This window comes from Lonchura striata, chromosome 14 (assembly GCF_050655825.1).
Source record: "Lonchura striata isolate lonStrDom1 chromosome 14, ASM5065582v1, whole genome shotgun sequence".
NCBI lineage: Eukaryota > Metazoa > Chordata > Aves > Passeriformes > Estrildidae > Lonchura > Lonchura striata.
The window spans coordinates 13,925,889-14,877,831 of NC_140716.1; the positions used below are offsets into that span (position 1 = coordinate 13,925,889).

Sequence of the window (951,943 nt, forward strand, 5' to 3'; positions counted from 1 at the left end):
GAGGACAAAGGCAGGAGGACAGAAGTTGTGCCACTTTCCCTTCCCGCCGCCTCCCTTCAAACACGGGCTGCTTTCTCCTGCTCAGCGATAAATTTGGCTCCGGGCGGCGTTCCCACCACCGGCACCACCGGCAGCCGGGCGCCCCATCAGCGGCACGGAGAGCAAACTCACAGATGGTAAAATAAGAGAGTCATGTAGGGTTCAAAGAGACCTTCAATGTCAATTGTTATATTATTAGGTAAACTCCAAGAAGAAAATCTTTTAATCCACTGTGGCTAATCCAGTCCACTTTTGTTGGCCAGGACATATTCAGCATCAACAAAAGGCTCTGGCCGACGGACACCGGCATACATAATGTATTGATAACTGCGGGAGCCGGCTCGGCGGCAGAAAGAGCCACTGCTCGGGCCAGCAGCAGGGGCCAGCAGGAGGATTTGCCCGACTTTCATCAGTTTTATTTTCATTTCAAAGAACACGGCTGATATTTGCACTGCGCTGCTTACCAGGGGAGCACAAAGAGGGCAGGGATGTTCCCAGCTCCAGCCAGCCCTGAAACCTCACCGGGATCCTGCCAGGACCTCAGTGGGACCCTCACCCCTCACTGCCTCCCCAGGGCAGTGGTGGCACAGAGGGCTGCAAGGCCAGGTTGGTTCCGGGCCTGGTTTTGGGGTGGTGGTTCCCATGGGGAGTTGGCAGCTGGGGTGGCTCCCCTTAAATTAGCTATTCCCTGGGACTTACCCTGGGATGGTGCTGTTGCCCTGGGATGGGGGAATCACCTTCCTTTAAGGACATGGGATACAACTGATGTGGAAATAGAAGTGTCCACGTTGTGATGAACCGGCGCCGCTGGGGAGGAGAAGTGGAGATCACACCTGGACTCACCTTGTCTTCCCAACACGGCGCAGCAGAGACCAGAGCCGAGGAACCTGGAGAGGAAATAAAACCAGCAGCAGCAAAGGGCAGGTGGGACATGAGTGGGGCCCATGTGGCCACAGCCTGGCTGATGGGGGTGTTTGGGCAGGAGGAGGTGGGAGCGGGTGGGAATGAGCTGAAACGGGGTGAGGTGGCAGCTGTGGGTGCTGGAGGTGAGCAGGGCACCCCAGCCCCCCCAGGCCCTGGGTATGGCCTGTCCTGAGCAGTGGGCTCCCCTAGGGCAGTTCTGGGTGAGCGTGGACACCTGGTCCACAGCAGGGCAGGAGGGCATGGACAGCCAGGCTGGGTCCTGGGCTGATTGAAAACAGCTCTGAACGACATGGCTGGACAGGCATTAGTGGCCGTGGGATGAGGATGGGGCTGAGCCAGCAGGGAACTCTGCACAGCAAGGGTCTCTGGTGGGTGTGACCTCACTCAGGAGCCCCTGGCCCTCCCAGGATGCCACTGAGCCCAAAATGTCCTTATCCCTACTGTGGGTAGCTCAGTGCCATCCAAGGCCGGTGGCTCATGTGTAGTCATGAGGATCTTCAGTAAGAACATGGAAAGGAAAGAGCAATGGAGAAACCAAAAGGACTCATTTCAAGGAGCCCAGAGGGCTTGCCCAGGGTTTTGTCCTCATGACAAGGGACAGCAGAGGAAGGCCTCTCCAGAGGGCGGGGGGCTCACTGCACCCCCAGATGCTCTCTGAGGTGGGCACAACCATTCATCTATTGGGACAGTGCTTACAAGGCACTGACAGGCACAAGTGACCCAGGGAGGAAACAGCCTCACAGGGATTTGGTTGTTACTGTAAGCCTCAGACCAAAGCTGTTCTGCCCTTGCTGCACTCACAGATACTGGGAATCCTCCAGAACCACAGTCCCCCTCCAGTGGGGTTAAAATGGCCAATGCCAGAAGCTCCTGCAGGGAATGGATGCACAAACAGTGATTAAGCTGAGAAAGCTGTGAGTCACCAGCCCTGGACAGTCCATCCTGAGATCCACCAAGGGATCCAAGGGACAGGATGCAGGGCTGTGGATGCCACCCTGAAGCAGAGGCTCTTTGGAAGGCTGAAGCGCAGTGGGGGCTCACTGAGCCTTGCTGCCCAACCCAGACAATTGCTCTGATCATCACCAAGGCATTTCCAAAACTCCCAACTGCTCCACATGGTCCATCGAGAGGTCTGCCCAACACAGAAGCTACCAGGCCACATTGACACATGAGGAGCACAAACCACCTGGGAATTCAGATGAATTCAATGAGAATTCAGGCTGAATAATTCATTTCCATCAGGCACAATTTTCATGGTGGGGAGCTCTGGGCAGCAGTTGAATGCCAGACTAAGATAAACAGGCTGAGCTAAAGGTGTTCAGCTTTGGAGACTTGAAAATACCCCTCTGTTGGGAAGAGACATGAACCTCCTGGGCAGACACCTCTGCTCCATGTCCCACTACAGGCCAAAGCTCAGGTGGGCTGGGATAGTTTCTGGCATTGACTGGTGTCTCGTGGGTGGTCACCCAAGACCATGGGCACTCACCTCACAGCCCTGGGAGAGTCACAGCAGTGTGGGAAGAGGAACCAAAGTCGTCTGTGACACATGTTCTCCATGACATGGCCTTGGCACACTGGGGAAGATGCTGCCAATAGGAAGAGTCTAAGGTCTGGAAATTCTACAAGGTCTACAATGTCTATAAGTCCAAGATTTGGAGTTGTACATCTGCTTCCAGATGTGTTTTCTCCTGTTTTGAGGCACCGTAACTATAAAGAATTAGGATGAAATACAATACAAGGTTAGATTTGCTCACATTTGCCAGCTGTGGGTCCTCTGGAGGCTGGTCACTGTGCCAGCCAGCGTGTGTCCGTGGAAGGACTTCTGACACGAGGTGCACTGGTAAGAGAATGCCCAGCAGGACAATCAAAGTGGGAATCTGTTCTCTGGGAGAACACCAGGAGAGGCCTGAGGTGAGATGGCCAAGGCAGCAGGGGTCTGGCTGCTGTCAGCCCCCAGGGTGGGGAAGAGGAGCTGCCCAGGCTGAGGGACACAGCATGAGCACGAGGAGTGTAAGATTTGGACATGAGATGCTTGGACACGACATGGTTGGACATCAGGTGGTGTCTCCAGCCCTGCAGGGCAAGGGAGTGGCAGGAGCCTCCATGTCCCAATGGAGACAGGGGACAAAGTGCTGGGAAGCAGCTTCTATGGAAAACAGCCCAAGGCTTGGCTTCTGGAGGAGATGGGGCACTCAAAGCTGCTTGGCCTGATGCTCACATCTCCAAGGAGCAGTTCTGGTAATCTCTTCCCCAGGGAAGTGGGATGCCATGGGATGCTCATGATCACAATTCCACAACTCCCCCTGCTCCCAGACATTCTGTCCTGGAGAGCATTGGTTCTGCTGTGGTTCACCTGCCTGGCACAGGAAGGGGAGATTTTAGGAGAGAGGCAGCCAGGCAGAGAGTTGCCAAGTGGTGAGCATGGGTGACAGGCCCAGAAGCGCTGGCAGAAGGGGACAGGGATCCCATGGTTGACATCCAGTGCCAGTTTGCCTTGGCTGTGGAGCAAGTCTTGAATCCCTCCAAATACAGAGATGCCCCCCTTCTCTGAGCTTCCTCACACAGTAAATGATTTTGTGAGCAATTTCTCCAGTTTCTGTCAGGATAAGACTAACACTTTCCATATCTGTCCACCTCATGCTGGAAAGCCTCGAGATGAGTCCATGCCAAGTCCTGGGCTGGGCTTGTGCGAGGGCAGTTAAAGCAGCAGAAGAGTTTGGACACTCTCCCCTAAGTGTTTGGATAAATGGCACCCTCAGCTCATCAGCCAGGACTGTTCCCTGTAGGGGGAAGCAGATCAGCCCCAGGCACTGCTGGCTGTGTCCAGCATTTTGGCTGGTCAGGGCCTCAGCTGGTGTCCATCAGTGCCGAGCCTTTCCTGCCCCACTCACTCCCAGCATGGAGGAGGAACCCTCCAGGGAAACCTCCAGTGACCCTTGGGCAGGTCACCGGGGGTGGAGGGGCTCCAGGGCTTGCTGGTGCTGAGTCCTGGCCACCTTCACTGGGTGCTGGTGACACACCAGTGTGGGGATCCCATCCCCCAGGGGTGGCCCTTGCTGGGGAGGTGGCACAGGATGGTTTCTCTGAGGAAGGGCCACCTCAGAGGGAAGATGGCCAAGGAGGGCAGCCCCGCCTGCAGCTGGGTATTTCCAAGGTGCTGCTGGGAAGCAGGAGGTTGGGAAAGGTGTGATGGAGGCTGGAGTCTCTTTGTGGGTAGAGAAAGATCCTGTGGCTATCCTACCAGAGAGCTGAAAGAGAAGAAGCTCTCAGAAGTGCCCCACCAGGACTCTGGGTCCCCCAGCTGGGGCTGGCCAGTCCCCCTGGCCTGGGATACAGGGGATGCTGCAGCACACACAGAAGGGCCCAGCATGGCAGACTGTGACCTCCTGCCAGCACAGCTGTCCTGCCTGGCACGGACAGCCACCAGGAGCCTGGAAATAACCTTGGCAATAAGCTGCCAGTGGCAACTAGATTCTGGCAATTGGGCTGCCTGGTCACCCAGAGCCAATGCTTGCCCAGGGCATGGGATCACTCAGAGGAGCGTCTGGGGCATCTCCTGCCCTGTCTGAGGAGCTCGAGGCTGAGGAAGTCATTCTGCAGGCGAATTAAGGAGTGGAAAGGCTGTAGGGCTTCCCTCAGCAGTGCCCCATGTGATCACAGGAACCCTTTGCCCAGGGGTGGCTGGGGTTTGGACCTCAGCAAACCACCACAACCTCAGCTGTGGCCACTTCATGGGCTCAGATCTCTCCCGGTGAGGGACAACGGTGAGTTGGACCTAAACTGTATTGTCAGGCACAGTGCAGAGGTAAAAGTATTTCTAGAGCTTGCCCTGGATGCATGAGCGTTTCTGAGATGTCCTCACAATTCTCCCTGCACGCAGCAAAGCCGACCATAAAGCCGTGGGCCACTAGGTGGACTCACAACAAACCAGAATTGCGGGACAGAGCAGCTCCCTGACCGCCTGCCCCATCTCCGGGGAAAGCCTCGTCAGAGCAGAGGCACCGCCAGCGAGAGTCGTGCCAGGAGAGAGCAGAGAGACAGCAGCGTGTGTCCAACTGGCCACTGCCTGGTCACCGGAGGTGGAAAATTAGCCAAAACATAGTCACCAGGCTTTACTCGTCACAAAAATTTTGCCATCTCCCTGGGGGAGCTGACCCCCCAGGAGGAGTGAGCCAGGAACGTGGGGACCAGCTCTCCAAGCTGCGCTGCTGATGGAGACCGTGTCCAAGGGTCACACTGGAGATCCTGGGGCTGCAGGACACACACCGAGGCACCACCGAGCGCTGAGGTGGCTCTTGCCAGTCGAGCTGGTGGCCACAGCTAAGCCAGAAGATCTTGCCCAGCGTTACAAAACAGGTCTGTGAGAGCGGAGCAGCCGATATTTCCGCACTGACCAGTCTTTCCCCAGCTTCCAGTAGCTCAGGTCACAGTCACTGATGGCTGGGTAAAGGAAATCCATCTTTTCCAACATAATCAAGCAGGTTGAATTATCATATGCTGCTCTGGGACAACCCTGCTGCAGGATCCAGATGTTTCCACACAGCTGTTCCTCGTGTTTTTCTCATCCCATCCCACTGTGGGCACACTAGAGCAGAGGGCAAGCAGTGGCCTGGGCAGGTGGGTGGGCCCTGGCTCTGCAGTGGGGCTTGGGAACCAGGGGCAGGGTTGTCCCCTGACACTGCTGCTCCCTCCTGCCTCAGCTCTGGAGGCTGGGACCATTCCAGCAGGAATAACCACTCCAGAGGCCCCGTGCCCAAGACAGAGCACACCCTGCCCCAGACATCTCCCTCTCACAGAGAGGCAAGATGTGAAGTGTGTCCTTCAGGACCATGGGAACAGCTTCCACTCCTGAGAGTGGGGAGCACAGGGTGTCCCTGCCTGGCCCAGCTCTCCTGGAAACATCTCCTGGGTAGGGTGGTCCCAGCAGGGACGAGCTGACATCTCCTCTTTCTGCAGAGCGGCATTTCTGGGATGTGTGTGGACAGCATCCCACCCCTGGCACCCCAAGAGGAGCAGCGAGCCTGGTGGTCTGGAGCATGGAGAGGCAGGAGTGCAGGGCACAGGCCCGGGCTGGACCCCAAAGGTGGGTGCAGGAAGGTGTGTGGGGTGTCCCTGGGGGTGCTCACCTTCACTGGCTGGGGATGAAGAGCACTGGGAATTGGTGGTGCTGGCTGAGCTCCTGTGCCATTGCTTTTGGCAGAGGAGGCTGATCAAACCAGGGGAGCTGCAGGCTCTGGGATGTGGCAGGGTCTCAGATCTAGCAGGGGCCTGTGAGGGTCTCTTTGCTCTGCCAGATACAGAAAGCTCGCCCCAAAAGCAGCACAGAGGCTGGGTGGGGAGGGTTGGGGGACACACCAAGGCCCTGGCACCCCTATCAGTTCATACACTTCCATGCCACAGCCCTGAGCTGGGATGGGAGCCCAGGGCTTATCTGGGGTGGGACAGGAGTGAGAAGAGAAGCCCATGTGAACAAACTGGGCTTTGCCCAGCCAGGGCAGAGGAACTTTAGCTGATATGGTCACTGGGGTTATGAACGGTGCAAACCAAGCAGAGGAGAGTGGCCATGAGCTGCTGTGACTCTCCTTGGGCTGGTTGGAATGGAAGAGAAGGAGTATGGGGAAAGCTTTGCCCAAAACTCCAGTCCTGAGCCCAAAACATGAGGCTAGAGGTGGCTGACAGTCAGAAATGAGCTGTGGTGGTCTGTGAGCTGGTGGCAGGAGTGTCACAGAAGCGTGGGAAGACAAAGAAAAGTTCATGTCAAGCTCCTTTGTGAGGAGGGTGCTGGGTGAACAGCACATCCACAGCTTCCCAAGGCACAGCATGAGCTTGTCCATAATCTTCGTGGTTTTTTTGTGGTTTTTGTTGTTGTTGTTGTTGTTGTTGTTGTTGTTTGGTTGTTTGGGTTTTTTTTGAGGAAACATCAGGTTTGAGGGCTCTGTAATCCAGCAGGAAGGGCAAAGCAGAGCTGGGGGAAAGAGGTTGATGCCAGGGCAGGCACAAAGACAAACACCTGGAGATAAAGGTAGAGCAGACCCCTGGGAGAACAGGCTAGGGTGCTGGGACACTGCAGGGGCTCAGGGTTATGTACTGGGGCTTCCATCTGCCATTTGGGCATCTGCACCACCATGGGCAAACACTGGCAGCTGTAAAACCCAGTCCAGAGAGCTGCTTTAGCTGGTCCAGGCCCTTCTCCCCCTACATTCCTGGAAGAAGGTCACCCTGGCTACAGTTTTTGTTATTTTTGATGTGAGCAGTAAAGGTTTTTTTCCCATCTACCCACTCCAGGCCTTTACCCCAGCATAAACAGGGGATTTGCAAGCAAGCACCCATGTGGGAACAGGAGTGAAGAGGGAAACTGGGATGATTTTTCTGGAGTGGAAGGATCTGAATGCCCAGAGTAGCCAAGCCCTGTAACCTTCCCCCTGCCTAGAACAGGCTCCACCATGGGCTTTATGAAAGAGGAGGATCTGAGTGAAAAGGCATAAACCTGGTATTCAAACAGTGCTTTGTCCTTTTTACCCAGCATTAGAAGCAATGTGTTTCTCTCCTTGGGGAATCCATAGAAGCAGGCACACCCAGGATCCCTGTGGGACCTGCACCCAAAGCTCCATGGATGCTTTTCCAGGCTGGCATGGCCAGGGTGGGCAGATATCTTTAGGCCCTGCAAAAAGGGATGCTGTGGTGGTAGAAATCAGCACTCACTTCCACCCTTGCCCCCAGCCCTGGCACAGCTGTTTGTGGGCATCCTCACTGCCCCCTCTGAGATCTGCTCCATCCATCCCTCCCAGTGAGGGAGGTGCTCTCATCCAGCCCCCAGCCCCATCCATGGCCACTTCTCTGCTTTGTTCTCCTGCCAGCCATATCCTGTGGCTCTGCTTGCTTGTCCCCTCAGTGGCAGTGCTACTGGGCTGTTGGTGCCTCATCCCAGCTGGGCTTTTTGGGATACTCCAACTTCCTGGTGCCACAACACCAATACTTCTATCTAGAATGCTAATACATTTTCTTCCTCCTATTCTGTAAGCATCATCTTGCCAGTGGTCCAAGAGAGAGCTGTCAGTCACCTCTTGCTACTCAGGACATCATTTTCTTGGCATAATTTTTTTTCTTTAAATCATTCTTTTCTTCAGCCATCATTGGTCACATAGTCAAACCCCGGATGAGGTTTGACTACCCTGAGGGTGCTGCAGGCCCGAGGTGGGAGGCAGCACATGCCCTTTGCCTCTGTCAGTGATCAATGTAGGACCTCATATTTCAGAGTATTTCTATTTATCCCTTAGTTCCAAAAAGGTTTTTGAATAAAACCACCGAATTTCGGCATCGCTGATGACCTTGCAGGAGCCTTTTAAACGGCAGCCAAAGGTTGAACAGCACCATCTAGTGCACTGCCTCCCGAATCCGGCAGCGCCAGAGGGACGCCGGCTCACCCCCGCACATCCCTGCCTGGAGGGGAGCGCTGCGCGCTGGCAGCCCCCGGGCATCCCCCCGGCACCGGCTCGGGCACACCTTGCTCTAGGAGAGCCACAATTCATTTGGGGGGACTCCAGTCAGTGCCGAAGCCGATCCAGGCGGTTTCAGGCTCTGCAGATGGGATGTTGGAGAGCTTGCGAGTCCCTGCCTTGGCAGGAGGGAGGTTGCTACAGAACACATCCCTTTGCAAGGAGGCTCTGGAATTGCACTGCACCAGCGCTGCCTGCATGTTGCACAGACTCTTCCGAGCAAAGGCTGAGAGCAGCTCCTTTTCTCCAGTGTTTGCTGTTTGTTTCTTCCAGGCAGAAAGGAATGTGTGCATTGGGAGCTGGGAAGTGTCCAGCACCCCAGGTTCACATGGGGACAGCTTCAGTGCCAGGGTGACACCAGGGGTACACAAAACACCACTACCTTTCGGTGGTGTCAGCTTTGGTGTAAGGGTGATATTTGGGGTGAAAGGCAGAGCTTCGTGGTCAGCTGATGAAGAGGGAAAAATAACCAGGTTTGGTTCACTGGCTTCAAATCTGAGATCTGCAGTCTGATTCCTCCAGCACACAGCCAGGAATGCTCAGTGTGGTTTATCACCTGTTTGATGTTATCAGATAAATCTGGAAGTGATTTTGGCCCCTGGTAGAGTGCCGACGTACGCCTCCTTGTCATGAGCCACCTGAGGGGTAAAATGCAGGGAAAGGGCTCCAGAGGGAGCCCATGGCTCTCTCAGCCCCAAGCATCCCTGCTAGAAGACCAGAAAATAATGAGGCACCGTGAGGGCTTGGCATTGATCTGTGGAATTTGCTTCTTGTGGCCTAGGAAGGGGCAGCTGCCTGGCTGCCTTTGCTGGAGCAGAGCAGTGCTGGCTCTGCTTTCCCTGGGAGCATGCACAGTGATCCTGCACTGCTGGAAGGGACGTGCTTGTCTGCAGGTCCCCTGCCTCTCTCTGTGCCTTGGGGGTGGGATGGGGGCTGGTCTTCACTCTGGGCTGTGACCCCTGAGCTGGGGGAATGTGCCAGGAGCTGGTGGGAGCAAGATGAGCCTTCAGCACTTCTCCCACATCCCCAGGTTCAGCCCAACCCAAGGAGCAGTAAAGAAGGTCAGGGAAGGATGGCAGCATGAGGGAGGACATGTCAAGCCCCAGCACTTCAACCACCTGCATCCTGCTGCACCCAGAGTCGTTGCCCACCACCTCAGGCTCTCCCCTGCCACGGAGAAATCTTGCTCTAGTTTCTCAAATGAACTCAGTTCAAGCCATGAATCCTGCTGGGCCTTCCTCTGGGAGATGAAAAGCTCTCTAACACCTGATCGTCTCTCACCCATGAAGTGGCTGAAGTGCTATAATGGAGATGCCTCTGGGGCTCCTTTGAACTTGCTGGGGAGGCTGCAGGCCTCAGCTACCCCCCCCCTGCAAAGCAGGACTCATTTTTAACTCTCCTCCACCTCCCGATTTCTCAGCATCCTTTCCAAAACACAGATGCTGGAACCCTCCTGCTGTAGCACTCAGCCCCATCCCAGCTGGACGTCCCCCACGGGGAGCCTGCTGCTCCCACATTATCCCTCCTGCCTCCTAAACTGTGGTAAACACTAAACTCCCCCCGATGTGGTTTTGCCAGATCCCGGGTTTCCAGCAGAAGGGCCCTGTGTTCAGTGGACAGACCCTTTCACAGCTGCTCGCATTCAAGCACGTTTTATTTGCCAGGCACTCGGCTTGTGAAGTTTTCTACAGCTGTCTTGACCTCGTCCATGTCTCCTGCCCCTCTCATTTCCCTCACCCCAGCGTTTTTCTCAGCAGGGCTTTTTAATCTATTTCTAGACCATTGATGGAAACATTGAATAGCACTGGGCTTCCCATCCAAGCCTGGACACCCACTGAGCGCGCTCCCATTCTGCAGGGATTCCCCATTGATGGCTGTCGGTTTGCCAGCTCCCAGCCCCTTTAAGGTGTCCCTCTTGATGTTGTATTGTGCTAATTTTTAATCAGAATAGTATATGGATTAAGTCACATGCCTCAACAGAGCCCAGGTCTTTTATTTCTATGCCATAACCTTTATCAGCCAAACTTGTAATCTCTTCAAAGGATGACATCAGAGTTTGACAAGAGCTATTTTCTGGAAACTAGGCTGATTGCATTAATTATATTCCCATCCTTTAATTCTTTACCAGCTGAATCCCACATCAGCTTTGCTATTATTACGCCTGAGATCAGCATTGCACTGCTACGTGTAAATCAGCTCCGAGCATCGTTCACATGAGAGACTGCAAGGAGCCACATCATCCTGCCAGACTCTGTGCTGGGGTGGGATGGGGAGTGTCACTGCCAGAGTGGATATTTGGGAACTTCATAAAACTGGAAAAAGAAATGTTACATTTCCAAAAGTTTTCTCTAAATGCACTGAGGCAGTCAACTGTGGCAGCATCATCACATAAGAAAGGAGAAACAGTCCCTATTGGAAACTATTTTGTTATTTCTGATTTTCAGAGGACTGTCTAGTGTCTTGTTTGTATGTTCAGCCTGGCTCGGAGTCTATCACTGCTTTCCAGGGAAGACACGCTTTTGCACTTCCCTGTCACGCTACTCTCATTTGATCTCTGCATCTGGCAATTCACTTCTTCTCCCTTCAGTGTCCCCATCACTGCAGCCTCAGAGCTGGTGCACCCTGCTGCACAGAACCCAGCATCGCCTTGGGAGTCTCCAGGCGGTGTGACCCTTCCAGTCCATGCAGTGCCACCTCTTGGCCAGCCCCTGCTTTCCCCCAGCGGCAGTTGCCCAGCTCAGAGAAGCAGGACACACACTGCAGGTTCCAAAGCAGCTCTAGTTGTTGTTGGAGGCAAGAGCAGCTGGTGCACCGGTGCCCCTACATCCCCAGGCCCACGGTGCGTGGTCCAAAAGTGACAAAACTCGGGTGTGTCATGGTGTTCAACGCGGACAGCACCGTGGAGCCTGGTGGTGTTTGAGGGTTGATGCCTTCCCTGGGCAGAGCCCTTCCACGAGACCCCGGAGGTCTCCCAAGTTTCTCTGGGCCGTCTCTGCCCGGGATGCTCACGGGCTGCCCTCATCCAGGGCCGGACGAAGCCCTGGAGCCTCTCAGCCCCTGAGGCGCCTGCCCAGCCGGGGCTCTGCGGGAAGCCGAGCCCGAAGCCTCGGCCATGTGCCGGAGCTGTCCGGGGAGCTCAGCCCGTGCGCTCGGCAGCGTGCTGCGGCTCCCGGGGCTCGGTGCCTCCCCCAGCCGGCACCCCCGCGCTTCCCGGGCCGGCCCCGCAGCGGGTGCGGGGCCTGCGGCCGCGCCGGGCCCGCGTGCGGCCGCGCCGCCTCCCCGGGCCGGGCCGGGCCGGGCCCGCTCCGCCCCGCTCCGTCCCGGTCCCGCAGTACCGGGCGGGGGCGCGGGGGGCGCGGCTGAGCCGCCGTGCCGGGCTGGGAGGCAGCGGCGCAGGCGGAGCGGAGCGGAGCGGGGCTCGGCTCGCTGCTGCTGCTGCTGCTGCTGCTCTCGCTCCCCGCCGCCGCCAGCCGCCTGCGGCCGCGGCCATGGGCGTCCCGGGCCGCCCGCTTTGTGCCGCCGCTGCCCCTCCGGGCCGCCGCCGCCGCTGAGCCGCATGGGCCGGGCCCCGCGCCGCCCCGGGCCGCCGCCGCCGCTCCGCGCGGGTGAGTGAGGCGGCCCCGGCCCAGGCCCTGCGCCGAGGCCGCGCCGAGGCCGCCGCGGGCGGGAGCGCGGGGCCGCGCCGGGGCCGCCGAGCCGGGCTAGGCCGCCCCGGGCGCGGGGGGAGGCCGGGCGGGCCGGGAGGGGAGCGGGGCCGGGGGCGGCGGCGGGGGGGCGGCGCGGGCCGGGTCCCGCGAAGTTGCCCGGGGGGCGGCGGGGGCCCCGCGCGGTGCCCTGTCAGCGGCGGGGCCGCCCCGGAGCCCACCCGGCCCCGCGCCCGCCGCGGGTCCCCTCCGGAGCCGGCCGGGCGGCTCGGCCGGGCGCCTCGCGTGTCCTCCGGGAGCTTCCTGGGGCTGCCCCGGCCGGGGCGAGGAGCCAGCGCCGCTCCGCCGCAACAATGCCCGGCGTGGCTTTGGGGCTGCGGTGCCGCTGCCCCGGGGGTCCCCTTCACCCGGCCGGGGGTCACCGAGGACCTGCACCGCACACGGGGGGCGAGTCCCGCTCTCGCTTTCCAGGAGCGGGGTGAAAACCACCCAGAACCGCCCCGTGGTGCCAAAGCCCAGCCCCGTCCCGCGGTGCCGGGACAGGGGCTGCGTGCCGGGGGCTCGGGCCGGGCGTGAGCGCGGCGCTGGCTCCTGCCGCGCTCCTCGCGGGGCCCCGCCACCCTCGCTGGCCGCTCCTGGGCTCGCTGGGTTGTTTCACGATGCACAGGTGGGCTGTAAGGACAGGCACGGCATCGGCGGCGGTTCTTGGTTTAGCCAGGATCAGGAAATGGGGGGTCAATGGTGAAGCGTCCCAAAGATGTTCGTTGTTGTGGGGTTTGTTTTGAGAGGGAGGGCGAGCTAAAATGTGTCTTTCTTGATGTGTTTTTACGTGCAATTGAGTTAACCCAGTGCAAGGAGTAATTTATGAGGCTGCTGGTGCTCTGCAGTACTTGGGGCTTAGAGGCTGAGGCTGTTCTGTAACACAGGGCTTTTGCTACTTGCTTTAAACGATGAGGTTAATTTGTTGAGCAGCAGAAGTAGCAACCCAGGGATTGCCCTTTTCTTCCTTCCCTGCCTTCCCCATGCCTTCCATCCTCCATATTGACTCATTGCTCTTCTTTAAAAACACCGTACTTGATCAGGTTTCCTTGTCAAGGTGGTTTTCTCATCTTCCTTTGGTGACCTGAAATTTTCCCAGGCTCGTAGCATGCAATTCTCTTAGCGTAAATGAACCTTTTCTCAACGGCTTGCCTACAAAAAGCAGTGCTAGAACTGAGCTCCTGTACTAACATGCCCATCTGAAGCAAGAATGCAGTCCAGATGCCCAAAATATTAGGGTCAACGATGCATCTGGATTCCCCTAGAGCTAGACGAGGCGACGCGGCTTATTTCTGAAACGCAGAGATTTGTGAGGAATGTGGCGCTGGTATGTCACTTGAGCTACGAAAGCCACCTGTGTTTGATTAAGGTGCAGCCCTGCTTTCAGGACTAACTGGATGTTTTTTAATAATAATTTTCACAAGCCTTAAATTCCTGTTTAAGGGTAAGAATTTCCTAGATCCATAGCCAGATAAAAACATGTTGCCTTAGTGTGATCTGGTATACGTCCTGTCCAGGTAGGCAGTGCAGAAGAGCTGGTGGCAGTGCAGAAGGTGGCATGTGTCCTGTAGTACCTGAGTATGGATCTTTTGGATGTGGGCTGCCACATACCAGGGTCATGTATAAACCACCGTTGTTGGGAAATCTGCTGGTGTTTTAGCATAGCATCAGTTGTATCAGTGATGCTGAATTCTGGATATAAAATTTTGGGATGTTCTGTAAATGTGCTTGTTAGCCTCTGTCTGATTTGAGCTCAGTTCTGTGCTCTCAGAAGTTACCAAGCCATTGATCCTGTTGAAAAAGAGGTGTTAGTACATTAAAGGTGCAGAGCATAACCTCTAGTTTGTTGTCTTAGAGCGTTTATTTCCAGTGATACTCGCTTATTTTTTCCTTATTTGTTTCAGCCAAACAAACCTGTTTACCTTGGAGCTACAGATATTGATGACTTGAGATTAGCGCTCATCTCCCACTGTTCCCACGCAAGCAAGGACCAGAAAAATGAATATCCAGGGGAAAGGCTTCCCCTTGGACCTCGGAGGAAGCTTCACTGAAGATGCTCCAAGGCCACCGGTTCCTGGTGAGGAGGGGGAGCTCGTGTCCACAGACCCAAGGCCAGTTAGCCATGGTTTCTACTCTGGTAAAAGTGATGTGGTCAGAAATGAGACGTCCACGGCAACACCGAGGCGCTCCGATTTGGATTTGGGGTACGAGCCCGAGGGGAGTGCTTCGCCAACTCCACCCTACCTGAAGTGGGCTGAATCACTGCACTCCTTGCTGGATGACCAAGATGGCATCAACCTCTTCAGGACTTTCCTGAAACAGGAGGACTGTGCGGATCTGTTGGACTTTTGGTTTGCCTGCAGTGGCTTCAGGAAGCTGGAGCCATGCGTGTCTAATGAAGAAAAAAGACTCAAGCTGGCAAAAGCCATTTACAAAAAATACATCCTCGACAACAATGGCATTGTGTCCCGGCAGATCAAACCGGCCACAAAAAGCTTCATCAAAGACTGTGTCATGAAACTGCAGATTGACCCTGACATGTTTGACCAGGCCCAAACAGAGATTCAGTGCATGATAGAAGACAATACCTACCCTTTGTTCCTTAAGTCGGATATTTATTTGGAATACACAAGGACAGGTGGGGAAAGCCCAAAAATTTACAGCGATCCGAGCTCAGGGTCTGGGACAGGTAAAGGGCTACCTGGTTATCTGCCAACTCTGAACGAGGATGAGGAGTGGAAGTGTGACCAAGAGGCCGAGCCCGAGGCCAGCAGGGACTCGGCGCCTTCCAGCAGGCTCACGCAGAAGCTGCTCCTGGAGACGGCCACGCAGCGCGCGGCCTCAGCCCGGCGCTACAGCGAGGGCAGGGAGTTCAGGTAGGTGGGGAGTGGCCCGGGGGGCTCCCGTGGGCGTGGGGGTCATGGTTGCTTGGAAGACTATGGTTGCTGGGGAGCATCCACATTGGTACAGGATGGCATCGCCGAGTGGTTTGATGGAGTGCAAAGCTTTGTTTGAAACTAATCGCAGGTTGTTTTAAAGGTGTCTTTGGCTGTTCCTGTCTGATAGTGCCAGATCATTCCTGCAGCATGTATTTCACCTGGAGAAACTGCTGCTGGAGGTGTTTTGGAGGCAGGTAGGGCTTGGTGGGTAGTGCAGGGCCATGGGTACCCCTCGTGTACATGCAGGTGGCTGGGCAAGCTGCAGTGCCAGGTTTGCCATACCCTGCACCAGCAGGAGGTCAGTGTTCAGGTACTGTAATGTGGGCAGGTACAGCTGGTGGTGACACTTCCTGTGTAGAAATTGTCATGAGCCACAATTGGGAGCTCAGAGGAGATAGATACCTCACCTTGGTGATGTGAGTAGGAGTGAAACAGCATTGATGCTGCTCCCTGATGATGCTACTGCTTTGCATATGAGATTTCCAGCATTGAATTCTAACGGTGTCAGTCAGAATCCCCAAATCCAGTTAAAAATATGCCCTGCTGAAGCTCTTCCCTTCATGAAAGTAATTGCTGGGTTTTTTTTAACTGAAGGACTTGTACAGTTCTGCAGCCTGTTTTTTTTCTGGGTCCCCCACCCACTTCCAGCCAACATGGATTTTGAAACTTGCTGAGAGCTCAGTTAAAATTCCAGACAATTAACTTAGCAGGGAGCTCTCTGGGATCAATAAGCATGTGTGTGTCTAACCCTTGCTGAATCAACAGAACCCAGCCAGAACACATTCCTACTTTCCCCCCCCCTTTTTAAAATAAAATCTCCTTGTTTTAAGACCTGCTTAGGCTAAAATCTGACACTTTGTGAAGATTACGAAATGAAGTAGCTGAACTGTCCTCTTCAAAGCCTCCTGCCTTATGAAAAGCATTTCTGTGTTTAATCTCCCTGAGCCGTCCCTTTAGGCTGGCAGCTGGAAGCGCATCCCGCCCCACGCAAGGTCTCGGCGCCTTTCAGCTGGCAAAATGTTCTCGGTTTGATTCTTGTTTTCTTACAGATTTTGAGGAGGGGATGTTGCATGTGAAACTCATGGGGAGGGGGGAAAAAAAGGGAATTCATGTGGGCTCCTGCTGTTTTAATCAGGAGTCAGAAAAAAAAATCCCAGTGTCTTGGGACTTTCCCATGGAATTAATAAAAACCTTGAATGTGTCTTGAAGTGCATTTCACTGAGCAGTTGGGTGCTCACCATAAATGAAGGATTAGAAAAGTCTCTGATTTAAGTATCTTTTTATTTAAGCATTAATGGTGTTAAGATTGAAAATAACTTACTTGAGGGTCAGCTGTGTTTAGTTTCCTTACCAGACCAGGTAGTAAATCCTGTGTGTTATACTGAGTTGTTTAGCTCCAGCTTCAAGAACAAGGTGCACTTCACCCATTTTCTGAATATATCTGTGCCAGGTTGTAAAATGGTTTAAGAAATGTGCTGTGAAATAGAAGTGTTTTGAAGAAGAGTTCATCAGTCCTGGGCGTTTTCACAGGAGGTTGGAACACCGTGAAATAAATCTTTACCTGGAGGATGGAGATCAGAGAAAACGTGTGGCTATTAATTTGTAATGTCCAACAGCCTGTCATTGTGGCTGCTGACACTCTGCTGACCTGTGGGGTAGGGAGGCAAGGAAATGTTTGCCCTTCTCACCAGAGCAGGAGTCACTTCTCAGCCTGGAGTAGCTAAAGATAAGGGATTTATTTTATTTTTTAAATGCTGGTCTGTCAGCTTCTATGGTGTCCAGAGCATTGCCATGGAAGATGCTGCTCAACTGCATACACTCTGCATTTTTTAATTGTAAAGAACTGCTCAGATACTAATTTATGAGGTGATTGTTCCTCTTTGAGCAAGATCTTGTGGTTGAATTAACTTTCTTCCTGGATGTTGTAAAGCAATAGCTGTCTTGAACAAGCTGGTTTTTAGGGACTTCTGGTTCATTTACTTTCTCATCTGAGGAAGTGTGCTGGAAGATGGGGAAGCTGCTTGCAGCAGGAAGCAATGGCTGTGTGCAGCATTTGAAAAGCTGGGTCCCAATTTATTTTGAAAATTTCCACAAACGTCTTTTTTTTTTTGGCGTATGTGTGGAAGAATTTCTCATTTCTCTTCTTTGGGGAATGTTGAAATAAGCTGTTTTGCATTATATCTCAGGGCCTGTTTAATCTTCCCAAGATTTAACTTCTATTCCTTGGCTTCCATGGAAACCCTAAATAAAGAGGAATCTAAGCAAATGCAAGAGAAGCATTTCTCTGTTAGCAAATGAGCATCTTGAATCAGCTTCAGGTTTTTTTCAGCAGAAAGTTCATAAATCTTGATGCAGTAGCTCTGCTCTCAGGAGAGCAAATCTAAAAAATTCCTCAAATGGCAGAAGACAACCCGTTATTAGCGCTGGGTATTTTTGAAGGTGTGCAAATGTGCAGGGAGATTTGAGAATACCCTGAAGCCAAAAGCATCGCTGTTACCCACTGTGTTTTTGTATGCATCGGAAAAGGCCAATAGTCATTATCGTTAGGCTCCTGCAAATTAATTGGACATTGGTTATGGATCAGTGAACTTCAAAGAGGGTAACCCCCGAAGATCTCGGGCATTAACTCGCAGCTTCCGAAAGTGACACTAACGTGGTTGTGAGGGTGGCTAAATCGTTCATTAACCTTCTTCCGACACGCCGGGACAGCGTTCCTCGGAGCTGGAGAGCAGAAATTAAACCTGTGCCTGCAGCCTGCTCCTCGAGTGCTCCAGCAAAACACAGCCCCTGAATCTGTTGGAAATGTGGTGCTTGGTGCTTTGCTCGTGTCTTGTGCTGGGGTGAGATTCTTGCGCTCTCTCTTCAGCTCTGTGTGGGAAGGGGCTCCCATTCTCAAAGCATCGGGGAGCAGCGCTCTCCCAGGCCTTGCCTTTGCTTTCTTCTGTGGTGGGAAGTGAGAATAGCATGTGGTGCTACCTGCCAGCAGCTCTGCTGTCGTCTCTCCTGAAAAGCAGGCAGAGATTTGTGTTAGTTCTGCTGATTGTTTTGGGTTTTGACCCGTTCCATGAAGTGTACAGTATTGAAGAGGAAACCTGGATGATGGTGATTAGTGAACACGTGGTGGTGGGTGAAGTCTCCAGTTGTTGTTGGATTTTGAGGAGTGGTGGTGGTGGAGCTGCTGGACACAGATGGAGAAATTTCTCAGCATGGGATATACACAGGGGGTTGTTTATTTTTTTAAAGGAGCTGGCTTCAAGCTTTAATTTCCACAGTGCTGAGCTGACTAAGCTCACCGCGTTTCACAAGTGTTGGTGGTTCAAATGAAAAGGGTGGGTGATGTGGTTCTCCAGGCTGGTAGGAATCACCAGGAGAGTCCTTGTGCCTGTGCCCACATGCTGGCAGCCTCTCTGGACACGTGGGAGAGCAGCTCTCCCCAAAACACACAGCCAGCACTTCACGATGGGGTGTGCAGAGGAGGCAAGTGGAGAAAAGCTGAAGAAGCTTTAGAGGGATGTGACAACCTCTGGTGTGGGATAATGTGACAAACTAACGTGTAGAGGCTGGTTCAGGGAAAGCACAGGATCTCTCTGTGGCTTAGGGAGCATAAACGGTCCAGCGGTCAGAAGCTGGGGCTGCACCAGGAAGGAGCTGGCTGAAGTCTAGCTGGCAGCCCTAATTTTGAGGTTGCCTGCTTTGTTCATAATTAAATATTAAATTGCACACCTCTGACTCAAGACTGTGTGGTGTTGAAGGAATTGGTGTTAATTGTACTGACCAGTTGGAAAACTGAGGATGCAAAATCACAAACACTGGTGCAGGAGCAGTCGTATTTAGAAACTGTAAAGATGTGTTACCCTCTTACTGACATTTCTTTTAGCTGGAGAGGCAGCACATGCGTCTTGGAGTTGGGCTGTTGGAGCTTGTTTGCAGGAAGAAATCAGCTACTCAATGTTAGGCCCGTATGTAAAGTTGGGAATGCTTGTCTTGAATTAAAATTGCTGGGCCCGCGGTATCATCTGTAATCAGTACAACCCTGTTTGGAATCCTTGTAGAGCAAGGATTGCTTTAAAACTGGCTATTTCCACTTTTAAAGAAAATAAGTTGCAGAAGAATAGTTTGGGCTCTTCACTGTTCTTGAGAGAAATCGGTGATTCCAACAAGGCAGTGAGTCTGGTGCTAAGAGCTCTAAGTGGTAATTTAGTGGCTGAAGCACTCTAAGATATACAGGACAGAGACTGATGGTGTTTTTGCACAGAAGTTAACGCCAGCTTTTTAAAATATATTGTTAAGCTGATGAAACTTCTGCATGGAAATGCTTACATTACATTAGCAGTGTAAAGTATTTATTCTAGTGGTTGCCAAGTTTTAAAACAGATTTTATTTGAAGAATACCTTTTGTGCCCATAGCTTTGCCTCCACACAAATCAAGATGAAGAAGTGGTGTGTTTGTGTTTGGTTATAGATCAGTGCTTTGGCTTCTTTTTAAAGACAGGTAGTTAAGCTTTTAGCACTCTAATTTGATACATGAGTAGTGTTTTCTTCCCTCTTCCAGCAAACAAAGCTTTGTTTTGTTGTGATTGAGTTTTATTTGGGTTACAGAATATTTTCTCTTAAAAGCCCAAGAGGGAAGTTATGTCCTCCTTTTTGGTCCTGGGGAGATTCAGGTTGGACATGGTGAAAAAAAATCTTGGGAGCATGAGGGCTGGGAATCTTTGTCCTCGGAGGGCCTCGTAGCTGGGTTAGACAGAGCTGTGGCCTGACTGGTCCAGTCTGGTGATGATCATGTTTTGTTGTGTGCTTACAATGATGGCACATATAATGAAATTCTATATTTTGAGAAGACTGGTTTGAGTTCTGCCTGGTTTCAGAAAGAATGGGGTGCTAAAAGGCTGAGTGGGAGCTGAACCAATGCCAGGATGCTGAGAATTGCACCCAGGAGGTGGCCACAGGGTGGGAACACCTTGGTTTTGATCTGCCGTTCAACTTGGCTTTATGTTTTAAGAGTTTCTTTGTTGTTACTATAATGGACTAATCCCTTGAATAATTAGTTGCCATTGGACATTTAAAAAATGACTGCCTCTTGGATGTTTTTCTTTAATAGTCTGTTAGATTCTGGATTTATTAACTATTGAGACAGACTGTGAAATCCTGTTAGGGCAGACTTTCTTGGTGGAAAAGGGACAGAGAGTGGTGTGGGGGTGCTGGGGGAACACACGCTGGCCCCATTTTAGGTTTGAGCTGTTGACTTCCCACCTTCCCAAGAAGTCCTGGCTGTCTGCTGGGCTGGGTCAGTGGCTGCTGGAACACATGATGGTCCTGGGTTATCCCTAGATTTGGGGTTTCAGAAGGTGCTACAGCACTGTAGCTGCCTGGTGCAAAGCCAGTCATGCAGTCACCACCCATTTAAAATAAGTCATGGACCTGGTTTTATTACTATTGGTGGAAAAATCTGGTTTCAGAAGTGACCATGTGTAATGCAGAAAATTGCTGTGTTTAAAAAAAAAATCAGAACAGAGGTGCTGATACTCTAAATCAGTTCCTGGATATATCATTGGATTATTAGGCTCATCCTTAAATCCATTAAGCAAATTACAGTTAATCAGTCAAATAAAAGAAGAAAGATCTTTTGCGAGGCACTGTCTTTTGAGCCATGCAGAAGCTGTAGTAATATTTTAATTTTCCATCTGTCAGTGAATGTATTCAGTCACTTTGCTTCCTTATGTGGAGGATTTGAAATTAGAAACTGAGGTTAATTATCTGCATTAAATGAAATATGTGAAGACCACAAAAGCAAAAACCTTCACAATTTGGTATGGTCTGTTAAGCTAGGCAGGCTGCTTCAGAAGAAGAGGGTTTTTTTTCCCTGGTTTTGTTCTGTTTGAAGGGTTTTAGTCACAGTAATTGAATGATTAAAAAGTCAAATTGCTGGTGAATATAATTCTGAGCATCTCTCTGAAAAGATGTGACACTTGGTTGAGAGCAGGGGTTTGCTCAGCCTGGCCTGGCAGTGTGGAACAGCCCATATTGTGCCACCCCAACGTGAGTGAGGCTGATTGTCCTTGGTGCCACTTTATCCACCTCTTCCATGGCAATGGGATGTTGGAGCTCTGCTGCAGGGTTAGTAGAGATGATTTGGAAGTGGAACAATACCAGATCAAAACTACACTTTTGAACTTACCAGATACAAAGTATATCTGACACCATCTATCCTAATGCTATAAATTAGATAATTAATGCATGCTTCACTTGGAAGTGCAGCTTTGGACTCTACAAAGATCATGCTCCTGGAAATACACATTCCCACAGCAGTCAGCTGGGTTTGAGGTGATTTGTTTGTGAAAAGGCTCATTTTATTCCTCATTTGCAGTACACACATGGCTCAGGTTTGAGTTCCTCTGGGGGACTGCAGTATCCATCTCTGTTCATCAGGTGCAAAGCTGCCCCTTCTTTCACTGGTGCAGTCCTGAATGCCCAGCTTGGGGAACTTTAGGAAAGATCTGACTCTTCTAGAGACACAGATCTTGTTCCCCTCCTGTGTACCAGAGTGAGCTGCTTTGCCTGAAGTCACACTCAGAAATTAAATTGTTGCAGGTCACGCTTGTGTGTAAAAGCAAAGCCATCATTCCTCACAGCCCTGGTCTGGATCCTCACTGTTGTAAGCCAGTAATGAATTTAAGTAGAACCGTTGCAGTTTTAAGTCAGATTATCCGAATTCTATAAAACCCGCATGGAAATTGGATTTTACCTTTGAAGACTCCAGATTACACTTTTGTGGTAAGACCTGGAATTTCTTGGTCCCCTGGCTCCCAAGATACAACCTGTCCTCGAAATACCAGTTTTTTTGAAGGTTTTCATCTGATCTAAATAGCTAATAGACTAAGAGCTTTAATCTACCCTGATGATAAGCAGTGGAGGAAGGCAAAGCTATAGCTAGAGGAAAAAAGCTTTTTGAAATACCTGAGTGAGACCTACTGGTTAGCAGCACAGCCTCATGTTAGTTTCTGGATCTACCTCCAGAGCTAATGACCAGCGACTACTGGGTTTTATCCTTCACCCCTCCCACCCCCACATATTCCCTGCCCTGTTGTAGACTGGAGAGTCAGTCCTCTCCCTCTCGCCATCTTCATTTTCCTTCTTTTCTGGAGGTTCAGTTTTCTGTCCTTTATCTCCAGCATATGTTTGGAGGAATGCTGGTGCTGGAATGAGAAGAGCAGTATGACTGGGCAGGTAGGATTGCCTGTTTTCCAGCACTCCATGATTAGGTTGGGTTAGGTCTGCTGGAAAACCATGTCTTTAGTGTTTAACAGATTTGCCCTTTTCAGTCATAAATTTTGGTTGTTTTCTTGTCTGGCAGTCAGCCTCTTGGACTGGGGGAGATTTATCTGGAAGAGGAGCTTCCTTGTTCTGCCATTGCTGCCAGCCTGGTCCAGGCTGTAGCTTTGGGACCTCTGTGGGATTGATTGCTTGCACAGCCAAGGACCAGGCAAGCTGTGGCTGCCCCATCCCTGGAAATGTTCAAGGCCAAGTTGGACAGGGCTTGGAGCAACCTGGGATAGTGCAAGGTGTCCCTGCCCATGGCAGGACGTAAAACGAGATGAGCTTTACAGTTCTTTCCAACCCAAACCATTCTGTGATTCTATCACCTCTCCAAGATTTCACAAGCAAAGTATGAATCAGAGCCAAGTCACTGGAGAGCTCCTAGGAAATACAGGTAGGATCCATGGAGAGAGGTGTGGGGACTCAGGATCCAGCTGTAGCTACTGCATTTGATCAACTTTGTCCTGGCTCTGCTCCACAGAAGTAAGAGCAGTAAAACCATTTGGCACTAGACATGCAAATGAGAGCTGGGAGGAAGCTACTGTTACCCTCGAGGATCCCAAAAGAGAAATCAGCAAATAGAAATTATTCTATTAGCAGGGGCAAAGTTCACAGGTTAACCATCGTGTCAAATCAGTGAAATACAGCCTTGATCTCCTGCACAAGGCCCTTATTGTGTACAAATAAAGACTGCCTGAGCAAAGACAGCAAGTTCTTGCACTGTAACATTTGCAGTATGTTGGAGAAAGGGAAGCTCTGTACAGATGGCAGCACGAAATGTCTCCGTCGGACATTGGCTTCATTCCTGCTTCAAAAGATTGTAAAACATGACCCTGGACCCTTCTTACTCTCCTTATGGCCCTACTCAGATTGGATTTCCAAGGGCATGTACTTTTTAATTTTTTTTCATAAAATTTGGGGTCTCTGGCTAAGGGGTCTGGCCTTTGTACTTTTAATTCAGTCCATGTGACTGTCGTAACATTTATTTCTTAGGAAATGAAAAGTGTTCCTTCTTGAGCAAAGCCACAGACAGAAGCTGTTGGGTAGGCTGGCAGCCTCAGGTATGTGCAGCATGTGTCTCCTGCTCATAGTGCTAAACGAAGACCATCACCACGAGTCCTTTGTTGCTTGGTCCATGACTCTACCAGGAAAAACAATGATAGAAAAGCTGCCTTCTTTGTTGTGGAAATACTGAGATTTCATGTGTCTCTGAACATCTGCACATTCGGTGGAATTTGGCTTTCTTCTCTTGGGAAAAACTACTTAGAAAAGGCTCCTTGAACTTAAGACAGACCAATGCTGGCAAAACGAGATGGAAATGGGTAGCAAAGGATGTGTGGATGTGTCACTGCAGCAAAGGGTTTGTCACGTTGTAAAACATCTGTGCTGATCTTCCCCTCTGGATATGTGCAGTGAAGTTTGTGACCCGGGGGGGTTTGAGTGCTGCCGGCTGGGGAAATTAGCCCAACCCGAGAATTTAGGAAGGCAGAGCACCCCACTGTCCCCAAGCATTGATCTGTCTTCGGGCCTTCCCCAGCCAGGGCTGGCAGAGCCTGTAAAATTGATCCATATAAACCTTCCTCTTTCTGAAGAGGGAAAGCTTTCCAAATGGGCATGGGAAAAACTTTCCTTTGGTAATCGTGGAGATAACAGGTCATGCAGCTTCACCCAGTGATCCTTGCACAATAACTTGCGGTCAGGCTGAAGTGTCTATTTTAGAAAGGCATCCAAGTGATGGGAGGGAGGTCATGCAGCATTTTTGTTATCTCTTCCCGTGGTTAGTTACTCAGTGTTCCCAGTGTGTTCCTTATTGCTCACTTCAGTTTTTTCCAGCTTCAGATCTAGCTGCTCTGTTTTGGTGTTCTGTGTTCTCTTTGGGAGCTCCAAAAACCTCTGCACGTTTGAAAAAAGCCCTGCTGAATGGGTGTGAATGTTCTCCTTAAGTGGCAGCAGCTTTGTTATGGAAGGCCTTTTGGTTTTATTAGACTTTTCAACACTGTTCAAGACTGTTAAACAAGCTGGAGCATGTCATGGTTGACAAACCTTCGCTCTGGTCTCAGACCTAACCTACCAGTTTAAAGGCAGTATTCTTTTGTGTGCAGGTTTCTGGGTGGGGACCATCGGGCTTCTAAGGGAAATTAACTTGTGGCCTCTCTTTATCCCCCCACCCCCCTGCCCTCCACCTCAAATAAAGTGTTGTGCTAACTGTTCTGTCACTTCCAAAGGCCGGAAAGAAACGTCAGCCTTTAGGCTTTCGGCTACCTGAAGTACTCTGCTGCACACTGAGAGTGCAAGTAGGTGGGAATGTGTAATTACATTATAAACAAAACAGCTGCACGATCAGTGTCAGCAACTGAAGATAAAATGTAGGAAGTTTTTTCAAGTGATTCATCCATAATTATTTAAAAACATGTTGAATTTATTCTTAAGCTTTGGAGGAGAATTCTTGCAAGGCTGGCATTTGCTGCCCGTGATGTTTATACACCTGAGTAAATGCCTGTCTCAGCAGTTTGTCCATGTTGAGTGCTCCAGATCTAAATCCTTTCAGAGGTAAGCCCAGCACACCTTTGTCTCTGCTGGCCTTGCCGTCTCCAGGCTTTTCACTGGTGAGGTGCAATCTGTTGTAGCAGTGGCTGGCACTAGGATGGGCAGAGAGACAAGGCTCACACCATTTTAATATTTGTTGTAGGTTTGTTGTCTGTAGGTTTAGGTGATGACAAAGGCTGGATGGCACAAACACACTGATGGGCTAGTGCAGAGGTGGTGGGGGAGCAGCTTTGTGTGCCCACAGCCACGACAGCCAAGCTGCATCTACTTTCCTCTTTCTTCATTCTTCCAGCAGTATCTGTTTTGTGAATTGTAGGGGTCTGGGGGAGAAGGGAGGGAAGTTCCTCTGGATGATCCCTCTCAGATGCAGCAGTCTCATTTTAGAGGTGCTGGAAGTCATGGTGCTTTTCTTCTGATAATGTCATTGCAGGTGCTGGTGGTTTCTGCCCAGCTGGGGAAAACTGAGTATTTTAATTTTCATCCCCGTGTTATTGAGTAGAGGAGTATTTGTCACATGCTTCTCTCTCTGTGACTGCCAAGAAGTCGGAAGTACGCTGCACTGAACTGAAAGCAGCTGGGGGTTGTTGTTGTTGTTTTTGTGCTAACCCAGCACTCTGCCCGGCTCACCGGCCCAGATAACATCCACCAGGGCAGGGCCCGTGCCCGCGCGGCCGGGAGGGCAGCTGGCACCGCAGTGGGTGGCACTGCCGAGCGACAACGCCTTGCAGTTTCATCAGGTTCAGGGTGCGTTTTCCTCCAGCCAGAGGCGCGGCACGGGCGCTGCTCCGCCGCAGCAGAGCTGGGAGAGGAGGGGAAGGGTCTCCATGACGGGCACCTCGAGTTGTGTCTCTGCCCCAGAGATCAGAGGGCACCCCTGGTCCCTGGGACACTTCACCAGTCCCTGGGACAAGTCACCAATGAAGCTCCACTGCTCCGTCATGCTGCGTGCTTGCTGGAATAGATGAGCAAATCTGAGGAAGGCAGAGACTCCAATGCTTGTTCTAGCCCCTGTCCTGCCAAACCCTACTGCTAGCAGCTCCAGCTTTAGTCAAGAACTCAAGGAGGCTTTTTAGTCTCCTGTGGCAGCCTAGGCAGAAAGATCAACTGGCCCCACCTTGGTCTGTTTTCATTTCTAGATGCAATGCTGAGCCTCTTTCCTCTAGACCTGACTACCCTTTCCAAACACCATTGACTTGGGTGCTTCCCACCTGAATGCTCCTGTGCTTGCTGGAGCTCTGGAGAGTGAGCTGATACCCCACTGGTTTTATTATAGTGAGGGTGCTGCCCACAGCTCTTCCACATGCTGAGGAGTAGATGCATCCTGCAGCTCACTGGATTTGCCTCCCCAGCAGTAGGATGTGCTTGACAGGCAGTAGTTGCTTGGCCTCAGCAAGGTCACCTGGGTTTTGGTCTCTGGTGGTGACGCCCTGAGTCAGCTCCACATGAATTGCTGTGTTTCTCACCCTGTGTAGGTTCTTCTGTCCAGAGCCATCAACCACACTGCCAGCGGTCAAGCTACAAGCAACTCTTTTCCTGTGTTAATTGCTGCCTGTGGCTTGGCACCAGCAGTGTCAGAAACCCTCCCAGGTAGCCCATCTTGGGATGTGGACTTGGGTGTAGTATGTTGCCTCGGGTGGTACAGAGTAGCATCATCTTCTCACTTCCCAGCTTTTGAAATGCTCCTGGAAGCTTGAGCTGAAGAAAGAGGGCGGGACTGGAGCCAAACCTCTCCTGCCAGATGGGACAGTAGTGGCAGGAGCACCTATTGTCCACAAAAACATTGCTAAGCCACAGGAGGCAATTAGCAGGGGAGAAAAATGTTGTTCCTTTAAAATTTGAATTTTAAAAATAGTTATTATTTTTAATTTAATGAATGCACATTGATATGCCAAGTAAAAAAAATTGAGGTTTTAAGAGCAAGCATCTGAAATCATCTAACCAGTGTAGTTACTGACTTAATAAAACAGGTGGGTTTGTCAAACAGGAGTGTATTCAGTCCTGAGCAATAGCTGAGTGTGAACAGGGTGTAGAACATTGAGTTGCTCTGCCTTTGGCACAGAGGACAAGGAAAACAGTTCTGCAGAAGGGCTGAGGGATCTCGTCCTAACCACATTTTTACCAATGCAGTTACGGTAGAGATAGAGTTTGAGAATACCTTTTTCCTTCTTTTAGGGTCTCCTGTTAGTGTTGCAGATCTAAACTTTATATTAAGCTGTCAACCCCTTCATGCCTTCACAAGGTGTTCATGAGGTTTCCCTTTGATACGGGGGACCCTTCTGCACCAAGCCTCCTCTCCAGCTGACTTTGCAGCCATGTTTTATATTCGTGTCAGGTTGCTGCCTGTCCCAGGCTCTTTCAAATGCATTGATAGCTTTCCTGGAGTTAATCCTTCCTCCTTGCTCTTCCCATGGCCTCTATGATGCAAGATCACAAAAGGCTGTTTCAGTATCTGGCCCTAGCTAATCAGGGTTTTACCCCTCTCACCACATTTCTCAAAATATTCATGTTCTCAGTAAGAAGATCAGCAGTGGTCACCTTACCTGGTATAGACAGTAGTCCTACTTCAGACTGGAGGTTAGACTACTCTGCTCCTCCAAACCTCCTTTTCAATGAATACCTCTATGATTTTAGTCCTTTATTGACTGCCAAGGAGATCCTGAGAGACTTCCAACAGTTTTTATGCAGCAACAAGCCCTGCAGAAATTCATATGCTTCTGTGGTTAAGTAATGGCATTAACAGCTGAATTGGTGGCCAGGAGACAGGGATCCATCACTGCAGAGAACCTTGAAATACTATATGAGAGCCTTGCTCTGAGGTAAAACTCCAGTTCCAAAAACCCATATGAGCAAGGAAAACCATTCCCCTCCCCCCAAAAATATGCATTGAAAGTGAGGGATGAAATCACTGTACTAAATCAACCTATCTACATTAGGTTTCATCCTTATTTGTCTCTCCTGCTCTGTTCCTCTTGGGATGCTTTTTAGATATCCTGTCTAAAAAGTTGTAAATGAAAAAGGCATGTTTCTTTTCCTCTCTATCATTTATTGGTTTTTAATTTGTTGTTTGATCCTGGTTCTCCTGCCTTGACTCTGTGCACTATTAAAATCAAGCAATTTTTCAAATAACATAAATAAAAGGAATAGATATTTCTTATTGTTGCTTAGACTTGGTATGTATGTTATGATCCTCGCATTCTTTAAATGAGCTAAAATGTGTTCTGATAGTTAATTTGTCTTTGCACTATGGTGACCAGAGTCCTACATCTCACCTTCGAGGCCAGTGAAGGTAGAAATAGGTAATGAACTATTTTTAGCAATCAGCAGTGCTGCATTCTGGGAATTCCTGCAGTATTTTTCAGAACCAAGTTTGCAGGTTTTGAGCACAGATAGGGAAATATGTCATCTGTGTAAATTGCTCTAAATTACCTGCAATTTGTTGGGAGTTGCCATTTCTAAGTACTTATTGCAACTCTAGATATTTGAGGAAGCTTTTGATTATCCTGCACTTGTAAAATGTAATTGGCGATTTCTTAATTGTTGTTCTCTGTGAAGTGTAATTACCTGTAATGTAGAGCTTTTTATTTGTCAATGCCGCAAACAGGAAATCAAGAGTGTCTGATTGAGATAAGTTTGGGGACTCCACCACAACTTGTAATTGCATCAGATGACCTGTTTGCTATGGGACTGGTCTCTCCTGTAAAGTTCTGGAGGCCTTCAAAGAAACCTTAAATACCATCTTTATGTATTGTGCAAAAGTCTGGCTTGTACTTTTCTAAAACGTTCTTCAGAGAGCTGCTGTCTTCTTAGCAGGGTAGTGGCATCTCTTTATTCAGTCATATTGCATGAAGTTTCAGGAGGAATAGACTGATTTAGAATTAATTTCTTAATGCAGTTAATCAGATGTTGTAGAGCTTGCTGATGTTCCTGCATGCCTTAGAGAAGTCAGAGTTTAGCAGCCTGAAGGAAGATGATAGAGAATCCCAATCCTTGTTGGTATGTGATGGTACCTGGATGTAGAGAATGGGGTTGTACTGAACCTTGGTGTGCTGCAGGTTAAAGGCATGTCTGATCCCAGCTGGACATCTCTGCTCAGGGATCTGGTCCTTGTGTCCCATCTGCTGCTTGGCTGCTCTTGACCCAACTGTGCCAGTATTCCTCTAGGACAAGGGCATGTGTGGGAATGTCTTGGATCCTGGGGTGACCTGGGGTTGGGGGGTATGTTGCATGACCAAGGTCTAAACTCTTGTCTCACTGGATCTGAGTTATGCGCAATCGTGCTGAAGCTCTTGTTGTCATCTTCCCAAGCTGCATCTGTCCTGGCAGGGACATTAAACTTTATTACTTAATTGAACTTAAATGAGGCTGGGAACTTACTGGGAAATTTTTTGAAGTTCTGGGTGGGTTTTGTGTTTTACAGCAGGAATAGAACCATCAGACCAGGTGTGTTCACCTCTCCTTTATCTCCACAGGCTTGGCTGTGTTGACCCAGTGCAGTGCTGGGGAGCAACATGGGGAGATGTAACATAGACTGACACATCCAGGCTGGGGCTCTACCTTCTCTATAAGGGGTTGCTGAGACAAAAAGGGAAATTAGGAACCCTCTCATTGCCCACTGCAGGCCTGGGAGGTGCTGTGCCAAGGCAGGCTGGTTTATGAACAGCTCTGCTTCTCTACCTGGGGTTCCCAGAGCTTTTGTGTATGTGTGTTTTCCTTACATGCAGTTTGTGGGTTTCAATATCCTCCTCACTGTGCCTTTAGAGCATGACTGAGAAGTGAAAGCCACTTGAGTGTGCCCTCCAGGAGTTCCTGGACAATTCTGCCACGCAAAAGCAGCAGCATAAGCTTTCTTTGGAGGAACCTCCTGAAAACAAAACCTTAAAATAAAATCCATCTTCTTGCTAAATTAACTGTCTGCAAACACAGAATTATTTAATTTTAGTTTTGCTCTTTTGATGGTGATCTGGTGCCGAACAGTTCTCAGGGAAGGCAGTGAGTCAGCTTGCCCAACAGTGACTCTATTGATAGATGGAAGGAGTGGCCCTCAAGTCTGTCTAGTCATTGTTGGTGCTTGGCTGGAGCGCCAGGGGCTCTGAGGGCAGGCTCAAACACCTCGCCAGCCTTGGGAGATCAAATGCTATGAGTCAGGCCACAGAAAATCATGATAGGGCCCAAACTAATTAAACCTCTTTTTTTTTTTTTCCTTTTTTTTTTTTTCAAACTCTGTTTTGGGAATGGGAAGGAAAGGACACACACGCACTGGGGTGTGTGGGACCTGCCAGTTCATGTGTCCTTGCAAGGTGACTTTTCTTGGGCCTTTCAAGTGTTCTAATGGAAACTCTGCCTAGTCCCTTCTCTGCTCTGGAGTGATGGGATCTGCCAGCTTTCTCCTCTCTTGATATTCTCTCATTTCTCAACCCTCTTTTGTAAGGGCATTGAAGCAGACCTGGGAAATAAATGCTTAGCAGCAACACACCACTTTTATGTATCCCAGCTTCTGGTTATTTTTTGATTCAAAATGCACATGAGCCCAAAAAATGTTTTAAGAGAGGTTTTAATTATTTTGATTTTTTTTTTTTTTTATCATTTTGATCAAGATGGGAGAGGCAGGAAGTAGCCAGATGGTGAGAAGTGCAGCTGTGCTTCAGCCACACCAACAACCTTTCCTTTGGGTTTTCCCATCTCCTTTCCCAAGACAAGGCTTGCTGTTAAACATGAGGAACCACATCCATGAAGCCCACAACTTCCAAGAGAACTTTGACTATAAACCAAACCTTAGAGGTTATGGATGTGAAAGACCATATCCTATTAATGTCACAGGTCTTCATGCTTGCAGTGCTGTCCCATGCCATTCCTTGAGTTGGTACTGTGCTCTGAGCAAGAGAGGGTTACAAGAGCCTCAAACTTCACTTTGGGCTACTAAATGCAAGTGCCACACACTTCAATACCTCAGGCCATACTGCCCCAAGCTTTCTTCAGGTGCTCTGAACATGTGGTGTTCGCCTCCCATCTCCCAGGCACCAGGAGCAGGCCAATTTTCAGCATAACGCACAATCTCAACTATTTTATTGCTTAATTTAGGCCATAAAGTCCCTTTGATGTGTTGTGTAATGCAACGTTCATTCTGAAAAAGTGGGTGGAGTAGCTTTATGGTATTATAAAAATAAATAAAATGCCTGGCAGGATTTTGAAACCACATGGTCATTCCTCCTCTCTCTGCAGATAAGTTGATTGTTGAGAGAGAAATCTTGCTTAATATCTAACTTTGGGTGATTTATTTCTCCAGAGTCCTTTCATCTACAGCATGTATTGGGTTATCTGTGCCTTCTAATCTGGTTGTTTTAAGTGTGATCAAAGAAACCAAGAGAATGCACTTTATTTTCCCACTGTATGAACAGAATGCTGTTTGTACAGTGCATTACATCACCTGTTCCTGCTGCTCCTGAATCCTGCACCAAATGGCTGCGGTATAAATAGAAAACAGAATGGACTTGTAGGGGGTGATGAAATTTGTTCCACTTGCTGAGTAAAATAGAGTTAACTCAATGAATGCTTTCTTCACACCCAGCTCTACCTCAGCACACAACAACAGGGGATGAAAATGCTTGGAATAACTCACTCATGTAGTGTATGGAGCTGGCATTTGGCAGCCTCAAGAGCTGTGCTGAAAATCCATGGGAGATGGCAGGCAGGGAGACTGCCCTGTCGTTGAAATTGCTGGGATTCTTTCCAGGCTATGCAAAGGAAGTTTGGGTTTGCATCAGCACCATCATATTGTTGTAGCTGCAATGGTCCACAGGCAGGGTCTGTTGGCAGAGGTGGTTGCCATCCTTGCTCAGGCTTGGTGCTGCAGGATCCCTGCACACGTGGAGGGTTTTGCCATCCCAAACAAACCTCTCTGTCTAAAGCAGCTCACTTTTGGAAGGTCTGAAGGAAGCAGAGCACAGAGACCCACCTGGCTGTTGCAAATTGTTTATTTCTGGGGGATAAGCAGCAAGGAGCAAGTTTTGATTCTCGTGGGGGCTCAGGTGATGGCTCTGATGTTAAGCCTGGAAGCTGCATTTCTCTACTTGATTGTAAAAATGCCAAATTGAAGAAAGAATATTTATTTTCTGACATGTCTTAATGCTTCACCACCACGTAACCTCAGTTATGTCAATGGAAGACAGCTCTCCTCTCTGCAGCTTTGCCATGTCTCCCCTTGCTAATGTCTCCTGGCCTTTTCAGGGGCACTGAGCAGGATTTTCACTCCAATTATCTAATTGATTAACGTATTTAACTTGGAACATTTGCTCTCAGCCTGTGTTTGACTTTCTGTTTCTGACTTCTCTTGTAGACCAGGAGGGTAATCTGAGGGCCTGGATGTTTCCTTGCTAGCTTTTCCAAGCAGTAGCTGTTGGCCTTAAAAATTTTTTTTTAAATCCTCTCTCCTTACTGACCTTGCCTTGACACACCTACAGCCCTCATGAAAATCCCACCCTGAGTAAATAGTTCACGTTTTTATTCAGAGGAGAACTGCCATGCATCAAAAGGTCAGGGAAATCATTTGGGAGATAAGGTGTTTTTATCTTAAGCAATTAGTCCTTAGTGTTTGGTTGGGTTTTTTCATTTTCTAATTGGATTGGAAGTTGTTTGTGTGCAGCACGTGGTTGCAGTAGGAATACTGAACTAAAAAAAGACCTCAAACCTGTGCTCCCCTACCCCATCCTACCCGTGCCGCCCTGTTTGCTGGGAAGCAGAATGCCAGGGCATTTCTGACGTGCCATTCCAGCAGGATGAGCTTGGGGCCACTATCTGTCCATCAGCCTCCGGGTGCTGATCATCTGATACCCATCAAAGTTTTGCCCATCCATCCCTGGGCTGCTGGTGGTTTTCTTTGTAGTCCCCAGGTTGGAGGAGCAGGAAGGAACTGGGGAGAGGACAGAAGCATTGAGTTTTCCCTTTGGATGTTGTCACAGTGTGGGTTAGGCAGGACTAACCTGGACTGCTCAGGCATGGCTGGGTCTCCTCCTAGCTCAGCCATCACGCTGTGCACTGGGGAATTCTCTGAGCAAACCAAGCCACTCTGCAGTTTCATTCTAGTGAATTATAGGGAAATTACACTGTCCTTGCACCAGTGTAAGATTGACCAAGGCTTTCCAAGTGTCCCTGTGCTGTAGGAGCAACGATGGAGTTAGCTACACACAGGTCTGTCAGCTCTGGGTGCAGTGAGACGCCGAGCTGGCTCTCACAGACTCACCAGCAGCGCTGTGTTCTTCACCTCAAGGTCATACTGAAAAGATTGCTACAGCCAAAACACTTCTGTGTTTTTTGCACAGTGCTGGTGTTTGGAGGCCCCTGCTCACTCAGCTGAGGAGGGGAGACTCTGGGACGTGTGTTAGGGTGGGGGATTTTCCAGCCCCTGAGGAACAGCATCTTCCTTGGTGAAGGTTCAGCTTTCCTTTGGTGTGATTGCATGGTGGTCAGGGACATCCCTCAGCAGTGGCTGGGAAGCTCCTGTGTCTCTGAGCCCTCATGTGTGACAGGGACTGATTTCTGGGCTACACACTGATGATGATGATGAGCTGAGCTCTCTTTATGGTTGTATTATTGCTGCTGTTTCAGATCTCAGAGGTGTCTGGTTGAACTCTGCAAGCTGATGGACACAGTCCTGCACTGAAATAAACTGTGGCTGCTTGAATTCACCTGTTGGGGTATAAACCCTAACCCATGCTGTGCTCCTTCCATAACAAAAATCTATACTTCAGTGTGATACACTGCTAGATTTTTTTCCCCCAAACTGCCTTATGAAAAAACACTTAACAAACACATCCAGAGGTGTGAATTACAGCTGATGTAATTAATTTGCATTTTTGGGCCTGGCCCCCCGCAGTCTAGCCATCAGTTAAGAAGAACAAAAATCTAATCTCGGAGAAGATTAGGAATTCTTTGACAAAGGTTGAGCCAGGATGATGCTGCCTTATCATTTGTTCCAGTGTCCTGTGGCAAATCTGTAATTTAAGTAGGCAGGTTGTTCCTAAACCAGCAGCATATCTAGTCACCTACCTCGTTTTTTTTTTTTGCAAAACACAAGTCTTAAAAATGGGCATAAAACAAGACTGAGACAACTAGATGCTTGTCACTGCAGAGTGCCCATCACAGGACAGTTAGAGCCAGAGCCTGGTGTCACTTCTGAAGTCTGTCCTTCCCAAGCCCATCTCCAGGCTTGTCCCAGCCCTTCTCATCCCTCCCACCCTGGGGTGAGTGAGCAGCACAAATACTGTACACTGGAGCAGAGCTGGAGAGGAAGCAGGCAGGGAGCAGGCAGGCCAGATCCAGCAGCCAGCCTTGCCTTCCCTGCGGGCTGCCTTGGTGTGCTCAGCCCCAGCCCGGCTACAGCAGGATTTAGTCCCAGCACACTTCCAGCCAGCATGTCATGGCAAGCTTCCCCAAGCAACAGTTCCCACTTTTCCTCTTTGGTGTCTATTGTTTTCTTATTTGGGGAACTGGAATCCATGGTCGAATTGGAGATGTGGTAGCATCAGCCTCTGAAGCAACGGGGTCGGCTTTTTCCTTTCAGATTGGTCTGAGCCTGAGCACATCTTCCCCGTGCACAACTCAAAGGCTGCACAGCTCTCCTGTGACCCACACACTTGGGCAGTGATGCAGCACTCACTGTCTTCACTGCTGAAAGACCATCCCATTCAGTCTCAGGAGAGCTGCAAAGTGCTGGCTTGGGCTAAATCAGGCAAATAGTCCCTTGGTCACAAAGTGAATTTCCAAAATGAGGAGGTTGCCTGAGTGCTAATGGTTTAAATTTAGTTATTTAATGCATCAGGAATAGGCTACATTCTGAATTATTTTTATTTCAGTCTAATGTCTTAATAACGTGAGTCTCTTTGAATGAAAATGTATTTCCAAGTTGATTTAAGTATTTGCTAGCGCAGTAAGTTGAACACATATGTGAAAGAAAGGGCCATCTGATGAACTGCTATTGTTCTCTTAATTCAACCCACCCCATTTGGGCCAGTCGGCATGAATGGCTTTGTGTTTGCTAATAAAATCATGCTATGTTCCCTGCAACATATGTTCTGCATGTCCCAGCTAGTCAGCAGCAGTAAACCCTTATTTTTATAGGTTTATAATGTTGCCTTCTCAACTGTGGCTTCTTTTAGATACAGCAGTGCTTCCAGGTTTGGCTTTGGCACACTGGAGCACACAGGGGTGGCCATAAGCCCGTGTTTCTGGCTCATCTCCCCCCTTTCCCCTGGCACCTCAGGGCCTTGCTCCCTGCCTGGCTCACCAGTGAGTGTGTGCACCTCCTCACCTACAGGGTGCTGTGTCAGCAGCCACTGGAAGAGAAATAGGAGTGTTCTCCTTGGACTGCATCCTCCTCTCCCCAGAATGTTTGGATGAGGCCAGGTTGCTTCTTGGACTGTCACAGAGAGTGGCTGTGGGCTCCACAGCCCTTTTACCTGCTAGGCTTAGGAGACACAAAGATGGGAAGTGCTCTGCTGCTGCACAATCCCAGGAGAGCTGCAGCCATCCTAACAGTCTCTTTGGGCAGTCCCTAAGACAGAGGGATGAAAATCCCCCTCTGTCTTAGCACAGTATCTCAGAGAGGGCTGCTCTCAGCAGTTGGCTGGCAGTGGTCCTCCACAAGCTATGTCCAAGCTGCAGGGAATCAGTATGCAGAGCAGTTGCTCCCTTTTCTTGGCACATTGTTTTTTACGGACTCTAGGGTAGAGGGGATTAGACCAAGTTCTTGGGGGAGGAGAATAGCCAGCAGGGGATGGCTGGTCATTTTTGTTCCCTTTGTAGCACAAACAATCTCTCCCTTACTACTCATAGGGCTCATGAGTCTTTGTGATATTTATTTGGCTGAAAGATTTGGAGACCTCTGGTCTAGATAGCTCTCCAGCTGAGGAGGGGAATTTAGGCACTTGTGATAGTGTGGCCAAAGAAATTGCAATAAATATTTGGGAGATTTTAGTGTTGGCATTCATCAAGAATGGTTTAGCAGAACAAAATCTTTAGTGGAAAGGATGGAAGTCCAGCTGAAATGACAAAGATGTGCCTGGGCTGGCGTTGGCACATCTTCCACACTTCAGGGATTAGAAGGAATTGTGTAATAGCAACATAATGATCTGCAGAATTGGCTCATTTAAACTTCAGCTGCTTTTGTTTAGGAGATGGACTTAAAATCTGAAACTGGGTCAAAATCTTTTCTTGCTCTAGAACTAAAAGTTCTACACGTTTTAGACTTAAGTTCGAAGAGCCCTCTCTCTTACTGCTGTTCAGCCAGCCCTCCTGGGCTGAATTTCAGCCAGACAGGTGACCTTGCCCTGCTAGTTCTTGTCACTTGGGGAAGTGTTGTTGATCTGGATCAGATTTTCTAGGGTCTGATGATCTCCAGCACATCCTCTCCTGGTGATGGAATCATGGTCCTTGGTTCCTCTTTAGGACTGATAGAAATGTGTTCTCTCTAAGGTGAAGAGCTGAGCAGGCACAGTTCTGGGGGTATATTCAGTCTCCTGGATTCTTAACCACGTTTTCACAGAGTTTTGTCACTTTGTGAACTTGCCCTAAACTACCAGCAGGACAGAAGTCTTCCTCAGCATTGGCATTCTCCCCAAAAACAAAGCCTAAGTTGTTGAGAGCTGTTGTAGCCCTGTTTCTCCTCTGTTTGCAGCAGAAAACAAAATCCCCAATACTTTTTTTTTTTTTTGAGTGCAACTGCATTCCCAGCAGTAGAAGAGGATTATTATTGAACATTCCAGGGTCAGCTTCTTGCAGACATGCATGACCTTCTCATCTCCTGGGGTTGGCCCCAGTCAAGGAATTGTGCAGATATTTCTTTGCTCCAAAGTTCCCTAGCTTTTCCCAGATAATAAAGCCTGCAGGGAGAAGGAGGGTTTGCAAGGTTAGTGTCAGGAAATAGGTGCTTGGGGAAGTCCTTTTCTTTATTCTGGATAAAGCAGTGTGATAAATTACTCTGTCTGCTCACCTGGACTGGGGTAGGCAGTCCCACCAGGCAGTCACCCTGCTGCTCACAGGAAAGGAACAAAGTGATCCTGCACATGAAGAATCCACGGCTCCAAGTCACCAACAGTAGAATTCATAAATTCCTTTATTATTTGCTACAAGCTGCAAATGCATCTGCAGAATACACAGATATCTGTTATCATCTCGAGCAAGGAGATTATGCCATTGAGTGTTAACAGCACACACACAGACACACACAGCTGCCTTACAGTGTGTTTTACATCACCCTCTGGATGTACACATAGCCCAGAAAGGTCACTACTAGAATAAAAACCACTGGCAAATACTGTCCTCTCTTCCCTGGATGTGACAAAGTACGAGCAGCAAAGGTTGGCAGCAGTGTCACTTTGCTGTCACATCGTGTGACACAGGAGTCCTACTGCTGCAGCTGCAGATGTGCAGGCTCAGGGAGACACTGGTGTCACAAGCTCTTGCATGCTGTGATTAATTCATCTAGAGTTTTCATACATGGGTTCAGGGACGGCTGCTTTCATCAACTTTGTGATCAAAATGCGTGCCAAGGATATTACGAGTCATACTCCAGACTCACTCATAGTTTTAGAGAGGGGATTAATGGGGATGTTATAATATTGCTCATTGATGCTATAGGCAGAGCTGGCAGCAGTGGCTGTAGTCATGGTTGCCCAACATTCCCCATTATATAGAACTTTGTTGTAGTTGCTCATATCTTTATCAGACTGTGTTGTTTGGTGTTCTTCCATGCTGAGACTCTGCCTCAGGCTGAATTATTTTGGCAAATTTTAGTAAAAACAGAGAGGGAGGAAATTACATTGTTTTGTTCCTGTCAGAGTCTTACAATTTACTTTACATTGATAACCTTCCAGTTTTCCCACTTTGAAGCCAGGGTTTGGCAAGTGGGTTGCTGGAGGTGGGAGGGATGCTGGCAGCTTGAACATGTATTTTACCATCCATGTGAGAATTTATTCAATATGACTGAATTATAAGCTTGTGAAATGGCACAAGCTCTATAGAAGATGGTTTAAAATTTTGGCAGTCAGAGTATCCAAAAAGTGTATTTACTGTGACGATGCTCATGGCTAAGACTTCAGAGACAGGAAACTGCAGTTCCTGCTGCTGCTGATCATGGAGCCTTCAGCACTCATTGTTAGGTGAGCCAGCTCTCTTCTCACAGCCACCAGAAAAGGAACTCACAAAAAAAAAAAAGGCTTTTTATGCAGTGGTGGGGAGGGGGTGAAGAGGGGGAGTGCCTCCAGCAGTAAGCAGGTGGTGTTGGGAGCTAGCAAGAGACAAACTGTACAGGGTGTTGGAACTGGAAAGGGATTTTCCAATGCCTCCCAGAGCTTTTGGGTGCTGTAGCTGAAACTGCCTGTACTTCAGCCTTCTTGCTTTTTCCATGCATGGAGTGGCTTGAGCCAGAGGAGCCAACAGAGCAGGTAGGAAGAAAAGTGCACAGGGCATCTGCATTGCCTCTTGTGTCATTGAAAAGCCCTGGAGTAGCAGAGACAGAAGATGCAAGCAGCAAAACAGAGGTACTTCTGTGCTGGCTTTTGCCAGAGCAGTGCTGGGAGTCAGCTCTTCTCCCTGGGAGAGAGTCACTGTGTGTGCCTCAGCTTTCTGTCTGCTACTTGAGACCCAGATCAGACTTGCTGATATGCTGAGCATGCATCAAAGCAGAAGTCTTTAAAAACACTGTGTGTTAAGCCCAGAGCATTTCAAATTGAGGACCCACGTCTTGAGAAAGTTGTGACAATTTCAGTGTTGCAGTTGGCTTTTTGTGCATTAGAGAAAAATGGGTTTTCCTCCCTCCAGAACAGCAGCACAAATGAATACACTTGTGGAAATTGCCAAGAGGAATCTCCAGCAAAGTGAGTAATGCTGCACTCAGTATAAGATTTGGGTGATGTTAAAGTGCAAAGAGGGGGGAAAATAAGGATATGAATCAATTTACCCTACGCCCTGAGCAGATGAAGTTCTACAGAGAGGAGATGGTGATACATGAGCAGAAGAGATACGTTTTGAGCAGAAGATATATTTTTTTCCTACTCACAGATTGTTTTTCCCTGCTGTCTTAAGGAGAAAACATCTAGAGCAATGATGCATTCCTGTAGTACCTACCTGGTCAGTGAAATTCTGTCTGGTGTGGCCCACATGCACTCAGTAACAGATGGTGGGTTTGTGTCACACAGATGGGCTCCACTGTTTCACAGCTCTTGTGCTCCAGGCCATACACAGAAAACAGCCTTTCCCTTCATCTGTGGAATTTCATTTCTGGTTATGACACGTGGGATGATTGCAATGTGGCAGTGGGTCAGACGAGCTCCAGTGCTCTACTTCTGCTATAGAAGAAGAAAATGGTGTCAGCGACATGTCATGTCAACTGAGGGTGACTGTAGGCCCACACACTGCCATCCAAAATGCAGAATTAAACCAGGTCTCACCTCTAGAGCTACAAAAATGTGACTTTTGCAATGGTCCTGTGCTGTATTCAGTGTCTGGAGAGTTGTCAGCTGGAGCTGGAGCATTTGAAGTGATTGTAAGATCTTCTTTCCTTGCAGCTTTTCTGCTGAGATCAGTTATTCAGAACACTTAAGAGTCCCTCCACACTGCCCCATTTTCACTAATTATCGGTGTCTCTGGGGCCTCCCTCCCCTGTTGAATTTGGTTGGGTGTCAGCAAGTACCTTGTACTCAGATTTTCTGGAGGGATTAAAAAGGCATCAATGGAACACACAGAATTTGCTCATCTAACCTTGTGTCTTTAAGAAACTGAGGTAAAAACCAAATACAGTCATCTTTTATCTGAACAGTGGTTAATTTGTTTAGAACAAAAAGCACATTGCTTGCATTGTCACTCTTCTTGAGTAAGTGTGGAGCTGTCAACTGGTTTTAATTGTAGAAAGATAAGCAGGAATGGTACAAGGCTTCAAACAGTTATTTTATAGCACTTGGAGTGGACATGGTACTTCATCTATATACCACAATAATGCATACCAGATGAAAAGATATTGTGGAATTTGTGCAATAAAGGTAAAAGCCCATATATCTGCCTGTTCCAATGGATGAGAACCAAAACAGAAAAAATCTTGAAGGCAAAAATAACAACAAACCCCAGCACAGTTCTTGAAGCCAAGTTTTGCTTGCTGTGAAGTGCCCCCGGGGAAAACAAGCACAGGATTTGCCCGAGCAGTGGCCAAACCTCTTAAGGGGATGGACCACAAGTATCAACCTCCCAAAGATTTAAAGGTGTTTCACCTCCCCCCAGGTCTAGAGTTTAGCTGGACCCTTTGGTATTGCTGTGTCCCAGGAATGACCCTGTGAGCTCCTGTGCAATTTTCCTATGAGCAACTCTTTTATTTTTAATTTTTCCCCCTCCCTTCCTCCTTCAGCTGATTTTCTCAACGTTTTAATGCATGTTTCAATGAGGTGAACTGGTTCTTGCACCTTGGATTATATAGAAGGCCTGTGGAGACGTGTCACCCTCAGCAGCAGAGCATATCCAGCACACAACCTTGGAATTACAGTCAAGGAATTCCCAGTAAACAGATCACTGACCCACCTGCCCTGGCTCCCTTTGGATTCAGGTCTCCTCCATCTTTCTCACTGCTCTGAAATTCTTTGCTCTTGGATTGCCAGTCAGACACGAAATTTAGATCCATTTGTTAAAGAACAGCCATGAGAAATGGGAAACTGAGTCCACTGACTTCATTCTTCCTTTTTAGATATGCAGCGATTGATGGTTTGGCTTCCAGGTCTGGCTGGAGATGCAAGGTTTGGTGACTGTCCCAAAACTAGGACTGTGAAAGAATACTTCATGCTCACCATCTAAGGAAAAGTTACTTTAATCTTTGTTTTAAAGGAGGGCTGTTTGTAGCAGCTTCACAAGACTTTCTTCGTTCTCTATGTCTATTTTCCAGGAACAACAGCAAGTTGTTTCCTCCTAGTCTGCTAAACTCTTAAAAAAGAAATAAAATAAGTATCTCTAGAAAAGGAAATACCCTTTTTAACAGCATGTGTCTCCCTTAGACACAGTTTCTGTGTTTTACAGTCCTTCTGGTGGTTGTTATTACAGGTCTTTAGAGGACTTGTCATTGCTGTCAACCTCTAATAGACCATGTCAGAAGGACAACATGACTTGTCCACCCTCCTCTTGCCCCAGCCCCTGCATTATATTGGCCAGGTCGGCTTGAGCTGTGAAGGGAAAGTCAGATTACGAGCTCCCAGTAGTGACCAGGAGACTGAGTTAGGATTTATACTTTTGTTGTGATCTTTTCAGAGCTGAGCAATAAATAATAGAGCAAGTTTTAAAGCTTTTTGCAGCTTGCCAGTATGTTGTTGTTGATTCAGCCTGCCGTTTGTTAACATCCAACAAGTATCCTTTAATGACCCCATTTGGGGAGCCTGTGTGACTCCAGAGCACTGCTAGAGAAGCTCTGTTTCGTGGTGTTGTGCTTCTGAGACCTGCTTATCTGTCATGGTTGCAGTCAGCTGTTGCTTATGAACTCTTGCTCATTATAAAGTACTGATTGGAGGCAGAAGTCTTCTGCAGGGGTACTTATTTTCTGTCCCAATCTAATGGTCTCTTGACTTTAAGCTTGAATGCGTTTCTTAGAGGGAAGTAAAGTTAAATAAGATGTTGCAGGAATTTTTAATGTGAAGGTATGAAACGTCTTTGTGAAGGTCTTTTGCTTGACTGACTTGTTTTTTCATGTGCTGCCAATATCTGATCCCACTTCTTGACCTTTAATATACACTGAGAGGGAAGATTAGGATGCTTCTAATCAGCTGAATCTCCCCTCTGGGAGCACTATTAAATCTTGACTCTCAGCTTTATCTCTGCCAGGTCTTGCCAGCCCTCCGTGGTTTTGGTTTTGTTAACAGCTGAGGTCAGAGTTCATTCACCTCAAAGGTTCTTGTTCAATGGGAGAACTTTCTTGGATCATTTCTGTAGGAGTCAAGACACCAGTGAGCAGCTCTGCTTGGAGGCAGACCCCTTCTCTTCATGTGCCTTGTGAGCCAGACCTTAATCAGTGAAATAAAGTCTTTTATTTTGTGCAGGATTACTGCTAATTCTGCCCACCTCATCATTAGTAGGGCTTCCTCAAAGGTCTTCATGAGCAAAGCTGAGTGTTTTTGAGGTGCTAAGTTAGGTGCCTCATAGGCATTCAAAATACTGCCTCAGCTGGTTTCCTCTGCCATCCAAATTTGTAATTTCATTAAAATTCCAAGTTTGTTGGCAATGAATTGGTAATGAGTATTGAGTTTCATACCATTGTTTTGAGGGGAATTCAAGTGAGGCTGGCAAGTCTGTGGTTGTGCAGCTCAGCTTATGTTACACAGCCCAGTGGTACAGGCAAATGGTTTAATGTCAAAGCTGCAAGTAGTCCTTGTAAAACAGAGCCCCCCTGAGCTGCATATCTTCCCCTTTCATTTCAGCCATCTGCAATACCACTGTTGTGATTGAAGTATTGGGAAATTTATCCCTGAAAGCAACACAACAATGAATAGCAGTGCTGGGATTGATGCCCTCCTGAAAAACTTTGGTGGTCCAAGGAAGGACTGAGCACCCATGGTCTTATTTAGCCCTTGGATTCCAGTGGCTCCCATTCCCCAGTGTGGTCCGTGTACCTGTGGATGTCTCTGCCCTGTTGTACCTTTTTGAGCACTCCAGAGGCTCTGTAGGTATGTAGGAAGGCAGAGAATGATCTGGAGTCATTGGCCAAAGCTGCATGCTTTGTTTCCGTCCAGAAACTTACTCATTCTACAGACCTTGGTCTTAAGTTACTGAACTTGCAGAGAAATCTGCTCATAATTTCTTTCTTGTAAGCCCTTTCTTGTTGAGCAGAAATTTTGGCAGAGAAGAGTCAAGTCACTGGAGAATCCCCAGTTCTGCCTGGTTATACCAGGCCTCCTCAGATCTTTCCTTGGAACAAGCAGGCGAGAGGAAATACTTTCCATTTCAGAGAAGCGTGGACAAACAACATTGCTTCAGACAGAGAAGAAAAGTGGCAGACAGAGTTAGAGTGCTGAATCCTGCTGGCCAAAAGCATGCTCTTGCCTTTATTCAGTCATTCCTGGAACACAGTGTTCTTATTGTATTCCTCCTCACCCCGCTCAGTGCCTCTCCTTGGGCTCAGGGCTCAAAGATGCCCCGACCACGGTGCTGGCAGGTTTGAGGGAGTTAAAAAAAGCATCAAACACATCTCAGCAATGGAACCTCTCCCTCCTTGCCTGACGTTGGGTAAGCGTGTGTTCTGAAAACCTGGATCCCGTTAGAAACGTTCCTGCTGTCTGGAAAACAAAGTACTCGCTCGCCTGGTTTAGTCATTAAGTAAATTTGTGGTTTGGTTGAGACAAAAAATAATGAAGAAAAGCTGTCGAAATCCTGGGATTAATTTGATAGTTTGCAGGCAGTGGTGTTTTTAAGTGGAGCTGCTGCCTTCTTTATGTTGTGAGCAGACCCAGGTACAAACCTGGGCTTCCCTCTTTCCCTGTGCCTCAGAGCCAGGCATTTGGAAGTAATTTGTTCCACGAAGGCCCTCGGTGCGAGCAGGGGGCTGCTCTGGGCCCGGAGCCGCCGTGCGTGGGTGTCGGCACAGCCGGGCCGGGCTGGAATGCCGGGAGACGCTTTGGGCTGCCTGTTCCATCTGCCGAGGGAGCAGACCCGGGCTGCAGGCAGGGACGGGTGGTCGCTGGCTTGGCATGACATGGGAGGCTCTGAACTGTCGGGAGGTTCACTGCTGTTATTCCATCTGTGACATGGTGGCCCCTTCTGGGAAGAATTGTTTCCTCTGGACCTCCTTTACATCTCCCGGCTGCCCTGCCAGCCTTCCCAGGGAAGCAAAACCATGGGGCTAAAAGCAGAGAGGCCCATGCAAAGACCCCCACAGCACTTTGCAAAGTGTTTCCCCTCTCCAGCAGCTCCAATTTACCTGGGACAGTCACCAAGGAAAGCAGAGAGCAGGGAGCTGGCGCTGAAACGCTGTCTGAAATGCCTGCTCTGTGTGTTCATCCACTTAACCACACATATATACGTATATATATGAAATCACTTGTGTTAAACATAGATGTCATTTCAGTCTGAGAAGCCAATTAGCAGAGTGGAGAGCTCTTGCCAATCACCCTCTTGCTGAATTTTGCCCAGCTCTCAGTTTAAGCAGGGAAAAGGAGACTGCATTACGAACCCTCTCTACCTGTGTCCGTGCTAGTGATCCTGGTGCCCCAGGGACAGCACGTTTGGAGGGTCAGAAAATCAGGGAGGAGGACTCAGGTCCCACGAGTTTCAGGGGTTAACATGCTCAGATGTTCAGAACATCCCTGCACGAGCTTGATTCTGTCCCTTCCAATAAAATACTAAAAAACAGTTCTCCTGTGATGTGTTTTCTGGCAGAGGCCAGGACGTGGAGGTGAGTGTGGCTCATGGGTGGCAGCAGTGTACCATGGATATCCAAAATGCACACACACTGCTGGGTCTGCCCTTCTTTTGTAGCTTCTGAAGTCACTACAGCAGCTTTTGGATAGCTGATGCAGCCTGGCTGCTCTAAAGCAGTGAGGTTCTTGTTCAGTTACAATTAATACAGCCAAATATCCTGTATATTTTGTAGAAAATGTTACTAATGTCAGCCTTTCATGGCAGATAAGGATTCATATGAATCATGTCATCATTTAAAAAACCAAACAAAACTACTATGTTATGGTATAAGATCAGGCTAATATATTGAAATTAATCTAGGAAGATACCTGTTATTGTTAGATATGGAACAGAATGTTCTGCAACATTTGCTTTATTTCAGGAAGATGATCCAATTGTTCTGTTAATTGTTGTGCAGACATTGTGTTGCCCATTTTTTTTTCTTTTTCATTTTAATGATTATCTTGTGCTTTGAGCTATTAAATAAATGAGGTTTGTGGTCTTATTCTAGGGAAGACATGCATTGTTTTTAGGAAGGATTTGCTTTTATTGTTTATCACACTCAGATTTTTGCAGTTTTGATTTTAAACCTGTAACTAGAGGACAAAATCCTTTATTACATTGGGCTGATGAATGAGCACAGCCTCACCCTCCCCTGGGAAGGAGGAGCTGGGAGGGCTGGTTTGGAGATGCAGTTAGATGAAATCTTGAGGGACTTGTTCTGCAGTTTCCTTGGAACACAGTGGTTTCATCCTGTTGTCTGAAAGCCTTTCCTAAGAAGGTTAGGGTGGCTATAGGGCAATACAGCCACAATATTTAGCCTATCTAGTCCTTATTTGCCTCCTAAGGCAAATATTTTATTTCCTGTATTTCAACTTCCTTCCTAGAACCTCTCCCCCACCTTGCTGTATCCTATGATCTAAATTACTGGTTGCAATTAATGCATCCTCTGTACATTAGTCCTGCCTGAGAAGTAGCATGTCCTTGGTAAATGCAAAGGAGTTAGAAACTGGAAACTCAGTCCGTTAATCTTGGATTTAGCTTTTGTAACTGTGCTTTAATGCTTCACAATAATTGCTGAAGCTCCCCATAAAATAATCTCCATGTAGTCCTAAAATGGAATTGAGTGCCTTAGAATAAAAGAGAAGAAGAGCCCTTATCTGTACTTTTAGTTACATTTTTATTTATTTCCCTTCTTCCTCTGGTGTGGGAGGATGAATACACAGGGAAGAAGATACAGATTTGCAATGCAAGGAGTGCTAAAGAGCGTCGTTTTTTTCATCAGCTTTTAAAAGCCAGACTGTAATCATAAATTCCCTGATAGCTGGAGCATGCAGAAGTCGTCTTTAAGCCTACAAGTGACAGGCTGCTGTTGCTTTTCAAACTTCAGATTTCATTTTTTTGTAAGACACAACTTTGATCTGGTTCCTTTGTAATGCTCTGCAGAGCGCTGGGGCTGCTGCGCTCGCCGGCTGCAGAGCTGGAAGTGAACTTTCTTGGCAAGAGCCATCTGGAGACCTCAAAGAACAGATTAACTTGTCCAGAATTGATGTGATCTTTGAAGAAGCTGCCCTTGCCTGGAACACATGTGATTATCACTGACATTGGCAGTGATAAAGTTGAGATGCACAGCAGTGTCTGAGTACCCAGAGTAATTGGGAAGAGTGTTAAGTGGAGCAACCCCAACAATCTGCTATCAGATTATCAGGTAAATCCCCAATTTTAACCTCTTGAGCCAACTTTGCATCTTTAGCATAGATCAAATCCAGTCAGGAGTGAAGGTTTTCAGCTTTGCATCTTCATAGACATTTTGTTCTTAGCTCCAAAATGTTCCCGTGATCATGGTTTGGGAGAAGCTGTACAATGCTACTTCTGTGATTGTTGTTGGTACCATGGACTGGAAACAGACTTTTCTGTTCAGGTGGTGGATTAATGTAATCTTGTAAATCAGAGTCTGTGGTGGATGCTGTTGTAATCCCTTGTTTAAAGGTGATCCTGATGCTGGGACACTCTTGTCAGCACATGTTGTTTAGACATGCTGAAGGGATTTGCTTCAGCTCGGGCAACATAAACCAAGATGTGCAGCTTTTAATTTGATTGACTGGTTGTGATATTGAAATGTGGAACTGCATGAAGGATATGACAATCACCTGCTTGTTTGGAGATGTAAGTTTTGGAAGTAAGTGGCCAGCTGGAGACTCAGCAACCTGTGATTCTAGAAGGAGTTTTTGTTTCTTGGATGGAAGCAAGTAACTTTTTTAATTACTTTTTTTTTTCCCCACGCTGAATAAATGGAACACGTCAAAATAACCAACTGGAAGGATGTCACAGCGTCCTCCCAGTCACAAATGCAAAATGACCAGAGACAGCAAATCAGAGTAATGCTTAGTGCTGGTTTCCTAGAAATAGTCATCTTCAGAAACACAGGACTGCAAAAGTTTGAGCTAATTTTTCAGAAGTTGGTGTGAAAAAGCAGGGTGGGAGCACAGAATGAGTAGCTGGGTCCCACTGAGTTGCAGCCCTGATCTGTGGTCTCAGGGCACCATCCTTCAGCCCAAACAGCACTCGCCAGAAGAGGAAAGGAGGAGTTGTGTCCTGCTGTGAGGTTGCTCACCACAGTGCAGGAGGGAGGGCGTCTCAGCTCCTCCACCTGCCATCAGCTGTGGTGAGACATCTGGAGCTTCTGCAGAGCCCGTGTTGGAGTGTCCTTCTGTGGGACTTGCCAACATCCCCAGAACTCCTGCAACTCAGAACTTTCCAAGGTGATTCATAAAGTTGGGGTGGTTTTGGCATCTGGAAAATGGGATTTCTCCCATGTTGAAAATGAGCTGCTCACCAAAGTTGTGGTGACCAAAGCTTCGGACTATGGCATGGGAGGAAAACTTCTGCAAGAGCTGTTTAGAGAGAGTGCATTGGAATTTTATGGTTGTCAGCTTCATGAGTTTTTATCTCTTTGATTTGCTAATACTGTGTCTCAAACAGCTGCTTCCTTGGTAGTGCAGGGGTTTGGAGGAGCTCCTTGTGCCACCAGGGATTTTGGAGTTTTTGGGTCAGGGAGGTGCGGCACCCTTACAAGAGGAGGCCTGCCTGGATTCTATCACAGCTTCAATTCTTTTGAGGAAAAATTTTCTTCCAGAAAATGTCAGTGCCATAAAAATTTAGTGCTGGAGCTGGAGAAGGTGGTAGCAATGAAAACTTCAGATTGATCAGCTTCCCTGTTAAACTGGGAGCTGTTCCAGCTATGCTGGAACTGCTAGCTGGCTTGGAAGGACCATGTCTCTCAGACCTGCCAGTAGAGCATTGTGCAACTTATTCCCTCCAGTGGAAATTTAAATTCTACAGAAATTAGTTGCCTAGAGGCCTTTCATCTTCAAGGAAGTTTTCTTCTTGCCTTAGTGGTTTTTTTTTCCCATGCATGATGAAGAATATCAGTGAAGGAGGTACATAACTGGTGAAAACCAAAGGGAGTGCCACTCAGATTTGGGTTTGGAGGTGGGATCAAGTGAGCTCTTCCTCCCACTGTGGGTGCTGAAGATGATGCAATTCTTCCCCAGAGCACACCAACCCTGGGATTTTTGCATAGAGCAGAGTAGCATGTTTGGCAAAGTTTGGGGACTTTGCATCTTTGATTTAAAATTTAAATAGCCATTGGGGGAAGTTGTGTGAGGGAGACTGGGGTTCCCAGGCTGGAAGGAAAAGGATGCCCTTAGGGACTCAGGATGCAGTGAGAACTCCACATAGAGCAACAGTACTGAAGAGGACCTCACCTCTCTGCTCACTTGACACTCCAAGATCTGATGGTGCTGAGGTCCCAAGTGCTGCGTGCTTAGAGGAGTGAGAAATCTGGGGATGGATGGGATGCAGCCAAGATAACACACCAAATAAACCCAGAACAGGTAGAAAGAAGCCTTAAAGAGATTCTTGATATGTTTCTGCAGCAGTTTAGGCCCTTGTCAGCATTGCCAGAATGTGCAGAGATCAGCAGAGGGCTACATGCAAAGAAAAGGCTGCTGGTCAGGCTGACTTACTCAGGTCGCTGTAATCTCTGTTATAATTGTTCCCTATGTGATTATTTTGAGGGCTGAGCAACTAAGAACTGCAGAAGAGACATGCAGCTTTATTTCTGCAATGTATGAAATGTTCTGTGTTCATTTCAAAAATGCTCATTGCTCTTTCTGTCTTAAAAAACGAAATAAAATTCTGGAAGGCTGCAGGAATTTTTGTGAAGTCTAACTTTAAATGTTCACCTTTCCTTTTATCGCCCTTATCAGTGCATAGAGCTCGGTATGTGAGGTTTTTAGCTGACACTTCAAATCGCTCTGAGGGTGCCTGAATCCCTTTTAAAGCAGCCTCCCCTCCCAGATCAGAAGTGACCAGTTTTTTTTCTTAGACTCCATGTTCCTTTAATGTTTTCCTCCTAATAGATGTTGAAAGCGTTCTTCAGAGGCACGGCACAAAACATTCAAATAGTGATATGAGCCAGCTGAAGAGAGTTGTCAGGGAGAGAGAACATTAGGAGAAGGATTGAATACAGATGGATTCCTCAAAAGTAATGTAACCTGTTATGATTGCTTTGAAATCCTATACCCTTTCCATCTCCTTACGCTTACCAAAAGTTTACATTTGCATTGATGTATTAGAGGCAGAGCTAAAATGGAAGTAATCCCTGTTGTATTCATGCTTAAGTGTGTAATTTTAGCTAAATACAACAGTTGTGACCAAACCTGCATCCTCAGTGAGGAGACCACAGCCAGGGAGTGTTGTGGGAGAACCCAGCCATTCCAGCTCCTCCAGAGGTGTCAGGGACCTCCCAGGACACATCTGCTCGGTTTTGGTTCCTTCAGCCATCACAGCTGCACACCCAGCAACTTCTTCAGGTGCTCTCTGCTGCTCTGTCTTTGTATCAATGGATATAAAGGAGAAATTGATTGCCCTGTGCATTTATTCTGTATATCTGAGTGCTTCCTTAGTATACTGCTAGAATAATCCATGCCTCTTGCAGAGAGTCCTGGCGAAAGGTCCACTAGATGGTGGTGCTATATTTTAATTGGATTGTCCAAAAATCATCCTTGTCTTTGCCCTCAGGGAAGGCCTGAGCTATCCATCATTCCTGCCTCAATTTAAGAGGTTGTCTCAGCCTCCATCACACCACTGTCATGTTGGATTTGACAGGAGGGTTGCACTGCACAGCACTCCTTTAATGTTCAGAACTGACCGTTCTGCACAGGGAGAATGGCTGAAGGGGGCTGGTAAAGTTTTCACTTATTATCCCTTGCTTTTTAGGGTGAACTTGTTCCAATTATTTCCAGTACTTGCCCTAGAAAGCTGTTCTGAAATCTGATGGAATATAGAAATGAGTTTGCTCCAGTGCACATCTGCAGTGACTGACAGAAAGTTTGCATGCTAGAAGGTGTCTGTGGTGACTTAGCATCCCAAGGCATCCCTGTGCTCATTCCCAACTAACTCTGTATTGTACCTGAGCATGGAGAAACCTCACAAAGCTCCCTGCTGTCAAACAGTAATGAAAAGCCTCAGCTGACTCAAGTTTGAATGCTCTTTGCACCATTCTGCAACTATGCTAAGCTTCATCATCCAAGAAGAAATAGTTTGGAGTTTTGTTTGGTTTGTGGCAGAAAGAATAGTTTTCTCTATCTGAGAGTAGGAGTGTAATTTGTTTCTAACTGACCCCATAATGGACCTGAAACAATATGATTTTTCCTAGTGACCAGTGAATATCCATGACTCCTTGAATTACAAGGAAATTAGTTTGTATGCTGAGGACCCAAACAGCTGGTAAATAGGAGCTGGGTGAGCAATGCATTAGCTGAAGGTTGTAACCCTGTCCAGTTCAGGTTTTAAAATACTTTGGTAATGCTTCTGTCCTGGTACACCATGTACCATATTTTACATAACAGCATCCAAAAACCTCTGCCTTAAATGCGCTCTCTGCCACTCCCAGTTCATGCAGTGCCTGTCCTGCATTTATACTCCGTACAGATATACAGAAACTGCCAGCTTTACCCTTTGCTAGTGTCTTCCTCACCTCTGGTTCCTCCATCTGTGTGTTTCTCATGGGTTTCCTTGTCTTGTCTAAATGTAAACTCATTGGGGCAGGGGCTGTTTTCTCTTGTCTGTAGGACTTCAACCACTGCAGCAGAACCAGAATCCCTTTTCTTGGCAGAACAGGGAAGCACACATTGCATGATGTGCCTTCCATGGAGGTGTTTGCAGAGGGCCCATTGCAAATCACATCCACCAGGTGCCGATTACTGAGTTGCTAAATAAAGAATGATGCTGATGAACTTTGTGATCTGAACTGAAGCAGGACTCTGATTTTCAGAGTTTTAAGGTACAGTGCTATGTGCAATAGTTGTTTCTTGCTTCTCCTCCTTCCCTCTGCAAACACGTTGGAGGAATGTTAAAGTAAGCATAGAATGTGTGAGCTCTGCTACACATCCCTCCCTGATAGAAGAGCAGAATCCTATTTTGACTAATAAAAATGCTGTCTTACTGTCTAGGTATTGCTTTTAGAGGCTCATAGAATGACAGCGCTAAGCAGCTAGCCCATGGACTCCATAAACCCTGATGGAAACAGGACTTCTTCCATACAGTCTCATTCCCTCCCTGATCTCTAACAGTGTCATCTTCATTACTCCATGAATTCCCTTCTTCTTCCAGTTATGAGTCAAATTGTTCATGGCTCTCAGTGCAACTTAGTGTGAGCACAGCTTATTCTGTGTTCATTCAGTGTGGACAGATTTGAGAACAGAGAATTGAGGCTGGGGCTCCAGGCAGAGTCCTTCTGCCTGGTGATGCAGAGCATGGTCAAGGTTGTGTCCTTCTAACTTGACTCATTTTTCTCTCACAGGCATGGGTCGTGGAGAGAGCCTGTTAACCCCTACTATGTCAACACGGGCTATGCTTTGGCACCAGCCACCAGTGCCAATGACAGCGAGCAGCAGAGCATGTCCAGTGATGCCGACACCATGTCCCTGACAGACAGCAGCGTGTAAGTAACTCCTGGGGGCCAGCTTCTTGTGTCCTCAGCACTGCTTCTCTTGCCTTGTTCTGGGAGAGAAGCTTGGCCACAGCTGGGGTGGGGGGGAAATGTCTGAATAGACCATAGTCAAGATCATTCTCACTTTATTTTCAGTTACTTTGTCACTGTGTAGGATACTCAGCCTTGCCAGTTCTGTGAACATTTGCAGCATAAAATATTATTGAGCAATCTAAAATAAATGGTATTTGGTCAGAGTTTCTGCAGTGTTTTTTAAGCCAGGTGCAAGAATTGGTATTGTTGGATGACTTTGTAGTAACTGATTTTAGATACATTATCTTCTGAGTGTTAGACAGAGCCTTCTAGTTACCTGGGTATTTCACTTGAGATTTTATATTTCCAAATTCTCAGAATCACAGAATGGGTCAGGTTGGAAGAGACAACAGTGCGTTATCTGGTCCAACCTCCCTCCTCAAGCAGGGTAATAATCCTAGAGCAGATTTCACAGAATTGTGTCCAGATGTTTCTGAAACACCTCCAGTGAGAGAGACTCCACAGCCTCTCTGGACAATCTCTTGCAGTGCTCAGTCACTGCAGAGGGAAGAAGTTCTTCCTCATGTTCAGGTGGAACTTCATGGGCATCAGTTTCTGCCCATTGCCTCTTGTCCTGTTGCTGGGCACCACAGAACAGCCTGATCCATCCTCTGAAACCTCCCTGCAGATTATGGCCATTGATGAGGTCTCTTCTGAGCCATCTCTTCTTGAGGCTAAACAGGCCCAGTTCCCTCAGCCTGTCCTCATAAGAGATGCTCCAGTCCCTTTGTTGCTCTCCTCTGGATTCACTCCAGGAGCCCTGTGTCTCTCTTGTCCTAAGGAGCTCAGAAGTGGACACAGCACAGCAGATGGAGTTACAGCTCAGTCTGTGATTGCTCTGCAGTAGGATTGGTGGCTGACCAGTTCTAGTTTGTCTGGTGACCACTGCACTTTAACACAACTTGTGCTGATAAGCCCCAGCCAAATATATTTTCCCTTTCTGTCTCTCATGACAGCACCATGTATCTCACCCACGAGATGCCTTCCTTAAAGATGGTTTGCAAAGAAAGAAAAAAGGGGTTACAAGATTTTGTTGTGACTGCATCTCTGTGATAGAAAAAAAAAGGATTTGGGAAAAAATATTCACTGTTTGGTCTGGTTTTAAGTAGTGCAAATGCAAAGTGTCTTTCTGTAGAGTAGAAACCCTTTGATTCTTCAGGCGAGAGATGACAGGTTTACAGAATTAGGAGAAGATTTTATTAATGGCAGTGCTGTAAACACAGAGTCCTCCAAGAGGCTCGTTTAGTGTCACTGAGAGTGTCAGCAGCTGTCAGACCTTGTTGGAGAAACTTTCCAGCCTGTGCCATGGATGCTGTTAATGGGTGCTGCCACAGTTCCCCACCTGCCCAGAGTTCATCCAGCGACACAGGGAGTGTGCAGCCTGGCCAGGGGTTTCTGTGTCTGTGGTGGTTGCCCTGCCTGAGCCAGTAGCTTGCTCATCTCTGGCTCCACGGAGGCTTGGGGCCATGTAGGAGCAGCTGTGAGTTCATTCTGCACCCTGACACCAGCTCCTCACACATTATGCTCCAGTCCTGTTGTAAAACTGAGGAGGCAGACCTTGGCCAAAGGGGCCTGGGAGGAGGAGGATGCCCCAGGACAGAACCCTGTAGACAGCCACTAATTAAAGGCTCCATTTGATACAAATCCAGCTACTCTGCCACATCCTTCTGCAATTCTTCATATGCATCAATTTATATGGAGCTAATCTGAAGCTAGCAGGAGTCTTGTAACTTCTTGTTATCAGGAGAGACAGATGTAAGAACTCTTCAAAATTAATTAGCTTTTAGCACTTCCTCTCCCACTGGTCCAGTGGGCTCGTGAGACTGCGCTGATGGTTATACCTGTGATATGTTGTGATCATTTATGCCAGAGTTCTTCACCCTCCTAATTTTTATTTCGCTAGCCACAGTTTGTTTTTTTCACAGGCAGAATAATTTCTTACTGGCCATCCTGTGCTCCTTTTTCCTTTAGGCATTTTAGCCCTCCTCTGCCCACCATAGGTCGCTTCTAGGACTTTAATTACCACCAGTATGTGCACTGCCTTCTGCTAATAACTCACCCAATCCTAGTGGTTCATTTTAAGTAAGTTTTGAACTTCATAAAGGGTGAACCATTCTTTCTATGCCTCTCAGACTGGATCCATGCAGAATCCAAAATTGGGATTCTGGATGTACAGCCTTGACCTTTGGCTTACACAGATTCTGGCTGTTTCCAGCACTTGCTCTTCATTACATGCTTTAAAATTCCAGCACCAGATTTTACTCGGATTTTACATGGCACTGCTGAACCTATCTGCCTCCTGAGTTTCAAAGGAATTTTTGCAGAATTGCTCAAGGCAGCAAAAATGAAGAACAACCAGATGAAGTTAAAGAAGGGACTCCTGCTGCTTGACAAGACTTACATGTCTCAGTGCTTTGAATTTAGGCCTTCTCTGAGGAAAATGGCAATAAAGGCCTCGTTTGCTGATGAGCAAGGTTCTTCCCTCTGTGTGCTGTTTACACAAAGCAGTCACACTCAATAATGAAGAAATCTGGCTTCTGCTCCAAGGCAGCACATGAATGAGGGTTGATCCAAGGCACAAACCTCCATCAGACCCTCCATCAGAGGAAAATCTGTCTGGACAATCAGGATGCAAACACTGGCTAACAGAAATGCTAATAAACCAGGAGAGCAAAGCATGATCTTCAGTGCTGGCCAGCTGTGGCCAGTGGAGAAATCAAGCACAGAGCATTTGCTACACACACCAGTTCCCTCCCAAGCTTTAATGTTGGAGTGATCCCAGCAACATGGAGGGTTTGGAAATGGCTGCATGCAAAGCCTCTAGCACAGACCTGAGCGATGCTCTGCCTGTCTCAGCTCCTGAGCTGGGACAATTTTTTGGGAGCAGCCAGCTCACCAAACAGATTGTAAAACTGTGATTTACAAGCACACTTTCCTAAAAGGCCAGCTTTCAACAGGATGTCTTTCCAAGCACTGTTAAATATTATTGTAATGGGTTGAATTTATATAATGAGTATGTTATCAGTCCCTGTTGTTTGAGTAATTTGCGTTTTGAGTGGCTTAAAAAACATTGCTCTTAAATGCCTGCACTCCACTGATTATTTTTCAGTCTTCCTGTGTCATAGGAATTCCTCTGCCCTTGTAGGCGAAACAGCTCTGGTCCTCTCTGCTGAAACCTGTTTTTATAATCAGCAGGGCAGCTGTGTTGTTTTAGCTGGTGTGTGTGGAGGCAAGGTCTGGGGAGGACACTGAGAGGCTCTGGTGAGCACTGGCCCAGCAGTGCCGTGGCCACAGGTGGGGTCGAGTCACTCACCGCTGATGTTCGGTGCAGGGTCAGTGGTAAGTCAGGGATCTGGGGCTCTGCCTGCCCCGTGGGCTGCTCAGAGCCTGCCCCAGACTTGCAGCAGCATTTCCAGCATGGTCCTAAGCTGCTCTTGGCTGTCTCAGATAACCCTTCTTGAGCAGAGCATCTTCCCAAGTGGAGGAGGTGAGTCTGCAGGTGGGAGGGGTTGTCACAACAGAGATGCTTGAGGAGAGTTAAGGCAACTGTAGGTAGGAAGGCAGCAGCTGAAGCCATTAAATCTCCATGTGATGCTCCAATTCAGATGCAGAAACACATTAGGTCCATATCTATCTTGATTTCTTCAAGAGCTTACATGGTAAACAGGAGATAGTGCCTCCTCTTTAGCCCCATGTTGTGCTCCAGCTGAACAATACTCCTTCCTCTTCTTATCAGGTGTCCTGGCTTATCTTAGTTGGGAGACAGCTTTGCCTTCCCCCAGGCACTTGGGAAGCCCTTGGTGCCTGTAGGCTTGGCCAGAGGGATGCTCCTTCTTCCCCAATTCCAGTCAAACCTGCTCCAGAGTAGTGATGGCCAATTCCCCAAACAAAGGAGTTTAGGACGGTGGTTATTCCTTCAAAAAGTCTTGCAGATTAAATGCTATTCCTTGGAGGACTGGCCTTTAACCAAAATTCCTGGTGATTTTCCTATCATGCTTCTTTATGTGAGAAAAGTCTCTTGTGACAGAGATGCTTTGATAAGAGTAATTGGTAGAAAATAGCAGTCTGGCTGTGCATTTGTTTCCTGTCTTTCTTAAGGCTAATGATCCAGAATTACTCCAAGTTTTCTTATATTTAAATAAGTTTATCAGCTTTTTAATTTAAAAGATCCCAAACAATGATTTCTAATGCATTAGACATAATGGTTGGGTTTGAAGCCTGTCTAGAGGAGTAAAGACATCTCTTGTCAGGAGAGTCCAACATGCAGAGCCACAGCCAAGCCATTGCTCACCAGAGGCTCTTGCAGGTCAGTTTGGAGAGGGGAGGAAACCTCCACATTTCCCCAATAGTAAACTCATTGCATTGTCATTAAATAAGCAATTGAAATACTCTTCTTCCCTCGTTGCATTTCAGTGCTGGGCTTTCTGGTGCTAAAGAAAATCACATGATGAAACAAGGAAAAACAGTTTGGGAAAGTTTTATTTTAAAAGTAGATGTGCTGTAAAAAAAAGTTTAATTTTTTCCCCTATATATATATTATTTCTCTATCTATTGAAAATATCTCAAAGCAAGCTACCTGACAAAAGGAAAACAAAAGTATGGTATTGGTTTTCCTTGCTTTCCCCCCATCTATTGAATAAGGTTTTGTTGGGATAAAATTAAAGTGCTTATCTTTGAATTTGCTTCCTCTGGTTGAGTTGGCACAGTACATTGAACGAAGGAATGTTCCAAGTTCAGAGGTGGCATTGGGGAATCTAGTTAAAATGACATCAAAGGCAGCACAGCGGGGCTGAACATGTGTTTGAAGCCGGATAGATTAGAGGCCATTATCAGCCTTTCGCTACTGTGCTGGGAACAAAAGTCGCTCTTTCCGCTGGGACTGCTGCTGGGGAGAATTAAAAAAAAAGAGAGAGAGAGAGAAAGAAAGAAAAATTGCACTTTCTAACATAATGCCGCGTTCCCTGTGTTCCCTGCGAATGGCCGTGTGGCTTTAGTGTGCGAGTTGTGTTCTGGCACCCGGTTTTTGTGCACTGGTTAAGCTGAAATGTTGACTATTGATGCCGACCAGCAATGGCTAAAATAATCCCCCAGTTTTTTTATTTTTCCCTCTGAAAACTTGCAGTTGTTTTGTTACCATCCAGCCTAGAAAAGGCCACGTCACAATGCGGTGAAACTCTTTAACCGTTGTGATTCTCATCATTAAAGAAAATTAAGCCACCTAATGAACATTCTCATGATGCCTATACAGCAACATGGGGAAGTTGTCCTGCTCCCAGGCCGGGTCACTGCAGGCAAAGCAGAGATGATGCTCCCAGCACACTCTTCCTCCTCCTCCTGCATTACCTGCAGCCACTCACCAGAGCTGTAATTAGCCTGGCTCATTTTCTGTTCCCTCATTTCTCTTCGTGCTAAAAAGCACTTGTTAATCATGGGGTTTGTTTTATTTTATTTTAATGGTGTTGCATTTTGAATGCCTGGATTGTTGCATGAAATTAGGTTCTTCTGCTATAGGTTGGTGGTGATTCTGCCTGCACCTGAATTTCCAGGGAGCCAGCAGGGCAGCCAGCATGATGGGAATGGGAATGAAAGCTGGTGGGGCCATCCTCAAACAGACTGCTGCTTGAAATTCAGGAGGTTTGCAGGCAAAACACCACAGTAAATTGTGTTTTTCTTGCCAAATGGCACCTTGACTTAAAAAATCTGTGGGTGAGACTGTTTGGTTTATGTTCTGGAGAAACAGCTGGCGGGGGGAGGGGGGGGATAGGTGTTAAGGACATTTGGCCTGTGCAAACATCTCGTGTTGTGAGATGTGTCAGAACTGGCTCATTTTCACAGCTCAGAGGGGTGCAGGGCTGGTAGATGTGCCTAGGAATTACATGGTAACTGGGAAAACCCAAATCCCTCCATCCATCCACCTCTGTGGCATTGCATGATCCTCCCAAGCAGTTACCTCTGCTGAATCAGGGAAATTTGTAAAATGAAAAAGCTCCAAATTGCCAAGTTCCAAGCTGGCATTTGTTTTTGAATTTGTTGATTTTCACCAATTAATACAAGGTTACCAGGAGATGGGTCTGTGTACTTTCATAACTGGGCTCCACTCACTCATCTTCTGGTCTTTGGGTGTGAGCAGGTGGTGACAATGGTGAGAATGAAAATGCATTTCCTTTCTTTGCCTGAAGTCACACTTAGGCAGTGATGTTTTGCCGTTTGGGGTGCGTAGCAAAGCCTGGTGCCTCTGACCCACTGACCCCTGTGTACCAAGCTGGTACAGAGGGTGGTGGCTTGTGGCCACCACTGTCTCCTTCCTCGGCAGAGACCTCTGTCACCACATCTCTCAGCACAGGCACAAGGCCAAGCAGAGCTGGTTCACTTGGATGTGACTGCCCATGACAACCCTTCCTAACCTCATCCAGCCTCCTCTGGGGAGGGGGCTGGTTCTTCCTTCCACCAACTCCAGTATCAAGCCCATCATTTCAGACTGAACTAGAGATCGCCTTCAGGAGCAGTGGAGCCTATACGTCCTTTGATAAGCCATTCAAGCAGTTGTCAGGCTCTTATATATACCTTGTTCCCTGGCTGAGCTCCCCTTGGAGTATATGCTCACTGAGCTCCCACTCCTCCTTCTCCCCCCTCTCTTAGCCTGCCCTGTGGTTTAATGTGTACAGTACGCACTCTTTATAGAAAGCAACCAACTATAAAAGGTACCAGGATGCAGTCCAAGTCCTTCTCCCTGCCCTCTGCCTTGAGCAGCACTGGAAGGAGCCGTGCCTCACTCTGCTCCTGGTGGATGCTGTGTAAGTCCTCCTGGCCCCCATGCCCGAGCTTTTTTTGGTTTGGGGACCTGCGTGAGCATCATTGCTGCATGGGTCCCTCTTACTCTGGGCATGCAAGTGTGAAGGGGTTTCCTACCAGCCACTCTGTGTCAGCAAGGCTTGAATGAGCATAACGTGTCAGAGAAAGGCACTAAAGCAGGGTGTGTTGTTGTTCTATTCCTGCAGAGATGGGATCCCACCGTACAGACTCCGAAAGCAGCATCGCAGAGAGATGCAAGAAAGTGCCAAAGCAAATGGACGTGTGCCACTACCTCACATTCCTGTAAGTAGCACTATCTCCTTCCCAGGGGTAAATATGCAAAATATGTGAGATCTCTAGCAGCCAGTTGCTCTGCTGGTGCTTGAATTTAATCCCCCTTAGTGCTGTATTCGCTTTGGGGGTGCTTCAAGATGACATACATTGTGCTAAGAAAAGGCTTGGAGCCTTCTGCCATCCCGGGCTGCCCAAAACACAGAATTTTCTTTAACCATTCAGTCAGTAGCTGATTGTTTCTCTTGGATGAGAATGGAAGTGATGGCTGGCATTTATCTGCAAGCAGTTCCATGCCCTCGGGTGAGCAGGAGGTGTTTGTGGGAGGTGTAGGAGGCTGTTGGACATGGAGGCTGATGCAGCTCTCAGCCAAGGTCATCTGGGGAGAAGTGCAACCGTCTGCACTGAGCAGCCAAAGGACCTGTGACCTGTTCCCAAGAACTCAGCAAAGCTCACCTGGGGACACAAGGCAGGAGAAAAAGGAAAGGTGCAGGAGTAAATATTTCATTTATCTGACACTGTCTCTTTGGTTGCTCCAGGTAAGCAAATAGCCTTTGGAAGATGAGCACAACTGCTAGGGGTTTGCATCACCATCTGCAGCTCTGCTTTTTATTGTTTTCTTTTTCTGAGAAGTTACAGGTGACATTTAATATCTACTAGGGAATAAAGGTGCTTCTTTCCCCTTTGGGCAGCTGGACTCCAGCACAAATCAAATAGTGAGAGAAAAAGCCTCCATCTGTTTTTTTCCAGAAGTGCCTTCAAACTTGACGCAGCTGTTCCCATCCTGCCTGCTCAAAGCAGCACAATACCAGCAGAAATACACCCTTGTTTTAATCTGATTTAAAAGAAAAAAAACTCACACCAAAACCACCACTCTTTGTTTTGCCTTTTAAATTAGATTATTTTCCTCAGATTTAAGAGGGTCTCCTGTGCTTTGATCACTGGATTGACAATAAAAGCCCTGGCTGCAGACGCTCATAGCCATCCTAGCTCAGTCACCTCTCTTTTCACACAGTTGCTTTCACAGTGTGGTTGCTGTTGAAAAGGCTGGCTGGGTGCCTTTTTATTTCACTTGATGCCGTTTTTACTGTAAGCATGGCTTTGTTAGAGTTGAAGTTTGAAAGCTTGGCCTTTATTTTTTGTTGTTATTGTTGTTGCTGTTCCCCAACAGTGGGAACTACTGACTGAATATTCTCTGACTTCAAAGCTTGTCAGTGGCTTTACCTTTTGGATAAAAATAATAGTGGCTTTCTGTTGATGGTGTGCACTGGCAATGCCTCGATGAACTGCAGGTTATAAACTCAGAGTATGGAGCATTAAATATGTATAGTGAGCTCTACTTTAACGAACTTCCATCTGCCAAACATTTCTTTTGTTGAACTGAATAAGTGTCATTCCAGCAGCAGTTCCTTGCAGGCTAATTAGTTTTACTTAGCCTTAAATTTTACCGACCCTTTTGGAAACCAGCTTTAAAAACGGGGTAAAAAACAAAGTTTAAATTGCCCATCTGCTGCTTATAAATTTTTATATTATCCTACTTACCTACACAGTCTTTTAGAATTACATATTCCTCCTAAACTATACACAGATGCTTCACAAGGATTTTTTTGGTGAAACATCCACTCTTCCCATTAGGTTCTGCACTGTAATTTTAAGCCAGGGGGAAAGGCATCTTGACACATATTTATATGGGAACTAAGGATTGAGAAGTTGAGTTAGTTCTAGTCTTTCTCCAGGGAATAAAAATTTAGTTCAGACACTCTGGCACCTCCTGCCAGCCAATTACTGACACAGAATTGGCATCAACTTCAGAGAGGCACTGTTCTGCCCTCTCTTATCAATCAGCCAAGAAAGGAGAAGGTAATTAGACAATGTGTTTTGACAACACCAGTGTGAAATGTTACAAAGTTACTCTTTCAAATTCAGCTCTAACTGCACACTCTTTGAATTAAAGAGCATAAATTAGCAAGGAGCCATGCAAATGTCTCTTCAAGTGTTGCTTTCCAAAGCCCGTGGTTGGGCTATCCCACAGCCCGTGGCTGAATCAAGCTGGACCTGGGGTTAACTGCTTCCAAAAGTGTGGCAGTGATGAAATCACAACCTTTGAGTGAAGGTCTTTATGGACTCCTATCTGCAGCATAGCCAGAGTCCATGCTGATAGTGCCTGCAGAATGCACAGCAAGTTTTCCTACTGATAGTGGGGAACCTCCTACTTCCGAAAGTCATTTCAGAAGTCCTTTATAGACCTTCCCCTGACAAATGAGTTATAGGGCTATTATGCAAAATTCTGAAAGGACTAATACTGCTTTTAATAGCAGCACTTGCAGTTAAGTCCAGAAGCTATAAACTGCAGTGATTATATGTTCAGAGGAGGCTGCCCGCTGGTCCCAGCAGCTGTGCTGCCTCCAAGTAGTGACAGCCAGCATGTGCTAGCTATGTGGAACACCCTTTTCAGCTGCAGGACATGTGTGGATGGCCCTGATCTGCATCTTCCACACTTAGCAGCTCACATCTTCCACACTTAGCCAGTCACCAATGCTCTAAGTTTGGAAAAGTTGAGTTCTGTGAAGTGGCGCTCTGCCCAAGAATGCAGTGGGGGAGGATCTCCAGCAAGCAGTGAGACCTCTGGTTTGTGCCTCTGGCAGGAACACATTGCACAGAGAGTGAGTGTTGCTTTCATGTGGTTTTCCATCTCTCTCTTGGATTTGAGCAGAGTCTTGGAGCACCAAGGAAGGAAAGAGCAAGCAAGTTCCCAAAGAAAGGGAGGAAGCCCAGAGCACACAGGGCTGTACCTGGCTCTGGCATTCATCCATTCCCAGAAGAGGATGGGAGATCCTCCTTTTCCACAACAAGTTCAGAAAAATCCAACCTCAAGCATTAAGACCTGATGTATGGTTGGTTTGTTTAGCTGCATAAAGAATCCATTTTGATGTTTTGCTGTAGCTTGGTCATGGGGTGGGAGCTCTCTTGTCCTGACTCACAGTCAAGGATGCTGCAGGGTGGCTTCCGTGGTGTTCCTGAGTGGAACAGAAGGTTGTGAGTGACCACTGTGCTGTGCTGTACAAGTGAGGAGTGCACAGGAGGAGCCTGGTCTCGTGCTGCCTGGATAACTGCAGCTAAATGAGCTTTATGCTCCTGTGAGTTGGGAACCTGCTCGGAATTCCCACCGGCTGTTTTATGCATTTTTCCTCAAATGTTTTGCTGCAGCAGGACTCCTTGCTAATCCCTGAATGCTGCTAGACTGGATGCTGAAATCCAGCTATCTGTGAGCTCTGCCACTAGTGTTTCTAGTATGGAAACACCATTTATCAGTTAAAAATTTATGTCACAGAGGAATGCATTAATCTAAGAAACATGGAGGTTCAGAAGTTCTTTTCTCTTGGCTTCTCTAGCCTGTCATCTTCCTTTCATTTCTAAGACTGACTTGTGATCTAACAACAGCCCCTCAGGCATCATGGAGGCATCAAACCTCTTGTAGAAGAGAGAGATTTACCAACACAGAATTCTTTGGCCCAGTCACATCTGTCAGCTCAGCCCAAACCACAGATCCCTGGAGCTGCTTAGCGAACCTCTACCCAGTGTAATGTTGAAAAACTTCCTGTTTCATCTTAGAGCAGTTAAGGCTGATGCTTCCCAAGGGGAACCTGCAAACTGCAGTGAGATTCTTCCCTTTCAGCCTTCTCACATTTTGGATGCTGGTGTGTTCTGATGTGCAGCTTGGTCCTTTAAACCTCTGTTTCTCAGGGAAGGTGAAATCCATCAAAACCCAAAAGCTGCCTCATGGAGCAAAATCCATGGAACTCCCACTCCATCAGTTCCAAGAAAAGGGGAAGATGTGAGAGGAGCTGCCTAGTGGAGCTACTGGAGCTCTTGTGTGTCTCCCATGTTCTTAGCAGGCTGCTTCTTCACAAAGCTACGAGAGCTTCAGACACTTCATGTGTCAAGACCAATGTTCTAGTGATAGGTACCCCAAGAAATCCTTCTTCAGAGCTGTCACAAGGAAAGATTGCTCCATCTAGACCAGGTCAAGCAATTTCTATTTTTCCCAATTGACCAGGCATTCAGCCTCCTGTCTGTTGTCCTCTGCAGCCTCCCCAGCTCCATATTGTTTGGTTCTGGACAGACCTATCTAACTAGTGCCATCAAGTAAAAGTAGATAGGTAATTAAATCAAACATTAGACTAAACAGTACTTTGAAATGAAGCACTTCCTTTCTAAATTGTTGATGTAGAATGTCCAGAGACCTCATTCTGGTCCAGGCTGAAGGGCTGGATCCTCAAAAACCAGCAAGCTCTTGGGTAGTGCTGAACCCTTTACTTGGAACAAAGGCATTTGGAGCCTCTCTGATTTCAGAACAATAAGCAGATTATTTACAAATCCCTTGGCAGGATGTTGTATGCTCATGGGAAGCTGGGGGCAGGTTCAAAATCCTGAAGCCCTGAAGGCTCCTGCTCTGGATACAGGCTCAGCCTGGCTGGTCTTTGATGGAGCATATTTCCCCTGTCTCTCTTCTGAAGTCAGGCCCATCATTTGATAAAGGCTTCAAACACTTTGTTGTCTTAAGTCTTTTGAACCAGGTCAGTGCAATCCATGTTTGCTGACTAGGGAGGCAGAGAGAGTCCTCAGCAGTTATCTGTACTGTTTCAGCACAGGGAATTTGCATTCGTTATTCTGCAGTACTGTTAGTTTGGGGGAAGTCTGTGTAGCTCATCCTTTGAGCTAGGAATAAAGTCAGACCATGGTGATGTTCAGGACATTGTCCTGCTCACCAGCTCTCTGAGTTACCCTTACAGGTACCCACGAGGAGAGCAGGGGGTGTGTGCAGCTGGTATCCATGGGGTGAAGTGAGGTTTATTTCAGTTGCACTGATCTTGGATGCTCAGTGACACCCTTGCAGAGGGAGCTGCATCTTGCACCCTCATGCAGGCTCCTGAGGCCCTCTGCAAGCTGTTGTGCTGAGTGGGAAGCTCCAAGGCCAGGGCAGTGGGTTTTGCAGATGCAGCAGTTTTTCAAAGAGAGAAGAAAACACGTTAATCCTAAAGATTCTTGGATTCCATTATTGTGGTTTCTGTAGCTGACCTTCAGTCACCTCCAGAGTATGAGAGACTGTGGATAAACATGCTGAGGTATTAGTTGTAAAAGACCCAAAATCACCTTATTTTGAGTTCCTTCAATGCAGCAGTGATTCCAAATATCTTCAGATCCTCAGCATTGTTTGGCCTGCAGGGAACCACCTCATGGTGACAGGACTCAGACGCTCCAGCCCTTGTACCCACTGCTAGCACAGGTTCAGGAGAGACTTTGGTTTGGGATGCTGCCCTGCAGCAAAGGCTAAGGAAACAAAAGGCAGTTCTTTCCCAGTTGTGCTTGTCTGTGGTAGCTGCACCAGGGAGACCCAAGACTGTAAGTGCTGAGCTCTGAGCTGCCTCTCATTAGGCTCATTAAGTGTCTAACGGAGCAGGGCTTGGTGGTGCCATCCACAAACAACCGCAGGGAGAGTTGGCATCTGAGGTGGCAGGAGGGAGGGAACACGTCACCCAGCAGGCTGGGACTTGTCAGGCAAGGGAGAGAATTCCCTCCTTGGGAATTACTGCCGTGGCCCCATGAGGAAGGGTGGTGGTGGTGGTCACAGGATTGGGGTTTCTGAAGGAAACAGGATCCCTTAGCCAGAGGTGCTTCCCAGGGCTATGCAGGGGAACAGGGAGACATCCTGAGGCTCCTCAGGGAGTAACAGAGCAGGAACCAGCTCTGCTACATCTTCCCCTGTGCTGGAGCACATCTGGAGCCCATTTCTGCACTACACAAAGGTGAAACATGCTACTTTGGCCCCTCTGCCAATACTTCAAGACTGAACATTGTTTTTGTTGGTAATTTGTGATACAGACCTTTGCTTTGCAGGACTGGAGGTCCTGGTGGCACTAAAGACATCATCCCAGGGTGGTGACATCACCTCCCTCATGTTGTGCCCTCTCCAGTGGCTGCAAGGATGAAGGGAATGGTTGGGGGTGTTCCCAGTTCAGATGGATCAGTGGGATTGAGATTTGCTGGCACGCTCAGGAAGACCCATCCCTCTTGACAAACAAAACAAGCAGTGCTTTTACTGGGACCTCTGCAACCCGGCTGGGGTGTCATGAAAAAGTCTTCAGCTCCTCGGTGCCATCAGTGGGTTCTTGCTGCCTCTGCTTTTCTTCCCTGCCTTCCAGCTGGCAGAGACAGAAAAGCCAATGTGATTTGCATACTTTTGTCAGGTTTTGAGGCAAAGCAGCATTTTAGTGTTCTGCTTTGATCTTCTGTCTGGCCTGGGATAAATTCGGGTGGTCTCTCATCCTCCTTTAAAATTTTCAAGCTCAATGTCTGCTTCTGATGCTGCGTTTGTTCTTTTGCTATGAATTATCTCACATCTTCACATTTAATTTTGTCTCTGGTCCTATAGAGTGTATATTTCTCTCATGTTAGTATTGAAATATTTGAATGCAGAGTTTTATGCTGTTGAATTTCCAACTATTTTCCCTCCAAATTAAATTTTTATCTCTGGTGCGTCATTTAACTTTTTCTACTATTTAAAAAAATAATACAGAAAGGATAAAAATGAGGGGGATAATGCAGCAGCTGATAGCTTCATACTTCACTACACAAACTTCTTATCCCAGAACCCAGGAATTTAGGGACAAAGTAACTCAGCATAAGGAATCAAGAATGTCCTTGAACTGCCATAAATATTCATTTATCCACCCAGAGCAGGCAAAAAATGGCACCTCTGTGCTTGTAAGGATGCTGTATTGATAAAGCAAGCAGGGAATCATTGCACAACTCTGAAAAGCTGAGATGCATCCTGTAGGATCCTCCAGCAGGAGAGAATGCTTTGTGGGAATTGGGACCTTGGGCTGTAGGCTAGATTTGCACACTGAGCCTCCTGCAATAAGCTAAGTAAGTGTGCACCAGAGTCCTCCCTTCTGCAAATGAAAGCATAACTGCTACAAACAGGAGGTTTGAGAGGTTGAAGGGTCTGTACATTCTTTTGCCACCCTTTGAGACCAGGGTATTCCTGTTGACCGTGTGTCCATTGGGAGAAAAACAAGCACATGTTGCTTGTTCCCCGAGTGGAATTTGGTGCCAAAACAGCTTTTTGAATTGCAGCTCCAGAAAACCTTTCCCTTAGATGGGTGATGTGTGGAGCTGGTGCCAGCTGAGGAACTCATGGGGGTGGTGGCTCAGCTCCCAAGCCCCCAGGTCCTGAGCTGCACCTGAGTGCCTGCCAGCCTGTCCTCCCCCAGCTCCCAGCGGAGCGACCGGCATTTCCAGTTATCAAAGGCTCCCAGAGAAACGTGGGGGTTTTCATTCATCCTTTGCTAAGCCATGCTGTGTTCTCCCTGCAGCGTACCTACCGAATGCCAAAGGATATCCACGTGGAGCCAGAGAAGTTTGCTGCAGAGCTGATCAACCGTTTGGAGGAAGTACAGAAGGAACGTGAAGCAGAGGAGAAGTTAGAGGAGCGCCTTAAACGCGTTCGAGCGGTCAGTGATCTTCTTATCTCCTCTGCCAGCCTGGCACTCTGCTTGCCCTGTGGCACAGGGAGCTTTCAGCTGCTGTGCAAACAACTGAGGTGGCCAATTCCCTGCTCCACTGCCGTGGGCATCAGTGGCACAGGGCTGCTGGAGGCTCCTCTAGTCCCTGCAACTTCCACGATGCTGTTCTCTCATCCATGAAGGGCTCTGTGAGCTCCAGTGCTCCCTCCCTGTGTAAAATACCAACTGTGGCACAGCAGTGCCCACTTCTGCCATCACTCAGGAGCTGTGGATGCTCTCCATCACTTTCTTTAGTACCTTGGCTGTCTTGAGTTTGTGAGCAATCCCACTGTGTAAGAGGGGTTCACCTTCCCATAGGAGGTTTTGTGTGATCTGTTTCCCCTACAAACAGTAACCAGGTGATGTTACACTTGGGGGTGTTTGTGTCTGCTATCAGGCCATTTCTACCACAACCAAAAAGTCGTAGAAATTTTGAAAGTGGTCAAGTGTGGCATTGAAAAACTCTCCTGGGCAGAATAAACACACTGACTCCACTGGGATACCTAACCAGTGGCACTGAGTGCTGGGAGCCCTGCTACTGCTGGGGCCCCAGACCCTGAGGATTTGTTAGATGAACCATGGGAAATGTGCAAGGCCTTTAGCTCCACAACAAGCTCCAGGAGAAAGAGAGTGAGGTCCTGTTCATCTGGAATTACCTGTGTGAGACCCCTGTTCAGCAGTGTTCACACCATCGCTTTTCTTCTGAGGCACTGCATCTTATGGGTACCTGCACATCTTGTGGTGGGGATAGAGGAGAGATCCCAGTGGACACCATGGTGTTACTGAACATCACTAGTTCAGTGTAACCTGCTCTGTGACCTGCAGCCCTCCCTTAAAGCAGAGGTGTGCTTTCAGGGAGGTTGAGCTTCTGGGGCTCCAGGAAAGAACATTCAGCCCTGTTGGAGTATTTTAAAATGCTCATCTAGTAGCTCTTTGAACAGGAAAAAGCTGTAGTGTTGGCTTTAAACTGCATCTGCATTTCAAATGCAGAGAACAGAGAAAAACAGATCTTTAAGGTCCCATCCCTCTCCAGGTGTTTTCCTGCAAACTCCCTACACCTCTGCATCCAGCCAGAAAAGGCCAGCCAGGTGCTATTTTGGGATTAGATTCCTGTTCTTCTGGAATTGCACTGTTCTCCTGTCTGGTGACTATTGCTTTCTAGACAAAAGCAGTGCAATCAGCAGCATTTTCTGCTAACACAGTCCTAGAGCACACTTCCTTCTCCTCCTCCTCCTCCCATGGCTCCATTGCAGTCCCCACCTGTACTAAATTACATTATCCCAACCCTCTACCTCCTTGAAGAAGCTGCCAGTAGCAATACCATAAAATCAGCAAATACCTATGTGCCAGAGAATATATTTAAGTCTGTTTAAACACATTTTTGTGTGACTTAATCTATTTTTAAACGTAGGACTCCCACTAATGCTATATATTAAACCTCTTTGCTGTCTCCAGAATGTATTTCATTGACTGGCTGGCATCTGGCATTAGCCATTCAGGAAAAATTCAGAGTAAGCAATTGTAGCTTTTTTAGGTCAGCACTCAAGGTGCAGGAGCTGCTGGTATCAGCAAGAGGGAGAGCTGGAATCCTGATAGATCACAGGGCTATTTTCTGTGACCTGAACACCAGGACTGCAGGGCAACCTCTTCCCAGGTCTGCATGGCTCACTGCACAGCAGCACAGGGAAAACCAGGAGCATTAGTCACACTGGGCAGTTACCAGCCAGAGAAGCTGGAAATATTTTGCAAAAGCCAGGGGAAAAGAATTTTTTTCCCCCATAATGAGCAGCCTGCAGGTTCCCTTTCAAAGCCACATCATGCAGTAACATGGAGAGGGGGCATCTGATTTGAAGCCAAATGCCTTTTACTGAAAAGACTGTCAGGTTTCTGCTTTACAAAAGAGCAAATGCTGAATTCACTAATTATTCTGAGAAACGTGGCAGAGGATTAGAGGATATGCATGTTCCCATGTTAGTTTTTGAGACACTTCAGCCTTATGTCCATGAATGGAATCTGCTGTCACAGAGATCAGTATTGGATCGTACAGATCACTCTGAACTGAACAAATGGAAAATAAGCCCGGGGGAAGCAAAGACAAAAAAAGAAAAAAAAAAATCTCACCAGTGAGATTCTCAGTATTTGAATATGAAACATTGCCTGACAAGAGAGGGAAATCATTTGCATGATGATCGAAGAGGCTCTCGTGCTTAGCAGAGCTGTTTTCCCTTCCCAACCAGCAGCAGCCTGATGGGTGGGACAGGGGGAGCAGAGGAGGAGGTTTCCAGCGAGGCATCGCCTGCCTGTGGCTCAGCAGTGCAGCTCGCAGCTCCTGTTCAAAGGGAAGGACACCCCCAGCCCTGCTGGGGAGTAAAAATAGCTCAGCAGTCAGCAAAGTTGGAGCTGCAGCTCCGGCTGCGGCTGCCAGTGGGAGCTGGTGGAGGAGCTCTGTGACAATAATAATAGTGTGTCAGCAAAGCACCATCTAGTGGTGCTGGCAGCGGGCTCCTGCCCGCCCGAGTGTCACCTGCCCGACTGAACACTGCCCAACCTGCCAGGGTCACTGCCCAGCCTGCCAGGGTCACTGCCTGGGTGTGCCAGGGTCACTGCCCAGCTGTGCCAGGGTCACTGCCTGACGTGCCAGGGTCACTGCCTGGGTGTGCCAGGGTCACTGCCCAGCTGTGCCAGGGTCACTGTCTGACCTGCCAGGGTCACTGCCCAGCTGTGCCAGGGTCACTGCCCAGCCTGCCAGGGTCACTGCCTGGGTGTGCCAGGGTCACTGCCCAGCTGTGCCAGGGTCACTGCCTGACCTGCCAGGGTCACTGCCTGGGTGTGCCAGGGTCACTGCCCAGCTGTGCCGGGTCACTGCCTGACCTGCCAGGGTCACTGCCTGGGTGTGCCAGGGTCACTGCCCAGCCTGCCAGGGTCACTGCCTGGGTGTGCCAGGGTCACTGCCCAGCTGTGCCAGGGTCACTGCCTGACGTGCCAGGGTCACTGCCTGGGTGTGCCAGGGTCACTGCCTGGGTGTGCCAGGGTCACTGCCCAGCTGTGCCAGGGTCACTGCCTGATGTGCCAGGGTCACTGCCTGGGTGTGCCAGGGTCACTGCCTGGGTGTGCCAGGGTCACTGCCCAGCTGTGCCAGGGTCACTGCCTGACCTGCCAGGGTCACTGCCCAGCTGTGCCAGGGTCACTGCCCGACCTGCCAGGGTCACTGCCCAGCCTGCCAGGGTCACTGCCCAGCTGTGCTAGAGTCACTGCCCGGCTGTGCCAGCACCACTGCCAGGCTGTGCCAACATCACTGCCAGGCTGTGCCAGCACCACTGCCAGGCTGTGCCCAGCTCCCTGCCAAGATCTTCCCAGCTTCTTGCCAGGCCTTGCCCAACTCCCTGCCAAGCTTTGCTCATTGCCAGGTCTTGCGCAGCTCACTGTCAAGCCATGCCCAGATCTCCACCAGTCTCATTTCTAGGCTTTGCCCAGATCTCCACCAAGCTTTGCCCAGCTCATTGCCAGGCCTTGCCAGACCACAGCAAGGTCCCAGAACACAGCTCCAGAGCCCACACAATATGTTGTTTTATTCACTGCAGTGTGAGCACAGTGAAAAGATTCAGCAGAACTGGTTCCTACAACCCTCACTCAAACCATTGCCCTGCTCGAGGAAAGGCAGCAGGTTGGGATAAGCACCCCAATTCCTTCATTCACTGCTGTTGTGTCACTGTTGGGGTGTTCCTACTTGATGTGACGTTGAGGCCAGTGCTGTGGGTAGTGAGGCAGGTCCCCATAGACCCACCCCAGGAGCTCCTGCCTGTGGTTCTGCTTGGGGTCCGGATCTGCTCAGTGACACAGATGAGCTGAGCTGACATGAACTGAGAGAGCCTTTTCTCCCCTTAGCCCATCCTGATCCCAGTCTTGAAGTAAAAGTCCACATTACCTGCAGAATGGAGTTCTAGGCAGCCAGAGGATTTCCCAAATCCCAGGCACCCATTTGGGTGGACCAGCCTAATTCTCACTCTCATACCACCCTGCTCAGGTGTGATGGCACTGCCAGAGTTCTGGGCTGAGCAGAAAGGACATGTTGCCATTCCTCCGGGATCTGTGCCAGGGTCAGGTCCTGCTGTGCACATCAGTTGATGTTTAAACCTGGGAGGTACCAACTCCTAAAGCTTCACAAGTGCTGAGGGTATCACTGGGTATCACAAACTGCTAATAAATGCTCTCCTCAGTGGCAGGGATGTAGTCAGCACATCCCTCACCATGCCTTGTCCCTGAGCTTGGTGCCCAGGACTGGTGGCTGGCGAGCTGTGACCTGTGGCTGTAAATGAAAGGTGCCTCTGAAGTTCTTCAGAGTGATCTGTAAGTGCTGTGTCCCCTCCAGACACCAGCATCATGTCACATCCCCAGGCTTACAGCGCCCGTGCCTTTGGCACTTTGAAAGCCTGGCATTGTCCCTGCTTCAGGCCTGAACCCCCAGGTGTGACACTGGGAGGAAGTCTGTTATTTGCTTTCTTGCTGTGTGGTTGGCAGCTGAGACTTGGAAGCTGGTTAGCAAGTGGTGGATGATGGCATCTGACAGGCAAAGCTGATGGGAGTCAGTGTTTTCCAATAGATGCATTTATCTGGCAGGGCAGAGATAACCCTATGCTGCAACTGATTTCTTTACTGTGCCAAAGGAGGAAAAGAGAAGGATTAAAGGACTCACTGGAATCCTGCTTATGTAATTAAAACAAATAGGAATCCTGACTTCCAATAAAGAAACTTCATAAATACCTGAGTTTATGTTGGAGCGTAAAGTAGTTCGTCAGCATCAAAACTGTGGCTGTCAGCATGGAGGAGTTTAATTCTTCCTGGCAAGGACTTAAGAGTCACTAACAGCATGTCCTAGACCAGTGTGAACTGCAAGAACAAGCTGTTAGTTCCAACCCATTTCTTTATCTGCACGAAGTGTTTCACTCCAGCCTTAGCATGCCCGGGAGAAATCAATGTTTGATTTCCAAAACCATTCATGCAGCTGTCGACCTTCACTTGCTCCCTCCTGTTACAAGCCTTCTCTTGGCTTTGCCTTGTGAAACAGTCATTTGGGTGAGAAAACCCCCCAGTCTCATCTGACTCAGAACTGATTTGCTGCATATCCTGTAGCTCTGGGCTTTATCTGATGGGCTTTGAAGCAGTGCCTTACCAAAGGCACGTAGGAAGCTGAAGGTACACTGTGGTAAGTTATGTTTCTGCTGCTGGTTGTTGCAGAACCACCTTCAAGGGACTTAGAGTAAGGCTGTGCCTGCTCCAGTTGAGTTGTTAGGCTTGTCGGCTGTGTTTGTAAACGTGGTTGTGATGTGTGGGCTGCCTGGCAGAGCTCCTTGCGTGGTGTGAGGAGAACATTGCTAATGGTGGCTCAAGAAGCAGATACAGAGAGACATGAGCAGCTCTGCTTGGTGGCACCCAGACTGCACAGGCTTGGCTTGAGCATTAGGAACTTCCTGTCAGTCTGGGACAGGTCTGCAGAGGGGTGGTGGATCTCCATCATCTTAAAGGTTTTCAAGATCTGACTGGACTAAACCAGGCCTGGCCTAAGGATTAACAGCAGTCCTGCTGCAAGGAGAAGGTGGGACTAGGGACCCCTTGCACCACTCTTCTCATTCTCTGATTGTGCCTGTGTTTCTTGCAGGAAGAAGAAGGTGAGGACGCAGATATCTCTTCAGGTCCCTCAGTCATGAGCCACAAGATGCCTTCTGCCCAAGCCTTCCATCACTTTGCTCCTCGTTACGCTGAGATGGGCTGTGCTGGGATGCAGATGAGAGATGCCCATGAAGAAAACCCCGAAAGTATCCTGGATGAACACGTGCAGCGTGTGATGAAAACTCCAGGCTGCCAATCTCCAGGACCTGGCCGTCACTCTCCTAAGCCACGGTCCCCAGAAAGTGGCCACTTAGGAAAGCTGTCAGGGACACTAGGAACAATTCCTCCAGGGCATGGCAAGCACACAGCAAAATCAGGAATGAAACTGGATGCAGCTAACTTACACCACCATAAACATGTCTACCACCACATCCATCACCACAGCATGATGAAACCAAAAGAGCAGATCGAGGCTGAGGCCACGCAGCGAGTGCAGAACAGCTTTGCTTGGAATGTAGATTCACATAACTATGCAACAAAGTCCCGAAACTACAGTGAAAACTTGGGCATGGCCCCTGTCCCCATGGACTCTTTAGGCTACAGGTGAGTCTAGGAACACCCAGATTCCCAAAGCCATAACTTCTGTAGGAAGCTCTTCCAGAAATAGGCTGCAGCATCTCAGGGAAACAGCAGTTGAACCTTTTCCTGTGTGAGCTTATGCTGGGATGTTGTTTGAGGGCTCTCCCTTTCAGAAATTGATATGCCCTGATAACCCTTATAGAGTCCTTTTTATCTCTGTGATCAGGTTCTGAAAGACACCCTCTAACCAGAATTTTTATTGGCCTTGGTAATAAAATAGATTTTCTACTCCTTAAAGCAGTAGAGATGCTTAGTAATTGCAGGTGCTGGTCTACTTCTCCATGCACCAGGAGCTGGATGTTGGGGCTGTGTCTTGAGGTCTGGGTAATAGAAACAGGTCTCTTAAGGTGTTTATGAGGGGACAGATGCCCTCAATTTATTTGTTCCAAAGCTGAACCCGTTCATCAGAAGGGCTCCTTTTTCTTCCTAACAGAGCAATGGACACTGCAGTGCTGCCCTTGCAGCCAGTCCCAAGGGGATGTTCTCCAGGGTAGGGCATCCTCTGCCCAGAAAAGCCATTTGGCTGCATTGCAGGCTGTTGTCCATCTTTCCTTGGCCATTTGAATTCCTCCATCCCTTCCATGCTGCAGGGAGAGAGGGGAGCTCAGTTTCTGTGGCAGGTTTTGCTGGTCCTGTTGCTGGGTGACTGCAAAGGTGGGAGTGCAGCTCAGGGCTGACCATGGTGAGGGATGGGGATGGAGCAGCCACAGGGGAAAGCTGTACTGACCCTGAGTGTGTCTGGCTCCCCAGGGCTGAGGCTTTGGGATGTTTCTTTGCAGGGTACCAGGGGTGGGACAGTTAGTGAAGGCAGGTTGGCTGGGTCTGCAGCAGTCAGGATCAGCTTCCTGGGGTGGCAGGAGGGAGACAGAGTGCAGAGGGAGACAAAGCAAACTGCCCTTCAGGAGAGAGAGGCACTTAAATCCACCATGTTTGTATGGGGAAAGGGTTGTTGCTTCAACAGAGACGAGCATGGCCATACTGGGCCAACCCAAAGCCCCATCTAGACACAAGATTTCCTTCTAACAACAGCTACAGTGTATATTTAATGAGATTTTTAAAGGACACACTCAGACCTGTCCTTCCTCTGTCACAAACTTCCAGTTCCTGGCAGTCCCTGAATTAGAAGCTTCACAAGACAAGGATTTGCATTCAAATGGTCTTGTTTGGTAGCCAGCAGTCTCTTGTGGTGGCTTCTCTGACTCTTTGTTGAACCCAGCTGGTGTGCTGTTCCCCCAGCCTCCCATGACTGTGTCTGTGGGTCAGTGCAGAAAACAGCATTATTTTGCATGCAGTGGTGCTGCAGAGCTGCATCATCCCATGTTGGGAGAAGCAGAGACATTGTCAGCTTGCCCTGCCTTTGTAGATCTGCAGCAATTCCTCCCCAGGCTTTTTCCAAAAAAAAAAAATCCTGCAAAGCTACCCTGAGGGACTGCTGCTCCTCTGTGGTGTTCAGGTTGTTTTTCCTGTGTGTTAGTGAACATGCAGGAGCAAGGTCCTGTGCAGTAGAGCAAGTGGATGATTAGGACAGTGGGAGTCTGATGGAGTGACAGGCCAGCACAGGGGAATTCTGCATGGCCTCCCGAGCATGGGGCTGCTTGGCTGAGCATGTGGCTGTGTGTGCCATGGTGTTCCTGCAGGAGCCTTTGCTGCAGCCACGGGTGTAGCCAGAGTGTTGGCTACTGCCTGGCATCCCTCTGGCTGTGGTGGTTGAGGTGGCTGGGCTTTCCCTGGGAGGCAGCCCACCCTGCTAGGATGTGATCTTCCACCATGAGGTGAAGCTCATTCATCTGAGGATGAGAAGCAAACTCTGGGCATGGCAAGTCAGGGTGTGGGGTATCAGTGAATCTCAGGGTGATAGGAAGGACTTGGGTTTCAAGCAATGGTCAGGCATGGAGAGGCAGACAATGAATAACCTAATGCTCTGAGCAACGAGCTGGGGATTTAACACAACCCTTCTCATGGCAGGAGACCTTGCCATGGCTCGTTTGGCCAGAGGAGACCTTCCCTCTCCCCACAGGTTGTTGGGCAGAGAAGCTGCTTTGCTCAGGTCTAGGTAGTCTTACTCTTAGCCTGAACTGTGGCTTGGGTGGTTTGAGCTTTGGTAGAGCAGGGAGCTGTGGAAAATGTTGGGAGATAGATGTGTCTATCCTCTGGTTGGCATAAGCAGAGCACTAATGTCCCAAGCTTTGTTCTTGCAGTGGGAAAGCAAGTCTGCTCTCAAAAAGGAATGTTAAGAAGACTGATTCAGGGAAAAGTGATGGTGCCAACTATGAGATGCCAGGATCTCCTGAAGACGTGGAGAAAAACCAGAAGATCCTTCAGTGGATCATAGAAGGAGAGAAGGAGATCAGCAGGCATAAGAAAACAAACCATGGGTAAGGGCTGGCAGAGCAAGGGGTAACCACAGTGTTGTGTTGCATCCCCTGCCCCAGGGAGATGTGTCAACAGGCTGCCTTCCTCCCAGGCATCTTGGGAAGGCAAGAATCCACCACAGAAGGGTTTAGACCCTTAGGAGACTGAGGATTACTTGGGGGCTGTGAGGGCTGTTGTTTCTGAAGGATAACTTGTGGCCATGGCAGGAGGTTGCAGCCCCAGGGGAATCTTAGAAATTGCTGCTGTGGTTCCAAGGTGGATAACACGGCACACGGTAGGCAGGGGAGGTAATCCTGTGGGAGAATGCCACAAAAGATTGATCTTCCTTTTCCTGAGTTCATTTTTATGTGTGGGATTGATAAGAGCCCTCACATTAATCTGTGGGGTTTGTTTCAGAGTTGGGCTGCTCACCCTGATGTCTCAGGACTTGCTCAAAATCTTTAGATTTTGATGTTGCACCCCTCTTCTCCCATGAAAGCTGTGCTGTGAGGAACTTCCCAGTGGTGCCTGTGTCCAGCAGCAGGTCCATCTGGGAATGGCTGTGTGCCTGTGCAGAGCATCTCAGTGCTCCATGTGAAACCTCTGTGTTTGTGTGCAGCTCTTCAGGTGCTAAGAAGCCGCAGTCCCACGACGTGGTGCGGTCCCTGTCCATCGAGCGGCCGGTGGCGGTGCACCCCTGGGTCAGCGCCCAGCTCCGCAACGTCGTCCAGCCTTCCCACCCCTTCATTCAGGATCCCACCATGCCACCCAACCCGGCCCCCAACCCTCTCACCCAGCTGGAGGAAGCTCGCAGGAGGTTGGAAGAGGAGGAAAAAAGGGCTGGAAAACTCCCCCTTAAGCAAAGGTATGATATGGTCTGATTCTGTGTGGGAGGGCCGGGAGAGACTGCTCTGAGGGATGTCCATGTCCTCTGCTCTGGTCTCCAGCATGCAGAGGGGTCAGAGAAATCTGCCTCAGTCTTTCTGACATGATGGTGCAAATGCCAAAACCCACCTGGAGGCCATGGGCTTGTGATCTGTGCATGGAGAGGCTGGAAGTGCTGCTGGCAGGATGGGAAGGAGCCGGGCAGAGGGAGCACATCTAGAAGGACATGGCTGGAAGAGCTCTCTGCCCTGGTGCTCACTGGCTCTGCACTCATTCACAGTCACACAATGGCTTCAGAGCTCGGTGCAGGAGCAGAATTCATCAGGATGCAGCAGAATTAAGTGCAGAAAACAAATCTGTCTTTGCTCTTTATCTCCATCTCGCACAAGCTTCCAGCAAAGGCTGTTGGTGGCCTCTGGATGAGAGCTCTGTGCTGGAGCAGCTCTGACTCTGCATGACCATATCCAAGTCACTGCATCGTTCTGTGACTCAGCTTAATGGCTGTTGCAGAGCTCATTTTCCTGCTCTGTTATCTTTCAGGAGACATCATTTGCAATGCACATGGAGCTCTCTGGTGAAAAGCGTTTTGGAAGTGTTAGATAATTACTGTTAACAGCTAAAAGCACTTTGTCCATTAAAAACCTTTCACAGCTCTCCAGCTGTCCTCAGAAAACTTGACACTTTGCAGTCTGACTCGTAGAAACACAAATATAATTTTAAAAAGAAGCTCTTAATTGACAGGCTCCAGTTATTTTCACTTGTAGTGACCACGTAGCAGATTTCTGTGTATTCATGTCAGAGCATTGATTGAAAGCCAGGTAATTAGAGGGCTTTCCCAAGCCAGGTTAAGCCAAGTTTATGTGATCTACCTTTAGTGTGTACAATTGGATAGGGTTTATTAGTAGAGTCATTTTTAGTTGTACTAAATTCATGCACCTTCCCCAGAAATGTCTGTACACACTTTGAAAACAGCAGCCTGGGCTCTGCAGCTGATATTCTGACACGAATTTGGCCTGTATTTTGAGTGGCTTACAAGGGAAGCCCATGGTGTGTGGTAAATGCCAGCCATGCCAGCAGCAGGATGGGCTGAGCAGTCCCAGTGCTGGGCTGCTCTGGTTCCACTGCCTCTCCATGAGGTTTGGCTCTTCTCCCAAGGATGCAGCAATCCCCCAGCCTGTCCCATGCCTGGAAAACCAGAGTGACATTCACCAGTGGGGAACTCCTTATGAAAAGTAGATGTGCCTGTGTCCAGTAGCAAGCAGAAATGGATGCAGTGGTCTCCAGGGAGCCAAAGATTTCTGGATGTTGAAATCTCTCTGCTGGATTTTGATAGAATGGCTGCCACAACTGAAGCACACCTGATCTGGCAGTTTTTAGAAAGCTCCTGCTCTGGTTGGCCCAGGAGCTCACCTGGAAATAGATCCCACAGCTCAGTGAGAACAAAGTTGAAACTGAGAGAGGAGCTCCCATGAAAACACCATTTATTTCAGTCAGGAGCTTTGAAGAGCTCTGGGAAATTGGAGCCAGTGTCCCAGGTTTGTCAATAGCCTTGGGGAAGCACAGAGAGGTGGAGGTGAGCCCGGAGGTGTCCTTGAGGCTCCAGTTGAGCTGGCTGTGGGTGGAGAGCATGCTGTGCCAGCTTTCTACAGCCAGACTGGCCTTGCCAGCACGGTTACCCTGCTCTGCAGCCACTCCCCTCTGGCACAGCCCTCCAGCGTGGCCTTCCCCACCAAACTGCCCCCTGCCAGCAACCTGCTCCCACTGCGCTGCCCTAAATCAGCGAGGCACCTGCAGTGACCATGCTGGAATTGTAAATATTCTTCCAGAAAAAGCATTTCTGTCCATTTTTCACAGCATTTGGAATAACTCTGATCTCTGAGATAGCAACCTGGCTGCTGCTGGCAAGCAATTCAGGATTGACCATCCGGTGCTAATGACCTGCAGATCCAGCAGCACGCCAGTGCCCAGCATGGGTGTCCCAGTGACCATCAGGTTTTCCCATGGACAGACAGGTTTTGAACCATTTCCTGTAGCCCAGTCTCACATTTCACAGCTGGATTGAAGTAATTAATACCAGCTCCTCAGAGAAAGGATTTTTTGCAGGCAGGGAGAACATTTAGCATGAGATCACTTTGGAATCAATTGTGTTGGCCCAAGACTGGAAGAGGGGCAGAGCCTGTGGCTGGGACACCTGCTGAGGTAACATGTCTTGGGTGCATTTTGGGCTTTCCAAAGCTCTCCAGCCCCAGGGCTGAGTTGGAGCAAGCTGGACACCTTTGCAGCACAGCAAGGTTGGATTGGTGCTGCAAACCAGACATGGGCTCCCTGTCCCAGCAGTGGTGGGATGCACAGCTGTGGGACAGGACTGGGATGCAGTTGCAGTGAGGGGGATGAGTGCTGTTGTTTCCCTGCTGGATGGTATTTTGTGCTCGTGACAAACACAGCAATGGGAGGTGATCTCAGAAGGGGCAGGGCGTGGTACCTGGCAGTATTTCTGGGTCACACTGACACCCAGGAGATGGGTGCAGGTGGCAGATTTAATGAGGCAGGGCTCAGAGTCGGTCTGATGGCCTTTATGTGCAAGCCAAAGTCTCGGGAGATCTCTTGGCAGTGACGAAAGTGGAGACAGTTGTGTTGTTTCATTCTCCTTAGGGGAGCTCTTGGAAAATTACATTGTCAGTGATTCCATATTCATCAGCTCTGCTTCAGCCTGCTAGAGGTCTGTGGCTGCAGTTTGGGGTGTGTGTGAGCTCTGCTGATAGAATTAAAGCAACAGGAAAATCTTCTCTTGGTACATTGGTGATAAAAGGAAGACTGGGGAAAATGTGGGCCCTGTGTGGGAGGAAATGGGAGAGCTGGTTACCTGGGCCATGCACAAGGCTGAGGTACTCAATGGCTTTTCTGCTTTGGTCTTCACCAGTGAGTGCCCCAACCACAGCACCCGAGTCACAGACAAAGGCAGGGACTGGGAGAAAAAAGAACCACCCACAGTAGGAGAGATGAGGTTTGAGACCATGTAAAGAACCTGAAGGTGCACAAGTCCATGGGACCTGGTGAAATCCATCCACAGGGCCTGAGGGCACTGGTGGACGAAGTGTCTGAGCCACTATCCATCGTATTTGAGAAGCCATGGCAATCTGGACAAGTTCCCACTGAGTGGAAAAGGGAAAGCACAGCCCCCATTTTCAAAAAGGGAAAAAAGGAAGGCTTAGGGAACTAAAGGCTGGTCAGTCTCCCCTCTTTATCTGTCAAGATCATTTTTGGGTACTGCTTCAGGCGTCATTTTCAGGGCACATCTCACTGGAGCCAGGCTGAGCATGTTCAAGAACGGCCTTTCAGATGTGAAGTGCACAGCAGGAGGAAGGACACCCCCAGCCACTGGCACAGTTTCCCCCTTGCTTCTGCCACAGCAGAGCTCAGGGATGTCCTGTCCTCTCCATCTCCCCAGGCAAAGGAGAACAGCAGCCCTGAGGAAGCAGCTCTGCTCCTGTGCCAGGCTCCTCTCTGTGTCCCCAGGCACACAGCAGCCCTCTCTTAGTTGTGACTTGTCTCTAGAAGGATTAAGAGAAGCTTAGGGACTTGAGGTTTTCCAAACCCCTTCAATTAACTTCTGGCTCGCAGAATTCACAGAATTTGCCTGAATTTATGACCCATTTTTCCTTTAAATGCCTTATATTTTTGTTTCCAAGGATGACTCAATTCCTTAATGTTTCCCTAGCTAAAGGGCATCCTGTATTTTGATACAGGGATGGGAGAGGCTCTGAGAGCTCTGCTGGCACCAGGAGCAGACCCTTGCCTCTCAGAATGCTCCATCTTCTCCAAAGGTCACACAGGCAGAGCAGGCACCCAGAAGATTGTTCAGCTGAACTTTGGACCTCTCATGCCTGTAGGGAGAGGTGGAAAGGCTGTGTCTGGTGTTGGTTTGCAGTGCCAGTGTTTATGTGGGCACACCATGAAAAGGTGCTCTGCCCGCCAGCCACTGTTTAAAGGTTAAGGTCAGAGTCATTTCCAAAACTGCGATTACCTCATGTGCTTGGCAGATTCTATGGCTTTTACAGCAACTTTCCAGTCATGTAAATACAAAATCATCTTTTTTTATCCAATGTGCTTTTAAAATAATTTTTTTAAACCTGCCAAATGTGTTTTATGTGACTTTGAAAGGGAAGGCTGCCTCTGGCTCAGACCATGCATGCCAAGGTACCAATTTGTGTAGGCTGCTCCAATGTTTGTGCAGCGTTTTCGGCACCCCAGATGAAAGGCTCTGCAGAAGGGCAAAGTACCCTGAGCTGAATTACTGTTGCTTTTGTTTGTCTCTGAAAATGGGGTGAGGGCTGGGCTGACAGTTTCAGCCTAGTGATGGCACCACATAGCTGAACCTGGTGTGTGGGCTGGAAGCAAAGACCAGACCAACATTTTGAGAGCTGGGAAAACACAGGAGGTGTAAAGTCACTGAGGTTTTGGGGATGGCAGCTGCCTTGGCACCCTGCATGGACAGGGCAGGCAGCAGAGTCTCCAGAACATGCCATGCTGGAAGCTCCATCCCCTCAGACCTCCACGTACTCTGGGAGAGGTGTCCAGGGGAGCTGTGGGGTGCAGGAACATCCTGCCTGCAGGTGTGGGCCACTGCAAAGTCCTGCTGGGCTGCTCTGGCCATGGTGACAGTGATCCCAAGCAGTCTGGGCACTGTCTGCAGGATCATGCCTTGTGGGATGGTGCTCCAGCCCTGTGTGCACCAGGAGCATGGTGAGATGGTAATGGAGATGATGCTGACCTGGCTCTGCTGCCTTGGCCTGGGGTGCTCTGCCGGTGACTCCCCAAACCATGCTGTGAGGAGGGCCGTACTCTCAAAGCCTGGAGAGCACAAAGGAGCTGAGTTAGATCCTGCACCCTCCTTGTGTCTGTGTCCTGGCCTCATTCAGCCTTTCCAAGTGCTCCTTGACCACTCTTGGTGTGTGTCTGCATGCCCAGAGAGCTGTTGGTGGGAGCAGGCGATGCTCAGGGGACTGCTCTGCATTTCCACCAGCCCATCTGGGGGGCCCTGACCTGCTCCTCTCAGCCAGCAGCCCCGAGCCCTGCCAGGTACCCAGCAGGATGGTTCTGAGCCCCTGGGCTGGCGCTGAGCAGGTGCCTGGTGTCTGTCCCAGCAGGTTGAAGCCCCAGAAGAGGCCGGGCGGCGGCGCGGCGCAGCCCTGCGAGAACATCGTGGTGGCCTATTACTTCTGCGGGGAGCCCATCCCCTACCGCACCCTCGTCAAGGGCCGAGTGGTGACGCTGGGACAGTTCAAGGAGCTGCTGACCAAGAAAGGGAACTACAGGTAAGGGCTGCTCCCCACTGTGAGAACCCCAGGCTTGGTCAGGGGTCTCGTGTGGTGGTAAAGTCTCTCTTCTAACCTGTGTTTCCAAAGAAAAACCCCACAGCCTCTTGTTGTTCGGTCTCAAGGCAGTTTATTGCGAGTTATCTAAAAGGTTGTATTCACTGTTTGCTCAGCAGCTCAGGCAGAGGCACACACACACCCTGACATCCTCTCTGTCTGCTGTCTTCTTCTTCTCCCTCCCTGCCCAGGGCTGCTGCTCTCTTTTATATGGTACATTACATGTTATATGTTTACAGTTTTTCCTCAATACCTACTACCTATGTTACAAGGTGCTTTTCTACTCTAAACAAATCCATAAGTGCCAACATCACCAAGAACATGGAGGCAAGGAAGAAAAAGGAGGAAAAACAGGATCAGTCCACTTTCCTCCATCTTAGAACTTCTGACCACCATGTACAAAGTAAAACCCCCCCTGTACAGGTGCTAAAACCCCCCTGTACAATACTAAAAAATTTTCCCCTCTGTTTTTTAACTACTTCTACTATACTATCTAACTCTTTGTAACTGTTTGTTCCACCTTCAAAGTTAATAACTCATTCCGTGACTCAAACTCAAAATCACAGCTGTTTGCAGCTGCCTACCAGGGTTTCAAATGCTTCTAACCAAAGCCTAAAACCTCTAAAAATGTCTGAGAGACATTTTGAGTTCCAACACCCACCTGTAGGAAGCTGCCAGCAGCTGTTGGTGACCCCTGGCAGATGGCACTGCCAGGACACAGCAGCATTGCCCCACAAAGGGGAGGGTGGGTGGAGGTGGGTCAGGAGGGCTTCCCCAGGGCTGTGCTGTGCTGGGGATGTGGCAGCATGGCCAGGGCACCTGGGCTGGTGAAGAGGCAGGTTAGCAGGGGGGAGAGGTTGGGTTTTGTAGCAGAAATGTCCTGAATCATGGCTTGCACCTCCAACAGGAACTGCTCCTGTTCCTGGACAGGTGCACTCAGTGTTCAGTGATGCTGGAGGGACCCTCTAAATTCAGAGCTGGTTTTGCTCCTCTCAAAGTTCCCTTTAGTGAGGACAGGGAGGTTGGGTCCTCCCAGAGTCCCAAAGCAGTCAGACATGGGGCATGGATCTCTCCAAGTTCCCACTTCCAAGTAGGAGCTGCCATGGGAAAGCCTACCTAGAAATGCTCCACCAACACAAGGGCCTCTGCTGCTGCTTTTGGGCTTTGAGTGGGCTTGGATTCAGGGCTGGAGCTGCTGACCATGCTGACATGGATCCTGACCACTTTCTGTGGTCACTGTTGAGGGCAGGGGCAGGAGTGTGACCTCAGTCCCCTCCATGTCTGGGAGAGTAGCCTCCTGTGCTCCGTGAGCTCAGAGCCTGGGTACAGAGAAGGGCTGTACCCACGTTTGGGGATCATGGTGCCCTGTGACCATTCACATGGGTTTTTTTCCCTTCTCCCCCTTCCACATTTCTGTTTTTTTCAGGTATTATTTTAAGAAAGTGAGCGACGAGTTCGACTGTGGTGTGGTCTTCGAGGAGGTGCGGGAGGATGACACCATCCTGCCCATCTTCGAGGAGAAGATCATCGGGAAGGTGGAGAAGATTGATTAAGCTCCAGGGCAGCGAGGACAGGACTGTGAAGGACTCTGGGACTGGAGGAGAAGGCCTGGGGCAGATGCTGGCAGTGCTGCCACCACGGGCACCAGGCAAGCCCAGGGCAGAGGGTGGCAGCTCCGCTTTCCAGCACGGATCTGGGCAAGCTCCAGGATGCCAGTGGATGCCCTTTCACCCCACAAACCTGCCAGTGGGAGCCTGGCCTCCCTCTCCATACCGAATATAAGTGTAATGTAGCATTGTACAGTGCATTAGAAAGTGTAATATGACCTTGTTTACTAAAGCTGCATATTTTTGATATATTGTAATAAAAGGAAAATATTTCCAATGTCACAGTGCTCTTATGTAAATGTAAAACCTACAGGTACTGCAGAACTCACCCAAAGTGTACAGCCATCAATCAGATCCGGCTGCTCCGCGCTTTCCCGGCACCCTGCCCCGTTCTCCCAGCATGGATGGCTCTGGAGCACCATGGGGTAGAGCTGCCCTCACCCCACCAGTGGGGAAGGGGCACAACCCCACTCCAAAGGGGCTGTGAAGATCCTTGAGCCATTTGGAAGGAGTCACCTGTGGCCTCCTCGGCAGGCTCAGCTGCTGGACGTGGTAGGATGGGTCTTTTCTTCTCCTCCTGAGCTTCCTTGCAACTGAGTAAACCCCCAAGGGATAGAAGGGTCAGTGCCTGTTGGGACTGGGGGCTTCCCGCAGAACAAGGACCAGCTCAGAGCCAGGGTGGCAGGCTGGGTGCTGGCATCCCACAGCCTGCACCTCCTCTGTGTCCCCTGTGTCCCCGTGGAGAAGGGATTGCTTCCGAGGATGGTGCTGCAGTTCTGCTCCTGTGTGCCTGGTGCAGACATGCCCAGACCCCTGGGCCAAACTCTGGCTTTAGGCAGGGCTCTCTTTAGGAGAGCCATAATGGGGAAGCAGACATGAAAACTGAAGACAAAATACGTCTTTTTATGAGTCCTGCATCTTTGTCAGCTTCTGTGTCTCCGGGGAAGCAGCAGGAGGGCACTGCACCAGGGGCTCATTGATGCCTTTTGTGGCTCATGTAGGGCCAGCAGCAGCCCTGGGAAGCCTCCTGGGCTTACTCAGCTGCAAGGAAGCCGGGGATGTGCCGGTGCTGCCCTCATCCTGTCCTCGCCAGCCCAAGCCCTGCTGCTCCAGCACAGCCACGGCTCTGTGCCAGCTCCCTCTGAGAGCCCTTGCCCACCCACCCAGGGGTGGCCCCAAAGAGTCCACGGTGGCGCTGGCCCTGCCCAGAGCCATCCCCAGCCCCAGCAGTGGTGGAGCTGCCGGACCCCGTGGCACCAGGCCGGGATGGCTGTGCCTGTTGTACATGTCACCGAGTGCCTTTAATCACAGTTCTGGACTTGCCTGATACACTCTGTGAAGTCCAGCAAAATCTGCTAATGTTTTCAGCCCGGGAACAGTGTCAAAGAGGGGTTTTACTCCGTTTTTTGAAGTTCTGATGGTGGTGTGTCTGGTGAGGTTTGTTGGCGTGCCCGGGATTTCCGTCCCCCTCTTTTTTTCGGGGGTCCCTGTAAATATGTACAGTGGCCATGCAGCCCCGGCATTTCCTCTGCATTCTCATGTGCTGACTTGTACAATGATCTTTTCAAAGGTACTTGGATAAAATGAAATAAAACCCCACATCCCACTGCCTGCTGCTTTTTTTCCTTCCCTGTGGAGCCGGCCCAGGCCCTCAGCAGCCTCTGGGATGGACAGAGGATGAGGCAGGATTGGCGAAGGGCAGAGGGTGGGACTGGGGCTGCTCTGGGTTCCCTGGAGGGGTGGCTGAGCACATCCTGGCCCCACAGGACCAACATATTGCCCCTGAAGGAATGGGCCAGCAGAGAGGACAATGCTGGAGTTGCCAGAGGCTACAAGCCAGGCTTATGTGCAGGTAGAACCCCGTGTTGCCTGCCTTGACTGTGACAGCAGCTCCTGGGTCTTGTGTGTCATGAAGGAGAGACCCCAGCTGGTCTCCCATCAGCTGAACGGCACCAGTGCAGCACGAGGGCCAGCACGGAGAGCTCCTTGGCTCCCTGGTGCCATTGCAGGGTTGCCAGGATCAGTGCTGTGGCACAGCTGCCCAGGGGGACAGAGGCCCTGCTGTGTCCCCTAGACAGGTGAGTGCCCCCAGCACATGGACACAGACACAGACCAGAGCCCACATTGTTTCCAGGTGGTTTATAGCACATGCATGAGTAGGACATGGCTCACAGCTCATCCCGGGATTCATCTGTCTGCGGTGTACTTGGACCCTCCTTGCCCGTGCTGTTCCCAGGGGCCTTGGTCACCTGGAGAAGGCAGCAATGAGGCATGGATGGGCACACAGTCCCTGCCTGGCCCTGTCCCCATCCTGCAGGATCCATCCCCTCGCCCAGCAGGGGCTGGGGACAGCCCTGGGTAGGGGGCTGTCCCCTGACCTCACTCACCGGAGGCTCCTCAGGCAGTGTCCCCCCATTTTCCAGGAACTTGGAGAAGGTCTCCACATCACGGCTGCTCTTGTACTCAACCATCTGGAGCCATGGGAGCGGAGGGCGCTGAGGGTGCCACCGGCCCCCAGGTGCTGGTGACCCCACAAGTGCCCACACCTACCTTCCTGCCCGGCCCCGCGGGGAAGTAGTACAGGGTGGGGTAGCCGTGGATGGTGATGTTCTCCAGCTCGTTGGCCGTGGAGTCCATCTTGGCGATGACGATGTCCTCGTGGTCCTTGTAGCGCTCGGCCAGCTCCTCCCAGGCGGCCTCCATGGCCTGGCAGTGGGGGCACCACGGTGCGTCTGCGGGGCGGGCGCATTGACCAGGGCTCTGGGACAGGGCTGGGGCTGTCCTGGGGGGGCTGAGCCCCACGGAGGAGCTCAGGGAGGGACATGCGTGGCCCTGGCACTTACAGAACTTGACAAAGACGTTCTTGGTCTCATCGAAAGCCACCTGCTCAAAGGTCTTCCCCACCAGGACTTTAAGAGGCTGTGTGTCCCAGTCCTCAGGGGGCTCTGCACTCAGCAGGTGAGGCTGTGGGGACAGTCAGGCTGGGGCAGGGGTACGTTCCTGTGCTGCCTTTTGGAACACATCTTGCCCTCTGCTGCCATCCCAGCTCTGTGTGTCTCCATGGCAGCAGTCTCCTGCCCCCCTTCCCCAGATCCCCAAGCCTGGCAGCAGGACTATCAGCATTATCTGGTGTTCACCACACAACAATCATCCTTAAGCTTCTGAGCCAACAGCCCGTCTCTCACCACAGGGCAGAACCCATGGGGTGCTGGCGGGCGCCGTGCTGCAGCCCTCATGCAGCCCTCACCTTCACCTTGCCGTCCAGCACCGCGCGGACGAAGCTGCGAACGGCCGAGTCCGAGAAGTCGTCCTGCTCCATCTGGTACTTGCGATTGTTCTTCATCCTGACCAGGCGCAGGGTGGGGGCATCAGCAGCGGTCATGCCAAAGAAGGGCAGGACACTGGCGCCGTGGCCGGCTACGTCCACCACCACGAAGAGCACCTGGGCAGGGAACGGGGACACTGAGGCTGGGGAGTCCCAGAGCCACCCCATGTCCCTTCCATGGCGCCGCCTCACCTCGCCCCGGAAGTCACCGGCAGCTGCCCTGAAGCCGTCCCGCAGCGACAGCTGCTCCGGTGAGGACTTGTTGAGGAAAAGCAGCATGTGATGGGGGATCTTGGCCCCGAAGATCTGGTCAGACGTCTGGGGAGGAGGAGGAGAATGAGGGCAGCCATGGCCCTCAGGGGACAGTGGCAGGGCTGGGGACGGGCTGTACCTCCTTGGTGAACTCCATCACCAGCTGCAGGCTGTGGGCGCGGAGCAGCCGGGTGATCTCAGCCGTGTCCAGCCCCCGTGCCGGGTCCACAGGGAAGTTTGTCTGTCTCTCATCAAACTGCCAGGGCAGGGGCCTGTGAGGGCTGAGGGGAGGACAGGATGGCCCCACCACTCCCCTGCCACCCCCTCACCTTCTTGAACAGGCAGACGGTGTCGGCTGACAGCCCGTAGGCCTGGAAGAGCTCAGCTGCCTCTGCCACGCCGAACGTCAGGTCCACCATCTCGACAGCCACCTCGAAGAACGCCTGGGCTGCCTCACCCCTCAGGTCCTGCACAGCCACCCATGAGTGCCACGGCACAGCCACGGCCCTGGTCCAGCCCCAGCCCGCCCCAGCCCACCTTGAAGAAGCCGATGACCACCAGGTCCTGGGAGTTGATGAAGGCTGCGATGGTGTCGGTGTCCTGCAGCAGCGTGGCGCTGGGGCCAGCCCGGCGCTGCATCCAGCGCACGATGCCCTGGCTGTCCATGCGGCCTGGCACACAGATGTCACCTGACACCCCTCTCCAGCCTGCCACCCCTCCCTGTGCCACCAACCTCAGCCACCCACCACCAGCACCGTGGCACTGCCCGCCATCATCACCTCATACATGACACTGTCACCTGTCCGTTATCACCACCAGGACATTGCCACCCCTCTCACCATCACCATCCTGTGACCTCCACAAGGACAGTGCCACCCTGGACCATCAGCCCCTGCCACCCACCCCAGCCTCATGGGGTGCCAGTGTCCCCCTGGACAGGTGCCAGGGACACTCTGTGGTGCCACAGCCCTACCGGTGTATTCCAGGGGGTGAGTGCGGTTGCCATCACGGAAGAGCTTGAGCGTGGGGTAGGAGGTGATGCCAAACTCAGTGGCCAGGGCTGTCTGTGCCGTGGCATCCACCTTGCCCAGCCAGGCTGGGCTGGACTCATTCCTCAGCTCAGTGGCTGCCTGGGCATAGGCAGGAGCCAGCCGCTGGCAGTGCCCACACCACGGCGCGTCTGTGGGTAGGGGACAGCATTGATAACGGGGACAGGTGTGGGGACAGCCCAATGGCTGTGTGAGCCCACTGGGCCCCAGCTTGTGCCCCTGTGCCACACCCACACCACGTGTCCGTGTCCTGTGTCCCACAGCCGTGCTGCACACCCCTCACCCCATGCTCTGCCTGTGTCCCTGCTCTGCATGTCCATCCCCATCCCATGCCCTGTCACATTGCCTGTGCTCCTGCCCCTCTGTCCTACAGCCTTGCCCCTGCCCACCCCACGTACCATCCCTCCTGTCCTGTACCCTCCTGTGCCTGTGTCCATGCACGTGTTCTGCCCACACACAGCCACAGCCAGTCCCTCCTGCCAATATTCCCTACCCCACATCTGCCCCTGCCCACACCCCTGCCCGCGGTGGGGCACTCACAGAACTCCACCAGCAGCAGCTGGTGCTCACTCAGGGCACGGGCAAAGTTGTGCTCATGGAGCACCAGGACATTGTCCTCCTCCTTGATCTCATCTGTGAGCACTTCATCCTCTTTCTCCTCCTTTTCCTCCTCTTCTATCACCTCTTCATCCTCATCCTCGCCCCCCAAAGCCGGGCCCAGCCAGGCCAGCGACAGCACCAGCAGCCAAACCAGGCGGGACCCGCAGCCGCGCATGGTGCCGGCGCTGAAGATGTTGTCCAGGGAGGAGGCCGAAGATAAGGGACCTGGGGGCGGGTTGTGCCGGGCCCCGGGGCTCGTGGCCCTCCGCTACTGGCTGCCCGGCCCGCGATAAGGCAGCGGGACCAGGTGGCCGCTTTCCAGACGCTCCAGGGAGACCTGGCCCCGCCAGGGGGATGGGGACAGGGAGCAGGGGGACAGGCGGTGGGGACACAGACACACCAGTAAGAGACCAGTCTGTAGGGTTTAATGGCGATGGAAGAGCACAGCCTGCGGCCGGGCGGGCACCGGACACGGCACCACCGCGGCAGGACCACAGCCCCGGCCCCAGCCATGGGGACGCCGTGAGGACCAGGCGGGCGTCGATATTTTAAAAAAAAAGAGCAATTAAAAATAACTTTGGTTGCGAAGACCACGACCACGGGCTCTCACTCGCTAAGGGACCCCCCTGAACCCTTCACGCGACTGGGGCAAGCGCGGCGGTGCCGGCGGGGGCTCCCCGGGACGGCGGCGCCTCGTCCCCGGGCTGGCGGGGGGAGCCGCGGTGCGGGGCGGGCTCAGTCCTCCCAAGCCTTCTTTATGCAGAGGCCCCACTCCCAGGAGAGGTGCTCCGTCTTGTCGTCGTCGGTGACGAGGGAGCGGACGCGGTAGGAGCCCCGCGCCAGCCATCCCCGCGGCGCCTCCTCCGCCGGCGTCACCACCTCGTACTCCTCGGCCCGCGGCGCGTAGCTGCCCACCATGAACACGTCGCGATCCACTGGGCCAGGAGGGGACAGGAGGGACGGGTGAGTGCGGCCAGGGGAGCCTGGGGGCCCCCCAGCCCCGGCCCCCAGCCCCCAGCCCCACTCACCGGGCCGGCCCCGGCGGTAGGTGAGGTGCAGGCACCGCAGCCCGCAGACGATCTCCCTGTTCACCTGCGGGCAGAAGGCAGGGGGGACTCGGGGACTGCCCCATGGCATGGGGACCCCTGGCATCCTGACATCCAACTCTTCCAGGATCCAGCCCCTTGCCAGAATTCAGCATCATCAAAGGTGGCAGGGACTCGGAGATGACAGGGATCCCCCTCAGGAGGAGCAGGGACCTCTAAGAATCCCTTGGATAGGCAGCATTGCTGGGATCTCTGGGAGAAGCAAGGATTCTGGGGTGGCAGGAACCATGGGGTGGCAGTCATGCTGGGGACAGCAAGGACCCCCAGGGTGGCAGGGACCCAGGAGACTGGGAAACTCAGGGTGGGCAGAGACCCCCAGAGGGGCACGGACCCCAGGGGTAAAGGGCAGAAGCAGATGTGCCAAGGCAGGAACCCTGGGACAGGCAGGCACCCATGGGTGGCAAGAGGGATTCTGCAGGACAGGGTCCCAGGGTAACAAGAATCCCTTGGGGTAGGGAGCCCGTGGTGTGAGGGCAGCAGGGCCATGCCCAGCCAGTGGGCACAGGGCACCACGCACCTTGAAGGACACCTTCACTCTGTAGTCCACCCCTTCCTTCAGCACAAAGGCCTGGCCTCTCAGCTCTTCCAGATCTCCTGCACAGGTAGATAGATGGTCCATCAGCCCAGTAGCCCTTCCTCCGCCTCCTCCTCCTCCTCCTCCCCCAGTGTCCCCAGGGCTCACCTGTCAGGTCCATGGTGATGGGCCCCGGCGCCTGCTCGCACATCAATGTCAGCTTTGTCACCTGCACGTTGGGCACGCTGGCATCTAGGGACAAGCAGCAGGGCCCAGACCTTACCTACCATGCCCAGTCCACCATCACCTCCATCCCAGCGAGCCAAGGGGTCGCCCCTGGCCCTGTAAGGGAGGGAAGGGCCGCGGTGTCTGTGGTGGGGGTGTTAAAGCAAGTGAGTGCCAGGCAGCCAGGCAGGGTGCCGGAGAGCAGGTGCATCTCAGGTCACTCCACCACTGGCACAGTGCCTTTTGGGGTAAAAATCACATTTAAAGGACCCAGACACTGGTGTTTCCCAGGGTGTACCATTCCCTGGCTCAGGAGCAGAACAAGGGGAAGCAGAGGAGGCGGATGCAGCGTGCACAGCCAAGGCATCCCTTGAGGTGGGCCCTGGTCTCATTCACCCCACCAGCCCAACCTGCACGGCCCCCAGCTTTCACACATACCACGGTGCATCCCTCATGCACCCCACTGCTTTGCAAGCCCTCCCTCCCTCCCAGTTTGCACCCTCCTATTTGCATTCATGGATGGACACCGGGGTGCTGGGCCCGCGGAGCCCCCCGGGGACCCCCAGTGCAGACCAGCAGCAGCCTGGGGTGGGGGAACCCGTGGGGGCCCTTACCCCGTGTTCCGCCCCCCCGCCCCCGCCGTTCGCTCCTCTCAGTCATCCCCATGAATTTCCCGGTTCCCTGTAGCCGTTCCTATGGAAACTGCGGCGGTGATCCCGTAACCACGGCAACTGGGGTCCCCGGGCACCGGCGCTCTGTCGGCAGGGAATGCCGGGGTCTCTGCGCGGGTGGGGGGCACAGGCGACACCCACGCGAGATTCCAGCCGGGATGCGCCCTCCCTGCGGGGATGCCCCACGGGACGCTCCCTGCTCGAGCACGCCCGAGCTCCCCGAGCCCGCTGAGGCTGCATCCCCCGGCTGGGCTGCCGGGGTGCCGCGGTGCCCAAACCCGCCTGCAGCCCCAGCCTTACCCACGGCAGCAGGGATGGCGCCCAGCAGTGCCTGCTTGTACTTCCGCAGGCTCTCATCCCCTGGGTCCAGCTCCTGGATCTCCTGCAGGCTCTTCTTCTCCGGCGTCTTGTACGCCAGGGCCACGTCGGCATCCTCCTCCTCCTCCAGCGATAGCGTCACCCCCTCCTTGTCAGCCATGATGTCTGCGGGGGACAGGCGGTGGCAGCTCCGGGGACACCCCGGGGGACACCCCCTGCCCTCAGCACGAAGGCACTGGTGGGCAGGGGGTGGCTGGGCTGTGACATGGGAAATCCCCGTGGGGAGGCCAAGCTGGTCCCGGCTCGGAGCCGTGGGAAGGCTGCCAGGCTCGGTGTCCCCGGGGCCTGGTGGCACAGCGGAGACCAGAGGTGTTGCCGCCGGCTGCATTTCCGCACGGTCATGGAGCAAGGCGAGCTGGTGCCTACGCGGTGTGCTCGGTCTGGGGGGTGCTTGCAGACCCCTCCAGCCCCCAGGGCCCCTTCGTGTCACCCACAGAAGTCCTTGTCACTGCCCTGCAGCCCCCTCCAACCCCACTGGGCAACCTCCAGCCCCGTCTCCCACCCCAAATCCAAACCACCAGCAGCTGCAGGGCAAAGAGGCATCACTGGGATGGTGGCTCCGGTGGCTCCGGTGCTGCCAGACTGCCGGGGGGCACAAATGTGGGTGATGTCCCCACAGTCCCTGGCTCTCCCTGCCCATTGCATCACCACCCCGCTCTTGTGACTGCAAGCACCGAGCTCCCCAGAGCCCCTGGAACTCCATCCCTGGGGACATGCTGGGAATACAGCATGGGGCAGAGGACGCTGCCTGCGCTCAGCCCCGGGGCCGCAGGGCCAAAAGTCTGTGTCAGTCTGGCCATGATGTGGGCCCCTCGGGGCAGTGGCAGTGACGGGGACACAGCAGTGGCCCTGCTGCCCCTCTGGCCCCCCACCAAGGCCCTGCCCCTCGTCTGTCACGGCAGCATGCGGGCACTCCCAGCCCAGGGATGCACCCACTCGGGACTCGCCAGCTGCCCACGGGCGGCAGGGCAGGGCGGCATGCGCCAGGTGCCACAGGCTGCGAGGTGGCAGGGGGACAGCGGGGATCTCCCCCGTGGGGATCTCTCCCCGGGGATCTCCCCCGCGTCCCCCTGCCACCTCGGGCCCGGGGTGCTGCTCACTCACGGATGCACCGGGCGCCCGGGGAATGCTCACTTACTGGGGACTCGGAGTGATGCTCACCCTCCCTCCCCGGGGCAAAGCCCCCCGCCGCCCCCGGGCGCTGCCCCCCGGCCGCCGCCGCTCACCTCGGTAGCACAGCGCCAGCCAGAGCAGCTCCAGCAGCTGCCCGCCGGCCTCGCACACGTCCAGGCCGAGCATGGCCGGGCCGTGCCGGGCCCGCCGCCCCCGGGGCCGGGCGGGGCGGCCGCTGGCGGGGCCCGGGGCGCGGCTCTGCCGGTGCCGGCGGCTCCTCCCGCCCGCTGCCGCCGCGCTCGGCGGTGCCGGCTGCTCCCGAGCGCTCCCCGCTGCGCTTCCCGGCGCTGCCCGGCGCGGCCCGGCGGGGCGGCGGCGGCTCCCGCAGACGCGGCGGCTCCGCTGCCCGCCCCCGCCCGCCCCCGCCCCTCGCGGCTCCAGCCCCGCCGCTCGTGGGCGGCGAGACTGCAGTGAGCTCATCGCCGGGCGCGCCCGCCCCGCGCTGCCCGCACCCCGCGAGCCTCCTGCCTGTACCCTCAGTGCACTGCGCGCCTCCCAGGAGCATCCTACCTGTACCCTCAGGGCACTGCCCGCATCCCGCGAGCATCCTCTGTGTACCATCAGGCACTGCCCGCATCCCGCGAGCATCCTCTGTGTATCCTCAGGGCACTGCCTGCATCCCGCGAGCATCCTCTGTGTAACATCAGAGCACTGCCTGCATCCCGCGAGCATCCTCTGTGTAGCCTCAGGCACTGCCTGCATCCCGCGAGCATCCTCTGTGTATCCTCATGGCACTGCCTGCATCCCGCGAGCATCCTCTGTGTATCCTCATGGCACTGCCCGCATCCCAGGAGCATCCTCTCTGTACCCTCATGGCACTGCCCGCATCCCAGGAGCATCCTCTGTGTATCCTCAGGCACTGCCCACGCCATGGCCGCACCGCCCGCATCCTGGCCAGCACCTTGTCCACAGTGCCCGCACCATGACCGCGCCGCCCGCAGCCCCGCACGCTGCCGGCGCGTTGTTCACCCTGCCCGCATCCCTCGGGCATCCTTTCCGCACCCTCAGCGCACCGCCCGCACCCTGCCCGCGCCGCCATCCAGCAGCCACAGCGGGGTGGTTCCCCCCCGGGCACCGGCTCAGCCAGGGCACCCCCCGGCCCCGGGGGGCTGAGCGGGGCGGGGGGGACCGAGGGGTGCCGGGGGTCCCGCGGGCAGATTGACCCCGGGGGTCGGGGCCGGGGTTTGGGGCACCCGGTGGGGACAGCGGAGCCGCGGGGGGGGCAGCGGGGCGGGACCGGGCGGGACCGGGCGGGACCGGGCGGGACCGGGCGGGACCGGGCGGGACCGGGGCGGGGCCGGGCAGCGGGGCGCGCACCGCGATGACCATCGGCGGCCCCCGCGGCCGGCACCCCCGCCTCCAGATGCCGTGCCTGCGCAAGGTGAGCGACACCGGCACCGGCAGCCGCCCCGCGGGGAGGGGGCACCGCGCCGGGGCCGGGCACTAGCACGGCGGAAACGGGGCACCGCCAACCTGGGGAGCGGCACCGCTGGCGCCCGGTGCCGGGACCGTGGGGGTCGGGCACCGGCATCGCGGGGTGGGGGTACCGAGCGCACCGAGCACCGGCGCCGTGTGGATCGAGGACCGGGCGCTGGGACTGTGCAGACCGGGCACCGGCACCGTGGGGACCGGGGACGGGGCGCTGGGACCGTGGGGACCGGACACTGACACTGCGTTGGGTTTCGTGGACATCGGGGGCCGCCGCGGCGCGGGCGTGGGATCGCCGGGGACCAGCTCCGCCCAGCGTACGCGGGACAGCGGCACCACCCCGGCCCCGGCGCCGCCACGGGGCACCGGGAACCTCCCCACGAGGGAATACCCACGGGCAGCGCCCCGGAGCTGCGTGCTCGGCTCCCCCACGCCGCGCTGGGGTGCTGCCAGAGCCGCGGCAGAGCTCACTCCCCAAAACCGGGGTTCCCCGGGCCAGGGATGCCCGGAGGATAAGTGTCTGCAGCTCCAGCATCGCTCGCTCGCCCGGCTGTTGGGTGCCTCGGTCAGGCTGTGGCATGCCAGGCTGTCCCTAGGCTGGACACAGGCTGCCCTGGGGCACTGCGGAGTTCCAGGCTGTCCCCAGGCTGGGCACTGGGTGCCTCTGTCGGGTTGCAGGGACCCAGGTCACAGGGTGCCCGGGGTCACAGTGAGGGGACCCAGACTCTGTCCGGGCTCGGTGCCGCTGTCGCGGGGCTGAGCACGGCGGCTCCTTGCCCGGCAGATGGAGCGGATGATCGTCAGCATGCAGGACCCCGACATGGGCATCAAGATGAGGAACCAGCGCTTGCTCATCACCGTCATCCCCCACGCCATGACAGGTGGGTCCCCCGATGGGGTCCCCCCGAGGCGCGTGGGGACTCCCCGGGTGTCCCCAGCCCTGCAGCAGCGGCCGCCGCCGGCCCCGCGCCGCTCCTCTGCCCGCACCCCGGGTGCTCGGCGCTGCAGCTGGGATCAATTATGCATCGGCTGCGCGGGGCGGGCAGTCCTTGGCAGGGCCCCCGTCACCCTGCGTGACCCCTGGCACTGCCATGCTGTGCCAGGTGCCCCAACCCAGAATCCCCCCATGTCCAATCTGGGGAACCCCACTGCCCCCCACTAACGCAGCCTCCGTCCCTAGGGAACGACATCGTGGAGTGGCTCATCCAGAAGTACGGCATCTCCGAGGAGGGTGAGTGCCCTGGCACAGGCAGCTGGCACCGAGGGGACAACTGGGGCTGCCGAGCCCCCACGCAGGCCCCAATCCCATTTCGCAGAGTCGCTGCACCTCGGCAACCTGATCGTGAAGCACGGCTACATCTACCCGCTCAGGGACCCGCGCAGCCTGGTGCTGCGGGCCGATGAGTCGCCCTACCGCTTCCAGGTACAGCCCAAGCGCCGGGGCTGTCCCCGCTGGGCACCGTGGCACCCCATGGCACCCCATGGCACCCCATGGCACCCCATGGCAGGTTCCTCAGCCTCCTCCTCCCCCACAGACCCCCTATTTCTGGACCAGCACCAAGTGGCCGGCCACGGAGCTGGACTACGGTAGGTGCCGCCGTGCCGCTGGCACCAACACGGGCTGCGACCACTTCGCGGCCCCCCTGAGCCCCGCCGCTCCTCTTGCAGCCATTTACCTGGCCAAGAAGAACATCCGCAGGCAGGGTGATCTGATCGAGCACGAGAAGGTGAGGGTGCCCTCCCCACCCCTGCGGTGAGCCCGGGGAGTCTGGGCTCACACGGGAGCGGGTGCTCACCCGTGGCGGGGACACCGGCTGTCCCTGTGCCGCAGTGGCAGCAGGAGCCGGGCAAGGGGACAGGTGCCGCACCGCGCCTACCTGTCGCTCCCCAGGACAACTACAACCTCCTGCACAAGCGGATCAACCACACGTGGGACTTCGTGGTGATGCAGGCACGGGAGCAGCTCCGGTGAGTGCGGGCACGGCCGGCACCGCTGCGCCCCGGGGAGCGGCCGGGATGGAGCCCCCCTGGGTGCCGGGCAGGCAGGGTGCCAGCACCTCCCCGCTGCCTCTGCACGGCCAGGGCAGCCAAGCAGCGGCGCAAGGGCGACCGCATCGTCATCGACTGCCAGGAACAGGCGTACTGGCTCGTCAACCGGCCCCCGGTGAGCGCAGGGCGGGGGGTCGGGCTGGAGGGTGCGGCCCTGGCACCACGCACGGCCCCGGCCTGGGCAGCGGGGCTGAGGGGCGCAGGGGGTCCCCCCAGCCCCCAGCATGATGCTGTCGTTGCAGCCAGGAGCCCCTAACGTGCTGGAGCAGGGTCCCGAGCGCAGGAACTGCCACACCACCCGTGTCCAGCTGGTGAGTGGGGCTGTCCGGGCACCCCCGGGGCTGTCGGCGGGCACAGGGCACACCCAGTGCCTGTGCCGGGGTGTAGAGCTGCCCCGGTGGGTGCCCATCCGTCTCACCCCAGGCTGTGCCCACACTTTGGGGTGAGGGGTGAGCCCCAGCTCTGCTAACACCCGTGTGTCCCCCACCCTGAGCATGGGGGGTCTGTGTGTTTGTCCTGGCACCCAGCACCCCTCTGTGCCAGCGCCTCTGATCCCTGCAGGGCAGCTGTGCTGCAGGGAGCCCTGGCACCCTGAGGTGCCAGCAGCAGCCACCAAGCCTTTCCTTGTGTTGTGACCCCACTAATGCTGCCCCAGCACCCCCAGGCTGTCCTCACTAACCACCCACTTTCTCTTCTCTGCGCCGTGTGCCGTGTCCTCTGCCACGTAAGTGTCACTAACCTAGGACTGGTGTCACACTGGGGTGGGAAGGGGGGAAGCACGGGCTGTGCTGGCTGAGCCAGGAGGGCTGGGGGAATGAGGCTGGAGGCCACAGGGATGGGATGCAGAGTCCTGGGGTCGGGGACTGGGTGCCTGCATTGTCCAGGGTGGTGGTGGCAGGACAATGTCCCGGCCTTACCGTGCCCTCACCCAGCCCCGTGCATCTCTTGCAGACCAAGAACATGGATTACTACAAGCGAGAGGTGAGTGGGGCGAGGGGTGGGGGCAGCTCCTGGGGGGCACGAGCTGCCAGGCACCCCAACATGTCCCCTGCGCCTGGCCCCAGATCGAGTACTGCAAGAAGGCCATGGCCAGGACCAGGGTGAAGTCCTCCATCTGCCTTGAGGGGTGAGTGGCAGCAGCTGCCCCAGCCACGGGCTGGGTCCCCGTCAGGGTGACAGGGGCACCCACATGCCAGCAGCTGGTGCTGGCACCCCCGCCCTCAGCAGGAAGTGGAGCTGAGGCTCTGCACAGCTCGGGCACAGCCCCACCATGTCCCATCATGTTCCCATGGTGGCTGGGGTTGGTGGCCCTGGTCTCCTCCAGCCACCACTCCTGGCAGGTACATCAAGTTCAACGAGCAGTATGTGCCCCATGACCCCATCATGTCCGGCTGCCTGCCCAGCAACCCCTGGATCACGGATGACACCACGTACTGGGCCATGAATGCCCCCACGTAAGTGCCCCAGCCCCAGGCCCCCAGAACCCCAATCTGCAGGACAGGGCTGTGGGGTCTGTGGGGTCATGCAGGCCGCCATGTGCTGCCAGCCCCAGTGCCACTGTCACCCACAGAGTGACGATCCCCACGAAGCTGCGCGTGGAGCGCTGGGGCTTCAACTTCAGTGAGCTCATCAACGACCCCCTGGGCCGGACACAGCTCCTGGAATTCCTCAAGAAGGAGTTCAGTGGTGAGTGGCCCCAGCCCCAGCCCCAAAACACCTGTCTTGGCACCCCAGACCCACCACTCTGACCGAGCACTGCCAAACCCAGCATGTCCCAGTAGTGCCAATCCCAGTAGTGCCGATCCCAACACCACCAAACCAACTCATTGATGTGTCCTGCCATTCCTCAGCCCACCACCACATCCCCCTACCTCCCAGCTAATCTGCCCCAGTTTCCCTGGTTCCACTGCCCCTGCTGGCTCTGTCCCACGGGGACACACGCCCAGCCATGGTGGCCTTTGGGGGTTGCCCATGAGGGGTGCCCAGTGCCGTGTCCCCCTCCCCAGCTGAGAACCTGAGCTTCTGGGAGGCGTGTGAGGAGCTGCGCTACGGGGAGCAGTCCCGCATCGCCGAGATCGTGGACTCCATCTACCAGTGAGTGCCGGTGGGTTCGGGAGGGAGGCTTTGGGGTGGCCAGGCCACCACGGTGCTCTGTCCCAGGCCAGGGCCGGGCTCAGCGCTGTCTGCGACTCCCCAGGCAGTTCCTGGCTCCCGGGGCCACGCGCTGGGTGAACATCGACAGCAAGACGATGGAGCGAACGCTGGAGGGCATCAAGACGCCCCATCGCTACGTGATGGACGATGCCCAGATGCACATCTACATGCTGATGAAGAAGGTGGGTGAGGGCGGGGCTGGGCAGTGCAGGGCTGGGCAGGATCCTGACGTCTCTGCTGGCCCAGGACTCCTACCCACGGTTCCTCAAGTCGGACCTCTACAAGAACCTCCTGGCCGAGGCCATCATTCCCCCGGAGACCAAGAAGCGGTGAGGGCAGGGGCCGAACCCTGGGGCCCACCAGGGGTGGTCCCCGCCGGTTCTGACCCCGTTCTGCCCGCAGGGTCTTCCCCTTCATGCGCAAACAGCGGCACTCCAGCCCCAGCCCGGCCCTGCTGCTGCCCGCGGGCGATGCCGAGGAGAGGAGCAGGAGCCCTTCCACCGCCCCCGTGCCCGAGGAGGAGAGCTGAGAGCCCCCCGGCAGAACGGAGCGCCCCGACCCAGCACACGCAGCCCCGCCGCAGGACCCTGCCGGCAGTAGCACTGAAGGACAGAAGCCATATCCCCCCCAGGCCCCCCGGAGCCCCCCGCTGACATCCCCACAGCCTCCTCTCCCTCGGGGGAGCCGCACCCAGCCGGCCTGGTGCGGGGTCACCCCCTCCTCCCACCCCCACCTGGGCACGAGACAGTAAAACCCCACGGGAAACACCGGTGGCTCCCGTGGTTTTTGGGGAGAGGGTCAGGGAAGCATCGGCAGGGTGGGAGGTGCACAAAGTGCTGTCCCCTTCTCCGGGCTGGACTGTGAGCTGGAAGCGATGGCCTCCCATGGCAGCCAGCAAGGTGCAGAGCCGGGAGGGGACAGCCATGGCACAGCCAGCACCCACGATCTGCTCGCTCCGAGGGGCAGCACCAGCCTGGCATGGCTGAGCTGGCACTCAGGTCTCACTGGTGTGCCACCCACACCCTGGGAGGGACAAAAAGGCCTCTGGAATGGGGCTGGCCCTGTGGGCTGGCAGGGGCACCGGGAGCAGGGCTGGCAGCTGAGCCACTCTCCTGTCCGTGCACTGTTAATCTGAGCAAGGCTGAGGATCACTGGGCAGGATTATTCCCTTCCCGGGAGCACAGCCCCAGCTGCAGAGGATTATCACCGATGGTTACATAAAGGAGAGGGGGGCTGATGCCCAGCAGTGCTCAGCCCTGGAGCCCAGCCTGCTCCACACGTACCCACGCAGCAGAGCTGGGCACAGCTCCAGCCCCAGATGGACAAAGAGGTGCCATCCTGTATCCTGGCTAACAAACACGGGATGCTGGGGATGACCCCGCCCTGCCACAGAGCCTGGCACAGAGCGAGGGGCATTCTCAGCTCCGTGCTGGGCAGACAGAGCACCCGGGGCAGGGGAAGCTGCTGGAGCCCTGGTGACAGGATGGAGTGACCCTCGGTGCTGGCAGCCACGGGGCAGTGACAGATGGTCCCGGTGCAGGAGACAGCGCCCGCCACGCATCTCTCTCCAGCTTGATCCAAATCCAAACCCCGGCATGAGATTTTCGTGCTGATGGACTGCAGAGGGAATCTGGGGTGTAAAAGCAGGTCACAGCCCCAGGCAGGGGGTAGGGATGGGCTGGCCCAGCCTTGTTATCTAACTCCAGCCTCTCTCCACACGCTGCCTTCTCCCTTTCCCATCACCTGCCCGCAGCAGGCAGCACCTCAGCCATCAAAGCATCACCAGCACTCCTGATCCCTCCAAGGACAGGGGTTCTGCCTTGGGCAGGTCACTCAAGGGCCTGTCAAAAAATCTCCAAGTCTTGTGTAACAAGCAGGGCACCATTTACAAACAATGCAAAAGAGGATTTATTGAAACCATTCTGGTTAGAGCAAGTCCTGTACGGCACAATTTGCAATAAGTTAAAGAACCAAACCAAACAGTCTCAGTGTTAAAAACCACACTAACACATAACACAGTGATATAGCCATTGCCACCCAGTTGAGTTATTGAATCAAGGCACAAAGTCATTCATTAAACACTGCAAAAAAAACAATTACACAGGAAATAAGCTGGAAACAGACTGGTTTTGTTAAGAAGGTGCTGGTTTGGCACTGATGCATTTCATTGAGCTGCCATGGCAAAATCTGCATTTCCAAACTGTCCAGAAACATTACTGGACAACTTAAAGCCAGGAAAGCTCCAGAGCTGAAAATCCAGCTCCCCTCAAGGAACATTCAGTGTGCCTATGGGAGGGTCAGGTCTGGGTAGGGATCAGAGGAGGGAGAGCACAGTGAGAGTGCAGCCCCGGCTGTACCCCAGGCACTCCCCTTGCTCCTGGCCACGGGAATCTCAGCAGGAAACAATCCACATCCAGCACTCAGGCTGGACTACAGTGCAAGCCTGAGGGTCCCCTGCCCTGTGCCCTGCCCCAGCTGGCTGAAGGGCAGCCTCAATCCAGCCCTCTTATGGCTGCAACACTGGCACAGAGACCTGGGGGAGCTGTCAGGCCTAAGGTGCTGAGCAGAGAGGAAACCCAAGCTGGGGGACACAGCTGGGGAACCTCCCTGCACTCTACATTCCCTCAGAAAACAGCTGGGAAGAGAGGCAGAGGGGCAACCGAATCATTTTGAGCCCAGGGTGCTTTGAAGGTTGGGGAGCACTCTGCAGAGAGCATCCCTGGCTTCCTGCACAGCTGGACACCCCAGACTGGCTCCCTTGACTACCCAGGATATGGGGCAGAGGGAGACAAGGCACCCTTCAGGCAGCCACAGCTGGAAGCAGGAGGTGTCCAGGCAGCCCAGCTCCCTGTGCTGCCAGCCTGGGAGGGCTGGGGCTGTGCTGTGAGCTGGTGACAGCAGCTGCCACGGGCACCTTCGGGCTCAGCAGTGGCTGAAGAGCTGATGCCTGATGCTGCACATTCCCATCCTACAGTGTTTCTACACATCCCCCATTGTCAGAGTCAGAAGGGAGGGAGGCACTGGCCAAACCCCCTCTAGCACTGCAGAGCCTGAGAGAAGTTATTATTTTTAGGCCTATTTTTATTTTCAGGACTGAGTAGCTGGTTCAAACTCTTTTCAAGGCTCTGCACCTTGTTTCTACAGCCTGCACTGGCACCCAGCAGGACAGGGCAGAGCAAACACCTCACGGTGCTACACAGATCTCCAGGACAAACATGTCATCTTCACACAGCAACCAGTCCCATTCCCTCGGGATACCAGGTGGGGCAGAGAGAAGAGAGCTCAAGGATCCTCACCCAGCATCACTTCAATTCCAAGGGCAGGGAGGAGCACAGAGCTCCTGCTCACCTCCTGGCAGCAGGAACAGTGCTTGGAGAAGGCTCCTCAGCAGCTGCAAAGCTGAAGGAGCAGGGTGCTGGCACTGCCACTTGGGGACAGGGCTTCCCAGAGCAGCAATCCCAAATCCCAGAAAAGGTTAAAGTGCTATTCTACTCAAGCCAGATCCTCTGGAGAGGTGGTGGTGCTACCTCCAAGGACCAGCCAGCCTGGGCTCAGGGTGGATCTCTCACCACCTATAAGCAGACTGAGGGAAGGGAGGAACATTGATGCATCCATCAGGTGGAAGACCAGCTCCCTCTCAGTGCCACCAACACTGCACAGCCTGGCTGAGAAAGAAGCAGCAGAGGACACAGACACAAGTAGGCTGGTGACTGCAGAGTAGGACACATGGGGCTGTTCTTGGGAGAAAAGGCCATTTGCTGAGTAGAATGACACTTTAACCTGTGCTTTGCTGGCCCAAGTGGCACCAGACACACCACAGCCATGGCTGGGGTCACCACACACCCCCTCCACTACTGAAGCACAGCTCAAATCCAGGAGAGGGTAATTGCAAATCAACTTGCAGCCAAGCACCCCTCCCCAGCCAGGACAGCTGACTCAGAAAGGAAATCTAACAGCAAACAGCACACAGCAAACTCCAATTCCCAGACATCCAACTCCACTTCTCAGACATCCCAGAAATCATCAATTCTGGCACCTCAGCAAGTACATGTTTTCCTCCAGACACACTCCTGAGTCAGCGCAGTTCTGCAGGCACAGAGGGATGGAGGGGAAAGCCCCCCTTCCTGAGCTGATGACACTTGAGTGGTGGCCAAGCACTGAAGTCCCATCAGCTCTGAGGATGGACACTCTGGCAGCTGCCCCCACAGCAACACTGGGAGTGCTTCCCTGCCAGCCACGCTTTGGTTTGCAGATGAAGAAAGGCAGCTTCCCATGGGAATGCAGGCTCTGGGCTTGTTGAGAGCACGGCTGCAGAGCAGGGCAGCCTCTCCCCGTTCCCCGCCCCTCGGCCAGCTCAGTCTCGGCTCTGGAATCGCATCCTGTAGAGGCGGTCCCGGACGTGCTGCTCCTCGTCCCCCGTGGGGCGCAGCCAGACCACCCTGCTCACTGCCACATCCTCCTTCAGGTTCCTCTTCATCAGGGACACGGGGCCTGGCCCCTGGCCGGGCCGGGGGCCCCGCAGCAGCACGTAGCAGGCGTGGCGGCTCCGCTCGAACAGCGCCGCTGCAACGCGGAGCACACGGAAACCCAGGCTCAGCCTTCCCTGCCTGCACAGCCCCCAAAGGGGCCAGGAGGGACCAGTGTCCTCCTGCAGCTCCTCACTGAGGGCTGCAAGGAGGGGACTTACCAGTGAAAGCAATGATTTGGTCGGTGCTGTTGCGGAGCTCCAACAGGACAGTAGTGTAGGAAGGATGGAAAAGGTACAGCTTCTGGAGAGGAGCTCTGTGTCTCTGCAAACAACAGGACACTGTCAGGACACGGACAACACCAGTACCAGGCTCAGCTATTACTACACCTGACAGGATACACCCAGCCAGACACTCGTCCGTGCCCAGCTCATCCTGACCGATGCCATTAGGACAAGTGCTGGGATTTTGCTTACTGCTCTCCTTCCCACCCCAGGCTTCCTGCAAATAGCTGGCCTGCCTGCTGCAGGCAGGAGGCAGATTTTTGCCTCAGGGCTGGCAGAGCAAGCAAGGAAAGCAGAGGAAGCTCAGCTGGTGCTTCAGCAGCCTCTGAGACACAAAGTGTCACCAGTGCTGCCTGTCACTGCCCCGAGGGCCCTGCAAGCAGCTGAGCTGTGCACTGAGGCTGCCTGGGGCACAGAGAGGACATTCACACGGCCACAGAGATCACTGCATGCAATGCTGCCATGGGAGGCTCCCAGGGAAACAGCAGCAACTCCAGAGGTGCCAGGCCAGAAGCCTCCCACCTCACCTACAGTGCCACACCAAGGCAGGGCAGTGACTTTGCTCACAGAGTCACCAATTCCATTTTCTCTACGCAACCAGGCTGAGGATGACAAAAGCTGCCGGTGCCACCACCTGCAGGGACACAGCTGTGGACACTGACCCCACACCCAGTGCCCGAGGCTGCAGTGTCAGTGGCACAGAGAGATGGAATTACCAACGCTGTGAGAAGGGGTAACTCCAGCCAATTCTGGCCCAAAGCCTGGAGAAGAGCAGCCCTCAGCTGCAGCACTCACTGTCTCATTGCCTGGCTCCTGGAAGTCTCCCCACATGAGGAAGGCAGAGCGGTGATCTGCAGTGGAAAGCGTGGCTGGGCCAGGGCTCCCTGGTCCCGAGTTCAGCTTCAGCTCCCATTGGACTGCTCCAGATTCACTCTCAACAATCATAACCTAGCAGGGAAGAAAGACAAGGAACTCATGACAAAGGCATCTCACGAGCCATGAGAGAGAAGTCAGGTCAGCTGTCTCTCCTCACACTGTCTATGGGAAGAAGTATGTGACACATGGGAAGATGAGGAAATATGTGAAGCAGAGCATCACAGAGCTGTGAGACCTGGGGTTGGCCATGTTAGAGTAAAATCACAAGTTTTGCAGCTACTTCAAGGGGTTCAGAGTTCTGTCATTGAAGCCTCTTGCTGAGAAGAGAATTAAAGTGCCTGAGCTGGCTTCAATAACCTGTTGAAAGAGATCCTTTCACAGCTTAAAGCTTCCTAAAATCAGCCAGAGGGAACACATCCCACCAGCTGTCCTTGGCTCAATTCCTGCTTGAGCTGTGACATAAAGAGAAATGGGAAGTTAAAAGGAAGGAATCCCAAACCTTCTTCCTGTTGGGTCCAATTTCACTCTCCAGGACTACAACATGGGCATCAGGTTTGTAGTAACCGAGCAGCGGCTCACTGGGGGAGAGAAAGAGCAGGGACACATCTGAACCCACCCTGATGGTTGAGCACACTTTGCCTTCCCAGTTTCCTCTATCCTCCCACACCTGCCCTGGTAAGAGACTTGACTGCCACAACATTGAGTTGGCCTGGTACCACCCCACCTCTGAGCCCAGCTACACCACAGCAGGCACAAAATGAGGAAGCAAAGTTCCTCCCTCCTGAAGCAGCTCCCAACACAGCAAGCAAGATCAAGATATGACCCAGGCCAAAAAAAAATTGCATCTGCCAGGACACTGCTGTTGCTGGGAATCTGGAAATGCCACATCTAGCCCACACTGAGAACACTACCTCAAAAGATGGGACACATTGAGGGTCCACATAGTGTGGAGATCTTTTGTGTTGATCAGTGTAGCCATCTCCGAGTCCACAACCAAGATGTTGTCCCTTGAGTGCCCAGGAACTTTTGCCAGGTAGTGAATGTTTTCAAATCTGAACAAGGACAGAGAAATGATTAAGCTTAAATCCAAATAGGAAACCTCAACGTGCTTTCTCTGCTTTTCTGTGAAACCCTGATGAAGCCATTAACACCAACCCTTGTCCTGAACTCTGGATGTGCTCCTAGTCCAAAATTCACACAGCCAGGAGAGAACAAAGTCCCACCAAGCCATCCTGTCAGGAACACCAGCACCCCCCACTCCACCAGCCTCCAAGACAACCTCACACCTGAGAGGGGATAAGCGGTGCGTGGTGTGGTCAACGTGCTTCTCCCAGTGAGAATCTGGCTGGAAGTTGAGGTGCTTAACCTCCACCCCAACTACTGTTCTGCACAGATCTTCCAGGGAATATGCATAGAGAGAGTTCTCTGTGTAAAAATAATAAATAAAAAAGAAGCAAGAATGAGAGATATAAGTTATACTGCCCTTGCTCTGAACTCTATGATTTTCCAGATCTGTCAGATCAACTTTATTTTTAGGGCTTGCATCATAGAGTTGTAGTGGTATTTTGAGGCTCAAGCTTGCTATTGAATGCTTTTAACATTTTATCTGTTCATAATCCAAGTGTTCCACAGTAATCATTTGCTATAAATGACTGCCTAATCCTTTCATGCTTGACATTTGTTAAATAAAATCACTACAGTAGATAACAAACTGCAGTTTAAGCAGAAGGCCCCCCCTTCTCCCAGTCCCGAACAGCTCTTTGACGAGGTGAAAGCTCCACACAGCTTGTAAGAATGCAAAACACACTCTCAGATGATGTTTACTACCCCTGCTCTCAGCTACAATCACTCTTGCAGACTGAGTTCCCAAGCAGAGCTGTACCTGTGTAGAAAAGGAAGTAGGAGGAGGAGCGCAGCTGCAGCCTGACGTAGCGAGCGATGCCATCCACCCTGAGGCTGCCCACGGAGCCAATCTGCTGGCCAGTTTTTCCTGAATGGATGGAGACCTTCACCTGCACAGGGAAGGGATTAAAGACAACCAACAAGCTTAAAGCTGGTGCTGAACAGCAACTGACTGGGAGCAGCACAGGCTAGGATGGGAAGTCTCTCCCTGATTTTGGAGGAGTGAGCATGAGTTTGGTGACAGCTCTGCTCTGAATTCTTCTGGAAGTTTGAAAACCATTTCCAGCACAGCCACCTGCTCGGAGAATTTGCTACCTCTGTCACTCACCCTCCTCCTTACAGACTGAGACTGTGGCACAGCAGCCCCAGAAAAGATCCATTCAAGACTAAGATGGAGATGACTTAATGTCAGTAACAATGCAGCATATGGACATGGGAAACCTGGCTTCAAATGGCAGCTCCACTAAATGTTTTAAATGCCCTAATCTACTCCTCCTTAGACTCCGAGAAGAGAAAAGAGCTGATAGGTTTTTTCCTATTCTTTCTTAAGGGTAAAAAAAAAAAATCCACTAAAAACCTTTCACCCAGGAGAATAAAGGTTGAAGTCAGGATCAGATTTTAATGTCTGAGCAACAGAGTCTGGGGAGTGCATGGACTTTAGGAACAAACAAAACATCAGACCAAGAGAAACAGCATCTATCAGACATGCTAAGTCAGGCAGGAACCCTTCCCTCTACCTTGAGAGGGAGGGACTGGGAAAGCAAAGGAAATCTGCTGCTCCCAAAGCAAACCTGGAGTCTGGCAGGTGACAAAGGGACAATGAGAACACAACTGGAGAGGGAGAAGAGCACATCCACCAGCTATTCCCAGCCTCCCGCACTGGGAGGAGACACACACCAGCTCTGGTAGATCAGCTGCACCTTCACTGGTCCAGTGGCTGCCCCAGGACAGTGACAGCCAGGGGTATTTACAGAGGGAGTGAGAAAACACAACATTTTCCTTGCTGCACTGCCAACCCCTCTGGGCTGCCACAGGAATGGATCCCGAAACTGGCACATATTCTGGGATGTGTTTGTGCTGAAGCTTGAAGCAGGTAGGGGTCAGTGGGACTCTCTGGAAATGCTGCATCTAACCCCCTGCACACAGACCCTGACCCTTCAACTGCAGCCCTTGATAGCAACAAAGCTCCTCTACTTGAGTGCTGAATCTCCCTTCTGACCAGTCCTTCCCAAGCTGCAGAGCTCCACTCCAGCTCCTACATTTGCGTGATTTCTCAAAAGAGAACATACTTTCCTTAAGTTGGCAGAGTGCTTGCCAAATCCAGAGGGAGGAAGGGATTTCATACCAAGATAGCAAGAGAGCTTAAATGGAAAACAGATCAAAAGGAAGTCTTGCAGAACAGAGGCTACATTCAAACTTTTCTTGGCTGCCTAACATTAAAAAAACAAAAGTCTTGAGATAACTGGGATAGCAAAAGCAAGGAGGAAAGAAAACAGAGAGAACTGTAGGAGGTGGAGAAGATAGAATTTCTGATGACTCTGGCAACAACAATGCCTTGGACATAAAAACCTTATTTTCTTATGGAAGACATTGGCCAAGAATGGCATTTGGCTTGTACCAGCCATAGGGTGGCCAAGGAAGTGCTTCTGCCTTTGTACTGGGCACTGGTGAGGCCACACCTCAACTGCTGTGCCCAGTTCTGGGCCCCTCAATTCCAAAAGGACACTGAGGTGCTGGAGCAGGTCCAGGGAAGGGAACAGAGCTGAGGAAGGGTCTGGAGCACATGTCCTGTGAGGTGGAATTGAGGGAGCTGTGGGGGGCTCAGTCTGGAGAAAAGGAGACTCAGTGGGGACCTTCTCAGTCTCCATAACTCCCTGACAGGGGGGCAGCCAGGTGGGATCAGGCTCTGCTCCCAGGGGACAGGGATAGGACGAAGCAAAATGGCCTCAAGCTGTGCCAGGGGAGGTTCAGGTTGGACATCAGGAGGAATTTATTCCCAGAAAGGGTTGTGGAAGAGGCAGCCCAGTGAGGTTGTGGAGTCACCATTGTGGGAGGTGTCCAAGGAAAGCCTGGAGGTGGCACTCAGTGCTCTGGGCTGGGTGACACGGCGGGGATGGGTCACAGGTTGGACTTGATGACCTCAGAGGGCTCTTCCAACCTCAATGACTCCATGGCTCTGGTATGAGGACATGGGGCTCCCACTGCTCCCATCACACCCAGAGGGAGCTGTAACTTGTGTGCTCTGGACAGGACAGACTGGGCATGCAGACAATGCTGTCCCTCCATCATGGAAGTAGCTGTTTTAGCAGAAAAACTGTTCTAGCTACATGACTTTCCTCCTCTCAGAAATGGGAAAAGCAGTATTTGGAGGGAGATAATACCACCAGCAGCTGTTTCACTAAATGAACTCGGATCACAATAACCAGCACAGTGACACTGGGAAGAGCAGTGCAAAGCAGACCACAGGCAGAGAGAGAGAAGGGATCAGAAAAGGGTAGTGCTGGTACAAAAGCACTGACTGTCAGCTGTGCTTTGATCTAAGAGCCAAAGCTGTCAAGGTTTGTTCCCTTCCACTTCTCTAAGCAGAGAAACAGAAAACTGCAAGCTCATCTTGCCCCAGCTCACTCCCCAGACAGCACAGGAACATGCAGTGAGGAGAGCACACTGAAAAGGGGGAGGGATTACTGCCCAGCTCTTTGATTTATCTCATTTTTTTAAACCATAAAACACTTGTACTGATTTGGGAGTACATCTCTGGAGGGTGGGAAAGAACCCACCCCAAACCCAGAGAAACCAGAGGCCTCTAGACACTCCTCTGAGACTACAAGGTGGAAATAAACAGCATTCCTGCCATCCTCTTTGGCAGCCATTGGGCTTATCAGAGCTTCAGGATGACATACCTGGCCTTCTTTAGTAATAAAGATTATCAGGTCCTGAACTTGATCATTATCCACATCTGGAATCACTGATAAAGGAGTCAGCACAGTATAATTAGCTCCAAAGTCACGGGATTGCCTCCACAGAACTTCCCCTGGAACACAGTGGGAAACAGTCATTAAAAGGCATCTTAGGTTGAAAGGTTATTAATGCTCCTGTTCCAGCCCAACAGCACCACAGACCAGCCACATTTATGCTGATCATGTGGTACTTCCCTGCTTTTCTGCATTCCCAATGAATCCCAGTATCCACAGTTTCATCTTACATTGGAAAGCAATCCTAGCTGCCTGCAGGAATGCACCCAAACACCCTGGCACAAAGAACAGCTTGCTTCCCTTGTGCCTTTGGTTAACAAGCTTCCCAGCAAGTTCATGGCATGGAGAAGCCTTTGCTGTGATCTAAATCCCTACTGCTGTGCACTTAAATCTGCACAGACATTTTGAGACCATAAAGCAGCTGAATTCTGACCAGTGCTGCTGCAACTCCTGACAGAACCTTCTTTGCTGCAACTTGCCTCCTGCAGATGTTCCTGCAGATGTTTCCCCACTGACATGACTAGCCACAACTCAGGCCACATCCCACCTCTCCCTTGTTTGAAGAACACACACACTCAAACTTGCTTGTAAACTGAGGTAACAAATTTTGCTTTTTGAAAAAACAGGGGGTGGCTGGTGTGGGTTTCCCTTCAACAGCTCCAGCCCAGTTGAGTGGATCAATCTATCCACTGTCCATGGCTGTGGGCCACTTTCCAGTCACTGACCAGTGGAATTTGCAGTGGAATCTGGCAGGGAGGACATTGCTGGGTTTTTTTTTCTACTAATGAACACTTCAGTGCCTGATTAGGTGCTCCCAGGGCAAATGTTTACCCTCCCCTTTACCCAGCATCACACACAGCAATTATCATTTCAGGAATGCAAAGTAATCATCTGTTCTTTGTCAGGAAGGCAGCTGGACTGAAAGCCAAGGAATTACTACTTGATGCTGTCTGCAATAATTTAAGGCAGGCTGTATTTCTAGTAGGACTGCTCCAAAGCTTTTACTGCAACACTGCAAAAACCACATGGATTTGTTACTATGACAACAGATGTGAAGTGAAGAGAGCAGATTTCCTATTTCCTAGCTTCCTTAGGAAATCATGGGAAGGCAAAGAATTTTGCCCTCGAAGAAAATAAGCAGGCAGAGGAAGAAGAGAAGTTTTAAATTACCACATTCTAGCTTCAGGACTGTCTGAAGGTACAAGAGTAAGACCAGGCTAATGAAATTCACTTGTCAGTGCAGAAGGCTCTAATCTTTGGTGGTTAGACAGCAGAGTTTGGGAGAAAATATCTTATTCTCTTAAAAGAACAGTCGGAGTTAAGAGAAACAGGTGACACTGAGCTGGATTCAACACCAAGCGCTTGAGAAGTTTTCCACACTCTAACCCAGCCCACAGAGAGCACAGAAAGCAGCTCCCTCCTGCTCCATCAGCAGGAGATGGGGCTGCCACGTGTGACATCTGCAGTGCCACGGCGCTTCCCCAGAGCCCGGGGTCACCGCACCAGCACGGCAAGAGGAGCCAAGATGGAAATCAGGCCAGTGCCTAGACTGCAAATCTAACCTGGGTGAAAGGGCTGGGTTTTTTTGGTCTGGAAGGAATAATAAAATCAGAACTCAGAAGACTGAGCTCAGCTCTCGCTTATTCAAGCTCTCACTTATTCAAGCAGATACAGACTTTTCTCCCTGACAGACGCTCTCCAGGTTGGAGTTCTGTTTTATTTCTTTAGTGATTTCTCACACAGAAGCAGTTCCATCACCTGATCATCACGGTGCCCTTTCTGCCCAACCCCTCAGGAGACCAGAACCACCCACAGGGCTCACTGTTCAGGCTGCTGGAGGATCAGGTGAAGAGAGAAGGTGGAACAGAACTTTTACTCCTGTCCTCTTTCTTGAGACTCTGCCTCAGGCTATGGCAGAGATGGAACAATACACAGCTACAAAGACTTTTGCTTTGACCTGGAACAGCTAATCTTAAGCTCCTATGTGTCCCAGTTTGCTGGTAAGATAAACAAGCAGGAATGTTAGATGTCCCACACAAACAGGAGCATGCACTCCTACACTTCCCTTCCTGCCCACTCTGGTCACTCCTTGTGGCAATGAAGAAAGCAGGACTTAACACAACTTCTACTGATAAAAAAACCACTAACTTTATCAGCATTTAAAGATCAAAACCACATCAGACACATTCAGATGATAATCTGCCTATCTCTCCTTCAATCTTCCTACAGGCAGGGGCTAGACAGCCTGAGAGCCCTGGAATCTCACCAAATCCTCTCGATGATGAATCATTAACAGCTAAAGATTGTGCTGGCTACTGTTTTTAGCACACTGTGATGTAAGTTAAGACTTCACCTCTTTGAATACATTTAGCCTATTTAAATACATTTTATTCTGCTCTGCCCTCCTAACCCCCAGTCAGCAAAGCTCAGAAACCATTTTTAACCTACTTAATAGCAAAAAGGCATTAAATACATAAATTCCTGGGTTATTCACGTTTCTATCTGATGCATTTTTTCCTCTCTTGCTTTGAAGTTATCTATGGAATGTTTTCTTTGCTGTATTACTGTGACTTGTAGCTTAGCCTAGCTCCTTCTCCCCACACTTGCCTTTATGGCTGTCTTTAGTTACAAGCCTTTGGCTCCACAGCCAACTTTCTACACTTTGACCTGAAAGTAACTACTTCATTAATAGTCTAAAAATAACCTGTGCTAAAGCATGAGGGAAATGCTGATAAGATGTCTCTGTTGGTACAGAAACTTTCTAGCTCAATGTGTATCTACACTTCCATCTATACACTGGAAATTAAAAGCTACAGCAGATTCTCCTCGGATTTCTTAGAGCTGTACCTCTTGCTATTTATTTTTTCCAATTTTTGGAAAACAGGGTGTGAGGGGTTTAATATCAGATACAAAGGATGGGATCCTAGGGAGAACATATATTGTTTAGACCTTTGAAACAGTGGCCTCCAAAATGGAAATGTATTTTAGGCTTCATCAGCAAGGAGGGCTCAAGGTGCACCAGATGATCACTGTTCCTAAAGTAGTACAGGCATTCTGTACTACTTTAGTACACCCACATTAGGCAAGATGATGATGATGAATTCTCCACCTCTAAGTTTAGAAAGGAAGAAACCTTTCCAGAGGAGCTAGAATTGTAGACTACTGAAACAGACTGGCAAGCACTTATCCCAAGTGCTCTCCTTGACAACTTCAAAATCATAAATGCCTAGAACTCCCACTCCTCCTGCCACAGCAGGCACTCCTGGCAGGCACACACAAATAACTGGGAAACGTTGCAGGTGCAGGTTTGTGTCTAACCCTGGAGAGTATAAAATAACACTCACAGCTAGTGACTGCTCCTCCTGTTTCAAAAGCTGTTGGAACACTGCTCTTATGAAACAGGGGCTGGCACAAACCCCCACCAAACCCCTGGAACAGCGAGGCTGAGGGCACGTGCTCCCCCATGCCCAGCAAGCAGCTCTGGCAAGGCTTCCAAGATCATAAATACCCATTGTTCATGTACCAGGCAGCCATGCCACGCTGACATCCCCCCTGCAGGTGAGGAAATCAAGTGGCCCATCCCCTGCTGGCCCTCACCTGTGTGCAGGCTGAGTGCTGTGAGGAACAGAGGCTTCTCCACCGCGAGGCAGCCCGGGGCCGCTGCCGTGCCCAGCTGCTGCATGCCACACTGCAGCCACTGCAGGTCCTGTGCAGCAGGGCTCTCCCAGAGCACGCTGCCGTTCGTGCCAGACACCGCAGCAACGACGGCACAGGGAGATGGCAGCCCTGGGGACAAGAGGCATCACAGGGAGCTGCTCCTGCTCCCACCTTCTGCCCTGCACCACCCAGGAGCCGGCACTCACCCAGCTCCTCTCCCCACCCAGTTTTCTCTCCCAGTCACTAACTGGGACTAGAAGAGAAAGGACAGCCCTCACTAGAAGGCATTTTTGGATCAGGTACCTTCATCTAGACAGGACATGTTGAATCTGCTGCTGCCACTGCTGGATTTGAAAGCAAAGAGCACATCTTGGACTTTGTCTTCATTCACATCATCCATAGCAAGGAACGGATAGGGCACTGCAAGAGAAAACAAGCCAGGCTCTGGTGAGGATTTTCTTAGCCCACAGCACAGAAAGTTGAAGCAAAACATAAATTCCTAGAGACCTACTCACTGCCTCCATCCTGGACAGTGTAACATCAGGACAAATTGGCTTTTATTAAAAAAAAAAAATGTACACAAGTACCAAGAACAGGAAGTTAGTGCCAAACAATTTTTTCAATTTGCTATCCCCCAGAGGATGTCTTTTTTAAGAGGCAAGCAGCCAGAATTTGAACTATGCTGAACAAAGAACAGCTGTGATCTTGGAGTGGGGCTGTTATTCTCAAAGTATAAAGAAGCCCCACCCAAGCCCCACAAAACCCAGATACTCCATCCTTCTATCAGCTAAAAGCAGCTTTCCTGAGCTCAGAGTAGCAGCACCTGGCATGTCTGCAGCACCACACGCAGCTGAGTCCCTGCTGTGAGCACTATCTCTGCAGTTACAGCACATCCAGCACAACCTACTGCACACAAGATTAAAGAAAAGCTCTCCCAGAAGCGACTGCAGAGCCACTGGGGAGCAGGACCCAGGCTGAAGAGCCAAGTAAAGCAACCAGAATAAAAATAGCTATAATAACTACAGGGCAATTTATTAAAAAAACAAGATGGAATTATTCTTCTCCCCTTCCTGTTGGCCATGGGGAAAAGGGAGAAAATCAAAGAGACAGAGGGAAAAATGTCTAATTGCCTCCAACCTCAGGTCAAACTCTAAGGGAACATTTTAAAGAGCAAACTTCAACAAAGGTCTATTCCCAGATACCCTTTTTTTTTTTTTTTTTTTTTTTTTTGGTGATTGAGGCCAGCCTGCTACCTTGTTACCACTTCAGAGCAGTATCTAATTTCTCCACTAGATCCTGTAAACACCTCTTGGAAGGCCACTCCAATTATGATGGGCCATTGCTTATCCAGGTCAGGTATTCACAGCTCTGGCTCCCAGGGGCTGCATCCCTGCAGGTGTGGCTCCACGTCGTGCTTAGGTAGAGGCCCACAACCCAAATCCATGGCACAGAAAGGAAAAGGACTCTTGGTAAATATTTATTCTGCTGCAGCAAGCTCACCTGCGTTGTTGTAGTACTGGAACCATGTTCTTTCTGAAACTGGCCTCTCTGGGCAGGGAATGATGAAGGAGAAAGCAAAGACAATGATCAGGCAGAGGAACAGGGAGATGAAGAAGGCAGCAGTACGCCACCGGGACAGCCGGGACAGCCCTGAGGACTTGACAATCCTCCTCTCCACGTAGTGCTCATGGTTCTCCTGAGCTTTTACATCCTCAGTCTTCAGAGGGTGGATCTCAGCTTCTGAGTCCTTGTTATCCATCACAGCTCATTCATCGGTATTCAGACACCCTTCTCCCCCTTCAACTGCAACAATGGAAAAAGAAGTTAAAATATATTTTAAAATATATTTTTAAAACACCAATTAAAGGATTCTGTTACTACCTGATATTCACACTGGAAACATTTAATGGGAGGTGAGCAAACCAATGTAGTGTCACAGAGCTGGATACAACACACTGCTGGTGCTGGAGGTCTCCCACACAGAGCAATGGAGAGCGTTCGTGGAATGCAGGAACAGCACCAATTCTTCTCCAGAGGAGGAAATCAACTCTGCTAGAGCTGGACAAAGAAGGCTACAGACCCCACACTGAAAGGACTGACTGGTCTGCAGGTCTCCCTCAAGAAAAACATCCCAAAAGCTCCTCCTGTTGCAAAGACTAGTTGACACCTCCCATGTATGTCAGCCTGACTCTGAGCTGGAGAGGTGCAAGGAAACACTTGTGGCCTTTATTTCCCAACATAAGGCTGTTCTCTACTGTAATGTGCACTTGAGCTTCCCCAGGAGAGAGAGAAACAAACACCAGAGTATTCTGTATAGGAGCAAACCAAAGCTCTTCAACACCTTCTTACATGAGAAACCACTGGGTAAGTTCAGCAGCCCAGCCCTGCAGGAGGCAAAAGAGTGATGACTTCCCTCCCCAGAGGAAAAACAAGGCAGGAACTGAGACTGAAATCAGGCAAATCTGATTTCATCAGACTGGAAGAGTTAACAACTGCTATTTTAGCTTCTCCTGCTAAAAATCATATCCTTCGGCTACAACGACAATAAACAGAGGGGTTCTATGCTAATTTGCTAAAAAAAAAGAGGGGGGGTGGGGAAGAGCCCTAGTCAGTTAGAGGAGCCTGTAAGTCATTACCCACAACAACAGTAAAAATCCATGTTTTATACAGATTCTCTGATAGGGCTTCTTTAAAAAATACCACAAGGGAAGAAATAAAGAATAACACATTCCAGTAGGCTTGGAAAAAGCTGCTTGACAGTGTTATGAAAAGTTATATCAGAGTAAATAACCACGACAACCAAGCCAATTTTCCATGACTGTGTCCCAGCAGTCACATGTCTGGGTTGTCCCCTGCAGCCATTTACTTCCCCAGCAGAAAAAAGCTTAAAGTCAGCACCAACACAGTACAGAGCATAGGATTTCAACTCCAGCAGCAACAGGGCTCGCTGTGTCTCATGTTTCTACCCAAGCTCATTTACAGGTCCTGTGAAACACAAGATGAGTCACCCTGGGAGGCTCAGATCCTTCAAGCAGCTCCCCAGGCTGTGCCTGTCCCACTGCAGAGGCTTCTTCTCTTCTGGGTACAAATCACAAGGGGACAGATCCACGGCAAGGCAAGCCTGAGGCACAGAATCAGCAGGTCAGCCTGGCACTGTCAACCCTTTCACCTCAGAGCCTGCTGGACTTACAAGCACTTCCTCCAGCCTAAGCACTGTGGCATTTGTTCTGCATTAAGTACAGGATCTCACTCCAGATAATTTAATTCAACCTGCACAACACCATGCAAACGAATCAATAATGCAGAAGTTGCATGTTATTCCAAAGGATTTAATCTGTCCTTCTCATCAGCCCACCAGCCACACCAGGGACACCTACACAAGCCTGGCTGTTCCCAGACCAACAGCAGGCACCTGATGGGTAGGAAGGCTCCAGATGGAAAGTGGAACAACAGATCAAGTGATGCTTTCAGCCTCTGCCCCGAGCTGAGCGTTGCTCTTTTACCGCACCAGGCTTTGAGCAGGTTCAAGGTATGAGGCTCCAGCAAATGATTTACTGGTGTGGAGCAGCCACAGTGATGGGGACAGTGGCAGGAGTGAGTTATGTGGCCTCCCCTGTGTCAGGGCAGGTGGCTCGTGTGTCCCTGGAGGGTCCATCTCCAGCAGCACAGAGAGGGGGATCTTCTCAAAACCAGCACCCACAGCATGGGCTGCAACAGGGCTCCAGCACAACCCCACCAGCCTCTCCAGCAGAACCTCTACAGCCTCCCAGTACAGAGCTGGGAAAGATCCAGGGCATACCAGCACCTATGGGACTTCCCAAAAGGAACCAAACCCAGGTTTCTCCTCTCTCTGTCCAAAAGGGACACCACCTAACACAGCATTGATGGCATATTCTTATGACTCACTACAAATCTCAGCACTGTCATCTAGACTGGGATGAGAACAATAAAAAAGCTGTAATTATCCTGCCAACCCCAGTAATTCCCCTCTTTTTTGCAGCGATGACCCTACGGAGCCACCGAGCACAAAGAGCTCTCAATGCCTTTAAAGCAATTCTCTCTCTTTTCTTTCAGGGTTTGAATAATGCCCTTTGCACCCCTGCCAGAGCAGAGGAGGTGCCAGAACGAGGACCACAAAGGTCAATGGCCAAGGCTCAAACAATGCAGGAAATCCCAGTGCCTGCTGCTGCCAAAGTACATGCTGGCAGCATGTGGAATGGCCCGAGCTCAACAACAAAGAGGGCTGGTAATCAGTTTAATTGAAGACAAGCAGAAAATTATAGTGTGCATCTGAGATGGTTTTACTGTCCTTTAGCAGCTGACATCTTGTCTCCTGCTGGAAGAGGACACAGAATAACTCAGCTGGGAAGTTCAACCCATCCAGGCACCTTTCAGGGGAGCAGAAGTGACAGGATTCTGTGTTGCTGCAGTGTAACACACACTACATGCAGTAGATCTGGGGACAAGAGAAAACATGGGAGAAAGACCTTGTAGAATGAGAAATAATTAGAAAACACATGTGACAAACCCAAAGTGAACCCACACAGGCCAGGGAGTGTGGCAGCACAGCCAGGATCTGCACCTCAGACTCCAGGGTTCCCAAGCTTTAAAAGTTGCTTCCCCCAGCCATGGGATGAGCTGGGAGCAGTCCCCAGCCCAAGCAGAGGGGGAACAAACACCCCTTCCTGTACCACAGTAACAACAGGGACAGGACAAACACAGCTTTACTCACCTTCACTGTCCTGTTTCCTGAAGCCACAGTGCAGATTTACAGATCTGATCTGCCTCAAACCAGAGAGACTTGCACAGCTAAACCCAAGGGACAAACCATCAGCAGCAGTCAGACAGAACTGCCTGACAAGCACAGAGAACCTCAGTCAGTCAGGTGGATGAAGACTGGTGACAGAAACCATTTAAGGATCCTTGCACTGGAAAGGTTTAACTCATTTTCCACTCATAAAACACCAAACCACATCACCTGGAATGCCAGCAGGCACCAATTCTTCACAGAAAATTTCTAGCAATATACTGTAACTTAGATTTGATGTTCAATGTGTTTTTATCTTCCACAGAATGATGAAATCAGGTTCTGAATGGACATTTTAGGAACACAAACACGTCATTTGGCTGGTTTGGTTCTGTTTGGTTGGTTAGTTCAAGTACCTCCGAGATTTCCTTCCTGTGAGCCAGAAATTGTTGAAGCCCCAAGCTGCAATCAATAAAAATAAAACAGCCAGGTTTTGCTCTGAATAAGATGCAACATTCCCATCACAGCTATTTTCCATGAGCAGACTGTTGGGTTTTGATCCCATGCATTCTGTGACACTGCAGCAAGCTCGCTGGGCAGTCACCTGCTGTGACATTCAGTCTCGGGTCATTTGTTCCTTTTTCTGCAGTCCCACTTACATCAGGACAAGAAGAAATAGCATGTAAGATTTCCCACAATGAGCTTTGCTCCTCCAAGACATTCAGGCTGCACGCTGCACTCAAGCTTGTTATTTTGCTGGGTCATCTGCAGCTCACAGGTCCTCCCTGACGTCAGGTCACAGCCAAGGGCTGGCTGGGGACACTGACCTGAGGAGACCATCCCTGTCTGACACTGGGCACCTCTGCTCCTGGCATGTCCCCAAGGCCTTTCTAAGGACACAGCCTATAATCCAAACCCCACCAATGAGACTGGTGTGGCCATGGCACAGGATTCCCAGAGAATCTGTGGCTGCCCCACCCCTGGAAGTTTACAGGGTTGGGCAGGACTTGGAGTAACCTGGGATAGTGGAGGGTGTCCCTGCCCATGGCATGGGGTGCAATGAAATGAGCCTTAAGGTCCCTTCTAAATCAAACCATTCTGGGATTCTCCTGCTGGAGCTGTCCTCAGGTGCTTCTGAAATGACATTTAACCCTGCAGTGCAGACACAGCACGTGCCACAGAGCACTCACAGCACGGGAATTAGAAACTCCTCCAGAGCACAACCACCTTGCACTGTGATACATCTGTCATTTGTAGGAGAAAACTCTTACCCAGGGCAGTTTTCACTACAGACAGGAGTTCAAATACAGAAACTTGAACTGTTTAGGGAAGAGCAAAACAAAACCCAGTATTATTTCCATGAGAGCAATGGGAAGATCAAAACTCTAAGAGGAGAACAGCATTAAAGCTGTGTGGAACTGATTACAGGTCAGGCCAGCAATAACTGGGCTGCAGAAACACCAATCATTTATCATCCCTGGGCTTACAAGCTCCACAGCACCCAAGCCACTCCTCTCACCAACTGCTGCACATCCCTTGTGCCAACTCCAAGGGCAGCTGTCAGCAGGGTGCTTGAACCTCCCACATCTCAGATACCCCCACCTCACCCACAGGGTTCCCCTCTTGCCTCAGAAGCACAGTGACATCCCTCACTGCCAGAGACTGGGTGCACAAGGGACATTGGAGAGATCTATGTGCATAAAAACCCCCTGGAAAAGGCTGTGGTCATTTCACGTGGGTTTAGTCAAAAGACAGAAAAAGTTTATCTTTTAGGTGAGGCACTCACTCCACAGGTCAGAATTCCATGCTGCCTCCTGCACAGCCTAGAGAGATTTATGGCAGCATGGAAAGAATGTTGAAAGGCCAGGCTGGATGGGGCTTAGAGCAACCTGGTCCAATAGAAGTGTCTCTGCCCATGGAGCAAGATAATCTTTATGGTCCCATCTAACCAAAACCATTCCATGATTCTGTGAAACAACAGCCTTCCTCCAGATGCTGTAGTCCTTCACAGCCACCTTCAAGAGAAACTACTTTGGTCCCCCCAGAAATGGAATTTTTCTTTCTGTCACACACACACACACACAGAGCAAAGCTCCCCCATCACACATCCATCCCAGGGGAGCCTCTCAGCTCCACTGGCAGTCCAATCCTGCCCAGGAAGGGCTGGCTCCAGTCCCTCCCTGCAGGACAGACTGCCCCTCTTGCTCCCAGCCGTTACACAAGAGGTTTCTGCCTTACAAAATCAGGAGAAAAGGCTGGGAGTGAGGTTGGAGTTGAACCCATCGCAGTATTTTCCTTTCGGCAAGAAGCCCTGTGCTTGTGGGCTCCCGAGGGCAAGAGCAGCAGGATTTCACCCTGTCCAGAAGAGCGCTGGGGCTGTGGGCGTGTGAGCTCTGCAGAGGCGAGGGGCTCGCTCTGCCTGCAGCACAGACCGTGAGCAACTGCCCGGCCTCGGGATAAAGGAGCTCGGGTCCAAGGCAGCAACGGGGCTTTGGAGAAAAGGATTAAATTCTCTCCCGGGCTTCCCGCTATGGTCCGGGGACACTTCTTGAGCCCCTCCGTCCCGGCAGGGAAGGCCGCGGGGCTGGGCTGGAGCGCTGACAGCCGCGGGCTCTCTCCGGGCCGCCAACAGCCCCGCTCCCGGAGCCGGTTCCGCCGCCGAGCGCCCGGCGACAGCGCGGGGACAAGGCCGGGGCCGCGGCCGGGCTCTCGGTGCGCACCCACGGAGGCGTGAGGAGCCATGGTGCGCCGGGAGCGGCCCAGGCCACCCGCGGGTCCCCCCGCCCGCCCCGCTCCGCACTCACCCCGCGCCGCCGCCGCCGCCGTCACTTCCGCCTCCATCCCGCCTCCGCCCGCCGGAAGTGACGTCAGGCGGCGGGAGCGCGCTTCCGCCGGTGCGGCGGGGCCCGTCCGGTGTGGGCGGCGGCGCGGGCGGAGAGCCCGCAAGAACGAGTCCGGGCAGCAGCGGGAGCCACAAACACAGATCTTTAATGCGCTCAGACCGCGGGAGAACAGCACGGGCGCGTACGGGCACCCCGAGCGCGCGCCCGCCGCCCCCCGCGCCCCACACGGAGCTTACAAAAACAACACGTGAAACCGCGGGCTTGTCGTAAAAACGGACAGGGAAGGGGGCATGCACTAGGGACTGACACCGGGGAGCCGCGTTCGGGGGAACGGGGAGGGATGGAGGGAGCGGGCCCGGGAACGGCAATTACCGGCGGCGGTTCGCCGCCCCACCGGCGAGCGAGCGGCTCGGGCCTGGCGGTGACGGGTGCCGAGCCCGGGGGCCGCGGCCGGGGCTGGCACAGCCTCCCCGCCCTCGCGGGAAACAAACCGAGGCACAAGCCAGCGAGTGGCGACAGGCAGCGGCTCCCAGCGCCCGGGACACGGCCGGTGCCGCCCTCCCGGGAGCGGCACGGGCTCCATCCCGAGTCGCCTCCGCGCCTCGGCACGTTCTGCCCGACTGGCCTGGAAAACAACAACGCTTTGTCTGCAGGTCAGAGAGCCCCGCGGGAAGCTCTGACTGCAGAGCGCACAGTACATAGGCAGAGCTGTGGCTGTGCTTCTCGGGAGAAAGCAGCCGGCTTTCCCACTGCTTTGCTCACACCAACTCATCTATCTGAACTGTAAAGGTACTAAAACCAGACTTGAGCCCAGCTTAGAAACATGTTTCAGCTCATCTGGTCATACTCAATGACAAACAGCTTTCAGAATAGATCAGGGCCAAATTTTATCTTTTTTGCCTTAGCTGGGCAAGTGAGGCAACTCTCAAGTACTGGAGACATAAAAATGAGGTGGCTAAGTACTAAAAGGAATAATAAAAAAAAAATCTGATTTTTTTTTTTTAACATACATAAACTGAAGGAAAAAAAAATAATTGAGAACCAGTGCTACTGGTGTGCTCACAAAGGGTCAGGTGGGTTTTTTGGAAAGGGCTGAAGCATTACAAAGGTCAGGGCAGCTCAGGGCTCCAGGCACAGCGTGGCCCCGACCGCTGCGCTCGCTGTGTCAGGACAAACGTGGGGTGTCCACGCTGGCCTGGACTGAAAACCATCCATCCAGATTTATTTATTCCTACTAAAACAAAATCCTGTTAAACAGTACGTAACTCCTGTGTCTCTACAAACTCACAGCTATCTGCCAAACAATAAAAATCCCAAACTACAAAAGATGAGTTGTATTCAGTAAATATAAATGGGAAATTTAGGCTTTGTGTAGAATGTTTATCAGACTATTTACAGTGCAACACAGATCGTTTGAGTTCAGATCTCGCCAGCTTCTCTCTCTTCTGACCTCTTGGAACGAGATTTGCCATTTGTGCTCTCGTGCCGCCTCTCAGAAGAGCTCTTCTCTTTCCTCTCTCTGTCTCGGGACTTTTCTCTTGAAGATCGATCTCTAGAAGATCTGGAGTACAAAGTAAACCATTGCTATCAGCTTCACAACTAAAAATTGTCAAATACCCACCGAGCAACATCTTTCCCTAGCAGGGCTGTGGATGCAAGTTCCCTACAGGAATGTGCCTGGGTACTGCGCCACGGGGAGTGGGTCCCCCATGACAGCAGCTCTGGGCCCTCTGCGAGGTTTCTGTGCACAGCACAGCCTTTGTTCCTCCTTCCTCTGAGTGATCCTTCCAAATTGTTGCCTACAGGGGCTCTCTCAGGTGTTTCCTGTGCCCCTTATTATTTTTCTGGGCATCCTGAAGTGCCTACAATTTCTTCCTCATCTCTGACTCAGCTCAGTTCATGGCTTCCAGAGCAGTTTTTCATTACGCCCTAAGCTAGTGGCTTTCTGCTCAACTGCTTTAAATACCAACTGGATTCTTTGCTGGCTCAGCCCTGGGCTTCTCACTTTGCATCCTGACAAATGCTGGCTTTGGCTGCATCCCGGGTTCAAAGTCAGGATGATACAGATTTATATTCAGGCACATCTTTTCACAGCCACAGATTTTCAGCAGCGCTTCCCTGTGTCAGCCCACGCAGAATTAAACAGGAGGCTCCACATTAGGTCTAATCTGAAAGGCTGTTTCTTGTGTGATTCCTGCCAGCTTAGGGAATAGCAGGATTCAAAAGGAGCTGACCCTGAGGGAGCTCAGAAGAGGCTCTTAGATTTTACTTCAAAGCTCAGTACACAGGGTTTTTTTACAGTCACAACAGAAGGTACCTTAGAGGTTCCACTTTCGTTATTGTTGATTTTAAGGCTTGAAAATACTGCAGAACTGATACACCAAAACCCAACAGCCATTTCATTTTCATTAAACTGTGTCATTCAACATCAGTTTGTCTGATGACATTAACTCTCTACCTTTTCCACAACAATGCCTGCTGCCTGCAGACCTCCTGCCCTGAGCTCTCCAGATCCTGTGACACTCACCATAGTTCTTTCAGCAAATGAAACCTCAGCCCAGCAGAACCTGAGGGCAGGTTTCATTAACTTTCGAGGTGAAAACAGAAGCTACTCTCTTTCAAGAAATAGGGTTTTGCTGTTTGTTCTCTTGTTTTGGTTATGTTTTCTTAAGCTGATCCTGGCCTGTCCCCGGCTCTCAGCAATTTTGTGCAGGTGTGTCAGCTGGCCAATCCCCCTGCAATCTCAATGGGCTGTTTTGGATGTGTTCAAGGGTTCCGAAGTAATCCCTTACCTGCTCTTTAGTAATAGTTATTACAGGATCTTCCTCACTTCCTAATTGTCCAAACTTCTTTTCTTTATTTTTCATGTTCAAGACAGATTTAAAAAAGCACTTTAGTATCTCAGCCATTGGAGAATCAACAGTATTTACACCCCCCCTCAATTATTAACAGACTTTTTTTTCAGACCATTATTTCCCTCCCCTTCACCAGGTATCTTTAAAAGAAAAGCTTTTCTTATCCCTTAGCCAAGCTGACACAAGACACACAACAAAAGGTTTGTTTCTAGCATTGTACTTGAGTGCTGGTGCCTTATCAGGTGACAGTGCTAAAGCACTCCCCTATTAACCAGGAGGCTTTAAAAGAATCCAGATCTAACCTCAGCAAGCACCTGGAGGCAGACTTACTCCTGGGCTTAGAAGGGCTGTAAGGGAACACAGTGATTCCAGTCAATTTTTCTAATACCCTACACACACTTGCCTCATCCTTCCTCCAACACAGAGGCTGTTTTGCTGAATTTCAGAAAAAACTTTAAGCCCTTCTTTGGACTACAGTGCTTCTCCTCAGAGACAGAAGAATGGTATACTCCTCCTGTATTTCTTTTTCAGGAGGAAAAAGCGCTGATTCCTAAAGAATTCTCTCTCTCAAGCAGCCTTCTAACAGAAGACTCTCCCCAGATCTCAAATCACAGACTCCTTCCCAATGCCAGCACTGAGAGAAGGAATCTGGGAAGCAGAAAATAACTACAGAAGTGTAACATTCAAACTGCCTCTCAGGCACTTGGCTTTTACAGGCCCAGGGAAGCTCAGTTAGCTCAGGGAGGCTTCGTGCTGCTCGAAGCTCAGCACTGCAAATCAGAGAACCTGTTCTATCTCCTAGACTCTCCTCTCAGCTGGGATCTTGCTGTACAGTTTCTGCCTTCATGTGAGGCCACTGGGGAATCCTGCTTTGGCCCAGGAGCTGGCACAGGCCAGCACAGCTGCTCTGGAAAACCCTGCTCACTCTATGGGCCAGGGAGATCACTGTGAGCCAAGGACTCCCCTTTCCAAAGCACTCCTGGTGGGAATACATACTTGTGTTTTGAACTCCTGTCTCTGGAGCCCCGGCGGTGACCTCTGCTGTGGCTGCGGGAGCGGCTCCGGTGGCGCCTGTGTCGGTCCCGGGAGCGCGAGCGAGACTTCCGCCGCTCCCGGGAGGCTGATCTGGAGCGTCTCCGCCTCCGCTCCCGAGACCGTGATCTGCAGGGAACACAGACTGCCTCAGTGCCTCACATCTGCACCCTGAGCTGCCCCTCAGCCTCTCCTGAGTAACAAACACCCAGAGCATCAACACAGCCCAGCCCCTGCCCCCACATCCCTGCCCACACCCTGGGCTGATCCCCCACACCCTCAGAGTGGGCGGCTGCCTCCTCCTCCTCCCGGGCCTTGTGCTACCAACAAAACTCCAGTGGGTTATTCAGTTTGCTGGAGAGCTTATAGAAAAAGCTCCCAACGTTATTGTAAGCATGTGGCAAGGGCCAGAGCAGAGCTTACAACCCTGCATTGCTCACAAGTGAGGCCCATGTAAGTAGAAGACAGGCAAAAGGAAGTGCCCTGTGAAATTACCATAACCCTAAGAGAATCTTCCATGTGAAAGTCTGGCACTTTAGAAGCAGATTTATTTCATCCTGCTCTAAAAATAAGAAAGATGCCAAAGAAAGCAGTAGGCAGGAAGATCTCCAGATCCATTATCATAGAGAATGATGCCATAGCATTAAGGCAAGCTCTTCCCAGAGATGTGGGGGTTTTAATCTCAAATCTCTGTATTTTCACATCTGAGGTATTATATAGATAGCAGATACTCCAATCATGGAAATGATCAGGTATTTATTGAAAGAGGCCTTGGGGACATCCATGGGCTCACCCTGGACTACACAGAGCCCATCCTGGCCAAGCTGCTCAGCACCTGCTCTACAGCCCCATGAGCCACACCAAGCTGAACAGCACCACTGAAGTGCCCATACTGCACTTCCCATCTTGTTCAGGGAGCAAAACAGACACTGAGGCACTGAGTGAACTCCATTGGTGAGACCCAGGAAAAACCTCAGAGGCTAGAGAGAAACAAAAACAGGCATTTGGGAGAAGTGCAGAACTGGGCACTCACCTTCGACGATCTCTATTTCTTGATCCAGACCTAGAAAGGAGAGGAGAGTTAAGTGAGAGAAGTTATGATACAGCCAGTGGGTTTTCAATAGGAAAATTCATCCACCCTGGCAGCTCTTCACAAGAATAACCAATACCTCAAATGATATATTACTTAAAAAAAAAAAAAAATTTGGAAATGAAACATTTAGTTAGTGTCAGTTTTAGGAGTGAGAATTTGTCAAAAACTGGGAAACCTGAATTTCTGCACACTGAGCTTCCTGTCACTACAGAAAATGTCTACAAACCAGACACTATTAATAAAACACCTCAATGAACCTTTCCAACTAATCTTCTGTGCATATTTGTTACATATCTTTTTACTCCCTGCAGTCTAACACCAACTGGATCAACTAACATTTTCAAGAAGTGCCACTCTCCAATCAGAAAGACATCTGCCAGTTTTCTGATTCTGGCTCCTCTGAGGCAGTTGCATGCTAAAGGGGTTTTAATAAAGAAAGAACAGCCTTTTTTCACTCCTTGTATTTGTTTACCCAACATTAGAAAGAAATTTGTATCAAATTTTTTTCCCTTTTGGGAAAGATAACTAGGAAAAAACAGGCAACAAAGCCACAAGAGAAGAACTATTACTGACATGTGACAGAGATAAACTGAAAATCCTTAGAAAGCACTAGAGAAGAATAATCCAGGCCTTGCTATCCTTTCTCACATTCCAGGAGCCTCAGAGCTCCTGTGTGGCAATCTGAGCTTACTGCTGTCAGCATTAGCTCCTGACAGCTTGTAAATAACAACGGCAGAATTCTTTCAACTTCAGCAGCACCATTACTCAGCACCACTTAAAATACCTCTGCACATGGAAGCTGCACCCTCCCTCTTCCTCCGTGGCCACATTTCAGAGCCAGCTGAACATCACACACCATCTGAACAGTCTTGTTTTGCTTTAATTAAGAAGTGGCTCCTCTCCCTGTTTAGTGACTTAGAGACTCACTCCTGTAACTGCTCCCCACTGCACACAGACTCACACACAGGTTTCATTTACATCCCACAGAGCTGTTCTGGCACCCTGACATGAAAGCTACACACAGACAAGAATTTAAGAAGCAATAGAGAAGCATCTGTTTTAATAACATTATTTAAAACCATGCCTGGGTAAGACAAGATTAAGAAAATCTACATGCACTGACATTTCTTCAGTGAAACGAGATTGTTCAGCCATGGTAGAAAGCTAAAAAAGCTCCCAAAATTAGAAAGGAATTCAGGTAAGGACTGTAAACAAAGTGGAGGTGAACTTGGAGTCTGCAAATGAAATATGCACTGTGGCAACACACATGACCAGCTGAAGGAAAAGCTGATAAACCAGGAGAGCAAGGCAGTAACCACACACCTCCATTCCCACGTAACAGAACCTGACAGAGCTGCAGGACCTCCTGGAGATACCTGGCAGGCAACTGGATTTTTCTGATAGTTGTAATTACTCCAAGTTCTTACTGTTCTTTTTCCTCCTGATCACTTTGTTCTGAACCGCCAGTGCACACATCCACAAAAGCCTCTCCACATCCCCTGAAAAGCCTGGCTGCCCTTCCATGCCTATCATCCAAGCAGGGGGATGCACAAAAAACATCTGATAACCACTCCCTAGAACCAAACTTCAGAATTTAGGAAGTATCCAACAAAACAGTATTGTCCTTAGTAGCCTGAATCATTGTACAGCAGGAGACAAAGAAGTCTGCTCTCCATAGGAGCAAGAGGACTGAGCAAGTCTATTTTATCTTTCCTCCTTTTTTATCCCTCTATCGCAGAGACTTTCTGCTCAGTTTCATAACCTGTCTTTTGTCCAGCTGGACACAAAGGAAATCCATTTGGCACCTCCACCAGACTTGTTTGCTGGTGTACTCTGGAAGCAAACACTGAGGTCTGCACTTCCCAGCAGGCCACTTCTCCACAGAATTCCAGTCTCAAGAGATTACTGGGTACCCAACAGCCACCAGCAACATCCCACAAGACTTGTGTTTATTACCACTAGGGCGGTAATCCAGTTCACTCATTCCTATGTGGAATCCCAGTTTATTGACAAATTAATTACAGCCGTGAGAGGCAGAGTTTCACAAGGGAATCCACAGGTTTGCAGGGATATCACAGTGCCTGTCAGTCACTAAAGACTCCCAAAGTCAAGCCATACTCTCTCTCTTAACTAAAGTAACACCATGAAGGTGCTGTATAGAAGGATATGACAAGAAGAGCTCTGAAGGGAACATGTTTCTTGTGGTTCCTAAAAGTACCAAGCTCTGGATAAGAGAGGCTGGCTGGAAGGTGGCAGACATCACCAATTAATTTTTGATGGAAAAATGCCTCTGTGAACATGGTGTGCACAGCTCCCAGCAGATAAGTGACTGAGAAATGTGGTCTCTAACCTCAGTTCTGACACTGAGTGTCCACTGGGATCCTCTCTCAGGTCAAGTTCTCATTTTGGAGAGACAACTCATGTATGGCACTCCTGACTCCATAACACCTTCCTGTGGAGCACACAGGTGCCTCTGCACAGAGCCAGAGCAAAGGCCAGCCACAGTCCCTAAGTACTGTCTTATGGAAACAGCAAGAACTCAGACTTTAGGCCAGCTCCATGCAGTTCTTAAAGAAGCTTTCCTATTTTAAGCCTTAAATAAACATTCAAAAGCAGCTTTCAAACCCCCTCATCAGATGCATCCACATATGGACTACCTATGAACACAAGAGGCTCTTTAGCTCTCAAGAATTGAGGGTTTGAGGTTGTTTTTTTTTTTAACCACTAAAACAAAACGACAGGCACACCACAGGAGGAAGAAAACCAGCATTTTGAGAAGATGTGGATCAACAAAAAGATCCAGAGGGTTCTTCCTGAACAACTCTGTTGACAAATTTTTACAGAGAAGTGACCTCCGGGAAGAAGATGCTCCATGGAGACAAGCTGAGTCCATGTTAGGCAGGGTCCTGCTGTGGGTCTGCCATGAAGCAGCTGCATAAGAAGACACTTCCCATTTCACTTCCACATCTCTGACCACAGCAGCAGCAACAGCAGTCCCTTTTGATTAACTCCTGCACTGGAAAGCTACTTCCAGATCCTGCAGCTCCCAAACTCAACTGCATTACAGTTGCACGGATAACAAAGTTGTGAGGCTCTCCATGAAGTGCTACAATTCCACAGAAAGCTGTAGCATGAACTGCTCCTCCATATCACACCAGGCAATCCCCAGAAAAAAACCCACATTAAACACCCTAACTGGAGTTATACATAACATTCATAAGGCAATATGGATAATTAACAGTTTGGGGCTCAAATCCTCATAATACACTAAAATCACCATGCTGCTTCATTTGCCAGCAATTCCAGCAATGTATAGCCAGAGCCAGCACCATCTTAGAGTACACTGCAGTTATAAATCTCATATTCCCCAGACAAAGTCACTCTTCAGCTGACTCTTGAGTTTCAAAAATAGCTCTGCACAGGCAGCAAGGATGGGGTCTTTTTGATGCAAGATGTACATGAGGAGAAACACACTAGGTAACCAGGGAGATGCTGTGACAATCAGAACAGCATTCCTATCCAGCCACTTCCTCTGCCTGACCCCTGCAAATAACCACACCAGGCTGCCTAACTGAACTGTTGTTACATACAAGATGCCTCTTCAGCTTAAGTACAGAAGAAATTTTTTTTTCAGTTCAGCTAGCAAGATGCAGAAGAGCTTGTCCTGAGAAAACCAATGTTCCAGCCCCTCCCACTGCTCAGGAATTAGACATCTGACCAGAAAGTGACACACATAACTACAACAACCAGAAACAGCCACTCCTTGGGATCCCTCAGCTTCCTTAGGAAATGCTTGCCAAAACACCTCACTTATTGTAGAAAAGTTACATGCAGTCCACTATTGGCACAGGGACACCAGCCCATTTGTCACCTCCAAGACTCCAAGCAGTGAGGAGGGCTGTCCAGGGAATTTCTGCATCACTACTGCCTTTTGAGCAAGCCTAATCCTCACTCATCTTAAACTTTCCCACTCAGGTGCTCTGGATGAGGGTATTTTATTCAGATTCCCTAAAACAGGGATTAGACCAATATAAACATGAAGACTACAGGGAACTCCCACCTGTCAGACACACAGTGAAGGTCAAAATACATGTACAATCACTCTAAGGTGGAGGAGTGGAGGATTTGTGAATCCCAAGATGCTCACACAGCATCTGGAGCACATCCAACAGCCACTCCAGAAGCAGATGCTGAACTCCTGCAGTGCTCACGTACAAGGAATCAGATACTTCTAAACTTCACAGACCAGTTCCCAGGTCTCACTCACCGTCTGCCCATCCTCTCCTCTCGTTCTCTCTCCTCTCTCCGTCTCAAACGATCCTGGTTTCTCTTCTCTTGCTTTTCTGCCACTGTTTTCTAGGGGAAAAAAGAAATCCACATCATATTTCAGCAATACAGTAACAGCCATTATTTACAGTCATACAGTAACAGGTCAGATCTGCAGGAAGACCATTCCAATAGCAAGACAAAGAACCATTGCACTGCATTTTATGTGCTGAGTTAAGATCTCTATCAGGGTCCTCATTTTTCTCAGTTGAGGCACTGACCTCAATGCACTGTGAGTGAGGCACAGGAATCACAACTCTTACTCAGCTAAAGGTCTCTGTTTGCAAGTAAGGTCAGTACCACAACCCATTTCAAACCATTTCAGAAAACTCCTAATGGCTTCAGCCTGTCAAGATCTTTTCACTGACAGAACCAAGTGAAACTTCAGTTCTAACATTTCATTAAAAGGTTTCAAAGTCAAAAAAAACCCAGAGTAACAAATTTTCATGTTAATGAGAATGACTGTACCAAAGCTCCAAGGAATAAATTATAGCAGTGCTCTGGTTTGGCTGATTCTGAGGGTACATATTTAGTTACCCAGAAAAGACAGAAGAGAACCCAAGACGAGGTTAAACAAAGCTCTGTTTGATGCTTTAGGAATTCTGCAGTTGGAAATTTCTGAGCTTTTACAAGCCCTCTGCAAAGAATTCTGTATTAATTTAATAGAAGTGTTCAAGGTCTTCAGAACTACAAAGAGAAGGTTTAAAACAGAGAGAATTACCCTCAGCTGATCCAGTTTCTCACGAATCTGAATGAAACCCAAGTGTAATTTGCCTCCAAAGTGGTCAGCAAGACGCCGGTCGTTGTCATGGAGACCCAGATATGCGGAACAGACTTCACACACACGCAGCTTTTGCTGCTGGAAACTGGATGCAGGCATTGAATTTCGGTATTCTTCCTACAGGAAGGCAAGAAAGCCCACACAAATGTCAGGGAACTCTTACACAGACACAACCCTCCAGGGAAACCCCTGCGAAGAATTGCTTTGAAGAATCAAAGCCCACCCTCACACAAAGGAGGTGCCACACAAATGTTTTGTGGGCACAGCTAACCCAACAGTTTATCCCTGCAAGGGACTGGTAACCAAATATTTCAGAGGACGAAGCCCTCCCCACCCCAGGCAGCTCCCTACACTAGATAAAAGTTTCTAAAAATCTTTTCATCCACCTGTTTGCTGGCACATGGCTGGAAATGCAAAAGGAGGTGCTGGCACACAGGAAGAGACAGAAACCACCCAGCCTAGTCCAGGCTCCTGTGACAACCCAGAGGAGAGCCAACACTGTACCTCTGCCTCTTTCTTTTTCGCTCGGACTTTCTCCACTTCCATCAGGATCTTTTGAGACTCATCAACATTTCCTTCAGCTCCCAGCTGTTCAGCTTTAGCTAGGAGTTTTCCAATATCTTCATTCAGCTCATGGACTTTCTCTGCCTGAAGAGAATAGTTAGTTTTTAGTAAGACAAAAATGTGATAAAGCTTGGAGGACAACTTTTCGTTTTTTTAAAGAAATACTGTGTAATGAAATCTGTTGTTGGAAGATGGCCATGAATCTCCAAAGGGACTGGTGGACCAACATCAACACAGTCAGACATGTGGCAAAGAGAGAAACTGGATGTAGAGAGATCATGATCTGCCAGTCATTTCTGGCTTACAGGTCAGCACAGAGGCCACAAAATCTGCTTCAGAAATGTCTTGTATTGGCCCAATTAGGCAAGTTCCCAAAAAGGAAACTCCACGAGCATTTGTTAAATGAAACAAAAATCATGGGATGATGGACTTACTATCCTAAAATATTATGGTAACATTTCATAGCATGGGGAAGAAACCAATATGCTTTACTTCCATGCTAAAGGCCAATACCTTTGCAGACACTTCAGCACTGATCTCTTCCTGTGTCTCAGCCAGGCGTTTCTTGGCCAGTTCTGTTCTCCTGTCACACTCTGCAATGAAGGATTCCAGGTGATCCATCGCCTGCATGATCAGACAAAGAATTGTGAAATGAAGCTGCTCTCCATGCCAGATGCAGCTGTGACAGTCATAGCTGCAATCCTGTATAATGCAAAACAGCCTCAAGAAGAGATGCTTTGAGAAAAAACCCAAATGACACTTTTGCAGAACAACTTATATTTGACCCCTGCCCTGTAAGCCTGACCCAGTTCCTTTACTCTTGACACATCAACACAGCTTTGCACTACAACTTCCTTCCTATGCAGGAGCAACAGGCACAAAGACAAAAGCACTGAAGTAACATGAAAAGGAAAGACAGAATTGTGCTTCCCCTTGATATGTTCCATCACAGAAAAAAATGAAAGCTAAATCTGACAAAAGTTAAACTACTGAGCAGAAGGCTTTTAATGTTAAATCTTTCTGGGACAGTGCACCAGGTTACAAGAACCTGCAGCAGGTGTGGGATCCAAGGAATGCCAGGGAGCCTCCCAACTAGCTGGGCTAATGGGGTGGCAAAGGCCATAATTACTTCTGCATTCTCCAGTCAGCAGTCAGGCTGACATTCAGGAAGGGGCTGCATTCTGGACAGGTAACACATCAAGCAATATGATGAGCCGAAATGGCCACTGAGTTTTACTGTTCAGCCCAGTAACTTCAAGAAGCAGTTTCCCCAAAAGTAAAATTTCTCCATACTTACATCCAGCTCAAAAAACAGGTCTCTCTCTTTACTTGCAATCTCATAATCTGCTCGCAGAGCCAAGTCATGGATCTTTGTACATTCTCCCAGGTCCATTCGCTGTTAGAAGAAAAAGGAGAACCCACATAAGAACCCTCCATTACAGCAACAAGCAGCAGATGTCTCTTGCCAACTGCATCATATCAAAATAAAGTATTTTCATGAAAAGCAGCTTTCTCTTAACCTCTCAGTACCAGAACCAGCCAGAAGAACCACATGCTTGTCAGAACTCGTTTTGTAGATGTCCTGGGAACATTAAAACAGCCCAAATGCTTTAAGTCCAGTCCTACCCCTGCTTCAAGTCCCAAGACAGCCTCAGAAATGGTTGGGAGGGAGGTGGGTCCCCTTCAATAGGCACCAACTGCAAATGCCTCCTATCCTAGAGCCACAGCCCAGGAAAATATACCTGTTTAAATCTCCTCTGGAAATGCACATCTGTGTCAGGATGAGCCCAAATAACATATGACATACCAAATTGTAGGATACACACAGAATACTTCCTATCAACAACAAAAGGACTTAAAAGGATTAAGGGCTACAGCCAGCTGAAATGCACAACCCCACACTCAGCAACAACAGACAGACTGTGTTATTAATTCCACAGACAGACCCTTCCCACATCCAGCTGCAGCCTGGAATTTGAAAACCTGGCCAGCAAAGCAAAGTCCTACACATAAGCCCATTTGATGAGAGACTTAAGAGCATCTCTCTCCCCAGAAAGCTGCCCTTCCCTCCCATTGCACTCCAAATTATTTGAATTTGTTATTTTTTCTCCCACCTAGTAGTTAACAGCCACATGAATCCAAGTCAATTATGCTCTCAAGACATGGAAGCTGCATTTCAACATTATCAACTTGTAACAAAGAACCTTTATCTTATTCTAAGAGTAGAAGAAGAAAATGACATTTTGAAAGCCAAAATAATAAAAGCCCTAATTGTGAGCCACTGGAGGAATGGCAGGGTACATGTCATTGAATGAGGGAACACCCCAACCCACCACTTCTCTCACTCTCACCACCAGTCCCCAGGAGCCCAAACCTCAATGTGCACAACAGGTGTCAACTCAGTGAACTGCAGAGAAAGCTGAACTGGGATAACTCTCAATCCCTGCGGAATATCACAAACTAAAGCTGGGGATGCTTACATGAAACAATGCACTCAGCAGTGTTTAGAATGAAGCAAAGCAACTAAAGCAAACTCTACCAGTTTATGCTCAGGTTTTCAGCAGGTGCCCATTACTGGATTTTCTCTTCTAAAAAAGGAAAAAAAAAAATCCAAACTATTTGCCACTATTTAGCCTTCCTCATTTTGCTCGTATTTACCAGAACCAGGAGGCCAGAGGCAGCAGGCTACAGAAACAGACACTGCATCCAGAATGCTCCTGCTGAGCTCTCTAATGATACAAATGTAATGCCTACAAAAAAAAAGCACGTTGGTACTTTTAGAGCTTGATCATGTTCAACTTCAGGCAAGCCACTTCAAAGAATGCTAGAGAGCTACTGTTATTTTACCACAAAAATAACTTCCTGTGATGTGACACATCTTTCATTTTTCTGGTCATTCTACTGAGATCATTTCCCAAGATAGGGAGAAAATAATGGTATTGGATGTGATTGTCACACATTGTAAATATTCTTATCTGAGCTCTCCCTTCAAGCTGAGCCACTAACCCCAGTTCAGAGAAGGGGCTCTCACCACTTTAGAACAGCCAACAATGCTTGTTCTGAAGTTCCCTATTCCTCTTCCTGCTTGTTAACAGACAACAAATCCCTTGACCTTCCACAGGGAAGAACATTCAGTTCTCACTAGCTTATAAACCTCAAATCTTCCCCCATGTCCTTTGAGATGTTCAAGAGCAAGGAGAGACTTCCACAGGTATTGCTCACTCGGGGTAAAACCACCAGCCCTTCTGCCTCAAAGCCTCCTCTCATCCCAAGGAGGGCTGTCATAGAACACTCACCCTTTACACAGAGATCATGACCTGCTCCAGCCAACACTGGCTGGTTTACAACACAGGTATGTGAGACAGGCAACCAGCAGAGCCTGAGCAAAGATTTAACTCCACACACACACAAAGACTGAAGACATTTAGATGTCACTGATAATTAGTCCTGCTCCCATTTGCTGAGAAATCCACATTCTGAAGTACCTCTTATGATCTCCACTCAACTGGCAACTCACCACAAAATGAAATTTCCACAAAGATGCTTTAACAGTGATCAGAGATGCAGAGTTTCATCCAAGTGAAAAAGGAAAGCACAAACCCCCCCTCTCAACCCACAAAAAACCAATTCTAGAACCTACAGATTTCAACTTATTTTCCCCAGCAGGGGACACAATTAATTCTCTGGATGTAATTTCCAAGGTATGTTCGATCTGGGCAGCTTTGAGGCTCATTTGTCCACCTCTTACTGGAGCTGATGCCACCTCAAATGTGCTACAATACTTTCCCTGACAGAAATACGTTTACCATGAGCTGCAAAGAGAGCTCAGCACTCACCACAAACGATGTGGATGACAAGGGCCCTGGTAACAGCCCACAATCTCACTAAACCAACTCCTGTTCTCCCAGAATGTTCCTCCTTACCCACAGAGACCAAAGAGAACCACTGTAGGTTATTTAGTGGCAAGTTTAGATAAGTTTCTGGGGCCAAAAACAGAATAACCACCAACTTAAAATGACAGCTCTTACAATCAGGAACACTTATGCACCTCAACAAAGCAAACATCAACAGGTCTCCTGCAGGTCTCAGGAATATTCCAGAGCTTTGCCTACAGTCTGGACTCCTTTTCTTACTCTGCTCCTGAAGGTCAGTGAGTGGGACTCCATCACATTTCACTGAGCACAGCTCCCCAAGGGATCAGCTTCCTGCTTGCCTTCAATCAGCTTCCCGCTAAGGAATAGCTGCACACATTAAGGATGCAGCAGTAACAATGCCTTAGGGGAGGACACAACACAGCAAGCACCAAAAGGCTTGGAGCATCTGTTGGAGGTTTCCAAGAGGTCCAAGATCCTGATTTCTGCGGAAATACACCCAGAGATCGATTATACCCCACCCAGCTGAGACAGATCCACCTATACAGCTCTTCCTCAGCAGAGCACTGTAAAGTGCCAGTGAAGCTGGCTGAGAACACGAGGGAAGACTGCACATTCCAACTAGGTTTCACTCTGTACTGGCAGCAGTGACAGCTGAAATGCTCTTCCTGTTCTGGACATCACATGTTCTTTCAACACAGATCTGCAGCACCAACACTTGCTCTGGCCCCAGTAACCTGCTGACAGAGGTGTAGAACTGCACACCCACTTCCAGGCTACCACACAATCATGTGAGTGAGCCACAAGATCACTTGTGCAGGAGCAGTCTTTCTTCCTGCTCCTGCAGTTTCTGAGCACAACTTCCACAGTGAGAGGGAAAGGATAACTCAATCAAGACAAGTAAAAACAGAAGAAATAAATTCCTCAAGGTGCTTCTCTGGCCCTGTAGACTCACAACCCACCTGAAACACTTCAGACTTCCTCCAACTTTGGCAACAGCTCACACACATCACTTCTGCTGAACTACCGCTTAAACTCACCATTTACTCTCTTTCTGAAAACCTGCCAGAAGAGGTAGAAGGCAGCCTTCATCTTCAAACAATGCTTTGGGCTCCAAAAAACTGTTCTAGAATCTTGTGCCAAAAAACACACCCTGACCACAGTGACTTATACAAAGGATTGTAAGTTTAAAATTCTGAAATGGAGGTGAAGTCATATGGAGGCTGATGGAACAAGCACTGCAAAACACATCTGAGCTTCAAATTAATTTCAAAAAACAGAGGTACAGAGATTGGTATTCAGCTTTTCCAATCTTATATGCAAAGGCAGCCACTGAGCAGCTTAAGTCTGAGTGCTCAGAGCAGAGGCAGCTTTTGCTACAGCTCTTTCTACCAGTGCTGCCACACTGCTGCTGTGGCAGTGACACAAGCAGGGGCAGCAGTGCCAGCCCTCCCTTTGCTGAAGATCCACTGTGCCAGCCAGCTCCCTAACGAGCAGCAGGAAGGGCTATAAATAACCACAGCATCTTTCAACAATCTGGTTAAGTGGACAGACACTGAATTGCCACAGTATTTCATGCAAACAGCAAGGGCCAAGATGGATTTCAAACATCCACATTCACCTCCATCCTGTGACTGCTGCACAACGATGGTGACGAGAAACACAGTTTTCTTTCCACAGCCAGGCTGCAGCTTTCATCTGGGAGCCTCAAATGAACACTTCCTCCACAAGAGCTCGCTGTTAAAGCCCACATCACCTTCTGCTCTCTGAGGCAGCACGTGAGCCAAACCTTTGAACACTGGCCAGCTCTGTTCCCACAGGGAGCAGCAAAGGAGCTGAGACAAGTGTCTGAAACCAGTCAGGCACGGTGACACAAACAACCAAGCAGCTCAAACAACCAACACTCAGCCAGAGATGTAACCTGCCACCATCACCACAATAACAATACAAAAGCTGCTCTTCCATCAGGGCTGGGGCAAGGAGACTACAAATCTCCAAGGATTAGTGCAGCTGCTAAGAAAACACTTGCTAACCTGAACATGCAGCAGTGAACCAGGGCAGCAGCCTAGCTACAGGCTTGGAACCACCACAGGACAAGTTGCAAGCTCTGACTTATCTCAAAATGTTAAGACAAATAATTTTGCAACTTCCCACAGGATTGTGAAAGAAAAAGCTTCTCAGGTGAATTCTGAGAGCTCTTAGTTTGGTTCTTTGTTTGGTTGGTTTTGGTGGGTTTTTTTTGAGAAGTGAGAGCAGTTCCATACATGGGTCACAGGAAGTGGAATTAGGTTTGTGACTGCTCTCTGAGCACAGAAAGATCTCTCCTAGAAGTCACCCACCCTGCAGAGACAAGAGCTGTACCAACACCCTCCTCACCAGAATCCCTTATTCCAGATGCCACACTTACTGTTCCAGCCAGGATATCATGGGGACAGCAATCCAGCAGGTGACTCTTGCACACACGATCGTCTGTAAACTTCACCCTTTGTCTGGTTTCATCTCCTGAAATTCATGTGTGGTTTAAATAAGGAGACATTAGAACACCAAGAGAACATAGGCATCAGCATGAACATTTCACCTCAAAATGCAGATTAAAATATTTGGTGCTCCTGCTCCCCAAAATTACTCCAAAAAAAAAAAAAAAAAAAAAATAGCTTAGAGGGCAAGAGGATATTCTGGAACACTTATAATTGGCAACAAACACTATTTTAGCATTTATTCATCCAGGACACCATGTTAAACACAGTGCTGGCGAGCCAAGCAATGTCCAAGGCCTGTCATCCACATAAAGAAGCAGCACAGCCAGAGGAGAAAAGGAGACAGACAGGCTGGCTCCCAGCCAAAACCTGTTATTTTTTTTTTTCCACCCTTTCTTTTTCTTACTGTGAAGAAGGGGCAGGAGATACCAAACCCCATACTATCAGATCATAAAAGAGGGCTGTGCTGGGAAAAATTTATAGACAACTGCTCTTTGCTCAGGCACTAATTGAACCATAAGTCCATTTGGTCTGGAACCCAACTATGCAAGGTGTGCTCTCCCAGGCCCTGCAAGGAAGGAGCTGGCAGGTCCTGGCCTGGAACACACCATGTGCTCCCACCCACAGCCCACCCTCAGAGGACATTTTACACTCAGGAGCCACTTAAACGAGACAATATCAGAAAAGCAAAAAAATAAATAATAAAAAAAGAAACAAAGTTAGTCAATACACACTGCGAGCTCCAACACATACTATACCCATCTGCATTCTTCAAGACCTCAGCTGCAGAATTTTATGCCCATTGTTGAAAAGTTTTAAAGGAAAAGCTTTCTTGCCCACACCTGCAGTAAGGAAGTCAGGGGAATGATACATAAAAGTAAAGGCAAAGTGGTAATGGTATGTGACAATTTTAAAGCTCATCTGTGCATATGACACAGGTATGTGTAATACTAAAGTATGAATATAGTTTAGGATTCACAAGCATCCAGGAATAATGTTGTGTCTACTGAAATTTTTTTTAAATTTTTTTTTTCTTTCTAAGCTACACTTTTAAAGTTACTTGTGAAAAAAAGCAAACACTTTTTTTTTTTGTTATAACAGCTTTAAAAATTGGTTGTGACTCACGGCTCGATGAACATGAGGCTTTTCTGCAACTCCCTTGCAGATTGATGTAGGCAGGCAAAGATACACTGAACCTTTATAAATAAAATAGAGGGGCCACAATTGTTCAGTTTGTATGAAATAAAAATATGGGAAGCAATTCAATAGCAACTCAATACACAGAGAAAGAAAAGCACTTATTCACTTACGAAACAAAGTGCAAAGTGCCTGGACAGCCCTGTTAACGTGCCAAAGGGAATTTAAGTACCCAACGAGTCGCAGAAGGGAGACACAAACCGCAGCGGGACCGTACTTTGCACGGGCTGTCACATTTCTCGTCTCGGACAGCACCCGGCGCTGCGGGCACACCTACCTACGCGCCGCTGGACGTGCGGGCACGGAGCCGGCCCCGCGCCTGCCGGCGGCCCGGAGCGGCGGGGGGCGCCGGGCGCTCTGCGGGGCCGGGGCGCGGCGGGATCCCCGCCGGCCGGGCGCGGGCCCTCCCGGGCTCCCTCCGCCCCGAGCGCCGCCAGGCCCGGGCCCGGGCCCGCTCCGCCGCGCCGAGGCTGGAGCCGGGCGGGCGGGGCCGGATCGCGCCGCGGGTCCGGAGCGGCGGCGGTGGCCGGGCCGGGCCTCGCGCGGTGAGGTGGCCGCCAGGCCGCGGCGTTTCCTGCAGGCCCCGCCCGCCCCTACTCACCGTCCCGGGCCGTGCCCATCAGCTGGTCCAGCAGGGCCCGCATCTGTGCCTGGGCCGACATGGCGGGGCCGGTCCGGAGGCGGCGGCTCCGACCGAGACCGGGAGCGGGGCCTGGGGCGGCGGCGGCTCAGCGGCCTCAGCGGCGGCGACGCGCGGCGAGCGCTGAGCGGAAGCGGCCCCGCCCTGCGCCGCGCGGCATGACGGGAAGGGTAGTCCGCCAGGGGCGGGCCCAGAGGGGCGGGGCTGAGGGTGGGGCGAGCCTGGAGGGCGTGGTCTGAGCGGAGCGGCGGTGATGTCAGAGGGGCGTGGCTGCGGTGAGGGGCGTGGTCTGATTGGGCAGTGATGTCAGGGGGCGTGGCTGGGCTGTGGCGGGGGCGTGGGCTGATTGGGCAGTGATGTCAGGGGGCGTGGCTGGGCTGTGGCAGGGGCGTGGGCTGATTGGGCAGTGATGTCGGGGGCGTGGCTCTGTCGGGGGCGTGGTCTGTTCGGGCAGTGGTGTCGGAGGGGCGCGGTGGCGCCGAGGGGCGGTCGGGGATCGTTCCGGCCCCGCCGCGGTGGAACCGGACCCCGACACCGCCCTGGTGCCGCCCCGGGGCTCGCCGGGCGTGGGCACGGTAGCCAGACCGCAGCGGCGCCGGGACCGGCTGGTGCCCGGAGCAGGCCCGTCCCCGCCGCGCTGTGGCAGCTCGCGGCCGCCGTGGGGAAGGTGGGGCGGGGAAGGTGGGGCAGGGAAAGCCCCTGCCGGGATCGGGGTGATGGGACACACGGCCGGAGCAGGCGGAAGCAGCAGTAGGCAGGGTGGGCGCACGGACAAGGGGACGAACCCCCCTGCACCCGGGTACAGCCCGGAGAGACCGAGGACGCGGCAGGACAGGAGCGGACGGCCCGTGGCTGCTGCTGCTCTCCCAGCTGCTGGGAGGAAGATGAGGCCGTGGTTTCGCAGGAGCTTGGGCTGTTGCGGAGCTTTGCCGAGTGCTGCGTTCCCTGCCTGGCTTTCTGAGCTCCAGCTCGCACCACCCCCATGAGTTTTACCTCTTGTCTCTTCACCTTGAGCTCCCCGCCCCGGCTGCTCTCTGGATGCTCCCCTTGCCGGAGAAATCCCACCCGCTCTCTTTGCTGCCGCAGGGCTCCAAAGGCAGCGAGGTTAGAGCCCGAGCGCTGCTGCAGGATGCTCCTTTGCCACAGCCATGCCTGGCTTTCCCGCAGCTTTGAAGCTCCGCTGGCTTCCCGGGAAAGGCACCGTGAGCCAGCCCCGGCAGGGCCCCGCTCCGCTGCAGCATCCCGGCTCAGCAGAATCAGCCTCACCTCCGAGTGGGGTCTGCGACCTCCCTGCTTGTCTGCGGGACTCTCTGCAAACAGGAGACCCCTTCCCTGTGGGACAGGAGCTCCTCATGCCCGGCCCTGGCAAAGTCTGGAGCAGGGATAACCACCCTGGGCACTCGAATGGTGCAAATGCTGCAGGAGCAGTGGCGTTGCCTCTCCCTGCTGCCCGCCCTTGGTCCTGCCGAGCCCTGGGTGTTCCTTAAGTGCGTGACTCCTTCCCACAGAGGACGGACACCTCATCACTCCCAATTCTGTGAGCCAGCAGCCAAGACATGTGCTACCCACACCTTGTCCCACACCCGGCCCTGCTCGCCAGCACGGCCAGACCCTTCCCACCTGGCCAAAGGGTCAGGGCAGCCCTTTCCTCCGGCCGGACTGCCCCCGAGGCTGTGTGCCCATCTCCTGCACTGCGGGAACAGGGCCTGGGACACAGGTGGCTGCGGGCTGGGGATCAGGGTGGCTGGCCGGTAGCTGTGCCTAGCTGTGCCATGCCGGGCCGTGCCGGGCGGGTGGGTGGCAGGGAGCAGACCGAAGGGTGCCCGTGGCTAATCAGCTCCCATCCGTCCACCGTGTTTGCCCGGCAGTGCCCGGGTGGCTGCTGCTCCCGCCGCGCTGCGCCGCTGGGTGTTCGGAGAGAGGAGAGGGAGCTCAGCAGAGCCGGTGCTCAGCCCTGCCCCTGCAGGGAGCCCCAGGGCTGCCGGCCCGGGGAGCGGGCGGCCGACAGCCCGGCCAGGCTGGGACACTGCCCTCGCCAGTGCTGCACCCTGCCCGGAGCTGGGAGCCCCATCTCAGCACTGCAGACACCTCAGAACACGGTGCTCAGGGAGGGCTCCGAGGGAGAAACTAGGAGCTGTGGTTACCCCAAAAACAGGAGAGCAGGGCAGCTCTGGAGCAGGACTGTGGCTGTCCCCAAGCCCAGTGGCTGGTGTCCCACTCCCTGAGTGTCCCCAACACATGACAGGGTCTGGTGCTGCGTCAGGCTCCTGCCATCCCTTCAGTTCTCAGGGGCAGGCTGTCCTGTGCCCTCTGGCCATCCTGTGTCCCCAGTCACTGTGTCCCCTGGCCCTGTTCTGTGCTGACCCCACTGGCACTTCCTGCTGCCAGGGCAGAGATGGCACCTCCAGCACAGCCTGTCTGGGACCTGAGCTGATTGCCATTGTCCCTGTCCTCACAGGGGAGCCACGGGCCATAGAATGGGGTGAAAATGCTGTCATCCAGGTCTGTCCCCACTGGCCCAGACACTCTCCACATGGTATATCCACCTTTGCATCCACAGGTTCCAAAACCCTCCCAGGCCTGGCTGGGAAGCCCAACATCCATCTCGAAGGGGCACAAGGCTGGAGATGGGTGGTCTGAACCTGCATGAGGGTGGTGGAGTAGCAGCTGGGGGTACCCACAGAAGGGCTTTGCCCACTGCAGCGGCAGCCCCTGTTTGCAGAGGCATGGCTCGATAAGCAGTATGTTCTTCAGAAGATCCCTACTCCAGGAGTCAAAATAGCATGAAATTTAATTTTACGCCTATTTGACAAAGCTTGATTTCACCTCCAATCAGCAGGGAGATAAGAGCCCTCGGCACAAGTGTGCGGGCAGTTCGGCAGCTGGGGCTGCCGATTTAATAGGTGAATTTACAGGGACAACACTTGAAAATCCCCTGGCGAGTGAACCATTAAGGTGAGCCCTGCCTTCCATCCCCGCGTCCCTCCCCGCGCCGCTCTCCCGTTGCTGGGTGCTAAAGCAAACCCCGGCTCTGTTTACCGAGTCTACTATTACAATACGGCTACCAAATATTTGCCAGCCGTCAGCTCGCTGCTCCGCTATAAATACTTCAGGCCCAGGTGGAGGGACGGGCAGGGGGAGCGGCGCGGGAGCCTATGCATGGCCGGGCGGCAGCGCCAAGGTGAGTGCGGAACCGCGGCCGGGCGATGCCCACCTGGCTCGGGGGTCTCTCTGGCTGAGGGGGGCTCCAGGGCAGGCTGTGGTGGCCCTGCTCCCCCCTCCCCGCAGCCCAGAGGTGAGGCTGAGCCCCCCGGGGCAGCACCGGGGGTACCGCGGTGGGGATGGCACAAAGAGGGACACGGAGAGATGGAAAGGATGATCTTAGGCTGGGTGCAGGTCCTGGCACCATGCTGGTGTGCCAGGGGCAGGATTGGTTCCCCAGGATTTGGTCGTGCCCTGAGACCCTCGCAGTATGGCCAGGGGTGTTCTGCAGCAAGGCTGGGGACCCTTCAGCAAGGGAGCATGAGCTAGAAAGGGGCCAGGTCCACCTCAGCAAAACCCAGATGTGGTCAGAGCCCACCCAGGCAGGGCAGGGAGGTGGTGGGCTCACTCTGTCACTGGGAAACCCAAGGGCCCATGGTGTGGGCAGGGCATGGGGCTCTGTGGCACTGAGCTGCAGGGTGGGTGCTGAGCCCCCATTGACCCCCATGCACAGCCCTGGGGTGAAGGGGAACATCCCTCTGCCCCACAGCTCTGGAAAACATCCCCACTGCCCTGCATCTCATGACTTGGTGTGGACACCCATGTCAAACAGCCTTGCTGCCCCACATCCCATGATTTAGGGACACATTCCCATTGTCCCACACCACATGGCTTGATGGGGACATCCCTGTTGCTCGATGTCCCAGGGCTCAGTTAGAACACCCCCACTGTCCCATGTCCTGTTGCTTGTAGGGGAATGGCATCTCTGCTACTCCATGTCCCACGACTCAGGGTTATGCTTCTGCTGCCCCAGATCCCATGTTTTGGTGGGGGCACCCCTGGTGCCTGCTGTCCCAGGGCTGAGTGGGGATGTCCCAGGGGGAATACCCCCACTGCCTTCTTCCCCACAGCTTGGTGGGTACATCCCACACCCCATTATTTATGGGGAACATCCCTGCTGCCCTGTGGCCCCACCTTGGCCACGGCATGGCACAACATGGTCCCTTGCCCTCTCAGGGTTGCTGGGCAGTGGGTCAGGGTTGGTGCCAGGGTTGGTGTCACCCTGACCCCGCTGTCCCTGCCCACAGGGTGACTCCTGGGGGTGCCTCTGAGCGCTGACATGGCTGCAGGAGTCATCCAGCCCCTGGCCGAGCTGCGGCTGCCCTCGCCCTTCCCACACGGCCTCCTGCTGCCCACGCACCCTGAGCCTGACTTCCCTGACCTCTCCGAGGAGGAAGAAGAAGAGGAGGAAGAGGAGGAGGACGTGGACGCAGTGGAGGAGAGCGTGAGGCCAGAGCTGGCCGGCGTCTCCAGCACTGCTGAGACCACGCTGCGTCTCCTCAGGTTTTCGGAGCTCATCAGCTGCGACATCCAGCGCTACTTCGGGCGGCGGGGCCGGGAGGAGGCCGCCAGCAGCCGGCCCGTGCCCCAGGACTGCGGCTCGCCCCCGAGCGCCGAGGCTGTGCCCGAGGCCCCGCGGGGCAGCCCGGGGGCCACGCACAGGCTGGGGCCGCTGGCCGAGCTCTTCGAGTACGGCGTGCACCGCTGCCTGCCCACGCGGGCGGCCGGCGGCAAGACACAGCGGCTGGAGAGGAAGTACGGCCACATCACCCCCATGCACCGCAGGAAGCTGCCGCCCTCCTTCTGGAAAGAGCCAGGCCCAGGCCCCGCCAGCCTCCTCCACTCTGGCACCCCTGACTTCAGCGACCTCCTGGCCAACTGGACAGTGGAGCCAGGCCCAGAGCTGCCAGGCGCTGGGCGGGAGCTGCTGGGCCGCCCGGGGCTGGAGGCAGAGCCCTTTGCTGGGCTGTGACCCCGCTGTGGCCCCGGGGGCTCTGGTCCTGCCACGTGCCACCCAGTTAATGATAAACCCGGTGGCCCCGGTGCCAGCATGGGGCACTCAGAGCTGCCGGGCCGAAGCCGGTGATGGGACGAGTGAATAAATGACTCCCTCCCGCCAGGCAGCAGCGTGTGCGGTGTCCTTCGCCACCCGCCACCATGGTGTCCCTGCTGCCAGAGACAAAGGGCACGGCTTGGCACGACCCTCGGGGGCTGCTGGCAGCAGCGGGAGGAGCAGGGAAGCGGTGCGGGCAGGAGCCAGCAGCCAGCAGCCGTGTTTACTCTGCGGCCCAAGTCGGAGGATCCCATCCCCTTATCTCGGCCGCGCCGGGGCAAAGGGCGACGCGGGGCCTCATAAAGCACCCGGCTGTCAGCACGCAGGGGGACCCAGCACTGCCCTGGGGACCCACTGTGCCCTACAGCTCCCCTGCCCCAGGGTAGGACCCACACAGGAGAGCAGGGCTGGCTTTTCCTCCCCACAGCTGGACCTGGCTGTTACCAGGGCATAGCCGAGGCATCCTCTGCTTTGTGGTGGCTTTGTGTTGGTGTTGAAAGGGAAAAGAACGCGGGAAGGGGCGGCCACCCCCTGCCTTGAGCCCAGGGTGCAGCTGCCCCCCACCCCCCAGCCTGTGCCCTCCCAGCAGCAGGAGTGGGGACAGGGCTCGGTTCAGCCCCAAGGGAAGAAGGGAAGCAAGAGACAGGCAGCACCACAATAAAAGTACAAACAGACTTTATTTCAGCACAGATCCTGCAGTCAAAAGCCTCTCCAGGCACCAGGTGAGGAAGGGGCAGTCCCAGGGCAGGGCACAGGGCAATGCCAAAGAGAGGAGCAAGGATGGGGGAAGATGGGAGAAGGGAGGTGCCAGGGATGGCTTTGCTCCCACCCCCAAGCAAATCCAGGACTGGTGGTGGGGTTTGGGGTGCCTGGAAGGCCCAGGCTGCTGGAAAGGGCCAGAACATGGCCCAGGAGTGACTCTGTACCCCAGTGTGGGAGCAGCAGTGCTGAGAGGACTGCAGGAGTGGCAGAGGGGCACAGGCTGCAGGACCAACATCTCCCCAGTACAGGCAGCTCTCCCTTCCCCATCCCTGCCCCAAATCCCAGGGGTGTTTCCCCACACATGGTTTGGGGTCAGAGTGCCTGAGGGAGCCAAGAAAGAGCCAGAGGCGGCAGCTGCAGAACCAGGGGAGCCCTTTTATTGCACAGCCAAGCAGGGCACATCCCCCTCCTCAGTCCCAAGGAGCAGGGAGGCAACCCCAGAGCTCAGCCCAACCCAGCAAGCAGGACCACAGGGCACGAGGGAACAGGGGCCTGGGGGCAGGAGGGAGCCCCATGGTGTCCCTCTGCTCTTCTCACAGGCCCTGCAGCCAAAGTCAGGGCAGGGCCAAGTCCCAGACAGCCCAGACTGGGTGGATGAGGCAACAGAGGCCACGTATGGTGTCAGAGAACTGTGCCCAGCTCACTAGGGCAATCCTGCTCCCCATGGAACACTCCAGCCTTCACCCAACCTTCAAGGAGAGCCTATTCCAGGAGCTAACAGAGCCAAGGGTGACTTTTGATCCCTCAGGGAAGCAAAGGAAGGGGTGACAAAGGGAGGCAGTAGACGTGGGAAGGCAGCAGCAGGCAGGAGGGCCAGGGCAGCACGGCCATGCCAGTGCTCCAGGCACTGTGACGCCTGCAGGGGCTGGCCCAGTCCTCTCCCCACCTCCTGCAAAAGGGGGTCCCCAGCTCCGAGGGGCCGGGGCACATCTCTGCTGGGCCACACTGCCTCACGTCTGTGCCAGCGACAGCTCCTCCAGGCCCTCCTTGCCCAGCCGGTACCTGGCGAGGTCCTTGCGGGTCACCATTCCCACCACCTGCCAGAACAGGACAGGGTACAGCCCGACGTGGGCACACAGCCTGGGGACAGCGTGTCCCTGTCCCCCGGGGAGCCCAGGATGCTTGGACACAGCCAGCAGGGACTCACCTCGTTGCGATTGTCCACGACCACCAAGTGCCGCAGGCCCAGGGCTCGGAAGAGCTTGAACACCCGTGGCAGAGACGCCTCCTGCGAGGCAGAACGGGGCTGGGGGGCTGCAGCACCCCCAGCCAGCCCCCACTGCCCTCCCTGGTCCCCAGGGAGCTGTGCAGAGGGGCCCTGGCCATTACCTGGGGCACGGTGTAGGGCGAGGGGTTCATGAACTCGCTGAGGTCAATCATGCACTCGCGCTCGTCCTGGGAGACGTGAATGGACTGGATGGGGGGGAAGCGGGGGTAGGCGTCCCGAAAATCCTTCAGCTTCAGCCGCCGCTGCACCAGGCTCCTGTTGGCCCTTTCCACAAAAACCTGGGGAGGAAAGAGATGCTTGGGGACTATCCCACAGAGCTCACAGGCACCAGGACAATGCACAGGGCCAGGGAGGGAAAAGGGCAGAAGGGTGGGACAGATGGAGCATCTGCAGAAGCACAGCCTGCTTCCCGCTCACTCAGGGCTTGTGAGCCCAGTGGGGTGCAGGATGGTGCTGGGGTAACCCCACCACCAAAAGGCAGCACCCATCCCCTGGGTGAGCTGAGGGAAATGACAGGGACACTCTGCCAGCTGAGCAAGGCAGGCAGCAAGGGGCCTGAGACAGGGACAGCAGACACAACCCAGTCTCCAGGCAGCATCACCCACCTTGTGCTTCAGCAGGACGATGAGCTGGGAACGCAGGATCAGGCCCCGCAGCCCGGCAACCTGCAAAGGGCACCGTGTGAGAGGGTCCCACGCTGCAGCCAGCCCTTGGTGGCCACCCCAGCTGCACCCCCGCCCCAGGGCCACCCAGGCTACCTGCGTGGTGTCAGGGTTGCTCTCCACCACGGGGAAACCGTTGTGGTTGGAGGAGGTGTCACTGAGGATGTCCACGACCGTGCCCACGCGCTCGATCCTCCGCAGGCAGGTGACAGGAGTGCTCATCACCTCCCTGCAGGGACAGCTCTGGGTGAAACACAGCCCACATAGAATCCTGCAATCACACTGGTTTGGTGGGAAGGGACCTATAAACTCATCTCGTTCCAAACCCTTTCCACGGGCAGGGACACCTTCCACTATCCCAGGTGGCTCCAAGCCCTGAGCAGCCTGGCCTTAGACACTTCCAGGGATGGGGCAGCCACAACTTCTCTGGGCACACTGTGCCAGGGCCTCAGCACCCTCACACCCTAAATATGCCCCAACACACACAGCTCTTCAGTGCTGATGCCTCCTCTATCCCCAAAAGCTGCCAGACAGAAAGGAAGGAACACACTGCAGATCACAGCCCTGCTGGGGAAGAAGCTGAGCTGTGGTACCAGGGTACAGCAGGCTCCTGCAACCAAAAGGTCACCACCTCCACTCCCAGCTCAGGCTAACAGCATGGTCCAAAGGCTGCTGCCACAGCAATGCCCAGCCCACCTACCTGGCTGTGAGGGAGTGGGATGTCACTGGGGCCTCCCAGTGCAGGAATGGGACACTTTGCAGCTGGATGTGCATGTCATACAGTCCCTGCAACAAGAGCCAAGACATCAGGAGAAGCCTGGTGAGGTGGCAAATGCCACAGCCAGGCAGCAGCTCATCCCTTACAGCGAGCACATGCCTGTCCTGGCCCCCCATGGCCCCACAGTCCTGGGGAGCACACCAGCCCTCACCTCCACAAAGTAGTCTCCCACAATCTTTGCTGTCATCAGCACCAGCATGATAGGGAAGCCATAGGTGACGTTGCCTGTTGCCTCCATCATGATGACTGTGAGACTCAGCGTCATCCGCACGATCCCACCTGCCAGAGGCACCCAGGGGGTTTGGAAGGGCAAGGAAACGCAGAGTGAGGGCATCACAGAACACCTGAGAGCCCTGGATCTCTCAGTGATCCAGGACTGCCCACCCAGGGGTGCCCTGGCTGAGCCCAGCCCTCACTGTGCTTGGCAGGGTGATTGGGAAGTTGACAGCCAGGCTGGGCTTCAGCTGGGAAGGAAGCTGTCAGGGAAGCAGGGGGTGTTTTCCCACGACATCTTTACCCCAACCAACACTGTGCCATGGGGAACTCACCCAGCTGTGCAGCAGCTCCCATCAGGGCATACTTCCCAGGATCAGCCCAGATCTGAGCACAGGAAAGAAAAGGAGCAAGTCACCTGCTGGCTCCAGGGCATTCAGAGATAGTCAGCAGAGTCCTGGCCCCCAAACCCTCCTCCAAAGTGTACAGAGGTGCTTGAGGCTGCCTGAACAACCCAGCTGCTGGCAGGGCTCCACTGGGATGTGGGGAGGCCCAGATGCAGCTCACAGAGACATCAAGCAAGGAGCCAGCCCACTTCAGAGTTTTCAGGCAGCTCCAGGCACGCTGTCTGAACATGCCACCAGCCCAGCAGTGAGGAAGGAGGGCTGGGTGCCAGGGCTTCCCAGGCAGGACTCACCGAGCCCCTGGTCAGGTAGGACAGGGAGATGCCGAAGAGCCTCCCCCAGGCTGCCCCGATCAGCAGGGAGGGGATGAAGACCCCTGCAGACACTGTCAGGCCATAGGTCCAGCAGGCCAGGAAGAAATACATCAGTGTGAACATGCCCAGTGTCATGGGGTTGTAGGAACCTGGCGTGGGGACAGAACAGAGTCTGTGATGGGCAGCAGCCACAGATCAGGCAGCAGCAGCCCCACAGTACACCGCCAGCAGCGAGAGCCCCTCTTCTTGGGCTCTACCTCCTGCTCTGGCTGCACAGGTACAGCCTTTCAAACTGGCTCTTCAGGATATTTCTGCCCCCTCCAGCACCGCCTACCCAGCCAGTGCCATCCCAAGCCCTTACATCCCATTCCTCCATCTTGTGACTCGTCCCCTTCCCAGCTCTGTGCTTCCCAGACTCCCACAATGAAAGCCCCAAGGGAGGGACTGCCAGGGCTGAAGGATAAGGCTGGGAGGACAGAGGTCCCACTGGCAGCTTTGGGATCAGCATGCTTTGCAGAGCATGTCCTACAAAGTCCCTCCCATCTTGCAGCTCCCACAGCTGCTCCAGCCAGTGCCATGCTGTCCCACAGCACAGGCTGTGCCATCCCACAGAGACCCTGCTGACCCCACAACCCAGCTAAGTGCTAGTTTGGGATTGCTGAGCAGCCCAGTCTAGTTTAAACAAGTACTTTGCAACCCCTCCTTCAGCCTTGAGTCAGGGAGGACCCAGCACTGCAGAGAGCAGCCCCAAGACAAAGGATGGTCATCTCTTGGCTGCAGGTGGCCAAGCTGCACCCTCTGGGCTGAGGATCCCTCTGTTCCCCACCCATGTGCAGCTGAGCACAGAACTCAGATTCCAGAGAACACAGATTCCATCCAAGAGATGCTGGGGTTACACCAGGTCCAAGGAAAATGGAGCTGGAACCTGGGAACCAAGTTGCATTTCTCAAGCAAATCCAAACCCCAAGATCCACCTCCACAGCCTGCCCAGAAGGTAAAGTCATTATGGGGCAAGTGGCCCTGCTAATTAAGAAAACATCCTAGTGACATTTCCAGAACAGACTTCAGACAGACAGCAAGGGTCAGACACACTCTCACACAACTCAGCAGCAACACAGCCTGCAAATGTGCACAAACAAAACCAGGTCCTTAGCCCCACAGCCTCCCAACAGCACAGCCCTTTGGCCGAGCTCAGAGGTGTCACCAGGCACAGCACCCATCCTCCTTCCACCACTGCAGCAGTGTTTTGTGAAGCCCTCTTGGGCTGATCACCCTCTGCCTTGTCCCAGCAGTGGCCAAGGACCACGTGGACCCTTCTCTGCTACGTTCAAGGCTTCACTGCTGCCTGCACTGACCTGGAGGGTCATGGAAGAGGTTGACAACGCTCTTCTCAGGTGTGTTGAAGAAGGCAGTGGCCATGGAGTTGTACTCTCCATCAGCACAGAAAAGCTGAAAAGGCAAGATAAGAAAGGGCTAGAAGTGGCAGGGAAGGCTGGGGGATGTGTGCCAGTGAGGAGGCAGCTCTGAGCACGGAGGACACCTACAGCATTCTTGGGTCTCCAGCTCTGCCTGCGCCGGAGGGCATCAACTGTGAAGGTCCAGTGTCCCAAACCCAGCAGGGTCCTGTCTCCCTGCTGAGCCCCCCAGGCTCAGGGTGCCCCCCACCCTGAATGCTGCTCTGCAGCACATCCTACCTGCAGGGGATATGCCACGGAGCTGCCCTGGATGGGCTGGCAATCTCTTGAGCAGTAAATCATGACAAACCCCACGGTCGCCGTCACTGCTGCCACCAGCATGGCCTCAACCACCTGGAGGCAGGGCCGATGGATGTACCTGTCAAGAGAACAGGGGAATGACAGTGGCACCCAGAGGTGTGGGCAGCATCAGCCCAGCCTGCTTGGGCATGTCACATCAGGCACATGACAGTCTGGCTGCCTCTACTCCCTGCCCAGACCCTGCCAGGCTGTCCCGCTGCTTGAAAAGCTGGTGACAGGTATTGGCTGGGCCACATTGGTCTCAGTTGGCTTTAGCAGCTTTCTCCCTTCTCTTAGTCCTCTCAGAGCACATGACAGTCATGTCTGCAGTGTCTGCATCTCTCTGGGCCCTCCAGTCACTGGAGGGAAATATTTGGCACGATCAGAGCAGTGCTGGGATGCTGTGGGTCACAGCCACAGGCAGTGAGAGGCACGTGGCATCTTTGAGGAACTGCTGCTGCTCACATTAAATAAGAGATTAAATGGAGCCTTGCTCCATGTGGGAATGCCACTTTGAGGGCATGCAGAAGGCACCAGCCAACCCACATCAATCCCCTTCATTACCTTTGGGCTCTTACCTGATCCGGAACATTGTCAGCCAGTAATTGAGGGCATTGAACAGGGCTCCGAGGATCCCACCTGCAAATGTGAGAGAGGAAAAGCTCAGCACGCAGGTCCCAGGCTGCCCACAACACAAGGAACCTCAGAAGATCATCCACAATTCATCCAGAGTGACCAACAGCCCTGGGACAAGTGGATGCTGTCCCTGCAGCCAGCCAGGACCTGTCACCTGTCTGGTACCAGATGCAGGTGGCCAGGGGCCAATGTCACAGTGCTGGCACCAGGCAGGCAAAGGACAGGCCAAATCCATGGGGATAAGGACAGCTCACATGGCAGCAAGGGACTGCCCAGGACTGCAACACATCCTGCTCATGGGTTAAAGGGGCTTGACTTTGCTACTAGAGCTGGGACAGGATCCAGCTCTCATCCCTGCATAAGCCCCACAAGCAGGCGCTGCTCCAGAATTTAATGGATTCCCCATTTTCCCCAGGAAACTGGACACCAAAGCTTTTTAGACGCAGACAGAGAACAGAGGAAATTATTCAGACTAATCAAATGGAAACAGCAGCGTTCTCTTACCAACCACTCCCATAAAGATGAAGATAGGAATTTCCTGGATTGTGTATCCCATTTTCTGCAAGCAAGAAAGATGTGGGTTTCAGATCTCCTGGCCCATCTGCAGTCCCACAGTCAGTCACTGACTGCTGGGACAGCACAACTCTGCGCTGGCACGAGAGCTGGCCCAAAGTCTCCCCTGAACAGCCCACAGCCTCCAGAAATTCCTTCTGCTGGGGCTGGTGGAGCTGAGATCTGGCCAGACCCCACAGCCTGCTAAGGCAGAGTCTGCCTCAGCCTCTGGCCGAGGTTATAGACAAATTGATGTCCCCAAAGCTGCTAAGGGCTGTTTCTAACCCCTCCCCAGAGCCCTACATGGGGAATACCTGTGCCTACCTCGCTGTCAAATCTGCCGAAGTTGATAAGCCCAGGGCTGGAGAGATCCCAGGCATTGCCGTGGTAAACGCTCAGGACAGAGTTCAGCGTGAAGGTGGAGATCATGGAGGCAAAGAACTGGAAGGAGATGCAGCCCAGAGTCACTGCTAAGTGCCTCCAGCCCCATTTCCTCACCACATTCCCTGTGCACTACCCCAAACCATCCCCAAGGCCCTTGGGCAGGGCTTGGTGCCCATGGTGTGGTGGGGACAGGAGGTCACATTCCCTGTGGTGGCACTTTGGGTGCACTTTTGGGCAGCTTACACTGACCAGGGTCTCACTTCTCCTTTTGCCCCTCTGTTGCCCTGGGGCACAGCTCAAGGCAGATGCCTTGGAAAGGAGCTGGCAGCAGGATGGAGCTCAGCCAGACCCAAATTCAGCCCCTGAGGAGCAGGGCACGGGAGGGGAGCTGGGATGCTGCTCCCTGGGATGGGTCCTCACTGGAGCAGGGCTGTCAGGAGCCCTGGGGCCATGGGGCACCCAGAAAAGGCAATGCCTCACAGCAGAACCAGCAGCTCCCCACTGCTTTCCAACACTTACGATTCTCCATGTCAGGAACTGGTTCCAGAAGGAAGCCCCTTCCTCCAAGCTGAACAGGACACCCCCTGCAACACAAGATACATCTACACAAGTGGCACATGCCACAGCCCCAAGACTGACCCCAGGCCATGTGCCCACACTGCCCAGACCCTCTCACAGGCAAGCCCACCAAGCCATCAGTGATGTACTGAGCACAGCAAAGCCCCCCACTGCCATTCTCCATCCCAGGGAGGCAACATCTGGGAGGCAGATGAGCCCTTTGCCCTTGGGCAGGGCCAACATGTGCATGGCATGGCAGGAAAACTTGGAAGGCCCCTGCAGTGCCCTGTGCAGATCCCAAGAGCTGCCTCCAAGCAGGCAGGAGCAACCTCCTGAGGAAATCCATGTCCAGGCACTGCTCAGTGCCAGAGAGCACCAACTCAGAATGAAATAGAACAGACTCAAGACAACGTTGTCACTGAAGTTCAAAATACTAGACTAGAAATTTCAACATCAAAAATACAGGAAATCTCACCCTAAAATATCTAAAATAAAAGATGACATAACAAACAATCAAACCACAAAAAACACAACTTCAAAGCAAAGTCAACGCCTTACAAAATTTACAGCAGCTTTTAAAAGAGATCAATTAAGTTCAATCTGTTTTAAGAATTGCAAATGATCAACTTACTCCACTTTTTAACCTACTAAGTATAACATCAAATCTTGGAGAACTTTGACCTTTAAAACTCAAAACCCCTTTAAAAATCATAAACTCTTAAAAAAAAACCAAACACATTGTTGTACTCCAAAAGAAACCATTTTCCTCACAGAAAAAAAATACAACTTTATAATCTCCTATTTCAGTAAGACTCTTCTGAAAAAACTCCTTTCTAATAATAAAATAAGACACACACCCACGGGAGCACCAAAAGCAGCCGAGACGCCGGCAGCAGCTCCGGCCGACACAAAATCCCTCTTTTCTGTGTCTCTGCGGAAGTACTCGAAGATCTGAAACAGGAGTGAAGGCAGCTTCAGGGCTGGCCACGGGCTTGATTTTAGGCAAGGCTCAGGGTATGGACAAGGATGATGCCCAGCCACCAGTGGGACAGCCTGGGCTGGCACAGAAGGGCACCGGCAGCACGGCCCCTCGGACCCCAACACCAACCTTGAAGTCTCGCTTTAAGGACGTGGATCTTCCCTGGGAGATCCCAGCAGCAATCACGGATCCAGAGTGAATCATGGGTCCTTCCTAGAGGCCAGAGAGCACAGTCAGGTCGAGGAAGGAAGAACAGGCATGGCTGAATGCTGCTCACCCAGCTTGCAGTCCTGAAGCTGGGTGTATTTCCCTCAGGGAAATACAGACCCTGACATTTCCCCCTTCCCATCCCAGAGGTGTTCAAGACCAGGTTGGACAAAACTCTGAGTAACCTGCTCTAATGAAAGGTGTTTCTGCCCATCTCATTTGGAATGAGATGATCTTTAGAATCTCTTCCAGCCCAAACCATTCCATGGTTTTATGAAATCCTTATCCTAGCATATGCCTCCCTTGCCCACCTCCTGTTCCCACTAGCTGAGGAAACAAGTGTTTCCCTTGCCTGCCTTCAATCCCAGCAAGCCAGTAAGATCCCAGTGGGGTACCCAACTCTCTCCCATCTACTGTTTGTAGGGACAGCCACTGATGGACAGGGGCTGCTGCTCTCTGCCCTCAGCCAAGCCACACACAGGCTGGCACGGTGGCACCACTGGGGCTCCCCAAGCTTGGCAGTGCCAGTCACCTTGGCCAGCAGACACCAGGAATAACACTGGGAGGTCACCGTGGGGCCCCCAGCACCCTGTCCCCAGCACAGGACCGGTGACAGGCTGTGACAAGTGCCAGCAGCAGGGACCAACACGTCAGCAGCGCTTTGTGCACATCACCTTCCCAACAGCCAGGCCGCCGACCACCGAGAGGATGACCCCGCAGACTTTGATCACCAGGGTCTGCACAAGAGAAGGGCACAGCACGTCACAGGGGCGGCATGAGGAACACGAGCATGGCAGCCACAGGGGGCACAGAGCCAGAGGGCCCCAAGGCACGAGAGGAGCCAATGACCCCAGGGAATTCATGATTCTCAGCCCCAAAATTGTGGCAACAGGGTTGGTCAATTTTCTTCTTGGCCAGAGCAAAAGTCTACCCAAAGCTGCTGTTCCCAGGGCCAGCTGCTGCTCCCAGGGCAGGAGATTTAACCTCTGGGCACTGGGGGAGAAACAGCTATGGAGCTGGGAGTTCATGCCACCTCCTGCTGTGCCACACTGTGGGCAGGGACTACTCCAGTATGCCCAGGCCATCCCACCACCTTCTGCTTCCTACCTTGAGCCGGACAACGTGTGGAATCTTCACGCCATTGAGGTAACATTTGATCTGGGGAATGCCACTGCCAGCTGCCACAGGCTGCAGGGAGCAGGGAGAGCTGTCACACACAGGATGGGGACACACCAGCCACCTTAGCCCTGTCTCTCAGCACCAGGGCACACAGAGCACACCCTCAGGGTGGCTCTGAGATGAGGCCAAAGCTTATCAACAGGCTCTAGAGATGGGCTTGAGGGAACACCAACTTCCTAAGGGCAAATGTGCCAAGGAAAAAGGAGTTGGATGGGTTCTTGGGGACACTCAGGTGTTCCCCTACCCTGCCACAGGTACAGAAGGGGGAGCCAGGGAGAACAAAGGCAAAGCCACAAGGAAGACACTGGGGATTAGAGTGATCCATGAGGACTCCCAGACTCTGGTTTGTCCTCCAGAGGCTGTAGCTGAGGCACCCCGCCAGACTGGTCTCTGCTGGTACTTGGGTGCACCCAACACACCTTGGCCCTGATCTAGGGCCAAGGCTTGGGAGAGCTGCACCCCTGCCCAAGGCAGGAGCACAACCTCAGCCCCAGGCTGGCAGCACAGCTCCTGGCAGTCTGCCAGCCCCACAGAAACCCCACAGCACAGATGGAACCAACGCCGAGGAGCTCGTGCTACCAGGAGCCAAACTGGCAGAAACACATTCACTGCTCAAAAATTTTGCACATTTTCTGGAAACATGACCCTGCTTTGCCCGTTTGAAGAACCCATAAGAGTTTCAAACTCTTACCTCTATGAAGGCAACGATCAGAGAGCCCACCATCACCACGCTGGCATTCAGGGTGGCCCAGAGTAACAGGGAAAAAGAGAGGCCCCCTTTGGCTGTGAACTTGTCAATGTCTGGGGCAGCAGCTCAAGGAAAAGCCAGTATTGCTTGGGTACCATCCTCCCCACCACAGCACCTCACAGAATCACAGGGGGGTTTGGGTTGGATGCCACCTTAAAAACCATCTAGCTCCAACTCCCCATGGGCAGGGATGCCATTCACTAGACCGGGTTGCTCCAAGCCCCCTGTCACTCAGAGCATCCAGGGCAGCTGAAATGAGCCTCCTGTGCTACAGCCAGGCACAGCTCAGCCCTGCAGAGCAGCAGAGTCTGTGCCACCAAACCGGAGCGAGGAATCGCTGCCCTCTTCCCCCATGACCCCTCTCTGACAGCTCCCAGAAGATCCCAGAGGTCCCAGCTGGCCAGCAGCCCGTGCCCTGTGAGGATACTGTCCTTCACCACCCGGTACTTGAGCCCAGCCAGGTTCTCCACCACGATGTCGATGAAGCAGGCGACGAGGCCGGTGAGGATGCCGATCATGGCGCAGATCACCCAGCGCTTGATCTCCACCGTGCGGAAAGCCTGAGGGGCAGACAGCACTCACCCCCTGCTGCCATCCAGCCTGGCTTCGAGGGGACCCCAACACACCTGCCACAGTCCCAAGCCTGGGAAGCTCTGTGGAGAGCCAAGGAGCACCAGTGCTGGCTGACCCAGCCAAGCCTGAACACAATTTACTGATTTTAAGCAGTGTTCTTGCTCCTCTGTGGGATCCCTAAGGTGCTTTTCCAGCTTGCCTGCCTCCATTAGGCCCATCCTGCTGGGATTCTTGTGTGGAACTGATTCCCAAAGCCCCCAGGGCAGATGTTTCACATGACTCCAGAAGTCCCTCTGCTCAAGGACCTGCTCCATACTCCCAGGCAATGCCACCATGTGCACCCAGATTAGCTCCCATTCCAACCACCTCACGCTGGGTCCTTGATCCTGTGGTTTCACAGCTTGTCACAAGCTGGTCAGTGCCCAAAAATCCACGCCAGCTCAACCTAGGCTTTAAGCACAACCTCCTCTGGCACAGGGGAGCCCTCAGCAGCCAGGCAGGGGGAACAGCTTCCCTTACCCACCCCAGCTGAGATGATCTGTGGGCAGCCCAGCAAGACTCACCGCATGGTTTATCCTCCTCTCCTCCTCCAGGAATAGCTGGTTTTCACTGTTGTCATAGTCCAAGCTCTAGTTTGGGAAAGGGAGATGCTGTTATTGTGTACCACCAGGTGAAGAAACCCCCATGCTGGGGAGTGCTACCCTCAGCCCTTCACCCTGCTCCTGTTATTGTTTTCCTTCCTCCATTCCACTCCTTCCACACTGAAACCACCTGTGAGCCCTGGCCCCTCATGCCTCACCTGCTGCATCCCAGAGGGCAGACCCAAGAAGAGGCAGATGGGCACATACCTCGTACTTGAGTGACAGCAGCTTCTCGTTGTGGGGGATCTCGTTGGGACGCTGCCGAGGCACCTCTGTCTCCTGTGGGATTGATGCACAGCTTAGGATGGCCAGGTCGGAGTCCAGCCCTCCCACCCACGTGCAACTGTTGGCTTAACACCTTTTGATGCTCAAGAGATGCACAGAGGACTGCAGGTGCCAGCTGCCTGGCAGGCAGGGATCTGGGATGATTTTCCACCACTTGGTGGATGTGTGGGATTTAAGGCAGCTGGACCAGCTGTCAGGGGTGCACCCTCACCAAGCACCCCTCCACCCGCAGGCAGGATGTCCCCAGTGGAGGGTTTGCCCAGCTGGGTACCACACTGCCACGTTGACCTGGCACTGAATCCATGTCCTGATGGAGGGCAACCTTTCAGCTCAGCAGGAAATTCCTTAGGCCAAAAGCAAGGAGCTATTTCAAGCAAACCCACGTTTTTAGGCAGAAACCAAATTTAGTTTCCCAAACGCCTTCGACCGTGCAAGCTGTTCCCAGAACCGAATTAGGGCATTTACTGAGGATCCCAGAGGGGCCCCTGGGGCAGCAGCAGCAGCAGCTGCCCACGCCACAGAGGTCACCCAGCCCAGGAAGAAGGGCTGGAGTCCTCATGGAACAAGGGGAATGTGAAGGAGGGAACAGCAGCAGCTGTTAGTGGAAGAAGGGAAGGGGTCTCAGTAACTGTGGGCTCCTCTCTGCCACTCACCAGCTCATGGATGTCCTCATTGAGGTCCACATTGCTCAGCTGCCCGATGCGCAGGAAGGAGGAAGGAGTGAGCTGAGGATAGAAGGGGAAATCAGTTCAACTCCTGAATGCACTTCAAATCTCTCAGGAGGATGGAGCAGGCGTGCAAGATGCTCGTGCTCTGCCTCTCTCACAGAGCTCTGCCCGCCTGCCACCGCCAGAGCCCCCCAGAATGCCCCCCTGCTCTCAGAGGACACACCAAGGAGGTGGGATCCAACACCCTGGAGGGAACCCAAGGCAGCAGCAGCCTGCCAGGATTTGGGTGAGCTGCTCCAACCTGCCAGCTGGCAGAGCCAGCTCACCAGGGGAGGTGCCATCCAGCAGCGGCTCATGGGCACTGGCCACCACCAGCCCCTGGCACGGAGCGCCGTGCCGACAAACCTGTGCCGAGCAGCACGTTCCACACCCCCCTGAGGCTGGGGAGGGACAGAGCCCCTGCACAACGTGCCACCTGCACAGCCACAAGCTCACCACGACGTGCCCTCAGCTGCCAGGCCCAGCCAGCAGCCAGGGACAGCTGAGGGCACGTCTGGCTCTGCCATCTGCTCCATGGCAGTGGCTCCCAGCTGGGAGCAGCACATCACATCAGCGTGTTTGTCACCCCCAAGGCAGCTGACAGCCAGGCTGGCTGCCAGCCAGGAGACACAGGAGGAAGTGGGCACACTGCTCCTGCACAGCCCTGGGGACTCTGATGTCTCTCTCAGCCTGCCCTGGTGTGATGCTGGGAAGCAGCATTTGCATCTCCCTCTGGGGAGCAGCTTCTCCTCTTCTTTCACTGGTGATCACTTGGGGGTTTTAGTGGCAGAGCAGTTGCATAGCACAGGAGTTTTTTTACTTTTTGGGCACCTCTGTCTCCTGGATGAGGCAAGGAGGGGCTTGGGCTGCAGCTGAGCAGTGCCACAGGGGGACCCAGCTGGAGCAGGTGTGCTGCTGTCACCCCTCCATCGCTGCAAAACACAGGGATGCACAAGGATGTGAGCACTGTCCCCAAGAACAGCCCAAACATCATTCCTCAGCATTAAGATCTTCCCCTCCAGAGCCTCACCCCTGCCCATATGCCAGGTTAAAGAACTGGAGGGCAAAAGAGGGATGGTGAGCAGCAGCAGGGCTCTGGCACGTTGGTCTCTCTCTGCTGGCAGGTCCCAGGTCGAGCCCCTCACTGCTTTAATCCCACAATCCTGTCTGGAACATGCAGGACAGAGCTGCTGGGAGCCCTGCACGTCACTGCAGAGGAAGAATATCCCTTTGTGTTTGCAGCCTGACCTATTTTCCCATTTTTCCCTCTGCTCCACACTCTCCTTCACTCCCTGACCTGCAGATGGGTTCTGCCCCAGCTTCTCAAACCCTCTCTGGTGCCCTTCAGCCCCCAGCAGCTCCAGCCCACAGTGCTCCATGCTAACATTTCCAGACACTGGTTTGGCAAAGACAGCCTGGGCTTTGCTTCTGGTCCATGATGGCTCCACAATCCCAGTGGGAAGGATCCAGGTGGAGCCTTTTCCCAGCAGCCAGAGCAGACCACAGTGGACTTCTAAGAGCTGGGTACACACAAAGCTGTCACCTCCCTGACCTTAGGGGCATGAGTTGGATACAGGAACTGTTCCAGTGCCTGCCAGTGCCCAGCTGCTCTGCTGGCAGGCTGAGGTCCCAGCCAGGCCCCCACCATCCCAGGGAAGGGCAAGGACACATTCCTTGCCCTGAAGCCTGGGGGGACAAAGCTGACACCTTGCAAAGGAACACACCCGCACCAGGACTGAAGAAGCACAAGGATTTAAGGCTCCCGTTAGGTGCCACATATCCAGGGCAAGATCAAGGCAAAGAGATGGAAAATGTCACTCATGCTGTCCTTTGTGCAAGACCTCAGGCAGGACCAGCCCTTCATGGAAAATTCTCCTTCTGTTAGCAATGGGGTCTGCAGACAGACCAAACGTGGCTGAACCAGTGACACCCCACCCTCTTCCCTCCTTCCCAGGAGAAAGCAGCCAGGGCACAGCAGCTCAACTCCCCATTGACTGAGCACCAGCAGGACACAAGCACAAATGAAGGGAAGGGAGGTGCAGTGGAGCCTGAAGCTGAACTTCCTTAGACAAGCAGCATATTTTTAATATCCTCCCCCTGAGTCCTGGCACCCCTCTGGCATCTGCAAGCAGAGGCCTGGCTTCTGTCTCACCACCACAGGCATCACATGCCAGGAGGGCAGGAAAAAGCTACTTCCAGCAGCACCCAAAAATGATAAGAGAAAAAGGAGAGATTCAGGAAGCCTGGAGCCAAGAGAAAAGGTTATTTGTGCACAGCTCAAAGACTCCCTAAGCAATGTCCTCCTTGGGATGTTTTCAAACTCAGCCAAGGCAGCTGCTGATCCTGGGTACGTGTGATGTTGGTGTGACTGTGCTGTGATTATCTCCACATAAAAACATGCACTGCTGCCAAAACCCAGAGGGCACAGATGGGTTAACAGCTCTCCTGCCCCAGGAGAGGCTCTGGGACACGCTGAGCCTCACTCTGCCAGTGGCACATGAGCACCCAGCCCTCAGCTCATTTGGGTGATAATTTCAAAGAGATAATTGCAAAGAGATGTCTGGAGCCTTGGTCTGAATCAAAATAAGTTATCATCAGTGTTAGTGGGCAAGAATGTTGGCAGGCAGGGTTGCTCCTCCAAGGAACTTCACCAGGCTGCAGGGAAGTCCCCAAATTCAACAGAGCCAAATCCAAAGCCCTGCACCTGGGATGGATGAGTCCCAGTGGTCAGAAAGTAGCTCAGAACAGAAAGTCCTGCAGCAGCCTGGTGGGTGAGTGTAGAGGTGTCAGTGGTACAGACCTGGAGTGGAGGTGGTCAACCCCCTCCTGGGTGGTGCAAGAGCACTGCCAGAAGGTCTGGGGAGGGAATTCCACACCTCCACCTGCAACAGTTTGGGCTTCCTGAGACAGAAAAGGTACAGAAAGTGAGAGCAGCAAGAGAATTAGGGGCTGGAGCACATGACAAGATATACAAGGAGGAGCTGGTGCTCCTCAGGGAGTTCTTCATGCCATCCCCAGACACCCAATAAGAGGTTACAGACAGCACAAAGCCAGACTTCCCTTGAAGCTTTGCATTGATGGGACAAGGAGAAGTGGAAAACTGCAGTAAGGGAATTTCTGCTTAGATATCAGAGCTAAATGCTCACCCTGTGGCTGGTGACACACTGAACTTGAGATCAAACAGGGTGCAGAGTAGTTACCCAAAGCTCCTCTGGATGTGTCCCTCAGGGATCTGCTCTTGGCAGGGGTTGGACTAGAGCCCCTAGCTCTAGCCCCCTCAGGGACTCCTGAGGTCCCTTTCCCCTTTGTCATGCTGGCACCCACTCTGAGAGCAGCAAGAGCATATTGAAGATCAACCTCAACATGAAAAAAATCTAGCAGATCTCAACCACCACCTTCCACTCCTGGCCTGGATGCATGATCTCCATGATCCAACCCAGGCTGTGTGCACAGCCACCAAGCCCCAAACATTGCTCTGAAGAACCATCAACAGGGAGTGTCTGCCTCTGCTCCACAGCCCATTTCCACAGGGATGAGCCAGTGAGGCTCCTCCCTGCAGGACATGACCCAGCATGAGGAGACTCCCCTAGACACTGCCCCTTGTCACCATCCTGTGCTCAGTAACGAGCTGGCAGCACGTGACTTTCCATTATCTGTGAGATGAAGCCCAGCACAGACCACAGAAGGAGCCCACAGAAGCTGTGGGAGGGAAGGAGGAGGATTTCCAGCCCCCAGGGCCCCCTTGGCTGCAGAACACTCTGCCCCTCATACCAGCCTGGGTGGAAGACTCCAGGCTGTGTCACCGGTGTGTCACCAACATGAGAACCCTGTCACCAGCTCTGCCAGTGAATGGGAGAGATGAGCTGCAGGGCTTTTGAAACCTCCCCCCTCTGACACACAGCCACAGCTGAGAGAGGCTTCAAACCCACCCAGCATCATCCCCAAAATGCTTCACAGCAGGAGAGAACAGGGCTCCTCACCTCCAGGCTCATGACAGGGGAGAAAGCACCTGGACTCTCCCCAAGGTGTCACCACTTGGCTTTTGCTTCCAGGTTCCTGCTGCCACTGCCAGGGCACAGCTGCTGCTTGACCCTCACCTCCAGGAGGATGGGAAATGCTGTCCTTGCCCTGGCCTTTCCCTTGGCATAGGAGCAGCACAAGGATGGAGCTGCCACAGTCCCCCATGGCTTGAGCAACCTGCAGAACATTTCCTGGGGTTCCAGTGTTCGGGGGCAATGGCTCTCCAGGGCAATCACCTCCAGCCTCACAAGCAGCCTCTCTGCCAGTAACTTGGGGTGTGCAATCTGCAGCCCATCTGCCAGGAATCAGGGTTCACCCAGCACTCATACTTCCCTTTTTCTGCCTCCTCCCACCAAGATTTCTTGATTGCAGCCTGGCTGCTTTCGTGCACCTTGTTACTTGAGATTCAAGGAAACGAGACCAGCAACATCCAGAATAAACACACAGGGGCTCAGAAGCACAGCCTGCCCAGCAGCAGCCTGGCCTTCATGATGGTGACCCCTTGTTGCAGGCACCCTTTGAAGCAGGAGCATTAAACCAATCCCAAAATCAAGACACTTCAGCACAAATGTCTCACAGCACATCCTTGATGGTAGCAAAGGAGAAACGTTTTTCCACAAAAAATGGTTCATGATGGAAATTGGCTGCTCTTACTAACATTTTCCACCCACTTCCCAGCCTGAGAACCAACACACGTGGCTCAAGAACACAGGGAAGGAACAGCCCACAGCAGGCAGGATGCTCAGACACCCAGGCTGCCTCTCACTCCTTGGGGTGCTCCAGGAACCAGAAAGTCCTGGTGAGAGGATGAAGTCAGCTCAGCTGGCCCCAAAACAGAGCAGATCTCAGGGACAGGCCTCTCACACCCCCTCCACAGCCACAGGCGAGTTTAGCCAGCCTCTCCTCACCTCCTGCCCACCAGAACTCGATCTCAGTCCCTTCAGCTGAGGAGCTACAGATCTGTGTTTCCTCTGGTCACCTTAAGATCACTTTCATTTCCATTAAACAAGCACATGACTAAGGGAAGAAGTGATGTTAGGGGACATTTTTATTGTATTGCCACAACCCAGGTTTAAATCCCCCCTGAGCTAAGCAGCCCAGGCCTCTCTTTATTTCTCTCCCAAAGCTATCCTGCCTTCCTGCTTCAATCCACACAACTGAAAGGCATCTGGGGCAAAGGCAGAGGCAGCTGCCTGACACCAAAATACAACCCCAGCCCTAAAGAGACAACCCAGCTGCCACTGCCAGGGGCACGTGTGGTCTGGAGCCCCAGCAAGGGACTCCCCCTCCTCCCTTGCCAAGGAAAATGCCACGTAGTACCATGTCACCAGCTGGGACCTGCCTGCACTGTGCAGAGACACAGTGACAATAAATCACATTGGTAGGGCTGGGTGTCCACCTCCAGCTGCCCCTGCTGCAGCAGGCCTCAGGCACTTCTTCCAAACCTCAAGGAAAACCCTCTCCTAATGACCCCCAGCCATGAGATCTGGTCAATCTCGACTCTAACACCCTTCAAACCCCCAGAACTCCCTATGTGCTGTAAAGATACAGGGTCCTGTTGCACTGCCTGGGAAGATTACTTTTATTTTCACCCCAGAACAGCTGCCACAGCACAGCTGCCCCCTTCCAGCTGCCATTCCCTGCTCCCAGAGCACTACACAAGGCTCTTCCAGCCTAACGAGCCCTGCATTTCCCTCTAATTAGCCTGCTGTCCTGACTTGCCCAGGAGCAGGCAGCACAGAATCGTGCTGGGCCAGACATCCCTGCTAACAGCTGCCAGAACCTGGCACCGCTCCTCCCTATCTAAGCTCAGGTCTCCAAGAAAACTCTCCACAAGAAATTCCAGGATGACACCTAGAAGCACTGCCTGTCCCACCTGGTGCTGGCACAAAAGTGCTCCATGGTCCTGTCCTGACATCCCACCCACACCACAGCCCACCCACCCTCAACTGAGTGCCTCAGCTCTCTTCACTGAGCTGCATCAGGAACAGCCTGAGGGCACACTGGAGAGAAGTTCTCCTCACTTAATTACCCCAAATTACCTTACCAGAAGGAACTGGCCTCCCTCTGTGACATGGCCCACCTTGTTCCTGCTTTCTGTCCCACAGGACACCCTGCACCACTCCAGTGTCACAGGCTCTTGTGTCTGAGCCCTACCTGGTGATCAGCAGCAGCAGGTCAGGCTCTCACAGAAAAACATTTTTAGCAGAAATTCATTTAGCACAAATTAATTTTATATGGACAGGTACAGACAAAACAAAGGAGAATGGCTTCAAACTAAACAAAATGAGACTAGAGTAGATGTCAGTAGGAAACGAGGGTGGTGAGACCCTGGCAAAGGTTTCCCAGAGCTGGTGGCAGGAATTGCTCCAAGCTGGGCTGGACAGGGCTTGGAGCAACCTGGTCTAGTGGAAAGTGTCCTTGGGTAGAACAGGATGAGCTTTAGGGCTCTTCCAACCCGATCCACGCCGCGATTCTCCGGATGAGCAGCGCAGCCCCAGCGGGCAGGAGCAGGGCCCTGCTCAGCACAGGGTGCTGCTGGCAGGGACCGTCCCGCGGCGGAGGAGCAGCGGCCGAGGCAGCGGCAGGGCCGGAGCCGCTGGGCCCTGCCTCAGTCCCGCTCACATTTTCCCCCACGAGTGCCCCGTGCCCGGCCGTGGCTGCCCCGGCCCTCGTCCCGACAGCTTCTTCTTTCCCAGCCCGGAGCGACCCCGGCCGCCCCCGCCCAGCCCGGGACAACCAAGGCGGTGCGGCACGGCCGGGGAGGGAGCGGGGCGCACACGGCCCCGGCCCTCTCCGCGCTCCCGCCGGCGGTACCTACCTGCCGGCCGCTGCCCGCCGCACCCGGGCCGGTACCGTTGAGCAGCGGGGTGGTTTCGCCCGCACGCCCGTCCTCGTCGTCGTCGCGGTCGCGGCCGGACCAGGACACCTTCTTGGCGACGTTGGCCATGCGGGGCGGCGGCGGCAGCTGCTCCGCCGGGCCTGCCCCGCCGCGCCGTCATGTGACCGCCGTCACGTGCCCGCCGGGGCGGCGGGGGCGCCCCGAGGCACCATGGGAGTTGTAGTTCCGGCGGGGGCGGCGGGACGGGACAGTGATCTAAATGGTTATAATTTGCGCCTCTGAAATATTGTTATATTAAATGTGGCTCACTATATGAAATGATTAGTTTAATGTAAAAACACACGCCGATGCTGAAGCCAGCCACCCCACCCCCCCATATTCGTGTTCAGCCTAAGCCAAACAATGTCTCATTTACAATCTAATACATGCGGCTCGCCCGGAGATGGGCTGTTCCAGGAACTGATACCGGGACCCTGGAAGCTGATCATCCCGGTAACGACTCAGATCGAAACCTCTGGAGACCTCCGGGCTGATACATCTGAAAGCCGCAGTTCCTGTAACTTCATCAGCAAGATCATCCACACCTGGACTTGGATTGTTTGGACTTCGCCTGGAGAAAATAACTTTGTGAATATGGGGAACTCTGAATGGAAGAATAGGCAGATGGCAGAAAATTTCCTATAAGAACCACGGGATCCGAGAGTGGTGTGGGTGTCTAGAGGAACCTCTGCTGTGAGGTGTCCTGTCGGTCACTCACCCAGCGCCGAACCCGGGCTCGGCCCTGCCTTTTTCCTTGTGGCTGGCGAGATAGACTTTAATCATAACTAAAATTATTTTTATTTCATTTTTAATTTGGCTGGGAAAAAATTCATTTATAACAACAGGATTAGGATAGGATAGGATAGGATTAGGATAGGATAGGATAGGATAGGATAGGATAGGATAGGATAGGATAGGATAGGATAGGATAGGATAGGATAGGATAGGATAGGATAGGATAGGATAGGATAGGATAGGATAGGATAGGATAGGATAGGACGGGCTGAGCAGGACCCCGGGGGCGGCGGCCCGAGAGGTTGCGAGGCTTTTCCCCACGCACACCCAGCCGGCAGCACGGCCCCGCCGTCCCCGGGAACACGGGGCATAGCCGGAGCTGCTCCAGCTCTCCAGGCACAGAATTCCTCAGAGCAGACGCTCGGGAGCGAGTGTGCTTCGCCTTACGGAGCAGCACAGCTCGGGCCAAAGCCTGTTCCGCCGAGGAGCCCCACGGGCGGGGGCAGCGCACGGCTCCGGCGGCGCTGGCTCGCCCCGGTCGCGGCTGTCCCGTGTTCCGCTTCCCCTGCTCTGACTCGGGGCAGGGAAGGAGCAGCGTCACCCGCTCCGGCTGCCCGTGCTGAGCAGCTCCTGCCCGGCTGTGAGCGGCGCCGAGTGAATGAGCAGGACAGAGATAAATTTGGTTTCTCTCACGTTAGGAGCATTTTAATCGGAACGATGGGCAGGCGACCTCTGGCTTTGGTCCCACCTCTGCCGTACTGGCTGCCAAGACCCCTTTCCCTTTTTCCCTCCGCCGGTGGTGCTGGTTCTGAGACGCTCTCCCTGCTGGGTGTCCCATCGCCTTGGGAGGATTCAGCTCGTGTCGGGAGCGGCACCACGAGCCAGCCGTGACCGCTGGTAGCCGGCACCATTCCTGCCGTCAGCCTCGTCAAAGACAGCGCTGGAGGCAGGGACACGCCACCCTCCGCACCCCGCCCTGCAAGGAGGCATCGGCCAGCGTGAGGAGGGGGCCGCGGGGCAGCCCCCGCCCGGTCGCCATCCTGGCCACCTCCCCGGGCAGGAGAGCCCTTCTCCAGAGAGCGAAGCCAGCCAGGTGACCCACAAAAACTTCCCCAGTGCCCAAGTCCATGTTAGGGCCGTCCTGCCCCCAGCCGAGCACCAGCGAGCCACCAGTGGGAATTTCATAGCCCTGCTGGAAGCCGGAGCCGGCAGCCAGCAGCCTCCTGTCCACGTAGAAGCGGTACTGGCCCTGGCCGGAGGACCAGGTGAGGCACAGGTGGTGCCATTTGCCATCCAGGAGCGGCGCCACCGGCAGCTCCCGAAATTGCCCGTCCCCCACGGCGAAACGTGCGGAGCCAGGGCGGTCCCCACCGTGGCCGTGCACGGCCAGCTCGCTGTGCCCTTCCCCGGTGGCGTAGGAGAGGAGAGCCCCGAGGCGAGGGGCTGGGGTGGCCAGCCAGGCACAGAGTGACATCGCCCGCAGGCCCCGGTGTGGCCCCAGCCCCAGGACGGCCCCGTGCTCAGCGGAGGTGTTGGGGAAGAGCAGAACGGCGCCGGTGCGACAGGCGGGGGAGGTGGGCACCGGGGCGGGGGGGCCGTACCTGGCCTCTCCTGGCTGCCGGGGGGCTGCGGGCTGCTCCTGGGGAGCCGTGGTTACGGTGGGGAGCACCGCTGCCATGCTCTGGGGTGCTGGTGCTGCATCCCGAGGGCTCTCCTCATCCTCCCCCGGCGCTCCACCGGGCCCGGCATCAGCCGGCAGCCACTGCCCTTCCTCCTGCCGGTGCTGCTGCCACCGCCTCGCCTTGGGGCGGCGAGGGCTGGGGGTGCTGGGGGCAGCCTGGCCCGGCGGCCGCTGCTCCAGCTGGCCGCCCCGGCTCCGGGCAGCGTCTGGCAGACCCTGCGGTTTGGTGCCAGCCTCCAGTGCGGCCGGTGGGTGGGTGAGCTGGCCGTGTGGTGGGCTCAGGGCACCCACTGTCTCCTCCAGCCTCTTCAGCCTGCGGCGTAGCCGCCGGCCAGCAGTGGCCAGGCGGGCCAGCTCGGCACCCAGGGCGGCCCGGGCAGCGTCGGCCGCTTCCGCCTGCTCCGCCAGTGCCTGGAATCGTCCGTCGATGTTGTAGGAGATGTTGTAGTTGCTGGCGATGCTCTGGAGATGGTTCAGTGTCACCTCCTGGAGCCGGAGAAACTGCAAGGGAGTGGGATGAGTGCGATGAACCCACGTCCCCATGCCGGGTCCCTGCCCAACCCAAAATGCTGAGTGTCCCCCTGGCACAGGCTGGGCAGCACCCACTCCCCGCCCCGGGCACCCACCTGCTCCTCCAGGCGCCGCAGCCGCAGGAGCAGCGGGCCGGGGCGGGCCGGGGGCCCCGGTGCCCGGGCCAGGCCGGGCTGCAGGGCAGCAGCGAGGATCAGGCACAGGGGCAGGGCCATCCCCGCCATCCCGCTGCCGGACGCTTTCTGTCCGCACGGCAAGGCCGGCCCTGGCCCCCGTGCTGTCCCCTCGGGCAGCCTTCGCCGCTGATGAGATCCGCAGCCGCCCTGGCGCGGTCCAGCCCCGGGGCTCCCAGCGCCGAGGCCCCGGGCCAGCGCTCCGCGGGGGCGGCTGGCCCCGGGCCAGAGCTCCCGGGGCTCCCGGGCAGGGGCCGGGCCCGGGTATTCGGCTGTGAGTGGGGAAAGGTGTGGGGGGATCCTGGGCATGTGGCTGGATGCAGGGCAAAGGGGAGGCCGGGCAGTGACGGCAGGACAGCACAGGACAGGGCAGGGCAGGACAGGACAGCACGGGGCAGGGCAGGGCAGGACAGGGCAGGACAGGACAGGACAGGACAGGACAGGGCAGGGCCGGTTGGATGGAACTGTCAGTGCCGGCAGGACATCACAGCACAGGACAGGTCAGACGGAGTGGTCAGTGCTGGCAGGACGACACAGCACAGGACAGCACAGGACAGCAGACCACAGCACAGGACGGCACAGGTCGGATGGAGTGGTCAGTGCCGACAGGACAGGACAGCACAACACAGCACAGGGCAGCACAGCACAGGGCAGTACAGCACAGCACAGGACAGGTCAGATGGAGTGGTCAGTGCCAGCAGGCAGTGCCAGTGCAGGACAGGGCAGCACAGCACAGCACAGCAGAGGGCAGGGCCGGTCGGACGGAGCGGTCAGTGCTGGCAGGACAGCACAGCACATGACAGCACAGCACAGGGCAGGACAGGGCAGCACAGGGCAGCACAGGGCAGCACAAGGCAGGACAGGGCAGAACAGGACAGCACAGCACAGGGCAGGACAGGGCAGCACAGGACAGGGCAGGACAGGGCAGCACAGCACAGCACAGGGCAGGACAGGACAGGACGGGACAGCACAGGGCAGGACAAGACAGCACAGGGCAGCACAGGGCAGGACAGGACAGCACAGGGCAGCACAGGGCAGGACAGGACAGCACAGGGCAGGACAGGGCAGAACAGGACAGCACAGCACAGGGCAGGACAGGGCAGCACAGGACAGCACAGTACAGCACAGCACAGCACAGGACAGGACGGGTCGGGCGGAGCGGTCAGTGCCGGAGCGGTCAGTGCCGGAGCGGTCAGTGCCGGAGCGGTCAGCGCCGGCAGGACCGGGCGGTGCCGCAGGGCCACCACGAGGGGGCAGCAGGTGCGCGCAGCAGCGCGGCCGTGGGCGGGGCTCGGAGCCGGCCCCCGTTCCCGCCCCGTACCCTTGGGCCCGGCACAAGATGGCGGCCGCGACCCTCGCCCGCCGCATCGGCCGCTCAGGTGCGCCCCGACCCCGCCCCGGCCGCTCCCTGCGGCGGGCTCGGCGTGTCCCCGAGCCCCCGCTGCCTCTCTGTGTCCCGCCCTTACCGTCCAGGTGCTCCACGTGTCCCTCTGCCGTGGGTTGGGGTGTCCTGTATCCTCTCTGAGCGGGTCGGGGTGTCCCCGTGTCCCGCCCTGTCTGTGCAGAGCGGTTTTGGGGAGCCACCCCACGCTTGTGTGGGCTGTGCTCCGCCCGTCCTTACCTGTCCGTGTCCCCCAGGTGTGCTGCCCCTGTGCTGCCGCCTCCCAGCGTGGGACAGGGCCGCCCGGCCGCCCCCCGGCCCCGCGCAGCCCCCGGGCCTCCCGCTCGCCCCGTGCCGCTCCTTCAGCAACAACAAGATCCAGGTGGAGCTGGACGAGAGCTCAGGTACGGCCGGCGGCACCTCCGCAGTGTCACCTCATCCCACGGGCACTGTGGGGCACAGGCAGGGTCCCTTGCGCCCCTGTGCCGTGGCATGTGTGGCTCTGGGCGCAGAAAGTCACCAAAGCTCCGGGTGTTACAGCTACAGCTGCTCAGGAGCCTTGGGGAGGAGTGTTGGGGTTGGGAGTCCCACCAGTTGTGGGCACTTCTGGTGGTTGGTGCTACAGACAAGTCCTGGTTGTCATTGTCCCCTCTTTGGGGGTCGCTGGTTTGGGCACCTGGTAGAGTGGCAGTGCTCCGTCAAGGAAGAGCTGTTGGGAATTTCTGTGACTTGGCTACCAGGAATATCTGTCACAGAGCCATGTCCCTGCACCGAACAAAGGCACCTGTTCTTGTGGCTTCCCAGTCCTGCTTTCAGGTGCCTGGGTGCATCCTCGTGCTGTTCCCAGCTGGGCATGGCTGCAGCACTCAGGGAGAACCTTCTGGGTAGGGCAGTGTAGTTTGGGCAGGGACAAGGGTTCAGAGCCCTTCCCGTGGTGCTGACAGGCTCACGAGGATGTGTGACCCCCTGGACACAGCTGTTTGCTGTGACAGAAGCTACAGGCTCGACCTTCCCCACCGAGCTCAGAGAGAAGGGAACAGCTGGGCTTTGGGACATGGGGTGTGCACCACACATGACCTGGTCTGTGCTCCAGTCCACCACCTGCTGAGTGACCCTGCCTGTGGGTGGATCTGGGCAAAGACAGGACCTTGCTCTTGGCTCTGCTGCTCTGGAAGCTTCAGCCAGGAGTGCTGTTGAATGGGAGTGGGAAGACACAGTTTGGTGAGGGAAACAGGGAGGTGGGTGAAGCTCCTCTGGGCAGGGTGGTGTGAGCTGCTGTTGGGGGTGGTCTGATGTCCCTGTGCTTACCCTGCACAGGCGTTGCCATGATGAAGTTCAAGAGTCCCCCGGTCAACAGCCTCAGCCTGGAGTTCCTCACAGAGTTTTCCATAAGCCTGGAGAAGCTGGAGAACAACAAGGCCTGCCGGGGTGTGATCATCACCTCTGTAAGGGTTTGCTCCTGTTTGGGTCACTGGTCACTGGCAAGGGAGGGCCCTCAGGCACCTTGGACTGGCTCATGGAGGAGGGGAGGGGGCTCTTAGAAGGGCCATGATCTTTCTTCTGTGCCCTTTTCTAGCAGAAGAATGACAACCAAGTGCTGTGCTTTGTCATGAAAATCAGATCTGCTTATCTGCCAACCTGATACATCCTGTGTCTCCTGGCTCACCCACAGGGAGCTGCTGGGAGATGCCAGTGCTGATTTTCTGATGTGGTGTGGGGACAAGGTGACAATGGGGCAGGACAGGTTTTGTGCTGTGTGGCTGATGTACTCACACAGGGACCCTGACCCTGTCCTGCTTATGTTGCAAGGAGAGGCCCAGCACTGCATGCTATGGCAATAGCATGTGGGGGCACTGGGGAGATATTTTCAGAACCCCAAAAGACCCTGATTTATATCACATATTCATCACTTTCCCTTCCTCCAGCTGTCAGGCTGAGAGCTGAAGGGTCCTTCCTTGACTGTGACTCTCAGTGACCTCTGCCTTTTCCCAATTCCAGGCTCTCCCCAAAATATTCTCATCTGGCCTGGACATCACTGAGATGTGTGGGAAGAGCATAGAGCACTACACCGAGTTCTGGAGAGCCGTGCAGGAGATGTGGCTCCGGCTCTACGGCTCCAACATGGTGACAGTGGCTGCAGTCAATGTACGTCCCTTGGGCCCACCTTCCTCAGGCTGGGATTGTCACCTGCTGTGGCTGCTCTGGGCTGTGTGGGCAGGGACAACTGAAAAACCAGGCTGAAATTCACCCAGGGATGTATCTTGCCGGGGTGTTCAGACAAAACTCGTGTCTGTCAGCTCTGTGGGGTGTGGGAAGGTATGGGAGCGTGGGATGCTGCAGGCTCTGTGTAAGCTGCAGGCACTGCTGGGTTACATTTCAGCATTTTCCAGCAGGTTTTGCTCCTCCAGCTGGGGTTCTTGGCCAGCAGGGAAGTGCTGCTGGAGTCTCTGTGTCCATGGCCAGGTCATTACATTTTTGGTGTCTTGTTTTCGTTTTCCAGGGTGGTGCTGCCCTGGCAGCTCACAGTGGTGTCTGTCCACAGCCCCCCGTTGAAGGCACTTGGGTTTTCTCTCAGGCATCCTGTGCAGGGCTGAGCAGCACTGAGACATGGAAAAGATGGTCACAAATGGAAGGGAAATCTTCCCTGTGAGGGGGGTGAGGCCCTAGAACATGTTGCCCAGAGAAGCTGTGGCTGCTCCATCCCTGGAAGTGTCCAAGGCCGGGCTGGATGGAGTTCTGAGCAACCTGATCTAGTGGAATACGTCCCTGCCTGCAGCAGGGGGCTGGGAATGAAATGGGCTTTAAGGTGCCTTCCTACCCAAACCCTCCTGTGGTTCTATGAAACCCTGATAAAGATCAGAAATCTTTAGGAATCAAATCGGGTGATCAGAAACTTGGGGCACATCTGCTCTGTCTTCCTGGTGTCTTCTGTGCTCTGGAGTGATCAGCAGGGCTGGGGGGTGTTTGTAACCATGTCCTGGACTCACTCTGTCCTTCTCTCTGCCAGGGGTCCAGCCCGGCTGGGGGCTGCCTTGTTGCCCTGTCTTGTGACTACAGGATCATGGCAGAGAACCCCAAATTCAGCATCGGCCTGAACGAAGCCCAGCTGGGCATTGTGGCTCCCTTCTGGTAGGCCAGTGCCTCCCACTTCTAGTATCATGCGTAAATCTCTAGAAAGAATTCATCTTCAAGGAGTTAATTTGTCAGTTCAACTGGTCATGGCGGTGTGGTTTGTGTGTCAGGGATCAGGTATTTACAGCTGCAGGAGATGACACCTGATGTCTGTCCTGTCCTGCAGGTATCTGAGAAGCTTTCAGGCTCTAGAATGTCCTCACGTCCTTCACCAACAAGGACCTCAGTTCTGGCTCTGCAATTAACTCCAGAACTAATGCTGGGGGATCTCATGGCTCAGTCTGAGAGTAGGCATTTTCTGGGTACACACAGTGTACCTGCAAAATCCCGTGGTGTGGAGATGTCTGAAAGTACGGGGGCACTAAGACACTGACACATAGGCCCTTGTTTGCCCTAGGAATGTATAAATGTACTGTTGGGAAGGAGCTTTCAGTCACAGCCAGTGAGTACCCACAGGCACTGAGAGTAAAAAGAGCAGTTTTCTTACAGAGGAGGGGGAACTCTCTTGGGATACTGCAAAAAATGGCTCTTCTCACACATTTTCACGTAGTGACTGAACCTGAGGAGTGGGACCAGGATGCTCTCAGAGCCCTGAGCCTGGGGAGTGGGACCAGGGTGCTGTCAGCTCTTGATGTCTGGGTGAGCTGCCCCTGAGCGTGGCTTTCCCTCCCATCTCTTGCAGGTTTAAGGACACGTTTGTGAATGTTGTGGGACACCGAATTGCTGAACGCTCCCTCCAGCTGGGCTCCCTGCACCCTGCACCTGAGGCCCTCAAGTTGGGCCTGGTGGACGAGCTGGTGCCAGAGGAGAAGCTCATGGAGAAGGCTGCAGCTGTCATGGCACAGTGGCTGGCCCTTCCTGGTAAACCTGTGGCAGGAGAGGCAGGGACCTGGTCTGAGTGGGAAGCACAGATGCCAGGGCTGGTGTCTGGGAGCTGTGTAACAGCTTCCATGGAAAGGGGAGGTCTGGATTGGCTGGGAGGTAGGAAAGCTCAGCGCAGCAGTCCCAGCAGCCTTGGGCTAATGGAAAGGGACACTGTACTAATGTTCAGGGCACATGGCTCCAGCTCAGCTCATCCTGTCAGCCCTGCTAAGTCAGTCTGGAGGTGTCTGAGCTCCAGAGACAAAGCCAATCTCTGTCTGTGAGTGGAGGTGTTAGTCCAGGAAAGCTGCCATGAAGCTGAGTGAAGAGGCTGGGTGAGAGCTCCTGGGTGGCTGCCAGGCTGCTTTCGTGGTCTGAATCAACTCTTGGCACTCTGGAGGCAGTGATGGGGGTGGGGATGAGGACAGGCACAGCACAGGCATCGTGTGTTTGGGCTGCTCCATGCAGCATGAGGTTCCTGGGCTGGGAAAGGGCTCGCCACAGGTCTGAGCTGTCCCAGCCCATGTCACCTCTCATCCCTGCTCTCCTGGTGTTAGAGTGACACCTCACCTGCCAGAACAGGGAGCATATCTCAGCTGTGCCCTCTCCTGACTTCCAGGGGGTCCTGTGAAGATCCTTCCCCTAAATCAGAACTGTGTCTGGGTGGAGGTGGCTTCAGCACCCAGGTGCTGGAGCAATTCAGCGTTCCCAGTGTGTGGATGGAGGGGGTCAGTCCTCATTTCATTGTCACTAAGTGCATGAATAAAACATCTGTGCAGCTGATGTGCTGCCACATCACTGCACCTGGCTCTGTGAGGGTGTGAGCAGATTTGTGCTCAAGGCCTTAGTCAGCTCCACCAGCCCCTGCTGCTCCAGCAGCATCCACATATCCGTGTGGAATGGCACAGGCCCAGGGATGAGCTCAAGGGAAGTGTTGCTGGCTTTTGTACAGCATGGTTGGCAGGAGCAGACTGTCTTGCAGGGATTGAGTGAATTGGTTCAGGGGAGCTTAGAGCCACAGCAGTTTCAAATAAGAAGGAATTTTGTTTGGTTACTGGTATGTATTGGAGGTGGATATTGGGCTCTAGAGGGCAGAGAGAAGGAGGTACACAGCTTTCTGTCATCTTTGTCAGTAGATCAGTCATTTCCCAATTGAGCAGTACAACCATAATTTATTGTATGAGAATTTATCCAGTTCAGCTCCCAGCTGGTGGATTTTTCTTACCCCTTTCTGTGCCACTTTCAAGAGTACTTTGCAGTGTGAACTGTCCCATTAGACCTGCATTTGGTGGCATTGAGAGCTGGTCAGGGGTGAGAACAGGGCGTGTTCCTCACCCTTGCTGTCCTCTCTGCAGACCATGCCCGTCAGCTCACCAAGACCATGATGAGGAAGGCAGTGCTGGACCGCCTGGTGGCTCACCGGGAGGAAGACATCAAGAACTTCATCAGCTTTGTCTCAAAAGAGTCCATCCAGAAGTCCCTTCGCATGTACATGGAGATGCTGAAGAAGAGGAAGAGCTGAGGATCCAGCTGATCCCTGGGAGGTCGAGTCACCCTCTGAAATGCTGCAGTAGCTGTTGGTCTGACAGCGAAGCCACCTGCAGTGCCAGCAGTCGGTGACGTGCCACCTGCTCCCATGGCTGCCCAGCTGCCCCTTCCCTTTGAGCCTGTAGAGTGCCTGACACCACTGCTGCCTTCCCCAAGGGCAGGGAGAGCCCACCCAGCCCCCCAAGGAATGGACAGGGACATGGTCTCAACACGCTGTGGCCTGAGCCTGACGGTCCTTGGATGTCCTCCCTCCTGTCCAGCAGTTAATCGTGAAGTGAGGTTTGTCAATAAATCTTCAATGAGGTAGGAGATGGATGCTTTGTTCATGGCTTGTCTCTGGTCGCAGTGTCCTGGCTGGTGGCCTGTCCCCAGGCTCTGGTTCATGGTGGGCTGGGGGTCTGGGCACAGCCAGCTGCCATCCTTCTCCAGACCAGGATCTGGGGCAGCCCATGCACACAATTTGTGGATGGGGCTGAGTGGAACGCCTTTGTGGGGATTGGTGGTGGGAGCTGGAGCTGGATCCTGGTCTGTGGCTGCAGGAGGAGCTCAGGCTGCCAGCTTCACCTCGACTGGGTAGTGGTCACTGACTGCCAGGGCCTGGAGGAGGGCAAGAGGTGGGAGATGTTCAGTCAGCTGCTCACCCCTTGCTGTGCTGCTGGGGCTTGCAGGGCAGTCAATTGCCCTGCCAGAACCTTCTGCCTGCTGGAGGGGGCACACTGTGCCCAGCCCCAAGACACAACACACAAGGCTCTCAGGGAGAGATGCCTAGTTGTGGCTTGGGGTGGGCACTGGCAGGGGGCCACCTCCCCTCCAAGGCCCCATGTCTCATCTGGGGCCTCTGTGCCAGTGATGGGTTGTTGAAGGTTGGCTTGGGTTACCCCATACTTTTGGTCCTGCCCATGGAAGACAGTAAAAAGCCCTGTACATCTCTTCTCTTCCCAATGGGGACAGGCAGGAACCCCAAATCCCCTGTCCTGTTTCCACCCTTGGGTCCCTTGTCACCCTGAGCCCCTTGAAGAGACAAGGACAGCCCTGCAGCCTGGGCCAGCTCAGCTTTGGTGCCTGCTAGACCCCCAAAAGTGGCTCACCTCCTCCTGGTCCAGCTGCAAAGCACGCTGGAAATTGTAGATACCAGCTGAGTTGGACAGGATGCTTCTCTTCAGCTTGTTGCCACATACCACGATCCTGCAGGGGAGATGGTGGATGGTGGGTGCCAGCCCTGCCCCTGCTGGCAGTGCAGGGCAGGCAGGGGGCCACCAGGGTGCCAGGGAAGGGGACAGGGGTGCCGTGGTGGCAGCGCTGACCTGTCATAGGCACAGTCAGACTTGCCCACCGTGGTGTCGGCGCTGTCGGGGATCAGCCACTTGAAGATGTCGCTGGTGCGCAGGCGGATGGATGACCAGTCGCCCGGCTGGACGTAGGAGCAGTCAGCATTGAAGTCCCCCAGGAACATCAGGTTCTGCAGGGGAGATGGGAGATGTGGGTGTGAGCTGTTCCCGCCACCAGCCGTCCCACGGTGGTGGCAGGGACCACCCTGTCACAGGGCAGGAGCAGGGTTCTCACCCCACCACTCCTGCACCAGCTGTGCTCACCTTGAAGCACAGCCTCAATGTGTGCCCAACCTCTGTGTCCCCCCCAGAGCTGGTGACACTCACATCAGTCCCCCACTTGTTGATGATGGCCAGGTAGACGTCGTAGAGCGCATCAATCTCGGCGACAGCATCATGTGGGGCCGAGTGCAGGGGCACCAGCACAAACTCCTTCACCTCTGCCAGGGGAGAGGGATGTCAGCCCCACGGCCACCCCATGCCACAACCCATACTTGTTCCCCCACTTACTGGTGCTGGGTGCTGAGACTCTCAGGATGAATGGCTCCCGGCTGAAGACATCCTGGGGGTCCTCATATTGGTAGGTGTCCACCACAGACACCACATCTGTCCTGTGGCAACAAAAGGATGGTGACCCGGGGACTTGGCACAGCCCCTGTGTCCCCTTCATGGTGCTGGTGGCCCTGCAGTGCCATGGCACAGGGAGCAGCACTGCCAGCCCCATTACCTGTAGATAAACAGGTACATCTCCTTGTAGTTCTCCCGTCCCAGGGGGCCACTGATCTTGTAGTCATATGGGGATGTGGATGCGCTGCAGAGACACAAAGGCGGGACAGTGACATGGCTGGGACCGTCTGGATTTGCTTTGGCATGCCCAGGAGCTGGGTGGCCCCAGAGTTTGCACCAGCTGGTCCTGCTCCAGAGTCCCTGTGGGTCACTGTGCCCTGGTTGTGGGGTGACATGAGGCATAGCAGCTCTGAAGCCCCCAGTGCCTCTCCCTGGTGGCTCCTTGGGCACAGTGTGACATGGGGTGGCTCCTGCCACGCTTTCTCTTCAGGGACATTCCTCACCTTCATTTGCAGCAGAGCTAAATTAGGTCAGTGAGCAGCCTGGGGCTTTGAAGCACCCAGCGTCACCCTCCCTGCCCTGGCTGCTTTATGGCCTTGCTGGAGGGGACGTGGAAGGGGTGAGGACATGGGCTGGGCACACCTGCTCAGGAGCACCAGCTGCCTTTCAACACTGCAGCAGCTTCCGCATGGTCCCGAGCCGTGCCCTCTCCCAAAACTGGGTCAGCACCCAGTTGGTGGAGGGGCTGCCACCCTGCTGTGGCCAGTTTTAGCCCACTTCAGCAGCCCCTTTTCCTCCTAGGGTGCCAGAACCACCCCGTTCAAAGCACCATCCACTGCTGGGCCCATCCTGGGGTCCCCATGCCATTCACAGGGTCTTGGGGTGCAAGGTCTGCCTGTCCCTTCTTCCCCCTCTGCCCTGTCCTGTTGGATTTTGGAGACAGAGCTTGCCAGAGCTGTAGTTCCTGCATGCTCTGGTGAGCTTACAGCTTTCAAAAGAGATTTGTATCAATTGTATCTCCATTCCCTTCACTGGGTTATTCCCAGTATTGTTTTCAGTGCCTCCTCCTTGCCCCAGCACGTTTCTCCTATTCTTCTTTCCAAAAATAAACTCTGTTGATGGATGGACAGCTTTGTTTTGCCTCTTACTGCTCAGGCAGCCGGGCTTTCCCTGCTGGTGCTTTATCCCCATCCCAGCCCCTCTTGTACCTGTTGAGCTGCTCCATGAGCTCGGTGACGGCGCTGAGGTCGGAGTCGCGCACCTCCTGCACCAGCACCACGTCGTAGCGGCGCAGGACCTGCGGGGCCAACGGGGACAGCTCAGGGTGAGTCTCCCACCCATCTCCCAGCCAGGGACATAGTTCCAGCTTCAGCACCATGGGGACTTGCATGTCTCTTGGGGCCACGGCAGATGTCCCCAGGGAGGGCTCAGAGGGACTGTGGGTTGTGCCTGACACCCGCCACATCCACCCAGGCTGTCCCCAGCACTGTGATGCCATCCTATCCTCAGCCACATCCCCACGTCTCTGGCACAGGAGCCCCGTTGGGGTCTGTCCCAGCACACAGCCCATCCCCATGGTGCACTGGCTGCACTCACGTTGATGATGATCTCTGCCACTTCCTTGTTGGACATCTTGGTGTCACCGAAGGCCTGGATGTTGAAAGCACCGATGCGCAGCGTGGCAGTGGCTGGGCACAAGAGAGCCACAGCCAGCAGGGACAATCCCAGTGTCACAGTCCCCATTCTTCCAGGATCGATGCTGGGTCACAGAGGTGCAGGGATGGGAGATGAACTCGGAGCACTATTTTGGATTTGGAGTAGAGGAAGAAACATGTAGATCCTTCCAAAGTCCTGGTGTGTGACAGTGTGTCATGGTGGGCATTGCCCAGAGCAGGCTGCAGAGCTGGTGTGGGCAGTCTGCCAGCTCACCAGTCCCAGAAGATAAATCCTGTCTCACTGCTATGAGTCTGCCTCTTCCAGCTCCAGGGATCACCCAGCTCCACTCCCCCACCAGGATGTCTTCTCTGCCCACAAGCCCCATCCACCACTGCCAGCATTCCAGGCACCCCAGGTTGTTCCACATCCTTAAACTTCACCACAGCCCCCACTGCTGGGGCAAGGGGTGACTCCTCATCCCAATTTATCCCAGTTCATCCCAGTCACACCTGGTTGGCAGTCGAAGGAGCTGAGCCCAAACCCATCCTTACCTCACTGAATGTGCAGCACCTCTGCCCTGCCGGCAGCAGGATGGGCGGCTTTATTCCCAGCGGAGGTGCCGGCAAAGCAGGATGAGTCGGACACCCCCGTGGGGGTTTTGACATAACTTTGAGCTCCTTCCCACATTGGGAAACCAAAAATCCCACAGGGCGACAGGGTGGGGCCAGCCCAGCCATCCCTGTGCTGACACAGCAAAGGACAGACAGGGAGACATGGAAATGCTGGGGCATCCCTGTGGGACTGGATGGGTATGTGGGACTTGGGGGGCTGCCATCTGGGGTAGCACCTGGACCACAGAGTGGGCATGGTGGCCAGGCAGGAGGTGAAGGGCGCTGGCTTTAATTGGGTGATTCAGGCAGTGTAATTAGAGGGAAGAGAAGGAAATGGCCAGTGTCTGGGTCAGACAGGTGAGCACCACCAGCCACGGCAAGAGGGGATGGCTGCGAACCCCTGCAGCAGCCATAGTATCACCCAGAACAGCCCCATTGGTGACCCAAAGTAGCCCCAGGAAGGCTGGCATTCTGGCATTCCCTAATGCCAGTTCATGGCATCACCATGACCCGTGACATCACCCCAGGATGACAACGGAGCAGCTGGCTCTGGTGGCTGTTCGTGCCAGGACTTGCCAGGCTCTCATGTGCACTGCCAGGTTTTGTATCCTCACACCCAGTCTCGGGATGAGTTCCGTGTCCCTCGGTGTTGTGTCGGCACCGAAACCCCCTGGGAAGCACCAAGCCCCCTGGGAACTGACTCACATCCTCCCTGCACCCTGTCAGCACCCTGTCAGCAGCCCTGCAGCCAGGCAGGCTCTGTCAGGATGTGGCCCTGTGAGCTGGCAGAAGAGCGTCCTGCACCCTGGAAAGCCTGGAGCCCCCCAGCCCCTTCCCAGAGTCCTGGATTTCGCCATCATCAGCTGAGAGGGAAGCAGTGCTCACTACCCCATGTGTCCAGGTCTCTTGATGGCAGGAGGTCCCCAGCCCTGGGGCTCTCTGGCAGGGGGGCTGAGGAGCCAGCGGCTGCTGGGGATACTGAAGGGACCTCCCCAGAGTTGCAGAGGCAGGAAAAGGCTCATTTTTAATGGAAGCAGAAAGCAAAACACTTCCACAAGGGCCCAAGGACTCCTTGCAGAGACAGTGGGCAGCTTGGCTGGCACCAGTGGCATGTGGGCTCCCATGAGGGATGCAGGTGTGTGCTGAGGTGTCCTGGTAGCCACTGTATGGGGACAGGCTCAGTGGGCTTTCAGGGTCACCTCCACTGGGAAATGGTCGCTGACAGCCAAAGCCTGCATTTGAGGGAGAGCAGAGTCAACCTGACCACAGTCAACTCATAAACCCTGAGCTCATCTGGACCCACTGCCACTGTCATGGCTGACTGGGACCCCAACACTCCACTCCAATCCTCAAAATTTAGACCATACCCCAAAATGCTCAATCTGGAGGGTTGATTTGGTACAACAGCTGGGCTCAGGCTGCCCTTAGGTGCCCCCTTGGGAACAGAGAGCCCTCCCATGCTCCCAGGAGCTATGGTGGGGAAATCCCAATGCTGGTGGGCTCATGCCCCACCCAGCCCCTCACTCACATCCTTCATCTGGAGGTGGAATTTCTGCTGGAAGTTGTTGACAGCAGCAGAGCCAGGCTCAGTGCCTTGGCGCAGCGCGGTGCCGCAGGCGACGATGCTGCCGAGGCATCACGGGGGTGTTAGTGCCCGTCAGTCCTCCCCATGCCAGCCCCCCGTGCCAGCCCTGGCCGCGGCACCCACCGGTCATAGGCACAGTCGGTGTCGGCCACGGTGGTGTCGGCGCTGTCGGGGATGAGCCACTCGCAGGCGTGGAGGGAGCGCAGGCGGATGGACGGCCACTGGGAGCTGGTCACGTAGGAGCAGTCAGCGTTGAAGTCCCCCAGGAAGATCATGTCCTGCAGGGCAGAGCACTGAGTCCCTGCCCACACACCTTACAGGGCAGCAAGGGCCTCCCTGAAATCTTAAGAGAGATTTCTTAATCTACAAACCCCCCTGAGGTGACCCGGTGTGCAGGGATAAGCCCTCAGGAATGGCAGGAGAGCCATCCAGCAGCTCCCTGCCTGGAGACTGCTGGGGTGGCACCTGCTCTGATGGGTACAGGAGGCCTCCCATGGGACATGTTCATCCCACCTGGCTGCCCTGGGGAGGAGCCAAGTTCCCCAACGCTGCTTACGTTAGTCCCCCACTTGTTGATGACATCGGTGTAGACATTGTAGAGCGCATCGATCTCCTGTGCTGCATGGCTGGGCTCGGAATGCAGAGGCACCAACACGAACTCCTGTACCTCTGCTGGACAGCTGACCATCAGCCCCTGGGGTGCAGCCCCTGAGCCAGGAATGGGAACCCCAGGAATCCACCCCAGGGCAAAGCCCAGCTACTGGCCAGGAAAAGCAGTTGAAGGGAAAGGATGTGTTGAGTTTGGTGCTCTGCCTGTCCCTCAGACTGGAAGTTCCACTGGGGAGCTTCATGCTTTTGTGCACTGTTTGGGGTTTGCTGCTTGTTTCCCATTAGCATTTGCAAGCCAGGATGGTTTTGGGCAGGAGGTGGGATGGTGTGTGTGCCCTGAGGAGGTTCTCAGGAGGTGGAGGTGATAGCACAGGGTCAGCAGTGGAACAAAGTGGGAAATGGGACATGATGGGAGATTGAAAGGATGGGGGATGACAGGTGATGGGAGGTGGTACATGACGGGAGATGGCACCCAGCCAGAGGAAGCAGACAGTGGGATACAGCACAAGATGGGAGGTAGCAAATAATGGGATGTAGGACAGGATGGGAAGCAGCTGGAGATGTGAGATGGCACACAACTGGAGAGAACTCATGGTGGGAGATGACAGGTGATTGGTAGGAGATGGCACATCCTGGGAAACAGCAGGCGTTGCTGGCCATGCTGGGCAGGGACATAGGACCCCTGGGCATCCATGGGTGGGACCCTGGTGGAGGGTTGCAACCCCCTCTGTGCTCAGGAGGCACAGCTCTGGGCTCAGCCCTGCGTGGAGGGGACCCTGTGCCAGGTCTGGGCATCCCCCAACATTGGCTCTGCTCACGTGTGGTGGGTGAGGAGAACTTCACAATGAAGGGCTCCCTGCTGAAGGTGTCGCTCCCGCAGGATTCGCAACCATCATCGTAGTAGTAACTTCCCAGCACGGAGACTATGTCTGACCTGAGGGAGGAGAGCAGGGCAGCCCCCAGCACTGCTCCTGCCACAGCCAGGACCCCCAGAAGTACCCATCCCCTTTGGGGGCTGCTGGGGAGGGCAGCAGGTGACGCCTGGCAGAGCCCTACCTGTAGATGAAGAGGTACTGCTCCTTGTAGCTGGCCCGACCCAGGGGCACGCTGACCAAAGAGCTGTATGGGTGCTTCCCAGCACTGGGAGCAAGTTGTGGAGAGAGTGAGAGGAGGCTCCTGGTGCTTCCCAGCATCCACCAGGCTCTCTCCAGCTGAGCCAGAGGTGCCCTGGCGTGGCTGGAATCCATCCCAGAATCCCCTCTGCAGTCACTCCCACACCAAGCCGTGGGGTCACCTGTTGAGCTGGTCCATGAGGTCATTCACGGCACTCAGGTCGGCATCCCGGACCTCCTGCACCAGAGCGATGTCGTACTCCGACAGGACCTGGGGGACAAGCTCAGAGCTGCTCTGCCCTGGCCAGGAGCTGCTCTGGGGGCACCTCTGGTTGCCTGTTCTGGGCTGCAAAGGCTCCCAGGCTGGCAATGGGAGGGCAGCAGCAACCTCAGGGCGAGGGAGGAGACCCCTGTGTTGGTGTGCTCTGGCTTGGAAGGGCCCTGTATGTCCACCACCCACCCACCCAGCAGCTGCTCCAAGGGAGGAGCCTGGGCAACATCAAATTCACCCAGCTTTGGCTGGGATCAGCAAGGGTGGAGATGGCCTGAGGTGGGAGATGGTGGTTGGGGAAGAGCAGATGGGTGGGTAGATGAAGGGATGGATGGATGGATGGATGGATGGATGGATGGATGGATGGATGGATGGATGGATGAAGCAGGTGTCCCACTGCCCAAGCTGGCTGCATCCCAAAGAGCAGAGCATGTCCAGGCCTGCTCCTCCCCCCACCACTCACAGAGGTGATGATATTTGCGATGGTCTGGTTGGACATCTTGGTGTCCCCAAACGCTTTGATGTTGAAGGCACCAATCTTCAGTGTGGTGGCCACGTGGAGCAGGAGGGCTGCGACCAGCAGCGACAACACCAGCCTTGAGGTTGCCATCCTGTGCAGAGGTGCAGGAGAGGCTCAGCCCACCTGGTCAGAAGAGGGATTTGGGACAGCCAACAGGGGTGACCAGGGATTCCCACTGGCCATACTGGTTTCACTGGGAGGTATCTGTTTTCTAAAGGGACCACCAGGATGAAGGGATTGTACCTCTGTTGCATGGGGCCTCATCCTACCTGTTCCTCCTGGAAGGAGGCCAGATCACTCACAGGGTTGGAGCGGAAAATTCCCAGCAAATAAATGCCACTTCATGGTGACACAGAGAAGTCACTTCCTCATTCCTCATGAGGAAGAGCTCAGCCTGGACACCTCTAATGGCCTGGGATTGGTGGCAGTGGCCGGGGACCCCAAAATCCCTTTGGCTTGTGCCTCTCCCACCTTTCTCTGAATCATTGCTAGAGACCCCAAAGACCCTAGAGCAGCTGTGCTGGGACAGAACAAGGGATCGATCCTCTCTGACACCCCTCCCCACCTTCCTCACTGCCTGGAGCATCCTCACCTGGGGTAACCTGCCCCCCATCCCCCAGCAGTGCCCCTGCCCCATCCTCACCCAGGCTGGCTCCTGCAGAACCCTCTGCACAGGCAGTGCTGCAGCTCCCACCCACGGGGAAGGCGTTTGGGAAGTATTTCCCGTGGCACTTCACTGCCTGGGGTAATATTTCACCAGCATATGGGATCTGAGCCCTGAGCCCTGCCCAAGCCTGGGTTCCTGAGTGCCTGAACTCACCCAGAGCCTGATAAACAGGCTGAGAGGACAGGCAAATGCTCCAGATTTTGGCACACCAAATCTCAGCCTGAGGAAGGATTTGCTGGTCTCAGGCTCACTTTTCCTTCTGGGGCAGCTGCTCTAGTTAAAGCCTCACTTTTCCCACTTGCACTCCTGCTCCAAACTCTTCCCTCTAACACCACAGTTGATAACGCAGTGATTTGGCAATGCCATGATTTGGTCATACCAAAAACTGCCCATAGCCCCATAAATCCTCCCCACTCCTGGTGAGCACAGCAGCCTCTGAACCTCCCAGGCAGAGGCACATACAAGGGGCATATTCATCCCTGAGCTACACCCAGGCTTGGCCCAGCAGAGCATTGCAGTAAAATTGAGCTGGAGGAGGTCAAGGGAAGCTTGTCAAGGGAAGCTCCTACAGGTGCAGGAAGAGAGGAATGCAGGACCTACCTTTGATGTCGTCCAAGGACTCTGGAAGGGGAAGGATCTGCACCTGCATTTATGGAGAGGGACACTCTCTCCTTGCCAGGTGGTTGTCCAGCCAAGGATCATGTGAGGCCGCAGGCTCCATATGGCATTTTCCACAGAAGCAAAGGTCTGCTCAGTGAAAAAAGAACTCTTTCAACCTCTGCCAATGCCTCCCACCACAGGTAAGGCCGAGAAGGGATTAAAATGCCAACAAGAGCTCTACAAGGTGAAATGAATGCCAGAGATCTCTTGTGGGGATCAGCAGCTTCCCAATACGTGGCATGGGCAGCTCTCACTCATCACCAGATAAAAGTTCTCTTAAAAAGTGTTTATTTCACCAACACAAATCATTCCCATCCAGTGCCCCACATTTCCAACAAGCTGTGAGTGTGCTGGGGCCAGCAGGAGCCATCCCAGTGTGGTCTTTGGGTGTGAGGCCAAAAGTCCCAAAAAAATCACAAATCCCTGCCATGGTGTCCATCCCCAGACCCTCCCCAGGAGGTCACCTGGCTCGGGCCCTGGTCCTGGGAGGGCCATGCAGTGCTGAGGGGTGGCAGCTCTCCACTCCAGCCGCTCCCACAGCTCCCACAGCGCTTTCCCAGTGGCCTTGGCTGATGTCCCTGCCTTTAGAGGCAGCTGCCGTGTTTCCCAGGAGAGCCCCTGCAGCAGGCAGTGATCCTTAGGGGCTGGGGGCCCTGGCAGCCTCTCCCTGGCGCCAGGCACCCTCCAGAAGGGGTGCTCCCCGCAGCGGGATCAGGGCTGGACCTAGACCCCCCAACAGGCTCCCCAGGCTGGACCCAGGGCCAGGTTTCCCCAGCCAAGACCCTCCATCGCCAATCCCTCTTCGGGTCAGGAACCCCTCCAGGGGCCAGATGCAGGACTAAGACCCTCCTGAGCCAAAGTCCCCCAGATCCCGTCTCACCCAGGCTAAGAGCCCCTCAAAGCAGAATCCCAGGGCTTAACAACACTCCTGGGCCAAGACCCCACAAAGATCAGACCCTTTCACGCCAAGCGCTCCAGGGCTGGAGCACCCTCGGGGCCAATACTGCCCCCAGGGCTAAGCCCCAGGGCAATACCCACCCAGGGCGCTGAGTGAGCGCAAGGAGCGGGCCCAGGGCCGACATCCCCTCACACCCACACCCTGCATGCTGAGACCCCTGCACTCAACCCGAGCACCAGCCCAGGGCCAAGCCCCGCTCAGGGCGAGGCTCCTGCCGGGCTGGCACGGCCTGTCCCGGTCCCGGGGCGAGCTGTCGCCATGTCCAGGGCCAAGCCCCGCTCAGGGCGAGGCTCCTGCCGGGCTGGCACGGCCTGTCCCGGTCCCGGGGCGAGCTGTCGCCATGTCCAGGGCCAAGCCCCGCTCAGGGCGAGGCTCCTGCCGGGCTGGCACGGCCTGTCCCGGTCCCGGGGCGAGCTGTCCCCATGTCCAGGGCCAAGCCCCGCTCAGGGCGAGGCTCCTGCCGGGCTGGCACGGCCTGTCCCGGTCCCGGGGCGAGCTGTCCCCATGTCCAGGGCCAAGCCCCGCTCAGGGCGAGGCTCCTGCCGGGCTGGCACGGCCTGTCCCGGTCCCGGGGCGAGCTGTCGCCATGTCCGGTGACCCCGTTCCCCCGCGGGCGGGCCCGCCAGGGGGCGCTGCCGGCGGCGGCGCCGCGCGGCCGCGTTTGTCCCGGGCGGGCCGCCGTACGGCCGCGCCGCCGGGGGGAGGCCGCGGCAGCGGGGCCGGAGCGGGGCCGGAGCGGAGCCGGGAGCGGAGCCGGGAGCGAGCCCGGAGCGGAGCCGGAGCGGGGCCATGAGCGACATCCGGCACTCGCTGCTGCGGCGGGACGCGCTCAGCGCCGCCAAGGAGGTGCTCTACCACCTCGACATCTACTTCAGCAGCCAGCTGCAGAACTCGCCGCTGCCGCTCGTGGACAAGGGCCCCACCGACCTGCTGGAGGAGTTCCTCTTCCAGGTCCCCAAGGAGCGCGGCGCGCCGCCCAAGGTGCGACACGGACGGGCCGGGCGGGGCGGCACGGGCCCGGCAGCCGCGGGGACGCGGCCCCGGGCAGCGGGGATGGAGCGCAGGCCGCAGGAGCCAGGACAGGATCCCCGCTGGAACCTGAGGCCTCAGATCGGCACAGGCTCCCCCCGGCGCGGGCTGCTGCTGGAGCCCGAGGGCTTGGATGGGCAAGATTGGGTCCCTGAGCCTCTGCTGCTGGAGGCTGAGGGCTTGGATGGGCAGGATTGGGTCCCAGAGCCTCTACTGCTGGAGGCTGAGGGCTTGGATGGGCAGGATTGGGTCTCTGAGGCTCTGATTCTGGAGGCTGAGGGCTTGGATGGGCAGGATTGGGTCTCTGAGGCTCTGATTCTGGAGGCTGAGGGCTTGGATGGGCAGGATTGGGTCCCTGAGGCTCTGATTCTGGAGGCTGAGGGCTTGGATGGGCAGGATTGGGTCCCAGAGCCTCTGCTGCTGGAGCCCGAGGGCTTGGATGGCCAGGATTGGGTCCCTGAGGCTCTCCTGCTGGAGCCCGAGGGCTTGGATGGGCAGGATTGGGTCCCAGAGCCTCTGATTCTGGAGGCTGAGGGATTGGATGGGCAGGATTGGGTCCCTGAGCCTCTCCTGCTGGAGGCTGAGGGCTTGGATGGGCAGGATTGGGTCCCAGAACCTCTCCTGCTGGAGCCCGAGGGCTTGGATGGGCAGGATTGGGTCCCTGAGCCTCTCCTGCTGGAGCCCGAGGGCTTGGATGGGCAGGATTGGGTCCCAGAACCTCTCCTGCTGGAGCCCGAGGCCCCAACACACAGCACAGGGTCCCTGGGGTGCTGGTGACTGAGGTTTTTTGGCGGGGGGGGGGGGCTGGTGGCCAGTCCCTGATGACTTGGGCAGAATTCCAAGCCCCGAGTTGCTGTGGTGGGGGCTCTGGGGACTGCCCACAGCCCCTGAGTGCTGCAGCTGGGCCTGGCAGGGTTTTGGGATGGAGCTGGGATGGGGGGCTCAGAGATGAGCACTGAGAAGCCACAACTGCTGGGGTAGAGGGCCCTCAGTACTGCCGAGTCCAGCTCTGCCCCCAGCTGCCCAGCAGTGTCCTCACTGCTGTTATTTGCAGAGGGAGGAAATATTTCCCCCTCAGCAGTGTCTCACTTGGTGGGCAGCCCTTGCAGGTGCAGCAAGCACCAGCTTTGGATATCCGGGTGTTCAGATGAAACCTGGAGCTCTTCAGTGTCACCAGATAAATACACTGGTGGTTCAAGAAGCTTGGATGTGTGTGCTGTGCATAAAGATTAAATCCCTCAGCCCAAAGGGAAGCTCTCAGCCTTTACTGTTCCTGTCTTTTCACTTGGTTTGTGGTCCTTCAAGAGGCTCAGTGTATGTTACAGCTTTGCTTTTGTTTTCTTTCAGAGGCTGACCCCACTCCAGGAACTTCAGCTCCTTGAGATCATGTGCAATTATTTCCAAGAGCAGACCAAGGATTCAGTCCGGCAGGTCATCTTTTCATCTCTCTTCAGCCCCCAGGGGAACAAAGCAGATGACAGCAGGATGGCTTTGCTGGGGAAGCTGGTGTCCATGGCAGTGGCTATCTGCAGGGTTCCTGTGCTGGAGTGTGCTGCCTTCTGGCTGCAGGTACAGCTCCTGGGCAGGCAGGGATGCCTTGGGGAGGGGATCAGGGCGTGCTCCAGAGTGGGCACAGTGAGCTGGAGCACAGCTGGTCACAGTCAGCTGCTCCTCCCTGGCAGTTTCAGCTGCCCCCATGTCTGTGCTCATGCCCATTCCTGTGCTCTGGCATCAGGGAGAGCTTTGCCAATCCATTCATGTGCTGCGATGGAAGAAAAAAATTGTTTGGGTGGGCTTTTTACTGTCAGTGAAAGTTTTAATAATCTCCCCCAAACCCTGCATATTGAAAGGGCTCAGTGGAGGGTTTGACCAAAGCAGGGAACAAACCTTGGCAGTTATGGTCACGTTGCCTGAAGAAGCTGACTCTGGAGTTTGGGAAATGCACCCTTCCTGATGTGCAGGTTTGTGTGTGGAAGAGGCAAACCCTGTCCTGAAATTGGGGCACAAAATACCCATATCTCTCTTCTGTGAATGCAATAGGTTGGAGATCTCCTCTGTCTTTTCCTTTCCCACTGAGATTCCTGGCTGTGGGCTTTGGGAAGAGCACCTTTGTTCCTGCTGCCCTGGGATGTGCAGAAGTCACAGCTGACACGGGGCAAGAGCAGGAAGGCTGTGCTGGGAGGGAAGGTGGGAGGAGGCAGATCTCCTGTTTCCTTGGGGTCCTTTTTCTCCCCCATGGTGAACCTTTGGGAGGGCAGGATGGGATACAGCCTGGATAGCAGGAGAAGGTGTATTTTTATTTCAGATGGCAACTTTTAAGTGATGTTAGGATTGCACAGATTATTTTCCACATTAAAAAAATCAGGCATGGCAACTGAACCAATTGCTCTGGGACTGAACCGGTTGAAACTACAGAATGGTTTGTGATGGAAGGGACCTTAAAGCTCATCCCATTCCACGCTCTGCAAAGACACTTTCCACTATCCCAGGTTGCTTCAAGCCCTGTCCAGTGTGGCCTTGAACACTTCCAGGCTGGGTTGGAGAGGCCACAGCTTCCCTGGGCAACTTGTGCCAGGGTCTCACCGCCCTCACAAGGAAGAAATATTGCAGAAGTAGTAAAAAAAAAAATCTCCAAGTCAAAATATTGATCTAAAAGGTTTCAGTTTTAAGCCAGCGATACAGTAAACTCAAGATATCACCATCTATTTTGATATTGCAGTACAATGGTTTTATTTCTGTGAGAGTGGGTGTTTGATGTGCTGAGAGAGAGCAACCACAGCAGCGCAATGGCACGGGGGGAAGGTGGGGACACAGCTGCTGGAGCAGCCTGTGCCAGGGTGTGATCTGTGTCCCCGTGTGCTGTCCCTGCAGCGGACCCCAGCTGTGTTCTGTGTGAGGCTGGCCCGAGCCCTGGTCGATGACTACTGCAACCTGGTGCCAGGCTCCATCCAGACCCTGAAGCAGATCTTCACTGCCAGCCCTCGCTTCTGCTGCCAGTTCATCACATCAGTCACAGCTCTCTACGACCTCTCTTCAGGTAAAAGTGCATCTTTTTGAGTGAGAGGTGCAGTGTAATGCACCATGAATTAACTGTTGCGAGATGCAGCTCGAAAAGAGGTGTTACCATGTAACTATTGCCAGAGGAAGCTCAGAGGTGTGGCTGTTGCTTCATCTGGCTCTGGGGTGAGGATAAAAATAACCAGTCTTTGTCTGACTTAGAATTCCAGCCTGGTTTGGGTTGGAATGGACTTAAAGCTCATCTTGGTCTACTCCTGCCATGGGCAGGGTCACCTTCCACTAGACCAGGCTGCTCCTGTCCAACCTGGCCTTGGGCACTTGCAGGGATTTGGAGTCCACCGCCTCTTTGGGAAACAAGGGAAAGTCTTTGCTGGAGAAGCAGCCAGGAACATCTGACACAAAGGGCATTGTCCTCCCCAGAGGGCAAAGGACAGGGGACCTTGTTGACTGAGCAGCTCTGGGAGGGAAAGTTGATCTGTCTGGGCTCTGTCAGCCCTGAGAGGGACTCAAGGCTGCCTGTCAGTCTAATCCCTTCCAAAAAGGGGAGAAACAAGTTCTGAATGTTGGCAGACTGGAGCAGTGATGAGAAACACAATCAACAACATAACTCCAGTGCACTCTTTAACTGTGTGTGTGACCTGCTAGTGGTACAGCCTGTTTCAGGGTGTTGCTCAGACACGTGTGGGTGTCTAAAGTAAGATTGATTTAGCTCTACTCAGTCACAGAAAGCTCAGGGTAGACAAGAGAACAGCCATACACCAAATACCAACACCACCCATAATCCAGAAAAGCAAATGCTGTTATTGATAAAGGAAATGCTTGGCACACTCTTCTCCAGATAAGCAGCTTGGCATTACTGAGAATAAAAGAGAGGTTCAGGCTCAGCCTTTATGTTGTTTTTATAAAGTATTTGGTAGAGCTCAGACCATATTTTATATCCCATCATCATGTCAGAAAGGAAATAACTTGAGTCATAAGAAGTAATTTTTAATTCCTTATTTTATTAGAGATGTTTTTGGTGACACAAGAAAAGGGAGCTTGCTCTTCCAATGCAGCATTCCCCCTGTGAGAGGATGATGTGTCAGGGTTTCTGTTGTCTGTAGTCAAGTTCGTGACCATCTTTCACTTCTCACCTGAAGCTTTATGTGATCTTATAATCCTTTATATGTCATGTAATTGTGTTGTTGCATTGTGTTTTTCCACAAGACATGTTTGTTTAGGTAAGTAAGTATTAAAAGAAATGAGTTATCGGCACTTCCTTCTCTTCACCCAATAAGCTTTTCCTATTTCCCTTGCCCATTGTACTTCCTGTGGCAAGGGATAAATGGAGATTTAAATTATGGAAAAAATGAGCAGATGATGGGTGGCAGAGAAGAAAATGACAAAAGAATTTTGCTGGGAAAGGAGATAAATATCAGTGTTTGGTGGTGTCTTTGGAATAGGTGGGGAAGGTGACAAGAATATGGTTGTGTGTTCCCTGGAACAAACTACCTTTGGTGTCTTGGGAAAACCAGCAGAACTGGGGAGGTTCAGAAATTGTAATTGGGACAGCATAGGACGGGTGTGTGCGAGAGACTCATTAGAGCCTAAATGAAAGTCCTGTGCTTCAGTGCAAGGCTCAGCTCACCCAACATTAACTCTCCTGTCTCCAGATGATCTCATCCCTCCCTCGGATCTGCTGGAGCTGATTGTCTCCTGGATCTTTGAGGACCCTCGCTTGATCCTCATCACCTTCCTGAACACTCCCATAGCAGCCAACCTGCCCATTGGCTTTCTGGAGCTCACCCCGCTGACCGGGCTCATCCGCTGGTGCGTCAAGGCTCCCCTGGCCTACAAAAGGAAGAAGAAAGCCTCACTCTCCAATGGACACGCTCCCGACAAAATTGCCAAGGACTCGGCTTCAGGAGAAGATAGGGATTGCCACCAGCTGTATTCCAAGCTGCATCTGAGTGTCCTGCAGGTCCTCATGATGCTCCAGGGGCATCTAACAGAGAAAAACCTTTATGGGCGCCTGGGGCTGGTACCCTTTGACCACGTGGTTCCTCTGGTGGAGGACATTAACAGACTGTCTGATGAACTCAATCCTCTCAATGCATCCAAAGAGATTGAACTTGCTCTGGACAGGCTGGCTCAGGCTTTGCAAGTGGCCATGGCATCAGGAGCTCTGCTGTGCACCAGAGGTGAGTTGTCTGTGGGGCTGGCAGAGACCTGGCATGGGATTCTTCTCTTCCAGAGTGAACTTGTAAGAGGCAGTTTTGGGGTGAGGGAAGTAAAGATCAAGGTGTTTACAGCATAATTAATAATTTGCCCTTGTTAGAAAGTGATAGTGGACAAAATAATTCAGGAAAAATAGCTGGATGGAGAGTAAGAAAGGAGAGATCACTGCTGTGGGTGAGTCAGGCATGGCTTTGCAGAGCTGGGGACTGATCCACAGCCCTGCAGTGTGCACCAGGGGCTGTATCTGGGTGTCTGCCATGGGGACACTTTGTTCTCCTCAGAATTGCCTGTAGCTATTTAAAAAGCACTGTTTGATTTTGCTTCAGTTTAAGTTCTCCGAGTTTGCCTGCCGGAGGAGAGGCCATGAAGCACATAAAACCCTGGGTGGGTGTGCTAGACAAAGAATTTGAAAAGCAAATAATACCTCTTCAACTGAAACTTCTGGGACTTCAGCTCACCTATAATGAGACCCCATTACAGGCTGTCCAAATTTAGTTTTAACTCAGTAAAAATGGTCTGCTAACGTGGCTTTTGTCTGGCTTTCCTGTCTCCAAAGCCAGTTCTTCCCAAAAGACATGCAGAGAGATAAAAGGGAAGTGACCCAACAGAGGGCAGGGTCAGTCACACAGGCTCTTTTCCTGTGATATTCTCTTGAAAACAGACAATTTTAGGTTACACCAGAGGGCTTGAAGCTCTCCAACACCTGGAACATTAAGTGCAGACCACAGCTGCAGAGAGTGGCCTCTGCATAAGCAGGGATCTGATGCTTTTGTCCTGGCTGAACCAGTGCTGCTGGTCAAATTTCACTGTTCTTCGTCCTCATCTTTTATAAAGTAACTCTTAGTGTTATAAGAACAAACAGAAATCAGAGGTTTTTGATCTGAGGGCTGATTTCAGCTGTATTTGGTCTTAGCTGGAACATTCTGAGCAGTTGCTCTTTCTGTGGAAGGTAATTCAGTGTAAGGGGCTGCTGAAATACCAGATATTTCAGTGTTTTGGGGTTGTGTTTGTCTACAAAGGCAGGAGTTTGTTCTCAAGCCATTCCTGAAAACACTTTATCGAATGGGATATTCCTTGGTTCTAGCTATTCTGCTTTAGCAGAAGTTTGGAGGTGGTAGAAAGGTGCAATTTCTAGTTGATAGATACCAGCAAGAAAACCCCAACCCATTCTTTACAGAAGCAGTGGTTAAAAAAACCCAAACCAATACAAAACAGGCACTGGGCAGAGTCACACCTTGTACTTCCTATGTCTCAGTTACTTTTTGTTCATGTGTTGGTATTGCAAAATCCATCCTAAGGCTTATCTGTCTTAAATGTCAAACATATATAACAATAAAGGGGCTGGTGGGGAAAGTTAGTGAAATGGAGAAACATTTTATCTCCTATGAAGGTTTTGGGCCTGAGAGAGGTTCCGGATCTCTTGCTGACTGATGGTGATGACAGATTATTGACAGATTTAGTAATCAGTAATTATTCAGTACGATTAATGATTATTCAGTAATCTGACCTTCTTAGAAAAGACAGCAGAGAGGAAAACCACTGTAATTTCTGCTTTATCCTTATTATTAATCTTGTGTCCTCTTTCAGATGACTTGAGGACTGTATGCTCCAGGCTACCACATAACAAGTAAGAGACTTTTTGCAGCTGTGTTGGCTTTGATGCATGTTCCAAGACACTCAAGGGCTGCTGAGACAAAAATCTCCTCTAAAAGTTTGTCTTTGTGGAATTTGGCCTTTATTCACATGCACTTTAGCATGAGGATGAAGGTGACACAGTGCTGACTTCTTCCCTGAATTCCTGACAGAAAGGGGCTTCAGTGCTCCCACCTGTGGGTGATCTTTCCCAGTCTGTGTTAGAACAAAGGCACAAGAAATGGAAATGGAATTCCAGCCAGAAACTTGCCCCTAAATTGTCCCATCTCTAATTCCCCACTGGTTTTACCTGCCTCTAAGCTCAATTGCTTCTTACCTTTTTGCAAAAAGAGCAAAAAAAGGGGGAAAATGATAAAAAATCTGGAAGCTGTAAAGAACAGAACTGTGTCGCTGTTCTCCTGGCTCTCAGCAGCGCTGTGAGTTGGATGTGAGTTATCCTTAGAACCACGACAAAAGCTCCTCTAATAATCTCCTGTCTGAATTTCTTTCCACAGCCTGCTCCAGCTGGTGATTTCAGGCCCAGTTCAGCAGCCGACCCACGGGGCTCTGCCCCCGGGGTTCTACCCGCACATCCACACCCCTCCGCTGGGGTACCCCGCGCACCCCGCGCTGCCCGCGCTGCCCGCGCACCCCGTGCAGAGCTTCATCCCGGGCATGACCTTCCCCTACCGCCCCCTCCGCTAGCCCGCGGCCGGCCCGGCTTCCCCGGGTCCCGGGAAGCCTCCGAGACAAAAAGCGAACGCCCGGAACCGCGTTTTCCTCTTCGGAGCTTGGCTGGGCTCCGCCCGCGCCCTGGGGCAGCGCTGGGGCTGGGTGCGGGATGCAGATACCGAGGCAGATCCCAGGGACAAAAGGAGGGGATGGCAACAGGCAACATCAATTCCAAACCTCTGCAGTGTGTGGAAGTTTGTTGGATGTCCCTCAATGGTGTTTTGCAGCAGGCCCGAGCTGTTTACGGCTGCTCTGGCTGTGGGAGGGCCAGAAGGGAAGGCCTTGTGTGATTTTTTTTCCAAGCTATTCCACTCCAGCCTGCTTGTTTCTTTGTAAATGTTTGTATCTATAGCTACAGAGTATGTGTACACTGTATATTTTTGGAAGGCAAACGTTTGTTTCTGAAGCACAAGGTAGAGTAAAGCAGCACTTCCTATTAAAGGAAACAATTTAAGAAGCATAAAAGACATCTGCTGCTTTCTTCTTCGAACAACTAGAAGAATTAGAACAATTTCAGACAATTGGATTCTTTTTCCAGTGATTAGAAGGTCCAGCTTGTCAGGCCTGTGCTGGGGTGGGGACAAAACCCATCTGGAGCTGCAGTGACCCATCGACTTCCCTGCTGAGGAAATGCCCAGTACACACCTCACTCAGTGCTTCCTGAGAATTTGGGGTGAGATCTGGGGTGTTTTGTTAATGCTGGCTGCAAAACTGGCCAAAGGCTAGCAGTGCTGTGCTGGCCAGCTCTGAGTGCAGCAGGGGAATGCATGGAATCATCCTGGGAAGGACAGCAGAGCTCACCAAAGGTGGTGTCCAGCCCTTCTGTGGTCCTGCTGGGCCTCTCTGAGCCCCCTCTGCAGGATGAAAAAGCAGGAAAATAGGAGCTCTTCCTACACATCAGAGGTGGTGACAAAGACCTCTGCTGCTGCTGCTGTCCTGTGTGAGATGTGGCATCTGTGGTTCCACACTGGCTGCAAAAAATGTGCAAATTAGCTGGAAGGTGGGAAAATCTGACTTGAATGGAACAGCTGGCAAGGAGACTGTGGAAGTGGGAGGTTAATAATAATCGTGGAGTAGCTGGGCTTGGGAGGCACCTCTGGGGATCACCTAGTCCAACCTGCAGGTCAGCTGAACCCACAATAAAAATAGGATCTTTAACTTTTGGTCAGGCAGTTGGACTAAGCAATCTTAGGTACTTTCTGACTGAAATATCCTGCCTCGTCTCACTTTTTAGAACTTCAACAAGGAAAAACCCTTAAGAACTTCTAATTTCAGGATTAGAACCATGAACGGCATCAAGCCCTTACACTGTACGACAGTTCTGCTTGCTGTCCCTTTGAAGGACTGAGGGAAACTTCCGGCCAGTTGACCCAGGGGCGTGACCAGCCCCGCCTCCTGCTTCCCAAGCGCCTGCGCTCAAGGACGCTCCTTTAATTACCCCTCCCTTGATTACCCCTCCCTTAATTACCGCCCGCTCGGCACCGCCCACGTGGCCTCAGGGGACGGGCGCGCCTCTGTGCGCATGCGCGGCGCCGGCGGTCACGTGCCCGGCGGCAGCCAATGGGGCGGCGCGTTGCTGCGCCGTGCCCGGTTGCGGAAGCGCCGCCGCCGCCCGTGCCCGGCGCTCCCCGTCCGGTTCCGCCGCCCGGGATGTGCTGAGGGCGCGTCCGCCGCCCCCCCCAGGTGAGCGGGCGACAGTTCGGGAGGGTCTCCGTGGTGGGGAAGGGCGCTGGTGTTGTCATGGCGATGTGGCCCGGGACGGGCCTAGGCCCGGCGCGGTCGCCATGGCAACCGCGGCCCCCCCGGCCGTAGGTCACGGTGGGCCCGGGGGATGCGCTCCCGTCCCTCCCGTTAACGAGAGTTCGGTGCTATTGCCGTGCCTGTGTCCGGCTCCATCTCCTCCTCCTACGCAGCCGGATTTCCGCGGAAGGCCGGGAATGTCGCGTCCGGCCGGATCCGGCGTCCCCGCGGGCAGAGCGGAGCTGCCCGGCTTAGCCCGCCTGTGCCCAGCTTTGCCCGCCTGTGCCCGGCTTTGCCCGCCTGTGCCCAGCTTTGCCCGCCTTTGCCCGGCTTTGCCCGCCTGTGCCCAGCTTTGCCCGCCTGTGCCCAGCTTTGCCCGCCTGTGCCCAGCTTTGCCCGCCTGTGCCCGCCTTTCTTTGTTGCCGGCTGGCTGTTTTGGAGGGGTGTGTTGAGGCCACCCAGCAGCTGAAAGGTGTCGCGGACAATCCACTCGTGGTTACCGGCACCAGATTATTTCCGTGTCCTGCTGGGAGCTGTCTCAGTATTTAATTGCGTGGTGAGTTTGAGCTCGGCCTGCTCCGTCCCTGCTGGTTTATCCCGATTTTGTTGTGCCAGGGCAGCTCCCAGCCCGTTGTGGGTGATCTGCTGAGCTCCTGAGCCCTGGCCACGCGTCCTTCCCCTCTGGTGTTCGATTCACAGACGCACTGAACGTCCGTACCTGCCTCAGACCAGACTCTCTGAGATGGGTCTCGCCCCTCTCTGACAATTCCCAGTGTCCTCCTTTGCTGCTGGGCCACAGATGTTCTCACTGAGCCTGGGTGCCTTTTCCCCTTGCAGTGCTCAACACGAATTTTGCATTCCTTCCAGCTCCATTCCTTTTTTTTTTACCTACCAGCTTACAGTTTTACTTGTTTTTTGGCATTGTGGGAGCTTTCTGCAGCTGCTTTAGATTTTACCATCCTGGAGATCTGTGCCCTGTCCCAAAGGATCATCAGCCACTTTTGCATTTCTCTTCCTCTTCTTCCATCTAGTTGTTATGAACCTGCTGCATGGACTCTCTTTTCACTCGGGATTCATCCTAAATTATTTTAATCTAATTAATTCTTGTAATTAATTTATTTTAATCTGCCATAGACTCTCCTTATTCCAGGTTAGTATCCTCAAAAGTCTTTATGGGGGACACTTGTGGGAGCATTTTGGGAGCACTAGAGCATGGTGTGTTTTCAGATTATCCAGATCTCTGTTGGCAATAAACTCTAGCGGTGTCTCACAAGTGAGGTGAAAAAGAAATCAAACCAAAAATAACCCCAGAACCCCAACTGGTGGGTCTGTCCCAGTGTGTGATAATTAATTTCCAGAGATAAACCTGAGCTGCCTCGCCCCCCTCAGAGGCAGTGATGGGGACCAGGCTTTTAAAGCAGAAGGTTTTCTCTGGCAGGTTAAAAAGAAGTTTTGTTACATCTGGTAAACTGCCCTAATTAGTGTTTCCACACCTGGTGGCAAAGAAAGAAACATTTTTTAGTGGTGCTGAGACAATATTTGCTCTTTGAAGCTGCTGCTGTTTCTCTCAGCAGATTGTTTGAGGTGCTTAAGGCAAATTGGCCTCTCGTGTCTGACTCGTTGGGAAGTGCCTGTCCTGTGAATGCCTCTTTAAACCTGTGGCATTCTTAATTTTCACTTCTTTTCTCGAACCAGTGTCAATCATCCTGACTCCTGCTATCCAGACTGGAGTTGAATGTGATGAAACATTGTGGGAACTGCCAGTGGAATTCAGAAAATGCTCTTTAGCCAAACAGCCTTTAACACAGAGCACGTGCATTTATTTTTATTGACAAAGCCTGGTGCTTCTCTCATGTCCGGTGTTATTTCTTTCCCAGTAAGATGATCTTTATTTGCATATGGGGCTGGGGTTTTTCTCCTGGTGGAGGGTTTTTTGGGGGGTGTTCTGAGAACAGGGGTTGGGCCAGTGTGGTCTGTGAGTCAGTGCTGGGCTCAGAGCCTGTCAGCTGATTTGAGCTGGTCCTGCCACCCCAAAAGCCATTCTGTCATTTCCTGCCTCTTTCCCACCTCTCTGTTCCCCACCCCGGGCGCTCCCAGTGCAATTCCTGGGGTGAGAGGTGGAGCTGTGCCTGCAGAGGCTGCCCCAGGTGCTCTGCTGTGAATACCTGAGGAATGGCTGGTGCACACTCAGGGACTTCCTGGCAGGGCTGACTCAGAAATCCTGCAGCTCTGCTTCCTGCTGGGGCCAGGCTGCTGGGCTCATGGGCAGGGATTTCCTTCTCTGACGTGTTCAGGTGCTTTTAAAGAGCAAATTGCTGTCCAGAGTGACAGCAGAAAAAGATCTGCCTAGATCTCCACCTTGTCTACAAACTGGGAGGCCAAGTGCTATCCAAAACCGTTCTCAGTGGGATCACTCCCTCCTCCCTGGTTTTTAACCTGTCACAGCCTGTCTGCTGGCTTCAATGCAGAGACTTGCAAAAAGACTTTGAGCTTCATGTTTCACTCTGCCTCCCCCCATCCACTTTCCTCCCTGCAGAGGTAGGAACAGGAGCTGCTCACTTTTTCAACATTGGCTTTTAATTAAGTTTTACATTTCTGTTTCTCAATTTATTGCTGTGACTGTCAGAGCAGACACCTATACCAGGATCCCTTTTAAATGTTATTAGTTTAAAACAGCAGCAGTGGGGTTTTTGAGTTGAACCTGAGTGTCTCATACTTGGAAAACTGCTGAAGAAGGGAAAGGAAAGGAAGTGAAGCCATTTTGGCTCAAATTTTAAAGCCAGGATCTCGGAGACATGTTGAGTTTGGGGCACTTGTCTGACAGCTGAGGAAGGAATGTTCTTTCCAAGCTTTTTCAAATTGTATTTTATTTGAAAGCCTCTTGTTTGCACTAACCTCTGGACAGTTGTGTTGGTGTCTCCTGTGGGGGTGTAGGTTTTGTTAATTCTGCTCCATAATGAGGACAGTGTGTAGGAAATGGAGGCAACCTCAAATTCCCTTCCCCAGGGGTTTGTAGCCTGCATTTCTGGCTGTTTTTTCAGCCACTACACACATTTTCTGTGTGGCTGTTTATTCTACTTCAGAAAGGGCAGCGGGCCTGCAAGTACAATGGATTTTTTTGGGATTTTAAAATTTGTTTTCTGGAGGAAGAGGCGCCTATTGGAAACTTGCTGTGATTAAATCTCCCCTCCAGCTAGGAGCTTGTTGCCAGTGTGTCTCTTTTGTGACCCTTGGGTTTGAACTCTCCACAGTGCCACTGTCACAAAGCAGATTTTCCTTTCCTCATCTTAACAAGAAAAGATTTAACAGCAAAACCCTCTTAGAGATTCTTGTTTGCCATTCCCAGAGGAATTGCTGTATCTGGGGCAGCAGGAAGCCAGGCCTTGTGCAGTGTGCTTTAGAGACACTTCATTTGGGGGCTGGCTGCTGTGAAATCCATGGCTCCAGAAATGTTTCCAGAGCTGTAAGGTGAAAGAACAGCCCAGAAAGTGACCCACATGCAGAACATTAATGTTTCCTGCTGCTGGAAGTCTGACAAGTCCAGCTGCGAGTGTGCAGAAGATCAGGGCTACGAGTATTAAAGGATTTTCACTAACAGTAAGTGTTCTTCATTTCTAATAAATAACCACTGCTTCCTACACAGGTAAAACTACATTTTGCCTTCTCACTTTTTAATATCCTTTTGGGGACTGTTTCAAATCCTGATCCTTCATGGCAGGAAGCCAAATTGTTAATGACAGTGATTCTGGGGGTTTGGCTTGGAGGCTTTCAGTGCTGTGGTCTGCACACCTCGATGAGGGCAGAGTGGAAAATTGTGTGGAGCTCTAGACAAGGCACAAATCTGTGTTTTCAGCATTTCAGTGCTGAGGAAAAATAGTCTGAGCCATCTGGGGTGAGTGTTAAGAGGAGGGCTGATTGCCAGGATGGTTTTCCCAGGCTGTGTGTGACAGTGCTGCCTTCCTGGCTGTCAGAGTTCAACGTGCTCTGGCCAAGCTCGTGTAGCTGTTCCACAGGAGGAGGGTGTAAAATCCAATTGACTTATTTGGTGTATTTGGTGTTAGGTGGGAGTCTGATTGAGCAGGGTGATTGATACAGCAACATGCTGAAATCACAGCAGAAGCTGAACACAGTGATGGCAGTGTATGGTTGGATCCAAATCCAGGTGCCTGTTCTAGTCTCTGTGTGCTCAGGAAGGAGTACACAGCTTGAAGCCTGCTTTGCTTCCTTCAAAATTTACTTTTTTAAAATAAATTTTTAAAGCAAAATTGTCCAGTTTTTATACTTTGGGCTCAGTTGTGTGTCTGTTCCTTCCACGTTGGTCTGGCTCTCTCAGGGAGATGTGATTCTTTATGAATTGGCTCAGGACACCTGACAATTCACTGCTACAGATGTCTTATCTCAACCCTAGGTTACTCTGCAGCCTCTCTGGGGCTGAGGTAAATTCAGCTTTCCTTCCAACATGTTCTTCCCTGAGCTCACTGGGTGTTGCCCTCCTCCACTGTGGGGTGCTACTCAAGCACACTGCCCTGGATGGATTTACTGGACAAGAAAGTCCAGGCACTGACAAACTCCCTTCTCCAGAGTGATGTCCCCAAGAGAATCCCATGAGTGCTTGGGGGCAGATGGGATCCACATGGCAGGGCTGGGTTAACCTGGTGTGTTCCTCCTGTGGCAGCCTGGGGAGCTGTGCCAGGGCAGGTGGTTGGCAGGGCAGTTTTCTGCACAGAAAAAAAGCTGCTATTCAAGGAATTTAAATATTGAGGAGCTCCAAGTCTTGAGCTAGTGCACACCCCTGAGTGACCTGGAGCCCATGGGGGGCTTTGAGGCTCAGTGCTTTTGATTCTGGTAGAAAAGGCAAAAAAAAACATGGATCAAAAGGTGTTGTGAAGTCACATAATCAGCGCCTGCTTCCACCCACAGTACTGTATTTTTTTCAGACCAAGACACAGAATCAGTCATTTTGTACCAGATTTCTCATTAAGAATCTCACTCATTCCAAGCTTCTGCTAGGGTAGGGAATGAGGTGCTGGCAGTTTTGGGCAGTGCTGCTGTGGGATGTGCTGAGTGTCCAGGGATGGAGGAGAAACCGTCAGCGTTCAGTGTGTGACTGAGCTCCAGGCTCAATGAGGTGGGAATGAGGGGAGCTGTACCCTGTGGGGTTTGTGTGCTGCCTGTCCCAAATGAACCCCTGTGGCATTCCTAGAAGGAGCAGGAGCATTAAATGGATAAGCAGAGTGTAACAAATGCCCTGTCAGGTGTGCTTGCATTGCACACTGTGAGTGGTGATGCAGGCAGCATATTTGATGCCCCAGCTTCCAGTTGTGCCTTTAGATCCAAAGGGACTGGTCTGATTCCAGGCAGAGTGAAGAGATTTGCTCCTCACTGACATTATGTGGGCCTAAGCAACCTGATTTAAGTTGGGTTAAACCCCAAAGGGTCTTTCCAACCTATGTTTTTTTATTCTATGACCATACTTGAAGTAGTACTGTGAAGCTGTCAAGCCAAGTATTTAAATATCTTTAAAAATTTGGCTCCTGTTGCTTGGATAATGTTGCCCTAAGTCCTGGAAATGCCTCTTTGAGATTCTTAGCAATAAATCCTTGATGTTTTGAAATTCAGTTGCACTTTTATTGTAATAAATGAAAGGAGCTTGGTGACAGAGGTGTCTGTGTGGAACATTCCCTGCGAGACCAGTAACCTAAAAACACAGTAAGCTGAAAATGAAATGCAGCAGGGAAGTCTGTACTGCTTTGTGGAATTAGACTGGTTCAGACTGAATGGTTTAATGTAAATCAAATCCCCAGTGCCAGACAACACAAGGTAGAGAGACTTAGAGCTGTGAAAAATGCTGCTTGTGCTCTGGAAGATAACAGCAGACTTTGTGGCTGTTTGGGGTACTGTGGTGCTCAGTCACAGCTAAAATCCTGCACTTTGGTAGCTTTAAGATTCTCTCTGGGCTTTGATCCTATTTACTTACAAGCGAGTGAGGATGCCAAATGTTATTAATTTTTCTTTCCTGGAAATCTTGTGTTAGTGGGATCTGAAGACCATCCAGATGGCGACTGGAGTTGCAAACAAGGATTTGGTGGTGACACTGCAGCAGACCTGTGGTGTGAGGGAACCAGGCACAAGGAAATCCATTTCTGTCCCTGTGTGCAGATCTCCCAGGGAGTGTCTGTAAAATGAAAGAGGCACTGTGACATGTCCTGCAGTGCTGGGCAGGAGCTGACAGGACGGGACAGCCCCTTCGTGGTGTGTCCTCCCAAGTCATCTGCAGGACCTTAATCATTTCCTTCTGCGGAAGGACAGCAGATAATCCTTAATAATCCATCAGGAGTGTGCACAAAGTGAATTCTTTGAATTCCTGAAGGTGGAAATCTTCATCCTGAGCCTTGGTGGAGGATCTGCAGTGTTGGATGTTGGAGGTGCTGGGACACTGGGCTGCCTGGCTGTGCCTGTAGGGACAACGCTGCCTGAATTATGGAGTCTCTTTATAACCACCCACAGCCTGCTAGGGCTTCTCTTTATTCTTCCCTGCAGCTCTGCTGTTTTCTGTGGGATGAATTGATCTCAAATAGCTTTTAAGTAAAGTAAAAGGTATCGATGATCTTTGATCCAGCTTTGTTTCTGCAAGTGAAGAAGATTCCTTCACTTTGGTTTTTGTGTGAACAGTAAATTTAAAGTCAATACATCCCTAACTGGGAATTAGAGTTGTAAACAATCCTAGTTGGTATTTGTTTGACTTTAGTCAAACTAAGATTACCTGGCTTTTATTCTGCTAAGAAATTCAGTGATATTTGTTGCTAGATGATAAATTTTTTATTTGGGAATTTCATGAGTTTATCTGCTTGGAAGCTGAAGTCAAAATAAAAATTAATTAAACTAGCGTCTTGTTCACTGCTGAAATCCAGCTCATTTTTGCAGGATGCACGAGGCAGAAACATTGTTAAAACATGTCTAACAGTGCTAAACAAGGGAAATCTCAACTTGTAGAATCACTTGGCCAGGTTTTCGTAGGTATGGAAGTGCTGAAGGGATTTTCAAACACGTTTAAGCAGCTGTCTGCCAAAGCATCAGGCTTTATCTTTCATTTGAACACCCTGCTGGATTCAGAGTACTGGTTCTGTGTGGCTGCCTTTCTCTCTAGAAATGTGATCCTATGAAGATTTTATTATGATTATTTTTTTTTAAATACAGGATCTCTAAGAGGGAATGAAAACATCCTGCTCTTGAGAAAAGCTGGAGCTGAGGTGTCTTAGCTGTGAAGCATCTGGTCCATGTAAATAAACTGTTCCTGCAGCTGGCTCTAAACAAGAGCTGCTCCTTCTCAGTAGGATCTGGCAGTGCCTGTGCTTGGCTGCGCCGTGCTGAGTGAGCAGGGACAAGTCCTGGAGGCCCAGCCAAGGCTTGGGCCAGTGCTGGAGCCAGAGGCTCTGCTGCCTTTTAGGCAGAACTGTGAAACACTGTTCTTTAGCTCATTATACCTAGAACTGAACGATGCCAAAGATTTATGACATCATTTTTTAAATAGCAAGTTCAGGCCTCACAATGCACTTTAATTTAAAATTATATGTCAAGTTGGCTTATTTAGTAATGTATTTGCTATTTCTTTTCATCCAACTTCCATTACTGCTAAATATTTGTTATAAGAATTTCACAGGTTCCTTAGAGCTACTCAATTCACTTGAGGCCAGACTGTTTTGCTAAATTTGTTTCAATAGACCAAGGCAGAAAACTAGTAAAAATGCATAAAACTTTCATGCTTTCCTGTATTTTTGAAATGAATTTGTTATGCATTAATATCTGCAAGTCTTATGTAAGAAAAGGAACTAAATGCTCAGTTTCTAGTTCTACTTGCTCCTGGCTGCAGTATTTTGTAAGAGGGTGTTCTCAGAGCTTTTCCAAGTGTTTATCTGCACTATCCCTTTGTAAGCATGAAATGTTAAATAAAATATGAAATGTTGGCTCATTTTCTAATCCTCCTGAACAAGTGCTTCCTGTTTGGACAGAAGGGTGAGGTCACTGTGCCCCCAGGAGGGGAAGACAGTGGGTGATGTTGGCCATCATGTGAACCAAAGGCTGACACCTGAGAAAAAGATATTAAAATAAATAACTTCACTTTGGTTTTCCAAAGTGGCTGTGGACACCCTTGAATTTTCCACATGCCCCTGGAGCCTGCATTTGGCTTCAGAGCAGCCACCATTTGGTCTCAAAGGTCACAACTTGTGTTGTCAGTGTTGCTGCCTCTAAACCCCTAAAAGCCCTTTTAACTTATGGGGTTTTGTTTTACACTGATACAGTTTTTTGTTTTATTTTGTGCTTTCAAACATGTATTTTGTCCTCTTTAAGTTGACTCTAAAGGTGATACTTAGGTCACTGTGTTGGCTGAGACTTGAGTTCAGGACTTTGGGTGTGCTAAGGACAGCATTGCCACAGGCTGTGCTCAGGGTCAGGACCTGCTCTTGGTTTTTCCAGGTATCCCAGAAGACCCAGAGGCTGTCACCTGGCTATGAAGGGAATTGATTTGCCTGGAATTTCTCCTCTCTTGCTCATAGCAGCCACTTCCCACAGCTCCTCCAGCAGCAGCGACACCTGGCCAGGAGGAAGGGGCAGAGCTCTGCTCTCCTGAACCCCAGTGGCAGGACACGGTGCCAGATGGGTGTCCCAAATGTCCTTTAAATGTGCTGGAGCATCTGGATTGAGTCCCTGCAAACACAACCAGCCATGGGTGTCTGAATTTGAGGGGAGGGGATTATCCTGTTCAACAAAACAGTCATGGATTACTTGATGGAGCCTGGCTTCAGCTCCAGGATAATGCATAATGCTTGCCCAGCTCTTTGAGCACATGGTGTTAAATACACATGGACTAATCCTCATAGGAATGTGTCCTGTGCTGCCCTGTCTTTTCTACTCATTAGCAAAACCATGGCCCTGGCATGGTGGTTTTATTTCTCTCTGACTTATTAATGCTGAGAAGGGGTGTTCCCTTACAGGAGCACTGAAACTTTGCAAGGAAAACGATCCCGTGGTGTGTCACAGCTCTGAAATGGCTCAGCAGGGGTGTGGGGGGTGAAAATGGGGTCCACAACATCCAGAACCAGTGGTTGTGGATCAGATGAACCTCAGCAGCAAATGTTTGTCCTCCTTTCTTCAGGGTCCCATGGGGTGAAGCTGAGGCTTCTTAAAAGGTCACCAGAGGCTGGGGGTGGGGAGTGTGTGCACCACTGTGACAGGACACAGATTCCAAGTCTGGCCTCTGAGGGCTTCAGCCCATTATGGGAGTGTAAAAGAAATTTTAAAGGCAACAAAGAGCCTAGGTTTTGTAGGGGCTTATGTTGTTTTGAAACTGGCACCTGGACCTGGACTGCTCAGTAAACAGGCAGCCAGAGTCCTAGAACAGGCTGGAAAATAGCTGTGATGCTTTTTAAGGAATTCTTTGGAGAGGAACAAGTGATCCATTTCTGTACAGAATGACTGTAACTGCCAGAGTAGAATCATAGAATATGCTGAAGGGAGGGGACCCATCAGGATCACTGAGTCCAGCTCCTGGCCCTGCACAGGACAACCAGAGAATCCCAGCATGTGCTGGAAAGCTTGTCCAAGTAAGTTTAGTAACTTAATAATTTATAATTAATTGCTAAATTGTGATTTTGGCAACCTAAAATTGCCCAAACGGGCGATTGTAACTTTGCCAGTTACAATATTTGTGTTGAAGCTGCTCAAATGGCATATGCAGTCCAATGGGGAGTGTGTTTAAATTGGTTCTTCCTTGAGCTCTGAGCTGTAAATCAAGAACACTGGAGAGCTGAGCATCCCTTTTCCAGGAAGGCATAGACAAACATTGCTCTGAGCAACTTTTCCCTTAAAACTTGGCACTTTGAAACCAAGCCTTGAGACTCTTATAATTAGGAAAAGAAAGTAGAAACTCTTAAGTAATTTATTTTTGTTGAGGGCAGTGGCTTTGGTTTTTGAAATTTGCATCCTGGTCTGGTTCTTTTACCTGGGAGGGTCGGAGTGAGAGAAATAAGGAAACGACTCCTCCTGTCCCCACTCATCTTGTCTGTCTCATGTGAGGCTTTGTCATGCCTAAAATGGGTTCTCCAGGCACCCATCAGTGCTACAAATGCTTCAACAACCACTTTAGCTATCACTTTCTTCTTTCCCTCTGGTGTTGTTAAAAAAGGCCGAAGACACTGCAGCAAGTGTTGTTGGTGCTCAGCAGCTCGTGGCAGGGCTGTGCAGAAAACGTGTCCTGGGATTTCTGTATCTGAGCGCCCTGAGCTGGGCTGGGAGGAGCTGTGGCACACAGGAACGAGGGGAAGTGAAACTAGATCTCATTTCACCAGCACAGGTTAAACAAAATGAACATTTTAAAGGGTTGGAATCCTCTGCATATGTACTCACTGGAGATGGCAGGGTTGTGCAAGAGGACTTTCTAAATGTTCCTCTAGCAGTGCTTCCTTTTTAAGCTGTTTCTTCAGTTTTGTTTTAACAAAATGTTGGTGCTGCACAGACATTTGAAAAGCTCCATGCAACATAAGGTACACTTGGCACGCTGTTGCCTCATTTAATACTCTTTTTGGAAGGGCTGTGGCCACGTGCTCCTCGCACACAGAGACACCAGACTGCTCCCAGGGATTGGGATGGGGCTGGATATGGGGATGGATATGGGGCTGCAGGGATGGGCAGGCTCAGCTGCAAGCTGGGCTTGCCCCATGGCCAGCACAGCTGTGAGTTCCTTCTCAGGTCAATGTTGCCGTGTTTTGTTTCATCTCCCCTGAAAATCACTTTCCTGGGAAATTCCTTTATCCATAAGAAGCCCCTCGTGGTGCTGTTGGATCAGACCCTGTGTTCCATCTCTGCTCTGGTGCTTCCTTCCCCTGCAGGCGTGAATGACAGAGGAGGTGCCCCCGAGTGCACTGTCGGATGTGAACCTGCGCCTGCTCTGCCACGATGACATAGACACCGTGAAACAGCTCTGTGGAGACTGGTTCCCAATCGAGTATGTGCCTGCTCTGGGGGCAGCTGGGACAACTGGGGGGAACCTGTACTGCTCCAGCTCTCTGTAGCCTCAGGGCTGTTGCCAGGGCAGCAGCAGGTTGGGAACCTTCTGTGCACTGTGGTGGTGTTAAAGGTCCTTTGCTGCCTGGCCCGCAGCGTACCGTAGCCATCAGAAACTTCCTGCGTGCAGATTTTGGCAGGAAAATGGGCTTTGCCATTAAAGGGGTGGATCAGCTTCTTGAGAAAGACTGAATGAGGTGGGGAAGGGCAGCACCTCCAGGAAAAAGGACAGCATCCCTGTGCTTGTGAAAGGAAGTTGTGTCCTGGAGCCTGGGGCTGGGACAGCAGCCTCAGAGCCAAACCGAACTGACAGGGAGCTGTTCCCAGGGGCTGCTCTGCTGTCCCCAGGAACTGAGCACTGCATCCCTTGGATCACTGCTCCTCCATAAAGCTGATCTCAGCCTGGCCCAGGCCAGCTCCCAGACCCACATTTGGTCAATGCCCATGACTGCACAAGAACAGGAACTTCTCTGGAGGACACTGACAGATTTCTGGCCTAAAGCATCCAGGGAAACCACAGCTGTAGACTTCATGGATTTTTAACTTTAGCTTCATGGAGAAGGTTTATAGAGGATTCTAGCAGATTATAATTAAGATTGAATAAAATGTAACAAATCAGCAAAAGCATTCATAATATTTTGAGTTTGTACATTTCTTATAAAGGCAAGATGTGCTGAACTCTCACTTGGAAATAAATGAACATACAGTAGTTTCCCTTTAGTAGCTGCAGAAGGAGGAGGAGAACTGAAGGCTGGTGGTGTGATTTTTTTTTTTTTCTATCAGTATGAAGCATTTTTTTTACATGTGTATCAAATAATGAGATCCTTACACTCTTAGATGAGGGCAGATGGATCTTGCATTTAAAAATGACTTGCTAAAGATGGATGTGAAAGCTCTGGGCAAAGACTGTAAGATGAAAATGTGATTCTCTTAGCAAGGCAGGAGGCCATTACATGATGAAAGAATCCATGGCACTAAATAGGATGCAACAGGTGTTTCCAATTGAGGAGCATCTAATGCCTGTTCCCGTGGGCTTTGCATCCCCTGACATTGCTGTTTCTGGTTCCTCCCCAGGTACCCTGACTCATGGTACCGAGATATCACTTCCAACAAGAAGTTCTTTTCCCTCGCAGCCACGTACAGAGGCTCCATCGTGGGGATGATCGTGGCAGAGATCAAGAGCAGGACCAAGGTGCACAAAGAGGTATGGGACTGCCCTGGGCTTCAGCAGGACACAATCCAACCCCTGCTGTGGGGAACGGGGATGGGACCTGTTTGGGGTGGGGTTTTTCCCTCCCCTATTCAGACACTTGTTCTGAGTTTACCTAAGGAAGGAAGCACATGCTGATTTCCAGCTGATGGAGCGGGGTGGGTGAGGGGCTGTGTGGTGCCACAGAGGCTCTTCCTGCTGGAGCATGGCCCCATGGAGAGCTGAGGGATCAGATCCTGCTGGCTAATCCCTGGTCATGGCTGGTGTAGCTGTGGGAGCACAAAACTCTTTTTTTTTTCATTAGAGCTTCCTTAGCTGTACTGGGTGAGTCACTCTGGTGACTTCCTGCAGAAACTCCTCCCTTTACACAGTCCCTGTCCTGAGCCCTGGGGGAGCTAACCCGTCTGCAGAGAGCTGGGACTTCAGAGATAACAGAGCCTGGAGGCCAGGACAGACAGTCCAGTGCAGCAGAGAGGGATAGAAGAGATGGTCAGTGAAGACAGCATGGGAGAAGAGCACAAAAAAAAGCAAGGGCAGTGCAGGAAGTGTCTGACTCCTGGAAGGCCCTCAGTGATGTGGTTAAACAATAATCCCAGCAGAGTAGCACATGGGTCTCTTCACCTCAGCTCTCTGGCTTCATCTCAAAGCTCATCCAAGTCAGAAGCTGCATCTTCAGCAACTTCTACAAATGGCTCTTGTTCCAACCAAGCTGAAAGCCAAGGGCTTATTCAGGCACTGCTCTGGGCAGTTGGGCCTGTGGAATGTGCTCCTTGTCCTCCCCAGCAGTGCAGAGATCTCTGGCTGACACAGCTCAGGTGCAGCTTGCAGGCCACGAGGACTTGCTGGGTTGATCTAAACACTGCTGGGTAGCTCCAGAACTGGCACTTTGGATCCTTCTGGTAAAGAAAGCAAGCCTGTTCTGCCCCTAAACCCACAAATAATGTACATATGTAGGAAATAGTGTGGTTTGTGTTTGCCTCTGGGAGGATCATGTGAAAATGGGAATAACTCCATGCTTGGATATGTTAACTTCCATCCCAAAAGCTTCAGCTAAGACTGTTCAGTTAAGAGAAGTTTTCTGCTTCAGCCTTTTTCAGGTGTTCCAGTACAGGGTTCATGCTTTCTCCTGTGCCTCCCCAGGTACCCTATTAAAAAACCTGTCCTATCTCTATGCAGGATGGAGATATCCTAGCTTCCAATTTTCCTGTGGACACTCAAGTTGCTTACATCCTGAGTCTTGGAGTGGTGAAGGAGTTCAGGAAACATGGAATAGGTAAGCTGCTGCTCAGTGCCAGTTGTTGCTGTATTTGCCAGGTATGACTGGAGGAGCTGCAGTATCCCCCTGCAGCATCCCTGTGGGAATGGGGAAGGGTTACCTGTGGCTGGTACCAGCAGGGGCACAGTGCAGGTGCACTGGGAGGTTTTTACTGGTGTGGGCACAACACAATGTGCAAATATTTCCAAAGAGCATAGGCCTTTGTCAGTCTTGTTCCCAGGGGCCAGCTGAGCACACCAAAAACTCACACTGGTGCTCCTGAGGCTGTCTGAAAGTGTAAGAACTTCACCCAGAAGGAGAGTTTGAAATTATTTTCTTTCTGGGTATCAGCAGACTGATCCCTGAGACAGAAAACAGAACTGCTTTTAATCTTTCATCTTCAACAGATACAACAAACTGTGAAAAAACCACAAAGGGAACTGGAAAATAATGTTACTTGTGCCTGATTAGATCTTGAATGTACAAGTCAGCTCTGAATGTCTGCTGCCACGTGCAGCATTCCTGCAGCCATTTGAAATGCTGGAGTCAGGAAGGCTGTCTCTGTTCAGAGCAGCTGTGCTGTCCCCAGTGCTGCCCTTCAGGCAGGACGTGGATCTCTGATCTGCAGAAGGGAATGGGCCAGGTTTGGCAGCGTGACCCAGGGGTGCACCCCTGGAGTCTCCTCAGTGGATAGGGGTGTAACTCAGCACCTCCAAGTCCTCCCTTCTCCTCCAGGCGTGTTTGGAGAGGTATAAACCTAGAGGATACATAAAGAAATGACCACAGAGTCCTTGGTGAGAGCAGTGTTTAAACCTTCCATTAAAATGCCACTGGAGAGAATTTTCCAGTACAAAGAAGAAAGTGGTAGCACAGAATGATCACAGAGGCTGGTAAAGAGATCTTTCTGTAAAATTATGGTGGTTTTCAGTCTCGTCCTAATTTCCAAATCCTATTTTTCCCCCAGTCTTACCTTGCTGGAATTTTCTCTTTTCAGAGTCAGTATTTCCTGTATCTATTCCAGCTGCACAGCATGTTGCTGTCCTCTCTCAAAAACTTAGAGCTTGCACCTGTAGCAACACAACCTAAAAAAAGCTGCTGCTGCTTTTCCTGAGACCTTTCTTTTGAGTTTTTCTAGTGGTATTTGAAGCTGTAGCCTTTCATGCAGGAGGCTCTTCGCTCCAGCCATGCTTCTAAGCACTAAAGCTCTGATTTGCTCTGATTTTTGTTAAAGGGTTTGTTTTCTAGTTCTCTGCTGTTCTTAAACCATAGGACAGATGGATTTCTGTGAGGTGTAAGTCTGGAATATCTCATAAGAAAATTGAACTGCTCTGCTGTTGATATCTCAGTGTTTTTTTGGTCTTGGCTGATATAGATTCTCACTAAGTATCAAGAAAACGTGAAGTCAGTGCTGTTGACTTCTGCTCTGAAATCCTGTGGGTCCTCCAGAGAGTCCCCCAGGCCCTGGGGATTGTGAAACAGCAGCAGCCTGTGTGTTAGTCAGGCTGATTCTTCAGCCTGGTGTTACCACACCTGCTGGAAGAAGTTCCCCTGCAGGTTCTGCTGGGTCCTTCATGCCATGCTGAGGTGGTGTGGATGAACCCCAGGTCTTGTCCCTTGGGGCTGGAGTATCCTCTGTACCCTTCTCTGGCTTTTCCTGCTGCAGCAAATCCAGGTTGGATGAGGCTGTCTCCACTCTTCCTTAGAAGGTATTTTAAAATCCCAACAGTTCTTAGATTTTGATTCAAGTTCAGCAGACACAATAATCTCCTTTTGAAGTCCTGTTTTGACACTCTGCTGTCTCAAATGGTTTTAAAATAAATACATGTATGGGGTGAAACTGATACCATTGAAAATGAAACTGATCTTCCCCAAAGCCAGGAGTGGCTCTGCTGGGGTGGGCAGTATTGTCAAAGTTCTGCCTCATCCTTGTGGTTATTGAGTCAGAGGTTTGTGTCTTCAAAATCTCTGGGTTTTGAAGCTGTGCTCATAGGTGAGACCACGTATAGAAACCGTGTAGGAGGTCCTGTGAGAACTGGGTGGGATTTGGGGTCTCCAGGTGTGTGCAGCAATCCCTGGTGCACACACCCTCACACTGTGATCCTGCTGCCTTCCCTTCAACAGGTTCCCTCTTGCTTGAGAGTCTGAAAGATCACATCTCCACCACTGCCCAGGACCATTGCAAAGCCATCTACCTGCACGTGCTCACCACCAACAACACAGCAATAAACTTCTATGAAAACAGAGACTTTAAACAGCACCACTATCTCCCCTATTACTACTCCATCCGAGGGGTCCTCAAAGATGGCTTCACCTACGTCCTGTACATCAACGGCGGGCACCCACCCTGGACAATCTTATATCCTTTCCCTGCAGGCTGCTGAGCAGAGGCCAAGCCCTGTTTTGGGTTAACAGCAGCAGAGTGGGTAGATGTGGGAACTGAAACCTGCTCAGATGTGGGTTTAATCTGAAGCTGGAAGGGGGAGATGTTAGAGTTACTTGATGTAGGATGGTTGGAGCAAGTTGGATGCCAGTGAGAGCGAGTGCTGGTGTTAGACCAAAGTTCTGGGCGTGCTTTGGCTTGTAGGGTGCAAGATTTAGCCATGAACAGGGCAGAGAAACACTTGGTTTTGTTTCCTGTGACCTGGGATCTCCTGTGAGCCTGGGCTGGCCTGGATCTCAGCAGGCTGCTCCCACACTGACTTAGAGGGTTTGTTTCAGGTCAACAGATCATGGAGAAGAAACTTGATCCTTCCTGGGTGTAGCTGGTCAGTTCCAAGCTCCCTGGGCAGGGGGATGGATTGCTATCCTCACAGGATCTTCTGTGGAGTGCAAAGGGAACTGCTTAGAGGAAGTATTTCCTACACCAGCTGGAGCTTCCATTCCCAAATTGCTGTTCTTTACAGGGCAGAGCAGACCCGCTTTTGATAGAAAGGTGGAGGCAGAGATTGGAAGGAGTAGATGTGACTGAGCTGAGCATCTTCCACTGTGTTGGGGTCCCTGCAGGCAGGGCAGGCCCAGGAGTGATTTTTGTTCTTTGCTAAGTTACAGTGTAAGCGTTGCTGTCCTTAACTGGTGGCCACTGACTACCTACAGCACATTGGCTCCACACTAGCCAGTCTGAGCCCGTGCTCCATTCCCCAGAGGATATACAGACAAGCCCAGAGCCTCCTGTGCAGCCTCCTGCCCTGGTCTGGCATTTCTGCCAAGAGCAGCATCGAGTACAGCCGGACCATGTGACGGACGGGGGAGCACAGGGAGCGCAGGTGGGTGCTGGGGCAGCTCCCTTCCCTTCCCTGCCACGGCCACTGGGCAGATCTCTCTTCTGGGAGAGGTCCTGGAGTGAGCTCATCTGCTGCCGTGGAAGGTGTCTGGGCATGGCTGTGCTCCAGCCAGCAGCTGAACTCCTGCAGGTTTCATTTGAAGGGAAATAAAATTCTGACCTTGTTTACTGGAGCCCAAGCCCCAACAGCGGGGGGAACCTGCTGTCCCTTTCCTTTTCCCAGCTGCTGGAGCAGAGTGCAGGAGTGCCTGAGCCCTCAGAGTCCCAGCACAGTAACTGGAGGCCCCAGTGCTGCCAGTGTCTGACGTTTCCAGGCCAGTGGCTCCCAGCACACCTTCCCTAAGTGTTTCCCTAAAACATCTGCCCTCTTTTCTTTCCATAGGGTTGTTTCTCCTTCCACCTGACACCCGGCTCTGGTTCCAGCGATGACAGCTCTTGGGCGGTGACCCGGCCCCCGGATGGGGCTCCCTGTTCCACGGGGACTGACCTTTGGTAGAACCCCCGGGGCTGCAGCCCCGGCTCCCCCCGGGCTGGGCGGGCCCTCGGCACCGCTCCGTGTGCATGTTGCACTGTCCCCGCCACCTCCCTCCCTCCGGTTTGCTCCTCCCCATACCCGGCATGTCCAGGGGTTCAGCTGCTGCTCCCGCTCCATCCACAGCTGCTGAGAGCAGCTGAGGGAGGTGCACGGATCTGCAGTGAGGAACCACTGAAATGGACTGGGAGAGCCCTGGCTGCTGGGGCAGAGACTGCCCTTGTTGCTGGGGAAGGGGGCAGCTGGGGCAGGGGAAAGGGAGGAATGGGAATTATGTTTAGGTCCTGCCACATCAGCTGCTGGTGCGTCCTGTGGGTGACTTCAGGGAGAGCAACTGCCTCGCATGAGAAACTACCCAGCCCCAGCAGCCCTCTGGAGTGATGTAAAAAGAAGCATATAATTTAGGATGCATTCAGGAAGTAGAAGGCAGGGAATGAAATTGCTATTTCATAGTGAAATATATATGTATTATACTGTATAGATCTTTCTGCCTTTGTCCAGGATGGAATGTAGCAGGGGATGGGAGCTGGCAGTGTACAGTCAGGTCCAGAGCCCTTCTCCCCTTCCTTGGCACCAGGCTGGACTTTGCAGGATCCCGAGGGATGGGATGTGTGCACAGATCACAGCTTTCCCTTGCTGAGGAGTGCCCCAGCTGCTCAGTGTGGTGCTTTGGGCTGTGCTCTGTGCACCTCTGGGCTGTGCTGGGCAGTCTCTCCTTGGCTGCCCTGTCCTGTCCGGGAGCCTCTGGCTGGACTGAGGAGCTCATGTGCAGCCTGTGTGGAGGCCCTGGAGCTGCAGCCAGGCCAGGGGCCCTGCCATATTCCCATGGCAAACCCCCCTTCCCCAGCTCAGCACCACGTTCCTTATTCCAGCTTCATTTTTTAACTGGGACTGGAGCAGGGGGATCCATGCCGGCGCAGGGCCTGGATGGGCTGGCACTGCCAGCTGTGGCAGGGGCTGGGCAGGCCCTGGGGGTCACACAGGGCTCAGGCTGGGCCTTAGGAGAGCCAACAAGCACAGGATGACCCTGCAGCCTGGATGGGCACAGAAAGCCCTGCCAGTGACCAGCCCCTGGGGGGAGTTCACTAACAAAGGATGCAGGTGAGCTGCTGTGATTGGTGCCAGGCTGGAGAGCAGGCAGCCTCAGGGCCCGGCCCGTTTGGTGTCTGAGAGCAGCACCAGGCTGTTCTGGGAGGTGCTGCTCCTTCTGGGACTCAAGACAAGGTAAAGAGGTGTTTATGAGGAGTCAAACAGGGCACTCAGAAAGCCCCAGCCTTTGAGACCGTCAAGCCCCAAGGTGCCAGGGCCTCTTCCACCCCATGTCACCTCTGGCTCCCCTGTAGTTCAGCAGTGCCAGTGGCACTGGGCAGCAGCTCCTCCCCCAGCCCCAGTGCCTCCTCAGGGCCCCTGACACCCTCCCACTCAGTTGTTTCCAGTTTAGGGTATTTTTGCTTATCCAAAATAAGCAAAAATGCAAAAAATAAGCAAAAATATGTTTTACTTAACACATCTGTTGGTTGAGAGTTTCTTCAGCAGCCCAAGCCCGTTTTTTCTCAGCACTTGCTTTCTCTGGACCAGAATGAAGCTCTTCTATCCTGATTGCCTGGGGCTGATGTGTGTCTGTGTCTCCAGTTTCTCTCCTGTCCCCTACACAACCCAACTCCACTATTCGGGCACATCCCAAAGGAGCTGTGACTGGTCTGTGTGTCCTCCTACCACCCTGTCCTGAGGTGTCAGCCCTGTCCCCATCTTAGCCCATTATTTATTGAAGAACCTCTCGCTAAATATCTTCAATTAAACCAAACCTCTTTTTGGAGTTGTCTGTCCCTGCAGAGAATCCACCTCTGACCAGCTGCTTGTGCCTGCCCCACAGGGGTGACCACAGGCCCTTTTCTGTGGGGTTGGGGGGATCCTGGGGGAGCTGCTGCTGCTCCAAACCAGGGAGAGGGGGAACAGGGAACGGGGAGCAGCTCCACAAGCGCTGAGCCTGCCCTTCCAACAGGACTGCAGGATGGGTGGGTGGGTTTTCCTAAGGCTCAGCTGCAGTGCTGGGCTCCTCACAGGCTGTGCCCCCTTCAGCCAGGACTGAGGCCCCTCAGGCACAGCCAGTGCTTGGGCAGTGCTGCTGCACCTGGGACAAGCTGCTCCAGCCCCTGTCTGGAGCCCTGGGGAGCACAAGCCATTCTGGAGCACCCCAAACTCTCAAGTGCAGCACCTGAGCCAGCCCACAGCTCTCCTGCCACCTCAGCTCCAGCCCTTCACCTCTGGCCTCTGCTCCCCCATCCTGCACCGCCCTGGCTCTGGGTCACCACCAGCTCTGCACCAGCCTCAAGAACGAGCCCAAGCGTTAAACTTTCAGCAAAGCCATTTATTCCACTTTCCTGCTCCCACAGATCTCCAGGTAGGGACCCACATGAGCATCCCCAACGCCCCAGAGGGAATTCATGGCATGGCTGCCCCGTTGTGCCAGCACTCCGAGCAGGAGCCCGGCCACTAACATGGGCAGAGGTGCTTGACCAGAAGCCCCAGGCCTCAGCTGTGTCCATACCAACACAACCACGTCCAAGTCGAGATGGGGCATTTAAAAAACTGGATGTTTTGTTCCTTACAAATAAAAGGGGGACCTGACAGCAGCAGTGTGTCCCTGAAATCAAAAGCATTATTCTAAGGCTCTGGCACCCTCACGTAAGCACATGAACTCTCTGCAGGGGCTGTGCAGGTTGATCTGGGAAGCTCGCTAAGAGTTTAATGGCCATAAAAATAAAATCGCTTTTCCCTGCTTTAGACAAACCCAACCCCTCCCGGCTGGGCAGTGGGATCGCGTGGGCAGCCATTGCAGCAGCCACGGGTCAGAAAGTTACAAGTCTCTCAGCTCACCCACTTTTAATTGAGCGCCAACACGGCGGCGTCACTCCATCCCTTCAGCCACCGCCTGCTCTGCCATAGCATCAGCGCCCAGCCCCACGTGCTGCTCCAGCGCCTCGGCCTCCCCCAGGCCCTGGCCCTCCAGCCCCACCAGATGCTGCTCGGCCCCCACGTGCACCATGCCCGGGTGCTCTGCCCTCTCTCCCAGCTCGTTGCCCGCTCTACCCAGCTCGTTGCCCGCCTTGTGGTGGTGGTGTCCTGCTGCCCCCCCGCTGTGGTCGATGGCCGCCTTCTTCGGCCTCTGCGTGGCAGCCACCGCCTCGGCCAGCTTCTCCTCCGGCACCATGTTCAGGATCTTCAGGGCAAACAGGAGCTGGAACTTGGCGGTTCCTACGAAGGAGTTGGCCAGGAAGTTGGGCAGCCCGCCCATGCGATCCTTCTGGGTGTAGAGGGGGACACGGACCATGCCCATCACCTGCAACAGTACGGGCACAGCTCAGCAGGGGCCACAGCAGCACCAGCCCCCCGCCCCACACCCCCTCAGCCCCACACCCTCACCCAGTGCCCGCCAGCCCTTGTCCCAGGCTCTCCCTGCCCCCGTGCCAGGTCCTGCCCCTCCCTCCGACACCAGCCCCTGCCCTTGCTCCCCTCAGCCCCACTGAGCCCCTTCAGTGCCCCTGCCCAAATGCCCCCACAGGGCCCTGCTCTCCCTGCCCAGCCCCTCAGCCCAGCCCTGGCTCTGCTCCCCCTTCTGCCCCATCGGAGGGATCCCGCTGCCCCAGGACACTATGGGGAGTCCCGCTTTCCCCGCCAGCCCTGCCCTGCGTGGGGACACCACGGCTGACCCACGAGTCCCCTCGAGCAGGTCACAACCCAGCGCCCGCTGCCTCTGCTCGGAGGGCTGTTGGCACCCACCGAGCGCCCCGTGGGCACGCGGGAGGCCCTGGCTCTCACGCTCTGCCCCGGCCATCAGCCGGGCTCGGCTGCCCGGGGGCAGGAAGGTGCCCCCCGCACGGGAGGAACTCGGGTCACAGCAACATCACCACACCGAGGTCACGGTCCAGTCCGGGGCACTCGGCCCAGGGCAGGGGGAGATCCCCCCCAGCTGCAAACGGCCCTCGCCCGCATCCTGAGGCTGAGCGGCAACACGGGGATCATCCCTGCGTGGGACAGCGGGAAAAGCTGGAGCTCAAGCTCGCTAAGGTCTGGAGGCTGCGGCACGACCCCGGCCACAGTCCCTAACGCCGATGCCACGGGCGGTGCGGGCACCTGCCGCCGGCAGCTCTACCTGCGGTGCATTCCCCGGCCGGGCTGGCCAGGGCAGCCCGGCAGACCCAGGAGGGAAGCGGTGCCTCCCTGGGCTAACTGAGAGCTCGCACACCCCTCCCGGGTGTCCCACCTCCATCCCGTGGTCTCGGGAATGCACCGCGCTGATCTCGATGGTGTGCAGCTCCTCCAGGGTGAGCTGCCTGGCGTAGAAGTGTGCCACCACGCGATGTGGCCCCTCTGTCAGGTGCGAGCACAGATAGTCAGCTTCCGTCAGGCGCACACAGCCTAAACCCAAGCCCAGCACCCGATTCAGACCGTCCTCCAGGGACCAGTAACGGCGATCCACGAACCCCCCGGGAAAGCCCAGCAGTCCGTCAAATCGCATCTGCATCTGCAATAGAGGCGCAGGGTGTTAATGGGGCACGGCGCGGCCCCCGGCGGGGGGCGAGGGGGCGGCACGGAGGCCTCCGGAGGAGCCGGAGGGGCGCGGGAGGCGTCGCGGCCGCTCCGTCGCGGCACTACCAGCTCCGGCGCATCCAGGACCATCCACCGACAGCGGCCCGGCCGTCGGGGCTCTGCGCCCCGGCCGCACGGACCCGCGGGCCCGGGGGCTCCCCCTCGGGCTCGGGCCCAGCCTGATACTACCGCCCTGAACGGGAACTAGCGCGGAGCCACCGCCCCTCAGCCCGCCGCCCCCGGAGCCCGCGGCCCGACCCAGCCCCGTCCGCCCCGACCCAGCCCGAGGCCCGCCCGCCGCCGCCCTGGTCCCGGCCCCGGCCCGGCGCGGCCTCGCCCCCCCTCACCAGCACGGCGTAGCGCAGCGGGATGCGGCCGAACAGCATGCCCGGGTTGGGCGCGTACAGCATGGCGTGGCACGAGTGGCTCCAGCCCGGGCCGAGCCGCATCGCCTCGTACCGCGTGAGCGGCTTCAGCTCGGGCACGCCGGGCACGCCGAGCGTGGGCAGAGGCGGCAGCGCGCCCATGGCGGGCAGCGGGCCCATGGCCGCCATCGTCCCCACCGCCGCCATCGCCTCGCGCCACCGCCGTCCGCTCCGCGCACGCGCCGCGCCCACGACGCCGCGGGGGCGGGACCGCCGCCCGCCTCGGCCAATGGGAGCGCGCCGCGCGCCGCAGGGCCAATGGGCTCTCGGCAGCGCCCGCCAATCGCCGCGCGGCAGAGGCGGGGCGGCCGGCGGGCGGTCAATGAGGGGCGGGCGGGCTGCGCGCGCCGCTCGCCTTATTAGGGCAGCGCGCGCGGCCAATCCCGGCCAAGCGCGGGGGGAAGGCGGGGCGCCGAAGGGCATGCCGGGAAGGAGGCGGGGGCGGGAACGAGCGAGGCCCCCGGGCCTTGGCCACGCCCACGCACCAATCCCCGCCCCGCCCATTGGCCCCGCCCATTGGCCCCGCCCATTGGCCCCGCCCATTGGCCCCGCCCATTGGCCCCGCCCATGCCCAGCGCCCGCCCCCCTGCACACGGACTCGCGTGGCTGCTCCACGGGTTTATTACTACAAACATAGACCGGGAGGTGGGGGGATGTGCCCCGGGACCCCCCGCAGAAGCAGAACAAGGCACACGGCGTGGGCAGCGCCGGGCTCTGCGGGACCGGGGGCGCGGGGGTCACCCCGGGCGGGCTGGGACGGGGCTGACCCCCGCGTCCCCCCGTGACGGGCTCGGCGTGGGCCGGGGCTGACCCCCGCACTCCCCCGCTCCCGCGGAGCCCCGCGCCCCGGCAAGGCAGGGAGGGCCACAGTTATGTACAGGGGCAGTGACAGCAAAGGGCTGTGCTCGGTAAGTACAAAATATACATCGGTAGTGTCCTTCATCTGCCGACTCGAACCTCGAAGCCCCGCCCCGGCCCCACAGACATCTCCCACGGAAAAACACGACACCAGCCCCTACCCGCCGCCAGCCAACATGCACAGGCTGTGCCGAAACCGCGTCGGTGCGACACCCCGCGCTGCGTCCCCGGGAGAGCCCGGCGGGCTCCGGCGGCACGGGCGGGGCCGGCCCCGCTCACGAAAGGCTCTGCTCGTCCTCCAGGTGCAGACGGGTCTGCTCGAAGAGAAGGGGCTGCGTGGGGCTGCCGGTGCCGCGGACGGGGAGCGTCTTGGCGAAGTCGGACGAGCCTGCGTGAGGAGAGGGAGTTCAGGCTCAGTAAAGGCAGCCCCGGCGGGTGCTCAGCCATCCCTCCCGCCCCGGACGGACCACAGGAGATGGGGCCGCAGCCGACCACTCATGTCCTCAGAGGGAGGCTGAGTGAAAGGGTGGGACACAGGACACTGAGCGGGGACACTGTCTGCCACAGCCTGGGAGAAGCCAGCAGGGGCCTGGATGTTCGTGGTGCCCCGGAGGCAGCAGAGCCCACGCGCAGCAGAAGCCAGTGGGGAGGGGTTTCTGCTGCCCGGCCTGGCGTCCTGGCACTCAGGGGCAGCAGGAATTCTGTGCCAGGAATAGGAAGGGAGCAAGGACAGAGCCAGCAGGGCAGCCCGGCTGGTTTGCTGCCCCTCCTTCCCTGCCCCGGTGGCCAGGACCAGCCCCATCCCCACTCTCTGCCAGCATTCCCAGGAGGGCCCTGCTGCCCCACACAACAGGGATGCATAAGAAGAACGAGAAGACGTACCAGCTTACTCCTCTATACCAACAGAGCAGGAATCAGGACCAAGTGCTGCCCAAGACAGGAGGGAGGAAGGCAGACAGAGAGGGAAGGAGACATTAGAGAGGTAACTCAGAACAGACTGCGACTCTACGGAAGAAAACAGGCTGCAACGACAACAGTCAGAGGTGAGGACAGCAGTGTCCCACGGGTGTGCTCAGAGCATGGCGCACTGGGACCCTCCTGCCGTGACAACACTGCCCCAGTCCCCAGCTGCTGGCCCAGATCGCTCCCCTCCCTCACCCAGAAGCAGGAGCACACTTGGGAGCACACAGGAGGCCTTTGTCACACAGAACTGTGCTGGGAGGGGCCGTGGCCCAAAGAGAAGAAAGGAGGGGAAGGACAGAGACACGAGGGTGACGGAGGAGGAGAGAGAAGGGGCCATTACCTCTGTATAAGGCCCCCTTGCCCACCGCTCACCCTGCCCACGGGAAGTGGGAGCCCGTGCACCGGGCAGGAGCGCTCCAGTCCCACCCCGGGGCTGTGGGACACAGCTCCACGCGCCCCCCGGCCCTGGAGCCACGGTGGCGGCTCCGGCCCCAGCGGCACGGCCATTACCTGGCAGGAAGATGTCGACCGGGGGGTCACTCTCGGACCGCGTCAGGCTCCGGCTCTCGCCGCAGCCGCCGTCCTGCAGCACGTCCTCGACCGAGGGCGGGCGGCTACCTGGAACCAGCCGAGAGCGCGGCCCCTCAGCCCCAGCATGGACCGCGGGCGCTCACAGCCAGGGTGGGTCGAGGTCTTCATGTGGGGAAGCTGCCCCGGCCCCCCCAGCCCCACTGAGGTTCCAGGAGTGCCGGTCACATTGGCCCGGGTCACAGTGCCAAAGGGCCACCTCTTCACCTGCAGCCTCGTGGCCCAAAGCGTGCCCATCACTCCTCTCTCACACCCCATCCTTGTCCCCTCTGGGTGCTCACTGAGCACCAGAGACCCATCCCAAGGACCCAGAGGCCCATTCTGTGTGCCCAGTACAGTGGATGTGCTCTCACCAGGACCCCAGTGGTGTCCTCACTGGTGCAAGGAGAGCTCATGGCATGGAAAGCTCTACCTGAGTAAAGCTCAAAGCAAGGCGAGAGGCCTGGCAAATAAGCCAGGGAGACCTATGGATTTTGCTCCCTCACCTCCAATAAAAGACCCTGGCACATTTCCCTGGTGAAGAACAGTGCCTCAGAGATGGGTTTAGGGGGCTGGATGTTTCTGAGCTCAAGTTGTTCATTCCCCAATGGTCCCTGTCCCACACAACAGCACTGAACATCGAGCAGAGGTCTGGCTGCACCCACACCTACCCTGCTGCACCGATGAGGCCTCCTCCATCTCTTCCCCTGCCACGCTCTGTAAGGAGGGACAGCATAGGTTACTTCTTCAGCTGGAGGCTTTGCTGTGCCATTCTCCTGCTCTGGCTTTCTCCAGGGAGCTGTGCTCAGGGCCAGGGCTTGTTCCAGGGCAGGAGCAGGGGGCTACCCCAGTGCTGTAGCACCACAGGCTGGGATACAGGGGTCTTACCAGCACTGGAAGCTCCTAATGCCCAGCTCCCACCCCTGCCCCAAACACTGCTGGACTTGGCCAGGATGCTGGGGAAGGTCAGCTCTGCCATTGCTCCAGCTAAGTGGTTTTCCACTTCCAAAGAGATGTCAGGAGCACAGGGAGTGGCTACATCCTTCCCCATGGAGCCCTAGGGGTAAACAAAGCAGCCAAGACTCTTGGCTCTGGGCAATGGCCCCCCAGCAGGCACTTGCCATGTCCCAGAAGCCCCCCCAGAAGAGCTCTGGTTCAGAAGCCCCCCTAGCAAGCACACACTTACCTCTGGAGAGCTGGTCTCCCTCAGGACCAGCTCACCCCCGCTCAGCACCGCCTGCGAGTCCGAGTCCTCAGAGAGCTTCTCCTCATCCTCCTCATGGATCGGGGATGAGGGAGACCGTAGTGCGCTGCAGCAAGAGAAACTCCATTTGCAGGGAGCTGCCAGCACCCTGGGGCTTGGAGGACTTGGGGGCATCACAAGCCAACTCTCATGAGCAGGAGCTCAGACTGGGGAGCTGAATCCACAAGGCCTCCAGTATTGGCCACATGGAAACAGCAGCAGCAGGGTGGGACAGAGCCAAGTGCTGCCAAACTCCAGCACAGCAACAAGAGGCCCAGGTCCTGTGCTGCTCCTCACACTTTCAGGGCTCCCTTCTCAGGTGAAAATCTGGGCTGGAGCACAGTGAGGAGTGCCAGAAACAGACCAAGTCTGATCTGATCTGAACAGCCCCATATCCTCACCTAACCCCTCCATCACAGGGCCAACAGAGGAGCCCTCAGACAAGAACTACAGGATCTCAATTCAGCACTTTGTGCTCTGAAATCCAGGTCACTCCTCTCCCCATTCCTTTGCTCCTGAGGAGCTCCATGGAAAGCTGAAGTCCAATAAGGTTTGGACATAAAATGTAAATTTTAGGACTAAGGAAGGAGGCATTTCCAGCCAAAGTCTTTACTATGGGGGTGGTGAGGCCCTGGTACAGGTTGCCCAGAGAAGCTGTGGGTGCTCCATCCCTGGAAGTGTCCAAGGCCAGGTTGGAGAGAGCTTGGAGCCACCTGGGATAGTGAAAGTTGGCCGTCCACAGTGGGGAGTTGCAATGAGATGAGCTTTATGGCCCTTTCCAACACAAACCATTTTGTGATTCTATGACCACATTCTCCTTGTTAAAAATCCTCTTTCTTTTGGTGACAGAGCCAGCCCTTAGGAGACACAAGCTGTAACCTCAGGTTGAACACAGGGACAATGTCCCAGTTCCCTCCCTGGCACAAGCACCTGCTGGCCTCCTAAAATTCTGAGTTAGCTGTGCTAGCAGTGATGGGACCAGCCCGAGCCCTCTCCTGGCTCCCAGTGCGTGTGGCCACCAAGCCTCAGGGCTTGCAAGAGGAGCAGACCCCGTGCCCTGCTGACCTGTCTGGAGACTTGCTGCGCTTGCCCTTTTGGTGGCCGCCCTCCAGGGCTCTGTCCATGGCCACGAGCGGGCGGCTGGCGGGAGGAACCCCGTCCACCACCCCCGAGTAGGTGATCTCGTCGTAGAGAGGGGCCGAGGGCAGCGAGGGGGACACGGAGCGCAGGCCGTTCAGCGCTTCCAGCAGGGAGATGGGCTCGTAGCCCGGGGGGATGTTGTCAGAGCTCTGCGGGTCAGAAAGAGGGGGGAAGTCAGGAAGATACCCCAGGCTGGAAGCCCCCTGCCCCCCAGGCAGCCCATCCCCACAGCCACCTCTCCTTCCCTGGCAACAGACACACATTCCCCTCAGGGCTGCAACGCTGGTGTGACACTCCCAGCAAGTTCCCAGAGCAGTGCTTGAGAGATTGGGCACTCCCCTGATGTGCTTTCAAGAGCCGGGCAAGAAGGGTGACAAGGCAGGCTCCTAAAAAGCTGCGACAAAATATGTTTGGATTTTTTTTCCCCTGAAAGCTCTTCCAATGGCTCAGAGACCCTTCCAGCTCAATGAACATCCCACTTGTGTTCCCAGCCATGAACAGGCAGCTTTTCACAGCACCACCAGTGTCACAGAGGCAGAGCTGAAGGAGGGAAGCATGTGTGCACCAGCTGAGAGATGGTTCTTGAGGCCTACCCCAGTTCCACTTCTCCCATGTCCTCTTGGCTGTTAACACAGGCTCCATGCACAGTCACCTCTGCTAAAAGGCAGGAAAGGGATCACAGAGCCACTGACCTCATAAGGAAGAAGGAAAGCCACACCAATCCCCATCCCTCTGTAAACCACAAAGCTGCCAGGCAAAGGGGACCCTTGCAAAGCCATTAAATTAACACTGGTTTAACTCGAAAAATCCTTCTGATCATAAAGACCCTGTGGACACAGACAAATGGGGTTTATGCTGCACCCTGAGAGGCCACGGACATCTCAGCACAGCCTGATGCAAATCAAGAGGTGACACTCCCACAGTTCAGGCTGCATTAAATTGAGATGTTTCAGCCCTGTGTCCTCAAGGAGATGGTTCTAAGTTGTACAGAGGATGGCACCGTGCTGCTAAGCCTGGCCATGAACCTCCACAGCTTCTGTGTGTCTCATGTCCCAGTCACACCTGCAGAAGAACCTGCCCAACACAGCCCCTAATTTGGTGAGAGCTGAGTGCTGAACTGACTCACCTGTGGTCACAGCAGGAGTTAGGTCTGATGGGGAGTGAGGAATGAGTGGCATCTGGGGTCAATCACCAGCCCACATCCCAATATTGGTCCCGTGAGGGTTATGAGCTTTGAAGACAAACAGCTCAGCTAAACAAGGAATGAGTTTCCAGCTGCTGCCAGCTGCAGGTGGTGGGGCCAAAAGCCATCTCCAAAAAACTTTTAATCTGCAGACAGCAGCCCAACTGTGCTAGTCTGTGTACAGAAAAGTCAGGGAGACAAACCCCCTTGGATTCCTGTTTGGGGCTTTTTCTCCTGGCTGTGCAGAGGAGAACCCTGAGGGTTCAAAGGCTGCCTTTTGCTGTGGTGAAAGCTCAGGCTGCATGGCACAGCACAGAGCCTGGAGGAGGATTTCCCAGCCAAACACCCTCACTGGGACACCTTTCCCTTCTGGGACATTCACACCACACCCTCAGGAACACTGCCAGTCCCTGTGGGAGCCTTGCAGAGAGCCAGGTCATGCCAGAATGGGTTCAAACCTGAACCAGCACCAGGTTTTATCCAGACCTTCAAAGCCCAGCAAGCCGTGCTCCTACAAGGCCAAGCATCTGAGCTGGCTTGAGCAAAAGAAAACTGCAACTTCCTTGATAGAGATGACAGCCATGGCTGCATTTGATGGAAGTACACAAAGAGGGCACAAACAGCCTTCTTGGCCTGGAGGCTCCCTCAGGTTTCCCCTTGTCAGCTCCTGGACCCCTATAATTGCCAGTCAAGCTGTCCCCAGCACAGCACTCCAGTTACACACTGCCACACCCACTCAGAGGGTCCCCAGCCACAACAAGCTCCATCCTTCCTGCTCCTGTAAAAGCAAACCAGTCTGTCACAGCTGGTGTTCCTGAATGCAAGACCAGCTCCAGCTGCACCTCTACATGCCAGCACCACAAACCACACCAAGATGTGCCCACACCAAACTGCCAAGGGGATGAGGTAAGTGCAAGGAAGCTTTTGGGTGAGCTGTGGGGACTGCAGCTTGCCCACAGTCCTATGCAGCTATGCAAACATCTTGGCCAGGAGCCATAAATCAGCCAGGGGACAGTCGCTGAGAGTCAGCATCAGCCCCCTGTGCCAAGCTGCTTCCTTCTTGCTTGTTCCTCCACAGGCAAACCAGGGATGTCAGTGATCATCTGTGCAGGGTGTGAGCATCTCAGTGCCAGTGTGAAGGATGTGGAGTGTCACAGCCTGGCAGGGGCACAGGCCAAACCCAGCGTGTCAGCAAGCCCTCGTGTGTGACACTGCCACGTGCAGGTGACACTGCTGGCAGAGAGCTGCCAAGTGCAACCAGCCGAGTCCACTTACTGTTCTTACTTCCCTCCTAGGCTTCCTGCTGGGCAGGGAGACAGAGCTCACCTTAAGGGGTTTAAAGGGGCGCTGTCAAGAGAAAACCAATTTTAAAGAAGTTGTTTCTTGAGGTTAAGTGACAGGAAGAGACATACAGCATCTCCTCACCTCGCTGGAGGTGACAGCACCCCTGTCCTACACACATCACACTCTGCTTCACAACCCTTGGGCATTCAGCCCCAGCTGAAGGCAGCAGAGGGCAGATGCATAAACTCAACCTTTTTCTGTGACAGTATCTGTTCCCATGAAAGCCTGTAGGATGATCTAGATGCACTTGTCCTTCTCTTCATTGTAATCTCAGTGTCTCACCAGAGCCAGCTGTGCAACAGTGCTGCTCAGGCAAAGAACTGCTGCCCGTACCACACTGGGGACATGCAACTGGGCCCTGAGGCCACCAGCACTGACACTTCTCATCCCACATCCCATCAGATGCATGCCAAGACATCCAGGGAAGCTGCCACAAGGAGGCCTTTCTACTCCCATGCTAGGAACCCCAATGCCAAGGGCATTTCATCCATGTACTGCCACAGAGATGTGTGTGCAAGTCAAACTGGAACCCCTCTGCCCTGTTTTCACAGCTCCCACCCTGTCATGCCCAGAGACTGCCACTTTTCTGTTGGGCCAGGCAACAGGAAGCCTTCTCATCCTGAGATCTCTGTGGATTTGTTTCCTCTAATCCAGTTGTGTTACTAATCCAGCAGGTTGATAAGAAAAGGCAGCACTGCTTGGGAAGGCCTCCTGAGGTCCCAGCCATCAGTCCAAGCAACTCATGCACCCCCAGCTGCTTGCTCAGGCTGAGACCAGCGGCCAGGCTTTGCACAGGGGCCAGCAGGTACTTACAGAGTGCTCATCGTGGTCCACACTCTGTGCCAGGACGGGGCTGAACGACACCGGCGACAGAGCCCCCGGCTTCTTCCTCACCGCGCGGATCTGCAGCAGGGCACGGAAGGCTGGGAGAGAACAGGAGGTGGTGACTGCACAGCCCAGCAGGGCCAGGCCGTGCCAGAGCTCCTGGCCTTGCCACAGACACGTTTTGGGCATGGGGGAGCTCCCCTGAGCACGAGGAGCGGGGCCATGGAGCCATTAGATCTTGCTTTTGGTTACTGCTCTTTGCCATGTTTGGACTGTTCGGACTTAATTTCTCAGGCCAAATATCTGTCTTAGGCTCTTTATTTCCTTCCCTGAGAATTGTCAGATAGAAACAATCAAATACCTCAGACACCAGGCAGTAAAACACACACTCTGCCCCTTCCAGCAGAAACACAAAATTCTGAAGGGCCTCCTGTGCCTCTGTGCTTTTGAGAAAAAACACAGAATTCAGCAAATGCTGCCCGAGTGTCAAAACACGTATTTAAGTTTTTCCATCTTTTGTGAGCTGGGCAATGCAGGGGTTAAGCAAATCCTCCTGATTCCTGGCAGAGCAAAAGACTCCAAAGTGACTGTTACCTCATCCCTGCCTCCTGATGAAATCGGGGTAAGGTTGTCAGAAGATAAAAAGAAATCATGCTATGTACTTGGACATCCCTCCAGTGGTGCTGGCTGCTCTCTCAGCCAGATGCCCGCAGGATAAAGCTTCTCCATCCCTTCCTTTAGGGGATTTTCCAACATCTTCACCAAAACACAAGAACTGCTGAGATGGCATAGCCCAGAGCACCTGCACCTTCAAATCCACCCCAGGGAGAGGGTGAGCAGCCAGGCAGGCACTGGACAGAGCCATTCTCCTCTCCTGTCTGAGGACATTTATTCTAGATGCCAGTGAGAGCAGCAGCACATGCTGAGCCTGGGGCTGGGGTGCTGAAAAGAGGTTCCTCTTCCCAGCCTGCACTGCTTTATCAGGAGCTGGGCAGGGGCCAGGTGTCCTAGGTTGGAAATGGGTGTGTGTATTCTATTCCTATCTGATGGGGCAGTTCTCTTCTGTTCATTGGGCAGTTTTCTTTATCTCTTGCACAACCCATCCTCCCTCCAGGAGATCTCTTCTGTTCATGGCCAGTGAGTGTCCCTGCATGGCTGAGAAAATTCCATCATCCATGGGGAGATGCTCTGCCCAGGAGCCAAGCATTCCTACCTGGATCCAATCTGACCTGGGAACCCCACAGCAGCCTTTGCCCCCTGCATTCCCAGAGGAGCAGCTTTCTGCCCCCTGCATTCCCAGAGGAGCAGCTTTCTCCCCACTGCATTCCCAGAGGAGCAGCTTTCTCCCCACTGCATTCCCAGAGGAGCAGCTTTCTTCCCACTGCATTCCCAGAGGAAGACCAGGCCCAGCCCTGGAGCTTCAGAGGAAAACTCCCCCCTTGTCCAGGATCCCTGCTCAGCAGAAGCACAGCTGGCACTGCAGGAGGGCTGAGCCACCCTGGGATGGGGCTGCTGCCACCTCCCTGACCCACAGGCTGCCAGGGCTTGCTCTGACTCTGTCAGTGTTGTTTTGTATTACTGCATTGATGCTTTTTGTTTTTTTAAATTTTCTTCCCTAATAAAGAACTGTTATTCCTGCTCCCATATCTTTGCCTGAGAGCCCCTGGCTGGGCTGGTGGCCGGGGCAGTGACAGGCCTGGTGGCCGGGCAGTGACAGGCCTGGTGGCCGGGGCAGTGACAGGCCTGGTGGCCGGGCAGTGACAGGCCTGGTGGCCGGGGCACTCACGCAGCCTGCAGATGGGGCAGTTGTTGGCCTGGTAGCGCAGGGTGTCGGCACAGGAGTTGCAGAGGCAGAGGTGGCGGCAGGGCAGGATCAAGGTGTCCCGCAGGTCCGACAGGCAAACCACGCACTCGTTGCTGTTGTCGCTGTTCTCGTCGTCTGCAGGCTGCAAGGAGAGGAAAAGGGTTGGCATGGCAGTGGTGGAGGCTATGCCAAGCTGCCAAGAGATAGGAGCCTGGGAGAATTTCCCACCCAAAAGTCTGGAAATGATCTTTTTGCAGCTCTCAGCAGGGGTTCCTCAAGGAGAGCAAACTGTAGCCCACACAGCCCTGCTCATGCTCCTTCCCCTCAGGGCACTGCAATTGGAATTCATGGCAGAGTTGTCCTTCCCCAGAGCCATGTTCTGTTCAGAGGGGACCCATTTTGGGCCAAGGATCCCTTTGACTGAGGCTGACCAGGAGCAAGCTCCTGCCTCCCATCCTGGTGGCTCCAGGGTCAACAGGGAAGTGAACTCTCTGGCACTCTGGCCTTTCTTCCTCACAGACAGAGCAGCCCCAAAAATGTGCTGCCTGTCATTCCAGCCACATCTAGCCCAGCTTCCACAGGTCCCCTGAGCAAGTGAGTGATTCTCCTGCATCCCCTGTGCTGGCACAAGCCCTGATGCAGCTGCAGGAGAACCAGCCCAGGGCACTCAGCTGCCCTCAGCTACCCTGCTGAAAGGCTCATTAGTGTGCACCCATTCAACATGAACATGCTTCACACCATATTTCTCAGAGCCCCACAAATTGGACCACAGCCACTGATCAAGCTGGGAGAGAAACTCCCTCTCCAACTACAAGACTGACACCAGAAAACTCCACAGGCTCCCCACTGATGTCACAGAAGTGCCAGGCCCACCACAATGGCCCAGGATGGGGTACCCTCCACCTTCACCTGGGGCCCCTTTGGTCACCAGGACTAACACATGCCAGACCATGGGCAACCTCGGTGTAACCAGCATTTATGCTGCTGCCACATCCTCAGCCAGCCTCTTTTTGAAAGGAGAGCAGGCTCTTTGCTGTCCCACTCTCATGGTTTGCTGAATAAGGAAGAACAAAAATGCCCCCAGGCCACTTGTCTGATGGGCAGGAACATGGGATTGCTGGATCACGAGAATCATCACAAGACCCTGGAAGGCCCGAAAAGAAGCCCTCAATCCTGTTAATTCCATCCATCAATCCTGTGCAAGAAAAATCTTGGAAAATATTTTTGCCTCCTGCCTCTTCAGGTGCTACCTGCTGGCACAGGCAGACAGGGATCACAGGATGCTCTGGGCAGGGCACTGGAGAGGAAACCTTGCTTGTCTTACTCAGTGGCTACTCCACTGTGTGCAATGTGATCCCAAGGCCAGCACTGGGCACACTCCAGAGCCCAGGTGGCAGCAAAGGGCAGCTCTACAAAGGCTAAAGGAAGAACAAAGTAGTCACACAACCTGTGCAGGGCTGTGCAGCAGGCTGGGATCCAGCAGCAGCTCCTGCCTCAAGATGGGAAGTTTCTGGTAATGGCATTTGCATATACATCCCTTAGGGGTGCTGTGCTCCCTCCTGCTGGGGAATGCAAGAGGAATGTCTCTGGGCACTGGCAAGCCCCAGAGAGCTTAGTTCTCTGAAACACTACAAGAACATGCAGAACCCCCAACCAGAACATGAAGGAGCCACAAAAGCAAAGCACAGACACCAGGCATGACTGCCTTGACTGCAGAGAGACAGCAACACTGGCTCTCTACAAGCCCTAAAAATCAGTGCTCTGACACACCCCTGGGGCATTGATGCCCTTCTCTCCTATCAATCCAAGCCACAGGGAACATCCTCAAGAACCTCATGCTGCCTAAAATTACCTCAGCACAATTCCACTGACTGTTATCCTGACACCAAGGATGATCTGTCATGCCTGGGCTTCTCAGGTGCCTGCAGGAATCACACAGACTGAGCTCTGGGAAGCACTTCCACCCTGCCCTGCCCCATCATTAAGCTCAAAAGCAGAAAGTGCAGGCTGGAAACTCCCAGCTGAGGGAGCCTCCTGGGCACCTTTACCTTGGTCTCCTGGTTGTTTTTGTTCTCGATGCCGTAGATCTCCTGAAGCAGGTAGCTCACCCGGTCAACCTAGGGAAGAACACCACAGCTGGAGTGACAGCTGCTCTGTCCTTTACTGGTTTATGACCACCTTCCCTCCCTCCCTGTGTCAAATGTTCATGTTACACCCAGAGCTCCCCTATAGTGACACGAAAAAGGTAACAGAAACAAATATTGCAAAGGACAGCTGGGAGAATGAGCCTCTCCTTGCTCAAAAAGTAGAGTCCATCCTGCCTGGTCTGAGAGAGAGTAACAGAAATGGCTAGCTGGGCTATCAAGATAATCTAAAAACAAGCACTCTGCTTGTTCCAGACATTGGGAATACACACCCACAGCTCAAATAACCAGAGGCAATCAGCCTTCTACAGTCCTCTCCTCTGTGAAGTCCGGCTTAACTTTAACCAAGATTAGCTTCCACCCATTTCTGCAACCTCAGAGGACGGGCTGTGCCAACAGCTCCTTCCTGGCACACCAGTGGCAGCACATCACCCCCCTGCTCATCCTCTGGGGGCATAAGGTTAACTTACTGAGGACAGACAGTGCCCCTTAGCATGAGAAGCACTCGAGGAATAATTCTATCTTAGTGCAATGTAATTTATTGCCATCCCCAGGCCCTCGGTGGCCTCTCTAAATTAGGGGTGTGGGGGCAGAAGGTGCTTGAGGCACAGGAGGAAGTTGCTCAGAGTCCCAGCCTGGGACAACTCCAAGTCATTACTTCTGCAAACTGGCAGCTGCCTGCAAACCCCACTGAGCAGCTGAACTTCAGCACTGAGGCTGATTCAGTCAAGATTCAGTCAAGATTCAGTCTTGATAAACATCTTCATTGATGATCTGGATGAAGGGATCAGAGGTACCCTCAGTAAGTCCACAGACAGCACAAAGTTTGATGGGAGTGTTTGTCTGCTGGATGGTAGGAAGGCTCTGCAGAAGGATCTGTAACACCAGGGGAGGACACCAGGTTGGACACCAGGAGGAATTTCTTTACAGAAAGGGTTGTTAAACATTGGAAGGGGCTGCCCGGGGAGGTGGTGGAGTCAGCATCCCTGGAGGTGTTCAAGGGCTGGGTGGCATGGTGGTGACCAGTCACAGATTGGACTCGATGACCTTGCAGCTCTTCCCCAACCCTAAATGACTCTGTGATTCTGTGACCTGGACCTATACAGAGATTCCCCAGAGCAGGATGTGTTCCTTCACTGAAACCTTCACGACAGGTAAAAGGGTGAGGGGGTTGCAAGGTACCAAACAGGCAGATCTCCCAAAAATGGGGAGGAAACACTTTCCTGCCATCTCCAGTAGCTGCCCAGCTCCGAGCATGCAGTGAAGCCAAGCCACCAGCCAGCACTTCATGTTAAAAAGAGCTGGTCAATCCCAGGGCCTCTGTAATTTCCATGTCAAACTGGACTCTCTCCTTTCCTCTTGTCACCGCTCAGAAGAGGAGTGGCTTTGCCACAGCATTCCTGTGCTGCAGAAGAAGACACATGGCAAGGTGGGGGCAGGAGCTGGGTAGTGGTAACAAACTAATTCCAGAGTGTCCCTGTGTAACTCAGTGTGCAGCTCACAGACAATCTGTTCTAGGCCTGCATTTCATGGCAATGAGATCAACTGTTGGACTGCTGAGCAAAACGCTCTGCAGCAGCTCACAACTCACCCAGGAAGTTTGGGAACAATTATGTGGGAGATGTTCTTTTGGAACTTGGCATTTCAAAGAGAGCCTTGTTCCAGCATCCTGACTCCTCAGAGGATCATGATGAGCAACTGTAAGTGCAGAAGTCATCAGCTCAAAGCACAGAAGAGGTCAGGAAGAAAGAGGCCTAAGTCTCTGCAGGAATCTGGGTTTGTTTTGACCTCTTCCCTCTAAAAATCCTGAGGAGCTTCTGTCCCAGTAGGGAAAGGTGAGCAGTGCAACAAAGCTCTTCCTGGGAAGATCTCTAGGTTTCCAGAGTGGGAGTAATTCAGAAGGAGCAGGTGGTTGTAGACAATTCTCCACCTCCATGCTTCTCCAACCCATCCCACACCATGTCATCCTTCCAAAGGCTTCTGCTGCTATTTACAGCCTCAGCAGATGCACATGGAGCCAATGGCCAAGTCCAGGTCATGGTTTTCTGCTGATCCAACTGTTTGTATTCATCCATGCTGACTTTCTTCAGGCAGGTTGGTGCTTACACTACAACTGATCTCAGCACAGAGCAGTTCAGCTCATGCACTGCTGCTTCCTGATCAATGCCCACAAAAGGTACCCACAACTCGAGCAATGGCAGGGAGGGGAAGGCAAAAGAAAAGCAGGGATGGCAAAGCATGTACAATGTTATACAGATGGTTTACTCCAGACATAGATTAACACCTCTGCTCTGTTCTCCTAAGGCTGCAGATGCTATCTCAGTTTCAGTGGTGCTGTGTGTTTTTCCAAATGCCATCTTGAGCTATGATTACTGATTGTGCTTGTAGTTCTTTTCTGACCCAGGGATTGAAATGAACATCTTGGAGCAAAGAGTGTCTTATTAAGGCACTTAATTACCTTCTTGGTAGCAAGTAGTAGTACTTAATTCAAATCAGAAATCCCTAGCTATCAAGTAAGCATATGAAGTGAAACTCGTTTAAAGCTAAAACACAGCACACAGCTAAAGCTGAAAGGATCAACCACCAAATTCTCATCTCTTTCTTGAAGACATTTCAAACTGATCCTTGAATCACTACCAGATTTCTTTTCAGAAGCTGAAATTCTTGACAATCTTACCAGCTGCTTATGTATTTCTGGCTATGCAGAACTGGATGCAACCTCAATCTTGATAAGACACTAACCAGCTTCTGCACATCACACCACACCAGGATGGGGGACAAAATGATAAAATGAAGGGTTCCAGCACCTTGCTGAGCTAAGGAGGTGAGATCTCAGGCTCTCAGTGAACACCAAACCCTCCCTCTGGGTACAGCCAGGCAGCTGTGGGAGACCAGCAAGTCTTTAAGAGTAGACAGGAAACAGGTACTTACAATCTGCTTCTGTTTTAGTGGTTTCACGGAAAAACTGCCATCAACGTGCTAGCAGGGAATAAAAAGACATTAAAGCATTAAATAGCTGCAGTGTACAAATCAGAACAGGCTCTTTTCAGAGATGGTGTCTGCTAGCTAACGGGAGAGTGGGGTGTGTATCAGCAGGACAGCTTGGAGGGCAGCAGTCCCTCCCAGCAGAGTTAGTGGAACAGGGTATTGGAGAGCTACTGCTCCAGTGCAGAGCCAGGTGGACTTGGCTCAAGTTAAACCTGGCTGAAGTGGGTCAGAGCCCACACAAAACTCCCCTGGCACACTGGATGCTTTAAGGTTGCAAGCAGTCCAACTGGGTGCAGACACTTCTTCAGCCAGTCCAGCAAGACCTGGTGGGGAAAATCATTAACACCCCAAATAACACCAAGAGACAGTCACTCGAGCCCTGACAGAGCAAGGGGCTGCCATGAGGCTGAGAACAAAGTTTGTCCACTGGATGGAGTCAGAAACAAGTCCCATGTGCTCCACATCAGCATTTGCTCAGTGGTAGCAGGCACAGCTGGAACAATTCTGTGCACGCCTGGTGCCAGAATTCGTGATGGGAGCAGTGTGCCAGTTCTACTTTCCCCATCACCCACAAGGGCCACTAAACTGAAAGAAACCAAGTCCCCTGCCACAGCCTGGAGAGCAGCAAAGGAGACTCAGGGGATGCTCCAGCAGGTCCTGTGAACAGCTGCAGGTCTGCAGAAGGGGTCTCAGTAGGAAGAGACAACAACATCGCACCACAGACAAAACAGTCCTGTTTTCAGGCAAACAAGTTTCTGCCTTTGGAGGAGCTGCAAGGTCAGGCTGCACAGGATCAAGGTTATTCTTTTGATCTTAAAGATACATACAAATAGCAAGTTACCAAGTCCTGCTGGTCTGTTTTTCCTCTGAACGAGCTCCGGGGATCAGCAGGGCTCATTTATCAAGGACCTCCCCTGGATTTATGGACCTACACTTCAAAAGCTGCAATTACTTTAAGGATGGGGAATATATTTTAACCAAACAGGGATGTTGAGGAACTCAACATGTACTTTGCCTTGTGACTTTTTATTAAAAGGGAGATTTTAATCTTGTTTTAAGCATTAAGTGGAAGATGAGAGATAAGAAGCGGCTGATCAACGACTGAAGGATTCCAGTATGTTTTTTTTTTTTTTTTTAAATATCAGCCAGAGGAAACTACAATAACATCCCTGCCCTGGTCCTAGGGGTGCTGCAGCTGACTCCATCTCATTTCTGTCAGATGTCCAACTGGCAGGAGTAAAACTACCTACAAAACCAGTGCTCAGAGCAGCCTTTCTTAACAGGGAAAACTCACTTTCTTCACAGATCAAGTCCAACAAAAAAAGCAACCTAGAACACTTAGAGCATCTTCCAGCCATATGTTTCCTTAGCACTGACTGTGCTTGCTATGCCCTCTGACTCAGCTTGTCACCATCCACATTATCCACCTCAGAGGAACAGAATTAGGACCTGGCAGGGACTAGGCACACTGAAATACACAAGTCAGCCACCTGCCAGCTGGAAAGTGGGGAATTTCCAACAGTACAGCACTGATGCTGCTCCCATCTACATTTCCAGCTCTGCTCCAGCAGCTCTTGCCTCACCTCAGTGTGTCACTGCAAGTATCACCTGCCCAGAAAATGTGTCTGCAGTATTACCACAACCAGACACAACAGGGTTGTGCTATGGTTATGCAGTTATCGATATTGCAACTGTTTTCAGGGTCCAGTTACCAAGGGAAGAGAATTTGTTATCAAGGCTTGTGGACACAGCTTGGCCTTACCACGTAGGCAGGGTCAGTTATATCAAACACACCACTGGAACTCAGCCTTTTCATAAGATGCATCCCAGTCCTTCCAACAGGGCTTGGTCCTGTGTGTAAACTCAGGCCTAACAATAGAGCAACAGGGTCTGGACACAGCAGATCCAGTTCTGCAAAAAGCATGAAGCCCTGGAAAACTGCATGGCAGCAGCCATGGCCAACACCTTCCACCCTCCATGGGAACACAGGAAACACCCCTGCTGTTCCCTGAATGACCAGCTCGGGTACAAATGATAATTACAGGATGCACAGGAGCTTCTGCAAATGATTCTTTGTACTACAGCAGCACCCAGGAACCCCAGGCACAGGCCAGCACGCTGCTGTGCCAAGTGTTATATAAATACAAAACTAATGACCCATGGAAATGTTTACATACACAAGAACAGGGACAGAGGGATAAAAATACCCTCATTTACCTTTTCAAATGCAGCCAGAAGAACATGGGCATGACCAGTGACCTCAACCACCACTGCAAAAAGAGAAAGGGCAGAACTGGTTAAACCTCTCAAGCAGCACCAGCATAAAAGTATCCTGAGCTGAATTTTAGTCCACTTAAAATTTCTGAGCTTCCATCTGTTCTATTTTCACCTTCTCCTGCATTTAGAACTTTTCTTATATTGTCATCATGTTGGCTCAGAACAGAGCAAGAACAAAACTCTGCTGGGCTCTGTGGTGGGTCCTATACAACCATGCCTTCATCATTCTGGGTGCTCTAAACTATTCCACTTTGTTAGCAGAGGTTGAAAAGGGACAGTAAAAGAAAGCATTCAGTGGGAGTCTCCTGTCCCCTGAAATTCCTGGGCTTAATTACCTGAATTTATCACAGATCTATCTGGTTTAACACCAATTGGCAGCACTTCCAGCCCTGTTACTTATTACTCTATTTCCATCTAGTCAGATATGCTTATAAAACATTTATTTCTCATACTAATTTCAGACACTGAAACATCTCTGACCAGCTTTCACCAAAGACAAGCATTTTCCCTCTTCTAAACTTGAGGGTTCTCTCTTAATCCCACAGCAATGGGAAGGGGCTGTCAGAGGTTTCAGTACTGCATTCCTGGCTACTTCAGCAAATAGAGAGGAGAGGAGATGAGGTACAATCCCAGTCTCTCTCACTCTGACTCTGAGGTTCTGTTCAGCTCCAGCTGGTTGGATCCTTTTCCTGAATCCTGTTCAGACTGATCACATGGAAATGGGAGACAGAGTTTGTGAGGGAGTCACAGAGGGAAGGAAGGCATGGAAGCATTCATGCTGCTTGGAGTGTGAGGGCTGTGCTCAGCACAGGCAGGAGAGCTCTGCCTGGAAGGTGCAGCTCAAGGAAGCAACTCCTGCTCTGTCTAAAAGGGAAAAGGGCTCCACAGCTTCCTCTGAGCTCCCAGAACAGCAGAGACGACAGAGGAACAATTCCCTGGGCTATGGCACACAGACCATGTTTGGAAACAGCCATATGAGAGAGAGGGGAGATTTGCCTGCAGATTTGCCGGGTAACTGAGGCTGGTCATGGTAATTTGGGTGGAATCAGGAACACAACAAAATGCAGAAAAGGGGGTTAAAACTGGGAATTCATCTGCTTGCTCCTCTCACTGCCAGCCAAGAGCAAGGCTGCTCTATCTCTCAGAGTAAACAAAATTCAGGTCCTTTCTCTCAGTCTGAATGGCCAAGGAAGAGGTAACAATTCAGAGAGGTGTGACCTGCTCTGTGCAGCACCTTTCCTTCCTGTTCTCTGCCTCTCCCTGGGAACAATCCCACTGGCAGCAACGGGGCAGGGCTAACACTGCAAGCCATGGCAGAGTTCAGCCCAAACCAGCATCTCCCTGACTGCTATTTTAATTTACCACTCAATCTTATTTAACAGCTGTAATTTTCCAGGTGCTCCAAACAGACCACACCAGCTCCTTCCAGTCCCATCAGTTAAAAAAAGAACCAAAATACACAATTTCCTCAAATCTCACTCAGATGTCACACATTTTTGTGCTGATATTCTTTCCAGGAGGGGATTTAAAAGCAGTTGGTTTTCTAGGTTATTAAAATAGATGGGAGTACATTATTGGCTAAGAATGGGCATGGTATGTGCATAAATGTATGCTTCCCATACTGCCTCCTGTTCTATTTTTGATCCTTCTAGACATGCCCAACATTATAGAGTATAAACACCTTGCCTAAAGTTCCATAAACAGAGGAAGCTGTTTTATATTTATGGCCAATAAATACACATATATGTCGATTTTACTAACGGTGCCTGAAATCACTAAAAATAGATGCACTTTAGAAATAATTTCCTTTATGTTGCACTGTGCTTTGTTAGTCACACTTCAAATTGGCTTATTCAGTTCTATTTCTGTCTGCTTGGAAGACTGTAAAACAATGTAATGAGTTTTTGGGCTTTTTCACATTTACAACATAAAAAACTGAGCAAGTGACTGACCTAACAATGTGATCAACATGGGATTTTTTTCTTTTCTAATTATCTTAAATTTTGTACAAAATGTTACAGAAGTGAAATGCTAGTCCTGCTGACCATGAGAGCCCCCAGTTTCAAGGAAAATGTGACTTCCTTGTACCCTGTTCATTGCTGACACTCCAGATGAGCCCAAAAGCACAAATCCCCTAAGGGAAATACCATGTATGGTGAGTAATAATCTAAAAGTAATAATCTAAATATTCACTGGACTACCCTCTCCTAAACATGATTACAAATTATGATTAGTTATTAATTATTTTTACATTTTAATCAACAATTCTTTCTCCTGAAAGGTTAGGCTCTTTTATTATAACCATTCAACATCCTCAGAAAAAGCATAATTTCAAACTGCTGAATAAAGCTGCATTTGGTTGAAGTGACCTGAGTATTTTAAAGCCATTTCCTTTTCTCTGCCCATTTCCAGGTTTTTAAGAAGACAACTGAACCCTCCAAGAGGGAGAAAAGATCAGCTCCACCCTCCTTGACCTATAAACTGCAAAAGCAAAACCCAGCAAGCAAGGATGTCATTTGATCTAATTTGTGTGCCTGACACTGGTGGCAGAGCCAGAAGCTCTCTTAAACACTATTCCAACACTAAATACCTGGCCATTTATCCTGTAAAAAAAAGAAATTTTTTTAATGTGGTTAGCTTGGCCCTTTTAATAAAGGGGAGTTATGGTGAACTCCTGAAATATTTTTATTCTGGAAAAGCTCTCCAAGAAGGCAGTCCTGAAAGGGGTCACATAACCTCAGAAAGAGCCAGGAAAAGACCATGGGAACAGAACATCAATTCTTACCATCCCCTTCATCCACCACTGCTCGGATGACCACAGGGAACACACCACGGTCCAAGTCAAAGTTCAGCTGAGGGAAAGAAATGAGCTGAGGTTACACAATTCACACCAGACCTGCCTGAAGACAACACTGGAGATCAAGTTAGCTCAGTGAAGGGCCCTTCTGACAGACCCCCAGCTCCTGATCTCAAAAGGACACGACAGAGCAGGAGGCCTTAAAATTCCAGGCACCAACTTTAAAAAGGGAGTCAACTCCAACATACACACATTGATGTGGCACTAAACAGCAGCAAAGCAAGGCAGAAGATCTCTGTTGGGATTTCAAATAGTATTTAATTCTCATTAATGCATGGATCCTAAAAGTCTTCCGAGTGATTTGTAGTAGGACAAGTTTCTCAAAATATATCCAGTGCCACAATTTTGCCTCCATACAACAGCATATATTTGCCTCAGCACAGCAGCACTTTGTACTCCCAACACCACAAAGAGACCCTGGCTCTGGTATGGAGCTCCTGAAGACATAAGAGGAAAATCTGCAAAGCTTCAAACTCACACAACACTTTAAGGAAACACAGGACTGATTTTCATCTCTTGGCATGTTGTGAAATGCAGGTCCTTGAGCCTCTAATTGGTGAGAGTGAAAATCTGAGTGCAAGGGAAACAGTCTCAGTTTCTCCCTTTGCCTACACTTCATTAAAGCACATCAAAAGCTCTGTATCATCTTAGATATACCAGGAAAAGGCAACCTTACAAACACTGTCCTAAGCCAGGAAAGGAAGTGGCTCAGAGACTGGATTTCTGTTGTTTTTGTTAATTACTGACTTGGATGGTTTTGTCTCATCTCTTGCCAAGACTGAAAAATAGATGTAATTTCACCCTGATGCTCCAGGTAATCTGTTTCCAGTTTCTCCATGAAAACTGAGACCAAATTCCAGGTGCTGCAACACTGTTCAGACAGTGTTTTGGGGTTTCCATCACTTTGCCACAGCCCCAACATCATTTGCAGCCTGATTTACTCCAGTTCCTCAAAAGATAAGCCATTTGAAGGGAAAGTCACATCACAGAACTGAGGTTGCTTGACCATATAAATTCCAGTGTTCTTGAACAAAAAGCCTCTTTAAGGAGCCCTTTAACATTCATTTTTAGGACCCTGAACAAAACTCACTCCACACAAGCCATACTCTATAATTTCCAAGCAAATCAGTAAATGAAGAAGATAAACTTTTATAAAGTTTTTCACAGAACAACCCAACATAACAAACATCACTCTCCCTTCTTCCCCAGCCAAGATCTACGTCATATCCGAGTATAACAGTTAGCAAAAATATGAAATAAATCTGGGGGTTTTGAATAACACCAATAACAAAGCTGGAAAGAAATCTGAAATGTCAATTGCACACAGCTAAGACACTGCCAGCTGTCTCAGATAGAAGTGCTGCATTTTGGTGGCCAGGTTTAGAAGATTTAGGACAAGGATCAATATGTAACACAGAGCTGACATGGGAGGGGAAACTCTTTGGAATCACAGTGCTTGTTCCACATTTTTTCCAGCTCCCAGTAACACCAATGAAAAAAGAAGAAACAAAGGATGCATCAGAACAAGCAAAGAGAGCTGGAAACTCACATTTCCTTTAAGCTGTCAAAGGGATATGACTTTAGTACTTGAGTTAAAACCTTGCTGACAGGAACAAAAGTAAAAATTAAGCTTCTCAATTCTTTAAGAAGAAAGGGAACTGAGCTCTCTCAGACAACAGAAGGGATTGAAAAGCAGCTCTTCAAGGCTTTTTTAGGCTGAACTTGTGAAATCATCTATTGGCAGAGAAGCCAAGACATCAGGAGACCAGACACTGCAGGCTCTTGGTAACCACCACGGCATTTAAGGCACGGGACTGATTATAGTTGTAACTGTAACTTCAGGACAATAGCTATTCAATCTTTCAAATACATGAAAGATTACTCTTTTTTCTTTTTTTTTTCTTTTTTCTTTTTTATTATTTTTTTAATAGGTAGATTATCTAGCAAGTTTCACATACACAATACACTTGCACAGGCTTGGGTCAGAAATGACCACCATTATCAGTGTGCACTACCTGGGAGAGGGGTCCACAGGAACAAATATATTAGCAGTAGCTACAGAACAACTACTCTACCTTTGAAATCTCTTACCACAATTCTGCACAGAGCAGGGGAAAGACCAAGGCTTTCCTTCCCTATGCCATGTGCAGGGGAAGCCCTTGGGTGAAAGTTTTAAGGCTCAGAAACAAGAAGCTTACTGCCCATGTTGGAATTTTGCAGATACCAAATATACCAAAATTAACAGGACTCTGCAAATCTTGGTATGCAGAAAAACCACAAACCTTAATTAAAACCAAGTCCTGGTCTGTTTGCAGTTATGGGTTAAATTAAGAAGAGGAAAACATTCCCTTATTCAGCATTGATGCACCAGTGTAAATCTGCCCCAGAAGGAGAATATCCCCTCACAACACTGTACTGTTACAGATAACAGTGCAGGATGTGGCCCTTTAACAGAACAGAACTCTTGCAGAGCAGTGGTCTCCAAATTATTCTGACTATTCATCCCATCAGTAATGTGTTTTGAGCACATATTCCCAATATATGTGTGCTTATCATCTGTGGTTATATACACATGGTTCTGAAGTCCTTGCCACACCCCAATGAATTGTATTGCATGCACCTCACTTTGGAGACCACTGTTCTAGAGGACCACCCAAAAAACCCCAAAATCTTACAACTAAAACCCACAAAAACCGAGATCATGACAGACATTTGCTCCCACAAGCTCTTTGGCTAGCAGGGAGAAGAAGGCCAAGGAAAGCAGGTTTTCCAGAACAAGCTCCAGTGGCAATCTCTGCAGCCTCCCTCATAAATCAGCTGATCAGTGATATCAAAAGTCACTTCTCTGGATTTCCTCCCAGTTGGCCTGATCTGCCAAGTTCCCATACTGCTCCTCCCAGGGCAGTATCCACAAAACACACTGGAGGAGCTGGGAGAAAGGGTCTTCCAGCCATAACTGCATGGCACTAAACAGAGGCCAGTGCTTCGGGGACAACAGGGTGTGGAAAGAAGGGGACACTGAGAAGACACTTACCTCATCATCCTTCCACTCTGAGAAATCAATCTTGAAGGAAGGCAGGGAGAATTGCTGGCTTACCCCTCTCTTGTAATGAACTGTCTCGGACTGCAGAGAGGGATTCTTTGTGCTGTATCTGAAGGAAGGGGAGAAAGAAAATTCGCTGTAACAAACGACTGCTCCCTGCCTGGCTATCGCTCGCTCCCGCCCTTTCAGGGATCACAAGTGGCAGCTCTAAGGGCAGAGCTGGCAGGGGCTGGCAGCCATTCAGTGGGGACACAAAGAGGGAAGGGAAAGGTCAAAGCAAGAAGGTGAGCACAGGAAAGAGAAAGCAGCGCAGACAGGCAAGGTCTGATTGTGTCCATACTGACCTGCCTGGGTGTTGGAGTACAGGGGGGTGCAGCAGCTTGGCAAAGGCCTGCTCCCTAAGTCCATGGCCTAGGCAATGCTGGCTTTAAGCCCAGTACAGTCCTGTTTTCTGCAGGAAACCCAGCAAGAACGAGCTATGACCTAACACTGGGAACAGACAACCCAGCTCGGTGCTGAAAGCTCTCCTGTGCCTCTGTGGGATAGCCCAACAGTGGGAAATGCTGCTTGGCTTCCACCATCCTGCTAAGCCATTCCAATCCACTCCTCCATCCCTCCTGTGCTTCCCCAGGGGTGTTGCAGGGCTACCAACACCACCTGAGAGTCACCAACCATCCTCCACCCCAGCCACCCAGAGAAGAGTCACAATTCTTCCACTGTCTCATAGCTTGTCACTGAAACACCAGCACTGCCTGGCTGGCATAAACATCTGGAATGGGACCACAGCTGCTATCCACCATCTTCTGCACCCTGAGCCCACCTGGTGCTGTCCTCCCTGCCCACTCCCCCTTTCTGGAGGGTGATGTCTTAAGCTGGATGTGCAGAGCCTCTCCCAGTTCTGTCACAGGACAGGAGGAAGTGAACCCCAAAGCAGGGTGGGAACAGCTGAAGCTGCCTTTACCACCAATTTCTTTCAAATTACCAACTGTGTGCTCAGAGCACACTGACAAACTGGAGAGAAGGTGAGAGATCTCCTGCCCAAGAGACACTGCAGCAACATCCTCCCTCAGCACAGTGACAAGACAGGCTCCAGCTCTACAAGAAAATCCTCTGCTTTTCTCTGGAAAGCTACAACAGTTCTGGCACCCTCTGAGGATCCAGAAGGTCAAGTGTCACAAGATCCACGTTAAATGCTCGAAGGTCGTGACAAAAGGCAGGTCCATCACATGCACTCTGCTCCTCCTGCCAAGGCAGGTGCATTAAGTTATTTATGACTATACCCTCAGAGCCCATTCTGTACTATCTGAAATTGTGCTGCTTTACTAGAAGGTCTGACTCCATCCTTTGCATTTCAAGCATGGTGTGGGGGAGATCAGAGTGACAGGTCTTTTATATGTGAATTACAGAGCGAGCAATTGAGTGAAGTTTTATTTACTGAGTTGTCAAGCACAATGAATAGAGCAAGCCTGTATCTAGCTCCTTTTGTGGTACTCTCAAAGCCTCCCAGCTCTGCAGAGAGGCACAATTCTCCCTCCACAGCTGGGAAAGCAGGAGATGGAAGAGTGACTTATCTAAGGTGACAGCAAGTCAGGAACTTACTGGGAATAAAGTGCAGAGGAGAGAGTGGAGGTGGGAAAGGGGTGTAAACATGATGCTGCTGAGTGCCAGGAATGCTGGAGGACCTGCATTTACAGCATCAGAAACCCAAACTAGGCTGCAACAGAAAAACAAATAACACTCTTCCAGGGAGGACAGGGCAGAATAATACTCACATTGACTTGCTGCTCTCACCATCCCTGGGAAAAGAAATAAATGAGGAATATAGATTTTCTGAGCTGAAGAGCAGGACAAAATTATTAAGGAGGGTTCTCCAAGTGAGCTTTATGCCTCAGACTGTGTGACTGCCTGGCCCCCATTGCCAAAACACATCAGACTTGGATCTGAACACCCAGGTAACTCTGAACAGCTGCAGCCAGCAGCAAGTCTGATGGCCCCTGACTGACAGAAATGGATCATCCTTCCAATGGGGCGCAAAGATTCTCTGCACAAGACAACACTCAACACTCCCTGTGTTACACAGGAGGGAAACTTGATAAGCTGTTTCAAAGCAGATATCCTGCATATCAGGGTCTAAGGGGCCTCTACCCATCCCCTGTCCCTCTGGGTGGCATCTGCTGTATTCACAGTCATCTATTCCCTGCCTGTGCTGCTGGGGGCTCACAGCAAACAACAGCAGGGAAGCTCTGTAGAGCTGGGCAGATGTGTTACAGAAAAAGAGAGCATGTTTCAAAGAATAAAGCACAGCAGAGAAGCAACACGCTGCCTCTCTCTGCATGAGGTATGAAAGCTGAATGTTTGGGCTGCTGTTGCTCAGACTGCACTGGGCCTGGTCTCCATCCAGAGGAGGACAGTGTGACCACTGGCAGCTCAGGACAGTGGAGAAGTGAGGGGAGTCTGTCCTATAAGGTCGGGACAAAGCAGAAATCCTTGGTGACATTATTTTAAACCTGTTTGTTTGCTCAGGTACCCCTGGCAGCACGAGAATCACAAGCAACCTGAGGTACCCCACTGCTGGCTGCAGCAGCAGCCCCCAGCTCTGACCTCAGGGTTCATGCAGCCCATCTCCTCCTGTGAGCTCTGTGACACACCTTTACTCACAAAAAGCAAACTACACTCTTCACTGACTCCTTCCCTCCTGTCAAACCCTCTAAATCCAGCTGTGAATCAGAGAACCAGCAGATGAGAGGCCCTGTGACTATATCCCAGTGATTTCTGAGAGAACTGGTACAAACTAAAATTATTTCCCAGTCTCACTCTTCCTCTGTCAGCTAAGAGAAACTCAGCCTGCACAGAGAAACTCAGTCTGTGGCACCTGCAGCTCCTAAGCAGCTCCCTCATCAAAAGTGCCATGCTAGAGTTTGGCTAAGCAGAATTAAACTCCTGTTGCTACATGCTCACTGAGGTGTTTCCCCCTTCCCTCATCCCTGGTCTGTGCCTGGGGAAGTTCTCAGCAGGGCATCAGTCCCAGCTCCTGCAGATTTCTTCACTGCTGTGCTCCCACTCAGCTGTGCCAGGCACTGGGGCTGTCTTGGGCAGACAAAGGGCAGCTCCTGTTCCCACAAGCACACTGGAGCCCTGACTGAGAAGTGCCACACAAGGATCTTTGCCAGGCTGCCTGACTTACACAGAACACTGTCCAGACCCCATTCCTCAGGAAAAGCAGGATGCATGGAGCAGTGTTGCCCCTAAGTAACACTTTTGACTAGAAATGGCTGAGAGAATCTGTGCTTTGAAGAGGCTGTAGACAAGAGTCCTTCTTTAGTAGCAGGTAAATGTGTTTCATGGCAATCTGTAATGAACCAAGGACAAGGAGAGAGCTTCAGAGGGTACTCAGGAAACAATTCTGCCACTGCCAAAGGCTGTGGCTACCTGGCAGGCTCTGTGTCCTCCTATAGGTGATGAGGAAAGTCAGTCAAGTTCTGCTGCTGTTCAAAGGGGACAGGAGGTGATGTGGAACAAGTATCCTCTCCTCCTCTCTCTCCCACCTGCTCATTCCCCTTTCATTCTGAGGCAGGATCCCACAGGTCAGTTTTTGGGGAAGAGAGAAGTTGAACAAATGCTTCAACTCTCAGTGACTTTTACTGATAATAGAAACACTACCAAACTCCCAGTCAGAATCAGACAAGATCCCCCCCCACAGAGGCTGCCACAAGGACTTTGGAGGTTAAGCAGGTGCTAAGGCATTGCACTTGAAATCTCTGAGACTCTTCTCCCCTCCTGCTTCCTTCAGGACCAAGTTTCCACTCCAAGCCAGGCAAAGACAGCCCCCCCTCGTGCAGCTGATACCCCAGTGCCCACATTCCCCTTCAGCCCCTGCAGAGCTCTGTCTCCAGCTGCTGGGAGCACCATGCTCCCAGCTCCAGCCAGGCTTCAAAGCTCACACAACAGCTACACAGAGAGACAAAGGCCACAGCTCTTAAGACAGACAGAGGGTTTGTCTGCTTGCTGCAATCTATAGAATTTGGCTCTCCAGCCTGTGAACTCTGCACACTCCAGTGTTCCCTTGGGGACTGGTGTGTGCCTGGATCAAAGCCATAAGGGTTTGTTCCTAGCAAAACCCAGCACTCACCTCTGATTTCATCACACAGAAGAACCCTCTGCACAAAGAATTCATATTAATCACCACAGCCAAAAGCAGCAAGAGCACCTTTCAAAGGCCTGAACAGACAGAGGCCACTAAATAACCAAAGGAATATGAGTGCCTCTGTCTCCTATGCAAGCTTGAATGAAAACAGCCGTGTACTGAGCCACCCGTTGGATTTCATTTTGGGACCCAACTCTTCCAACTTCCACACACAGGCAGAGCAGGGAATCACTGCAGTGTCATGTCCCCCATCAGCTCAGAAGACTGTGGGAGGAGGTTTGGGATCAGTGCAGCGGGCATTGCAAAACAAACAAGGAAATGGGGTTTATTTTTTTAATAAATCCATTTGCACATCAGCAACACAAACAGCACAGCCTGGAAAGGGCAAGGATTGCAGAGCTAGACTGACCTATTTTCATTCTGTTTTCTCTTTATATTGAGAAAATAGAACTTGGCAACCGCACTGGGATATGGGAGAGAATCTTTTCTGTCCAAAAAGGAAGATCTTTCTCATAAGAATGGGCTGCAAGACTCAAAGCTCTCACGTCATATTTATCATGAGTTCCTGATTGCTGGATTGCTCATGCTTTCAGAACTGGCTCTTTTAAGTGCTTCCAGTTCCAGGCTTGGTTTGACTTCTTCCCCTGAGGAAAGAACCGCTGCTGTCATGTTTGAACTGCATAATCCTTCCTGCTAGTCAGCAGGACACCTACAGCTGGAACAGTCCCAGGGGCCCTCCCAGGAGCAGGCTAATGGTGTGCACATCCAGGATTTTGCCAGACAAGGCAGGGATACACTCATAAAAAGAGAATACAAATATCTCTGCAGCCTGATCCAAAACGCACTTGTCTCCCAAACCAAGGGTATCTAAGGTACAAACACATGAACCAGTTACTGCAGGAGAAGACAGGCTGCAACTGGGAGTCTTTTAACTATTCACTATGAGCTGCTGCCAGCCCCACAATGGAAATGCAATGCAGAGTACCCTCTCCTTTATCTGGAGGGAAATTACATTATGGGCAACCACTAGTGAGTAGTTGAGGCACACTCACACACCTCCAAGTTCCTCCTGATTTCCAAAACTAGAGAAAATGGACACAGCCAGAAAAAGAAATAAAACTGAAGATACTGGGTGGGGAGAGTCTTGAGCTTCAGAGGCAGGTCAGTGCTAATTCCTTACCACTGAAGAGACTTGGACATAGGTATATCTGTTACCCTTGGGGTGGTGCACTAGCTCATCCTCTGAGAACTGATGTGTTTCATATTTAGACTGAGTTCTCACCACAAAGTAACCAAGCAAAAGGCACTTCAAAGGTGAGAGAAGCAGTCCTCCCAGATTTAAACTAATTTATGTTTCATCCAAAAGGCTTCTACACATATCTGCACTAGTACCAAAAAGTGCAGGGTACCTTCCCCTGGGTATGGTGCTGCAGAGGTGAACACATCTTTATAATCACCAATACAATCACATTCACCAGACCTTGCTGGTCATCTGTGGTCCCACAAAAGTGATGACACAGTTCCCTGTGAGTTCAGCACTTCAGGACAAGAAGCATGCAGCTGTTGGCAGCTATGTGTTCCCAGGATCTTGGCTAGGAAATACTACAGTTGAGTGTATCTCCCAGTACAATTATCTGGGAAAGTCTGCTGAACATACTTTGAGACAGGTTAGGATAGGACTGACAAAGCCACCAGCTTTCAAATGAAGCCCAAACTCCAGGAGGAAGCTCCCTGGCTTGCAGAAAGCCTTTCCCTTGGTCATGAAAACCAGCTAATCCCAAAGCCAGGCCCACGACACAGTGCTGTGGCTCTCAGGTGAGCAGAGGCTCCACAACAAGCAAAGCCACTGCTCAGGGAGAGCCACCTTCCCTTCTCTTCCCTCCCCTCCCTCCTCTCACCCCAAACTGCATGACCACAACCACCTGGCAGGAGTTTTGCAGGAGTGCTGATACTATCAGGATCAGTGGCTGTTCCAGCAGGGAAGCAGGAATAACTTGTTTAGCATTTCTAAAGAGCCATGCTGCGGGCTGAGAGCTGGGAGAAAATTCCTGCTTTTCACAGGAGGCCAGAAAGTTTCTCCCATTTTAGGATTCAGCATTAATTTAGGAGAGTGGAAAAAAAAAAAAAAAAAAGGTGTTTTGTTTTAAAGAGCATCTTCATCCCAATCAAGTGCAATAGAAGAAGTGTTGAATTTACACACAGGACAGCTTTTGCACATGCTTGTTCCATGAATGCAGCTGTTAGCACCAAAAGAGATTGAGGAGAAGGAAAATCCACCAGCCCAGGCAGGGGAAAGCTGCATTCCTGTCAGTGCACTGAAATGCACTCGCTCCACTCAGAGCTCTAAGAATGCAGCCCAGATTTTTTTTTCCACTAGAATTTGAAAAGAATAACTCAAAGTAATTACAGCACTGCCCTTACAGAATTGCTTTGCAAAGCTGAAATCAGAGCTTCAAAAGGTTTTTACTAGCAGCCAGCAAATCCAGAGAAGCAGAGATGCCTACTTGGGCAGCTGCACTGGCCCCAAGACGTGCTTCAGGAGCCACTTCCACATGGAAAAATAGCCTGGGTTGAATTAAAGCAGCTTATAAAGTCTATATTTGTTTCTGACTTCCCCCCTACACATCTGCACGAAATCAGGATCATGCCTTCCAAAAAGTTTCCTGGCTTCTGGTGCAGCCCCTGCACCCACATTTACATAACATTTATTGTTCAAGCACCCCAGAGCAGACACAGGCAGTTCATCATTCCTGTACTATGGAGAATGAAAGTATGATTTATTAAATGAAAAAGTGGAAGAAAGAGCTGAATGTGGGTGCTTTGACCTTTTAGAAGGTTTAGTGCACCAGGGACTGTTCCCCCCAGCAGGACAGCACAGACCCATTGGCTGGATTTCCATTAGTGGGGAAATCACTGTTGATCCTGGTTTCATGCAGAGGGCTCAGGAACACAGGCTTCAGCTCTGCCATCTAACAGACATCCCTCTCTCACTCAACCATGGACAGGGTGGATTAAAAAAATTCACATTTAAAAACAAAATTCTTTGAAGTCAACAGCTCTGTTTATGTACAGAAACTCTATCTACGAATTGCTCAAATTTAATTTAAAAGCCATTGGGTAGTTCATGTTTGCTGCACAAGTTGTAAAGGACAGATAACAGCACTGGTGACAGTCACTAGCTTGGTGCATGGCACTAAATTTCAGGAAAAAAGTGTTCTTAAGTGAACCAAAACCTCTTTTCTTCCTCCAACCAACCACCAAAAGGAGAGCTACTAGTTACAGAGGACTGAAAACACTCTTTGTCCAGAAACAGTTGGTTATATTTGGTAACTAAAACAATTCTATTAAGCAATTATTCTTCAAGGCACAACTTGACAAGAGAGTCTCTTAAGAGTGCAGCATGAGTAGTTTAACCAACAAGAACAAACACTGTTGGTCTTGGGTCACCTCAGGTACAATTCCAGCCCAACACAGCCTGGTTCAAGACGTGGGCTTTAAAAAAATAATTTAAATATTTATTTTTAGAATAACTTTGGGTTATTGCCATTTTGGCATAAAATACAAAAGCGGGAGTCTGAAAAATAGATTTTAAACTATATGGATATTCTTTACAGACTGTGGCATAAAAAATACAGCACAAGGTTTGATATGAAGCTCACTGTGCTGTAGATGTTTCATTGCTACTGACCAATGCCAATGAAATTCTCCTTCAGGATAAACTAACAGGGGAAAACAAGATCAAAATCAATGATTTAAACCAAGCCTTACTGATTTGAGCCATGGCTTAAGTCTAGCAATGTACATACATCCACCCTGGCCACAGAGGCCCTCAGTTCTCCCCATCAGCCCATGGTTGGTTTCCTTCTTAGGTCAAAAACCAAGGAACACTGCAGGGCAGCACCAGGGACACTGGCCACCTCTCCACGTTGTACCTGTGTTAGGGAAAGAGGACTTCAATCTCCAAGGCTGCCATTCCAACACCTTCACTAGCACTAAATTCACAGGAAACCTAAGGACCTAAGAGACAGAACATGGAAACTTTATCAGGATTTCTAAGGCTGTATTCAGCTCTGCTCTGGAAAAGCTGGATCTAAACATAAAGTATATTCAGAGTTTGTTGAGAGATAATTTTCACACACTTTAAAAAGGAGCTCACTTATTACCTCCCCAGAATAAAGGCAGCCATTGGCTTCAGTAGATGAAGGGAAATGGGCCTAAACAAAAATTCTGGATCAGGGTATCCTCCAGTTTGAAGGAATGCATATCTGGACTGGAGAATTGAGCTACTCTCATTTCTAAAAATACACTATTCAGTGATCATTAGTGGGATGTTTATACTTCGCATAAAACAAAGAAGCCCTTTTATGGTTTGCCATAGATATTTCTACCTGCTGAAGCCTCTGCAGGTCCCTTCAACCAAGGCAAAGTTTAGCCCCAGCTCCAGAGCATCACTGCAGAAGCCATCAGCACTATGTCCAGGAGCCTCTGGTCAGCCAAAAGCCTCTACTAGAGGAAGCCAAGAGCTTCTGCAGCCTGAATCTTCCTTTACCCTTGGAGCCAAAGGAATTCTTTGTCCCATGGCCATTGGAAATGCACCACACCATATCAGCAGCTCACACCAGGCAGAGCACATCCCAGCCACCTTTGCTCTAACATAGAGAGGAAATTTTTCATAGTCTTGTGGGATACAGTGCTGACTGGAATGGTTTAAATGTGCTGATTTAGATAAAAAGGTTTTAAATTCTGGAGAGATGTACTATCAGGATATGAGAAGGTTCCCACAATAGACATTTTGGTCATTCTTTCCACAGCTAAACAAAGACTAATATCAGGAAAGATGGCATGGAAACACATACAGACAGGGCTTCAGGAAGTAAATCCTCTCCATCTCCTAACACCCAGTGTTGAGCTGGGCATTTATCCCAAAGTGGGCTTTGGGTGGGCCTCAGTGCCACAGACTTTCCCTGTTAATGTCAGACTGAACTTTACTTTGGTGGCCCAGATGCTCCTGTCACAGGGAACACAGATAGACAGTGAATTGGGTGATCTAGGGAAAAAAAATAGGTAGTATTTGAAGGGAAGGGTGGTTGGTTTTTTAATGTCACAGAACACTTCATTGACAAAACATACAGCTGTGAGTTCCTCTCCTTTGTTGCACACAGAATGGTTTCCCTATACCCTTAAACCAAACCTAAAAGGGAACAAGAGAAGATATTGACTATGTGAGGGAGTTGAAAACAATATTCAAAGTTATCTGAAAAAAAAAAGAAATTTCCCACTCTACCATGTGTGGCAACCCTGCCTCAGGGATGATTAATGAGAGATGTGTGATAGCTCATCATCCCAGCTCCTGTGCCACTCCATGTGCCCACTAGCCCAGGACTTACACGGCCATGCCACCAACAAACTCCTCTGTAGCCTGGCAGTAGATTGTGATGGCAACACGGGCATCTGCATCAAAGGTGAACTCCAGGCTGTACAAGACCTTCTGCTTCCCATTCTCCTCAGTAGGGCTGTCAACATCATCTTTATACCTGAAAGACAATGCCAGAGGATTAGAACACATCTTTATGAGGTATCAACAGGATCATTCTGGAAATAAAGACAAAACTACTCCAGCCTTGGTGTCCCGGGCAGGCAAAGCAGCCTGGGCTTCCATCTTGCCCTTCCCAGATTTCCATTCTTTCCCCTGAAGAAGTTTCTTCCAAGATATGACTGAAGTTATTAAAGTGAACTAACTATGGTGTTGAGAGATCTAACCGAGCCTTACAGTGTCAGGACACAGAATGAGACAAGAAAGGGAAATCCTGAATGTCAAATACTGAGGAGAAGAAACATTCTCCTTCCTTTTAAATCTTCACATTAGGCTCAGTATTTGGCCTAACGAAATCCTACATGGACTTGAGAAATCTTAAGTGTAATTCTTTTAACTCTGCAATGAAATGGTGTGAGACAGGCAAAACAATCAAAGTTTCTGTAATACAAAGAACTCCTGAAGCTTGACAAAAAGTACCTCCAGTATCACCCAGAAGATGATATTTAGCTCAGAAAGCATCCAGATATAGGAACTTCAAACACCTTTAAATGTACAAATGATCAACTAAACCTCTGGTGCTGTGAAGGACTGGCTGGAGCTTGCACACATTTCCTGTATGAACAAATTAACACATCCAGCTGCAAACAAACACATGATAATCAATAGAATAAGGTTAAAGTTATTTCAATTAACATAAAATTGAGACCTAATTTGGCTACAGGGTCCTGCATAGCTGGATCCCACTGTGTGATCACCACTGCCAGGGTTACTCCTTTTCCCTACTGCAGGAAGAAGCACAAATCCATTGAAGAGGAGGACTGAAGCCAGCTCTGGGGCAGTGAGATATTGCCATGGGCCAGGGGGACTTACAGAGTGCCAGGAGTGGCCAGAGAAACCAGCAGGCCTTGGAACAAGCAGCCAACACAACACACCACAAGAAAATCACAGAATGATGGAATATCCTGAGTGGGAAGGCACCCCCAAGGATCATCCAGTCCAAGCCCTGCTCCTGTAGAGACACCCCAACAATCCCACCCTGTACTGTCCAAACCCTCCTGGAGCTCTGGCAGCCTCGGGGCTGTGCCCATTTCTGGGAGCCTGGGCAGTGCCCAGCACCCTCTGCCTGCCCTCCAGCCTGACCCTGTCCTGGCCCTGCTCCAGCCCTTCCCTGACCCTGTCCCAGGGAGCAGAGATTGGAGCTGCCCCTGGGGAGGAGCTGCAGCCCACCCTGAGCTCTGCCCTCAGTGTCCTCTTCTCCTGAACTGACCAAGCTCCCCCTGCCTCGAAGAGCAAAGTGACAGAAAAATGGATGTGATTTACTGGTAGGGCAGCAGCAGCTTCTCCAGAAATTCAAATTCCATTACCACAGGTAGCACTGTGAGCTCAAGTGCTGTGTGGGAATGGTGAGGGCAGCAAGGCTGCTTTTGAGAGGTGTAACAGCACTGACTTGTCATCCAGCTCCAGCCTCATTTTTTTATCAGTAATACTTTTATTGCCATGATGGCTGGGTCATAGCCAAGCAGCTGAACTATTCAGGAAAAGCTTGGCATCCTCTGTCTTCACAGTATCAGCCTCTCCCCTCATTAAACAGCCCTGATGAATACACTGTACTGTCAAAAATGCCCAGAAATGGGTCAGACATACCTCCATAATTCAATCTAAAATTGTCAAGGGAATCCTTATTTACCAAGTTCACTGACAGCAACTGCTGACTAATTAATAGGGTACCAGGTTGAATTTTATTTAACACCACACCGAACAAGAATGAAATTTTCAGTTTCAGTAATTTAATACAGAAAGTGCAAAATAAAATTTAAGAGTAGTAATCAAATACTCAACACACGTATTTGTACTAATGTAACCCCAGTGAGCCACTACAGCACACACACACATTCCTGTCTGAAGGACTTGGAGAGGCTTTTGACAGAGGTTCACCTAGGTCAGAGCAGCAAATCAAGCTAAAAACACCCAAGATGCCAGTATAAAAAAAAAAAAAAAAACAAATCCCAAGAACTGGAGTCTTAACATCTGCAGAAACCTAGACACAATATACAGTACAGAGAAAGATGGTATTTTCACACAAGCTAGTTGCATTTTGTAAAAGTGAAAAATTTGCAAAGTGAAAATCATGGCATTTGAAGGCTGTAAAGAAGAAACACTGGGCAGAAGGGCAGATTTGCCTAAAGAACACAGGAACCATCAACATTTTGTGCTGGACTGACCCAAGAACACAGGCAACAATCCACTCGCAAGTGTTGTGTGTGAGAGCAGCAGCACAAGTCACCTCTTGCTGTGCTGCACTCTGTGGATTCGAGGCTGGAGACGAAGGATCCAGGCTATGACAGACTTGCCACTTTTTCCAGAAGCAGCAGGGTGGGAGAACCAGCACCTCTTGCAGGCAGAGGCTCCTTCAGACTCATGCACAGGTAGGTATTAAATAGAGATAGCCAGCACATGCGAGAGCTACAGCACAGACTGAGATCCCTGTGACAGTACCAAGTAACAATGGGGACACCTGGGCGTGGGCAGCTCACACACAAACATGTCCTTGGCACAAGCACTGCCTGCTTTGTCTTCTCAGGGAAGACACAAAAAGCACCCCAGATCACCCTCCTGCTCCCAGCCTCACCCTGCACCTCTCTGCCAGCACTCAGAATGTGCTTCCATCCTTCTAGGGAGATAAGGGGTTAAAGCTAGACTAGACTAGATCTGTTGCCCTGGGAAACCACTGAGGGGCCACTGCAGTGCCTGGAGGGAAGGTTTCTGAAGGATGGGAGGGAAAAGAGGCTGAGCCTTGTCTGTCTGGAACAGCACCACTGGAGCAGAGGGCAAGGTACCAGTGCCTAAATGGTGACAGTCACAGCAAGGCTGTGCCCTCCTGTTGTAACATCCCTGCTGCTGGAGGCACAGAAAATAATTCACAACCTTCCAGTACCTGAACAGGACAGAAAGATGCAGATAGACTATTTACAAGGGCGTGGAGTGATAAGACAAGGGGGAATGGATTCACACTGACATAAAGCAGGGTTAGATTAGATGTAAGGAAGAAATTCTTCCCAGTGAGGGTGCTGAGTCCCTGGCACAGGGTGCCCAGAGAAGCTGTGGCTGCCCCTGGATCCAAGGCCAGGTTGGACAGGGCATGGAGCAGCCTTTTCTAGTGGAGGGTGTCCCTGCCCATGGCAGGGGGTGGAAGGAGACGAGCTTTGAGCTTCCTTCCAACCCAAACCAGTCTGGGATTCTATGATCTGCCACAGAGCAAAGAGTTCAGGTGAGAAAAGACTGCACACATGGTAGCTGGCCTGAGGAACAAGCAAAGACTACTTTGGTGCATACTTTGAGAGGCAGAGACATCTCATGTGCCACCTTAAGGTGCAGGAATGGTGGGATGTAACATCAGGGAAGTAACAAGACAAAAATCACTCATTTTGCATTCCTCTTTCTTTGAAGGGGATGTGGCATAAGGAGGTGGTCCAGGTGCTTCAAGAGCTCGTCTATCTCAACCTGCACTTGAATTTTATGGTGCCCATTTAGCCAAGCCCTACAGACAGTGTCCATGTGTGGTGGTCACAGATGCATGCACAGATTTGGGAACCAGTGACATTGCTGGGTGTGCCTTTGGGTCATGCACAGAGGTGCATCACAGAGCCTTCACAACCACAGGTACAGAGGAAAGAGACTGACCACCTTTGAGAACAAATAGCTGATCCAATGTTTTGATGCAAAAGGCAAAGCAGGATGACCAGGGGAGCTGAGGCCACCTGGTCTGACATCACTCCTGGATAAAACAATGGAAAGGCTGGAGCTTTTTATTGTCTGTTAAAGAATTAACAGATAAAAATATAATTAACAGCAGCCATGGCAGTTTTATAGAACTAGGTTGAGCCAAACCCAATTTCATCCTTTGAGGAGATTCAGAAGTCTGACCAACACATAGACATGAAGGATAAATGTTAAGTACATCCCTTGACTGAGTGCTGTGAGATCTGCATTTACCCAGTGTTTGAGCAGGCAAAAAGTGAGAGCAGAATTAGTGACACCTCTGTCAGCACTGACTTTCACAGGGGAACAGGAGAGAGCATCACCAAACACAGGGGTTCTCCTATTTGGGGCTTCTGCAAAGATCTGTTCAGTTTAACACCATCCAGGGCTGCAGAGCAGGCAGTCCCAGCCCCTCACCACCTCCACCACAGGATGAACAGATCCAAGGACCAAGGTCAGCCCCTCTGTACTGCAGAGGGAAGAGATTTCCTTTCTCTCACTCCCTGCAACTCATCTGTCTCCCCTCAGCCCCCACCATCCACCTCTCTCAGGTCCTTATCCAAAACACTCCATGACTATTCTCCATGATACTCCTGATGTTTCAGACACATTTCCAAACCACTACAGTTGCTGATTCCTTCAAAGCTTTTGTTCCATGATGCTATCCAAAGCCCAGAAGCTGAAGCAGAGAAGCTGCCCCAGGGTGCAACAACAGACATTGTCTCCTGAGCTGGTCTTCCTCCTGCTGCTGGAAGTGCTTTCAGGAGAAGAAGGAACAGCCAGTACCAGCACAACAGGTACTGGGGCTCCAAAACAAAGTTTCTAATCCAAGGCGAAATGTGAGACACAAGAAAAATAGAAGGAAGTCTTTCTTTTTTAATGGTTAACAGTAAAATTCCTGCTGCCCTGCTCTGAGGTTCACAGTCTCCTCCTGCCAGAAATCAAACACTCACAGGTGACATTGAAGACTCAGAACTTTAACACCTATATCCACAGGTTAATTGTTTATCCTGTAAAAATTCAGGATCTGGCAAAGCTCAGAATTTTGTCTGGTCAGAGCTGGGCAAGAAGGCCAGAGTGGACATTTCCCTATATTCCTCCATGGCACCTCTCCTGTGAGGACAAGCTGTGAGAGTTGGTGTTCTTCAGTCTGGAGAAGAGAAGGCTCCAGGGAGAACTCAGAGCCCTTCCAGTGCCTAAAGGGGCTCCAGGAGAGCTCAAGAGGGACTTTCAACAGGGGCCTGGAGTAATAGGACAAGGGGCAATGGCTTCCCACTGCCAGAGGGCAAGGATAGATGGGATATTGGGAAGGAATTGTTCCCTGGGAGGGTGGTGAGGCACAGGGTGCCCAGAGCAGCTGTGGCTGCCCCTGGATCCCTGAAGTGTCCAAGGCCAGGCTGGACAGGGCTTGGAGCAGCCTGGGACAGTGGAAGGTGTCCCCATGGCAGGGGGTGGAACGAGATGGTCTTTAAGATCCCTTCCAACCCAAACCGGTCTGGGATTCTATGAAAAAGCTGATGGGGATGTTACCACCAGAACATACACTTAGAACTTTACACCTGGACACTTGGCTCAATATCACTATATTTGGTGGAGGATGTGGTAAATTCTGCTCTGGAAAGAATGTGCAAACCTCAATGACTGGTTGTGAATAAGCCAGGCTGGAGAGGGCACAAAGTGTCCTTTACGAGTACAGAGGGAGGAAGACAAAGCCTGTGGGGCCAGAAGAGTAGAAAAGCACAAGACAGAATGTACCCTTGGGGACTGCCAATTAAAACCTCATTTTGGGCCTACATCAGTGCAAAATTCAATAGAGTCATGTTGGCAGTGTTGTCGTCAGCACTGACACAGCAGCAGCACAAGAGCCTGTGAGAGCTCATGAGGCAGAAAAAGAACTGATAGTACCAGGAATTAGATGGATGAAAACCTAGATACTGTCAAGGTGCATGGACACTACATTCCAAATAGTCCAGAGCTGCAACTCTGCTCGGGGAAATGGGACGTGCAACCACAGAAAGCAGAATGACAGAACTATATGTACTAAATCACAGCAACTGCTCCATTCACAGCCAGGCCTCTCTCAGGGAAAAAGCCACTTCCCATTTGGCTTATGTTCCTCCTCTTTTTTCCTAGAGAAGTACTTCACCCTCATGATGAAAAACCAAAGAGCTTTCAGAGCAGTTTACCAATGGTCACTTATTTGGAAGCTCAATCAGCTTTGAAACCACAGGTTTTACTCATTTTAAAACAAAACAAAACAAAAAAAACCCACATCTGTTTTCACATAAAAACAAACAGGGATTTTGGTTATGACTCAAAGTGCTCATATTACACCACGCTCTCAGAGCCACCTTGGCTGGGAGCTGCAGCTGGAGCCCTGCCAGCCCCAAGATGCACAATCCAGAGCGACTCCAGCCAGGATGGTTGGGAAAAGCTCTGCCTGGACATCTGCCCAGTGCTCAGACCCAAACAAAACACTGAATGCTGGGCCCTGTACCTCAGCCATCTGTTGGAAAGGGGACAGCTGCAGGTCTGAGTGCAAGCCAGTGCTTTAATCCAGCTCTGCTGGTTCAGATCTCAGCGTGGAGCAGTGACAGCTACCATGCCCATGGTTGTCCTTCCCCCATGCAGGGGACACAAGCCATCTAAACAAATGCATAACACTAGGACCAAACTTCATCTTGGCAGCAGGAGAAACCTGAGGAAGTTTCACTCAAGACCTATCAGTCTTCCTGGCCTGTGACTCGCACCAGAATCAGCTCCCCTCTGGCTTCTCCTTGCACAGGAATGCAGGAAGGAATCTGTCTGTAAAGTTTATTGACCTGACTAATATCTTCCGCTCGTGCTAATGATTTCATGACTTTGTTTACCACTCCAGTCTGTCCTGCAGAAACAGACACATCATTGGTTCTGTTTGGAAACACAGATTGTTTGGATAAGGAGCATATAAACCACTTGAAAGCTCAAAAGGGAACAAAGAAACCTCTGGACATATCTAGCAACAAGGATCTGGATATCAGCCATTCTCCAAAACCTTACCAGTACAGCTTGGCTGTGGCTGACAGATCTCTGGATTGAGTAAAATGAAAGGGTCAGGTAATGGCAGTACCTCACAAGTCGGAGAGAGTCCTTGCGGATGTTCACCAAACTCCTCAGTGTCTTCACTGGCTCATGTGGGGCTGGAGTTATATAGGGAAACTGGAACAGAGGCAAATCATTCTGCTGTTATTACATTATAAAAGGTAGCAGCATGTTACCTAGCATGTAATTTACCCAAATCAAGAAGCATGTAGCTTTCAGGGTATTCAGTACAGCAGCCACAAGGAACAGCAATAGCATATTTTATTTACAGATAAATCAAGTGTGTTTCAGGGTGAAAATCCTGCCCTAGCCCAGCAACAGCTCATACTGAAAATACACACTTCAAGAAAGGGCATTTTCATGAGGTCCTTCTCTCCACCCTGAATTCTCAGTCAGGAAAGCCTTGTTCTCCTAAGCTTTTATTTCCATTAAAGAACCCACCTCCAGCTTGAGCAGAAGAAATGCAGCTCTTTCATGTGTATTACAGCATGCAAGCAGTGATCTGACTGCTAATCAGCATGCTGAAACCCCGGATTATTGGGGGAAACTCTTTTTATTCTGAAACAATGGGGCAAATGTTCTGGAAAAGAAAGAGACAGGGATAGGGGGCCTCATTCTATTCTACAGTTAAGAAACCTTCTCTCACAGATTGTCCTTTAAATAGGGACAATAATGCTTCAGACTGTAATTCTCCTTAGTGAGAACAGATCTCCAGTGAGAAATGCAAAGGAAACTGCTTACTGTGGTGATCACAACCTATACAGCTTCAGATCTGCCTGCTGGGCACCAGGGACCACCAACACATTTCCTTAGAAATGAGGCAAAGCCTCAGTTACTCCAAAGCAATAACTGGGCCCATGTCCAGAAAACAGTGCTGCTGTTCTGTGTTTGAGTGTTTTGTGTTTTTTTCCCTTGAAAATTAATCAGAGCTGCCAAAGGGCTTTAACTTTACATAGGCAAACTATATTCCATAACAGCCTCCTTCTCCTAAACCCACTTGGCAAAAGTCCCATGGTGTTAATGGCCTCTCACCCACTCCCCTCTGGAGAAATGATGATACCCAGTGCTGGGGTGTCAGCAAGGAAAGCCAGGCTGAGACGTGCAGGTGATTTAACTCTGCCAGGTCAGCTCCTGCAGGGAGGGGCCTGTGTGCAGACGTGGCACAGGGGATGTGGAGAGCACCCCCAGGAATGTCCAGCACTAATACAACCACAGAGATCCAGCTCAAGTCCCTCCTTCCTAATTCTGTTGCCCAACTGCACTTCCTGCTTAAACAAAGACTTTCTAGATTCCTCCTTGTCCGTCCTGTGAACTGAGTGTGGTTCCAAAATGACCAGTGGCACAGCCTGAGGAGAAGCTCAGAAAACAGAATGTGCTTGTAACTGTTCCAATTCCAACTTGCCTCAGTTTCCCTGTAAAACCAGGGTGATCCCAAACTGCCACCAAGAATTACAAACGTGTCTTAATTAATAGTCACAGCTTTTCTGATGAGGAGAACCGTGACTTCTAGTTTTCATTTTCATGTTTGGAAGCTGCAGAAACAACTAGGAAAATAGAGAACAAAGAAAGCAGCTCTTCCCTGTCCTCTCCAGCACTCAAAAAGATCTCCAAATGGCTCTGACTCTGTTACCTTGTGGCTCATTTTAAGGAGTTCTGAGATGCAAGAGAAATCCAAAACAACACTTCGCATAAAATTCCTGTCTTTCCCTCAGAACAACATTATTCCCTTTTCAAGAACAAGCCAATCACTTGAGCAAGTAGCTTTTCACAGTCTCGCAGACATCTGTGGGCCCAAAATTACATTTATGTTCCAGCTAGGATAAGAGGAGGGACATTCTGAGCAGGTAGGTATACCACTTAGGTATAAAATTCACAAAATGCTAAGGTCTGTCTTAACACTGCCCTACACCCAGTCAGGCCATTCATACACAGAAAACAACACATGTTGAACACCCAACATGCCCAGGAGCCTTGGGAATTTCAGGCTCTGCTTCCCAGTCTTCTCTGCAGTGTGTTTTACACTTGCTCAGGCAGGCAGACAGAATTAGTCCCAAATTCTGTGCTCCCAAGTCCCTGTTATTCTTCCCCCACCACCAATTCCTTCTGTCCGGAGTGAAAATAAGCCTCCAAGGCGAATTCAGCTTCTCAGGAAAACTCAGTTTGCATCTGAAGAGACTGGAATGACATTCCCCAGCAGTGAGGACCTCTTAGGTCTGTGTCACTCTCCTCTGCATACCCTACACAAGATTTTCCAAAACAAGCAGGAAACAAAAAAGAGTAAAGCAGACAGAACATAGGAACTTGCCTGAACTGGTCTATTTCCAAGGAAGTTTAAGTCCATGTTCTCACCAAAAAGGTAACCCTCAGGGTGAGGGGTGTCAAACTTCTCACCTCCCATAAAGAAGTGACTTGCAAAGTAGTTTCCTAGAAACAAAAAACACAAGAGAATGGGAAAAAAAACCTCTAAATGAGTGCTTCCTGGGGAAGTCTAGCCAGTTTTAAATTCACAAGTACAAAAGAGCTACAAGACACAGAAAATACTCGCTTATTCACCCTTTCTCCATAGTACTCAGGGCCACTGCCAACAGTAGGAGAAGAGAGGAAGAAACCAAACAAACAAAACAAAAACCTAGAATAAATATTACAGTGGAGATAATTCCATTTCAACTTGTTTTCCAGAGAAGGGACAGGAAGAAGGAAAAGTCAGTTCTTTCCAATATTGCTCCAATCTGGTAAATTCTTCCTGTTTTCTCCACTTCCCACTGTGAAGCTCAGTCCCACAAACACCATGGGCCTGCTCAGAGAAGGATGAGGCTTCCTGCCAGTGCAAAGTTCAGCACAGCCACAGAGTCTCCTGTTAGGCAAAGTTTGCCTTTCACTCCCATATCCCACACAAGAACCACTCCAAACCTTTACTGGGAGTGCCAGAGACTGTACACCCTGATGCTGATTTCATTAATAATGCTGACAGTTCTAAATGCAGAAATATGGATATCTGGGAGAGAAAACAGGGACTGACTAAAGTGAAAGTCAGCTCTGAAAGTTTCACCACATATTTGTCTCATTCATCTTTAAGGTGATGCACTACAGTGGAAATTTCAGGACACAAAGCATGTGCAAGGTCACTGGGATTCTGGAGCATGGAACTGACTGTAAAATTAACATAATTAATTCAAGTGTGTCAGAGCACCACAAAAGTAGCTCCCTCCCAGAAAGATTTCAGGAAAACACTCTCAAATGTGAACTTCACAGAGTTAGTTTCAGATAAATAAGTATCAGGAGAGAACTGAAATAAAAGGCTCCATCCAAACCACTTCCCTTCAAGTTTCAGAGTGGGGAATGAGAGGACTGAGCCAAATGTGTATTTGCTTTCCTGGGTGCAATGCATAGACAGCATAAATTTGTGTTTAAATGAGTCATTCCAGAAGCAGTAACTAATCATCTGAATGGCTGTGGAGGCATTCTGGAGGGATCTGCAGTCCCTCTAGCTAGGAGCAAGCAGGATTTACTCTGAAATGGATGGGTTTTCATGAATGGCTCTGTTTTTTCCATTAAGGCTTTCTCCCTTTATGCTTCAAGAAAGGCTCTTTTCACTCTGCACAGATGGCAGTACCTTAATGATGACGGGAGGGCTCAGCTATTGCTGAGCTCAGCTAACAAGCACCCAGATGTTTGTAGTACTGAAACACATCCTTCTTTCCAGATACAACAATCAAGCTCAGCACAGGTCCAGCAGCTACTTAGAACCTGTCCTACAGAATCAGAATAACAAAATCACAGAATCATTTAGGTTGGAAAAGCCTTCCAAGATCATCAAGTCCAACCTATGACCTATCATCACCTTGTCAACCAGATCAGAGCACTGAGTGCCACATCCAGTCATTTCCTGGACACAAATGTAGGTGCCCCAAATGACAGGGAGCCTTTTCCCACTCCTCCCAGAAGCAACAAATTAAAAAACTAATCTGTATATAATCTCCAAGAACAGCCAGCCTGACACTGCCTCTCCACCAAAGATACACCACCGTGGTTTGTGTATGCACTGAGGTTTGGAAAACTACATTGAAGGCTGGAGTTCTGGAATAGATTTCGCATTTTATGTGGGTCAAGCAGGATTATGTTTTGGAACATTTTACTCCATCATCTGAGAAGACAATGCTTGTGCAGGATGTCTCAGTACCACAGCAGCTGGCTACCTGGGATCAGAGTTAGAGAACTCCCTCTTATTCAGTGAGTGAGACAGAATTACAGAATCATAGAACTGCCTGGGCTGGAAGGGACTTTAAAGATCACACACTTCCAACTCCCTCCCATGGACACCTTCCATGACACCAGGCTGTTCCAAGCTCTGTCCAGCCTGGCCTTGGACACTTCCAGGGATGCTGAAGGCACAGCTTCTTTAGGCAACCTCTGCCAGGGCCTCTTCATCCTTGCAGGGAAGAATTTCTTCCTAATATCCAATCTAACCCTGCTCTCTGCCAGTTTGAAGCCATTCCCCCTTGTCCTGTCACTCCAGTCCCTTGTAGATAATCTTGCCCCATTTTTTTCTCTAAGCTCCCTCCAGATACTGGAAGGCCACAATGAGCTCACCCCAAAGCTTCTCTTTTCCAGGCTGAACAATCCCAACTCTCCCAACCTTTCTTCCCAGCAGAGCCGCTCCATTGCTGGGATCATCCTGGTGCCTCCTCTGGACTCTCTCCAGCAGCTCCACATCCTTCCTGAGCTGGGCCCTGGGGCTGGAGGCAGCTCTGCAGGTGGGGTCTCACCTGATAGGGGCAGAATCCCCCCCCTCCTGCTGCCCACGCTGCAGGATCAGCCCAGGACATGGTTTGAGAGTATCTCCAGAGGTGAAAAGGTCTATCTTGCTCCACTGGAACAACACCCAGACACAAAACCAGCACGTTCAAGGCACCTGCCACACTGTCACTGCTCCACTAAGAACTACTTTTGACATCTCTACCAAATTGTTGGGATTTCTCACAAATACACACAGTAGCTGGAATCACAGCTTCAGTTCCACATGCAGACTGAACTCTCTTCACCTTCCTGCTAAGTGACCTCCTGCAATGTGAAGGACAGGCTTTTTTTTTTTTTTTCTCCCCAAGGCACTTCCTTCACAAGCAAACAAGAAACACAGTGCCAGGCACGAGGAGCACAGGGAAAACCACTCTGAGGTGCTCGGAGGGGAACACACTGGTGAGAACAACCCCGAGGCTCTGCCACTGCTGCTGCACACACAAAAGCAGCCACACACGCGAGCTCTCAACAAACAAACCAGAATGGCAGCAAACTGTCTCCACAAATTTGTAACACGCTTTTCAGCAGCTAAAAAAAGATATTCTGTTGCAAGCTTTCAGAAAGCACTTGCTACAATGACACCCAAAGTTCAGAGCTCTCAAGGTAAGACCAAAGTTATGCATTAATCCTCTCAACCACCATCACAATCACCTCGGAGTTTGCCCAAGTTGGAGGCAGAACATTTTAAGAAACTATTTTTTAAATATCACACCAAGGACTAAAATGAAAAGGAAACTTCCAGATGGAAAATATGAGACATCCTCTTTTGCAGTCACTGTGACATTTAGGATTTTTAGTGGCTCTAACAGGCCTGCATATATCTTCTATGCATTAGAATCCTAGGTTCCATTTCCAAATCCAGTACAAAGACAGCTTTAGAACTTTAGCCAAGCTATCATGCCTCTGGAACCTTGTTCCCATATGTTCCCCCAGGCTATAAAACCACCTTAAGCAGGTGTTCCAAGGCCAGCTTCACACACAGCTCTGTTGCTATGGGCAGAAGGAGAATGCTAAGTACCATCCTCTTTGGCAGGAAAAAGAAAAAGCAAAAAATCCTTGGACTGATCCTCCACAGAACTGCTACAAACAGAAACCCTTCAGGAAAATGCAGTGACACGCTGACCAGGAAAGAATCACACATAAATAAAAAAGGATGAAATAGGACAAAAATGCCAGAACAAAGAAAAACTATGGCTTTACTTCCCCAGAGTAAATCAGCACAAAGCATAGAGCAGCATGAGATAAAAGAGAACATGACCAAGTGAGGTAGATGAAGCCCAAGCAGTGGCTGTAAGAGAAACAGCTGTGGTGGAAAACTTTACAGTGGCTGGAAAAACTGGGACCACTGGGACATCCACAACAGCCAAGTCTGACTCACCCATTTATCCCATGCAAAACCAAACTGGAACCCAAGGCTCCTCCAAGGCACCAAATGACATCAAAATACTTTGTATTTAGTACAACACAGTAATGGAGGTTTATTATCATAATTGCACCAGCATTAAGCACCAGACTGCTCCAGTCATAATTACCTCTCCCTAAGGCAGCATCCTAATTCCATATCCATGGATATGATGCACAAGAGACAAGCTGGGAAGGGACACAACCTACAGCAGGCAGGAGCACCACTGTAATCCCATCACAGCACAGGCTGTGTTGTACAACGTTCATTAACAGAAAGCATTTAGGTGTCCACTTAGGCTTCTCACAATTAATGCAATTAACAGTGAAGTGACAGAAATTGAGTTCTCTTTAATTACTCAGCCAGACAGTCACCACCATGGCAGACTGACAGCACAGCCTGAATCAGCAGCAGTGTGTGAAGTACAGGGACAGTGACACTGTCATGGTACACAGCAACACAGAGACGGACTGGGTGCGACTCTGGATACTCTTCTCCTATTTACAACTGCTCTTTCTTTGATTAAAACCCCATCCCCAAACAACAAAGCAGTTCAGCTTCAGAGAGGAGCAATCAACTTCCTTTTTTTGCTTCCAGAAATCTCCAGGGAATCCTCTTCCAAGAGCTACTCCAGAGGAGAAAAGCCATCTCAAGGGCACGTGTTCCACGCTGCAGAGGAGCTCATGGAACAGGAGCAGAGCTGTGGGAAGCACTGGGGCATTGCTACTGTTCCAAAGCAACAGGGGCATGGGAGATCCTTTCACTGCTCCAAGCACTGAAGCACCACTGAGATCACAACTGTTCCCTGCTAAATGGGGGAAAAAATACCCATTTTTAGTCTGTTTCACAGAGGCATTTGCTCTTCTGTACAAACCAGGCCTTCCTCCCAACCCATCAGGCAGCCACAATGCCAGCACGGGCCCCAAAAAGCAAGAAATTTTGGTTAAAAGGTACCAGCAAAGAGGGGTCAGAGAAGGAAATTGGGTATCACCTTACAGCAGCCTCAGTCACAAAGGAAAAATGTAGATGATGCCCACACAGAGTCTTGGAGGAATAAGCTGGGCATTTTGAGAGGATTTCTGTTTACAAAACTGCACACAATTTCCAACAAAGCTGTTAAACAACCTGCTTCACTGAGGACTGGCTCACACAGACCAAGGTGAATTCCACAGCAATCTGCTCCATCCTCCCCAGGGCTCGTGACTGACCCAGCAACAACCACATCAAAAGCCAATAAAGGAGAAGTGAATATTCACCTCTGCCTTTGCAACCAGCTGTGACTCAACAAGGCACAGCCACCGTGTCCCTCTCCACAGGCAGGCTGACATGCAGCTAAAATCACAGCCAGAATCCCTGTATTTAGGGTTTATTTCCTTGCACAGTGCATCTTTGGGGGAGGGTATTTGCTCCCTCATCAAACACAAACCCTCATCCTTCCAACTGATGCCAACCATGGACAGCAGCTGAGCAGACATTTGTGGTAAGCCAAGATCTGCTGAAACCAGAGACAAGGAGGGATAGCATGGAAAAGGAGGACAGCCCTCAGTGCTGCACCCAGGATGGGTGACCTCAGGTCATGCTCCCTCAGCACTCATGCCAGCCTTTCAGGGGTAATCTCAGAGCCAGGAGTGTGTGTCAGGCTCAGTCTCCAGCACACACACCCAACACAGCCCATGGAAAACCAGCTTCTTCCAGACAGGGCTCACAGCAGCAGTGCCCAGTCAGAAATAATTAGCAAACATTTAGCCCAAGCACGTTTTGTACTACTTCCAGCTTGCTTCCTGAAATCCAAACCCTACTCACTCACTTCCAGTCATCCTCACTGCCAGGTTTGGTACCAAACTTCCATCTCCAAGACAATCATCCTGGAGATGGCAGGACCTCAAAGGACACTGTCCCTCTAAATGCTCCACGTGAAGAGAGGAGCTGCCATCCTAACAGCCCTCACTGTTCTGGGCTTTGAACCTCCACCTCACAGGTGTTCACCACCTCTTCTCTGCCTAGAGCTTGAATAGCTCTTCTCTCTCCCCAAAGTCAAGAGGATCTTTGTTAGATAAACCCAAAGAATGTGAAGAGAAAGCCCTGGCTTAACACCAGCTGTCAAAAAGAACACAATAAAGTACCACAGAAAATTAATCTAGAGCCTCTGTAGGAAATACAAATATTTTTATTTAACCAGCTGCTTGAAAGCATTGGCTGTTCAGCTCTACAAGGGAGGTATCACACAGAGAACACTCTTTGGTAGCATTACAGTCCACAGATCCCCTTCCAGGGAGCATGGCAACACGCAAACCCAACCTTGGGTGTGTGATGGGGTTACCCCGACAAGCCCAAAACCCAACACACCATTAACTGTGGGAACCCAGCACATCCCTCTGGCTGCCCTGGCTGTCTCCAGACCCTGGCAGGGGGCTCAGAGACCTTGGCACAAAGTCAAAAACAGCTGTGGCTTCGATTTTAGCCCATGGAAAAAATTGCCAGTTTTGTATGAGGAATTACAAGCCACAAGAGTTTGAGTAGTATGGTAGTTGGATTAACACAGGGTGAAAAAGTAGAATTTTAAGGTTTTAAAATAAGGGATTCAAAGGGGCAAACTAGAGGAATTTGGGCGTGTCTTTGACCTTCTCCTTCTTGCCCTCCATGTCTTGCTGTGATGGTGACACTTTATTGGCTTAAGGTAGAAATACACTGTCCAACATAAATAATAGATATTGGCACATTATTGTAAACACAGTACAGGTAGTTTTTTGTGTAAAATGGTGACACCAGCCCAAGGGGGTGGGAGTCTGTTGCAGACTGATCTGCTTATCTATAATCTGCTTTCTCCTTGAGAAAGCAGGTTTTAGACAAGAGAAAATAAACAACCTTGAGAAGCTGACCCTAATTCAGGCATTCTGACTTATTCTTTGGCTGCCCACAAAAACTAGCTCCTAACCCCCTAAAAAAGCAGGTTATACTTTCTAAGAGAGCTAACACAGCTGTTGGACTTTTCTAGGCAGGCTTCCTCCACACCACCATTCCTGCTGAAGGCCAACCTGCAACAAGACAAGGTGTAATGATGACAGGACTCTATTTGAGATGATCCTGCACCCCCTCCAACAAGGGTCCTGGCCCCCTCTGAGGATGTCACAGCCAGCAGGTCATGGACACACACAGGACTTGAATCTCTGAATGAAAAGTCTTTGTATCTGAGAGTGAGGGGACCCAAACTGCTGCTCTGCAAATTATTCAGCCTGCCTGGAAAAGCCCTAAGAGAACTGAAACCTAGAAAAAATTGTAGGCAAATGGATATTTCTCTGAATTTCTCTGAACACTTGCTTTCTGAGAAGAATAAGTAAAACTCTTTAAACAAGTTAAACCTGGTCAATCTCAAAAGCCAGCCCAAGACAAGGTGAGTCATGGGCTCATCCCAACTGTCCACAAGCGGCACCGACAGATTTCCAAGCCTTCAGGACAATTCTCTGTGGAAAACAGACACTCAGTAGGCTGTGTCAGCCCAACAGCTCCTAGGTGAGCGCCACTACCATTTTAAGGAGTTAAAGGGAGTTGTCATGCGGGAATTTGGCCATCCTATATTCAGCCAGACCCAATCCTGTTCCGTGTCCCCACCGAAGTCTGCTGTCACCTGCCCTTTAGCAGCCACAGGCCAGCGACCAAGAGCTCGCTGCGGCCGCATTTCCACGGCGGGGAGCGGTCCCTGTGGTCCCTCAGTGACCCCCGGCAGCACGGGCGGCGCCGGCGGGCGGGACAGCCGAGCCCGGCACGCAGGGCACGGAGACGCCCTCACGCCCGAGCCCCCGAGCCCCGGCCCGGTGCCACCGCCGTGCCCACGGACATCCATCCACACACGGCCGCCCTGCCAGCGGGGCGGGCTGGGCCGCGGCACAGCCGGAGCCAGCCCAGGCCGGTGACGGGCGCTCCCGCACTCCTTCCTCGGCCTCCCCGCTCGGCCCGGGGGACACCGGGCCCGGCACGGCCCGTCCCTCTCCCCGGTCCCCGCGGCCCTCACCGGACTTGGGCGGGTAGCGGTAGGCCGAGTTGGCCTGGATGTCGATGTCCTCCACTCCCGCGATGCGCCGGCTGAGCAGGGAGCCCATGGCGGCCGCGGACAGGGCGGGCGGCCCGGGGGCGCAGAGCGGCGGCGGCGGCACCGGCACCGGGACCCGCACCCACGGCGGCGGCGCGGGGCACGCCGGGACAGCGAGTCCTCCCGCCCCGGGACTACAGCTCCCGGCAGACACCGCGGCGGCGCCTACCACCGGCGGGGCGGGGAGGCAGCGGCATTTACCAATGGCGGTGGGGGGGGGGCCGTGAGCTCCGCCGGCAGAAGGCGCTGCGGCGGGAACGGGGATGGAATGGGAATGGGGACAGGGACAGGAACAAGGATGGGCATGGGGCACTCTGCATAGGAGGGACCCGGGCATGGAGATCACCAGGGGCACCTCAGATGAAGAAGCCCTTGGGAGCTCAGGCAGGGATGCACAGGGAGGATGGCCGAGGACACATCCTGTACCGGGAAGCACAGGGAGGATGGTCACACCTTGCACAGGGATGCAGAGGGACAAAGCCCAAGGTCATGCTCTGCACAGGGATGTGCAGGGGGGATTCCCAGGGACACATCTGGCGCAGGGAAGCACAGGGAAGATGCCCAGAGAGACAGAGCCTGCACAGGGATACCCAGGGCTGTCCAGGGACACACCACACACAAGGATGCCCAGGGACAATTATCGAGGGTACTTCCCAGATGTGGGATCTGCTACTGGCTGAGGCTCAAAGCCAGCAGGAAAGGAGGTGATCAACCTCCCAGGGAGAAGGACATGGAAATGAAAGGAAATAGAGATGCCTGAGGTTTGAATGCGAGGACAGGGAATGGCTGTGGGCTGCCTTGCATGTGGGACAAAAGAGTAGGGAGGAACATGGCATGGAGCAAGAGGCATGAAAAAGCCATCAATGTCCCAGGACTGAGCCCTGTCCCCTCTGCACCAAGGAACAGAGAAAAATCGCTCCCTGTGATGGGAAGTACCTCCCTGCCCATAATGCCACAAAGGAACTGGGGACCCAAATTCCCAGCAGTGGAGCTGGGAATCACTGGGAGACATAAAGGAGCTGATGTGGCACATGTGAAACCCCTTAAATTAGCCTTGGGAGCAAGGAAGAGGGCTGGGATTTAGGGAAATGGGATGGAGCAGTGAGCAGAGCCTGACAGCACAGAAGGATTTTGTGATAGCAAGTGAGCAGGCAGTGGGTGGAATTTGCTGGCTGTAAACACAAACTAAAACACGCCCAGCAGGAATGAGCAAACAATCCCGAGGTGAAACGTGCTTCCGGACAGTTATTATCCTTGCAGCTGTTGTGGCCACATGAACACAGCCAGAGAGGCTGCAAGAGGCATGGGATGCAGGGGAACACATGCTGGGGGTGAGGACAGAGCAGGAGCAGACCTTGCTCTTCTGCATCTCATTGTGCAGCAGGGCTGGGAAGGAGGACAGGGAAAAAATATGGAATGAGCAACAAGTCTTGCTGGCCAACCACGAGAGTTGAGTACCCTGCGCCTGGCACGAGGGAGCCCCAGGCTCTGGCTGTGCCCTGGCAGTAACTGTGCCTGGGAACTTTCTGCTGTGTCCCCCAGGATCATCCTGGCACCTGGAGTGCCAGTGCCAGTGCCAAGCAGCCTCTCCGTGCAAGGGTTTCTCACAGCAAGACCAGGGAGAGATGGAGTCTGCTGACCATCACAGGGACACGTGTGCTGGCCCAGAGCATGTCCAGGGCTCCCTGCCTGCACAGCCATAGGAACAAGCTCTGGGCAGTGCCCTGGCAGCAGCGGGGTAATGTGAACAGCTCATGTGCCACCAGTAGCCCCAAACTGAGCAGGGTGAATCCACAACCCCCAAGGCCTCACTCTGCAGCCCACCAGCCAGTTTGGGGCTCAGTCCTGGAGCAGACTGGGCACTGCAAGGATCACTGGGTCCATCTCCCTCTTCTATCCTGAGAACTGGTGGCCAGCTGGCCACGGCCTGGGGGCCAAAGGAGAGTAGTGTTTGCACCATGAAGCAAGCAAGGAGGGGAATTTGCATATGGACAGAAGATGAGAGTCCCTCTTCCTTTCCTCCCACAGCCTGAGCACCGAAAGCATCCTGCTCTTCTCCAGCTCAAAGAAGCATCCAGAGGCAGCTGCCCCAGAGCTGTTCCCTGAGCTTTTTTTGGGACAGAATCATGGGATTCTAGAATGGCTTGGGTTGGAAGGGACCTTAAAGATGATCTCGCTGCAAAGCCACATTCCCTGAGCAGCTGCCCCCGCTGCTCACCAGGAGCTCGGTGCCACGTGGGGAGAGCCAGGTCCCACAGCCGCAGGGTGTTGGCTCTGCCCGGGAAGCTGCAGCAGGAGATCTTTTGTTTGTGCAAAACCTCCACCAGCGGGAAGGTCCCTCCCGGCCGCCCCGCTCTCCGGAGCGCTCAGAGGAAGCCATCGGGCCCCGTGGGGGTTGCTGCCATGTGGGAGGGCAGGGGCTTTTTCTGGAGAATCCGTCCCTCCCAGGCCCTGCTCCGCGACACAGCGACAACAGCAGCGGCGTGCCAGGGCCGGGCTCAGCCCTTCCGCCCCAAATCCCAGGGCCCGAGTGAGCGGAGCTGAAGGGCAGCAGCTCCTCTGCCCCCGCCCAGCCTGTGGGACGAAGGCGCTGGCACACACAAAGGCAGGACATTGCACCACGGCCTCCTCCAGCCCATCAAGGACCACTGCCAGCAGCATGGGCGAGGAGAGTGGCTGGCTTGGGGCAGGGAGCAGGGCTGCCCTGCCAGCCCACGCCGGGGTCCCACAGCTCCTCAGGTGGGTCCCATGGGCTGGAGGAGCAGCAATAGCCCCACACACCCTGGTGGTGCCACCCGAGTGGGTTTTGCGCCTCCTGAGATGTGTTTGCCCCCATTTTGGTGCTGCCAGCCCCAGCGGCTGCTTGCAGCATGAGGGAAGAAAGCCACGAGGATGGGAAGTCCTCTGTGAGAAAGGATGAAAACACTTTCACAAGGTTCAAGGGACCTGAGACCCTGAGTGCCATCATGGTGTGGGGTGAGGGTGGTCAAACTGGGAAGGACCAGGGTGAAATTGGGCCATGGCTCCTGCCACCAGGAGCCTGCAGAGCCCCAGGGGTGGTGAGGAGACCTCAGCTCCTGCACTGCCTTCCAGCTCAGCAAATCCCATCCAGGAAAAGATGAGGGATCCTTTGAACCCCAGGAAGAAGAATCCACAAAGCTGCAGCCTGGAAGAGTCAGATGGGCCAGAGGGACACCCACCCTCCCATTGCCACATTTCCCTAGCTGCCCTTCAGGAGTCTCCTTGGATGTGTCTGCTGGGGAGGCAGCTATGAGCACACCCATGTAAACAAGGAAATATGTTTCCCTGCAAAGCTCCCGGTCACCAGAGCAGCCCATCCAAAGTCCAGCTGCTTGGGGTTTATTACCCAGTGCTTTGTCTCTGTTGTTCCCACTGCCACTCGCTGTGTTTGTCAGGTACGTGTAGAACAACAAGGTCCAGGAACCCTGGAGACACCACATGGAATTACAGCTCACCAGAAGGAGTGCTGTGCCCATGAACTTTGCCTCCCTAAACACTGCCCTGCTATACAGGGCTTATGACCCTTCCCTAAAGCCCTGCCGGGCCAGGCCCAACCCTTCTCCCTCCAAACACCAAACTCCAAGGTTTCTAAACATGCCTGACTCCTTCTGATTAAAATAATCATTCAGCAGATTTGTTTTTCCTGGTGTATTTACCCCATGATGGCTACAAACCTGCCTGTGCCACCTCTCCCTGGGGGTTGTCTTGACCTTGTAAGAAAAGAGCAGTCACCTCTTGATAGGTCCCACCGCCACGTACAGCTGTGCTCTCACTTGGATTTAGGCAGTGAGACACACAGAACAAGAAGGAAATCCCCTTGGCCCTGAAATCCTCCAAGGCTTGGACAGGCTGAATGGTTGTGCAACTCTATAATGGTTACTAAAGAACACGTGGAAAATCCTGAGTAGCTTTGGACACTACCGGAGCAATTCCTGTCCAGGCAGCTGAGGTTGCAAACCCCACTCATCAAGTGCATCACCTGCCTGAGCTTCAGGCATTTACTCCTCAAGGCTCAGAAACACCAGCAAAATGCCAGCCAGGGTCAGAGGTGTTACTGAACAATCCACTCGCAGCCAGGCTCAGCCTCTCCAAACTGCAGGAAACAGCCCAGAACCTCCTCTCAGGAAAGGTGGAGGCGGCTGGAGCCGGCAGTTCCCTTCATCTTTTCCCTGGTGTTATTACCCTGGCACTGAACGGTGTGTGTGTGTCTGCTTACCCTTAGCTACAGCACTGTCCGCTCTGCCGGGCCCTGCAGCGCCCGCCTGGCTGCGAGCTTTACCTGCTGTGACAATGTTTGCTTCATCTGCCGTGGCAAGGCCGCGCTCTCAAAGGAGCCCCCGGCACCTTCCAGAACCTTCCCTCGCCGCCACCTCTCCCTTCAGCTCCCGCCAGCCGCCTCAGCGATGCACGGACACGCTGCGGCTGAGGGAAATCCGGGACTAGGAGGGGGTGGGCGACCCGCCCATAGTTTATAAGCGCGGCTGGAGGGCGCGGGGGCCAAGGGGCTGCTGCTGCTCCCCCGCCTCTCGGGCCGCGGAGCCGCACGGCAGCTACAAGCCAAGGGGTCTCCGCCAGAGCTCCGCACGCTGCAGGAGGGGGGCGGCGGGGCCTGCAGGGGGTCTCGGTGCCGAAGGGCAGCGGCGCCGCTGCCCCGGGCCCAGCGCGGCCCCGCCGCTCCCTCACGTCAACAGGAAACCGCACGCGGCCGGCCGTAAACACCGCCCGCGCCCACGTGACCGCGCGGGCCCGCCCCGGCCCCGCCCCGCCCGCGGCCCGCCCCCGCCGCCCTCCCATTGGGCGCCGCGCCGTTGTTGACCATATACGGTCAGGTACTACCAAGCCGCGGGCGGCGGTTGGCCGGCCCCGCGCGTCACTCAACGCGCGCCGAGCGCTCCGCAAACAAAGCGGGGCCTGCTGGGAATTGTGGTCCGGGCTGTGGCAAGGCGGTGGGACGGCGCGGTGAGCGGAAACTACAAGTCCCAGGGCGCCGCGCGGGCCGGGCCGCGCCGCCCCGCCCCGGGCGGCCGTGGGCGGGGCTGGGCGGGCGCCGTGAGTCAGTGCCCGGTAAACATTGGCGTGAGCCGCCGGCCCCGCCGTGCTGGCGGCGCCCTGAGGGCGGCGGGGGCCGGGGCCGGGGCCATGGACGAGCTCAAGCACCAGGTGATGATCAACCAGTTCGTGCTGGCGGCCGGATGCGCCGCCGACCAGGCCAAGCAGCTGCTGCAGGCGGCCCACTGGCAGTTCGAGGTGAGGCCGCCGCCCCGGTACCGGCCCCGGGCGGGTCCCCGCGTGGGGGCATCGCGGGGGGTTCGCGCAGCGTGGATGGGCGCTCGGCCTTGCGGACACGCCGCTGCCCCCCCGCCCGCCCACGGGCGCGGCGGCGGCGGCGGGGCGCGGGCCGGGCCCCCGGGGTGCCCGAGGGAGCGTGGGCGCCACGCGGGGCGGGGGATCGGGAGCCACGTTGCGCGGGGGGTGCGCAGAGAGGGGCTCGCAGCCTACCGGGGCCCCACGCCGGGCCGCGGCCGCGAATCCGCCGAACCTTCATCCTGTTCCCCCCCGCCCCCGCCCTCCCGCGTGGCCGTGGGCTGGAAAACCCCAGCGCAGCCTTTCCCACGGCCCTGCCCCGGGGAGTTTGAGATCTCGGGCAGCCGTGGGAGAGGAGACTTTGTAGGTCAGAGCTTATGTGGCTCCAGACGCCTTTTCCTCTCGCTCGCGGGCGGGATACTCCGTGACATTGACAGGGGTTAACGCCGCGCGTGGGGCGGGGGGCGCCGGGGGAGCTCCCCGTTGCTTTTCGGGGTGCTCAGCTCCTGCGGAGATCCCCGGACCTGAAGTGCGGGGAGCAAAGAGCAGTGCGGTGGCTGTCGCCAATAAATTGCATTCTAAATAGGATTTTTCCTTGTCTTCTGCAGCTCCCTAGGTTGGAGCTGATGGATTTGACGCTAATGGCACCTCGGTAATTGAAGTGTCTGTGCTGAGCTGCGGGAGCAGGTCTGAGTCAGGCTGGGAGCAGGAGGCTCCGTTTGTTCCTCCTGCGTGGCTGGAGCACCTCTGCTCCCTGCCGGGGCCGGGCGCTGCTCCCCCGGGCCCGTTCGGTAACGGAGCAGCGGCCGGGTGGCCCCGGCACGGACCCGTCCGTCGCCGTGCGGGCACAGCGTTCCCACATGCTCTGTCACCGGCCAGGAGGCATCCCAAAGCGTGGCCAGGGAGCGCGGGCTGGGCTCGCAGGGATGTGCGGAGGAACGGGCCGGCGATCCCCACCGCCGTGCCCGGTGAACGGGAGCACGGCTGGCGTGGGATGTGTTGCATGTGTAACGTGCTCGGCGTTTGTTTACTAACACAGCCTGACAGTGGCCCTCTGGGACAGGCGGGATCCTCTTCCAGCACCTCCGTGCGTGTCGCAAAAGAGCCGGGGACGGATGACATAAGTTGTAACGGGTCTTTCAAAAGGCTTTTTTGCAGAACTTTGCCACCGTTTGGCGAGTTGCACAAGTACAGACAGCCGTCTCCTGCCGGCTGGGCACTCACATGACTCAGAGGAAGCTGGGCTGTAAACAAACGCTGCCGTTACCATGTTCCCACTCACTTTTGGTGCAACGGTCAGATAATTCCCTTTGCAAAATGGCCGCTGGGCACGGCTCCTTCTGGGAGCCACGCTGGGGAGGGATCACCTCCCGACCAGTCCAGCCTGCTCTCACCTCTTCCCTGGGATACTCCCGAGGCTTTTGTTATTCCAGCGCAGCACCCGTTTGCTGACTGGTCTGCATCTGCAGTGAGTATAAATCGGGGGAGTTCAGGCAAGTTCAGTACGAGGGAAGGCAGCATAAATTAACCATCTCCTTGGAGTCAAAGCGCTCCTCCAGGGGCACGCGTGAACGCGATCAGCCTGCTTGTACCTGAGCTCTCTGCTCCTGCCTGTAAGGCCACCACGGGGAGAGAGAGGTGTTCTGCACAGGGGAGCCTGGCTAGCTCAGTGACACACAGCAGGAGCTGGGTTATCCCAGCTCTGTGCCTCTGTCCTGGCCAGAGCACTCCTAGCATCCACCCAGGACCTTTCCTTTTTGGGCAAGTGTCCCACTTGCTGCCTGTGACAGCCCCTGGGTGTTCATCACCAGCAGGAGGGAGAGGGAGGCTGCTGTGAAACACGGACAGCTTTGGGATGCTGGTGTTTTGGGACCACTTCCCTGGGCTTGGGCTGCTTTTGAGGCTGGCTGCTCAGGGGCCATTGTGTGTAGGAAGGTGAAGTGAGGGCTGCAAAGCGGATTTGCCCTGTGTGTGTCTTTCCAGCCCTGGTAGACCCCAAGTGTTTCCAGGGCGAAAGGAACATGATCCAGGACAGTGAGCAGGATGGAAAGTCAGGAAAACATTTAGGATACAGTCACCTTTGGCTGTAGTGTGAGCTGATTGAGTCTGTCCCATACTCCAGAAGGTTGACTAAGGAGCCTTTTTTTTTTTTTTTTCATCCCATCTCTCCCTGGGGAACAGTTAATTGGTAGGGTGTGGATCGCCTCTCTCACTGGCTGTGACTCCTCTTCTGTTTCCTAGGGACCCTGAGCAGGCTTTCTCCTGTTGTGCCCAGTTTAATTTGCAGCTCTGTGGGCCCTTCCATGCCTTCAGGGATGGCTGCTGTGGGTGCCAGCCGAAATGGCACTGCCAGCCCAGCCCTCCAGCAGCTGGAGCAGTGCCATGGCTGATCCCAGGGGGAGGTTTACAGGCCCAAGAAAGCAACTTGGAGTGTCTCTGGGTGAAGGCTGGCTCTCAGCCTCCAGGGCCTGGCTTTTTGGGAGAAGCCAGGGAGCGCAGCTCCTTTGTGGCTGGAACCCAGCAGGTTACCAGGCAGACATGTCAGAGTTTGCAGACTCTCACATGGGGTTGGGCAGTGAATCAGGCTCCTTCATTGGTAGAAAGATATTATTTGGCTTTATGTGCTCATTGCCCTTGGGGCTGTTTGGGAAGGATAAGAAGAAACTACTTCTAAAAAAACCCACCCATTCCTTCCTTTTCCTGGTGCTAAGAGCCTCCATTCAGTGTAGGGAGGTTGTGTGTGGGGAACAAGAGGAGGAGCAGGTGTCTGGCTTCACTCACTGTGTGCATGGCTAGATTTCACTTCCTCTTATGTATTTACATTTCATGAAGCCCCTTCCTTGGTGGTTCAAGGACAGGGTGCCCCAGGGCTGCCCCTGCTGCTGGGTGCCCCATGCGGGCAGGGCTCACACCTCCAGCCACCCTCTCTTTGACTGAGTCACTGCAGGTGCCCCTTGGCATCCCTGTGTGATCCCTCTCCTGTGAAGCTCTTGGTTTTGCATCCTGGGAGGGGGCACAGTGGCCTGGTCACCTGCAGAGCGTGGCCAGGCCGTGGCTGTGGGGCTGCCCAGCTCCCATGCATGCCAGGGTGACACAGGCAGTGGGGCCTTTGGTCTGGGCTCAGAGCTGAGCTGGGCTCGGGCTCCTGCTCCAGCAGAGGAGCCTTAATTGGCTTTGCTGTTGCACCAGTCACAGTGGCACTTGTGACGCTGTCTGGAGACCAGGTGGCATCAGTAGCTTTGGTTACGTGTGTCCCTGGCCCCCCGTGGCACCTCGGGGAGTGTGGGGCCCTTGCTTGCCGGGCTGGGGCTCTGCAGGTCCCTTGGGAGCTGACTGGGGCTGGTGGGTTTTGTGCTGGGCACAGGGGCTGTTTCTGCTGTGCTTGGGAAGGGGCACATGGAGGGGAAGAGACACTGTGTTAGGCAGAGGGGCCTGCAGTGGCAGAGTGCTTCCTCTGCCCAGTCACAGCCTTCATCCCAGCACTGGCAGGGATTGGTGGGCAGCTCAGGGGCAGCAGGGACTTCTCTGCCACTGTCTGCCAGTGGCACAGTCCCAGATAGGAGGCCATTTGCAAAACAGGAGCACAGAGCAGATTGAATCAGTTTATGGTATCTGGCTGTGCCCACACCTCTGCCTGTGTTTCCCATTTGGTGTTACCCCCTCTCTTATCACGATCTGTCAGTGATAGGGCCTGTGGGTGTTGACTTCCGACCTCACCCAGGACAAAGGGTAGTGTGACAGGGGGTGTCACTGCCTCAGAAGTGTTTGTGTGTGACATTTCCTTAATTCAGAGCTGTGTGCTGTCCTATCCAGAGCTCTCTCCAGGGCCACAGACCCTATTCCTGCTGCGTGGCCATCTCTGGGATCCCATGGGTCCTGCCTGCAGGAGCTGAGGCTCTGAGCTCGCAGTGTGGCCAGGTGCAGAGTTCAGGTGCCGTGTTATTAAATGTAGCTATTGCAGGGAAGAGCCTTGCCAGCCCAACTATTGCACACTCCCCCCGTGGTCTGGGAGCTGCCAGACTCTGCAGCAGGAATTGCTTCCCCCACCCAGGTCTGGATCATTGTTTGCAGACATTGCTCTGGCTGCCACCTGGTCGTACCAATAGTTTTCTGCTGTTTAGCCAGGAAATCATAAACCCCTTTTCCTTCCCAGGCCTTCCAGCCTGGATTTTTGGGGCAAAATTCGTTTTCCCATTGGATCAATGAGCTGACCTGACTTGCTGTCATTCATCCTGGCCCTGGGAATGACACAAGAGCATGTGGACACTGGGATGAGGAGCATGGGTGGTGGCAGGACTGTGGCTGCTGCAATTGAACAGGGTTTGGTACAACCTTCCTGTGCTTTTTCCAGGCTTTTCTGCCTTTCTTTCCCCAGCAGCTTGGGTAACCCCAGTTCCTGGCTTTAGGAAGGGAGCAGAGTCTCGGGTAGTGTGGCAGCAGCCGGCCACAGTCCTGGACCTCACACCCCAGAGTGGAGACCTGAAGGCCCTGGGGAGAGGCCTGAATGGAACGGAAGGGGATTCAGTTCAACCAGAACTGAATCAAAACCAGTTCTCTTACATTTCCATCAAGTCTCATCTACAACTGAATCAAAACATTGTTTTCTAGTCCTGACTCAGTTGAAGCCTGGCACAGAACAGGACTCACCATCATGGAATCACAGAATGGTTTGGGTTGGAAGGGACCTTGAAGGTCACTGCCCTGCCATGGGTAGTGACACTTTCAACTACCCCAGGTTGCTCTAAGCCCCATCTAACCTGGCCTTGGACACTTCAGGGATGGGGCAGCCACAGCTTCTCTGGGCAACCTGTGCCAGGGCCTCCCCACCCTATGAATAAAAGAATTTCACCATTCCTACATCAGCTCAGTGCTGTGCACCCCCAAATCTCCTGCTGCCTCTGCTCCTCCCAGACCTGGGCTGGATGTCTGCCCTCCTGACCATCTTCTTCCCCTGGTCTTCCCTACCTGCAGCCCTTATTACATGTGACATGTTTACCAGACTATTACTGGTTTTAACTGGAAGCTACAAAACAATGTCAGTCCCCATCATGCTGTCTGCAACTCAGTTGGAAATATTCTGTCATATGGGGTGGGCACCTGCTGCAGCCCCTGCCCTGGGGGTCTCCTGGTGGGAATATGGGGACTGTGATCATGTCCTGTTGAAGACATGCCTTTAACTGGTTCCTGCTGGGGTTGGATTTAGTTTCCTTTGTTTCCCAGCACATGGTGGTTGCAGAGCATTATTGTGAGTTGTGAAACACCCAGCAGTAGCTGCTTCTTGCAAGGATGGTGGTCCCAAATACGCATGGTTACCACCTGCCCTGGTGTGAGCAGATGGCAGGCGCAGGTCCCTGCTTGGGGACAGGGAGCAGCTGTGCCCTCAAGGCCCCCCAGGGCCTGTTTTGGCTCATCTTTGGGATCTAGTAATGTGCAGGGGTGAGGTGGGTGCCTAGTTTGGATGCGGGTAGTAACATCATCTTTCCCTTTTTTCCCCCTTTCCTTTCAGACTGCTCTCAGTGCTTTTTTCCAAGAAACAAACATCCCCTACAGCCACCACCATCAGATGGTAAGTGCTTTCCCAGCTCTCTCCCAGGGCAGAGCACCAGCTGGCGGGTGCTTCAGGCTGGTGCTCATGTCCAGCTTGCTGCTTCCCAACTCCAGGAGTGCAGGCAGGGGGGTCTGACTGGGCACTGCCAGAGCTGCCTGCCAAGGAAAGTTTTCCTGGAGAGCAGCTGGTGGCATAGCCTGCTCTATCCAGTGGGACAGCAGAACCCTGCAGATGGTTTGGGGCTGCTCTTCCAAAAGGGATTGTTTGCGAGAGGATGTTCTGGGCAAAACCAGTGGTCCACACCAGCCCAGCGTGGCAGAGAGAGCCTGGAGGAGCCTGAAGCACTGACCTGTGTAAACACACTCACAGATATGTGGTGCTTCCCATCCTGCAGCAGCCACACACGCAGGTCCTTGTGCGCTCACTGGAGCGAGCAAATTCCTGGAGCGTTGCCGGAGCGTGGCTCTGGTGTGGCGTGTGGAGCGTCTGGAGGTGTGTAAACACCCACACGTGGGTGCTGCCTGCCTCTGCTCTCTCCCAGCTGTCCCCAGGCTCGATCCCATAGCTCTCATGCCCCGGCAGCCCATAATCTGCTTGGGCAGATGTGTCTTAAGGATTTACTGGCTGCAGCAGCCTTGTTTGACTCTCTGGGACAATTGGGGATTTGGAGCATGCAAAGCAAGTGCCCAGCAGGGCTGGAGCATGCCCAGTCTCCTGGGGGATGGGAGCTGAGCCTTGTGCCCACAGAGACAGAAAGCTGCAGGCCCAGGGTGGCACCAGTGGGTTGTGGAGCAGAGGGGTCCCCGACTTGGCTGAGCAGAGGGGTTCTCCCTATTTGGGCCCTCTGCCAGGAGCTCTTAGCACAGCACGAGCCTGCAGACCCTGAAATAGAGCTGCTCACGGGCAGCACAGTCAGCAGAGCGCAGGTCTGGGGGCTTCGTATGCCGCAGCACGGGGCCAGAGGGGTCTCGTGCCACGCCCTGGTGGGAGGCAGAAGGTCGGGACTCCCCTGACCCCGTGTCTCCTTCCCACAGATGTGCACTCCTGCCAACACGCCGGCCACGCCGCCCAACTTCCCCGATGCCCTCACCATGTTCTCCCGCCTCAAGGCTTCCGAAAGCTTCAACAGCAGTAGCCCCGTGGCCTCCATGGCGACTTCCCCGCCGCCCCCGGCCCCGCCGCTGCCGCAGCACGGGGCCTTCAACCCCGCCTGGCCCACGGCCTCGCCGCCCGGGCAGCAGCAGAGCATGTGGACTCCGGCCGCGCCGGCGCAGCCCGCGGGCTGGCCAGCCGCCGTCTCCCAGCAGGCCAGCGCTGAACAGAAGGCCAACGTGACCATGGAGGCAGAGAGATGAGGCCGCGGCGGAGAGCGGACGCGGCGGGGAGCCCTGCGTATAAATATATATATTTTTTTTCTCCCCCCTCCCCAAAGAGGAGAGGAACTCCGCTGCCAGGGCGTCTGGCAGCCGCCGAGACACATGAGCAAATAGCTGCCTTGCATGGGTTTGGTTTGAAGTAGTTTTTACTTGTTCTCGAGCTGAATGGAGCTCCCCAGAGACAGCGGGAGGCTGCGTGGGACCGGTGCTGGCCTCTGCCTGGGACCCTGACGCTGCCAGACTCTTGGGGAGGGAGCACCCCCTCCTCTCGTGGGACACCGGAGTTTGCATGCCAGTGACATTTATGGAGGAGGTCCCTTCCTCAGGGTCCCCTGGGCCACCCCACCAGGCAGAGTGGGTTGTGCCTGAGTGCTTCCCCCCATCCCTTGTCCCCGATCAACCGGGTGGGGGGCAGACACCCTGTGAGGCTTGATTTTGTAAGGGGTGGAGAGAGCAAGGGCTGTTCCTGCACCACCACAGCCTCCACCCCGCACACACCGTCCTCGCTGGTGAGCAGGGCTGGGGACACCGGCTCTTGGGGAGGCGTCTGGCCCCTCGCCCAGCCCCGGATGGGGAGCAGGGGGTGAGCCCTGGTGGTCCGGCTGGGCCAGCACACCCTCCCCTCAACCTCCCAGGATGGGGTTTGCCCCAGGGCTGTTTTGCATGACACAGTGTAACCCTAGAGACGGGGATCGTTTTTAACCCCTCTGTTCTTTTCTCGGCGGCTGGAAGTCTCTCCGGATGCGCCGCAGCCGCTTGCAATACACGCTCTTCTGCTTTGAACCCCGTGTCTTTGCTTGGTTTGCAGCAGTGGCAGGACGCAGGCAAAGCTGTCCTGAGCCTGCAGTGTTTCAGAATTCCCTCTCCCAGTGGCTCAGTGCATCCCAGGAGGGCTGGCTGCGTCTCCAGCTGCTCCAAACAGCCTGTTCCAGCCATGCAGTGGCTGCCAGCTGCTTTTGGGCAGGTGCATCCAGGGCTCAGCCCCAGAAGCTCAGTTTTTCCACATCAGCTGTGGTCTGAGACCCCAGCAGGCAGGGCTGTGCTGAGTCCTCAGGATCCCCTGTGACATCCACAGGTCGTGGGTGTTCCGCTGTGACCTGGCTCCTGTCCCCTCTTCCCCAAGTCCCATGGAGGTTGCTGTCCTTGCCAGACCCTTTCCCAGCAAGGTTGTGCCCCTGCATTCCCCAGTCAATAATTAATTTCAGTCTCTTATTTGTGTTGCTAAAATAAACAATGTAGGAGGGATGGTTTCACTCGGGGTGCCTCTTGGACAGCCTGGGCAGGGCCCGAGAGCAAGAGCTGGGGCTGGCCCTTGTGAGCTTCCCTGCATGGAGTTCTGCTGGAGCTGCCACCCTCAGTCCTGCCCCACTGAGATGAAATGGGCCAAGCTGGTGGGCCCTGGAGCAAACCAGGGCTGTGCACCTTCTGTCCCAGCTGTGGTGGGCACATCCAGGCCAGTGTGGAGTCTTGCTGGGAGTGGGGGTGGTCTCTGAGATGGGGGGTGCAGCACAGAGCCACCCAGGGCACACAGAGAAGGGATTTGTCCCCAGCCTTGAAGAGAGACAACTGCCTGAGAAACAGGTGAAGCCACAGGGAGACCTGGGTGGTGAGGAGGGGAACGTGCCTGTGACTGTCTCAGGGCCACCAGGAACCACAGGATTGGAAAATCATGTGCCAGACCACAGACCTGGTCATCTGACTGGTCAGAAAGCTGATGGGGACTTGGCACAGCCCAAAAGAGGCAGACTCTGGATGCCCTGTGTGTCCCCAGGAGCTCAGGGAGGCAACAGAGGAGGGAGCATCTCTGGCCTGTGGTGTTACCCCACTGCAATGAGTGAGTGCCAGGGCAATATGACCCCACCTCCACCGGTCCCCCAAGGCCAGGCAGCAAAGCCTTGGTGCACATGCCCCTCCCCAGCCCTGCATGCCATTTCACAGCCCCATGGTCAGCCTGGACACTTGTGAGCTTGTCACCAGCCCCCAGGAGCCTGGGTTTGTCACCTGCACCTGCAATGCACAAGAACAAACGTGGGGCAGGACACCCTCAGCAGCTCCCAGGGGAGTGCTCAGCAGCAGCTCTGCCCATCTGGCAGGGCTGGTGGCCCTGGGGACACTCAGGACAGCCACCTGTGTGAGTACTGTGGGATGCAGCACATCCCCGTGGTGTGCCAGGAGCAGAGCTGGGAGGATCTTCATTACTGGAGGGGGAGAAGCAGAAACAGTACAGGGGGACAGCCATCCCCTGCTGACCCCTGCCCTGCCACCGCTCCAGTGCCAGTTCTTGTTCACAACAGCCCAGCCCTGCTCCTGGGTGGCCACTACAAAAGATCACAGCAAGCTGCAGAGTGAAGACTACAATCAGCTTCAGTGCTCCCAGACAAAGTCCTTTGAGGTACAGAAATAACTGTGGTGCTTCACCATCCCACCATCCCCTAACCTCCCCTCATCCTCCTCAGAGCCACCCACCATTGTGTGTCCCCAGCTCCACCAGCATGGCACAGTGACAAAATCCTGTCCCTCTGAGCTGCTTCTGAGTGGAGATGTGCCAGGTCTGGGCAATCCTGTACCCAGCCTGGTTCAGGCACCAGCTGTGGCACGAGTGGCTACTGAGCTGTGCCTGGAGACTGTCCTCACCTGGGTGTCCTTGGTGTCTCCTCACAGCTGCTCTGCAGCTTCCTGCAGCCTCATGCACTGCTCCTGCAGCTGGCCCAGCACCTCCCTGCCAAAGCCCAGCCCCTGGGAGGACATGTGGCCCTGAGTGAACCTGGGTGGCTGCAGAACCTAGGCAAGGCAGGGAGGTAGCCCCAGAGGGTGGCTAGCGAGAACATCCTGACAGATGCCCCAATGTGTTCCTGGCGAGTGGGGTGTGGGGTTGCAGCCCCCCTTTGGCCTTTGGGCAGCACCTCCTGAGACCATGGGCAGTTGGGCACCTTCTCTACATCCTGCAGCTGCACCCAGCACCTTCTCCACACAGGCAGCCACGTCCTCTAGGTCTCTGATCTGGCTGAAAGCAGACACCAAAGCTTTGCTCTGGGCAGCGCCAGCTCCTGCAGGCCCCCAGCAAAGCAACATCCCAAACCTGGGTGGGCTTACAGTGGAGAGCCCCTGGTCCTGCTGCCAGGCCCTGGGTATGGCCAGCACTGGGGTGCCACAGAGGACAGTGACCACATCCCCCCAGCCATGTCAGTGCACAAGGCAGATAAAGAAGGGGGCTGCCAGTGGCCTGGGGACTCAGGTGGGCCGAGTGTGTCCCTGCCATTCACCTGGCAAAGGTCTGGTGGCACAACCTGGCACAAGTGGCCTGGCATGACAGAGATGTCAGTGCCAGCAGAACTCTCATGTGGCTGACAGGTCCCTATGGCCTCGTGCTGCTCCAGCAGTCAGCTCAGCCTGTGTGGGGTTTTGTGGGCCAGCACTGCAAGGCCTCAGGACTGAGCTCCCAGCTTTCTGAAACCAAACAGCCCCTGCAGTTTTAGGGAGAGAGAAGAGCCCCAGCCATGCTGGAGCCAAGGGGCATTGCCAGCAAAGGAGCCTGGCACCTGAGAGGCTGCAGCACCTCAGCAGTGAGCACCTGACAGGGAGAGCTCTGGTACAGCTCCTGAGACAGCTCCACTGGGACCAGGAGAGAAATCAGTCCTTCCACCCTGCTCCAGGAGGGAGAGCTGGGCAGCCCCTGGGATGGGGCAGGAGACTCCAAACCTTGACACCACCTCCAGTGCCATCCCACCCCAAGCCCTGTACATCTCCCAGGACCTCAAAATTTTAGAGGGTAAAATCCTGTGCTGCAGGAGGGACAAGAGAAGTGGAGGTGGCCAGGACACTGGGATACCAGGAGTGGGTGGCTGCTCCAGCGGCTGTGAGGGTGACATGGACCCCGCAGGTCACTGCAGCCAGAGTAGCCTTTTAGGAGGCTTCAGTGCATTTTCCACAAGGATTCGTGAAAGATTGTCATCCCAGTCACCTCATGCACTTGTGCCATCCATGCAGGTCTCTGGGGAGCCCAACCTCTCTGCAAAGAGCTCTCCAGTAACTGGCTCAGCTCTGCTGCATGCATCTCCTGGAAATTTGTTGCAGCTGGGAGCCCTCAGCAGTGGTTTTCAAGGAGCAGAGGGTGGGGATCATTTGCAACATGTCTGTGACCTGAGGAACATGGGTTTGACTGCTGGTACCAGCTTCCCCCACAGGCATGGGGACATGGAAAGAAGGGAGATAAGAACTGTGTGGAGAACACCAGGACTTGGGAATGTTTCTCTGGTACCTACAGCATCAACCACATCTGGCCAGCCCATAGTGGTGCCCATGGAGTTTCCCCAAACTGAAGTGAAAGATGTCCAAAGGGGACAAATGTCTCAGCTTCAGCTTTGTCATGCTGGCAAAATGCTCAAAGCCAAGGTCACAACATGTGAGGTGGGACTGGCCTGGGGCTGCCAAGTCCCACATGGGATGAAATGCTGAAATTGCTGTGGGCCAGTCCCATGCTGCTGGTGGAGAAGACAGGAGGCCACCACAATACATTCTTGTGCTGCAAGGTGTGAGCGAGGCAGATATTTCTGATCTTAAATATGGCATCTCCCACTCGGAGTCTAAACTTTAACTTGGTGCTGTGGCAATGTCTCCCACTAGATTGTGTCTTGATGTGGGGACAGCCTGCCTGTCTTGTTGTCACCTGCGGCTTGGCCACTCACTGTGACACAGGGAAGAGAGAAGAGGAGCCTGCAAGGCGTATGGCTGTTCCTGCCTGGGGAGTGGGAGCCGTGTTCTCCAGCCCAGAGTGACCCCAGGCAGAGCTGTCAGGGCAGGATGGGACCCAGCACACCTAAATCTCAGAGTAAGTATCTCTGGAGCCCTAGGGGCAGGTGAGAAGTGACTGAAACCACCCGTGTCTGTGTTAGAATGCTGCTCTTTTAACTAGTCCCTGCAGTGCAGCTAAGACCACAGGAGCTAGATAGGTGCCTTCATGGTTCCACAGGCTCCCGGGTCATGGGGCAGCCAGACTCCGTGGCATGGGTATGTCATGTGTGGGACAGGACGGCGGCCAGAGCAGGGCATCATGTGGGGCATCAGCTGGGACATCCAGGGAGAGCTCAGAGCCCCTGCCAGGGCCTAAAGGGGCTCCAGGAGAGCTGGAGAGGGACTGGGGACAAGGGATGGAGGGACAGGACACAGGGAATGGCTCCCACTGCCAGAGGGCAGGGATGGATGGGATATTGGGAATTAGGAATTGTTCCCTGTGAGGGTGGGCAGCCCTGGCACAGGGTGCCCAGAGCAGCTGTGGCTGCCCCTGGATCCCTGGCAGTGCCCAAGGCCAGGCTGGACAGGGCTTGGAGCAGCCTGGGACAGTGGGAGGCGTTCCTGCCCTGGCAGGGGTGGGGCGGGATGACCTTTCCGATCCCCTCCAGCCCGAGCCGTGCGGTGCCTCCCTCAGCCCGCGGCCCGGGCCCGCCCCGCCGCGGCACCGCCCGCCGCCCCGCCCGCGCCGGGGCCGGAGCGCCGCGAGCCGGTAGGTGCCCGTGGGTGCCCGTGGGTGCCCGTGGGTGCCCGTGGGCGCCCGTGGGTGCCCGTGGGCGGTGGGGATCGGTGCGGGACCCGCGGGACCCGCGGGGCCGCGGCGGGAGGGCGGCCCGGGCCCCCTCAGCCCCGGACAGGCCGCGGCGGCCTCCGGGCAGCGGGGCCGGCTGGACGTACCGGGGGGACACCGAGCACCGGCGGGGACACCGAGAACCGGGGGCACTCGGCACTGGGGGGACGCAGGCAGGAGAAGACCAGCAGTACGCTGTCGGGAAGGAAAGCGGTGGAAATGAAGCCCCGGTGAACTCCGTGAGGAGAACCAGGCCGAGGGAAGGGCTCGGCGCTCGCTGCGGGGCCGGGGAGGTTCGGCTGGGCGCGGATGTGGGCCCGGAGAGGAGCCGAGGCAGCCCCGGCTCCTGTGGACGCTGACCGAGTGTGGCAGGGCGCTGCCGAAATCGTACAGAGCTTCAGCTCTGTGCCCTCAGCAGGGCCGGGAAGGGCTGGGATGAAATTTAATCGGGTGGAAAGCGAGGTCGTGTGCTTGGGAAAAGACTTCCCGGTGTAAGGCGAGCGCTGCCGCCCGGCCGAGGTCGGGAGCTGGCGGGGCTGCAGGGAGGGCACAGCGGGGCAGGAGCCAAGGGGATCCAGGCGGCCCCGGGAGAGCAGGGAAGCAGGCCTGGGAACGAATGTGATTCCAGGTATCCCTGCTCGGGAGGGACTAGCTCGCCCAGTGGTCAGGGATGATGAGCCCGTTTTAGTGGAGCTGAAAAATACTGAGATGTCTTGACGACCAGGAAGAGAAATGATGATGGTAAGGATGATATTGGCACATTGGCAGTGTGAAATGAAGAGAGGTCGTTCCGTGAAGGCATAGTGTGGCACAGCAACAAACACCAAGGAATAAGCATTAGTGGGAAGGGTTGTCAGATCTGGGTCCTCCCTCCCAAGGGGACTGGAAAGGCAGAGGGTAGCACCTGTAAGGCAGTGTTTGGTTGCTTTAGGAAAAGTACAGGGTGTGGTGGTGGTTGTTGCTAAACAGAGGAATGAGGTTGGGATCCTGAGGAGAGCTCCAGGGCTGTGTAGAGGAGTGGAAACACGCAGGCTGGGATGGATGCTGCCATGGCAGTGTCTTCTGGATCATCCACATGAGCCATGCTCAAGGTTAAACTTCTCCAGGTCCCTGCAAGTGTAGGTTTGTGCCCCTTGGCCTGAAAACTGCTCTGAGGTGGTCTCCTTGCTCCAGTGAGAACTGGGCAGGGGACAGGCAGTTGTCACATTCTAGGCTAAGCCTAAAATATCAGGTGGTAGAGATGAGGTCAGGCACAATGGTTTTAAGTACAGATGTTTTAAATTATAATTATAGGGGATTTGGGCTGTATGTAGAACTCTCTGAGAAACTCTTTGGGAATATGCACAAGAGCCTCCTGTTTGTTCTCTTCACTCAAAGTACTTAAAAAGGGGCTTTAATTTCAGCAGGGGCCCTGCTGATTTCAGAGTGTGACCAGAGTAGGCAGCAGGAAAAACTACAGTGAGTATTACACAGACATAGCGTGGTATATAAGCACAGTATGTCATTCATTCATCTTCAGGAGCTAAACAAACTCATGTGGAAGCTGCAAACTTCCCTCTCCCAAAGGCTTCTCTGTCTCAACGTTGTGGTGACATCCATGTGCCCCAGGAAATCCCTGGAAGTGTTGAGCCAGGTACCTGCTCTGTTCTCCTCAGATGTTACATGAGGAGCTAATTCCTCCTTGGAGGCAAGCAGGCGGTGACTTCATGGCTGTGACAAGGCTGGGGGGATGGAGCAGTGTCCCCAGATGTCCCTGAGCAATGGCAAGTGGAGCAAACGTGGTCAGGCCTGCCCAGCTGCTCTTGCAGGGCTGGTGGAGCCGTGTGTGCTCAGGCTGGTGCTGGGAGTGGGACGTGTGTGTTCCTGCCGAGTACCAAAACATCCTGCCACAGGTGTGACAGGGACAGGTCACACTCAGGGAGCTTCTCTGGTTTCAGAGCCCTTCCTCATAGGATGGAAGACTGTACTTAGCTTCTTGTGTTCCCTCAACAGGTCTTTCACCTCAAATTCAGTTCTGAAACTCACTTCCTTGTGTTCCTGTTCTGCTCTGTCTCAGCTGCAGTTAACAAGGGAGAGAGAATATCTCCCTCAGCACCTGGTGTTGGTTTGTGAGAATGGTTGTGAAGGTCACTTCCAAATCAGCTCTTTCTGTGCCTCGGAAGACACAATGGGCACTGTTTTCCTTCTGGATGAAGCACAGGTGGCAAACACGTCCTGGGAGCACAGCTAGGGTGCTTCTGTAGCTGAGGGATGTTCAGGCAGTGCCTAGACTAAAGCCTGTCCACAACATCTGTATGTTTTGGGGGGAGTTTGGATCGTTGTCACAGTGTTGGCACCTGCAGAAATGTTGCCATTGCCAGTCTTACTCACTAACACAGCCAAAGAAGGGATGAAAGTAATTTTATCATGTAAAAAAAAAAATTTTTTTCTTTTCAATTGTGAATTTAGCAGATAAATGCATGTATTTAAAGGATGGTGTCGATCTTCCAGTATGAGGATGAGTGGTTTTGGAAGGACATACACAAACTAGTTAGTATCTGCTCTGATCCAAGACTTACTTTCTGCTTGTGAATAGTATGAAATTCAGTGTTCTATGTCTGTTTGTGGTACATTGTAAAGCCCTACCTTTAATTTCTTGTGATCGCTGTAATCAGGGGCAGCCATATTGGATTGAAATAAACTAAATTTTTTTAAATAGTGGGTTTTGTGGGGTCTACAGTGGGGCTGGTGCTTCACTCCTGCCACTCTTAGCAGGGCTCTGTGCCATGTGATAGTTTTCCTGTACCTTTCCAGGAAAGGCTGGTGGATGCCAGGTGAGCCAGAGAGGCAATAAATAGTATTTGCATAATCTGGGGATTAAAATAATGACAAAGGCAGCAGGATGGAGCTTCTAGACAGGTGTGCCAGCTTCTCGGGTGTTCTCCCAGAGTGGGCCACGGAAAGGTGCTGAACACAAGGTGTGCAGGGAATCAGGAAACAACAAATAGATGCTGATATGCCTGGTGGATCTTAGCAGCAGTCAGTGATGTCTTAAAAGGACTTGAATTGTGCACTACTCTTCCCTTTTCCCTGATACAAGAACAGTAAGGGTTTGTAGTGGGAACTTTAGTAGTTCTGCTGATGCTGGAGGTTTTTGGTTGGTTTTTCCTTTCACAACCTGATTTTGCAGCTCTTATACAGGCAAAGGGCTCCAGCCTGGAGCCAATCAACTCTCCTGAAGGTTTCAGAGGAAGGCATCTGAGCACACAAGTGTGCAAACACAGAGGTCTGTGCACACCTTTTCCTTCAAAAAACACACAGTGAGCAACTTCTGCCTTGGGATGTGATGTTCACTTGGTGTTTTCCCACTGTTCCCAAACAGCACTGGGTACCCATCTCACAGCTGGAGAGAAGCACCTTCATGAGCAGTGTCAGATCTGTACATGCTCTGCATAGAACCTGTCTCCTTCTCTGATCAAAGGGAATGCAATTGGAGCAGCTGCCATAGGAAACCACAATCAATTTTCTTACCATAATGAAGTCTCTGAGGCAGGGAGAGCTCAGATTTTATTTCTGTTTTGAAATGCTCAGGGAGATTCTGGGCATTCAGTTTTGCTTGGTTCTGAGCTGCCTTGTGGCTTCAGTCTTAAATTTGTGTATTCGTGGTGAGAGAAACAGCTCTTTGAGAGCAGCCCTGTTCTGGTCGTTGATCTGGGTGGAGGATGGAGGCAGGAGCAAAGTGCTGCATGCTGCACATCTCCACATGAGGCACTTCATTGCAGCTGTCTTTAATCTGGGCCCTCTTACCAGGCCTGCATTTAGGGTAAGAAAACAAAATAAATAGCTCCAAAAGATGACAATGTGATTAACATCTTAGGAACTGTGCAGAACAGCTGCTGGCAGTGCATCTTTGTACCACTTGGCATGATGGAACCTGAGATCATCAGAGAATGAAGAGCTGACCTGGGGCTTTCTGTGCAAATTAAGTAATACATTTCATTTTTACTGTGATTATTAAGGTTACTGTGCATTAGTAATAGTTCTATCCTTTGCCTTCTTTATACATAAGAAAATTGAATATTACAAAGTTCTCCAAAGATTTTAGTGATGCCTTGTGAAGGCTGATCTAGAACAGAGGCTGGACAGAGCTAAAGAATAAAGTAGGGATTTGTTAGGAGGCCTCAGTGGATCCACCTTGGGCAGCACCAGAGCCCTACTAGGGCTACACCCAAGATGAGCCAAAATGGTCACAAAATGCACAACTGCTCATGGGGTCTCTCACTTTTATAAGTTCTGGTCAATTTGTTTATTGGAGTTAATTGTCCAATTCCAGCTTTAGCTTATGAAGTCCCATCCTCCTTGTTTTTCTGTCTTCAGACCATGTTGTTTGTGCTCTTGGGCCTGAGATTTGGATCATTTGTCCTTGATCCCAAGCTAGCAAAGGAATTGTTTTGTCTCCTTACTCTGTGTAGAGAGCTCACCATCCTCTAATTTGAAGCTCAGAAGTACACACTAAAGCAGCACAGAATCTGAAAAATATAAAAGCTAAAACTTGAGACATCATTAGGATAAAACATTTGTGCTGAGCTGGGGGTCCCACTGCCCTGGACTGTCTCTCCTGTACATGTTCCTGAACCTTCTTTGATACCCAGTCTCTGCATTTAGAAGGAAAAATCTTCCCTACCTTGCAATGACAGCCTGGGTCCCTGTTAACAGCTCTGGAAGATGTTTTTGGAAGAAATATTCTGCTTTAAGCTTACACATTTACTGTTCCATCCTGCATTCTGTCTTGCAGTCCTAAATTCCATCCATCACACCTTACTGTGATTCATGCACACCAGCCCATGCTGTAGCTGTGTTTCATCTTTCTTTGCTCCTTGCATTTTGCAGAGAAATGAATTTCACTCACAGTTTGAACCATGAGAGCCTGTTTGCTTTGGGACAGTTTCCTTGAGCTGTCATTCTGGAGTTCCTGTCAAGGTTGGGCCTACATCTGAAGGGCTTGTGGTTTTCCCAGCTATTCCCAGAGCTGGGAAGAGGTGTGCAGTTACACCTGAGCACAGGCTGGGGACAGCAGGCTTTGTCCTGTGGGGACCCACTTCCCACAGGCAGCAGCTCTGAGGGGTTTCCCACTTCCTACCTTTGCAACTTCAATATGACAGTACCTCACAGGGCAAGATAAAATTAATTAAAAGGTGTTTTCCAGATATGTTTTGAAGCATAGCTGCTTGATTGAAAAGATAAATGCCCCCTTTCCCTGATTTGTGAGGGATCATCAAGGAATTGTATAAAAAATAAACCCCTCATTGCTCAGAAATCTCTTCCTCCCAGAGCCCCACAGCTGGAGAGCACGTGTAATCTCTCAGATGATGGGTGAGTGAGGAAGATTACTATCCTGGGGAGAATTATTGTACAATTGATTTGATTTAAGTCACAGAACAAAAATTGTCGTGTGGGAAGACTTTTGCTGGGGGCCAGACAGGCTGTGCTGGGGCTGGATGTGAGATGGGAGCACTTGGCTTTGGCTCATCTGTTCAGAGTTGTGGGAAGCCCATCCAAGTCATGTTTTACCTCGTGCCCTTCCACTGTGGGGAAGGGAAATGGCTCCTCACCCTCTGCTAATAGCATCCCTGAGATGGATGTGCTTTTCCAAAGGGAAAGCACTTGCCCAGCCTGTAAATCTTTTGGATGCTAATGCTGCAGAGGAACAAAAATCAAGGCACAAACTGGGAGCAATTTATGTCCTGGCAGCCAGGGGCTGGTGCTGGGAAGCACCAGGAGCTTTTCCTGGTACAACAATTTGCTTCCCACGAGCCGAGGGAGGGTCAACTGCATTTTATGGCAGTGCCATTTGTTTGCAGAGCTTTTGAAAATAAAGATTGACTAATATGTTCTGGATTGACTTGTTCATATCTCCAAGATCCAGAACAACTGCTGTCCCATGATTTTTCTCCTTCCTTTTTGGGTTGGTTTGTTGTGGGTTGTTTCTTTTTTTTCCAAATGGCCATGACTCAGCCCTTCCCTGGTGCTCTCTGAGTTTCCTGGTTTCTGAATAGGCTATTCTTGGGACAGCAATTCCTGACAGATAGGAACAAGGCAAGTGTTTGTGTTGTTTTCTTCTCTATTTCTTCTGTGGCCTGCATAAATGTTCTGCTTCCTTCTGATGTTTGCCTTTTTCCCACATTACTGAATTGTCCTAAATTGTTGGATGTCATCTGGGGCACGTTTTTGCCCTTGTAGCAGAGGAGCCTCTCAGACATGACCCAGGCTTGCACAGCAGCAGCTTTTCTTTCCCAGCAGGATGGTGGTGACAATCCTGAGCATGGAGAGTTGCACTGCTACAGCTCTGTCTATTGTAAAGCTTTAATCTGCCTTGGTGTAGCCCCTCTGACTCCCAGGAGCTGTGCTTGGCTCTCCAGGGTTCTCCTGAGCAAGGGGTAGATCCAGGTGAGGACCAGCACGTGGTGCCACGTCCATGGAGGGTCAGGTGGCTCAGCCTGGCTGTGGGTACATGGTGCCTTTGTACTGTCACAAGTAAAGGGAAAACACCACCTAGAATTTAAAAACAATGAAAAAAAAAAACTTTCTGATGGCTTATTTATTGCCACCCTGCAGATGGCAGAGGTGAAGAAGCTAAAGGATGTTCTTTCTGAAACACTTCATGGAGCAGTTATCCAGCCTTTTTAAACAAAAAGCTTTTGGATTTTTTTCTGAAGTTTCTTCCTCTGCAGTGTGGGCTGGGGAAAGTCACCTGCTGTGGCAGGGAGCACCCGTGTTCCAGGTGTGCTGGCTGCTGCTCTTGATGTGCAGTTGGAAGTGAGTGAGTTGTCTAATATTGAACTTTGCTGGGTTTTACTTTTATTAAGAGCCCAGCTCCTTCTGTCAAAACACAGTTGTATGTGAGGGGGAAATAGCCTAAACTGGTGTATATTTGCCTTGAAAATACAGTTGGCGTTTTGAAAAACCAGAAGGACTCTATGTTTTCTCAAAGCCTGTAGTTACCAAGAGAATTTTCTCAGACTAGAGGGCTCAGACACAGGGGCAGTGTTCTTCCTTAGCATCCCTCCACGTTTTTGGATATGCTGTATTGTTGTTAAGCCAACCAACAGAAAAGCTGCTCTGTGTGAGGAGGCTTTGAGAACATTCGCTGCCAGATTAAATTAGCCTTTCTGAGAATAAATTAGTCGTTGTGATGCAGGCAGCCCCACTCTGTACAGCTGTAAAATCTGCGTGTGCTGGTCCCTGCAGCAGATAAATGATGTGTTCAGGGCTGTGCTGTTAACAGGAGATTACATTTCTGGCTGGGGATGAATGAAAAGCAGCCTGTTAGATTTTATTGATTATTTCTCCAAATGAGAAGCATTTCCTTCTAAAGCATTTAATTTTAAAGCATTTCCTTTTAAAAGGAGGGAAAGGAACCTGTGGGATTCAGTGCAGCTCCATCTTGGGAGGAACTCGTGAACTCCAGCCAAAGCTGTAGCCCTGCTGCAGTGACTCCAACCTGGGATGCTTTGGAGGTCCTCTGGGTGCCAGTCACCAGCTCAGGGCAGAAGAGATCCGTGTGTTGGAGGGGAGGATAAAGCCTGGAATATGGAGTAGAGGAGTGCAGTGGGGATGGGATTTCGGCTGCTGCCCACTCTTTGGGATTGTGTTTTTAGCTGAGCACTGGATAAAAAGCTGCTGCTGGTGTGTGCATGCTGCCCGTTTCTTAGAGGCATCTTTGGTTTGTCTCCTAATTAACTAAATGCCTTTATTCTGCTTTGTGCTGTATCAGGAAGTGCTGGCAGGAGGCTGGGCCTGTGCTGAAGCATCAGCTTGTCCTTCCCACCTGCACTGCTGGGACCACTCAGCTCCTCCAAAATCTTCACGTAGTCTTTGAGCAAGCAGGGACTTGAGACCTTTTCCTGGTGTTAAATATCAGCTCTTTCTTGTTGCAGGTCTTCCACAGGGATGTCATCTGAAGCATATTTGTGTTTTGGGAGCAGAGGTTTCCCCCAGAGTTCGTGGCTGCCACAGGGGGTGTTAATTTAGCCTTTCAGACTCTTTGCCATGATTCAGGATGGTTTAGCATGGTGGGAGCTCAGTTTGGAGCTGCCTGCTGGGCTGTTCTGATGTGAGAAAATAGTTCCCAGCCAGTTTAGTGTTGTAACTGTGGCAGCTGCTCTGTCTTCCTGAGGCTCAGGAGAGGATTTGAGCAGCTGAGCTGTTTGCCTGCCCTGAGGGCATCCTGCTATTATGAGCTTGGATCTTCCCTGTCCCATCCTCTGCTGTGGGAGCAGTGACCCTGCCTCAGGACTGTTCCAAACCCTCTGACCAGTGATGCTTTTCTTGGAGCAGCAAGGCAGTGAGATGGTGAGATGTTGCTGTGACAGAGAAAGGGTTTGGAAGAGCCCAGAGCAGGGACCTGGGGAGGGGTGTTCTGTGTGTTAGAGCTGCTTGGAGTCCAGCTCTGTCCTGGATTTTCAGTAGGAGCTTTGGGGAAGGGGTTATGAAGGAGTTGGCAGGACCTGGTGCTGCAAATTGAAAACACAGTCATGGAGGAGTGAAAATTACTTTACTGGACCTGGAAGTCAATGTGGACTAGCCAAGTCTGGTGGGAACTGGAGGAAGAATTGGGGATGGCAGGAGCTCTGTGTAGCTTGGGGATGCCCAGCACTGGGCACACTCAGTGGCTGTTGATTAATCCAAGGGTTTTCCCCTCTGGGACATTGTAATCTGTCTTTGAGCAGTCCAAATGAGTTGGGCTTGGGAGCAGGGCAGTGCCAGGTACCCTCCTCCTGTCCAAGTGCCATGGCACTATCCAGCCCCATGCTGGTGACCCTGGGCAGCTCCAGGAGAGGTCCCAGTCTGGAACTGGGAAGTTCTGTAGGAACAAGGAAGTGAATGTGGTAACACAGCCTCAGCATGGAAGAGTTTCTCCAGTGCACATCTTGGGATGTGTGTGGATGCTCCTGGCTGGCAGTGGGACTCTGGAGAGATCTCAGACCTTACACACACGATCCTGCTGGACCCCAAACCACACTGCTTTGCAAAGAGTGAGCCTTGGCCTTACGTAAAATCGAGTGACACAGAGCACTTCGCACTAGTCCTCAAAAAAAGTGCAAGGTGACATTGTACCAGTTAAATCTGAATGTCAGCAGCTTCTCTGCTGCCAAGGCAGGGGGATCTGTGAGCCTGGGAAATGCTCATGCTGGAGACTGGAGTCAGTGCTGCAGCAAGCTGCTGCTCTCCTCGGGAAGGAAACATCAGTGCCATGGCATATGTTTTGTACAGCACTTGAAAATGGATCTGGAATCACCACCAGTGTATTCAAAATTATTTTGTTGTGTTGCGAAATCTGCAAGGGAATTCTGAATATGCTCTTGGGCTCTGATTAAGTCTGAAACTGAAATGCAAAACTGCTGATCATCTCTGATTTTAATTTCCTCCTCCCTTGGAGCTCTCTGTGTCATTTAATGGACGTCACACGTACTCAGTTTGATTCAGCAATGATGTAGCTGTGTTATTTGACTTGCTCTCAAAAAATTCTATAGAAGGAGGGAGAAATAAAAGAGTGAGTGTTTAAAGAAATAAAACATTTCTAATTTGATATTGGAAAGGGAATCTATAAAACCCTGGGGTTTGCTGTGACACATAGTGGGTACCCATTGTACCTTCTCTGTGCTGGTCTCCCCCAGATGGGAGGCAGCAGATGCTGACAGCAGGAGATGCTTTTTTGTGTAGGTAACTGAAGAGCAGTACTTGGTGACTGGGAATGACCTGGGAACCTCCAGGCTGCCCATTCTCCAAATCCATGAGTGCTGGGAGTGGGAGGGACTGACACTTCTGCCTTTGATCCCTTCCTAACTCATCCTTAAGCCTCTGTTCTGGGCTGCCCTCAGAGGTGAGCTCGGATCTGTGACTGTGCTTAAGAGCTGTGGATCTTCTCCCGACCTCCTGAGACTTCTGCTTGCTGTTAAGCTTCTTGAGCTGGGGTATTTTTGTTTGCTTGTTTAAATGAACAGCTATTCTTGTTGGCACAGTCGTGTTTCATGCTACATTAAAACACTGTTGGAGTAGATGTTGCTTGAGATTCTGACAGGTTGTGTTATCACCATTATTAACAGATATCAAAGGGATGATGTAATGCAGGATGTATCCTCTCAGGGGGGAAATTAAGTAGATACAGAGGACTGGAGGCAACAGCTGCTGCTATCACTGGATGCTTTCCCATGGATGTTATCGAGTGTTAGCTTGGATTCTTTGTGAACTGCAGTGAAAGTCTCATGGAAAAGCTCTCTGCTTCCCCAGGGATTTGGCTTGCAGCACCCTCCTTTACTCATCTCTGTGGAGCACATTGGTAGGACGAAGAGGAGCTCAGATTTATCTTTAAGCACATCCATCCATGAGCACACCTGGTGTTTTGCAGCCTGTCTTCTCCTGTGCAGCCAGGACACCTGCTGGAAGGGTCTGAACAGTGAGCACCTCCTGGCTGGGACAGTGGCAGCCTGTGGGGCAGCCTCCCTGCCCTGTGCTCCCTGCTTGCTCTGTGTTCACAAAACTGGCTTTTGGGGGCCAAATTCAGCTGTCCTGGTGGTGCAGAGTGCTCTGTCCACACCTCAGCTTTCCCCAGTGTCCTGACACTGGAAGGGCCGGGGTCCAGTTTTGAAGTGTGGGGTTGTGACCCCTCTTCTCTTGCAGCCCCTCCTGGCTCCTGGATGTCACTGTGAGCTCTTGCCAGTGTGATGCTTCCCACAGCCGTGTGCCACGTCTTGGGAGCCAACAGCAGAGAGAACGAGCTACCCCAGTTAGTTCTTTTCATTTTGCCTGGTTTTTCTTTAAATATTCAGGTTGAGCAGGTCCTGGCAAGGCTGTTTCTGCAGCCCCAGTGTGACAGCCAAGAGCGCTTGGTCAGCCGATCTGGAGGCGAACAGCACTGGAGAGAATCCCAGAGGCGGCAGCAGGTCCTGCAGGCACTCCTCCCGCACGTAACCCTTTGTGGGAGTTGCAGATGAAGCCTCCTTGTCTTAAGCAGGGAGGATTTTGTGTCTGGTTTCCTGATACCCGTGCAGAGGAGCTGCTGGAAGTGGTAATTTGAATCTCTGGCCAAGGACAGCTGAGCCGGGGCTGCGCTGTGGAGATTATCTGCTTGTGCTTTGGATTTAATGCCCTGAGAAATCTTGCTTTGGATACAGCACCTGGCTGCCAGCGAGGATCCTGCTCTGAGGTGATTTGTCTGCTGGGTGATGGTGGCACACAGAAGGTCAAACAATACGTGCAAGGTCCTCAGGTAAACAACTGCAATGGGAAAGCTCCTCCAGAGATTTGTGTACTGGAGAGCAGAGCAGGGAGCTTTGGCTGTCTGACATACCTGGTTCACATGATGAAAAACCTGCAGTATTCCTTTGTTTTAAAGGAGAGCTGCTGGCCTGCCTTGCCAGCTGACCTTTCTGTGCCTGCACTGAAGGAGCAGCCTGACCCTCCTGGAAGAAGCAGTTTTCTGCAGCTGAAATCTTAGTGCAGAAGTGTGGAAGGAATCTGCTGTTCTGGGAGCAGCCTGGCTGTTCCCAAACAGTGGGTTTGTGCTCCCTGGCAGTGACTTGGACTTGGGAAAAAGCAGCTGAGTTGCTCAGAAAAAGAACAGACCTTTCCTTCATCCTTCACTCGGGTTTCCGTTTCCATCGGCGCCTTGCAGAGCACTGCAGGCATGCGCCCTCTTCTGCCTTGGCTGAGACCAGGATGAGGAGTTGAGGAAGTGCTGCCAAGGTTAACAGCGGGTAAAGGAGCCGGTACATGGTCAGGGATTGCCAGGACATCCTTCTCTCTGAAGGGGGCTGAAGCACTCTGTGCTGTTCAGTCCTCCCCTCCTGGTTCTGGGGAGGTGGTGTGCAGGCTGGGGGCAGCAAATGCGCATGGGAAGAGGCAAAGCTGAGGGGGAGCTTTGGCTTGTTTGCATGGAAAACATCTTTTTGTTGTTCTGCATAAAAACCAGGCAGAAATAACCACTGCTAGTGCTTGTTCAGCAGAGATTTGTGCTGTCTTTCCTTTGGAGGTAAGAGCTGTCCGGTGGGATTGCGCGTGGTGGGAGCTGAGCCACGTCCCTGCACACTGTGCCAGCGGGCACAGCACGGGCAGGGGCAAAGCCCTGTGAGCTCTGGGCACAGCACGGGCAGAGGGAAGCATCCCTGTGAGCTCCAGGCACAGGTGTAACACAGGGAACGGGCAGCTCTAGGCTGGGTTTGGAGGTGCTGTTCCGAAATGCCATTGTGGAGGAGGGCGACTGGGATTTGGGATTGGGATTGCCACGGTCAGGGTATGGCTCTGTCCCCCTCAGCACACCCTGCTTGGTTCTCCCTCCTTGCTGCCCTTAAAGCTCCTGTTGAAGAGTAACAGACTTTGGTTCAAATGACATTTTGCCAGCATCTGATTGGCCTTTTGTGCCTTCCTCGTCTCAGTATTTCCTAGTTTCTGAAGCACATAACCTGTGGCACACAGGTATCTTTCCCAGGGCGAGGAAGACTGGGATGGTTTTGGCCACAGTGATGTTCTTATCTCTAAAGGAAGGGTGCTGAGCTCAGTGGGGGCCCAGCATCTTCAGGACTCTTGACTTTTTAAGCTGTATTTCCAAAAGCCTGGAAGCTGGAATCTGCATCTCTTTGATGTGCAGTGAAGCTGAAAGTGCTCATATATTTTCCTCTTATTTATTAATTGAATTTTAGTGTGTTTTTTTTATTTTTTCAAATATCAGAAGTTTTTTTTTTATGGAGGAAGAGCTCCAAAAATGTGCAGCAGCAGCTTTTCAAGTGTCAGCGTCACCGAACGTGGCTGAGTATGAACAAATGCTGCTTCATGTCTCAGTGGCTGGAGCCACTGCTCCCATGGAGGAAGCACAGCTGAATTGCTGTGCATCTCAGTTACAAGTGCAGCAGGAGCAAGGACAGCACAGGCTGTTTCAGCTGGATCTCAGTGGTGCTGTGAGGCTGACTCAGAGCTCCTGGGGCCAGTGCTGCACCATCAGGGCTCACACGTGAGTTGGACCTGCATGCATCTGCTCTGCCCTTGCCAGGTTTGTCTCACTCGTGGAGATTGCATCTGTGAGGAGGCAGCTTGAAGCACAAACAGCTGCTGCTGGGGAAGAATGGCATGAGCAGACCAAATCTGAATTATCTGTGTCCATCCTTTTTGTGGCATTATCTGTTTTATGGTGTTAGGACCTGTTCTGGTGGCACAATATTCCCTGGTCCCACTGCACACCAGTTGTTTTGATGAGTGATGCTCACTTTGTCTGTTTGGAAAGCAGGTGGGATGTGCAGACCTTTCCTCTTGCCATGTTTGAATCCCAAACTGTTTCTGCAGTGATGTAACAGGGAAATACAGCCAGTATGGGACACTGGGCCCTGACACATCAGCTCCTCTCATCACTGCTGGAAGTTGCTTTGTGTCAGTTTTGAACATGTCAGTAATGGGAACCAGGGGCTTTGGAGTATTGATTGATGCCCTCTGGACAAGGGCCTGGAATGACAGGGCAAGGGGGAATGGCTTCACCCTGACAAAGGGCAGGGTTAGATTGGAAGAAATTCTTCTTTGTGAGGGTGGGCAGGTCCTGGTACAGGTTGTCCAGAGAAGCTGTGGCTGCCCCTGGATCCCTGGCAGTGTCCAAGGCCAGGTTGCACAGGGCTTGGAGCAGCCTGGGACAGTGGAAGGTCCCTGCCCATGGCTTTAAGGTCCTTTCAAACCAAACCGTTCTGGAATTCTACAATCCCTCATTTAGGGGGGTAGGGGGCTGCTGAGCACAGGAAGGAGTGGATTAAAAGCATTGTGTTTCCACAGGCAGGGCTGGGTGCTGCCCCACGGCACTTTGGCTGTGTGAGAAGCCTCAGACAGACCTCTTGGGGCTGAGAGTTACCCTCTGATTTCTAGGGGCCATCTTTTCACCCAAAAGCTGCCTGGAATGAGATCAGGGAGCACAAAGCCTGGGGAGGACACATGGATTGAGGCCATAGCCAGTGTGGGCCAAGCCCTTTCTGCTTGATGTGGAGGCTGTGATGGAGCTGTGCTGTCCTGGTTGTGTCTGTCACAGTGCTGTGCCCCAGCAGGTTAATGGGAATATTTTATTTTTCATTTTCTTTAGCAAGTATCAATTCCCTGGGGGACATGGGGGTCCTTTGCCTGTCTTCTGTGTTTAACTGATTGTGATGATTCTGGTTCCATAGTGGATTTATCCTCTGTAGTTAATTTGCAGAGGAAACCAGTAAAAGCTGTTCTTCCAGTTGAGAAGAGCTAATCTGCATTTGTAGCTGGAAATAGCATCTCCTCTCTCCATCCTGCTATGATAACCAGCTCCTTTTGAGTCTCAGGAGCTTGCAGTGTGTCCTTGCTCCAAAGGACCTGCACAAGACATTGGTGATTCCATCAGATCTTCACCTTAAACAGGGTATTTTTGGAATATTGCAGGGTTGTCAGTGCCAGGGTGGTGAGGGATGCTCTGGGGTAGCTCCTGCCCAGTGCCAAGGGGAAGCCAAGTGCCCTCTGGTATCCCACGGAGCTCTCCATCAGAAATGGGCTGAGTTTTGTGCTGCTCACATTAAGATGAAAGAAAGCACAGGAGAGAAACAGCTTCTAAGAGGCTTAAAAGCAACAGGCTTTATTTTCCTCCTGGGAAGGGCACACGGCCAACATCTTGCTCTTTACAGATCTCTCTTAATAAGCAGAATATTGCATTAGGAGCAACTGAGCCTGCCAAGTACGAGCAGAAGGGCCCTGCGTCCCACAGCTTCCTTCATCCCAGGGCACGTGTGGCTCTGGGACCCAGGGCTGGCACCCTGGTGGCTGCCAGTCCCTCCTGGGCAGGGTGGCAGCATTAATTAATGGCTGCCTCACCCTGGGGCTGTTGCTTCATCTGATGGGTGTTGGTGGAGGACTCCTCCTCTCCTGCCTTTTCTTGCCAGCTGCTTTGATGGGGGGAGTGAGGCTGGGGAGTGTTGAAAGATTATTATGGGAAAGCAGCATCTGAGCGGGAATGGGAGGAGAACTTTTATGTTAGGAAAGCTGTGGGCACAGGAAAACTCCCTGGCAGGCTGGTGTCCACATGTAAGGACTCTGGGATGCTCTGGTTGGGCTGGGCTTATCCAGAACCCCTGCAGGCATGGGGACAGGAAGGTCTGAGGCTCCTGGATGCACAGGGTTGGCTACTTTGAGAATAATAAATCCTCCTTTTCTTCACATCCCCACTGAGCTAAAAGGAGCACGGCCCAGTTTGAGCTTTGTAGGTCACTGAAGGAGAAGGCAGGCTCTGCAGTGTGCCTGGAAATGCTCTGTGCCATGGCAACTCTGCTTGCCTGGGTTCTTAAGGAAGAAACTGGAGTGAGAAGCAGGAGGAAGATGACCCCCAGCTGCCCCAGTGTTACTCTTTGAAGCTGTGTGGCTGCAGCTGCAGACCTCGGGGGAGAAATTCTAGTCAGGAAATATGGACATCCTGGGGGAGACCCTGTGCCTGTCAGGAATCTGCTCAGCTCCTGGGGGGGATCAGTGTGCTCCTTTGTGAGCAGCAAGCAGTGATGGTGCTCCTCCAGGGACTGATTAAATTTCCTGCTCCCTTGCAGGAGGCTGTTAGTGGCAGGGAGCGTGAAGTAGGAAAACAGGAGTAGAATAAAGCAAAGCCATGCAGGTGAGGGAGGATGGGTCTTCCTGCCTTGCTTTCCGAGTCTTTGGCTCTGCTTGACCCTTCAGCTGCAGGTGGCTGAGCCCCATGGGCACCTCTGTGGGCACACCTGCAATGCAGGGCTGGGGCAGCACTGGCTGCCTGGCCTGGTGCCTGTGCCATGCTGGGGAGGTTGGTGTGCTCTGGGCTGGCTGCCCAGCACGTGGCACTGGACAAGCAGGGTCACATTTGCTCCTGGCCTGTTGGGGTGAAGGATGGAGCTCCCAGCACTGCTCCCTGGGCTCTGACAGCAATGTCACCCTGTCCCATACCTGATGGCAGCTGTCCCAAGCACCGAATGAGCAGCCTCTCACTTGTATTTCCCAATTTAGTCACATCCTACCAGCTATAACTGAGCCCCTGGAGATGGGGAAATCATGTTTCTTGATGTTGTTGCACTTCCTTGGATCTCAGAGCATGTCAGTGGGGCTTTGCCACGTGCCAAGGACACAGAGTCTCATGCCTGCTATTGAGGGGGCACATGGGGAGGCTCCTGCCTGGGGAGAGAAGGGGTTTGGTGTGGCAGCCAGGACAATGCTGCAGCTGTGCCTCCATCTCTATTATTCACTTGCTGTCTCCTTTTACACAGACCCAGTGGAAGAAGCTGCCTTCCAAACTACGCTGCTCAGAGGAGCTGCTTCTCTCAGCCATCAAGGCCTCTGAGCTGTTGCTGCAGGGAACAGGACAGGTAAATTCTGCCCCATGTAAAATAACAGCTCCAGCTGTTAAATATGGTCTTACCTTATCTCACTGGATTTATTTAGGAATGCTCTGTGGGTTTGCACCCTCCATCCCAGAGTTTGCACTTCAGGCTCAGGGCAGGGGTCCTGCCATCCCTCAGGGCGCAGCATTGTGTCACTGAGGGTGGAGGTGGGGGGCTTTGGGCAGCTCTTCCCCACCTTTGGTACCCCAGGGATGCAGCCAAGTCTTGGCACTGCAAATTCCAGCCCAGCACTGCCCTGGAGTGCTCACACAGTCCAGAGGTGCCCTGATGAGCTGCTGTGCACCTGGTGGGCTTTGCAGGGAAGCCCCATGGAGCCAGCAGGAAGATTTTACACCATGGAGTTGCTGCCTGGCCAGAGCCTGCCCAGCTTTGGGGCCATACCCCTGGTTCTGCCTGGGAGGGGAAGCTGAGGCTGCTGCAGTGGTGGCACCAGTCCCAGCCTCCTCCGTTGCCTGTCACCTCCATCGCAAGCACCACGCCAGCTCCGTGTGCCTGTGGCACCAAGGGCTGCTGTCACCTAAAGGCTTCTGTCCCTGCAGGGCTGCCTGGAGCGATGTCCAACGACCCACCCCCACCCTACCCGGGGGGCCCCTCGGCACCGCTGATAGAAGAGAAGCACGGCCCCCCCTCGGCACCAGGTACTGGGGGACAGCACCCAAGGAGCTGCGGGTTCCCTGCCCTGGCTGTGGCCTCTCCTCAGCACGCCGGGAAGGGTGCTGCAATGCCTGGCTCCCTCTGTCCCCATGTCACCCTTGGGGGAAGCAGGAGGGGTCCTAGGGGCAATGACACGAGCAGGAAGCGCTCCCAGCTCAAAGCCTGGCACTGCTCCCCGCTGTGGGGTGAATTTGGGTTTCTTATGGCCCAGAGGAGGATGCGGCTTAAGGGGTTGTCCCCCACCTCTTGCTACCTCTTGTCTTCCTTCCCTGCCTTCTTGGCTGCTGACTGTGTTTCCTTTCAGAGGGTGTCACCCCAGTGGTGGGACAGCCCCAGGGGGTTCCTATCCCCCCTCCTGAGTTCGGACCCCCCCCATATGAGCCACCCTCACAGCCGGGGTTCATGCCTCCCCACATGCCCACGGATGGCTCTGGGCCCTACGTGCCACCAGGTGAGTCCTGCAAGGGGGTGGGGATCAGCAACAGCACGTGTTTCCTGGTGCCCTGGGGAGTGGGGGGACACAAGAGGGGGTTTGAGCTGCCATTTGGAGCTTGCAGCAAGGTTCCTAGGGATGGGGTGGGGGGCACAGTGCCTGTAGCAGGGCTGGCCCCAAGTCTGTACTCACAGGGTGGTGTTGTAGCAGGGTGAGGATCTCCCCAAAAAGGATCTGGCCTCTCCTGCCATGTACGAAAGTGCTCACTTGTGTTTCTCATTCACAGCAGGATACTACCCACCCCCAGGCCCTCACCCCCCCATGGGCTACTACCCTGCCCCAGGCCCCTACCCGTCTCCTGGTGGCCACACAGCCACAGTGCTCGTCCCTCCGGGAGCTGCCACCACCACAGTCACAGTGCTGCAGGGAGAGATCTTCCAGGGTGCCCCCGTGCAGACAGTGTGTCCCCACTGCCAGCAAGCCATCACCACCAAGATCTCCTATGAGATTGGGCTCATGAGCTTCCTTCTTGGCTTCTTCTGCTGCTTCGTGGGGTAGGTGCTGCAAGCAAAGCTGGGACTTCGTGTTGAGTGCTCAGCCTGGTCCTGGTGGCCTTGGCTGAGCTGTTTGGCACGGTGGGGATCTTGGCACAGAGGTGGCATTGGAGCAGCAGAGGGGTTCCTGGGGTGACAGCCCCCTACAATTACATCTCTTGCCCATGGCCCAGAGAGAACCCCATGCCCAGGGGCTGCCCTAGCTCAGCATTTCTGCCTGTCCCTGTGCTCCAGGTGTGATCTCTGCTGCTGCCTGATCCCCTGCCTGTTCGATGACTTCAAGGACGTGACACACACGTGTCCCAACTGCAAGGCCTACATCTACACGTACAAGCGCATGTGCTAACGGCACCCGGGAGCCACTGGAACGCCGCCGGCCCGTCCCGCTGCCGTCCGTCTGTCCGTCCGTCCCCGCGTGTGCATCGCCCCTCGCTTCCTGCCGGTGGTGTGTATGTGTTATCCCCGGCTCCCTCCCGCGGGGCTGCCAGCACTGCCCCAGCTCTGCTCCTCACTGGGAATAGTGGGATTGGTGACACTGGTGCACAGGGGAGGCGTGTGGGAGCTGCCCTGCAGTGCACAGGAGAGGGAGGCATTCCTCTGCACCCCACTGTGCTTCAGGCTGTGAGCAGCCCTGGGGAGAGCAGCAGCTGCTGGAGGTGCCCACCCAGTCCCACAGTGCAGAGGGTGCCTGGCTGCAGGGATGTGCTGGGATGAGCTCAGGAGGGGACCCAGGCAGACCATGGTGCCCTCAGGGGATGCAGCACAGCCTTGGTAGCACTTTCAGGAAGGGGCTCAGTGACAAGGAGAAGGACGGTACCACGCACCAGGTTTCCATGTGGTTCACGGCCCCCTCCAGTCCCATGTCAAAGCCCCTTCCCGAGGGGAGGCAGAGCTGCCTCCAAGAACGAGAGGCCCGGCAGCAGCACTGCACCCTTACCAGCACCTCCGTCCTGCCCGGTGGCCACTCCAGCTGCATGCGCCTCCTCCCAGCCCTGCCGCGGCTCTGGGGGCAGGGACTGCCCCAAGCAGCCCTGGCCCCCTCGGCAACCTGAGAGCCAAAACCACACCCGGCATGTCCCGGCTGCCCGGCACGTAGAGTAGAGGAGTTTGTTACCAGGCTGCAGCTCCAGAGCCGTCCTGGGCCTGGCAGGGTCTGTAGGATCCTCCTTGCATGTGGTGTAGGGGGTATTTTTAGCTCACTCACCTGAGGCAGAAGGCAGGGGCAAGCAGGCAGCGACAGGAGCTGCCAGCAGCGGAGCCAAGATCAGCCTCTCAGGGCTGCTTCTCCCTCCCCTGTCCTGCAGCTCCCAGAGCAAAGTGGGGGGGTCTCTCACTACACAGGTCTGCAAACACAGCCTGACCAGCACAGGCAGCTGCTGTTTGCTCAGGGGTGGAACTGTGGCACTAGTCGGTGTTTTTATGTAAATAAATAACAGACCCTGAACTTGCATGCATCTTGTCTTCTTTCCTGCTCAAAATTCACAGCAGATCTGCCTGCAGGGGAGCTGAGGATGAGGGCAGGGTGGGAGTACAGTAGTACAAGGCATGGTAGGAAGAGCAGCAGCTTCACTACTCTACCAGGAACCTCCTCAACATGGAAAAGCACCAAGCCCTGACAGCACCTGGTTGTGTCCTCTGAGCAGGGCAATGGAAACCACATGGAAATCCCAAGGGAAATAGCAGGGACAGTGGGGTGCTAGGGCAGGAGTTTATCAGGGACTGCATGAGTCAGAGACAAGAGTCAGCGTGGGAAGGCACTCCCCTTTCTCCCCCTTAACTCCCTCCCCAGCCTCCCCATTCTCACAATGAGGTGCTTTTGGCTTCCCCCAGCTACAACATTGCAACTTTTTATTCCAGTCAAGGCTTGTGGAAAAGTAACCGACAACCAACCCTCAACCCCGAAGTTGCACAATACACATTTGTCACCTCCATACCCCACCATGGTCCTGCCCCCATCCCCAGGGAGCTCTCTCCAACAGGAGTCAGACTTGGTTCCTAGGACATTGCACCAAACAGGACACTCCTTTGAGCTAACAGCCCCAGCTTCTCAGGGCAGGAAAGCAACTGCTCGTTGTTTGAAAGGCTGATGACACATTCTGCAGATGCAACCCAGGGCAGGAAACCCCCTCCAAACACTGCTTCAGGGATGGAGACGAAAAGCCAAGCATGTGAAGCCTTTGTCAGGACAGGACAGGACATCTGTAGCCTTAAATGCTGCCCCAGCCTGGGCAGAGCAGTGCTGCAGTGGAGTCCTCACCCCCTGGCACTGACCAGTCCCATGCACTAGTCAGCTACAGACGTTGTGTTACAGCAGAGTGCAAGGAGGCTTGGACAGTCCCACAGGATTCCTGTTTATTTCCTTACTCCACTCTGCAGCCAACTCACCACCAGCAAGGGAAGGGTCGGAAAGCAGGCAGGGCACATCTCTCCCCTTGTCCCCAAGCAGAGCCTCACCGTGCCTGTCACAGGATGTACCAGGCTGCAGCTCCTGCTGCCACGGCCATGCAGGCTGCCAGCACCAGCTGCACCAGGGGCTGCCTGGCCAGGCCCACGGCAGCGTGGAAGGGGCAGCCGGGGCTTGCCATGCCTGCAGGACACAGAAAGCACTGTTAGCACTGCCAGTCCTGTGCCACATGCCCGTGGCAGCCCCTCAGTGCCACCACCTACCCACTTTGTCTGCATAGTAAGGGCATTTGCGGACGTCTCCTTTTCCGTCGTGGACTGGAAATCCTCCGTCTTGGGCTTCTTCTGCCAGCGACCTGCCGATCTTGTCCAGCTCATCAAACACCTGCAAGTGGTCACAGTGAGCACATGAAGCAGGCAGAGCCAGGCAGCTCTCAGCCAGACCCCTGCAATCACCTGGGGAACAGGCAAGCACCACTCCTGCTTCCCTGTCCCCAAACACCTTTCGGGGCATCCACTGCAGGGAAGGGGTGGCACCTGGCACATGTTGCAGCTCCAGGAAGGCACAGCCCATCCCAAGAGCATTCAGTCAGAGCCAAGAGCAAGGCAGCACCACCCTGCTGCTCACTTCCCAGCCTGCTGTGGGTGGGAGTGTGGGGCAACATGCTCTCCCCTCCCTGCTGCAGACCCTCGGAGGATCCCAGGTCCTGCAGTGGTCAGGCAGCCCCTCCCGCTGCCATGGGATTCCATAAGGATCCTGCCAAAGGAGCCAACCACAAAGGACCTCAACATGTTTCTGGCCAGTTTAAATCACACTGACCTGCTACAAGCACAAGATTAAAACTTCCATCCAGTAGCTAAATCTGTGTTCATCCCCTGGGGCAAACAGCAGCTCAGTCAGGTTTGATGAGAGGCAAATGCTACGGGAGGAACAGGAGGCTCCAGACAATTTTGACCATAGGGCAACAAGTCAGACCTGAGACGGGAGATGAATTGTCACCAGGGTGGTGCAGCACACTCAAACTGTTTGAAGCTGTCTTGGCACAAGAGCTCTCTCCCCTCACTCTCACAGCCACACAGCCTGTGGGAATCTTCAAGTCATATTCATTTTGCCTTAATCAAAGCACTTGGCTGGAGTGTTGGAGCATGGGAGGAATTCCAGCCTGAAGCTAGTGAAAGAGCTAGTTCAACTGGAATCCAAACCCCTCAAGGAGGGACCTGTGGTGGTCTCAGCCCCAGACCACTGGCTGGCTGAGTGATGTGACTGAATTAACCTGGGCCACACCTAAAAGCAGCAGCACCTACCCACAGGAGATCAAGGGATTTGTTTAGTACCTGCATGTTAAATCTGAAGGCTTTGTTGGCCTCTTCCACAATCCTTTCCTTGGTGTTCTTGTCCAAGTCCAAAGCATTCATTCGTGCTCTGTAAAGCTGCTTGAACTTCTGTGCGTTGGAAATGTTGTCAAACGTGTAGAATTGGATCCCCTCCTCAGTACTGGGCAACTTCAGGGCTCTCTGGGCTACCTTCTTCAGCACCTGGCCACCCGAGAGGTCCCCCATGTAGCGAGTGTAAGCATGAGCCACCAGCAGCTCTGGCTCGTGTTGTCCCACATGATGGATTCTGTCCACATATTGCTGAGTTGCCTCTGAACACTGGATCTTCCCTTTCCAGTCTTCCCCATAGAAATATTTGAGGTCTTTGGCCAAAGCTTCTCTCCGGTGGAGCTCTACGGGGAAATACAGAGGAGCAAAGACTGGGTTGTCCTTGTTGCGATCCATCTCCTCTTCCAGAGCAGAGTAGGTGAAGTAAAGGGCCACGGTGGCCAGCTATGGACAGAGCACAGCTCATGTGAGAAGCTACTCACTAGATGGGCATAACTCATCCTCGTGACTACTCCTGCCTACGTGGAATTGGGGTAAACGAGAGCAAACCCCCAGGCCTAGCACAAACCCAGCCTGGAGAGCCTGTACAAAGCAGGCACTGCTTGATGAAGGAGCAAAGGCACTGCTCTACCCACCACCATAGCACTCCCAAGGCTGTGGGGCTCTGCCTTGGAGTCTGCATCAGTCACTGGGTGCATCAAAGAGATGAGGAGCAGAGCAACACCCACCTTGAAGAGCTCCTTCTTGATGCGGCCCTTGAGGAAGTCCTTGACAAACTGAGTGTTCTCTGCACGGTCGTGCGATTCCTTCGTCCCCTCCTTCAGCAGCTCTGAAAGGTCCATGGGGCTGCGGGCAGACAGGAGAGCTCCTTTCACCCCTGCCTCTCACAGCAATGAGTTTATCCCTTCTGTGTTTGGAGGGATCCCCCACCATCTACCATCCCAGTTTAGACCCTCAGGCCACCCCGTGGGTTGAGCTGGCAGCTGCTGGAGGAGGCAGCAGGGTGGCAGCAGCCCATGTGCAGCCAGACTTGCCACTCCAGCAGGACTGGGGCTTACCAGGGGCTCTGGCCAAGGATGCTGAGGCAACTGCCAAGGACCTGCTGATCCCTGCACACCCTGACTTTTGCTTCTCATCCACGTGAGCCCAACAACACTACACAAAGAAGCCTTAAGTATATGGGCAGGGTAAAGGGCATGGGGGCCTTGGTGGTATCTTCTGCCAGAGAAGAAAAAAGGCTCAGGTTTCCCAACTTGGATATCAACTGTTGGTGAACAGATGAGAGCTGAATAGCAAAACAGGGCAAGAACATCCTTAAAAAGTTTATTTCTGCTACATTACACTGGTTTTTCAAGTTTCCATAAGGTGTCTTGTTCTAAAAAAAGACCCAAAACATTAACATCTATGATTTTAGAGTACAGGCACTGCACCTACCTGGACACAGAATGAACTGGGTTAGAAAAGGCCTTTGAGATCACCAAGTCCAACCTATGACCTAACACCTCCTCATCAACCAAACCATTGCACTGAGTGCCACATCCAGGCTGTTCTCAAACACATCCAGGGACAGTGACCCCACCACCTCCTGGGCAGACAATTCCAGTGCCCAGTCTCTCTTTCAGTGAGGAATTTTCTGTCATCTAATCTAAACTTCCCCTGGTGCAGCTTAAGGCTGTGTCCTCTCATCCATTCTGTCAGTGGTTGCCTGGGAGAAGAGACTGACCCCCACCTGGCTGAGCCACCTTTCAGGTACAGAATCAGGACACTGGTACAGTATCAACACACACTCACTCAAATCATGCTAAAATGCACCTGACAGTTTTTATCACTAGTTTGCTACAGCTACCACACTGGTGTTAGCTCTAAGAGAGACTTTGAACACTCCAGACCCACTGAGTGTGCCAGCAAAGCCAGCAAACATTGACTTCTCGTGAAGCTGAGCCTATCAAGCCAAACAAGTTGACCAGCCTGTCTAGGTCTTCTAGGAAGCACCCCAGTCACACTTCCTGTTTTCCAAGTCTGAAGCTGTAGCTTTTAGAACATGTATGTTAATTTGTTTTTTAAAGTAACCTCCTAGAAAATGTCCTTGCCTAGACCTGGGTATTCTGTAAAGGCAAGAGCTCAGCAGAGCAGACTTCACTTCTAGAGTCAGTTTTCAAAACAAGAAGCCTGCCCAGAAAGCCATGGAAAACTGTCTCCCCTTGGTCAGGAAGACACAAACACAGCTGCCAAATAGTCAAAGTGTTTCTGAAATGTGACTTTCATAGTAGAGACTAAAAAAACAACTGTTGTCACCCCTGCCAGATCATTCTTTCCCATCCCTTCCACCCTTACAGTACAGTTTGACTAAAGATTTCACAGCACATGTATTTGATTGATCACTTATTGGGATCCCTCACTTCTTTCAGATGAGAAGAATCACTCCTTTACCTGGAACATCTCTTGCCTTGCCCAAGGCTGTGTCAGTGCCATTGTGTAGGACAGAACTCACCTGACAGCACCATCTTCTATTTCCTCATAGTGCAAAATGTCTTCCTCTGCCCCCTCCGGGCTCTCCAGGGCTGATGGCATTGTGGTGACTGCTGGGGATCAGTCTGAAAAGCAAAATCAGAGGGGGGTTTTCAGGGGAAGCTGCCTTAGCAAAGGGATGGGTGTGAAATGCTGAATAGTCCAACCAGGAGTTCTCTGAGCAGCCCCACTAGGCAGGGCAGTGAGGAGCAGCCTCTGGCTGTTTCCACCTCACACCAGGCACTTCCAAGGATGCAGATTTGCCTGTTCAGTTCAGCCACTTCAGGTGAACCTCAACACTGACACCCAATTAAAAACACTCAACACAGCAGCCTGCATTCTGTTCCCCCCTTCAGGATGGCTCCTGGCTGCAGATGAGACCTCCATGCTGGGAATCTGCACTGGACTTGTGAGCAGGCTGCTTTCCCCTGGTGCTACCAAATATTTTCCCCAATGTCACACTCTGAGCAGAGTTACTGGAAGACCCTCTCCTTCACTCAAGAAGAAGAAGAAGCAACATTTCCACACCAGTACAAAGCTTCCCTGGAAGTAAGCAATAGTGAATTAGGCCAACTGAGCTCTGAGGTCAGGCAGCTCACAGGAGAAACAAGAACATTCCCTGTGACAGAATAGGGCAAGATGAACTTCCAAAGCAGGGGCAGATTTCACTGCTCTGCCTTTCCTGGGCCACTCTCCAAGCAGAGTGAGCTGCAGACAGCTCCTGCTCCCACTCACACCCTCCTCTCCTGTCCATCAGAATTTACTTCAAATCCCATAAGTAATTGGGTTTCCCCTCATTTGCAAAAGGAAATAAAATCTCCTTGGATGTAACAGGACACACAAGCCTTACCCAGGAGCAGGAACAAGACACACCTGGATTACATTGGCTGGGCACAGAAATTCAAGCACCTCATTTATAAAATGGACCAGTAATCAGCTTTGTGCAGAGCAACACACCACCACCTTTCAGGCAGCCTTGGGAGAGGAGCAAGGAGCCAAGCTGATGCTGGCTCACTCACCAAGCCACTCACCAAGGGAACAATCCTGGTGCTTCCCACTGCAGTTCAGCCCTCCTTGTTGGGCTGCATCCATGGACTCACTGCTCAGCCCACAGCTGGGGACTGGGAGAGCCAACAAGCAGCTGCCTGGAGCTGGTCAGCACAGGGCCAGCATTGGCACAGCAGCTCACACAAGGACACCAGTTAGAAATTAATTGCTCTCCAGTTTCTCACCCCAGAGTTTCTAAGCCCTGCTTCACAGCCACCCTCAGTGCTCTCCAACAAGGATCCAGGGCTGAGCCCCATCCTCAGGTGCAGCACCTGGTCTGGGGAATCATCACCAGGTGAAGGTTTCCCCTGATCACAGAATCTTTATGTTTCCTGGGACAGAAGACTGACCAAGTGCATTGTTTTGTGATGCCAGGAGCCCAGGCTGGGACAGAAGTAATTCAGGGTTGTATGGGGTGGCAGCCCTACAATCTCACCCCCCTCCCCTGACATGGCACCGAGCAGCCTGCCCACCCCAGGATAAAGGGCAGGCCAGAAACCAGCTTCGGGTGCTGTGCTGTGCTGTGCTGTCTGTGTGATCACTCACCAGGCAGCTCAACTCAGGGACCCATCTTCACTCCTCATACAGCTTTGGAGTGGGGAAATGCCCACTGTGGGCAAGGGAACCAAAGCACAAAGGCAGATGAGCCAGCTGAGCTCAGCCAGGAGCCTGTCGTGGGCACAGGAGGAACAGCACACTCGCCACCTGCCAATGTCACCAGGTATGTGACACCCTGCCTGCTCTGCTCATGGCAACCCAGGACCTTCTCAGGGCATGGAGATCCCAAAATGAAACTAGACAAACTAGTTCCAATTTATCTTATATTCCCAGAAAGCCAGAGCCCTGGAGGTGAGGTGTGCTGTCTCCACATGCTTGAAACAGCCACCTGTACAAAGCAGCAGGTGAGAGCAGAGCTGCAGAGCACTTGAGCCACACTCATCCCTTGGGAGAGGCCTGAAGGCTGACATCAAATCCAGCCCAAGGGAACGCACCAGGTCAGATCTCAAAATCAGTGGTTAACAGCAGGTTCCCCATGGCCAAAGATGGCCCTGAGCTCATCACACTGCTCACTCACCAGAGCCTCCACTCCCACAGCCTGAGCATGCTCGTGTTCACACAGGAACCTAGAGGGGGTCTCAGAAGCCTCCACCCAACCCTGTTACTGGTGTTATGGAAGCACAGCTAATGAGAATGGTGAATGACTGTCCCAGGAGCACAGTCTGCTGCTGGGAGCAGGGGTTACCATGCAAAAAGTCACTGAAGGCCCTGGGTGCATTCTCAGACTTGTGTTTCCTCTGGCATGTTTTACAGGGCTCAGCCTACGTTCTTCTCTGTGGCACTGATAACACCAGTCCCTGTAGCCCCAGGTGAGGGCAGAACTCGTGCAGGAAAATGTGGAAGCTGGAATTTTTCCCAATATAGTCTCTAGCACAGACACATCCCCAACAAGACAAGCCAGCACAAAGCCTGTCCTTCCCTGTGCTGGGTTACTGCACAACTGGGAGGAAATGCAGGCAGAGCCACTGTGTCTCATACCACCACACAATGTTGCTTTTACTCAAAAACTGGCAACTGCAAGCCCCAGTTTGTGGTCACAGCCTTGGTTTCTCTGCTCCTCTGAAAGGGGGCACGTCCCACACGCCAAGGAGGAGGCTCAGGCAGTGCCACCTCCTCTGCAGAGGCTGGAACACCACCTCATTTGCTGCAGGGAGCTCTGCTCACCCAGGACCTGGCTGATGTTCAGGGTACCTCCCAGTGCCCAGACAGAGCCTGCCTGGGAGCAATCCAACAGCTACCACTTGGGATAGCAGGGCTGGAAAGTGGGGAGGAGGTGTGCTACAGGACACCTCATCATTCCAAACATTTCTTTCCCAATGACAGTGTTCTAATCCCCTAAGAAAACAACTCCACCTCATCCTGATGCATGCAGTTTGTCCCTACACACATCTCCTCACCAAGCTGCACACCCCAGATGCACAGCTGTTCTTCTCAGGGTAGGAAAACATTTAATCCAAATAATCCCAAGCCTCTTGAAGGAAGAAGACACTGCTGCTGCAGGGAAGGAGGAGTGGAAGCCCTAGATTTGCTTGGGTACTCTGGGAGAAGTCTGGTAACCCACAGGCAGTACAGAGTTCATATCTGCTGTTTAATTTGCATGCAACTGCAAGGCATTTCCCCACACACAGAGCTCAGAGTGTGGTTGGACCTACCATCACTGCAGTGGGAACAAACCTCAGAACCTCAGGCCTAAAGGCTTGAAGAATCATCCCAGAGGTTACCTGGCAATCCCAGCAGGAGAGATTCTCATCTCCATTTCCTTCTGGGGAAGCATTTGGCATGGCTAATGCTAGAAATGGAGCCTCATAAACTAAATTGCCATATTACTCAATCCCAAGTAAGTTAAAGATTTCACCTGAACATAGCCTAAATTTAGGCAGTAATTCAAGTCCCAGACACTTCTAATATGTCAACACAAATACTACACCTGTCTTCTAGAGCTGCAGCCCAGCACCTCAACAAACCAAGCAAAGGAAGCTGCTGGTGACCTCAAAGACCTTGTCGAAGTCTGCACTGTGGTGGTGGCACTTGTGCCAGGCAGCCCATCAAGAACCTATTTTCTCACCCTGGCTATAGGAACAGACAAGGGGTAAGTCAGGGCTGGATGTGGGCTGAGAAAGAAAACATTGTGACAGACATTCACGATTATAGCATACAGCCTTTGTTCAGCAGAGAGCCAGTGCTTGCCCTGGCGGTCATGTCAGCTGTGCCTGGGACGGGCCAAGCCGGGCCAGTGACAGGCACTTGGGGCTGCAATGTGCAATGCAGAGCTGCGTGTAGGTGCTGAGGCACGAACAGGACGACGGCCAATAATGGAAGAGGAGGAATAGCAAGAGGCCTTCGTTCTCCAAGGGCCTCCTGAGCCATGCAGGACTAAGGAAATCCAAGCGGCCCCCGGCAGCACACAGCTCCGGTCCCGGCAGCCCCAGGCGTCGCTCTCGAGCAGCCGTGCCAAGTCACTGCGGGCTCCGAGCACCAGCGCCGGCCGGCGCTCGCTCGTGGGGACCCACGGCAGGAGCAGGGCGGGCTGAGAACGGCCGGCCCGGCGGGCGGGCAGCGCCCGGCCCCGCGCGGCACTCGGCTCGCGGCCGGGGGCTGCGGGCCCGAGCGGCGCGGCCCGCACAGCCCCGGGCCCCGGCGGGCAGCGGCGCGGAAACCGGCTCCGAGGCGGTCCGGGAGGGCTTCCGGCGCAGCCGCCGCCGGGAGCGGGCGGAGCCGCGCGGCGCGAGCCCCGAGGGAGGGGAGGCCCGCGGGCCCGGCCGCTGCCGTGGGGACGCGCCGCGCACTCACCGCTGCTGCTGCCGCCCTCGGCCCCGGCGAGAGACAAAGGCCCGGCCCGGCGCGGCCGCGCGGCTTTATGGCCGAGGGGGCTCCGAGCGGCCAATCGGGAGCCGCGCACGGCGCGCGCCGGCGATTGGCGACGGCGGCCGAGGCGCCGCGCGAGGATCGGCCCCGCTCCGGAGGCGGTTGGGGCGCGAGGCCGCGCACGCGCAGAAACCGCCGGTGGGTGGGGGGGGCGGGTGGGGAGTCACGTGCCGGCCCGACCCCGCCCCCCACGCTCACCTGGCCAGCCCCGCCCAAGGTGGGCGGCCGGAGCGCGAACGCGCGCATGCGCAAGCGACGCCGCGCCCTGGCAACCGGAACCGGCGGCCGAGGAGGGAAGATGGCGGCAGCGCTGCGGCACCGGCGGCTTTGTTGGCGGCTGCAGCCGCGGCACCCAGCGCAGCTGCCGCCTGCAGGGCCGCGGGGACACACGGACAGACAGCGAGGGGGCCGAGGGCACCAGGCCTTGGACTTCTTTGGGCTGCGGCTCCAGTCCGTGAGCTGAAGGAGGGAGCTCAGCGCCTCTGAACACAGATCAGGAGCTTTTGTTGACTTTTTTGTTGCAGGCTGTGAGATGGTCCGTGTGCTTCACTTTAGTAATTGTCCACATGTGGGCAGAGAGTCATGTGCCTTCCTCTGAAATGCACGAAGCACATTCCAGCCATCTCAAAGCAGTCCTTTCTCTCCCAAGAGCTTTCCCTATGAACACCACCAACTGCCCGTGTTGTGTCCACGCTCCTCTGCGCACCTGCAGCTCTGCGCGCTGCCTCTCCCCTCTCTGCGCCTCTCTCCTGTAGGACTCGTTCTCATCAAAGAAAGCCTCCCCGCTCCGTGAGTGATGCAGGAGGGGCAATGGCAGCGGCAGAGGGCTCAGCCCCCAGGGCCGGTGCCCCTTCCATGGGCTCCCTGAGCTGGGCTGCAGAAGAGCCAGAGCGCCTCTGGCTCTGCCCGGCCCTGCTGCCGGAGCTGCTGCGGGAGAACCGGGCCCTGGCGAGGCGCTGCCGCCACAGCTCCCGGCAGAGCCGGGGAAGAGCCGAAGGCAGCCTGGCACTCAGAAGAGGAGCAGACTCCGCTTCTCGCCTCTCCTCTGACTCTCCAGCTCATCTCTGGGCTTGCTGGACATGGCAGGGAATGTATGACCAGTGCTGAGCCCAGGCACTGTGATATTCCCACCCATAGGTGCTAGGAACCCCTTTGTTATTCCTAATAACAAAGAGGTTTCCCTGAAGTCTTCTCCACCCACAGTTGAAGTTTTTCAGGCATAGACTTCCCAGTCATGTTCTCACCCCGTAGTAGAAGCTGGGAAGAGTAGTCTAGTTCAATAAAGCTCATGTTTTCTATACAATCCTGTGTTTACTGTTCCATATGAGACAGGATTTAAATTGTTTATTGTATATAATGTAAATCAAAAGCAACTTCTCTATAAAAAAAAATTATGTCCGACATATACACAGATATCAAGAATTCTGCCCTCTTTTTGTGTTGTGTCCCTGTTTTTCAGTGAGCCTTTGCACACTCAGAACTGCCAGAACAGACAGAAGTCAGAAGTTGTTATGAAGGTCAATATATAATACGACAATTTAGGGTCCAAGACTTCTCCAGGAGTCCCAGACACTTTACAACTGGGACCAGTCCACTTTGGCAATGGAACTGCTCCAAGCAGTAGGTTTAGCTCAAGCTGTGAGAAGTGCTGAAAAGTTCCAGTGCTCACTTAAATATTTTCTTAAAGACATCTCTGCTGGGGGATTTCCCACGACACAGGGTATCAGGGGCACTTTTGGGAGGTGTCACAAAGGGAACAGAACAAACCTCTGCCCTGTTCTGCAGCCATTTCAGAAACACAGATTTAGGAGTTTTAGTAGAGATTGCCAAGTGAAGCAAGAAAAAAAAGCCTTTTATGTATTTCCACAGCATTATTCCCTGCCTTAAAAATCAGCAGTGCAAACTGTGCTGAAGAAGTGGAGATGGAAGTCACAGGAGTGTAAACAGGCAGCACTTGACAGAGTGGACTGAATCCTGGAACGTGAAGAGTGAGGCATTTCACTGCCCAAATCCAGGGAATAGGTCCTGGAACTGAGGGAAGCACCAGCACAAAGAGAAGTGGGGGATGTAAGATCTATTAGAAAAATAGAAAGAAAAGGCACAAAAGTCAAACTGGGTGAAAAGAGGCTGCTGTGAGCTGTGTGCTGAAGGCAGGGCAGCCATGGGGTGTTTGTGCAATCAGAGCAGGCAGCCTGCAACGGGACAGGGGCTCAGGCCCGTTCCCCGGGATGTCACCTGGATCAGGCCACGAGGAGCAGCAGTGCTCCTCCCATCGCCTGCGGCTGGGAATGGGCTTTCCAGCTGGGCAGCAAGGCCTCCACACACTGGATTTTCAGCGGGAAGGGGTGGGCTTCACTCGGTATCGCCTTCTCTGTTTTCTGTTCTCCTTCCTTTTCTGTACCTGCTCTTTCCGGGCTCTGGCCATGGTAGATGTGATGCACTGAGAATCCAGAAAGTCCAGCAGCTTTGTCTTGGAAATTTTAATACCGTTCTGTTTGAGCTCTGCATGCAGATCAGCCAGCTCGATGGGCTCATAGAAGAGAATCCTGTTGTACAGGGCCGTGTTTGAGCGGATGTAGCACCTGATTGCCTCCAGCTTTTCCTCTTCCCGAGCTGCTGCTTGAGATGCTGGAAATTCCTCTTCCTCCTCCTCAGATGTAAAAGCACGGGTTTCAAATCCATTCACAAAGGAACTAAAAGCAGGACAAAATAGACCAGAGATCAAGGAAAGAACAGGCCAACAAGGACAGGACCAGAGCTCCCCACATCCCTGATGGTGAAGTGTTATGACTTCCCTCTGGGATCACAGACCCTGCACTACCAGCACCCACAAAATTAATGAGGCAGAACATGGCAGGGCTTCTGCAAACTTCCCATCCCAGCCATGACACCACCGGTCCAACTCACCCAGCTAGAGCTGTATGGAATTTCTGGCTCCTGGCCTTTCCCTCCTGGCAGGTTCTGCCAAGGGGTGCTGTGCTGTCCTCTCCCAACTCCAGCTGCAGGCTCTCAGGCAGCATGGAGTGCTCCCTGTCACTGATCTGCAGACCAAACATACCAGATTTGGGCCTTGCTCATAAGCAGCCCTTTTATGCTCTGAGAATAGTTCAGTGGGAATTAGACTGAAATTAGACGTGACACACTCAAGGAGGTGGCAGAGCAACTATAGGCCACAAGGACAGTCACCTCTGTTTGCCTCATTCCTACCTCATCTCTGTCCTGCACCCCTGAGTGTTTTGTCTTGGATTTCACTGCCTCACCTCTGTGAACCAAAGGAGATGTCACTTCCATCCACTGAAGAACACGCCGATTCCTGGGATGCCGGGAGCTCGTCGCCATCAGCTGCCAGGGACACAGATGGCCTTTCCTGCTCTTTGGCTCCCTCTGGGTGATGTGTCGCTTTAGTTCTGTCCTTGGGTGCGGCACAGCGTGTTCCATGGGATGCACCATCAGCCTCACCCCTAGGGAGCACTGCAGAAGCCTTGGCAAGCTGCTTCCCCTTGCCCCCAACCCTGAGGGCGCCGGCGCGATTCCTGCCTGCAGCCCGGCCCTTCGGCTGCCTCGGCCGTCTGGCTGGGGACTTCTGTGGGAGGGGCTGGGAATAGGAGATTGCATCCTCAAAGTCAGAGTCCCCATCCTGGTGAGTGTACTGGAATATCTCCTTCAGCTTCAACACCATCTGGCGTTTTGGGAGAGCACGGACACCGAATCTGAAAGAGAAGGAGAAGGTGGGAGTTTAGGTTACAGAAACACGGCACCTTCCTTTGTCAGCTCAGCAAAAGGTTCAGGCCAGGAAGTGCAGCTGGAAAAGTCTGACATGACCTCAGAAAGCCCTGGCTGAAGCTCACCATGGCTCCCCTTCTTTCACACTGCCTGCCAGCAGGTACCTCTTGTAAAGAGCCATCCTGGGGGAGGTAATGCTTACTTGCTCAGCTCCTTCTTCAGCTGCGGGGTCTCCATGATGGAATAAGCTGGCATGGGTGTCATTGGAGTGCTGGGGGACCTGTTGTTCTCCTGACAGGAAGATTCTGCAGCAGAATGAAATTACTGTGATGAGAATCAGTACAGAAGGGACTTTAAACGGCTAGCACTTCTCCTCTTAGTGGCAGAAATCTAGTATTACCTAATAATTGTTTAATACTTCCTTATCAGATGCTTTAGTTATTACTCGGTTTCATATTGGATAGAATAGTCAGCACTTTCCCCCCCCTTAATCAGGATACTTGGTTTTCATTGACTTTACATCAGAAAACAGTCTAAACTGGGACATATGTCACATCTGAAAATGAGGCCATTCAGGGCTTTGTTAGAACAGGCAATATCTAGAAAGCAGTCAAAACCATGTTTAACAACTGTGCAGTGGTCCTTCTCCCAGGAAGCAAATTTCATAACAGAGACTTGATGCATTAAAAAATTGAGCAGATCAAGCTACTGGGGTCTGGAGTTAGATACTGATTTAATGATGTCAGTTTACTGATACTGTGAAGCACAGCCAGTCTCACACATCGTGTTCTAATCACCCCTTAAACTAATAATTTAGTATGGCATAATTATTTAATTAGAGACTTCAATATCAGTTACATCAATCCACTGGCAAGCAGGCCTGTGTTTTGTTCTGCTTTGGTTGTTTTTTCTCTATCCATGAATCCACAGCTTCTGCAAGCAGTACTGTCACTACCAAAGGACTCGTGACAACGAAACACTCCAGAAATCCCACATTTAGACAGGCTCTTTCCCTGTCTAAAGCAAATGCCTGCACCTTCTTTGTGCCTGGCTCTGCCAACTGCTTTGCATCAAAAAGCCCAAAGACCCTTTCAGTGTGTCAAGTGCATCGCAAGTAAGATAATCACTAAAAGCAGTTTAACCTAGCCCAATAAATCTAGTATCAATACAAGCTCTCACCAGGAGTCTTGACAGGGTGTGTCGGACTGGCCCGTGCTGCAGCTGCCAGCCTCTGAGACAGAGGAAGAATCTCTGGAAGTTCATCTTCCTTCTCTTCTCCATTCCAGTCATCCCAGATTTTGGAGTCCAAGTAACTGGCTCTGCTGCCCACTGATGAACATGGCTCAATAGGGCTCTTCTCAGGGCAGTGCAAAGTTGTTCTCCTGCCAGCAGGACTTCCTTGGAGAGGGGTGCTGCCCTTAATTCCCTGCACCTGGACTGGGCTCTCCCCCAGCTCCTGCCAAGAGCCAGGGCTGGGGCTGCTGGCCATGCTGGTCTTTGCATGGCCAACCTGGCTGGAGTCATGGCAGTCACCTCTGGCTGGTGACAGATACCCAATGTGCCAGCAGTCATCAACAGGGATTGGGGGCTCCTCACACAGCAGGACACTGCTACCCAGAGAAGGCAGACTTACTTCCCTGTCACTGTCCTCCAGCTCAACCACACTGATGTTGATTTTATCCTCCAGTGGCTGCTCCTGGCACAGAGGCACCAGTGTGGGTAAACCTGAGTTATTGGCACATTTGCTTTCCTTGTTGGTGTGGCCAGGGGAGAGGAGAACTGGATCTACTGGAGAAACTGGAAAGGGGTTTTTGGAAAAGGATTCTGCTGCCGGGCTGCTGGGTGGGCTCCTTCCACTGGCCAAGTTCTCCACAGGCAAATGTTTGTCTGACGTTTTGAGAACTTTTATTAAATTTCCAGCCATTTCATGGTTACTATTACCTGCTGCTAAATTCTTTGTGCTGAGTTTAGATCCTGCACCCTTTAAAGAATTAACACTTGTGACCTCAGTCTGTGTTGAGAAGCTTCTGCTTTTCCTCAGAACTGGTGTTCCTGGCACAAGCCAGGAGCTGTCTGTGCCTGGAGACATTTCACTACTGAGCCTTTTCCCAGGGCTCGGGTTTGGACTCTGTTTGATCTCTGTACAAGCACCTGTTTGTCTGCTGAGAGGAAATTCAGGACACACCTTTACATCATGACTTACACACACTGTGTCTGTATTGCTACATGAGACCTGGACTGATCTCTGCTCTGTTTCGGGGACTGATGAATTATGGTCAGGTTTTGGTATCTCAGGACCTTTTTCCATGTCTGTACACTTCAGGTGCGCAGGGACTTCCATTTTCTTCAGAGCAGAGTCAGACTCTGGCAACTTCTTGCCTTGTTGTAACTCCATTTCATCATCAGAAGAAGATAAAACAATAACATCACCCTCCTTGATCCCCTGAGCTGCAGCATCCTGAGTCTTGCCTGGTGATGACAACACTGGGACATGTGTATGCTTGTTTGATTCACTGTGAGGAAGCTCTGCTGGAGAAACTGTGATCTCATTTTTTGAAGCAGCACTCAGCTCCTTGGCTTTCTGGGAGTGTATTTTATCAGATGGGGATGATTTTTCCTTTTTGTTTTGCTTTGGTGTTGACACATGTTCTCTGGCAAACTTTCCCTCTGATTTTGGAGATGCAGGTGAAGAGCCAAGAGCAGGAAAAAGGGACACATAAGGCTGAGGAATTGGACTCCTACAAAATCCATTCTTACATGGAGAGCAGTCTTTTTGTGACTTGCTGAACAGAATTGAATCATTAAGACCAACACGTTTTTCACTAAGGGGCTTTCCTGATTCTTTGGTAACTTCTGTCACTGGGGAAGGCTCACAGTGATACCTCTGAGAGGCAGAAAACAAAAGTTCATAGCTGTCATTTAGACCAGTATCACCCTGGAAGCCAGGAAACTGGTCTTCACAGTGATCTGCCTTGTCACGTGAGACCTGAGGTGACCTGGAATCCTTCACATCCTCACATCTCCCAGCAGCTCTTCCTTCCTTAGCACCATGGGATGTTCCATCCCATTTCTGAGGTTCACTGTGGCGAGGCACAATAGTGGTCTGTGGATCATTCATGCTCTTGCACCTCTTTATATTCTGCATCTTCTCTTCTTGTGCAGACAAGTCACAATCAGATCTTTCCACACTGTTGCCGTCCCTCAGATCTTTGAGGCTGTAGCTTACTGAAGCAGATTCAGGTCTCTTTACCTCTTCCTGCTCCGTTTGCTGGTTTGTATCTAGGGCTGCCTCAGTGTCACTGCAGATGCTGCAGTGTGTTCCCCTGCTCACCTCTCTTTCATCCTGAGCCATCTTTCTCTGAGTTGCAGCAAACTCATAGATTTCCTCCAGCTCTTGTTCTCCCACCTCACTGTCATCCTCCTTCTGGCACTCGGGGCTCAGCATAGCTACTTCTTCCTCATCTTCACCCACCCACACTGACTTCAAGAGGTCTTGGAAGTTCTCAGCTCTGTCCTCACAATCTTCATCATCCCTCACAGAGATAAGATCATCTTCTGAATCTACTCCAGAAGACACCTGGCTCTCTCCAGTGCTGCTTTCACGCTCTGCCATCAGTTCCCTCACACCAAACCTGCAAGGGTACAACAGTAAATTAGTATTTCCTCCTCTAGTATTTCTTCACTATTTGGCTGTCAGATCACTTTCGTAAGCATTGTAAGGAATTTACATGAGGATGTTGAGTTTCCTAAGATGTACAAGATCCAGTGTACTCCTAAAATTCCAAATACCCTTTTCCAGGTCACTCACATGAAAGTATCAGGCAAATTCTTCCTTTTCTGTGTTTGAGACTGACTACACTAAATCCCCTTGGCAATGGGAATGTCCCATGGAATGGCTGGGGCTGGACAATATCTACTATGTGCAAGATTCCTGGCTTTTTTGAGTGACAGGATACCTCTCTATATACATTTGGAAAGACCCAACCATGTCCCACCCATATCTCAGCAACTGCTCCTGTTTCAAGCCCTCAGTGCACACCTAGGACCACGACAGAGCATGGCTGACAAAACACATTAAAGCCTGAGCATCCAATACATTCTACAAGTGTTGTTCAGATGAAGGGAGAATCACATAACAGAAGTTGTGGTCATCATCTTCAACATCAGCTGCCAACAGACATCCTGAGACAAAACTCAGCCAAAGTCTGCAGAGCATATACTGAACACAGAAACTCTCATACAGTTTTTCGACTGAGAGCAGGATGTCCTTATGGGCAAATTCTATTTAAGATGTAGCAAAGCACTATGGAATTTATAAGTCCCTAAAACTGCAATGAAAGATCTCAAACTGGCGTCTGCATGGCCAAAAGCCTTGAGGGGGTCCAAAACATGCTCAGGGTACACACCTGGCAGCCAGAGCCTGCAGCTGGGGCCGCAGCCCAGCAGGGAAGCTGGTGTCAGCAGCATAGAGGTACCGCAGGAAGGCAGCCACAGCCTGGGCTGACACATCGCTCAGCAGCACCCGGCGCGTCGGCGCGGCCCCGTCCTCCTCCACCACCAACCCCTCGCTGTGCACCTGGGGCACAGAAAGCAAAGTCTGTTTGCTAATAAAGCAACACAACACCTACATTCATCCTTGTTCCCATCAGCTCCTGCCATTCACTCCTGCCCAGCCCTGGACCAAGATGCCAGGGCGGGGCAGTTACACAGAGCTGCCTATGGAACAGGTCATGTCCCTCCTGACCCTATGGCTGTTAATTTTGTTTAACTACTTGCCTTAGGCACATGTATAAAAGGTGGTCTTAGAGTTCTCCACTTAGTTTTGCAATCAAATTACTTCCCAGCCCAATTTCCATCCACACCTCTCTGTATGAGCTTAATCTCTGGTCTGTTTTGAATTTACCTGGAAACTGCATAGAAGCAGGCTGGGAGCTATTAATCTTAAAATGCCCTGGGAACATAAGAACAACTTCACTAGCCTTGCAAAAAGCACAGTCACTGCAGGTACCTTCAAAGCAAGAGTGACAAAACCTCGGTGTAGATGATTTTAAAGTAATTCCCAGAAGCTTCCTGTTCTCTGCTCACACTTCCCAGCCTGGGTGACAGGCAGGACACACCAAGAGAGACAGGCAGTCTGTGCTTGCACAGGGACAAAAATTCAAGGGCAAGAAGCACTTTGAAAGCTTCCTTCATTGCTCATGGGTGGAATGCAAGGATCCTTGACCCCCCCCATAGCCTCCATGAATAGGATAAAGCAGCACATCTTTCACCACTTTGTCAGGATTTATTCAGGTTTCCTAAGCTGAAACACCACTGCAGGTCCCGAGGCCTTGCCATTAAGGCCAGCAGTGCTGTGTGCTGGTTTGGGGCACTGGCTGGCTGTGGGAAGGGGCAGTCTGGGCTCTCCAAAGCAGGAGCAGAAGGAATGCCAGCAGCACTCACAGCCTGAGCCGCCGCCGGACACCGCGCGTACAACACGAACAGGTGGGCGTAGAGGACGTCCCCGCTGTCCACCTGGAACTGGACATCACTCAGGTGGGGGTTGTTGACCATGGCACCAAAATCTTGAGCTAGCAGCCCAAGAGAGGTCTAGGACACAAAAGGAACACAAAGACAGGGGTTAAGTTACAGATGTCAAACATTTTCTCAGAAAACTAAGAAGGGAGTAACCCAGTTTATCAGCACTGCTGTGCTGTGGGCCCAGCCTGGACATACCACCTCTGCCTCCTGAAGACAATCATCAGCTTTATGGACATCAGGTCTTCCACAGGACAAGCTGAGAGGTTTAACAAACATTCCTGCTTTGTTTTCCCTCTACTTTTTCACAGCCAACCCGTTGTGGAGAAAGGGCAGCTGTGTTGTATTCTGCTGTACTTGTGTCACAGCATATTATCACCCTCAGATCTCACCACATGTTTCCTGCTGTGGTCTAGCCACAGCCTATAGCTGGCCTCCTGATCTACTGCCTCCCACCACAGTTTTAGGAAACTGCAACTTCCACTTCAACAGAATTGAACTCAATTCACTATAATCAGGGTAAGAGGAAAGAGAATGACTCAGGAAGGGGTAATGAGCTTTCCTTCTCTCTTTTTACTGTCTAGCAGTGACAGTTGAGAAGAGCAGCTCTGCAACAAGACAGAATAAAACTAATGTAGGCATCCAGTTCAAAGGAATTTGTGAGCATCCTACTGAAACCTCTTTTGTAAATTCCACTCCATTTTAAAAAAGAAACACAACTTTTTATTATCATTCCAGAACCCTTGGCTAGAATTTTGGGGAGAGCTGAGTTACCTGTGGCTGTTTATGGTGATAGCAAGGTCAGGCCTGGAGTATGCTACCAAAGACATCAAGCATGGCAAGACAGCTCCTCTGGAGCTGCTCCCAGGCAATCTCCTGAAGACTCAAATCCCTCCTAGTGTTGCAGCTCTGGAGGTGGACCTGGAGTGCTTCAGGCAAGAGTGAAACACTCTCAGATCACAACTGGGTTGAGAAACTGCCTAACTGTACGTGAAAACCAGTTTATGGCTGACACCCTAATCAATGACCTTGCACTTTTCAAACCTATTGCAGAGCTGAGGAACTGCAAGTTTTATTCCAGGGAACATCTGCAGGACATGCAGTTCCACCTGGAACAACACAGCTTTTAATTTTCTTAGCAGCTTTCTACATTAGCAGTGGGCTGTTGAGAGCCAACCTTTGGACTTGCTCCATCCAGCAGGAATTAGCAGCACACACTGGAACACTTCTCCCAGCCTTTACAGGGAACATTCTGCATGTTGTGGCAGTGCTGTGGACTGATCTCCAAAGGGAAGACAGGAAACTCAGTTTGGAAACTAATTTGACTCCTCTTTTCTTATCCTTGGCAGGTGGGATACCTGTGGGGCTGCTCTGGGGCCGCCAGCAAACACAGGCTCCAGATGTGACATTCCAGGCAGCGAGCCCAGAGCAGCTTTCCTGATGATGCTAAAATTATCAATCAGGAATGGGGAAATTAAACAAGGCCAGAAACCTCCTGGCTGCTCCATCCTCTGTGCAAGGCAAAGAAACTGGCCAGAAGACAGCTCTGAGCAGGTATGAGCTGTGTGTTGGAGAACACACCAGAACATTCTCTCCTGCTGAGGAGGCCTCTGAGACTGGACCCCACTGATGTGACCAAGGGTCTTCAGCATGGGGTCATGTTACCAATGCAATGGGTGCATTTGCTCTGCATGGTTACACTGTGCACATATAAAGCACAAATCTCTCCCACTGGCAATCCAGCTCTTCAACAACACTTCATTTGCTCAGGAAAACTATAATGGAAACAAACAGACTCTGAAAAAACAAGAATACTTGTTTTACTGGGAGCAACTGAGTTTCAACAACAGTGTGAAAACAGTTTCTGTATTTTAGAGACCTGGTCTCTGGTTTAACAGAAAAGCAAAACAAGGCCTTTTCCTACTAAGGACAATTTCTTTTTAATACTCCCAAAGAATATTTAGTGTTTCTGTACCACATAGCTGAGATCCTCAAGATGAATACCAATTCTCACCTCAAGGAATTGTCTCCTTTTAGAAATATCTTAATCCTTTAAGCACAATATGAAAGTATGTTCTCAGAGTATCAAAATTTATCCAGCACCAAAATGTACTTCCTTTCAGGGCATGATTATTTATTATCAAACAAAAGATAGTAAGTTTCATCGGATAAAGTGGATGACCTTGGTAAGAAAATGAATTCATTTTACTTTGTATGAACTTAAATTGAATAAAACTGATTATAGATCCATGGAAAATTACACATCCCCTGGTGCATGTGGGATAAGATGACATCTACAGAACACCACAGGCTTGATAAAAAAATCATCTCTGACTTACTAGGCTGTGTTTCTCACTCAGCCACCATAGATCACACACTGATTTTCAAGCTAGATCCTCTGTGTTCCCACAGTTGAGGGGTTTCTACACAAAACTACACAAAACTCTTTAAAAGCTCAGTTAGCAGCAAAACACACTCATCTTCCATGGCCCTCACATTCCACCATCTATCAGGCTTTTATGCCAGGATTTAGTACAGCTCAACCAGTCCTTGCAAGAATTCCCCCTCCCACTGCAGGACACGGCGTGGGGAGGAAGGTGCCAGAGGAAGGAGCTCCATTCAGAACCAGCCAGAGCTGGGTGTGTGAGCTCAGGGAGAGCAGCAGCAGCTCTGTCTCTCCTGGGCTGCTGCCAGTTTTCTCCTGGATAACCTGGGCATTAAAGCAGTGTACTGCATAACATTCTGCAGCTGCATCCCTGCTTCCTACCCCTACTCTCAGTGCTACAGCTTCCTAACCTGCACAGCCTGGCCTTCTGTTTCCTTGGCGTTTAAATTATCTCTCATCAGGTAGGACAAGTACTGAAAAATCCCCAGGCTCTCATGGACATGGATGGAACACTCAGCTGTGCTGATCTCACCTGTGCCCATGAGGAATCCTCAAGTCACTGTTTCCACAGAAAGGAATGGGAAATATTCCACACTTCTTTGAATTGCATAAATGCAACAGTTTTTAATTGTTATAGATAAATATATAAAGAGTGGAAAATTTGGTTATCCTTACTCTTTTAGCGCTGCTCCTGAGGAGTTTCTTCTTCTTGGATGGGGGCACAAAGCCACTAAGTGGAAGATCACCGGAAGGCAGTTCTTCTCCTCAGGGAAGAAAATGCACATCACAAATCACATACAACTTCCTTGTGAGACAGAATGATCTAAGAACTCCTACAAGGATCCTTCCTGTGACAGCTGCTGTGACCAGGCTAGCTGGGCTGAAGGCTCAGCCTCTCCCTCATGCCTTTTTGCAGAGTTTGGCTCTGGCTTGTGACAGGCTGAGGGTACCTAAGCACCATTTTACTGTTATTTATATGCATTAAAGGGCCAGGGACCATTTGCTGCAGCTTAGCAGGGGAAGAGAGGAGTATTATATCCAAGTGCAAATGCAGACAGGTGAGCTTAGGACCCATGTTCTCTTTCACAGATGAACAGGAGACACAATTCTGCTGAAGAGCCAGAGCTCTTTAAGGGGTACCACTGCCCTTGAAATGTGCAGTTGTGCACCACATGCAACTGTAACAGGGGACATTAGAGAGTTACCCACAGAGGAATTCCAGGTGTTGTATTTTTTCAACCCTGAGTGGGCACAGATAAACTTCAGGTTTGTGTAATCAATGTCCAATACAAAACCAAGCCTCTTGTGCATCTCTCACCCAACTGTCTCAAGACCTGAAAAGACAGTGCACAGAACAGAAAGGCTGTCCAGGTACAATCATGGAACCACAGATTGGTTTGGGTTGGAAGGGACTTTAAAGCCCATCCATTACCACCCCTGCCATGGCAGGAACACCTTCCACTATCCCAAGCTGCTCCAAGCTCTGCCCAACCTGGCCTTGATCACGTCCAGGGATTCAGGGGCAGCCAGAGCTGCTCTGGGCAACCTGTGCCAGGGCCTCAGCACCCTCACAGGGAACAATTTCTTCCCAGTATCTAATCTAGATATAACCTACTTCAGTTTGAAGCCAATATCCCATGTCCTATATGTATTTGTGAAAAGTCCCTCTCCAGCTCTCTTGTGTGCCCAAGATAAAGGAATGAAGATTTCGTTCCAGCTGTTGAACACATCCAGGCTCCCTCCTGGCAGAAAATACTTTGATTTCTTTATTTTTAAAATAAAATTTAGTATCTGCTGTCCAGGAATTCTCTTAAAAGTTGGAATTTATGAATAATTTCAGAAATATCAGCTTGATTGTATCTACATCTCACTGCAGGAAAATGTGCCCCCACAGTATCACCTCTTGGATCAACACCAACAACTGTGGGTGCTGCTGTGGCTCTCTGAGTCAGCCCAGCCACAGCCTGGCACTGTGTAGCTGAAGGAACCTGGGGCAGGGCTCACAAAGCTGCCAGAACTCACCTGCCTGCCCTGCTGCCTGAACATGGCCAGAGTCAAGGTTCCACTGAGTAAGGGTGAGTCCTTCCCTGGCCAACTCCACCAGGTCCTGCAGGGTCTGAATGTCCTTCTGGCTCGGGGATAAAAGCTGCCCATCTCCTTCAGGGCCTGGCTTGGCTTCAACAGAAGTTTGGCCTCCAACCTTCGTGCAAGTGGGCTCCTGAGAACTGAGGTCAGGCTGAGTTTGCTGGGATACTTTTGGCTGATGAGATCCCACCGATGACTGAAGGTTTTCTGGCTTATTCTGACCAAGTGAGGAGGAAAAAAAGACACCAATAAATTAGGTCTTGTTTTATGTGTTTGCAAAGCTCAGAGTACAGTGTCTGCTTCATACTCCTGAAACATCTAAGAAGGATCACAGAGCATTTGTCCAGGTACAGGGGATTCTGACAAACTGCTCTCTGCAGTTCTATGAAGAACTATGGTCTAGCTCCAGAGATAAGAGATCTCTGAACAGAAGAAAGAAAACTACAATGGAAAATGCAGAAAAGTTGGTTTCTCCAAGAGCATGTCTGTGCAGGCAACTGCCAAGCAGAGAGAAAGAATGGGGGAAATGCTCCCAATTCAACATCTAAATATTTCATTATAGCTGGAGTTCCTGGCAAAAGTCACAGCTGAAACTCTCCAAGTGCTTCTGTTCTGAGTTCTGAAATGTTTTTGCAGTTACATGTAACTAAATCAAACTTACACCTTGAGTGGGCATTTTCCAGGTTTGGTCCTCATTTCTCAAAAAAATTTGCTTGTTTATTTCTAAGTAAAAATAGTTCAGACATTTCTGTGAATGGAATGAATCAGAGGAAAAACACACTCTTGCCATGATTTTAAAGACCTTCCTGCTTTTTATTTTTAAACTTCTTTGGCAGTTTCTGGCTTGAATGAAAGGTCAAAACTTCCTAGAATGGAGTTCCTCCTCTCCAGCCTCAACCTGCAATAAGTCAGAGAAACATCGGGCTTTGACTAGGGAAGAAGTATTAAATAAAGCACCTAAATATGCACAGTCGGTTTTGAACACAAGTACCAAACACTTCTTCAAGAGAAGAGGGAAGAAAGAGAAGTGATATTTTTCTTGGAGAGACTGAAAGTGATTCCTCTGTATCTGTGGGCATTTTTTATAAAAATACAGAGCACTGGAAGAGGCAGATCCAGGTGGAACCAAAATGAAAGAATGGAACTGAGACCTGGATCAAAGCTCACATGCACCAGGAGGCAGTAGGATGCAGAGGGAAACCCTGAGTGCAAATGCTTTGCTGTACAACTCCAGGCACCCCAACCTTCTCTGTGCTAACAAATATCAGGTTTCAGTTTAAATTTTTCTCCTCAGTCCTTTTTGAGTGCAACATGGGCAAAGTTCACACTAAAAATGACCAGAAAGAAGTGTCAAGTACAAAAATAAGAGCCAAGCTGCTGTAAATATGGACAAACTAATGGCACAATGAGCAGGATGGAATCCCTTTACTCAGTACTCTTTATTCCCATCCCTTTTACTTTATGAAAGCACAAAAACAATGGTAACATGAAGCTTGTTCTCCTCTCCAAAAGGCAGAAATGAAAATTCAAGATCTTCAAACCTTACTGTGTAAGACCAGGGGAGAACAGGTCACAGGCAGTGAGTGTGCAGAGAGAGGGGATCACTGGTTTACATTCCCAATCAGGAAACAAGAACTAGGGTACACACATATCAGAGCAAGGACCCACCTGCACAGGCTTCCAGGGTACAATTGGAGGGGTTAAGGCTGCAGTGTAGAATGATTCAGGGTCACAGGGTCCTGTCAGAGCACTGATGTTCCATAAAAAGCATTTCTTGGCCTTGGAGAATGGCATGAGCCAGGCTGCTTTTCCAGATTCATCCTCCAGAATCCTACTAATGGGCAGCTGAGGGGTGGGAGGGAATTCCACCTCTTCTGTCAGCATCATAGCTACTCTCTCCTGGATCCTCTTGTGGACCTTCTCTGGGTCCTGGAGCAGCAGAGGTGGAGGGGCACTGGTGCCTTTTCTACGCCTTTTTTTCTCTTTAAAAAGAAAAGGAACCCAAGTAAGTAAACAGCTGAATACACAGGGCACAGGAGATCAACACAGCAGCTTCTTCAGCGCTGTAATCAGTGACAACCAAAAGGCACAGAACACAACTCTGAAGATTGTGCAGGTAGTCCAAAACCTCACATGGCCCTTTATGGGAGAAATGAACTCCACCAGCACACCCATGAAGGACTCCTTTTCTTGTTGCTCTGGTCATGGGTGATATCAAACCACAGCTCACACAAACACTGGGCAGATTTCATTTGGAAATGCTGTGTCTTACTACCTTTGCCTTACTAATGCCCAGCCCCAAATCCAGCTGGGAGCACCTATGGGCAGGAGTAGGGTTGTGAAGAGTGAAGTGTCCCCTCTGTACAGTTCTCAACCCTCTCCCTTCTCCCCAAAGACAGTTGTCTGCCTTTCTAAACCCTTCTGCACTCTGAAATGGTGAGGCTCTGCTCAGCAGCATGTAGTGGTCATACATGGCACTGCAGAACATACAAAACAACACCAAAAAAGCTGCACCAATCCAGGCTGCAGCAGGAGGAACGGGAATATAATCTACTACAGGAGAAATAATCATATTTTCATGTTATTTTTCCTTACTTACACAATAAACAACAGCTTAAGACTATCTTACAAATTCAAAACAACAAATCAGTGAAAAAAAGCACAGGATTCCTGAAACCTATGGACATCCTGCCATGCATCTGGATACTGCATATTGTTGAAGCTCTGACAACTTGAACAAACCAGAAATAGGGCTGTCATTGCTCCTGTATCCAACAAGGAAATTTTGATGGAGAGCAGCTTTACTGCAGCAGTAACACAGCCTCAGACAGCAACTTGCTGTAACACATACCTGATCCCGGCTTCCATTTGATTGGGAAAGCAGCCACTGCTTTCACATTTGTAACTGATTTTGCTTGTTCCTGCTTTTCTTGCTCCAACAGAGAGCGTGACATTGCCATGGCAACCTGCAAATCTTCATCCTTAGGCTCCATTTTGGCCCTCTTCTGTGTTTTCCTCAAGTCCTCGCTGGAGGGGCCTTTCCGCTTTGCCCTGCTGGGCTGATTGCTGAAATCAAAGAATGCAGCAGGAGCCCCAGTTAATGTGGCTGGATCAGAGACAACAATCACTGAGTACTCCAGAGCAGCTGTTCCATTTGCTCAGAGAGACTCCCATGTCAAGCATAATAAAAACCATTCAGCACTTTCTTTCCTAGCAGAGAGCAAAGGATTTCTTATAATTCATAGAATTTAGAGCAATTTAGAGAAGTCTTATTTTGGGATGTAAGCATCTGCTATCTCTACTTTGAATTATTTTTTCTACCAAAGGGGAACAAGTTGAAGCAGGGAGAAAACCAGATCACCAGAAAATGTTTTTCCCACCCACCTGCTTCCACAGGGAACAGACAAAGGTCCTTCCTTGGACTTATGAGCCCCTCCACAAATTCACTCAGGCACCACTTGGTGCACTCTGAAGACTCTGCTCAAATTCAAGAGAGCAGATCTGTACAAGCACATTCCAAAACATCACATCTGCTTCCTCTTTGGCTCAGGGTGAAAGGATGTTCCCAGGACAGCCATGAAATGAGGAGCTGAGGCACTGGCACCACAGATCTCAGGAAATGCTCCACACTCATACTCTGTGGTTTACTCAATAAGCTCAAACACACCCATTCAGCTTTACTGAGCAATTGCTTCACAGAGCACAAATCATTCTGACAAACCACTGCCAGGTTATTTACTCCCCATTTTGCTCCTGCCTGCTGGCTTTTAAAGTCATCCACCACCTGACCTCTTCTGAGGGAAATTCAGATGATTTCTTCAACTCACTGCCACATCCTCCTCACCTGGTACTGGGTCATGGCTCTACTTAACCTGCTCTGGGCTCAGTGTTCACCCAGTGTGTGAGTCAGCCTTGCATTTACTGTTCTTTCTGACTTCCAATACCTCTCAGGCCAAAGCAACCAGCATTTTTTTTTCTTCCCTACCAGCTTACCTGGTAGGACACTGCAGAGCTGCATCACCAAGCGTGGCCACCTGCAACTGCACTGCCTGAAGCAGCAGATTAGGAGGCACATCCATCTCCACAGCACAGCGTTTCAGGTGACTGACTCGGCTCTGGAGCGTTTGGAACTGCTTCCCACAGATGGGACACTCAGGGACCACTGGTTTGCTGGAGGATGACATCTGTGCTTCTTCCATCTCATCCAGACACCTGGGAGACAATGGCAAAGCTTATCTACGGAGACTTTGAAGGGTCCGTGCTAAGACTGAAGCCATTAAGATATTAATACATTAATACTAATGCATTATTAATATAAATACATTATACAGTATTAATACATTAATAATATATTTATATTAATATATTGATATATTAATATTAATTGATAGTATTAATAGAAAGTACAATCACTTCTACTATCACTAACAGCCATGAACATCCACTAAAGAAACAAGAACTATGTGCCCACTGCTGTGAGGAACATGACATGGAACAGTTACATGGAGACAACGGTCTCAGAGGCATATTAAAAACATACTGTTCAAAGGCAAGTGCAGTGAATAACTTTAGAATCATAAAATCCCACATAGTTTGGGGTGGAAGGGACCTTAAAGGACATCATCATCCATGGCCCTGCCATAGGCAGGGACACCTTCCACTAAAACAGGTTACTCCAGTCTTGCCTTGAACATCTCTTGGAATAAGGAGTCCATAGCCTCTCCAAACAGCACATTTCATGTGTGTCCATCACCCAATCCCTCTCCCTGCACTCATTCTAACCTTCCAGCTCATTTATAAACCCCTGTTAACAGAAAAGAGAGCAGCTGAATTGACACCATGCTCCAGAGTGCAGCATGATGAACTTCAAATAACTTCTGGCAGGTCAAAACTATGTAAAAATTCGTACTTGTTCTTTTCTGGTTTTTCCCAAGAGATTCAGGGTATGAAATTCTGGATCTGCTGTGCTAAGAGACCATTCAGCACTGGTGATTACTGGTGTGTCAGTGCATCTGCCCATCTACAGCTTCACTCTTGGAATGAAGGCTGCTATCAAAAAATCCCTGCCTAATGTAACCTGGTAATCTCAACACATGATTACATGTGAATAGTTCAGAAAGCCTGACTTTCCAAAAAACACACCTAGCAGTGTCGCTGTTTTATAGCTTTTTCAAGCAGCACAAATTGTCTGCAAACAGAAACAACAGTACCACCTAGAAAGCTGCAGGTGCAAACAAGCCTGATCAGTGGGAGACAGTCAGTAGCCTGATGTAGGACTGGATAATTTACATCACTCCTGCTTTCTGGAAGTGTTTGAACTAAGAATTTACAATCATTCAAATGTGTTGTTTCTGATCCTTTGTCAACAGAAAAGCACAGATTCGATTTCCAGAGAGTTGTCTGTCCATAATAAATTGTGTTTGATTTTTATCACTTAGGAAATTGTTCAGTGAAGGGCAGTAATTTCAACTGAGTCATCTCTCTGAGTAACATCACATTTCCCTCAGCAAACAGCTCAGATACAGTGACATACCAGATGTCCTTAGATGAATTTTAGCAAAACAGAGCAAACAACTTTGTTGGCTGAAATCAGTAGATCTCAAAACTGACATTAAGGAGTCATCACTAAGGAAATCATTAAGGTTGGAAAAGAGCTTTAAGACCACCAAGTTCCTTTACAATGGCAGCTTCTCTGCCAACCTGCTAATGAAAGCAGATTTGGCCTGGCCACACCAATGCAGAAATCCTGCAGGGCAAGGCAATCAGCCTCTGCTTTCACACCAAACTGACTCGCTAATTCAAGCCACAAAGGCAAAGACCCCATTGCAGAATCCCTTCTCCTGTTCTTCCATGGCTGGGCTGAGTGAGGAGTCTGTGGGGCTGGATGGAAAGGACAGGTCCTGCTGGTGTTTGACCTGTTGACGTGCTGCTCTCGCCGCAGGGTGTTCATGGCTGTGAGATCCTTCTGGCAGATCTGACAGAAGAACAAGCCTGCATCCTCCAGGCTTGCCAGGGCTTCCTCCTTGGATTCCTGCTGAAGAGCCAAAGCCAGAGCACTGTCGTGTTCCACGGATGGGGGATGGTGGGTATCTGGCAAAGAAGGCAGGGATGATGTAAAATGGAAAACTAAATCCTGTGTGGAAGGTGAGAAACTGGTACACTAGTCATTATTAGCTTTTTAAATTAGACACACAAAAATTCATTGCAATCTTCCTCTTGTATCTACACACCTGATCTCCACCAGGAAAGGTACAACCTGCTCCTTTCCAACAGGAGCAAGAGGTGACAATTTGCTCACAGCACATCACATGTCAGAAGGGACAGTTTTGGCTGAAGTTTCTGGAGAAATTATGGAATTTTATACATCAAATGTACAACACAGCAGACTTTCATGCCCATACAGAACCAACAGGGACTTGATCTATAAAGAATCAACCAGAGTAAATTTGCTGTGATTTCAGTTTATCAACACAGAACGTAACACCTTAGATAGTGCCTGGAGAGGTACCAAAGATGGGGCTACCTAAGAGCTGCTTAACACTGTCCCAAGGGAAGGATGACCAAGTTCACTGGTCCTGCTAGAATTTCAGTCTGTTTCCAGAGAGACAATTATTCCTCTAGAATTTACATGAGATTAATTCAGCCTTAGAGAAGAGCTGGGAAAAAGGTATGGATAATCCTTTAATGAAGTTTTCTCAGGGATCTGGAGTGATTTGCACAGCAAGCCACTAGGCTAGCCAGGAATAAAGCCCTGGGATCCAGGACTGCTCCTCAGGCAACCACTCTCACCAGCCACTCATTCTGCAAACACCAGAGCCAAGAGGAGACACGTACCATCCTCAGGAGGGTTCTGCTCCTGGCTCCTGGCAGGGAAATCCCTGCTGGCTGCAGCCTTTGGCATGCTCCCATCCGAGCTGTGTTTCAGCTGTTCAGGTGCCACCCTCTTGAACTGCTGCATTCTCTCCACCACCAGCTCTGCCACCCGCACCTTGGGGGTGGGTGAGGAGCAGGTTCCTGGAGGAGTAGCAGGAAGGAAGGGCAGAGTAGTCTGGGAACAGCCACTTGCTGGATTTACTAGAGGGGGAGAAAACACCAGTTTTACCAGGCAGTTTTAAACACACACTGAGAGCAGCTGGAAGGTCCCTCCCTCCCTGAGAGCAGCCTGGGCCAGGCTCAGTTCTACAACAGCCATTCTTGGAGAAGGGAACAATTTGTGTAGCCACAGTAACAACACTGGGGTTCTGTGCTACAGGGGCATTTAGAGACTTCTGTATCCCTTTTATAGGCAGTAATATAAAGAAAGCCCTTGCAGGAAGGTCTCCAGCAGGGACATGGAAGGCAGTCCCACAGCCCTGCTCTCCCAGCATTCCCACTACACAATGTCCTATTCCTGACTGACCTAATTTATCAGTTTAAGGACTTCCATCATTGGTGACTGCATTCTGGCCATCATGTTTAACAGCTAATGAAGGACTAATCCTTTACTAATTAATCCAACACCCTTCTTAACTCATTCATGTTTTTGCCCTTGAAAACATCCAGTCACCATACATTGAAAACAATATGTCACCATACATTGAAGCATTGAGTGAAAAAGCACCACAATATGCTCTGAGCTTGCTTCTAGATGATCTGAGAGTACTTTTCTCAGTTCTGACACTGCAAAAAACAGTGTATAATGACTGGCCAGCAAATCACTTTGTACCAAGGCTTCACCTTACTGAGGGACATCTGCCTGCAGCACAGAACACACTCCCAGGTTAAACCCATGTAAGGCATAAGCCTGCTTTCAACAGTGCTACTGTGTCCCCTCTGGGTGGACTTCTCAAAACCTTCACTGAGATACAGAGTCCTTCCAGTCCTTGTCTATCTCCTGTGTGAACTGTTTCAGGTCACTTACCTGTCAGAGGCCTCTGGCTACACTCAGTGGTCCCTGTGCTTGGCTGGCTGGCAGGGAGAGGGCTTCTTGCTCCATTCCCCTCTGCAGTCGCACCACTACAGGCTGCAGCATCACCATCTTCTTCGTGCACCAATGCTTGCTCCTCTGGACCCAAATTTTGAAGTAAATTTGTCTCCTTCACTGCTGGTAAGTGATGATGGGTTTGGCTCTTAGCAGCAGCTTTGCCTCTTCTTAATCTGTTTTGTGTTGTGGTGCTCTTTGGCCTGTTCTGAACCCTCTTTGTTGCCCCAGCATCCCCAGCCTTTTTCTTTGCCCTACTCAAAATATTTGCCCACAACTCTTTAAAATCATTGTCCTGTTCATCCATTGGCTTTCCAGTAACACTGTGAGGACTGGAGGGCAGGGGGAAGCACCAGAATCAGTTCAGATTTGTATCAGCCCTTCCAGCACCTCAGAGATGTCCATTCTCCAGACTCCAATAAGATCATCAGACAGAGTGGGCACTTCCAGTAGTTCATTCTTCCACGCTTAATTCACATTCAGTAGAGCATGCTTTCTCTCCAAGAACCTCGTCTGCTTTCACAAGCTGGTTCTTCAGAAGACTCTGGACCACAGGTTAGGCACCTCAGTTTGTGAGAGCACACGTAGGATCATCATGGTAAGCTACAGAGCTTCAGAAAGAAACTTATGAAAGCCCTTAAACAAAGAAACAAAGGCAGGTAGTCACACAAGATGGTACAGGCAGATGCACTGTGGGACAAGGTGTAAACTGCTGAAGGAGAAGAGGATTTGCATGAAATACTAAGATTAGAAACAGCACATATTGACCCCAAACAGTGTCCCTATAATTGTACTACAGACATGCCCAAGCCACATTAGCAAAGGAGAGGAGAGATATTAAAACACGTATCTGATATGGTTAGGTTTTTTCTTAGAGCTCTGGATTCAGACAGTCCTTCTGTTATACACATTCCTACTTATATTTATATAGCACAAAATCAGTGAATGCAGCAGGAAAAAACTCCATCCTTCAGCTCATGCAGTGATTCTGGAGTATTAAACTCTGCTTTGAGACACTACAGTTTCACAGAAGAGATCCCAGCCTCATTTGGAAAAGTAAATAAATGGAGTTTCTGGTACTTCAGAAGGGGTTTTAGGACAAGTCAGAGAACAATTCCATTAAATATGTTCACCTTTTCTCTCCTCTTACTTCCACTATTGCTCACTCAGGATTAGCTCTCCTGCTCCTGCTCAATTCTTCCCCTGAGTACTCAATAAACCACAGCACTGATCCTGTTTCCCAAACTGCTGACACATATGTATTAGACAGGGATTACCTGGAACAGCACTGGGTACAGTGTCCAGATGGAAATGCCATCAACTCCCAGGCAACATTAAGACTAGAGCTCTATTCTTACACATGTTTTCATTGTCCCCTTCTTCGTAGTCCTGAGTTCATTATGGTTCTGGCTATTTTACCAGGAGTTTTTATTGCTCCCAAAACCTACTTCTTTCAAACCTAAACCAGAATGTTTCACTTGGAATGGCAGCAGCTGTGGTCCAGTTACTCCGGTAAAGCTCTGGGCAGAGAAAGACTCAAAAAGCAGGAAAAACACATGGGGGACTGTTTTCTCAAATGGCTTGGCTGCAGACATGAGAGGCTGAGGAATGCTGGTTACACACTTCCATGGATCAGCCTTTTCTATAAGCAATTACAGATGCTAATGGATTTATTTATTTTAAACTCAGGCTCCCAGACCTGCAGAGGATTTTGCTGTGAATCTTGGAGTAATTTTCTGTTAGAGGGAAACAAAAGTTTCATGTAGCTGGTTCATAAATTTACTTCTTCTGGACAGAACTCTGGGGTAGTTACAACTGTAAATTGACCATTTTCTTCTAAGGAGGAGACAGCATGTCAAGAAGTCCCAAATCTCACATCCTACACCGCTTTAAATACCTCAGACACATCTGTACTGCCAGATTATTTATGGTGAGTTCCTGATATTAAACTTTGAAACAGAGCAGCATATTTGGCTATCAATATTCAGTGTCCCAGGCAGATCAGATCAGAAACACCTATGATGCAAAACTAAGACTTTATCTGTATTACTCCTCCCTTTCCAGACCTGCATTTACAGATTCCTGCTCTGTTCAACATCTCAATATTTCTGAAGCTGCTGCTACTGCTGCCCCTAACAACCAGCTTTGGCACCAGTTTATTGAGCTCAAAAAGTAACAGTTTTGAAAGTAATTTCTTTCACTATAATGTTCAATTAATTTTGGAAGATTTTAGGACTCAACAAATCACAAAATAATCAGCAGCACTTACCTGTTCACTGAGATGCCAAATCTACAGCCCAGCTGTGCCCTTCAAGTAAACATGGATCAGCAAAATGGTACAAAGCAGGACCAGTAAGAATGAAAGACAGAACCTAGAAAATGGAGGGAAAAGGATGGATTTAATGTATTTTGAAATGACTGCTCTCGATGATCCTTTGCACCCTTTCAATAGGTACCTGATGGGAGCCTACAAAAAAAGATGGAGAGGGAGTTTGGACAAGGGCCTGGAGTGACAGGACAAGGGGCAATGGCTTCCCACTGCCAGGGAGTAGGATTATATGGAATATGGGGAAGAAAATCTTCCCTGTGAGGGTGCTGAGGCCCTGGCATAGGTTACCCCATCCCTAGAAGTGTTCCAGGCTAGGCTGGACAGGGCTTGGAGCAACGTGGAATAGTGGAAGGTGTTCCTATCCAGAGCAGGAACTGGATGATCTTTAAAGTCCTTTCCAACTCAAATTATTCCGTAATTCTATGATTTAAAAGTATGCACCTACTACGTGCCTTCAATTTACTGCCTTGTAATTACTTAGTTAAATCATAAACCACTTAAAAAACCCCAAACAGCTAAAACATCTGTTGCTCTCCCACTTTTCAGAGCAGCCTCTCTTTTAACCCCTGAAAACATTTTTCCACCAGCTATCTGACTTACATGCTCTCAAACACACAACATTTGGGCCTGCTCACTTGCTGCTTTACACTCTGTCTGCTCCAGGAACAATTCTCCTGCCATTTCAGCCTCCAAGAATATGTCATCACCGTGGCTACAACAGCCCATCAGTGCTAGCAGGCCTCCACAAGTTGCACACAGCAGATACCTTCTCCCCTCCTGAGCACCACAGTGGTGCTTCAGGACATCTCCTCCTCAATTCCTCATCTTGAAAGAAAAATTCACTTTATACTTCCAAAACCAGGAAAACACCTTGGAAGCAATCTCTTGTATTCCACAGGAAATGCTAAGGGAAATGGGATTAATTAACATTAGAAAGCAAGGCAACAACAAAACCTGAATTATTATCTGGGGTCCCCAGCACAGGAAGGACATGGAGCTGCTGGAGTGAGTGCAAAGGAAGCCACATTTGTACCCCACCCCTCCCTCCAGCTTCACCTCAGGCTTCAGAAATCAACTAATTGCCAGGACCTGGATGACCCTGGGCTACTAATTACAGAGTGCTGGCAGCAGCAGGATGATGGGATGCACCACTTGGCTTGGCACTGGAAGTTTCATTACCTTCTCCTCCTTTTGTGGAAGCTGCAGCCAAAGATCTGAGGGTTAGTGATAAAATTTCCAGTCAAGTCAGACCAAATACTGCGAAAGGGAAGAATTTCTGTAGTGTTTTTCCTGGCAGCTACACTGGAAGGAGGTCTCTAGGGATTCCTCCAAACCAAATCTTGTAACAAAAAATCTCCCTACTGGTTCCTGATGGAGAAGAACCTACATGTCAATGGTGTGACTTCTGAAAAAGCACATTATCCTCCAGCCTTTTATGGATTCTTCATTAGAGCCTGATCTCTGCACTAACCAACACCTTTATCACTACTTTATAAAGACATGACACTACATCTGTACAGTGCAGGGTCTCTGTGGTTGAAAAGCACAAAAAATTTAACACTGAGGACAACAAGGCTTGTTCTGTGAGAACAAATGTAAGTGCAAAACACAAATCCAAAGTAGGTACGACTCTCTTGTCCTGGTCTATGCCAGCTTCCCTGTGCCAGAAAAGGGTAACAAAACCAGATGAGGAAAATAGGAAATGAGAAATTAATTCAAATCTCTATAAACAAGGGAATGCTAGGTAGGAAAATCATACTGAGATTCCAAGGAGCAATCTTAGCAGGGATCAGCATCAGTGTCCATCTGGCACCACCCACTTCCATATCTGATATCCCATCAGTCCTCACATTTCTGTTCAGGGCTACACCTCCCCCTGCCAGCACCCTGTTCATATGGCAAAGCATTTCACAGTCACTAAAAAATCTATCACATTCTAGACAGAATTTTAAATCATTACTTACACAACAAAGTGTCCTTCTACCAACACATCCCCAGAATGGAAAATTCACTTTATACCTCCTCTGGAAGGGTGAAGAGGAAGTGAAGAGAAAAATAAAAACTAACGGTCGTTCAGGTGCAAATGCTGCTGGTTGTATGCAAACACAGCAGCACATAAATCACAAGGAGAAGCAGCTGGTGATGCAAAAATCAAATTAGTTTGACTGAAAACAGTAAGTTATTAATTTAAAGAGAATAATACAATTGATTTTAAGGACAGAATAAAAACATTTTGGTAGATGCCCCAAAAATCAATAAAGAGAAGAATACTGGATAAAAATTCACTTGGTTTTCAGAGAAGGAAAAGTAATCAGGGTGATAATAACAATAAAGATGTAATATAATATCATGGGGATGGAACTGGATTCTGAATATAAACAAATAGTATAAACAATACAATGTATTAAATGTAGGAGGTAAAATTACCTTGTCAGAAAAAGGTAAGGACTCCCAAAAAAGATCTTTTTTTGGTGTACATGAAACCAAGGAGAAAAACCTGAAGAGGCCACTACATCAAGCTGTGGAACTGTTAATCCTGAAAATACTAAATGTTTCCATAATATCCATCCCCTGATGGTGCTGAAGGCAGCCTATTTTAAGAGCAATCCAAAGCACACTGAAAAGCAGCTGCTGAAGGTGTTTTTGTCAACAGAATCAGATCATTTGCAAGCAGAAGTCACTGTGATTTTTCAAAAAGGACAATTAGGGAAGTAAACACCCATCTTGCAGACTGAGCTCAACACCAGGCTGATAAAGGGCTTATATGGGAATTGATGAATAAAGAGGGATAATAAAATTAAGGTAAATCAACACAGTTTATAAAAACCCAGACCTACATTCAGATAATAACAAGAGCTCTCTGAGTCATTAGAGGGGTAATTCTTCTATAAACCACTAAAGGAGTATCAAGGGACAAAATTATTAATTAAAACCCAACAAAACCAATACAAGGCATTTAAAATTATTAAAATGCAGCTAGATAAGTTTTCAAATGCAGCTGCCATTGAGCACTCAAGTTTCTAGTGCCACGCCACAGAGATTAACTCTCTGCCTGTCCTGTTTTTCTGCTCTTTACCTTAGGAACTGAGCTGAGAGAGACCCCAACCACCAGGATCAAGCTGACAAGAAAGGGAACCACTGGACAGCCCATCATTCTTCCAAACCACAGTGTGACCTCGTCCAGCTGCCTGACTCCACTCCAATGGGGATAACTGTGACCGTGTCAACCAGTTCTGCTGTTCTGTAGACCAAGAATGGAGCAGTGATATTTGTGCCAAGAAGGTGAACTGAATAATTAATGAAAAAGTGAAAATAAAGAGAAGTAAGAACACTCTCATGTTAAATATGCAAGCTGTTCATTTCCAAGAAGGCAGTGTTATTGTGAAGTGCACATTCACTTAAACAAGGGCAGTTCTACTGATTTTTTACCCAAAATGTCTTCTGATTTGTGATTACATTGAAGCCAAATATTGAGTGAAATTTAACAAAGTATCTTGATTTTTCTAAAACATGAAGATGCTCTCTTTGAAAAGGTGACCAAACTCATAATGGATTTCTTCAGGTGACTTGATAATGCATCTTTCACACTAACACTTCATCAATTCATAGCAACGAATAACTTGCTCTCTTCGCAGCTGAAATCCCACACAAGATCTACACTGAACCCCTCAACACTCTGCATCTAATGGTAATTGACCCAGTGGGAAAAGCAAAGAGTCAAAAGAACTTGAGGTCCAATTGCTTCCAAATGTAAAGCTCATGGTAACAATTCTGTTTCCAGTTTGCCTCTGACACACCTTTACTGGTGTCCAGATAATTGTTCTAATCCAAGCACCAAAATCAAAGGGCAAAGAAGGCACAAGGGCAGGAAGAACAGTATTTTAAAGAGATGCAAAAGCCAAGCACATAAGGGCCTTTTTTTGTAGATAAAACCCAGTCTGTGATTGTTGAGAGTTCTTACAGAGCCAACAGACTGAGCAACACCCAATGTCACTGCCTTTACGCTTTACTGGAGTCAAACTGTTTTTCCCAACTGTAATTTTGGCTTTATCTGAAATCTGCCTAGTTAAAATAAACACCTGTGTGTCTGCAGGTTCAGGGACCAAGTGCTGTCAGTAAAGCAGCTGACACTGCCTCCCTTCAAGGCAGGCCCACATCACAGAACCATGAAATGGCTGGGGCTGGAAGACACCTTAAGGCTCACTCCATTCTCATCCCGTTCCACTGTCCCCGGCTGCTCCAAGCCCTGTCCAGCCTGGCCTTGGACACTGCCAGGGATCCAGGGGCAGCCACAGCTTCTCTGGGCACCCTGTGCCAGGGCCTCAGCACCCTCACAGGGAGCAATTTCTCCTCAATATCCCAACTAACTCTGCCCTCAGGCAGGGTGAGCCATCCCCCCTTGTGCTGTGGCTCCAGGCTCTTGTCCAGTCCCTCTTCTCCCTTCTGAATATGCTGTTCTGTGTGCGCCTGAGCCTGGAAACAACTGATAAAACTCCACGTTGCTTCACCAAGCAGCAACGCCTCAGGACTGCTTTCCCTGGTAACCCTGCTAGGAAGAAACTTTGAAGCTGGACCCGTTAAACGTTTCCAACGAGTCCTACCGGCTGTCAGTGGAACACCTGTAGGGGACGCTGACCCCTCGCCTGCTAACCCTGAAGCGATCTGCCTCTGCTTTGGGCCCGCATTTCTGCCTTTGATCCAACAGCGAGGATGGAGCTCCATCCTCCAGCACCGTCTGTCCCCGAGCTGAGCCCGCGGCCCGGGCTCCCCTCAGCCCCTCACAGGGACCGCCCGTGCGCCCCGTGATGACGTAAAAGTGACGTCACAGTGTGACGCCATACCAGTGACGTAACGCCTGAGATGAGGCCTGCCCCGGCTCCAACACCGCCCCCTCCCCGCCACCAGATGGCGCCGCGCCGCGCTGAAAGCGCCGGCGTCATGACGTCACTCTCTCATTCCCGCCCTCCCGCCGCCGTTGGGAGCGTTTCCCCCCCGCCCGCCCGCCCGCCGGTCCCAGCCCGGGCAGTGCCCGCCGCCGCCTCGGCCCTGCCGCCCACCCACCTGTCCGCCGCACCCGGGCCGGCGGCGCTGCCCGCGCCCCGCCGCCACGGCGGCCAGCCCCGGTGCGCGGCCGGAGCGCATGCGCGGAGCGCCAGCCGGGTTGCTCGGCTCGCTGCGAGCGCGGTGCGCATGCGCAGGCCCGGCCGGCGGGACGTTGACAGGGCCCGCACGCGATCCGCGCATGCGCACGGGCTTCCCGCCATCGGCTGTCACAGAGGCGTTCCCGCCCCCCCCATCCATTCCCCTCATGGGGCCGGGCAGCGCCTCCCGAACCGGCGGCGGGGCTGAGGGGCCGCCGCGCTGCCTCTCCTCGCCCAGGAGAGCAGCCTCAGCCTCTCTCCGACGGGGCGGCGGCGTCTGCTGATGCGAACCTAGCACGAAGCGGGCGGGTCGCGCCCACCGGCGGCGGCCCGGCTACCACGTCCCGCCTCACGGCCCCAACGAGCCCAGCCCGGCCGCGGTGGGACGTAAAGAACGTTTGATCAAGTCCGTGGCACCGCCTGTCACCGAGGTGAATTGTCAGAGCACCACCGAAAGAGGAGAGCATATGGTACAGCGCAGCTCGTCTGTATTTTTAAGGAGTTCCAATATATAGAAATCAATCTGTATGTAAAAATATAAATTTTAACTAGGAGAAATACACACCACTTGCTTATGAGCACGAAATTACCATTTAAAATCACTCGTTAACCACCTTAAGACCTCAGGCACACTTGTGCCGGCTGTACAGCTGCAGCTGAAGTCCATTACAATTCTAATGTTTTGGGGTTGTAATCAATGCTGTGCTGCTCATGTGGAAATTGATGGAAACACTGAAATTTCACGGTGAGCACTGGCATAGCTCAAGCTGTTCTGTGAAAAGAGCATTGCCTTTTTTATTTTGGTACTTTTTTCTGCCTGGAGTGGAGCAGGAAAACAAGTGCTCTTCTCACTACATTTAGGTCTGGCTCATGGTCCTTAATGAGTATCACCCTGGAGTCAGGATCAGCAATAATTTCTTCCAAACCATTAGCTAATTGTGGCCAGAGGTTTGCAGGTGTAAAATCACCTGAGATGGGTGGGAGGGTTCATATGCTGGATATGCATTTTGAATTGAAATCACAATTTCAGTGTTGAAATCCAAACTTCTTTCTCAATGCTTAGTCTGGCTGTGGCAAGAACCAAAATCACTCCTGAGCAGCACTTCATTACAGGCCAAGAGGCAAAGGAAGAGGTTTAATGGTACACAGAACACGCTGGAGCTTTGAAAACACCAAGGCAGGCACTTCATTAATAACTGCAAATCAGTTCCAGTGGTGAGCAATGTGATGTCTCCTTTACACGTAACATTATCCCATTATTACATCTCACTCTGTAATTTGACATTACCAAAAGAACCTGAGGCTGTTCTAGCATTGCCTGTTTGGAAACCTTAAGAAAAAAGAATCAACTAGAACTTTTAGAATTAAATAAGCTCTTGAAACACTGTGAGTTTTCACTTCCAGCAAAGCAACTTAATCTGTTCAAACCATTTTAGTTGGAAAGCCTTGAATTTTAAGCAAAGAATGGTTATTTTGGCAGAACTGAGAGGTGTATTTTCTGCAGTGAACCTCTCCTGGAGATGCAACATGCCCCTGTCAGTGCAAAACTGATGAGAAGAAATTCTTTGGTTTGTGTCTTTCAACACTTCTGCTGGTTTATTCAAGTTCTTGCTCAAGTTACTGCACTGATGGGAATTAGGAGCCCTCAGAAGAAAATCCTGCAACAACTTGCAAGTGCCCATTGCACAAACAGACTGAAAATACTCCAGTTTTGAACCAAGACACAGGAACTACACCAAAGCACAAGAACATCTCATTGCACAATGGCCTAAACTGAACTCAGCACTCGAAAGCCAGATGAATATTCCCAGTGAAGATGCATCTAAAAGCACTGGCACTTAATGGTCCATCCTGGTTACCAAATGGCCATCAATTTCACAGGACATTTCAAGGCCATTCTTAAAAGCAACAAGGTCGTGGTTCTCTGATCACTATTTTAGCCAGCATCAGCTGGAGGATGCAGCAACAGTGACAGGTGCAGCAAGGAGAAGCAGCCCTCCCAAAATCAGGCTGCTCATCTGATTTGCCCTCCCCATTTTTTAATAATTCACTTTTCCTCACCCAGGGAACTGCTCTGTATCAGATATGACTCAGGGCTCCAGTGGTTTAGGTTCCAGAATCACAATTTTGGCTTAATTTAACGTGTAATCACCCCTGAATTACAACTGTGTAGGTGGAGGCAGGTCCCTGAAACAGCAGCTCTTGGGACACACTGTGAGAGGCAGGGTATTTACTGTCACACTGGGCCTTTGGGTTGTCTCTGCAGAAAACAACGACTATGGGACTTGTGAACATTATTGTTGACATGAAAAGGTTTTCAAAATAACTGCTAGAATTCGCTGTGCAATGGGATTTATAGTAAATATTATCTACATATCTATAAGTACACAAATTACATATTATACAGACTGTACATATTCAGCCCCAGTGTGCTGCAGTCAGCTTTGCTCAACATTTCTGTTTCACTTTCTGCTCAGTTTAAGAGAAGATCCCCTGCTGTTGTGGTGTGTTTTGCTTTGAATCCACGTTTGCTCCCTGGTCTCCCTAGTCCCTTTTCTTGCTGAGTTGCTAAATTTCCCAAGCCCTTCCCTAACCTCCTCCCTTCCAAGCTGTCAATCCTCCCTATCCCTGCCCCTTTCTCCAGAGAGTTCTGTGTCTGTCTTGTTGCCCTCGACACCCCATTTGTTACTTCGTATTATTCCCCCCGTTTTCCCTGATAGGCTCATAAGCTGTTTACCCCACCTTATACTCCTCTCCTACCATATCCTCATCGGTTCACTTTCCTACACCCCTACTCCTGAGCTGCTGTATAAAAACTTCTGTTCACCCCCTCAGTCCTGTCTGGGAGCGCAGGAATAAATCCGTGTTGTTGCAGCCCAAGCCCCGTGCCATGGCTGTGTGTCCCTGCTCTGTCCCTGCCGATAACTGGGACTGCAGCTCGCAGGGAACGGTCGCGGCCCCGCCGCAGCCGCCCCGCACTGCAACACCCTGCTTTCTGTTAAGACTTGTAACACTGGTGGCTCTTTGGCATCTTCAGATTAACTTTTTTTAGCTTTTCATACAAATTGATTCAATTCAGGTCAGCAGTGATCAGAGAAGCAGCCACTGAGGCCAGTTCCAATGAGGAAGGTTTGGGTTTGTGTCAGTTTATTGCGTTACTCTCCCTTCTGGATGACAGAGCTCAGCATAAACTCAGCACAGAGACTTGAAAGGGCCAAACAAAGAAAAAAACCTAGCATTTTCCAGAAGAGCAGCTTGGTTTGTTTTTCTCTCAAGTGTGAATTTTGGGATGGTACAAGCCACTATATCCATCTCCTCCTGTAAGCCTGCCATGAAAACAAGCATGTTTCCATTCAGTAACTCACATGGCATGAGTTTGAGTGGTATAAACCAAAATTCATCTGGCCCTCCTGGGAAGTGCAATGAATTATCATTTCCAAGAAGAATCACCATCATTCACCCAGGACACTGGGCATTAAAGGATCTCTAAACATATTAAAAATACACTTCCCATCTAAAACCACTAAACCCTGTCCTTTGATTTCCTGAAGCATGTTGCAAGATAACTTTGAGCACGTTTATTAAAATACCTGCTGAACTACTTGGGGCAAAACAAGTCCAGGGATTGAGAAACAAAGCTGCAACTGAATCTCCCTCTGCCTCCTGCCACAGCTCTGACTTCTGGGTTTCAAAGGATTTAATGTGGCACAGTTCCATGAAGAACTGGTTTATTGATCTAGTTCTGGACTGGGTTTTAACCCCAGTTATTCCTCGTTTACTTGGGCTGCAGAAGGAGAGCAAGCTCTGCTGAGCTCCTCAGTCTGCTTCTGGATCAACTGACCCCAAATCCCCTGCAGATCCTATCATGACATTTGGAATAACACTGGATGGATGTTTAATGGACAACTCATTACAATACCTTTTGCCATGTGGATTTAAAAAGACAAGGAAACTACTTCTTTCCCTAATTTTTCATCTTTCCAGCTGCTGTAAATAGATTTAACAATGAGACCATCAGGAGTCTTTACAAATTTAAATACTTACTGAAGCTTTTGCTCCCTGTGCTCCTGCCAGCTCTTCCATTTCAGCCGGGACTTAATGGCAGACTGGCAGACTTTACTTATTCCCACTTGTTTGCACGTCCAACCAGTTCCAGGAGGGATGTGATGGGAAGGATTTTGTGATTTTAGATGAAAATCTTACTAGAAGGAGCTCCAGCACCAAGGAACACCACTTATCCTGGGAGAATGAGGAAATGAGTGTCCAGGCAGAGAAAATCCTCTCCTGGCCTGGGCTGCATCAAACCACAGCATCAGCCATGGAGTGCCCCAGGGAAGATGAAGTGTAAGGAGGGTGGTAAGAGAGAAACAAAAGATGACTCTGAGAACAGAGTGAGAACAACTGACTTTTTTTTTTCCTCTCTCTTTTCTGGAAGAAAACCTTCCTGCTCATGAAAGAAGAGGAAAGCCCATTATTTCACTCACTCCAGAAGCATCAGGAGGTGAGCAGTTCTGGGTAGAGAGCAAGACAGATTTTAGCATCCTTTTCTTCCCAACCAATAGGGGAGAAAACCAGCTGGAAAGGACTTGGTACAGGATAATTCCAATAAGCAGCCAAGCTTCCACAGATTCTCTGAAATACCAGGAATTTTTGAACCCAGGAATTACTGAGAAACAACATGATTTCAATAGGTAAGGTTTGAGCAGACCTAGAACTGCCCTGGGAAGAACTTTCAACTGAGAAAGGTGTTGGGCAGAGCCTCTTGAAGGTGCTGTAAGTTTGTGTTTACTGCCTCATCCAAATCCAGCAGGTACTTTTTTCATGCCTCTGGATCCTGGAGGGGTCTGTTTCACTTAGTGCTGGGATTCTGGAGTGCTGTGCTGTGTCCTTAATGCAGATTGACTGTGTCTCTTAAGGAAATCCATTTAAGCTCCATGCAGACCTTATCTGTACAGTAAGAGTAATTCTGACTCATTTCACAACAAGAGTAGGAGGATTAATTAATAACTGTAGAAGTGCTAAACATTATTAATGGCTCCCAAGTTTTCTTCTCTTGGAAACAGTGGCCATTTCTTTCCATAATGTTTTAAACAGTTGCTGCTCAAGGAGCTTAGAGTGCAGATTCCTGGCTTGTGGTTTGTCCATAAATCACAGACCTGGAGCCTGCCCAAGACACTCTCGATGGTCTCAGCAGGAAATTTGGACAAGAGAAAGCTGTTTTCAGTCTGGCCCCCTGAACTACTTTATGGCCAGTCCAGTTTCAACATCCCACGCCAGACGTGTGAGGGATTCTATTCAAATTTGAAAGCATGAGTTTCCAGAATGTCCTTTCAAACTGGATTTTACTCCCCATTAAATATTTTCCATCTTCTGCCCTGGAGAATACAGGTTTGACTTCACAGCTGATGAGCCTGTGCAGGGCAGGAGAGGAAGCCATGCTGTTTATCACCAATGGCTTTTCAGCACACAAAGTTTAACTTGTAGTGAAAAATGAAAAAAACCCCAGGAACCTAATACAAGATAAGGCCAGGCAGCTGTAAATAAGATCCCAGAAAAAAAAAAATCAAATCCAATAGATCAGTTTTCTGCACAAAGCAGCATTGCTTACAGGAAGCTATTTACCAAAGAGACTCTGTTGCCTTTCAGACAAGGAATCATTATCCAGACTCCAGCTTTAGAGCAACTTGCCTGTGTTCCTATCAGCATTTCAGTTTGTGTTCATCAACATACATACCATACATCCACCTTTTCCCACTAGGATCTGCTCTCTTTGCCAGGAATATCATCCTCACACACCAGCATTCCCTGCAGGTGTTTGCTAAACAAAAGGGAAAGCTGAGTCCCAGAGGTGAGGAGGATCCAGTGGCTCAGACAAAGCAGTGTGATAGAATGTGTGAGATTTGGGCCAAAGCACCTTCCTGATCCTGCTGCTGTGGCTCCTTCCTGCATCCCAGAACCATCACCATCTCTCACCACGTTTGATGGGCACAGGGACATAGGGCAGGTGTGCACTCGAGATATCTTATTTGGCATTTTAGGCACAAATCCCTCATGGCAAAAAATGAGCACCTGAAGGGCTGCTGGGATTCCTGGAGGATTCACAGGATGGGGAGGTTAAAGATGTGTCAGGTAGTTCATGGCCAGCTCTAAGCACGCTCTGCTTTGCAGTGCAGGACAGGTTACAAGCCAGCATTCAGCCTCAGCTCATTGTATCAACACTCCCATTTTTAGGCACTTTGTCAAGTGTGCAGTTTGCAGGATACCACACTCACCTGCTGTGCTGCTCACAGCACAAATCACCAAAGGTTTTAATTGCTTCAGTCTGTGCTGCAATCACAGAATCATGCCCCAAGTGCCTCTTCCACATGTCTCTTGAATCTCTCCAGGGATGGTGACTCCACCACTGCCCTGGGCAGCTGTGCCAGTGCCTGACCACACTTCCAGTGAAGAATTTTTTCCTATATCTGATCTGAACCTGTCTTGCATAACTTGAGGCTGTTTTGTCTCATCCTGTCCCTGTTCCCTGGGAGCAGAGCCCGACCCCCCTGGCTGTCCCCTCCTGTCAGGAGTTGTGCAGAGCCACAAGGTCCCCCCGAGCCTCCTTTTCTCCAGGCTGAGCCCCCCCAGCTCCCTCAGCTGCTCCTGGTGCTCCAGTCCCTTCCCAGCTCTGTTCCCTTCTGTGAACATGCTCTAGCCCCTCAATGTCTTTCTTTTTGGGAGGTTACTAGGACTGCCCCCAGGACTGGAGGTGCCTCAGCAATGCCCAGGGGGACAGTCACTGCCCTGGTCCTGCTGGCCACAATGTTCCTGACAGGATGTATCACCAGCTGTAGGATGGAGAAGGTGACTCCTTGACTGACTCAGCATCCCCTAAACTATCACTATTTTTCTCCTCTTCCACATCTGAATAAAAGTGAAATCTTAGGTGATGTTAATAAAACTTCTCAAATGGTCCCCCAAGCAGCAGGAATTTTTCACTCCTCTGTGCACAGCCAGGCTTCCTGTAACTTAAAGAGCTGGAGGTTGTCCTGCCCAGCACAGCACTCAGAGTTAACCAAACCCAGTCCCAGCATCTTAATCTGGCAATTTAAAGATAAACTAAACAAAGACCAGGGCTGCTCTGAGCCCTACTGAGCAAGAGAAAGGATTCTTATAAACCATTTGCATGGTGTAAAGCAGACACAGAGGGAATCTAGCATGGCATTTCTGTCTGAACAGCCACTGCTCCTTGAGTTAAACCAAGGGCTGCATCCCATTTTCAGAGACAGGGTTCATAGCTACAGATTCTCCTGCCTTCCCTCTATGCCCTTGTTTTCACAGCCTTCTCCTGCCACCATGTCCAGTGCTTGATGCCCTGAAGAACCAAATAGCATCTGAAGAAAGACCAACCAACATCATCAGCTGGGAGACATAAAGACCAACAAAGTAAAGAGGAGAGTGATGTGGGGGACATCTGGAAAATAAGAGCAGTTTACTTATCATAAATACAGATCAGCAAGGTGTGCAGTTTATTCCAGACTCTCCAGAAAGCCACACAGTGGAAAGCTGCCTCCCAGTTTCTTCCCTTTTTCCACCAGACCAGGGTGAGCTCACTTATCCAGCAGCTCAGTGATCTTTTCTGGCATGGGATTGCACTGACATGTTCCACCAAGAGTATCTGGGTCTGCCAAAGGCAGCAAGGTGTCTCCATGCCAGCAAACTCCTCGTGCCTGGTCAGACCTGAAGATTTCTTGACTAAGTAATTGATTTTTCCCGTGCTTATTCAGAGCACAGAGGCAAGCAGGGATTTTGTGTATGGGGAAGGGGGGGTGTATTCACAGACCTAACTGGGAATCTTACTGTCAACATCTGTTTTGAGAAAGGTCATTTTTAGAAACAGCATGAAATTAGGCTCTTCAGGCTCATGTCAGAAATTTGGGTGCATTATTTAAAGCAACAACCTCTGGATTTTGTCCCCACTAAGAGCACTGCACTTTGAACAAGCTGATGACATGGGATCTGGTAATTACAGCTGGCTCCTCCCTGTGCAGGGAAACCTGGATGTCCCCAGCATTGTCCCTGCCCTCTGCCCATGAACTTGTGCTGGACTGTGCCTGCAAGCAGCTGTTGAGAGTGGCTGTGCCTGAGGCAAGAGATCAGCACAGAGCTCATCCTTCAGTCCTTGGGGCTCAGTTCTTCTCCAGGATTCTGGTGAGGAGTTCATTCAGCCGGTTCACCATTGGCCTGGGATCCTCATTCAGTCCTGCTGCAATCATGGCATTCTCATATATCTGAAAAAGAGAAGAAAGCACTAAATAAGCACTAAAGCAACCTGCCTGAGGGAGGATGGGAATGGCCCTCCCAGGACCTGCATGTTGAAACCAAGAATGTCTTCTAGGGCACCTGCTAGGACAACATCAAGCACAAGTCCCAGAAATACCCAGGGACCACAGAAGAATGTGACTCCTGCCCACTGTACTGGTTCACCCTGTTCCCACCCATGCATGGTCTGCAAGCTGGCTCTGGGAAGGATGGTGCTGCTTCTGGAGGAGGTCTGGCTCTCACCTGGTCGAGCAACATCTGAGCCAGATCAGGCTGACTGTCCTTCAGCTCACTGAGCTTCTTAATCAGAGCATGCCTGTAAGAGAGAGATCAACACTGAGACTTGCTGATATAGGACACGGTGAGAAATTTATTTCCAGAATGAGCAGCTAAATCACAGCGGATCACCAAAGTCAACCTCCTTGCTTCTGTTCTGGGGGCTTCTCTCTTCCATCTGTCCCTACAACCACCATGGTCCCCAAAGGGCTGCACACTGCGTGTGGGGGGCTCACGTTGAAGATGCCTCACAGATTAAGGTTCTGTGGCACTGACTGCACTTAATGGGGAGGACTCTGCTAATTGGCAGCCTTACACTGCCTCCTCTCTGCCTCCACTTCCGAGGGGCTGCTGTGTCCCAGGCCTAGTGCTGGTGCTGTCCCTCCTTACCCTGTGTTGATCTCCAGGGTGGGCTGCAGGAGCTGGGCTCGCTCCTCCTGGGTCTTGGCCAGCTGCTGCATGCGCAGGAAGTGGCGGGCAGCGCCCATCTCCAGCACGGTGATCATGGCAGGGTGGGTGTCCAGCCGCGTGGTCACCTGTGCACAAGCACCAGTCAGGGCTGCCACGGACAATGCATGTCCAGCATGCAAAAAGATCACCTGAGGCTTGCAAGATCCCAATCCTGCCTTGCCTCAAACGATAGAGGCCTGCAGTAAAATTGGCAGCCCTCAACACATAGCTACCATTCAAGCAAATACTCTGGGAGAGAGACTTGAAAAAGCTTTCACAAATCAAGCATAAGCGAAGGATGACAAACTTGCAAAAACCCTTGAAGTCCTCAACTCAACACTTCAGCAGAACAATAAGGCATTGTAAAATGAGACTTCCAAAAGATTGTTATCCATGTGGACAGCCTGCATATGTGAGGGAAGTCTGAGGACTTGGAGTCTCCTCAGGACAGATCCACACCAAGCCTCCACATGATTCATTCCCATCCCACAGGAGACTGTCTAAACCAGCAGGAAAGATGGGGGCCCAAATGGCCCCACAGTTCACAGGCAGTGGGCTGCAGCTGGACCCAAAGCATTCCTTGCCAATACACCTCTCTAGTCCACAAGAAAGGAAAGTCCCCAGCCTGTTCTGGTAACCTGAGCATCGACTGCAATATGGGCTTTGCTCAATACACATTGAGATGTGGTTCTTCTGCTGCTACCCTGACCATTCAATGACAAATGCCAGCATCCACACCATTTACACACAGGAGGCACAGAGAAAAATGTCTTCCCACAGGGTCCAAAGAAAAATCTGTGGCAGCAGATCCCCAACTACCTGTCATCTTTTTTCCCTAGATTGTTACCTCCGTGGATCTCCTGTACTCAGTTACCCAGACACAGAATACCCACCTTCACTCCAGTGACTCGAGAGCCTAAGGCATTCCTCATCCAGGCCATCAGATCCTCAGCCTCCTTCTCTGTCAGACGTTCTGCAGCTGGCAGGGAAAGAGGGCACATCTGAGTGTGCATCTATAGTGTGCAATGGACAATGAGCTGAGTTTCCACACTTCCATTTGTCAGTTCTCTTGTGGGAGTGGGAATGCAGCTCCACTCAGCACACTCATCCCAGAGCATGCCATACCTGTACCTAAGGTACATGCCATACATGAACCTGAGGGCAGGCTCATACCTTGCCAGGGGCTGCCTCCCTCTGTCTGGGCACCAGATGTATGCATGGGGTTGAAATAAAATCATGGCAACTCCACACATGACATTGCATTTAACTTTGATCATGTAAGATGAAAGCAGTCTCCAAAAACTCTAAGCTGCCACAGACCTTGAGAGTGGAAGCCATGAGAACGGTGGAAGGCTCCTGCTTGGGAGCAGCAAGAGCAGAGGAGGAAAGTGTCCCCTCACTGGTTGCTCAGGGTAGCAGGACAGTGTTCAGCATGAGGGGACAGGGAAGCCTCATGGTACCTGGGCGGCTCTCCTCAAACTTCTCTTCCTTATAGTGATCAACAACAATGTCTGTCTCCACAGAGATCAGCTTCTTCTTGTCAAACTCCCGGAGGTGCAAGAGTGTCAGCTCATCAAACTGCTCATAGCAGAACAGCACCTGTGCCAACAAAAGGACAGTAACACATTGTTTGGGATGTAACAGCAATCCCTCCTTCCCAATGCAGCTCTGTACCAAACAGCAGGAACATCACACAGGAAATTCACAGGTGTTTCAACCTCAACCCCACAGTGACTGTCACTCAGGGCCTGACAGGAAAGCCAGCCCTTGGAGGGATTTGTCACCATGGGTGGCAGGTCTGCAAGTGAAAAAGTCCTGTTGCCCAGGAAAATGAGAACCAGCACTGACTCCAGTCCTGAGAGGGCCACCTGCTCACAGAGGACAACTGCAACACAATTACAGCCCTGCACAGCAGCTCCCACGCTCCTGCTGTGGGATCCAGCAAAGGTAGGAAACAGATATAAGAACCAAGTATTTGTACAAGTACTAAATCACAGAATATGCTGAGTTGTAGGGGTCCCATCAGGATCCTTGTCCCAACTCTTTTCCCTGTGCAGCACACCCCAGGAATCAGTGTCTGAGAGCATTGTCCAAATGCTTCTTGAACTCAGACAGGTGTGGTGCTGTGAGAACTTCCCTGGGGAGCCTGTCCCAGTGCCTAACATCTCTGGATGAAAACTTTCTCCTGATACCCTACCTAAACCTACCAGTTCAGCTCCAGCCATTCCCTTGGGTCCTGCACACCAGGACATGTGAGTGAAGGTCATGAGAGTGAAGAGATTGACACCTGCCCCTCTGCTACCCCTTGTGAGAATGTTGAAGGCCATGGTGAGGTCTCCCCTCAGTCTCCTTTTCTCAAGCTGAACAGACCAAGTGCCCCCAGCTGCTCCTGATACGGCTTCTCCTCCATGCCCTTCACCATTCTCACGGCCCTCCTTTGGATACTCCTAACAGCTGAAAGGATTTTTTGTAATGTTGTGGTTAAGAATGTTTGACAAGTTCCTCCTGGCCTTGTGCCACAGTCTGAGCAGAGGCAGAGGGGGCCAGGCAAAGGCACCGCGCTGGCAGGGCTCTGTCACAGGCCTCACTGCGCTGCTCAGCTCTGAGAGCCAGCCCTGAGACCCACTGCTGCAGCAGCTCAGGGTGCTCCCCTGGCTGTGGCACCACTGCTCACCCACCTCCATGTCCTTCTTCTTCATGGCCTCGAAGTAGGGCGAGTGCTCGGCCAGGTGCCGGTTGGGGGCACACAGGTAGTAGATGTTCCTGCTGCCGGCCTTCATGCGCGAGCTGTAGTCGGTCAGGCTGGTCAGCTGCCCCGCGGGCAGCGCCGACGACTCGTAACGCAGCAGCTTTGCTATGTCCTCCTGCAAGAAACGTGCTCCTGTGAGCTCGGCTGGGTCACTGAGCTCCACCCGACCCCTCCCAGCCCCAAGGATTCCTGTGCCTCTTGGCAGCCCTACAAAAAGGCTCAGGGGATTCCAAATCCCTCCTTTCCTGCTCTAGATATTAAAGAGGCAGAAAAGTGATCTACAGAGGATGTAGGTCAAGCTCTCCTGGAAATGGCAATTAGACAGAAGACAACAAGAGGGGAAGGCCCATCTTTATTGCCTGTTGTAGTTGACATTGCACTAGGGAGGGCTGACAACAGTGTGGGTACAGAGACTCTGCAGGGTCTCAAAATAAATAAGAAGCAGCACCAGTCAGAAAGAGTGAAAGTTTAGGCACTAGAGAATCCATAGGTCTAGGAACACAAGTTATGGGTGTGCAAGTTCCATGGGAAGTAGCAGTCTACCTCATCCCAGCTCATGGTGATTTCTCCCATCAGCTGTAGTGTTTCAAGACTCGTACCTTGACATCCTGCTCTGCTATTGTGACAATCCCCTCTCTCATGAATACCCCATACTCCTCAAAGAATTTGGCATATTTCTCAGGGTCCTTCTTGCTCTGGTCAATGAAGAACTTGATCAGCCTCTTCTGCAAAACATCACGGAGCTTCCTGCAGGAGGAACAAGCCTTTTTCAAGACAGCTGCTAGAGCCAGACAAGATGTTTTAGGTAAATGTCTCTCTGTGCAGGGTTGTAGTGAGTCCACTGCTCCCTTTCCCTCATGGCTTTACATCTTTTCCTTGTATCTCAGTCCAGAGATACTCTCACTCACCTGATCAGGGCACTCTCCTGCAGAAGCTCCCTGCTGAGATTCAGGGGTATATCCTCACTGTCCACAACACCTGGAACACAAAGCAACCCTTAACAATGATGCAAACACAAGTGCCAGGTTCAGGAGGGCAGCCCTTGCCTCATTCCTGTGGAAGCCATCATCCACAACCTGCTATTCCTGGTCCCACACACACCTCTAAGGAAGCGCAGCCACTTAGGCAGGATGTCTGCAGCTTTGGTTTGGATGAGGATTTTGCGGCTGTAGAGGGCAACACTGGAGCCCATTTCCCTGCTGATGTCAAACATGGATGGCTTCTGCAGGAAAAGAGACAGGAGGTAACACCAGCACTGTGCAGGGTGCCCACATCACACTGTGGTCTTCCCTGCAGTGCTGAACCCAATAAGAGCAGAAATACCAGCTCTTTTCCTTAGGGACCTACCTCAGCCATCCCCCTGCTCCTCCCATGGCTCAGTATCCCAACTACCCTGCAGCACCCAGCCCACTGCAGAGATGCCACACTGCATATTCCTCCCTGCAGCTGTATCTGCCTCCTTTCCCTAAGGAGCTCTCCCATTCTCCCCTTTCAGAGCAGCTGGGCAGAAGTCCCACATCCCAGGACAGCACACGTACTTGCTCGGGCACGTAGAAGATGCTGCGGATGTTGAGGGGAGCGTCGGTCTTGTAGTGCAGGACATAGCGGGGCTTGTCGTAAGCCTGCGCTATGAAGCGGTAAAACTCCTCGTGCTGCCACTCACCAATGTCCTTGGGGTCCAGCATCCACAGAGCCTGTGCAGGAGCAGGGAGAACAGTTCCCATCAGCTCTGTGGCCTCCAGGATGCCAGAGCAGGGAAACAGAACCTGTCAAACAGACTCTTCTGCACACCGTGGGAGTGAGATGTGGCTCAGGCACATTATCAATGAATGAACTACTGCCTCTCATCTGGCCTCGGGCCACCTCTCAGAGGTAACTCTTGCCCTGCAACATATATAGGGCAGTTTTGTTTAGCCCAAAACAAAAGGGATTTGGCTAACCTCCTTTGCCTCGCACTTGCCAATGGCCATCCTGGGGAGATCCCACAGCTCAACTGACTGGCAGTACTAGTCAAGTTCTCAAGGCCTAACCAGCAAAGGAAAAGCAAAAGTTTAAGTCAGCCTTTTGCAACCGACTTGCCTCTCTGATGGAGGTCACTGTCTCAGCTAAGAGCTTGTGAAGTAGCTCCTGCACTGTTTTCTGCTGATTTGTTCAGCATCTTGGGAGCTACTTTGTGAACCACTGCAGGGTCACTGCTCCAGCACTGTTCCCCACATGAACACATGCACTAAAGCCATGAGCTCTAGCTTCCACCTGCTGCTGCTCTAACCCCCCAGTGCTTTCTGAAGCACTCAGCCCATGCTCACAGCACGTCTCAGTTTCCAGTACCTCAGCAAAGACCCACACCTAGCAAAGATGTGGGACTCAATGCAGAACTGTGTGTTTCCAGCTGGGTGCAGCCCTTCTCAGCCACTGCCTCTCTTTGCCACTCAAGCCCAAATGAGTGACAGGAGTGATTTCTGGGGACAACACCAACATCCAGCCCACCCTCAGAGCCTAAGGATTTCAGGTCTCTGGCAGCCCCGAAATCCTCAAGGATTCTTGGTCTCTGGCAGCCCTGAAATCCTCAAGGATTCCTCTGCCTCAGAGCCTTGATCCATAAGTGGTTTCCCCTCATTTCCAGCACACACAAGGGTCCTGGAGGGTTTGCAGGATCACAGGTAGGATTATGGACTCACTGGGAGCTAAGGTGTACTACAGTAGCTGTGTTAGGGAAAGTGCTGCAGTCTCAGGGGCTCACTTGTAGCTAACAGTTATCCCAGTTAGACCAGAGAAGCCCCCAGCTCCATGCTGTGAGCATTCAGGAGCTCACCAGGGAACCAACTGTGGCTCTGTTTGCAGTGAACTGATGCTGATGTGTGGAAAAACACAAAGCCAAGATCCTGGATAAAGAAAAGGCATTAAATGGGAGCATAATGAGAATCAAGCTGTTGCTGTAACCCAAGGGAAGACAGACTTTCTGATAAGAAGATAGAAGTCCATGACTCTATTAAGGGCATTTCACCCCTTGCTCTACTACTGCTCTTCTCCAGGGAGCCTGTTCTATTGATTGTCAGGCAGAGAGAGCAAACAGCTGTCTAAAGCTATTTCTGGTTTTGTAATTTAAGGGGCACAGCTAGAAAGCCTTTGGAACAGAAACACTATTATACAGTAATCCAAATAAATAATCAGTGACTAATAACACCAATTACAGAATCTTAGCTAAATTAACATAGTAAAATGTTTAAATACAGTCTTGAAAGTCTGTGCAGTCAGTGCCACATTCCAGGAAACAAAAAAGCCACACACATGCTATCTGCTCTTTTAGGTGAGAAAGCTTTAAACAATCGGAAGAGGAGATGCTGGAGGAAAATGATTAATTGATTTATGTTTTAAAGGTAATAAATTTCTACCAAGTGATGCCTGCAATTGGGCCAAGAACATCTAAGCAAAATGGATCTGGCTACAGTATATTGCCAATGGTCAGAAAATGCCAGCATCAAGCAGTGCTCAGCTAGAAGCTGGGAATAAATCAGGCTGTGGGCTGAGCTGCTGAAAAACCCCAACCACCCCCTGGCAGTGGCTATTTCATGTAAAAGACAGAAAGAACTGCAGTGAGAGGTGTCAGCACACCAGCAATATGAGCAATCCCTACAGCATTAACATGTCACATGGCTTGAACAGAATAAGCATTATAAAGCACTGAAATAGTAATTCAGGATAAGGGAAGATACAGATCTTGCTGATCTCCACGACTTCCACAATAAATGCAAAGAAGCTGTTGCAGGTATGACTGGATTGTCTCCTTTTGTTCTAATAACTGATCACTGCAAGCTCTGTCATATCCTGGACAATCTTCCCCTGATTTCCAGGGACAGCAGCAGCTTTATGCTGTTTCCTGTCTCCAGTGGAGCATTACAGTGGTTCATCTCTATGAGTGACCTGGCTGTGGCCTCCACCTCACCTGTAATGTGTTAATTCTTCTCCCATTGAGGTACAGAGGGAAGCTGATGAAGTTGCTGTATTTTGTCACCACCTCTGGAATGGAAAGAAGACATAGAAGGGTCACCTTTGTGGAAACAACACAGCAGGAATTCCCTCAGTAAAAGCAGGTGAAAGGAGTTGAGAAGAGGAAAAAACCTGTAAATTCACCTCCCATCTGTGGGCACCAACAGACTTCACAGAGCCTCAGGGGTAACAGCATTCCCCTCCTCTACTCACCCTTGACTCGGTCTTCATTTGCAAACTCTTTGCAGTCTTCTTTGAGGTGTATAATAATCTTAGTCCCAGCTCTGACCCCAGATGCTTCTGCAATCTCAAACATCCCTGAACTAGGATTAGAAATAAATGCTATGTCAGTTTGTGCCTCAGATACACTCATGATAGCACAGAGAAATTGTTCAATTGCATGCACAACACTTCAAGGCCAAGAGGAAAAGGCAAAAAAGTCTTGAATGCCTGAACACTCCCTGTGCCTCTGAGAAACCCCAAAAACCATGTAGCTGTTATCCCCACAGACAGGACACACTGCTCTGCAAAGACACTAGCTACTGAAAACCCAAACCAGTCTGCTGTCTCAGCTTTCTCAAGAATTTAAATAATGCAGTAAATTCTTTATTCTGAGGAAATTTTAAGGAGATGCTGAGCTTGTCACCCTCAGAAGCACCAATTTCAACATGTCCAGCAGCCCACAGCTTTGCCATCACAGATGTTTGCAACTTCAAGCAAAAAGCAAAAGATGAGCATACAGCTGTGACCCACAGGGAGACCCCAGTGCTGCAAGCTCTGCTCTCTGTGGGTGTCTCGAGCCAAACCTCAGAGGATGATGAGATCAACGAGGTTCAGTTTGTCCCCGTGGGTTCAGCCCCTGAGCTGACTGCCTGCCAGCAGGGATGGAACAGGAGAGGCAGGTACTCTGCCAACAGCATGCCTGCTCTGACAAACCAACTCTGTCCTTGCAATTTCCACACTGCCACATTTGGCCATGCTTTGGTACTGTATATAATGTGAGCAGGACCTAAATCAGTCAGCCAGGTCCTGAAAGAACTCACAAGCTCTGTCTTTGCAGAGGTTTCAGGCCATGCCTGGTCTGGACACAGCCCCCCATGCTGCCACCCCTCTCTGCAGCCTCACCCATCAGATGACCAGTGGTAGCCCGGGCTGCCCGGCTCTGCTGACTGTGAGAACACCTCCACTTTATCAGCCACCATGAAGGCTGAATAGAAGCCCACTCCAAACTGGCCGATGATTTTACTGCTGGCTTCAGCTTGGCTCTGCAGAGCTTCTAGGAAAGCCTGCAGGAATAAAGGAGACACAAACCAGCACACAGTGACTTCAGGTATTGCTGGAGGTTGTGATCAATCCCCAGCTGGGCTCCTCAGGCACTGCAGCCTGGCAGGCCAGCACCCTCAGCCCGTGCTCCTGCATCAGTGCTCTGAGGAAGGTTCCCAAGGAAAAGGGAAACCTCTGCAAAAAGGAAGCACTGCTTAGAGCAGTAAAAGGAAAACAAGTGAGAGCTTGGTCAATCAGGAGCAGGAAACCTTAAAATGGTGCCTCCAGAGATGAAAACAAAAATCAGCTACACATGTACAGCACCTTGCTGTGGGGACAGAGCTGCTGCTCCCCTGGACGTGGGGTAAATGCCAAGTGGGTGGGTGCCCCTCTGTAAGGATGGCTGGGCAGGAGGGTGTTTGGAGTGAGGGCAGTGGGTGCAGCAGTGCTACACACAGGGCCCATCAGCACTGCCTGGGCTCCCTGGGCCTCCCACAGCACAGCAGGGATAATTGAAAGACAGAAGACTCCACAGGCAGGTTTCACCTTCCAAAAGAGGTGTAATTTCACAGCTGGGCTGAGGACCAAGGGACAAAACAGAATGAAAAATTACTGGGAGAACAAAAGTGGTTGTAACTGGAGAAGAGTTTTCTAAGGGAGGGAGAAGGCTCCTCATCCCTAGTTACCTTTGAGCCTGATCGAGCAATGGTACCAAGGTTAGAAACCAGCTCTTCCTGGGTCATCCCAATACCTGTGTCCTGAAAAGAAACAGCAACTGCAGCTCAAATATCAGCAGAAAATCACTGCTCCAGCAAACAGCACCCAAGCAACTTGTGCCTCCAACTCCCACTCTCTCCTTCCCCTCTGAATACTAAATCCAACACCAGACTTCCAGTTGTGACTCCATCTGCCCATGGCCAGGAACAGACTCAGAGGGCACAGAGCTCCAGGGGCAGCCACAGCTGCCTACAAACCACCAGGAAGCTCAGAGACTCTGGCCATTTCTCAAGGAAAGACAAAACCATGCCAGGACAGGCTGGATTCTACATCCCTCTAAAAAGCACAGGATGGCAGTGCAGGAAAGAAATGCCAACTCAGCCATGGCCCCACACTGCCAGATGTCATGCACTGAGACACCCTCCATTCCTGAACTGGTCTGAGGGGGAGCTGAGGAGCAGTGAGAAGCAGCTTGTTTACAATCTGCAGATGTGGAACTGATGCACTCACACTGGGAATCAGCAGCAGAGCAGCAAATCCCTTAACTTCAGGTAATGCAGACCCTTGAATGCAAGTAACTCATGAACTGATATACATCTGCTCTGCCTTTTCCCCCCTTCTTATCCCCCTCACCCTGTGCTCCACGATGTGAGTATGAAGATGTCAACATCCAGGAGAACTGGGTATTGCATTCCCATGGGAACAGCCTGACCCCAGCCAAAATACAATGCACCAGCTACACTTTGTGATGCTCTGCCCAAACTTCAGAGGCACACAGCTCCTTGTCATCCCCAGCTTATTCCAGAATTGCACTGCTGCATGCAGATAAACATCTCCCTGCAGCTCACACATCTAAGGCAGCAGAGCCTGTGGCAGCACCACCCAAAAAAAGCTGCAGAAAGTCTCAAAACTAGCTGCAACTTCGATTTGCATGACACCCCAAGGCAACAAAGGTAACAGCAAACCCCAGCTAGAAATGGCTCACACAGGACCCCAGCAAAAATCTTTCCTTTTCTGTTGTCCAATGTGTTTTCAGACTTTCTCTACATGCATTTGCCACTGCAAAGGGGAGGCTACTGCCCTCCAGGATGCCACTCCTAAGAAAAAAGTGCCATTTCTCTTTCCAAATCCCAGCAGCTTCTCTACTTGACACAAGCACCCCAAGAACCCAATGCTACATGTTCTCTGAGCCGCTGAGGTGAAAAGCAGCCAAATGAGATGTGATTCTCATTCCCATGAGGGATTCAGCTCTACCTGAGTACCTGTGAGCATGATTATCACAGCTGACAGCAGCTGGCACATCCAGAGTGGGCTCACAGATTCCCAGTGCCTTAGCAGGGGTGGGATTTGGTGTGCAGGGATAGCAAAATCAGCTGCAACAGAGCTGGCAGCTGCTAGGTGGCTTGGAGGTGAGGTGCTAGAGTGACCTCTGCCACCCATGAAGCATTTACTGGGCTTATTTCCACCAAAGTAAGTTAATGTCAGTATGTATTTCTTAATGTAATGTCTAACTGCACTGAAGGATTGAACTGTTCAGCTTGTGAGGTGCCATGTGGGTAAGACATTTTCCTGCACCCCCACAAGTCACGGCACAGCAATCCCTTTCCCTTGGTTAAATACAGTAAGGCCAGTCAGCCCACTTGGCTGAGAAAAGGGATGATGCCCAGTAAGATCTCAACAGCAAGAGATCAAAAGCCAAGGAAAACAAACAGCATATGGCAAAATCTCAGGAATCTGACATGGTCCCTTCCCCCAGGGAAGAAAAAGCCAGAAAGAACAGCTTTCAGCATCTGGTTCAGTTTTTCTTATGCCAGACCCTGAAGAGAACTCTGATCCACTTCTATTTATAGCACAGCATGTCATTCCCAAATTCCAGTGTATTAAAAAAAAAATACATCCTTTCCACATTAATTTATTGGCTATTGAATTCCTAATGCCCTGCCAAACTTACTGCAGAATGCTTAATGACAATTCCTGGAGACTGCTTTGATGAGGGTGAATCTCATGAACAAAGAAAGCAGGTCTCAGACAGCCAGGATGCTGACAGGGGAAGCAGAAAGCAAAGATCCTGGAAAAGCAGACATTTCCTACTGCAGGAAAACACCTGGGTGGATTAGGATGAACACACCATCAAGATTCAACCCACCCTTGCCATATCCACGTTTCCTGCAGCTGCCCTTTGGCTTCCTTCACCACATGGAGCTGCTCAAGGGAATGGGAATAAAGCAGCAGCGGAGGAGAGATGGGAGCTGAGCTCTGCAGAGCAGGAACTCTGCAGCCATGGGAAGCAACTGAACCTGCCTATGAGCAGCCCACCTCAGGCTGGGTCCACATAAGTGCTGGCAGCTCCAGCACCATGAAATCCAAGGAAGCAGCTGGTGGAACTTCTACTGCCCTTCTCACACTGCTCTGTCCTGCACCAGCTGCTGCTTGGCTGCTGGGTGTCTTCACCAGGAACCACCATGGCCTCACCCAACCCCTGCAAACACCTTCTATCCACCACCTTTGCTCCACCATCAGCATTACAACTTCTCTTCCCCTGCACACAGTTCTAGCCCTCCATTCAGCCTGCAAGAAAAGCTTTATCAGGCTGACCACAGCCACAAAAGAGCTATTTGTAACAGCACAAAGCAAATTGGATGTGGGGCTTCTCAAATTACAAAATGTAAGGGATATGCTCAGAGTTCCATGTGCCAAGTGTTTCTCTACAGCTTGGACAGACCAAGACACAGAGTTCTATGTGCTGACCCTTCATTAGCTGAATGTTGATTACAGAAGACCTGCTGTTACCAAGCAGAACCACCACCTCTTCACCTGGGTGAATTTCTCCTCTGGTATTTCTCAGGGTACAGAGTAAAAATCCTCCCCAAACCATCCCCTATAAAAGACAACAAAGAGGCTGCAGACCTTCAGACTATGAAGGGCTGGTGGCCACAAGTGTTGAACTAAATGCAGTAACATTTACCCCAAAGAGAACATCAGCTGAACTTTGTTTCTAGCACCTTTTTATATGTGGAGACCTCCAAGGTACCAAAGCTGCTGCTGACCTGCACCTTTGTGCCTTCTGAGCCATTTATTCTAACCCTGTGGTGAGGGTGGATGTTTGCAGAGACCTGCTGTGCAAGATTAGTTTAGCTTTGCTCATTACCTGAGTCCAATTTAAAGTACTGCAGAGCTTCCTTACACCTAATAACCCATTAAGCAGCCATTAACTACTGCCTCTGCCATGACTGCATTGGAAGGAATGCTCCCAGTTAGAGGTACCTGGCTGAACTATTGTGCTTTTCACTTTGCTTTGTTGCAAAACAAACACCTGAAACATTTATTTCAGTGAAAACATCAATGGGGCATCAGAAGAACACTGACTATGTTGTAAAGACATGCTGCTTTCACCAGTTGATAAGGTAATAAAATCCCAAAATGTCTGATTAGCAAATGTGCCCACTGTTATTTAAATACCTTGATTAAAGACTTCAAGTTCACAAGACCAGGACAGCAGCTGCACTAGAGCAACGTTCTGGTTTAGAATCATTAAAGCATCTGCAGCAGCAACCAGCAGACAAAAAGCCAGAGTAAAACTGATGCCTGTGAACACGAGGTAATCTTGGCCTAGTACATGGAAGTTGTCCAAAGCAGAGAGCCTGAGCTTTCCTTTGCAAAACCACAGGCTCGGCCTCCACCCATCCAGGTCTAAATACCCACTGTGCAGAAAAGTACTGCTTTTCATCCACTTTGAACTTCCCATTTTTATACAGGATATGCTCTTATTCTGCTGTGAAGAGAACTAAAAGATCGTGCACTTCCTTTCTTGGGCCACAGGTTATTTGAGATGTGTTTGTATTTCTGGGTCCCGGGCTTATTTGTTAAAGATGATGCAACCACTGGAAGCTGCAGCCCATCCCTACAATCTGTGGCATATTTCTGTAGATTTAATTCCACCTAAGAGTTGCTAAAGTACAGCCACGTTTACCCCTCTATCTCCACCTGTCCATCTCCTGCTTCCTCAAGCCCAAGTGACACAGATGCTGCAGTGCAGGTCACCCTCTCTGCTGCAGCCTGGTCCCACAAGGGAGGGGGACCTGCTCCCCACCTGCCCCAAGCTTTGTGGGACACAAGGGTGCATCTGCACTGACCTGCTGCAGCCCAAACAGCCCAATCCTTACAGGAGCTCCAGCACAGCCCAGTCCTTGTTACAGGCCGTTTGTAACTGGTGAGGCAGGAGAGATCTGCTCAGCAATACAGGGAGCTGTTGCAGGGAGGAGTGGTGTTTGCAGTCATTTTAACTCCTCCCAACACAGCAAACTGGTGATTTTGTGGCTTCACAGACACTGATTTTGGATGATGGCAACAGAAACATGAAAGCCCAACAAAGGGAACGAGCAGCCCAAGCTCTGGCAGCGACCACGCTGCTTTCCCATGCTAGAACAGCAAGCACACTCCCTCCCCCAGCAGAAGCAGCCATCAGCTCTGTAAACATTTCAAACCATTTCCTCTAAACTGTCCTAGCCTTAAATTAAACACCAGCAAGGAGCGAGGCTGCAGCCCTGAGCTCACACATCACCACCAGGCACAGCAGCACGGCAGAACTGCACAGCTCCAACACCACCACCGCACAGCCAAGTGCCTGTCACCTGCCTGTCACCTCGTGTAGGTGCTCAAGGTGAGCTCTGTGCTCACAGAGCCTTGGGGTCTGCCACAGGCCCTCTGTTCCCACCTCAAAGGGTCCAAAACCACGTCAATAAAGCCTCAGCACGGGGAACTGCAGAGCTCTGCAGAGCTGTTCTCATTGGAAACACACCCCTCACATTTTCAAATGGATTTTCTTAAGCACTCTGACCTTGCAGACTGTGGCTGCTACAGATGGAGCTGTCCTAGAAACACGAGGCAGTTTTCAAAGGGATGGAGGAAATGGTGGAATTTGCTAAAACAACAGGACTTTGGTGAAGGAAGCTAGGTGGTGGAATTCAGTCAACACACCCCTCTTAGCAGATACTACACTGCAATGCTTAGGTGGAATATTCCTGAATGAGGACATCCATCAGAATTCTGAGTCTTGCTGTGCTTATGACTGGAATTCAGTCCTGGCAGAGAACAAGGAGAACTGCAGTCACTGAACAGAGATGTGTGCAGTCCTGTACCAGATCTACATAATCCCCCAGGAATGTGCCTGTAATGGCCATCACATGTTACAGACCTGCCATTTCTCAGCTCAATGAGATGCAAAGAGATGCTACAGGGCTTGGAAGAGGAGGGGAGAGATTCAGCAGATCCAGAGGCAAAGAGCAGCATGAAGATCTGAGAAAGATCCAGGGATCAGAGACAATGGGACCTTTCTAGGAATAAAAAAGGGGTGACTGTTGCTACAGGTCATATATGAGGGACCTGCTGCCTCTTTTTTGGTTGGTTCTAGTGGGCACAGAAAACAAAACAGTGGCAAAGGGAAGATCCATCTCTGCCTCAATCACTGCAGCAAGCTTTCTTTCACCTTTGCATTCCTGAAAGGCAGAGAAATGTTCTGAATGATGCTTGTTCACAGTAATCATTATATGCAGTTTGCTTCTTCAAGAAGTTATAAATAACCCCCTGACTGGAGGTAAGGAGCTTTCGGCACTCTGGAGAAGGCAAAGCTATTAAAGAGATTGGAGCAGCGTTGTTCTTGCTGCTCCCCACAGCCCAGGACTGCTGCAGTTAAAAGCTTCCTAGTTAAGACTCATTTAATGGCATTAGAGAGGCACTGGCAGCCAGGCAGGGGGTTATAAAAAGCCCAATCCCTAACCCATCTAACTGGGATGGCATCTGAGGCACCCTGCAAGGTGGGCAAGCAGCTCTCCAAGCAAACTGCCAAACAAGGGGAGAGCTTCCACAGGGACACAGCGTGAGACGTATCAATGTCTTGATGGAGTCAGATGCTTCAGGTCCACTAGGATCATAAAACGGAAAGATGAGAGGCAGGAATGACCCCCTGCTTGGGGCTAAGCAGGGCTCCTTAAGCAATTGGTGTTACACGGGAGTCAGAAAACTGCAAGAGTGTGACAGGAATAGCAAAGCCCCTGCCACCATGGTTTGAGAATCCCTGCTTGGTGATTGTGTTGCCCACTGACAAGCACTAACTTCCCCATGGCAACTGCAGCACTTGCTCTGCAGAGGAACAGAAATACAAAATAACTGTGCAGCCTCCAACAGCCCCCTGTGCTTTTGTCCCACGTGAAAAATATCAGCCTGTGTGCTCTGTCTGTGCCACATCTCCCCTGGACCTGCCATGGTCACTCAGGGCTGCCTGCTTCATCTTCCTCCTTCCCCTCTGCTCTCCTAGGAATGTGCACAGCTGACACAGCTCCACAAGGAAAATTACCAGTTTGCCTCTTAATGTTAAGAACTCTGCCAAGAAAACACCAAAACTGAGGCTCAGCCTCCCACCCTGGACAAGAGCCACAGGCAAGATCAAAGTACAGAGAGAAGGCCCAACTCCACTTCCCTCCCCATGCTGAGGCCCACAGGTGATTGTTCTTACAGACTGACTCCCTCCCAGTCAGCATTTTGTCACCAGCAGGGACAACCAAAACCTGGGCACAGGGGAGTGCTGTGCTACTGCCCAAATCTACAGTCCCAACTGTGCCTGAGGGCAGAACCTCAGCATCAACTGGACTCAGCCTGTCCTGGAGCAGGAAGAGAGACATGCAGGAAGGGAAAGCTCTTCTCACACCCCTGGCATTTATTTTCCCTCTCCCCCAAGGGAGAGAGAAGGTCTGCAAGTAACACCTCAGACTTCAGGACGTACATGAAAACCTCCCCAAAGGTCAGGACGAAACCAGACTCACAACTTATCCACTGGTGAGAAACTCACACAACCTGGGAAGTGCACCAGGCAGGGGTATTGGCAGAAAAGCTACTGGAACTTCCCAATAGGTAAAGAAAGAGCTGCAAATTTTCCTATGGCTACAAGTGGGGAGCAGATAACATTGCTGGTTTCTCATCAAGTCCTGAGGTTACAGCCTCATGAACCCAGCTGAGGACAGAATATTTGGGCAGGCCTGGGGACTGTGCTGCTGCTCAGCTTCCAGTGACTCTTCACAGGACAAAGACCAGTGATGAGAGCAGCAGGGAATAACACCCTGCTGTTACCAAAGGGAGCTACCTGGATGGTGATGGTTCCCTTCCCACTGTCTGTCTGCAGGTGGATCTCCAGCTCTGGCAAGGCCTTCCCTTCCGTCATCAGCCGGTGGCGCAGCTTCTCCAGCGCATCGCTGCCATTGGAGATCAGCTCCCGGATGAACACCTGGGGACGAGGCACAGCCTGACCCTGCAGCCTGGCCCTCCCCCTGCACAGCCCTCCCAGGGACCTGGGAGCTCAATGGCTCCCACAAACTCCAGCTCCCCAAACCGTGTTTGCCCATTATCTGCCAGGAGAACAGTTTGTCCAAACTCAGTGTGAACCTGCAGAGGCTCAAGGCTCAGAGTCACTCGGCTATACCTACAAATTGTTTCAAACAGACATTTTCAAGGTGTCTTAAGAAAACATCATTCAAGAAAGGCTGACATGAAAGCTCAGGACTCACTGGGAACTGAACAGTTATTCTCCCAGCTTGACCATTTTGGATGTATCCCTTGACAGAGATAGGCTTTGCCAACAGAAAATCTCACAGCAAGTTATGGGTGTCTTACCTCTTTCTCTGAGTACAGGGAACGGGCAACAATGTCCAGCAGTTTCTTTGTTTCAGCCTGGAACTCATGTTTAGAGGCTGCACCTGGAATGAAGATTAGGGTTGGGGTTGTTCAGCTTGGAGAAGAGAAAGCTCAGGGAGCACTTAGAACCCCTTCCAATGCCTAAAGGGGCTCCAGGAGAGCTGGAGAGAGACTTTGGACAGGGCTTGAAGTGATAGGACAAGGGGCAATGGCTTTACACTGCCAGAGGGCAGGGATAGATGGGATATTGGGAAGAAATTCTTCCCTGTGAAGGTGGTGAGGCCCTGGCAGGGTGCTCAGAGCAGCTATGGCTGCCCCCAGATCCCTGGAAGTGTCCAAGGCCAAGCTGGATGAACACATCCATACAGGTACCTCTGCAGAGTGCCCAGGAAGGGAAACCTCCTCAGAAAAAAACATAAAACATCTCAGCTGAAAGACCATCCTTGGCCTTTTAAAAATAGCAAGAGGCATTAGAGAACTCGTTTCTCCTGCAAGAGGCATTAGAAAACTCTGGGAAAACACAGGATAAAGCCACAAATCCCACATCACCTCTGCCATGCCTTGCTGGTGAGGACGTACATCCCTGAGGGATGGGGTGAAGCTGGAGTGAGGGCAGCCAGTACATCAACCCCACTGGGGACTTCACAGCCTGGCAGTCTCAAAAGTCTCAAAGGTACCTCCAGGAAAACCACAGAGGCACAGAGTTCAGATGTTATTTTTGTGCTGGAATAACTCATTGCTCAGACTGCTTTAGAGCACCTGTCCCTGAAGATGTGCAAAGCAATTCGTTCTAGCTAAAGGGCTGACACCAGGACTCTCATCACACCTCCACGATCCACAGCAATGACCTGGGCAGGCACAGTTGCTTCTGGGACAGAAAATTCCTTTCAGCCAATTCCAGTGCCTGTGGACCCTCCACACATGACCATCAGCTGGCTAAGCCCGTGGATGCAGTCTTGATGTCCTTGTTTCTTAGACAAAGGCCATGCTGACCTCCACAGCCCGGTTTTGGGAGGTAATGGAGCAACACAGATGGAAAGATGTGGTGAGCAGTACCTGCACTTCCTCCAGAGGCAGCAGCACTGCTGAGGAGGGCTCACCTGCAGCACACCTTGGCCCAGGTGCACCCCAAGAGCATCCCCACAAGGCACGTGTACCAGGCCCACCTTTGACGTTCTCTGTGTTGCTGATGATGGTGTGCAGGGGCTCCTCCTCCTTGCTCTCTGCTGTCTGTGTGCTGTACATCCGGACAGCAGGAATGCTGGAGGCAGCAACTTTGTGCTGGAGGCTCCAGGGCTGGAGTATTTGTCTTTGCAGACATGCTGCTCCTTTTGCTAAAGACACAAGTGAAGATATTTCAATACACATCACAAATCCAGCACCAAGAGGAGCACTCAGAGGTCCCACCTGGGTAATCCCATGGGAGTTACACTGTCTGAGCAGCCCCCTCCCAATCCAACACGCACCATTCCCCTCCAGAATTGCCTTCACTGCATGAAACAGGCAAGTTGCTACTTTGGCTCTTCTGAATTAAAATTTTATCCAGAAGATGACAATTAGCAGCTTTCCCACTGAATTAACCAGTCAGGAAGAGGCAGTCTGCAGCTTCCACTGCTGCTACCTGGCTAAGCCGATGACAACTCCCACATCACTGCCTGTGAAAATATAAATTGGCAAAAAATATTTGGCCTTTAACTGTGCAAGCACAGGGATTACATCCCCCAACAAAGCAGCACCAGGGCAAGCAGCACATGCAGCAGCAGCAGCAAGGCCACCAGTCACAAAATCAATGGGGAAAATGAGACCAGTCAGGAAATGGCACAAACCCCCTTAAGGTCAGGGATTCTAAATTCTCCTCCTTTGATTATGCCCAGGTGAACCCAAAAGTCTTCTCTCTGTTGGGGGATGAATCAAACCAAATCTGGTCACAAAAAGACCATTGCAGCACCACAGACCTCTGTCCAAAGGCTGTTTCTTGGAGTGATTTCTGAATTGCTGGGAGAATGGCAGAGCAGGATCCCAGAGCGTGAGGATCTGACCCTGCAGCTGCCCTGGGGAAAGCAGCATCTTGGCCTCCCCCAGTCCTACAATGAACATGAACAGGCTGGACTCATCTGGGAAGCAGAGGAGGGACCAGAACAGTCTGGGCAGAGCCAGGAGAATGTGGATAAGCAGCAGAAGTGGCTGGAAGCAATGACAAGCGCAGGTTTTCCTTACAGCTCGCTCTGTGCCTGGTGGCTGTTTCATCCAGCAAGGGAAGGAGGCAAACCCTATACCTGACATTTTCAAGGGGTCCTTTCTTTGAATAACTGGGTCCAAAACCAGCCAAAGGCCAAACCAAACCTCTTTAGTATGGTGAGAGTCCCAAAGCACATCTGTGACCTCCTTGGAAACAGCTTCCAAGGCCATCCCCTGCCCTCGAGGCCCGCTGACATGCTGAGGGAGCTCAGCTCCCTCCTGCACCTTCCTCCACCTTGCCACAGCCCTCCAGTGAACTCTGCATTCCAGTCTTTTCACCAACATCCCTAAACCTCACTTCACAAGTGCTCTGCACACCTCCTGCTCCCCACAGCAGGTCCTACAGTCAGCGTGGTCATCAAGAACAGGTCTTGTTGCTCCAGACCATCATGCTGGTCTCTTACGTGCTCCAGACCAGGTGGACATGAACCCCTGAGCTTTAACAGCACTTCTGTCTCCTGCACCTCATCCTCAAGAGCTGACAGAGGAGCTGTCAGTCCTTGTTCTTCCTCCTCCTCACAGAAAGCTTTGAATCAAGATCCACTTCTCCAGCCAGAAGCTTGAATGACTCCCCAGTCATTCTGCCCTTAAAGAAAAGAGCCCACAAATAGTTCTAAATGCATCTGAACACCTCCCACACGCATAACTGCGCTCTGCGTCACGAACAGCTCTGCCGCATGATCGCAGGACACGCTCCGGAACTCCCGTTCCTGTGCTGGGATCGCCTGGCAAAGCAGCAAGGAAAACAACCCTGGCTGGGGTGGAAAGTAGCAGAGCACTCACTGTCCAGCCCCTCAAGCTTCAGAGGGCAAGGGCCTGCAGCTCAGGGTTTATATATATTTTATTTAGGTATTTACATCTTTTATACTCATTTTATGCTGGGTGCTGTAGGATACTGCATTGTACGTAAGCACACACACACAAACATCTCCAAAACAGCAGAAATAAAAGAGAGAATTTTGCTCCCTCCCTCACTCTAGGATCCAAAAAAGACACAGATCAGCAGCAACTTAAAACCTTAAGTTCACTTCTATCATCAGATGTCCAGGAAGCAAAACCCCAGAGCCCCCACACAGATCACCCCCCAGCCCATGAACACCAGCTCTAAAAACTACAGCTACTTATAATTTTATTTCTGGCTATTTATAATTGTTGATGTATTCACATTTTTTGCCTCCCTACCTCCAAAGCACAATAATAAATCACCACCCATCAGTTCGGAAGTTACTGTCAGATTTGTGCAATGTTTGGTCTTACCACCCTTAATTAACAGCCTGTCCCATGCCAGGCAGAGACACAGCTCATTAAACACAAGCTGCAGCATCTTCAGCCCTTTTGCCTCTCGAGAGTCCTTGCCTGGAGCAAGGGAGCAGAAAAGGCTCCTGGCTATTCTGGGTATAAAACCACAATTATCAGCACACAAGAGCTATTGAGAAGCACCTGCTGAGGTAACAGGTTATGTGCTACTCATAATGAGCCTCAGAAACAAATTCCTAAGCCCAGGCAACAAAGAAGGAATGGCTCTTGCCCTAGATAAGCACTGTGATGTGTTGGGGCAAATCAGGACTTTTGATACTGAGTTAATCAAATGTGGAGCTTTACCACAGCCCACACCCCTTCCTGTTCCTATCACTGCACTGTGAGGGATGCAGAAACTCACATTACACCTCAAATTCCACCTCTCTGTGATCCCAAGTGATCCCAGTGTGCCCACAGCCACAGCCACTCACAAGGACCCTCAGGGGCTCCTTTCAATCCAGACACCTCAGTGATCCCCCAGCCAGCCCCCCAGGAAGCACAGCCCAGCCTCTTCTGGAAAAACCACTGCAGTGAGCAGAGCCCAGCACCAGCCAGAGAATTAGGGTGGGAAACCCTGCACAAAGCAGTTTGTGCCTCAAAACAAAAGAGAAGAATTTGGGTCAGCAGGAGCCCAGGGAAGCTCGTGCAGGGAAGAGCTCCAGCAATTAACACTCCCAGCTGAGATCTCCTTACACAAAAGGGCTCCTAGCTGGGCACCAGATCCCCGGAAATCTGGGGAGATTCCCTGACTGACCCACTCACACCAACACATCTCCTGAAAAGCTCTGCAGCAGCTCCAGCCTCTGAAGTGCTGAGAGCAAACACTGCCAGCTCTGCCCGGTGAGGGAAGGGACCCGGCCCAAAGGAGAACATCTCCTGCCCCTCCCTCTTTATCCCCACCCCACACACCTTCTGCTCTCGGCTTTTTCCCTCAGGGCCTTTGAATGACAGGTTAAGAGATAAAAATCTGCTCTGCTGGAGTATGTCTAACCCACCAGAGGCAGCAGCTTTGTTCCCAGACACGAATGCTAACAAGCCTCTGGGGATTTCTGCAGAGGCAGAGCTGGATTGCCCAGAAACACCCAAGTGGCACTCTGTGACACAATAAATCTGACAGCCCGACCCTTAAAGTGACCCTATTTGTCACACAATTTCCTCTGTCACATTTTCTCTTCGTAACCTGCAGTGAAACCACAGACAACACCAACAACATGCAGATCTGTCAATTAGGGGCCACACAACACACAAGGAAACATGGAGCACAGCACGGGCTGCTGACAGGCAGGACACTGCTCACCATGCTCTGGTTAATGGCAGCTCACAGGCACATTTCCAGCCCACAAGAGCCTTGATAATGGAGCACATCCCATAACTGAGGCCTCAGAGTTTGGATTTTCTTAGTACTCACTCCTGCCAGCTGCCTGAGGTGAAACTTCAAGTGCACCCCTGGGAAATGCAAACCCTTCAGGCTCATCTGTAAAGACCCCTGGTACTGACACGACCAGAGAACAGCAACGCTGCTGCCTTCTGCTCTCATGCACGTCCTTCTCTCTCTGCCTTTCTTCTCTCAGCCCAGGTACCTGGGCTGTGCACCCTGTGTGAGCTGGGACACGCACTGGGACATGAGACATGATGTGAATATGCTGTGCAGCCCAGATGAGCCAGCAGGTACCGCTGGATGTCCTTATAAAGGCCAGGAGACGAACTGGGAGTGCTGTATGAACCAGGATATAAACACGGCTGTGTTATATACCCCTACAGGAGCCAGGACATGAACCTCACCATGCTACGCGACCTGAGCGTGCTGCACACCCTGTACGAGGTGTACCCGGCCCTGGAGCCGCGGGCTGCCCTGAGCGCGCTCCCTGCCCGACACGAGCCCGCGCCATTCCCTGTACAGCCCCAGAGGAACTCGCCGCAGCCCAGGAAGGAGCGCGGGGCGGTCTCGGGTCAGTTCATGGGGCGCTGTGCGCTCTGCCAGACCCGTTCCGGCCCTGCCGAGCGGCCGCGGCCGAGAGCGACGGGGCGCTGCCTGCGGAACACGCACCCTGCGCACCTCCAGAGGACGCGCAAGGCCGAGCGCAACTGCGGGCAGGCGCGGCCGTCCCACCGAGCCATGGAGGTGCGGCCGCCCCCTCAGCCCGGGGCCCGCGCCCCTGACGCCGCCCGTCCCCCTCACCTGCGGGCGGGCGCGGCCGGGGCGCGGCCCCGGGGCGCCGCAGGGCCGCGAGCAGACACCGCCCGCCGCGCGCCGCCGCCATGCCCGCCTGCCCGCCCGCGGCGCGCGCCGATGGCGTCACGGGGCGGGGGCGCGCCGGGTCCCCCGCGCGCGGGCTGTGCGTGACGCGCGCGCGGTGACGTCACGCTGCCCCTCGGCCCGCGCGCGCTGCTCCCCTCAGGGCTCCCCCCGGGTCCGCTCCCCGCCCCGACCGACGTCTGCAGGACACCGGGCTCTGTCCCCTGCAGGACACCGGGCTCTGTCCGCTGCAGGACACCGGGCTCTGTCCCGGCCGTCTGCAGGACACCGGGCTCTGTCCCCTCCCGGACACCGGGCTCTGTCCCGGCCGTCTGCAGGACACCGGGCTCTGTCCCGGCCGTCTGCAGGACACCGGGCTCTGTCCCCTCCCGGGCACCGGGCTCTGTCCCCTGCAGGACACCGGGCTCTGTCCCCTCCCGGACACCGGGCTCTGTCCCCTCCCGGCCCCGCCTGGGTTCCCTCACGGGGACGTTTCCAGGGTTCTGCCTGGCGGTCCAACCTCCAAGCCCAGGGTGCCGTTTCCCAACCTGTCCCGTTCGTGTGTCTGAGGGCTGTTGGGAAGGGGAGTCAGACGCAGGTGAGGAGCGCACCCTGCTCTTCCCTCACGGCCCCGGAGCCCGTTGGGGCGGGCTGCGGCGGAGCTCGGCAGCCGCGGTGGCAGAGCTCGCTGCACCGCGGCTCTCGTGTGCCCCGCGGAGGGGGCTGAGGGCCGAGGAAAGGCTGCGCCAGGCTGGGGCAGCCCTCGGGAAGCCCCTGTGTGCCACGCCTTTGCTGGGCACCCTGCTCGACTCTGAGCCAATTGCTTAACATCTCGTTTTTCCATTTCTGCCGAGCTCCTCATCTCCCGGAGTTGTTTTAGTGTACATCATCGAGATGCAAGGGGCTGAGGTACTGCAGAAAGGATTTGGAGGATGCGGGTGAGTGAGGAAATGAACCACTGGCGAGAGGCGAATTTGGAACGTGCGTGAGAGCAGAGCCTGGCCTCAATGAACACCACAGCCAAAAATAAAAGGTGGAGCAAGTCTCTTTCGGTGAGCACTAACCACTTCCAGACCGAGGAGCTTTCAGGAGGGAACCGTGCCCACTGAACAGAGCCAGCTTTGTAATCCCAGGCCCGGGGGAGCTCGCTGGAAAGCTCCGTGTGCAATTCACTCATGCTCGCAGCTGATCTTTTGGGACTACGCCGAGCCCAGTGTTGTTTTGGAGGTTCATATCTAAGAAACAGCCTCACGGAGTGGGGTTTGTGGGGCACTCAGCGTTATGGATTAGGTGCAACAAAACCAGCACTCTGACACCCTTCTGCTGGCTGCATTTCCACCTGGAACCTACTCCAGCCCTTCATCGAGATTCCTTGTGCTGCAGCCAAAACCAAAATGACTTCTGAGCTGGTTGCAAACCAGCTTCCCTCCTCTCGCAGCGCTCACTGCTACCGCCCACTGACCCCACGGCACTCCCGAGAGCGACGCTGTACCAGAGCTCTTGTACCTGCTGTGAAACACCCGAATCCTCCTCCTGCCTCACCCTGGGTCTGCTTTCACCGTTACCCATGGAATGTGCTCCTGCAGGGATCACAGGGGATCTGATCCAGACCCTCCCCTCTGTCCAGGCTCGTTTCAGTTATCCTGGGGTTGGCTCCAGGCAGCCCTGGCAGCGTCCTGCCCTGCATTTTAAATTCCTGACTGTGGAGAAGCTCAGGGAAGCACAGGGTGCCCTGCACAGCAGCCTCTGCGGTGCTCCCCCAGCTCCAGGGTGGCTGCTCCGTCTTCTCTGCGCTGGAAGAACCATGGGCTCAAATTTGCTTCGGGAGGAGCAGCAGACACATCTCCCGATCGCCCTGTAAGCCACGAACTGCTGTCACTTACTGCTGTCCACTGCCACCGGCTACAAGGGACGACACCTACTGCTGCCCTTTAACAGTGACCGAGGGGGACTGTCCCAGCCTGTTTGGCAAGAGGGCTTCTCTTCCTTCCTGCTTTGCTCTCAGCCGTCCGGGAGGCAGACAGAGCAGGGAGCACTCAAGTGCCGTGGGCAGATCTGTCTCCTGGTGGGACAGGGATGAGCCAGGAGGGGAAGCCCAGCTGTGGGGGCAGCGGGAGGGAAAGCTCCCAGCCTGCGGCAGCAGCATCGGCGGCAGGAGGCAGAGCAGAGCAGAGCAGGGTGGGCAGCCCAGGAAAAGAGCAGAGAACCATCGCTGCAGCTCTATGTTCGAATTTAAGAACCTTCTTCTACTCCAAAACTCAGTGAGGGGAAGGCATTACCCTCTTTGGTGGTAAAGCTCCTGCACCAAGCTCCAGTGCGCTCTTGCCTTATAAATGCGCATGTTTCTAGGATGCTGCTCCTTACTTGACTGTACCTCCCCATCAAACAGACACCACTTGGAAAAGCCATGCCCATCCAGGCTTCAGATATGCTGAATTTCCTATCAACACTCACAGGAGACTGGAGTGAAGCCTCCCCGAGGCTGCAGGGACTGCACCCCCAGCCCCTCCTCATTGGTTTCAGCTCTGCATTTCCCTTCTTTTCCTTGTGAAACATCTGCTCTTACCTAACACACCTGGGTATGGGATCTACATCGATCCCTTGGCACTGTGATCTCGCCACACTTCGGGCTGTACTTAAAAATTATTCCAGCATTTGCTTCCCATCCGTTGTTTTTTTCCACTCTTCCCCGGGAATGGGCACCCAAGCGAGCTGCACCTGGGCCACAGCAGCTCTGTGCTCCAAAGAGGACTCAGCTCATCCAAATCCGGAAGCGGTGCCGATGCCTTTAAAATGGAGGCTACTTAGAGGACTTAGTGAGACTGAGCAGTTATCTTAACCTCGGGCGTCAGGCTCCGCTGATCCTCGCGGCCACCAGCCAAGTGGAACCATCCTTCAATCCAAGCAGTTTTACCAGCTTTTATTAGAAACACCAGCACATTTCAAGTTTCCTCTTTTTGATCACAAATATAGTGTTTTTCCTCTTTTTAAGTACACAGCATGAGACACAGCATCAGGGCTTTCCATCTTTTTTTTTTTTTTTCTGTTTGTTTGTTTTACAGCAATTTCTTTTGGACAAGCTTTGGGTTTAGTGTTCACTGACCTCACCCCAGCCCCAAATTTTGACATCTTGAATTGCTGAAGACAATTGTGTGGGCAGATGAATCCGATGGTAGTGAAAAAGGTACAAGAGTTAAAAGTTTGCAAGTAAAAGTTGAAGCAGAGACCCTCTCCAGTTAAAAAGGATGAAGCGGCGCCGCAGCGCACGATTTTCACAGTACGGGGACAAAAGCTGAGATAAAGATTTGCTCTTTTCCCCCCGTTTTCCCCCACCAGTGTCCCGATAAAAACGTTAAGGCTGGAGGAAGCGCTGCCTGGATGTGAAAAGCCGCGCGTGCCCGGCGCCGCCAGGACAGCGCCCTGGGCTCGCTGCACAGCCCGGCCGGGCACACGGAGCCCTCGGGTTTGAGCCCACACCTACGCTGGGAAATCTTCCCTGGACTTTTTAACTCCGAGAAAGCAATTCACTGAGGGGAGGGAGGAGTGAGTATAACAGGGCATGGTGACAGGATATTAAAGGGAACATGTACATGATTTGTTATTTTTTATTCCACAGAAAACCCTCAAATCTAGACTCAGAGTTAACAGCAGAAAAATAGTGTTAAAGTCAATAGGTTCATATTTTACTGTAGACTAAATAAATTAGCCTAGAATTAACTCAATACTCTCTATTTTCCTTTCATTGGTGATCCTTCTCTAAATTAATGCAGTTTTTAAAAAGCAACGGCTATTAATAATTTATTCCAGTTTACCCTTATGGATGAACGCCTGCGAAGAGTCGATGTCTGGGAACCATTCCCCTCTCCTCTCCCTCCCCGAAAAGGAAACAATCGCTAAGGGTGTTGTAAAACAGACATGCTAGCTACAATATCCATGGATCGTGCCTCTCCTACCGCTGCCTCTGGCTGCTCCGGGTCATGAGTGAATCGTCATAGCTATGTCTTACAAAGAACATGATCAAAAAAATATATAAATAAATAAAAACCTTAAACATTCTTACATGGATTTTAAAGAACAGAATACATGTTAAAAACTTCAGTAATTTATATCAATTTTAAGCAATACTTTATATACAATGGAAAAAAGACATGCATAGTCCAAATACAATGTTGAAAACAGCATTTTCATAACAAAAAACCCAAACACTAAGTGTTAATACCATGTACATGGATTCAAGAAGGACCACCCTTTTTGTCTGTTGCACACAGTTTATTTAACAATATGATATTATAAGTAAGAAATGAGTTTTTTTTCTTTTTACCATTCTATACAGTGATTGAATCTTCTTGGATTTTCTTATTTATAGTAATTATAGCGCTTGCATGATTTACACTAGAATTGCTTTCCTCGTTTCAAGTTTCACACAGAAGAAAGAAAGAAAAGAATGTTTCTTCTCTATCCAGATCAGCACGGCCTAAGAGTGATCATCCCTATTTTCATCTAAGACCAGTTTTATCAGAGAAACAAAGCAACAATTTCTACATCTGCAAGACAAGGATTTTGGCGTTGGCCAATGTGTGCAAGAGTCAATTCCTATCTTCCCAGGGGTAATACTTCAAACGCCTGCAGAGTTCACTATAGAAAACAAAAATCTTCCCGCCATGTGTCAAAGTTACCGGGATACGCTATAATGTTGCATTATTTCAGGAAACAGTTTCTGAATATTATTTTTTTTCTTCTTTTAAACTCAAATGTTTAAAGTCTTGAAAATACAAATAAAAAATATGAATATAATGAACTTGTTTTCCCCGTTAAAAAAAAGGTATGAGTCAACAGCAACAAAAAAAATAAAAACCAAAAAAACCCACAAAAGAGACCAGATATTTTAACCGCCTGGCTTTAACAAAAAAATATATTCTTTGTATTGTTTTTTTTTTCTTTTTATTTTTAAACAGCAATTAATTCTTCCATCTGTAGGAAGCAGCAGTTCCATCTAGGATTCAAAACAACCCAGATGTCTGAATTTTTCAGTACAAAATATCCAAGAACACGAAAGGAAAGAAGAAACAAAAGTGATGCTCCCATAATGCTACAAACCCTCCACAAATTTCTCTAATGTGTCCCCGGTGGTGTCACCAACCAGAGACAATTCGTTAGACAACGCGCTGCGGTTGGGGGTGTTTAGTTGGGGAAGCATTGCACTCTGTTCTGGGTTGCCCAAGTGTCCCTGATCCATGGAGCTAGCCATAGTGACTGCGAGTCCTGGGTGGGGGGAACCAGTCTGGGGAGAGACGTGGTGCGGTGACGGTTGGGGCTGTATCCTGGGTGACGGGCTGGAATGTGGTGGCTGGGACTGGGGACGGGGAGACTGAACGGGCGCTGGGGACCGCACCTGGTTGCTGAGGGAGGTGGCGATCTGCTGGCCAGGGAGATGAGACGCCTGCGGTTGTCCTGAGAGCATGTGCTGCTGTGGGCTCATGGGGTTGGGCTGCCCGGGGGACCCTATCTGCTGCTTCATCTGCTGCTGCTGCAGGATGCGCTGCTGCAGGGCCTGCTGGATGTTGGGAGCGCCGTCCGCCCCCAGGCCGGGCTGGCCCATCTGGTTCAGCTGTCCCATCTGAGCCATCTGTCCCATGGAACTCCCCTGTATGGATAGGTGCTGCTGCATCCGCTGCTGCTGCATGGCTTGGGGGTAACCTCCCGGGCCTTGGGGCTGCTGGAACTGGTTGTGAGCTGCCATCCCTCCTGCCATGCCGGCCCCTCCCTGCTGCTGCTGCTGCTGCTGTTGCTGCAGGAGCTGCCTCCTCAGGATCTCGCGGTACTGCGGGCTCATGTTGGCCATGCTGGGGTTGTGGCTGGGGTTCATGATGTTGATCGCCTGTCCCTGGGGGTTCATAGCTCCGATCCCTTGCTGCTGCGGGGGGACGCTCGGTCTCTGCACTCCGGCTTGCATCGCGTTCATGTTCTGCAGTCCCGCCTGCGCGTGCATGCCTGGCTGTTGCATGCCGGTCTGCGGCTGCTGCATCCCGGGCTGGGGCTGTATCCCTGCTTGCGGCTGCATCCCAGGCTGGTTCGCCACGTATTTGGCTGTTCTTTGCTTTATAAAAGCTGCCATAAGCTGAGGGTTGGATTTAAGGATGTTAAGAACCTGCTGCTGCTGCTGCGGAGAACTCGGCGATTTCAAGGTCCTCAGCAAGTCCTGAAGTGCATTGGGGGTGATGCTCCGCGGCGGCTGCTGCACGCCCGGCATCCTGGGCCCGGCCACGGCTTGCGGCGTCGCCATCGGCATCACCGGTCTGGCCATTCCCGGCTGCATCGGCTGCTGCTGCGGCATCGGCGGCGACTGCCACTGCCCGGGCTGCATGTTGGACATCACGGGGCCGCTCACGGGGTTGGGCCGGGGTACATTCATGCTGACTTGCGGCATCTGGTTCACCGAGCCCACCGCGGGGTTCACGAGTCCCGGGCGGCCGGGAGGCAAACCATTGTTCATGTTGTTGACCCTGTAGAGCTGCTGCTGCTGCTGCTGCGCAGCCTCTCTCTCGATCTGCCGAGCCGCTTCCACGGCGGCCGGCGGCGGCTGAGCCGGAGGCGGCGGCGCGGAAACCGGGTTCGCGGGTTTTCCTGTCGAGACGGTGGTGGGGGGCTGGGTTCTGGACACGCTGGGAAAGCCGGCCGGTGACATACTTACAGGGGAGGGCTGGGGCTGGGGAGCAGGCTGCGGTGTCTGCGGTGTACTTGGCTGCTGCGTAGGGGTACCAGGCGTTGCTGAGGTAGGAGAAGGCAAACTTTGCTGAGGCACGTTTCGGGTGTTCATGGTAGCCATCCTTCTGCGCATGAGCTGAGCCTGCTGCAGGCGGTGCTGGATCTGCTGCTGTCGGAGCTTGTGTTTGATATTGAGACAGAATGGCACGGGGCATTTGTTCTCTTGGCAGTGTTTGGCATGGTAGCAGCAAAGAGCTATGAGCTGTTTGCACACCGGACAGCCGCCGTTGGTCTTGCGCTTGCAGCCCTTGGTGTGCTGGACAACCCGTTTCATCTTCTGGCAGGATGGCAGAGAGCAGTTTGCGTTGCGGCACTGGCAGGCGTGGACGAGGGACTGGATGCAGCGCTGGATGCTCAGCCGTCGCGACTCCTGGGGGCTCTTGGACTGCTGCTCTCCTTGGTTGTTGCTCTCATCATCCAGGCCCAGGCCCCACTTAACCATCTTGTGGTCATGGCTCTTAGTGTTGTAGCAGTTGATGCAGAGATCGTAGTCCTGCAAGAAAAGAAAACCCAGAGCTCAGGTGCTGACAAGGCACGAACCACAGGGTGCCAGGGGAGCAGCACCAGCCCCTGTGCAGGCTTGTGCTTGTGGTACAACCACACAGAGCACAAGCAGGATGACAGTCACACACTGTCAACAGCTGCCACTTCACCTCACACCTGTACTCAGCCAGGGAAGTGGCTACACAGCCTGTCCAGGCAGCCTGCAATCACAGCTCTTCGCTGTGGCAGGTAACAATGCAACTGGGGCCATCATTGTGTCATCTTGTTACATGAAAAAGTCTTGCAGAAATGTTATTCTTTTCAATTTTTCCCTTTTGATGACATTCACTGTTTATTTTTGTGATGCCTACTGGGGTGCCAACACCTCGAACTAGTAAGATAAATTTATGGTCACTCCTAAAAAGTAGGGTCTGACCTTCCATTTATCCTTAGTGTAATTACTGACTAATAATTACTACCCTTAAATATGTACTTTTAAAAATCTCTCAACAAGAGGAAGTTTCATGCACAGACAGTCACTTACCCCAAACCCCCCACCTTTTTGCTGCCCTGTCCCTTTTTTGGCTGGAGGAAAGGCACTCCCTTACACAGAGGTACCAGAGGCAGCCTAAAGGCCCTACCTCCTTCCACCACCTAATTCCCTGTGTGTGTCCAACCCATGTCCTGCAGCCTCGCCTCAAGAAGCTCTGCTCAGTGCTTTCCTCAAAGGGATTAATTAAGACTCTTCCCCCACAAGCCTGGCAATAACTTGTGGTGTAAAAACAAGGCTGCAGTTATTCAAATGCCTTTTGTTCAGCTACAGCCAGAGGTGAACACAAGTCCTCCAAAAAGCCTCAAGCACACCAGTACAGCCCCATGGATAACCTGTCTCTAAGACAGGTCCTGAAATTTGAGCAGTCTGGGCTAGTGGAAGGTGTCTCTGCCCATGGCAGAGGGGTGGAACAAGATCGTTTTTGAGGCCCCTTCCAACCTAAACCATTCTAAGATCCATAATTCTTTAAAATGAAATAAAGAACTTGTCTGTGCAGACAAGCAGTAGCATAATAAACAATGCAGCAGGAGTTGTTCTAGAGCATGGGTGCTTTCCATGTCAAGCAACTAAAGTCACTTATTCTGCAAGAAAAGGCACCCATTTCTTCTACCCTCTAAGGGGAGGTGAAGACTGTCACCTCCCCCTAAGGCTTCACAGCCCTTTACCAGGATGGGCTTAATTTGGAGGAGCTTTGGGCAATATTCAAAAAAACCCCATCAAACCCAGCTGTAGGACAAGAGAGGGCTGAGTTCTGAGGTGCCCCACATGTATGTCAGTCAGCATACATGACTGACAATGCATCTCTCACAGCCAGTGCAATGCCACCATCCCTCAGTCAGTGCAATGCCACCATCCCTCAGTCAGTGCAATGCCACCATCCCTCACAGACAGTGCAATGCCACCATCCCTCAGTCAGTGCAATGCCACCATCCCTCAGTCAGTGCAATGCCACCACCCCTCAGTCAGTGCAATGCCACCATCCCTCACAGACAGTGCAATGCCACCATCCCTCACAGACAGTGCAATGCCACCATCCCTCAGTCAGTGCAATGCCACCACCCCTCACAGACAGTGCAATGCCACCATCCCTCAGTCAGTGCAATGCCACCATCCCTCAGTCAGTGCAATGCCACCACCCCTCAGCCAGTGCAATGCCACCATCCCTCACAGACAGTGCAATGCCACCATCCCTCAGTCAGTGCAATGCCACCACCCCTCACAGACAGTGCAATGCCACCACCCCTCAGTCAGTGCAATGCCACCACCCCTCAGTCAGTGCAATGCCACCATCCCTCAGCCAGTGCAATGCCACCACCCCTCAGCCAGTGCAATGCCACCATCCCTCAGTCGGTGCAATGCCACCATCCCTCACAGACAGTGCAATGCCACCATCCCTCACAGACAGTGCAATGCCACCATCCCTCACAGACAGTGCAATGCCACCACCCCTCAGCCAGTGCAATGCCACCATCCCTCAGTCAGTGCAATGCCACCATCCCTCACAGACAGTGCAATGCCACCATCCCTCACAGACAGTGCAATGCCACCATCCCTCAGTCAGTGCAATGCCACCACCCCTCACAGACAGTGCAATGCCACCATCCCTCAGTCAGTGCAATGCCACCATCCCTCAGTCAGTGCAATGCCACCACCCCTCAGCCAGTGCAATGCCACCATCCCTCACAGACAGTGCAATGCCACCATCCCTCAGTCAGTGCAATGCCACCATCCCTCAGCCAGTGCAATGCCACCACCCCTCAGCCAGTGCAATGCCACCATCCCTCAGTCGGTGCAATGCCACCATCCCTCACAGACAGTGCAATGCCACCATCCCTCACAGACAGTGCAATGCCACCATCCCTCACAGACAGTGCAATGCCACCACCCCTCAGCCAGTGCAATGCCACCATCCCTCAGTCAGTGCAATGCCACCACCCCTCAGTCAGTGCAATGCCACCACCCCTGTCAGTGCAATGCCACCATCCCTCAGCCAGTGCAGTGCCACCGTCCCACACATACCTCGCAGACAGTGCAGTGCCACCTGGTCTCCACGTGGTGCTTGCACTCGTTGCAGGTGTAGACGAAGCGATCCTGGCCCTGGGTGTGCAGCTCCACCAGCATGCACAGCGTGGACCACTTGGAGCGGCGCAGGGAGGAGAACTCCCAGTGCTTATCCCTGGCCAAGGTGAGGAAGGCGTCTCGCCCGTCCATCAGGTCACAGCTCAGCAGAGGATCCGGGTCCACAATGGGGTGCAGAGTGTTAATCACAGGCCCGGCATGTAAATGAATCACAAAAAACACCTGCAGGGAAATGGGGAAGAAATAAACGGCAAAGAGGTCAGGTAATGTTACAGCAAGGAGCTGGGGTTCTCTGCAGTGAGATTACCTAATTAACTGAGTTTAGCCTAATCTCTTCCAATATGTTGTTATGCAACAGAAACATTCCTAGCCCAACCGCAGGGTTTATTCCTCCTGATTTTTCAGTTCTGAATATCGCTGTGCCTGCACTTACAGGAATAAACCCCTCTCTTCAGATTCCCACAGTACCTCTTTATGCTTCTCCATGGTGGCGTAGAGCTTCTGAGACAGGTCATTGGACACGTTTGGCATGCTGGGCTTCTTCTTGTTAGCTCTGCTGATGCTGCTCTTATTCTTGTTGGTTTTTTTGTTGTTCTTTTTCTTGGCATTCTTGCTGTCGCCCTGGCTCCCCTGCAATAAAGGCACAGGGAAGATGTTACACTTTGGAGAGCTCTCTCCCATTCACTGGGCTCACGGTGACACACTTCTGCTGTCAGGAATAGAACTTTGTTCCAATGCCTGCAAATCAGCCCTCCTATGTTAAATATACCCCATCTTCCAGGAAAAATCAAAAGCCAAACTGGCAGGAAAACAAATCCAAACACTGTTTAAAAATAAACCTTTAAAGTAAATTTTAAAAATTCCATTTTACACTGATTATTTTTCCTTCTCCATCATACTTCAGCTTCCACTGCTTTAGATCTTGCAGCTGATGATAAAATGACACACATAATATGGACCTAAAATTCCAAGAGTGCAGTACTTTGCTTTGCTGTGCATTTGGTGTGTCATATACTTGCTTGAGCTCTGATTTAATGCTTGTTTTTACTGAACAGATTTAGGGCTAGGACACAGATAAGAACATGCAGGATTTGAATCAAAACCAACAAAACACATTATTCTTCATCCTGCTGACTTCCAGCTGCGTGTGCAGCTCCCAAAAAAATAATCTCCAAAACCTCCACTTGTGCCCAAATTACAACACAGACCACAGTGGCCATACACTGAATGTTAGATGTAAGTAAAGAGAGTGAAAAATAGCAGATGATGCTATTTAGATGACTTGGGAAAACAGAAATAACTTTTAGAGTTCTCATGTCCTTAAAAAATCAAACCCCAAGACCTTGGCAGGGAGGGCTCAGAAAAAACCCCTCTCCAACTTCTAGAATTTTGGTCATCATAAAATTAAAAATAAGCTACTGAAATACTTGGATATATATAAATATAAATATATACACATACACAAGCAAGTTCCATGAACAGTATGTACAAGCAAACACAGCGTTTGTCCACAGGCATATTTATTCCAGGAAAACAAAAATATTCCAACTGCAGAAAGCAATTCTATTTATAGACTGCTGCCATCCTTCCATTCCATTAATTAGGCTTGGACAGGAATTCCCTGTCCACTCCTGGGTTCTCTCTAACTAATTTTGTGGATTTTCTGACCAAACCTGTTTGGAAATTAAAATGAGGCTATTTTATGGGAAACCAGACAGAGCTCTAAATGACTTGCAGGGACTGAGAAGTGACCTGCTTTATGTTCCCACCTTGACTGCCCCCAAGTTTCCTTCCAGTGATGGAACTGGAGCCTGCCCTCCTTTGCCTCCACGTCCTAAAGCCCCAACTGAGATCTTAAAGTTTAAACACCAAAAGGAGAACAGACTAAAACTTATCAAACAAGCCAAGTCTAAGTTTTCTTTCTACTCCACCTTTAGCAAGTTTATATTTGGCAAACTGTACAAAGTATTCCAAGCTGTTTTAAGAAGTTGTAGGGTTGTGTTTGTACCATTTCATTCTGACATTCAGCCAGATCAGCCAGAGATGCTGATGGAGCCAGTTCCTGGGGGAGCCTCACCCCTTCAGAACCTTTGCCAAGAATTCTGAATATTTGCCACCTCTTTACTCTCCCTTTGATACCTGCAGCACATGTTCACTTGCAGGAAGCTTTCTCTTCACATACACAACATTTAGGACAAAGAATTTAAGACAGATTCTGTGCCACTTCAGTCACAAGATCCATGTGGTGCTTGTACCCATGGAGATCCCCATAGCTGGGCAGTTTTCTCCATGAAGTGACCCAGTTTAAGTGTCTGCATGGGGGAAGCTGTCATACTTTTAAATTTTCTCCTTTTCCTGAGTCAAGAGGCAAAGACTCCACTGTGCCATGCTTGGATGACACCTCAGACACCTGGGTGCAGGTTGTGTCCCCTGCTGCTGCCCCAGGCATTAAGGGGAGCACAGGGATGTTTCCATCCAAGGCTGCATCGTCTCTTTTTAGGCCACAACCTGTCTGAGCTCACAGTGAATTGTTCTGGGCTTTTTCAAACACCTTTTTCCCCCTCTTAGATACAGAGTAAATGTTCACATCACTGTTTTTTCCCTGATTTACTGGAAGTGATCCTGTTAGCAACAGAGGGCTGCTGCCTAATTCCAAGCCTTGCCTTCCACTTATTTTTATACAGCAGTGCTTGCTGAACTATCTCAACATTCAAAGTCACATTCAGAAGAAACAAAGTGGAAGCTGTTAAACTTTGTGGTTCCATTAAAACAGGGCCACAAACTGAATTAATTTTGACAAGCTGCTACGGTTTAACAGAGGGAACCTTCTGACATCACAAAATTGATGGATTAAGGTCCACCCCTCCACATCCATCCCATGTAACACAGACTGAAGGCAGTCACAGCATCTAAGCTTCAAGGGGGCCTTCCCCAGGTAAAGCTTTTGGTTCTACTTCAATCTCTTAGACTTCAGATTTTCCTACAACATTTATTTTCAAAATGTCTTGCTGCAAATCTCAAGTGAAAGGGACAGTATAAAAGTGCTGAGACCATTTGGTTGCAGATAAAATCAAGATGGAAATAAAAATGAATGATGACATTCTGTCCAGGGCCCTGGAAAACTTTGTTGGTTTTTTTGTGGGTTTTTTTGGCTTGGTTGGTTTTTATAGACAAAGAGAAAATGTTGGTGAAGGAACAGCACCATCAGGATCAACTTTTCCCACCAACGCAAAGCCTGCAATAAACACTTTCAAATTTCAGCCCTTTACTGTTGCAAATGACTACAAGTACCTGTGCTTAAATAACAGCCACATTTCATTCAGCTTTGAAAAATCCAGCACCTTTCAAATCACAAATGCTGGAGGTGCTTTGCAAAGGTGTGAATCAAAAGCTCAGCCAAATGACTGCAAGCAAATGTAGCGTGGCAAAAGCAGCTTAACACATTTCTTTGAGAAGAGAGGTGCTGAACTGACATAAGTGACTTCTGAGCATGTTAAAAACACCCAAACCAAGCCATCAGTAGATTTGTTAACCAAGAAGAAAAACAGAAATGCAGTTAAAGGGACCCCCGATTTCATGTCTGTTGTAAAGGATCTTTTCTAGTTTATCTGATGTGACGTCTCTACATTAAAGCATTAATTACCAGCTTTGTAAGCTAAGGGAGAATATGGCACATAAAGCTAACCCACCTCTGTTGTTTCACTAGCTGCAGTGCTCTCTTCCTTCTTCCTCTCCTCCTCCTCCTGCTCCAGCTCCTTAATGCTTTCCTCTAGCACATTAGGCCAGAAATCACCTTCAAAGTAAGGCAGCTCCTTGGCACTGGTCAGCCTGTCCTCAGTCGCTTGTTTGAAGATGTCCTGTTGAACACATCACAGCACAGCAGGAATAAATAAATGAAGATCACTTAGCAGAGAGAGAGGAGAACCACACAGCCCAGAGTATCTGGGCCTCACCCACAGCCAGGAGCTGCTCCTGCCAGGGGCTCCTTTTCTGGGACAGCTCCAGACACAGCCTGGCAATCCTGGCACAGCCCCACTCCCTGTTCCATTTGAGGATCAGTGCTGAGGTTTTCCTGACCCCATCATCCATCACTTCATGCTCCTGACATGGTGGGAGATACCAAGATACCCCTGGAAAATGCAACTGACCCCTCCCTGGTTTTTTATCAGGAGGCCCAGATTTCCCAGCTCTTTGCCACCTGATGACAAGGCTTGTTAGAGGCTGTTCCTACTCCACACATTTAGGAACTGTCACTTGCCATCAAAACATCCATTTTTTTCCAGCACTGTCATTACCATTAAGGAATTCTTGTACACTTTAGCATGAAATGAGTAGCAAGTACTCCCTTTGCCACCTTCTACTTATTTCCTTGGGTACATGTATGATATTCTGCAGTTATGAAAATCATTCTTGTCATAAGGAGCTCTTTTATTTCACACTAGTGGGGTCCACCATTTCATGCGCTCCTCCAGAATCACCAGAAAGAAACAGCTTCCATAAACCTTGACAAACTCCTTACTTCCTTGCCTATAAAATCCAGTGAAAGAAAAATACACTAAGGCAGGTTCTTGCAGATTTCCCTTCAGGCAGACATCAAACCTAAGGAATTCTCAGCCTGAAAGGCAGAACCTCAAGAAAAATCTAAGAAAATGAAGACACTGGTTGAAAATAAACTCCTTGCCCAACATTACTCCACTTTTCAGGTGTTATGAAACAACAGTAGCTCCCTTCAAATGAGAACACTATAAAATTGAATCAGAAATTAAACAGTAACAAACCTTGTAGTCGTGAATGATTCTCTCAGCAAATGCCTTGTCCAGCATCTTCTTATACCATTCTTGCAAGCGTTTGGGTTTGGGTATTTTCTGGTCAGGTGGGTGGCAATGAAAAATGTAATCATCTCCTTCACTGGGGGGACAGGCCCAGATGTGCCCTGTCACATACCTGTGTCACACACAACAAACAACATCTGTGACTCCCACCAGAAAACTTACTCAAACCTAGTTATAAATTCAGACCTCTGGCTTTATTTTGTAAATTTTTAAGACTTTTTTCTTTGTAGCAAAGATGCTGAGGCAATAACCCGTATTTTGACAAGGGATAAGGTCAGGAATATAATAATGAAGCTTGAACATCAAGTGAACCTCTGACCAAATGAATGATGAGTTTAGGAATCCCAACAATAAAAACCACCTTAGTGACAAAAACCCAGTTTTTCTCTCCACTATGGAAGAGACTCTTGCTCCACAGATCTCAGAGAGGTAAGACGGTGTTGGAACTCAAAATATCCCTCAGACATTTTTGGAGGTTCCAGGCCCTGGTCAGAAGCATTTGAGACCCTGGCAGGCAGCTGGAAACAGCTGTGATTTTGGGTTTGAACCATGGAATGAGTTACTAACTTTGCAGGTAGAACAAGAAGTCACAAAAGTTTAGATGTTATAGTAGAAGTAGTTACAAAGTAGAGGGAAGAATTTTTTAGTATTGTAGAAGGGGGTTTTAACACCTGTCCAGGGGGGGTTTTACTTTGTACATGGGGGTCAGAGGTTTTAAGATGGAGGAATGGAGGCCAGTCCTGTTCTTCCTCTTCCTTCTTCCTTGCCTCCATGTTCTTGATGATGCTGGCACTTATGGATTGGTTTAGAGTAGAAAAGCACCATTTAATATAGGTAATAGGCACTGGGGAAAAACTGTACCCATGTAACACGTAATGTCCCATGTAAAAGAGAGCAGCAGCCCTGGGCAGAGAGGGAGAAGAAGAAGACAGCAGACAGAGAGGATGTCAGGGTGTGTGTGTGCCTCTGCCTGAGCTGCTGAGCAAACTGCTGTAGCCAGAGAAGAAAATCTTTTAGATAACTTGCAATAAACTGCCTTGAGACCGAACAAGAGGCTGCAAAGTTTTCTTTGGAAGCTCGGGTTGGAGGAGAGACTTTTCCACCACACGGAGCCCCTGAACCAGGCTGGGGGTTCCGACAAGAAGGAAACAGAGACCACCCCAAGTGAAAAACCACTCAAGCCCCAGATTTCCTTCCTTGCCAAGCTCTCACTCACCCCAGTTTCTTCACATACTCCAGGTAGCCGATGAGGATCTCGTGGTACACGGCGGTGCGGAGGCAGCGGGGCCGGAAGAAGTGAATACTGTCAAGGTAGGAGATGTACACACGCCTGCAGGGACAGAGGGACACACTCAGGGCTGCTCTGCCTACTGACAGCTGACTTCTGCACTAGGCAAACATGCAGAAAGACAAATAAATGCTGCTGATGTTTTAATGCATATTCAAGCATCTTAACGTGGTGTAAACAGTCCTCAAAGCAAAAGAAGGGCTGTATTTCTTTAGACAGCAAGAATATACATTGAGAGGCAAAATAAAAAGCAGAATCCAAAAAATGTAATGTTTTTGTTTGTTATAACTGTAGGCTTTGTAATTTTTTTGGATTTATTGTTTTGGTGGATATAGGAGGTTGTGTGAGTTGATAATTAGGATAAGTATTTATCCTAATAAATGACTTTTTTGGATATTTGTCTGTCCCTTCAAAGTCATCTGCAGTCCTACAGCAGGACAGATTTGTGGGCCAGAACTGAAATGCACGTCCCAAATGTCTGTGTGTGCAGTGTCTGTGCAGGGGTCTGGGAGGATGCCCAAGGAGGGTACCTGGTGTTGGGAGGGGGGCAATCCGAGCCGTACTCCTGCACGTGCATCCCAAAGAAACACACGTCCACCCCGTCGATCTCCTCAAACGCAAACAGAGCTTTGGTACGGTAAGGGAAGGATTCTGACATCTCACCAGAGTCCACAAATCTGCAGGAAAGGGCAGCAGGAGGAAAAAAAACCCAAAAAAAGCCAATTATTAAAGTAGTGTCTACCAGAATGAGGGGATTATTGTCAATCTTATTTTTAACTCCTTAGGAGCGTTTTTAGGCAGGAGTTAAATGGGGTCAGATCAGAGCTAGACAGGAACAGGGAGTCCTGTTCCTGTAAATTCATGGAAAGACTGTTTCCATATAGGACACAGGGCTGAACAGGCCAGCATTGAGTACATGAATATCCTCAGAGACCACAAGCCTTTAAATAGGCTACAGAGCAGAAAATGTGATGCATTAGTATGAAGTGACGTCACATAAACACAGTTTTTATGAATTTAACCCAGAATACTTCACAGACTAAATCTTTTAAGCTTTTAATTTTTAATGAAACAAATTAAAAATTACTCCTGAAAGCTGAAGTGTTTCTAAAAACACAACAAAATGAAGGAAGAGTAAGTAACAAAATCTCAGCAACTGCTCCAAACTAAACTATGAATTCTGTAACCAAAATGTGGTCACCCTCAAGATGTAGTGACAAGTCCCACTATTATAAGCAAGGATGTTCCCACTGCCTCCAAAACAGTCACTTCCTCTACATTTTTTAACCTTTCCTAATCCTAAACATGCCCAAATTTCAAAAATGTGTAAAGGCATTAAGGTGCAAATTGCCACAATTTCACAATAGCCCTGCAAGGAGGTTTCAAAACAAAATAAATAAAAAGGAGTGCATTCATTGTAATTCATAGGACTAACCTGGATTTCATTCCTGGTTTGACTTCTACTGTCTTATCTGAACTTGCTACCACTCTGACAAAGACCTCTCCAGCCTCAGGATGGTTCTGACGCCGCAGGAATTTGTTCACTCTGTCTTCCAAATGGTTCCCCAAACGTGTGGTCTGCAGCCCTGCAGGGAAGGGGAGAACACCACCATGGAAATGTTAACATTGGAGCTGCTCAGCTCAGGCTGCTGCTGTGCTCGAGAGCTCTTTCAGCTTCCTCCTCTGGATGGAACTAGGTTTTTTTCCCCTTTTGTTTTCCCTCCATATGAAAATTAGATGGTTTGATTTATACAGTTGAAATAAAAAGATGCAAACCCATCCCTGCTTTTCCCCAAAAGCAAACCCCCCCGTTTTCCACACCCCACCAGGGCAGCTGAACCCACTGGAGTGGCACAATTACCCTGCAAGTGAACTAACAAAGGCAGCTTTACGTAGCATTTTTCAATTTCAGCCTTATTTTACGAACCCTGCAAATGTTTTCTCCTCCCAGCCCCAGTCTGGCTGCTTGACAGAGATTACATCACTTCACAGATCTGGCTCCATGCCACACCTTTTCAAGCGAAGCAAAGCAAATCAACAGAAATGAAAAGCCTTTTGACTTCAATGGAGATTTCATTGCTTTTGCTTTTCTTTTCAAGAGAGCTTTTGGACTGCAGTTGCAGCAATCTGCACATCAAGGTTAAATAGTTCCTGCCCAGAGATGGAGGTCTTGGGGGGTTCAAACCCACAGATTGTCCAGATGCCCTCACTCCATCTTTACATTCACAGCTGGCTTTTGTGGGGAGAGCTGGGTTTGTGGTCGTACAGGATGTGATGGTTTTCAAATAAATCCACAACAAATTACAGAAATCACGATGACTTTGGGTTAAATTAAGAAAGCAGAAGGACCCCACTGTTTTGACATGAAGATTTATGACTATTTCCTGCTGTACTTATTTTATCACTCATATTTCTACTTCACTTTATGGTCAATCTGCTATCTTTTCCAAAGTGATGGTGTAATCTACAGATGATCATTTTAATAAAGTATTTTTAATTTTTGCTCTCTGTTACTTGATTTTTCAGTTGATATTTGGCTCCTGACACAATGCTCTTGGTTCCTCCCTGACTCTGAGCCTGCACACAGAATTCTGCAGTGAAATATCTGTGCTAAATTTCCTTCAGGCTCCAATAGTGGGGAAAAATCACACATATACTCAAAGGACTGTCTCACTTTCTAAGGGACTTATACACTTAAAATTTTATTTTATAGAATCATGGAATGGTTTGGATTGGAAGGGACCTTAAAGCCCATCCAGTGCCACCCCTGCCATGGCCAGGGGCACCTCTCAGACTGCTCCAAGCTCTGTCCAGCCTGACCTTGGACACTTCCAGGGATCCAGGGGCAGCCACAGCTGCTCTGGGCACCCTGTGCCAGGGCCTGCCCACCCTGACAGGGTAGGATTTCTTCCCAATAGCCTCAGAAAAACTGCCCTCTGGCAGTTTAATTACAATCAGGTTTTTTAATTACAATCAGTCCCCTTGTCCAGTGAGATTCTGTGGTCATAACCAGCACAACACAGTCTAAACATAATTTTCTAAATATAATTTTTAATCTAAATATAATATAATTTGGTAAATATAATTTACCAAATTCATCATTTGAATTAAAAAAAGAAATTTAAAGGCAGGTTGAAGTACAAACACCATGCCCTTTACCAATTACAGCACACTGAGCCTTTCCCAGGACTTCCCACTCCAATACACTGTATTGGTCTTTCCATATGTAACAGCAGGGGGATGACTCTAAAGGCAATTCACAATATACTTTGAGGGAATTGTTTTGTTCTGCTGATTTCTCGGAAGACAAACAGAAAAAGAAGAAAGGGCATCATTTCAGCTGATGAGTGGGAACATTTTCAGAAAGCCACTGGAGTTAACTCTACTGTCTTCTTGTGTTTTCATCTTTTCATCTTCCCAATGCTAAGCAACCTTATGCTGCAGTGCATTAAAGCTTGGAAACCAACAAACCCAAAAAGACCAGATAAGGAGATAAAAGAAATAGGCAGCATTAAAATTACATGTACTGTAAGAAAAGGATCTAAAAGTTGCATATTTTGATCTTCTAGAATGTGAGTGAAAGCTGTTTTAGAAAGCAGTTGGATTTTGGTTCCTGGACAGTTCTCACATATGCACCTCCAATAAAAGCTCAAAGCCAGTGAAAACTGCAGTGCAAACCAGAGTGCTGAGGAGAAACCTCCAGCACAGGTCTGTGACAGCAGCAACAGGCAGACCTCTGTTAGTGGATGAGGAACTGGACAGAGAGGAAGAAACTCCAACTCCTGGCCTACTGTGACTTCTTGTCAGGAAACTACCTTGGGTGACTTGTCAGGATATCTTTTGTCTTTGAACCTCTCTGCACTGGCTACTGTGAAATAATATTTGTAGATTATCTTAGCAAAACAAATACTTCAAAAGTTCAGGGTTTTCCAGCAGAACTCAGCTGCACAGTGATTATATCTGGCAGGCTATCAGTTAAGATAACCAATTTTACTCACTATACATTAGGAACATGAATGCTCCACAAGAGCTGAGGGATGTACTGTCTTGGTTATCAGCACTTGTGCCATCATGCTTGAAAGAGTGGAGAAATCTTGATGGCAACTTGGGCAGTAAATGTTTTTTTTAAGAAGAGAGAGCATGTTCATGTTTCATGTTTCAAACTTGCACTGCTTAAGCTTGTTTTCAGGTCAGCAGCCAGACCAAGGTTTTGATGACAAGAACAGACTTTCCTTTCCCTTTCCTGCTCTTGCATTCCCACCAGAGCATTGCTGAAGAAAGCTGATCTCCAGAGCTGAGCCCACCAGTGGGTTACAGCAGCAGCAGGACTCAGATGTCCAGACAGCCAAACAGCAGGGAAAGGAGAGGGACAGGGAGGAAAGGAACAAAAGCACCATTTCCCTGTCCAGAACAGAATAATTACCTTGAACTACATGGCTGGTTACTCAAACTTTAACCAGAGCCACAGAACAACTGCAGATATCCAGGGAATCACACACTTATTTTAAGGAAATTTATATCAATACTTGCTGTAAAGTCAGCATAGAACAGACATCCATTTAAAATGGATGTCTACCACTACAGTTGTATTTCATCATTTTATTAATGTTCTTCTCCAATTTTAATCTGTCTTTAATGAGACTAATTTAGGCCTCTTCAACAAAACTCTCTTGAGTGCATCAGGTTACTCCAGAGACTGTTCTGATTGCTGGAACCCACCATGCCTCACACAACATCATCATCTGCAAATTACCCCCTTCACATCTCCTGTTACACAATCAACCACACAGCAAGTTCTCAAGAAGTCACATTTTTAATACAAAACCTTGCCTTTATCCCAGCTTGGAAGTTTCAGGCTTGTGGAGGCACAACATCACCCAGTAATGCTCAGAACATTGAAGGATTAAGGAAGGGATCAAAGGATCAAGGGAAGAATGAAATGTCCCTGCAAGTTCTGCTTGCTCAAGTGCCTGAATCACCCCCTTGGTGTCTATATTCACTTTATTTTTCTGCCCTCTGCACTGACTCTGCATTTCCAACACCAGCCCCTCCTCTTGCCCCACCTGATCTGCATGAACAAAAATGTCCCAGTTATGCTCCCTGATGCCAGATGCCTGCAGAGAACCCTGTGTAAGGATTCTGGAGACTCAGACAACCTGACCTGGCATCCCCTGGCCCTCTCTTCAGTGCCCATTTCTACAAGACCATGACAATGATTACTGCCAAGAGCACTCAGTGCAATGAGTGACTCAGTTCTTACCCCACCACTGTTCTGGAGGCAAGAAAAGCTTTTCCCACACTTTGGTGCTTGGCAGCAGCACCTGCACTGCAGCACAATTGGTTCCTACAGGTTATGGGAAGGGCACAGAGGTGACAATCATGTCACTACAGCTCCAACATGACATGCAAACCTGGCTGAATGCAGCCAGTGAAGCACCCACAGCCCTGTGCTCCTTCTGTTCTATTTGTCCCTTTTTGCTTTTTAACCCTAGAAAACAATGACAAAGATGTCAAACGCACCAAGCAGCAACAAGACTGACCACAAACACATGAACAGCAGGGCTTTCAAATGTTGATTAAAATTCTGACAGCCTCGGGCTATGCTGCTCCCCATTTTACAAATGTTCCTGTGCTGTCTGTCATGACAACACAAAGTCTCAATCAAAAACCCATTAGGGGTGGCAGAGAGAAGATGAGGATAAAACCAGAAACACTAAACTCACTTTTAGCACTGAATTTGTTTTCTTTGCGTGTTCTACCAGTTTTCTTCAGACAATTATCACAGACAAACCTATTGAGGAAAAAAAGACAAGCCAAAAATTTAGCATAAACCCATTATTGGTGAGCTTAAACCCAATGTTTGAACATGTAATTTAAATGTCAAAGTACAATATATTTTTCTCTGGCTTTGAACAGATTATTTCACTCAATTTTTGAGGGATTTAAAGATTTTATGAGCTGGTTTAACTCTGACAAGCAGTTACACCTGCATTTGTGTTCTGTGCACACAAATGCCCCTCCAGCCAGCTGCCCTTAGTTAAGAGTTAGAAAGAAACCACACAAATCTGTATGGATGAATATATACATTTTCATCTGAATATACTGAAATAAGACCCCAAACACACACATAAAAAATTTTATTTAGAAACGCTTGGTCCCCAGTTCTTTAAAAGGCTGCACCCACATATTAAAGAACAAAGGTAGAAAGTCTTTAATTACATAAACTACATTGGTCTCATTATACAAGAGGTAAAAAACTAACAAACATCTCTTACCCTGAAGGCCAAATAATATCATAATGTAACACACAAATCTGGTGCATCTTCCGACCACATTCTTTGCAGTCAACAAACCTGAAGAGAAAAAAACAGCAGCAAATTACCTTTGGTAAGTAATTTTCCAGAATTCAGAATGAAAGAAGGAGTTGCCAATCCTCTGCTAAGAACTGAATCAATTTCATCAGGTCCAATTTACATCTAAGTTTAAAAGAAATACTCAGAATAGATTCAGATGTACATCTATCAATTCACATGCAAGTTATACATATATATCTATACCTAGATATAAATTGCAAAATGTGCTGGTTTAATTTAAAAATCTGAAATGGGCTGTCATGCACAACTTTTTCTGGATCTTTTCTATCCTCTTCTAAGCAGAATCCCAGTTTCACAGAATCCTCAACAATACCTCCACAGATTTAATTCTGAATTGCTGCAACAACCACAAGCTGAATAAATGGTTGCTCAACTTACTGTAAATGTAAGAACTAGTCATTCATGAACCACCCTGGCAAAAAAACATGTATTAACTTGTCTTTGCCTGAATGGCTCTGCTGTAGTCTTGTTTTTGTCTTTTGTTCTCTGGTCAAAAAATTGTATGTCAGAATTCTTTTTTTGGATGGGAAAACTGTTAGAGGTTTTCCCAGTCCAGAGTTAAGAAGCCAAATGCACTGGGGTCAGTCTCAGTCCAGCCTTCCAGGCCTGGGGAGGAGCTCTATTCAGAATTTGTAAAGATAAGCAAAGCAACCAAAATGCATTGTGCCTCACACTGCCAGAGAACATGGAGCAGGATGATAAAATCCCACTGCAGGAAAAGCAACCCCGTGTTCAGCTGGGCATCCCCTGAACATCCCAAGGTAACACAGGGTACCTTGGCCTTTGGGTGGGCTCAGCACCCAGGGAAGAGAAAAATGTGGTTTAGAACCACAAGGGGAAAATGCAGAAGTGCCCCAGGAAGGCAGAGCCCGGGGTGAAAGGCTCTGGAGGAGGGAGGGCTATTCCCAGGCCTGGCACACCCTTGGAATTACCCAAATTACAGAACCAGGAACTGTCTGTGGAACAGGCTCTCATGTTCCTCTGGGGTATCAAACCAGACATCAATTTTGGGTGCTGTGCCATGAATTTTAGGGAAAGATTCTGCAGTCTGTTTGAGCAGACTCCCTATCCCATTTCTGCCCTGCTGGCTCAGGGACAAGTGGAAGCAGTGAGATTTTGGGAAGGAAAACAACAGCCTGGTACTTACGGCTCTGGATCCAGGGTGTCGTTTTTCTTCTTTTCAAACTGATCCTTAGAGATGGTTCTAGGGACAAAGAGTTAATATGAAAACTCAGTAGCACCCTCACATCAGAGGCTCAGACAATATCATGCTTTGCTGAATTGCAGCAAACCTCAAGTCTGAAGAAAGCACCTCAGTATTTATTTTCTGGTCAGGGCAAGCAATTCAGTTCATTGTATTTTAAGCTACAGAAAGTATTTTTCCCATTTCACTTTCTGTGTAAATTAAAAGCAAGAGATATCCAAGTCTACACATAAATTAAAATCATAAAGAACAAGGGAAGCTATTGTCAGTAAAGTAACCACCTTTCAAACCAGCTTGTAAGCCTCAAATCTGATTTTTCTGGCCAGGTTACAGGCAAGCCTTTGATTTCAGAAACATGAGCTCTGCTTTGAAAGGTGAGGTATCAGAATTAGACAGAAGTTTTCCATTAGAAAAGGTGATAGATTAGTGGCATTTATTGACACAGCTTCCACTGCTCCCCTCCAAACACATTATCCAGGGTCTGCCACCCCAGGAATGGGCAGCAGTGCTGGGCAGAGTAACAGACCCAACAGACCAACAGCTCTTAATCCTGTCCCTAGAAATCTCCTGCTAGGAAAGAATAATTCATTTCCCCCCAGATACCACCCATGGGTTTGGGTTTTACTCCCAAACCAGGACACCCTCCCCCTGCCCCATTCCAAAATTCAGGATGCAGAGGAAAGGAAGAAACTTACGTTTGAGGCTGGGAAGGGTCATCACCCAGGGTGACATTCTCCCCCTGGATTTCAGTGAAACACTTCTCACAGAAGTGATACCTGTCAGCAAGAAGGCCATATTTGGGTGAGCTGGTCCAGCACAAACACAGCCACCCAAGCACGGAGCCACCAACCAGGGCAGGGCAGATCACCAGGAGCACGACGGAAGGGGGGACGTTGTTGGTTGATTGATGGGTCAGTGTGGACAATGAGGAGGCACAGAGGGAGGGGAGGGCAGGATTAGAGAACAGGGGAGGGAACAAACAGCACAGACGTAAGAGGTAAGACGCAAACACCAAGACAACACAGAGCAGAAAGCCAAGGCAAAGCACAGATTAGCATTCGGTCTCATTTCACACATCGTAACAAGTGCTGGGCCTCACTTCCCAAATCTGGGCAGGATTTGTGGAGTAGCCACCAAGAGCTACGTTTGTACAGGCTTCAAATTTAAGAATTTGGATTTGATTTGCATTGCTCAGGGGAAAAAAAAAAAAAATACTCTTTGATTCCAGGCTTGCGACTGATCGAGTTTCCTTTGGGTAAAAAGAAGCCTGTCAACAAGCTTTAAGGACACATTTATTACAGATTTAAGTAATTAGGAAATATGCTTGAAAGCATTTACTGATTGTGAGTCAAGACTCCAAAAGCAGAAACACTTGATATTGAAAAAAATCTATAAAACCAATAAATTCCAAATTTGACTGTAAGATTAAATGTGACCAATTGCTCAGCTAACATTCTTTCATATAAATGAAACCAAATCCATACTCTAGACAAACATTTAACAGAAATGCAATTATGGGTCAGAGTTTCCAGCCATTTATATATATAAATACAATATATGTATATATGTGAACAACATGAAATATTGTACATACATACAATATATTTATCAGGTACATTAAAGATGTGGAATTAATTAAACTTTACAAATTGAACATAAGGCTAGGTACAATTTTTGGTCACCAGACCAAGAGCCAATCCAAGTCATACTCAGCAAAAACAATTCTGCAGTTTACCAAACCAAGCTGAGTAAATTGGAGTAAAACTCTATGAAAATACAATCTGCATTTGAAAAATAATAAAGTAGTAAAATCACATAAAAGTTACATAGATTTGGGGGAGGGGGGGGTATTTGGTGGGGTTTTTGTTTTGTTTGGTTTTGGGGGTTTTTTTTGGTTGTTTGTTTCAGATGAACTGGAACCTAAGTTGTCAGGGTCACTAAAACAAAACAAAACAAAACAAAACCAAAAAAAAAAAAAAAAAAAAAAAAGAAAAAAGAAGAGGCTAAATGAATTCACACATGAACAAAGGTAACAGAGAGGCCACAGCTGTAAAATGCAGGAAGGCCACAAAGGATCATCAAAATAAAGGAGCTTTATGGAGAGTGAGAGAGTGGAAGCAGCGATGGCAGCACAGAACGAGGCAGGTTTAGTACTCAGACACCAGAGCCGTGGGGATGGGAGTGCCAGAAGCACCAAAGGGACTCAGTGTCACAATGAACCAACAACTCCAGCATGGAGCCTGAGCCATGGGGCAGCTCTGACCCCTCACCCCACCCCAGACACCTCAACTGCTGCAGCCCCAGAGAGCTCCCGGGCTGGCTGCCCTGGAGACAGCAACAGGCACTGGCAGCACTGCTGGCATGGCATGGATCAGAATTCCTGCTGGGACACACCTGGGCAGGGGAGATGCTCCACGAGGCACCCCTGAGCACAGCTCAGGAGCTGCTGTGGCAGGAGGAGCTCAGTGGGGCTGGCTCCCAGGGGAAGGGCTGGTTCCAGTTAACCCAACCCCACTGGCACTGCCGTGCAGTCACCTGGCAGGACTGCCAGCCTAACCCCCCTACGCTGCACCCAGCTCCTCCTAGGGCAGCTCCACTGGCATTAAACACGTGGCCCTCCCAGGGAAAACCAGGCTTTGGGAGCTGAGAATGCAACAGAGCGAGGCCAGGAGAAAAACAAATGTATTTCACTCGTTTGTTATCACTGGGGATGATAAATACATTGTGGTTATTAGAGAGGAGGGATTCAGGAGTGGGTACAGACACAGCACATCTCATTTCCACTGATTTCCTTTGCCCCTCACACCCAATCCCTAAACTGATAACACAGTATCTAATAATTTTTTAAAATATCCAAACATAAGAGGTTCAGAAGTTTATATCCTTTCACACATCGTTAATTTCTCTTTTTCCTATAATGTGCTTCTTTAAATTTTCCTTAAATTAAAAACTCCCATCACTATTTTCCTTACTAACACAGTTGCTCATCATTTTAAAAGTCAGACTGGGAAGGACTGAAAGTCAGGAGGACCCAAATACAAGAGAGTGAAGCCAGAAAAATCCATGGCCAAGGCTCCTATTAATAATTTGCTACATTTAAACAGTCCCAGAAAAGGTTAAGTCTGATCCATTTTCAGAACAACTTATGGGTTTTCAAAGCACTCTAAGCTTTAATCCATGATATTAAAATGAGGAAATAAAAACTGAAGTACAGTGAAAATGAATCACCTAAAGATCATGAACATTTGTCCATAAAATAACCAAGATGAAGCAATAGCTATAACTTATTGTGGATATGGACCCTTAGGAACAGAGACCTGCCTTTTGCATGTCACCACAAATATTCAGCAAAACCCATAAAAAACATTCTATATTGTAGTTACAGCAGCCATAGAAACCCCAAATAATGTACTTATTGCAAGACATCAAACATGAAAAGCTTTTCAAATGCAGACTGTTCAGGTGACTCCTGTTTATTAAAGAGCAACATTATGGTTCAACACCAAAGTCCAGAAAATGCTCAATCTCACATGAACAGGTGAATTCCCAATTGTAATTAAGTGCAAAGGCAATTCTAAATTCATAACTGGATGGCAGTACTAACCTGAAACACCACTGGATATTCACACATTTAGCATATTTTCTGAACACTTCAAGCTAAATGTCTGTCTTATTAAGGAATCTGAACAGTTCTATACCAAATAATTAATTAAGTGATTGAACTGTGGTGCCTGAGCTCGTTTATTCAATGGTGCCTAAATATTCTTAGTTGCAATTTAGTCATGTGATACACTGGACTTTAAGTGCATACTATATTGCCTGTTCTGTACGTGGAAAATTCAAGAACATTTGACCAACTAAAAGCATGGAATTTGTTTTACAAATTTTTTTTTGATTACTTGTTTAAGAACACTTAAGATTTGAAGATCACTGTTCCAGGAAATTTGAGTGGTTTAGAGCTGATGAACAGGGGCTTTCTATGAAAAATGAATTATTACTTAACAATATGGTGATTAAGCTTTCGAAATACCTTTTGAAAAGCCCCAATCATTCATCAGTGCATTTAGTGGGCCTGAAACAGAAAACCTCACACTCCTCCTGAACACAACCCCACCACAAAGCACCTACCCCCTTCTCAAGGCAACTGGATGAGCAGAAAAATAGGACTTAAATGGACCTTCATGTTTATAATGGGCAGAAAAGTGCAATATTACAGCCCCCAGTGCAGAGGAACCTTCTGCTCCACTCACCCTGGACTTCTTGCTAGTGACCAACATTGCCTTCCATGGAATAATCCACATGATTTAACACAAACTTAAACTAAGAAGGCAGTTTTGAAAGAAGAATGAGCTCTTCTTTAATTCAACATGAAGTTATTATTTTTTCCAAATACAGAATGCATAACACGAAAAGTATTTTAAATTTTACCAGCATTTAAGGGAACGGATTATTTTTCCCCACTGAAAGTACTGTAGTGTCTCTTTAAATAAATTTTAATTGCTTTACTTCTCTTCAGCCTGACTTTTCAGAGTCCACAGTGGCTGTATAAAACCTTTTATGAGAGCTCATGAATTTGTTCCTGCCTGTCAATACTTTCTGCCTCTCAAAGGCCACCCAAGGCCCCCCACACAAGGTGGGATGACACATTTTCCTCTCCCACATTGTGCTGCTCCAGCTCAATAGGCTGAGAGCTTCCCAAGAGCATGTTTGGAGAGAAGGGATGGCCCAAAAAGATAAAATACAAGTGCTGGAAGTCTGAATTGGTTCTGTGACTTCACAGCTGGCAAGGCTTTGAGGCTGCCAAGCCTCTGGAAAGCAATTCATAACTTCCTTTTCCCTATTTAAAATGAAGCTTTTGTCTCAGCCCATTGGTATTGTGTGTTTTATATGGGGGGGAAGACACACATCATCTAAGAAACCAAAATTAAAGCTAAGTTTTGAGTTTGCTTTGTGATTTTAACACTGGTGATTTAAACATTAAATGGAAAATTAATCTAACAATTGTTTATTAAGAATAATAGAAACACCAAGTCTGAATATTAATTAAAAAATAAGAAAAATTTTAATTTTCACAGCTTCTCACGGAGTGTCTGTGTAGTTTTTAATACTATTTCCAAGCTAATTTAAATGTAACTAAGCACTGACTAGGAAGGGGAAATATAAGTCTTGCAATCAATCACTGCACCCTTTACTTGGCAGATTCTGGCACTAAGTTGCAAATAAACCTGTATATTTTCACAATTCTCCTAGAATAAGGTATTTCCCAGTGCCTTTTTGCAGTCCTGCCCTTCTCCCTCCAGCAAGCCCTGCTCCTTATTTTATGGAAAACATGGACAAGTTGACCTGCACTGAAGCATTGCATGGGACAGCCTGGCTAAGAGCAAGCACTGAGGAACAGAGTGCCTCACACTGCAGCACAGAAAAACAAAGAGTCACCTGCAAAAGGACAGCGTGGAAAGAGAAAAAAAAGAACTTTTCCCTGACTTAGCTGACAAAGGGAAGTAAAAGTTAAAAATCTTCCTCATCCTCTGTATGTGCAGAGAACTCAAAAGAACTCTCAATTTCCTGATTAAGGGGAAAATCCTGGATTCAAGGACTTACCTGTTCTGGTAGCTGTAGTAGGCAGCGTCCCGGGGAATAGTACACAGCTGCTTGCCATAGCAGCACAAGGTCTGGGGAGAGAACTCATACTGCAAAACAAGGGAGAAAAGCAGCTTTACAATGGGGGATTTTGTTCAGCAGGGATCTATAAAGCAAACCTGATGTTTGTGGGTATCAGAGGACACTGCTATGGCCACCACACTTTTCCAGCTATTGCCAATGTACCAGCACAGCCCTCTCAATCTGGTGACAATCATTAACTCTAAAAGCAGCTGACCCTTTCACCTCTGCTTTATGGATATGGGAAACCAGGGAAGTATTTTAACATTACTTATGACTAAAGAAGGTGTCCTCTGAGGGAGAAAAACACAACAATAATAACAGAAGGGCAGAGCTGCTATCAACCTTTCTAGCTCTGACCATATTTATAACAAAGCCAAACTTTTTGCAGCCTTTCCATTGGGTATTTCTATTTTAAAAACAAAGTCCCCCAAGCTGGAGCTTTGTGTGCTGACTGCAGCTGGGCTGTTGGGAAGAACAGCCCCGGGGACTCTGGGACACCCACCTTGCGCCCGCAGCAGTAGCCCAGGGACTGCATGACAGGGTCAATCTCCTGCTCAAACACCTCTGCCAGCTTAGTGCAAAACTTGTAGACGCGGGAAGTCTTGCGGTTGTAGAGCCAGGCGTTGTTGAACATCAGCCACACATCATCCACGTACTGCCAGGGCTCCTGGTACTGCCCCGTGTCCAGCTTGCGCTTGATGGTCGACAGATCCATGGGATTCTTCACAATGTCAAAATAATCCTGTAAAAACACCAAAAGCTTTCATTTTTAAGAGGTTTTCAAGATGTTGAAAAAAAGGTAAAGTGTTTATCTGAGCAAAGATAAAAGAGGAGAATTGTTAAAAATAAATAAATAAATAGAATATTTTTATAGGGTTTTTTTTTAACGCCAACTCACCGGAATCCCTAAAAGCTGGGGATCCACAGGCTGCCTGAAAGGAAGGGACTCTGGGTCCTGCCTGTACAAGGCTTCCAGGGTGGGCATGAGAGCCTGGCGCAGCTCCTCGGGCTTGAAAACTGGAAATGGAAGTCAGAAAGTTTAGAAAATTGCCCCCTTGTCTCCTAGTCTTTTGACTCTCCCCAAAAAACCCCAAAGAAATGCATTAACTAAAATTCTGCAACAGGCTTTCCTGATCAGAGGCAATACCTCTCTTACTACAGGAGTCAAACAAAGCCTTGTATTTACTCAGATCACAGCAGGTGATATTCCCAAAATAGGGATATGGGAACAACTCTAGCCCGTGATGATAAATATTGTGGAGCATTAAAAAACCCTCTAAACTTACACAGAATCAAATTCAATCAATTGTTTCAACATGGAATGAATCTTTTCTCCTCAAAGGAGAGGCTGAGTGTAATTTTCCCTCCCTCCCTTCTAACCTTGCTCGCTGTTTCCAAGCAGGATTCCTCCAGCAAACCCCACTGCACTGGGCAGGGGTGAGGAGCCAGCTCTACAGAGAGTGACCAGATGCCCTGAGAGCTGGCACAGGAATTTTCCTGGCCACGGTGTACAAACAGTCCTGGTCTGATGGATTGTTAATTGATTTTGAAAGTGTTAATACTTCCAAATTTCTATGCCACCACTTGGCAACAGTGGCATGGCAACAGCCATGATTCTTACAGGAGTGGCTGACAAGGACAAAAAAAGGCAATACATTTTCTGAAAAATAATGATAACTTGGAGAGCTCTTTGAAGATCTCAGCAGTGTAATTACATTTATTTCCTTAGGAACAGTGTCTTTAAATAGGGAAGAATGCCTATCATTAAGAAAAAAAGAAAACTAAGGAAAGCAGGATGGCATCTCATATTTATCTACCTGGATGAAATGAGAACAATACCAATAAAATGGAGCAATTAATTCTGCTAAAAGCACTTGAATCAAGAGGGTTCAGTGACCCTTTTGAGGCTGATCATTGCTTTTCTCACTCAGATGGTATTTTGGAATGATATAAACTGCTTTTTGGGACATCTAGATCAAAATCTATGATTTTAAAGCATACGCCCAAATAAAAAGGGAACACAAATTAAGCTGACACTACTCCATTGGTTGTATGATCATTTCAGCTGTTGCCACAAACTCACTCCCAACAAAATGGCAATTCTATTCCATATTCATCAATACCATACATGCAGGCATTTTTTCATACTATATACTTCCAAAGTTTTATAAACAACTCTTGCGTATTATATTATGGGATCCTCAAGTATAGAAATAAATATTCAATTCCATTAATGAGGAACAGTATTCCCTACTGCTCTGATTCAGATAGTTCATAACGTGATAATCTGAATTATTTCATTTAATGAAATGTAAAGGTCAAAAAGTACCTTTTAATAAGCTATTCTGACTACCTGCTTGACACTGCTTTTAGAATTTTCTCCTATAATAACCCACCATTAAGCTACAGTATCTTTCAAATAAATCCAATCTTATTTTAAACTCAAACTAGATCCAGTGTGACTTTTGACAAGTTCCTTAAAGCCTAATTATCTTTACTGATGAAGTTTATTACCCACTTTCATTTTGAAGTTTGAAAAAAAATCAAAATTAAAATCCAGTTGTTATTTCAATTTATTACTTTACCTAAAGACATAAAGAAAAGTTGCCTTTATCTTCAGCTGTTCTGCCTCTATGGACTATGACTAATACCAGCACATTTGATCATAGCATCTCCCTGTACATGGATTTTACAAGAAGTTTTGTTTTTCCCACTCTCCTTTTTCCAAAATTAAATGCTCTCAGCTCTCCTCCAGTAGCTTGAAGACCTTTGCAAGGAGCTGGCATCCAGTTATCCCATTTTGTCTTGGATGTGTGGGTGGTAAAAAGAAAATGGGATCTTTGCCTGACTCACGATGACGTATAACCTACCAAAGAACAGTACAATGCTACCTTTTTAATTTTTTTGCTTCTTTCAGAAGCAAGTCTGCTTATGATTACTAAGGAGAAAATTCATAAAGGAAGAGAAGACATTTTCAAAATTACAAGGACAACATACACGAATACACCTCAAACCCCAGCTCCTGCAAGTTTTCCATTATGCCTCACAAAGAAGTGAGGAAACCAGTAAAACTCATCTTCAAGGTCAAACTAAAGCTGCCACCAACAAGGAGACAGGAGCTGCCCAAATGATATAGTGGGTTTTCTGAGATTGAAAGGCAAGGAACCATGAACTCCCTTTCTTGCTCATGTTAGATGTGAAAAAAAAAGGCAAAATAAGGCTCTGCTTGCTAACTTATAGACACAGTCCATGGCACTTCCCCTCACTGCCTGCCATGTCCCAGCTTACTGTGGGATGGCCGTCAGGAATCTGCCTGCATGGAAAGGAGGAAGAATTCCCAATACTTCTGCAATTCATGCAAAACTCCTGATCAGCCTCTTCAGAAGTTTTAAAATACCACCTATCCCTTCAGCACACTTGCCAGTAATTACTCTTCAATACCTCTTGGTTTATTCAGCATTTTAATGCCAATGCTCAATTAGCATTGAACAAACTCCTTGGTGAGAAAATGCCACCCTTTAAACTCATGTCTGTGGTTGTACCTGCCCACACAGCACGTGTTTTGCACTACACAGTTACTGGGTGACAAAGCTTCCAAGATAAAATTGTGTCACCAAAGGAAGAATTGGAATACGTGGTGACCCAGCCTGAACTGACTCTGCAAGAACCTTCCCTGTGCAAGCACATTCCTACCAGGCAGCAGAGATTCCTTCCACTGGGAATATCACTGGCTCAGAAATGCTAATAAGCTTTTTTCTTTCCACTCCCTGTGTTACATTTGGGTTGGAAAAGGCTCTGCCAGTTGGTTCTGCAGTGGGCTCTCATTTGGGTGCCCCACTCTCCTGCCAGCTGAAAACATCAATCTGCAGGGAAATGTGTTTTATAGTGATTTATTACAAAAAGATTATGGTTAGTAACCAAATGCAACCCAAAGCACATCAAGGAGATGTAGATTATTTAGACATTCGCATAATGTTGAAAGCTTCCCTTTGGTTGAAAACTAAAAACTAACCACAGAAAACATCATCTCAATAAAGCAGATGCCAAAAGACAGAGGTCTCAAAACTGCTAAGGTTTTTGAGTCTGAAAACTTATCTTGCAGCCTGCCACAAAGCTTGCTCTACAAACAGAGAAATATATTTCTATTTTTATAATCTTATTTATTTCTTACTAACACAAGGCACCCAAACATTTATATAACCTGCAACACCATGAAGTTTCCTTGATGCAGTCACACCTCAATCTGTGCTGACACTGCAGCTTAATTTAAGAGACTGCTGAGCAAATGAACACTACACTAAAAACTTTCAAGTCCTGAAAACACAGGACTCTACAATAAATGTTAAGCCTCTTGCAGCAGTCCAGCCTAGGAGGAACAAAGGTTCAGGAGAGTTCAAGTGCCAGATTCTCAGAAAAGTGACTGACAAAACTCAGGATAAAGGTGGTGCCTACAGCCTCTTAACAGGAGAAGAAAAGCGATGGATACCCTTGGTTACTGAAAGTACTCTTATCTACACTGAGCTCTTCCTCAAAGAGCACCAAGATGTACAGGGAGGGATTTATGCATTTAATTCCTCCAGCAATCACTGCCTTACTGCCTTGGTCCTTCTGGGCAGGCACTGCTGAGATCAAGGGCACAGTGACTTGCTTTTCTCACCTGATTCATGTAACATTAAAGGAATCCTACTTTCAAAATTAAGTTACAGAGTATTGATCTCCCAGAGCTCCACGTGCTGGAAACACAAGTGTAAAACAAACCTCCCAGCAGGAGTTGAGACTGTGGAAAACAAATGTTAGTGAAAGCAAAGCACACAAGGGAACTCGGTGTTCATACACGTACTTTTCTTGCGGGGCTGAGAGGGTGATGTGGATTGTGAAGTGGTTCCATTAGTGCCACTCTCTTCTTCCTCTTTAACCTCTGTTTTAATTTCAGGCTTCTTTTCTTCAATCTCCATTGGCTCCTGCTTCAGTTCTGTTCCATCTGTTTCTTCTTTTATTTGTGAAGATCCTTGTAAATCCTCCTCCACCTTAAGAAAGGATGCAACAAGAGGTACTGTTACATCTACAACGCAAACTTCAGCCATCAAAATATTAGTTTGAGACTGTTGAAGCACTTTCCATCCATGGCTTTCCTCAGGAGTTACTTTGCAGTAACGACCCTCCTCTCGCCCCTTAGCTCACCGAGTCAGACACATCATTAAGTGCTTTTATATCTATCACTGCTTTCAGTTAAGCTGTAGAGAATCTCATTTACCTCAGTCTTAGCTTCCACTTGTGTCTCACTAGTCTCTGGCTCAGTTTCTTCAGTTTTAACTTCTGATTTGCTTTCTAGCATTGGTGCATCTGGTCCTAGTTGCTGGGAATTCGTATCAGCACTAGCAACTGAGGCAGGGGTGGGGACCCTGTTATCAATACTAGCTGCTGCCTGGGATAGCTGTTGTAAAAACAGTACAAAAGAAAGACACTGCATATATAGAAATATTTTCCTTTACTAAAAATGAACAGCACAAAAGAGACATGAGATGATATTCTAAAACAGTGCAGAACATGGATACAGGTCACTGTAGCCAAGTTTTGATAGTATACATTTAATAACTCTGCTTTACAGAGGAGAAGCCAAGGAAAAATTCTGCCCCAAAGAGGCTTCTTTTACAGAGAAAACACCTGCCCAGTAAAACACTGTACATTCCTTGAAACGTGCATTTGCCCTGGCTGTATCTTAAAAGGAAAAAAACTATGCAAATCTCAGGATCAGAAAGGATTCTGATTATGGCCAAATAGAACATTAGGCCTGTTACACCTCATCTTTCTGCACACTGCTGCCAATTTTACTTTGAGCAGTCCAGCCATTCAACCCGCCCTCCTTCACACAATGCTGAGAACATCTGAACACACAATTTTACACATCTCGAACCAACCCCCTAGTCTAAAGCAGAGGTTTCTATGGACAGCTATGGGCTCTACATACTCAGGACATGGTGCTACAGACAGGGACACTCGTGGGATGTCACGACACGAGGCAGAGGGGACTGGCTGGTACTTACTGGAGTGCCGGGTGGCTGTGCCTGCACAGATGTTGGCTGCTGCTGGGCTGGCTGTGGGGTTGGCACAGACTGGGGCTGGGCAGGGGTCTGTGGCTGCGGTGTCACCTGGGCCTGGGCCGCAGTCTGCCCCGTGGGGGTGCTCTGGGTCTGCGTGGCCGTGGGAACAGAGCCCGGCGTCGGGGTCGGAGTTTGTCCCGAGGACGAGACCGGTGTCGATGGCTGGGTGGGCGCTGCTGGCTGGGGAGGAGTCATTCCCGGGGGGGTCGGGTGCTGCAGCGGTGGCATCCCGGCAGCAGAGGACACGGGAGGTGTGGTCTGGTGCAGGGGGGGCTGCGTCACCGGGGGACACGGCAGCTGCCCGCTCTGCGGCCCCAGCATGTTCATGGAGTTGGGAAGAGCAGCACTGGGAACCTGCCCCTGCTAGGGAGAGAGAGAGAGAGTCTTACAGAGCCTGGAATCACACTTATCCCTTCAATCACAGCCCTGAAGCCTTGTCTGACAGGATACTGTCAGTGCAAGCAGATCAGCCACAAATGCTGCTGCTGCAAGTGACTGCTCTGATTTCTGACATCGCTGCCATCAGCTCTCAAGGACCTTCCTCCCAGATCTAGTGGTGCCATGCAGGTCCTGCATTAATTCCACTGGCATAGAAAGGGAACCCAGTAACACAAAAGCCCACAGGCAGCCTCTAAATCGTGCCATTAGCTGGGCAAAGGTCAGGCTTTGACACAAAACGGTTTTGAGCAAATACCCATTTTAGGCCAGGACTCTGAGGCACCCTGCTTTAGAGGGCAGGTCAACATATTTAATGCTACTGTTGCACAGAGCAAGACTTAAGAAGTCTTTTTGTTTTCTCTTTAATTCTAATTAAACTTAGCTCAAGATGCTTCAGAAAATCTGTTTTTCAGAGCAGCAACAATAAAGTACCCTGGATATACTTAAACCTTTAAGTGATACATTTTACTGAAGATTGCATCAGATGACTGGTGATAAAAAAGAATACTCCATCCTCAAATGTAACTGTTACTCTTAGAAATACAAATCAGTTAATTTCCTGTAGATGAGGTTTCAAATTTAAAACACACTTCTACATTGTCTCTACAGAGGCAGTTTTATGGAACTAAATGCGTTGGGAAAAAAATGTTCACCACAAAGGCAGTCAAACAACTGAGCCACAGGCCCATGAAACTGTAGATACTCCATCCTGAACATATTCCACACTTGACTCGACAGAGCCCTTCATAACCTGATCTATGTAATCTCTCAGAATTCTGGAGGTTTTAACTAGCCTAAATTACTTGGGCTCTGAGTTAAACAAGCCTTTCCCTCTGGAGAAGCAGATACTTCAGCATCATAAGCATAACTGCTACTTCACTGACCACTACTGCAACAGAAAAATGTTACAGGAAAAACCCAACAATCTTTTCTCCAGAATCAAAGAAGTTAAAGCAAATTTTAGAAGATCTTGCCCAACCACTTTATTATAATCCTGGATTTAAAGTTAGCTACTCTGGTTCACACAGAGAGAAAACATATGTTCACAGGCATCCCATAAACTGATTTCTGATATTTCCCCAAAAATCTCACCAGCATGCATTTTGAAGGGATTTAAATCAGGAATTGCAGGGCGTTGCGCCCCCATTAACAGATGTCCATAAATTATGTAAGAGCTTCTGAAGAAGGCAGATGTAACCCAGGATCCCCCAAAGTTGGGGTGACTACATCAAACAATGGATATAGAAACACAAATAAACAAATATAAATAAATAAATCAGAGAAAAATAATTAAGAGCAAATAAATCTTAGAGAATCCATCTCACCTGTGCCACCCCTGCCTGGGCTGTTGACTGTCCCATGCCCACATTGTTCACATTCATAGCTCCAGTGGATGCTGGGAACTGGTTTTGGGGCAGGAATTGGTTCTGGGTAGGAGCCTGACCCATCATGTTGTTGGAATGAGCTCCCATCATGTTCTGTGGCTGAGGCATTCGGGAAGGAGACATTGCCATCTGAAAATTAACACCCAGATTAACTAATTACCATTTAGTACTATGGAGCAGGGCAAAGGAAAATACACTGAAATCAATCAAAAGGTAGGACAAAAAAAAAAAAAAAAAGGAAAACTGGCTTAATAACACTAACTGGTAGTGGGCATATGGCCATAACTTCAGCATTTGCTCCACAGCATTCATTATTTTTAGCAGGTAATATTCAGAGTGTTAACTCTGGTTTTTTTTCTCTGGGTTGACAGAGAGAATCCAGGGAAACTAAAAATATTTTTGTTTTTCTAAAGAATAAAAACATGTTTTCATGTAGGAACAAAGAAGATTTATATACTGCAAAGACAGTAGATGCTCTTCCACAGATTGCTGGGGATTACTGCACCTGTGGCACGTGCCCCTCTTAGGGTCTGCTTGGTGTTTTTGGAGCACGTAAACATTGCAAACAAACGCCTCCATAAAAGCCTGTCACAATTGCTGCGTTCCCATGAAATGATCCCCCAGTTTGCAGCACTGCTCTGTGGCCTGGCCTTGGCAGAGGGGATGAGGTGGGGGTGGGCTGGGGCTGCGCTGGGCAGGGGTGGGTACGAACCGCGGGCACGGCGCCCATGCTGTTCATCTGCACCGGGTGGTTCATCGGAGACGCCGCCCGCGGGCCCAGCGGTGCTTGGGGCATCTGTACATTCCCTATGGACATGGGGTTAAACTGATTCATTCCTGCAAATGCACCCCCAAAACAACTCATTAGGAACAAGTCAGCAGAATTGATGGATCTATATTCTACTAGAAAATTAACAGTTATTATGACTGCGATTCAACCGCCTTGCGCTTTATCTTTTAGTTCCCTGACTTAACAGACAAATCAGGATGCAAGAAGTATTTAGAATAATGCTAGTTAGGGTGAAATACAATTTTTGGTGTCTTAAAAAAAAATTAAATGCAAAAGATGAAGAGTAGATGCTGGATGATCTGCAGAGACCAGATGCTATTTGTAAGTAATACCTTAGGATGGTTTCTTAAAATCAGGCATTTGCTTTGAAACAGCAATGTCTTATTCAGGACTCACTGAAATGGTTGAAGTAAATATGATAAAAATACATATGGGATGTATGAAGGCAACTCCAAGCTTCAAATCAGGACAAAAGCTGCCAAAATGCTTTAACAGGGGTTGTGCTTTTCATATAAAACTTTGAATCCCTCCAAAAAACTTGTCTAAAGCTGTAATTATGGAGCTATACTTGTTACCAACTTGTTCTTCTATTCAAATGAATTTTAAAAGTATTTTATTTCCTAAGGACATTTCAAACAAATTTTGACTTATTACTAACTCTGAACCAAGAAATAAAATAGCTGAGGACACTTTTTTGAAGGAAGTTGGAGCACCTAAAAGACATGGGTTTATTTTTTAGAAAAAAAAACACCCATGAGTTCACAGCAGCCTCAGTGAGTAATGACAAGTGCTGTGAACAAGTTCCAAGGATTTTTTAGCTGCACTTTCCATCAGAAACCAAGAAAGGCTATCATTAGCTACACAGATGTTAGGACTAATGTGCTGTGTTTCCAGCTACAGGTGTATTTTTGGCTAATGAACTGATGAAAACATGCCAACATCCTTCCCCCTTTACAGTGTTTTAAATGAGATTATCCACACTATTCTTGCTTGAGCTGTCCTCTCTTTGGAAGCACTGAATTAATTCCCAATCCCCAGCAAAGTGCTGGATCCATACTGTCAACACTGCACTGACACACAGAGCAACACCAAAGAATGGTGCTGAAAAAAGGCAGCCCCTGTGGTTCCTCCCTCCCAACACCAAAAAACCCCAACATAAGATCAGCTTTCCCCCTGCAACAATTATTTTGAACCCACAAATAGCAATTAGAGAGGAAAACAGGTACCTTGAGAAACCTGCATACGACTGATAGGCACGGTTGGCATGGACATAGGCCCATCTGCAACACAACACAAGAATGGTCAGTAAAACTAGTTTTAAACACAACCTCAGGATTAATTTGAGTCCAAAGACTCCTGAGAAGCAGAGGCAGCTCCAGCAGCACTTACTGGGTGGCCTGACGGGCTGTGCCTGGCCCATGGCAGCAGCCACCTGGGGAATCCCTGGGGGCTGGGGCCCGGGGGTCTGTAAGGCTGCTTGGTTCCCCAGCATCCCTTGTTTATGGAGACGAGACCTCCTCTTCTCTTCTAGCTCCTTTTGTATCTTATAGATTTTCTCTGCTAATAAATGATAGTATTCATCCTAAAAGGGAAAAACAAAGAGTAATCAGCAGCAGTGAGACTCATTCAGTCTAACTAAATACCATCACCTGGTTTTGGGTTGGGTTTTTTTTTTGTTTTTTAATGTATACACCTGCCTAATTGAAAAATAAATACTTATTTTCAGAATCCTGTAAATTAAGACAGTCTTTCCTGCTTTAATGCAGAACAGGAAAAAAAAAAGCTTCCAGAAATTACACTTGTTTATGGCTACCCTGCAAACCTACTCTGAGTAAATTAGCAGACAAAGGAGAGGGCTGGAGGTTCTCTGTTGCTTTGGCAAAATCCAGGAAGCTGTGATTTAATTTCTAGGTGTTAATGATTTTTAAATGTTATTTTCATAATAAACATTTCCACTAATCCAAAGACAAAGGAAAATTATATTCCCAGCACAATGTTACACTGAAGAAACTTTCAGGAGACAGATGTTAAGGATAGATCAATTTTTACATAAAGAAAGAAACTACTCTTTTCCTAAAGAGTCTATCAACAATCATGGCAAGGAATAAACAAAACTAGACAAAACCTCAAAGGAATGGAGAAAATTCAGTGAAAAATAGTCCACAGGCAGAGACAAGTAAACACTACATCTGTACAAGATGAAAAATCCATTTTACTCAACCCACAGTGACAAGAGATCCAATAAGACAGTCACAGTGCACACCACATAGACAATTTTGCTTGTCAGGAATTGCTGGACACACATCTGCCAAGTGCATGAAATTATGCACCTGTTAAAGGCAAAAAACCCCACAAATCCTCAAGGCTACATTTTATTTGTTGGACCACGATTCTCTTAGAACCCAGGGTTACACAGAGCACAGATTGAGTGATGCTTGCCCACAAACATTTTGGTTTTGTTCAATATTAATCAAAATATTTTTTTTTTATTACAGGAGGATTTAATTAATTTCCAAAAACTTAATATGAGATACGTATTTCTCGGTAGCCTTGGTAAGGAAGTCCAGTCATGCAATATAAACCTTTGTTTTTCAGGTCACTTCTCAGAGCTTCTCAAAAATCAGAAAACACTTTCTGCTGTCCAGTTTAAAAGCTTTACAGCCCCTACCCTTCTCAAGCCACTTCAGTTATAAGCTCCTATTTGTAAATTTAATATTGTGCTACTTTCCCACTACAAAGGTTTCCTGCAAAGCCTATGCTCACAAGGAGCACACACTCCTAGAACAGCATTAAACTCCTTACAATGATGCTTCTTACCAATATGTTTTTCAATGTCAAAATAGCACAGGAACTCCTCAAAAAGAAGGATATAATTCCTCATGGCATCATTAACACATTCTGAATTACTCCCTTCTTCCAAGTTTGCTGTTTGGACCCAAATACATTAGACGAATTCCACTAACAGAAACTTCTGGCCATGAGGCTCTGACAGCTGTTTTGCAGGGTGAGGAGATGAGACTTCTGGGTGTTTGTCTGTCAGAAGGGGTTTAATTTTACAATCAGGAGTTTGCTATGCTCATCCTTACTGAGAAGGTATTTAAACACCCAAGTGTGACCATGAAATCCTCCTTCTATCTAAAACTGGTCTCTAAAACTGCCAGGGTAACCACGGTTAAGAACCTCCCATGTCTTCCTTGTAAACAACCTCTTGGTAGCTACAAGCAGGATACAATGTGGTTACTGACCAGCACCACTGTAAGAATGGCCACTGCTTATCTGCCTCTAGGAAATAAAACCTGCAATTCCATCTCCAGCTCTTCTGGCAGGTGAGCTGAGAGGGGAGAAGTGTCTGACTAGATCACCAGAAATGCCACTAACTACTCTCTTTAAATGCTCCTCCCTTGTTTAAGAAAGGATCTCGAGTTTCTGATCAGGTAGGATCTTGTTGTTACTAATATTGTTGTCTTTTCCCAATGAAAACTTCCAGGGAGAGGTTCCTTTAGAGTAGAATTACCACCATGTCATATCCTCAGCTTGTCAATCAACAGGGGTTTGCTCCCTTCAAGTAAGAGAGATTTGAGCTGTCTCTGTGCAGACAGCAAAAATCATGAACTGCAACAGGAATTCTGGGTTTTTTTCCCATCCACAAAGAAGCCAAACTGACTTCTTATGTCTTAGCCCAACTACTTCTGGTGCTGCAGAGTAGAAGAGAATTATTTCCATCAGTACAGGTGGAAGGTAAGCAGTGGAACAGCACTGGGTCCTAGAGAAAACCTCCAGTGGTAAAGAGGCATTAAGAACAAAGTGAGGAATTCAGTAAGTGAAACATCAAGAACTGCAAGCTGTGCTCCAAGCTTCTTGCATTTCAGGAGGATGCAAGTAGGGATGGATGTGGTGTCTAGAGCCGAGAGGTGAATTAGCTTGGAGTGACATCAATCACATGGCTTGGGACTACACAAACATTGACACAGACCAAAACCACGACTTTCCTCATGAAGAGGGCAGGGAAATGATTTTCTGTGGTTTTTTACACTTCTAAGATTTGTGGTGCTACTGTTCTTTCACATGTTGGACTGAAGCAACATACCCTACTATTAGCAGATTCATACATATCTCCTTCCACTTTCCTGGCATAAGCCACCAAGTTCTCCATTCGGCGATCCTTCAGTGCTGCTGGATCAGGAGTGGGGAAGATGGCTTGGACACTGCAAGGACAGAGCAACAATAACAGAAAATGATCTTCAGAAAAAAACCCAAAATCAATATAGCTTTATGATAATCACCCTGGATGTTTCTCTCTACACCAGATATGTAAAAGCATATAAAAATCGTTAAAAAATAATATTTTACTATTTCTCACAAGATTAAAACAAATCAAATGATGAATATAAAGTGAGGTTTAACAGTCTGGAGTCTAAATATCTGTTCACCACAGCAGAGCAGATTTACTAGTAATATAAACTAATTCTATGACCACTCCTTAATGAGCATGAAGAACAAACTGAAGAGGAGGATTAAAGGTAACAACTCATCCTGAGTGGCCCAGCACCACTGATAACTTTCTTTTCAGCTTAATAGCAGAACTACTGTATTGAAATTCTTTAAAAACATTGAGGAAAAAGGCAGCCTTGGTGAATACTTACAGTTTATGCACTAAATGATTGCGCAGGTCCTGAGTGACATGTTCATGCCATGCTTTCCTTACCCCGGTACTCGAAGGAGGTGCAGCCGTTGGCATTGAGCTGAGGTTTCCAACATTGCCAGAGTTTGTGCCATCATTCATTAGTGGGCTAAAATAAAAAGAAAAGGGACTGTTAGAGTACCAGAATGCAGAGTTTTTTTCATAGGTTTGATGCCTGAAGCAATTTTTGACTTGTTGCTTTCATCACTTTTAGCTATTGCATCAAACATTCTCTTAAGTGATATTTTGGCAGCAGCAAACAGCAACCCCTGAGCAGCAAAACTCAGGAGTTTACAAGGCACATTCACAGCGTGAATGGTAAAGAATCACAACTATGAACTTAAAAATACAAAATATTGTTCCTTTGAGACTTCATTTAAAAGCAGTAAATATTGTGGGGCTCTCAGGAGGCACAAAGTGGCAGCTCTGGAACTGAAACAGGAAAGAGAGCAGAGCTGTACACGTGACTGACCATCTCCATGCCAATACAATCAGTTTTTAAAGCATGCTCTTTATTTATGTTCATAAGCAAGGAAATAAATGTTTAATTGAGCAAGAATGAAAATGTGTGCATTACTTATTTGTCCCAAGGGGTGTTGGAAGAGCAGTTTCAGAAATTAGACCCGGTTGCTGGTCTGTTGTTATTCCTCCTGTGGGAAGGTTCATCTGGTTGGCTCCTTTGGGACAAAATTAAACATCATTGGTACACAGTTCACAATTTTGACAATAATATGACAAAACTGCACTTTACTGACCCATCTGGCTAACAAAAGAAGCCATTTATCAGGTTAAGTATTTTTATAACAATACCTGCTGTGCTGCACATACATGGCTATTTATGGAACCAAGTTACTTTCTGAGCTACAGAAATGAGTCCATTAAAATTTTAAATTCATAAACTCTTAGGATAAGATCAATAAGCTATAAAGAAGGTAATATTAGCAATTAAGATACAAAAACAAATATTTGAGACAGAATTGTCTGTTAGAACAGGGAACAATTGTTAAACCAAAATTCTTCAGAAATTCTGTCTCATCACCTCAGAGAATGAGCTATGGGCTATATTTGAAAAGAAACTAAAACCCCTGCTATTTGTCAAAAGCACTACGTTCAAAACTTTCTAATATTCAAATCTAAATTAATGGTAGTGCATACAAATAGTGTATTTTTAACTTACTAAACAACATGAACAGACAGTCACTACTCTGACCAAACAAAATGCCAGACTACCAAAAAAATTCAACATCAGTTATTTTAACTTTATTTTTTTCTTGGTCTTTTCTCCACCTACCCAGTGCATTAATGGTCCTCATTTGCTGGTGAGCCTGAGGCTGTGCTGGCTGCTGGCCTTGGACCTGGGGCTGCAGCTGTGTTTGGGGCTGGTTGCCATATGGCAGCCCCAGGGCAGCGTAGGCTCGTTGCATGGAGCTGGGGTCAATTGGGTTGGGATTGCTCAGTGATGGAGTGTTCTGTTGGCCCGTGCCAACAGAACCGATGGAATTCTGGATCCCACCAGCTGGAGACCCTAAAAGGGCTACAGAGAAGAGAAAGGATAAGAGAAAATTAAAACTCGATGAGGATAAGGAGTAAAACCAGTCATGCCAAGAGTCACCAGAACATGCACATGTTCTATGATACAGATCTTTTTCTGCTAGAGGACAGAACAACACCCGAGATGCCAAGTGGGAAAACTCAGCCTTTGATTCTACAGGACAGAACCCACCCTGGCTATTAATCCATGCAGTCTAAAGAGAAGTGCTGTAAATTTCAGGCAGATAAGCCCATAATCACTCGTAATAGATATATAGTACAGGCTCCTATATATGGCTAAATAGGATTTTCATGCTTGGGGACAGTAAACTAAGGGGGAAAAACATTTAATTCCTCTACTTCCCTCTTTCCCATCAATCCCATTTTAGGTCAAAATATTTGGCTCCAGAACAGAGATCCTGAGTTCAGCAGAAACACTGTGTCCTTGGACACAAAGGTAATACTGAAGATCTGTTGGTAGAAATTTTCATTGCGAGCAGTCACCACATGAATCCTCTGAGGGCCAAATCACCGTAAACCCCAAGTTACTCGGAGATATAAAAACCCCTGATGAGTCTCAGATTGTACTGGCTAAATCTAAAATAAGTTGGAGAGCAAGGGGTTGAACTCTGGTAAATAATTTAGATGATGTTTAGGTATTCATTAACCTATATGGCTACCACAACCAACCAACCTCTCCCACCATACAGATGTATGGAAGAGCCATTTTCCTTGTAGATAGGAAATTGAAACAACATGGAAAAGTAGCATTTACTTGATGCAGAAGAGAGCAAAATTTTGCTTTCTGGTTCTCATTTTAGCTGCCATTCTAATACCATGTTCCCTAGTGAATGACCCATGGAGTACAACCCTCAGCACAGAGACACTGCATTTTGATAATCAGAACTCTGGTAGGAGTAACACTTTCTTCACATTTTCTCTCTCAAGTAATTAAATATGTAATGTGCATTATAAATGTGTGAACTAAACTTAGCAACAGTAATGGCTCTTAATATAGGCAACAATAACTGTTTTATTGAAATATTAGTAGGGGCACGTGGTTAGATAAAAAAGTCATGAAAACAAGCCTTCTGAGACATTAACAGCATTATCCAGGATTTCTTAAATCCTTACCCACTATGGAAACTGAATCACTGAAAGAGATACACAGGCTTCCAGCTTCCACCCAAGAGAAAACAACACACATTGCAGAGTCCAGACTTTTCCCTCTCCAGATGAGAAATCAATTTGATCTCATTTGCCAAAGAACTACAAATAAATATACTCAGATATCTCCCCCTCCTGAATAGGCAGCCCTACAAAAAACATCCTTTTTTCCCCCCAAAGGACAATGTACAGTATTTTAAATGCTGGGATTATCACAGAAATTAAGGCTTATGTATATTTACACTCTGTGGACACACTTACAATAACTTTTGAACTCACTGATCACTTCCAAGAGAATTTAAAAACAAAGACAGAAGCTGATTAAGATCCTATCAGCTTAATTAAAAAAAAAAAAAAAAGGACATATTAAAGAGCAGCTATATGAATTCCTCACTGGACTTGCATGTAGTACTCTGGAATCACACAATCTAGGAGAAAAGATGCCTTTACACTACTGCAGGCCAATAGGAAGGTTAACTAGCACGAAAGTTGTGGCATTCACAACTGGAATTCAAAAGGCTTCAGAGGCTGCTGTGACAGTTGATTCAGGAGCTAATAAGAATTCCAGCTTGTTAGAGGATGATATTCCACCAGAAAAAGTAGGACAACCCCCAGCCAGTGCTGGAAGTGTGGAGATGGCAGAACGCCCACAGGTGATGCCAATGTTTGGGAAGCAGGAAAAGGTTCTGGCCACCCCTTTGAGGAGAGCCCAGCCTTCCACCACCCCTCACGTTCTCCTGGGGAAAAGCTTGGCTTAAAGCTCACTTGGACAAGTTCAGCACCTCCAGCCCACAGCTCTGGGCTGAGATTTGGCAGCAGCATCAGTCACTACAAAGCACAAGTTCAGCCCTTGTGTTAGAACACTTTTAGACTATTTGGCCTCAGCTTTTCTACCAATTCACAGCTCAACAGGATCCTGTTCTGAGTACTTCCCAACATCAGGAATCTGTTTTTGAAGAAGTTTTTTTTGGTCTGATTGTTCACTGGTTTTATATGAAGGCATGATATTATCTGTCAAACAAGAAGATGGAGGCAGAGAGTATTCAATTTCCACTCTGGACAGACCCAAGTGCAAATGCTGTTCCTTCTGTTGCAGATACTGCAGGAAATAAAGTCAACTAAAATAAATACAGCCCTGGAACAAACACATTAGGGCACTGCTACATGAAGCCATGTCTACTGCAATTTATTTTTCTTAACTGATGCTTCAGATGTTGAGGAGCCCATGACAGAAGTTACAAGTGTGAAGTGAGCTCTGTAATTCACATTCCAAATGTAAAGATAACTGGCTCTGTGTGTCCCAGTGTCACTTGTGTTTATGTACCTGAGGAGGGAAGGTTCAAACAAGCACAAGTTAAGCAATCCCAGAACTTCCTGGGCAGCCCCAGTGACATCCCAATGCCCCAGAAGGCATCAAAACCATCAAACAGCAGCTCACCTGCAGGACTCCTGTCTCAAGTAGTGCTGTTTAATGACACTGCACTCATGTCTTCTAGAAGGGAACCCCTCCAGCTAATTAAAGTTTATTTTAAGCACAGATCCCTAATGCTATTTTAAATACAAATGCCCAGCACTTCTCTAACCTGACCACTCCAGTGACCATGTAAAACCATTTTTGAGAATTTTTAATTCCGAAACTCTGAATATTAGATTAATAAGATAGAAAGAAGGTAATACTAACAATTCAGATGCAGAAAGAAAGCAGCATTTGAGACAGAGTTGTCTGTTAGAACAGCTGGCAATTGTTCAACCAAAATCTGTCAGCAGTTCTGTCTCATCACCTCAGACAACAAGCTATGAGCTGATTCAAATTTAGCCATGCTGGTTTAAATGCTTGATTTTGCTTCTGAATTCTTTAATTGAGACTTGTTCTGTCCTGTTCCTCACTCTGCTCGTCTTGCAGTGGTTGAAGCAAAATTAGTTCTGGTGCCCTTGACTCACCTCAGCACAAGCCTGTCCTGCCCTCAGAATTAGGCAGGTACATGAAGGTAAATGCACAAAATAATTTAATTAAAGGCTGTATCTTGAATCAAATCATGGAGTAAAGATTTTATGAGGAATTTAAAGCAGGAGAGTCAGTTTTAAACTTCCCTGCCAATGCCATTTTAATTTTTATTTAAGTTGAGCACTAAATCATAAGCCTTCAGTACAGCATTGGATCAGTCAATCAGAGGAACTCCTTAAGCCATGGACTATCATCCACCATGTGGCTCCATGGGATAACTGATGGGTCACCATTTTATGATTTTCAGCAATTGAAAAAACAAGAGACATGCTTTTTTGTAGATCTTACAGTCACAGTCAGTCAGTCTTGAACAAGCTGGATTTCATTTTGTTTTCACAGAAAAAGGACTCCACTGAAGAAGCTGCTGCCTCCTCCTTCTGGACACACTTCCCTGTGCAGGAATGCACTCACTCCTTCCTCCTCTGCAAAGGACTGGTTCCCAAAAGCTCCACATCCAGGTTCTCTTCCATGTTCTGCCTGTACTCAATAATCTGCTACATCAGCCAGCTAGATCATGGTCTCTGCTTCCCTTTCCCTTATCAGGTTCCTGCTCTTTCATCCCTGAGTTCACATACACCAGGATTTCTGGTATTTTCTCTAAAATCTCACTTTTAGGTGAAGATTAGTTATCTTGAGTTTTATCTTTCTTAATCCAGCTTTCTCCTTGCTACATTTTATTTAAAATTTTCCAACAAGGTAAGTTCCAGGGGAGACCAGCTCCAAGTTCACAACTCCACTTTCCAGTCTCACTCATCTGAGTGTAGATCCCAGGGATTTTCCAGGGTCCCCTGACCCTGGAGTGATGCACACCAAGTGCTGCACATGGGGATGGCCCAGGACATAACAAATGGGAGCAGACCCAGGAGCTGTGGCACAACACATCTGCCCAAGCCAGGAATGGAAGAATTAAGGAGCTCAAATACCAACGACTGTTTGCAAAAGTTTGTAACTCATACCGTGTTCGGCCCAGCAGGGAGCAAGAAGAATTTCCTAACAAAAGCAAGGCTTCAGCTTCAAAATATTTCAACCAAATTTCAAGCCATTACTTCAAGACACAGGATTCACTTGCTTATTCAAAAGAAAAGCTTAATGTTTTACCATGTGCAAAATAGTATTTGTTTTCCAGTTTCCCCTGTCCCCTCAGAGGTACATGGGACACACAATAAGAACCATGTGGAACAAAAAGAATTTTTAATTTGTCCCAAAATGTCCTATTAACAAGTCAGGTCACTATCAATCATTATAGTAAAATATAGTTCAAGAGTGTTTTAAAATTAATAAAAAAGGCAATACAAAGGAAACCTGGCACAATGTTCTTTGCAAAAAATCCCAACACTAAAAGACCTGTACAGAAAGTGCTTCATGGCAATAACCTAAACCCCAGGACTTTCCATGACTTGCAGATCCCCAAGGAGCAGGAAGGGAAAGCTACAAAAGCATAGGAATGACTGTGCATGGAAGTGAGGCACCACCTTGCAATGGCTCAGTAGTGCTCAGCTGCAGAATGTTCTACAAGGTGGGCACCCTTTGAAGCAGCTCCTTGAAAGCCCAGCATGGCCACAGCAGGGCTGAAATAACAACAGGAAAACAGGGGTGGGCACAGGAAGGAGGGTTCTGGACTCTCTGTAAGGAAGGCAGCCTGGCAATAGGAGGAGGAACACTACACTTCTCATTCCTTTTTCCCTTTCTGAATGTTCTCTGTATTCTGCCAAATGAAAACTCCCTCCTCCTCCTAGTTTAGTAGAAGCTACTATGATTTATTCTTAAGAAAGACAACATTTTCTTCAGTCTAAAACAAATCCAACTCTGGTTAGTATCCACCTGATCAGGCACCACATTTTAAAATGCACATACCAATGTAAATAATTTCACAAACCTTCCTGAATGCCCAAAAAGGGGTACCTTCTATAATACAGCTAAACAAGTACTTTTACTGTTCTCTTTCACCTCCCAATAAACCATGAGGTGTTATCTGTATGACTCAGAGGCATAATCCAGGACAAAGAACCCTGCACCACTGGATTATTGATTAACTGAATAGGAGATTTCATATTTATCTCCCTCCATATGCAACAAGAGAGACAAATTCTACACGTATCCACTATAATTCTGTTGCAGTCAGAAAATATCGTATTTGATCCCATAGCAAAATTATTTTTAAGGATTGTTTATGCTCCAGTTTTTGTTCTCTTATGATCAGCTGTATGAGCAATCAAACAAATAGTGCATAAACTACTTTTCACCAGCAGCTTGTATTGATAAACACAATTCTGTTCTGGTAGATGTTGTTAGCACTTTGATAACAACTGTGTAATAAGGATGTTAAGCACAAATGGACCATGTCATATTAAAAAGCAAAGCTTTCAACATATTTTTCAAGGGTCAAACAGGTAATCACTTGCAACAAATTACTACTTTCAAAGCATATCTTGTTTACCAAGAAGTTTGGTAAAATGGAAACAAAATCATGACCTCCAAGTAGCTCTATGGCTGTAATTTTTTCAGTTTTGGAGGAGGAAAACCCCTACTTAAAACCATAAAGAGACCATGCTCAATGGATAATTTTGGTAGTTTTAGAAGCTACTCTCCCCACTAACCTAGGAGCAATTCTCCATCCTCTAAGGTTTACTGGTGCTCCCCACTGCAGTCTCAGCTTAGCTGGAAATCAGCAGAATGTTTCCAATCCAATTCCAATGTTTCCAATCCAATTCCAATGTACAAGTTTTGCGAGTCCTGCAGCTATTTTCCACTTCTTAGCCCTTATTTAAATATACTTAGGCATAACATTACTTAAGACTTCTAGAACTTTACATCGATGCTGTAAAATGTTCCACCCTGGCATATTTTCAAAGGACTTGATGAGAAGCAAACCTACCAATATAAGTTCAGTTTTTTTTTTTTTCAGAGCAAGAAGGAAGAAGAAATAAACTACAAATGGACTGGCCCCAAGGATCAGTAACAGCTCAACTATTATAAAAACCAGGCATGATTTGCAGAACTACAGCTAATCTATACCAGTGTTAAATGCACTTAATGATTAAGACACCCAGACCTTTTCACATGAGAGAATTATTTTTTCAAACATTTTTGATTATTTTAAATCATTAGCATTTTGATTTGTTTCTAGCAGCAAGAAACACAATCAAGTAGCTTATCTGCTTGCCAAGCCCCTACCTACATCCAAAACTGCTTCATAACTGGAATCCATTAACCTGCCTCACAATGGAACACCAGTTAGAAGTTGCCACACCCTTTAGAAAAGATGTGTGTTTGAGCTCAGACTTTCCCAATTATTGTGTATTTAAGTAATAAATTGCATTCAATGATCAGAAATGGAAATTCACTGGTATACTGAGCCTTGTACAAGATTGTTAACAGCTACTAAGTTTGCTGAGACACTGTCAACAGCTTATTCCTCCATTGCACAGGTGATCAACTTTGGTTTAAGAGTTTTAATGGTGACAAAGTAAGACAAATACTCACGTTGTTGGTTTCTTTTGTCACTGGCATTTTTCAGAGGAAGGCACACGGGACAGTCGTGCCGAGTACAATTCTTCCAGTGGGAGATGATTTGTCTCGAAGATGCACAATGAGCAACTGCAGCAAGGGAAAGCAAGAGTTAAGAGTCGCTCCTTGGTTAATTGGTTTTGAATTATTTCATTTTTTAGAGCAATTCTATTCTTCAACTGGTTTTGAACTATTTCATTTTTTAGAGTAACTCTATTCCTTCTTCTTTGTAAGGAATACTAAAACTGCAAACAAGTACATTTTTTTGTGATCCACCAGCAAATGAAGGAAACTAGTCCTAAAATTTAAGACAAAGACATGGTGGATATCACACTTAATACAACAGAGGAGATGAAGATGATGTTTGCAAGGCTATACTGGTACCACCCTACTTGAGGAGAGCAAACGTTGCATTCTGTTCTCTAAACTGGGAAGAGCTGGGAGCAGCTCAACCACAGAGCCAGCGCTGACACTCCTCTGTGCCAGGCAGAAGAAGCAAGCAGAGAGCTGGGGACAGGGAGAGCAGGGAGGGCTCACCTTGGCAGGCCTTGCCAGCCTGGCAGTGCGTCATGTGGTTGAGGACGTTCTTCATGGTGCGGCAGTGCGGGAGGGCGCAGGCGCGCACCTCGCCGTTGGCCTGCTCGCGCCGCTGACACTTGTGAGCGTGGAGCAGCAAGACCAGCTGCTGCTGGATCAGCTTGCGCTTCTCGGGGTCTGCCGTGGGCCCGGTGGCCATGGCCTGCGTCGGGACAATTCCCACTTGCTGGACTTGGGTTTGCATCTGGGACTGAATGGGGGAAAAAGGAGAGGTCAGCGTTGTGCCCGTGAGCCGAGGATTTGAGTATCACAGAAGTGTTCACTTAGCTACAAGGGTTATTGCACCACTCCCTGTAGCGTTCTCGGACATTTCTAATGCTGAAACAACATCAGTGTATTGAGAGCTTCCTCTGTTAAAACACTTACACAAACAAGAGTTTAAATATTCAAAATACTGTTTATTAGAAGACCATAATTCCAACAGCAATGAGCTCTTATCACACTCAGAGGTGGAACTCTTTAAGGTCCCTTCCAACCCACACCATTGTGTGAATTTAAGCTTGTTTAGACTATATTTTCATCCTAAAGGTCAGATTTTCATATCATATGTTTTATACACATCAATCCTAGTTCCTTGTCCCTAACAAAAAGAGAAGTCCAATGGGAGAAGACAGTCAAAATTCTATTACTGTCTCAATGTATTACTGTAAAAGGCAGGGTTGATTTTCCAAGCCTAAGTTAATCCTTTTTCTCTCCAAGTGACATTCCTTCCACAGAGAAAATTCCTAGGGCAAGCTGTATGTAGTCTTCACCAAGGAAGGGCCACCTAAATCTGGGTCGCATTATGGCTACTGAAGAGAACTAGAGTTACCATAGGGTGACACTGGGTTCTATCAGCTTTAAAATCCAATATTTTACTTCCAGCATCCATTCTTTATGGACACACTTTTGCACCAAGGCCTGAGCTCTGCCTGACAGCTGCAAATCCAAAGAGATCTTCAGTTTAAGGCACAGCTCGTAACAGTGCAGAAGAGAAACAGCCTCTTTAACATGTCAATTAGCACAGATCAGGCAGCTTTTTTACCTTCCCAGACAAACATAGAAACTTAGCTTTCAAAATTAAACATATCTGTTTAATGCAGTGACTCCTCTAGCAGGAACAGATATGGGACTGCAAAAGTGCTGCAATCCCTGTGATTAGCACCCTGAATTAATCTTATGGACAAACAAGCAACTGTCCCAAGAATCACTTTGAGTATGCACTGTGAAAACAGGTTACTACAGGAAAGCTCACCAAATTCCAAGCTACCTAAGGAAAACCAGCCCTGAAAAACACTTTTAAACAAAATATAGGAACATTAGGATTATGCTGGGGAGGTAATGGAGGAAATAGTTCAGTACTGCTTGCAGAACTACTAACCTACAGCGACTACAGCCTATGTACCACATTTAAAGAAAAGCAGTTTTAAGTGTCAGCATACAGCATGTGAGCCCATTCTGCTTCTGACCTTTGAGAAGGATTCCCCAGGAAATTCCACAGCCTACAAAATCCTAATTTTCTTAGATCAACAAAAAATTCCTTGCACAAGTTCTTCCTACTCCAGCAGCAAGCTTTGTCCCTGCACATCAGGTTTTGGAGCTTGCTTTCTTCTGGGGAATGAAGCACACAAGACCTAGTAGAAAACACCATGTCTGGTATTTGATAGAAAAAGTGGAGACTCTGCCACTTGATAATGATTGTAAGCCTTAGACAAAGAGGAATTGCCGAATCTGTCTTGAACTTCCAAGAGAAAGAACAACAAAAGGAATAAAGAATGAAGGAAACCAGTGAACATCTGCTCCTACTGCATGCAACTGAAATTCAGTCTTTCATTTCTCCTGTGAGCAAATCCATAGAGCAGAGAGGTTTTGCTGAAACAATTCTTGGGTCACAAATAGGAAACAATTAGTTCAGCTAATCTGCAGAAAAATACAGGGATCATGCCAAAGAAAATCTTGTTGGAAGCGATGCTTTCATCCCAGTCGAAGAATTGTTTCCCAAGCCAAGTCCTCCTTTTGTTACTACCCTTCCAGTTAACAGACACAACTGCAGCTGTATCAGCACAGATGCCCTGAGCCAGGAGGGATACTTGAAGACTGAGTAACAAAAAAAGCAGAACTCCAGAATATCAGTGGTTTGAGGAACAAGGCAGTCTCACTCCAGATCAGGGTGCTGCTGGTAGGCACAAAAACCCCTCAGAATATAAAGCTTCTTCAGGTTGCTTCACCTGACTCACAATGTTCTTGCTGAAGCAGGGTGTTCAGGCACTCCTGGACCCACAATTAAAATAAATAATTCAACAGTCAGATAAACAAGGCAAAAAAATATTTTTGTTTCCCTTGCCACTTGCTCTACCATCAACAGAACAAATGGATCAGGGGTTGGAAATCTGCTAAAACCTCTGACAAGATGGGAGTGTCAAGAGTTGGTTTTCTAGACCCTGAGTTATACATACTTCTACAGGGTAAGGCAGCTATTAATACCCTTTAAAATTATGGAAACTCATTCACAGAGGAAGATGGTTCTGCCCTGTCCCTGTCTTGAAGGGCAAAAGCTTCCTCCATGTCTGGGCAGCACAGATGCACAAGTTTCTTGTTTTTGTGGACTTGGATGGACTCAAAGTTCCCTGGTGGTTTTACTTTACTCAAGTGACCAGCAAATCTCGATGTTTTTATGTATTTATATTCAAAAACACTCAACATTGTCAGGATGGAACACTATGTACCTTCTCTTAGAAAAGTAGGCAGCAATTTCAGCAGCAGTGGCAATCTTACAGCAGGTAAACAATGCAATACAGAACTCTGCCTCAGCTCCACTCTACAGAGCATTATGGTTTTAAAATACTTTTCTTCTGTAATTTCTGTTTATTTCCATGTTTTTTCCATCCCCCTGATAGAAGAAGAATGTGACTTTCACTGTATGAGGACAAATCCTGTGTTTAAAAAATGTCTTTTAGTTCTGTAAAAGAGGTTTGTAATCAACAGCAGATCTTATTGAGGTTATTAAGAATCTACTGCCACAAATCCCACACATGGTTACATTAAGGTGAAACACTCCCAAACTTCTTTAGTTTCCTTCCAGCCACAAGCTTAAAGTGTGATCCTGAAGGTCCCTTCCACAGAAGGCATAGCAGGCACAAAGTGGATATACACATGAACTGTAAATCTTTCAATCAGCAATACATATAAACCTATATATATAATATATATAATATTATTATTATTATTATTTTATGTATATAGGATTATATATCCAATATTATATGTATGTAACTTTCAATTAGCAATATTTCTATCTGGATTAATTGTTCATAGTTGACCAACTCCAATAATGAGTATCCCAAGACTTTTCCAGTAAGATTCAAAAGTCTTTCCTGCCCACAGGATTTGCAGGAATGCTCTAGGAAGTGCTGAACCAGCTCTGCAGAACCCAGGGAGCATCATTCTGTCCCAAAACTGAAGGAGAGCTCAAGCAGCAGCTATTGGGTGGCATCAAGGCCAAAGGCATTCCCCAGGGCAATCACTTGATGACCAGAGCTTCGCTGGGCAAGTGACACAGAACCAGTTCACAGTTCTTGCAATTCATGTGGAATTCATGTGGATGGTGGTTTCCCTGGTTCCACCAGTCATTCTCAACAGGCATGGAATGAGCAGCCTGGTCCTATCCAAACAGGAAGGATCCTTGTGACACCAGGAACACCAGGGTCTGCTTTGGTCCCAGAGGTTGGAGGCTCACACATGCACAAATAGGCAGAGACCAGCATTACATGCACAAGCATTTGCATTGGTGCCTCAAAACCCTGCAGTGCTGCATTTCCCCACCCAAGGAGCAGGAGAAATCACGATCTGAGTCTGAATGTTGAGCAGAAGGCTCCACAGGACAGGCAAAGAGACTTCCTGAACTGGACACAGCCTCAGAAGGCCATCCTGCTGTCTGGAGGGACATAAGTGATGTCAGCCTATAGCACCAACCTGAGCACTGGCAGTGCTCTAGGAAATGAGGAGAGGTGGGAAGATATTCAGCTCCTGAACACAAAACCAACAGAATCCCAGAACCATTTAGGTTGGAAGAGCCCTCTGACATCATCAAGGCCAACCTATGACCAATTCCTACCTTGTCACCAGTCCAGAGCACTGAGTGCCACCTCCAGGCTTTCCTTGAACACCTCCAGGGGTGGGGATCCAACACCTCCCTGGGCAGCAGATTCCAGTGCCTGACAAACCTCTCTGGGAAGAAATCCTTCCTGACATCCAACCTAAACCTCTCCTGGAGAAGCTTTAGGCTGTGGTGTTAACATGAAGAATGTGTTTAGAGCTCAGGATTTATCTCAAAGCTTTGGCACTGACATGGATAAAGGCAGAGTTTTCATGTCAAGGGTAAACAGGAATATTTTCAACTTTCAGCTTCCACCTCTGAGGGTGGCAGTGGCAAATGAACTCACAAGCCCATGACAAGCTCAAAGGTGAGAAGGTCAGGCCACAGAAAGAACCTGAATAGTTGGTCAGTCACTTAGCTTTTACTTGCAAATGGAATTTTGTTTTGAAACCAGCTAAAGTCTCAGTTCAATGCCACTGAGTCTGCTAGGCATCAAGGCTGGATAAGCATCTTTCTTAAGGATACACTTGTGGAGTTTTATCTCCTCATCTTTCTGATTTGCAGGACCAGCAAATGCCAAGAAATGTACACTGAAGAAGTGTTTCAAAGTAGAAAAAATGGACAAAATACAGGAAAGTGTAGACAGATTCCAGCTCTCACATATAGGAAATTGCCTGAGCAAAATATTGAGAGGTTATATACCCTACATAAACCTCAGTATTTTAGTGGGGGATAAAACAGACTGAGGAATGAGGAGCATTAAAAATCCCAGACAGCAAATCCTGAATAGAAAAAAGGGTAAAGTACAAATGAGAAATTCCTAAGGGAAGGAGAGCCATGCTGTTGGAGTGCTGGCTATGGAGCACCTCAGCTGCTGGAATAGGGTAGGACACAGCAATAGATACTCTCCACTGCTTATATTTGCATATGGGGGAGGGGAGAGTGGAACACAGGCCAGAGCATCGGGAAAAGATTAATTCCTCTTTGTCATCTTTTGCCAGCCTGGCACTGTATTTACAGATGATGCAAAAGCTAAAATATCCCACCATTCAAAGCAATCCACATCCCCAGGATGAAGTCCTGCACTAAGGCAAGACAGAGATGCTCTGCTCCCAACAAAACAACGTCCTTTCCCTGGCACTGAACACTATCTGCAGGATTTGTTTCCAGGTTATTAAGATCTTCTCCTCTAGACCTAAGCAGAGCCTTTTCCCAGCTGTCCTCTGCTGTAAATCAGGTGGGATTTTCTTGAGGAAGGAGTGAACTTGCCTGTGAACAAGAAACTGAATTTCAGAGTGGAGGTCAGGGCAGGCACAGGGAAGGTGAGCACAACCGACAGCAAGCCCAGCTGAGATGGGGAGAATTCTGCAGAGAGCAGCAAGCAGACACTCAGCATGCTGCCAGTGCAACAGCCACAGAGATAGAGGAGAGTGGCTGTGCTGCAAGAGAGGAAAAATCACAGGAAGGGTCAGGACATAGGCCTTCCTCCCTGGAAGGGCAAAAGAGTTAAGTGATTCTTCATAAAGCCTTTTCTTTCTGGTCTGTAGAATAAAATAGCGGTTGTCTATTTTAAGTAGCTACAGTTCTACTTGCTCTAATTAAACCTGGCCTCCCAGTTTAAAAGCTTTCTTCCTCTCCCTCAGAGGTCTGCAGCAAGACACACCTCAGATATCCTCACCCCCCAGTCACTTCTCTGTCTTCTGATCACAATCTGTTATTACAGAAATCCATAGGACATAAAAAGAAACAAAGAAGGGCAAAACAGAGAGCTCCTGATGCAGTTTAGCAAGAGATTGGGGGGGTGGGGGGAAGGGAAGCACAGGAGAAGATATGCTGATCCAATTCTAAGTCAAGAATTGAAGAAAAATTATTTCCTTCACTTCCAAAAAGCAATATTCTCTCAACTCCATCTGCTGGTCATAGGGATAACTGTGAAACCATGCTGGTGTCTGGAAGCCAAACTTCCCCCATTGTGTTCCTAAGCCATGCAGAAATACCAGATTGACTGGTATGCCCACGAAGGAACCATCCACCACCACCCTTGGAACGGGCAGCACTGCAGGGAGTGCAAAGCTTCAGCAGCCTTGATGGAAAAGACTCACAGGGCTCCCCCCAGCAGCTCCTCCCAGAGCCTGCACACTCCAAAACCAGAGGCTGCTGGCTCCCAAACTGGCTGCTGGCTCCCAAACCGGCTGCACACCACGCTGAGAGCCCGAGAGCAGAGCGTGGCTGGCGTCCACAGCCCAGGGATCGTGCATGATCTCACCAGCACAGCACTGCCAGTCCTGCATCACAACCATTTCAGCAGCACTGAGGCTCAGTAATATGTCACCAAAACTTCCAACATCAGAAGCAATGTTTCTCTTTTGGAAACAAGCCTTTCACTCCAGTTTTCAAGCTGTCCATTCTGTAAAGGGAACTGATTCTGCAGTAGCCCCACAAAGCAAGAGCTAATATGCTGTTTGGATCACCATTAAAACAAAACAAACAAACAAAATCAATCCATCCTGCTGGCACTGAAAATTAATACCTTAATGCTGACCTCTTAATCATTTTAATAGCATAAGGTTTGTTCTTCTTTTCTAATTAAAGAGATTAATCCAGACATGCTTCTCAGGGTGTAGTGTAAGGTCATGCCTGGAACATGCTTGCAGTGAACACTTCAGAGAGCCACTTTACTGGGCAGGCAGGGGGGGTGGGAGAGTGCTGCTTTCAGGAGAGTGGTAGCCTGAATTTGGATCAAAAATCCAAATCTACAGCCACAGCACATTTGTCCTGGCTGCCAGGGTTATGCCTGGCAGTGGGAGAAGTCCTGGTTACTGTTGGGGACAGGGGTATCACACAGTAATGATTAGAATAATGTGGGTTAAGAAACTGAATAATCTTTTACTTTTGCAGCACACATACAAGGTGTAAGGCTAAAGACTGAAAGGAGTATTTAAAAATATTTTGGTTTTCAGGACTTAGTAGTCCTCGGACAATGGCTGCACTTTTCTGCTTCCTCTTCTCTTGTTTAAATATCCCTTGTGGTAACCACAGTGCTCAGTGCCATGCTGCAATCTGATTTCCTGCCTCAGACAGGCCACACACCACCAGTGTTTTCATTCACGTGGTTTGTCTCTCATATGGAATAGTACTTTGGGGGCCCTTTAAGATAAGGATAGTATAGAGGGCTGGTTTAGCAAGATATGTGGTTACACTCATCCCACAAAGGACCCTGAACAGGGCTTTTTGGTTTTTTAAGTACGCAGTTGTCTTTCAAATTGCTGTAGTGGATGGAGTCTGAACTGACCCTCCACAGGTTCATTTTTGACTGATGTTAACATAACACAATAGCCTTTTCCACATCACTGCTGCCTCCCTCAGGGAACAACTCAGGCCGTGTCTCCAGGCCAAGCACATTAAATAAACCATCATCTCCAGGGACTAAAACATCTCAGGACACAGAAATAGCAGCAGGATTGCAGCAAGAACACAGGGCAGGATTGCAGGTCTGCTCTGGGGACCTGCCTCTGTCACCAGCTACTTTTCACAAGAGCCATTTGGGTCACATTTTGGTTGCCCAATGTGAGTGACAGATGTCACTTAGATGTGTATTTCTGTAACTCATGGAACTGCTCTGGATCTTATTTTACCCTTAGGTAATGCCTTAACATATCAAATAAGGTTTAGCAAGCCAGAGCCTACAAACCTCAAGTTCTGAGTCAGCAGATTCTGCCAGTCTTACTCTCCTCGTACCTCTGTGCTTAAAACTGGGGCAACACATCTTTATATCTTTATCTCAGAGAGGTGCTGTGAAAATCAACTAATCCAAAAAAAAAACCTGCTCCAGTGCTGACTGCCACAGAAAAGAGCATCTGGAAGTGACCAAGTGAGATATATTACAACATTCAGCCAGCAATGCCCACAGCTACACACCGAGCTGCAAAAATAGAACTAAATGTTGACTGTGTGCTCTTTCCAGGGGCTCTATTCATATTGTTCACTGAATAAAGCAAAGTCCCTGTGGAAGGAATAACATATGGCCATGGATGTGCTATTACCAAATAATTACATTGCCTTGCCCACTGTTGCCAAATAAAGGTTAAATTCTAACAAGTGTGACATTTCTTTTTAAGTTCTTGGCTTTGCAGTAAAAATGTTTAGATAGAAATTCAGTTTTTGAAGTTACACCCCTGTCAGGATCACCATGCCTCTAACCCCCACGTGAGCTGAGACCTTTGGGTTCCACAGTGCCAGTGTCTGTAGGCTGAAATGCCCATTACTCTCGGTGTTGGTGTGAGGGAAAAGAAGATATATTGGTCATGCTAAGCTTTTGACACCTGAGAAACAAAGACAGATGGTTCTGATTGTTCTCTCAGTTGGTATTTTTGACATTTTAAACTTGCAATTGATACTACTGGGAAAGTTTCCCTCACTTGCCTTTCTCTTGGACAAGAAAGAAAACAGTTTTTGATTTTATTTCTCTCCCATCACCTGATAAGTCTTGATGGCAAATGCATTTTTTATTCCACCTGAATATTGACCACTACATTCTATACTGGTGGGTATATTAAGACAGACTTTTCCAAACCTGATTTTTAAATGAGCACAAAATTAGGCTTCAAGATCCCCCAGTCCCTGACATGAATACAGCATTCTGGGGAGACCTGCAGGTTTTCTGCTGCATCAGGACAAAAATTCACTTGCTTTACACCTGGATCCAAACACTTAAAACAATTAGAGTAGCCATGCAGCAAATTGTCTATTACAAATATTCTGTATGAGTGCAAGTGGTGTTCTGCACATGGTATTAATCCAGGCACAAGCTCCTTTCCTAATCATAAACAGTAAATGACAGATAATATTAAAGATTTCACAGCATAACTAGAGGAAAATTAGGAAGTGATTCTCTAAAATCAGGAGAAAAGAGGAAGTTTATTGCATCCTCTTGCCTCTCATACAGAGCTTATTAGTGACAGGCAGGTAGCAAACAGTGATGGAAGATCAGGCATTGGTTGTGCCAAAAAATAGGTTTTTTTTTAATTTAAATTAAAAAATAAGCAATTTGCAGGTCTTACAAGTTTCTATAGTAACTGCTATCATGTATAAGAATCTAAAATGCAACAAGCTGGGGTTTCCATAGAAACAACACAAGCAGTTTGATTAATACGCAACATCCCGAGACCAATGGGAATATTTAATTTAACTTTATAAAGAGAACTCTGGTAAACATTATACTATAAACTTGTAAGGTGTCCTAGTAAGAACTGTTCTTGCAAGTTCGTGACCTGCAAGTCAGCCACAGTATAAAGTGAGAAGCACGTGGGGTGTTTACCACATCAGTTTCAAAGGATATGAGGTACTATTTAGTTTCAGGAAGGTGGTGAACACATTCACCAACACATTCTAATTGACCCAACACATTCTAATTGACCCACATAACTTGAAGACACATTTTTATCAGGTTTGAAACTAAATATACCAGCCAAAATGAAAAGATACAATGCAGTTTTTATACTTGTGCTCCTTGAGAAGGTATAACCACTGCATAAAAACAGACAGAAGTTTTATATACACACTGCAGAGTGGAAATGAGGAACCACGGGACAACTCTGATGCTTAAATGACCGTGGAGAAGCAATTTGAAAATGTTGCAGAAGCTGAATCACCCAAGAACTTAGAAAGCACTAGGAAAAGGTGCAGAATACTGGAAGCAGCAGGTCCAACTCACCATGTTTGGCACACTGGTGACGGGAGTACTCTTGATGTCGGCAGGGAAGGGAGACAGGCTGTTGGCCATGCCTGGCTTGTTCGGCAACTGAGGATTCACTCCTGCAGCTCCCATCTGCTGCCCTCCAGTTTGACTGAAAGGTTGCCCAAAGGGAGTAGTGTTACCTGTCATTCCCAGCTGGAAAAGAATGAATGAATGAAATGATTAGAATTTTCGTGATTCCAAAGGGAGATTTAAAAAAAAAACCCAAACATATGTCAAATATCTATCTTTGCATTCGCACAGACCAAATTCCAGTATAAGTTTCTCAATATTAAATTCTCAGTATTAAATTCACAATTTCACAACTTTTACCAAGCAAAAATATATCCTAAAAAGGTGTTTTACAAATATATATGCTGTGTGGGGCTGAAGTCTTGCAATTCAACTTACAAAATCAAAGGAAAAACAAGCTCATCCTTCTCAATCCACATGAATAGAATTACTTTTTCCAACACTACAGGAACTTTGGAAGAGCAAGCAAACTTCAAATCCTGTGATACTTTGTGCATTCTGAGCACAAAGCATGACTTTGCACACAGACAGATGGGAAGGGAGGGGAATATATAGAGGCATCGAGCAAATGGTTATCAACTTATGTTTTGGTACTCCAGGAGAAGTGTCTAAGCAAAAAGATGTCTAAGACTGACAGCCTTGATAAATGACACCCTGAGAACTCCCCAAGACTAGAAAACAGAAACACAACTCCCCCTGAATGACTGGAGAGAACACTGTACATCCAAAGAGCCACTTGGCCTGCAGGAGTCTCTTCCATGGTGAAATCTCCTCCACTGGAACCACAGAATCACTGAGGTTGGAAAAGACCTCCAAGAGTCCAACCCTGAGACCCATCACACCTTGTCACCCAGCCCAGAGCCCTGCGTGCCACATCCAGGCTTTCCTTGGACTCCTCCAGGTATGGGGATTCCACCACCTCCCTGGGTGCTGCCTTACAATGCCTGACCACCCTTTCCATGGAGAAATTCCTCCTGATGTCCAACCTGGACCTCCCCTGGCGCAGCTTGAGGCTGTTCCCTCCCATTCTGTCCCTTGTTCTGTGGGAACAGAGCCTGTGCCCACCCTCCTGTCAGGGAGTTGAAGAGTCCCTCCCATAGGACCTACTCAACGGATCACATTTGTTCACCCCCTTGCCTCACTGGGATGATTTCTAGCTGACTTTACGACCTGGTCCTAAATGAATCCAACCACTGAGAAAAGTCTTTATTTGAAATAGTAAATCCTATTTTCCTCTTCCTTTTACTTCTCCAGCATTTCCTCCCTCATAGAACACTATGGTCCTGGTCTCTTCTCCTCCCTTGCCAGCAGGGACTCAGGGACTATTCCCATAGCTGGAAGAAGGCCTGCTCACATCAGCTTATCACTGGAACAGCCTCATAATGAAGGATTACTCAGAGGTTGTTTTTTATGCTTACAGGAATCGGGCTAAACGAGCAGTTGAGGAAGCACCAGTTATAAGCAGCAAATTACACTGGGGCAGAGTCCAATAAACACAATTTGACTGGGCCTTGTCCTCTTTGTCCCTGTACTTTGTACCCTCTGGTTTCAGACAGCTGGCCCTTCCACTCTCCAAGTAGCTTTTTGTTAGAAATGCTGCCTTTCCCTGCATCCTGCCCAGTGACTGTTGCCAGATTTGGGCCTTTCTTCACTGTACAAGACGTTCTATCTTTACACATTAAAAAAATCCCAAAAGCTGTTACTTTGCAATATATGAGGTTACCAAATATGTGCTGTGTCCCAGAGTAGAGCTGAATAATTCAAATAGCAAGTAAGACCAAAAATTAGCATCCAAAGTTTAGCCCCAAGACTGCCTTTAAAGAGAAGTGGCATTAGCTACTATCACATTGCACAAATATCAAGAATTTAATTTTCTGTATTTCTGTGTTTGTTTGCAGACTGCATGTTCAGATAAATTAGTTTAATTATTATTTATTACACCACAGATTTTGGCAGCTTTCTCTGAAGAATTAATAGCAAAGTATTTAATAAAATTACCCACTCAACCCCCTATTTCAGACAAGGTATGAGAAAGTGTCATCTGATAATGACAGCTGTTCATTAATGCTGTAGGGGTCTATCAGATCAACAGTGAAGAAAATTTCTGAAATTAAAGTGAGATCCTGAGAAAGCTTAAGAGAACTACTGAAACCTTTCAGAAGCCAGAAATAGGAACATTAACTCTGGGGCTGTTAGTCCCCTCATGTCTAATTCCTAACTACAAACTTCGTTGTTGGAAGGACTTTGCCCTTCCAGTCTTCTTTGAACTTGTTTGAAAGTTTGGAGGAGTTTTTTGAATGGCATAATATACAAACTTCTCTGACAACCACCATTACACTTCCTGCAAATCTTTACAGTCACCCCAGCAGTGGGAAAGCCGTGGGGAATTCAAAGTGGGAGACAGGAATGCTGCTCAAACCTCTTGCCATGGTTCCATGGGCCACCCCATGGCAAGCAGAGCCCTCCCTGGGCCTGGCAGCTCATGGATGGAGCAGGCTCGGGCACCAGTGAGGAGATGGAAAAGGCTCAGTGCAGGCAATGAATGCCCCATGGATGTGCTGAGCTTGGAAGCCTGGTGTTAAAAGCTTCTGGCAGAATCTTATACAGCTGCATTTTCAAAGAGCAGAAGAGAGATTTTCTTCAGGCAGTGAGAACGCTCATCAAATTTTACATCAAATTTAAGTTCTTACTCCAAAAGAAACAAAGAGGTGTTCTCATCTTGTTATCAAGGAATATTAATGCTTTTTAATTAAAGGAAGAATGTTTAAAAATGGATTTTTAGGAAAAATATTAGAAATATTTTGGTCTCGAAAGACAGTTTCAAGTTTGTTAAAACTCTAAATGACTCGAAGATCCCCAAAGCACTGAGGCTCTGCGATCCTAACAGATACCACCACATGGCTCTTTCATTTTATTTTAACATTTCCTTTTCAATAGATCTTGTTATTAGACAGATCATAACTCTGTACAACAACAAAGCAACCTTTTAAATCTTCCAAGCTGAGTGCTTAATAGGATGAGGATAATTCTTCCTACTCTAGGTGGTCATTAAGTAATAAATACTTGATTGAAATTTTAAGAAATGCTTTGCTGTTCTCTGAAATCCAGCTGGAAGCAGAGTAGCTTCCATTTGAAACCTTGTATTTTGGTTAACTCGCTCTCTACCACATTGTATTTCAGTGTCCAAAGCTGTGCTTTCATAAGGGAAAGGAACCTACAGCTGAAGCATTATATCAGTCTGTAACTTTCAAAAACTAGCAATATTTGATAACATTGTAAAACATCAGACATGCCTTTTAACCTACACTTCACTTTTGTAAATTACTGACAGTTAAAAAAAGTACTAAAGACTTATTTTTTGTTTGAAGTTAATCTTCTAAAAAAATAGTCTGAGTAAGTGGAAAAACCTTTCTTAGGTAGCAATCCCTGGAGTAAATATGGAGACAAAAATTAGGAGGGACCATCCACAAGATGAGTTTATAAAAACTGATATTTGTGGTTTTAGGGGGGTTTAAATTCAGTTTTTCCTAGGAAGAATTCAAATTAACAGGACTATGATTTCCAGAGACTAGGAATGCACAATACAATGTGAAACCTGCTTGAATCAATTCTTATCCATTTTTAACAGCTTCCAACCAAGTCTGGGATCAGCAAGGAGTTTCAGTGGCAGAACAACCTGCTGACAAACAGCACTGAGATCCACAGCGTTCCAGAGCTGTTCCTGGTACCCTGAGGAGCAGCTGGGAATTGATTCCAAACACAGCCAGGTAGTGACTCCAGCAAAGCAAACCAGCCAGCTCCTCCCTGGTGGGAAGGCAGCAAACAGGAGGGGGAAGGAGAGGAAGAATCAGGCAGAGACGCCCAACAACACGAGACACAAACTGCAATTCCTGGTTAATTATCTGAATGCTGAGCCCAGTGACTGCTGTGGAACTTTAAGCCATGGCTGACCGAAATCTCAAAAAACAACTGGTAAATAAATATATGGAGAAGATTGAGCCTACACATAGTAAGGAGTTTATCCTGCTTGTTTATTCTGCAAATGGAAACTGGCAGCTCCAAGCAAAGGACTCGGAAGGCTCAAACAGCGTAACTCCTACCTCTGCTTCCAGGTTTTTTCCAAGCAGGTAAGGAAAAGCAGATACGCAGAAGACCTTTGTTTTTATATTTCTGAAACAGAGCTCTGATCCCAAAATAGGTAGTTCAGGGGAAAATTACCAGGTAATTAAAGGTCACCAGCAAGAACACTGGAGTTTACAACCAGGTAAGAATGGTCATTTTAATGGGGAACTCTGAGCCATCACAAAGATTTGTATTTGGCTTAAAGCTTGTTAAATTTACTTTTCTAAAAGGAAGGGAAGCAAAGAGCAATCCAGTGTGAGTTGTTTCTTTTTCCACCTGCATGAAGCAGGCATGGATGTGCATCACAGGGCTACTCCACCTTCCATCCAGCGCATCTCCATTACACCAAAAGCTGAAAGCTTCTCTCTGACAACTCGGGTTATGTCGTTCACTCCCATTTTGTTCTAAGCTCCTGGATGTTCCCTACACGTGCCTTTGCTCCCCTCCATGATTTCATCTCCTTTCTCTTCCTGCCACCACTTTCAGCCCTGTTCCCTGCACTCCATCCCATGGTGGCTCCTTTCATCCCACCTCATCCTCTGCAACTCATGTCTTACATTTCCGTTTCTGCGCTGCAATTTTGGGAAAATCTTGCTTCTTTTGCCCAGCTCTTTGTGGTCACAGCTGCATGAATTCTGATGGAGTGGAGCAGACTTTCCCAAGAAAGGTGTTGTTCTGTTCCACCAGCTGCAGTGGGGGAGATAAAGGGGTGTATCCCAAGTGCAAGTTAAGGCAAGAGATGCCTCAAGAAGGAACACGATTAATGCAGGACACCACCTTAAACACATTACTTCTGCTCTAAAACAGTTTTCAAAAATATGATAATGACACTCTCCTTTAATGGAAAAGAGTATTTAATTTAATAATTCTGCTATCCCAGGAAGACAAGTAGATTCTGTTCCCTTTTTTATCACTATGGCAACTCTCTAAGATACTGGAATCTATTAGCAAGTGTGGATAGGAAACAGGGTATTTCACTCTACTCTCATAAGCCATGGAATGTACAAACTTCCAAGCTAAAAAAACCCCCAGCACTTAAAACCTTTGTTCAGCTGCCTTGGACTACAGGAGCCATCACACTGCAGTGCTCTGAGCAGCAGCTGTGGGAGGTGCTTCTCCTGCTTTGCTTCTTAGTGCTCTTCAAAGCAGAAGAGCAATTCCATTTCCTCTAGTTCCTAGAGTTTCATAGATTTTATAGAGGAAGCCTGTGACCAAACCTACAAAACCTCATCTGAGGGTGCAGCTCACAGGTGATATGACAAGTGAGAAGTTCACCAATTTAATTCTGAAGATAATTTTCAGAGCAGACTAGATCTCCACACTGTGTTGTTCCTTCTGCTTTTCAATCTTCCTTTTCCCCTCTCTTCTTTAGCAACACTGACACACCACAGTACTTCCTCCTCTAGCCCAGCATCAAGGAGATGGGTAATGCTCCCTCTTGTACACCAAGTGTTCAGGCTGCAAATAAACTCTGCCCTTCCCTCCTCCTTTAAATTTTTATCAACTGTCTCCTCACCTCCACCACCACAGCTCTCATTCCTGCAATCCGGGGTACTCCACCACCACATTCCTCTGGGGCTCCCAGGACATGCAACCAACACAACGGGCTGCAAACTCCACTCCCTGTTACAAGCACATAATTTCCTACTCTGTTTTTAGCTTTCTCTCCAACACACTGCCAGAAACCTCACAACTACATGCAGCTATGCTCCTTGCAATGCCTTTTCCTTTGGGAAATTCTGCTCTCCTCTGCTGCCTCAGCTCACTTTTCACTCCAGGGTTTTCAAATTTAATAAAAGGTCTGGCAGGACAGACCGAGTTCAGCCTCAATTTTCCTGTGAGAGAGGAAAGCACCTGCATTTGTAGTCACGTGCCAAGGAGCAGCACCCACCTCTGATAATGCTCCTGGGTTTGTATCTACTACCACTATCTACCTAAAGTTAATGCCATAATTACATTTTTTCTAATTAGCTGGTCCAGACCGATTAGTTAAAAAAACAAACAACCCAAAACTACCCAAACCAAACACACAAAGCAACAAACTTATCTCCAAGTTAAATGTTGATTTTCATTAAATTTTGAAGCACTGACTCTGTACAAAAATGGAAGAAGGTTATTCTGGGCAAGTATTTAAAACCAAAACAATACAATGAGATTTGGACTGAGCTGACAACAGAAAAAATACTGAAAGGTTGATATAAGAATCAGAGAACTCAAAGCAGCATGGGCTCAGTGGAAAATAAGCCTGGCTAAAGTAATCTGATTATGATCTAATCCTATAAAATAAAAATAGTTATCATTAATATTCAATTTTCTATCTGCTGGATTTTTTGGCTAGAAAACAGCCTGGAAAGAAAGGAAGCAAACAAGACAAGCTTGGCCAGACTTTGAAAGCCATGAATCTGCAAAATGCTTGAAGAAGAACAAATGTGAGCTCTCAATATGCCAGCAGGAGGGATGACAAGACAATAGGATAAGGGGAAAGTGCCATTTTATGTGTCTGGAGTGATGGGAATTCTGCTGCAACAATGACCAACTCACTGTCATAGTTCAGGAATGACAGGTAAAAATTACAGAATCCAGAGAGGCCTCAAGTAGTGTTCAAAGGACTAATGGGCATGGCCAAAGACAGGCTAATTGTAATCTAATAGCCTAATTAATTTAGCTTACTATTTAAGCTTATTAATTTGCTTATGTTATTAAGGCAAGGGCTGATGTGATTCTAAAGTACTGATTTTGAGAATAAAAAGGTGATAACAGAAATATTTTATATTTAGCAAAGACAGAGCAACAGGTAGGAGCTGAAGCTCTGTAGCTTAAGAGCCAAAATTAGAAAAAATGGAAGTGACTAAATACCACTGAAATTGTTAAGATTATATTAATGTTTTATTTAAATAGTGTGTCCTTCTACTCATCAACAGGAGTTAGTTCACAAAAATCATAAGGCTTCTAATAAGAGATATCCTGTCTTTGTATCACTGTCATTTCCATATTTCTCTAGTCTTTATAAAATGGAATCTTGTAATAGAAAGGTAATTACAAATACTCTTCTGCTTTTCCAGAGACAACACCAAAAGATGAGAAGAAAAAATTATCTCTGGAAGCAAAAATAATTTGAGACTATGACTAGAGTCCATTAACAAAACCAGGAGACCAAAGTCCAGGAAGGCAGAGGTGTAGAACAGAAGCCAAAAAATGAATCAAACGATTGCAACCTCCTGTGTACCCCAGAACTGTGTTCCTGAACATGGCTGAGTGCAGCTCCAGGTGATGGCTCTTGTCAAGACATGAGATCACAGAGAGGATGGACTCCAGCACAGAATTCCATCCTTTCACTCAATCCTGCAGCAATTAAGTTGCCTCTTCAGAATGACATTGATTGCAGGATCACAAACCAGTTATACGCTTTGTTAGGCATCCTAGGGAAACTGCACATCTCCTCCCCCTCCCTCAGATCAATTTTTCTCTAATCACTTTGGAAATCACTGGTCAATTTGACCCATTTTTCTTAATGGCCTCACAGATAATTAAGTTTCCAAGATTACCGAGCAGAGAGATGGACAGGTAGATTATGATACAGTCCTGGACCAGGACAGATTTATTCCTCGCAGTAGCTGGGAGGGGGCATGTCCAGGACACAGAGGTTATTCTGTACAATCTACCATCACTGCTGAGGGCAGGGGAAAGGGAGTCTCTTCCAGGGAGAAGGGGTTTTCTGAGCATTTTGTATGTAAATCATTCACCTCTCTTTGTTTTCTTATCTCACTGCTGTTTCTTGCTGTTATCTGAACCCGTGATCTTTGCCTTTTGTGCCTCTCTCCTCTTAGCCCACCGCAGAGGGAGGGGGTCATGGGGAGTCTCAGTTTCGAGCACTAAATTGGGGAATACCATTCTTAAACCACAACAGTCTTATCTGGAGCCCAGTGTGAGGCTCCAAGGGTTGAGATAACAACAGATCTGCCGAAGGGAGCTGGAAACAAATTTATCTGAGCGTTTGCTGTATTAGGTATGGAGCCGCTGGTCACAGTGCTGCTTTGTCTGCTCGTGTGGGTGTGGTACTTAAGTTAACAGGTTAAGCACCCTTCCTCAGAGCAGGGAGAGGGAACAGGATGGCTTCCTTGCTGTACTGTGGGGTATCAGTTTATGGCATGATAACATCGAGAGCAATGAGGGTCATTTGGGATGGGTGTTCAGTGCTGCTCTCCCGCCCTCACCTCGCCACTACCTTTGGGAGTCCATTAATAATCATACACAGTCTGTGGGGGAATAGGAGAGAATCGTTTTCCCCAGCTTTACACCCCAATTTCCTCCTTCAGGACTGTCACAAGAGTTTTTGAGGGTTTTTAATCTCCCTCGGATGTTAAGCACACAATCCACGTGGCAAAGTTTGCATGGAGTGTGCCATGGCCATAGGCCAATGCACTGGCAATGATGTCAGTGAAACGAGAACAGGGCTTCAGGTGACTCCTTAACTCTGCAATATGAAGATCATATTTTTTCCTCCCTACCAATCTGTGGAAGGACTAACCAAGACTGGACAGATCAGATGGAGCAAACTAGAAAGTAAAAGTCCCACGTGGACTCCTGTATGGACCAGAATCTCTGCTACTGCGAGCAAGTTGCCCCCAGCTTGACAGGGGACACACCACAAGGTAACCTCTGGTTCTACCTGCATGGTAACAGAGGACATGAAGAAGAGAGATGAAAATCCCATCTCTGCCCTGTCAGCATGAGCATGAGCTGAGAGGAAGAACAACCACCACAGGAAATTCTTCAAGGATAGATGCCCCTCCAGTTTCCTGTGGGCACAACCTCAGACAGAATGAAGGGGCTGATGTTATTTCACATCCTCTTGAAGAGACCTCTGGTTCATATTTGCCAGAAGAGAGAAATAAGTACTATGATGAGAACTAGAGGGGCCCTGCCCCCCAGCCAGGTGGAAAAAAGGGAGTGTTGAGTCTCGTAAGCTGTGTGGGTCCATGGGCTAGCACATTAGACACACAAGAATATCAGGCTTTAGTTGATAACAGCACACAATGTCCCCTGATGCCACTGAGATCCATGGAGGCAAAATCAATCTCTATGTTTGGGGTGGCAGGGGGATCCCAACAGCTGATTGTACTGAAAGCTGAAGTGAGCCTGACTGGGAATAAATGGCAAAACACTCCATTGTGACTGGTCCTGAAGCACAGCTTCTCCTATAACCCTGACTACCAGAGCTGGGCTGGATGTTCACAGGGAAAGTGCCTTTCCTACATCATGCCATATGAGCTCCTGATGCAGTTTGCAGCTAGCCAACAGCACACCAGCCCTCCTGCCCTGGAAGACATCTAGGACTGATAGAACCCACAGCCATGGACTAAATGAACTCAACAGACATCTTGAAGGGACGGCCACTGACTACAGAAGTTATATCTGTGCTTGTGGGAGATAAATATATACACACAAATGTATGTAGCTAGTTGGAAGGTATAGGAATTTGGACATGAGTACATGGTATGGAATAAGGGGTAATGTCCTGGTTCCAGCCAGGACAGGGTTAATTTTTTTGCAGTAATCTGGACAGGGCAGGGCCAGGATACTGAGATTATTCTGTACCACTTCATACCATTGCCAAAAAAAGGGACTCTCTTCAGGGGAGAAGGGATTCCCCTCCTGAGAGCCCTGTAAGCCAGGAGGAGGGAGAGGGGGTTATGCTGTTCTGTGCATTTTTCATGTGAATCACTTGCCTCTCTCATATACTTTCGTTATTAATACCATTGCTGTTCCTATTTCTTATCTCATTGCTGCTTCCAGTAAATTGTCTTTATCTCAGCCTGTGATCTCTGCCATTTCTGCCTCCAATTCTCCTCTCCATCCCACTGCAGGGAAAGGGGGAGCGAGTGAGTGGCAGCGCGGGTTGGAGAAGCTCAGTAGCAGCACTAAATTCGGGACACGATAGACTCACAGATTGACATCTCCATGAAGGAAGGCACAGAGACCTCCGCCATCACTCACTGCATTTAGCAGCAGACACTACCCAGGGCTCCTGAGAAGCCACCACCATTGCCAGCATTGTCCTGTCAGCACCTCAGAGATTATCTGAGGACAGAGGAGGGAGCTGAAAGCTTGACAGGAAACAGTTTAGAGGACCCCCGTGGTGGGGGTGCTGTAAAGAACTGCAGCTTTGACAGTGGCAGTGTGAGGACACACAGCCCCAACTTACTGGGTGTGCTACTCTGATCTGTTCTGACAATAGAAAAGCACGAAGGTCAGAACCACCTTTCTTTCCTCTCCAAACTCTTTCCACACCTCTTGACAAAATAATTGTAGGAGGAAGTAAAGTCAGCCTTTTAGTGAGCCACCACAATCCCTGTATTATTCTGGACTTAGTCTATGGTATAACAGCTAAACACCAATTAATGTCCCAGATTAATAATTTAAATTATTTCAGAGAACAGAACATGCCTGTCATAGTTAAAGATGAGAGAGAGCAGAGGCATCCTAGATCTGATCTGTTTTGATAAGAGGCCAAATCTTCACAAACTAACAGCAGTGTTGAAGAGTTGCATACGTGAGAGCTTGGCTGTTCAACAGTGTAAAATCGCTCTAGTAAAACACATCTGCCACTCACTACTGCTTTCTTCTAAATCCCTGGATTTGCAAGGAAGGACATTCTTCCCAATTTCCTCCTGCTGTATCATTGACACAACTGTGTGTGATACAAAACACTAAAGGCTGAGGAGACAGTAACTATTCCCACCCTTCAAGAGCTGCTGTAAAATAAACTCTGATGCTGTTTTCTGAATGCCTGAGCTGGAACTTCAAGGTTCCACTTCATCAACAGCCTTAGGCTGAGAGCAGCTATGCACAAACACCCCAACCCCTACAGAGCCACAGCTACTCAGCACCTCTCATGCTTCACCCAAAACCCCCAGTTACATCACTGAGATGTTAGGGACACTTTTCTTCTCCCTCTATTTTGTTTTTATTTTAGAAAATAGAGCAAGCTGGCACAAAATGGAAATTCTGCACTTCCCACTATGACCTATACATCCTTTGGGTTCAGCATGAAGAGAATGACTGGGTACAGACCCAGTTACCTGCTCCTGCCTCCAAGCAGTCGCCATCCACTTCACTACAGGACAGGGATGACTCAGAATTTCTGAACATGCACCCTTTACTTCCTTCTTTTATGTGCCTCACCAAAATCAGCCACTTCATACTCCATTATTAGATTAAGCCTTTAAATCCCTTGCCATCAAATTACCACACCTACCTCAAATCTGGGCTTTCAACACACAAGTTGGTTACAACACTCAGCATTTTGTTCCATTTTTTTCTCTTCCCATCCACTGAAATGTTTTTATAAGCAGCACGTCACCTTGCTTGGCTTAAACAGTCTTAACTTTCTTCCTCTGGATGTTTATTCTCTCTCTCAAGACAAAGAAATGAAACAGTTGGGTGTCTCAGATGCTCAGAAGTTACAAACTGAAGTCTACAAAGTACTGTGAATGAAGGAGTCAATCTTCTCTAGGTAATGGAAGACCTAAGAAATTCAGACTGACAGGCAATTCAGCTGCTTTTAATGCAGTTAGTGACAGTGAAAGAAGACAGGACTGCTTCCATAATGCTGACTTCTGCTTCCCAGAGAGGTAACACACAGAGACAGGGACCTGTGCCTTGCCACCTGCACACTTCACCACCAGATCCCAGCTGAGCAGAACACACACAAGCTCCAGAGCTGCTACGATCTGGCATCAACCATCTGGAGTTAATCCCTCCTCAGCCCCTGGGTGCTGCTGCCCCAACTCCCAGCAGTGCTTTGCTCACGAACTCGATACCAAAGAGCAGCTTTCCACCAAGCACAGGCTGAGGACTTTGCTCTTTGGACTCTTATCTCCCTCTGGAACGAGGCCCAAACCTCCAGCACGAAGCAAGGTCCACCTCACCGATTAGGGCTCCCAGAGAAGCGCAGAAGACAGGTCCATTAGGAATTCATGCTCATTTGTGAAGGGGAAAGACAGGTTTTCTTTACTACACTGGCATCATCTTGCATCTGTTTACTGACAAAAAAAAAGTAAGTCTCTACTAATTGCTATTTCATCCTATAGTAATGTGTTCCAAAAGAAAGTCACCACGGCGCTTGGAATGTATATGCCAGAGGGACAGATGGAGAGGCAAGGAAAAGATTAATCATTTTATGGCAGAAAGCCAGTGGTGTTACCAAAAAAAAAAAAAAAAGTTAATTCAGTCCCAGTGCAAGAATGGTGGCAATGATATTATCTGAGCTGAGGTGAGAGCATTCACCTAAACCAACCTGCAGGTTTGGCAGTTTGACAAAACATTCAGTTAAAAATACTCACTTTAAAGACAGTAACAAGAAAGCCTTAAAATGTAACATTTAAAGAATCACATTTGATAATTAAATCATGATCTGGCTACCACTGTTCAGAGGAAGCCAAGCTCCAAGTCTCCCATCACTTTAAGCTAATTGCTATAACCAAGGCCTACCACAACAGATTCATGAAGCAATTACTGTCTTGTTCTTCAGCAGTAAATTAACTCAAATTAAAATACTCAAATGTCCAGGAATAACTGTAATTTACTTCATCCTTTATTATTAAAGTTTGTTAAAACTAGAAATAAAATTTTTAAAATCCCATTAAAAAGAAGCCAGGTGTTTTATCACCACTAATAATAGGATGTGAAATTCTCTTCCAAGCATTTCACAGTGGCCAAAGAACTTCAGTATTCCAAGGCCTTTTAAAAAAATGAACCTATGTTTCCCCACAATTAATGAAATACGAAAGACTAAATTTCATGGGAAAACCTTCTTTATGACTGAATATACAGAGAACAGATTCTTAATATACGTAACTGGAAATCAATTTTCCCAGGAAAAAAAAAATCAAATGCTCATATGCCTAAACTGTATATATGCCTGAAGCAAGAAAATGTCTCCAAAATTCTGCACAAGCCTGAGTAGAAACACAATGGAATCTACTACAATTTCTGCACTCAGTATCACTGTTGTACTTATGAAGCAAAATAAAGCTGAGAAGGTTTACTTTGTAATGAGTGTCACCTCTGCAAACAACAACTTCAAAGCTCTAATGAATAATTAGCCACAATTGATCAATGCATTCCAATTGCTTCAAGAGCTTTTATAAGTGCCAAGCAGAGCAAGTGGCTTTCTTCAGATAAACAAGAATTACTCTTAGTATACAAGAACAGGAACTTAACAAGCCTCACAAAATTAACTATAAATGTTTCAAAGGTTTGTTTCATCACGAAAATCTAGTTTGGACATGAAGAATAATTCAACAATACTTAAGAAGAGAATTTTGAAAGGCTGAAATTCAGTGAAGATATGCCTCAACAGATACTCAATTGTATAGTCACAGGCCAAAATTTTTTTGAGTTAATTCCAGGAGAAGCTTCAACGTGTACTAAAACACATTTATGGTCATAGCAAAACACAGTTTTCTAACACAGGTTCCCAACTGAGTATCCTTGCCCTCCCCCAGTTCCTGCACTTAATCATCATTAAGCTGAATCAAAGTTTAGGAACAGTAGTGATAGGGGGCAATGTCTTCAAACTGAAAGAGGGGAACTTGACATCAGATAACTCCTCCCTGGCAGGGTGGGCAGCCCTGGCACAGGGTGCCCAGAGCAGCTGTGGCTGCCCCTGGATCCCTGGCAGTGCCCAAGGCCAGGCTGGACAGGGCTTGGAGCAGCCTGGGACAGTGGAAGGTGTCCCTGCCATGGCAGGGGTGGCACTGGATGGGCTTTAAGGTCCTTCCAATCCAAACCATTCCATGATTCTGTGATTCTATAAATGCAGATTTCTATATCAAATTCAACCCAAAGTCCGCACGCCTTCCTTTATTTCCTGTACTGTGGATATCAGCCTTGCAGCCTGTACCCAACAGAATTGCCAGCTGTGTCTGCCAGCACCTCAGCAGCTCAGAAGTGCCTATAGTTGGCTGGAGACAGCCAAGGAAAGGGAGAGCAAGTTATGCTCCAAAAATTTAGTATTACAAGGAATAAGCTGTTTTGGTAAGAGAAAACAGTAGCACTATTTAAGAGGTTCTTTCCCCATTTATCTCCCAGCAGCTGGCCATGGATACATTATCAGGCAAGCCATGGAATGTAACATCTACAGAGGTGGCAGAAAGACAACAGTAGCTCTGGGGAGGAACAGCAACAGGAAAAGTATCTCCAAAATATAATGAAAAGAGATATTGTGTCCTTCCTTTACAGTGTATACTCTCCTTGACAGACATGAAGAGGCGTGACTCTAAAAGTAACTATACTTTTCAAATGCAGACAAGAAACAAACTTACACTACAGGTTACATTAAATACATTAAAAGAAACAAAAATCAATATTGCTTACTCCAAACAACTACTTAGTGCAAATACCACAGCCTGATATTAACTATGGAGAAATGTAATTATAAATAATTTACAGCGTTAAAATAATTTTAAAATAACTTTAAGAGCCAAATATGTTTGTTTTGAAACATCACAGTGACTTCAAGAGCTACTGTGACATTTCCAGCCCTTCTATAAAACATGTTCTCCTTGAAGATTTAACAACACCCATGAAGCTATTGAGACAGTTCTGAACAGGCTTTTAAACAAGGCAAGGTCTGATGGTTGTCTTTAAACAGGATTAAAATCGAACAGTTTAACAAACCAGGCCCGTACACACATTCCTCACTGACAGCAGCTGCACAGGGGATGATCCAGAAATGCTTTTTAACCCAAGATGCCCCATATCAGACTAAGGCAGCCACCACTGTTTGTTCCAAAAGAGAAATCTCATCTTCAACTGGTGGTGTTCCAACACTTGTCCATTACCAGGGTACAAAGATCCTCCCGTCCTAAAGACAGTTATTTAATTAAGTCAATTTGCCCAACGCTTCAAAGAGCATTTGTTTTGTTTCCAAAACTCCCCTGACAAGCAGAGCAGCCATACAGCCAGGGCAGCATTGTGCTGCAGTCACTTGGAAAACACAAATCCTTTCCATCCAAAACAGCAGCAGAGTGCTAAATAATCTATTTACCACTCTTCAAAAAAATCTATTTCATTTCTTTTGGCAATGATGGTCCTATATTTAACATGCTGTATTTTCATTATGATTCATTCTAAAACAAAGGCACTGTTGAACCTTTTTTAGAGCACAGCACACTGTTATTTCCCAAACTTAAACAGGATTTGTACATAGATACCAAAGAACACATCCATCATTTTGGGATTTGGGAATCTTCAGAACACGTAAGCACATTTTCAGGTGCTACTTACAGGTAGTTTTTGTAGCACCAGGAGTCCAAAATAATCTCAAGTCCTTATTAATCTAAATCTCAATTATGCAAAGCATTCCTGGCCTTAGAATTAAAGCCATTGCTTGGATTACACACAAACAGTTAAAACACAAGCAAGCTTAGTGTGCCACTTCACAGTCACAGAAATTTCTGTAGCAAAGAAAAATACTCTTTACTGTAATAGCAAGAAGGAGGAGGATGAGGAGGAGAAACGAGGAGGAGAAACATACTATTTACAGAATGGACACAGTTACAGCAAATTGATGTCACATACAAATGGAATTCAGCTTCCAAACAAAAACCAACAGGTGTTTCCTCCAGACATTCACAAGAATAAAAGAAAATACCATTATATTCTGCCATTCCTTATTCTCAGCCCTGTAGAGTAAACTAGCAATTGTGCCAGTAAGAATTCAGAATTATTTTTTTACATATAGAGGGAAAATGTGTACTGAAACACCTTTTCTAGTTTAATGTTAATCAAGGTGAACAATAATCTGGCCACTACAAAGCAGATTTAGGCATGCTTTGTGTAACCTCTTTTATTTTAACCCCTATGGAAATGAGTGGATTTCAAAATTCTGAAGTGCAATTTTCCAACATAATCTTTTTTTTTTTTTGCCTGATGGTTGAAGTGCCCTGTTTTCCTTGAACAAAGTGTTTTTCACTTGTGGAAGCTGCAAAAGGAGAATCTCCTCTCACTGTTTCCACTCCTGATCCATTTCTCACAAAGGCTGTCACAATTATCAAACTCTATGTAATCTTCCACGTTTCCTGCACTGCCTTTTTTCTAAAGAAACAGACCACCAGCATTTAGTTTCCAGACTACAGCACTGCTGGCTTTAACACATTTTTTTCTGTATGTCCTTCCAATTACAGGATTCCCAATATAATCATAGCTCACTGTCTAGTATAAACATTAAGTTTATCTTTTAAGTAAGGGCAAGATTTGAGACCTGCTAAAAGGATTTTTCATCAGAAAGGCTCCTGTGAAATCATATCTACATGTGTGATTAGAGTCTATTAAGAAAATTACTGTGACACAGATTTCTTTCTGACTGAAGGAACCAGGCATTTCATAACTTCTACACACCAATGTTTCAGTTGGCAGTTTTTCTCCCTCCCAACATCTGAGTCATTTTCTACCTGGGTATTAAAACCCCCAAACTACAAACAGCAGCAGGAAGATATGTGAAAGCAGTCTGAAATCTAGAAAGATGTCATCTCAGTTACATCTATCAGTAAGGACCTGGGAGTTTCTGTCATTTTGACTAACCTGACAACACTGTAAATCTTACTTTTAACCAATGGCTTCCAAAGGAACTAGTGGATCTGTTAGTTTCAGTCCCAAAACCTTCTTTCAGATAAACTTCTTATAAATAAACCCCACTCTAACAACAAAAAACTGAAGAATTACAAGACATAACTGATGGTTAGTGACAAAAACCTTAATGTTTGTGGTGTGTTATCACAGTAGAAAATAATGGCACAATTCTGCTCTGAAGAGATCCCATAACAATTTTTGTCAGCTGGCTGATAAGCCAGTGCAAGTGCACAGAGAGGCTTTTGGGTGTGAAGCAGGAGGAGAGGAAACTGAGCTCTGGTTTGTCCCCACCAAGGCTGAGTGCTCTGTTTCTTGCAGCCCTGGAGCCAAACTGAACCTTGATACCTGCAAAAGCCCCAGCCAGGTGCCTATCGCTTCAAAGATCTTCAATTACATTGCACAACTGAAAACAAGACTTAACTCATGTACTAGAAACAGGAAACAACTGAATTTTGGGTGCCAGGAGTAAGAGTTGTGGGAAGTGAGCTTTTTAAGTCACTAAATCTCTTTGACGTATCAGCAAGCTCATCTGTGGAGTAGCACTTTCCACGGTCATGTTTCAAAACAAAACTGCCTTGGAGACTTTCATTTTACTACGAGTCAGTGAGTTTTGCTATTATGTGTTTCTCTGTATTTATAGCTTTCTTCTGTTGTATTATTACACAAACACATATGTCTCACCTCAGTAAAAGTGCTGTTTTGGTGCTCTTTACTCATCAGAGAATGGAGCAGCTACGGTGGAGTCTGTAGCATTATTAGGAGTGCCCTGGAACTGGGAACCAGCAATGTTTGGAATATGATTTGGACTGGCTACTGGTGTTTGCCAGAGGCATGGTCTGCTAGGAGACAGGCAGCTTGGCAGCCGAGCATGGACAACTCCGTGGATGAGAAGCAAATTAACTGCAAGTCATGTTAAAACAATTCAGGCAGAATTCAGACAGATTGAGAGCCACCACAGAAACAAACAGCACCAGCAGTTTGCTAAAACACACAGAGCTGCAAAGGAATGAGAACATCTTCAGCTGACTTAATTCACAATCAGCAAGCGTATCTAAATCTGGTACTCAGCAAGAGCAACTGGGGGATCTGTTTAAATAAATAGCTGACTTCATTTTTTCTCATCACAAATTTTCCTTACCACAGTTTCCCCACCACACCGAGACAAGTAACGTAACCACATACACAGCTCTTTAACATGGCTCATTATCATAATTAATTTACTCAAGATTAATTTCCAGCATCAAAACACAACCCAGTGAGCAGCACAGGGAGCAAAACTGTGAATGTGCTTGTCCAAGGCACATGTATTAGACAGACACCCTGCCTGGAAACAACAACAGAATTCACTTCTTTTATAGCTCAACATTAAAAAGCCCCAAGACAACAGGCTATTCTTTCGGTGGAAGTAAAAAGTGCTTTTACTGGTTTCTGAAGTTTACTTCTGGTAAGAGTTCCTCCTCCTCTTTAGGCAACCTACTCTTACTGAAGCATACACTGCCATGTGGCTATTCCGACTGAAATCAAGTTGAAAACATGGACTGTCCAAACAAATTAGGCCAATACCATTTAGAGGAAAAAACTGTTCTGCGCTCATAGGCAAAAACCCAGCAGACCAGATCTAGTTTTGCACAGTCAGTGATTGTTTTGAGTCTGTTCAGGTTTTGATGCCAATCCCACTGCTGGTACCAGCTTCCAGTAGAGCTTAAAAACATACACAGAGGTAAGGAAAACTCATCTCTTGCACAAAGCACTAAGAACTCTGTATTTAAACTCCCTGCTACCTCCTGGAATACTACACTGGAAGATCTGCCAACCAGATCAGCTTTTCCATCAGTTTCTCTCTGCACAAAGGTTCTATTTCATTTCAATATAAGTATTTTCCTTCAGAGTTTTCAAAACAGGTAGATTGAAGTTACTCAAAATCTTCAATCTTCAAAAAGGTATCCTCAAAAAAACCCCAAACAACCATTAATGTTGTAAACCTCATAACTAGGTATGAAAATAAACAACCATTTTCTTTTCATCTCTTTACAGATTCAGTCTGACCAAACAATTTAATCTTTTTTATTGGCATACAGAGCCCAATAATGTTTGATTAAATGTGCCTGCCTTTTGGAAGGAAAGCTAAACTTTGGGTAGGCTTAATGGTCCTATAAAGAAAAATACTTTGAAAGGAGCCCCCAGAAAGCTGTATCTTCACTGCGCTTTAACAGCAATACCTTCTGCAGATTATCAGCCATGCACAACTCCAGATTTTTTCCTTAATTTCTGCTGCTGGGTACCAGAATATCCTTGTTGGAGTGACAGGACTCTGAAGTCACTGAAGAAAACGGGGACTCCTTTTACAGAATTGTATGAGGAGGCATTATAGCTTAGAAACACATGGAAAAGAAAACACTCAAGAGTTCTCTCATCTGAATAGGACTTCACCACTTCTTCAGGGAAAGAGCAGAAGCAATAGGTAGGGGAATCACAGTCCAAAACCAACACAGGACTAAAAGGAAGCCTGAGAACCATACAGAATAAATGGGAACTTCCCAACATCTTTTTCTAACTTTTCACAGGCTCTGACAGGTGTACTAGACATGGGGAATGCATCTCAGCAAGAGACTCTCTAACAACTCATCAGAAGAAACACAACTTCAAGCCCTTGCCAGCCATAAAGAACAGGAAGGTTTCATCTCCTTCACTCGGAAAAGATGAGCTCCCACAGCAACAGGAGAGTGTCAGGCACGAGCATGTCTCCAATGAAGTGCTCATTCCTATGGAAGCAATGACCATCTGCTGAGTTTTGCTACTGCTTATCACATCCAACCACCAGCAATCTTAAAAAAACACCTCTAACAAGATGTTCTAGATGGTTTGAAAGTGTTTTCTGGACTTAATGGACTCAACAAAAAATATGGTACACTACAAAAGGGCAATTCATTACTGCTGGAAATGACTGTGACAAGATGATCTGTTCCTCCACTCCTATCAAGTAATAATTGTTCAAAGACAAATCCTTTCCTCTTTAAAGCTGATTTCCTAAGGAACTTCAACACAGTCCAATAAAAATTCTGCTTGTACTGTCATCCAAGAAAACAGGGCCACAACGCCACAATTACAAGCAAAATTGTTACAGCAAAGACTGCCAGTGAAGAGAGCAGAGACCGACACAGTATCATGGAAGAGATAGTTCCTCAGAGGCTTCCAGGTATCTCAGAAAGAAAAAAATCACCCATTTTTGGAGTATCATGTGAAATCTTTGCTCATATCTCTATAGATTGATGAAGTATTGTACTTTAATTTCTCCTTGCCAATGGAAGAATAATTGTCTTGATATCAGCACCTTCTTGCCCTCTGACACTGAGAATTAGTTATTTTCCACTCCTGTTTGAAGAAGTTAGAGGTAAGGTTTATCTCCACCTTTGGCTCATGCAAGCACAAGAACATAAGCCTCAGTCACCCTGCTCAGTTCTGCCTTAAAACAGCAAGTCCAGACCAAAATTAACAACCATGGTGATGATGATCCAGATGAAATGAATCCTTGCAATTTACGAGATCAGGTGAAGGCACCAGATTCTGGATATTTTTCCTTCTTTTCCTCTTAATAGAAAGAATGCTTATATAAACACAGCACAACAAACAAAACCAGAAAAAGGAATGGATTGATTAGTCACACACTAAAAAAGGATTAGAACCAACCACCACAGAAGCAAGGTCTTGCCCAACAAAACTGGTCCCAAACCATAAAGGGTCACGAGTTCCCCACACTGCATATAAACATACTGAATTGAGAAAAATGGGCTACTGAGCTGTACTTGAACAACAAGGCTGGTCAAGAGATACACATCAATTATGTTTAATGTAATTAGAAGATCTTGCTTTGTAAAGTTATTTTAGGTATTTTTTTGCATTTGTACTTCATTGCTCATTCTTTCCCTCAGGATATTGCTACAGTCATCACCTAGAGAATTTCCATCCAGCCTTGACACAGATACAGCATGATGGCAGCTACATTTTAAGCCCTTCAGTCAAGTTGGGCACGTTCACTATTAGGTAGATCAGCTGCCTCAACACTTTTATTACAGCTCTTTCAATCTTTTAAGCTGTATACATTAAGTGGTAAACACCAGGGAATCAGGAGGTGAAAAAACAAACTAACCCAAATTTTCCTTCAGTAGAAATTTCAGTTTCAGAAGAACAGACAAACTCACTGAAGTGTTTCTTTGCTTTTCTTAAAAGCTTTCCTGAAGCATCAATAAGAAAAAGCTAACACACAATCATGGCTGATAATCCTATTAGGACAACAAACTGGGGGATGGGGAGAGACTGGAAAAAGATACCAATCCTCAAATGCCAACTAAGAAAATGGCAAAAATAGAGAACACTGCTGCTTGGCACAAGAAAATTCAGGGAGCAAGTATTTGTTCCAAAATGGAAACAACAAAATCTTTGTGTAAAACACTGAGCTCACATGCTCTCTTTACTAAGAGAAAAATAAGATGTATATAAAGTAAATTTTTTTACAGAAACACAACACTTTTAAGCTTCATCTTATTCAACAAGAGATGGAGATCTGGAAGACATCAGTTTTCCTGTTTTACTTGGCCAGGTTTTGAAAATTATTTTCTTTTAAGTGCACCTTCAAAGAAGCACCATTTTATCACTCATGCTGTCTTGAAACAGTCCTTTCACTACTCTTTTCCAGTGTACTCCTTGCTCAAGTCAACTTCACTTTGCTTCCTGCACATGTGTAACTGAGGCAGTCTGGGTCCCTCTCCAAGCTGGTGAATCCATTTGCAGCTGGCAACAGGCTAAGCCTGAAGTCTTTGAAATCTGGAATTTGTCTGAGTTCTGGCCTTTACTAGAGGTGGGTTTGTTTAAAGTAAATCAAGGCCTCACAGAACCTCCCCCATCAGACTCACACAGACTATGTCAGCAAGTCCTTTGCTTTGGGGTAATTCTGCTTCAGTTGGTTCACACAAAACTGAGTAGTGACTAGGAAAAATCTACTCCTAAGAACTTAGGTATCTGTAAGTTCACAGAAATAAGCCAGATAAATAGAATTCCTCACTCTTCCCACAAATTTCAAAGGAAAACAAAAGAAGATAAGCTGACTCTCTTTCAGTGCAAACCAATCATTTTCCACACAACAAAATTAGCTGTCTCCAGCCTCCAAACAGTTATGTCAACTTTCAGCTGCTCTGACCTTCACTCGTAACATAAGGATCTCTTCCTTAAAGTAGAAGCATCTCTTCACTTCAGAGATTGCTTTTTATGGGTTTTATTTTTTAAAGATTAAAATTAACTATACAGTACTCCACAGTGATGTGAGCATCTCTTCAGAGTACAGGACAAACACTTTCATGTCAGACAATGCAATTTTTTTCCACAATTACTAACACATCAATGAATTAACATTTACATGTTGATAAACTACAGTGACAACAGCTACTGATGTATGAATAGATAAAATATCAGAGATAAAAATTGACCTTTTTCTACATATCAGAACATGGTGGGTTTGCCATCAAAATTTCATGAAGGAACTGTACCAAAATAACCCAGATGAGAGATAAGGCACAGGGCAGGAGGAGCAGCAGTCAAAACACTGCTCTAAGCTCACACCTGGAAAACAAAGAACTAAAAAGCAATAACTGTATCAAACAGGGACACAAAGCCCTGCCCCAGGACAGAAGCAGATATTTCCAGGTATATATATTCCCTGCCCTGATTTGCAATGGCCACCAACTTAGGCTCTTGCCCTTCCCTTTCACAGCTTGCATTAGCTTGGCAATCTATGTGAAATTTATTGTTTCCAGATTAGTTCCTCCGTATTTAAAAAACATTCGCTGCACGGCTGCTGACAGTGGTCCTTGACAAAAGGAGCAATTGCTACACCTCCCTTCAATTTCCAAGTGTTCACATTGCTTTAGAAGATGGCGTTGTCTGGCAGCTAAATTGAGATCCTGCACACGAGAAATCATCTGCTTCCTTTCTGCAGGATTATGCTACTCTTTTCTAATTCACTCTGCTAAGATACTTTCCAACTTTTCGCTTCGAGGATGTCTTTTTCAACAATTGCTTTCATTTTTGATTACATGAGAAGAACTGCTTCAATTATCTCCTTTTCACAATATCACTGGTTACTGAAATGGGTAACTACAGACTCAAGAAAGTATATCCTTTAGTTCTGTCCCAGAAAAGGATCTACTGTGTTTCCTAAATACCTGTATGGAAAAAAAAACAAGTGCAATAAATAGAATACAGTAAATGGCATGTACATACTTTAGTAATTGCTCCTGTCTGTGCTGTGTTCAGCCCGGTGTGCCCAGCCATCTGTGGAGATACTTGGGTTAAAGTCTCTGCCAGCACACTGCCTGCATTCCCCTGCATGGCAGGGGCAGAATATTGCATTCCTGCTCCCCTTCCTCTTCCAGCTGCCCCAAGAGATCCATTCATTACCTGCCCTTGTCCTTGCTGAGGCTGATTCATTAAACTGTGACCAGAATTACTGTTGAGAAGACTCTGGTGTGTCTGACTGAAATTAGTATTCATACATATCCCAGGTCCAGTCTGCGATGTCGCAGGGCTGCTCGTCACCATTCCCACTTGTTTTTGTGCTTGAGAGTTCAGAGTTTGGGATGCAGGTGTGGTAGGTCCAGAGGTGCTGGCTGCTTGCTTGGCCAGGCCCGGAGCAGAGGAGTCCCCTGGGTTCAGCGGGCTCTTACCCATGGCACCCAGATTGCCGATGTTCGCGCTGTTCGGCTGCCCTTGCACCTGAGCACCGACTCCCTGCTGCACGGGGCTGCTCGAGTTCACATTGCCAATTCCTGGGTTTAAGGAAGAGCCGCTGCTTCCCCTCAGAAGTTCAGAAAGTTGTTTGTGTTTGGAAGCTGCATCTGGAACGAGGTTCCCACTGCTATTTAAAAGGCCCAACTCGCCATTGGGGATCAGCTCATCAGGAAGATCATTTTCCAAATCAAACAAAGATCCGAAATCTACAAGTTAAAACAGAAACACGGGTGAGAAAACATGACAAATGAGTAGCTAAAATATTTATCTTTGCTACTTTGTACCAGGGTTAACAGTGACAGGCATTTAGGATGCTTTTACCCGAGACTAAGAAGTGAGTGAGGGTCCCTGTGACACAAACTCCAGAGCCTTTCAGAGCACAGTCATCACACACTGTGCACACACAACCATGCAGGGCACAGCACTGGCCAATAAACAGGTTTTCTGGCATGAATTTTGACAAAATGAAGCTTAAGAAAACTAAGGTGGCGTGAATACAATTATCTAATCTAATGCTTAAATTTCCCTTGTTTTGGCTAAAAGATGAAGGCAGAAATAACAACAGATTTTTTTCCTATTGATTTACTCTCCCAAAAGAGCAATTACATCACTTTTCCAACCTCCTCTGTAATCCCAAGCCACCGCATCTCACCCAGCAATTCCACCTCAACCCTGTCATTTATGTCTGCACAGGGCCAAAGAACATCTTCCAGCACTGCTTCAAAACTTCACCAAAGAACAACAATGATTTTCTCAGCAGTTTGATCCCAGTCTCACATATAAAGACATTTAAGATCAGCTTCTAGTCATTGATTTGTACCATGATCTGCTACCTCAGAAGATCCCGAAAGGGACTCAGCATTTTCTCCTTGTAATGCCTCTTGAATCGAGTCACTGCTCGATTCCTGAACAGCTCAAATAATTCAAATTGCTCTGTAAGTGCCCAGCCTTCATTTATCATGCCCAATATTGACAGAGGTAATCCACACACTTTCCAGATGAGCAAAATAAATCAATCAAATCTTCATTAAGCCACTTGAAGGAACAGCTCTGCCTGGCTGCAACATCCAGACTAATAAAAAAGTGGCGGGGCTTTTTTTTTTTTCCCTTTAAAGGACCAACTCAGATTCACTAAAATATTTATTGCACATTATAAGTAGCATCTGCGTAACAAGGTTATTTTAATATGTAACTAAACAATAGAATGTTACTTCACTGTATATGGGTACTTCCATGTGAAAATAAAAGTTACATATTTGAAGACATAAGGACAGGCACATATTTATAAACACCTAAGCAGACCAGCCTCAATATAACCAGAGTAGCTGCTCAAACATGCAACACATCTTGGAATAATTTTCCAATTCAAGGATGTGAACTAAAACCACCACTTCTCACTGTAACATAAATGCATGAAAACATTATTTTGCCCCCCAGGCCAACCCTGACAAACCCCAGTCCTTCACACTGAGCAACAAAACACATTTTTTCCAGGTTAGAGCAAAGAAGAGTTATTTACTTAAAAACGACATTCCAAAGGCTTCATTGTTTTAAAGTTTAATTCACTCTTCAACCACAAAAAGTTGGTACAAGATCCAGGCTGCAAAAATTATGTAAGATGGTACACTGGAAAGAAGCAACAAACCTCAAGCAACACAAACTGTATCACAAAGCACAGATGCATCACCAAGGCATCTCAGCACACTTTAGTGTGATGCATTTTATCAGCATGTGCATTTCCAATTTAACCTAACTGAAGAAAAATTAATAAAAATGGTCAGACTTGCAAAGCCTAGTGAATTACATAAACAGGCACAGTAAACAAAGACAAAAATATGGCTAATTCTGGCTAATAATTCTGGCTGTTTTGAGGTGCTCAAAGCACCACATCCTTCAGGGACCAACATCACCTACTGGAGTCAATAATCCTTCCAGGACTGCATGATGTCGGCTGTGACAAATACACCCTGCTCAGAACAGAGCCCCTGTCCCTTCCAAGCAGGCAAGGAACAAGCCAACATTTCATTTAGCAAGATTCATTAAAGTATTTTTAATTTCTCTTACTTGCTGCCTTTCCTTTCAGGTCTTTAGTTCATCTTTCCTGCTTGTCTTCTAGAAAAATTCCTGCTGTACCTTTGACTCCATGATTGCTTCATCCCTTCTCCACTTTCCCACACAACATCTTGACACTGACCATGCTGCAGTCTGCCACTTCCTATACATTTTGGTTCTACTTTCCCTCTTCCAAGATTTCCCTATTTCAGCTGGAATGCTGGGAGCCTCTGCCACTGGCAGTGGCTGCAGCTGAAGCCTGACCAAAGCAATCTGCCCGTGCATCACCAGGGGTGGCACATGGAACCGGGGCTGAGGCTTCGCCTCAAACGCCTCTCACCACCCCAGCTCTCCCCAAGTTCAAGGTTTACAGTGCTCATTACCCCCAACTTCTGTAAATCCCACAAAAAGGTGTTCTTCCAAGCTTCTGCACCAAAATTGTTTCTATTTTATGGACAATAGATGTGTGGGTGCAGGGATAAGGGCACAGAAGAAGAGACAAAATGTGAAGGGGGAAGATGTTGCTGTGGCTTAAAGAGTAGTTTTTTCCAGCTGTATTTCAAAATTGGATGCTGGAGTATAAATGCTTGATTTGTTTTTTTGCTTGGCTAGCTGGACTCTCTCAGTCTTGCCAGTGCCAAGAACTGGAAATGTTTTTGCAGTTTACAAAAAAGAGTGAAGAAAGCATTTGGGAATATTGCCACTTAAAACCTGAAATAATCTACCACTCCTAAGCTCCTGTAAGAAGGCCGTACATTAAGGTTAGACATGGAAAATGTACTGCTCTGCCAGCAGGAAAATAAAAAACAGGTAAACAACTTAACACAATGGTCCTGTAAAAATTCACCAAGAATTCAATTGTTCAGGCAATGATTAATCATCTTCTTTTATATTTCATCAGAGTCATGCACATTAAAACCAGCAACACAAGACACATTTTACAACGGTTATAAAATACAACAGAAAACAAAAATCTACTTGAGCATGTCTGCAACAAATTCATAAAGATAAGAGATTGTCTTGGCAGTTATAAAAAGAATAAGTATATTTACACACATATAAAAATCTGCCATAATAAGAACATGGCCCATTTCTACTGACAGAGAAATGAAAAGCAACTGCAGTCCCTCCATCCTCACAAGAAGAACAGAATTGATCCCATTCTCAATGCTTCAACTGTTTCTCAAAGGCAGCTACCAGGAGGCTAAAAACCAAGGGATGCCTTTGCTGTTTCATGCAGTTACCTGAAGCAATGGTCAGAGAACACCTTTGCTGAGAAGTCCCACCAAGCTTTAACCTGCTCCATCCTCAAAGCTGCCATGCACCCAGCACACATCAGAGCAGGAAAAGTGGTTTGGATTTTAAAGGAAAACAGATTCCCTAAACCCAAAAGGCACATACCTCTAACTCAGTGCTCATGAAGCAGCAGAACTGACTAAGGCTGCAGAGATTCACCTCTCGTGTCTTGTCTCCAACACAGCACTTCTGATCCTCATACTTTTCATTACCTCTGTCACATAAACCCAAACGTCCTCTTAACAGCAGAGCACCAAAAAACCAGAGATTACATTTTCTGGAAGGCACAGAAAAGCACTAGGCAAGTACCACACCCCCACTCTTTCCAAAAGGCTCCTTCTCCAATTTGAGCATTCTGTGTTCCTCAAGCAGCTATTTTCACACATAGAAGATAACCACACTTAAGACAGTTTCTCTCCTAATTTCAGTCTTATGAGCTTAAATGTCACAGTTTTCTGCCTTCCTGGACAGCACTTTCAGCAACCAGAATTAAAAAAAAAAACATGTTCTGTTTCCTTCAAGGCCTTCTCAAAAGAAACTGCTGCAAAACTCTGCTGCATCCTGAAGGCAGAACATTCTCAGCTGTACAACTGCTTGCGACTGTTACTGGGAGACTTTCCTAATATACATATTCAATCAATTAACTTGTTTCAATGTCACCATTTTTTCCCCTTTAGCTCATCCTGGAGAGGTGACAAACATTCTAAGGTGTTTCATTATGTGTCTTATTATCTCAAATGTATCTCACAGCAAGCAGGAGAAGAACTATCAAATTCAGTTTTATTTTTTACTGCATAATCTTTGCTTGAGATGTGACTGGGAGTTTCTCCTGTCACAAACTGACTGCTCGTGGCACAGAGCAGACACTGAAGTCCAGCACACAAGCAGTATTTTCACCATGCCTTTCATGCCAACATAGCTGTTACATTTCAGTGAGCCCAATTTTGTTTTGTAAGACTTCTTTCAATCACGTCAGACCCCAGCAGACAAAGCCTCAACAGTTCAGAGCTCCAGCCATTCCCTAAAATTCACTGTCAGGTAGCTCCCCCTCAATAGCCACACTGTGTGGCACAGTCAGCAATTACCACATCCATTCCAACTTCCTATTGAGGTTTGAGGATTCTGTAATTTATTGTTTCACAAAAGAAAATTATTGTATTTAATGTTTTAGAATAATTAAACAACCCGTTCATGGAAAATCTAGAATTTCCAGAAAGGAAACTTTAGATTTGTGTCTTTCCCTAAAAAGACACGGAAAGCTTGGGAACTGACATGCATCTGACCTTGATTTCAGCAGAGCAGCATTTTTTCTTCTGAACACCGTGTTTAACAACCAGGTTGAGAATGATGGTGACAAGGGACCTGGCTGGGTCAAGGAAACACTGCTGGCTGGGGGGAGGGTGATGAGAAGGAGTAAGAGATCCAACATGGAGGATGTAGATGAGTCTCAACAAATTATGGCTTGAATAATAAGAGATTTGAATATTTAACTAAATTTCTATCTGCCTGATTGTTTAAACTACTTGCACTTGGGATGAGAAAGGAATACAGTCTGGGTCACTCATTCCTAAGTCACTGGAGTGGTCGAAACGCAAATGTGTTGATATGAACCTCACCTTTTGGAATCCTTGGGGATCCTTGGAATTCTGGGACTTATCTTAGAAAATTCACTGGAATCATCATCACAGCTCTCTCTTGTTGACAGGCCTAAAGTCACTCAGGTTGGAAGGGACATCAGGTCTGACTGCAGCCCAGCCCTTCACCTCCCCTCAAAGGGCACATGCTCCAGCCCCCAAACTCCTGAGCAGTCCTTTCCTGAACTCACTCCAGCTCCTCCATGTGATGGAGAGAAGGCTGAACAGTCTGTAGCTGACTATATTGTCTTTTAACCCTCTTTGAAAATGGATTTAACACTTGCCTTCACTTACTTTCCTGTGGCTAGGATTTTAGAGACAGCTCCTAATACCATCCCCAGTCCACTTCAGCAACTAAGTGACTTTTCAAAACTGAAGCTTACATGTTATAGAAACAAATAATGAAACTAATGAAAAAAAAAAAAATCAGTTCTCTTCTAACCTCTACTGCAGTACTACCTGTATTCCTGACTCAGCTCCTGACACCAGCTCCACCAGCAGACACATGAGACAGGATGGGGAAAATGCACATATTCATATTCTTTGTACCACCACTAAGGTGTGATAACAACTACCACCTGACACAGGAAAAGCCACCTGTTCTGTCCCTGTCCTTCTGCTCACCTCCATGAAAAGAAAGTAGTATAAACTGAGATCCTTCCTTGGTCACAACCAGGTTTAGTCCCCAGCCTCTCTTTCCACTTCCATGTTTTGTATCACAATGTCATAACCTCAAGGTTCTCTCTGCTCTACTTGTCAAAGTTGGCTCCACCATCTATCTCTCTTTTGCTGTGCTCATAGTGACAACACAACCTGTGTTAAAAATCTAGAAAAACCTGAGACACTCGTTTATTTCAGAAATAATTGGTGGGTTTAGGGATTATTCTACCCTTTCATAAAAATAAATCACATATTACTTGAATGTCTCCCTGTCAATTACAAAGTAGTATATGAGAGGACGTTAAATGGCCCTTGCACCTGGCATTAAGTCTTATATAAAGAAGCAAATGGGAAAAATATCCAGATAAGAAGTTTGTCTCTAATCTCCTCCTGAAGGCCAGAGGGGAATAATGCCAGGGTAACCCCAAAATGCATGGCAGAAGCAACCCAACAAGAGTGCTCACTCTGGTCTGCTCTTAGAAGCATCAGATGGCAAATGATGGATTGCCTTTGCCTTCCTCTGCCCTTCTCAAAAAACATTCTTCCTCTTAATTGTTTCCCAAGGTATCTTCACTATTTTGACACAGTTGCCATGTCTGCTCTTGTGAATAAGTCTAAAGCCCACCCAGCAGCATCCATAAGACACGTGGCTACTGTCCCAGTGCACATGGCTACCAGGCAAACCCTCTTACAGACCAGAAGGCTTCAGTAAATTTATTTACCACAAGAAGAGAAACTCGGACAGAAGGAAGAGGGGGCGATCTGCCTATGGGCTGTGAGACACCACACTGGGAACATCAGCTTCTCATTCACAAGATCATCCTGATGAAGATTAAATACTTTAAGGTTCTTGGAGCATATTAACGTTAACGAATGCGAGACTGCTTTCTCATCCTATCACAAACACACACATCGTGCCTCTTGCCCAAATTTAACGCCTGACAGAACATTTAAGTTCTGAATGACCCTTTTAAAAGGAATCATCTGAGAGTCTGGTAATTGATACTGGGCACTTGCTTAAGTCAGCATGAGATGCACAGTCTGTACCGAGCCAATGTCTGCTTGTGCCTGCCTTGAGCTGGTTCCCACAGCTGCCAGACCCACAGCTTCCCTTAAGGCTGTGCCACCTTCACTGCCCACCTGGAAAGGGAATTAGCACATAACACACAAGGACATGAATTATCTTGACAAACTTTAGCTGTGACATTTTCTGGCCAGAGAGTTCTTAGTGAATATATTGTCAGCACAGGTGGTTCAGGTAGTTTGAAGTGTTCAGTTCCTCATGCTCCCCACAATGACTGACAGTGTCAGTGGTAAAAACTCAACCTCAGTTCTGGTTCAGGAGCTCCCTTCAGCTACACAAGTCCTTCTGTGAAAATTCCCATGTTAACACAGCTTCTCCAACAGAACCACAGAACTCTGAGAAGAGTGAAATATATAAATACATACTTGAAGTAATATTATGAAACAAGGAAAAAAACCTAAGCAACATTACTATAAAACAGGCAAGTCTGGGGTCTCCTCTGTGATGTACAGAAGCTGTGTTAACGTGGGAATCAGACTCATACTCAGTACTTAACTCAAGCCATTTGGTAATTTCCCCATATCTTTTCTCCTTGAGATGACACACTACACAAGAGATGACACAGAAGTGATGTCATCCACACCCACTAACCTGGCTACCGAGGTACCCGTGGTGGCAAAGCTGGGCAGAGCAAGAGAGCATCTCGTGCTCTCCTGGTGACACACACACAGACAGGGGCTGCAATCCAATATCCCATTTTACTTCTCACTCTGCAGAAAGTCTCCAGCTCTGATTCCTCTCTCTGCCATGTCCAACTGCAGCAGGAAAATGACTTGTGCCCAGGAGATTGGGAGGAACAGTCATCGAGGGAAGAACAACTCCTTTTCCTAATGCTGTCTTCCAAGGAAGCTTCCACAGCACTAAAGATGACCAGCAGGGAAGCTGGGGATTATTTTACAGACTTACAGATGTATAAATAAAAATATATCCACATACAAACTGCAAACCAAAGATACTGCATTAATCCAGTGTCACAAATAACATATATATAACAAATAGCAAATAAGAAAGCAGGAAAGGAAAAATGTGTTAAGAGATTTTGATTACGAGTTATAATTACTACTGCTAATAGAAGTTGCAGTTTTCTTTTAATTCACACTTATGATTCTGCAAAATACTTAATACTATTTGTTGAAGCATCTTTATTAAAGAGTTTTCCAAATAAACAGTTTAGGTTCTCTCTGCATCTTAGACATCTGAGAAGACAGATGGAAAACATAACATATGTTAAAAAGAAGATTTACAAAGCAAAAATTCTTGAAAGTGTAAACCAAATTAGGGTGGAATTGTCAGATTTCTAAGTTATCACTCATGTTTTTTCACTGTATAAGAACAAACCCTAGAATTTTTCAAATTCAGTTTTTCAACTACCCCTTCCATCCTGATTTCATATTAACCTGCAGTATTTTGTTAATAGGGTGAGGGTTTTTTTTCATGTTCTTCTCTCTTAGCAGGTAGCAACAGTAAGTAAAATATCTAATAAAGACAAACATTAAGAATTAGTGGGTTTTTTTTAATGTAAAGCTGCAGGTATAATAAAAAAGCACAGCATGTTGCTGTAGAATAATTAATAGCACTGGACAACCACTCCAAGGAAATGTCCAGCCAAAATAGAAAGTGAATAATCTGCAGCAGAAAACTGGGAATCATTTCACAAGCTACCAAGAGATCTCTGGAGTACAGCAAAGACACAGCTTCTCTTCCTGCTGGCTGGGCTTATCCAGGAGCTCTATGGCACAGCACAAGACAGCACTTTCCTAAACTTTAAGTCACTGGAGGGGGAATAAGTTTGAAGTCCCCAGTACATGTGCAATTATCAAAGTATGAATTTCAAAAAACACAGGAAGGGGCAAAATTGTAGGACTGTGCACTGTCGCATATGATCAGGCCAGCAGATCAGCTGCTCAACTTTTCATCTCACACAGACATGAGTGTCAAACTCCTTGGAAAAACCTGTAAAAGCCCACAAACATTGAGAGAGTACACTATACTCTGTTATCAGCAGTGCCTCAGGAACTGGCAAGAATTAGCTGAGCTAGACTCTCTAAATGAGCCCATTTCTAATCTCACGAATCTCCTCTCCCAGATGACAAACACTGGCTTCAAGTTATGCGGGTCAGTCACTTCAGGTGAAAAAAACCTAAGATTTTGTATCAAACTTCTAGCTCAAAGTAAACATCTTGCTTGGCATCATCATCTCCCATCCACCACCCCCACGGTTCCATGAGTCTTAAACAATATAACCATGAAGTATTCCACAAGAAACAATATAGCCATTAAATATCCCACCTCATTTTCCCACCCCAGATAGTAAGGGCACAAATATCACAAAACAAACAAAAAAGACATTCCTGTGGAATAATTACAACTATGCACACTCCTTCACCTACAGCTTTTCAGAAAATGAACTTCTTCCCTAAATTTTCTGCCTATAAATGAGAGTATGTTCACTTAATGTAATTATCCTTTTCCTTGTTTCAGGGAGAGAATAAGGAAGCACGTGTGTAACTGCTATTCTTACTGCCACAGCACACAGGACACTCAAGTTTTGCAGATATCACACAAAACAAGAGCAGACAGATTACACAGGCTTCCATGAAGCTTTTTAGCCACGAAGGAATAAACTTTTTAAGACATCCATACTAATGCTTTCACGTGCCCAAACAAAATCTGGGTTTAGATCACTGAGACGTCACTCCATCTGAAGTCTCTGCTAAGAATGTGAACACAAGCTCAGAAAACCTTGCTGTCTTTCCTTAAGCTACTTTGCTTCTGTCCACCTCTTTTCAAACTAAAACCTAAATCCACTGCAATACACCTATCTGGTTTTTGGCAGGAGAGCAGGATCAAATCAGGCTGAGCATCGACACGAACTCCCTTCTGCAAAGTTCTGTGGCTTCTCTGGGAGTCAGCCAGAGATCTACTTATCTCGGCACGTAGGGAGGCACGTGCAACAGGGCCAGCCTTTCCCCAGTGTAAAATCCGGGCCCTGGATGCCAACACACGGGCCAGGAAGAGAACAGGAGTTATTGGGGGAGCTTGGCCCACAGCTTTTGCAGCAGCAGCCATGCGGCTTAATCTGTGCAGGATCAGAAGTTACGGAAGAAACAAGAATTAAAAATCAACAAAACCCCCTTCACAAGGAAGTGTGAAGTGAAAACCTAGCTCTAATGGACTTTGAAAGCTGCTCATCTCACCTTCTTCCCAACTTCACCTGCTTTAGGAATTTTTAACTCCTGATGCCATCAGGGACACCCTCTGCTCTGGCCCAGATTACGCTGTGTTGTTTCTGGAACTGGCGCAGCACCACAGCAGCAGAAGCTGCAGGGAACACAACGAACGCAGACAGAAGCATGACTTTAGTGAAACCCAGACGCTCACCGAGCTACCTGCAGAAGGGACCACAGTCCAGGGGCCCGTGAACACCTCCAGCTGTGCTGCTGCTCCATTCAGGCACATTCTTCCCAACCAGCCCCAGACCAGCTCAAGAATGCTGCCAGGTCTCTGTATATTCTGCTAAAGGACCAATGCCAGCAATGTACAAAACAATCACAACGCTCAGCATTGAAATAACACACTGCCATAAGCAAACTTACTGTAATTCTACTTTTTGTAGGAGTCCCTTGTTTATTCTGCGGCACTGGATGAGAACATCTCACAACAGCCACAGAAGAGACAAATGTTTAGGTATGAAAACGCCTGTGTATCCAATAAAGCAGTAATTAGACAAAAGCACTACTCCTACCTGGCTAGACAAGGAAAAATCTTTCCCACGGACATTTTACCACAGGAGTCTTCTCATTCAATACAGCACAGCAATGGCAAGTGAAGTTAAGAGCCAGGAGTCTTAACCTTCCTTATTGATACAAAGAGCAGCACGGCAACTGCGAAATGAGACTATCATGAAACTTAACGATGGTCACAGCACCCATTTCTGTTATCCTTTCATCTCTGCACCCTTCTGCAAGACCAGACACTGAATTTAACCACTGAGGTTTAACAGAAAAGGCTGTATTTTCAGAAGGTAAGCAGACCAATTTCAATGGCACAAACTTTGCCCCGGTAAGCTGAGGAGCTATTTTTATCAGAAAGATTAAAGGCAGCTAAAACTTACCCTGACAAAAGGAGTTGCTTAACATCACCGCATCAAAGCATCAAGAAAATATAAACAAGGAGGAGAGCAGTTGCTTTCTGCCCAACGTTCAGGTCTGCCATCAGAGCCTCGGGTGTGAGCATTCGCAGGCTTGAGCAGAACTGTTCAGCCGGGCCCAATGCAGAGGCTGTGAAAGCACGTCCCCCTCATCCCCCTCACGGCAGCCACAGCACCCACCAGTGTGGGGCTACCGCTGCAATTACAATAATTCTGTTCAACTCACTGCTCAGCCAGGGCAAAAGCCTCAGACCCATTTCCCCAGGCTCCCTCGATCACAAAGGCCACTTTCCAGGTTGCAACAGAACTTTTCTATTTAAGCCCCAGCAGCAGGGAGCAGCCTGGTTTAGTTCCAGGAGCAGGCATTTGACAGCAATCACTACTCAAACTATTTGTATCGCCTGCCACAATGCACGGAAACCTTCAGCAATCCTTCAACAAGCAGCATTAACTGCTGGCAACAAACCTAGAAGTGCTTTTCCTAAAAACAAGCCTCTCTTTAAGTGCACAAACATCACCCACATCCTTGGCAGAGAGGTACTTTTGCCTATGGAACACCAGGATGATGACAGAACTCCTTGGACACACTTGTCCAGAATACAACTTGGGGTTTGCCATCCCAGTGCCCCCAGGCCCCCTGAGCCCTGCAGAACTTTCTGCAGATGCTGGAGTTCACACATCCAGCGCCACACAGAGCTCCCCGAGACACACGAGAACTTGCTGAACAGGACGTAATTAAGACTGAAGCATTCCAGAACAGCCCAAGTGAACTTCAAAAAAGAACGAAGGAAGAAAAAAAAAACCAAGCCAAGACACTGGCTACCAGGAGAGTCTAAAATTTCTCACTGAAGTATTAAAGAACTATAAACTGTATTTGTCCTGAGTTACAAAGAGCATTTCGCAGCAACTTGTGTATCAGCCTTCCATATATTCCAGTGCTTCCACACAAGGGGGTAAGATCACAAGACCTCACCTAGATATTCCCTGACAATTCTAATTCGATACTGTTTCTTTCTCGCTTGTTTAATTTATTTGCAGGCTGAGAAAAAAGGTTTCCATAAAAAAACCCTAAAGGACCAAAGCATCTGTAAAGTGTTGCCAAATATAGATGGAGCAAGACGAAAAAACCCACAGAATTTATCAGCTCAATTATAGTAGTATTTTTTTTCAGTCTATGAAAACACAGCAGGCACAGCATGATTAACTTATCACTATCCCTTCCACAAGATTCATTAATCTCTGAAAGCAGAAATTAAAGTGCAACAGACTTCAAGTTCTTCTGAAACCACTCTTTCAGGGATTGAAACAGTCGGAACACCGGTAGAGGCCGGTCGGTCCAGGCACACATGCTCTTATGCACACGTGTGTATTTACAACGGGCACACACTGGCTGGAAACAAGACATTTTTATCTGTTTTATTATCTACAAATCCATCACATTTGAAGAAAAAGGCACGCCAGAGACACTACACACGACACAGGCAAGTCGCAATGACTGCCACGCTGCTGGGCATTTCGGCATACGAGCAACCCCACAACTTCAATTATTATCGGCAAATCGTTTGGGGTTTAAAGGAAAAATGCTTGAAACAGTTTAAGCCAAATGCCCGAAAACCTCGGTCACAGGCTGGGAGGTAAAAAAAAGCACAAAGTATTAACTGGAGGATAGAATTAGATGTTCTTCAAGGTTCTTTCCAACCCATATCATTCTATGACTAAGAAGCTATTAAGGAGTTTTTATTCCGTAGTGTGTCACACACAGGGGCACAGTGAAAAAGCCTGTATAGGGCTATTAGCTGTGGGTAATCTGTGGGGTTTAAGGAGTAGACAGAAACTTAACTACCCTTCCAAGCTGAAGAAGGGTAGATTTAGATTCCGTATCGGGAAGAAATTCCTTCCTTTGACGACAGTGAGGCCCTCCGCACAGGCTGCTAAGAGAAACTGCATCTGCCCCAACCCTAGAAGTGTCCAAGGCCAGGCTGGACGGAGCTAGGAGCAACCTGGGATAGTGGAAGGTGTCCCTGCCCATGGCAGAAGATAGAACAAGACGGGCTTTAATGTCCCCTCCTACCCGAACCATTCCACGATCGTACAACAAGCAGGACGGTCGCTTCCCTACCCGCACTCCGCTCACCTGTCCACCCCCATCACCCAAACCGAGGCACTAAAAACGAAGATGATGGAGGAAAAGATGGGAAACCTAACTCGAAAAACGTCTCTTTCCAACCGCTATTTATAGCCGGGACGGTACTTGGCGTACGGGTCCCGCCCGGTAACTTCGACTGCAGGAGGCCCAACCCACCCCCGCCAGGAACCGCGGCAGGGCGGGCGGTCCCGCAGGCCCCCCCTCCGGCGGGGCGGCGGGGGCGGGGGGGTGTGTGGGGGAGAACCGGCGTAGAGCCCCACCCGAGCCACCCCCGCGGCCTTACCTGTGCTATCGCTGGCGGAGAAGCCCGGCGAGTTGAGCTTGGCTCGCTTGGGGTTGGGCGGCCCGTCGAGTAAGTTCTCCGCCATGGTGGCCGGAGCGGCGGAGCCGGCGATCGTTGTCGGGGGGTGCCCGGGGGGGGCCGAGCTCGCTGTCCCCGCTCCTCCGCCGCACGGGAACCCAACAGCGCCGCTCAGTGCCCGGCCGGCCGCCCCCGCTCCCCCATGCCGGGCCGCCGCAGGCCGCAGGGAGGAGGGCTCGGGGCGGGGAGCGAAGGGCCCAGCGCCCCCTCCCTGCCGGCCGCGCTCCTCCCGGGCGCTCCCCCCGCCGCGGTGCCCGGATGGCGGCTCAGGCCGTCACTCGGGGCGCATTCCGCCCCCCCACACGCTCCCCTCGCCTCGCCCCGTCCCCTCCCCTCCGCGGCGGCGGCTTCGCCCCGGCCCCCGCCCGCCGCCCGCCCGCGGCTGAGGTAGGGGAGGGAGGAGGGGGGGGGAGGAGAAGAGAAGGGAGCGGGGGGGGGGGGGGGGGGGCAAAAATTAAAAAAAAGGAAAAAAAATCACCAAAAAGCGGAAAACCGCGCCGACCCCCCAAAAACGCCCCAAAACAATGAGCGCGGCGCGGCGGCGGCGGCGGCTCCCGGTGGCGGCGGCGGCGGTCGGTTGGCTCCGGGCGGCTGCGCCCCGCTGGCTCGAGCCCCCTGTGCGCGTCGGCGGCGCTCGGCGCGGCTGCCCCGTGCGGCGGCGGGGCGGCCCCGCTGCCCCGGCCCGGCCCGGCCCGGCCCGCTCCGCCCGCGCCGCGCTCCGGCTCCGCGACAAGATGGCGGCTGTTGATTCCTCAATTAAAAAAAAAAGTTTTTTTTTCTCTTCTCTTTTCCAGAGCCCTCGGGGGCGGGGCGGGGGCGGGGCCTGCGCTCTGCGTCACCGCGCTCGCGGCGCGGCCCCGCCCTGCCGGAAAGGCGCGCGCGGCGCCGGAAGCGGCCGGCGCCGTCCTCAGTTGCTCCGCTGAGGGGCTCGGGCGCGGCGGGAGGGTCGGGCGGCGACCCCGCCCCGCACGCCGTGCCGGCGGTGCCGTGCGCTCGCTCTCCGCCGCCCTGCCCCGCCTCGGTGCGCCCCGCTACCGCCTCGGTCTGCCCTGTTTGCTTCAGTCGGGGCTTCCCCCCGCAGCACCCCCTCACAGCGTCCCCTCTCCGTTTGCCCTCAGATGTCTCAGGTGCCTGCTCCCGGTGCCCCCTCATAATCTCCCTTCAGTCCCCTCAGAGTGCATTTCTCTCCCTCCCACCCACAAAGTCCTCGCCTGGTCTTTCCTGTTTGCTCCCCCTCAGGACCCAGAGCTGTCCCCTCACAGTGTTCCGACTCCCCTCAGATGTCTGTTCCACCCTCACAGCGTCCCCCGCAGTCTCCCCTCAGTCCCACCAGAGATGTCTCAGTGCTCCGCTCACGGCGACCCCTCCATGCCTCCCCACAGTCCCCGTTTCTCCTCAGTCCCCTCGTAGGGACCCCCACAATCTCCCCTCGCAGTCCCACCATGGATGGCTCATTGGCCCTTCAGAGTCTCCCTTCAGTCCCTCAGATCCCTCACTTCAGTCGTTTGCCAGTCTCCCCCCACATCCCCTCTCTGACTCCCCTCGGATGTCGCAGTGCCCCCGCACAGTGTCCCCTCCATGTCTGCCCATGATCCCCCCTTCCCCTCTCAGTCCTTTCAGAGTCACCCACACAATCTCCCCTTTCAGTCCCACCACGGATGGCTCAATGCCTCCTCATAGTCTTTCCTCCCCACATACTCCTAAGAGCCCTCACCCCTGTCTCTCCTCTCAATCCCACCATGGATGTCCCCTCTCATCTCTCCCTGAATCGTCCTCAATTTTCCCTCTCAGACACCTATCAGTCTCTCACAGTTGTATTTCCAGTTTGCCTTCTCAGTCTCACCATAGATGTCCCCTCTCAATGCCCCCTTCACAGCCATCCCCCTCACAGTCTCCCTTCTCAGTTTCCCCTCAGTCACCTCTCAACTTCCCTTCTCAGTCCACAGACACGATCTCTCTCAATGTCCCCCTCAGCATGTCCCCTCTCAGTTACCCCCTGCAGTTCCCCCTCTCAATTCTACTGTGGACATTCCCTCTCAATGCGCCCATCACAACATCCCCTCCCAAGCTCCCCCTCAGTGCCCCCATTTTTCCCCGTGCCCCCATTTTTCCCCGTGCCCCCATTTTTCCCCATGCCCTCAGAGCAGCCACACACAAGGGCAAGTGTCCCATCGGAGCTGACCCACTCTCAGGCACCAGCATCAAACCCCAGCCTCACTTTACAAACACTTTCTGCTCTGTCTAGACAGACTTCCCCAGCCCAAAACAGGTTTAGAAGACTGGAGCTCATATACTTCCATAGATTTCCATACTGGTTCCCAACCTGAGAATCAGGTCATATAAGCCCCGGTGACGTGTGTGGCAGCAGAGCTCCTTGTACCCAAACTGGTTGCTTGGGGCTGTTTTCATCATCTTCATGTTGGAATGTCCTCCAAAGGTAGCCACAATGGGAGGAGAGGCTGGAGAAGATCTGGACACAATTCTGAGGATTTGTTGACAAGCTCCATAAGCTGAGATGGATTCAACAGCAATAATTTATTGGTTTAAAGGAGATCTATAATGACAGATTCCTTTGCAAAGAGTAAGTCTGCGTTTTGTTTACTGCAAAACTCGAATTCATTACATTTACTTCTACATTTACATGAATTTCATTACATTTACTTGCAAATTCTGTATTTATTTACATGGTGCCTGTCCTTGCTGAGGTCTGGCTGTAATCACGTGGAGGTCTGTCAGGCCTCTGTTTCTATCACTGCACTACTCATTAGCTACACAAGTAAGTGCTCTCTGGTTGTGCCTGCTTTAATTTCCTTCAAAAGCAATGAGTTCCCATCTGTTTCAGGATGTTTCAGTGTGGGACAGGGTTTGGTGTCTCACAGTGCCTCTAGATGTAAAAGCAGCAGCTCCTGTCCAGCAGCATTTTACTGTGGTATAAAGCATTTATTCCAGTTTAGGTTAAAGGAAAATGTTTTGCTGTTGGAGGTGAGGGGTGGGAGTCACATCAGATTCTAAGTCACAGCCGAGGACAACAGGGTCTTTTTCTGGCTCCTGCTTGAACTTTTTAACAAGTTTAGTTGGTGTATTTTGAACTGTGTCTTGGATCACTCTTTGTGCTTGCCTTGGTCATTACAGCCTGGGCAACCTGAGCTAGTGGAAGGTGTCCCTGCCCATGGCAGGAAGGTGGAACGAGCTGCTGTTTAAAGCCCCTCAAACCCAAAGGAAGCTGTGGTTTTTCAATTACATCATTTAAGGATATGCTGGAGTGGCTGACACCAGGAGCCCTCCATAGCACTTCCTCATCACCCCCTTCCCTGCTGCTGCACTAACTCTGCAGCTCTGGGATAAAGTCAGGATGGAGATTTACCACTGGGGACAGATCCTGAGTGGTCCCACGGCTACTGCCACTCTCCAGAGTGGCATGCTGCCTGGTGCTGGGCAGCACACCCATGTTACAGCAGTACTGCAGCCCTGAGCACACAGCTGCTGAGGCGCTGACAGCCCCAGTGCTGTGACAGGAGCTGCTGTGTCGGTGCCTCTGAGGGAAATGCTGTGTACCCGCTGTTGGGAGAAAAGCAGAGGATGTATGGAGGCCATGATGAGCTGGGAGAGCTCCTCTGTCTTTACAGCAAGTGCCAGGCTTGCCACACCAGTGAAGTCAAAGCGGGGCTGCAAGTCCCAGGAGCAGAGTGGGAGGGAAAGGAGGTGCTTTGGAGGGAGGGAATCCTTCACCCCAGGCAGCAGGGGCAGAGGAGGAGGATCCTACTGCTGCTGTGTCCTGCAGCTTCTCTGTGCTGCAATGTCCCCTTAGGATGGCCCCTAAGGGGATCAGATCCCCTGCCATGGGATCAGAACAGCGCTGGGTTAATGGCAGGAGGGAGAGGAAGACCTCGGCTGTTACCAGCTGCCCCTTGGAAAGAGGGCTATGATTAAATACCCTGAAGGCCTAAGAGTACCCTGGGTATCACAGCCCTTTGGTGTCAGTACTGCAAGACTTGGATGGCCTCACTCACTAGTAATGCCAAACATGCAACAAACTCAAAGAGAGCAGGAGGATTTAATAATGAAGAGAAACTCTTTGAAAGACACTATATGTCAAATACACCAATATTCTCAGTCTGGACTCCAGTGCATGGCTCCCTGCTCCCCCACTGATGGGTAAGCCCTTGAAAGGATTCCTGAGGCCTTCATTTGTGATGCTCAGGAGGGAGGGTGAAGCAGGTACTTAATGGATAACTCCTTTATTCGGGGACTAGTTCCAAGAGAAATTGCATAATAAAATCTGCACTGCTGCAGCCCATCGCCAGACTTCCTGTCTCCAGGACTAAGCTGCTTAAAGACACAGTTCCTGAGATCCTACCTTCCTTCCCCACCCAAAACATGGAAGTATCATTTCTATAGCTTATGACCTCAAAACCTTACAGCCAAACAATTAGCAGTGTTTGAAATAACTTCTGAGGAGCTCTGCCCTGTAACTTGTAGTCACTGTGGCACCATCACAGGAGTTCTCGTTGGGATTGGGAGTCTGTTTTTCCTGGTAACGTTATGTCCCAGCACCTGGTGGATTTACCATCCCCATGTGCTGCCAAAGCTGTTCTAGGACAGAAGAAAAGCCCAGAGCCTGTTGCCTCCTCTCCTCCCAGCTGCTGCAGAAGGTGCTGCTATTCTTTCTCCAGGCAAATCTGGTTACACACACCCTGCACTCATGGGATTGTGGAGCAATTTTATGTGAAATAACTGTTGTTTCTGGCTTCTGATTTTCATTGTGTGTGTGAATTCCGTGGTGTTCAGGAAGTGGTGGTAACCCAGGGACCGCAATCACAGCACTGTTTTGTGTTTAGCTGTGTGTCTGTGAACTTCTGCAAAGCCTTGTCTCCTTGGGTTACAGAGATTGACACACATCCTAAAGGGTTTCCTTGCTTCATTTCATGCAGAAAGAGTATTTGCAGGTGGCTAAACATGTTCTGTGGGTGATATCCCACAAGCACCAATCAGATCTGATTCTGCTCTCCTTTTCATTAATGTAAAGCCATTTCCTACCTACTTGTTGAATAGAGTCTAATGGGGACTGGATGCAGACTTGGACTTTTCTGCGAATTGCTCAAAATCCTGCCCATCATCTGTCAGGACCATCTAACTCTGATGTGGAGGAATCCCCGAGGTAATGGGTAAGGCTATCTTACCAAAGTGAGAGTATCAGTTCAGGAAAAAACAGTCTTCTGTCATCAGCATAATTGAATCTGTCACTCTGAGGGGGTCCTTCTTTCTTAAGCCTTTTGGCTGAAGTTGCCTGTAACTTTGCCATGCCTGAAAAACTATTAAGAAAAATCTGTATAAATCTTTGTGCTCTCACTCAGGCTTGTTGCTTGACGAATCTCAGACTTTGTCTGAGACACAACAGTCCATTTATTTTATTTCTAAAGTAAACTGCTACAAAAAATGCCTGAGCTCTGCAACATTATGGTTTCTCATCTCTCTGACACCAGCTTGCAACCTGCCCCACAGTCAGTTCAAAAATCATATTTCTACACATAAAATAGTAATCTGGGTAATCTGGGCAAATTTAATGTCTGCCAGCTCCCTTTTAGCAGTGGCAATTAGTGGTTTATGGGTGTTTTCAGCCAACACGGGCCAAAAAAAAAAGACACAGAACATTTTTTTTTTTTCTGCACAGAGAAAGGCAGGATGCCCATAGATACACTCTGGCTACTTGAGATGGGAAGATTTCAGTGTTTCCCACCTCCTTGTCTTGTCCCCTGGTTAAAGATGTGGCCTTCCCATTGCACCATCAGTAGGAGAGAGCATTCACAAGCTCTTCGGGTGCTGCCACTCACAGCTTGACGTGAGCTGAATCCCAGATGTACAGTCTGAGCTTGGGTGCTGAGCTGTGAGCTCAGGCATGAATACTGCTCACCCTCCCCTCTGCCCAATTCACACGGGCTCTACCTCTTGCCTGAACCTGTATCTTGGAGCAAGACCTCATCCTTCCCACCAGGGCTGGTGCTTCCCTCAGTCATTCTGTTCCCTGCACACAGCTCAGAGCAGTGGCCTGTCAGGGTCTTCAGACCAGAGAGATTGGGTGATTCCTCATCCCTTGAAAGGTGTCTCCAGATTCCTCCCATGCCATTTCATTCCTCTGCTCATTCCATGATGGCATCACAGAGACAAGGTCTTCCAGTACCTACAGGGAACTGAAAGGAAGGATGGGACAAGACTATTTACAAGAGCATGTAGTGACAGGACAAGGAGGAATGGGTTCAGATTGAGAGTAGGTTTAGCTTAGGTATTAGAAAAAAATTCTTCCCTGTGAGGGTGAGGAGCCCTAGCACAAGGTATTCAGGGCAGCTGTGGCTGCCTCTGAATCCCTGGAGTGTCCAAGGCCAGGCTGGACAGGGCTTGGAGCAACTGGAATAGTGGAAGGTGTCCCTGCCCATGGCAGAGGGGTAGAAGGAATTAGGGTTTAAGGTCCCTTCCAAACAACTGTATCCTATGATTCTGTAATCAAGTGCTCAGCACTTTTGACCACACTAAGCATTGTTCCTTTCAATTCAGTGCTATCCAAGCATTTATTAACCTACTTGGACACACTGCATATGTCTTTTGTGGTAGTAATTCATTATAATAAATATCATTGTTCTGTTTTTTTCCTGTCTCTACATATAGCTTGCATTTTTTTCCTAATCAGTAGCAATGCAAACAGCACTGCAGTGACTTCACATAAGTGTCTGGGATGACATTTGGAGATGCCCTCCTTGTGTTCTGTCCTTATTTTTTGCTGCAGCAAAATCTGGTGTTCCCAAGAAAACTCTGGCCAAGCTCACAGTCTCACCACCATCCTGTTAGTCACCTGTGTGCAAAACTCTGCTGAGCCACTGTCAAGCCAGGCCATGGGGACACTGGTGGCATTTTTCCCTGCTCTGCCATTGTCCTGGTGGGTGGAGGCAGCCACAACAGTATGTCTCTGCAATTTCTCCTGCTCTATTCAGCCTTGCCAGTCCCTCTGCCTCTTCTTGCTACCAGTCACAGCTTCAGTGCAAGACTTGGTTATCTCAAGGAGCTTAATTCCTGGGAAACTCTCTGTATCTTCTCAGTCTTAATCCTAGCTCCCACACTAGCCTTTAAGCTTTTTGCTGTGGATTCAACTCATCACAACTCTTGAAAAATTTTATTTTTCATCAGAAACTCTGCTGAACTCCCATAGTCATCCAGAGAGCAACCCCAAGCTCTTCTGCAGTATCAGCCTCTCTGTCTCTCTCCCTGCTGAGTCAAAAGCCAGCTGTGAAATGTTTTGGATTTAGGTGGCAGACAGGTCCCTCACCCTCTGCATTAGGCTCCAAGAGTTAACTATGCCCAAGTTCTTGGAGAATGGTACAGACTCAGGTGGCTGCCCTGTCCTTGCTCTGGCACTGCCATGTGCAGTCATAGAATCATGGAATGGTTTGGGTGGGAAGGGACCTTAAAGCCCCTTTGTTCCAACCCTGTGCCATGGGCAGGGACACCTTCCACCTTCCACCAGACCAGGCTGCTCCAAGCCCCTGGACACCTCCAGGGATGGTGTAGCCACAGCTTTTCTGGGCAAACCTGTGCCAGGGCCTCCCCACCCTCCCAGGGAAGAATTTCTTCCTGCGGACTGTGCACTCCTCCCATAGAGCAAAGGGCCCCCAGCGGCGACCAGGAAGCCTTTCTGGGCTGGGTCATGGAAAACTGTCCTGCTGAACCAGTTCCAATTTGTATGAAATTCTTCAATATTCATCAGGGCAGGGAGGGCACTGAGCTGGGCTGACAAGGGGAATGCATTAACCAACCACCTGTTTGTGCCTCCAGACACGCTCTTCCCCCACCACAAGAGTTTTTATCTTGTTTTGTGTAAAAAAAGAGCAACTTCTACAGGAGCTTGAAGCTCAATGCTCACTGGTTTGGGACTAGTAGAAAGTGCAACTGGCCCAGCCCCACATTGCCCCATAAGCTGGAGGATGATGACGCTTTTCACCCTTTTTCTAGCAGATAAGGTGGTTGTGGAAATCGTCACCTTCCACAGATAACTCTGGTGTGTTCAGGGCTTCAGTAAGTACTCAGAAAACCTCCCAAAGTTTCAGCTTTCAGAATTTTGAAAGCACTCAAAAGTTCTGATTTATTAATTAACAGTAAAAACACCTAATTGCCCTGCTGTGTAAGCAAAGCTTTAAAAATGGCTTTTATCTCCAAAACAGGGAAAATAAACGGAGTAAGATAGGACAAAATTACTGAAACACATCAATCCACTCACCTTCTCCTTCAGCAAATTTTTCATGTTTGATTCAAACCAAATTCTTTATCTTTTTTTGTTATTGCAACAACCAGTTTAAAGGCTCTACTATTTCTCCAACCCTGTTGTTCTCTCAGACAGCTCTTTGGGCAGCCTGGCTCTCATGCATCCCAGTTGGATGCATCTTGCATCCCTCCTATCACCTTGTTTTGGCTGCCTGAATCATACCTGGCACTTCTTGGGTGCCCAGCACAGAGCCAAACCCAAACCTTTCCTGGTGACTCAGTCCAGAGTTTCTCCCAAACACAACATGAGTGCTTTAGCAGGAAAACCTTTTTTTTAGCATTAATCGCCTTTCAATTTGTTTGCATGAGCTCCTAAATAATGGGCTCAGGTGAAAGTAGAACTAATTATTGTCATTATGGCTTTTAGTTCATAGAAATATGGAATGACAGACTGGTTTGGAAGGGATTTTGAAGACCATCCCATTCTACCCCCTGCCATGGGCAGGGACACCTTCCACTATCTCGGGTTGCTCCAAGCGTCGTCCAACCTGACCTTGAACACTCCCAGGGAAGGGGCAGCCACAGCTTCTCTGGGAACCCTGTTCAGATTAAGGGGATCATAGCAGGGCAGCAAAGTGACTGAGGTGATGGTGATAATCAGCACAGGATAAAATGGGATCCTTTCCTCTGGAAAACCTGTGAGAGAATGATTCCAATGAGGTGCTCTACTCTGTTGCTTTCAAGGTTATCAAAGAAATGACCACCCCTGTGGTGTCCCATTCCGTGACATTAATGACAAGAATCTTTTGGCACAGGATGTAATTTGCCTGGGGAAATTAGTTCCAAAAAGGACCAGAAAGTTAAATACTATTCCAGACATTAAATGAAGGCAAATAATTTTATAGCCAAAATAATATTTTTCTATGATAAATTATGTAAAAGGCAAGAGTAATAAAATGTGATGCTCCAGGGAATAAAACAATCCCTGTAAAGGTCAGGAAACTCTTTTAACATACCTGAACATCAGTCCAGATACATTTTAATTTGTTTGGGTTTTGTGTCCTTGGTCGGACATGATATTCTTGCCTGAGTTCTTCAAGGTCAAGCACCTCATTGGGTGGACAGAGAAACCTTCCCCAGCTCTCTCAGAATACTGAGCCATCCTCTGAAGCATGAGCAGATGATTTCTGTTACACTCCTGTCCCATTCCTGCAAGACTTGACACACTGCAAGGTCTTGGTGGCATCTGTGACCTGCGACTCCACGATTTTGCTGTTCCAATGCTGTCTCTAATTGTATCAGGATTCACTTTTCACCCAAGCTCTCCACCTTGGGCACGATGGTTAATTCCTGCAGTGCAGAGTTTCATGGCTTGGCTGTCAATGTGCTCTGTGCTTCCGTCTTAGATCAGCTGAGGTTGCTCGTCTTCCTGTCTTAAGGTGTTAAGATGAGAAATTCCCTTTTTTTCTGCTTTGCTTCCACCCCATAGCAGCTTATCCCAGCCTTGTGCTTGCCAGGGAAGTGAAGCCAGATCAGATCTCAACCACCCAACCTGGAGGTCCCATCATTGTCATCCTGGAGCAGGGCCTGACCAACTACTGCACCTCATCTCAGTCCCCCAGCTCCTCCACATCCAGTGTATGGTCACATCTCTTAAATCAATCCACTTGGCCCCTCTGCCAGGTCAGTTCCCCATGGCCCCAGCCCACTTCTTCCTGCTTGTCCAAAGGCTTCTCAGCTGCATTCCAGGTTCCTCTGTCATCCATACAAGATGACACTTGGTGCTCATTTAGGGCAATTTACCAGGCTGGTTTGAGTATGAGAGCTCTGAAATTTATTTCACACTTTTGAAAGAAACCCAGACCCAACTTTTTCACAACGGCTGTCAGTGATGTTCACAGCATCCTGAAAGGCTCGGGTAGAATTTGCTCATGAGCTTTATAGACTTATCCTCTGGGAGAGAGCAAATATGGGAGAATTTGAGCTAGGAAAGACAATTTACATTATTGAAGTGTTAAAACATGACAGAGCTGTAACCTCAAATCTGTATTATAAAAGTACCCAAAGATTTGATAAGATACAGGGCTTTCATAGAATCATAGACTGGTTTGGATTGGAAGGGACCTTAAAGTCCATTTTTTCCACCCCTGCCATGGGCAGGGACACCTTCCACTATCCCAGGGTTCTCCAAGTTCTATCCAACCTGGCCTTGGGCACTGCCAGGGATCCAGGGGCAGCCACAGCTGCTCTGGGCACCCTGTGCCAGGGCCTCACCACCTTCACAGGGAAGAATTTCTTCCCAATATCCCATCCATCCCTGCCCTCTGGCAGTGGGAAACCTTGTCCTGTCACTCCAGGCCCTCATCTAAGTGCCTCTCCAGCTCTCCTGGAGCCCCTTTAGGCAGTGGAAGGTGCCTAAATAATACAGATCATAACACACAATACAGATACCTGAGACATCTTCAAAGAAGTACCCAGTAATTACTGCAGTCATTACATGGTCCTGGTCTCCCCCCAGCCTTTGATCAGAAATGTCTAGAGTGATCTCTGCTACTTCCAGAGCACAGGCAGATCCATCTCCTCCTTCCACAGCTCTTCTGGAGGAAGAAGTGACCCTCTGCACTCCCACACCAGTGAGAGTTCCCACCACAACACTGGGACATCTTTAGTTATGACTTTGCACCACTGGCTGAGCCAAAACTAACAAAAAACATCCCCAAACTGTCTGGCTTTATATTTTCCTGGAGTTTAAGTCCAGTTGAAGTAATTAGATCATCTTTTCTGCATTTTTGGATGTCACAAGTCACTGCATTTCAGTTGAACATTGAGCCCTGTCACTCAGGCCAGATTAAAACCCAGCTACCCTGGGAAGAGCAGAGCTGCTGTGGGCTGACATGGGAAGTGATGAGATGCCAGCATGGGCCTGGCACTTCCAGGGAGGGTTTGACAGTTCACAGCAGCAGCCTGGTGCTCCAGCCCGATGAAAGGAGGATGATCGAGGCACCCTCAGCTCTCTCCCTCCCCAACTGGCACAGGACACTGATCTTTCAGACCAGATGATCTCGAAGCACTTGGACAAGGCAAGAAATCCTCATGGCTTCACCCCTCAGCTCTCTGCTTGCAGGCAGAGCCCTTCCTCCCAGTCTCTGCATTAAAACCGTGTGGTTGAAATGAGCTAATCTTGCTTGGAAGGCTGCAAGCCCCGGTGCAGGCACCGCTCCCCTCGCATGCTGTCGCAGTACACAGCTGCCGTTGCTGCAAGAGAGCTGCGGCTCATTTCAAGGTTGAATTTGTCCAGCTTCAGTCCCTGGGATATTTACATCTCTGGAAATTATCTGGAGATGCTGCAGTCCGTTATAGCAGAGCTGTTGCTTCCCTTGGTCAGATCTCTGGGCAAGTGCGTGGATTTTAACACTGCCATGTCCCTACATACACCCTTCTCTGTACCCTGTATTGTTTTTTAAGATTAAGGAAAATATATTTTATTTTCAAGGTTTTCTTTTCAATTGCAAGGACCAGATACTCTTTTTAAATGACAAGAGATGAGAATCTCGTGCATTTGCATGACCCCAATGGTTTCACAAACTCCTTTAACTAAACCATTGCCCAGATTGTACCAAAGACACGTGGGGCTGATGTACATGAGGGCCACTGACACAGCACTGAGCACACGAGCCCTGAAGTACCTAAAATTATCTCATGCTGGCTTTTGAAGATAAGTCTCCACCCTCCATTCAGAATGACAACTTTTGGCAACAACAAGAAAACAGAAATGACAGATGGTAACAAAATCTGGTACACAAACATGACAGTAGGCAATATAATGAACATTTCACCCACTCCTTCATTTATGCTAATCGGTGCTTTTGAGCAACCGGAATTGTTCTGCCAGACAGCCACGGATCTGAAGCACAGCACAGCAAATCTCAGAGGGCCACCAACCTGAAACCAGGGTAAAACCCCACCAAGGAGATTCACTGTGAATGAAATTAAAGTATCACTGAACTCCAACCCTGACAAAATCCCCTCACTCCTAAAAAGCACTTCAACCTCTCCTCCTGCCCTGAAAACACCACATCCACAAAACAGAGGCAGTTTGGTTTTCCTGCTACCTAAAGCTTCACCAAAATTCAGAGGAACCAGCAGAAATGAGAAGTAGCAGCCTTGCAGTTAATGTGAATTGTGCTAAATAAACGTATTTGTTACGGCAACGCAATTTCCTTCAAAAAGCGTTTTTCTCCCAGACTCAGCTCTCTGGGATGGACTCTGTCCCTGTGGGAAAATGGTGACTCTTCCCTTTGAAGCCCACTTATCTCATGCTGACATTCTCAGAGGAAGGTGCTATGTCACCCACAAACCTCCTTTTATTTCCTATAAAAATGTAAATCAGCCTATTTTTTCCCCAAAACAACCTTATGTAATGAGCAGTGTCCTTGCTCAATCATTTTGAAGATGTGCTTTAGCCTCTATTTTATGCAGGAATCTGTAAGAATTAAACTATTCCTTCCCTTTCCTTCCCTGATATTTCAGTGCTTGTTCCTCTGCCTGCTTCAAAGCTCTGTGGCCATTCCTGGCGTGGGCAGGACCTAAAAACATCTCAGAGGGCAACAGCAACACCTTTGTATTTTCCCAAGGATATAAAATAAGTTTTTCCACAAGTAAATTGCCAGTGCTTTCAGGAAAAGAGGGGCAGGCCCTCAGAGCCAGCTGGGATGTGTAAGTGCACAAATCTGTGTATATTTGTAATTATAAATGAGGCTTGTCCTCCATGATCAAAATTTCAAGATACTATCCTTTACAGGACCCAATTTTCCTTTGCTTACAGCACTGTTGCACATTACCCGCAGCAGATGAAATGCTCTCTTCTGGGGGCAGAATCACAGTGAAAACAAAGGAAAAATAGGGAATTTTAGTCAAAACATTTCAGTTGCTTTTGAGGGCAAAGAACCCCATGGTCTTGGTGGGTTTCCAGTAACCAGGTCTGCAAATCCTACAACTGGCCCCAAGAGAAGATAATTTTTGTGTCAGAGATTCATCTGATAGAACCAGAAATCTCCCACTGTCCTCATGAAGATCCACCCAGACTTCTCCGACCGGGGGAAATCTTCACTTCTGCTTTCTGTATTATTCACTTGTCATCTCCTGCCCTGGATGAAGCATCCCAGCCTGTATAGTTCTTCTTTGGGTGAAAGCTACTCCATTTCTTTAATTGTCTTTCACGTCCACCTTCCCCTCCTCTAGATCTTCTGTGCAAAGCCACGTATCAATTTTGAGTCAACGGGATCTCGGCACATGGAGCAGTTGGAGCAGAATCCCACTGTGGATGGAGGTATGGCAGACCAGGGTTTCTTGTTCTCTCTGCTTCAGTCTCTATAATTCCTAAAAATAATGTTCCAACCAACTTCCAGACATGAAATCCTGAAGAAACATTGACCAGGAGGGCTGGGGTCTTCCAGAGACCCCCACACTGAAGCCCTTGGGTGCCTTCATAGCCCTTTTTATAGAATAGTTTCAGCTGGAAGGGACCTTAAAGCTCATCTTGCTCCACCCCTGTCATGGGCAGGGACACCTCCCACTGTCCCAGGCTGTTCCAAGCCCCATCCAGCCTGGCCTTGGGCACTGCCAGGGATCCAGGGGCAGCCACAGCTGCTCTGGGCACCTGTGCCAGGGCCTGCCCACCCTCCCAGGGAACAATTCCTAATTCCCAATATCCCATCCATCCCTGCCCTCTGGCCGTGGGAGCCATTCCCTGTGTCCTGTCCCTCCATCCCTTGTCCCCAGTCCCTCTCCAGCTCTCCTGGAGCCCCTTTAGGCCCTGGCAGGGGCTCTGAGCTCTCCCTGGAGCTTCTCCTCTCCAGGGGAGCACCCCCAGCTCTGCCAACCTGGCTCCAGAACAGAGGGACTCCAGCCCTTGGAGTATCTCCATGGGCTCCTCTGGACTCACTTCAACAGCTCCACATCCTTCTGATGCTGGTGCCCAGAGCTGGAGGCAGCCCTGCAGGTGGGATCTCACCTGAATCCCACCCTCACCTGCTGCCCATGCTGTGGGATGAGCCCAGGATAATGCTGGCTTTCTGGGCTGCCCCCTCAATGGGGGCCCCAAATACCACCTGCTAAAAGATAAGGAAATCCTCTTTTTTTTGTGTGTGTGTGTGTGTTTTTTTGGTGTTTTTGTTGTTGTTGTTTGTTTGTTTGTTTCTGTTTTGTTTTGGTTGGTTTGATTTAGTTTTGGGGTTTGTTTTTTAGATTTTGGGTGGGGTTTTTTTGTGGTTGGTTTTGGTTTTGGTTTTGTTTTTGGTCTTTTTCAAGTCTTTACCCACACAGGCTTCCCATCCCCTACCACCCATACTCTCTCTTTCCTCTGCCTAGTCTCAGAGTAAGGAAGCCACACATGATGTTTTCTCTCCAGGATATGCTGAACTGGCTGGCAGGTTGTCTGATGAGAAGGAATCTGCCCGGGGACACACCGTGGGATCTTCTAGCCTGTTGTTTGTCATGGAAAAGGGAAGATACCTGCATTCAGCCACTACTGAAACCAGGAATGCCAGCTCAAAATCTGGAACATCAGCCTGGGAGGTTCCCAGCATCAGAGAGCTGCTCTGATGCTGCTGTGGCTGAAGGAGGCTCAACCCCACGTCCTTGGCCACCCAGGTGCGTTCACAGGGGTCCTACAGCCGGGGGTCCCTGGGTGCCCCGGAGCTGCCTGGCTGTGGGGTGTGTGGGGCACAGGGGGCCAGGATGTGCTGCTGGATGGTCTGGGTTGCTTTGCTGAAGCTTGGGCCAGGACCCCCGGCAGCCTCCAGCTTATCCCCACGTCCCCAGCGGGTTTTGCCCGCTCGCTGGACACGCTCAAAGTTCAGGGTGCTATAAATACCCGGGCACAGGGCTGCCAGCGGGGCCGGCCGGCGCGGGGGGTGGGGGCTGCTAAATCCCAACGGGCTTTCGTTGCAATTAACCCTGTGCGTGCACGAGTCTCCTCTGTGCGCTTTGAAAAAGAGGAATCCTTCAATTCGAAATGTGTCTAAAGCCAGAAGAGAGCAGCAAACTCCTTCAGTGGGCCGATTCCTGCTGAGAAGAGCCCTGGGGTTGGTACCAGGACTGTAAGAGCACAGGGCACAGGAGGAGGTTGCAGTGGATGGGTTTTTTGTGGCCAGCAACACCCACAGCTGCTGTGTGACCCCCCAGCTTGGGCAGGTCCTTGTGTTGGGAATGCAGCATGGCTTGGGTCCCCCCATAAAGCAGAGGCTGCCTGTGCACCCCACATTCCCCACAGAGCATGGCCTCATGCTACACAGCCCCCTGCCCTGCCTGACAAGCACAGCCCCACACCCTGCCCCCCACAGAATACGACCCCACCCAACATGGCCCCACAGAGCATAGCCCCAAACCCAGCCCTGTATGTCCCCATACACCACAGCCCTGTGCCCCCCAGCCTGCCCTGTGTCCCGGGCACCACGTGCAGGACTTCTTTGAAGCTCTAAAACGCATCGAAGAACTTGAAGGGCAACAGAAACGCACCAGATCAGTACAGGCTCCAACCCCAGCTTGGGAACAAGCCCAAAACGTGCAGTCCCCAGCGGTGCCAGGTCACCCGAGGCAGAGCACAGCACGTCACCTGCAGCAGGGTGTGAAGCAGCTCCCTGGGGAGCCGAACCGAGGAGACGCCTGTAACCCCACCCACAGATGTACAGAGCCCTTTTGTGGTGCCAAACGTTATCTTTTTAACCATTTCCCTCCCACACCTTATCCTGCCGGGCTGAGGGGAGAGGCAGTCTGTGAGGAAGAGCCTCTTGCCCCTTTTTCCTGCTCAAACCACGGGCGATGGGATACTCGGAGAGAACAGGGGACAAGCCACAGCGGCAGAGCCCCGCGGGCTGCGTGCTACCCCCGGCTCCTGCCGAGGCTGGACACAGCTCAGTGCACACAGAGCTCAGTGACAACGGCTCAGGACTGACCGAAGGTGATCTCCAGCTCCATGGGGCCAGGCTGCACATCCCCATGGCCTCGCAGGCAGAGGCTGACCCTGTCCCATGCCTTCGGCAATGTCGCAGCTGCAAGGGACCCTTAGCCTTGCTCAGGTGACAGTGCCACCAGAACAACCTCATTTCAGCCATGGAAATGTCACCTTTTGTGTCCCTTCAGGCCAAACAAAGGCACATTCATCATCTCACTCTCCATCGTCTCCTCTTCCCCCATCACCACCACAGCTCCTGTGATGCCAAACACCTCCTTGTTGCACTTGGATGTCGTGGCTCTTCCTGATACTTGACCAGGATTTTCAGGTCATCACTCCTGTGGCCAACAGGGTCCTGCCCCACAGCTGTGCCCTGCCCCGTTCCCCACAGTCCCTGTGCTGCTCTGGGATGTGGCTGCCCCAGAGCTGGTCCCCTCAAGCCCCAGGGCCGCTGTGAGTGGCACTGCTGGACTCTGTGCACGGCACAGCACCAGAGCAAAGGAGCCTGGCAGGTGGCACTAAGGGGAGATAAAGGTCAAGGCCGGGACATGCCAGGCCCTGTGACATTGCCAGTCCCTCCTGTCCCCTTGTCCCCAAGGCCACCCTCACCTCGGCTGCTGGCGGGGACAAAGAAGAGAACTGCAGGTTTCAGCCTATCATAGTCCCGTTGCTTTGTGGAGTCTTTCCTGGCATCTTCAGTCTTTGGGAAGCATCTTTGGCAACAAGGAGCCTTACGGCATTTACACCTTTATGCAGCAGGTATAAAAGCAAGAGACAACCTTCTTTCGTGCAGGTAACACATGGACACCCCAAAGCCCATCCAGAAAAGAGGAGAAGAGATATAATTCCCAGAACAGGGGTCAGCAGGGAATGATGAGTCCTGGTACATGGCCTGGAAGCAGAGAGGGACACGTGCTACAAGACCTCAGCTGGAGGCTCAGCCCATCACATCTGACTCCCCTTTCCTAATGCCCCTAGGTGCACTTGGCACCAGCACAGCTGTGACAGCCTTTACAGGACACCACCACCCGCAAACTGGGCACCTTCAGGGCTAAAAACCATTTCAGGGGACCTCTGGGTCAAGGTATCATCCTGGTACCACACCAGCTCCTCTGTTCCCTGGATGTTCCCTTTTGCACAGGCTCCCCATGGGCCCTCTCAGTCAAGATTGAGATGAGATGAGATGATGAGATGAGATGATGAGATGAGATGAGATGAGTTCACCAGGCAGAGTTTGGGGGAGCTCCTGGCAGACAAGGAGCTGAACCAGCAGGACTTGTCCCCAAAAGGGCTGCTCATGCCCAGCTGGATCACAGTGGCACCTACAGGTGCAGCTCTGGCTCCTGAGGTGTGAATCAGTGCTGGATGCTGGGGCAGGAACTGTGCAACAGCAGCTCTGCAGGCAGGATCCGCATAGGTGGGAACTTTCCCCTTGTATTTTCTATGGATTAGAAAGAAAAGTTAAATTATTTCCTCTTTTTCCAGGAAGAAGGATTCAGAGTGTTGCTGGCACAGAGTTATTAAAAAATGCTACTAATACATGTTTGTACATCACTACATCACTTGCAATGCCATCAAACCACCGTGCCCTGGGGACCTCACTGGGTACACGCCTGAGCTCCCTGCAAAAAATCCACACAAACTCCACACATAAAAACACCCCAAACCACCAACCTGCTGCAAAGTTGTGTTTTCTCTTCAACTTCCCAGTTTGGTCACAACCACAGCACACAGAGGCAATACTTGCCCTGCAGCCACATCTCTGGTTTGCTCATATTTACAATTATTTAGAGCTCCAGCTCCACAGTTTCCAACATTCTCTCTCCTAAACTTCATGACTGCCGGCGCAGGAGGGGAATGGGGCTGGTAACGTGATAGGGATGTTGGCCTCGGACCAGGAGGCTGGATGCAGAGGGTGGAAGGCAGAGGGGTGCCCAGGCTGGTGTGTTATCCAAGCCCCTGCAGGAACAAGGTGTCTTTGGCTTGATGTGAGCTGGCAAGAGCAAGAGGAGGGAAGGAGATCCTTCGTCAGCACTTTGCTATGCACTGTGCTCCCTGCTCTCCACTGCCCAGACACACAGACTCACCACTGCTGTGGTGGCAGGACAGCTGTTCCCAGGGCTGCTCATCCTGGCTCCTTTCTCCCCCTCAGGCTGGCAAAATTTCACGTTCTGCTTCAGCTTGGTTCCAAAAAGCAGAAACAACACAACATCACTGCTTTTCCCATGCCACGAGGTGAGCGAGGTGCACGCAGCAGCACCTGAAGGGTCACCCCATGTGCCAAGCGTCCACTGACAGAGGTGGCTCCAACATGATTCTGTTGTATAGTAGAGCTGACAGTCTGTGCCCAGACCCTGTCACAGCCTCTAAACCCTCAGAGGGCTCTGGCACAAGTCTGGAGTTTGCATTGTCCCTTACCCAGGCAGAGCCACGGGTTTGCAAACCAACCTAAGTAAAGGCTCATTTTTTCTGCTATTTTTCAATAACATTAAATAAGGCCAAAAGCATTCCCTGAGACAGCTCAAGGCAGCCAGTGCTGTGACTGCAGCACAGCTTCCCCACTCTGAAATGCATCATGTGCCACCACAGAATCCAGTCCAGGATCTTGGGCTGCAAATGGACAGAGATTGGGGTTTATTTCAATTGTTTCCATGCTGGTTTTCTGCTTTTAATTAATAATTTCTAAGATTGTGCCCTTCTGCCACATGTTCTACCCATCATTTCCCATCTCCCAGCTTGGACACAGCCTTTGAAAAAAGACATTTCACCTGCAGTGTGCCCCTGGCACTAACACAGCCCCTTGGCAGGCAGAGCCAGGCTCTTCCCAAAGGTTCCCTCACTCAGGCACCTCGTGCCAAGCCCAACATGGTCACTTTGTCACCGAGTGTCAAGTACAAAGCATATGCAGGACAGATGCGTATGAGGTTTATAAGATAATTAAGCATGCTAATCAAGTTCATTTGCATCTAGCTTTTAAATTCCCATAAACTCTGTGAGGCTGGGAAATGAGAAATGCTGCTTGACATCACAAAGCAACAGAAGTTTAGTTACCAAAGCAAAGTAGCGATGAATGAGTGAGACCCAAAGCTGCTGTGGCCAGGCTGAGCACAGCCCTGCAGGTCCCCCCGGCAGAGCCATGACACACGATGTCCCCCGTGCCACTGCAGTAGCCAAAGCCATTAATACAAACTGCTGTGGGCTTTGCTGGACTGAAATGTCACAGAACCAGAGAAAGCAGGGGGAAATCACTGCTCCAAAGAAAGATTTAACCCAGAGATGAAAGAAAAGCTCTTTGGTGTGAAAAGTTGGTGGCTGATGTGGGAAGCCAGGTGAGAGCACCCTCTCCATGGGCTGCCCCTGAAGCAGGACCAGGGCAGAGTCTTTTGATGGAGCCATGGTGATGGCACAGCAGGGAGAGGCAGATGGGCATTCCCTGGGAAGAGATGCAGCTCAGGACTGTGACCCAGACAGAGCTGGAGCAGCCCCAGGAAAACGGGGGAACAGCTTGGATTGGAGATCCCAAAGATAGCCCAGGGGAACCAGGGCAGGAGCTGGCAGATGTGCTCCACACCCACCTCCCACAGTGCTGGAGCTGGGAGGGCACTGGGGTCCTAAAATGTGGCCAAGCCTGGGCCAGAGGTCACCTGCAAGTTCTCACCTCCACAGGAGAGCGGAAATATCACCTCTGGTTAAGCAAGGAGGGCAAAGGCCAGGCAGTTTTCAGCCACCCACAGGTCACTGGGAGATGGCTCCAGGTGCTGCAGCACCTCTCCATTACCCCCAAGGTGATGGTGGTTCCTCAGAAGTGGAAACCCTGAGAGTGGCACAGCCAGGTGGTACAGAACCTGGGAGCACCCACATACCAATAACCTGTGGGGTCAGGTGCCACTCACCTTCCCAGCACCCAGGGCAATCCTGAAGCCTCTTTCTACCAGAGGAGGAAGAAGCCAGTGGATCCCACAGAGATCCCTCCCATTCTGCAGCAGGCCTGAGCTGCCAGATCTCTGGCAGCACCTGTAGATGAGAGACATGGAACAGCCTCCGGGTTGGCCCTGCTGTCCCTCACTGTCCAGTCGGGCCAAGCACACCATGAGAGCAGGCCGAGCACCCAAGGCTCACTAGGGACAAACACAACCCAGACTTTCAAACCTGCTGTGAAACATCTCCCTGAGAGATCTTTGGGCTTTTCTTGTTACACATCCCCACATAAACTAACCACACACAGGGTGGGTCTTTCAACACCCAACATCAGTGTACGACACATCCTGACCACGAAACAAAGCACAGAGAGAAAAGAAACTTTAAAGTGGGCTTACCCAGGACAAGACAAACTGAAAACAGCAAGACTGGATTCATTTGAAATGCCTTGACCAGATTTATTAAAAAATATCCCTTGGCAGTTGACAATCACCACGATCCACAATCAGAACCTGACTGGACAACATTGGAACAATTTTCACCTACAACAGAAGGCGAATACCTGGGAACACCCCAGCAAGGCCTACACACCCCTACAGCATTAAACACTGGGCTGGCACTGAGGAGCTCAGGGCAAATGCTGGCTGTGGTGCCAATTACACCACAGGTGTTAGTTACAGTGTGCTCTGATACTCACCTGGTCTGTGGGAAAAAAACAAATGTTCAAAATATGGGGGGAAATAATCAGTCCAGAGAAGGACCCAGAGAAACTGAAAACTGCTTTGATGCAGCTCTTGCTCTGCTGCAGCCAAGGAAGAGTAGGGAAAGGGAAGCTGGACAGTGTGGCTGGACACATTGAGATGTTCTGGCTGCCTGGTGAGAAGGGTTTGGTGCTGCAGGACACAGTGGTGGTGGGTCACTGGTCATCGAAAGGCAGCAGGATCCAGAGGAAACCTTAGCATCTGCCAGGTCAAACCCTGACTGGGGAGGGCTCAGGGTCTCATTAGGGCTTCCATTCCCCAGTGAAACCCGATGAACACACACTGAGATGCTGACAAGAAACCCCGAGAGAGGTGGGGGGTGTGGGACAGACAGACAGACACTGGGTTTGTTCTTTAGCCCAGATTCCTGTTTTGGAACTATCAAGGTTCCTCTTCTTGCCCAGCCACTGCCACTCAGCCAGTCCTTGCTCTGTCGACACTCACTCCAGAAAAACTGCTTCATTCCCCTTTCCAAGCAAATTAAAGGGATCTGAATAAGGCACTGGAATTCCAGAGTAAACCATCAATGCTCTCTGCCAAATAGAAAAATAACTATTTAAAGTTCATCTCCAGTTTTGGCCAACACAAGCTCCCTGTGGGGAAAAGCTCTGTCCAGCAGTGACCTGAGGTGGCTGCGGAGGTGCTGCACGGCTCCTTCCCAATGCTTCAGAGCTGGATTAAAATGAGGAAAAATTAGGAAGGAGTTGTCTTCTCAGCCTGGGCACTGGGAATAGGAAGGTCATTCACTGCCAACCAACATATCAAAGTGCAGCATGTCTATGTGACAAATTCCTTCCGTGTTTAAGATGCCTCCTAAGTATGCACCTAATCAAAAATTAACTTGGTGGCTTCACGATTATCAAAGAAACATTGTTAAAAGGCAGATCCAAACCGAAGGGCTGAAAAACCTATTCCAAACTATTCTTCTTCCAGATCATGTGCCAAGGGCTGCGGCTGAAGTGGGGTTGGAGCAAAAATACGAAAGCAAAAAACGATTTGGAGTTGACACAGTGTATTGTGAATTACTTCTCAGCTTTTCTACATCTAAGAGAGAATGAAATGATCGGCCGTACAGTGGAACAGTTTAATATACAATAGATTACAGAGCCGCAGATAATACGCATCGGATCTATATACACACAGAGCTTAATAGTTCACAGATACAACTTTTTGCCATCTCGGTTTGTCCACGAAGCGTTGGCAGAGTATTTACAGTGAGGCTGCTGCGAGGAAGCCCCGTGAGCCCCGGGCGAGGCTGCCCCAGCAGGGGGTGTAAACAGAGCGGTTCTTTCCTTCTGCAAAGGGAGGGAGAAGGTGGGAACACGGGCTGCGCTGGGCAGGAGGGAAAGGAACCAGAGATACCAGGAGAAAATAATGTCCAGCTAACCTGGAGACTTCAATACACTTCAATTTGCCTTTTAAAATATTTTACCTGGAAACTGTTATCAATTCATTTTCAATTTGTAATTCAATAATGTTTCAATGGCATTTTCAATTCGTGCTTTCTATCCATCTGTATTTCTATCCATCCCCACGTGTGCTTGTGCAAGGACAGGGAGTGCTGAAGCTCTGGGTCTGTGCTGAGGGAGCTTCTCAAGGAAGCAGGGGATGCTCAGGGGCCTGTGCTGGCTCCCAGACCACTCCTTGCCCTTGGCAAAACAAAGCCAACCCTGGTCTCAGCTGATCACTGCAAAACTAGTCTCTCTCCAGCTGTAATCAGGTACCACCACCCTCAATGCCCAGTGATGGCTTTTACAGGGGGATCACTGTGTGGGTGTCACTGTGTGGACAGAAGATGGGCAGATCCAACCCCAACCCCAACCCTTATCCCCAGCCCCAGCCAGTTGTGGTTGGACACAGCGCTCTGATTCCCAGCACGCTTTCAGCAACCAGCTGCAGTTTGCTCCATGAGACAATCACACCAATAGGCAGGCAGGAAGGTGCATTTAGCATGGCCTAGCTGCGTGGAGCAGGCAGCAGCCCAGAGCAAACCTCCCCAGAGCTTGGGGACAGCTTGGCTGCTGGAGCTGCTGCTGCCCAGGCACCACTGTGGGACCTGCACGGCAGCTCCTCCACTGGGGCTGCCTCCAGGGGCACTTCCCAATTGATCCCCCCTTTTCCATCATTTACATCCCTGCCTTGTCCTCCTCAGTGCTGAAAGGATCAAAGGGTGAGAAAAGAGGAATCCAGCCCCTGCCACCAGCAAAGACAACATCTGATGCTAAGTTAAGAATACTGTTTCATGGAAAGGAGCTTTCCTGAGCAATTCAACACCTAAAGCTATCCAGCTGGCAAGGGGCAGTGAGGTGACTGGGGGAACTTGTTTACCTGTTCCTGGGGAACTGGGTGGCCAAGGTCCTTGTCATCTTTGGATACTGCTGCTGCCTCCCTGCAAGCCAGAGACACTTGCCATCGAACAGGAAAAATTCCCAAATACTCAGCATGACCTCAGAACTGCGTTTCTTGTTCCAGCAGATGTTGGAGTTGTTAAGGCTCTTGGCTTTAAAGAGTTTATTACTTTGGAAGTTTAAAGCTGTACTTGCAGCAGGGTGTAACAGGTCTCTGTCTCAGCATAGGTATTATGTGTCTCTGTATCACAGCATGGGCTCTGAAAACAGAAGCAATTAAACTGGGGAGAGGGTGACTGGTACCTTGGGCTCCTGGAACATCTGCTGGTGCCAGTGGGACCACGCCAGTACCTGTGCAGTGGCCAAACACTGGCTGAGGCCATGACACAGAGCAGAGCTGGCAGTGCTGCCTCCTCCTCCTTTGGACATGATGGAGTGGTACATCCAGTACTGGAAATAAACCCTAAACACAGCTCTGGGCTCACCTGGAAAAGGCAAAGCTTCAGAGTCACTAAAGAGGCATTTCCCCTTGGACACACCCACAGATGGACAACATGCTATGTGTCCTTCCCTGCCCTGAGCTGTATCTCCAGCTCAAATCAACACAAAACATCTTCAATTCCAAAGATAGAATGCACTAAGGTAGAAACAAGTGAAGACTTGAGTAACTGAAGGAGGAAAAGGAGGAAAAACTTGAGAAAGTAACTTTGATTCAGCTGAAAGAGGATTTGAGAATTGATGGCCGAATCAGTGACATGCAAGTGGTGGCACTGGCTTATACCACACATCCAGCAAAGAGCGGGATGACAAACTGGTCAGAGCATCACCCATGAGAGTGGGAACTTCAACTTGTACCAACTGTTCCTCGCCAGGACCTTCTCTGCAGTTCAATTTGGTGAACAGTGCAATTTCTGGATGTTAAAATCCATTCCAGGCATGGAGATGCCCCAAGGGCTGGAGCCCCTCTGCTCTGGGCCAGGCTGGGAGAGCTGGGGGTGCTCACCTGGAGAGGAGAAGCTCCAGGGAGAGCTCAGAGCCCCTGCCAGGGTCTAAAGGGGCTCCAGGAGAGCTGGAGAGGGACTGGGGACAAGGGATGGAGGGACAGGACACAGGGAATGGCTCCCACGGCCAGAGGGCAGGGATGGATGGGATATTGGGAATTAGGAATTGTTCCCTGGGAGGGTGGGCAGGCCCTGGCACAGGGTGCCCAGAGCAGCTGTGGCTGCCCCTGGATCCCTGGCAGTGCCCAAGGCCAGGTTGGATGGGGCTTGGAGCAGCCTGGGACAGTGGAAGGTGTCCCTGCCCATGGCAGGGATGGCAAAAGATGGTCTTTAAGTTCCCTTCCAACCCAAACCACTCGGGGATCCTGTGCCATTGTTGCAGTGAGCCAGAGAAGAGTGAGACACAAAGGAGCACACCAAGGCTGGGACAGGAGATGCTGACAGCGGCCTCGGGGCCATTCCAGAAGTGTGGAACACCAAGGGCTGTGCCTCCGACACCGATGCCCAGGTGGGACAGCTCCTGAGGAGGGTGTTGAGCTCCACCCCTGAGCTCCTGCCTCCAGCTCCTGGCCAGCCTCGGGCTGGGCAGCTGGGTTAGGGCAGCACATGTTTAGCAGCTACAGTAAGGGACCAGGAAAAAAAAAAAAGCTTTAAAAATCTTCCACCAATCTGTTTTGTCCAAACTAATCTTCTTTCTCCCATGCCAATATTGACTCCTGAAGGCAAGGAGCAAACAGTTCTGTACATGTTGTACAGCTCAGCCCCTTATCAGGGCTGAGACAGAAGTTCAGTTCACATCAGAAAGACTTGAAAGAGATTTTATACAAAATGTGTATTTTTTTTCTACCAGAGCTTTACCACATGTCTGCAAAGCACCTCTAACCTCCTTCCCATGGCACCCTCAAACTGCACCAGTGTCAAGACAAGACACACTCCACTCGTTTCATCTTCTCCTTTAACCTCTACAGAGCCTGTTGCTTCATTTTAAACAAACTTTTTAAGTAAGACAGATGCAATAAGCTCCCGCTGACTTTCACCAATAAAACTCTCTGCACAGAGTTCAGAGGGTGGTGTTAACGCAGATTTTAATAAAATTAACCCATTTTTAAGGCTCTCTGGTTCCCCACTCAGCTTGGGAAGCTGAGGCTCTGCTTGACACCTGAGACACCTTCCAGCACTCCTGGACTACAGATCAGCCCTTGAAACCAGCCAGCAGCTCGTTCCACACTCCCTTCTCTTCTCTCCCCAGTTCCAGACCTGGAAGCACTTGACCACACGGAGCCAAAGCACGACACTGTGTCCTGCCTACAGCTCTGAGCTGACACCTTCACACCATGGCAGCACTTAGACAGCTCCAGAGCCTGCAGGAATTGCTGAGTAATGGTTACTAATTCCAACTTTTTTATAGGATTTTGCAGAATCCCACTGCCACTGCCTGCACAGGTCAGTCTCAGCAACAGCAAAGAGCAATTCGAGTTTTACCCCAGGAAACAAACCAAGGATTGCTACAGCCTGCAGAGAGAACTCAAAAGGAGAAGAACATTGGAGCAAATGACTTTGCTGCCCAAATCAATGTTCCACAAGCAGCCAGTCAAGTCTCAGGAGTACTCTGATACTTCAGCTTTCACAGCTGCCTGGGCATTGAGATGGCAGTGCCATGGCCCTGGGTCATCCCTGCACCTCCACCTTGACTGTTCCCACATGCAAATCATTCTGTTCTTACAGTCAAACCACCCTCTGGCATTTCCAGCAACTGGAAAAATCACATCAATAAACAACAACTGCGTTTTTAAATTTAATTCTTAAATTTAACTGCAGGGACGTGCCTCTTCTGTATCTTCTGTAACCACCACGAGGAGGAAACTGCAGCTGTGACCAGGCAAAATGGACCAAGGCATCAAAGCAAACACAAGCTCCCAGAGCTGTGAGCTCTGCTCAGGTTCTGCTGTGCAATGGGCAACACACAGGTTCCCAAAGGTGAGGAGAGAGAGGCAACAGCCACCTGTGTATCCCATCTAGATGGAGAAAACGACATCACAGCAGGGAAGAAAGGAGAAAAAAAATTTAAATTCAGCAGAACCTCTCCAAGCCAAGGTGCAGATTTAAACAGCCAAAGGCATTACAGCCAACCTCAGGCACCTTCAGCCTCTTGAGATGTAGTGATGTGAATTAACTGCTCCCTTGCAACACCTTTTGCTGTATTCAGATTGGAAGTTTTAGAAACAGATCAAAGTTAGCAATTTTAAAATGCCAGAAGCCCTAAAAACTTGGCCTTTTACTCAGGAATAAACTCCTCTTTAGCTAAACCTGATATGGGCACAGGGAGCTCCCTTCAGTTTTGTTCTGGGCACCTCCTTTATGTGTTTTAGCCCTAAAACAAAATATGTACATTTTGTGAAAAGCCCTTGGGGAACCCACCCTTTCCTCCCCTCATTCTGTCACTCCTGGGGCACAGCAGAAGCTGCAGCCTGTGGCACTGTCCCACTCTGCTCGCAGTGCTCATTTTACCTCCAGCAAAGGGGAATGGCCCCAAATCCTGGGAAGTAACAGCAAATCTGTCCTCAAAATCCCGATAGCAGAAGTTAATCAATGGAAATGTCATTTATCTGGTTCTCACTGAGAAATCTCTCACAGGAGCAGCAGGGAGGAAAAAGCACGTTGGTGTGTTAGCAGCAGATTAAGACCTGACTACTGACAGTATTCTGTGTACTCCCTGTCACTCTGCACCCTGAGCAGGTACTGCAAGTGGCAGAAGGTAACATGGGGTTCACAAATACTCAGCAATCTCCCCAGTCCCCTTCTCTGGACCATTTTTAAATCACTGCCATTAAAGCACCCTAAAGATTGGAAGCACAGCCACGCATGGATTGTCCATGTGGAATAAACCCCTGGGGATCCAGCCAACCCCCCGCGTTCACTGACAGCACTGCTGGCACCACCAGCACACACACCACAGGCATTTTAATGGAGTGAACTTTGCCTGTGGCCTCCCACCAGCACACGTGTCAGGAATTCTGCAGCACAGCCACACAACACTGCTCCAAACGCCTCCGGAGTCATTTTGGTGTCAGGATAAATCTTCCAAAGCGCAAGGGGAGGCGTGAAGGTTCAGCTCACACTGCTTTACAACACAAACAGGTATCTCCTTGCACCTGGAAAATCTCACACTCCAAACCACCCATTGAGAAATGAACTTCTTGATTTGGTTACTCCACTGCATTGAAGAGATTTAAGCCCTGGCAGCCCCAGCTGTGGAGTTCTTGCTGCTGTTCTGGCAATGAGTAAACGGGGCACCACGGGTCACCCAGCAGGAGCCTTTTCCCAATCCAGAGTTAAGGCAGAGTACCATCACTGTCAGTTCCCAGAGCAGACAACAGCCCTTGACTTCTGAGTTCACCAGTGCTGCTGTCCTCAGTGTCTTTATTTGCTTAGTGCCAACATAGAGAGGCCCTGGTGGGTTTGGAGTTTGGTATTTGGATGTTCCCATAAACCCAACAATACTCCCACAGCCCCACACCACAGCAGCACAGGAGCCTTGTGTACTTTATAGGCTGGAGGAGAAGGATTCTGCATCCTGAACAATGAAGAGGAAGGTGCTTGGGGTCTGCAGTCCCATTCCAGCACCTTCTCCTTTTGGGTTTAACCACAGGTTGCCAACCCCTCCTGGTGCAGGGCTGGGCTGGGGGAGGTTTGGTTATTGTGCAGCGTCTCAAGGAAACAGCACGTCCTGCCTGAGCTCTGCCCCAGCACACAGCTGAGCAGGGAGAGAGCAAGGATGGCAGGGTCTTTAAACTGGGAGAAAAAAGTGACAGGGAGAAAGGCTGGAACAACTCCAAGATAATAACATAACACTGGAAGGCATGTAAACAATTCTGGATCATGTTAGCTCCTTGATTGTAGGAAAAGGAATACTGACACAACTGAACCAAGAACCCTAACAATGGTTTCAGGTACACATTCTTCATATGCAAGAGGTATTTGCAGAATTACTACCTGAAAGTTGCAACCCACTGTGGGGAGGGGGAAGTTGTAACCTAGGGAGTAGGAAGCTGCTAGAAAACTCTGCCCCCAAAACCACCTCACATTGCTGCTCATGAGAACAGCCTCCAAACAGGAACAGCATCTGTGGCACAGGGATTTGGGGGTGAAGATCCCCTGGTTTGCTGTGTGCTGGCAGATTGAGTGAAGATTAATTCTGAGCAGCTTTCCCATCAAATGGAATACTGACATGCATGAACAGCAGCTTTGCAGGACCTGTGCACAGAGTACTGTCCAACTGAGATCCAGAAATCCCACAGAAATCCCACAGAAATCCCATCTGAGAAAGGCTTCATAGGCTCCATGCCGACTGTGGTGTGGAGATGGATTTCCACCAGCTGAACAGAACCCCACAAGGGATGTATTTATTACTCATACCCCAAGATCACATGGGGATGAGAGGAAGAATCAATACATTCTGACTTGAGTTCCGATGGAAAGAGGCCCCAGCTTCCATCAGCAGCCAGTGCAGCACCACCTTTCCCCAGCTCTTCCCTGGCTGGTCAACTTGTTTTGGGAATAAAAATCTTTTCACTTTATTTGGTGTCAGAGGGAGTTGGCTAAACTAGAACAGTTGAATGGTCAGTATGATCCCCAGCAGGGCATCCAACGCCAGAGAGGGAGGTGGTGGAAGCATGCAGAGGGCAGACTGGCACAGCCTAAGCCCCCAGTCCCAGTTCCCCCTGTGCAAGCAGCTCCTGGGCTCCTGCAGGCCTCTGCTCCTAGGGACCTGCACAGAGCTGTTCCCAGGGCTGGGAAATGATTGTGCTTCTCAGCTCACTACAAGGACTCTTTTCCCTATTCCTGCTTTCAGCAGCAGGAAGGGAGCATTCTGATTTTTTCCCTGGTGCAAAAGCAGTGTGTGTGTGTGTGTGTAAAAATCCTGAAAAATATTGTGCAGCACCATTGGCTCAGTCCAGAGGGAAGCTGGGATACTCAGCTGTGTTTGGTGGCTTCCCAAGTGTCACCAGCTTGGAACCAAATATTGCCTAAGGTAACATCCTCACAGTGGTTGGTAGTTCAAAGAGGCTCAAACACTGTCTTATTACTCCCATTAAACCCATGAACAATCCATCTCTCCCGGTCCCTTCCGCACGCGAAAATTCCCAAACGAAATTTAAAAAAAAACCCAAAAAACCAAACAGGAATAAAATAAATAAATAAATAAAGGCATTCCCAAAACGTTTATTTTGCTTCTCTCTTTCTCTCTCTCCAATCAGCTCAGAGACACCGATGGCACCTACCTTCGCCCACTGAGCTGCGTACGGAGCCGGGAGCCCTGAACTGCAGCACTCCCGTGGTCTCTCCTGCTTCTGGAAACCTGTCCCAACATTCCTTCCATTCCCACGGATCACTAACTCATTGGCTATATGGAAAAGAAGTTATCCAAAGCACACGATGGCACATGGAGGCTGCAGAAAGCATCGGGAAAGGAGAACAGAACGACAGCAGCTGTTCCTCCTGCCCTAACTAAAGGCTGAGCCACGGCACAACTCCCCCTCCAGCCCGACCCAAAGGCTGTCACCCCTCGCCCAGACATTCTTGTGGTGCATTACTGGCACTTTATAGCAGTCTCATATGGTAGATACATGCACATGTCTGTGTGTTACATACAAAAGGTCTGATAACAGTAAAACATTGTTCCGAGAGATATAAAAAACCCAAGGAGTTGCATTAGCCAAAAAAAGTGTTTTGTGAGAAACAACAATAAAAATGATATAACCACAGCTTTTCTTTTCTTTAAAATTAGATAAATACCCAAAGCTATGATTTCACTTGGGGCCTCTGTACCTTGACAGGGAGTCCAATGGAGTATATCTGAAGGCACTTAATATCCTCTACTCAGCTGTAAGATGGTTGCACAGGGAGCTGGGGAGCTTGGGATGTGGTTTGGGGCATGGAGGAGAGAGATGGATGAAAACAAGCCCTGAAGAGCCATGATCCACACAGCCCCAGGTGCCGAAATGAACACAAACGTACAACCCAGGTGTGGAGAAGGTCTCTCTTGGAAAAGAAAACTGCCAATTGCAAAAGTCTGTGTGTTTCTATGGACAGAGTACTTCATGCAACTCTGACAGTTCATCATACACTCTTAGAGATATTTAACTTTGTCAGTTCATTGACCTCCTCAGTCCCCGTTTCCTCATAGTCATCCTTTTCCGCGACTTTGCCAAACCTGCACCTCTCCTCTGCCTTCGCCGCGTCTTTCTGGAGCTTCTTGGCGGAAGGGAGGATGTCCTTGGCTTCTGAGATATCTGTGCCGTGGGCTATCTTATCAGAATTCTGTACAGAAGGCACCAGGTTGGCAATCTCATCCGTCGGAGACCGCCCAATGCTGCCATCCACTTGAACCCGAATGTCTGGAGATATGGACAACTGGTGATGTGGCACGATCCCGTTGTCCATGCACTTGGGGTAAAGGTAGGTCTTCATCTGACCCTTCCCCTTCACATTGACCGTCCCCCTGTAGTCAAAGTCATACCCCATCTTGTTGAGGATGCGGTAGCTCTCCTCACTCACCTGGATGCGGCACTCAACGCCGGTGGTGTCCATCCTGCTGGCGATGTTCACCGTGTCCCCCCAGATGTCATACAACAGCTTGGTGGTGCCGATGACCCCGGCCGTGAGGGGGCCGTGGTTAAAGCCGATGCGGAGTTTAAAGTTAAACCACAGCATGTTGTTGTTGAAGTCATCCACCACCCGCATCATTTCTTTGGCAAATTCAAAAAGGGTCTGCAGGTGCCCGTGGGGATGGCTGCTGTCCTGGCACTGCGACGTGTTCAGCCCCGACGCCGCCATGTAGGTGGCCCCGATGGTTTTGATCTTCTCGATGCTGCTGTAGTGGGGTTTGCTCAGCAGCTCATCGAAGTCCCCGATGAGCTCGTTCAGGACTCGGTAACACTCCTTGCCGCCCTCGTAGTTCTCCTCGTAGAACTCGCTGAAGTTCACGATGCTGGCAAAGATCACCCCGCCACTGTCGTGGTTTTTGGAATAGCTCTGGGACACCTTCAGCTGCTCGGCCACGTGGTAGGGGATGATGTTCCTCAGCAGCCAGTCAGCCTGATCCCGCATGCTCTGGATCTTGGTGCGGTGCAGGTCGGCCTCCACGTCCCCGTGGTAGTGCAGCCGGTAGCTGACCTCGAACTCGCGGTTCAGGAACCAGACCAGCAGGAAGGAGACCAGAACCACCTCCTGGCCCATCAGCTCCGCCGGCCGCTTGGCGTCGCTCGGCACCGAGCTGTTGCACGGGCTCTTTCTGGAGCTGCACAAAGGGGAGAACACACGGGTGCATTTTAACTTAGGGCATTGCCATCCCTGCTCCACAGTTAGAAATGCTGGAGAGGGAAGTGTGGGAAGCACAGTTACATACTAAATTATAAAAGATCCCTTGAGAACTTCATCTGCTGTTAAGGAAATGCCAAAGAATTAATTTCATTCTTAAACTCACCAAGTACTTCCTTAAACCCACCAAGTATTTCTTTATCACCACATTCAGTGGCACAGCCCAATCCTGTTTTAAGGATTTCACCAAGAAACAGTTATTATATCTGAATATATAACTAAAACCATTGTATGTAAATATGTACCTGTGCATGTGTTTAGGTATCTGAGTGCACTGAATGTCTATATGTGGGAGTGTCTGTGAGTTTTGTGGAATTTATCTGGTTTTGTATTTTTTATTACCTCCAATATTCACAACCAGCTTCTTTACACTCGTGTGCCTTTTCCTTGTGTCCTCACCAAGGACCAGGAACCTTTGCCATGTGCCTTTAACGCTACACACGAAGGGTTTGGGAGAAGATAACCCTGTAAAAGACACGTCATGGAGAACCCTGTGGCAGGGGGTTAGAACTTCATGAGCTTTGAGGTCCTTCTGACCCAACCCAGTCTGGGGTTCTATCAACTGCATGGCAGTGGGGAACTTGGCTGTGCTGACATCTTTTCTATGATAAAACCACCTCAGCTTTTCATGTTGGAGACAGAAAGTTTCTCCAAGTGCCAAAATTACATAAAATAATCAAAAATTCCTGTCTGCCATAGATGGGGAGCATTATTTCAGATGCTTTTGACAGTTCACTGCCTGCCTGTGCAGATTATGAGGCGCTGATGGAGCATCTGCCAGTGCCAAACCACCCTGAACGAGGAGACATCTGCACTCTCCAATCTCAACTTTCTGCAGAGATGCAAAGACACAAATTGAATCTGAGAAGTCCCCACCTATGCAATCCCAGAAGTGAAGGCTAAATGCAGACAGCTTGGCACACAGTCATTTCTGCAGGGATCCAACTGCATTTTTTGGATAAAATTATGCCAAAGCTTGAGATTTGATATGAGCAGACATGCACTGAAGTTTTTCAAGTCAAGAGATGGTTTGAGAAGGGAAAGCATCACATCAACCTTTCTCCTGGAGAGCCAGAAAGGAATCCATACTCAGCACCTGCCTGCATTTCTCTGGGAAGGCAGGAAGGGATTAAAACTCAGCACAACTGGAGCAACAGCTCAAGAGAAGGCTGAATTTGTTACTGTAACATATGAAAACATTCCTGAGTTAATTTGGTTGCTTCATGTCCATGGGGGACAGGCTTCCACTTTGGATGTATTTCAGAACTGAACTTTATTACAGGCAGTTTTTTTTTTCTGAGTTTCATTCTCAAATACTTGATTGACAGGAAAGTGTGATGAAACAAAACCACAGCACAGCTGTGAGACAGATGAACGTGCCCCATATCCAAAAACATTTCTCTGTGCCACAGTATTTGTATCTGTTCCCTTTTTTACAGAAACCCTAAGGGGAAAAAAGTTTCTGGTGAGTGAAATATTTACAATACAAATCGCGCAGGTTGAATTTCAGGAAGATAGGACAGATTACATTGAAAATTACTTCTTTTGTTTTCTACCATAAATATACTTCTCCCAGGAGAAGTGAATGTATATTCATTTTATTTCCTCTTCACAAGGGGACCATGAAAGGAGGAGATGTCCCAGCTCAAAGTAGAGCCCCACCATCAGGTTCCTGTAATGGCTGCACCAAGACACTCCTTCCTCCCTGATTCTCAGCAGAACCTCTGCTATGGACCTGTTTGTTTCTTCCCTTGATAGACAAGTCAGAGACAAAGACAAAGCTGTGGTTTAGAGGTGGCCTTGGCTGGGTTAATGACTGGACTCAATGATCCTTGTTGGTCCCTTTTATTCTATGATCCCCTGATCCTGGAGGTCTTTTCCAGCCCAAATGATTCCATAATTAATGACTAGAAGGGAACAATTCCTGAAATACAATTCCCTGTTACCTATTTTGGAGGTGACAAAATGCCTTCCTGGCTTGATGGGCTTATGAAACAAAATGATGCAGGTAAGAGAAAAAATCTTGGAAAACAAGAAGAGGTGGGGGAAAATGAGGAAGGAATCTGGATTAAGGAGCACAAATCAGGCTCTTGGCTGAATCTGAGTTCATTATTTCTCACCTCTTGTGGGCAGAGATCTGTGAAAGTATCTGAGCAATGACTCTGTTACTACTCTGAGAATATAAGTTTGATCCAGATAATCCCCTCTAATATCAGACATTGCTGGCACAGGGATTTATTTAAGCCATTAAAGGCTTTTTATTTACAGTTTGCTGTACAAAACACTCTCGGAGTACTTTAACTCCTCTGCAGTGAACGAGGCAAGCACCACAAAGGTTCTGCTGGAGAAGTGGAAGGCAGGTTCTGCCTTCAGGGAAGGAGCTGCTGCCTCCCATTCCCCATTCCTGGAGCTCTCCATGATCTGCTCAGTGTGGCCTGACCTCGTTGGCCACGTGGGCTCCAGCCCCGAGATCTGCATGTGCAGGGAGTGACTCACTGTGCACTGACCTCCTTCCATGAACGGGGAATGGGGAGGATCCCTGCTCCAGAGCAGGAATTTTATCCCATTGTGCATCAGGATGGAAAGCCCTGATTCCAGCCTGAAGGAGAGAGCAACTGCATCGTCCTCATCTGGAAATCCAGCCTGTGGATGTTGCAGTGACCAGCATACAGGATCTACAGGGCTGTAAATCACCTAAATCACCTCCCTCAGGCAGCAGCCATGACCTGGAGTCACCCTTTAGAATGAAAAGAAAAACTCCCCACACCTCCAACAGGAAGGATCGACCCCATTGCCCAATCTTTCTCAATTCTACTTTTTATGAGGTGATGCAGCAGAAAACTGATTTTAAAAATCATTCAAATTGAAATCTTGAGCTGACAATGTTTCTTTAACTCAAACTGGTGAAATGCTGCCTGGCACAGCCCCCTCACTATTAACTTGGCACCTTCATCCAGGCTGTGAACACGGAACAAGTGAGACTCCAGAGATAGAATCTCCTTTGGCTTGATCACAAATCATAAAGATAATGGCTTTCCACTGAAAGAGCTTTCTGGAAAGGCAGTTTGCTTCTGAGCCAGTAGCCCCTGTTTGGATTTGGATATCATGCTATACTGAAAGAGGATGCCTCTGCCTGCTAAATCTGAGAGAGGAATGCAAGGGAGGAAAGGTGTGGAGAAAGGATCAAACTGCTGCTGTCCATGACAAACGTGCAGTGGATGCCCATAAACCCTGCCCTACAACCAGACTGCTGCACACTGCTGCAAAGAGGCACATCCCACCTGCTCTGAGGTGAGCAAGGAATGAAAATGAGAAATGTTTCCTGCTTCAAAGACAAAGTTCATGGTCATATCCTCTGAGCTGAAGAACTGGGCTGCCTGGAAAACAAGGCAAACTCCACATTTTTATTTACAGACAGTCCAGAGGTGAACTCTGTGCTAAGGCTTCATTACCATTACTACTGTCTCTCTTCCCAGGCAACATTAATATTATCTCTATTCTTGATCAAGGAAAGGGAACAACCTCATTACAGGCAGCACACAACCTTGTCTAGCCCTCTTAGAACATGGGAAAACTTCAGTGCTGAGTGGGGTAAATAAGGAACCTGATTTATACAATTCTGGCAGAAAGGTGCAGCAAAAAATTTTGTTAGGCTAAGAGAGTTTCACCTTTTATTAGTCCGTTACAAGAAAAAAGGGGAAATTCTGAATTCTGTACTCTAGAAATGTGGTATGCAATAATATACAGCGTAAGAGCCCTGAAGAAAGAAGCCAAATTCTGTTTAATGGCAGAAACAGAATAGGATTAACTCCCTGTTCTCTCTTTTAACTTGCAATTCTTGTTAATGTCCAAGTTGGGGCAGGGTCAGGCCAGGGGAGCTGGACTGAAGGGCAGTGCTGAGCAGAATTAGCACATGGGTCTCTTCCTCAGCTGAAGGAGCACAGACCACATCCTAATAAAAAGTGAAAAACAAAGTTTAGAAATGTTTAACAGGTGACATATCTTGGTCACTGCCTTATTGGCCTTTTGATCACAAGCCAAGCCTTGCAAAGGAGGCAAAGCCCCACTCCACAGCTGCTCACCAGAGACACCTCCATGGTTTCTCACCTTCACCTGCCATCAGAAGTTACATATTTATGGAAGAAAAATATCTGCAGGAAAACAATGCTTGGCAGGTGATCTTTCCACGGATTTCTGTCACTGAGGGGAAGACCCAGTTGTCAAAGATTTAAGGCAGGGTGAATTATTGATCAGTGATTAGCAGCTGGCCAGGAGCCTGCTGAGCTGCTGGGGAAGAGGTTTGTGAATCTGAGGAGCACAAAAGCTTCACAAACAAAAACAAGGACCCAAACACTAAGGATCCAAACTAAGGTTGATTCTAAGACACTACTGGAGTGATCAGCACGCTGATGTTTAAAAAAAAAAACACCAAAACAAACAAAAACCCAAACAAACAAACAAACAAACCAAAAAAACCCCCAGCCCCCTCTATTCTTTTGGCTTTAAATTTCCATTCCGGATTCAAGGAACTGGAATCTGTTACAAAAAAAGAACTTTCATTAATCAAAACCAGGAAAAAGGAAAACCCATATAAGAAAAGCCAGAGGCCCCCAAAACCCAACACTGCAGTAAGTGCTGAGGCCTTGGTGAAGAAATACCCAGAGAAACACTGTTCTCATTCCTCTGCACTAAACCCCACAGCATTTGTGGAGATGAGATTTATTAGAAAAGAATTCTGTTTTGACACATCCTCCCAGGACAAGAAACATGCTCCTGAAAACCCCTTCTAGATGCATTACCCAAGTCACACATCCACAGTTCAATCAAACCCAGCATGGCCCAAAAATTGCCCCCAAATTTGCAATGAGCAAACACAGACTTGTTTAATACCAAAAACCAAAGTAAAAACACTTCAAAATGGTACTGCAAAAACTTGCAATAAACCCATGAGATTCACCGGAGTGAATCTTTAACACATTTATTTTCAGGGGTCATTAATTAGCCAGGGAGGGATTTTTGTTTGCTTTGAAAGGCTGCGGGTAGAATTTCCTTGACTCTCAGATTTATGACTCCCTGCCCTGCCCAGGCCAGGTGACAGCCAGGCCCAGACTGTCACATCCCATCCTGGGAAGGCAGCTGGCTGCACATCCAGGTTTTCCAGAGGAAGCTCCTCCACATCAGGGAGTTCTCACCTGCCCAGCTGTGAGAGCATCCAACTCACGCTGCTTCTGAATGGTGCAAATCAGCCAAGGAAATCAAATGAACAGCTCATGGTGGACAGATAATGCTCTAAAAACTGCTGCTACTGGAAAAACAGATGCTGTTTTAAATAGCTCCTCCATAGCTCTATTTCCTAGAAATCCAATTTAAGGAGAAAGTATCATTAAACAACTCTGTGACTGCAGCACCAGCCCTGATGAGTTTTGGTCATACCCAAGTAATCTGTAAAGGAAATTACACGAAGAGCTTAAACACAACTTGCTGAACCAATTTGTTGAATTCCCAAATTATTACTGTGGATGCAAAGTTTTGCTACGTGTAATTCACTGAAAATGTTTCTATCCCTAAATACAAAGATGGTAATTTTATATAAAGCTTACCTAAAGTTCTGTGCCAAATCTAGATGAGGAGCTTCCATGGAGCTGAAATGAAAAAAGCACTGATTTCAGAGGGAAAGCTAAAGCAATAAACAAACCATCCTGCAGCATTCCAGACAGGATTTTCATCTTCCCTATTGCACAGACTGATAACTGCACTGCAGGCCTGATCAACTGCACACAAACTTTGTCTGAACATGATTTATCTGCTTGGAAGAGGGAACCAGCCAGAGCTGCAAATCCCTGTAAAGGGAAACTGGAACTTTGTAATGCCTGGAACAAGTAATTGTTAAACAATCCCATCTTACCTGGAAAACAGGGAAAAGCAATCCCAGAACTCTAAGACTCCGTTATGCCTTCATCTTACGTGAGCACACAGCACAAATATTTTAAAAATAAAACATAGAGACAAAGCCCAACATCTCCAAACAAAAACGAAAACCAAAAACCCCCAAACCAAAACCAACAAAACAAACAAACCACCAATACCCAAAAAACCTCCCAAATCCCCAAAACCCTAACAAACATAGAACCCATGTTTTAAGATACCATCAGAGAAAATAAGTAATTCAAGAACTTTTCTTATTTATTTGAATTACAATTTCTCTTCTGCAATCAAGTAGCAAGACAGTATCAAACTCCCAGGATTAGTTACAACTGGAAAAGGAAGAAAACTGCAGAATGGATCTGTTTGTGGTACAGACAGGGCTGAAACTGCCCCCGTGACAAAAAATATGATCAGAATCATGGTAAGAGAGAAGCAAAAAGATGATCATTTACAAACTTAAGTAATGGGTTTCACTAACTTAACCTGTGTGACTTTTGTTCAGGATTAATTTTATCAATCACCTTTTCAGACCTGCAGCTGAATAGCTCTATTCCTTGAAATATTTATTTTTGAGGGATGAAATAACAACATATTCCAGGATTTCTGAACCTTGCCCATTAATGGTCACTGCTGTTCATGCTACAGGTGGAAATACACCATCATTTAGTAACATTTATTAAGATAGTGGGGTTTCTTAACATTCACAGAGCCCCTTTAGCACTCAGCAAGACCTGATGCTGTGACCTGACAAAACAGCAAGGTCTCCACCTCTCACCTTGGAAGAGCCATTCCCAGATCCTTAATAAAGCTGAAATGAAGGGGAAAATCCCCAGTTCTGTGTCTTTCTTTCTGCACAAAGTCTCAACACAGAGCTTGTGCAGGAGTGTATTCCATGACCCCCTTTTAGCAAGCTCTGCCAGGAGCCCCCAGGGAGCTGCATGAGGGAGGGAAGGAGCTCCAGGAACTTCTGCTGGGGGGAATCAGGGAAGAGCAACCAGGGAATCAAGAAATGGCATCAAAGGTCTGCTCTCCACTGATTCCCCTGGAAATCCAAACCTGGGGTGGGCTCTGCTCCCAAGGAACAAGTGACAGCACAAGAGGAAACAGCCTCAAGTTGTGCCAGGGAGGTTTGGATGGATATTAGAGAAAAAACTGTCTTAAGCAAAAGCCCTGGCACAGCTGTCCAGGGTAGGGCTGAGTCCCCATCCCTGGGGGGATTTAAAAACTGTGTGGATGTGGCACTTGGGGACATGGCTCAGTGTGGCCTTGGCAGTGCTGGGGGAACAGCTGGACTCGGTGGTCTCAGAGGGCTTTTCCAAACTCAAGGATTCTGTGATTCCATGATTCTCAGTGACGCTGTAGGTGGGCAGTGAAAGCACCAGTGCTACAGAGGGAAAAGCCAAGGGAGAAAATCTTTGGGACTGGGAAAGGGACACTCAGTGCTGGGGACAGGTGATGCTCACTGGGATCACCAGGATCCTGAACCCAATGGGACAAATCCATGAGGAGACAAGGGAAGCTTCAGAACCAAACAATCCTTTCCTCCTTTCCTGCACTGAAGTTGGAGGGAACTCCCCTGCCCTCCTTGTCCAAATCCTTTGCAGACAGATAAGAAAAGGATTTTTCTGTAGTCAATATGATTTAGAAATCACTTGTCAACTGACTCCAGATCCAGGATATTTTTCCCCCAGGACTTTCTTCCTTCAACCCTTACAGCCACCTCAAATCACAGATGTGAACAGGTGTAAGAGGTGACTTTAATTCTTCCTTTTTTAAAAAATATAAATTTGATCACAATTAAAAGAGACCACTGAAGATACTTAAAGAGGTAATTAAAGCTAAATATTCACTAAAATATGTATCTGCAAAATCTTTTTGCTTTGCTTGGGGGTTTTTTTCATGTTTTTCACCTCATGATTCAGCAGGTCTCTGAAGGAGAGGAACTGACTGATTGAGGAGAAGACCTTGCTAAATCCATCCCAAGGGAGGGTCTTATGCCACTGAGAAGTGCAAGTTGATTATAAAATTTTGCCAATAGAAGGCTGAAAGGACCCCCTCAACTCTCTTGGCAAGAAAACAGTAGGAGAATACTGCAAGCAAATTCTCCTTGCATTGAATCGTTTATCAGAGGAAAACTGGAAAATTTTAAGATTATTGCACCGAAATTGCATTATCTTGATTCCTCTGGTTACTGTTTTGCAGAGTCCTCTGAAAAGGTAGGAAATTGAGAATGGAACTGGCTATTAGATCCCATTAGATCCCATTAAACCTAAGCACGTGCCTTCCACACTGGAAAATGCATTGAGGAGGGAGGTGGAAGAATATGTGGTTCCTAAGGGTAAAAATAAATCCAGAGGGGTGCTGGGGAGCAGTTGGGCTCTCTGGCACCACCAAATACCTGGGAAATTCCTTAATAAAACAGATTTTCAAACTAGTGGTGAAAGACAATTCTGCGGGTCTGTAACTGTGTCCTAGAAACACATCAGGAAGCACAGAGTGTCACACAGAATAGGGCCCCCTGAAATCCTTCAAGAAAAAAAAACAATAATGAAGAAATAAAATCATTAAGGTTGAGATGCTGAAGAAAGTCATGGCAGACAGCAAAATCCTGTGCAGCAGCCCCTTGTTTCCCTGGGAGAAGCCCAGCTGTGCTCCCCTGCAGCCCCGAGCGAGGCTCACCTGGAGGGGCACAAGGAGACGTAGAGCAGGATGAGCAGCACTGCTCCCACCACGGTTGCCAGCAGGGATCTCATCCAGGAGCTGAGCTGGCAGAAGTTACAGTACTGCACAATGGTGATGAGAATGGCACAACACATGAACATGGTGTACTGCAACAGAGAGAGAGAGGGGGTTAGCAGCAGCCCAGGGCCCTGGCACACAGCCACGCCAGGGAGAAGGGGTAATCCTGCCTGGATGATGGGCACAGGAAGCCATCCCACGTGAAGATGGACATCTTCCCTTCCAGCAGCAAGGAAACCTTTAGCACTGGTGGTTTGTCACTGTTCTCCCTGGATGGAGCTTTTTATCACACACCCGTTATTTCAGCGATGTCCAGAGCTTACCTTGGTCAAAGCTCAGTGCCTCTTCTCATTCAAAACAAGGGAAAAAAAGAAGGTGAAAATTCATGGCAACCCCCCTCTCCATTGCTGGGGTTAGATCCTGCCTGCTTTAAACTGAATATTGAAATTCCATTGCATTGGAAATGCAGAGTGCAATTTCACCCACCTGCCTGCTTTTAGAAACACTTCTCAGAGAACATTCTCACACTGCCCTGTAACAGCTGAGTCCAGGTAAGGAAGGATCTACCTCAGTGACAAAAGGCAGCTTCAGTCACTGGCAACTCACACTTGGCAACACGACCACTTGTGGCAATTTGAAAGGACAAGCTCACATTTTCTGTTCCAAATGTCTCATCTCAAAACCTTCACCTCTCCTGTTATCTCTCCACAACTTCCCTGGAAAAAGGAAAGGAAGTGCAGGACAGATGCACTGCCCAGGGCACCTTCATTTCCCCAGCTACAACCTTACGGTGCTCAAAACTCTCAAGTGTGCCAATGATGTGCCAATTTTGGTTTCCCAAGAATATTCATGACCATCCAAGCTAAACTAGAGACTCCACACTTGGATTAAGGAGTCCTGGTCTATCTCTGTGCTGTGTTTTACAGCATGAAATGATCATTCTCTCCCTTTCTCTCTCCCTTTAGGTGTCCTGAAGCAGCTGAAGCGCAGACTCTGCAGCCTGGCAGTCCTGTGGCATAACAAACAAGCATGTGATTGAGAGCAGACACAGCGTATGGGAAAAATCCTTACATAATTCACCATTTTTAAACTACAAACAACAATTGTTGGTTTTTTAAATGACTTAAAAACAGAAAAAAGGAATTTCAGAAGTGTCCATAAAAAACCCGTAACTTAAACCTACTTTTCCCCCCATTTCAGGTCTCCTAAAGTGGCAGAGCATTGGTTCTCACTCCAAGTGATGCCCCAGCATGAAGCCAGCCTATAGAGGGTCAGGATGTGCTGGATTTTACTATGGATGCATGGCTTTGGAAAGTTTTTTTTTTTTCATGGCTGTTTTTGTTAATTTTCATTTTAACGATTTTATATTCAGGGAGAGTATAAAATGCTACGAATAAAAAAAAACTTTGCAAAACCATGTCATAGTAAAGGAGGACACTTACCTGACCCTCTATAGATTGACTCCATTTCCTAGAGCTCCATGAGTGTGGAAACACTGAGCACAAGCTGAGCTGGGACATCTCTTGGAGAGTGAGCCAACAGCCCCATGACTCTGGAGCACCTGCAAGAGGAAAGAAAGCAAAGTTGATTCTCAGTTTGGTGATGAAAATCACCATTTTACTGCTGCTGCCTGAAGTGTTTGGACTCAACCTGACCTGCTGTATTGAGAACACACCCATAAAGTGGTTCTTCTGATATCTGAAACATTTGGAGAGATGACCAAGGATGGTGATGAATGGGATGGTAGCAAAATCAATGGACAGATTTGAGAGATTTGAAGGTTTTCAGCTCCTTTCTCTTAAGGAAAACATTCCTATGGTAATTTACTGATAATCACGGAGAGGAAAGATCATCATTAGACTGAATGAACAAACAAATTAATTTACAGCTTAAAAATTCCTCCCTAAAGTTCCAAAAGGTAGAAGCTGCAGAATGATCTTAAGCATGGGATGGAACAGAATGTCAACCACACCCCCCTGTGACTGTGATAACCACGGGATGTGTGTTTAAATCAGCAAGGACCAAAAAATGTGTGGTCACACGTTCCCACGGAACAAACAGCCCCCAGTACCCAGGAATAAGCTGTGGTAGGAAGAGTGAAGAAGATCTGGTCATTACCTACACCCAGGGCCCTGAAACAGCAAGAGCTTTGTGAAACAGAATTCCCTGAAGATCCTGGAAAGGAAGGATTGCACACTGTGCTGCCTGAGAGAAACAATCTTTCATCTCCAGCTTGAGGCCATTTTGTTCAGTTTTTAAGCCTTGATTTTATGCTACAGTTGGCCTTTAAATTAAACTGTCCTCCCCTCTCCTCACTGCTGCCCTTGGCAGGCAGGTGGAACAAGAGGTGTCTTCCAACCCAAATCATTCTGTGATTCTATGAATGCTTAAACCCCTCATTCTCCCGTTCTGAGTGCTCTGAATAACAGACACCAAATTCCCTATGGATCTCTGTGTTTGGGTTAAATATTCCAATTTCTTTCCATTCCTTTTCAGAAGGAAGTTATTGCATTCCTTTAACCATTCCCACAGCTCCTGGAATGGCCATTTCTAGGTACCAAGTGCTCTCTGCTTTGAATTCTTTCATTTTGTTCTGCAAAGCCAAAACACCCCTCACTAATCCTGTTCCCATTGTCATGGTTCACTGATACAGCTTCTCTGACTCTGAACTCCAAATCCAGCCCAGGACAATAGTCCTGAGATGAACCACTTGCATTATCTCAAAAAAATTCCAGCAGAAGTGCCTGGTCTAAGAGGAAAAAGGTATGCAAGCAGCAGGAATTTCTAGGTATCCTCTCCCCTTTTGTCTGAGAGTTTTCACCATGACTGTGTTTACATAACAGACCAGGAATTCCATCATCCACAAAGCCCCATCCCTCTAAGGGATCTGTATCAAACAGATGTAAAGCAGGAGGGAGGTGGAGGAAGGCAGGCAAGCAACAAGCTTTGTTAGCTCCAAACAGTCACGTTAAGGAACAGAGTTCAACAACTTACATGTATATTTGTTTCAAAATCTGAGGTGAAGTGTGAAAAAACTGCAAGAGCTGGGAGAGAAACCAGGATTGCACCGAAGAAGTGTCGAGGCAGCCAGCCAGATATCACCTCCAGGAGACGCTTGGTGCAAGTCATCACCTCCTCCAGGAAGAACGCCATCCTGGAACACAGGAAAGCAGGGACCCAGGCTTTAATGGCAGCACATCTCCTTGTACCTCTCATTTACCTCTAATAATACAGCTTCAAATCCATCACTTAGGCTCTGTGAGCAACCAAGGTGCCACAGCACCTGCTGGTGATTCCAGGGAATAATCCAGCCTGGCTGCCAGATGAGCAAGTGTTTGCTCCGGTGAGGAGAGGCAGCAAAGGGAGGGAGAGCCTCGGCGTGGTGGCTTTGAGAAAACAAAAAGCCAAACTTCACTTCCTTGGAAGGTTAAGCCGAGGGGAGACTCTTCTCCATTCATAAGTAAAGCAGGCAGGGAGAGGAAAAACTCTGACAAGTTAAAGCTACTGAAAATAACAGCAGGAACGTTTTGAGAAGCAGGGCAGCTCCAGCACCCATCACGCTGCAACCCAAACCAGTTCTCCCAGTTGCAGGCAGCCAGTCTGCAGGCAGGCTCCCTTCCCTGTCATTAGGGAAGGGGAAGGGGAGCGTGGGCTGCGAGCTGGCAGGAGCTGAGCTGCAGGAGCAGAGCCGGGGAGGCCAGCTGGCACCGCCCAGCTGGGTGCCACCAGCCCCGCGGGAAGGAGCGGCTCCCGCCTCGAGCTGCCGAGAAAACCACGGCCCCAACCTGGGAAGAGCTGAAGGAGCCAAGTGGAAGAGCTCTGGAGAGCAGCTTACCGGAGATGCTTCTCAAATGAGAGCAGCTCTAATTGCTAAAATGAATAAGGGAAGGGAAAAGGATGCTCAATACTCAAGGGTATTGCATAGAAAACTAGTATTTATCCACAGAAATAAATCCTTGGGATAACTTCCTTCTCAAAGCGCAACATTAGTCACTTGAGAAAAATTGCAACTGCTGTTCAAGTGCCTAATTATTTTTAAGAAGCTGTAACAAGGTGGTGTAGCACAGTTAGCTGCATCCAGAGCCATTAATGGCATGTGTGGAGCTGTCACACTCAGGCCGGGCAAGTAATTCTGGACTACAGAGCCCAAACAGTACAGAACCACACTTTTTGTTTGGACAGAGATGCTCACAGCCCCAAGAAACACCCATTAAATATGAAATTCCCAGTCTCCAAAGTCACATAAATCACCCCACATCACCTATAGCTCTAAAAAGAGAAAAGATATCCACTCATTTTTAATCTTGTTGTCTGAAATACAAAGTTTTATATTGGATAAAAGCCTGACACAAATCAAGCTGAATTTAAATTTCTTTATGCCAGTTTGACACTTATTCTACACCTTGAAATATAAATTGTCTGTGAATGAGATTTTAATTCTCCAGCTTGGAATTCTGTGACTTGCAATCACAAGTATTTTGTGCAGCATAAAGAACTCTTCTCTAATTGCATGTGTTAAAATCTGTAAATTATACTTAAATTCACGGGAAAAGAGGAATTTGGGATGGAACACACTGTAATTCACCGGGAGCCCACGAGAGGGTGCTCAGAGATCTGCCAGTTCCCAGTTTAATGGACTTCCACTCACACCAAAAATTCTAACTGTATCCATCGGAAAACAGCATTTCCAGCAAAGCACTGAAATTTAAAAACTGGATATAAAAGACTTTATAAAAGCTCTCTTGAGTAAGGACTGGGGTTTCTGAAGGGTTAAAGGCTGTCAGAACTGTCCCTGTGCCCAGTGGCCAGCGCTGAGTACATCTGAAATCACCTCCTGATTTCCCAGCCCTGAAAATACAGCCCCATTCTCCAGGATGGATTTGGATTGGCACCTCCAGGGCTGAGCAGAGAGCCCGGAGGGGGAAGGGATGGCAGTGCCCGGGCTCCCGGGCACGCCGGTCCCTGCCAAGGCAGCCCGGTGCCACCTGTGCCCACGCTCCCATCCCGGCTGGCACGGACCCGGCTCTGCGGCACACGCCCAGCTCAAGTCTCTCACCCCAACCCACACACCAGGGACTCCAGCGTTTGCATTTTCCTTCCTGCCAAGCCTCCATGCCAGGACCAATTCCTGGGGGAACTATAGCAACAAATCCACGGCTGAAGGCTCGGGGTTAATCCTGCCATGAGGACACTGCTTTATTTAGGCAGCTGCTGTCTCACAAGGGCAGGTGCACATTCCAGGGCAATGCCACGTTTCTCCTGATAATTTTTACCTTCTTGCACTGATTTTTTTCGGGATGGGATTTAGCGTGGGGCTCTGCACTCCGGAATTACACGATGGAATTCTCCTCCTAAGCAGTGAATCCAGCTCAATGCTCCCAGCACAGGAAATCAGGGGTGCATTAAATCCAGACAGAAGTGAGAGCTGCAGACAGATTTAATGGCTACAGGGCAGTATCAGTAAATAATGCAGTGTCAGTGGGCAGCTCAACAGGGCTTAAATGCTAAAGCATCTGAGCTGTTTACACAAGCTGGAGTTCAAATTAGTAACTTTGACATAAATGATTAATGGCTAATGGAGACTGTTACCATCATTTTTGTATTTACTGGCAGTTTAAAATCAATTCCCAGAGTTCAAATCAAAAGCTTTTGGCACGGCAGCAATTTGGTGGGATATTAAATACCAGATGTTAGAAATAAATAAAGGCAAACAGACGACATTGTTTTCCTCAGCATCAATACTCTGTATCAGTCGTGTTAACAGATCTGGTTCATTAGGCTCGAGGGGCAGAAAGCAATTTCTGCTCCTGGTCATGAGGAATTTAGGAAGATCCAATGTTGGCCACAGGTCTTGGCTGAGGATGGATGGGGGGTGGCACCTCATCAAGGCTGGGAAGGTGAAGCACCAGGAAAAGGGCAGTTCCTTGGTCAGACAACAGCACAGCTTCCCTTCTACTGCTGCATTGCACTTGCTTTGTTCATCCAGATGATTCTTTTTTGCTGCCTAGAAAGGTCCTTTTAAATTAATGAATCAACTCCCACCTCTCACTCTCTGGAGCAGGAATAAACACGCACTCTTCTGCCCTCAACTCTTCACCCACAAGCTTTCCCTAAAGCATGCTATCAAAAGCAACACATTTTTTGTAAATAAACTTATTTATAAACAGTTTTACTTGAGGACAAGATGTCAAAATTATCTAGTGAACAAAACTTCTATATTTACACTAAATACTGGGCAGCTGCTGGGCAGAGTCTCTAGTCTGTGTTCCTGCAGAGCCACTCCTCAGACTCCCAAGTGGAATCTCACACACTGTTGTACATTCAATGACAACGGGTTTTTTTTTAACACCAGAACTTTAGGATCTCTTACACTTCAGCTGAGCTCGTCAAAGTAGCTACATTTCAAGTGGGCAGAAGGACATTCTTCAGAGAACATTTACAGAGGAGATGACATCTTCCACGTGCTCACAAATGAAGCACCAATTTTTGCGTGCAGCTTTATACAATTAATTTTCGAGTGGCTCTTGTGCTAACAGTGGGATGCTCATCTATAGGTACTCCAATAATTTATTATCAGACACTTCAGAGGAATCAAAACATCCCTCTCCCTCATAAGCTTTGCTCCATGAGGACTTTTGCTATTGCAGAACTGAAGTTTTAAGGCTTTTCTCACTGCCCAGGCTGTGACAGTGCTGTGCTCTCTTCCCTCCCACAGCTGGGATGAGCCAGGGGAGCCCTTGCTAGGCTGAGTCCTGGATTTAATTACAATTTAGCTGATTTAAAGGCAGGGTGTTTAGCATCATGATAATGAAAATACAATGTGAAACTTAGGCAAGAATTTTCTGGTCTTAAAATAATCCCTTTTCCTGAAATTCTGGGATTGTGCCCAGCATTGTAGTCCAGTCTCCTCCCCAAAGATATCTCAGTGGTATTTGGTGATTGTCATTTGGGATGACATTTCTGCACAGGAAGTTCTGCACTGTTTCTGGTCAGAAGGAGCAGTCCTCACTTGGAAGAGGATTTGAAGAGGAAAAAGATGATTTCACCTCCCTGCCCAAAGGAACTGTACGGAGTGTGTGCCTCAGGTTATGAAAACCGGAGTGGCCCAGAAGTGTATTTTAGATATTTACTATAAAGCAAATACACAATATAGATTCAAAACCTCTGTGCTGGTTTGAAGGAGAGGACAGGGAAAGGCAGTGGTCACTTGCCTGGTTCCCAAGGTAACCAGGACAATTTGAAGGGTCTTGAGATCATGGGTCAGGTTGACAGCACAGAGCTGCAGTAAAGCCAAACCCCTGCACAGCCACTCACAGACAAAACCACTTGGTCAACTCTTGACTGTATAGACTGAAAACAACAATTTTCCTTCTCCTTAAGGAACCCATAAACCACCAGTTACAGAGCAGGACTGCAATAAAACCGTATGTATCTACCTATAAATATTTCTATGATTATAGCAGTAAGTTTTATAAATGTAAAAAATAAGGCAAAAACAATGTCCTATGGGGAAAACAAGTGGGGAAAACAACAAATTGAAAAATACTAAAATGAAGTAAGAATTCACCTGTAAAGTGAGTGAACACAAATTTTCTCCAAATACACCTTGACAGCAGAAAGCAACACTTCTGCCAAGTAGTTGTGGTGTTCCCAGCTGAACAAGTTCATGGCCACCAAACCCAGACCACCTGAAAGAGCTGTCTGAAAACTGCCTGAAATTAAACTTCTGCCCCATTCAAACCAGAGTACAGAAACTTCTGCAAAGGGGAAAATGCATTTCTGATGCAAGAGAGAGGACAGACAAATAATTAACACAGTTTAGAATGACAAATCTACCAGGTCAACCATCTCCCAGTACAGCTTTAACTCTCTGAATTTCTATATTTCCTAAAAACTGTTCAAATTGCAACAACCAAACACACCTGCTAAGAAATGCTATCTTTAAAAGCATTTCATAGATGGCTTCTCTCTACTCCACATGCCAGCTTCAATGTAAATCCACTTGCACACATTTACATGCCCACTGAGGTACAAATTCCTTCAGTGACTAAAGCATTAATTCAGTATTTTTTACCTTGACCCTTCAAAGTCAGAATAAGAGTGCAAACTGCAACCTCTTGTTTCTTTTTGAAACAGCAGCAGAAATTGCTTCCAGCTTATAATTACAAAAGCATTTTGACTGACACATTCCTGACAGATCTGCAGAACTCTAGGAGAGGACACCCATTTGCACAACCCCCTTATCCTGCTGTTGTGTCAGGGAAGCGCAGGGAGCACCAGGATGAGGAGGGCAGAGTGAACTGGTCCAGACAAACAATCAGCTCATTAACAGGTCGATCACCTGGGTTAATGACAGGTTACAAGGGGTATCTGTGCAGATCACACAGCTCACCCAGGAGAGCACAAGCTGCACTGAACAAAGTGCTCCGAGTGTGTGATAACCCTGGGGATGGAGGAGCTGCCACAGCAGTGTCCTGGAAGCACAGAACATCCCAGCACTGGGGGTGACTGGCACAAACGGGGAACGAGGAGCTGCTGATAAAACCCAGGCACCTGCAGCCAAGTCTGCTGAGGGCACAGGGCAGGACAAGGGCTCAGGTGTGGGGTTGGCACCTCTAAGCACAGCCACGCCAAGTGCCAGCCCTTCTGCAGAGACAGAACAGTGCCCTTTCCTTCTGGGGAAGCACTCGAGTCCTGTTGTATGTCAGACACAGAAAACATGACAGTTAACATTATCTCAATGTTAACTCATGAAACTTAAAAAAAAAAAAAAAATCTGGACAGACACAATGTGCCTCTAGCAATTTCTCTTCTTTGAGGGCAGCACTTCTCTTGGCAGCTCTGACACATGATATCAGTTTTAACCCCAGAACTCTGTACTTTTATCTCAGAGTTTAAAGGAGTGGTTTTTTTGTGGGTGAGTTTGTTTGCAGGACAGATGAAAGTTTCCTGTTTGAATTCTGATGATCCTGTGAGGAGAGAAGACATACAGTGACACATGGCATCCCAAGGAACAGTAAGAGGAGCAGGGATGGGGTGCAGATTCCATTTCCTTACATGATTTCTACCAGAGTCACAATCCTGCTGCAATTCCTGCAGCCAGATCTCTCCCTGCACAAGATGTGCCGCAAGCCTTGGCTGCACTGACTCTGCTCTTCGAGCCTTACAGCCCATCCAAGCCAGTTCCTGGGATCTGTCAAACAAAACGTTCCCGAGCCAGGCACCACTGCAGCTCTCCCTGCCCCTTGCAGACTTTGTTATGCTCTCCTTACCTGATGGAGATGACGAGGGACAGCACTTCCAGCAGGATGGCGATGACGAACACCACGACGGCCGCAGGGGGCGGAGGGGACGCCACCATGCCGTGCTTCAGGAAACAGGTGATGGAGAGGATGAGGAAGACTGTGGTGGACAGGAACACGTCCAGGAGCGAGCTGAAGGTTGCACTGGCAAACGTCTTCACTGGAGCATTCCTTATAACCTGTGTGGAGCACAGGGATTGAGGGATGGGATGGGATGGAATAAATGCTATTTTGCTGAATTCAACTGCATGATGAACAGCAGCTCCTAACAAATAAAGGAATGAAGAAATTTTGGGCACTTCATTAATCCAGTGTAAGCACTGGTTGGAAACAAGAAGCAGAAGAGGTGGTTTGATGGCTGTCACAGCTTCCTGAGCAGACTTTGTTGAAAAGAAGTATTGGTGGCACAGCGCCCAGGCCTGGGATGATTTTTACACACTATTATGATACAGAAATAAAATAACATGAAAATTGACTATTCTGTGCAAATAAATGTCAATATAATAAGTAGAAGATAAGTTATGGGATATTTTATTCTATTATTTTTAAATAATTACAGATTTTACTATAACTGTTTTAGCACTGATAGTTAAGAAAACCCTCCTAACACCACTCCACAGACACAACTCCTGTGGTAGAATTCACATCTCCCTTTCAGACCAGATTAAAAGCTGTGTAATCCAAATTGATCAGAGCCCAGGATATCTAGGTCTGCTCTTCCATAACCCCTCACCACACATTTCCATCCCATCCTGGCCTGGCCTACTGCTTGTGCAGCTGTGCTTTGTGCTACTGTGGCTAGTCCTGCTGAAAACCAGATCATGAGCTCCACACATCCTGGCTTACGAAGGTGAGCCCAGTCCTAGGAGTGTTTGTATCTGCCCAAGAGACCAGAGAAAGAAAGCTCCAAAGAAAACCAGAAACTGTGTTATCAATGCCACCATGAAGGCGCCCAGTTGGAGCGCTCTGGTTTAATTTGGAAGTTTCTTTTGTTCCTCAGAACACTTCCTGTGCTCAGCAATACTGGGAAACAAACTTATTCCTCATTTATACTTCCCTGCAATCTAACAAATCCAGCCAGCATCACTTCAGTGCCAAAATTACCTTTTAACTTGCAGGGGTAGCAGAATCCTGCTCACCACACATGAAGGGAAGCAGCACTGCGTCCCCAGGTGACAGAGTTAGAGATGCTCTAACAGTGCTAAGTAGTGCCTTCATTTCCAAATGAGAACAGATTAAGGTTCTTGGGAAGCAGAGCTGATTCCAGAGAGGGATCACAACCTGAGCCTGCAGCTGGCACTGCATAATCAGAGGTGAATTCAGGGGTGCTGGAAGTCACTTTTAGCAGCATTGACAGTCAGGCCATCAGAGAACCTGGACTCTTGTCAAATCTTTTTTCACTCTCCCAAAAGAAGATTTCATTGTTGTTTTCAACCAGAACTCTGCTAACATTAAAGCTTTAACAGGTTTTTGCCCCAGTGCTGCAGAGTTACTATCAGAGAGTGAAAATTCCCACTTTCAAGGAGGCTTATGTAGCAATTTTCAAATTATTAGCTTGCCACTAACAAAATGCACAGACACATTCCAGCTCTTTCTAGGAATTTCCTATATAGTTACATTAATAGGTCCATCTGTATATGCTTTTCTATCTCTGCTTTGCTTCTATTTCCAATCTTTCCACTGGAAACTAATTGATTTACTATTTTCTTTACAGCTTGCAAATTTTGCAGGGCTGCATCCCACAGGAAGTTTCTCCTTGTTGTTGCTACAGGAACTTTATGCAGAGAGATACCACTAAATTACAATTCTGCAGGATGAGCATGGAGCTCATGACAAAAATAAAAAGACTGAACTGCAACACAACTGGGCTTTCCCTTTGCAAAATAAAGTAAGTTAAGTGAGGTGTCACCTGGAAGTATTGGAAAACAAGCAAATATTGCTAAGGAGAATGTGACAACACTGCTCAGAAGTGAAAGCAACAAACAGCAGAAGCAGAAATCCCACTGCCCTCGGGTGCAGGACACACTGGTAAGAAAAGAAACCCACACCTAATTTATCCTGATGCAGTTCTGCAGATGGATCACCCAAATCAACAGCTCAGTGCTGCTGGAAGGGAAGGGCCCATTCCCCTTCCTGCTGCCGGACGCTTATCTCGTGCTGGCTCTGGCACTTGCCAACCTCTCCAGAGCTGCTGCTGCTTCCACACAGCACAAACCAGCCCCAGATGGAAAGAGAAAGAGCCCCAAACAGAAAAACCAACCATGAATATTTCATGCTAGGCCAGTAAATGAACTGCTCACTGTGGGGAAGGCTGAGAAGCACCAGAGCCATTAGAAGGAGCAGGGAGAAGGAGGAGCAAGGAGGGCAGAGCAATTGCCTTTTCTTGGCAGCAATTTTTCAGCTACTGGTGGAAATGCAGCTTCAGTTCTAACTGACACCTAATGTCACTCTAGGTAAATTTAAACTTTCTTGATAGATCCTATCAGCCAGGCAAAAAAATCCAGTGCTGTGGAAAGCCTGTGATATTATTAGCCCCCAAGGGAATTAAGGAGTCTTTAGACTCAGTGCAGAATCCTGAAGAAAACACCAAGTTCCTTACAATTTACTGCTCCTTGCAATTCCAGTGTCTTGAGCTGCCTGTATCTGTATGTAGCACACTTATGGAATTAGGACATTTGAATTCAGCACAGGTTTGGATTCCACAGGGATAACCATGAGACTGTGACTAAACAAGAATTAAATTCCAAGTTACCATTCTCAAAGTTAGAATATTTGATGAGAAGACAAGTAGCAATTGGTCCTTTACTTTGGTAAGTTATGGTCCTTACATTCTCAGCATGGTTTTCTGGCCACCCTAAAGACTTAGAACATTAACCTGAACATGGAGAAAATCAGTATACCTCAGATTTCCAGCCTAAACACTGGCCTAGACTCAGGGCATGGCAAAAGATGCTCCAAGGGCTGGAACTCCTCTGCTCTGATGTCAGGCTTGGAATGCTGGAGTGTTCAGCCGGGAGAGGAGAAGCTCCAGGGAGAGCTCAGAGCCCTTCCAATGCCTAAAGAGGCTCCAGGAGAGCTGCAGAGGGACTTTGAATGATGGCCTAGGGTAACAGGACAAGGGGCAATGGCTTCCCACTGGCAAAGGGAAGGGTTAGATGGGATGTTGGCAAGGAATTGTTCCCTGGGAGGATGGGGAGGCCCTGGCACAGGGTGCCCAGAGCAGCTGTGGCTGCCCCTGGATCCCTGGCAGTGCCCAAGGCCAGGTGGGTCAGGACTTGGAACACCCTGGGACAGTGGAAGGTGTCCCTGCCATGGCAGAGGCTTGGAATAGGATCAGCTTTATGGTCCTTTCCAACCTAAACCATTCCATAATTTTATAATAAACTGAAAGGAGACTCTTCAGAGGCAGCAGGATCAACCAGCAAATCACGTTTGACATTACATGACCTTTGCCATGAAACAACTGCAACAAAGTGTGTTAAAACCCCAAGGACAGACAGTGGCTTAGACAGATTACAGACAGAAACCAATGCCAGTAGAAACACACCTCTTCCTGGTAGCTCGTCCTGTATGCCATCTCCAAATCCTGATCCAAGAAGTTGAGGCTCAGCTTGTTAATAGGTGGTTTAAAGAAGTAATCTTTCATGAGGCTAAAGAGAGAAGACAAAACCAACATCAGTTTGTTCAGCTGTACCTCCTTCAGGCCCCCCCCCAACTGTGGCTGCTGTTTCTAGGGATGCTGGCACTTGGCTTTGAAGTTCTTGTGGTTTTTCTTCTTTCTTGATCATCAGAGTATCCTCTTACCCTCATCACTTGCTCAGTCAAAGGAAATATTCCACAAATAAAGCAAACTTTTATACTTCCAGGAAGAGTCTAACAAGTCCTTCCAGAAATTTAACAGATCTAACCGATGAGTACAGATAATTGTAACATAAGCCAGCAAACAGTAAAGGTTAATTGCTGCTACAGACACACAACCTCTGGAGACACGTGGCTGTGGGATATTTGTGTCTTGGATGGAATTCTATGGCTCAAAGCAAGCCAAGGATGACAAAGGTGACAAATTGTTATGGGGGGGAAAAAAACCCTTTGCCCATTTTAGAAAACAGCAGTTTCTTGTTATTTCAGACACTAAAATAACTCAGTAACTCAACTGGGAACATTCCCTCAATGATCCAGGCTGCAGAGAAGAGATGGAGAGCTGAGATTTACTTCTGAAATGGGAGATCTGGAATGACCAGCACCATCAACAAAGGCAGTGACAACTAATGACATCAGGGCTAAGGAACCCAGAGGCAGCATCTACCAGAGGGTGTTTATGCCCTCCTTCACCTCCAGAAGGTGAAAAAAATCCAACAACAAGAAAAAAGAAGCTTCAATCATTGGAAGTCGGGTTTATTCCCCATCCTCTGGAAGAAAACTAAAAAGCTGAGTCTTTAGAAAGAGAAAAGTCTGAGTTTTGCATCAGCAGTATGAGGTTTATGAATGAAGTTCCCTGATGGCACTTGATCTGAGCAGGTGCCAGGGAGCTGCAGGGACTCGAGAGCACCGAGTGCTTCATGCCCAGAGTCACAGAGCAAGGTCACACCTGCTTGTGGCTGGGCCAACCCGTCCCCCTGCTCTGTGCAGCTTCCAAACACACTCCTCCTTGCCTGTGAACCTCCTCTCATTTTCAAGAAACTGATTCCATGTGTTATTTACAGGGAATTGTTTCTAAAATCCCTCTGAATCTAAAATGGGGCGGCTGCTTTCCCAGTGCTATTCCCACCCTGGGAGCTGCAGCACCAGAGTCACAGGCAGAGTGGGCAATTTCCAAGCTGGTGACTCTGAGCAAAAACCAGAGATGCACATGAGGTCAAATTCCAAGCAGATGAAGAAGCTGAAAGAAATTTCCTACAGAGCTGGTCTGTGCCTGGATTCTTTTTTTAAGGGGTTTGGTTTCGGGGTTATTTTCTGTTTATTTTTATGGAACTCTTGCCTAAGAGGTTTTCTTGGAAGCTCCCAGCACAAGATGGCATGTGGGAAGCATTTTTTTTTTTTTTTGAGATGCAAGATCAACCAAACACACATTCCTAGACTGATGCTAGAGAAGACAAAGGAGTCTAAGCATGAATATGGCCGATAATTCGTAACTTTTAAACATTCTGGCTTTGGCCAATACATAAAAAATATCAGGATACTCTGAAGGAATGACAGGATGCATTCACTTGAGTCACCCCTCTCTCTTTCATTCTTGTCTTCATTCCTCACCTTTCTTAGACATTTCTAAGAGCATCTTATAATAAAAATTTTGAAAGCTTTTGGGTTGTTTTTTTTAAAAGTACTGTTGAATCCCCTTTCTCCCTGCAGGGAAGCTCAGCAGAGGTGGTGATGGTGCTGTTGTGCTGGTTAAAGATGCAGGAGGAACAGTCCAGCTCCACAGTGCAGCAGGAAACAGAAGGTGGAACAGGAATGAGCCAGGGTGAAGGCAGCATTCCCGGGGCCTTCTCAGCTCATTCTGTCTCCAAAAGGAAGATCCCACTTGATGAAACAGTCAAGTACATAATCTGTTTCCCAGGGGGCCTCTGCCTCCCAGCACAGGGTGTTCCCCACATCAAGTAAGTCTGGGAAGTGGGAAATGAAAGAAATGAACAAATTTTAAATTAATGAAAAAGTATTTAAACAAGAAACTGCCCCAAGGAGGGGATGAAGGGCTGCACAGAACCCAGTTCTGGGGGAGCTACATACATCCCTGAGATTCTGCTCTGGAAGTCTGAAGAGATCATTGTGAGTACTGCCCTGATCAGCATACCAGTACTTGCTTCTTGTACTTCAGAAGGTTTATAACCTAAGAAATACCTAATTTTTGTTGGAAACAAAAATCCTCAAACCAAGAATCCTTTGAATATATTCCCAGTGAAATTAAATTCAAACATTTTAACTCTTAAACTACAAGTTTTTTTAAAGAGAACAATAATGTGCAGGTTACAATGAACAAAGCATAGGATTTTTACAGAAGTAAAGCCAGACCCAAAGCTGAAAGTATTCACTGTTTGTCAAATATAGAGAATCAAGTTGTAAGAACTGGTAACTTTCATAAAAGGACTCTTTTGTAATGTATTAATACAAACATACCATATTAATACTGTCTTTATTAATATTATTTTTAAAGAACATTGGAATTGTGCCAAGGTATCAGCTCCAAGGTGAAATCTTGGTATGCAAAAACCTCTCAGCCACACAGCTGAGCTCAATATCCCCAGTGTCCAGCATTTCCTCCCAGCTAGCCCCAGGCAGCTTCCTAATGCAGTCTACAGACTCCTGAATCCCCCCAGGATATGTTTAACCCTTCCCAGCTCTGCAGGAAGCCTGGGGGGTTAATTTATGCACTTTATCACCATATCTGAGTTAAGCATTTTCTGTTAACAGGAATTAATATCCAAGTGCCCTGCAGTGGAAATCACTGCTCAGTGCTCAGGGAAGATCACTTGGCTTTGCAACAGCATCAAACCAACACAGCAGAACTCAGTGAAAATGGGGATTCTTGTAAAGTGACCATGAGGAAGTTTGGTCCCCTCGAGACACTGCAAATTCCCCATTCAAAAATCCTCATAGATACTGAATTAATCAAGACCAACATTATGTTTTACAGAAGGGGACCAAGAACATTTTTTAAATGGCTTATTCCATATTATTTCTCATTGAGAAATGTTGAAAAAAATCAGTGTAAACTGGTAGGCTTAAAGCATTTCGCATAGATCTAATTAATCAGAAGATTATTTTTGGAAAGTTATGTTTACATGAACTGAACTCAGCAGAGAAGTTTCCCTGGCAACAAGAAATGGCCCACTTAATATGGTAATGATGATATTTAATTGGGACCAAAAAAAAAAGCCAGGCTTTGACTGATCTCAAATCATGGTACTCCTTCTTCCAAATGAGAAAAAATTACCCATTTTGGGAGTGGAGGAGGAAAGCACCAGAACACAAGAACTTGAGAGAGGTATCTTCAGCAGACCAACTGCATAAATTAAGCTACTTCTATAACTTACAGTTTGCAGCGTGCTGGTTACATTTTAAACAACATTCCTATTTGTTCTGACTGATTTCTGCCAACATCTGGACATTCCCAATCTGTCCATTTTCTAATATTTGGAAATACCACTTAAACCTCCATTCTCAGCCACTAATGACAGACCACACACTGAGAAAAAGAATAAAGAACCCTAAATTTTGACTCAAGTGGCAACAGGAGAAAGGTAAACTGACAAAATCCAGGTAAGAGACTGGAGAGGGACTCCTCTCCCTCCTTCTCAGCTCTCCCTGCCTAAGTCATGTTTCCATAAAGGTGATGGTGTCCCTGCTCCAAACAGCTGAGTCCACAAGAGAACACAGTTTCAAGGATATTTAGACAAAATACCCTCAATCTGAGTGGAAGCAATGAAACAAAAATAGCCATAAAAAGTAACAACCTCCAGCTGTTTAGCTGCTCCAGTCAAGTCACTGCCATAATGGAGATATGGCTGTGTGTTGACAAAAATCCCACACTACTAATTTTGAAGAATATTTCCTCTGCCCAAAATAAGCTTTTTTGTTTGAAACAGAGAGAGAAACTAATTTTACAATATCTAAGTAAGTAGTAGGTCCATGAGAATTCACTCCTATTAATTCTGCTTCCAAGACCAGTAGGCTTTCATTATTAGTCACAAGTTATCAGACATTTTTCTTTTACTATTAAAAAATGTGAGTTTTGTGGTTCAGATTTTATGCTACACCTTAAACTGCAGAGGAAGGTACACACTACATGCATTAAGAGGACTTTGGATTATAAAATGGAGTTCAACTTCATGACAAGTGATTTAAAGAGCAATTTCCCCTTCAAAGACTCAACTGAAGGAGGACTGACAGGAGGACTGTTCACTATGGAAGCAATGAAAAACTGGTTTTACTTATTTTAAACAGAAAGTTTCTGATGTCAAGTTTCTACTGCAGTTTAAGCAAAATAAAGACTAAAATCAGAAAACTTTTAACATGTTGTAAGTTGACAACAATTACTGAAATCAGACAAAACGCCCACAAATATGGGATATGGGACCCCAGTACTGCCTTCTCACCTTTACAGGGTTTTCCACTGCACAGCTCCATTTTCCTTACCTGTCTTCTTTAATGACATCCACAAAGTGGGCATCTGTCTTTTCTCGGATGTTTTTGAACCTCAGGGGGAGCAGAGCTGACTGGTCCAGGCTCACCCCGCCCCAGCGCCCCTTCTCCTGCAGCATTTCATACAGAGAGGTTTGGCTGTTGCTGAGCTTCTCCTCCTGGGGAGGACTCAGAAGTCCATTCTGGGTCTTTGGGCTGTGTCCTCCTGGAGCCTGGACAACAGAGAGCAAAACACACCCAGGGAATGTCAGCAGAACAGACAGGAGAGGTTGCAAGGAACAAAAACTGAGAGGAGCTCTTCCCTCAGCACCCTGAGCTCTGCTCTGACCACGGAGACCAAATCCATCCACATCTCCTGTGCATGCATCCCCCACAGCTCCCACGTACCTGTTCAGGTGCCACCTTTGTGCTTTCTATGAACCAGCTCTCTAAGGAGCAGAAAACAAAGCACATTTTCATACACTCAATGACAACCAACCACAAGCCCAAATTTCATTCACTCATCTTACGGTTAAGATTCTTCTAAAAAGCTTTTAAAATACACATTTCATTTGTCCTGACTCTCCCTGGGTCATGAGACAGCTCACTCTGCCAGCCCTTGCTGATCCTTCCCCTGACCACTTTGGGCCTGCTGCTTTCCCAGAGGTTCCCTTTCTCCCCCACCTCTGGGAACATCTCATCCTACAATAAACACTCCTGCAAATTAAACTACATTTCCTTCTCTAAGATATACCTTTCCCCCCCCCCCCCGGTTTTCTTTTGCCTTTGTGTTAGTTAAGACAGCTTTAATTTTGATAACAGCTTACAACATGGCTTAGATACACAGTATCCCAATGCTGCTGTCACTGGAGAACACAAATTACTTTTATTCAAAAAATAAATTTATTTTCATGGAGCCTGAAGTTCCCTCTTTTACATTTTGTTTGACCTAGACCAATATGTACTGAAGCAATTCCAAAAGAATTAGACAGCTAAGTGTGGTTAGAATGAAAATGAACTGCAGTTAGTCAGGATCATTTTCAGATGCAAACACAGAGCAAACTTGGCATATTTGAGTGTTCATCTCCCCCCCTCCATATCTTATCACTTATCATGTAGCATTTATCCTCATCCTGAAGCCCACTCATGACAGAAGTTTCTCCATTCCTGCTTGTACAGAAGTGACAAGCTCCTCCAGAAGACTATTCTTGGATGCCACCGCAGTGACCATAAATAAATACCATAAATATCATCACCACCCCAACCACGTGCTGAAATATGTTACTGATATTGTAAAACCAACTTCGTTAAAGTTAAAAAATATCTCCTTTCTGGCATGCAGAATCAATTCCATCTCCTTGTGTGATCTGTCCTGTGAAGCAAAGGAGGCACAGAACACAGAAAGCTGAAGGCAAAGGTTCAGACACAGCCAAGGAAGAGACAAGACTAAGGGGGCAGCAGGAGAACCCTGTACAGGGAAGAGTACCCTTGGGCCAACCCTTGGGCTTGGCTCCTGTCACAGCCAAGACCTCCAGAGCTAAAGCCATAACAAGGTTGTGCTGGAATGGTTCCCTGGAGCGACAGGAAAAGCAGGAGGGAGGTGGGTTGTGCCTCCCCTTCCTCCCTCCCTCCCGGGGGGATGAGGGATCCCCACCCTGTGGGCTGCCCCGACAGAGGTGTGAGCCCCAGAGCCACGTGCTGGGAGGCAGGAGATGGAAGGATTCCCAGTCTGGTCCCTTGTAGCTCTCACAACAGTTGTTTTGGCAGCCTGCAGGTGTTCCCAGCACAGTGACAGCAGCTGAGGAAGGAATAGGAAATGGGGTGGTTTCCTTGGTGTGCTGCAGACCATAATCACCAGAAGGGAAAGGGGATTGCAGCCACAGATCCCAGCAGGGGCACACCAAGAGCCCTGGGACAGAGGGACACTCTTTCTCACATAAAAGGCCACCAGGTTCTTCTCTAAGAAAAGACATTGAGCAGTTCCTGAGCAAGTCCTCCTACATCTCAGCCAGGTTATCCAGCCTGCCCAGAGGGAACAGGGCTATGGAGCATCCTGCAGAACCAGGACAAACCCCTCTGGTTTTGGGGTGAGGAGGACTAGCAAAGAGAAACCAAATCAACTGACCAACCAGCTCTTAGTGAACAGCCTTCATTGTTTGGTGGGTTGGTTTTTTTTTAACTTACACTAAAGATTGTATTTGCTTAGAGCATTTCCCAGAACAACCTAAGGCCTAAAGAAAAACTAAAAGTCAAAGTCATCATCTTTCTCCTCTTCCTCACCACTCTAGCCACTTGTTACTTGAATAGTAGAAACCAAGAACTCTCAGTTTTTGCTCAAAGAAAAGATTTGGACTCCTAGGCACTGTTTGCTTTCCCTGCTGTTCCTCAAGATCATCTGAAAAATGCAGTGAAAATTTCTTTCTTTCAAAGAAGGTCAGCATGGACTTTCTCTTTAGCTCCTTGGCAAAGGCTCAAATCCCCAAGAAAATTCTTCCCTTCAGTCAGCTCAAGGTTTCTCTGTGCTCTGTTAATCTTAACAGGCAGGGATTAGAGTATGAAACTGCTTGTGTAGGAGAAAATCCCTATTTATTAAATGTTGTTAGCTCCAACGTTATTGGGACTTCTGAAGGCAACAGGCTGTAGGGCTTCCCTGAAAACCTGGAGGCTTGGTGGGGAGTTTCCTCTCATCAAGAGACAAGGAAGCTCCAGAGGCTGTTGGGAGCCATGCAAGTCCAAGGATATGATTAAATATCATTAAGATTCCCCAAAGACAGGAGACGTGAGTGCAGCATGTGCTGTGGGAAGGGAACAGAGATGGGTAGAGGGAGCTTATGGCTCTTCCTCCCAAGAGAGCTGAGGCTGCAAGGAAGTCTTGGGAACCAAATGCCAGAGCAACTTTGTGCATGTGGCTGTTCTTTGAGCTTTCAGTTCAACAGGCATTCCAGACTTAGTGAAAGCCATGACACAGCTCCCATTTCCCGAATCAAATCCAAGAAGGACATGAGATTTGGGCTCCATGGGTATTCCTCCAGTGGAATTACAGACCTCTTCCTCAACTCTGTATGAATATCTCCTCCAAGGAAGGTCAGCTGACTTGCTGATTCACACACATGAAGCCAATGCAGCTACAGCAGGAAGCAACTTAAACCAGGCAGTTGGCACCTCAGGACAATCAATCCCTCTTCAGTCAGTTCTTGGAGATCCCTGCACGTGGGCAGAGGCCACCTGGGGAAGAAGCATCTCCTGCCTACCATCTTGGCAGCCCAGGCAGATCTCCAACATGTTCTCTGTCTTAGAGATCTCAAACTGGTTTGAGACAAGTCCCTGCTGACACCTCCCTCAGGGCTCAAGGGATCATGCTTTTATTCTTTTCTTAGGCTGTTTCCTGGAACTCTGGCACAGAGCTGCTGTGTAACACACCCCTACAGCCCAGTAAAGCAGGCCCTGCTTCTGAGCTTACAGTTTCAGCATGAGACAACATGTCCAGTACAGAGAGGGACAAACACAGATTAATGGAGTGGCTCAGCACTGGCAACAATGCTGGCAAGTTTTTCAATCAGCTTTACAGGCAAGAAGAGCTGTAAGACAGACATGAAGAACAAGATCACTGTCTCAGAGCACGTCTACAAAGTGATTCTGCCCAGGGAGGGAAAACATTATATTTATTTGAATATATAACAACCAGGTAATGAGCACCGGTCCTCAGTCTGCATTTAGCTTAACATTCAGGGAGGAGTGAGAGGTGACAGGCAGAGCAGAGGAGCTGCAAAGGCCACAAACAGGACAACAAACAGGCAGCTGGCGTGGCAGAGGAATTAGGGGGCTTCAGTGAGAGTATCTAAGCAACAGGCAAGGAAACTAGAGTGGCAGCAGCACAAGAAATATGAAGGAGGCTGTTTCTGTGGGTCAGGAAAGGATGCAAACTGACTTAAAGCTGTGAATTTTGTGTGTGAACAGAACAATCTTGTCTTAGAGTGGTGATGCAGGGGATGCTGGCAAGACACAGAATGGTGGTGAGGTGACCCAGCCCGCTGGTGTGAGGATGGAGAGTGTGAGAGTGCTCCTTAGGCCTCCCTCTTTGGGTACTATCAACATAGTTTAAAAGAGTCCTAATTTTAGGTTCTTCTCAGGATCAAGCTGAGCTCACAAAATTACTAAAAATTTTGAAAATAGGGTCGGGGGGACTCAACTGAATTTTTGAATGCAAATCAAAAATCAAAATCAGAATCAGTTCTGCTGCTTAAGAGCTTAGATAAAGGAATAGTGGCGGAAAAAATTAGAAAGCCAAGGGAAGCAGAAAACTAAGGGAAAAAGGGAAGTGAGAGATACTTCAATTACCTTTGTACTGTTTTTATGCTCATCCTGACAACCATTTTGGATAGCTCCTTCATCTATGCTGACATCGCAGTGGGGAGCAAGGGTGGTACTACATGAAGGGCAAGGCTGAAATGAGACAAAAGAATTTTAGCCAGGAATGTTCTGGTGTCCTTGTAGTATGATGCAATTTGTAACTCAGTCCACTTGTATACTTGCAGCATGGTTCAAAGATAAACAAAGCTACAGAATGGGAGGCAGGGAGCAAAATTTGACTGGAACAGAATGCACCATTTCAAAAATAAATCACAGATTTGTTGTTTGCTGAAGCTAAATCTAATCCAGGACAGCTTCAGTAGTGTAAGATCACAGATACACTGTGATCATTGTCCACGGGCAAAGGAATTCCCCAGGAGGAATAACACACTCTCTAGTAGAAGTGCAATTTCCCTGGGTGAAACCTGCCTGCAAAGGGATCCGAATGCCTAGGAGAGAAGACAGCACAAAATGCAGCAAAATCCAGAAAAAACATGAAACACCATGATGCATTATGAATAGTCTGGAGAAATGGAAAGCAACAAATCCAAAACAAACAAATGCTTTTTCATACAGAGCCCTAAGACTAGGGAGGGGAGCTCAGGCTATCATATATTGTTGGAGCCAAACACCCAGCAAATGCCACAGGGAACAAGGAAAGCAAAACCATCAAGATTTGTACCAGTTTCAGGTTGTGCATTTTGGAAGAAACCTAAAATACTGCACTTGAGCTTTTAAAACAAGCTAATTTCTTCAAGTTAAAATGCAATCTTCTTTAGGGGAATTAGCCCTGGAATTGCACCTTCCAAGTTCCTCTCCAGTGCTGGCAGTGTTGAGGCAGGATCCTGCTCAGAGGCACCATGAGCAGCTCCTGGCAGCTCCTCTGCTCTGGAGATATTCAGGGTGACCAGGCTCACCAAAGTCTGCTACTAAACACCACAGCAAGTTTTCCAGCAAGAACTTGAGCCTTTTGTCACGAAGTCAACATCCCATTTAATTTTGTCTGTTTGTTCTGGACACATTCAAGCCTCTCTACTCCAAACCCACAACTTCTGCCTTCAGGTTCATTCCCCATTTCAGAGACCAGCATGTTAAGTCTTTTCAGAACTCACTTTTCCCCTAATGCTCCTTTCCCACCTTTGATGTCCCACCTGAAAACACCCAGCATGTTTACTTTTCAGATGTTTCTCCCAGCCCACTCTTCCTGTGACATCTAACCACTCACCAATGCCTCTCAAAGGCTTTCATGTAGCACCTGGAGCCTCCTCCAACAGCAATCCTGTCTGCTGTTCCTGAGTCCAGGCTGGGCACTGAAATACTCTGAGTTTCCTAACCTGCCATCAGATAAACAATTTACATCCAGTTCTGAACCTGTGCTGTCTGAACAAATACCGACACACAGCTGAAGAAACTATAGAGTTGGTTCTCAAATGGTTTTGTTTAAAAATAATCTCTAACTATCACAAATGTCTCGGCCACTTGGTGGAAGACATTACTAGATGGCCTAAAAAATAAACTGGCAGTGGCCTAACAAGCCTAACTAACTAACCCTCTAGAAGTCAGATTTAGATTTATCCATGGCAAAAGCCAGGTAATGGTGACAAAAACCAAATACCTCTAACAAAAAAAGAAGAAACCACTCCCTGTTTGATCCTGCTAATAACTTAGCAAGACTGCCTCCAACACTCAGCTCCCAGGGTTAAGCCAGAAGACAAAGGGCCTGGAAAAGCAGCCTGACCTTTGAGAAGAGGCAGAAGTTCCTCTGCCTTTCCCCATGTGTTCAAGTCAACATCATTAACTTCCCTCTCTACTGCAGGCATTCAGAGGCTCCGTGTGCTGTGACCTCAGTGCCATGAATAAAACATTAATGCACTTCCAGCAAACACTAAGACAAACAAAGGACTTTCTGTTTTCATACCAAGCAATCATTAAAACATTTTTACAACAGCTTATGATTCCCTGTCAAGTGAGGCATGTCATAAAAGATGATAGGGAAGATAAACTGATACCAAAACCACTTAGGCAGGGTAGAGTGTTTTCATTCAAAAAACCACCTGCTATTATAGATTTACTCAGAGTTTTTACCCTCTGTGTTCGCCATTTCAGTAAACACATCTTATTGACATTCAAACTGCAACAAGGCTTGCAGTTAAATGAACTACAGATACAGCAGAGGAGGAAATACAATTCCTTTCATGGATCAATTGCTGTTGCATTCTCCCTCCTGACTTTCTTTTACATATTTTGTCCTCTAGAACATCCCTTCCAGCCCAAAATGTGAAAGTCATCCTTTGCATCCAATATAGCCACTAATTCCCTTTAAAATAAAAATATTTCAACTTGCCTGTAATTTTGCCTCTCCTACTTAAGTCTCTTTTGCAGAGCTGGAGTCATCTCCTCCTACACTGACACCATTTACAGCTTTGTATTTAAAACAGTCGGCATGTAAGTCATGATTCTTTTGCAAATTATTATCTCCAGACCCTACCAGCAAGCTGCAGGCTTTAAAAAAAAACCCTCACGAAAAGCCCAAAAGCTGTAAAAAAGAAACCCACTCCTTTTCAAAAATTGTGCATGATCTCTGATCAAATTGCAGTCATACCTTGTGGGGTTTTTTAACATACATATAAATTTAAAGCAAAAGAGGGGAAATTTACAGTCGATACAATGAAGAAATTTTTTACAATGGAAGTGGTGAAACACTGGCACAGGTTTGCTCAGTGAGGTCATGGCTGTCCCATCCCTGGAAGTGTCCAAGGCAAGGCTAGATGTAGGGGCTTGGAATAACCTGGGATAGTGCAAAGTGTCCCTTCCATGTCATGGAAAAGCAGATGGGCTTTAAAGTCCTTCCAACCCAAACTATCCCATGATTCTGTGATTCTCCCCAGCAGAGAGAAGGCTGGTTACCCTCAAGAGCGTGCTGTGGAGTCAGGAATCCCTGGACCTGGCTGTGCTGGAGAGGCAGGGATGCTCCACACTCCTGTGCTGCCACTACAGCCACAGACCAGGCTGTTAAGCCAGTGCTCTGTGGTCCCCACTCTGACATGAGCAGGATGCTCATGGGATCACAGGGAAAGCTGGGCTTGGGCTCATCCAGAATTCCCTGCAGCACCAGAGCACTGGATGCTCAGGAATCACAGCTGCGAGGACACTTAGGAAATCCCTGGCCAGAGCTGCAGAGCTGAGGGTGATGAGTAAAACCAGGCACCTCTAGACACAAACTCTGCAGTAGCTGTAGCACAACAGGGTAGCCAAGGCAGCTGAATTTGGGCTGGCACTTGTCTGAGATGATCTCCTGAGCAGCTTCTTTTAGTTTCTCCTTCTCTCACTCACAGCCATACTGGTACTTTTGCACTCTACAGACTTTCACTCAGCAATGAAACATTTCAAGGAGGTGGACTGCAATGATTCTTGTGAATCCCTTCCATTCGGGATATTCTAAATACCAATTAACACCCGGCAATAGTCACAGAACATCAGGGACAAAGCCTGATGGGGCAGCAGCATGTTCCACATCACATCCCAGCTGCTGAGGAAGAGTGGTGCAGCTGTACCTGACCTTGTGCAAGGTAAATCACTCCACAGTTTAGAAAACACATAACAGAGTTGATCCTTAACCACAGACTTCATTTTGCACCCGGATCATTTTAACAAGTACCACCCCAAGTCTGTACATAACCATGTTATCAAGCCCCAGCTGCAGGTGGGTCAGTCCCATCCTTCAGTGCAGTTTCAGTCCTCAGTCACAGCCTCCTCTGCTGTCTGACATTCCCAAGGCATCCTCACTGTCTCTCACAGAACAGCAGCCACAGCTTCACTGCTTGGCTTCATCCCTCCTCTCTCCCTTCTGCTCCACACAGGCAGCTCAGCAATCCTGCTCCACTTGGCACATTCTTCTTCCTTCACTGCTTGAAATGAAGGAGTTTCTGTCACTGCCACACCTGGACCTCAGCACGACCACAGCCTGAGCAGCGCTCACAGGTTTATCTGTACAGCTCCCCCCAGCTCTCAGATGTATTTTCCTGCCTTATTTGCCACTGCCCTCACTGAAAGGCAAGAGAGAGATGAAAAGCTGGTGCCAGTAGGATGCCAAGTATATTCTTTCTTACACAGGAGAAGGAATAGAAACATATCCCCAGCAACTTGGATGCTGTCAAACCACACTCTGTACATCTCGGGGACAGATAAAGATGGCTAAGCTCCCTTCTGTGGCTCTCTAAGGAGCTCACTCGACATTGGACCATCTCTTTGGGTCAGCCCTCCAGCTGATCTCACCTGTAACCCAGTGATTTTACTTCAAATCTTAAAATTGGGAGCAGAGGCAGGGTAAAGGTGCTCTACTCATGCTCTCCTAACCCAGGAAAAAATGAGAAGCAGTAAAAATTAAGTAACATGAAAATTATCCCCACATCAACTCTGTCAGCTGAGTCTCAAACCTGAGTTGAAGAGATCCAGTCAGGACTGACCACACTGAAGTGTAAGGACAGGGACCTGCGGATGGCCACCCCTGGCTCTGACATGTGCCCACCTCAGGCAGTCCAGTCTTAGCACAAATTAAAAGAGAGAACAGACATCTGTTGTTTGGGAAATCTGTTCTGAGATGGAAGATGGAGAGTAACAGCAAAGCTCTGAAGCAATACACATTGTTTCACAGATTTCCTTGTCAAGAGATCTTGTGAGAGGTGTGAACATAACAAAGTGTCATCATTCCTCCAAGCTGAATCCATACAAATCATTGCCCTCAGCTCCAGATATAGGTTTCTAGAACAAGCAGATAAACCAATCTCCCAACCCACCAGAGCATTTTCTCCCATCACAAAAACAATCCAATTATCTTTTGCAGGGCTGTCTGCTGAATACTCATGAAAAGGCTCACAGGTACACAACCTTCATGACAGAGGAATGGCAGAAGGAGCAAAAGCAGAAAATCACAGAAGTTACAGTAGCTGCATAAATCACATTCTTCCCCCCCATAAAATTGAGACCATTAAAAAAGCATCACTGACCTCTCAGTCCTGAAATATAAATATTTATTGGAAACCACTTTGAGAAGTGCTCGCCTTTTTTTAGGGATTGTTTGCCAAGTGGGGAGCAAGGCATTTGACTTGGTAAATTTTTCTTCCCTCAAACTGTTTTGTCACTCTATGTACACACACCCATACATATGTAAATATGTAAAGCAGTGCATAAACAAGCCCATAAGATTTCCCCAGCCCTGCCTTGAGATCTGTGCTGCTGGGCTTTGAGAGGACAACTCACCTTGGGCTTTTCCACCTGTTTGGTTGTCTTGGTCAGGTCGCTGGAGTTCTCGGCTGACGATGTTCCCGGTGTCCTGGCTCCGTCTGCCGACTCCAAGCCAGGAAGCAACGCTTGAGAACAGCTGCACTGGGGCTCCTTCACCTTCTGACCTGAGATCAGATAGGTCTTTAAACCTACAGGAGACAGAAACGACCAGTCAGAACTACAGAAAGACAAAGAGAACACTCCTTTGGGCTTCTCAGACAGTGACAACCAAAGCACTGCCAAGACTCAGGAATACAGCACACAAAAAAGACAGTGGCTGGGAAAAACGACCGGGAATACAAATATGTTCTGTGCAAAGTGGTGGCAAAAAGGGTTCCCCAAATCTGCTGTTCCAGACACAAGTGGTGATGCTGACACACAGCAACATGTACTCTCTTTACTCCATTTTCACTCATGTACTTCTGAAAAACACAGCTAAGATCTTATGTATTTGCTTCTAAGTCATAATTTGAGCTTTCACTTTAACTCTTTACTTCTGGAAAGGATCTGCAGCCTGGTTTTCACTGATATCTGTATTAATATTCTACTTCTGAAAAAGCAGCATGTACTCCTTCACTCGCCAGAGAGATGTCGTGAACATTACTTAGTGCTGGTAGCACATTGAGAAAGGAAATGGCATTTAAGTGCTAGAAATTCTGATGGGTTTTCATAGTTAGTGCAGACTTCACATTTTTAAAGAACAAAATCAATCTCCCTCTCTCGCACATACACCCACACACGCCCTCTGCAACTGGTGTATGAATTGAAGCATAATTGGAAAGCAGATCCAATATTAAAGGCCAGGCTGGTAAATAGCAGGTTGTATCAAGCTGAGCTGTATCAAAAACCTGTTCAAAACATGAAAGATTGGAATTTCATTTAACATAGCACTTCTTTTACATCCTTGAACTTTGCGCTGTGGTGTTCTGGGCTATTTCTAGACACAAAGCCTAAGAAGGAGCTCTTAATCACAGCTTTCTGAATTTGCAGGAGTTCATTTGATTGCCACTAGATGGGCAATGTCCTGCTCAGCACGGAGGGGCACCAATCTCCCCCAGAAAGAGTGGAGGGCACCAGTGTGCAGAAGGGCAAAGCGCTCGATCTTCTGTGGTGCCAGAGCCCACGTTCCCAGGGGATGCTGCCCCAAACCCCCCCTGCCCCAAACCCTCCCTGCCCCAGGCTCCTGGGATGGCTGCTGGGTCCCATCTGGGTCAGCTCTGCATCCCCTCCCTACCCCTGAGCCTTGGCTCCCAGTGCAGCCAGACGTGGCTGCCACAGCCATCGACCCATTCCATTGGCTCCATCCACAGGGTGAGCGCTGGAAATAAATGTGCCAAGCTGCAGCCTGTGGAAGAGGGCAGGCTCCTGCTCCCTGTGATAAGGTCACTCATAACCTCCTTCACAGACAGAAAATCACATTCCAGCAACCTTGCTTTAGGTCTGTAATGCACAACACAGACTGTACGTGGCCAAAACCTTTCCAATAAAAATAATTCTGGCACACTAAGAGCAAATGTGCAGTTTCTCTCTTTATTCCACTCGTAGCTTCAGCTCCTGAACATGACAAGCAGCACAGGAAGCCACATCCCTACCCACCATGTCCCCCACAGGCTCCAAAGCTGCTGGGAAAGCTCTGCTGTTCTCACACAGAGCTCCAAACCCAGCGCACTTGCTGGCATCTCGAGATGTTTGCCATAGCCAATCTTTATTTTTATATCATTTATAGTAGTGCTCGGATTTTATTTGGCAGTGCTGCTTAATAAAATCCTGACTGCTGCTGGCTTCCAGATGTCGGGCTCTCTCCTTCAGACTTCTGCTGATGGGGGCTGTTGTTTGAGGCATTCACCACAATCAGCTCACAATTATATGTTTACTGTGGTAAAGGCTGGAGCATTAGCTGACTACTCCTATTTTTAAAAGCTACCTTAAAGCAACAGGAGTAATTTCCCTATTCCTATTATTCCTCCAATTCTTTTCCTGAACAAACATCTTTTCTTTGTTTATTGTACTTTTGAAAAGGCACTTTTTATGTCTTACTGTGCTGTGCAGGAAAATTATTTTGTCAATCTTGTTGCATGCAGTAAAATTATCTCCAGTTTGAGCTCCACACTGAGGAAAAGGGGGAAAGGCTACAACACACCAGACACTGCAAATGGATTTGGGAAAGCAGAATCCAGCCTGAAACATCAGCTCCTTGACCCCACTCCCCACCTTGTCCTTTCCATCCCTGGCAAACCAGCCCATTGCACATCAACAGCAGCCACTCTGTCCTCCAGGCTTTAAAGGTGGCTAAAATGCTTGGTTGTTGGCATCAAGGACTCTAAAAATCTCTTTATTCCCTCCTTGTGCCCCCCAGCCCCACCACATCCCTGTGTAAGGAGTGTTACTCAAAAGGGGTAATTTGAATTGGGACAGAGAAAAACCAATATCCCGCGTGTGTTTTGTATGGAGCCAACAGGAGAGCCAGGAGGAGAAAAAGGTTCTTTTTATTAAGTTTTGGAAAACGAAGAGGTGTAAAAACCTTTCATCTTTTCAAAACTTTACTAACATGGCCTAGCTAATACTTGTTTGTTATTAAATCCTTATGATGGGAAAACTCCATTTGCTTTAGTGTTCCTTGGAACTCTGTGACACTTCACAAAGCAACTCCTGGGCTGAGTCTGAACTACTTTGGTATAAAAAAGGGTCATTAATTGAGTAGAACTGTACTGGTGTAACTAAAATGCATCATTTGAGAAGAGTGTTCTTCCTCCTTTGACATTTCCAGGGAATTAGTAAAACCAACACTGTCATTTTCCACACAAGCAGTGTAGGGAGCGAAAAACATCCACACCAGCACGTTTAAATCAATTAAGTAACATGACAATAAGGAAAGAATAAATAGAGGAGCTGCTATTTTATGTGTAAATGCAATTTTTGGTCTGTGTTGCTGCGCAACGAAGTAACTCAAGACATGGCAATGCAGTAAATGATATGAGGTGCTTGTAGTGCTATTTATAAAGGCCAAGATCAATCTTGTACTCACTTCCTTCCCCGAAATTTATCCAAAATAAATGCTGAAGCACAACCTCAAAGTGCCTGATAGCAAATCTGTCCTCTGGCAAGCTTTAACCTGCAATTCTGCCTTTTCTAGAGGTGGTTCTTGGAAGCAAAGACAGGGAACAGGCTACAACAACCCAAATAAACCAACTTAACACAGTAATATTTTCTGCCCTGGGAAAAAAAACGAACTGTCTCATGTTTCTCTGAGGAGCACAAACCATTCCTTTCACTGCTCTTGAGGGTCTGAGATCCTGCAAGCATTATAAAGAATAACAGCTCCTGCACACTGAGCCAAAACACTCATTGCTTGAAGTCATCTACTTTGAATATTGACATGGCAGTGTTTGTAAAGTGTATTTTTGACAAAATAATAACAGATGAGATCTTCATAGAACGACTGTGGGTTTCTTGGTCCTACTACCGTGGAATTTTAGAAGCATTAGTGAATCTCTGTATTTGGCTCCCTCCTTCAGATCGCCTTCCTTTGATCCCTGGCATTTCTCTGAGCTTATAAAAACAGAAAGCCCACCCCAGCCACTAAATCCACTCCTAATAACAAGAAAAAAATCATATGCAAGTGCTCACACACAAATTCTTTTCCGTATGCACAAAAACAAACAGGAGTTATTCTAGATAAGGCTGTGTATAAACATCCCAGGTTGTGGTGGCGTGAGAAAAGGCGGCGGCTGTGAGCAAAGGGGAATTCAGGAGCACAGGGAGAGGCTGCAGCTCCCTCCTGCCACCCCAGCACTGCCTGCAGAGGAAAAGCACCCCAGGTAATTTGTGGCAAGTTACTTGCCAGGAAGGAACAGGGAAAGGCAGAGGAAAGATGTTCTGATCTTCGCAGTCCTTAATTCAGTAATTTATTCCTTCCTTTCGGCTCATTCATCCTCACGGCTTCAGGTCAGAAGTTGCTGTTACCCAGTCTAATCTGATTTCTACATTAGGAGAGGACATCCCTCCATGCATCTGTTTAGGATAGGATGTCTTTTCCTACAGGAAATGAGGGATTAACACAAATACTGCTAAGAAATTCTTGGACAAAATATTGAAGTTTTAATTTTTGATGCTTCACCTGTTTGGAACTGGAATTTTTTACCCCTTTTTAAGATAGCACACAGGAAAAGTTCTTTCTCGAGCGAACATTTTTACACTTCTCATGTCTCTGTGTAAGGAAATTCAAATTATTTGAAACCCTTCATAGCACTGAATTGAAGATACACCAAAAGACAATGGCAACATTTCAGTCACAGCCTTATGGATTCACTTAATCAAAATATAATCCCACTTTTCTCATATATCCCTGCTCCTCCCTCCATGGATCACTTCACCTTTCTAGTTGCAGTGTGGGCAGTTTAACAGGTGAGCATCCTTTTCTGATTAAATGCTTGCCAGTCCACAGCCCTCTGTGCTGGGAGACAGCAATATTCCTTATATTGATGTAATAAAATCCAAATTGCATTGATTGCAACCCCTTTGACCAAACAGCTTTAAATTAATGCTGCTCTTTCACTGTTTAACTTTCCAACATTTCTCTTGCAGTCTCCATGCATCAACCATTTAATCATATCTCAGGTCTGAGCTCCTTTCTGAGCTGATGATAAACTCATTTCTGGGTTGTGTTTCTCTGCAATCCATCAGCTTTTTGCTTTCTTTTTTTAGAAAGACAATAAAACGTTTTCTCTGTGCCTTTTAAAGACATCTTTGCACTTCACCAAAAACCTGTGAGTGAAAATACTGATATTCAGGTACTGCCACTCTAGGGAAAGGAAACACAGACCTAGAGTGAGGTTTCCTCACACAATAAAAGGTGCTGCTACACCATTTCATTAGACTGACTTGCTCTGTAAAATAAATTATTTACTGTGATTTCTGGAATATTACATGACTAGCAAATAGTAATTTGAAAAATCCCACCAAAGTATTTACTTCTAATTCCAGTCTTTTTTTGACATCTCACTTTTCTGTGCTGATTGGTTTGGTTTGGTTTTTTCTCTTCAAAGCTTGAATGGTTTTTCAGGCACTAACCTACTGTCCATGCATGAAATAACACAGCACATAGCACCAGTCCAGGAGCTTTGCTATCCTTTGGGTCCAAGCTGCTGCTGAATCTAAAGATGATTTCCAGTAGCAAATATTCTCCCTCATTCCTAAAGTTCAACAGTTGCCAAATCTGTATTTATGAGGAGTGTATTCTCACTTTATTGGAGCCACTTTGCACAGGGAGTTCACACAAATGTCTTCCTTCCTCCCAGCACAACACTCATCCACTGAACTGGGAACTGGGATTTTACACCACAACAAAAAAAAAAAAAAAAAAAAAAAAAAAAAAAAAAAAACCCAAAAAAAAACCTGTTGTTTTGTCACTACTCAAGGTTTAGTTTGGGAATTAGGGAAAATTTTTCAGAGAAAGGGTTGTCAGGCATTGGAAGGGGCTGTCCAGGGAGGTGGTGGAGTCACCACCCCCGGATAATTCAAGGAATGACTGGACATGGCACTCGGGGTCTGCCTGCCAAGGGGACTGCTCACAGACTGGACCTGGTGACCTCGGAGGGTTGCTCCAAGCCAGCTGATTCTGGGATTTCTGGGATTTCTGGGATTCAGGGAATCCCTCCTCTCTCATCTCTCCTGCAGGCCCAGGGGGCAGCCCCAGAGCCCGCAGGAGTGGCCAGGGCTGCGTGCCAGCCTGGCACCCAGCAGCTCCTGGCAGAGCCCCCAGGAGCCCTGGTCCTGCCCTGCACTGTCCCTTCCTCTCGTCCTCCTCCTGCCTGGAGCAGCCTGGGCCCTGCCAGCCAAAACCACCACATTTATCGACACATGCTGGATTAAATTCTTTTCTGACCCACAGATGGGGTAACTGAGAGGTGTTTTAAAAACCTTTATTCTACTTTTAGTCTCATGAGAAGGGTGAGACAATACCGAGGTTATAATTCATGCTATTACAATTAGAAGCTATTTCTTAATTACAACATACCGTAAGTGTTTCTCGGCTTATCAGCTTTTGCTACACTACACTGTAAATGACTTAAAGCTAATAATCTAAAATTACCTCTTGTAGGTTTCATTACAATGCGTCTTTTATAGTTCTATTTCTCTAAAGTATTTAGGTTTTTTAGGAAGACTGTTTTTTGAATATGCACCTTTTATAGTTCTATTTCTCTAAGGTATTTAGGTTTTTTCATAAGGCTATTTTTTGAAACTTGCTTCTAGTTCTATTTCTCTCTCAACAATGTCTTATTCTATAGCATTTCTCAGTCAACATTTATCTCAAAGTTTACATACAAATGCATACTACGTGAACTTTCTATCAAGATTTAAAAATTTTCTATAAATCTATTTCCCACACACACACACAATGAAGACTTTCATGTTAATTCTTATAACCCATAAAATGTTTAACTATTTCTACTCCTCCTGCACAATGGGGTGTGTGTAACGTCACACACGGCAGTTCACTGAACACTTCAAGATCAAATACACCTTAAAGACCCCCACATCATCATATCCACTCTTGAAAAAAAGGAAAGCACCAGTAAAGGTAAACACAATGCATCTGACTGCTCTAATGAAGGCTGTGCAGAATGACATGAAAAAAAAATAGGGTTTTTTTTCCTATTTTAAAGCCCTAAAAATACCCTTAAGTGAATTCCAGCTTTTAATCTCCAGATATTTCAGCGATAAAGCTGGAAGCCACAATCACACCACTGTCTTTTATACAGCAGGCTTTGTGTCGCTCACACTGCAGGACTGCACAAAAGGACTCTGGATGACTCTATAAAAATTGAATTTATTTCCCCCAACCTGCAAAGAAATGAAGCAAGTCCCACCCTCTAACCCACAGAAACCACTTCCAGCTCAGTGCAAACAAAAGCACATAACCCAAAACACATGGATTCCAAACAAGCCTACCTGGAAAAGCACTTTGAATGTATGGAGCAACATTTCCTGTGGCTAAAATGAGAAAGAGAATTTCTGAGCCAACTTGCTATCTTAGGTCTCTGGAAAGCAGAAACAACCATAACAAGAAACAGAACTTTATAAACTGGAAAGACAAAAGAAACTCCAAAAAGCCAAAGCCCCAAACCTATCTTCATAATCTCCAAGGAAGAGCTGAAAGAGCCAGAGAAACCAGAGGCATCTTCTGTATTATGGTAAACTGCTGCTTTCCTTATGCCTCCTTTGTTTAGCAAAATACTTATTTTTGATCTTTTGATCATCTAACAGAAAACAGTGGGTTTGGAAAATGCTGATCAACAACACGTGTAATTCTGGTATTCAACATCTGCCAATTTGAAGTGGGGAACCCTGGACCCAAACCCACAATTTACATTTATAGCTAAGCTGCAGAAAGGAAGTTGCAGGCTGGTAGCTCATTTTCCTTCAGCCTCTTTTATCTTCTTCTCACCTGGGTGAGATAAAATAACCCAGCCAAAGGAAAAACGAAGCATATATATATATATATATATATATATATATATATATATATGACTGATCCTTCCACTGGGCTTATAACTGCCCTTATTTACACTCAGCTCTACCAACTCTGCTGGTGCCCAAGTGCCACTGACCACAGCCTAAGAGTAAAAAACAGATGAGCCCATTCTCTGCAGTGACTCTGGGTTTTTAACTCATTTTTTCACCACAGTACAGCTCACAGCTTGTCACCTAAATAGCAGAGAAAAGCAGGTTTAAGGAAAGGTAAGCCTGGTTTAAGGAAAGTTGCAGTCTTGCCAGGGGCAACAGCATGCTCCACAAGAGAAGCTTGAAATCCAGCAAATTTACTAACATGCTGCAAAGAGATTCTGTCCTAAAGGTTTTTCACAAAACTTAGGAGATATATGGTGTTTCTGCATTTAAAGCTAAAAAGAGGCCCTAATTCCAGCTCTAGGATATTGGGGATTAACTGGTAAAAATACTGTCTGGCTTTTACTGACACTGTTTAGCCATCCTGTAAACTCTCCTGCAGTCTGGGTCACGGAAACAAATTCCATGATGCAATCCCACGCCTGAAAAGGCATCTGCTATTATTTTATTGACATTATTTTTCACATTTATTGACAATCCCTTTGGCCTTTGTGTTAATTCTAACACCTGGAAAGGAATAAGCACACTAAGAGAAACTGAAATGTTTGAACAATGCAGGTGGCCAAAGCACAAGTCACCCAAGCACGTGAGGGCACGGCACTTGCATGGGGGTCCAAACACATCAAAAATTCTTATATTCTTCCCACAGAATAACTTTTCTGGAAATAGAAATAAGAATAAATTAGAAAACTGAATCTAATAAAGACACAGCCCATTCAGAATTCATCATTACACTGCTGGACTGGGAATGAGGTGCCAGGGCAGAGGTGGAAGAGCAGAAGCAAAGAGCAGCAGGGATGGAGACCGAGAGGCTCAGCCCCAGTGCAGTCACTGTCCAGCACTGCCCAGCTCCCTGCTGCACCCACTGCAAACTGGGAGCTGTGGGATGGAGAGGTCCATCCTGGGGGTGTGACTGCAGTGATGTAAAACAGATGTAAATACACTTTAGACACACAACATGCCTGTTTGGCACGCTCAGGACTCTGTGCTTCAAGGGATATTACAAGGTTTAAAGAGAGTCTCTTCCCCCTAGTTTCTTGTTCAGGATGTAAATGTGAGTTTGGAGGTTTTTCTCCCACCTCATCATTGACAGGAAGGTACCTCGGAGTCCAAAACCAGACAGCCAAGGCCATAACCAACCCTAACAGCTCCAAAATGTCAAACACAGGGCACAGATCAGCCCCTGGAGCTCTTCTGTGACACAAATCCATTACATACATCCCTGTCCATACCTGAAATTCCTGCTGCATGGTAACAGCATGGAAGCCAGAGGAAGCCTTTGGGAATAGCTTTCTGCACAGTCTCTCCAATCCAAGCTTTTGGGCAGGATCTGTCTATGTTTCCCTGGTGAATTTGCACACGTGGGAAGTTCTGACATTCCACATCGCCCAAAGAGTGCAGCAATCCTTTGGGATATGTAGAATATACTCCCAAAACTTCCTTTTATTATAAACAAAAACTCGTTTCCAACTTAAAACTACTGTGGGAGGGAAACAAGCAATCTGAACACAGCACAGGAGATATCTCCAAGGCAAAGACTTCAAACAGTCTGTTTAAACATCAGCATTATAAACCAGAGATGTATGGCCAGATAAGGATTTCTCAAGAAAAATTCCACTGCTCTAGACAGGACAATTATATAAAGCCACAAACATCGCAGAAAGACATCATATATATTACATTTTCTTCCCACGCAGTAGCTAGCATACATCAGGAACTATGGATGGCTGCACCAGTGTCTGCTACACAAAGGCAGAATTAAAAAGAAGTCAAAGAGAGGCTCTAGGTGCGAGTTTTCTTAGCTCCAGGCTCTCACAAGTGGAAAATTATTAATTTTAAACTAAAAAGGCGAGGCCACAGTGAAAGCAGTTAGAAGCTTATTAGAAATCCCACCCAGGAAAATTCCACTTAGGACCAGAGGATGCCACCTATCTTTTTGATTGATATTTTAGAAGTAATGAATAACAAACGTGCAGGATGGAAGAGAGGATTTCAATAAAAAACAATAGTCTGATGCAACTGGAGCCTGCTCGGCCCATAGTAACCAAGTGAGCTATTGTGGCTCTCTGGACTAACACTTTTTAATAGAATCCAGATTCAATTTAAACAAGACTTTAGAAGCCTGTTTTGTTATACTGCTGCAATGGCTTTGTGTTGACAGGACTACGATCAGGCAAATTCTTTCCCTCTTGCATAATGCAGGTGGCTGGATGTGACACGCTTAATCAGCGTTTTATAGGGACCAGGGCAGCCCCACAGGCTGGCAGTGCCCTCGTGCTCCAGGGACTCACAGGGAGGCAAAACCCAAATCAGCTGCAATCCATGTGCAAAGCTGGTGGGATCTGCATGGGGAATACAAGTACCTTCCATGTTGTTACCTTGAACAACAATTCATTAGCTTGATTAGCCTTAAGACCTACTCAGAGAACATAAAATATTTGCCCTTAAGGGATCAAATTAAAAGTAAATCTGCATATCTTAGATAATTCCTGCATTTAAAATATAGGGGTTTTTTAAAGTTGCATATGTCTGCATATCAGTGCTCCGAGTGAAGTTAATCTGGGATCCCCAGCACAGGAAGGACACGGACCTGTGGGGAGTGAGTCCTGAGGAGGTCACCAAGGTGATCAGAGGGATGGAGCAGCTCTGCTTTGAGGAAAGCCTGGGGGAACTCGGATTGCTCTGTCTGAAGAGGAGAGCCTTTGGGGTGACCTAACTGTGGCCTTCCAGGACCTGAAGGGAACCTGCAAGGAAGATGAGAAAAACTTTGGACAAGGGTCTGGAGTGACAGGACAAGGAGGAATGGCTCCCCACTGTTGCAGAAGGGCATGATTAGATGGGTTATTGAGAAGTGAGGGTGGAGAGGGGCTGTGGCTGCCCCTGGATCCCTGGAAGTGTCCAAAACCAGGCTGGACAGGGCTTGGAGCACCTGGGATAGTGGCAGGCATCCCTGCCCATGGTATATTTGGGAAGAAGATGAGCTTTAAGGTCCCTTCCAACCCAAACCATTCCACGATTCTACGATCATTTTTCCTCCTGCCGTCAGAGCCCACCAGCCCAGTTTGAAGAGTTAATGCTTGTACCTAACGCGTGTTCAACACATTTTATTATCAGATCAGTTAATAATAGTATTTCTTCCCCCCTCCAAGATCTTTGGTCAGAACTGACAAGTTACACAGTGAGCAAGCACAGTTTTGACACAGCCTGCAAAAAATGTTGCTCATCACATGGGCTGGAGTTGAGCATGCATATTCCAACACTTGGGAAACCAGCAATCCCCCCCTCCCCCTGGACTGTTGGCTGAGGGAATCATGTGAGCACCAGGGTATTTATTCAAATTGGCTGCAAGAAGCCAGACAAACAGAAATAATGTTGCAGTAGTGAATTCAGTCATTTCACAACTCCCCCAGCGCCCAGCCTTGTGCAATCCAAACAGGCAGTTGTAATTCCAGGTAAGTTGTTATTCATAACTTACGCACCGCTTGTTTACATGTGGTTGACAGTTTTAAATGGTTACTAATTCAGTACTGAAAAATAAAGCTAATGCAAATAAAACCGCTGCAGGAGGCACTTCAGAATAACAATATCTCACAGTGGTGTAAACACTGGTGAGGTGAAGAAGAAACTCCCAAGAGCTGCCACCACCTAAGTATGTATCACTATACAGCTGTATTTTAACTGGAAAGCTTCAGCCACTGAGTATATGCAGTGTTTCTAGCTCAAAATAAGAATAACTCCAGAGCCAGTGCTCTTTTCAGAACAGCTACTGAGTGTTTTGTCTCCCTCAAGCAGAGGATCAGCTTTTCAGTTTATTCCCTTCCTTAGGTAAAATTGTAAACAAAAAATCACTCCCCAAAATGAAAACCACTTGAAAGTTCAAAAACAAGATTATAAAGGAAATACTGCCAAAACTATGTTGATTTACACAGTCAAAACGTTTCTGAAATTCCTTCCATCTCCTCAGTGTACAACACTGAGGCAACCTCCAGTCCTGACAGGCCACATTTGAACCGTCGCCTCCTCTTCGCACGGCAGCCGTGGATCCACAGCGTGGATCTCTGTCACCCGATGACACTAAACCCATCCTGGAGGTGAATTGTGTAGTGGAGCAGGCCCTCAAAGCCATGGGGCTGCTGTGATGGCTGGCTGCAGGACAGCCCTGTCACCTGGTGAAAAGGACACCATGCTCTTGCCTTGGCAGTGTGATGGGAAAGACACAGCCAGCTCTTTATTAGAAGAGTCTTGTCCAACTGCTGATTCAACCTCCAGTGGTTTCCAGCTTGTGCTCCTCAGGCTTTGACCTCTAAGTGAGCCAAAGCACCCAAACTCCGAAGAATCAGGAAAGCACCACAACAAAAAATCATGGGATTGTGGAATGGTTTGGGTTGGAAGGCACCTTAAAAATCATCTAGTTCCAACACCCTCCTGCCATGAGCAGGGAGTTCTTCACTAGACCAGTTCCAACCTGGCCTTGACCTTCTAGGACATCTTCTACTGCTCTCTCCCACTGGATCACTGTTCAATGGAATTGATTACGTCTCTTATTTCTGGAAAACAACATGATGAGCAAAAAGGGTGATGACACCACCCCACCCCCAAAACTGCAAGGACAGAAAGCAAATTCTCTGTCCCACAAGTCGCTGTTGAGGGTTCCAGCCCATCCCTCAAAACTCCACCATTAGAGGAGCCAAACACCTTGGTCAGGAGTTATCAGAGCTTACACAGGTATCTTGTGCCAAGCCTTAAAACATGTGTGGTGACCACAGGTAAACCTGTGGTCCTGTGTTCTCACTGCAAATTCTGGATCACTCTAGCAGCACATACTTCACCAAACAGCCTAACAGGATAAATTATAACATGATTCATGCCTGTAAAGAAGGTAACATAGGTAATGAATTCTTTCATGTATCCACAGGAACACCCAGTGAAACAGATACAGAGATTTGTCACTTGCTACCCAACAGATTTGCCTCATCACCATTACGTCATGTCAGTAAATCTATCCAGTGAGAATGACATTAAAAACATGGAGTTAAAGAAACATCTTCTAAATGCACATCCATTGAAACGTTCTATTTGCTCTTTTGAAATGAGTCTACCTCCACACTCCCAGCAGCAAACCTTTGTCCAGTGCTGATACTCAAACCAATTTTTAAGAGTGAAGGCGATAACAACACCACCAGACAAACAAGTAGAAGTTCTTCAAGTGACATAAACCAGACATGGGTAAAATCAGCATTTCTGTTTCTCCAAGGTTTGAATATTCTATATTATTATTCTCTGCACTTGGACCAGTCCTGGCAGCCTAGTTCATACCAGAGCAAGCCCCCAACCATCAGCTCCTCCATCAGCTCATGGCCCACATTTGATTTCTTCATCCTTTGCAAAAACATTCTCAGACTTTGTGCTAATAACTAGCTGATTACATTTCAAACCCTCGGGCTAAAAGTTATTACTGGGGAGTGCAGGAATGTGTCTGGAATGCAAAAACAACGGGGGTGAAAAATCAGTGGGCTCTGAGCTGGTATAAATAGATAGTTCACTGCGGAAACTCATCTCCTCTCAAAAACCAAACCCAAAGACAGTGCCCCACTATCTCCTCCAGTTAATCTTACTGGAGAACTGACTCAGCCATCTCCCAGCCCTTAGGAAGAGGCATCTCCTATCACCACAAATACAATATAAATAATGTTTTCCGTTGTGCTTGCATGCCAGATAGAGAACCACCCTGCGTAATCTGTTGATAAACTCACGTAAGAGACAGTAGTTTTGTGACATGCCAAATACTTCACATCTTGCAAAGAAATAGGGGAAAAGTTATTCTTAGGGAAGCTTTCTCTATGGTTGAATGATAGCAGGTTTATTGACAGGAAGTTTCTGGTATGCAAACTTACTCTGGTCCAAGCAAATTCTGCATCAGCCTCCACCTGGAAGTTCAAGGTGAGTATTAAACCATGAGATCATCACAGAGGTCTGGTCTCTCTTTCCAGTCTCTGCAAAGGGGACTTCACTCAGCAAGAGAGCAGCCCTGCAAGGGCTAGAAGCAGGATTTATGGGATCCATGGAAATTAGGGATCAGTCCCCCCAGGTTGATTTTTGGGGCTTTGTGCTGTCCCTGTGTAACTTACATCCCTTCTCATTTAGATGTGTAGTTATTCTTATCCACTTTGAGGTATAGAAGACACTGGGGAAAGTAAAGATTACAGGTCTCCAGAAGAAGACTGTTGCAAAAACAACCTATTTATTTGCAGCCTTTAGGCAAAAATAGCTTTAAAAAACAACCTAAAGAATGAAGATCAAGTAAAAGCATGGAAACAAAGAAAATATCCCCTTCCCCATCAAACTAAAAAAACCGCTCTTGGCTGGGCTTAAATAAACTGAAAGAAATCCAACAAAGGCTAAATATTTCCCTAACCTCTGCATTTGCCTCTCTGATACTGCTGCCATTTGCTGCCCCACTCTGTTAGAATTGCAGGAGACAACTTCATAGCCCAATTCCTTTGTACTTCCACACAATCACTTGCCTAATGAAGTCTTTCATGGCTTATTTGAAGATTTAAGCATTCAAAAACAAAATTCCTCAATGAAGAATGAAGTGTTTTGTGGGATTACTCTTTCCCTGAGGTTAGGGATCAAGGTTTCTCAGAAACACGATGAGTCACAGTGGTTTTAGCTTACTCATCTTAAAAAGTGTGGGTTTTTTAATCTGATAACAAGCAATTTTTTTTTCCAAAAGTATTTGAGACAACTTGTTTGAATGAGAAACAGAATATGCTTTTTTTTGTTTGTTTTTGTTGTTGTTTTTTTTTTTACCCTAACACTTGTGTAAACTATTTTATGTAAAGGGAGGACTTTAAAACCAACTTTTGACATTTTTCAGCATGACCCTGAGATAACCAGTATGAGCTCTTGCTGGTTTGGAAGCAACAGCTTATCTAGAGTACAGCAAGACAACTGCACACCTCAGAGGTGCAAAGCAAAAAAAGCAGAAAAGAATCACAGTGCTAAAATCACCATTTGATTTGCAATGTCTTCCCTCAAGGAAACTGAAATTAAAGACACTGCTATCATGAATGGTTTTAAACAGAGTGCATGATTTACAGGTGAGCTCACAGCTCCATCAGTACATCTAAAAGATTTCCCATCACTTTTGTGTACAGTGAGATCTCAGCTCTTTATGGACATTTTGCCCTCCTGAGTGGATTTCTGATTTCATTTCACTCGTCCTGTTGCTCTCGCACACTTTCCTTCCTTAATCACTAATAAATAAATTATAGATGAATTATATGTCAAAATAAAAAGTACCCTCCCAAATAATTAAGTCTAAAAAGCTTTACAAACTTGTTTGATTTTAACACTTCAATAAGTGAAGAAATACATTGTAAAAAGAGTTTTTAATATAAAAGAAGACATATTAGTGCTGCAGGTATCATAAGCAGATTTTTCTCCCTTAAAATGCATCATCATAGGGTATCTCAAAAACACCAAGAAAATCAGAATGATAAGTATATTACGATACACAGAAACATGGAAATACACATTACTAATGCAATGGGGTTTGTTCCACTTGGGACAATTTCCCTAGGCTGGAAATCTCTATTCATGGCTCTTAGGAAAATGAAGCTCCAAAATGAAGAACATTATCTTCCTACAGAAAACAAAACCCAACCTATACACATTTTTTTTGGTGCTTAATCCATAATTCTATTTTTTTTTCCAGTCAGCTTCCTAGTCCAAGAAAAGACATTTCAATTTCTCATTGATCCATGCTACTGGAATTTAATGCAAGACTTTGCTTGGGAAACTGGAATGGAACTGTATGAATTTAAAAGTGAGAAAAGAAATACTTTTCTAATAGTTACTGGAGGGCTCTACTTGTCACAGCCATCTACCCAAGGTCCTACACAACAGCTAGGTGTCCTCTTTGCAAGATACAGAGACTATACAGAATATGGAATTTGTACAGCATTTCCTAGAAAGATTTTCTCATACCAAGCCTATACAGTAGTTTCAATTTTTTTTTTTTTATTTATAAAGCTGCCACAGTGTTAAGGAGCAAGGTCTGGTTTTAAAAGGAGGTGTGCTTTTCATCTTTTATGTCAGAAGCATAGAAGTTGTTTACTTTAGAGGAAAACTGATTATTTGAAGTCTGCTCTCCCATTAGCACCACAGTACAAGCAAAACATTTGTCTTTTCCACTGGACCTGGATCGTGCACACATCCAGAGAAGCTGCACTTTCTCTCCCAGGCAAACCAGCAAGCACAGAAGCCTGGGTGCAAAAAAGAGAATTAAAAATAAAATGTAGCTGTGCTCATTGAATCCTGAATCTGTTATTTTGGTGTGAAAGCTGTGCTGCTCCTGGATCCTCTTGATGGGCACCCAGGGATGTGCCCAGGGGAGGAACACACACCCCGGCCGTGCCTGCAGCTGGGGCTGCCACAGGAACTCCCAGCTGGAAATGAAAACAAAAGATGCTCCTCTCCCTCCCTCCTTCCCTCCCTCTACCTTTGTGTGTGATCAGATGGATCATCTGTGCACCTCTGTATCTCCCGTATTTTTATTCCCTCTGTTTTACTCCAATGAGAAGAGATGGAATCCATCTTGTAATTACATTTTGAAATGCTTCTCCTGAACTAGAGGGGATAAACCAAAATCTATGCTAAGGAAGAGCACAAGTCTTCCCAAAGCAGCTGAAATCCTCAGTGCAGTCTGCAGGAAGAGGCTGATTTTCTCTCTCAGCCTCTCCCACTGTGTTTGCCTCCGCACAGATGAGCCTCAGTGGCTCTGGAGAAACAGATTCTCTCTCCCTGTGGCTGTCTCAGCCTCAAAGCAAGATCTGAGAGCAAGGGTTGGCACTTCCCCTTCCTCGTTCTGCTGTGATTTACAAAGGTCTGTTTGCTTGAAGCTGATGAGGGTACTGGGGTCTCTCAAACGGAGTTTTTGTCACCAAGTGCTGCACACAGGTTTGTCCTGGCTCCTTGCCACACAGAATGAGAGTTTGGCTGGCAGATCTCGGTCTGAGTAAGATGACAACTTCATGTCACCCCTGAGCTCACAGCCAATACCAAACTGGGGGGGGGACAGGACACGGTGGCAAGCTGGGAGCAGTCAAAGATCTACAGACCAGGCTGCTCTTCAGAGAGACCTCAGCCCTGGGAGCATCCCAGTGAGCACTCAGAACAGAACTTGGAAAACCACCTCCAGTTCTGGGCTCCCCAGAGATGCAGCTGCTGCTCTGGGGTGACACCAGAAAGGACCATCATGATGATCAGGGGGTGAAGCACTTGGTGTGGAAGGACAGAGCTGGGGTTTGGGAGCTTTGAGAGGAGAAAGCTCCAACCACCTAACAGGGCAGGAGGAGAGCCAGGCTCTCCACAGAGGAGCACAGCACCATGACAAGGACAAGTTACAGTGGGAGAGACACCTAAAACCCAGCTCTAAATCTCTTCTGAGCCCGAGTTTGGACAAGGCAACTTCAGAGGTCCCTCAACGGCCTGTATTGTGCTGTTTAACCAAACCAAATGGAAATCAAATGGCTGCCACATAGAAAACTACAGGAAAAGTTTGATTTGCCTCCAAGATCTGCTGTGTGCCTGTCTGGTTTACATTGTCATCAATGCAGCAGAACACAAAGGCAGTTAGAAGTTATCCAAGTTTTTGTCATACTTGACTTTAAAATTCCATTTCATGCTCTAATTTTCCCAGAGAAAGGTCATATTAGGTGAACTTTTTGAATTCAGGTAAATATTAATTCCTTTCCGTTGAGATTTCAACATTTTCAACATTTTTCCTTCAATATTCTTACTGCTATTTCTTCAGAAACAACAAGTAGGTCAGAAATTAGAAATTCATGCTCTGTTCTGAGGAATTTCCACCATAACCTCACGTGGCCTTGGAAAGCACTGACCACATATACTGAAATTGCATTTATGCACTTGTGTGGGGCAAGACCTCCTGATTCACAGTGGGAAATCCAATTTTCAGGTCCTGTGGTTGAAAGGAGAAAGACACCAGAGGTGAACTGGTTCACCTGACTCAAAGCATGAAGGTTACAGCTGAAAACTATCCATGTGAAATGCCAAAGGAGTTATTTTTATCCCTCCCTCTCATTTAAATTTAAAGCAGGACAGCAGTACTGATACTGTGAGGTGCTAATGTTGGTGAAATGCAAGGGGAATCAATAGTTTTTCCAGGAAGAGAGAGCTTGGAAAAGAGATGAGCAGTTTAAAGTCTGCTTCACCTCTGCCAGCAGCAGCTTCAGCTACCTCCTGGATACTCAAAACTCAAATTATCTCCAACACCTCACTTCTGCCAAATACACTAATTTTTCTCTCATCATCTAACAAGTCCTTAGCTTGTACACTCTCAACAGCTCTTCCGAGTTAACATAATGAATAAAAAATATGCAGCATATTGAATTAAAAATAAAAAAATCTGGGAACAGCTCTGCCAGCTCTGGCTCTGCCATGCAGATTTGATCCCTCCTGCACAGGAGGCAGAGCGTACTCACACAGCCACCCACCTCCCAGTTCATGAGAACACAAAGCTCTTAGCAAGTGTCACACTCCACGTTTCCAGGCTGGAGGAGAGGCCAGACCACAATTTAATGAAACGTGCCTCTCATCTCTCATTCTCACTCTCCATGTGTGCCTCTGGAAACTTCCCACTGGGGCCATACATCACAGCATTTTTTAATTTTTTTTTTTTTTTTTTGGTTCAGCAAATCAATTCTTGTTTTTTAATTGGCTTCCTTTAAAAACCTGCAAAATTCTTGTGTTTTGGGGCAGGAAGAAAAAAAAAAAAAAAAAAAAGGAAGGTGAAAATCCAAACAGTGCAAACAGTGAAGTCACATAAAGCTTTCATGGCAAAATAATTTTGAATTCCAATTCAATTGGAATCTAGCAGCCTCGGAAATGATGGTTCTAAACCACAAACAAGCAAGGGAATGTTTAGTAACCCCAAGCAAAAATCCCCTGGCCTCTGCAGCAGCACAGCTCAAGCCTGCAGCTCTCCATCTATTTATAGACCTGGGGCACATATCACTACAATAGCTGATTGTGCTTTGCAGCTGTTTTGTATATCTAGAAGGGCAGGAAAGAACAGACTGCACTTTGATCTTGCCCTTTTTTGGAGCAAAAGCAACAACAAAAAAAGGCCATTAGGAAGGACTCAATATTTTGGAATCACAAGGGTCCATGCTCCCAAAGCCACAGCTTACACTGGGCGTGGAGAGCTCCCAGCCCATGTCCAGTTGTTTACTGGGATTATAAATCCAGGCTCCAGTCAATATTTATTCTAGAAGCATGCAAACTATTTCACCTCGCATGAAAACATATGTCAAACCTAATTATAGGAATCTTTACTCCCCAGAGCATCTGTTAAGTGATACACACATGAAATTAAGATTCAACCTGAATGCAAGTGAATTGTAAATTAGCACTTTGCATTTCTGGGGAGATTAAAGAAATTAAATATTTGCTCAAGATAACATTGTGCAATAAGAATCAACTATGTACAACCTGTACAACATGTTGAGATTAAAGCTTTATAAATGATACAAATGTATTGCAGCTAATGCTGCTACAGGCAGAAATATGTATGATTTACAGAAGTCAAATCACTAATCCCTACCACAGGAAGTGAGCTGGTCCTTTCTGAGGTCTGAGATTAGGGAGGAGGATCTACTGGAAAACTCTCGCCTCCAGCATTCAAACACTTGGATGATGGGCAGTACTATGAGGAGAAAAAAAAATCTAATTTTTGTAGCACTCAAAAGGGAATAAACCTAAACATAAAAAAATTTCTAATTTTTTAGCACTAAAAAGGGAATAAGCCTAAACGGAATAAACTAAAAAGGGAATAACTCAGGTACAGTAAGTACCTGACTGTACCATATCCAGAATACCTGAAGAATATTTCTAATCAACTACTGATAGATTTACAAACTGTGATGTGAAATGGGATTTAATGTGCAGCTTACAGTTACTACCTAAATGAATTTGAGTAGTTTGTTTCCAAACAGCCACGTGGACTAAAGTATGTGAATATGCTTAAAACACAGCGAGTCTGGAGAAGAGATTTTAAAAACCATTAGAAAAAAAACAGAAGGTAAAAAGTGCCTGTGGTGAGCCTTGTGGTGGGCTAAGAGAAGCAGAAGGCTGAGAGAACTGGAATTGCTCCGTCTGGAGAAGGCTCCTGAGTGATGAAACTGCCCCTTCCAGCTCCTGAAGGGAACCTGCACAGAAGATGAGAGAGACTTGGACAAGGGATGGAGTGACAGGACACAGGGAATGGCTCCCACTGCCAGAGGGCAGGGCTGGATGGGATATTGGGAAGGAATTGTTCCCTGGGAGGGTGGGCAGGCCCTGGCACAGGGTGCCCAGAGAGGCTTTGGCTGCTCCTGGATCCCTGAAGTGTCCAAGGCCAGGCTGGATGGGGTTTGGAGCAGCCTGGGACGGTGGAAGGAGTAGAACAAGACGAGCTCTGAGGTCCCTTCCAGCCCAGCCTTTGCTGATTCTGTGATTCTAGGATGATGCTCCCTGGGTATCTCCCTGCTGCACAGCAGCTGCAGGGCAGCCTTGCCATTCCATAGCTCCCAAATGCTGATTCTGGAATGTCAGGGAGAGCAAATAAATTATGGAATTAGGGAGATGGAAAAGTAGCAGTAGGCTGCAAGAAACGCAGCCGATCAAATGGAGGAAAGAACAAATCTAAGAGGAAAGTTGGCAAGATTGGCCTTTTGTTAAGTGCTGAACAGCCTCTGAATTATCTGTATTGCATCAGCAGCACACCACATTTGATCATTCTGAGCAAAGCTTTTAGATTTTTAAGTATCTAAGATGGGACATTAAATAGTACTCTCTAAAACCTCATTTTGAAAGAAAATATTTAGGTATATACCTATCCTGAATACCGATTCATTTCTGCTGTGCACTCTATCTCTCTATCTTGTTTGTTGAAACCAGAATTCACAGGGATGAAGAGTTTTTTGTTTCATTTTTAGAGTACTTGGGACAATGTTCTTCATTTTGATTAACACTATTGTATAATTATGTATTATGTTTGAAACTAAAACATAAAGGAATAACTTACTAAATAAATTATTTCTATTGAGGTAATAACAAAAATGTGCATCACCCTGAGAAGGGGTATGGGAGGGCAAGAAAAACTCTTTATTGCTAAATGTACAAGCATGTTTCACATAAATTACAAAAGCCAATAAATTAAATAAAAACCAACAAAAGAAAGCATAAACTGACAAAGACAGCAGGGGTGTCTATGGGGCTATGATAATGAGATTTAGAACCACTGACAAAGTGGTTATTAACCTGGCCCAACCAAACTACATTTCAGAAAAGGGATACTCTGAAAGGTTCAAATGTCTTCACATCCTACAGGACAAACCAAGACAGTTTTTTTGCATGTCAGACTCATTATTTTAAGAGCTGGAAAAGCTGAAATTTAGATCACTCACTTTATTCTCTTCCAGATAATTTTTGGTAAAAACCTGTTTTCCATCCAAAATATAAGCGGGTTTAGCTACAGTTACCAGCAGGATCACTGATACCTGTTACCACAGTAACTTCTCAACAGAGGAATGCCTTCCTACAATATTATTTTTACAGCAAAACATGTTAAGCATTAAGTTCAAATGTCAGGTTAGCTCAGCCTGAGCTAAACTTTAGCTCTGAGCAGTTTACAGCTCTTGTGCAATGCCACAGCACTAAAAGCCTGCCTTTCTGTGCCCATGTGGAAGCCACCCAGCCCTCCTGACGTGGAGAATGGACAGGAAAGTTGTTCTTTACTGCTGAACTAAACTAATAAGTACAGCTGAACTAACTTAGAACTCAGCTAAAACACCACTGGGCTCTTCCCTGAATCTGCAAGAATGGGAATTCTAGAGGAGGGTCCCTTGACTGAGGCTGTGGGAATGGTTCTCCAAGATACAAGGTAGGATAAATACCCTGCTCTTGCAAAACACAAATGCTAAAGATCAAGTTCCAAAGAAAAGAACCAAATTCCACTCGTCGAGTGAGACATATGAGGTAAGTTAACTCCAGGATCTCTGAGGACCACCACACATCCCCCCCAAAGCAGCTCCCCAGGGAATGCTGCTCGTGCTGGGGCCAGGAGGACACCCTGGGCCTCAAATGACTCAACACTGGCATTTGACAAAGCCAGCTCCCATTACCTGACCATATTCCTCATTTTTTCTCTGCACAGCACCAAATCAAGCCTGGAAAATATGGACAAACCTCTGAGAATGGTAAACTTCACTGCACAGCAATTTGTGCTGCTCAGACCTTCTCGAGGGCCAAGTGACAAACACGTAAGGGATCCATGTCAGAGATGTACTTGTGACCACTTTGGGATCTACTTTCCAAAACAGAAATGCAGCTTTTAGAAAACATTCCCATTTTAACAAGCAATGCTGCACACTAACAGAGTCCTAGAAATAGTTTTACAATTGAAACATTACACACAGTAACCGCTATTTATACTTCAATATGTCAGCCTTAAATATTTACTTTTCCACTCACTTAGTTTACATGTTGTGCCAGCAGAGCACTTTCTTGCATCATTTAAAGAGCTTATAGAAATTTAAAACTATCAGAGCAATGAGGAAAAGTATTATGAAGTAAGAAATTAAATGATGAGGCAAAACATATTTGCTACTTTTTATGCAAAAATTAATTTCATGCAGAGATGCATGATCTCTACAAGTAATTAGGCACTTCACATTATTTGTTCTGATTAAAAAAAAAAAAAACAAACTTTTTTTGAAAAGCAAACTGTTTTGAACTTTAAACTCTGTCCAGGCTTTCCATTGCTACATGGAGACCATTCATCAGCTGGCAGCATTATGTAATTCTCCTGCCACATGGGCTCTGAAAAGCCCACAAGTTCAGAGTAAGTAAATGTTTCTAGGTAGAGCTGCACATCACACAGCTGTACCAGCAGTTACTGGACATTTTTCCCAGAAAGCAAATGGGCTGGGCAGCTGTATTTTGACAAGAAAAGTTGTTTCCTTTTATGGCCCAGAGTTGGTGGCTGTGGTCTGGAGTGGGAAGGCAGTGGGCAAGCACCCCATGCTTCATCCAACAGCACTGCATCCCTGGTCCAGCTGGTCTTTGCAGAGTCTGCCTGATGGTTCCCTTCTAACACTCACTCATTTTCAAGTGCAGAAGAAACACTCCAGATAGGATATTGTATTATTTACTTTCCCTTTTGGTCTATTTTAGGTCCCATAAACGCAGAGTTTAAACAAACAACTCGGACTGAACACTGTTTACGGGCATTTCCTAGCCCACCGGATTTGGGCTCCTCTCCTGCAAAGGAACCAAGACAGGCTCAGCTGCTCTGACACCTTTCCATTTGTATATTTAAATTTTTGTGCCATTAAAACCAGCTAAAATGGATTTTGAAGAACAAATGGCCTGGACATTCACCACCGATGCATCAACACCGAGACTGCACAATGTCCCATGTCGCGGCCCGTATAAAATTAAAGGATGACTGTGACCGTTTCCAATCAAGTTTTTGGCCATTTCCTTGGGAATTCTGAATTCATGGGCACTTCAGCTCAACAGCTGCAAGGAAGAAAGCAAGAGAGCAGAGGAAGTGGGAAAGTCCTGTAGCTGATGAGCTGCAGACAGACAAGGAACACCTGTCCAGGAGCAGATCTGCTGAGCAGGATCCCAACGAGCCTCCCTGGCTGCTTACTCCCATTCCTCCATTTATTCCCTTTGTGCTTTTCACCCTTCACTTGTATCAAACCAGCCCCTTTTCGTTGGTTAATCTCAGAGTGGAAACCTGGAAGGAAAGACTGGAAGGGAAGAATGGGCAATGGGGAAAAGTAAGATGCTGGAGGCATGGAAGAAAAACATTTCTATAAGGAAGATAAAACAAATTTTCCAAAGGGTAATTGGAAATTCAACAGTTCTAATCTACATGGAAAGTGGAAGGCCAAGAAATCAGGGCTGAACACTGCATCGTATTACCAACAGCAAAGCATAATTACCTCCCCTACTTAAAAATCTTTATCTAACTTCTGATCTTTTCTAAAACAAAGCAAAACTGACATTTTGATGAAGGCAAACTCAAGCAGCATTCACAACGACTGCACGAGCAGAGAAGAACCAGCCTCTTAAGCTGAATGCACTTTCCCATGTGGTTCCTTACTTGAACAAAAGAGAAGAGAGGGGAGAACCAGCAAAGAAAGGGGGAAAACCAGAGTACAAGTGAGCAGCAGGAATGGAGGGATACATCCTGAGGGGCATTAAGTTGTAGGGATGGAGCTTTGCTGGTCAGTTATTTGCACAAGCTTTACAGGCATGGGAAAACTGCAAAGGTTGTCAGGAAACACAAAACCTCCTGTGATGGAAAATCCTGCAGGGAAACGCATCCTGGCCTGAGCCTCAGCCTGGTTGGGCTTCTCTGCTTCTCCAGCAAACAATGTGCAATTCCAGCAATTCTGAAAAAACTGAGCTTGGAAAATGAATGGAGAAATTAAAAAACTTGTCTCCTTTCCATCAAAAGCACCAGAGGGTGCCCAGAGAAGCTGTGGCCGTTCCTGGATCCCTGGAAGTGCTCAAGGTCAGGTTGGACGGGGCTTGGAGCAACCTGGGATAGTGGAAGGTGTCCCTACTATGGCAGGGGGTGGGACTGGATGAGTTTTAAGGTCCCTCCAAACCCAAACCAGTCTGGGATTCCATGATTCTGTGAGAAGAAGGGATTTAGATTTTTGGGGTAAATCTCAGTTCTATTCCAATTACTTCGGTCCCACAGGAGTGGGAGACTGGAGATACAGGCCACCAGTTCTCCCCATTGTTTCTTGGGAATGTGCTGTATCATACCAAGGGCTTCAGACGAGTGAAATATATTTCTACTTTGCTTTTCTTCCTCAGCCCAAGTTTAAAACTCAGTTTCCATAACTTGTAGATGGAGAGATCAAAATGAGTTAGGGACACAACTCCCACTGTAATTTTAAATTGCAAATTAAAGGCATAGCCTGGAGAAACTCGGGGTTTGTGAAAGTTCAGTGTTGTAGAAACTGTTTAAATTATAAGAACGTTATAATGGGAAATTTAAATAACTAGATCTGGCACTGTTACATCAGACTTGAACAAAACCAAATAAAAGATTCAAGTTTCAAACTTGAAAAGAGAATAAGTTATTGAGGAAACTGGATACAAACATACACTGGCAGCCTTTTGTAATAAACATGCCCTGTGCAATTTAACAGGGAAATTAAAGAGGTATAAAAATTAATAAAATAGATGCAAAGAAATCCTTATGTAAAAACACTGATAAAAATTAACCTAAAAAATACAATTCCTTAAAACTTGCTGAGACCCTTCAAAATTAGTACTTCAAGACAACAATTTTCCCAATTAAGAAAAGAAACAGAATTCATCTGAAAAAAATCCTAAACCAACAAAAAACCAAATAAAACCACCAAGAAAAGGCACCACAAAACCCCAATCTGTGCAGGAGGGAGAGGGAAGACAGTCTCAAGTTTTCGGTACCTAAAAACAGCCCTTGAAGTGCTCCTCCCCTAAGGATATTTTGATCTTAGTCACATGGGTTTTTTAAGGTATTTTTATTTAGTCTCCCTGTAGATAACTGCAAGGAGAGAGCTGCTAACACAATATTAAATTAATGATTTGATGGCTGCCCTCATGCCTGAGAGAGGTTTTAAGTCTGAAATATTACCAACAAACCACTAGGACTCAGCAACCTCAGAGAACGCTCACAGACACACACACTGCTTCCATCACTTGCCAACTTTGTCTCAATTAAAAAAATCAAATTTAATTTCTTATTATTTCATATTTATCTGCTTATTGATAAGCCTATGTAATTGTACAGGTAGATAAGGAAAATTAAAACAAAAAGAGAAAATATTTGAGAATATCTTACGATACACAAGTGCTCTTGTTTGCACGTGGAGGAAATGTATCTTTTCCTAGTGTGGCTCATATTTTCACCCCAGATCACCTATTTTTCATTTTCATCTGACGATCTGCAACATAATTTTGGAAAATATACAGAAAGAATGGCTCACACAAAAACTTTTCTAGATAGCTCCATCTGGTTTGCTTTTGTAAGTTTAGACAGTGTGAGTGACGTTTCCAGTTAAATGGACTTGGAAATGCAAGAACTGCAGAGCAGGGCAGAACAAATTCCAACAAACACGCCTGGAATCACAAAAACTTATCATACAAGTGTACCCACAACAAAAGCACCTTCAGAGCAGGGATCAGCAGCTCTGCAAACCCGGCTCAGTGCACTGGGATTGGACTCAGCTGGCCAAGGGAACGTGGATAAACATGGAAGGAGAAGACACAACAGGCAGATTTGCTCCGGCACAGGCGCTGCTGCCCTGGGCTGTCACATCCACCTGCAGGGACATTGGCTGCTCCTGCAGCACCAGCACCAAGGATGGAAAAAGACATCGAGCTTCTGGCTTGGCATTTGGAAAGGCTGCAGCATCCAAAGGTTTTCACATCAGAAGCAAAACAACCCCCAAATGTTCCTTTGCAATGTATCTTTTTCAGTTCTGAACTAACTGAATCAATGGATTTATTTATATACTTATACATGTGCATATAGAGACAAAAATTAGTATCATTGGGTGTTGGATTTCTACCAATAGAAAAAAACTTTGGTAATGAGAAGTTGACTGATTGAATGCTAAAATAAAAAAGAAGAAAAAAGAGACTGTAACCCTCTGAAGCCCCTTGCTCTGATCAGCCAGTTGTCATCAGGGGTAGGGCAACAAATATCTGTTCCACAGCACATTTCCCTTCCAGACACAGGTACCACAATATCAACATGGAGCTTTGCACTGTGAGGGCAAAACTGCATCTGTGCACCCCTGAGCTCCTCGGGCAACACAGCCCTGGGATGGGCCACCTCCATCCCAGCAGTGAGGAGAGGCACAGCTCCAGCAGGACATTGCTGCTCCATGGGGCTTTTGAAGACAGCAAAGATCATCTCTACCTACTTTGAGTGGAGCAATCCTCTTTCACTCTGTGTCCTGGACAAGCCAGATACTCCACAACACACAAAAAACCCCAAAACAACAACCTCAGTAAATCAGCAACAGCTCTATGCCAAATTATTCAAATTATTCAGAAAGAGGATTAAAATTCTTGCAATGGCCTCTTACTGAAACACTGTGTGGTTATTCCCAGTGGCACAGCAGCAATCCATCCCTATAATCCATGGCTGCTCCAATGCCTCCCAGGATGTGCTGAGTTACCTTCTCACCACTCCAGGCCTCACCTGCCCCAAGGCCACAGCCCAGAGCTCCTGAACCCCTGCTGGAGGTGTTGCTGTCCCCACACACAGCAGTGATTCTGCAGCAGTTTAAGCACAGGGCTCCAGCTCCTTCCCCTCCATAAGTGACCCTTGCCTTGTCTGGAGAGTGTGGCCACCTCTCCCATCTGGAGCTTTTTCATCCAGACTACAGGAACTGCAGTTCTTTGCTCTTTCCTATCCATCCATCCATCCATCCATCCATCCATCCATCCATCCATCCATCCATCCATCCATCCATCCCACCCATCCATCCCACCCAACTGCCCTCTTACAGGCTCTCTCCATTTGGTTCACATCTCTTTAATTCGTGTTTATTCTACTATTGAAACATCTTGAGATTTAAGGACTAAACAGAAAACACCTCCCCAAAAGCGCTTCAGATAAGTTTCCTGCAGATTTCAACTTCTTATAATCTCTTCTCTCACATTGTAACCCACCATGCCTTTGGTTTTCACTTCCCCACTGCCTTCCAGTTTTTCCAAATACCATCACGAAATTCCTCTCTAATTTACTTCTCAGAAGATACAATCTAATGGGTAATTAAAAATACAAAAGAAAATTTAGGAATAAGTATTTTCCCTTAAGAGCTTCCATCCCATTAACATATTTTGCAGTCATAATGCCTACAGGGATTATCTTGAGTTGCAAGAGAACAATGAAAACAAACACTTAAAAATTATCTTAAAAAGCCACAATATTTTGAGAAAAGCTGCCACAGTGCTATTGGACCTTGGAAACTTGCACCAAAATATATGAGATGTTGCTCAGAGGTCAGTTTTGCTCTTCAGTTCTATAGCTAGAAACAATAATAGTATTAATATCTGCAAATCCCACCTTTTCTATTTCATATCAGCAAATTGCATTGGCAACACTATTACAACTCCCACCACAAAATCCACCAGTACCTCCACTAGTTTATGCTTTTGAATTATTGGCAAACAAATACTACAGAACATTGAAGCAAATAAAAACAGGGAATAAATGAGAGAATTAACATACGACCAACTACATGAAACTTAAAAATATGGAGTACTTTTTATGTGGGGGACAAGGACTGCAAAGTTTGTTTATAAAGGAGTCTGGTTCTCTTCCAAGTTTCACGTTCCAGCCTGAAAATAACTTCTTAAAACAGCTGTCAGGTTTTTTTGGGAGGAGGAAGAATGATCTATCAGCAAATACGACCTTTCTTTAGAGCACATGAGTTATCATGGGCTGTGTTTCACGGAGAAAATTCAACTCCTGTGTGGCCCCTAAAATCTGCAATCAAGAACATGGAAGTGCATCCAGAAGGAAAGCCCAGCCTTCATGAAGAACTCATGAAATAGAGAAGCACCATGGTCTCAGTGCTCAGGAGACCATAGGAATTAATCATCCCTCACTGGGCCAAAAATCAGTTGTTAATCTTCCTTTCATTAGATTCTTTGAAAACATTTTTTTTCACCAATTAACATCTAAATTAAGTAGATTTAAAAAAAAATAAAATCAAAAAGGGTAATATATTTTAAAATGAAGCAATTAAAGCTACAAATCTCATAATAGTATATTTTAAAGTCAAGCATGAAGAAACTCAACAGCTTACTGCCTGTACTGTTAATGTCCCTGTAGTGATGACCTCTCAGATTTTCATGGTTTATCTACATTTGCTCTCTGCTGTCTTGGCTGATAAAACAGCAGCTAAAAACATGTGAACTTTTTTGTACAGCGTACACTGATAGTTCAAAAACTCCCAATTTCTCCACACATGGAGACGCGTTGACAACAGAAGTACTCACATAAACAGTTGTGCTAAGTAATCCCTGTATCCAAAACAAAATCATTAGCTGGATATATTTACTGAACCAGTCACTTCCACATCTGGCACAGGTGGAGGCTCCTCCATGTTTTAAAGGTCCTGGAATTTTCTTTGGGGAGCATAAAGCAACAAAAATAATGTTGGATTTACTGCTGCTGCTGCAGTATGTTCCTTCTGTCTCCAACATCCAAAAAGTTAAATTTTGGTTCAGGAAACAGCAGGAATTGCCCCAGATGCAAAGTAGCATCAGAAAACTATAGACCATTAAAGAATCATTTCCTTCTTCCCAAAAAAGTGTCACTTAAAACCCCTCTGTCTTCTAGAGCCAGTGTGACACTGCAAAAGAAAGAGCAGTCATTAACTGCTTTGTTTTTAAACAGACAATCAAACAAATTACAAAAAAAAATGATTTCAAATGCTGCTGGGCTGAACCTGCAATCCTTTATCCCATTTTTGGAATCACAGTGCCTGGTATGCCCACAGTCCCCATCTCTTTTCATTCTAATATCCAAATGCAGATCTGACTTCTTAAGATCTCCAATTATTTTATGAAAGATTTATACTGCTACAAAGCACAATTCTCCTCTTTATTCCCCCTTCAAGGTGTGAACAAAAATGCAGTGGGCCGAAAACGTGTGGGACTGTGATACAAGAAAATAAAAAGAGTGAGACACCCTGTGTCTCATGGAACAGTAATTCTAATTTTAGCTACTCACTATTCACTATTTAGTCTATTGAACTGTACTCCAGTAAAAAGCACCTGGATTTCTGGACAAACCTCAAATACAACATTTTGGGAACCACTGTCACCAAAACATTAGCCCGGTTTCATACGAATAAACGAGCTCATGTCCCTGCCTCAGCACAGACCAGCACTTTGTGCTGCTCCTGAACCACAGGCACAGTTTTGAAGTGAACACAGGTATGACTGCTTGGGATTTAAACCTGGGTTTAGGATTCCCACAGCAGAATGTACAGTAGAAATCTCAAGCAAGGCAACGCTTCACAGCCACATCTTCAGGATGAGTGTGGTGTCACACTAAAAATTCCTCATGCTGGCAGCAATTACACTTCATGGAACAGGAAACCGAAGCAGGGTTTTCTAGAAGTTTTTAAGAGCAAGCAGAACACCACAGAACAGCCCCTGAGACACCCAACAAGAGCTTGAAGTGGAGATGGATCAAGGACCCATCTCCTCTGTCAGGTTATTGAATGGGCATGGCCAAAAATACAGATACACCCAGACAGCCAAATGTCTGGACAAGCAGGTTGTTTTAGGAATGGGCTCCACAGCTACAGATGAGGAGTTTATTCATTAGGAAATTAAAAGACTCTACAGAGTTTTCAAACCAGGCACCTGACCCATCCTCCTTTACTTCAATATCCATGCACAAGTAATACACCTTTAATCTACACCAGTTACTCAAATACCCGATGATCTTTCCAGTGCCTGTACTGTGCCAATGTGGGGGATTCTTATCCCCTGACAAAGGAAAGAGTAAATACTAAAGAGTAAAATTTCATACCCATTTAGAACGGTTCAGCTATATATTAATATAGAAATATCCAAATGTAGATAAATGAAAACATTTATTTTAAGCTTTCTTGAAAGTAAAGCATGATTTCCTTCAATTTAGGAGACAGGGCAAAGTCACATCAGGAAAAGAAACAGCTCAGAAAATGAGAACCATTTCTTTGTCCTGCAAGGTTCTAACAGAGCCATGACCAGCTCCAGCTCAGGGATGGGATCCTTGCTGGATTTACTGGATTGTGGCCCAGCCATGAATTCAGGCTGCTTTACCTTCCTTCCTTCCTTGATAATGCACAGCCCCTCAGCTGCGTGGAGCACGACAGCACACGTGGAGCGGGTACTGGGGTCTTCTGCTGTCACTGTGGGAGCACAAACCTCACTGGGGCTCAGCCCCACTGGCTCCTCAGCACCTGAGGAGCCCAGGCAGCAGCACAGGCTTCATTAGCTCAATGCTGCTCCTTGCCCGAGAGATGCCTCAGTTTACAAATAAAGTTCCAAGGGCGAACCCTTTCAATGACATCTAACACCAGCTACACTTCACTGCCTCACTCTCCATAAGATTGTCCTCCAACAGTCATTACAGCAGGGCTGTAATTTTATATATGCTTTGCAAGGGCAATAAAAACTCTCATAAATACTCCAAGCCATCCTTCCTCTGACCCCAAAAACCTGTGTTTATAATGTAACTCTTTGTGTTCGTTGTCCAGAGAAGCTGTGGATGCCCCTGGATCCCTGGAAGAGTCCAAGACCAGGCTGGGATGGGGCTTGGAGGAGCACTCTGGAACAGTGGAAGGGGTCCCTGCCCATGGCAGGGAGGTGGAGCTGGATGAGCTTTAAGGTCCCTTTGAACCCAAGCCATGCTGTGATTCTCTGATTTTATACTGAATCACCTAAATACAGCAGCAAAGACTTCTGGAGCAACATTTTGCTTTACTTATATCAGTGAGTCATAGGCTACATTTAAAGCTGTTTTAGACAAGCTATAGGCATGCTCAATGTATATTAGATGCAGTGCCTGAATTGTGTTATGTATTTCCCTCACAGAGGCTGTTGTGTTAACATAACATCCCAAAGATGACATTTAACACACAACCACATTATTTCCAAAAATCAATAATTCTGCTGTTAAAATAAACCAGCACCCCTCTGAAGTGTCACAATTCTAACAGCAAACTTCAACAAGTGCCATTTGAATTCAGAGGATTTGGTGTTTCAAAAGCTGCCCCAAACACTGGTGGGGCATGGTCCAACTCCTGCACTTACTAAGCAGCACAAGAATTAACAAATCCTTTGCTCCAAATGAGGTAGACAAATAATGCCCCGTCAGCACAATCCAGCTCCATTACAGCAGCAGCACAACTCACAGTAATTTATGACCCTCTTGGCTGCACGCTTGGCTGTGGCTGATATTAGGATCCTATAACTCCCATCACAACCTAAATCCCAAAATACATAACTAATACCGTTTCTTGAAGTGCTCGGCAAATATACTGCTTCAAAGAAGCACTGGTGAGGATGGAAGCCAAGCAGGCAAAGCTCCTAACTTGGAAAAACAAAATTTTAATCTGAATTTTAAGACAAATTCCAACTTTGTCACCTCCTGAAATCTTGGAAAGAATTAAATGCGTAACAGATGTACTCCATTTTAAATATAGCCACATCACGCACGCGTTTTTTAGAACACACAGAAAACACTGTGCCTGATAAAAATGCCTCCCGTATGGTCTGATTCACTTTCAGCACCGATTATGGACACAAAATCATTCCTGACTCCTGATCAGCAAACAGCCATGGCCAAACTGGCTCTATCTCCGAGCAGGGATAAGCAACAAAACAAAAGGACCATCCCAGTGCCTCATCAGGGCTTGGAAACCAGCACCTTCCTGTCAGGATCCCTTGCCTTCACACTTAAAAAAAATGGCATTCTTGATGTGCTGAAGCTCCCACCTTCTGCTGCCAGCAGGTAAGTTCTGTGATGCTCCCTGCTAAATAGAGCCGAGCAAAACTTTTAGTAAGAAGTGTCACCCAGTTCATGAACATGCAGCCATTCATGCTACGAGAATTAAAACATGTTTTCCAAGTTGACTAAACACGGTTCAAGCATCTGATTCTGGAGGAATAACAGACTGCAGCAACAACTCGGATAATTTTCATATAAAAAACATTCTAAGGGTGCACATAGCTACTGAAATGCTATATATGCACATAGACATGGGGAAAGAGAGAGGACAGAGTGACAGGAGAAGGAGGAATGGCTTCCCACTGCCAGAGGGCAGGGATAGATGAGATATTGAGAAGAAATTCTTCCCTGTGAGGATGGGGAGGCCCTGGCACAGAATATCCAGAGAAGCTGTGGCTGCTTCTGGATCCCTGGAAATGTCCAAGGCCAGGCTGGACAGGGCTTGGAGCAGCCTGGGACAGTGGGGGGTGTCCCTGCCATGGCAGGGAGGCAGAACTAGATGAACTTCGAGGTCCTTTCCAACCCTAACCATTCCTCAATTCTATGAACTCAACAGCTTTAGGTAAGATTTTTGGACTTATTTGTGGAAAATTATCACCAAATATCAAATTCAAGCATCTGACACAGGTAAGAAAACACAACTTCAGTGAAGAGTAACAGACCTTTTGTTTATTTCTGTATACACAGAAATTTCCAGCAGCAGCAATGTTTCATAACCAAAGATGTATATGCTACTTTTACATTCTCAGCAGAAAAATCTAGTTGCTGATCATTAAGCATTCCAGAACCTCGGGTCAGGTACGGGGTGTGTATGTTTCTCTTAAACAGTTTATTGGAATTATGAAACAACTGATAATAAATTTTCTCATCCTCATGTGGTATTTTTAAGAACACTCTCTGCTTCTAGATGATGCCACATTGCCAAGCAGCAAATAAAACATTAAACACTACTTATATTGTCTCATTAGTAACGTATATGTGCATGAGAGAGAATCTCTCATAACATGGATCTTAGTAGCAAGGTCAGTCCCAAACAGAGAGTCAGACAGATGCAAACAACTTCCCACAATCATGGAATAGCTTGGGTTGGAAGGTAAATTATAGCTCATCCAGTGCCACCCTTGCCATGGGCAGGGACACCTTCCACTGTCCCAGGTTGCTCCAAGCCCCATCCAGCCTGGCCTTGGGCACTGCCAGGGATCCAGGGGCAGCCACAGCTGCTCTGGGCACCCTGTGCCAGGGCCTGCCCACCCTCACAGGGAACAATTCCTTCCCAATATCCCAATTAATCCTGCCCTCCAGCAATAGGAAGCCATTGCCCCTTGTCCTGTCCCTCCAGACCCTTGTAAATAATCTCTCTTCATGTTTCTTTCAGCTCCCTTCAGGAACTGGAAAGCCACAACTAGGTCACCCCAAAACCTTCTCTTCTCAGGCTGAACATTCCCCATTCCCTCAGCATTTCCTCATAGAAGAGGTGTTTCATCGCTCTGATCATCTTAGTGACCTCCTCTGGACCCACTCCAAATAAAAGCCAAGTTTGAAAATCTGGAAATAGATGGGAAAAGCTGGAAAAGCCTTGAATCAAAGCCTGGTTATCTGCTGGTGCACAGTCACTGTGTGTGACACCACAGGGTTCCCATCCCTGCCCTGGAAGCCTGTGGCCACTTCTCTGAGCACAGGCCGAGCTCAGACCTGCTGGAAACAGCTCTTCCCAAGCATCATGCTGTCTAAACAAAGGAAATTTGGAGCTGATGTTGTACCTGGTCTCTTTGCAAATAATGCCCTTATAGAGGAACATTTCCTCATTACATCCTGCCTGTAGCACCGCTCCTGTCAGGCCCTGAGCAATTCCAGAAGATTTATCTGCTGGTCACTCGTCCAAGTCGGTCAGAGGTTAGAGACACTCAGTACCTACAGGACACACTTCAAATGTCCACTAAACACCAGTTAAAGAAGGCAAGAATTTGATTCCAAGAACTACTGGAAACACCTACGAGAAAGCTTCCCAGGGAGCTTTTCTGAAAACAGCACAACCAGAAATTAACTTCTACTCTTCATCTCAGGCCCATACATCTGAGTCAAACAGCAAAGCTGCACATTTACTAACCACAAAAATCCCATTTCTGACTCAAACATCCTAATTTATCTAATGAACTTAAAGAATTAAGCATTCAATACCAGAAGTTTTCATACATTTTCATACATTTTCTGTGGTCTGTCTCAATGTTTCATAGCATGTTTTATTTCAATTATAGACTTTACTTTTTTTATGAGGTGGGTTTTCTTGAGGGTTTTTAAGTGGCTTTTTAGCTTATTGTGCAGTTAAATGCAATCAAACTACAACCATTTTGTCCCTTCAAACATAGAAATAATTGTTGATATCAATGGTATTGTTTATCAGTTTGTTTTGCTTTCCACTTTCCCCCTCTGTTTTGAAGGCCTTCCTATCAAGGCCTAAAAATTAGTAACACTGGAAGGAAATTAAGTCTTTATAAGCTGAGACAGCTGGATTTGGATGCTTTTGGGCTCTTTTCTGCACAGCTCCTTTATCCCCATTGCAGTGGCAAGACCTCTGCTTTATGGAATCATGTACAGCAGGCACTCTGGGAATTCCAGCCTGTGACAACATCCACACAAGCAGATTTAACTTCAGCTGAAGAAAAAAACAAAACAAAAAAAAAAAACCAAAAGGAAGCAAACTGCTCTTTCATGAGCAGATGATCAAGATGTTACTTTTGCTTGGTTTGCATGCTCCCATACACGTTAAGCAGGCAGGCAGAAGGAAAGATCCCATCACCAAGCTAGCAGACTTTATTCAGCCAGTTCTTCTGGACTGTGCCAATTTTGGAGATTTTATAAGTAATGCTATTGCAACGTGATTTCTAAATTTATCAAGTCAAGTTGAAGGCAACAGTTTTAGATGTTGGACAAGAGGAACATTAAGTTTTAGACGTTGGACAACAAGAAGAACATTAAGTGCTATAAGTAAAATAAAGACTTGCAATATAATCGTTATTTAGATGGTTTGCCAAGAATTCCCACAGTAAGTTACAGCAGCAAATACAAACTCAAAAAATTTACAGGCAGTTGAGAGGGAGATTTTGATCCTGAGGGATGCTAGCTGAAGAAATATACCTAGAACATGTTGTTCCTCCACAAAGAAATTTCAGAACCATAAAAAAATACCAATCTCTCAAAGTAGGCTTACTGCTCAAGGTTAAAACATTTGGGCGGGCAAATGAAAGAGAATATTAATTTGGTGAAAACAATTTGGCTTGAAAGGGCAGTAAAGATTTCTGGGGTAGTCTAATACTTACAAAAGCCAACCCAGACCTACCTCACCAGCCAAATCTGTGCTGCTGCCTAAGACAGAAGCTGTGCCCAAACACGACCTCTGAGGAAAGAACGAGCTGTAATTCCATGGTACATCCCCAGTTTAGGCTTCTTTTCTAACTGCCACTTTATATTTTCACAAATTATTACTTGGAAGCAAGCAGCTACACTTACAAACCCTGCATGGCTTCTCTTTAAATTGAGTTCCAACAATTCCCTCCAAACCTATGAAACAGCCATCACAATAACGCAAACTTATATAACAGAACCTGTTAAAATGTGTTAATGAGGCTATATTGACTAGCTGGCTACTCTGCAAAAGCAACTCCCACTGGAAGTTAGAAATTTAAAGGCTAGGAATTTTTTTTTCTTCCTTTCTTTTCAAAGGACAGAAATGAGATTGAGAATCATCTAAAAATAGCCAAGAATTTTCAAGTGTCAGCTGTAACGGAAAGAGGAATGGCTGTCTCTCCTTACAGAGCCAGGATGGATGGACTGAGCTTTGATTCAGGATCAAAAGAGAGAGCTTACACACAAACTGTAGATGGTAGGAAATAACTCCAATTTCCTTGTTTTAATAATATTGCAGGGCAATCTACAGCAAATTGAAATCCAGTGAAATTGTACTTTAAAAGTGGTGAATGAAAATTCTTACATTCTTTGCCTACCAGCAGAAGTGAAGTACATATCGTGAAGTAACTGCAAAAAGAGTTTTAAACAACCCATTCAAATAATGCATCCTCCTCACGACAGAAAATGAATATAAATTATATGTCTTTGACTTTGTTTTGTCTTTTCCATCAATCTTTTTCCCCAAAAAGCCCCATGTCAAAGCTTTTATTTAAGGAAGGCGATCTCTCACATTTAAACAGTTCTGTACCTCTTTAGATTTTCTGATGCAAACAGGAGACGGAAGCTCAGATTTGCAACTGGTAGGGTACCTGTGTACATCATGCACCCAGATTTGGGGTAGCCAAAGACAGAAAGACAGATCAAAGACTCTGCAGATGATGATCAAGAATGCAGCAGAAGCCATGGTGTCCCTCCAGTACCGCAGGACCTGAGATTTCAGCCCTCACCTTTCCCATGTTCTGGAATGAAGCTCCACTGTGGCCATGGTCACTTGAGTTCCTGCAGGATGTCAATTTTTAAGGTCTGTTGAACCTGTTCCTTCAGCCCACAGTGTTCAGGGCTAAAGGGCTTAAACGGGCAGAGCTTCAACACTTGAGAACCAGACCCTCAGTACTGCATTGACTTATTTATTAGCTAGTGTCAGGACATGAGAAATTGAAACCAGAGCCCACGTTGTTAAACAAAGTGGATGGTTAGGCTCCATCCCCTTCAAAGTGAAGAACTTTTCACTTCACTGAGTTCTAACTATGCTTACAAATTATTTATCACTGTGTCCAGTCAAATTAGCCTGTAAACCAGTTATCAAAACTCAAAGCCTCAAATGCCAACATCCAAGTTTTCCTTAAATAATAAAAGCAACTGAAGTGTGAGTATTTTTAATAGAGAGATTTTTCTACTTGGTTTTGCACAAATAAAACTATGAGCAACTCAAAAAAAAAATCTTCCGCAAAATTTGCAGGAATTGTGACCTTCCTGTCCAGGTCTGGCAGCAATCTGAGCAGTACTTGCACACAAACTCAGGCTTACTTAGACAAAAAGCTATGTTGTTTCATCAAGTCATATTTGGAAAGCTCAATAATCACTAGGTTTTCCTACTGAGTTCTTTCTTTTGTTTATAGCTGTGAAAGACATCTTCACGGAGTGAAGACTTGACAAGAACCAGGTTGAGCAACTGTAGTCACTATTTACCTCCTTTTCTTTATGCTATTACATGGTAAAATTACAGATCGTGTCAAAATGTTAAATCAATGTAGAATTCGCTTCTCCCTGGCAATATGCCTTTGTGCAAATTACCTCTAATTATTATTCTTTCTCTGTCACTGAACACTTACCATTTTTGAAATACAGGAGCAAAGTCAACCTGTGTATGATATTTTATTTTCGCTGTCACACATAAAATCATGAACCACTACCTCAACAACAGTTAACAGGCCAGATTATGTAAAACTGATAAACTGACTGGTCATTATAATTTTCTATCATGATCGGACTCAAAATTCTGTTTGTGAGAAAGTGGAAATACATACACATGTTTACTTAATTACCACTTTTTTAAAAAATGGACATTTGTCTGTCTATTTTTGCCTGATCATCAGATCAGTATCAAAACCCATGAAAGACAGAATCAGTGTGTCACAAGCCAGTTCAATAAATATAAAAAGCCTGCCTGCATCTAAGATTTACTTTTATGGAACATGATGAAACCAGAAGTTGAACGGAAAGACCAGCACAGCAGCCGGCAAGACACAGGACAAGCACCTTAACCCCCCTCACTGACTCCAAAACCTCACTTGTTAAAGACTAAAGCTGCCCTCAGCCCCAGAGCAAAGCTGAATCTGCAGAGCTCTCTGCAGAGCCATCCTGCTGGCACAAGCACAAGCCTTCTAGATTTACACTGTGCCCAGCAGGCTGGGCTCAAAAAGCCAAGGAAAACTTTCATCTGATCTTTCATCTATCTCTGAACTTCCAGAAGCACATGACAGCCAAAGGCCCTCTGTGCACAGTGCTGGTAAAGGACAGGAGTCAGGGCAGGCAGGGCAGACACCAGTGCTCTCCCCTGACTGGCTGCAGAGGAGAGGAAGGGAAGAAAAATTCAATGCTTTATCTCTTCACAACCTGACCCAAGATTTTTGTCTTTCAGGAACACCTGTGCCATGTTCCCTGCAACCCAAACGTGAAGCAGCAGTGGAGTATCAAGTCACCGAGCAGAGCTGCAGCTCGTGTGCCACGGGAAAAGCATCCCCTCGCTCACAGGTTGTCACCCTGAAAAGAGCCAGGCTATTCACGGACTAAAAGGTTTCACCATTGACCAAAATGGTGATTTTTATAACCAATTTACTTATTACTAAAGAAACATTTTAAATTATTAGCAAATATACAAAGAAACAGAGAGAACAGCAGCACATCAGCTGGAGATCTTTGAAAAGCTTTATCAGGAGCAGCCACTGCTGGCCACAGGTGAACTGGGGGGTGCTCCTGCAGTAAGTGCTGTGAAAGCCAACCTTCCCTGTGCCATCAGCCCTGGCTCAGCCAGGTGACAGAGAGCACAAGAATCCCTCCATGATGAAAAGGGACAAAATCAGAGAAAAGCGTGGCTGTATTGAGACAAACTTAACAAGGAGATGTCTGGCTGCAGAAAGTTGGGGAATTATTTTGGGTATCAGCATACACATAGAGGCCCCAAATGAAATCTTGGTTCTGCTGTGCTATGCCCTATAAACACAGAGAAAGCATTCTTGCCCCAACATGCTTATTTTGAGCACTCAAAAAACAAGATGCCGGTGACCCTGGTATTCCTGGAAGAGTTGCTGGCTGGTAAATAGCAATATTGTGACCTCCCAAGCAACAAGAAAGAGAAATGCAAACAACCAAGAAGAACAGAGCAAAACAAAAATATTTCCATAAGCAGAACTTTTTATATCCCAAGAGATCTCTGCCTCCAGAGCTCAAAAGGGACACATTAACCTGTGTTATGTGACTCTCAGTATCTTATGATCTTCAATAAATTTATTTGCTAGGAAGCTCTGCAAGAAAACAGAAAAAGTGAATTGGCTCAAATCCTACAAGAAAATTATTATGGAAGATACAATTGAACTGATGGCTGGGGTTTATCTGTGGACTTCAAAAATTCACTGCAACACTGCTCTCCTGCACTCCTTTTGCAACCAAGGGGATCAGGTACTTGTGACAACAGGGGTCTAAGGAACCTTAAAACATAGAGCAGTCAGAAACAGGCAACATTTTTTTGCAAGGCATCACTGGCAAGCTCTCCTTATTGGTTTCTTCTAGACACCATCTATTTAATTCCAAAGTCAGAAACAAGAGGGAACACACCAGGGCCACACTGCTTGCACTAAGGAGCCAAGGAAGCAAAGGAGGAAGAAAAGATACTCCCATCCTAAGATTCCAGTGAACCATAAAACAGAAAGAAATTTTGTTTTGCCTCATCTCCAAAAAACAGGAAGAGCAGCACGAGGACAACTTGGGGTACATGAACCTGAGGATTTCAAGTGGAATGAGGAACAGGGTTTTGAAGCAGTTTGCCCAAATGGCTCCTCCACACCCTGCTTTGGTGCATGCTGGAGAGCTGTACCTGGATTCCTTCGGGGTGAACCGAGCCAAAGGACCGGCTCCAGGAGCACGCCTGACGTGCTCCAGCCACAGAGGTGCTTTTGTTCCAAGACCTGCTCCAGGAGCAATGTTAGGTAGAAGTCCTGAAGTGTGCAGAACATGGACATCATGTGCTCAGCACCTCCTACTTTTGCTCTTTGAAGAGTTTACTTGCTCCTGTTGACTCAGCCTCAAAGATAGCTACGACTGCTGCAGCTCAGACAATTAAGAGATAATATACTAGACATACAGCATAAAAAATAGGATATAATTAAGATATCAAGGGTTGAAAGGAAGCTGAGAATTGAAGTACTGGTAGGGAAACAAAGCTTATGTCTGCTATCTGTACAGCACTTTTATACTTGAAGAGTGTACAGGGTATGAGATAATTAAATAACCACTACAAACTTCCTCTCCTCTATCACAACTATCAACAGATTCTCAGAGAAAACAGTAAAGCAAAGCTTCCTAATAGCACCTCCATTCACAGAACTGAGCAGGTGCTTGGCAAAGATCAATTAATTAAGAGGTGAAATCTCAATTTCCCTTATTAAATCTCAGAGCTGCTCCCCAACAAAACCCTCCCCTGCAGCAGATCCTACACACCAGCCCGTGGCACTGCTGTTTGATGGCTTTTATCATCGGCTTTGATGTATTTTTTCCCCTGATGGCATTTACCTATAAGCTGAGTAATCTGGCTGCAGAACAAAGTTCTGAGGAAACAGGAAAAAATGGGCAGCTCTGAAGCACCCACTAACTACCACGTCCCCTGAGGGTCTGTGCAATGGGAGGGAACAGAGCAGTGTGCTACAAACCTGTGGCTAAGGGCAGTCACGGCAAAGCTCTGCTTGCCTTAGAAGTACACACAGCCTCTGATTTCTGTAACTGCATAAGACATTGGTAAGAAATGGCAGCTGATTACAGTTCTACAAAAAAATACAGAAGGGAAATGGGGAAAAAGCAAAGCCCAACCCATATTCCTTGTTAAAGTAATTCTTACCACATGCTCCAGCTGCTTTTGTAGCTACATTTCGGGGTAAGAAGAGACCATTAAACGTCAGTTCACAAAGCAAATTTCATCTTATCTATAGAGACTGCGTGTCAATTTGTCCATCTGTAGTACCCTGGCTGAAGCAAGAGCTAAGAAAGGCATTCAGAGCTGCAAAATCCAAACCTCTGTACTGAGGAGGCAGAGCAGCCTGTGCCCTCTCATGATAAATGGCAACCAAGGACAGAACAGAAGTCTGAGAAAGACCATGAAAAACCCACTGCTGGCATGTGGCATAATTGCTCTACACAGTGCTCCTGTAATCTCCTGCAAAACAGAAACAAATAAACAAGAATATTTAGGAGCAGTACCATCAGTCTCCAGAGCTAAGTTCATGTCACTTTGGGATTAATATTGAGAACAGTTATAAATGCAGTAAAAATACTGAATTTTATTTGTTGCTACAACACAGCCTTCACACTACATTTGGCTGTAAAGGTATATGGAAAGGGGAAATACTACAGTGATGTTTCTCTACAACCTGTTCAATTTATTTCCATTAGAACAGCAAAATTCATCTTAACAAGGTTACGTATGATGCTGTTTTCTTGAAAGCACACTCCCACTGAAATACATCAGTGTCAACACTTTCCAAAGAATTTAACTGAATCGGTATTTTTAGAAGCTAAGCAGAAAGCCAAAGCCCAGGGACACACATCTGCTTCAGCCCTGTGGCTCCCAGGCACCAATGTCACTGCCGATGTCGTTGCTTGCTGCGAGGCTCGTGCTGCAGCCCCGCTGCCGTATGCATGCGGACAGCTCGCTCACCAAAAATAAGTTTTTGTGTCACATCAAAACAAGCACCTGCCAGGGGCAAGCAGCTGCCACTGCCACCACTGCCCTGCAGTGCTCTCCCCACGTCCTTACTCACTGACCTTTCCACCACCATCCTGGCCTCCTTTTGTGTTTGTTGCCACAAATATCTCCTTCCTCCATCACAACGCCAGTTTATGACTCCTTCGGGTTCTTCCACTCAGTTTTCCAGCTTACTTCATCAAAATGGGTACTTTTATAAGCAGAAAAACTCACAGACCTTAACAGGGTTTGTTACATATTCCACTCCCATTTAGATCCATCTGCTCCCCACCCTGGACTATGAGCACTGCAACAATCTCTCTGTGAGACAAAGACATGGCACTGAAGAGACACAGCTTTGACAAAAGACCCAATTAAATCCTCAGCTCGTACAATCTTCCTGCACGTGCCTCTAAGTGCTGCTAGAAAGCAACCAGGAGTTTCATTTCAAAATGAACATTGTAGAAAAAATGAAAATCCGACTCTTAACCAAGGGGAACTGAAGGATCCCTCCTCTTCTTATCCAAAAGGCAAATTTGCCATTTCATCCCCAGATCCCTCGAGCTGCAGAAAGGAGTGCATCTGCCAGCTCACTGAGCCACCTGAGTAACTTTTTCCAGCCTAACTCCAAACTGCAACAACTTGCCATATCAAACTGCCAAATCTACAGTGCTCATTTCTTTCTGTGAATCCAGCTGTCATTTTTCCCAAATGCCTTCTCAGTCCCAACTCTCCTGATGCCAAAAAAACCTTTTCACAGATACACATAATTTTGCAAAACACATATGCTCTCTGTATGGCACATGAAGTCAATTAACAAGTTTACTTACTGAATTAAAGGATGACACACAACAGTAAAACAAAAACCTCTTACAGACAGCAAACACATGAACCTTCTCCTCCCTACAAGGCAACACTCTCAGAAGGAGCGCTGAGTTTTAAAGACTATGTTGACTACCACAGATGATCTTTCATGCTTTTCTCTGTGGCATCTTTTATCCTGTAATTCCTCCGGTGTTTGTGATCATCAGCACACCGAGTTAAATGTAAAACACAGTCAGCAAGCACAGAGCAGGCACTAGGGCAACTCTGCTCCCTCACAAAAGAGAAGCAAGCACAAAATAAAAGCACGTACCTTTTAACTGGTCGGCTACCACGCTCTGACCCACGCGCTCAACCACCTTTCCATCCTCCATTTCATAACGATCATCCAAATATTTGGCAGTAGCTTCCGAAATATGGACCTTCCCAGCCACCCCAAGCTGCTCCATCAGATTGGCCAAATTGACATCATTGGACCACACATCGAACTTGAACCTCCTCATGCCTAAAATGCCACATAGGACTGTCCCGGTGTGAACACCGACTCTCATGTTCACCATTTCTTTCTTTTCCTGGCAGAACTGCTCGATGGCTTTGATCATCCCCAAGCCCATCTCGATGCAGCAGTAGGCATGATCTGCCCGGGGCTCGGGGCAGCCAGCAACGCAGTAGTAGCAGTCTCCCAAAGTGCTGATCTTCTCACATTTAGTGTCCTCACACAGACGGTCAAAACGTCCAAAGAGGTCATTCAGGAGTCCCACCAGGGCGTGGGCTGATTTGTTGGCGCTCATTTTTGTGAAGCCAACAATATCTGCAAACAAAATGCTCACTTGCTCTATCTGCTGCATTTTAAAAGGACGGAATATTATGGGGGTTTTCTGTATGGAGGGCTTCTTCTTCCTGTTTTTGGGGCTCGAAGTGGAATGACGTTTGATGGAGTTTTCACTTTCATCATCCCCCTGCTTCATTAAGTCATCAGCTATTATTCTTGGCATAACAGAATGAATCATCCTCTCTTTCAGGGCTTTTTCCACTTCCAAGTCTTTTCCATGCATGATGGATTGCCCCACTTTCAGGAATGTGCTTCTTGATCTGACTTCGGACATGATAAATAAATGAATACCAATGGCGTGGATGCAGATGTGCAGGAAGGCTTTACTCAACAGCTCCCAGTAAACCGCACCAGCTCCCAGAGGTGTGAAACAGTTCTCATCACGGAAGTGATAACCAAAGGTCTCGAAGAGGACCGAGTACGACAGTCCCAGAAACAAGCTTAAATACAGGGGTAAGTGCATCACTGTGTAAAGCAACAAGAGCACTTCAATACACATAGAAAAACTGCCCACTTGAGAAAGACAAGTGTCTGTGGGATCTGCCAGGGGAGTCCGGTTGGACATGTCACCACTTCCTGAGACAGGCTTCAGAGCCTGGAACTGCGGAGCCAGGGTCAGAGCAAACACCAGGAGGGTGAGTATCAGCGAAGTCCATACGTAATGGCGGGCATAAGTCTTAGTGAAAGTGAACACAAAAAAAGCTACACATACCAGGAGGAAGCACAGAGCCGGCACCATGAAAACAATCTGTTTCTCTCTCATGTGTATGCCGAAGTAGATGCCCCAAAGCAGACAGGCCACGCCAATGTAGAAGAGGGCATAACGAAACCTGCGCTGGGTCTGCGGGAAGCATCTCTCCATGCAAGCCTCCTCCAGGTTGTTGGAGTCGAACTTGGGGTTCCACCACTTGGAAGAGGCCCTCTCGAAGAGCTGCGGCAGCTTCTTCGGCCGGCGGAGGCCGGAGCCACTGCCGCCCGCTCCGCCGGCTCGGCGGGCGCCCCCCGACTCCCCCGAGCTGCAGCTGGAGGAGATGCTGTACTTGCAGTGCTTGGAAGAGGTGCAGCCCTGGTGCTGCTTGGGGTTGATTTTCACCGTCACGCTGTTGCTGTCCCCGCTGGAGTCGCAGCTCACCTCGGTGCTGTGGTGATGCAGCAGCTGCTGGTGCGGTGGGGAAGCCATGTTGTCAATTCCTCCTCAAGAGCCCGCGCCGGACTTGGGTCTCTGGGGTTGCCGAAGCCACCGGGCTCCTCGCAGAGTCGCCTCTAGTCTCCTCCGGGCCCCGCCGCGTAGGGGCGGCCGGGCAGCGCCGCGGCGATCGGCCGCTCGCCGGGCTCCGCACACTGCGCGCCGGGGCAGCCCCGCATAGTCGCCTCGCCTGGGCCGAGCCGGGCCGGGGCTGCCGCCGCCCGCCGCTGGCCCCGCTCCCCCGCAGCCCTCCCGAGGCGCGGGGCGGGCAGGCCGCTGGCTCAGCCCCGCGGGGGGGACGCCGGGCCCCCGCCGGGAGGGGACCGCTCCTCCATGTCGGCTGCAGCTGCCCGCCGCTTCCTCCCCGCACGGCTGCCGACGAGGGGCCGCCTCCCGCCCTCAGCCGCCCGCCCAGCCGGGACGGCAGCAGCAGCCACTCTCCTCCGCTCCGCCCGCCCGCCCGTCTGAGGGGAGGAAGGGGAGCGCGGGGACGCGCTCAAGCGGCCGCCACCATCTTCCTCACGGCGCTGGGGGGGGTTCGGGGGGGCTGCGGGAGCGCGCCTCCGCTGGCCAATTGGGCGCGGCGGCGCGGCGGGAGCGCGCCCCCCCCCCCGCACACAAACACACTCTTCCCGCCTCAGCGCGAGGGTCGCGGGTGGGAGCGGGGCCGGTCCCGCGCGAGGCGGACGGGCGCGATGCTGGCGGCGCTCTCCGTGAGGGGGACGGGACAGCGGGGGTGGCGGGAGCCGGGCGGCACCTCAGTGGAGACAGACCGCGGGGCCGAGCGCCGGGGCTCCCGGGCTGCCCCCGCCACCGCCCTCCCCACCAGCTGACATTTGCCATGCGCAGACAGCACGCACTTCACCAAACAATTCGGCCCGAGCCCCGCTGTAAACTGGCTGGGTTATTTTTCTCCTCGTTCTCCGCTTGTTTATGGCTGACGCTATCTCGCCTGCACCGCTCCCTCGGTTTCATTATCTCTTCTCGCAGATGGACCGTGGCTTTCCTCCTTCACAGCGCTTCTCTCTGCTGGTGCTGTAGCTCCCTCTCCTCTCCCCAGCTCTGCATCCCTCACCTTTGCTCACAGGTGATGTTCCCAAATTGGTCCCACCTCATCCCTCTCAGCCCCTCAGCTCCAGCCCCAGTTCTTCCTACTGTGACTTCTCCTTCCCTGAATCCTATTTACTTTTTTCCAGGTGAGCCTTCCCCAGCAAAGCACTTCACTCCAGCCGTCCTTCCTCCTGCAATCCTTTCTCCTCTGAAGACCACAGCATCCTGTAAAATAAAGCCAATGGCGCTGGTGTATTAATAGTAATATCGTGGCCAGCAGGACCAGGGCAGTGACCATACCCTGTGCTGGGGCACCTCCAATCCTGGGGTAAATTTTCAGCCCCTCAAGACAAGACAGACATTTAGGGGCTGGGAAGTGTTCTAGGAAGGGGCTGGAGCACCAGGAGCAGCTGAGGGAGCTGGGAAGGGGCTCAGCCTGGAGAAAAGGAGGCTCAGGGGGACCTTGTGGCTCTGCACAACTCCTGACAGGAGGGGACAGCCGGGTAAGGGCTGGGCTCTGCTCCCAGGGAACAGGGACAGGATGAGAGGAAACGGCCTCAAGGTGTGCCATGACCAGATCAGATATTGGGAAAAATTCTTCACTGAAAGGTGGTCAGACACTGGCACAAATCACCCATAGCAGTGGTGGAGTCACCATCCCTGGAAGTGTTCAGAAAAATAAGTGGACATGGTACTTCACAGTATGGTTTAGTGGGCACAGTAGTTTTGGGTCAAAGGTTGGACTCAATGACCTTGTCTTTTCCAGCCTTAATGGCCTATGACTCTCTATACTCTTTTTTAAAAATAGTAGCAGAAAATCTGTGGCCACACAATTACTGAAATTGAAACCGGCCCTATTTTCCATTTCCTTTGTAAAGGTGTCCTGTAGCCATGCTGTAACATATGTTTCTAGTATTATTATTTAGAAGAAATTTGTATTTCCTGACATGCTCAAATATCAAAATAATCTCTAAAAATTCCAATCAATAGCAATAATTGTTCTGGTTTTGCTGTGACACAGTTGTCTCTTGAATTCCAGCTAATGGCTCAGCTGATCAATATTTTATATCAAGTGCTGCTTACCATGCAGCTCTTACATAAACACTGTTGGGAAGAGAGAAATCCCTGAGCTGACAGAGCAGAAAGGCAGGATGGCCTCCTGGGCTTGGCTATTAATTGATAAATTTACTAAAACTTCTTTCCAACCTTTTTATTGATTCATCTAAATATACTTTTAAGTTACATTTTTACTTCATACAGGATGATAAATTTATTTAATCTGTGGATTAAAGAAGTGCAACAGTTTCCAAGGATTCAAAGGCAAGGTGAGAAAAGAAAAAAGAAATTTTACCTCATTGGCAGAGAATTTAAGGTAAAACTACCTGTGTTTTTAATTTTTTTATGCAAACATGTAAGATTTATGTTGGGTGATTTGAACTTAGATATTTAAGAGGTACTGAAATCCCAGCATAGATTTTTTGTCTTGTTCCCCTGGGCTCCATAAAGTGGTACTTTGTATATTCTTAGAATAAACAGAATCACATCAAAGATACTGACTACAGCACAAGTTTTCACTGAGTGACCCACATGATACCAAATTTTGTCTGGCTACTGGTCAGAGACAGCTTTTGATCTCCACTAATAAAATAGTTCCTCTTTCCCAGCTTTTGTTTATGGGTTTGAAGGAGGGAAATAGTATGGAAGGAGACTTGTCAGACCCTCCTTTGGTAAGCTTCACATGGGGGTGTCAAGGTGCTGCAGAATCCTTGCTCCCCCAAGAAGCTCCTGTTACACTTTTAACCTGTAGATTTCCATCCTGCTCCTCCACTTGATCTTTTGGGTGGAACAGCCACCCAACGCTCACCAGCCCAACCACTCCCCACCTTCCCCTGTCATTATCAAGTTCCGTGGAAACCCTGCATGTGCAGTCAAGGAACAGTTCTGTTCAGTTTCATTAGCTCTGGCTGGGACAGATCTCGCACTGTCTCCTGAAACACCGAATTTTTAATTTCACTTTGCTTGTATTGTGTAAATTTTTCTCTGTTGAATTCAAATGGCAGGTTAAATACATGAAGCAGAAAACCACAAACACCAGTGATGCTTGGATTCGTTTTACGTGTGACTGAGATTTGTTTTAGAGAGCAAGAAGTGGTTTGAGGTTGCATTTGTTATTTCCTCACCACCACCACCACCTTCTGATTCGTTTTTATCCAGGACAGGTGTAACAGCCAGCGTGTCCCTCCAAGGCAGCACCTGAGTGGGTCATGTCTGTGACATTCTTTAAGGGAGATGCTTCCTCTGGATCACTTTCTTAGTGAGCCATTCTGGTAGAGCTGGGAGCCACCATGCAGTCTGGATCCTGAGTCCTGGGTTTATTCTGGATTTGATTGTGCTGGCTCCCTGTGGAGAGCTCTGACCACCCTTCCAAGATACTCTGTGACTGGTTTCTTTTCTCAGAGACTGAGTTAGAGGAAATATTTCACAGAGCAGTAACTGGGCAAATGCAAATCCTCCTTGCAGAGTTCTTTTAACTTCAAGCCACTAAATACACATTTAGCCTATGGAACTGTATTTACTTCCCCTCTCAGAAGAACAAGCTTTGTCAGCTGTAATGATGAGCTGTTGTTTGACGTTCATAATATTGTACTTCACTGCTTATCTGGTGGAGCCATGCAAAGCTATTTAGGGGGCTCTGAAATGTGACAGCCCACATGATGCTTTTTTAGACTTCACAAACCGCCTTCACGAGGCAGAGAATACGGCATGGGAACGGCTGGCTGGAACAACGGCTTGCCTTAGTGCCAGCGGGGTTCCTGGAGCTGGGGAGGAGGAATGGTCTTTGAAAGTTTGCAGCTTTTGTTGTGTGCTGTCAAAGGAAGAACTTGCAGCCTGAAAGAACAGGCATCGTGGATGCCATAGGGTAGGGACTGTGGAGTTTATTGATCCTGCCTGGAAACAGCATAAAGATGGAGGCAAATATGTTAAAACCTGTTTGGACAATCCACAAACAGAAGGGGGCTCAAGGGAGACAGCTCAGATACCCCATTTCATGCTGTCTGGCCTTAATAAGCAGAAAGATCTCACTTTCTAACAAATTTCTGTATCTTCATCCTTACTGACATGCAGAGCATTTATTGCAAGCTTTATTTTGAATTCTGGAAGCCTCCAGGTAAAATAAGTCATTTAGGAAAACCAAAACTCAACAAATCTTCTGGCTTCTTTTCACAGACTAACACATAAACATTGGCAAATATTGTGAAAGACTGTTACTCCTTCATGGTTTTAAAAATTATAAAGTATCACGATGTTTATTTCATTTTTTCCATAGCAGAAGAGCACAAGGGTTACCTTTGACATCTGTTCCATATGAACCCATGGAAGCTGAGTAAATGGGTGGTGCATTCTCACTTCCTTGCAGTGGCCAGGTTGGTTTTGTGTTCTATATTTTCATCCTTCTGAAATTGCTATTCATTTTTTTCATATCACTGAGAGGATGAGATGCACAGATTAAGTAAGCAAGTAAGCAGTGGAAGATGTTTTTATGTGACTCAATAGAATGGATAAATTCCAGTCTGGATAAGTAGAAATCTCTGACTCCCCTGAGACCAGGATTTTACTTGCAGGCTTTATGGTTGTCTAATTGGAGAGGTCTTTTTGCCAAAAGCAATGCAGAATATTCCACTTACCTGACAAAATGTCTGCCACCAGGAGGTGGCTTCACTCAATTATACATTTCTTTAATATGAAGACAAACTTAAATTTATTGCTCATTTAATTCATAACCAGAAGTTCTCCTCACTTGCCAAACTGCTGAATCAGCTTGGGTACCTCACCCTTGAGTCAGCACAGCCCAAAATAGAAACTTGCTCCATTTCCGAAGAGAGGAAGTACCACTGTTGTCTGCAAATACAACCACATCTGATGTCCTTTTATAGCTACAAACACTCATGCAGGGACTTGCATGGCACTCTGCTGCTTAAAAAAAAAAAAAAAAAAAAAAAAAAGGAAGTAAAAAGGCACTTTCTTATTCAAAATAGAAGTGTTAGGGTTGCTATGAGTGGGACTGTGTGGATGTGGAAGTCTCAAGGAATAACAAGCAACAGAAGGACTTTACAAGTGGCAGTCATTGATGTCACCTAGCCTAGCCCAGCATCAAGCTCCCACTCCACCTGTTTGTAGTTTCTCAGGACATACTCAGGAATTAGGCAGACAATGAACAGGCTATAACCAAACTGAAGCAAAGTCTTAAGCCATTAGAAAATAATGGCAAGAAAACACAGTAGAAGCTCTAAAATAGTGACTGGAGATCAGCTACAGCATTCCCAAGGTAGAGCTGAGTCAGTGCTGCTGCCATGAGGCAACTCCACTTTATAGCACAGCATAAAACAGCAAAAAACCTGGGGAAATGACCAAGAGCTGCAGTCAAATACTGGGAAGTGACACTAAAGTCATCAGCAGGACTCCATGAGTAGGTGGAAGGCAGTGGAAAGGCACATAAAAATAGTCCTATGTGATACAAATGAGGGAGGATTTTCTGTGGCTCCAAGTCAGGATAAGAAGTAGAAAAATGAGCAAATTCACATTATTCTCAATCTGCCCTTTTCAAGCTCTGCAGTTTTTTCTCTTGCAAATGAGCATCTGTGGTATTTGGCATCCTACAAAAGGACCCCCATTGACAAGCAGCACTGGGGTGCCCCCTTCCCATGGGTGCTCCTGGTTTTCCTTTCCTGTATACCGCAGGATGGTGTCATGTTCTTCCTGGTCCAAGCAAACTACTGTTTCTGGTGCCTCCATTTAATGTGTCTGAATTGGCTCTATTTTCCACAAGGAAAGGCCATTCCAATGGGCAGACAAAAATCAGTAACCACTTTCAAATCATGGGCAGACAAGATGTGATCCTTGGCATAGGATTTTCCTGCAGTACTATGGAGGAAGCTGTAATTATTTGAAAAAATTTCCATTTCTGCAACAGGTGTGAAAGTTGCAACACAATTTTACCATTTTTGGATTTTTGCAACAATGCAGTTGCAAATTGAAGCATGTTTTATATTTAGTGTTTTGGATTATTCAGTTGAAAGAGGTGGGGATGAGGATTTACAGGTGTAATTACAGGATTGTGCAGTCACCTTGTGCACACACTGCAGGTTTGGAAGGAAGATCTGCTGCAAATCCACAGAAAACCCCAGCTAAGGAATTGCATGTGCCACAAGCAATTACACAGCGTAAAACTTCGTGAAACATTTGCTATGTGTGCACTAGGCCCTTTTTAAATTTAGATTTCTAGGAAGAAGAGAATTGCTGGGGCATTTCTGTGACCTGATCCCTCGTCTTGGTTGATCCGTGGTGGAAAGGTGACCCCAGGCACAGCTGAGGGGGAATGGATCTGGTGAGAGCCATCGGTGTGAGCCAAGCAGAGTGTTCCCAACTGCATCCCTGAATAGATTCACTTGCTCTTTCCCTGGCTCTATTTTAGCCACAAATCTGTTATTCTGCCCTGTGAGTGCCAACAGGTTTTTAAAAAATAACCAAACTCAGTAATACTGGATTTCTGGTGCACTTTTTTTTTTCCCCAAAAGGGTTGAAGTGAACATTCTTCTCACCTATACCTAGGACTTCACCTGTGTGGTTGCAAAGGCAACCACAAAAAGATACATGATTCTTGCTCCTTCAGTGGAGCAGATATATCTCAGCAACTTAGCAATGTTGTGATAAGTATGAAGTGGAAGGCATTGAAAAACTATTATATCAATTTTTAGTTTGTATTTAAGACCATTTCTACACACTTTTGTGTTCTCAAGCTTGGAAAAAATTCACTTTTGTCTACAAACACAGGAACCAGTTGTTACTTCAAATTTTTGTTGCGATGGTAGAATTGAAACTTGGATGAAACAAGGATTAATATGGGGAAATTTATAGAATCAAACAGTCATTGAATGATTTGGGTTGGAAGGGGCTTTAAAGATCATTTACTTCCAACCCCCTGCTGTGGCAGGGACACGTTCCACTGGACCAGGTTGAATGTGAAAGCAAACAGCTTCCAAAAACTCATGTTTAAAACTGAGCATGAATGCATGTTTGTGCCATGTGCTTTGTTCTGTTTCCAAAGGAAACAAAAGAAGAAAATGTTGCTGAGAATACTAAAACATAACACTTTGGCAGCAGTGGTTATCACATCCTCCAGGCATTTTTACCTGTGGTGCTGCTGCCCTGACAATAGTGGTGCATTGTGGAAATAAAGTGTGAAGTCACTCAGGACTGGGTCCTGCTGGTTGTGGGTGAGGCATGTACGTAAATACCTTTTGACAGAGGTAAGAGGGAATGCTTGCTTCCACAGGGGAAAGGGAATAGTGGTTCTGAGAACTGAAAACACAGCAAATGTTTCCTAAAAGTGGGAGCTGGAGAGCAGGACAAGGTGGCACATAGAACCCAGTGAAAGGTCACAGAGGGACAAATGCTGCAATCCAGCATTTATTGGCTAAATGTAACCAGGATTTAGGAATGGGACCCTAATCCTTTTATAAACTAGAAATCTCTTTGAGTTGGGTGAATGGGACAACCAACAACCACCATCAACAAGCAAAAATCACACCCCCGTGCTTTGTGGCACACATTAAACTCTCAGTGGAACAATCAGGGGAAATCCCATGGCAGGCTGTCCAGCAATTTCTCAGCAAAGGTTATCTCCAGACTGCAGCTTCCAGAAGCTCTGAATGATTTGTACCTGTGAGAACTGCTCAGAGGTTGCTTGGTAGATTCAGAGGGATGAGTTATTCACCAAAGGGAACTTGGTAAAGATGGTGCTCCTATGTGTGATCTCATGCCTAAAACTGTCCCACATCTTGTCTATTTATTTGGGAAATTAATTTCTAGAACACTTGGAAAACAAAACCAGGAATTGAAATTGCCTCTCAATATTTCTTCAGTCCAAACAAAACAAAACAAAAACAAGCAAACAAGGTCATTGTGTGTCTTACAAGCTGTTATTAATGTTAAATTCCTGCGTACCTGGAGAACCTCTTACTGAATAAGCTACAAAGCTGAAGCCTGGCTGAAAATTAAAGTAAGGTATCCCACCATCTGAAGGATTTTCTATACTTCTGCAGTGATTTTGGGAGGCAGAGACATGTGACCAGAGAAAGAGAAAAGGTTCCAGCCATGCACCAAGGAAGTGGGGGCTAAGAAGCAGATTAATTGTTCCAAGTGGCTTTTTCCTGTCTGTTCATTTATCCTCTTTTACCATCCTTGTTTCCATTCTTTCCTCAGCTTTATCTCTGTTGAAGAGCAGAGAAAATATTCTATTCTCCTTTCACAGTGTAACACATATTCATTAAGTCTCATTCTATTATAGCTCAAATAACTGTTGCCATGTTTGATTCTTTATTTGGACCATTTCAGCTCTTAATGAAGAATTTGCCCTTCATCTGCATCTCTTGCTACCTTTTCTGATTGTGTTCAGTTCACAGTCAAGTCCAATGGACTACTTTAGAGACACTTTGAGTGGAGGTGTTTGGATTTTTATCCAGTTTTCCCTCCTGCCCGTCTCACCCCTCCAGCTGCACTGCTCAGAGCAGGAGGCACCAAGTCCATCACTTTGCTACAGCCTCAAACACTTTCTTCCAAGCCAGAAATGTGGGCAGGGCTCCTGGAGAGATTATCATCTTCCTAACCTCAAACAAGCCCACAGCCCACCTCTGTTCCTAGATGAGCAGTTGTGCTTCTTTAACCATAGAGACTTCAGCAGCTCAGAGTCACTGCCTTCATTTTTCCCCAAAAAGGCAACACAGCAGTGACATCTTAGTGGGAGGTCATTTCTTTTTCCCAACAGAAGGGAGCTTCAGGTGGCCACTGCCTGGAGCCCACCACCTCTGTGCTGCTCAGTGCCCTAGGAGAGGATGCAGATGTAGAATTTTGGGCTGAGGTCTTATTTAAATTATATATTAGGCTGAAAAATGAACCCACAGGAATGAAGGATGTTCCCAGTGCCTGTGGGTGCTGCAGCAGTGTGGAGCTGACAGCAGGGATGGTCTGGGCTGCTCCATCCTCCTCCTGCATCTAAAGGCAAAGACATGGCAAACACTGTGGACTGAAAGAAGTCCCTTGTATAGGCCTCAAATCTTACAGAAAATAAAGAGATAGAGGGCTGAAGAAACCTCTTAGGCTGGAAATGTATTCAATGTTTCTGCAGAATAGGGAGAGCACAAAGTTTCACTTACCAAAAGCAGCCAAATTTACGGGACTGTGGAGTTGGAAGACTTTTATATCTAGCAAGTAATAACTGTCTTTAATTAGCTTTGTTTACATGATAGATGTCAATGTCAAGCTCTCTCTGTGAAAAGGGCAGAATGTCCTTAGTGGGAAATGTGATTTTTGAAGCCTGACAATATAAAACCAGCGGGAAGGTTTGTGCTCAGACTGCTGGGGAGAAAAATCACCTTTGGCTCAACAAAACAGGAAGGATTTCAAGCCCACAGCAGAAGTTTTTCAAGAAACTAATGAAAATGGAGGATTATAGTTTAAACTGTTTTGCAATCGCTGGCCTCAGTCCTGGAGACACTTTTCACACACACTCAACTTTATATCTGTGGTTGGTTTTGCTGACCCTCATGGGATTATTGACACCTGGAGATAGAAGTGAAGGCCAGACTGTTTACAGAGCAGAGTTTAAACTATGGCATTTTAATAAAAATAAAAAAAAGATATTATATCAAGGTCTTCATAATTGACTCATTGGGATCCTTTATGTTTGAAAAAAAAACCCTGAGAAATTCAGGAATTCATGAGGTGGTCTCAGATCTGTGCCCTTGTGTGAATAGGACCTTTTGTTATGCTGGATCACAGCACTAGGCCATAAAACTTACTCAGCAAATATTGAAAAAAATATTAATACAATATTCACCTTCATAAAATTTGCATCTATGGCTCACATGCAAATACTGTCTGCATTTCTTTCCTCTAAAAAGTATGTTTGACCACTACCTGAGACTGAAACGTTTCCCCTCATCAATAGAGAGCAACTAATTGGGAAAAACCCTGGTTTATACTTTTTTTTTTTAATTTTGATTTTTTTTTCTTTTATATCTTAGCAGTATATTGTACCTGCCATGAAACAACTTTTTGAAACCCTCGAAACAGGAATAAATCCCCTCTGCAAGCTCTGGTTCCACCATTTATCAGGCTGTTGGTGCAGGAGCCAAACTGCCATTGGGCTGACTCACATTTTGGCCTTTTGTGTTTATATACGTGATGACGACGTTTGCAAGCAACAGGGGAAAAACCCTGTGTTCATCAGCACCATGATCCCAGCAAAACCTTTCCCTCCTCAGCTGCATCAGCAGAGCTCAGGGATGTGGCCAGAGCCACAGGCTGGTGTGGGCACTGTTGTCACTGCTCTTTGCCACTCAGCACCCATCATCCTCACGTTGCACCCCAGACCTCCAGCTGGCCAGGCCCTGCAGCTGCCAGAGCCCCAGAGCTACCCAAATTTGGGCACACCTGGTGCCCCTTTGCCCTGCCCATCTATCCTGACCCTCTGTGATTCTGCCAGCATCCCTTGTGGCTCTGGAAAGCCAGCTTTGGCACTCAGGACACCTTTTGCATGATCTTTATCCCTCCAGGTCCAAAATTTTCAATGTAGTATTCCTGGCACTGGTATTGTCCTTGACACCGGGTTTGTTTTTATCTTGCTGCCTCTTTTTATCTCCAGCTCCCTTGCCCCTATGTCTTATCTTGTTTTTTTGCCTTTTCCCAGGCTTTAAGGACCTAATGGGGACTCTGCCCACACAATGACCTGGCAGACTTGGCTGTATGTGGCTGTAACTCTCCCCCACCTCTCCTGGCATTCCCTAAATTTTAACCACAACTTCTGGCTGCATCACAGTCCTGTTGTCACTGGGGAGAGGCAGAAGAGGTTGTCCCTTCAGGCCCTGCCACCACAGTTCCTCTCGGTGTCCTCTGGCTTGGGCTGACCCATCACTACCTGCCCCACATCCCACCTCTGACATCCTGCCTCATCCTTTTCCAGGTGAAGAATCACAGCTGGAGTAAAATGGGAACAATGCCATGGGAAAACCCTTTCCTGGGAAGCAATAACCCCCCAGCCTGTTCAGCTTTGCCATGATTGTGCTTGTTGGCACAGCTCTGCCACAAAGCTCCGGCTGTGCCAGGACCTGCAGGGTTGGGGCTGGGCTGGCTCTCCTGGAGCATTTGGCTGAGTCTGTCCCCATTTACCTTAGCAGGAGCAGGTCTCAGCTGCTGAAAATCCCATGAAGATCTGCTGCAAAGTGGAAATAATTTGTTAAATGCTTTAAGCTGGGGCAGTAGCACCCCTTCCTCCTGCCGAAGTATTTGGATTTCTGCCCACAGAGAGGACCAAAGAGAACATCAGGATGCAACTAGGTGAGCAGATACTCAGAGCACAGCCTTGATTTTGGCTGGGGCTGGGGCTGCAGCTGCAGCTGACATGAACTTTCCACTGGTGGCAATGGGTCAGAGGCACCTGGGGCTCCCTTCCTTCCCCCTCTAGCCCTTGCCTTTGGGAGCTGTGGGCAGGATTAAGGAGAAAAAGCAATGTATGGGTCATGGGAAGAGGGAAAACAGAAGCAGCTCGGCCAGACGAAGAGGAAACAGGGGACACAGATGTCTGTGGAAAGCTGAAGCCACTTACAGAGGATGCATTTACTTGTATTTCCTTCCAGTAGAGCTTAATTGCAATGTTTTTTAATGACAGGTAGGATGGGAGCTGGGCTTCTGCCTAAGCACTTCTGCGTCCTGCATAAAAGTGCTGAATTTAATATTAACAACAATTAATCACAGCTACCAGGAAACTGCCAGCAACATTCCCTGCCCTGGGAGTGTTCGGTTTGCATGCTCAGCCCCACAAACTCCCATCCCCAGGCCAATGGCACTGGAAAGTCACAAAGAAGCAAGGGCCTTCTCTGTGCTGCTGAATTTTGATCTGGAGCTGAAGTGGTGGTGGTACCAGCACCCCCTTCCCATTCCTACCAACAGCCTCTGACGGGAACACAGGTGGTTTTGGACACCTCTTGTCTCTCCTGTGGGTAGGAATTTGCCACTTGCCACCATCTCACCCACATTCCCTTTTCCCTCCCTCTGCCCCAAAAGGCTACTGGGATAATTCCAGATCAGACCAGCCCATGTGGGTTAGGGTGGATTGCAGGTTTGTCAGGATGCTGATGGATTTCTCCTGTTGTTGATACCGTGACTTGCTCTCTCATTAGCAGCACTAATTGCTCATTGCAAGTTTTGCACAGGTACATGAGTATTTTGGAACAGCTCATCTTTGCATCCTGTAATTAAATGACCACTAATTAATGTGTTAGAGGAGGAGGAGCCGAATGCTCCAGTCCATGCTGGGCATCCATAGAATAACTGCTGGGAATTCACTGAGTTGCTGCCCGGGCTGCATTTGCTGGACACCTCATGGAGTGAAAATCCCCATCCCAGGGCTCCAGGATGCCCTGGCTTCTCTGATGCTTGCCCTGAATATGATGGAGGTGTACTAAAGCAAGGGATGATCCCTTGGGGCCAATATCCAGGCTTTTCCCATCTCCCTCAAGCAGACAGTCCTTTTGGACATTCCTTTTCCCAAGGCAGACAGCTCCAGAAGCAGGCTTGTTCCCCTTCCTTCACCCTGTCTTCTCCAGGTAGCACCAACGTCACGTGCAAACCCCAGTTCTGGGTCTGAACCCCTTTGCAGTCTGCAAATCCTCCTCCCATGGAGATGTGTGGATGTGGCACTTGGGGACATGGGTTGGTGGTGGCCTTGGCAGTTCGGGATTAGCAGCTGGATTTGATGATTTTAGATGGCTTCTCCAACCTGTGATTCCATTGGTGTCAGCCGAGGGAAGTGCTCCCAAAGCCCCTGCACACTTTCAGGACATGGTTTTATTTACCTTTCTGGTTCAGTGTCCTGCACATCTTGGGCAAATTGTGTTGATTTTGGGTTTCTCCACAGACACAAACTGACCTTAGTGGTCTGGTTTGAGGTGGGAGGTATTTGTCTGACATGTCCTGAACTTAATGTTGAAACTCTTCCAACTCCCAGCCTGAGCCTAGACCCTGTCCTGGGAAGGGATGCCAGAGGGCTGGGGCCTGTGCAAGCCAGGGTGCTTTTGGGGCTGTATGAAGTTCCACAGACCTAAAAAGGTGGGACTTACATGGAAGGGGGTTTTGTTTGCTCCAGGAGCTGTAAATGGCAGCTTGAACCAGTCAGGCATCTGCTGACAGCAGGGAGAGTGACAGCCCCAGTTCTCTGATGGACAGCCAGGTGGGCAGATTTTTGGCACCACCTGGGCAGAGAGTGCATGTCTTCATAAACACGTCACAGCCACTGAGGTCTTACAATTGCAGCACAGGGAGTTTTGGGAGGCAAGGTTTGGAAGGAGTTTGGCCCCAGCATTGGATGCATGGGAACAGCAGAAAACAGACTGGGTGGGGACCTCCACCATGCAGCAGGCAGAGCACCAGGGCTCCCCCCAGCTCCCAGCAGACCTTTCCAAAAGCTTTTATTCTTTTTCTGATGATTGGATGCGGGATATTTTCATGCCTGCAAGAGATGCCACCGAGGGGCTGAGGTGCTAGAGGACAACCAAAAGGGACTATAAACCCCTTGGCTGGTGTCTGAGGAACTTTGGGAGACCTCAGGAAAACTTGGTGGGAGCACCGTGGGCGCTGGCAGGATCTGGCCACCGCCAGACTCTCGGCAGCACCGGCAGCTCTTCCCCAGCAATGTCACTATGATAAATGTTTGTCTTTTCCGTCCAAGAGATACAGCGGAGCCACTGCCAGCACCATGTCTCAGTGGAATTGGGGTTTGCACTGCCAGGAGCGTAACCGGCTCATGATTCACATCTTTACAGCAGCTTTGGAAGGAAAATGTGCTGCTCGCCAGGCAGACCTTCATGCACGTCGAGATGCCACAGTTTTTCCAGACTTTCCAAAGGAAGCCACAGCCAAATGAGACATTCCTTCTCTTCTTCCAGCTTTCTTGGAACAATCTTCTTTGATTAGTGAGAGAGACAGATAGTTGGAAAGAAAGACAGACAGACAGGCTGGGAATAGGGTTATAATGAGCAGTTTGCATGAGCCCCAGTCGCCGGAGGGAGGGTATCTCCATCCGCCCCTTGCTGGGTGGCTGCTGAGATCCCCTGCTGTACACTGTGGCCCTCCACCCCTTTGTCCTCCTCCATGGTCCCCAGCCCCTGTCCTCCTCTGTGGCACTCCATTCCTGCCCTCCTCCATGGTCTCCAAATCCCTGCCCTCCTCCATGGTCCCCAACCCCTTTGTCCTCCTCCATGGAGGAAAAATGGGGAGCAGGGAGACATCCATGGAGGAGGACAGACCCCCATTTTTTCCTCCATGGTCCCTGACCCCCTGCCTTCTGCTGGGATTCCAACCCCCCTGTCCTCCTCCATGCTCCTCCATGCTTCTTAAATCCCTGCCTCCCTCCATGATCCCCAACCCTGCCCTCTGCTCTGATCCTCAATCCTGGGTTCACCTCCATGGTCCCTGACCCCTGCCTTCTGTCATGGTGCCCAGACAGCATGTGCTGGGGCAAGTGGGATCTGTCTCACCAGGGAGGATCACACTGCCCTGAGGCACAAAGCAAAGGAGTTGGGGTTCACTTTGCCTGTATGGCACAAGGAGTCAAGTTGGAAAAACAGCCAAATGACTCAGGCATGGCTGGCATGTCCTGTACAAGGGACAGAGGCCAAAGCTGGGGTACAGGGAAGGAGATGGGAGTTCCTGCTTTGCTCCCTGCAGCTGCACCCCCCCAGTCACCCCAGTTCCAGTGCACTCTCTCTCACACCAGGAGGAGAAACAAAACAAGCATCTCCAGGGAGTGTGTTTGGAAAATAACAGGTTTTATTAGACAGGCTGATGTTCAAGCTGACAGTTTTATCCCAATGCACTTGATCATGAGCATCTACAGGGCCTGTGTCCCAGCTCCCTCCCTGCCATGAAGCTCTTAGGCAAGATGTTCAACCCCCCCACATTCTGGGGTAGGTGGGGGGGGCGTTGGGTTTCTGAGCAGAATGAAAATGTCTCCCTGTTCCCAGATTCCCAGAGGTCTCCTAAGAAAGCTCAGTGAGAATTGGGCTGGGAACTGCAATCCTCTTGGGACTGACAGGCACCTGGATCTGTGGGAGAGGAGGCATCTCAGTGGCATCATCTCCCCGAGGCAGCACGGAGCTGGGTCAGTGTGTGTCACAGGGAACAGACCACCAGTGCCGTGGCTTTGGAAAGAGAACCCAAAACAACCACATCGGGGGGGGAAGGGTTTTGGCTGTCATGGGGGAGCCCCATCCAGCACACAGGCCCCAAGGCTTTGCACAGGGCGTGCAGGTGCTGCAGGGAAGAGGAAGGAAGGAGAGGAGAGAATGAGGACTGGAAAATAAAGCAAGATAAAAGGAAACCAGAAAAAGGGTGGGGAGAACGATGGGAGTGGCCTGAGAGCAGAGTAACAGTGCCTTCAAGGTCAATACTCCTTGTGGGACAGGGGGCCTTTCCCTGGGTACCTCATGGGCTTTAGGGCAACAGAGGAACAAGGAAAGAGATGGTGCAATACAGTGCTTGCAAACAGAAATGTTTAAAGGCCTTTGCTTTCTGTGACAGTGACACACAGTGTGGCAGCAGAACAGTGACAACATCAGCCAGTTTCTGTTGGTGATTCTATTCCATTAGCTCTTAAAAAACCATGCAGACCAGTCCAACAGAGGAGAGTGAACGACAGATGGAGAGGAAAACTGATGAGCAGCGGGATCATGGACAAGAAAGAAGGAATAACAGTGGAGGGGCAGCAGCACTGGGGCAGGTTTGAGACCTCACAGTACTCACAAGCACATCCCTTCTCTCCAGACTGCTCTGGCTGCTGCTCTCTCTGACACTGCTTGCCTTCCCTTGCACCCTCTGCTCCTTCTGCACTGCAGGCAAAATCTCTCTTTCTGAACCACGTCCTGCCCTGTGCTTGGACGTAGATTTCGGTCTCAGCTTCATTAGTTCAAATGTCAAGTCCTACCTTGAAGCAGAGGCCAGGAACATTCAAGTCCCTGCAGCAGCATTCCCTCAAACTCACCTGGGCTCAAGAGGACCTCTTCATTGCAGTGCCTGGGGGACATGGAGCTCTCCCAGGCCTCCTGCCATAGCTGACGTCCTGTTGCACATGTGGGGATGCCCTTCACACCCTCCCCATCACAACAGAGCCTTCCATTCCCAGCTTTCTCTTTCCCTCTTTCACTCCTTTTGCCTTTTTCTTGCTTTAGCCAGCACCTCCACATCCTCTTGCTTCTGTTAAAGGTAAGTCCCTTTTCTCCAGAGGCTTCCTGGAGAGCAGTGCTTGCTGTGGGTGTTTGGCAGGAGGAAGGACTTTCAGCAGGTTCTTGGTGGGCTTGTCAGTGTGCCATCCGTGGTGTCTGTGGCCTGGCTGGTTTGGGCTCAGCTTGGCACACAGCAATGCTGTCCGTGAGGGCCAAGTTTCAAGGTCAGCTGTCCATGGGGAACTTCACCCTGCTCAGGTGCTTCCAAAGCAATACTCCTTCAGGACTGAGCACCGATGCTCAGAGATGAGCCAACAAATGGCTAAAAAAGGGAGGAGTTTGGAAAGCAAGCCCCAGAAACCTGCCTGGACTGTCCTGGGGAGGACAGATCAGCAGGTAGGCAAAAGGGATGTGGCCTTTTTAACTTCACAGCTAATGACCTCCCCCTTCCTGCCTCCCTCCACAGAGCACAAAAACAGAGGGCTGACAGAGAAAAGAGCGACATGGACTTGAACAAAGGCAAACTGCCAAACCCTCACCCTTGGAGCCCTGCTGGTCCACAGACAAGACTTGCTAGCATGGGTTTTGAGGTTAATGACACACATAGGCATGAAGTGCCTTCTTCTGTGCTGGTCCAGGGAAGGAAACCCTGCTCACATCTCCTTGTGGGACCATCTGATTTGGGGTGCTGGCTCTCCAGCACAGCTCAGCCAGTGCTGGCTGCTCCTTTCCATCTCATTTCTTCTTTTGGCATGGACTTGCAAATCCCATCACAGCTGCCTGTCTGGGGCTACAAACACCCCTGCAAATGCTCCTTCTTAAGTCAAACACCCGCATGAAGGCTGCAGAAGATCAGCTGAGCTGTCAAGTGAAAACAGAACTCACCAGGTGACCTAGAGGTCTCGGAAATAAAAACAAGATCAATATTTGTTGAGATTTGTAGCAGGTTTGTGCCTGAAAACAACAGCTGGGACATGGCGTCTCTTTCCTTGATCAGTGCTCCCGGTGATGCCTGGGTTAGTGTGTCACTGCTCTCCCCTGTGCTCTCACGCCGTGCCCTTGTTCTCACTCCCTTGTGGCTTCAGAGATGCAGAGGTTGAAATTCCTCTTCATGCACTCTTGGCACCAGTGGAAAAGCAGCTGCAGTCCTACCCATGCATTGCTCATACTTACAGCTTAAACATTGCCTTCTACTCAAAAGAACAAAGATAAAATGTCAGGAATTCACAGTTTTTATTCTCTTCCTTATGCCCACCCATCTTCCCCTGCCATCGATGTCAATGACTCAAAGTCCTCATCGTACGGTAGCCTTTGCCAGCGCGGCACTCAAAGGGTTAACAAACCACGGCTTCTTGGACAGATAAGACATAAGCTCATTCACCAGTAGGAACACATGGACAGTTGGGTTGTGGATCACCTTAGGGTTTCCTGTAACGATTCTTTGGGGTTTCGCCACAGCCAGTGACGTCGCAGGAGAGGACATTGGGCTTCTTCCCCAGGCCGATGCTTCCCAAGAGATCGGGAAGCTCACGGGTGATGGCCTTCTCGATCTTCTCTAGGAAACACCCTCCCATGTAGGAACACTGCTGAGATAGCAGCTTAAAACTGGTGATGGGATTGATGCCAAAAAAGTCCTTGTAAGCCTCGCGGTTGGGGAGGTCAAATTTGCTGACATTGGTCTTTGCCAGAATGGATTTAAAGATAAAGAACCTGTCAGGATCCTCCACAATGTCCCTGAACACCAGTTCTCCATCGCTAAAGAAGGTCATTTTGTCCTTGTAGGTCTGTAGATAGCGATCGACCAGCAGGGCGTGGATGCGCACACGGATAGCGTGCTGGCGGATGAAGGCAATCTTGTTTTCCATCCTGTTCTCAATCACCTGGTTGAGATCTTCCAGGAGCGATATCTCTTCTTTGAGGAACAGGTCTCTGTGGGTTTCTGGGTGGTAGTCATGGGGCCAGAAGGAGCTAACGTACACCCTGGGCGGCTCTGTGACGTTGATGAGAGGAGCCAAGCTCCAGAACAAGGCGCCGTAGACTCTCATCAGCTCCTGGGTAGCCAGGCTGTCAGCTTTGTTCAGGATGATTCGGATCTGAGACTCGCGGCCCTTCAGCTGACGAAACAGCATCTCCAGCTCCAAGCCCACGTCCAGCTTCGTGGGGTCAAAGACAACAAAGATGAGATCGGCTCTGTCAATGAACCACTGGCACACGTCGTTGAACGGGTAACCTTGAGGAGAGGAAACAGGGAAATCCAATGCAGGATGAGTCCCATCACCAAGAGATTGATAAACTGTGAACCTGCTGTGCCTCAATCCCCATTTGGGTTGCATGGGTTGTGAGGCACAGTGGACTTCCCCTGTAGCCTAGAACCTCCTTCTCACACTAAAACTACTTTGGAGCTTCTCTTCACGAAAAGCCATCTATGGGTGTCTGGGCCTGGGACTGCTTGTCTTGCTCACCCTTATCTCCAGACCTTCCTCCTCCCTGATGCTGACCACATGTTCCTAATGTTCCTGTGAGCAGATACTGAATCACAGGATCAGAGAACCATTATGGTTGGGAAAGTCCTCTAAGATCATTGAGACCAACCATTCCCCCAGCACTGCCATGGCCACCAGTAAACCATGTCCCCAAGTGCCACATCCACACATCTTTTAAATCCCCCCAGGGGATGGTGACTCCACCACTGTCCTGGGCAGCCTGTGTTGTGTCAAGACTCCATTGTGCTTCAGCCACCTTTGTCACCTCAGATCATCATAGCACCCTTTCTGGGGTCCCTTAGATGAACCCAGTGAACCCCTACCTCTTTCTTGCTGCTTGCGGTTTTCAATGATGCCTGGTGTGTCCACAAAGGTGACTCGCTCCAGCAGTTTGTGTGGGACCTCAATGCCTATCAACTTCTCCAAGAAGTTCTGCCCAAACTTCTCCAGGGGTGAGAAGGAGCGGGCGCTGTCAGCAGCCATCACGATGCCCTCGATGGTCTTCAGCTTGGGGCCATGCATGATGACAGTGAACTCAGAGGTGGTGGGTTCTGCCCCTGTGCAGCAATGAGAGGAGCAGGAGAGGCATGAAATCCATGCCAGGCTATGGACACAACAGGGCTGGCCTGAGACTGGGAGCATTGTGTGCTTCTCAAGAGATGCAGGGGCAAGGCAAACAGCATGAAATTCCTGCCCTGACTTCTTGGGAAGATGTCAGTGGTGTTGTTTTCTATGGGGACTGGTTTCTCTGGAAGTGACCTGACTGCACAAGGTGTCATGGAGAACCCGTCTCTTGGGAGCCCTCATTACCACAGCACTGATCTGGCCATGGACATTTGCCCTTAGCTGTGAGATGACATCCGTGGGAGCAGGGAGGAAGGAAGGGGAATGGCTTTTCTCCTGGAAGGGTGAATTAGCTGGCTGCACGTAAGGAGGGATGGGGAGAAGAGAAAGGTGAGCTGCCTTTTTGACATGACTGCTGCTCACGGGGTTGGGAGCTGCGAGCCCTGTGCTGCAGGATGACGATGAAGTGGGAGAGGTGCTCTCCTCCACTCTTGGGAGGGTGGACAGGCTGTGATGGGGAACCTCTCCCTTCACATGGCACCGCAGCCAGGTGGCACGGAGCAGATCCCTCCCGGCCGTGTGTCTTCAACCTCCCAGCTGTAAGGAGGGATTGAAGACACGCGGCCGGGAATTGCTGACTGCACGGATGTGGCGATGCAGGTGTCGGCACCCCCTTGGGCAAAGCAGCGAGCGAGGTACCTGTGTAGAGCTGGTAGGGTGTGTTGTCCAGCCCCAGGAGGTAGTTTATCATGGAGGATTTGCCGACGCTCCACGGTCCCAGGAATAGCACCATAGGCTTGGAAGTGATCTCCCCATCTGCGGAGAGGGGAAATAACAAGAGGAAGTGAAGGAACAATAGCCGTCGCCGCCGTGCGATTAACTCCCGGCTGTAACGAGCATCCCGTCCGAGCTGCTGCCGGGCAAGCAGCCGCCCTTCGGGGCCACCAGCCATTCGCCAGCCAAGGCAGCGCCCGCCGGCTGCGGGAGCGGCCCCGTGCTCTGCGGCAGAGCCCACCTCGCTGCCTGACCTTCTCCGAGGTCAAGCCCTTCTTAGACTACGGAGGACTGGAAGGTCTTTTGAGCCTCGTCTCGGTTTGTTTGTGGTTTAGCCGGGTGAGTCTGGGGCTGGCGGCGGGGTGGGGGTGCTGTTTGAAGGCAGCCGCCGCAAAGCACGGGACGTGCCAAGGAGGAGGAGGCCATGCGGCAGCCGGGCCGACGCCTGGTGCAGAGGGAGCTGCGCTGGGTTCGGGAGCAGCGCTGCGGCGCGGGGCTTGGTAAGCGCGGTGCGAGCCTCGAGCCAGCTGCCTGCAAGCCTTTCCACCGTGCCCCTGCAAGGACCTACCCCCGGGCCGTGCCTCCCGACCCTCCGGCCGAGCTGTGAGCTGGGTGTGAGCCTCCAGCTGGATGTGGGGAGGTCAAACAGCCCCGCTTTGGGCTTGGGGAAAGGCAAGAGGAGAGTGAGCTATAGTCCCCATCCTGCATCCTTCAAGTCACGCAGTTTTCTCCATAAGGATGGTGACCTGTCTCCGTGCCATGCCATCAGTCCAGGAGCACAAAGGTCCCTGGACACACGCAGCCAGCGCCCCCAGGAGCAATCCCTGCTCAAACAGGACTCATGCAATCAGCTTGTGTCCACACTGCTCGCTTCCCCAGCCCCCAGGACCCCAGGTAGGCAGCCGGTGGAGCCAGTGGAGCCCAGGGCCTATGCCAGCCCTCAATCTGTGCCCGGGACACACGGGAGCCTGTGAGTCTGAAACAGGACAAGAATAAAGAGGACAAGAATGGAAGTAAAACTGGGTGAGTTCCCATTGATGAAAACCAACCCCATCCGATGCTCGGGGGGGGGTGCATCCCGTTGTTGCTAGCAGTTCAGCCAGGGGATGGATGACACCAGAGGAGCTGGGAGCTGCTATCTCAGCTGGAGCAGAGCCTTCCTCCATGGCCCAAGGCAAGGAGATGCCCTGGGCAAGCTGTGCTGCCCTCAGCACCTTCTCTTCATCCCCATGCCTAAGGCAGAACTATTTTCCATGAGGTATCTGAGAGCCCCTGGTGCTCCATGACTGCCACCCGTGCAGGTGCCAGCAGCATTCCAGCAGCCCAGGGATCCATCTCCAAGGTGGGGGAAACCACAAAGCCCCCATGGTGCTGAGCTCCTGCCCCGAGGGTGCTGGAGGGCACTGCATGGCAGCTTCACACTGAACTCATCTGGCCATGGGAGCAGGTGCTGGGGAGAACATTCCAACCTCCTCCTGCTGTATGTGCCCATCGCAGGCTCATCGTGTTATCTCTGGAGAAGGGAATGGGCTGAGCCACTGCTACATCCTTACAGCTCATCCCTCCTTCACAAAGCAGGACAGCACCTCTGAAGCAGAGGATGCACAGCTCTTCCTGCACCCTACTCCCTGCCTGGCAGCTGCAGGAATCCAGCCTTGTCTTCTCACATGGGACCAAAACAAGTGTTGAAACCTTGGACTCTCATTATTAATCATTCCTCTGCCGCCGCTGCTCTGCTCTCTTGCCAGCTTTAATTAGGTTATGGATGGTTGTTATTATTACTATTATCCCTGTGATGTTGTGCCAGAGGTTTGGGGTGTGTCCCTGTGTGCTCTTTCATAACACATCCCTGGCCAGGTGTGACTGTGTGAATGTGGGCATCTGTGAGCTCCGGTCCTGCTGCACATCCCCCTCTCTGCTCCGCGGAGCCGAGGTGGGCAGCGACGTGGGCAGCCCCCCTTCCTGGTCACCCACAGCCCCTGCAGCACCTCTCTGCCTGCCCTGGGCTGTGTGGGCAGTGCCGGGCTCTTGCAGCTCTGCAAGAAGTGCAGGAGCTGCAAGGATGTGAGGCCGGCTATGGATTCCCTGCTGCTCTCCCAGAGGCTGGGGGAGAGGGAGCATCTCCCACCCGGGATGGTGCTGGCGTGGCATCTGTCCCTGCTGTGCCCCCGTGCCGTGTCTGTCCGCAGCAATTCGGGTCAGCCCGATGGGCCGGACGGCGGAAAAGAGCCGGGGCTCGCTGGCGGCCGGGCGGGGATGGCGGCAGCTCCATCACAGCGGCTCTCTCCAGCCACCCTGTGGCTGCTCGCTCTCAGCTCAAGCTCAGACGAGTCTCAAGCACATCCCTCCGCAGAGCCTGCGTCTGCTTGGGCTGCTCAGCTCTAGGCATAAGAGCAGTTCGGATGTCCGAGTAGTTTTCTTTCCTAGAGCAGTGGCTTTCTGTGAGGTTTTGCCATGTGGCAGTGCCAGACTGCCCTTGGCTGGAAGCAGTGCTGCTGTGGGGTGGGGAAGAGACAGCCCTGGGGAGAACTTAGAGCTCCTTCCAGTGACTAAAGGACATCCAAGAGAGCTGCAGAGAGACTTTGGATGAGGGTCTGGAGTGACAAGGCACAGGGAAATGGCCTCACACTGAGAAAGGGCAGGGTTAGATGGGATATAGGAAGAAATTTTGAGGGTGGGGAGACCCTGGCACAGGTTGTCCAGAGAAGCTGTGGCTGCCCCTGGATCCCTTGAAGTGTCCAAGGCTTGGATGGGGCTTGGAGCAACCTGGGATAGTGGAAGGTGTCCTTACCCATGGCAAAGGGTGAAACTGGTTGGGTTTTAAGGTGCTTTCAAACCCAAATAATTCCATAATACTATGATTAATCCTGGGCAGGGCCTTGTCTCTCCTCGTCCTCAAGCCCAGCAGATGTGCCTGTTGTGGCTTCTCCCTCAAGTGCAAGTCTGTCCTGAGGATGCTGAGCAAAGCAGAGGACCTAGCAAAACCTCCTTCCTCTCCTGGTTCAGCTGAGCCACAGGCACCAAGGTCGTCTTTGTCCTCAAGCCACCCAGGAAGGCTGGAACACCTGGGGAGTCTCCCAGCATCACTCATACTTCTGTCCCACTGCTGTGCCACAAACACTACCGTCCATGTGCCCATGGCACGGATCCAGCAACCCTTGGAGGGCACCCCTTGCTCCCAAAGCTTCCAAATCCTCGAGTATCCTCACAAGATGTGTGCCCACAGACGGAGGGACCAGCCCACGTGGCTGCAGATGGCCTGTGCCTCCCCCGTGTGTCCCCCCGTGCCTGTGCCCACCCCGGCAGCACGTGTGCGAGCGCCTGAACCCGAGATGAGATAAGACAGCTATCGGAATATGCTATAAATACCCACAGCCCTCTGCACTGCTGGCACGCTGGCACGGCAGGGAGCCACGAGCTCACCAGGCACCGGCAGGGCTCTGCTGTGCCTGTGCCCAAAGGAGCCTGGTTTGCCAGGGTCTGGCAGCGTGGCCGTGGGGCAGGACAGGAGGGATAGAAGATGGGATTTCCCTGCAGGAACATTGTTCCCCGTGGCTGAGCACCAGGCCCAGGGGAAGGGCTGGGTGTTGGCTGGCATTTCTTGGACTGTCTCCCATCTCCTGATCCTCCTGCGGGACCTGGCAGCACACCCTGAGCAGGATAGGCAGGGAGAGGAGCCAGCTCGAGCTTCTGAGGGGGCTGAGGCTGCTGGGCGGGGGCCAGCCCGTGTTACTGGGACAGCTGCTGTGGGATCAGGGGTGGACATTCAGGAAAGTTTCTGCACATAGGAGAGTAAAGGGTGGGAAGAGATCCCCTCTATAAGATGAGCTATCATCTGGGCTCCTCCAGTTCATGCTCTGGGTGAGAGATCAACCTAAAGGTCCAACACATACAGTCATGAAATTGTTTAGGTTGGAAAAGCCTTCTAAGATGACCAATTTTAAATGCTCTTGCAGCACTGCCATGGCCACCACTAACATCCCCAAGTGCTATATGCACAGGGTTTTTAAATCCCCCGGGATTAGGGACCCCACCACTGCCCTGGGCAGCTGTGCCAGGGCCTGATGGCCTTCCTCTGAAGAAATTTTCCCTATATCCAATCCAAGCTTCTTCAGGTGAAATTTGAGGCCCTTTCTTCTTGTCCTGTCCATTATTCCCTGGGAGCCGAGCCCGGCCCCTACCTGGCTCCACTCTCCTGTCAGGGAATTGAGAGTGAGTGGGTCCCCCCTGAGCCTCCCTTTCTCCAGACTGAGCCCCCCCATCTCCCTCTCACAGGAGTACCAGAAACGCCTTTGAACCCTGGCCGGAGGAATATGCTGCCTCTGAGTCTCCAACCAAGAGAGAAAGGTGTCAGTGAGAGCCTGGCGAGGTGAGGATTGGAGGAAGGACGCTGTCGGGACCAGTGCGGGCTCTGGCAGGGCCGGGGACGCTGTCCCGGGGGCGGCGGTACCGGCCCCGCTCGGTGCCCGGGCAGCGCGGCTGCGAGGGGCCGGGAGCCGGGGAAGGCGGAGGGCAGCGCGGAGCTCAGGCAGCGCCGGCAGCATGCAGGGAGCGGGCGGCGATACCAACCTGTGGCCGAGGAGCCCAGGGTGCGTCCGGGGTAAGCTGTTAGCGAGGGACACGGGGAGAGAGAAAAGGAACCGTGAGTCCGAGGAGGGATGCGACAGGCCGGGTGTGGTCCAGGACAAGGAGGGAACCGCTGGCCACATTCCCAGCAGGAGACGAGGAGTTACAGCCTGGGAGCGGCCTGCAGCTCCCAGGACAAGCACTGAACCCCTGTCTGCCCTGCAGGGCAGGGATGTGGCTCGGGGTGCTCTGCATCCCAATCCCTGCTCTGTGGGGTAACAACCTTCCCTGGCATCACCCACCGAGCACACGGAGCCCAACAAGCCAGCGTTAGACAGCCACCAACCCAGCAAGTGTCCTGACAACCCCAGTGATACAGGGTCACCTGGACCCAGCCCCTGTGGCTGGTGATGGCGTCTGGGAGGTCATTCCCTACACAGGGACTCTTGCTAATTAGCATACATCAGTAATTAGGGTCACCAGCATGCACCACAACCTGGTGTGACCTCACAGCAAGCTTTCCATGGCTGGACTGGGAGAATCCCTCACCCTCAGCTAGGGATAGTCCCTCCAAGCACAGAGTTGGACCCAGCCAGAGCATGTCTGCATCCACGTGGGATGGCAGAGCAGAGAGGCGGGAGGGTGGCAGGCAGGGAGAAGGAAATGGCATCTGCCAGGCTTAAGCAGAGGGTGTGTGGGAGCTTTCTGAGATGCACCCTGACAAGTCAGAATTGATGGTGACAGCCACAGCTCCCACAGGACTCCATGAGAGTTTTCACATGTTGTGGGGAGCAGAGGAACTCTTTGGATTACGCTGCAGTGAATGGAGCTGGTGGGAAGGGAGACAAAATGGAAGGCTGCCACGTAATGGAGGGGCCTCGGTGTTGCCACAGCACCCCTCTATATTGGTTTACACCTCCAAAGGTCACACATATTCCATGACAGGCCTGCCCCAAAGCTCCCCCAGCTGTCCTGCTCCTCCCAGCCAGTCGAGCTGGCCACTCTGTGCCCTCCAGCCTCCCTCCACCACGGAGAGGGGGCACAGGGGGGAGCTGGGAGCCCCTCTCAGCCTGCAGGGACAACACTGATGGAGTGAACCCGCTCAGGACACAGGCACTGTGCAGGGGAAGTGTTGAGAAGGCTCCCTGAGCTCCCCTGTGTCCTCACCTGCCCTCCAAGGTCAAGAGAGTTCCCTGGGCCAGCCCTGTAACTAATGTGCAGGTTTCTCTGATTACACTGTTAATGAGGGACTGGGGAAAGCTGGATCTGTGGGTATGAAAGGCAAACTGCTGAGCTGTAGGTTTCCAGATAGGGTTGTGCGTGCCAGGGCATGGCTGGGCTGTCAGAGATCATTCAAGAAGTTTGGTGTCCGTACAAATTTTTTGGAGGGGAGCATGGCCAGAATGTCTCACAGTTGAGACAAGGACTGGAGGCAGTGCAGCATCCCTGTGCCCTTTCCTGGGGGCCAGGAGGGGACTGTGGGTCACCAGCTCCAGGGTCACAGCACCATGAGGGTGCCCTGTAGGACACAGTGGGGTGTGCTGGGACCTGACCTGGGGACTGTCAGCCTGAGTGGTGGCTGTTGGCTCACCATGAAGTGGAACAGACCATGGAGTTAAGCTGAGGCCAGGAGGAACACCAGGGCCTGCTGTCCAAGGTGAGTCCTACTCAGGAGCTGGGTTAAAGGTTGTTTCCTCAGGAGCTGAGAACACCAGCAGGAGCCTGGGGAACACTTAAACACTTGTTTCCTTCCAAAAAGGGAGCAGAGAGGCAGGGAGGTGGATGATTTGGCATGGGATGGATTAAAGGAGGTGGATGCTTGGGCGCAGGATGTCCTGAGGGCTGGAAACTGCAGCTGGGGGCTGCATCCTCTGGCTGTGAGCAAAGTTTGGGGGTTAGAGCCCACCAGCTGCCCCTGTAACCCCAAACATCCTCCTAAACTGTGTCCAGATTGAGTTGACAGAAAACATCACAGACCAGAGCAGCTTGGAGAAGAAGTTGAGGTGTTGCCAGGGGACAGGCCAGCTGCCATGGGGTGACAATCAGGACATGTTGTGAACCTCAATTACCCTCCCACAGGGCAACTTCCCTGTGCTCCCCACTGGCTCTACACTGGAGATGGCCTGGCTGGGTAGGGAGATGTCCAAGCCTGCTTAGAGAATGTCTGGCCCTGACTTAGGAGTTGCAGGAGGGATGCCTGGAAAGCAGGAGTTCTGCTCTGCAGGGATGTGCCCCAGCTGAGTGTGGGGCCTGTGTGCTGGTGGAGCAAGGCCAGCTGTAAAAGAAAGATCTGTGAGGAGGGTGTATCCCAGTCCTGCCTCAACAGGAGGGAGGGCATGGCTCCAGGAGTGTGGGCCTGGACACCTGGGGAGGCAAGGCAGAGCTGCAGGACAAGGAGGACAACTTCAGGACTTGGGCAGGAGGGTGACATGGGCACAAAGGGACACTGGCAGCAGGAACTCCAGCAGCCCCTGGAGACATCTGGCCCTGGCTCCTGTGCTTGAATAGATACTCAGAGGAGAATTACTGCCGTGAACAAGGAAGTCAGACTTGGGTTTGAGCCATATGTGCTTGAAAAATGAGGCTGCTTGTGTTTCTTGGTTCACAAGAACTTCCTGTATCTTGTGAACATCTTGGGACAGGGCTGCACTTTCCTCTTCTGGAGTGACACATGTGTGACCTGGCTCAGCCCACATATGCCAGGGGCCGTGGGGACCTGCTCACCCCATCCAATGTGTCTGAGATTGCCAAGGGCTGGGAACTCCAACTCTCAGGATGAGTGAAGGCTGTGGAGCTTGAGGAACACCCTGCCCACATGGCTGTGTCCTGTACCCGGCAGGAAGGATGCCAGCTCCAGCCACCCCCAGGAAGCTCATCCCCAGCCTTGAGAGGTCCTGAGCTCCCTTGCCAAGCCTGTTTCATTGGGCCGTGATCTCTGCTTGGCAGGGGTACAGGGCATTGATGCTGAGCAGGTGGGAGACCCGAGGCAGGCAGGGCTCAGTGCTCAGCCCACACAGATGGCCCTGACAGCAGATGGGCTGAGGCAGAGGCAGGAATTCCTGCTGCTGGGTTCACTAGGGCATGGCCTCTAAGCCCAGCGTGGACTGGGAAGCTGCAGAGGAAGACACACTATCCATGATCTGCTCTCTGTGCTGTTATCTGCATCCCAAGGGCCTGGTGGTGCTGGAGACCCCAGTGCCCGAGGCATTACCTGTGATCTCGTGCTGCCTCAGCTCGTTGTATCTGTAGGAGTGTTCCAGGGGCTTGATGGAGGAGTGGTAGATCTTCCTCAGCCGCTGCAATACTCCTGGGGGGCAAAGCATGTGGGTAGGTGAGAGGCAAACCCCACCAGGCTGGGGGGCACCCTCCTGGAGCCATTCCCTGCAGGCTGAGGGTGGCCCAGCCATGGATCAAGGGACTTGGCTTACAGCTGAAATCTTGGCCAAACTGATCGCAGTCACACATTTTGCCTAGAGGAGTTGTGCCTGCCCCTGAATCCCTGGAGGTGTCCAAGGCCATATTGGTCAGGGCATGGAGCAACCTGTACTATGGAAAGTGTCCTGCTCATGGCAGGGGGGTGGGATGAGATGGTCTTCACCATCTCTCCCAACCTAAGCTGTTCTAGGATTTTGATGCCTCTCCCCTGCTAATGTTTTCCACTGGGCACTGTCCCCATCTGCTCCTAGCAGCTGATGGGAGGAGCATCCTCACTAAGTGCTGTTCAGCACTCAACACCCACGATCCCAAAAAGCCCTCCACTATGGTGCCAGGGCCCCCTGGCAAGGCCCCTGTGCTGCTTGCTAGAAAAAAAGGAGGAGCTTTTTCCACAGTATCTCTTATCACTGCCTTTCCAGCCCAAACTGCCAGCGGGGCCAGCAGAAGCAAACCTCAGAGTAGCAAAAGCCAATATATAATTGGAATAAAAATCCCAACCCTTTGTTACAAGTTGCTCCAGGTTTCTTTGAGCAGGGGTGTGCCTGACTCACTGTCTGCATCTTCCAGCCTCTATACTCTCCTAATTCTTGTATGGCCTCGGGGATGTCCTTAAAATACCTAAAATATGTTAACCCAAGAGCAGCCAAAGGGCTGTTATTGAAGATCTGGCATTACTAGACCAGCAAGAAGCAATGTTAATATCAAAACACAAGAGAAGGAAAATCCTGTCCATGGTCTTAGTGCACGGCATGCATGGCCTCCTCACCTGAGACATCATCGGCAGGTTTTTCCTCATTTAGCTTGAGGGTGTTCTCCAAGTGGGACCGGTCACGCTTGGTCGGCTCGCTGGCATCTTCAACCTCTTCTGGAGGAGAAAACAAGGAGAAAACCTGTTACTGCTGGAGGGGGGAACCCAGACAGGAGCTCACACAAGCGACTGCCAGGGAGAGGGCATGGGGAGCACACACACCCCGAGCCTGCGGGCACGCCATGCCCACAGCAGCCGCTGTCACCCTTGGCATGCCACGTGCTTTCCCTTTAGCACAGGCTCCTGGAGGCTGCCAGGGCTGTGGCTGCTGGGGACAGCGTCATAGGCAACTGCTTGGCTCCGAGGAGGGGCTGGCTGCTCGTGGGGAATGCAAAGGATGTGCCTGGAAGGGGCTCCCGGGGTTGGGATGTAGCACGAGCACACGTGGCAGCTGCTGCCCAGCAGGGCCCTGGTGCTTCCCCGGCAGCTGCAGCTCCGCGGGCCCGGCCGGGTGCGGGCTGTGCCCACCGCCCCGGAGAGCTGCACCAGAGCTGGGGACGTGGGCTCCGAGGCTGGGCTGCCTCCGGCTCCTGGGGGACAGGCCAGCCTGGCCCGTCCTGGCTGCGCCGCCTTTGCCGCTGGGGCTGTTCCCTCCCGTTCCCCACCCTGTGTCCATGTTCCCCTGGAGCCCCCTGCACGGCGCCCTGGCCCTCATGGCTCCCTACCAGGCGTGGGGAGCATGAGGCAGCTGCTTCCACTGGGGAAGGCACCCCGCTGTCCCCAAAACAGGGAGACAGAGGCGTCCTTGCCATGGAGGTGCTGGCACACCAGGAGCTTCCAAGAGCTTTTTGATATGGGGAGCTGGGTTGGACTTTAGCAAGGGTTTGGGGACAGGTCTGGGGACACAGGGAACAAGCAGGGCGCCACTAAGCCCTGAGACTGTGTTGAGCATCTGCTGAGTGTTGGGCTGAGGAAGATCTTTTGACTTGCCAAGTGAAGATGCAGAGACCAAACTGGGTTTGCCTTCTGGGTAAAATGGGAGCCTTTTTGAGCTGGGACGTTACAGATGAAAACAACAAAAATACTAATCTGGGTCCAAAGGTCACTGCCCAACCTGTGGGCCAAAGTCTACAAATATTTCTAGGAAATCGTGGTGGGGGGTGTCCCTTTCTCCTAGTTAGCCTTTCACTGATTGAGCAGGGCTGGTGCCTCAGCAGCTCATTGGGCTGGATTAGTTCTTCACACCTTCCCTACGAGCCAAGAACTGGTGGAGAGGAGTCCCACAATCCTGGGAGCATCCTGCCCCTGCACAAGCTGAGGGCCCGGAGGACTCTGTGGGTGGTTGATAAAGAGTCTTTAAGAGATCTGCGTGTGCTGAAAGGGGCCTGGAGGTTAAACATTTTATCCACGTCCACATGCCTGAGGAGAAATCATGGACTTAGAGTGGAGAGAGGGGAGCATCAGTCAGTTTTGGCACCGCTGCGATGAGTGCCCGCGTGATGGGCATCCTGCTGCGGCCTCGCTGCCCACGGCCGAGCGCTGTTAGGGGCGGGCAGGGAAGCAGAAGCGTTAAGAGAGGGCCATGCACTAGGTCAGGCTTAATGTGCCAAGCTCAGCTCCGCCGGGTTGATGGGAGGTCACTCTTGCTGCTACAGCACACCCACAAGAAAAGACTCCAACCTATCTGGCTGTGCCGGGTCTCGGTGGCAGCTGGGGTAGTGCTGGGGACCTCTGTTCCTGCCACTGGGGTCTTGTCTGCAGGGGGGTCTGCTGCTGCTGGGGGATTTTCCACCACTGCAGGGGGGTCTTCTGCTGCTGGAGGATCTTCCTCTGCTGTTGGTGGGTCTTCTGTTACTGGTGGGTCTTCTTTTGCCGGTGGATCTTCCACCATTGGTGGGTTTTCCTCTGCTGTTGGCAGGTCTTCTGCTGGTGGTGGATCTTCCACTGCTGCTGGTGGGTCTTCTGCAGCATCCCCACAGGGTGGGTGATGGCAACTGGCAGGGCCATCCCTGGCTTCTCCTGTGCCAGCAGCTGCTGGTTTGCTGTGGCTCTTTTTGTTGGAAGTGCTGGCTGCTTCCTCTTCAGCTGGCCTGTCACCATCTTTGTCAGACTCTTTCTCCTCCTTAGACTCTCCCTCTTCAGACTCTTCCTTGCTTCCATCTACCTCAGACTCGCCATGTTCACCTTCCTCAGACTCTCCTTGCTCGTCATCTTCCTCTAAGCTCTGCTCGTCCCTTTCCTCCTCTCCCTCAGGAGCGGATGCTGCTCTTGGCTCCTCTGTTTGCTCTTCCCCTGGCTGCCCTTCCTCCTCAGAGCCTCCTTTCTCTGTGCCGGGCTCCTCATCCTCCTGGGCATGGATGTCATCTTGTGTGCCAGGCCCGTGGTTCCCTCCATGATGAGCTGCCATGAAATCCTCCCCTGAGCTCTGTTCTTCCTGGCCCTGGTCCTTGCTGCTCTTCTCTGTCTGGCTGTCCCCTGGCCCCAGGCCCCTCCTCAGGCCACCCGCCGGCTCTTTCTCCCCCTCTCCACGTCCCTCCTCGGCGACGCCGGGCAAGGAGGCATTGGCAGTGCCAGCGTCTTGCTCCTCCTCAGGGCTGCCATCGGCCGCCTTCTCCTCCAGGGGCTCGGTGCCTGGCGGGGGGCTCTCGGCAGCACCGTCCCCGTGGCCCGTGCTGGGGGCGCGCGGCTCTAAACGATGAGAACAGCGCAGTCAGTCCCACCCGTGCTGGCCCACGGCCACCGGGCACCCGCCAGGGCCCTGAGGGACGAGCTGTGCCTGGTACCAAGAGGTTTAAACTCTTCCCTAAGCCTGCTCCAACTCCAGCTCCATTTTCTGTCCCTGTTGCAAGATGTGTTTGTGGGGGGTGAAGCGGAGCTGGCGGGGGCTCAATGGCTCCACCAGCCCCGGCTGCTGCCCACCCCAAAGCACTGCAGGAAGGCGGCAAAGCTGCCCTAAAGATGGGGAAAGGAGTAAAAATGGCAAATTTTGAGGGGCTGTAGGCACTTGGCAGGTTAAAAGAGTCCTTCCCCAGCCCTGACTCAAGAGAGCATCACACCAGCCAAGGTGGGCAGTGAAATGAGGGAGAGGAGGAGGAAGGGGCTTCCTGGCATGAGGGGCTGCCCAGCATGGCCAGGCAGGGCCTAACCCTGGCCATGGGGCTCGGGAGCTATTTATTGTGAGTGTCCCTTCACTAGGAAAGCATGTGCCACGCCGTGCTGCTGCTGGGGACACAATGAGTGTGTTCTGTGGCCCAGGAGAATCCATCCGTATTTTCCATAGGCTCCAACTGCAATTTAACATCAGTCAGCGGATGCCAAAAATAAAAGATCACGGCTATACTGTCTCCGTTACAAACAGTTGCTGCTAGTCTAAATAATCCCCCCAAACGTCTCATGCCAGGGGAGCGTTTCAGAGGAAAATAATTCCTTTGTACTCCAGCTGGCAAGCAGAAGCCAAGCAGGAAAAAAGGCCACCTCCACCAGGCTGCAGGAGGAGAGAGGGCACAACCAGCCCTTTGCTCTGGCTCCTGCTCCGTGTCCGTGCAGGAGCCACAGGACTGTGTCCAGCAGGACCTTGGCAAACTGGAGCTCACTGGGCTTGGCCACAGGGCCTGTGGTGACCGAGCACAGGAGGAGCTGGGCTGGGGTCAGTGCGGGGCCAGCCCAGACCTCTCAGCCCAGTTTGCCCCGGGGATGCCAGGGGTGGTTTTATCTCCCTGGGGCTGGTGGGGCTGTGAGCTGGGATCAAGTCGCACTGGGAGGCCCGTGCCACGCCAGCAGCGGGCACTGGGAAGGACAGGCTGCCCCCAGCCTGCCCTCGTTGCCAGTGACTCTTGGTCCCCTGGCACAGCAGAGCTCACCCTGCCCAAACCGGATGCACAGGTCACCCTCGCTCTGCCCTCGCTGACCTCCCTGTGCTCTGCTGGCACACAGCTCGCAGGTTCAGCTCCCAGAAGGAGGGAGATAGCTGGGGGCAACTCCCACGCCCCTCCCTTCCACCCTGGTCCCTCAGGACACCTTCCTGCAAGACCCCTGGGACCCTGCAGGAGCCCCTTGAATGGAAATATCTGTATTTGACCTGCAAAGCCCTAAGTGGCTGGGGCCAACATGGCCCTGCCTGACCCTGGTGGCCCGGGGACCAGCTTGATTCATTAGAGGATCCCCTCAGCTGATGGGAACAGGAATATTCTCAGTTTGGCCCCAAAATAGCTGGAGAGCTGGGAGAGGAGTGATGGTGAAAGCAGAGGAGGTGGTCAGGACGAGGCAGAGGAGACCATGAGAGCCCTCAGGGCTTTGTCTGGGGTCTGTGTGGCCCCTCTGATGCAGAGGGGTCATCACCCACCATGGGCAGGCACAACAGCAACGCCAATGCCCACCACGAGTCATCCCTCGGGGAAAAAGGGAGCTATCCCCCAGGCGCTGGGATGGGGATGTCCCTGCTGGAGTGCTGGTCACGGGCTGTATTTCCTGTGACCTTCAAGGTCTGACAAAAAGTCCCTGTCCCCTCTCCACCTCCTTCTCCCTGTTTCCCCTACATGGTCGCCCGATCCATGGTTGAATTGTGCTGACCTGCACATGGCGGGCCGATGAGTGCAAAATGGGCCGAAGGTTACGGGCTTAACACCCTCCGGAGGCTAAAAATACGGCACGGCAACTGTACGGGGCAGCGGGAGAGCGGCCCCGGCAGAGCCCCCGCGGCCGCTGGCCCCAGCCCCTCGCCCCGCTGCCAGCCAAGGCTGACGTCCGACCTGGGGGCCCCCGTGGGCCCCGGGAGGGGACAGCCACGGTGTAAAGTGACAGCGGGGCTCCCCGTGTTCACACCTTGCATTGTGCCAAGCAGATGGGTGGCATCGGAGAGGAGACCTCGCCCTTTTCCCCTCGGGGACCTGACCTCCCTGCGAGTCCCTGGCTTGCATTGCCCCTGCCCCCGCCTTTCTCATGCTGGGACTTTTATGAGCTGCCGGGGGACATTTTTCCGGCGGTGGCAGCGGGATGGAGACTCCAGGGCGCGGTTCTGGGTGCCGCAGGATAGCGTGGCTGCTTGGCACGCAGAACAGCCTGTGCGGGACGGGGGGGGCACGGCTGAACGTCGCGGTGTCCCCTCCATCCCTCAGGGGGACGGAGGAACAGCAACGACCCGACGGCAGAACGGCTCCTCCAGGAGGACGGCGAGAAGGGACAGATGGGCACAGGTGGCCCTGGAGGGACACGCTCCCCCTCCAGCAGAAATCGGAGCCCTGAGCGTGGGGCCGGCGATGGTAGGGCTGCGGGGATGGCTTTTCACACGCCCCCTTCCCCTGCCCGATCCCAATCCCTGCTTCCCCGGGGGTATCATCCACTGGCTCCTGCAAGTCCCGGTGCTCCCCGTGTCCTCCCAGGGTCCCTCGGTGGGACCTTGTATCCCGTGTATCCAACCCTGCCTTTATTCTGGCAAAGCTCTTTAAAATCTCATGGAAACTCACTGGACACAAAGAAGCTGTCAGGGAGTTGCTGGGATTTTCCAGCTGGACCTGCTGCAGACCCCGCCTTTCCTGTGAGACCCCTTTTCATGGCGATGTCCCTTCCCCCCGGGCTCCGTGGGGCTCCCATGGCCCTTGCTCAGGGCCACCCTCCAGCTCGTGGCCCTGCCAGCCCAGGACCCGGAGCAGGAGGAGCCCAGCTCCAGCTCCAGCTCCAGCTCCAGTTTGGGGTCAGCTGGGCCAACACCTTCAGAGGGAAGTGTCCCACGAGGGCTCAAGCAGCCCAGGGAACTCAAGCACAAGGGTGGGGCTGAGGATGGGGTTGGCTCTCCAGACCTTTGTGCATCCCAAAATCCAGGATACCCAGACACATCATCACATCCCAGAAGGTTCATGATCACAAAACTCCAGCATAAAGCAAATATATTCCTGGTTTTCAATGCAGAGGGAGGTCTAGGAAACAGTTTTGTCAAACTAACTTGACCTCATTTGTACAGAATATTTTAAGTTTAGTTAAATAAAGTTATGAAGTGATTTGATTTCTGTAAATGGTTGGATAGAACTAGTTGATATTTTTACTAATATGTGGTAAAGAAACCTCACCAGGATCTACCAAAGGGTTTAAAACCAGGCTTGGATCTTTCTAAATAGTGATGAAAATAGGGAATCCCATCCTTCTGCAAGGTGTTTCCTTCACTGTCTTCCCCACTCTTAAGGTCTGTAAGGAACCCTGAACCCCGACTTGCAGAAGACACGAAGATGAGGAAGGTGGGAGATGAAGCACCTGCTGTGTCCTGGCTGAGGAGATCTGGGTCCATCGGTGAGCAGATGGCCAGGAAACATCAGGTATTTTGGCACAGGCAGGTGTCACGCTCTACATCGAGGAACATCCACCTGCAGTGTCACTTGCAGCCTGGGGGAATGCTGGGGGACCCAAGGGACATGCTGTGGCATGGCTGGGGCTGGAAGAGCTCCTTCTTCCAGAGAAAAGGTGTCCGAGAAGTTTCACTGTTCCTGTCCGCTGGCCTCCAGCCATGGGAGGCTTCACCAACCCACCCCAGGGACGTCCCCTGAGGGACATCCTCTGTCCATTCAAGGCCAGACTTCCTGGCTCCCCATCCCTCGAGTCATCCCAAGCATTCCTTGTCACCCAGTCACCCCTTGGACTTGCCAGCCTGGATTCTAATGCCTGATGTCCCACAAGATCCTCAAATCCACGGGAATGTGGGGGCAGACCCTGCCTGGCCATGCTGAGTGGGGGGACCCAGCCCCGGGGTCTGGCGTGGCAGCACTGGGGACACCAGCACGTGGACAGGGCCACACACCTCCGAGCCCTTTTCCACAGAGTACCCAGGGCTGTGTGACCCCAAGGGTCGAGCTGTGTGCCTGGCTGGCACTGCCAACACCCCATCCTGGCTCGGGGTGCCTGTCCAGACCTCCCCTGCCCCTCCTGCAGCCCCCACCGGCACAGGAGCTCACGGCTCCCTCCAGCAGTCACTTACAAAGGAAATGTCCCTGTGAGCTGGAAATAGCTGGAGTCCTGCACAGCCCCGGGGCTGCTGCTATTCCTGCAGAGCTCAGGGGAACTGGCAATTCCAGAAGAAATCTGGTCACCCTGACCCAGTGGCCAGGCTGGGATTTCACCAGCTCGGCGAGTGGGACACAGTGGGAACGTGGCAGGAGTGTTGTCCTTGGGCATGGCACAGCCCTCCCAGCCTGGTGCCAGCCCACAGAGAACTGCTGGTACCTCTGTGCCACCAGGGCCATGCACAAGCAAGGTCTCCTGGCATTCCTGCCAAGCTGGATGTCACCTACACACCGGGACAAAGATGGCTGATGGAGAGGGCAGAGCCATCACAGCTGAGCCAACCTGCCTGGTATCTGCTTTGCTTTGTTCAGCCAACACCTTTGGAGTAAGATGGGGCACCCACAGGGACCGGGGTCTCCTTGGGGTGAGGCACCAGGGGTGTGACAGGGATGGAGGTGGCACAAGCACCCAATGCACCCGAGGCACCGCAAGCCCCTTGTCTCACACACAGCCAATGGCAGTGCTGCCCACGGCTGTGCTGGTGCTGCAGGGTGGAGCAAGTCCAGTGAGGTGTCACTGGGACACAGAGGTCCCCACCTCTGGGGATGTTGGTTGCTGTGGGGGCCACTGGCCTGGGATGGTCAGGGTGGGGTGTCCCCATGGCTGCTGTGCCCAGGACCCTGCGCCCACACAAAGTGTCACAGTCCCACTCCCAAGATGTTCTGACCTGGGAGTGGAGCCCACCCTAAAGTGACACATTCCAAGGTGATGGAGAACACCCCAAGATGCCACAAGAATGTGGTGGTGGAGCTCATCCTGAGGTGACACCTTCCAGGATGAGCAGACAAGGACTCCCAGAAGCTGAGGCTGGCACAGATCACTCTGCTGTCACTAGGAGGGGTCTGTGCCAGCCCTGCAGTGCCTTGAAGGAGGATACCACTGTGCCAGGACTTTCCCCAAGTCCTCTCTCAGCTCAGAGGCGGTGATGGCACAACCCTTCCACTCAAACCCATGATGGCTGCAGAACCAAGGGATCCCCAGGGCAGAGCTGCTGGGCAGTGTCTGGGCAGTGTCTGGGCAGTGTGTTCCCCTGGGCAGGAGCAGATGGAGCACTGGGCGAGTGCTCTCACCATGAGCCACTGCCCAGCCCCACGGTGGGTGCTGGTCCCTGCCAGGCTCTCAGGAGCCCCGGAGAGCTTTGCCAGCCCCAGCCACGTGTGCAATGAGCTGCCTCAGCGAGGGCTGTAAGAGCACAGGCACAGGGCAATTCCCAGCCCCAGCCTCTGGGAATGGTGGCAGGGTCTTGGCAGCCTCAGGTGTCACTAAAGCCAAAGGACCATGCATTTCCATGATGTTCCAACAAAGCCCCTGGCTCTCCATTAGACTTTCACCCCTTCTCTTCCCATGGGCACCTGCAGGAAGGTGGGATCCCCACAGCCCCACAGGCACCAACAGGGACTGAATGGGAAAAGCTGTCCTAAAAATGGAAAAAACACCCCTTCCAAGCCACTTCCTGCACCCCAAAGGAGCCAGGTCTGAGAGTCCAGCTTGGCACCAAAGGAAAAGCAAAACCCTCACTGGTCTCTGAGGAGCAGAAGCATGGACAGAGACATGCCACTGCTTAGAGCTTTTTCGGAAACCTACAGTAGTGGGGTGAAATATGTGACCCTCAATAAAGAGGTGAGCACTTGAGGGTCCCCTCAGAGCTGCTCTTGGGGCTGCCAGACCCCCATGTGCCCCATGTGCCTCCTGGCCCCAGAGCCTCCTCTGGGATGGGGGATCCTGGTGCTGTGCCATGCCAGCCAAACCAAGACATGGGCTGGTGGTCGTCCACCATGGAGACAAGCTTCTGCTGTCCCACAAGGCCACCAGCCCCGCTTGGAGCGGCACCAGCCGCCAGCCATGCCCGCAGAGCACCTTCCCAACCCCCCTCCACAGACAGCACCCACCGCCCCATGGAGGTCACCCCACCTCTGTCGGGGTGTGTCGCCGGCCCCCAAACCCATTCATTCCCGAGAATGGCCCCAGATGTCCTTAAAAGGCCAAAACTCGGCGGGCCGGGGGTGCCGGGCGCTGGCAGCGGCAGCTGCGGAGCCCGCGCGGGGCCGCGGCGGCGGCGGCCGGGGGGGCGGCCGGGGCAGTGTCCCCTTACACGGCTGTTTCCATACTTAGCCGCCCCGCTCCCGGCTGCGCGGCCGCCGGAGCCCGGCCAGCCAGAGAACCGGCCCAAATTAACTCAAGGGCAAGCAAGGGTACCAGCGATGCCGCCCCGCGGACACCCGGCCGGGCAGCGGGCTGCGAAGTGGGGATGGCACAGCCCGGGGAAGGCACAGCCCGGGGAAGGCACAGCCCGGGGAGGGGGATCCGGGGTCCTCAGAGATCCCCAGCGCCCTGGCACCCCCCCTCACAGCCCAAAATCAAGCCACCACGGCAGCCGCAGGTGACACCGCCGCAAGGCATGTCAGCGGCAGCGCGGCCCCTGTGCCCAGCGCGACTGCGTAAGAGGGACCCCAATCTGCACCTCCCGCCATCCCCTCCTGTCCACAGCCCCCCAGAACCTTTCTCTGCATATTTTGGGGTGGCTCTGCAGCCTTGGGAAAGGTGCTGGGGCGCCCAGACCGCTGAACCCCTGCCACCCTGTCCTGCTCCAGGGCCGGGCGCCCCAGAGCCGCTCTGCACTCTCGGTCCCACAGGCACACACGGTTCTATCTGCAACCCCACAGGACCCCCACAGACACCCACAGACCGACAGGTACCTGCAGCCTACCGGCACCCAGAGTCCCAGATGCGCTCACAGCCCCACGGGCACCCGTGGCCCCACAGGCACCCCCTCTAGGTACCCACAGCCCCATAGCCACCTCCTGCCCCACGGACATCCGTGGCCCCATGGGCACCTGCAGCCCTACAGGGATCCCACAGCCCTTTGGGGTTCCCACAGCCCTGTAGGAACCCACAGCCCCACAGGCACCTGCAGCCCCGTAGCGACACCCAGCTCTGTGGGACCCCCAGCCCCATGGGGACCTGCCCCAGCCCCGTGGGGCTGCCAAAGTCCCAAAGGCACCCACAGCGCCGTGGGGACCCCATAAGCCGAGGCACCCCCAGCCTCAGAGGCACCCACAGTCCCACAGAGTCCCCACAGCCCCAAGGGCACCCCCGGCTCCACGGGGACCCCCACAGCCCTGCCAGCAGCCCCAGCCCCGGGTGCCCCCAGCCCCCGGGTGCCCCCAGCCCGGCGTGTGGCCGTACCTGCGGTGCCGAGGAGCAGGAGCGAGGCCACGCAGCAGCAGAGCAGGTTGAGGCCCTTCATGGTGGCTGCCAGGAGCTCCCTGCCGCTCGCTGCCTCTATTTATACGGCGGCGGCGCGGGGCAGGGCAGGCAGGGCCGGCGGGGCAGGCAGGGCCGGCAGCTGCCCGCACAGATGCTGCTGCTGCCGCTCGCAGGGGCCCTGGGCACGGGGACAGCGCTGGGACACAGCGGCAGCGCTGGCAGCGCCTCGTGTCAGGGATGCGAGGGCACCTCCGGGCATGGGGACCCTGGGCTGGCGCTGCTCGTGCGGGGTCACAGCCCCATCCCAGCGAGAGGAGAAACGGGTGCCTCTCTCTTTTCATTCGAATAAATTCCTGCAGGGCTCATCCGGGCGCTGTCCCCTCCAGAATCCTGCTGGTGTGGGGTAGCGGGGCTCCCTGGGCTGCCCCAGCTTCTGTAGCTCCTTTTGGGCTGAGCAGGGGTTTGTGACAGGGAGAGCTGAGCATCACCGCACTGCAGTGTCCTCATCCGTCCCCGGAGGTGGCTGTCCCCAAGCATCGTGTCCTGGGCTGATTTGATGTCCCCTCCAGCCACCACAGGTCACTGACTCCAGGCAATGCCATACACCCCAAAGGAAACAGGCCATGTTCCTGCCACCCTGATGGTGTCCCCATTGTCACTGCACTGGCAGCGTGGCACAGGGCACAATGTCACCAGCACCTGGCACCCTTGCTGTACAGAACAGCCTCCCAGGGCTGTCCCCAAAGCCTAGCCACAGCAGTGACCCTTGGGCCCCATCAGTGCAGGAGCCATCGTTGGGGGCTGTGACCCAGCTTTTTCTCGGGGAAGGTGGCAAACAACTGTTTCCCAAAAGCAGGAGCAGGGGGAGCCCCTGAACCCGAGATGGGGGGTGGAAGGGGGCAGTGATGTGGAGCAGGGGGTGATGGCTCAGAGCAGGCAGGAGCCACCCCTTGGCTGGACACCACGGATGCCATGGAGTGGAGGAGCAGTGGGAGGGACCCACAGCCATGGGAGGATGCTGAGACATGGGTGCTCCATGGGAAAAGAGGGGTGCCTCCCCACAAAAAACATGGAGAGAGATGAGTGCCCCGAGGCATGAGTCAGCTCCACGGAGAGATGGAGACCCCCATCCCTGGGGAAGGGGGACAGACACAAACTCTGACCCCAGTTCCCCTCATTAAAAGCAGCTCAGATGTCCCCCACCTCCATGTCAGCACTGAGCTGAGCCCCGATGTGCTCATCACATGTGGGCAGCACTGGCAGGGCTGAGCCTTTAAATACAGCCTGGCTGCTGAGCAGGAACCACACCAGGCCCAGGGCCAGCATCCTCTGCCTGTGCCTCCTGCTGTGATTCCGAGTGCCAGCAGCACTCCCTGCCCTCCCCACGAGCCCCAGAGGGATCAGTGTCCATCAGGATCCATCCCTGTCCCCACAGACATTAACACTGGGACGGAACTTCTAAAAAACCAAGTACAAACTTTATTTTGTTTCTTTACAAAGGCACGAGCCTCTTTTTTTTTTTCAACTTTCTTAACAAAATAGAATAGCTTCTCAATCAACACAAAGACCTGAAAATTGTAAAAAAAATACAAAAAAAAACCAAAACCAAAACAAAAAAAACCAAAAAAAAACAAAAGGGGAAAGGAACCGAGAAACAGCTGCAGCTGGGGGAACCTACTGAATACCACCGAGGCTCTACACACAACTGGCCTAAAACCCTACAGCCAGGTGGGGGGCAGTGGGGCGAGGGGGGGACACACAAAACAGGGACCCCCCACCCACCACAACAGACCCAAGCGACACAATCACAAAATAGAAAAGCTCTTCAGAGCTGACAGACCCCATAAACCAGGTTAAGTGCTTAAAGGAGGGATGGGAACGGGGTGGGGGGACAGGAATGGGCACGGGGACAGGCATGGGGTGTAAAATTCAGCTCCCAACCTGCCATCCCTGTGCCAAGGAGGTGGGTGTTAGAAATGCCAGGGAGGGATGGCATATGCCAGCCCTCCTACCGTGCTCCAATGGCATCATCCTAGGATTATTTTACTCTCCAAGGGGGTTTTCCCTGGCCCATGTGGGGTGCAGGAGCCATGGTGGTACCCTGAAGTCAGGGATCCCTGTCCTGTCCTTGCTGCCATGTCACTTGGGATCTCCCCCCCTGCTTAAAAACAAACATTTAATTAAAAGAAACAAAAAAGACATGAGAAGGAAAAAAACAAATTAAGATCCCAACCAAAGGCCCTGTCCCAAGGGAACACCATCAGGAACAGTGGGGCTGCTGCCAGCTTGGCAGGATTCCCTGTGGGTTGGCAGGTGGGGGGTGATAAACCAGGGTGGGGGGGCTGTGAGCCCCGTCCCCAACGCCCCCCACCATGCCCCGAGCCCCCCATGCCCCACTGTGGCCACCCCCAAGCCCCCGCCCCCCTGGGAGCTGAAGGGTGACCTTTGCCTGCCTCTAACGTTCTGCTTTACAGTATTGGAAAAAGGTCATAAAAGAGACCCAAATCACGTTGTATTTTTTAAAAATTTCAGCATATTCTCTGACGTTTCCCCCCCTGCCCCGGCTTCCCTCCCCAGCTGCGGGCCGGGGGGTGTCAGGGCAGCTCCCCGTCCCCCGAGGGCTCCTCTTTGCTCTGGTCCATGGAGTCACTGTCGTTGCCCTCGGTGTCGGAGGCGGTGTCGGAGGCGGAGGGCTCGGGGCAGGCGCGCGCTGGCGTTACGATGACGGCGCGTCTCTGCTCCTCTTCCTGCAGCTGCTTCTCCTGCGTCCCCTCGATGTGCTGGATCGCCTGCCCAGGGCACACACCGGCCGTCAGGACACCTCGCACCCAGCCCGGGTGTTGGGGACCCCCACCCTGCTCCCCCGCTTACCTGAACGATGGTGTCCAGGTTTTGCCGGGACGTGGAGACCGTGTTGATGACCGAGGATGGGCCCATGGTGACCACGGTGACATGATGGGAGGGAGGCGGCGCTGGAACGATCACGGTGGGGTGGTGGGTGGGCGCTGGGGGAGCATGTGAAGGCAGGAGCTGGGGACAGAAGGGAAAGCCTCGGTGAGCAGGGCACGGCGTGGGGAGGACATTGTGCTTGTTCACAGAGCCCAAGCTCCATAAACGCTGAAGCACCACTCGGCTGCTCCAGTTCTCCATCCCAATGGACGCAGGAGGATGCCAGCTGAAAGCTGCTGCCACCTCAGCTTTGCAACACAGAACATGAAGGATTCCCTGTATCCCAAAGGACAATGACTTGGGTTTTGAAGCCGGGAGAGGCAAGTGCCATTCCCTGCATGGCCAGGAATTCCCCACACCCCTCGGAGATCCTCGCTGGAGCAGCGGATGGGAAGATCCGCCCAAGCAGGAGGCTACAGAGAGTTCACCTAAAAATAGGCTGAACTTCCCTGGGAGGTGGCCGGGGGGGACCCTGCAGGGACACAGCTCTGCAGAAGCCCAAGGAGCAGGGAAGAAGCTGCTGTTCCTCCCTTTGAAGCTCCCAGAGTGGCGTGGCCCCGGGCTGGGCTCGAGGGTGGCAGTGCACAGGGACCGGTGCTGGCACAGTGCTCGCTTCGTCCCTGCATCATTGGCAAATCCAGCAGTCTCAGGGGAAAGGCCGAAGGTTTCCATCCCCTCTACCTGCCAGCTTGACACTCCCCTTTCCCAGCCTGCTGGGTGGCAAGGAGTGGTTTGGGGATCCCTGAAATTCAGTGGGAGTCACCCAGAGAAAGGTGAAGCCCGGGAGATGAAACCCACTCTGGCAGCAAGTGACCTCCCCTGTACAAACCCCTCTGTGCAGGGAGCAGAGCCACTGGAAGCCACCACGGGTGGTCCAATCCACAGTCCCTCCCTGAAACACAGGATGCCTGCAAGCACAGCCCCAAGCACTGTGGGGGCTTTGGGCCACCCCTTTCCCAAATCACTACGGGTGACAGCTTTTCTGGGACATCAGTGGCCACAGGAGGTGCCAAGTCCATCACTGAACCCACCCCCCGTGTTCCAGTACCTGGGGGTGTCTGGGGTGCACTCACCTGGGTTCGGATCTGCTGCTCGCGCTCGAGCTTCTCCTGGTGCAGCAACCTCACCTGCTCCTGCTGCTGCTGGAGCTGCACCTGCTGAGCAATCACCTTCAGCTTCTCGGGGTACATGTGGGCCTCCAGGGAGCGAACCTGCAGGCCAGAGAACCCCGACATCAGTGGGGAGCCTGGCACGGCCCCGCTGAACCCCGGCTGTCCCCTCAGTGGGAGCCAGGAAGGCCTGGCCAAGCACGGAGAAGCGGCATCCAAAGCAGGTGTTCGGTGACCCCACGGCACTGCTGCTGTCCCTGGGGCTCACTGGGGACACGGCAGAGGCTGCAGGAGGGCACCTGGCCTCACCTGCTCCTCCAGCATCATGCGGACCGAGCGCTCCTTGTCCAGCTGCTGCCGGAGCTCAATCATCTCCCGGCGCAGATCCTCGGCCTTCTCATCTTCCCAGATGTCCGGCGAGCCAATCCCCTCGTCTTTGTCCTCCGCCCGTCGCCGTTTCGGGGAGGAGCCACTGAATTCCTGCCGTGGGAATGTGGTGTCAGGGAAAGGGAGCTAGCAAAGATGCTCTCCCTGCCATCCAGACTTCTGGGTGATGCCACTCCCCATCCGAGCTCCATGCAGGAAAGGGTGTCCCAGGGGTTGTGTTTGATGCTTGGGGACAGATGGGCTCCTGCCCGTGTCCCCCATCCTGGTCCTCCATCCCCACAGCCTTGTGCCACCCGATTCTCACACTGTGACACCTGGGGCAGTTCAGCCAGGGCACCCCAGCACCATTACTGCCACCAGGCCATCCTCGACACCTCAAATGGGTGGAAATAATGGAAAATTGGACCCCAACCCCTCTCCCCCTGCCAGGTAAGAGATGTCAGGTTGAATGGGGCTCCCTGCCCTGCCAGGGGAATGAAAACATCTCCACTCCCTGGCTGAGCAGGGTGGAGGGTCCCACCCTGAGCCCAAGGAACTGCAATGACATCCCCACCCTGGCCAGCCAGGACTGTCCCACCCCCTCCTGTCCCATCCCTGGGGCACTACCTGGATGAACCGCTTGAGCTGGGTGTTCTGCTGCAGTAGCCGAGTCTTTTCCTGCTCCAGGGAGAAGATGTACTCGGCCGTCTGCTGGAGGATGGCTGCCTGTGGGGGAGCCAGGAGGGAAATGCTGAGGCAGGCGACCCCGGGGTCCCCCAGGCCTCCTCCTGATGAGCTCTGCAAGCAGCACTGCTCCTTGCCTGTCCCTGCTGCTTCCTCCCAGAGTCTGCTTCGCCCTAGGCTCCCCCTGGGATTTCCACCATGGTGAAACCCTCCAAGGCACCCACCTCGGGAACCCGACCAGCTGCCTCCTCACCCCACTCCCCTCTGCAGTGGGGTCCCTCCTCCCCCAGGAACGTGTTGCCCTGCTCCTGGGGCACTAGGGGCTGTCACACATTCCCAGCCCACTCCGGGACACCGGGCCAGGGATGCACACCCACTCCTCCTGCAAAACCTCCATCACCGAGTTAACACCCAAATGCCCCCAGTTCCACTTTCAGCCCCTCTACGAGTAGAACCAATGTGTGAATCCTGCTCACCTTGCTGAGCTTCTCCCCATCCGTGTGTGGGATGAGGGTTTTCAGGGACTGGAAGCCAGCATTGATGCTCTGCATCCGCCGTCTCTCGTTGCTGTTGGCGATTTCCCTGCGTATCCGCCGCTCCTGGTCCCGCTGGGTCTCTGGAGTCAGTGGGATGTTGGCCAAGCTGTGAGAGAGACGTGGGGTTAGGGAACAGGGGGCTGCACCCCTGCTGCCAGCTCACTGCATCCCCCCTTGCTTTGCAGTGATGGCTCCAAGCCACCAAAGGGACAGGTGACATGGAGGGGACGACGGCTGCGGTGCTGGGAAACACCAAAGCAGGTGGGTGGGTTTCTCCAGCCCTGTAACCAAAACTCTGGGGGATGCACTGGCCAAACAATGGCCCTGCTGCAGCCCCCTGGTTCCACTGGGCTCAGACACACCGCACGGTGCCCAGCCTGGGCGAAGGGACCCCAGGTGGGCGAGGGAGGCCGCGGGCTGGCCGGCTGTGTCCCCGCGGGGCTGGCCGGCGTGTGTGGCCCCGGGAAGGCGGCTCCCTCCCTCCCGCCCCGCTGATGGCTTCCAGATGACAGCTCCCAGCAGAGAAGCCCCCGTCCCACCCCAAGCCACAGCTCCTGCCTGCTTCCTGCCGCTGCCTCCTCACCCCCCACGCCCTTGCCCCGCAGATGGGCCGGGAAATGCCAGCATGGAGGGCGAGGGCTCGGGGCAGCCAACACCCACGGGTCCAGAGCAGCAGCCCTGAGCAAAGCTCGCTGCCGTGGGGTCCAGCTTTGCCCACACCCCGAGGGAAGCAGGGCAGAGGTTTTGGATCACACCATGCCCACTCTCCCCGGAGTGCAGGCACCCGGCGCCAGGGGATGCTGCGAGGCACCAAAGACTAAACACAGGAGCCGGGCCGCCGGCAGCAGGCGAGATAAGACGGGCTCCAGCCGCCCGTCCAGGTGCCCGCGGTTCTGGGACGGGGACATGGGAACATTCCACCCAGAGCCTTGCCAAAGCCAGGCTGGGAAGCGAAGCCCAGCATCCTGCCCTCCTGGTGAGGCCAGGGAGGAACCACGGAGGTTTGGAGCGCAGGGATCTAAGGAACACGTGCAGCACCACCGTGTGCCCAGGCAGCGGCCGGAGACTCTCAGGCCACTCACTCATCACTGCCTGCTGCAGCTGGGGGATGCACCACAGCTCATCCGTGATACACAGCGATGGGGGAGACCCAGCTCATCCCAGAGGGATGAGAAAGGATCCTCGCTCTGCCTAACAAGGGGGTGGATTCCAGGTCGGTCCAAGGGCACTGGGAAGGATCCCAGCTGTGTCCAGCAAGACAGAGAAGAATCACAGCTCATCCCAAGCAGATAGGGAAGGATCCCAGTTTACCCTAGAGGGATGGGGAAGGATCCCAGCTCATCCTAGAGGTATAGGAAAAGATCCCAGTGGTTCCTCATCCCAAGAGGATGAGGAAGGATGCCACCTCAGCCCATGGAGGTCAGGAAGATATTTGTCCCCAACCTCTGGGGCAGTGTCCCAGCACAGGCTGACACTGTGTGCCAAGCACACACTGCACTGGCTCCCTCACATGCAATCCTGGGGGTGTGGAACCGGGATGGGTGCCCAGGGGTCTGCCCTCTCCCTGGGAGCAGCCTCTGCTACATGGACCAAGAGCTGCTCGCAGCAGGATTGTGGCACAGGGCTCCCATCTGGTGGTGGCTGTCACCCACCGCCCTGCTCCTGCTGAAACCAGCCCCAAACTTGTCCCCAAAACACACCAAACCGTGCAGGTCCTGGAGACCTGGTCCCTCTTGGGGTAAGGAGGTGACTGGAGCACCGCTCCAGGATGTTGGACCACCAGACACTTAAGGGGAATGGGATGGAGAGGCCCAGGACTGGGCAGACGGAAGTGGTTTCTTAAATACTGGGAAAGGAGGAAGAGCCTGCTTCCTCGCCGGCAGACCGCCCGCAACCTGCCCCAGCTGCTCTTCCTGGGAAGAGACCCGAGAAGTGACAGCGAAATTCGGAAAGGGCAAAACCCCATGGATTCAGACACCCAGCTTGGCCAGGGATGGGGCAGCACAGAGGCAGGGGGAGCAGGTGGCACCCACTGGAGGCCCAGGGGTGTCTCCAGCCTGGTGCTGCTGCTGTGGGGTTTGTGTCAGGCAAGCAGAATTTGGTCCTTCCCATGCTGGGGAGAACATTTCTCTCGCCTGGACCTTGAGAGAAACAAACCCATGTGGGTGATGGAGCCAGGCACAAGGCAGATGCCCCACTGTCCACTCATGTCCAACGCTGATCACAGCTTGTGCTGTGGGTTGTGCTGGAGAGCAAGGGATGCACGGCCACATGGGCAGGGTTGTCCCCAAGCTCCTTGAGGTCACAGGTAGGATATTCCCCAACCTGCAGGCAGGGCATCCCCAAGTTCACATGCTTCCATGAAGGGCACTTCTAAGCTTACAGGGTCAGGGTACACCCGGGCGTACAAGCAGGATACAGCCAAGTGTCCCCCAGCACCCTGAGCCTGCAGGCAGGGCGTCCCTGAGCTCCTCGAGGTCACAAGCAGGGCAGCTCCCGGCACCCCAAGGGTGTCACCCGGCGGCCTGAGCGCCGGGCAGGGGCTCCCGGAGCTCGGGGCATGGGGAGGCTGATCCCGAGCTCTGCCCCGTGCCGGGGTCAGTGCGGGGCCGCGCACCCCCGGTCTCCGGGCGGGACGGCCGCACCCCCTGCCCGAGCAGCCCCCGCCGAGCCCCGGCCCCGCAGCGACCACCGCGAGGGACCCCGGAGGAGCCGCCCCCCCCGGCTCGCCGCCCCACCTCCGGGGGGCTCAGGTGAGGCCGCTCCCCGGCACCGCCGGGACGAGCCCCCCACGCCGCGGGGCAGCTCCCCGCGGGGCCGGGCCCCCAGCACGTGCCGTGGGGCCCGGGCCGCCCCCCGGCCCCGCGGGGCCCGGCCGCCCGTGCCGCCCCACGGCGGACCCGGGGGCTCGGCGCGGCCGGGGGCGGCAGCTCCAGGCCCGGGGAGGCTGGGGGGGCTCAGGGCCGCCCCGCGTGGCCCCGGGGCCCGCGCCCCCCCCCCCCCGGCGAGCCCCGCGGGCGCAGCCCCGGTCCCCGGCCGCCCCCCCGCCCGCCGCGGCTCCCCGCGTGTCCGCGGGCTTTGTGCCGCCGCTCCCGCACTACATGTCCCGGCAGCCCCGGCCGCGACCCGCCTCCTCCGGGCGGCTGCAGAGTCACGGCCAGGCCCGGCGGTAAACACACACCCCCGCGCCCCCCGGACCCCCGCGCCCCGCGCCCCCCGCCCCGAGCGCGCCCCGCCGCCGCCGCGGGGGCCGGCCGGGGGTGGGGGCGCGGCGCTGCCCGCCCGGGCCACGCGCGGCCGCCGGTCCCATGTGCGCGGCCGGGACCACGTGCGGGCGGTGGGGCCGCGGCGGCCGCGCCGCTCCCCCCGTTCTCCGCTCCCCCCTTCCCCGCCATCGCCCGCCGGTCCTCCCGAGACCCCCGAGCCCGGGATCTCCCGGCGCTCCCCCACCTGCAGAGCCCACCGATGACCTCCTTCTCGGATTTCCTGAAGTGCTGCAGGGCCGGCACCTTGGGGGCCGGCACCATGAAGTACTCCATAACGGGGGCGGGGGGCCCGGTTCAGCCCAGCCCGGCTCGTCCCGGCCCGGTTCAGCCCCTCCCGGCCCGGCTCCGGCCTCTGCCCGCGGCCCAAGGCGGGAAACAGCTGGAGCGAGCGCGGCTCCCGCCCGCCGCCGCCGCCGCTCCCCCGCCCGCCCCCGCCCGCCCGGCGCCGCCCCCGCCCCGCACCGGCCCCGCGTAAACAAAGGCGGCGGGAGGGGCCGCAGCGCGGCCGGAGCGGCACCGGGACGCGGCGGCGGGACGCGGCGGGACGCGGGGCGACTGGAGCGGCCGGGACGGTACCGACCCGTGCTGGCACCGGCCCGTCACACCGCGTCGCGTCCTGACCGGGCTCCATCCTATCCTACTCTATCCTATGCTGCTCGATCCTATCCCTCTCTGTCCCATCCTACCCTCATCCTGCCCTGTCCCCAACCCGTCCCACCTCATGCCGTCCTGAGCTGTCCCCATGCCCCTCCATACCCATCACATCCTATCCTATCGTACCAAACTCTACCCTATCCCACCCTGACCTGTCCCCGTTCCATGCTGCCTCATTCTATCCTGCTCTAGCTCCATCCCATCCTACCCTATCTTATCCTGCTTTATCCCACCCCATCCTTACCTGTGTCCATTCCTCCCCACATCATTCCATCCTGTCCTAGTTCCATCTTACCCTGTCCTATGCTATCTCATCCCACCCTGGCGTGTCATGTCCCTATCTCATCCTATCTCAATGTGACCTGTCCCCATCCCACCTCATCCCAGCCTATCTTGCCATAGCTCTGTCCTATCCTGCTCTATCCTATCCCATCCTGACCTGTCTTGTCTCCATCCCATCCTCATCCCATCCCATCCTATCCTAGTCCAATGCCATCCTACGCTGGCCTGACATGTTCCCATCCCATCCCCATCACACCCTGCCCTCACTCCATCCTGTCCCATCCTATCCTTTCCTACCAAAATGCCATCTCAGCCCATTCTGACCTGCCACATCTCCAGCCCATCCTATTCTATCTCATGGTATCCTGACCTGTTCCAGTCCCATCTAATCCTATTCCATCCTGTCCTGTTCCCATTCTATCCTGCTTTATCCCCATCCCACCTCATCTGCCCTACCTTATGCTGACCTGTCTTATCCCTATTCCATTTTATCCTGTCATATCCTGTCCCCATCCAATCCTCTCCTACATCCAGTTTATCCCATCCCATTCTACCCTATCTCCATCCCATCCCCATCCCAATCCTGCCTAATCCCCTCTGCATCCTATCCTACCCCACCCTGGCCTTAGTCCGGTCTCATCCTCTCCTATTCAATCTGATCCCATTCCTATCCCACCCCATCCCATCCTATTCCTGTTTCCAGCAGGGACTGGCTTTTGGGGGGCTCAGGGGGCTGCCGGTGGCTGGGGGGGGGGGGGGGGTCACAGCAGCCTTGGGGCTGTCACAGGGCTCAGGGAGCTGGGGGTGACAGGGATCCCATGGCTGGCAAGGGGCTTTGGGGAGGAGGCTCTGGGGGCTGCCAGAGGCATTCTGAGGGCTGATGGAGGTTCTGGGAGCTGGGGAGGAGCTTGGGGAGTTGATGGGGGGCTGGGGGCTGCTGGGGGGCTTGGGGGTCTGATGGGGGGCTCTGGGGGCTCACAGAGTGGCTCTGGGAGCTGGCAGGGGGCTGTGGGGCCTAGCAGGGGGGTTGGGGGCTGGCAGGGGCATGGAGCTCACAGGAGGCACGGGGGGCTCACATGCGCTGGCACAGGGGGCTCCAGGTGGGGGTTCAGGGTTTGGGGATGACAGGTTCGTGTGGGCAGGGGCCTTTTAGGGGAGCTTCTGGGGGGCTGGCAGAGGAGTTGTGGGGGATAGGGGAGCTTAGGGGGCTTTGGGGGGTTGTGGAGGTGTAGAGGGTGGCAGGGCTAGCAGGAGCCATGGGGGGGCTTGCAGCGGGGCACAGAGCTGGAACAGGACTCTGGGGGACTGGTAGGGGAACACAGGGCTGGCAGGAGCCATGGGGGGCTGGCAGGAGCTGTGTGGTACCTGAGGGACCTACCTGTGGCAGGTGGCCTCCCCCCAGTGCCCCCCCAGCACTGCCTGCGCGGCTCCCGGGCCACCGGAGCGGGAACACCAGGGGGTCCTGGGGTGGGCTGTCACCCTGGAGGGGCAGGACCCGGCCCTGCAGAGCAGGGTGGGCTCAGCCCTCCCCCTCCCACAGCCCGGCCCCGCTGGGAGCTGCAGGACAGGTTCTGCCGGGTCCCCTGGGCCCCCTGCCCGGCCCCCGCCGGGGCCCCACTGCGGGGGCTGCGCGTCCCCCCACGGCGCGGGGACCGCCGCGTCCCCTCCCCTCCATCGGCAGCCCGCTGGGGACACCGCAGGAAATCCCTCGGGCAGGGTGGGATTTCGGTCACCCGCGTGGGACGGTGCTGCCCTCCCGTGTCTCTCCTGCTTGTGGCGGGGATGTTGGGGACACGGCGGCTCCCCCCGCAGAAACGCCCAAAGCACGGGGAGGATGTGGCTTCAGCCACCTGTGTGGAATAGAACTGTCCCTCCATTCGTGTCCCCCGTTCTGCTGCGCGGCTGTTGGGGACACAGCAGCTCTGTCCCCGCAAAAGAAAACCCCAAACCGCGGGTGGGATGTGGTTTCAACTGCCCGCGTGAGACAATTGTGTCCCTGACTCGTGTCCCACCTTTTGTGGGGCTGTTGGGGACACGGCAGCTCCCTCTCCACCCAGAAGTCCGCATGGAACGGAGCCTCCTCCCCTTGTGTCCCTCCCTTTCGTACGGAGGACACCGCATCTCCCCCTGCAAAAAAACAAAACAAACGAACGAAAAAAAAACCACCAAACGGAAACAAAACAACCACGGGTGTTTTGGTGGGGCGTGACTTCAGCCACCCGCCTGGGACAGTGCTGTCCCCCACGCGTGTGTCCTCCCTTTTATACTGGCGCTGTTGGGGACATTGCAGCTTTCCCCGTTAAAACAACAAAAAAAACAAACAAAAAAAACCAAACGCAAAAAAACCCCAACAAAAACCCAACCAAATAAAAAAACGCGCGGGGCAATGTTGTGTCCCCCCCCTCCCTGGCCACCTCATTTCGGGGGGGGGGGGCATTGAGGACACCGCAGCTGCGTTCCGCCCCCAAAATAAAATCACGGGTGGGGTGTGCCCAGCCACCCGCGTGGGCCCCGGGGGAGGGACCCCCCCGGCGCGGCTGCAGCATCCGGGCCGGCCCCGCCACATCCTGCCGCCGGAAGGAGCCGCGGCCCGGGACAGCCCCCCCGCCGTGACGTCATGCGGGGCCCCCGCCAGGCGTGACGCCAGCCCCGCTCTGTGACGTCACGCGGCGGGCGGGCGGCGCCGCTGCCGCGGGGAGGGGGATCCCCCCAGCCCCCGTTCCCCCGGTGTGACCCCCACCCTCCCGCCCCGAGCCGCCCCGGTGCGAGGTGCGGGCTCCGGTGGGTGCCGCCCGCCGCCCCGCCACGTCCCCGGGGGGGACAGGGACAGGCGGAGGGGACACGGACACGCGGGGGAGGGGGGTCGGCTCTGCCGCAGCGTCGGGGTGACCTTGCGCGGGGGGGTGGCGGGTCTCCCCCCGCGGGTTCCCCCCCCCCCCACCCCGGGGCGGGGCTCGGTGCCCCCCGGTGCCCCCCGCGGGGGCGGGGAGGGGCCGCCCCCGCCCCCGCCCAGCGCCGCCCGCAGCCGGGGCCGGGCCGCTCGGTGCGGGGCGGCCATAAATCACGGCGGGCAGAGCCCCCGCCCCGCCGCCGCCCCCGGGACCGGGCAGGGGGGGCCCAGCCCCGCCGCCGCCACCCCCGCCCCCAGCCCCTGCGGATGTGGCGGAGCGGCCCGGCCGCCCCGCACCGGCCCCGGCACCGGCCCCGGGGGGCCCCGCTCCGCCGAGCCCCGCACCCCGCCCCGCTTCCCGCCCGGCGCTGAGCCCCCGCCGCAGGTACGGTCGCGCTCCGGGCACCGCGGAGGGGAGGAGGACGATGAGGAGGATGCTGCCACCGCCGGGGGGAGGGGGGGACCCTCCGGGGAGCCCCTTCCTCGCCGCCCTCGGTGGTGCGGGGGGTCCCTTGGCACCTGCAGCCCCCCTGCCCATGGTGCGGGTCGGGGGGGGGGACGTGGCCCCGCCGCACCCCCGAGGGAAATGAGAAGAGGGGGCTTCCCCGCTGCCCGGTGGGAGCCGGGGGGTGGCCGTCACCCGGCGTCCCCCCGCACCCGGGCGGGTGTCCTGACCTTGGCCGTGGGGCGGGGGCTGCGGCGGGGACGTGCCTGGTGGCTCTGCCCGGTTGCGGCCACCTCCGGGGACACACCAGTGTCCCCACGGCGCGAGAGGGGAGAAAGGGTGGCATTGGGTGGGGGGTGCAGGGCGTCCCCATCCCGGTCTCACGCCGGCGGTGCCACCGCCCGGCAGCCGCCCGTCACCCCGGTCCCCTTCGCGGGGGCCTCCCGATCCCCATCATGGGAAGTGACAGTCCCCGCCGTGGGGGGCGACAATCCCACGGCTTCGTGGGGCTGATGCGTGGGGTGGCCAAGCCCAGGCTGTGCCACTGCGGGGTGTTTTGGGGACTAGGACGGTGTGACCCTCTCCCTGAGGTGCCAGCAGCGGGGACCACAAATTGTCCCCGGTGTCCCTAGGCACTGCTGCGGGCGCTCGTTCCCTACCCAGCATGGAGAAACCCTGCAGCCAGTGGACACCTCCCCTTCCCCATGCCTTTGTCACCCCGCTGTCACCGCCTCCCTCAGCCAGGGTCCCCATGTGCCCCTTCCCCACGGTGCTGCCGCACCCAGGGTGATGATCCGCTGGGTGCTGGGGACCACCCTGCTGCTGTCCCCGCCTGTTCCAGCTGTGTCCCCAGGCAGGGGTGGCAGGGCCCCTGATGCTGGCGGCACTGCTGTGGGGCTGCTCCCGGGGTGGCAGGGGGCTGCTGTCAGCCCTCTGCCAGGGTCCCCGCGGCTTCCACATGCCCGGGAAGGGAGAACCATGGCATCGACCACAGCCGTGTCCACTCCTGGGGACACCTTCGGCAGCTGCCGGCAGCCCGGCTGGCGTGGGGTGACGGGTGCTGGAGGGTCACAGTGACAAGATGGAGCTACCGGCAGGATGTGACCCCCCTCCCAAACCCGTCAGGCACCGGTGGGCTCCTGTGAGGAGTGGCTGTGGCAGCACCATCTGCAGCGACGGCGGGTCCCACGGGCGCCCGTGTCCTACCAGCAGCCGCGGGGACAATGACCCGCATCCTGCCAACCCACCCACGCTGCCCTGGCACGGGGGGCTCCGGGGACTGCCCCCCGTCGCGGCGGTGCCAGCCTGCCGCTGCCAATTGCCACGGCGGCGGAGACCGAGCCCTGCCTGCAGCGCTGGCACCGCTCCCACTCCCCGAGCCCCGGGGTCACCATCCCCTGGCGATGGCACTGACATCCCGCACCGCCGCCATCCCCGAGCCCACCGCGCCTCGGGAGCCTCTGCCCGCGGTCCCTCCGTGCTATTCCTGGCGGGTTTGGGGCTGGAGGGGGGATAACGCGACACCCCGGCAATGCCAGCAGCCCGGAGACCTGGCACCCCGCCGGCTGCACCGGGGTCACCCCGGGTCCCCCAGCCGTGCCGGCGGCCAGGCAGTGTGGGGGGCCCAGGGGACCCCAGCCTGGCCGGTGGGGATGGGAGGGCTCCCCCGCGCCCGGGCTCCATCCCAGCGGCCCCCACCCGGACTGGGAAGCCCCTGGGCCCAGCCCCGCGACGGACTGGTTTGAACTGGTGTGGCGGGGGGGAAGCTGGGCTGGGGCTGGGCTGGCAGCGCCTGGCGCGGGCAGGAGAGGCCATGGGGGGAGAGCAGGCAGGGGCAGGCAGGAGCGGGCAGGGGCCTCGCTCGGGGGCCGCAGGTGCTGGGGCGTCCGGCCAAGCCACCGCAGGGCTTGTCCCCGTCCCCATCCCGGCGGGGCCCCCGCGGCGCCCCGTTTCCCGAGGCCGCGTGGTTTGGCAGCCTCCTGCTCGCCCGCCCGCGGCCGCGCTGGGAGCCCTGGCGTCAGCGGCTGGAGGCCCCTTTCCCACCCGTCCCGCCCGGGGATGGCTGCGGTCCCCACCCAGCACCGCCCGCACCGGGACCCCCCAACCTCCCAGCCCTGAGGACGTGAGGACGCGACCGCCGTGGTGGGACCAGCAGTGACGCCTTGCCCGGCCCCACTGCGGGACCACCGTCGCCGGAGGGTTGCCAGCCCCCCGTCCCGTTTCCTGGACTGGGGGGGGGTCCCGCTGTGCCACCCCGGCTGCGGGGTCCTGCCCCCGTGTCTTTCTGTCCCCGAGCTGTGCCACCAGGCTGTGGGGCACTTGGGGGTCGCTGGAGCCCGAGCGCCGTGGTGGGACTCAGGGTGGCGACACCCCACGGGCACACCCCGCAGTGGGGTGCGGGGTGAGGCCCCCCCGGAGGGGAAGGGCCCCCACTGTAGGCAGGCCGGGAAAGCTCAGCGGCGTCCCCGTCCCGGGAGAGGGGACGCTGAGACGGGGCAGCCTCCACAGCGGCGGGAGGAGGTGGATGCTCAGGCGAGGACCCCCCCCCCGAAGGGGAGGGACCCGCCTATGGGGCTGACCCCACGGCCGCGGCAGGCTCAGGGTGATGCCGTGGGGCGGCTCCTCCCACGCTGGGAGCCGGGGACAGGAACCCCCCCTGGGGCCGGCCCCTCGGCCAGCACGGGGGTGCAGGCGGGGGGTCCCCCGCCCCGCCGCCCGGGCCCCATGCCCCCCGCGGCTCCTCCGCATTCCTCAGCGTCTGAGCCGGGCTGGACCCCCGCCAGCGCGGGGGGCCCCTCCGGCGGGGCAGGGCGGGGGACGGGCCCCCCGGGGCGGGGTGGGGATGGAGGGGCCCCCCCGCTGCCACGTGTGCTGGGTGCGCCGTGCCCCCCGACACGGCCCCTCGGCCGCCCCCACCCTGCCCTGGGCGATGCGGGTGGCCGCGGGGGGCACAGCCGGGGGACGGCATCGGCTCCGGCTCGGGCGCTCACTGCTGCGCCGAGCTGCCCGTTCTCAGCTGCCCGCCAGATGTGCGGCGGCCGAGCCACCGGGGTGGCATTGTGTTCGGTGCCGTTCCATGCCATTCTGTGCCACGCCGTGCGGCCGGCAGCCCCCGCTCGGCCCCGGCAGCAGCGGCGTTGGCCGGCGGGGAAGGGGCCCCGGCGGGGGAGGAAGCTCTGCCGCCTCCGGGGCTGGGGCCAGCGGGCTCGGCCGCCCGGGTCACCGCCGGGCTGGTGGCCGCCACCGCCCTCCTCTGCCGCTGGGAAAGGCCTCGCTGGGGCAGGCCCGCGGGGACCGACGGATGGATGGATGAACGGATTGGGGGGGGTGGAATGGGGACACCACGGCTCTAGCTCCGCGGGTGCCCAGGGGATTTGGCAATCCCCGGCAAGGTTTGGTCGCGAGCCAAGGGGCTGTGCCGGCGACACGGAGAGGACACACTGGGGACACCGAAGGGCCGGGGTGGGGGGGGGGCACGGTGCCATGCCCTGCCCTTTGCCCGCTGCGGGAGGGGGCCGCGGCAGGGTGGCCGGAAGGGACGGCACGGTCTCCGTGCCAGCACCGTGTCCTCCGGCCCGGAGCAGAGCGGGCATTGCCATGGGGCCGGGCTGGGGCGATGCTCCGGGTGGCACTGGTGCCCCCCGGCCGTGCAGTGACCCCTGGGTGTCCCCCGCAGAGCCCACCCCGGCACCATGCATTCCCTGGAGGAGCCCTTGGACCTCAAGCTGAGCATCTCCAAGCTGCGAGCTGCCCGCGAGAAGCGGGGCCCCTCCGGCCCCCGAGCCCGCGCTCCCCAGCGCCCGGACACCCCGCCGGCCGGGGATGGCCGAGGGGGCAGCCGGGGGGGTCGCCGGGCCGTGCCAGCCCCGCCGTCGCCCGGGCTCCTGGGACACTCCAGGCTGGTGGAGCCGCGGGACGGGCGCTTCCCGGCCGCCGTGCCGGTGGTGGACCTCAGCCTCTCGCCCCGCTCCGGGGGAGAGTCTCCGGCTGGCAGTGCCTCGCTGTCCCCTGAGCGCCAGGGCAGCGGGGACCTGCCCGGCCCCCTCACCCCACACGTAAGTACGGCCGTGGCCCCCCCGAGGTGTCCCCAGCTGTGGGGACTGTGCCCGGACGGCGCTCCCGACCTCGGCAGCGTGCCCGGTGCTGCCGGTGTGCACACAGCCCGGGGTCAATGTCCTGCCCGGCCCCCCGGCCCCTGACCCCAGAGGTATCCCCGGGGCGGCTCCTGGGAGGTGTCTTTGGGGTGTTCCTGGGGGTCTCTGTGGGGTTTTGGGGTCCCTGGGGGAGGTGGCAGATCTAGGGGTTTTATGGGGAGCAGATCATTGCGGGAATCTCAGGGGAGGGATCTCTGCGGGGGGGGTCTCTGCAAGGTCCCTGGGTTCCTGGGGGGCTGGGAAGAATCTCTTGAAGGGCTCGGGGGGCTGTCTCTGGGGGTCTCCATCCAGCTTGGCCCTGTACCCCACTGCTCCTCCATCTGGACTCTGCTCCAGGATTTCCAGTCCCTGCGCTACATCGATGGCCTCCCCAGCTCCTTCCAGTTCTTCCTGCCGCTGGGGGCCGGGGGGGCCCTGCACCTGCCCCCCGCCGCCTTCCTGCCCCCCAGCAAGGAGAAACGGCTCCCCCCCGAGCTGCCCCTGCCCAAGCAGCTCGTCTGCCGCTGGTCCAAGGTCAGCAGAGAGCGCTGGGGGCCGTGGGGGGTTATGGTGGGGGTGTGTGGGAGCTTTGAGGGGGTGTAGGTGGTGGATGAGGGGCTGGGAGACCACATGGGCATTGCATGGATGGGGGGCACACAGGGGAATTGTGGGGCTGGGGAGAGGACATGGGGCTGGAAGGCCATGGCAGGGCTCTTTGGGGCTGGGGGCAAATCTTGGGGCAGGGAGGCCAAGCAGGGACAGTAGGGCTGGGAAGGTGGTGGTGAAGAGTGGGTGCTGTGCAGACATGCTGGGGGGGTGATACAGGGCTGGGGGCCGTGCAAAGGGCCATTTCATTGTCCCCAAATGCTGCTGCTGCTACACACGGGGTGCAGGTGGGATCTGGGATGGAGGGCAGGTGCTGGCAATAGTGAGGGGACTGGCCCCCCTGGTGTCCACCCTGCTGGGCTCCCTCACCCCCAGCCTCCTGCCCACAGTGCAACCAGTTCTTCGACCTCCTGCAAGACCTGGTGGACCACGTCAACGACTTCCACGTCAAACCCGAGAAGGACGCGGGGTACTGCTGCCACTGGGAGGGCTGTGCCCGCCATGGCAGGGGCTTCAATGCCAGGTGGGCATGGGGGGCTCCAGGGAATCTCTGGGGGGCTGCTGTGGGGAGGCAGGAGCCCAGCACTAGGGATATGCAGGGGAAGCTTCCATTTGTCCCTCTCATGCAGGTGCGAGGTCCTGGGAGAGCTGGGTGACTGTGCTGGCCTGGATGTCCCTGTTCTCCCTCCCCATAGCTGAGGCACAGGGACAAGGACTTGTGCTGGAAGCAGGACTGACTCCCTCCCTAACATTCCCTCCCCGATGTTTCCACGGGCAAATGGTGATAGGACAAGGGTGAAGAGTTTTAAGCGAAAAGAGGAGAAATTTAGATGGGATATTGGGAGGAAATTGTTCCCTGTGAGGATGGGCAGGCCCTGGCACAGGGTGCCCAGAGAAGCTGTGGCTGCCCCTGGATCCCTGGAAGTGTCCAAGGCCAGGCTGGACAGGGCCTGGGATGGTGGAAGGTATCCCTGCCCAAACAGGGGGTTTAATTATACAAGCTTTAACCCATTCCTGACTCAGTGATTGCCCCAATCCCGGCAGGTACAAGATGCTGATCCACATCCGGACGCACACCAACGAGAAGCCGCATCGCTGCCCCACCTGCAACAAGAGCTTCTCCCGCCTGGAGAACCTGAAAATCCACAACCGCTCGCACACAGGTCAGCGCAGCCCCCGCGCTGCGCTCACTGGGGCAGCGGGGGGCTCGGGGGGACACGGGGGACACGGCGGGGCTGGTGCCCCCCGGCAGACCCGGTGCTGTCCCACAGGTGAGAAGCCCTACATCTGCCCCTACGAAGGCTGCAACAAGCGTTACTCCAACTCCAGCGACCGCTTCAAGCACACCCGCACGCACTACGTGGAGAAGCCCTACTCCTGCAAGATGCCGGGCTGCCACAAGCGCTACACCGACCCCAGCTCCCTCCGCAAGCACATCAAAGCCCACGGCCATTTCGTGTCCCCCGAGCACCCGGAGATGCTCAAGGTCCACCCGCCTCCCAAAACGTCCCTGGGCTCGGCGGAGGTGCCCTACGTTAACGGGGCGCAGCTCGTCATCCCCAACCCCGCCGCCCTCTTCGCTCCGCCGGGGCTGCCGGCGCTGCCCATCCCTTTGGCACCGGCGCCGCTCGACCTCAGCGCGCTGGGCTGCGGGGCTGCGGGCGCGCTGCCCGCCCTGCCCGGCCCCGTCCTGCCCCTCAACGGCGGCCCCTTGAACTTGGCCAAGAGCCCGCTGCTGCCCTCGCCCTTCGCGGCGGGGCTGGGGCTGCCCGTCATGTCGCTGCTGGCCGGCGGGGCCAAGGCCGAGGGGGAGAAGGGCAGCGGGGCCGAGGGGCGGCCGCCCAAGGCGGGCAAGGGGCTGGAGAGCCGGAAGGAGAGGGGCGAAAGGACGGAGCCGGGGCGGCCGCGGGTGCCCCCCGAGAGCCTGGCGCTGCTGCCGGGGGCCGTGCTCGACCTCTCGGCCGGTGTCAGCTCGGGGGGCAGCCCCGAGGCGCTGCCCCCCGGCTGGGTGCTCATCCCCCCCGGCTCCCTGCTGCTCAAACCCGCCGCCGTCAACTGAGGGGTCCGACGATGCCCGGGGTCAGCCGCCGGCCCCGTGGGCAGATCCCGCTCCCTGGGGACGGGGGGGCATGGCCCCCTCCTCCCCCTGCAGCCCCGGCGGGGCCTCGCTCGTGCTTTTACCCGTCACGAAAGAAGAACGGACTCTTCTGAGAAAAGCAATAATCCCTCGGCGGCCGGAGCCGGCTGCGACCCCGTGCTGGGGGCAGGTGGGGCACAGGGGGGGTCCCCCTGCCCCCTCTCCCCCCCGGCCCTAGGCAGCCGGATACGCCGCTATTTATTTCTCGACCAGCCCCCTGCTCCGACGGGGTCCCGCTCGGGCTCTCCTGCTTCCGCTGACTCGGCGTCTCCCTGCCCGAGGCCTCGGTGCTGCTGCCGCCCCCGGGCTCCTGCCGCACGGACAGCGGGCTGACAGCCGGGGGACCGCCCTCTCCGCAGCCCCGAGCCGTGCCCGGCCGTGCCGTGCCGCCCACCCCGCCCGGCCGCGGGCGGTGCCGCAGCCGGCTGGGCACTCACCGGCCCGGCGCCGCCCGCCTCCTCCCGCTCCCTCCGCACGGCCGCCCCGGCCCTCCCGTGACAAGGCACACGGCCGCGTGTGCTGCTCGCCGGGCTCGGCCCCTCTCTAGCTACGTTCATACCTAACCACGCACCGCGAGCGCATGCGGGCAGCGGCGGCCGGGCTCCCGCTCCTCGGGATGCGGCGCTGGGATGCTCCCGGGTGAGCCCCCGGCGTGGGGCGGCGTGCCCAGCCTCAGCGCGGGCGCAGCTCGGAGCCCCCCCGGGGCTCACACGCGTCCCGCTCGCTCCGAGCCGCGGGGGTCTCCCCATTCCCGCCCCCCGTGCTGAAGGAGCCCCGCCTGCCCCGCAGGGAGCCGGTCTCCCTGCCCTCACCGGCGGCCGCCCGGCGCTGCCCTAGCCCAGCATGGCTGCGGGCCCTCGACCAGGCCGCCCCGGCCGGTGAAACGTCTCCTCGCTCCTCATCGGTTTGTTGTTGCACATTCCAGGACATCAGTATTTTAACGGTCTCGAAGTGCCTTTCTATCGTAGTTTCTGGGTTGTTTTTATTTTCCTCCTGTTGGGCTCCATCGCTGTTAGCGTAGCGTGTAAGGACTGCACAAGTACGAGATAAGCTAACGACTGTAACACTATATTCGTCCAGGGGAGAGGAAGTTTATTAAGAAAACAATAAAGTGAAGTTGAAGTAAGTTCCTGTTTCAGTCCGTGGCCGTGGTGCCAACGGCGCTGGGGACAGAGGGGTGCAGGGAGGGGGACGGGTGTGACCTTGGGGGCACGGCTGGCCCTGCCTGACCCCCAGCCGTGTCCCCGCGCTCCTGCTCAGGCGGCCTCGGCACCAGTGAAAGCCTGCCAGCATCTGCGGGGTGAGCTGCAGGTGGGGACAGCCACAGCGTGTCCCCTCACAGCCCCTCACCCCGAGCCAGCAGCCATCCACACTGGGAGAAGGTAACGGCACAGCACTCCCAGGGTACGGAGCCAGAGGCAGCCGAGCACTCCATCCAAGAGCATCCAACCTCCCCACCAAAAATAGCTCCTGCAGCCTCCCCCAGTGCCATTTGAGCCCTGGCAGCCTCAGTGCCCTGGGGACACCCCTTCTTCCCCAGATGCCTCCTCCTCCTCGTCTTCCTCCCCCAGGCAAACGCAGCCCCTCGCAGGGGCCGATCCTGCCGGGATCGCTGGGCAGGCAGGTCCCTGCTCCCTCCCCGGGTGTGGAGCAGCCAGGCCACGTGCTGGAGGAGACGGCGTTTATTGGCTACCTATAAGTTAAGGGTGAGGGGCACGGGGGGCAGGGGTGGCAGGAGTCACGTCTCGGCTTTCCGCCCCTTCTCCTTGTCGCCCTTGGCCTGGATGCGCAGCTCCTCGTCCAGCCGCTCCTTGGCTCTCACCACCTGTGGGACACGGGGTGACACACGGGATGGGGTGACACACGGGGATGGGGTGACACACGGATGGGGTGCCCCCTCCCCTCCATGCCTCATCCCTTGGTATATCCAGGCTCTGCCTGTCCCAAAAGCCAGACAAGGGAAGGAAGGTGCAGCCCTGCTCCTCCCGGCGCTCACCTTGGACTGCAGGTAGAAGGAGCCTCCCACTGATTTGTCGTTCACCTTGAACAAGTGGTCGTAGTTCTGCCGAGAGAAGCTCTGGGTCAGAGGTATCCCAGCCTTGCCATTCCCACTCCCAAACGTTGGCAGCCTCCCACTCCCCAGAGAATTGCTGAAGAGTGATCCCGGGGGACACGGCTCCTCTGCCTGACACCTCTTAGGAGCCCCCGTGTTCCCAGCAGGGCACCTCCAGAGATCCCACGTGCCTTCCCTGAGCAGCCCCGCTGGGCAGATGCAGAGGCCAGGTCTGGAGGGCTGCTCCAGCTGGGGCAGGGAATCCTCAAGCTGTGCTTAACTGAGCCCAAGACAGCACGGGGGACCAGCTGCCACCCCCATGCACAGCAGCACCCTTGGAGAGGCCAGGCCCTGCCAGCACCATCCCTGCCTGGCTCCAGGGAAGCCTCTACCTTCTGGATCTCCTCAGGGTTGAGGCTGGAGACGTTGAGGATCTGCTGAGCTTCCTGGAGGCTGATGCCGATGATCCTGGAGGCAGCAGCGGACTGGGGCCTCTCGGCGCGTCCCCGTGCATTGGCTGCGGCCTGGCTCGCTGGGGACAGCAGGGCCTGAGTCCCCTGCCACCCGGCCCTCAGGCAGCACAGCCCGCGCACCTCCAGGTGCTCAGACCCCGGTGTCCCCCTCTGTCCCCATCCAGCCACCCCGGGGCCATCTGGACACCGTCCCAGTGCCAGGGAGGTGGCAGGGAGCAGGCAGGCACCGTTTGCCACAAGCAAGGCAGGGCTGGGGCTGCCACATCCCAGGGATTATCCCACTCTGCCCTTTGGAGTGCCTGGCAGCAGTGCCAGGATGAAGCCTGGTGACAACCTGGCAGTGTCCCCTGCAGGGGATGGGGCGCGCTGGGGTGCCCAGGGAAGGGTGGGGATGTGGAGCAGTGCCCAGCAGGGCAGCGTGGGCACACGGAGCAGCATCCCAGCTCCTACCTGCAAACTCCTGGCGCAGCGCCCGCATGAAGGCCCGTCCCACCACCTGGGCCCCCACCAGAATGATCTGTGCCAGGTACTTGGCCTGCGGGGACACCCTGCTGTCACAGCCACCGCGGCTCCTGTGCCCTGTCACCTCCCCTTGGGCCCTGCACAGCCCCACGGGCTCTGTCACCTCTCGCCATCCCCTGGGGCTCTGCTCTCACCCCACTGGACTCCTGTCATGGCCCTGTCCCCCCTTCTCTGTCCCTGTCCCCCCACCCAGGCCCTGCGATCTTTCCCAGGCTCTGTCCCCCCCCCAGGCCCTTTCTCCTCTCCCCTGTCCCCTCTCCGCTGGTCCCGCGACCCCTGCTCTGTCCCTGCTCCGCTTTCACTGGCCCTGTCCCCCCTCCTCTGGCCCTGTCCCCCTCCCCATGACTTCTTCCCCCTTCCCTGCTCCTGTGACCCCTTCCCCTGTCCCCGCCCCTCTCCCCTGACGCTGGCCCTCCCGGAACCAGCTGCCTGGCCCGCTCCCGAGCGCGCTGCCGCTGCCGGTCCCGGTGTCCCCCGTCCCCTCTCACCATGTCCCCGCCGCCGCTTCCGCCCGCGGTCACGTGCCCGGGGAGGGGCACGGCGGACACCGAGACGGCGGCGGCGCGGCGGAGCGGCCCGCCCGCGGCCACAGCGCCCTCTGCCGGCGGCCCCGCGCGGGAGGTCCTCCGGCGGCGGGGCGCGGCTTCCCCGTGTGCCCCCATCCCCGGAACCTGCGCGACCCCGGTGCCGCTGTCCCCCCGCTCCCCGTGTGCCCCGGTCCCTGTGCCCCCCACCCCCGGAACCTGCGCGATCCCGGTGCCGCTGTCCCCCCGCTCCCCGTGTGCCCCCATCCCCGTGTGCCCCCATCCCCGGAACCTGCGCGATCCCGGTGCCGCTGTCCCCCCGCTCCCCGTGTGCCCCCCTGCCGCGGTCCCCGGGTCTCCCGGATCCCTGTGTTATCGCCGATTTCCGTGTCCCCCGGTGTCGGTTTCCATGTCCACCCGGGCCAGTCCTTGTACCCCCCTGCCTCGCTGCTCATGACCCGCTCGGTTACCGTGTCCCCCCACTGTCGATCCTGTGTCACCCCGAAGCCCGTATCCCCCTGGAGCCTGTCCCTGTGTCGCCCCCGGTCCACATGTCCCCTTGTTCCCTGTGTCTCTCCCATTCCCAGTCCCCGTGTCCCCCCGGTGTCCCAGGATCACGGCAGGACACGGTGCTGGTGCAGCGGCTTTAATAGCGGGTCCTGCCCGCGGGGGGCCCTGCGCCTCCTCCATCTCCTCCTCCTCCTCCTGCTGCTGCTCGTGGTCGCCCCGGGCCGGGTGCGGGGTCCCGGCTCCCCGGGGGCGCGGGTCCAGCCTAGTCCTGCGGGAGGCCGGGGGTGAGCGGCGCGGCGGGGCCGGTGCGACCCGGCCGGGGGTCCTGGGTCCCCCTCCCGCACTCACCCACTCGTCCTCGTCCACGCCCTCGAAGGAGTCCTGGGGCAGCGGGTCGTCCCTGTTGCCCAGCCGGGCCACCATGGCACTGAGGAGCTGTGGGGAGAGGCCGGGCAGAGCCGTGGGGCACAGAGCATCGCCTCCAGACCTGGCGCAGGGTGCTCAGCCCAGAACTCACCTCCTCCTTCTTCTGCTCGTCGGTCTTCTCCTCCAGGTACACAGACGCAGGGACGAACTTCCGAGCGGGAGCCTCTTTGGGGGCCTCGCTCACTGTGGCAGTGGTGTCACCACGGGGCAGGAGGACTCTACCCCATTGACTAAAGCCACCCCAGCCACCCCTGAGGGCCGCGGGTCCTCGCCCAGCCCCTGAACCCACCTGGCAGCATGTCTGCGGGGCGCAGGCTGGCGCGGCGCTGCTGCCCGTCCTGCCCGTCCAGCCACGCACCGGCAGCCAGGGCCGGCTCCCACCACACGCGGGTCGGCGGGTAGAGATCGTCCTGGAAATACTCCTTCTGCGGGGGCAAGGGTGCTCAGGGGGTGCCCTGCCTCCTTCCCCTCCCCAGACACGGCCAGCCCCCCTCGCCTCCTACCTTGACGCGTGGCACGTGGAAAGCCACGGGCTCCAGGGTGCTCTGCCCCAGGCGCAGCGCCCGGGCAAACTCCACCTCCCGCACCTCGCACGCCGTTTTGGGCAGGAAGACGAAGCCCTGGTGGGGTGGGGGATGTGAGTGGGGCCTGGCAGCACAGGTAGGGGCCCAGGGACAGGCAGCGTATCCCCCCTTTACCTTGTGGGGCTCATTGGAGGTGAAGCTGTTGCACTCGAGGAAATAGGGGGGCTCGGGGGTCACTTCATAGAGGAAGACTCTGGTGTCACCCTGGGGATGGAGCGAGATGGGGGCTGTCAGGGGACATGGAGGGTCCCTCTACACTGTGGGGTGCTGTAGGCAGGGAGCCCCACTGTTTTTTGGAGGGCAAGCCCTCACCTTGCCGGTGAGGAAGACGACGCTGGTATCCTCATCGTAAAAGGGCAGGAGGGTGGAAGGGGCCACGTCCAGACCAAGGACAGACAAGGGTCCTTCAGACAGGGCCTGTGCCCGGTACAGGAGGATCCTCCTCTCGCTGCGGCTGTGGGGAGGTGACAGTGAGAGCAAGCAGCGTCCTCGGGGACCCCTGCCCTGGTGTGTGTCCCCCTCTTTACCTGTCAAAGCCGGACACCAGGAGGAAGTCACCACCACAAACCCAAACCAGGCGTGCTCCGCGTCCCCCCTCAGGACCTGGGCCCTCCTGCATGGGGTGAAGGTCACCCTGCTTGCTCCGAGAGAGCTGGGGGTGCAGTCATGTGCCCACAGGGAGGGTTTCCTGCCCACACCCCCAGCTCTCCAGCCTGTCCCCCATGCTGGGATTGTACCTGTTGAGGCTGAGAGCTGCGCCGTGGCTCATAGAGCCGTATCCGTCCATCTTTGCTCACTGTTGCCAGCTTCTTCCCATCCGGGCTCCAAGCCATGCTGAAAATCTGGAGAGACAGACGTTGTGCAAAAGTCCCAAAGTTGCCTCTCAGGTGTCCCTGGATTTGTCATCCCTTACCTGATCCGTGTGTCCCCGCAGGCACAGGACTTCCCGCCCGGCGCTGAGCTCCCAGATCCGCACGGTCATGTCGTAGGAGGAGGAGACCAGGAGATCGGATGCCATGGGGTGGAAGCGGATGGAGTAGATCTTTTCCGTGTGACCTGGTGAGGTTCAGTAGTGCGTGGTTGTCCCCAGCTGTGGGTGCCACCAGGCTGCTTTGTCCCCACTTTGGGGTGCTCAACAGGCCCCTCACCTCGGAGAACGGCTTCAGGCTCCTGCAGGGTCTCCCGCAGCCCTCCCTCAGGGATCCGCCACAGCCGGATCCTGGCGTCCTCACCCGCTGTGCCAGAAGGGACGGGCAGTTGTTAATGGGGTGATCTGGAGTCCCTGGAGCCGGGGGACTCTCCGGGCACACCCGGGCAGGGCTGGCACGCACGTACCGACAGCGAGGCGCCGTGGGTCGAAGGGGTCCCAGGTGAGGTCGGCCACCGCGGCGCCGTTCTGGATGGTGGGCACGGCCGCGTCGGGGAGGCGGCCGGGCTTGGAGAGCTGTGGGCGAGAGCCGGGGGTCACCAGCACGGCACACCCGGCGCCGCGCCGGCCTCCACACCTCCCCGGGGTACCTCGAGCACGGCGATCTGGCCGCCGGCGGAGAGCAGGGGCAGGGCGACGCGCTGCTGGTTGGCGCAGAAGCCGTCGCACTCGCCCGGCGTGGTGAGGCTGAGCCCGCGCAGGTTGGTGAGGTGCTGGTCCCGGTGCAGCGCCCGGCCCTGCGCGTGCCGGAAGCGGGAGCTGGGCCCTGCAGCGGGCGAGGGCCGGGTGAGCGCCCCGAGCCCCACAGCGGGGCACCCCGAGCCCGCCCCGCTGCCCGCTCACCCAAAAGGCTCTGCAGGGACTTCTGGCTGGGGCTGCTGGCAAAGCCACTGGAGGGGCCGGTGCTGGCGGAGAGCGAGGTGGCTGCGCTGCCTGGCGAGGCCAGTGAGGATGGTGAGGAGTAGCCACTGGCTTCCTAGGGGAGAGAAAGACCAGACAGGGGGTGCTGGCACCCTCGCCTTGTCTTGTAGGATGAGGGCAGCAGGGACCCCACCCCTTCAGCGTTCAGTGCACTTTTCCAGCGCCCCATGCTCACACTCTGGTCTGCGTCGGTGTGGCCAGTGTCGGTGTCGGTGTGGCCGGTGTCGGTGTCGGTGTGGCCAGCGTTGGTGGGGCCGGTGCCAGCAATGATGGGGGATGTGAAGGTCTCTGTGGGTCTCCGTGCAGGGTGCAGGCTGACTCTCCCCACCTGCACAGAGCACAGCGGTGAGCATGGGGCAGTGGCAATGCCACCAGCAAGGACACACCCCCCAGATGACACTGACCTGCTGGCTGTCCCCTGCCCACCAGCCTTGGGCATCGGTGGCTGGCAGCATCCCTGTGCAGTCAGGGAACAGATCCTCGTGGAACTCCTGGACAGACTGGGGGAGAGGGGGTGGGGTGAGACAGATGTTCTCAAAATCCCACAGCCTCTGTCCTGCTGCAGCTGGGGCACCTCTGGGCACCCCTAGACACTTTCACACCCAGACCCCACTACCCAGAACCCAGATTTCCTGGCTGAAGTGCCCAACACCCATTGCACAACAGCACCCAGCAGGTGGCACCCAGCTGTCAGCATCCACTCTCCAGCACCCCAATCCTGCACGCAGCGCCCAGCTCCCCAAATCCAGCACCCAGACTCTGCAACCCACCACCACCATCAATGTTTGACCTCCACTCCTGCTCTCCCCAGGCTGGGGACTGGGCTCTCACTGCAGCCAGGTCCTTTTTGTCACCCAGTGCTGGTGAGGTGGCACCCATGAGATGACAGCAGGCACTGACGCCCACAAGGTCCCCTTACCTTGCGTGGCACCAGGTAGCTGACGGGGACGAGGGCGGTGTCAGTGAGCTGCAGGACACGGAGCACCTCGCAGGCCATGACATCCAGGGCCAGGCGTGGCACGGCTGCCAGGCCCCGCGTGCTGCCCTCTGTCCGGCACTGGGTCACTGCGGGACAGGCAGGGTGGCCGTGCTGTGGGTGGCCAGGCAGTGGTGAGTCCCCCAGGGGAGATATGGGTGGGATGGGACCTGCTTACCCTGGGTCAGTGCTGGCTGTGTGGGGGCCACCTCAAAGCAGTACAGGAGGTTTTCTCCCTGGAAAAGAGGTGGTAAGGACAGGGAATGAGCAGGGCTGTAGGAAGCACCCCACTGCACCCACATGCAACCTCCTGTACTCCACTGGTGCACCCACATGTACCAAGCTGCACCTCACAACACCCCCCTGCATCCTCCTGTCCCCCCAGCGCCTCCCTGCACCCCCCAGCCATGGCACCTCACCTTCCCTGCCAGCACCAGCAGTCCCGTGTCGGCGTCATACAGCGGGATGGTCATCCTGCAAGGGAAGAGGGGTGCTGAGCCAGGGGCCCCCGTGGGCACAGCACCCCCATGGATGTGGGGCTGGATGTTGTTCCTCCACTGGTGCACACCCCAAACCCCATCCTGGGGCAGCGTGGGGCAGGATAAGGCCACGCTGCGATGGGAGGGCAGTGCCGTGCCCGGGGGTGCAGGTGCCGGGCCGGTCCCCAGGTGACGACCCTCGCTGTCCCAGCCCGGGCCGACAGGTTGACAGCAGGATGTCACTGCCGCCTGCTTCCAGCCCCGGCTGCGCAGTGCCCAGCCGTGGGGCATCCCGCTCCCTGCCCTGCTCCCGGTGCCCGGCCATGGCACCCGGCCTCACCCGGGGAAGCTCCGGGCCCGCGGGGCTGCCCCGGGGCCAGCCGGGCCGGCTGGGCCAGTTCGGGGCGGCGGTGCCAGCTGCAGCGTGTCCCTGTCCCTGCCCTGCACCCTGCCCCAGAGCGCGCAGGGTGGCCGGAGGGGACCGCAGGGAACCCTCGGTGGCCTGAGGGGACAGCGGTGAGAGGAGCACAGAGACACTCCGTGCCTTCCCTCGGCAGGGCTGGAGGAGGGAGCGCCGCGGGCAGAGACCAAAGGGACAATCTATTACTTTCGGTTGACGTTTCTGTGGCTGTGCCAAGGGGAGGGAGCTGCTCCATGCCATGAAGGGTATCTGCGGGTGGTTTGGCATGGGCCTGCCCCGGAACTGTTGGCACAACCTAGGCAAACACTGCCAGGATGTCCGGGACAGGCACCGGGGTCCCCTGCCAGCAGCATAGATGTGCAGGTCTGGGACTAGGGCACCCTGAGTGCCCGGCTGTCCCAGCCCAGCCCATGCCATCCTCACCATGCCAAACAGGGAGCATTGCTCTGCCGTCACAGGGGCATGCAAGGGCCACCCACTTTCCCCCTGTCCCCTGGGACTCGGTGGCAGAAGCTCTGTGGACACCAGAGGCATGGGGGGGCTGGGATCCCAGGGCACTGGGGCTCATCGGTGCCAGAGTCCCGGGTTACCCTGGGCACAATGGATATGGGAGCCCCTGGGGGTGCCAAGGACACCCAACCCAGCCTTTTTTGTTACCAGGGTCGCCAGGGGTCCCATGGGTGCTGGGGATACAAGGGAGATACTTATACCTGGATCTAGCCCTACACCTGTGTGTACACACACCAGGGGTGCTGGAATCCCAGGGACCCCGGCTCCAGGGAGGCTGAAGGTCCTGGGGGGCCCTGGAGGGTTTGGAAGGTCTGGGAGCTTCCAAATGTCCTGTGGGTCCTGGAGATCCTTGTGACTCTGGGGAATCCTGGGGTCACATGGAGCTCCCAAGAGGTCCCAGAGGTCCTTGTGACTCTGGGGAATCCTGGGGTCATGGGGTCTGGAGGTCCCTGTGGAGGCCTCTGGGATCTTTATGACTCCCATGTCCCAGAGGTCCTGGAGGCACTGGGGGCCACTGACTCAGAGGTCCTGGGTGCCCTGATGGTCCCTGTGACTCTGAGGTCCCAGATGTCCTGGGTATCTCAGGGTTCCCTGTGAATCAGAGATCCTGGATATCCCGAGGGTCCCCGTGACTCCAGGGTCCCGGTGGTCCTGGGCGTCCCGTGGGTCCCCGTGACTCAGAGCTCCTGAATGTCCCAGGGACATTGTGCCTCCAGGGTCCTGACGTGTCCCTGTGACTCCAGGGTCCCAGGTCCTGGATGTCCCAAGGGTCCCCGTGACTCCAGGGTCCTAGAGGTCTTGGATGTCCCAAGGGTCCCCGTGACTCCAGGGTCCCAGAGGTCTTGGATATCCCGGGGGTCCCCGTGACTCCAGGGTCCCGGTGGTCTTGGGTGTCCCGTGGGTCCCCGTGACTCCGGGGTCCCGGTGGTCCTGGGTGTCCCGGGGGTCCTGGGTGTCCCGGGGGTCCCCGTGACTCCGGGGTCCCGGTGGTCCTGGGTGTCCCGGGGGTCCCCGTGACTCCGGGGTCCCGGTGGTCCTGGGTGTCCCGGGGGTCCTGGGTGTCCCGGGGGTCCCCGTGACTCCGGGGTCCCGGTGGTCCTGGGTGTCCCGCGGTCCCCGCGCTCGGGGGGTCCCGGGGGTCCCCGCGGTGCCGCCCCCGTCGGGCCCCAGGTGAGGGGGCGGAGCCTCCGTGGCGGCCGTGCCCCGCCCCGCCCCCTCCGTGCTCCCAGCCAATGGGCGCCCGGCGGGAGGGCAGGCCCCGCCCCCTTGGTTTAAATGCCGCCCCCCGCGCCCGGCGCCGCCAGAGAGGGGAGCGCTCGCCCGGCCGGCGCTGCGCTGCCGCCATGGACTGACCGCCCGCCCCGCACGGCCCCGCACCGCCCGCCACGGTGAGTCCCGCGGCGCCACACCGCCCATACTCCACACGGCCACCGGGGCTCTGTGGGGCGGCAGCCCACGGGCGGGAGGGGGTCTGCCGGGCATCCGCGGGCTCATGGGGCGGGGGGGCCCTGGTGGGCCCGGGCCGGGCCGTGGGACACCCGGTGTGGCCTGTGCACCCGGAGTGACAGAGTGTCACCGGGGCCTCGGCTGAGGGTCGGCATGGCCTGCTGCCTGCGAGGCCTCAGCTGAGCCAGGGGCACCCGGCTGGCCCCTGCCTCGGCTGATGTAGGGCCTCGGCTGGGCTGGGGTGGTGCCACTGCAGTGGGCTGGGACGGGTTCACAGAAGGCTCTCACTTCCCTGTCCCTGCCGCATGTTTTGCCATGGGATGCGCTGGGGTCTGCCCCTGGGATCCTGGTCTGGTGCTGCATCCATCACGGGCAAGGGGAGGGATGTATTTGGGGCTGACATGGAGCATGGCTCCATCCGGCATGGCCAGGTGGCAGTGAAGCGCTCTGCCAGCAGAAGGGCTCCAGACCCACACGGGACCAGCATGGTGTTGGGCCATGCTCGCTCTGTCCTGGCAGATGTGATGGCTGGGCTCTCCTGCTGGCGTCAGGCAGCGGTGGGAGCTACTGGCAGCAGTGTCCACCACCACCCCCTTCAATGGAGGGCTTGGCTGGGGTGGGGTTTGGCTGCCCTTGTTCTGCTTGTCTTCAGGGGCTGCTTCTGGTGTCACTGACCTGCTCTGGGGCCAAGTGGGTCCCCACGCGGTGGCGACAAGGGTTTCCCTGTGGCTGGCACAGAGGGATGGGTGCCAGCAGGGTCACCGGCCAGCCTGGCACCGGGAGACATGGATACCCCACCGCTGCTTCTGCTGCCAGCTGCCCGCACACTTCATTGTCACCTGGCGTGAGTTCTGAGGTTGCTGGCGCCTGTCACCCTCTTTCGGTGTGACTTTGGGCCACTGTGGGGTAAATGTCCCTTTCCGTGTCTGGTTCCCTCCCAGGCTGGCAACAGCCACAGGAGCCAACACATGCCAGCAGAGATGCTCCAGTTCTGAGACTCTTCCCAGCCAGATCCCCCCAGTAACATCCCCCCATACACCTACCCTTGCCAGCGTGCCCCACACCCACAGGTCTCATCCAGCTGGGGCTGGGGCGGCCGGACTGCCCTGGCCCAGCTGTGCCTCTGCCCACACGGCGCTGGGCAGTGCCGCCACCAGGGATGACACTAATGACTGTTTTCCCCCGCCACGCCGAGGCCGGGTGGCCCTGTCGCAAGCGCCGCCTGCCCGGCTGGCTCTGCCGGAGGGACGCGCACGAGGAAGCGCTCGGGGACAGCCGCGGCCGCCCCAGTCACTCCGGAGGAATCTGCCCGTGCCGCCCGGGCCACGCGTGGCACCATCGCCGGCCTCCTCCCACCCTCCGCCGGCGTTCCGGCTCCTCCCGAGGCGGTTTGGCTGCCGGCAGAGCGGCTCTGCTGGTTTTTCTCCTTGCCGGCACCTGAGATGGGGAGCGCGGCCGGGTCAAAGGGGCAGGAGCGGGGATGGAGGGGCTGGCGACTGCTCCGGGGAATGCAATAACCAGGCCTGCATTCCTGCGGGGCTGCTGCGGAAACTTTAATTAAATCGGGAGGGGAGCGGGAGGAGGTGGGAGCTGCGGCGGCGCAGGGTGGGTTGAAGGGGAGGAGGATTAAGGGCTTAATTCTGCACATCCCCCCGGCCGGCTCGGGGGAGGCGGCACGTGCTGACATCGGCTTGTTTTGAGGGGTGTAAGGCAGGGGAGGAGCATCTGCATCCCCCCTGGCAGAGGCACTGTGTCCCTCCCTGTCACCGCACACTGCAGGGCCCCCGTCCTTCCTGCTCTGGTGCCACCGACCAAGGTGGCAGCCCACGGGCCAGCAACAACGCTGGCTTTGTTTGTCCTCGCTTGCCGGTGCGGGAAGGAACATCCCGGCTGTGCCTGCTTCCCGGAGGTTCCCAAGCAGAGAAAGGCAGGGACTCTGCAGCTCCTCCAGCCTGTCCTGCACAGGTGTCACCCTGCAGTGTGGCATCGGCCTCGTCCTTAAAAACAGGAGGCGGGTGCAAAGCCGGGCATCCCCTGCCGAGTGCCAGCCCCGGGCGGGCAGCGGGGCGGCCCAGCCGGGGGGCTGCAGGCGGGGAAGGGGGTGACACGGCACTCCCACCCCAGCAGGCTGGCAGGGGAAGGCTGAGCCGGGACCGGGGGAATCTGAGCCCAGATTCTCCCCGCAGCCGGAAAATATGAATAATTCGGCAAATATCTGCGGTGCAGGCGCGGGGGAGCCCAGCCAAGGCAGCAGCAGGCTGCTGGCAGGGCGGCCCCAACACCTCCAGCAGAAACGGGGCCCCCTCTCCGCCCTTGGGGACCCTGCCAGGAGCTGGGGAAGCTGTTCCCCTGCCCCCCCGGTTCTGGGGGTGTCCTGGGCTGGGGTGACTCCTCTCTGCCTTGAAGCACCATGGTGCCGGGGAGGCGGCGCGGGCGGGATGTTGGCGTGTGCCGGCGGAGCGGGCGATGCCGAGGGGCCGTGCCAGCCTGCCCGGCGCTCGTGGCCGGGCGCGGATCGCGGCCGTGGCCGGGCTGGCCGAACCTGCCCGGAGCCGGGAGCCTGGCAGACGGGGAGGAAATGCCAGCGTAATTAAAGGGACGAGAGAGACTTGGAGTCAGCAGCTGGTTGCAGCACGGGACACGTCAGCGAAACCCGACCCTGGCATTGCAAAACCAGCCCCGGCCCCGCCAGCATCCCGCAGTCCTGGCCCCGCTCGGGCGCTGCCCACCCGGGCGGGCTGGCACTGCCGTGGCACCGCTGGCATGAGAGCACCCTGCACCCGGGGCTCTGGATGCTGGAGCCACCTCGAAGGGTGCTGGGTCTGTCCCCAGCCCCAAACAGCACTTCACAGGGTCTCTGTGTTGTGTTTTCAACTCTGCTGGCAGCCTGACTGTGATGTGGGGTGCAGGGGTACCCGACACTGGTGAGGGGGCTGGGGGCTGAGCTGGGCTTGCTGGGGAGGGGATGCAATGATGGTGACCCTTGGGTGACAGTGACCTCTTGGATGTGGCACAGCTCCTCCCCAGTGTCAGGGGCTGACGGCACGGGTCATGTCAGGGCAGGGCCAGCCAGGCCAAGTGACTCAGGCGGTTGTGGTGACCCTGCCCAGCCGTGGGCTCACCCCACCCTGGGGGGGGCGGCTCGGGAAGAGCAAGGACAGAGCTGGCCGCAGTGTTAACCCTGTCCAACACCCCGGCAGGGGGATGAGAGGACACAGCACAGGTCCAGACCCTCCTGGCGCTGGATGTGTTGTCCCTGCGTCGGCAGCACGTGCTGCTGTGTGACCTGCAGCCCCCCACACACAGCGGGGCCCCTTGTGAGCCGCAGGGGGGGCGTTTGCCTGGAGCTCCGACAGCTCTCAGCAGGGAGGAGGTGGCAACAGAAGGGGCTGGGGAAGGGTTTGCCTCTTTCTTGCCCAGGGATCCTTCTCTGCCACCTCCCCCTGACCCTGAGATGGAGTGGCAGGAGATTGTGAGTCTCTGGCCCAGCCTAGTGTCATTAAAAGGGCTGAAAGATGGGGCTAAGAGAGGAGCCCTTTGGGACATTGACAGCAGCTGTGACATCTGCCAGGGCATCCATGGGGAGCTGGAGTTGGGGTGGTTACAGCCTTGGTCACCCCAGAGCCTCCTCCCTCCATCCCTACTGACTCAGTCCTCAAGGGACAGGGGCACAGCCCACAGTGCTGAGAACAGTAAGGTGATCCGTGAGGACAGGGGCTGAGTGGGGGTGAATATGAACCCCTGGACTCTGTGGGGACACAAATGGCTCCTCCAGCCCCAATCTCTGTGCCCCTGTCCCCAAGAGGGGTTGCTGTTGCCGGTGCTCTGGGCAGGAACAGCCCCCAAGGGTGCAGCTGCTGGACGGCAGCACAAGCAAAGGGTTAAGCTGAGCTCTACTCAGGGGAGGCCGGCCAGGCTCCCACCCCTTCCCGGTGCTCTGATTCTCGTCCCCTGTGTTTGATTTGCACCCTGCTGAGCAGCTGGGGAGGTTGGGGCCCTTGTGAGTACTGGGAAAGGTCTTGGTGCTCCACCGAAGACAGCCCCAATACCAGTGGGACGTGTCTCATGGCAGAGCCTGGGGTGTGCAAAGGTACCACATCCCCAAATCCGGGGGGATCTGGGGAGGGGAGAGCATGGAGCTGGGATGGGCAGCCCCTGTGCTGGTGGGTAGTCCAGGAGGCAGAGTGGGGTTCAGAGGTGCCCCACAACCCTGCTAGCTCTGGGTACCCTGCAGCAGGGCCCATCCCCTAACCCTGACTGTGCTCGTCTCTCCGCAGAGCTGACACCATGAACCAGCTGATCCTTTGCACACTGCTCCTCTTGGCCGGTGGGGAGCTGGTCAGGGCATGTCCTGCAGGCTGTCAGTGCCATGACCCCAAGACAATCCTGTGTGCAGCCAGGCGGGGCCAGACAGTGCCCCAGGGGCTGCCCCCCAGCACCCTCTCCCTCTATGTCTTTGAGAATGGCATCACAACGCTCACTGAGGACAGCTTTGCAGGGCTGCCCGCCCTCCAGCTCCTGGACCTCTCACAAAACAAGATCACCAGCATCCAGAGAAACATCTTCCAGCCCCTGACGGAGCTCGTCAACTTGGACTTGTCCTCCAACCAGCTGCAGGAGATCACCAATGAGACCTTCCATGGTCTGCGGCTGCTGGAACGGCTCTACCTGCAGAGGAACAGCATCCAGCACATCCACGCTGCTGCCTTTGACACGCTGGAGAATCTGCTGGAGCTAAAGCTGCAGAACAACCAGCTCAGGGCTGTGCCTCCACTCGACCTGCCCAACCTCCTGCTGCTGGACATCAGCAGGAACAAGATCCCTGCCATTGCACCAGGGGCTTTCCATGCCGTCAGCATTGAGTCCCTGAAGATCGCAGGGCTGGGCCTGACGAGTTTAAATGAGGAGCTCTTCCAGGTCCAAAACAACCTCCACGAGCTGGACATCTCTGACAACCTGCTGGAGCGCGTGCCAGCGGTGCTGCGGCGCCTGGGCAGCCTCACCAGGCTCAGCCTGGCCGGCAACGCCCGCATCTCCCAGCTGCCAGCTGAGGACTTCCAGAGCCTCCACAACCTCCAGGAGCTGGACATCAGCAACCTCAACATCAACACCATCCCTCGGGATTTCTCCGGCTTCTTCCCCAGGCTGCGGGCCGTGACGGCTGCCGGCAACCCCTTCAACTGTATCTGCCAGATGAGCTGGCTGGTGCAGTGGGTCAACACCAGTGGTGTGGTCCTGCGGCGCCCTGAGGAGACGCGCTGCCACTTCCCCCCAAAAAACTCCGGCAAGCTCCTCCACCACCTGCAGTACACTGACTTTGGCTGCCCCACCACCACCCCCACGCCCACCACACCCCGCACAACCACGCTGCCACCGCCTGCGCCGCTGCCCAGCACCCACCACCCGCCGCCACCCCCCAGCACCGCTGCACCCACCCTGAGGCCCAGAGAGCCCCAGGGCAGCTCCACCTTGGTGCCCTTCAGCGGCACCCCGGCCCCCACCAGCCCCCCAGCGCCCATCTGTCCCCCCCGCACGTGTCTGAACGGTGGCACCTGCCACCTGGGTGCCCAGAACCTCCTGGAGTGCCTGTGCCCCGCGGGCTTCAGTGGCGTGTACTGCGAGGTGGAGGCGAGGGGAACGACGGCAGCCCCGGGCACGCCGGCCCTGCCACCTGCACAGCGGGTCAGCATCGCCCAGGTGGGCAGCACCTCCCTCAAAGTGGACCTGCACAACTACATCCAGTCCAAGGCGCAGCTGAAGGGCATCCGCCTGAGCTACCGGAACCTGTCGGGGCCGGACAAGCGGCCGGTGATGCTGCGCTTGCCGGCCTCGCTCTCCGAGTACACGGTGCGGGCGCTGAAACCCAACTGCACCTACCGCATCTGCATCGGGGCGCTGGGGGAGCTCCCCAAGGAGGAGCACTGCGCCGAGGCACACACCCTGCCCCTCAGCCTGCAGCAGCACTCCCCTGTCACCCAGAGCCAGGACCCCAACCTCGCCCTGATCCTCGTCCCTGCGCTGGCTGCCATGCTGCTGCTGCTGGTGGTGGTCACCGCCGCCATGTACTACTGCCGGCACCGCCGCGCCAAGGCGCACGCCGGCGCCGGGGTGGACAGCGGCCCACTGGAGCTGGAAGGGGTGAAAGCCTGCCTGGAAAATGGGGATTTGAGCAGCCACGGCTGCAAGGTGCCAGAGGCAGCGATGCTTTCTGGCGGCTCTGAGTGCGAGGTGCCGCTCATGCAGTCGCACTACCCCAGCAACAACAACACCCCAGGGCTCAAACCCTCCTACTTTTGAACCCACAGGGCTTCCAGAGCCCTGGACGCAGGAGGGCTGAGCTCCAGCGGCACACCTGGCCATGTCCCTCTGGGATACGGATTGGCGAGGAGCTGACTGAACTGAGGCAGTAACCCCCCATCCCACAACGTGCAATTTCCGAGAGGCTGCCACGCTTTGGGAGGAGACACCAATTTTACTGCTCTGTGCCTTGGTTTCTGTGACTCTACCTAGAACGTGGTTAGCGGAAGAGAAGGGGGGGTTAATTTGGGGGTTGGGGGGCTTTTTTTAGCTCCTGCTAAAGAGAAAGCTGCTGTGACTGGGCTGAGGGAAGCCCACGTGCTGGTAACAAGGGTCCTTCAGCAGAGCACGGCCCATGACTCGACTCCCTGGAAGCTTGATGTGAGCATTACGGCCCGGCCGAGGTGCTGGGACCCTCGGGACACCCCGGGCCAAAGGAAGAGCCGAGCAGGCAAACCGGGAATTGAAGCTTTAAGAACTCAGAGAGAATATTTATACATCATTATTTCCCATTTCTTCTGGGAAAACTTTTTTTAGTACAGGTTTGTGTACATCTCTTTTGTAAGGCAGATCAGAAGGGTGTCTTTTTGTAAAAAAAAAAAAACAACAAAATAATTAAAATAACAACAACAAAAAGTTCTGTGCAGCCCTGAGCACCTCGGCAGGCACTGCCCATTGCAGGCAGGGGTGTGGGCAGCGCCCGCGTCCCCTGCAGAGGAGCGGGAAGGTCAGCTGTGTCCTCCCGTTGTTGTTGGCGAGCACCGGGGTGAGTCAGGCCAAGGGAGGGGGGAGTTTTCCCGACTCCAGGCGTTTTTACCCCTAGGGCGCTGCCCCCCACCTCGGGCGCTGGGGAGGTGTTCCCAAAACAGAGGCCACGGGGTTCAAATCAGCCCCTGCCCTGTGCATCATCCAGCCTTACTTCATCCCTCCCTGCCTGCCAGATGGCTGCGGGGCCAGCTGCGGGACAAACAGCCCAGCCCAACCTCCTGACGTCACCCGCGGCGGCACCGGGACCCCCAAATCGCCCGTGACAAGTGTCAGCCTGCGTGGCCCCCCGGGCCGGGGGCCGCAGCCGGAGCCCCGCTGCCCGGCCCCAGAGCAGCCGCTTTTGTGCGCTGGCCCTGGCGGGGTGGGAGCCGACACTCGGCAGGTTCCCGCTGCCAAGTGGTTTCTGCTCCAACCCTCTGGTTTTAATCGTTTTCCAATCCTTTATCTTTCGGGCTGGAATTTTCCAGGTTGGGGCCCTGCCCGCCGAGGTATGTTTGATTTGGAGAGAATGAGCGCAGCGCGGGGCCGAAGCCGAGGGTCACCGCCGTGCCGCTCCGGGCCGGCCGCTCCGCCGCAGGCCTCGGCCCTGACCCCCGGCCCCTCGGTGCCGCTCGCCCGGGGCAGGGAGCGGCTCTGGATGCAATTAGGGGCGCGGGGCGTCGGCGGGGCCGTCTGGCGCAGCCCCCTGGCTCCCAGGTGGGCTTCCGGCAGGGCTGGCTCCCATTAGGACCGGCGCAGCGGCAGCAGGGGCCCCTCGCCGGCGCGGGCGGCTCGCTGCGATGGCCACGCTCGCCCGCTCAAAGGGCCCATTGTGGTCCTCTCCCCACAGATTTTTCAAATTAACATCCCAAATTCCTCCCAAAATTGCTGCTGTGTAAATATTTTCACTGCGAGCTTTGTATATTTTCCAGCCTCGCGAGGAGGAGAGAAGAAAAGTCCCTGGCAGAGCCGCGGCCTCGTGCCGGGTGCCCCCGGCCGGCCGCCGCCACAGCCCCCCGAGCCCTGGCGTGTCCCCACGGTGGCACTGGCGTCAGGACCCTCCAGCCCCTCCTGGCTCCTCACTTCCCTGCTCCTTTGCCTCCACGATGTGCCCTTCCCCTAACAAAGCCTATTTCCCCACTTGCAAGTAGCTGAAGGTTTGCAGGGGACCCCCCCATGCCAAGTGTGTGCTGGGGACCCCTTGGCACATCAGCTGATCCCATTGTTCTGGAGGGGCTTCCAACAGCTCCGGAGTGAGGGAGCTCCAGTGGAGATGCCAGGAGGGCAGAAGCAAAGTTAGGGCTCAGCTTTGGCAGGTGCAGCACCCCTGTGACACCCTGGGCCAGAGATTTTTGGGGTGCTGGCTGCACAAGGGGGCCAGCAGGGCTCAGCCTTGGCACGGAGGTGATGGGGATGCTACAGCCAAGGCAGGGCTTGGCCCCGACCCACAGCCACATCTGCACCCAGGCAGCCCTGCGGGACAGCAGCAGTGCCCAAAGTGGGACTGTCCAGCCCCTGTGGCTTCCTGAATCCCAGCACAAAATTCCCCTGGCCACTGCCAGCCCCGTCGCACGCCAAGAGCCACTCCAAGAGCGGCACATCGTGCGGCGCTGCTAATTCCTGCGAGCTGAATCAGCGCCGACAAGGATTGCAAAACCCCCTGAAATGGACCCAAAACAAATCTCTCTCTCTGTGCGATCCAGCGGGGCCGGTAAGCGAGAGCCCCGGCCAGAGCCACCAGCAGGATGGGGGCTCGGCAGGGAGCCACAACGGGAGGAGCCGCCGGCTTCACCAGGGCAAATCCTGCCTGCACCCTGATGTGGCAAGGCTGGAGGGCTCTGGTCTCCCAGAAATCACCCCTGGTCCCAGGCATGACCCCAGGTCCCTTGGGTCCCCCAGGTCCCCAGGTCTGGAGCAGAGCCCCGAGGGGTCATGGCTTGGTGCCAGGGGTCTGGATGCCCAATCTCAGGCGTGTGCCCATCACACTGACCCCAGTGCTGCCAGGAAGAGCTTTGGAGCTCATCATCTTCCCGCAAAGCTGGGGAGGCCAGGAGCACCGTGTGGCCGAGGCTGTGGCTCATCTGGGAGTGATTTGGGCGCTGCCATCCCGCCCCAGCGCTCGGCTATTTTTACCCAGTGGAATTACGGGACAGGCGACATGGGATGGGTGGTTGCCTCACCTTAACCCCTGCATGTGGCTGCCCATGGGGATGGGTCCCACTGGGGTGACAACTGATGGGGTGGAGTGGCCTCTCCCCTTCCTTGTGTCTGAAGGTGGGGCAGGAAAAACTCTTTCCCACTGATGGCAAGCACATGTCAACCCAGGCATCTCTGGGATCTGCAGGGCGATGAGGACAGGAATGGACCTGGCCTGCTCAGGGTTCTTCCTGCTGGGGTGGGTTTTTTCAGAGACCCTCAAAACACCTACCATGACCCAAAAGGGCTACTGAGCCCCAGGAGAAAGCAGTGCAGAGGATGCCAGGCAGGACAAGAGCAGGTCCCATTCCAGCTGGTATGTGGGGAGAGGTTGCAGGGAGACAGTGGGAACGTGTGCCTCGGTGGTGTTGGGTGCCCTGCTGCTGGGAGATGTCAGGGCTGCAAGCCTGACCCCGGGAGCTGTCTCAGCCACAGGCTTTGGCAGGGGCAGGGGTGGGTGTAAGGGACTAAGTCCCCCTGGGCAGTGCCCCCAGGGGACCACCTGGGCCCCTCCATATCCTGCTCCAGCGCTGGGGGAGCCAAACAGCCCCAGATCCCTCCACAAACATCCTGCTGTGCCAACTCCCTGCTACAGACAGGTCCCAGCACCAGCACCTCCTGGCTCTGTCAGACTTTGTATCGTGAAGGGTGGTGAGGATCCAGCTGTCCCCATCCCTCAGCCCCACCACCATCCCACCCTGGAGGGACATGCCCACTGTTGGAACACACCACGGGGACCTCTGCTGACCCAGTCATCTCTTCCCTACTGATCCAGCCCTAGCCCTGAGCCGTGGCACCCCAGCCTCCCTGGGGACGTTTTCAGGACGTTGAAAGAAGCGGTGATGCAAGGAAGCCGCTGCTCTCCTGTCACCATGGTGGTGACAGTCCTGTCCCCAGGCAGTGCTGCGCTGGCCGCCGGGCGTGCGGCAGCGGGGTCTGGTCGGTGACCCCAAGTTGGAGCTGGTAACCCAACCCCGCTGGTGCTGGTTACAATTTAGGGCAACAATGACCTATTGAGGCCCCTTCCTGGCTCCTGCCCTGCTGCTCCTTGATCTAATTAAAGGGGGCCAGGCAGGGACAAAACCCGAGCTGAAGGTACAGCAGGTACGCAGGGGTGGCACACTGAGGACCAAGATGCAGAGAGGGGCCATGGCCACCTGCACCTCCCACCTCGTGTTCCCTCAGCATCTGGGCATTGGTGGGGTCAGCTCTTAAGCATGGCCCTGACATGCTTTGAAAATGATGTTTGCGTGGTCAGCAGTATCTCACGTACCCAGGATTTGGGAAAGAGAACCCCCAAATGGCCCATGCTGATGTGGAGGTCCATGGGGCCGGTGCCTCCCACTCTCTGCCCTCTTCCAGGGATGCTGGACAGGGCACAGACAAGCCTGAAGGGTTCGGTGTTGCTGCAGGCATTGGGGTGAGCTCACTGGGGTGTCCCCCACCTTGGGGCCCGCCACGGCCCTGCTTTGGGGTGCCGTGGGGACGCGTGGTGCCGGCTCGGCGGGCGCGGTGGGGATGCGGTGGGGATGCGGACTCCCCTTCCTGCCGGCCTGGCGTCAGTAATGAATGGTATGAGTTTCCTGCCCGCCCACTGATTGCTTCCTCAAAGAGCTTCAACGAGCTGCTGCTGCTGCTGCTGCTGCAGCCCCCCACGCCCCGCTCACGGCCCGGCCGGCACCGCTGCACTGCCCAACACAGCCCCGTGCCCCACTGGGCACCCACGGCCACGCCGGAGATCCACAGCCAGCCCCGCTGCTGCTCGGCCATCCCCGGGGACTCTGTCCCTCTGTCCCCCAGTTCTAAGCCTGCCCCAAGCAGATCTGGTGACCCCAAGACCATCCACCCCGCGCCCTTGCCGCGGCTCCACGGCTCCGGAGTGTCGCGGCCGTGCTCGGGGCGGCTGTGCCGGAGGGAAAACACGGCCCCAGCCCGGCACCTCCGCCGGGAGCCAGCCCAAATCCCCCTCCGCCATTTGTCATCTCCGCCAGATTTACAGGCGGGAGCGCTTGGGGCTGGGGGCGCGGTGGCCCCGGCTGCCTAAATCCAGCACCTCCCCAGCACGAAGGGGATTCTCCGCTCGCCCCCGCCGCCCCCAGCCCCTCTCGGCTGGCCCCGGCACGCAGTGACGCGCAGGCAGCGCCCGCCAGCCGCATTCCTGAGCCGATAAACCCGGCAGCCAAAATATCTGCAGCCTGTGCTGAGGGGGCCGAGCAGAGCAGCGCCTGCATCCCACTTACCCGGCTGGCTCGCCCCGGCCCAGCGAGGATTCGGGGTGATTCCCACTGGATTCTCTGCCAAGAGCAATAAAGGACCCCAAGGTCCCCTTGCAGCAGCCGCAGCCTCCCCTGAGAGCGTTCACTGGACATGGCCTTTGCTCACTGAACTGGCAGAGCTGGTGAGCAGCAGAGCTGGGAGCTGCTCCCCTGGCAGCTGGCAGGAGGCTGAGGGATGCTCAGGCAGCCTCTCCACACCGACCTCACCCCACCATGCCCACGGCAGGTCCTCTCCTCTCCCTTCCTGTCTGTCCTGGCTGCCCCCAGCACTGGCCTGGAGCTGACACCGCTGTGGGGGATGCTGGCAGAGCAGCCAAGGGGTGTCACAGTGCACTCAGCCCCTCACCAGAGGCACTGTACTGGCTGCCGACCGCTCAGCCTGCCCCAGCATCCCGGCCCGTCACGGAGCCAGCTCGGCACACAGTGAGGGTCCCAGCAAGAGAGTGCATTGCCAGCAGCCCTGGGAAGAGCTGGTGGCCTCCAGTGTATTCCAACAAGTACAGTGACCCCAACCCCCATCACCCTGGTGGGATAAAGACACAGCCTCCTCCTCCTCCTCCTCCTCCTCCTCCTCCTCCTCCTCCTCCCATTTTCTTGCCCACATGGTGACGCCAGGCCAGCTCACTGGGCAGCGTGGGAGAGGCCAGGCCAGCTCTAACTGGAGGGTTCCCAACCTTGGCAGCGCCTGCAGATGGAGATGGCTCCATCGTGCACTGACCCCTTGCAGCACCGAGGCTTCTTTTCCACTTCCCCGGGGGTGCCCGGTGAGCGCAGGCCTGGCCAGGGCTGGGCAGCCACCGCGGCACCGCGGCACAAAGCATGGCAGGAATGGGAGGCCGGGGCTGAGCCGCCCCGGTGCTCCAGCAGCGCCAAAGGGATTCACTCACCTGCAGCATCTTGTGGTGCTGCCCCAGTGCACAAGCCCACCCGGCCAGCAGCCACCTCAGGCACTGTCCCCAGCAGTGCCCACCCACCAGGGCACTACAGAACATCTCTATGCCCTTGCCAGCACTGCCTCTGCCCCCTCATCTCTCCCAAATGGTGATGAGGATGCAGCTACATTGTCCCTGGCTTTGTTTCCAGCCTTGTGGCCGAGTGCTGCTGGTTCCAAGAGCTCTCTGCCAGCTCCTGCTCCACCATCACACTCCTGATGGATCCCTGACCATGGCATTTCCACTGCTCACCCTCCCACCCCATGCTGGGTCCCCATCCCTACCCAGGTGAGGTGTCCAGTGCCATGGTGAACATCGCTCCGCTGAGCCTCCGCGTGTCCCACAGCTTCACCTCCCGCTCCCGCATCTGCAGGGACACAGACACGGCGTCAGTGGGCACTGGAGCTGCCTGGATGGCTCCATGGTGACACTGCCTTCATCAGCCACCTTCTGCCATCCCATCAAGGGCCAGGACACCAGGTAAGGGGATCTCCTGCTCTCATGGGGGACAGGCCACCCAAAAAGCACTTGGGGTGCTCTGGCACAAGAGCTACAGGGGGTAGGGCTGAAACATCCCAGAGGTGCCAGGGCCACCTTCCTGGCAGGGACTGTACCTGGCTGAACCCCACGGAGATGAGGCAATCGCTGGAACCCATCCAGAGCAGCCGGGAGTCCTTGCTGTTGTCGTGTCCCGGGACACTCTGCAAGGCACAGGAGACAGGGCTGTCAGTATTGCTGCCAGCCATGCTGGACACGCTGAGGGGACATGGTGTGCTTCACCAGCTGTGGTTGTGAACTGCGCCGGGGCTGAGCATGTGGAGCCGAGTGCTGGCTCCTGTGAGAGCTGCCCTGGGGACAGTGCAGTGGGGACAGCCTGCAAGCAGTGACAGCCCTGCCTCCCCGCCCATGCCAGCGTGGTTGCCTTGTGGAGCAGCTGGCCCAGCTCCCAGCAAGGAGCAGAGGGTGGGAGCAGGTAACGTGAGTGTGACAATGGCTGCCGTGTCCCCAGGGCTCTCCCCACACCCGGTCACCCGGCTGAGGGGGACAGAGTGCTGCAAGGAAGCTGCTCCATGCCACAGATGCAAGAGGAGGCTCTGCCATGGTGATGATAACAGAGGGACTTACTTCCCTGGCTGCATCCCCAGGCTCTTTATCCACGCTGAATCCTGGCTCCTGGAGCTGGGTGCCCCGTGTGTGCCCGGATGCTACTGAAACACGGCAAACTGAGCCTGACCATGTTCACCAGACTGCTCTAATCCCCTGCACCCTGCTTCACCTCTCCCCGGGCTCCCTGTAGGGGTGGGACCCCCAACCCACATCCTGGTTCTGTTGAGGATGGGAGGGAAGAGCTTCCACGGGGCTGTCAGCGGGCGTTTCCTGGCTCCCATGTGGTCCCCAGATGGGCCCTGCGGTTCCTGGCGCCCCAGTGGGAGCCGGCAGGCAGCCCTGGCCCACGGCACAGGCAGCGCTTGCAGCCCCTCGCTCTCATTGAGGAGCGCCAAGAACTGGCTGCTAACGAGTTCGGAGCTGGCAGGGAAAGCGGAGGGCTCTGCCAGAGCCAGACCTGGCACGGCGTTTCCGGGACCTCCGCGCAGGGCAGGGGCACCAGGCGTGGGGGCAGGAGGGGTGGGGTGGGCATGGATGGTGCCCATGGAGGAGCCATGAGCTGTGTCCCCCTTGGTGCGGGCTCTGTGACCAGCAGCCACCACCACACTGTGACGGCCAGCGAGGCTCTGCCACCGCGGCAGCCAGAGAGGGGCCATGGAGGGGTCACTCCTCACTGGAGGAGCTCTGCTGGAGCAGTCCCCAGCCCCACAGAGATGTCACTCTCTGGAGAGAGTCAGGGTGGGAGCAGGCACGCGGTGCCAAGCTTGTCGTGCCCTGGCTCCGTCACGCCAGCTGCCTTGCCAGCACAAACTCGGCTCACTTGGAAGAGGCAGCGCTGGCCGAGCCGAGCCCGGCGCTCCCAGCCGCAGGGCCAGGATGTGGGGCAGGAGGGGCCGGCCCCCACCGCCAGCACGCTGGCAAGTGGAGCCAGCAGGGAGAGGACCTGGAGAAGGGAACGTGTCCCAGGATCGGTGCCAAGAGGGATGGAAACTCCAGGAGCTGGGGCCAGCCCGCGCGTCAGCCAGGAGAGCACTTCTGCACCTGAGCCGTGTGGCCGTGGCAGCCGCAGCTCAACATCTGCAGATCCCATACGCGCCGGCCCCGCGGCCCTGGGTCCCGCGGGTGCCCCGGACCCCCCGGCGGTGGGGCAGCCCCGGGGCGGCGGCGGGGCTGGCGGAGGGCAGGGCGCTGCCGCGGCGCTCCCAGCCCCCGGCCTGCCGGCTGCGGCGCAGGGCCATGTTTTCTGCATTAGTTCCATCCCGGCTGAGCTGTACGTATGGCAGCAAGTATGCGGGAGGCTGGGCTGCTCCGTGCTCAGCCTGTGCAGATGTTGCCAGAGGTGAGCGTGCGGACAGCAGCTCCCCGGTGCAGAGGGTCTTGGCAGGGACAGGGTGGTGTGGCCTGGCACTGAAGGTGGACACTGGTGTGGTTCAGCCCTGGGACATCCGTGGGGCTGCTGTGGAGCCCTGGGACTGGCAGAGCTGGGCAGACACCCTGGCACTCTTCCTGGAATGATGCTGGAACCCCCGGAGCAGGGAACCAGCCACAACCCAAGGGACGGGTGTCCCTCCTGAGCTGCTTGTGCCCCCGGTAGGCTGCAAGGAGCCCACCAGCTCTGGACCAACACGTGGGGATCCAAGGAAGCCTCCCATCTCCCTGCCAGTGCCCAGGCAGCCCAGGCTGGGGGGAGCCTGTGCCCCCTCCTCGGAGCTAGACTGCCTGCGTGGGCAGCGTTTCCAGCACCGTCCCTCTCCCAGTCTCAACCAATCCCTCCTAGGCAGGCCGGGCTAAGGTGCTGGTTTCCATGGGGGTCCCCAGCCCTTCTCCCGTGCAGCCGCGGGGGCCCCGGGCCGGCGTGTCGGACGCAGCTGTTGGCAGCGATGCGGCGGGCTCGGGGAGCTGGGAACAGCTGCCCGCAGGGAGCGGCCGCTGCGGCTCCGCGGCTGCCTGCGAGAGCCTCACACAAAGCCAAGGCTGCTCCGGCTCCCAGGCGATCTCTGTCTCCCCGGGAGCCGTCACCCTGAGCCGGATGCAGGGCAGGGAGAGCCGGAGGTGGGAGCCCAGGGCAGAGCCTTGGGGCTGGATGGGTGGGAGGTGGCCGGGGGGGTCAAAGCTCTGCTCTTGGCAGAGCCCCCGTGGCTGGCAGGGCTGGGACAGCTCAGCCCTGCCTGTGGCTAACAGCCCATGAGCATGGCTAACAGCCCATGGACATCTGATCCCCGTGGGAAGCAATCCCAGCAGCAGGATCTGAGTGGGCACAGGAGGCACCAGTGCCAGGCAGAGCTACCCCTTTGCCAGGGAGTGCCAGGGCAAGAGGGGTCTCTGGCCACGGCACTGTGGGGGACTCTGGGGACAGACACCCACCCCAGGTCCATGCACATGGAGAGGTTGTTGCTCCTTGCACATCCACGGAGGAATGGCTTCCTGGGAGCTGAGAGGGTTAAACATGCACCGAATCCTCCTCTCTGAACAGGAATGTGAGTGATGTCCTTCCCTTGCCAAATCTCAGTTACTCCAGAGGTAACCAGGAGAACAGAGCAGCCTCTCCCTGGCCAGCCCCTCTCCTGGTCTCTGCCCAGAGCTCCAGGAGACCAGAGCTCAAGGAGACCAGGAGCTGTCACCTGCCCCAGGGGAGTGCAGGGATCCCACATAGCTGTGGGGTAGCCATCACACTACCAGCACTGGCCCTGGCCTCTGCCAGGTGTGTGGTACGTGTGTGTCACACTGGGGAAGGACCAGGACAAGTCCCTTGCTGCCCAGGCCACCTCCCCAGTCCCACTGGCCAGGGCAGCATTGCTGTGACACCCCTGTGCCCTGGGGAACTGGGCTCCACCAGGCTCTGCCTCCCCCCACCACCAGCACAGTCTCCCCTTCTCCATCCAACCCCTCCTGTCCCTGTTGAGGCCAAGGCCATGTCCCAAAGGATGCTGTGGGCCCTGCAAGGGCAGGAAGGTGGGTGGGCTCCCAGTGGGTGCAGATGCCACAAGGCTGGGATGGGAGCAGGCAGAAGGGGACTCACCGGCCCAGGGGCTGGGCAGGCTGCAGCACCCAGCACTCAGCAGCCACCCCTCCTCTGCTGCCTCCTCCCTCTTCCTGCAGCCACCAGCCCCACAAGCCCTGCTATGACGCCATCAAATCCCAAAACACCTTTGCCCTCTGAAGAGGAGCCTGCCAGGAGTCCCAGGTCAGGCACAGGCTGAGGCTCCTGAAACACCGTGAGGAGCCCAGCCCCAGTAATGGAGATGCCAACCTGTGTGGGCCTCGGCTGGTGAGGCCATTCCCAGTGGGAGGTTGGGCACCCAGGCGAGGGCGAGCCAGTGCCACTGCACACCCACACCCCCTGAGATGCCTCTAGTTCATTCCAGATCCTCCTCGACTTCCCCATGTCTGCCATACCAAGCGGCATTCCTGGGAAGGACGGCCGAGGGGGAAGCGGAGCGGAGGAAATATAAACAGTCCCGTGCAGCTACGCTGGGGAACAGAAGCATGAGAGCGCCGAGCGTGCGGGGCTATAAATAGGCTGCCCAGAGTCAGGCCAACTTTTTCATAGCTTCCCACGGTCTCCTTGGGAATGTGGGATGCTGTGGACCTTCCCCCAGCCCAGAGGAAGCTGCTGCCGAGGCTGGGAGTCAGGTACCCCCGGGGTGACCCCAGCGTGGGATACCGTGATGATGGGGCAGTGGGAGGAAGGCTGAAGTCTCTCTGTGTCCTGATGCGCCTCCCCGATGATGACAAACGGTCCCCAGCCGGCCCTGGGCTGACAGCTAGATCCTGGGCAGAGGTGACATGGCAGGGTCCATGGAGTTCTGGCTGTGGGCACAGCCAGATCACCCCAAACATGATCTCCACCACGGCATCACCCTGCCACCACAGCCACGTGGCCCCCAGGGCTCCTCTCCATGGCGTATCTCCCACTGTGGCACAGCTGATGTGGTCCATGGGATGGTGGCCGTGGTTTGGACAGGGGCTGAAGTCCCTCTTGCCCCCGGCACCTTGAGCAGGGCTGTGACAGCACCAGCTGTGCTTGGGCTGTGAGCCCCGGCTGCTGCCCATCACTGACCTCTGCTCCCGGCACAGCCTGCGAGCTGGGGGACACCCGCGGCGGGGACAAACCCCCAGGGACCCTGTCCCAGCTGTCCCCGGGTGCTCCCAGCCCCGGCCCCGCTCATCAGCGCGGCTCAGTAGCACGGGAGCGGGGCGGGCTGGCCGGTGCGGCCCTTCCCTCGCCCCCGGCCCTGCCCGAACGCCGCGGAGGAAGTTTCTCGTGAGAACGGAGCCGGCTCCTCTCCATCCCACACTGGCCGCGCTCAGCCCCGCCGCTCCTCACGGACGGCGCCCGTCCCAGGCCTGTCCCGGGAGCCAGGTGCTGCCAGATACACACACAGCCCCTCGCACCAGCCTGCGGGGAGCTGGATGTGGAAGGTGACCAGAGCAGTGGGCATTCAGAGATGCCACCTTAAGTAGCCCAGGGCATATCCGAATCATTGCCCTGCACTGCTGGTGACCCACCTGAGGCATGAGCTGGGTGTGGTGTGGGTATGGAGCTTCCTGGTGCTCAAGCTCCCTGCCCAACCTTGTGTCCCCTGACCACCAAGGGCAGGACCGGGGGGACATGGGAGGGACCTTTGGTGGGGTTTGCACAGGGATTGCAGAAGGGTGAGAGCAGGACCAGTGATACTGAGCCTTGGCAGGGCTGAAGCTGAAAGGGAGAGGACGTGACTCGCTTCCAGGGGGAGAGTCAAGGCTAGGAGGGCGACCACCACCCTGTGGGAGGGGAGGACAGGCAGCCGTGGCAGGGTGGCCTTGGGAGGGGATAAAGCAGAGCACAGAACTCACAGAACTCTTTGGAAGAACAGCAGTGCTTGGACCTGGACCCAGCCAGCAGCAGGAGTGTGGCTCCACGGGGTGGCAAGGCAGGACCCAGGACAGCCCTGGCATCTCCACTGCCAGTTCAGGGCACAGACAGCAGTAATAGGGTGTGAACACAGCCCTGATGTTCACAAAGGGGCTGCAGCAACGGGATGGGGATCCAGCAGAATGAGGCCACTGCTCTCCCAAAGGAAATCATGGCCCTGGGTACATACCAGGCACCCCACGGGGTCAGCCAGACCCCGGCCATGCTGCGTCACACACATCTGCCCGCTGCTGGGATATGCTCAAAATAGCTGCCACGGGCGTAGCTGGGAATGGGGGGTCAGGACCTGGCGGGGATATGGCCACAGGGTGTGGGCAGCCTGCCAGTCACCCTCCTTGTCACCCACCCTCGGTCCCCAACCCCATGTGTGCCACATCCATGGTATCTGACAGCAGCATCAGGTATTAGGAGGAGCGACCACTCCTCCCTGAGCTTATTTTAGCTCCTTCTCATTCTTTTCCCCTGCTCTAAACAAAGGAATGTTTAATGAGGCAGGCTTGGCAAATTAAGAAATCCAGCCGGAGGAGCAGCCTGGGGCTGGCTCTCGGCTCCACAGAGGGACCAGGGTGAGCCAGCAGCAGGACCCTGTGCCGGCTGAGAGGAAACCCAGCCCACGGTGCTGCAGGAGCCAGCACAGCTGGGAAACCCATCCTGAAGCTCACCTCTGCAAAAACCAGGCAACTTCAAAGCCAGGAGCCTGCGAGGTGCTGGCACTGCACAGCGGCCCCGGCATCACCCGGGTATGCAACTGAGCTGGGCTGGGGGGAGAAGGAGACTTTCCAACCAACCCAGCCCTCCAGCAATGGGGAAAAGAGAAAAGGACAAAACCCAGGAGCGTTATTCTTCTTGGCTAAGCAAGCCCTGCGCAAACTTCCAGAGGATTTATGGCATTTTAAAGTTTTCCCCTTCAGCAGAGCACTTCTCCAAGACTAAACATCTCCATCCACTGCGAGCCGGCCGGGCAGGGCCGCAGCAGCGAAGGTGAATATTTCTCTTGGCAAACACGGAGTGCCGGCCCCGGGCTGGATCAGACAGCAGTGGAGGGAAGTGAACTGCCTGCTTTGAACAGCCACCATCACTCACACGTTATTTTTAATAGCTCAGCGAGACAGAGTCCACCCTCCCCAGGAGACTTGGCTCGAGCCCATCGCACTCACAGCTCCACCATCAGACAAGCCGACAGGTCTGGCAGGGGGAGAAGGGGGGCCAGGAGGGAGGGGAGCACTGAGGCAAGCAGTGGATAAATTTTGGAGTAGAGACTGGGATCTTCCAGCCATGCTGAGGCAACTGGAGCAGGACAGGATTGTGACAGCTGCTGGAGTGCTGGGAGCACTTTGCCCAGGCTCGTCCACACGTGTCACCGCTGGGTTTGTGTTTATTTTTTGTAGTGGGGTATTTATAAGGCTGCCTGAAGGGTCAGGGCATCATTTGTACTGCAGAAAGCACCCAGGGGCCTTTGGGGAGCTCAGCACCTGGGTTATGTGCAGGAGCAGGTGGAAAGTCCTGGTGCAGCCCTGGAGCTCTGGCTCCCTTCCATCACCGTGCCCAAGCACTGTCACCAGAGCCCAGTGGCTCCCTGAGCCCACAGGGAGCAGGAGATCCACCATGAATGACAGAGTCCACTGCAGCCATCTCACCCTGCTCTCCACTGCATCCCTCCCTTCCCAAGGGCTTCCAGCCCCTTCTGCAGCCAGAGCCCCCAAACCACAGGAAACCTCTAATAAGAGGCTGTTTGAACTTGACGTCAAGGCTTAAATTCTCTCCTTATTTCCTAATCACTGTTATTTGCTGAGTTGTGCAGAGCCAGCTGCTCAGCCCTTGCCCTTGGTGGGTCCTCATCACCAAGAGCCTTTGGTCCAGCTCCCACAGGGCAGAGCCCAGGAGCTTGCGGAGAGCCCAGAGCCCTCACACCCATGGGGCTGGCCTGGCACTGGGGGTGCTCCCTGGCCTGGTGGGAGGGCAGGGGCCCCCTGCTGAACCCCACCAGGGTTATTCCCTATTGCCCTATTCCCCCTGCCCTCAGCTCCTTGCCTCTCCCAAGCCCAGCCAGGGCTGGGATGGTTTGGGGGACCAAATCTCACCCCCCTGCAGGCAACAGGGTGGGCAGGGCTGCCTGCAGCACATCTGGAGGGGACATACCTGGGAGGCAGCTGGGCCTGCTCGAGGGTCAAAGATCCGAAGTTTCTTGTCCTGGTGAGATAAAAGAAAACAGAGGAGGGTTAAGGACCTTGGGGCCAGCAGGATGTCAGGATGCAAAAGGCAGAAGGCTGGAGTGTTCAGCCAACCCCTTCCTGCCCATCACTCTCCTGCCTGCAGTGCCTACTCCTATGGATAGCTTGCACTGTGTCCTCCCACATCATGGGCAGGGGGGCAGCCCCAGTACCCCCAGAGCCTCACCAACACCCCAACACCCTCAAAACTGTTCCCAGAAAAGGAGCAGGGAGCCTGATACTCAGATGCCATCCTGACAGTGCTGCAGGACAACGAGTCGCTTCCTGCCTGGCACCCCTCTGCCAAATGGAGCATGGCTGGCAGGGTACAGAGGCAGCAAAGGGGTGCCCGGGTGCCAGCCCTGTGCCAGGGTGCTGTTTGGAGAGCACGCATTGTGCCAGCCAGAGCCACACGGCACGGGGGCTGATCTGCACCCCAGCCTGCACGGCTTGGGCTTGTACGCCCTGAGCCCCGCTCGCACGCCGGGCACGGGGCTCCATCCATGAGCTGGGGCTCCGACTCATCCCTCAGCCCGGCTCCGCACGCCGGGCCGGGCTCCGGGCTCATCCCGGGGCGCAGCGCGGCGCTCCCCCCGCAAACCCTTCGCTGTCCCTCGGCACGGCGCGGGCTGCGCTCCCAGCCTGGGGCCGGGGCTATGTGCTCGGAGCTGCTTGCCCAGCCCCGGGCACGCCTGCGGGGCTCGTGGCTTGCACACTCCCTTGCACACTCCCTTGCACACTCCCTTGCACGCTCGCCCCGCCCGGCCGGGCGCGGCCCCCGCGCGTTCCCGGCGCGTCCCGCAGCGAGCGGCCGGCGCCATCTAGTGCTGCTCCCTGCCCGCTCCTGCCCTTTTCCAGCCCAAAACTTCCCGTCCCTCCACGCTCCCCATGCCTGGAAGTGCTCCAGGCCAGACTGGATGGAGCTCTGAGCACCCCGGGCTAAGGTAAGGTGTGGTGGGGGGAACGAGACGAGCTTTAAGGTCCCTTCCAACCCAAACCATTCTGGGATTCTGCGAAATGGGTGCCCCCCCAGGATGAGGGTGCATCCAGCAGCTGGCAGACAGCCCATCCCTGCCGTGCCACAGCGAGGTCCCCCTGGGCACTGCTCACCTTGCAGGAGGTGCCGAGGAGGCGCCCATCTCGCTTCCAGGTCAGGCTCTGCAGCTGGTCCCCGTGGGAATCCAGGACTGCGGGGATAAAGCACGGTCAGGGCCAGGATCAAGCAGGGTCCCTCCTGCAGACAGGGCAGGAGCCATCACTCTCCCACCCAGAATATTTCTCAGGAGAAATTTAGCCTTTCCAAAGGGGTGGTGGCAGCCAGGATGCAGTGGGACACTACTGTGTCTGTGCAGGGAGCGTTCTGTGCTGCTGGCAGCTGGATACAAAGAGCAGGAGTCCTGGGAAAGCCACAGGCCTATGGTGCCACCCATCTCTGGGATGGCTGAGGTCTGGGCAAGGCTGGTCAGCAGTCACCCACCTCTACCCATGCCCTAGCACATGCAGAGAGAAGGACCTGTCACCCAGGGGATCCCCAGCAGAGCTCCTGTGGACACCTTGGGCAGTACCAGAACATTTCACACCACTGCATCAGAGTGCAGGGCAGCACAAGGCACAAGGGGCTGTGGTGCCCTGCCCAAAAAGCCACCTGAGCTGCCTATTTGGTGACACTGAGGTCAGGCCTTGGGCCCAGGCACTGGCACTGTGAGGACACATGGAGCAGACACAAGGGTAGGTGTAGGAATCCAGGGCTTCCCTCTGGCTGCCCTGGAAGGCCTGGGACCCTGGCAGAGGGTCAGGAACCCCCCTGGACAGAGCCCCCAGAGACACTGGCTGTGATCTCTGTCCATGGAAAAGAGTTTTTAATCTTACAGGATGAATTACCAGCTCTGAGTGTTTGATATAAGTAGTAATTAAGTGTGGCACGGGTGCAAAAGTAAAATTTTAGGATTCTAGATTAGGGGTTAAAAGGGGACAAGATGGAGGAAACTGGGTGTCTCTTGTTCTTCTTCTTCATGCCCTCCATGTTTCACTGTAGTGTTGGCATTTTTCTGTTGGTTCAGGCTGGGGACACACTGTCCAACGTAGGTGACAGATATTGGCACGTTATTGTAAATCCAGCCCAGGGAGTTTCTGGTATTTAATGTTTGTAACATCCCACTGAGGGCAGAGCCCCACACGCTGCCCTGCAGGACAGAGCTGTGGCAGGGCAGCAGAACATGTGAGAGATAAACAGAATAAACAACCTTGAAACAGCACAGACCAATTATGGCTTCTGCTTTGGCAGCGGGGCTGAAAGACAGAGACTTTTTACAACCTTGGAATCATCAATACCTCAGATTCTGACAGGTAGGATACAAGGGGAGGACACACGGGGAGGACACATGGAGGGACACACAGGGAGGACACACAGGGAGGACACGTGTCATGGGCATTCACAGCCATGCCTACCTGTCAGGGGCTGCTGCTGGCCCAGGTCCCACACAGTGACTCTCCTCCCCGCACCGCTGGCCAGGACAGCGTCTGCCGTGGGGTGGAACTGCAGTGCATCCACCGGGGCCCCCCCGGGCCCCAGGGTCAGCCCCATGCCACCAGGAGTGTCCTGGCCACTCTCGGGCAGGCGCCACACCTTCACCTGCAGCCCCAGGAGAGGAGGGGGTCACTCCCAGGGCAGGTGAGCAGGACCCCGCTGGGTGCTGGCAGTGCCCCACCTGGGCTCGCTGCTTTCCCAGGCTTTGGTCCCTGAGGTCCCTGAGCATTCCCAGGTGATCCCTCATTGCAGGTCGGTGGGATCAGGTCCCATTTGGGAGGAGGCTGATCCTGACCATCTGCTCTGTCCCCCTGGGGATGTCCCACTTGGCTCTCCCAAAGCTGGCACCCTCCACCCCGTGCTCCCCTCAGTCCCATCACTCCAGCTCTGCCGTGAATCCCAGAGACACGCTGGGGGTCACGAGGTGTCCCCTTGGGAGCCCTGTCCCTGAGCACTCACCGTCTCATCAGCAGAGCCTGTGGCCAGCAGGAGCTGATCAAAGGGTGAGAAGTCAAAGTCTGTGACCACATCTGGAAGGAGAAGGGCAGAAGTTTGTCCCCACCTTCCCCTGCAGACAGTGTGTCTGCCCCTCTGCTCTTCCCAGCCTGATTCCTTCCCTACACACTCAGCAAGGGGGGGCAGTTTCAGTTCCATCAATGGATTTTGGAGCAACTCAGCTTTCCTGTGAGTGCCTGAGCCCTTCTACTCTGTTCCTCAGGAACTTGCACCCCTTTGGCAGGGGTAGGAACCCTGGAGGGGCATCCCCCTGTTTGATCCATGCACCAACACCCCCAAAAAGGCACAGGGAACAGCACCAGGGTGTCTGTGCCATGTCCTGCTGGAGCCACGCTGGTGACAAGGCTCCCTTTGTAACATGCCAGCGGCAGGGATGCTCCCGGCGCAGGGCCCGGCGGGAGGAAGGCTGGCACCAGCAGCAGCAGCCCCTCGGATGCATTTGGCACGCTCAGAAAAGTAGGTCACTGTGTACTTTTCCGCTTCCAGGAGACAGGCCCTGGAGGCATGAAGAGCAGGCAGCTCGCTCGGCTGCATCCACCCGGGAGCAGAGAAAATCCATTCCCTGCCGCGGAGGCGTTGCTCTGGCTTCAAAGGACTCCTGCTGATCCCATTAGGAAGCCGTGGAGGTGGCGCTGCTCCTGTGCACCCCTCTGGCGCTGCCAGAAGAACTCACTGCCTGCCTTTCCAACCTGAGGAAGCTCCTGGTGCCAGGGGCTGAGGTGGCACAGGCTGGGCACCCTGTGCAGCCCTGCAGCCATGCCAGGGCACACCCGCAGGGAGGTGGTGCTGGAACCAGCTCCCATCTTGCTGCTCTGATGTAATTTTGGGGAAATGGGTGGTCAGTGCCCCTCATGTTGTCACTGCTGCTCCAACACCAGGAGAGGGGGACCCTGAGGTGGGCACCACCCCTCCCTGAGCCTGGGCAGGGCAGAGCCCTGCTTCTCTGCCAGCAGCGATGCTGCCACTGCCTCTTCCCTGCCACACTCACTCTGCCCACATCAGAGCTGCTGGTCCAGCTTGTTCCTCCTGCCACTGGACGCAGCGATGCCTCAGCGATGCCAACTCCAGCCTGGCACTGGGTGTACTGGGAATTTCAGGGCATGCTATGAGTAATGTGGAAAGGCAGTGCTAGAAGGGTGAGAGAAAGAGCTACATGTTCAGGCCTCTCTGCAGCCTGAGAGATGAAGGAACATGGATTGATGCCAGCCTGGTAGAGCCCTTCCTCATGTCATCCTGCCCACGGGTGATGGTCCCTGGCAGGTCCCTATGTCCCTTGCCTGGCAGACAGCTCACCACAGCCTGCCAGGCTTGAACTCAGCACCCGGGCCACCTCCACAGCCCATGTGGAGCCAAACATGTCCTGTGGAGGGGGAAGGTGGCACCTGACACCCACCTGAGTGGCAGCAGAGCTGAGATATTGTCCTCTTGCCTCCATCCTCACACTCCAGGGGCACAATTCCCAGCACACCTGCAGGAGAGGGCACAGGAGCAGGTCAGGAACACCCCCGGCCTGGGACACACGAAGGGCACCCAGCTTTGCAATGCAAGTCAAGAGGTGTGGGACTGGCAGCACTTTGGGGGCTCTCAGGGAAACCCTCCTCCACTCACCCTGGTGAGTGCCCCGGGGGTCAGGGGGACTGACCCACCACCCAGCCCCACAGGGACCCTTGGCACAAATCCATCCCACTCCCCAGCAGTGCTGGGGACCCTTGTTCCTCACCGGCCGCCTCGGCGCTGAAGGCGATCCAGCGGCAGCTGGCCTTCACGTGGTTCCCACAGGAGGGGGCAGAGCCTGCCCGGATGCCGCTGATCCACGCCTGGGCGCACAGGGAAAAACCTCATCAGGGTTGCCTGCTTATGGCAGGGCCTGGAGCACAGCAGCAGGACCACTGGCACAGCATGGCCAGAGAGCCTCAGCCCCAGAGGAGCTGCCGTGCCAATGGAGAGCTGGAGACTGGCGATGCCAACGGGATTATCCTGTCCTCTGGGGTGTCCCAGGCCAACGTGGCTGCTCCTGCTGCTGTCACAAAGCACAGCCCCTCACTGGGGCTGAAGGGTGGGACACAGGAGCATCCCAGCACCCAGACTGTCCCACCTCTGGGCTGTCCCACTGTGGGAAGTGTCCAAGGTCTTTGCAATAACTGGTGCCAGAGAATCTGGATGGGACAAAAGCTCTTGGGCTGTGAAGCACCACAGGGTCAAGCTGTGGCTGACTGAGGCCAACAGACACCTCCAGCAGCACACCTCCCACATGGACACACAGCCAAGGAGCTGCATTACAGCTCCAAAACCAAACTCCCACTCTGCAGTGTTTCTCAGGGCTGAGCACTGCACTCGTGGGGCCCTGGGACACCCTCCAACAGCCAGACCCCCTCCAGGCAACACGGACACCCCACCTCAAGCAGCCACGAGGGCTACAAGCTCCCTGGCACTCCCAGGGCCAAGTCCAACCCTTGACAGTGGCAATGGCAGGTGTTTTATGGCTGACACCAGGCCTGTGTGCCCACAGCAGCCCCTGGAGCTGCAGCAGGTGTCCCGAGCAGTGGAAACCCCACAAACTGGGCAGATACCTGGGTAGGGAAGGGAAACCCCGAGCCCCAGGGTTCCTCTCCTTGCACAACTTCCGTTTGAGGCCTGACAGGGAGCAGTGGTTCCTGCAGCATTTCCTCCCCTCACAGCTCAGTGCAGACCTGTTAACCCTTCTCCTGCCAAAGGCAGGTTCCTGTCCCCACACCCAGCATGTGGGCAGGGAGCTGCACTGGGGATGGGGAACAGGTCAGGAGCATGAGCAGGACCCTGGAATTAGGGCCCCACTATCTGCATCCCACCACCCTGCACTGAACCCTCAGTGAGGGTGACACCAGTCACATCTGACCCCCAGCACCCAGGGGTGCCAGCAGGACCCTTGAAGTGAGGTTTCACAGAGCTGGTCCATCCTGACCCCACAATTTCCCCACACACACAGGCAGCAGCCCTCAAGGCAGCGATCCTTCCTGCAGCGTGGCAGCATGGCCAGGAAAGCACATGAAAGCATCCTGGCTACATCCCTAGAACAAACTGTGAGCTCTCAAGGGCCATCTGCCAGCAGAGCCCTGCAGATGCTGCCTGAAGAGCAGCATCAGATGTGATCCCTGATGTTTACACTGCGCTTCCTGATCCAGCCAGGTCGGGTGTCTGCTTGTGCCTCCATAAACAGGTGCTCAGCTGGGGACACAACAGAGCTTCCCGCTGTGACACCTGAGATGGGCTTGGTGACAAGACTTCCTTCTCCACCTGCTGCCCTACTGGGAGTGTGTGGCCTCACTTCCAAGGATACGTTTCATGCCTGAATGAGAAAAGCCTTTTGGAAAAGCGTTGCACAGCAGATCCCTCCCTGCACACAGGGTGCCCCTGGAGCTCCCCCACCACAGAACCAACACCAGGATGGGATGTCCCTGCCTGCAGGATGCCATGTCCCACCCCACAGGCATGCACACTTCCCTCTGCCAGTGCCTCATCTGAACCCTGAGATTCACAGCCAACCATTCATCCAAACCGAGATTTCAGTCACCTGAGACACACCAGGGCTGGCACACCATGTCCCCTCCCACAGCTGAAGCTCAGAGGATGTTTTGGGTCCTTGCTGGATTTGCAGAGGTGTGTGAGCACAGGCCACAGGTGGGTGCAAGGACAGCCTGGCTGGGAAATTACAGACAAGGAATGTGTGCACACCCAAGGGCTGGGAGCAGCAGCAGCCTCACTCATGGCCACGGTGCTGAGGAGGTGCTGGGTGAAGGGTACTCAGCTTGGGGAACCCCCAGAAGGGCTGTGTGTCCTGGTAATGCTCCCTGATACCACTCACCCAGCCCTGCCCCTGCATCTCTGCCCCTGCCCTGCCAAATCTGTAGGGACAGGGACCTGGGAGATTGCCCCCGTCCAGATCTGTGGTTTAGGAGACAGCAGGGCAGGGCTACCCACTGCCAACACCGTGCCAGGATGGATCATGACGCTTGGCGTGACTGGGGCTGGTTGTTCACGGAGCAGAGGCCAGGGCTGGGCATGACCAGCTCCGTGCTGCCCAGCGAGGCTCCCAGAGCTGCCTGGCCCCAGCGGTGCCGAGCCGCACAGCTCACGGCCAGGCTGGCGGGGCTCAGCAGCACCCCGTGGGCCCAGCACTTCCTCCGTGCCTGCGGAGCGGGGTGGCACAGCGGGGTGGCAGGAGCGAGGCCCAGCGTTTCGCTCTCGGTGTGTGCTTCCCTGGCTGGCACGGGCCAGGAGGGTGAGATACCGAACGGCAGCGGGCAGCAAGAACCGGGGATGCACCGCCTGTGCCAGCCGTGCCAGCGGCAGGAGGGGAGCAGCCACCACGGGACGGGTACCCCACGCCAGCCGCTGCCGGCCGGGGGCTGCACCGGCCCCAGAGAGGGCTGGGGTTCCCCAGCCGCCCACCTGCGGAGCGCCCCGGGGCCGGGACCCTCCGCGGAGCCCGGGATGGGCAGCCGCGGGTGCCAAGGAGGGGCCGCCCCGGGACGCACCCGCACCGCGGCCGGGAGAGCCGGGCACGGCGCCGCCGCAGCGGCGATGCCGCGGGGCCAGGACCGCGCCCTGCCGGTGCCGCGGGGCGGGGCCGGTGCTGCCCTGTCCCTGTGCCCGTCCCTGTCCCTGCCCGCCGGCAGCCCCGGCCCCGCCGCCCCCGCGATCCCCCGCTACCGGCGGGTCCCGCAGCGCTCACCTCCCTGCGGGGCAGCCGGGCCTCGGTGTGCCGGAACTTGGACGCCTTGAAGCGGTTCATGGTGCTCCGGCCGTGCCGCTCCGAGCCGTGCCCAGCCCAGCCCGGCCCGGCCCGGCCCGGCCCCGCCGCTCCGCCCGCGCCGAGCCCCGCCCCGCGCCCCGCCCCTGGGCCAGCCCCGCCGGACCCCCTCACGTGTGTCCCGTGTGTCACCGTGTGTCACCGTGTGTCCCGTGTGTCACCGTGAGCGGGGCACAGACCCCCAGCCCCGGCTCCTCGGACCCCCGCCAGAGCCTCCAACCCCGGCGTCGGAGCCACCGCTGGGGTGGCTGCCCGGCGGTCCCGGCGCCTTCCCGGCCTCCCCCCGAGGCTCGTGGTCACCCCGTGCTGTGACCCCGGCTGGCACCCCGCTCTCCTCCCACACAGGGCAGCGGTTCCGTCGGGCTCGGGGCCGGAGCGCGGGGCCGGCGGGAGGTTTGCAGTGCCGGGGGCTCGGCGTGCTCGCCTCCTCCGCGGCCCGGCAGCCGGCGGTGAACAGAGACCGTCGTGTACTCAGAGCTGCGGGGCGGGAGCAGGAGCAGGGAGCGCTGGATCTGAGCCCGCTGAGCCCTCTGGGCCCGGTTGGAGCCCGGGTGTCACCCACGCCGGCGGAGCCAGGCTCCTGCCCCGCTTTCAGCGGGCTGAGGGCGGCGTGTGCAGGAGCGGGCACGTCCCTGTCGCCGCTGAGCCCCGCGGAGCCTCCCCCGCGCCGCGGGCCCGAGCTGTGCCGAGGAGCGCTCGGAGGCGCCAGCCCCGGGGACGCGGGCGGGAGAGAGACACGCTTGGCACGAATCGTCCTCCCCCTCTGCAGAGGAAAGCTGCTGCCTCGCTGAGGGTGCCGTGCCAGGCTGCTGTGCCGCCTGAGCGTGGGCGTGCGGCGCTGCACCCGCTGGGCTTTCGGAGCCTTTATTCCACTCCTGCGAGAGATGTCACCGGCCGGGGGAGGAGAGCAGCCCCGGAGGGGCGCGGGCCGCGAAGGCAGAGCAGAGGGCGGGTTCAGGGCGGGTTCCCGGCCCCGCCGCACGGGGCTCTGGCAGGGGGCAGTGCCCGGCTGTCCCGGCCGCGTCCCCGCCCCGCGTCCCCTCCCGCTCCGTCCCCGCGGCCCCGCCGAGCCCCGCGCATGCGCAAGCACGGGGCAGCCGCGGCCGCGGCGCTGTGCGCATGCGCGGCCCGTCCCCGCCGCAGGGTGCGCAGGCGCAGCGCCGCGCGCGGGCCAAGATGGCGGCCGGGTGCGCGTCGCGCTGGGTCGGGGCGGCCGCGGGGCGCGGGGCGGGGAACGCGCGGCCGCCGCTGCTGCTGCTGCTCCGCGGGCTCCGCGCCCCGCCCGCCCGCGGCCCGCGCCGCCTCCTGCTGCTCCGCGCCGGGCTCTGCGCCGCTGGTGAGCGGGGGGGGCGCGGGTCTTTCCCCCCGGCCGCGTCCCCTGCTCCGGCCGGCCCGGCCCTCACGGCGGCCCCTCTCCCTCCTCTCCCGCAGGGACGAAACGCGCTGCCGCCGCCGCCGCCGCCGCCTTCCACAGCAGCGCGGCCCGCGCCAAGGAGGACTATTACCAGGTGCTGGGGGTGCCCCGCACCGCCACGCAGAAGGAGATCAAGAAGGCCTATTACCAGGTGCGCCGGGAGCCGCCGGCCTGCGCCCCCGGGCAGCGAGAGGAGCCGGCGCTGCCCCTTCGCTGGGGCAGGGAACAAATCCATCCCGTGTTTGCAGCCGCTAGATACAGCGGGAAAGCTCAGCACATGGCCTTGGGGATCGCTTCCAAAGCCTGGTCTGTCTGTGCTGTCATCGCTTCTAGAAGGATCTGGGATTGCTGAGAAGATAAGGAGCAGCTCCTGTAGTTAGTTGTTTTGGGTTGATAAATGAAAATGAAGAGTTTTAGATCCCTAGGAATGCATCTAGTGAATGCCAGGCTCTGCCCGATGTGTTTTTCCTGGCATGTGAGATATGCTTAAGTAAATAACTCCTGCCTGTCCCTAATGGTTGGGTTTTGTTTTTTAGTTGGCAAAGAAATACCACCCTGACACAAACAAGGATGATCCCAAAGCGAAGGAGAAGTTCTCTCAGCTGGCAGAAGCCTACGAGGTAATAGCAAGATTTTGTTGTGATGAGGAGGAAAAACTAGAGGGTGGATGAGGGCAAACGTTTCCTGTAAAAACTTGGCTGCTTTTTGATGCACTTCAATCTGGGGCACCTCTGTCCCGAGACATTACTTGGTCCAAGTATCTGATTTAGCTGCTTTGGGCTTTTTCAGTTTTCCCCTTCCTTAGCAGTGACTGGCATAGATGTCACTTCTGTGGAATTATTATCAGTTTAAGTAATCAAACCAAAAGTCCAGAGGGACTTTCACTGTGCTCCCCCAGCCCTGTTTTTGGATTCCAGCACTCTTTAGCTGATATAATAATGATCAGCTGCTTAGTGTAAGTTATTGCTGTTTTTTATAAAGTAGTAAAATCTTGTAATTTTTCTGTTGATGAGCCAAGAAACACCGGGGAAGCAGCAGCTTGTCCCTAACTCCTGTGGTACCGAGAGCTGGGTGAGACCTTGTGGAAGGTCTGAGCCCAGAGCCAGGGATTCTCCTGGGCCCCGCAGTTGCCCTGAGGCGCGTTCCTCGCCGCAGGTGCTGAGTGACGAGGTGAAGAGGAAGCAGTACGATGCCTACGGCACGGCGAGCTTCGAGGCCGGCGCGGCCGGGGCCGGGGCTGGCGCGGGCCGGCAGTACTGGAGCAGCGGCCCCTCCATCGACCCCGAGGAGCTCTTCAAGAAGATCTTTGGGGAGTTCTCGGGATCCCCTTTTGGCGATTTTCAGACTGTCTTTGACCAGCCACAGGAGGTAGGAGGTGCCTTTAATTAGGTATGAAAGTAGTGTCTCTCCCCGGCTTCTGTTGCAAGCTGTGGGAGCTTCAGTGAGGAGTTATTTCTGGGGATGTCAGTGTGTGAGTGTCCCATGGCATGGGCAGAGTCTCTTAGTTTTGCTAAGCTGTGCAGGAACACACCCCACACCTCCAGACAGGATATTTTTTCTGGGTTTGAGCTACTTCTCTGGTGTTTACTGACACCACCCAGTACTGCTGACTTGTTCCATCGCTGGAGAGGCATCGTTTCTGCTGCAGCTTGATTTACCTATGCCTCCTTTGATCTGTTATGCTAAAACCCACAAAATACCTTGTAGCTATAAACCAGGCCTTCCAGCAATATGTTTGGCTGCTGCTTAATTGGCTTAATTTTGCAACTTAATTAGCTTCATGTTGCAGTGAGGCCCATAATAAAATCTGTCTTGTTCTTCATGTTGCAGCTAAATGCTCCTTTAAGTGTTGATGATTCATGTGTTGTTTTCAGAAATGTTTGGTGTTGGGTACTCTTGGTTTTACTAAAAATGACCTTTATCATATAAGGAGAATTTCGTATTTTGATCAGTCATCTTTACTGAGAACTTTTAGCATTATTAACTGAGAATTTTTAGAATTATTTTTAGCATTGTTTAGTATTTAGCCTAAACTCTTCTCAGTCTCCTTGTCAAACCTCAGTCATGGATCTATATCCATGTTTCCTGTGCAGTATATCATGGAACTGACATTCACCCAAGCTGCAAAAGGTGTTAACAAGGAGATTGTGGTGAACATCCAGGACTCCTGTGTGCGCTGTGATGGCAAAGGACACGAACCTGGCACCAAAGCTCAGCGCTGTCACTACTGCAATGGCACGGGCATGGTAAGTGCTGAGCAGCACACCAGTTCTGTGCTTTCCCTTCCTGGGGAGGGTCACTTCATTCCATGGTGAAAAATTCTCACCACACTCATCAGCCTATCTTGGGCAAAGCTGAGTTAGTGTCAGCTTGATGCTAGTAGGCACTAGGAAGATTTTCTTTGTGTTAAAGTGTTGTGCCCAGCTGAAAGCATGAGCCTTCAGGCTGGATCCTCTGCTACTGCACATCCCACAAACCATATGAATATCATGTAATAGCTCTGAAGTTCCTCAGGCAATAAATTAGTATCTTTTGACTTGCGGGCTGGAGGAAGGTGGTGAAAACCTAAGGGTAATCATAAAATAAGAAGATGCAGGTAATGGTGGAGCTGCAGGCTTTGGTTTTCCATGCATCTGATTCCTTGTGTGCTTCAGTGGTTCAGTCCAGGGCTTAGTCACCATAAGGTTTTCTTGGACACTGGCAGTAATCCATGTAAATGGATTGTCCTTGGATTCATCTGAACACAGACGTTTGTAGCACTCTAAGGAGCTTTGTTCCTTCTTGTACATTAAAGCCTAGACTTCAAGGATGGTGTGTTTCCCTTGCCCTCACCACCTGACACTTGTAGTAGTGGTGGTGTTCAGTGGAAATCAGAATGCGATGGTGAGTGGCTTTCAGAGCCAGCTTTCTGCTCCAGCCCTTGCTGAGCGGTATCTCTGTCCTGACAGGGTGTGGGTGTGATCAGAGCTCAAAGGTGCTGTGTGAGAAGCCCCATCTCAGTACTCATCACTGCCCAATGTGTGTTTGTTCCTCCCCAGGAGACGATCAACACGGGCCCGTTCGTGATGCGCTCCACGTGCCGGCGCTGCGGCGGCCGCGGCTCCATCATCACCACGCCCTGCGTCGTGTGCCGGGGCACGGGGCAGACCAAGCAGAAGAAGACAGTGATGGTTCCTGTGCCAGCTGGTCAGTGTTGTACCTGTCTGCTGCTCTCTCTTAAAGAACTGTGGTTATTTACTGCCTCTGTTGGTACAAATGGGGGAACAGTGTAAGACTTTTTGCTGCAGAGAAATTATCTTTAAAGCTAAGCAGGTGAGAGCTCGGCAATGGAACGGGCTAGTGAGGAGATGGATCTTCTGGCCATGGATATAAGTGTTTGCTCTGCCCTCCCTGAGCTTTGGTTCTTGCCTGGGTCCTCCTAGGGAGGTTTTGAAGGGTGAATCTCCAAAGGTTTTGTTGCCATGGGTCTTTAATTTGTTCTTGAAGCCTGGGGAGAGGGTGGGAGTCCTGAAAGCCTTGGCTTGGCTCAGAGGGATGTGCTGATTGCCTTCCTCACCAGAGAGGAGAATTCAGTGGTGGGACTAAGACTTGATTCTTTGAGACCCTGGATAAACAGCCTGTAATTTTCCTGCAGTTTGTGGAGGCTGCTGTGTTCCTTAATCCAATGCATTTGAAGAATGCATAGAGAATTCTGTAAATATTGAAGTAACAAACATGCTGGGGGCATAGACATCACCTCAGAGGTATCAACATGTGCTGACCCCTCCTCCTTTGGGCTGTGGTGGCCAGCTCTTGGGATTGGCAGGAGTTGTAGGTATCCATGTCACACGTGGGTTATAACCCAAGGTCACATTCCCTCCTGTTTTGACTGCAGGTGTTGAGGACGGGCAGACAGTTCGGATGCCTGTGGGGAAGAAAGAAATTTTCATTACATTCAGGGTATGTATTCCAAGCTGGTTCATTATGTAAGTTGGTCGTTCCCTTCTCAACTGCCTTGGAAAGGACTGCAGAATGGGCAGAGGAGGAAGAGCCAGTGATCCTTTGGAACAGCTGAGGTAACATGATCCCTGTGAACTTTCTGAGACAGCAGGAGATCTGCATTGTAGCAAGGAGGGTAACTTTGAATCTGTTCACAAAGAATTGCTGGTTGTTCCAGGACCAGGCCCTTAGGATGGTGTGAATCAAAATGCAGAGTAGCTTCCTCATGCCTTGAATTTTTGACTTGGAAATGTGAGGGAGCTGCCTGCTGGCAGGGGTGGCAGAGCTGAGGAGAGGTGTGGGAGGTGCTGCAGGAGGCTGCCTGGTGAAGTGTCCTTCTGCAGATCCACCTTCAGGGCTGCTTTGCACCTGTGCTGTAGCTGGGCCTCTTCTCCTGTCAGAATCTTGCCACACGCATCCCTGTTGAGGAGAAAAGTTTTTCAGCACCTCTTTCATGGTGCAGTAGGGTTTAGTTCTGTTCCAGCTTGTGAGGCCACTGGAAAGCTGCTTCATTTCCTTCTCACTTTTGTCTTTCCCCTGTACAGGGTGCTGGACAAGGCAGTGTCTGTCTCTGCAGGACTGTAGTGACATGGATAAACTAACAGCAGGGTTAGGGGAGGGAGTTCCTGAGGCAGTAAGCAGGGATCCTTCCAATCCTTTGGCTAAATCAGTTATCTCAATATCTGTGTTTTACTAGAACACCAAATATTAGCTCACAGTTCTGAGCCATGCTGTTTGGGGATGGTATGTTTTTTTTCCTGAGACCCTTGGGAGCAGTTTACCAGGAGAGCACGGTGTGCTCACTGCTCTTTGGAACTTTGCTGCCCTGCAGGTTCAGAAGAGCTCTGTGTTCCGACGAAACGGAGCCGACATCCACTCGGATCTGCTGATCTCAATAGCTCAGGCCGTGCTGGGAGGCACAGCCCGGTGTCAAGGCTTGTATGAGACAATCAACATCACGGTGAGTGCCAGTATTCTGGGCATGGATCAGTGGGGCACAAAGGCTTCTCCTTGCCTGCAAAGGTGGGCAAAATCTCCCAAGTCTGCCAGTATTGCATCTCAGACTCCGCCGGGACTGAGCCTTGGATAGTTTGTGACCTGCCTGGTCACAGCTTCTTTCCTGTTGCTGTGTATGGACAGGGAAGGAAAGGAATTGCTGGGCCAGCCCCATCTGAGGGCTACAGGCTCTGTCAGGTTCTTTACTCCTTCATAAGCTTTTCCATCATTACTGGTTTAGCTTAGGGATGTGTCTCAATGCATGAGCATATAAGGGCTCTCCCATCCTACTTTGAAGCTTGTTGGAGAAGCAGATAATTTCTATAGATGTGTAATTATTATATAAATGTTTAATTAGAGTAATAAATGTGACACCTTTGTGTTTATAGATACCCCCTGGTATTCAGCCAGACCAGAGAATTCGAATGAGTGGGAAAGGCATTCCCAAGGTGAACAGCTATGGCTATGGAGACCACTACATCCACATAAAGATAAAAGTTCCTCAGTAAGTGGAGCTAAAACAACTTCCTGTGAAATCTTTTAAAACTTTTTGCAAAAAGTGTTATTTAGAAGTTGTGAGAATTCTATGAGGTGAAATGCAGTGGGTCCTATGTCTCCTTTTCCACTGAGAATTCTTTAGAGATCATTCCTTATAGATGGCTTATTTAAAGAGCAAGTGGATTCCTGGTGTATTCGTACACAAGTCCAGTCCCTGCCCCTGGTGGGTGCTGCTGGGGGAGGTTTGGGAGGCTGTGGGACCCCAGGCCATCCCTGACCCCGTGTCCTGGTGCCACAGGAGGCTGACTGATCGCCAGCGAGCCTTAATGATGAGCTACGCCGAGGACGAGGCCGACGTGGACGGCACCGTGAACGGGGTCACCAACACAGCGTCAGGTGAGCAGGGCAGCTCCTGCCCCTGCCCTGGGCAGCTGCTGGGGGAGTGCACAGTGCTCCCTGAGCACTCCTGGGAGCCAGGCTCACCATCAGGCCCGTGGCAGCACAGCCTGCTTTAACAGAAGTAGTGCTAACATGATACTGACAGGCTGTAGCACACAGCAGGGAGGCAGCCTCTTCCCAGGAAGCTCTGTTCCAGTACTTATTGGGCAAATCCATGTGTGAACAGAGAGCAGGCACTGAGTACTTCAGGGTCCAGACAAGCTGTGCTGATGAATGCCTCCTGCTCCCTGCTTCCCCTGTGCCAGGACTTGCCTTGAGGCAGGAAAGCAAATGTGCTTCAGGCCAATTTCCTGTGTGACCCCAATCCAGTGTGCTTGTGAGCACAGCAGGGCTGCTTCTCCTGGAATGCTGACAGGGGTTTCTGTTGGGGCTGAGCTCTGTGTGTGAGGGGAAACCTGGGCTGGGAGTGTCCCTTGGTGGCAGTGTCAGCTCTGGACAGTGGACAGTGTCCAGCACAATGGAGGAATGAAGGCAGCTGGGAGCTTTGTGGAGCTGCTCTCCAGCTCCAGATGGAAAATTGAGATTCAGCAATTGTGTTTTAAGTTTCAGGCCTGAGGTGCTTGGAAGAGGCAGCAGCTAAAGGCACAACACATGGTAAAATAGTAAGGAAGAAGCTTTGTCTCTCTGGAAAGCAGTTTTTTGTTTGCTTAATTGAAACAATGAACTTCTTAAAGCCTGTTGGTGTTTGGTTTTGGTTTGAAACCCAACAGAGCATTTATGACTAGGCCAAGGTGAGAGCCTTTTTGAGCTGCTGAATGATCCCAGGATCTGCTCTACTACATGCCAAAGTGTGAGGAATATAGGCTTAAGTGCAGGCTCTGCCAAATACTTCCCAGTGTTCTGTTTTATAGTAATTATACAAACAGAAAATAAGCCTTTCCTATATTATAGTCAGCCTTGGGTGAAGGCAGAGAGCTTGGGGCACTGAATTTCCATTCCAGTTTTTAAAAGGCATTTGTGTGCCAAAGAGGAAGAAAAAAAACCTCCTCAAACTAATTTTTTAAAAAGCAAACCTGCCAGTTTTTACCATGATGAAGCAGCAAGGTGAGTTAAAACGCCAGTAGGTTGCAGTGTAGAGACAGGTTGTGCTGGGGGAGGCGTGTCCTGCCTCGGGATTTCATCCCATTGCATCAGCACTCACCCCTGGGAGGCTGGGGAGCAGCAGACTCCTTGTTCTCTGTGCACAAAGAAAGCTTGAGGAGGTGTTTGGGATCCTGTTATTGATGGTTTTACTGTAGAAAAAAGCAGTTTAGCAAAGAGGTCTCCTTTGTTTTCATTATAACCACTTCCGAGGGACAAACAAGTTCTCAGGACCTATTCATAAAGGACAATTTTAACATTCCTTATCTGGAGTGAAATACATGTAGTCTTTTTCATTTTACACGAGTTCATTTTCTGCTTGATAGTGTCTGAGCATTGCTTGCAGTGACATAAATCAGGCTCCTGGTGTGGTTTTGCACTGCTTTGCAAGGACACAACCTTGAAACAGGAAGAACTTGTTTTAGGGACTACCAGTATAGATTTTTTTAACCCTGTAAAATAGTGGCTGGCTGTCATTTGAGTTCACCACTTGTTTTTAGTGGCAGACTCTCAGATCCAAGTACTTGTTTCCAAAGCCTGTGGGGCTCCTGACTCAGTTGTGCAGCACAAGAATTCCCTTGCCAGATGGAGGGCTGGGGAGAGGGGAAGGGAACAGCTCAGCACCTGAGCTCATGGTTGGCTTTTCCCACTTTCCAGGCTCTCCAGTGCTTCCACTGCAAGGGGTCTAGTCCTGTGGCTGGCTGCCAGGTGCAGCCCTGGACATGAGGGAGCAGCACAACCAGCTGCTTCCTCTTGGCCATTCCCTGTCTAAAACACCCCTCTGGTCCTGGTGGGAGATGTCTCTGACTGCAGCCCTTTGCTGTTTGTGTCCAGGTGGCAGGGCCACGGCTAGCGCTGACGCAGGCGGGGATAGGCCTGAGGCTCAGGAGAACAAGGAGGGATTCCTTTCCAAACTTAAGAAAATGTTTACCTCCTGACACCCCATCCGAGGTAGGAGGCCTCTTGTGTTTCACTGTCATCTTTCCCCCACACTGAGCACTTCTTGGGAGGGGGAAGCACAATAGCGCAGCGTTGCTTCTCAGCCTCAGGCCTTCCAGCGCGGGTGTGCACAGCCCTAGCTGTCCCCTGGGACCTGGAGCAACAAGCCAGGGATTAAAGTGCATTGTTGCTGCAGCAAAGTGCAGCACAGATGCTGGGTGCACCCTTGGGGAGGTGGCTGCCTTCCCCTGCAGCTCTGCTGCTGGAGCTGTGTTCAGTTCCAAGCACGGTGGTCCCATGAGCTGGTCCCACTGGGACCGGGTTCTGCCACACAAATCTGGGCTGCAGAGTCACTGGTGCTGGATTCACCCCTGCCATGGGCTTACAGCACCAGGGAGGAGCCAGCCTTTGTCACAGCACAGCAAACCCCACCGTGCATCACTGCAGTGTAACTCAGGTGCTTCAGTTGGTGCTGACCCGTTATGAGGGAGCACCAAGACTTGCAATCATCTACAGCAGACAGAGTCTGGGATCCCAGGGGCTCAGCTTTGCATCTCTGTAGGCTTCAAAGCTGGCTGTGCTGTAGGGCTGACAGTGTGACAGCAGGTCAGGAGGGGAGGTGCTCACAGAGTGGGCTGTGTGCTGATACAGCCAGGAAATTGTAACCTTCCTCTCACTTCAACTGCAGGAAAGCGTTCTACTGGGAACTAGGAGCCAGCAGCAGCAGGTCATCTGTGCAGTTGGGGGTGAATCTTTCTGGCAGTCAGGCTCTGGAGAACACAGGATGTCAGCAGCACAGCAAGAATCCCAGCTGGAGAGGCCATGGATCACAGAGGCACCAACACAAACCCCACTACTGTCCTAACAACTGGCAGTGAAAGAAAACACCATCTTAGCAGAAGGGTGGCTCTCTGGAGGCTGCTCCACAACCTTACTGCTGCTGGAAGCTTATTTGGTAAAAGCTAAAGTATTACTTAGAATCCAAACCAGAGGAAATGTGAAACAAATAGTCCAGCACAGAGCAGCAATATGCTGTGTGGAGGCCAAGCACACCAGCTGCTCACTCAGGTGCCCTTTGGAATGCCAGGTGTGCTTGGTGAACTCTCCAGGAGACCTGGTGGGTCAGGAAGGTCTAACCTTGTCTTCACGACAGCCCTGCTGCCCTGCACAGCTCCACGTGGAATCTCCCTGTGGCTGGGCGTTGTCTGAGCCCAGCTGGCCTGGCTCCCTCACAGCCCTGGGCTTTCTCTATCCTGCTGATTGCCTGCACAGAGCAGTGATGGAATCTGCACTTTGCCTCAAGTTTATCCCCCAAATAACTAAAGTTACCACACAGCTGCTGTCGCTTCTGGACTGGTACAAGTCGATCACTGAGCCCTTTGCCAGTTGGGGACAAAAATCTTTTATTACTTTAGTGCAACACCCATAGCATAAAGGATTGGTCAAAGCATCGTTGTTTTACTTGTGTGAGAGTGCAAGTGAGGTGGATCACTCCCTCCAGATGGAGCTGAGCTCTTGCAGTGAGTATTCCATGGTTACTGTAGCCTGCTGTGTTTGTGATACTGTGCAGGTACCATCAGCCCACATACTAATCAGTTCAACACCAGTTCAACAGGGACATGCTGTAGTCTTGCCCTTCTTAATTTGCTGAAATAAAGCACGCGTTGCCTCCTGATTAAACTTCTGTAAAGTGATTCTGTACCCATGTAAATAAGATGGACTTCATAAAGATATTTAACATGTGCTGTGCCTTGCTGCCTTGTCTACTGTTCCACATGCTCTGTTACCCCCTTTCCCTCCCCTAGTAACAGGAATGAAGGTCTCTGGAACAAGGAAGGGACAGGGTTGGATGGCTCAAGCATTGCTGGGGGCTGGGATTGACTCTGAACACAAAGCTGCCCTATCTGAGCAGTATTTTAGGCATGTGAGGGGGAAGGGGCTTTTCCACTGAACCTTGGACAGTGTAGAAAGAGTAGAGTTTTATCCCCACTCCTTGGCACAGTGACTGAAGTTAGCTCCAGGAGCCCAAGGACCAGGGCCAGAGCTGCATGATGAGGAATCAGGCTCAGCTTTCGTGTTACACTCACAAGAAGTCACTGCAGTCCCTCTTGCTGGGGTGACACTAAGCTTTAATTCTCTCCAGTGGCTCACCTGCAGTGCTCAAACCATGGATCCATGGAGAAATCCTTGTCTTCTGTTTGCTGAGGAGCCTGCAGCAGCCCTGGCCATGGATACCTGCCTTTGGGGCCCTGGGTTACACACCTTCAGCCTATGGCACCTCACCTGCTGCCACATGCTCAGAGCTGCCTGGGGAAGGAGGTGATCCTAGGAAAACTAGCCCCCACCACCCTAAAACCCCCACAATGACTAAAGCAACACCTCCCTGAGGACAGAGTGCAAAGGCAGTGCTTCTGCCACCCCTCTGCCTGTGCTGTCCAGCTCTTCCTCTTGTTCTAGCTGCCTAAATCTTCCCAACCACGCTGCACACACACTGGGCCAAGCTCTCCTCAGCTGGGGCAGGACCAGCCTCTCCCTGGGGCACTACTGGGAAGGCAGCATGGCTCAGGGCACTTCACCTCCTCAGCCAGGTCCCCCTACTGCTGCAGAAACCAGGGAGGGAGGGGAGGCTCAGAAGGCATTCTTGTTGTCCCCCACCCACTGGTGGAAGGTGCGGGCCTGGGGGTTGAGCTTCATGGTCAGGGCCACGCTGCGGTCTGGCTTTAGGGCGTAGAAACGGAACATGGCAGCCGTCTCCTTGGCCCCAGGGAAGTCCTGCTTCTCGTACTCCTCAGGGGAGATCTGCCAACAGAACTGGGGAAAAAAACAGTGTTTCGGAGGCTGCTGGGGCTTCCCCGCAGCCTCTGAGGGGATGTGATGAGGGCTCTGGTAGAGCAGCCTGTCACAGCATTGCCACCGGTGCAGAGGGTTCTGCAAGGCACTTCTGCTGGGCGTGGGCAAAGGATGCAGCCCTGCCTGGCAGGAACAGCTCAGCCAGCACCCAGGTCTGGCACACAGCTGGCCAACATCTGGAGCAGCTCTGAAGGAGCCCTTCCTCACACCACAGCTATGGCTGAGGGGTTCTAGAAACTGGGTGGTCCAGGAGGCAATTCAGGTTGCCACCTGACATCCTTCCCTGCCTAAATCAAAAGGTTTGGTTCACTTCTGGGAGGGGAGAACCTGCAGAGAGCATCAGAGGAGACTTGTTTCTAATGAAATGCACCATATCCCTCATTCATTGTATTGGCTGCCTGAGGCACAACTGTGAAATGCAAACAAAGTTTAAAAATAGATCGTGAAGGGGCAGGGAGTGGTCAGGGGCCTTGTTAACAGTGACAGCACAGAGGCCAGATCTGTTGTAATGGTGACGCAGCAAAGCCCTGGGGGAAGCCCTGCTGAAGGGAAGGGCACCCAGCAGAAATCTGTTGTGTAGGTGCCCATCCCTGTGTCTGTTGGAGACCTCCCAGCTCAGCTATCCCTCAGAACCAGGCACAGACTTGCCCAGGCACATCTGTGTGCTCCACAGGCATGAGCTCAGTGACAATACCAACAGGGCAGTGTCGGTGCTGGGCTGTACCAAAACGAGCTGTGAGTCCCTCAAGACCACCACCTACACCAAGAGATACCTCCTACCTTGCTGGCTCTCACAGTCCTGCCCGTCTGCTGGGAGAGGATGGCAGCATACTCTGCCTCGGTGAGCTTGCCCGTGCTGAGTCCTATCACTTGGCCGATGTACTCCCCTGGGGACTTCAGCAGGCCAAGAACAACGGGCCCAAGGTCCTCCACAGCCATCCCATCCATGGGGGTGTCCCCCATGGGCAGCTCTGTGTGGAGAGATTGATCCCAGCTGAAGTGCAGCCCAGCTCTGAGGAGGTACAGTGGAGTTTTCAGCTGTCTCTGGACACGAGGTGAGGGAGAGATGAGAGCGCTCATCAGCATGGCAAGGCACGAGAGCAGGGGTGAGCTAAGAGACCTTGACACCAGAGCAGCACTGTGAGATGTCTGCAGCCCCACAACCTCCACCATGCCAAATGCTCTTGGGGTGTCCAGAGCTGCTCTGGGATCTGCAGAACAGCCCTCAGCACCACAAATAGGCCCAGAATCCCTGTGACTTCCTGCAGGCCACCAAACAGGCCTGAAGACCATAATGCAGCTTGCTGTGGTCAAGCTGGTAGAGACCTCGTCACCCTACCAGCCCACAGCCCTGGCAGTCTCTCCACCAGCACGGTGGGAGTGGATGAGGACAGTCACAGGACAGTGACCCACAGAGCAAGAGCTCCTCTTACCCAGGACAAAGGTGTCTCCCTGCGGGGCCTTCTGCGGCTTGAAGATGGAGAGGAAGTTCTCAAAGTAGAACGGCAGCCGGATGATGGTGGTGGGAACCCCAATTTTCTGGAAGTACTCCTCCACCACACCTTTGCCATCGAAGTGCAGCACCTCCAGCCGGCCCCCTGTCAGCTGGTGCACATTCTCCAGGCCGCTGAACACAACGTGGCGCAGACCCTGGCGCTTGGACATGTCAGCGAGACGCTGTCCCTGGGCCAAGGGAGAAACCAGCCATGAAGAGGGGAATGGGACATCCCCATCATCCCCACATCCCCCCTTCCCTCTGGGGAGGATCCAACTCCCACCAGCCCTCAGCTACAAGCATAGTGAGTTGTCCAGGAGGAGCTGAATTCCCTCCTTACCTGTTCTACTTCAGAAGACCACACATCCTCCAGCTTTGGAGCTCGCTGCTCCATCAAACACTCAAGCACCAGCACAAAGCACCAGCCTGGCCAACATACCTGCCCTAAACTGTCTTATCTTTGTTTGTTGCCATCCAGATGTGGCAACTCTGCCACCTTGCAGTATCTGTCCAGGCATGAACACCACCCTTGGGATCTCTGATACTGCAAGATTTTGGCCCCACAGTTGCAAGCACAGAGGGTTACAGGTCTGCAGGCAGCAACTGTCCCAGCTCTGCCCTGGGATGAGGAGCCAAGTGTTCCCACTCCTGCTACTCCAACTCCTGGGTGCTCTCTGGAACAAATTTATCAATTTCCTGAAGGCAACAGACCCTGGAGCCATGCAACTCCGAGGGAACAGAGATCAAATCCTGGTTTTGCAAGAACTGGGACCTGCTGTTTGTGAGGCCTTGGGGTCTAAAGGACTGGCCACTCAAACTATCAGGGCTGCCACGGACGCTCCAAGAGCAGTCCCCACTTTGCTGCTCCTCATGACCCACCCTGCCAGATCATTCCGCACGTGGTCCCAGTTAATGTCAGGACATGTACCTGCTCGATTTCCTTCTCCTTGCTGCAGTGTTCCCAGAAGTTGGTGACAATAAAAGCTCCGTAGGCACCCGCCAGGGCCCGCTCCAGCGATGCCTCATCGTCCTGATCTGCCTTCACCACCTCGGCTCCGCGGCGCCTCAGCTCCTCCGCCGGCTTCTTCCTGGGGCTCCGCGTCACCGCGCGCACCCTGAAGGCGCCATCGCCCAGCAGCGCCCGGGCCACGCTGCCGCCCTGGGCCCCGCGGGAGCGGCCGCTCAGGGCTCCGGGGCGCAGCGGCCGCAAGCGCCGAGCGCTCCCCGCGCCGCTCACCCTCCTCACCCCGGCCGCTCGGGCACCACCGGCGCCTCCGCCCCGAGCACTCACCGGTGGCCCCGAGCACCACGATCAGCTTCCTCCCGGCCATGCAGCAGCGCGGGCGGCCCCGGGGCTCTGACGGGGCGAGAAGCAGCGAGGTCGCACGGCCGCGGCTCGGCCCCGGGAGGAGGGCAGGGAGGAGGGCAGGGAGCGGGGCCATCGCCGGTCCCGGGCACCGGGCACGTCTTCCCTCACACGGCTCCTCACCTCGGCTGCTCGGCTCCAATCGGCTGAGCCCGGCCCAGTTCGGCTCCAATCGGCTGTGCCCGGCCCAGTTCGGCTCCAATCGGCTGTGCCCGGCCCAGTTCGGCTCCAATCGGCTCCGCCCGGCCCAGCCCGGCTCCAATCGGCTGAGCCCGGCCCAGCTCGGCTCCAATCGGCTGAGCCCGGCCCAGTTCGGCTCCAATCGGCTCCGCCCGGCTCAGTTCGGCTCCAATAGGCTGTGCCCGGCTCAGTTCGGCTCCAATCGGCTGAGCCCGGCTCAGATCGGCTCCAATCGGCTGAGCCCGGCCCAGTTCGGCTCCAATCGGCTCAGCTCGGCTCCAATCGGCTGAGCCGGATCTGCGTGCGTTCGTCTGTTCGGCGCCACCCGATCGTGTTCGGCTCCACCCGGCTGCGCTCGGCCACGCCCCCCGGGCGGGGCGCAGATGTCAATCCCCGCTAGGCCCCGCCCACCAGCGCCGAGCTCCGCCCACCGCCGGCGTGAGGCTCCACTCCCACCCCAATCCCACCCCAATCCCACCCCAATCCCACCCCCAATCCCACCCCCAATCCCACCCCAATCCCACCCCTCAATCCCAGCCCTCAATCCCACCCCAATCCCACCCCTCAATCCCAGCCCTCAATCCCACCCCAATCCCACCCCAATCCCACCCCTCAATCCCAGCCCTCAATCCCAGCCCCAATCCCACCCCTCAATCCCACCCCCCAATCCCACCCCCCAATCCCACCCCCCAATCCCACCCCCCAATCCCACCCCATCCCTGACGTTTCTCCCTCCCTCGGCCCTTAAATTATCAGGCTAGCTCAGAGATATGAGGCTTTGAGGGAAGGAACATCAGGAGATGGGTAAAGATTCTAAAAGAGGCTTTCACTCTAGTGTAGTTGTCCAGCTCTTTATTTTATGGTTCGAGGGGAAGAGCGCAGGAAAGAGAGCGAACAGGAAATGTTAGGGGTTTATTTAGGCTCTGGACAGGGAGGGCTTTTCTGGCTCTCCGCTAACCCTGTTGGGGCATGAAGGAGGGGACTAGGTTTATCTTGATCAGAGTTACAGGGGTTTCGGGGAATGGGGGAAGACATGGCCTGAGCACAATGTAACACATCCCACCCCCAATCCCATCCCTTGTCCCAGCCGCCTGCTCCTTGCTCAGGAAACCCGCTTAAAACCCAAAAGCCACCACGTCACCCTCTGGGGGGGTTGTGTCTCTTCCTCCCGGGGACCCCCGAGCGTCCCAGACTTTGCACCTTTCCTTGGTGTGGCAGCCGCGCTGCTCCCCAGGCTCGTCCTGCTGCTCCCTCTGGAGCTGGCACCGTTGTTATGCCCAGGTGCCTCGTCCCCAGACTCTGTGCAGGTCTGAGGAGCTGTCCCCGAGCTGTCCCCGAGCACCCTCCTGCCAACAACCGCACCAGTCAACAAGCAGAGTCACCCTGGACCTGTTCTCAGCTCTCCTGCCAGCTCCAGAGGGGCTGCGGACAAACCCACCCTGCCGGGAACTCCGTAGGTTGGGTTTAGTAAATAAATACATTGAGAAACCTGGGGTTGAATCTGGTAAATGACCCAGAAAACGCGTGAGGGATGTGTAATTCACAGTGGCAAAGAAACATTTCAGATGTGTTAATTCAGATCAATGATGAATGGTGAAAGCAGGAGGCACAGCTCTGACTGGGGTTTCTTGCACAGTCATTTTGGATGCGAGGGATTTTAGCTACAGGTTGGCTGCTGGGAATTACCATCTGCCAGCTCCTCTTGAAACCCCCCTCCAGACGGGGAAATTACCAACAGACCTCAAACTCGACAGAGAAAAGTTTTAACCCCTTGCTGGGCACAACTGGGGCGGGCAGAGAGCGAGGCTGGGGGACACAGAGCCCGAAGTGGTGGCTGGAGCTCCCAATTCCTGCCTGCCCCCACCTCTCCTCCCCAGGCACAGTTCAGTGGCCACGAGCCCACCCTGACCCCCCCAGCTCGCCACCATGAGAGCTTCACTAGCCACCATTTGCCTGAATGCCAGTGAAATTTTTACAGGATTTACAAATGGAGGGTTTTGTCGAACCAAAATGGAAAATAATCACCGAGCCCACCTGCGTGTGTGGAGCTGGGGAGGGGAGATCCCGCCGGTCCTGATGCTCTGGTAGCTCTGGCTCCTTGGTGGGATGGGATCCAGCTCTTTGGAGACAAATCCTAATTCCAGGAAGCATTTGGCAAAGGCAGGCGAACACCTTTGGAGGAAAGGGAGGCTATTCCTACCCTTTAATCCCACTTTTTCAAGACACAAGTTTAATTTACTCATGGAATGATTTCTTTGCACAACCCAGCGAAGGGCAGAGCTGCTGCTCCAGCCTCTCCCGTGGGATATTCCCAGTGCGTGGTTGTGCAGCGGGCCGGGCTGAACGCGTGGCTTTGCTCCGAGCTCGCTCGCAGCGCTCGGGGTGTTGCTGGGGCGGCTCCGCGGCTTTCGGGACGCCGCGGGGGAAATGTCCCCGCACGGAGCTGGGGCAGCCCCGGCTGTCGCTGGGTTTCGGCGCATCCCTCAGCCCCATTTGCACAGCACCAGCCCTGCGCTGACAGGAAGGAAGATCTGCGAGAGCCAGGGCAGGAAGAGGCGCGGAGAGAACGCAAAGAGACAGAAGCCACCGGGCTCTGAACGGCCGGGGAACCCGGAGCCACCTTCCGCAGGTGCTGCCCCAGCATCGCCCCGCCCCAGCTCCCACCGGGGGACACCAGCGGGAAGGGTGGCTTCTGCCTTCAGCTTCAGCATCCCTGAGGAGGAAGGAAAGCCCTGGGCATAAGGAGCTGAGCGGGACACCGGAGGGGCTGCATCCTCCCGGGCCACGAGGATGCCCTCGCCGCTGCCCTGCTGACACAGCGACCGGGGGAAGGTGACACGAGGCCAAGGTAGGGGCTTGGAGGGGCTTTGGAGGAGTGTGGGGAGAAGGGGAGAAGTCACTTGGCTCTCCCTGGTGGGGACAAGCTGCTGCAGAGCTCGTGCTGTGATGGCCAAGGCAGCAGGGCCGGGAGCTGATGGGCAGAGGTCCCTGGCACGGCACGGCATGGCACGGCATGGCCACCAGGCTGGCAGGAGGGGGTGGAGCCCGGAGTGATGGAGGTGAGCGTGGCACCCCCCAGGGAACCTGGCACATGTCACAAATCCTGTCCCCTTACCTGCTCGCCTGCCAGGGCATGGAGGCAGCCACAGCCAGGCTGTCCTGCCTGCCCAAAGCCTTGTGCAGCAGCTTTCCTCCCCTTAATGTCACCTGCCGAGCTAATTAACTCCCAAACCATCCAAAATAAACTCCAAGATGTACCACCAACAGAAAAGGAAGAGATTAGTGACACACTCACCTGTGGCACGGTGCAAAACTGCACCAAAGGGTGGTGCAGGGCCCTGGGGTGTGCCAGGAGCAGGTCGGGGGGCTGGAGCTCAGCCCTGCACCCAGGTGGGCACAGAGCCCGGGCACCCTGGGCTGCCTCAGGGCATCAGACCTAACCCTGCTGTTATCCAGGCACCTTTGGGCACTGTATAGCCATAAACATGGGACTGCTGGGGACAGGACAGCCTGGCTGCTGTCACCCCCTGGGCTGTCACCCTCCCTCAGGCTTTGGCCACCACGTGGAAGAGTTACCCAAAGCCAGACAGGCGCCGTTGGGAGCCAGGGGACACCTCCCACTCGGGATGTTCATGTTGCACAAAAAATTCTTTCTGGAGAACTTGCAGCTGCTCTTTGGGGGGCTCTGCCAGCCCAGGAAGGCTGGGTTGGTCCCATCTGGCAGCATCCCTGCAGCCCTGGGGCTGCGAGTGGCACAGAGCAGATCCTGCCCAAGTTTTCCTGCTGCTATCCCGTGGGTGGGAAGGGCAGAAGTTGTTTGCTGGGAGGATCTGCTTTTCAATCAGCTGTTTGCACAGCTGTGGTAAAGCATCCTCAGAGCATGGCCAGCTGAGGAAATGCATCAGCCTTCATTCTGCAGCTTCTGAGGTGCAGCAGTGCCCTGCAAGGGACCTCCTCTCCAAAATTAGCTTCATTTTCAGCTGTTTGGAATCACTCATAGATCGATTTTTCCTTTTTTTTTCCTGGTGAGATTTAGGATTGGCACTGCTGGCATCCAGCCCATCCTTCATGGCCCCCTCACCTCGTATTTAACCCCTGCTGTGTCCGGGCTCTGTTATTGGGGTTGGGGTTCAGGGAAACAAAAAACCACAACTCAAACCTGGAAGAGATTAAATTTGACATAAAATACATTTGGCAATCAATTTTGCTGGCATTAAATCCAGACCAAAAAAATATAAGTCATATGTAAACTCAGATAACTGAGTTATTTGCCAGTCTGCACGCCTCATAATTGAGTAATAACGCAGAAGGTATTTTATTGCAGAAATAAATGAAAGGTATTTTAATTAGCGGAAATTAACGATGTGAAGTCTCTCCCATTCTGCCAAAAGGTGGCAGCCTCCATCCTTCGGGATTCGCTCAGCTCGGGGGGAGCGGCCGGAGCTGCTGGCCTGGGAAATGTTTTCATTTCCAGGCAGCTCGCTCGGGGGATCAGCTCAAGGGGGGGGAAATGACTAAAAAGCACCGAAGGTGAGCGGGAGAGGAGCCCCGAGGGCCGGGAGGGCGGCGGGGCTGCGCTGGGCACCCGCGCCCCGAGCCGCAGAGCCCCGGGGCCCCGCGGGCACCGAGAGCCCGGCGGTGGCACAGGGACCGGGGACAGCCCGGCGGTGGCACAGGGACCGGGGAGAGCCCGGGGGTGGCACAGGGACCGGGGAGAGCCCGGCGGTGGCACAGGGACCGGGGACAGCCCGGCGGAGGTTTCTGCGTGCCTGGGGCACGGGGCTGAGCTGCTGCTGTGTGACCGGGCAGTTTTTCAGTATAAAAAGCTTTTAGCCGTATATCTAAACGCTGCACATCAGTCCCTTTCCGGGTGTTTTCCGCCTGTGGGTGCCTGCAGCCATCCAGGAGCTCTTGCCCAGCTCTTTGGTGCCTGTCTAACCTCAGCACCCCCAGCCCCGGCAGCAGGACGGGTCGCCAGGGCTCTGCTGGCAGCTGGGAAATCCCACTCGGGGTGCCAAGCACCCCCTTCCCCCCACGCTGCTGGTGAATCTGCCCACGAGCCCCTGCAGGGGGACAGACTGAGATTTCCAGCTGCTGGGCATCACCTGCGGCAGTCCTGGTGGGCCAGCTCTGACCCGGCCCCGTCCCAGGTGCTCAGCACATTCCTGAGGCACGGGGGATGGATCTGCCTGGGGCAGAGGAAGGTCCGGTGTCGCTGTGTACACAAAACGAGTACACAGAAGCTTGGTAAGTTCCAAAGAGAAAAAGACCCAGTTTTATTTAAACATCTGGTATTTATAATCCCAAGGGTGACGTGGATTGGAGGATGGAATTAGCACCTCTCCAACCGCACTGGTCCAAAGATCAATCAGTCATTTCTCTCCACTCACAGAGAAATATGTAAACTGTTCTATTTATACATGAAATTGTGTGGGAACTCTGACTCTCAAATATGTAAACATTATCAGAAGGCTAAAGACATTTTATGAGAACTTTAAAACTTTCAAAAGAACTATAAAAGAAAATTTAACGCTTTAAAAAATCAGGGCAACAGTCAGGCAGGCAGTAAATGGCTGTTGTCTGCAGACAGCTTCCTGTAGCCACCTCAGGACTGTCCCTTCATCCTGGATTCCCTCTGAATGCTGCTCTGGTCGTGTTGGACTGCCAGGGTGACACTGCAGGTACATCATTAGAGGCAGAGATGAGCAGGAGCAGCAACATCCAGGCCTGTGTTCTCTGGGGTTGGAATCCTGGAACAGGCTGGACACTGAAATCACAGAATTTGGGAGAGGATTGGCCGTGCTCGTGGTGGGGACCTGCAAGCACAGCCCTTGTGGCTCCCAGCACTGCTGGTTTGGGGCCGGGACACTCAGGTGGGATGTGGGGGATGCTGGTTCCAGCTGGCTTGGAGCTGCTGGAAGAACACATCAGTGCTGTCTAAACATCCTTAGAGGAAAGGATTTTCTCCTGGACTGGACCTTTGGACTGCACTAAGGGAAAAAAAAATGTTAATGCCAAATTCTTGCCAAGAAAATTCCCATTTCCCTCCCTGGGCCTTGCAGGTGCCATTGACCAGTTTGGCTGGGCAGCCTCCAGCCCCTTATCCCAGTTTCCCTGGGGACACAGACAAGGCAGGGCAGACACAAACCTGTATCCCTGCTCCTCTGGCTGCCAGTGGGACATTGTCCCTGCTGGGTCCCGGCCAGGCAAAGCTGCACACCCGGGATGTGCAGGAGGGACACCTCGGGCAGCCCCATGGCCAGCAGCCCTGGAAGGAGCTGGGTCCCATCCTGGGCACCCCTGGGTGTCTGCAGGGGCTACGGAGCCTGGCTTTGGCTGGTCCTTACCCTTCAGGCAGCTCTCCAGCCCTCAGGACACAGCCTGCAGCAGCCCCTGTGCTCCTGGAGCTGACCTGAAGCTCCTGGAGCCAGAGAAAAATCCCAGCCCCTCCCTGCATTTTTCCTTCTGCCGCTTCGTTCTCCTGGTGAGGTGCCTCTGCACGAGCTGGCCCACGGCTGCTGGTTTTTGAAGGAGCGCCGGAGGACAGCATCAAACATTTTCTGCTGTTGGAGCAGGTTTCCCCCATCAAAGGGCCCCGTTTTGGAGGCAGGGCTGCAGGGAACACCTGCAGCAAAACCTCCTTTCATTCTGGCTGTGCAGCAAGGATCAGAGACAGACCTGGGCACTGCAAAGGCTTAATTGAACTTCCCAGGCCACTTAGAGACAAGAACACATCAAAGGGTGAACGTTTCGCTGTGAATTGCTCACTGAGCTCCTTTAATTGATGGTGTCTTCCCTGACCAGGCCACTGCCTGGGGTGTGATGAGCAAGAGCTGCTGCTGCTCCCAGCATGGAGAGCAGGGCTTTGCTGTGGCATCAGCACCACTGGCACCAGTGGGCTCAGACCCTGCTCCAACAGCACCTCCCACCCTGCAAGGGCTCGTCAGGAGCCACCTGGGCAGGTGGAGCTGGGCTGGTGCTTTGTCAGCCAGCACCTTCTGTCACTTACCCCACTCTGGGACATGCCACTTGGCCCTGTGGGAGACCCAGCTCTGTGAGGGACCAGCCCTGGGGACACTGTCAGGTCCCTCCTGCAGCCTTGTGCTTCTGGTGGGAGAAACAAAAACCCCAGCACGGATCCCTGGGAGGGAGGATGGACAGCAGAAGTTCCAAGCACCTTGGCTTTGCACCATGGACCAGAAACTCTGCCAGGTTTTCCTGGTCCAGCTACATCTGTGCTTTCTCCCTAGAGAGGTTTGACCAAAGAAAAGAGTGTTACCTGTACCTGTTGGTGAGGCTGCATCCAAGCCCCCACAGTGCCCATGTCCCCTCGGGGGTGGGCTGGACAAAGGCAGGGCTGTCTGTGGGCAGGGCACAGATCCATGTTCACGTGGATCCAGAACATCCTGTAGGGCACGTGGAGAGGAGGAAGGATGCCAGGACACAGGCCCTGAGGCACTGTGTGTGCATTGCTCCTGTGATCAGACATCCCCCGGGGTTCAGGAGGTCCCCCCTGCACATGGCCCGTGCCTGGGGATGACTTTGGGGCTGGTGGAGAGGCCACAGCACAGTGCCTCTAACACGGGTGGAGCTGGGAGTGCCCTCAGGCATGGAGATGTTTCCCTCTCCACCCCTGCTCGCAGAGCAACGGGACTCTGAGCAGACACTTAAAAATAAACAGCAAAGCCTCAGCGTGGTTTGGCAGCAGCAGAGGGGGGGAGCAGGCAGATGCTCCTGCTTTGGGTGATGATTCAGAGCATCCTCAGAGCTCTGCAACAGGATGTGGTGCTGGCCCCGCTCAGCACGCCCTGACAGAGGCTCTGGATGGGGCCAAGGTGGCTTTGAAACCAAACCAGGCCCTTCTTCGCTCTGCCTGCTGCCCCACAACTTCCTTCCCAAGACACAGGATGTAGAAACAGCTCCCAGCCCTGGGGACAGTGGTGACACCCCCCAGGTGACCCAGAGAGGGCACAGGGGCACTGTCAGGGCAATTCATGCACCACTGTGCTTGAGGAACGGGTGCTGTAAGGGGTGGTGGTGCAGGCACCAAGTGTGTGGCACCTGAGGAGGACCCAGCTGTGCCCCAGCCAGTGAAGGGGACTCTGCCTCGGCCAAAAGCTGCAGAATGAGCTCCTGGCTCAGCACAGCAGCTCAGAGAGGGCTCCCTCCCACACTGCTCCTGATGCTTCTCCTCTTCTCCCACCAGGGACATGGACAGGGGCTGAGGAGCTGGGGGACACGGGGTGGCCCATGGGACTCTGCTGCCACCACAGCGCTGCTCGCCCAGGGACCACCCATGTCACAGGAGGCCTCTGATGGAAGGTGAGTGGTGGCCGGGCAGATCTGTCACCTTGGGGGCGTTCTGGGGTCAGAAATGGGATGAGGTGGGGCACCAAGGTGCGAGCAGATCCCAGGTGTGGGAATCCAGAGCTTCCCTCTGGCTGCCCTGGCTGCCCTGGGACCCTGGCAGGGGTCAGGAACCCCCCTGGACAGAGCCCCCAGAGACACTGTCTGTGATCTCTGGCCATGGAAAAGTTTTCAATCTTACAGGATGAATTACAACCTCTGAGTGTTTGATATCAGTAATAACTAAGTGTGGCATGGGTGCAAAAGTAAAATTTTAGGATTCTAGATAAGGGGTCCAAAGGGGACAAGATGGAGGAAATTTGGTGTGCCTTGTCCTTTTCCTCCTTCTTCATGCCCTCCATGTCTCACTGTGGTGTTGGCATTTTTCTGTTGGTTCAGGCTGGGGACACACTGTCCAACGTAGGTGACAGATATTGGCACGTTCTTGTAAATCCAGCCCAGGGAGTTTCTGGTATTGAATGTTTGTCACATCCCACTGAGGGCAGAGCCCCACACGCTGCCCTGCAGGACAGAGCTGGGCAGGGCAGCAGAACATGTTAGAGATAAACAGAATAAACAACCTTGAAACCAGCACAGATGAATTATGGCTTCTGCTTTGGCAGCGGGGCTGAAAGACAGAGACTTTCTACAACCTTGGAATCATCAATACCACAGATTCCAACACCCAGGCAGTGATGCACTGGCACTGGGGGAAGGACTGGCTCTGGAGAGAAAGGATCTTGCTCAGACTTTATTCCCTGCATGGGTTTGGATCCCAGGAGAAAACACCACGATTGTGTTCTTCAGTCTCTTTGGCTCCAATTTCAGCAGCTGCTGCCCTGACCTAGCGGCTCCTAACAAAGCCTCCTGCCAGGGCTTTGGGATGGCGAGGAGGGCTCAGGCAGGGCACTCCGGAGGGCTCCAGCCCACCCTGCTCCCTTCAGAGTCAGAGGCAATTCTGCTCTGCTGCCTCTCCTGTCACCCACCCTCCCAGACCTGTCCCTCTGTCCTGTCCCCAGGACCGAGCGGTGCCACAGGCGGCTGGCAGGGGCCGTCTCCCCGCAGTTCCCGGGGGACATCATCCCCCAGCTGGGCAGGCTGGCGCTGCTGAGGGCCGAGGAGGCTGCCCGGGCACAGGCAGCGAGCCCCTGCCCCAGCAGGTGAGGGCTGTGCTGGGTGTCCTGGCTGCCACGCCGCCCGGTCCCCGCAGAGCTCCATGGAGACCTCAGCTCGCAGCTCCACGTCGCTGTGCAGGGCGGCTGCACGCGTGGCCTGGTGCCCGCCGGAGCACCCGAGGTGTGCACAGAGCTGGGCGTGCTGGCAGCTCTGCTGGGGCACCTGTGCCAGTGATGCTGCCATCCCAGGGACTCTGGGGAAGGACACAGCCAGGGGGGACAGGGGCTCTCTGCCAGGTCTGAGGGACTTTCCTGCAGGTCCCTCGCTGCCCTTTGCACGCCTCTCTGGGCAACTGAGGCGTTTTTAATGTCCTCAGTGTCCAGGTGACACCAGGCAGTCCCAGCACCAGGCTGGGAACAGGAAAAGGATGGCTCACCCTGACCCCGTGTGCTGGTGGCTGCCCCAGCTTTGGGCTGTCTCTGCAGCCCTCTTGCCAGGAGAGCTTTCCCTGGTTTCCCTCCTGGCTGGAAGGCTCCAACCTCGGCTGATGTCTGCTCCAAATCTCTCACACCATCATCCCCTGCTTGTCCAGCCTTTACTGGGGGTTTCATTTCACTGTGATACCTGAGCCAGGTGAACAGGACAGGTCCAGAGGTGGCCACCAGGTTCAGCCAAGAGTCCAGTTCATCAGAGAGTCCGTGGCAATGAGGCAGGAATGAATTCAAGTTGGGAAGTCAGTCAGGAGGTCAGGGTCAGGCCCAGCAAGGGCAACCAGGTTCAGACACAGCCCAGTGGCCACCAGGCAAGGGCAGAGCGATGCACATACAACAGCTCCCACAACATAGCTTTAGCTGAGGCTGAAGGCCCAGGGCTGAGCTTAAATGGGCTCCTGGACTGACTGTGAGGCTGATCAGGGCCCTTCAGGCCTATTGGTGCCCTCTGAGCCCCACCATCCCTTCCCACCAGGATGTAAGGGCTCCATGAGGTTTCCCTCTGCATGGGAATGGCAGAAAAGTGAAGCAGATTCTGCCATTTGCCTTTGTGGTTCCTCCTCTTCCTCCTCACCCGTTTTCATGTCTCTGTGCAGAACCCAGGGTGCAGAAGCACCTGGAGAGCCTGCAGAGCTCCTGTGGGAACGGCCTGGAGACAGGAGCCCTGCAGCGCCTCACCAACCTGCTGCTGGTGGAAGGCCTGACCGACATCCAGCAGAAGGAGCACGACATCCTGCAGGTTGAGACCACCAAAGGCCTGCCGAGCGTGTCCAAGACCATCCCCCTGGAGAAGCTGTTCCTGCCTCTCTCCAAAGTCAGCATCCCCCCTCGCATCTGTGTCACCATCGGCGTGGCCGGGATTGGCAAGAGCACTCTGGTGAAGCTGTTTGTCTGCAGCTGGGCAAAGGGCGAGATCAACAGGGACATCATGTTTGTGCTGCCCCTCACCTTCCGGGAGCTCAACACCTACGAGAAGCTCTCTGCTGAGCGCCTCATCTGCTTGGCTTTCCCCCACATCACCGAGCCCGGCTGCATCGCGGCCGGGGCCGCCCGGACCCTGCTCATCCTCGACGGCCTGGATGAGTTCAAGACCCCCTTGGATTTTTCCAACGCGGTGGTTTGCACCGATCCCAAAAAAGAGATCCAAGTGGACAACCTGATCACCAACATTATAAGGGGAAACCTGCTGCAGGAGGCCTCTGTGTGGGTCACGTCGCGGCCGGCGGCGGCCGGGCAGATTCCCGGCGGGCTGGTGGACCGCATGACGGAAATCCGAGGGTTTGGGGCTGCAGAGATGAAGGACTTCTTGGAGCAGATGTTCCCGGACAACCGAGATCTGTCCAGCCAAGTCCTGCAGCACATCAGAGCTAACAGGTCGCTCCACGTCCTGTGCACCATTCCTGGTTTTTGCTGGATTTCTGGCTCCTCGATCGCTTATTTCCTAAAACGTAGCGGCGACCAATCCCAAGAAGCAACTGTGGTCCCCAGGACCCTGTCAGAAATCTTCTCCTATTATTTCAAAATGGCTCTGAGTGGTGAGTGGCTGGAAAAGCCGAGAGAAACCCTCAGGATTGAGCAGGCTGTGAACACCAGCAAGAAGCTGGTGAGCAGCCTGGGCAGGCTGGCCTTCTACGGGCTGCTCCGGAGGAAACACGTGTTCTACGAGCAGGACATGAAGGCCTACGGCATCGACCTCTCCCTGCTGCACAGCTGCCTCTCCACCCGCCTCCTGCTCAAGGAGGACATGCAGGCCTCCACAGCCTACTACTTCTCCCACTTAACCACCCAGGAGTTCCTGGCAGCTCTTTATTACTACACGACGGCCAAGCGGGCCATCTTCGACCTCTTCGCGGAGAGCGGCATGTCCTGGCCCAAGCTGGGCTTCCTCAGCCACTTCAGGAGCGCCGTTCAGAGGGCGCTGCAGGCCGAGGACAGGCAGCTGGACATCTTCATCCGCTTCCTCTCGGGGCTCCTGTCCCCGCAGGTGAACGGGCTGCTGTCGGGGTGGCTGCTGGCGAAGGACGAGCAGGGCGGGCTCAGGAGCCAGGCCATCGGCGTCCTGCAGGGCTGCCTCAACGCCGACCACGCCGTCTCCTGGCGCGCCGTCAACGCCATGCGCTGCCTGCAGGAGCTGCAGCACACGGACACCGCCAAGGCCGTGGAGGAGGCCATGAGGAGCGGGAGCTTGGCCGGGATGCTCACCCCCATGAACTGCTCTGCCCTGGCTTATCTCCTGCAGGTCTCTGACGTCTGCCTGGAGGAGACCAACCTCTCCAACTGCCTCACCTACAATGTCTGTAAGAGCCTGCTCTGCCAGCTCCTCTTCTGCCACAGCCTCCGGTGAGTCCTGGTTGCACCAGGGGTAAGGAGAATGCCAGGCTGTGACTGTGGAATCACAGATTGCTTTGGGAAAGCCCATTCAGTTCCACCCTCTGCCATGGACAGGGACACCTTCCACTGTCCCAGGCTGCTCCAAGCCCCATCCAACCTGGCCTTGGACACTGCCAGGGATCCAGGGGCAGCCACAGCTGCTCTGGGCACCCTGTGCCAGGGACTCTCACAGGGAAGAATTTAATCGTAAATTCTAATCTAAATCTCTCCTCTTTTAGTTTAAACCTGTTCCCCGTTTTAAGTATGGGAGGCAGCAAAGAGTTCTCTCTCCCCCGTGACTCACAATCTCAGTGGGACTCCCCAGACCTGGTCCACCTGCAGAGAGCTGCCCTGGGGGTGGCACTGGGTCAGCTCTGCTTCTGTCCTTGAGCTTCTCCACGTGGGACAGGCAGATGTCGTAGGAGGATCATCCTTTCCCCAAACCCTTGCTCTTGCTCTTTCCTTGTGTGTCCTGCAGGCTGGACAATAACCAGTTTAAAGATGATGTGATGGAGCTGCTGGGCAGTGTGCTGAGTGGGAAGGACTGCCAGATCCAGAGGCTCAGGTAGGACCTGGCCCAGGGCAGATGGGATGTCCTGGGGATGCAACGTGGAGCTGGGGGCACTGCAAAACCAGGGTGAGGGTCCCCCAGGAATGTGTCTCCCACTGGCTCCCCAGGGTGTCTAACGACAAGGACAGCCCCACACGATCCCCTGCACCAGGCACAGCGACCTTACCCCAGAGCTGACTTGCCCAATCTTCCTGGAACTGCTGCCTCCTCACTGTTCCTAAAAAAAATGTCAACAAATCCAGGGGTTATCCTAACAAACCACTTCCCAAGGTGACAGCAGATGGCTGGACACTCGAGGCTCTGCATGGACACCTGCTGCATGGTGGGGACAGGCTCCTGACCCCCACACAGGGAGGTGCCTCATCCCAGACAGATGGATTCCCACTTTCCCCACCTTCCCCTCTTCCTCAAGGCTGCACAGGGTTCCCCATGCTGCCATCTGAGCTCCTTTATAAGACACAAGTGAATTTTATATCCAGAAACTGTGTCCTTGCAGTCCCTGCCTGGTGTCCACCCCAGGAGAACATCCATCACTTTGGTTGTACCAGGAACCAAATGCTCCCCATGGCTTTTCTCTGCTCACCCATCCCAGCTGCGTCCTGGGACATGCCAGGGTCTGTGCCAGTCTCTTTCTCCTCTGGAAAAACACACAATTTTCCTTTTGCTGGGCAGCTTGGCAGAAAATCAGATCAGCAACAAGGGAGCCAAGGCTCTGGCCAGGTCGCTGCTGGTGAACAGGAGCCTGACGGTGCTGGAGTAAGTGTTCCCCCCTTGCCCAGCTCCCGTGGTGCCCACATTCCCTCTGGGAACCATCCCCTGCCCACGGTGGGGCTGGATCCCACCCAGCCTGACTGAGCTGGGGAGGTCTCCAGCCCCTAAACCCACCACCACGAGCTGCTGGCCTGATGTCCCACCTCAGCAGTGCCATGTGGAGGCATCTGGCTTAAACTGGGCCTGTGCCAGTCTGGCTTTGCTAACCTTGGCTTTTCTGACCTTGGCTTTTCTGCCTGTCCCATCCCAGCCTGCGGAGCAACTCCATCGGCCCCGCCGGAGCCAAAGCCCTGGCTGATGCCCTGAAAAAAAACCAAATCCTGCTCTCCCTGAAGTAAGTCTCAACCTCTGGAGCATGCCCTGGAGCAGATCTCCTTTCCATCCCTCTTCTGTCCCACTGGGGTTTTCCCAAGCTCCAAGGGCCGCCCATGGGGTCAGCCCCTGGTCAGTTGTGCGGGGCAGCGAGCGCGGGTGCAGCTGGCACAGAGCCGGGCACTGGGCAGCCCTGGGCACACAGCTGGGATTCTCCTGCCTCTTGGGCAGCCAAGGGAGGGGTTGGGGCTGTGCTCCAGGTCGAGGTCCTGTCTGTGCATGGGAGCTCCCAGGGTGCTGTTTGATGGAAGAAGGAACATCCCATGGGAGAGGAGGGAAGGAGACTCCTGGCCAGGGATGCCCTGGCCCTGCTGTGGGAGCATCCATCCATGGTTTCACTGCTGTGTCCCACAGCCTCCAGCACAACTCCATCAAGGAGGACGGGGCCACCTTCCTGGCCGAGGCCCTGCTGACCAACCACAGGCTGGTGACCCTGCAGTGAGTGACCTGGACGTGGCATCCCCCCTCCAGCCACCCAGCAGGGCGGGTGCCACCTTTGGGGACGTGGCAGCTGCCATTCACAGGTGCCTTCCTGACTTTTGCAGCCTGCAGAAAAATGCCATCGGAGCCCAGGGCACCCGGAAAATCGCGGAGGCGCTGAAGCAGAACTGCAGCCTGAGGGAGCTGATGTGAGCAGGCATGGGGGAGGGAGGGCAGGGCCAGAGCCACGTCTCCTGGCATCTGTGGGCAGGAGTGGCAGGAAAAGGGCAGCCCCTGTGGCAGGCAGGAGGGATGCTGCTGGCTCTGCCCAGCGGGGCTGGTGTGGACGGAGAGAGCAGAGCCTTGGAGCAGCCCTGTGCAGATGCTCTCTGTACCTCCTGGGATGCAGGGAGCCACATAAAGAAAGGAGAAGTTTTCTCCCCTCTGGCAGAGGGAAGCAGAGGAGCTCCAAGCCCTGAGAAAACATTAAAAGCTATTCCAGCTCAAACCAGCCATGAGACAGAGGTGCACGTAGGTGGGAGCTGAGGTGGCAGTGAGTTCATGCTCGCTGCTGCAGCAGGAAGGGCCTGGGGGAGGTGAATCCCTTGCTGGCAGTTCCAAGCTTCCTCCTCTGTCTCAGACTCTCAAGCAACTCGGTGGGAGACGACGGCTCCATTGCCTTGGCTGAAGCTCTGAGGGTGAACCACAGCCTGCAAAGCCTTGAGTAAGTTCCCGCTCCGTGCCTGGACTCCTTGACAACAGAGCTCAGCCTCCTCCTTCCAGCAAAATCTGCCACCCCTCAAGCCCTCAGCCCCTCCCCATGTCTGTCCCACTCCACATTCCCTGGGTGTTCAGGCTGGAAGATGATGTGGCAGCTCCAGCAGCAGCTGGGCTGGCCCTGCCTGCACCAAGGGGCACTGACAGAATGAATCCCAAAACCCAGTGATGACTTTTTATTCTGGCTTGGAGGAAATCAGTAGCTTTGGGTGTTCTCTCTCTCAGAAGTGATGGGAATTGGCTAAGGAGGGAGGTAATGGGCTGGGGCCTGGCAGAGTCAGGCTGGAACGGTGCCACCTTCACTCCCCACGGGAACAGCCCCAGGAGAGGAGGGCTGGTGGCTCCTGCTGAGTGGCTATGCCCTGGTTGTGTCCCTGTGACAAGGATCCCAAACCCATGGGAGCCACGTGCCCAGCTGAGCCAGCAGCCACAGTGTCCAGTGGGGACAAGGGTGCCCCAAAGTCCTGGCAAGCCCTGTCCCCCCTGCTTGCTGGGGCTGTGCTCAGCAGGAATGGCTGATCCTGCCCTGGCTGCTCCCAGGGCTGGTCCCTCTGCCTTGGCTCCCTCACCCCAGAGCTGACCCTGCAGCCCAGCTGTGATGCCAAGACTGGCCCATCCTCACCCCTTCCCTGTTTGTCTCAGTCTCCAGAGCAACTCCATCAGCAGCGCAGGGGTCACGGCACTGACAGCAGCTCTCTGCTCCAACAAGGGACTCCTCAGCCTCAAGTGAGTGACAGTCCTGCAGCCACCCTGCCCCAAAGCTGCTGCTGGCACCTGGGAGCTTTTCAGCAGCCTGGGCTCGTACCTGGTTGTTTCCAAGTGCTCTGAGATGCTGAAAGCAGCTTTGGTCCCTCCTCCAGCTGTGAGGAACTTCTGTCTTCATCTTTCTCCCTTTGGGACAATATTCATTCAGCCACATCGTGGAATGACAGGATGGCAGCGGGGGTGGGAGGCTGGCAAAAAGCCCTGATGGGCCACCAGTGCCCAGAGGAAACACAGGAAATGGAGCTGCAGGAGCTGATGGTCTCAGACAAACTATTCTGCTGGGCTGGTGGCCTCAGCCCCAGAGCAGGAGGCGAAGGAGGCCCTGGGGGAGCAGCTGGTCCAGGCCTGCCATGGCTGCTGCTCCCAGCCCCGTGTTTTTTCCCAGCCTCCGGGAGAACTCCATCAGCAAGGAGGGGGGCCCCGCCATCGCCCGTGCCCTGCGGAGCAACAGCACCCTCAGGAAGCTGGAGTAAGTCCCATGGGCCCCAGGAGGGCACCCAGAGCACCCCGTGCTGTCCCTGGAGCTGTCCTCAGCTTCTCCTGTGTGACCCGAGTCCTCTGTCCCTCCAGCTTGGCGGCCAACCTGCTGCACGAGGACGGGGGCAAGGCCATCGCCTTGGCCATCGGAGAGAACCGGGCCCTGACGTCCCTGCAGTGAGTGTCCCCTGGGCAGCCTCAAACCCTGCCTGGCTCTGAGGGCCCTTGCATGCACGTGGGCAGGGACGCTGCTCCTCAGCCCCTCCAGGCTGTGACATGGCACCCCTGGGCCACCCTCCAAGGGAGGTGTGCTGTGACATCCTGGATGGACCCACGGGGTCTTGCACATCCCTGGGTGGGTGTGGAGCCTGGCTGGATCAGGCCACGCTCACAGCCCAAGGCTTCACCTCTCATTTTCTCCTGTTTGCAGCTTGCAGTGGAACTTCATCCAGGCCAAAGCAGCCACGGCCCTGGCACAAGCACTACAGTCCAACAGCAGCCTGGCCAGCCTCGAGTGAGTGGGGACACGGGTGGATGTGTCCTGGGCCCTGGCAGATGGGCAGGGCCCTTAAAGCCCAACCAGTGCCACCCCTGCCATGTCCAGGGACAACTTCCACTGCCCCAGGCTGCTCCAAGCCCCAGTGTCTAGTCGGGCCTTGGACCCTTGCAGGGATCCAGGGGCAGCCACAGCTTCTCTGGGCAACCTATGCCAGGGCCCTCCCACCTCATTCTTCCCAGCATCCATCATCTATCCCTGCCCTCCGGCAGTGGGAAGCCATTCCCTCTTGTGCTGCAACCCCTTGTCCTTGTGCCTGGTTGTTCCCACAAGTGCTCTGAGATGCTGAAAGCAGCTTTGGTCCCTCCTCCAGCTGTGGGGAACTTCTGTCTTTATCTTTCTCCCTGTGGGACAATATTCATTCAGCCACATCTTGCAATGAATCTCTGCAAACCCTTATCCCAAGTCCCTCTCCAGCTCTCCTGGAACCCCTTTAGGCACTGGAAATCTCCTGTGTCCCCATTGCGTGTCCCTGGCTGGGGATGCTTTAAATGCCTTGTGGCCCAGGAGCCCTCCCAAGGCATTTGGGAGTGCTGGGCCCTGTGCTGGCCCTGTCCCTGCCCCTGGCTGCCCGGCCTCGGGCACACACAGCCCTTCTGTCGCAGCCTGCAGGAGAACGCCATCGGCGACGAGGGAATGGCCGCGCTCTCCGCTGCCCTGAAGGTCAACACCACGCTGGCAGATCTGCAGTGCGTATCCAGGCTGCAGCAGGGCCCTGCTGTCACAGCCTAATTACCCTAATTAACACACCATGGCCACCTCAGGGCTAGTGCTGAAGGTCCCCGTTCCCTTGCAGCCTGCAAGCGGCTTCAGTTGGCGCGGCCGGTGCCCAAGCCCTGGCAGAAGCCTTGATGGTCAACAAGAGCCTGCAGATCCTGGAGTAAGTGCTCCGTGGGGCCACCAGTGCCCAGGGCTGTGCCACTGATCCCTAGGGCGCCTGAGCCTGGCCCTGGGCTCAGCACCGCTCGTGCCCTTGCTGGTGATGTCCCAGACCTGGCCCTGGGCTTGCTGGGTGCCGTCACTTCTCGCCCTCCTCCCGTTTGGGGCCACCCCGGGCTGTCCTTCCTCACTGCTCCTTTGTTTGCAGCCTGCGGGGAAACTGTCTGGGCCCGGCGGGGGCCAAGGCCGTGGCCAGCGCGCTGAAGGTGAACCGCAGCCTCCGCCGGCTCGGGTGAGCAGCCTGCCCAGGCCCCCTCAGGAATGGCAGGGGGATGGCCAAGCCCAGTGGTTCTCAGAAGGGCAAACCCTGAGCAGGTGGCTCTCCCCAATGCCCAGTGCGTGCATTCCCTCCCGCTGACCCTCCTGCCTCCCGCAGCCTGCAGGAAAACTGCCTGGGCATGGACGGAGCCATCTGCATCGCCACGGCCCTGAAGGGCAACCACGGCCTCACCTACGTCAAGTAAGCGGCTGCTGCAGCGGGTGGGAAAGGCAGGGATGGGGGAGACCACGGGAACCAGCCAGGGACCTTCCCCACTGCCAGTCCTGCCTGTTGCTGGCTGCCCCGTGGGGCAGGGGCATCCCGTGCTCCTCCTGACATGGCAGCCACTACCCCCACACAGCTCCAGACCCCTCAGCTCCCTGCCAGGGATGCCTCTGGGGCAAAGAACCACTTCAAAAGTATTTGTCAAAAGGGAAATACTCTCCAAAACCAGGGGAGAAGTAGCTGGGGTCCCCTTGGAGAGCCAGAGTGGAGGAACATGAGAGGCAGAGCAGGAAAAAAAGTTCAAGAACATAAAAGAGAACAGAAAGTACCCAGGCTGGGAGCAGGGGAGAAGGCAGCAAAGGCAGGCACAGCTCAGGTGTCTGTGCCACAGCAGCAGGTGACAGAGGCTGGGCACATGCCGCTGGCTCTTCCAAACTCCATGAATTCCTGGAGGGGCTCAAAGCAGCCTCACTGGTTTCATTCCCTGAGCTGGGACACACAGAGGCCTGCAAAGATCCCTGAGCTCTGAGAAGCTGCAGTCAGAGGGCAGAGCCATGAGACAACTGCAGTGGCTGCAGCTCATCCCCTCCAGGGATGCCTCTGGGCCAAAGAACCACCTCAAAAATATTTGTCAAAAGACAAATACTCTCCAAAAGCAGGGGAGAAGGGGCTCAGCCCCTCCAGCTGTCCAGGGCTGTCTCCAGCTCCTCCCTTGGCTGCCCCAGGGCTCTCAAAGCACAGTTCCCTTGTCAGGGTCCCGCATGGAGCGGGGTGGGCACAGGGGCTGCCGGATGCTGGTGCAGAGCTGGGCAACGTCTCCTGTCCCCACCAAGGATCCTGCCCTGCCTCGTGGCCCAACCTGAGCTCCCTGTCCCCCCCAGCCTGCAGGGGAACCGCATCGGGCAGTCGGGAGCCAAGATGATCTCGGACACCATCCGGAGCAACTCGCCCGACTGCGTCGTGGACGTCTGAGGGACCCGGGGCTGCCCCTGGCCTGGGGGGCTGCAGGGAGCTCCTTGGTGCCCAGCTCAGGGATGGGAACTGGGGCAAGGAAAGCTCCTGAGCTCCTGGCACGGCCCAGGAGGACCGAGGGTGTCGGATCAGGAGTGCAGGAGGGTCAAGACTCACGTTGAAAGCTGAGGGATGTGTGTGCCCACGTCTGGGTTCATCCAGGCCCTGGGGGAGCTTCAGGGAATGGGGAAATGCAAAAAAGGAGCAAGGAGGGGCAGATGCCACATGCCAGACCTTGTTTTTGTGGGGATTTACCTGCTGGTGGCAGCCAACTCCTCCTGTGCTTTGTCACCCCTGGCTACAAACAGCCCAGTTCTGCAGGCTCCCCTTGAAATCGCAGATGGACACGAGATATTTGCTGCTGCCTTGCTCAGGTGGGAGTGATCCTGTGGACCTGGGCACTTCCAGCAGGTCCTGCTGGTGCCATGCTCTCAGTAATAGATTGGTGCTGCCCAGACACACCTGGAGTGTTTTCTATCAAAGAGAGAGGTAATCCAAGGCATAGGAGTGGAACCATCTAGAAAGACCTTGGGAAATAAGGAGTCCTCAGGAAAATGGAGGAGTAAAAGGGGAATGTAAGAGGAACTGCACTGCCCGAGGGTGGGATGTCTCCAGTACATCTTGGTGCTATGCCAGAACTGCCTCAGCTCAAACTCCTGCCTCACAGTTTCAGGCTGGAGCTCTTGGATCTCCTGCTGCTGTCACTGGTGTTCTGTGACTTTGGGATGTCCTCCCCATGTCCCAGCTGCAGGGTCTGTCCCTAGCAGGTCACCTTTTGACTAGGAGAGCTAAGATGGTGCCCTGTGTGTGACAGAGACCCAGTGGCTCTCCAGAGATGCCAGCTTTGCAGGTGACCCAGCAGCCAAACTGTGAACCCTCGGAGCCCCCTGAAGCCACTGTCCCCTGTCCCCAGCCAGGACACGCTGCCACACTCAGGGCAGCCAGGGGCTGCTGCAGGGAGCTGGGGGCTGATCCCAGAACACCGGGCTGAGGTCTGGAGATGGAAATGCTTGGGAATAAATTGGTTGCTGGATGAGAAGATGCCTCGTGCAGCCTCGCTCTTGCACTGCAGGACATTTGGATGGGCTGTGCTGCCTGCCTGGGCTGAAAGCTCAGGTCACTGGCACAGGGTGCTGCTGCTGCCTGGCACGAGCAGCTGCAACAGCAGCATGGCTTTGCCCAATGCCTGCTGGCTGTGCTGGAGGCTAGGTGGCACTGCTGCCTGGACAGAGAGGCTCTGCCTCTGTGCACACCAGGTGTGGAGTCACTTTTCCACTGGGCCTGCAGTCCAGGAAATAAACTGTGACCCAAAACTGCAGCCCAGAATGAGAGACTGGGATGGTCTCAGCGGTCAGATCATCCCAGGTTTGGGTTGGAAGGATTCTCAAAGTCCATCCATTTGCACCCCTGCCATGGGCAAGGTCACCTTTCACTATTCCTCCAAGCCCTGTCCAGCCTGGCCTTGGGCACTGCCAGGGATCCAGGGGCAGCCCAGCAGCTCTGGGCACCCTGTGCCAGGGCCTCACCAATATCCTGCCCAATATCCCATCCATCCCTGCCCTCTGGCAGTGGGAGCCATTCCCTGTGTCCTGTCCCTCCATCCCTTGTCCCCAGCCCCTCTCCAGCTCTCCTGGAGCCCCTTTAGGCCCTGGAAGGGGCTCTGAGCTCTTCCTGGAGATGTCTCCATTTTTAGCTCCACTCCTTCAGTCTACCTGCTGCTGCTCTTTGTGCACACCAGCCCTTGATTAAGTAAAGGATGTGTTTAGGATAAATAGATTTAAGCCAGATTTAAAACCAATTGAGATGCATTCCCAGAGCAGCTTTTTATCAAGTTTTATTAAGCCAAAGAAATCTATTTGGACATAATAAAATGCAGGGAAATCAGGATACGATGCTCACTGGAGTGAAGCTTCTGGCACTGCAGTGCACAAGAGCCAGTTTAGTGCAATTATGGAAATAAATGCACATTACTGTGATTCTCATTATGGATAAACTGCTCATGCTTTGAGATTCACAAACCTGGCAATCCAAGTTTAATTTTCGGGTTTAATGAACATTATTTACCAACTCCTGAATTCACAGTGACACTCACTTTTCAGACAGCTGGGTATTAGCTCCTGGCCTCTCCAAGGTTTGTGCTTCAAGAGGTCTCCTGCTACTGAAGGGTCAGAAGTCATTATCACTTTGCTCCAGTGGCTCTGGCTTCCTGACTCGGAGACTGGATTTGCCTGGGGAGATTTCCATGCTGTCGTCTTCCAGATCATCCTCCTCCTCCTCATCTTCATCTTCATCCAGGTCAATCTCACTATCCCCTGAGTCGTCCTGCAGGACAGGAACAGGAGTCCATGACCAGCTCAGCTGTGCCATGGCCAGGCCTCTTTGCCAGCCCAAAGTCAGGGATGGCAGCGCTGGCTTCCCCTGCACTCCCAATGCATTGCAGACCTCCTTCCCCACCCCACGGGGCTGGTGAACACAAATTCCCCGACTTCTGCTGCCTCTGGGCTATTAAAAGCTTGTCAGGGTGTTTAACATTCAGGTGACAGCTCCTGTGAGCCCACAGAATGGAGGGGAAGTGAAGAGAATGAACCCCAGGAGAGGAACCCCAGGAGAGGAACCCACCTGAGCCTTGCTCTGGCCTGGCCGCGCCGGAGCTGGGGTCCCCTTGGAGAGCCAGAGTGGAGGAACACGAGAGGCAGAGCAGGAAAAAAAGTTCAAGAACATAAAAGAGAACAGAAAGTACCCATGCTGGGAGCAAGGGAGAAGGCAGCAAAGGCAGGCACAGCTCAGGTGTCTGTGCCACAGCAGCAGGTGACAGAGGCTGGGCACATGCCGCTGGCTCTTCCAAACTCCATGAATTCCTGGAGGGGCTCAAAGCAGCCTCACTGGTTTCATTCCCTGAGCTGGGACACACAGAGGCCTGCAAAGATCCCTGAGCTCTGAGAAGCTGCAGTCAGAGGGCAGAGCCATGAGACAACTGCAGTGGCTGCAGCTGAGGGGAGTCACAGGCTGCAGGACTTGGCTTTGCATCCCTGGATGTGCTGGAGCTGTGCCAGCAGGGACAGAGCTGCCAGCAGGGAAGTCCAAAGGGAACAGAAATCACACAGGGTGACCATCCAAATCTGTCATTAACGTGGCCAAGGACAATCAGGCAGCACTGGGACTGAAGTGACAACATCACCCACAGCACAGCACTCTGCCCTTCCCAGAAACAGGTCTGGATGTCCAGGAGGTACCACCAGCTTTCACCACACCCATCCTGGAGCAAAGAGAAGAGCATGGACTGCCAGTTCCCCTCCAAGACACAAGGTGATGGTGCCCCAAAGGCTGTGGCTGCCCCACCCCTGAATTAAGTCAGGTTGGATGGGGCTCAGAGCAACCTGGTCTAGTGGGTGGAACAAGGTGGGTTTTAAAGTCCCTTCCACCTCAAACTGTTTTGGATTCCCAGAAATGTCTGAACTCCCCTCCTTGAGGGTTGTCTGCTGGATTGAGACAACAAGGTTCCACTACACTGGGAATTTACACCAGCACAGGCTCCAACACAAACCCACAGCCACCACAGATGTACTAGTCCCTAGCCCTCTCCAAAATAGTGTTCCAACATCACCTGGAGAGAACAGCCCCACTGCTCCTGGGATGGCAGCAGCTTTTTGGGATGCTGGGGAGAGCAAACTGCAAATGCCAACCACATCCAGCAACTGGCTTCAGCTTCCTGGTGCAGATGTGGCCACTCAGGTGTGCCCAGAGGCACAGAAAGGCTGCCCACGGATGCCAAAGGCTGGGCACAGACACAGAGCAAGACCCTCCTGTGCAAACCTGTGTGTGCCTTTTACACTGCCCACTCATGTGAAAACCACAACCAAGAGCAAGGCCAGGAGCTCTGGGGCAGCTGGAATCCCAAGGGCACAGCTCACAGTCCTGCTCTCATCCCTGCCCCATCCTCCAGAGGACTGATGCTGCCAGAATGGACCATGGACAGGACTCCAAGGAGTGCCTTTAGAGCAAAGAAGGGGATTTAGGTCCATGTGTTTAACTCCAGCTGCACTGCACTGGTCCCTCTTCCCAGAAATCTGCCCCAAAGCTCACAAGAGCATTCCTGCAGCCTGTGTGCCACTGATTCTGCACTGCCGGGTGGGGTGAAAGCACATGGGGCACACAGACTCCAAGAACAAAGGAAAGATAAGGAAATACATGTCTGTGCTGAGGAAAGGTGTCAGCCATTTGAAAGGAGGGAAAAATCAGGCCTGGGGTGTGAGGATTCAGCAGGTAAAAAGGTGTCCCTCCAGCTGAGGAGAGGGCTGGCATCTAAAGCCCTGTCAGAGCTCTGCAGACACATGAGATGGTTACTCACATCTTCCTCCGTGTCTCCACCTTGCATTGACCCCACGATCCGTGTGCCAGCTCTTCCTGCAGGAGCAAAGAGAATCCCCATCAAACCTGGCTGGTGGTCACAGGAGCACAGAGAATGCCCCTCAAACCCAGCTGGTGGTCAGAGGAGCACAGAGAATCCCCCTCAAACCTGGCTGGTGGTCACAGGAGCACAGAGAATCCCCCTCAAACCCAGCTGGTGGTCAGAGGAGCACAGAGAATCCCCCTCAAACCTGGCTGGTGGTCACAGGAGCACAGAGAATCCCCCTCAAACCTGGCTGGTGGTATAGGGAGGGAGGAGGAAGGGTAAAGCTCATGGTGCATCCCTCAGTGAGAAGATGAGATCCCAATTAATGCAGTCACCCCCTCCTCGTTAAGCCTCATTGCTCAGGACAGGGTAGGAGAGAGTAGGGCTGACAGTAATTAACATTTGACTTAATAATCTTGGAGTTTTTCTCCAACATTAATGATTCTGTGATTCTAGTCAGGGTGCTATTTCCAGAGCTATTCCAGCATGATGGTTCTGGCAGGACAAGAGGTAATAGACACATTAAGAAATAGGAAACTGTATCTGAACAAAGAAACCTTTTATTATGTGAGGGCAGTCGAACACTGGAACACAGCTGCTAAGAGAAATTTAGGAGTCTCCATCCATGGAGATACTCAAAAGAAACTGGATGTGTTCCTGGACAAGCAGCTCAAACCTCCTGTTAGAGCAGAGAGGCTGCTCTAGATCATCCTGAGAGGTCCTTCCAACCCAAAAAATCCATGAACTGACACATTCCTTCCTCTTCTTTGGTACGCAGAGAACAAAATCCTGGTTTTCCCATGTGGGTGAACTCTTTCTCCTTTAGAGAGTTCAGACCCATTCTGATATTCCAGGATGGACTGAATCTCACAGGAAACCCAGGCAAACCTCAAGAATTCCCTGATGGGAGTGAGCTGTGTGAGGCTGAAGAGGGAGGTGGGGATCTGCAGGGAGCTCACAGAGGGGAGCACACAGTGTGCCTGCTGGCTGGCTTCGGCTGCCCAGAGGCCATGGCAGATGTCAGCAGGTGCCCTTTGCTGGGGAGGGAATGTTGGGAATGGGGAGAGCAGAGCTGTGAGCAGGGAGAAGCTCCTGGGGGCTGCCTGGGTGCCTCAGCCCTGCTGCTGCAGCCACACAACCCCCTCAACACTGGATCCTATTCCCAGCCCCGCTGTGTCCATCCCATCCCACCATCTGTTCATTTCCTGCCATCACAGCTCCCTCCATGCCAAATATGGAGTGTTCCAATCTAGAACAATCCAATCTGTGCTGTTTTCAGCATGAAAACAAGGCAGCTTTAAAATATACCCTGGCAAACCTCTTTTTTCTACTTCCCAAAGCACAAAAGACAACAGGTCCCCTTTGTCCCACGCAGTTTGAGCTTAGTTAGTGGTAGGAAAAAGCTGCCTAACTCATCCACAGCTCACCAAAAACCCCTTGCTGTATCAAGGCAGATCATTAAAAGGATTTTATGTCTTCATATAAAAAGCAGTGGCCTGTATGCAGCAGTTGCTGATAACAGAGGAAATGGAGATGGAATTAAAAGATTTCTGGATTGATCTGTCTTCAGGTTTTGGAGACTTTTGCTCTAATTTATGCTACACTAAATCATATAAATTTGGAGGTGATTACACCTGACATCCTTAGATGACAACAGAACCCCATTTTTGCCCAACCTGCAAGTGACTCTTGAGTTTAACTGCAATTTTACTCTGTAGAAGGCTCAACATAAAATGTAAAATTGGGAATTACTACCTCTAAAAGGAGAAAGCTGCAGGGAACTCCTAAAATAAGACAAAACAGAGAGAGATTCTGAATATAAAAGAGAATCAAGATATCAGATGAGGAGAGCTGGTGAAATAGGAAAGTTCAAAATGCCATGGGAAGAGCTTAGAGAATGCTCACAGGGGGTGTGAGGATGCTGCTCCTCCCTCAGTGGGAGCAGTGCAGACATCCTGTGGACACATAACTGCTCAGACATGGAGGAACTCCAGCATCTGCTACTGCCTGGACTTGGATCCTTCATTGTCTAAGCCAGGAGCACCTCTCTGAACCAGCAACTGTGGGATCAGTAGGGTTAGGTCCTGCAGCAAACCCTGGGACACTCCCAGGAGAGACCCCAGGATGCAGAGGGGCTGGGATTTCACTTGAGCACTACACTGTAAAGAGGAAAGAAATCAGATTTTCCATGGAGCATTATTTTCACTCCCAGACCATAAACCCCCCGTTTTCCTGTGTGGGGAAAGGCCCTGGTGTGTTCCTGTGTGTACTGGGGGCAGGCAGGGAACAGAGGACACCTGCATGGCACAGGGAGAGCTGGGGATGTTGTCACTTGGCTTCCTGGCTCAGTTCAGCTGGCTCACACAGCTGCCAAGAGGAGAGGGCCTGTGGTGCTTCCTTCCAGATAATGTGAATCCAGCTGGGACAGGCTGTACAGAGCAGTAATTAGGGAAGATGCTGGTAATGAACAGGCTGTGATTCACTGCACCTTTGGAATCAAATCTTCTCCCTGTGCATGGCCACGGTTTGTAGGCACCGAGCCCTCAGAGAGCAGAAGGCAACGTGCATCCCTGATCTGGAGCCTGGAAGCTGCTGCAGTTTTCCCTCTGTGTGATGCTCCCCATGGTACCAACCTGTGCAGCTACCCAGGATGGAGCCACAGGGCTGGGATGATTTCCAGCTCCTCACCCAGCAGTGGGTACAGGTTAACCCCGTGTGTCACAGCAAGGAGTGACACACAGCCTGAGACAGCCTGGAGGGGGCCAGGTGGATTTGGAGCTGACACATTTTGCTCCCAGTCTGGAGATCTGCAGTCAGTCTCCAGTGCTTAATGGGAATTCACAGCATGAGCTCTCAGAAGACACCTCTCTTCCCTCTGCACCACATTCCCTTCCCCACACAGAAAAATGGGATGAACCTTCTGCCTGATCCTTCTGAACTGTTGTCCTTTGGGCACTGTGCTCTCAATCACAGCCTGATTGAATATCCTGAAAGATGATCCTGAATATCCCCCAAAGACGATCCAGTCTCACCCCTGGCCCTGCACAGACACCCCAACAATCCCACCCTGTGCCTGAGCACTGTCCAGACACTCCTGGAATTTGGCAGCCTCGGGGCTGTGCCCATTCCCTGGGGAGCCTGGGCAGTGCCCAGCACCCTCTGGGGGAAGAACCTTTCCCAAAATCCAGCCTGATTCTGCCCTGGCACAGCTCCAGCCATTCCCCATCCCAGAGATTGGAGCTGCCCCTCAGGAGGAGCTGCAGCCCCCCCTGAGCTCTGCCCTCAGTCTCCTTCTCCAGCTGAACAATCCAGGTGCCCTCAGCTGCTCCTCAGACCCTTCCCCATGCCCACGTCCCTCCTTTGGGCACTCTCCAACAGCTTGGGATCCTTCTGGTATTGTGGCACCCACAACTGCCCCAGATCTGAGGTGAGGCCACACCAGGGCAGAGCAGAGCAATCCCCTCCCTCCCTTAGTCCAAGACCCTGATCCCAGCAGCATTTTCCAGGCACTGCCAAAATCCAGGGACTCATGAAGCACAGCACAGCTGCAGCATGGGGGAGCACACTCCAGGTTATTTCTTACACCTCCCTGAAAAGGAAATCTGCTTGGAGGTGAGGGAGCTGTTCCCACCATTTCAGACCTACAGCCTCCCCTCCTTCTTCACTAGGTCTGATGATGGGATGGCCCACACCTGGGGGAGGTTGAGAGGGAAGGAAAACACTCTAGAAATTCCACAGCAGAAATCTGAACATGGCCACAAGCTGGAGAGAGAAATTCCACAAGCAGAGTGACAATTCCCACTGAGAACAGGACTTTCCTGCTTTTCAGCCTGCCTGCAGTGTGGAAGGGTTGGGATCAGGACTGTGGAGGCTCACCTGAGAAGATTTGCATGTCAAAACTCTCCTTTTCCCTACAGGACCAAAAAAATGAGGGATAACTCAGGCTCTGCAGCCTTCCCCCAGCATGCAGGATGCCACAGGCACTCAGCAGCAAGTGCCCTCTCTGCCAGCACATCATTAACACCCTGATCCACCAGCTCTGCCAAGGAAAGGGGCTCCAAGAGAGCTGCTCTCACTGTGTGACTTTGGACTGATTGGCTGCTAAAAAAACAGGGTTTTATAAAGATTTCTTCTTACATTAAAGATCAAATGGGGCTGAAGTTGTTCCTGTCTCAGTAGTGAAATGGTCTCTGAGGTCTGGGCAGGACAAAACCAGCCCTTAACACCAATGTTATAAAAGGAAATGAGCTACAGCACGGGAAGGAATGGTTCACAGGAGCTGAAACACCCTGGCAGTGTGGAATAGAAGGTGATTTCCAGGCACAGCTCCACAGGGATGGACTATTTCAGCTTCACTCAGCAGCACTGCCTTGTCACCAGCACAGTGTGTCCCAGTCTGCCACCTCTGGGAGGGGAAAGGTCCTCATGATGCCACTCATTCAGGACTCTGGTCCAAGTGACTTGAAAAGATGGACTGCACATGGAATCATAACATCACCTCAAAAATCTGTCACTTCTGATTGTGTGGGTGACAAAAATCTATTTAGTTCAAGGGGAGCCTGAACAGGTTCTTAGGAGAAAATAAATATACTGAGGGTAAGCTTAAATCAGTGCAAGCCACGAGTGATGGGGCTGAAACATTCTGAGAGCAGCAGAGAACCTGAGGAAGTTCCCACGTGCTTCCCCAGACATTTTCTGTCAGCCAGGCTGGCTGGATGCTGTGGCTGACCCAGCACCCCCAGGATGATTCTGCATTCCCAGGACAAGGCTGTGCATCCTTTACCCCAAGGTCCATCCCAGCTGCACAAGAACTACCATCCTGCTGCAAACAACTCATCTAGGGCCTCTTTCAGACCCTATTGGTTTCTCTACACTGCAGATGGTTAAGACTTTCAATGCTGGAAGAATTTCTTTACCTTTGGCTCTCTGACAAAACACGAGTCTTACTGCAAGTGCCACCACAAATTCAGGGAAGTCCATTGTATTTGTCAGAGCCTCAAATATCTATTGCCAGATAGAATAAAAATGGATGTGAAATTTTATTCACACTGACAATGCTAAAATTAAAATGTAGACACCAGACTGCCTCCAGCTCTGGCATCTCCAGCACAGGAAGGATGTGGAACTGCTGGGAGAGGAGCCCATGGAGCTGTCCCCAGGGCTGGAGTCCCTCTGTTCTGGAGCCAGGTTGGCAGAGCTGGGGGTGCTCATCTGGAGAGGAGAAGGCTCCAGGGAGAGCTCAGAGCCCCTGCCAGGGCCTAAAGGGGCTCCAGGAGAGCTGGAGAGGGACTGGGGACAAGGGATGGAGGGACAGGACACAGGGAATGGCTCCCACTGCCAGAGGGCAGGGATGGATGGGATATTGGGAATTAGGAATTGTTCCCTGTGAGGGTGGGCAGGCCCTGGCACAGGGTGCCCAGAGCAGCTGTGGCTGCCCCTGGATCCCTGGCAGTGTCCAAGGTCAGGTGGAATGGGGTTTGCAGCAGCCTGGGACAGTGGAAGGTGTCCCTGGACATGGCAGGGGTGGAATGAGATGAACTTTAAGGCCCTTCCCACCCAAAGCACTGTGTGATTCTGTGATAAATCAGTGTGTTCTCTAAGCTACAAAACCAAATGATCAGTGACACATGGGTTTACTACAACAAGCCCCCTAAGGAAGGGACTTTCCTGTGATATTGTGACAGGGAAGCAGCTGCAGTTTCCAGGCTCACAGGCAGCACCTGCAGCTCAGCCCCTGCTCCCCCACCATGAGCTCTCACCTCCCTGCTCCCTCCTGGATCAGAGCCCTTCCTGCTTCCCTAATGCAGCTTTTGCCATGTGTGCTGGCCCAGCAGCACTGCAGTTAAAGCTCCAGAGCCCATTCCAGCTTCTTTCTTCAGCTGCTCCTGTTCTGCTCGTGGGGAAGGGGGTGATTTTCTCTCTGCACCACACAAGTCTCCCCCAGCCCCCTCCTTGCTGCTCCATGGGAAACCAAATTCTATAACTTCAAGTCTTTTAATTGGCTGAAAGAATAAAACCAGGAGCAATATTGTCAAGCCTGCATTTAGTTTGAATTTCGCTGTATCTATACAGGGCTGGTAAAAAGGTTCTTGAGGGTGAGTGTGCTGATTTTTCTCAATTATACCAAGTGGCCTAAAAAGAGGGATTATCTCTCCCTGAGAATCTTGCCTCTATAATGGCAAAACACACTGGAATATCTGCCCACCACAGAGAGAGGGAGGAAGCCTTATCTCCCAGCACTGACAGCCTGGGAATTAGAAATGTAAAATATGTAAATTAGAATGTAAAAAAGATATAAAAGTGCAGCCCAGCAGCCACAGGGACTGAGCACAATGGGTCCTTTCTCCTCAGCTTGAGAGCAAACGTGGCTCAGCAGCATCACCACGCAAGAAAACACAAAGCTTCAAATGAAAGTGATTGAAATATCTTAAATTAAGTCAAGGAAAAAAGCAGTAATTAATAGAAATAATGTTCTTGTTATACTGCCTTGATCATTAAGTGTATTTTAAATGCAAATTGCTGAAGAACACCAGATCTGTGGTGTGTTTAATAGCAAACATTCAGCCCTGGTTTTCTAAAGAAGCTGCTGCTTCTGACATTAATCTCAGGTCTTGAAGTCTGATGAAATAATATTGAGTTTCCATTAAGGGTAATTAATGATAACAAAGCTCTTCCTAGAAAAAAAAAAATCTATTGGCAGCAAAATCTACAACGTTTATAGAGTAAAACTCTAAAATTGCTATTAAGAGCAGCAGGGACTCAGGTTATGGTGTTCTCTGAGATGAAGCATCACAGACAGCTACAGGGTCCCTTCCAAAGCTCCAAAACCTGTGTACAAACCTTTCCTTGAGAAATGCCAATGTAAAATATTCCTTAGAGATTATCAGTGTTTCTAGCACTTTTCAATTTTCAAGAAAAACAAAGGAAGGGAGGATTAAAATGCTTGAATGACACTGACTGGAGAGTATCAGCTTCTTTCTCTGGTCTCAGTCAAAGCAGAATTCCCCTCACAAAACCCCCATGTCTGCAGTTTATCTAAGGAACAGCTTCCAGCAGGAGTGGTGGCACATGAAACCCCCACACAGGCACTTCCTCCAGATCCCAGAGAGGTTTGTGCTGACAGCTCAGAATCCCTCACTGCTCACAAAAAGAACTGCCCTGATTTCCTGGCTGTGCTTGACTCCAGACTAAGCAGAACATTTCCCTCTCACAGACTCACACAGCAGTTCCTCGGAGCTGCCTGTGAGCAGTGGGAGCAGCAGTTGCAGTTGCACTCCCCAGGAAGCAGGAGAGAAGGACAGAAGGACAGAAGGCTCAAATCCCTCCCTGGACCAGCAGTTCAGGTGTGCTCCACCTGTGCCAAGGCAGTGCAGGTGGCTTTACTGACTCACTGAAGGTTTCCCAGCTGAAACAGGTGCCAACAGCTACAGGGAAATAAATGCTTTGCTACAGGGAAATAAATGCTTTGCAATGAGAAATGTTATTGCCTCCCTAAGGCTTTGTGCAGAACGGCTTTGGGAATGTGGAAGGCAATACCAAGGCAGGATTTTCCCCACACAGTCATTTTTTCCCCAGTAAATAATCCTGCATTTGCTCCCCTGGAAGCATTGTTTTTTCCACAGGGCTTTAATCCTCCTGCAGCTCCTGAGAGCTGAGCAGTGCCAATGTCCTGAAGGGTGACAGAGGCTTCTTACATTTGCAGCTACTCAGGTAATTCCAGGACATCCTTGTGGCTCAAGGCAGCTCAGGAGGGGTTGGGATACCTGGCAGGAGAGTTTCTGTGCTGATGCGGTGCCTCGTGATCTGCAAATCCCCCTCGCTGTCAGATCCTTCATCCTCCTGGATTTCTATGTCAGAGTCATCATTACCTGGTTAAAAACAAAGCCAGCTGATTAATATCACCCAAAGCAACGCCCAGCCCAGAGCAGCAGCTGGATACAGGAGATAGCAGCAGTTCTACCTTTGCTCAAGCTGAGGAATTGAGAATTCCTGCAGAGAGCACTGGCTCTGCAGGACAGCCCAGGGAATGGCCAATATCCACATCCCAAGGAGAAATCCTTCAGCATGGGAGAGCCAAAGCAGCACTCACTGGAAACAAGAGCCTTGGGACAATCCCAGGCTGTGGCATAAAGGTGCTGTTTAAATGTCCCCTCTGGGCATGAAGAGAAGGTGCTACTTCAGCAAGTGACTGAAAGATAAAACTCTTTGAAAAGCATTTGGGAAGTGTGTGTTTATTATTCTGGTTTTACCCTAACACCAGCAATGTCAAAACACATATCCTTGGACTATTTGCCTTTCATTTAATTCTATATGAGCACAGTTCCACATCCCCAGATGCAGGAATGCAGCTCCAGCCAAACCCAAAATGCTGGAGAGACAGGGAAGCTTCCAAAGACCAGGAACTTCTTCAGATATTTTCATCATCTGCCCTTGTTTCCTTCTCCCCATCCAAAGCAGAGTTGCCAGTCCAGTGCCAGGACAAACCCAACAGGACCTCATGGGAGGACCCAGCACAGCAACATTTGCTGCTGATTATTTAGAGAAAATAGGCAATTCTTTCCCAGGTACATTTAATTACACACATGTCCAAACTGAAAATGGAAATAACTACTTTAATTAGGATTAGTAATGAGCTGACACATCTTGGCAGTATTTAATTATCTGACAATATACAAATATTAGATGTTTTTCCATCCCTTTTTCACTGCAATATTAAGTTAATGAGAAAATAATAATGGCAAGGGAAGTATCTGCCAGCCTGGTAAGATTAAAAGGCTCCAGCAGAGTTAGCTACAATTTCTATTTGCACTTTCTTCTTTGGCAGGTGAGGGAATCACTCACTGCTGTGTGACCTGGATGCTGTTTCTGTTTGCCTGGCATTTAGGAAACTGAGGTTTTGTTCAGCCTGGCATGGGCAAACTCCTTGGGAGGAGCCACGTGGAGCTTAGAAAGGACTGAAGTTTGTGCTCAATATATTAAAGAATAAACTTATCATAACTGTGATGGCTCTTACTTCTACTAAAATGCCCTCATTCTTATTTTGTGGGGTTTTTTTTCCTTCTCACTTGGTTATTTATTTTATTTTTAGCAGCAATTTCTCTCTTTCATGCTTTGTCATTCCTGTTAGGCAGCAGCACTGCCAGGAGCTGAGGATGCTGCAGGGAGCCCACTGATTACTTGGCCAAAGCTTTCCCGTTCCATGCCCATTTGTGCTTCCTGCTCTTGTCTGGGATCTCCTGAGCATGAGCTGCCAGCTGGGCAGGGTTGGGTGGGATATGGGGAAGAAATTCTCCCCTGTGCCTTTAAAAAGCCTGGATTCAAGCCAAATGAGAATAAAAATGCATCACCTGAAATCCCAGCATGTCATGGAATGGTCGGGCTGGGATCAGACCTCAAAGCCCGTTTTGTTCCACCCCTGCCATATCCAGGGACACCTTCCACTGTCCCAGGGTGCCCCAAACCCCGTCCAGCCTGGCCTTGGGCACTGCCAGGGATCCAGGGGCAGCCACAGCTGCTCTGGGCACCCTGTGCCAGGGCCTGCCCACCCTCCCAGGGAACAATTCCTTCCCAATAACCACAGTCCAGCAGTTTTCCTGCTGAGTTGTGACTTTGAAATAAATCCTGTTATGGATCCATGGCACGAGTTTAGGTTTTCCTTGACCAGCCTGGCTGCAATCCTGGAGCACAGAGCCCAGCTCGGAGCATCACTGCAGTGAACTCATGCCAGAGGCTCAGAGAAGTGACAGCTGCAAATTCAGCAATATCAAAGTTCCTGCCTCCAAGCCTCCTGCTCTCTCCTGAAAAGACATGAAGCAGCTTTTTCATTCCCCAAAACCAAATCCACTGCTGCAGTCCAGCCCAAGGGCTGCTATCTCCAAGCCCAGCTCTGCCCATGTACAATCTGAGTGACCAGCTGAGCTGAACTGTGCTGAGCCTAAATCCCAAGGACACAGAACCAGAGCACAGTGCTAAAAAATTATCCAAATACACAAGAGAAAGAGAAGCTGAGTATAGGCTTCCTATCAGGATTAAATTAAACACCAGTCCAGCCCAGTGTGACCTGTCCTAGGCAGGGTTCCACACTCTACACCCTCTGTGCCCAGCTTTCACCAAAATATTCTTGGTATTCATAAGAAATGACAGCTCAGAAAGTTTCATTTAACAACATGCAAAAAGACTTACTGCCCTAGAGGAAGCCACTATCTCTTTTGTGTGTCACTGCACAGACAACTACAATTTTGTAGAGACAAGGAACATTCCTTGTGAAAAAAAACCAGATTTTTCTCAGGATCAGCATAAAGCAATGAAGATAATCAACCACAGCACCACAAATTGCCATGTGCTTGTACATGGAGTACAGAACTCACTGAATGGAGCTGGCTTATGAGATTTATATGGGTTTACATGAGGATTATTGAAATTCTCTCAACAGACTTATTTATTATTATTCAACAATCCATGTGCCCCAATTGAGGCCAAGCTGGCAGCTTCCAGAGGCTTCAGACTGAGGCTTTAAGAAGCTCTTGTATTTTTATTATGAAAAGGTAATCAGCAGAACTAGTCTGTAAATTGTGCTGAGCCCATCTTGCCACTGCTGTGATTACCCCTGCTGCACAGGAAACACTCCAAATATCAGCCTGAGAGAGGATATACTGGGATTTTAAACCCCACTTGCCTTTCATTCCAACATTTCTATTCCATAAATATGGGTTTCAGTCAACTAAATTAGTTTCCTTTAAAGCTGTCCAGACACAAAAAATACACCCTGGTTCCACTGATCTCCAAAGGTGGGATTTTGTTCCTGCTCCCACTGCTCCCAGAAAAAACGCCAGAGCTGATACCTGGACAGATAATACAACATTGAAATGATTTAATTTCTGGTAATTTGCAATGATTGAAGGAAAAGCACCATGACTTAATAACTTAGCAATGATCTCATTGCAGATTTGGTAGTTTGCATCAATATTCAAGTAAAGGTATCCAGGTGTAAAATAAGAAGTTACTGTGGTGAGGATAATGAGCTCAGTGGCCACTGTTTATTGATAAGCTCTGGAATTAGCTGTAAGTGCTGTGCAGTGTGTCCAATTTCATCAGAAAATCACTGCCTTGCAAACACAGGCACTGGCTCCACAGCAATTACTGCACCCAACAGGAGGCTGGTTTTGGTGAGAAAACATCATGAGAATAATCAAATGGGCAACTGACTGACGTTCTGCCCCCCTTAGCCCCCCGAATTATCAGGCTAGCCCAGAGATCTGAGGCTTTGAGGGGAGGCGTATCAGGAGATGGCAAAGATTCCCAAAAGAGGCTCTTACCCTGATATATGTTGGTTCAGCTATCTTTATTCTGTGGTGTACAAGGGAAGAGTGGGGCAAAAGAGCATGAACAGGAAATGTCAGGGGTTTATCTACACTTTGGACAGGGTGGGCTTCCCTGGCTTTCTGCCAACCCCACTGGGGCAGGAAGGAGGGGTCCAGGGTTATCAGAGTCACAGGGGGCCGGGGAAGGGGGCACAGAGTGCCCATGAGCTCACTGTAACAACTGACAGCCACTTGATCCCAAATGAAACCCAGTTAATAAATAGCATGAAATTAGGGAACAGCAAAACCCAAAGGGGGTGGGACTGGGGTTTTTGATGTGCTGAAGGAGACTGAAGCCCAGTGCCCAGTGAAAGCCTCAGCTCTGCTGAACTCATCCTATTGTCACACCAAACCCCCACCACCAGGCTCTGGATCAGCCTGCACACTCCTAAACCCACAGCTCTGCAGTCTGAAGGAAAAGAAAGGCTTGGGTAGAAAAACATCTGGAGGGAAGGTCCTCTGTCCTTAGCACAAACTGAGATCTCATCCCATCTCTAAGAATTCAGCCAGGTACTGAGAGCTACTGAGCAAGGGCCAGATGTGAGTAACTGCTGGGAATTCCATGGAAAACTTGGATGTTCAGGCTGTGCAGCCACAACTGGGCAGTAACAGCAACATACAGCAACAACAAGGTTGCAGAAGTAGCTCTAAGTGCACTTATTTACCTTGCATGGTCATTTTAAAGTCACAGAATTATGGAATAATTTGGGTTGCAAGGGACTTTATCCCACTCCAGCCCTGCCATGGGCAGGGACACCTTCCCCTAACCCAGGCTGCTCCAAGTGCATCCAGCCTGGTCTATCTACAGATCCAAACTCCCAATTTATCAGTGAGGATCATTAACCACTGTCTGGGGAACCAATAGGTGTCAGACACTTGAAATAATTAAAATTAACTCAGAATGACAAGCTCCACTTAAACTGGGATTTGGAGTCTTAGCAGGAGTGAGCAGTTAGGTTATTTTTGGGCCTATTTGATAAAGAGGTCGTATTTGGTGACCAGAACTATTTCTAACAGTCTTACAAGCCAAAAACCCATCCAAGCACTATTAAATTAGGTAATGAATTTGCAATTATCCAACAAGCACCACACAAAGCTCCTGTGGACCAGTTCCAAGTGTCTCTTAAGAAGATGGATGGCCCAGGCACCAGTAAAATAATCCAGGAATCATCCAGGAGTCATCCCTCCAATCCCACAGCTGCTGCAATGGGGCTTTTCTGTCTGCTGGCAGATTTTAAAGCAAGAGCTCTGGAGCAGAAAGGGTGCACCCAGGAGCATCAGTTAAATCCTGTGGTTATTGCTGAGTTAGATTCAAGTAGTGCAGATTTCCAAATGCTGGGGAAATTAATGTTTATTCATTCTACAGACCAAGCAAGAGAATGCACGATGGACTGACTGAAGCAGCACAACAGGAAGTGGCAGAGTCAATGAAAATTTCAGTTTTACAGCAAATACTTCTGTGTATTTAAATTAATCCTGGGCACAACATTGGCCAAAAGAAATAAATATCTTAAAAAATACAAAGCATTTATATTTGATACTTCCAAACCAAAATATTTTACTTTTTAAAAATATAGTTCATATATATTTCTACGAGAAAGGTGGAGAGAGACTTTAGAGAAGGGCCTGGAGTGCCAGGACAACAGGGAATGGCTTCCCACTGCCTGAGGGCAGGGATGGATGGGATATTGGGCATTAGGAATTGTTCCCTGGGAGGGTGGGCAGGCCTGGCACAGGGTGCCCAGAGCAGCTGTGGCTGCCCCTGGATCCCTGGCAGTGCCCAAGGCCAGGCTGGATGGGGCTTGGAGCAACCTGAGACAGTGGAAGGTGTCCCTGCCATGGCAGGGGTGGCACTGGATGAGCTTTAAGGTCCCTTCCAGCTCAAACCACACTGAGATTCTGTGATTCTGCACTGTCTTCTTTTAAACTGGTAAGTCATTGAAGAATGTGAGAAAATGCATTGTAAATAGTGTGTAAAGAAAAAGAAAGACCTGTAAATGCAATATGCTAAAAAGTCTGAAAAAATCTTTCAGTCTAGGAACATCCCAAGTTGTTCCTTATTATTCAAGAAAATTTTTACAATTTTGGATAAACCTGAGGAAATAAATGGAATTTCTGCTGTGGTCAGTGACCTTCCTTGGCCTCTCCTCTCACACAATCCAGTACAAGAGCATCCCACACCTGACAGCAGAGCTATCTCCAGCCTTCCCCCAAGCAGTGTCTGATTCACTGTTTTAAGTGTCACTTTGCCATTAACAAGGAACCAAGCCCTGAGTTTCAGGCAGTTGGCTTTGTTACATGGCACCAGTCCTGGATATGGCACAGGGGCAGCAGATGTGTGAGAAACCCTGCCTGGATCAGCCTCTCTAAGAGCACCTTCTGCCATGCAAAGATTAGAAAATAACCCAGCAACTTCCTCCCTGCTCAGCACAAAAGACATTTTTATATTGCTGCAAATACTTAATTATGTGTATTTTCATCAGGTAGATAATTTTCAGAGCCTGATCTGTAGCAAGAGTTCAAAATCTTTATGTTGTTTAAGAACAGTATTTCAGACAATTTAGTGTTGTTTGTTTTTTTTTTTTTTCAGTGCAGTGGTTTTATAGAGTTGCTCTGTCAGAGAGAAAAGGAAAAATAAATAATAATAAAAAAAAAAAAGAACCAGACTGTTGATCAGTAACAGTAAGCAGTTAAACAGTTTTGCCAGTTTTGTATCAGTACCATAGTCATAGCATGGACTTTTTTTATTCTTAACACAGACCTGCACAACCCAACGTCTGTCCCACAGCTCTCCTCTCCTATATGAGGAACAGGATTTAGCCTTCTCAGCTTGAAACTCAACTGAGAGCTGTCCAAAACTCCTGCAGCTTCATTGCAGAGAGAAACGAAGTGTTAATTTGGAACCCTTCTCACCAAATTAGCAGGGGATAAGGTCAAGGCATGCAGACAATCAGAGAGCTGATCAATGCTCTGGGTATAACAGGCTCACAGGGCAGAGAGAATGCTGTCATCAATTAACGGCAACAAATTCATCACCACCTGCCAGCCCACGCTGTTGGAAAGGCTTCATGAAGTGTTGTGCAGCTCCCAAAGGCACAGTGTTAACAGAGGGAGAGAGGCTGCCCTGTTCCTTCCATGGCACTGAACCTGCTCCTGGCAGGATCTGCCAGGCAGCCCTGGCACAGTGGGAGAAGCAGCCAGCCCTGCTCTGAGCAGAGAAGGAGCTCGTCCCTCCAGCTCCAGAACCTGCTCTGGCAGCAACACCAAGGCAGAGCAGGGCCTGCTTCAACCCCCCTGGTGTCTGCTGGCTTGAACGCCCAGACAACAAAGTCCAAAGTTTCCAAACCAACTGAAGATGGAATGCAACTTTGGATAAAACAACATTGCTTTGTGTGGGGGGCATTACTCAAAAATATTGAAGTTATTTAGCAGGGTCTGAGGTGACAGGGCAAGGAGGGATAGTTTTAAACTGAAGGAAGGTCAATTTAGACAAAAAACTGGGAAGGAATTGTTCCCTGGGAGGGTGGGCAGACCCTGGCACAGGGTACCCAGAGCACTGAGGCTGCTCCTGGATCCCTGGCAGTGCCCAAGGCCAGGATGGATGGGGCTTGGAGCAGCCTGAGACAGTGGAAGGTGATCCTGCCCACAGCAGGGGCTGGAATGGGATGAGCTTTAGCCCCCTTCCCACCCAAAGCAGTCTGGGATTCTATGAAATATTTCTCCCTCTAAAAACCTGCTTCAGAAAGATGTTTCTGATGGTGAAGTCCTTCTTTACTCTTCCGTGTCACTGGCTCCCTCCAGGGCACGTCCTCTCTCAGGAGCAAGCAGCACCCAAAATCCAAACAGCTGAAAGGCTGAATCCTCAGGCAGGCAGCACCTCACAGCATTTCCTCACCGTGCTCACAGCAGGCCTGATAAAAGCACTGCCAGATGCAGCTGCAAATCCCTTGGGATTTGTGGGAATCCAGAGCTTCCCTCTGGCTCCCTGGCTGGATGAATTACAAGCTCTGAGTGTTTGATATAAGTCATAATTAAGTGTGGCACGGGTGCAAAAGTAAAATTTTAGGATTCTAGATGAGGGGTGCAAAGGGGACAAGATGGAGGAAATTGGGTGTGTCTTGTCCTTTTCCTCCTTCTTCATGCCCTCCATGTCTCACTGTGGTGTTGGCATTTTTCTGTTGGTTCAGGCTGGGGACACACTGTCCAACGTAGGTGACAGATATTGGCACGTTCTTGTAAATGCAGCCCAGGGAGTTTCTGGTATTTAATGTTTGTCACATCCCACTGAGGACAGAGCCCCACACGCTGCCCTGCAGGACAGAGCTGGGCAGGGCAGCAGAACATGTTAGAGATAAACAGAATAAACAACCTTGAAACCAGCACAGACCAATTATGGCTTCTGCTTTGGCAACTGGGCAGAAAGACAGAGACTTTCTACAACCTCGGAATCATCAATACCTCAGATTCTGACAGGGAATCCTCTGCATCCCCCAGGTGATGCCTGTTCCTGCTGTGAGCTGCAGGACCAGCCCTGGGGGAGGCTGGGCAGGCAAAGCTGCTCAGAGGTGCTGAGCCCATCCTGCTGCTCTCCCTTTGTTTCCTCTTGTGCCAAATGTGCATTTTCTCTTTGCTGAGGATTAACAGAGCTGATCTGTAAACAAACTGTGCCATAGAGGAACCAACTCCTGCATTCTCAGCAAATCTCTTGGGTTTGAGTTGTTTAAAGGGCAGCATTTAATTAACAACTAGAGGAGGGGGGGTCTGCTCTAACGGGAGAGCCCAGGTTGTCAAGTGTGAACAGAGTGAGGATTTGGGGAACTTTACAACATTGTATTAATTAACTTCTGTGCTCCTGACTGGAAAACAGCCCGGACAGCCAAATTTCCTGTCTCAGCTCCACCCCTGCAGAGTTTCACAGACAAAGACAGGGTGGAGCTGACAGAGATGAGATGATTTGCCAAGGTGATGGGACAGGCAATAAATGAGTCTGCTCTAGAAAGCAGGATCCTGGTGCTCTTCTCACTAGAATAAATGCTAATTATGACAATTAAGTTCTTGAATTAAGATGTATTATGGTAATATTTGAGGTCATTAAAAGTAATAATCACATTCTTAGGTGGCAGTTAAATCAGTTACTAAAAGGCAAAGTTCCTTTTATTTCAGACATGGAAAGTGACAGAAAAGTTTTCCAGCTGAAAATCCACAGGCAGGGACAAAGCAGGGCAGCAAATTTTCATATTATACCTTACACTGCCTATTATTCGTGACTGATGTCCACCTCCTTGTTGAACATTTTTACCCCAAAAACTCTCAGACAGTAGGACTTGGACTTTTTAATGCAAATAAATTCTTGAAATAATTCCACAATCTTGTAATTTACGTTACAAATCCTGTATTTCACTTGGGCAGAAATCAGTGAATTTCCTCTTCCATGAGTTTGCTCTGAAAATTTCAGTCACCAAACTGTGAAGGGCAACTTTTATGTCTTTACTCAGTTTCAGCTGTCATGAACTCTCCCTCTGATCCTGAGAATTAACTTTCCTCCTAGTTTCTCCAAGTATCAAATAAAAATGCACACACTGCAACATTAAATTCCCAGGGGTACTTCATGATCAAGTTCTGGCTGGTGTTTGGCTCAAAATGAGCAGTATCTGGTTTGTGAGCTTTCTACAATCTCAAGAGGTCATTAATCCTTTCCGATCCTAATTAAGAAGTGGCTCAGGAAAAAAAAAAAGAAAAAAAAACCCCAAATTTTAACTGCATTCCCATTTTGCAGGTACATTAAAATGAAACAAATGCAGGGAGGCAAATATGGATCCTATTGAGAAGATTGATGACAGTAGAGAGGATTTTTAGCTGTGAGTTTTCATCTGGGAAAGTTCTGATGTGTCATAAAGAATCACTGTGAACACAGAACCAAGCTGGGGCCAGAAAGGACACTCTGGTTTTGCAGGACACCCCAGCAAGTGTGTGATGAGACACAAACCAGCAGGACCACTCACCTCCATGGAGCATTTGGCTGAGAAGAATCCTCTGTCCAAATCTGCTCTTAAGCCAGCAACCCCCTGGTGCTGGGACCAGTCTGTGTCCCCAGTCAGTCCAGGCAGGGCTGGGAACAGTAAAATAAAGCCTGAACCTGCTCTGGGATTGCCCAGGATTCAGTGGCTGAGTGTGGCCATTCCTCAGCTCTGCAGGGGGAACATTCCCAGGGGAACATTCCACAGGAACATTTCCCTGAGGAACATTCCACAGGAACATTTCACTGCTGCCCTTTAAAATTGCCATTAATTCCACTTGTTCTGCCCCTGTCTGCTGACTCTGGCATCACCCCACATCCCCTTGGAAGTGGACACTTACACATGGAGTAGGCAGCACTTAGCAACTCCTCTGCTACTACAAGAGGTGAAGGAAATCCCACTTACCTCCACTCTTCAGCAGGTGCTGCTCCTCCTCCTTCAGCCTGTTCTGGATCAGACGTAGCATGTTGGCTGCTTCCTGCAAGAGGAGGAGAGAGATGCCTTGGAAAAGCTGCCACAGGGAGAATGGGACTAGAAACTCTCATAAAATTCCCTGTTTTATGGAAAAACAGGTCTGATTTGAAACATGGAGCTTCTGCTTACTTTGTGAGGGCCAGGATGTAAAGCCAGGTCAACCAGTGCACTGAAATTCAACCTTACACCCCCACTGGGTACAGCAGCACTTATCCCATGGAAAATTAAATTTATTGTCTCCATGCCACAGAACATGACTGGTGTTGCTTTGAAAAGCAGACTTTGGTGCTGTTTTCAGCCTACAGTCACCAAAACTGGTTTGTGAAATGACTGCACTTCCTAACACACATCCAAACCAGAAAGAATGCACATCTTCCCAAGCTCCAAACAAAACTGGAGCAAAGAACCCTATCAATGAGCTGGAAAGGTACAGCCATTATTTATTATACCACTCTGGTGCAAAGGAGAACCAACCAAATGAAGGTCAGTGACACTAAAAAGTCCCAGAATGGGACCATTCTAGTCCATTTTTAATAACATTTAGTTTAAATTTGGGTAATGCTAATGGTGAAGAGCAAATTAAACATGATAGAGTAGGTGAGATATGAATGCACAGAATCAGGCATAGCCAGAACCCACAAGAACAGGTGGCAACAGCTGATAGAAGATTTAGGCACAAATTTTGCTAATTTTAGTCTCCAATTCCAGTCAGGCAGAGGAAAGTTAATTAACTGTGGACTGAAATAAGATTTCTCTGAGCCTTTGATTTTTCTATGCAAAATATGATTATAATTAAAAGCACCAGTTGCTCTGATGTGATCAGACCTCCACGCTTGCAGTGCACTTGTGGGAAGGAAATGTGCACTCAGCTGGAATATCCAGGGGACAGAGGGAAGAAAGTAGGAAGAACGTGCAATGTGGAGTGGAGCACAAGCTCTTGAGACTTTCATGTAGAAATGTGTTTCCATAAGTATGGAAGCTGAGAAAGGAACCTCCAAAGCCCACCCAGCATATGAGGAAGTTGCTGGAAATTCAGGCCTGGGGACAGACTGGAATGGTCCAACAAAACTGGGCATAAATATCTGTCCTGGGAATTGAAATTGATGCTGGAAAAATTTGCAGGGAAGATGTTTCCAAGTGGAAGTGATGTGTCACCTGCAGCTGGTGAGAAACACAGCTTAGTGCCTCTCTCAAGGAAACAAATCCTGATCCAAAAATCTGCTTTGGACAGTCACACAAACTGCTCTACAAACTCTCAGTGCTAGCAGAAACAGGAATATTGTTAATGGATGCTTGGGACCAAAGGAAGAACCATGAGAAACTGAGGTGTGACAATGTCCAGGGGGATAAAACAGAAAGGTCAGGATGCCAAATCCCATGGAATGAGACTCTGCAGCAGGAACTTGTCAGAATCTGTGGTATTGATGATTCTGAGATTGTAGAAAGTCTCTGTCTGTCAGCCCCCTGCCAAAGCAGAAGCCATAATTGGTCTGTGCTGGTTTCAAGGTTGTTTATTCTGTTTATCTCTAACATGTTCTGCTGCCCTGCCCAGCTCTGTCCTGCAGGGCAGCGTGTGGGGCTCTGCCCTCAGTGGGATGTGACAAACATTAAATACCAGAAACTCCCTGGGCTGCATTTACAAGAACGTGCCAATATCTGTCACCTACGTTGGACAGTGTGTGCCCAGCCTGAACCAACAGAAAAATGCCAACCCCACAGTGAAACATGGAGGGCATGAAGAAGGAGAAAAAGGACAAGGCACACCCAATTTCCTCCTCTTGTCCCCTTTGGACCCCTAATCTAGAAACCTAAAATTTTACTTTTGCACCCGTGCCACAATTAATTATGACTTATATCAAACACTCAGAGCTTGTAATTCATGCTGTAAGATTGAAAACTCTTTTCCATGGACAGAGATCACAGCCAGTGTCTCTGGGGCTCTGTCCAGGGGGTTCCTGAGCCCTGCCAGGGTCCCAGGGAGCCAGAGGGAAGCCCTGGATTCCCACACAAATGGCATCAACAGGACCACTGCAATCCCCAAACTGATGGGTGCATTCTGCAGGGAAAAGCTAATTCCTGCAGAAACAAGGCAGGGAACACAGGCATGTAACTCATTTCATGTAGACTCAGAACCTTTGAAATACTCTGTGCAGGAAATTGCTCTTCTTTATGATTTCCTTCTTCATGATTAACACTCTCCACCCCCTCAGTGCCAGCAAAGTCTTTTCAATAATAAAGAAAATTGAAATGTGTGTGGACCTGAGGCAACTCAAGCTAACAGTGTTTCTTTTGGTCATTCCAAAGCCTCCCTCTGCATCAGTAAGTCCCAATATTTCCTCACTGAGCCTCACAATTGCTGTCTTATTTTCCCTTACCTCTTCCTCACAGCCAGCCCTAAGGTTTAAATATGGCCAGTGATTTAAATAAGCCCCTGCTCTGTCCCTAGGACAAATGAATACATGAGGAGTCACCCCCACCTGAATCCCAACCCCACTGGCTGCTGCAGACCTCACAGTGCATACATATGGCAAAAAAAGGAAAAACCAGGATAAAAAGAAAAGGACATTTCCCAAATGTCAGGGAGACAAATTCATAAGCCAAGAAGCACGTTTAGAATGTTCACACAGCAGTGATATAATCAGCACAGACATAATCACTGCCTGGCACTGCAATTCCAGGCACACACCACGACAGCCGAAGGTGGCAATTCCAATTTAGACAAATAAGCAGCTCCCCTGCCCTGCCTCCCTGCTCCTTCCCTTCTCCCACTCCCAGCTCTGAGAAAAGCATTTGTGCAGTGACACAAAAGGAACCTGCTGCAAACTAACCCAGCAAAACAAAATTAAGGCAGGCAAGTTCTCCAGCTCAGCTCAGTTCAGCATGTGCCTACCCAAGGTCCTGACTGGAGGATGGGATGCTGTACCTGTGGGGGAAACAGCAGGGTTAGGAAGATGGGGTTTATGAACTTACACTGTGAGAGAAATGAAGGCTAAAAGAATGTTTACCCATACAAATGAGCCACTTTTCCCCTTCCTCCAGCCTTTCACTTGTGCTGCTGCCTGCAGCTCAGTTGATCTCATTGCAATCCAGCCCAGACACTTAACTGGCAGGAGAAATGTAGTTTTTCTGCTGGCTTAGGTTTCTGAATAACTTGATGCACAGCCGGTCCAATGCCACTGTCAGCCCAAGGGACCTGCTGAGCCTGTGCATCCTCCCTTCCAAAGCAGCCCCTGGCCCCATCCCTGCCACATCCTGCAGAAGCTCATCAAAAACTGCAGCAACAGAAAATGTTTTAAAAGGGCAGCTCCAAACCAGTCAGAGCCATGAGAGCATCAGTGAACTGCTGGTTGCTGTCCTTAGCAAGTGACATCCTCAAAGAGGGGGCAGAAGGCAGAAGGAATGGCAATTCAAAAATCTAGAAAGTAAACAGAATTTATCACTTAATGTTTTAAAGCTTTTGAGTGCCTGCAGTCATCAAAGCTGTATTTTTGGGCCTGAGCAGCTGCCACCTTCCATGGTGACACCACCTTAGCAGATGTGATTTATGGCAGCCCAGCCGAGCCCAGCCCGTGCTGATCAGAGCTGTGTTTCTGTTTGAGGCTGTGTGTGATGCAGGCTCCTGGGCTGTGGCAGGGCACAGGAGCTGGGGTGATGGACAGGAACACTGCAGGTGCTCCTGGAACACAGGGGTTGTACCAGGGCCAGGGCTACTCAAGTGTCACATTTCCCTGCAGTGACAGGGTGACAGCTCCACGAAAACAGAGATGTGTTCCTGTGCTCATCACAGGGAACAGCCTGAGTGCCCTGGGATGCTGGATAGGAAGGAGCCACTATTTAACCCCTGTTCAGTCTCTGCAGTAACCAAAGAGCAGGAGCTGCAGCAGGCAAACCCTGTCTGGATCATCCTCTGCATGTGAATTTTATCAAATGAAGTGGCAGCTCCCACTGGGGAATCACAATGTCAGATCAACACAATGTAAGTACCAATTAACACAAAATCCAAACAAACCTGCCCCTTCAGAGACTCCCAGGGCTTTCAGGGTACCAGGGATTACTGGGGCTGAAAATCCTGCTTTAGGGACAGACAGATGGAAATTCTCCTTCTCTGCCTCCATACATTAATGCAGCCTCTCCTGGGTGTAAATCTGCCCAAAGGAGTATTTTTTGCCAATAGCTGATGGAATTGGGCAGCAAGGCAGGGCTGACACTGAGACCCCCTGAATAACCCTGACTCCAAGGGACCTTCCAAAATCCCAGCCCAACCTCCTGCTCCAAGAAGGACCAGCAATGGGATCAGATCCCAGCACTCAGGGCTGGAGCTTTTTGGGTCCTAAAGATCTCCAAGAGACAGACTGATCAACCTGCCTGGACACCCTGTTCCACTGGCTGAGAGGCCAAAGGGTGCAGAAGTTTCCTCCCAGCAGGTCAGAATGACTTTTCCTTTTTCCTAATGACCTGTCCCTGCTCTCAGCACAAGGGTGTCCTTACTCACCAGTGATGTCCCCACTCTCCATGCAGGCCCTTGGTGACACACAGAGCCCACACAGACAAGAGCAGCAGAAATGCAGAGCCTTTCTGGTGACACACAAAGGCTTCTAAATCAAATAAGTTTCACCTATTTTTACAATGAACTGGGGTTTTTTCATGCCCATTTTCTGTTATTACAGAAATGTTACCTGCCCAGCATACAAGAGAAATATTTTTTGTTGGAATGACACAATTTGGAGTTGGAATGATTTGAGTTGGAATTCAGATACTGTGCATCTCAGTCTTCTTCAACTGGCACAGCAAATGATTTTCCAGTTGACACCTCACTATGAAAGTCTTTGCAATAAATGGTGTCAGAATGTTGCAATATGCTCTGATCTATTGCTCTCTGCACAAGTAAGACAGTTTTGAGTTCCAGTGTGCAGGCTCTGGACTGGGAGGGGTGGTTGGGATGATTTTGCTTTCAAACAGAGGCCATGGAGAACATTCCCCAGCAGGACATCCACAGACAAGTTGCTCTGCCACTGACTCAGTGGTTGCCTCAAGGTCAGTGAACCAGGATTTAGATAAGCCACATGACTGACCCGACTGCCAGTCCCTCATCCCTGTCCTTTATGATGGATCTGATGCTCCTGAGTTTTTGGGTTAAGACATAACATCCAGCTGGAATTCATGAGAAATCATGAGACTGAAGACAACTCTGCCCCTGCAGATTGCAAAGCACCAAGTCTGACAGTTCAAAAGCAGGAAGAATAAAAATGATACAGTATCTGACCATTTAAAACAGTTCAGCTTTTTCTTTTTCTTTTTTTTTTTTTTATATTTTAGCTAACCTCAAGAGTTTTTATTGTTTTTTTAAAAAAACACCAACAAGATTTTTAATATAAAGAATTTGTGCCCTGCAGCCAGCTGGCAGACACAATTATCACTAAACAGAAAGGAAAGGGAAAGGAGTGGGTGAAACAGCAAGGGAATAAGCACAAAAGCACAGGACAACAACTGGAGCTCACTGACTTTCTGCATTTGGATCAAACACTTCAATTTCTGCCTTAGCTATTCCTTCTGTTCTCAGACACTCTCCCAATTCCAGAAAATCTCCGTCTAATGTTTTCATCTTAGCAAGGGAAAACAATGTTTTCTTCTGTTTTTTTCTGGAATGATTTACAGTGCTCCCACTGCTCAGGAGTACCCTTGGAGGAAAGAAACCAATTTGCTGCTGGATTGAAGGGCTCAGCTCACCTTGACTTCATCTGGGCAGCTGCTCCCTGCTTGGAGACAGAACAAAGCACCTGAGATCAGCTCCTGCCACACAGCTGGTTTTGGTAAGAGTGGCCACTCTTTCAGCAGGAGGGAGATAAAGGATGAGGAGCCTGATGAGAATGTGACAGCTCTCAATGACAGGAAATCTGCCAAAGCCAACAGGGAAGGGACTAAAGTTCATGGAAACAGGAGGTACCAACCCACCTGGAGCTGCTCTTTCAGAGCAGAGATGATGTTTCCTGGATGCTCCACTACTGTTAAACACCTCCCCTAAAATTCATGTTCTGAATGGGAACATGGCTCTAGTTATGTTTGACCAGACCTGACTGCAGTGCTGTAGGGTTTGTTTCTTTTTATTCTGTTGAGGAATGGTGGGAGAGAGACAATGGGGCAGAAGAACCTTCACCATCAGGCTTGCTCAGCTGTGAAAAGGCTTTGAATGAGGTCTGGCAGGGAATGATGGTGATGATGATGATGATGCTGACAAGAAACAGGGCACTGTGAACAGGCTCTGGAATGTTCCTTGTGAAGGCAAAACAAGTGGGAGCCCATCTCATGTGCCTGAACACAAGTGAGTCCATTGTAGGGAACAAAGGAGGAGGAATCAGAGTGTGCACAGCTGTGATCCCACAGGGATTGCAGAAATATGGTGTCTTCTAATAAATTGTGGCACACCAGCTCCAGCACTGACATTTATCAAAATAACCAATTAGACCTGTTAAATCACTACTAAAGGGCACTTGCATCAAGAGGAGTCATAAAGACACCTCAGAAGTTCCTTGAAAGGTTCCTTTTTTCAAGGACAAATATGTTAATTAATGGAGCATCTTTCATGCCAGCAAGAAAATCATGGGAAAAGCACATATGCTTTCCAATGTGAGGCCAATGTTTTGTCAAGGAAAGCTATAAGAGTAAAACAAAAAAATCTAGCATGGTCTTTCATAGAATCACAAAATCATTAAGGTTAGAAAATACTTCTGAGATCAAGGGTTTTTTTTTGCCAACCATGTCCCCAAGTGCCACATGCACTTGTTTTTTGAATGCTTCCAAGGATGGTGCCACCACTGCATGTCCCCATGCCTCTCTGTGAAGAAATTTTCCTTGATATTCAACCTGAACCTCCCCTGGCACAGCTTGAGGCTGTTTCCCTTCATCCTACTGCCAGCAATGATGACTTTGTTTTGGGGGAAAGTCTTTAAGAAGGAAAACTTCTATCAGGGATGTGTGGGAAAGGTGCCCAGCAGAGCCTTCACATAGGGTCACACGAGTAGCAGAAGGCAGAGCCAGGAAAAGCTCTCAGTGACACCAACTCAGGCTGCACAGAGCCAAACAGTGAAATGCATTCAAAACCAACCCACAGCAACTGTTTTATAATCAGTTAATCAGATTGGTTTAACATTTCTCACACACTTCTTCCTAAAGCTCCCAGAATTACTTGGCACGTCCTGACTTCATCCAGCTCCAGGCCTGCAATACCCATGGATGAAGTGGAGTTGGAAGGGAACAGCACACTCCATAACCTGGACATCAACACCTTCCCTCTGGGAACCCAACAGCAGATTATTCAGGGTGAGGAATGGCAGTTTGGTAATTGTTTGTTCTCTGTGGGATGTGTTTGCTGACCTGGGTCAGCTCATGCTCTGTGTGAACTCTTTTTGCCTCTCTCTAAGCTTTCCCCTCGTATCTTCACACACTAAATGAGTAATTTACTCATTTAATCCAGTAATTGTCCCCTGGCACGATTCTGGAGTGACTTTTGATGTAATATAAAACGTTTCTGCAGGTTTTACTGTGCACAGTACATGTTTTCCATTGGAATGATCAAACACTACACAGCTGGCCCCAAGAGGCTGCAGAGGGAGGCTTTGGGGACTGGACTGAATAAAGTCTGATGTCACAGCTGACCTTGCTTGGGACAGAATGAATGTGCCAGTCAGCGACCAAGAAAGCAAGTTTAAAAGTGATTTAGTTGACTAGTTTTCTATTTAAAAAAAACCCAAAAGACAACAAGCAAAACGCAGCTCAAAACTTTCCACCTCAAATACTTCTCTGCCCTGCTGTGCTGTGCTGGTTTCCAGGCCAGGTTGGAGTGCCCTGGGCTGGTGAGGGTGTCCTTGCCCATAGTCCTGGATGAGCTCCAAGGTCCCTCCCAACCCAAACCATTCTGTGATGTCAGAAATCCTCCTGACGCATCCAGGAACCACAGGTCAGAGCCAAGGGAGCAGAACATCCAAGGAAACAGCACTGAGCCCTCTGCTGAGGATTTGTGTGAGTACCCATGGCAGGGCACAGCTCAGGAGGACTGTGCAGACACAGGAGACAGAAGGATTGGGAAGGCACTGGGAGAGGCTGAATGAGACCAAGGCAGGGCACAGGCCTTTAAATCATCTGCCAGCACTCAGAGAAATCTAAACAGAACTAAGGAAAGAAGCTAAAAAAGAGATCCAGACGAACATTTTCTGCCCAGAATTTTCCAGTCAAAATACTTTCATACAGGAAGCTTCAAGTCAGCAATAACACAGACAAATTCATTACTACCTGAAATAACATGACAGAAGATGGACTTTATCCTGTGTATCAGATGTATTCTGTATTCAGCATTACATACAATGCAAATTCCTCCTAATGACAACTCTCCATCTCTCCTATTTGCTTTTGTGGAAGGGATGAATTCTAATGACTCAATAACAGCTCATTGAACATTCCCTTCATGGATTACATCTTTATTGTAGTGAGCCTACAAGTGATACTGTTTGGATGTGCAATTTATTTGAATTAATGTACAATTCTGGGGTCAGTTTGCAGTGCCTGAAGAAATCATCCAAATTAACACTGATTGCAAGCTGGGAGGCACAGCAGTGTTTTGTTCAGCACCACAGAGCAGTCACTGCCTCATCCCTGCCAGACTCCAACTCCTGAATTCTCTCTGCCTGTGGCACAAAGCTCAAGTGTTCGAGGGGGTCAGGACTGCTCATGCTTTTCAAGGAGAGTGTTTACCATATTAAAGGGCAGCTGTTGTTGGTGAACTTGAGGGTTCCAGGAACTGATAATGGACTCTGCCTTCTATCTTGAGATAATTAGCTCAATACAGCTCCCATTTCTCACTGCAAGAGCGTCTTCAAGAGGGGGCTGATGAACACTTCAGTTTATTCCTGATCTCCCACCCAAATGAAGCGGCAGCACCATCAAGCCTCTCTCTAACTTGTCAGAGCCCAAGCACAGAAACCACAGACCTTTTTCTTCAGCTTGAAGACATTTGCACTCCTCCTTCCTGCTCCCCAGGACAATGCTCTACCTACTCCTAAAATGACTGGAATAAAACTATTTTCAGACATCTCCTTGAGGTGGGCTGGAGAAGGAAGTGCAGGTGAATAATGATGCAGACAAACCTAATTAGCAAGGGGGTGACAAGCATTGCTTCTAGGACTGCTCATCCATCAGGTTCAGATTCTTTAACACAAAAGAGCAGGTAAATAATTTCTGGGCACCCAGCAATGGACAATACCAGCAGGTTTCACCTCACACATCCTGCTTCTCTGGTCTCCACAGCTCTGCTCTCCTCCATGGAATAGCAGGGACACAGAGAGCTCCACCCCAGTTTATGGATTAAAAACTAGAGCTGGTTTAAACACCATGGCTGGGCAGGAACTGTGATGCAGGATGCACTCTGGAGTTTCCCAGCAGAAGGTGGCCACCAGCAGGTATTTCCAGGGAATGTGGCACTGCCAAGGGGACTCAGACCCTGCTTTACAGGGCAGGCTCCTCCTCAGTCCTCTCACAGAAGGAACAAAGCCTGAGGAGGAGACTCAGACTCACAGCTCTCCAGGTCAGAAAATTTAAAAAAACCAGGGGAGTCTCACAATGTAATGTCCTACAATGGAAGTTTCCATTGATTTTGGAACCACATCACACTCAAGTTAAATCCAAATGGGAATGGAACTGGATTTCCAACAAAATAAATATGATCCCAGCCCCCAGGCAGAAAGGTGTGCAGATTGTCCTGGGATTTCTTACTTTCCTTGGTCCTGATGTTTGACCCTGCTGCAAAGCTGCTGAAATGCAGAGTTGGGCCCGTGGGTTACCCCAACATCAGAATCCTCTCCAAAGGATCCCAGAGCTCTGGGAGGAGAAGGCAGGGACTGCACAGGGCAGTGACTGCCCCTGCCAGCCCCTGCCAAGGCTGCTGCCAGGACATTTATCTCAGAGGGCCACCTTTCCCACGTGCACAGTGTTCCACTTCCACGTCTCACAGAACTCTGAGGAATTGCTCTTGCACAGCCAGAACACTGAGAATTATCTTCCTATTTAAAGACTCAGACCTCACTGTTTTGCACATGATCAGATTATGCATGTTTATGCAAATCAAAATGCCACTCTCACAGCTCCACTAAGTACCTGCAGCAGAGCATAAACCTCCCCAATTTCCTGTACATCATTTTAACACTATCTACTTATGTCATTTGGTGCAAAACACCAAGCATTAGTCTTAAATTAAGAGTTATTTTAGCTTTTTTCTTTCAACCTGTTTAAATGTTACTTAATAATTTAAATGTTGATCTCTGGGGAAAAATATAATTTGATCTTCTTGATCAGTGTTGTTTCAAGTAATCGGATTGTCTCCTATTCTGAGTGAATTTCAAGTGATTTCTGTTACATAATTCAGACATCTAAACTCTTTGTAAATATTCAAAAGGAAAATGCAAGGAAGGCAGGAAGACCATAATATGAGCGACACATTTATTCATCTTCTTCCCAAATGAAGCTGGATAAAGAGAAGATTTAAAACCTACAAGGCAGCACTTTGGAATGCACTGGGGACTGTTCTCATGCATTCTTCTCCACTGGAGTCACTGCACAAAAATTCAGTGGGAAAAGTTAAGAACTGAATTTATTTGAGATCAGATAGTTCTGATTTCTCTTTGTGACAGTCATCCATGGATTTCCAAGCCATGCTGTCAGGGAGAGCTGGCACATCTCATCCTTCACAGAAACAGCTGCTGTCATGACAAACTCACCCTGGCTGCAAAACTCAGCAGATCCTCTCTGTGCTCCTTCCCTGAGTGCAGAGTGTTTAATTTATAAAAGAATTATCACAGATTTATAACAGCGGCAAAAAACAACCAGACTGAGCAACCTTTACAGGGGGTTCATATCCAACAACAGCATCAAGCCCTGAGGTACAAGGAACCTCTTCACCCTTTAGGGGCTCCTGGAGGCAGAATATTAATTTTTCCATTGCTCAGAAAAGCCTGTAAGTGATTAGGGACTCAATAATTTCTTGTTTAATCTCTAGCTCTGTGCTAAAATGAGCTCTGGAGTGTGTCAGACATGAAGAACTTGAAGCTGTGAGTCAAATGGCCCCAAATCTGGGATCCTAAGGCAAGTTTGTCACCCACCTGGCACATCAGATATCCAGATGATTCCTATGAAAACACAGATCTTTGAGCACTGAGAGGTGATCTGACTGAGATAATTGAACTGATCTCAATTGTTTGCACTTCCCAAAAAGTTCTCCCACAGCTTTAATGGGAGAGAGTATCAACAGAGCCCCAGGAGCAGGCAGGCATGACCTGCCTCAGTGCAGTTGCCATGGTATTGGCAGGGGACTGCAGAATTTTACTTCAGTGGAATAAATACACACAGAACCTTTTCATCTTCCCTAATGCACTCTCCACATGCCCTCCCACCTTCTATCTCCAGCTTCTCCTTTCTGTGATCATCATTCCTCAGCCAATAATTTATTTTGTCATTTTCTCTTACGCTCCACTGCCCCTTCTCGTTCTTTGCATTCCCTTCCCCCTGCTCTAATTTTTCAACATTTCTTCACTGGTTTCTGTGTCTCAGTGCACCAATACTGTTACCCTTGCACACTGAACAAAATACCAAAATAGAAGCAACCAATAATTCAGCAGCCTGTGCTGACTTACATCTGATATTCCACACAGCCCAGCAATGCTGGACCAGGAGTGCACTCCTGGGACCTGTAAAATGTTTAAAGCAGTCATAATTCAAATGCACATTAATTAGAAGATTAAAGACTGTAACCAGCTGCTCTTCATGTTAACCTTGTGCTGGCTATTGCAGCAAACAGCTGCCACAGTGGGAATGGTGAATTTAGTAGTTAAGAGGGACAGTTCAGTGCAAAAAAGCACAGAACCAAGGGGCACCTCAGAGTGGAGCTGAACTCTGATTTCCTATTTATTGCTATGGGCTTATTCAGAAGCTCTGCTAAAAAGAGTTTAATGAAAAGGGCATTTTTGGGGAGGGCAGGTTGCAAAGGGTAGGTCATAACACAGTCTGTTTATTTGGAATTGCATGATTAATCATGAAGGACTGTTTACTGATAATCCATAGACTCAATCATGGAATGGTTTGGCTTGGAAGGGACCTTAAAGCTCATCCCATTCCAGCCCCTGCCATGGCCAATGGCACCTTCCACTGTCCCAGGCTGCTCCAAGCCCCAGTGTCCAACCTGCCCTTGGACATCTGCAGGGATCCAGGGGCAGCCACAGCTGCTCTGGCACCCTGTGCCAGGGCCTGCCCACCCTGCCAGGGAACAATTCCTTCCCAATATCCCATCTAAACCTCTCCTCCTTCACTTTGAAGCCATTCCCCCTTGTTCTATCTCTACACGCCCTTGGACACTCCATAATGATGAAAAGAAAAGCAGTTTAATCAATCCCAAATCAAAGATAAAAGACTGATTGGCTAAGAACATCCTCATCCCTGTGTCCACCACTTCATGGCACTCCTCAGCTGAGATTACACACCAACAGCACAAAAACAGTCTGAAAATACCTTAGGAGAAAGCAGCTGAAGAGGAAAGTACTTCTGGGATGTCCTCTGAGAAGCACAAGAAAGAATAAGTACATTCTCTCCAGGGAAAAGGCAAATGCTGAAGAAAATTGCCAAGTTATTCTGGCATTACATAAGCTAATTCCAAAACCACCTTTTTGAACTGTATTAGCCTGTGCTGTCCTTTAAAAAGAGAGGCATTCATTTATAATCCAGAGAGAATTTCAGCCCCCAAATCTGAAAAACCTCTGAAAATTGGGTTTTTTAGAACAGCCAAAGTTCTAATAGCTTCTGTGTCTAAACACCCAAAACTATTTCATCTTAGAAACAGGGTAAAAATTAATTAACTGTGCTGAATCTTTTTACAAAAGAGAAAAGTAAGACCCAATCTTTGAGGAGACACAGCTCACAAATCCCTACCTTGGCACAGAACTGGAGGAAGATGGATTAATTCCATGAACAGCACCAAGAAACAGAAGGAAAATAAAAGAGGTAAAGGAGGCAAAGGAAACTGTAAAGACAGAAGGCCCTTGGTTAAAGTTCCTTGGATCCATGAGTAAGTTGTGCATGACAGCTGTCAATAAGTGTGAGATACTCACTGGAAAGACAAGTCATGTGTGGACTTCTGCCTTTTCCAGCTGATAATGGCCAAATAATTGTGCATTTTTCATATATTTAAGCAGGCTCCCACATCAGACAAGCAGGTAGGTGCCCAGCAGAAATTACTTCATCACCAATAAACTGCTGGGCTCAGCCTCAACACGAGCCTGTCAGTTCTTTTAACACAGATTTCTCAGCCCAGTGCCTGGCAGGAGCCTCCCAGTGATCACAGCCCAACCACTGCTCCCTGTGACTGACACAGGCAGGCAAAGCCTCAGGAAGCTCAGGACAACACCAGGAGCCACACGGGGCTGGACAATCACAGCATGGGAAAAACACCTCAAAAATGTACACAACCACCAGCTGTGGAGGGGCTGGAATGCCTCAGCTGCTTAGTGGCACTAAATTAAAATCTTTAAATCACTGCTAATTAGGAGCTGCACTCTGGCCCAGGCTGGTGGCTGTGGATACCCAACCACTCTGAGTCCAACTGCAGCACAGATCAGGCTCATTATTCAGCAGCAGCATCAGGCTCTCAATCAGAACAGAAACTCCTAAAAATGTGGATGAAATCCAGGAGAGGGGGCCCAGGAACCAGAGCTCAGAACAGCACAGGGAGTGCTGGATTAATCTAATTACTCTGCTGATGCTTTTTGCTGGCATGCTCTTTAGCAAATACACAACAATGATAAAAGAATTGCCTCATGCTGCTACTGCAGAAGTTAATTAAGATTTGTTTGGTGGAACAAAAGACAAATCAGGGTTGGGGAAAAAAATCAACATAATTTTCAGTGTTTCTGACAGCTGGAGTGAGTGTGTTTTAAAATAGATTAAATGTAATTATCCTTGTTATTTTTTCCTCTGTTGATGCTGAAAATGACACAAGATTATAAACTGTAGAACAACAAGCAAAGCATTGCTTTGGAGCAGAATGTTCTCTTTTTTTAAAAGCATGTAATAACCCACAATTCTGCTTCACCATAAAGTAGCCAAAGTGTGGAAGTACCACCTGAAAAGCAGATCAAGACTGAAAGAAGTGAGAGACACATCCTTGTGTTCCAGGGTGGCCAGAGATTAACCCAAAATGGATTAAACAGTGCATCTCCTCACTGGTTTAGAAGTGCACTAGCAAGTCTCTTGGTTTAGTTGGGACTCAGATTAGAATCATGGAATGATTTGGGTTGGAAGGGAACTTAAAACTCATCCCATTCCATTCCCTGCCATGTCCAGGGACACCTTCCCAGGCTGCTCCAAGCCCCATCCAGCCTGGCCTTGGGCACTGCCAGGGATCCAGGGGCAGCCACAGCTGCTCTGGGCACCCTGTGCCAGGGCCTCACACAATTCCATCCCGTCCATCCCTGCCCTCTGGCAGTGGGAGCCATTCCCTGTGTCCTGTCCCTCCATCCCTTGTCCCCAGTCCCTCTCCAGCTCTCCTGGAGCCCCGTTAGGCACTGGAGGCTGCTCTGAAGTTTTCCCAGAGCCTTCTCTTCTCCAGAGGAAATTCTTCACCCTCTTTCTGTCCCCAAGTCCTACTGATTGAATTTGAGGACTGACATCTCATAATAACTTCAAATCCCAGTTTGGACTCCAGCAGTTCTGAATATTTGGCTTTAAGAGACACACACACACACACTCACACACACACACACACCTCTTCTCCTACCAAAGCAACAGCTTCTGCAGCAAAGCACTCGTGGCTGCCTGAGTCACTGTACTCCTGCCCACAAAGAGATGGTCAGAGTCTCATCCTTTATATGTTCCAAGTATTTTTAGGTACAACTGATAGAAATGTGCAAAGCAAAACAGCATCTTTTTGTCACCAGATTTTATACTTTTTAATTTTGCACTAGGCTGAAGCATTGTTCCCTGCTTATCCTAGGCAACCACAAGCCAAACCATATGGGTAGGGTCCCAGGAGTCTCAGAGAAACGAGAAAAAGGAAAATAAAGTGTACTCTCCATATTCTAGTCACGGCACATCTGTGAATGACAAAGGCCTTTTTTTGCCTTATTATCTTTAAAAAAAAAAACCCAAAGAGCTGAGCACCAACTCATTAACAAAGTTCTGCACTTGAATTCATAAACATTTTCAGGTAGCTCAGTTCAAAGCATTTCTCCTCTGGCTATGAAATCTCAGTGGCATGTGAACAGAAGGGATAAATCAGATATTAGACTACAAGCTTATGATTTAATTGAAGACTTTTTTTGAGTGGGGGGCAAGGATGGAACAGAGAGCTAGAAGTGACTTCAGATATGAGGTGAAAAAACTTGTACAGAGACAGTGCTTGTGAAAAGAGGTGCTTGATGGGAAACTGGTTGACAGGGATTAACAAGTTGCCAAGTTGCCTACATCAAGTTTGAAAAGATATTTTATCCCTCAAGCAAATAATGCAGCAAAATATTTGAGACTTCTCAACAGCATGGTTTTCCCTGTGTTCAAAAGGCGGTGGTGGTGGTGGAATGAGGAAGCATTGATTAATAATGGGTTAATTGGCTGCACTGTGAGGCCACAGCTCGAGTGCTCTGTCCAGTTGTGGGCCCCTCACAACAGAAAGGACATTGAGGGGCTGGAGTGGGTCCAGGGCAGGGAACTGGGGAAGGGGCTGAAGCACAAGGAGAGGGGTCTGGAGAATTCCTGAGGGAGCTGGAGGGGCTAAGCCTGGAGAGAAGGAGGCTCAGGAGGAACCTGCTGGCTCTGCACAACTCCTGACAGGGGGGGCAGCCAGGTGGGGAGAGGCTCTGCTCCCAGGAACAGGGAGAGGACAAAAGGGAATGGCCTCAAGCTGTGCCAGGGGAGGTCCAGGCTGGACATCAGGAGGAGTTTCCTCATGGAAAGGGTTGTTAAAACACTGGAAGAGGCTGCCCAGGGAGTGGTAGAGTCCCCATTCCTGGGGAAAGCCTGGATGTGGCACTCAGGGCTGTGGCTGGTGGCAAGGTGAGGATGGGTGCCAGGTGGGACTCGATGGTCTCTGAGGTCTTTTCCAACCCCATGCATGCTGTGATTCTGTAATTCCAGGTGCAGCACTCCTAGCAGCACTAAGATCCCATGGGAGAGGTTTCACTCAAACATGTTTTCAATGAAGAACAGAAGACAGAATGGGTAATGACTGTGAGAAGGATGACAATAAAACAAGAAGCTGCTGGAAGCTGCAGGAAAGGCCAGCTGAAAGCATTGCAGTCCAGTAAACCCCAAAGAAAAGTCTGGAACAAAACAGGATACAGATGCAGATTATCCAGAAGGAGAATCACACTGAACTGATACAACTCAGCAAGTCAAGAGAAGGCAGAATTCTGCCAAACAATACTGAAGTCTATGAGGGGGAAGATCCCAGCACATCTGATCTCCTCACTGTTGCTCTTGGCTGTTTCCACTGAAACTTTGAGGAGGCTGAAGAGCCTTGTGCTGAGAAACCCTTACACATCAGCAGACAATAGAAGTAAACACACCCATTGTATGTAACAAAAGGAAGATCAGAAATTCTGAAAACTTTCTTCAGGAACAAAACCCAGCAGCTGAAAATGAGTCAGGGGGACAGAGATTTGCAAAAGCCATCAGTGCACTGGTTTAACTGCATTAACTGAGAAGATGCAGCTGTGCTGTTGTGCTTGGCCAGGAGCAGCCACAGCCACTGGATTGTCCCTCACTCAATCAGCTCCTGATGTGCTGCTTTGGAAAAGGGGATTAAAACATTTTCTGTTGATCTGCAGGCTGTGCAGTCCTGCTGAACATTTCCAAAGTGTCCTACCTCAAACATCTCCTGCTCTGTCCGTCGATGATCATCCAGGAGCTGCTCCATGTAGGTCAGATTTCGGAACTTTTCAAGGTAAATGCTGTACTGCTTCTGCAGCTGCTCCTCAATCTTCTCATACTCATCCATGAAAGCAGGGCTGGGGAGAGCAAGCACAGAGAACTCAGGGAAATCTGCCCAGAGAAGCTGTGGCTGCCCCATCCCTGGAAGAGCTCAAGGCCAGGTTTTATGTGGTTTGCAGCAACCTGGGACAGTGAAAGATGTCCCACGGCAGGGACTTGAAATGAGATTAGCTTTAAAGTGTCTTACAACCCAAGCAATTCTGTGATTCTAGGAGTCTATGAATATTGCTCTGTATATACAGAATTCTTAAATGCAATTTTGGCTGTGCAGCTGCCCTTCCATATCTGCGAAACCAAAAAACCTCTTAATTTTAAGGTTTCACACTACTTCAGAGAATAAAAGCTCAAGACAAAGCCCCTCACTGAACAATCCTGGGAATTACATAAAGCAAAGAGCTGGTTTTTGTGTACAACTCCCTTTTCCTTTCACACACAAAGGCAGCCTCTGGCCCCTTTAGAAGGCAATGTTAGATTATTTATCCTGCTGTTCCATAACTGCACAAAGTTAGTGTGTAGCATGGCTGGCAAATCATCTACTTTCCTGGGGACTTACTTGCTACAGAAGTGTCCTGGGTCATTACAGGTTTAATTAGAAAGTATGATGAAATGATGATGTCATTGCACCCGAGAGCTGACTGATGCACCCCAAAAACCACTGCTGCTGCTCAGAGCTGATAAACCAGGGATGTGAATCCAGGTCATTCCTTCTACCACTCCCTTGTCTAACAGTTCCTTTTTTTTAATATTAGGTCAGATTGCAGATTGTATAAACCTGCAAGTTAATAAGGACCAGAAATCAACCCAAACTGTGAACCTGAACACTCCAGTATCCAAAGGGGCTTACAAGGGGGGAGAGGGACTGCAGTGATAGGACAAGGAGCAATGGGTTCAAACTGAAGGAGGAGAGGTTTAGAGTGGATATTGTGAAGGAATTGTTCCCTGGGAGGGTGGGCAGGCCCTGGCACAGGGTGCCCAGAGCAGCTGTGGCTGCCCCTGGATCCCTGGCAGTGCCCAAGGCCAGGTTGGACAGGGCTTGGAGCAGCCTGGGACAGTGGGAGGTGTCCCTGCCCATGGCAGGGGTGGCACTGGGTGGGCTTTAAGGTCCTTTCCCACCCAAACCAGTCAGGCATTCTGTGATTCTACAAATTTTCTGTCAGTCTGTACCAATGCCCAGAGGATCTGATCCTAACAATTGCTCAAATTGGTGGTGAACACCAGAAGCCTCTGAGAACAGAGGCACTGTCTGCACCAGCTCCATCCTCTCTGTTCACACTCCTTCCTGCAGTAGACAATCAGTTCATGATCTTTACCGAACACTCTGCAGAGTCTGCAGCCTCTTCTGGCTTCTTTCCAGTTCCAATTTTCGTTTTTCAATCTTGGCTTCCAAACTGGCTTCATCCAAAGCCACGTTATTCAACATGTCTTTGGTCTTTTGGACTTCTTCCTGGAAGAGAAGGATGGTGAACCATGGTTGGCACTGGCATAATTTCATTTATCTTTCAGATGCTGAACATTGTTCTGGATAATCTCATCTGTGTTTACTCAAGTAGGCAATGGAAATTCAGAAGTTCTTTGTGGCCAGGATAATGAACTAACTGGACATTTACAAATGTAAAATACCTGATTTTTTTGCTGACATTCTTAAAGAAGGAAAAACCCCACGGCTGTAACCTTAGTTTTTCTCTCACTGAAGAAGCAGTAGAAGGCAGGAAGAAGCCTATCTTTTGGCATCATTAAGGTCTTTTTGGATTTTATCTTAATGGAATCATTCAGGTAGTTTCCAACCTTAATGATTCCATGATTCTCTCTGAATAAACAGATGAGAAATGCATTTGTTTCTTGGCACTATTTTAGGGAATTTTAAGCCTCCATAATATTTTTCTTTTCTCTTCAATATACAAATCAGTTTTATAAAGAATTTCCTGTATCTCCATCCTTTCCTAAATTTTATCCATTTTTTTCAAAATCTGGGAAGCATCTTGAACATTTCTACATGTGCTACAGGAACCAGGAGAGGAAGTGGTAATATTCCAACTGATTCAAATGAGCTGAGTACATCCAGTGTGCTCAGGTTCAAGAAACCATGAGCATCTTTGGAGGGAGAGGGAGAGAAGGAAAGGGAGGATTCCACTGCTGGAATTCCAGCTGTGAGTGTTGGTGCTGCTCAGCTCCAACAGGTCATTCCATGAATTGGGCCAGGATTAAGGAGCTGAGAGTGTGCCACTGCTGCTTGCCAGGAAGCCAATCTCTCTCTCACGGAGAAGAAGAGTAAGAAGCTGGAGTAAGAAATGTACATTAACAACATTTAGTATTCACACAGGTTGTGAGCAGGTGCAAAACATAAGGGAAGATTGCATGGAATCTCTCTTGGTTATCCACTGACTGTTTAAACCTGGAACTCCACTCCTGTAATCAAACACTTGGACTGGATACAGTTTGCAATGAAATAACTGACAGGAATCATTGGAGTTAATTAACTCCCTCCTCACACAGTGCAGCTGAAGGCTCAGAAATTCAGGAATCCAGGCCCTGGAGCAAGGACAATGCTGCCAAGTGCAGGACAGGCAAGAAGTCCTTCACACCAAGCACCTGGCAGGATCCTCATTAGCACAGTGCCAGCTCCTCACTCAGCCCTTGGCCAGCTCAGCTGTCCTGCTTCCAGAGCCCAGCTCTTCTGGAAGCTCTTCCCAACTCCAGAGGCACCAGCACTTCTGGAGTTACCCAGGTCCCTCCTTGCAGCCCTGGCTCTGCAGAGGTCACAGGGCTCACACAAGGTAGAGGGTGCAGATTTCTGTGCTGATTTGAGCAAATTTTATTCCTCTTGTAGAGGTTTCGGGGTGAAGCTCCTAACACAGGCTGGGAATATGACTACAATGTGTTTTCCCTCACAAGAGTGGCTAAGAGCAGCTCTTAGATGCATCAACTGCAGCTGCAGGTGATGGCTTTGGCACTCTTTACCCCAGGCTGTTGATAAAAAGAGCAAATTTCTTCTTGCAGCAGAAAAATTATAATTTTGCAATCAATTAAATGACATTTTGCTTACCAGAACGCTGTTAATGGCAATTTTCATCACCTTCTCAGCCTCATTTATCTCCAAAGGTCTGCCAAGAGATTCTGTCCTTGCTTCCTATGAAATAAAATGAACCAATATATTTAAACATTACACAAAAGAACTAATTTATGCAGAACTGAGGGTGATCAAGCAACAATGATAGGATCATCTGCATAATAAATGGGGTAGGATTTAGTGTTTATTCACCAAGGCTGAGATGATTTAGAGACCAGATGATGAAAAAGTGAGTTGAGATTAGCAGGAGGGAGCAATCAAGGCATGTTTTCCAAATGAGGTGAGTGTTATGTCTGACTGCAGCTATTCTTGAAGGCAGATTTTTGGCAACTGCTCTGGTTTGACATGTGGAGCAGGGCACAGGAGATTCCATCATCTGTACAACACAGTGCAGGTAGAGGAGCACAGTGTCCCAAAAGTGTAGAGCTACAAGGACTACAAAGCCACCAAACTGTACCAAGCAGGTGGACACTGAGCACTGACCCTGCCAGAGCTCCAGGAGCCTTTGGACAGTGCTCCCAGGCACAGGCTGGGATTTTGGGGTGTCCTTTACTGACACTGAATGATCCCTGTGGGTCCTTCTCACCCAGGATATTCCATGATTCCATGTGCCTCCCATGCCCATGTGAAAATTGCAAGCTGCAGATGTATGGGCATCTCTGCTTCTGATAACTGAGTCAGACTCCTCAAAAACCCCTCAGTGATCCTTGTTTAGATCCCAAAGGATTAAAAACCTCCCCTCTCAGCAGATTTGGGGACACACAGGCTTGACTGTGTACTTGTCTAATTGATGTCTTAAACACTGATCTGGTCATTAGATAAAAACTTCTGATTACTTGCTTGGCACTGGAAGGGAAGAGAGGGAATTCTGCAGCTCCATGTCCCTAAAACAATCTTGCATTGGCAAAACACTTGGTAACAGGTGGATAAAGATGGAGAAAGCATCTCTAGAAAATATCAGATTAAGAACCTAAAAACGTTTTGTACACTTTGCCACAGGCCGTACCCAGCCCACTACAGGAGGAATTCTGGAAGCAGATCCAATAACTTTGCTAAGATGCCATGCCAGACTCTCCAGATTGCACAGCTCAGCTCCAGCAGAGCCTGCTCCCTTCCCTCCCTCCCTTCCCATCCAGGGAATTGCAGGGTGAACCCAACCTGGGAGTTCAACCAGCAAAACAATAAAAGCAGCTTTTTGTGCTGAGCTTATTCTTCTGCTGGATCAGGTGTCTGAACAATCCCAGCACATGCTGCACAAAGGCTCATTTTCCTGGCATGAGAAAAGAAGAACAAACATTCTGCTGGGGAGAGTGACAGCAGTTACATCTGTTGGTGGCAGTGACTGCTCACACCACTGAAGTGCTCATGAACGTCATTCTAGCCACAGAGAAAAACAAACTCAAAAGCAGAAAGCTCATTTGGGCAAAAATAAGATTCAAAACGTTTGTACAATACAAATTCCCAAATAATTCCACAGGTTTTGGGAGGAGGGTGGGGAAGAATAATGTAGCTCAGTTGTTACTCTGGGAACATTTAGCATTTCAGAAGCTCAGCAAAATCCCTGTTTATTTGTGAGGCCCTTGCCAGGCCCAGCCTGGTGCACACACTGCCCTGCCAGCTGCACTGGGCTCAGAGGGTCTGTGCCACACAGCCAACACACTTCAAACAAAACAGCAGAGGAATGGGAATTATTGTCCTTTCCACTTGCAAAGAGGTCAAAGGACCAGCAAGGACTGCAGTCTGTAACCAGAAACAACTTCCACACCAGCTGCCCTCCAGCAGCCTGGTGAAACACCTCAAAACATGCACAGGGCACTGCAGTGGGGCAGGGCAGGGAGCTGATGGGTTTGGAGAAACTTCTGAGGATCTGCCCTTTGAGGTGGAATAATTGATGCAAGTTTAATGTCTTTCCTTCTTCTGCCCTCCCTCTAACAGCCCTGAAGTTTCATTTACACACCACAGCCTTCCACAGAAATCCACGTCATTTTCTACAACAAGGTTCAGTCCTACAATCACACCTGCCTGGAAAAATCTGTCAGGGAAATGCAGAGCAGTGGAAATGCTGAAATTTGTGTTTTCAGACTGTGGAATCAGGGTTAGTCTGGAAAAGGAGAAGTTCAGGGCAATTAACCCCTCACACCCCAATAGATGGAGAAGAGAATCCTCTGTACACACAGCTCATCCCTAAAACATTGCCTTGGAATGGGCAGAATAACTTCACTGTTACAACAGAACCTCTAACCTAACTTTGACTCTCTGGAGTAGCAAGTCTAAGTGAAAGATATTAAATATTATAGAAAAATAGTCATATATAGTGGAAACATAATGGAAACATAAATATATGCTGAGTCTATCAAAGCCACTGATATTTTTTTGTGGATGTCTCTCACAGCTTCCCTGGGTAACAGTCACTGAGCCATCTCCTGTTGCCCTATAAACACTCTCAGAGAGGAAAGTTTTATCTTGAATATCTCTTTTCAAGAAGGATCCTTTGCAAATGGACTCACCACTTCCCTTACTGGGAATCTCTCCCCAAGAGCTTCATTCCCAATTAACAATGAAGAGCCACTATTGCAAAACCCATTCTGCAAATATGTCCAGGGAAGCATTTTCAACTGGTTATGGATTTCTATTTTTATGGACCAGAAGCTGATAAAGCAACTTCCAGTGTGCCTGATATATGGAAAAATGGAAGCATTCTTCCTCTAAACTGCAGGAAGGAACCAAGACAACTAATTAGGCATGACAAACATGCAAGTCACTGATGATAAATGTGGTGTAATAACATGTTCTGATGTGCTCAAGGTCTAGCAGAGGTTTCTAAACACATTTTTTGTGGTAAGGAACAGCTTTTTTTCCTAGCACACTGGTCTTGCTGTGGCTGCCCCATCCCTGTAAGTGCCAAGGACAGGCTGGATGGGGCTTGGAGCCACCTGGGGTAGTGGAAGGTGTCCCTGCTCATGGCAGGGGTGGAACTTGGTGATCCTTCAAAGTCCCTTCCAACCTCAACCATTCCATGATTCTGAGTTCCTGACCACAGGTTAAATCTTCCTTTGTTTTCCAGGAGTTCTAAACCTGATGCACACAGAAATTTGTGCACTCCTCAGTGCCACTTCAGCCTCAATCCAGGCAGCCCCACATCTCCTGCTCCCTGCAAACAGGGCCTTGGCAATTCCAGCTGTCCATGCAGGCCACAAAGCTCTCCTGCAGGAGTTTGTTGCTCAGGGGGTTCACTCACCCATGCTAGGATCACATTTGGCCAATCCAGGGGATGGATGATTTGGCACTGTGATATCACAGCAGGGAGGCTCATGAGGGACATTAATCCCTCTGAAGGACTCTGACCCTTCCCAACAGCCCATCTGCTGCCTCAAGACATTAAAGTCATGGCAAATGAGAATTTTGCTTCCAAAATGAGAAAATTGCTTCCAAACGATGCTGCTTGGCTTCCAGCTCATCAGCAGTCTGCAGAGGGTGTCCACAAAGACATTGCCCTACTCAGCAATGCAGAGCCTCAATCAGTGCCCCAAACCCTCAGCTATCCCAGCATGTAAAACCCATGCCACAAGGAGGTCTGGGAGAGAGAAGCAAGTGGAAAATGTAATTTTTCAATGGATCAGAAAGAATCAGAAGTAACCCGCATGTGGTTCTGCTGAGGCAGGAAAGGGAACTTTAAAGCTTTCTGACAGGGATGAATTTACACTGCTCTGTTCCCTCCCTCACCCAGGTCCATCCATCTACTGGCTCTGGAGTTGCTGCCACCGATTCACCCTCAGCTGACAAACTCCAGGACGTGCTTCCTGTGATCCTTCCACACCCTCAGAATCCTCACCTTTCATTTACTCTGTGCATTGAGGACAGACTGCATTGGTAAAGCTTGGATCAGTCCTCAGGACTACAGGGGGTCACTTCATGGCTCCTTGGCCAGGAGGTGGCCTGGGCTGTCTCCTCTAGACTGTGGGAAGATGACAAGGAACTTCTTGTTCCAGAGCAGAAGCTAAGCCTGTGAGTGAAATTCCAAATCCAATCAGCTAGAAATGGCCTTGCATGGGCATTGCTGGTTGGTTTACAAAGGAACAAAGGGCAGGGTTGGAAGGGACCTGAAAGCTCACCTGATTCCAGCTCCCTGCCATGGGAAGGGCACCTTTGACTGGACATAACTGATCCACAAAATGCCAGGAGCAATGTGCCAACCACTATTTTACAGCTGATGCCATTTCTTCAAGCTAAATACTCCTGAGAAGGTCATACAAAATGATTTCTGACTTAAATACACACACACAACTGCAGTTCTGGTTAAAGCTATCTAATATTGATTCAAGGTTAATTTTGGCTTCCCAATTATCGGCCCTCTTCCTCAAAGTGATAGGTTAAGCTTGGGTTAGAAGCAGGACTGTTTAAAAAAACTGAAGCAAACCAAGTAATTCTCCAGAGTTGTGGCAATTTCAAGTTACAAAGTTCCACTAGAAGTTCTATGTGTGGCAGTTCTGTAACCAAGGCCCAGGAAATGAGAGAAATTAATTTATCAGCCTCCCTCGGGCAATGGGAACAGAAGGAACATTTGGCAGGCGGAAAAATGCTTCCAACATTCACAATAAAATGATTTTTTGCAGTTAAGTTCCAAAGAGCAGGGAGTGATGCAGCCATCTCTGAAATCACATCTCCCTCTCCCCCCAGCAGCTGTGGTGGGAGGGGGAAGGAAGGGAGGAAAGGCTCTTTAATCCAAAAGCTGGGAATAAAGAGAACCAAGTGAAATGTCCTTAGTGGCAAGGCTTGGTGCTGAGCTAACACTGCCTCAGTTCCACAGCTGGGTCTAAATGTCTTTGGCTCTCTGAACAATTGAATTCCAGCCTTTCCCAGCTGAGCTGTTAACAGGATTCTCAGTGCCTCCCATCACTTTGGGAACAAGCTGGTGCTGTGGGCATCCGTAACAGTAACAGGGAGCAGTGCCCAGAATTTATCCTCCACAGAGTGGCAAACACTTCACGTGGCTGTTAAAAGCTTTAATCTACCAAATTCAGCAATTCTTTTATTTACAGGAGTGGATACAGGGAATAAACACTTTGTTCAAGGGCACAGATGGGATAAGTGCCAAGAGAAGCATTAGAACACAAACCCACTACATTGTCCATCTTCAGCACAAGCTAAAAGCCTTGAAAGAAAATATTATTTTCATTTTTCTTCTGTTTTACAGGGCTTCCAGCTAATTAAGAGGTAAATAAAATGAAAACAAGCCTGAGAAGGTCAGAAATCTTTCTGCCTGCCAGCAGCACAGAGACAGTTTTCTTTAGGGATTTCTTTTTGCTCGATTATCTTCCCATGTCCAATAATTCAGCAAGTCTGAGCAGGGCAGCTTCCTGCCAGGCTCCTGCTAGTGTGGCCCAGGACCTCTGGCAGAAGCAGAGTGGGAGGCACTCAAGAGTTATAAACAGCCAGGAATTTTTTCTTTTGGATTTCCACTGTAGGATAATTCAAGAGAACCCTTCCTCAGCTGGGGACAACTGCCCTTGAAAGTCTCATTGCTGCTTTATTTTGAGCTGAAGAATGATTTGGACCAGCTTATTGTCCATTGTCCCTCCTTTCCCCCAAAGGTCAATCTGGCCATTTCCCCCACGGTGCCATGTTTTTAGGATACAGAGCACCACTGGCTTTTCCAACATATTTTTCCATATACAGAATGGCAGCTGTGCAGATCCCAGAAAAGGGAGTGCATAGGGAAGCAGTGCTGCATTTTCTCTGAGTGCTGACATTAATTCCCTTGCTACTTTTCTTGATTTGGGGTTTGACAGCCTTAATCACAGACTGGTATTTTCAACAGCTTCTTTCCTCCATTCATTTAGTACCGTGTAGGAAGACAGAGAAACAAATCCAAACAAAATCTCTCATCCCTATCTCAAATCCAAATCAACCCCATCTTCCCCATGCAAAAATCTCAACATGCCTGCTTACTCTTCCAAAGCTAACTGCAAATATTCTGAAAATTAAAATCACATAGCAATGAAATGCAGAGAAAGTGCCCCTGGGAGGAAAGGAAACAATAAAGATGAAGCTGTACTTCTCCATGCACAGAATTTGCATGGAATTGGCTTTTCGTTTAGGGATCTCACTGTGTGGTACCAAACTCATTCATCAGCTCCAGTAAACTCTACAAATCCCAGCTGCAATTCCTGTGCTCCAGGATTTGACCAGCAAGACTGGAAGCTGCAAATTACCTTCCAAATATAATGCTTAAATGTGTTTTTAAATAAAAATTCTATGTCTCCAGCACTGCCACAGGACACCAACAACCTGCACTGTCCTCATCCACAGCTGGGCTAGACACAACACTGCTTCCACAGAACTCAGTAATTATATTTGGGGTTTTCATCTGACAATCCAGCTTTGGGGGCTGTTTGGGATTTTTTCTCCCACACAACAACACCGTAGTCTGAATTCAGCAAACCCTGTAGGTTTTGCTTCTTCCTCTATTGTTAATGAAAAATTCTTTTTTAGCATTACAGATTAACTTGGAAAGTAGTTTAAATATACAGGAGAACTGTATATTCAGTCAGGGAGTAAGGTATTTGCAAAGGCTTCAGAAAGGCACAGAACCACATTTCCAAGAAATCAGACCACAACTCTTCCCCAAAAATATGTACATACATTTACAGCACTCTCTACCTCCAATAAATCTATCAGAACCATTCCCCTAAATTCTTCTCTAGCTGATAATTGTTTTCATTCAGAAAGTAATTTATTTTTAAAAAGTGTTTCACGACTTGGAGCAATGAAATTTATCTAATGTATTAAGTTTTTCTACACAGTTTCATACAAATTATGTACAAAAAGACTCCAACAAAGAAGGTAAAAGTTGTGGAGCAAATTAGAGTTGACATCTCCAAATGAAATAATGAGGTTTACTTCACTTTTCCCCAGTGATCCTTCCCCAGAATCTGCTCAGACTATGAAAACAGATCAAGTCAACCCATTAGTGCCAAATGCTGTCATTTCCTTTATGGTTCCTGGAAGATAAAATCATCTTCACTTAGGATAGAAATAAGATTTATCTTCAGCCTGTTGAAGCTGAGGTAGGAAGAGGTTTTATTTAAATATTTGGAAATGAATGGATTGGAAAAGAAAGAGGAAAGAGGTTCAGGGAACATAAAACGCCCATGTTTTCAAATTCCTTTAAACACTGTGACAGCTGTTGAATAGATTTTGGCACATGCAACAGGTTTCAGGAGATAAAATGGAATAAAAAAACTAAACCACACTGCTCCCCTGCCCTTCAACAGCACAAACCCTCTGGCAGTGCCACTTAGTGTGAACATTAATTAGCCAGGCACTGCCAGAAGAAAATAACCAATGGCAATCAATAATCTGCACATTAAAAAGCAGTACAAGTAATCTTGATTTAATGGCAACTAATTTGGTGTCCACCAGTAAAACTCTACTCCTTACCCAAAGCCAGAATGAATTTCAATTCTTCCCCACCTGGAATGGGGTGGGAAGGGCAGGCAGAGGATGCCACTGCTGAGGTCTCCTGAGCACCTCCCTGTGAAGGATCCAGGGAAGATGTGGCAGATAAGGAAGGGCAATTCCTGACTGCCCTCAGCACTGAGAAGAAGCCCAGACCCAAAAGTGATGGAAAAACCCAGCAGCATTTGGCTCTGAGCCTCTCCTGGGATGGGCAAATTTCATACTTCAGGTGAAAGGCAGATTTGGGGACTCATAATTAAAAATGACAAGTTCCACTGCCAAACTGGTTCCTGCAACCTCCTGACTTCTAGCTTGAAACCTGTTTGCTTTGCTACACGCTCAAGTCTCAAGTTTGTTGCATGTACCAAATTTGACATTTAACACACCAGCCAAAAAGAAGTCCTTCAGGTTTAACAAATTATGGAAAAACCTTGGAACCAGCCCCAAATCATAAGGAACAGAGCCCAAAAGCATCTTCTGCAGCTCTCTGAGGCTCTCCCTGGGCTGTCACTGTCACCTGCTGCCTTTAGGCAATGCACTCAGAGCACAGAAGGTCACCTTTCCCAGGACAGCATTTCCTAAAGACAACAAGTTCCATCTGCCAAACGTTTTTGCAAAACACAACCCGTGCACCTGGGCAGGATTAGCTGGCCCCACCTTGTGTGCTCAGCCACAAGGAACACGTGCTCACTGCTCTCTCTAAGAAATCCAGTCCTTTCAGAAATGGCACCTCCAAGCAGGCTCCCACTCCAGAGTTCTTAATGGCCCCACTGAGAAGTGGCTGTGCTGAAGCACTTTCTCATCTCTTCATCTTTCAGCTCTTGCTTTCAGCACACTCCACTTGTGCCTGGCCCTATTCCAGGGCCCAGTTCTAAACTCAGTGTCCTCAAAGCCATGATTTCAAGCCACTAAACAACACCCAATTCAAACCAGTGCTTGAGTACTTTTAAAAATTCCCAAACTGATCTATATTTGACTTTTAGCAGAGTTACAGGGATGCTGTACTCAGAGCAAAAGGGTCCAATGCTCTACTAAAGCAAAAATTTCACACAGCAGCTGTGTGAAAACTCCTTCAAAGCCAAGAAATTAGACAGAGTGCAAGAGAAGTAACTGATTAACAGTTCTGTGATACTGGTGCATGTTGAGTTGAACTGGATTATCACTTCTCCCTCTCTTTTGAAATATTAACATCCTGCACACCACAGTGATGTATGGATCCAGCAGGAAAGGCAGTGTTCCATGGAGGTATCAGCCACCCTTTGAAACACCTGTACTCCATCAAACAAGCACCTGATTAATTGTGGAGGCTCAGAGTTTACAGCTCTTAAGGGTGCACTCCCTACAGCTCAGACATCTGACATTCCAACACCATGCAGGGTCTCCCTCCTTTGAAGTCCCTTTTCAGAAAATGAAGAACATCCTGCATTGTAGATAAAGGCACTGAAGAAAATAATGGCAAAACTTCCTGGCAGTGTGCACTGACTTCACACAACAGCTTTTCATTTTCCTTCTCCACCTAAGCTGAAGAACATGTACCTTGCAGACTGTGATGCCTCCAGTCCTGCCACAGAAATAATGAGCCTTGTCCTTGGAAAACTAACAGCGCTCATCATTTATCTGCTAGAATATCCATCCCCAGCACTACAACCTGCACATGTATTTCCAGAGAGTGTTTAAGTTTTCTGCTGAAGAGAAAATGCCAAGCTGCTCTCTCAAGTTGACTGCTTTCTCAAGTCCAGCCATGAGCAGGAGTAGGAAGGAAATGCAAAATGTCAGGCCCATTCCTTCAAACTCATGGAATCTTAATGTCAGAGGCAGACATTAATAAGAACTGAGACTTTCTTCCCCTTTTTCATTTGAGGCACCCAGTGATCACAAGTCTTTCTCTACTCTCCAGTGTGTACTTACCCTCAGTTCCACCTCTTTGCCAAGTAAGTCATACAGGACTGCTCCTTTGGAGGTGATTTCAGAAGCAAGCTGTCTAGCTGCCTTCAAGTCAGCGATCTGGGAACACAGCAACAGCAGTGAATAGCAGGAGAATCCCCAACTTCACAAAGAATATCCATGGTATTTCTCAATCTGATGTCAAAATTGCACTGGAGGCCTAAACTCTGCCAGAGGTTGTGCACCAGAATCAGAGTGGACAGAGTCTCTCTTGGCTTTGAAACAGTCCAGTGAGGCTCCATCAGGTACAGGTTTCTGAGTGAAACCCCAAATATTTTAGGCTAAGATACAAAACCCCACAAATCTCCTCAGAACTGTGGCTCAGCCAGTTGTTGGTTCCTGAGCTGCCCAGGACAAAGGGAAACGTCCCCTTTTTCATAAGCAGAAGTAAAAACTTAATATACCAAGAGGAATGGGACCAGCCTGCAATGGAAGTAAGGAACTTTTGAGCATCTACCAAGTGTTATTTTGTTATTTTTTCAGAGAGACACATCAGACTTACAGAGAGGAGAATCACTTCTGGGTCTGCCATTTTCTCAAGAATCACAGGAACAGAGAATCATACAATGGTTTGTGTGGGAAGAGACCCTAAAGCTCATCCAGTCCCACTCCTGCCATGGGCTAGGACATCTTCCACAGAAGTAGTAACAGAAATTCCTCTTATTTAGCAAAATGCTGGGTTAGTTTTTTGTTTGGTTGGGGTTTTTTTAATATTTAGAGAAGGTGCTTTTAAAATATCAAGAGATGGTTTTTATTTTAAGGGCTTAAACAGCTTTGATGTCTGTTAGGGTCACAGGAAGATTTCCCCTTCTTTCAATGCAAATGGGCTGAAAAACAACTTTCAGTCAGTATTCTGCAAACTCCTCCTGTTGCAGAAGTTTAGTAAGTAGAAAATAATCTTTATTCCAGACAGTATTTCTACGGTGACAACAGGATTTTAATACAGAGAACCAGTTTTGTGCCACTGTTTCCTTCTATTATGCTTCTGATTGAGAATTCAGAGATTAAAACATATCACAGAGTCACATAACCCCACCTACTGAAAGTCTGACTTAAAACTCTGCCTACTGCCTCGCCAGAACATTCTCCACTTAAATGCCAGCTAGAAAACAGATGAGTTTTGCCAAGTGAACACAAGAGTGGCAGTTTTGCTTACTTTTGAGCCCAGATCAAACTTGAACTTGGTGCTGTCCTCCTCAGGGAGCTGTGCACGCTCCCCTCCCTGGGTGTTCATGGCCCCGTAGAGCACCGAGGTGACCTTGAGCAGCTCCTTCACGGCGTGCCCATCAGCCTGGTACAGCTTCTTGGTGTTCAGCTTGATGTGAGCCTTGGTGGCCTTGGGCGAGAAAGAAACAATTCAGCACTCACAAAGAACAAAATCCTCAGTTGTCTGCTCTCAAAGATCTTTTTGGGGGCACCAGGCTCTGCTGTACAGAATAACTCTTCCTCTTTGGACACCCAGTTTGCCTCCTCACAATACTGGTACTTCTAGAAGAAATTTTTCTGAAAGCTGTGTGCTTTCTGCATGTCAGAAGATTTGCAGAAAACCCCTCAAACTATCATAATTTCTTCCCTGAATAAAGATCAGCAAAAACCCTATGCACCATTTAAATTCAGATTAAGTTTAAGTGGAAAGTAAGTGCTGCCCAGGTCTTGTGATGATGCTGCAGAGAGGTAAATTTCACCCTTAATGAGTTGCAAGGATGAGATCAGTTATCCTAATTTAACTGTCTTCTCTTCCAGCAGTACCTTCCAAATGTTTTATTGTTTCTCTCATTTTTTTTTCCTGCTATGATATTAGTGATTTTATTCCTTTGCCTTCCATCTCTGAAAGGTACAGAGAGAACAATAAGGAAAAAATACTAAAAATTCTAATACTATCTTTTTGTGCTTCAAAATAATAAAGGGGGAAAATTACTATCTGTCACAGACAGGACATAAATGTGGTTCTTGAAATTCCTAGAAAGTTTGTATTTTAAATTAATAGCCACAAGGAGCCAACCACAAATTTCAGATTAAACTTTGAGGCAGTCTGTGGTGGCATAACTACACAAGGAAGCAAAAAAAAAAAATTGATCACCAGCTATGGGTCCAAAAACTAAGCTTAAAAATGACACATGAAGCACAAAAGTAACTTAACATCCTCTTTTCAGTATAGTTTTAAGATGAAACTTCTGCTGAAATGTTTCTCCTTTGAGAATGCTGTAGCAGATAGAGCCTATCCATGAATCACTGGTGGTATTACACAGCTTTGGTTTTACAGTGTTCCTGAAAGGAATTTACATTCCCTCAGGCTTTGACAGAGCAGGATCTTCAAGCTGGGGGAAGAGACTCAGACATTACAATATTTGGCACAATAGAATTAGAAGCTCTGCATTGAGCTTCACTGCATAATGGACTGAAGGAAAAAATCCTGTGAAACTGAAGAGAGAAAGCACCACACTACAAACCAATGATTTGGCTCCAGCTGTCCCAAAGAAACAAAGCAAATGGATGTTGGCCCATGCTTATTCCGGTGTATTTTGTCAAGACTTTGTGACTTTAAAATCAGATCTTAATTCTCAATAAGTATTTTCCTCTTGTTTCTCTCATTCTAAAATCTCAACCCAGCAGAGGAAAATGACTCTTTGTGTCTGTTTCCAGAGATAGGACCCAGGGAATGGCTGGAGTTGTGTTAGGAGAGGGTCAGGCTGGATCTCAGGAAATGCTCCTTCCCCCGGTGGGTGGTGGGGCACTGAACAGGCTCCCAGGGAATGGACACAGCCCCAAGGCTGCCAGAGCTCAAGGCACCAACTCAGGATCTTCTGTGATTCCTGAAAATTGAAGCCCAAACTTCCAGAACAGGCTCCTGATGTTGTGCACCTCAGCCAGGGGAATAAGAGACTCATAGTACAAAAAATCCCTAATTGCATTTGAAATGTTGGTCTCAGAATGACCTCAAATGAGCCAAGACACAAAGTGAAAAGCCAGGTATATTCACCTCTCTTCCCTTGCAGTAGAAGCAATCTAAAAAATTAATTGCAGAAACAGCAAGTATTCCATTATAGGAGAAGTGGTCATTAAATTGACAGACTCTGTTAAACATCCCCTATCCAAAGGGGACTGATGCACTAAATTATAAAGGATGTTGTTAGAGGCAGCAGTTCCAATTTCAGCTTCATTCACCCTCAAGAGAGTAAAATCAATGTCTAGTAAGAGGAAAAAAACGGTTTTTCATTCAAAGGCTACTTAAAAAGAGAAAAAATACACAGACAAGCATATATCTTTTTCAGACTGGCACAATAGCACTGTGAAGTCAAGAAGATAACTCCATGTTTGGAAAGTCACCTCCATCACTTCATCTTTGAAACACGTATTTGATTTGTTGTTTTATTCTATGACATTTCTAGTTCTACACAACTATTAAAAACCACAGCTATTTGCCCTGAAGATCAGATGGTTAAAATGCAACAAAAAATTAAAAATATACAGCAAGAATGGCAGCAACAGGCAGACACTTTGTTTAACTTCACAATCTGCCGTATTAATATAATGAAACTAAATTTTCTGTGATGTCTGACTCTTGCAAAAGGTCTTGTGCCCTTGGGTGGCTGAGTTCATTTTCATGAATGAATTTTTATGAGATTAACTCATTGGAGGCTTTTTGTTACACTCTACTTCAAATTTGGATCCAAGTGGGCTTAAGCAGGAGCCAGGTACTGAGTCCCACTGATCAGGGCAGCTCTAGGGGGGAAACTGATTAAAAACCCACCTAAGACAACTTTGCAGGCACTTCAGAACTTCTGGGTCTGGGCAGGAGATTTTTGCTAAGCTCTCAAACTGCCAGGAACACAGAGCAGTAGCTAGTTTGTGTGGAAAATTAACACCTCCTCACTCCTCGTTCAGTAAAGCAGAGCAGAGCTCCAGCTACATTCCCTGGTGATGGATCTGTCCTGACATTCTCTTCTGAGACAATTCTGTCTCCATCACATCTCCCATCTGCCCACAGGTGCATAAAGCCATTAACTCCTGGGAAAGATAATTGTGGATTGCATGGACAGTGAATTATTAAGGAAATGTCTACAAGCTTCTCTCATCCTGAAAATGCTGAAAACCTACAATAATCCCCACTCTAATTTGTAATATTAACTGAGACTAAGTACAGGATGACTAATGTAATTTCCATTAATTTAATTTTCTGAATCTTATTATGTAATTCTCAAAACCCTTGAGATTTCTGACATGAAATCAGCTATTGAAAAGCATGACATTATTTCTGCTTCCAGACTTGTGCTTGGAGGGGGAAACCCTTCCAAACAGAACAGACCTGTTCACTGCATCTCATGATGCTCCAAGGCTCAAAAGTACATTCTAGTATGTACAGGAATGTATCCTGCTCTGAACATGGCAAAATTAAGAATTAAGAGAATTTATGGTGCACACTATTTCACCAATGACAAGGGAAATATTGTTAAAATGACATTTGAATACATTTTAAGATTTTTCAAAAAATCATTGGTATAAGGATAAAAACTTCCATTGCTTCCAGATCCCCCTGCACCTCCAGAAAATTCTTTTCACATAAGGAAGTGTGTTCATCTAAGTGTGTGATAACATCAAAAGCTCACACTGCTTCCAAATAACATGAATTTTATGAAGGACCATGTTATTCTACTCCAAAAGACTAAAAAATTTGATGACCCAATCCAAATATGTTCATGCATTAAAAAAATTATCTGAGAAAAAAACACATGCCTTGATCTATGGGAAATCTCATTCAACCAATATATGATTATATATCATAATGGAAATGCCAGAAATTATGATAATTCAAGCACAGAAAAGAATCAGGCATCCAAAGTTAGCAATAACTAAGGTGGGATCTCTTCTAAAACAATTTAAATGGTTTAAAAACATTCCCCATCTACAGTTGTGTCTTCCACTGTCACCTTTTATAAATTAGGAGAGATAAGGATGAATATTGGTTTAGATCCCAATTTAGATCCCAATATTCTACTTAGATCCCAATATTATATTTAGATTACAGTTCTGCAGAGAGAAGTACAGAATGTCAGTAACAGCATGCCCTGGCCTCTTCCAATTTCCAGCAGCACAGGACACAGGATCACAGAATCATGGAATGGGTTGGGTTGGAAGGGAACTTAAAACTCATCCAGTTCCAGCCCTGCCATGGGCAGGGACAGCTGCCACTGTCCCAGGCTGCTCCAAGTCCTGTCCAGCCTGGCCTTGGACACTTGCAGGGATAAAGCAGCACCAGAATGCACCACAAACTCAGCCACCCCTTGCAGGGAAGTTCTGTGGGGTTAAGAGTGAAAGCTCTGAAGCTGCCATGGAACCAGGATTTTGGATTTTCAGGATTTCTGATGTTCAGGGTTTCAGCCCAAGCACAGCTCCTGGGCACACTCACCATGAACTGAGCCACGGCCTTGATGAAGAAAACCCGGTCCTGCTCTGTCTCCACATCCCCAGGAATGTCACTCTGAGGTTCATACCTGTGCAAACAACAACTGGAGATCAGAACAAGGTTCTGGCAACATTAGAGAGCCTGCTTCATCTGTGAGGCAAAAATCAAACATAAAGTAAGCACAGATGAGACTGGAGAATAAATGTGTGAATAAATTCCTACTGCAGAGTGGGGCATGCAGAGCCTGGAATGCACGCAGAGGGTTTGTACTAACTGCAGGAGTTGGAAAACCTGACACACCGCACAAGTTCATAGCCAGACATCATTTCAAACATTCTCCTTTCACAAGAAAGGGAAACTTATGGAAAAACCAACTGAAATCTGTGAAATGCTTAAAAAAAACATCAATGAGGTGGAGAAACTTCTAGAATTGACCAGTCTGAAGGAACCAGGGAAGAATAAAAGGAAATTCAGTGATTCAGACCCTCAGTGTAACAGCACCATTTTATAGACTATTTAGCTAACTTAATCCAAGTAATTTTGAATGGTTATGAGTATATCCCTATTTCATTACAACTGCAAGAGTATTCAGCAAATTTCTAACGACTTGGTAATTAAACTGAATGGATTGTTAACTAATAATTAATCCAGGTCAAAAAACAGCAATCAGGAAAACTGGTCAATGTTGGTTTCAATTATAATATTCTACCTTATAAAGAACCTCTTAATTTTACACTTAAGCAAGAGAGAGAAGATAATGTATAATTCAAATAACACTTCAAGATCCAGAAATAATTAACCAAAGTCTGTCAATGGGTTAAATGGGTGTAAAACTGCAACCGGACAGTAGTAGATTAGAACCAAACGATTTTATTTGTTTTAAACCTGTTGTGGATGCAGGACTGTAGCAACAAGGCAAGAACTGGCTGGGTTTTGGTGAAGTTCCCACAACAGATCACCCTGTTTGGATAAAAGGTCAGACATAGACAGGATGGCTGTGGAATTTGCAGAGTATGTGAGAGAGATAAGGCTACTTTTGAATGAGTGTGCCCACAGTCAGGGTGCAAACTCTGTCAATCACTGGGTTTGCTACTCCAGGCTCTGTCATTAAGCTAAAAATCGGCAAACTACCACTTTTCTGTCTGGTATTTACAAGAGCAGGGCTCAAGAAATGATTAAATATCACCGAGTTCCCTAATTTCACAGCACACTATCAGCTCCCAAGCATACTCCCCGCATCGCAGCATCAGCCTGAATTTTGCTGGCCTCACCACCAACCTTTTGACCAGCCACAGCAGCACTTCTGACACAAGCATGAAGTTTGGGGTGTGGAAATTCTCCATGGATATGAGTCGAGGATACCCCAGCGCCCTCATCATCTCAGTAAAATCTGAAAAATGAGGAAGAGCAGGGATTTCTTATTTTACATCCAGTAAGGGATTTGCCAAGAGTGCCATCTCCCACACAGCGCTGCTTGGTTACCACGAGCTACACCCAGTGCAAAGCACTGTTAAAAAATTAAACCGCAATAATTAACATAAATCGTATCATTTCAAAACACGCCAAAGTGAAAACAGGCGGCTTTAACGAGATTCCCTGAGCTGAAACGACGCGGACACAGCCTGCCCCGGCAGACACAGCATTCACTGCGTTCCCTACGGGCGGGGGAGCCCTGCCCGTGCAGGGCTGTGCCTCCCCCGGCAGCGGGGACGCCTCCCCGGCGGGGACCGGCGGGCTCAGCCCTGCATCCCCGCTGCCCCGGCCCGGCCCCGCCGCGCTCACTGCGGAGGTCGCGGAACGACATGGCCGGCACCGCCGCTCCCAGCAAGGCGCTACGGCGGCGCGGCGCGGCCAAACCCCGCGGGAAGCGAAGCGTGCGGCGGGGCCGCACAGCGAGGCGTGGAACGGCGCGATAAACTGGGGGAGGATTTTAAACTGGCTAAAGTCAGCGACCGATCGGCACCTCGGCAACCCGACCAGCGCGCTGAGTGCCATGTCCAGGCTTTCCTTCAACACTTCCCGCCACAGGGAATCCACCACAGCCCTTTCTTAAATCGCATCACCCCTTCGGGGAACAATGTTTTCCTAGTGTCTAAGATAAAGCTGGCGTGGCACACTTAAGGCTGTGTCTTCTTGTCCTGTTCCTTGTCCTCTGTGGGCTGTGCACCCTCCTGGCACGGAGGCACCGAGAGTGAGGAGGTGTCCGCGTCCCCCTCAGCTCCTCTTCTGCCGGCTGAGCCCCCGCAGCTCCCTCAGCCTCCCCACACGGGACCTGAGCTCCACACCTGACGGAATCTGTGCTATTGATGATTCCCAGACTGTAGAAAGTCTCTGTCTTTCTGCCCCGCTGCCAAAGCAGAAGCCATAATTGGTCTGTGCTGGTTTCAAGGTTGTTTATTCTGTTTATCTCTAACATGTTCTGCTGCCCTGCCCAGCTCTGTCCTGCAGGGCAGCGTGTGGGGCTCTGCCCTCAGTGGGATGTTACAAACATTAAATACCAGAAACTCCCTGTGCTGGATTTACAATAATGTGCCAATATCTATTATCTACGTTGAACAGCGTGTCCCCAGCCTGAACCAACAGAAAAATGCCAACACCACAGTGAAACATGGAGGGCATGAAGAAGGAGAAAAAGGACAAGGCACACCCAATTTCCTCCATCTTGTCCCCTTTGGACCCCTAATCTAGAATCTTAAAATTTTACTTTTGCACCTGTGCCACACTTAATTATTACTTGTATCAAACACTCAGAGCTTGTAATTCATCCTGTAAGATTGAAAACTCTTTTCCATGGACAGAGATCACAGCCAGTGTCTCTGGAGGCTCTGTCCAGGGGGTTCCTGAGCCCTGCCAGGGTCCCAGGGAGCCAGAGGGAAGCCCTGGGTTCCCACACACCCTTCCCCAGCTCCCTTCCCTTCACCCGCTCAGCCCCTCGATGTCCCCCACAGCTGAGGGGCCCACAGCTGCACACAGCACTGGAGCTGTGGCCTCCCCAGCGCCCAGCACAGGGCCACAAGCCCTGCCGGGCTGCTCCCTGCCCGGCCGCCATGCCTCTGCCCCGGCAGGGCCAGTGTCACCCGGGACAGCCGGGGCGGAACGGCGGCAGCGCCGTGTCACGGCTGTGTGCCCTGTGCTGGGGACACCCCCGGTGTTACAGATGGGTATTCTCCGTTCAGTCAGAGGGAAAGGAGAGTTTCTAACCAGGCTTTGGGTGGTCTGGCGATTGGTGATTACAAATGAGGAATGGATATCATGCATGCTAAAAGAAGTGTTGTTAAGGCTCAAGGTTCTTTTCGTGTGGTGTGTGACTCTGTTGTAGGTTGTTTTTGGACCCCTTTTGGTTCTCCCTTTAATCCTCTCCTCTGCCCTCTCTGTTGTTACCCTGGTGGCTGGGGTTGTCAGAGATATGTGGGAAGGGCATGTGCAGGTGTCCCTTGCATGAGGCAGCCAGGAATAGTGGAAGCTTGTCACTGCGGGGACTTGGCATGACAACACCTCAACTCCAGTCCAGCTGCAAGAAGGTCTCCAGCAACGCACAGCAAGGAAGAGTTGACTGGAAGACTTTCGGAGGGGCCGGGGATATGTAATGAAAATCTTTGATTATGTATTTCGCTGATGCAACACCAGGGGTGTGAAAGGCAGAGCTGCCATTTTATGGATGAGCCTCTGGTGGTCGGCCATGCTCCAACACTGTCGTATTTGCTTTGTGAAATTTTTACTTGTTCTTAATAAAACTTTTATAACTTGTTCCCACTTGGGGTCTGAGTTGTTTATAACACCTGAGCTCAGCTGGAATGGGGTTTGTGACTGTCACAATCCCCTTGTGTGGGGTGTCGTGATGGTTCGTTAACTGATCCCAAAAATGCAAAAAGGGAAGAGGCAGGGGACCATCAGTTTAATCACAACAAATGCACCTTTATTTAGGTACTGACAGCAAATGCGATAGAGGGGACAGAAAAGGGAAATAAAGAACAGAGAGAAAGGAGGGAAAGGGGAATATAGCTACACCGTCCAAGACGAGATCCTCAATGGTCCAGCCACATGGATTTGTTGTCGTCCCTGGGGGTGCACCGGAGTCTTCCCAAAAAGTTACAGTTTATATAGTCTTTAGCCAAAGTGAGTGGCATCTGGCCAGAAGGTGGGCAAGATTGATGGGCCATTGTGTGGAGCTCGTTGATCTGTGAAGCAGGGGCGGGCATACAGGGACAGGGACAAGCCACTGCTTTGTCACAGCCTGTTTGAATTCTGTAGAAGCACAGCAAGCACACCTGCAAACAGTCACTGGGCAAGCGTCCACATCCACCTCGGCCAGGCCAGAGCTCCTGCCAGGGTCTTCAGGGTCCTTGTGATGGTCGTGAGACAAATGCAGGAAACTTTGGACCGTCTCTCACCCCACCCCGTGACTCACAATCGTCGTAAGGGAGAGCTCCATCCGTAGCACTGTTCTGAAGTCTTCAGGACTCATCAAGGTGGTAGTAGCATATTCCAGAAAACAGAGACAGAAAGTTAGACAGAAAAAAGAAAAGGAGGAAAAAGATAAGGGAAAGAAATAAGGAAAAAGGAAAACAAAAACCAATAATCAATTCTCCAATTAAAAATATACATTCAATTTCTTATTAAAAACAAATAATCAATTTTGATTTTAAAAAATACAGCACAATCAAAAATCTTATCACGAGGGCCAATTGCCTATTTTAATGCTCAAATAATTCACCTTCTGTCAATAACCCTGGGAGTGTCTACAGTAAATGGGGTATTGACCAAATTGTGTGCATTCATTATAGATCATCATTTTCCAATTCATGATGTATAGGATTGCCGACAGTAAAGTTGCAAACACAAAAATTTGAATGATTTTTAGTATTCACCACTACATTTTCTACAAGTACTACATCACAAGCAGTTCTAAAACATGCACAACCATTGCCAATATATACAAGGACTGTTTCAGAAGTCTCATTGGGATGAATTTCAAAGTCGCAAATATTCTGTTCTGTGTCTAAACAAATGTCTTGGGCCATAATTGCATTACTTACACAAATAAATCCCTGTTGTTCCCAGACAATACAAGATTCTAAATTAACAATTTATCAATTTTCCCCAATTTGATGGGCCCATCCTCTATGCTTGAAAGGATAGAGGATAGCTCCATCATGATTCCGCCCTAATGCAATGATAGGAAATACTGTGTACACTGAAGCGTTCCTTTTGGTAAATACAAAGGCTGTGGCTGTGTTTGTGCTAGGGTCACAGGTAAAATTCACTAAATTCCACCAGCATTGGAAATCTCTTTCAAAGTCAGTGGCACTGCCCCAAACCATTTTCTGAATTTCAGTAGGGGAAGTGCCTTCTTCACCTTCTCTTATAATTGAGGCAACAACTGACTGCATCCACAGGTGTGCCTGGACACAGCTGAGAGCCGAAGAGACATTGTTTTGTGTAGCACTGAGTGCATCAATTACCAATTTGTGATCATTTACATTTACCTTTTCCCAATTTGGTAATATATTTGATAGCAACCACTGCTGAGTTCCCAAAGCTGATAAGGATGACTGTAGTGGTTGTTGTAATTTTGCCAAATCTCTAGTGGTGGTAGCCAATTTGTTCATTAATACCTCTGAATCAATACTGTTTAAGATTCCCAATCCTGTTCCCACAACACTGGTTATGTCTCTTAGCATCTGCCTTTTAAAAGAGTTCTACTGTCACAACCAGGTCATTCAACCCTGAAAAAGTTTGCAAAAAAGGTGAACAAGCTGGCTGAATTTCTGAGACATTATTTGGCATCAGCAATTTGACTTGTTTAAGAGACCATGCCGGATTAAACAATATTTGTTGTTGACCTGTTTTCCTGATTATATATGGTCCAATTTCAAAAATTTTCGGGCTAAGCATAACCAGTGGTTGGGTCATAGGGGTCACAACGTTAACATCAAGTCCTCCCCAGTATGTAAATCAATACTTTAAACTTAAAAGAAAGCACCTCAATATTTTTGGACCAAAGACAAACCACTTCTACAGTTTGTGTTAATGTGAAATTGTGCCAACAATCCTGTACGCTTGGGTGCGTACAAACTTTTTAGTACTTAAAGAGATCCTTTCACTTTTTCTGCATGCTATCACAATTATTTCAGACCACGACCACTCAGCTGGTTTTTGGCCATGGGATTATGGTAGGATGCAGAAAAGTATCACCAGTTTTATCATGGATTAGGTGGTCTTCACGTCCCTCGGAGTTCTTCTGAAAAAGTAAACACAACAGAATCCTGCCAGCGAGAGGCAGAAAAGGTTAGAATGATGGAATTATCCAGGTGTATTTATCCAGTGCTCTTTCCCTAGAGCATCAGAGGCTTCCCATGCATATTTATTCAGAGAGGTTTTTAGCACAACTTGTACTAGCCCCATAGTAAGGGAGGTCCACCAGAACAGGTTGTCCAAGGTATGATGTTGGATTATCAGGATCATTTAGTACACAGCAGAGGAGTCAGTGTAGATACAGACAAGAGAGGCGTTCTGTGCTTCTCGTTGGAAAACATTCCAAACAGCTCTCAGCTCCCCAACCCAAGCACTGCTTTCTCCCTCAGTAATAATTAGTTCACCAGGGGAAATGTGGGGGGCTGCTGCCCTGTGTCTCCACACCTTCCCCTCTCGTTTGGCAGAGGCATCAGCGAACCAAGAGCTTGCTGATTGTTCAGGGGAGAAAGAAGGGGCTGCTTTGAGTACAGAGGCAGTTTTGTCATGGCTGCTATCCAAGCTCTCAGTTTCTTGGATCACTAAAGTTTTTACAGCTCCTTCTGTCATTGAGAAGATGTTGCAATAATGTTCAATCTGAGCATACCACTTTCTACCTGAGGCCCTCTGGGCCACCCCGTCAGGAGGGGGGGCCCAGTAGTGACTGTCTTAATAACATTAAAAGGACCTCTCAATACCATTGTCTGTTGTTGTGCAATTTTTCCCACTTCTATGAGAGCTAAGATAACCACAAACAATCCTTTTTCCCAGGCAGTGTATCTTTTCTCAGCATCTTTGAAACCACGGGAATAAAAACCAACAGGCCTTGTCAGACCCTCAGGACGCCGCTGCCATGTGTGTACTGACAACCCTGGGGCAGCAAATCCCCATTCCACCTGGAAAGGATCTGTGGGATGGATAGGGCCATGTGCTCGATGAGCTGTTGCTTCAAAAATCAGCAATTGCAATGCTTCCTCCTGAGGAGTCCAATCTCATTTCACCCCCTTCCTCAGCAAATCATAAAGGGGCCTGGCAATAACTGAAAAATCTGGAATGTGTTTCTCCAAAACACTAGTAATCCTAAAGCCTGTTGAAGATCTTTCCTAGAGTGAGGCATTTTAATGTGATCTAAAGAGGTTAAGGTATCATGTGGAATACATGTCATGCCTCCTTTCCACCAAATTCCCAAAAACTTCACTTCCTGAGAAGGCTTTTGAATTTTCTCTGAGGGAATTTTTAAGTCAAGGCTTTCTAAATGGGAGATTATCTTTTGCTGGGTATCCCCCACTACCTGTATTTCATACTACAAGAATATCATCAATGTATTGATAAACAGCTACATTGTCAGGTTTGGGTTATTTTTTCTAATTCTTTGGCTAAAGCATGGGGGGCTAAAGTGGTGGAGTTCTTGTACCCTTGGGGAAGTCTGGAGAAGGTGTATTGCTGACCTTCCCATGTGAAAGCAAAGCGGTCCATGTCTTCTGGCTGTATAGGTATCACGAAAAACATGTCTTTGACATTTATACTTGCCATGATTGTATGCACCTTTTCTTGAATTGATGTTATTAATTCAGCTAGATTTGGTACCACTGCTGCAAGAGCATCTGTGTTGGCATAAAGCCTGCGAAAATCAACTGTCAGCCTCCACATCCCATTGGGTTTCTGAACTGGCCATACAGGTGAATTGAAAGCAGAATGGGTATTGACTATTACTGCTTGATCTCACAAATCCTCTATGACCAGTTTGATACCCTCTCTGGCACCAGAAGGAAGAGGGTATTTTTTTACATTAGTAGTTTTGCTGAATGGTAGGGAGGGTGCAGCTTGGAGCAGTCTAATGTTAAGGTGTGGTATACTGAAAAAGTACAAAAATCCCTCAGAATCTTCCCACTGCCTCCCAGTGAGAACATCCATCCCTAGCAAATTGTTTGGAATGTCCCCAGTTACCATTTTGACAACTAACTGATTTTCCTCCCCAGGGAGTATGAGTTTTACTAGAGCCACATTCATAATTTCTGTAGTTCCTAATGCATTCAAAACATAACATTGTTTTCTAATTGGGAAAATTCCACATTTCTGGGCAGCTGTATTTGTTAATGCAGAAATCTGAGCTCCGGTATCAACTACGAAAGTAATAAGTGCCCTTTTAGGGCCAACTATTGCTGTAATTAATATGTCCCCAGTTTTGTGATTTCTAGTGATCATTCTTAAAAATAACCAGTCCCCACCTCCCCACTCACCTTTGAGAGACAAAGTTTTTAGTTTCCCTGATGCTGAAGCTGTTTTGGCTCAATTCCCGAAATTTTTGAAAGGGATTGTTTAGGCTCCATGCCCAGACCCTGTGCAAGGGACAGCTTTGGTTCACTGCCAAGTACCTGTACAGGTGGTTGCTTTGGCTCAAGAAGGGGTGCTCTGGCTTGTACAGTGGGGTATTTTGATACAATGGATCTGGGACAGTGCCAATTAGAAACGATTTTCTTCAGTTTGTCAAGTGGCAAGCCATCCATAACGTTTTTCGGGACACCCTTTTTTATCCCCAGTGACCACCAAAACTGACGGTTAGAGATTCGCTTGTCCTTTTCAGGTTTTACATTAGGAGAAGCAATGTGTCCAACACCCTTTGGGTTTTCTGGTTTTTCTGATTTTCCTTCTGGGAGCTTTACAGGTCCATATTTTCTACTGTAATTAATCAACTCATCTGCCACTTCACTCCATGTCCAAATTTTATGTTTACTGGTAGGAGTAGAAAAATGCGATTGTGCACTTGGTGGCTTAGAAGGAGTAACATAGGGTGTGAACCCAGGATCAGTGGAAACAGAGGGGTCGTTTTGGTTATTAAGAAATCTATCCAGTCTTTCTGCAGGAGAAATTGCTGCTATGGTTTTTTGAATGTGAATCGCCCTAGGTTTGAGTGATTCTGGGAGACTCCGAATTAAAGGAGTCATCATTTCAGGCTTTACTGGTAATTGCATTGGTGATTCACAGCCTGTAGTTAATTTTCTTTCATGTATCATTTGCAAGCAGGCAGCTTTGTGAATGTTTTCCAGGAGCTGGTCGGGGGTACCAAGTATGGCCAAAGGTTCTCCCTTTAAAAACACCCCATGTCCCCAGTATTCACTGCCTTCTTGTTCTGACAAATTAATTTGATCTCCCCTGGTAAGAGACACTCGGAACACGTACTCTGTCTCAGATTCATGAGGGAGATGCCCATACTCCTTTTTCAATTTAGCCAATTTAGTAGCAGTGTATGGCATTTCTTTCGTGGTTATGTGTGGGTCAAAATCCTCATTATTGATATAGTTATATTCTGTTTTAATTAGAGGTCTCAAGTTAGGACAACAGTGTTCCCCACAATTTTTTCCTAGAGTTAATTCTTTGTGGGGATAAATTTGATTGATGTGGGGAATTTCATTCTCCTTTGTTTCTTTTGGTGTGTCAGTGCACTTTGAATTTTTCATCTGCTCCTCTCTAAGGGCATTTCTTAACAAATGTTTTTCATTCCTTTCTTCATCTAATTGTTTTTGCAAAACTTCAACCAAGTTTTGAAGGGAGTCTATTATTGTTTCTTGCTCACTTCTTTGCTTGAAGCGAGTTTCTACAGCTGCTGTGAGGCAAGCTCCCAAAACTGAACAGAGAATAGTTTTATTTCTGCCCAATTTGAATTTTGTTTCTTGTTGTAAAGAACATACTCTATCAACCACATTCTCCAACTTAAACCAGTTACTTTGTGCCCATTCCTCTTCTCCTGGAGAAGGTTTGGCATCGTGTTTAGCTAGTAGAGCATAAAATCCAACTTTAGCTTTATCATTAAGGTTATTGCTCATTTTGTGAAGGGACCAAAACCACGGCAGGGAGGTACAAACTCAAGTTACACAAACCACACGGCCTTTGCTGTGTCACCGTTCGCTTCCCTGGGTGGGTGAAGAGACAAAATCTGCCTGGGAGGCTCTGCTTAGTTCCTTCAAGTTGTCCCTTCCTTCCCAGACAGTCCAAACACACACAACAATAAAACAACACAATGTCCTGCCTTTTGCACTAAGAGATCTTTAGCAAATTTCTGAAGACAGTGTGGGTGCTTCTTTCACCGAGGCAATGTGCAGTCTGCTGGAAATTCGAATTCCCCTCCCTTGCGATTTAGAACAACTCAGCCTTTTGGGCTGAAGTCTAGGTGCAGCTGGGGAGAAATGTCCTTCCCCTGTTACAGACTACACAGAACCTGCAGCCCTCTGCCTAGACAGAAATCCTGTCTGTGATGCTAATTTTATGTCACAATCCCCTTGTGTGGGGTGTCGTGACGGTTCGTTAACTGATCCCAAAAATGCAAAAAGGCAAGAGGCAAGGGACCATCAGTTTAATCACAACAAATACACCTTTACTTAGGTACCAACAGCAAATGCGATAGATGGAACAGAAAAGGGAAAGAAAGAATTGAGAGAAAAGAGGGAAAGGGGAATATAGCTACCACCATCCGAGATGAGATCCTCAATGGTCCAGCCACATGGATTCGTTGTCGTCCGAGGGGGGTGCACTGAAGTCTTCCCAAAAAGGTACAGTTTATATAATCCTTAGCCAAAGTGAGTGGCATCTGGCCAGAAGGTGGGCAAGATTGATGGGCCATTGTGTGGAGCTCGTTGATCTGTGAAGCAGGGGCGGGCATACAGGGACAGGGACAAGCCACCGCTTTGTCACAGCCTGTTTGAATTCTGTAGAAGCACAGCAAGCACACCTGCAAACAGTCACTGGGCAAGCGTCCACATCCACCTCGGCCAGGCCAGAGCTCCTGCCAGGGTCTTCAGGGTCCTTGTGATGGTCACGAGGCAAATGCAGGAAACTTCGGACTGTCTCTCACAGTGACTCGGGAGGGAGGGCTGGGAGCCATCCCTGGGGATTCTGAGGAACCCCGGCGGTGTGTGAGGTGTGAGGGGAGCCCAGTCTGCACCCGGAGCACACAGACCCAGCGGCCACATCCCGGGGATCCATCCACCCTCCGTGTGCTAGATGGTTAACAATATCATTAACTCTCACAATTAAATGCAAATATCATGTATCTATGTTAAGAAAATTTTATAGATTTATACCCCCTTGCGTTGTTATCAGGGGACAGCCTAGGTTTGGGACATTTGGGAGGGTCTGCTTGTCATTGTGGCAACACCTGACCTCCAATCAATATTTAAAGAAGTAAACTCCACCACTTGACAGTGAAGAATGAGTCGATAGACAAAACTTTGGGAGGGGCAAAAGGATTAAAAGGTGGAACCTCCATTATGTAGGTGAGCACATGGTAGAAAAAAATCCTTTGCTCCTGGCACCGTAGCCTTTTCTCTATTCAGTATTCTGTTGTATTTTTGATAAGGTTTTAATAAGCCTTTCTCAATTTTTGGAAGAGAGTAGCACTTCTCACCCTCCATGTGCTCTGTCGAGCATGACGAGGATCTCTCCGAGGGCAAGAGCCCAGCTTTTGTGTGGCAAAAATAAAACAAAATAAGTCTTCATGAGACTAGAAGCTAAATCTCCTACTGCAGTTTGGGGTATCTGGACCCTGGAATGCACACAAGTGGGTTTGTGTACAAACTTCAAAACATGTAGAGCCTGACACACTTTTGCAGCAGGAATTGCTGCTGGGGCGTCCTGAATACACCTCTTCAGCCACTGTAGATAAGGAGCAAAGTTTACTTGGTTCAATCAAGGCTGGGAAATTTTTATTTTCAGGAGATGAAAAAAAGCTGCTAGAAAGTCAAATAAGGGCAGTCTATATATACAAAGCATATTTCCCTTTGTCATGAAGAAACCATAAGTACAAGACAGAATTCCTAACCCTACTACAATATCTGTTATATATCTTCACAGATCCCTGTGGCCAGGTCTAAATTTCTGTCCTGGATTTCCCTTGGTCCGTAAGCATGAGGGCAAGCTATGGCTTTGCTCATGCCAACATCCCAGCTCACATTTTGTATCCTGTACATCATCCATGACTCAGAACTCTGAAAGTTCTTCAGAAAAAAAAAGTCAATTAATATTTTTATAGGAAATCTGAGAATCCTGCCTCTCAAAATGTTTTACTGATAACTACTACAAATTATGTTTTGTTTTATTACTGTATATATGATATATATAATATATTCCATATTGTAGCAGAGTGCACCAAAAGGCACAGGGAGGGTTTTGGCTTGTCCCACAGGGTGCTCTCAGGACCTTGGAGCACCTGAGGCTGCTCTTGGACATGGCTGAACCTGTGGCAACTGTGCCCAGGTGGCAAACAGGCCAATGGCCCCGGCTTGTGTCAGCCATGGCGTGGCTGGCAGGAGCAGGGCAGGGCTTGTGGCTCTGTGCTGGGCACCGGGGGGGCACAGCTCCAGTGCTGTGTCCAGTCCTGGGCCCTCAGTTGTGGGGGGACATTGAGGGGCTGGAGCTGGTGCAATGAAGGGAAGGGAGCTGGGGAAGGCTGTGGAGCTCATGTCCTGTGTGGAGAGGCTGAGGGAGCCTGGGGGACACTCATCCTGGAGAAGGGGAGGCTCAGAGGGGATGTCCTCACTCTCCTCAACTGTGTGACAGGAGATGGAGCCAGGTGGATGGCAGGCTCTGCTTCCAGGGAACAAGGGACAGGACAAGAAGACATAGTCTTAAATATGCCAGAAGAGGTTTTGTCATATTTAAGGAGGAATTTCTTTCCATAAAGGGTGATATTAGAATGGGGTACTCATGTGTGATGTAGATTCACTGTGGCAGGAGGTGTTCCAGCTAAGCCTGAGTGGGACACTCAGGGCTCTGGTCTGGTTGCCATGGTGGAGCTGGGACCCAGCTGGAGTCACAAATATCACAGGCAACTCTTCCACCCCAATTGATTCCATGGTTCTGTGACATCACAGCCTTTGTGGCCAGCACGGTGGCTGGTGAGTGTCCCCAGCCCGTCCTGTGCACAGAGGCCAGGCAGAAGTGGGCTGGGAAGGACGGGCAGAGCCTGCTGAGGGTGGCAGCACCACGGGCACCAGGGGCTCTCCTGGTGCTGCAGCTCTGGGTGCTGCTGCAGCTCTGGGTGCTGCAGCTCTGGGTGCTGCTGCAGCTCTGGGTGCTGCTGCAGCTCTGGGTGCTGCTGCAGCTCTGGGTGCTGCTGCTCTTGCTGCAGCCACTGCAGCCTCCAGCCCCGGTGCCTGTCTGAGGACATTTTGCAGAGCAGCTCAGAGTTTTTCACTTCAAACTGCCCAAGCTTAGAAAACACACAGACACGGACTCCGTAGTGAGCAATACTCATGCACATGACTGAAAAAACAATCAAAAGCAAGGAAAGAGCAATAAATCCTGAAAGAATAAATAATGAAATGAAATAGTTACATTAGGAAATAGGAGGTGTCTTTAGTGACTGGGTTTCTTATACCAGAAAGCCATGAGACAGCAAACATTGAATAATTCGCCAGTTCAAGAATATGTCAGCAACCCCACTTCTGCAGGGGGATTAAAGAAGGAAGGAAAGGAACCATTCCCCTGCTCTGCTCTGAATTACACTCACTGATGATGAAATACATGGGGAAAGCCACAGCTGTAAAATCAGTAAAATAAATTCCACAGCTGAGGCAAACACTACGCCGAGACTCTAAATAAATAGAATTAATATTTATATAGCATGAAGGTGCTGTTGCAGGTGGGGTGGATGCAGCTTTGAACTGAGCAGGGACCCAGAGAGGAGCAGCCTCTCTAGCAGGCTCTCAGACATTTATCCACAAAGGATAAACTTTTCTCCCTGCCCAACTCCCACTTCCAGCAATTCCCACCTGAAGGAAAACTCACCTCTACTTATTCCCTAGCACATGAACGCACCTCCATGGAAACATCTCCCCATTCTTCAGCCCACACTTGAGGAATTGGGTTTTTTCCTTCCTGTTCATCAGTACAAAAGTGGAAACTTTCTTGGAAAGGAAAGAAAGCTGGCGATTTTGGTGCAGGTTTTGGTGGCCAGGGGAGGAGAGAGGGTCTGCCTGAGGATTGGGCTGAGGGTGAGGAACTTTCTAGAACAAAGGGTCAGGTTTGGGCTGATGGACAGGGCGGAGGGCTGGGCTGCCTTGATGGGCAGGGAAGAATTGGGAAGGTAGGGAGGAAGTTCTTGAGGGACAGTTGGGTAGGTGGGTATAACACAGGGAAAAACCTGGAATAACTCAGGGCGGACACTGGAACTACCATAAAATGACAGAACATTTAACAAATAAACTCACACAACACGCACAACAGGGGTGTTTCTATTTGAGTTGTTTTTTTTTTTTCTTTTGGCTTTTTTGAGGGGGTGTTTCTTGTGGCTTGTTTTGGGGTTTGTTTGTTTGTTTGTTTTATGGTTTTGGGGTTTTTTTTGCTTTGGATTTTTTTTTTTCCAATATATATATATATATTTATTCTTCATGTTCTACCATTCTTTCCCCAGAGGTTTTGGAGGGTTCTTTTTTAGCAGATCTTGGCACACATCTATCACCTATTTCTAAGTCAAATCTTCACATCTTCGTATTACCCTACCTGGCAGATGGACCCAAATAATTTTTCCCCTCTAGTAACAAGTAATAAGGCTTTGTGAGGAGTTGCTGGCCATGAGATTCCCATGGGCCAAGCAGTTACTTGGGATCAGGCTTGCCTGGACCACACTCACCAAGGGTCAGGCTGTTATTTTACAGCACTGGCTTTCCCCAGGGTCATAAACACCAAGGGCTGGAGCCCCTCTCTTTTTGTCTGGGCTGGGCATAAACTGGATGTTGAAACCATGATCAAGAAGCACACAAGTGATTTTTGACCTCATTTCTCTATGTTTTTTAAATTACAAATTAAAAAATAAATTCAAATGAACAGACATTCTTCAGATGCTTCAAGCACAAATATCAAAAAGCACTCATCTGTGCCTGCCCTGTTGGGGGAAAAATGGGTAAAAAGTGTTCAGGCTTCTTTTGCATCCCAGGAAAACCCTCCTGTGAATCTGCTGTACACTTCAATATACTCTTAGTCACCTTTCACCCGCTGCAGAAAAAAATAATTAAATGAGTGTGGTCATGATGGTGCAGAAAATACAACCCATTTCTGCTGGGTTGTTTCCCAGCCTACCTGTTAGACAAGGTTTTAGCTTTACAAATTGCTTGACTGACTGGGAAGAGAATCTGCCAGGCTGTTTGCTCAGAGAAGGGCTGGTGCAAAAAAAAAAAAAAAAAAAAAAAAAATCAGGCGGGGTAGGAAGTGATGAGGGTTTCATTTGGCTGGTTCATGGAATTGTACAGATCCTTCATGCTCAGCTTTTTGCATCCACTGTTGCCTTTTGCTTCCAAGTTGGGCACCAATTTTTGCTCTTCCAATCAGAGCCTCTTTTATTTCCCATCTGGGACATTAATTTTCACCTAAATTCTGTTTTCATGCCTGGGCTGCTGCCTTATCCACTGGCTCTGATGTTTCTGTTTGCTGCTGGAGGCTGGCTCAGCTTGCAGACCTCTTGGCCTTTGAAGAGTTTCATGAACAAACTCCTTCCTTCCCACTTTATTTAACATTAACCTCGTCCCTCCAGAGGTGTGGAAGGGAAAAGAACCCCTCCCAGGAGGAGGGAAAATGGCCAGGAAACCCTGTGGGAAACAAACTGCTCTTTGTGATGAGGAGCCTGGGGAAAGGGAAAGCTCTGGGGAAGGGGAATATGCAGGAATGTCACATTCCCTGTAATTACAGTGCAGAGCAGCTCTCCCTGTTAATGGGCTGGCATTAGAGGAGAGCTGGGTGCCCAGGATAAGCTGAAGCCCATGGATCAAACACCAGGGGTAATAAATCAACACCTGCCCTTTGGTGGCTCAGCAGATGAGCAGGAGAAGCTACTTAGGATGGAAAAACACCCCCGAGCAAGGAGATTTCCAGATCCATCTCTGTCTGTGTCTGACAGGTCAGGAGAGGAGATTGGCTTTTTGCATTCGGTGAAAACCAAAATTAAACTACAACAAAATTATACACCCACCCTCCATTAGCACCCTCCAAAGCAAAGTGCCATTTGACCCACTCAAAGCCAGCACCAAGTGCTGATTTCTCAAAGTCTGCCTAATTCCTGGGGGTCTGATTTCAGATGCAACAGCACAGCTTGATTTAAAGCCAGCCCAGCCCTCCCAGTGAGCCTGGGAGCTGCAAGTGCAGCTCATCCTCACCACAAGGCACAGGGGATCCCAAAATCCTTGTTTTCTCATCAAATATCCCGACTTGGAAGAGACCCATAATGATCACAAGGTGCTTTGGTGGGTTTTCCACCAACATTTTGGTTTTTGGACTACCTGGAGGGAAAGGCACCGAGAGCAAGCAGCCAGGGTGACAAGGACAAAGAAGGACAGGTTTGGGAGGTTGCTGGCACAGTCACCCAATTTTACACTTTTTGATAAGGAGCACCCAGAAAAATGCTGCCCATGCATGAGGAAACACAACCCTGCTCAGCAAAAGGGTGAAATGAACCCTCCTGGGCCTCTTCCCCGGGCTCCAGACTTGGCACAGCCTCCTTATTTAACTGATTGCAGCCACAGAATCATTAAAGTTGGAAAAGCCCCCCAGGGTCCAACCATTCCCCAGCACTGCCAAGGCCACCACTAACCCATGTCCCCAAGGGCAGCATCCACTGCATTAAAATGTCTAAATGTGAGTAGAAGTCCAGAGGATTTCCCCCCAAAGTTAAGTGGTTTATATCCACAATAATTTAGTGTAGTCAGCATTTGGACACTGCCATTAAAACTAGGGACACAAATGGGTGGAAATGAGAGCTGTTCCAGGATTATCCCAAATACTCCTTCCCTGTGGAGGTGCTGCCTTTGCCTGGTTTTCCCCCGTTTTTGAGGGGGCTCTCAGGAATCTTGGATGAACAGACCTTGGGCTGGGCCAGTCTGGGAATTTTATGTTCCCCTGCTGGCAGAAACCTGTGGCCTCAGCAGCAGAATTAAATGTTGCTCAGCTCAAAGGCGAGAGGAGCTGGTTTGTGTTCAAAAGTCTGAAAATGGGATTGTGACAGGGAAGGGCTGGGAGGGGAGTGCTGGAGGTGCTTTGGGCAGGGGATGGGGGGTCAGTGGGGTGGCAGATGGGGCAAAGCAGGACCTGCAGGCAGTGGGGTCAGTGCCCAGGGAGGGGATGGCACTGCTGGGAACCCCAGCTCCCAGCAAAGGCAGAGGCATCCCTGAATCCAGCTTCATCTCCTGGCAGCAGCCCCAGGCAGGGCAGCTGGGCACAGTGACAGGGAGAGAGGTGTGGGACTCAGATTCAGGCAAAGAAAGAAACGGAGAGTTTCTAGCCAGGCAAAAAGCCTGGGAAAATGCTGAGAAAGAATGTAAATAATTCTTTATCTCTCTTGTTTTTCACATTGTTTGTAGTTAAGTTTTATCACTGTGCGTCAAGCACTCTGCACCAATAGTGGGTTGTTTTTACTTCAAAACCAATAAATTTAGTCTTTGCAGAGCTCCGTATAAAAGAGCAGTGCATTTTGAATAAATCAGAATTTTTACTCTCAGCATCCTTCTGAGTGAGTCTCTTCATTCCCATCCTGCCTCGACAGTGACACCGAGGAGTGACAGCAGGGCCACCCCTGACCTGGAAATAACCTCCTCCCTGGCACCTCCTTGTCCCAGTGCAAAACTCCTGTCAGCTGTGAAATTGAGCCCTGGGGATGCAATTCCTTCTGCATGAATCCAGCCTGACTCCCAGCAGCTCCCTGTCACACTGCGACACGAAATAACTCCCACGTGGAGGTCAAGTCAAGAGAGCATCTTTTGCTAGACGCAAAAGAGGGAAGAAAAGAACTAAAAGAGCAATTTGATTTTCTGACTCCACTATATATGGAATTTTAAAAGTGACACTGGATTGGAGGGTGAAATTGCCACCTCTCCAACTACACTGATTAAACCAACAGTCCATCAATTCTCTCCACTTTCAAAGAAGAGTGCAGAACAATTATTTACGTGAACAGTGTGAGAAAGTTCTACTAGAAATATGTAAACATCAGAAGGCATAAAAAACTTTTAGAAGAACTTTAAAACTCTCAAAAGAACAGGCTGACAGCTCCCTGTGCCTCAGCTTTGTCATCTGCCTCTGCCTGGTGGAGGGAGACCTTACAACCTCAATGCCAGAGATGTGGCACTGCAGTTCTTGTGGGATTGAGGAATTCTGATCCCCCCTCAGTTAGGAGATGAGGATCTTGGGCTCCCTGGGCAGGAGATGGATTTTCTCTGCAGGCTGGGTGCCTCCATCAGTTGTTAAGCTGTTGGAAAATGTGTGGTCACATCAGAAAAATCCCCCTGATGAGATTGTCTGGGCATCTTTATGAGCAGAGCCGACATGTTCAGCCAGAAATCTCTCCTGACTTGACCTCCAGAGAATAAATCACACTGCCAGCAAACCCAGGACCCAGCCTGGGGTTTCATTAACTAAGAGAGAAGGGAATAGTCCTCAAAAGCTCATCCAAAGCCTATTTGGGCTGGTCCCAGGATGGGGAGGCAGCAGAACAGGAGTTGGGGTGATGTTGCTGCAGCTCATCAGTAAATGTGTTTGATAACAGCCCATTCCTGTGTGGCACCCTCTGAGCAAGTTGTGCCTGGAGCTGGCTGTGCCCAGCAGAAGGAGCCCAAAATGAAGCTGAAACCATCTGAGTTCTGTGGGGAGCACAGAAGCTGCTGAGGCTGGAGCTGTGTGGTCCATCCTGCTGCTCCTGGAGCTTCCCTGCAACAGCAGGAACAGCAGTGGGTGTGGAAGGAGCAATTACCAGGAACAACACAGCTTGGAATTTATACTGATTAATGAGCCCTTTTCCCATCAGAAGGAAAATCACACACAACCAGCCCTGGCAGACACAAAAATCCATCAGGATTTTCAGCCCACCTTGTGGTGTCTATTGACACATTTAGATATAACCCAAACCCCCACATTTTTGTGAAGATTTTGTAAACGTGCAGAAATCTGATGCCAGAAAGAGCCCAAGGTGGGAAGGCCCTGGCACAGGGTGCCCAGAGCAGCTGTGCTGCCCCTGGATCCCTGGAAGGTTAGGATGGAGCTTGGAGCAGCCTGGGACAGTGGAAGGTGTCCCTGCCATGGCAGGGGTGGCACTGGATGAGCTTTAAGGTCCTTTCCCACCCAAACCATTCCATGATTCTGTGATTTGGGCCCCCATGGGCTGTGTGTGAGCAGAGGGGCACGTCCCTGCAAGCACCAGGAGAACAGCAGAAGGAGCAGCAGGCACTGCCCCAACCCCAGGGGGCTGCCCCAACCCCGGCTGCTCCAGCAGGATTGGGAAGCTCCAGCAGGAACACCTGCAAGGAACTGCTAAGAATTGGGCAAGTTGCTTTTTCACTTCATTTTGCCCAAAGGGAGGGGGGAAGGAGCTTTCCACCAGGCATGGTGTGACCCAGCACCGTGCCTGGGGCTGGCAGTGATTCCCAAACCACATCCTGACATCTCCTGTGGTAGCTGGGCTTCCAGCACCCAGCAGTTCCACCTGGAGCATCCTGCACACAACCTCCAGGCTCAGGGCCTCCCCTTCCCAGCTCTAAGCCAGCTTTTGTATCCTGAGGCATTGGCAAATTTGGGGACAGTTTTTCTGGAGCCCTCTCAGAGCTTCTGGCAGGAGGGAAATGCAGAGCACATCTCTCACCTGGCAGGTCTGAGTGAGTGACTCGATGCTTTGCTGAGCACAGCAGAGCAGTGCCAGGCACAGCCCAGGCTGCAAACACATTTTCATCCATCACAGTCCCAGAAGGTGGCAAACATCCAGCACCTGGGACAGCTGGGAAAGACCCAGAAACCAGAGCAACTTCTTTGAGAGAACCCCGGGCTTGCTCTGGGGTCTCGTGTGGTGGAAAAGTCTCTCCTCCAACCCGAGCTTCCAAAGAAAACTCTGCAGCCTCTTGTTCTGTCTCAAGGCAGTTTATTGCAAGTTATCTAAAAGATTTTCTTCTGGGGCTGCTGTGGTTTGCTCAGAGCTCAGGCAGAGGCACACACACACCCTGACATCCTCTCTGACTCCCGACTGCTTCTTCTCTCCCCCTGCCCAGGGCTGCTGCTGTCTTTTATATGGTACATTACATGTTAGATGTTCACAGTTTTTCCCCAATGCCTATTACCTATATTAAATGGTGATTTTCTATCTTTTATATGGTACATTACATGTTACATGGTTACAGTTTTTCCCCAATGCCCATTACCTATATTAAACGGTGATTTTCTATCTTTTATATGGTACATTACATGTTACATGGTTACAGTTTTTCCCCAGTGCCTATTACCTATATTAAATGGTGCTTTTCTGCTCTAAACCAATCTGTGAGTGCCAACATCACCAAGAACAGGGAGGTGAGGAAGAAGAAAGAGGAGGAACAGGATTGGCCTACATTCCTCCATCTTAAAACCTCTGACCCCCATGTACAAAGTAAAACCCCCCTGGACAGGTGTTAAAACCCCCCTGGACAGGTGTTAAAACCCCCCTGTACAATACTAAAAATTTTTCCCCTCTGTTTTGTAACTACTTTTACTATCCTATCTAACCCTTTGTGACTTTTTGTTCCACCTCCAAAGTTGGTAACTCATTCCATGGCTCAAACTCAAAATCACAGCTGTTTCCAGCTGCCTGCCAGGGTCTCAAATGCTTCTGACCAAGGCCTGGAACCTCTAAAAATGTCTGAGAGACATTCTGAGTTCCAACACTTCCTAATGCCTTGGTTCTACAGAAGGGGATGTTAGAGGGGTGGAAAACACGTGTGTTCTCGGAGCAGCTGGGGGCAGCCCAGGCCCAGGGGCTGCTCAGCCTCTCTCTGCCCCCACAGCCAGGGTGGGGATGGCGCTGGGCTGGGAGGAGCAGGGCTCAGCCCCACCCTGGGACAGAGACCCTTCCTTGGGGTGACCCAAATGTGCTCTGCAAATACCAGAGGAGATCCTCCAGCTTCCCCCTGGAGGTGGCAAAGCACTGCCACCGCTCTGGTGAGGATGTCCCTCAGTGATTGCACCTGGGGTTAGCCCTGACCCTGCCCAAATTAATGATGATTAAGCTACATGACAATTAGCAGTGTTTCCACCTGGAGGGGGTCAGCAGGGACACCTCCCACTGTCCCAGGCTGCTCCAAGCCCCGTCCAGCCTGGCTTTGGGCACTGCCAGGGATCCAGGGGCAGCCACAGCTGCTCTGGGCACCCTGTGCCAGGGCCTGCCCACCCTCCCAGGGAACAATTCCTAATTCCCAATATCCCATCCATCCCTGCCCTCTGGCAGTGGGAGCCATTCCCTGTGTCCTGTCCCTCCATCCCTTGTCCCCAGTCCCTCTCCAGCTCTCCTGGAGCCCCTTTAGGCCCTGGCAGGGGCTCTGAGCTCTCCCTGGAGCTTCTCCTCTCCAGGGGAGCACCCCCAGTTCTCCCAGCCTGGCCCAGAGCAGAGTTGGACAGAGCCCGGCCCCGGGCAGGGTGGAGTAGCGCTGAAATTCAGAGAAGGTCTTGATCTTATGGTTTAAACCTTCCGGCTTGATTTAGGCAAAAACCCGCATGGAAACCCAAGAGACGTGATCAGCTCTGGATCCCGGTTCGCTGCGGGGACGGCAGGGACAGGCTCGGAGCCGGTGCCACATCCAGCAGTGCCTTTCTGGGCTGGGAACGCTCATTTGTCACCATCGGGAATTGGGGACAGTGCAGGAACAGCGGCTCGGGAGTGAGCGCTGCTGTGTGATGGAGTGGGGGTCATCGCCTCGGGATGGAAATGGGATGGAAATGGGATGGAAATGGGATGGAAATGGGATGGAAATGGGATGGAAATGGGATGGAAATAGATTCTCTCGTTCTGCAAACGCTGACCAAAGCCCCAAGAGCTGCCCCAGGGGCAGCACTGGAGGTGGCTCAGCGCAGGGACCGCGTCCCTCCCCGCGCTGCTTCCTGGCCTCTCAGGCTGATGGATTTCTCTCCCACAGCCTTTTCTGGGAAGTTTGCTGCGTAATTGGGAGTCGCGATGTGTTGATGAGTGCTTCTGTTCTGCGAGTTGCTTCTGAATGGGGAGCAAAGCACCTTGATTAGCAGATCCTGCAATAATGCACACGGATGAATTCCCCCATCAATAACGGGTGGATAAAGTGAAAGTTGCCTTCAGGAGGTGTTGCTGCTGGTAACAGTGCTCGGGAGAAGGGATTTAGCCCTGGGGAGTTCTCTTTAGTGACCCTGGCTTTTCTCCCAGGGAACAGGGACAGGAGCAGAGGAAATGGCCTCCAGTTGCACCAGAGGAGGTTTAAATTGGATTTTGGGAAGATTTCTTCATTGAAAGAGTGATCAGGCACTGGAGCAGGCTGCTGAGAGCAGTGGTGGAGTCACCATCCATGGAAGTGTTCCAAAAACTTGTAGATGTTGTGTTTTAGGGAGATGGGTTAATGGTGGGTCTGGCAGTGCTGCCTCATTGGACTCGATGATCTCAGAGGGCTTTTCCAACCTAAACAATTCCATGATTTCCCCATGCAGGACCCTGGAGGATGCTCTCCTCTCCCTGAGCACCCCTGCTCCTCTCAGGCTGCCCAAGAAGCACCAACAGCTTCAATACCTGAGACCACTCCAGGGCAATTTTCCCAGCTCTGATGTGAACATCACCTTTAATAGATAAATCAGTTTACCAGTCGCGTGTCCTCGGTGACAGCTGTGTCCCAAGCCCACCCTGGCAGGACAGCAGCTGTTGGGAGTGGGGTGCTGTCCCAGCCCCTCTTCCCGTGGCTCCAGCTGGCTCTGAGCACCCCATGGATCAGGATCTGGCCCTGGCAGAGCCTGGAGTGCTGCAGTCGCTATGGAGACCCACCTGAAACGCATCCATATGGAGAGGAACAGCTCGTTCCTCATGTCCCCATTCAAGGGACATGAATCAAGGCACAATCCCATCCAGATGGACCACACCAGGACAGCAGAATCTGGAGTTTTTGTGATTCCTGTCTGGGCAATGGCACCCAGTGCTGTAGCCCTGGATTCTCCCAAAATCCAGCATCCTGTGGGATGAGCCCCCCGCCCATGCTCCTGCTGCCTTTAGGTGGGTCCACACAGGGACATCTGTGGGTGCAGGTGTGCAGTGTCAGCCTGGGAAGGGGAACGTGGCTGGAATCATCCTCCATGGGTGCCCCAGGGTTGTGTTATCGTGGAATCCTGGAATGGTTTGGGTTGAAGAGACCTTAAAGCCCATCCAGTGTCTTCCCTATCATGGGGACACCTTCCATTGTCCTAGGCAGCTCCAAGCCCTGTCCAGCCTGGCCTTGGGCACTGCCAGGGATCCAGGGGCAGCCACAGCTGCTCTGGGCACCCTGTGCCAGGGCCTGCCCACCCTGCCAGGGAACAATTCCTAATTCCCAATCTCCCATCCATCCCTGCCCTCTGGCAGTGGGAGCCATTCCCTGTGTCCTGTCCCTCCAGGCTCTTTCCAAAGTTCATAATCTGTTAATGAGCAAACACCGCGGTGTTGGCTCATGCTGGGGGAGGCACCTGAGGGCTCATTTTCCCCCCAGACAGCAAATCCTTACCCGGGGCTGCCCCACCGCTGTTATTTGTCCCTGGGAATAAGCAGACACTGCTCACATCACTGCAGCTGTGACTCCTCATCCCTCTGACTCCCGTGCCTGCTCCCAGCCACTGCTGCAGCTTCGAGGCAAACATCCTATTTCTGCAGAACAAATGTGTTTTCTGGTGCATTCAGCCGGGTTTGGGATGAACCCCCCGCTGCAGGGCGGGCTCGGCAGCAGCATTGCAGCAGGAGGGAGGCACAGCTGCACTGGGAGGGAAGGGCTGCACTGCTGGAGATTTGGGGACCTCGGGGCTCTCCCCAACTCCACTGATGACAAAAACTCCTTCCCCAGCCCTGTCCCAGCACAGACCCCTCTGTCCCCACTGCCAGCACTTGTGCTGGACGGCAGCAGGACCAAGGCCACCAGGCTTGTCCCGTGGCTTGTCCCTGCCCTTGGAGTTCCCCTGGCTGGCTGGTGGGACCCACGGGTGTCACAGTACTGTCCCCAAGGGGAGGGTGGCCCCCCACAGCCCACCCTGCCTGCACAGGGGCTGTCACCATGCCAGCACCTGGCAGCACCCAGCCCAGGGGACAGCCAGGGGGACACCGAGCCTGGGAGGTGAAGGACTTTCCCTGGGGCTGTGTGATGGAGGGACGGGGGCTCTGGGGGAGACGGAAGGGTCTGGAGCCTTGATCCGGTCCCTGTGACCCACAGTTTGAGGGCTGGACCCCCATCCCTGTCCCCATGTGATGCAGCTGGGGACCCTCAGTGGAGCTTGACCTGGACCCCCGTCCGTGTCCCTGTGTGATTCCACCAGGGACTCCCGGAGGGGCTGGACCTGGACCTGGACCGCCGTGCCCGTGTGATTCCCGGGGGCTCCGCGGGTCCGGGCTGGAGCTCCGCGGGCGCGGGGGCAGCGGGACCCTCGAGTCCCACCGGGCGTCCGGAGCCCCGGGAGGCGGTGCCGCCCCCGAAGTCCCCCCTGAGCCCCCCCAAAGCCCCCTCCCGTCGGGGCACGGCGCTGGCAGGAGGCGGCTCCGCCGCAGACGCCGCTCGGTCACCGCCGCGTTCACCTCGCCCGCGACACCGCGAACACCGGGAACACCGGGGACTGCCAGAAGCACCGGGAACAGCGGGAACACCGGGAACAGCGGGAACACCGGGAATAACGGGGGCTGCCAGAAACACCGGGAACAGCGGGAACAGCGGGAACAGCGGGAATAACGGGGGCTGCCAGAAACACCGGGAACAGCAGGACATCAGGACTGCCGGTCCCGCGGAGCCGGGTAAGCGGGCGGAGGAAGCGGCGGAGCCCCGGGACCCGCAGGCACCGAGCGGCACCGGCTGGGGACCCTCGTGGGGGACGAACCGGCAGGGCCGTGCTGGAGGAGGGGGCCGGGCTGGGGTCGCCCAGCCCGGAGCGATGGGGAGCCCCGGGAGGAGCGGGGAGTCCCGGGGGTGGCCGAGCCGCTCCTCCCCCCCGGCCCGGCCGGGCTGCGAGGGGTCTCGGCAGCGGGACCGGGGCGGGACGTGATGGGGCACAGCGGGTACGGGGGTCCCAGCCCGGCTGGGGCTGGGGGTCCAGGGCACCCCAGAGACATCTCGCTGCCTCCTGTCCCTGCAGCCCCTTCCCGGGTCACCCAGGGGTGCCAGGCTGGGTGGCAGCGGTGGCACTGGGGCTGGCACGGTGGCGTTTGCTCCCCTCGGGGCTGGCAGCGGCGGGTGGAAGCTGAGCAGGCTCAGCCAAGACGTGAGATCCATTCACACCCTGGCTGCTCTGCCTGCTGCTCCCCGAGGCTTTGGCTCCATCGGGGAAGTGACCCGGGCTGTGGCAGCCCAGGACATGCCCAGGACCTTCTCCCCTGCTGGCTTGGGAAGCACAGCCCTGCCTCCACCGGCTGCGGCTGGCTGGCAGAGCCGAGCCGTCCCCATTCCTCCGCCTCTCCCCAGCATCGGGGTCCCCGGCCCAGTTCGAGACGCAGCCCGGCACTGGGAGCACTGGTGAGGCTGGGAGCGGCCATGAGGGACGTGCTTGGCGCTGGATCCCTGCGGAGCCTTGTCCAGCTTGCCTGGCTGTGCCTGCTCTCCTCCGTGCCGGTGAGGGCCGGGCTGGGGCCGGGGGACAGCGGCGGTGGCACTGCCGGGCTCCGTGCTGGGCTGCGGCTGCAGCTCGAGGGGCAGTCAGGGCGCCGAGGCTGGAGGCTCTGAGCCAGCTCTGGGCTTGCAGCACGGCGGGGCCAAGGTGCTGGAGAAGACCTTCGAGGAGTGGCTGCGGTACCGTGACGAGTGCCTGAGGAGGATGGCGAGCGAGCCCTACCCAGCAGGTACCAGCTGTGCCCAGCTCGGGGGCACACAGAGCCAGGGCTGGGGTTTGTCCCTCTCCAGCATCCTCTGCTCTGGTCACCCACGGAGAGTGAGCCAAGAGGCTGACAAAGACCTCCGCATCTCAGATGGGATACCCGGGGCTCGGATGTCCTGAGGGGCTGAGGCTGGTGTGGGGCACATGGGTCCATTTCAGGGTGGCACCAGCCCCTTCAGAGGTGCTGGGATAGCAGGGTTTAAATGTGCCTGTGCCACCAGCGTCTGAGCATTGGCTTTCCCTGTCCCCGGCCCTGGAAGGGCTGTTCTGTAACAGGACATTTGACATGTACGCCTGCTGGCCCGACGGGAGCCCCGGCACCGCCGTCAATGTCTCCTGCCCCTTCTACCTGCCCTGGTTTGAGAAAGGTGAGGATGCCCTCCTGCCATCCCGGAGCTGGCAGCCAGGGCTGAGCCGTTCTGGGGGTGGAGAGGCTCTCAGGGGTCCCCTCCTGACAGGGGCAGAGGGACCCGTGAGCACCCCAGGGGTAAGGGGAGCCTGGGGCTCAGAGCAGAGCAGAGCCAGCCCGTGCCCTGCCCACGCCTGCCCTGGGCCGGGCACTGAGCAGGGTCAGATCCATCATCCCGGGAGAGGGGCTTGGGGGAGCCTGGGGGACCGTGCCGGTGCTTGGTGTCCGCAGTGAAGCACGGGCTGGTGAGCCGCAGGTGTGGCACCGACGGCCAGTGGGTGACAGTGAACGGCAGCCAGCCCTGGAGGGACTACTCCCAGTGCGAGGATGAGCTGGAGGTCACTGCTGAGGAGGTGCGACCCTGGCCGGGACCCAGGGACGGCCAGGGCAGCCTGGCCGGGGGTGGACGCGCACCCACCTGGGCTCCCTGCGCTGTGCTCACCTGCAGGAAGGCGCCCGCCGGCTCATGGTGAGCTTCAAGGTGCTCTACACCGTGGGCTACTCGCTGTCGCTGCTCACGCTCATCTCCGCCCTGCTCGTCCTCACCGCCTGCAGGTAGGACACGGCCCTGCCCCGCTCCCTCCCCGCCCTGCCGGCCCTGCCTGACGCGGCTCCCGCAGGAACCTGCGCTGCACCAGGAATTACATCCACGCCAACCTGTTCGCCTCCTTCGGGCTGCGGGCCACCTCGGTGATGGTGAAGGACGCGCTGCTGGAGCGGCGCTGGGGCGTGCAGCTGGTGCAGGTGGCTGACTGGGAGGCTCTGCTCAGCCACCAGGCAAGCGCTGGGCTGGTGGCAGCGTGGGGACCTTGCCCAGGCCGGGGCTGGGTGGGGGTTGGTGCCCACCAGACACCCCGCTGGGTGAGCTCTGGGGGTGCCAGTGTCACCCATGCACCTGATGGATGAGGTCTGCGTGTGGTGCTGGGGTGCCCATCCACCCGTGGACGCACTTTTGGGGTGCCTGTGCTGCCCAGGAGCCGGTGGGTGAACTCTTGGGATACCTGTGCCCCTGCTGGGTGAGCTCTGGGTCTGCGTGGCACCTGAGGGATGAGCCCTTGGTGCCACCCATGCCTCTGATGGGTGAGGTCTGGGGGTGCAGCCTCTGGGTGAGCTCTCAGGGCACTGTGGTCCCATGGGGGAGCTCTCAGGGTTCTTGGGGCGCCTGTGCAGCACCGTACCCCCGGTGCACGAGCTCCTGGGGTGCCAGTGGGTGAGCTGTGGGGCACCCTGTGGGCACAGCCAGCCCCACGGCGGCTCTCCCGTGGCAGGCAGCGCTGGGGTGCCGCGCGGCGCAGGTGCTGATGCAGTACTGCATCCTGGCCAACCACTACTGGTTCCTGGTGGAAGCTGTCTACCTCTACAAGCTGCTCATCGGGGCCGTGTTCTCCGAGAAGAATTACTACAGGCTCTACCTCTACCTGGGCTGGGGTAGGAGCCAGCCGGGCGCGCCGCGGGGACGGGGACAGTGCCCAGTGCCGGGGGCACCACGGTCCCCACCATCCCTGGAGGGTGAGGGGTGGGGCTCTGCCACCCCGGGTGTCCCAACAGCACGGGGGTGGGTTCTCAGCTCAGGAGGGTGCTTGGTTTTACAGGGTTTGCTGTGTGACTTGCAGGGACCCCCGTGGTGTTCGTGGTGCCCTGGATGGCCGCCAAGTACCTGAAGGAGAATGCGGAGTGAGTGGGGATGGATGGAGGGAGGGGGGGATGGATGGAGGGATGGATGGATGGAGGGATGAATGGATGATGGATGGATGGAGGATGGATGGATGGAGGATGGATGGACGGATGGATGATGGATGGATGGTTGGATGGATGGATGATGGATGGATGGATGGATGGATGAAGGATGGATGGATGGATGGATGGATGGATGGATGGATGATGGATGGATGGATGGATGGATGGATGATGGATGGATGAGGGATGGATGGATGATGGATGGATGGATGATGGATGGATGGATGGATGGATGGATGGAAGATGGATGGATGGATGGATGGATGGATGGATGGATGATGGATGGATGGATGGATGAGGGATTGATGGATGGATGATGGATGATGGATGGATGATGGATGCATGGTGGATGGATGATGGATGGATGAGGGATGGATGGATGATGGATGGATGGATGATGGATGGATGGATGATGGATGGATGGATGGATGGATGGATGGATGGATGGATGGAATGATGGATGGATGAGGGATGGATGGATGATGGATGGATGGATGATGGATGGATGGATGGATGGATGATAGATGGATGGATGGATGGATGGATGGATGATGGATGGATGGATTATGGATGGATGGATGGATGGAGGATGGATGGATGATGGATGGATGGATGGATGGATGGATGGATGGATGATGGATGGATGGATGATGGTTGGATGGATGGATGGATGATGGATGGATGGAAGATGGATGGATGGATGGATGGATGGAAGATGGATGGATGGATGGATGGATGGATGGATGGATGGATGGATGGATGGATGGATGAAGGGGGTCCTGCTGGGGTGCTCAGAGGCTGCTGCGAGTCCCTGAGCCACCTGGCTGGGGCTGGAAAGCTCTTGGCTCCTGCTGCCCCCAGCCCAGCGTGACGGTGCTGTCTCGTGCCCCCGCGGCAGGTGCTGGGCGCTGAACGAGAACATGGCGTACTGGTGGATCATCCGCATCCCCATCCTGCTCGCCTCCCTGGTAGGGAACAGCTGCCAGCCCCAGGGCTGGCTGGACAGCAGCAGCTCAGCCCCTGGCTCCCAGCCCTGGGCGGGCTGTGATCCCCAGGGGAGCTGCTGGGAGAGGCCAGGAGGGACAGTTGGCCTGCAAGGACCAGCCAAATGCACAGGGGGTTCAGCAGTTTGCTGACCCCTGGTTCTGGGGGTTCACGAAGGAAGCTGGGGTGCTGAACCCCAGAGAAAGGGGCTGGGGGTGGCTCCTGCTGCTTTGTAGCTGGGATTTTGGGATGGCAGCAGAGGAGGAAGGGCAGCACGGGGGGTGCCATCTCCTGCTGGGTGGGTGTCACAGCCAGGGTGGGGGTGCTGGGCTCTGTGTGCCCCTGCCCTGTCTCCCCCTTCCAGATCAACCTGCTCATCTTCATGCGGATCCTCAAGGTGATCCTGGCCAAGCTCCGGGCCAACCAGAAGGGCTACGCCGACTACAAGCTGAGGTGGGCTGGGAGCAGGGCAGAGATGGGCTGGGCTAATGGGATAACACCACCTCCACACCCCCTCCCCACACCTCTCCTCCACCTTTCACATCCTTAAATGACCGCCCTGGGATTAACTGGGAGTTTTACTGTCCCCCAGGCTGGCCAAAGCCACCCTGACCCTCATCCCCCTCTTTGGGATCCACGAGGTCGTTTTCATCTTCGCCACGGACGAGCAAACCACGGGCATCCTGCGCTACGTCAAGGTGTTCTTCACCCTCTTCCTCAACTCCTTCCAGGTGAGGTGGGAGTGAAACAAATCCTTGCTCTGCGTGCACCACGGAGCAGAGATCAGGGGGTGCCTCTCTGAGCTTGCTCTCCCTGTGCTGCTTCTGTGGGAAGGGCAGCACCGTCTCTGCCACCCTCTGCCCTTGGGAGCGTGCTGTCACCTCCTGTGTCTCTGAGCAGCGGTGCCATGGGGACCCCAGCCCTAAAGGCACCCAGGAGTGGCCTGGGGGGAGCCTAAGCCCATCCCAGCCCCAGGAGAGGGATGGGGGTGGGCTCACTGCTGGCTCTCCCTGCAGGGCTTCCTGGTGGCTGTGCTGTACTGCTTTGCCAACAAGGAGGTAACGTCCCTGCCCTGTCCTTGTCCCTGCCATGGCACCTCCTGCCCGGCTTCCCCACCCCACCCTGTGCCTGCAGGGAGGGCACAGCCACGGATAAGCCCCTGCTCCTTCCCCTCCACGGCAGGTGAAGTCCGAGATGAAGAAGAAGTGGCAGCTCTGGAAGCTCGACCACCCGGTGCTCTGCTGTGCCCAGTGACGTGGTGACCAGCCAGGGCAGAGGGGCTGCTGGCCACAATGGCCACAAGGCCTGGCTGGAGGACAAGAGGCTGCAGGAAGCTGTGCTGGGCAGTGCCCACCCGGGATGGCCAGGCTGGGATGGGTGTCTGGCTGTGCCACACTGGAGCTGCTGGAAGGGACATCCCTGCTGCGACCCGAGCGGGGCTGGCACCCCTGGCTCTTGCCAGGCACCGCTGTGTGGGCAGCCCTGCTGCTTCTCCCACTGCTGGAGCACCAGCAGAACCTGGCAGCCTCCCCCAGGACCCTTCCCACACAAGGAACCCCTGGGACACCACACCCACCTCTGGGATCTCAGCAGCAGCAACGCTGCCCACACCCTGCAGCCAGAGCTTCCCTGTCCTCCTGTGCCCCAGCTCAGGAGCATCTCACCAGCACCCCGAGAGCTCCCAGACATCCACAGCCACTGTGTAAAGCTCTGCACAGCGAGGGGCTGCTCCTCCTGCCACCCTCATCACCAACACAGAACAGCAGCTCCCATCCCCTCCTCGCTGCTCTCTGGCTGCACAAAGCCCTGGTTCCCCCTGCCATGGGCAGAGCCAAGGATGGAGCCTCAAAAGTGCTTGGGAGTGAAGGATTTGAGAGCAGCAACTCACCGGGGCAGAGCCCAGCCTCCTCCAGGCCAGGTTCAGCATCCAGCCCAGCCTGCCCCTGCTTTCTGGAGGGAAAGCTGGATTTCCAGCCCGGCAGGAGCTCAGGAAACGTTTTGCTGGCCAAAGGCAAAAAATCCTGGGAGTTTGCTTTCCAGGGGGGTGCCAAAGCATCATCCCCCCCATGTCAAGCAGCCTGTGGCTCCCAGGAAGCCCAGGAGCAAGGGAAGCAGTGGAGGTGGTATGGTTTGAGCAGAACTGCTCCTGTCCTGGTCCTGTGCTCTCCCGGAGGAGCCCAGAGCAGCTGGAGGCACCTCTGGTCCCAGCCCCTCGCTCTGGCCCACAGGAGCAGCACAGACACGTGGCCAGAGCTTATTCCCACCACACTCCTTCCTTTGCAATGCTCGAGTCTTCTCCAGGCAGGAGGAAGCAGCTGGGACGCTCCAGGAGATGCCCATGGATGCAGGTTTTCCAGGCCCTGCCCCTTCCCTGACAGGCTGGGGGAGCCTTTCCCAGGGCCTCAGGGAGGAGCTGCCTTCAACACACAAAGCAAAGAGGCTGCACCAGCCTGGAGTCACAGATCCTGGATCAATGGAAGCCCCACGAGACCAATTTACACATTAACTCTCTTTTCAGATGTAAATAAATATTTATTTTTCAACAAGCAGAGCCTGCTGCTTCTGTCTGCTCCAGGGGAGGGAAAGGGCTGGTGGGCACAGACAGCTGAATCTCAGACTGGACTGGGAGGGAAAAGAAACTTAAATCCCATTTCATCCCACCCCTGCCATATCCAGGGACACCTTCCACTGTCCCAGGCTGCTCCAAACCCCATCCAGCCTGGCCTTGGGCACTGCCAGGGATCCAGGGGCAGCCGCAGCTGCTCTGGGCACCCTGTGCCAGGGCCTGTCCACCCTCACAGGGAACAATTCCTTCCCAATATCCCATCCATCCCTGCCCTCTGGCAGTGGGAGCCATTCCCTGTGTCCTGTCCCTCCATCTCTTGTTCCCAGTCCCTCTCCAGCTCTCCTGGAGCCCCTTTGGGCCCTGGCAGGGCTCTGAGCTCTCCCTGAAGCCTTCTCCTCTGCAGGTGAACAGAGGAGCCAGTTCTCTGAGCCTGGCTCCAGCAGCTCCCACTGCATTCCCACATCACTCCCCCAGGCAGTGCTGGGATCTCGGGGCTCAGGCAGTCCCAAGCCCCTGAGCCTGCAGCCTCCTGGCAGAGCGGGCTGAAAACCCTGTGTGCATTCCTGCAATAATAAATAGGGAACTTATTCACGAGGCCCCAGCTCCCTCCAGAGATACCCACACACCACACACAGGCTTCTCAGTTTTTATTCATTCATCCACATCAGCAAATGCTATTTTTCCTCAGACAGCTCACCTTAAAGTAGAACCAGACTCCTGCTGCCTGCACAGCCACCCTAGCTGCAAGGAATGCTGCTTCACATCCTGCACTAAAGGAATTACCTCCTCAGGGATACTCTGCTGTTGAAGATCCCCTCCCTGCTGGCCCCTTGGGTGCTCTCACACCCTTGAAGCCTTTACACCTGCAGCACCCGTTTGGGGCCTTTTTCCTTCACACACACAGTGCCACCTCTCCCCCCTTTCCCCAGGCATCCTAATGTATTGGATAGATCCTGTTAATCCCCCAAGCCCCCTTGATTCCAGCCTCAGACTTAGCAAAGCAAGCCCCAAATCCCTGTAATCACCTTCCAGTCACTGCTCTGCACAGCCCCCATTCTGAGGGCACTGCTCAGCCAGGGCTTTGCCCTTAGGAGTTTTTTGGGGGTTTGCCTTAACTTCAAGGGAAACACCACTAACAACCCCATATTACTGCAGCCAGAGGCACCAAGGCTAGGGAGAGACCTTGGGACTCCCCAGTGACAGGGAATGAGGGACAAAGCCCAAAACCCTCTGTGCCCCAGCACAGCCTCAGCCCTCTGAGGAGTTTCCAGGGGTGCTGCCCGAGGAGAATTCCCTCTGCCTCATCCAAACTCTTCAGGGTGAAGCTCCTGCAGCCTCACCCTGCAGCTGGCACTGGGTGCCCACATGCTCCATGGCATTGCTCAAGATGAAAAAACAGTGCCCTGTGCTGAGGGTGGGAGGTAAGCATGGGCAAGAAGCAGCACCCAGAGGGGGGGACACTGCCAGGCACAGCTGAGAGGGCCATACCTGCCTGGGGCAGGAAGCACAGACACTGCAGGCAGACCAGTTGTCACCCCTGCCTGACGGGACTCAGAAGGGGTGACCAGCTGAAAAGATGGAGCTGGGTGGGTTTTTATATTTGGGATGTGTGCCCAAAGTCCAAATACCAGAAGGAACACACAGTTCCATCCTCTTCCCAAAGGGACTTACCATGATTCATCAACATCATCACTCACTTCAAATTTTGAAAAATCACTTCAGATTTTGATTGTTGTGTTTTTCCCTCTTAGAGGATTCAGGAGTAAATGGGAACAGAGTCACTGGAAACCACTCTACACCAAGGTCCCTGGCACCCTCACCCACTCCCAGGGATAGGGCAACCTCTTCCTGCACTGCCTGTCCTTGGCAATGCCCACCCACAAATGCCCTGGCAGAGCTCTTTCCCAGCACTAAAGCCTGCACATCCATCAAAGGCAGGCAGTAGTGAGGTAAAGCCACAGCTCCATCTGGGCTGTGGTTCCTTTGTCCATGTCCCATGGGGCACAGAGCTATCCCTCTTTCTGCTCTGCTGCCTTGGCACTCCCCTGCTTGCCAGAGGCATGGGAAGCTCAACAGTCCCAGCTCTTCCTTCTCTCTCTTCAGTCCTTCCAGGGGATCCCTGCCTTGCTGGGATCTTGGCCCTGGCAAACCAGGCCAGTGACCTCTGTCCTAGAGCACTGACCACAAAGCCAAGTTCTTGGGGATGGAGTAACAGTGATGTCCTGGTTCTGACCAGGGCAGGGTTCATTTCTGCAGGACCAGGACCTCTCCAGTACACAGCTGTTATTACTGTTGTTGTTGTAGCTGTTCCTTATCTCACTGCTGTTTCCAGTAAAATGCTTTTATTTCTACCAGTGATCTTCTTTTGTACCTCCAGTTCTCCTCTCCATCCCACCCCAGGGGAGAGGAGGTGAGGAGGGGGAGTGGGTGAGTTGGGAGTGTTTCAGTGAATGCCATTCCTAAGCCACCAACGTGATCACACCCAGCTCCTGAGGACAGCAAGAACCCAAAGTGAACCAGAGTGGGCTGGTTGGAGGAACAGGCTTTGAAGCACAGATCTGGGGTGGCAGTAGAGCAGACATTCCAATTAGGAACAGGGCTGCAGTTCGAGCTCCACTGCAGCTCAAAGAGCCAAACATCACAAACTCCACTCCTTTCAACCCCTCCACAACAAACTACCTTTTTATGGCCTCAGATCCATTCTCTGGGCCAATCCCCATGGCACAGGAGGAGCCAGGGACACGTTTCAGAGGCCGTAGGGAGCTTGGGATGCAGAAAAGGATAATGAATTGATTGCTGTGTGCAACTGTCACCTTTCTACCACCACTCAGACCTGAACAACAAGGGCTGCAGGAAGCTTAAGGCAGACAAAACTTCTAGGCTTGGAGCTTCTCCTCCAAACCTAAACCTTTCAAACAAAGATCCTGGGAGCCTTGACTCAGGCCCAAAGAGCAGCTGGTTGTTGTCCTCTGCTGTCCCTCATCCTCCCAGCTGTATTCTCTGGTGGCCACGGCCTCCTCGGTGCCCTGCCAGCTGCAGTGGCCCTTGGCAGAGCCGTGGTGCTGCCGGCACGGCCCCGTGCTCCCTTTCCCAGGCACACTCAGCTTCCGGGTGGAACAGTCACCCGACGTCAGTATTCCTGCAGCCACCGGGAGAAAGGGGACAGTCACCCTCTGCTGGGACAAAGGGGCTACACATTCCCCAAAGGGAACCAAGCAGAGGGCACACAGGGATGAGTGAGAGCCCAGCCCTGGTGTGTGGGCTCTGAGTGAGCTCTGGGCATGTGGCAGTGAGGATGGTGTCCCCTCAGTGCCACAGCCTGGGAGTGGCAGTGAGGGATGGTGTCCCCTCAGTGCCACAGTCTGGGACTGGGCAGGGCGGTTGTTCCCACTCACCCTCCTGGCTTGGTTATGGCTTTGGCCAGCTCTGCCCGCTCTGCCCCAGGGCTTGGAGCTTTTGGAGGTTTTGAGTCACAGTTTGCAGAGTTTTTCCTGAGGACAAACCAAAGGGAAAAAGCAGCATTAGGAAGGGGGCAGGAAGCAGGAAAGAACAGGCTGCACTCAGCCACTGCTGTGCTGCCTTCCCTGCTCTGAGAACAGGGGTGTCTCTACTGTCTACAAGGTGCTGGGACAATTTCCTGTCACCAGGATACAGGATTAGGGAACCACTTCCCCAGCAGCTCTCATCACTGAGCAGGAGATGCAGGGACTACCCCCCACCTTTCAGCCTGGACCTGTCACTAGGGGATGATGCAGAGTCCAAGATCTGCAGCAAGAACAGAACCAACTCCAGAGCCTGGAGACTTCCCTGAGTGAGCAGGGATTGTGTAGTCTCTCCCAAAAACCACTCCAAACCACCAAACCCCACCCAGCCAAGCCTCCCCCAGCACAAGAGTCCTTCCACATGCCCAGAGTACTTCCCACCTTACCCATCTCTCCCACACACTCCTCCAGTACAGCTGACAGCTCAGGCAAGCTCAGGGACTTCAGGGAAGGTGGCCACCCTTCCAGAACTGCAAGGACAGGGACACAGTTAATCCATCAGCAGCTCTCTGGGACAGAGCACACAAGGCACTGGTGCTGCTGGGAAGCATCCCCAGCCAAAGGGATTCCAGTTAGGGCTTCTGAATCACACAGGAAGAGACCTGCCTGTGCCAAACTGAGGAGTTTTCTGGCAATTCTACCACTTCAGAATTTACATTTTTAGACTGGCTGCGTTGTTTATTAAGAGAATCTCAAAGGGATTAAGCGTAGTGGACAGAAATCAACAGGATCTCTGCTTGTCTCACTTCTAAGACACAGGCAGCAAAGAACAGGTCACTAGGAGCATATCACAGGTAGCAAGATCAGAGAGTCTCAGAATCATGGAATGGTTTAGGTTGGAAGGGACCTTAAAGCCCATCCCCTGCCATGGATAGGGACATCTTTCACTAGACCAGCTTGCTCCAAGTTCCCATAAATCTGGCCTTGAGCACTTCCAGGGATCATTTACCAACTCCTAGGGATAAGGAGCAGCTGGGTCAGGCCTGCTCAGCCACAGAGGTTTGTCCCATGGATCCAAGAGCAAAATCCCCAAACTGGGTTAGGGAAACAACCAACCCTCCTGCTTCAAGCCCTGCTCCAGGGTACAGGGTGGTAACAAACCCGAGTTGCAGGCACAGGTCCCTGAAGCAGAGCTGCCACTGGGGCCTGTGCTACAGCTCTGCATTTTTAGCCACAAATGCCTGCCAGACCCCAAAACTTAACTGAGAAACTCTGCAAGTTCCACTCCAAATGCCCTGAGAGCTTTAAATGCTTCTCCTGAGCAAGAATTCAACTCATTAAGAGTGTGGCTGCCCATCCATTCCCAAGTGTCTGACTTCCAGCAAGGGAAGCCAAGCAGGGGTTTGCCCAGGACTCTCCTGGTGCTCACCTGGGCGCTCCCCGGGCCGCCGGCTCTCCCCGGTGCCGCGCTGCTCCCGTGTGTCCGGCGCTCCATCGCCCGCCCGCTCCGGGGCCAGCCGGGATGACAGCTCTGCCTGGCAGCTCCTGCCAAACCACACCAAAGCCATCAGCAGGACCCAGGGACACGCTGGCAGTGACACTGCACACTCCTACAGCCTGCAGTACCTGCATGGGGTGCCCGGGCAGCGCCTCTAAGGCCCTGGGGTACAACCTGCTCCTTGCTGCTTCCCGGGAGGAGGAAGTGGTGCCTCAGCCCAAGCCTGGGGTGCTGGCACTGCTCAGCTCCCAGCCACTGCTCCCCATCTGCAGCCACAGCCAGCTCTGCCCTGTGCACAGAGGAGCTGTGGGGGGACAAGATAAGGAAGGGCTGGGGTGAGCAGCAGGAAGCCCAAGCCAGGGGCTGTGTTGGTCTGTGAGAGAATCAGGCCCAATCCAAGGTTTCTAATGGGCAAAGGGAACGACCTCAGGACAGGCATGAGGGGCACCCAGGTTCTCGGACTGTCATCACCATCCCACCAACTCAAGCAGCGTACATTCAGAGCATGGCAGGGCCCTTCTACAGCAGCCTCAGCTCCTCAGTCAGGGGGAAAAGCCAGGCTCTGCCCCTTGCAGTGGCAATATTGCTCTGCTAAGCTTCTGGAGCCAACTTCAGCTCTCCCTGGCTTGGCAGACAGCAGATGCCACTCCTTGGGCTAGGATCCATAAGCAGCAGGATTTATGCCACTTTCAGGGATCTCCCTATTGTATCACTGGACAGAACAAGGCCCATGACAGGAGTCCAACTGTGGCACAGAGAAAAGCACCACAAAGTCAGTAAAAGGAGTGTCAGGAGGTTATTCAGATTATTCTGCCAGCTGTTACAGAGTTGTAAGAAAAATATTCTTCACTTGCAAGTTACTGCACATCCTTTGTCAGGATACAGGTTAAAAACTCCTTTTTCTATTCAAAAAGGTCCTGATCACCAAGTATTACCCTGGGTAGGCACAGCCTCAGCCTTTTTGTTACTTCTAGTTGAAACAGGAACACCCAGCACCCACAAAAAGGCCACTTCCAGCTCATGCATCTGACCAAAATTTCATGTGTGCTCCCATGGCTGTGGCTTTTCACTAGGGAAAGGCAGGCAGGATCCAGATGTGTTCATGTGCCAGGTGAGCTCTCCTGCCTTACCCTGAGCATCACCTGTAAGGCTGTCAATATAACCCCAAACCCCATTTCCCAGCAGTCTCAGTGTCACTTCCTGGGAATGACTTACTTGATCTGATCCAGCAGGACTCCAGCATCCTTGGTGATGGCCTGAGCCTCTCTGAGCTGGCAGTGGATGGCATTCCAGGTCTCATCCCGCTCCATCAAACAGCTCTCGGCCACTGCACGCAGCTTCTGCTCCTGGCACACCTGGCCCTTCATCACCTGCACCTCTTCACACCTCTGCAGCAGAGCACACTGGGGATCAGGCTGGGAGCACTGAACATCTCTCAAGTCCCTGCTATTTTAATGCCTTAAGCAGCCAGAATGTTCCTTTCCAGTGGAAAGGAAGCTGGATGAAGCTTGTACACTGAGTAAATATTCTCTCCAAAATAAACCCAACCCCACAGTTACAATTCCCTCTTGCTCTGTTTACAAAGTTACTTATGAGTCCAAATTTCCCAAAACAACACAAGTTTGTTCACTGATGGCTGCATCACTTCACCATAAACATGACACTGCTGGGAAGGAGTAGGGATTTGATCCCTGCTCCTGTTTCCTATAGCTCTCAGCTGGATGGGAAACAGACACAAAGGAGCACCAAGGATGAGGAGTGGCAAGTTGTACTTGTGCTGTTTGTACACCAAGTACATCCACTATAAGTTGTGGCTTTAGGTGAAGGAAAAACCATCAGAGGCACAACAAAAACACAGCACAGATCACTTCCTGCAGGGTGGAGGGCCCTGAGGAGCTGGCAGCAGCCTCACCTTGTGCAGCTGGATGGCCAATTCCTGCATCTCTGCCTCCAGTCGGTCGGCGTAGGCCAACTCCAGCGCGTCGCTGGGCGGGCGGGCGCTGCTGTGCCAGCGCGCGATGGCCGAGGTCATCTTCCTCTTGGGGCCAAACAGCCTGGGGGGATGGAACCAACACGGGTCAAGCCCTGCACCACCCGGCCCTGAGCCCAACAGGATGCCACGAGGACCTCTGCAGTGTCCTGGTGTCTCCAAGGTACCTCTAGAAGCAGGAGCGTGTTACAGCCGAGGACATGGGGATGTCCAATTGTGTGGGAGGCAGCCAGAAGAGAGCAGCACTCCCCAGCTAAACCTTCCTGACCAGGCTGGACATGGTTTGTAGGGGGAAGCTGGGATGGAAGGACAGACACTCACGTGATGCCTATTTCCTTCAGGTCACTCTCTGTCAGGGTCAGGAAGATCCGGAGGTCCACATCCTGCTCCTCAAATACCTGCAGGTACTTCAGGCACCCAATCTCCTCAAGGAATGTTGCCAGGTCCTGCAGCCCAGACAAAACAAACTTATTTACACCCTCTGAACAAAAGCATCACCAGTCCTCCTAATCATAAATATTTGCTTCCTCATGCTGTTGTAACACCTTTCTGGGTTCCAGCAGCAACCACAACCTCCCGTGGTGGCTCCCTGCCCTTCTCCACAGTCACACACCAGGACTGGTCTCTGCTGCAGCCATGCCTCTTCTAACAAGTGCATAGCAGAATGACACAGAATCAGCTACCTCAGCCCACCCCACTGCCAGGTTTGATAGCCCACTCACAGGCCTGAAGGGTCTAGGAAACCCCTCCAAGCAACAGCAACATGTCAGCAAACAGCTCCTCTACAAGGAATTACTGTTTCACAAGCATTTAAGTTTGGAATACAAGGTGTTTTGGTAACCTTGGAAAAGCCTCCCACACCTGGTACAGTGACAAACCTGCAGGACAAATCTGTGGTTACCTGGGGCCCTGTGTAGGCCGGGGGCTCAGGAAGGACCAGGTGCTGGCAGCAGCCCCCAGCCTTCCCCAGGCAGTGGCTCCACTGGCTGTCACTGTTGCTGTAGCGGGTCTTGCCCTTAAAGCTCTTGGCTTGTTTCCGACTCGGGGGGCTGTTGGCGTGGTCAGAGTCCTGGAAAAGAAAAAACCACCCACAGAATGGAAAGGATGATTGTGCAGAGATGTCAGATCAGGGGGCCTAACAAGTGCAGGCTCCTCTACGACCTAAAGGCCCTTTGTAGTGCAGCCCCAGAGCTGCCTTGACCCATGTGAACTGTGAGTAACCTCCAACCTCTTCCCCTTCCTTGGTCTTCCTGTCCCTGGAAGAACCTTTCCTTACCCAGCCTGGTCCTACAGGTTCCCATGGGAGTCGAGTCTCCCAAGGGTGAAAGCACTGTCCAAACTGAAGGCAGAAAAAAGAAAATCCACCTCATTGCTTTCCAAGGAGCCTTCACTGCTGACTCCTGGGATTCTAATTAGGCATTCACTGCTGCTGCTGCTGCTCCTGATGGTTCCCAAGCTGTTGCTGGACAAAGCACTATCCTCTGGAAAGGAATAGGAAAAAAATATTGAAGTACAACTTCATTACATTCTGGTTTTGTTACACCATTACCAGCAAAACCTCCTGGAGGTGTAAAGGAAGGCAAGATTCAGAGCAAGGCTTCATGTGCAGTACTCAGGATACAAGATGACCCTGAGGCAGATTTCACATCTGATCCCCAGCACTCATCTTTCCCAAGTCTGTTTACCACCAGAGACACTTCTGGAAACACCCATTTCTGCCTTGTTCCCACCCTCCTTCAGACTATTTGTACAAACTGATGAAATTACCACACTGGGCTGTATCTTCTATAGCTAAACCTTCCCAGCCTTCCCTAAGGAAGCATCTTAGTGAGAAAGGAAGCCAAGGCCTGGACTCACACCCAGGTGTGCACTGCAGGCTGGACCATTTCTGAGGCAGTGACTTACCCCTGCTGCTGCTGCTGTCCACGTCCAGCTCGTTGATCGGGGAGGTGACGTCCCTGTTCCGGATGACACCTGACGCACAGCTGCCGTCATTGCTGAAGGTGACATAGCCCTGAGGGGGCACCTGCTCTGTGTGCAGCAAGAAGGGAGAACAGAGATTAGGATGCAAGTTAATCAGGGAGGCTCCTGCAGAAAATGTCAACACTTCTGGGTCTGAAAATAACCAAAATGAGAGACTCTGCTCGTAACTGACAAGTTTATTTCTAAAAAGCACAGAGAGCACCTGAGAAATGCAGGTTCCTGCAGTTCCCTCACATGACTCCACAGCACATCTACTTCATTTACATGCTTACACTGAAAATCAGAGAAAAATACTTTATAGCAGAGATGTACCTTAAACAGCAGCTTCCAGCACTCCCTCTCCTTATACTCAAATTATGAAAGGGGAGAAACAGCTTAGGAGAGTAGCGTGGCACACCCTGCAGAACCACCTCCCCCTGCAGCTGTGCTAAAACACCAGGAGAATTCCACTGGCATTTAAGAAGCTGACAGTATCATTCCAATACAGCCTGGGGGATAACACAGACTCGTGTTTAAGAGAATGAACTAAGCTTTGAACATGCTTTCGAGTCCATAATCTTGGGTTATTCCAGGCAACCAGTCTGAGAAATACCTATGACAGACAGTAAAACAAACCTCCTAGTGCTGCATCCAGGATGTCTAACTGGGATCATCTTTCTCTTGGCTTATTGCAAAGGTTTTGCAATTTCATTTTTAGAAGCATTTCAAGCATCAGGGAAGGCAAAACTCACAAGTTCACTCTTATGATCAATGATTTCTCAGCCGGTGTGAGCACCTCCCTGCCATCAGCTTTAAAAGGAATCTCAAACTTTTGAGCCTGCCTAAAAAGGGAAACTGAACTGTTCTCAAGAGTCACAAGAACAGTAGTTGAGGTCAGGATAGAAAAGTATCCCACTTATCAATATCCAGCCTTGAAAAAAGAGTTCATGGGGTTTTTTCCTAACTCAGACACTGGATAGTGAACATCTTCATACAAAGTTATCTTTGTTCTGTACAAACCACACATGAATCCCAATAAATTAATAACAGATAGCAGAAACAGCTGCAGTGCTGTTGAGGTCTCAGGGGACTGTCCCTCAGGCTCCCAACTCTCCTCACCATAGCAAGACTGCTTCCATCTCCCCATGCCAATTGCTGTGATCTTGGCCAAGGCCTGGGGCCCCTCATGGATGCTGGGACCCTTGGTCCTACGAGCAGGTCTCTGTCTCTGGGGAGCAGAATATGATTCATCTGAAGAACTCAGCTCCTCATAGTTGCCTGTAGTTCAAACACAGGTTGTTAGCAGCACAGGAAGTCATTTGCCTGTTTTACTTGTTACTGGTCCTGTAAGTGCAGTGGAAAGAAAAAGAGAAATGTTGAAGAGTAAGGGTGAAACAGCTAACCTAGGTCAGAAAGGGGCCAGCAGACAAGAGTTGTTGGATTCGTGCCTCTTCCATCCTCAGAAATGCTGGAATTTCCAGGACAGACCAGGTAGCACTACCCCATCTACACAGTATAACATACTTTCAAACTATCAAACACCTCACTTCAGGTTCCATCTTAAAATGAAGCAGGTTGAACATCTGTTACCTGGACCTCTGCAGAAGACCTTGGGCACTGGGGCTGCATGCAAATCTATCAGCCCCACAATCTTGGTGTGGCCATACTTCATGGCCAGGGTCCGTGCCGTGGCTCCAGTGTTATCTCTGACATCTGCCTTCACTCCCTGCAGGAAAAATACCTGGTTAAGTGCACACATCAGAGAGCAGTGTAAAAAATACATATGTATATTTAAAAAAACCCAGAAATGTCTTAGCTCCTCCATCAGCAATACAAGCTCATCTTTGACAGACAGTTCAAGCTGCACTAATACCCTGAATGCCTTTCTAGTTATCCCCAGTTTCTCCAATTCGTGAATGCCAAATAGCCCAGGGCTCTGCCACTGGGAACAGGTTTGTTTGATCTGAAGTGTTTTGCATTGCTGCCTCCTTCTGGCAGTAAGCTGGACTAGTCAAATGGGATTTAAACCAAACTGTCTAAGAGCCCTGCATGCTCATGAGCTTTTGGATGCAGATGTCCAGTAGCCTGAGCATGCAAGCCTGTAAACACAATAGAAAAATTACAGCTTCGGTTGTTTTCTAATTCAGTCATATCTGGACAGTGAGACCTCACTTCTCTTCCTGCAAGGCCAGTGTAAAATCATGGTAACACCCTGCAGAAAGCAGATACTTTGAAAACAGTCCTGAAAGTCTGGGACTTCAGAGGTGACTGTCATCAAGGAGCAAACAACACTGCCAAAAAAAGCATGGTGTCAAATTTGTGCTAGTTCCTCTGAGGGCCAGAACCAGACTTTCAGCTACACAAACTGCCAGGACACTTACATGATTGAGAAGGTACTGAACAATTATCTCATGGCCAGAAGCAGCTGCTTCCATCAGAGGTGTGTATCCATACACTGGCTCCCTGGGGAGAGAACACACACGTGGACTGGTATAACCATAGCTGAAGTTTGGCCATTCCCTAACAGAGCATTTCCACCCCTCAACCTTTGCTGATCACAGACTATGATGTACAGGCTGTCCTGTTGTAGAATTAATTCCCTGTAGAGATTCAGTGCTCCTAAACTGGCTGCACAGCAGCAGATTACTCTTCCAGCTGCAGATCTGCCTTTAAGAGCCCAAATCAGTTTTGCAGGAGCTAATAAAATAAGAACCTCTTGTTGCCCTCATGCAATTCCATGTGCATAAATGTGTGGTGGTCCTCAAGGCATGGGAATGCAGGGCACACTTCAAAAACCAACCTGAACTCTGAGTATATAAAAAAATCAATAAAAAAGACCTATGAAGTGCACTTGAGTTCAGAAGGTGTCAGTGTTTAGCTGATCATTAAACAAGCAGTAAATCTAATTTCCCTTGATCTTAGCTTAATAAACAGTAACAGCATGGGCAGACTTCAACTCAGTTTGCAGGTCAACTGTCCCTGTATTAGCTGTGCCACACCCTGAAGTACAGGGGGAAGACAAAAGCAGCTGTTTGTTGGAGTGTGTTCATCTGCCACCTGTTGCCTTCATACTGAATGATAAATGACAACTAAAAGACAGTAAAATAACAGATTCTTCCTTACTTGCAGTTGGCATTTGCCCCATTCTCTAGTAAGAACTTGACCATCTGCTGGTGCCCGGCGCTGGTGCAGTGGAACAAGGCAGTCCAGCCATGGATGTCCTTCATCTCCAGCTCTGCCCCTTGCTGCAAGAGAACAGACAATATTCCTTACTGCATCTGCTCTGCTCAGGCTTTCAGCCACTGCCTCTTTATGCTGGGACACCGAGAGTTTAAATTAAATCCCACCACAAAGCAGACCTCACAACAGAACACAAAGTGGCAGCTTGTGGATTATCCCACCCTGAGCACTTAAACCACGTGCTGTGGCTTTACCTGTGTTTTATGGGCTACACACCTGTAGAAGGAAGTAAGCAACACTCTCATTGCCACAGCTGGAGGCCAGCATGAGGGGAGTCTGGCCTTCTGGGGTGGGGATGTTCACATTCACTCCTGCTTCCAGCAGCAGGTGCACGATGTTGTCGTGGCCGATGTAGGAAGCGTACATGAGTGGGGTCCAGCCCCCACAGTTCCTCTGGTTCAAATCCAGGTCTCCACTAAGAAACAGAAGAAAGAAGTCATTTGAACTACTGTGCTGGTGCTGTGGACCACAGCTGGCTTCTGCAGACTCTTGTTGTCATCTAGCACTGAAGCCTGCATGGGAATTTCTACCAGCTCCAGCACAACCTGCCCCAGATTGCAGAATCACAGAATGCTTTAGGAAAGAAGGAACCTTAAAGACCACCTCATTCCACCCCCACCCCTGCCATGGCGGGGACACGCCTCCTACTAAAATACTAAAGAGCTCATTTTTATCAGCAGATTTGCCCCTGCAAGCTTTGTGCCAAGAACACTCTGGGAGTCCCAGTGACTTGTCCCTCTTGCCCCAACCAGTGTGGCACTGGTGACAGCCACACCTGCAGCAGGTGGCACCCAGCTGTGCCCCAGCCAGCCCCTCTCACCGCTGGATGCACTCCTGCACCACTTGGTACTGCCCGACAGAAGAGGCCGTGTGCAGGTCCAGGGGCACGTCCAGCTCCTCCCGGCACAGCACGGGCCCCACCCCGTGCCACATGGAGAGGCTGCGGCTCAGCAGCTCCGACTCGCTGGCCTCGTCACTCAGCTCCGACATCCTGCCCTGAGGAGCCAAAGCAGAGCACAGCACTCAGCTGCTGATCCCCGTTTTCCATACAATTACAGCTCCAAGCTGCCATTGGCTTGGAAGGTGAGGCCAGCTCAGATGTGTGGGGTTTCAAATTCTTACCTCAACTTTGATTGACTCCTCACCCCGAAAAACCAACTGCTGCTGAAAAGACTTTGCTGGAAGTTTTCTCTTGCTGTAGAGAACTCTGGGATTCCAATACACTGGAAAAATAAAAGTCAATAATGCTAAACCCCACATCTTTCTAATCTCATTTTAAGACTGCAGAAGCAGCAGCTTTATTTCCTCCCTGCCTAATCCAAATATGTCTAAGGCAGCTTTAAATAACCTCGGCAAGAGAAGACTAAACATCTATTTAAGAGCTGAAGGTAGGCTTAGTGTTTTACAAAAGGATGTAATTCTTGCTCTGCATGTTTTATAATGCAGGGAGAGAATTAAGAATTCATATGTCAGACATTGCTGGTCTTGTCCATCTGTCTTGCATTATAGGATGGTCCTGATTAAATTAAGACACAGTCATTAATAATGACAACTGCCCACTGCTCCCAAAACACTCTGTCACCTGAAGAGGGTGTACCCTCCACTGTCATCAGGTTGTAAGCAGATTGTTTCTACCATTTATTGTTTCAGCCCTTCAGAGGCAGCCCAGCCTCATCTCAGTGAATCCTGGAAAATGCTGAAACACTGGGGGCAGCAGTGCACCTACCCATTCATTATCCAAGCACACCCCCCCTCCTTAATTACACAGCTCCTCCAGCTCCAGGACTGCCTGAAAGGTTTATCCTAGTCCCAGCCTTGGGGAGCAACTGCAGACTGATCATTTGAACCTCCCACAGGAGTGTTCTTCTTCACTCCATGAAGAGCTCAGCACAGCTGTATCCAGCAGCTGAGGGCTTCAGCTGCAGCTCCAGGACACAGAATCCAGCCCCCAGCACAGAACCCCAGAGTGGTTCGGGTTGCAAGTGACCACTGGGTGTCACCTCACCCAACCTCCCTGCTCAAGCAGGGCCCTCTGAGCACCTGACACAGGGCTGTGTCCAGGTGGGCTCTGGATATATCCAGGGAAGGAGATCCACAGCCTCTCTGGGCAGCTTGTTCCAGGCAATCCCATGGGAATTGCTTTTCCCTCCCTGTAGTCTCACTGCCCACCATACAGCACTCCTGGGGTTTGCCTGGTCCCTCTACATAAGGTAAGACAACATAAAGTCCTTCTTCTTCCTGGTAACTTCTCACCAATTTAACTCCTTGGATTCATTCTGGGGTCAGGCAAATGCCAAATGTGGCACTGGTGAGGAATAAAAGAGAGCAGGAACAGGTTTTTCAGCAGCAGCTGCTCCTCAGCTGTAACACTTCAAGACCATAGCCCTGTTTTCTGAACAACTGGGAATATTTGCCTTGCAAGCACCATCCCCTTTTCTTATAAGAAAACACCTTTCATTCCTACCTCTTCACTCCCCACCTGGATCCTTTCTCTCCCACCTTCCTTTTCTTCCCCTCCTTCATTCTCAGCTTGTTAAGACTACAAAAGCACCATCTATTCTATTCCATCAGCTGGTAAGAAATTATTTCCCTTTAAAAATACCTGCAAAAGCACCTACTTTGCCTGACAGCAGGAATTTGTAGTGCACTGGGCAACCCAGAAGCCTCAGACAGGAATATGCAGAGCACAAGGGAAGGGCCTGACCACCTCACAATCAAAACACAAGGAGAGCTAAGTGGATTGAAGTGGATCATAAGGGGCAAAGTAGGAATTTCTCACTAAAGCAGATTAAAGCTGCCCCAGGGAGGCCAAAAGGCAGTGAAAGGAGGTAGAATCCAGGGCGGTTTGTAGAAGTACATTTAGGTGCAAGTCTAGCTCATTGTTCTCTACTCTCCATGTTAATTGGGTACATTAATTATAAATCACTCAGGTGTCTGGTCTTTGTCAGAATCAGCCACTCTCAGGTACAAGTTACCAATGCAGCCTTGGTGAGGTGATCCACAGTCAGCAGGGCAATAAGGACAGGACAGAACATCCAGGACATTCAGCCTCCTACACCTCTCCTGTGCTCTGCCTACATATTTGCTTTTTATTTTTTTAAAGCTTCTCACACTGAACTTTAGCAAGTCGTCAGCTCTGCAATCACCTGAGGACAGCTGCTCACAATCTCCAGGACAACAACAGTGATCACAACTCTCAGAACTGAACTGAAAAGACCTGAATGAAACAAAATCAGAGTTATCTGGTGCAAAGAGGAGGAGCCTGGAGGGGACATGTGACACAAGCATAATAATGCATCATGTCACAGAATACCAGGATGGTTTGGGTTGGAAGGGACCTCAAAGCCCATCCTGTTCCACCACCTGCTATGGGTAGGGACACCTTCCAGTATTCCAGGTTACTCCAAGTCCTGTCCAACCTGGCCCTGGACACTTCCAGGGATGAGGCAGCCACAACAGAACCCAATATTAAGAATAAGTTTGACAAAGACCTCCTGAACATTCACAGGCTGTTCCCCTGCTCTGGGGCAGAAGTTCACATTTGTTAGAGGCCTCCCTCAGCTCTGCTGTCCTGCTTTCAGCTGGGATAGGGTTCATTGCCTTCCAGCAGCTGGCACAGGCTGCTTTTGGATTTAGGATGAGAAGAATGCTGATAACACACTGATGCTTTGGTTGCTGCTATCCAGTGCTTACCTTAAATCAAGGACTTTGCAGCTTCCCATGCTCTGCTAACAAGGAGGTGCTCAAGAAGCCAGGGGGGAGCTGACCCAAACTGGCCAGAGGGATATTCCATTCCACAGAGCATCACTCCCAGTATATGAACTGGGGAATGTGCCTGGGAGGGGCCAATCATAGCTTGGACATGGGATGGGAATCAGCAGGTGCTGAGCAATCCTTTTGCTTTTGAGTTTCATATGGGTTTATTTTCTCGTGATAATTATCATTATAGTATTATTATTTTGCTTCAATAATTAAGTTGTTGTTACCTCAAGCCATGAGGTTTTTTACTTTCTTTTCTGATTCTCCTCCCCATCCCACTGGGATGGAGCAGGGAAAAGGAGCAGCCTGGTACCTGGTAACCAGCTGGGGTCAAGCCATGACACCTGTAAGGCTGCTGTTATTATTATATTAAATTTAATCCATCAGCACTCAGCTATTTCTCAGGGTTAGAGCTCTACAGTGCTGGGGCATAGAGCAGGCAACAAACCCCACTTCCCTGGATTTGGAGTTTGCTGTTTGAGCACACCAGAAGGCAGAAAAAAAATAAACATAGTATGAAAACTGACACAACAAGCACCTTAGAGCCACACTACAATAAATGGAAGGAGATTTGAGGAGCAACCAGCCCCCAACACAGAACAAATGCAACACCGCCTGTTAATCACCCTCAGCAGGCACTGCTCAGCTCAATTCACTCTGTCACACCCCCTCCCACAAGCACTGGTGACATCCACACGTGTCCTTCTGTCCCAAAATAGGGACACCTAAGGCAGCACAAGCGTGGAGACTGCTGGAGGTTCCAACTGAGCCAGCAAACTGACATGAGAGAGTCATGGAATATTTTGAGTGGGAAGGCACCCCCAGGGATCATCCAGGGCAGCTCCTGGCCTGCACAGACACCCCAGCAATCCCACCCTGGGCATCCCTGAGATCATTGTCCAAACCCTCCTGGAGCTCTGGCAGCCTTGGGGCTGTGCCCGTTCCCTGGGGAGGCTGGGCAGTGCCCAGCACCTCTGGGGGGAGAACCTTTCCCAAAATCCAGCCTGACCCAGCTCCAGCCATTCCCTGATTGGGAATCAAGCTCTGCCCTCAGTCTCCTTCTCCAGCTGAACAACCCAAGTGCCCTCAGCTGCTCCTCAGACCCTTCCCCTTGCCCCTCCTTGGGGCACTCTCCAACAGCTTTAGATCCTTCTGATATTGTGGTTGCCCCCAGGACTCGAGGTGAGGCCCCACCAGGGCAGAGCAGAACAGAGCAGGAACACACTCCCCTTCTGCTCCTGACTTCGCTCTATTTCCACTAAACCAGCAACAACTTATCAAGGGGCTTAAAAAGGCCCCATTACTTCCCTTTTTAGGTGCAATTGTTACCAGCTCAGCCACAACAGGAACCAGAACATCTCATTTTTGCAGAGTATCATTTGCTGACTGACTCAGCTAGCACAATTCACAGCTGCAGGAACCACACCAGGTTCCTGAGGTTGGTGAGAGGAAACATTCCTGAATTCACAACACTCGAGTTCAATCCTACCCACATCTGTTGAAAATACACAAAACACACCAAGCTTTTAATCTTTTAATGCTTAGACTCAATCACCTTAAAGGCCCTTTCCAAGCTGAGCGATTCTACCACGAGCCTGTCACTCTCGGGCACATTAAAACACATCAAACAACCTCAGAAAAGCGAGGCAAGAGGCACGAAAGCACCGAGCAGCCACATCAGGGAGCACATTTCCCCTGCCGGGGGCTGTGCCCGCCCAGGCCGCCGGACACGGCCCCCGCAGGGCTCGGCCCGGCCACGCTCCGCTCACACAACCACGCACCTGAGGCGAGCCCAGCGGCTGCCAGAGCGGCCGCCACGCGGCTGGTACCGAACATCTCGCAGCAAACGGCTCCGGGGCCGTTAGCCCCGCACCTGCCTCCCTCGCGGCCCTGCTAGCAACGCGGCCTCAGCATCGCAGACTGCAGCGAGCGGGAAGGAAGCAGTGCGGCCACGGGCACAGTGGAGGGAGGCCGGGAGTGCCCGGGCCGGCCCCAGGGGTGAGCGCCGCCGCTCCTCGCCGCTGTCCCGCCCCAGCCCCGCCGCTCCCTCACCTGCGCCCGGTGAGCGCCGCCGCCGGAACCAGTCCCCAAGCGCAAGGCATGCCGGGAGCGCCCCCGCCCTCACGGGCAGCGAACTACAACACCCAAGAGCCCCCGCGGCGCCGGGCCAATGGGAGGAGCCCGTGTGAGGGGCGGGTCGCGGGGCAGCCAATGGCGTTGGGGCTGGTGGCGGGCGGTTGCACGGAGCGGCCCCGAGCAGCGGCCCCGCGGCTGTCCCGGCCCCGCGGCTGTCCCGGCCCCGCGGCTGTCCCGGCCCTGCGCTCGTCCCGGTGCCGCCGCTTCGCTGTGCCCGCGGCCCGGCCCGCCCGGCGCTGAGCGGGGCTGTGGGCGCCGTGAGTGAGGGCAGGGGAGCGGGGCGGGGCCCGGGGCCGGGAGCCGCGTTGCCATGGGGACGATGGGCGTGCGCCGCCATTGCGGGGCTGTGAGCGGGGCCCCCCAGGCGAGCCCCGTCCCTGGCCCGGGGCTCGGCCCGGGGCTGCGGGGCTCAGCGCCGGAGCCAAGCTCTGCCTCCCACCATTGCGGCTGTCCTCACCGCTTCTCCTAACCGGCAAACGTCAGTTCTGGGGACAAGGAGAAGCTCAGGGTTTCAAGTCTCAGAGTCACGGAGTCGTTAAGGCTGGAAAAGACCTCCAAGATCATCAAGTCCAACCTTCGCCCTACCGTGCACAAGCTCTACAGAAAATGCCTGTTGTGCTACTGCTAAGTGTTTGTTTTGGACACAGAGCACTGTTTGCTCCTACAGAAGATGCTGCATTAGCTGACTGACAAGTCAGATCCAGTGTCCATCTATAACCTTGGGATATTTATCTCAGAATTTGGCACAGGGAGCCACACTAGGCAGTTTGTTTTATCCCCATGGGGCTCCTCTGACCCTTGGCAAGTTCTGCTCAGTGTCAGAGCACAGTGCTCCAGCCAGGAGGATTTCCCTGTTTCTTATCTAAGTGAAATTCAGGCATTGTCTCACACCAACAAAACCACTATAGATGAGGCCTATGAAGTATCTACAGAAGCAATTTGAAAGTTATAAACTTCCCAGGGGGATAGTTGAGTTTAACTTCACTTTTTGAGGCGTGTTCGTGGCCAATGCAGATAACAGTGTCAATTACTCACAGTCACCAACCTGCCATGGTCCTTGTGGGTCTCTTCCAACCCTGGATATTCTGTGACACCTCTGAACCAGAAATCATTTCCTCTCATGTTTGACTGCCCAGAACACCATGTGATTGTAGTATAAAATGTAAAGTTTTTCTGTGAGGGTGAATGATCTGACCTCTTAGTGCAGCTGCAGTTCCTACTGTGTTGTCTCAGCTTCTCATGGACATCAAGGAACAGGAGGAAAGAGTCCACTTTATAAACACTTTGAGTGGTCAAAATCCATGAATGTGCCTATTCTTTACTGTTTTTAAAAATAAAAGTCCAGTGAAAACAAAAGTAAACATGAATCACATGGAAGGTTCTCTGCCCATGGCAGGTGGGTAGAACAAGAGAGTCTTTAAGCTCCATTCCAATCCAAACCATTATGAGATTCCATGACTTTGTGATCATTTTATCTATCTTCTGAGTAGGGAGGAGGGGAATGTGACGGAAATTGGGAAGAGGAGTCAATCCAGCTGAGAGCAGAGGTGTCAGCCTGCCTTTGTTGTGTTCCTGTCCCATCCCTGCAGGCAGAACACGGGAACAGGCTTGCAGAGGACACAGTTACAGCACTCTGGCTGAGAATCAAAACAAAATTCCTTATAAATGAGGGGCTAAACTGCCCCTGGGATGTTTGTAGTGAGTAGGGCAGAAAGCTCTTAGCCATTTCTGAACTCAGGTGGAAAGGAATAGCTCCAGAAATGCAGATTTTAACATTTCCTGCTGGGTGTGCTGGGAATTCCTCTGCTCTGGCCACACACACTCTCTGGCCACACACACCTTGTCCTTGTTTTGAACTGATGTTATCTCATGTTTGGAGAGCTGTCCTTAGGCTCATCTTTCCTTTGCTTGAAGGGAAGCTGTTCCAATGGCCTCAGAAGCACAAAGTGAGGATGCAGAACATGCAGCTGAGCCTCCTGCAGCTCCTGTGCAGGGGAACAGGACATTCCAGTGGGGAACCTTCCTTGCTGCAGTGAAAGACCAGCTCCCATCCCTGGACTCCGACTCCTCCACAGTAAGCATTGAAAATCCCTCTGGCTTGTGGGAAAAAACTCTCAAAAGCAAGAGCAGGTGACCTTATCAGGCATTTTGGGGTGGCTGGTGTGGTATCCTGGGTGGGCTGCCTGTCCTTGCTACAGAACACTGTGTGTTAATCCACAGCCTTCTGGATTATCCTTAATTACCCAAGTGTAATTGCCACCTCCTCTCCCAGTATTCTTTGGATTCTGCCCCATCTGCAGAGCTGCCTCCAGCCCTGAGGCCCAGCACAGACTTGGAACTGCTGGAGCAAATCCAGAGGAGGCTCCAGGATGAGCAGACGGATGGAACAGCTCTGCTGGGAGCCACGCTGGGACAACTGGGATTGTTCAGCCTGGAAAAGAGAAGCTTTGGGGTGATCTCATTGTGGCCTTCCAGTGCCTGAGGGGGCTCCAGGAGAGCTGGAGAGGGACTGGGCACAGGGGATGGAGGGACAGGACACAGGGAATGGCTCCCACTGCCAGAGGGCAGGGATGGATGGGATATTGGGAAGGAATTGTTCCCTGGCAGGGTGGGCAGGCCCTGGCACAGGGTGCCCAGAGCAGCTGTGGCTGCTCCTGGATCCCTGGCAGTGCCCAAGGCCAGGTTGGACAGGGCTTGGAGCAGCCTGGGACAGTGGGAGGTGTCCCTGCCCATGGCAGGGGTGGATCTGAATGGGTTTTGCAGTCCCTCCCAACCCAAACCATCTTGGTATTCCATGATATCACAGATTATTATGTACTTGAGGCTGGTTCTCCACAAGACATGTTGCTTTTTTGTGCTTTTTACCTGCCAAAGAAGCATAATTGCAGAAACCTTTTCATATGAAGTGTGAGACTGAGAGGTGTTGTGCAGAGTTCTTAACTGGTACAGGTTTTTGCTTGCTGGGTCTGGGCCAGGCTGTTCTTGGCTGCTGAAATCTCTGTTCACAGGACAGCATTGCTCTGGTGCTCTTCTCTAGTTCTCTGGCATCGACTTTTCTGAGGGGATAATGTGTCTCAAGATTTGATTATTAGTGGCATTTTGTCCAAATCAGAACATCGTATATGTACATGTATAAACTTGAAAAACATTTTGAACACACAAAGAATATATTTTATCCCAACTTAGTGTAGACATTAATGGTGCAGGGGAAGATTGTGAGATGTGAAAGAGCCAGAAATGCCTCCAGTGGGTATTTATTATTTACCAATGATCCAAAGCAGTGTGATCTGCTGGATAAAGTGTTGATGGGATTCCATGACTTGGATTCTGCACTTACATCTTTCACTGTCATGATGGACAAATCACATTCCCACACTGTTCTCAGTTCCCTCTACCTACACCGTTATAATTATTTAGAACAACCCTTGCCTTTTAACATGTGCCTCTGTAGTACAGATGAAAGCCCAACACTGAAATTATTTATAGGTTTACTTGTTGAGTAAATTACAACCAGGCTAAGCAGCTCCAGATTTTGGTGCCAAACACCATTGAAGAACCCCAAATCGTGCTGAACATTTTTTTCACTCTTTACAATCTCCAAATTCTCTGTTTCTATCCCACATGGAAAAGATTTCCTGCAGAAGGAACTGAGGCAATCTGTCTGGCACTTCATTTGTATTCAAAAGATCTGGTTGTGTAATCCCTGTCCTGCTGAGGCTGCAGTTCCAGGGCTGCACCTTTGTCCGAGGAATTTCCACGTGGGAAAGATTGCGAGCTGTCACCTGAACGTGCTCTGTTCCCACCTCCAAAAATGGCACTCACAAATGTGTTTTATGCCCTGAAGCCCTTTCATTACCCTGATATGCAATTTATTAAGAGGAAAGATGTTCTGATGCAGTTGGTTTTGTGTTAATGACACCAGAGTGGATTCTCTGCAGTGTGAATTCCAAAAATGCATACTTGCAAAACAAAGGGACAAGCAGGAAAGCTGTGTCCTGACTGCTGAGGAGCTGCTTAATCTCCTTTTGGTGTCCATGCATAAGGATTCATCTCCAATGCATATCTGATGTTTAAAAAAGGGATTGTCAGAGCTATCTAAATGCTGCCTGACCAAACACAGACGCTGTTTGCATTCTGAACAGGAATCAGGCTCTTGAGGGCAGTGAAAAGCCTTCATGGCCCTGCTTGGCCTCACCTGGGGCTCCAGCAGCTCTATTTAAGCTCAGCTCTGGCCCTTCACTCCTTCTCTGAGCTATGTTAGGGAAGTTTTGGTTTTCTAGTTATGATCCTGCCTGAGCCAGACTTTCACCTGTGAATTGACTTTCAGTTTTGATCTCTGACCAGCCTCATCACTCCAATATTGCCCAAGGATCTGGAGTTGTGCCTCAGCCTGGTAGATCCCCCTGCTCTGTTCTGCTTGTTCCTTTTGGGTTCTGTGGGACTGGGCTTTGCCTGGTGAGGCCTTGCCTTTCCAGTTCCTGAGAATCCCAGAATGATTTGGGATGGGGGGATCTTAAAGCTCATCGAGTTCCACCCCTGCCATAGGCAGGGACACCTTCCACCATCCCAGGCTCCTCCAAACCCCATCCAGCCTAGCCTTGGACACTGTCAGTAATCCAGGGGCAGCCACAGCTGCTCTGGGCACCCTGTGCCAGGGCCTGCCCACCCTCCCATGGAACAATTCCTTTCCAATATCCCATCCGTCTCTGCCCTCTGGCAGTGGGAAGCCATTTCCCCTTGTCCTGGCCCTTGTAAATATTGAGCAGCTATGCTCTTGCCTCTCTGATGGTGAATGAGGTAGTGCAGAGAATCACTTGGGAGTTAGAGAACTTCCCACACTTTCCTTTGCTTTTCTCAGCAGGAGGTTTGTCATTAACCTCCATGGGAATTTGATGTTTTACATGTTTTTACATTTGTAACTTGCTGAAATGTGAGGTTGGTGACTCTTGGGCTACCAGACTGTCTAGTAAAGGTGCGACTGCAAGGAAACTTCTTGTCTCTGCACTTCAAGAGGTGCCAACATGGGAGCTGTCACTTCAAACCAGATATTCCAATATCAGTGAGTATTGCAGTCTCCTGTTTAATTTCTCTGTTTTATTCTGTTTGCAGTCTGATTGTGAGAGTGATGAGGAGCTTTTCATCTACCAGCGGGACCTGCCCAACTTAATTCCGGACCTGTCGGAAGAGCTGATGATGTTTTCCCTGGAAGACTCCCAGGAGCAGGTTGGGACTGTTGTGTGTGGGCTGTCCTGTCACCCCTCTCTTCTGGCTGTCCCCAGTGTGGACAGCTGCTGATGTCTGACCTATTTGTCTGAACAGGAAAAACTTAGTCCTCAGTATTTTCTCTCACTAGAAAATATAACTTTTTTTCTCTTTTTGCATTGGCCCTTTAAAGTTTTCTCTGTTCTTGAGATTTTGGATTTTTTTTGTCCCATCTCTTGGCAGCTTTTATTGTCCCTTTACTGTTTTTCTTTCCTGTGCATTAATTTTTCCTGTGCACTAATTCCTGTGCAATCATTTTATGTGTCCAGAAAATTAATTAGGACAGTGCAGGAAAGAGGAAAAGTATGAAGTTTACTCTTTGAACAGCTTTTCTGGGATAAAATCACATTGTTCCTTCAACAAAGATAAATCCATGAAATCATAGAATGGTTTGGGTTTGAATAATGAGCACATATAAGAAAAAGTAATTTAAAGGATGTTTAGCAGTTCCTGAAATCAAAGTTTCTGGAAAGTAAACAGTCTCACTGTTTTCCATGAGGGACGTGGTGTGGGTTGTTTCCATATGGTGTCTGAGTTGGAGCTGTTGCCTTCCAATCACTCTGTTTTGGTTTTTTATACACTTCCAAAGCTCAGGGAGATTGACTTTCTCTATGTTTGTGCTTTCTCTACCTGTAGCAAATCCAGGAGACAGAAAGACTTCCATGGGAGATCTGGAACAGAGACCTGGAAAGTTTTGACTTTCAGGAAAGAACAGATGGTGCCCAAATCATGGCAAAAGAAGATGTACAAATGATTAAAGATGGGGCTCCTGAACCTGCCAGCCAGACTGAAGAAATGCCAAGCCAAAAGAGAGCTGTTCTTGAAGAGTCTCCCTCAGATTCCACAGATCACCTTGAGGAGAAAGAAATAGGCAGGACACAGGCCAAGGAAAAAGTGAACTCCTGGCTTAACACAGCAGTGTCTGTGGGAGAGCTGTACAGTAAAGAGGAGAGAAAAAAGCTGATAGAGACAAAGATACTCACCAAGGTCCTCGTGGAGCCATCCCCAAAGCAGGATGTCAAGCCTCCCTCCCATGGCATCAACAACAGTCTAGGAAGATTTGCAAAGGACGCAACCTCCTCAGCTGAGTATCTTGGAGAAGTGACCCCTTTGTCATTGCAGGCAAGTGGCCCTAAAATAAAGCTTTGGGGGGTGCTGCAGGTGGGCTGGGGGCACAGTGCAGTGCCTGCATAACCCTAGTTTAGTGAGGAACTGGAGTCCCAGTTCTGACACTCCACAGGGCTGTGATACACAGGTACCAAAGGCTGTCCCAGAGCTGTCAGTGCAAGCCCAAACCATGGCAACAGCCACGGATCTGCAGCAAGGTCCATGAGCTGTTAGGGAAGCCAACCATAGCATCTGTCCCTAGGAAGGCAGGGAGTTTTTCAGGTCCCAGGCAGAATCGCATTAAAACAGGGAGCTTTCTGGCTTTTCAGTGGGGTGCTGGGGGGGAGGAGATGTTTAGGGTTGTTCCTGAAGTACTGAATCTCACCCACTGAAGGCAGGTGGGATGAGCAGCTCAGTGTTAACTGGAATGTGGCCCAGAGTCAGGGATGGTTGTCTTCAGCACTGAGTTACAGATCTGCCTGTATTGATTTTTAAGTTCATTAGAACTTAATCAGCACAGAACAGGTCCTGATCTTTCTATTCAAAGCCTTCCACAGGTCAGAGTACAGATGTTTCCCTTCCCCTTTCATGTATTCACAGAAATTAATTTTTTGATGTTAGAGCTGTTCAGTCCAGGCAAATCATGCAGCTGCTGGCCAGTGAGTTAAATTGTGCTGCATCATTGAAGGACATCTTTTTCAAGTGGGTCTGGATGTAATTCCCAGCTCACCTCACAGAATTCAGTCTCTGTTAATTCAGGAGGCACTACCTGTTTGATGTCAGTGACTTCAATGAGCTGAAGTCTGGTGCTTTGGGGTGAGTTCTGAGAGGCTCAGCGTGTTCTCACTTTCATTTGGAAGGGGATTGTTGCTCCCCAGCACAGCCAGGCACCTCAGTTTTTGTGAAGTTGCTAACCTAATATACAGTTTCTTCTTGATTCCTATCACTTCATTTGAAATGTTGTTGTTGTTTTTTTTTTTTTCCTGAAGTTCTTTTCTGTATTAGAAATGAAATTGTGCAAACCTTCACTTCATTTTCTTCTGAACCTTCTGGAACATCTATTCTGGAGAATAGATCTGATCAAGGCTCAGATATGTGTGAAGATTTATTGGTCAGGGAGGAGGGAGAACCTTCTCTTCAACAAGAGGGGCAGATGCTGGAGGTTTTACAAGGTGAAACTGCTGGGTTTGGAGGCTGCTGTTGTTTTTTTAAAGGCCATGAGTGGTTGTGTTAAATACATGTTTGTGGCAGTGGTGTCATTGTCACGACTCACAGCCCCCTTCCTTTCAATAAAACTCGTAAGCACTTCTAATTTCTGGTGATGGTATTTCACATGGGTGTGCATTCTTTTCATTAAAACTTCAATTTCAAATAATATTCAGAGGGGAAAGCAATGAATGGTTTAAATGCACGTGGACTTTGATGGCAGCCTCTTGCACCTGGGTCAGATGAGTGTGTCCTCAGCCAGGGATTCAGAGCAAGGAAATGGATGATCCTCTCTTCAGGGTGGGTGAGCAGCTGTGAGATATCATCTGATACTGACTGTACCCAGAGCAATGGGAATTTACCCTGCTCAGAAGTTGGAGGGGAAGGAAAGGACTAATCTCAAATAACTGGAGTGCCACAAGTCCTTCTCCTGTGGGTGGCAGTGAGAAGTTCTCACATTATTCAGGATCAGAATGCACATGCTTGGCCTTGTATCAGGCCACTTTTAAATCTGTTTCACTGTCTCCAGTGCTTTTTTGAAGTCTTATCAAAAGGGTTCATGATTCTCAGAGAAAGAGCCTCAGCAGAAGTAGCTGAAGCATATGGAGTGATGCAGTGTTTGAGGGGATGTAATAAATGCATTCCTTTCCTTACAGCACTTCCTCTGGAACTTCTGAAAGCAAGCTGGCACTGAAATTAGGGATGGTCTTTTGGGAGTCAACTTTCCATCACATTTCTCTTGTCTTCTTTCAGAATATTGAGAAATGGGATGTAGACAAGAATCTTGAGGAGCTGGAGCAGCAGGGAGATAAAACTCGTGCTTTCTTCCCAGCAGATTATGGTAATGTCACTAGTTGAAAGTGCACAAAAATAAATAAAACTCAGGTTCCTGTATTTAAGTTACTCCCTGCAGCATAATTTTGAATGCAGAAATCATAGTGGGCTTTTTAAATGCTTCTAAAACATGTTTAATTAGCTTCCCTCAAGATTTCATCTAGGTTTCTTAGCCTGAAGCCAGTGCTTCACAGCCTGCCATGGGCCAGACAAGCCAGTTACAATATTATCTTTATACTTCCCCTGCTGCCAGGCTGTAGGAACAGGAACAGTGTGAACATGGGGAATATATTGGGTGATTCCATGGCAGATTATCACAACTGATGATTATTTTGCTCTTCCACAGAGACCTTCAGGAGGAAGTATGAAGATGAGCTCATGGAAAAGCTGGGAGAGCTGTGTGCCAGGCAGTCCAGGGCAGTGTCCCCTCCCTGTGGGAGGCCATCAGCCAGGCTCTGCTCCTTCCAGGGACAGCAGGACAATAAGTGAGTCCTCTTCTGTCACATATCCCAGATAATCCTGGCTGCTAGAATGGATATTGGACAACCTCTGGTCTTCCATATGGGTTTTGCTCTGTAGCCTTGCAGAAAGCTGATATTAGAGTTGGAATACTCAGTGATTAATTTCCATTTGATAATAAATACCTTGGCATTCTCCATCAACCTTTGTCTAAACCTTACCAGGCACTTGGGATAAATGGGAAAGGCAGGAAAATGGGAATAGGCCAATTATCCTGCCCAGCCTTTTTTGACATCTAGGGTACCAATTTCTCTTACTGGTACCTCAATAGAGCAAAAATATACAGGATGATTTTCTGGGGGTATCAGTAGAGATGTCAGTGCTTCTTGGAGCTTTCTGTGTGAAGGAAGAGCATTTTCCGGCTGTTCAGAGGGAACAACATCAATGATGGCAGTAGAAGAAATAATGAGTGAAAGAGTGGAGGGGAAGGTGAAAAATACCCTCATTGCCAGAGCAGGGAGAGCCACTAGGATGATTTGCACTTTGTATGCCTGGGAAGATAAAATGGAATTGCCAGAAGAGGCAGAGAGGAAAGGGGAACTCGTTCTTACACTGAGATGTTAAAAGTTGTGATCTCTCTGGTTCCTGCCTTTGTTCTCCAGAACAATTTGGTGGTATCACAGTTTGAGACCTAAATATCCCTCTTCATTCTGCCTGTGATCTGTGTTCCTGGGGGAAGTTGAATCCTTGAATTGTGATAGCAGGCAGAAGCAGAGTTGGTAGCCAAGCACAAAGTTCCTTTCTCAGTGCAGTTTTGATCCTGAGCCACTCCCTGCAGGATTGCTTGGGTAGATAAGGCAGAGGAGATGCTGAAACGTCTTTTCTGTGTGTAGGGATGTTGCTTTGCTGTCATCCCCACCAAGTTCTCTGAGGATGGGCAGGATGAGTTTCCAGGGCCTGCCAAAACCTGCAACTGTTTACATAGATTTGAGAGATGCTGAGCCACAAAAGTCAGTGACAGTCCCTGAAGTGGAACAAAGGTAAATCCTAGTTTTATTGAGAGTCAGAAATAAGTAATAAAAAGTGAGAAACTTAAAACTTTCTGAATATCATGCTTGTGAAATGTAACTTTTAAAATGTTCTTCACACCTCTGTCATTAAGGAGAAACCTTGTAGTTAAAAAACAGCTACAAGGTAATAAACAGGTAAACTTTTTTGTTCTAATTGCTTGAATATTTGAATTTTTCTTTTTGCTAGAGTAATAATGTGAAGAACTCTCCCTAACACCTGGAGATCTTTCCTGGAAGTATCTCTTCCTTTTTTCCTCATTTTCTAAATTTGCATCGTAGAAATTGCTAAGAGCCAACATTCAGCTAACAGGGTTAATTAATATGGTCTGATTTTTTCACAGTGTAAGTGACAGCTCTTCCTCCTCTGAAGAAGAAACTGTGGCAATTAAGGATGAAGCAGAAAGGAGAATGTAAGATTCCTTACCAGGACTGTGTTCGAAGTGATAGGATGTTCATTTTTTCTGAAACTAAAACAATTGCCCTAACAATGATTAGAGTGAAAGTTTGTGTACTTGAATATTGCCATTCCTGGTCTTCACAGCAAACAAAAATAAAAGCCCAGTAATGAAAGTGCTCCAGTGTGGCCCCAGGAGGTCACTCTTTTCCTGTTGCATGGTAAAGCTACCAAAGCTAGAGAGTTGTTGATCCTTGAGGCAATATTTGGACTTGTCCAGCTGCTTGGGACAGCTGAAAACAGAGCCAGAGGTGCTCTGGGGGCTGAAAAATGTGAGTTTTTCTCCAGCCCTGTGTGAGTGACACCAGAACTGTGTTTGACAAGACTCAAAACCAAAATTTGGAAATGTTGTAGGGAGTTGACTCAGACAAACCTTTATTTTTAGAAACAATAAAATAGGCTAGAAGGGATAGAGATTTAAAGAGAATATTGACTACACTGTATGGGCAGGGAACCTCCCAGTTCTCCTTAATTGGAAGGGAAAGGGGAAAAAGAATGATGAGTGGAATCCTAAAGTGTAAACTTCTCAACGTGCACAGATGTCAGCCTTTCTTGCTAAACTCCTGGATTCATATCCATAGGTTATTAGACATTTGTTTAATGTGAAGCAGAGGTGTCAAATTTAACCATCCTCCTGCACTCAGGCTCTGGATTCCATTTGGAATTCTGCAGCCTGGAAGTTCAAAGCACAGCAGGGCAGGGGACAAGCAGAAATGTTTCTTCTTGTGCCAGCCACTTACACTTCTTTTAATGGTTTGGAAGGAGAGATGATTTGACAAGGAACCCAAACAATGAGCCCAACAATGAGCCAATCAAGAAGCCCAAACAATGTAATTTAGGGCATCTAACCCAAAACCAGTAAAAAGCAGGGACAAGGGGATGCTTGGGGAACTCTCTGTGCCACAGACATGAGTTCAGCAATTCCAGCAGTGTAAATCTGCAGTGATGGAGAGCAGAGCTTGGATTTTGATTCACCTTAATGTTGCTAAAGAGCATGCACAAATATAATGCCTGGCAAATGCTGCTCAGTTCTGGTTGTAAATAAGAAATCCTCTTGGTCTCATCAGGGCAGAATTCTGATCTCATTCACGAGGGGCCTGTCCAGTTTCATTTTTATTTGGAACAAATTATTAAACAGGAATTATTATTCTGTGCATGTAGATTATGTGATGACAGGACATTCCACTACCACAGTAATGTACTTGCTGACAGTTTAGCAGTTTCATTGAGGAAATTAAGCCAAACATTCAAAAATTGTAATAATTATTAGAAAAACTTTTCATCTGTGTGTATTTGAACCCCAACCCCTGTATCCAAAGGGGACAAACATCTATAGGCTCTGATTTACATGCCAACCATACATTTGTTCAGAGCTGTTCTGGTAGGTGTTTGTGTTGTGCCTGAATGCAGAAGAGGCCAATAAATTGTCAGGAAGATAGATTTTGTGTTCTGGCTCTTCCTGTGTCACCTCAACGCTGGTACTGCTGTCACCCACAGTTATTGTTCCTGTAGATACCCAGTCCTTGTTTTGAGCTCTCATCATATGAGAAGTTTCTCAGAGATTGAGTTTATTCCTATAATGCTTTATCTTGATGAAATCAGGTTTTTATTTCCTTTGCAGGAGGAATTGCTCAGGGAAGAGCCTGTTACTGCAACAACTCCGAGCAGCCCGTAAGGAGGCCTTGGAGCTTCTTCATAAAACGTCTGTTCCAGCTGAGAAACTGTGCCCAGAAAGGCTGGAAGACAGAGATTCCTCTAATAAAAGTCAAAAACAATCTTGTAAAGTGAGGCAAGAGACAAATGAGGTGGTTCCCAGGAAACTGATGAGATTGGAACCAGGCAAGGAAAGCCCCCCCTTTTCAAGCTGTGGGGGCAACGGAGCTGACACAGAGAAAGAGAACAAAATGGAAGCTGAGGAAATTCAAAATGCAGGAAATACTCCAGAGTGTCCTCTAATTACAGCAGAACTGCCAAGGTATCCCACAGGAAAAGTAATCAGAGGGTTTGGATGTGGCTTCTCTGATTGTCCAGGATTAAAGACAATTGCTTACCTGGGCTGTGAGTTGGAGCAAGAGGGTGTCTGGATTTGTTACCTGGAAAGAACAACAGTCCTGGCAGCTACTGCTGGAAGATTTAGAGCAGCCTCAGTGGGTCTTGGCATTAGATGAGCTATGGCACTTCTGACATTGGAAATGGAGCCTTTTTCTTTAGCTTTTATTCTACAGAAGAGGAGGATAACACAGTATTGATCTCCTTTAGGAACAACAGCACTGAGATTTCCTAAGCACAGCTTCCTAGAAAATAGGTCTGGAAGGGTCAGTCTCCCTGTGCCAATAAAGAGTGAGGTAAAATCTAATATTTCCTGGCAGATCTTTATAGAACTTGGTCTTGAAATCCTCAATGGTGAGGAGCCCTTGACTCCCAGGTAGTACATGTTGCTGTTTAGTTATCCTTAGAGTTGTTAAGCTTTTCATTAAGTCTAATTTAAATTATTCCCTCTCCAATTTAAGCTTATTTTTGTTGTGTTCCCAGCAGGAATGGAAAATGGTTAATTCTGTGTCTCAGTTTAAACACCCTTTACAAACTGGAAGATATATCAGTCTCCCCTTGTAGTTTTTTTTCTTCCAAACAAGGGAATTCTGACTCTGCCAGCAAGAAAAGTGCAAGTACACCCATGAGGAATGCCACAGGAACATCTTGGAAAGCTTTAAAAAAATAGAAATAAGAGTGATATCAATTGAGGAAATTGCAGAGTTATTTGGGCCTCTGCCTCCCTGGGCTTAGTTAAATGTAGTGTATTCTGCAGAAGGTCTAATTTCAAAGTGAAATCAGGTGGTTGCCTTGTGCACCTGCCCAACTGTTTGGGAGAGCTCCATTATGCTGCACTTTCAAAGGTTATATCCTGCTATTTTCAGAGTGAAATTTAACATTCTGACTTTGACATATGAGCCCTGGAAAGAATCAAGATCTGCCTGCTCTGGAGACTATTACTGTGTCAGTTAAACACTTGCTGCCCTGCCACTTAGACACCTCAGCTCCTGTGTACCTGATTTAAATGGCAGGTGGTTGGTTGCAGGGCTTTTTTCCTGCTGGAATTCCTGACATTAAACTCATTGCTTCCATCAGGAATATTAAACTCCATTTTGATTTACCTGTTAGCCTGAAATGGCAGCCCATGGTCAGGCAAGAATGTGGGTTATTTACTGTCTCTGAGTGATAATTCAGTGATTTTAACTGATTTTAGCTTTCTCTCTTGCTATTCTAATTATTGCTGGGGCACCTGTGGCTGGAAGAAATTAAGAAGAATTTGAACTTTGCCACAGAAATGGCAAATCAAATCTTTCTGTGGGCATCCAGGTGTAGAAAGATGGGAGGTCTTGGGGTCAGGGGAACTTTTATCTCTGTTGTATCCTATAGCAGATAAGAAAGGAAATGGGTGTAGACTGGGAATCTTGGTGTGGAGATGGGGAGTGACACATCACAAACACATCTCTGCTCAAAAGGAGTTTGCATCTCCAGATAGATCATCACCACTTATCAGAAGTTTGATCTCTGCTCCTTTTCTTTGAGGTGTTTTTGTTCTTAGAGAGATGATGACAAGTTCTTGCGTCTCTCCACAAACACCAGAATTGCTTTCTAAATCTATTTTAGCCTTTCATGTCATGATTCCCCCTCAAGTGTGTGGCGTAAATACGGAGAAAAAAAAGAAGTGCAACCAGATGAACAAGTGGCTTTTTTCCTCAAGTGAAAAGCTTAATCTGTGTATTTTCCAGGAGAGAAGGACGTGAAAAAGAGTTATCCCAAAAGGAAGAGGAGATGAAGGAGAGGCAGAGGAGATGCAGATTGCAGGAGCAGCTGGAGCAGTGGCAGCCTCAGCGCTCGGTGTGTGGGAAGCAGCCCATGGCAGAGAACACCCCGCTCCTGTTCCACAGGGTCAGTGCTCAGGGTGGGCTGGGTGTCCTGCTTTGAACAGGCAGGTGTCTGCTGAGGAAGGCAGGAGCCTCCCCTGAAATGGAAAATGTAAAGCCCTTCCCTCTGAATTGTTATAATTTTGGAATTAAGGGGCTCTCAGGCAAAGATATGGGAGCAGGAATAACAGTGCTTTATTAGGAAAACTAAAAATACAAATGCAATTGTACAAACACAAAAAAACCCCCAAAACAACACTGCCAGAATCAGAACAAGCCCTGTCCCCTGTGGGTCAGGGAGGTGGCTCAGCCCCATCCCAGGGTGGCTCAGCCCTCCTGCAGTGCCAGCTGTGCTTCTGCTGGAGCAGGATCCTGCACAGGGGGGAATTTTCCTCTGGAGCTCCAGGGCTGGGGGAGATGGGCCTGGGCTCCTCTGGGAATGCAGTGGGGAGAAAGCTGCTCCTCTGGGAATGCAGTGGGCAAAGGCTGCTGTGGTGTCCCAAAATCTCAGATTGGATCCAGGTAGGAATGCTTGGCTCCTGGGCAGAGCATCTCCCCATGGATGATGGAATTTTCTCAGCCATGCAGGGACACTCACTGGCCATGGACAGCAGAGATCTCCTGCAGGGAGGATGGGTTGTGGAAGAGATAAAGAAAAACTGCCCAATGAAGAGAACTGCCCCACCTCTGACAGATGTGAACAGAATACACACCCCCAGCCTAAGATACAGGTGCTCCCTGCCAAGCTGGGAGCAAAATGTCTTTTTTATTGCATTGCTTCAAATCTGTTTGTTATGGAGCACCATTAGATGAGGAGAGGAGCAGCCCTACAGCTCTTCTCTCACACTAAGGAAGAAGAATTCCCCACTTTCCTGTGCAGGGAGAGCTCCCCAAACAGCTGCCCTCCATTTCTGACCTGTCAGGGCTGTCACCTACTTCACAGCAGCCAGAGTCTCCCACATGATCTTTCATAACTTTCCTAAAAAAGTGAAATATTTTTACTGTCTCTGCTGAGTCCTGTTGTCTGCCCCAGCAGCTTTATGGTTCACTTTTGTGGATTGGTTTTGAGGATTGTGGGCTTAATTATAGGTTTTACTTCTGATTAAGGGGTATGAAATGATCCTGATTTCAACCAAAGCCTAACTATGGCTTGGAGGACAGGGCTGTTGTTACTCCTCAATAGATTTATCTCTGTCCCTGCCCTCAGCAGAGGGGTTGGAATGAGATGAGCTTTAGGATCACTCCCAGCCCATTCCATGATTCGATGACAAGCAGTCCTGCTTCATCCATGCACTGATTCTGCTGAGCACAAGACCAGATGAGAGGAGGTGAGAAACTGCAGAACCACCATGAATCCACCATAATGACTTCTCTGGGCTAATGCCAATAACAAAGCTGTTTTGTCAGTACAAAAGTTGAAAGACTTCACAGGCCTAGATTTGGGGCTGGACCATTCAAGTTTGTTTTGTAAATTGATTGCTGTGGTTGTGGAGATTTGAAAGCTCATTTTATTTAGCACTGGATTAGTAAGTGAGGAGGAGTAAAGGACTAAAAACTCCCAGCTGAGTTTCCCTCTGCCAGCCTGCTTTGACAAGGACAGCAGAGCACTCAGAGCTCTGCTTTGGAGTGTGAAGGTTGTGGATCCTTTGGATTTGCTCCTCTCTGGCTGTTGGCAGGTCCCACCCACTTCCAGTTAGCCCTTATTAAGATGCAGAGACTGACTTGCTCCTCAGAAATCCACGTGGGCCTTGCTCTCTCCTTCCTGACAATGCACCAGGCAATGCAGAATTACTGTGTTTGGTCATTTCCCATATGTGCTGTGCTGATGCCAATAACATGAGGATGGGCTTGGTGATGTGCTTTGTCTGGAGCAGAGCTTGGGGTGGATCTGTGCTGGAACTGGAGCTGTAAATATTCCCCTAAGGGATGGGATGATGTTCCAGTTGTGGCAGCAGGGACAGGAGCATTTGTCACCAGCCCAGGCTCCTGCTGCCTGTGCAAACTGCTCCAGTGCCCAAAAAGAGGGAGAGGGACTTGTTACAGACAAGAGAGGACAGAGGACAGGGTTAAGGTGGGATTTTGGGGAGAAATCCTTCCCTCTGAGGGTGGAGAAGCCCTGGCAGAGGGTGCCCAGAGCAGCTGTGGCTGCCCCTGGATCCCTGGCAGTGTCCAAGGCCAGGTTGGAGCAGCCTGGGAGAGTGGAAGGTGTCCCTGCCCATGGCAGGGGGTGGGATGAGATGATCTTTATGCTTCTTCCCACCCAACCCATTCCATGATCCCAAACTAAGTGCCAGCCTGCTCCAGGGGACCTGCCTGACCTCCCAAGGCACCAATGGTAAAAGCAAATCAGCACAACCCATAATAACCATGTTGTCTGGGCAACTCTGCTCTTATTTCTTATTCAGAAATATTAATTATTAAAACTAAGACTAAAAAATATATCAACATCATCTATCAAATACAACAGTCCTTTATAAGATTACTTGAAATCTGCTTTGATAGCAGCACTTTCCCCCTTTGAATTTGAACAGGGTTTTATTTTCTTTCTTTTTTTTATGAACACAGACAGAAAATTTTGACTGTTTTGACATTTAAAACTAAAAGCCCCTGTAATTTGGCAGCTATGTCTCAGTGAAAATATCTAATATCTATATATAAACACATATATTCAAAGAACAAGCCCCAGTGTTTGACAGAGTAGCACGCTTGCAAATTTGTTTTGTAAGTCCTTTGTTTTGGCAGTGATAGATGTTCAGATCTGGAACACTTGTCACAGTTTCCAGAATTCTTCTGACCATTTATAATGTACATAAATAATTGAATTGAATAATAATCAGAGGGAAAGTTTAGAAACTCTGCAATTACTGTAGCTGAGGTGCTGGGAAAGACTGGCAAAGGAAATTTAAAAAGCTGCATTAGGGTTACATTAGAGTTCTTGTCTAAAATGTAAAAGCAGACTTAATGTGCTGTCTCCTTTTTCTTAACCCAGTTCAGTCAAACTCTGTCCTCAGCTTCACTCTGAGAGTCAGGGTTGGGGAGAGGTAACTTGAGAGACTGAGAATTCACTTCCAGGGGTACTTCAGCTGAAAAAAGGACTGAGATCCAGTGGATTTTCAAGACATGCAGGTGCCAATTCCCTGGGAAATGAGTGGGTTCTTCCTAAGAATTCTGCCTGTCAGGTCCATATCAGGAGGTGTCTGAATACTTGGGCAATCTGGCTCACCTCTTGGTTTTAAAAATAATGCAGGGAAGAACCTGTTTTCTTTTTTAATGTTATGTTTTGGTTTTGTTTGTTTGTTGTTTTTTTTTTCCTTCTCTGCACCACCCAAACTTTTGGTGAAATTTAAGACTGCCATGAGTTGATCTCTTCTGAAATTGGGCCCCTTAACCACATGTTAACCTTTGAATCTGGTTCAGAACTGATGGAAGCACCTGGAGTTCTGTGAAAGCCAGCAGAGTGGTGGTGAGATCCTTGCTGCAGGGTCAGGATGAATTAGTAGTTTAGAGGAACAGCACAGGATTTGTTTCATTATTTGTGCAGTGTTATTGATGAGGGAGACAGAAGGAATGCTCACAGGATGTAAAGCAGTTAAATGGAGGATGTAAAATGAAATAGGTTTGATCTATCACTTCATTCATCTTGCTTATTGTGATAAGTAACTTGGTGCTGGTGCTGTTTTCTGTCACATTCCCATTAGGTGAGATCCAGATAATGGTGGTGACTTTTGCCAGACTCAGAGCTGAGTTTTATGTCAGGAGCAGCACAAGCAGGTTATTCTAAGGATATCACAGGATCTTAGACTGGTCTGGGTGGGAAAGGACCTTAAATCCCATCCTGTCCCACCCCCTGCCATGGCCAGGGACACCTTCCACTATCCCAGCCTGGCCTTGGACTCTTCCAGGGACCCAGGGGCATCCTGTGCCAGGTCAGGGCCTCCCCACCCTCTGAGGGAAGAATTTCTCCCCAGTATCCCATCTAACCCTGCCTTCCCTCTGGCAGTGGGAAGCCTTTGGGGAAGACCATGCAGGATCTGCAGCTGAGAGCAAGGCAGGCAGGGCAGTCCTTGCCAGCAGGGAGGGCAGTGCCACAGTCCCAAAGGAGCAGCAGAGCAGCTCCAGTGAGGGTGGCCAGTTGGCAAATGTGTAGGAATGAGGAAGGTCCAAGATGAAGGGCAGAAAGCCAAGGCAGGGGCAGCCCAGTGATCACCCCGGGGTCTGGAGTGATGGAACAGGGCTGAGCTGGAGCCACAAACTCACAGCAGGGGCAGTGCAGGTGAGGGGGGTGAGGCCAGGTAGAGGTAGAGCTGCTCTGCAGCTTGTCCAGGACCAAGGGAAATGTCTCTGCTGAAAAGCAGCTTCACAGAGCTCCTTTTCCAGCAGCCCCATGTGAAGTGAAACACCTGAGCTTGTGTCAGACCTGGCCTTGAACACTGCAGCCAAACCCTGCATGGCCCATCCAGCCCTGGAATTCATTTAACACAGAACATCTAGAATTTAGCTTGTACTCCTCTCTTTCATTATTGGGACAAAGTAGGTGTTTTCAGCAGGGCTTCAGCTTGATTCTGCATTTATTGCTTTATCATGATATGGCAGAACAGGATAATGTTGTTGGAAAGCTATTAGGAGCCAACTTGTAACCAGCCCTTATAAACACAGTTTTATCTCCCTTACACAGCCAGAGTGGTTGGGAAATGAATGTGTTGACTCATACTGAGGCATCTCATTTTTCTTGGCATTCACAATCACTTGGACTAACCTTGTATTAGTAATTATATTACCATGATCCTCATCTTATTTCAGCTTAGCCTTACAGCTGCCTTACAAAACAAAAACATCCAGGCACAACAGAGTCATTCTACCTTAACAAATAGATGATGTGGGTACTTTCCTTTCCATCTTGTAAACATAGGCTCATTCACCTTTTTGTCAAAATCAGCAGGTTCTTTATGTTAACACACCATTGACTCAGCTCACTGGTGTCAGGGAGAATTCTCAACCACAAGATGTTCTACCTGCATTGCCACAAAATTACTTCTTTAGAGAACTTGGTCTTTAAATCCTCAATGGTGAGGAGTCCTTGACTCCCAGGTAGTACATGTTGCTGTTTAATTATCCTTAGGGTTGTAAAGCTTTTCATTAAATCTATTTTAAATTATTCCCTCTCCAATTTAAGCTTATTTTTGTTGTGTTCCCAGAAGGAATGGAAAATGGTTTATTCTGTATCTCAGTTTAAACATCTTTTACAAACTAGAAGATAAAATTACCAATACATTATGGTCAAATCCTTCCTCACCCTTTGATGGCCTCGTTCTCTCTTTGATCCTGTATTTCTTCAGGGGAAAATCCCTGACAAAACCCATATTTACCATCCAGAGTGGTGCTGAAGTGCTGTACATTCTGCTACTGGGACAGTTATCCTGCATCAGCCAGAAAGTCAGGATTGATTTCCAAAACTTGTACAAGTATTTTTAGTTCAGTTACTGGCCTCAGAAGTTATTTTTAAGTAGGAGGTGCCTTGATCTGGAAATTGTCAGTAAAATGCTTTTGATTCTTTACCTGTCTTCCTTAAATAGGTGCCTGTGATTGCCATTGCTGTTCCATGGGTGTTTTGATCTTTTTGAGGCAATGGTGACATCAGCATTGGAAATTGCCCTTTTCTTCCATCTCTGGGTTGTTCAAGGACTTTGTGGATCCTGGGATCCCAACCCAGCACTTCACCTGCTGGGCCAGGGCACTTGGGCACCTCCCCAGCTCCACTGGAGCTGCTCACATGACTGCACTGAGATGATGGCCTCAGCACTATTTAAAAATACACCACTTTTATTGCTGGGTGGAAAATGGATAAAGGAAAAGGACTGTAAGAAAGTCAAATTAATGTCTCCACTTAAAGAATGGACAAAGGCCCGATCAACCACTCATGAAGAAATAGGTTTTGTGCCACTTCCTTATAGAAATGCCAATTTATCCCCCAAAATGTGGTGCAGTACGTATATTTGGAGAAGGTGAGGAAACCTATAAAATCTTTTTATGATTATAACAATTTTGTTACACAGTAGTTAAATTTTTCTATATCTGTATTACTCCAAGGGTGATCCTGGTAATACAAATCACCTGTGATCAAATGCTTTCATTGACACTAGGCCAAAGCAACTGCATCTGTGTGAATGTGATTACAACAGGATTTAGCCCGCACTATTATTTTAATATTGCTTTTAAAATCCCCATTAATTGTAAAAATCACCAAATATTTCCTACAGTAATGTTTTTTAGACACCAGAGCTGAGTTAGGGTTTTGCCTGGCTCCAGGTGCTCTCCGTGTTGAGCTGATGCCAAGGTTGTGGCAAGCAGTGCCCAACAGCCACCAGATGGCCCCTGAATTCCTCCTTTTTTTTTTCCTGCCAGGCATTTAATGAGTTCCTGAAACGAGATTAAAATCTCTTGTGCTTAATGAATCCGCTGCCTCACTCAAGAAAGGCTTAAAAATAAACTAAGGCAATTAGAGATGGAGTTAAACTTAGCACACAGAGACAGGAGGCCAAGATTCCTGTTTGTGCCACCAGCCCAGCACACAGCGTTTGGAATAGATGGAAGATCCCAAGGAAATGTTTTTCTAGCATGGGTGGCTGGCAGCTGGCACAGAGCCTGTGTTTCTGGCCTCCTCTTCATCTTCCCACATGGTGCCAGGGAAAGCAAATGGGGGAATTTGCTGGCACAGCACTTTGGTGGAGTAGCTGCTTCCTGCTGTCCTTGGCTGTGGGCACAAATCCCAGGATGGCACGATCTGACCTGAGGATTTGCCTTAATAGGCAAGCAGAGAGTACAGGCCTTACCTGTCTGTGTTACAAACACTTCCCTCCACACAGGAGGAGTTTGCTCTCTGTGGATGTGTTTAAAAAAAGATTGGATGTATTTTGATGGTTTAATTGAGGTCTTAGGGCATGGGTTTAATTGATGTTTTGATGGTTTAATTGAGGTGTTAGGGCATGGGTTGGGCTCAATGATCTTTAAGGTCTCTTCCAACCTGGTCATTATGTGAATTCATTCATGTGAATTCTGTGTTCCCAGAGTCAGGAATGTTATGGAAGTGCCCAGGCACTCTTAGGGCAGGTTGTACTTCCCATCCTCATGGCTCCTCTCCCCAGTTCTGCTCACACCACCAGAGCAGGTCCAAGAGCCACACAGTAAAGCTGCTTTCATAACCTTTGGCTGCTTTAAGAGGTTTTCCAGCCAAATTGCTGTAGAAATGCTCAGAACTAGGAAATTCACCTGTACTGAATGCAACAGGGTCACCAAAAAGCCATGGAGAACCTTCCATGTAAACCTGGAGATCACTCTGATGGTTCCCATGGGCTCTCACATTTGTGCTTTTTCCAGCTGTGGAAGGAACTGAAGAACCAGGGCTTCATAAAACAATGAGGTCTTGCAGTGCTGTTTCTCTGACTGCAGTTTGGAAAGGCCCCAGGATAATGTGAGATATTTAATCCTTTATAGTCCTCGGCATATCTTGGAAGTGATTAAAATGAGTTTAGGCTTATTCCTCAATACACTCCTGCCTGAGTCTGACAGATGGGAACATTGGTTGCTGTTACTTAAGGGGAAGGTTAATACCAGGAAAAGGAGCAGAGTTTCCAGGATTCCATGCATGAGCTTGCTGCCAGTAGAGGTCCTGAATACTCCTCCATTCACATTAGCAGGATGTTCACATTAAACTTGAAGACAATAATGTGAAATGCCCATGAGCCAAATTCTATTTCTTAACCCAGAGAGGGCAGGAGGACACAAACCCATATCTGTACTTTTTGTTTCCTCAGGTCCTGCAGTGTGCCAGGCTCTGTGCTGGCAGCAGGAAGAGCTGCCCTGGGTTTGCAGTGGCTCTGAACAAGTGCCAGTCACGTTTAATTACACAGAGAAACAAACCCTTGCTGCTGTGATTCTCTCTCTTGGAATCAAAATAGAATTCCCAACTCCTGGCCTTACCTCAGGGCTGTGATCACTGATGCTATTTGTAGATGAAAGGAGTCTGAACCTGCCCCTCTGTTCTTCCAAGGGGATGTGCAGGCTTGTCTGTTAAAGGAACTGCATGATTTAACCTGGTTTTCCTCATACCTTCTTGTTCAGCACTGACTTAGGCTGGGCTTGTGTTCCAAATCTCAGCACACAGGGGGATAATCTTGGTCACAACTTGTAAACACATTATTCCACAAATACTCATTATGGGGCATTATTCTCAGTGGCAGGGAATGGAATTCAGGGCTTTATCTGAGATTATGGAGTGGAAGAATCATGCAGTTATTTTTATTTCGCAAACACAGAGCTCTACCCAGCTCTGTGCCAAGCACCTGGAGTTCCCACGAGCTTCAGGAAGCACTGTAAGCACTTACAAGTTCTCAGGATCACAAAGCCCCAAATTCACAGGTCTGAAGGGTTGTCTGGAGGGTGTTTTATAGCTGGAGGGAAGAGCACAGAGCCCATGATAAACTGGATACAATCCATTTTAATTGGAAGCTGACAGTCTGTAGAACAAGCCACTTTAGCTCTGCTAAAACTTCCTGATAAAGCAACTGAGCAGTTCCCTCCTCCAGACCCTTTATTATCCTTTATTTCTTTGGGGATTTCCATAGAGTATCAGGGGAAATGATAAATAAAAAAGATGAAGATAAATAGATTGGAAGAAAAAAACAAGGCTTTCCCCAAGTTGATAAATACATGGTGAATCATAGAACCAATCCCAAATGGTTTGGGCTGGAAGGGACCTTCAGAATTCTCTTGTTCCAACCCCTGGGAGTCTCCTGGAGTATCCGAGCAGAGCCATTTCCATAGGATTTAAACCCAGCTTGGAGCATGTGCCAAAGTCCAGCCTAGATTTCAGATGGCTGAGGACCAATTCCATGCTCTGTCCCAGCATTTCCAAATGAGCACGGGCAATTCCCTTCCCTTGGAGGGCCTGGAAGTGCTGACACATTTCATGTGTGAGGCAGGTTGGAATCCTTTGAAGAACAAGTGGAAGATGCAGATAAGATCACTGATGGGGCTGAGAGGCCACAGTACTTTGAGGAGCAGGAAAGGGAACAGAGGTTAATTTTGAAAGTTTACTGATAATCTTACACTCTTCCTCTTCAGAGCACTTTACAGAGTCCTGATAATTAATCCAGCTAGACAGGGACCAGGATAAGGAAATATTATCCTCACTTTACAGTTCCACAGAGAAATACTTCATTCCAGAGCCAGGACTGAGGCACAAGTTCCCCATTCCCAGTCTTGTGCTCACATGAAATGTGTAAGTAATTAAACTTCCTTTACTCATTTCAGCTGCTTCTCATTAACCAGGAGTATAAACTCATTAGAGGAGGAACTTTTTGTTACATGTGCTCAAAACACCAGCACAATGAGGCTGGGAATCCTTCTGAGCCTCTCCAAGTGTTACTGGAGTGTAAACACCAATCATTGAAAAGGCACTTCTCATTTTTAATGATTATGGCTTGGAAAGCAAACAAACTCAAATAAGACTCAGTGTTACTTTGGTTTCAATTTTAATGCACTTCTCAGGTCAGTGTTTACCTGAGCTGAGCCTTTGTCAGAAAATTTTCCCACTTCTCAAAAATAAATAAGAAATTATATGTAAAAAAAAAACCCCAAATGAACCCTGTTTGTTATTGGAATGGTATTTTTTTTAACTTATTGAATTTGGACCAAAAATATTTTGATCCTGTGTGATCCACAGCATCTCTGTGCTAACACGTCCTAAAGATCAGATCCTTGCCCCTCATGGAAGAGGGTTTATCCATATCTTTGATAGATGAGCCATTAACTCCAGTGAAGCCTCTGAGAATTCCCTTAGTGCAGTTATGAAATTTCATTCTTCATACCCAAGACTAAGAATAATTGTCCAGAGCAAGAAAACTGTCAGCAAAGACATTTCGTTTATTATTATATTTTTAACTTAGATGCTCAAGATCTGGAGTGCTCTAAGTGAATTGAAAACTATGGAGATCAGAGCAAATAATGCTCCATTACACAGCTCCCTGAATCCCTGCAACCTCCCTTGGCAGAGTTATCTGCTTTAGAGTACCATAATTCCTCCATTTGAGCAATCTGAGCCTCATCCACATCAGAAATTTCAATGCCATCTTGCCCCCATCATGTTTTTCAGATCCATAACCTCAGCATGATGCTCAGAAAGGCAGTGGTGCCACAGAGTGACTCTGGTACAGAAATGCATTTACAGAGAGACCATTCAGACCATTAGACATCACTTGTACTCTCCTTTTTGTCAGGAAAAGTCAACCTCCTAATTCCAGAGTGTTCTGCCAGTTGCATGCAGGAACTGCAGATCCTCTCCTCATTCTCACCCCTTGCTCCCACTTTGCAGTGATAATGCAGTTTTTTGAATGGTTTCAGGGTTTATTCCATGCTTTAATGTGGCGTTTCAAATCATCTAACAGATGGCATTGTCATCATTTTTCCTTCCCCACAGAATGAAAATGAACAAACACTTGACATTTCCAATATGTCTTCATCTAATGCAAGAATTTTTAGAAGCTGTGGAATAGTGATAATCTGCTTTGCCTTAGATGGCCAGAATTGTTAAATGTGTCCTAAAATTCCTACATTTCCCATGTGAGTGTGTGGAAAATGGGGATATAACCACACAATCATCATGGTTATGTCCTGTACCACGAGCTCTGTCCAGGGCAGAGCAGGAACATGGAGCAGCTGTGCAATGAGGGGGGAAGGTTCATTAGGGAGATGAGCTCGAGTTGCTCCAGCACTTAGAAATCAGCTCACATTTACAAACCCACAGCAGATGCATCGTTTGGCAAAAGAGTTCTGCAGTCAGTAATTTGCCATTCATCAGGGATTGCCTCTTAAATCTGGGATCCAAGCTAGGGTGCAGATGACATAGGAGGATAAATTTAGACAGGGCTGAAAACAATTATTTTGATTAAACCTCCAGCCAATGAGAGTGACAGTCTTCCTATTCCTCCCCTTCTCCCTCACTCACCCCTCTGTGGTGAAGGAGGAGATTGGGTGAGTTTAACCTCTCTTCCTTTTCCAAGCAGGGGATGTTTGGATGGAGCTTTTGCTGCTGCAGACTCTCCAGTGGAGTAGGGAGGGTGTTTGGGTGGAACATGCTGCCTTGCTTCCGTGTTAATGTTGGAAAAGGTTGTGTTGGAGGGAAATATTGAAGTTTTGTTTACCTTAAAAAGAGAGAGTGTATCTATTGAAGTAAATATTGGTTTTTCCTTGGCCTATCCTGCCACTGGGGCAACTCCTTGGACTGGATGAGTTGATTCTGCTGGGAAATCTTTGTGAAGTTGTTGCCTGGCTCCTAAACTTCGTCATTCCAGCCTCTCACAGCTTTGGCATTAATGTTTCCCAGTCTTTGAAACTCTTTGTCCAATCTAACATGGATGTGTAGGAAGAGTAATGCTAACTATTCTTTTAAAAAACATCAACAAAAGCATAATTTAACTACTCTGAGCTATTTTATTAGAAATAAAATGATCTTAATCTTGGCTGGCAATCTTGTGCCCACCAGGCCTTGGCTTGCTGTTATCATAAACAGCTCTGGTTTAAAATGATAAGAATAATATGGAGGTAAATTGCTGCTTTTTAAAATTAATTTTTAATGAATAGTAGCTTCCTTTGGGATTATCATGGCATCACAGAATGGTTTGGGTTGAAAGGAACCCAGATCCACCCCTGCAATGGGCAGGGACACCTTCCACTGTCCCAGGCTGCTCCAAGCCCTGTCCAACCTGGCCATGGGCACTGCCAGGGATCCAGGGGCAGCCACAGCTGCTCTGGGCACCCTGTGCCAGGGCCTGCCCACCCTGCCAGGGAACAATTCCTGCCCAATATTCCATCCATCCCTGCCCTTCCTCTGTGCAAGTTCAGTACCACTGTCACTGCAGGCTGGATTATGTGGCTCTCCTGAAGTTATCTTGCAAGTCTTTTTTCCTCATTTCCCTGTAGTATGGAATTGGGCAGAGGTCACTCCTTGGCTGCTCGCTGTGGTTGCTGCTCCTCCTTGCACTGTTGTTATGTGAGAGTGGAAGAAAAAAGGCCAGAACTGGGGATGGAGGGTGGTTGGGAAACTGAGCTGAAGGGCTGCAACTTGTAATGACATAAACTATAATTGCAAAATAAAATAGCAAGAATTTAGGAATAGGAAATTTTATCTTATTTACTCTTTGGTAATTGCTGGCACTTGACTGCAATCAGCTGCAAGCCTGTCTCTGAGTGACAGCACAATTCCAGCCAGAGCAACCAAAAATAGCCCAGCATTTGAGTAATTTTAGGCTTTTTATAACCTAATACTTCACAAATAAAAGCCAGTGTAATGTGGGCAGATTGAACTCTGCAGACTGGGGTAAACTGGGCAATGCTGTGAGAAGTCATACCCAGAAAGCACCAGTTGTATCTTTCTTCAGCTATTCTTGCCCAGAATTAAACTGGATTAGCTCATTTTTTGTTCATTAGTCTTAATAATATTTCAGAAGTTGTTCAAGCTCTACACTTAGTTTCTTGTTGGGGTGAGGAGGCTGGCAGAGGGAGGAGAGGGAAGGTCCAGCCTTCACCAAAAATTCAGTCAGAAAGAACCTTAATGAGTAAACTTCCCCGATTTTGGTCAGAAAACCTGCTGGGCCAAGGAAGATTGGAATAATTGGAGATTCCCTGCTGAATCATCACTTATAGATCCTGTTTATGTCATTAGCTCTTAAATTACCTCCTCTCATTGATCCCCATACCTTTGTTGAGGGAGGAGGGAAGAATCCTTTCTCCAACACAGGGTATAGGGGAAGGTCACTTTTCCCTCATGGTCCCAAGAGTTTCTCCTAAGTCTCTTCCTCAGGGGATTTCAGTGGAAGAGTCAAAGCCCTGAGGAATTCTGCTGGCACCCCAGGACTACAGCAGCATGAATTAATACAGATCTGCAGCATCACACACATTTGCATGGCTGTTTTGCCTTTATTACTAATTTACAGTTTTATTTGATACCAAAACACTGGGTGACACAGTAGAGCTGCTTTAGTTTTATTCCTTGTTAAACCATTTTAAGAAGTTGTCTGTTTTGAGGACCAGCACAAAAGTCAAGCTATATTAACTTGTCAAGTAGATTAGTTGTGAAACACACTTTTGGACATTTTAATTCAGAATTAAAGTGACTGTAATTGGATTTAGCTTACTTTGCTTTCAGAGTGAATTCAGGTAAATCAAATTAAGGTTCATTCAGTGTAGTGGTGTGGGCAGAAATCCTCATTATGGGCTACATGGAGCAACTGAAAACGTGAGGCCAGGTTGGATGGGGCTTAGAGCAGCCTGGTCCAGTGGACGTTGTCCCTGCCTGTGGGAGGGGGCAGAAGAAGATGAGTTTTAAGGCCCCTTCCAAGCCAAACCCTTCCATGATTCTGTGATGGTAACTATTGAGGAGCCAGTACTGGAGAATCTTTGGGATTTTAGGGACTTGCTGCTTAATTTACCAAAGAAATGTCAGGGGCATCAAGTTGAATATAGATAGGAAGAAGAAGACAGCCAATAATTACAGCTACAGCATCTGTGGAAGGACAAAAAAACTGCAAGTCCACAGTTCAAACTTGAAGTTGTATTTTGAACAGTTCTCTTAAAGGAGAGGGAATTTGCATCCTAAATAACCAACTATCAATGCTGAAGTAAAGAAAGGAGGTAAGTTCCCTTAACTGTTACCTGATCTCTGAAATGAGGGATGTTAGGTGAAGCAGAAAATAATGAGTTTTCACACTGTCAGGCTTGTTTGAAGGCTTTTCAGTGATTAAAAAAAAAACCCCAAACACTAAGTCTTGAATACAGAATAAATTCAATCACACTATTCCAGCTGTGACTGTGTAACCTTCCATTCACCAGGCAGTGTGTGACTAAATGAGTACCCAGGTGACAGCTGTCCAAGAAAACCTGCAGTGCTCAGGCAGGTGTCACTGATGGAACAACCTGGCTTTTATGGCTCATTCTCCCTCTTTGATAAATGCTCTCTGGGTGTTAAATGCCCCTCCTGTGATGGCAATGAATATAATTAATTCCTGATGATGAATATACTTCCAGTAATCCAAATGACTTTTGTTTTCATGCTGTCTTTTTTTGGACAGGAAGCCTCTTTTTTGCCAGCTATTGACACGTTGCCTGGATCTTACAGTGTGAAAAAGGAGGTGTTGCTGATGACCATTTGGCTGGCAAGTTGTGGCCAAGTGGCCATGGATCAGTGTGAGGAGCAGGTGCCTGACAAGGTGCTGGGAGCAGCCAACATCTACCTGGCCCTCGTGACCTGGCTGCTGTCCCTGGTGAGTGCAGTGACCTGGCACAAAAACCTCCAGTGAATACATAATCACTCTTGAAATCTCCTTTTTTCCCCCCAAGAGCTACAAAACAGTGGCTGAACAAAGTGGAAGTTATGTTCGAATTCACCTCGGGGTCTGTAAATGAAAGTTTCACCGGAGTCAGTGGAGCTGGGTTGTGTCTGGAGTTTATGAAGAAGTGAAAAATTGTTGATCCAGATTTTCAGTTGTTGAAAGTGACTGCTGGGTGTTAGGCTTTGTCCTTGGCGATGGACACAGGTTCCTGGTTTTCACTGTTGTAGATAAGAACAGACCCTTCCTGATAGTCAAGAGTGCTATGAACAAGTGAGGAGCTGCCTTAATTGTCCTTTGGTTCACGTGTTTTTCTCCTCTAAAAAAAACACCCCATCCTCTCTCTTTTCCATCCATATTACCCTTTATTTCCAAGGGAAACCAGTGTATTTTTCCTCCCCAATGTATATTTTTCCTTCCCACCCTGCTCAGTGGCCTTATTCTTTTCCCTGGGAGAGACTGGGATACCAATACTGATCCACACAGTCAAGGTAGATTTCACCCTGAGCAGTCAGGCTTTTAAATCACTTAAACTCCACTTAAACACAATTAATTGTTAATGATGTTCGTGCTTGCATTAAAACATTGCTAACATTCTTTAGCATTAGTTCAGTGCTAATGACAATTGCCACTGGAACAGCCCTGCATCCTGAATTTTCCATTCAGGCTCGTTGGCTTGTGACCAGCTGCAGTGTGAGCTCTCTTCCCTCGTGTTATTCCCACTAAGAAAACCCAAAACAAAACAAAACAACCCAAAAAAACCCCCAAAAACAAACCACAAAAACCAACTGAGCTCAGTTGCAGCAGTTCTCTCTGAGCCTGAAAGGATACCTCAGCTTCCAGGGCTGTCTCACTCTGCTGGGTGTAGGCTCAGATGTTTAGATGGATTCTGTGGCCAAGAAGAACTGGGGTAAAATCCACCAATTTATTCTACACAGACTCTGAAATTGCTGTTGGATAGCAATGAAGAAGTTTGCATTTCTTTCACGGAAAGAATTGGAAATGTTGAAGCATTTTTAGACCGAATTCTCATCTGGTAATCCATGTAATTCCATGGACTGGCTTGTGTAAATCAGCATATCCTTGCTGATTCCAATGGAGATGTGCTGGATGCAGCCAGCTGGGAGCAGTGGTCCCCTGGATGGTGCAGAATTCCCCATGGGAATCTAGTGCTCAAAGCAGTGGAGGACTTGGAGCTGGTGTTTTGAGTGATCCAGTTGAGCTGTGCAGTAGTTTGAAAATCCATCTTGGCTCTGTGTTAAAAGCATGTTTTTAAAGGCCCTTAGCTGCCTGTAAATGCAGTAAATAGAGCTGATAATGCACCTAGAGACTGGTGGTGGTCTAAACCAGAACAGGACTTGGAGTTTCTGCATCCTGCAGAGGCCTGTGAGGGAATTGCAGTAGCTCAGACTTGCCTTTCTCTCCATCCAGAGCATGTTCTGGATCAGCACCTCTGCTTTTCCTTTCTCCTGGCTTTGCTGATTCCTTGTGTCTGGCTTTCCCAGAGTTTTCTGCCCCTTTTCACCAGCTGCCATGGGCATTTTGCAGCATCCCAGTGCCTTTCCAGACTGTTTCAAGTGTCTTTCCGCTCTCTTTTCTAATTTATGATCAAGATTTTAATGTATTCTGCATGTTAAAGTGGATTATGTTTTATCTGACTTTGAGCAACCTAAAGAGCCAGGACATAGTCTGTCCTACTGGAACCTTCTCCCTGGATTTAAACTGATATTCACAATAATAATTTATGTCTTGGGGTTGCAGAAGTCACTTTTTACCCTTTCTGCTTTAATTCAGATCTATAAACTGGAAAATAGAATGTTTGCCTCCCACACACATGTGCATTTAAAAAAATCCATGAAAAATCACCTCAGCCCAACTAAAAGGGGATTCACAGGATGGGGATTGAGGGGGTTTGGGCTATTAATTTGGGCTTTTTAGAGAAGCCTGCAGCAGCCCCTTGGCACGGCATCATCCCCTTGCATTGATTTGTTGCTGAGATTGGATTGATCTCAGTGTCACTGATAAAGGCACACACGGTGCTGCCGTCACAGGAACATTCTGGGCAGCCTTGGCAGGGGCTCAGTGCTGGACCAGGGAAATAATGGGAATTCCTGCTTCCACATAGTGAATCTGGTGGAAGTCAGAGCTTGCAAGTCCTCATTGTGAAAATAAATCCTATGGCTTATCAAAAGCAATGTGTTATTCCTATTTAATTTGGTCTTTATTGATTTTTCTACTGGCTAAACCGCAGCTAATCTACTAATCAAAGCAGAGTTCTCCCTGGGTTGTTGTGGAGCTCTACTCAAAAGCAACAGAGCAAGATAAAGAGATTTTTTTCCGTCCATCTAAAAATGGAATTATGTTCCAATGGATTTCCAGGTGCCTCCTGTGAAGAGGAAGGATGGCCCCAAAGCTCCATTTGAGGTGGTGGGGCTGCAGCAGGCCTGGAGAGAGGAAGGCTTGGCCCTCTACGCCTGCCTGGTGGCACCAGAGGAACCTTCAGCCCAGAGCTGCCCACAGGCCCAGGAGTCAGGAGTGAGTAGCAGCATTTACACGTGGTAGTTGTGCAAGCACTGCTTTGTACTGAGCACCAGGCCTGGATGTGCCAATTCCAGCTCAAATTCCAGCAGGGCAGGACAGAGCAGTGGGAGAGCTGCCCAAACTGGGATGGGGGGACAGCCCAGTGCTGTGGAACTGAAGGATTGCTTACAGCTGATTGCCAGCCCAAGCTGTCCTCAGTTATGCAGTTAGGTTATGGCATTTAGGCTTCTAATTGGGATAGCTTGAATTTTAACATCTGTATTGTCTCACCCTTCACATGAGACTGAAAACAGAATAAAAGTTTCTAAAACACTTCTCAGTTGCCCCATCACTGAGTCAGAAAAGGGCATAATCCAACAATGCTGCATTTATGTTATGTGCAGACCAGAAACCAGCTCTCTGTGGCATCATTTTTTGTCAATGGCTCATTAGCTGTAACCTCACACTGCAGAAATTTAGCTGGATTTGAAGGAGACACATCTTTTGGCACCTCTTCTGGTTTTTCCTCCTTTATTTTAACCATGTGAAGAGTGTGGCACAGGAGGAGGAATTATTTTTATTTGACTGCCAGGAGCTGAGGCCTGAAAGCAGAACATGAGCCTGTGCCCTCAGTTTTGGTGGGCCCCAGAGCCTGAGCTGTGCAATAAAACTAGAAGGTCTTGCATACAGGCTGGAAATTTAGCACATGCAGGTGGCACATGTGATGTAAGATATGAACTCCTGTCCTGAACACAGAGCTCTGAAATTGCAGCTCTGGGCTCTGCTCTGTTGGTTCTGTCCTTCACAGAGATGATTTGATACAGGCTGAAGCCTATTTCTTACAGGCTATTTCTTTTTTTTGAGACAGTTTTTTAGGTAGTATTGCCACTCTTGCCTGGTGTAAATACCTATTTCACCTGAGCAGTGTGGGTGACTCTTGCTGGGAAGTGTGGCCAGGTGGATGTGGGGAACAGCAATCCCTGTGTCCCCCAGATCTTCTGAGAGCCACTTGCTTGAGTAACTGTCCTGTGGCTGAGGAACCTTTGAGGTGCTGCCCTGTGCTCTGCTTAGGCTGCTGAGTTCCTCTCAAGTGGCTCACAGAACTTCTATGGCTTCAGTGAGCTGGTACTGGATTTTCTACTCTGGTTTTGCCTGCTTCATCCCCAGGTGTCTGTCCTATACCTGCTGGACACACCATGGGGAGCCTAAATGGATCAGGATGTGTGAACATGTTTTTAAGACAGACTTCAGCATCCCCTTCACTTGCAGCTGCTGCCTGGAGCAGCAAAGATTGGATTTTCCATGTTGTATCACAAAACCTGGAGTTTCACAGCTGTGGCTCCACTGCTCCTGAAAATAAATAACGGAGGCTGGCACCAAAAGTCATGATTAAAACACTACCAAAAAAGCCCAGCCCAAAACAATGAGCAGCTTTTCCACTAGTGATTGAGCAGCCCTGGGCAGAGGCTGGTGAGACCAGGCTCTGCTGGACTGGACAAGGACTTGGTGCTGGCTCCTGCCCAAGGCAAATGAATTCAAGGTGTTTCCTCTGGAGAGCAAAGTGAATGGAGGAGCAGAGCCTGACCTGCTCTCTGCTGATTCCACCTGAGGTTTTGGCCAAAACACCAAAATTACTGAGCACTGATTATGCTCAAAATATTTCCTCGGGGTTAGAGAACTGAATGAACTTCTGGAGCTGTGGGCTCAGGCTGCCCTGAGTATTTGGTTGGAGCTGGGAAGGGTTAAATCACAACCTGGTGGAACAAACTGCAGTTTCTCCAGTCTCTCTCATGGAATCACAGAATGGTTTGGATATGAAGGGGCCATTCAAGGCCATCCAGTCCAAATCCCTGCAAGAAGCTGGGACACCTAATGTGAGAAATGAATTTGTAGAGAATTCTTAAAGTACATTTTATCTAAAGGACGTTAGGCACTGGGCTAAAACTCTTAAAAGGCATCTCTCAGTATACAACTTGCTTATTTATATTCACTGGTAATGTAATAGCTATTGTTGGTTTTGGTTGAATTACCATTGGAGCGTTGTAAGTAAGAGCTAAAATAATCAGCTCTTCATTACAATTTGCTGAGATGATAGTTGGAAAAACTGAAAGTCTAAGAATTCTATTACTGTCTTGTCTATAATTAGCAAGTCTTGTCCTTGTTGTAAAGTATTAGTTACTCTTGTGGGAATGCATTCATGGTAAAAGTCTTTCAAAAAATGTATTAATTTGGAAGCTGCCAGTTCACATTGTGAACTAGCCTAATCCAGCTGTCCTAGGCTGCTCCAAGCCCTGTCCAGCCTGGCTTTGGACACTTCCAGGGATCCAGGGGCAGCCACAGCTGCTCTGGGCACCCTGTGCCAGGGCTGCCCATCCTGATCATGAAAAGCTTCTGAGCTCAGCTCCGTTGCACAGCAGTGACATTTCAGGGGTTGGGGCAGCTCTTCCAAGCAGGACTTAGGTTTCCTGTCCCTCATTAGAGGCTCTTTGTGGTAGCACTGACTTGTGTCAATCTTTTCCTGAGGCATTTGTAGAGCTGCTGCAGAGATCAGAGCTGGGAGGAACAACAAAAGTTGGGATGTCAGCCCCAGCAGAGACAAAGAAAATGACAGCAAGTCTCTCCCTGATCCTGCCCTTGGGCAGCTTCAGCTGCTGTGGAGAGAAATGTGGACTTTATTCTTCACACTGCAGCCCTCACTCTCTCACTGTCCTGTCAATGTGCAAGTTTTCAGTGGCTGAATTGAAAAACAAAATCCTCTTGGGGCACTTACTGGTTCTCGTTCCAGTTGTCTCCCGTGGGCACAAAAGGACACTTTTCAGGGCTTGCCTTTAAAATATGATTTGGTTTCCAGGTGCTTTTGTTGCATCTGTTTGCTATAAGAATTTAGGGAGACCTTAAGTTACTTTTTTTTTGGATTATGCAAAAAAGACCAAGTATCTGTAAATGTTAACCATGATGACAAATGATATTTTAATACTAATGTGTAGAGCCCAGAGTCCATTTCCAGCCCCAGAAGGGGGCTCTGAGCCATAAATTTTTTAATTACTGCCCACTTCACTGTCATGTGTGTATCTTTTATTATTTATCATGTTCTGGTTCTCTGCCCCACGGTCTAATAGTTATAAATAGAATTATAATAGTGGCTTCTCCAGGCAAAAGCTCCTGTTCTTTGCACATCAAGAAGTCTTTTGCTTATTCAACTGGGATGGCATCTATTCTTATATCCAGTGGTTCTGCTATGTTTCCTCTAATTTTTATCAGACTTTTTGGGGGGTAGTTTAAGGTGATTTTATTTCTATCCTCCTCTAAACAGCTGCTAGAAATGAGGCAGATTTCAACATCCCTGCCTGGTCTTGGTTTCTTGTTGTCAGAAGAAATGCCAAAACAGCTCCTGTAATCCCCGTGTGCTGATAGACAGGCTGCAGTTCCATTCTGATGGGAATTAGATTTGTACATGGGAATTAGATTTGTAAATGGGAATTAGATTTGTACAGCCTCTGCTGTGTAGGAATCTGCCAGGCATTCCCAGTTATCCCAGTGGCACTGTGTGCAGCTCTGAGGCTCCTCTCTGTGCCCCTACATCACTTCATTCTCTGGAGGCTCAGAGGAGCTCCCAGTCTTTGTCCTTTGATTTGGGCTTCTCCTCCTTGAGCTTCACTTTTCAGCTGCAGTAATCATAGAGTGATGGAATATCCTGAGTGGGGAGGGACCCCCAGGGATTATCCAGGGCAGCTCCTGGTCCTGCACAGACACCCCAGCAATCCCACCCTGGGCATCCCTGAGATCATTGTCCAAACCCTCCTGAAGCTCTGGCAGCCTTGGGGCTGTGCCCGTTCCCTGGGGAGCCTGGGCAGTGCCCAGCACCTCTGGGGGAAGAACCTTTCCCAAAATCCAGCCTGATTCTGCCCTGGCACAGCTCCAGCCATTCCCTGTCCCTGTCCCAGAGATTGGAGCTGCCCCTCAGGAGGAGCTGCAGCCCCCCCTGAGCTCTGCCCTCAGTCTCCTTCTCCAGCTGAACAATCCAGGTGCCCTCAGCTGCTCCTCAGACCCTTCCCCATGCCCACGTCCCTCCTTTGGGCACTCTCCAACAGCTTTGGATCCTTCTGATATTGTGGCACCCACAACTGCCCCAGATCTGAGATAAGGCTGCAACAGTTCCTTCACTTCCCTTTGAGTAACTGGTGGAGAGAAGATGTTCTGCACAGTTGTTGAGTCTGTTAATTTCTAATTAGGTCTCCTTGAGGTCACTGGTTTTATTCTCTGAAAGTTCTGCTAATTAAGAATCAACCTGAAGAACAATGAGGCTTAGAGGGGAGGTTAAATGATGGAAAACTGTTGTTTAGCAGTGCAGAATTCAATATTAATGTATCAGTATTAATATTAGCCTCAGTCTTAAAAAAAAAAAAAAAAAAAACCAGAATGGTTTGGGTTGGAAGGGACCTTAAAGGTCATCTAATTTCAACCCTCTGCCACGGGCAGGGACAGCTTGCACTAGACCAGATTGCTCAGTGCTCTCTGCACCCTGGCATTGAACACTTCCAGGAATGGGGCAGTAACAACTGTTTTCATTTATATCCCTAAGAAAGTCTTTGGAAGTTAATGTTTCATTGTATTGCGCTGGTTTATGGTCCTGTTTCTGGGTTTTTTCTCCCATTCTGAGTATGGTGGGATCTGCTTTGGAGCAGGGTTTGTGAGCTGATGGATGGCATGAGATGGGATGAAGGGTGAAGTGGTTTGGGAGGTGCAGGGGGTCACACCAGGGGTTGGTTTGGAGAATCTGAGGGCAGCTGTGTGGAGCTGGGGTCTGGGATGGGTGGACAGAGGAGGAGCTGCTGCAGGTGCAAGGTACAGACAGAGTTTCTGAAACCATCACCAAAGGTTTTTAACACTGGCTCTTTGCAGACTGCAGAACATCTCCAGGGAACATCCAGCTTTTACCAGAAGATTTCTGCTTTTCTGACCTCTACACGACTTCCAGATCTTATCTGGTGGAGAGATGAACTGGCCAGTCACTTCCAAAGCCAGCTGTGCCCACTTTGTCCTGCAATTCCCTCTGTCCTGCTCAGTAACATCACTGCTGTTAATCCTGACCCTCAGGTACTGTACACAAATGCTTGGACTTCTGGTAATTTTTCGGTCAGGTCCAGTAAAAGTTGTTTTTCCAGTGTTAACAGATAGTCTCATTTGCTTTAGCAAAGGATTTAAACAAAATTTGAAAACAAATGCCTCTACAATTAGAATATTCTGTGATTCAGTTCTGTGATTTTAATATCTGTGGATTTTCAGGAAGTGTGTGAGCTACAAGGACACAGCACCTCTTCAAATCAAGTGCTTCCAATCTCTTGCCTGCCTGGAAATGTCTGCAGGAGCACTCACTGCAGTCTAGAAGCAGAATAATAATTAACCTTTCACTTCTGTCAGATTAGCAAGTGCTCCATAACAAATATTCCATCGAATGAAATGTTACAAGAATTCCTTATACTAATTGGGAGAATTTATTCCTTGAAGGCATTCAGTGTTGCTTTTAGGCCTTTACCAGCCCTTCCTACCTTGGTGTAAATACTTAGAGTAGGTTTTCAAACTGATTTCTATACCTTTTGAGGGAATGTTTTGTTTATTTCTTTCCCACAGCAGCACCAGCCTTTGGACAATTGTGGTCTTTTCCCAATATTTTTAGTTGAACAAAACCCTTGAGACACAATTCCAGGGAATGTCAAAGCCTGCAATTCTTGTTCACAATGAAGTTTTAATTTTGAAAATGATACAGCATGAGAACTTTTCTGTCATTTCAACCAGATTTGGGGATTACTATGACTCTGTGAGAATCAATGCCATGAAAGCTTAGGGGTTTAGCAGTGCACTTAGCAATTTGCCTAAAGGTTTATCCCACTTGTGTGCAGGAAAAGGAGGCTTAGTGTTGTTGATTTGCAGTCACTGTGGCTTTCAAGCAGAAGCAAGAGCCATAAAGAGTCTGACGTACTCGTAAAAGATAAATCTGCTCTATGCTTTTAAGGCATAAAATAAGGCATCATTTAAAACAGCCAGGGCTTTTATGCAAATCCCTTATTAGAGGAATTATAAATCATTAGGAATTGAACAGCAAGATAGCAGGCGCTTTCTGGGGGTGGATCTTTGCCCTGATGCCATGGAAAACATGATGTCAATTTAAAAACCACTTCTCTTCCCAAGTTCAAGTGCTCTGTGCCCCCCAGGCCTGAGACCACTGTGTGTTTTGGCTTTTTCACAGAGTTATGGAATCACAGCATGGTTTGGGTTGGAGGGACCTTAAAGCCCATCCTGTTCCACCTCTGCCATGGCAGGGACACTTCCCACTATCCCAGGCTGCTCCAAGCCCCATCCAGCCTGCTCTTGGACACTTCCAGGGTGGAACAGCCACATTTTCATAGCTGGTTTGACAGCAAGGCTGATTTCCAAAGCAGAGCTCAATGAGGTACTCTCAGGAGGCAGCAGCTCACCCTGATGTCTGCCCTGGAGCTTTGCAAAGTGCTACCAACTGAGAATGTTCCCAAGTGTCATTAAAATACAGCCAAAAAGTGCTGCATGGAAAACTCAGTATCATCTTCTTTTAACTTCTTTGGTCTGAAGGTTTGGTACAAGGCCAGTGATCCATGCTTTGCTTTTTGTACATTTGTATTTGTTTTGAGGCAGTGTGTACAAAACTAAGCAGTCCAAAGAAACTGTGCCCACGTGTTGGAAGAGCATGCAGTGAATCCCTGCTTTTGCTCCAGGTGGATCAGCATCTGAGAGAGAAATCCTGGCAGGATGGTGGAAAAAAAAAAGGGTGGAAATGGAGGGAGAGGGAAGCTCTTGTGTACTGAGCATCTCTGTGTGTGATCTGGGGAGCAATTGCCAGCAGTAATTGTAATAACCTTTATGCTTTTTGTCTGTTAGTGCATGAGCCAATGTCTTGTTTTCAGTCAATTTGTCTCCTGGATTTTCTGCCTGTTCTGGACCTCAAACAGATTGCTTTGCTTGTGCTGGTTTTTGGAGGCATTTTTATGAGTGCTGTGCAATGAGCCTATTAACCTGCAAGCAATTCACTCCTGATAGGAGCAGCAGCTCACAATGCAGTCATTAAAGCCCAGCTTGGGTTGGGAGTGACAGGATCCCTGTGGAAGCTGTTAACTGCAAGGTCCCCTGTCAGCAGAAAGAGGATTTCTTCATTTTAGCATAAAATAAAAGTACTTCTGCTGCTAAGCCTCAGGATGCAAACATTTCCCTTTGGGATACAGACAACACACACAGAGCAAGCGTTGATCCTGCTTTTCCTCAGCCTGTTTGGTCCATGCTGGAATTCTTTTCCCTTCCCTCAGTTTTTCTGGACATTGGGACATTTGCCCAAAAGGTGCAGCCTTTGATGGTCACCTTCCAGAGCATCTCTTTGAACTTCCAAAGTGTGCAGATACCTACCAGGACAGAGAAGTCAGGGCATATCTGCATTTCCAGGGAACTTTTAAGGAAGAAGGGAAACCTCCATCCCTCCTCCTCTGTCCACTGACATCCCTAAGTCAAGGTGAAGGAGATTTTTTTACTTTAAGTTCCAGAAAATTCACTTTGTTGCACCTCCTGATGATCAGTTCCCCTTGCGCTGCTCCTTTAGTAGCTTCCCTGCTCTGACACAAAATTTGTGATGATTTTTCAAATAGCAGTGACTAAGGGCAGGTCTACACAAAGTTTTCTCCTTACTTTTTGCTTAAGCATTTTTAATTCTTTTTTCTGGTTAATTGTAGATAAGATTCCCAGAACTGGGTCCAGGGAACTGAATTTGCCCCAGTATTGTAACCCAGGCCTGCTGAAAATGCCCAGCAGCACAGACTGACCTAACAGCAAGGCTGATGTGTGGCAGGGGGCTGGCAGAAAGTAGAGCAGTTCTTTCATGTAGAATTTTAGATTTTTGGGCTTTCCCTGCTGGAGTTGATGTTAGCTGTGTTGCCATAGGAGCTCTCACACACAGAAGCTTTGAAAATTGCATACTTTATTTCAAATTCTGAAATAACCATGTTGGCTACATGAAGAGCTTGACATTGCTGCTGAAATTTGAAATCCCTGTGGCAAGCAGCCCCAGATGCAGCACTTGTTGCTCTGTGCACTTGAGGCACAGATTTAGAGCTGAGATTCCCAAAGCTCTGTGTGCAGCCTCTGAAGAGGGGGTGGGAGGCACTTGCAGAGGATCTTTCAGGTCTGTGAGTCTGTGTCAGATGAGCTCAGTGAGAACACTGAGCTCTCTGAGTGCTGTGACATTATTTCATTGACAAGCACCGTGGCCTTGGCCCAGCTGAGTTGCCTTCAGCAACTTCCACTGTCTTTTGCTGTAACTTCGTTTAATTTCAGTGCTGATGGAGGCATGCTCAGAGAACTGCTTCTCATTGCCACATCAGCCTTTCACCCAACTCTGCAGGCCTGTGGCTGTGTGGGCTCTGCCTTTCACACATCCCAAACTACAGAAACTGGGCTTTGCTGTGGTTTAGTGCCTGTGCTGGGGGCAGATATGGTTTGATTTGGGGTTATTGCCCCATGTGTTCTTTCTCATTTCATGCTGTGTAAGCAGCACCCAAGCTGGGCCATGTTTTGGGATGGAGATGCTGCCTGAGCCCCGTGGAGAGCAGCACAATTTGCTCAGCTGCCAGACCTCAGCCCCACATTGCTGTGAGCTCCCAGCTTCAGTTCAGGGCTGTGCTTTCCTCCTTCAAAGCTTGAAAGATCCGATTGTTGTGCAGCTGAACTGGGCATTAGGAAGGGATAAAACACCCAGGACAGCTCCTCCACATGGGCTCACCCAAAGCAGATGTGGCAGGATGAGTCCTGCAGCATTGGCAGTGCCAGCCATGGAGCCCAGCACTCAGCTCTGGGACATCCAGGCTGAAGCTCTAAAGCAGGAGCTTCAAAAGGACAGATTCATTCTGCCCTTTGCTTTCAAATCTTGCCTGTGGTTTGTCTTTATCTGAATTAGTGAAAAGACTCAGGTCTTGCCTGGCTGGCAGCCTGAGTGTGTTGTGCAGCCAGCTCACGTTGTACCAGCAGCTGGGGTGAGAGCACATCTGGCTGGAGATTCCACATGGATAAGGCTTGTCTGGGGGAGAAATGTTTGTCCTGGGACTTCATCTATTTATATTTATGGAAAATAATCCATAGCTGCAGCCCAGAATAGCTGCATGGCCATCCATATCTTCAGGAGACAGAAGGTGACATCTTGGCCCTGGCTGAGTCCTGCTGGAGTCTGGCATTTATTTTCGTGGAGCCAGGAGTTCAAGCAGCCACTGGCATTTGTAAATAAAAATGCCTAACCTTTAGAAGGAGGAAGGACTACACTGATGTCTACCAAAGCTGGCACAAAGATGAAGGCACAGCTTGGAGAGGAATAAAACATTAGAGGTTTGCATTCTTCCTAAAATTTGACAGCTCACATTTAGATTGTGTCCATCATTCATTATTCCTGAAAAGAGCAGCTTTAAAGAGCTCTTGAGCTACTGTGCTTTGCCATTGGTGCTGGTGGGCACAAAGGCTGGGAGCTACTCTCTCATTCTGACTTCTGTGGTTTAAGATCTCCCTTTCCCAGTCCAGAAGGGGAACAAGGGGATGTGAGATCCATTTCAAACTGCCTGAAATAGTCACCAGAACTGCATGTCTTCCTTGATGAGCCCTCTTTATCTCAGGCTTTTTGCTGCCTGGGCTCTTCCTGTGGTGCCTCCACTTTCCTGTACTAAATTCTGTAACCATCTGAAGGGAACATGCACAGTGGGGAGGGAAGATGTGCAGAAAACACACTCAGCATTGTGTTCATCTGGATTCTACCAGGAAAACTGTGCTCCTGCACAGGGCAGTGGAGAGAGGAGAGAGTTTGAGAGTGGTGCTGCCTCATTCAGGGGCAGGATTTGGTGAATCCCATCAGACACGAGCCTTGCTGAGTGAGAGAAGTGAGAAGTGCTTTCTCTGCTGCCCCTGATGTGCTCAGCAGGGCTGGCAGGGAGAGGTTACCTCAGCACAGAACTCCCACCTGGCTCTGCAGGGACTGCAAGTGCAGCATCCTTCTCCAAGGGGTTTGGTGTTGTCTCAGAGATAATGGCTGAGCAGATATTTGCCTTGTGTGTGTGAGATGAGATTGTGGAGTACATGGGGATGCTTCCTGCAGTTTCTGTTTTCCTGCTGGGACGGGGAACAGCCTGGAAGACTCCTTGCAACTTAGAAGACTCTCTCAGATCAGCTGACAGCAAAAACTCTTCCTTTGTTGTCAGAGATGGGAACAGAAAATACTGTAAACATAAAGAGGTGATCACGGGCTTGGTCATATTTCTGTGTGACAGTTAAATATTCATGGTTTTGCTGCAGCTCCAGTCTCCTCTGAAATGTGCTTATTCTTCATTCTGCTGAGAATTTTACAGCACGTTTTTGTTCTCCTGTGAGTTTCCTTCCCAGAACTGTCTGCCTTCATCTGGGTAATATTATCTAAAACAAAGCAGGAGCTTGGGGTTTCTTTTAAATGCTTTTGGAAAAACTGGTGTGTGTTCAATCCCAGCTGTGGCACAGAGTGGTCTTTTCCAGTGTCTTAAGGTGACAGAAGCTGGAATTTGTCATCCAAACCAAACAAGGATAAATTGGCAAAAAGCAATGACTAAAGCCAGGAGTTTATGGATATGCCCTCCCTCCCTGCTCATCCTGATCATGTCAGTGTGGATGGAGAGGATGTCAGTGCTGTAAGGAGCCCTGGAGACACACATGGGGATGGTTATGGTTCATGAGCCTGGGCTTTGAAACCTGTCACAGCAGAAGTCAGAGCATCCCTGGGGCTGTGCAGCTGCTGCTGGCTGAGTGCAGGGAGCCTTCCTCCCTGGGAGAAGGCTTTTCCCAGGAGATGGGATGTTGGTACAGGGCTCATAGCCTCACTGGAGAGGGGTTCTCAGGTAGGGATCAAAGGCTGGGCTGCTTCTTCACCATTCTGAGGGCTTGGGGAATCTCCTCTCCTCCCACCAGGAGCAGGTCAGCACTCAGACCTGAAGCTTCCACAGGCTTGGGAAAGGATTTACAGCTGCTGTGATGTTGGAGGAGTGACAGGAACCAGGCCTGAGGTGAAATTCTCACACCCACCCTCTTGTGAAACATTAAAAGTAGCACTAAAGTATCATAGACAGAAATAGTGTCCAAGTTCTTTCAGTAGGAGAAGGCTCCTGCAGCTGCCTCCAGAGGGTCCCTCTCCCTTTTTGTGTCCAAAAGGACTCAGCTCAGTATTAGAACAACTGGCTCCATGAAATTCTCTCCTACATCACAGGGAAAGTGACTTTCTGCCTGTTCTTTCCTGCTGATGGCACAGGAAGGCTGTGTCAGGAGCTCTCCACTGGGACATTATAGCCAGGCTGGACAAAGCAGGGTGCTCATCCTGCAGCCACCTCTCTATTTTCTAATTCACAAGGAGAAGGATTTTCTGGGAGAAGTAAGACTTTTCTGTTTTCTGTTGGTTTGTGAGCTCCCATTGAGGCTGGCTGTTGGAAAACAGATGTGACAGATGACAGGAACAATTCCCACAGGCCTTGCTTCCCAGGTGTGGCCACAGCCTTGCTATGCCCTTGGAGCAGCATCCTGGGATCCTCATGGATCCACAGCTTACACCAGGGTGCTCCCCTTGGATTTTCCAGCCTGGATTTCCACCCTAGAATCCCCTTGTATTTTCTCCTTGGATTTTCCCTGTGTCCTGAGCTGGATGATTATCCTGAAGGTTTCTATGGAAATAGAGGCTGGTGGTGATTTGAGCACATTTGTCCCTTCTTTTCCTTCTGGAAGATTCACAAACAGGAGGTTTGTTCAAGGAACAGCTGGAAGAAATAGGAAACTGGGATTTTGCTGCATTCTCACTTTGTAGGGCTTGTCTGGGCTCATTGCACTGTGCCACTGTTGCAGGTAGGAGCTGGCATCATGCACTGGGAATGGGGAAGATCCCTTTCCTTAAATCTGCTTTTCCTCTGATGGTATTTTCCACAGCAACCAAGTGTAATATCAGCAGTGGAAGCTGGGGATTGATGGATTGCAGGACAGAATGGACAGATCCACTGGGAGATGCCAAAGCCCTTGGTTTGGTGCAGTTGATTTGACTGAAACAGGGTGAAAAGTGAAATCCCCAGTTCTGATTTCAGGCAAATATCTTATGAAACACAGGAAATACAGGAAGGAGACAACACAAAAGTTTACTGAAGTGGAAAGGCAGTTGTCAGAGGGGCTTTATTATTCAAATTAATTTCATTTTCTGGCTGTTACTTTGAAACATTTGTGGAATGCTCTGAAGTGCCTATCATTTGCCAAGCAGCACACCCGAAATCTCTCAGGTGATTACACAATTAAACAGCATTATATGGTGCTCATAATGCAGAGTGGCTGCATTAACCCTGCTTCTCCATGCTGGGTTTGCCCCTTTTCTTTCCATCATAAAAGTCCTGATGAGACCATGTTGAAAATTAATTTCTTTTTCTGTTTTTGTAAAGGTCAGTCCACATAAGCCGAGGAAAAATTAACACCTGCTGTAAATCAAAGTAGAGCCTTTAAAAGTAGTGAAGCTTCTTTGAGCTACACCTGGACCTGTGTTTTAAAAGTGACTATTTTTTTTTCTTCATCCTTGGAATGATTCCTGCCCACTGTGGACTCTGCCTAAGTGCATCTGTATTTCTGGAATGTTCAAACCAGAAGCTGACAAATGTGACTTTCAAGGGTTGCCTTTGTCCCTGGACTGTGGCCTTGCTTACAGAGCGTGCAGTCACAGCACATTCTCCTTTCCTGAGTGACACATCCTTACCCTTGCACTTGTACAAGTTGCTTGCTTGGCTGCTCAGAAAATGGATGAGAAACAAAATAAGGTGCTGAGCCTGGGAAATGCTGTGCTTGTGTGGAGCTGTGGCCTAAATGCCAGTATTTTGCCCGTCCATGAGGATGTGGCACAATGAGACTAACAGATATGTGTCACTTGTGGTGACATGAGCACAGGAGAAATGTGCTATTTTGGCTACAGGCATGTAGTTCATGCAATCCCTTCCCTGCCCTTCCATTTGATTGATTAATTAGAGCATTGCTTTCACAAAGGCCTTTTCTGCTGAGTGCTCAGCACAGTCGTGGGGAATTGAGGTCTCAGCTGATGATGCAGCTCCTGGTGATGTCTGTGAGTGCTCTGCATGTTGGGGAGTCACTGGGTTGGACCCTGGGAATGCTCAGGCTCCTGGGAAGCAGTTGCAGATTCATATTCTTGGGATGTCACTTAAATGGAAGTACTGGAATAATTGCAAGAAAGCAAATTACATAAATTAACAACACTGGGCTGAGTTTAATCCACCAGCTGCATCCTTGTGTGCTCTGTGGCCATAAGATCCTGATTTTGCTGCTTTATTTTAAGGGACCAAGATAAGGTGGAAGTGAGAGCTGTCCTTTGTGCATTTCAGGCTGTGGAGAAGGCATTTGCAGTGCCAAAGGGATTTTACTGGCAGACAGTTGAGAGTGATGACAAACACTTCCCTGACAGCAGTGCCATGGAAGCTTGCAGAGACACAGACACTGAGGTAAAGAACAACAAACACCCCCCTCCTTCCTCACCTGGGGGCTCAGGGGGACACTGTGACACAATTAAATGCCCTGGAATATTTCAATCTAGAGCTTTGATATAACTACTGATCTTGAAGTATTTTTCACTCAGACCTAAATATATCAGCTGGGTATTTTATGTCATCAGTATTGATGTGCTGATTGCTCTGAGCAACAGAAGATTAAACTTTGAAATGTGTAGGTTGGAGAAATTGCTACCAACCAGGTGCAAATCTGTAAGAGTAGACAAAATTTTGATAACCTGAAACCACTTGACTGTAAGTCAGTAAACAGCACAACTTTGATTAAACTTGGGCTCGGAAACATTCCAAGAAATTTCTGAAGGTTCTGGTACTGCCTGATCTTGAGTAACTGTGTGTAGTATGAACAAGTAGGGAGCATTTCTACTGATTCTACCCCAGGAGAAGAGAAGTTTAAAGTGATTTCAATTAGCTCTTGGTTAGGAGTGCAGCACAAAATGTTCAGGATCTCACCATGTGAGATGAGTTATTATTGAGAAGAGCAGAGCAGGGCCAGCAGCAGTAATGGGGATCAGCCCAGGGTCACAGAGCCACGGACTGCTTTGGGTTGGAGGGACCTCAAAGCCACCAGTGCCACCCCTGCCATGGCAGGGACACCTCCCACTGTCCCAGGCTGCTCCAAGCCCTGTCCAGCCTGCTCTTGGACACTTCCAGGGTGGAACAGCCACATTTTCATAGCTGGTTTGGCAGCAAGGCTGATTTCCAAAGCAGGGCTCAATGAGGCACTCTTAGGAGGCAGCAGCTCACCCTGATGTCTGCCCTGGAACTTTGCAAAGTCCAGGGACACCTCCCACTGTCCCAGGCTGCTCCAAGCCCCATCCAACCTGGCTTTGGGCACTGCCAGGGATCCAGGGGCAGCCACAGCTGCTCTGGGCACCCTGTGCCAGGGCCTGCCCACCCTCCCAGGGAACAATTCCTTCCCAATATCCCATCCATCCCTGCCCTCTGGCAGTGGGAGCCATTCCCTGTGTCCTGTCCCTCCATCCCTTGTCCCCAGTCCCTCTCCAGCTCTCCTGGAGCCCCTTTAGGCCCTGGCAGGGGCTCTGAGCTCTCCCTGGAGCTTCTCCTCTCCAGCTGAGCACCCCCAGCTCTCCCAGCCTGGCTCCAGCCCTCAGAGCATTTCCATGGGTTCCTCTGGACTTGCTCCAACAGGCCAACATCTCTCCTGTGTTGGTAGCCCCAGAACTGGCACAGCCCTGCAGGTGGGAGCCCCCAGTGACCAGGCCAAGGCAGAAAGCCCAGGGTGCAGACAGTGGCCAGAACTGGTGATGTGTGAGACCAGGCCAGGCACAACTCAACCAAGCTGCAATGGAGAGCAAGGCCAAGTGCCAGGCTCCTGAGGAAAGGGGACACTGGCCCTTCCTGAGGCTTCCCTGTGCTGGATGGCTCCGTTATCACAGCTGGCCCAAGCCCAGGCAGCCCCAGGGACTCAGAGCAGCTACAGGAAAATTCCTCCTTACTGGCTGCTGTGAGTACTGGGTTAATAGCAGGAGAGCTTCAGCTAGACAAACATAAAGAAATAGAGCTTTTATTCCTAATTAGACCACTTTTATATGATTTGAGTAAATTTCTATTTTCATTTATCATGGTGGTAAAGCCTCATAATGTCTTTATGTGGCAGTAGCATTTAATTTCAAGTGTCCAGTAGTGATGGATTCATTTGGCATTTGCTGCAGCCATAAACCTTGAGCTGGGGAAATCCTTGAGCTGCTCAACATCCAGGAGAACCATGCCCAAATGTGGGGCCAGAAAATCACCTTGTCTGATCCCCAGCTAGACAATTTATTATCCACAGGACCACACAACTCCCTGTCGTAAAGTGCTTGCTTTATAAAACAGTTTGTTTCTCTGATGGGGAAAATAATAATAATTTGCTTCCCTTTTGGGTATAAACATTCAGAATGTATTGGTGTGAGTCTTCCCTCATGCCAGGATGGGCTGAAATGGATTAGGCTGGTTAAGAAGACTCTGAAGTGTAAATCTGGGACAGTACCAGTGATGTGATTGCCTTTTGATGTTTTTTTAGTGTTGATTTTGGTGCTGTTAAAGGTATAGAGACACAACCAGTTGGTTTATTATTATTTAATTATCCAAAGATGGACAAATGGTGCTGCACAAAGTGAACAGCAGAAGGGGTGCACTGTGGGCTCTGCCCTAGAAGCCTTGCAGTTTTTCACTAGTAGGTTTATGTGACAAAAGACAAAGCTTTATCAGCAGAAATAGATTAAATTATAATTATTGATGTGATTTAGCCCAAAGCCAAGAGCCTTGTGTGTAAACTGCACATAAACAGAAACCAAACCCAAGCCTCTCTGTTGCTCTGGCAGTGCAGATCCATCCTGGGCACTACAGGTAAGCAGCAGGGCTGCAGCTCTGAGGTTCTGCTGGGCTTGGGAGCGTTTCCATGATTTTTCCATGTTTTTCTCTGGCTGTCCAGGTTGCCATGGTGCTGCTGTTTGAGGCTCTCTTCCGAAGCCCCCTGGAGACCCATCACACTCTGCAGCTGCTGCTGGGCTCTGGGCTGGATGTCTGCGGCCTCCGCCTGCTCTACCCCAGCCAGGACCTGCTGCTCTCCAGCTCAGGTGGGCTCTGCTTCTCCTCCACAGCTTCCATCGTGCTGAGGAAGGCTCAGATCTATAAATGCACTGAGGTGAAGGGTGATCAGAGTCAGATTTGCATGAGGGCTGCTTTATCAGTTCCTGTATCTTTCCCAAAAGAAATTAGAGAATAGCTTTGACTGTTTCTTTCTTTCTGTTCCCACTGTTGAATATCCATGAGCTGAATTTTTAACTCTTCATACATTTTTGGGTCTCAGACATTAGCTGTTGTTCCTTTGCAGTGAGCTTTCACACATTTCAGTGCCCTGAGCCACCAGGGACAGGCTCATGTGAGTTAAATATAAACATTTAGTTCCTCACTGCTAGTTCCAAGGTTTTAGCTGTAGAAAATCCAGCCTCCCTTTTCCACAATTCCCCCATCTCATTGCCTATGGGGCTTCAGGAGTACTGATTTATCTGGCCTGTAATTGCATTGGCTGATAAACCATCACCAAAATGCCAGATTATGTCACAGAATCCTATCTGAGGTGTGAGGCTGCAGGATAAGGTAAATAAACACAATCTGAGGCTCTCAAATCACAAAGTCTTGAACATCAGACTTTGTATCAAATACTGGCATGTACCACTCAAGTCTCTATTTTCTCCCATTAGAAACAGAGATGATGAAGCCTGCCTTAAAGCATTATGGAATATTATTGGTTGCTGCTGCAGCACAACTCCAGAGCAACAGGTGTGCTCCTAGCTTCAGAGTTTAGAGATTGCTTGTGGCTTGTGCTTCTTTTTAAGTCACAAAGTTTTTCTGGAAGGTTCAGGTGTGCCACAGACAATCCATTTCTCTTGGGAAAGGCACAGGCAGGCTGAGAGGCAGAGAAATAGGCTTCCTTCTCCTCTGGCAGAAGGGGAATGAAGAGCAGCTTAAGCAGAGAAAATTCCCCAGTCTCCTCACTCCCTTTTTGCATTTGAAAGCAGTAGGAGCAAACTGCCTTAGGAATGGGATTGCAGTTGCAGCTGGCTGGGTGCTGTGCACAGAACACATTTCTGGTGAGGGCTGGAGAAATGGAGGACGGCTCCAGAAATGATTAAGAAAACCATAAAACCTGCAGTCATTAGGAGCTGACAAACAGCAGATCTGCTTCAATGCTCTGTACTATTCACCATTATTTAAGAACATTTCTTATGAAGAGACAATTCATTTGAGCTGAGAACTGCTGTGCAAGTTTGTAAATTAGATTTTTACCCTTAGCTTGATAACTCTAAAATTATTATTTTAAATATTTACAGCCAGTTGCTCCATTATCTACCTGCTCTGGAGATTTGTGTTCTGCCTCCTGATTCTTATGCAAGAAATGCTACATTTGAATATTTTTTTAAACCTAAGGAAAGAAAATCACACACCTTGCTGCATTTTCTGACATCTGCAGTAAGAATTGGAAAGGAGACAAATTTGCTTTTTCTGGGGTTACTTTCTGGGCCCCAATTGTGCTGGAGAAAGGTTTGCCAGAGTCATAGGGAAGAGTTGTTGAAAGAAGTAAGGGAAGTCAGGGTTCAAATCCTGGCAGAAAATTAAAGGTGGTAAATCAAATATTTGCTTGGACCTTACAGCATTGTACAAATCTGTATTTAAGCCAGAAGGAAATAATGTAAAAAAGAAGTCCCCAGATTTCCAGTTTGTGATGCCCTTCAAAACCATCCCTTTCCTCAGGCCCCTGTACTTCAATCCCCCAGCCTTGCTTGTGGTGATGAACAAGAGGAACTTGAAATGCTGACTTAGAATCACAGTTTGGGCTTAAAAGACCCCAAAGACCACCAAGTTCCAAACCCTGCCACAGGCTGGGACACTTCCAGTGCATCACCTGCTCTGTAATAACTTTTCACAGCAAACATGAGGCAACCAATTCCTCTTGCTTCAACTGACTGCCTTGAATAATCTCAGGTTTGCTATTGGGTAAACACATGCAGGTGCTGCCAGCATCTCTCCCCCAGGGCAGGTAACCAGGTGGTTCCCAGGGCAGGTAACCAGGTGATGGATTCCCAGGGCAGGTAACCAGGTGGTTCCTCTGTTGAAGTCAGGCTCTGACAGATCTGAAAAGAGCTCCTGAGTGGAGTGAATGACTTTGGGGTGGGTTGTTCCATGTTTTACTCACACATGTGTTTGTTTCCACAGAAAAGCTGCCTTCCTCCTACACTTCAGAGCCTGGCAAGGTGTCCCCAGTGCTGGCATTAGGTGTGAGAGGACCCAAAGCCCACGGCATCCTGCAGGACATCACCCGAGGCTCTGGCAGGGACCGGAGCCAGGCGGAGCCTGTCGTGTCCCTGCCCCTGCCCAGCCGGGTGCACAGGGAGCTGTGCCTCTGGTTTGGAGGGAGAGCTGCTGGAATCCTGTCCCCACCTTCCAGGTGATGGCCCCGGATGGTCTGGAGCTGTTGTTGCACAGGCAGTGAGCCCTGGAGGCAGGCAGGCACTCAGAGATCTGTGTCAGCCTTCCAAGGGTCCTGCAGCATGGGAGTGCAGGGGGAGCAGTCTGCAGAAATCCTTCTCTCTTCTGCAGCAGATCATAGAATCATGGAATATCCTGAATGGGAAGAGTCTCACAGGGATCATCCAGGGCAGCTCCTGGTCCTGCACAGACACTCCAACAATCTCACCCTGGGCATCCCTGAGATCATTGTCTAAGCACTCCTGGAGCTCTGGCAGCCTCAGGGCCGTGCCCATTCCCTGGGGAGCCTGGGCAGTGCCCAGCACCCTCTGGGGGAAGAACCTTTTCCTAATATCCAACCTAAACCTGCCCTGCCACAGCTCCAGCTCCTTTTCTCTCAGTTCCTAGATGTGTCAGGCCTGGAACAGTTGCAGTTGCTTCCCATTCCCTGTTCCCTGGTATCCAGGCCTCTAATTTATATTCTTGCTGCAAGATTTGGAAACCTGGTGCTGGAGAAGAGCTGCAAGGCTGTGTGCCAGTGAGTGACCCTCTCCTAGGAAACCTCTGGCTTTGCCCTATAGATCAACTGATAAAGAGATTCAGTAGGAAAAGGTTCTTTGGAGGATAATGAGAGAAGTGTGTGAAAATGAAGGGTGGCTTATAAACCTTGAACTGCATGAGAAACTCAGCTGCAGAAAGCTCAGACCTGCAGGTTCTGAAGAGGTTTTTAGGGATCCTGTCTGATCCTGGGGGCAGGGTGGCACAGTCAGAAGCAGCAGGCTGGAGGTGAGATCCATCCTCTGCACTGCTGTCAGTGCTTTCTGTGAGTGGCAAAGCTCAGCCATGTGGAATTAACCTGTGGATTGCTGCGAAGGATTATGCATCAGAGTTCAGCTCTGCTCTCAGCCATGACCAGCGACTCTCACCATTTTTATGTTTAAGATGTCAAAAAAATTCAATTTGGTCAAGTTTCATTCTCTTTATTTGTTTATTTTCCTCAGGGATGTCTTTTGCCTCTTACAAAGATGATGAATTCTGCTCCTCTGGTATAACTCAGTCCAGAGCAGTGCTACCTCCTAAATAATGCACTTGTCTTTCTCCTAATGCTGGTAATTTGGTCTGTTGGGAGACAGGAATACAAACTGCAGCTCAGATTGCCCTTTTCAGATTAGACTTGCAAATGCTACAAGCTCCTGGGAGTGAGCAAGCAGGATGTGTTCCAGCCAGCTCCGTGGTGGTGGCAAGGGATGAGGCAGGTTTGCCTGAGCAGCCTGAGCTCACAGTCCCAGCCAAAACTGTTCCCAGACAGTCCCTGGCTTTCAACCACACCTTCTGTTCACCCTGCCCTGATTGGGTCCTTTTGGATGTGCAGGAATGTTGTGGAAGTTTCGCTGGCAGGAACATCCCTGCCAGACTGGATTGTGCTTGTTGCCTAACACGAACCCTTCAAACTGGTTAAACTCAGCCTAAAGAACCCAAAGTGAATAGCAACTATGATGTGTCTGTGGGTGGGAGAAGCTCTGCTAGTGCAGCCTGACATATTTCTTGATTCCCAGATTTCTTTGCCAAGCTGACTACTTTGCATTAGCTACTTTTAATTGAACACAGAGAGCCTCAGGGGGAGTAATATGAAAAGATGTTCAGTCAGAGAGACCTTGATGCAGCTCATGTCACGGACAAGGGATTGAAATGGCTTTTCCAGTAAAGCAGTTTTACCAGAGAAGCTTCTGTGGCCTTGGATTTGTCACAGAAAGTAGGTTTGAATCAGAACCTTTTAATATTTTTCATTTAATATTTATCATTTTTCTGCAGCTCTCAGAGACCTTCACCAGCTGGGGCAGGAGCAGATGAAGAAAAAGTTGACCTCCAGGGCTTGATGCAGCCTCGACCTCCAGCCATGCTTGTCTCAACTACCAAAGGTCAGTCTTAGGAAATGAAATTGGAGGGTTTACAGTTCTCCTTCACTGATAACATCACTTTATTCCAGCCCACCTAAGGCAATTCTGCCTCTCTGCATTGCTCAGGGCTGTGACTTGACCAGTTCTGGAGGCAGGAATGAACTTCTTCTAAAACACTGTTGCCTGAAATGAAGCAGCAGAGAAGTGGCACCACCTCATCCCCCTCATGGGAGCAGCTGCTGGAGTCCTGGGGGCTGCTTGGATGTCATTGAAGGGGAAAAAAGAAACAAAAAACACTTCACAGGAAATCTCTGCACAGAGAGGCCTGTTCATCAAAGACACAGTCACATGAAGACCTAACAAGAGTCCTTAAACTGCTGGTTTATTGATCAGAGATCATTTACCTCTCCTGCTGAAGACTGAATATTATAATCAGGGGAATTAAATGGTTAAGGCTTCGTTTAGGGCAGGACTGACCACAGTCAGAAAGGAGAGCATTTTATGGGATTAATATCAATGAGTTATCACCTGGTTCCACTCACATCCCCATTTTCCCCTTGTAGGACCAGTGTTCAGCCCCTGAATTTGTACCTAACCAGCAACAAACTGTGTCCAGGGGACACCTGCCAAGGCCCTGCCTGGCTAAAAGGTGTTGGGGTCCTGCTGTAAAGGCCAAAATCCCCTGGAGTGGGCCTGGCATAGCACATCTGGGGTGCAGGGGGTTTTTGGACAATGCTTTTGGCTGGTTCCTGCTGGCCCAGTTGCAGGTGGGAATTTCATTCACAGGAATGAAGCCTGAGGGGAGCAGAACTTCAGCAGCTGTCAGGGAGGAGATGGCAGAATGAAAGCAGGATTGGAGTGACAGAGAAAGAAGGCATGGGGAATTACATTGCCAAATGAAAGAATCCATGAGAAAAGGATGAAAGCATAAGGCAAAAAAGATGAAAAATTAGTGGAAGGGAAGGAAAATGGAGAAGGGAGAAATGAAAAACTGTCTCAAAATTGGTTTTCTTTCCTCTTTTGGTTCATGTTAACTCAGGTAGTTTGGCAGGCAGCCCTTGGCTCTGTTATTTGGGATTGGGATTGATGGCAGCTGGTGGCTACTGATGGAATGAGTCACATTTGCTGCCTCCCCTTCCTTTTATGGCCGCTAATGATTCACATTTGCTGTGGGCTGCTGAGTTCCACCACACCACGTTCCATCTGCATGGAGCCTCAGAAGTCACTGTCAAGCTTTGCTCCTCAGATAACTTTGCTCTGGCAAGAGCAGCTGAAACTCTGCTCTGGGAGCAGACACCCTTGGGGTTTTCAGGAAAAGAAAAATTCACTGACTCCCTCTGGTCTCCAGCAGCTCCTCTTGGAGACAGGAATATTTACCTATGCAGAGCAGAGCTAGGTAGACCTGCCCATTCCCAGTAATCAAGTTTTGGTGGCCCAAGCAGATATTTTAGTTGATTTGGGATATGTGTGTGCAAAACATACATTTTTTAAAACACTTTTTAAAAAGTGTTATCAACTGGAGTGGAACCAAAATCTTCCCGCCAGCAATCTTAGATTTTGACAGATCCCATATCATGAATATGGCTAAAATCCAGTGTTAAAGCCATAAGCCAAAGAGAGATTTTAGGCAAAGAACCATCCTGCCTCTCCCATCCTTAGTGATAAATACAACAAGGTTTCCTTTGTTTTGGTGCTATTGCTTTGAACTACCAGACAGCTTTAGCAGGACAGATATCCATATCACAAAGTCTAGAATAAAAATAAATATTCACTGTCCTACCCTCAGAATCAATTGGGACCCAACAAAAAAACCCTCCAGCCTCATTGAATCAATTGGTTAAAGCTATAAGAAATTATGAGGTAGCATAGGGAAAACCCATGTAGAAGTGGTACTGAGGATTTATCTTCAGAGCTCACTCTTGGCAGCTTATGAAGATCTGGATATACATTGTGAGGGATAAAAAAGTTGTGTTAGAACTGAGAAAGTGTAATAATGGAGGTCATGGTAAAAACAGGGAGCTCAGGCAGATCAGAGGCTTCAGGGAAAAGTCTTGAGCTTGTCTCACAGTGCTTAAGATGTGGGGGCTGCTCAGAAGGCCTTGGAGGCTCTTTCTCCTAAGCTTGCTCAAGGTTGCCAGGGACCCTGGCATTCAACTTGGAAAACAGGAGTCTTAAAACCCAATTCTAACCTGAGGTAAATTCCAGTTGTGTCTACAATTGCATGTACTGGGGTGAGGGACTCAAGGGGAGCTCGAGCAGCCAGAGCTGCTGGGAGAGGATCAGGTGGGACAGGGCAGACTGATACCATTGCCATGATGTCCAAGGAACCTGTGAGGTCCAGAGGGTACCAAACCAAAGGTGAGATCACAGGTAGTCCAGAGCTTCAGGAACTTGTGCCACAATACAGGTCTGGGATGAAGATTAAAGGCAGGAACAAAGGAGGGACAACAGGAAGCAGAAGGGGGTGCTGAGCAGGATTGCTGAGCCCACCAAAAACAGCAGAGAGGAATGAGAGCAGAGAGGAGTGGCCACAGCTGCTTCATGCTCTTTGGAGTGGACAAATTGATCAAGAACAAGTAGTTCTTGTTGCCCTGTTTGGTCACTCAGAGCATGGTCAGGCCTACAAGGCTCAGTCCTGCCCTGAGTGCTGGGGACTGCACAGGGACAGCTCCCACAGCCCGGCCAGCACCGACACACTGCCTGTGAGCAGCTCCCAGGCCTGGGGAGACAGGCTGGCTCGTCTCATCTGATGATTCATAAAGATATTACTGGTGATGCCATAAGCTTTCCCACTCTGGGCTGGCCTTGGATTGCAGTCATGATGAGGTGGATGCAGCAAACAAACCATAAAACACAGGGTCACTGCTTGGGATGCAGCTGTTTGCTTCAAGGTGGAGGCAGCTGCTGTGAGAGCTGCCTTGCGTTGATACCACAGCTCCTGTGACAATAATATGCTGCTTTTCTTGCTCTTTCTTTGATCTAGGGGACATCATTCTGCTGGTGTCACCTGTGGTACCTCCCTGTGCCTATGGGGCTGTGCTTTCGACCTGTGCCCGCCGGGGCTTTGTGCTGCAAGGACTGCGGCAGCTGCAGCTCTCAGCACAGCAAGGCCTCGTGCTGGGCATGGCAGCAGGGCAGGTACTGTGCCCTCTGTGCCCTGGCTGACCCCTTGCCCTGCAGCTAATGGTGCCAGCACTCCTGCAGTGAGTGCTCAAGGACACCCATTCTGTCTTTCCCAGCTCTCTGTGTTCGTGTGAGTGGTGCTCTGGCTGCATTCAGTGCTGGCTTTTTCTCTAGTAGGAAAATCCCCACAAAGCCTTGCCTCTCATGGAGGACAGGAGTGTAAATTCACCATCCTGCTCCTACTAAAACAAATGTGAATTTTGCCACTGATGTCAGAATAGCCAAGGGCTGGCAGCTCCATGAACCAAAATGCTCATCTGCAAAGGTGGTTCAGGAGAAGAGTCTTCACTAACAGACTGATATTTGGTGATGTACTTCACAGTCCCTCTGGGCCCTTCAGCATGAAGTTCCCTACTTCAGTGCATTCCAGATGGGTTTCAAAAGGAGCTTTCAAAAATAACTTTTTTCTTTCTTTGAAGCTCTGCCTAACATGGTGATAGGTTTGAGGTAAAGTGCACTTGGCATTTTGAGAAGTCAGCCTAAGGAAACAGTAAGAATCACAAATACAAGGTTGCAGTCAAACTTAACATATGCAAGAAGTCCAGTGCTGCACTTCTTATATTATAAATCCCACAGGAATCATATGACACCTTCTCTCACGAAGGAGTGGACCCCACACTTCAAATCATCATGCTGAAGGTTCTTTGCTATGTCAGTCAGGACATGCATAATTTTGCAAATCAAACTCTACAAATCCCCTCTTTTCTGCTTGTTCTGTGATCAAGCCTAAGGAATAACAATGTTCCTGCCTATAACATTTTGTAGAATAAATATAACCTATTTATGGAATACTACAGCCCATAAATAGATGTTTGGAGCATGTTGCTAAGTGACCATTAAGGAGTTAACAGCAGTAACCATTTCTCCAATCTGCTGTTGGGTACTAAAATTTCTGAAAATCATCCCTTCATTTGAAACTCCAGATAATCTTAGAGCGACTTACGGTACATCCACTTATGGTGGATGGTACCACCTATCAGCTGAGTTACAACTGCTGTGGTTTTAGCCCAGCCCAGCTGCAGGGCAGAATGATTTTGTGTTAAGCCTCTTCCTTGAGTTTAAATTAAGTTTCTCTGTCTCAGGAAAAGATGACGCAAAACATGCAGATATTGGAGTTCCTATGGCCCTGTGATGAGCTGTATCTTGTTATGCCATTGTAATTGATCTATTTGCTTGAGCTCTATAGTAATTACATCTGGATTTAGCAGTCTAATCTGCCCTTCATTATTTCAGATTGCTGTCTTTTGCCCTGGCAAGAGTTCAAGCCCACCTGCTGGTCCTGCAGGAGGAGAAGTCCCTGGTGGGCCCCGCAGGCACTGCCTGGTGCTGCTGCTGAGGAAGGAGAACGCCACACATCACATCCCTGCCTTGCTGACAGGTAATGCTGCCCTGCCCAGCAGCCTGGGAGGGAGGGTTTGCATTTCAGTGTGTGTGAGTTCCACATCAGCAGTCCAACCACAGCTCTACAGTGCAGGGAATATTTATTGGGAATATCAAGGCCTGCTCATGCTGCTGCAGGAATCTCCAGGCCAACATGTGAATCAGTCACTACTACACATCCAACAGAGCTGCCTGACCTCTGCCAGTTGTTTGATCTTTATCTCTGGAGTCCTTTTGAACTTAGAATCACCGAGTAGTTCCTCGTGGAAGGGGCCTCAGAAGGCCTAAAATCCAACATCCTGCTCAGCAGAGCATCAGCAGTGACTTCCCTCTGTCCTGGTTTGAACAGACAGGTGTCTGCTCAGGAAGGCAGGAGCCCCCCCTGAACTGGAAAACGTAAACCCCCTCCCTCTGAATTGTTATAATTTTGAAATTAAGGGGATCTCAGGCAAAGATATAAGAGCAGGAATAATAGTCCTTTATTAGGGAAGAAAATAAAAAAGTAAAATAAACAATGTAGTAATACAAAACAACACTGACAGTCAGAACATGCCCTGGCAGCCTGTGGGTCAGGGAGGTGGCAGCAGTCCCATCCCAGGGTGGCTCAGCCCTCCTGCAGTGCCAGCTGTGCTTCTGCTGGAGCAGGGATCCTGGACAAGGGTGTTATCTTCCTCTGAAGATCCAGTGGAAAAGGCGACTGTCCCTCTGGGGATCCAGTGGAAAGGCTGTTCTGGTGTCCCAAAATCTCAGATTGGACCCAGGTAGGAATGCTTGGCCCCTCTTCCTGGGCAGAGCATCTCCCCATGGATGATGGAATTTTCTCAGCCATGCAGGGACACTCACTGGCCATGGACAGAAGAGATCTCCTGCAGGGAGGATGGGTTGTGGAAGAGATAAAAAAACTACCCAATGAACAGAAGAGAACTACCCCACCTCTGACAGATGGCAAATAGAATACACATTGCCTTGCAATCTAGGACACCCTCAGGAAGCTCAGGGCTTTTCTTCTGTCAGGTGTGGAAAATCTACAAAGACAGAGATTCTCATGCCTCCCTGGGCCTTTGTCCCATTGTTATGTTTTTCCTTTATGTGAAGTTGTAACCTCCTGTTTGGATTTGTGAGCCTCGTCCCTGGACACTTCAAAGCTGGGCCTGACTTTGGCATCTCACACCCAATGCATGGAGGTGTTGTTGGGGCTATCCTGTTGAGGGACAGCAGTTGGATTTCAAAGATCCTTGTGGGTCCCTTCCAGCTCAGGACTTTGCTGGGATTTTATGGCCTCAATCACCTCCTCTCAGAAACTCTTTTTGCCCAGAGAAGTAGGGTAGCCAAAATCAGCTGTGCCACTGAGCCTGAGGGCAGCATCTGATCCTATCAACCTCAGCTTTGAGTTCTGCATCCTTGTGACTTCCAAGCACCCCAAAGGTAACTCATTTTCTATGGAGGGACTGCCAAAACCCAGCCAAGTTGCTGCCTTAAATTTTCTTACTTGAGTTTCTATTTTCTTAAGGATCATTTCACATTGACCTCAAGTGGGGAAGATCAGAGGTGACAGCAGTGGTGAGGAGGGACCAGAAATCCTGCCCTGCTCCTTCCCAAGAATGGGTCACTGTGGGTGACCCTTCCATTAACACCATCCCACACAGCCCATGATGGAGACATTCATCCCCAGCCCAATTGTTTCCTTTAATTTATCCACAATAGGAAAGAACATTTAGAGGTTTGGAAGGGGCGGGTGTGGGGGGGTGGGGGGGGAACAATGACAATTCAAATAGTCCTGGGCTTTTTCTCCTGAGACTATCACAGAATGTTCTGAAAACATGTGCAGACACAGAGGATTAATCATGGCACAGTAATTACAGCCCCGTGTCACCTGCTGCCTCTGCACCCAGGGAAAGTTGCTCATTAAAAAGTGCAGTTTCTGCAGCTTCCCTCAGTGCCACAGATGATATTTTGTGTTCATGTTTTGCACAGGGAAATTTCCACTAGAAATACATGGGAGGGCTGGAACGAAGGGTAGTCTGGAAAGCTAAAATATTTTCCCTCATGCTAGAGAACTCAGGGTTTTTCCCTTTGTTTGTGACAGATTTTGCAAATGCCTCTTTCCATGTATTCTGTCCTATTTTCATCAGTCCTGTACTGCAGAGAGACACCTTAGTCCATATTCCAGAGCGCTGGAGTGGGGAAGCTGATATGCTTTCCCCACAAGCTTTGGATTGGCCTCTGAGAAGTGCAGAATAGCTCTAAGATTGGAGTAGGGTAAATACCTCGCTAATACCTTTTGCATTTGTAATCAATATGAAAAGCAGTTGTCCCTTCAAGGTCTTGAACGCTGTTCAATTTTCAAAGCAAGTTAAAATTTGACAAATACCCCTGAAACAGAGCAGATAAATAAGTGGGTAAGGATCTCTGTCCTAAGGTTCAAACACCATACATTTTTGTCCAAGCTTTACTTTCTGCCATGCCCTGAGTTTGAATACACAACAGGCAATACTGCTGGGACAGTGATGGCCCATTTTTGGTGCCTCAGGCCTTTTGAATTTTGAGGAGCAGGTGATTGTCAGTGGGACATTTGACATCCAAGCTTTGCCATCAGCCTCTAACACCAATAATCCATTTCCCATGCTCCACTACAGTGAATTTTTGACAGGCTTGTATTGTAGTAAGCAGTCAAATGTGTACAAAGTAATTTGAAAAATAACAAGCCTTTAAAACTGTGGCCTGAAACATTATTACAGAAGGCTGAACTAATTGTTGTGGAAATGTACTGTATGCAACACCTTAATGCACTGCCTGTGCACAGCCCAGCTCTTTAGAGGGAGAATGGGAGCTGAGAGATTGTGGCTTTAAGCACTTAGTGTCTGTAAAAGTGGCGTGGAATGGGATATTTTCCAGGCTGGAAATCACAGGAGCAGAACATGATGTCTCTGTTCAGGTCTGTCACCCCAGCAATACCTCCCTGCCCACGAGGGCCCTGTGGGATGCAGGACTTTGGCCTCATGCCTGGAAGTGTGAGACACCTTGAGTGCCTCCATGTGAGCACTGGGCTCAGATCTGGGACTCTTCCTAGTGGACACCACCTTACTTAAGATACTTAATCAAATTCAGGAGCTATGAGGGAATCTGTGCACTTGATCCACATTTCAGTTCCCAGCAGGAGTTAGAAGGGGATAGAAACAACTGGGTGCTGTTGAAAAAGCCAGAGAAAGCTGTGGACCAGCCTCAGTTTTCAAGAGCTTGCCCCTAAAAAGGGGCAAGCTCTTGAAAACTGAGGCTGGTCCACAGTGATTTTGGGGAAAGGGGATGGTTCAGCTGCGTGTGGTGTCTCAGGTAAGCTCAGTGTGTAGGGGAGCTGTGGCCAGCAGAGTGTTTTTGACAGCAGAGTGTTTTCATGTCAGGCTGAGCAGAGCTCAGCATTGCTCACGTTTGCTGCTGTTCTGAGCACAGGGCTGATGGAGGAGCTGGCAGAGGCAGGCCTTGGCAGCAGGTTCAGCATCCCCCCTGCAGCTGCTGGAGAGGAGCCGTCGCTCTGCTTCCACGGGGCTCCGTACGGCGCGGCCGCGCTGCACAGCCTGGGTAGGTCAGGGGGCTCTGCCCTGCTTCTCCAGCATCACACACCAGGGAGTGCTCTGGGCTGGGGGCACCTCAAACCTCATCTCATTACACCTGCCACTAGCCCAGGCTGCTCCAAGCCCTGTACAACCTGGCCTTGGACACTTGCAGGGATGGAGCAGCCACACTAACGAGAGATTTTCCTGAATAAAACCATTAGGTATATGCTTTTTGTCTGTAGTATCTCATTTACTGTTCTGCTGCAGTCAGTAACTGCAGCAGAACAGTAAATGAGTAATCACAGTAGCTCTCATGGAAGAATCAATGGATATCAAAATGAAAATACCTTTATAAAGTAAATTAAAAGATACATGCAAAAAGAAGTTATTGAAATGTGACACGGTAACATCCAATTAAACCTTAATTATGGTAATTAGAACATTAATAGCCAATCAATACGTATTTATTGACATAGTTTCAAGAGAAGTCAAAATATTAAAATGAGATAAATTGGTGGTTGTGTGTAGAAATGGAATGTGCTGAAGTGATAAATGCTGGCAGCTATAGTTCTGTAGGTGCAGAAAAGGCACTTTCCAATTTCATTTTACTCAGATATTCTAAATTTCAGCTTGTACAATTGTATGCACTTTGGTAACTCATTCATTCAAGCCGTGAGATTGATAGGATTTCAAACAGCAAGGAAATGGGTTTTCTGTTCTTAATCTATGACTCACAAGGGTGAATCTTAAACCTCCTAGTTCTGTACACTTGGAATAAAAAAAATCCCATGTTTATTTCAGTAACTACATGTTGGGATTTTTTATGTGTTCAGCAACTTAGATTAATTTAATTTAATTTAATTACTTGAAAATTTGGATGCTAAGACTTTGAGTTAAAATATAACCAAACTGATTCTAAATCCTAAGGAAAAATGAAAATTAAATGCATGTCATTCACAATTCTCTAGCATTAGGAAATGTTATGATGTAGAAATAAGTAAGTAAATAAATGTTTATTGATACAATTGCTTACATAATCATAGAGTGAATTAGTGTGGAACAAAAAGGGATTTCTGATGGGCCAGGGATTCTCCAGGCTGTGCTGTTCCCAACAGGACTGTGGATAGAAGCAAAGTGTTACAGCAGTCCCCAAATTAGCTCCCAATTGTGTGCAATGTCCTAGAAAGCAAAATGAGGTATTGATTTAATGTGAAGTCAGTCATTAGTTATCAACCCAAAACTGGTGCCTTAAATCATTTTGGTACAGATCTATCAACTCTGCCTAATGGTGTGAATAAGGACATCAAAATTACAAGGAATATATTTGCTTTACACGGCAAAATGTAATTCCAGGCAAGGACTGGGACTAATCAGAGGGGTTTTGCTGTGTTAATATTCCTCATTTAGCAGGGTTTTCCTGAGCTGCAGTGTGAGGAGACAGCGAAATGCTGGTTGGGATTTATGCAATTCCTTCACAGCAAAAAGCCCGAGATGTGTTTTTGTGGGGTAACAGATTTGTTCTGATGCTCTGCCCGGGCAGGAGGAAACCTGAGCGCGGTGCCAGAGCCCCATCACATCCCTCTGGATTTTCTGTGCCACCGAGCCTACGCTGCCGAGCCCGGCATGGAGCAAGTGGTGATGCTGACAGTGGTGGGGATGCAGGCGATGAAGAGTGCTGGAGAGCTCCTCCAGCAGATCCTGCTGCCCAGCCTCAGGGATCAGTCTTGGAGTGCAGGTGACCCCAGCTCTGGGGCAGGGCTGGAGACCTTGGGCAGGGAAGTTTATCCTGGGTAGCTCTTTTAGCATAGCAGGAACATCATGGAGAATGTGGTGAAGTGGCCTCAGGAAGAACAGGTTTCTCTGTTACCCACCTAGAGAGCTGAAGAATTTATCTTGGTTTGTTATGGGCAATCACAGCTCAAGTGGGCATAATTTGCTTCAGAGAGCATCAACTGAGTTCCAAGAAGTGCTTGGGCTTGCAGAGCTTTTATGTAACACAGAGCATTGTGTCCCTCCCTGAGCACTGGGAGGTAAGGCTGGGCTGGAAGTGGGACAGGAATTTGGGAGTCAAGGCTCTGTTCTGTCCAGTGACAGCTTTGGTGAGCAGAACCAAGGCCCTTCATGGCCTCACGCTCTGGTTCCCCCACGGGAGGAGCAGTGAGGCTGTCCCCACGCTGGGTGCTCACATGTGCATGAAAAGGGCTGTCAAGCCCCAGGCAGGACAGGGAGTTTATGTAATTTCATGTGCAGGTTGCACTGAAGTGTGATAACACAGGAGCTGTAGGCACAAAGGGCTCAAGTCTGCCTGTCTTACACTGTGTTGTATCTGACTCTCCCAAAACCATGTTGAAATACTACTTAAAATCCTGAGAAGTTCTGTATCCGAGATCTGAGGTGACAGAAACTTCCAGCACTCATGGATTGAGCCCTAAATACCTTCCTACATAGTCAGAAGACAACTTTACAACCCTGACAACACTGAAACTACTTTAGAGACAAGTCAGCATTCTGCTGTAGTTTGTTACTCTGCTGAACATTGCTTAAAGTGTTATGAGGGGTGCTAAGAATCCATAATTATGGATTATGCTGTGCCAAGCCACATTGTTATCAGTGTACTCAGTGATTCCCTTTCAACTCTCCTCCATTAGCTGTGCTCTCTAATCAAATCATGGCACTTGCTCCCTGTTGATTTCCCAGATAGCCCTTTTTTTGTTCTTCACTGTAATGGCATTTCTTAGAATTTGCATCTTGTGGGTTTTCCCAGTATATTCCTATATTTGCATTACAGTCCATTCTGGATGAAACAAATTATAACAGCATTGGAACTTGTGCAGGGAGAAAACTCCATGTGAAATAAAATGTTTGTGTCCAAAAGAAAGCACAGCTTCTATGAAACACAACCGCTGCCTGGTGCTAAAAACATTTTTCTTGACTTGCAGCAGAGCCTGATTCAGGCCTGGAGCTCCTGGGCCTGAAGTGGCTGCCCCATCTCACTGGGTGCCAGGCCAGGGAAATGACCCCTTTTGAGGCTGGAGACACCCCCTGGCAGAGGAGCCTGGGCACGCTGATGTCCAGCCCCGTGCTGGTGTGCGCGCTCCGCGGCATCGACGCCTTCCAGGCCCTGGGAGCTGCCCTGAAGGGATGGACACAGGGCAGGGACGAGCTCAGCATGGGTGACAGCCTCCCACAGGCACTCATGGCCTTGACCCCAGAGGTGACCTTCAGACAAGCCATCCTCTTCTTCACAGAGGCAGATTTGGTAGCTGGTAAGGCACGTTTTTACTGTTTGTGTTATCCTCAGCTATAGAGTGTGTGGGAATTGATGGAATTTGGACAAAGGAATCCAGTGCTGGGGATTTTCTCAGGCACAGGAAAATGTAACAATGTGGAGGTAAATTCTGTGCTTGGCTGAATTAAGATGAGGCAATGAACCCAGCAGGAGCCAGCTGAGGTCACCTACAAGGTGGCTTATTTAATTAATGTGGCTGTGCTTGGCCTGGTGCCCTTTCTGATGATCTTGAGGTTCTCCATAAGTACTAATTAGATATCAGAGCAATTGGCAGGATCAGTAAATAATATCATGCATTTTAAACCCTCTCTATAAGAACAGAGCCCAAGAGCTCTTACACCTAAATGTGGGCCCCTAATTGTGGTGCCAGACTTTCAGCTTGACGCCTCAGCCTTGCCCTGTGCTCAAGGAGATGAAAGTGTGACCAGTCTGTAAGAAAACAGATTTCTTGAGAATTTCTTTTTATCCTGGAGGAGAACGAAGAGAGGAATGGAGACCTTTGCTGTCAAAAGCTTCTCAGAGTTCAGTGATGTGTGCCAGCATCGATCTTTCAGCACAGTAAATTTGCTAGTTTCCTCCTGTAGCAGGAAATGTATAGCCATGCCTCTTAAAACTAAATCACTGTGCAGACTGTGGGGTTATTGATACTGGATGGTTTAGAGCAGCAGACTACAAGCTCCCACTGTTTTCTTTTGATGTGAAATATTCAGAGAAGTACTGGGGCTGCCTGATTTCTCACACTCAGAGAGAAACAGTTCTGAGCCCTGACAGTTTCTGGCAGGGAGTTGGAACAAGATGGTCCCTTCCAACCCAAGCCATTGTGGGATTTTATGATTACTCAGAAGCAGAGGGAAATCAAAGATTGTGGTAACACCATCTATCAGCTGAGGGGGAGTGATGCAGTCTCATAAGTGCATTTGTGCTTTGAATTTACAACCCTTCCTTTACCTTTCCTTGGGGGAGAAAAGTCCTTTGTCATCAACACAAACTTAGCCACTTGTGTCAAACCCACTGTGCCTGTGTAGTGTGCAGTAACAAATTGGCTTTGCTGAATACCATGAAGAAAGATTTGTCTGGGAAAAGATCCTGGGTTTAGGCTCACAGCAAGTTCAGTTTTTCAGTGAACTATGGGAGTGTTCTCTGTGAGACTGCTGAGCCTTCAGAAGAGAAGGCATCAGACATACCAAAGTGGTGTCTAAAACACTAAAGAGTTCATGCACTGCAGCCCTTAATTAAAGTTACCTTGAGATGGAAGGGCAGGATAAGAGGAAAGCAGAGCTGTGAGCTGAGTTTATTGAGGGAGGTTGTAATGGCAGTGCCAGCCTTCTGCACCAAAGCCACTGTGAGGAGCAAAGGAGCACAGCTGAGGCCATACTTCAGCATCCTGCACTATCTCTTTTATAAGGTAATTCCATTTTTTCCTTATGTTTTTATAGTTGTGGGAGGAATGGAGAGACCTCCATGCTCAATAACAGCTTTTGTAGCAGGTTGAACATCTTCCCTGCTAAATAAAATCACCTTTATCACCCTCCTGCCCCAGACAGTGAAGGTTTCCAATCTTGAATCCATAAAAATACCTGTCCTTCCTTTTCCAGATGCAGAACACCGCCCTGCTCTGAAATTCCTGCCACCACCTGGCAGCAGCTCCAGGACTGGAGAGAAGACCACAGGTAAGCACCAGTTACCTCTTAAAAAAAAAAAAAAAAAAAAATTATTTTAGACTCTTAAATAGATTGAAGAAAACTGTGTGTCCTCTGTCAGAGCCATTGAAATGGGATTACTAAACATCCCAGGCAGTTGGGAAGGAAAGGCCAGCTGGGTCCCCCCAGTGCTGGAGGAAGGTGTGAGTATTGTCACATCATTTCCTCTCCACAGTCCTGAGAACCACCTGCTGAGGGATGGTGTGCAAAGTCAGCTGGAAAAGTAATTAATGTCAGCTCTTTAGTAGCTTTTTTCAGGTGTAGATCCCAGAAATTATGATTTTCATTATGTTTTAGAGAGGTGACATCAGAGCAGAAGGTGCATTTCCTATGTCTCTGTCATTTACATCCCAGTGCTGCCCATGTCACTGGAGGATTCACAGATCCTGAAAGTCCTGTCAGGTAACCCCAGCATGAAGGAAAAAAGCTGGTGCTGGGAGGATGAACTAAAACCTTCTGAGACAAGGACCTTAGGGCTGGTTCCACCTGTTATTTGTGGTCTTATTATTGCAACAAACGTGGAAAGAGAAAGAGGGCTCATTAGGGGAAAAAAACCCAACTCTTTGGCTAAATACCTTCCAGACACATAATTATGAAAAGTAGATATACCTGGATTTTGGACAGTAATACCAAAAAGAAAAAAAAAAGTAATTCTGTTTTGGCAAACAGATTTTAGCTTTTTCTTATCTACCTTGCATGTCACAGTGGCTAAACTTGCCAGTCACTGGAAGAGGAAGTCTTTTATCAATGTGATGCAGGATTTCCCTCACTGTGCCCTAGATCTTGATAACTTCTCAATTCCCATGTGCCTGAAGTGCTTTGATTTTCCTCATCTCCAGGTCACTGCAGGTTTTACATTAGACTGAAGGGAACATTTTTCTGTTGGCTTTTGTCCTAAGTACTGATTCCCCAGACTCCTTTCATCCTGCTCTGCCCTCCTGAAGAACCACTGGAGCAGCCACTCCTGGCTGGTTGGGGAATTGGAAGGGAGGTTTTATCAGCAGCACCCAGGATCCACAGCACTTCTTTGTTTCTGAGAGAACATCAAACAAAAAACAGGGCAGCATCTGACCTGACTGTGGAATATTAGGAGCACAGATAGGTTTAAAACCACTGTTAACCACTCCCTGAAATCCCAGAAAAGGTAACCAAGATCCAAGATGATTTAGGGCTTGCAGTCCTGTTCAGCCTGTGCTCCAAAAAGTAGGGAGAAGTGTGAAACCTCCCAGGGTGTCCCAGGACATCTGAAACCATTCCATCCATGTCCCAGTGTAACACCCTAAAATATCAGTGTGTCACTGTAATATTGGTTGCTTTATGTAGAGATGATAGCACAATTCTCAGATTGCCTCAGAACACAAAAAACTCACTCAAATCTGCTTCTCTCCTGTAGTGGGTGAGAGCTGGAGGTGCCGAGCAGAATCCCTGTTTTCCTTCCTGCAAGCAGGTGAGAGAAGAGCAAATGGAAAAATGTCCTTTGACAAGGACTTGGTGGAACTAAATCATCTGGATGTACCAGCCCAAAATAAGAAAAAGGATTATACCAACATTTTCCTTAGGCTGGAATTCAGGCACTGATGCACTATGAGCATGCCAGGAGATGTATCTGCTCGTCTTGAGTTCCCACTTATTTGAAGTCACACCTATCTGAACTATTATCTAGAAATAGCATATAAACTAAACTCAATTTTCACAGTTAGGCGATGAAATCAAAACCTATGTAATAATCTTTTGGGGAGGCAAAATGGAAAAGATGATGAGGAATGGATCTAAAAATATTACGAAGTAGAGAATTGTAATAAAGACCAGGAAAGGCCCTGAGCAGCCAGAACTGGAAATCAGGCAGATTTGAACATTGCCAAACAGGTTCCTCTGCTACTTCATGATCAGCAGAGATTGTTTCATAGGTAATTAGAGGTATTTTCTCTAGTTCTCGTTACTTGTAATTGCTGAGGAGAGAAAGCCAGCTCTGGGAGACAAGGTGTCTGACCAAACCAAGCTGGCAATCCTCCTGAAGTGTCTAAAGTCCCTAAATATGCAGCAGGTAGTGACTCACACAGCAGAAGAATGAGAATATCTGCCCAAAAATGTAGCAGATGGTGAGGAAAACATCTGGAGGCCACCGAGTGCTTACATAACACACACGGGTGAGGTTGCTGAGGTGGAGCCCAGCAGATTCCTGCACTTCCAGGCTGTTGCTATGGAACCTTTCTGTTCAGGAATGATGTGAGGAAAACAGCACATCTGTAACAGGAGGGCTCCCTGCAGCATAAGGGTTAAGTTTCCACATCAAGTGGGGAGGAAATAATCTTGGTTTTTATTTTTGATCCTGTGTTTCTGTGCCATGTCCTGCTTGTCACCTAGAAATAACAGCATTAAGTTTGAGGTAGCCTTGTTGATGCTTTGCTGCATTGACATCTGTGTAATTAGTACTGGGGTGTACAGGAAACAGAAAATGACATGTTTTGTACCCAAACAGATCAGCTTGGATCAGTTTTAGCAGCCTTTAGGATGTTCCCTTGTGCTCGTGCTGATTGATGTGGTTCAGCACCAGCAGTTCCTGGGCCTCACAGACTGGTTCTGACACTGCACTTGCCAATAAATCTCCAAAAGATGCTATAAGGATAAAATATTAACTATACTCTTGGTAGCAAGTACTTTAGCAAGTCTAAAAATTTGAAAATGCTGTCATTTAAAAACGGAATTTATGTATTTTCTGCCTTTAAATCCATTTCCATCAGACAGCAAATCTTTCTTGGTCTGGTTTGTTTTCTGCTCCTTATAGTGCTGCACCTTCCTGGCAGCACTGCTGAGAGAGATATGTCAGAAGCAGAAAGTTTTCTCTGTAATGTCAATTTTGGTAAAGACAATTCAATTAATTATTGGTTTATGACATTAATTAGGACCTGTCAGGGTTGTCAGTGCCACTCTGAAACACAGCTCTAAAATATACAGAACACCAGAGTAAGAATGTAATAGCTGCTCGAGAATCACATCAAATAATCACCACGGTTCACATGAAAAATGCAAAAGGGAATATTTTATCTCTCTTAAAACATTAATCTGTAATATAAAGGTTTGAGTCTTATCCGACAGAGCTGCCACAAAAACTTTTTGGGCCTGGGGCAGAATTCCTTGACAGAGAAACCTCCAAGCTTAGACTGTTTCAGATACATTTTTAATCTGAGAACCCAACAAAGCGAACCCAAATCACTAAATGATCCCATATGCCCAGGGTTTTTCTGGACTCGTTCTGCTGGTATTTTTGTGAACTTCCTGCCAGGTTTCCCCGTGCCCAGGGTAGTAAACAAAGCCCGCTGTGTTTGTTGCAGGGGCACAGGTTCTCTGCACGGTGCTGCTGATCAAACCCGGCGTCTGGAGCCGCGGGCTGCCGAGCATCCTGCGGGATGTGCACCGCCAGCGATTCAGCGTGGTCGGAATGAAGCACCTGCAGCTGGCGGCGCCCGCTGCCACCGCCCTCCTGCCCCGCCAGGAGCAGCAGGTCCGTGACGGGGGGAAAGGATGAGCTGGGGATAATCCACTCCTGAAAACCTCAGCAATTCCCACCCGGGATTTTGGAGCTGTTGCTGGGAGCGAGCTATACGGAACAAGCAGCTCTGCCCCTCATCAGCACGAAGAGAGATGAGGGCTGCTTTTATCACATGCCATAAAGACAGCCCTGGTTTCTCCTAAACGAAACTTTGGGGAGGATATGGGCAATACAAGTTCTGCCCAACAGGTATCCCCTGTTCCTTCCCCCAGGTCATTCCAGGTAGGGCACATCCCGGGAGCACGTGTGGCCTGCGTTTATTCCATGTGGTTAAAGCTGGAAAGCCTCCTGCCTGTCAGGGATTGCACATCTCTGGGGTGCTGTTACCTGAGATTGCATTGCAGACACAGCTGAACCCTGGGAGCCAGTATGTAAAAATCCCCTGCAAGGAGAGGAAATTATCCTTGCTCATGTCTAATAGGCAATAAAGAGGGTTCTTAAATCTTAGGGCAATCTTAGGGGTTGATTAGCTAAAAATAGATGTTTGTTTCTGCTCTTTCATGGCATTAGAAACATTTTCTTTCCTCAATCTGACGTACCCTGAGTGTAAGGATACTGTGAAAGCCAGGGAACTGAACTCTGGGCATTTGAGAGGAGTTGGATTATTATTTTTTTTCTTCCCTTAGGGAAAAACAATCTGTATTATGTGATTGCTTTCTTGCAGACGTTTAACCACTTGACTTTATAAAAAACAAACGTTTATAATTGATATTGTGAGTTTGGAAAGTTTATAACATTGTCTCTATCATTGTCTCATTTCTAACCATAGAAATTCTTGGTAGAGACTTCCAGAAGAAAACAGGCACATGCCAAGGTAGTGCTCTGGAACAATTAATACCTTCTGCATGGTAGCAGTGAGCACAGGCATCTGAGTTTTATATATTTACACTGGCAAGAGAGATATAGTGGCCATTAGGGTTGATGGGGATGTGCTTCTCAATGTTATTTAATCACAGAGCTAAATACAAAATGCCTTTTTTTAATTTAATTTTTTAAATTTTTAATATAATCATAGAGATAAATACAAAATCTGAAACAGAAAACATCTTAAAAACCCCAGATATCCTCAGGAAGCAATGCAGATGCATGTGGGGTAAATCTGAGGAGAGATTGTTTCCTGAAAATTTCCTCCCTGTTTTTGGAGTTCTCCAACACACCAGAGCAGCTGGTTGAGCATTGATTCAGTTGCCTTGAAGAGCTGGTGACTAATGAGGATAAAAATTACAGAGTGTTCATGAGGAAAAATAAAGCAGGGTTTGAAAGTGAGGAAGCAAAGAGAACAGTCTGCTGAAGGGGAGCAGTCAGTGGGAAAAGCTTTCTGCTGTCCAGGGGCCCCTGCTCCCTTTCAGAGCAGCAGGAATGCCTCTCACTGGGGAGGCTGGGAAAGGCTGAGCTCCCAGGATAAGTAGGGAGATTTGGAAAAAGCCTCAGCAGGCTCCAGGGACTGGGTTATTTGCAAAATCCGGTGGGTAAGTGGCTCAGTGGCAGCCATGGGGGCAGGGCTGTTTTTTCCCAGCTAAATTCCAGGTTCAGCTTTTGCATCAGAGAAATGTTCCTGGATCTGCTCTTCAGCCTGTGGCACAAAGGGGTGCAATGGTGGGCTTCAAATCAGGATCCTAAAATGGGGGCAAATTGCTGACATTTAGCAGGTCACAGAATCCCAGCTGGGATAATCCCAGCTGGGTTTGGAAGTGACCTCTGGAGATCATCCAGACCCACCCCCCTGGCAGTGCAGGGTCATCTGGGGCAGGTGACACGGGGATACATCCAGGTGGGTTTGAGATGGCTCCAGAGATGGAGATTCCAAGCCCTCCCTGGGTGGCTGTTCCACAGCTCTGCCACCCTTTGTGGAAGGAAGTTCTTCCTCAGGTGGAGGTGGAATTTCTTGTGGTTTAGTTTCTGGCCATAACTGCTCATCCTGTCTCTGGGCACTGCTGGGAAGTGCCTGGCACTGTCCCCTAACACCCTTGGAGATATTTACATGGATTGATGAGATCCATGATGAAATGTCCTTCTGAAGAAGATGGAGGCAGTGTGTCTGTCCCTTCTAGAAGTTCTGTCCAGGGCTTGTTCTCACTTAATCTGGGGCATGCTCCAAAATCCATGTCTAGAGAACCCCCAAGCACTCCCAAGTGCTGGTTTGCTGTGTTTTGAGAGAAAAATCTGGGTTTATTCACTGCAAGCAAGACAACCTCACATCTCCTTTTCCTTTCTAATGTATTATTTACATACACTTGACAAATATCCTTGGCAGCACCAGCTCAGCTCTGTGGTTGCTTTTCCAACTGAAATAGTCCCCCTGAGCTCAGAGAGGCATGTGGCCTTTGGAGCACGAGAAAAAACACCTGTTCTGCTCTTTGCTGAGGTTATCGAGTCACAGGAGCCGCAGCAAGATGTTTTATCTGCACTTTAATAATGAGTGTAGAAAATAAAGGTCATGTAAACAGAGCTGACACGTCTCCCCAGCTTTCAGCATGACCTGGTGGTGTTCAGCCAGCGAGGAGTGCCCGTTCCCAGGGGATTCTGCTGGATCTCCCTTCAGGGCTCATCCAGCAGATCCAGCCCTCTGCAGATTGGCAGTTTGGGATTTATTTTTCCAGTGGGGCCTGATCTTGCTCTGGGGGATTGTCACTGTTGTATTGAGGACAGGTGAATAAAGTGACATATAGACTCTAAGGTCTCAGAAGGCAAATGCCAAGTTTATTATACACCACATTCTTTTTACAGACAGTTATGATACAGCTGGACCTGACTGGTCCCCACCAACACCTCTCACATCATTGGCTAATTAGGAACAAAACCCTTCTTGTAAACATCTCACAAGAAACAACACGTTCAAAACACCAGCTGCAAAGATTAAGGATTATTTTAATTCTTTCTCTGAGCTGTCTCAAGCTCCCCCAAAGACAAGTGCTGGGAGAGTGTATCTGACTTTCTCTCTCTGACTAGACTTCCAGCAGCCGCAGGGGATTACCTGATGTGGCTGCCTGCGGTATCAGGTCACTGGGCTCTGTAACTCCAGGGCTCCCTCCAGCCCCATCCTGGTAAAGGCAGCCGGGTAATTCCACTGCTCTTTAATCCCCTCAGTCCTGCCGAGCCAGGGCACAGCTGGAACTTCCTCCTCTCAGCGAAGCTGCTCCCTGAATTCCAGGCAGCTGCACAGGGATGTGGAGGCAGGATGGGAATGGAGGGAGTGACGGCAGCGCTGGGCTGGCAGAGCCTGGGGTGCTGTGAGCGGTGAGAGGAGCTGCCAGAAGCTCCCTGGCACCATTAGAAACATCATCTTCAACCCCAAGCCCGTGGATTTGCTGGGGAACAACCAAAAAACAGAAGGGTTTTGTTATTTAAATCTAAAATCACTGGTTAGAAGCTCTGGAACAAAATACTTTCATTTATTCTGGTCTGTTTGACAGAAACGGAATGTTTTCTTTGCAGCTGTTTCCAACCTGGATGAATATTGATATGTTTGATCAATCCTTTTGAAAGTTGTCACGAAAAAATATTACTGGTTTTTCATTGCCCAAAGAGAAAACCCATAGAAAAGTGGATTAAATCCATTTTTTAACTAACAAAAATTTTCCAGCAGGAAGGGATTATTTTGTATTATACAGAACTGAATGAATGTCACCATTTCTCAGTGCACTGTGACAAGCTGAAATTCTTCATCCTCCTGCAAGCAGAGCTGTTGTCACCAGAGAGTCCCTGAGTGACACACTGTGACCTTGTGCCCACGGGGAAGAGCACTGGCAAACACCACACCCAGCCCCTAAACACATCACCAGTTTAAGCACAGAGGGATTTTCTCATGAAATATTTTGCCTTTGGAAATAGAGGGAGAAAAATCAGGCTTGAGCCAGTAGTTGTCAGTTCATAACCTACTTCTCAGAGATGCAATTTAGGAAGCAGGAGGGTGCAGGAAGATTTGGGTCAAAGGCAGTGAATGGTTTCACGTGATAGAAAAGCAGAGAGGCCTTGAAGTGTTTTATCTCCATATTTTAAAATGAAATGATAGGATTTGCTTTTGGAAATGTTTTATCTAAAGAATTGCTATCCTCTGCTGCTTTTAGAAGATTAAAAAATAGAGGAATTAAAACCTCTGTGAATGACGTGATTCAGCTGAATCAAATGGTGTTTTTTCCCCCCCTCTTGTTTTTATTTCCTCAAAAACTGGGGGAAAAAGTAAATAGCCATGGGTTGATACTGGCAGGGAGCTGGAAATGCCCTTGTTTTCTAAACTGGAGAGAACATCCAGCCCTGGCTGCTGCACTGTGGGGTGCAGGGAGGCACAGCTGGATGTTCCTGACACCTTGTTCAGATGGAGGGGCAGGAGGAGGCACAGCTGGATGTTCCTGCCACATTATTCAGCTGGAAGGGCAGGAGGAGGCAGAACTGGATGCTCCTGCCCTGTTATTCAGTTGGAAGGGCAGGAAGAGGCAGAACTGGATGCTCCTGCCCTGTTATTCAGTTGGAAGGGCAGGAAGAGGCAGAACTGGATGCTCCTGCCCTGTTATTCAGCTGGAAGGGCAGGAAGAGGCAGAACTGGATGCTCCTGCCCTGTTATTCAGCTGGAAGGGCAGGAAGAGGCAGAACTGGATGCTCCTGCCCTGTTATTCAGCTGGAAGGGCAGGAAGAGGCAGAACTGGATGCTCCTGCCACATTATTCAGCTGGAAGGGCAGGAAGAGGCAGAACTGGATGCTCCTGCCCTGTTATTCAGTTGGAAGGGCAGGAAGAGGCAGAACTGGATGCTCCTGCCCTGTTATTCAGTTGGAAGGGCAGGAAGAGGCAGAACTGGATGCTCCTGCTCTGTTATTCAGCTGGAGAAGCAGGAGGAGGCAGAGCTGCAGCTGCTGTGGGCACCCTGACCTTGTACCCAGGCCAGGTATCTGCAGCAGGCCTGGCTTCCCAAGGTTTTCCTTGATTAAAGCAGGCAGCAAGGCCAGAGAGCTCTGCCACCCACCTGCTGCCTGTCCCAAGGTCCCAGAGCTGTCAGTCTGTCTGTCCCCAGCCCTCAGAGCAGCCTCTCCTCAGCAGTGCAGTGGTTGCTTCTTGTCATTTCCTCTCATTCCTCCTCAATGTTCCATCCCAGGGTGTTGTGAGCCCCATAGCTCTGCTCAGGGGTGGCCATGGGCTGAACTGACCGTGCTTGGGAAAGAAGCAAAGGTGGAGAAGTGGCCTGTGGAGCAAAGAGAATCAGACAGCCAGGAGAACAAACTGATTTCTTGCAGCCCCTGGTCTGACCCTCCTACTTTTAAGTTCTGTAATCCTGATCCCAACTAGTGTTCACTCTTCAGGAGAAGCTGGTGTGTGGGGGGGTCCTGCCATTTGTGAATTCAAAAAGCAAAGCTCTGGTATTTGTGATCCATCATTTTACATCAGCTGAAGAATTAAAATGTGGCTTCTTATCCCAGGGTATTTATCACCTTGGTGTTCTTGCCTGTGCCTGTGCTTCTTCCTGATCCAGATGTCCCCCTGAAGGAGCAGCCCTCCTGTGACCTGCTGGATGTCACAGGAAGAGCTGCTGGTTAGCAAAATAAATGTACTTAGTATCAATAATGTAGGTCCCAAATACTCTGGCAACTCTGACCGACCAAGGAAAGCAGAATTAGCACCAGGCACTGCTGATGGAAGTACATTTTTCTGTTCACCTCTCATCTAGAAAGGTAAATTGAGCCTGGAACAGGCAGAGAAATGCCATGAGGATGACTGGGGAAATGGAGAATCATCTGAAGAGTTAAACCAGACCTGGGCTTGTTTGACCCAACACGACCCAAAGCTGAGAAACAAATCTGATTTCTGATAAACACTTCAGGGTAGGAAAGGTCAGAGGTGTAAAAAGAGCTACTTAAAATAAAGTCCAGATAATGGCACAGGAACAAACGGGCACAAAGTGAGCACAAAGTGGGCACTGCTTGGTGTCTGAACTCTAGATTTTGGAATCTTTAGTACATCAGTAGTCTATTAAAGAGGAGAGAATACAAGGAGCAACAGCAGATTTGCTTACTCACAGCTTTCCTTCCTAGCCAAAGGAAAGCTGGGATGTTCCCAGTGCTCACCAGCTCCTCATAACCTGCTCATCTCTGATTTCTTCCCAGGATCCAGCTGCTGTAGAAGCTCACTGTACCTACCTCACCTCGGGCACTGCCCTCGTGCTGTGCCTGCAGAGGCCCAATGCTGTGAAGAAGCTGATGGATCTCCTGGGACCAGAGGATCCTCAGCTGGCCCAGGCCCTGGATCCATGCCTCTGGAGAGCTCAGTATGGCACCAGCACAATCCAGAATGGATTTTATGGTAGGTTTTTGTAAAAGAAAAGTCCAAAGGCTCAGCTGTACAAATAGACAATATGTTATGTTTGTTCCCTCCTGCACTGTCACTACAGATCCAGCCTTGGCAGGCACTGCAGGCCATTTTTCCCCAGAAAACTTTGCCTGTGTTCTTGGTGGCTGAGCTGAGTGTGTCTCAAGCAATGAAATGTTCTCCCAGAAGATCTATTCCAAAAGGGTTCCTCCCAGAGCAGCCCCAGCTCTGGCTTTATCAAAACAGATTTCCTTTGATCTCTTCTTGCTTGGTCATTTTGTACTTTTAGCTTGGTTATTTTGGAATTATTCCCAAGAACCCATCTGTCTTCCCTGCTTGTGTGTCCCCTCCTGATGTCTCCATTACCCATTGGCCAACTCCAAGATTTCACAGAGACTCCAGGACCCTGAGTTCCTGTAACATCTCACAATGCTGATGGCTGGCAGGAGAAAGATTATCCAAACCTGCTGGGACAAGCAGGGAAACTCAGCTGCTTCCCATCTGGAAAGGCTCTTTCCAGCTGGCACATGGGCAGAGGCACAGGGCAAGTCAGGATCCTTGGGATGCTGACCCATCCCAGCTCCTCTGCCACACTGGGATGTGTGGATGGGGGGTAAAGGATGGGAAAATGGGGAGTATCCCTGGAGAGAGCAGCCTGTGGGGAGCCCAACATTATTGCCACAAGGAGGGAAGGATGTCATTCCAAAATCCACATGGAAATTAAGCATGGTTAGCTCCCTGCCTGTGTTTCTCCTCAGTGTTGCACTGATTTTGCTCTAATACTTAAAGGAATATAAAAATAATAAAGTAATAATTTCCGTAAACTCAGGTGAGCCCTCAAGTCCCAGAGGAACTTTCCTGACAAGATCCATTGGATTATTTGTCTCTTCCCATTGTGTCTGGGCTGTGAAGTCACTCCCTCTCTCCATCCATGTCAAGTGGGCTGCTGAGGACTGGCAGGGAGTGAAGGACCCACAGCTTGGGAGAGACAACCAAGCCCTTGCTTCAGAACCTGAGGACTCAGCCAGGAGAGATCACACAGGATTTGTGGGAGTGACTGAAGATCAGGATCTACTTATACAAAAAAAAAAAGTGGTCAGGGCTCTCCAGCCAATACTTTTCCATTGTCAGCCCCTGCTTCTCTTGCCCTTGAGATGAACGAATGGATTGTGTATCCAAATTGCTCTGAAACTCCTCAGGCATGGCTAAGAATGGGTAATATACATCCCAAATTTCAGATGTTTGCTACAGCTGGAGCATCCCCAGCATAACTGTGAAAACGAGCAAGGGGAGCTGAGTCTCATCCCAGTTTTGTTGGGAGTTACAGGGAGCCCCCTGTGGGAGAGAGGTCCTTGGATGTTCTGGCCCCCTTCAGAGCCCTTGGCTGGGATCTGAAGTTGCTCTTGAGATGTGAGCCCAGGGCTGGTCCTGCCCTCTGTGCCCAGTGCAGGACCCAGCTGTAGGGCTGGCCCACAACGCCCTCCCTGCAACATTCCAGGAACAGGGATGCAGCTGGAGCTCACTCTGGTGGGTCTGGCCCAGCTGCTCTGCCCTGGAGCCATCTATCCATAAGGAAAGGAGTGCTCCTAACCCCCTGCACCTCCCAGAGCTTTTCCTCCAACACAGTTAAGCTGGAAGAACCTTTAGTGAATAACAGGGGGACTGTGCAAACCCACCCTCCTTTCCTATGAGGGAATTCTAGGCTTTCCTCCTAATTTTGCTCCAGCTGAGGAAGAACTTCAGTTAATGCCTGAAGCAGAGCAAACTCCTACTATTTCCTCCCAAAGTGACAAAGGAAATGCAATTTAGATGAAGATGGGGTTCCAGGGGGACTGGTGAACCAAGAAACACAGCTTTAATCTTGTAGGGCTCAGCTGCAGAAGTGAACCTGCACCCTCCCATCTCCTCTGGGCTTGGGAAGCCATTGGGCTGTGCTTTTTCTTGCATCCAAAGAGCTCTTACATGTACACCCTACACTGTCTTGTACCTTGAGCAAAGTGAGAGTAAGAGGCTCATTTGGGAGCATTTGTGTTCTCTGTAATGCCACCAGTGATGGAAGCACAGGAGGTTTGGTGTGGAGGTATGGAAAGGATCCAGCCCAGCTCATACACTGGGACTTACACAACCTCAGGATTGTAAACTGCTGCCTTAAGGGCTCTGGCTATACAAAACCTGGAATTATGGTGCTCCAACAGGGCTGAGTGCTCTCAGGTGGGATCTTTTGAATGGGCAGCCTCAAAGGTGGTCATATTTCAGAGGGTATTTATATCCCAGGAGCATGGATCTGTGCCAGCACATTGACATTCTATCTAAACTCCAATAGAAATAGCTTTTCCCTCTCTACTATTTTCCATCCACAAATCTCCAAACATTCTGAGTAATGCTTTATAACACTGTTGCTTTATAGGGAAATATTCAGCTGCTAAGCCTGGAGGGACCTCTCGAGTCACTGAGTTCAGTTAATTCCCTCACAGACAGCCAGCCCCATCATGTTTTCCCTTCCATAAGCACCCACCCCAACTGGATGGATGTCACAGGGCTTCGAGAGCTAAAAATCTTCTTACATTTTCAAACTTAAATATAGCCGCATATACTTCGTGCCCGTTTGTTCCTGTGCCATTATCTGGACTTTATTTTAAGTAGCTCTTTTTACACCTCTGACCTTTCCTACCCTGAAGTGTTTATCAGAAATCAGATTTGTTTCTCAGCTTTGGGTCGTGTTGGGTCAAACAAGCCCAGGTCTGGTTTAACTCTTCAGATGATTCTCCATTTCCCCAGTCATCCTCATGGCATTTCTCTGCCTGTTCCAGGCTCAATTTACCTTTCTAGATGAGAGGTGAACAGAAAAATATACTTCCATCAGCAGTGGCTGGTGCTAATTCTGCTTTCCTTGGTCGGTCAGAGTTGCCAGAGTATTTGGGACCTACATTATTGATACTAAGTACATTTGTTTTACTAACCAGCAGCTCTTCCCCTTCAGTAAGGGCAGCCTGGTGTGATCCAGAAGCAAGGGAACAACAGGATTTAGAGCTGGAATTGAAAGGTTTCACAGTCTCCTTAACATTATTCCCTCAGCTCCACTGTTAGGAAATAGGAATCTTGTTTACACGAGGAAGCTGCTGAGTGGTAGTAGGACAGAATCAAAATACCAAGGAGGCAATGGAAGTATTCTAAATATAATGGTTTAAAATGTTTGCTATTACTGTACAGAACAGCTGGCCTTTAAAGCAATTACTGCAGTGAGTTGCACATCATCAATCTCTCCAAAAGATGAGTGTGAGTCTAGAGAATGTTTAATTCATGGCCTGAGAGAATCTTCTCATTGTATTTCTCTCTCAGGCTCCAGATCCTATGCAATGGCAGTCCGGGATGTGAAGCTGTTTTTCCCAGAAGGGCTGTGCTGTGCCCAGTGTCAGCCAGAGCAGCAGCAAGAGGTAGGAATCAGCCCCTTCCTGAGCTTATCACAGCAGCTTTGGCCCTGCTGTGCCGTGCCTTCTCTGCTATGATGCTGTAGATAATGCAGCTCTGGGTGTGTTTCCTGGTCCTGGGGATGTTCCTCCCTCTGCACTGACCCCAGCAGCCTCGGTGAGGAAGAGCTGCTGCCGATCTGTTTGTTCAGCAAGCTCTGCTGTGAATTTGGGAGGGCTCAGGGCTTGTGCCCCCAAATGAGCAGCACTGCTTTGGAAGCAGGGACAGCAGCCTCACCCTGACTGCTGAGCACACTTGACCCAGGAGCTGGTTTTAACCAGCTTTGTATCATTCAGGGATGGGATGGCTGATGATGTGAAAATGATTGGGATGTGCTCAAGCAAGGGATGGAAATGTTTGAGCTTTGCTGTGGCTCAGAGGCGATCCAGCTGAGATGGCTTCCCAGGAGATTAGCTCTGGCCACATCTGTAAGAGGCTCCACTCGTGGGGGTGTGCAGCTCAGTGCAGGGCATCCTGACTGTGCCAGTTCACTCAGGGACAGAGGGAGCTGCTGCACCCCAGAGTGGCACTGGTAAAGCTGTCAGACTGTCACAGGCTTTGTTTGAGCTCCTGGCCTTGAAAAGCTGGGAGTGGAGCCTTTAGAATGATGGCTGGATATGGGACCTTGAAAAGGATGATGAGATACTGCACTGAATTAAGCCTCCATTAAAAAGAAGAATGCATGCAAAATGTTCTTGTATTTCCAGACAAGCAGGTGTTTACTTGGCTGGCAATTACAGAAGTACACCACAACAACAAAAGCTTCACAGCTTGCCTGAATCAATACTTGAGGAGTGTTATGCCTCCTCATTAGGTAATGTGCTCACATTACTTGCTTCTCCTTCCCTCCCTGCCTCCCTTCTGCAGATCCATAACCTGAAACACGACCCCATCCTCAGCCTGGGAATCGGGAAGCAGCACAAGGCCCCAAGCCATGCCCCAGGAAGACATCCCAGTGTGCTGGGCTCTGAGCAGCCAGGCAGTCCTGGTAAGGAAATGTAACTCCTGTTATAGATTGGGACTGCTATTGATTAATTGGACAGCAAGGCAAACCATCTGGTGGCAGCAAGATTGGGTATTGATATCCTTTCAGAAGGGAGAGACAGCTCTGAGCTGCAGAGAACAGCTCCAGGGGGGGTCCAGCCTTTAACTGTTCACCTGCCAGCACCTCAGGGGTTTACAGACAGAGCTGTCCACAAGGGCTGACCTTAACAGCAGCAGCAGAACGAGCACTGACAACACAGCTGGTGGCAGAGCAGCACATGTTCCTCTCTGAACCCTTCCCAGGTGTCTCAGCACAGCCCTGGTGCTTGGTGTCCATTCAGAACCTCCCCTGGAGAGGCAGCAGAGCTGGGCAGCGTGAGCTGCTCTGTGCTGTGAGTAGATAAATATCAGCTGGTGCAGGGAGTGCTGCTGGCAGCGTGGCCAGAGGCCTCTCTTGAGCTGAGCTGAGAGCTCATTCAGCTCCCACTGCTGCTGAGCAGCTGCCAGCTCCAAATGACTCCCAGCTATGGCCAGGCTGACACTTCCTGGGATGCAGCAGCTTCTCAGGGCCTTTCCTGCTGATTTGACTTGACAGACAAGTGTAAACACAGCTGTGCTGCAGGGGCAGGAGATGGCACTGACACGAGGGGATGCTCCCACCTTGGGATGTTGTGGATTGATCCCAAGCCTTTATAAACAAGCAGGGACCAGGTGAAGCATCCTGTGGTAGTCCCTGGGGAACAGAATTGTTTAGAACAATTATTCCCATTCCTGTTGCTTCAGTTCTGATGTAGGCAGCTCAAAAAAATGTTCCTGTGCTACACCTGATCACTGCAGTCCTTAATCCCATCAATGGAGCCTCGGGATTGCTGTGGATGGGAGAGGAGCAGGATACAAAAGTGACAGAAACACAGCCCAGCCCTGCCTGACACAGGACTTTGGGGGGGCATTGGTCACATACCAGTAGGTGCAGAAGTGCAAGGAGGGGGTGGTAAATCAAGTCCTCTGCCCCTGGGGTGAACACCAAGTCACTTTTGTGCAAGGAGTCTCTGAAGGAGGTTTTGTCCCAAGGTATATGGGAAGGGTGTTTTCCCTATCATCTTAGTGCATAATGGGAAAGGGGCAGGTTTGCTGTGACCAAATCACTTAATTTGTAGAAGAGATTTTGTAATATAAAATAAAATAATAAAGCAGGTTGTGGAGAGAGCACAGATATTCTGCAGGCTTTGCACAGCTCTTTGTTGGGAGCTAATCTCAAAATACATGCCCCTAATTTCCTGCTACACCAGGATAGCTTAGCTTTGAAGATGCCTAAGCAGAGTAAAAAGGAAAGCAGTGTACAGCCCTGATGTGTTTGTGTCTCAGAAAATGTATTTCAAAGAGTTACTGCCCTGGAAAAGCAAGTCCACGTGATTGCTGAACTGTCAGGCACAATCTCATAAGTGCCTCCAGCAAAGCAGACACATCACTCACGTTCTGGGCTCATCTTGGACACTAGAGGAAGCTCTTGCACACAAGGAAAGTTCCTTCCAGCAAATAATTATCACCAAGCTGCTGCCTAATGGACAGACAGATTTATCATGAGGAAAATATGAAATACATTAAGCCTCACGTATGCTGAGCAGAATTACATTTGGGATTATAAAAGCAGCTGGATTAGCAGCTTTCTCTGCTTGGAAAAAATGAAAATGGAGTAGTAGCTCCTGTAGCAAACCAGCAGTTGTCCTTGTCTGACTCCTGAAATGGGGTCACTCCTGCTGTCTTGTGATCTCCAGACAGGGACACAAAGGCAGCAGCTCGGGATGGGCATCCCAGGGCTCATCCCTGGGCTCATCCCTGGGCACCTGCCAGGGCTCTGCTCTGTGCACATCCCAGGGCTCATCCCTGGGCTCATCCCTGGGCACCTTCCAGGGCTCTGCTCTGTGCACATCCCAGGGCTCATCCCTGGGCACCTCCCTGGGCACCTTCCAGGGCTCTGCTCTGTGCACATCCCAGGGCTCATCCCTGGGCACCTCCCAGGGCACATCCCTGGGCACATCCCTGGGATCATCCCTGGGCACATCCCAGGGCACCTGCCAGGGCTCTGCTCTGTGCACATCCCAGGGCTCATCCCTGGGCACGTTCCCAGCCATCCCAACACCGTGGTGCCTCCAACTGCCATAGGTGCATCTGTGCCAGGGCAGGGGCACTGAGAGGGCTCAGAGGTGCTGGGGGGAGACACCAAACAAGTGTTCTGCTGTTTTCCCATCAGGTCAGGCACTGCTGGAGCAGCTCTGGCAGAGCACCTGCCTGGTGCTGCCTGGGATAATCCTGCAGGGCTCGGAGCCCCCCCCGTACGTGGCGCTGCTGGAGGAGCTCGTGGGCAGAGGCTTTGTGCTGGCTGGGGCTCGCCTGGCTGTGCTGGACTCACCTCAGGCTCTCTGCATCTCCCAGATGCTCAGCAGGGCCAAGGGCAGTGTTGCAGCAAAGGTATGAAACAGATGGAGCTGGGCTTTGCTTCCTTGGCACAAAAGAAGAGCCTTGTAATGCCTTGCTCTGATGTGCTGCCCCAAGGCTTTGGTGGCACTATTGCAACGCTGCCTCTGAGCCCTGGCACCTTTGGTGAGTAATGTGGGCACTGGGCACACTTCCTGATGGTCCTGCATCCCTGGGAGCCCTCATGGGAAGGGCCCATCCACCAGTCATTTATTGAATGTTTCATTCCAGTCAGCCATCACTCTGTTCTGCGTGTTCTGCTGCTGTCTCTTCTCTTGTTTCTCCACATAAATACAGTTTCTATTTCCCTCTCTGTAATCACACTCCATTAATCCTCCCTCTACAATGTTAAAAATCCTTTCTTCTTCTTGGACTGTGCCCTGGAGCCTGACCCAGAGGTTTTCCCACCTGGAGTGTTGCCTCCAGCTCTGCTGGAGCCAGTGCAGAGGAGGCACCAGGATGATCAGAGGGATGGAGCAGCTCTGCTGGGAGGAAAGGCTGAGGGAATTGGCACTGTTCACCTGGAGAAGAAAAGGCTTTGGGGTGACCTAACTGTGGCCTTCCAGTGTGTGACGGAACTACAAGAAAAATGGAGAGACCATTTCCAAGGGCCTGGAGGGACAGGACACAGGGAATGGCTCCCACGGCCAGAGGGCAGGGATGGATGGGATATTGGGAATTAGGAATTGTTCCCTGGGAGGGTGGGCAGGCCCTGGCACAGGGTGCCCAGAGCAGCTGTGGCTGCCCCTGGATCCCTGGCAGTGCCCAAGGCCAGGCTGGATGAGGAACCTGGGATAGAGGAAGGTGTCCACCCCATGGCAGGGGTGGGACAAGATGGGCTTTGAGGACCCTTCCAACCCAGGCCATTCTGTGGCTCTCGGTAGATCCAGCCCAGCCTGGGGTTTTGCACAGGATGTGCTGCTGGGCTGAGCTGACATTGCTCCACAGCAACAGAAAACCAGGCCCAGCTGTTTTCCTCTTGGTGTAGGAGAAGCCCAGCAGGTTCCCAGTCAGGAACCTTGCCTGGGCAAGCTGGAAGGTGGAATGTGCAGGAAAGTGCTGTCAGCAGCAGAGAGTAAACAAGGGGGGAATTAATTCCAGTGGCAATAGCAAACCAGCAATCACCCAAGGGCTCTCAGACCACAGCAGACCCTCCAAAAAACACATTTGGGCTTCCAGCTCTCAGTTCTAAGTCTTGGGTATTATCTGTAATAGGAGTGTGTAAGATCTTTTCAGGTTGTGCTTTTTAAAACTGACAGCATCCCTTTGAAGTACATCTGTGTGGAACAGCAATTACATCTAGCAGCCAATTAGTGTAAGCACTGCTTGCCTGTGCCCCGAGTCCCCCGAGGATCCATCCCTCTGCACAGGGAATGTGCACAGCTCTCTAGGAAGGACAGAGCAGCACAGGGGGAGCAGAGCCATCCCTCCTTCCTCCTGTCAGAGATAAATGGCCCTGGGCAGAGCTGGTGTGTTTCCAGAAGGATCTGTCACTGCTGAGCCAAAGGTGAATGTCAGCCTTTGCCCATCTCTCTCTAGGAGAGAGATGGGCTGCTTCATGTAATTAATGTTTCTGCTACAATATCTCAATATTTACCTGTCTTGGTGTTCCTGCTTCCAGCAGAGGTAGGCACTGAATAACACACCCAGGCACTCTGCTGGTTTTCACTCAGAGAGGGCAGCAGGAGTGCTGGAGGGCTGTGGGGATCACAGACAGCTCAGACATGGCACTGGCTCTGCCTGGAAGGATCTGCTGCTCTGTGGCTCCTGTTCCTCACCCATCAGCCAGACTTAGAGACTTGTTCAGGTGCAGAACAGCACCAAAGCTCTGTTCCTCCCTCTCTTGCAGTGCTCCCTGCTGAAGGATGGGCTGTGCCTGGTGCTGGCAGCACAGTGGGACAGCGCTGTCACCTCCCTGGGCTCCCTGCTGGACAGGTAAGGAGGAGCTGCTGCCCCGAGGGAGGGCACCTCTCTTCTGTGCTTCTCACCCAAGGGCAGCCTGCTCTGCACACTCACCCTGTTCATGTAACTGGTCATGGAATTGTTAAGGTTGGGAAAGATCAAGTCCAGCCAGGAACCAGCACATTCACCATTAAACCAGGCCCTCAAGTGCCACATCCACACATTTTTAACTCTTCTAGGGGTGGTGACCCCATCACTGCCCTGGGCAGCTGTGCCAGTGCCTGACCACCCCTTCCATGAAAGAATTTTCCCAATGTCCAACCTAAACCTCCCCTGGCACAGTTGGGGCTGTTTCCACTTGTCCTGTCTCTGTTCCCAGGGACCCTCCTGGCTGTCACCTCCTGTCAGGAGCTGTGCAGAGCCACAAGGTCCCCCTGAGCCTCCTTTTCTCCAGGCTGAGCCCCTTCCCAGCTCCCTCAGCCCCTCCTGGTGCTCCTGACCCTCCCTGGCTCTGTTCCCTTCCCTGGACACGCTCCAGCCCCCCCAGTGTCTCTTGTCATGAGTGGCCCAATACCTGAGAGTGTCCCCCAGTTTCCAAGTCATGTGTCCTCTACTCAGGACCTTTAAAAACCCAGCCACCTTTGTTAAGCACTTGCAGTGTCTATAAGGCTCAGCAGCATGGTTCCATGAATACAGGGAATTCTCTGAAATTAGGACTCACATTGGGAATAGACCTGCTGCATCAATAAAATTCCTAGGAGAAATATCTTAGCAGATTTTATGTTTGCTGTGAAGGAAAAGAAAAAAAAAAAAAAAAACAGAAAACCAAACCTTAAAATAAATGCCAGAAAGCAAAAATCAAAAATTAGCCTCTTAAATAAATCACCAGAAATGCTGGGTAGAGGATGTATAAGCCTGGAAAAACAAACAGAACCCCTCTGCAGGGACTGATTAGTGAAACAGAGTGATTAGCAGGGCAATTAACCCTGTGTTCCCCAGAGGGAAGGGCTCCTGCACGGGGCTGGTATTTGGCACTGGCATGTGCAGCTCTCACACATGGCTCCTCTGGCACAGGAACCACGAGTCAGGGCTGTGCCATATCCCATGTGGAGCAGCCCAGCAGCCAAAAACCCCATCCTGACACTGGCTGTGCCCTCTGGAGGGCTTCCAGAAAGTGCTGTCCATGGATTCAGGGATGCTGGAGCTTGCAGGCTCCAAGGGATCAAAGCTGAACATCCACACAGCTGCACCTCAGAGTTCTCATTCTTTGCAGAAATGTTCCCAGGGCCACACCTGGGAGGAATGGTTGGAACAGATCTCATTGGTAACTTTTCAAAAGTGTTTTTAAGCTACTGACAGCATTTTGAATTTGCTTCCATTCATTAAAAATCACACCCTTGGGTGCCACATCCCAAGCCTTCTGCTCTGCAAGGGCAGACAAACAGCAAGTTAGCCAAGACCTTTGTGGTGAGATTTCTCCCAGCTTTCTCTGGTTTACAAAGAAAAAAAAGTGAACTTTTGGGAACCCTGGAGGTCACTGCTGAAGGTAGTTCTGGGACAGTCACTCAAGATCCCCATATCTCTATTTTCCCCAGCACCACAGTCATGGGGTGCTGCAGTACTCCCCTCTCCTTCAGGCTGGCTGTGATTCCAGGGGCTGGTCCCAAGGCAGCCCCTCCAGAGACACCTCCTGTGGCTTCTCCAGGCTTCCAGAGCCCCGAGGGGCTGAGCAGGAATCGGTGCCAATCCCTGCACCTTCACCCCCCTCCTGCTCTGTACAAAGGATGAACTTCTGTGCTGAACTCCAAAATACCCCTGGGTAACTTATGGGGGTCAGGAGGCACTTCCAAAGGGCAGCATCAGCCCCAAACAGCAGGATCCACTCTCAAATGAATGGATCCACCCTCAAACAGCAGGATCCACTCTCAAATGAATGGATCCACCCTCAAACAGCAGGATCCACTGTCAAATGAATAGATCTACCCCCAAACAGCAGGATCCACTCTCAAATGAATGGATCCACCCTCAAACAGCAGGATCTACCCCCAGACAGCAGGGTCCACTCTGCCTCTCCCCACCCTGCCAGAACCAGTGATCACAGAGCCTTTTCAAACCAGCTCTACAAAAAAATAAAAAAAAAAAAAAAAAAAAAATTAAAACCCAAACCAATGGAACAACAAAAAAATTAAAACCATTTTTGCCTGCATGATGGAAAATGCCTGTGGAAGGGAGGGGCAGCAAGGCGTGCCCGAGGGTGGGAGGAGGGAGGGCTCTGATCCTCAGGGAGATCAGGAGCTCACACCCTTTTTGTCTCTCAAGCTGTCGAACTTTTTTAAAATGAGCCTGACTTCACTGGTGCCTCCCAAGGACACTTCATGCCAAGACATCATTCAGTTTGAATAACACCCGAGGTTAATTACTCTTACAGCTCCATCAGCCCCTTCTGTCCCGGATAAATCACTGGATATTTATCTCCTGAGCCAGGGCTCAGGATTCCAGTACCTGCCCAGGTCCCTGCACTTCAGCTGCACTGCTGAAGCCTCGGCGCGGTGATGGGATTATTTCCCAGCCCTCGAGTCCCAGCTGAGCCACATTTCTCTGGCTTTGTGCCACGGGGAGGGACGTTCCCATCTCTATGGAACCCGGCTGTGATGTCAGAGATGGGCTGGGATAAAAGGAATCAGGTGTTGAGTGGAACAATGGGGGCTCTGCTCCTAGTCCTGAGCTTGTTAAAGCTTTCCTAAACCAGCTCTGTCAAGGACAGGCATTCAGATCCTGGGGATTTGGAGCCAGCCCCAGATTCCCCTTGCTGTGGTTGTTCAGCAGCAGGGCCCACTCTGGCTGCTCTCTGGACATCCAGGGCAATATTTCTGCACCAAAAACCACTGAGCACAGGAAAAGGGACATTGCAGGTGTGGGCACAAAAGCAGCCTGGCAGTTTGGTTGCCTGCCAAAGTGCAGCCAGAGCAGGAATCTGGGAGTGTGCCAAGGGAGCTCACAGGGCAGAGGGGGTGTTTGGAAGGGGTGAGGGAGCAGTGGGGACCCCACAGAGGGAAGTGACCCCATCCTGTCCACAGACAAGGGAAATCCATGTGGGATTTACCTTTCTTCTTCTGTCAGCATCTGGCTGCCTGGATGGCTCAGGGTAAAGCATCTGAATTTTCCCTGTCATAACTTGTTTTCACAGCCACATTTCCTGGCTGCAGGGTGGCAGAGGCAAGAATTTACAGCAGTAGATTCAAAGCAACTCCTGCAAGGGAGGCACGCTCTGCTTTTTATGCATGACAAACCAGATTTAGCTGCCTTAAGAGGTGATGCTGGTTCCACAGTGATTACTCCTCTATGGTTTAAGCATTTAAAAAACACTTTAAGATTGTCAGGATCTGTGTTGTGCACAGACTTAGCAGCTCACCTCAGTAGGCAGGGTTTGACTAAAGCACCCCTAAAACCGAGCTGCAGCAAGAAAAAATGAGAGTTTAGGCCAGGCTTTGTGCCTTTCTGCCTTGAAATGAGGCACTGCAATCAGAGCAGAAGCCAAGAGCTGAGGAACTTAGCGGGATGTTTTTCTCTCTGGTGAAACATTCTTACCAAGTGCTAATTGCAGCTAGCAGGGAGCGATGTTATCCCTATAGGAAGCTCATCCTGGGGAGCTTTGGAGGGGAAGGAGGTGTAGAAATTAAGGAAAAAAAAAAAAAGAGAGAGAGAGAGAAAAAAAAAAAAATGAACACATGGGGTGTAAAATCTCGGAGCTGTTGAAAACCAGTGAAGGGAAAACTGTTGCCAAGTACAATACCTGGCTATGGGGGCAGGGAGCAGGGAGTGCTTTCCAAAGCCTCAGGAGAGTTCTCAAGCCCGAGGCTCCCAGTGTGCACAGAGTCCCTTAAAAAGGCACTTCTGAACTTGGTACCTTGCCTTTCCATTTCTCTGGAATGCATTTTGAGGTCATGTCATGTGTGGCTTGAGGAGGACCAGAGCAAAGCCAGGACTGGTGAGGTGGTGAGGCAGTGCCTGCTGCTGCAGGCTCTATCTATCTATCTATCTATCTATCTATCTATCTATCTATATATATATATATATATATATATATATATATATATACCTCCAGGCAGTACAGCAAATCCTGGGACTGGGGGGAAACACCCAGATTATCTTAGTGGAGAAAAAGCCCCTTGTCCAGAGCCAAGTACCCACATTTATGTGCATTTCCCACTGCCCCAGCACCACCCTTATGCAACTGGACATGGCTTGTCCAGTTTGTATTTAAAGTTTGTTTGAAGGTTTGTATTTAAATAGTGCAAAGCCATTTACACAAAGCTTTGTAAAACCCAGGATTTAGCTGTGTAAAGAGGAGCAGCAGCAGATGCTGCTGGCACAGAGCTCAGACCTCCCCAGGGCTGGGTCATCTCCCTCCCTCCCAGCTGACATGGCAAACTAACCCTGCTGCCCTTTCTCTTTGCCCCCAGTGCCTGCTGGCAGAACCAGTCAGTCCTGGACACTGCAGAGCATCTCCTTTACCCCCAAAATGAGAACCAGGCAAGTAGAGAAGTTTGTGGTATGGATATGTGTTCTTTGTGCTCCTGTGATGTAGGAAACCTGGTAATAATGGTTGAAATTCCAAAGAAAATGAGAACTTTTGTGAGTCAGAGGTGGTGACATCCCCAAGCCTTGCTTAGGCTGAGAGCCCAGAACATGGGGAAGGTGGGACCAAAATCCTGTCAAACTGTCTCCCACATCACAGTGGTGACACAGTTCTGCATCAAAACATTTGGAGATATTGATAACGGTTCTGTATTTTCCATAGAGATTCTGTTACTTTTTTGTGAAAAATCAACACTGAGAAAAATATTACAGAATTGTGGAATGGTTTGGGTTGGAAAGGACCTTAAAGCCCATCCAGTGCCACCCCTGCCATGGCCAGGGACACTTTCCACTGTCCCAGGCTGCTCCAAGCCCTGTCCAGCCTGGCCTTGGGCACTGCCAGGGATCCAGGGGCAGCCACAGCTGCTCTGGGCACCCTGTGCCAGGGAAGAATTTCAAGTGTCTGTGATATTTGTCAAAAATAGTGACAAGAAATGTTCATTCAGCCTATGGCCAAGCTGGCACAGGTTCTGTGTTCTGAAAGTTGCATTTCAGAAGCTCAAATCCAAGTGGAAGAGGAGGAGTGAAGCTATTAGCCATTCCAGGGATGGTCTAGCTGAATATTTTCTCAGTAATTCAGCCCAAGAAAGGAAACACTGAGCTCCAGACATGTGGGCAGCTAATGGGAATAAACTGCATAAATGCATTCAAAATTCGGGCTGTAATCATCAAAGTTTAGTTCAAAACAAACGAGAGGTTTGGAGAGAGGAGGCAGAGCCTGAGGAGCTGGGATCAGGAGATGTGAAGTCCTGGTGGAGGTGCCCCTGCCCGTGCCAGGGGGGTGGAGTGGCATGAGCTTTCAGTTCCCTTCCAGCCCAAACCATTCTGTGGTTCTGCGATAAAAGACTTGTGGAGAGTGAGAAACGATAGCAAGTGGACAAACCTCTCCTCTGGATCCCCTTTTTTTCCCCAATAAAAGCCCAGCAGGAGAGTGAGATGCGTTTGTAACCTCATCTAACACATCAGAGCTGCTGCCTTCAAGCACCAGTGCTCTAAGGATTGAGCCTTAAAAGACACCGAGCCCTCTTTGAAGTGTGCATCCCTGCTTTTCCCGCACACAGAAGCAGCCCAGCTTCCCCGGAGTGCCCGAGCTGATCCAGCCTTTCCCGAGGGCACAGCGGGCAGTGCCCGGCTGCCCGCGCGGCTCCGCGGAGCTCTCGCAGCCCAGCCCCGGCTCCTGCCAGGGTGCCAGGCTGCTGCCAAGGAATGTGACAGGCCAGCAAGTCCAGGCTGTCTCCTGATTTGCTTTGAAAGGACATCACATCTCCGTGCCTGACAGAAAATCCCTTCTGCTTGCCGGCGCTGGGGGAACGAGCCTATCAGAGAGAGGCTTAGAGGGCTTTTTGTGCTTGAGAGGAGAAAAAGCAAATATGCCCAGCCCTTCTCCCTGCTCCTGGCAGCCTGGCATGTGCAGTCAAATCCCTCTGGAAGCAGAGAGCTCGGAGCTTCCAGCAGGAATGCGGTCCTGGGACAGCAGCACATCTCCCTGGGGGTACAAAGTGCACAGCAGCAGCTCCTGCTGCTTTTCCAATGGGCCCTTCCCTCCCAAGCTCAGGGTAGGCTCAGGAATCGCAGTGAGATCTGAGGAGCAAAAGGCACCGGGGAATCTGTTCCTCAAAGGATGGCCCCAGGAATGATGTTCGAGCCTCTGATCTCCTGCTAATGAGTTTGTGAAATGTCAGCCAGGCTTTGCAGGGCAAAGCTAATGAGCAACAACACAGATATCAGGCAAAGTTCAGGAGGGTTAAATGAACATGGATTTCAAATCCTCATGGTCTGAGCACAGCTGCAGCCTTTCCTGGTGGAGTCAAGCCGTGGAAGTGAATGGAACATCATCCTCACTCCCAGTGTGATTTGGGATTAGCAACAGGATGAGAAATCGGCTTTCCAAATGTGCAGTGCTGACATCTGTGCCTGCTTCTGCTGCATTCCTGGAGCACCTTCATCTGCCCTGGGTGAAACACCTGCCTGAGGAGCAGACAAATCCAGCCTTTGGGAGTTCCCTGTTCCCCCCAGTGCCCTGCAGGTGCACACCCAGCACAGCTGACATTTGGAAGTGACAGGGCCATGGTTTGGTGGTGCCACCATTACGGGCTGGTGACCTTCCACAGGGGTGTCCCAGATGTTCCTGCAGCTGGTCCATGCCCAGACTGGGATGTCTCCAGTGCTAAGGGAGTGGTCAGGGAGTGCTGTGCTCGGCTGGGCACTGGGATGTCCTGGGGCTGGACACTCCCCCTCAGCTGCAGCAGGGGCTGTGGCTGGCCTGGCACTGTGGGGACAGAGTGGCTGTCCCTCGGTGACATCACCGACCTGCCACCATCAGAGCAGTGCGGTGACACAGCTCTGTCCCTCAGAGAGAGCCCACGGGGAGCAGCCCAGCCTCCCCTGGCAGCACTGATCTCTCCCTCAGCCTGGAACTGGAGCAGCACAGGGAAAACACCTCCCAGATCCCGTCCCTCAGCAGCAGGCAGAGGGCTGCAGGCCCATGAAGGAGACTAAAAAGCTGTCAGGAGAGGCAGGGCTGGCAGGAGGGCCCGAGGGCTGTGTGGGAGGGGTGGCAGCACAGCATCCCCAGTGCTCTGGGGCCGGGTGCCCATGAGCACAGCCAGGACTGCAGCCCCTGGCACCACCTTGGCCTCTCCAGCTCACAAACAGCCGTGCCAGGGGCTGGGTTTGGGAAGGACAGGCAGAGCAGCCAGGGAGAGAGGGGATTTCCCACTCAGCACCTTGCTTCTCTTCAGCTCCTTGCACACATAACTCCTGAGCATCACAAGGAGCAGGGCTTCCCTGCTGTGGGACACTCACAGCCACTTCTGTGCTGGGATTAATCCAGCCCAGAAACAGCCTCTGCACGAGAAACCCTAACCCTGCCTCTGGAAAAAAGTTTCTTTGCCACACACAGAACTCACAGCTCTCCTCCAAACCTTTCCTTGGTTTCTCCCCAGGCCCAGGAGCTGCTCTGCTGCTTTTTTGACTCCCTGACATCGGAGAGCACCCACCGAATTGAATGCCAGGATTGCTAGCAGAGATGGGCGAGGCCCCCAGGCAGCCTTGGATGCCTCTGTGGAGATGGACACACGGGCACAATGAGCTCTAACAGCACTGTTTGTTTGGAATTAAAACACAGAGTCTGAGGTGTGGCATTAGCATGGGTCAGAGAAATGAGAGTGGTGGAGGAAGGCTCAGTGCCCCAAAACAAACCCCTGTGAACTGTGGCCGTGCTTCCCAGTGGAGTCCATCCAGAGACAATCTGCTTGTGGGCATGGAGCAAGGCTGGGAGCTCTCCTCTGGCTGGGAAAACCTCAGGGAGCAAACACAGGGGCAAGGAAGGTGTTCACTGCTGTGTCTCTCAGGTGCCTCCACCTCTCCCAGGCCTCAGAGACTCCATGGAGAGACTCTGCTTGCTGCTGCTCCTGTGAGCCAAAGACAAACCCCCAGAGATGAAATGGAAATAGTCAGAGGGGAAGCTGCATCCCTGGAGGTTCAGTACAGCAGGCTGAGCTGGACAGTTCAATGCTCACCTGCCCCTGCTCCAGCAGCCCTGTGCCAGCCCACATCCTGCTCCCTGCCATGGGCACACGGCCCTGCCTCCTCTTCCTCCTCCTGCAGCAGCTGCTGCTCCTGTCATCCCTTCCAGCTGCCCAGAGGAAAGGAAGCTGCTGCAGAGTGTCCTCAGCCTTCCTGGGACACTCTGGGGTCTTTTTCCTTTAGGAAAGGAAGCCTCCTGTTCCCACCTGCCCTGCTAAGGCAAAGATTTACACTCTGCCCTGGTGTGGCCTCACCTCAGATCTGGGGCAGTTGTGGGTGCCACAATACCAGAAGGATCCCAAGCTGTTGGAGAGTGCCCAAAGGAGGGACGTGGGCATGGGGAAGGGTCTGAGGAGCAGCTGAGGGCACCTGGATTGTTCAGCTGGGGAAGGAGACTGAGGGCAGAGCTCAGGGGGGGCTGCAGCTCCTCCTGAGGGGCAGCTCCAATCTCTGGGACAGGGACAGGAATGGCTGGAGCTGGGCCAGGGCAGGGTCAGGCTGGATTTTAGGAAAAGGTTCATCCCCCAGAGGGTGCTGGGCACTGCCCAGGCTCCCGAGGGAATGGGCACAGCCCCGAGGCTGCCAGAGCTCCAGGAGGGTTTGGACAATGCTCAGGCACAGGGTGGGATTGTTGGGGTGTCTGTGCAGGGCCAGGGGCTGGATCCACGATCCCTTTGGGTGCCTTCCAGCTCAGGACATTCTGTCATTCTGTGCCTGCTGCTAGTTCCAGCCATGGCAGAGGTGGCAGGGACAGCCCCTGTGAGTGTCCCAGAGGTGAGGGCAGAGCAGCGTGGCCAGCCCAGCTCTGGCTGCTGTGGGCACATGAGCCTGGGGTGAGCCCTCCTCCTCCCAGCTCCCACCAACTGTGGCAAGGTGACACCTCTGACATCTGTCCCTTTGCAGATGAGACAAAAGTGCCCAGGAAGTCTCAGAGCTGTCAGAGGTGTGGCCCTGCAAGCTCTGCTTCCTGAGCAGGTACCAGTCCTAACACAGCCCTGCCCTCCTCTAACCCTGGACCAGCCAGAAGGGATTGTCACAGCCAGCCAGGTGTGAGGGGGACACAGGGACCTGGCCTGACCTCACACGGCATTTCAGTGTCACAAGCACAGAAACCCAGCCTGGTTTGTGTTGGAAGAAACCTTCAAACCCATCCAGTCCCACGCCCTGCTGTGGGCAGGGACACCTTCCACTATCCCAGGCTGCTCCCAAGCCCTGTCCAACCCTGGAAGTTTCTTCCAATCTTTGCTCCCCAGCACCGTTCTGCCTGCACGGGCTCTTTGGGCTTTGTGGTAGGACAAAACATCTCCAGAAAGGAGCTGGGGAGGGAAGGAGGCAGCTGCCCTGGTCCCTGGGGAGGATGAGGTCCTTGGAGTCACCGTGCTGGAGGAGCCTGCTCTGCTCCTGCAGCTAAGTAGGCCATTTCCTGCACTCCAGGCACATTTCTGTCATGCTTGTAAGCCCTGTACCGCTTTGAAACAAATGGAAATTAAAAGGATCCACCCCCAGCACTCGGGGAATTTATCTGGAAAAGGAATGGAATAAAGGCAGCAGCTGAGGGAGCAGCCCTGTGGAGCTGCACGTGAGGAAGGGGCACACGGGGCCAGCAGCAGCCCTGACCTGGCCAGCCTGGTGCCACAAGGGCCACAGAGCCCTGTCCCCTCACCTGGGCCTCAGACCTGGGGGACTGCAGCTGGGCATGATGAGGGGATGCTCTGGGGAGTGCCAGCAGTCAGCCTGGGGAGGTGACATCCCTGTGGGACACCCCCAGCCCATCTGGGCTCGGCAGGATCACTCCCAGGAGCTGAGACCAATTAATTCATTAATTCATAGAATTAATTAATAAAATCAGAGAATTATGAATGGTTTGGGTGTGAAGGGATGTTAAAGTCCATCCCATCCTCCACCAGCCATGGCAGGGACACCTCCCACTGTCCCAGGCTGCTCCAGCCTGGCCTTGGGCACTGCCAGGGATCCAGGGGCTGTGCCAGGGCCTGCCCACCCTCTGAGTAAAGATAATTTCAGAGTGGAACAAACCAGGGCCTGGCACAAAGCAGGTCCCATTTCCCATCCCCTTCCAGACATCCCTGCTGAGGCTTGAGCTCTGTGAGCCTCCATCCACCCGTAAGCAAACCCTGTGCCTCAGTTTCCCACCTGGGAAATGGAGGTGGCAGCTCTGCCACATCCCCCAGGAACAGCAACAACGGCCCAAAAATGGGGCAGCACCCAGATAGCTCCGAGCAAGGAACTGCTGCAGTGCTTTGGATTCCTATTTTAAAGCCCAGCTAATTAATCTCAGCGTAACAAACTCACAGATCAGGGGAAAGCATCATCCTCTGGTATTTCCAAAATGCCAGCATGCCAGAAATAACCCTGCCAGCCTTTTCTCCTAGAGAATACCCCACTTGTCTCTGGGGAAGTGACAACCAGGAGCTCCACGAGGACCAGGAATCAATCCCTCCATCAATGGGAGCTGCAGCTCTTGCACCGTTTTTCCCTGGAAACTGCCACAAGGCAGCCAGGATTAGCTAATCAGAGCTGAGGAGCAAATTAATGATTGAAAGAACTAGGAGAAAGGCAGATTTGATCCGAGATTGCCAGCTTTGCAGCTGGCTCCTACTTGCAAACAATTCATTTAGATTATGAAAGCAAGAAATGGAGTACAAAACCCCCTAGATTGTTTGCTTCCTGGAGAAAGAAAAGAAAAGAAATGGAATTTAGATTAAAAATTATGCAGAATAGTATTAAATCCCCACCCTCTTGTGCCTCCCCTCTTGCTGGAAAACCAGAGCTAATCAGAATTTTGCATTGTTCTGCTGCCAGTGTCAGAGCTGCCTCAATGGAGGAGAGATAAAATACAGGAGGTGGCATTTGCTGTTAACTCCTTAGGGTCCTGCCGTGACAAAAATAGGAACACAGTGCCTGGTGCTGAAATCCCACTCTCCCAGCTCCCTTTAGGGCAGGTGCTGGGGGCAGAGCAGCTCCTGCTGTGCCCTGGGCTGGGGACATGGTGTTCACTGACTCGCTGGGAGCTCTCAGGTGGGCCCTTTGTCCCTCCTCGGGAAGGATTGGTGTCCCAGGGATGTGCAGCTGCTGGATGCTCTCCCCAGAGTCACAGGCAGAGCCTCACTCCTCTGCAGCTTCGTAGCTCCTCTGTGCTGAGGCCAGATCAGCACCCTGGCAACTCCTGCCTGGCTGTCCCCAGCAGCAGGGGGACACTGACACCCCAAGAGGTGATCCAGGGCACAGGATCACTGCCCTTGGCAGCCTGAGCAGGGCAGGGCTGAGCTGGCACGAGCTGCAGGAGCAGCTCAGCCCCACGGGCACTGCCCGGCCGTGCCCATCTCTGGGGGGCTGTGACCAGCGCCCAGCCACTGCTGGGGGAGCTGGGTGCCAGCTCTGCTCACCCTCTGCAGCCACATCGACTGCTCAGCCCGCTCAGCCTGGCCAAACTGACTCTTGCACCCCAAAAATGTTCCTGCTTCAGCCCCGTGCACATCAGCCCTGCTGAGCCCTGGCAATGTCCCATGGCACCTCCCAGAGCCACCAAGCTGGGAATTACTGCACAGCCAGCAGGATTTGCTGCCCTCCCAGCAAACTTGGGAATGGGCACTTGGGTTTCATCTCCTGAGGTCCATGGCTCAGGAAGCAGGAGGAGCTGATGGACCTGCTGGAGCTGTCCTTGGATCATCCAGACTCAATAATCCTGTGCCACACTCCTCCCATGCCCACAAATTCTGCCCTGCTCTGGCTGACAGAGCCAAAAGCACCTCTCTTGGCCACGAGACACTGCTGATCTCCAGGGAGAGCTCAGAGCCCTGCCAGGGCCTAAAGGGGCTCCAGGAGAGCTGCAGAGGGACTGGGGACAAGGGATGGAGGGACAGGACACAGGGAATGGCTCCCACTGCCAGAGGGCAGAGATGGATGGGATATTGGGAAGGAATTGTTCCCTGGCAGGGTGGGCAGTCCCTGGCACAGGGTGCCCAGAGCAGCTGTGGCTGCCCCTGGATCCCTGGCAGTGCCCAAGGCCAGGCTGGACACTGGGGCCTTGGAGCAGCCTGGGACAGTGGGAGGTGTCCCTGCCATGGCAGGGGTTTGGCTGATGTTTAAGGTCCCTTCATGCCCAACCCATGCCTCATCCCATGGCTGTGACCTCCCAGGGGTGGTGGCTGGTCCTTGCCTCACCCCTGTCTCCCTGGGCTGGGGTCAGGACCGGGGCTCCAGTCCCAGTTCTGTCCCGTGGGAAGGCAGTGGCCCTTCTCCAATCCTCTCCAGGCCCGTGGCAGCAGGAGCTGGGCGTCGCTGGTGCTTGGCACTGCCCTGGCAGGGCTGGAGGAGCACAAAGGGCGCTTGGTGTGCTGAGGCAGCGGGAGCTGAGGGAAGCTCAGCCACAGCAGGCACAGGAGCTCGCTGCGGGCTCCGGCTGGGCCACGCAGGACACCTGGGCTGGCACTGCCCTGTCTGGGCCCTCCTGGCACGCCCGTGGCCATGGCCCGGCAGCAACACCACTGCTTGTCCCCAAAAGTGACCCCTTCGATGCAGTAAACCAAGGCAGAAGCTCTGCCAGGAGAGTTTCACACAGTGTGTGGTCAACTGGGCCTACAAAAACTCCTGGGGAGCTCAGCTGAGGGGCTGTAGGGTCCATCCATCCATCATCCATCCATCCATCCATCCATCCATCCATCCATCCATCCATCCATCCATCCATCCATCCATCATCCATCCATCCCTCATCCATCCATCCATCCATCCATCATCCATCCATCCATCCATCACCGATCCATCCATCATCCATCCATCCACCATGCATCCATCATCCATCATCCATCCATCCATCCACCATGCATCCATCATCCATCCATCCATCCACCATGCATCCATCATCCATCCATCATCCATCATCCATCCATCCATCCATCCATCATCCATCCATCAATCCCTCATCCATCCATCCATCCATTAATCCATCATCCATCCATCCATCCATCCATCCATCCATCCATCCATCCATCCACCCACCCCTGTGGGGATATTTAAGCCTCAGCTGGGGGCTCTGCTGAGCCCTGTCCTGAGGCTGTGCTTGGCTGCTCTGCCAGGTGAACCTGAATCTGACCCCTGGAGTCTCTTCCCTGCACACCTGTGGGATGTTGGCCCTTTTCTGGCCATCAGGAGCCTCCTGACATCTTTGTGAGCTTTCAGAGATGATTTTGAAGATGAAAACGTGTGTCCAGCAAGGTGACCGAGATGCTGCAGGTGCTGAGGAACCCCAGGTGTCTCCAATGGGTCTGTTTGGGATGGGTTTGCCCAAGAAAGTGGTGAGGAGCCTGGAGCATCTCCCTGTGAGGAAAGGCTGAGGGAGCTGGGGCTGCTCAGCTAAGAGGAGCCCCAGCTGAGAGGAGCCCCCAGCCCTGGTGTCCCTGTCTGTCCCTGTGTGCAGGGAGGGGCCAGGCAGAGCCAGGCTCTGCTCCAGGGCCCAGCAATGGGCAGGAACTGATCCCAGGAGTTCTGTTTGGACATGGAATCATTAGGGATGGAAAAGACCTCCAAGATCAGTGAGGCCAAGCTCTAACCATTCCCACTAAAGGTTCCCACTAAACCATCAACACGAGGAAGAACTTCCAGTGACCCAGCACTGGCCCAGGCTGCCCAGAGGGACTCTTGAGGCTCCTTCCCTGGAGATATTCAAGAGCCATTTGTCCACAATCCTGAGCAACACGCTCTGGGGGACCCTGCTGGAGCAGGGTGGAACCAGATGAGCTCCAGTGGTCTCTTCCAAGCAGAACTATTCTGGGATTCTGTGATCTGCCTGCTGTGATGTCCCAGCTAACCTGCCTGGCACGGACACCTGGGAGGCTTCAGGTGACAGAGGGAAGGAGGGAGCAGAGCAGGGAGGTGGGGTAGGATGTCCCTGCTCCTCTGCCTCAGCTGGCCGCTGTCCCTGCGCTGGCAGCCACTGCCTGCAGGCTGGAGGGTGCTCTTGGCTTGTGCCTCACGGGGGCTCGTGGGGCTCCGGAGCCACAGCTGCAACCCCAGCTCCGAGTGGTGACCCTGGGTGTGGGGCTCCTCCTCTGCAGAGCTCTGGCAGGAGATCCTGAGCTGCTGGTGGCTGATTCCCTCTCACAGCAGACTGGCCAGTGAGTGTCCCCCGAGGGCTGTGGAGCAGCAGGAACGAGTGGCTCCCAGGACCGGTGGGAAAGCTGGGCAGTGACTCGGAGCCTCGTCCTGCAGGGAGCTCACTGTGACACCAATGGGACTGTTGGGCTGGTCCCCAGGCCTGTCCCCAGGATCCAGCCTCCTTGGGAAGCCAGGATGCTGTCCAGCTCCTGACAGAGAATCCTGGGCTGCTTCAACCCTGCTGCCAGCCCAAGTGCCCTGGGGCCCTCCAGAGCTGCTCCTTTCCCCACATGGAAGTGATTGAGGTGCTATAGAGCAAAATAAAGACCTCTGAGAAGATCCTGACCACTAAACCACCACAGTCCATCCATCCTGAGCTCCCACACAGCCACAGCCATGGCCAGCACAGCTGGCAGCCTCCAAAAATTGGAGTCCCCCTGGCCCTGAAGCCAAGGCAGGTGTGTGGGCAGCCTGGGGCAGCCAGCCAGCCCTGGCACACGTGGTTATCCCGGCCAGCCTTGTGGGGCTGACGTGACCCAGGAGCTCTGCAGGGCCAGCCACGCTCACGGGGTGCAGGGGGACTTTGCAACTACAGCTTGGGCCTTGGGAAAGGCTCCTGGCACTGCTCCTCAAGCCAGGCCTGGCCCTCGGGTGCCTGCAGAGGTGCCACAAACCGGGCAAGGCCAGCAGAGGCTGAGGGAGCTGGAGCTTCCTCAGGCTGGAGGGGATGGAGGGAATCAAAATCCCTGCCTGGGATTATCGGGTCTGGGAGGTGCTGATGGGCTCCTGGCCGGGAGGGTGGGGGAGCCCCAGGAGAGGGACCCCAGGCCAGCTGCAGGGTTTGCCCACTCCAAATAGACCCCAGTTACCAGCCCGTTTTGTGACTGGGGATAGCTCCACTGCAGGGCACTGCTGGTCTTCCCTTGTAAACTGGCCTTGCTTCACTGTGGCTCCAGCCCCGGGGGCACTCAGGTGTCCCAAATTCCTCTGCCTGCCTTCCTGCCGGGGCTGCGGTGGGGGAAACTCTTGTAAATCCTCGTGTGCTGAAGCAGTGGGAGGGGTGAGGTCGCGCCCCAGGCTCACCTGCAGCCTTTCCCCTAAAATTCCCTTCCCCTGCGGCGTCTTCAAGGCTACAAGGTGATTAACATCCCCTTTCAGCACGTTCCAGCCGCGTTCTGGATGCCTTTAAGCCCCCGGGGTGTTACACATGGCTTACAAGTTGGGCTCCATTAGCACTCGATTCGCTGTTTATTAAAACCTCGATTAATCTTGTATTAATGCTCTTCAAATGCGACTTTTGTGGAGGTGCAGCAGCCTCTGAGACGAGGAGCTAAGCCTCTCCCCAGCCCTGTGCCACTGCTGTCAGTGAGGAATTAGCTCGGGATGTCTCCGGGCTCAGAGCTGAGGGGCTGGGAGGCTGCAATGATCAGGATGCCTGTGAGGATGTTCCGATTAATGGGGTAACACCAGCCCAGAGACACCCCTGGCTCTGCTGCCCCCAAATCTGGGGCAACTGGGGGAGCAGGGTCCCTGATCTGGGAGCCCATTGTGTCCCCCCAGAGAATTCAGGAGGGTGTGGGGGCAGCCTGGGGGAATGGATGCTCTGCTCGCCAGGACCCCACAAATCCAGAGCAGGTGGAAGGGTTTGGAATGGGAAGATCCACATCTGAAAAGCAGAAATCTCTCCTGCCCGTGCCCTGGCAGCCGCGTGGCTCTGGGAGGGCTGTGCAGGAAGGAGGAGCGAGCCCCAGCTCTCAGAGCCAGCAGGAATTGCACCTCGTGCTCCTCCGTGGGTTTGCGATGCTGCCTGTGCCAGATGCAGAGCCACGGCGGGGCGAGGCGCTGATGGGATGGAGGAGATTTCCCAGCCCTGCCAAGCCGGGATGCTGCAGTCGTCATGGCAACGTGGGAGCCTGCGAGCTGGAGCCCGCAGCCCACCCCTTCGGGGGTGCTCTGAGCCCTGGCACCTCCCTGCACCCCAAACCTGCCACCAACCCCCTCCTCCCAAAGCTGACACCCCCACCCATCCTTCAGCCAAAAACCCTGCCGCAAACGCTGCCTGTTCCATGGGGAAAACACCTTTGGGTGGGAAAACGCGCCCGAAGCCGCTGTGGGCAGCGCAGGGCCGGGCGGGAGATGCCGGCGGAGATTCCCGCGGCACTTCCCCGCTTCCCTGGGCCCCAGGCCGGCATTCCCGGCGGGCTGGGGCTGCAGCGAGGGCAGCCAGCACCCGGCAGCGCCCGGCCCTCAGCGGCTCCCTGTGGGATGCTCGCCCTGGGATGGGGCTGGAGGCGCAGCCAGCTCCTCTGCCTCCTCCCAAAGGTGGCTGGGTCGTCACGCAAGGTCACCTCTCCCTCCCAGCCTGCTGAGCCGCGCCGGGCAGCACAGGCTGCGCGTTCCCCCACCTCGGCACAGGCTTTGCCGGGTGTCTCCGGCAGCTCATTCCCGCTGCCAGCCCCTGACTGACACGTGTCCATCATCCCTGGCAGCCGGAACCGCGGACAGCAGCGGGTCCCCGCGGGAAGGACAGGCGGGGACGAGCCCGAGCCGAGTCCCCTCGGTGGGCAGTCTGCATCGGGATGCCCCGTGGCAGCTCCCGTGCTGCCGCATTCCCGCATCCCGCCCGGTTCCGCCGGGGCGCCGGGTGGCACATGAGTCACTCTTCCTCCCCACGCCCGTTCCAGCGCGGGGCCGCCGCTATTTTTGGAAGTTCTTGACAGCGGATCAGCCCCGAGAAGCGCAGTTCGTGGCTGCTCCCCAGGCCGGGCCGGCATCCCCCGTGTCCCCGAGCCGGGCTGGGGAAGCCCCGGCAGCCCGGACCCTGCGCTCCCCGCCCTGTTCGGGGTGCGTGGGAACTCCCTCCTCATCCCACGGCCGCTCCTGAGTCAGCAGCGAGCTGCAGCACCATCCTAGCGGCAAAATATTACCTTTTAAAGGCCTTGTTTGCGATTGGGGTGGGACTTCGTGCGATGCCAGCTTGGCGTTGATCGTTGTGCTCCCAACGAGCCGATCATCCCCGGTTATTTTTACTCCCAACCCCCAATGTTTTAGCTGGGGCTGCAGTGCCTCACAAAGTGTCTGTGAGGAAAACCGGGCATAATGCAGCTCCTGAATCGTGGGGTGGATGAAATCCGAGACGGGATCAGCAGCTGAGTGTCACAGCCGGGCCTTCCTGGCCTTTCCAGCTGGAAAGGATCTGGTTTTACAGGATGCTGCACCCACAACCCACACCATTCCACACCTGCCACCCCATCCCCTTCCCTCCGCTCCTCCGGGACCTGCCCAAATCGAGGATTATTTCCCTTCAGAGCAGCGATTGTGTCGCTCATCCCTGGCCCGGGCAGTGCCCAAGGTCAGCGCCGTGCCCCGGAATGTCCGGCCGCCTTCGCGGCCACGCCGGGAGCAAAGCGGAGCGGGGCCGGGGAGGTTGCGGCTCTGCCGGACAGGAGACACCTTTGCCGTGCTTGGCAAACTTCAGCTCTGGCTTTTTTTGTGGCTGAAGCTTTTGCTCGGAGACAAGCAGCTCCTGCCCCGGCGGCGCTGCCGGGCTCGCAGCACCCCGACCTTGCCGGGATAAAATTAGCCCGGTTTCCCTTTGGATTAAAGGCAGCTCCGCTGGAGCCGCGGGAGCGCTTCGGCTCCGAGACGTCAAATGGCAGCGAGCCCTTTTTTGTCTGGAGAGGGGAGGGTCCTGCCAGCCAGCGCCTGGTGACAATGACATTGATTTCCTAGACCTCTCGGCGTGGCCAAATCTGTATTTTTAGCCGAGGAAGGGAAAAATACGAATCACGTGTCCGAACAACGCTTTCCGTGCCCTGGAGGGAGGGCAGGAGCCGGGAGCCGGCGCTGCTGGAGCAGGGCGTGGGCAGGACTCGCTGCCCGGTCCCGGAGCGGGGCTGGGGATGCGCCGAGGGCCGCTGCTGCTGTGCCCGGCCTCCATCCCGCTGTGCCCGGCCTCCATCCCGCACTGCCCGGGCTCCATCCCGCACTGCCCGGCCTCCATCCCGCACTGCCCGGGCTCCATCCCGCACTGCCCGGCCTCCATCCCGCACTGCCCGGCCTCCATCCCGCACTGCCCGGCCTCCATCCCGCACTGCCCGGGCTCCATCCCGCACTGCCCGGCCTCCATCCCGCACTGCCCGGCCTCCATCCCGCACTGCCCGGGCTCCATCCCGCACTGCCCGGCCTCCATCCCGCACTGCCCCGGCCTCCATCCCGCACTGCCCGGCCTCCATCCCGCACTGCCCCGGCCGTGCCCCGCACAGCTCTGGCCTCCTGCAGCGCTCCCAAAGCATCCCGTGCATCCCCTCCGCATCCCCTGTGCCCCTTCATCTTCCGGGGCAGGCGCTGCCTTCATCTCTGCTTCCCTGCCACCGCCACTCCTCCTCCTCGCTCTCCCCCACCCTGTTCTCATTTCCCCAAGAAGACTTTAATGAAATCTGCCCTTAATTAAATCCACATTCATTTGCATAATTACCAGGAAATTGAAATTAGCCTGCGGACGTGGCTGGAATACATTTGGCATCAGGCAGCCCTGGCTGTTTGGAGGGGGCTGCACCGAGGGCCGCTGGGTGCCCCCCACCCAAAGGTGCCCCCCACCCAAAGGTGTCCCCCCGCCCATAGGTGCCCCACGGTGCTGCTCCCACATCCCTTCCTGGGGTGGCCGTGGTGACAGGGTGAAAGTGGAGGGACAGCCACTGCTGAGGCCGTGCCCTCCACCCCCGCACAAGCAGCATCACGTTTCCTTTAGTTAATGAAAAAAAAAGTCTTCACCGCCATTGAGAAATTTTTTGTTGCTTTTATAACTATGTATTTTTGTCATTTTTTATGGTTTCAGTTGTGGTTTTTTTTTAAATCCTTTTCAACAGTGACAAACTGAGGTAACGTCTGTGACACTACAGCCTCTCCTACGGGAAGAAGGTCTGAAACCCGACAGCTGAGGGAACTGGAAATAAAAACCTGACAACCTACGGACACAGCGACCTCGACGGGGACAGAAATCACACCGGGCACCCCCTGGGACACAGCCGGGCGGTGCCACCGAGCCCTCCCGGGGTGGCCGGGATCCCTTATCTACATTATTGCACGAAAGATCGAGGACATCGAGGGACCTAAGGCAAAGAGGAGTAAAACCGGTGCCTAGCTCTCTACGTGGGGCAATGCTACGTCTAACGCCGGGCCCGGGGGGTGCCGGGGACGGGGCACGGCGGGGGCGGGGGCGGCCCCTGCTCTGTAAACTGCTGCTGCTGCTGCTGGAAAGCGTTATAGCCCTTTGTGGGGAATTGGGGCACCGGGGCTGCCCCACGGCACCCGCCCCATGGGAGGGAAGCCCGAACCGCAGCAGGGTGCTGCTGCCTTGGGGTGCCCCCACAGCTTCCCCGCCACGGCGCTGGGGTGAGCTCCCTGCTCTGCTGGGTGCCCAAATCCAGGAGGGAAGGTGTGACCTCCACGCACACCCCGGGACTTTGTCACTAAGGGGCCACCAGTGGCTGCTGCCACCACGCCCTGCCTCGCTGCAGCCAGCCCCGGCAGGGTCTGTCCCGCTGCCGCTTCCCCGCCAGCCCCAGGGGAGGGTGACAGGTTTGGGGAAGGGGTGACAGCAAGGAGAGGTGATGGGGACAGCACAGAGAAGCAGGCGGACCCACGGAGGCCACTCGGAGCTCCCTCCCCTGCTCCCGGGCTGTGCGGGCCAGCCTGGGGTGCGCCGCTGCCACCTCCTCCAGTCCCCGGGTACAAAGAGCCAGCCCGGCCCCGAGCACCCAACCCGCTGGACGGCCGGCACCGCGCCCGGAGCGGCTGCGGCCGGAGGGAACATCCCTCCAGCAGGGCCTGAGCCGTGTGGGGCAGGGCAGGGGGACAGGGGCTGCCAGGGGCAGTGGCTGGGACACACAATGACACACAGACAGGGACACTTGCTACATCAATGGCTGCCAGCACCTCCCACGGCAGGGAGGCAGCCGGGGCTGCCGGGGGTTCGGGGTGACCCCCCGGCTCCCCGTCACCCACCTCCCCATCCCCTCCCAGACCCCAGCAGTGCGGCAGGGACCAGTGGAAGAGGACAAATCATCACCCACCCAACCCTCCCCAAAGGCCTCCTCCACGGTGCAGGGTCATCGGCCTTCCCGCTCCCTGGGCAGGGTCGGGCACGGGGTGGGGCAGAGCCGGTGGGCTGCCCACTGCCCCCGACTCTTTCTCCCCGCACCGGGACACCCCTCCCCGTGCCCCCCCGGGGGAGCCTTGGAGGGGGCAGCACAGCCGTGGCAGGGCCGCGGGTGCCCCCAGCCTCCCCGGCAGTGAGCGGTGCCCTCGGCGGGGCTCCGGCCACCGGCCTCACCCGGGCGGGTGGGGGGATCGGCATCCTCGGTGCTACAGAGCGCAACCAGTTCTGTCCTTTTCCTCTTCCATTGGGTTTCTTTTCCTTTCTTTTCTTCCTTTGGGAAACCCAGAGCCCGGTCCCGGCTCGTGCCACCACCGCCACCACAATGGACTCCCCCCATCCCCGTCCCCGGGGCGGGGGGACGGGGCGGTCGCGCGGCCGCCACGCGCCGCCGTCACACGCAGATCTCTATTGCTGTGGCCAGGACCATCTGCCCCTTGCCCTTGTCCTGCCGTCCGTCTGTCCTGCTCGCCGTGCCCGGGGCGGCTGCGCCGGGCTCGGGGCCGCGCGCTCCGCTCGCCTCCGTCAGGACGGTCCTCTTGAGCGGGGCGGGGGTGCAGGAGCCGGCGGCCTCGTGGCAGTGGGGCCCGGCCGGGAGCTTGTCCCTGGCGTGCTTGCGGGAGCGGTAGGAGGGCCGGCACCGCACCTCGGCCATGAGGTCGCACTTGATGAAGTAGAAAACCTCCTTGACGGGGCAGCGCTTCTCGGGGTCCAGGGCCAGCAGGCGCTGGAACATGCGCAGGGCGCTGTCCGTGAAACGCCGCCACTGCGAGGGCAGCCCCGCCAGCCGCCCCTTCTGCCACCGCACGAACTCCTCGAAGAAGGTGTCGGACGCCACCGCCGCCTCCCAGGGGAAGTTCCCGGTGAGCACGCAGAAGATGAGCACCCCGAAAGCCCAGACGTCGATGCTGGTGTCCACGGCGAAGCCCTCGGCCCGGCCGGCCTGGCACACCTCGGGCGCCGTGTAGGGGATGGTGCCGCTGATGCGCTTGACCCGGCAGCCCACCTTGCGCGTCATGCCGAAGTCGGCCAGCTTGACGCGGCGGCAGTCGCGGTCGAAGAGCAGCACGTTCTCGGGTTTGATGTCCCGGTGCACCAGGCTCTTGCTGTGCATGTAGTCGAGGGCCAGGCCCAGCTGCTGCACGCAGCGCTTCACCAGCTCCTCGGGGAGCCCCACCTGTGGGGGGACACGGCGTCAGCCACTCGCCACCGAGCCCTGGGGGACCCACCCAGCCCAGGCAGCCGCACCTCCACGGCCTGCTGATCATGGGTGCTTTCGTCTGGGTGCTCTGAGGCAGGGCATGGTGGTGGGGCCTGGGCCACTCAAGAGATGCGTGGTGGATCTCTGGCTCCCCATAGGATGGTTTGGGTTGGAAGGGACCTTAAGGATCGTCCAGTTCCAACCCCTGCCCTTGGCAGGGACACCTTCCGCTAGCTCAGGTTGCTCCAAGCCCCGTCCAACCCAGCCCTGCACATTTCCAGGGATGGGGCAGCCACAAGCTCCCCAGGAGAAGGGTGACGGGTCTCAGAGCATCCTAGGGACAGGTGTTGGACCTTAGGCCACCCAGAGGATGGGTGATGGGTCCCACACTTGTTTGTAGGTGCTTGAAGTCAAGCCCAGCCCAGATGTGGGTGCCCAGTCCCTGCACCTGCAGCCCCTCCCACGTGGGCACACAGCACAGGGGCAGCTTTGCCCAGCACCCCCTGAGCCCCCCCATGCCACGGGAGGTGCCGGGGGTCCCACCTGAGGCGGGATGATGTCGAAGAGGTCCCCACCGGGGGCGTACTCCTGAGCGAAGACGTAGCAGTCCTCGGTCTCGAAGACCACGTCGAAGACCTTGATGATGAAGGGGCTGGAGGAGAGCGTGTTGGTGATGCTGAATTCCCGCAGGAAGTTCTTCAGCTTCGTCTTGCTCTTGTTGACGAACTTCAGGGCCATCTTGGTGCCTGCGGAGGGCAGGGGACAGGAGTGAGCCCTCGGCTGGGACAGACCCGGCGCCCCGCTCCCGGCACATCCCCGCTCCCCTCACCTGTGCTTTTGTGGGACACCAGGTCCACCTTGCCGTAGGTGCCCTTGCCGAGCTCACGGATGAGGTCATAGTGCTTGGTGATGTCGGTGCCCGAGAGGGTGCGGATGGCCAGGGACTGCATGTCCTCGGTGATGAGGGGCACCCCGCAGCAGCCCAGCTTGCGCGACGGCTCCTGCTCAATCGAGCCCGCGCTCATGGTTGCGCTGCAAGGCAGAGTGGCGCTGCTTCCGTGGGGGCTGCAGGGCCATTGTGTCCCACCCCGTCCCACCCCACACCAGCCCAGCCCACCCCACCCCGTCCTGTCCTGTCCCTTCCCCAGGGCTCCAGCCATGCTGAAGGGGGATTGGGCTGCCAGGGTGGTGCTGAGCAGCCCCCACTGAGTGCCACCCCTCTGTCCCCAGGGGCCACCAACCCAGTGGCTCTGGAGGGATGCTCCAGCCTCCACAGGGGCTGTGGCCGGGTGGATGTTTGGGGGCAAAGGGAGGGGTCCAGACATGGCAGAGACAGGGACAAGGACACATATGGATGCAAACAGGGACACACACATGAATGCATTTTCTCAGGCCTGGTGTGCTCCCAGCCACTCTGCAGGAGAGGAGCTAAGGCCCTTTGGGGTCCCCTCTGCTGCTGTGTCCCCAGCAGGGACCCCAAGAGCCACTCCAGTACTGAGTCCCCTTCACAGCTGAGTCTCAGCCCAGCCAGGAAGCTCCAGAGCAGAGCCAGGGCCACGCCCTGGCACCAATGGGGACACTGTGGCTCTGCAGCACACCCCTCCCTCACATCTGTGACCATCCACCAGCACCAGCTCCTGGCCTTTGCCAGCCGGGGTGCCAGACTCCCTGGTGTGGAGAACCCCAGAATCCCAGACTGCTTTGGGGTTGGAAGGGACCTTAAAGCCAATCTTGTTCCATGGGCAGGGATACCTGCCCCTGTCCCAGGTTTCTCCAAACCCCATCCAGCCTGGCCTTGGGCACTGCCAGGGATCCAGGGGCAGCCACAGCTGCTCTGGGCACCGTGTGCCAGGGCCTGCCCACCCTGCCAGGGAACAATTCCTTCCCAATCTCCCATCCATCCCTGCCCTCTGGCAGTGGAAGCCATTCCCCTTGTACTCTCATTCCAGGCCCTTGTCCCAAATCCTCTGCAGCTCTTCTGAAGCCCCTTGAGGCACTGAAATGGGCTTTAAGATCTCCCCAGAGTCTTCTCTTTCGCTGGCTGAAAAATCCAAATTCTCTCAGCTTTTCCTCACAGCGGGCGTGTTCCATCCCAATAATCATCATTGTGGCCTCCTCTGGACTCACTCCAACATATCCATGGTTTTCCTGTGCTGGGGACCAACAGCGGGATGCAGCATTCCTGGTGGGATCTCACCAAAGCAGAGCAGAGGCCGGCCCAGCCAGCAGCTCATGGACAACAGCACCAACATTCCTCACTTCCAACAAACCAGGAATGGTTTTCTCCTCACTCTGACCATTCTCACAAGAAGATCCAAGCTCGGAGTCACCCACCACATCACCACAGCAGGGAAACCACCCCAGCGTCTCCTCTGATGTCTTCAGGGCACTGCCTTCCACTCCATCACTGCAGAAACCCAAACCCTGGGCAGCCAGGGATGAGGGGAGGGCATCGGGTGAGGATGGGCAGAGAGAGCCCAGGGGGTGCCCACAAGCTGAGCCCCACACAAGGGGCTGTGACATCCATCCCAAATTATGCCAAGCACCCCACAAAGCACCTGCAGCACCCCACAGTCAGGTTCACACACAAGGATCCTCCCAGCCCCTTCCCAATAAGGTTGAGTCCGATCCTTCCTTCCTTCCTTCCTTCCTTCCTTCCTTCCTTCCTTCCTTCCTTCCTTCCTTCCTTCCTTCCTTCCTTCCTTCCCCCTGTCATCCCAAACCAAAGCTCAGCTTCTTCACTTATTATAGTTATATTTTTTTTCCCTGGGAAGTTGGGGAAAAAATAGAAAAGGAACTTCAACATCATGATGTTCCAAAAATGTAACAGTTTGACTCATAAGATCTCCGAAGCAGCTCATCTCCACAGTGTTTCATTGGCCCCCTGGCAGAGGAGCACCATCTCAGCGTCTGGGTGCTGGAGGTGGAGGTGGATCAGCAGCAGCTCGCTGGAGGCAGGACTGAGAACAGCCCCCAGCATCCTGCACGAAGAATTCCGGCTACGCTTGGATTTACGGTTGCGCTCATCAATGTCCCTTAATTAACCGGCGTTGAAATGCAATTATTCAAGTGGGGAAGGTTGGGTTTGAGGAAAAACCCTGCTGGTTGGATGGGAGAGAGGAGAGGGAGGACTGGCAGCTTGTGGAAGTGCTCTCCAATTCAAGGGCTGCTCGCTTTTCTCCTTGGCTCAGCCTGTTGGGGTTTCCAGGTGTCTCCTTCCCAGCCAGAAACCGAGGAAGCTCCATGGGCAGCGGGGATCCCGCCGGGCCAGGCCCTGTGCTGCGGCGTGGCTGGCACAGCTGGCACCGGGATGTGCTGCCAGGGCCGGGACGTGCCGGGGTCCTGCCGCAGTGGCACGGCCAGCTCCGAACAACCCAACAACCCCGGGAGGAGCCGAGCGGCGGCGGTGACCAAAATACCGACGCGCCGAGGCCACGGCCAGCGTCAATGCAGGAGTTGTCATTAAAAATGGAAAGGCTTTTGAAAGCACGTTGGGTTGGATGTGAGCAGCGAAGCGGGGCAGCAGCAGGAGGCAGCGAGAGCTCGGCTCCAGCTCCGTGCGCTCCCAAGGACAGCAGGCACGCAGGAACAGCGGGACACCGAGGGATGGCAGCGCCCGTGTGGCACCGGGTGCCACCAGCTTGGCCTGGCCGGAATCGAGGTCCCGCATCCTTCTGCAGCCAGGCCAGGCTCACCAAGGAGCGCCTGTGTGGCCACAGGTCGGGTCCCTCCAGAGCCCCAACGGGGCCTTTGCCGGCACCCCAGCTCCTCTCCCGCCCCGAAAGCTGGCACAGGAGCCAGCACCGCGTCTGAAGGAGGCCGAACGCCCCTCTCCGGCTCAGCTCCAGGTGCTCCTGGAGGAGCTTTCCCGAGCAGGGAGGAAGGATACGCATCCCGGCCGAGCCCTGGCAAAGCCCCACGGCTCCGGGTCCCGGAGGGACAGGGAGGCAGCGAAGCTGCTGCCACGTGGCCCCGGGACCTGCCGCTCACCACAGGCGATTCCTGCCGTCATCTCCGCATCCTGAGCCATTTCTCCTACTATTCCGACTAAAATTGCTCTGTGTTTAAGCTTCAGAACCGTTTATCTCATTGAGTGAGGAGGATAATCCACCCACCTCTTCCTTGCTCCCTGGCAGGTATTTATAGGCAGCCACTCGTCTCCCGTCGGCAGCTGCCGCTCCTCTTCCCAAACCTCCCGGCTCCAGCCCCGGCAGCGTGGAGCAGATCCCGGAAGGACATTATCCCATAGCCACAGCCCAGCATCCTGCCAGCAGCCGAGGCTGGCACCGACAGCCCTGCCCCGGCGCTGTTCCCTGCCGGGGGATGCTCTGCCCTGCTCCGCATCCCGCTCCGCCGCACGCCCAGCCCTGGGCACATCGCTCTGCCGATAACTAATTGCAAACTCATTAGGAGCTCATTGAGAGGAGCAGAGGCCGCCCGGGAGAGCTGCCCCAGGCTCCCGCAGAGAAGGCTGCTGGAGCAGCGGCTGCTTGGAAATTAAGAGGGAAAGAGGGAAAAAAATCCCTCTGGCCACATCAGAGACTGGCAGAAAAACAACTCCGTTATTGAGGGAGGTTACAGGAAAAGGGTTTGGGCTGAGCCTGATGCACGGTTGAGCACTGAGGGCTGGGACTCGCACCGTGGGCTGTTCTGGGGCATTGGAAAATGAAGGGAAAATCTTTGCAGGGCAGGGGCTCTGCAAAACCCGCATTCCTCTTTGAAAAGGGGAGAAATGTGAGCTGCAGCAGTGGGATGGGCACAGGCCCACACTGCTCTGTCCCTGCACTTGGCAGAGATTTGATTTCACCATATTCCATCCCCAAGCCCTCACTTACGAGCAGGTAACACCAACTCCCATCCAAGCCCAACAGGCTGGAGGCCAGGGCATCCCTCAGGAGGGACCTCCCTCCCTCTGCACCCCAACCAGCTTCCAAAGCTCTGTTTCCCCATAACAATGCACTGAGCCAGCAAAGCCACGCCCTGGGCCCTGCCAGAGCCGTCCCCTGTCCCAGCTCTCCACATGCCAGCACCACCCCGGTGTCGCTGGAACGAGGGGCCAGCGGGGCTCTGGCCGTGCCCCACGCTGAGCCCCACTCCATTCCCAGCCCCTGCCACCTCCATTCCTGCCTGACCCCGTTCCAGGGACATCCTCTCCTCTCCTCCGCGCCGCTGGGACCCGCACTCCAGATTTGAGCTGTGCTACCGGGGGCTGCGGCACGCTGGAGCCCGGGGAGGGCTCGCAAAGGCACCTTGGCCTAACGGGGACAACGTGGCCGTGGGGGCAGGACAGGGATCTCACCGGGGCGCAGAGCCACCGGCACCCACCTTGGCCAGGCACCACCTCTCACCTCACCCAAAGCAGCAAAACAGGCACAGGGAAAGGGTTCCTGCATCCGTGTGCCACCCCGGGGCCATCCAAAGCCTCTCGGGACAAGCCGAGTGAGTCTGGGAGGTGGCTGGTCCCCGCAGCACGGGGACATTGGCTGCTGGCAGTGGTTTGGGGACAGCCTCTCTGCCAGCGTCCCGCAGCCCAGCAGGAGCAGAGGCCATGGGTGGGGCACGTCTCCATGTGCAGCTGGCTCCAGAGCAGCGGGACAGCGCCGGGCAAGGCTGGAGCACCAGGGACACCTCCAGAACCAGCACCAAACCTCCAGCGAAGCACCCGCAGCAACTGGGACTCCCCAGTGCCCCCAGTGCAGGGCTGAATTGGCACAGAACTCCAGGTTATCCAGCAATTCTCATACCAGCTCCTTGCCCAGACCTGGCACAGCAGATTCTCCTCTCCAAAGCCAATGAATGCCCAGCTCCCAGTGGCAGGAGCTGCTCTCCCAGTGCAGATGTTCCAGATGCAGGGCAGGGTCAGGCCCTGTCACACCCATCCATGGCTGCAGGAACCATCTCCCGTCCTGGCCAGCAGCCTGGGACGAGCTTCCTCAGCCTCTGGTCCCGGGGTTCAGGTTTCACAGACCGATTTGGGAAGAGCGAACAAAGCAGTGCCAGGACTCTGTCCTCCGCCGGCTCCCCGGGGAGCCACCGCTCCTCCTTCCTGCCACCGTCCCCTGCGCCCTCCGCGCTGCTCTTCCGGAGCTGCCAGCAGGATTTTCCCTGCCCTCATGCGCACGGGGCTGTCTCTGTCCATCGGCCCCGATGACAGGACCTTGGCTGCCTTTCAGAGCTTCTGGCCTCCCGGGGTTTTTGCTGCCGAGCAGGATGGCTTCGTTAGGACCTCAGCTCCTCCAGCCTGCAGCTCCTCCCGCCTTTGCCGCCGGCACCGGGCACTTATGATTACTTCATTGTTTGATTGGTTTCATCAGCCTGTCATCATCTCCCTCCCAAAACTCTTCCGCCAGCGCCGACAGCACCGCACGGTTGGGATCTGCAAAGACAAACGCCCCGAGCGGCACCTGCCCGACCCACGGCAGGGCCGGCCGGCCCCGGCCCCGCTCGCTCCTGGCGACAGCAGGGACACGGCCTCTGCCACACAGCCAGCCCCGACTCCGCTCCACGGCGCTCTGTGTGCCCCGGGCAGGCCGGGCATCGCCGCAGCCCGGCTGCCGCCGCCGGGGCCGCTCCGCTGGAGGAGGATGCTCCCACCCCTGCCGGGGTCCCTCCCGCAGCCCCGCGGGCAGGGCGCGGGGACACGGCGACCCCGGGCTCGGCACACGGACACCCAGCTCTGACCTCCGCCGCCCCGCGGCGCCCGGACAGAGGGGTGCCGGGCCCGGGCCGCCCTGTCCCCGCTCCCCGAGCTGGGCTGGGGCTCCCGGCTGGCGTCGCCCGCCCGCGGCCACGGCGGCAGCGAGGCCGGAGCCGGAGGAAAGTGGGTCACGCTCCCCTTCCCCGCTGCGGCCGGGGAGACGCCGGGTGGGATGGAGGCCGGCCCGCGGCCAGGGGACAGCAGGGGACAGCGGGGCAGGTGAAAGGGGAGACAGGGGAGGTGAAAGGGGACACAAGGAGACAGGAGGGGACGCGGTGAAGCGATGCGAGGGGAGACGAGGAGAGATGACGAGAGGAGATGACACGGGGAGATGATGAGGGGACACGAGAGGACACAATGAGGAGAGACAATGAGGGGAAACGAGGGGAGATGATGGACGGGGCATGAGGGGAGATGACAAGAGGACATGAGGGGACACGAGGGGAGGTAATAGGGAACACAGGAGGCTGGCGGGGGAAGACAAGGGGAGGTGAGGGAACATGAGGGGAAACAAGGGGAGATGAGATGGGGAGGTGATGAGAGGACACAAGGGGACACAATGAGGGGACAGGAGGGGACACGGCCTGAGCTGCCCCCGAGGCCGCCTCTCCCTGCTCTCCCCTTCCCCTGTTCCCAGCTGCCTTCCTTCCAGCTCAGTGCACCCTTCCAGACACCCCCAAACCCGCCGGGAGCCCCCGGGGACCAGCCCCGCGGCCCCAGCACCGCTCGGTGCCACTCACGCCCCTCCGTCCCCGTCCTTCCCCCTCGCCCCCCCGCCGTACCGGGGCCGCCCGGGGCGCAGGTGCCACCGGCCGCAGGAGGGATCCGGGGCGGGGGGAAGAACCGATCCCGGGGGCAGCGCCCGCACGGCGCGGTGCCCACCCCGCTCCATTCATCCCGGAGCGCCGGTTGTACCGGGATGGGGGTTTTGTCCCCTCCCCGCGCCGCGCGGGCAAACAAAGGGCGGCTTCGGTACCCGGCGGGCAGCGCCCCCCGCACCCCCATCCCCGCAGCCCCATCCCCGTATCCTCATCCCCGCACCCCCGTGCCCGCGCCCCATCCCCGCGCCGCCGCCTTACCGGAGGGGCGAGCCGCCGCCGCGCCCCGTCCCCGGCGGGAGAGGAGCCGCCGCCGCCGCCGCCGCCGCCGCGCTCCGCCCGCCCCGCCGGGCTCCTCATGCCGCGGCCCCGCCGCCGCCGGAGGAGCGGAGCGGAGGGAGCGGAGGGAGCGGAGGGAGCGGAGGGAGCGGAGCGCGGCGCCCCCCGCAACCCCCGGCAGCGCCCGCCCCGCGCCGCGCTCCGCCCGCACCGGCACCGGCGCCGCCCCGGGGAGGGAGCGCGGAGCGGGAGGAGCGGGAGGAGCGGGAGGAGCGGGGGGGCTCCGCCGCCGGCCCCGCGGGGATGGGGGGATGCGGAATGAGCGATGCGCGATGCGGGGCGCTGCTTGTCCCCGCCCCCCGATGTAGCCGGGGGGAATCGGTGCGGGAGCAGCCCAGGAAAGGGGGGTCGGGGCTGAGCCGCCCCCTCCCCGCCGGCTGCGGAGCTCCGGTACCGCGGGCTCGGCTCGGGGCAGAGCGCGGCGCCGGGACAATGGGGGTGGGAGCGGCGCTCCGCCCGGAGCGGCTTCACGCCCTGCCCCACCCCAGGCTGGTCGGGGGTCAGCGGCGCTGGGCAGCCGCCGTGCCCGAGCACAGCACCATGTCCTGCTGCCCGCTGCTTCCCTGGGCCCTGCTGTCCTTCAGCCCTCCAAGACTCTGTTCCCTCTCCTTTGGCACAGGCGATGCCCCCGTGGTGTGGGTGATGCCCACCGTGGGTCAGGGAATGATTTCGGTTAGAAGGGACATTCAGGATCATCTCATCCCAACCCCTGCCGTGGGACACCTTCCAGGCTGCTCCAAGCCCCATCCAACACGGCCTTGGATAGTTCCAGGGATGGGGTGGCCATAGCTTCTCTGGGCAGCCTGAGGTACCATGGCACAGGTGATGCCCACCATGGCACAGGTGATGCCCACCATGGCACAGGCAGCCCCCCAGAATGCTGCTCCTCAATGTGTGCAGGACATGTGGCTTTCCCTGTGGCTCATGAATGGTGGGAACGTTCAGGCCAAGCCAGGGTGAGGAAAAGATATCATGGGGGTTTCCCTTCAGGTGCCTTAAATTTGGCGACACTTTCAGCAAGTGATGCCAGAGGTGGGCACCAGGAGCTCCCAGGCACCTCCAGCCTGGGGGACAGTGACAGCTCTGCCGGAGGAAGGCGAGGGGTTGTCACTGTGCTCCCTCTTGGAGCATCCCTGAACACACCTCTTCTCGGATTTCCTTCTGGCCACGATTTGCTTTGGGATTTTCTTCTCTCTCTCTCTCTCTCAGCTGGGTGCCAGGTCCCTTCGCTCCAGCGATGTCACTTTAAAGGGACCCACAGTGGTGGGGCTGCCCCAGCCTCCCAGGGGGACAACGGACTGTTCCCACACATCCGCTGGGACCGGGGCCGTGCCACTGCCCCCTGAGCCCCCACAAAGCGGGGAAGGCCGGGGAGCCATGGGCACTGACTCACCGATGGCTCCGCTCCGCTCGAGCCGAGGATGCAGAGCAATTAAGGCTTTTCATGAATGACTTTAAGGCAAGAGGCTGAATCACACTCCGACGCTCCGCTTTAATTTGTGCCAGCATCGGCTGTGCCACTGTCACCCTCTTCCCGCCCGGTAGCTGCGCACCGGCCCCGCCAGCCCCGGCAGGGCCGCGGGGGCAGCGGCGGCGGCTCCCGGGGCCGGTCCCCGCCATCCCCCTCCGCTCGGGTCCTGCCACAGCCCCCGGCTCCTGTGGCGGGGACGCTCCACGGGTGGGTGATTCCCAGCGGGGTGGAGGCATCGGAATGGCGCAGCGAGGAGAAATGCTGGAGGCAATGCCCCGGCCAGCCGGGCTGGGCTGGGTAGGAGCTGGCGCTGCTCGGAGCGGCCGCTGCGGGGCTGGCACGGGGCTGGCACGGGGCTGGCACGGGGCTGGCACGGGGCTGGCACGGGGCTGGCACGGGGCAGGTGAGCCTCTGAGCAGTGGAGGTGAGCGAAAGAGGAAAACGGGGGAGATGGGCAGAGCTGGGCTGCGCTCGGTGTCCCCGCAGCTCCGTGGGCCGCCAGGGATGGGGCGGCCCCAGGCTCGCCCCCTCCCGAGGCCCCTCTCCCCCCGTGTCCCCTGCCTGTCCTTGCGGTGCCGTCCTGGCTCCCGCAGCCTCCCGCCCGCGGCTCCTCCGAGCTCTCTGTCAGCTCTCTCCCTATTTATAGCTCCGGGCTGTTTCTAGGTCAGGCGGGAGGTGCCGGTGCCCGGGGAGCCAGCCCGGGGACCACGAAGGGGCTGCAGGGACAGTGTCACACACCCCACGCGTGGGTCAGCTCCCAATGTCACCATCCCGGTGCTGTGTCCTGGGAACACAGGGGCCGAGCTGGCACTGGGACCAGCTGGGCCTGGCAGGGCTTCTTGGCATTCCGTGGGGCTACGTGGGGCTTGGCAGCGCTTTGTGGGACTCTGTGGGACCCCGTGGGGCTCTGTGGGGTTCTGTGCGGTCCCATGGGACTCATCGGGGCTCCATGGGGCTTAGTACGTCTTCATGGGACTTTGTAGGGCTCAGCAGGGCTCTTTGGGACTCCGTGGGCTCTGTGAGGCTCTGTGGGCTCCATGTGACTCCGGGGGGTTCCACGGGGCTCCGTGGGGGCCGTCAGGTCCCTCTGGGGTGTCCCTGCCCCGCGGTGGCACGTGGGTGGCACGCACACTGAGCCATAGTAACACCAGTTGTACCAGGGAGCGCCCGCACGGAGCTCCTGGTCTTCAAAGCACTCCCGGAATATTAATAACTAATTAAGATTAACGAGATGAAAGGAGCCAGATCAAACATGCTTATCACCTCGTGCAATCCCAAACCGTGCAAAGAGCCCCCGCCTCCCCGAGGGACCACGAGTACCCCTGGGATTTGTGCTCGGAAAAGGAATATCCGGCTCGTGCCGTGGGATGTGCTTGGACAGGGTGGGCAGCGGGAAATGACCTGGAAAGCCCAAAATATTCCCAGCGTGCCAAATCCCCTCGGAATTCAGCGAGAAGGTCACTTGTCCCTTCGCAATGGCTTGGCCAGAGCGGGAACCAAGGGGCTGAGCCCCCCACGGCCGCGGGCCGGGGTCCCACGGCCACCCGCGCCCGTCGCGCTCCGGTGACAGGAGCCAAACCTGCCGGGGATGCTGCGGGGATGCTGGGAAGGAGCAGCGGAGGGAAGGAGGGAGGGAAGGAGGGAAGGAAGGAGGGAGGGAAGGAGGGAGGGAAGGCGGGAGCGGAGCACGCCGGGAGCCGCAGCCCGGGCCGAGGGGACCCGCTCACCCCGCGGGGCTCCGGCACCCCCGGCCCAGCCCGAGGGCATCACCCGTGTCGGGGCGCCGGGTGTCCCCTCGGTCCCTGGGGACAGAGCCCACCCACGGGGATCCCGGGGAAAAGGGGCGGCGGAGCCGGTTCCCGCAGCGCCCCGCTCGCTGTCCCGCTCGCTGCCACCCCGGGCGGTGACAGCCCGGAGGGGACTCCCGGGGGCTGCTCCCACGGTCAGGGAGGAGCCGCGGCCCCGGAGCCGTGGGACGGCCCCGCCGGTGATGGGCACACGCCGAGCCCCTGCCAGGGATCCATCCCCCGGGTGCTGCCCCGGCCCGGAGCCCGTCCCGTGCTGGCGGCGCTGCGAGGGACCGGGCAGGGCGGGACGGAGCCCCCGGGCCGGGCCGGGCCGGCACCGGCCGCACCGGGACCTTGGGAACGGCGCTGACCCTGGAGCACAGTGACGGCTGTTCAGCCGCCGGGACGGAACGGGACCGGAGGGGCTCTTTGGGATGGGCTGCTTGGGAAAAGAAGCACAACGGGCTTCTTGGAGGGGAAGGAGGGGCTGAGCTGGGGGCACGGGGAGAGCCACGGGGCCCGCCCTGGCACCCCGGTGGTACCCCGGTGGTACCCCGGTACCCCAACAGCAGCCGGCAAGGGTGCCGCCCGCCGCCTCCGCTCGCTGCCCGTTCTCCTGGCACCATCTAGAGGCTGCGGGAACGGGCACGGGGGCCGGACACACCGGGGGAGAGACGCCGGGCTACGGGGACAGGGAACAGACACGGGCGGACTGACACAGGGGAAAAGACAGAAGGACAGACACGAGGGGACAGACACGGCGGGACAAACATGACGTGGCAAACCCGTGGGGACAGACATAGGGGACAGACACACTGCCACAGCACCCACGCCTGGGGCCCACGCACCGCTCCTGGCGCCGGGGGCAGGACCAGGGCCGGGGCGGTGACAGGGCAGGCAGCACCTCCTGTCACCCCGGGGAGCCTCCCCCGGTGGGGCTGTGCTGGAGGTGACAGGGAGCTGTGTCCCCATGGGATGGAGACAGACCCAGGGACAAGCTGGTGACAACCAGCGGGGTGTTCAGGGACCGGACACACCCCCACAGCCCGGTGCAGCCACCTTGAAGCAGGGCAGGACAGGGAGAAGCCTTTGGGCGCAAGCCGTGGGTGTCCATCCCTCACCGTGCCCCGAGCAGGGAGGGGTGGTCCCTGCAGCCACCACGCGGGACCCTGGGCCACCACAGTGCCACCCCGGGTGCTCCCTCCCTGGCTGAGGATGCCAGGCTCATGCCACCTGTGGCCTGACACAGGCTGGGTGCCACTGGTCAGCTCCGAGCCCGGCTGGGCTGTGGCACAGGAGCCCTGGCAATTCTGTGCACGCCCCCGGCCAGCAGCACCCACACCCAGGCCCTCCCGATCCCTGGCACCCCTGTTTCCCCACCTGGGCACTGACTCACGGCAACTGGCGCTCCAAAAATTAATGCTTTACACCAAAACAAACCCTACAGCTTCCTGCAACCCGTGAGGAAGACAGACTGCCTGGGTTGAGATCCAGCTGATGGCCCTGAGGCCCCCCCAGACCTCGCTGGGGACACTGAGTGCCTGGAGGGCTCCTGGCTGGAGCAGACGGGGCTCTGCTCGGGGCTGGCAGCGTGGGACAGGAGCCGGCAGTGGCTCCGTGCCACGGAGGAGCAGTTGGGCACAGCATGTGCCAGCGCTCGCACCTCGCATCCTGCCGGCTGCCCGCCTCGCTCCGGCACCGCACATTCTCCTTGGCTGCGGCTCAGCAGCGCCGAGGCGAGAGGAGATTTCGGGAACGGGGGAGGCGAGCGCCGGTGCCGCTGCCCAGAGGGACGGGCCTCGGGGAGCCTGCGGCTGTCCCGGTGGAAGCCCCGAGCGCCGCGGCCGCAGGCAGGCAGGGAGGAGCAGGGACGGCCCGGGACCCCGCTCGGGTGAGCGGGGATGGCTGGGACGGCTCCAGGAGGGATCGGGGGCGGTGCTGGGACGGCTCCGGGAGGCCCTGGGTGTACACGCTGCTGCCCACAGCCCCACTGCTCCCAGGGGCACTGCAGCACCGCTGAGCTGGCACGGCACGGCACGGCACGGCACGGGATGCCCACCGGGCTCCCTGCTGCCAGGGAAGCGCATCCCGGGAGAACACACGTGCTCTCTCTTTCGGGAGAGGATGCGCCTGCTCCCGAGGAAACTTTGGCACGGCCCGGGACGGGCACTGCCGCCCAGCCCGGCCCGGTGCCCGCTCCGTGCCGTGCAGCGCCGTGTCCCCGGCGGGGCTGTCCCGGGCTGGCGGCACTCACCTGTGCAGGTGCAGGGGCTGCAGCTCCTCTTTCTGGAAGCAGACGAAGCAGAAGGAATCCATGGCTCAGGGCCGGTGGCCACCGCGCCCGGGCGAGCGCGACCGCAGGGCAGTGCCGGAGGGCTGTTGGCATCTTCCTCGCCGGAGCGGGCGGTGGCCGGAGGCTCACGCTGGCCCTCCCGGGGCCATGGTGTCACACGGCCGGGCCGAGCGCCGGGACCGGCCGCTCCCCGGGCACGGAGGCGGCTCCGGGCTGTGCCGCGTCCCGCGTCGCCCTCTCGCCGGGGCCAGCGATGCCCGGGGCCACCCCGGCACCCATGGCGCTGCCCGGCCCTCAGGGGGTGCCAGCAGGGACCCGGGGTGGCATCACCGGCACCGGGGGTCCGGCAGGGTGGGCCGAGGCACCGGCCGAGCCCTGCGGGGCTCGGAGGCCGCGGGAAGCGGCTGCCCCGAGGCACCGGCCGGTGCCCGTGCCGCGGGCAGGGGAAGCGTCCCCTGCGGCAGGTGGGGTCCGGCGGGCTCTGGCAGGATGGGGAAGGGTCTGGAAGGGTCCGCAGGGCCCGGCAGCCCACACACGGACGGAGGGGGAAAGTTGTGCCGTCGTGGAGCGGCGGCTCCGCGGGGCTCGTCTCACCGGCAGAGCCGCCGCTCGCTCTGACAGCTAAAGCAGCGTGCGAGTATTAATAGCTCCCGACTCCCGCGGCGAGGCTGGGAATTAACTCCTCCAGTGCCGCCTGCCCGGCCTGCAGCCGCCCCCTCCCGGTGCCCGCTCTGCCTCCGGGCCCGGGAGAGACCGGGCAAGCCCAGCCCGCCCGCCCGGGCACCGCGAGCCACCGAGGGGCCCGTGCTGTGTCCCCGGGGCTCTGCCCGACACCCCCCGGCTCTGGCCGGCCTTGGCACAGGGGACGTGGCACAATCAGGGGGAAATCTCCTAGCCCGGGTGCTCGTGGGTGGCAGAGGTGCCGTGGGAGCCACCCCTGGATGTGCCCCCTGCACGGGCACGGTGGGACAGGGCACAGCACAGGAGCGCCAGGGTGCCTGTGAGGGGTGGCCCTGCCCACAGCAGTGCCCCTGTGCCCCTTGATCAGTGTCCCTGTGCCCCTTGATGTCTGTCCCTGTCCCACAGCAGTGTCCCTGTGCCCCTTGATGAATGTCCCTGTGCCCCTTGATGTGCGTCCCTGTGCCCCTTGATGTGTCCCTGTCCCACAGCAGTGTCCCTGTGCCCCTTGATGAGTGTCCCTGTGCCCCTTGATGTGTGTCCCTGTGCCACTTGATGTGTGTCCCTGCTCCACAGCAGTGTCCCTGTGCCCCTTGATGAATGTCCCTGTGCCCCTTGATGTGCGTCCCTGTGCCCCTTGATGTGTCCCTGTCCCACAGCAGTGTCCCTGTGCCCCTTGATGTGTGTCCCTGTGCCCTTTGATGAGTGTCCCTGCCCCACAGCAGTGTCCCTGTGCCCCTTGATGAGTGTCCCTGCCCCACAGCAGTGTCCCTGTGCCCTTTGATGAATGTCCCTGTGCCCCTTGATGTGCGTCCCTGTGCCCCTTGATGTGTCCCTGTCCCACAGCAGTGTCCCTGTGCCCCTTGATGAGTGTCCCTGTCCCACAGCAGTGTCCCTGTGCCCCTTGATGAGTGTCCCTGTGCCCCTTGATGTGTGTCCCTGTGCCACTTGATGTGTGTCCCTGCCCCACAGCAGTGTCCCTGTGCCCCTTGATGAATGTCCCTGTGCCCCTTGATGTGTGTACCTGTCCCACAGCAGTGTCCCTGTGCCCCTTGATGAATGTCCCTGTGCCCCTTGATGTGTGTCCCTGTCCCACAGCAGTGTCCCTCTGCCCCTTGATGTGCGTCCCTGTGCCCCTTGATGTCTGTCCCTGTCCCACAGCAGTGTCCCTGTGTCCCTTGATGTGTGTCCCTGTGTCCCTAGATGAGTGTCCCTGCCCCAAAATGGAGCCTTGCTGCAGGCAGTGTCCAGCTGCTCCACGGGGATACACCAGGCCCCGCTGGGCCGGGAGCCCCCAGAGTCACAGGGCCCTGACGTGTCACTGTTCCCCAACCTTTGGGACTGGCTCAGGGACCAACATTCATCCCCAGGTCTTTGGGAGCGAATTCTGGTCCCTGGCCCCAGGCTCCTGGGCCACGTCCTTGGGAAGGTGAGCAGGAGAACAAGGAGAGGCTTCCCCAGCCTGGCCTTGGGCTTCGTCATCTCTCGCCTGAATTATTCAGTGAGTGGCTGTGCCTGTGGCGTCTGCTCCCGCCACACCCCCACTAATGGCAGAAATCGATGGCTTTTTCATTCCTCGTGGCCAGAAAGCTCCTGGCTGTGCTGCTCGGGGTCCTGTCCCCCCAGGAGACTCTGATGATCCCAATTTCGTCTCGCAGAATCTTGGAATCCCAGAATGGTTTGGGTTGGAAAAAACCTTAAAGCTCATCCCACCACACCCCCTGCCATGGCAGGGACACCTTCCACTGTCCCAGCTGCTCCAAGCCCTGTCCAGCCTGGCCTTGGGCACTGCCAGGGATCCAGGGACAGCCACAGCTGCTCTGGGCACCCTGTGCCAGGGCTGCCCACCCTCCCAGGGAACAATTCCTAATTCCCAATATCCCATCCATCCCTGCCCTCTGGCAGTGGGAGCCATTCCCTGTGTCCTGTCCCTCCATGCCTTGTTCCCAGTCCCTCTCCAGCTCTCCTGGAGCCCCTTCAGGCCCTGGCAGGGCTCTGAGATGTCCCTGGAGTTTCTCCTCTCCCAGCTCTCCCAGCCGGGCTGCACTGGGGCTGTGCAGGGTGTTTGCAATGATCCTCTCTCCATGCTGGTCCCTGGGAGCTGGGAGAAGCAGCACCAGCATCCCCCAGGATTGCACTGGGGGAGTCCATGGGATCAGATCCCCCAGGCCCCTCAGTCCCTGGTGCCAGGGTCTGGCATCCACTCAGGCACCCACTCACTGGGAACAGGCTGCAGGAGCAACAAAAATGTTAAAATTTAATGCCTTGACTAATGGGCTGAGCAGAGTGGAGCAGAAACCTGGAGAAAAAGGGAAGAGGATGAGACTGCCCAGGGCCTGGGGAGCCTCTCATGGCTTCTCCATGCACCCTCTGCTTCCTGGAAAAAGAGAGCAGCTTGAGTGGCTCAAGGGACCCTCCTGCCTCACTAAATAAAATCCCATCACAATGCTGGACCAAGGGACCAGTCACAAATCCATGGTGGAGCCCCACAGGAGCACCTGGTGAGGGACAGACCCCTCAGGATGAGACCTTGCCCATGGGAACCCAGGTTCCATCATCCCCCTCCACCACCTCCTGCACCTCTGCTGGTGTGTCCTGAGTTGGAAGATGTGGTTTGGGGGTGCTCATTCTGTCTCCCACCTGTCAGAGCTGGGGCAGTTCTGTTCATTGGACAGTTTTTCTTTATCTCTTCCACAACCCATCCTCCCTGCAGGAGATCTCTGCTGTCCATGGCCAGTGAGTGTCCCTGCATGGCTGAGAAAATTCCATCATCCATGGGGAGATGCTCTGCCCAGGAGCCAAGCATTCCTACCTGGATCCAATCTGAGATTTTGGGACACCACAGCAGCCTTTGCCCACTGCATTCCCAGAGGAGCAGCTTTCTTCCCACTGCATTCCCAGAGGAGCCCAGGCCCATCTCCCCCAGCCCTGGAGCTCCAGAGGAAAACTCCCCCCTTGTGCAGGATCCTGCTCCAGCAGAAGCACAGCTGGCACTGCAGGAGGACTGAGCCACCCTGGGATGGGACTGCTGCCACCTCCCTGACCCACAGGGGGACAGGGCATGTTCTGACTCTGGCAGGGTTGGTTTGTATTACTGCATTTTTTGTATTTTATTTTTATTTTCTTCCCTAATAAAGAGCTGTTATTCCTGCTCCCACATCTTTGCCTGAAAACCCATTAATTTCAAATCTACAGCAATTCAGAGGGTTTAAATTTTCCACTTCAAGGGAGGCTCCTGCCTTCCTCAGCAGACACCTGTCTGTTCAAACCATGGTGTCCCACAGAACCGTGGGATGTGGAGAGCAGGGAGAGGTGCAGAAGGGCAGCTCAGGACATCCTGCTGGGCTCTCTGGGTGGATTTGAGGTCTGGGAAGGAGGCTGGGACAGGCTGAACTTGGTGCAGGTTCATAAGAAGCCACAGCCTAAACGAGTCTTTTCTCCTGGCTTGCAGAGGGAGAGAAGTGCCCTGGCTTCCAGCTGCTGCTCTGGCTCTGGAGCCTCTGGAAAGGGTGGCTGGGACACTGGTGTGAGTTTCCAGGGCTCCATTTCAAATCATCTCCAGCCATCAGGCCCACAAACCTGGCTGGAGCTTGCTTTGCTGCCTCCCCTCCATGTGGCCTTTGGGGACCTGCTCCCAGCCACCCCTCAGAGGGAATTGGGAACCATTCCCGGGGTGTAACCAGTGCCAGAACCCCAGCGTCGTCCCACAAAATCCCAAAAAGTGGGGTGTGGAGCAGAGCAGGAGGCTTGGAAGACCTGGCCAGGACCCGTGGTGGCCACAAAGCCACAAATGTCCCTCGCCCACCGTGGCCACCCCGACCGGTGTGCCCAGCACAGGGATGTGGGGTGGGCTGGGACACCCAGAGCCATCCCCTGTCCCCAGGCTCTGCTGGGTTTATAGCATTAATTATCCACTTTTGTACTTTCCTCAGGAATTTGGACTCAGGAATTTTTACCTGCTGGGTTTTTACAGCTTGCTAAATAAGCAAATTCCTTGCCAAGGAACTTGGGAGCCATGGGGAGCCGTGGGGTTTTGTGGACAAAACTTTTCCAAGCTGCTTTATTGGACTTATAAAACACAGTTTAACCCTTTTCATGGAATTGCTTTGCATGAAGTGGCAGGACAGTAAAAAGCTCATTTCTCTGTGGCATTCCCAATGAGTTGCAGCTCGGTTTGTGGCAGGAACAATAAAGGAGATGGGAACAGAGGGGAGGGATGTGAGGGGAAGCACAGCCAGCTGTGTGAGGCTCAGACTCATCCTGAGGGCAAAACCCAAACGGGAGTAAAGCAATTAAATGAGATGAATATTTGAATGTGGGATTGAAGAGGCTGGAATCAAGGCTGGAGTAGTGCAGGAGGCTTGGAGAACAGGCATTTCAGTGCCTGTTTGTAATAAAAATTGAGAGATAAACCATGTGGTAACAAATTATTTTCACAAATCCTGTTCCCTTCATCTCCCCAAACAGCTGTTCAGCTCCATGGCATTTCCATTCCTTTTGTGTTTTTAAAATAGAAAGTTACCAAATCAATTTTTAAAAAAGGTGGATGCCTTCTCCAGCCTGGGGGCTGGTCCAGGCACAGTCCAAGCACTGCTGCTCCCTCTTCAGGGATGGAGGAGCCCCGGATTGAAAGGAGGGCTGGCACAGTCACTGGCTTGGGGGACTGCTGATTTTCTTTGAGAAATGTCACTTCAACAATGGGAAAAGCAGGCCCGGGGCCTGGCATGGCCACATTCCCAGGACAGGCTCCTCCCCGTGCTCCAGTGATGCTGGAGGCGATGGGGAATTCCCACTTGGTTTTTTCATGGATCAACAACAACAGGAGGTACCTGATGTGAGACCTGGGGTTTCCTGTGTGAGACACAAGGATCCTGGGGACACCTGGATGTGTCTAAAGGCGGCCTGGAAGGAAGATGGGTACAGACCTTTTAAAAGGGCTGGGAGAGCCAGGACATAGGGAATGGCTCCCACTGCCAGAGGGCAGGGATGGATGGGATATTGGGAATTGGGAATTGTTCCCTGGGAGGGTGGGCAGGCCCTGGCACAGGGTGCCCAGAGCAGCTGTGGCTGCCCCTGGATCCCTGGAAATGTCCAAGTGTCCAAGGGATGAGATGACCTTTAATGTCCCTTCAACCCAAACTTTTCCATGATTTACGATTCCTTTACCTTGGGACAAATGTTTCTAAAGCAAAGGCTTGCAAAATTCAGCCTCACATCCCTGAAAGCCGTTCCACATCCTTGGCCTTTGCAGGGATAAGTGGGTTAGAGGAGAAGTCCCCTTTTAGGGATCCAGGAGTTTGGCAGGAGGTTCCTTCTTTAGGTTCCCTTCAGCTGCTCCATCCCTCCCTCCTCACCCCAGCAGCTGGGGCCACTTCTCTTTTGGAGACCCCAAAGGAGCCCATCCCCACCTGTGGATATTCTCAGTTCAGCCAGAGAGAAAATGGAGAGAAGCTTGGGAAACAGTTGGGAAAGAATGTAAATAATTCTTTATCTCTCTTGTTCTTCTCATTATTTATAGATAAGTTCTGCCACTGAGCATCATTCACTGCACACCAATGGAGCGAGATATTTTTACTCTAGGACCAATAGAATTGGTCTGGATTATGCTCTTTATAAAAGAGAAATATATTTAAAATAAATCAGAGTTCTACTCTCAAGCCTTCTAAATTAGAGTTCTTTCGTTCCGTCCTGCCCCAGCAATGTCACCTGGCCCCACCGTGGTGGCAGCAGCAGCAGGACCCTGGCTGGGGAGCTCAGGAGATCCCTGTCCCCGCTGTCCCCGGCATGACAAACGCTGATAATGAGATTATCCTTTTAATGATCGCCATGGTAACGAGCTCGTGCAGCTGCACATCCCGGTGGGAGCCCTGCGGAGGTGCCAGATCCGGGCAGCTCCAGCCTCGGATCCCCCATGGACACCCCTCGGCTCAGCCAGGGGCTCGGAGAGGTCTTGGAGAGGGTTTGGAGCAGTCAGAGGAGCTTTGGAGGGGTTATGGAGATTTTGGAGGCGCTGTAATGGTTTTGTAAGTGTTGGAGAAGTTTTGGAGATGTTAGAGAGCTTTTGGAGGTGTTGGATAGATTTTGAAGGTGTTGGAGAGATTTTGGAGATGTTAGAGAGATTTTGGAGGTGTTGGATAGATTTTGGAGGTGTTGTAATGGCTTTGGAGGTGTTGGAGAGTTTTTGGAGATGTTAGAGAGATTTTGGAGGTGTTGGATAGATTTTGGAGGTGTTGTAATGGTTTTGGAGGTGTTGGATAGATTTTGGAGGTGTTGGAGAAATTTTGGAGGTGTTGGAAATATTTTGGAGGTGTTGGAAAGTTTTTGGAGGTGTTGGAGAGGTTTTGGAGGTGTTGTAATGATTTTGGAGATGTTGGATGGATTTTGGAGGGGTTGTAATGGTTTTGGAAGTGTGGGAGAGGTTTTGGAAGTGTGGGAGAGGTTTTGGGGGTGTTGGAGAGTTTTTGGAGGTGTTGGATAGATTTTGGAGGTGTTGGAGAGATTTTGGAGGTGTTGGATAGATTTTGGAGACTTTGTAATGGTTTTGGAAGTGTTGGAGAGCTTTTGGAGGCATTGGGGGGTTTTGGTGGTGCTGGGAATATTGGGGAAGTTTTGGAGGGGGTTTGGAGGGGTCAGAGGAGTTCTGGAGGTGTTGGAGAGGTTTTGGAGATGTTGGAGAGATTTTGGGAGCGTTAAGAGAGGTTTTGGAGGCATCTGAATGTTTTGATGGCGTAGGAAATATTGCAGAGATTTTGGAGAGGCTCTGGAGATGCTGGAGTGGTGTTTGGATGGGTTTTGGAGGAGTTTTGGAGATTTTGGAGAGATTTTGAAGGTGCTGGAGGGGTTTTGGAGGTGTTGGGAATGTTGAAGAGGGTTTGGAGGGGTTGCAGGTGTTTTGGAGGTGTCAGAGAGGTTTTGGAAGTGTTAAAGGGGCTTTCAAAAAGTTCTGGAGGAGTCAGAGGGGTTTGAAGGAGTTTTGGAGGCAACAGAAGATTTTGGAGCGGTGGAAATTTTGCAGAAGTTTGGAGGTGCTGAAGAAGCTTTGAAGATGCTGAAGTTATTTTGGAAATGTTGGGAGATACTTGGACGTGTTTGAGGGATTTTGAAGGTGGTAGATTTTAGAGGGTGTTGGAGGGATTTGGGAAGTTTCAGTGAGGTTTTAGAGACATTGGAGAGATTTGGGGAAGGCTGGAGGAGTTCTGCAGATGCTCAAGGGGTTTTGAAGGTCTTGGAGGAGTTTTGGAAATATCAGAGGGATTTTGAGGGCGTTGGAGGGTTTTGGAGGAGTCAAAGAAGTTTTGGAGGCATTTGAGGGGTTGAAAATATTGGAGAGGTTTTGGAGAGGTACTGGAGGTGTCAGAGGGATTTTGGAGAGTTCAGAGGGGGTTTGAAGGTGTTGGAGAAGTTTTGGAGAGGTTGGAGAGATTTTGGGGAGGTTGCAGGGGTTTTGGAGGTGATGGAGAGGTTTTGGAGTAGACAGAGAGGTCTGGAAGCGTTAGAGGCGTTGAGGAGGTGTTGGAGAGGTTTTGGAGGTGATAGAGATGTTTCAAAGGGGTTGGAGAGGTATTGGAGGTGATTGGAAGGTTTTGGAGGTGCTGGAGAGGTTTTGGAGCTGATTGAGAGGTTTTTGGAGGTGTTGGAGAGGTTTTAGAGGGATTAGAGGAGTTTTCGGAGCGGTTGAAGGGGTTGTGGAGGTGACTGAGAGGTTTTGAAGGGATTGGAGAAATTTTGGAGGGGTAGGAGGGGTTTGGAGAGGTTTTGGAGGTGATGGAGATGTTTCAAAGGGGTTGGAGAGATTTTGGGGGTGATTGAAAGGTTTTGGAGGTGTTGGAGAGGTTTTAGAGGGATTAGAGGAGCTTTTGGAGGGGTTGAAGGGGTTGTGGAGGTGACTGAGAGGTTTTGAAGGGATTGGAGAAATTTTGGAGGGGTAGGTGGGGTTGGAGAGGTTTTGGAAAGGTTTTGGAGGGGTTGGAAGGTGTTGTAGGGCATTCTGGAGGTTTTGGGGATGTTTGTTTGGAGGTTTTGGGGATGTTTGGAGGTTGTGGGGATGTTTGGGGGTGGTGCAGAGGCAGCTTTTGGAGCCGGGGCTGCCCACGATGATCCACGGGCACATCCAGGCTGTGTCTCCTCAGCTGCTCCTCCCTGGGCAGTTCCACCCCCGTGCCGGGCCCAGAGCAGCGTTTTCCCTGTGGGATGAGCAGGACTGGGGCTGCTGGGGTCAGTGCTCTGCTGAGAGAGTGGAAATAAAATCCTCCGTGACGGAAAATCCTCCCGCAGACCCCATGGGGCCGCTCAGCCCTAAGCTCCTTGTGGAGCTGGGGACAGCTCCGGCCCCACAGATGGTTCATTCCCCCTTTAATCCTCTAAAGGAAGTGCCAGCCTTTGCAATGTCCCCACAGGGCTGTTGTCCCCTCTAAAGCCTGTTAAGCCACCAGGCTGAGTCACCTCTTGCCACTGCAGGTGCCACAGGAATTTGGGAAACATGAGGGATACAGGTTTGGAATTCCAGTGTTCCCAGCTTCTTGATTTTGTGAGGCGGCAGCAGCTGGGGCCTGGATTTCAATTTTCCTAATGTTAATCCCCTGGATGAATGGGTCTGTGGATGTCTTCACTCTGGCCAGGTCAGGCAATGGAAAAGTGGTGGCCACAAGGAGCT

The 951,943-nt window shown here is 50.9% G+C and overlaps 39 protein-coding genes and 2 long non-coding RNA genes across 123 annotated transcripts; 17 read left to right on the forward strand and 24 right to left on the reverse strand.

The window, feature by feature from the left end:
• Positions 1–5,931: 5,931 nt before the first annotated feature.
• On the forward strand, positions 5,932–84,161 carry AXIN1 (axin 1). Of its 5 annotated transcripts, none has more exons than XM_085592442.1 (10): positions 5,932–6,046; positions 14,047–15,018; positions 51,224–51,364; positions 58,444–58,540; positions 65,905–66,042; positions 71,750–72,303; positions 74,538–74,714; positions 75,311–75,556; positions 80,721–80,891; positions 82,375–84,161. In XM_085592442.1, exons 2-10 carry the CDS (start codon positions 14,141–14,143, stop codon positions 82,499–82,501), a joined length of 2,529 nt encoding a protein of 842 aa, XP_085448568.1. In that variant the 5' UTR covers positions 5,932–6,046; positions 14,047–14,140; the 3' UTR covers positions 82,502–84,161. The 5 variants fall into 5 exon arrangements, with proteins under 5 accessions (XP_085448568.1, XP_021404273.1, XP_021404274.1 ...); XM_021548598.3 differs by lacking the exon at positions 5,932–6,046 and adding an exon at positions 11,932–12,064; XM_021548599.3 differs by lacking the exon at positions 5,932–6,046 and adding an exon at positions 11,932–12,064 and having other exon boundaries at positions 80,724–80,891.
• A 436-nt stretch (positions 84,162–84,597) lies between these two features.
• On the reverse strand, positions 84,598–88,092 carry PDIA2 (protein disulfide isomerase family A member 2). 2 transcript variants are annotated; one of them, XM_031506117.3, is made up of 11 exons: positions 87,722–88,092; positions 87,106–87,312; positions 86,670–86,803; positions 86,462–86,599; positions 86,272–86,388; positions 86,073–86,198; positions 85,803–85,997; positions 85,399–85,519; positions 85,106–85,287; positions 84,943–85,026; positions 84,598–84,804 (listed from the first exon to the last, which is right to left on the reverse strand). In XM_031506117.3, the coding sequence occupies exons 1-11, from the start codon at positions 87,954–87,956 to the stop codon at positions 84,724–84,726; spliced, it is 1,620 nt and encodes a 539-aa protein (XP_031361977.2). In that variant the 5' UTR covers positions 87,957–88,092; the 3' UTR covers positions 84,598–84,723. The 2 variants fall into 2 exon arrangements, with proteins under 2 accessions (XP_031361977.2, XP_085448577.1); XM_085592451.1 differs by having other exon boundaries at positions 84,598–85,026.
• Positions 88,093–88,184: 92 nt separating this feature from the next.
• Positions 88,185–92,074, reverse strand: ARHGDIG (Rho GDP dissociation inhibitor gamma). Its single transcript, XM_021548597.3, has 6 exons — positions 91,902–92,074; positions 90,598–90,780; positions 89,570–89,653; positions 89,405–89,481; positions 88,810–88,873; positions 88,185–88,716 (listed from the first exon to the last, which is right to left on the reverse strand). The coding sequence occupies exons 1-6, from the start codon at positions 91,972–91,974 to the stop codon at positions 88,517–88,519; spliced, it is 681 nt and encodes a 226-aa protein (XP_021404272.1). The 5' UTR covers positions 91,975–92,074; the 3' UTR covers positions 88,185–88,516.
• Positions 92,075–93,115: 1,041 nt separating this feature from the next.
• RGS11 (regulator of G protein signaling 11) lies at positions 93,116–98,247 on the forward strand. Of its 2 annotated transcripts, none has more exons than XM_085592453.1 (17): positions 93,116–93,229; positions 94,061–94,157; positions 94,457–94,507; positions 94,593–94,699; positions 94,812–94,863; positions 94,945–95,003; positions 95,168–95,244; positions 95,359–95,440; positions 95,568–95,636; positions 96,277–96,306; positions 96,390–96,451; positions 96,666–96,779; positions 96,896–97,011; positions 97,332–97,419; positions 97,523–97,661; positions 97,726–97,808; positions 97,882–98,247. In XM_085592453.1, the coding sequence occupies exons 1-17, from the start codon at positions 93,170–93,172 to the stop codon at positions 98,006–98,008; spliced, it is 1,413 nt and encodes a 470-aa protein (XP_085448579.1). In that variant the 5' UTR covers positions 93,116–93,169; the 3' UTR covers positions 98,009–98,247. The 2 variants fall into 2 exon arrangements, with proteins under 2 accessions (XP_085448579.1, XP_021404262.1); XM_021548587.4 differs by having other exon boundaries at positions 96,283–96,306.
• Positions 98,248–99,363: 1,116 nt separating this feature from the next.
• Positions 99,364–119,222, reverse strand: FAM234A (family with sequence similarity 234 member A). Of its 3 annotated transcripts, none has more exons than XM_021548592.3 (12): positions 119,188–119,222; positions 113,137–113,439; positions 111,940–112,056; positions 111,577–111,765; positions 107,908–108,038; positions 104,988–105,117; positions 104,392–104,530; positions 104,017–104,157; positions 103,605–103,683; positions 103,025–103,177; positions 102,167–102,269; positions 99,364–102,042 (listed from the first exon to the last, which is right to left on the reverse strand). In XM_021548592.3, exons 2-12 carry the CDS (start codon positions 113,393–113,395, stop codon positions 101,834–101,836), a joined length of 1,650 nt encoding a protein of 549 aa, XP_021404267.3. In that variant the 5' UTR covers positions 113,396–113,439; positions 119,188–119,222; the 3' UTR covers positions 99,364–101,833. The 3 variants fall into 3 exon arrangements, with proteins under 3 accessions (XP_021404267.3, XP_085448578.1, XP_077642937.2); XM_085592452.1 differs by lacking the exon at positions 119,188–119,222 and adding an exon at positions 116,369–116,845; XM_077786811.2 differs by lacking the exon at positions 119,188–119,222 and adding an exon at positions 113,518–113,638.
• Positions 119,223–119,350: 128 nt separating this feature from the next.
• Positions 119,351–138,209, reverse strand: LUC7L (LUC7 like). 2 transcript variants are annotated; one of them, XM_021548590.4, is made up of 11 exons: positions 138,025–138,209; positions 136,157–136,251; positions 131,175–131,273; positions 130,391–130,501; positions 129,818–129,961; positions 129,254–129,430; positions 128,474–128,562; positions 124,147–124,176; positions 123,078–123,242; positions 122,019–122,080; positions 119,351–120,787 (listed from the first exon to the last, which is right to left on the reverse strand). In XM_021548590.4, the coding sequence occupies exons 1-10, from the start codon at positions 138,083–138,085 to the stop codon at positions 122,053–122,055; spliced, it is 999 nt and encodes a 332-aa protein (XP_021404265.1). In that variant the 5' UTR covers positions 138,086–138,209; the 3' UTR covers positions 119,351–120,787; positions 122,019–122,052. The 2 variants fall into 2 exon arrangements, with proteins under 2 accessions (XP_021404265.1, XP_021404263.1); XM_021548588.4 differs by lacking the exon at positions 122,019–122,080.
• A 390-nt stretch (positions 138,210–138,599) lies between these two features.
• On the forward strand, positions 138,600–143,228 carry PERCC1 (proline and glutamate rich with coiled coil 1). 2 transcript variants are annotated; one of them, XM_031506118.3, is made up of 3 exons: positions 140,878–141,018; positions 141,143–141,244; positions 142,353–143,228. In XM_031506118.3, exon 3 carries the CDS (start codon positions 142,385–142,387, stop codon positions 143,075–143,077), a length of 693 nt encoding a protein of 230 aa, XP_031361978.3. In that variant the 5' UTR covers positions 140,878–141,018; positions 141,143–141,244; positions 142,353–142,384; the 3' UTR covers positions 143,078–143,228. The 2 variants fall into 2 exon arrangements, with proteins under 2 accessions (XP_085448585.1, XP_031361978.3); XM_085592459.1 differs by lacking the exons at positions 140,878–141,018; positions 141,143–141,244 and adding an exon at positions 138,600–138,730.
• A 1,047-nt stretch (positions 143,229–144,275) lies between these two features.
• Positions 144,276–163,742, reverse strand: CLCN7 (Cl-/H+ antiporter 7). The gene is made up of 25 exons (XM_021548600.4): positions 163,564–163,742; positions 156,669–156,740; positions 155,938–156,009; positions 155,653–155,718; positions 154,944–155,076; positions 154,460–154,569; positions 153,697–153,777; positions 153,264–153,326; positions 152,512–152,595; positions 152,261–152,354; positions 151,365–151,429; positions 150,786–150,902; positions 150,414–150,468; positions 149,852–149,912; positions 149,214–149,352; positions 148,875–148,968; positions 147,499–147,668; positions 147,137–147,188; positions 146,740–146,867; positions 146,511–146,596; positions 145,907–146,039; positions 145,754–145,813; positions 145,250–145,426; positions 145,068–145,148; positions 144,276–144,957 (listed from the first exon to the last, which is right to left on the reverse strand). Exons 1-25 carry the CDS (start codon positions 163,690–163,692, stop codon positions 144,871–144,873), a joined length of 2,409 nt encoding a protein of 802 aa, XP_021404275.2. The 5' UTR covers positions 163,693–163,742; the 3' UTR covers positions 144,276–144,870.
• A 1,418-nt stretch (positions 163,743–165,160) lies between these two features.
• PTX4 (pentraxin 4) lies at positions 165,161–167,242 on the reverse strand. The gene is made up of 2 exons (XM_021550060.3): positions 166,666–167,242; positions 165,161–166,540 (listed from the first exon to the last, which is right to left on the reverse strand). Exons 1-2 carry the CDS (start codon positions 167,050–167,052, stop codon positions 165,287–165,289), a joined length of 1,641 nt encoding a protein of 546 aa, XP_021405735.3. The 5' UTR covers positions 167,053–167,242; the 3' UTR covers positions 165,161–165,286.
• An 820-nt stretch (positions 167,243–168,062) lies between these two features.
• Positions 168,063–173,974, forward strand: ECI1 (enoyl-CoA delta isomerase 1). The gene is made up of 7 exons (XM_021550057.3): positions 168,063–168,122; positions 168,382–168,528; positions 169,442–169,569; positions 170,123–170,269; positions 171,132–171,253; positions 171,939–172,117; positions 173,473–173,974. The coding sequence occupies exons 1-7, from the start codon at positions 168,083–168,085 to the stop codon at positions 173,637–173,639; spliced, it is 930 nt and encodes a 309-aa protein (XP_021405732.3). The 5' UTR covers positions 168,063–168,082; the 3' UTR covers positions 173,640–173,974.
• Positions 173,975–174,072: 98 nt separating this feature from the next.
• LOC110481454 (deoxyribonuclease-1-like 2) lies at positions 174,073–179,579 on the reverse strand. Of its 3 annotated transcripts, XM_085592457.1 has the most exons (10): positions 179,536–179,579; positions 179,356–179,452; positions 177,157–177,361; positions 176,769–176,857; positions 175,721–175,804; positions 175,504–175,604; positions 175,321–175,433; positions 174,970–175,124; positions 174,754–174,850; positions 174,102–174,262 (listed from the first exon to the last, which is right to left on the reverse strand). In XM_085592457.1, exons 3-10 carry the CDS (start codon positions 177,301–177,303, stop codon positions 174,212–174,214), a joined length of 837 nt encoding a protein of 278 aa, XP_085448583.1. In that variant the 5' UTR covers positions 177,304–177,361; positions 179,356–179,452; positions 179,536–179,579; the 3' UTR covers positions 174,102–174,211. The 3 variants fall into 3 exon arrangements, with proteins under 3 accessions (XP_021405733.3, XP_085448582.1, XP_085448583.1); XM_021550058.4 differs by lacking the exons at positions 179,356–179,452; positions 179,536–179,579 and having other exon boundaries at positions 174,073–174,262; positions 177,157–177,438; XM_085592456.1 differs by lacking the exons at positions 179,356–179,452; positions 179,536–179,579 and having other exon boundaries at positions 174,073–174,262; positions 176,769–177,193.
• Positions 178,871–183,481, reverse strand: LOC110481455 (deoxyribonuclease-1-like). Its single transcript, XM_021550059.4, has 9 exons — positions 183,192–183,481; positions 181,868–182,015; positions 181,316–181,404; positions 181,078–181,161; positions 180,840–180,955; positions 179,969–180,081; positions 179,536–179,690; positions 179,356–179,452; positions 178,871–179,059 (listed from the first exon to the last, which is right to left on the reverse strand). The coding sequence occupies exons 2-9, from the start codon at positions 182,012–182,014 to the stop codon at positions 179,006–179,008; spliced, it is 855 nt and encodes a 284-aa protein (XP_021405734.1). The 5' UTR covers position 182,015; positions 183,192–183,481; the 3' UTR covers positions 178,871–179,005.
• Positions 183,482–184,916: 1,435 nt separating this feature from the next.
• Positions 184,917–193,302, forward strand: INTS15 (integrator complex subunit 15). Its single transcript, XM_021550051.4, has 6 exons — positions 184,917–185,190; positions 186,586–186,807; positions 188,110–188,275; positions 189,909–190,436; positions 192,061–192,100; positions 192,621–193,302. Exons 1-6 carry the CDS (start codon positions 184,999–185,001, stop codon positions 192,808–192,810), a joined length of 1,338 nt encoding a protein of 445 aa, XP_021405726.1. The 5' UTR covers positions 184,917–184,998; the 3' UTR covers positions 192,811–193,302.
• Positions 193,303–194,420: 1,118 nt separating this feature from the next.
• NAA60 (N-alpha-acetyltransferase 60, NatF catalytic subunit) lies at positions 194,421–213,731 on the forward strand. 2 transcript variants are annotated; one of them, XM_021550065.4, is made up of 7 exons: positions 194,421–194,520; positions 205,464–205,579; positions 206,713–206,842; positions 208,025–208,121; positions 210,225–210,459; positions 211,184–211,366; positions 211,766–213,731. In XM_021550065.4, the coding sequence occupies exons 2-6, from the start codon at positions 205,470–205,472 to the stop codon at positions 211,338–211,340; spliced, it is 729 nt and encodes a 242-aa protein (XP_021405740.1). In that variant the 5' UTR covers positions 194,421–194,520; positions 205,464–205,469; the 3' UTR covers positions 211,341–211,366; positions 211,766–213,731. The 2 variants fall into 2 exon arrangements, with proteins under 2 accessions (XP_021405740.1, XP_085448584.1); XM_085592458.1 differs by lacking the exon at positions 194,421–194,520 and adding an exon at positions 194,928–195,133.
• A 537-nt stretch (positions 213,732–214,268) lies between these two features.
• Positions 214,269–217,094, reverse strand: NUDT16L1 (nudix hydrolase 16 like 1). 2 transcript variants are annotated; one of them, XM_021550062.3, is made up of 3 exons: positions 216,853–217,094; positions 216,180–216,440; positions 214,269–215,255 (listed from the first exon to the last, which is right to left on the reverse strand). In XM_021550062.3, exons 1-3 carry the CDS (start codon positions 217,075–217,077, stop codon positions 214,824–214,826), a joined length of 918 nt encoding a protein of 305 aa, XP_021405737.1. In that variant the 5' UTR covers positions 217,078–217,094; the 3' UTR covers positions 214,269–214,823. The 2 variants fall into 2 exon arrangements, with proteins under 2 accessions (XP_021405737.1, XP_077642932.1); XM_077786806.2 differs by lacking the exon at positions 216,180–216,440.
• A 441-nt stretch (positions 217,095–217,535) lies between these two features.
• MGRN1 (mahogunin ring finger 1) lies at positions 217,536–267,103 on the reverse strand. 7 transcript variants are annotated; one of them, XM_085592447.1, is made up of 19 exons: positions 266,895–267,103; positions 258,992–259,110; positions 256,715–256,803; positions 249,698–249,844; positions 241,939–241,962; positions 240,158–240,275; positions 237,052–237,118; positions 234,207–234,259; positions 231,933–231,980; positions 228,906–228,974; positions 226,840–226,999; positions 225,042–225,151; positions 224,160–224,231; positions 221,627–221,850; positions 220,505–220,628; positions 219,986–220,035; positions 219,262–219,365; positions 218,671–218,715; positions 218,037–218,176 (listed from the first exon to the last, which is right to left on the reverse strand). In XM_085592447.1, the coding sequence occupies exons 1-18, from the start codon at positions 266,980–266,982 to the stop codon at positions 218,675–218,677; spliced, it is 1,707 nt and encodes a 568-aa protein (XP_085448573.1). In that variant the 5' UTR covers positions 266,983–267,103; the 3' UTR covers positions 218,037–218,176; positions 218,671–218,674. The 7 variants fall into 7 exon arrangements, with proteins under 7 accessions (XP_085448575.1, XP_085448574.1, XP_085448570.1 ...); XM_085592444.1 differs by lacking the exon at positions 218,671–218,715 and having other exon boundaries at positions 217,857–218,176; XM_085592450.1 differs by lacking the exon at positions 241,939–241,962 and having other exon boundaries at positions 266,895–267,102.
• A 4,946-nt stretch (positions 267,104–272,049) lies between these two features.
• Positions 272,050–280,004, forward strand: UBALD1 (UBA like domain containing 1). The gene is made up of 3 exons (XM_021550061.3): positions 272,050–272,240; positions 277,804–277,863; positions 278,880–280,004. Exons 1-3 carry the CDS (start codon positions 272,133–272,135, stop codon positions 279,198–279,200), a joined length of 489 nt encoding a protein of 162 aa, XP_021405736.1. The 5' UTR covers positions 272,050–272,132; the 3' UTR covers positions 279,201–280,004.
• A 4,593-nt stretch (positions 280,005–284,597) lies between these two features.
• On the forward strand, positions 284,598–304,272 carry CDIP1 (cell death inducing p53 target 1). 8 transcript variants are annotated; one of them, XM_021540810.3, is made up of 6 exons: positions 284,598–284,721; positions 301,047–301,145; positions 301,721–301,819; positions 302,140–302,286; positions 302,555–302,822; positions 303,057–304,272. In XM_021540810.3, the coding sequence occupies exons 3-6, from the start codon at positions 301,735–301,737 to the stop codon at positions 303,166–303,168; spliced, it is 612 nt and encodes a 203-aa protein (XP_021396485.1). In that variant the 5' UTR covers positions 284,598–284,721; positions 301,047–301,145; positions 301,721–301,734; the 3' UTR covers positions 303,169–304,272. The 8 variants fall into 8 exon arrangements, with proteins under 8 accessions (XP_021396485.1, XP_021396491.1, XP_085448586.1 ...); XM_021540816.3 differs by having other exon boundaries at positions 302,558–302,822; XM_085592460.1 differs by lacking the exon at positions 284,598–284,721 and adding an exon at positions 285,039–285,056 and having other exon boundaries at positions 301,045–301,145.
• A 381-nt stretch (positions 304,273–304,653) lies between these two features.
• On the reverse strand, positions 304,654–313,713 carry HMOX2 (heme oxygenase 2). 3 transcript variants are annotated; one of them, XM_085592454.1, is made up of 6 exons: positions 313,512–313,713; positions 309,100–309,202; positions 307,337–307,454; positions 306,561–307,052; positions 305,494–305,610; positions 304,654–305,409 (listed from the first exon to the last, which is right to left on the reverse strand). In XM_085592454.1, the coding sequence occupies exons 2-6, from the start codon at positions 309,177–309,179 to the stop codon at positions 305,128–305,130; spliced, it is 1,089 nt and encodes a 362-aa protein (XP_085448580.1). In that variant the 5' UTR covers positions 309,180–309,202; positions 313,512–313,713; the 3' UTR covers positions 304,654–305,127. The 3 variants fall into 3 exon arrangements, with proteins under 3 accessions (XP_085448580.1, XP_021396484.3, XP_085448581.1); XM_021540809.4 differs by having other exon boundaries at positions 305,490–305,610; XM_085592455.1 differs by lacking the exon at positions 313,512–313,713 and adding an exon at positions 312,878–312,911.
• A 1,202-nt stretch (positions 313,714–314,915) lies between these two features.
• Positions 314,916–342,778, reverse strand: SLX4 (SLX4 structure-specific endonuclease subunit). Of its 4 annotated transcripts, none has more exons than XM_085592437.1 (16): positions 342,648–342,778; positions 337,527–337,629; positions 335,198–335,893; positions 334,132–334,371; positions 333,213–333,387; positions 331,291–331,509; positions 330,149–330,363; positions 328,966–329,279; positions 327,235–327,514; positions 325,888–325,976; positions 322,752–322,898; positions 321,716–321,885; positions 318,489–320,941; positions 317,512–317,614; positions 316,847–317,296; positions 314,916–316,279 (listed from the first exon to the last, which is right to left on the reverse strand). In XM_085592437.1, the coding sequence occupies exons 3-16, from the start codon at positions 335,562–335,564 to the stop codon at positions 315,919–315,921; spliced, it is 5,583 nt and encodes a 1,860-aa protein (XP_085448563.1). In that variant the 5' UTR covers positions 335,565–335,893; positions 337,527–337,629; positions 342,648–342,778; the 3' UTR covers positions 314,916–315,918. The 4 variants fall into 4 exon arrangements, with proteins under 4 accessions (XP_085448563.1, XP_085448566.1, XP_077642928.2 ...); XM_085592440.1 differs by having other exon boundaries at positions 325,888–325,970; positions 335,198–335,969; XM_077786802.2 differs by having other exon boundaries at positions 325,888–325,973; positions 335,198–335,969.
• Positions 342,779–350,170: 7,392 nt separating this feature from the next.
• Positions 350,171–373,959, reverse strand: TRAP1 (TNF receptor associated protein 1). Of its 3 annotated transcripts, none has more exons than XM_021540775.3 (18): positions 373,870–373,959; positions 369,320–369,487; positions 368,133–368,215; positions 367,606–367,746; positions 360,440–360,511; positions 359,616–359,776; positions 358,704–358,813; positions 358,447–358,520; positions 356,042–356,197; positions 355,605–355,725; positions 355,412–355,481; positions 355,103–355,250; positions 354,433–354,618; positions 353,215–353,353; positions 352,648–352,733; positions 351,695–351,840; positions 351,272–351,344; positions 350,171–350,997 (listed from the first exon to the last, which is right to left on the reverse strand). In XM_021540775.3, the coding sequence occupies exons 1-18, from the start codon at positions 373,949–373,951 to the stop codon at positions 350,896–350,898; spliced, it is 2,118 nt and encodes a 705-aa protein (XP_021396450.2). In that variant the 5' UTR covers positions 373,952–373,959; the 3' UTR covers positions 350,171–350,895. The 3 variants fall into 3 exon arrangements, with proteins under 3 accessions (XP_021396450.2, XP_085448599.1, XP_085448598.1); XM_085592473.1 differs by having other exon boundaries at positions 373,747–373,959; XM_085592472.1 differs by having other exon boundaries at positions 373,738–373,959.
• Positions 373,960–376,831: 2,872 nt separating this feature from the next.
• Positions 376,832–472,308, reverse strand: CREBBP (CREB binding lysine acetyltransferase). Of its 13 annotated transcripts, none has more exons than XM_085592466.1 (32): positions 472,055–472,307; positions 458,420–458,955; positions 458,243–458,293; positions 435,158–435,334; positions 425,310–425,559; positions 424,749–424,862; positions 417,855–418,097; positions 417,141–417,240; positions 416,526–416,672; positions 415,970–416,087; positions 413,272–413,464; positions 413,109–413,162; positions 411,805–411,929; positions 411,033–411,221; positions 409,213–409,632; positions 408,423–408,602; positions 408,009–408,195; positions 404,067–404,185; positions 403,671–403,910; positions 403,106–403,194; positions 398,200–398,310; positions 397,448–397,504; positions 396,202–396,279; positions 395,650–395,717; positions 391,362–391,512; positions 390,457–390,603; positions 389,855–389,968; positions 388,585–388,750; positions 387,496–387,663; positions 384,275–384,436; positions 383,747–384,028; positions 376,832–381,184 (listed from the first exon to the last, which is right to left on the reverse strand). In XM_085592466.1, exons 1-32 carry the CDS (start codon positions 472,137–472,139, stop codon positions 379,016–379,018), a joined length of 7,290 nt encoding a protein of 2,429 aa, XP_085448592.1. In that variant the 5' UTR covers positions 472,140–472,307; the 3' UTR covers positions 376,832–379,015. The 13 variants fall into 13 exon arrangements, with proteins under 13 accessions (XP_085448592.1, XP_021396480.2, XP_085448589.1 ...); XM_021540805.4 differs by having other exon boundaries at positions 398,200–398,280; positions 472,055–472,306; XM_085592463.1 differs by having other exon boundaries at positions 409,213–409,629; positions 458,243–458,955; positions 472,055–472,308.
• A 677-nt stretch (positions 472,309–472,985) lies between these two features.
• LOC146766090 (uncharacterized) lies at positions 472,986–487,035 on the forward strand. The gene is made up of 3 exons (XR_014958545.1): positions 472,986–474,713; positions 485,621–485,708; positions 486,789–487,035. It is a non-coding gene; the product is annotated as an uncharacterized LOC146766090 (long non-coding RNA).
• Positions 487,036–494,007: 6,972 nt separating this feature from the next.
• Positions 494,008–584,188, reverse strand: ADCY9 (adenylate cyclase 9). Of its 2 annotated transcripts, XM_021540800.4 has the most exons (10): positions 582,248–584,188; positions 539,435–539,607; positions 534,164–534,268; positions 529,841–530,058; positions 525,255–525,357; positions 521,678–521,886; positions 515,400–515,559; positions 512,346–512,494; positions 509,342–509,383; positions 494,008–503,661 (listed from the first exon to the last, which is right to left on the reverse strand). In XM_021540800.4, the coding sequence occupies exons 1-10, from the start codon at positions 583,944–583,946 to the stop codon at positions 502,482–502,484; spliced, it is 4,038 nt and encodes a 1,345-aa protein (XP_021396475.2). In that variant the 5' UTR covers positions 583,947–584,188; the 3' UTR covers positions 494,008–502,481. The 2 variants fall into 2 exon arrangements, with proteins under 2 accessions (XP_021396475.2, XP_021396476.2); XM_021540801.4 differs by lacking the exon at positions 534,164–534,268.
• Positions 583,945–601,211, forward strand: LOC110476094 (uncharacterized). The gene is made up of 3 exons (XM_085591858.1): positions 583,945–583,984; positions 584,153–585,039; positions 585,149–601,211. The coding sequence occupies exons 1-3, from the start codon at positions 583,945–583,947 to the stop codon at positions 585,212–585,214; spliced, it is 993 nt and encodes a 330-aa protein (XP_085447984.1). The 3' UTR covers positions 585,215–601,211.
• SRL (sarcalumenin) lies at positions 598,865–623,153 on the reverse strand. Of its 5 annotated transcripts, none has more exons than XM_021540797.3 (8): positions 623,081–623,153; positions 614,528–615,535; positions 612,866–612,961; positions 611,876–611,971; positions 608,668–608,703; positions 604,024–604,140; positions 603,084–603,317; positions 598,865–602,507 (listed from the first exon to the last, which is right to left on the reverse strand). In XM_021540797.3, the coding sequence occupies exons 1-8, from the start codon at positions 623,139–623,141 to the stop codon at positions 601,696–601,698; spliced, it is 2,460 nt and encodes an 819-aa protein (XP_021396472.2). In that variant the 5' UTR covers positions 623,142–623,153; the 3' UTR covers positions 598,865–601,695. The 5 variants fall into 5 exon arrangements, with proteins under 5 accessions (XP_021396472.2, XP_021396471.2, XP_021396473.2 ...); XM_021540796.3 differs by having other exon boundaries at positions 612,866–612,964; XM_021540798.4 differs by lacking the exon at positions 608,668–608,703 and having other exon boundaries at positions 612,866–612,964.
• Positions 623,154–624,489: 1,336 nt separating this feature from the next.
• TFAP4 (transcription factor AP-4) lies at positions 624,490–632,469 on the reverse strand. Of its 2 annotated transcripts, none has more exons than XM_085592474.1 (7): positions 630,593–631,207; positions 628,686–628,851; positions 628,153–628,251; positions 627,469–627,639; positions 627,124–627,261; positions 625,973–626,131; positions 624,490–625,890 (listed from the first exon to the last, which is right to left on the reverse strand). In XM_085592474.1, exons 1-7 carry the CDS (start codon positions 630,709–630,711, stop codon positions 625,696–625,698), a joined length of 1,047 nt encoding a protein of 348 aa, XP_085448600.1. In that variant the 5' UTR covers positions 630,712–631,207; the 3' UTR covers positions 624,490–625,695. The 2 variants fall into 2 exon arrangements, with proteins under 2 accessions (XP_085448600.1, XP_021396453.1); XM_021540778.3 differs by lacking the exon at positions 630,593–631,207 and adding an exon at positions 632,196–632,469 and having other exon boundaries at positions 624,507–625,890.
• A 3,611-nt stretch (positions 632,470–636,080) lies between these two features.
• GLIS2 (GLIS family zinc finger 2) lies at positions 636,081–643,210 on the forward strand. Its single transcript, XM_021540793.3, has 6 exons — positions 636,081–636,222; positions 639,959–640,337; positions 640,773–640,949; positions 641,411–641,544; positions 642,066–642,184; positions 642,293–643,210. The coding sequence occupies exons 2-6, from the start codon at positions 639,975–639,977 to the stop codon at positions 643,078–643,080; spliced, it is 1,581 nt and encodes a 526-aa protein (XP_021396468.1). The 5' UTR covers positions 636,081–636,222; positions 639,959–639,974; the 3' UTR covers positions 643,081–643,210.
• A 1,019-nt stretch (positions 643,211–644,229) lies between these two features.
• On the reverse strand, positions 644,230–646,868 carry PAM16 (presequence translocase associated motor 16). Its single transcript, XM_021540795.4, has 5 exons — positions 646,695–646,868; positions 646,135–646,219; positions 645,604–645,743; positions 645,155–645,220; positions 644,230–644,983 (listed from the first exon to the last, which is right to left on the reverse strand). Exons 1-5 carry the CDS (start codon positions 646,866–646,868, stop codon positions 644,897–644,899), a joined length of 552 nt encoding a protein of 183 aa, XP_021396470.2. The 3' UTR covers positions 644,230–644,896.
• Positions 646,869–647,360: 492 nt separating this feature from the next.
• Positions 647,361–682,520, reverse strand: CORO7 (coronin 7). 2 transcript variants are annotated; one of them, XM_021540791.3, is made up of 28 exons: positions 682,366–682,517; positions 679,375–679,471; positions 679,048–679,122; positions 677,598–677,668; positions 677,060–677,243; positions 675,722–675,798; positions 674,541–674,591; positions 666,994–667,080; positions 666,664–666,746; positions 651,495–651,549; positions 651,254–651,311; positions 651,019–651,164; positions 650,504–650,599; positions 650,275–650,427; positions 650,022–650,154; positions 649,769–649,944; positions 649,586–649,694; positions 649,399–649,485; positions 649,164–649,306; positions 648,988–649,092; positions 648,778–648,863; positions 648,563–648,704; positions 648,365–648,454; positions 648,170–648,286; positions 647,956–648,091; positions 647,758–647,849; positions 647,589–647,675; positions 647,361–647,508 (listed from the first exon to the last, which is right to left on the reverse strand). In XM_021540791.3, the coding sequence occupies exons 1-28, from the start codon at positions 682,423–682,425 to the stop codon at positions 647,503–647,505; spliced, it is 2,802 nt and encodes a 933-aa protein (XP_021396466.3). In that variant the 5' UTR covers positions 682,426–682,517; the 3' UTR covers positions 647,361–647,502. The 2 variants fall into 2 exon arrangements, with proteins under 2 accessions (XP_021396466.3, XP_085448601.1); XM_085592475.1 differs by having other exon boundaries at positions 648,170–648,454; positions 682,366–682,520.
• On the forward strand, positions 653,788–660,864 carry VASN (vasorin). Its single transcript, XM_021540792.4, has 2 exons — positions 653,788–653,873; positions 658,209–660,864. The coding sequence occupies exon 2, from the start codon at positions 658,219–658,221 to the stop codon at positions 660,226–660,228; it is 2,010 nt and encodes a 669-aa protein (XP_021396467.3). The 5' UTR covers positions 653,788–653,873; positions 658,209–658,218; the 3' UTR covers positions 660,229–660,864.
• Positions 682,521–683,562: 1,042 nt separating the features above from the next.
• Positions 683,563–693,550, forward strand: DNAJA3 (DnaJ heat shock protein family (Hsp40) member A3). 2 transcript variants are annotated; one of them, XM_085592476.1, is made up of 12 exons: positions 683,563–683,779; positions 683,875–684,008; positions 684,394–684,477; positions 685,013–685,225; positions 685,951–686,103; positions 686,896–687,043; positions 687,732–687,796; positions 688,668–688,796; positions 689,221–689,336; positions 689,628–689,725; positions 691,703–691,819; positions 692,496–693,550. In XM_085592476.1, the coding sequence occupies exons 1-11, from the start codon at positions 683,563–683,565 to the stop codon at positions 691,804–691,806; spliced, it is 1,461 nt and encodes a 486-aa protein (XP_085448602.1). In that variant the 3' UTR covers positions 691,807–691,819; positions 692,496–693,550. The 2 variants fall into 2 exon arrangements, with proteins under 2 accessions (XP_085448602.1, XP_077642925.1); XM_077786799.2 differs by lacking the exon at positions 691,703–691,819 and having other exon boundaries at positions 683,615–683,779.
• On the reverse strand, positions 693,194–697,458 carry NMRAL1 (NmrA like redox sensor 1; the record flags this gene model as incomplete). The annotated part of the gene is made up of 4 exons (XM_085591860.1): positions 693,194–694,606; positions 695,438–695,628; positions 696,091–696,340; positions 697,081–697,458. Coding segments are annotated over 4 exons (990 nt in total), but the record flags the coding sequence as incomplete, so codon positions are not given.
• A 2,797-nt stretch (positions 697,459–700,255) lies between these two features.
• On the forward strand, positions 700,256–729,400 carry NLRC3 (NLR family CARD domain containing 3). Of its 10 annotated transcripts, none has more exons than XM_085592482.1 (19): positions 700,412–700,546; positions 705,905–706,020; positions 708,248–709,991; positions 710,500–710,586; positions 711,265–711,348; positions 711,614–711,697; positions 712,090–712,173; positions 712,281–712,364; positions 712,796–712,879; positions 713,575–713,658; positions 714,083–714,166; positions 714,268–714,351; positions 714,605–714,688; positions 715,336–715,419; positions 715,527–715,610; positions 715,818–715,901; positions 716,046–716,129; positions 720,371–720,470; positions 725,475–726,597. In XM_085592482.1, the coding sequence occupies exons 2-19, from the start codon at positions 706,014–706,016 to the stop codon at positions 725,493–725,495; spliced, it is 3,051 nt and encodes a 1,016-aa protein (XP_085448608.1). In that variant the 5' UTR covers positions 700,412–700,546; positions 705,905–706,013; the 3' UTR covers positions 725,496–726,597. The 10 variants fall into 10 exon arrangements, with proteins under 10 accessions (XP_085448612.1, XP_085448608.1, XP_085448604.1 ...); XM_085592478.1 differs by having other exon boundaries at positions 714,232–714,351; positions 725,475–725,627; XM_085592483.1 differs by lacking the exons at positions 720,371–720,470; positions 725,475–726,597 and adding an exon at positions 729,260–729,400 and having other exon boundaries at positions 714,232–714,351.
• Positions 718,981–776,123, reverse strand: IFT38 (intraflagellar transport 38). 3 transcript variants are annotated; one of them, XM_021540788.3, is made up of 13 exons: positions 776,077–776,123; positions 775,573–775,684; positions 774,298–774,382; positions 770,047–770,226; positions 768,855–768,950; positions 759,465–759,548; positions 757,732–757,865; positions 756,297–756,438; positions 739,340–739,412; positions 729,321–729,425; positions 721,513–721,568; positions 719,784–719,825; positions 718,981–719,486 (listed from the first exon to the last, which is right to left on the reverse strand). In XM_021540788.3, the coding sequence occupies exons 1-13, from the start codon at positions 776,096–776,098 to the stop codon at positions 719,331–719,333; spliced, it is 1,287 nt and encodes a 428-aa protein (XP_021396463.2). In that variant the 5' UTR covers positions 776,099–776,123; the 3' UTR covers positions 718,981–719,330. The 3 variants fall into 3 exon arrangements, with proteins under 3 accessions (XP_021396463.2, XP_021396464.2, XP_085448613.1); XM_021540789.3 differs by lacking the exon at positions 719,784–719,825; XM_085592487.1 differs by lacking the exons at positions 718,981–719,486; positions 719,784–719,825 and adding an exon at positions 719,988–720,420.
• Positions 776,124–781,179: 5,056 nt separating this feature from the next.
• LOC146766091 (uncharacterized) lies at positions 781,180–785,829 on the reverse strand. Its single transcript, XM_085592489.1, has one exon. The coding sequence runs from the start codon at positions 784,347–784,349 to the stop codon at positions 782,784–782,786; it is 1,566 nt and encodes a 521-aa protein (XP_085448615.1). The 5' UTR covers positions 784,350–785,829; the 3' UTR covers positions 781,180–782,783.
• Positions 785,830–799,034: 13,205 nt separating this feature from the next.
• On the forward strand, positions 799,035–806,022 carry LOC110476092 (glucagon receptor). 2 transcript variants are annotated; one of them, XM_085592501.1, is made up of 15 exons: positions 799,035–799,137; positions 799,194–799,273; positions 799,938–800,084; positions 800,215–800,311; positions 800,607–800,714; positions 800,987–801,108; positions 801,204–801,310; positions 801,376–801,532; positions 802,024–802,183; positions 802,369–802,429; positions 803,391–803,460; positions 803,841–803,929; positions 804,069–804,207; positions 804,493–804,534; positions 804,659–806,022. In XM_085592501.1, exons 3-15 carry the CDS (start codon positions 800,007–800,009, stop codon positions 804,728–804,730), a joined length of 1,302 nt encoding a protein of 433 aa, XP_085448627.1. In that variant the 5' UTR covers positions 799,035–799,137; positions 799,194–799,273; positions 799,938–800,006; the 3' UTR covers positions 804,731–806,022. The 2 variants fall into 2 exon arrangements, with proteins under 2 accessions (XP_085448627.1, XP_085448626.1); XM_085592500.1 differs by lacking the exon at positions 799,035–799,137 and having other exon boundaries at positions 799,139–799,273; positions 801,394–801,532.
• Positions 806,023–806,674: 652 nt separating this feature from the next.
• On the reverse strand, positions 806,675–824,161 carry ANKS3 (ankyrin repeat and sterile alpha motif domain containing 3). 5 transcript variants are annotated; one of them, XM_021540787.4, is made up of 18 exons: positions 824,026–824,084; positions 819,337–819,437; positions 819,035–819,210; positions 818,431–818,629; positions 818,098–818,219; positions 817,356–817,437; positions 816,565–816,700; positions 816,094–816,252; positions 814,918–815,043; positions 814,378–814,493; positions 813,914–814,081; positions 813,334–813,458; positions 812,935–813,076; positions 812,238–812,410; positions 810,954–811,069; positions 809,971–810,054; positions 809,438–809,533; positions 806,675–809,181 (listed from the first exon to the last, which is right to left on the reverse strand). In XM_021540787.4, the coding sequence occupies exons 3-17, from the start codon at positions 819,202–819,204 to the stop codon at positions 809,451–809,453; spliced, it is 2,001 nt and encodes a 666-aa protein (XP_021396462.3). In that variant the 5' UTR covers positions 819,205–819,210; positions 819,337–819,437; positions 824,026–824,084; the 3' UTR covers positions 806,675–809,181; positions 809,438–809,450. The 5 variants fall into 5 exon arrangements, 3 of the variants coding, with proteins under 3 accessions (XP_021396462.3, XP_085448625.1, XP_085448624.1); XM_085592499.1 differs by lacking the exon at positions 824,026–824,084 and adding an exon at positions 823,755–823,946; XR_014958547.1 differs by lacking the exon at positions 806,675–809,181 and adding an exon at positions 811,151–811,326 and having other exon boundaries at positions 824,026–824,161.
• Positions 824,162–824,189: 28 nt separating this feature from the next.
• Positions 824,190–915,344, forward strand: DNAAF8 (dynein axonemal assembly factor 8). Of its 8 annotated transcripts, XM_085592493.1 has the most exons (32): positions 824,190–824,366; positions 826,024–826,183; positions 829,219–829,332; positions 830,008–830,493; positions 832,438–832,525; positions 832,865–833,003; positions 833,871–834,017; positions 834,389–834,457; positions 836,123–836,476; positions 838,275–838,434; positions 852,533–852,724; positions 855,170–855,325; positions 860,213–860,407; positions 868,744–868,860; positions 871,361–871,505; positions 873,646–873,877; positions 875,710–875,816; positions 878,779–878,933; positions 880,212–880,356; positions 883,806–883,934; positions 885,450–885,644; positions 886,849–887,175; positions 888,794–888,868; positions 890,292–890,345; positions 892,231–892,400; positions 898,542–898,737; positions 902,083–902,177; positions 903,079–903,199; positions 905,447–905,664; positions 907,520–907,605; positions 912,036–912,105; positions 915,156–915,344. In XM_085592493.1, exons 2-32 carry the CDS (start codon positions 826,037–826,039, stop codon positions 915,231–915,233), a joined length of 4,962 nt encoding a protein of 1,653 aa, XP_085448619.1. In that variant the 5' UTR covers positions 824,190–824,366; positions 826,024–826,036; the 3' UTR covers positions 915,234–915,344. The 8 variants fall into 8 exon arrangements, with proteins under 8 accessions (XP_085448619.1, XP_085448616.1, XP_085448618.1 ...); XM_085592490.1 differs by lacking the exon at positions 915,156–915,344 and having other exon boundaries at positions 824,193–824,366; positions 912,036–912,360; XM_085592492.1 differs by lacking the exon at positions 915,156–915,344 and having other exon boundaries at positions 824,193–824,366; positions 886,852–887,175; positions 912,036–912,360.
• Positions 915,345–926,627: 11,283 nt separating this feature from the next.
• On the reverse strand, positions 926,628–943,226 carry SBK1 (SH3 domain binding kinase 1). Of its 6 annotated transcripts, none has more exons than XM_021540782.3 (4): positions 942,574–943,226; positions 930,037–930,260; positions 929,751–929,953; positions 926,628–929,183 (listed from the first exon to the last, which is right to left on the reverse strand). In XM_021540782.3, the coding sequence occupies exons 1-4, from the start codon at positions 942,633–942,635 to the stop codon at positions 928,401–928,403; spliced, it is 1,272 nt and encodes a 423-aa protein (XP_021396457.3). In that variant the 5' UTR covers positions 942,636–943,226; the 3' UTR covers positions 926,628–928,400. The 6 variants fall into 6 exon arrangements, with proteins under 6 accessions (XP_021396457.3, XP_021396458.3, XP_021396459.3 ...); XM_021540783.3 differs by having other exon boundaries at positions 930,037–930,239; positions 942,574–943,225; XM_021540784.3 differs by lacking the exon at positions 942,574–943,226 and adding an exon at positions 936,984–937,168 and having other exon boundaries at positions 930,037–930,239.
• On the forward strand, positions 940,937–946,447 carry LOC144247153 (uncharacterized). Its single transcript, XR_013340849.2, has 2 exons — positions 940,937–942,210; positions 946,004–946,447. It is a non-coding gene; the product is annotated as an uncharacterized LOC144247153 (long non-coding RNA).
• The last annotated feature ends 5,496 nt before the right edge of the window (positions 946,448–951,943 follow it).

Coding starts and splice junctions, on each gene's coding strand:
- GLIS2 (XM_021540793.3), top strand. CDS start 639,975: ATGCATTCCCTGGAGGAGCCCTTGGACCTCAAGCTGAGCATCTCCAAG. Junction 640,338..640,772: donor CCGGCCCCCTCACCCCACAC/GTAAGTACGGCC, acceptor ACTCTGCTCCAG/GATTTCCAGTCCCTGCGCTA. Junction 642,185..642,292: donor CCACAACCGCTCGCACACAG/GTCAGCGCAGCC, acceptor GCTGTCCCACAG/GTGAGAAGCCCTACATCTGC.
- PAM16 (XM_021540795.4), bottom strand. CDS start 646,868: ATGGGGGCACACGGGGAAGCCGCGCCCCGCCGCCGGAGGACCTCCCGC. Junction 645,744..646,134: donor GCTGCGCCAGGAGTTTGCAG/GTAGGAGCTGGG, acceptor TGCTGTCCCCAG/CGAGCCAGGCCGCAGCCAAT. Junction 645,221..645,603: donor ACCCTGAGGAGATCCAGAAG/GTAGAGGCTTCC, acceptor TTCTCTCGGCAG/AACTACGACCACTTGTTCAA.
- FAM234A (XM_021548592.3), bottom strand. CDS start 113,395: ATGGATAACAAGGACTCAGAAGCTGAGATCCACCCTCTGAAGACTGAG. Junction 104,531..104,987: donor CTACTTCCTTTTCTACACAG/GTACAGCTCTGC, acceptor ATTTTTACACAG/AGAACTCTCTCTATGCATAT. Junction 102,043..102,166: donor CCAAATCATTGCTTTCACTG/GTAAGTCCCCTC, acceptor TCCGCGTTGCAG/CGGCGCTGTTCGAGCGGAGC.
- LOC110481455 (XM_021550059.4), bottom strand. CDS start 182,014: ATGGCAACCTCAAGGCTGGTGTTGTCGCTGCTGGTCGCAGCCCTCCTG. Junction 180,956..181,077: donor CAGTACCTCTTCATCTACAG/GTAGGGCTCTGC, acceptor CTCCTCCCTCAG/GTCAGACATAGTCTCCGTGC. Junction 179,691..179,968: donor TCAACAAGTGGGGGACTAAC/GTAAGCAGCGTT, acceptor TCTGCCCTGCAG/GACATGATCTTCCTGGGGGA.
- DNAJA3 (XM_085592476.1), top strand. CDS start 683,563: ATGCGCGGCCCGTCCCCGCCGCAGGGTGCGCAGGCGCAGCGCCGCGCG. Junction 686,104..686,895: donor ACTGCAATGGCACGGGCATG/GTAAGTGCTGAG, acceptor GTTCCTCCCCAG/GAGACGATCAACACGGGCCC. Junction 689,726..691,702: donor GGTCACCAACACAGCGTCAG/GTGAGCAGGGCA, acceptor GTTTGTGTCCAG/GTGGCAGGGCCACGGCTAGC.
- CDIP1 (XM_021540810.3), top strand. CDS start 301,735: ATGTCCAACGACCCACCCCCACCCTACCCGGGGGGCCCCTCGGCACCG. Junction 301,820..302,139: donor CGGCCCCCCCTCGGCACCAG/GTACTGGGGGAC, acceptor GTTTCCTTTCAG/AGGGTGTCACCCCAGTGGTG. Junction 302,823..303,056: donor TTCTTCTGCTGCTTCGTGGG/GTAGGTGCTGCA, acceptor CCTGTGCTCCAG/GTGTGATCTCTGCTGCTGCC.
- TRAP1 (XM_085592472.1), bottom strand. CDS start 373,951: ATGGCGGCGGCGCGCGGCGGGCGGTGTCTGCTCGCGGCCCTGCGGCGC. Junction 368,216..369,319: donor CAACACAGAGAACGTCAAAG/GTGGGCCTGGTA, acceptor TCTTCATTCCAG/GTGCAGCCTCTAAACATGAG. Junction 358,814..359,615: donor TACCACTGGTCATCTGATGG/GTGAGGCTGCAG, acceptor TTCTAATCCTAG/TTCAGGGATGTTTGAGATTG.
- CREBBP (XM_085592462.1), bottom strand. CDS start 472,139: ATGGCGGAGAACTTACTCGACGGGCCGCCCAACCCCAAGCGAGCCAAG. Junction 390,604..391,361: donor AAACCAGGAATGAAATCCAG/GTTAGTCCTATG, acceptor CCTTTCCTGCAG/ATTTGTGGACTCTGGTGAGA. Junction 381,185..383,746: donor GGCACTGCACTGTCTGCGAG/GTATGTGTGGGA, acceptor CTTTTCTTGCAG/GACTACGATCTCTGCATCAA.
- TFAP4 (XM_085592474.1), bottom strand. CDS start 630,711: ATGGGGTTTTGCCCTTTCCGAATTTCGCTGTCACTTCTCGGGTCTCTT. Junction 627,262..627,468: donor GCATGATGCTGGAGGAGCAG/GTGAGGCCAGGT, acceptor TCTGGCCTGCAG/GTTCGCTCCCTGGAGGCCCA. Junction 626,132..627,123: donor AGCAGCAGATCCGAACCCAG/GTGAGTGCACCC, acceptor TTCTGTCCCCAG/CTCCTGCCTTCACATGCTCC.
- PERCC1 (XM_085592459.1), top strand. CDS start 142,385: ATGGCTGCAGGAGTCATCCAGCCCCTGGCCGAGCTGCGGCTGCCCTCG.
- NUDT16L1 (XM_021550062.3), bottom strand. CDS start 217,077: ATGGCGGCGGTGGGGACGATGGCGGCCATGGGCCCGCTGCCCGCCATG. Junction 216,441..216,852: donor CGCTGCGCTACGCCGTGCTG/GTGAGGGGGGGC, acceptor CCTCTATTGCAG/ATGCAGATGCGATTTGACGG. Junction 215,256..216,179: donor CCCGAGACCACGGGATGGAG/GTGGGACACCCG, acceptor GTACTGTTGCAG/GTGATGGGCATGGTCCGTGT.
- RGS11 (XM_085592453.1), top strand. CDS start 93,170: ATGACCATCGGCGGCCCCCGCGGCCGGCACCCCCGCCTCCAGATGCCG. Junction 96,307..96,389: donor TGGATTACTACAAGCGAGAG/GTGAGTGGGGCG, acceptor GCCTGGCCCCAG/ATCGAGTACTGCAAGAAGGC. Junction 97,420..97,522: donor ATCGTGGACTCCATCTACCA/GTGAGTGCCGGT, acceptor GCGACTCCCCAG/GCAGTTCCTGGCTCCCGGGG.
- VASN (XM_021540792.4), top strand. CDS start 658,219: ATGAACCAGCTGATCCTTTGCACACTGCTCCTCTTGGCCGGTGGGGAG.
- MGRN1 (XM_085592444.1), bottom strand. CDS start 266,982: ATGGGCTCCCTGCTCAGCCGGCGCATCGCGGGAGTGGAGGACATCGAC. Junction 256,804..258,991: donor TTGGAAATAGACCAGTTCAG/GCAAGTTCCTAT, acceptor CCTCTGTTCCAG/TTTCCCTATATAACTCCAGC. Junction 224,232..225,041: donor TGGACCACGATGAGCACTCT/GTAAGTACCTGC, acceptor TTCTCTTGACAG/CGCCCCTTTAAACCCCTTAA.
- NLRC3 (XM_085592477.1), top strand. Junction 714,689..715,335: donor AGCAGCCTGGCCAGCCTCGA/GTGAGTGGGGAC, acceptor CTTCTGTCGCAG/CCTGCAGGAGAACGCCATCG. Junction 715,902..716,045: donor CGCAGCCTCCGCCGGCTCGG/GTGAGCAGCCTG, acceptor TGCCTCCCGCAG/CCTGCAGGAAAACTGCCTGG.
- SRL (XM_021540796.3), bottom strand. CDS start 623,141: ATGAAGGGCCTCAACCTGCTCTGCTGCTGCGTGGCCTCGCTCCTGCTC. Junction 611,972..612,865: donor ACCTGCCGATGATGTCTCAG/GTGAGGAGGCCA, acceptor TTTGCCCCCCAG/GAGTATTGCAGCGGCTGAGG. Junction 602,508..603,083: donor CCGCAAGCAGCAAGAAAGAG/GTAGGGGTTCAC, acceptor CCTCTCCTCAAG/GTTACCCGTTCAACGACGTG.
- LOC146766091 (XM_085592489.1), bottom strand. CDS start 784,349: ATGAGCAATAACCTTAATGATAAAGCTAAAGTTGGATTTTATGCTCTA.
- UBALD1 (XM_021550061.3), top strand. CDS start 272,133: ATGGACGAGCTCAAGCACCAGGTGATGATCAACCAGTTCGTGCTGGCG. Junction 272,241..277,803: donor CGGCCCACTGGCAGTTCGAG/GTGAGGCCGCCG, acceptor CTTTCCTTTCAG/ACTGCTCTCAGTGCTTTTTT. Junction 277,864..278,879: donor ACAGCCACCACCATCAGATG/GTAAGTGCTTTC, acceptor TCCTTCCCACAG/ATGTGCACTCCTGCCAACAC.
- LUC7L (XM_021548588.4), bottom strand. CDS start 138,085: ATGTCGGCCCAGGCACAGATGCGGGCCCTGCTGGACCAGCTGATGGGC. Junction 130,502..131,174: donor ACCTGTTTTTTGAGCTGGAT/GTAAGTATGGAG, acceptor CTGATCATGCAG/GCGATGGATCACCTGGAATC. Junction 129,962..130,390: donor GTGCTGAAGTGTCTGCAAAG/GTATTGGCCTTT, acceptor TATTCTCTTCAG/GCAGAGAAAGTCCATGAGCT.
- DNAAF8 (XM_085592490.1), top strand. CDS start 826,037: ATGGCCTCAGAAGCACAAAGTGAGGATGCAGAACATGCAGCTGAGCCT. Junction 833,004..833,870: donor CAGGGACAGCAGGACAATAA/GTGAGTCCTCTT, acceptor TTCTGTGTGTAG/GGATGTTGCTTTGCTGTCAT. Junction 903,200..905,446: donor TGAGCAGCCAGGCAGTCCTG/GTAAGGAAATGT, acceptor TTTTCCCATCAG/GTCAGGCACTGCTGGAGCAG.
- ECI1 (XM_021550057.3), top strand. CDS start 168,083: ATGGCGGCCGCGACCCTCGCCCGCCGCATCGGCCGCTCAG. Junction 168,529..169,441: donor GGAGCTGGACGAGAGCTCAG/GTACGGCCGGCG, acceptor TACCCTGCACAG/GCGTTGCCATGATGAAGTTC. Junction 171,254..171,938: donor GGCATTGTGGCTCCCTTCTG/GTAGGCCAGTGC, acceptor CATCTCTTGCAG/GTTTAAGGACACGTTTGTGA.
- SLX4 (XM_085592437.1), bottom strand. CDS start 335,564: ATGGATGAACAGGACAATGATTTTAAAGAGTTGTGGGCAAATATTTTG. Junction 334,372..335,197: donor TAGCCAGAGGCCTCTGACAG/GTAAGTGACCTG, acceptor CTCCCCCTCTAG/TAAATCCAGCAAGTGGCTGT. Junction 320,942..321,715: donor CTGCAGGCTCTGGCTGCCAG/GTGTGTACCCTG, acceptor GTACCCTTGCAG/GTTTGGTGTGAGGGAACTGA.
- LOC110476092 (XM_085592501.1), top strand. CDS start 800,007: ATGAGGGACGTGCTTGGCGCTGGATCCCTGCGGAGCCTTGTCCAGCTT. Junction 801,109..801,203: donor TGGAGGTCACTGCTGAGGAG/GTGCGACCCTGG, acceptor GCTCACCTGCAG/GAAGGCGCCCGCCGGCTCAT. Junction 803,930..804,068: donor TACGCCGACTACAAGCTGAG/GTGGGCTGGGAG, acceptor ACTGTCCCCCAG/GCTGGCCAAAGCCACCCTGA.
- ARHGDIG (XM_021548597.3), bottom strand. CDS start 91,974: ATGCTCGGCCTGGACGTGTGCGAGGCCGGCGGGCAGCTGCTGGAGCTG. Junction 89,654..90,597: donor CGCCATCCCTGCTGCCGTGG/GTAAGGCTGGGG, acceptor GCTTGTCCCTAG/ATGCCAGCGTGCCCAACGTG. Junction 88,874..89,404: donor GAGTGAAGGTGTCCTTCAAG/GTGCGTGGTGCC, acceptor TTCTGCCCGCAG/GTGAACAGGGAGATCGTCTG.
- CORO7 (XM_085592475.1), bottom strand. CDS start 682,425: ATGAACCGCTTCAAGGCGTCCAAGTTCCGGCACACCGAGGCCCGGCTG. Junction 674,592..675,721: donor TCCTCGGCACCTCCTGCAAG/GTGAGCAGTGCC, acceptor TTATCTCACCAG/GACAAGAAACTTCGGATCTT. Junction 648,455..648,562: donor TCGTCTTCCTCACCGGCAAG/GTGAGGGCTTGC, acceptor CTCCATCCCCAG/GGTGACACCAGAGTCTTCCT.
- HMOX2 (XM_085592454.1), bottom strand. CDS start 309,179: ATGCCATCAGCCCTGGAGAGCCCGGAGGGGGCAGAGGAAGACATTTTG. Junction 307,053..307,336: donor TCAAGAAGGAGCTCTTCAAG/GTGGGTGTTGCT, acceptor CTCTGTCCATAG/CTGGCCACCGTGGCCCTTTA. Junction 305,410..305,493: donor GCCCTTACTATGCAGACAAA/GTGGGTAGGTGG, acceptor TGTGTCCTGCAG/GCATGGCAAGCCCCGGCTGC.
- PTX4 (XM_021550060.3), bottom strand. CDS start 167,052: ATGCCCAGGATCCCCCCACACCTTTCCCCACTCACAGCCGAATACCCG. Junction 166,541..166,665: donor TGCGGCGCCTGGAGGAGCAG/GTGGGTGCCCGG, acceptor ACTCCCTTGCAG/TTTCTCCGGCTCCAGGAGGT.
- AXIN1 (XM_085592442.1), top strand. CDS start 14,141: ATGAATATCCAGGGGAAAGGCTTCCCCTTGGACCTCGGAGGAAGCTTC. Junction 58,541..65,904: donor TGCCACTACCTCACATTCCT/GTAAGTAGCACT, acceptor TTCTCCCTGCAG/CGTACCTACCGAATGCCAAA. Junction 80,892..82,374: donor ACCAAGAAAGGGAACTACAG/GTAAGGGCTGCT, acceptor TGTTTTTTTCAG/GTATTATTTTAAGAAAGTGA.
- INTS15 (XM_021550051.4), top strand. CDS start 184,999: ATGAGCGACATCCGGCACTCGCTGCTGCGGCGGGACGCGCTCAGCGCC. Junction 185,191..186,585: donor AGCGCGGCGCGCCGCCCAAG/GTGCGACACGGA, acceptor GTTTTCTTTCAG/AGGCTGACCCCACTCCAGGA. Junction 188,276..189,908: donor TCTCTACGACCTCTCTTCAG/GTAAAAGTGCAT, acceptor TCCTGTCTCCAG/ATGATCTCATCCCTCCCTCG.
- IFT38 (XM_085592487.1), bottom strand. CDS start 776,098: ATGTCGTTCCGCGACCTCCGCA. Junction 775,685..776,076: donor GTCGTTCCGCGACCTCCGCA/GTGAGCGCGGCG, acceptor CTCATTTTTCAG/ATTTTACTGAGATGATGAGG. Junction 774,383..775,572: donor CTGCTGTGGCTGGTCAAAAG/GTTGGTGGTGAG, acceptor TTGTTTGCACAG/GTATGAACCTCAGAGTGACA.
- CLCN7 (XM_021548600.4), bottom strand. CDS start 163,692: ATGGCCAACGTCGCCAAGAAGGTGTCCTGGTCCGGCCGCGACCGCGAC. Junction 150,469..150,785: donor TCGGCAGATTTGACAGCGAG/GTAGGCACAGGT, acceptor TCTTGCTTGCAG/AAAATGGGATACACAATCCA. Junction 145,149..145,249: donor CGCCCTACACCGTGCCCCAG/GTAATGGCCAGG, acceptor TCTGCCTCGCAG/GAGGCGTCTCTGCCACGGGT.
- ANKS3 (XM_085592498.1), bottom strand. CDS start 823,809: ATGTTCGGTACCAGCCGCGTGGCGGCCGCTCTGGCAGCCGCTGGGCTC. Junction 819,211..819,336: donor AGGAGTCAATCAAAGTTGAG/GTAAGAATTTGA, acceptor TTGGCTCCTCAG/GGCAGGATGTCGGAGCTGAG. Junction 810,055..810,953: donor GCGGCCCGGGGAGCGCCCAG/GTGAGCACCAGG, acceptor CTGTCCTTGCAG/TTCTGGAAGGGTGGCCACCT.
- LOC110476094 (XM_085591858.1), top strand. CDS start 583,945: ATGTTGTCAATTCCTCCTCAAGAGCCCGCGCCGGACTTGG. Junction 583,985..584,152: donor AGAGCCCGCGCCGGACTTGG/GTCTCTGGGGTT, acceptor GCCTGGGCCGAG/CCGGGCCGGGGCTGCCGCCG. Junction 585,040..585,148: donor TCCCTCACCTTTGCTCACAG/GTGATGTTCCCA, acceptor ACTTTTTTCCAG/GTGAGCCTTCCCCAGCAAAG.
- LOC110481454 (XM_085592456.1), bottom strand. CDS start 177,136: ATGGGGATGGGCTGTGTGCTGGGACAGACCCCAACGGGGCTCCTGTGC. Junction 175,125..175,320: donor TCAACAAGTGGGGGACTGAT/GTGAGTGTCACC, acceptor TCTCCCCTGCAG/AACCTGATGTTCCTGGGGGA. Junction 174,263..174,753: donor TGCAGCTGGACCAGGAGGAG/GTGAGCCACTTT, acceptor GCCCTCCTCCAG/GCCCTGGCAGTCAGTGACCA.
- PDIA2 (XM_085592451.1), bottom strand. CDS start 87,956: ATGCGCGGCTGCGGGTCCCGCCTGGTTTGGCTGCTGGTGCTGTCGCTG. Junction 86,804..87,105: donor TCACCCCCTGGAATACACCG/GTAGGGCTGTGG, acceptor TCTGTGTGCCAG/GCCGCATGGACAGCCAGGGC. Junction 85,027..85,105: donor CCGCGGGGCCGGGCAGGAAG/GTAGGTGTGGGC, acceptor CCATGGCTCCAG/ATGGTTGAGTACAAGAGCAG.
- ADCY9 (XM_021540800.4), bottom strand. CDS start 583,946: ATGGCTTCCCCACCGCACCAGCAGCTGCTGCATCACCACAGCACCGAG. Junction 539,608..582,247: donor GGTAGCCGACCAGTTAAAAG/GTACGTGCTTTT, acceptor TGTCTCCTGTAG/GTTTAAAGACCTATCTGATC. Junction 515,560..521,677: donor TCCCTCGTCATCTCCATCAG/GTAAGGAGAGCA, acceptor CCTGTGTTCCAG/GATGGCGTTCTTCCTGGAGG.
- SBK1 (XM_085592523.1), bottom strand. CDS start 934,776: ATGGAGACGTGCCCCACCCATGGCCTCTGCTCCTGCTGGGCTGCGGGA. Junction 929,954..930,036: donor GGTGTCCCACAAAAGCACAG/GTGAGGGGAGCG, acceptor TGCCCTCCGCAG/GCACCAAGATGGCCCTGAAG. Junction 929,184..929,750: donor TCGACATCATCCCGCCTCAG/GTGGGACCCCCG, acceptor GTCCCCCCACAG/GTGGGGCTCCCCGAGGAGCT.
- NAA60 (XM_021550065.4), top strand. CDS start 205,470: ATGACAGAGGAGGTGCCCCCGAGTGCACTGTCGGATGTGAACCTGCGC. Junction 206,843..208,024: donor GGACCAAGGTGCACAAAGAG/GTATGGGACTGC, acceptor ATCTCTATGCAG/GATGGAGATATCCTAGCTTC. Junction 208,122..210,224: donor GTTCAGGAAACATGGAATAG/GTAAGCTGCTGC, acceptor TCCCTTCAACAG/GTTCCCTCTTGCTTGAGAGT.